The sequence below is a fragment of the Delphinus delphis genome, chromosome 14 (assembly GCF_949987515.2).
Source record: "Delphinus delphis chromosome 14, mDelDel1.2, whole genome shotgun sequence".
Classification (NCBI taxonomy): Eukaryota; Metazoa; Chordata; class Mammalia; order Artiodactyla; family Delphinidae; genus Delphinus; species Delphinus delphis.
This window is the reverse complement of record NC_082696.1, coordinates 19,833,750-20,873,973: the sequence shown is the minus strand read 5'-3', so window position 1 is coordinate 20,873,973 and position 1,040,224 is coordinate 19,833,750. Positions and strand designations below refer to the sequence as shown.

General features: G+C 39.0%; 7 protein-coding genes, 1 long non-coding RNA gene, 2 other non-coding genes and 2 pseudogenes across 23 annotated transcripts; 8 read left to right on the top strand and 4 right to left on the bottom strand.

Annotated features, from left to right (window-relative positions):
* The first annotated feature begins 2,731 nt into the window (after positions 1-2,731).
* Positions 2,732-16,463, top strand: LTV1 (LTV1 ribosome biogenesis factor). 2 transcript variants are annotated; one of them, XM_060029856.1, is made up of 11 exons: positions 2,732-2,867; positions 3,869-4,000; positions 5,248-5,421; positions 9,343-9,430; positions 10,915-11,056; positions 11,422-11,677; positions 13,759-13,886; positions 14,801-14,940; positions 15,229-15,281; positions 15,473-15,673; positions 15,796-16,463. In XM_060029856.1, the coding sequence occupies exons 1-11, from the start codon at positions 2,865-2,867 to the stop codon at positions 15,904-15,906; spliced, it is 1,428 nt and encodes a 475-aa protein (XP_059885839.1). In that variant the 5' UTR covers positions 2,732-2,864; the 3' UTR covers positions 15,907-16,463. The 2 variants fall into 2 exon arrangements, with proteins under 2 accessions (XP_059885839.1, XP_059885840.1); XM_060029857.1 differs by lacking the exons at positions 15,229-15,281; positions 15,796-16,463 and having other exon boundaries at positions 15,473-15,646.
* ZC2HC1B (zinc finger C2HC-type containing 1B) lies at positions 16,461-52,101 on the top strand (the record flags this gene model as incomplete). The annotated part of the gene is made up of 9 exons (XM_060030657.1): positions 16,461-16,572; positions 25,760-25,821; positions 28,109-28,228; positions 28,756-28,894; positions 38,928-39,067; positions 42,511-42,616; positions 49,902-49,984; positions 50,438-50,559; positions 51,357-52,101. Coding segments are annotated over 8 exons (819 nt in total), but the record flags the coding sequence as incomplete, so codon positions are not given.
* Positions 52,102-52,116: 15 nt separating this feature from the next.
* Positions 52,117-118,138, bottom strand: PLAGL1 (PLAG1 like zinc finger 1). Of its 4 annotated transcripts, none has more exons than XM_060029860.1 (8): positions 117,868-118,138; positions 113,525-113,594; positions 97,819-97,860; positions 82,919-82,983; positions 78,788-78,819; positions 74,281-74,373; positions 58,458-58,937; positions 52,117-54,671 (listed from the first exon to the last, which is right to left on the bottom strand). In XM_060029860.1, exons 7-8 carry the CDS (start codon positions 58,607-58,609, stop codon positions 53,432-53,434), a joined length of 1,392 nt encoding a protein of 463 aa, XP_059885843.1. In that variant the 5' UTR covers positions 58,610-58,937; positions 74,281-74,373; positions 78,788-78,819; positions 82,919-82,983; positions 97,819-97,860; positions 113,525-113,594; positions 117,868-118,138; the 3' UTR covers positions 52,117-53,431. The 4 variants fall into 4 exon arrangements, with proteins under 4 accessions (XP_059885843.1, XP_059885842.1, XP_059885841.1 ...); XM_060029859.1 differs by having other exon boundaries at positions 58,458-59,263; positions 74,281-74,350; XM_060029858.1 differs by having other exon boundaries at positions 74,281-74,350.
* Positions 118,139-182,816: 64,678 nt separating this feature from the next.
* On the bottom strand, positions 182,817-183,564 carry SF3B5 (splicing factor 3b subunit 5). The gene is made up of 2 exons (XM_060030503.1): positions 183,160-183,564; positions 182,817-183,048 (listed from the first exon to the last, which is right to left on the bottom strand). The coding sequence occupies exon 1, from the start codon at positions 183,438-183,440 to the stop codon at positions 183,180-183,182; it is 261 nt and encodes an 86-aa protein (XP_059886486.1). The 5' UTR covers positions 183,441-183,564; the 3' UTR covers positions 182,817-183,048; positions 183,160-183,179.
* Positions 183,565-191,929: 8,365 nt separating this feature from the next.
* On the top strand, positions 191,930-193,487 carry LOC132437237 (large ribosomal subunit protein uL4-like; annotated as a pseudogene).
* A 31,728-nt stretch (positions 193,488-225,215) lies between these two features.
* STX11 (syntaxin 11) lies at positions 225,216-265,015 on the top strand. The gene is made up of 2 exons (XM_060029854.1): positions 225,216-225,424; positions 262,666-265,015. Exon 2 carries the CDS (start codon positions 262,671-262,673, stop codon positions 263,532-263,534), a length of 864 nt encoding a protein of 287 aa, XP_059885837.1. The 5' UTR covers positions 225,216-225,424; positions 262,666-262,670; the 3' UTR covers positions 263,535-265,015.
* An 11,425-nt stretch (positions 265,016-276,440) lies between these two features.
* Positions 276,441-276,523, top strand: TRNAL-UAA (transfer RNA leucine (anticodon UAA)). Its single transcript has one exon. It is a non-coding gene; the product is annotated as a tRNA-Leu (tRNA).
* Positions 276,524-331,293: 54,770 nt separating this feature from the next.
* Positions 331,294-828,702, top strand: UTRN (utrophin). Of its 10 annotated transcripts, none has more exons than XM_060029843.1 (76): positions 331,294-331,502; positions 331,638-331,786; positions 336,633-336,797; positions 427,021-427,082; positions 441,775-441,867; positions 443,112-443,189; positions 443,534-443,626; positions 446,077-446,249; positions 448,858-448,973; positions 449,670-449,836; positions 454,843-455,046; positions 455,956-456,137; positions 457,118-457,268; positions 458,431-458,550; positions 460,687-460,788; positions 464,474-464,581; positions 464,862-465,041; positions 467,542-467,711; positions 472,283-472,406; positions 483,924-484,011; positions 489,097-489,338; positions 489,502-489,682; positions 491,630-491,775; positions 492,438-492,650; positions 501,823-501,936; positions 502,933-503,088; positions 506,775-506,945; positions 508,700-508,879; positions 512,712-512,846; positions 514,752-514,901; positions 516,042-516,203; positions 516,656-516,784; positions 517,454-517,627; positions 519,327-519,482; positions 524,104-524,274; positions 528,391-528,570; positions 530,767-530,895; positions 533,097-533,267; positions 535,576-535,737; positions 536,175-536,312; positions 542,392-542,580; positions 543,455-543,627; positions 551,522-551,672; positions 552,895-553,070; positions 556,967-557,102; positions 558,793-558,942; positions 562,484-562,559; positions 568,500-568,714; positions 570,735-570,852; positions 573,990-574,195; positions 576,915-577,069; positions 592,877-593,066; positions 676,809-676,981; positions 689,847-690,003; positions 712,011-712,140; positions 726,468-726,736; positions 732,987-733,133; positions 735,591-735,669; positions 739,253-739,313; positions 754,135-754,196; positions 755,864-755,938; positions 763,852-764,053; positions 770,347-770,432; positions 774,643-774,800; positions 776,606-776,772; positions 777,700-777,811; positions 794,197-794,333; positions 799,232-799,270; positions 799,496-799,561; positions 800,649-800,714; positions 807,400-807,558; positions 807,943-808,183; positions 811,332-811,440; positions 812,772-812,864; positions 824,332-824,354; positions 826,700-828,702. In XM_060029843.1, exons 3-76 carry the CDS (start codon positions 336,719-336,721, stop codon positions 826,706-826,708), a joined length of 10,305 nt encoding a protein of 3,434 aa, XP_059885826.1. In that variant the 5' UTR covers positions 331,294-331,502; positions 331,638-331,786; positions 336,633-336,718; the 3' UTR covers positions 826,709-828,702. The 10 variants fall into 10 exon arrangements, with proteins under 10 accessions (XP_059885826.1, XP_059885825.1, XP_059885830.1 ...); XM_060029842.1 differs by adding an exon at positions 333,749-333,924 and having other exon boundaries at positions 331,294-331,786; XM_060029847.1 differs by having other exon boundaries at positions 331,294-331,786; positions 449,670-449,830.
* Positions 415,215-415,321, top strand: LOC132437452 (U6 spliceosomal RNA). Its single transcript, XR_009522035.1, has one exon. It is a non-coding gene; the product is annotated as a U6 spliceosomal RNA (small nuclear RNA).
* Positions 488,335-488,663, bottom strand: LOC132436872 (large ribosomal subunit protein eL39). The gene has a single exon (XM_060029853.1). The coding sequence runs from the start codon at positions 488,636-488,638 to the stop codon at positions 488,483-488,485; it is 156 nt and encodes a 51-aa protein (XP_059885836.1). The 5' UTR covers positions 488,639-488,663; the 3' UTR covers positions 488,335-488,482.
* A 390-nt stretch (positions 828,703-829,092) lies between the features above and the next one.
* LOC132437235 (ferritin heavy chain pseudogene) lies at positions 829,093-829,730 on the bottom strand (annotated as a pseudogene).
* Positions 829,731-840,896: 11,166 nt separating this feature from the next.
* Positions 840,897-975,523, top strand: LOC132436870 (uncharacterized). Its single transcript, XR_009521903.1, has 3 exons — positions 840,897-840,971; positions 888,163-888,276; positions 975,367-975,523. It is a non-coding gene; the product is annotated as an uncharacterized lncRNA (long non-coding RNA).
* Positions 975,524-1,040,224: the final 64,701 nt, after the last annotated feature.

Here is a 1,040,224-nt window from a genome sequence, read left to right as displayed (position 1 = left end):
TGAGGGCTATATTAAAGCACCTGGGAGGTATTGAGTAGGCAGTGGGAACTCATTGGAAAATTCTGAATAGGAATAATATGAGAGTTGTCTTTTAGGAAGAATAATGTGGTAGCAAGATTAAGAAAGAGATTAAAATTAAGAAAGGTTGGCGAAGACTCAGGAATCAGGGACTGAGCTAAAGAGGTAACAAACTTCAACTGACTGTGGGAGAAGATTTATAGCTTAAATTTGAACTGCTGAGTATACCTGCAAGAACAATTAAGGGCAAATTCTTTCCTATGTTGAGTACTCCCTACTCCAGATTGTCTGACTTGGGCCAGCCAAGGTTAAAAGTTCATCCAGGAACACATCCTTAGGTCAACAAGTACTGAAAATGCTAGGTCTCTCCTCCCTACGGTATTTATCTAATTATGAAAAGTTAGCAACTACAGCTATATGCGGATAGACATACAGTTGGATATATGACCTGAAAGTCAGGAAAAAGGTCTGGGCTATAGAGTGGAAGTTAAGAATCCTCAACACATATAACAGAATCTGTGGAAAAGGATAAAAATACCCCCATAGACAATGTAAATTAAGACTATGAAGAAATTACTACAATGAAATTTTAATAAACTATTTCATCACCTGACTATCTCCAAGATTGTAAAATCATTTCATTTACACATCATCTGAGTGCTTTGAACACAACCGAAACATACCAAAGAATACTCAAAATTCATTTTATAATTAGAAAGCACAGTAAGGAAAATTAATTGGGATCAATATTTCCAAAGTGTATTCACCAATGAAGTGTATGTACTTGTGACTCTTAAGAACAGCAGAAAGCCAAGCAATATCAAGAGGATGTGCAGTTAAAAAGAATTTTAAAGAACATAAAATTGCTAGGGACTAGAAGCAAGTAAAAGAGTCTATGTATGTAATATAAGTGACCCAAAAGGTACCAGAAATTAAGGGAAATCAAAAGGATTAGGATTCCAGGAAGCTGACAGGTTGGGTCAAGATGCAAGCTAACAGAGAGCCATGATGTGAACGTGATGTGAGGCCAAAGCACGTGTTTGCTGACAGATCCCAGATGGTGAAGGCCCTAGTTTCAGGAGCTGGCCATTCTAAGGCAACAATGACATTAAGTGAGTAACTACACTAAGCTGGAAAGAGAACGATTGCTCACCTTCATTGAATGCTCATCACAAGCCAGGCACAGGTCCAAGCATTTCACGTGTAGGTTCTCATTTAAACCGACAACAATACTATGAGGTAAATGTTAATAATATTATCATTCCCGTTTTACATTCAGGTCAGAAAACTGAAGCTCACTTGCCCCAGGTTACACAGTAAGAGTGAAACAAAGGCCAGAAACCAATTTCAGCTAGTATACCTAGCATACTACTGTTATCATTCAATATTGTAGGGGGAAATTCGTGCTTCAGTGGAAAATGATGCATTTTTTTAGACAAGCAAACCCATCCAATTCTGACCTTTCTTATGCCTCAGTTTTAGTGTCAGGAAAACCTGAGATAATTCAGGTAAAGTGCCAGAACGTTACTTCATTTAAACAAATATTTATTGAGTATACATGCCAGGCACTATTCTAGGTCCTGAAAACAGTAGTAAATAAAACAGATCAAAACAAAACAAAACCTGCACTCATGAAGCTTAATTATAATGAATGTGTAGCCCATAGGAGTGTTATGTATCAATATTATCCCTGTTACAAAGCATTATCCCAACACAAGCTCTGTGGTCCTAAATTGTTTCTATAAGTTTTACTGTAATAAAACTATAAATATTCTATAGATTTTATAGTAATAATAGGTAGGACGTCAATACACAATTCAAGATAACATTGGAAAGACACCAGAAATTGGGAAGGGGAAATAGAAATTTGAGGAAAGGTCTGCTGATAGAACTTTGAATGCATTACTATCCTCTTTTGCCCAAGAAAAGCCATGAAAGCGCGCCAGCACCTACCTGAAATCTTAAGCAGGTGTGCTTATAGCTTATTTGTTTAAACTACTTTCAAACGTTTGAGGCATGGCTTGAGAAAGAATAAGCATTAGTTTCCACCTTCCAAGATAAGGTATGCAAACACCAAAGAGATTCTGAATATATTTTATTAGTCCAAATTCCTCTACTGTCAACAGAGTCTAGGGGGGTTTTGTTAACTGGATGTTTGAACGCAGTTGGTTAAAAATAAAATAAAGACCTGATTAAGCCTGGTGCAGCCTAAAATAGCAAGGCCCTAGGATCTTCCGTTGCTAAGGCAACCAGCTCCGCGCCGGCCCAAAGGAGAGGGAACCTGAAACCTCAGTGACCCGGGAGGGTGCCCACCTTCCTTCTGTGTACACAGTTTACTTGTGTGTTGGTTTTTTTGTTTACGGTTGGGAATAGGCAGGGAATACAACTGTCGATGGGGATGCTAGATTCGTGGCTTCTGTTCTCGGTAGAGGGCGCTATATATAAAAGCAGTTCGCCCACAAACACCAACACCCCGTTTCTCGCCTCGTCGCAGCACAGACGCCCGCAACTCTCTTCCGCAGCTGATTTAAGTTTGGCCAGAAAAGCCCCCCCCCCCCCGGGGGATGAGAACAGCCCCACCTGCCAATAGCTTCTCGCGATCCTTGAGACGGCGTGAGCTTTGCGTAACTTCCGGTCGTGACCCTTCAGCCTTTCGGCGATTGGTCCGTATCCACGGCCTGCTGCGTGACTTCCCGGCCGGTTCCTGGGGCGGCACGTGTGGAGCGGCGTGAAGACGCGGCTACGAGCTGGTCCTCAGTGGCGTTCGGGAGCTACCGTGTCACCTTCCGTCCGACTAGGAGAGAGCCGTCGCCCCTCTTTGGGGTGAGCGCCGCGCGGCTACAAGCATGGTGAGCAAGCCTCGCTTTCTCGGGGGTGGGGCGCTCTGGTTTGGCAGAGACCGTGTTCCTCTGGCGCCAGTGGCTACTGCGGCCTGGAACTGGGAGGGCTGGTCCGAAGGTGAAGACAGGCGGCTTGTGGCCCAGTGCCCCGGTTTGGGTTACCCTCACCACCCCGGGCATAGTTTGCAGTTTAGAGTGGGTCTCCCGCGGCCAAGCCTTCCTGGGGAGTAGAGAGAAGAGAATGGCCTACTCTTTACCATCCCACCATCCCGAGAGGCCTAAAAACCTGTGACATGGGAAACAGACGCGCCACCCAGTGCTTCATGGGGTCGAGCAGAGAGGGAGTTGCTAGTCTCTCCAGACATTGGAATGGCAGGTGTTTGCCCCATCTGTTTGCTCTGGGGTGAAGGAGGGTCTAAGGTTGGGCCCGAAGCAAGGCGGCTTACTCAACTGGAATGATGCTTTCTCAGTTCAGAAAATTAAGGTTGTGTAGTAAAATAAAAACGCAGAAGGATGATGAGTCTTATTAAACTTAAACGGTTGTGTCATGGTTTTAATAGTTGATACAGGAACTGTCTTCCTCAGATTTTCCTGTGGCAGGCTCCTGTCATTCTGGTTCAGACTGTCAGGGATCTTCTCTGAGCACTCATTCTAAAGTAACTCTTGAGTTATTTGCACATCGCTGTGTTTTGTTTTTATTGTCTTTACCTGAAATCATGTTTTTGATGATTTGCTTGCGGAGAACAGGAACTTTGACTTACCTATTGCTGTATTCCAGTGCCTACAACAAAGTCTGGCACATAGCAGGTGCCAACAAACGTTTGTTGAAGGAAGGTAGTATACATTGTATTGAACATAGTTGATGTTTCTTGCCTTGGAAGTGCAGGTTTTAAAAATCTGTTGATCATAACATAACTTATTGAAGATGCCTATGTGGACTATGATATTATTCACTGTTTCGTTGTTGTTGTTCTGATTTACTTTATTATTCTGATTCTGTTTCTTTGAAGCCTCACAGGAAGAAAAAGCCCTTTATAGAGAAGAAGAAAGCTGTGTCTTTTCATCTGGTCCACCGGAGCCAACGAGATCCTTTAGCAGCAGATGAGACTGCACCCCAGAGGGTTCTGTTGCCTACACAGAAAGTGGGTCCTGTTCTATAGCTAATAAGTTTGTAGGTAGATTGTTGATAGTTTTTAATAAATTATGTGAGCCAACTGCTATTTTCAGATAACTGTGATCTTCTGGAAAACAAAATCTCTGATTTAATTTTCAGTAAATAATATTCTTTTTTTTTTTGGCTACGTTGGGTCTTCATTGCTGCACGCAGGCTTTCTCTAGTTGCAGCCAGTGGGGGCTACTCCTCGTTGGAGCGCGCGGGCTTCTCATTGTGGTGGCCTCTTTTGTTGCAGAGCACGGGCTCTAGACACGCGGGCCTCAGTAGTTATGGCGCACGGGCTTAGTTGCTCCACAGCATGTGGGATCTTCCCTGGACCAGGGCTCGAACCCGTGTCCCCTGCGTTGGCAGGTGGATTCCCAACCACCGCGCCACCAGAGAAACCCAATATGTTCATTTTTATATTGTGCATCTTTATTTTGTTGGATAATTTATCTTTATTGGAGATGTTTAAATGAGCAGTCTTGTAGAGTAGTGGAAAATATTTACTAAACCATCAGCAACAAGGCTGCATGGTGTTATTTAGGGCACAACAGTATGCTTAGTCTCTGCTTTCCATAAGATCTTGGCGTTTCGTAACCACAGACTGCCTTTTGCCTCCTGGTCATCTCATGAAATATAAAACTCATGAATTAGCTTTAGAAAATACCAGGGAGCCTTTAAGAAGTTGATTTGGTAATTATCAGTCAGAGTATACTTGTTAAGTGTGGGTAATGTGAAAGGAAGTGTTGGGGAACACTGGCATATGTAGCTTTTTAGTAAAGCCAGTGGGTATTGTGCATTGAGAAGTTTCTTTGCATATAAATACAAGAAATTGTAGTTACCTTTCAGTGCCCCCTAGTCTTCTAATTCTCCACATACATGATAAAACAAAGTGTGTGTGTGTGTGTGTGTGTGTGTGTGTGTGTGTGTGTGTGTGTGTGTGTGTGTGTGTGTGTGTGTGTGTGTGTGTGTGTGTGTGTGTGTGTGTGTGTGTGTTTCTTGGCTTAAATTGTTGCCCAGAAATGTCTAGTGGAAGGAGGAATTTTTTTATTCCATTTTAATTTTATGTGGCATTTTGTGTTTCCCGAGTTTGTCAAGAATTCTTTGTCTCATTCCTATCAGCCAAAATGTTCATGGGCCATTTGTCCCCTGTTCTGAAAGCTGTGCTCATTGGAAGGTTCCTGAGCCTTATCCTTGGAACAGGTACTAATTCCGTTTTGTTTATTATCCTAGATAAAAGATGAAGAAAGGCGAGCAGAACAGAGGAAGTATGGAGTGTTCTTTGATGATGATTATGACTACCTGCAGCACCTGAAGGAACCATCTGGGCCCTCAGAGCTCATTCCCACAAATACCTTTGGTGTACCTTACAGGGAAGATGAGAAAGAAGAACCTTTAGCAACTTCAGTAAGACTTTTTAGCAATTCAAATGTGAGAGAGAGTGTGTGAGGAGCCATGAGTGAAGAACCACCATTTTTTAAATCACGATAACTGTTTGGGGCAAGAAACGGTGTCAGTCTGAAGAGCACAAAGATAAGCCATGCCTTCGCTTAAAATTGTATATGTGTATGCACATACATACCATCAGGAGGGAGCAGGTCTCCTGTTCACGGGTTGTTGAAAGTAACGGTTTTTGACAAGGTTGGAACTTTTGATTAATAATTATGGTCATGCTAGGTAGCACTTTTCAGTAGAAGAAAAAGCTGCTGATGTTCTGTATGTTAACAGCTTAACTGTTTCAGCATCGTAAACTGCTCTAAGATAGACTTAACTTTTGTGGAACTTTTGCAGAATGTTCAGATCTTTAACGCTTGTAGAAGCTGCAGGCTAACCGTAAGAGAATGGAGGCAATAGATTGTAACGAAGTTTCTGTTGCTCTTCTCAACAAAAATGCAGTCAACTTTAATACTTTATCTTTTAAGTACATATGAGAGAACATGTTTATATGAAATTAGTGCTCCTAATTTAAGTTCTGTTTTCTTCTCCCTGCTTATGTTAAGGATGCCCATGTTGCATGCCTTTGTTATCTCATTTTTAATTTAGTATTAGTATAGAGTAAATTTCCCTGTGAAACTTTTATATCACTTGGCACTTAAAAAAAAAGAAGATACTAATGTACTGTGTTTATTGACAAAAAGAAGAGATACAGAGGGCACCAGTTTCCCCTGCTTCTCATTCTCCAGTCCTATCATGGTCTAGACATTCTTTTCCTTGGGGAAGATGTGATCATAACCCCTCCAGTCCATACTTGTTGCTTAAAGAGAGTCAGAAGGGTTAGGTTTCAGGGTATCATACCAAAAAAGAGGTAATAACTGCACCTGTTCATTCACTCACTAGGTCATAGCTCTCTTGTGAGGCCTCACACCCCACTGCCACATCTTTAACAGAAGCTACTTCTCTATACCTTCTTCCCCAAGGCTGTTGTATCAGTAATAGGATATATATCTTATTGACTCATTTCCTTCTACCACCAACTGAGGGAGGGGAGGTGGTCCAGTAGTGACTTAACATCTTTATCTTATGTAGTAAGAAAAGTTTTAATAAAGTCCTAACATTCTTCTGGCTGAATTGTGTTGGCCAGTAAAAGATTAGTTTTTAATTCTTAATTCATTTTGGGTAAAAGTAACCACTATCGAATTGGCTTTTCTAACAGAGTAAGACTCTTTCTTTTTCTTTTTGCCATGCCACGTGCAGCATGGCATATGGGATCTTAGTTCCCCGACCAGGGATCGAACCCATGCCCCCTGCAGTGGAAGTGCAGAGTCCTAACCATTGGATCACCAGGGAATTCCCCAGAATAAGACTCTTTACTGGACACATCAGTGATGTTTATAAGGACGAGTGAATTATGTTTGAAAACAAGTGCCATTGGTTTTCTGTAGCATGATGCAAAAATATGGGTAAGTCCCATGTGTTTCTTCAACTTTGAAGTAATTTGTAAGAAACCACCAAAATTGAGTAAACCAGCAATATTGAATATGCCCTAAAAACAAAAGCAGTGCAGAAAGACAGTGGAGAAATTAGTAATGCTTGATTAGCCCCTAATTTTCACTTGAAGGAAAGCAGGTGCTGCCACAGTGGAAGGCAGTTGGGCAAACCTCCTGTAGTTCGGAACCACTGCAATCACTAAAATAAATTACAGTTCCCTTTTTTAAAAAATGTAATCACTATCTACACTTTAATTATGTATATGATTCTTTGACTGTTTTTCATGATTTGAAAAATATTTCCAAAGGTAATTCATTAAGCGCAAGCTGATCCTCCCTTTTTTTTTAAACCCTGGTTTCCAAGGATAGATAATCACAAAGAGCATCTTAAATATATTTTACCACAATTTTAAAAAAATTAATATGCACCAAAAATCATTAAATTATGCACTTTAAGTGGCTGGATTGTGTAGTATGTGAACTATATCTCAGTAAAGCTTTTTTTAAATAGGATTCTACAGCAGAAAGCCAGATCTTTCTTTGTCCATGTTTATGCCACCGAAAAACTCTGGAAGCCATAACAGCTTACTAGGTACACACTGATGCTCCTCAGAGGCTTCCATTTCAGCAGGCTCTGTCTGTGAGCCAGTGAGAATGTGTGCCTCAGCTTCCTGCCTGCTGCTAGACTGAGGACGGTATGGTGGGCAGGTCCACAGACAGAGAACACCTGGTAGTGACGCTCACATTATTAACTAAGTGGTTGTAGGGATGAAACGAAAGCATAAGGACCGGTCAGAAAGTATGTGCCAGTACATGTTGAAGTAGATTGGATGGTTTGCAGAATGAGGGGAGTTCACATGAAGGAAGGTTCCAGAACAGTAATCAAGAAGGGCTTCATGGTGAAGGAGGGAACTGAGCTGGTCCCTAAAAGGGTGGCTTTGGGAATTCCCTGGCGGTCCAGTGGTTAAGAATAGGGCTTTCACTGCCATGGACCCAAGTTTGATCCCGGGTGGGGGAACTAAGATCCCACAAGCTGTTTGGTGCAGCCAAAAGAAAAAAAGAAAAAAAATGGGTGGGTTCTAAAGAGAGAAGAAGGACCGTTCCAGTCAGAAAGAAGGGACATGAGGTAGTATTGTGGGTCATCATGTCCAGCACATGTGTGCTCCGTAAGTTACTTTGAATTATTCCATGATGTGAGGAACTGGACTTGATTTACATGGAGGTTGCATTATTGAGTAACAGGATACATAGAGTAGACCTTGAGTTTATAGTGCCTTGAAAATCAGGAGTGAAAAAACCTGTTAAAAGTTCGGGACGGTCATATTATAAAATTTTAAGGAGTCTTAACCTGGCAGTAATATGAAGATTGGACTAGATGTAGACTAAGCAGCAGCTGTGGTCATCTGTGTCCTGGTTAACCATGAGTAAGATGGTGCCCAGAAGACAGGTGTGAAGTAACTGTATACAAGAGAGTTCAAAGGGATGAGTGGTTAGAAATGATTTACGACCACCCTAGGATTTAAGCAGCCAGTTTGGAGAAAAGCTGTGCCAGTACTAGAGATTAGGACGTTATCTCTGGTTTAAACAGGAAAAGATTAATTTTGTTTTGAAATTTGAGGAGAGTGGAGTTACGAGACCTGGATTTGAATCTCAAAACCCCACTTAACTAGTCTCAGGCAGGCATGCCACTTAACCTTTCTTAGCTTGTGTTTCACTGAAGCATGCTGATAATTCACGGGGTTGTAAGGATTAAGCGGGATAAAATACTGGAGAAAGCTTTGTGAAGTATGGCAGGGAGGTTGCTTTTGAGATAATGATGGAATATACATGTTTAAAATATGTAACTGGAGCACAAGTGAGAGACAATGCAGAATGTAGTTGTATTAGTAGGATTGCTGTAACAAATTACCACAAATTACCACTGGGTGGCTTAAAACAACAGAAATTTATTCTGTCACAGTTCTGGAGGCCGGAAGTCTGAAAGTAAGCTTTCCACAGGGTTATTTCTTCTCGGGGCCTCACAGGCAGAATCTGTTCATGCCTGTCTCCTAGCTTCTGGTGGTTACCAGCAGTCCTTAGTTTTCCGTGGCTTGTAGGTGCAGCGCTCTAGTCTGCCTCCATGCGTTCACATGCGTTCTCCCTGTGTGTCTTCACATGCGTTCTCCCCGTGTGTCTTGTCTTCACATGGCTTCGTTATGAGGACACACTGGTCAGTGGATTAGGCCCCCCCCATCGCCCAGTGTACCTCATCTTAACTGGTTACATCTGTAAGGAATCTGTTTCCAAATGACGTCATGTTCTGTACTCCTGGGTGGACATGAATTTTGGGGGGCATTTCAACTCTTCGTAGTTCAAAAGTATTTCTAAATAAACCTAACCATTGTGTAACTTCTTTTTCAAGACCACTGGAATTAAATTGCCTTCCTCAGTGTTTGCATCAGAGTTTGAAGAAGATGTTGGATTGTTAAATAAAGCAGCTCCTGTTTCAGGTGTGTATAATTTCTTTAACTTTTCAAGTGGATAGAGCTGTGTTTTACAAAAAGAAACGTATAGTAATGATATAGGGGTTTTCTGTCCCTGGTAAAGAGCTTAAAGAATTGAGATGTGTTTGAATTCAGATTAGAGATCAGTAAATTAGGAAGGGATGACTGTGATCTTCATCCTTTTCTTTTATTGCCATCAAATTCTTAGTCTTTAAAGTTCCTATTTGGAGAGGAAAGTGGGAAAATTATTTTAGGTGATCTAGTAGGGGAATTTTAGCCTAGCCTAACCTCTTACAAAGGAAACAATGATATTCAGTAAGCCTTACATTCATATAGTGCAATCTTGAAAATACGTAATCTGTTAGCTTTCAGAGTTTCTCCCAAGTGTGTATTTTATAGAAGTCCATTTTACTGTCTGTTCCAGATACACCAAAAATTATAATGTTTGTTTTTTTTCAGTACCAATACTGTATTTTAGAACAAACACGGAAGTTCACAGAAGTGGTGTTTGATATTTCCTGCTAAATTACCTTAGTTATTGACTAACATTTGCCATGTGGCATTCATTCCTTAATTCATTCTACAGATTTCTGAATTGCCACTATGACCATGTTTGGGTTAAATCAGAATAAAAGCATAATCCCTGACCTCAAGGAATTTACCATCAGTTGGGAAAGATAGACAGTAAATGGGAAATTACGATTATAGTGCAAATGAATAAATAGTGGTGAGGCACCAAACCCAGCCTGGGGAAGTTGGGCATGGTGTACTAGAGGACATGAGGCAAGGTTGATTTCTCAGGTAGGACTTAGGCGGGTGAATGAAGGAGAGTGGGGTGGGGAGGAGAGGATATTCCAGACAGAGGAAACTATGTGCAAAAACAAGAGAACACAGATACAGGAACCTGCACACCTTTTAGCATGCCTGGAATGAAGGGTAAAGATTAATATGAAATGAGGCTGTAGAGTCAGACAGTGGCCATTTTGTGAAGGGTGTTGGAAGCCATGTCAGTTTACAGGTTTGAACTTGAAAGTTTTTCTAGGACTCTGTAGTATTTTTATTAATACATATAGAAGCAAACAGCTGAAGAAACAGGTTGGGATTTTTAAAAATCTCATAGTCTGAAAAGACAAAGTTTCACAGGCTACAAATACTAAATTTATTTCTTCTAACAGGTGAATTTAAAGCCCAGTTTTCCTGTGGGTAAAAGCTTTGGATTTTGCTAAATAGACACAGCTTAACGTTGTAGATCTATAATGAAAGTTTTTACTAGTGGGTATTGAAACCAGAGGGATTTTTTTCTTTTTTAAATTTTCTTGGAGTTCTCTATCTCTGTGTCCATTCCTGAACTGAACTTTTTAAAGTTTTTAATCATTGTTTTATCCTCAATACATAGGCAGAATCTGGCATGTAATAGCCACTCAGATTATGTTAAGTGAAGGAATCATGCTTTCTTGGAAATTATTGCTCAATTTTTGTTTTCCTTCTAGGACCTCGGCTGGATTTTGATCCTGACATTGTCGCAGCTCTTGATGATGATTTTGATTTTGATAATCCGGATAATCTACTTGAAGATGATTTTATTCTTCGGGCCAATAAGCCAACAGAAAAGGAAGAGGGAATGGAGATACAGTATGTGTGGTTTGTTTTGAAGCAGGAATGACCTGACTGTTGCTTCTTCTGTAGGATAGTAACCATTAGGTGTTATAGCTGGAAGAGGCCTTCGAGGGCATTTAATCTGAGACTTCTGATTTTAGAGCAGAAAATGTGAGACTTGAGGTCTTTACAAACCATCGATAGATGGGGCTAAGGTCCAAGTTGCTTGATTGCTAGTTCATTACTTTTCCAGCCAAACCAGACGGGTCAAGCAGCACAGCTGTTCCTGCCTAAACAAGAATCCTGCCTCTGAAATACCCTCAAATTTTACTTGTGCAAAGTCATTTGGTTCTGTTGTTTTTCAAGTTGTTTTGACATTTAATTTATGGCTCTGACTTTAGGAAATCTGAGGCTGAAGATGACAGTGAGTGGGAAGATGTGGATGATGAGAAGGAAGGAGGTAGTGATGATGATAAATATGACCCTGCAGGCTCATCAGATGAGGATATGTCTTACCCTGGAAAACCTCTTGGGGCTGTAGAAAATAACTTGTTCTGGGAAGAAGAAACGAAAAGTCGCTTTACTGAGTATTCTTTGACGTCTTCGGTCATGAGGAGAAATGAACAGCTGACCCTACATGATGAGAGATTTGAGAAGGTAAACTCTCCAAATAAGGGGCCTTTTAATACTAGTTCCTAGTACATTTTATGACATTGGAACCCAAAGCTAGAACTTTCAGCGTTAGAAACATACTATGTCTTTTATTAAAAGAGTGCATAAAACCACCCCAGTTTTAATTCCGGAAAGAATGTGTATAAGTCAAAAGGTGACTGATCAAACCTCCTGACTTCCTCTTAGAATCTGATACTTCGATTCTGAACCTCTCTGATCCCAATCCCTAAGATTATGCTGTCTTCCTCAAGCATTGGCCTGAGCATAAACAAAATTCCATTGCTTTCCTTTTTTTTTTTTTTTTGAGTGATTTTCTTACTGTTAATATCCCAGGGCCTAAAGTGGTATCTGGCATATGGCAGGGATTCAGACTGTTAAGTAAATGATGAGTAAATTCCTTCAAGGTGAATCTAAGGTAAAGGCTCTGACTTTGCTGCCTTTTCTCTAAGTACTCATTTCCCTCTTCTCTCCAAGCAACAGGCAAACTATTAGTAATAACCTCACTCTTCAGGAGTTGTATCACCCCCTGCTTATTCTTTTACAAAGCCCAGCGGAGTTAACAGCATTGGAATAATGCAGTAAGCATCATCTGAACCAGAATGAGATTCGTACGTAAACAGGAGGCTCTTTAGTTGCATGGTCTTTTAGCTTGCATAATCAGTGAATTTGAAAACATCTGTGAAATACTACGAGGTAAAGATTTCTGCCTAGCATTTTGTTCACCAAGCTGAACAGAATAACTGCCTTTCATTTTCATTTTTAAAATTGAAGTATAGTTGATGTACAATATTATGTAAGTCAGAGGTGTACAATATAGGGATTCACAATTTTTGAAGGTTATATTCCATTTATAGTTATTATAAACTATTGGCTATATTCCCTGTGCTTGCACAATATATCCTTATTTTATACCTAATAGTTTGTACCTCTTAATCCCCTGCCCCTATATTGCCCCTCCTCCCTTCCCTCTCCACTGGTAACCACTAGTTCGTTCTCTATATCTTTGAGTCTGTTTCTTTTTATTTACGTTCACTAGTTATATTTTTTAGATTCCACCTATAAGTGATACCATACTGTATCTGTCTTTCCCTGTCTAACTTATTTCACTTAGTATAATACCCTCCCAAGTCCATCCATGTTTTTGTAAATGGCAAAATTCCATTCTTTTTTATGGCTGAGTAGTATTCCATTGTGTGTGTGTGTGTGTGTGTGTGTGTGTGTGTGTGTACAGACACACACACCACATCTTTATCCATTCATCTGTTGATGGATACTTCATATCTTGGCAATCATAAGTAATGCTTCTATGAACACTGGGGTGCACATATCTTTTCAAGTTCGTGTTTTTGTTTCAGATATATACTCTGGTGTGGAATTGCTGGGTCACATGGTAGTTCTATTTTTAGTTTTTTGAGGAGCTTCCGTACTGTTTTCCACAGTGGCTGCACCAATTTACATTCCTACCAACAATGTACAAGGTTCCCTTTTCTCCACATCCTCACCAACATTTGTTATTTGAATTCTTTTTGGTGATAGCCATTCTGTCAGGTGTGAGGTGATATCTCATTGTTTTGGTTTGGGTTACCCTGATGATTAGCGATGTTGAACATCTTATGCGCCTGTTGGCCATTTGCTTTTCCACTTTGGAAAAATGTCTCTTCAGGTTTTCTACCCATTTTTTAATTAGGTTGCTTGGTTTTTGTGTTTCTGATGTTGAGTTACATGAGCTGTTTATATATGTTGGATATTAATCCCTTACTGGTCACATCATTTGCAAAAGTTTTCTCCCATTCTGTAGGTTGTCTTTTTGATTTGTCAGTGGTCATTTTCATATTAAATGGCAGCCTATATTCAGACTAGATGTCAGTCTTAGAGGGCTGAGTAGAATGTCTTCCATACCGTACTGTTATGGTGCTAAATCCCTGCTAACACTTAAATGGTAGTTGTGATCCTCCTAGGGCTTAAATATTGTACGGGAGTAAAAGTAATGTAAAAACACCATTTAAATGCTATAGTCTTAAAGAATACATTCATTTTTCATCTTATCCTTTTTCTTTATATTCAAGTTTTATGAGCAGTATGATGATGATGAAATTGGAGCTCTGGATAATGCTGAATTGGAAGGTTCCATTCAAGTAGACAGCAATCGCTTAGAGGATGTTTTGAATGACTACTATAAAGAGAAGGCGGAGAAGTACGGTGACTTTTCCTTGATTACTTCCTTTTTTTCGTTTCAAATAAAGTCTGTAATCGCACAGCTGAATCTAGAACATCACCCAGTCAAGATCCATGTTTAGAAAATTATGTTTTCCTTAACCTTTGGCTCCCATTTTGCTATTAAGAGTTCTGAAGCTGAATATAACAGTGGGTGGAAACATACTGAGAACCACTTTCTCTATAGCTTTGACCTGAGAGTCATGATGGAATAGCTGAGGGTTAGAGTACAAGGTCATGTTCCACCTGGAGAAGGAGATGGTGCTTCTAGCCTCTTTGGCTGAAGAATTATTCTGACTTCTAAGTATATACACTCTTCATCTTCCTGAAAAAGGTGTTCTGAGAAGTAGATCAGTTTGTCTCTGCAGCCTGATTAGCATAACTTCCTATCCAAATATTTGGTAAATCATCATCCACATCAAGGTGATTTCTCTGAGAGAAACTAATGAAGTGTTTACATCTGCTAGAAAGGTCTGATGTTCCCTGATCACTATCATATGTACATCCCAGAGCAGGACAAGGGCTATATTCTTTGAGTTATTTGAATACTTTGAAGAGGCAGATGGACTGATGCTTTTCAAGGCTTTAAAAAAGATCATGTTATATAGGAAAGATGCCATCTTGTTTAATGTGTTAAAACCTTGCAAAGACACAGATAGAATTTTCCTTCCTATCAGCAGAATGTATGTCCAAAACCTGCTGTAGAGGAGAGGCAAGCCTGAGTAGAGCTGATTTTGACAGGAAGTGACAGATGGGGCAAATGAGTTTGTGGATTTTAAAAAATGTTGTAGTTCCCTAAGCTCTTTAAGTGCAGTTTCAGTAACGTAACAGTGTAATAATGGGTGGTATTTTTTTCCCCTCCTCTATCTTCATTTTTGAAAACTCAACCAAAAGTTGTGTAAAACTGAATACTCTTGAACCCTTCGAGGATCAGGACCTGCCAGTGAATGAGCTCAGTGGGTCTGAGGAGGAAGAGATTGTTACTGTAGTTCTTGAAGAAGCCAAAGAGAAGTGGGATTGTGAATCTATTTGTAGTAAGTATCTTAGTGTCCATTTTACTGCTAAAAGTATCATAGTAATTTTAAAGTATTGGGTACATCAACTTCTTTGGAAAAGTACATATTTGTGAAAATGATTTTGAAAAATAATATTTCAGTAATTGAGTTGTAATTGAAACATTTAAAAACATAAGAGAGACTCCATTGTTATTTTGAACTATGAAAACACTAAAGTCAGGAATATAGGAGGAACTCAGTAATGTTTGGCTGAACTGAAAGTATACTTATTGATACATGATTTTTGTGTGTGTGTGTTTTTTTAAGGTACATACTCAAATTTATATAACCATCCACAACTTATCAAGTATCAACCAAAGGTAAGTAAGTCCTAGTGTCCTGAGCTATTCGAAATATGCAGTGCAGGAAATGGAGTGTACAAATTATTTTCTCACAGTAGCCCCTTTGTGGCTTGCAACACCATTATAAAAAGCAACAAAAATGTGCCATTAGTGAGCTGTTTTTTAATAGGAGTGGGAAAAAACACAATGCCATTTGATCTTTCTTCCAGCCCAAAGAAATCCGACTATCTTCTAAAACAGGAATACCTCTCAATGTCTTACCTAAGAAAGGACTCACAGCAAAGCAAGTTGAACAAATGCAGATGATTAATGACAGTGATCTGCCTAAGGTGTCAACCCAACCACGTTCTAAAAATGAAAGCAAAGAAGATAAAAGAGCAAGAAAGCAAGCTATAAAAGAAGAGCGCAAGGTAAAGTATTTTTTCAGATGTGAGATTTAGAAAGCTGGGGTGGGGGTGGTCATGGGAATTTTCTTCTGTAAAGTCAGTCTGCATCAGTGTGAAGATCTGAATAACAGCATATTCTTGCACAGGAACGGAGAGTGGAGAAGAAAGCTAACAAATTAGCCTTCAAACTGGAGAAAAGAAGGCAGGAAAGAGAGCTGCTGAACTTGAAGAAGAATGTTGAAGGTCTAAAACTATGACAGTGGAACACTTCAGATAAGGTGCATTCCCCATTACGGGCTCTTTGTTATGTACAATAATGAACGAGGATCGTCAAAGAGATAAAACTGTTCGCTCTGCAATTTTTACTGGCAGGTATTCAAAAGAAAACAGTACAATATTTGTGTTTATACCAGTAAGTTTTCTCTGCCAGCTGTCTTGTAAATATTGTAATATTTTTAAATTTAATATTATAGGCTTAAATTTGCTTAAATAAATGACTTCATGAACATGAAATGTTTGGATAAATTAAAGGAAAATGTCTTCATAACTTAAATGGAATTGATTTGTTCTTCATTTGTTTGTGTGGTTGTTCCAGTTGCCTTTTGCAGATGTTCTCAAATATTTCTTTGAAATCTCTCCACTCCTTTTCAGTACTTAAGTGGTTTGATTTCCTGTATGTAGAAAAGTAACCCAGTTAAGAACTCATTTGAAATGGAGTGGCAAGAAGAGCTTCCCTGAGAAGGTTCCACTGGTAGGAATCTAAGTTTCCCCTTGCTGTATGCAAAGGGTTATTTCAAAAGGATGGTAAAACAATATTGAGGTTATTGGGACTCAGTTACTGGCTGACTTGTTTTTGGAATTTAGGAAGAGTGAAGACAGGAAACAGAATAGAAGAAACAATCAAGAAAACTTCCTTGGCTTCAGTGAGTACCTGGCTCAACATCAGAAATATTGACTTCAGTTTAAACTAGAAAGCTTGTCTTTTCAACGTTATTTAATGCTTGGAACCATTCATACTTGATTAAAATACATAGTTGAAAACTTTCCCTGTTTTTTGATGAGATTTTTTAACTTCTCAACTTTTTCAAGGTTCGAGCAATGACACATCACAATTGTTAATTATTTGGTAAACTGTGACTTTCTTGGAACAGACAAGTTGTTAGTGACCCATGTTCATGTGTCCATGGCTAATATGTTGTTATCTGGACTGTTCTGAAAAAAAATCTGTGGACAGTGTTGGTCTGAGTTGGGTACAGAATGGCTGAGGCAGAACCATTCTTAGCAGGTGAGCTGCATTTGATATCTAAGTTATTAGAAAGTGTCTTCGTCTATAATTTGATTATGGCTTTTCCTCAGCTGGGAGGTGTTATCTTGTTCTATACGTTATCAGTTCTAAATCTAATCATTGTAGAATTTTTAAAAGAGTTGTGAAAAACAATAGCATTAGGTACTCTACCAACACTGATAGAAAAAACTTGGCTGAAGAGCTTGTCATTACAGAAGTAGAATACTGGAGAGTGTGTATTTAAATGCCAACCTGCAGAAGCAAAGGGCCAGTTGATGGTTTATGTTAGTATCAGGAATGTACTAAATCCTAAAGAGATTGACCATTTATTTTGGTAGCCATCTCATTTGAAGGTTCTTAAAACTAGCAAGACTCTAGAATGTTACTTTGACTTGGTGCTCTTCAGATTCCATCTTCGGAGCTTTTAATTTCACCACACCTGACCCAAATGGTTTAAATTAACACATTGTATGTTTTGCAATTAAGAGAATGTGCCTATAAGCCACTAGTCTTGGTGAAGCATATTGTGATTTAGACTGATTATCCTCCAAATTTAAAGATCTTGATTTTATTCTGGAAAAAAGTTCTTACATGATATTTTGTATTATTTCATAACATTTTGGAATATTTACGATGTCAGTTATATAAACAGTGGTTGGGAACTTAACATAAGCTCCATGTTAAATGTTAGGTGACCAAAGCAATAAGGGGGTTTTGCCTTCAAGGACTGCATTGTCTGAGGAGGCAGGGTGTGTGCAGCAAAATATAACTAATGCCAAGTCACTGTGATAAGTACCACTTGAAATGAGGATCTTGGTACTTGCTGTTCCCCCTGAAGTGCTCTGGCTGTAAATAAATCATCCTTAAGGATGGTGCTCAATTGTCACCTCCCCTATAAACTTTTCCCTGACCGTGTATTTAAAAATACCACAAACATCCCTCCTCTGCATTCCTTATGCTCCTTGCCTGCTTTATATTCTCCTTAACATCTACTGGCATCTGATTTTATCTTCTTTTTCAGTCTCATCTCACTAGAACAAACTGAGGGCAGGGTATTTTTGTTTACTACTTTATCCCCAGGGTCTAGAACAGAGCCTGACATTTGGTAAATGGTCACTAAGAGATATAAAAATGAATGGATAGTTGGGATAGACAATTCAGAAAAGAATTGCTTAAGCTAGAGGAGAAAAGAATTGCTTAAACTTGGAACAAAAAGACGTAGCCTCAGTGTTAGCCAGAAGGAAGACCTCAGGCATCCCAGACAGTTGGCAAAATCGTGAAGAATTTGCCTGCTGTATCTTAAGGACCTATTTTGTTTAAGCACTGTCTGTGATTGGTATAAAGTCACTTTTTCAGATACTTTGGAACTTATTTTACAAGTCAAACTAAGTATCAAAAGTTCTTACTATTTGTGATTATTACCAGTGATGTATCCACATCTCCGTTGTGATGTCATCAAATCACCTCAGGTGAAGGACAGAACTTTAGCTATCTTGTAACTTTACTGTTAGATTATCAGTACCTTTATGTTGCTTCTGTGTGCTGACATTAGTATGTTTTATCCAGCTTGTTTGTTCCAGTTAAAGGTCAGAAGAAGGTAAAACTTCTAATGGCCTTATGGAGAATGTATAATAAAACAAACATACCCGCTATTCAAGTTAAGAAGTAGAACAAGTTATTCAAGTTAAGAAATAGAACACAGAAGCCACCTATAGGTGGCTTGAATAAATCCTCAATTTATTCAGTTTTTTCTTTCCTTGGGTAACTTTTATGAATTATCTGGACTTTTATATTAATCATCACCTGCATGGCATCCCTATAACCACAGTATCTTGTTTTGAGCAACTGAGAAGCACAAATCTAGCTCAATGAGGGAAGTAATTGCTACTGTTTGATCAAGGCATCCTTGAGAAGATGAGCTGAATAGTTTCTGAGTCTGACTTCAGCTCTTAGAGTTTACAAGAGCCCCATGTGTGGTGATGTCAGTGAGCCAGGTGATGAGTGAGTCCTGGGAACACAAGTGACCATAGTTGAAGCATCCTGAATCTCCTGCCAAACTAGGCTTAGCAATTGTATGCTCATTTTATATTTTATGCTTCCATACTTATGACCTCTCTCTGTCTCTGAAGAGATGAGTGCAGAACTTTCCTGTGGAGTGAAATGAGTATCCTCAGCTTATCTAGACATGTGAGTATGAAGGGTGAGAAGGCACTTCGCTGGGATTTCGTCAAGCAAGCCAAGTATAGAACAGAATGAGAGCCAGATATATATAGGACATGCTATCCTCAGATTATAAAGGCAGTGAATATCTAGGTTATGACAGCCTTCAGCATGTCTGTGTCTTTAGTCCCACTCCTCCAGTCTGAACTGGTTGCTTCTCTAGTTCTGGTGCCCAGCTGTTATCCTGGGAATCCCCTTCTCTCCCTCCTCTACTGAATGGCTATTTGCTGTATCTTTTACTCACCTTGTTGTGGAGTATATCCTCCAGTAATTCTTGAGACAGAGTACATGGGATGTAAACTTTTTGAAAGCTTGCACGTCTGGAAATGTGTTCTGCCCCCATATTTGATTGATAGCTTGGCTGGGTATAAAACTGTGGGTTGTAAATAATTTTCCCTCAGAAGTTTAGAGAATTTTTCCCCATTTATTTCCATTTTTACTATTTGTAAATCTGAAGCCATTCTCACTCCTTATACTTTGTATGTTACTTTTTTTTCCTCTAAGTAGGATCTCTGTCTTCAGTGTTCTGAAATTTTACAATGATATTTATTGTTCTAGACATATTTTCATTTGTGTGGGTGTCCTCTCAAATAGGAGGCTCATGTCCTTTCACTTCTGGAAATAGTTTAAAATTATTTTTATTTTCTTCCTTGCATTTTCACCTTTTGTCTTCTGAACTCCTATTTGGAGTAGGATCTCCTGGAACTCCTAATTTGCTTATGTTTCTCTCCATTTCTATGCCATTTCACTCTACTTTCTGGGAGATTTCCCTAATTCTATCTGTTGAGTTTTTAATTTCTAAGAGCTTTAATTTTCCTTTAAATTTCTCTTTTGTTTACTTTGGGCTTACATGCTAGAGATTTTCCTCAGATCTTTGGAAATTCCTGTCTGTTTGTTCATGATTAAGATTGGAGGACGAGAACACTAGGAACTCTGGATGGGTAACATTGGTTGATTTTGAGCTTCTTTTTTGTAGGGTGGTCTGGGTGAGCTGTTTGGGAATCTTCCCAATGTCGGTATCTTTAGCTCTTTCTCCATGGAATGATTATATTCCCAGGGAAGCTTCCATTCTGCCTTGAGAGTAAGGGTCTGGCAGGCAGAATTCTGTGAGCCAAGTAGAGGAAGGTGGGTGTGGGATATTCTCTGCTTCCAGCATCACTGATCATGAGATTAATCACTAGATTATATACATATACACACACTTTTGTGTGTGTGTATGTATATATGTGTATACATATACAGTTAATCCTCATTAATCATGGAATCTCTATTTGCAAATTCACCTCCTCACTAAAATTTGTAACCCTAAATCAATATTCATGGTGCTTTCATGGCCATTCACAAATATGACACATACCCGTTAAAAAGTTGAGTCAACCAACACACATGTTCCCAGCTAAGGTAGAGCAAGGTGATGCTCTGCCTTCTTGTTTCAGCTGTCCTACTATAAACAAGTGTCCTTTTTATGGTCTGCTTCGTGCCATGCTTTTCATAATTTTGCACTTTTTCTTGGTGATTTCACTGTTTAAAAGGCTCCCAAGCATAGTGTTGAAGGGCTATCTAATGCTTCTAAGTGCAGGAAGGCTGTGATATGCCTTATGGAGAAAATATGTCTATTAGATAATCTTCATGCAAGCATGCATTATAGTGTGGTTGGCCGTGAATTCAATATTACTGAATCAACAATGTATATATTTAAATAAGGTATCTTTAAACAAATTCATAAAACAAGATTGTGTGTTGATATACAAATCCATTTGTATAGTGCATTATTTGAGAATAATGAATGAGTCAGTATTTGTTCATTTAGTGCTTGCAGGGATTTATGGAATGTAACTAGCACAAATAATGAGACTCAACCATGTATACGTGTATATACATCTGTATCTGCCTACCCATGCCTTCAGCTGTGCCTCATGTTGACTCATGCACAGACCTCCTCTCATCCTTTCTGGAGAGTAGACTTCTGCTAGAATTGGAGAAAGACAATCACCCAGGGGCTGTGGGATGAAGGGGGGCGTTCTAGGAATCTTCACTTCTTTTTAGAAAACTTTCTCCCTGATATTTTAGCAATCTCTTCTTCCTCCTCTTCACGTATCCTGTCCCTGTGTCAGAGGTATGTGCTGCTCCAGGGGTTTCTGTGAATTTGAAGGACTCTGCAGTGTAAATCTGGAAGGTTCTCAGTTTTTTCTACCATCAGCCTGGGAAGTGGATTTTGATGTAGTTTTATGTCCTCCAGGTTGGCTACCATGGTCCATCAGCTTTCCAGATTCCAGTTTTTTTATTCTTGTCCTCTTTCCTCCCTGTCCTGGTCCTCCATGTTTCTACATCCCTTTACTGTAGTGTTTTGGGGGAAAGCAAAAATAAGATGGAATGTTCTCTTTGCCATCCTAACTCATTAGTCTCAGTTCCTTTTTTTATAAGTCATGTTCCTGAGATAATAAGTTTCAGCTAGTATGCCACCCCCTTTGCCATAAGGCCCTGGAAGATGTCAATATTGCTAATATTTGCATGTCCTGGACTGCAAAGGACTTAAAAAGAGTTTCTTGACTCACTGACAGCTAAATGAGAAAATGTCTTCCTTTTTCGTTCTCTGTAATGCCTTTATAAGGAAATATGGATTGGTAGGTATCTCTACAAAGCATTCTTAACTTCCAGCTCAGAAAGAGAATGTCTAGTCTCAAGTAGAATTTCTTCCAATTTCATTACAGCCGTAATCCTCTCCAGGTTTCTTATAAAATTTTTGAACTGAGATCTTTGTAATGCTTATTTTTTCATTGTTAACATACTAAACAAAACTGTTGATCACTTCCAGATCACTTTCCTCATTTTAAAAATTGTCTTAAGATTATGAACCAATGTATAAAAACAATAGCCACTTTAATAGTCTACTGAGACTCCAATTAGAGTAAAGTTAGAAATAGCTAAGTTAATACACATTGTTTGAGAATCTTTTCTATCAAAAGGGTTTTTTTAATGTCATTCTTTTATTTTTTAACAGCAATGCATAATCTTTATAGAAAAATGGAAAACTTAGGAAACTAAAGAAATAGTCACCTTTTTTCTTACCACTCAGAGGTAATTACTATATATTAAATGTGTAGTGTGTGTACCATATATATGTATATATAACCTTCCAGTCTTTATTTGTAAATAAAATTTTCCATGTTATTCTCCCACAAATCATTTTTAATTACTACATTCTCATTCACTCATTGGCAACCTACTTCGTAAAGGCCAGAAGGTATAATTTTTGGCTTTGCAGGTCATAAGGTCTCTGTTAAAACTACTCAACTCTGCTGTTGTAGCACGAAAACGACAGTAGATATTTTATAAACAAACAAATGGGCCTGGCGGTGTACCATTACAACTTTATTTACAAGATCATGCAGCCTCTGATTGGGCCCACTGGCCACAATTTGCCAACCCCTAGATATGTAAACTTTTAATTTTGACATAATTCATGAAAAGTTGCAAAATATTACAGAGAGATTCCTGCACTCTTTATCCAGTTTCCCCCAAGTTACATCTTCACTACAGTACAGTGTAAATACCAGAAAGTTTGCATTGGTATAAGGAGTGTTTATAGTTCCATACCATGTTATTACAGGCATAACCACCACCACAGTAAAGATACAGAACTGTCCCGTCACCCAGAGGTCTTCCTCATTCCACCTCTGTATAGTCACAGCCACTTCCCTCCCTGACCATCCCTACCTCTTAGCAGTCACTAATCTCTTTTCCCCCTCAAACTTGTCATTTTGAGAATATTTTACAAATGGAATCATACACTATGTGACTTTTTGAGATTAACTTTTTTCACTCAGCAATGAGATTGAGTCAGTTTGTGGCATGTATTGGTAGTGTTCCTTTCTATTGCTGAGCTGTGTTCCAGGGTATGGATATAGCACAGCTTGTTTAACCATTCACCTATTGAAGGGCATCTTGGTTGTTTCAAAAGATTCTTTTAAGGTTCTGTTGATCTGTGTGTTTGGTTCTCCATGTTCCCTTTCTTCCTCACTGTCAAGCTTCCAAGTTGAATGTGGTTCAGAATGTGGTGGTCCATCTATCTCAGGTGTTCAATTGAGTCTTATTGTATCTGTCATTATTTCAAACGCATTGAATTAAAAACTCACTGATTTAAACCAAAGGTCATTGATCCTCCAGGGGCTTCCATTTGCTTTGCAGGTTAGTAGTGATACAGTGTCTTTCTATTTATGGTGATCATTGAGTAAATAGTCTTAATACTTGTAGAGACAGAGACTCAAGTTTGAGTCTCATTGTTACTACTTACTACCTGTTGTCCTCAAGAAGTCACCTAACCTTGAACCTTCATTTTCTTATCTGTTAAAAAAAAAAGTATCAACCCTATTTCATAGGATTGCTGTGAGGAGTTAAATGAGATTACATAGGAAAAGTGTTTGGGGAACAGGAAATCACCCTACAAATGTTACAGTAATAGTCATAAAAGTAAATCATCCTTCATTAGTATTTTAGAAAAAAGTAGCAGTTTTGTAATTAGGATGAGTAGCTTTTATTAATGAGTAAGTATGTGGAGAGGTGGGATATCCTTGCTGGAAAAAAAAAAAAAAGAAAATTAAGACCCAGTTCTTACAAAGTTAGAAGGCCAGAAGAACAGAGAGGAAGAGTGGTATTTCTGTATGCTGTAATGGATGACCTGTGCTGCAAATATAATACCATCTGGCAGATGTGAGAAGAAATCATTTAAATCAACAGTGTCTGTAATGAGCTACCATCTGATTCCTGTTAATCAGGCCTTCCTTTTTCAAACCGTCTTCCCATGGTTTCCATGACCCTGTTCTCTCCTGCTTCTCCTTCTGGCTTATCATCATCATCTTCTTGGCCCTTAAATATGGAGTTCCCTGGGGATCATCCCTGTACTTCTCTTTCCATGACCTCTTCCCTGGCAATATCATGCCTTTACATCACTCTCCAAACAAAGCCTACATCTGTGTCTCTAGCCCTGACCTCCCTCATTTCCATCCTGCTGGCTGGATGACTCTATCTCAAACTCAGTATTTCCAAAGCTGAGGTCATTTTTCTTACAAGATGGCCCTTCTTTTCGAATTCTTTATTTCTATCCATAGTTCTACCGTCTTCTCAGTCCCTCAGCATTCTTCTCTCTGTCACCTCCCAACTCCCCCCACATCTAGTCATCTTATTGATTCTTTGACCACAGTTTCTCCCATTTCCTCTTTCCTTTCCATTTCAGGCCTACATCTTCTGCCTTTTAACTAATATCCCACTTTCCATCCTCACCACCATCCATTCATCCCTCCTCAGCTTTGTCACATAAATCTTCCACAGCTCTCTTCAGGTTCTTCCTACTCAGTGTCCTTGATTGCTCGCCTTGTTTGTAGAATAGAGCCCAAATGGCTAGTCTAATACAAAATCTTCTGCATGATCAAACTGCTTTTTTAATCTTATATACTCAACTCCAGATGGACTGAAAGGCAGTAATATGAAACAAAACTTTCATTTTTCAGAATTCCACAATGATTTGCTTTTCTAACTTCATTTAAAGTAATTTATGGACATACTTGCCTTTTCTATGCTGGACCCATGTATGGTTTCTCTCAGTATTCCCACAGAGTTACATATGGCAGGCGTTTAATTATTTATTAAATGATTGGTCCTATGGTAGAAACTCAATTCTTGTTTGACCCATACATGTAACAAGTAATTATTGAGAACCTTACTGTGGGTCAGGTACTTTGAGGCATTGGGATATAGTGGGCACAGTCAGTCAGTTTTTTTTTTTAATTTGAGTTTATTCTTCATTTAACTTGGAAAACACTACAATAATTGAATATTTTAAAAAAGGCAATAGCAAGTAGTGAGCATATTATGATTGTAGGCCTTCACTCATTCTCTACTGCATATAAAACATCAGCAGTGAATGTTCTTCACAGGCCCCATAAAGAGATCCTGCACTAAGCACCACCCTTGGGATGGTGTTCATCATCCTCATGTGCTTCTCCATTGTATTGGCTCTGTCTTTCCTGATTTGGAGCAAAGCCCACCAATTCTACTTGGTCCCTTTCATCCTCTTCTACTTCCTTCCTCTCAGGTAGGAGTTTTTCCGGCAAAGAGATTTATCAAGAGAGAGAAAGCCATTCTCAGGAAAGTTTACCGTAAATTCAATGACTAGGCAACCCTTTTCATACTGTCCATGATAAAATGGCATGCCTTCATTTAGCACATACATGGCCTTACATTCTAGTAGCAGTCTTAAAAGATGTTACCATTGGATTATTTATGACTTCATACTAGGGTATCAACTTTGTACTTATGTCTAAAGCTAAGCTATCAGGCAGTTAGTTTAAGAATATATTAAATATTAAATAATTATACTCTAGTTGCCTGAAGCATATGGACTTTATCTGTTCAGTGAAGTGAGAAGTCTAGGTTAGGAGAGGAAAACGGGTGAGTTTTACAAAGGATCTTCCTAATAGAAGGAAGTAGTTGGAGAGGGGAAAAGAGAGTGAGGATATCAAGCTATTGAGGTCTCCTCCAGTTAATCATTTCTTCTCGGGCAGGCAATTCTGTGAAATTAACATAATGTGCTCTTGGATCCTATACAGATGGCAATCAGGAATTATTTCCCTGTGAAGTCTGTGGAAGATGCTTTGCAGCAGATGTTCTGGTAAACATAAAGACATTTTGTAGATGTGTTTCATTGGAGTTAAATGAACTGTCAAGTCAGTGAGGAGGCCACAGTGGCAAAGATTAAAGACAGATGTGGAGGGAAAGCAAGGGGAGAAAAGTACATAACCTATGGCTGGCAGGCCCAGAGGACACTTAAGCAGATCAGTGCTGCCCCATTCAAAAGGGAACTTATTAAACATGGTCCTCTTACTAAAAGGAAGCCAGATGAAAGTATCTTGGCACAGCTGATTGTCTCTTGAGAGGTTTTGGCTCTTTCGCCTTTTCTATAAGCATCAAAAATTCAAATTTTAAGGCCAAAGCACCAGGGAAATTAGCTAGTCAAGAGGAATGAACATTGAATTTGGAGCATCTGGAAACTTGGCTTTTAGCCTCAAATTTGTCACTAATTCTGACAAGTCCTTTAACCTCCCTCTGCTTCCTGCTTTGCCACGTATAAAGACAGAACTCTCTAGTTTCAGGGGTTTTATGTAATTTGAACAAAATGGATGTAAGGCTTGTTCCAAGACCTAATTGTTAATTAGATTCAAGCTAACTGCATGTCAGGTCCCCAGATTGATGCCTATAAAGTTGAATAAAAGCTTGATTTATTTCAAAATTAGGGAAACAGACAGGTAGTAGGCCCCCCATATTATGAAGGAGTTCCCAAGAAAAACGATTTAAAACAAAAATCTAAGATGATAATGAACTGTTGGGACATTTAGGTCAAAGAGACTTGTTTTGAACTTAAAGAATTTGGACTATAAACCTGACTGCATTTGGGGCAAAAGACTACCAAATGAGGTTGTAGGTTTTATTTCTGTGGGGAATTTAAAAGTGAAATATCTGTTCTAGTTAACCGCAGCTAGAGTTTGCTGGATCTAGAAGGGGAACTCACAGGGCCTGTTGTATCCCAACAATCCACTAGGGAGCTGCCTTTGCTAACCCAGGACTGCACCCCATGAGAATGGATTTGAGACCTAGAAGGTACCGTTTGAAGAGGGATCACTAAATGCCAAGTATTCTTGGGTCCTCTTGAGTTTTACTTCACTGACCCATTTCTAGGCTACAAAGAGCATTTGATCAAGTGGTCTGCTCTCTCTCTCTCTCCTTCAGTTTAAAGTGGTATGGCTTGTTCGTAGCCAGGTGCAGTGATTTTTCATGGAGCCTGTATTTTTTGGGTCTGGACAAAGCAACTGTCTAAGTGATAGCTGTTGTGAGCTACATGACCACCAAGGAAGAGGACTTAAGAGTGGAAGGCAAAGATCCTGGCATAATCCCATAGTGGTGCAGTGCAGACTTTATAAAAATGGTACACAGGCAAAGCTCTGCATGCTGGCTCCCTGGTTTTTTTTTTTTTTACCAGAAATGCTGAGTACTTACAGGTCTACTGCCTGGAGTAGTTTTCTCTGCCGATTGTCTTATAAGTATTGTAATATTTTAAAATTTAATATTATAAGCTTAGATTTGCTCTAAAATAAATGACTTCATGAATGTGAAATGTTTGGACACACTAAGGGAAAATGTCTTCATAACTTAAATGGAATTGGTGTATTTTTCATTCGTGGTATGGTTGTCCCAGTTGTTTCTTGCAGATGTTCTCAAATATTTCTTTGAAACCTCTCCACTCCTTTTCAGGAGTTAAGTGGTTTGATTTGCTGTGTGTAGAAAAGTAACCCAGTTAAACTCAATTTTGAAATGTTGAGTGGTAAGAAGAGCTTTTCTGAGAAGGTTCCACTGGTAAGAAGCTAAGTTTCCCCTTGCTGTATGCAAAGAGTTCCTTCAAAATGATGGGAAAACAATGTTAAGGTTATTGGGACTCAATTCCTGGATGACGTGCTTTTGGAATTTAAGAGCAGTGAAGGCAGGAAACAGAATAGAAGAAATAAGAAAAGTTCCTTGGCTTCAGTGAGTACCTAGCCGAATATCAGAAATAATTTATTTCAACTTAAACTAGAAAGTTTGCCTTTTCAACATTATTTAATGCTTGGAACTATTCATTGAGCCCAAGTGATAGAGTTAAATATGTAAGACCAAATTTTAAGTAAGTTTCTTTAGCTGAAGAGGCCTTTTATTGACCTTGCCCAAACACAATATCTCGTTATGTGTAACATGGGTGAAGAGAGCCAGATGGATTTGCTCTGCTGTGATTTGAGAGTTAGAGAATGAACTTGGCTCTGAAGGTGCAACCCAGTCACTGCAGCAGGGGCTGCTTGAGTACACTGAGGCATTACGAACTTTGTGATTGTACATGTTAAAAATTTTAATCCCCACTCCTTCTTTTCTAGGAAAGGCATGGACCAATACGTAGAAAACTGTTCAACAAAAAGCGTAAACCTTTCAATTCCTTAAAACAAAGATTACAGGGCACTGACATTCCCACTGTGTGGAAGGCTCCTCAATCCAAGGTACTATCGATATCTTCCTTGCTGTTCTTGATTATCTCCTTCAGTACATTAAAGCCTTTTTCTGGCTCTCTGGTTTCATTTTTGCTTGATAATGCAGTGTAATGTCATGTAAGTATAATCCGCCTTTACTGTTTTCTTTTTAATCATGCTCACTTAGATTTCCAAATGTATTTCAGATACTTTCCAGATGTGGCAAAAAAATCTCGTTTATATTTTCATTAGAGTAGCATTAAATTCAGCAATTAACTTGGAAGACAGTCATTTTTAATCTTACATTTAAGTCTTCCTTTAAAGTTTTGTAATTTCTTTGTTTTCCTGATTGTTATTTTGTGTTTTCCCTCACTATTGTGACTTGCAAATTTTATTACTGTATTTTCCAAACCTCTTTTGGTACCTTTGGAAAACAAATTCTCTTTTTTCTCCAAATTTCACAGTTCTGTTTCTTGTAAGTTCAAATCCTAGCTTTAAAAAAAATTATAATGGTGAGATACATAGTCTAGGTTAGTATACGTTTTATTTTTTTATAGCCTCAATCCATGAGAAAATCTAACTGGAGACAACAACATGAAGACTTCATTACTGCGATTCGATCAGCAAAGCAGTGTACACTAGCCATTAAAGAAGGCCAGCCTCTCCCACCTCCACCCCCTCCGTCCATCAACCTAGGTGTGTGTCCAGTTTGGTTTGCTTTTGACATTTTACTCTTAACCAATTGAGGCTATGCTTGATTTTTGGCCTAGTCATTATGCCTTCCTCCTATAAACTCTAAAATTAACAATAGTAATTAAATTATATAAAAGTAAATTTATCATAAAATTTATATTATCCTATTTTTTTCAATTCTGTGTAAAGATTCTGTGTTTCCTTCTAACTCTACCTCAACATGAGTGCACCACTGTACCCAGTGTCATGGCATTACAGAACTCCAGGGGATGCCCCTCACATCCTGGTTTATGAGAACGGAGCTGGGCAGAGCAGTTTAAGCAGTTCTGTAATAGCTCCATAGCATCAAATACCAACCGCTGTTTTAATTTTTTGAGATAAAAATATAAAATCACCATTTTAACCATTTCAAGTTGTACAGTTAGTGGCCCACAGCTTTTTTACCCTCAGCTTTTTATTTTGAACATTTTCAAATACACAGAAAAGAGGAAGGAATAGTACAATGATCACTCATATACCTTCCACTTAAATTTGACAATTTGGACATTATTGTAATATTTTTTATCTCTTTCTCTTTTTTTTGTGAGGGGGCATAAATATTTAAAAGTAAGTTTTAAACATCATCACACTTTACCCATAACTATTTCACCATGCATTTCTTAAGTACATTTTTCTGCATAACCACAATACTATTATCACATTAAATATATGAAGTCATATTTTCCCAGTTATCTTAAGAATGTCTTTTGAAGCTCTCTCCTCACCACTCAGCCACAATCCAGGATTCAGTCAAGGTTCATGCATTGTCTTTTGTTGTCTCTTTAGTCCCTTTTAATCCTGCACAATACCCCTGCCAGGCCACTTATCTTTTAGAATGTCTCATGTTCTGGATTTGTCTGCTTTTTAAGTCATATTAATTAACATTTAACTTGTTTCTCCATCCCCTGTTTTTTTGTAAATTAGAAATTAGGTCCAGAGGCATGATTAGATTAATGTTAACACGAATCCCTTATCAGGTATAGGATTTTCAGATATTTTCTCTCATTCTGTGGACTGTCTTTTCACTCTCTTGATGGTACCTTTGATGCCCAAAAGTAATTTGATGAAGTCCAATTTACCTATTTTTTTGTTTGTTGCCTAGCTTTTGATGTCAAATACTCCAGTATCTTGAAGTCTCTCCCCTGTGTTTTTTATTCTAACAGTTTTTATAGTTTTAGCTCTTATATTTAGATCTTTGATCCAAGTAATTTTTGAATGTGGTATAAAGTAAGATCATTGGAAGTTGGATATCTAGTTTTACATGTGGTACCTTTCTCAGCACTATTTGTTGAAAAGACTGTACCTTCCCCATTGAAAGGTCTTGGCACACTTATCAAAAGTCAATTGACTATATATATGAAGGCTTATTTCTAGGCTCTTTATTCTATTCCATTTTTCTATATGTCTATCTTTATACCAGTACCACACTGTTTTGATTACTATAGCTTTGTAGTATGTTTTGAAATCAGGAAGTGGAGAGTATTTTAAGATTATTTTGGCTATTTAGAAACTTTGAGATTCCATATGAATTTTTAGGATGGGTTTATTTTTCTATTTCTGAAAATGCCATTGAGTTTTGATAGGGATTGCATTAAATCTGTACATCACTTTGGGCGTAGTTGTCATCTTAACAATATTGTCTTCTAGTCCGTGAACATGGAATGTCTTTCCATTCATTTACGTCCTCTTTAATTTCTTTCAGCAGTGCTTTGTAGTTTTCAGTGTATGAGTCTTTTGCCTCTTTGGTTAAATTTATTTCTAAGTACTTTATTCTTTTGATGTTATTGTAAATGGAATTGTTGACTTTCTTTTCAGATTGTTAGTGTATAGACGTACAGGCAATTTTTGTGAGTTGATTTTGTCCTGCAATTTTGCTGAATTTTGCTTATTAGCTCTAACAGTTGGTTTCTGGTGTGGAATCTTTAGGGTTTTCTACATATTTGATTATGTCATTTGTGAACAGAGATAATTTTACCTATTCCTCTCCTATTTGTATGCCTTTTATTTCTTTTTTGTGTCTAAACCTTCTGGCTAGAACTTCCAATATCATGTTAAATAGCACTGGTGAAAGCAGACATCCTTGTCTTGCTTTCCATTGAGTATAATGTTAGCTGAGGGTTATAAATGACTTTTTAAAGTGTACGTAATAACATGGGTATTATAACATTTGGAAGTGATATGTATGAAAATAATAGGATAAGGTTGAGTGAGGAAAATGAATGTATATTGTTGAAAGGTTCTTATGGTATACATGAATAGGTATAGCATTGTTTGAAGATAGAGTATTATATCATAAAGATCCCTATTAATAAGCCCTAGAGTAAACATTCAAAAATATTGATGTATAGCTAATAAGACAATACATAGACTGGAGATAAAATGGAAAAAAATTCAATCTAAAAAAAGACAGGAAAAGAGGAAAAAAGGAACAAAGACCTGGTAGGATAAAAACAAATAGCAAGATGATAGATTTAAACCTAACCATATGGACAATTGCATATAAATGACCTAAACACTTAGGATAAAGTGCAGAGATTGTCACACTGAATAATAAAGCAAGGTCCAATTATATGCTTTCCACAGAAACACACCTTAAATATAAAGACACAAATAAGCAAGCCAGACAGGTGACAAAATGAGGTGAGCCAGGTGGGCCTAGAGAGGCTACACCCTCCCTAAGGGACAGCTGCTCCTGCCTCAGCACACAGCTGCCTCAAAGGAACGCACACCCAAGGTTGCTGGATCTGATTTCTCAAAGGATGGCAGGAATGCAGACTTCCTTATTTATAAATATCAGAAACTCAATTTTTTAGAAGCTTCAGGTTTCAGTCTCTGAGATTAGAAGTCAGGAGGTCATTTTACTTGGAGGGGTGGGGACAACTAGGAGGCAACTCAAGGGGGATTGGTGGGAACTCTCTGTGTCTTGATCTGGGCTGGTTTCACGGGTGTGCACAGTTTGTGAGCATTTCATGGAGCCGTACACTTATGATTTGTGCTTTTCCTCTGGATAAAAAGAGAAGTACCAGCAGTGTCTGAACAATTGTAGATTGACATGTTAAGCACAGGAAAAGATAGATATGCATTCAAATAATAATCATAAAACTGGAGTAGCTAATACTAATATCAGGAAAAGTAAACTTCAGGGCAAGTATTATTAACAGAGATAATAATTAAAAAGATATATTCATCAAGAAGACCTATCAGTCTGAAATGCTTGTAACATTTTGACCCAATTAACATCTATAGCTATAGTGTGATACACAGCAACAGCAGAGTATAATTGTTATCAAGTACACATGTAACGTTCAATCAAGATAGGCCACGTGCAGGACCACAAAGTGGGTCTTAATAAATCTAAAAGGACTGAAATCATACAGACTATGTTATTTGACCACAACAGAATTAAATTAGAAATTAATGATGAAAATATATCTGGAAAACTCCTGAATATTTGGAAATAAATCATTTCTAAATACCCCATGGATCTAAGAAGAAAGAACAAGAAAAATTAGAAAATATTTTGAACTGAATGGTAATGAAAACATACCAAAATTTGTGGGATTCAGCTAAAGCAGTGCTTAGAGGGAAGTTTATAGCTTTAAATGCTTATATTAGAAAAGAAAAAAGGTTTAAATCAATTGCCTTAAACTTCCTCTTTAAAAAGTTAGAAAAAGGGCTTCCCTGGTGGTGCAGTGGTTAAGAATCTGCCTGCCAATGCAGGGGACACGGGTTCAAGCCCTGGTCCGGGAAGATCCCACATGCAGTGGAGCAACTGGGCCTGTGTGCCACGGCTACTGAGCCTGTGCTCTAGAGCCCGTGTGCTACAACTACTGAAGAGCCCATGCTCCACAACAAGAGAAGCCACCGCAACGAGAAGCCCGCGCACCACGACACAGAGTAGCCCCCACTCACGACAACTAGAGAAAGCCCGCGCGCAGCAACGAAGACCCAATACAGCCAAAAATAAATAAATAAATTTATTTTTTAAAAAAAGTTAAAAAAAAAGAAGAACAAATTACACCTAAATTAAGTAGAAGGAAGAAAATAGTAAATGTAATTCATCATATTAACAAAATATTTTTTAAAGCATGTGATCATCTCAGTAGCTACAGGAAAAAAGCCTGTGAGAAAATGTAATACCCATACATGTTTAAAAAAGAAAACTCTTAGAAAGGTAGAAATAGAAGGGAACTTCCTTTTAAAAAAGGACATCTCTGAAAAATCTACAGCTAATATCACACTTAACGGTGAAAAGCTGAACAGTTTCCCACTGAATTTAAGAAAAAAGCAAGGATGTCCTTTCTGACCACTTCTGGTTAACACTATACTGGACATAGTACCCAGTGTAATAAGAAAAAATTATATATTTTATACACACATACATACATACACATAAATTTAAAGATTGGAGAGGAGGAAGTAAAACTATACTTATTCACAGACAACATGATCATGAATGAGTAAATGTAGAAAATCTTATGAAACTACAAAAAAAGCTACTGAAATTAAAAGTTCCTTTAACAAGCTTTCAGGTTATAAGGTCAATATACACAAGTGAATTGTATTTCTATACACTAGGCATAAACAACTGAAAAAATGAAATGAAAAATGCCATTAGAATCATGTAAAAAACATGAAATACTTCGGCATATATTTAACAAAATATGTGTAAGACTTTTAAAATGAAAACCACAACACATTGCTTAGAGGAATTAAAGAGGACTAAAATAGATGGAGAGATTTACCATTTTCATGGTTTGGAAGACTCATGCATTGTGTTATGATGTCAGTTCTCCCCAGATTGATCTATGGACTCAATGTAGTTCCAGTGAAGATCCCTGCAAGTTTTCTTTGCCAAGTAGGAATTGACCAGCTGATGCTAAAATTACACAGAAATTCAAAGGATCTTGAATAGCCAGGATAGTTTTGAAAAAAGAATAAAATTGGAGGACTTACACTACCTGATGTCAAGACTTACTATAATGTTACAGTAATCATGGAAATTTGGTATTAATATATCAATTGAACAGAAAAGAGAATCTAAATATAGATCTCCCCCCAATCTATGGGCAGTTGATTTTTAACAAAAGTAATTCAACATGGGAAAGGATAGTCTTATACTATACACAAAAATTAATTCAAAATGAATCATTGACCTATAAAGTGCAACAACTATAAGATTTCTAGAAAAACCAAACATCTTTTATCTAAGAGCCAACAAAGATTTTTTAAGCAGGACACAAAATGCAGCAACAGGTTTTTAAAAAGGAAGTTGATAAATTGGGCTTCACCAAAATTAAAAACATTAGTTTTGAGAGACACCATTGGGAAAATGCAAAGGCAAGGTACAGGATAAGAAAATATTTATAATACATGTATCTGATGAAAGTCAAATATCAAGAATATATAAAGAAGTCTTATAACTCAATAGTAAGTCAACCCAATAAGGAAAAGGCAAGAGATGTATTTGAACAGAACATCACAAAATAATGGTCATTAAGCATGTGAAAAGATACTCAGCATCATTTTCATCAGGGAAATGTAAATTAAAACCACAGTGAGAGGACTTCCCTGGTGGCACAGTGGTTGAGAGTCCGCCTGCCGATGCAGGGGACATGGGTTCGTGCCCCAGTCCGGGAAGATCCCACATGCCGCGGAGCGGCTGGGCCCGTGATCCATGGCCGCTGAGCCTGCGCGTCCAGAGCCTGTGCTCCGCAACGGGAGAGGCCACAACAGCGAGAGGCCCGCGTACCGCAAAAAAAAAAAAAACCACAGTGAGATACCACTACACACCCACTTGAATGGCTAAAATAAAAAACTGACAATACAAGTGATGGTTAAGATATGGAACAACTGGAACGCTTATACGCTGCTGCTGCTGCTGCTGGGAGTCTAAAATAGTACAGCCACTTTGGTATTTTCTTAAGTTAAACATACACTTACCTATACAGTGATTCCACTCCTAGCTGTTTGTGCAAAAAATGGAAAACATGTCCTTAAAAAAGACATATTAATGTTTATAGCAGCTCCATTTAAGTAGCATAAACTGAACATGACCATCAACAAGTGGATGGATAAACTGTGGAATATTTACAAAATGGAATACAACTGAACAGTAAGAAGAAAGTGCAACTATACATGTAGCACACCATGGATGCTGTCTTGTAGTAAGATATAGAAGAGGTAAAACTTATCTTTAGTGACAGGAAGATAGATCTTTGGTTGCTTGAGTCTGGGTTTGGGGGAATTATTGACTGAAAAGGGGCATGAAGGAACTTTTGGAGGTAATAGACTTGTTTCATATTTTAATTGGGGTGGTTACACAAATGTATGTATTTGTCAAAACTTTTCAAACTGTACACTTAAAATAGGTGCATTTTAATGCACATAACTTATTCCTCAAAGTTCATTCTAAAAAGTATAAAAAGGGAATTCTCTGGTGTTCCAGTGGTTAGGACTCCACACTTAAACTGTCGGGGGCGCGGGTTCGATCCCTAGTTGGGGAACTAAGATCTGAGATCCCGCAAGCCAAGTGTTACAGCCAAAAAATAAATAAATAAAATAAGTAAAACAAACAAAACCAAAGTGTAATACTATAAAAATCATCCGTAAAATAAATCATCTGAACTTCAGTACCAGAAAATACTCTTAATAATTGCTTCATTTTTGCTAGGTGCTTATGAAAATTAACTTGAAATCATGTGTTGTCTTAAGATGTTCCATAGAAAGATCTATGGCTGTGATTTTGATAATACTTTAGCAAGAAGCTTTGTATAATATTTTATGAGAACTACTTCATTTTAATAGCAGAAGCTGCAGGGTTGATGGCTACCTTCTAGTTCTTTAGTTGAATAGTGAAACCATGTCAGATGGTCTGCTGTGTGAATTTCTCTAATTTCCACATTGGATTTAAAATGTGGGGATTATTGTTTCTTTAAAATAAATAATTCCCTTTGTGTACAGGCCTCATCAAGTGTACAGTTTATTTTTCTGCCCTTTACATTTTTATGCTAAAATACAGTTTTATAATTAAATTCTTCCCTATGCCCTTATTATAATTTTATGCACCAAGCAAAATGATTACCTCCAATAGCACATTTTCATTACTATTCAATTATTTTGATTGTGCAGGGATTTTATATTAGCCCATATATTCTCCAGCTTAAATACTTAGAAAATTTATACAGATATTACTAGTATTATTAATCATATGGCCTAGTAGGTATGAGTTCGCAAGTAATTTCCATTTTTTTTCCAGCATGATTCCTTATTTCATGGCTCAGTTTTTGTGACGTGCATGTATTTATTCTAATTCTTACTGACTTAAGTAAGTTTGCCAATCATTCAACTTTCCAGGATTGTGTGACAGTTTATGAGGGCAGTGATATAGAATATTTACAATTGGGATTTTCAGTGGTCCTGGGACATTTGGTCCACGTTTCACAGGGCTATGTAGACATGGGTACTCAACAAAGTGCTTGCATTTTTAAATGATGCTTGTTTTTCTACTTTAATCTTTTATGAGATACGGAATAAGACATTAAAAATCATTATCAGGAATCCCCTGGTGGTCCAGTGGTTAAGACTCCAAGCTTCCACTGCAGGGGGCACGGGTTCTATCCCTGGTCAGGGAACTAGGATCCTGCATGCTGCACGGTGTGGCAAAAAATAAATTAATTAATAAATTAATTAGTTATAAATCATTATCTATTGAAATAGATAGCACATAGTGATTTTTATGACATCATTATTGATAGAGGAAGAGGTGACTCAGATTGAGACGAGGGTCGAACGTGTAGCTCAGCCATGCTGTGTTCAAATTATTGTTGCAAGAAAAGAGTTTTTGCATTCTCAGTATATTTGATGTTCTCTTCCTCTGCCCCTAAAGTCTGGGCTTCGTGTTCCTCCTGTGGACTCCTGGAGGACCTAGTGCTTCCTCCTTTCAAAGCTTATTCCCCGGAGTGGTAATTGTCTGCTTCTTTACCTAAGCCTCTAGTCGTCTCTAAGATCTTTGTCAGCAGGGAAATACTACGCTTCAACTTGGTTTCCTCCACAGTGCATATAGTGCCAAACACACAGAAGGGCACAATGAATGAATGGACAAGTGGGATTAAGGAAGCAACACAGTCACTGCCATAATCACTGTCTTTGCCCAAACTGAGTCTGGTTTATGGTAGCAGCATTTCTGATATAAACCTTGACTTTTCAGCCGGTAAAACTAAAGAAATAACCCCTGAACCACGAACCCCGTTCTAGATGTTTTTCTGCACCATCGTAAATGAGTCCTGCATGATAATGGCACTTACTATTTTAGTTTTCATAAGCAGTTTCTTTCCTGTTTGATAGTTGGAACACAACCTGGCTGGGCCTGTTTCCTTATAGTTACAGCATGTTCTCCCCACCCACTGTACCAGGCCCTACTGTGGATTATCATAGTTAACTTTCATAACAACTCAATGATACAGGTGATATGTAGGTACTGGGGAAATTGAAGCTTAAGGAGGTTCAGAAACATGCCCAAGTTCACACACATAGGTGAAGAGCTCAGGCTCAGAACCAGTCAGGCAGGCTGCATAGCCTTCACCATTTCTATTTTATTTTATTTTGTTCTATTTTACTTTGTCCTGTTCTATTTTGTTCAAGGAATTTGTCACTATGGGAAAATTTTGTTTCTGTATTAGAATGCTTAGTCCTTGATTACAGAGACATTATATCCCCAAGTTGCTTGGAGCATAATAGGTGTTCAGTAAGTATGGAATTAATGATGAAGTAATGCCTTCCAGAGTGTGCAATAAACTGTTAGGTTAAGTGCTAACCGTTTCTTTCATTCCAATTCCTTACATATTCCAATTCTTTCATTTTATGAGTATTCATTTTAGGAAATGATTTGTTCAAGTAGAAAACTCCCCAAACTGCTTTAAAAGATGTCTTCAAAAAACTCTTAACTTTGAAGACCTCACTGCCTTAAATACCCATTCACACGTGTAGGAATTTTGACTCTGTGCTAAACCAAACTTCCACACAGAGTTTAAGGTGGTGCTATCTCAGGCCCTTCCTGGGGAAAGAGGTAGTTATTCTCTTACGTTGCACATGTCCACTTTGTCATCCTTCCAGGCGCCTAAAGCAAAACAAAACAACACGACCCCCATGGTCCCCCTTGCTTTGGAGGAGGAGGCTCCAACCTGGTTTTGGAACATGTGAGCATCTCCACGTTCTGAGAAGACCTTAGATCTTTCTCACTTCTCCTTTTTCCCACTGTCTAGTAATTGCAAATGAGACAAATTGAGACCAATGGGTATTCCCCAGAACCTCAGAGGACCCCGTGCCCTCAGGGCTGCCAGAGAGGTTCTAACACAGGAAGCTCTTCCCTTTTCTGTTTTTGAACCCTCACCTGCTCCCTTTTCCTAACCCCCTTTCTGAACATATCAATTGCCTCCTCACTTAGGAGTTCAGTGGGAAAATCTGGCCACTGCAGAAGGACTGTGACATTGGTTTCAAATGCCATCCCCCAAACCCACATTTTGAAACATCTTACTCCCTCTGTAGCTCCATAACTTTTGTATAAACTTCTGTCCCACTCAGTACCAGAGCTGGGGCTTTTGAATCTTCTGTGCCCTTCAGTCATCAATATCAATATTCTGTGATTCTAGGACTCCTTTCTTTACATAATCGTTCACTAAATAATTCATTTAATTGGGAAGTTCCGAAGTATATATAATTAATCTATTTTCTAAGAAAGCAACATAGCATGTAAACATTTTAAGGGAACACTTTTAACTGAAATAAGTGCATAGGTAGAAAAAATTTACCAAACCTTGTCCTTTATTTGAGCCCTTGCATGTCTCCCCCTCTGGAATAGCCTGTCTCAAACCAGAGTTTGGTACCTCTCTTTCATGTTGGAGCAGAGTTCATATTCTATTTACTTCATTTCATATAGTCCCTTCCAGAGTTGTTTTTGAAATGTTAATTGCTTTTTCATTGTTATCTTTACATTCAGATTATATTCGGTGTCCATATTGTATGAGGAGATTTAATGAAACCGCAGCCACTCAACACATTAATTTCTGCAAGGATCAGTCTTCTCGCCGAGTCTTTTATCCAGCCCAGACAGCAGCCAAATTGGCAACCAGGTCACAGGTGAATATCTCTCCCCAAGTGCTGGCTCTTGTGCCCTTACATGCCTAGGGAAAGCAGGTAGAATTTGCTAGGGAACCTAAATTACCCATCCTGAGAAGTGTGAGGATCGAGATAGCCAATTACTGTCACTCATCTTCATGGGACTTGGCTTCTTTTTGAGGGGTGCTTCCCAGCTAACAGCACCTTTGGGTGTTGTAGAAAAAAATTTTCTACAGTGTTTGAAGCTTCTTAGGTTGAAGCCTTAGATGTATAAGTAGTGCTTCTATAGTATTACGGTAAAATTCTAAGCAATGGTGGTTATCAGCCTTAACCACCTCAAAAAGACTCTTGAACCTGAGGTGAAACTGGCCTAAGTGGGGGAAGCCGTCACAAGGGAGGCCTTGTTCTACAGGTCATGTGTTTGCTCTGTGGAGAGGGGTCTTCACCCTATTCAAAGCCGGAGTCAGCAATTGAAGGTAAATGGATAAAACAGCTGTTATAAATAGGTACAAATAAGTAAAATAACACTGGACCAGGAAGACAATAGATTTATAAAGACAACACTGGGGAGAGCAGACAGCTCCATACACATCAAAGGTGCCGGGGACATAGCTTACAGCATACCATGAGAACCATTAGTTTCATAAACATGGCTTAGATACCAAGAAAAGATTAAATTGTTCTCAATACTTAACAGTATGAAGCATGTTTAGAAAGATTTCCATGATATCCAATATGTAATAGGGATGGGACCCTCTCTAACGATAGCACACCCCACGGACTATGGACCTGAGCTCTAGCTCAGCATATACTAGACAGTTACTGAATATCTGTGCTGAAGCAGCCACTGTGCCAAGTGCTGGTTGACCAAGGATTTGTGATTCGGAGGAGGAGGTGGCCTTGGAAACAGTGCAGTAGGAAGGTGTAGTGGTTGGCATATACAGGAGCGAGATGGAGGCAGAGGCCACTTGTGATTCAGCAGAGGCTTCAAAGAGAAGCAGATACTTTCTGCAAAATACAGATGGGTTTACCAGTCTAGATTTAAAGTTGGGAAGGACACTGTGCACAAAGTGTCCAGCTCGTGGCCTGAGGAGCCCGCCACGTGGAGCAAAGCCTAGAGTGCCTGTGGCTGAGTGACGGGATGGGACAGTCCAGGTGAGCGTCAGAGCCACAAGGGCTTTAAGCCAGGCTGGCTCAGAGAGGAGGAAAAAGGGGATTAAGTGAATAGGTGCCCTAAATCTGAGGCCAACCAGCCTGAGGGCCTGGAAGCAGGAATTGAAAGTTCCCTGGAACCCAGGAAGTCCTCCTGTCCATCTTTCCATCTTGTCTCTTCTTCCTGCTCTGCTGCTGCTTTCTCTTCTCCCTGCAGACTGACCACCTCAGCTTTTCTGTCCAACCGTCCATCACTGGCCTCATGTGTCATTCTATATGCAGTGTAAACTGGTCACATAGTGCAGATTGGAGTGACATGGAATTGCTTTTTTAGAAAGATCACCCTTGCAGTTAGTGTTCAAGATGGTTTGGCGAGAGACCAGTTAGAAGCCACAGCAACAGGAAAAGAAAATGAGGGCTCAGAGTAAGAAGACTAATGGGGTGTGTGTGTGTGTGTGAGTGTGGAGGAGCGGGTAGATTTAAGAAATAATTGTTGGGACGGAGAAGCTGATCGAGTATAAGGTAAAAGAGCATCAGTGTTGGCAGAAAGGTTTTTAGCTCCAGAGCCTGGCAGATAATACGACACATCTAGATAAAGGAACACAGGAGGCAGGAGATAGGTGTGTTGGTGGGGCAGGCAAGGTGGTTATGATAAATATAGTTGTAGAGATTCCATCTTTACACCTGAAATATCATGGGAAGCAGTGCAATGTAGGAAGAGCCCAGATTTTTCAGTCAGTAGTCAGGGTTTGACTTTCAGTTTTATATTATCTACAGGTAAACTTGGAAAAGTTACTTCAATTCTTTGAGGCTCACTTTAACGTGTGTCTTGCCGAGCTGTTGGGAGGATTATAGGTAATACCAGTACAGTGCCTTGCACACAGGGTGCCCTGGCCTTTTCCTCTTTCCACATTGCCCCGCCCTCCTTCCCCTCTCATGGTCTTTTCCTATAGTGGGATAGGCCCCACAATTTGGTGGGGAATATGACTGCTTTGGGCTTGACTTCAACTTAGTTTTGGAAAAAGGACAACTCCATACTTACTAAAGCAGTAAAGGGTGCATTATATTTCTTCGAACGATTCTTCTAACCAGTCCACAAAGTTAGTGGGCGTCAGTGGGCCCAAGGGGAGCAGAGGGAAGCAGCGGACGGAAGTGCTTTTTATTCCTGAAGAAGGCCAGCTGGCTGTCCTGAGTGCAGCCAGTGACTTGGCCCTGTTCCTCTCCTTGTTTTCCAGAGCTAAGTGGTGATTGGGAACACAGAAGAAAAATTGCTTGCTTTCTGAATTGCTTGCTTTCTGAGTAAACTCGCTGTAGAGTGTATTTGAACAGCAGCACTGTTTCCCTTATGCCAGCTTCACCACTGTGGGGCCCTGCCTAATAGTGGAGCTTATTGAGAAGGAGAACAAAAAGGGAGGTGTTGTTTCAGTTTTGAAGGGCTGTTAACAGCACAGCTGAAATGTGTTTCTATTTTAAACATAATCAAGTATAAAAATGTGTTATACCCTTAACCAAAAGAGACCAGTGTGGGCCTCTGAAAATAGCTTTCTTTGTTTGGCTGAGGATGAGCTGCCTGCTCTAGCCTCCTAGCTCTCCTTGCCCAAGTGAGGATTCTCACTTGGAGGAACAGGTTATCTTTATACTGGAGTTGCCATGGAGATGTTGAGGGATCAGTAGCGAGGTAAAAAGGAGTATACAAAGGAGCTCCCAAGGAACCCTTTGGTCCTTCTTCTGTGTTACTGTGACTGTTCTGCTACTGCTGCTCAGCAGGGAGGGGAGTGGCATGGAGATGTTGGAATTCCATGTTTAAAACACTTGCTGCCTGCCAGTGTCTGTTTTTCTTCTCTGTTCATGTATTTAAAAACAAAATCATCTTCAAGTGTAATGAAAAACTAAAATGTTCCATAACTATCCTTATTGACATTAAGTGATTTCTTATGTCTCCATACAACTAATTTTACAGGATTAACATATCACCACTCCACCAAGGGCTTGATTATGGAATGAAAGCTCTAAAACCCCAGACATGGTTTTGAGCCCCAGCAGGGAGGACAGGAATGAGGCTACTAAGGTACAGGGTGTGCGTGTCCCCCTCCCCTGGGTGTCGCAGGTCCCAGACATGACTCCATCCTGCTGCTGGTGAAGGGGAGACAGCTTTACATCCTGTGTGCTACCTGAGGTTACAGAACTCTTCCCCTCTGCCCCCTCTCTCTCTGTCTTTGTCTCTATCTGTCTCTCTCTCTCTCTGTCTCTATGTTTTTCTGTCTCTTTCTCTGTCTCTCTTTCTGTCTCTCTCTCTCTCTCTCTCTCTGTAGGGTAGGGTTCAGATGAGTCCAAAAGGAGGAACGACTGTAACCAGTGCTGTGGGAGCTCTGCTGCAGAACAGGGCCCTGGAGGCCAGTGTGGTCCCAACCAGGCCAGGTGAGTTGGAGTGAGCATCTCAACTATCGAATGACAGAGTCAGAGGGGGCCACTGTTGGCTTTGGGATTTGCTGGCAGTCAGCAAAAGCTATGACATCTGAAGTTGCTTTGGGATATAAAGATACGTGGGTTTGTTTGAGGTTAAAACTTATTTGCCAAGAAAGGATATTTCCTAATTTACCAGGATTAGACAACTCTGAAAATGTACAAAGTTAGATCTGATTACAACAGCAGGGTCTAGAACCAATGTTCTCTGGTTTGGTAAAATTAAAAAGAGATTAAAGTTAGGAGATGGCAGTGTGCCAGGTTTTGTGTTGAAAATAAGGGAAGAAAATGAAATCACTGTCTCAGAGAGATATCCATACTCCCATGTTCATTACAGCATTTTTCAAATAGCCAAGATATAGAAACAACTGACGTGTCCGTTGATGGATGAATGGATAAAGATGGGGTATATATTATTCAGCCATAAAAAGAAAAGGAAGGGCTTCCCTGGTGGCGCAGTGGTTGGGGGTCCGCCTGCCGATGCAGGGGACGCGGGTTCGTGCCCTGGTCCAGGAGGATCCCACATACCGCGGAGCGGCTGGGCCCGTGGGCCCTGGGCGCTGGGCCTGCGCGTCTGGAGCCTGTGCTCCGTGATGGGAGAGGCCGCAGTGGTGGGAGGCCTGCGTACCACAAAAAAAAAAAAAAAAAAAGAAGGAAAAGGAAATCCTTCCGTTTTCGACAACATGGATAAACCTGGAGGGCATTATGCTAAGTGAAATAAGTCAGAGAGAAGGAGGACAAATACTGTATGCCTTCACTTATGTGTGGAACCTTAAAAAGTTAAACTTGTAAAAACAGAGAATAGAATGGTGGTTGCCATGGGTGGAGTGTAGGGTGGGAGAAATGGGGAGATGTTGGTCAAAGGGTACAAACTTCCAGTAATAAGATGAATAAGTTCTGAGGATCTAAAGTACAGCATGGTGACTCTAGTTAACAGTACTGTATTATATACTTAAAAACTGCTAAGAGAGTAGATCTTAAATGTTCTCACCACATACACACAAAAGCAACTATGTGAGGTGATGGGTGTGTTAACTAATCTTATTGTGGTAATCATTTTGCAATATATACGTGTATCAATCATCATATTGTACACCTTAAACTTATACATTATATTCAATTAGATCTCAGTAAGGCTGGAAAAAAAGAAAAAAGGGAAGAATTTCCTTCCTAGAATGAAATAATTTCTTCAAATAACTGAAAAGGTATGACCACCATTATAGTACTTACTATATGCTTGACCCATTTCATTTAATCTTCGCAATAATCCTCCAAATGTTTTAATCTATGGAAAGGGAAACTGAGGCACACAACTGGTAAACAGCAGAGCTGGATTAGATATCTACTGTGCTTTCTCTCTTCATTGAGCTGCATTAGTAATAATGCGCATTCTTCTTTATGATCAGCATGTACTATGAAGGCAATATGAATTAATTCATGATCATATTGGCCCATCTGGTCACAAGTCTTATTTTGAAGGTATTATCAGAACCAGAATAAGAAGTGCCAATTTCACAGTCAAAGTAATAATAGCGCTAGAAATTTTTATCATTAGTTTTTAAATTCCTCATGAGTTGCTTATCATGGGCTTAAAAACTGAATTGATATTTTAAAAATTTCCCCACAGCCATCTAAACTCAAATCATTCGTTTTTTCCTGATCTGCAGAAACTTAACAATGGGGTAGGTTTTAGTTTTCACTTAGAAAAAAAAGAATTCAAATTATATGTGTGTTCTTTTGGTAAAACTTCCACTAACAAGCTTTTTTCTAAAGTGTAACAATTAGTGTCCTTCAGAAAAGACAATTTCTTTCTACTATAGCTTCTTTTCTTATTTTTTCAACGAATATATTATAATGCTTCCCTTCCAGTGAAAAACATCCTTTTGATTTTGAGGTTGAAGCTTATTTGCCAAGAGGGAATATTTCTTAATTCATCGGGATTAGACAACTCTGACGGTGTGCCAAGTCAAATCTGAGTACAGCCTCGGAGTCCAGGACTTTCATTCCCCACTCTAGTAAACCTGGAAAGAGACTGGGAATCGGGGGAGGCAGGCGTAGTGTTGAAAATAGGGGAAGAGTTTCCTTCTGTGAACTAAATAATTTCGTTAAAGCAGCAGCAAGGCATCAGTGGAGCGGTCCTGAATTAGGGCTTAGCAGTCCCGTGTCCCAGTATGTGGCATTAAGCGGGACGCTACAAAGACACCAATTTGATACACTAGGAAACAGAGGAGTAGGCCAGCAGATCTAAGCAAAACGGTATTACATTTGTTCTTGACTAGTTAGCCGTGGTTATAACTACTGTGATGTTGCCAAGTAAAAGGCAGAGTCCAGCAGGGCCCTCACTAGGTTCTGTACCACCACCTGACCTCGCCGTCTACTGTCTCTCAGTCCAGCTGCAGCGGCCTGTGTTGCTCCTGCTCACTTCCGGCTCAGGGCCTTTGCACTGGCTGCCCTCTCTGCTGAAAGCCAAAGCCCTCCCTCACTGATCTGCACTGCTGTCTCTCTCCCTCCCTCCCTCCCTCCAGTTCTCTGCTGAGTGTCCTCTTCCCCTTGTACCTCACCCCCAGCCTCTGTATTTAGAAGTGATCGAGGCCTCCATAATTCTCTTTGTAGTTTTTCAAAATGGCATTTATCATCATCTGATTTCATTACAGGTTTGTTTATCTCCTTCTTGTCCCCCCACCCCCAGATAAAGGGATGTAAGTTTCAAGAAGGCAGGGATCTGTCTGGTCTATTTTGTATTGTGCTGCTGTATCCCTAGCTGTTAGAATTGTTCACGGCAGTTATGAAGTGCCCAGTAAATACTTTTTGAATGAAATATGTTGGAGAAAAGTGGGTATCTTGAGTCCATAATTTCTCACTTAGATTACTGGCATATGATAGAATTGTCCTGTTAATTAGCTTTAAGAGGTAGCTTTTTGTTTTATTTCAGGCTTAAGATGCTTTTTCAATTTAATTTCTATTCTTTCCTGTGGCCTCACCTGTTTACATTTAAAATTAAAATTGTCAGCGTTAGTGTGCCTTTAAATTAGGCACATTTCATTCGGAGCCATTCTGGGGAGGAAGCAGAAGTGTACTGAGGGGAGGTTAATTTTCAAAACTCTTCAAGGCTTGGAGAAAAGCACTGAGTCCCTTTCGCTGATGTAAACAGGCCCTTGTGTGAATCAGATTCACATCTGCTGGCCATTGTTTTTGTTCTGGTCAGTATTAATCTATTTGTAATATGAGGGCCTTTTAAAAATTGTTGTTGGTCTTGCTATTTCTACATTGACAGTCGATAGTAAGGCTACTTGGTGTCCGTCGCCTTCCACATAAATTCTTTACTGTCTTCATCTAGCTGGTAGTTAGCCCTCTAAAACTCTGGCTATCATTCTTCAACTCTCTTGAGTAAAATAAGCATTTAGAATCTCTCATTTAATAACATTTTGTTCTGAATTCACAGTCAGGGGAAATGTGTGTCAGGCACAATCCTTATCCATCCCAGAGTCTTCTAAGAAGTTTTGTATGTACAGGAAAATCTCTGCCCAAGAGAACATGTGACGTTACATGAAGTTGATACACAGCTGCCATGGATGTTTAAAAGGATTCATTCACTCAGCACCTAGTTATTGTGTATGGTTGTTTCTTACACCCATGGATTCTTTAAAAAGTCTAGGGGGAGAGGCAGTCAGTAATTATTAATATCTAATATTTAACAGTGGGATATAAAAGTCCTAAGGGAATCAAGAGATCAACTTTGCTGAGGAGGCTTTATGGAGGAGGTGACAGTCAGAGAGAGGAAGCTTCATAGAGGTAGAGGCATTTGGGATGAGCTTTCAGGATGAGCTACATTTTTTTTTTTAAACTCAGCCTCAGTTTCTTTGTTTTTTTTTTTTTTAATTTATTTAGTTGTGCTGGGTCTTAGTTGCGGCAGGCGGGCTCCTTAGTTGTGGCTTGCCAGCTCCTTAGTTGCAGCAGGCAGGCTCCTTAGTTGCAGCTCGCCGGCTCCTTAGGTGAGGCACGTGGGCTCCTCAGTGTGGCATGCATGTGGGATCTAGTTCCCTGACCAGGAATTGAACCCAGGCCCCCTGCATTGGGAGCACGGAGTCTTTTTTTTTTCTTACTATTTTTTTTAACATCTTTATTGGAGTATAATTGCTTTACAATGGTGTGTTAGTTTCTGCTGTATAACAAAGTGAATCAGCTATAGATATACATATATCCCCATATCTCCTCCCTCTTGCGTCTCCCTCCCACCCTCCCTATCCCACCCCTCTAGGTGGTCACAAAGCACTGAACTGATCTCCCTGTGCTATGCGGCTGCTTCCCACTAGCTGTCTGTTTTACATTTGGTAGTATATATAAGTCCTTGCCACTCTCTGACTTCGTCCCGGCTTACCCTTCCCCCTCCCTGTGTCCTCAAGTCCATTCTCTACGTCTGCATCTTTATTCCTGTCCTGCCCCTAGGTTCTTCAGAACCATTTTTTTTCTTTAGATTCCATATATATGTGTTAGCATACAGTATTTATTTTTCTCTTTCTGACTTACTTCACTCTGTATGACAGACTCTAGGTCCATCCACCTCACTACAAATAACAATTTCATTTCTTTTTATGGCTGAGTAATATCCCATTGTATATATGTGCCACATCTTCTTTATCCGTTTATGGGAGCATGGAGTCTTATCCATTTCACCACCAGGGAAGTCCCAGGATGAGCTAGATTTTGACCAATGGAGAAAAGTTGCAGAAGCAATTAACAAAGATATGGAAATAAGAATGCAGAGGACATACTCTGGAAACAAATGGCCCATTTGGCCAAAGCACGGAGAAGAACTGGGGTTAAAGTTAGAATGGAAGGCTGACACTAGAGCAAGGAGGGCCGTAAATGCTTGGCGAGACGTCCAGACTATATGTGATTAACACCGATGCTGGTGTCACATCCCCAGGCACGCGCATTTATGTAAGTTAGACTATTATGATGACTTAGAAACTTCTTGGTCCTAGACACTTTAAGTTAGTCTGCAAAAATGTCTCTTGAGAAAGAGCATTTTTTTTCATTGCCATGTAAGAAATTAATGCTTACTGTAGAAGATATTGGAAAATGGTATAAAGAAATGGTATAAATGGTGTAAAGAAAATAAAAGATGTCCATAATTCCACACCCTGTTAACATTGATATCTCTTTTCATTTTTTCTCTTTATACTCCTTTTTTGTTTTCCTTTTATCAAAGCTAGGATCATAGTTGGTGTACACTTCCTGACTTTTTTTCACTAACAAACTTTGAACATTTTCCTATGGCAAAGAGTTTCTTTAAAAACATGGTATCATATCACAGAAATACAATGTAACTTGTTTATCTGTTTTCCTGACTTGAATAGGTAGGTTGTTTCTACTTTTTTGCTGTACTGAATATCCCTTCTTCATGGACAGTAGCCCGTGCTTAATTGTACACTCTTCTAAGCTCTTCATATATTAATCTTCATTAATCCTCATTTAATCCTCAAAGTAACACAGGGAAGTAGACATATTATTCATATCCCTAGTTTACAGGTGAGGAAAAGCAACTTACACAAGTAATTTTTAATAGGAAATGGTAGAGCCAAGCAAATCTTTATCTACTTTGGGAAAACTGGGTCAAAAAATATAAAGATTAAGGAGATAATTATATAAACATATTTATATATTATTATATATTACATTATTTAGTACATATTATATACTATTATATATTACTTAGTAGGTATATATTATTTAGTAGATATATGTTAGGAAATTGTTTTAGAAAAATGGTGTGGCTCTTCCTTCATTCTCACGAAGATTCTGATGTTCAGATGGGAACTGAGTTTATAGCCTAGTCAGCAAGTATCTACATGGCTATTTTCTGAAGGGTTTTGATATAAGAGTGACAGATTTACGGGGAAGGTACCTCTGGGCAGCAGCTTCTCCAGCACCTTTATACAGAGAGACTAAGATCACTGTGAAAATGTAGTTCTGGGTTCTAGAGCTGCATTGCTTCATATATTTAGTGAATTGCCTATAAAGTTTTGTTGGTGTAGGTTCTGCTTTGGTTTCTGGAGCCAGTGGATTTGATCAGGTTAAGCATCTTCCCTGCACTAGCCTCCCCTCCTTACCTAACCTAATTGCATAGCAAGTGTAATGAGTTTTGAAGGGTCAGTTGCTGATTCCTTGGAAAAAATAAGACTTGGAGATCTTTGGGTAATACGAACACTGAGTTCTTTCTATCCTATGTTCTTTGATATTGATTCACAATTTCCTTGGGTTGTTTGGTTATTCCCCCTTTGTAAAACACTGATTAGATAGAAAGGAGGCCTCTAGGACAGAGAGCACTAATTCTTTTATTTTTTTTTTTAATGATTTCCTTGAGAATCCCGTCCCATACCATGTGGTCCTTTAAAACAGACTATGGTATGGTATGCCTATATCCATAAACTCCTACATCTCCATACGTAGCAGTGCTGCTGGACACGAAGGAAAAGAGTCCTGTTTGGGGATTGAGTCCATCACTGTGTAAATAACGCCTGGGAGGGAAGGCATCTCATGCTTCCATAAGGCTTATCAAACCCTTTCTAGCATGAAAGCAGGCAAAGGATTGTGAAGACATGAAATACTCAGGATATATTTTGAAAGCCAGGGCAGTAGTGGGGAGAGGTGTTGAGGGTCAGCTTGTATAATTTATTTATTTTTGCTGTGTTGGGTCTGAGTTTCTGTGCGAGGGCTTTCTCTAGTTGTGGCAAGCGGGGGCCACTCTTCATCGCGGTGCGCGAGCCTCACTATCGCGGCCTCTCTTGTTGCGGAGCACAGGCTCCAGACGCGCAGGCTCAATAGTTGTGGCTCACGGGCCCAGCTGCTCCGCCGCATGGGGGATCCTCCCAGACCAGGGCTCGAACCCGTGTCCCCTGCATTAGCAGGCAGATTCTCAACTACTGCGCCACCAGGGAAGCCCAAGGGTCAGCTTGTATAAATGGTGGCCCACTGAGGTGGTGGTCCAGAGGGCCCATCCATAGGCAAGTGAAGGCCTAGGGGTGGAGGAGAGAGGGCTCCTGAGACAGTTTCTGTTTTCCTTATTATTTGGCCCAGGATGGGGACTGAGAACTTGTCTATAGCTACAAAACTAAACAAAACAAAAGAAGAATAGAGATTTTTGAATCCAGTGTGAGGATTTCGTAATCATTCCTTTTTTTCTGTTGTTGCTAATGTTTGCTTTTACATAATAACAAATCTGTTTATGTCTGCAAAGGATTAGCAGTGGACCCTGCTTCTGGAGCAAAACTCAGACAAGGATTTACTAAACCTAAAAAAAGATTAACTCCTAGAGGCCAGGTAAGAAAAAAAAAAAATTAACCTCTAATCCAGGTGTTGCCGATCATCCAATGGGCAAGACAGTTACTGAGCCTTTAAGAGAATGAATCCATAGCAGGCCAGTCAGAGAGGAATTTGGGCAGATCCTGATTTGTGTTACTAAAATGTATGTTCTTGAAATTTACTCTTTTGTTAAACATATAGTTTGAAATGACGTTCAGTTTTTGCTTCTTGGATTTAACAGGAAAGGGGAATGATTTTTCATTTTGACCTGGAAGGTTACTGCCCTATCCCTTTTTCCAAACAAGGACAGTTCCCTGAGATTGACACTGAATAGGACTGCTATGAAGTTGGAGACTTTTTGATATGTGAATTGTTAAAACAATTAAAATTTTAAGAGGCGTATATTACTTAACATTCTCAATGTGGAAACAACGAAGTTCTAAAGTAAATGCCTTTTCTTTCTGCTTTCAGACTGGCTCCCTAAAAGTCCTCAGCCTGGATGGCTGTGTACCCAGGAAAGCCACCTAAGGGGAAGGATGGGGAGGCATCTGTTTACATGCCCATGATTTCTCTTGAGACATCATGTAGAACAAGTAAAAACTAGCTTCAAATTTTCTTATCTACTCCCTTCAAAATTTTCCCCCCAAATCGTTAAACAACACATCAACCTGTATGATAATGCTTGATTTAAAGATTCATTTGAAGCTTTTTTTTTTAAGTGGACATTTAATAAGCTTTTAAAGAAAATGTTGCTTTGATATTAGAAACTTTTAGTGAAACAGTCTTCGGTGTACTAACACTATTGCTTTCTAGGAAAATCATTTTTTACCTAACTTTATTCTATATAATAGCTGTGAAATGTCAGCTTTGTTATTTGCTTCTAATGAACATTAAACTATAATTAGTAACCATTCCTATTTTAAATGTCCATCTGTATACCATGTATAATTGTCTCACACCAGTGTACACAGTTGATTTTGGGGGAACACTACAGTGGAAGGAACAGGTTACAGTAACCTTCCCACCCTGTGGAGAGGATGCTCTAAGTGGCCTCAGGCCATTTATTTATCATGGCCAACTTGGAAGTCAACTGTTCATTTCACCATTGGTTTATGTAGCTCTGTTGGGAGGTGGTGTCCCAACTATTTTTTCCCTTGGTCATCTTAAGGGTTAGTAAACTCTTTTTGTAGAGTCATTTATACTTAACTCTTGCTTTTTAATCTAAGAATTTTTTATCTTTTATTAAACTCAGGGAATTTTATTTAGGAGTAAGCCATCTTTTTCTAATTAGGAGAATACCGACCTACTCCCACCTGTGGTACAGCAAACATGACATCTGAAAGTCTTACAATCTGTATTTTGGGAACTAAATGCTATGTTTTATGCTCAGGTAAATCAGGTATGTGTTCTGGAATTGACTGAAGACTCGTAAGCCACATAAAAGTATTTATGGAACCTTCTGTAAATGGAATTTGGGAAGCTTGAGCTGAGGGGAGCTGCCACTCTACCACTCTCCGCTTGCTCTGAGAGACTGCCTTCCCTTGGAGAGGTAAGTGGATTTGTGAACTGAGACATCCCAGAGCAGTAGATTCCTACTGACGAGGTAACCTGTGTCCCTCTGTCTCATTTTCTTCCCCGCAAGTGAAACCGTAGTTTAAGGACCCACCGTGTCAGTTCCACACATGCAACAGCCCGGCCCCAGGTAGCTTATCTACAATGCCTCCCACCCTTTATGGTCATCAGTATCACCTTTAAGGACTGTGAACCAGTTTCTCACATTTGGCTAATATGCTGCTTTAATGGGCGAACGAACTCAAGGTTTCCCTTTCTCTACCCACCCCCACCCTATTTCGAGGTAAAACAAGCAAAAATAAACAGTATTATGGGGGAATACTTTCTGAAGAAATCCCAATATGAAATAATTTCTAATTTGTACTAGAAATTAATAGTAAACACGATTGTAAAACGGGATCATGGTAGCCTAGCCTAGACAAAACTTTAGTAGCTAGTATTCTGACCTTATATATCAATCAATCAGAAATAAATTACATAGCATTCTGGAAGGATTCAGAATGTTATACAGTAATTTTTAGAAATAAGTTCTTAGCACTGTGAATTTAATGAAGCATATAAGCTCGTACCTTAAATCATAATTATTTTACTCAAAAAAAAAGAGGGGGGTTAGTTTCTAATAGATGCTGACTAGAGGTCAGAATAGTAGTTTCTGTAGGGGATGTAATGGCCAGGAGGGGGCATGAGGGAGCCGGCCAAGGAACTGGAACTGTTTTCTATCTCAGTGTGGATAGTTCCGCGGTGTGGTTGTATATAAAAATTAATCGCGCCACGTGCAGAATTTGTAGAGTTTATTATACGTAAGATATATCTTCATATAGAAAGCCTCTAAACACAAAAGACAAAGGAGCTTTAAAAAAAGGTTAGGTTTTATATTTTAAAAACTCATTAGATACCAAATTCAAGAGATAGATTATAGTTACATTGTAAAACGTTATCTTTTTTGAATAAAACTAATATTGACTTAAATGATGAATTTTAAAATGCATTTACTTATTGGTGATTAAAAATACTTAAGCAGAGTAGTATTTTAAGCCAGACAGAGCAAAGGAAATTCTTGTTTAATATATATATATATATATTTTTTTTTAATTCCAGTAATATTCTTAAATTCCTGTTAAAAATATAATCAATATTAAAGTCAGTAAAATGCCTTTTTTGACTGACGCCTGGATTATTTTACCGCTTAACCTGGTTACACAGTGATTTTTTTTTTTTTCTGTCAGATGTAACTGACAATCAGTTTAGTCTTTAAGATAAATGAAGTGATAACTCACATTGTAGCATCCTGTGGAAAATATTCAAACTACATTTAAAATGCTTTTTTAAAATGGAGACATCTATTATTCCACAAGAAATTGTTTCTGTAAAACTATAGGTTGGCTATGGCAATAGTAACTAAACTACATCCAACCCTGAAGGTAGAAAAATCCCTGAAAAGAAATACACAGCCTAGTCATAATATGCAATATAAAGGTTATTTTCTTATTTTAAAAATTCTCCCATTTTGGAGAAATCCAAACCTTTCCATAGTTCCCTTACTAGGCAGTGCCACATAAAGTTATTTAGTTAACATTATTATGATCATGGCTTACGATTAAGTTCAATTTGACAAACACCTATATATAGCAGCCCTCGTATGGATGTCGGTTATGACAATGGTTGCAGTTCCATTAAAGAATACTTGCTTATTAAATTTGGTACAAAGCATGAATACTCAGGACAGATTGGCACAATACATGCAGTTCGAGAACTCTCTTCTCTCAAGCCAGTCATCACTGAATAAGCCATATTCCAGTCCTGCTTTCTAACTCTTTCCTTGTATCATAACTGATGTTTAAAATGCTTCTTAAAACATCTTCCAGAATAAGAACGGTACGCTTTAAAAACCAGTCATCTGAATGCATGGTGGAAATGAGGCAGGATAGCTGAACCAGTGCCAGCTGGGAAAACATGGGGGATGGGGGGCAGGGGGAGCTGGCCCAGGCTCATAGTGCTCATGGCGAGTGAGGGGTCTTGTTGCTGCTGCCCCAGACAGCTTAACCTGTGGGGCAGAGATTCCCCAGGCCCCAGGGTGAGACTGCTATTCCCAAAGGCATTTTGGGTAGCAGGAGGGGGCAGCTGCCAGAAGCCCAACAGAGGGGAAAGGTCCAAAGAGGCAGGTATTGTTAGGTTCACAGCGTCTGCAGGTAGCTCCTTGGGCAGGTTTACTTTACCAGCACCTCCCTTGGCCAGGTCAAAACCTGGGTTGAGCTTGTGAGGTGACTGAGGCTCTTGCAGAGGCAAGTCCTCAAGCAAATTGGTATTGCAAAATCCTTTAGTATCCGCTTTGAGGGGCAGGCTTGCAAGTGGGGAGTATGAGGTAGAACTGGTGTTGTACTTGTGATTCTGGAGGGGTGGGGGAGGAGAGCTGGGGGATGCTACGGGGTGGAGCGGGGCCAGGAGCTCTGGCAGCGCTGGCACAGGCTGGGAGGTTTGCTCCGAGGGGCCGTGGGTGTGGCTGTGTACCTCAGCTGGCAGGCCGCTTGCAAGCCCGTTCTGTGCAGGAGCCCCTAAAGGGAAAGGAGGCAGTGGGGCGGCCTTCAGCTGGAACTGCGGAGAGAGGGAGTGGAAGGTGTTCAGAAGGTCTCCGGACTGCAGACTCTCTTTCATCAGCTCCTGTGAGTGTGTCTTCTTGGTGTGTCGCGTGAGGTGGTCTTTGCGCCCAAACCTCTGGGCACAGAACTGACACAGGAAGTCCTTGCAGCCTGTGTGGACCACCAGGTGGCGCCGCACGTCTTTCCGGGTGTAGAAGCATCTTTCGCAGTGGTCGCACTGGTGCTTCTTCTCCTTGGCTCCACTCGGGGGCTTCTCTTCCGCGTGGGCCTTGAGGTGGTCCAGCAGCACCTCCGTGCTCCCTAGCTCCAGGGCACAGACCCCGCAGGTGAGGTCGCCACTGCTGGCCGCGTGCAGGGCCAGGTGCCTCTTGTAGCCCAGCATGGTGTTGTACTTCTTCCCGCACTCCTCGCACCCAAAGGCCATTTTGTTGGGGTCGTGCGTCTGGAGGTGGTTTTTCAGGTGGTCTTTGCGGTTGAAAGTCTTCTCACAATGAGCGCACTGGTGGGATTTCTGGGGCGAGTGGGTAGCCATGTGCCTAGGAGCAGAAGGAAGAAGTTCACAATAGACCCAGTGGTTTAAGAGCTGGAGAAACGTAGAGAAACAAACAGTATTAAAATGTTGATAGTAGTTTTCTCTAGGTGGTGGCATATGTGTTTTAGTTTTAAAATACTTTTCTGTATTTTCCAGATTCTACACATAAACGTTATAATAAAAAAACAGGTACTACGTGATGCCGTTTTCACACGTGTAAAGAATATGCTTTGAGAACACATTTTCCTAATGTACACAAAGAGATTTCTAAACAAATACAAGTATACAAGCATTTTAAGATATATGATCATGAAGAAATATTTTTCAGGAAGGGGTTTAAATGACTATTCTATACTCTTAAAATTTCTGAATTTCCAGAAGTGATCCAATTTGCCTTCTACACATAACCCCATACCCCTGCCCCCCAGTGTTGTTATTTTTATGGTTTCCAATACAATTTCTGCTTGGTCTTTATTGAGACAAAAAGTTCAGGCCTTAGACATAAAACTAAAAAGTCTATCATCTTTAACCTCAGAGAAAGTGTCTAACTGGACCCAGAATGCCACCCCCACCACCTGTTCTCGGAGCGTCCGCCTCCTGCCTCCCATGAGACCTTTACGCTGAAGTCTTAGTTTCTGCCGTTTAATACTTTCCTATTGGCTATCATGTCACATGCATGCAGCCCGTCTCCATTTCTTCAGGATCCCTCTTAGACACCTTCAGCTCACTTCCTAAAGGTCACTGGTAATTCCTTCGGCAAAGTTCAAAAGGACTTTTTCTAGAAGGACTAAGACAGTAGAGGGAAACATACACTGACTGCGGCAGGTTCTGTGAGACAGGTACAAACAGTGTTGAGGAACGGGGACAATGCAACAGGTATTTGGGGGATCTGAAGTGATGCTGGTCTCTCCAAGTTTCACATGCATATTTAAATACATTCCTAGGTTGTCGAAAGGATTTTTCGAGGTTGCTGGAGGGCAAATAACAAACTTGATATTTAAACAGTTTTCTTTCTATTTGGTCCAGCACTAATGTTTAGGAACCCTAAAGCTCTGTTCTGGATCTTGTCCCTCTCCCCTTTTTCCTTTGTGAAGGATTTTTATCTGATTAAATTTCATTTATCACCCATGTGTTAGATCAGTATCCAGTTAACAACTCTGGACCTGGTACTTCCTACCCACACTTTGCTGTCCTACTGCTGTCCTACCTATGAGAAAGGCTCGGGGGGACACAACTCTTACCTGAGCAATGACACTTTTCACATTCTACCAGCTACCACCCCTCTTTTTTGACTCTTTCCTCTGCCTGGCATCCAATTCTTCCTTTAATTTCCCCCTTCACCTGCTCATGCAACAGTTCCAATCTAGAACATGATCATCTTATGGCTGAAATTACTTCCACATTTTGTTTCCCTCCCTAACTTCTCCTCTTACCTCACAACCCAAGAAACCACCAGTTTCAGTCTGTCCTACAGTCACCAAGTACCACCGTCTTTGGGCGTCACCTGGACCACATCAATGATCTTAGAATTCCTCCGGGGTTAACTGCTTACACTGGGACTTCGTCTGCCTTGCCAAATCACCGTTCCTGCCCTTTGCTATCTCCATCTAACTGCTTTCATCCTTCGCTGTATTAAGTAAGTCCCATGTTCTCTTTTCTAGTTAAGCAAGTCAGTTAGTTTCTTCTTCAACCTCTGCTTATAAAATGGATCTTATGTTACAACTGAGGGACACAGGAAGGAATGCTGCCCTTTTTTTAAAAAAAAAAAGCAAAACCTAAAGCATCCTGCCCTCTCGCCACTCTTCTACCCCTTTATTGGATCGCTGCTTCAGGCCAGAGAGGCAAGAAATGTCGGGGACTGCAGCAGGGAAGGCCGTCCTTGCATGAAGTACACTGCTTCCCTTTTCTGCTTCTCTTCACACCCTTAGCTGAACAAGTCGTTTCCCTTCCTCAGCACCACCACCACCTACCTCCTAAATATTGCTTAAGACATCTTCTTCAGTGCGGTTTACCACAGTAATCCCACCTAATTCCTGTCATTCCAGTAATCTGTTAGCGCCACTGTCTTTTCCAAATATTTATCTCCTATATGTGTTTTGGTCTTTATCCATGGTTATAATATCCTCACTGTGGCTTAACTGCAGCTAACACTGCTTTTGGTGTTCGGGTAAGGATAATTACTGTGTACACATAAGAAGCGGGTTGCAAAACAGGAAGCCTTTGCAACAAAATTGGTGCATACAGTAGGCACTCAACACACTTATGGCAACTAGAGATCAGCCGACGTATAGAACACATTTGAATTTTAGGCGTGTATAGGCTTATTTTAACAAATCAGCTTATTATATTACATCATCTGTAACAGTGTTATTCTTAAGAGCCATAATTTATATCTCTCTTAATTCTTTCAAGTGCCTTCCTCCAGGGGCATTCCCAGATCTAATTATAATGTGGTTTGTGTTCATACCACTCAGATGGAAACTCTCTCCTGCTAAATTCTGACTCTTACCTATGCATTTATATGTTAGTCTGAAAGTGAAAGTTCATTTCATGAAAATTAGAGGCAAACGATGCATTTCCCTTAACCAGGTATCAAGAGGCACAGATTAGTGGCAGTTCTGTGTGTATAGCTCTGAAGGTACCATATATTCAATACATAACACACACAGCATTTATTGTCAATCAGCCTACTGTGTGACTTACTGATTTTGAGTATATATTATACGCAAATATAATATAAAAATCCTTTACAGGCAGAAAACTACATCTCATATTCATTTCCCTCAGGGAAGTGAGTACCTAATAGGCACTCAAGAAATACTGATAATTCAGACTAAATGTACTATATCTAAAAAAGGACCTATCTCCTAAAAGAGTAGTTTTTACTCTCTGTCATATCATGGATACCTTTGAAAATCTGATTAAATGCACATACTTAACATCTGTATACCCAACAGAATTCCACTTGTTAGGGTGGCTTTTAGAGCCAAGTTGAGAAACTGCTCCAAAAGCCAACGCTCGGAGAGGAACCCGCCCCCCTCCATGCTTACTCTCAGAACCTAGACAAGCTCTCCGTATTTCATACCTGGACTGTTAACAACAGATTGCAAATCAGTCTACAGGCCTCTTCCCTCTTCTCCAGATTACTACCAGAGCCATCTTTCTAACACCCTGACCAAATCATGTTTTTCAGTTCTTAGACTTACCAGAAGAAAACAAACCCTTTAGGACAGCAGACAAGGCCTGTTTTGAGCTGCTTCCTTCTCCCCTACACTTTGGGCCTCACCTCCATTCTCATCCGCCGCTACCCTCTGTGCACGTGTGCTTCAAGGACAAGGCTTAGGGCTTTCCCAGAACCTCCTTCCTCACTGTCTGCCTCCCATTCATTCTTTAGATCACAGCTAAAGACTGTACCTTTCTGAGGAGCCTCCCCAGGTCTCATCAAGCAGTGGAGAACAACTTCCGCCACCTGCATAGCTCTGTCAAAGCCCTTAGATTACATTTTAATGGTGTTTGCATGACTATCTCCCCAGCCATGTGTCTTCTCATCGTTCTGTCCTTAGGCCTGGCTTATTGCAGGAACACAAGAAATATTTGTTGAAAAAGTGAACTGGACACTGCAAAGCACAACTGTCATACAAAAACTATAGTAATCACTGGAGGTACAGCCATAAAGGCTAAAATGCATCCACATTCTGCATCCCTTTTCCCCTGCAGTGTTTGGTCTGAGGGCTAGCAAAGCCTTTTAAAGGTATGTGTAAAAGTACATACCTTTTCTAAAGCCTCTCACCTCATTAATTTATATCTGGAAATGAAGGCTTTGCCACAGTCTGGCTGCAAGCACTTGTAAGGTCGCTCCCTGGAGTGGGAATAATTGTGGATAGTGAACTTCTCCAGGGTGAGGAACGTCTTGCCACATAATTGGCAGGGGTAGGTGGCCATGGGCTTTGTCTCTCACACCTTCCTTTTCAGATGCGCTGACCAAATGCTGTGCCATTTAAGTACAAATAGAAGGACGGTGCTGAGCACATCAGCAGAGCCACAGCAGCTGACCGCCAGGCCAGGGGGGAGGCAGCGTTGTGGTCCCGGACCTGGTTCTACCCAGACATGGGCCTCTCAGTTACCACTATCTCTGCTTCCTGCTTCCCACATCCCAGTTTCCACGCAGTCTCAGGTTGAGAGGAGCAAGTCTGAGGCATGGATGAGGTTCCAGAGCGGAAAGGCAATCGGCATCACTAGAGCTGGGGCACGTCCTGGACCACCAAACTGTCTGTGGAGAGAAGGGGAACAGTTTCCTTGCATTTCATCTGAAAACAATGCTGCTCCTCCCCCACCAGTTCAGCATCAACTCCCCAGAATCAACGTGTTCCTTTAAATGGCTTGAACACAGCACAACTCTGCATCCTCCTGTGTGCTTTAAGAGGTCCTTCTGCATATAAGTCCACCTGTCTGTGCTTCTCCTGGGTGGCAGGAGTCAAGCGCACAGTGTTTTGACGGTAGATGAAGCGCACTTTCCCTCGTGATAGAGACGGCTATTTCCATAGAGTCGGTATTATCGACTTCAAACCATGATTTCGGGTCATTGCGAAGTTCAGTCTGCCAATTCAAAGAAAAAACAAAAAAACCTCCCCAGTGTGTTCAAGTGTTTTACTGGTACAGAAAAAAAAAAAAAATCATCCCTGCTTATTCAAACCATGGGCCAGTCCTCTTCACTCACTGTTGGCAGAACATAAGTTGTTTATCACACCTGTTTAAACCTCCAGGGGATGAGCCGAAATAATCTGTATACATATAAGTTAATTTGTTTGTGAGGTTCCCGTGCAGGACTCAAGTCTACGATGTAAACAAAGTGGGAATAAAGCTAGTTTAGTTCACTGATGCGGTACCTTCAGAGGGGAGACGAGAGATTCCCACAGAGACAGAGGGACAGCTCGGGCAGAGCTCAGAGCACATTAGATGTGCAGGCACCATCCTCCAGGAAACTGTTCTACTCTTCTTTTCCCCTTAAGTTTATGGGGACATTTCCTCATTCCCCAGCCCCAGCCTGGGGGACCAGCTACCTGTTGGAAGGCCACTCCTAGGAGTTGGGCTTGCCGCCTCAACCTGCCTCAAATCCCAGTTATTAGCACCCTTCCAACCCAGGCAGATCACCCAAATCCAGGCTCTTCTTCTACCAACAGACCATCATTTGGAAGCCTTAAGAGTCCAAAGCAGCATCATGAACAACACAGTAAAGGCCTGGCTACCTAGAATCCTGTGCTATTCTAGACAGAGTTAATCCTCAGGCAATGGACATTAACCTTTCAAGTGCCAATATTTAAAAAAAAAAAAAAAAAAAAGATAGCATACTGTATGCTTACATTAAACACACTGGAGTAGCTTTTGTACCCAGGCCAGCTTTTTCTGAACTTTGTCAAGTGAGCAGGGCACTCATGGCAACCTGACCAATCCCAGCAGGTCTTCAAGGCGTCTATTCCCTGCAGTCATTCATTTATTGCCAACTCCTTTAGAGCTGCTCTTTACTGTTAAAAGTTAATTTTTACTTACCTTTGTAGTTACTTTCAGATCAGAAAGTTGGAGTCTAGCTAGATGGAATTTTACTATTATAATAGTTCAAGCATTTTTAAACATATCAGCACCTAGCACATGCAACATAGACAAACACATTCCTTTTTTAAGAGGCAAAAAGTGCAGGAAACTTCTTGTGTTCCTCATCAGCTAGCTCGGGTGTTTTTAGTGTCTGGTCAGAGTTCACAAGGAGCCAGCACCAGGCAGACACCCCTCACCATCCTGCCCCACCTGCTTGGAACCTTCAGAGCTGACGTGTGCACTTTGACCTGAAGCTTCAAGCACTGATCCAAAGCCGGGGACACCGGCGTTCTCAGCTAGCATCTTGGCACCAAACCTCCCTTCTGATGGAGACACACACAAATGTGTGTGTTATTCCTCTGTGACCAAATGTGACTTGAACTGAGCCCCTGTCCCAGCTCTGTCCAAACCCCTCTCCCCCAGCTCCTTGCTCCTGCAGCGTCTGCCAGTTCACCTCGCTGCCCGGCCTCGAGGCATCTCTACCACCCTGGCCACAAAGTAATTCCTTCCAGGAATTCTACCCCGTGTGGCCGAGTTTTTGCTGCCAGGACTCATGGTGTGTCCTACTTCTCATCCAGCCTAAGTCTGGCTATAATACTGGCCCAGCTATAAAGGCATAGAATTTATCATCATCATTAAATATACTCATTCACTGGAAATTGCTGTGTTTTTTCCAGGTCTATTTTAAGAGATTAAAATGTACACACAATATGAAGTTTGAAATTCATTTTTTTCTTGTTCTCTTTATAGCTGAACTCAGAATAGCACTAGTCACTCAGAAGGAGCTGGTCTGGCTTCTCACCTACACTGATCCCCTGCATGTATGCTTTAAACGCATTCTCCCCAGCTGCTGCTTTATGAGAGATGACCAGTGTCCAACAGAACTTTCTCTGACGGAAATGGATGGCTATCAAAATGTGATACCGAGAAACAAAATTTTCTTATTTAAGTAGCCACAGGAGGCTAGTGGCTGCTGTACTGGAAGACACAGGCACTCTCAGTTTCACTGTCAAAAGAGACGAAGGCAAGGCTACCCTTTCCTTCAGGCACGGCTATGCCGCTCATTTGCCCTCAGGCGTTTCCCTGAAGCACAAAAGGTATTTATGTAGATCCAGTCATTTGTTTTATGAATACAGTAGAAAGATTCCCTACTTCAAATTCCAGCTCACCCCTTTGTTAGCTGTCCTGAGTTTCAGTTTGTGTTATCTATCTGATGCATGTAAATGAGCTGGTAGGGACAACCAACTGAAACAAGATGGATCTGAAAGTACCCTGTAATCTAAAAACACCACACAAATACACGGTAGCATTTATAAACACTGGGATTAAAAGCAGAAACCATCAGCTGCAAACTGGCACATGGTTCTAACCACTGAGCTATGGATATAACAGAAAAGAGACACACGTTCTCTCCTATGTATGCTTCATAGTGGGAGGACCCAGTAGCCTGGATAATACACATGCTCAACACACACAGGACATACGAGGTTGCAAGTAAAAACTGGCCCGAGCTCATTGTTTCTCAACAGATACCAACTTTGATTGCTCACCAACGCACCAAGCATACAAAGGAAAAATAAGATTTATTCAAGAAAAAAGTACCTGCCTTTAGCACTGAATGAAGTTTTCCCAGATGCACTTTCCAGCCACTTCCCTAGATTCAGAAGTCCAACAAGCTGTAGACCTCATTACCTTTCCCTCTCGGGCCTTCAAAGACGGTGGGTATATAATCAAGGCGTTTTAGACATGGCCATACTGTATTTAAATGTGAGACATTTCCTCCAACTCTTTCCCCATTAAACTTGCAAAGAACAACAACAAAACATTAAGTCACTTAAGCATTTTTGTACTTATTAAACTTATTGCATTAATGCCTTTGCCAAGACTGTTATCTTTCTGAGTTTTGGTCTCTGTGTTAAATACACCTAGTCCAACCCTAAGTGCAAAATTGGTCCTCAGATGTTGAACTGAATGAATTTATAATAGTAAACATTCCTCAGTTTCTTCAGGAAGGCTTTCTTTAATGATGAACTCAAATTCACAACTAGTTATAACATTTCATTCACCATAACTCTGTATTTCATTAATATGGATCTTCAAATATAAATATTTGCACTGTTTTCATGATACAATCACAAACTATTATAAACACAGTCTTCCCAACAGATTATAAATTCATCGTGGCTGAGGATCAAAGCCCAGCTATTTTTAAAAAATAAACTGTGTGGATACTACAGCATCTCCCATCACCATGTACTTGACCAGTACTGGCTGGCTGCTGCTGATTCCAATCTTTGGTTGAAACCTGATGAGCTCTCTGGCCACCACGCCCTTCAAACAGACTTGTGATTAACTTTCTATTATTTGGCAAACCTCCAACAGTCCTAACGGAGAACTAACAAAGGGATGGTCCTGATGATAGTCCGCTCTGTAACTTGACATGCAGATTGCATTTGAGTCTTAAATACGGTAATAGTTCAACACCTGTCACCCTGGAAAGATAGTAAGTCTTCCCCCAAAACATCTCAGGACATAATTTTCAATCCCCTTGATTCTAAAAATACTGAGTGAGTGATACAGATCTGCCAGTATGCCAAAGAAGGCTTGTGCCATCTGCTTCATTCTGTTCATGCTGATTATTTTGGGGATGAGAGAGCATCAGATTGGAATAAGAACATATATATATGGCAACAGCCAGGAAGGACTGTGTTCCCTGAGGGCTGATGGTATATGACGGCGGAGGGAGAGGTCAGGGCACAAGTGTAGTTCCAGGACGTCCACAGTGCTGCGTAACACAATCAGCTAATGGGAGACAAATGTTTTACAACATTCTCAAAATAAACTATGACTTCTGGCTTCTATTTCCATTGTCCCCAGTGACACGATGCAAGGCCCATTTCTGAGAGGAAACTGAATTTCCATTTTTAGTCTCGCAACATGGGAACTCTTAAGTTCTTTTCTTGACTCCATTCATCACTCCTTGTGGACAAGAAGGTTCTACTCCGGACTTTTCTCTCTCCTAGTCCTGAAATCTGGGATTGCTTTCATAGATATGTATTAAGGCCAGTTTTAAAAGGGCCTCTAATAAGCTGTTTCTTCTCACACTCACAAAATATGAAAGAGCCAATCATGGAGCAGGGCAGGTGGAAATGCATTGTTTATTTGGCTCCAGGAGGCTCCTAGAGAGGGCGCTCCCCTCAATATTTGAAGGACTCTGATAGCAAGTCTCTATCATCTATGAAAAAACCATCCAGAAACATCAGCTGGAGGAAGAAGCTACTCAGAACCTCCAGGTGGTTGCTACTTCTTGTTTTTCATTATGCGCATGCATTGTAAAACTTGTTAGGTGTTGTATCTGAGCAAGCATGGTGTTAGAAGAGTTGGGGCTCATTATATGTCTCATCAGCGAAAGAGGAGCTCTTGGGGCTGGATTAGTAACCTGGTTGAGGATTACAGATGTGAAGCTTGACGAGTACCCTACCAGATGGCTGTGGCTGGGTTTTCAACCTTAACTGAGAACAGGGGTTCGTAAGTGGGGCCCATGGCTGAGAATTCTCAAAAATTCTGTGCAAAATTAGGAGGCATGTGTATTAGAGTTCTTAAGAGGAGAGGGACCATAGCTTTCTTCAGATTTTCTAAGGAGCTCTAGATTTAAACAGGTTAAAGGACACTGACTTAGATGAAAAAAGGGAAAATCCCTCTTGGTGCTATCAATTCAGTTTCACTTTTCACAAAGTCACTGATATTTCCTAAGCGATGGACCATATATTTGGTGCCTCAGTCACTGCATTTTATCAGGTTAAAGTAAAAAAAAGGGGGGGGGGAGCGTGGGTCTATAATAATTTTCTTTGGAAATTCAAGCAATAAACAACTTCTACAAATTTCGTTTCAAACGTGGGTAATGATGATAATTAATAGATTCTATCATCTAAAACAGGGCTACCTTTTGACTAGAGGGAAGGTTGCCCTCAAAATCATAGGGATTCATTTGTCAGCATCTTTAAAAATCTTTTATTAAAGTGTGTGTGTGTGTGTGTGTGTGTGTGTGTGTGTGTCCTGAATAAAGTACTAAGATACTATCATTAAAATCCGTAACACCTGAGCTGACATACCACTTGGAAGAAGGCTCTTGCCTAGGATGAACTCTCAGGCTGGATCCCCAAAGCCTGTCACCCCACTCTGTCTGCAGACCTCTCTCCCACAGTGGCCCAAAGGCAACCACAGCTGCAGATCCATCTACTTGGTATTTCCTTAACGTGCCACCTTCTCTCACGCTTCTGTGTTTTCCACACTATGCTATGCTCCTTCCTGGACTATCTCGCCACCCCTTGTCTACCTGGCCAACTCCTACTTTCCTTGTCACTCCCAGGCAGAGGAATGAGCTCCTTTTCCACCTGGTGAGATGGTGAAACGGGGAGCCCACCAAGAAAGCGACTGGAACGGTCCAGGTGAGCCTGCAGGGGCTTGGGCTAAGGTGGTCGTGGTGGAGATAAAACAGAGCACTGAAAACCACGGCTCAGTTAGCAAGGGAAGATTGGTTTGGTGAGAAACTGCTTCCACAAAGGGTTCTTCTGTGTGCCCTCCAAAACTATTTATTCAACACCGGGTAGACATCTCCACTTTAATATGTTTGAAACAATTTGCTTTCAGTGGTGGGAAGCATCGGCTGCCCGCCCCCGGTTCTGCTCTGGGGGGCGCCATGCACAGCAAGCCCCTGCCTCCCCAGCCTGCCAAGCAGTCAGGTTTGCAGCCTACTGACTCTTTTAAACTGTCACCTTGAGAGGTTTTATTGTGTTAACCCAGTGACTAAGCTCTTATTTTCTTAGAAACAAGGCTGAAGATAAGAAAGCTGAAGTGAACTGTTTACCTAATACCTAGAGAGAAAATTACACCACAGCTTTAGAACATCAAATCTATGCATTAGACTTAGAAAAAACGAAAAAGGACGGGGTGCTAACCTTCTCTTCACAAACAGTATGAGTTATATCTAGTTAAAGATGGTACACTGAATAAAAGTATGTAGCCCCAGTCTCTCCTGAAACTCTACTAAAACAATATTAATGAGATTTTTTCAAAAACACAACCTAAGATAACAGGAAAGGAGAAAACTGCAGCAAACTTTTGGAAGCTGGAAAGCAGGTAAACAAGCAGTAAATGACTTAGCCGTCCTAAGAAAGCGGTATTCTAAGCCAGTAATGAAAAGCTATGAAGCAACCTGATTCACCCCGCAGAACCCATCAAGTCTCAAAGTTGGGCACTAGGTACTTCTGGAAGTGGGGATAAGAGTGGGTATAGAAACAGAGAGAGTGGTTGAAAGTCTGTCAGTGCGTTCAGCCCTCTGACCCCCTCCCGAAAGAGGGTATGAGAAGGGGGTCCTATGCTGAAACAGGGTGAATTAAGTAGAAGTTTGCATACTTCCCCTATTCGCCTATCAGAACAAAGGCGACCAGGCCTATTATACTCTCCAGGACAGGAGACTGAAAGAGTCTTCTCTGGGAAAGCTGACTAGCCCAAGAGAAAAGAGCTAACGACAAGGACAAATGGCAGTCCTGAAGGGTTTACCCATATTCCCCTACAACGAAGCCCTTGTTGACAAGCCCTATCTAAGTACACAAAGCTTCCATCAGCTTTTCTATGGCTCCACTCACGAGTCAGCAGGCCTCCAAGGATCACCAGAAATCAGAAGCAAGCATCTATTAGGAAAAACCGACACAGAACAAACAGAAAAAGGCAGCTAGGCTAATGAAGAAGAAAAAAGACTATGGAGAAAACTTCAGAAACAACTGTCATTAATATCCTAGAGAGAACAGAGATATCCCCAAAGGAACCGGAGTTTTAAAAAAGAAAACAACAAACTACAACAAGGACAGTGACAAGTGCAAGACCCCAGGCGCAGGCATTTGAGTCAAACTTGCTGGGGGAGCATCTGAGAATCTGCAATTTTAATAAACTCCCCTGATGACTCTTAGGCACCTTTATGTTTGCCAATGTGGCTTCTTTTGAGGGTACTGCTATTTTTACATCTTTGTTAGTCCTAATGCTCACTAGTGATTAGCACCATGAAGCAACCTTTTATGACCCAGAGACTAATTAACAGTAGACCATCCATAGGTTAAATTGTTAAAATGTGCATCATTAGACTAAGAAACAGGAATTTAATTTTTTTTAATTAAATTTTTAATTTAAATTTTTTAAATTTAATTTAATTTTTAAGTTAATAAGACAGTTTACTATCTTTGTCATATGAAAAAGGTGCCTATTATCACTTTCTTATTAAACATTTGTACTAGAAGTTGTGGTCGAAACAATAAAGCAATAAAAAGACTTAAAATTGGAATGGAATAAATCTTTTGCCATTCACAGATGACTATATAGAAAACTCCAAAGAATCCACACATAGAATATGAGAATTAGAAAGTCTGACAAGGTATTTGGTTACAAAAATCAAAATACAAAATCGACTGCATTTTTAAATGCCAGCAAACAGAAATATAATTTAAAATTAATTAGCCACAAAGCAAAGATAGCTAGGAATAAATCTAACCAAAGACAAACAAGATATTTATGGAGAAACTATAAAACTATACCGAAAGACAAAAGAAAACCTAAATAAATGGAGAAATATACCATGTTCATGAATAGGGAAATACAGATCGAATTACTGTAATATTGGCAGTTCTCTTCATATTGATATACTGATTCACTGAAGTTCTAATAAAAATTCAACAAGGTTCTTTGTTGGAACTTGACAAGATCATTCTAAAATTTTATATGGAAGAGGAAAAGTCAAGAATAGCCAAGACTTTCTCCACTCAGCTGGCTCATTCTCATCATCATACAAACAGACCAAAGAAGAAAAGGCAAAAGATAACAGATAAAAACTTTTATTAAAAAAAGGTACAGGGCTTCCCTGGTGGCGCAGTGGTTGAGAGTCCGCCTGCCGATGCAGGGGACATGGGTTCATGCCCCGGTCCGGGAAGATCCCACATGCCCCGGAGCGGCTGGGCCCGTGAGCCATGGCCACTGAGCCTGCGCGTCCAGAGCCTGTGCTCCGCAACGGGAGAGGCCACAACAGTGAGAGGCCCGCGTACCGCAAAAAAAAAAAAAAAAAATACAGTAATTACGGCAGTATGATATAGGCACAGGATTAGACTAGTGGACCAATGGAGTAGAATGAATAGCCGAGAAACAGACCCACTTTTGTATGGAAACTTAATATACGACAGGGCTGGCACTGCAATCATTGGGGAAAGAATGGACTACTTAATAATTGGCTATCCATATGGAAAATAGGAAACTGGATTCCTACCATACATCATATAGGAAATTAATTCCAGACAGATTACAGGCTTAATGTTTAAAACAAAACTTTACACCTTTAAAACCTTTAAACCTTTAGGCAAGAACGAAAAACTTAAAAAGTATTTCACAGAAGGGGAAACCCATGTAGCCAATAAACAAATGAAAATATGTACAGTTTTATCCAGGTTAGATCTCTTGGTCCACCATTAAAATCACTTCCCATGTACATTTTACTCTGTGGGCCTTCCCCCTTCTTGACTGGCAAAACTTCAATCCTGGTTAATTTATTTAATCCCCACCCCTATTCCCTGGCACTCCTTATGCCTCCATTCCCTGCCTCTTTTTTTTTTTTTTCCTTGTGTCATGCATTTACATCTGACACTTTTTGTTTTATATCTTAACACCCCCCTCCCCAACTAGATTGGCAAAAATTAGAAAGTCAGGCAAAACCAAGTAATGCCCAGTGGAAGGGAAAGAGGTGGTATACAAGCCTGGAGTCAGGACGTGTACATTCTAAGATGCTCCTCCTTAAGAACTAAGATATGATGCAATTAAATTGCTCTATAAAGACTTATGCATGAAAAAAAGTGAAAACAATCATTGAAACTCAAGATGGATAAGATATATGGTTGTCGAAGGAATAACTATCTCTTGCTTGGGAGATCAGGAGAAGTTTCACGGAGAAGCCAAAGTTTAAGCTGAGCCAGCAAGTTTACCTGGTGTTCGAGGGGGAGGTGGTCTACTGCAGGCCAAGGGAATGAATCAACACAGGGTACTAGAAAATAAGTACTTCAGTATGACTGGATATGGATGTAAACATGGGGGTACCATGGACAAACAGGCTGGAGAGAGACAGACCAAATCGTAAAGCGCCAGTGATGTACTGCTCTACTGCACTAGGAGAAGGTGGCCTTTTTGTTGTAATATTTTAGCAGGCTGACTAACATATTTAGTCAAGGGTAGCCACTAACTCTGGGTTTATGTGGAGGTAGAGTGAGGTGGGGAGAGAAGTAGAAACAGGTAGAAAGATGCCAACAAAACACTGTCTCAACAGGAGTAGGAGGCATTCCTGCTGAGTGATGGAAAAGGCATAACAAGCACAGGAATCTAAGCCTCAAAGAGCCGCAGAAGACCAAGAGGAGGCAAAGTACAAGGGGCAGGGATCCCAGGACCAGTGACCAGGGGAGCCAGGCAACAGGAACCCACTACAGTAGGCGCCCCTTATCCACAGCGAATATGTTCCAAGACCCCCAGTGGATGCCTGAAACCACAGATATTACCAAACTGTACATATGCTATGTCTTTTCTTATACATGCGTACTTAGGATAAAGTTTAATTTAGAAATTAGATTAATTAGATTAACAACAAGAACAAAATAGAACAATTATTACAAACACTGTAACAAAAGTTATATGAATGTGGTTTCTCTCTCAAAATATCTTTTTTTTCCAGAATATCTTATTGTACAAATTTAATGCCTTTTCTGCGCCTCAACTAAGCGCTTAGCGCGAAGCGTGGCCGTAACATTTGCGGTTTCAGGTGAGACAGCAAAACTAGCACAAATTTCTCTTTCCTTCTGCCCAATTTCACAGATAGAAGATTCCTTCCTACTGTAGATCTTAGCAACCTCGACATATGATTTTTCTCCTTATTAAGTTGATAAGTTTCATCTTTTCCCTTAAAGGAAGCACTTTACGGCTGCTCTTTGGCTCATCCAAATTGACGGCATCACCACTCTTGTGCTTATTAAGTAAAATAAGGGTTATTTGAACACATGCACTGTGATACCGACAGTGGGTCTGATAACTGAGCCAGCTACTAAGTGACCAACAGGCAGGATATGCTGGATGAAGGGATGACTCACGTCCCGAGTGGGATGGAACGGGCCGGCATGAGATTTCATCGTGCTACTCAGAATGGTGCACGATTTAAAATTTATGAATTATTTCTGTAATTTTCCATTTAATATTTTTGCACCGTGGGTAACTGAAACCATGGAAAGTGAAATCTCAGATAAGGAGGGACTACTGTAGTTAAATTAGGACTTAGAAAATGGTAGAGGAAACAGGGGACAGTGACGGTGGAGAGGGAAAGAAATGTCAAGCCCCAGAAGAAAAACCTAGCAAAACACAGGAGTTCGGAGTTCAGTTTCAGAGGTATTGAATTTAATGGTGCCTAAGGGGCATTCAGGCCAGCCAGGAGACTTCCACATGGAGGAGGCCCTGAGGTCGTCTCCCAGGCTAAATAATAGCGAATAATACCCTTGCCTGCAGGAAAGTGGATACCATTCTGAATCTGACTTCTGTAAGTGACTTGATAAATTACTCTGGGCTCTGTGTATGTGGGTGGCTTCAGATCGTCAGTAAGGGCGCATGATCAGCCTTGGTCACCAGTGTCTGCGCTCCCCAAGTGGGCTGGTACAGTGGGGTGGCCTGGGCTGGGCAGGGATTTGTTTTCTTTACAGCAGGCCGCAGCTAGACTGGTCCTCCCTTAGGGGACCTACTCTGCCCTGTGGAGCCAGATGGAAGTGGGCGTGTGGTGGCATGTCCCTCTTGGAGGCTCCAAGGACAGAAGAAGCCTTCTGCCTCAATTCCCTCAGTTCCTCTTAGGTAAGGTAGTGTAGTGACAAGTCTGTGGTGATAAAAATAAGCAAAATGAGAATTAAGTTTGCATTTTAAAAAAACTTGATAAGATGTTCCAAATAATTTCTAGATGGTGAAAATACAAAACGAGACCCTAATAGCTCAAAAATCCTGTTTGGTTGCCCACTCTACGAGAAGAGGTGGGCTTTTTTTTTTTTTTTTAACAGATGGGAGCCTTTTATTATTATACTGTGTTTAGCACATCGAAGATAACATGTAACTGATTTTGTCAAGACTGGCCACTCCAGGCCTACATGGAGGTGGGGAGAGAAGAAAGAGGTAGAAGCAGATAGAGATGCCCATAGAACTCTGTCTTGCCTGGGATGGGAGGAAGCACTGGAACAGGCAGAAGCCCAGGAATATGAGCCTTGATGAGCCAAAGAAGACTGAGAGAAAGCAAACTGCCGACGGCAAAAGAGGACCGCCGACCAGGAGCCAGGCTCCATCACCACAGAGGCGTCATCTGAAACCATCCTGTTATGATGCCACTCCCTCCCGCACCCACACGGAGCGGAAGCAGGGACCTTACACAGCTCGGGACTCCCCAGACAGGGCCGAAGCACCTCTACGGGACCAGCCGCTCGGCATAATATCCATCAGGCAGAGAGGAGGGAAGGAAACATCTCTACAGGTTCTTAAATGCTCCCCACTCCTCCTCGCCCCCCCTCATACACGGTGCTCTTAAATATTAACATTTAGGAAGAAACAGACAAAGGTCTACAAGCAAGCAAAATAGGTAAGTGCATCCGGAGAGGCAAGTGTGAGGCCCGGGACTGGTTCTCAAGCTGAGATGGGACGGAATGTGTCAGGGAGACTGTTAATGAACGCTAGGTAGCATGGCAGGGGGTGGGGTGGAGCACGGACCCGAAATCCAGACAAGAGCCTTTGGTGTGAGGAGAAGATTTCCTAGTCATTAAAGTCAGCGGCAGGGACTACTCCTTTGTGACAGCTGGAAATATATCCCCCTCCCCCCTCCCAACAAATCCTCGGCTACTCGCCTTTATGCCCTTTACGATGTGTTTCTATAGCTGACAGCGGTGATCTCTTTTCCTGGAACTCTAAGAGCAGGGCACAGAGGAACCAAAACTTACCTAATTATCGGCAGGGCCTATTGTCCTAATACGGTTACCATTCTAGGGAAAAGAAAAGCCTGATTCCTTCCCAGGAAGTGTGTGAGGGCAAAGGCTCACACTGAGAAAAGAAATAAGAAAAGCTCACTAGTCACATGGATGACGGGAAGCCAGACGCCCGAGTTAAAATCTCTTGACGGAACCTTAAAAGCTACATGAGATCGGGAAAGGATGCTCAAGACTTGGGAGGACCGTTTCATCCTTAAAAAAGCCAGCTCTCTAAATAAATAGAAAAAGGGCTGAAAGTGCAGATAACAGTATGTCAGCAAAGGGTCGCCGGGGGCTGAATTAGAGATGACTTTCTTTGTTTTTCCTCTTTGAGTATCCGTCCTGTCTGAATTTTTGTAATGACTACTTGGGCTGAGTTGAGGAGCCAACCAGGTGGACGAAAGGGAGTAGGTCCATCTCAGGCAGAGGGGAGACCATGTAAAAGCACAGAGGCATGAAGCCACACAGGGCAGCACGGATCATGTGCTCTAGTTTGGCTGGAAGGCAGGTGTGAGCAGAGGCGGGGGAGCAGGCGATGGGCCTGCAAAGAAGGCAGTGCCCTGAACACAAGGGCTCCAACGCGCCAGGCGGGGGGATCTGGGAGCCAGGGAAAGTGAGGGCGCTGTATCAACAGACTGCCGTCCACAAGAAAAAAGTTAAACGTAATCACTAATCCCTCCCCCGTGAATAACTTCATTACCCTGCGGGGACAGCAGATTTAAAAGTACTGTTCTGAAACCTCTAAATGGTTCCTTTTTTTCCCACAAGGAGGGCCTGAGACCTAATCTGATTAACTGAATGGACACAGATGTAATTGGCAGTTTCAAAAAACAATTTACACTTTTTTTTTTCCAAGCTTTTTCAATGGATGAACATCCGGAACTCACTTGACTATAAACTGTGTACACAGTTCAGAGAGAAAAGTGAAATTGCTGTGCCCACTCCAAAGCTCACACCCCTTCCTCCAGAAGCAGAGGTCTGCCCACCTCTGCGGCCACATGTGTTATTTACGGGACAAAGCTACTATCCAGCGCTTGACTTGAGAATCTTCTCTTGGCCTTTCCACGGCACATCCAATAAATTCAAAGGATGCCAAGCAAACTGTTCACCCAGACATACTTGGTTAGAAATATAAAAATATTTATCACTAGTCCTTTAAGAGGACCCCAGTTTTTCATTTTTGTCTTGGTAAGGTGACATTTTATTTCATCCTGTTTCCAGTTTAAAAGGAAATGGCACTGGAGAGACAAGGCAACTTTTCCAAGTTACTGCACTGTCTTCTCTGAAAGGGAGAAAGGAATGTCAAGGAAGGGGGCGGGGAGCTTAAAAAGAGTGGAACACCAGCAAGCAGGGCCTCCTCTCCTTTTCACCTTAAGTCTTTTCTCTCCCTCATTCACAGCTTTAGGTTCTTTGTTTGTTTAACAAACCATTACAATCATACCCAGTTCAATGGGGAGGAATGTGAACCTCTCTAAGTAGCTGTCCTCGCAATCCACATGTGTGGTCCATCCGCAGCCCATCCGCAGGGGCTTCAATGTGCCGTCCTGTGCTCCTGTCGCCCTGGAGGCCAGGCACCTTGCTTACAATAAGCCCCAATTTCCCGCTGCCGCATGCTTCCTGCTCCTTCCCAGTAGCCTATAGCGATGCCTCACGTTGTTCTTCCTTCCCGGCTTGGCTGGCGACTGCCCTGTCCATTTTGCCTGAGCTTGTCCCGCTAAGCTCCAGAGACACACAGGGCCTGGGGTGTTCGCCACCCCCTACCTGTCTTCAGCCCACAGACTCACCACCCAGTACTTGGCAGTCACATTCCAGGATCTTACTGGTTGTCACGCACCGTCTTCCAGTGTCAATCATACAGTGACCGGAAGATACAAGGGCAAGACACTCCCACCCCCCCACACACACCCCTAATGAGAACTGCCAGTGCCTTCCTCAGTTCCTGGTAGACATGCTGGCCACGCTGGGATGAATTTCAATTTCTGGCCAAGAAATCATGATATTATTTAGTAAGAATATTCTATTTCAAATGGAGCCAAAAGAACCTTCAGTAAAACAATATTACATTTCAGTTGAACTCATAAAGTCCTCTCATGCTACTTTGTCTACTAATGCCCATCTGACAGCCCTGTGAGATGGGCTAGAAAGGCATCTTTAACCCCATCTAACAGATGAGGAAACTGAGGCCCAGACACCTCAGTCCTTTGCCCACAGGCACTCACTAATACAAAGATACTGCAGGCAATACACTGTACTACGCAAAGCCTAATGCACAGCGTTAACTTCTAAGAGTGTTAACTCCCATTAATGTCATGACTGATGACGACGATGGTGACCAGAGGCCAAACCCGGATGTTCTGAGCTAAACCAAGCACTCTCCACTCCCACCTTGCCATCCTCCCCGGCTAAGCTGTCTACACAGCAGCGGACTTCAGCAGTAGCTTTTACCGCAGTATTTTCAAAGCCTTGGAAGCTGTAGCTGGACTCCCTAGTGCAACTGGTACGTGACCAGCATCTTCCTTAGGCTTATCAGTCAACATCTTCCACAAATGGGAGGCAACCTTTACACATCTTCTTATGTACACAAGTGAGGAGTGAAGATAGGGCAGCTTTAAAGCTTTTGAACTGATGGCGTTGTCAGCAGAAAATTCCAGAGATCTGCAGATATTACAGGGGCTGTGTGTGGGGAAGGCAGAGGATATGAGAAGTTGTTAACTGCAGGATCTGATTCCCCGAAACACAGAGGATACTAATTTGCTTTTTAAAAAGAGAAGGTCAAAAGAATTCTGTTCTAAGGTATTTCACAGTTTGAGGGGGAAATGTAGCTCTTCTCTACCAGAGGCTTTTTGAAGTGCCTTGAACCTCCTGCATGTCCTTGACCTCTTTTACTATGTGTTTACAAGCAATTACTAATAAACATGCTCAGATAGAAGTAATTTTTAAAAGCGATCATTGCTTGCGTACCTACTCGGCGACAGGAAACATCAGCTCGAAGGCAGTCAGGGAGACCTCTCAGAAGTTTGAGGCTTCAAACCTGTAAGAAGAGATCTTGCACACCTTAAGTGAACGAAGCTAGAAAAACACTCCCCCTGCCCCCCACCCCCGCTTACGTGGCAACTTGAGCTTGCTTACTTCAAGAGCACAAACACATACACAACTGCTAATGTGTGGAGGAGATTTTCTCCTGCTTTTTAGGCATTTTAATAGACGATAGATCAAGTTCAGATGTTAAAATCCTACAGTATAATACGTCAGTAGACCCACCACCCTTAATTTTTAAATGTCTCAGATACACCATATGGCAAAAGTCTGTAACATTTAGATCATCTGATATATTTAAAAGGTGTGCTGAAGTTCATAATGTTGTAACTTAAAAGGTTTTCAACGTCTCATGTAATCTTGCCCAGGAAGATCTTTAAGTATTTATATTATATCCTTTGTCCTACTTGCAACTGGATTAGAAAAACCCTGATGTTTTCCCCTGCTTTCTGCAAGTAGAAAAAAAAACAACAACCATGAAATTGCTTACATAAAATATTCAAAATAGAACTCAGAGGAAATGGCATTTTTAAAAAATCAACAGTATTAGAATACCATAAAACGGGTATGCAAGTCTATGTAATAACAGAACCTAAAACAAATTATGAATTGAAAAAAATCAGCAATAAACAGTAGACATTCATTTTCAACAAAAGCCTCACATAAAAAGCTTCATATCTTCATATAGATTTATCAACCGTGCAGGGTGAAAAGGTGAAGTCTCCAATTTGCATATACAGTTCCACGGTTACCAAACCTGGCTATACGTTAGAATTACCAGGGCAATCTTTTAAAAATACAGATTCCTAGGCCACAGTACAAACTAACACTGACTGACAGCGTCGCTGGGGCCCTGGGAACTTATGTTTTCACCAAGTCTCCAGAAAGGTCTACAGCCAGCTTCCCACCACTGATCCCTGGTGAGCATTTGGAAACGGGTATCTCTGTTCACCAATCAATTATAAAAGTTGGCTTCTTCCAACTAAGACTATTCTAACCAGTCAATCCTCTTAGGGGGGAAGCTTTTCGGGATTCTCTTTACTGGTACAAAGGTAAATCTATTATGTAACAGCCAATTATATCTCACCTAAGCGATTTATTCACTTGGTTGCCTGTTTTCTTCTCTTAATTTGCTCAAAAAGGCTATGTCCATTTATTTTGAATAATATAAGTTATTAAACAGGAAAATTAAGTTAAAAACAGGAAAATTAAGGCCATTTTCAGACAACTAAAGTTTTAAAATAATCCACCACAATTTAGGGGAAATACTGGAGGTGAGTAGGTTCTCTGAATCACCCAGAGTATTTGTTTTAAACGTACTCCTTGCTTTGCAGATGCATAAACACTTCACAAATTATCCTCATGGTCAAGCTCTCTTCTCAAAATACTCAACCTTTATCGTGGTGGTTTAATTGGGTGGTCTCCAAAGGCCTATATTAATTTTTTTTAAGAGCTGTAAAAAACATTAAAGCAAGAGAGTACAATTCTTCTGGATGATTCCTCCTTTGCTCCTACCCATCTCATCAATGGACAATACCAATTTATGAATTTATGAAGAGAGGCAGAGGCTCTCTTCTGCTTCACTAGAAAGGGCGCACATGACATGAAGTACGCAAACCAGGCAGTGGAGTAGCTTAGCTTCATTGTCAAAATATTCAAATTATCACTAAAAGAAAGAGATTCCTTTCTGAATTCAACAATACTCCTTGGCCTCCGAGGGCTCACACAGGAGCTTATTCTTAAGCCGTTCAATGTAAGCAGCACTAGTGAAAGCGGAGAACTCTGGCAGGGAGGAGATCAAGTCCCTCGGCCTTTCCCACCTGCCATCTCAGGCCCAGTTTAATGCTTAAATAGTTAACAATGCAACAGAGAACCTGAAAGCATGCGTGGCCCCAGGGGAAAAATCATGCGCAGTGTACAACAGTTTAATAAAGCAGCGCAGAGGCAGTTAGGAAGAATAACACGTCTGCATTTGACGGGATGCTACTTGCAGACAATGGTTTTTCAGGTCAGAATTTGGATTTCAGAAATCACAGAGAAAAGGTTTCAATATGTCAATTCTATTATTTTTTTTGTAAAGAATACGTTTTTTTTTTAAATGACCCAATAACATTAAACATTTCTAGATATACTTGTTTCTGAGCTTCAGAGTAGGAAGAAAAATCACATTTTTCTAGGAACGAGGATTGGTGCACAGTAAACAGATCAGTTAGAGGGAATTGTCTTAAATAAAGGGGAGATATTTAGGGGGAAGTGATTTGTTTATTCAGTGATGACAAAAACTAAAGTTTCCTGAATCTAGAGCGTTACGATTTCTAGAATGCATTTCTGCTGTCACAATCTGTTTTTCTAAGCATTAGCTTCTGAGCCGCTTTGAGAAACGCGTCTTTTTCTCTGTTAATGAACTGGTTTAGCTGCCTGCTGAGCGCTCACTGAAACCCGAATTGAACAAAGGGATTTCCCTCCAGTTTCAGCTCATTCACTTGGAGCTACTCCTGATTTTGCTTAAGTAAATTCTTCAAACTGACTTTTTTATTTCAAATGATTTGAGTGGGAAAGAACTGGGCGAGCCTGGACACAGGGAGGCCTGCCTGGGCTTCCAGCGAAAGACTCCTCTGGGTTGAGGATGTGCAGGGCCTGTTTTCGAAAAGCCTCCCAGATAAGTTTTTTATTTTCTAAGGACTGTAATTCCAGACGGAAAGGAGCCCACCCGATTTGGCAGATCACAGGCAGCTAAGTCTTACTTCGGGGAGCTGGATCACCGCGACTGAGATTATACCTCTGAAGTGGAGACCGTAAACAGGACATTCATTATTCATTTCACAGCAATGGAGTCGTTTTGAAGACGACAGGAGCATGTTGTGAAAGGGTTGCTCAGAGTTTGAACAGATCTGTGAGCCTGGCACCTGGCCCTCTACCTTCTCTCACACAATCCCTGGGGGACTTCAGTCACCACCCAGGGTTTCAACTACTCCTTGGGGTCACAGACCTCCCAAATCTCTATCTTCAATCCTGAACTTCTTTCATATTTCAGGCGAATCCATCTACCTTCCTCCTGCACCTCTCAGCTTAGATATCGTCAGTGCCCCTGAAGGTCACCTACCCTAGAGCAGGGGCTCCGCACGGCTAACCCGCCAGGCCTGCTCCTCCGCCACCAGCGATTTTAGCCACTGGCACCACTATGGGATAAGAGTTAACGTCTGTTGGATGCTCACCAGGTCATGGCCGTTGTTTTAATCACTTTACTTAATGCTCCAAACAACCAACCGTATGCGGAGGAAGCATTAAACTCATCTTACTTATGGGGAAACTGAGGCTTAGGAGTGACGCCAGTTTGCCCACGGTCACACAGTCAGCAAGCAGCTGGGCCGGGCTCTGCATCCAGAGTGTGGGATTTGAGAGTCCACATTATTAATAGTCAGTCTCTTCACCGTGTTGCTTCCCAGCTGCTCCAAAGTTAGAAACTCTGGAGGCATACGAGATTTTACTCACTGACTAAGCTATACAGATTCTTCGAGCTTATTGTCTCTCAAATCTGTTTCCTTCTCTTCATTTCCATAGTTACCAGTGTTTGGGTGATGTTTTGCCTTCATTACAGCCTCCAAATCAGTGCAGCAGGACAACTCTGGAATGTTACTTCGTTTGTCCTCCCAACATCCTTTCTAGCTCATTTAAAACAGGTGCAGCTTTGTAATTCCTTGTATTTTAGCCCAGATGACGGCAGAAGCAGTCTGTCTTTCTTAACATCTAAACCCAGTGAGGAGACTCTGCCCAATTTCAGGGTCGAGAGAAGGAGAGAGCGGTAAGAGGGAGAGAAAAAGACACTGTCCCCTCCACCCCCAGCTCCCGGGGCTGGAAAGGAAAAGGGGCCCTGGCACAGCTCTGTCCCCAAGGCAGGGCAGAACCCTCTAGAGGACAGCTGTGGGTGTGCTCAGGGAGGCCAGGCCTGGGGCAAGAGTGGCAGGGCTTCAAGAGACCACTACCCCACTGTCATATACCAAAGACCAGCCCTCACCTACCGGGTGCCAGGGAAGTCTCCAGATTCTAGGACACACACTCCACGGGGGAAAGGGAGACACCTAAAAATGACTGCAATGAAATTTCTCTCTAGGTTGACGGCATGGGGAATACAAAAGTGAGTACTTCCTGCATACTTGACACCGTGGAATGAGATTCAGACCTGTGAGGGGCGCCTGAGTAAGGTGCAAAGAATCACAGACTTGTGTGCATCTGTGCTACAGACTAGCTTCAACTGCCACAATGGGAGCCAGATTATTTTTCAAAAAATGCCACCACCCCTCCTCTTGTAGAGAGGAGTGTGGACTCTGCAAAGGTGCTGGGGACCTGGCAGCTGTCCTGTGCTTTAGTCCCGGGGGCAGGTAGAGAAGGAAGGAAGGAAGGAAACAAGTACAGATGTCGAGAGTTTACTCACAAGATTAACGCCTCTGATTCCTATGCAAATACCTAGAAAGGGAGAGACAGAGAAAGTTTAAGGCCTTTATCTTAAACTCTGAATTGCTTAAAAACCAAAGGAAAAAACAGAAGTCTACTAGGAAGAGAAAAGAGAGGCCAGTGTTGCTAGAATCTTGAGGCCCAGGACACCGCCGCTTCTGAGCCTGGACGTGCCTCCCAGACCAGCTGCCCGGACAGAGTTTCCATCAGTTTGGAAACCAACTGTTTCCAACAGTTCTGGAAACTGTTGGTTTCCAGAAGATGGAAATAAGAGTGTGCTGGAAACTGGGGTGGTGTCAGGGAGGAGAAACGATATAAATGTGACAAATTTGTTGATTCAGAGATGTTGCAGTAACGGTAGGTCCTTGTGACACCAAATGTCTACAGGGATTTGGACTCTGGGGTCAGTCATGTCCTCAAAACAAATTCCATTTAAATTCTGTGGCTGAATATCTGAGACTTCGGATGAGGCTTATGAAGGCCCTGATGAAAACCAGAGAGGATTCTAGATAAGCCAAGATGTATCAGCCAGTATGCCGAGATTAGAACTTTTGGAACAGGGAGTTCTGGTTGGAAGCATTTCAGACATACAAGAATCAGCAAATAGGGGACCCCATTTTCCTGCTGCACTAGCACCCACTAAGTCTGCCCGGCATGTGGGCCGCATCCACAGGGAAGACAGACCCGGGAGAAGAGGAGATATCTGGGGAGCAAGTGCCCCATCACAGAGGCAGGGCGGGCCAAGACAGTGCCCCCCTCTCTGCTTCGGTTATTAGGAAAATGAGCATTTGGTATTAAACGGTGCCCAAGAAGAAAACCCCCAGACAGGGAACTTGGAAGTTAGGGTGCGTTGAGCAAGCAGACAGAGGCTCGGAAAACCAGAGTGCAGGGCCGCTCTCCTCTCCTAAGGGTCTGGCCTCTGCTGACACTTGCTTCCCTTCTCACACCAGATGGGGGAGCCCAGATGGAAGAGAGGAGGGGGCAGTCAATGAGCACTCACAGGGCTCAGCCCCAACCCTCACCATCCGGCAGGGGCAACCACGTGCCGGAGGCTACCTTCCGACCTGTGGTGCCCCAAAACTTAGTGGCGGTGGAGGGTGTGCTGGACGATGGGGACCGGCCCACCCTACTGGCCAAGAACTCAATTTTCACGTGGCTTCCTTCAAACTACTACTAGCCTGGCAAGTAAAGAGCTTATCAGTAAAGGGACATTTCTACGCACTGGACACCGAGATCCCTACTGGTTCCTCAGCCTCTCTGTTCTCAGACTGGCTCCCCTTCATCCCTTCATTCTAACAATGCCGCTGTCAGAGTGATTCTTCTAACATGCAAATACGCTCCCGTCTCTTGGCTGTTTGGAATTCTTCAATGGTCCCATTAATTTCCGTCAGTGGCAACCAAGAGTCCTGACTGATCCACTGCAAGTTTTTAATCAGAAGAGCGATATGCTAAGGGCTCGCGTTATAGAAAGAGACCTCAGACAGCAGGCAGACAGATAATGCTCCTGCGTTTATCCATTCTATACATTAAAATCAGTAATTCCATAGGAAAAAACACAGAAAACAATTTTTTAAAGCTGTGCACAAAAAAGACTAACAGCAATAACTGAACACTGACGTTTCTCTATAAAGCTGAGCGTTGACAGGGAGCTCTAAATCTCCCGAATCGGAACTAGCAAACGGGAACCATTTTAGGGAAACAACAAAAAATGATGATCACCCTACTGTGGTTCTAATTTGCACGTTGACTGTGTGTGTGTGTGCGCGTCTGTTTTATGAATCACTTTTAATTCCTGTGCTCAAACAAAAAGGGAAGAAATTACCTTGGTAAATGCCACATAATGGATCAATTAAGTTACTCCCCAAATAAAGTACACTTTGTCATAGTATAAACACGCATAACTCCTAACACTATTTTAAACACATTGATAGAGATATGTGCTTTATTTATTAATTGTACCCACAATAGTTAACACCCTCCTATATGATGACCCCCCCAATGCCCTTCATCCCCAATGGCCTTCACTTTAACTTTTTGTTTGTTCAGGGAGTCAAGGAAGTAAAAAAAAAAAAAAAAAAAAAAAAAAAAATTAATGCTATTTCTTGGATAGTAACTTTCCTTACCTCAAAGTGGTATGATAATGTGTTTTACTCTCCCTTATTCTTTTACTAGAAGCATACTCTACTTAATACTAGGTTGTGTTCCTACCGTTAGTTAAAAAACGTTAACCAAATGATACTATTCTGCTGGAGGAAGTCCAAGAAAGATGGGCTGGTGGAGTGCAAAGAGCAGCGGCTTTGGAGTCACATGGCTCTAGGTCGGAACACTGCTCTGCTACTTGCCAGGTAGGTAACCTTAAGCAAGTTCCCTAACTTCTCTTCATGCTTACATCTCTCTACCTGGCAGAGCTGTTGTAAGATTATGCATTACGTATGTCCATACGGGGGCACCATGACTGGGGCAGAGTCTGAAGTTTATGTACAAAGTAGATGTGGCCTGTTTAGTAAGTATCAAGAATGATTTTATACACTGGGTAAGTTCACAACTAGGAAATATTCATAACCTGTTTCAGAATACAATACATATAACAGAAAGTATGAATTATTGGTTCACTTCAATAATCTTTCTTTAATTTGGATCATGACACAATTCCATTCTCTAACACATACTTGTAAAAGAAGTTTCTAATTATTTCCTGCCTGCTTCAAAACTTTGTATGTCATGTATTTGAAAGATTTTTTAAATTCTTAAGCAGTATAATATTATTAGCTGTGCTTTTAATGGCAACGTCACATTTAACTAGAGGAAACAATTACAAATAGGCCTGGCATGAATTGGTCTTACAGGTATCATGAAGTCACCCAAATGATATACAGAAGTGATTCTGGCACATTTGGATGTTGCTAGAATCTTTCTTTTGAATGTATGAGTGGGGAAGTGGATTAATTTCAATTAGAACCATTTGGAGAACAGGAATTTAAACACACACATCTAATATTTCACTTTGGCCCTTCACCTGGAGCAGCTGTGGACAGCCTTTCTAGAAGTCAGTCCAAGAGCAAAATAAATTTGGAAGTGGTTCATCTAGTTTAGGAGAAAAAAAAAAAAAACCAAAAAAACTCAAGTGTACAATGGGATATAAGAAAACTTACAAAGAAGACTGGAATAAAAAAATACGGCATATTGCAGTCAAGGACATTTTGCAAAAAACTATGTGGAGAGAGGCCAAAAGTTATGGTTAAGCAACACTGTTAGCACTAAAGCTGCAAAGTAGGGGGAGGGTTCCTTTGGGGTGAAGAAGGCAATGGGCTTAAACAGAGAACGAATACACGTCACAGGAGAAAAACAACCCAAATGCTGGATATGAAATTTAATGACTAGGTGTCACTAGTTTGAAACAGGCGTTTAAAACAAATCATCATCTCTATATGTATGATGGAGAAAAATAAAAATCAAAACTTCTGATAAATATTGGGGATCCTGTCGACCACGAGTTCCCTCAAATTTAGGGGCAAATTTAGGTTACCTCCACTGGATTTAGTGGCATACTTATTTCATAATTTTAGGAAATTTGGACAGAATATATGCAAATTGAGAATCACCTCACATTATGACTTTAGGAGCATGATTTAGAGACTGAATTGTCATGGATGCAACATACTAAATACGATTCTAAATGGAGTCTAATACCCCCAATTTTCCCCTAGCATTAATTTGTTTTTCTTTGAAAACGTCTTTTTAAGTGTCAGGGAGGGAGATCACAAGTTTCTAGGAAACAAGTCATGATAAATAAAAGGCATCTGTATAGTGCCCCTTATTTCTAAAGTTATAGGAGTATCAATGACAGTTCTTAGCATGTTCTCTTGATTTTTCTAAAGAGGAAAAAATAGGCTTTCATATTCCCCAGCCGTAATTTTTCCCTCAAGGTCTGCAGTTCCTCAAATGAAAATTCTCGGAGAGCAAGTGTTTTCTGGAACATAACCCCCTCTACCGTGGAGAGCGGGAAGCTTTGGCGTGTGCTCTAACGTAGGAGAATGAGAACACAGACTCACAGCTGGCCACAGAGAGCAGCCTGGGCAGAAGTCAGAGGGTGTAGCGGAGACACACTTACCTTTCTAAGTTTGAGGTACAGAGGAGTTTCAGATGTGACATGAAACATCAGATGTGAGAGCAATCCTAGAAGAGGAAAAAAATGTCAAAAGGTTAAAGAAAAAAAAAAAGGCATTGAGAAAAACCACACCGATACTGCGTTAGGAGACATTTATATACAGAATGTGAGTTCAGGAATGCCAGGATCAAAAACTTCTTTCCGTCAATATGCCATCGTGTTATATTCCAACCTTCCAGAGACACACCTCTAAGTTCTTACAGGATTTTTAGTTTGAGAGAGACAATGTGGTGACGTGGTGACGAGCTGGGGCCATGGTGCCAGAATGCCTACATTCAGATCCAGGTGTCACCTGGAGCCACTCAGAAACCTCACACCACTTGCTGAACAGCTCTCTGCCTCAGCTTCTCGCCTGTAAAATGGAGATGATAACCATACCTATAGCCTAAAAGCCTTTTGAGGATTAAATGAGTTAACGTGAGTGAAGTGCTGAACACGGCACCTGGGAAGCAAGGTGTACTCCTGTATTTGCAATTCTTTTCCAGAGACCCCAATTCACGTGAAAATTTCTCAGAGCCTCAGGAAGAAATCAGATGATAATCAGAACCTTTTGTAAAAGGGTCAACTAAGAACGTTATCCTTTAGGAAAAGGAAGCAGGCACCCAAGCAGGGCTGAGGGTGCACTGGGGAAGAGAGGGAAAAAGATGACAAAGAGCAAGGAAAGACCATTAAAAGGCCCAAACCAAACAAACAGGCAAACAAAAACCAAACCAAACAAACAAACAAACCCAAAACCAAAAGGAACCTTTGCTTAACTGCAATTTATTTTTTCAAAGACAAGCTTATTACTCAGAGGAGAGGCCTGAAGGGCAGAACTTGTTGACGGTAAGCATACCCGTCTTTCTCGTAATTCAACCTAACCCATAAGGAGGATGTTTCCCTTTCAATGACTAGATCAGCCTGTATTAGGGCCGCTTCATTTGGATGGATGGGAAGCTGTCTAAGAGGGAAGTATCTTTCTGCTAGGAAGTTTGTCTATGGAGATAAACACACACATAAATACAAAGATCTAATATATGTTGATCCCCAAACGTATTTTGAGGGTCTGACTCTTAAATTACTTGAAATTCTTCTTGTATACGACAACAGTCTTCAGGCCCGAGAAAAGGACTCTTTTATGGAGGATCATGTAGTTGACGTTATCTGGTTCTATAAACACAGCAAGAACACAACTTTTAACTACAGTCACTCCCTGGGGCCTGTATGTAGTTCTATCAATGTAGACAAGATATGCCTCACCGCTTTTAAGCTGAAACATCAAACGGAAAAGTGTCGTTTGATTTCCTACTTCTCCTTCCACCCTCTACCCCTCCCGACTTTGGTATGATGTCACACAAAATTACTTCCAGAAACTGGGAGGATTGAGCAGCCGAGTTATAAAACCTAAGTAAGAGGCTTACAGCTTTCTTATCTACAAGTTAATACTTACAGGGGCGAGAGTCTATCAATGATCAAGGCCATGGTAATTTTCCTGTTTTGTAAGAAATCTAAAATCTCAGCAGAGTCACAACCTGCCGAATCGACCCCATTTGTATGACCCATACAAGCACCTATCCCTCTACAAGACTGGCTACCACGACTCGTAAATTCGGAAACCTGTATTTTAAACTTCATCCCTACTTTTAATCAAGACAGAAAACCAAACAGATTGCTTTTAACGTAATCTTTGTGGTAAAAACAAAAATAACATGGAGAATAAAACATTAGCCAGTTTCTGTACCTGGGTGCTTACTTACCTCTCCCCTGCCCTCACCTTTTCTAAAGTTTTCCATTATGATTTTAAGATGTTATTTTTCCCAAAGAATGTTGACAACTATTTCCCACTTAAAGCTCTGGTTTAAAAAGAAATCGGGTTTAACGTGAGAATAACTCAGAAATTGGGCTTGTCCCAGGGTCCTGTGAAATCACAGGAGTTAGTACTCTAGAATCAACATTTCCCCTACACACTTTTCACTTAGAAGTAAAGGTGCTTGCTTCCTTTGACAAGAGGTTCATAACATACAGTGGTGGTGAAGCTGGTTAAAGAAACTGTCAAAGGTTTTGTTTTGCATTATTTCACATTACATCATAGAATTAAAACTTGAAAATGGAAGTCTATCCATCTCAATCACTAAAGCTGGTCAGGTGAAAGTCTACAAAACTCTAAATTAAAAGTTTTTTCATCTTCTTACTGAAAATACCTAAACACTGTGCTGAGACTTATTTTTTTAAACGAATATTAAAGAAGAGAGCTTGGATTTGAAAAGGACAATGCCATACACTTTCTATGCCTCCTGTTCAGAGGCTGACGACTGCCCATTGCCACATTGAAAAACTGTTTAATAATCCTCCATAAAGGAGAGATTTTAAAAAGCTATGGCACCAATCAGGTAACAATAGATCAATCAGGTTTCCCTAAATGTAGTATTTGCAGTTGAAGCCTGGATAAGTAATTACATTCAAAGTAATGTACAGGGAGCTATCAATCCCCATTCATTCAGCACACATTCACTGAGCCAAGAGCTTTGCTGGGTTTGGAGATATAAAAATGAATACGACACAGCTGCTTTACTTCCAGCTAAAAGAATATACCTAAACAAAGAGCTACAGGGCAATGTGTTAAGTGTTATAATAGAGGTGTGCACAAAGGGCTGAGGGCCAAAGGAAAAAGCAATAAATTCTTTCTGCTCAAGCAAGTGAGGGGAGAGATAAAAGAAGGTATGGTGATGTTTCCTTGTGATAAACTCGACTTTTTCTTTACTGTGTTGTCAAAAGTAAGACAGTAATTTTAGGATTTGTGAACCGTTCTCATCGCAAGTGCTAAATTGGTCTACAAGCCAGTTTCATTTATGTTTGACACTGACTTCCAGTTATAATATCCCAAGAATAAACATTTCAAAACTAAACGTGATTTGTAGTATTTCCACCCAACACACACAATCCAGAACAGCACAAACACCTACGTGAATGAAACAGATACAAAGTTCAGAGATGTTTTGAAACATAAATGAATGAAAGACACATTCTAGAGACGTAGTGATATCATATTAACAATGCCTAAAATAAGTATCAATTTTTTTCTCTTCTTCTTAAAGCAAAAATAAAAGAATCACCTGATTATATCATGGTTAATATTTGTCTTTCTCTACTTCTGTGTTTAAAAAAAATAAGGAGGGTATTGAATCAACTTCTACTTAACATCATTTATTATGCATATCATATTCGTACTTATAACACAGTTGTGACAGAACCTCCATTGTCCATTACACACTAGCCCCAAACTTGAGTAATTCTAATGTAAGCATGAGAAACCACGTCTCCTTTGGGGTGAATTTCCAAATTCCTCTGTGTTAAACTGAGGTCTCATTTTCCCTGTGCCTGGTTTTCACAAGAAGGTCCATTCCACCCCATGTGCTCCTTTTCAGCTGTCAATAAACAGAGGCAGTGAATTCCCCCACGGCTTCACAAAGCTAGTTAGGCAGAGCCATTCATTCCTTCAGGAAAACAGGGCATTGATTTCAGTGAGTTCCCAGGGAGCAGCTGCAACAAAGAGATCAAAGGCCCACCTCTCTTTCCCTCCACTGCTTTCATTAGGCCAGGCCCAGACAAACAGCGACAGGTTTCCTCGAGACAAGGAGAGGGCCGGCAGACCACCTCATGGTTCAATTCAAATTCATCCGTTTCCTACATTCCAGTGACAGTCCAGAATGCTAACCATGACAGACCAGCACAATCACCCGGCATAATATACTGCTCGCTAGTTCATCCAAGGTCAGAGGGAGAAAACAAGCGCTGAGGGAAGTCCTCCGCTTCTAGGGCCTGCTGAGCCACGACGGCCCCCCGACATTCCATAAATAAACTAGGCCCGCTCACTCTCCCTTTCTTTCTCCAGCCTGCAATCCCACAAGCGATGGTCTCACTTAATCTGCAATTTCTTTCGTGTCACCATACCTACACCACTGGGACACTCTATTCTCAACTTAATGGTTCTGCTGATGATAGGAGGTCTGCTACACGCACTGCCCTTCTTGGTTCACACCCAGTAAACTACTACCGTATGATGAACTGAGAGCTGTAACTCCTGGGGCTTCCCTCAGGCCTCATCTCCAGAGAAGGCCACGCGACCTAAAGAGGGACTCCGTTTGCATAAATTCTGTTTGCAAAACACAAACACGAACAGAGATAGAACAGTTAGCTTTTTGATGTGAGCTAGGTAATCACCGAAACTGGTAATCCAAGCTCTTAAATGACAGTCTGTGGGTGAATGGGGTGTGTGTGTGTGTGTGTGTGTGTGTGTGTGTGTGTGTGTGTGTGTGTGTGTGTGTGTGTGTGTGTGTGTGTGTGTGTGTGTGTGTGTGTGTGTGAAGAGGGTTAGCGAGGGGGGAGGGCAGAACCAGAGGGACTAGGGAAGACAGTGGATTATCCTGATTCGTTACCTACACTGAACACACAGAATTTAAAGATTTCCAAAGTCTCCACTGAATTCCGAACTGCTACTTTGACACCACGCTCACGAGAGCCCGTAACAAAATGCGTTCCACTCCATTTCTGCTGCTAATCCTGAGTAAACATGGGAATAGATGGGTTAAGTTTCAAAATTCCTAAACCAAAAAGAAAATAAACAATACTGGAATGAAAGGTATGGAGAACTCACTCCATGACACACAACACGGCCTTCCCACGTGCCCATCTTAGGAGCTTCGGGACTGACCTGGGGGGTCCATTCATTGATTATTCATTTGACTGCCAAAGATGCCATTTTGTATAGGGTACTGAACAGTCCTCAAGGTAAAGACTTTCACTTTTCTCAAACTGGGACAGAAATGAACTTAGAAAATACAGAACTCCCAACTGCACAGGAAAGGTAGTGGAATTCTTGGTAGGCTCAGTGTGACAGTTATATTAGGAACCTCAAAGCTGACTCTGGCACTGATTCACTTTGGCCTCTGTGTCTCCCTACTCTTCCAAAATGGAGACAGAAACATCCGTGAAGAATTCCTTTACGAAGGATTGTGAAATAATCGTTCCTCAAAAACGATGTACTTCATCGAAGAAAGCTGGTCTTAGGAGTATAACCTCCTTCTATAATAGATCACTCTAATTCAATAGAGCTGCTTTGGAAACTCGCTACGTTTCTATAAATCAAATCATTTTTTAAAAGCAGTCAGAGAATTTACTACTCGAAGAAAGGCTATGGCTAATGACGACATATACTCATCAATTCACTTACATACTTTTCAAAAGCATTTACAAAGCACTTAGAAACATCAATTTGATCTTCACCATAACCATCTGAGATAGGTGGTTTTATGAATTTCTATTTTTGAATGAGGAAAAAAGCCTCAAGAGAGGTAATAAATTGATTTGCCAAAGTCACAGAACAAATAAGTATATGAGTCACAACTTTAAATATTGTTTCTAAATCCCATGCTGTTTCCTTTGCCCCTAGCTACCACCTCTGCGTGCAATTATTCACTGACGTTCTCCGTAACTGTATTAAATAAGTAATAAGAATCTATTTCTAAGCCAATGCATTGTACCGCTCATTCAAGGAGGCAGTGTTTAAGAGTATGGACTCTGGTGTCAGGTTCACATTCAAATTTTAGTGTCACCTTTTAGTAGTTTTGTAAATTAAGCAATTTAACAGTATTTCCAGAACCTCGGTTTCCTCATCTGTAAAAGAGGAATAATACCTTCTTTCATAGGGCTTGCAAAGGATAGAATCAGATAACCTGTGTAAAGCACCTAGAGCAGTGTTAGCATATAAGAGATGCTCAACAATGGTAGGTATTATCATTGATGTTGAAAATCAAACCAATATAAAACTTGTTAAAAGGGGGAAAATGCTTCCTTTTCAATAAAAAGACACAAAATTTAACTTTCAGCCTCTAGATTACATGGTTCCCTCTAGCACTAAAAATTTAGCACTCAAGTCTAGGATTTTATGGGGCCAAGTAATAAACCAAGATCAAACTGTCATAAAAGATAAGCTACTATACAAAATAGAAACACTAATTGGTCTTAAAAAAAAAAACTGAGGCAAGTTCATGGTTGCTATAAAGCAGCAATGTTGTTTTTCTGTACAATCAGTTCTACTTCTTGCCGTTTAACCATTTTAAGTAGAAATGTATTGGTGTTAGGCAGAAATTCACAGACTATTGCCACATGAAGAGAAAAATACCTAATAGGAATACTTGTTTTATGTAGCTAGTGCGTTAAAGTTTTCAAAGAATACATGTCTTACTTCATTTGACCCTCATGCTACTCACTAGGAGAACATGGATTAACTTTCTAGCACAAGAAAAGACTGCCAGTGATAAAAGGCAAACCTTACTTTTTAACTCCTTGTCTCATTTTTCATGACCCCTTATTGATAGATGATGGTATGCAGATGCTACAGTGCAGAGCGTACAAAATACTATGGGAAGACAGAGACAGGCCAGTAAGTCTTGGAGAGCCAGAAAAGGCTTTGGAAAGTAGATGGCATTTATCCAACTTTTACCTAGTACACAAGCACGTCTAGAATATTCTTGGTTGTTCTTGAGCTTCATGGAATTTTCTCTGAATTCTGAATACGTCATTCAGTGATTTAGTTGTCCTTCACTGCTTTTGCTGATCTGCAAACATCAATGGTTCCCCCTTTAAAAATTTTTTTTATCCAGTGCTTTGATATTTAAAAAAGCAGGGAATTGAGGCCACTGTTGTTTGACTCAACACCACTTAAGGCTCCTTCTAATTCTATATTTCTGTGATTTTTAAAAATTACTGCTCATTCTTACATTGCATTACCTACTATATATAACACATCAGTTTAAATGTGCTTGTTTATCTATAGCCTATTAACACTGAGAAATTTTTTTTTCCTTCACTACCATTTATCTCAGAAATTAATAGTTGGGAAGAACCCTTAAGAATGTCTAAGGAAGCATGTCTCACTAAAGAAACTCAGTCCATAGCTGTGGAAGTTTGATGGTTATTTCTTTCTCATGAAGGGCTAAGAATTGCCTTTTTATAACCACCTCTAATTGTCTTCTCCAACAATATGAAACAAACATATTTTTTAACAAAAGACATTCAGATATTTGAAGGCAATTTTAACAATCCCTTACCTTGAGCCATTAATTTGAGACTGTTCTTTCCTAATACAGATTATTAGTGCTATAAATTTCCCTCTAAGTACCGCTATAGTTGCATCCTAATTATTTGGAAATATGTTTCATTTCCATTCAGTTGAAAATACTTCCCAATTACCCTTTTCATTTATGTCACATGGGTTATTTGGTAAAATTCACCAGTGTGACCATTTGGGCCTGGGTTTCTTTTTTGGAAGGTTTTTGGTGGTGGTGGTGGTGGTGGTATTGTTTGTTTGTTTTTAATATATACTATTAATTTGATGTCTTTAATAGATATAGAGCTGTTCAGGTAATCTATTTCTCCCTGAGGGAGTTTTGGTAGTTTGTATCTTTCTAGGATTTGGTCCATTTCATCTAAGTTCTCAAATTTGTGGGCAGAGATTGTAGTATTCTCTCATTAGCCCTGTAAAATCCATGAGGTCAGTAGTCGTGGCTCCTCTTTCCTTCCTGATACTGGTAATTTATGTCTTCTCTCTTTTATCCTTGGTTAGCCTCGCTATATGTTTATCATTTTATTAATCTTGTTCAAAGAAACCAGCTTTCCGTTTTGTTGGTTTTTCTTTATCATTTTCTTATTTTCAATTTTGTTGACTTCTCTAATTTTCATTATTTACTTTCTTCTGCTTGCTTTAAGTTTAATTTGCTCTTCTCTAGTTTCATAAGGTGGAAACTTCAGTTATTGATTTTAGGTTTTTTTCTAATATAAACATTTAATGCTATAAATTTCCTTCCAAGCACTATTTCAGCTGCATCCCACACATTTTTATAGACTATATTTTCACTGTATTTTAAAGTATTTTTAAATATTTCATGAGACTTCTTTGATGCAGCAGGCATTATTTAGAACTGTGTTAATTTCCAAATATTTGAGAATTTTTACACTAACTTTTTGTTATTAACTTCATTTCCACTGTTGTCTGAGAATGTATTTCGTATGACTGGCATTCTTTGAAATGTAACATGTTCTGTATGGCCTAGAATGTGCCCCTGGGTTATTTAGAAGTGTGTTGTTCGGTTATAAGATACTTTTCCAGATACCTTTCTGTTCTGATTTAATCTTTGTATGATTTAAACCCTTTTAAATTAATTGTCTTGTTTTTTTTACCCAGAATATGATCTATCTTGATAAAGTTCTAGGCATGCTTGAAAAGAATGTGTATTCTGCTTTTGTTGGGTAGAGTGTTCTATAACTGTCAATTAGGTCAAGCTGGTTGATAGTGGTGTTTTAGCCTTCTATATCTTTATTGGTTTGTTATCTACTTGATGTATCTGTTCAGAGAGGGTACTGAAATCTGACTACATTTGTGGATGTGTCTATTTCTCCTTGTATATACTGAAACCCTGCCATTAGGTGCATAAACATTTAAGAGGATTTTTTTTGATGAATTTACCACTTTATCATGAAAGAACCCTCTTTCTCCCTGGCAATATTCTTTGCTCTAATTTCTACTTCATCTGATATTAATATAGCCACTCCAGGCTTTTTTTTAAAAAAACTTATTTATTTTCTTCTATTTTTTTTTGGCTGCATCGGGTCTTAGTTGTGGCATGCAGGATCTTTGTTGAGGCATAAGGGATCTTTCGCTGTGGCACGCGGGCTTCCAGGGCACGTGGGCTCTGTAGTTGTGACATGCAGGGTCCACAGCACATGGACTCTCTCACTGAGGCACGCGAGCTCAGTAGTTGTGGTGCATGGGCTTAGTTGCCCCTGGCATGTGGGATCTTAGTTCCCCGAACAGGGATTGAACCCACATCCCCTGCATTGCATGGCAGGTTCTTTACCACTGGACCACCAAGGAAGTCCCCACTCCAGGCTTTTTTTTTTTTTTTTTGGCTGTGTTGGGTCTTCGTTGCTGTGCCCAGGCTTTCTCTAGTTGCAGCGAGTGGGAGCTACTCTTCATTGCAGTACATGGGCTTCTCTTTGCAGTGGCTTCTCTTGTTGTGGAGCACGAGCTCTAGGTGTGCAGGCTTCAGTAGTTGCAGCACACAGGCTCTAGAGCTCAGGCTCAGTAGTAGTGGCGCACAGGATTAGTTGCTCCACGGCATGTGGGATTTTCCCAGACCAGGGATCGAACCTGTGTCCCCTGCACTGGCAGGTAGATTCTTAACCACTGAGTCACCATGGCAGTCCACAGGCTTTTTAAAAAATTAGTGCTTAAGTGTATATTATTTTCCATCCTTTAGCTTGTAATCTTTTTATCTCTCTATATATGTTGTGCACTTTTTCTGCAGGCAGCATAGAGTTAATCCTTGTTTGTTTTTTTCTTTTTGAACCTAATCTGATATTCTTTGCCTTTTAATGAGAGTATTTAGACCATTTATACTTAATGTGATTATTGATATGGTTAGGTTGAAATGTAGCACCTTGCTTTTTTTTTTGTATTTGTCCCATCTGTTCTCCATTCCCTTTTCCCTTTTTCCCTGCCTTCTTTTGAACTATTTCTTTTTCTGATTTATCTCCTTTGTCTTATGACTATTTTTTATGCTTTAGTGTTGATTTAGGGTTTATGGCTATATCCTTAACTTATTACAATATCCCTTTAAGGGATATTGTACTTCTTCACATATAGTAAAAAAAACTTTAATATTATATTTCAATTTTTCCCCTCCTGATCTTTGTGCAATTATTGTCACACCTTTTATATGTTATAAACCCCAACTCCACTATTACTATTTTGTTTAAATGATTACCTTTTTAAAAAGCTTTAAATTTAAAAAAGCAAAACCTTATACATTTACCCAGGTGTTTACCATTTCTGGTGCTCTTTATTTCCACTTGGTATTATTTTCTTTCTTCCTGAGGACTTAGCATTTCTTGTAGTGTGGGTCTAACGGTGACTAACTCTTTAAGGTTTTGAATGTCTGAAAATGTCTTTATTTCACTACCTTTTTTGAAAAATATTTTCATTAGCTATAGATTTCTAGGTTAACAGTTTTTTCTTCCATTACTTTAAAGACATTGCTCCACTGTCTTCTGGCTTGCTTTGCTTTTGATGAAAAGTCTGCTGTCGTTCTTTGTTCCTCTAAATTTATAGTTTCTTCGTTCTCTACTTTAAAATCTTTCTCGTTATTACTGGTTTTAAATTATCTGATTAATGTTGTGCCTTGATGTAATTTTCTTCATTTTTTTTCTTTTTTTTTTTTTTTGGTAATTGCTAGCTTTTCATTGAGCTTCTGAGATTTGTGGGCTTATGGTTTTCATTAAATCTAGCAAATTTTCAGCCATTATTTAAAAAAATTTTTTTTCTGTTCCCTCCCTCCTTTGGAGACTCTAATTACACAATATTTTTGGCTGTTTAAAGTTATCCCACAGCTCACTGATGGGCTTTTTTCCCCAGGATTTTTGTGTGTTTTATTTTGTGTAATTTCTATTGCTGTGTCTTCAAGTTCATGCAATCTTTCTTTCTGCAGTGTCTAGTCCGCTATTAATCCTATCCAGTGTATTTTTCATCTCAGATGTTTATGTTGTCTCTAGAAGATCAATTTGGGTCGTTTTATAGCTTTCATGTCTTTTCTTAACAAATTTATGCTTCCTCTATTGAACATACAAAACTTAGTTATACTAATGTTTTTAATATATTCATTTACTGAATATATTAAAATCTTATTAAATTACTCAAATAAAATGTTTATTAACTTTATTAATATCTTTATTAAATCTGTTTCATTTCTGAGTCTATTTTTATTGATTGAATTTTCTCTTACTACTGAATTTTCCTGTTTCTTTGCATATCTGGTAAATTTTGATTGAATGCTAGACATTGTGTACTTTACCTTGTTAGGTGCTGGATATTTTGTGTTTCTTTATATATTCTTGAGCTTTGTTCTGAGTTGGAGTTAAGCGACTAGAAACAATTTGACCCTTTTCTTTTCTATTTTAATTTTTTGTCCGCGCCATGCGGCATGTGGGGTCTAACCCGTGCACCCTGCAATGGAACCGTGGCGTCTTAACCATTGGACTGCCAAGGAAGTCCCACAGTGCGACCCTGTAAACCAGAAGTCTGCAAATTATGGTGCACAAGCCAAATTTGGCCCAGAGTCTATTTATGTAAATAAAGTTTTATTAGAATACAGCCACCCCCATTCATTTACATATTGTCTATGACTGCTTTAACATTACAATGGCAGAGCTAAGTAGTTGCAGCAGAGGTCATATTGCCTGTAAAGCCTAAAGTATTTTCCATCTGGCCCTTTACTAAAAAAGTGTTGTGATTCCTCTTTAATGGCTTACTTTTAAGATTTGTTTTGTTTTGTTTTTTTTGGCCGCACAGTGCAGCTTGTGGGATCTCAGTTCCCCAATCAGGGATCGAGCCCAGGTCCACAGCAATGAAAATCTGTGTCCTAGTCACTGGACCACAAGGGAATTCCCACTTTTAAGATTTTTTAGGTAGGATCAGGGCAGCCTTTAGTCTAGGGCTAATTTTGCCTCACCACTGAGGCAATACCCTTCTGAGCACTCCATCTAATGCCACTTGTATTACAAAGTTTTTCTACTCTGAATGGTGGGGATGCACACTTCCCAGCCCTACATGAGCTAACTTTCCCTTCCCAGTGGGTTTTCTCCAAGCCTTGGGTAGTTCTCTCGTAAGCACGCACTAATCAGCACTCAGCTGAAGACTCCAAGGGAACCCTCTGAAGATCTCCAGAGCTCTCTTCTCTCTGGTCCTCTGTCCTGCAAATTCTAGCTGCTTCAACCTCCCTGAATTGCCAGCTTAATCACCTCAATTCAGGGTGACTACTAAGCTGTGTCTGGGTTCCCCCTTACACTGTGGCCTTGGGCACATCATTTGTTTCCTTTATCTCAAGGTTAACTGTCTTATGCCACTTGTCACCCAATGTTTGAAAACCTTTGTTTCATACATTTTATGGGGTTTTGTTTGTTTGTTTGTTTTGCTAAGGCAGGATAATAAATCCAGTTCCTGTTACTACATCATGACTGGAAGTCATGGTAGAAGTCCCCTCAGTATGATATTCCAATTCCTTACATTTGCATTAATGTTTTATATTTTAAAATAAGTACTGACAAATCTACACTATCTCATTTCATCCTCTCCACATTGCTAAAGTGTAGAGATCACAAAAAATGCAAAAAATTTTCTGGGGTCACATTACAGAGCAGCTCATGTCTCCTAGTCATTTTCTCTTCCATAAAATATACATAATTTTTTCAAAATTTACTATATGTAATGACATAAATTACAAAAGACTGTCTTCTCTACAAAGTACACTGTAAAATAATTTATTACTAGTATCTCAAGCTTATAAAACTGAGCAATATCAGATTAAAGGATTAATAGTTACTGAATGTTGCTAATGGCCAAGTCTATCACCTCAATTAATCCTCATAAGCCTCACAACTATTATTATTTCAATTTTATAAAAGACAAACTGTGGCTAAGAAAGCCTCATTAACTTGCTTATAGTGTACTTATTGGAATCACAGCCAGAATTCAAGCCAGGCTACACTTGGTTCTAAAACTTGTGCTATCCACCATTCTGTCTGCTCTTAATTTATAGCTCTTAAAAAGCACACTTCTGGAACTAAATTCTGATAGAACACTCTAAATCTTCAGTAACAAAATGGCATTAGGAATCATTTACTAAAAATATCAGTATCTACTCACTTTTACCAAAGAACTTCTAATCAAACAAGCACTGAAAAGAAAATGAAGTATATTCTTAGAAGAAATTTCAAACCTAGTTTTTCTCCCAGTAATCCTAGAAATACATAGATGATTGAGATTTTAGTTGCTTTTTTCACTTACCTATCTCTGTGGTCACGAGGCAACAAGAGAAGGTTGTATTAGGCAAAGTCAGTAACCGCTATACAATCCATTTTCCCTATCCCACTTTCCCATCTTTGTAAACAAAACACACAAAAATTATTACTCTCGTAGAGTTCATCCTCAAGTGAAAGGGAGACAGATAAGTAAAATATATAACAGAAGGTGGTTAAAAAAATAAAATACTGGGACTTCCCTGGTGGTGCAGTGGTTAAGAATCCGCCTGCCAATGCAGGGGACACGGGTTCGAGCCCTGGTCCGAGAAGATCCCACATGCTGCAGAGCAACTAAGCCCGTGCGCCACAACTACTGACCCTGCGCTCTAGAGCCCGCGAGCCACAACTACTGAACCCACGTGCCACTACTGAAGCCTGCATGCCTAGAGCCTGTGCTCTGCAATGAGAAGCCACTGCAAGGAGAAGCCCGCGCACCACAACGAAGAGTAGCCCCTGCTCGCCGCAACTACAGAAAGCCTGCATGCAGCAACGAAGACCCAACGCAGCCAAAAAATAAATAAAAACAAATAAATTTATTTTAAAAATAATAATAAATAAATAAAGTACTGCAGTGATAGGAAGTGCTGGGAGTGTAAGGCAGGGAGAAACAGTGGTAATTTGAAATAAGGTAGTCAGGGAAGGCCTGGATACGGAGATGACAATTTTGCAAAGATTTAAAGGAGGTAAGGAAGTGAGTCATGTGGCTATTTGTGGGAACAGTAATTGCAAAACCCCAATGTAGGAACAAGAATATTGGTATGGCTAAAGCAGTGAGTGAGGGGGAGCAGTAAAAGGTTAGGTTAGATCAGAGGTAATGGGGGCCCATATCATGTAGAAGTTGATAAGCCTCTGTGAAGAGAGGCACCGGAGTCACTGGAGCAGAAAAGTAACATGATCAGACTTAAGAGTTTTAAATAATTTATCTGGCTGCCATTTGGAGAATGGGTTATAGTGGAGAAAGTGTAAAAGCAGGGAAACAAGTTAGGAGGCTATTTTAATAAAAAGATGAAGGCTTTGACCAGTATGGTAGTGGAATACATGGTGAAAAGCAGTCATCTCCTAGATATATTTAAGGCAGAGCTGACAGTATTTCCTGACAGCTGGGTGTATAGGGGATGACAGAAAGAAGAGAGGATGATGGTGCCACAGAGACTATCTGAGCAACTGGAGGAATGTAGTTGCCATTTACTGAGATGAGGAAGACTAAAGAAGAAGAAAGTTTGGTTGGAGTGGAGAGGATTAGCCACTTAATACTGTAAATGTTTTCAGTGATAGAGAGGATAATTCATTTCCCAGGTTAAAAATGTTTGTTCAAATCTATTTCAAATGTTTAGATTTCACGGAATTAAAAAAAACTACCATGAAACAGGAGATCTAAATTTTTCTTCAATATGCTACAAGAAAAAGTTACTGAACAGACATATAGCTACTCCAAATGATAAAATGAGAATAAAGCTAAATTCTCCCAATCTGCAATTCTCCCTTCATTTCATCTCATTGCCAGATTTTCACAGATAAACGAAACAGAATTTGTTATACCTCATTAGGCAAACCATTCCCATTAGTGGCTTTCTCCCAGGATGTTGTGTCCCTCTTACCATCTGCCACAAGGATGTTCTAGGTGAAGACTGTGATGTCCAACGGGATGGATGGATGTGCCACCTCAGCTCCACAGATGGCACTTTGCTCCTGCTAATCATAACCCTGATGGGAAGTCACTCCAAAGAAACAGATGGCCCCAGCCCAAGATGTGTAATTCAAACCTTCTCAAAATAACTATCACCTAATGGTATGAGAAAAAGTGAGACTATCTTTAAAATAATATAAGAACCAAATAAAAAAAAAGGTTTTGCTCTAATTCTTGTTCAGATTCCCTAGAAAAATATTCTCATGTAATTAGAAAATATACAAGGTTGGAGGTGAAGGATAAAGAAATTAAAATATCAACTTACAAAAGCCAATGATGACTATGTTGTCAATCAGGCGGGAAAAACCTAAAAACAAAAATAAAAACTATATATTAGTTTTATATAGTAGTTGTGTGTGCATTTTTAATTGTAACTTCATTGAGATAATTGCAGATTCACATGAAGTTTTAAGAGAGATTCCTCATGTCATCCTTTCATAAGTACACCCACCTCCTTCCCCACAACCTCCTTCTGTCCCTAACCCCTTGTATATCTATTTTTAACACTAAAATAACATCCATTTGTGAACAATAAGTATCTTACTCACTGTGTGTTAAGAGTCTACTGTGTAGTTGAATGTCAAATCATGAATAAGGAATTCTATTTTTCTGCATTAAAGAGTAAGTTTCAGTTTAAGGAACAAATTCTCTGAAAAGATGTTTGTTCCTCGTTACCTTAACATAGACTACTCACTTCAAAAATCAAAAGGTAAAAGGTAAGCTAAAGTAGTGACCGAACTCATAGATTTCATATTTTTAATATTTATTTTAAAATATTTTATTCTTTAGAGCAGTTTTAGGTTCACAGTAAAAATGATGGGAAGGTGGTTTTCTCGTTGCTGGTTTTTTTTTTTAACTTATTTTGGCTGCGCGGGGTCTTAGTTGCAGCATGCAGGATCTTTAGTTGCAGTACGCGGACTTCTTAGTTGCAGCATGCATGCAGGATCTAGTTCCCCGACCAGGGATCGAACCCAGGCCCCCTGCACTGAGAGACAAGAGTCTTATGCACTGGACCACCAGGGAAGTCCCAGGAAGGTGTTCTTAATTTCAAATTCCACTTGTTCATTGGAAATAAGGAAAGCATATATAGGAAAGCAACCGACTTTTGTATAATGAACTTGTATCCTACAATGCTGCTGTAATTGCTTATTGGTTTTGCTACTGAGGTAAGGCTAGCCTCATTGAATGAGTTAAAACGTATTTCCTCTGCTTCTATCCTTTGAAAGTGATTATAGAGAACCGGCATAATTTCTTCCTTAAATGTTTGGCAGAATTCACCAGTAAAACCATCTGGGCCTGGTGCTTTCTATTTTGGAAGGTAATTATTTACCTGAATTCTTTAATTGAGAAATCCTCTTCAATTGTCTATTTCTTCTTCTGTGTTTTAGCAGATTGTCTTTTAAAGAGTTGATCCATTTCATCCAGGTTATCAAATTTGTGGGCACTTAGTTCATTGTATTCCTTTATTATCCTTTTAATGTCCAAGGGGTCTGAAGTGATGTCCCTTCATTTCTGATATGAGTAATTTGTATCCTCCCTCTTCTCTTCTTAGTTAGCCTCATTAGAGGCTTATCAATTTTACTGCTCTCTTCAATAAAACCAATTTTTGTGTCCTTGCTTTTCTCTATTGATTTCCTATTCTCAATTTCATTGATTTCTGGTCTAATTCTTATTACTTCTTTTCTTCTCCATACCTTAGATTTAGTTTGCTTTTCTTTATCTAGTTTCCTAAGATGAAAACAGATTGATTCTTCCTTCCTAGCATATGCATTCAATGCTATACATTTCCTTCTAAGCACTGCTTTCTCTGCATCCAACATATTTTGATAAGTTGTGTTTTCATTTTTATTTAGTTCAAAATATTTTTAAATTTCCCAAGATTTTTTCTGACCTATGTATTATTTGTAAGTATGCTGTTTAATCTCCATGTATTTTGAGAATTTTCCAGTTGTCCTTCTATTATTGACTCTAATTCCATTGTGGTCTGAGAGCAGATATCATATGATTTCTACCCTTTTAACTTTGTTAAGATGTGTTTTATGTGGTCTACCTTGATGAATGTTCCAAGTGAGTTTTATGTGGTCTACCTTGATGAATGTTCCAAGTGAGTTTGAGAAGAATGCCAGTATGCTTGGGTTCAGGTAAGAACCCTCTTCAATGTTGAAGACTGCTGACTTCTCATTGTACTCTCACGTGTCAGGAAAAACAGCTGGCTAGTTCTCTGGCCTCTTCTCATAAGGGCACTAATCTCATTCATGAAGGCTCCACCCTCATGATCTAATTACCTCCTGAAGCCCCACCTTCAAATATCATCACATCTGGCATTAGTATTTCAACATGTAAATTTTGTGTGGACATAAACATTCAGTCCATTGTAATGACCTTATATAGAGATAAAGACAATTTAGTCATTTCTGAACCACCTCACTCTCTACAAAATCTCACACCAATAATAGCACAAGCTGGGGGAAAAGCTGGGTAGACTACTCAAAACCTATACAATTCTGTAATCAGAGAGCTAACCAAATAATAACGGGTACCTTGACCTTAACTTGGACAGCCCCAGCAGGCAGCTCAGTGTAACTGAAGAGTGACTCAGGTAATATCAAAAATGCTCAAAAACAATAGAATGGAAAGGCTACTGCAGGAGAAATGACGACAAAGGGTTCAGAGATGGGGTCTCACAGCTGGGGAGAGTGACTTCACTCTAACCCTGTCAACTCAGACTCAGCTGGGTTCCAGAGCCTGCACAACTCCAGAATATTCCCTCACTCTTATTAATTTCCCATTTTCTCTACTATCTTCCAAATGACCTCCCACTCCCCACAGTTGTACATACATCTCTTTGCTAACATCCCTACTTCATGCTTCACTGAGAGAGAAAGGGAGGGGGAGGGAAGGGGGCAGAGAGAGAGAGAGAGAGAGAGCGCTCGCGAGAGCGCGCTACTGGGTGGAGCATCTCATCTTCCCAATGCTAAACCTACAAATTTCTCTTCCTAGCACCAAAGGTCAACCCCACCTCGCCATCCAAAGTTTTCTCTCCATTATCATCCTCTCCCTTTCTACTAGAGGTACTTCTCCCCAACACACAATCATGCTCTGGTATTTCCCAACCTTTAATAAACAAAACCTTCACTGACCTCGCATTGCCCTCCAGTTCCCACTATGTTTCACAGACTAACTTTCTCAGATTAACTTCACAGAAAAGAATTGAAAACAGATAATCCCCATTTCCTGACCTCCTATTCACTTTCCAACCCATTCCCTTGGCTCTTATCTCCACCACTCTATCAAAGGATCCTTATCAAGGTCATCAAAGCAATTCCTATTATCTTCATTTAACAAATCAGGACACTGAAGCTCAAGAGAAATTATTAGGTTGAGATAGTAAAGATACATACCTTCCCTTGGAGATAAGCAAGAGCCTAGGGCTGCCCCAAAGCACTCTTTTCAGGATATTAAACTAAGGACTTTATCTTCCACGGACCCCCACCTCTTTCCTTCCTTATGTCAACCTCCCTGTACTAAATCTCAGATTTACTTCTTAAAATACCTCATTACTTTTCATTATTTTAATTGAGAAAAAACCTTTGCTTGACCTATGAATATTTTCTGCGTAGGCCACTTGGTGTATATTATATTGATCATGACAACCTGAGAATAGGTGGGTTTATCCCCTTTATACAAATAAGAAAATTTTGGCTCAGAAAGAAAAAATACCTTCCTAATATTGGACAGTTATGAAGTAGTAGAGCTAACATTTGATCTGATCACCCAGATTCTGCTCCCCAGGCTGACTGCCTTTCATGATGGTTAGATGTCACAGTTTCTTAGTTGTTCCCATTACATGGTAACAGGGTAAGGGCATCACTAAGAGAGATATGACATAGTCCCAATACCTCCATAAGGTCAGAAAACCTAGGATTGATATAAATTTGCTACGAGCAAAAACATAAGAAACTGATTTATATATTATAATGAGGACTTTATAATAAAAGTAATAATTGTCAAGACATTCAACTCAACTTTGGTGATCAGGGCATTTTCCCTTTCTAGCTCTATCTAGGAAGCTAAATTAGTAAGCATGAGAATGGTATAGATTTACGTGCTCATTCATATCTTACTCTCATTTTCTAGGCAACACAGATATTACACTTGCTCAGCACTGTCCTTAAACATGGGCAAGAGTGGTTCACAGCAAACCCTTCCCTCCACAGTGAAAAGTCCAAGTGTCTAAGAGGACATACCCACCCAGGCCCAGACTCCCCTCCTAGACTATGCTCCAGGATCCTGGAACCACGGAATTCTTGTTCAAAGAGCTTCAAGCCTGCCACCAGGGACTGCACAATCCTTTCACCTAAACCTGTTACTTTTTAGGACAGATCATGCCACTCTATGTGCCACACTAGGCTCAAGAGGTGGCCAAGGGGTGGCTGTTTGTAGGGGTGTGGACATAACCAAATGTGTGCCCTTCATAGTGCAGAATTGGGCCAAGGATGTGAAGAAAAGAGAAGATGGGCCAGCTCTCCCTACACTGCCATGTTCTAAAGGTGCAGAAATCTCAAGACTAAGAAGTCCACATTCAAACCTGGTTTTCCAGGTCATTTGAGATCAATTTGTCAAGGAATGATAGAGTATTATTTTTATAGTTAGTTTACTGTCTTAAAACTTTTAACTGTTTTGAGTCACAGTACCAGTCCTTCTGTTTATATTCCTGCTTGGACTTCTCTACCTGCTTATAGTTAGGCAGGGCCATGTGACTAGCTCTGGGCTGCCAACAAACAGTTAATTACTGGCACAAGACCATTTAATATTATCTTTCCTTACCACGTAAATCGAGAAGACCAAGTATTTCAGAAAGCATACAGCTCAGGACGGTGATGCCTCACAGGCCTAAGTCTGACAGTGTGGATGGAGTAGAGCCTCCCACAAATCCACAATGGATGTTCAGTGTGAACAAGAAAATAAACTGTTCTTCTGTGAAGCCACTGAGGTTTGGGGATGGCTCATCAGCACAGATAACTTTAGCCCATCCTGACTATATAGAAATTGGTACCAGAAGTAGGATGCTTCTCTAGCAAAAACCTAAAACACATGACCATGGTTTTGTGGTCAGGAAGCAGTGAGAAAAATTATCTTAAGAGCTGGAAAGATAGTGGCGTATTTTATACAGTGGTGTATTTGGTAAAGCATTTGCTTCTGGTGCCTTGGGAGGCAGATCACCTACCTAATGAAACTGCAGCCCTAGAAGAGGTAACAAAACAAAACACTGGAAGAGTGCACTGGTTATTGGCTGCATTTGGCAAGGTATTCAAGAAAGAGATGAGCTCCAAAAAGGACTATCCAGTTTTCAAGAAGTGGAGGAATAGAGGATCAGACATTTCAGATTTGCAGTATTAAAAGAACTAACTAGGGCTTCCCTGGTGGCACAGTGGTTGGGAGTCCACCTGCTTATGCTGGGGACACGGGTTCGTGCCCCGGTCCGGGAGGATCCCACATGCAGCAGAGCAGCTGGGCCCGTGAGCCATGGCCACTGAGTCTGTGCGTCTGGAGCCTGTGCTCCGCAACAGGAGAGGCCGCGGCGGTGAGAGGCCCACATATCGCAAACAAAAAAGAACTAAATACTTCTCAACTCCCATACTAACAGTTTAAAGACTTTGAAGGTCATAAGCCTAGGAAAATCTTTTTTTTTAATTAAATTGCCTCAGGGCAATGATAGATAATGTATCCACTAAGTCATTTATATGGATAAAAAGACTGAGGAAGAAGATGAGATTAAGGGTAAAGATTTCCAAAAGAAGCAAGCGAGTCCCAAAGTAACTTTCTTTGGGTCAAGAAAGAGAGCTACAGGAATGAGAAAGCAAATCAAGGCAGCAAATCTAAGAACCATATCTCAAAACAAAAGAAAAAACTAGGGATGTGTTTACTAGCACATAGAAATCGTTGGAAACAGATAAGAAAAATTCTAGATTTTGGAGAGAATTATGCTGCCAAAGAACCAGCTTATCAATTGAAGTCTTAAAATGATACTTTGGTTCCCAACCTTCTATTTGGAGGAAGTGGGCAGAAAGAGTTGCTCAGTTCCCAAGTTCAGCAAATTCTTTACTCTCCACTTCATATGTGGCTAAGGGAGAGAAAAGAAAAGAAAGAACCCTCCAAAGGGAAGATCCAGGCCTCTTAAAACAATGAACGAGAAGGTAGAATCAGGCCCTAATTAAGAAATATTTGTCCCCCTACATGTCATGATACCTGTCATGAGGGATTTCAAAATTGCTATGGACCAGTGACTCCAGTGTGTCTTCCAGGTTTCCCTTTTCCAATCTACTTTGGATATGTGGCATAGGCAAACAATAAACTAATACTTTTCATTGTGTTAAACCATTGAGCTTTTGGAGTCATTTGTTCTATAGCATAACCTAGCCTCTCCTGAGTGATACACAAGGCTCCTTAGTGTAATCCAAACAAGGTAAGTTAGTTAAATGATTTTAATGGACAGTGGTATCAAATGCTGCCAATCAGAGGAACCAACTTTACCATACTCTACATCTCAATGTAGATGTTGGGGGACCCAACAGTCTTTTCTGTCATCAAATCTTTCTCACTTGGTCATGTTAAAAATGCCACCAAATCTCTTGTGGAAAAAAACATATCCAGTAGATACATTCTTTCTTTAATTATGTAAATAGCATTTATAAGCTATAGCTATCAAATCCTGTTCTTCCTTTCTGATCTAAAAAGAGATTGTGCTCTTGTGCTTTAGATTTCTGCTCATATCAAATTCCTTCTATTATGTTGATTTTCTACTAGTTCTAGGATGCCTCACTATTGCCACTATATACTGTCTGTGTTTTTACCACAGTCACCTGCTTTTAACAGATTTATGATCTCCTTTTCATTTGGAAAACTTTTCTATTTATTTCACTTCATTTCCTACTTAAAAACGGGGATCTGAAAGTGACAGTTCAGGAGGAACCATTATACATCTGTCCATGCGCCAAAAAGGGAGGTCAGATGCTGTCTTTACTAGAATTAGCTCTACATTAGCTGTTCCTAAATCTTCCACAAAGATTTTATGTAGTCTCGGGTCCTATTTGGCCAGTGAAGTCTGACGTTTCCAATTTAAAAACAACACATATGTAATTCAGGTAATTCCATATCTTCCCAGGCAAGATATGGAAAAGACTACATCACTTTCTCTACCTGTAAAAACAATTACAGGAATTGGGATACTGGCTTCTAAACAGCTGAGAGCTTCCAACATAAGATTCACGGAATAAACATGGACTTCAACATATACAACCTTTGATCAATCTTCCTCTTCAAAATCTTGCAACCTCATGGACCAACAAGTTTCTTCTTCCTCTTTCTTATTTTAACTGAAGCAAGCATAAGAGGGGGCAAGGAATTTAGGTGATTATAAGATATTTTGAATTGCCAACCTAATAGAGGAAATCAAACGTTCCTTCTTTTACACACACACAAGATACCATCTACTCTAATTTTTAAAAATCTGAGTAACATGTTTACGCTTTAAAACTAGAATGCTTTCCATCATCTACTCCTTCGACAATGTGGGAAAAAAAAAAACTGGGATTAACTGAAACAGGTAAGTCACTACAAAACAAAACAAAACAAAAATTCCTAAAGTGTACTGGCAAAATTTATAATCTGCAACATCCAAAGACGGATCTGTATTATCTTAATAATCCCAGAAAGGTATCAGAAAAATCAACAATTTTCCTATATACTACAGATTTTTAAAATGTCACAGTGAATGATGCTCTACATCACATCCTCTGAGAATATGAACATCTTTCCCCAGATGTTTAAAAACAATTCTCTAGATTGCAGTTAAACATCTCTTTGATGTGACACGGTATTACCCCTAAAACATATGACACTGACTTCACGCTTCACAGAAGTACAGACAGATTTAACACAACAGCTCTACTTCACACAAGCTCTCAAAATCTCCAGCAGGAGCTAAACTAAACTAATTGCATTATGAAAACTCTGGTTATTCTTATGAAATATATGGCAGAGAGTGAAAGCAGCATGAACACTAAAGCAGTTTATATTCAGTCCCAATATTTTACTGCTGCATGCATTTCTAGAAAACCCATTGTTATGGACTGAATTGTGCCCCCCAATATTCCTATGTTGAAGCCCCCAATGTGACTGTATTTGAAGATAGAGCCTTTAGAAAGATAATTAAGGTTAAATGAGGTTGAGGATGAAGCCTTAATCCAATAGCACTGGTGACCTTAGTAGAAGACAAAGAGACACCAGAGACCACTCTCTCTCCATGCACACACTCAGTGCATAGAGGAAAGGCCATGTGAAGACACAGCAAGAAGGCAGCCACCTGCAAGTCAGGAAGAGAGCCTCATCAGAAACCAAATTTGCTAGCACCTTGATCTTGGACTTCCAGACTCCAGAACTGTGAGTACATTTATGTTGTTTAAGCCACCCAACCTGTAGTATTTTGTTATGGCAGCCCAAGCAAACTAATACATCTACCCTTCTAGGATATTTCAGAGTATTTTCCCCCAGGAATGAAAAAAGGAAGGACACTCAACACTGGGTGGGTCCAAGCCTTAATTATCAAACAGAGACCTTTTGTTTCAAGGTCTAGCAATACTAAATACTTCCTATGAAATGAAAAATCTGCATCTACTAACTGCATTAGTGGTAACCAACAGTAAAATTACCTGGAATCTAGGGGGCTTCCCTGGTGGCACAGTGGTTGAGAGTCTGCCTGCCAATGCAGGGGATACGGGTTCGAGCCCTGGTCTGGGAAGATCCCACATGTCGCAGAGCAACTGGGCCCATGAGCCACAACTACTGAGCTGGCACGTCTGGAGCCTGTGCCCCGCAACAAGAGAGGCCGCGATAGTGAGAGGCCTGCGCACCACGATGAAGAGTGGCCCCCGCTCGCCGCAACTAGAGAAACGCACAGAAACGAAGACCCAACACAGCCAAAAATAAATAAATAAATAAATAAATAAATGTATTAAAAAAAATTACCTGGAATCTAGACCTCCAGTCTCTTTTCCAAAATATAAAGGATGAGAGATGTTTAGGAGCTAACCAAGACGAAAAGATGTTGCATTTGGTCTCCCTCCCACCATAGTCCACTCTATTGTAAGACCTGGGGAGCCACGTCTTTCTTTAGATTTTCTTGATTTAGGATTTCATTACCTCCCAACTGCTATGATGGCAACAGTGCCATATAAAGAAGAAACACTGGTAATTTGAGAGGAATTTTAACTAAAGATTCGAACATTGGTCTCACTAAGAAGTAGCTAACCCCGTCACTACTTGGTACTCTTCCTGTTAAGTAGATCTGGGAAAGTCTTCTATCACAGGCCTATATTTCTGATTATGAGGCTGCCATTAGAGGTAGCTGAGAGTTAATCAAATATCAAGCACTTACAAAGTGCATACAAATAGAAGCTACGGCAACGACAGCCAATTCTCCCCGATATCCGTTCTTCCCTTATTCCTTTGTAATATAATCTCTGAATTTTAAAAGGGCAGCTATACTGAAAAAAGTGAACCTTGACCCTTATCTCACATCAAAACAAAAATCTGAGATAGATCATAGAATGGATCACAGACCTAAATGTGAATGGAAAATGAATACCTTCATGACTGTGGAACAGACAAAGATTTCTAAAGCAGGATACAAAACACAGTAACTATTTAAAAAATTGATAAACTGGATTTGATTAAGAACCGTTCCTGAAAAAACATCACTAAAAGAGAAAACAGAAAAGTCAGACTGAGAAGCTATTTGCAATATACACATCCAACAAAGGACATTTTCCAGAATACAAAGAATTCCTACAAATCAATAAGATGACAAACAACCCAATAAAAATGTGTGAAAGACTTAAACAAGTACTGCTCCAAAAAATGTATCTGTTTTTACCTTACCAAATTAGCCAAGATACACGTGAAAAGGTGCTCAACATTATTAATAATGAAGGAAATGCAAATGAAAACCATGAGACAGCATCTCACATCCACCAGAGGGCTTAATATGAAAAATAATAATATCAAGTGCTGGCGAAAATGTGGAACTACAGTTGTAACTCTCACTGCTACCAGGAGTGTCCATTTATTCATTCACTGTTGGTAAACTGTTCGGCAGAATTCACTGAAACTAAATACACGGCTGTTCTGTGACTTAATTCTAGTCTTACATATGTTCCCAAGCGAAATACTACAAATGTCCACCAAAACATCTGTGTATGACTATTCATAGCAGCTTTATTTATAATAGCCAAAATCAGAACACACCCACACATCTATTAACAGAATGAATAAACAAATTGTGGTATATTGATAGAATGGAATGCTAATCAGAAAAAATATATATGAGAAAGAAAGAATAAACTATACATGCATCAGCATGGATAAATTTCAAAACAACTATGCTGAATGAAAGAAGTCAGACACGAAGAAGTACATACTACTTGGTTACCCTTAAAGTTCAAGAAGAGACAAAACTAATCTAGAGTGATGGGAATCAAAAGGGTGTTACTTCTGGGGAGGTGCTGGCTAGGAGGTGCGTGAGAGAATTTGCTTTTTCTAGATGGATGTAATATTGTCTATCTTCATGCAGTAATTATACAGGTAGTATGTTTTTAGAAAAATCATCAAGCTGTTTATTTAAGATTGGCACACTTTATATGCTCGCCCCACACCCATGTATTTTACATCTCAATAGAAAAAGTACTTCACAAAAGACAAGCAGACTATTTTTACCTAGTAAAAGTTATTAAGCAAATGCAAAATATTCTTCTTCAAAATAAAACAAATTGTGCTTAAGTTTCTATTTCACTTACCCCCAAAATAAGCTAAAATTAGATTATCAAACCTTATTCATTAGTATCAATGGAAACTTGGAAGGAAAATCCAAAGAAAATAGGAGTACATCGGTTAGTCCACAGCAACTAACTTAGTCACTGAAACGATGACTCCAAGTAGCATATTAGTAATGTAAGTGAAGCAATTTCAATGATGTGTTTCACCAAAAATACATCTGTTTAATAATTTTATTTAACTATTTATTTTTAGTACCAAGGTGGGATGACATACAAGAAATCGCAAGAGCTTTTGAATCAGACAGACCAGTTTTGCCACTTACTAACTATACTGGTGTTGGGCAAGTTTCTTAATCTCTTTGATACTGAGTTTCTTCACAACTTAAAAGAGAGACAATAACACTTTGCAAAATTGTAGCACGATTACAGCAGGTATTTAAGAGTGGTAGCTATTTAGCAATAGCTCTTTGTATGCAAAGTACCATGGCAAGTACTGGAACCCCATCTCTAAGAACCTGACCAACTGGAAGTGACATTTAGATATAAAGATTGGTGATGAAGGAAATATTTTAACAAGGGCTATAGATTACAAATTACAGGGTTCCTATCTAGCTAGTAGGACTGTGGAGTGAGTATTCTCTGAACAGAGCCTAGAAGATTTTTGGGACATTCACTTAAGACAGAGGAAATGGCATGAACAAGCATAGCCTGCCAAGAGCATTTCCTGGCAAGAAAAAGCATAGCCTCAAAAACAGTGCACTGACTTCAGGTTCTAATGAGTAGTTAAGACCACTTGTGCCGCTGGACTAATTCTGAGGAGTAAGACTATAAGGCTAGTAAAGCCACTTGGGACTAAATAGAAAAATGACCACTGTCAGGTTAAGAAGTCAAGGACCTGTTTTCTCAAATCCTGGGATGTCACTGAAGGATTCTTTCCAGTGGTCATTACACATGATAGGAAGGGAAGGAAAATCTCAATATGGGTGGAAATAGCATAGAATGATAAGGACCTAATCCAAGATGCTGAGAGGAGTGGAAAAAACAAAGATATTAGAATTCAATTTTATCAACTTCTTAAAAAGTAACAGAAATTGAGTTTCCCTGAATGATTCAAGTAGGCCTAACTTCAACTTTTAAAATGATCTTGACTGTCCCATAAGCTCCCCCAAGAGCAAAAACCATATCCCAAACTAGAAAAATACATTGCCTAGCACATTGAAAGTGCTCAATGCATACTGTTGGCAAATGAATCCTTTTAAATATTCCAAACATTGAAACCTCTACGATAATACAATGTTCAAGGTAAAACATGTAGGAAAGTTAAAAATCATTTTTCCTTCCTGCTGAGTGGCCATTTTTCACAATATACGCCAAGTTTTGAATTTGCTCAATTTAATATTTTAAAAGATTCATTTGCAAAAGCTATCTCTATCTCTAGCTTTACCAAAAGAGTCAGATAGAAATTGCTCTAGAAAGTTAGGAATGTTGCCACCTCAGTTGCTAAGCCCTTGTGTAATTTATATATATATTTTTAGGAATCTATCATTCATTGTGTCCTTTGCTGTGGCAAAAGAACACCTGCTGTATGACTCATGAATATTACATGAAAAAAATTAAAGAGTAAATTAAATCCAGGTCATATATGTAAGTTTTATCCAAGAGTACAAGATGATTTCATAATAAGATAACTTGTATAATTATTAAAATAATTAAAATAACTTACCACATTAAGAAATAAAGAAAACAATGAGTACTTCCTAGGCACTAAGCACAATTCTTAGCCCTTTCTACATATTAGTTCTTTTAATCCTCTCAGCAACCTTCTATGGTAGACACTTGTTATCTACATTTTATAGATGAGAAATTTGAAATATAGGGAAGTTAAGTAATTGTCCAATATTACACTGTAGCAAGGAAGGGGCAGAACTAGGAGCTGAACTCAGGTAGGCTGGTTCCCGAGTCAGAATTCCAGTTAATAAACATAGAAAGAATAAAAGAAATGGAAATCACCACTAGAATACCACAATAATAACTGCTACAGGCAAGGTCAGTTGAATGCTAAAATTAATGAGCAAAACTTTAAGGAGAAACAGGACATTTGCACAACCTCAAAATAAATCCCTCAGAATATTTATTAACTATTATGGTAGTTTTAATATATACTCACAAATCATTTGATATTTTTCCCTCTCCTTCCCTTGAATGTGAAAAAAGAAAAACAGAACTGTTACAATGGATAAGTCTGGCAGACACTACCTAAACTGTGTAATCAAGGTTAATGTGTTGATATGGATATCATGTGCCCCCAGATATGATGCAATGACACAACATCTCTGTGGTATTCTTCCTTCAAAGTCCATAACCTCAGTCTAATTGTGAGAAAACATCAGACAAACCCAAATTGAGGGACACTGTATAAAATACATGGCCATTACTCTTCAAAAGTGGCAAGGTATCGAAAAACAAGAAAAGACTTAAAAACTGTCACAGATTAGAGTAGATTACGTGACAAGGAAATGTAATGTGGTATATGGATTATGTCCTGGAACAGAAAAAGAACATTGGTGGGAAAACTGGGGAAATCTGAATAAAGTCTATAGTTAATAGCATTGTGCCAATGTTAATTTCTTAATTCTGACAAATGCATCATGGTTATGTAAAATGTTAACATTAGAGGAAGCTAGGTGAAGCATATATAGGAACACTCTATACTACCTTTGCAACTCTTTTGTAAATTTAAAATTATTTCATAATTAAAAGTTTTAAATTTTGGTACACACTTGTGAAAACAAATTTCAGTAAACCAGAAATAGAAAAATTTCTCAATCTGGTAAGAGCATCTACAAAAAATGTACAGTAAGCATCATCCTTAAAAGTGAAATATTCTCCCTTAAGATCAGGAAAAAGTAAGGATGTCCATTTTAACACTTCTGTTAAATACTGTTCCAGTGTTTCCAGCCAGTGCAATAAGGCAAGAAAAAAAATGAATAGAAATTAGAAAGACAAAATTTTTTTTTAACAGATGACATGATTGTAGCTTTAGAAAGATCTACAAACTACCAGAACTGAAAAGTGAATTTAGCACAGTCACTAAGTACAAGCTCAATATACAAAAATCAATTACATTTCTATACTAGCAAGATGGTTGGAAAATAAAATTGAAAAAAAGATACCATTTATAATAGTATCAAAAAAGTCAAGTGGCTAGAAATAAATTTAATAGTGTGTAAGTCCTCCACAGTGAAAAACATAAAACAGTGCTAAGAATAACTGAAGAACTTATTCAATTAAGAGATTTACCATGTTCATAAATTGGAAGATTCTATTAAGATGTCCATTCTCCTAAAGTTGTTCTACAGAGTCAATGCAATCCCAGTCAAAAGTCTGGTAGACTTTTTCTTTAAATAGATGTTGACAAGCTCATTCTAAAATGTGCATGGAAATGCACAGCACTTAAATAGCTAAAACAATCCTTAAGAAGACCAAAACTGGAGGGTTTACAGTACTATATGTCAAGACTTAGTATAAACTATGGTAATTAAGAAAGTGCAGTACTGATGAAAGAATTGATAAATAGTTTAAGTGGAACAGATTAGAGTACAGAACAGACCCAAATATGTGATCATCCATTTTTAACAAAGGTCCCACTGCAATTCAATGGAAAAAGTAAAATCTTTTCAATAAATGTGTAGAGTAGCTAGATGACCACCTGGAAAATAAATACTGACCCCTGCCTCACAAAATCAACTGTAGATAAATCAAAGACCCAACTGTGAGGACTAAAACTATAAGGCTTCTGATGGAAAACAATAAGCAAATGTCTTCAGGACCTTGATGGAGGGCAACAACGAAGGTGGAAGAGAATTCTGTGGGCAGGGTACAAAAAAGCACTAACCTTCCACCCTCCACCCACCCCCGCCCCCCCCAAAAAAAACACTGATAGACTGGACTTCATAAAAACAAATCTGTTCATCCAAAGGCATTATTAATAGACTAAGTAGGCAAATTCAGACAGGTAGAAAATACTTGCAAACATGTATCTGATAAAGGTTTCCTATTCAAAATACATAAGGAACTAAAAATCACTAACAAAAAGATAGCCTAATTCAAAAAAGTGGCCAAAAGATTTACACAGGCACTTCATAAGAGAAATCTGAATGGCCATAAAAGATATAAAAGGATGTTCAACATTATTAATATTCATGGAAATGCAATCAACTTACCCAAAGACCATCAATTCAGCTCCTTGGTATATATCCAAGAGATATGAGTATATACATTCACCAATGGCAGTTTCAAGAACACACATAGCAATTTTATTTATAATGGCCAAAACCTGAAAACAACTCCCATGCTTATCAACAAGAAAAAAGGATAAATTGTGGTATATCCTTATAATGCAATACTATAGAAGATACATCACTAAACTTTTTCTGTAAAGGGTCATATAATATATAGTTCAGGCTTTATGGGCCATATGGTCTCTGTTATAACTACCCAACTCTGCTGAATGGACATGGCTATATACAATAAAATTTCATATATGAAAATATGTTATGGGCTGGAATTGGCCCACAGTTTGTCATCCCTTGCAACTTATACATGCAATGTGCATGAACAAAAGAAAAGAAATATAGAAAGAATAAACTATATGATTCCATTTATATGAAGTTCAAGAACCCGTGAAAATAATCTATGGTGATAGAAGTGAGGAGAATAGTTGACTAGGGGAGAGGAATGGCTCTATGGATAGAGACAGGAGGGAACTTTTGCAGGGATGAAAATGCTCTGTTTCTTTATCTGGGTGGTGATCACACAGGCATATACATATGTAAATTTCATCAAGCCATACATTTTATTCTTATGTCTTCATTGTTTTTAAATTATAGTTCAATGTGAAGAAGAAAACAAAAATTAGACAAAGATCAGAATACAGATCTGAAGAAATTATCTACAATTCAACAAGGTCAAAAATATGTATAATATATAAAAGTGAGATTAAAAGACATGGACGACAGAATGACAAAGTCTAACAGAAGTCTAATCAGAGTTCTTAAAGGAAAGAATGGGAAAAATGGATGACAAGCAACATTGAAAGACATAAAAGATAAAACTTTCGAGAACTGATGAAAAACAAACCTTAGAGACAGGAACACAATAAATCCAGGATAAATGAAATGTCCACATCTAGACACGCTCTGTCATAAAACTGTAGAAAACAAAAGAAAGAGAAGATCTTAAAATCAGGCCAAAAAAAAAAAAAAAAGACAAATTACCAACCAATAACAGTTATTTGAACTAATTCTAACATTGAAAGTAGAAGTCAATGGAATGTCACCTCCAAAGGGCTGAGAAAGATACTGCCAACCTGGAACTATATGTCTAACAAAATCATCATTCAAGAATGAATGCAAAATAAAGACATTTTCAGATAACATTTGCCATCAACAGTCCCTTAATAAACAAGCTTGTAAAATATATATTTGAGGAAGAAGAAAAGAAAGATCTGAGATGCAAGGAGGAATGACAAAGAATTCATGAAAAGAAAAAACAGTGATGTCAAATTTATAGGAAAAAAAAATCAAAATGGAACTAAACTCTGGAAGACAACAACATTTAAGCTGGGAGATTAACTGGTGTCAAGGCAACTCATGCTTCTTGAATTATTCAAAACAAGAATTTTAAAAAAAACAAGAATTCATAAACTTTATATTAAGTTAGTATATTAAAATTTTGAAAGAAACCACTAAAAGAAGTAAATTTGTAACCTTCATATTAGTCAAGAGGAAGGAAAATGGAATAAGAAAAAAACCAAAAGGTGGCAAAGAAGAGGAAAAAACCAGTAAGACAGGATAAAAACAACCCTAAAAGGTAATGCTAACTTTCATCCTAAATATATCAGTAATTACACTAAACTTAATTGGACTGATAGACCCAGTTAAAGGACAAATTGTCAGAGTGGATTAGAAAAAACTATGAGGTTTTACCTATTTGAAAGAAATATTCTAAGCAAATGCTAACTAAGGGAAAGGTGTGACTAGGAGATTATAAAACAAAATGGATTTTAAGGTTAACAGGCATTTGGGTGAGGAGGCGTCACTATAGAATGACAAAAGGTCCAATGCACAGAGAAGAAAGAGCAATTCCAAACTTCTACGTACTTTCAACTTTTATAAAGCAAAGTTGACAGAACTATAAGAAGAAATTGAGAAAATTCATTATTTTACTGTGATATTTTTATTACACCAATCTCAGTAATTGACAGATCAAAGAAACCAAAAAATTGGTAAGGTTAAAAACGATTTGAACCTCACAGTATTTATGCTTCATCTAAGACATATACCTACCTTGCCCCAAAAGTCTGTGAATATATATTCTTCTCAATCATTCAAGGAGCAGTTGAAAAGCTAAGCATGAGGCCGTAAAGCAATTCTTAAATTTCAAAGAATCGGTAGCATAGAACCCTCATTTGCTGACTACACTGCAAGTTAAAAAATCAATAACAAAAGGATAACTCATAAAACTTTCCACATTTGGAACTAGAAAATACTTCTAAAAATCTCAGAGGATAAGAAAAAAAATTATAATGAAAAAATTTTTTAACTCTTAGAACTGAAAAATATACTACATATAAAACAAAAGAAAATAAAAACTGGTAGTATTTGCAGAAAGAGACAAATCAATGACCAGAGTACAGAATCCAGAAATGAGCCCAAGCATTTCTGGGAATATGTATATGACAGAGGTGGCACTGCAAATCTCTGGTACTGGGACAATTACCACATGGGAAAAAGCAAACACATTAATCTTGATCTCATTGCATAAATAAAATATGTTCACCTATATATACATATACATGTCAGGCAAATTAAAGAACTAAATGTAAAAAATGCAAACTTTAAAACTTTTAGAAAACGTTTTCAAAATATATTTCCTTAATAGTAAAGAACATCTTAAGACACAAAAGCACAAAGAAAATATTGTCTGCAGTTTATATAACCAACAAAGGGTTTGTATCTTGAACAATGTTTTCTGATAGAAATTTCTGCAATGATGCAAATATTGTTATATAATATAGCACAATATAAAATAATACAGCATAATAAAATATAAGAGCCACTAGTCACATGCAGCTACTGAGCACTTGAAATGTGGCCTAGAGTGACTGAGGAACTGAAATTGTTGAAGTAAATATAACAGCATGTTAGGTTAGCATTTTAAACTCCTTGATGAAGGTCAATGAAGGTCTGTTATGTTTTCATATACTTTTCAGTAATTAATTTTTTTAATAAAGAATTTGATTTTAGCTTGTATTCTATATGAAACAATTTCAATTTTGTAAAAAATACGTAAAAGTCGTTTTTCAGAAAGCAAGCACAGTAAAATGTTCACAGTATTATCTGTGATTTTTATTTTCTTCTAAATATTAAAAAAATTATTAAAGATTTAAAAAAAAATTTAATGAACACTGATGCATCCACAACAGAGTTTTGATATTATTTAAATTCCCTAGGTACCTCTTCCTGATCATCACTTTTCTTTTTTTTAAAGAAAAGCTGGACAGCTTCAGGTTTCTTCATTTTGTGACACCCATATTTTAATATACTTCGGGGGAAATTTAATATACAGACATTATATGTAGCATTTAACAGAGAGTTATAAAGCAAACACCCATGTCACCACTGCCCAGGTCAGGAGATAAAGGCATTTTCAGCATCCCAGAACCTTGCAGTGTGTCCCTTCACATTCATATTCCCCCTCTTCATCCCCAGGAGGTGACCACTAACTTGATTTTTATGGTATTAATTTCTTTACAATTTTTCTTTACTATTTTTAATGCCTACACATGCACCCCTAACAACAGCTTTATTTCACCAGGTTCTGAATTTCACATAGATGGTAGTCTTCAGCAACTTGTTTTTTTTTTTTTTTTTTGGCTCAACATTATTGAGACGCATTTGTGTTAAGACACAAAACTACTTCATTCACCACTGAACTGGGTGGGTTCCATTTTATGACTGTAGTATAATTTATCTTCCTCCTTCAGATGGACATGAAGGTCGCTTCCAGCTTTGGGGTTTTACAAATAACACTATAGCAAACCCTCTTGTACACGTCTGCTTTTGTATATGTATGAAAATTTATCTAGGGCAGTGGCTTTCAAACTTTTTTGACCATGACTCATACTGAGGAATGACGTTTTACATCATGACACACATCTGTGTGTGTATAAAACTGAGGGAAAAAAAGAAAAAAGAAAAGTTTCATGAAGCAAATACCCTATGACCTGAGACACATTCTGATATTTTCTATTCTGTTAGTTCGTGTTTTACAAATTCTGATCCTTATCCACTTAACTGATTTCACGACCCACTAAATGGGCTTCAAGCTTTGAAAAACATCATGCTACAGGATAAATACCCAGGAGTGGAACTGCTAGGACGTGCAGCACGGACGTCGGATGTTGTCAACTTTTCTAGATCCTTAACTTTAAGTAAATGTTCTTATCTAATTTACCACTCTATAACTTCAGAGCTAAAAACTGTGAAACATCAGCTCGTTTTATCTTTTCCTTTGGTCGTTAAACAGTATTAATCACTTACCATGTGCTAAGTATCCACTGGGCTCCGAGCGAGACTGATGGGTTAATACACAGTGGGGGGGGGGGGCGGGGGGGCAGGACATAAGGGACCAGGACCTCAGTGAGGCCCCAGAAAGCTCACAGGAGGGGCCTCCGATCCTGCCTGGGGAGGGAGGGGTTAGAGAAGGATTCCTGGAAGAAGGAGGACCTAAGCTGAGTGTTTCTATTTTTAATTTTTATTGGTTTCCTAAAACATAAAAGTAACACATTTGTTGGGGGAAAAAAAAGTCCAAATTACAGGAGTATGTTTATTAAGAAGTAAAAAAACCCCAGCACTGCCCCTAAAGTTTGATGCTGAGACTAAATAACCGAAGTTGCATTATCAGTTATCCTAGGAAAATTTTAAGAGCCCACATTTTAAAACAGTCTTAAGAGCATACCTGATAGGGTCCCTAATACTAAAGCATAAAGCGAGTCACATTTTCCATAATGAATGTAAACGCAAACATTTCATGTTTAGTCACATTATTACTTTTCACAGACTTTTTTCCTGGCCTTTTAGCAAGGTTAGATTGCCAGGTTTCAAAAACCGAGGTCTATTTACCGCATACCAACTATACACGAGCGCTTCAAAAAGTGGCATTAAAAACGACCAGGCGAAAGAATTTGTTGTTCGAGCCGACTTGGCTTGCCCGGTGACAATTCGTCAGAGTTTCACACTTCGTCCCGAGGAGCCCCGGACCCCGTCACGTACACGGCGCGTCGGCACCGGCACACCCTCCCGAGCGCGGCACGGAGCCCAGCGCGGTCCTCGCTCCGCGGCAACGCCGCCACCCCGCCGTCCCCAGGCCGGCCGCGGCCCCACGGCCCCCGAGCGCGGCCGCGAGCCCCCTACACCTACCCTGCGGGGTCCGGAGCCCCCCGGAACTCAGGCGCGGCAGCTCGGGCGCGCCGCCTCCGCGGCCATGACGGCGACCCGGGGAAGCGCCCCGCGCGCCAAGGCCCGCGGTCCGCCGGGCTGGGAGGAGAGCCGCCCCGTCCGTCCGTCCGTCTGTCCGCCAGGAGAGTGAGGCCAGAATCCGCCCCAGACGTGTCTAAATCAAGGCTCGGGGCGGTACCGACGGGCTGAATGACAAATGGCAGATGCCGTGGGCTTTGCCGCCCTCGGCAGCCGCGAGGATGGCTGCGCCGAGGAGGCCGCGCACAGGCGGAGCCCGGGAGCCGGAACGGCGCGTCCGCGAGGAGGGCGCTGGGGCCCCTGGCGGGGGCGTCACGTGGCAGGAGGAGGCCCCGCTGGGGAGCCAGGGGGTCGGCGGCCTGGGCGGAGGAAGAGGACAGGCGCCCAGACGCCTGGCCGATTGAGTCATCCGTGTGGGCTAAGCCAAGGTCGCCCAGGTGCAGAGCTGGCGCAGGTAGACCCGAACCAGCCCGAAGCCCCGTACCGTATCGGGGGCTGTTCACTTAAGTCACCACCAGGATGAACAGCCCAGAGCCAAATCATAAATGAGAAACACGACAGATGCTAGGAGAACACTGCAATAGGCCAAACTTACCTCCTATTCTCCTATTCGTGCCGCGTGGAAATCATGGCAGCCTAAATGTGCCCACTGAATGTGAGCCAGGCACTGTGCTAAGCACTTCACAGGTAAATAAACGTAATCCTCACGACCACCTAGTGAGCAAAACTGCTCCTCCCGGTCTTATAGCTGCAGAGACTAAGGCGCAGAAAGATTAGACGGAAATTATTTTATAGCTGTGGAATCATTCTGCGTATGCTTTAAGTAATTTTAAAATGTTCTTTGGATTTAAGAAAAAGAAACAAGCAAATCTCCAGCGGTTGCTTTCTTCCCTACAAGATACACGTCCCTAAAAGAGGCCTGTAAACACTAAGTAAAAAGACTTAAATGTTTCTAGGCCTTAATGTAACATGGAGTTCACTACAGGTTTCAGACAGTCCCATAGCTCTGAAATATGATATAAGAACATCTCACACTTCTATCAATCTTCACCGCTATCTCCGGATTTCCATCGCTTGTATTACTTCTGGCTTACCAGCGCTTAGTACATTTACAACTGCTCCACCACCTTATTCTCCCAGATGGTCAGTCTTAATTCTATACTTAAATGAATTCAGTGTTCATCATAACATATCCGTTCCTGAATTATTTTTATTCATTGCTCGATGGACTGCTCTTTTGCAAGTTGTTTTCTTAAGGAGCGCTTATAATGTTTTATCTGCTTTTTATCTCTACACATTAAAAAAACAACAACCAAAAAAACGGAGCAAGGCAAATATTTTGGATTCACACCTTCCTTCAACACCTAACAGAAAAAGAAGGTAGCTGCTTCACTGATTTTTGACATCATAGATTTCTGTGGAGAGAACTGAATCCTATGTGATTTTCCCTGGGAGGTGATTTGATTTTTCTGCTTGGATGCCTGAAGAATTCTTTATCATTAAAGTACCCTCTATATCCTTAACTGGGCTATGTCTCAGTGTCAATTATTCTGTATCAGTTTTTTTCCCCCGAGTATACAGTATGATATTTTAACTTACAGATTCCATTCTTCTTAGTATAGTATCCCATTCATATTATATATCTGAATAAATTTATCTTTCATTGGTTGGCTTTTCTACTTCACAGTCACCAGTTGTTCTTATACTTGATTTTTATTTTCCGTATCCATCTTCTTTTGATTTGCATTCACTGTGATTCTCTAAAAAATTCTGTTCATTGGTTTTTCTAGCTTATTGGATTAAAATTATGTTCTTTTGAAAATCGATTTTCTCAGCTATGCAATTTCCTTTTTCATCACATTCTCATATTGTCCTTGAACTACTTTGTGAAATCATACTATTTTTTCTGTTGAGTCAAACACATAAAAGGAATATAAATTTCTGTTCCTTTGTTGGGTTTTCTTCCAGACTTGGTTCTTCATCTGTCTTCTGCATGCTATTTTCCTTGCTTCTCACCCCCATCTCCCATGTTATAACATGTTTATACAACAGCTGTGACATATCTTTTATCTTGCTTATCCTTAAACGTTAACAACAGACCTTGTTTTTGCACTAACATACTGAGAGTGCATTCCCGGTGCACTTTCCTCTTCACCTGAGATGTGTTTGTCTTCCCTATCCAGAGCTTCAGTTTTAGGGCTGAGTGTTGTTTCTATCTACCTTTTCTGTGACCTGAGGGTTTTAGGTAGATGGGGGATTGCAGAACTCTGATTGAAGCTGAATACAGAGCTTGCTGGGGAAAATCAGCCATCACTTCTGAGGTTCCTTTAAGTCCTCACCAGTCCACCTTCAAGCCAGCCAAGGGTATATTCCATGCCTATAAGCGTCAGTTCATTTGCCCAGTTCAGCACAGTACCCCAGAAGGTGGCAAACTGTCCTGCTTTGGTCAAGATCCAACAGTGGTATGTAAAGGTTCCCTGATGTTTCACAAGGATGTCACTGACTTCTTTCCCAGTTGGAGGACATCTGTGAAAATTCTCAGGATTTGGTCTGATCATCTTTTTCCTCAGTATGTCTTGCAGCGGGGTGGAGGAATATAGACACCACACACCTGCAGACTCTTTGGCACCTTTGCTTTGCCATCACTTCTCACATTTTACATCATAAGGTTGTACTTCTTTGGTTGCGGTAGGTGAGGATTTTGTTTGTTAGTTTTTTGCTGTTTTCTCTGTGTGGTTTAGGGGTTTGATTTTGATTTTTTTTTTTTTAGTGCTTCTTTGTCCCACCTTTATCCACAAGTCATCAGTCAGACTGTCTCTCCTGTTGGTAATGAATTATATGAAAATCCTTTTTTACCTTTAGGTTATTTCCACAAAGTTCTCTTGGAACATGAATATTTTGATCTGGCAACTGTGACACCCTCCTTTTCTCCAGGCCTTCCCTCAGTGACACATGCCTTGGCATTACAATGTGCCCCAACAAAGGTTCTAGAGCAAAGGTTGTAAACTCAAAGCTCTATGGAGTTTAAAACAAAAAAGAGCAGGATTATAGTAAAGTGAAAAGATCATTCTTTGTGTAAGGGGCAGATTCTATACAGCTCAGGCCAGCATTGCCAAGTGTATATAATTTTCAGGAAAAGCATGGTATATAGTGTTTCAATATAAAATTCCTTAATTTTGGAAGCACTATGGAAGCCAACTGAAGTATCTCTCAAGGCCAAATTGGACCAGTGAGTTACCAGCGTGGTCCCTGTTATAGAGAACCATTCAGAATAAATTTTACGATCATGGTTTTTCTCTTCCAAGTATTCTGAGATACAGTTTTGTTCTCCCGACTCTTCAATGACTTCCTAAAATGTCTTTAGCAAATATAAAGCGAGAAGATCCATGCTGACATATTTACCATTTGAAACAATGTGTTAGGACCCAACACTTTCACAAATAGGTGTCACTGGAGTAACAGCTATGATCATACTAAAATTAATACAATGAAAGTAGAGAGTCTATATAGATTATGACCATGTTAACAAAATAGCAGGAAAAAAGATTTTTCAGTTGATGCAGAAAAGGCATTTGACAAAATCCAACACCCATTCTTGGAAAAAAAAAAAAAAACCCTAGGAAAAGAATGGAACTTCCTCAACCTGATACTGGATGTATTTGTTTCCTATGGTTGCTACAATAAACTACCATAAATTTGTGGCTAAAACGAGAAATGTATTCTCTCACAGTCCTGGAGGCCAGAAGTCCGAAATCAAGGTGTCAGCGAGGCTTCACTCCCTCTAGTGGCTCTAGAGGTGAATCCTTCCTCGCCTCTTCCAGCTTTCGGTGGCTGTTGGCATTCTTTGGCTTCCTTGGCTTCCTTGGCTTCTGGCCACATCACTCCAATCTCTGCCTCTATTTTCACATTGCCTTCTTCTATTTTCACATCGCCTTCTCCTCTATGAGTGTCGTGTGTTTTCTCCCATGTGCGTCTATCTTATAAGGATACTTGTCATTGGATTTAGGATGCACCTGAATAACTCAGGATGATCTCTCTTCATCTCAAGATCTTTAACTTAATTACATATGCAAAGACCCCTTTTTTCCAAATAAGGTAACATTCACAGTTTCAGGGATTAGTATGTGGATATATCTCTTGGGGATCCATCTTTCAACCCTCTTATAATAGGCAAATTCACAGTCAGCTTTGTTGTGGAAATTGACAAGCTGACTTTAAACTTTACATGGAGGTGAAAAGAACGTAGAAGAGTGAAAATGAAAAAGAGAAACAAAGTTGGAAGACTTACACTAACTGATTTTAAGGCCTACTACAAAGCTACAATAATCAAGTCTGGATCATACTGGCTTAAGGATAAATGGAAACATATATTAAGTCCAGAAATAGACCCACAAATATGATCTATTGATTTGGGGCAAAGAAACAACATAATTCCATGGGAAAAAGATAAGTCGTATGGGAACTGGTTATCTGTATGGAGAAAAAAAAAAACTTACACTTAACATCATACACAAAAATTAGATCACAGACCTAAAAAAAATAAGCAGGAGCTTCTGTTACTGCCCTGTCCAATATGGTAGCCACTAGCCATATTATTGAGCACTTGAAATGTGGCTGGTCCAAACTGAAATGTGCTGTAAGGATAAACTATACTCCAGCTTTCAAAGACTTAGGATAAAAAAGAATGTAAACTATTTCATTAATAATTTTTATACTGATTACATGTTGAAATGAAAGTATTTTGGACGTACTGGTTTCAATAGAATATATGATTTAAATTAACTCCAATTGTTTTTTAGTTTTCTAATGTGGCTACTAGAAAAAGTTACATGTGTGGCTCACATAATTTCTGTTTGACAGCACCATTCCAGAAGAAAACATAGGAACAGGCAAAGATTGTTTGGTTAGGATGCAAAAAGCAATGACCACAAAAGAATAAATTGGTAATTGGATTTTACCAAAAATAAAACCTTCTGTTCTTCAAAAGAAAGCATTAAGGAATTGAAAAGTCAAGCCACATACTGGGAGAAAAATATTCACAATGGATATCTCTAACATAGAACTTGTGGGACTTCCCTGGTGGTCCAGTGGTTGAGACTTCACTTTCCAATGCAGGGGGTGTGGGTTTGATCCCTGGTCGGGGAGCTAAGACCCCACATGCCTCATGGCCAAAAAACCAAAACATAAAACATAAGCAATATTGTAACAAATTCAATAAAGACTTTAAAAATGGTCCACATCAAAAAAAAAATCTTTTAAAAAAAAGTATTAACATAGAACTTGTTAGAGTATTTGAAGAACTCATACAACTCAATGATAAACAACGCAATGAAAATGTGTAAAGACTGGAAAAGACACTTCACCAAAGAAGACATATCTACGGCCGATAAGCACATAAATGACTCTCAACATCATTTCCTCAATGACTAACAGAAATTAAAATTATAGTGAAATACCATCCATACCAACTGGAATGACTAAAGCTTAAAAGACTGACAATTCCAAGTGTTGCCAACAAGGGAGAAAACGAGAACTCTCAGACACTGTTGGTGGGAACATAACACAGTACAACCACTCCGGAAGACTGATTGAAAGCTTCATATAACGTTAAACATACACTTACTGCATGACCCTGCAATTCTACTCCTAGGTATTCATCCAAGAGAATAACACGTCTACACAAAGACTTATACATGGACTCCTCTGGAGGGGCAGTGGTTGAGAACCCACCTGCCAATGCAGAGGACACGGGTTCGAGCCCTGGTCCGGGAAGATCCCACATGCCGCAGAGCAACGAAGCCCTTGCGCCACAACTACGGAGCCCACGTTCTAGAGACTGCGAGCCACAACTACTGAGCCCATGTGCCACAACTACTGAAACCCGCACGCCTAGAGCCCGTGCTCCACACCAAGAGAAGCCACCGCAATGAGAAGCCCGTGCACTGCAATGAAGAGAAGCCCCCAGCTCGCGGCAACCAGAGAAAGCCCACGCGCAGCAACAAAGACCCAACACAGCCAAAAATAAATAAATAAAATAAATGTATGAAAAAAAAAGACTTATACACAAATATTCCTATTAGCCCCAAACTGAAAACAACCCCAAGGGCAGTGATGAAATGAGCAAACTGATGATCATCTCATAGATAAATCTAACAAACATGCTGAGTAAAAAAAGCTACACATAAAAGAAGACATATGTACTATGTGATTCCATATATGAAATTTGGGGGGGGAATCTAATCTACAGAGTGACAAAAAGCAGATCAATGGTTTCCCAGGGTGGGTGGAGGGGAGCATGAGGGAACCTTGCAGGGTAACAGAAATGTTCTATATCTTGATCAGTGAGATGATTACATGGAGATACACATATATATATATGTCATACCTCCCTGAATGATACACTTAAAATAGGTGCCTCTTGTTATTTATGGACATTAAACGTCAATGAAGTTTATTAAAAATTTTCTATTCTTCCTTGCATGGAATGGGGAGAAAGAAATTACGGGAGACTGTTTTTCTCTTCATCCACAGCAGTTTGAATTAGAAACACCTTCTGCTTTTGTTGACTTTTTCATTAGTACTGCCTTGTACTTTATCAATTCATTTTCTCACCTGGAGGATTTAGGCGGCAGAGATGAAACACAAATCCTCTGACTCCTAATCCAGTGTTCTTTCATTACACAGTGTGCATTATGTTTAACAGATTTAAACCATAACAACTTTATCTTCTAGTAAACTCAGCTCAATAAATATTCAATAGGTGCCTCTAGATTTAATTTTCTCCAACCAAAACATAACACTTTCAAATACATATAAACGTACAGTTCTTCTAAGGCCCATGGCTTCTGGCCAAACTACCTCTCACTGGCCATAGGCTAGCCTCTCAACCTTCAAGTCACTTCTCCTTTTTGAGAGACTGTAACTCTTGGCTCACGGGATTTCTTCCCCATTCCCTGCTCTTGTCGCTGTTTGCAATGACTTCTTCGGCCAGGCATCACTTCCTCAAACAGCCCTCCATGAGAACATCTTTTTATATTTCCCAAAGCAACACTGACTAACGTCCATTTCTTTCTTCAACCGACTGATATTTGGTGAACGCAGTAAGCTCACCAGGTAACGTTTGATCTATGTCAACATTTTTTACACTATGCGGCAAAGATTTTCTGTTACATGCATGTTGGAAAGTGCAACAAAATAATCATGTTGCTTAGCCATATATCAAAGACCGGGATGGTACATGAGATGGAAGAACACAGCCACTTGTGGCTCTCAAAGAAGTTAGTAAGGCTGGCCCACTGATTTAAGCAGCTATGTGTTTTCTGTTTCTATAGTAAAATGTACTGATGTGATTCAAATTATACAAAGTGTGGATATGAATTTTAAAGTTTTAAGCAGGAAAATTCAGTGTCTAGCTTGAAATGAAAATACCACATTAAAAGTGAAGAAAACAACCCCAAACTTTCACCTTTTATTAATAAGCAACCAGGACCAGTCAGAAGTGATTTAAAATAGAATCAATGGCATCAATTTTCATTCCTGTTTCATGTGGCATGAAAAAAACTAAGCTGACAATGATTGACCAAAGGCTGGCCTTTGGAGCAAAGAAATAAAAGCAGTACACAAATGCCAAATATTGATAGTTATTCTAGTTTTCTCTATACTATAATTAAAATTTCATCATAAAATTCAACTGCAATAAGCAAGATGATACAAGAAATAGGGAAGGTGGTAGAAGCTTTTCGTAACTTAGGAGTACTAGCCACTCATTTTAAAGTAAAAGGATATGGGAGGCTGACTGTATCTATTTATCTTATCTCTCTTCCAGACCTCCGCCAAAACAAGGACATCAGAGGAGAGACATGAGCTGTCTTGGAGAGAGTTCAATGAATTTTGAAAGACGAAAAGCAAATGCAAGAGCAGTAACTGACTTAGGAATGGAGAAGAGGCCTCCCCCCGCCTCGCCAGGGGCTGGACACTCAGCAGTGCCAGAGAGTAAGAAGTCGAGGTATGAGGCTGTCAGAAAAGCATTGGTTGCAAGTTTTTACTTTGCATACAGAACAACTGGGTGACCGGGTCCCTCCTGTAGTCAGGTAAACATGCCACCCCGACCCCCAGAGGAAACCAGAGAGTTCTTATCTGGATAAACTGAACTCAGAAAGATGCCGACTCCGAGAGCCATAAAGGAAGAGGATTAAAAGAGGAGAATTACTGAACATCTAAAGACTGAACGGGGGCACCATATATTATTTTGCTTTCAATCTATCATACACTTTTCATTAAAACTTTTTAAAAAACACTTAAAAATTAAAACAACAATGAACTGCCTTGCACTAATTACATAACTGCTTCATCCTATTCTTTACTGTTCATCTTATTTAAAATTTTCCTTTCCTTTTCGGAGTTAGCAGGCTGATAGCTAAAACTCTTAGTCCATGAACTTCACCAATAATTACACGTGATTATCAGAAGATATATTTTCCTCCTCCTCCCAAAATGTCCCCAGTGACTCTTAAGCTTTTGCTTTAACACATAAACTCCTACACCTTTACCCTAGAGGGTAAAAATGGAAGAATAGGATATTTACACAGTCTACATAGTTCCCAAGCATCTATCTCCCCACAAATTACTTCTTAATTTCAAGGGTGAAAACAGTAACTTTACAGTAAAGAAACCTACCAGATACCACCTCAGCCAAGTTATCAAACTTAGTATCGCCAATGATGGAACAAATTGAGTGCGCCTCGATGCAATACACTGATAAGAATACGACATAACGTCTGTAGTAGTCCTGCTAAAATCCCAAAATCCAAGTTTTACAATGAGGAAACAGACAAACCGAAATTGATGGATCGTCACAAAAAATGACTAGACTGTATGCTTCAAAAACATCAGTGTTATGAAAGACAAAGTAAGGCTTAAAAACTCTTCTAGATTAAATGAGACGAAAAACACTACACTGAAATGCAATGCTTGATTCTAAACATCATGGATTGTTTTTCGAGCTATAAAGGCATCTGGAGAACCTTGAATATGGACTCTCCATGTAATAATTGTATCGTGACCATGTTAAATTTCTTGAGTATTATCATTGTGATGTGGTTATGAAGAATGTCATTGTTCCTAGGAGATAAATGCTGGGGTATTGAAGATTAAACAATCATAAAGTCTGACTTACTCTCAAACAGTTCAACAACATAATTATTATATATTAAAGTGTTATAAGGCAAACGTGGCAAAATGTTAACAATTGGTGAATCCATGCCAAGGGTACAGGGGAGCTCATTCTTTCCATTTTTTTAATCTTGAAAAGCTTCAAAACCACAAAAAATTATTAAAAACACAAGGTCAGATTTAACCATCTGATTATGATGCTCCCATATTCTGTTGAGAAACACTGGGAAAACTCCCACAAATGAAGACATTCATGAAGACGGATATTGCCTGATATCGCCAGGTCAGCTCAATCCCATTTGATGGGTAGCTTTTCTAAACTTTCATCCCTCTCTTCAAACTATCTCCAACACCCTCACCACCTTCCTACTTCCTGGAAAGCTGAGGTTATTGAGAACAAACTCTCACCACCTTCCTACTACCTATGAGCTTGTCTATATCACCCATCCTGCCCCTTCTTTTGTCCAGAGCTCCTTCCTCCATGTGTCCTGTAAATTCTCATGCCCTCCCAACTCTTCAAAAGCCTTATTCCATCAGTCAGCACCCCTGTATCTCCTCAAACTCCCATCTTTAACTCTCCATTGGCTCTTTCTCCTCTATAAACAAACATATTAAAGTTTCTCCCAAATTAAAAAAAAAAAATTAAAACCCAAATCCCAGATCACCTCCAGCTACATTTTATAATCCTGCTTCCCCTCCAAGCTTCTTGAGAGTAACCTCCACTTGGGCTTTCTAATTTTTCAGCATCCTTCATGCCTCAGTCTTGAACCCCCAGCTGTCAGCTATCCTGTCTCCATCACTACTCCATGGATGCCCTTCTGTACTCGGTAAGCCAATGGAAAGTCTTTTGTCTGGGGTCTCTCTGCAGCCTCTGGTGCTATTCCCCACTCCTTCCTGCTTGGAATAACCCTCTCTCAGTGTCAATGGTACCCTTCTCTCTGGGTTTTTCTCTTACTTCTCTGACCATTATTTCTGAGCCTCTTGGGAAGGGTAAGAGTTTCTACAAGGACGATTTTGCCAGGGAATTTCAACAATAGTCTCTTTCATAGGCTCCTGAAATGTCTTTGGTCCTCTGATATTCTCACTCAAAATACAACACCTAGGTGACCTCATCTAAACCAGTAGTAGTAGCAGCAGCAGCAACAAATTTATGCCAGGCACTGCACCAAGAACCCTTTAAGTTATATTAGTTTCTTTGACACAGCAATCCAAGTAGGTACTATTATTATCTACATGGTACACATGAGGAAACAAAGTTTAGGGAGGTTAAGGAACTTGCCAAAAATCTCTCAGCTAATAAGTAATGAAGTTCTAAACTCTCTCTTTCTGATTCCAGAATCTGTGCTATGCTACTCCCACAAAATCATTAAGATAAGACAACATGGGCATAATGGCAGAAGCCAGAAACAGAAACTAAATGGGTAATAGGACTTTCTGACTATGAGGTTTGAGTTTATAATGCATTGCACTAAAATTGAAGTTGAAAAGGGTCTCCACGTCCCGCATTTATTTGATAACACCACGGGATGGTGTAAGAGCCTCCACAAGTTCAATTTTGTCAGGAAATTTTAGCAATTATTTTTGTACTTTTTGTGTTACTGTTCTAAGGTTTAATTAATATCTAAAATTATTCCATCTGTAGATAACCTTCAAGGTACTCTACCCTTACTCTCGTGAGTCTAATAACTTGTAGTTTTCCTGTTCTGCCCTTCAGGGGACAGTTTTGCAGGGAAAAAAACTCCGAGTTTTACAGAAATGGAATCTGCTTTTTAATGATGGAGTAACTACATAGAGGAAGAATAGAGAGAAATTCTAAACTGCCAAATTGTTTTCTCACCTACCTACAAGGGTACAAAGTTTATAATACATGGTAAACATGGAGTTCATTTCTATGAGCAGTACCTCTGAGACATGATCCAGTAGATTTCTGTCCTACTGTCATTTTAAAGATACTGACAGATTTATTTCACTCTGGCATGCCATCATAACAGTTGAGTTTTAGGCAGTGGGAGTAATAAAATTCCACAAAGAAATAAAAGGCTCTCGATGTCGGGATCATGCAGTTCTTTTCCTTTGTGAAAGCAATTAGAAAGGTAAGGAGATTTAACTGTATACTGGTAGCATTCCAGGAGGGTTTCAAAAGGTCAAGTGGTCACGGAATCATAGAACTGAAAATTGAAAGATACCCGCTCTCTGGAAGGTAAATTAATATTCCTCATTTTACAGATGAGGCCATCAAGACCCAGAGAGGCTAACTAGTAAGAAATGGAAAGGGAGTGGAGAAGGTAGCTGAAGAGGTGATCCAAGTCTCCTATTTCAATCAGGTCTGGGACTTTGAACTAGAAGTTCAGAATCACCCAAAAAACTTTTTTAAAACCCACATGCCCATGCCCATGACCAGACACAGACTGGGAGAAAATATTTGCAAATCACGTATCTGATAAAGGACTTATAAGCACATATACAAAGGGTACTTAAAACTAAACAATAAGAGCACGAGTCAATTAAAAAGATGGGCAAAAGATCTGAATAGACCCTTCACTGAAGGAGATATACAGGTGACATAAAAGCATATGAAAAGATGCTCAACATCATTTGTCATTAGGGAAATGCAAATTAAGACAAGACACAACTACACATTTATTAGAACAGCTAAAATCAAAAAATCCAACAATACCAAATTCTGCCAAGTATGCAGAGCAACAACCCACCATGCTGGTGGGAATGCAAGATGGTAGAGCCACTCTGGAAGACAGCTTGACAGTTTATTACAAAGCTAAACATAAACATACCACACCATCCAGCCACCACCCTCCTTGGTATTTACTCAACTGATTGGAAAACTTAGATCTGCCCAAAAAACATGTACATGAAAGTTTACAGCAACTTCATTCATAATCACCAAAAACTGGTAGCAAGCAAGATATCCTTCAGCAGATGAATGGATCAACAAACTATGACACATCCATATGACAGAATATTATTCAGCAATCAAAAGGAATGAGCTACTAATTCATGCAATGACATGGAAGAATCTTAAATCGTATTGCTAAGTAAAAGGATCCAGTTTCAAAAGACTACGTACTGTACGTTTCCATTCATGTAACATTTTAGAAAAGGGAACACTGTAAAGATGAAAACCAGATTGAACTCACCAGGAGGTTGGGTAGGGAAGAGTACTGACTAGGTGAAGCACAGGAGATGTTTTAGGACAGTGAAGCTATTCTGTATGGTAATGTAGTAATGGACACATAACACCATGCATTTGACAAAACCCACAGAATTATACAGCATAAAAAGTAAACCTTAATGTATGCAAACTTAAGAAAAATCAACCAGGAGGTCAAGGGATCCCAGAATGAAATGCAGATTGTGATCAAAGAATCCACTGCTAATGTATGGCATAAATTCACTGAAGTGGGTTGAAGAAAAAGGGTGACGACCTACGTAACTTTGGAAAGGACTAAAGACAAGAGGAACTGTACATAAGGGCTGCACTCTAGCTGGTAAAGTTGTTTCCCATGGGGGTACAAATTAACAGTTCTGAAACCACATACTGGAATGAAAAATTAGTAAATAGATGGCGGATGCTGAGAGCCAAGTTTCTCTCACTGTTGGAGAGGAAGGTTACAGATGATAAAGAGCGGAAGGCTAGAATAAGCCATGTCATACTGGATTAGAGTCAGAGATATCATTATGAGCTCATGTTTAGCTAACGAAGATACAGATGGATATAGAAATAGTTAGAGATATGTGTAATACACAGGTTCATATTTCCTATCTCTGTCTGAGAAGACCCAGATGCAATGACATACCATAGCAAAGAGCACACCCAGTGCTCAGATCTTTCTTTCTAATAACATCCTCCGATAAAAGAAATTGGCCCCCTTGGAGAAACTGCTGATTCTACGGCTGGGACACGGAGTACACAAGATAAACCTAGAGCATCTTGTAAAGCCAGTAAGCAGGGAAGTGCTCAAAAACAAAATGATGATGGCAGTATCTCAAAGGGACACAGGAACCAACCTGAAAGAGTTCCCAATGACCAAAACTGGAACTATCTGAGCAACAAAATAATTCATGCAGAGTTGAATTACAAGCCAAAGTATAAAATAAAACATCCATTTATATCAGTATGAGCCCACACTGATATAAATGAATAAATAAATAAATAAGGGAGGGAGAATAGACAAATCCTGTGTAGGAGAATTCCTAATAATTTGTGTAGCCATTCTGCCCTCGAGGAGGAGTGTAACCCCCACTGCCTGGGTGAGCTGCACACAGTGACTCCCTTCCAAAACGTACAGTATGGAAAGGGGAAGAAGGGAACACTGCAGTGGAGAAAACTGACAAAAACACCATCCCAGCCAGGTGATCAAGGTCAACATTGACAGTAGTAAGTCATATTCACGGCACGTATCCTCTTCCTTTACCTTTATGGTCTCCTTCCCCAAAACCCCAGTTAACTGTGAAGAAAACAAACGCAGGCAAACCCAAATTGAGGGACTTTGCACAAAATTCCTGACCAGTACTTCTGAAAAGTCATCAAAAGAGGAAAATGTGAGGTATTGTCCCCACCAAGAGGTCCCTAGGGAGATAAGAGGACTGAATGTATGTGCTATCCTGGATGCGATCCTGGGACAGAAACAGGACATTAGGGAAAAACTAATGAAATCTGAATAAAGTATGGAGTTTAGTTAATAATAACATCTCATTATTGGCTCACTTCACAAATCATGACAAATATACCATAGAAATGAAAGACGTTAATAATGGGGGAAACTGGGTGCTGGGTATCTGGGAGCTCTCTTGACTACATTTGCAACTTTTTTTGTAAATCTAAAACTACTCTAAAATAAAAAGTATTAAAAAAAGAAAACACCACTTGCCACCTAAAGAGATTTGAATTCAGTCAGTCTGGGAACACTGCCACGAATAGAAGCCAACAGGAATACTAAGTAATAAAGGACAACAAGTAATGGACAAAATCTGCCTCTAAAGAATTTCTCTAGTTTACTCTAGCTCCTTATTACTCATTCAACTCAATCATTCATATACTGATAAACATTTACAGAAGGCCTACTATGTGCCAGGAGCTCTGTAAAGTATTATCAACCAAAACCTAATAAGCCGTTTTCGAAACAGTGGGTCACAAATTACTAGTGGGTCATGAAATCAATCTAGTGGGTCACAACCAGCATTTTTTCCCTATTGAAATGAAAAGATAAAAAAAAAAATCACAATTTCCATAATAAGGTTTTGCTTTGAGAAATTATTTTGAGTATGTGTGTGTTTGTCCTGTATTATGATGTAAAATGCATTTAATTTAGATTAAAGGCAAAAGAACTTGAAAGCTACTGCAATAAGGTATGTCCCTGGCCTCAAGGAGCTTAAGTTTAGCAGGAGAAGAGAACCAAGTAAATCTTGAAGAAAAAAAAAATTTAACTATAACATAATGAACTATTTTCTATGATTCATACAAAAAAAAATGGTACAACGCTAACTAGTTCACATCTTAGCCCAAGTAGTATCACTGCATACTTATAATTATTTATTTATAATTTATTCTACCTGTTAAAGACTGAATTATGCCCCCCATCCAAATTCATATGTTGAAGCCTTAACCCTAAATATGACTATATTTGGAAATAGTGCCTTTAGAGAGGTAATTATGGTTAAATGAGGTCCTGTGGTGGGACTCAAATCTGATAGATCTGGTATCCTTATAGGAAGAGGAAGAGACACTGGAGATCTCTCTCTCCACACCCACAGAGAAGAGGCCATGTGAAGACAGAGAAGTCAACCGTCTATGAACCAAGAAAAGGGGTCTCACCAGACGTTAACCCTGATGGCACCTTGATTTTGGACGTCTAGCCTCCAGAATTACGAGAAAATAAATCTCTGTTGCTTAAGCCACCCAGTCTGTGGTATTTTCTTAGGGCAGCCCTAGCAGACAAATACACTACTATACCCCCAAAGGAATTTAAGGCAGCTAACTAGCTAAGATAGTCAGCCAGGCTATGAAACTTAGAGACCCGGCACTCATTTGCTGTACAAATTTTCTCGATAAATGTCCCAACAAATTTCTGATAGTATATTTTTACAGAAATCCTTATAGCCATGATTTTCCAATAGCATTATCCAAGCCTCTGAATTGTTTACTAAATCTATTTAGCTGTTATTTTGAGTTGGGATATACATTCATTTCTAATCTCTAGATCAATTCCATAAGCACACAACGATGCTTAAGATAACTTAGTATTTAATCCTTTGGATGCCCTGCAAACCATTGTAACTACTGGTAAACAGATGGAAAAAAAGTATCTAAAGACTGAAAAAGTAACTTTCAATTTAGATTTCCAGGTTGGATCAATTCACCTGAGGGTTCTTAAATGCAGAGCATATTAATAAAACTTAGTATTTACATTGTTTTATCTGAAGTACACAGTTTTTAAGAAGTTAAATCTGTAGTAGTCAGAATAAAAAGTGAAATTGCAAGTGAGAGCCTTCTTTTTGTTTCTTTTACAATTCCAAGAAAAGAGGCTAAGGAGGAAGAGAAAACAGGACAAAAGAAGAGTAGGGGAGAAGTAGCTGATGGGCAGAATGAACAGGAGGGTGCCCAAGCCCTCAAATGTGAGGGAATAAAACCAAAACAGCCAAAATAACAGCACTGATCCCCACTCCCACCCACCTCCAGCATTAACTGTACCACACTGAAAAGAATCTATGAAATTTCCACATTCAGATTCTGAGATTGTGCAATGGTTTGATTTACACAAACATAGGCTCTTGCTCCAACAGATGAAAGCTTCTTTAAGTGTTTCTCTTTTGAAATGAGGTTTGATATTTAAAATAATCTCTTTACCGGGAAACACTCTGCTCTGTGGGGAAATCTTAATCATGTTTGCCAAACTTGCTATTATATATCTATCCTAATTATCTCAATTTCTCCAGTCTTGCTAATATGTTTACAGACTCACATATAAGATCCTAAAGAAGGGATTTTGCTAATGCTCCCCAGTTGCCTCAGAGTATCATTCATTTTGATATGAGCATAAACAAATGCCTTGCAGGATTAAGAAAAAAAGATGACTAGGAAATGTAAAGAAATCAAAACACCCAAAATGCATGACTGTCCCTTTGAAGTCTCAGCACCTCAAAGAATTCAACTAATGGCTCATATGGCTCTTTATCGTGTTTACTTATTACAATTTTATGCTATAACCAAAGCAGAGTTCCTTTGTGAAGTTAATTATTTAACTATATACAGTTACTGTATAAGCCATTAACTTTTCAAACATTTATACCTCTTTTGAAAACTCTACCTAAAACTAACTGTCACCCTTGTAGGTGTTCCAGAGTATATTAGTATAAAATAATTATATCTTTTAAATTATATATATTTTAAAGTCAGGCCTCTGTAGTCTCCTGATGCAAATGTTCTATCTTAATTGTGGTGGCAGCTCTAAGGATAAACACATTTGTCAAAATTCAAGCATTGAGATTGGCTGCATTTCATTGTTTGGAAATTATAACTCAACAGAGCCCAGAAGAAACACTCTACCAAGTATTATGTGGGTGTAGAGAGCAAAAAAGGGGAAAAAAGGCTTAATTTTAAAAGACAGACTACTATTAAGAATTTCAAAGAGAATTTTTTTAAAAAATCACTATTACACACTGACTTTAGGGTACCATTGTAATTTGAGCTGCACTTATTCTACAGTGAAATACATAAAGGAGAATGTTCCCTGAGATCCTGGTATCTGACAATAGAAAAAGAAAAGAAGAAAATCTGGATAAACTAGCTCTATTCTGGACAAACAATTATCGGTTTTCTTTGTCCCATTGCTGGGCTGCTGAGGGTGTGGAGAATGTCAAGTAGCTGAAGCAAGTGGATCCTACAAAGCACACAGTATACGATGCACACAGAACTGCAGGGCCATCCATGTGGTATTTTTCCTCACTATAAAAAGACACGCTCTTTGAGAAGCTGACAAAGAACCAGAAGACATTTTAAATAATAATAATAAAATAATCTCACCACCCAATTACAATTATTAATGTGCCTTCCACTTATTCCTTCCCATTTTTTTTATGTCATGGAGATGATCTGGAATAGAAACGGTCTTGATTCTGGTCTCAACCTGAACACAAACGTCCTCCCATGACATTCATTTGTAAACATGTGAGCAACTTCCTCTAAACCTTATTTATACAGGTTGCATAATAATCCATTATATAGCGATATCACAATTAAAGCAATCATTCTCCAGTTATTGAACTTCTATATTGTTATCAACTTTTGAAATTACAAAGAATGCAATAAATGTAAGCTTTCAACATACTTGAAATTACTTCCTGTGGTAAGGAAAGCCTTCCTAAGTGTGACACAAACTCCTAAAGCCATGAAAAAGAAATTGATAAATTCAACCATGTAACAAAATCAAATTTTCTGCATGACAAAACACACTATAAGCAGAGTTAAAAGACAACAAGCTGGAGCGGGGTGTGGGGGGAGGGAGGGTTCTGTGACTCATGACAAAGGGCTGATTTCCTTAATATAGAGAGAGTTTCTACAGATCAGTAAGGAAAAGACCAACAACTCAATAGAAAAATGAGCAAAACATATGAACAGACACAGTTCATTTAGCGAAGAATACAGAGTAGCTCTTAAATCTATTAAAAGATGCTCATCACAAGAGAAATGTAAATTAAAACTATGCTGAGATTTTTCACTTATCAGATTGGTAAAGATTCCAAGATTTTTAACACATACGGTGTTGTCAAGGGTTTGGAGAACGGCACTGTCATTCCTCGTGTATTGCTGGTGAGAGTATAAATTGGTATATCCCAGCAACTGGACAATATCTATCAAAAGTATAAATGTGTGTACCCTTTGATCTCACAATTCCAGTTTTAAGAATATATCCTGCAGCTGGACTAATGTGCTATGACATACGAACAAGGTTAGGCAATAAAGCAATGTTTACAATAGCAAAAGTCCGATAATACAAGATATAAATTCCCACACATCCATGAATGACCAACATGTGAAAGACAATTCTGATACAACATAGTAAGTGAAGCTGAAGAACCTCATGCTATTACGGGAACACAGGGTTGAGCCACTTAGCTCCATTCAGCAGCAGAATCCAATTTTCTAGAAGAGATTACTCTATAGATTAACGTAGAAAATAAAGACATCAGCTAATACAGTGGGATGAGCATGATAGGTGCTATGGACTGAATGTTTGTGCCCCCACCCCAAATTCACACGTTGAAGTCCTAACCCCCAATATGATGGTATTTGGAGGTGGGGCTTTGGGGACAGAATTAGGTTTAGATGAGGTCATGAAGGTAGACCTCCCAGTGATGGGCTCTTATAAGAGGATGGTGAGACCAGAGCTCGTTCTCTCTGCATGCACACACTAAGGAAAGGCTATGTGAGGATAAAACCAGGAAGAGGGCCCTCACCAATAAGCCAACCATTCTGGCACCCTGATCTTAGACTTCCAGTCTCCAGAACTGTGAGAAACAACTGTTTGTTGTTTAGGCCACCCAGTCTATAGTAATCTGTAAAAGCAGCCCAAACCAGCTAAGATGGAAACTGGTACCGAGAAGTGGGGTGCTGTTATAACAAATACCTAAAAATATGGAAGGGGCTTTGGAACTGGGTAATGGACAGAGGCTGGAAAAGTTCTGAGGTGCATGCTAGAAAAAGCCAACATTGCCTGCTGTGAAGAGACTTTTAAAGAAGATTCTGGTGAGAACTCAGAAAGCAAAGAGAAGAGCTGTAGAGAAAGCATCTAGCTTCTTAGAAAACACATAAGTAATCATGTACGGATGCTGGTAGAAATATAGATGGTAAAAGCCTTTCTGATGAGATCTCAGATGCAGATGAAGAACTCACTATTGGGCCATGGAAAAAGGCAATCCTTGTTATAAAGTGACAAAGAACTTGGCTGAATTGTGTTCATGTTTCTGTGTTTTGCAGAAGGTAGAATTTGCAAGTGATGAAACTGGATATTTAGCTGAAAAGATTTCTAAGCAAAGTTTTGAAGGAGCTGATTCGTTACTCCTGATGGCTTATAGTAAAACGTGAAAAGAGAAAAAGGAATTGAAGAAAAAATTGTTAAGCAAAAAGGAACCAAGAACTTAAAGATTGGGAAGAGTCTCAGCTTATCCATATTGCAAAAAAATGAGAAATATGTTTAGAGAGAACACTGTGGCTGACTGACTGTTTGATAAGGAGATTAGTATGGGTGTGAACCATGGACCTGACCTAATCAGCCACCCCAGCAGGAACACTGCCAGTTTGAACTGAAGGGGGAAGAGATGGGACAAGATGAAGGCAGGCTGTCAGACTTCTCAGATCCTATGGGACCTGACCATAGAGTTATTCGGTTGTGATCATACACTATTCTTCAAGACAAGAGAAAGAACAACACTTCAAGAAGATTCAGGGATTATCAGGCTGCCACTCCCACCACAGACCCAGAGTACATGGGCCCAGAGAGGGCAAGGCTGCCCCAACCTAGGGTTCAAAGGGTGGGACCACTGCCTAAGAGAGCTGTGTGGGTGAGGCCCACCCAGAGTGGTAGGGACACGACCCCAGCCTGGCACAGCTGCAGAGTCAGGACTATTGCCCCCGTAGGTCCAGAAGATAACAAGATCCAGCCAAAGAAGATTATTCTCAAACCTTAAGGTCTAATGGTGTATGCTTCGCTAGGTTATGGACTTACTTGAGACCCACCATTCCTTCCTTCTTTCTTACTTCTCCCTTTTGGGATAGGAAAGTATATCTTATATCTGTCCCATCATGGTAGTTTGGGGGCACATAACTAGTTGGTTTCATCGGCTCATAGCTGGAAAAGAATTTTGCCTCAGGCTGAATCATACTTCAGGTCTCACCCATAGCTGATCTAGGTGATATTTAGATGAGATTCTGGACTTTAGAGTTGATGCTAAAATATGTTAAGACTTTTGAAGCTGTTGGGATTGAATAAATGTATTTTGCATGTGAGAAGGATACGAATTTGAGGTGGGTAGGGGCAGAATGCTATGGACTGAATGTCTGTGTCCTCCCAAAATTCGTATGTTGAAGGCCTAACCCCCAAATGTGATATTTGGAGGTGGGGTTTTGGGGAGATAATTAGGTTTCAATGGGGTCATGAGGGTAGAGTACTTACGATGGGATTATCAAAAAATTATAAGGGGATAATGAGACCACAACTCACACTCTGGGTACAAATACTAAGGAGAGGCTATGTGAGGACATAACCAACAAGAGGGTCCTCATCGAAAACACAACCATGCTGGCACTTTGACCTTGGACCTCCAGCCTCCAGAACTGTGAAAAATAACTGTTTACTGTTTAAGCCACCCAGTCTATGGTAATCTGTTACAACAGCCCACACTAATACATTAGGTAAAGGGAACACCATAAGAAGTGCAGAGATATGTAAATGACATGATATCTACAGGGAACTACCAGCAGCTTGTTATCACTAAAGCCTAAAATACACAAAGACTGGTGAGAGATAATGCTAAAGAGCTATTGAAGGGTCAGCCCAGACTTGTGACCTATAGAACTGTGAGGTAATAAATGTTTTAAGCCACTAGGTTTATGTGAATTTGTTATGGCAGCAATAGAAAACTAATATAGACTTTTGTGCCTGGATGTGGTACGCTGTTACATCAAATACCTAGAAATATGGAATAGCCCTGGAATCGGGCAGTGGGTGGAAGCTGGAAGAATTTGGAGAAACACGATAGAAAAAGCCTAGATAGCCTTAGACTGTTAGTAAGAACATGGGCATTAATGGTGCTACCAGTGAGGACTCGGAAGGAAATGAGGAACACGTTACTAGAAATAAAGAAAGCAACACCTGAAATTGATCTATAAGTACAACACAATCTATCAAAATCCCAGCTAACTTCTATGTAGAAACTGAGAAGCAGTTCCTAAAATTCATATGGAAATTCCAGGGAACCAGAATTATCAAAACAATCTTGCAAAACAAGATCAAAGTTGGAGGGCTCACCCTTCCCAATTTCAAAACTTACTATAAAGCTACAGTAATCAAGAAAATGTGGTACTTGCAGAAGACTAGATACAGATCAACGGAACAGAACTGAAGGTCCAAAAATAAACCCATATGTCTATGGCCAGTTGATTTGTTACAAGAGTGCCAAGTCAATTCAATGGGGAAAAAATGAGTCTTTTCAACAAATGGATAAATAAAATATAATATACCCATACAAAGAAATTTTATTTGGCAATAAAAAAATGAAGTACTGATACATGCTACAGCATGGATGACCTTTGAAAACATTATGCTGTGTGAAAAAAAATCAGTCACAAAACCTACATCTTGGATGGCTCCATTTATATGAAATTCCTAGAATAGGCAAGTATAGAGAGACAGAAAGCAGATTAGTAATTGCCTAGGGCCGGGGGATGGAAGGGTTGAAGGTGATGACTAAGGGGTATGAGGTTTCTTTTTTAGGTACTGAAATGTTTTAGAATTGATTATGGTGATAGATGTACAACCCTATGAAAATACTGAAAGTCGAAAAATGTACACCTTAAATGAGTGAATTGTACGGCATATAAATTATATCTAAGTTATTTTTTTAAAAAAAGAGAAAAAGAAAACCACATTAAGACACATCATAATCAAATTGCTGGAAATCAGTGACAAAAATTTTTCAAAAGCAGCTAGAGGAGGAGGAAAGGACATAAAGAAAGTGAAAAGACAAACCACAAATTTGGAGATGGGCTCATTATCTCAGAATTATAAAGGACTACTATAAATAAATGAGATAAACAACCCAAAAGAAAACTGGGCAAAACATTAAATGGGCATTTCACTGAGAAATAAACCAGAATGGTCAAGAAACAAATGAAAAGATGGCTGACTTCATCAGTAATCTGATAACGTAACTTAAAATATCAGATGCTGGGAATTCCCCGGTGGTCCAGTGATTAGGACTCAGTGCTTTCACTGTGGTGGCCCAGGTTCAATTCCTGGTCAGGGAATTAAGGTCCCACAAGCTGTGCAGCACCAATAAATAAACAGAAATCAAATCAAATCAAATGTCAGATACCATTTCACATCCCCAAATTTAAAAGTCTAACAAGAATGTTTACACTTGTGATGGGTTTATCAAATAGCATAACCACTTTACCAACAATTTGTAATATTCAATGATACAAAGAGGTATATACTAAATGTCCCAGAAATTCCATTCCTAGGTATGAATCCTAGAAAAACTTGTGTATATGTACGCCAGGATACACATACAAGAATGTTCATAGCAAACCCATTTAGAAGAGCAAAAGGTCCAAATGTCCATCAACAGGAAAATGAATAAATTTTGGCATATGACATTCTTTATGCCAATAAAAATAGATGAAATTATAGTTTTGTTCAAAAAAAAGCCTCAGGATAATTTATATTGTATAACTCCACTTATAAAGTTCAACAATATACAAAAGTATTCATAAATATGCACAAATATTAAGTAAATCTATGAAGAAAGTAAAACACTCAGAAATGGGGAAGGAAGGATTTAGGGAGGGACCCAGGGAACTCAAGTTAAAAGTACTAAATACATAGGGTTTCAGAGTAGTCAAAACAGAAAATAGTTTATAATGTTTGTATTTAGTCAATATCTCATTTTAAAAAACAATCTCTACAAAGAAAATAAAATCTAATAAAAGAGATAGAAGTAGAGACAGCTAACCTTGAATAGTCTGTAAAACGCTTGGGAAGGAAGAGGAAAGAGAATATAGTAGTTAAAAAGGGACCGGGGTCAAGAGAATGTTTGGCCTTATTCTTTTCCAGAATAGGAAATGGTTCAGCAAACATGGGCTAAGGGGTGAAAACCATAGAGATTTAGAGATTACCACCGTTTTTATATAACGGTGGTAGGAGGGAGAGGAATGGTGGAAACAATTCACTGAGAGCTTGTGCTAGAGACTGTTCCAAGCCCCTTAGCCTGCCTTAGCTCATGGTGTGCTCACAGTACTATAAGGTAAGCACTATTTCTAGTCCCATTTTTCAAATGGAAAAATTGACGCACAAAGAGGTTAAGCAATATGCCCATGGTCACACATTTAGAAAGTACAAAACCGTATTCCAACCTGGCATACTTTGGCTCCAGAGCCAGGATTTTTAACCTCTGTATGTTCAGCCTTTGATTATGAAGGAGAGGGTATAACTGAGGGAGCAAAGTCCTGGAGGAGAGAAGACGGTCTTAACTAAGAGAGATACATCTGAGGCTGGAGAAGAGAACAATAAACAGCAGGGGTGCGGAAGGATGAATGGGAAGGAAGCAGTTCACAATTTATAGCCTCTTTTTTTTTTAAATGAGGTAGGATGTCAGGTTGTTTGCTGAGAGTAAGTGGGGTACAGTTGTGCTGAACTAAAAATATTTATGTATCTGGTAAGAGCTGAACAGAATTAAGACCATCTAAAGGACGAAGAGATTCACATCCCCATGATATACTATTCCAGAATATAAACCCATTGTGTGAAATGCTAGGTATAACCTCCTGCAGTAATTATTAGTTAGTTCTTCTCCTTCTTTCTCTTGACCTTGACTAGTTGAACTCAAGTACAGTAAACGTGCCCATAATGCAATCCCACTGGAAGGTATTTGATACCAGCAACCAGAGCTCAGTCAGCTTTCCTGCCCAGACCCTTCTCAAGGAAATTTTCTTTTGTATGTTGTTCTCCTGTCCTCTGCCTGAGGAGAGAAAAACATCGCTACACCCTTTTAAGGTTAGCATTTCTTCTACGTTTCTGTCTCCATAATTAGATTATAGGCTTACTCTAGGGAATAAGTTCATGCCTTACAAAGCATAAGCACATAATATTTAAATACATCTCTGTCCTGGTCATCTCAATAATTGACACTCTACACATATCTCTGAAATAAATCACAACATAGAAAAGTAGATTTTTTTCCTTATGTGCTTCCAAAGATGTATTTAGGCACATATTTAAAACTCGAAAAATCTATTTACACAGTTTTTTTAAGCATCAAGCTCTTATCTTTCTGAAGTATCAGTCAGTCCAATCCCTGCCCAAATTATCACAAATTCCAAATTAGTGATTTTTCCTATAATTTATGAAAAACCCCAATTTAGGGAACTGTATCTGTTACTCTTTTTAATATAAATATCTTCAGGCAAAATCCACTAACATTTAGAAATTGAGAAAAATATTAAATCAGTTTTAAAATAAGTTAGTATGTAATATTTAACAACTCTATTATAATCAGCTGTAGACTTTATCATAATCAGATAATGTATAGGACATTGCCTCAATTAGTTACTTTATTTCCCCAAGTTTCTCTATATGCCATGCAATTAAATTACAAAATAAATATGTTTCAAAAAATAACGAAACCACTCAATACAGGAAACCGCAATAAAAGTATAGGACACAGGGAAACCAGTAACTGCAACGTGTGTGTTTAAAGAAAAAAAATCTGTTCAGGCGTATATTCAGACGCCAGATAACTTCTACCAGTATTCATTACACAAATTCTACTTTATTGCTACGAATGCTTTAGGTAAACAACACACACACTCAAATGATAGCTAAGGATAATCATACACCTCTATTTTTGTCACAAACACTATCTTACCTGATGCCCTTTAAAACAATGTGTTTCAAATGTTTTTGACCACGACCAATAGTAAAGAAAAAATTTCATGTTGCAACCTAATATAAACATTTAATCATGGAATAAAAGTGTTACATAATATTTACCTTACTAGCTTTGATGCACTCTAAGATTTTTTAAATTCTTTTTTTTTTTTAAATGCTGGTTCCTCTCTACCAAATTAAAACTCAAGATTTTGGAAAAATACTGTTCCAATTTCTTTATTTTACTCACATATCATTTTTAATAGCATGATCTTAGGTTACTATTCAGAAACTGAATATGATTTGCCCTAGGACACTCTCACAGACAGCGTATCTCTCTGCAACCATACAATTCTGCATAGGATGGAAAAGAGTGGACCACAAACAAGGGGAGAGTAAAGAAAAGGCAGACAGAACCGTCCTGCTGATCAACCAGCGTCCTCCAAAATTACGTGAGATGGTGTGGTGTAGAGGTTAGAACACTGAACTGAGGATCGAGTCCCAATTCTACCACGTTGGGCCAGACACTTTGGAGAGCTTCAATTTTCTCATCTGTAATGAATAACATGGAGCAGGGATGCAGTCTTGTGCCCACGACTCTATTCCCAGAGTCTAGAACAGTGCTTGGCCAGGTAGTAGGTGCTCAATAGATATTGTTAAATGAATGGATGGATGAGTAAGTATCTTGTTCATATGGCTGTAAGCAGGATGTCATCCAAATATGGGATTTTGTTTCTAAAATTCAGTCTGAAATAACTGGAGAAACAGTATGCTGGCAGCTTCACATTACTCTGTGATTGATTAAGTGCTTTCTTCTTTTTTTTCCAAGAAAAAAAGGTGGGGGTGGGTTGGGGGGGACAGGACTTTCTTTCTGTATTTTTCCTTCTCCACCAGCTACTCCTTATGAATGTAAACAGTATGAGTAACCCTCTCTCTACATCCAGTATATGTGTAACATTGGTGCCCTTTTAAACCACAAATGTAAAAATTGAGCTACCCACCTTCATGCATGTAAGCCATTTAACTCTCTCTTGGTGTCAAAAATTGAGATGATTGAGGAGGGTCACAGAAAGAAATTATAAGGCACAGTACTCACTTTTTCAACTTAACATCAATCTGGTAAATATTTCTATAAAGGAGGATGAAATTATTTATTTTAATTGATGCTCAATCAGATTGGATTATCCTTATTATCGATAACCTCACATTGCCCAAACAAATCAGTCATTTATTTCATTAGTCATTAATTCTTGAGTTCTTTTAAGTACAGTATCATGCCAGCTTCTATGAGGAATACAAAAGATGCCAGTCCTTGCAGTCTTAACATGATTTATCATGAAACTGTCCACTAACTACATAAAATATTATCTGATTAAGTATAATCTATATACTAGAGTCCTTAAGAGATTTGGACAGAAAGAAATGTTTACCTTCGTAAAGAAACTTATCACCTAAAAGTCCTGACTTCAGGGACGGCCAAAAATGGCAAATGATTAGCCATTTTCTTCATCCTCTACTACCCATGTCAGGCCAGTTATTGGAACTTAGATATGATCTCAGAATCTTTCTCAACACACCACTCTAGCCACAATCAAGTATGATGAAATTTATTTTTCATCTCTGGGCTCAAGCCTTGTAAGGGTTGGAGAAAAGTCTTTGCTTACATTATCTAACACATGAACCCTGTCCAAGTACACACCCAAAAGAACACCATCAACTCCTAAATCCATCAAAGAAGAGGTATTCATTTCTCTACATGGTCTAACAAAATGATACTAGTTTACTTTAGGTCTTAAATTACTTATGTCAAATGGTGACTGTATCTATAAATCCAACAAAATACTTTATCATAAAGGCTCATTCCATAACAAATCACATGAATGAAATTATAAAAACTAATGTGTTCACTGTAACAAACAATACAAAAGCACGTAAAATAGAAAATTCCAAGTTTACTGGCCCTTCTAATAGTCCATTCCCCAGAGGTGGCCACAGTTAAGTTTGGTATATATCCTTCAAACTTCTTTTATATTTACAAAAGGAAAAATAAAATGTGTGTGTGTGTGTATTCATGTGTGAGCTATACTAGTTTACCAAAATATTTCTGGCAAATTTAAAATTTGTAAATGAAATACAGTATTTAAATAATAGATGACTGATAATGCAAATTTTAAAGCCATTTAATTTTATTGTAATGCCATTTTATTTTATATCTAACATAGCTTAGTGTCAAAATGAAACACGGGAAAAATGCATTAACCCGGTGCTTTTTCAACATGAAAGATGTTCCAAATACATGTTTCATATTTCATAATGAAAGATTCCACCCAAATCTTGTTAAAGCTCAAAAAAATGGAACTTTCAATTGAAAAACATCCTGAACAGATGGTGGTACCACATAGATTGAAAAAGAAATATCTAATTTGTGTTTATATGAGAAATGTGAAACATGAGAAATGTGCACGGAGAGGCACATCCATAGATATTCATGAAAACACTTGCCCTAAAGCACAGGTTGTTCAGCAGAGAAGGAAGCTTGCTGAGCGCTTACTTTAACACTTTCATTTTATATATAAGGAAGCAGACTCAAAGGTCACAAAGCCAAGAACAGAGGCAGCACCAGAACCGCAACCCACGGTCTCTTGCTGTGCTTGCTGTACAAAACCGTGCTGCCTCGGCATTCTTTAACGTGAGGAATTGTATTATACAGATGAGGCTTTTCTTAAAATATATGTATGGTTTAAACACAATTGCCTTTGTTTCCAAATCTCACTTCTTAGCATCCTGGATGCCTCTATCTCAGGACCCCTAGCCACCCCCAAGCCTGCAATTCTTTCTCCTCTGCTCCAAGCTGGATTCTCCACTCTCTTCCATTAGCAACCCTCCCGTCGGTTCATCTCCCCTCTGCCCAGAACCCTGCCCTACATTCATCCTTAGCAAAGTCTGGAGGCTCAAAAATGGGAAATGTGGATGTGCTCATCTCCAGATTGGGAGCCACAACTGTCAGAGAGATAAATCGTAAGTCAAGGTGGCTTTAGGAAAGCCAAAGGTACATTTCTATTATTAATGATAACCAGGCCTGGGAGAGAGAATCTGATCCCCACAAACAATTACACAGCCAACGTCCTGACGCGAGTACGATATTCACAGGGAGATTTACTTTCCAAATACGGGGCAGCCCTATAATTCGGGATAGAATTTAACCTTTGAAAGCTCACATAATAGTGGCACTCTTACTTTTGAAAACAGATACACCCTTTTTCGTAACGATATCACATCAGAAGCTCAACATAGAAAACAGATAAAAATTCAACAGATGAGTTGAAGGAGCAACAAGGTAAAATACAATTTGCTTTACTTTTCCCTCGTCTCTTCTCCCAATCCACACCCACCTTTGAGCACTCCTGAGGAATCTACAGTTCCAGAGAACAAGTTTGAGAACCACTACTTTATATATTTTGACATATTCACCTTTATTAAGCAATGTCAACACCTATATAAGACAGGGTAAATGACGTGTGTGAAAACACTGTAAATTGACAATAATGGAAAGTGTTCTATTTATCTGGTGGCTAAAAACTTCATGCTCTTATTCTCCCCAAACATTAATGAACTATTTATAAATACCTTCTTCTGTATTGGATAATATGTATATTAAAAGCCATTTTTTTCTGATCACAAATGCACCCCACATGTACCCCTGGCCAAGGACTATTCCATCCATGGCAGGAGGAGGGCATGCCCCAGCACCAGCTGCTCAGGCATGCTGCTCAGAGAACCGTACCCTTCTGTGCCTCAGGTGCCATCTCCCACACACCCCCAAAATTCCAAACCTTCAAACTGCTAAAGACACTATATGCCCTTTGATCCTCCTCCAAAAACACCCCACAAAAAATTAGCCTTATCAGCTCATGCTTTTAGCCCCTCTCCCCAAAATCCCAGGCTAGGTAATTGTGCTCCTGGGGTAAGGGGTTGTTAGGGCTGGGCAGTTACCAAATACCATCCTATCCCATCCCCCCACACACACCACTCCCCTCCATCTCTCTTACCTCTAGATGCTTCTTCTCTCTTCCTCAGCTCAAAGTCCTCAGGTTCGTGGACTCACACAAATTGATGCTTGAGGAACCTATTATTATTGCAGTTGGACCTTCAGCCAGATGTTGATCCAAGTTGAGGCCGAGCCAATATTTGATTATCTCTGATAAGAGTGACTCCAAGTTCACACACCTCTACTGAAGCTAAAATTGGTGTAGTTGCCAAAATAGTACTCAAAAGTACTAGACTTTCTCCAAAGAGAAATGACCTCCAATTTGGGCGAGATGATCATAACTAAATAAATCAAAATCATAAACATCTGACATGTGGCTGACAAATATAAGTAAAGGCTGGTGGTGATATCTGGGAGTCTAGGAAAGGAGACTTGAAGAAGAGCGTTTCATCCGGCGAGGCGTCTCTACCACGTGCAATAACGTGCAAGGGGGAGGCTGGCCGGCCAGCCCGCCAGCAAAGAAGTCCTTGTTCATGAACAGGTGAAGGGCATATCATAGGCGTCCATGGCTTTGCGACACTGGCACTGAATCAGTCAACTCTTTTGTTCTCTTTTCTCAGCAAGTAGCCCTCCAGCCTTTAACTGGTTACCCCTGCCGTGAGGAAAATGCCTAAACCTGGCTGAGAAAAAGTAAATGGGTCTGCTAGGCACTTTCCTCTTTCAGCTATAACTTAATAATCTGAAAATGGGATGCGTTAGATTCTTATGAGTTAACTTAGTGCGACCCAAACCCACAGGTCCTGCTAAAGTGCATCCAACATCTGGGCGAGACTCAAGAGCCTTTGTGTCTAACAATGAAGGTCCCAATCAAAGTCCTCTCCCAATACCTCCCCTCCAGTTCCCTTTCCCAGAGATCCTGTGATTTCCTCATCTCTAACCCCTGTTCCCAATAATAAAGAAGAATCACTTATACTTTGACAAAACTATTCACACCCCTAGCCCTAATTCTAACCCTAAGTTTCCCAGATATTTTTTAATATATTTAGCAAATGTATTCAACAAATAGATTCTGCCTATCATAGTCACTCAAGAAATCTTCTCTCATGTCTTGTGAATTTCCGGGAGCCCGTCAGAGGAAGCTTTGTCTTGCCACTAATATTCTTCCATCCTGAAGGCTTCCCAGCAAGTAAACATGCTTTAGTCTTTGGGGATACCTGGGGTGGTTCTGGGGCATCAGCCTCGAGGCCTCAGTTATTTGTACCTTTACTCTTTCATCTCTCTATCCCTAATGCCACCCACTGTTCCTGCATCCCCAGGTGATGGGGATTTGAAAGGCCATTCTAACCCTGCAGCAAGGACACATCCCTTCTCCCCCTCCAGGAAGCTTTCTCAAACTCCTTGAGAGCCCTCTGATCTCTTCTTTTCAGGAGACCGTGCCACACCTATTTAGCATTTACATTAATTGCACCCTAGGCTAAATGCTGACTTTCTACCTTCCAGTATCACCTATAGCATCCAACACTATCCTGGGCACATACATTTTTAATTGCTTGATTGAGAAGGTCAAAAATGATGAATTGAAAGATATGAAATTGGGGGCCATCTGCACCTGAAAGCAGAAAGGTCATCTATGAAGTTTAAGTATACTTCTTCATGAGAAAAAATGAACCAACGATGAGGGGCTACTCAAAAACATTCTTCCTTTATACATTTCTGTATCTTGTACAATAAAGAGATTCTTGGTCATACTTTTCCACTGCAAATTACCAATTAACATCCTAATTAAAATCTGACCCACATCTAGGAGCTCTCTGTACGGAGCCATGATCCCTTCGCCCCCCACCGCTTCAGGGACCAGACACATGTATGTGAAAGGGGATATGCTAGGAAATATTATTTCTGCACCAGAACCACCAGCTGCAGATGAAAGCAGTTAAGTCGCTGAGCAATAAAGCTGACGATTTTTTCTAGTAATATTACAACACATTACTGGAAGTTGGAGAGAGGGGTTCCCCCTTTGAAAGCTCTTCCATGTGTGACTTCCTTATGGCTTCCCCAGTCTTCCCCTACACCCTGTAGGAACTGACTCCCACCTAATAAACCTCAAAGAAAAATGTAATTTATGTAGAAATCAACAGTAAGTGGAAAGTCACTGGGTGACAGTGTGTGTAGACAGTTGTAACAGATGCCCATGATTACAGACTCTGTGCCTTTAAGCTCCAGGGAGAGTCAACCTCAGTCATAGTCGAATCAGCAACAGCATGAAGCAGGAGAAAGGCACAGGGCTAAATTGCAGAAGACAAAGCTTCTCACTTCAGTTCATCTACCCATTAGCTTATATGACTTTAGCTGCTAACGTTTAGCAAGTCAGCCTCTCCCAATTCCAGTTTCTTCAGCTGGAAAGAAGAACAATGCTATCTGCCCAGTTTACCAGTGCTTCCACTGGGATCCAGTTAGGTTAGAGAAGAAAAACAAGAGCAGAGGCCGCTCCTGATTGAGGCTTTATCACAGCCAGGTGTCCAGAATTACAGCATCATAGCTGTTAATCCTCACAAGCCTCCTGTAGCTCACATTAACATCTTCATTTTACAAATGAGCAGACACAGCTAGTTAAGGCCCTTGCCCAAGGTCACTAGCTAGTAAATTATTCAAACTCAGGGGCTCTTTAGCCTATGCTTTAAGTACCACATTATACTGCCTCTCTCCGTTTTTGAAATAAAATTGAAAACTAAGAGTCTATAAACATGTTCAATCAAAATGTAAGACAACAGATCCCCAAAGAAGCTGGCAGCCATATTTGATTCACCCATTTCTTTTTGACTCTTTTCCCAGTAAGTGCTTACTTCCGCTCCTTCCACCAATTTTTTTTTCTTCCACCAATTTTGTCAAACTCCTTTCTCCTCCTGAACTCTTTCTTCTAGTTATTCCCTTTGTATTCCTCTTACAGTTTTCCTTTTATGTCCCTCTATTAAATCATTTTAAGCTTTCCTAATTAACACTATGAGAACCACCCCAAAAAAGTATAACCTTTAAAAGTGCATGTAATTAAAAGAATTTACCTAAATATTAAGTGGAACTAAATATTTAGGAAGAATGTAGAAAAAAAAAGAATGTAGGACACATTTACATTTTTTCTTTCTGTTTGCTTAACAACCTTTCTTGGATTAACTTTAGACAGAGCTGAGACTTTTACGAAGGTAAAATGACAGAAAGCCTAGTAAATTTTTAAAAGAGTCATCATGAAACCAAAGTCATTTCTACTTTAGACTGTCAGCATATAAGTACACGAGAATGTCATCAGATTGAAAAATAAGAACACAGATTTGACTACACACAGAATCCTAAATTCTCAGAGCTTTTGCAGAAGGGCGTTATTTTCCCATTCCAGTGCTGCCTCTGATTGATGCCCTTCCCCCAAAGCTGATGGAGCTTCTCTTTCCTCTGGGCCACACGGCACTTTGTTCATCCTCTACCTGTATTATCATCATAACCGGGTTCTGACTGGCATCTTCACATCAGTCGCCTCCACTAGACAGACATGGCTAGGGCAAAAACCAGCATTTTCCTTATCTTTGTATTTTGAGCATGCTTACAATCAAGGTCCTCGGCACAAATTTGTTGAATAAATGGAACAAAACCTCACATGCAGTAGAAAAACATGCAACCTCAGACAGACTGGGGTTATCACACGGCAGGACACATTGGTGATTACTGGCTCTTGATGTGCCTAAATGAAAATAATATAAAGCCTTTGGTTTTGGGGAAGAGGAAATATACACGGTGCATTTTTTGAACCGCCATCCGCAGATGGGGCAGGCTGGAGCTTGCCCGCTTTTCATCTGGACGAGACTGATTTTCTGAGTTACAGTTTACACCAACACTGTTACAGATCTGATCACCTGAAAACAACCCCCCTGCCTTCCTTTCCAGGCATGGTGATTCTTCCTCTCCCCTCCCCTTAGTCTACACATCACTTGCAGAACAAATGCATTCGTCCTTTGTTGCCACTGCACCAGAATTTTGTATTATTATTCCGATTTCTCCCTTTTCAGCACACTACCACACATCCCATACTATCTTACCTTGAGAACAAATTCTTAGGGGCTACTTTACAGATGAGGAAACACTGTGCTTAAAATTTGCTCGATGCCACGCAGTAGAATCCAAGTTCTCCTACCTCCTGCTTCCTAACCAGGCAACCCCCAGCAAAATCCCCAGGGAAACTTTTACAAAAATGCCCAGGTCAGGGTTTCAGCCCCACCACCTGTGATTCAGGACCTTTGGGGTGGCCCCAATAGGGCTAATTTGAAAAACTCTCCAGGTGCTTACGAGAGGTGCCTCAGGTTAGGCAGCCCCGCACCAGACAACATAAATCTTGTGTGTCATTATGTACTCCATGAACACTTCGGAGTCATTTCTTCTTTCTTTCAAAGATGGTCAAGACTACGATATTGAGGTAGCTGCAATAGTTGTCACTTGACTCATTTTTCTCAATAGAACAAGGGGCTCCTGTGGACCTCCTTCACACTTGGTAAGTGAAACTAGTACGGGGGGTCGTTTTCCCTCGGCAACCCTCCCCCACCAACACGCACACACACAGGCACGGGCGCCTTCGCTGATACCAAAACAACACAGCTGCGCACCTGCAAACGCTACCCCGACTACCTTCACCCAACAAGGACACCCTGCCCCCGTCATTCTGCTGTGCGTCGCCTAGGGTGCCCGGGGTGCCACGGCCCCCGGTCCCTTTTCTCCTTAAGTCTATGGGGACTTCCCTCGCCTCCACTCTGTCATTTTCTTCCCATCAACTCAGTCTCTCTGGGGACGAGCTACGCTTGAACTTGAGATTCTCACGTTTGGGGTGGTTCAGAAATGATTACCCTTTGGTAACGCAGACCTCCAGCCCCCTCCGCCCCCTCAGCCTCTGTGCGCCCTGAACTTGGATCAGGCAAAACACGCCCCCCGCGGGAGACGGCGGGGCGAGCGGGAGGTGGCAGCGCCTCCGCTCCCTCGTCACCGTCACCCGCCCCGCCCCGCGCAGGAGCGAGCAGCCGCGGGCTGGAGAGAAAGGGGAAGCACGCCCCGAGCCGCACAAAGGCGGCCGCCCGCGGCCCGGACGCCCCGCAGCACGCCCGAGCGGCCTCGCCGGGCGGCCTGCACCCTGCGGCCGCCGCGCACGGGGCACCTGCCGCCCCGCGGCCGCCTGCGCGCCCACCCGGCCCCTCGCGCCCACCTGAGCGCCGCGCCCCCCGCGCCCGGCTCCGGCGGCCGCCCCGCCCCGCCGCGCGCCTCACTTTCTCGTCCTTCCGACTCGCCGCCGAGTTTCTCTTCCCTGCAAAGTTCCAGAGCCGGACCCCGCGGCCTGGCGCCGGCAGTCGGAGGGAAGCGGGCCGGGCCGGGCGGCCGCGGGGCGAGCGGCGCGGCTCCGGCTCGGCGGCGCGGAAAAGGAGAAGGGGAAGGGGAGGAAGGGGCGGGGAGCCTCGGCGGGGTGATCCCCTCCGACCCCAGCCTGCCCGCCGTAGCTGCTCCGGGGGACTCGTGCGCTGGTTTTCCGCCCCGGCGTTGGCCGCTCTGCCTCTCTCCCAGCGACACCGTTGGCATCACCTCCAGCTGCCAAGAGTTCGGGCTCTGGGGTCAGGCTGCTTCGGTTCAAATCTTGCTCCACTGCTTAACAAGTGTGTTATATTACGCAATTTACTTCACCCGTCTTTGCAAAATTAGGAAAAGAATAGTACCCATCCGGGACGAATTGAGATTTTGTGGGGCCTGAAACGTAAACAATGGGGGGAGGGGTGTTCTTCAAGGGAAGATAGGAAATTAGATGCAGGACTTCGGGGGGGACTCGTGTAAGTAAGGGGGCCTGCTGCTGAAGCCTCATTAGCTTTATGTGTCAAATGCTCTCCGTCAGGTTGTTGCGAGAATTAAATGAGGCGAACGGCGAGAAACGTCTGGAATGGGGCCTGGCACACTCAACAGGTGTTGTTTATCGGGATGATTTCCCTGTAACCGGTCAGGTGGACCTGAGAGGGGAGGAAATGACACTGATTGTCAATTATGTGACAGATGTTTTAAGTACACATAATTCATGCACAAACGTTACGCCAATTTTACAGCTCAAAAATCTCAGGCGTAGAGAAGCCATGTAACTTGCTCGTGGCCCATGGTCACACACAACCCAATTCTGTCACATTGCAACTACCCGGTTTTTCCACAGTTCCACCTCACAAATGTTGATGTGTAAATATATCACTATAACTTTATTGTTTGAGCAAGAAAAGAAGAAATTCCCCCCATGAGGGAACGAAGTGCCTCAGCAATACCTGTATTTCTGAATTTTCACTGCAGAATTTCCCCAGCTAAGTACAGCAGCAAATGGATTGCCCTTGAAACTACACGGCCTGCGTGTGAAGTACCCTGCTGCAAAATCGATAAATGGCTTTACTTAAATGTGTTCAGGTCACACATTTGCTTGCTCGGCTAGCATTATGTGTTTACTTTTTCTATCGATTATTAATACTACTGCAATTCAGATTAATGGGTTTATAAACTATCCCCAAAGGGCTTATAAACTAAGACAAACAATAGCATAATGAAAGGAAGTCTCCTTGTATAAGGCACTTAGAGTATAAAAAATTACATACTTTTGAATCTCTCTGAATCTCTACATCTCTTTGTTTCTAGTTGTAGTTACCCTCCATTAACAGCTGAAATCTCAAAACTGTGTAAATGTCTCTTTTCACACAGATAGCTGGGATTTGAACCCAGTTTTGCTTGAATTCTAAACCTTGGCTCTTTTTCCTACACTTCAGTGAGAAGAGAAGAAACTAACAAAAATACACAAAGTCACATGTCTTGCAAAGTGGGAGAAAAGAAGATATCAATTCTAGTAGTTATTTTCTTAAGTTTCTATAGCAGAAGAACAAAACGTAAAGCTTAGACCCACAACTTGCTTTTGTAGAACGAGAAAAAGTGCCTAGTGTAGTGCCAGGCACATAACAGTATATTTGTTGAATGAATGAATTCATAAAAGAATTAATGAAGTGGTACTTGGTGGTGGGTTTTTTTTTTTTTTTTTTTTTTTGCGGTATGCGGGCTTCTCACTGTTGTGACCTCTCCCGTTGCGGAGCGCAGGCTCAGTGGCCAGGGCTCACGGGCCCAGCCGATCTGCCGCATGTGGGATCTTCCCGGACCGGGGCACGAACCCGTGTCCCCTGCACCGGCAGGCGGACTCTCAACCACTGCGCCACCAGGGAAGCCCAGTGGTGCTTATTAAGTCAATGGGTGTTGATTCTTGTAAAATGACACCATAGCAAAGAGCTTTTTCTTTCCCCTCTATTTTTTCTCGCTGTCTCCACTCTTGAGTCACTATTGGCCAATAAAATGTGCAAATCAAATTAAGAGGGAGCAAAAGGAAAAAGGAGAGAACAAAGAATAAAAGGACCATAAGCAAGAGTGGGGGAAGAATGAGGAGGGACATCCTTTTTCTTGCCTGTTTCTCAGAGGGAAAAGATTTTATATCTAAGAAATATGAAAAAAAAATTCAAAAGGACGTCAAATCCTGTAAATTGTGAGGTCGAAGCCATAGTTTTGTTTTTATTGTATTTGTGCAAAAAAACCCACAATATTTTGTTAAGACAGAAAATAAAATACCTGCCTCTAAGCAATCCGTTGGTGCCTCCCCCCCCCCCCCCAACTAGTTAGTCACCTTGTGGCTTTGGATGGGCTGGGGGATGGGAGGTACAGGTTTAGATAAAAAAGGCAAGTTCACTACCTCTCCCTCAGGCAGGGAAGCATTCATGCAGGAAGTGAACTTTCAAAGACTTTCAAAAACAAATTCAATAAAGGAAGTGAGAGAGGGGGCATACATGCAACTTTCAAGGAATAGGTGATTTTTCAGAAATTCTGAGGAGGGGATGAAATGGTGGCTCTAATGAAGGGAATCACAGTGAACATTTTAATGTTTACCCAGGCAAGCTGACTCAGAGTCCGTGCTCTTTAGCCCATGCAGTTAAGCACTTCCAAGTAGAGCACGTTAGACCATCTGATGTAGATACAGCAGGCTGGAGAGTAGAAAAGGAGGGGGAAAGGAACTCTAGGTGCTTTCTTAAATGACCTGCAGAAGATGTGAGGTTCTTGAGCCTAAATTTAAAGCAAAGTTTAAAGAAATGGGTGAAGGGGATCAAAAGGTCAAAAACAAAAACACATGTGTTAAATGAATGAATATGTTGGCCAAACTGCAATCTGAGTCACCTCTTACAAAAAACAAGAACACACAATTGACTTTACTCATTCAACTTTCATTCAATAAATATTTAGTATTTTTAGCCTTGTATTTTTTTTATCACAATGTATACATATAGCTCATGAACGAATAAACATAAAGTTAAGCATATTGAGAGAAAATAACTTCCACTCTGCATTTTTTCATTGCGCACAAGGTCAGCTTTGATGCTCAGCAAATGAAATATAATTTTTTCAATTTTTTTTTTTTTGCAGTACGCGGGCCTCTCACTGTTATGGCCTCTCCCGTTGCGGAGCACAGGCTCCGGATGCGCAGGCTCAGCGGCCATGGCTCACGGGCCCAGCCACTCCGCAGCACGTGGGATCTTCCCGGACCAGGGCACGAACCCGCATCCCCTGCATCGGCAGGCGGACTCTCAACCACTGCACCACCAGGGAAGCCCCCCTTCTGTATTTTTAATAGATGAATAGCAAATCACTTATGGTATAATTCTCTAACAAGACCAAACAATAAATGTATTACCAATAAAAAAATATACAATGATTAAGACGGATACTTGTCTCTACTCACAGATTTCAAGAGTAAGGTTATAAGACAGTATATCCTGAAGTATTATAACTGTTTTGTTGCAGCAAAGCTATGGAACAACTCTATTAAAATTACATCAAAATATAAAATGCAAAAAATGGTGGAAATGCAAGGAAACGTTGACAAATCCACTACTTGTTGGAGGAGGTCATCGAGAGGACGTGACCACTGGTAGACTTGAGAGCTGGACCTGGGCAATCAGAGGTCCTTAACCCCCCACCACACCCCCGTCCTTGGAATATTTGCTCTACCCACCCTTCCCACAGTGCAAGCCATGTTCAAGGACATAGCCTTGAGAGAGAAAGGTGTTGCTGAGACCATCTGGACTGTGTACGTGACTGAACCCAGTTAAGGCCTCTATATAAACTTTTAAGATTGGTAGGTGCAGAGTTCTACTCACCTTTTAGCCGCCCCAGACAAGCTTCATGTGTAAGTTCCCTTGCTTATTAAACCTGCCACCTACCAATCTGGAGTGGTCTACCTCTTAAGTCTGTCCTTGCCCTCTGTGTACAGGGGCCAGTTTAAGAACCAAAACTACTATAGCAGGAGATTTCAACAGAATCTCTCTACATTACTGTTGGGTTCAGCAGACAAAAATAGTAAGGATATAGGAAGTTTGAAAAACATAAATAACAAGCTTGATCTACCAGACATATATAAAAATAAAATAAAGCAAATTCATCCCCCAATCCCAGATTGAGAATACAGTTCTCCTTAGTTACATATCTAGTTAGGACAACCCTCATATCCAAATTTCACTGGCAAATCCAGCGGACCTCAACTTGCAAATGCAGTATCTTAGTTGTGAACAGACTGCACAGTTGTACACTCTACATTAATACCCACCCCCATAGCCCAGCTACCTTTCATACACCAAATTCCACCTGGGTCATCATCTGCTGAGAGATGACACGAGCTGCTGAGTAATGAGTGCTGCTATCAGCTGCTCACCAACAGGTCAGGCTCCTAGGGGAGCCTGAGTAGTGCTGGTGGCTTATGGCCCCAATACCCAGTGCTCCAGACCAAATGACAGTGTTCTTCAACCTCTGCTGCCCCACAGATGGCATCTGGAAGGAGGCTGGGGGGGTCACGTCCCAGAGTCTAGACCGTGCTCCACCCAGTGGGTGGTGGGGTAGTTCATGATGGTTCTGGCAGACAGCCTCTACCCCTTAATGACAGCTTCAATCCCTGTCCCCTCCCCTGTTCCAACTAGACAGCCTGGCCTGACCCTGGAAGCCAGGTTAAATCTCTCTAAGTGCCTGGGTCAGGGGTGGCTTGATGCCAGCCACTGTCTATCTTCCTGCTTGGGGTTCAAGGGTGGGGGCAGGGAGGCTATAACTCTTACTTGCTCCCCAGTTGGCTCAAGCCTGAAGGAGCCAGAGCTGGCAGAAACCATAATGAGGAATTTTGTAATCATTTCTTTGTTGTAGTAATGAGAACCATTTATAACATTTATGGGTTTTCTTTCCTTATACATTTGCCTTTTGAACACATTTCCGGGAACTCATTAGTTACCCATGTAAGGGACTGACTTAGTGAATATATTACTCCAAGATTATAGAATTCTCATCTCACACGGCAGCCTCTCGTTCTGCCCTGGTTTGTCTTGCTTCCTATTCTAAAAAAAATGTCTCTATGACCTTTAATCCCTAGAACTCCTTCCTATTTTCTCAGTCCATTACCTCCATTCTGACTTCCCTTATCTCCCTACCCAGTATAGGTTTTTTTTTTTTTTTTTTCTAATGCACGTATTTCCTTACCACCATGAAACTCTTCATTCCCTAGACCTCCCTCCAGTCGGGGTCAGGAATCTCCCCCCATCCACTTTTACTGTTACTTTCCCAAATTGTTTCGTGTTGCTGGAACACCAGAGGAATATGTTAATTGGATCCACTGTGAATTCATATAATCTCAGAAGAGCATTTACCACTTTTTAGTATCCTTTTCATCCTCTCTCCATTGCATGTTCTATCTCCACAGTTCTAAACCTTTTCCATCCAAGACCTCCACTGATGCCCCTCCTCACTCTCAATGGATGGAGGTGCCTTCTACTTCCAGTAGAAGTACTTCCTTCCCCCTGGAGTTTCCACAAATATCTTTTCATCTTCCCATTATCTATCTTTCTTCCTTCTCCTCTCTGAGAAACTGCTCCTCCCAGCAAAAGCTAATCCTTGTGCCTTAAACCTCAAACCTCCAACTGCTCCAGGATTAGACTCTATCAATTGTCACCTCTTATTTGTGTTTTCAAAGTCCTCCCCTTTGTTGGCTCTTGGGTTTCTACCTTCAAGCTAAGGCCTCTATTATTCTTTAAATAAAAAATTATTAATATTAATATAAAATTGTCTAACAGCTCTGCCATTCCCTCCAACTATTTACCTATAGCTAATGTTCCTTTACCATCAAACTTTGTCAGTGAGTATCTATCGCCATTGCCTCAAATTCTGGCCCTTACTCTCTGCAGAGCATCTTAGAATCCACCCCTTTGGAATCTGGGCTTCCCAACCATTCTAGTTTACCTCCTTCCTTCGCAATCAATAGTCATGTCCTAATTGCTGATACACTGGGCTCAGTCTTCAGCATCGTTGACTTCTCTGAACCATTTACCAGGTTGACCTGCCCCTCCTTCGCACTCTCCTCCCAGGACTTTTTCTTTTTTTAAAGGAAAATTAATGGATTTTTAAAAACTGGCTACATGACATCTATCTGATAGTACCCTAATTAGAAGTTCCTTTGGTAATCCATCAGGTTGAACACTTCAAAACAAGCCAGATTCCTGGGCATCCCATGTCATATATCAATAATCCAAAATTATGTAGGTTTCACATACCTACATTTTATATAGTCTTTCAATATTTTCTACCTGTACACTTGCTGGGGAGAGGGAGAAAGGATTGGAAAGAGCCTCAAGGAAATATCTAACATCTCTAAGCAGAGGCAAAGCAATTATCAAGAAGCTAAAGGAAATCCTACATGAAATTATCTGTCCATTCAAAGCTATTATCTCTGAATTGAGGAAATAATGTCAGCTCTGGCAGCAAACAATTCCTCACTTAGCTTCTGTGACTCTGTATCTCCTGGTTCTTACAACACTCAAGCGCTTTCTATTTCCATACTTTCCTCTTCCCCTTTCCTAAATGTGGGTGGTTCTTCAGTGTTCCAGCTTCAAACCTTCTCCCTCTTCTGTCTTCTCTCATTCTCCTCTCTACTCATGTCCTTAATAAGCTTATTCTGAATCACCTGCAGGCACACAAATTGTGAATCTCTAGCCCTGAGAGATTGTGAGTCATTTTCCCCTGCGCTTCCTACCTGACCTATTAACTCAATATTCCAGCCTGAACTCAGTATCTTGTCACTATAACTAGCTTCGTATTTCAGTTTACATAATTCCACCAGCTCCGCCATTCTCCTAGACACCCAACTTGAAAACCTAGTGCCTTTTTGGGTTTTTTTTTTCTGTCCCTTTTCTCCCATATACTACTCCCCAAATTTTATCACAAGTGTGCTGGGAATATGCTTGGCATGTATATTTTAATGATACCTGTCTTACCTTGTCTTGAATTACAATATGTGACAATGTTAAGAGAAAAAAATCTGTAAAGGAAATTTAAATAGTTCTATTTAGATACTTAATATTATTATTCACTCTGTAAAAATGTTATTTATGGCAAGGACGAGATGTAAAACTCAACCTCTACCTTTAAATTTTAATAGGCTAAAATTACATGCAGTTATATTTTTACCTACTAGAAAAAAACTAGTAATATTTTAAAACTATACATTTTGCAAAAGTAATTTAATTTTATTATGTGTTATGAATGGAATTATGTTCCCCCCACATTCACATGCTGAGGCCCTAACCCTCAAAATGACTGTATTTGGAGATAGGGCCTTTAAAAAAGTAAGTAAAGTAAAATGAAGTAATAAGGATGGGGCCCTAACCCAATATGGCTGGTGTCCTTATAAGAAGAGGAAGAGATACCAGAGATGCACATGCACAGAGAAAAGGCCATGTGATGACACAGGGAAGGGAAGAAGCAACCATCTGCAAGCCAGGAAGAGATCCTCACCAGAAAACCATCCTGTTGACACCTTGATCTTAGATTGCCAGCCTCCAGAACAGTGAGAAAATAAATTTCTGTTGTTTAAGCGACCCTGTCTGTGATTTTTTTGTTATGGCAGCACTAGCAGACTGATACATTATGAAAAATCTAAATATACAAAGAAGAAAAAATAGTAAAATGAGCCCCTATATAATCACTGCTCAAATTTAATAATTACAATCGACCCTCCATATCTGCAGGTTCTGTATCCTTGGTTTGAAAAAATATACATTTTTTAAATTCCAGAAAGTTCCAAAAAGCAAAACTTGAAATTTGCCAAGTGTGGACAGCTATTTACATACCATTTACATTGTATTCACAACTATTTACATACCATTTACATTGTATTAGGTATTATAAGGAACTTAGAGATGATTTAAAGGATATGGGAGGATATACGTAGGTTATATGCAAATATTATGCCATTTCATATAAGGTTTTTGAGCATCCACGGATTTTGGTATCTGAGGGGTCCTAGAACAAACCCCCTATGGATACTGAGGGACAACTATACCAAGATTTTGCCACATGTATATATTTTTTTTCTTCCTTTGCTGAAGTATTTAAAGCAAACCCCAGACATCAGCTTATTTCACTCCTCCTTCACGCTGTACCTCTTATACAACATCAAAGCCATTATCACACTAACAAAATTAACAATAACTTGGAATTGTATAAAACCTAGTCCATATTCAAACTCTCAATTGTCTAAAAATGTGTTTTTACAACTGTTTTTTGTATTGTTTTGTTTTGTTTCAATCAAGATCCACACTAGTTCCTCCCAGTGCATTTGATTGCTATGTCTCCTAAGTTCTTTTTAATGTTTTTTTATTTTCTATGCCATTGATTTATGAAAGAAACCAGGTCCATAATGTCTTAATGTCCCACATTCTGCATTTGTCTGTTTACTTCATTCCTGTGGTACTTGTTTCTCTAGCCCCATATTTCCTGTAAACTTATGCTACTTGTTTTTTTTTTTACATTTTGTTTTTTTTTCCTCTACCTGATGGGTCACTCATAAAAACATGTCTTTCAGTGATGCCTTTTTTTTCCTGAATTCATCTCAGTTGGTTCTTAATCTTTTAATAGGTACTAATTGTAATGAATTAGTCATATTCTAATGGTTTCCCTAAGAGTAGAATGATGACATAGTGTAGGATCTGAAGACACATAAACATGAGTCAAAATTATTCTAGAAGAAATTCAGGAAATGATTATCATTGTTTTATATGACTATGTTCTTTGATTCAGTATGCTCTACTGTAAGAATATTCTCTCTTTAAAAATTTACCCATTTAAAAAGAAATAAAATACTCCCACACACCAATTACCTTTCTTGATTATGAGGGCTGGATTTTGAAGCTTTTAGATGTATAGAGGCAATTATTTTTAAATAACTAGAGGGATTTAGCTCATGTGTGTGCAGACACGCTATTCTTGGCAGTGTACGTGCAGAATCTTGTGTTTACAGGTTAAAAACTGGAACTTGATAAGATGAAGTGTCTTTCCCAAGTATATATAGATATTATAGTTATATATTTTATCATATATATATAAATTTCTCATAAGGATGTAGTTTCTAAATATCTTCTTTAGACTTGATAATTTCTCCATGTTATGGGAATTTCATAAAGGATATGGCACAATTATAATTACTTACATTTATTAGGTACCTACAATGTTGCAGGTATTAGTTTACACTCTTTATATGTAATAAAGAATTTAAACTTCGTAACATACCTAAAAATAGGTTCTAGAATTATTCCTATTTAACGGGTGAGGAATTAGAGTCACAAACCAATTAGGTTCCACGTTTTTTCTTACAGCCGGTAAGTAGCAGAGACAAGATTTGAATCTAGGCAGCTTAACCCCCTGATCCTTAGAGGCCTGATCCTGAGCCGTAGATCCTTAATTTCTATGCTGTGCAAAGCCTGTATTAAAGTGGTCTAAGCAGGGAGGCAGGCGGAAGTCACTAATTAGTTCTCAGCCTGTGCAGGCCAGTGCCCACTTCCCCCGTGGCTCCAGGGGACTTATCCAGTTTCAAAGGGGATTCAGGGAATCCCCATCCAAATAAGGCAGTGTGGGATGGATCTGAGAATAGTGCTGAAGAGCAGTGGAAAGCCCCAGCCATGGAGAGACCTCTAAGAATCTAGCTATTTCCTTTCCTGTCTCTTCTGACAGAACTAGTCAGAGTTAGTTTATAGAGACTGCAGCAGGTCAGGAAAGAAGTGGATGTAAGTGCCTTTGGAGGAGTGTGGATCTAGTCTGTGTAAGGCCGCATTGCCTAGACCCACCATGCCTTCCAAGAACACTGAGGACAGACAGTGGAGTTTTCGTTTTGAAGGTTAGTTCTGAGGGAACTGACTTGGTGACAAGTTGCTTGTCACACATGCCTTTTTATCCTTCATGCTGAATACTTGACTTTAGATCTTCAAAGACTACTGCAAAGAAAGCCTGTCTACAATCAAAAGACATTGTGTTAAGGTTGCAATTGGTCTGGTTGGGCTTTGTTTTGTTTTATTGTAAAAACCCCTCTGTGTATCTGAAACTAATTGTACCACCTGGAAAATTGCTGTCAAAACTATATGTATTCGTTTCTTAGGGCTGCTGTAACAAAGTACCACAAACTGGGTAGCTTACACAACAAAAATTTTTCTATTCTTAATTTTTTGAAGAATTGCCATAATGTTTTCCATAGCGGCTGTACAAATTTACATTCCCACCAACAAGGCACAAGCGTTCTCTTTTCTCCACATCCTTACCAACACTTCTTATTTCTTGTCTTCTTGATAACAGCTGTTCTAACAGGTGTGAGGTATCTTATTGTGATTGTGATTTGCATTTCCCTGATGATTAATGATGTTGACCATCTTTTCATGTACCTGCTTGCTATCTGTATGTCTTTGGAGAAATGTCTATTTAGACCCTCTGCCCATGTTTAAAACAGATTGCTTGGTTTTTTGCTATTGAGTTTTATGAGTTCTTTATATATTTTGAATATTAATCCTGTATCATATATATGATTTGCAAATCTTTTCTCCCATTCTGCAGGTTGCCTTTTCATTTTGTCGATGGTTTACTTTGCTGTGCATAAGCTTTTTATTTGATATAGTCTCACTAGTTTATTTTTGCTTTTGTTGCCTTTGCCTTGGTGTCAAATTGAAAAAGTCCTTGAAAAGACAAATGTCAAGGAGCTTACCACCTATGTTTTCTTCTAGGATTTTGAATTTTATGGTTTCAGGTCTTATGTTCAAGTCTTTAATCCATGTGTAAGGTATAAGATAGTGGTCCAGTTTTATTCTTTTGCATGTGGCTGTTCAGTCTCCCCAACATCATTTTTTGAAGAGACTGTTCTTTTTCCATTGTATTTTTTTGGCTCCTTTATCATAAATTAGCTGACTATATCCATGTGGATTTATCCCTGGGCTCTCCATTCTGGTTTATTGACCTATGTGTCTGTTTTTATGTTAATACCATACTGTTTTGATTACTAAAGTTTTGTAGTGTGGTTGGAAATCAGGAATTGTGATAGCACCACCTTTCTTCTTTCTCAAGATTACTTTGGCTGTTTGGGGTTTATTGTGGTTCATAAAAATTTTAGAATTGTTTGTTCTATTTCTGTGAAGAATGCCATTGGGATTTTGATAGGGATTGCATTGAATCTGTAGATTGCTTTGGATAATATGGACATTTTAACAATATTAATTCTTCCAATCCATGAGCATGGAATAGCTTTCTATTTATTTGAGTCTTCAATTTCTCTCATCAATGTCGTACAGTTTTCAGTGTACAAGTCTTTCACTTCTTTGGTCAAATTTATTCCTAGGTATTTTATTCTTTTTGATGCAGTTGGAAATGGCATTATTTTCTTAATTTCTCATTCTGGTAGTTCATTATTAGTGTATAAAAATGCAACAGATTTTTGTATATTGATTTTGTAACCAACAATTTACTGACTTCATATATTCTAACAGTTTCTGGTAGAGTCTTTAGGGTTTTCTAGATATAAAATATCATGTCATCTGCAAATAGTGACAGTTTCACTTCTTCCTTTTTAACTTGTACACATATTTTCTTTCTATTCCTTGCCTAATTGCTGTGGGTAGGACTTCCAATACTATGTTGATAAAAGTGGCGATCATTGTCTTGTTTCTGATCTTAGAGGAAAAAACTTTCAGCTTTTTACTGTTGAGTGTGATGTTAGCTGTGGGATTGTCATATATGGCCTTTTTTTTTTTTTTTTTTTTGGCGGTACGCGGGCCTCTCACTGTTGTGGCCTCTCCCGTTGCGGAGCACAGGCTCCAGATGCACAGGCTCAGCGGCCATGGCTCACAGACCCAGCCACTCCGCAGCATGTGGGGTCTTCCCAGACCGGGGCATGAACCTGTGTCCCCTGCATCAGCAGGCGGACTCTCAACCACTGCACCACCAGGGAAGCCTCATATATGGTCTTTATTATGTTGAGGCATGTTCTCTCTATACCCACTTTTTTGAGAGTGTTTATCAAAAACAAATATTGAATTTTGTCAAATGCTTTTTCCGCATCATTAAGTTGATCATATGACTTTTATCCTTCATTTTGTTGATGAATCACATTGACTAGCTTGCAGATGTTGAACCATCTTTGTATCCCTGGAATAAATCCCACTTGATCATGGTAAATGATCCTTCTAATTTATTTTTGAATTCCACCAGCTAATATTTCATTGAGGATATTGCCATCTATATTCATCAGATATATTAGTCTGAAACTTTCTTTTCTTGTCATATCCTTGTCTGGATTTGGTATGAGGGCAATGCTGGCATCATAAAATGATTTTGGAAGTGTTCCCTCCTCTTCTATTTTTTGGAAGAATTTGGGAAGGATTGGTATTAATTCTTCTTTAAATGTTTGGTAGAATCCACCAGTGAAGCCATCTGGTCCTAGACTTTTTTGTTGTTGTTGGGAAGTTTTTAATTATGGATTCAATCTCCTTAGTAATAGTTGCTCTGTTCAGATTTTCTGTTTCTTCATGAGTCAGTCTTGGTAGGTTGTATGTTTCTAGGAATTTTCCATTTCTTCTAGGTTGTTCAACTTTTTTGGTGTATAATTATTCATCATAGTTTCTTATGTCCTTTGCACTTCTGTGGTATCAGTTATAATGTCTCCTCTTTCACTTTTGATTTCATATGTTTGATTTCATATACTCTTTTTTCTTGGTAAGTATGGCTAAAGGTTTGTCAATTTTTGTTTATTTTTTCAAAAAAAAAAATCAGCTCCTGGGAATTCCCTGGTGGTTCAGTGGTTAGGAATCCATGCTTCCACTGCAGTGGGCATGGGTTCAATCCCTGGTCAGTGAACTAAGATCCCACATGCTGTGATACAGCCCCCACCCCCCAAAAAAAATCAGCTCTTAGTTTCACTTATCTTTTCTATTGTCTTTTTAGTCTCTATGACATTCATTTTCTCTCTGATTTTTGTTATTTCCTTCCTCTTACTAACTTTACACTTCATTTGCTCTTTTTTTTTTTTCTGGTTCTTTGAGGTGTAGAGTAATGTTGTGTTTTGAGTCTTTCTTTTTTCTTACTGTAGGCATTTATTGCTATGGAATTCCCTCTTAGAACTGCTTTTGCTGTACTACATACATTTGGGGATGTTGTGCTTCCATTTTCATTTATCTCAAGATATTTTTTAAAATCTCTCTTTTGATTTATTTTTTGACTCACTGATTGTTCAGTAGCATTGTTTAATCTCCACATATTTGTGAATTTCACAGTTTTCTTCTTGTAATTGATTTCTAGTGTCATACCATTGTGGTTAGAAAAGATGCTTGATATGATTCAATCTTCTTAAATTTATTAAAACTTGTTTTGTAGCTTAACATATGATCTATCCTGGAGAATGTTCCTTACGCACTTGAGAAAAATGAGTATCCTGTTGCTTTTGGTTGGAATGTTCTGCATATGTCTCTTGAGTCCATCTTGTCTAATATTTCATTTAAGGCCAATGTTTCCTTATTATTTTTTCAATATTTCCTTATTGATTTTCTGTCTCAATGATCTGTCTGTTGATAGAACCTCTACTACTATTGTATTGCTTTCTATTTCTTTCTTTAGATCTGTTAATATTTGCTTTACATATTTAGGTGTTCCTATTCACATATATTATATACTCTTGTTGGATTGATGCTATTAGTATTATATAATGATCTTATTTGTCTCTTATTACAGTCTTTGTTTTAAAGTCTATTTTGTCTGATATAACTACCCCAACTTTGTTTTAGCTTCCATTTGCTTGGAATATCTTTTTCCATCCCTTCACTTTCGGTCTGTGTGTGTCCTTAAAGCTGAAGTGAGTCTCTTGTAGGCAGCAAATAGAGTGTCTTTTTATTTTTTTACCCATTCAGCCACTCTATGTCTTTTAATTGGAGAATTTAGTCAATTTCCATAAAGCTATTATTGACTGGTGTGTGCTTATTGCCAGCTTGTTAATTGTTTTCTGGCTGTTTGTAATTCCTTTGTTGATTTTTCTCTCTTGCTCTCTTCCTTTGTGATTTGATGATGTTCTGTAGTAGTCTGCTTAGATTCCTTTTGCTTTCCCTTTTGTATATCTACTACAGGCTTTTGCTTTGTGGTCACCATGAAGCTTACATAAAACAACTTATATTTATAACAGTTTTTAAAAAGTTGATAACAACTTAAGTTTGAATATGTTCTAAAGCTTTATATTTTCATTCCCTCCCCCATGTTTTATGTTTCTGATGTCATGATTTATATATTTTTATCTTGTGTATCCCTTAACAAATTATTGCAGTTATAGGTTTTTTTAAAACAATTTTTGTCTTTTAAACTTCATACTAGCTTTATAAGTGATTAGCCCACCACTTTTACAAAATGAGATTATTCTGAATTTTACTGTATATTTACTTTTACCAGTGAGATTTATAACTCATCTTTTCCTCTTATTAATCACTGTCCTTTTATTTCAGCATATAGAAGTCCCTTTAACATTTCTTGTGAGGCCAATCTAGTGGTGATGAACTCCTTTAGCTTTTACTTGTCTGGAAAACTCTCTATCTCTCCTTCAGTTTGAATGACAACTTTGCCAGATAGATTATTTTTGTTTGGCAGGGTTTTTTTTGTTTGTTTGTTTTTTGTTTTGTTTTTCTTATCAACACTTTGAATGCATCATGACACTTCCTGCTGGCCAGCAACATTTGTGGTGAAAAGTCTGCTGTTGGTCTTACGAAGATTCCCCTGTACAAAACAAGTTGTTTTTTTCTTGCTGCTTTTGAGATTCTCTCCTTGTCTTTAACTTTTGACACGTTAATTATAATGTGCCTTGGTGTGAGTCTTTTTGGGTTCATCTTATTTAGAACTCTCTGGATTTCCTAGATCTGGATGTCTGTTTCCTTCCCCAGGTTAGGGAAGTTCTCAGCCATTATTTCTTTAAATAAATTTTCGGCTTGCCCCCCTCTTTCTTCTCTTTCTGGCACCCCTATAATGAGAATGTTGGTCTGCTTGATGTTATCCCATAAGTTGCTTAAGCTATCTTCATTGTCTTTCATTCTTTTTTCATTTTGCTGCTCTGATTGGGTGAGTTCCACTGTTCTATCTTTGAGTTTACTAATTGTTTCTTCCACTTGAAGAATGTTGATTCCCTCTATTGTATTTTTTCAGTTCAGTTATTATATTCTTCAAATCTGTGACTTCTATTTGGTACTTTCTTATATTTTCTATCTCTTTGTTGAAATTCTCACTTTGTTCATCCGCTCTTCTCCTTAGCTTGGTGAACGTGTTTATGACTGTTATTTGAACTATCAGGTTTTTTTCTGGAGTTTTATCTTGTTCTTTCATTTGGAACATGTTCCTCTGTTTCTTCATTTTCTTTGACTCTATTTCTTGGTTTCTATGCATTAGATAAAGCAGCCACCTTTCACAGTCTTGAAGGAGTGGCCTCATGTAGGAGTTGAAACTTTTCATTTAACCCTGCCCTAGTTCTTGGTTGTCTTTCAAATCTTTGTGATTGTTGAAGCAGCCTACTTTATTTTTTAGTGGTTCCCAGTAGTTAAGGGCATGCCAAGAACTGTCAGTGTTTCAAAAGTGAGGATCTCACTCAGTACGTAGATTCAGGATGACTGGAATCCGGACCCTCAGCCAGCAGCTTTTAAAGTATGTGAATATTCATCTTTCAGGGGAAGACTGGGAGAATAGTGTTTCTGCCTGCTCCCTCCGCACTGAGCCCTGGGGTAACAGCCAGTTAAGAAGTGTTTCTTTCTTTGCTACTGATCACAAGTCCCACTTGCACCAGATCCAGGATATCACGGGATGTGTCCTCTGGGTGGCAGACACAAAACTCAGGGTGCTGGATGTGTACAAGCTCTTTCTTTGGGACAACAATGACCTGGAGCAGCAGACAGATAGCACGATGATGGCCCCCACCAGCCTCCCTGTTCTCTGGATTGGATTGTAATCAGTACTAGGTGTGGGCTGAATTAGAAGCCTGCCCTTCAGGCCACAGCTATGAAGATAAGTTAATGGGCTTCTTTCACAGAAAGACTGGGTACCTACGTCTGTTGCCTCTGCTGTGTCCTAGGGTTGGTAGCTAAGAACTCTTTCTCAGTTTTTTTTTTATAGTCCTGGGGGATAAACCCTGCCCTCCACTAGAGCCCAGCGATCTAGAGGTATCTTCGGGGAGACAGCTGCAAAAATCAGGGTATCAGATGAGTACATAAGCTTGTTTTTAGTAGATACCAGTGAGTTGCAGTGAGGCAGAGAAAGATGGCACTCACTGGCCTCCATCTTTGAAGAATATGTCAGTGGAACCCTAGATGTGTGTTCGATTAGATGCCTCCGCCTCAGGCGGGTGCTTTAAGATAAACAAATAAGCCTCTCTCAGAGAAAGTTTGGCTGCTTTTCAGTCCGCTGCTTCGGTGCTGAGCCCTGGCCTGGGTGAGTCTGTGAGAGCCCTTAAAGAACTGTTCATCAGTTCACTATAGTCTTATGGATCTCATGAATGCAAGCCCCATTGGCTTTCAAAGCTAGATGTTTTGGGGGCTCACTCTCCGGGGCAGGTCTTAAAAGTCGGGGTACCAGATATGGGTCAAATCCTTCACTCCTCAAAGAGAAGCCATGGGGTCTGGGTTTCCTTCTTATTGTGGTTGGTGCATTGGGGTTGGGGTTAATGGTAAAATGGATTCTCAGCCTCTCCTACCTGCTTCAATGTGGCTTTTTTCTCATTCACCCAATCTGCAGGAGTTGCTCAGCTAGTTTCTGGGTTTTTTCCAGAGGAAACTGTTCCATATGCAGCTGTAGATTTGGTGTGTCTGTGGGAGGCCACGAGCTCGGAACCCTCCTGAATCGCATATTAGAATGGATCTGCTCGCCTTCTATTATTTTCATTTCTATTTCTTTCTCAGATTATTTGCTCTGCCTTCATTCTTCAGTGACAGATGACAGAACTTTCTTCTTCTCCATTCTGTACCCTGCCCCTTCTACCTCCTTCACTCTTCCGTCTCTAATACTTTCTTCATATTGATTCCAGGTTAATCTTCTAACAGCATAATTTTGAACAAGTAAATTTCTGCTTGGGTATCCCCATTACCCCAAGACTCATAACATTGAGTCCAGACTCCTTCATTCTCCTTCATTGGGCATTTGGAGATCTTTCACAATCTGGCCTCCAACATAGATTTCCTTAAAACCTTCCACTCCTGACTTTCCCTGAACCACTCATTCCGGCCAGGGGCATCTGTCTTTCCAAGGTACATATTTGTACCTCCATTTTTTTCTTACCATCTGTTCTATTCCTTCTAGAACACCTCTCTCGTCTTCATTTTTGTTTATCTGAGTCACATGCCTACTATTGATAAAATGCCAAGTTCAATACCCACTTCTTTCAGAAGAGAGTCCCTGCTTACACGATGCAACCCAATTTCAGAGATATAAAAATGGGGGGGAATATGCATTTTCAAATAAGTGAAATGAAATATGTAGCATGTAGCTGACTAAATATTTGACAAAGTGTAAGTATTTACAGAGGACAACTATGGTTTATTTTTTTCTAGTGTCCATTCAATCTTCTTCTGATAACTGTTGCCCTATTTCTCTCAATGGGTCTACACCCTTGCCTACTGTGGGGTCAGGCACCTATGGAGGCATTGACTCCACTTGGAATCCAGGGGTGGAACACATGCCCAAGGCTAAATTAGTCAATATATTAATACCCCTGACCAAAATGATTGGTTCAGGAAAAGTCTGGGGCTTGAACCTGGAAGTATATAGTCCCTGGAGCTACTGGCAACTTTCAGGAAATGGAGGCAGCACTGAGGAATCAGAAATTAGAAATTAAGACAGAGAAAAACAAAGTTCTGACCATGTAATATGTTTGAATCCTGGATCATTATGCACCAGGACAGAAGCACTTGGACTGGTTAGTAACATGAGCCCCTAAGTTCCCTTTTTACTCCAGGCAGTGTGGCTCTCAATACTCTTTTTTGCAACTAAAATAATCCTGATTTAGAATAGAGAAGACAAATCCCTAGGCATAAAGACACATTCAACAAATATTTATTGTGTGCCTACTATATCCCAGCACTGTATATAGTTAATGAGTATATAAAAATGAGTAAAATTGTCTCTCCATTCAAGTTCCTTTTAGGTAGAAAGGACAAATCCTTCACCAGATTTTCCCAGGTCAGTTTGGCATTCTACCTCAACTCCTCTGTACACCCTGAACGGGATAAATACAAACTTCATGTAAGTGGCTGCATTGGGAGGAATTTCTAGAAGTAGTACTATAACGGATACAGTTTGGACTTTTATTAACCACATATTTGTGGTAAACTCTATCCTTTTAGAAAACCATAATCTCTCATTACAAAAAATTAAGCCATGACACCAATTTAGAACGTAGATTTAACATTATCTCTTAAAAGCAGCAGTGCTCTTTCAAGGAAGCTGTTACTAAATACACCACATAGAAATTAGAGGGTCGCTTGAATTCAATCCTTTTTAGGTTTATGTGCTGTGCACTTCTGATATTTAAGGTTCAGTTACTTGGTGGAAATCTGGAACAGAAAATATTCGGCAGATTAGGCAGAAGAACAAAGAAAAGAGGTGCCATCCTGGGTACAGTACGTGGTGTACAAATCAATGCCGTCTTCACTTCAATGCTTAATATGACAGATAAGCCAACTGATGCTGACTATTAACATGCTGGGCATATAAAAGTGCACTTTAGCATTCCCACAAATAGTCTGACAATGAAAGATTTCAGCAAATTAGACCTAGTCATAAAGCTCATAAAAATCAGTTTTATTACATGCATACTTGAAAAAATGAGCCAGTTATTATTAATACTAATTGGAATTTTAAAAATCAAAGGCTAAGCGTAAACACAGGGTTTCAGTAGAAATCTGTACATGTATGACATTATTATCTAAAACTTAAAAAAGGACATCACACACAGTGAGAGCCAAATTTTACCCTGTTAATTGCCCAGGACCTTGTGTCAGAGGCAAAAGTGGGCTTTCATATAAATTAGTAATGATACATTAGAATGGATAGGGACCTTAATGATCTGTAAAATTACCTAGATGTAGGGCAAACTCCTCATTTATAGAGGAAGAGTCAATTGAATACATACAAATATGATTTTCATAAAGGCATGAGGCAGCCCTAATCTGACAAAGAACAAGTATGAGTAATTTTACAGGCTTTGAATATCAAAGAAATTTTCTGTATGGTGATATCTATTTCTATATATCTATATCTATTTCTTTCTATATATCTAGAAATATATATATATTTTTTTTCTAAAAATTAAAATAATCCTTCCATGAATACAAAATCAATAACCACTGTCCAAACTCTGACTCTTTAAAGAGCACTATTAGGAGGCAACCCTGGCCTTTTACAGCACACATGACGCTCTGGGCAAGACATGTCCTTTGGTTGGCTCTCAGGTAACAGCATCCAGGCAGCTTCCTCTATCTTCTCACTAGAAACATTTCCAAGAGTCCTGGCCTAGGTAGGGTTGTAGATTTTATCTCATCATAGAGTTTGTAGTGAGCAAAACTATTGGCTTAAATAGTGAATAAACCCACGTTTATGGTCTTATTCAAAAATACTTCTGTTAAATTCATCACCCTTAAATTTTTTAAAGAGGTTTGATACAGAAGCATGAACAACCAGCTCAAATATAATTAGTACATTAAGCATACTCAAGTGCTCCTAATACAAATGAATAACCCTGACAACTTCCTTCTACTGTACCCACTCTTAAAGATATATAAGTATTATTTAGCATTCAATCTCCCATTAACAATGCTCATTTATAAAAATAAATGTGCTAACAAACTATGGAATCTTTCACACAAATATGTCTTATTTGCTACCTTAGAATTTCATGTCTCTATGACATGAACTTCAGAGTATGTGAAATTAGTTAGCACTACACGTCTTAATATATGAAACCTAAAGAAGTTTTAGGGCTGAGAGAAAAGGTTAAAGATGTATTGGTACCATTACTAATTATCTGTTAAGTTTCTTATGACAGAACAATGAGAATCAAGAGGAGATAAGTGAGGAGGGAGATAAAACAAAAACCAGAGGGAATACTAAAAGCAGAGAAAAAAATGAATGCCAAATCAGCTGACAACCTTACGAGTATAAATATATTTTCACAATTCAGACTCTAATAATTACAGGTCCATTTAAATTAACTGGAAAACAAGGTGCATATTTAGTCCTGTGCTGCCATATTATACTCATCATCCCCAAAGTGGGTCCTTACTGAGATGTATGTATCCCAGGTTTTATTTTCCATAAATTGATAATTATTTTCTACCACCTATGGGAGATGTCTGTGTTCAGCAAAATATCCTTTCCCCAAGAAATTAAGAAAAAGAATTCTCATGTGATCCTATAAAAATGGATATTGTGAAATTGCTTATTAAATCAAAAATATATTTTGAGATTTACTCAGCTTAAGGTTTTCATTTATGTGCAGTTGTCAAGTTGTTTGGGTATTTGATATTTTTCACATTGCTTATTCATATGCCAAGTGATAGGCAATCTATGTTCAGCATTTTCTTTTCTTTCTTTTTTTTAAAAATCTCATTTATTTTTTGGCTGCGTGGGTCTTCGTCGCTGCATGCGGGCTTTCTCTAGTTGCAGTGAGCAGGGGCTACTCTTCGTTGCAGTGTGCAGGCTTCTCATTGCAGTGGCTTCTCTTGTTGCGGAGCGTGGGCTCTAGGTGCGCAGACTTCCGTAGTTGTGGCACGTGGGCTTCAGTAGTTGTGGCTCGCGGGCTCTACAGCGCAGGCTCAGTAGTTGTGGCGCACGGGCTTAGTTGCTCCGTGGCATGTGGGATCTTCCTGCACCAGGGCTTGAACCTGTGCCCCCTGCATTGGCAGGCAGATTCTTAACCACTGCGCCACCAGGGAAGCCCCTATGTTCAGCATTTTCAATACCCATCTCAACTTTACCCAGTTCCCATTGCTTCTTATGTATTTGTTTATTCATTTGTTCATTCACTTATTCACAATTCAACAAATGAAGTTAATGAGTGTCCACTATTCTAGAATCAGGAGATGCATTTGTGTACTGTTTTCCCCATTAACTATTTCCTTATTTTTATCATCTTTGTATCTCTTCAGTGCCTAGGACTGTGCTTTACATGGTCTGATAACAGAACCTACTAGTGTTGTTGGTCAATAAATATTTTTAAAGCATCTGTGGTGTGTTGAATGCTAAGCTACATGATGAATAGTATCAGCTAAAATCATTGTCGTTGCTTAATAATTCTTTACCATCTAATGCTAGAGTTAACCTAGCAGAAAGACAAGATAAGAGATGTTTAAGCCCTAAATTTCATGGGAAAATGTCCATTGTGCCCTTTTAAACTCATTTTCTGAAAAATTTCTTCCAAGGCTTCTACTTGTTTTGCAAGTAAGTAAGGATAAAGGAAGGACTCTTGGAAAAGAGGTTGGGATGATTAAAATGCTGCCTAGGGGGTTAAATAACAAATGGAAACAGTGGGAGGGAAAGGGGGCAAGTGGAGGGAAGGAAGAGTGAGAAGCTGAGGTGGGTCCAGATGAAAACTACAGAGCAGAAGGAACTGCCTTGGAGAGACCGAAGTGTTCACGAGTTTGTCACCTCTGATTCTAATCAATTGATTACTCGTCTTCTTCCCCACAGACTGTAGATCCACAAAGCCCGTGACCCTGTTTGCCTTGGTGCAGGTTCAATAAACATTCATTAAATGAATGGCCAAGAGTAAAGGTTCTGAAAGTAAGAACCCTACATTTATACAATGCTTTTCACCTTTCAAAACACGATACACATCTGTATCCTGATAGAACACTTTGCCCACACCTAAGGAGACATGTATGAGGCTGTTCAGTACATCGCTGTTTGAAACAGTGAAATGTTGGGAGCAATCTCTGTGCCCTTAATTAGGGAATGGATATATAAATTGTGGTATATTCTCACGGTGTAGCATTAAAAGAAATAAACTACATGTCCATATCTCTCAAACAGGATAGATCTTAAAAATATAATGTGTGTGATCATTTCGTAATGTATAAAAATATGGAATCACTATGTTGAACACCTGAAATTAATATAATATTGTATGTCAATTATAATTCAATAATATATATATAATATGTGAAAAAGCATAGAATTACAAGTACAATATACTATATATAATATATATATAAACACAGCTTTATTGAGACAATTCACACACCATACAATTCATTTAAAGTATACTATTTAATGGTTTTGATATATTACCTTATTAATTTTAAAGAATTGTGGTAAAATACATGTAACATAAAATTTACCATTTTAATAATTTTTAAGTGTAAAATTCAATGGCATTAATTTTTTTTAATTTAACTTATTATTTTATATTGGGGTATAGTTGATTTACAATGTTGTGTTAGTTTCAGGTGTAGGGCAAAGTGATTCAGTTAAACACATACATATATATATCCATTCCTTTTCAGATTCATTTCCCATATAGGTTATTACAAAATTCAATGCCATTAATTATTTTCACAATGTGCACCCATCACCACTATCTTTTCCAAAACTTTTTTGCTCCCTAAACAAAAATTCTGTAACTATTAAGTAATAATTACCCCTGTGCCTCCCCACAACCCCTAATAATCACTAAGCAACTTCCAGTCTCTGTGACTTTACCTATTCTATGTACCTCATATAAATAGAATCATACAATATCTGTCTTTTTGTGTCTTGCTTATTTCATGTAATATAATGTCTTCCAGATTCATCTATGAATCTTGTATCAGAACTTCAATACTTTTTATGGCTGAATGATATTCTATTATATGTATATACCATATTTTGTTTATTCATTCATCTGTTGATGGGCACTTGTTTCCACTTTTGGCTATAATGCCGCACTGAACATTGGCATGCAAATAACTGTTCGAGTCCTTGCTTTCAATTTCTTTGGGTATGTATCTAGGAATGGAGTTGCTGAATTGTATGGTAATTATATGTTTAGCTTTTTTAAGGAACTGACAAATAGTTTCATTTGTGTATTTTTTAAAACACAAAATACTTCTATACCAGATAGATAGATAGATAGATAGATAGACAGATAGATAGATAGATAGAGACATATGTTTGGTCTAATGGATATACTGAAAATATACTCATAGAGATCATTTTGGTGGTAGGGATTGATATGAGGAGAGAGAAAAAACTAGGCTAGGAGTGGTCAAAGAAAACATTAGTTTTATCTGTAGTGCTTCCTTTCATTTTTTAGAAGGGCCACATTTACATACATTATTTGCAAAATTATTTTAAAAATAGGAAAGAGAGAAGTAAATTTGACAGAACATCAACAGTTGTTAATTTGAGGAAGAAGGTATATCCATGTTATACTGTTCTTTATACCTTTCTTATTAATTAGGAAAAGACAAATTTTTCTAAAAAGTACAATATCACTGGATCCATATCAAAATTGGTGAAGGAGATAGGACCATGATATTATCCTCATTATAAAGGGTAGAATTCTGAAATAGATAGTGGTAGACCAGAACCAGGACTAGTGCTCTGGTCTGCTTAGTAGAGGGCTTGGATTGGAAAGGGAGGCTGAGAAGGTGAACACACTTCAATGCTGTGTGCCACAACCCCTAAAATTGCCTACTTCATTTGTTCCCCATTTTTAATGGTAAGAAGACATTTCTGTTTTGAAGTCTACTGCTTTCATGAGGCAACATGGAGGAAGAAAGGATAAGGTTCACTAAAGCAGGAGGATAGAGTGATGAGAGGCAAGGCTGGGGGACAAGATAATAACTGAGAACAGTGGATAGGAAATGAGGGAAGTGGAGGAAAGGGAGGATCTGGGTAAATGGCCATTTGTAGCAGGCCATTTGCACCCAGTGAAAGATGAGATGGATTCTTCCATGTCTTGATTTCCTCCTAGCACCTCTTACCCCTTCCCACTATTAATCACTATTAATTAATCACTATTTCCGTGCTAAGTGATTGAGTGGGCAGGTATGTGTGATGTGTGTATTGCAGGTAAGGAAAATGAAGGACATGGGGAGCCTGGAAGGAATGTGGGATGTGAGATAAAAAGCCAGTTAAATTAAGAACAAATTGTCAGACTTCCTTGGTGGTGCAGTGATTAAGAATCTGCCTGCCAATGCAGGCGACAGGGGTTCGAGTCCTGGTCCAGGAAGATCCCACATGCCACAGAGCAGCTAAGCCTGTGCGCCACAACTACTGAGCCTGCGCTCTAGAGCCCGCGAGCCACAACTACTGAGCCTGCGTGCCACAACTACTGAAGCCTGCGCACCTAGAGCCTGTGCTCCACAACAAGAGAAGCCACTGCAATAAGAAGCCCGCGCACTGCAACAAAGAGTAGTCCCTGCTCGCCGCAACTAGACAAAGCCTATGCACAGCAAAGACCCAATGCAGCCAAAAATAAATTTAAAAAATAATAAAATAAATAAATTTAAAAAATAAGAACAAATTGTCATCACTCTGAAGTAGACCAACTGTTGGCTGTCAGATCATTCACTGCCGATGCTTTGTTCAGTATACATCTTCCAGACACTAATAAAATGAGTAAACAAAAATGTCCAAATTCCTCAATAACATTGCTTTTTTCACATCCTTGCCATGGAAAAGAATGGACCCTAGATAGCTTCATAACTAATTTGTGCAATATAATTAAGTCTTTTTTGTTTCTAATGTCTTTAAGTTACTAGTTTTGGAGACATGAAAAGCATCAGAGCTGAGAACAAAGAACTCTTCACTCACAAATGTACTTATTTTCAGCTGAAGGAATTAGAATAATCTAAGAAGGAAAGGAAAGTTATCTGTGGTTATGAGTTCCACCCACACACTGCCAGCAAATTCATTTTTCTCAAGCCCAGGGTTGAATACATCATTTCTCTATTCAAATTTCTTTCGTTGACAAAAGCAGTATCCCTCCCAAAAATTGCTCAAAATTATCTTGGTATTTCTTAAGAAAAGGAACTCCAAGTTCAAATTTTAGGAAATGATAAACAAAATTTCTAACTGCAGAACTTTAAAAAATTAATCTGAAGCATGAACCTCCATCGTGTGGAACAATTCTGAAACTTATTTAACCAAAATACTCCCTTCTCCTTATCCACCCGCCCTCCCCCAAGAAAAAAAACCATCTACAACTTTTCATGCAATTAGAATTCTGTGAGACATAGTTTGAAAACCTTGACCTACCCTATGAAAATCAGACCTGGGTGTAAGTCCCTGATCAACTGCTTACTAACTGAGTGATATTATGCAAACAACTTAATTTTTCCTATTTCTGTTTGCTTATTGTAGAATGGGATAATAACCTTTCCAGCGTTGTTGTGAAGATTAATTGAGATAACATTGTTATCCTAGGATTTAGACCTTAACTTGCTTTTCCAGCCTTCTGAAGAGAGCGGGAACCAAAGAGTGAAGGGCCCTATAAGCCGTAAGTTATTGGAAGTAATCGAAGGGTTTTAAATAGGAATAAGCAGTTTGAATTCTCCTGGCCTTGCTAGGGCAGCTTGGTCATATCTCCAGAGGCTCCTCATGCCTTGCCCTTATTTTGGCAAATATAAATCCTACTTATCGGGACTTCCCTGGCGGTGCAGTTGTTGGGAGTCCACCTGCCAATGCAGGGGACATGAGTTCAAGCCCTGGTCCAGGAGGATCCCACATGCCACAGAGCAACTGAGCCCCGTGAGCCACAACTACTGAGCCCGTGTGCCCCAACTACTGAAGTCCGTGCTCCAAAACAGGAGAAGCCCCTGCAATGAGAAGCCCGCACACTGCAACGAAGAGTAGCCCCCGCTCGCCACAACTAGAGAAAGCCTGCGTGCAGCAACAAAGACTGAAAGCAGCCAAAAATAAAATGAATAAATTTATAAAAAAATAAAAATAAAATAAATCTTACTTATCACTCAAGGTCCTGCTTAAAAGCCTCTTTCTCAACAATGTCTTCATCTACTCACTCCCGCACAGGCAGTTCAAAAATTCTTCTTGTAAACTCTATCACCTTTTTTCCATATCTTTCTTTAGCACTCACCTCTTGCCATTACAGATCAGAGTTATTTATGTGGTGCTGTATTCATTTCCCTAACTAGTATCCTTTTAAGGGTAGGGTCCTTACCTTGTCCCATCCTTGTAAGTATAATACCGTGATCTGTAGTATTCACTACATATTTGTCAAAGATAAACATGTTTATCACTTTATAGTTCATAAAGTGGCTTTCTAATGACATCACTGAAAATAAATATAAAAAGAATTGATTTTCTCCCATTAGCAGAAATCTACAAGTTTAGAGCTCTTTCCAAAAGCAATTTCTACCAGAGTATCATCTGCTGCCCTCCTGTGTTTGATACAAATATTATTCTATACCAGTACAGAAAAAGAGTAACAGGTTCAAGTAAATTTATGAACTGCATTTTGTTTACTTTCAAATTTTCCAATGGAGTTTTTCCACATAAATTATTATACCCATTAAAATTATCTTTATGCAATATATTTCAAATTACATTTTTTTACTTAGAGTTATATAAGAACTTGCACACTGGTCTGATATTCCTTCATTAGAACCTACTAAACTTTTAATATTTCCATTTTTCATCTGAGACAGTAACTTATTTCAAATTATTCTAATATGATTTTCATATACTAGACCTGCTTGGGCAACAGTATATTTAAGACTTTGTACTTTGCAACTAGAAAGACTTGGTTTAAATCCTGGCTTAGCCACATAGTAATTGTGTGACCTTGGGCAAATAGCTTTTCTGAAGCTGTTTCATCTGTAAAACAAAGATAATACCTCCCAGAGATCACATAAGATAGAACACTTAGTACACCATAAAAGCTAACAATATGTTAGCTATTATTACTATCTAAGAAGCATGTTTTCAAATATCTCTTTTCTTTGGTCTGACCTACTCTGGTGAACTTGAAGACTGCCTAAAACATAAATTAGAGTATTGTCTAGATTAAGCCCTATCTTTCCACATTCAACACTCAACATTTATTGAACACTTGTGATGTGCCAGCACAATTCTAGACACTTGAGCTATATCAGGTAATAAAACAGACCAAAATCCTTGTCCCTATGAATCCTAACAATATAAACCAAGCCAGTTCATGGTGGTCTTTAGGTTACTAACTTTCTTCTAAATTCTTGCAGTTCTTTATTTTCCACATTACTCATTTGATTCTTATTTATTTATTTTTGGCTGCATTGGGTCTTCGTTGCTGTGCACAGGCTCTCTCTAGTTGCAGCGAGCAGGGGCTACTCCTCGTTGTGGTGCGCGGGCTTCTCGTTGCAGCGGCTTCTCTTGTTGCAGAGCGCGGGTTCTAGGCACGTGGGCTTCAGTAGTTGCAGCTCATGGGCTCAGTAGCTGTGGCTCGTGGACTCTGGAATGCAGGCTCAGTAGTTGAGGCCCACGGGCTTAGCTGCTCCATGGCATGTGGGATCTTCCCGGACCAGGGATCGAACCCGTGTCCCCTGCATTGGCAGGCGGATTCTTAACCACTGTGCCACCAGGGAAGTCCTCATTTGATTCTTTATATAAGCTACCCCATACTAAATATCCAGTGCCTTCTTCTCTACTTCCAATTCAGGTTGTCATCTCTCTTGGTCTACTGCTACAGACTCCAATGAGGGACAAGGGCTCACTCTCATGCCAATTTTGTAAGGATGGGGATTTACAGTTTGACTCTCTCCTACTCTTTATGGGGGGAAAAGCATTTATATTGATACTTTTATTTAATTGCTGACAATTACAATCTGTTCTCTATTACATTACCTATATCTGTTCTCAACACAGCAGCCAGAAAGATCCTCTGAAACAGCAGTTCAGTTGTTTTCCTTGAAGTGATGGCCCATCTCATTCATTTATGGAGAAAATATCTGCTAAATACTCAAGTCTAAATAACTATAGTTTAATCTGTCAGTCTCTCAGTTTTATTTTCAAGTGAAAATGGTAGGAAAGGAACTTCAGCGATCTGTGAAGTCAACACTATTTTCTTAATAATACTAAGATTTTATTCGCCATTTTCACTGTGTTAACATTTGTACAGATGGTACAAAAGCAACAGTGAGTAAAACTACTAGCACTTAGCATCAATCAAGATAGTGGCACCGAACTACTGGAAGTCACTGTATTCTCCACTGCCATGTACTCTCAATAAAAACAAAATAATAAAATCAACTCAGCTTCACTTCAGAATGTCCTTGATGAAGCAATAAAACGTACTGATTTTATGAACTCTTAGCCCATGAGGACACATCTTTTTAAATATTTCTCATGACAAAATTGGTAGTATGCATAAAGCATTTCTGCTGCCACCAAAGCACAACGGTTTTCTCAAGAAAAAGCACTTGCTATTGAGTTACAAACTCAACTGGCTTTTTTTTCTTAAGGAACATCATTTTTACTTGAAAGATTGACGAACTGCAGTTACTCAGGGTATTTGACAGATATTTTCTTGAAAATGAACCAAATGGGCCTGTCACTTCAAGGAAAACAGCAGACAGTATTTGCTATCAGTGACCAAATTTAAGCTATCAAGCAAAAACTCCAAATTGTGGAAAACTTATACCACCGCTGTTAGTTTTTCAGCTTTCAAATACTATAAGACTTTCCTGATGAGATCAGTGGTGATACTAATAATATGTACGAAGTACATATTGTGGTATGTTGACACAATGACATGTGTCAACACTTAGAGGGCCTGTGTAACTCAGTGAGCCAACACTTTCCAAATGAGCAATGCAAGATATTTCAAAATCACGTATGGGTAAAAGATCCACAAAGTTCAAGATAGATTAATGAATTTTAATGTAATAGAGAATGAAAAGTTGATTGACCGGACCCCATGTTGTAACTAATTTCTAAGCAATTACCACTTGTTGGGTTTTGCTAGAGTGTCAAAGAATATCCACAATTATTCGAAAAGGCTATTAAAATATTTCTCCCTGAGGCTTCCCTGGTGGCGCAGTGGTTAAGAATCCGCCTGCCAGTGTAGGGGACCCGGGCTTGAGCCCTGATCCGGGAAGATCCCACATCCCTCGAAGATACTACTGAGACTGCCACAACTACTGAGCCCGCGTGCCACAACTACTGAAGCCCACACACCAGAGCCCATGCTCCACGACAAGAGAAGCCACTGCAATGAGAAGCCTGCACGCCACAATGAAGAGTAACCTCCGCTCTCTGCAACTAGAGAAAAGCCCACATGCAGCAACAAAGACCCAACGCAGCCAAAAATAAATAAATAAAAAATTAAAAAAAGATTTCTCCCTTACTATATATTTACGTGAAATGGCTTTTTTAAAATACTTCAACCAAAACTTCATATCCCAATAGTTTGAATGCAGAAGCAGATACAAGAATCCAGCTGTCTTATCCTAAGCCAGACATTGAAGACATCTGCAAAATTGTTTAAAAAAAAAAAAAGCACCATTTTTCTCACGAAATTATTTGTTTTGGAAAATAGTTATTTTTCATAAAAAATGTTTTTGTTAACATGTAATGGTTTTATTATTATTTAAAAATGAATTACAGGTATTTAAAATTTTTCTCAGTTTTGATTTCTAATTTGGTGACCAGCAACAGCTATAACCTTCTAAAACAAAAGCTCTGTGGGGTCTTCGAGAATTTTAAGAATGTAATGGTGTTCCAAGGCCAAAATGTTTGAGACCCACTTATCTGAAATATGTCAGATCGTATCATTTAATAATCTTCCAATGGCTCCCGAACTTTTCAGGGTAAAATCCACAAGTCTACACTGGACTACCGGGCTCTACTCTTATCTGTTTCCTCTCCATAATCTATCCCTGTACTCTTTCCCTTGCTCACTCCCTTCAGCCATACTTGTTTCTTTGCTGTTCCTCCAACAAGTCAGACACAATCCTGTGTTAGGAACGTTGCACTGAAGTTCCCTCTGCCTGGAAAGTAATATCCCTAGTTTTTGCATGGCTATTTCCCTCACTTCCTTAAAGTTTCTGCTCAAATGTCACCTTCTCAATAGTCTAACATGAGCGTCCTGTTTAAAACTGCAACCCTACTGCTACTCCCATTCTCCACAGCACCTTCTAACATTTGCTTACTTATGTCTACAGTTCGTGGGGCCTCCTGCTCCCCCAACTAGTGTAATACAAGCCCCTAAAGCTTGGGAAATGCCTGCCACATAGCGCTCAACAGATATTTGTTGAATGGTGAATTAATGAAAGAACTCGTTTTGACACCTTGTCAATTCTCGAGACACGTCCACAAAGTCCCAAAAGAAAGAGAGGATGCAATTTACAGAGAGAGGGCAATGCCAGCAAAGATATTTTTGAATGAAAGAAAAAGAAGGGATACAATGATCACAAACCTCAATACTGAAAGCGTTATGGGCCTGAAAAAAGCTCTTGGGAAAAGTCGGGGATGGGGAACATTCTAAAGGTTGTGCAGGACGCATTTAAGTGTCCGGCAATGAACGCTGGTCCTGCACTGCCGCTCAACCCCTCCGTAACCCTCCCCTTATTTATCCCCCCACCATCCTCCCGCCTCCCCTGAAACCACAGTTCCAGAGCCGTCCCTGGACCCCTCCACCAAAACACAAGTAGTCCACACCAAGAGACTGAAACATTTCCAAACTTTATGGAAAAAACAACAACGACAATCAACTAGCCGAAAACGAGCCTCTAAATCCCGTCTCACTCCAGTGCCGTCTTCTCTAACGTTTGCTGGCTTTAGACTCTCTCCACCGTCCGGTAACAGTTTTCAGGGGTCCTGACGGTCTCCCAACGCTGTGTTCCACAAGAAAACAGGGTCCACAGGAAGGCAGGTCAGGCGGGACGCCCCCAGTAAGCACCTCTGCACAAGTAAAACACGAGAAGCAGAGGCATGGAAAATCAGTCCCCTTGGGGGAGGAACACGCGGGAACGACGGCAAACCGGCGGAACTCAGGGAGAGGTGCTCACGTACAGCGGTGACATGGCGGGGTCTCAGTTCTCCTCCGGCTTGTCGGCTGGCGGGCCGCAAGGCTGCAGCATCTTCTCCATCAAGTTGAAGCGGACTCGCGCTTTGCTCTCATTCTCGGCAATGGCGAAGTAGTTGAGAAGGTCGAAGTGGCCCATGTAGGAGCAGTAGGAGTCGCGGTGCTGGTTCACCAGCCACTCCCACTTGGTGGTGTCGGCGTGGCCGGTGCCGATGTACTTGGACTGCAGATGCTCTAGCTGGCTGTGGATGGTGTAGCGGTCCGTCATTTCGCCGCTCTTCCCTTTGCTCCCAGGTCAGAGGCCGCAGACGACAAGGAACTGCTCTGGGGCTTCAAACCGGAGAGGGGCCACCTGGCGTAACCTCCGGAGCCGCGCTGTCGCAGACGGATGGCGTCACATCTACGAAGTAGTGCAAACTCCCGGTCCCAGGGCTCAGAGGCGGAAGCGGAAGTGTATTCTGTCACCGAATTGGAGTTGCCCAGGCGACGCTACCACTGGGCCGCCCCTATAGAGAGCCCCGCCCCCTTCGCAGAGCGTTGCATCCTGGTCTAGTTAGTGGCCCTTTTCTAACAGGAGCTTTGCATACTGGGACTTGTGGTCTCCGAGAGGTGGTGAGCGCAGGCTTCTTGGCACCCCTGAAGGATGTTTAAAAGACGGTGGGCGGCCTAAGGGAGCACGGTGTCTGGGAGGTGTGAAGCATCCTCCGGCGGTTTGGGGCTGAGTGGAAACGAGAAACTCTAATAGGACAGGGCTATAAGCTCCTGGGCAAATAAACTCTTGCTGTAATTCCGCTTTCGAAGCTAACGAGGCACAGTAGCCCCTTCACAACCAGGGGTGGACCACGCTGAAGTCAGGAGACGCGAGTTCTGGTGCCAACCAAGTATCTTACAAGTTGTGTGGAAAGTTATTTCAACGCTTGCAGGGCCGCCGTTTCCTGCCTGGTGACAAAAGTACACCAGTTCCGACACGTTCCGGCGCCCACATCAAGCCCCTCCTTCCTCTTAAGCTTCTAATTTTGACATCCTCCCTCCAGCTTCTCACCCCACCCCACACGCCCTCAGCCTATACTTCCTTCTCATCTTTCCGTGCGGCTCGCCTCTCCATTTCTCCGTAGGAACTGTTCCCACCGCTTGGAATGCTTTTGTTCCCCTGGCAAACATTTCTCCCTTTAAGTCAGCTCGAAAGTATCTCCTTGAAATTGCCTTTGGCTACTCCAGACAGATGTAAATTCTTCCTCTTTTTATCCTGTACGTCTCTTTGTTAGTATCACTTTATAACCAATATTTGGTTTAAGAACTTCCTCACGCGAATACAAACTACTTGAAAAATTGTTTACTTTCTTCGATGATGTCTTGTATCATAAGCTTCTTTTATGATATCCTCATAGCCTGGCAGAGATTGTTTCTCAAAAAACGTTTGATGAATGGATAAACAACTGCATGACAGCCAAATAGAACTCTTTACTAGGTGAAAGATAACTTTAAAATATTTTTATTCTGGTACAAAGTTGCAGTTATGTTGGACCAGTAAGTCTAGAGAGCTAATGTACAGCATGATGATTTAAATACATTCAACTTTATTTTTTTGTTTGCTTTTTGTTTTTGCGGTACACGGGCCTCTCACTGCTGTGGCCTCTCTTGTTGTGGAGCACAGGCTCCCGACGCGCAGGCTCAGTGGCCATAGATCACGGGCCCAGACGCCCCGCGGCATGTGGGATCTTCCCAGACCGGGGCACGAACCCGTGTCCCCTGCATCGGCAGGCGGACTCTCAACCACTGCGCCACCAGGGAAGCCCTCAACTTTATTTTTTTTTTTAATTTTTTTAAATTACAAAAATATTCCTTATGGGATCAGATAAATGCCAGTATCAAAAATGAAAAAAAAATGTTGCCCCTTCAGTTTAAACTCTGTTATAACAAATGTATCATTCCTAAAACGTAGAGACTATTATAAGGCATGCCTGTGGATTTACCATCCAGATATACCAAACCTTGCCATTTTGCCATTTTTGTTCCCAACTTTGTTATTTTGTTTTGGTTTTGTTTTTTAAAGAAATAAAACTGTACAAATGAACTTGAAAATTTCTTTGTATTCCCCTCCCTAATTTATTCACTTCAGGATCCTGTCTTGAATCTAGAATTAATTATCCTGATCCTGTGTTTTTGATTGTTGAAAGTTTGTATATCCATAAACAATAGATGTTTTTGTTATGCATGTTTAAAAGCATCATATAAACGACACTATGTATGTATTGTTATGAAAGTTGTTTTTTTCCTCGTCAGTATCCCTGTTGATATATGTAGCCTTAGCTATGTGTTTTATCTAGCTTTTTAAAAAATGTTTATTGGCCTGTTATATTCCTGCTTCTGTGAATTGCATATTCATATCCTTTGCTCATTTTCTTATTGGGATGTTTGTCTTACTAATTTTTAAAGAGATCTTTAAATAATCAGGATACTTTGCTTGCCAGTTATTTGCAATGAAAATATTTTTTTTCCAGTCTGGGGCTCATCTTTACCCTTTCTTTATGGAAAGAGGGTATCTCTTGTTACACTGAAGTTAAGTTTAAAGTAGTCAGATGTATCAGCCTTCCTTTATGGTTTGTGCTTTTTGCATTGGGTTTAAAAAATGAAAATAAACAAAACTCTCTTCTACTCTGGGACCATAAAAAATAGTTTCCTTCATTTTCTTTAAAAAGTTTTAGAATTTTGCTTTTTCATGTTTAGGAACTTAATCCACCTGGAAGTTTTTGTTTTGTTTTGCTTTACGGATCTATATATGGCTAACTAGTTCCCAGTGATAACCAATCACTCATTATACATTCTTTCCCTACTCATCTTTAATGCTTCTGTTGTACATGTGTAGGTCTGTTTCTGGGCATTCTATTCTATTAGGCTCTTTGTCTGTACCCATACCAGTAACACAAGATCTTAATTATTGTAGCCTTACAGTAAGTCTTGATATCTGACAGGGTAAAATCCTGTACCTTCTTTCATAAATGTCTTAACTATTCTTTGTTGTATTTTTTTTTTTTTTTCCTTTTGCGGTACGCGGGCCTCTCACTGTTGGGGCCTCTCCCGCTGCGGAGCACAGGCTCCGGACGCGCAGGCCCAGCGGCCATGGCTCACGGGGCGGCACGTGGGATCCTCCCGGACCGGGGCACGAACCCGTGTCCCCTGCATCGGCAGGCGGACTCTCAACCACTGCGCCACCAGGGAAGCCCTGTCTTAACTATTCTTGATCCTTTGCTCTTCCACATGAATTTAGAATTGTCAGTAAAATCCTCATGGAAATTGTGATTGAGTAATCAAATAAAGCCATGAAAATTAATATTATTTCTATATCATTAAGAATGATTCTAAGGATATGAGAGGAAAAACCTCAAATTCAAAGACCTTTGGAGCTAGATGGGAAATACATTTAAATGTATTAATTAAGAGCCAAGGTATATTAGTTACCTAGGGCTGCCAAAACAAAGTACCAAGAACTGAGTGTCTTAAATAATAAATTATTTCCTCACAGTTCTGGGGGCTAGAAGTCCAAGATCAAGGTGTTGGCAGGCTTGGTTTCATTCTGAGGACTGTCTCCTTGTCTTGCAGATGGCCATCTTCTCTTTGTGTCTTCACAGGGTTTTCCCTCTGTGTGTCTGTGTTCTAATCTCCTCTTCTTAGAAAGACACAAGTCATATTGGATTAGAGTCCACCCATATGACCTCATTTCACATTAAGGTCCTATCTCCAAATGCAGTCACATTCTGAGTTACTAGGGGTTAGCAGTTAAATGTTTGTTGGGGACTTTAACCCCACCATTTGACGGGGCTGGGGCACAATTCATCACTGTTTTATACAGTGATGTGGAATATATGAGAACTTTAAAAAACATATTTGTAAATTTAATTAATTAGATTTGTGAAAATAATTTAAGTACATGAGAAGGTTTGATTTGTTAGGTCAGACAATTGCAATACTTGAAAGGAAAATTGAAATATTACATTAAAAGGTATGGTATAAAATGTTTAAGAGTAAAAATTTGGAGTGAAACTAAATTTTATCCAAAAGCCTCTTAAAAGTGATTGTGAAAATTTACTAAGCTAATAAATAGTTTAGGTTTTTTGCTGAGCTTAAATGCTTAAGGAAAGAGATTTTCAATTTATAACTTTAATAAATTGAACATTAACTTTTAAAATCTAAATAAATCTCTGAATAGTATTTTGTACTCTTAGTGCCCCAAATGACTCTCAAAGACATCAAAAAAAACCCTTCCATGTATCAAGATCAGCTTACAGATAACACAGAAACCCTGCTTCACATTTAATTGTAGTTACATTGAATTTATAGATTTATTTGGGGAGAATTGTCATCTTAACTATATTGAGTTTTCTCATCTATGCACATAGTAAATATTTCCATTTATGTAAGTCTACTTTTTTGACTTTAAATAAAGCTTATATAATTTTCTCCATATGGATCTTTCACGTCGTCTATTAGATTTATTCCTGGGTATCTGCTATATATATTTAAAGATGTTCCTTATGAGTCTTAAATTGTCACCTAGTAAAGAATATCACATTTTCTTACACTTCTTGTAAATAAAGACTTTTGGTTTGGAACCAGTGGCCTTGTTGGCAAGACATGCCAGGAGAGCTGTTACTATTTCCAGTCCCAAGATACTACCTCAAGTGGATCCTGCCTGTTAGGTTGCTTCAATGTAACTATCAAATGCCATCGTACAATTTGGCATTTGAGTAAGGAAAATAAGCAAGACAAGATGCCAGTGGAAAGGATATAGAATAAAAGAATGTATAAGGAAAAGAAAAAATATATGTTTTTAGATAGAAAATTACATTTTGTCTAGTCTATTTTTTAAGTCTGCAAATGTGACGTAACAGTCTTCTCTTTTCATCTTTTCTTGGTCTGTCTTTAAAGCTGCGGGCTTTAACATTTTTTTAAAGTCACTTAATATTTTGAATGGTCAAGGCATTGTTCAAAACCAAAAATGTATACAAAGGAATGCAGTTCCCAACATGTGCTCACTTCCCATGCCCATCCTCAGTAAGTAACCATTGCCATGCATATCTTATTTATCCTTCCGGAGATTTTTAAAATGAAAACACAATTATATATGATATATTTATTTAAGTATATACAGATATATGTGATATTTTACCCCTTTTAAAATTTAGATGGTAGCAAAATGCTCACCATAGTTCTCTACTTTGACTTTTTTGTTTGCTTTTTGTTTTATTTTCTTTGACATATCATGGTGATCATCTCATATGAGTACATAAAAATCTTCCTTATTCTTTTTGGTTTTTTTGTCTTGTTTGAAAGCTGCATACTATTCCACTGTATGGGTGTATTATACTCTAAATAACTACCCTCTTATTGATTGTCAAAGATCTTGTGTATCCAGAAATTATATTTAAATTTTATTACTATTGCAGAAAAATACAAAGTTCAAATTGAAATGAACAAAAATAACATCTCATTTGGTGAAAAATTATTTTAGATACCCTTTTTCTGTAAGCAAGTTTTAAAGTTATAAAAGGATTTTCTGTACGTACAGGTGTTGATATCATGTTTCACACTAGGGGTCGCCAAAACAGTATTTAAGGCCAACAAACAGACCAGTGCCAGAGAACATTTTATAATTAGGAACCTTGAGCTTCTCAACCATGGTAAGCAGGAAAGTTACATTGTGACTGAAATGCTGAAGACAAAACTTTGGTTTGCTGTGTTTTCAAAGGCAACTATACTGATAATTTAGGAGAAAAGCAAGCAATCTTTCCCTTATCATCATACGTATTTTACTTCGGGGTTTTATGTTTAGCTGGATTAAGTGATGATGTGGAATTTAGGTGATATGGAATCTAGGGAATTTTTAAAAAGAAGTTTGCTGGGCATGATCCTATTTTGCTGTGGTCAAAAATGTCTTTAGCTTCAGCTTTTCTTTTGCCAGCTACCATGGGTTTCATATATCTGAGCAGACCTAGAACCCTCAATTTTTGGAGGGTTTTATCTCTAATTGGGCATATACTTCAAAAGGATAAAGTGTTCTGTACTTTTAAAATTCTCCTAGAGCAGATATGATTGCCATGGGCATGTATTCAATAACTTTTCACTTGAGAATTTATAGGCTGGTCCTTCTCTGTTTAGTGATAACATTCAATCACAAGCTGGTGTCATTTCTGAACAAAAATTTCTCACGGGAGAAATTTCACAAAGGAACTTTGAAGTATTAGGTACATGTTCCATTTGTTGCAGTAATATGAAATCTTGCAGCACTAAGATTAATGATTGACATAGGTACTGAATCAATATTCAGTGAAAAAATGAGTGAATGATGAATGTTCACGATAGCACCTTAAATGACAACAAAAGATTGGAAACAATTTTGGTGACAACAGTAAAGGAATAGTTACATAAATCATGCTGTAAACTGGCATATCTCATTTGAACATAAGTTCCTTTGAAATACGTAACTCTTTTCTCCATTATATTAGCATAGTGATTTACCCATTGTCGGCACTCAATAAATACTCATTGAATTCGATTAACACACTGGATTAAGCATGGATATGCCCCCAAATCTCAAAGCATTCCCCGGGAGTTGGGACTATCCACCTCAAAGTCATGACCATCCTTTACTTTAAGCCTAAAATATGTGGATTTGGGGGGAACAACTTTTTCTATGGAGTTAATGTCGGTAAAAAAGACCCATGACAAGGCTTTACAAAATTATGAATATATTAAATTTTAACCGTTTTAGAGTTGCTTCCATCAGTTATCTATATAGAGTGCAAGGAATAATTTTTCATAGCTGAGTCAGTTCAGCTGAGGTCCTTGAACATCAGTAATCAAAAATTAGCATACGGAATCTGAGAACAAGAAGTGAAATGGATTGGGGAGGAGGGATAGATTGGGAATTGGGGATTGACCTGTATACACTGCTATATTAATATAGATAACCAACAAGGACCTACTGTTAAAAAAAAGTGAATTGGATAGGAATGACCTTCTATGCAACATTTCAGGTATCCAATTAAACATGTGATTCATTATGGTCTACATAGAGTAAAAGTCACAGGTTAACCTGGAGGATAGGAGCTGAGTTTATACCTTTCTTCTGATTTGAATTGAGAAAGTATAAGATTTGTCTAGTTCCTAGGGGAGGTTTAATGCCTGGTAGTTTTGATTCAACACAGGCAAGTTGTTTCATCTTGAATTTTTAGAAGAGAAGCCTTTGGGCTTATCAACGTATGGTTTATTTCACTTTTCACAAGTTCCACTTATTTTCATAAAACAGAAACATAGTTCAAAATCTGTATGTGTATTTTTGTGATTTTATTCATTTGTATTGTTTCTCCTTCATTTGTCACCTATGAGTGTTTAACTTAGCATTCCCCAAAGGGTCTGTGTTAATATGCTGTGTACAGTGGCCCAAAAAGAAAATGACACAGAAGCAAGCCCAATACTTTTAATGCTGTTAATTTATTTATGGTAGCTTAAAGTCAAAAAGGAATTTGGGGGATGGAACAGACTGGCACACACAGTCATGGCAAAGTACCAATGGTGCCCTTTCCCCACCTGTTCCTTTCACATTTTCTTCAGCTTATGTAAACCACTCTGCAAATGCAGTTTCAAGTCTCCCCACTTCCAACTAGGTATCTGCCTCTAACCGTCTCTTATAAAGGAATTCTTGCATTACAGCTCCTGAGGACTGCTCTAATAATAAAGTTTTAGTGAGTTAACAGTTTCAGTTGTCTGAGGAACTGATTTGTTCTATAGAAATACAAAAATATGTCCAGTCACCATGTTATTCTATGGGGCCCTCGAGAGAGCAAAACGCTGTTGGTATAGGCTTTCGTCTCTACTTTTGAGTCCCTTGATTTGTTAGGATAATCTTTATATTTGGCTTAATAGCTTTACTTTAAAAAGTCAGAAAAGCACCTGAAGTTTCGTCCTAGTTTAGGTGCAGTTCTGCCCCTAGATCAAGGCAAGAGTGGACCTGGTGTGGGGCCCCCATCACTTTAGAAGGTCCTGCTATGGCTCCCCTCTAGCTGCACCCTCCCATGAGCTGAAAAGTCCATGGGTCAAGGGGATGTACCCAATCCTTTCTGATACTCTCTTAACCCCTGGCTCAAACACACACAGACCAAGCTTCGAAACACAAATTCCAAGAATCACAGGGCTTGTGCAGTCTTCTTCCCTGGCCTGTCCTCCCAAAGGCTCACTTGCTGCTGGTGTGCACACCCCTGGGCCTGCAGAGGGCTCAAGGAATGGCTATCGGCTGGGTTATTTACTTTATGAACTCAAAGAGGCAGGTTGAGAAATTCCACTTAAGGGGTTTGGGCTTGGAAGCCACTCTTAGAGATGGTTTTTAGGACCCACGTGTCCACCTGTAGTTCAGAAAAGATTATCCTGTACCTAAATTTCCCGCAGGTCCTCTTCCCAGTCTCAAATTTCTTACTGGTAAGTAATCTTCTGGTTATAAATTGCATAATTAGTAACAATGACTTGCTCCAGGTGGTAACCTCAGTTCTCCTGAAACAGAACCTCTCTGATCATCTTCAATGTTAAAACTGCTGCTTCATTTAGTAGATGAATGACTTTTTAACCAGAGGAAGATTTATAATTAAATGCAAAGGTGATAAATTAAATCATACCATTAGTATTAATACTTTCATGTTAGGTTTAGGAATAATCTGTTTATGTATGTTATTTAAATTATTTGTAGCTTTTCCTGTGGTAGCCGCCGGGTTGAGGGGAGCGTGGCCTTCTCCTCTCCCGCCATGGCGTGTGCTCGTCCACTGATATCAGTGTACTCTGAAAAGGGGGAGTCATCTGGCAAAAATGTCACTTTGCCTGCTGTGTTCAGGCCTCCCATTCGACCAGATATTGTGAACTTTGCGCACGCCAACTTGAGCAAAAACAACAGACAGCCCTATGCTGTCAGTGGATTAGCAGGTCATCAAACCAGTGCTGAGTCTTGGGGAACTGGCAGAGCTGTGGCTCGAATTCCCAGGGTTCGAGGTGGCGGCACTCACTGTTCTGGTCAGGATGCTTTTGGAATTATGTGTCATGGGGCCCTCATGTTTGCGCCAACCAAGACCTGGCGACGTTGGCACTGCAGAGTGAATACAACGCAGAAGCGATATGCCATCTGCTCTGCGTTGGCTGCCTCGGCTTTACCAGCGCCGGTCATGTCTAAAGGTCATCGTATAGAGGAAGTTCCTGAACTTCCTTTGGTGGGTGAAGATAAAGTTGAAGGCTACAAGAAGACCAAGGAGGCTGTTTTGCTTTTGAAGAAACTTAAGGCCTGGAATGATATCAAAAAGGTCTACGCCTCGCAGTGAATGAGAGCTGGCAAAGGCAAAATGAGAAACTGTCACCGTATCCAGCGCAGGGGACCCTGCATCATCTGTAATGAGGACAACGGTATCATCAAGGCCTTCAGAAACATCCCTGGAATTACTCTGCTTAATGTAAGCAAACTGAACATTTTGAAACTGGCTCCTGGTGGGCATGTGGGGCGTTTCTGCATTTGGACTGAAAGTGCTTTTCCGCAAGTTAGAGGAGTTGCATGGCACTTGGCGTAAAGCTGCCTCCGTCAAGAGTAACTACAACCTCCCCACGCACAAGATGCTCAATACAGACCTTAGCAGAATCTTTTTTTTTTTTTTTTTTTTTGTGGTACGCGGGCCTCTCACTGCTGTGGCCTCTCCCGTTGTGGAGCACAGGCTCCGGACGCGCAGGCTCAGCAGTCATGGCTCACGGGCCCAGCCGCCTCGCCGGCATGTGGGATCTTCCCGGACCGGGGCACGAACCCGCGTCCCATGCATCGGCAGGCGGACTCTCAACCACTGCACCACCAGGGAAGCCCGACCTTAGCAGAATCTTGAAAAGCCCAGAGATCCAAAGAGCCCTCCGAGCACCACGCAAGAAGATTCATCGCCGTCTTGAAGAAGAATCCTCTGAAAAACCTGAGACTCATGTTGAAGCTAAACCCATATGCAAAGACCATGCGCCAGAACACCATTCTTCGCCAGGCCAAGAACCACAAAATCCGGATGGATAACGCAGCAGCAGCACTAGAAGCCAGATCAGATGAGAAGGGGATTCCAGGCAAGAAGCCTGTGGTGGGAAGGAAGGGAAAGGAGGCTGTCTGTGTTAAGAAGCTGAAGAAGCCAAAGAAGGCTTTGGTGGAAAAAAAAGGCCGCAGTGACCAAGAAACCAACAGCTGAAAAGAAGCCTGCTAAAAAAGAAGCCCACAGAAAAGAAACCCAGAACAGAGGAAAAGAAGGCTGCTGCATAAGCTTAAATTTGTTTATTCAGTAAAGGTCAAATCATTTTGGACAGCTAATTTTGAATAAAGACCTGATCAAAGAGGCAGTGAGAAACATGAAAAAAAAAATAATAATAAAAAAAGTATTTGTGGGCTTCCCTGGTGGCGTAGTGGTTGGGAGTCCACCTGCCGATGCAGGGGACGCGGGTTCGTGCCCCGGTCCGGGAGGATCCCACGTGCCGCGGAGCGACCGGGCCCGTGAGCCATGGCCGCTGAGCCTGCGCGTCCGGAGCCTGTGCTCCACAAAGGGAGAGGCCACAACAGTGAGAGGCCCGCGAACCGCCAAAAAAACAAAACAAAACAAAAAAAAGTATTTGTAATGCTTAAGAGACTTTTGCCTTTTAGACTATATGATAGATAAATACGGTTCTATTTATTTAAAACATGTAATTGATTTATTTGTTTTGTTTTGTGTTTTTGTATTTTTGCGGTATGGGCCTCAACTCCTTCCATTAAGAGAAGCAACTTTCTTCACCGTAGCCAAGCAAGAAACTCGAGAGATAGGCTGTCAAATATGAATGTCTCTTAGCCCAAAGGAGTGGGGTGGGAAGAGGGCTTGTGTATTTGAAGTCTCCTGAGAGCTGCACAGAGGGCTTTGCCTTCCAGGCTGCCCAGCGTGACTCCCTAGCGATGCTCATTTGTAATTCCCTACGAGGGGAAGTGTAAGAAGGGCTGAGGAGGGGGGTGTAGGGTGCAAGGCCACAGTGAGGCTTGATGAAGTGGGACCTTCCGCATTCTTGTTGCACCAGCGATCTGTCAGCTAACTGGGTATCTAGAAATGACTAAAATAGTAGCAGAGTTTAAAGCCATTGAAAAAAAACAAAGAAACAATCTGTCCATTGCTGTGGGATAGAGAAGGAAGGTATAAGCAGTAACACTAAAGGTGTTACTAAGATACTGCATTTAAGTCCGAATGCCATTCTGTCTCCACTCCTGAGACTGCCACTGCTAAACCCCAACGCATCCTTTCTATTTTATCCCCGCCTATTGTTCTGCGGTCTTTTCTTGGAACATCTTGATTGCTTTTCCTCGGTAGCTGTCAAGAAAAACCAGAAAGTTGCTCTTGGTCTTATGCATTATGGAAAGATTTTGTACCCTCATCTTCTGAGGTGCCCTATTTCTGCCATGGAAAACCTTCCCCAGGTCTTACATAGGAATGCCTGCCTTTCATTCACAAGGGACTGATTTTGGTCACTTTACAGGCGGTTTTGCTTGTGAATTGTTCGTTTGATTCTCTCACCAGCCTTAAGTCTTGGCCTTTATTCTTTCCCAATGACATGGACATTTCCCTTCCAAAGCTACCGTTCTTCCTCTCTCTGGGCCCACTGACTTCTGCAAGATTTTAAATCTATCCAGATATATTCAGGCAATGGGTTATTTAAAACCTTCATAGGTCTTTCTTCCTGTTAATGGTGGGAAGAAGATACTCAAGAACCTTGGGCTCTGAGATTTGAATTCTTTAATAATATCTAAAAAGCAATTTATGCTTCACATAAATGACTACTGACTCTGGTCTGTTTCTGATACTTTTCCAGAAAAAAGTCAGCTCTTCAGGTACACCAAAGGGGAAGAAAATTTCGCTTAGACCACTTTATAAAGTTTTGCAGAACCTCTGGACCATATTTACAAACAATTTCCAGAAGAGACTTGGAGACCTTAGGCCAGGAAGTTAAGCAGTTTGGCAGCAAAGTTTCAGCCTGCCAAATATTTGCCCAAAGGTAATGGCAAGAGTCATGTTGCTTTAATCTGTCAGGTGAAAAGTTTCTCCCAGTGAGTGCCTAAAGGGCTACAGTCTCAATTCCCACCCTTCACTCCTGTTGGACCAACTGTTAACAAAGGAGAGAGGGTGGTGGAGCTATTGGTATGAGTGCCTACAAAGCTGAGGCCAGGTGCTAGAAATACCTCCATCATTATAAAAATTTAGGAAAGCAGTAACTGTATTTAGTCATATTCCCATCAGTCTAGCTGCTTAAGTGCCTGCAAGAGCTACCTGCCAAACTCCACTTCTTATACTTGGCACGTTGCAGGGATTTGCACACGGCTTTGTCAACCAGATAGTTTTCCCTCTTTCAATTGCCCCGCTGACTTTGGAGCCAAGAAACTCATTCCATGTGACTCTATTGAGTACCTCCTGTCTCCATCCTTTAAGTGGCTTGTGGTTCGAAAGTCATTATAAGAAAGTTGTTTGGAATTCAGAGCATTTTTTCTCCCATTAAAAAAATGTCATAAATGGTGATTAGCTTTTTAAGCCCAAACATACTAACTTGTTTAACTTAGAGTGTAATGTTCTAGTTGTAGAAATGAGCTACCATTTATAACTGTGGTTTTGTTTTTGTTTTTAATACAGAAGAAAATTGTTTGTGAATTCCAAATTGGACTGTCAAGAAGAAACCTGAAGTTGCAGCGCTGGCCCTTGTGGTCCACCCCTCTCAAGCCACTCACTGCTGTCGGCCAAATGATAGGAAAATCTCTTAGCTCTACCCAAAGGCAGGGATTTCTGGAGTGGAGATGGGGGAAACAGGAGGTGGGAATATAGGCCTGGGGGAAAGAGTAAAACGTGAACTATAGCAAAAGCCTCTTGGCGGCAGTGACAGAGCTCTCTGCCTTACGTTCTTCTCATCTTTCCCCCCTTCTTTTCCTCTGTGAGGCCGTCAGCATGGGTTTACAATGCCTGGGTAGTCTGGTCACTGGGAGAAGCAGAAGAGGTGTTTCTATACATGTGAGCCTGATGGGGGTGGTCATTTGTATTTAGAAGAAATTCTATGCATTGGGGACTGCCTGTATTTGGAAGATTCAAGAATTCTTAGTATTCTTTTCTCAACTTCTAGGCTGCATTGAGAAATTATTAGTCTCTATTAAGCCTTAAAACTTTCTAAAAGTGTATTTGGTGCCAAACTTTAGTAGAGTTGTATCAAAAACAAAACATCAAACCTGTACTAACATTGCAATGTAATTTTATTTATTTATTTTATTTATTTTTGGCTGTATTGGGTCTTCGTTGCTGCGTGTGGGCTTTCTCCAGTTGCGGCCAGTGGGGGCTACTCTTCGTTGCAGTGCGCGGGCTTCTCATTGCAGTGGCTTCTCTTGTTACAGAGCATGGGCTCTAGGCACGCGGGCTTCAGTAGTTGTAGCACATGGGCTTTGTTGCTCCGCGGGATGTGGGATCTTCCTGGACTAGGGCTCAAACCCATGTCCCCTGTATTGGCAGGTGGATTCTTAATCACTGCGCCACCAGGGAAGCCCGCAATGTAATTTTGATAGGAACATTTTGTTATTTTCATAAGGCAAGATTGGGTAGAGCAGTTAAATTAAACTTAGCAATCATGTATTTTTTTTAAAGCAAAGATTAGTACATTAATTACATTAAAAGAAAGTACTTCTGCTTAACAAAATATACCATTAAAAAATAAAAATACAAGCCATAGACTGGGAGAAGATATTTGCAGCCTATGTAACCAATCAATAACAACAATAAAAAATTTGTTTCCAAATATATAAAGAACTTTTACAATTTGATTTTTTTTTTTTTTGCAGTATGCGGGCCTCTCACTGTTGTGGCCTCTCCCGTTACGGAGCACAGGCTCCGGATGCGCAGGCTCAGCGGCCATGGCTCACGGGCCCAGCCGCTCCGCGGCATGTGGGATCCTCCTGAACTGGGGCACGAACCCGTGTCCCCTGCATTGGCAGGTGGACTCTCAACCACTGTGCCACCAGGGAAGCCCTACAATTTGATTTTTTAAAAAGGTAGAAAATCCAATAGAAAAATAAATCATTTGATTATGCAATACACAATAGAGGAAATCCAAATGGATAATAAACATTAAAAAGTGTTTTTAACATAATTAGTAAACAGAGATATGTTAATTAGAACAATGAGATACCACTATATGCCCACCATTATTAGCAAACTATCAAAAGTTTTATAATACAACATATTGGTGAGGAATTCTAATTTTTGGTGGAAATGTACTGTAAATTGTACAGCCACTTTGGAAAACAGTTTGGTATTATCTAAATTGAGGCTATCCATACCCTATGTTCAAGCAGTTCCACTACTGGATGTATAGAAGTGGTTTTCAAAGTAGGGTCCCTGGATCAAGCAGCATCAGCATCACCTGGGAACATGTTAGCAATGCAAATTCTTGGGCCCTAATCAGATCTACTGAATCAAAAACTTGGGAAATGGGGCCCAGAAATCTGTTTTAACATGTCCTCTAGATGATTCTGATGAAAACTAAATTTGAGAACCACTGACTTAGAGATTATTCTGTACATGTATACAGAACAACACATAATCGGAAAGTTTATAGCAGATTCCCAAATGGAAACAACCCAAATGTCCATTACTAGTAGAATGGTAAATTCATTTTTAACTTCGGACTAACTGAAGCATCTTTATATACTGAGGATTGAGAACAAGTCAAGGGAAAAGATGAAGTTAAAAGAAAGGAGAATAATTTGATGGAATAAGTTGAAGGTCAGATAAAATCTAAATGGGAGGGTGTTATTTGAGGAGAAAAGAGGTGCTCCTTTGTTGAAGACTAGAGAAGGAATGCAGAAATGTCATTGAGGGGGTAAAGTAGGAGCATTTGAAGTTTATTCATACATGAGAGCCTTTATTTTATTATTAAAAATCAAGGTCATATACAGAGAAAAAAGACAATTCACCTGGTTTAGTTCGGGCAGAATGATGAATTAAATGGAGGATATGATGAGACCCATCCCCCCTGCATCCTTTGAATTCTTGAGGGTGACACTAAACTCTGCCACTCCACTCCTGACATGTAATATTGTTTTTTTTTTGTTTTTTTTGTTTTTTTTTTTTTTTTTTGTTTTGTTTTTTGCGTTACGCAGGCCTCTCACTGTTGTGGCCTCTCCCGTTGCGGAGCACAGGCTCCGGACGCGCAGGCTCAGCGGCCATGGCTCACGGGCCCAGCCGCTCCACGGCATGTGGGATCTTCCCGGACCGGGGCACGAACCTGTGTCCCCTGCATCGGCAGGCGGACTCTCAACCACTGCGCCACCAGGGAAGACCTAATATTGTTTTTGATTTACAGTCTTGGCTGAGGGGTGAGGGTGTAGTTTCAGGGACTTCTACTTGCCTTTCCTAGTACAATAACTCTTATTCTACAAGTCAAGGAACTAATATGAAGGTTCTGTAAAATCCTAATGTCTGTTCCAATTATACTTTCAAACACTGGGGAAATGATCCCTTTGTAGATCTGTGGATGAGTAGACATGTATACCTGGCTAGGTCTCTATTAATACCTTGACCCTCACATACTCCTACTCTAACAAGGGTGTCAGAAGGTGCTTTGGTTCTCTGGATATTAACATCAACTCAGACTCTGTATCTAATAGTCCTTAAAAGAGCCATGTATTCCCCTGTCTCTAGTGCATGGCTACCCTAGTGCACAGCCATAAGACCCTTTGGGGAAGAACTGGGAGAATGAGTACTATATACACTTGCCACGGTGTTGCAGGGTCCTTCTTCATGTGGATCTAGCCTCTTTTTCAGACAATGGAGACGTTCTCTGGTGGGTTTGAAAATTGGCTCAGGCTTGAAAAATGGGCAAGGGATCATGACTTTCCATTGAGGCAGCTGATCATAGGCTTCTGCTCATCTATTCTTGGTCTCTTAAGCAGTATCCTTGGTGGATGCACATCTATCTCACTCCTTAGAACACCTTCTTCTATTAAATATCTCCATAGATTCCCAGAGATCAGCCCCCTCTCCACTCCATTCCAAACTTGCTGCCCATTAAGAACATTATACCCATGTTGACTTTGGTGGTAAAGGGCTACCATATGGCTTCTTCTCTTCTGGGAATCCTATCATCTCCATTGCTATTAGGGATCCTAGTTCTATAACAGAATCTTTCATCAATTCCAGCCTACAGAAGAGAGCCACCACTGAACTTCTTAATGACATTGATTCAGTGGGAACTCTGGAGCATTAATTGCACCTCAGAGTTGGTCCCTTCTTGAGACAAGGAGCTCAGTATTTAGTATCCCAGGGTTAGTCACTAGCTGTGGTCTGCACCAAGGGCAAGGCGGCTCCTATTCAATATGGGGCAATTCCCTGGAGAAGAAAGCACTTCTTCAAAAGTTGATAGCAGCCAATGCCTAGAGCAGCTGGGGGATGGATACAAGGATGTGATAAAAGTGATCGGGGAGGGGGGGCAGATCCTGAAACTTCTGCACGTTAGTTTCCTTTATCTATAAAATAGGGATATCAATACTTAGTTCACGGATTTTTTTGGGAAATAAAATGAAATTAAATGATAGGCAGCTTGAATCTAAGTGGAATTTGGACGAGCCAGGATGTCTGGGGAAAAGGGTTGACAAAGTCTGCCAGTAGCCTGTTTGCATGTAGATTAAAAAGCATTGTGGGAGAAGATTCAAATTGTGATTGTTATTAAGATTCATTTGGTCATTTTCTCCCTGACAAACATTTAGGGCTCTTCATTCACGTGTCAGCACTCTGCTAGGCTGTGGATGTTCTGACTGGTTTAAATGTGTGGAAGTTGGGAAGGTGACCTATCGGAAGTCCTTTCCTCTGTCTTGGAGCTGAGAAGCCCTGGGACATGAATCAGGCATGATGAGCCTGCCCAAGTCGGAGACCTGCAAAGACTGGGGGCAATAAGGAAAAACAAATGGGTATTTTACTAAAATCTCTAATATACTGGAAACAAGGAGCACAACTTAGGGACTCATCTAACAAAGTCTTGCATGTGAATGGGGGTGGGGATCAGGGCAGCTACTTCCCACTTCACAGCAGAACATCAACAGCTTTGTCATCTTAAGGGCTTCACTGCCTCCAGTGTGATGGTAGACAGCTGTGCTGGGAAGACTTGTCAATAGATAGCACTGTGACTCTGCAGGACTGTGGCAGCAGGTGACAGGTGTGGACATGCGTGAGTACATGTGTGAACCCTCTGGGAACTCTCAGAAATTCTCCAGGCCCCCTCCTCAGCTTCAGGTTGATGAAGCCTGGGGAAGCTTGGTTACAGCTCTAGCCTGTCGAGAACATTCAGCTGGGTGTGCAAAGCTTTACTCCCATTATTCCACCCATTATTCCATTCATCCTCCCCAATTCAGTGTTGTAAACTCGAGCCCCTATGTCACCAAGGAGGCACCCTAAATACACATTTTAATTACTGTCAGTTTAAGGAACACTCTAGCTCCCAGACACACCCTCCCAAATTCTTTCATTTAATGATAAACTCTCTGTCAAAATCTGTTTTTTTTAAATTAAATTCCAAAATGGCAACTATTTATTCAAAGTGAGTAGAGGAACCAAAAACCTAGAGTATCTAGTGTTCAAAACTAACCTTTGCGAAAAGATACTGGTTTGTTGTTTTTGTAATGCTTTGTTTTGTACCTAGATGATTCCATGAGTCACTGGCTGAATGATTTGTCTTTTCTTTTGTTTTCCCCTGCCCTAGAAAGATAACTGACTTTCCTTGTATCAAAAAATGACTCAACATTGGATAGAATTAGAGCTAAAAATATTAGCCTTATGGTTTATTTTCATTCCATCCATATACTTACCTAAGCCTTCTTTTCTAGCTTAGGATTCTGCTGGAGTGATGTGTAATCCTGAGCTCTGACGGGTGTCCCAGTCCTCCCTTAAAACCAAGGTAATACAAGTGCATGAAATAGTTTTAATCAGATCAGAAACAAGAACTATGGCCACAAAAAGAAGTCAGATGTGGGATAGACAGAGGGACAAATAACATAAAATTACAAAAGGGTTAATATGAAATCCCATTTCTTAGGAAGAGGTGTCCTTATAAAGCCAATGTGGGGTTTATTTTCAAATAATTTATTAATCTTAAATTTGGAGTTTGTTTATTTTAACAAATATAGCCATATTTTTCCTGTCTTAACCTATTAAAGAGCCAACATGGCCAACATGGACAAATGATTAATATGAAATAGAATTTGTAGTCCTATTTTAACATACAGACAATTCAACGTTGAAACTATTTTCATTTCAACTCTCTGTCACAAAAAAATTAGTAGCACTCAAAACTATAATTTTCTTTTCTTCCTATTTCTGAATAGGCCTGAGAGATTAAAATAGAAAGTTAAGTAACATAAGTGACCTACTAAATGACCTAGCAAGTGTTTGACTGAGATAAGTTATAACACTTATGCTAAAAATTGAAAAAGTGTCACTTCCCTGTTAGAGCTGAAAATAGCTCTTACTAGTTGTTCTTCCCGATGCAAATCCATATTCAGCTTTGTATTATTAACACAAATCACTCAAAACAATTCCAAATGAGCACATATAGACTTAGACAGAATTAATACTGGATTGTTGATAAAGCCTTTAATCCAATTTGAATGAGTGCCTCATCCAAAGTGAGCTGGCTTGAGGTTTTTCTCCTTCTTTCTATAAATTTAGTGCTTATATACCAATCTCATTTAATGAATATGTATTATGCAGCTCTTAGGTAAAAATTCAGAGATTAGGTGTTCCCAGTACTACAAAAGTGAGGAACATGTAGTGGGTACTATGTAATTTACAATATAATTGTTGCTACGAATATGAACATTTTACAATTTATTATAAAGGAATGCAGCATAAAAACAGCAACTATTCAGAGAACTGGTAGGTTATTTTTAGTAGAAGTGGTGAAAAATGACTTTATAAAGAAATATAATTTGGAAGAGGTTTGGATGTCTGTGCAGCATTTCAAAAGTTGGTGCTGGGCTTTTAGGAGATCATTCTGGAAGGTCTGTCATGGGAAAAACCATAGAGAATGGAAAGGTCATGGTATATTCAGAGAATGGCCAGTTGAAAGGGATAAAGTAGGGTAGGGAAGAAGAGGGAGAACAAGTTGAAATGGTATTATGAAGGATTTTAATACTGTGTTCAGTAAAAGCGTTTGGACCTAATATGTAAGTAATAGGGACCCATTGAAGATTATGGGACAAGATAATAATTTAATTAAATCTTTGTTTATTTTTTAATTTTTTCTTGTGGTACGTGGGCCTCTCACTTGCTGCGGCCTCTCCCGCCGCAGAGCACAGGCTCCGGACGCACAGGCTCAGCGGCCATGGCTCACGGGCCTCGCCGCTCCGCGGCATGTGGGATCTTCCCGGACCGGGGCACGAACCCGTGTCCCCTGCATCGGCAGGCGGACTCTCAACCACTGCACCACCAGGGAAGCCCACATGGTACTTTTGTTATAGCAGCCTGAACAGAATAAGACATAGGAACATAATGACTAGAACCGGAGCAGTCATGCTCTTGGGCCATGAGGTAAGCTCAAACATGGAAGCCAAGCATGGTAGAGCAACAAGATAGAAGGAACCCGAGTCCCTGACATCCTGGCTCTACATGTGAGAACTGGAATACTTATCTCTAGAACTTCATTTGAGAGAAATAAACTTCTGTCTTGTTTTAGCCATCGTTATTGGGGCTTTCTGTCATTCATAGCTGGCCATAATCCTAAATACAGCACCCCATCCATGAGCTGTGAAGAGCCACAAAAAGTTTTAAGCAGAGGAATGAAATTATGAATATAATCTACTGTAGAAGATTGCTCACCATATCTTGAAAGAACTGGAGAGATGAAAAACTCCGGGCAGAGACACACCTTGGAAGGCTACATCAGCAAATCTGGTTTGAGATGGACCTGGACAGCAGTGGGTTAGCGGGAATGAAAGGCTAAATGTGATGTCATTCCCTGAATATACCCACAACCCTCTCACAGCTCCCACATTTTTGCTCTTGCTATACCTTCGGATTAGAAAGACTTCACCTTCAAGACCTAGTCCCATGACATTGTCTTCAACATTCTCAAGTAGAGTTTTGTTTTTCCATAAAAGTTTGCCCGCTTATTTATTTGTTCATGCTAATAGTGCTCTTTCAAACTCTTTCTTGTTGAAACTCCTTTGCCTTGCAGACAAGGCTCTCCAGGAGCTAGCAATCATGGAGTATTTACTATGTGCCAGGCAGTGTATTAAGCCCTTTATATGCGTGATCTCAGTGAATCCTCAGGACATCTCTACGAGTAGAATAGCCTGTCTCTAAGAACACTCCAAGATTCCCCGCAAAGCAACCTCTCTCTCCTGGTTATCCTACATACACAAGGGGATGTGTTGTTTCTGCCCTGGAGCTTTTCAGGAGGCCTCTGGGGAGATGGCTGTCCCTAGAGATGGAAGCTCCCAGAAAAGAGAATGTCAGAGTGGTCAACACCTATTGTCTTCTGCTTTCTGTATTAGCTACAATTCCTCAACAACAAATAAACTCTATGCCCACTGATCCAGTGACTCAACATTTATTGAGTACCTGCTTTGGAATTTATATTCTACAGTTTATTTTGGTGAAGGAAATAAAAAATAACACAGTTTAATTTCATATTATTTTACCATAGACTAGTCAGTTATTCTAATACCACTTGCTGAGGTATATATTTCCCTCTCTGATCTGAAATAGCACATTAAAAAAATTCCTCGTAAAAGAATTTCATATATGTGTGTGTTTATCTGGACTTTGCACACTCAAATTTAGTATTTATTCCTGGGGATGACTTTGTAATTGTGTTTTTCTTTTAGCTTTTTGTTTTGAAATAATAATAGACTCACAGGAAGTTGCACAGATAGTACAGAGTTCCATGTACCCTCCCCACTTTGGTGACATCTTACATAACTGCACAACATCAACACCAGGAAATTGATGTTGGTAACTTGCTGTTAACTATACTTATTTGATTTTTCACCATTTAAAAAAATTTCAGGCACTGTTGATATGTGTGTGTCTATAGTTCTATGCAATTTTATTTCATATATAGATTCATGCTACCACCACCACAATCAAGATACAGAGTGATTCCATGAACAAACTCTTGGTATTTGCACCCACCTCTCACCTTCCCCCACCCCACCATTCCCATCCCTGTCCCCTAGCAACCACTAATGTCTCCACCTCTATCATCTTATTGTTTTGAGAATGCCTTATAAATGGAATCACACCGTATGTAACTTTTTAGCAGTCCCATTTTCCACTGAGCATAATGCCCTTGAGGTCTACACAGGTGGCTGCCTGTATCAACAGTTCATTTCTTTTTATTACCAAGTAGTATTACATTGTATGGATGTAAGTTTGTTCAACCATTCATCCGTTGAAGAACATTTGGGTGGTTTGTAGTATTTTGTTATATTATGAATAAAGGTGCTATGAACATCCACATATAGATTTTTGTATGACTATAAGTTTTCATTTCTCTGGGATAAAAGAGTGTGACTGCTCGATTATATGGTAAGTGCATATTTTGTTTTGTAAAACATTGCCAAATGCTTTTCCAGAGTACCTATACCATTTTACATTCCCACCAGCAATGTATGAGAAAGTCAGTTTCTCTGTATCCTTGCTAGCATTTAGCATTATCACTATTTTTTCCGTTGAAAAATTGTGATACAATTCACATACCATAAAAATCACCCTTTTAAAGCATACAATTCAGTGGGTTTTCACATATGCACCATTACCACTATCTAATGCCAGAACATTTTAATCATACCTGAAAGAACCCCTGTGCCCATTAGCAGTTATTACCCACTCCCCACCCCTCCCCCCAGCCCCTGGCAACCACCAGTCTACTTTGTGTCTCTATAGACTCGCCTATTCTAGACACTTCATATAAATGGAATCAATATGTGGTCTTTTGTGGTAACACTATTTTTAATTTTAGTAGTTCTAATAGGTGTGTAGTGTTATCTAATTGTAGTTTTAATTTGTATTTCCTTAATGGTTAATGATGTTGAACATCTTTTCACGTGCTTATCGGCCATCCTTATTTCTTTTTGGTGAAATATTTTTTTCATGCCTTTTGTTTGCTCTATAACTGGATTATTTACTATTGAGTTTTGAGAGTTTTTTAGATATTCTAGGTATAAGGCCTTTGTTAGATACTGTATATGGCTTGCAAATCCTCTCCAAGTTTGCAGTTTGTCTTTTCATCCTCTTTGCAAGGTCTTCCATAGCACAAAAGTTTTTCTTCTTTTTTTAAATTTATTTATTTTATTTTTGGCTGTGTTTGGTCTTCGTTGCTGCACACGGGCTTTCTCTAGTTGCGGTGAGCGGAGCTACTCTTCGTTGCGGTGTGCGGCTTCTTACTGTGGTGGCTTCTCTTGTTGCGAAGCACGGGCTCTAGGCGCACGGGCTTCAGTAGTCACAGCACGCAGGCTCAGTAGTTGTGGCTCATAGGCTCTAAAGCCCAGGCTCAGTAGTTGTGGCGCATGGGCTTAGTTGCTCCGCGGCATGTGGGATCTTCCCGGACCAGGGATCGAACCCTTGTACCCTGCATTGGCAGGCAGATTCTCAACCACTGTGCCCAGGGAAGCCCCAAAAGTTTTAAATTCTGGAAATTTATTAATGTCCTCCTTAATGATCATACTTCTGGTGTTATGTCTAAGAACTTGCCTAGCTAGCCCTGCTCCAAAGAATACACAGAAACAAAAAGCACATAATAATCAACCTATTGAAAGTTAGTGATATAGAGGAAAACCTTAAAAGGAACTTAGAAAAAACGTACATTAAATATAGACTTTAAAGTGCTGAAAGAGAAGGTACAAAAGGAATTATTGATATTTTAATTTCATGAATATGTGTGTATACATATACACACAGGGGGTCGACCTTACACAGTTGGATTGCTGGTTAAGCAGACTCTGCAAGGCTGATACTGGAGCCTGAAGTCCAGATAGGCAGACAGGAAAGGAATATGGGCATAAAGTGAGGGAGAGTAAGAGCAAGTACCCCAGAAGGGTTTTAAACACTTTGTTTAATGGAGAATATATTCGGCTAGGCCCCAGCAGAAAACAATTTCCTTCCAGGCAGGATTTAGATGAGAATCTATTAAGTTTACATAAGTGAAGACAGGTGAAGAGAACCAGGAAGGAAACTTGAGGCATCCAGAACCGGCAGGAAGGCTTTCCTTCTCCGGAGCTGCAAGCAGGCCCCAGGCTCCACGGGAGCCACAGTGATCAGGGACACTGTTACTGCCAGAACCTCGGTGTCACCTGGAAGGGAGTGGAAAAGAAATATTCTGTCTGGTCTCATCCTGCCTTTGGAACTCCTGGGGATCAAAGAAGCAGATAGAATGGCTGAAAATGAACCTGGGAGGACACACAGAGAATAGCTAGCACAGTGAACGATATCTAATTCAGCCAAACTTCCTAACATTTTACCAAAGAGCCTGAAATAGTTATAATGGTAAATATATAGTACAGAGTTTACATTTCTGTGAAACTTGTTCTTTTCCACTGGTGTTGAAACATATTCATCATCATCTTGACAAATGCCATTAATTTTCATTTTCTCTCAAATGGAACATTGCCCTAAAAATAATTTTCATAGGAAAGACAGACTCAACTCTCAATAAAAGTGATTTATGGAAATCTGCCATGTTCTCACTCGGCTACTCAAATTTTCTCCATGCAGTCAACTTTCTTAAGTGTTCTGAGCCACAGTAACTCATGGTCAGGCATTGAAATGCAATTCAACTATTACAAAGATGAAAGTGTATGATGGGTTAACACATCATTCAAGTAATAACATAAGAAAGCAAGCAGCTCAATAAAGTCAAAGCACTCTATGCACTTAGTTTGAAAAGTGGTGGATTTAACTCATAAAGTCAATGCCGTAACAAAACACCTCTCAAGTACACTCTAACCTTGAGTATAAGTTTAAAAAGTCAAGCATTACTCTCTGGCTCTTTCTTTGGAATATAATTGGCACTCACCCTTTCTTCCTTCCTTCCTTCCTCCTTTCTTCCCTCCTTCCCTCTCTTCCCTTCTGTCTCTATTTTCAAGCACTTTTATGTACACTGTCTTATTTAATCCCGAATAGAGGTATTATCCCATAATGTAGATGATAAAACTGAAGCCCAGGAACTTTGAATAACTTGCCCACTGTATCTAGCTAGGGAAGGTACAACCCAAAATTGAAAGCAGATAATCTGCTTCCAAAATTCCCTACTTTAATTAAAATACTTTGTAATATTTTAAAACACCATTTACCTGCCTGCTGACTCTGTAACCTATACTTTCTGTGACCTGTCATCTTAAAAATCAGTCTTCTAGCTTCACTCTTATGATCGCCCTGCTTTGCTAGAGGGCTGTGTTAATATAGCCTCACAGAAAAGCTTAAAAAAAATTTTTTTAAACCTCTTTGTAAATTTATCAGTTCTACAGTGACTTTCTTAAAAAAATTCAAGCGTGAATAGTGACCTTTAAAAGCCACTCTAGGTCAAGAGATAATAACTTCGCTATAGGAACAGAAGTCATCAAATGCACCTGAAACATACATAACCAGCTCCTAAATCAACCCGAAAGAGGTGTCTTGCCAAAAGTCTGTTTGTCTATTTAATCTTCAACAAGTAGTGGAGAATGCAGGGTAGAGGGTAGGGTTTCTCAGACACTTATTTTTCTGGAAAATCTACTCTCATTCACCACTTTCTCTCCATTCACAATATAATACTAATAGTATTTATTGAGTACTTACTTCTTGCCAAACATTCTTCTCAGATCTTTACATAGTAAACTCACTTAATCATCATATAGATCCTGTGAGGTAGGTGCCCTTATAATCTTGATTTTACAAATAAAGAAGCAAGCAGAGGGATGTGAGTAACTTGGTCCAGCTAGTACTGGCAGAGCCCAGGTGGTCTGACTCTTTATACTCTGCATCTTACTGCCCTCCAGCCCAGGCCTTCATCAGGTCCCACTTAGATGTACTCCCATCCACCTGTGACCGTCTTCCAGAACAGGAGCCATCTGTTCTAGTAGAGTGCTCAGTACTATAAACGCTCGGCAAAATTTATTGAGTGATTGATGAATGACAGGAAGGAAGGAAGGTAGGAAGGAAGGAAGGAAGGAAAGAAGGGTGAAAGAATATACAAACAGGGGTTCAGAAAGGTCAGAAAAAGAAGGATTCTTTTAGAGTAGGTGGAGTAAGAAGAACAGGTTACATCAAGGAGTCTTGAATTTCAATAAGCAAAGATAAAGAAAAGGGAATTTAGGTGGACAGTTATATAAATAATTATATAAAGAAACTGGAAATTACATAAAGAACTTGGAAAGCCTGAAGATGCATTCAGAGAACAGCAAGTTGCATAAATTGGCAGCGACTTAGTCTTGGGCTGCACGAGGGGAATGCAGGGGGAGGTATAATCAGGTAAGTTGAGGCTAGTTTGTTGAATGTTTTAAATGGCAGGCTGGAGGGATTGCTGCATAAAGAATTGGAAGCCGCTGGAGGAGTCTGAAGGAAGAGGAGAGAGGATGACAGTCTCAAGACTGCACTAGGGAAGCTAAAATGGCATAAAATTTCAGAGAGGGTGTGACTTTGCTTCAGCCAGTCTGGTGGCATAACCAAACCAATTCCACTATAAATTAAACTGTCTCCTTGAGGCTCTTTGTCCCACACAGGTAATGTGAATTCCGACTTCAAATTTCTATGACTATCAACTTTATGCAAATTCTCAGGGGGGATTTTTTTCCTCCCCACATCTTGGGTCACATTTAGACAGAGGTAAGACCCAGATTGAGACAAGATGGCGGGCTTTCAATGAGGAGCTGTCAGGGGATGAAAATTGGTGTGACTAGAAGCAGATTGTAAAGGCAGTCTCTATCAACATTTTTTCCACTCCATCTGATAAGCATCTTGATTCTTTATGGCAGCAGCAGCAATAAAATAGGTAATATCAAACAGAACTATCTTGAAACATTTATTTCTAATCCAAAATGGAGCTTTATACAGTGTTTGTTATAAATCTACATATTCTTCTCTTCCAGATGACTATAAATGCAAAGCAGAGCTTCCTTTGACACTTTCAACAATGAATAGATTCACCCAGGCAGAAAATCAATAAGGAAAAATTGGAGTTAGTCTGCATGTTAGACCAGATGGGCTTAACAGATATTTATAGAACATTCCATTCAACAGCAGAATAAACCCTTTCTCCAGTACACATGGAAATTTCTCCTGGATAGATCATATATTAGGCCACAAAACATTCCTTAATAAATTTAAGAAGATTGAGATCATATCAAGCATATTTTTTTACTACAATGGTATGAAACTAGAAATTGACTACAAGAAGAAAACTGGAAAATCCACAAATATGTGGAGATTGAACAATGCCACTGAACAACTAATGGGTCAAAGAAGAAGTCAAAAGAGAAAATTTAAAATATCTTGAGATAAATGAAAATGGAAGCACAACATCCCCAAACATATATAATACAGCAAAGCAGTTCTAACAGGGAAGTCCACAGCAATAAATGACTATATTAAGAATAAATAAAGACTCAAATAAACAACCTTCCTCTACACATCAAGGAACTAGAAAAAGAAGAATAAAATAAGTCCAAAGTTACCAGAAGGAAATATGAAATATCAGAATGGAAATAAAAGAAATAGAGAATAATGACAGTAGAAAAAAATCAGTGAATCTAAGAGCTGTTTTTTTTCTTTTTTAATAAAGAGAAACAAAACTGACAAACTTTTATCTAAACCCACCGAGGGAAAAAAAAAAAGAGAGAGGACGCAAATAAATAAAATTAGAATTGAAAGAGGAGACATTACAACTGATACCATAGAAATACAAAAGGTTATAAGAGGTCACTAGGAACTATTATATATGAACAAATTGGACAACCTAGGAGAAATGGAAAATTCCTAGAAACATACAACTTACTAAGACTGAATCATGAAGAAATAGAAAATCTGAAGTGTTCCATTACTAATAAGGAGATTGGATCAGTAATTTAAAAACCTCCCAACAAACAAAAGCCCAGGCCCAGATGGCTTCACCGGTGAGTTCTACCAAATATTTAAAGAAGAATTAATACCAATCCTCTCTAACTCTTCCAAAAACTAGAAGAGGAAGGAACACTTCCAAACTCACCTTACGAGGCCAGCATTACCCTAATACGAAATACAGGCAAGAGCACTACAAGAAAAGAAAATTACAGGCCAATATTCCTGATAAACATAGATGCAAAAATCCTCAACAAATATTAGCAAACCAAATTCACTAATACAGTAAAAGGATCGTACACAATCAAGTGGGATTTATTCCAGGGATGCAAGGATCGTTCAACATCTGTAAATCAATCAATGCGATACATCACAATAACAAAATGAAGGATAAAAATCATATAATCATTTCAGTAGATGCAGAAAAAGCATTTGACAAAATTCAACATCCATTCATGATAAAATCTCTCAACAAACTGGGTATAGAGGAAATGTACCTCAACATAATAAAAACCACATACAACAAGCCGGCAGCTGACATCATGCTCAATGGTGAAAAGCTGAAAGCTCTTCCTCTAAGATCAGGAACAGGACAAAGATGCCCACTCTTGTCACTTTTATTTGATACACTACTGGAAGCCCTAGCCAGAGAAACTGGGCAAGAAAAAGAAATAAAAGTCATCCAAATCAGAAAGGAAGAAGAAAAATTTTCTCTACTTGTGGATGATACGTTATAAATAGAAAACTATAAATACTCCATCAAAAAAAACTGTTAGAGCTAACAAATGAATTCAGTAAAGGTAGAGGATACAAAATTAATATACAAAAATCAGTTGTGTTCCTATACACTAGGAACAAACTATTAAAAAGAGAAATTAGGAAAATAATCCTATTTACAATTGCATCAAAAAGAATAATATACCTAGGAAAAAATTTAACCAAGGAGGTGAATATACTTGTCGGCCAATCCTAACACTTTTGCCCATTCTGACTGATTGATTTTCAATCAATTGAAAATTGAAAGAAATTGAAGAAGACATAAATAAATGAAAAGGTATTCTGTGCTCATGAACTAGAAGAATCAATGTTGTTAAAATATCCATACACCCAAAGCAGTTTGATAGGTATTCAATGCAATCTCTATCAAAATTCCAACGGCATTTTCACAGAAACAGTATGGTATTGGACATAAATACAGACACATAGATCAATGGAATAGAATAGAGAGCCCAGAAATAAACTCATGCATATATGGTCAATTAATTTTCCACAAAGGAGCCAAGAATATACAATGGGAAAAGGACAGTCTCCTTAATAAATGGTGTTAGGAAAACTGGACAGCCAAATGCAAAAGAATGAAACTAGACCTCTATCCTACACCATACACAAAAATCAACTCAAAATGGATTAAACACTTGATCATAAGACCTGAAACCATACGAGTCCTAGAAGAAAACATAGAGGTAAACTCCTTGACACTGGCAATGATTTTTTGGATTGGACACCAAAGCAAAGGCAACAAAGGCAGAAATAAACCAATGAGACTACATCAAATAAAAAGCTTCTGCACAGCAAAGGAACCCATCATCAAAATGAAAAGTTAATTTACCAAATGAGAGAATATATTTGCAAACCATATATCTTGATAAGGGGTTAATGTCCAAAATATGTAAAGGACTCATATAACTCAAAAGCAAAAAACCAATCAGATTTTTAAATGGGCAGAGGAACTGAATAGACATTTCTCCAAAGAAGACATACAAATGGTCAACAGTACATGAAAAAGTGCTCAACATCACTAATCATCAGGGAAATGCAAATCAAAAACAAAATGAGTTATCACCTCACCTGTTAGAAACGCTATCATCAAAAAGACAAGAGATAAAAACTGTTGGTGAGAATGAGGAGAAAAGAGTACTTTTGTGCACTGTTGGTGGGAATGTAAATTGGTGCAGCCACTATGGAAGACAGTATGGAAGTTCCACCTCAAATTAAACAGAACTACTGTATGACCTCAAGTATGGAAGTTCCACCTCAAATTAAACAGAACTACTGTATATCCCAATTCTGGATATAAATCCAAAGGAAATGAAAACAAGATATCAAAGATATATCTTCACTCCCATGTTCACTGCAGTATTATTCACAATGATCAGGATATGGAAACAACCTAAGTGCCCATCAACAGATAAATGGGTAAGGAATATATGTTATACATAAACACCTATCTATCTACCTACCTATCTATATTTATATAATAAATATAAACAATACATAAAGTACATATGTAATATGATTTAGCCATGAGAAAGAAAGAAATCCTGCCATTTGCAACAACATGGATGGACCTTGAGGGCATTATGCTAAGTGAAGTAAGCCAGACACAGAAAGGCAATTACTTCATCATATCACTTATATGTGGAATCTTTAAAATAAATCAAACAGATGGGACTTCCCTGGTGGCACAGTGGTTAAGAATCCACCTGCCAATGCAAGGGACACGGGTTCTATCCCTGGTCTGGGAAGATCCCACATGCTGCGGAGCAACTGAGCCTGTGTGCCACAACTACTGCAGCCTGCGTACCCTAGAGCCCGCGCCGCAACTACTGAGCCCGTGTGCTGCAACTACTGAAACCTGTACGCCTAGAGCCCGTGCTCCGCAACAGGAGAAGCCACCGCAATGAGAAGCCTGCGCACCACAACGAAGAGTAGCCCCCACTCACTGCAACTAGAGAAAGCCCATGCACAGCAACTAAGATCCAGCACAGCCAAAATAAATTTTTTTTAATTTAAAAAAAGAAAAGTCGAACATAGAAACAGAGATTAGAAAAGTGGTTGTCAGAATCTGCAGGCTGGGGGAAATAAGGAAAGTTTGGTAAAAGGTTACAGACTTTCAGCTATGAGATGAATAAGGTCTGAGGATTTAATGTAAAACGTGGTGACCATAGCTGATAACACTGTACAGTTGACCCTTGTACAGCATGGGTTTGAACTGCATGGTTCCACTTACACACATATTTTTTTTTCAGTTAAATGCATACTACACGGTCTGTGGTTTGTTGAATACTTGGATGTGAAACTGCGGTTACAGAAGCCTGACTATAAAGTTATACTCCGATTTTCTACTGTGTGGGAGGTTGACACCCCTAGCCACCATATTTTTCAAGGGTCAACTGCATTATATAATTGAAATTTGCTAAGAGAATAGAACTTAAATGTTCTCACCAAAAAAAAAAAGGATAAATATGTGAGGTGATGGATGTGTTAATTAACTAGATGGTGGGAATCCTTTCACAATGTATACATATATCAAATCACCACCATGTATACTTTAAATTGCTTACAATTTTATTTGTCAATTATACCTCAATAAAGCTGAAAAAAATCATCAAGCTGGCTTAATGATTCAAGATGAATGTATAGTTTAAAAGGAAAAATCAGGGACTTCCCTGGTGGTTCAGTGGTTAAGACTGCACTCCCAATGCAGGGGGCCTGGGTTCCATCCCTGGTCAGGAACTAGATCGCACATACCGCAACTAAAGGAGCCCACATGCTGCAAGACCCGAACGCGGCAACGAATATCCTGCGTGCTGCAACTAAGACCCAGCACAGCCAAATAAATAAATATTAAAAAAATGAAATAAAAGGAAAAATAATAGCCATGATAAGGAGGATCATTCAAATGAGCATTGTCTTCAAAATAAAGACAGCCATATAGATAAGTGAAATACAAAAAACCCCAATGCCCTTTTCTACTTTTGGAACAAACATTTGTGGTTTTGCTTCATCAAAAAAAAACATCAAGGGCTTCCCTGGTGGCACAGTGGTTAACAATCTGCCTGCCAATGCAGTGGACACAGGTTTGAGCCCTGGTCTGGGAAGATCCCTCAGGCCGCAGAGTGGCTGAGCCTGTACACCACAACAACTGAGCCTGTGCTCTAGAACCCGCGAGCCACAACTACTGAGCACATGTGCCACAACTACTGAAGCCCGTGTGCCTAGAGCCCGTGCTCTGCAACAAGAGAAGCCACCGCAATGAGAAGCCCGTGCACCGCAATGAAGAGCAGCCCCCGCTTGCAGCAACTAGAGAAAGCCCATGCGCAGCAACGAAGACCCAACGCAGCCAAATATTTAAAAAAATACAAAAAAGTACATTAAATCAATGCTGTTTATTTTAATATTATTAACTTTATACTTGTAATGTGTGGGTTGGTTTGGGTTTTATAGTTTTTTTAAAGAGTCTGTAGTCATAAGGAATTTGTACCATGTTTATATGTTACCTTGCATTTATATTATGTTTGGGTAATTTGTCAACACTGGGTGCCATATATTCTTCCTTGAAGAGGAGTGTACTCATTACTTAGGCTGGAGAAATGATGTACTATGACCATGAAAGAAATAAGGCGTGAATAGATTATGTTCAGCACTCATATCTGCATTGTAATCAATTACGAATTTTGATTTGCACGGGGGCATGTGTTTTAAATGTTTCTTTGTGACTAGGGATGTTGAGTTGTGTCAAAAGTTCCTGTTTCATAATTGACCTTTGCCACCATCAACTTATAGAAAATAGGGTTTCAAGAAGTCAGATGGAGTGGCCTGCTTTCAACACCCAGAGCTAGTGATGCAGGACCAGGTCAGCTCCTACCAAGGATTCCTGCTCACACTGGGACACGTAAGTAAGGTAAGGAGCTGTGGACCTGAGGGGAACATCTGTCAGCTTCTCCAAAGTCTTCTCAACAAGATCATCATCCCAAGAGCAGGTATCCTCAAGGAAAGACTGTGCATTGAATCTATGAGTTCACTTCTCAGACTTCAAGCTATTTTCACTGTATCACTTTTTACTAAGTTCATCTTAAAAATACTCATCTTTTGAAACACTTTTTTTTTTTGTGGTACCAATATTGTATTTTTACATTTTCTTTAGGGTCATGAAAGAATGCTGGTTGTGGTCCATGAACTCACAGAAATTATAAACCATCTTTGAGGAAAGAATCAGTCCATCTGAAGAGTGTGTTAAAGGGAAAAATAAGACAAAGACATGGAGCTGCAGCAAGGGGACAAAATGGATGAAGAGGAAAAAGAGAAGAAAACCACATATTTTTGCTGTAGAAACATGTAGTTTCTCAATGGATAGCACAACTTAAGTAAGGCTTTTTGCTGTAGAAACATAGTTTCTAAATGGATAGCACAAATTCTCCTAAATGAACAAAATATGGATGTAAAAATACTTAGTCTGTGAAAACTACACTTTTGAGAACTAATTTAATTACTCAAATTCAAAACCAGTATTTAAAGGCTTATGACTAAATATTACCTTGTTTGTTACATTCTGCTTACGCTTTTTTTGTTTCACTTTTATCAGTTCTGCAGACAGGACTATGGTGCAAAAAAGGGTTTACCAGAAGTGAGTATTGAGCAACAGTCTCATCTTAAAATACTTTTGCAAGTTGTTATGCAAAATCAGTTGCAGAAAAATTATTGAGCTATTAAACAGATCAATTATGCTATCTGCAGTCGAGATTTGTTTAGCCCGTTCTCTTTCACGGAGAATGTTCTATTTGTATGCATAGAGTAGCCAATACATGCTAAATGTCAGGCCTCTTACAACAAGTATGCCAATATAGCAGAGGAAAGTTTTCATTTAATTTGCATTAAAATAGAAATACAGTGGTGTCATTTCAGGAACTGTAAAATTTAACTAATACCAAAACAGTACAATTTCCACCCTCATTTTCTATCCCCTCTTGTGTACCATGCACAGAAAAACAAGCTTTACTAAACAAGAGATTTGCTTTTCTATGAGAGCTACCTGTTGCATTTTTTTCTTTTCTTTTCTTTTTTTTTTTTTAGTAATTTTTCTAAGCTTACTTAGATTTTGACATTGCTCTTTGAATGCAGGAGACACGATGAAATAAATTATTTGCTTTGGAAAGTTCTTATTTTTTGTTTTTTCTGTGGTCTTTGAGTTGCTCTTGGATGCTTTACTGGTAGTTAAGAACACAGACTTGGGCTTCCCTGGTGGCGCAGTGGTTGAGAGTCCGCCTGCGGATGCAGGGGACACGGGTTCATGCCCCGGTCCGCGAGGGTCCCACATGCCGCGGAGCAGCTGGGCCCGTGAGCCATGGCCGCTGAGCCTGCGTGTCCGGAGCCTGTGCTCCGCAATGGGAGAGGCCGCGGCAGTAAACATAGACTTCTGTGTTGGACACTAGGATTTGAATCTAGGGTCCTTTGCTTGCTGGTGCTGCGACAGTGGACAGGAGAGTCCTTTTTTTTAATATATATATATATATATATATATATATATACACATACATATACATTTATTTACTTACTTCTGGCTGCGTTGGGTCTTCATTGCTGCGTGGGTTTTCTCTACTTGTGGCGAGCGGAGTCTGCTCTTCGTTGTGGTGCACGGGCTTATCGCGGTGGCTTCTCTTGTTGCGGAGCACAGTCTCTAGGCACGTGGGCTTCAGTAGTTGTGGCTCGTGGGCTCTAGAGCGCAGGCTCAGTAGTTGTGGCGCACGGGCTTAGTTGCTTTGTGGCGTGTGGGATCTTCCCAGACCAGGGCGCGAACCCGTGTCCCCTGCATCGGCAGGCGAATTCTTAACTACTGTGCCACCAGGGAAGCCCTGGACAGCAGATTTGAAGGCTCATTTCCTCCCCTGTCAAATGGGGTTGAGTTGTGCGTACCTCATACATTTGTGATGCAGATGATAAGTGTTGGTTATCTTTGATATAGGTATTAGCATTATGGGGTTTATTATTTTTAATGATCTGTTATTTGCTAATAATTAATTGTACATTTAAATCTCGAGCTTCAAAGGTGTCAATCTAGGGGCTTCCCTGGTGGCTCAGTGGTTGAGACTCCGCCTGCCGATGCAGGGGACACGGGTTCGTGCCCCGGTCCGGGAAGATCCCACATGCCGTGGAGCGGCTGGGCCCGTGAGCCATGGCCACTGAGCCTGCGCTTCCGGAGCCTGTGCTCCGCAACGGGAGAGGCCACAACAGTGAGAAGCCCGCGTACTGAAAAAAAAAAAAAAAGAAGGTGTCAATCTGTTCGGGCTACATGCTATACAAAAATAGACTAGGTGGCTTGAAAGCAACAGAAATTTATTTCTCACAGTTTTGGAGGCTGGGAAGTCTAAGATCACGGTACCGACAAATTTGGTATTTGGTGAGAGCCCACTTCCTGGTGCATAGACGGCTATCTTCTTTCTATGTCCTCACACAGCAGAAGGGGCGAGAGAGCTCTCTGGGGCCTCTTTTATGAGGGCACGAATCCCATTCTTGGGGGCTCCATCTTCATGACTGAATCACCTCCCAAGGCTCCACCTCCCAACACCATCACATTGGGATTAGGTTTTAACATATGAATTTCAGGGAAACATTCAGTGTATAGAAAGGGTTAGAAACTGTGTTCTCTGGTAAGCTGTGTATATTGAGTAATGATGGCGTGTTTGAAGTACTGAGGTACGATTTCCTCACATACCTTTAAAGAGCTTATTAGATATTGGGATATCTGAAATGTTAAAAATTTACCTATTTACTTTATAAAATCTTATTTCTATATTTTCATAAATTACATTTTATGTAGAGAAGCTATATGCAAAAAGATTTGTCTGTGAATCTGAGAATATTTTTCTAGTCTGAGTGTACTAGAGAAAAATTTATATCATATGACATACAACATTGTTTCTTCAAAAAGCTAACCAGTGGATTTAAATAAGAAGATGAAAATATCATCAGGGAACATTTTCGTAGACTGTAGGTATAAACATAACAAAGCAGGGATTTGGACACTACGTTCTAGCTACCATTTAAGAATGCTGTATCGGGGCTTCCCTGGTGGCGCAGAGGTTGAGAGTCCGCCTGCCGATGCAGGGGACATGGGTTCGTGCCCCGGTCCGGGAGGATCCCACATGCCGCAGAGCGGCTGGGCCCGTGAGCCATGGCCGCTGAGCCTGTGCGTCCGGAGCCTGTGCTCCGCAACGAAAGAGGCCATAACAGTGAGAAGCCCGCAATTCAAGGAAGGTTTATAAATAAAGGTACTATTATAAAGGTGTAGGCACAGTGGGAACTGTAGGGACCTCTGGGCTGTCATAACCCAGCCCTGAGAATCCTGAGTAGAGAGTGGTATCTGGAACGAAGGGAGAGGGAATCACATAGAACAGATCACCTTAGAGGAACGGTGAGCTTATGCTGAGGGACACAGAGATCCTTTCTGTTTCGAATAAATTCCCTGACCTCATCCCCTGCTTCTGCTCTCCTGCAAGAGTTTCCTATTAGCCAAACCCAAGGGAAGCAAAGAGCGCAAGAGCCTGTTAGAATAATCCTTTCAGATCAACCTCCCAGGGTTGAGAGCAGGATAGAGGGTAGTAGAAAGTGGATCTGAAGGGGCAAACAGAAGATATCTGCACACATGCTGACATTATAAAATCTAGAATTCATTTTTTCTTGTTATATTCATTGGTGGCAAGTATTCATAAAATAGAGTTGAAGTTTTATAAACATGCAATAGACAAGAACCTTATAGGAATTTTAAAGCTACTTTTTCAACAGTGGGATAAAAGAACATAACTTAAATTCCATGTTCTGTTTAAAAAAAGAAAGTCTTTTTAAGCTATATCAATGCTAGAGACATATTCCTAAATTTTGTTATGCCTGCCTGCCACCCTCTAAAAATGCTCTCTCAGTACCCTGAGCTTCCCCAAGTTCTGCTCGGGGCTTACTTTGGTCATTCACTCACTCATCATCTAACAAATATTTATTGAGAGTCTCCAATGTCTGAGGTATTGTGCTAGGCTTTGAGTAGACAGTAGTAAGTAGAATAGACACAGCCTCCACTGTGATTCTGAGAATGTTTTTCAAAACTTATGGTTTAGTAGGTAAGTGTTTCAAAGGACGTAAAGAAAGATTTAAATAGTTTATAAGTCTGTGTTCATAAAGGTAATTATCAAGTGCAACAGAAACACATGATCACTAAAAGTCCAAGTTAATATTCAAACATAAAACTTTTGAGAATTCACAGAGCAGTCATTTATGTGCCAAAGAGCCACAGACATTTTAGGCAGCATATTTCCTCCCTTCTAAAAGAAGGATTTTTATCTTAAATTTTGCTGTCCAGTTCTGGAAAAGCTTATCCAAATATGATTTGTGAGACAAAGAAGTGGCTACCAGGATCTAGAAAGTGCTGTCCAAAAAGAAAAAAAAAAAGGAAGTGTTGTCCAATATAGTAGCCAAAGAACTGTCTGCAATAATGGAAATGTTCTATTCTGCACTGTCCAATATATTGGATACTAATAAGCACTAGTTATTATGGTGAAATGTCACTAATGAGCTGATGAGCCGAATTTAAAAATGTGCTTAATTTTAATTAATTTAAATTTAATTAGCCACATGTGGGTACGGTAAGACAACAAGGTGTGTGAGGTGGGGCTTGCTGAGTACAAGTTGATTCGTTTAATCTCATTTCCCTTTTCTACAGGGTTAATAACAGTTCTTTATTTACTCATACAGCATCATGTGCCCAGCAGGGTATCAAACAGAGAGGGAATAAAAAAGAGCTTATATGAAAATAGCAAGTGTTAACAAAGAAGTGGAAAATTTGGAACCCCTGTGCATTGCTGTATGAATGTAAAGCAGCACAGCTGCTGTGAAAAATAGTATAACGATCCCACAAAAAAAATAGAATTACCATACAATCCAGCAATTCCATTTCTGGGTATATACCGCAGGAAAAGGAGAGCAGACACTGAAATACGACTATTATTTGGTCTTAAAAAGGAAGAAGATTCTGACACATGCTATAACATGAATAAACTTTGAAGCCATTACGCTGAGGGAAGTAAGCCAGTTATAAATGGACAAATATTGTATGATTCTACTTATTTGAGCTATCTAGAGTAGTCAAATTTACAGAGACAGAAAGTAGAATGGTGGTTGCCAGGGGCTGGGGAGAGAGAGAATGAGGAGTCAGTGTTTAATGGGTACAGAATTGTCAGTTGGGAAGATGAAATAGTTCTGGAAATGGATGGTGACGGTTGCACAACGATGTGAATGTACTTAACGCAACTGAACTTCACACTTTAGATTGGCTACAATGGTAAATTTTATGTCGCATGTATTTTAATCACAATTTTTAAAAGATAGGTTAAACACAGATCCTCAAGTAATTTGAAAACTAGCACAGAAAAGAGAAATGGCAGTTGGTGATGAAAACATGGTGTAGGGATATAAAATGACTATTTATAGATGACCTTCCAACCCCAAGATTCAATGCGTTTATAAGCCCTTCAAATGAGGGATGGCAGTAGTACACAAGATGATGTCCACAGTATACAGGGGATGAGGCTTTATGTGGCAGCTATGTCCCTCTTCAAGCGCTGGCCCTGCTTTATCTGGGCTTTGCCCTAAAGTACTCACGACTCAAAAAATCTAGACTGGAGGTGAGAGCCAACATCTCCAGAAAAATATCTGAAACACAGAAGACCTAGCGGGGGGCCTGGCTGGGGTGGTCAGGTCAATTGCAGAGAACCCCTAGAATGCGCCATTATCCATATCTGCACCCCTGCGTAATCCACTGTCTCAAACCCAACTTGTATTTTTTCCAACTGAATCTCTCTAACCTGCTAACTGCCGCAATTTCTTGACACCCTGGAACTTCCAATCCATTAACCTAATATCTTTTTATTTGGCCTCATCACTATCATTCATGTCCTCTCTTCTCTCGTCAGTCGGTTTAGATGCCACGGTCCTTCATTATAATCATTCCCTTGCATAGACACTCAACACTCTTGTCCCTGTCTCCTCTATCATATTCACCTGGCAGCTCCAAACTCTGGTTATATCTGGTTATGTCTCTGTCTAGTTTTATGCGCCCAAGCAGGCAAATGAGGCTCGTGAAAACACACAACTATACCAACTGGCCTCCCTTTATATTCATGATCCCGGACTTCAAATGAACCCTTAGTACTATTCAACAATCTGACTACATTTTCAAAGTCCATTTACTCTCTCCCTGTCCCGAGATGCTACTTCCTACTTTCTCCTCTCTTCTCAAACTTCCTCTTACTCTTCACTCTCAGCCGATGGTCTTGCTTCTTCATTGATGATACATATTCCTGTCTCCACATTTACCAGCTTCTGTGCCCATAAATTCTGCCTCCCCCTCTGCCATCAGGGAAGAACCCTATCTTCCCCAATAAACCCCAGCTTTCCATCTGTGCACTGGATCCCATCTGCTCATCTACTCAAGAGCATTGCTCTGGCAATTATCTCTTTTCTCTTCTGCAGTGTCACTTTTTCCTTCCCTTTTCTGGCTCACACCCATGAGCATACAAGTATGTATATCTTCTAATTAAAAAAAAAATTCTCCCTTGACTGTACATTTCCTTCCAGCTACTGCCTCATTCCTCTGTCTCCACTTACTCTCCTTTTATTTTCTCTGGGCTCCAAGGAGTCTTTGGTCACCACACACCACCAAACCCTTCTCATCAAGTTCACCACTGACCTCCGTATTTAGTTTTTGATCCTAGTTTTACGCATTTTAGCACCATTTGATAGACTTGACCATTCTTGAAACATTTTTTCATTTGGCTTCTGGAACATTCTTTGTCAGTTTACCTCTTATCTCACTGATTATACCTTCTCATTCTCCTTTCTTGTTCTTCATCTTCCTGGCCTCTGAACTTTGGAGTGCCCCAGGACTCAGACTTCAGACATCTAAATTCTGTCTGCACATCATGTTTGTGCTGAAGACTTCCAGATTGAACCCATCATCCCAAAATCACCGATCCAACTGCCTTCTTGACAGCTTAACAACTCCAAACTTCAAGTGTCCAAAATGGAACTCTTTTTTTTTTTTTTTTTTTTTTTTTTGCGGTACACGGGCCTCTCACTGCTGTGGCCTCTCCGGTTGCGGAGCACAGGCTCCAGATGCACAGGTTCAGTGGCCATGGCTCACGGGCCCAGCCGCTCCGCGGCATGTGGGATCTTCCCGGACCGGGGCACGAACCCGTGTCCCCCGCATCGGCAGGCAGACTCTCAACCACTGCGCCACCAGGGAAGCCCCAAAATGGAACTCTTTAGTTTTTCACAAACCTCCCCTCCCCTCCCTCAACCTCCACAACTTACTTCCCAGGCAGTCTTCCCCACCTCTGCATAAAGAACCTCTTTTCTTCTTGTTGCTCCAAGGAAAAACCTGGACTCATCCTTGACTCCTCTCTCACCCCACCCAATTAGTCAGCCAGTCCTGTCAGCCCCTCCTTGGGAACAGATCCGGAGCCTGCCCATTCTCACCAGCTCCACTGCCATGGCATTGTGTCAGTCAGGGTTTCCCAGAGAAAGAGAACAAATAGGGGATATATCTATATCTATACTGAGAGATTGGACTGTATTATACGGAACTGGCTCATGTAATTATGGAGTCTGAGAAGTCCCAGGGTCTGCAGGTGGCAAGCTGGAGACCCAGAAAAGGTGGTGGTATAAGTCCAGCCTGAGTCTGAGGGCCTGAGAAGCAGGAGAGTGAATGGCCTGAGTTCCAGTTTGAGGTCAAGTCTTAAGTCAGGAGAAAACTGATGTCCTAGCTCGAAGACAGTCAGGCCTAGGGAGAACAAATTTCCCCTTATCCTGCCTTTTGTTCTATTCAGGCCTTCAACAGATGACATGAGGCCCACCCACACAGGGGAGGACAATCTGCTTTACTCAGTCTATGGATTCAAATGCTAATCTCATCTAGAAACACCCTCACAAACATACCCAGAATAATGTTTAACCAAATACCTGGGCAACCCAGGCCTAGTCAAGGTGACATGTAAAATTAACCATCACAGCTTCCTAACTGGCTGGCCTACTTCCATTCTTGTCCCTTAATCTATCCTCAACACAACAGTGGGTTGAAAAAAAAAAGCCACATCAGGTCATACCTCTGTTAAAATTTTTTCAATGTCTTCCCTTCTCAATAAAAGTAAAATTTAAAAACTATCATGACCACCAAGGCCTTACATGCTCTATTTCCCCACCCCAGTTCCACCACCTATCACTCTTCCCTCATTCATTCTGTTCTACCCACACTGATATTACTCCAAGAAGCCAAGCATGCTCCTGCCTCAAGGCCGTTACATCTGCAGATCCCTTGGCTTGAAATGGTCTTAACCCAAATATCCACACTGCTTCCCCCCTCAACGGTTTTATCTTAGAGGCCTTTGCAATAAACCTATTTTCTTCAGTTTATTATAGTACCCCTTCACCTCTCTTACTTTGCTTTACTTTGAAACTAAACTTTATTTTTTTAGAACGGTTTTAGATTTACAGAAAAATTACAAAGATAATATAGGGAGTTTCCATAACCCTCATTCCCATTTTTCCCTATTACCACCATTGTACAATTAGTATGCTACATCATCACAACTCATGAACCAGTCTTGATACTTAATTACGAACGAAAGCCCATACTTTATTGAGATTTCCTCAGTTTTTACTTAGAGGCCTGTTTCTGTCCCAGGATCCCATCCAGGACACCACATACATTTAGTTGTCAGGTTTCCTTAGGATCCTCTAGGCTGTGGCAGTTTTTCAGACCTTCCTTGTTTTGTTATGACATTCACAGCTTTGAGAAATATTGGTCAGGTATTTTGTAGGATGTCCCACTACTGGAATTTGCCTGTTTTTCTTATGACAAGACTGGGGTTATGGGTTTCTGGGAGGAAGATCACAGAGGTAAAGTGCCACTTTCATCACATCATATCAGGAGCACATACTATCAATATGATTTATGACTGTTAACGTCCCCCTTGATCACCTGGCTGAGGTAGTGTTTTTCAGATGTCCCCATTGTAAAGCTACTCTTTTCCCGCCTTTTCCATATTGTACTTCTGGGGAGAAAGTCAGTATGAGCCCCTTGTACTTAAGGAGTGGGAAGTTAGGCTTCTACTCCTTGAGGGTGGAGTATCCACACAAGTTACTAGGAATTCTTCTGAAGGAGAGCCTATCTCTTCACCACTTCCCTATCCAACCATTTATTGCTATGGACTCATGGCGGGGGAGGTTGTTTTGGGGTTTTTTGTTTGTTCTTACTTCAGTTGTAATCTAATACTACTTCATTTTGTTGTTCAAGTTGCTCCTCCTTTGGCTTTGGGAGCTCTTTCTGTTGGCTCCTGCATTTCTTTGACATTCCCCATCAATGTAGGTCTTTTTTTCACCCCCCTTTTCGAGCACTTTCTAACTTTTTAAGCCTCAGCCTTATTTTTCAAGATACCACTAACCTCACATGATAAACACTTTATCTGTTCATCTTTCCTCACTGGAATGCCGGGTCCTTGAGGGCAATGTCTTGGCGGTGCTTTTGGCCACGCAGTATCCTCAGCACTTGTGTGGACGCTAGGTTAGTATCGAACGAACGAATGAATGAATGAACCGGGCTGGCGTTTAAAGCTCACTGGAAAGGGCTGAATCCGGGTGGGTTCTGGGAAGGCGGTGCTCAGCCTCGGGGGGACCCGCCGACAGGGTCGCGCGGCAGGTGCAGAGCCGGCCGCAGCCCCTCTCAGTCACCCCAGCACTCACAACCGCGCGGGAAACGCACCGGCACGGCCAGCAAACGTCACCAGCGCAGGGGGATCCCGGCGGAAAGTCCCGCGCCTTTGGGCCACGCCCCCGGCGCTGGGGGGCGGCCAAGGAGGAGGTGGCTAGGAAAAGGGGTTACGTGCCTCGGGCGGCGCACTCCGCGGCTCTCAGCTCCTCCGCCCAGAGCATCCGGGGGCGCACAGGAGTGGGAGGAAGCGGAAGCGAGAGCGGGAGGGGTCCCAGTGGTTCGGAGCACCCTGGCTGCTGGCGGGGCGGGGTAGGGCAGGGTGGGGCGGGGCGGGGCGCGCGGGGATCCGGCGCCGCCGTCCGGGGGCGGGGCCTGGTCCCGTACTGTAGGAACTTCCGACGCCCGGGGTGCCGGGCTGGCGCCCAGATGCGGCGGTGGCAGTGGCGCGGAGCTGGGGCGGTCGCAGTGGAGCTGCTGGAGGCGCCGGGAGCCCATCCGCCAGGAGTCGCGCCACGGGTTTCCATCCCCGCCCGGCGCCCAGCGTGGCACGGGCGCCCACTGGAGAGGGCTTCTCGGTTCGCACGCGCGGTCCCGTTCCTGGTTTGTGTTTCTCCCCTTGGGTCTCTTTTTCTCTCGTTCATCGCCCCTAGGAGCGAGGACGCGCCCCGCTAGGCTGTGCGCTGAGAGCTGTGGGGCGACTCGCTTGGTCGGGGACACGAGGGATGCCTTTGGGGGGATGTCGGGGTCTCTTGCCGCCTCTCGGCACGTCGGGGAACACGGCATTTGGGTTCCTAATACCGAGCGGAGTGATTGCTTTTTCTCCCAGTGGACAAGGGACTGCGCATTTAGGGCTTCATAGAAATGATTTCAGAGGTAACCTGTTGTAGGCTTCCCTTATACAGTATCCACCCAAGACTACTTTTGTTTTTGAGTCGAAAGGCTGATTTAAAAAAAAAAAAAATTAGTTGAGGCATTACTTCGGTTTGATCATCTCTTCACTTCCTATTAGGTTGCACTTTCTCAAAAATACCAGAATGGGGACTTCTTGACTTGAACTTGGCAGTATGACTCAGGAGCCAAGAAATACGGAGAAGTTGATACTGCCTTGAAATATTTCCTTCCAAGCCCACATAAGACTGTTTTCTTTTTAGAAGAATGGGGACAACAGGTAGTGGCAGCGCGTAGAAGCACCACACCGTCCCGAGAGGGAATTCTATCTAGACTCGGCTCATAGTAGCCAAGATCTGTATTACTTCCTGTGGTTCTCATGCACTTGTTTAAGCCGTTTCTCAGCAAAGGGAGGAGTTGTTATTTCCACACGGGTATCCAAAAATGAGTCATAGCGCTACTCTCTTAATTGTGAGACTTTGTTAATGAACTTTTGAAAAGTGAGGTTTGCTCTGGCTGTATTTAAAATAAAATTAAGATGTGAAATGCAGGCGCTGCTAAACTGGGGCTGGTGGTATAGGAAGTAACAGTTTAAAGTTTTGTTTCCAAGAGCACCTGATGGTACAGCATACCAGCTAGGGTCACTAGACTGATGTAAGATAACCATTAAAATCATGCGCTTTGCCACAGAGGCCCAAGAGAAAATTAATTTCACTCTTCAATAACTGGTTTGTTATTACTTTCATTGGGATGGTGTTGTAGAAGTATGTCACATTACCTGGTGATTGTATGTCACTCTGAATCAAGATATTTTGGACAGTTTGTCTTTAGTAAGTTAGTGCCACATGAAAAGTTGTGAAGATGGTGGATACCAATTGGAGCTAAGAAATTAAAATGTTGAAGCTGATAGGTCTGTTGCAGCAGGTTAGCAGCTCTTAGGAAGGGACACAATAGAGAAGTGGACAGCATCACTGTTGGAGCTGAGTTGAGCTGAATTCAGCCCAGCAGACAGTCATTGGGCACCTTCTCTGTGCCAGTCTCTTTACCGAGCTCTGGTTATACAGTTGAGAATAAGACAGGATCTTGCTGACAAGAGCCCTAAAGACTGGTGTAGAAGCCTGGCAAATCCACTGCAAAATCTAATAGAAGGAGGTGAGTGCAATGACAGATCTATGCCCACAGTAGAGCCTCTGTCCCAATATGACTGAAGTTCTTGCAGATCTGGGATTTTCAATGAAGTGCGTCATCATTTCTGGAAGAACGAGGAAGGTTTTGGGTTTAATCATCTACTTGTCTTTGTAGGCAGCCTGTTGAGCTTATTCGTCAGTGTTTCTTTCAATAAGTGATTTAAAAATATATTAATTAGAAAGGCATGATTTTTAGAGATTCTGAATTGACTATATTTCATGTTATCTAATAACCATGTAAAAATAAGTCTAGCCTGTTATTACCCCTAGACAGTCACAGGCATTTTTAAGTGACTGATTAATGGCATAAAAACGTTATAACTCTATATTGAAGCAACTTTCTGATCACTGTTTTTTATAGTTCAAATCAACCTTTTCTAACGCATTATAGCTGTATGACTCAAAATGAGTAAATCCACTGTTGGGACTGGAATCATGCTGAGGTGCTTTTGGACCTGATACCAGAATATATTCAGCTTCTCCAATTCCGTAAGATATCCAACTAGTGACGGAAACAGTGGTAAATTGGAGACAACTTTACCTTAATTTCCATACTTTATTTCTCTCTCAAGAGCGTCAAAATTACTTTTTCTATGAGAAGGGGTTGAGTGTGATCTTCATCATTGTACTCCCTGAACTTGGCACAGGCTTCAGTCATGATAAGTGTTAGGCAGTAAGTATTCATTAAATAATGAACCTTAATGTAAGAGGAGGAGTCATCAGCGGATGGAGGACTAGAACACCCAGCAGAAGGATCAGCCTGTTTGGGGGTGGACACCAGCTGGGGAGGGGCCTGGAGAGACAGGCTGGGCCAGGTCACGAAGGTCCGTGTGTCATGTAAGAGCTCAGAGTTTATCCTGTAAAGGACTTTAGTCAATCGAATGATATTGTCAGATACCTGTTTTAAAAAGACAACTTAGAATCAAGAGAGAGAATAGATTGGATGAGAGTGGCACTGGCCACTCTCTGTGGGAGACACAGAGGAGATTGTTGTAATATTCAAGATGAGAAATTAAAGAAGGCTCGAGTCAAGTAGTGACAGTGAGGAATGGAAAAGAGGGAAGGAGCTGACAGATGTTCAGTAGGTGGAACCTGGCCACAGAACCCAGAAGTGGGCAATGAGGGAGAAGGAGGAGGTTAGGATGACTCCCGCGTTTCTAGTTAATGACTAAGGTAGGAACATAAATGGAAGAGTTGGTTTGGTTTCAAGGATGATGAGGATCTCACACAGCGTTTGGCATATAGTCAGTACTCGTGGAACATTTTTGAATGAATACTAACAATAGCTAAAGTTTATTGAGTGCGTATTATGTTCTAGGCACTATTCTAGGCTCATTACGTGAATCAAGTCTTTTACTCCTTATTGCAATTCTGTGAGGTAGGTACTATAGTTAACTACTTTTCACTGGTGAAGGAAGTGCAGTGTTAGTAATTGTCAGAGCCAGGAAATTGATCCCAAGTGTCAGGTTCCAGAACTTGCTTGCTTTTAAAAATTTTTTTTGATATGATTTTTATTTTATATTCGAGTTGATTTACAATTTTGTGTTAGTTTCAGGTGTACAGCAGAGTGATTCAGTTATACATATACATATATCGATTCTTTCTCAGATTCTTTTCCCACATAGGTTATTACATAATATTGAGTAGAGTTCCCTGTACTATACAGTAGGTCCTTGTTGATTATCTATTTTATATATAGTAGTGTGTATATGTTAATCCCAAACTCCCAATTTATCCTTCCTCCTCACCTTTCCCCTTTGCAGACCTTGCATTCTTAACCACTCTGCTCTGATACGGTGTCTTTATGAATGAACGAGTGAATGAATGAATGAATGAATGATGTTTTAGACACTGTGGTGAACTCAAAGTAGAGTCACTCTCCTGATCCTGACAATTCTCCCTCAACCAGGAATAGCCCAACCAATACATGAGATGGGGCTCCCTCTGGTCCTGTTGTGCTGTGGCACCCCTCCCTCCCCCCCACCTTCACCCCAAGAAATACCTGGTTGGTCTAGGAATAAACCTAGAATAATCAGAACATTTCTCCTGGGAATTTAAAACATTTTAATGGAGTGACCGAAGGTTCCCACAGCTTCCACACAACTGTCCTCCCAGTGCCTCAGTTTAGCACCTCGTGTTTCTTAGATGCACTCAATATTTTGTTGCTAAGACCTGTAGTATCGCTCCCACAGGGAAGCAGAAAGGCTGGCCAGGAGGTATTAATCTACAGAGCAGAGTCTGGTGGTAGAAGATTTACTAACAGATGCAGGCAGGTCCATAACAGCTCCAGATCTTATACTCCTGGTTTAGAATCTGCCTTCTGGGACCATTTTGTTCTGGTTTCACCCCAAAGCAGGTACTTACCAGCCCCTCCTGCTTCTAACTTCCAGAATCTTGGTAAGTGAAGCTGGCCCTGCTGTGTCCCCTGTTTTCTTGATTTTTGCTGAGCAAAATGATTCAGGTTTCCTGGTTCGGGCCCTCATTTCTATTTTCAGGTCGATTCCTTTGGTCCCGACAAAGATATTTTTGACTAACAACCCCACCTCCCCCCCCCTAAAAAAAAAATCTGACCCCAACTCTTCACTATTCTCATCATTTCATGATTCGGCCTACCTTGGCATTGAATAATTCTCTGAGTTTTCTTCAGCAAACACGGTCTAATTCTCTTTTTCCTCAGGGGCCTCTACGTTGGACCATGTAAGGATTATAGACGTTGAATTAATGTTGTACCTAAATGAATCAGCAAACTCACTGGAAGTTTGAAAATGTTCAAATATCTAAAACTAGAAGTTTTGAAATGTTTTCTCCACGTACAAACAAAATGTTTCATTCAGCATTTCTTTAGCTTTACCAGGAAATCTAGATATTTATAGTTTCTCATTATATGAGACTTGACATGAAGCCTTCCGGGGTGATCCAGCCCACATGTTTACCCCTTGGTCTAAATTCCTCTATGCCTGCCTGTAATTCATTCAGTGCTCAGAGAACAATACAGGGAAGGGTTTTGGTTAATATTTCATGTGGGTTTGTCTGGCCTCCTCATTTTGACTGTGGTTTCCCTGAGAGCGGAGCATTGCGAGAGTTAGGGGCTCTGGTAGGTCTCTAAGCCTCCGAGTGCTAACCATTCTGTGACTTTTGCTGATAATGAAACCGTCTGTCAGAGTAAGTCATTTGCTGGTCACTCCTTCTGAGTCTGTGGATACCAGACATTATCTGTGCATCTCATTCAAGTTCTTTGTAAGACTCAATAATTTGGTAATTTTTAGTAGGGAGACGTTTTAGGATTGGTAATTTCCAGTTATCTTTCTTGAGCTAATTAAATGTTTTCAGTTAATGTACTTTTTTTTTCTTTTTAGTGGATACGGTATCAAGGTAATCCAGAAATAACAAGTTGCTTAGAAAAGTGTTCCCCATTTTGTATACCCAGTTGTTTTACTTGTTTCTCTGTTCAGAGATATAAAATGACATTTCATTGCTCATTGCATAACCTTTTGGGTAATCATGTGAATTCTGACTTTTCAGAGTAGTGGAAATAACTCTCCTGCTATCTTCATATGGAAAAAGAGTGAACAAGGATTGTTGTCACTTCTGTTTCAGTTTCAGGGTTGCAGCAATGCATGTCTCACCTCCTGGGTTGTTTTTTTTTAAAATTTTCTATTATGTGCCTGGGTGTATTGACTAGTGACACAAATCTTTTAATTTCAGATAAAGTCAGGCACAGTGTGTAAGATGAATTGTATAATATTAGTAGATATCCCACTTCTTCCTCTCCTCTTTCCTGATTATCACATGGTAAACCAACATATAGTGATGTTAGCTGACAAGACTGTACAGTTCTTCATTACTTACGAAGTACTCTCATGGATATTTTCTCCTTTAATTCTCATAAAAGCCTGGCAAAACAGATATAATAAGTATTATTACTATTGTTGTCTGTATTCGAATTCTTAGATGAGGAAAGAGACCCTGGGAGAGATTAGGGGACCACCCAACGTTACCCAAGAAGTAAGGTGCAGAGGCCCAGTATGCTGTGCTCTCACTACTTGACTAAAAGAGGCAAGTCCAGTACCTTAGGTCAGGTTTCCTGGAAACAAACTCTGAGATTTGCACACAAGAAATTTATGAGGAGGTGCCCTGGGAATAACACTTGGCAGGGAGGGAGGGCAGCAGGATTACGCAGAGGGAAGAATTAACTGCAGCGCACGTACAATGGTGGTCTCAACAGTGGGGAGCTTTGGAGGTGGGATGGCCCTTCAGAATCGTTCTGCCACCATGAAGCAAGGGAGCTGGTCACTGTATCGCCAACATCACGTGGCCTGCATTCAGGCAGAAAGTGTAATCTTGGACAAAGCAACTCCCTTTAGTCAAGGGCAATTCCTGGAGCTGTGAACCTTCCGCAGCCAATGTTCCTGGCAGCCGGGGGAACAGGGGCCTTGGTCGTGAAGGGATCTGAGTATCACATCATCCACTACATTTCTCTGGAAGACAGCGTTCTCTGCGAGGGCCTTGCCGTTTCTTTCTAACCCAGATCATTGCCCTGATGAGTGAAGCCCAGAAAGCTGGCATTAAGGCCCTTAAGGATTTCAAATAGCCAACCAGAGAGCAAGAAGACAGTAGCCTTCATCCTGGGAAGATTAGTCGCAGAAGAGCCAGGTGAGGCTTGGCTAGGATGAGTGGAGTGGGGTGCACAGTAGAGAAAGCTAACCAAACACCCAGGCTGTCCAGACCACCGACAGAAGTGCTGGTCTTTGCTGCAATTCAAGGCTTTACCCTTGTTAAGTGGTAAACAGTTTTGTGATATTAAGCTACATTTTCTCTCTCTTCTCTCCATCCTCCCCTTTCCCTTTTTTATAAGCCTTTGACAGGCCCCAAACTGTTCCAGTGAATCTCAGTATGTAGCCTGTAGGTTATAAGATCAGAATTGCCTGAGATATTTTAAAACATCCTCTATGAACCAAGGAACAACAACAAAAAGAAAACAGAAAGGGAAGTCCAGGCCAACTTTCAAGATCTACTAGAACAGAATCTTTAAAAGTGGAGCCCATGAATCGACATTTTCAACACATTTTCCCCAGATGATTTTGATCCATGCTATGGTTTAAGACCCGTTGCCCTGAACCATTATGCCCTTGAGGGTGACCAAGCCTATTGGAATTTTTCAGATTAGCAAGAAGCCATGGGAACTGTGGAACAGAGGAGCACCTGAGCCTTAATCCCAGCAGGCTTGATATAGTGATATTCACCCCTTGTCTTTCATAGCATATTCCTGGTGTGGCCAATGGGGAGCCTGGCCCAAATTCCTTGGCTGGCTTCTGACCAGGATTGCTGGAGAGAGGCAGATGTTTCTGGCTTGGCTTTTTACTATCTTGATAACTGGGGGAGAGATGCCAAATTCCTGGAATAGTTGTAGATAAAAGCCGGGGGGGGGGGGGATCAGTGAATTTATAAGAATCAGTAAACTTCCTAGGAGAGTAAGATTTTCCAGAAAAATCTTATGCCAGATGAAACTTTGAGGTGCTGTCTTAAAGCTTTAAATGACTGTCTAATAGGATGAGACAGATTAACTGTGTCAGGAAAATATATTATCTGATTCATTGAAATGGGGAATAATTATTTTTCTTCAAAAGGAAAAACACTGAATTTGAGTCAGGTCATTGTCGGAAATGTTAGTCACCTAAAGAATAATCTGGTAAAACTCCTAGCACATATTGATATGTTTGGTTCACTCCTGCAGTACCAAATTGCTCTAGTTCCTATACCTTCAATGCTTTATGCCTTTGCTCAGGTTGTCTCTGCCTGGTCCCTTCCCCTTCTCCTTGCCCGCTAACCCCTGTTAAACCGTTTAGAATCAGCTCAGACATCACCTTCTCTAGGAAGCCTTCCCTTCCCCTTATCCAGTTGAGTTCACCATTTTCTACTGAGCTCAGAAAGTAAACCCATATGTCCCCCTATTATTACATTTTTTTATCATTATCCTCCCTACCAGCCTGTGAGCACCTTGAGGGCAATGACTGTCTTCTTCATCTTGGTGTACAGGACACCTAGCCTCATCAAAAAGGATTGAAAGACATAATCAGTCTAGCAAGCATAGTTATTCAACAGATATTTATTGAGCCTCTTCTATTAGCTGGACATTTTGGGGTGCATGGAAAACACAGTAAGTACAGCCCTTGACCCCATGGAGCTTATTGGCAAGCAAAGAAGACAAGCAATGAAACAATTAACAATGGAATATGATGAATATTAGGAAAGAGGAGGTATAAGAAAGTGTGAGATCATGGAGTCAGGAACGCAGCTTAATCTAAGGTCAGAGAAAGTGTCCCACTCTTATGAAACACAATTTATATAAAAATAGAAGCTATGAGCCTGGCTTTGGTTATAAGACAAGGGACCTCTTTTTAAACAAAGGAAGATCTTTTGGTCTCTGTAGTTCAAAACTGACCCATCCTTCACATGCATGTGTGTGTGTGCGCGTGGTGTGTGTTTATAGTATGTGAGTGCACACACTGGCAAAGAGAGAACAAGAAAATGACTCCTTCATTTATTGAATAAAATAGATGCTGAGGAACAGGGAAGGAAGTTTCTGTGTGTCTCTTTCCATGTGCCATTGCTAGAAGCTAATTTGTTAATATTTTAATATGTAATATACAGTAAAATGATGTAAACTTAAAGCTCTGAAAATCATGAGATTATATTACAGCTTTTTCAGAGTTAATTTTAAGAATCTGATGATTATGGCCTAGGAGGGCGCTTGACAGATTTGCCTTTGGGTCTTATTATAGACCAAGGTTGCAGAACCTTTGCTTAGAGGTCAGTGTCTGCTCTGACTTCTCATCTTTCCACTTCACTTTCTCAGCTCTGCTGAGAGGGGATGCAACACTTGTATTGCAGTTGGTAGCCTCTACCTGGTTTAGCAGCTCAACTCATGCTAATTCCCCAATGGATGCTAATACCATCCATTGGGGAATTCCCTGGCAGTCCAGTGGTTAGGACTTGGCACGTTCACTGCCAAAGCCCAGGTTCAGTCCCTGGTTCAAAAAAAGAAAAAAAGGATACCATCCATTTGGCTGATCGCAGAGAAGGGAGGATTAAGTCATCATGGGGCAGCATTTACTAGATGTAGATGCAGGTGTAGAATGCTCTGCTGTATCTCATTTAAGTCAACATAAACATATCTACACCATCCAGCATCTCAAAACAACGTTGATACTAAAAACTGGAATTAAAGACTATAGTGCAAGTGAAATATAACTCAGACTGGAAGTGTGATTTTTAAGTGAATGGACATGTGATGTCCTATGATGACCATCTGCAATGTTTTCTCACATCTTTACTTCCATGCTTTGGCATATTCCTTGGTATTGCAAGTAATGCTCAATATATGTTCTAATTTTTTTCTTGCTTTTACTATAAATATTGTATATAGGGAGTATATGAATGGTGAGGAAATAATTCTAAACATTTGTTCTTACACTTTCTATTTTGCATAGTTCGAGCTTGGTTTATTGCTGCAGTGTAGGTGGGTGACGAGTTTAACCACTGTGAATCCAATTGAATACTTTTGTAAATTATGTCAACTTTTATGTTTTCATTGAGAATGAGAATTTTTTAATAAAAAGCTATGGTGGTGAACTGTAATATTTTTCTCCTTTTGGAAATGTAGAACTCTTTAGAGGATGAAGCTTATCCCTTAAAGAGTCAAAACTATAGTAGTGTCAACTCATCTGAAAAGCTTAACAGTTTGTAGAAGAAAATTCCATGTAGTCAGCATAATTTTGTTGTTGTTTAATTAGAAAACTTCTCAAGGTATTAATTGCCCTTTGCTGAAACTTAGAGTGCCACGAACATTTTCTCCTTTCTGTTGACATCTAGATACCTACACCTACCACTGACAGCAGCATAAATACACAATAGTATTTTCAATTTTATTCTTTCCATCTAGTAACTAAAGCATTGATAAACATTGTATTGTGATTTCCCCCCCTCATTTTTGTCTACGTTAATAAGTCTAAATTAGTATCTTATTTTTAATTTGTATTTATTTGCTAAAGAGCAGATACTATCATTTCATATTTTTATTGAGAATATTTTATCTCCTGTGATTGTCTTTCTGTATATCGTCTTATCAGTTGAGGTTGTCTATTCACATAATTTTGTGTACCTACCTAATGTCTATTATGTTTTGTGCAAATATTTTCTTCCAATCTCTTGCTTTAATTTTTAGTATTTATCATTCTTTCTTGTTGCATAGAGATTTCAAATTTTATATAATCAGATTTGGTTGTCTTTTTCTTTGAGAGTTCTTCCACAACCTCAAATCCCATAGAAAGTTATTATCCCAGAGTACTGATAAATATTCCACTTTATTTTCTAGTAATACTTCTGTTACTGATGTTTGCATTTTTAATTCTTTGATGTTCTTGAGGTATATTATGGGGTCTTTGGTAAGGATTAGAGAGAAATACATTCTTGCTAGTCAATTACATCATCTAGTTGCTTAAATTTTTTCCTCCCCTATTATTTTTTGATGGCTGCTTCTTCATAAACTAATATTTTATATATAATTGGTATATTTCTCCATGTTTTATTTGTGTCCATTTATCTAATTTTCAGGTTGGCAAAAGTATCACGCTTTTAATTATTGTCTTATAATAGGTGTTAATATCTGCTAGGGCTTCCCCCGCTTCACCAGTGCTGTGTTCTTTTCAATTTCTAAAAAAATTAATTATTTATTATTTGAGCTTTATTTTAGGATCACTTTCTTTTTCAGATTTTTTTTTAACCCTGGCAGGAATTTTGGATTTAGTTCAGTCAAAATATTAACTTGAGGAGAGTTTCAGATTCCACTTATAAATGTGTATAAGTGTTCAGTCTAAAGCAGAACCTGTAAAGAGATGTTTACATGAGAAAGAGAGAGAGAAAGAAGTGAGCAGACAAGACGGAGGATTCCTAAAGAGTTCCTGCTTAGCGCCAAGCCAAACTCATAAATTCACACCATTGCCCTTTGGATTAGTGTTTTGGATATCTAGAAAGCCTTTTTTCTTCCTTCCTGCTTTCTTCCCTCCCACCCTTCTTTTCTGCGTCCCTTCCTGCCCTCCTTCTTTCCTCTTTCTCTCTCTAGTTTTTAGTTTCATCAAACTTACTCATACATAATTAGAGTCAACTAGTTCCATAAAACATTTAATGAAAAATAAAAGTCTAATGACAAAAAGTCTGTTTAATTTCCCCCTTCCGAAAGGCAACTACTTTCGACTATTTTTGCTGTTTCTTTTAGTATTTATATTCATGTCTCTAAATAACACTCTTCTGTTACTATTTCTTGATTGTTTTTTGTTTTGTTTTAGGCATGACCTATTGACTGCTCTGTATGGAAGATGGTGTTTTAGCTCATTTTCACACCTTTTCCCCAGACACGCACCCTTTCTGTCCCCTCCTCCCATCCTCCCAACACAATTCCATTCTAACTTGTTAGATCAGTATTCCATGATTTTATTTTTATGATTATGAAAATGCTAGTCACAGCTGAGCCATGTATTATATCATGATTATTTCCTGCAACTACATAATGTTTTTTCTGGAAGTTAATTGGTTTTTATTGTTGTTGTTAGTTTCATTTACACTCACAACCTACTCAACCCCAAATTGTCTAAATCTCTGCTCCAGCAATTTTGACCCATAAGGCATTCTATCAGTTTCATTTTTCTGAAGAAATCTCTCCTGCCGCCTACTCACCTAATCTAGACAGATATCTTTTCAGCCAGGTTCATAGTTATTATCTTAGAGTTTCCGTTTGCCATCATCCTGGAATGCCTTTGCCTCTTTCCTCTGTTAAAACTCACGTTAGGATTCTTTATTTTGTATATTTTCTGCTTCATTTCCTTATTTCCTGAGAAAGAGAACATAGGATATAAAAAAATTTTGAGACTTTGTAAATCTGAGAATGTCTTTATTCTACTCTCACATTTGATTGATGGTTTGATTGAATTCTGGGTTGAAAATACATCTTCCTCAAAAGTTTAAAAGGCATTGTTCCATTAGCTTTTTTTAAAATAAATTTTTATTTATTTTTATTTTTGGCTGTGTTGGGTCTTCATTGCTGAGCGCGGGCTTTCTCTAGTTGCGGCAAGCGGGGGCTACTCTTCGTCATGGTGCGTGGACTTATTGCAGTGGCTTCTCTTGTTGCGGAGCACGGGCTCTAGGCATGCAGGCTTCAGTAGTTGTGGCTCGCAGGCTCAGCAGCTGTGACTTGTGGGCTCTAGAGTGCAGGCTCAGTAGTTGTGGCACACGGGCCCAGCTGCTCCGTGGCATGTGGGATCCTCCCGGACCGGGGCTCGAACCTGCGTGCCCTGAATTGGCAGGCGGATTCTTAACCACAGTGCAACCAGGGAAGTCCCATGTTCCATTAGTTTTAAGTGTTTTGACCTTTAATGTTTTGTAGGTGATCTGTTTCTCTCTGTCTCTTTCTCTCTCCTTGTATAATGTCCTCTCTCTGCAATTCCTATTATTTGGAATTTGAACTTAAAGGATTGGACCCCTAAATTCCTCATCTTTTCTGTTATTTTTTACTTCTTTTTCTTTCTTTCTACTTTATGGAAAATGGTCTTCCATTCTTCTGCCTATAGGACATAGGTCAGTGTGCTGGATGGTAGGTGAACAGAGGGCTTGGAGGTCCAACATTCCCTATAAAAACATTCACTTAATCCTCCTCTCTCCAGGTGGGTATCTCTAACCCAGTCTACATTCAGAGGCTAGCCTTGCTCCTCTCCTGCCAGGGTAGGACAGGGGATGGTGGATACACTCACTTGTTAAAAAGGCTTCTAACCAAACATATTTGTTGTTACCCCGCCACCATCACCTCGTTTTCCGTAAGTACTCTGCCTTCAATTCTGGTTCCTGAACCTTTGAGTACTTATTTATGGTGTAATCATTTCTTGGCCTTCTCCACTCTTTGCTTAGGATTCAACTTTCTTGTATCTGCTGGGCTAGTTGTCACTGCCCATTTGCTATACGACTTCCAAAATTTTGTTGCTGCTCTCTTCTATCTTGTTTTTTACCTCATTGGTGTATGCCTTTTCAAAAGTTCCTTTAGTGGAATTTTGGAAGGGAACAAAAGTAATGTTTAATTTGCCATTTTACCCAGAATATAGGTCTTCTTTAAACATACAAGTGTGTTTTCTGGATTGAGTAGTATGTTAAGCTACTAGCACATAAGAACAGATACATTCATCAAAATAGCTATTTACTGCCTTAAAAAAGTAGAGGATGGAACATAGGATTGGGATGTTTAAGTGGGCAAGCTTTTTCTTTTTTTTTTTTAGTTAATTAATTTTTTGGCTGTGTTAGGTCTTCATTGCTGCGCACAGGCTTTCTCTAGTTGCGTCAAGCAGGGACTACTGTTCGTCGTGGTGCGTGGGCTTCTCATTACAGTGGCTTCTCTTGTTGCGGAGCGCAGGCTCAGTAGTTGTGGCTCGTGGGCTTAGTTACTCTGCAGCATGTGAGATCTTCCCGGACCAGGGCTCGAGCCTTTGTCCCCTGCACTGGCAGGCGGATTCTTAACCACTGCGCCACCAGGGAAGTCCCAAGTTTTTTGTCTTTTTTTTTTTTTAATATGTATTTATTTATTTGGCTGCGCTGGGTCTTAGTTGCAGCATGCGGAATCTTTTAGTTGCGGCATGCGGGTTCTAGTTCCCTGACCAGGGATCGAACCCGGGTGCCCTGCATTGGGAGCTTGGATTCTGAGCCACTGGACCACCAGGGAAGTCCCTAAGTGGGCAAGTTTTGAATTTGGATAGGGATTGGGAGGGGTGAGATATCTCTGGTTGCAGGGCAGGATGACGTGGCCGTAGTAGAGTTTCTTTGGGCCAGGACAGACTAAGGGCAGTGAAGTTAAAAGTGAGTAGCTCTCATTTACAGATTTTCCTGTTGATAGTTACGGAGAGTGTGTATGTTTACCAACATTAGTAAAACCATAAGTATCATGTGAGAAAATACTTGCCTTTGTTGAGAACTCACTCACTGTGTCTCAGGCACCTTACTGAGCGCCCCTGGAGATGGATAGTGTTTTTCCAATTTGCTGAGAGCTGGGAATCCACTGCAGGTTTATTCGACTTTGCAGCATGATTTAAATTCTAAGCTGTTATATCTTCATGTCATAGATGACACCAGTTATTGAAATTAAGAAAAATTTTGTAATTACACAGACAACTGAAGATGTATTTCCCTCATTGTCTTCATAGTTATGTCTTTAAATTGTTGAGAATGAGCAAGTTACATAAGTTTAGTTTCAGCTATACCTGTATTTTAAATATTTCAAAAGTCTTATTTCACATTTTTGAAATTTTCGTTTATGTCTTTAAAAATGCTTTCTGGGCTCCCCTGGTAGCGCAGTGGTTGAGAATCTGCTTGCCAATGCAGGGGACACGGGTTCGAGCCCTGGTCTGGGAAGATCCCACATGCCGCGGAGCAACTAGGCCTGTGAGCCACAACTACTGAGCCTGCGCGTCTGGAGCCTGTGCTCCGCAACAAGAGAGGCCGCGATAGCGAGAGGCCCGCGCACGGCGATGAAGAGTGGCCCCCGCTTGCCACAACAGGAGAAAGCCCTCGCACAGAAACGAAGACCCAACACAGCCATTAATAAATAAATTTTAAAAAAAAAAGCTTTCTATAAACATTTTTTGCTTATCTAAAATATATATATATATATATATATATTTTTTTTTTTTTTTTTTGCGGTACGCGGGCCTCTCACTGTTGTGGCCTCTCCCGTTGCGGAGCACAGGCTCTGGACGCGCAGGCTCAGCGGCCATGGCTCACGGGCCCAGCTGCTCCGCGGCATGTGGGATCTTCCCGGACCAGGGCACGAACCCGTGTCCCCTGCATCGGCAGGCGGACGCTCAACCACTGCGCCACCAGGGAAGCCCTAAAATATATATTTTTAAAGGACTGAGACCATGACTCTTTTGCCCACTGAGTTAACCTCATCCCCTCTTATTTCCTGGCACATAGTACAATAGATACTCACAAAATACCTGTTGAATAAACACATGAAAGTGTCTGTCCCAGTGGCTTGTGCAGGCATATGTGTCCTGAAGATGTGCACAAGAACATTAAATCACATAGTCTATTTCATGAATATTACTTAGAAGCTAGTTAACACAGTGCCCAACTTGGTTTAGCTAACAAGATGCCATGATTTCTACAGTCTTGAATATATTTTAGTTAATACAATTGAGATTTTTAAAAAATATAATGTTAAAATCTTATTACAGTGTAATGAATGCTCAACAGAAAAGTGAAAGGTATGATATTTAAAATTGTATGTGTTGGGCTTCCCTGGTGGCGCAGTGGTTGGGAGTCCACCTGCCGATGCAGGGGACACGGCTTCGTGCCCCAGTCCGGGAGGATCCCACGTGCCGCGGAGCGGCTGGGCCTGTGAGCCATGGCTGCTGAGCCTGCGCGTCCGGAGCCTGTGCTCCGCAACGGGAAAGGCCGCAACAGAGGCCCGCGTACCGCAAAAAAAAAAAAAAAAAAAAAAAAAATTGTATGTGTTTCATGGTTGCTGGTAATTATTCTACATGGATATTGATAGTTTCTTCATGAGAGAACAAATAAAGTTATTCTTTAGCTATAGAATTTTCTGCAGTTTTGGTCGGATAGGAGGTTATCCCCTGATTCCAATTATGAAAGTTACCAATTACCACTGCAAAGATGCAGCATCTCTTTAATACAAAATAGAAGCTCAGATATAAGGGAAATTTAAAATTCTGTTAATTTAAAAAAATCTGTAAGATTATATTTTTGATGTTGATTCTATATTAGTAATAAGCAACACAACTGCTATGTGGAACAGTTTATATTGGGGTAAATGTATAAGAAATTTGGTCAGCTTCTGCTTTTTAGTTTGTCAGTTTTGTTTTCAAAAAGTTGTTATTTGTCTTCTTTGATAAGTGTAATGTGAGATATTCCCTTCAAATTTCATTATGATAAATGAGTTTGTTTCCTTGGACATCTTGTATACAGTAAATGCAAGGCATTTAACTCATACTTCGCTGAGGTTCTGAGTGAACATAGGGCATTAATATTCTGTCACTTGAGTTAGGAATAATATAGAAACTGATATTAGAATAGTTGCTGGGTTTTTCAGTATCATTTAAAATCACTTGGTCTGCACATGTTTCTTAAGGAGTAGTACTTGTAGTATTTTAAATGAACTACCTGGTGAAATAAACTGATTGTGAGTGGCAACTGTGCAAAATAATAACTCCTAACACCATGTTTGTAAACGACGTTTAAATTTACAGAGTGCTTTTATATACATTATCTACCTCATTTACTGATCAAAAAAGAAACCCTTATGAGATAGTGTCATTGCCAATTTACAGATGGAGAAACTGACACTCAGAGATATGAAATGTCTCGCTCTACTTTATACAGCTAGAGAAGGAAGCGGGGAGCAGTCCTCTGACACCCAGGGGAGTGCTTTTTCTCACACGCGCCACATTTGTTTTCAGGACTCAAGCCAGTTAGCTGATGAGCAAGACTTCTTCCCAGTATGTTCCTGGAAAGCAAAACAAACACCGCTCCCCCACGAGCAACAAAACCTCATGGGGTGGGGAATGGGGCTTACCTCTGTGAGACGTTTATGAGGGAGATGTTCGAAGGATGTTTACTGAATTAAAATTGTCCATCTGTTCCCACAAGAAAGCCTAGCCACTGACTTTACAAACCCCGAGTCCTGAACATAGCAGTCCTCAGACTGGCTTAGGCACTTCAAGACTCAGTCTCCCAAGTGTGTGGAATCGGAGTAACCACTTTGGGATTCTTAAGTGTGAAAGTAAAACATGAGGATTCTCTCTCTTTTTTAAAGAATTTCCTTTCCCTTTCCAGGTTGCCCTCGGTGTTCCTTTTTACCTGATACCACCTGCACGAAAATGTTGGTGGTGAAAAGTATGGTGGTACCTGCCCTATAGCCCTGCATCCCTGAGGGGTTCCCTGGCAGGAGGAAACCCAGAGAACTCTTGCAGTTTACGAGGAAAATGTTCCATAGTTCATTTAACTGATAACTGACAGTATCAGGGTCAGTTCTTCTGGATGCTGTCTCTTAAGAATTCACAACTTTCTAGATTAGAAAAGAGTCTGGAAGAATATGTATTAGCCTTTTATCATTGGTTATTTTATAGTCATTATATATAGTGGTATTAAACGATGAGACATGTTTACTTTCCATGTAAAACAATTCTGTCATTGGATTATTTCTTCTTTTCAAAGAGCAAGGGTTGCATTCATACTCAGAAAAAAAGAAATTTTTACAAAAAAAGAGTTGGAAAAAAAAGTTATTGTAAACCTTAAACAATCTGGTGACCCACAGGTATTAGTGTTCACTTACGATTATGAGATGAGTAACAAACTGTTAGTAATAAACTGTTAGCAGTATATCAACAAATGCACTATTTATACTAATAGTTACTGAATCTGCATTCATTCTTTGAGTAAATTAAAATCACAGAATAGACGATAATCGGGCGTATATACAGAGTGCTTACTGTCTGCTGGGCACTCTTCTAAGAGCTTTACCTGGATTATCTCATTTAATTCTCTTCCTCATCTTACGCAGTTGGTATTTATACATGTGGAAGATAAGGCAGAGAGAAGGTGACTGCAAGGAATTGTGACATCAGCAGACGTTTGAAAAGCACTTATCTATTAGGAATCGCCCTCTCTTACTGCTGGGAACCCTGAAACCAGTGAGAGAGCCCAGGTTAGTCCCAGGGGTGGCAGAGTTTGTCTTCTCAGGCTGGACACTTAGCCACTCTCTTCCACTGCCCTGAGTGGATGTGGAATTCTAACCAGATTCTACAACTGAGAAGCAGTATCCTGATTACCTTAAACACTCTGAAAGACTAGTAGGGTCTTAATCCACTTCTAATGTTCCTTAGGAACCTGGTACACATTACACTAATTTTTATTCTTTTTCATTTGTTAGCAAGAATTGTCTCTGGTTCAGTCTTGGATGACAAAGGGAGGTTTGGAATATGGCAGGAGAGTCGTGTTTGGAAGTTGTATTTTGCCTAACTGGTGTTCTTTACTTTAGTGATCTGAACAATAGACTTGTGATACACTTAACTATCTACCTCCATTTCAAAACTGGCTTTTCAAGTTTTCAGAACCTCTTATCACACTGAAACTCAGCCAAGGTTAGAACTGCCTAGTATCTCTGTGCTGTCCTGCCCCCACTGCTCAAGAACCCCGATTTAGCATACTGCATTATCAAACAGCTTCTGCAGAATCTTGCTTGTGGAGGCTGCTTGTGTATGAGATAATCTTTTTTTAGCATCATTTTTTTTTTCTCCTCACCATGCTTATGACCATATTCCTCAAAAGGAAAGGAAGACTGTCCTCAGACGTGTTAAGAAACACATGCTCCTTTTATGTGTATGCTTTACATTAACGTTTGTATACAATATGAATAGAAAATTGTAAATGTATACTGAATCAAAATCCAGGTGTGTACTTAGGCCATGATCATCAAGTAGGTGTCATATATCAACAGGACAATTATTATGTTTGTGTTTTTTAATTGTAGCAGTGAACTCTGTTCATTGCAATGAATGCAACAGTATTTACTTTCCAAAAATTATGATTGATCCATGAGTCTCATCGTCCTCCTAGGTCCTGTTTAAGAAGAACACACATCTTGGGGTATAGAGAAACCTAAAGAGGGGTGTATCAGTTAGCTTTGTCAGGGTAACAAACCATCACCAAATCACGATTTGTTATCTCTTATGGTTATGAGGGTTAAATGAGATAATCTATGTAAAACTTCTACCACAGTAGCTGGCAGAAAGTAAATACTGAGTGCTTCTTCCAATGGCGTCACTTGGGCTCAGTCATGCAGATGGAGCGGTGGGTCACCTGGGGGCTGACCTCTCTTTCCATATGATCATCATCCTCCAGGAGGCTAGCCTGAGCTTCCACACATAGAGCTTTCAGAGCTCTTAGTAGTAAGAGGGGACAAGCCCCAGTATGCTAGTGCTATTCAAGCCTCTGCTTGCAGCATGTTTTCTGTTGTCCTCTCGGTCAAAGAAAGTCTCACGGCCAAACCCAGATTGGAAGAGTAGAGAAATTGATGCTACTTTTTTTTTTTGAGAATTATACTTTTTGTTTTAATACAAATAATGTAAGCATGCATTCATATAAGTATATAGATTGACAGTTAGCTTTTCCCCCTCAACTAAAGAACTATTAAAAACACTTTGCCAGGGCTTCCCTGGTGGCACAGTGGTTGAGAGTCCGCCTGCCGATGCAGGGGACATGGGTTCATGCCCCGGTCCGGGAGGATCCCACATGCCACGGAGCGGCTGGGCCCGTGAGCCATGGCCGCTGAGCCTGCGCGTCCAGAGCCTGTGCTCCACAACGGGAAAGGCCACAACAGTGAGAGGCCCGCGTACCGAAAAAGAAAGACAACAACAAAAAACACTTTGCCAGACAGAACCAGTTAATATGTTGACCACGGCTCAACACAGGCTGGTCTCCTTTTCTTCCATGTGCTCCCCAGGTTCTGTTGTACCTTCTCTTCTAGGGGTACCCCACTTATTTCCAGGGCTCTGACTTTCCTAGCCCTTTGCCCTCCCTGTGAGTTGCCACACACTGACTGCTAAGAAGGCAGCAGATTACTGCCAATGAAGCTTCGCCTCACTCTCCCAAAATGCCCAAGGTTAAGAGCTTTTATTAACAGGGCATGTCTTTTCCATCAACACCACTTGTTGATCAGGGGTACTGCTAAGAATTTGTGGCTGGTTTGTTTGTTTGTTTTTTGGCAATCAAATATAGTCTGCCTTTGGTAAAAATGACTCACATTTCTCCTGCAAGAAAGAAACACTCCCCCCATCGTAGGATTTTCAGAAGCCTCATCCCATTAAGGCATCAGCCTCTGAGTCCAGAGGCTTATCCATGATCTGCATCACTTCTGGATACAGATGAGACCCCTCAGATACAGCCCTTGAGATGTGGATCCTCTTGATCCTGAGACAATGAACTTTTTAGTTATCTAGTTATCATAGATAACGATCATATATCTATATAGCATATAGATATATATACTCTCTATATAACATAACTATCATATATTTTAGTTATCTAGTTATCATAGTTTTTAGTTATCATAAACAAGTTACTTCCCCATACACACCCAACGTATCATGGTGAAATAGGGAAAAGATAACCCCCGCAAAACTACAGAAACAATATAAACAGCATCAGCACTCCACAGCAACTCTATCCAGGTCCGTGCTGCTAGGTGTCCCCCCACTCCTGAGCAAGGGGAGGTCCCTTGATTAGGACCCAGTTCTCTTCCTCGGGAATGGGTCACTGGTGTCTATTTCTCTACTGCTCTTGGCTCTACCCTCTGAAACATTCTTCCTTTTCCATAAGAAATGGCTTATTTTTGCTTCTAAATAACTTCCTTAGCCTAGTTCTTACTGTAAAAACTCGAGCATCCAGAGGCCTCTTTTTCTTTGAATGGTCTCTGTCTGCTTTAGGTCATACTTTTGTGCTTGTTAGTAAAACTCTCTTAAAAACGTTGTGCATTTCCTAAGACTCCCGTAGGGTTCAGGCCCCTGAAACCCACAGCCAGAATTTTTTTTCTGGTCAGACATATCTGTCTCTGCTGTGGGTTGAGCATCAAGCTGCTATGAGACAGTGCCTCAGGGAGTCTTAGAGGCCCTTTTGTCCAGCTGAGAAGCGCTATGAGGCACCACGTTAAATTTTACAAAGGTCTTCACTCTGAGGCCATTTCTTGCTCTAAAATTCTTGTCCTCTAGCTGAAGAGACTGGAGAGAGAAAAGATTTTCTTTTCCAGTCACATGAGTTCTGGTTCTTCTCTGTTTTCTCTAAATAATGCTTATTAACCAGATAATTCATTTTTCAGCTCATCCCTCTTTTGCAGAACCTTATATGCAGCTAGAAACACTCAGTGAACTCTTGCAACATTCTTCCTGGAGATCTTTGCAGCTAACTTCAAAGTTCATTGTGTATCTTTCATGCTGCCACAGACATCACTTTTGCCAGTTGTTTTGCTGCAGCAGAATGTGGGTTGCCTTTTTCCCTGACTGCTGTACAGTTTCCTCATCGCTTCTCCAGTCTCCACAAACAGTTTGCATGCTATTTTTCTGGGTTTTGCTAATAGTTATCTCACTACTTTTCACCTGCTGTCTGGTCCCAGAGCTGATACTGAATATTTTAGGTTTTTGTTATGGCAACATGCTACTTCTAGGTACCAATTTCTGTATGTTAGTTTTTGTGGCTTAAGAAACTGCTACAAATCTTAATGGCTTCAACAGCAATGATTAATTATTTCTCACAGTTCTTTCGATTGGTTGATCCATCTTCTGTTGGTGTCTCCTGGCTCATTCATGTGGCTACAGTCAGTCGGTGGGTTAGCTGTGGGCTGGGTTCAGCTGGGATTACTAAAACCCCTGGGTCTCATCCTCCTGCAGGCTAGCCCAGGCTTCTTCATATGGTTGTATCAGGGGTCTGTTACAAGAGTAATAAGCTCTTTTGCACAAGTGCTTTTCAAGCCTCTGCTTGCATTATATTTACTAACATCTCATTAGCCAGAGCAAGTTCCAGTCTAATGGCCACACTCCAAATTCAAGAAGTTGAGAAATAGTCTATACCTCTTGATTGGAGGACATGGAAAGAATGTTGGTTGAAAAGTTTTTTTCAACTGTTTACAAAGAGTATGTACATATTTGGGGGGGAAAGAATGGGCCACGTAGGAAGTCAGGTCAAGAAAGTAGGTTAGAATTGATAGTCATCATATCATGGAAATAATCTAACAATTTGGTTCTTTCATAGTTATTGTGAAGATTGTTGATGGGTTGGTTATATGTTTACTGGGTTATATATTGTTTACTGGGTTGGTTATATATTGTTTACTGGGTTGGTTATATATTGTTTACTGGGTTGTCCAGTAAAAAGGCAGGCTCACATTGGACACTCAGTTTGCCACTGACTGAGTTAGTTTTTCTTTCCTTGCTTTACTTAGTTTCGACTCTAGAGTGTTGCTGACCCACTTATAGCTTACCATTGTTAAATGCTTGGTTTTTATATAATTTCTTGGTCTGATACAACCTGTATGGGGAGAGAGAGGAATGTCAACAGCAGTATATGGAGATGACTGTGGTAAGGTTTGACCTTGTAACCATGAGGAAAGAGAAACATTTCAAAATAAAAGTGTATCATCACACAGTTCAGAGATGTTAGTAATGATAATCTGAGTCACCAGTAAATTGTGTCCAATGTTCTCTCTTTAAGGAAGCAATGAAATATGTCAATGCAGTTTAGAAGAGGATTTCCAACAAAAAGGAGTGAATAATTTTCAAGTTTGAGGGAGAAACTTTGGTTAGGTAAAAGTCGCTTACACAAGAAAACCTCATGCACTGATGATGTTGGATAACTGAGATTTTTCTGCAGTCGTGTAAAAAATGCCAGCTGAAAATAATAATTTGTTTCCTTGGAGGATTAAAGAGGAGTAACCAGCCAACAGGATTAGGATCAGTGGCTTATAGGACTTTAAGAGGAAGAGGAACAGAAAAAGAAATGTAAAAATTCTGTGGGATTGTCCTTAGCTAGTATTATGAGTTGGAAAAGAAAAGTCATTAATGATCCTGAAAACTCTATTGACTTCTCTTTTTAAAAATACTCCATAAAAAAACTTTATATTTTTATGAAATATAAAGTTTAATTAAACCAGACTCAATGATTTATTCCCCATCATTTTTTCTTTCTACATAGATTTCCTCTGTATTTTCCAGACAAAAGTTTGCTTCACATTCCAAGGCCAAAGCCAAATCAGATGTAAGATACAGCAACAACTGTGTTTGTTTGTGAATGCTGATACAGATAACAGTAGAAAAACTCGTATGGATGATTTGACCCTTGAACCTGGAGCGCTCCTCTCTTTACTTTCTCCCTTAGCAAGGCCATCTGCTAGCATTCCCTCAATTGCCAATTCTATGCCCCTGACTGTAAAACTTCTGCCTCCAAGTATCAGTGCTTTGGTATTTCAAAAGTCTTGGGTCAGTCATAACCACAGTGAATCTTTGTTAGAAGAGAATTATCTGTGATTGCTAATAATTTTGTGGGCTTTTGGACAGTTGTGATGAGTGACTACCTGATTGAGTGCTCTAATAACTGAAACATTACAGTGTTGGGGAAACTGATATGAAGAGATTATTGTGGGAGAGAAGGTAATGTTTGTAATAGTGAAAAGGTTTTCATGTGTTCATCCAGATCTATGTTATTAGAAGCTAATAATTGCTCCAAATATAAAACCTCAATTAGGGAATGCTACGATCTGGATGCTTGTGTTCCCCCCAAAATTGATGTGTTGAAATCCTAACCCCAAGGTGATGGTATTGGGAGGTGAGGTCTTTGGGAAGTGACTAGGTCATGAGGGTGGAGCCCTCATGAATGGGATTAGTGGCCCCATAAAAGAGACCCCAGAGAGCTTGCTTGCCACTTCTGCCATGTGAGGTTACCGTGAGAAGAAGGCCGAGGAAGCAGGCCTTTATGAACGAGGAAGCAGGCCTTTACCAGACACAGAACCTGACCATGCTGGCACCCTGATTTCAGACTTCCAGCCTCCAGAACTGTGAGAAATAAATTTCCGTTGTTTATAAGCAAATTTCTGTTGCTTATAAGCCATCCAGTATGTAGTATGTTGTTACAGCAACTCAGATGGACTAAGACAGGGAGTAAGTTCCCTATAAGATTAACGATTTCAGAAACCTTTTTAGGGCGAGGCTCAGGAAAAAGACGCTAGTGTAGCTTTGTGGTTTACAGAATCTCTCAAGTCAGATTTTCTGGATTCAGATCTCAGTTCCATATTTATTAACTGTGTGACTTTAGGCAAATTGCTTAAAACATCAGGTTTTACTTATTTGAGTGAAATTATTATTTATGGATCTGAATCAACCTGGCTGGGAAAGTACACTCCTTGCCCTTTAAGGGTCGTGTTACTATGGTGTGTCCTAAAAAGTAACCGCTAAATTACTGTGACACAGGACCTATGGGATTTCCTGGCCCCTGCTGCAGGTCTGTGGTGGTGATGGGTAGGAGGGACTGGGCAAGGTGGTTGAGAAAGGTGTTTTCAGGGTGATCCCATAGGGCTGTGCAAGTTGTGTTCAGCACAGGGATGAGGGGGGCTGGAAACCTGTCCCATGCCCAGATTATCAGTTCCTGTGCCCTGGAGCAGGGCTGCATCCACCCAGAGATGTCATATGGCAGATGTCATATGGTCCCTACACAAGGGCTCATCAAGGCACCATATGGACCAGTGGTGGACCTAGGCATAAAGACACATTCTGATTTGTAATCATCATTTTCTTTTAACAAGATTTTAAAAATTCGTATAAAATCAGGATATAGGAGATAGAGATTATAAAATCTGAAAATCAAAATGTGGGTGCTACATTTTTTGTGTGTGTGTGTGGGATTTTTTTTTTTTTCGGCCACACCCTGAGGCACGCAGGATCTTAGTTCCCCGACCAGGGATTGAACCTGTGCCCCCTGCAGGGGAAGCACGGAGTCTTAATCACTGGACCACCAGGGAAGTCCCTGGGTGCTATGTTTCAAGTCACTGCTTGAAAGTGCTCATTTGGAGCATATGTCTGGGGGCAGGATCTTTTTAGTTTTACCTGTAATTGAATCCTCTGTGTGTTTATATGTGTGTGTATGTGTGTGTCTAAATGTGTACTTTAGTTTCTGTTGAAACAAGAATCCTAAACTTTCTGCACTCACATTACATACGAGTAGCCTCTAAAACATCTCTTCATTGTAAATACAGAAAGGAAAGCTCTTCCATGCTTTTGGATTCCTTCCCCTCCTGTAATCTATAAGTTGATCTCCATAATAAACCTCATATGATTTGTATATCTGCTGCTCTGCATTGTATCTCCCTGTGTCTGAAGTTTCTCACATATTGCTGCGAAACAGGGATAGGTTTTTATTTTTTCCTGGTAGTAGGCAAAATTTACTCAGTATAGGTATTGCTTACGGTATTATAATGTATGTATTATATAAAGATCTCTTTTAAACTTAATTCTCTCTTTAAAGACCTTATCTCCAAATAGAATTATATTCTGAAGTACTGGGATTAGGGCTTCAACATATGAATTTCTGGTGGACAGGAGGGGGCTGGGGGCAACTTAGCCCGAAACTATGTACAAACAGTTTTTTTCTTGTTCTCCTTAAAATAAGTCAGCACAAAGCCTCTCTTTTATGATCAGAGATATGACTATGTGTTGTTGTTTATAACTGGTTCCCTTAGAAGCAAGTAAGGAATAATGCTTTCATTGGTTATTCCTTGTAGCACCCAGCATGTTGCGTTGTTTAGGTAGTCATAACTCCCACTCATTGATCTTCTGAGGCAGGTAGAAACCTATTTTCTGAATCTTCCTTTCCCTATCTTTCTGAATCCTTCCGTATCAGTTGTTTGCTTATCAAAACTGCCCCAACCTGGGGACTATTATCATTCAGTATTGCATGATGTTTATGAATAAAAAGCTGCTATGGTAAGTATCTATGGAATGGGTCACAAATTTGAATGTGCATTAAAATCACCCATAGGTCATCCTAGACCCTCTGAATCAGAACCTCCATGGTCGCAGGCATCTGTAATGTTTGTGGCTCTCCAAAAGTTGCTGTTGCCTCCTTAAGTCTGAGAGTCACTGAGCTACCATCATCTGTCTTTATTTTCTCTTACATCAAATCATATTGCCCAACGAAAGAAGGCGTACATAATTTCCCCAACTTCCCTATGGGATTCAGGTCTCAGGACAGATGACATGCGTGCCTGAAAAGAAAATTAGAAAACAGAAGCAGATTTCTGGTAGCTGGTTGTAAATTTTCTTTTAAATTCTTCATCTCCATGTGAATCAAAGCAGGGTTCATTTTAACAACTTTATGAATACAATTTACCAAAGTTTATTACATTATCCTTTATCATAATGAGATAGGAAAGTCAACAGAATTGTTTGACTTTTCTTTCTCATTTGCTATAGTTCCCTTTTTCAGATATCACCGTATAGAGCTAGGCTCTTGAATGTGTAGCTTATTTTGATGTTCTTTCTGTGCCTACTTCTATATTTTGGTATAACTACAGTAAGGAGTACATTTTAACCTTTTTTTTGTTTTAACATCTTTATTGGAGTATAATTGCTTTACAATGGTGTGTTAGCTTCTGCTTTATAACAAAGTGAATCAGCTATACATATACATATATCCCCATATCTCCTCCCTGTTGCGTCTTCCTCCCACCCTCCGTATCCCACCTCACTAGGTGGTCACAAAGCACCGAGCTGATCTCCCTGTGCTATGTGGCTGCTTCCCACTAGCTATCTGTTTTACATTTGGTAGTGTATATATGTCAATGCTGCTCTCTCACTTCGTCCCAGCTTACCCTTCCCCCTCCCCGTGTCCTCAAGTCCATTCTCTAAGTCTGCGTCTTTATTCCTGTCCTGCCCCTAGGTTCTTCATAACCATTTTTTTTTTTTAGATTCCATATGTATATGTTAGCATACAGTGTTTATTTTTCTCCTTCTGACTTATTTCACTTTATGTGAAAGTCTCTAGGGCCGTCCACCTCACTACAAATAACTCAATTTTGTTTCCTTTTATGGCTGAGTAATATTCCATTGTATATATGTGCCACATCTTCTTTATCCTTTCATCAGTTGATGAACACTTAGGTTGCTTCCATGTCCTGGCTACTGTAAATAGAACTGCAATGAACATTGTGGTACATGACTCTTTTTGAACTATGGTTTTCTCAGGGATATGCCCAGTAGTGGGATTGCTGAGTCATATGGGAGTTCTATTTTTAGTTTTTTAAAGAACCTCCATACTGTTCTCCATAGTGGCTGTATCAATTCACATTCCCACCAGCAGTGCAAGAGTGTTCCCTTTTCTCCACACCCTCTCCAGCATTTTTTGTTTCTAGATTTTTTGATGGCCATTCTGACTGGTGTGAGGTGATACCTCATTACAGTTTTGATTTGCATTTCTCTAATGATTAATGATGTTGAGCATTCTTTCATGTGTTTGTTGGCAGTCTGTATATCTTCTTTGGAGAAATGTCTATTTAGGTCTTCTGCCCATTTTTGGATTGCGTTGTTTGTTTTTTTTGTTATTGAGCTGCATGAGCTGCTTGTAAATTTTGGAGATTAATCCTTTGTCAATTGCTTCATTTGCAAATATTTTCTCCCATTCTGAGGGTGGACATTTGGTCTTCTTTATGGTTTTCTTTGCTGTGCAAAAGCTTTTAAGTTTCATTAGGTCCCATTTGTTTATTTTTGTTTTTATTTCCATTTCTCTAGGAGGTGGGTCAAAATGTATCTTGCTGTGATTTATGTCATAGAGTGTTCTGCCTATGTTTTCCTCTAAGAGTTTGATAGTGTCTGACCTTACATTTAGGTCTTTCATCCATTTTGAGTTTATTTTTGTGTATGGTGTTACGGAGTGTTCTAATTTCATTCTTTCACATGTAGCTGTCCAGTTTTCCCAGCACCACTTATTGAAGAGGCTGTCTTTTCTCCATTGTATATTCTTGCCTCCTTTATCAAAAATAAGGTGACCATATGTGCATGGGCTTATCTCTGGGTTTTCTATCCTGTTCCATTGATCTATATTTCTGTTTTTGTGCCAGTACCATACTGTCTTGATTACTGTAGCATTGTAGTATAGTCTGAAATCGGGGAGCCTGATTCCTCGAGCTCCGTTTTTCGTTCTCAAGATTGCTTTGGCTATTCGGGGTCTTTTGTGTTTCCATACAAATTGTGAATTTTTTTTTCTAGTTCTGTGAAAAATGCCATTGGTGATTTGATAGGGATTGCATTGAATCTGTAGATTGCTTTGGGTAGTAGAGTCATTTTCACAATGTTGATTCTTCTGATGCATGAACATGGTATATCTCTCCATTTGTATCATCTTTAATTTCTTTCAGCAGTGTCTTATAGTTTTCTGCATACAGGTCTTTTGTCTCCTTAGGTAGGTTTATTCTTAGGTATTTTATTCTTTTTGTCACAGTGGTAAATGGGAGTGTTTCCTTAATTTTTCTTTCAGATTTTTCAGCATTAGTGTATAGGAATGCAAGAGATTTCTGTGCATTAATTTTGTATCCTGCTACTTTACCCAATTCACTGATTAGCTCTAGTAGTTTTCTGGTAGTATCTTTAGGATTCTCTATGTATAGTATCATGTCATATGCAAACAGTGACAGCTTTACTTCTTTTCCGATTTGTATTCCTTTTATTTCTTTTTTTTCTCTGACTGCTGTGGCTAAAAATTCCAAAACTATGTTGAATAATAGTGGTGAGAGTGGACAACCTTGTCTTGTTCCTGATCTTAGAGGAAATGGTTTCAGTTTTTCACCATTGAGAACGATGTTGGCTGTGGATTTGTCATATATGGCCTTTATTATGTGGAGGTAAGTTCTCTCTATGCCTACTTTCTGGAGGGTTTTTACCATAAATGGGTGTTGAATTTTGTCAAAAGCTTTTTCTTCGTCTATTGAGATGATCATATGGTTTTTCTCCTTCAATTTGTTAATATGGTTTATCACATTGATTGATTTACATATACTGAAAAATCCTTGCATTCCTGGGATAAACCCCACTTGATCATGGTGTATGATCCTTTTAATGTGCTGTTGGATTCTGTTTGCTAGTATTTTGTTGAGGATTTTTGCATCTATGTTCATCAGTGATATTGGCCTGTAGTTTTCTTTCTTTGTGACATCCTTGTCTGGTTTTGGTATCAGGGTGATGATGGCCTTGTAGAATGAGTTTGGGTGTGTTCCTCCCTCTGCTATATTTTGGAAAAGTTTGAGAAGGATGGGTGTTAGCTCTTCTCTAAATGTTTGGTAGAATTCACCTGTGAAGCCATCTGGTTCTGGGCTTTTGTTTGTTGGAAGATTTTTAATCACAGTCTCAATTTCAGTGCTTGTGATTGGTCTGTTTATGTTTTCTATTTCTTCCTGGTTCAGTCTTGGGAAGTTGTGCTTTTCTAAGAATTTGTCCATTTTTTTCAGGTTGTCCATTTTATTGGCATATAGTTGCTTGTAGTAATCTCTAATGATCCTTTGTATTTCTGCAGTGTCAGTTGTTACTTCTTTTTCATTTCTAATTCTACTGATTTGAGGCTCCTCCCTTTTTTTCTTGGTGAGTCTGGCTAATGGTTTATCAATTTTGTTTATCTTCTCAAAGAACCAGCTATTAGTTTTACTGATCTTGGCTATCATTTCCTTCATTTCTTTTTCATTTATTTCTGCTCTGATCTTTATGATTTCTTTCCTTCTGCTAACTTTGTGGTTTTTTTGTTCTTCTTTCTCTAATTGCTTTAGGTGTAAGGTTAGGTTGTTTATTTGAGATGTTTCTGGTTTCTTGAAGTAGGATTGTATTGCTATAAAATTCCCTCTTAGAACTGCTTTTGCTGCATCCCATAGGTTTTGGGTCATCGTGTTTTCATTGTCATTTGTTTGTAGGTATTTTTTGATTTCCTCTGTGATTTCTTCAGTGAGCTTTTGGTTATTTAGTAGTGTATTGTTTAGCCTCCATGTGTTTGTATTTTTTACAGATTTTTTTCCTGTAATTGATATCTAGTCTCATAGCGTTGTTGTCGGAAAAGATACTTGATACGATTTCAATTTTCTTAAATTTACCAAGGCTTGATTTGTGACCCAAGATATGATCTATCCTGGAGAATGTTCCATGAGAACTTGAGAAGAAAGTGTATTCTGTTGCTTTTGGATAGAATGTCCTATAAATATCAATTAAGTCCATCTTGTTTAATGTATCATTTAAAGCTTGTGTTTCCTTATGTATTTTCATTTTGGATGATCTGTCCATTGGTGAAAGTGGGGTGTTAAAGTCCCCTACTATGATTGTGTTACTGTTGATTTCCCCTTTTATGGCTGTTAGCATTTGCCTTATGTGTTGAGGTGCTCCTGTGTTGGGTGCATAAATATTTATAACTGTTATAGCTTCTTCTTGGACTGATCCCTTGATTATTATGTAGTGTCATTCTTTGTCTCTTGTAATAGTCTTTATTTTAAAGTCTATTTTGTCTGATATGAGAATTGCTGCTCCAGCTTTCTTTTGATTTCCATTTGCATGGAATACCTCTTTACATCCCCTCACTTTCAGTCTGTGTGTATCCCTAGGTCTGAAGTGGGTCTCTTGTAGACAGCATATATACGGGTCTTGTCTTTGTATCCATTGAGCCAGTCTGTGTCTTCTGGTGGGAGCATTTAATCCATTTACATTTAAGGTAATTACCGATATGTATGTTCCTATTACCATTTTCTTAATTGTTTTGGGTTTGTTATTGTAGGTTTTTTCCTTCTCTTGTGTTTCCTGCCTAGGGAAGTTCCTTTAGCATTTGTAAAGCTGGTTTTGTGGTGCTGAATTCTCTTAGCTTTTGCTTGTCTCTAAAGGTTTTAATTTCTCCATTGAATCTCAGTGAGATCCTTGCTGGGTAGAGTAATCTTGGTTGTAGGTTTTTCCATTTCATCATTTTAAATATGTCTTGCCACTCCCTTCTGGCTTGCAGAGTTTCTGCTGAAAGATCAGCTGTTAACCTTATGGGGATTCTCTTGTATGTTATTTGTTGTTTTTCCCTTACTGCTTTTAATATTTTTTCTTTGTATTTAATTTTTGATAGTTTGATTAACATGTGTCTTGGTGTATTTCTCCTTGGATTTATCCTGTATGGGACTCTCTGTGCTTCCTGGACTTGATTGACTATTCCCTTTCCCATATTAGGGAAGTTTCCAACTATAATCTCTTCAAATATTTTCTCAGTTCCTTTCTTTTTCTCTTCTTCTTCTGGGACCCCTATAATTCGAATGTTGGTGCATTTAATATTGTCCCAGAGGTCTCTGAGACGTTCCTCAATTCTTCTCATTCTTTTTTCTGTATTCTGCTCTGAAGTGGTTATTTCCACTATTTTATCTTCCAGGTCACTTATCCGTTCTTCTGCCTCAGTTATTCTGCTATTGATTCCTTCTAGAGAACTTTTAATTTCATTTACTGTGTTGTTCATCTTTGTTTGTTTGCTCTTTAGTTCTTCTAGGTCCTTGTGAAACGTTTCTTGTATTTTCTCCATTCTATTTCCAAGATTTTGGATCATCTTTACTGTCATTACTCTGAATTCTTTTTCAGGTAGACTGCCTATTTCCTCTTCATTTGTTTGGTCTGGTGGGTTTTTACCTTGCTTCTTCATCTGCTGTGTGTTTCTCTGTGTTCTCATTTTGCTTAACTTACTGTGTTTGGGGTCTCCTTTTCGCAGGTTGCAGGTTCATAGTTCCCGTTGTTTTTGGTGTCTGTCCCCAGTGGCTAAGGTTGGTTCAGTGGGTTGTGTAGGCTTCCTGGTGGAGGCAACTAGTGCCTGTGTTCTGGTGGATGAGGCTGGATCTTGTCTTTCTGGTGGGCAGGACCGCATACGGTGGTGTGTTTCAGGGTGTCTGTGACCTTCTTATGATTTTAGGCAGCCTCTCTGCTAATGGGTGGGGTTGTGTTCCTGTCTTGCTAGTTGTTTGGCATAGGGTGTCCAGCACTGTAGCTTGCTGGTCATTGAGTTGAGCTGGGTCTTAGCGTTGAGATGGAGATCTCTGGGAGAGCTTTCGCCAATTGATATTACATGGAGCCAGGAGGTCTCTGGTGGACCAGTGTCCTGAACTTGGCTCTCCCACCTCAGAGGTGCAGGCCTGACACCTGGCTGGAGCACCGAGACCCTGTCAGCCACATGGCTCAGAAGAAAGGGAGAAAAAAGGAAAGAAAAGAGAAAATATAAAGAAATAAAGTTTTTAAAATAAAAAGAATTTTTAATTATTAAAAATAAAAAAAATTTTAAAGTTAAAAAAAAAAGAAAAAAGGAAGAAGAGGGCAACCAAACCAAGAAACAGGTCCATCAATGATAAGAAGTACTAAAAACTATATTAAAAAAAAACAAAATAATAATGGACAGACAGAACCCTAGGACAAATGGTAAAAGCAAAGCTATACAGACAGGGCTTCCCTGGTGGCGCAGTGGTTGAGAGTCCGCCTGCCGATGCAGGGGACACGGGTTCGTGCCCCGGACCAGGAGGATCCCGCATGCCGTGGAGGGGCTGGGCCCGTGAGCCATGGCCGCTGAGCCTGCGCGTCCGGAGCCTGTGCTCTGCAATGAAATGGGAGAGGCCACAACAGTGAGAGGTCCACGTACCGCAAAAACAAAAAGCTATACAGACAAAAATCACACAAAGAAGCATACACATACACACTCACAAAAAGAGAAAAAGAAAAAATATATATACATATATGAAAGAAAAAGGAAGACAGCAACCAAATCAATAAACAAATCTACCAATGATAATAAACTCTAAATACTAAACTAAGATAAACATAAACCCAGAAACCAGTCAGTCGCATACAGCAAACCCCAAGTCTACAGTTGCTCCCAAAGTCCATCGCCCCAATTTTGCAATGATTCGTTGTCTATTCAGGTATTCCACAGATGCAGGGTACATCAACTTGATTGTGGAGCTTTAATCCGCTGCTCCTGAGGCTGCTGGGAGACATTTCCCTTTCTCTTCGTTCGCACAGCTCCCGGGGTTCAGCTTTGGATTTGGACCCGCCTCTGCGTGTAGGTCGCCTGAGGGCATCTGTTCTTCGCTCAGACAGGACGGGGTTAAAGGAGCCGCTGATTCAGGGGCTCTGGCTCACTCAGGCCGGGGGGAGGGAGGGGTACGGAGGCGGGGCGAGCCTGCGGCGGCAGAGCCGGCGTGACGTTGCACCAGCCTGAGGTGCGCCGTGCGTTCTCCTGGGGAAGTTGTCCCTGGATCCCGGGACCCTGGCAGTGGCGGGCTGCACAGGCTTTCCGGAAGGTGGGTGTGGAGAGTGACCTGTGCTCGCACACAGGCTTCTTGGTGCCGGCAGCAACAGCCTTAGCGTCTCATGCCCGCCTCTGGGGTCCGCGCTGATAGCCGCGGCTCGCGCCCGTCCCTGGAGCTCGTTTAGGTGGTGCTCTGAATCCCCTCTCCTCGCTCACCCCCAAAACAATGGTCTCTTGCCTCTTCAGCAGTTCCAGACTTTCTCCCAGACTCCCTCCCGGCCAGCCGTGGTGCACTAAACCCTGCAGGCTGTGTTCACGCCGCCAACCCCAGTCCTCTCCCTGCGCTCCGACCAAAGCCCGAGCCTCAGCTCGCGGCCCCGCCCGCCCCGGCGGGTGAGCATACAAGCCTCTCGGGCTGGTGAATGCCGGTTGGCCCTGATCCTCTGTGAGGGAATCTCTCCGCTTTGCCCTCCGCACCCCTGTTGCTGCGCTGTTCTCCGCGGCTCCGAAGCTTCCCCCCCTCCGCCACCCTCAGTCTCTGCCCGCGAAGGGTCTTCCTAGTGTGTGGACACCTTTCCTCCTTCACAGGTCCCTCCCACTGGTGCAGGTCCCATCCCTATTCTTTTGTCTCTGTTTTTCCTTTTTTCTTTTCCCCTACCCAGGTAGGTGGGGGATTTCTTACCTTTTGGGAGGTCTGAGGTCTTCTGCGCGTTCAGTAGGTGTTCTGTAGGAGTTGTTCCACGTGTAGGTGTATTTCTGATGTGTTTGTGGGGAGGAAGGTGATCTCCACGTCTTACTCCTCTGCCATCTTGAAGGTCTCCCCCATTTTAACCTTTTGGGGAACATTTTTAGAAGCCTCTTGGTTGACTTTTTTCTGTTGTAGTTTTCCTAATGTTTCCTCCTTGGCAACCAGGAAACCTTCTAGATCAGTGGGACCAACTCCTTTGGGACTGGGCTGGGCCAGAAAAGGTGGGCCGGAAGGCAAGGTAAAGGCTACTTTCTTGTCTACACCTGCAGAGAGAATCTTGAGTTCCCCACACCCTTCCTGACTCTCCCCTTACCAGATTATGGACTTGAGCCTTCACGTGAGCTTAGACCTTCACCTGATTTAGGACCCATGGCTTCATGTTGTTAGGTCTTGAGAAGGAGTGACTGCCTCTGACTGTATTCTTCCAAGGCCATTTTCTATATGATTGCAGTGCACTTTGCTCTTCATATTATGAATGAAATGATTCCCCCAAATAGCTTTTTCAGGGCTTTAGGAGAGTAATACAGAGCCTGGGACCTGTCTAGGAGTAGTGGGAGACCAACAAGCAGGCTCCTAATGTTCTGGTGTGTGATGCTGCCCCTTAACCACCCTTACCTTCCATGATAGTTCCTCCTAAGCCTTCCTTGCATCCATCACCGTTTCTTGCCTTGTTCATCAAAATTTATCCATTCTCTGTCCTATCCACTTGTTTCAGAGTAGAATATATTGGATACTAACATAAGCAGATAAATACAGCTCAACTTGATGCTAGTCAACTAATGTACTTTCCCCATGTCATATAAGGTGATAACCTGATTGCAATGCATGCACCTTAAAGAAGGACTTTAAAAAGTTAGTCCTTTACATATATACACTACCAAATGCAGAATAGATAACTAGTGGGAAGCAGCCGCATAGCACAGGGAGGTCAGCTTGGTGCTTTGTGATCACCTAGAGGGGTGGGACAGGGAGGGTGGGAGGGAGACGCAAGAGGGAGGGGATATGGGGATATATGTACATGTATAGCTGATTCACTTTGTTATACAGCAGAAACTAACACAACATTGTAAAGCAATTACACTCCAATAATGATGTTAAAAAAATAATGCAACAAATATTTCACTTTCACATTTTTCAATAAAAAAAGAAGTTAGTCCTTTAAACAAATATAGTTTTCTGGGGCTTCATTTAATTAATAAATCTACATGGAAATTATAAAAATGTTGGAAAATACAGAGAAGCACAAGGAAGTAATTAAAACCATTTATAATTCCACAGTTTGAAGAAAACTACATCTTGATGTGTATTATTCAAGTCTTTATTTCAGGATGTATGCACGGTAGCACTGCTCATTCTCTTCCCTTTACATAGTTTTTCTACCCAAAATGGTATTTACACTTTTCATCCCATTATAGCCTTCTAAACTCTGTGATTATGTGGCAGTCAATACCTCATTTTTGCGCCTTTAAATCATTTTTGAATTTCTGTGAAAACTGTGGTGATGAAAATATTTACAGCAGTGAGCTTCACATACCCCTGCAGAATAAATGTACTTAAGACAAAACACATTTTAAAAGCTTTTATACGTACTATTAAGCTGCCCTCAAAAAGGTTCTATCAATTTGCCCTCCTATAAGCATTTTTTTCAGCGTTCACAGAATTCTCTTTTAAATCATTATCTAAAAAAATTCCTGCCAGCTTAGGGGGCAAAAAGAAATCTCAGTGGTTTAATTTGCATTTCCTTGTTTTGATAGTGAAGTCCCTCACGCTCACCTTTATACACCTGCTGGAGATAGTTGACTGTAGTGGTTAAGTGGGGCTACTCTAGAGCCGGACTCTTCACTTACCGGGGACCTTGGGTACGTTCCTTAACCTCCTTAAACTCACTTACCAACTCTGATAATGACAACACCTACTTCATGAAGTCCGTATGAAGACTAAAGAGGGTAGCACATGAAAAGGGCTTAGAACATGTTTACTGGCATTACAGTAAGTACCTGATACATATTAACGATCCCTGTGTTCGCTGGCATTGATAGTTCTTCTTATATGAATTGCCTTTTCATCGTCTTTGTTTGGGCAAGTGGTTTTTTTGTTTTGGGGAGGCAGGAGTTTTTAATATTGATACATTAAGTAAGTTAACCCATTATGTGCCATATATTGAAATCCCCCCAACTTGTGGTGTGTCTTTAAATTTTGTTCAAAATGAGGAAATATTTGGATATCAGGCAGTTCAGGCCAGGGAAGGCATAGTTTTGGTCCAGCCTGGGTCTTTTTTCTGCCTCTCAGTTGTGCTTCTAGGAGTCACCTTCCCCATCACTGAGAAAGTCCAGTATTGATTTTTGTCACTAGACAGCAGAAATGGCATTTTAAGCAGGATAACTTGTATTCAAAAACACCACTATGGAATAAAACCTTGCTTAATTTATGTAAATAATGACCATGGCAGACAAGAACCTGTGGTTAGTATTTCACCATTTTCCATTTATCACTAAATCCAACTTGTCAGCATTCCATTAGTGGGGCGGTAAAATTAATTACTTCAACTTGAGAGAAGCTTCTAATTTGAGAGCAAGATCCCTGATAGATTGAGTAGCCATTAAATGCTGCTATTGACATTTTCCCTCTCTTTTCTGCAAATTATATAGTAGAAAGAAATCTTTCTAGCCACGAAATCTTATATAAAAGGGCAAAATGTTTATTATTTTGGCATCTATACATGCTATTAAAAATGAAAGTTTTTACTTCATTGGAAAAAATATGGACATAGAGAACACGGTTGTGCCTTGCTAAGCAGGGAACTGATCAGAACCACTCTTACAAAAACATGGAAATTCTGTTTGAGCTGCCAACTTGTTTCAAGAAGCCATTAAAAGTGGGCAAATATTGCTGCTCTGTGATGGATAAATGGGAGTTATATTACTGCTACAGGGCTTGTGTACGATTGAAATTTTCCATATAAAACTTTTTTTAAGTTTTGTTAATGATACACCACTAGGGACCTCGGGAAAAGCTGAACATCTTTCACTCCTGATTCTTCATCTGACTTGTGCTATGTGATTCCCACCTAGATAAATATCTTCTTTCTGCTCACCTCTCCTACTTGCTAAAATCACATAAAACACTTAACTATTTCTCGATCTCTTTTACTCTTAATACCTTCCAGTAGAATATATTTTGGGGGTTTTCCCCCAAATATTTTTAAGCACTGAGTATCAAACAGACATTCAAACTCTGAAGTATGTACAGGTGATATTAGGCAGAAGAGCAAGGAGATTTCAGCTTCCACCAAATTTTATACTTCCTTTTTAGATTTTTGTCTTTGTTCATTTTGTTGTTGTTTTACTTTAAGCATGTTTTATTCTTATAACATTTTTAAGATAAAAAATTAAACCATGATTTCTATCATTAAAAAAATATTCTTGGGCTTCCCTGGTGGCACAGTGGTTGAGAGTCCGCCTGCCGATGCAGCGGACACGGGTTCGCACCCCGGTCCGGGAAGATCCTACATGCCGCGGAGCGGCTGGGCCCGTGAGCCATGGCCGTTGAGCCTGCGCATCCAGAGCGTGTGCTCCGCAACGGGAGAGGCCATAGCAGTGAGAGGCCCGCGTACCGCAAAAAAAAAAAAAAAAAAAAAAAAAGTCTTATGATGTACAGGATGCTCACCACTGCTGAAATAGACACAGGATAGACAACACTTAGAGTTGGCCCCAAAGCCTTGACTGGCCTTAATTAACAATCATTATCCTTGCAAGTCTTTTCTTATTTTTCTTTTCTCTAGTGTGCTTTGATTTGTGATTATTGGAGAACTGTAAAGCAAGAAAAAGAGATGGATTCCCAATGCAATCTAAAATTTGAAATTGCTGATTGAGTTCCGGGCACCTCCGCTATTGCACTGAGATACTACAAGCTATAAAATACAAGTGTGTTCGTGACTCTCAGTCATATTAGTCCTTTACTCATTAGCAAAATGTTATGAAACATTTAGCTCCTTTAGTGCATTTCTTACCTACACCCAGGAGTAAAGAATTGGGAGTGCTGAGCAGTGAGCAGAAGGTTTCTTTATTTCAATCTTTAATTCCCTCAATGCAAATATCTGACTCTCAATTAAGTTCTGAGGAATTTAACCTCAGTATCTCTATTTACAGGCATAATGAAGGACCGGCTAGTAGAATTTGTGGAGTTAACCAAGCGGTATGAACAGCAGTTCCCAGACAAGGACAATGAATTTGACTCGCCCCCCGAGGATATCGTGTTCGAGACGGACCACATCCTGGAATCCTTGTACCGAGACATCCAGGACCTTCAGGATGAAAACCAGCAGCTAACTTACGACGTGAAGCGGCTGGGAAAGCAGAACACCCGCTTCCTCACGTCCATGAGGCGCCTCAGCAGCATCAAGCGGGACACCAACTCGATTGCCAAGGACATCAAGGCCCGGGGCGAGAGCATCCACCGCAAGCTGAGCGCCATGAAGGCGCTGAGCGAGGTCGCCGAGGCCCAGCACGGCGCGCACTCAGCCGTGGCGCGCATCGCGCGCGCACAGTACAGCGCTCTCACCCTCCCGTTCCAGGCCGCCATGCTCGAGTACAACCAGGCCGAGATGAAGCAGCGCGAAAACTGCAAGATCCGCATCCAGCGCCAGCTGGAGATCATGGGCAAGGACGTGTCGGGCGACCAGATCGAGGACATGTTCGAACAAGGCAAGTGGGACGTGTTCTCAGAGAACCTGCTGGCTGACGTGAAGGGCGCGCGGGCGGCCCTCAACGAGATCGAGAGCCGCCACCGCGAGATGCTGCGGCTGGAGAGCCGCATCCGCGACCTGCACGACCTCTTCCTGCAGATGGCCATGCTGGTGGAGCAGCAGGCTGACACCCTGGACGTCATCGAGTTCAACGTGCAGAAGACCCTCGACTACACCGGCCAGGCCAAGGTGCAGGTGAGCAAGGCCGTGCAGTACAAGAAGAAGAACCCCTGCCGGACCGTCTGCTGCTTCTGCTGCCCCTGCCTCAACTAGCAGAAGGCCCAGACCGCCACACCCCATCCCCGGCAGGAATGGGAGGGGAAGCACACTGGGAAAGATTTTGAGGCTGTCTGCACTGGGGTGAGTTGCCCTAATCCCTAGGGACCTCAGTCTTTAGAGAAGGAAAAAACTCGGTCCCAGAATTCCAGTCCAGCTCGTACTTGGAAAGAGAGTTGATCCCACCTGCTCTTTCATCTGTAAGGACAGATGCCTACTGAAGTTTTGTGAGGTCATTGTATGGCACATAGCACCCTTGCCTCTTAAAGGAAGCCAAATAAGGAACTGACGTGGCAACGTACTCTACGGTAGATGTCCAAGGCATGTTTGTACATGGACCTCTAGGAGGAAGTCAGTCCTGCATCGGCTCACAGTATGAACTCCTTATCAAGGCTTCATTTACCCTATCCTGAAAGTACCTCTGTTGTGTTCATTTTTGAGTGAACCGATCTTGGGAAAAACTGCACATCTGCCATTTCTGATTCTTCATCTGGTTTACGCTTTGTGATTCCCGCCTGGATGTATATCTTCTTTCTGCTCACCTCCTCTACTTATTAAAATTACATTTAACACTTACTATTATTTCCTTACCTCTTACTTTTAATATCTTCCATCAGAATGTAATTTGGGATTTTTTTTTTCCAAAGATTTTTAAGCACTGAGTATTGAACAGGCACTCAAATTGAAGTATGTTTGTCACATTATATATATTTTTCATAAATAAAAATAATTTAAAAGTTATCTTTGTACTTGATTATTACCAATGCACATATATGTAAATGTAAACTACCAATATTTACTAATGCATGTACATAATGACCAGTTGGTTTAACTTTACTTTTGTAAATATGGTATATAAACATCGATGAAACATTTTTACTGGTTGTTGGTGTTGGTTTGCTTGTTATGAGTTTATCTCACTCTGATCTGCATCTCCATAGTCCAGTTTGGGTCAAAACTTTATTTTGAACAACTCTGTGTTGGTTACAACGGTAAAGAACAGGTGTCAAATGCTGAAAATGCATACGGAACTAGAAATATTAAAAAACGGTCTTAGAAATAATTACTTTTGTTTTACTGTGGCCCATTCTTTTCATGCATGGCAATGTAGTAATTTAAAATAAAATAATTCTGGTCACGTTAGTTTAATATACATTACATTATAAACATCCCGTTTATGCATTTGTGTGTTGACCATTTAAATCTTAGTCTGCGTTTTCAATTACTCTTTTAAAAATCTTTCCACCTGCTTGAGGCTTCAACAACTGGATGGAACTCTGAATGGCGGGGAGTGAAAAATAATTCACATGGGGTATGTTGCTTTCTCTCCTGAGTTATTTATAATAGTTTAGCAAAATCATCATGTTTTGGAGATCTGGTTTCATTTGCAAGCTTTGTAATGCCCTTACCCGCACTTACCATGTTTCCTGTCTTTCTTTTGAGTCAACTATTAACTCTTTCTACTTATTTAATAAAAGAGAGAGTTTATTCAGTGGTCATTATTCTCGCGTCCTTCAGACAGTGAACTTTTAAAAGGAGTAAAAAGAAGAGTATGTGAACTCTTTGGAACTCACTGACTAATCTGCTTATGACCATGACATCTAGCCCTGCTCCTAATTTTAATTTCATGGTTAAATATGAGAATCGTGGAAACCAAGTCCCACTGGGCTCTTCTCAGATTTCTCCCAATTCTTTCTCAGCTAACTCCAGGGATAGGTTTCACCTATGACCTAATTAACTTTCTCTAAAAAAAAAAGTCTTCACACAGCTCCATTGCTATGTCTTTCATCGTAGGGAAGAGATATTGGAAATAGAGGCCACCAGCTAGTTTCCGTAAGAGAGAATAGTTCATGAATTCAACCCATAAAGCAGTTTCTTCGTTTGGAATCATTCATAAAAGTCAAGGCATTTGCTGGCTCTATGTATTTTTTAATTCCCCACATTTCACATTGGAGAATTAGGTAAAAACTTCACTTTAGTATACTAAGAGATTAGTGTACTGTTGCTTATTGAAAAGGCAAGAATTTTTCTTCCTGGTTTTTAGTAATTGTCTGGGTGTGGCATAGTGGTTAAGAACACAGATTCAGGACCCTACTCTCTGGGTTCAAAACATGACTTTGCCATATACCAACTATACAATTTGGTCACGTTACTTAACCTCCCTGTGCCTCAGTTTCGTCATCTGTAAAATGGATATAATAGGACCTACCTCATAGAGTTGTTGGAAGAAGTAAATGACTAAATATGTAAAGCACTTAGGACAGTGCCTGGCACATGCTAAGTGCTATGTTCATTATTGCATAACTTTCTTGTAGACTGAGAGAGCTGCTAGTAATTAAATTAATAGTTATTAACTTCTGAGGAAAAGTAAATATTCTTCTGTTAATAGTCTTTAATAAAATAGAATTTAAAAACCCAAGACCCTATCTTCTTTGAATATTAGGGTTTTAAATTTTTTTTACAATGAAAGAATTGTTTTCACAGTGGCATTTCATTCCTTATATCCAAGCGTGTTATGAAGATGAAATTGGATGTTCCACTCAAAAAATAGTTAATCAGGAAGCAGCTGTTCTGCTCAATTTGGCAAGTGTTTTCCCCTAATTCTTTCTAAGCTATGAGTCAAAAAGTCCCAGAAGAAGTTCAGCTGTGGAGGCCAGGTCACAATAGACTAAAGGAAAGGGATCAGTTGGCTTTTCCCATATCCTGCCCTGTTTCCCAGAAGCCCTTCCTAGCTCTGACTGTGGTGCCAAGAAGTGGGTGAAATGCTGGCTTTTTCCTTAGGAAAGGATGCTCCAGTGCCACCAAGAGGCGTTGTAGAGTTGGGTTCACCTGATCCTGTGACGCTCATTTGGCAAACTCTGCAAGTTGACTCTGGGTAAGAAGACTGTGGCAAATGTGCAAATTTCATACACTAATGTCACTTATGTACAAAATGAAAGAACCAATCACAGAGAACAATAGATCCTTCAGGGGCTGAAGGTGGAACTCTTTTAAAGCTATTTTAACATATGCAGTGACTCCTAACTAGCCAAATGCCAACCCCTGCAGTCACAGCCACAGACTACAGGTGGTGACAACTCCAGAAATATCCAAAATAGGAAAGATACTCACCTAGGATGCATTGTTATCCAGGATAATAAGAGTTAGAATTTATAAAAAGCTGATCAGGGGACTTCCATGGGCGCAGTGGTTAAGAATCCGCCTGCCAATGCAGGGGACCCGGGTTCGAGCCCTGGGCCAGGAAGATCCACAGGCCGCACGGAGCAACTATGCCCATGTGCCACAACTACTGAGCCTGCTCTCTAGAGCCCACGAGCCACAACTACTGAGCCCATGTGCCACAGCTACTGAAGCCCATGCGCCTAGAGCCCGTGCTCCGCAACAAGAGAAGCCACCGCAATGAGAAGCCCGCGCACCACAACGAAGAGTGGCCCCTGCTCACTGCAACTAGGGAAAGCCCGCGCACAGCAACAGACCCAACTCAGCCATAAATGAATAAAGAAATAAATAAAAAGCCGATCAATAATATGAAAATGTTTGAACTGTGACATCACAAGAGTAAGTTTGTGGCCTTTCAAGATAACAACTTGTAAAGAGAACAGGGTCCTTCTTGTACCAATGCTTTATAATTAAATGTCATATGCAAATATTTGTCAGGCTCTACAAGTATAAACTTCCTATCTTGACAGGAAACTACTGAATATTATGCATAGCTTAAAAATAATAAAATAGGGTAATGGTAGTCTTGGATTCTCTGTATAAATCCTGCCATTCTGTTTTCTACCATCAGACTCCTCTCTTCAAAATATGCAAGGTATCTCGAACTGCAGCATGCAAGTCACTCATTTGTCATAGTTTGAAACATCCATTTGTAATCAGAGTAACAGTTGACTTGCTTTCGATAGCAGAATTGAAAATCACTGGAATTAATAAAATAGGACTATTAGAAATGGAAAATGAACTGGATCTAGAGTGTAATAACTTCACCCTCATATAAATATTGAGCATCTTTATGATCTACATGTGTTATAAAGAATGGACAAGATGTCCTCATACACTAGCAGCTTTGTTGTAAAGATTTTATATATATATATATATATATATATATATATATATATATATATATATATATATATATATATACTGGTGAGAAAGAAGACTTTCCGAACGGATGATCTGAGTGGGACTGCATAGGATGCTTTAATACTAGTGATATCCTAAAAAATGAGGAGTGAGAGACAAGTCCCCAAAACTGTCATTTTTTAATTCTTGATATTTATTTTTTAAGTATTTTATACCCCAATTTAATTGCAACATCCCTAGCCACTTCTTGGACCTTTTCTGTTTTTCCTAATCTATAGATATATAGATACATTTTCATGGTCCTATAGCAAACTCTTTAGACATAACCCTCTCTCAGTTTCCCAGCATCCCATAACATTCTATAGTGGGTAAAAAGAACAAAGCATGCAAATTACACATATACATACATATATATAAATGCATGTATATATATTAATAATATATATCTTTATCTCTCTATTTTCAGATAGGCCCAGCTATTTCCATGTGCTCAGTCTCGCTATCCCAAACAGAGATGCACCTAAAGCCATTTAACAGGAACATGCATGGACTGAATGTGTTTCTATGTCAGGATCTTTATACTTCCCCATCGATGTGGTCTCCACTTATATGCCCCTTTTACCTGTAGGGTACCCACACTTGAAGATTTGTTCTAAGCCACCATAAATCTATTATGGAACAAGGTAGGAAAAGAATGAAAGAGGGAACGAATACATATCCACACGTACCAAAGCTCACTGGCTGACACTGAGCAGTGCCTCAGTTTTCTAAGTTTTCTTGGAGATAGATACCTCATATCTGTTCTACATTCATGCCGCCTCTGTTTCTTCGTTTGTTTACTGTGTGGGCACCAATCTGGATCTGACCACACTTTGCTCAATAGTCTTCCCACAGCAAACATGTTCAACCAACATAACAATACCTGTTGGCATAACACTTTTCTTTTTTTTTGGCCTCGCCACCAGCTGGTGGGATCTCAGTTCCCCGACCAGGGATCGAACCCGGCCCTGGCAGTGAAAGCCTGGAATCCTAACCACTAGCCCACCAGGGAACTCCCCTACAAGATGCTTTGATTTCATATTTTTATGACAATTCTGTGAAGTAATATTACCATCTTATTTTTTCTAAGAAGTGGAAGCTAAGAATGCAGTGCTGTGCTGGGTGCTGGGCCCAGAGTAGGGGGCAGCGTCCTGGGAGCAGGGTAACGTCTTGGTGAGAGGAAAAGAACTGGGATTGGAGAAAAAGCTACTTGGGGAGAAGCAGATCATCCAAGGGAATGGTCAGTCTGAAAAGGTTGCACAGAGAGAGAATGAAGATCTGAGTCATAGGGACTGAAGTGGGCAGAACTGGAGGCAAATCGAGACCAGGATTGGCTGCCACGAGGTGGGGCCAGGAAGACTCTGTACCTTATTAAAGGTACAGACCAAGGTGGGATGCAAAGAAAGTTGTAAAACTTTTTAAGAAGGGATTTTTTTTCCTTTTTATTCTTCCATTCAAATAAAACAGATTATTTTAAAAATTGTGGACAAAATGTGTTGGCTTGGGTTTCAGTTGTACGTATTCCTCTCTCACGCGGCATCTAGTGGGGTAATTTATGCAAAATACTTAGCTCCCTGCTTCTAGTCATAAAAGGCTGTGTTTCAGGTGCTGGCTTTGAGCAACAGTCCTAAACTGTCCTCAATCACTGAGGTCTCTTTTTATGAGGCTCCCCTGAGATGCCTCTGTCCATTCTCCTGAGTAGGTCGGGGCATCCCCTCATCCCACACACACATACAGACTCCTTAGGGATCCATAATACTCACTCAATACAAAAATGTTCAACTGGGCTTCCCTGGTGGCGCAGTGGTTGAGAGTCCGCCTGCCGATGCAGGGGACACGGGTTCGTGCCCCGGTCCGGGAGGATCCCACGTGTCGCGGAGCAGCTGGGCCCGTGAGCCATGGCTGCTGAGCCTGTGCGTCCGGAGCCTGTGCCCCGCAAGGGGAGAGGCCACAACAGAGAGAGGCCTGCGTACCGCATAAAAAAAAAAAAAGTGTTCAACTGCAGGTATACTGTGCAGAGAAATAACTGGCAAGGCCATTCCTTCTGCTGCAGGAGTTGAAGATCAAGGAGAGATTGGAGGACCCCAAACTGCCCTTTCTTTGAGCTCTGAGCTCGGCTGGGCTGCAAGGCCTCACTCTCTCCCTGTTGAAGCCGTCCTGGCAGACCTACTGTTATGTGCCTCCCAGCAGCTGGTGCACCAAGTCTTTCAAAAGACGGTTTTGGACCAAATCAAGAAGAGAATCTCCAGGGGGTAGAGAGGACATACAAGGAATGTCACCCTTAGATAAAAAGAAATTATTTAGCCTGCATGTGACGAAACAGGAATTTCTTTTGCGGCTAGGAATGTTTAACTAGTTTATTCTTTTGCCCCGCCCTGTGGTTTTCCCTGGTCTAAAGCACCCTTAAAAGGGCATAGATGAGGCAACAGCCTCTCTTCACGATCTTCATCGCACTTGGTAACCTGGTTCATGGAAGAAACCTGTCAAACAAGAAATGTTACTGAGTGGCAAGATGTTAAAACATGCATAGACCCAGGAGAAGGTAAATCTGTCTGGGAAATGAAAGAAAGTGCCTGTTCTTCCAATGCTGGGACTCATCAGTAGGGGAGCGGCTAGGCCGCTGAGCCTGCGCATCCGGAGCCTGTGCTCCACAATGGGAGAGGCCACAACAGTGAGAGGCCCGCATAACGCAAACAAACAAACAAACAAACAAAAAAACCCAAAGTAAAATAAATATCCCTGAAAAAGAATTAAGTATAATAACACACGGAAGAGAGAAAATTAAGAAAAACTAAACGGTTAAAATTTAAATATAAGGGTTAAAATAGAAATGTCATGAAAAGTGAACTATTACAAGATAAAATAACCAGATTTAATTATAAAATAAAAAAAGCGACAATATGTAAAATAAAATCAAAACACACAGATTAAGAAAAAATCTAAACTTAACAAGGAATAAATATAACTTCAGTTGGATGTTATGTAATAATACTTTTAAAGGCAATGCAAATAAAGACAAAGTAAGGAAAATAAGATAGAGGCAGAACACTTAAAGAATAAAGAACCTAGGGGTAAGACAGGAATAAAGACACAGACCTACTAGAGAATGGACTTGAGGATATGGGGAGGAGGAAGGGTAAGCTGTGACAAAGCGAGAGAGACATGGACACATATACACTACCAAACGTAAGGTAGATAGCTAGTGGGAAGCAGCCGCATAGCACAGGGAGATCAGCTCAGTGCTTTGTGACGGCCTGGAGGGGTGGGATAGGGAGGGTGGGAGGGAGACGAAAGAGGGAGGAGATATGGGGATATATGTATATGTATAGCTGATTCACTCTGTTATAAAGCAGAAACTAACACACCATTGTAAAGCAATTATAAAAAAATTAAGAATAAAGAACTAAAACAGAAATGGGGAAAATAAGGTAAAATGAGGTAACATGTAAAGTGCTTCTCACGGTAAAGTGATGCTAACACACTGCTCTATAAAACAAAATTTGTCTTTAGTGAAATTGGAAAACAAAAGATGAGGGGGAAGGGAGGAGAGAGTAAAGAGCCCTTTTGAAAGCAGGCTAGGAGTCCTTTGCAAAATTCCCACTGGACTTCTCTGTAGTTGAGCCCTGAATTGCTGGGAGATGGAAGGCACCAGGCAATACAAACCTCCGTCGCCCGACCCTTGTCCCATGTCCCAGCAACCCTGCTTCCCTTTGTGGTATCTCCGGCCCAGAGCTGTCTGAAAGAGCCTCACCACAATTTCAGCAGAGTCAGGGTTGGTTGACCTCACACTCACTCAGCCATCAACTCTGTTCTTTGGAACCCAGAAGAATTGCACACTCAGGCATCTGAAAGTGCCTGGAAAGTATTTCGTAATCCCCAATGTAAACAACAGGATGCTTCTCATTTTCACCCTCAGATGAGAAAATACATCCTAGTGTTGATGCTGCTTAGTGATAATGTTACTGACCTTGGACTCTTTAATCAATAGAAACTGGTAAGAGGCCAGACAAGAAATGCAGGCAAGGCTTTGCTGGGACTCATGCTGCAGCAGGAGGGAGAGAAAACAAGTAACAGGTTCCCTTGCTCACTCGCTGAGGGGGCGTGGTAAGCTGGTTCCTTATATGGGAGGATAGGGGTGGGCCCCGCGGTTAGGTGGAGGGGTGACTTAGGTGGTCTGCCCACCCCCTTGGCGGTGCTGTGTGCACAGATCGTGCACAATACCCTGCTTTTGCTCCTGACACCTCAGAAGTGGCAGTTGGGTTTTTGGTCTTTTCGTATCTTGTTGTCCATAATTTGCCCCAGCTGCGCGTGTACACAGTTATTTTAAGTCCCTTATAGTTTCTTTGTATCCTGTTCCTCAAGGAGATGTTTGTCCAGGTGCAACCACTGCAGCAAAGGGTCCCAGGTCCCAGGTGCCAGCCTGTCTCAATGATACTCTGAAAATCTATGATAGGGCCATATTTCTTCACTGTTGAGATAAGGAGGGGGTTTAAAAGTAACCTGGAAGTTGAAGGGTTTAACTGATGTTGAAATAAAAGGGTGTTAGGATGAAATTAGCAAGTGAGAGATTTCTAGTAAAGTGAAAGTGAAGAGTCTATCAAAGACGAGACACACCTGAAGAGAAGGCAGCTTCAGAGTTCCACGCAATCATTTGTATATTTATTTAAATACAGAAAGACAGCAAGTGCACCCTCAGGAGATAAGCTCACTTAGGGGATAAAAAGGTAAATGATAAGAAATCAAGCCAGTAATGGGGACTCAGTCAAGGAAGCAACCTTTGTGGAATACTGTAGAACCCTTCACCCACTCTACACATACTGTCTGAGCCCTTAGGAAATGTTTCCTCAGAAACCTACCGTGAAAACAGGGCCATTAAAACCCGAGCATGTCTCACCATCACCCAGTTCTGAGACACACATTCAGGAAGTTGGGGTAGGGCCTGAGAATTTGCATTTCCAACAAGTTCCCAGGTGATCCTGATGCTTTGAGAACCACTGGTATATATTTCAAGATGTGTTAATTATCCCATACCTCAGGCAGATGGGAGGTAGATAGTCTCTGGCTAGCTCTGGCTCATAACGGTCTGTAAGGGCAGTTTCCTTCAAGCCCATCCTTCTGGCATCTTTGGGTGTTAGCTCCTTATCCATTGGCTTGTCCCCTTGTAGTCACAGGATGCTACAGCTCCAAGAACTTCATTTCACACCAGCTCATTGAAGGCAGGAAGACAAAGGGAAAGAATAGCACAAGCTTTCACTTCCCAAGACTTTTTTTTTTTGGTGCGCAGGCCTCTCACTGTTGTGGCCCCTCCGGCTGTGGAGCACAGGTTCCGGATGCGCAGGCTCAGCGGCCATGGCTCACGAGCCTAGCCGCTCTGCGGCACGTGGGATCGGGGCACGAACCCGCGTCCCCTGCATCGTCAGGCGGACTCTCAACCACTGCGCCACCAGGGAAGCCCCTTCCTAAGTTTTGTACACTCATATTTGCAGGTAAGTGTAACTTAATACTCATTTCACTTTACAATTCTATGTGTGGTGGGAAGGTAGGGTTTATGCTGGGCCTTGGAGGAGAGTTGGGCAGAAAGAATCAGGAGGAGAGAGACAGAAAATGGCTTAGCATCTCTAAGGGACAAGGGGTCCCAATTCAGTATAACTGGAATGACAGGGGTTCTGGAAAGGGGTTATGCATTCTACTTTATTCACTTCTATATTGTTTGAACTTCATACAACTTTCACAGTTTGAATGTCTTTTAGTAAAGATATTTTCATTGTGAAAAGATAAAGAGAGAGAAAAGTAGAAGCCACACAGCAGAGGATTCTGGGAAAAAGTGAAAGTAAATGAGTGGACTTGGAAAGTTTGGGCAACTCCAAGAGTTTGGAAACAAATCGAAGAAGGAAAGTTCAATGTTAGCAAAAGGGTCAGCAGGGTCTTTGTTTTGGGCTGTCATTAATTGATTAAAGTGCAACAAATATCTCGTGTATGTGTGTGTGTGTGTGTGTGTGTGTGTGTAAGTTTTCATTTCTCTGGGATAAATGCTCATGAGTGCAATTGCTGGGTCCTATGGTAGTTGTATGTTTGTTTCTTTTAAGAAATGCCAAATTTTGTGCAGAGTGGTCATACCATTTTATACTCCTACCAATCATGTAAAAGTGATCTAGTTTGTCCCCCATTATCTTAGGCAATTGGTGTTGCCATCAGCAGGGTCTTTTAAGATACATGTATGGAAACAAAATATATGCCTGTGAATACATTGTCAAAGCTAGAGTTACCACCTCTGGCTAGTTTGTCTATTAGTTATCTATAGCTGCATAAAAATAACACACAAATATTTACCTTATGTAGTTTCTGAGGGTCAGGAAATCAAGGTTTCGCTAGGTGGTTCTGATTCAGGGTCTCTCAAGAGGTTGTAGTCAAGATATTGGCCAGGGCCATAGTCATCCGAAGGCTTGACTGGGCTGAGGCCTCAGTTCCTTGCTGGCTGCTCTTCCCCACATGGGCCTCTCAAAAGGTTGCTCCGGACATGGCAGCTGGTTTCCTCCAGAGGGAATCATCCAACAGAGAGAAACCAAGTTGATAGCAGCAGTGTCTTTTGATGACCTACTCTCCGAGGTTGCATACTGTCTCTTCTGTTTTATTCTACTCCTTAGAAACAAGATCCAGCCCACACTGAAGGAGAAGGGAATTAGGCTCTATGTCTTGAAGGGAGGAGTATCAAAGCAGTTCTAGAATTTTTTTTTTTTTTTTTTTTTTTTTTGTGGTACGCGGGCCTCTCACTTGTTGTGGCCTCTCCCGTTGCGGAGCACAGGCTCCGGACGCACAGGCTCAGCGGCCATGGCTCACGGGCCCAGCTGCTCCACGGCATGTGGGATCTTCCCAGACCGGGGCACGAACCCGTGTCCCCTGCATCGGCAGGCGGACTCTCAACCACTGCGCCACCAGGGAAGCCCTAGACCTATTTTTTAAACCACTATAGAATGCATAAAGAATATCATGGCTTAAATAAACACACACACAGTGAAAAATAGTTTAAGTAGAGGGAAACATTTCCCCATAAGAAGATGTCAAATGCGATTTCCTGAAATTCCAATGTTATAAAATCTATCTTAATATTGTCATTTGCTCTCTAATACTGTCAGTTATTACAAGTGTCATTGCACCCTGCCTTTCACATTTTGTTCTAACATTCAAGTGGATATTTGTCATGCCTTGCAGTTGCCAGCGTCTTTTGAACACTCTTCTGACGTTTGGGGAATTTCCTCCATTTTGAGGCCTGCTTCCTAAGGCACAAGCCAGAACTTAGACTCCGAGATGGAGATGGTGAGTTAGTGGGTGGTGATCCTGTGTCATCATCACACCAATGTCTCTAGACCCTGGCAAGAGTCCAAGTTCCCCTTCTTCTCTCAGCAGGGCAGGGCCAGGCCGGAGGAAATGCTCGATCACTGTTCTTGACCGCACGCTCCTGGAGGGCCAGGCCTCATGTTCAGCGGGAGGGATAGTGTTGAGGCCGGGATGTAGATGCAGGCCACTGTTCCCTCACTATGTTAAGTGGCAAAGCGGGTAGGGGACAATTCCATCCACTACTGTCCGGGGGAGCTCCCTCAGGGGCGGTCATGTTCTTGGCTGGAACTCAGAGAACCAGGGCAGCAGGCTGGGCGAAGGCCTCCACAGGTCAGGGCAGTGTTCCCAGGGATCACAGGCGTCCAGGAGGTGGCAGGGCAATGGGTTTCTCACAGTGTGACCCAGTGGGTGAGGAGCCAGTTGGTGACGTGAATGCGTACAGTCTCCTGGATGACGTAAATTCTCGGTCAAAGCTGCCTGCACTGTCTCAACAAGGGCGTGGCTGCCGGACGGTGCCTCAGTCCCCAGGCTCCCTGACGCTCCAGAACACAGAAGCCTTGGCTCTGTGGTGGCTTCCGGGTCCTGTGTGGTGGAGAATGGAGCGAAAGCCCTGGAAAAGGAAGTCAACTGAGAGGACGAACTGAAATCTCTTGTGCACAGGCAGGAAGGAGGGCGCTGCAGAACAGTTAAGATACGAGAACATAAACATCTAGGTGCAAGGGAGGGTCTGGGAACAGAGAGGAGGTCCCCGGCCCTGCGTCTGAAGCGTGCCCGAAGCCAGTCGGGAGGGCGAATTGTGCCGCGCTCCCTGCACGTGGCGCCGCAGTATAGACACGGGTCGCTACAACACTCCCTGCCCGTGTGACTTGTTGAGAAGAAAAGCGGCCCATAGGGACGGGCGTCCAAGAACTCTGCTGCTGCCCATGCAACTCATTCCTTGAAGTTTATTCTACCTGGAATGAAACAAACCAAAAAACAAACTAAACGCCACTCTCTGGGCTCCGTCCCAGCACCGCCACCACTCCCGGGCGCCTCCTAAAACGTGCTGCTAGAAATCCAGAGGTTTACGAGCGTGTTTGTTTCCCGCGCCCGCGCACCTCGAAACCTAAAGTAGAGCGGCTGGGCCCGAGTTCCGCCTAAGCGACCGGAGGGTCGTCGTCGTCGTCGTCGTCGTCGTCGTCGTCGTCGTCGCCGCCGCCGCCGCCGCCGCCGCCGCCGCAAGCGCGCCGAGCTCGGCTGCAGTTGCCCTGGCGGCCGCGGCGGGCCAGGGGCAACAGTGAGCTGCGGCGGCGTCAAAAGGAGGCTCCGGCTGGCAGGCAGCTCCATTTCGGGCTGGGAAAACTAAGGGAGCGGCGGCGAAGGGCCCCCGGCCTTCTTAAGGGCGGGCGCGAGGAGGACGGTGCAGTACGACTTGTAGGAAGAGCGAAGAGAGCATCGTGTGCCTGCACCAGGATGGCCGAGTGGTTAAGGCGTTGGACTTAAGATCCAATGGACACATGTCCGCGTGGGTTCGAACCCCACTCCTGGTAGATAGTTTTCCTCTTCTCTCATTAAAAAATTAATTTATTTTTAAAATGTAAATTTCACCGAGCAAGCCATGTCTTGTACTCAGGAATTCTGTCTCCTGGCTGAGAGAGGCGGAAGCCCGACAAGACGCGGCCCCGCCTCCCACAGACCAGAGGCGACTCAGCGAGCGGGGGCGCGGGCGCTGTTCCCCGGGCCAGGACGGGCGGTGGGGTGGGCGTCGCTGCCGGTCAACGGCTTCGCGGGGCTCAGGTGGGGTTGGGACTCCGGCGGCAGCTCGCGCCGCGGGGATCAGTTCTCTCGCTTGCAGGGAGGCAGCCAGCTGGGCAGGAAGGGCGCTTGTGATACAGCATCATAGTTAGAAAAGTGCCTGTGCAGAAAAGTCAAAAGTTCATCTCTACCTTTTCCTAGTTTTTCGCCAAAATTAATTGTATGCACACAATTCTTCCGTTAAATCCATGAAGGCGGAGACAGTATGTATCATAGCTACAAAATGGACTCTAATTGGTAATCGGCTAAGAATTTTAAAATACGAATGGCGCGGTCTGCTTTTTGTTTTTTAAATACTTTTAAAAAGTGAAAGTAATCTAAAATCAAGGGGGGGGGGACGTTGCAAGTACAGTGGAAAGATTTTTTTTTTTCAAATCATTTGAGAGTAAGGTACCAAATAGATACTCCAGTACAACCGTTAAAATCAGGGAATTAAGGTTGATAATTTACCACCATCTAATCCCCAGGCCCCATTTAATCACCAGCGGTCCTTTAAAGTAAAAGTCTCCTGTTCAGAATAATGCATTGCATTGACTTGTCACATTGCCTTAAGCTTCTGCGATCTAGCACGATTCCTCAGTCTCTCCTGACTTTCATGATCTTGAAACTTCTGAAGATGACAGGCTCGTCTTTTTGTAGAACATCTGTTTGTCAGTTTGGGTTTGTCTAATGTTTCCCCTTGATTAGATTCAGGTTATGCTTATAAATAAAGCAGGGCTATCCTGGAAGTGACACTGTGTTTGCATTGTAGTCTCTCAGGTGGCATGGTTTTGGTCTGTCCTGTTACTGATCTTAACTTAGTTCACTTGATAAGGCTTTTCTGCCAGTTTTCTCCACTGTAGTTCACCCTTTGTGATTAATACATATTTTGAGGGGAAGTGCTCTGAAGTTATGTAAATATCCCATTCCTCATCAAACTTTCCATTTTATTCAATTATTATGGAATAAGGCATGTAAGTATGCACCCATGGTGTCCTATTTTAATTAATGGTTACAATCCATTTTATAATTATTACTTTTCATGCTGAAAGTGTCCCAGATTCGGTCAGTGGGAGTCTATTCAAGGCTGACCTTTGACATGTCTTCATCATTTTTTAGCACTCCTTACTTCCTAGTCCAAGATATTCCATGCTTACCTTGTACGCCTCCTGACCCAGACAATGTAGAATCAGACATTTTGAAAAGAACCCCAGTTTCCTTTAGTGGAGAATGCTAGTTAGGAAGCAAGATCTCAGTAGTAGGTGTGCTCATTGCTTTTGATGTGTTACTGTTCCCAGGCCCCCTCAGTAGAGAGAATCAGGGAGTATATGTGTCTGTGTGTGTGTCCACACCTATATTTATCTATATATATGTATCTATTTAGATTTGGGAGTTCCTACCAATACTCTAATTCTGATCCAACCCTGTAAATTTTGTTCTAGTTTTTCTATCCGTATTTGTAATTCTCAAAATTGCCCCCATCCCCTGCCCCAGTGTAACATCTACCTTGCTTGGGCCCATCTAATGGATTTAGAATTAAATTGTTCAAGAAGAAGGGAAGAGGAAAAGAGAGAGTGTCTAAACCGTTTAGAAATAAGCATCCTGCCAGCACTGAGAACTGGCTATGCGTCAGTCGCTGTTAGACATTTGAGATGTGCAGATAAATAAGCCAGCCTCTCCTTCAAGGAGCTGAGATGGTGAGAGACAGAGGTTTTAGTAAACCACATTTATAATGAGGAAATATAAATTATGCCCAAGGTGCTAAAGGAGAAGTTCCAAAAGCCCTAACTCTTTCCCAGAGTCAGCTTTAGTTGAGAACTGAAGGAAGAGGGGTAGGGTTCAGGGAGAGGCAGGGAAGAGAGGGAGAGGGATACAGGTGGGGGAAAACATCTTGAAACCATGCTAAGTTTGGTGCCTGGAGTCCACTGAAGGATCCAAAACAAGAAGCAACGTGATTAGTGTTACATTTGAAAGTATATCTGTTGATGTAGAAACTCGGTCGGTCCGTATATGCTCAGGACAGGGGGGCATGTTGAATTGGCAGAAAATATTTTTTAGGGGAAAATTATTTAATTCAGTCAACAGCCAGTTAGACTGAGCACAGTCTGTGTCTCTCTTCCTCCTTAAAAGCTGAGCAAGGGGAAGAGCAATATTGACTTAACAATAATAAATTAAGTCCCTAAATTGATCTATAAATAAGAGTGTGGATTTATAAGCTTATTTTAAGTTATTCAAAATGGATTTTTTTCTGTTGGATTTCATGCCGAACTCGGTAGGAAAAGTATTGCCAATACATATAAATAGTGACACCTACTGGTTAAATTGAGGCAAATTTGTTTGCTAAATTCTGTCTGCCTTATTCTGACTGTAAAATCCTGATGGCTCTTCCACAGTTACTGTGTTTAGGAGCACACTAAGGCTATGTGTAATCCAGCCAGTAAATTGACCTTTGTTTTCTCTCTTTCAGTCATTAATGATAAATCTGCCATTGAAAAGAATCTCAAATCACTGACAGCACTTGCATGAGCTGTTATTTTAATTGTATGCATAGGGCTTTTATCTCATAGCCATCATCTTTGTTTCTTTCAATATAATATAGTTTATTCAAACTCCAAAACTCACTCTGAAGTTGAAGAGAAATAGGGATTTGGATTAGTCATCAGCTTTACAGAAGTCATGTCCAATTTTAGAAATCTTGAACAAGAAGCTTTCTTTGTCCTTAGTAGCAAGTTGGAATTTGGGGATCTTAATTATTCCCTTTGTTTCACATTTTGCTTTTAAATACAATTGCAGCTATTTAATGAACAAATTAATTGCATGTCACACATTTGCTAATTGTTCAAATGATATAAATGATAATTCCTCAAGTTTTAATGAGTGTGTTCAGTTACAAAGATGCCATGTAAGAATCAGGGACATAATTCCAGGTCCCTTGCATCCACTCTATTACTGGATAGAGATGCATTGTGAACCACCCGGTTCATTTGTGAACCACCTGGTTTCATTTTTATCCACACAGGTTTTGATGTCTCTGAACAACTTATCAGAGTGCTTGGCAGAGAAGCAATGATTGCACTGGGTCCTTACCGAAGTGAGATGGAAACTGCCTAGCAGAATGTCTCTATACATTGTATGCACTATATAAATACTTGTTGAATAAATGAACAACGTTGAAGTCCACTGAGTATATTTCACAGTTCATTCTATTTATTGTACACATGTTAATCTTCATTTAGGATATGTGTTTTAAAATGTACTCAGGATTTGTTTTACTCAGGTATGGTAAGACACTCAGATACAGAAATGACTGTCATGAAGGAAGAATTTTTTTATACTCACAGATTCCCTGGAAACAAGAGCCACGGCACACCATGCAGGGCCGCATAGGGGAGAATTAGGGTCAGTCAGGAGGCAGAGGGAGCAAGGAGAAAGCATGGGCAAGAACTTTTATTGTGGTTTTCACAGGAAGGAATGGGCAAAGCAGGGTAAACAGTCTTAGGATCGGCTACTTTGAGTAATTTCAGTGGGCTCTGGAGTGTAGGGGCTGCCCTGAGTATTCTGGTATTCCTAGGAATTATCTAACCCTGGGAGAAGCAGTCCCTCCCTGGTCAGCAAGGCCCCAGATGTCAGAGCATCAAGAATACAGAAAGTAAGAAAGTATAGTTAGTATGGTATGGGTTCAGGCATGCTCACACTTTTTTTTCCCTTCTCTTCCTCCTTCTTCAGCTAAGGTAGACCTTACTCATTAGGAGAATCAAGATTCAGAAGCCCAGAGAGACAAACACTTAAGTAGTTTTTGAATTACTTCTATCTGGATAAACTATATAATATACCTGTGCAATTCAAGTCTCAAATTTATCTTTTGGTTTAGGTTGTATTTTCCGTCATTTTATTCATTACTATAGTGTAATGAGGCTAGCAGTTCTGAATAAGGTTAACTTTTAAAATTGCATTGGAAAGATGGATTACTAAAAAGAGTGTTGCCTATTCATCTCAATTCCACAATCTCCTTTAAATATAAACATAGGAGTATGTGTATTTGTAAAATATGCAGTGTAGGTCCCAAGTGGCAACATAGAACTGCGATTAGGAGTCAGATGGCCCAAGTGTTTTTTTTTAATATATAAGTTTCAGGCGTACACCATTGTAATTTGACATATGTATGCACTATGAAGTGATCCCCACCACATGTGTAGTTACCATCCATCACCATACAGTTGACCCCCTTCATCCGTTTTGCCCACCACCCGCCATGCCCCTTCCTCTCTGGTAACCCTAATCTGATCTCTGTATCTATGAGTTTGTCTTTGTTTTATTTTGTTTGTTTGTTTTGTTTTTTGATTCCACATATATGTGAAATCATACAGTATTTGTCTTTCTTCTGACATTTCATTTAGCATAATGCCTCCAAGGTCCATCCATGTTGTTGCAAAGGGTAGAATTTTGTTCTTTTTTAATGGCTGAGTAATATTCCATTGTATATATAGATGTAGATAAAGATATAGATACCATAGCTTTTTAATTCATCCATCATTGGAAACTTAGGTTGTTTCCATATCTTGGCTATTGTAAAAATTGCTGCAATGAACATACGGTTGCATATATCTTTCTCTTTTTTTTTTTGCATATATCTTTTTGAATTAGTGTTTTTGTGTTCTTTGGATAAATACCCAGATGTGGAATTGTTGGGTCATATGATAGTTCTATTTTTAATTTTTTGAGGAATCTCCATGCTGTTTTCCATAGTGCCTGAAGCAATTTACAGTTCCACCAACAGTGTACGAGGGTTCTCTTTTCTCCACATCCTCTCCAACATTTGCTATTTCTTATCTTTTCTATTATAGCCATTCTAACAGGTGTGAGGTGATTTCTCAATGTGGTTTTGATTTTCATTTCCCTAGCAATTAGTGATGTTGAGCATCTTTTCATGTGCCTGTTGGCCATCTGTATGTCTTCTTTGGGAAAAATGTCTATTCAGATCCTCTGCCCATTTTAAAATCAAGGTTTTTGTTGTTGTTGTTGAGTTATATGAGTTCTTTATATATTTTGGATATTAACCCCTTACTGGATCTATGATTTGCAAATACTTTCTCCCATTCAGTAGGTTGCCTTTTCATTTTGATAATGGTTTCCTTTGCTGTGCAGAAGCATTTTAGTTTGATGTAGTCCCATCTGTTTATTTTTGCTTTTGATTCCCTTGCCTTCGGAATCGGATCCAGATGTTTTATTACTGTTTCATTCTCCTTACTAGTAATTGGTCACTTCAGATTTTCTATTTCTTCATAATTCAGTCTTGGAAGATTGTATATTTCTAGGAATTTATCCACGTCTTCTAGGTTGTTCAATTTGCTGCTGTAGAGTTGTTCATAACAGTCTCTTATGATCCTTTGTATTTCTGTTGTATCAATTGTAACTTCTTTTTCATTTGTGATTTTATTTATCTGAGTCCTCTCTTTCTTTCTTGGTAAGTCTAGCTAAAGGTTTGTCAATTTTGTTTATCTTTTCAAAGAACTACCTCTCAGTTTCATTGATCTTTCCTGTTGTTTTCTTAGTCTCTAATTTATTTCCGCTCTCATCTTTACTATTTCCTTCCTTCTACTAATTTGGGGCTTTGTTTGTTCTTCTTTTTCTAGTTTCTTTAGGTGTAAAGTTAGATTGTTTATTTGGAGTTTTTATTGTTTCTTGAGATAAGCCTATATTGCTATGAACTTCCCTTTTAGAACTGTTTTTGCTGCATCCTATAGATTTTGGTATGTCATTTTTCTGTTTTCATTTGTCTCCAGGTATTTTTTAATTTCTCCTTTGATTTCTTCAATGACCCATTAGATGTTCAGTAGCATGTTGTTTAATATCCATGTTTTCGTGTTTTTTCCCATTTTTTTCTTGTGATTGACTTCTACTTTTGTACCATAGTGGCTGGAGAAGATGCTTGATATGATTTCAGTCTTCTTGAATTTATTGAGATTTATTTTTTGACCTAACATATGATCTATCCTGGAGAATGTTCCACATGCACTTGAGAAGAATGTATATCTGCTGCTTTCGGATGGAATGTTCTGTACATATCTATTAAGTTCTTCTGATCTAATGTGTTATTTAAGTCTGAGCTTTCCTTATTGATTTTCTGTCTGGTTGAACTATCCATTGGTGTAAGTGAAGTGTTAAAGTTACATACCTTTGTTGTATTGCTTTCATTTTTTCCCTTTAAGTCCATTAATATTTGCTTTATATATGTTGGCCTCCGCTGTTGGGTGCATGTACATTTATAAATGTTATATCTTCTTGCTTGATTGACCTGTTTATTATTATGTAATGCCCTTATTCATCTTTTATTAATCTTTGTTTTAAAGTTTATTTTGTCTGATATGACTATAGCTACTCCAGCTTTCTTTTCATTTTCATACGCATGAATATATTTCTCCGTCCCTTCACTTTCAGTCTGTGTGTGTCCTTTCTTCTGAAGTGAGTCTCTTGTATGCAGCACATAGATGGGTCTGGTTTTTTTTAATCCATTCAGCCACTATGTCTTTTGATTGTCAAATTTAGTCCATTTTCATAAAGTTCTTATTGACATGTATGTTAATTTCATTAGTAGTTTTCTGACTGTTTTTGTAGTTCCTCTCTGTACCTTTCTTCTCTTTCTCTCTTCCTTTATGTTTTGTTGGTTTTCTTTAGTGTTATGTTTCTATTCCTTTCTCATTTTCTTTTGGTTATTTACTATAGGTTTTCTCCTTGTGGTTACCGTGAGGTTCATATATAACATACTATGCAAATAGTAGCCTGTTTTAAGTTGGTAGTGACTATAATTTGAACACATTCCAAAGCTTTATCTTTCACCCCCTGTAATGTGAATGTTATTCTTCTTCATGTTGTCCCAAAGGTCCCTTAAAGTATATTTACTTTTCTTAATTCTTTTTAAATTTTGCTGCTCTGTCTGGGTGAGTTCTATTGCTTTGTCTTCCAGCTCATTGATTTGTTCTTCTACCTCATCCAGTCTGCTACTGAACCCCTCTAATGTATTTTTCAGTTCAATTGTAACTTTTGTTTGGTACTTTCTTATGTTTTTTTATCTCTTTGCTGACATTCTCACTGTGTTCATCCATTCTTCTCCTGAGTTCAGTGAACATTTTTATGACCACTACTTTGAACTCTTTATCATGTAGTTTGCTTATCTCTGTTTCATTTAGTTCTTTTTCTGAGTTTTTTGTCTTGTTCTTTTGATTGGAACATATTCTTTTGTGTCCTTATTTTGCCTAATTTTCTGTGTTTGTTTCTATATATTAGGTAAATCAGTTCTCCCAGTCTCAAAGGAGTAGCCTTATTTAGGAGATGTTCTGTGGGGCTCAGAGGCACAATCCCACCTGGCCACAAGAGCCAGGTGCTCAAGGGGTGTCCCCTATATGGGCTGCATACACCCTCCTGTTGTGTTGGGGTGTGGCTATTGCTGTGGCATGCTGATGGACTGGGCTGGACCCTGGACTGGCTGCAGGGCCTGGCCATGGCCATTCCAAGTATTAATCCCAGCTCCAAACCTTATTAGCTGTGTGACTTTGGACTGGTTATTTAGCATCTCCAAGTCTTTGTTTTCTCACCTATAAAATGGGATGATAACAAAAAGTACCTATCAAATGATTTGTTGTGAGAATTAAGTGTGATGTTGATAAAGTGCTTAGGAAGTACATGGCATGTAGCATGATCAAGAGATTAATCCATTGTTATACTTCAGTGATTCTTACAAAATGTACTTATGGACTGACTATGAGACCAGTTTTGTTAAAAAGGTAAAAGTTGTTTATGGAATTGATTCTGCTGTAGGAAATACATTGTATTTGACATAGAAATTACAGCAAAAGACACAATTTTTAAAAGACATGAAATTTTGGAGAGGGGCTTAGATTGCATTCTTCTGATTTGTTCATTAAACTTCATTTTTCCATTTAAAATCTTCAAATGCCTAATTTTCCATCATCAGCATCTCTTTACAAACAAAATTCCCAAAATTCCTTTAATAATTTGTATGTTAAAAAATAGCACAGAGGGGGCTTCCCTGGTGGCGCAGTGGTTGAGAGTCCGCCTGCCGATGCGGGGTACGCAGGTTCATGCCCTGGTCCGGGAGGATCCCGCGTGCCGCGGAAAGACTGGGCCCGTGAGCCGTCGCCGCTGAGCCTGCGCGTCCGGAGCCTGTGCTCCGCAATGGGAGGGGCCGCAGCGGTGAGAGGCCCGGCGTACCGCAAAAAAAAAAAAAAAACAAAACACAGAGTTCTAAACTCTAAGTTTTCAAATTCATGCTAAGTGAAGTTATTGTTTTCCCTTGAGTGTCACACCCACTGGATTAGTCACAAATAGCTATATTAAGGATGTTGTTCGCATTGTTTAAACACTAGCAATTCTGACCCACCCAGTTCAGCTACAATTTTAAGAGCAACCTGACAAAAATTTTTTTTTATTCCACATAAGAAAAGTAAGAAGCCCCTGTCACTTGGAACATATGCAAAATAATATATAATGTAATGCTTTTAAGTGTGGAAAAGTGCTTCATACAGTATAGCCTGGCATTCAAGTCTATCACTATGCAGGAGAACTCTTTTACAGTGATTCAGTGTAATGCCTAATTTTATTGGTGCATTACAAAGAAAATATGTAAAAGCATACATAGAATGAAATTTTAAAGTGGCCTAATGAATTGAAATTACCTCAGTAATGTACTAATTGAATCAATTAGTCAATTTCTTTCATGCTGATTTTAGTCTCCTGTGAGTAATTCTCAGACAAAAATGAGATGGGGATGAACTTGGATAATTCTGGATGGAGAAGCCCTTTAGGTGAATCTGGGGTGAAGAGGATCCCTCCCATTGCATTTCTCTATTCTGCTTCTGCATCTCAGTACCATAAGCCATCCCAATGCCTGCTTATAGAATACACAGCTACTGCTGCCTTTTGCCCACATTTTCAAAATGTCTAGGAAATTCTTGTGGAGAAATATCAGCACTGGAAGCAGGGCAACCTCTAGTTCCAACAGAACAATTCATTCATTCTATAAGTATTTTTTAAATGACTAGAATGAGCAATGCTATGCTGGCTGCTGGGATACAGCAATAAATAAGAAAGACAAGGTCCTGTCCTCATAGAGCTTACATTTTATTAGGAAACACAGGCATTAAACAACTAATTACAACATTGATTTTTTTCACAGTCACAGTTTCCTTCTTGAACTGTGGGGCACAGTTCAGAGTAGGAGAGGAGAAGCAGAGACCTTTCAGAGAGCAGATAGAATGTGAATGGAGGATGGCCCATAGCCATCTGCCCATCACCAGGAGAGAGCCTGGATTCAGCTCACAGAAAGAAAGAGAAAAAGAAAGAGAGAGAAAAGAGGGAGAGAGCGAGGGAAAAGAATGGGGGGGGGGGTGGAGAGAGAGAAAGGAAGGAAGGGAAAAGGGGAAAGGAAGAAAGGAGGAAGGATAAAGGTACCCAAGACCTCACTTGAATTCTTGCATCCAGTTGTTTTGGAATCAGCTCCACACTCGTGTTTCCAAGTTAAGACAGTAAATTCCTCTTTTGCGTATGTATGTACACAAGTTTGTGTTGGTTTCTTGTTATTTGAAGCTAAAAGAGTTCTGACTAACATAACTTTTAAGTATTGGTATAAATTGAGTATCTTTTTGAATATCAAAGAAGCAAAAAATTATAATATTTCAGAAGGTGAACAAGTAATGGCTTCATGAGATTTAATTGTGGACTTGTTGAATATTAGAGTTCGAAGGGATTTACTTAGACAAAGCTTGCAATGAGGCAGAAATAACCCACTGACCACTCCTGGCAGATGTAAACTTGTCTCTAAACCAGTGGTCCTTAACACTGATAACAGTGGTCCTGGAGGACATTCTGGAAGAAAGTAGGGCACTTGTGGGTTGTCATAATAATTTTGTGGGGTCTACTGCCATTAGGGAGGGACCGGGGGGCTGGGCATGCTGCAATGTATGGGTGTTCCACACAGTAAAGAATTATCCTTCATCCTGCAAGATTTTGGAATGTCCAGCAGGCTATCCCTGTAGGTTAAAAGTCTGTTTACCTGAACCCACAACCTAAATCCATTTTTCATATTAAACATAAAATGTTTTTGCAAGCTTTCAATATACAGTGCATTTTCCAAGTACACAATTACATGTAAATCAAGGGAACATTGTATTTTGTTTTATTCAGAATTTCTTCAAGAGTTAGTTTCCCTTTTGGAAAACTCACATGACTCACAGCAAAAGCACTGATGGTATTTGCGTCACTGATTCAACACACCTGCATCAGCATGTGTTTGTAGCTGTTGTACTCCTCATGATTCAATGGGCTCTGTCTTCTATAGTCACACTCTAGCCCTTACATATTGAGGTATAATTTAGAACCAGAAGTCTTCAACCTTCTCAGTCATCAAGATAGGCCTTTCTGGTGATGTTCACTTTTGCAACTTGGATAAGATGGTTTTGGACAAGTTCTTCACTGTAAAATTAATTACTAAGTATTTTATACTTTCGTCCACTAGTATTAGCCTCCATTGATGACTTTGTTTGAAAAAACTATTACTATGATCTTTTCCTATGTCCATCAGTCCTTCTATATTTCTTAGTTGGCATTCTACTATAAGATAGACTTTTCTCTTCTCCCTCACGTATTAATTCATTTATTTATTTATTATCAGTATGGGCTCATGGATTCCTATTGTATTCAATTAGTTATAATCCATACAATCAATACTAAAATTTCACTGTTCACATTTTTAAAGATTTGGCCAGTGGGAGCCCCATCCTGTTGGTCTCTTCTCCCTGACTCTCTCCATATCTGCCAGCCAAGCGGACCCAGTCTGCTTGCTCTGGTCACGTTGACCTGACACCCTTGCCAAACCTGGCCCATACCCATCTCCCAAGCAGCTATGAATCTAAATGATGAGCTTGGCACAGCTCTTTTAATAACCTTTATTTCAGCTATTTTTTTTAGGTTATTGAGATCATATTGAATTTTGATTCTGTCATCCAGTGCATTCACTGTCCCTCCTACTTTTGAGCCACCTAAGCATTTAATACATTTTATATTCAAGTTGTTGATAAAATCTTGAACATAACAGAGCGAGACTTTCCTGCTATTAGAGATATCCTTTCCAGGGGGAATTGATACATTAATACACATCTGTGTATGTCATTGTTCAACCAGCTCCAAACTTACTTTTAATGATTATCCAGTTTACATTTATTCATTGTGACCACAAGAATATCTTGAGACTCTTTTTTCTAATGGTGTGCCAACATTAAAATGCGCTCTGTCTATGCATAGTAGTGACCTCATAAAAGATAAAAATTATGTTAGTTTGACGTAAGATGTTATTAATGAACCCATGCTGGCTTCTACTGCTCATTGCTTTCTTATCAGAGGGGTTAAGTAACTTGCTCAAAGTAGTGCTACTAAATGAAGTCCTGGAATTTGAATCCAGGCTGGTGTATCTCTCAAGCCTTGCTCTTTTCACAGCATCTCCATCAGTTTACATGGAGATGGCGAAAGGACTTCCTATTTCTGCTTTTACATTATGCTACTTTAATGAGATTGCCAGGGTACAAGTCTTGGCCCATAGGCATGCCCAGTGGCAAGACAAGGGTTAACGTAGGACCCAGGAGTTACCACTGTCTCAGGTCCCTGGTAAGTATACAGGCAGCTATTATTTCCAGTTTTTTGAATCCCTTCCCAAGATGTCCTACTGAACTTCCCATTTGATGTATAGATTGAAACCTGACTTAGAAAAGCAGGTGTATGTCTCTTTGATTAAAAGCCAAGCATTTCTAAAACACAGTTGTGAAACTGAATTATTTGTACATGTGAAATATTTACTCGACATTATTTTCTCTCTCAGAATATCAGTATTTCAAATATAGGTCTCTATGTAGCTTTTTAGTTCAAGAAAGTTAAGAATTTTTTGGTTGTTGTTTACTTTCTTTATAACACCTTTAATCTAAGGCTCACAGCTTAGAAAAGCTCACTACAGCTTAGAAATGCCACAAAAGCCACAGACATACCCCTACCCATGTACTTGAAGAAGGTGGCTTTGCCTGACAAAATAAGAAAAGAGTAACAAACAAAAATCTCCTTAAGTACTAGGAGTGATCTATTGAGGCTTTTTGCTGGATATGGTAGAATGTTGTGTGCAAAGATCACATTCTTGAGGTTGTGGTTGTGTTGAAGGGGTAAGAACAGAGTAAGAAGAAGGATTCTGAACAAAGGAAGATTTAACTTGACTAGCGGGGAGAAAAATCCCCACAGTGGAGTCTGTAAATTCAAGAGAAATGGTGGGAGTCCTCACTGGGATACTCGGAGATGAACTGCACAAAATAACAGAGACCCTTCTGTGGGGAACCATCCCAAGCTGGCAGCTTCTCAGACAAGTCTACCCACCAGGACCGGAGGCACTTAAGGCTCTATGGCTCTCTCAGCTTCTGTGTAATGGGTCCCTGCCTACTGCCTCTCAGGAAAATGGCCTGTGGGCCCCTAAGTCCTTCTAGTGCAAGGGATTCTCACAATGCTGTGTTGCACCTGAAACTGAGCCAGCATGAGGACCCTTGAAAAGAATCCTATGAGCTCATTGATTTTATCCGTACAAATATCTTTTTTCTACACAAAATCTTTATACAAAGGAACATTTCCATTCCCTGTCATGATCTAATAAATCTAGGTATTTTCTCAAGGTTTTATTCACTGTTCAGAAAACAATATCGCTGACGCCGCTTGTTGTATCCCTCCCCACACATATTCTTCACATCATCCACAGTAATTGAAGCGCAGTGTTTGATGGAAACAGAACTGCCTGGAATAAAGACCACATTGTCTAGCTTCTCTCTTAACTGCAAGCAGCAATGTGAATAATTGGCCAGTGACTTACAATTAGAAGTGTTACTGGAAAGCTTCCAGGAAAACATACTTAAAAGATCGTGTAAGCATGCCCTCTGCCTGCTCCTGGGAACATTAATTTGATGCTTCAACCATCATATTGGACCATGAAGATGGAGGTCACAGCCCAGGATTGGAAGAGAAGTCAACTAGAGCTTTTTGCCTGAAGCCTTAGTAGGGTCTCCATCCCAACTCTGGACGACGAACCTTCAGACATCCATGAAGACTGACATAAGCTGTTATTTGGAGAAGGTTTCTTTCATCTGTAGCCAATGCTAGTCCTACCTGGTATTAGTACAAATTAGTATAAATATTAATATTAGTATAAGAAATATAAGAAAGACGTTACTGACCATCTCCCCATAATAACACTCTAGCTTTTTCTTTTTATCACATCTCCTCTTAATCCTGTTCTGAAATAATGACATACAGTCTAAAGGAATTGTTAAATTTTCAACTTGTCTACCTGAGTATTGACTTAGAAGAGAAATACACGCTTAATTTTTTTTTTTACTTCTAAGTAAAATTACGATATGCTAATATTAAGGTGCCAGGCAAAGCAGACGGCATCCTTTGCATATTTTAAGTTTCTTTAGGACACTAAAGGAGTAGAAGAGTCTCTGAAAGTGAAAGCTCTGGTCCCATTCATGTGTCCCTCCTCTCTGGATCCTCCCATTCTCTGCCTCCCCAAGGACCCTCAGACATATGAGATCAGAACTCAGGAGAGAGGCAGGCTAGAGATATTAGATGAGAGTCATCAACATATAGGTGACAATGAAAGCAAAGAGCTGAATCCGATTATTCAAGAATAAAGAGATAAGTGAAAAGAGGGTCTCTGATGAAGTTCTGCAGAAAGTTCACATTTAAGTAACAGGTAGAGAAAGGGAACGCTTCAATGAAGACCGTGAGGAAGTGGTCAGAGATTCTGAAGGAAAAACAAAACAGAAAGGACATTATCCATGTCTTTTGTTGATTAACTGGTGAACAGTGTCAGCTTCTTGTGATCTGGGAAATAAGATATGAATGGATAGATGGTTACTTGGATGTAGCAACTAGGAGGGCATCAGTGAGGACTGATGGAAAGAGCAGTTTCAGGTGGCAGGAATGGGGGTGGAGAGAGGTTCAGGCAGGAGGGGGATGAGATTCGGTGCATAGACATATCCAAGGCTACATCCAACACACAAACTATTGTGCTCAATGGCAAAGTCAGTTGTTTGATTTTTTTAAAAAATATTTACTTATTTGGCTGTGCCAGGTCTTAGTTGCGGCACGTGGGATCTTCAGTTGCAGCATGTGGGATCTATCTAGTTCCCTGACCAGGGATGGAACCTGGGCCCCCTGCCTTGGGAGCGTGGAGTCTTAACCGCTGGACCACCAGGGAAGTCCCAGTCAGTTGCTTGATTTATTGGACTTTTCAAGTACTTGAAAGCAAATTAAAATTTGTGTGCAGACTCAACCTTTGTTGGAGGAAAAAGAGAACTGGAAGGCAGCTTTTCTGGAGGGCAGATCTTTTTTATGGCAGGCACCACAGTGCTGCCAAAGTGCCTGGTTGGGGCTTCTGGGAAAGGCAGGGAAGCACTAAGGGCCACCACTAGGTTGAATCTTCACATCAGCCTTGAAAGGCATTAGAGATCTGAGCAACTGCTCCGCTGTACCCAAAATCGGGCAGTTACCACAGGGAGGGAGGCTGAAACCTGGAAGAGAAGAAGCCAGGCCGAGAGCCTGAGAAACTGACTGGCCTTTTGGGAGCTAGAATTAGGATGGAAATTTGGAACTTGGAAGACTTTCTGTCTTTTTTCCCACTGTTTGTATTTTTTTATAATTATTTTCTTTTTGCAAAAGCTTGGTATTTTGTAAAGTTCTCTAATCATGCTTCTTCTTTTTATCTCTCTTTCTCAGTGCCTAGACTTATCGTGTGCTAAATATATTTCACCATTTTATTTACTTCGGGCTGAAGTGCTGACACCATATGTGACTTCTCCACATCCAACTCCAAGCTGCACATTTCAAAGATAAATCACTGTAATTATTTATTCTCTTGAGAAGGAGCAGAAGGTGGAAAATCGAAACTAATATGCACCTTTACCCACCCAAATGAAGCTCTGGAACCCGATTGCTCTGAACCCTTAACTTTTGGCTCCCTAGTTCCAGATGCTCTAACAGTCTGAGATAATTGAGGTTTGTGGAACAAGTTGGGAAGTTTTACTTCTTTTTCAAAGACTACCAACCACAGCTACATATTTATCAGGATTTTTACTGAGTCCTACAGTGTCAGCTGTTAGGGCTGGTAAATTCATCAAAAACGCAGAAATAAACTGAAAACTAGAGGTCTGGAATTCAGGATGAGCTTTCAAAGCTAGGACTAGGGAAGTTTTTCTTTGGTTGCTTTGTTTATTTTTTAGAAGGCAATTTTTTTTCTCACTAGCCATTTTCTTAGGTAACTTAAAATGCAATCATAATCACCAACTCGGATCCCCTTCCCTTCCTGGTGGCAGAAAAAGAAGTTTATTAAAAATTATTTCCTGTTCCAGTCTGAGGCAGAAAGAGAAGTTTTCTGGACAATTTTTTCTTTAGATGGATGGTCAGAAAAATGGCCCACATAAGTACCTTGAACTGGCTTTGTAAGGATACCATGCATAAAGGTGATCACTGTTTTCTTCAGGAAATGTACCAGTGTCAGGGCCTTAATGTCAAATACAACCTCTTATCCCAACACAGTTGCCAAGTGCTGCTTAAAAAAATATAAACTTCTGCTGCAAAAATTTCTTGGTTCATTGCTGAAGAGTACTTGCCAGGCCTTTGGGAAAAACCGTGGTGGGTCAGAAGTGGTTCATGTTTTCCTTTTCCCTACTCTTGCCTTTTTATTTTAAACACTTTAAAAATGTAATCTCTTAATCACATGCTGCCCAAAGAAATCTTGGTGGAAAATGGGTTTAACCCATTTTCATATAAGCAAATTTTTTAGATGATGAAAGCTAGTCATAGCAGAAGCCAAGAAAATAATATGCAGCTTCCAATTCATTGAAGGTCAGTTTTTTAGAAGCTAATCTGTAGACTAACATGTCAAATTTATATGAATTTACAAAATTCACTATTTTCTTTTACAGAATGTTCAATTTAGCAAAATGTCAGCATTTCATATGGGAATCTTTCAGCTCTTACTTTTTTCTTTTTTTCTAAATTAATTAATTTATTTTTGCTGTGTTGCGTCTTCGTTTCCGTGCGAGGGCTTTCTCTAGTTGTGGCAAGGGGGGGCCGCTCTTCATCGCGGTGCGCGGGCCTCTCACTATCGCGGCCTCTCTTGTTGCGGAGCACAGGCTCCAGACGCGCAGGCTCAGTAGTTGTGGCTCATGGGCCTAGTCGCTCCGCGGCATGTGGGATCCTCCCAGACCAGGGCTCGAACCCGTGTCCCCTGCATTAGCAGGCAGATGCTCAACCACTGCGCTACCAGGGAAGCCCTCTTACTTTTTTCTTAATATACAAGTTTGTTTTAGATAAATTCTGATTTATTTTAGACAGTTTTACATTTGAAATTAAAAGTTAAAGCTGTTAGAAATGTGAACATAGTCCTATTCAAGCTGATAAATATGTAAAATCAATAAACCTGATAAGTTGGTCATTTGGCAAATTTTGATGAAAACTTGATGTGTGGTGACTAGATCAAGACACGGCCACCCTGTGTAGTGTGTACACTGCATAAATCCAGGGCACAATTCACATAGGCTATGAAATGAATGGGGCCACTTAGAGTTGTGGAACACGGAGACTCCAGATCTGAGCTAGATCCTAAGTGGTCTGGTCCCAGCCAAGTGGCATGTTGGGAGCTCCATTAAACAAACCAGCAACTCCAGTCTAATTTGGAGGAGCATACATGTCCTAGAAGTTCAAACTAAGGGGATAAAGCAGGGCCATTAGCACAACTTGTAGCATGTGATAGAATCGTCTGGCAGAGATTTTTAAAATGCTTATATCCAGGTTGTACCCCAGACCAATTAAATGAGAATCTCTTGGTGGGATCCAGGAATGGACAATTTTCAAAAAGGTTATTAGGCAATTGCAATATGCAACTGTTGTATAGTAAAGAATTTGACTGGCATCTGTCCCTAGTTCCTGGAGGGGACACTCTAAATTCTTGGAATTCCCCCAGTGACAGGAGTGTCTTTGTTATTCATGGTCGGCCCTTGGATCACACTTGTGTTTTTTTTTGTTGTTGTTTGCTTTTGTTTTTTAAGAAACGGTTGGTTATTATTTATTTATTTATTTTTTGGCTGTACCGCGTGGCATGCGGGATCTTAGTTCCCCGACCAGGGATCGAACCCATGCCCCCTGCAGTGGAAATGGGGAGTCTTAATCACTGGACTGCCAGAGAAGACCCCACACCTCTGTTCATACTCAGGAGATGACTCAGAATGGGGGCTGCTCAGGCCCAAAAGGCCAACCATAGGGTCAGGGAGTTGAGTCTTTGAGGCACAATGATATTAGTACACGCTTTCAACCTCCAGGAAGGGAGGAGGGCTGGAGATTGAGTTCAGTCATGTGGCCAGTGATTCAATCAATTATGCCTATATAGTGAAACCTCAATTAAACTCTGGACACTGAGGCTTGGGGGAGCTTCCTGGTCGGTGAACACATTGATGTGCTGGGAGGGGGACGTGTCCTGATTCCATGGCAAGAAGGCATGTAGACCCTCCCAGATCTCTCCCTATGTATTCTTCATTTGGCTGGTCTTTGGATACAAAGGATTTGTATCCTTTACAATAAAACTGTAATCATAAGTATAGCACTTTCCTGACTTCTCTAAGTCATTCTAGCAAATTATCAAACCTGAAGGGGTAGTAGAAACTCCCGAAATTTGCAACCAGTTGATCAGAAGGGCAGGTAGCCTGGAGACCCCCAGACTTGCAGCTGGTGCCTGAAGTAAAGGCAGTCTTGTTGGGGACTTCCCTTAAACCTACAGAGTCCATGCTAACTATAGGTGCTTAACATCAGAACTGAACTGTAGTATGGCGGCAACCACGCTGAGAACCACTCTTCCAGGAAATGGCGGTTCAGAGCATTGAGTGCCAGAATCAAATCGTCCATCCAGGTCAAGGCAGGGGCACTATCAGGGTCCAACTAGGATGAGAGTGTGAGTATGGAAGGAGGTAGAGGGCAGGCAGGAATGAGATACAAGGGATTGGCCTTAAAGTCCCTTATGGGAATGAGAGTAGATATTATGAACCAGGACAAAAGGTCAGTGTTGCAAAGTGCCCATAGGTTGTAGCTTAGTGCTCAAAAAAATGAGCTCCATCGTCCCCAGAGGCAGAGGGTACAAAACCACAGGCTCTTTCCAACATCACCACCCCCAGAAGTTACTGGAAGGAAGCTCTCCATTTAAACAGGACTCATTTTATGACTAGGGTGGAATTGAACTAGCACGTGATGGAGTTATCATTGCTATGGCTGGATGGATCGAGAGTCAGTAAGTACACGATTTAAATAATTAAAATCCTTCCCATAAGTGGCTTCTTAAAAAAGTATGCTTCAGGGATCAAAGCTCCTGCATGTCGCGCCACGTGGCCAGAAAAAAAAAGTATGCTGAGCATACGATCATTTCAATATGTCTTGGTGTCTTGGATTTCTTGATATTTGAAGTCTGAATGAGACGCTCTTGTCAAGGTTGGGTTGTCACTGAGAAAGGTGAACTGACTGGCTGGCTTCCAAGTGGTCTCACAGGGAGACATTTACCTTAATGCATTTATCACATTCCACAGTCTCTCTTAGCTGTCCAGATGCATAATTTCCATCTTGCCACCACTGTAGAGTTGATCCAACTTGGACAAGCCAACTCACACTGTGTAAACATCAGGTGTCTGAAGTATATAAACCAGAATATGTGTTAACTCCTAATACAACAATATGACTAGGATTTCTCTATACATAAAGCTGCTTGGGAAAAAAAGGTTAGAAAAATGTTTTATGGTGAGCATGCAGTGTATTTAGAGTGCCTAACGGCCCAAAGCTCTATGAGATGTACGGCATCTCTCTCTACCATGGGGCTGTGCACACCTGCTCTGTGACCAGCCTTCAGGCTCTCTGCGTGGCACAGGTAAGGCCCTGAAATACTTGCCTCTATGACTGTCCCTTTTCTTTGCTTTCTTTATTGATCAGTGTTCTCTGCTGATTGATTCTTCTTTCTTTAAATGTGTTGTTAACTTTAGTCAGGTTACTGTCAAACCTTGCGGGCCTGAGAGCCACTCTGTCTCTTTATCAAGGTGACTTTATCTAACTCTCCTCTGGTCCATCACGTAGTGATTTTATTTTGACTCTCAGAGGATAATTTTTAAAAATTATCTTTATTGTTTTCTTCTGATTTAAAAATGCACTTTTCATTGGAAAATTCAGAAATATATAAAAATAACTCATAATTCCACCATCTGGTTGAAACATAATTTTCTTTTTACTTACAAAGTTTGTTTCTGCATTACTGTGAGTATTCTTTTTTTAAAAAAAACAGCTCTATTGATATAAAATTTACATATAAAATTCACTCATTTTAAGTGTACAGTTCAATGATTGTTAGTAAATATACGGAGTTGTGCAACCACCATCACAATCCAACTTTAGAACATTTCCATCTGCTCGAATTGATCCCTCATGCCCAATTGCTGGAGCCCCATTCATACCTCCAGCTCCAGCAACCACTAATCCACTTCCGTCTATAGATTTGCCTATCTGGACATTTCATAGCAATGGGTCATATAATATTTGATCTTTTGTTACGGGCCTCTTCCACTTAGCGTAATATTTTTGAGGTTCATCCATGTTGTAGCATGTACTGTTCCTTTTTTTATTGCAGAATAGTCTTCCATTATGTTTATAGCACATCTTATTTAACCATTCACTACTTGATAGAAGTTTGGATGGTTTCCACTTTTTGGCTATTATAAATAATGATGCTGTGAAGATTTATAGGCGAGTCTTGATGTGGACTTAATGTTTTCCTTCCTCTTGGGTAGATACCTAGAAGTGAAATTGCTGCACTGTGTGGTAAATTTATGTTTAACATTTTAAGAAACTGTCAAACTCTTTTCTAAAGTGGTTGCACCGTTTTAAATTCTGGCCAGCCATGTATGAAGTTTCCAGTTTTTTCATATCATTGCCAACACTTGGTACTGCCTGATTTTTTGGTTGTAGTTATTCTAGTGGGTGTGAAGCAGTATCTCATTATGGTTTTAACTTGCATTTTCCTAATAACTAGTGATGTTGGACATGATTTCATGTGCTTATTAGCCACTTGTATATAGTCTTTGGTGACATGTGCATCAAGCCTTTTGTCTATTTCTAAAATCCAGTTGTTTTCTTATTATTGATTTGAAAGAATTCTTTATATATTCTAGATACTAGTAATTAATCAGACATATAATTTGTAAATTTTTTTCTTTTTCTACAACTTATCTTTTCATTTTCTTGATGGTGTCCTTTGAAGCACAAAATGTTTTAATTTTGATGAAGTCTAATTTAGCATGATTTATACCTTGCTCTACGATCTATTTTGAATTTTTCTGGAGTATAATATGAGATAAAGATCTAAATTCATCTTTGTGCATGTGGGTATTTAATTATTCTAATATCACTTGTTGAAAAGACAAGTCACATTGAATTGTCTTGGCCCCCTTTTCAAAAATCTAATGACCATAAATGCTTCCGAGCTACAAATGCTGTTCTATTGATTTATATGTTTTTTTTCTTGAATATCAATACCACGTGGTCTTGATTGCTGTAGTTTTATATGGAGTTTTGAAACTGGTAACTTTGTTTTTCTTTTTGGCAGTTCTACTCTGCTTTTTGAACAGTAGTCACCACTTGGTATGTTTTTTCTATTTCCTTTCTTGCTATCAGTTCCCATACCCGGTTGCTATCAGGGTATCCAATACTAGGACCCCCTTTTTCTTTTCTTCTCCTTCTCCCTCTTCTCCTCTTCCTCCTCCTCCTCTTCTTCCTTCTTTTTTTCACCAGCTCATCTTAGTTGTGCTTTACAAACATGCATTGCATTCCTATTGTATTCTGAGAGCAATGCCAGGCCCTATAGGGAGTATGGAGAATGAGCATGATTTCCCTGGTTTCAAGGAGTCCTTTTAGTAGCAGCTTCTGGTTTAGAATCAAAGAGGGCTAAGGGTAAACGTTTAGTTATCTTTTGAAAACTCTAAGAGACAGATGGTTGGTCATACCGCGATTCCAACAACATAGCACAGAGCAGATGAGTTTGCATTGGGAGGTGCCGTGCAATTGTTCTTACATCTTGGGCTCTGCACTTTACACACCCCAGTTTTTTTTCTTTTTTTTTTTTTTTTGCGGTACGCGGGCCTCTCACTGCCGTGGCCTCTCCCGTTGCGGAGTACAGGCTCCGGACGCGCAGGCCCAGCGGCCATGGCTCACGGGCCCAGCCGCTCCGCGGCATGTGGGATCTTCCCGGACCGGGGCACGAACCCGCGTCCCCTGCATCGGCAGGCGGACTCTCAACCACTGTGCCACCAGGGAAGCCCTAAATACGTTTATTTTTAAATGAAACTTTAAATCACTACAAAAGAAAAAAGCTCTGTGCCTGTGATCTGGTCTCTGTTAAAAGGAAAATTAATTGGTTGGAGATAATGGTAACACCCAACTGATCATTTCTCTTCCTCCTGTTAGAAAGATTGAAAGAAAATTGAATGGGAAATTTTTTTCTCACTAAGCAATTCAGTGTTTTTAATGTCATAACCTGTGTGCCACTTAAAATCATGAATCTATTCACACGTTTGGAAAGCCTACAGCGTGGGTGTAATTCATACCAGTGTTTCCCAATCTTTTTACAACTTGTCACACACAGAGAACGCTACTGTGTGGCACACTGGGGTAGACGAAGGCGGCTGCCTATCGCTTGGCAGAGACAACGGGCCCAAGGCAGCAGACTCCAGCCCAGGCAGCACCCCACTCCCAGCCCACCTGGGGCAGAGAGATGGATATATTGACACAACTACTTCTTCCAGTTAACATTCTATTAATAGTTTTTGCTAGAAGCCTATAATTCTATACAACTCACTCTCTAAGTTTCTGGAATTCAAACCTTCAGCTTGAAGTAGTTACTTTTTGTATGTATGTCTGTGAATTCATAGGCTGACTACAGCCCATCTCTGCACCTTCTGGAATATTCTCTCTTGGAGGATTTGGCATCTCCCTTTGTACATATGACAGAGGAGCAGCAGTGAAATCAAGTTGCTATGTTACAACGGGAAAACAAATCCTCCTTACTCCCTAACCACCAAATGAAACCACAGACAGCTTCTCTTCTTGGGCTATAAATAGGATTATAAATCCTTTTCTCCAACTGATACCTTGGAAAGTCTGACTCAGTAAAAATGTGGTGTGAGTGTGTAAAGAAACCTTTTTTACAATCCTTCTAATCTTACATGTATAAATGCACTATAGTTCTGAAAACAATTGGTTCATTCTAAACCAAGTAGATGAGCAGGTAAGAGGAAATCGCTGTCTTTAAGAGCATAGCTTTTGGCTGGGGTTACCTTATTTGGAAGAATTTGAAATGTTGCTAAGGCTCCCTGTGGCTCTATGACTGGCGAACATCTGATACCAGTTTACAGATTCCATGATTCACTAAAGGATTTTGGTCTGTTTCTACTCCTTTAGTCCCCTGTCTTTATCCTAAATATTTCCCCACAAACAGACTTCAGCATTTTCCTAAATGGACAGATTATTTCTCTGAGTATATTTGTGTGGGGTTTTGTTTTGTTTTTGCATTGTCTTTTTTTTTTTCTAATTGTGATGGTTTACTGTCACTGGTATTTTTCTTTTGAGTTCCTTTCTTGGGTGGGAGATCATTTTTGGCTTCAGACTGGAATGTCCCGGAATAACTGCTGTTTAAAAGACTACTTGTGTATTGCAGTTTTAAGGAACTCTTATGATTGAGGCTGAGATCTATCTACGGGCACCTAATAGAGTGGGAATATTTATACCTCTGATTTCTGCAATAAGAGTCCCACTACTTCAAAGTACATTTAGCCCAATTCTCTTCTCAGGCCTGGAAGATGCACAGCAATAAATGGACACCTAGAGACTGAATGTTTTATGTCCCCCCAAATTCATATGTTGAAACCTAATCCCCAGTGTGATGGTATTTGGAGGTGGGGTCATTGGGAGTTAATTAGGTCATGAGGGTGGAGCCCTTATGAATGGGATTAGTGCCCTTATAACAAAGACCCCAGAGAACTCCCTTCCCCTTCCGCCCTGTGAAGACACAGCCAAAAGACAACTGTTTATAAACCAGACATCAAATTTGCTGGCGCCGTGATCTTAGACTTTCCAGCCTCCAGAACTATAAGAAATAAATGCTTGCTGTTTAAGCCACCCAGTTCATGGTATTTTTGTTGTAGTAGCCCAAATGGATTAAGACTGGATGTTACAGCAAGAGACAGGATTTTGATTCTCAGTGCTTTTCAATCATCTGAGGACCCTGTTAAAATGCAGATTCTGAGTCAGTAGGTCTGGAGTAGGGACTGAGAAATTGTCTTTCTAACAAATTCCTAGATGACGCCGATGCTGCTGGTCTAGGCACCATAGTTTGAGAACCATTGGTGTATAGTATTTCCCATATTGGCCTGAAGTTAAGGCTCATCAGAAGTGGCTGTTGTATAGACAAAATACCAAATCTTTCCCTGGGAACAGTGATTCAGAGGTCTGCTTTGGGACTTTAGTCCCCTGTTTCAAGAACTTCTTCATGCTCTGGTTCCAAACTACTTCTTGACCTGACCTACTGATACTCCTCTACTCTCCATTCATTCATTTTCCTCCCACCCTTCCTTCCTTTCAATCTCTCTCTTTCTCTCCCTTCCTTCTTCCCAACAAATATTTGTTTAACATGTCCTTGGGATTTATATCTGAATAAGAGAGACAGACTCTACCCTTACAGATAATAGACAAGTAAACAGATAAATAAACAGGAGAATTACAATTTGTGATACACGCTAAGAAGGAAGTAAATAGGGTGATGAGATGCAGAGGTATGGGGCAGAGGTGGGAAACCATTTAAGCCAAAGTTGTCAGGGGTGTTCTCTAAAGAAGACAGTTAAGCTAATATTCTTATTGAACCCTCCAGCCTACACCTCACTGCTTGCTGAATGTACCTGTTTTTTGCAGACACATTGCCTTTGTTCATGCTGTTTTTTTCACCATGAGTGTCATCTCACTAATCCCATCTGCCAATTAATTAAAGAGCAATCTAAATGCCACTGCCTTCATCCAGGTTCCCCCAGCCATATGTGATACCTCACCCCTCTGAGCTCCTAAAGCACCAATTATACTTCTGATCTTGTCTTCATATTCTGCCTTAAATTGTAGTTGTTTTGAGATAATAATAGCTGTATTTTGTGAGGGTGCTTTATTAGATTGCATACATTATCTCAAGTTACTCAACAACACTGGCGGGTGATCTTGTTATTTCCATATTACAGGTAAAGAAACTGAGACTTGGAGAAGCTAAGTAATTTGCCCAAAGTCACACAACAAATAAGCGACAGAGGTGAGATTCAAAGTATGCCCTCCCAGTTGGTCTGTTTTATCTCCTGTAGCAGATCTTAAGCACCATGAAGGAAATGACTATTTTATCTCTGTATTTTTTTTTTTTTTGCTGTGCCTCATGGCTTGTGGAATCTTAGTTCCCTGACCAGGGATATAACTCAGGGCCCTCAGCAGTGAGAACATGAAGTCCTAACCACTGGACAGCCGGGGAATTCCCTGTATCTTTATTTATTTATTTATTTTAAAAGATTTATTATTTATTTATTTATGTATTTATTTATTTTATTTATTTTTGGCTGCTTCAGGTCTTACTTGTGGCATGCAGGATCTTTGTTGAGGCATGTGAGATCTTTCATTGAGGCACGTGGGCTCTTGGTTGTGGTGCATGGGCTTCTATCTAGTTGTGGTGTGCGGCTTTTCTCTCTCTAGTTGTGGTATGCAGGCTCCAGGGTGCATGGGCTCTGTACTTTGCGGCACATGGGCTCTAGCTGAGGCATGCGAGCTCAGTAGTTGTGGCATGCAGGCTTAGTTGCCCCGCAGCATGTGGGATCTTATTTCCCTGACTAAGGGAACTAAGGGATTGAACCTGCATCCCCTGCATTGTAAGGTGGATTCTTTACCACTGGACCACCAGGGAAGTCCCTCCTTGTATCTTTAAATTTAAAAAAAAATCAAGTTGCAGAAGAGCCCTAACATTAGTGTAACACTAAAGAGAAAAAAAATTGAAAGAGAACAGAATTCCCTTCCCATCTTATATTAGTTTGCTAAGGCGCTATAACAAAGTGCACATTTTGAGTGGCTTGAACAAGAGAAATTTTTTTTTAACATCTTTATTGGAGTATAATTGCTTTACAATGGTGTGTTAGTTTCTGCTTTATAACAAAGTGAATCAGCTATACATATACATATATCTCCATATCTCCTCCCTCTTGCATCTCCCTCCCACCCTCCCTTTCCCTCCCCTCTAGGTGGACACAAAGCACCGAGCTGATCTCCCTGTGCTATGCAGCTGCTTCCCACTAGCTATCTAGTTTACATTTGGTAGTGTATATATGTCCATGCCACTCTCTCACTTCGTCCTAGCTTACCCTTCCCCCTCCCCGTGTCCTCAAGTCCATTCTCTACGTCTGCGTCTTTATTCCTGTCCTGCCCCTAGGTTCTTCATAACCATTTTTTTTTTTAGATTCCATGTATATGTGTTAGCATATGGTATTTGTCTTTCTCTTTCTGACTTACTTCACTCTGTATGACAGACTCTGGGTCCATCCACCTCACTACAAATAACTCAATTTCATTTCTTTTTATGGCTGAGTAATATTCCATTGTATATATGTGCCACATCTTCTTTATCCATTCACCTGTCGATGGACACTTAGGTTGCTTCCATGTCCTGGCTATTGTAAATAGAGCTGCAATGAACATTGTGGTACATGACTCTTTTTGAATTATGGTTTTCTCAGGGTATATGCCCAGTAGTGGGATTGCTGGGTCGTATGGGAGTTCTATTTTTAGTTTCTTAAGGAACCTCCATACTGTTCTCCATAGTGGCTGTATCAATTTGCATTCCCACCAACAGTGCAAGAGGGTTCCCTTTTCTCCACACCCTCTCCAGCATTTACTGTTTATAGATTTTTTGATGATGGCCGTTCTGACTGGTGTGAGGTGATACCTCATTGTAGTTTTGATTTGCCTTTCTCTAATGATTAGTGATGTTGAGCATCCTTTCATGTGTTTGTTGGCGATCTGTATATCTTCTTTGGAGAAATGTCTATTTAGGTCTTCTGCCCATTTTTGGATTGGGTTGTTTGTTTTTTTGATATTGAGCTGCATGAGCTGCTTGTATATTTTGGAGATTAATCCTCTGTCAGTTGCTTCATTTGCAAGTATTTTCTCTCATTCTCAGGGTGAACAAGAGAAATTTATTGTCTCACAGCCCTAGAGGCTAAAAGTCTGAGATCAAGGTGTCAGCAGGACCATACTCCTTCTGAAGGTGCAGAGAAGTATTGTTCTGGGTCTCCCTCCTGGTTTCTGGTAGTTCCTTGGTTTAAGGCAGCATAACTCTGCTCTTCCATGGTGTTCTCCCGTGTGTGAATCTCTGTGCCCAAATTTCCCTTTTTTTTTCTCCCTTTTTATGAGGACACCAGTCACATTGGATTAGGAGCCCATCCTACTGACCTCACCTTAACTTAACTAATTATGTATGTAAAAATCCCATTTCCAAATAAGGTCACATTCTGAGCTACTATGGGTTAAGACTTCACATATGAACTTTTAGGGAATACAGTTCAACTGTGGACGAAGTGTCACTGCCTGCCTTGTCATCAAGGCATCAGCCACTGCAGCCACTCCTCTGCAGTGCACACTGAGGGGTGCGGGATGAAGAAAACTGGACACTGGCCCTAGATAGATAAGGTGCATATCAAAGGAATGATTTCAATGAGCCCAGACTCTTGCATCTTCCTATACATAGAAAAGTGCTAAATTCATTAACTTGAGATGTCTGTTTTTTCTTTAATTAACAGTAATCTTTTGATGTTCCAACTATGTGGGCTTTTTTTTTTTCTTTTTGCAAAAACTCCTATATATCCTGATTCCTCCCTTACCTCTTCCGAACAGCCCCTTAGAGCTATCTGAGAGGGTGTCTGCCAGGCTTAAGTCCTCAGTATGCCTGCTGAATAAAACATAATTCTCAACTTTTAGGTTGTGAAGTTTTTTAGGTCAACACAACCCATAACACGTTTCTACTTCATAGCTTTAATGCTGATCCCTAACCTAGAGAACCTGATGTAGTTCTCCTATTTGTCCTTTCCCAAAGCCAACACTGCAGAGGGGTCAAATGATCAATTTAGACAAGCTTCACTGTGCCAAAATTGAACCTATTCCTAGCTTCGATCTCTAATAGATGTAGTTGTCCTACAGTCACTCCAGCTCCAATGTTATTGAGTTTTCACATAAGCAAAAGGGGTCACCTACATAACACCAAAAAGTTGGTCTGCCTTAAGCTGTGATAACTTGTGATTCCTTCTGCCCCTCACTAAAGGGGTGTGTTGATTTCTGTGTATAACATTACAATATCTAGCAGTTATGTTTGACGATGCTTAAAATACTTAAACCTTTATTTCAAAATCGGTTTAACTTAGTAAGTTAAACTGGGCATAAACCTTTTCGTGTCCCTCATTTCTTGTCAGTAGGAAAAAAGCTTCATCCTCCTAGACCTTCCCTAAATTCCAAAGAGCAGATTCAAACAGTTACTAAATAGGGAGGAGAAGTAATGCAGAAACAAAAGAAGAGCTGTCAAGAAACGATAGTGCAGCTATAAAGCAGGGTCCTGGTTCCTCCTCAAGGGATATACATAGTATTATCTTCGAGTTCTTCTACACGAACTAAAGCCCCTGCCCAGGTAGAGGACAGTAACTGCAGGTTGAGCTCAAGATTCCTGGAACACAGCCCTGTTACCTCACCACCAACCAATCAGAAGAAAGTCACACACTCTTAGCCCTCACACCAAATTTTGCTTATTAAAAACTTCTCTCCCAAAGGGGACTTCCCTGGTGGTCCAGTGGTTAAGAATCTGCCTTCCAATGCAGGGGATGCAGGTTTGGCCCCTGGTTGGGGAACTAAGATCTCACGTGCCACAGGGCAACCAAGCCTACACACCAAAACTAGAGAGAAGCCCACACACTGCAACTAGAGAGAAGCCTGCGTGCCACTAGAGAGAAGTCCGCATGCCACAACAAAGAGCCTGCGTGCTACAGTGAAGGATCCCAGGTGCTGCAGCTATGATCCAATGCAGCTAATAAATAAATAAGTAAATATCTAAAAAATAAAAATTCTTCCCCCAAACCACTGGGGAGTTCAGGGTTTCTGAGCACAAACCACCTGTTTTCCTTGCTTGGCCCTGCAGTAAACCTTTCTCTGCTCCAAACTCCGACGTTTTAGTTTGTTTGGTCTCACTGTGTGTCAGGCACACAAACTTGCATTCAGTAACAATATTAATATCAAGAAATATTGCTAATCAAGAAAGAAGTGCTGCTGGTAATTTAGGAAGCCCTAAATGGGAAATGGCCTATTCACAGTACGTCATAATGCAAAATAGGTTAGAATGTTGCAAAGTCAAATTTTTAAAGTCCAATCAATCACAAAGCACAGGGCATGTAAATGTTAACAATACTGACTAGGCCAATAGGGCATTTTGCTTAATAGACTACAGAATTCCTGAGGAGAGAGATTCTGTCATCTGACTCAGCTTTGATCCCCAACAATGCCTAGCTCGGGGCATTGCACAGAACAGATTTTGATACATTAAATTGAATGAAGTTTTAAAAAATGTGGCTTATCTCCTTAACAGAGATAGGAAGAATTCAAAGTTAAATTTAAGAAGTAAAAAAAGTAAAACTCTACTTGCCAGGAACTGTTCTAACTACAGAGACTGGAGTAGACTCTTATCTCCATCCTAAAGATAAAGGAACAGAGAGATTAAGTAGCTCACACAACTAGGGAATAATAACTGTGGGAATTCACACCTAGGGAGTTTACATTTAAAACCATTACAGGGCTTCCCTGGTGGCTCAGTGGTTAAGAATCCACCTGCCAATGCAGGAGACACAGGTTCGAGCCCTGGTCTGGGAAGAGCCCACATGCGGCAGAACAACTAAGCCCGTGTGCCACAACTACTGATCCTGAGTGCCTAGAGCCCGTGCTTCACAACAAGAGAAGCCACCGCAATGAGAAGCCTGCACACCGCAACGAACAGTAGCCTCTGCTTGTCGCAACTAGAGAAAGCCCGCGTGCAGCAATGAAGACCCAGCACAGCCAAAAATAAATAAATTTATTAAAAAAGAAACAAAAACAAAAACCATTACAGTCCACATTCTCAACATTGTGCTGTATGTCAGTTAAAAACACTGGTGAATAGCCAGAGATCCAGAGCTTCCTTTTCCCTAAGGATTTCTTCAACTGAGAGGTTTGCTGTCAGATTACCAGTGTATTGCTCCTGTTGAGTTCAAGAAGTACACTGTAGGGATTATGCATTCCACCTCTGGCATTACTCTATACCTAGGTTCAAATTTTGGCTTTGGCATATTGTGCTACCAACTTTTCCAAACTCAGTTTCATCATCTGTAAGATAAGGCTAATTATTTCTACCTCATAGAGTTGTGATTTCATGTTTAAAGCATTTAACACAGTTCTTGGTACATAATAAAAACTCAATAAATGATATCTACAAAGTATACTTATTTCGTGAGTAATATGTCATTGTATGAATTTACACAACTTGTTTATTCACTGTTGATATATATTTGGGTTGTTACTATTGACTATTACAAATAAAGCTACTAGGAACATTCTTATACAAGTCTTTGTATGGACTTATGCTTTAATTTCTCTTGGGTAAATTCCTAGAGTGGAAGAGGAGATATAGTCTTAGTTTTTATGAAATTGACAAAGTGTTTTCCAACGTGGTTGTACCATTTGATATTCCCACTAGCAGTGTATGAGAGTTCCAGTTCCTCTACATTCTTATCAACACTTGGTATGTCAGTTTTATTTATTTATTTATTTATTTATTTATAGAATTTGTGTGTGTGTGTAGTAAAAAATCATGAATTGACCATCTTAACTATTTTTTAGCATACAGTTCATTAGTGTTAAGTATATTTACATTGTTGTGAAACATCTTCAGAACCTTTTAATCTTGCCGAACTGAAAATCTATACCCATTAAATGACTCCCCTTTGCCCCTTCTCCCCAGCCCTCAGCAACAACTATTCTACTTTCTGTCTCTATGAATTTCACTACTTTAGATACCTCATATAAGTGAAATCATACAGCATTTGTCCTTTTGTGACTGGATAATTTCACATAACCTAATGTCCTCAAGATTCATCCATATTGTAGCATGTGACAAGATTTCCTTGCTTTTTAAGGTGGCATAGTATTCCATTGTATGTATATTCATTTTGTTTGTCCATTCATCTGTTGATGGACATTTTTGTTGCTTCTACCTTTTGGCTATTGTGAATAGTGCTGCTATGCACATGGATGTGCAAACATCTCCTAGACTATGCTTTCAATTTTTTTGGATATATATCCAGAAGTAAGATTTCTGGATTATATAGTAGTTCTATTTAAATTAAAATTGTATGAGTAATTAAATTAGTAATTAACTTAAGGTAATTAATTAATTAAAGCAGCAATCAAAAATAATATGAAGAGCTGCCAAACTGTTTCCCAAGGTGCTTTTGCACCATTTAAAAATCACACCAACAATGCATCAACTTCTCCACATCGCTGTCAGCACTTGTTCATTTCTTTCTTTTTGTCTTTCTTTCTCTCTTTCTTTATTTCACAGTAGCCTTCTCAATGAATATGAGGTTATCTCATTGTGGTTTTGATTTGCATTTCTTTGATGATTAGTGATGTTGAGCATTTTTTCATACACTTGTTGGTCAGTTGTCTTTGGAGAAATATCTATTCAAGTCCTTTGTCCATTTTTAAAATTGGGTTAACTGATTTTTTTTTTGTTGAATTGTAGGAGTTCTTTATATATTCAGGATAGTAATACCTTATTAGATATAAGATTTTCAAATATTTTCTTGCATCCCGTAAGTTGCCTTTTCACTCTATTGATCATGTCTTTTGATTAAAAATGTCTTTAAGTTTGATGTAGTCCCATTTGTCTACTTTTTGCTTTTTGTTGTGCCTGTGCTTTTGGTTTCATATACAAGAACTGATTACCAAATTTAATGCATGAAAAATTTCCCCCTATATTTTCTCCTAGGAGTTTTGCAGTTTTAAGTCTTATGTTTAGGTCTTTATTCCATTATGAGCCAATTAAGCGCCCAACTTCATTATTTGTATGTGAATATCCAGGTTTCCTGGTACTATTTGTTGAAGAAACTGCCCTTTTACCATTGAGTGGTCTTGTCACACTTGTCAAAGATCATTTGAGCACATACTCAAGGGTTTATTTCCAGGCTCCCTATTCTATTTCATTGGCCTATCAATACTGTTTTGATTACCATTTCATAATATGTTTTTAAGGCAGTAAGTGTGAGTCCTCCAACTTTGTTATTTTTCAAAATTATTTTGGCTATTCAGGGTCCTTTGTGATTCCATATGAATTTTAGGATGATTTTTTTCTATTTCTGCAAAAACTTCCATTGAGATTTTGATAGGGATTGCGTTGAATCTGTAGATCACTTTGGGTGGTATGGACATTTTAGCATTATTAAGTCTTCTAATCCACAAACATGAAATGTATTTCCATTTATTTGTTTCTTTTTACATTTCTTTCAACAATGTTCTATAGCTTTCAGTGTACTTGCATTTCATTTCCTTAAGTATATTCCTAAGTACTTTTTGATGTTATTGCAAATGCAGTTGTTTTCTTAATTTCCTTTTCCAATTGGTAATTGTTAGTATATAGAAATGCAACTGATTTTGGTGAGTTGATTTCATATCCTGCAACTTTGCTGAATTTATTAGTTCTAACAGGTTTGTGTGTGTGTGCATGTGTAATCTTTAGGGTTTTCTACATAAAAGATCATGTCATCTGCAAACAGATAATTTTACTTTTTCTCTTCCAACTTGGATGGCTTTTATTCTTTCTTTTTCTTGCTTGATTGCACTGGGTAGTACTGACAATACTATGTTGAATAGAAGTGGTGAAAGTGGGCATCCTTATCTTATTCTCGATCTTAGAGGAAAAGTTTTCAGTCTTTCACCATTGAGTATGGTATTAGCTATAGGCTTTTTGTATATTGGCTTTATTATGTTGGTGGTTTATTATGAAGGTAATTTCCTTCAGTTCCTATTTGGTTAAGTGTTTTTACATTAAAGTGTGTTAGATCTTGTCAAATACTTTTTCTGCATCAGTTGAGATGATTATGTGCTTTTTGTCCTTCAGTCTGTGAATTTGGTCTATTATATTGATTGATTTTCATATGTTGAAACATACTTGCCTTCCAGAAATAAATCTGGCTTGGTCATGATGTATAATCCTTTTAATGTGCTGTCGAATTTAGTTTGCTATCATTTTGTTGAGGATTTTTGCATTAATAGTCATCAGGGATATTCGTCTGTAGTTTTCTTATAGTGTCTTTATTTGGCTTTGGTATCAGGGTAATGCTATCCTCATAGAATGAATTTGGATGTGTTCCCTTCTGCTCAACTTTATGCAAGAGTTTGAGAAGAATAAGAGTTAATTCTTCTTTAAATGTTTGGTAGACTTCAGTAATATCAGCTGGTCTTGAGCTTTTCTTTGTTAGGAGAGATATATCCATCTATCTCTCTCTGTATATATCTCCTTGTCATTAGAAACTATAAAGAATATACATGATTTGGAAATCAGACTGTACCAAACAATGGCCAAAGAAGAATCATCCATTTTATGCCTTCTCTTTTAAAAAAATTTTTTTAACATCTTTATTGGAGTATAATTGCTTTACAATGGTGTGTTAGTTTCTGCCTTATAACAAAGTGAATCAGTTATACATATACATATGTCCCCATATCTCTTCACTCTTGGGTCTCCCTCCCTCCCACCCTCCCTATCCCACACCTCTAGGTGGACACAAAGCACCGAGCTGATCTCCCTGTGCCATGCGGCTGCTTCCCACTAGCTATCTATTTTACGTTTGGTAGTGTATATATGTCCATGACACTCTCTCATTTTGTCCCAGCTGACCCTTCCCCCTCCCCATATCCTCAAGTCTATTCTCTAGTAGCTCTGCGTATTTATTCCAGTCTTGCCCCTAGGTCCTTCATGACCTTTTTTTTTTTTTTTAGATTCCATATATATGTGTTAGCATACAGTATTTGTTTTTCTCTTTCTGACTTACTTCACTCTGTATGACACACTCTAGGTCCATCCACCTCACTACAAATAACTCAATTTCATTTCTTTTTATGGCGAGTAATATCCCATTGTATATATGTGCCACATCTTCTTTATCCATTCATCTGTTGATGGACACTTAGGTTGCTTCCATGTCCTGGCTATTGTAAACAGAGCTGCAATGAACATTTTGGTATGTGACTCTTTTTGAATTATGGTTTTCTCAGGGTATATGCCCAGTAGTGGGATTGCTGGGTCATATGGTAGTTCTATTTTTAGTTTTTTAAGGAACGTCCATACTGTTCTCCATAGTGGCTGTATCAATTTACATTCCCACCAACAGTGCAAGAGGGTTCCCTTTTCTCCACACCCTCTCCAGAATGTATTGTTTGTAGATTTTTTGATATATTATTGGCTATAGTGTTTGTTGCTTGTCTCTTCAAATTATTTTTTACTTGTGCATTTCCTTGCATCTACTTTCCCTTCCATATAAATTCGAGACCCTTTTTTCACATACTATTATGCCAAGTCTCTGTGACCTGGCCAGAATACAGATATTCTGTGCCATGTTGTCTTGACTGACATTGCCCATTTGGTATACCTTACTTTCCCCTGATCACCACATCTCATTTACTGCTAGAGAAAATACTGTTGCTGGAGTTTTCCTTTCCACCTGTCTCATGACAGTCCTGACCCACTTGCCCTAGTAAGGGAACACAATTCAGAGATCTTTTGAGAACCAAACTGCTAGCTATTTGAGACTCATCTTAAACTGATGAAATACCTGTAATACAGGTTTTTGAAACATGGCTTCTATTTTTTTCTTACAATCTTTAGTCTTTCCTGATGCTCTAGACCTAACATCAGAGAGCTGGGAGATCTGTTGGGAGGTTTTTGTTTACTGATTCAATCTCCTTACTGGTTATTGGTCTGTTCAGATTTTCCTTTTCTTCGTGATTTAGTTTTGGCAGGTTGTGTGTTTCTAGGAATTTTTCCATTTCTTCTAGGTTACCCAATTTGTTGGCATACAATTGTTCATACTATTCTTTCATAATCCTTTTTATTTCAGTAGCATTGGTTGAAATCATTTCTGACTTTAGTTATATTTTTTCTTTAACTAAGCGTTTCTGAATTTTACTGATCTTTAAAAAAAAAGCAACCCTTAGCTTTATTGACTTTTTCTATTTTTTTCTAGTCTCAATTTCATTAATTTCTGCTCTAATCTTTGTTATATCCATAAGATAGTAATATTATGTTATGTTTTTTATCATAATTTTAAAAATTTTAAACATTTTTTAAAAAAGAGATGAATTTCCCTAGGGGAAGGAACAAGAGTGAGGAGAAGGGTCCTGAGAAAACTTTTGGAGATTGATCGATTTTCTTGATTGTGGTGATGGTTTCACAAATATAAACATATGTCAAAACTCATCAAATTGTACATTTTACATATGTATAGTTTATTGTATGTAATTATACCTTAATAAAGCTATCAAGTTGCAGATTTCTAAAAACAAGTCAAATATTTAAATTTGCGGGCATACGTTATTCCAAATGATGTTTTTTCTAAGTGTAATCTATTCAAAATTCCTTCACTTAAAAGTCAATATTTGATAGTATTTGTCTCTTGCACTTTGTGTGTTCCTGGTTCTCCAGTTTTGATCCTGATCTGCTATTCAATTCTGAGCCCGTCACTCTCAGTTTCCTTTGGTAGAGGCAGCACTACAAGGGACTGAAGTTCAACAGAGACATGCTCGCAACCATTTTTCAATTAGACTCTTTCATCATCATATTTTCAGATAGATATTCATTCCATCAAAGAAGCTTGTATCTATGAAATGATCTTTTTCTCTTAATTTTTAAAAGCAGATAGTGTTTATGACACTATTGCAGACACTTCATATGTTTAACTTTGGAGATTTATTTTTCAAGAGCTTTATTTATCAACAATAAAGCCAGCAATGATGTTACACTACCCCAGATGGCTTTAAGATGCTGTGTTGCTGAAATTGTACAGTTTGTCACAGATGTGACTACTTTTACACTAGTACTTTGAAAAATCTACAACCCCTCTTTGTTAAAGCAACTGAACCTAAAATACTAATATGTGCTCTATAATATATGAAAGATGTTTTACGACAGGCAGACCTATGGGCAATTTGACATTTTTCTCTTTGATTCTTAATTATTACCAACGTAATCATACCAGGTTCAATGTAATCACAAGATTCTTCCCTGTTTTTGCCTTCAAAACTAGAAATTCCCACTTTTTCATCTAATTGATTTCATTATATACTCCACCACCTTGTACACCTACAGCAACTCCAAATTCACCTAGTGGTTTCATCTCCAATTTAAATCTACTGGCTCCAATCATCCCTGTTGAAGACTATGGCTTCAACGTAATTTATTCAGCATTTTATTCAAAAGGTATTTATTGAACATCAAACTACATGCCAGGGCTCTATACCAGATACATGGTAGTGAATAAGGAAAAACATAATCACTCTCATGGAATTTATAGTCTAATTGGAAGACAGATATTGAACAAGCAATTATAAGATTAATGAGTGTAACTATAAAGGAAGTACAGAATGTTTGCTATGGGAACATTCCTTTTTCCTCTGGGCTTCAGGGGGCAAAACCACTAGGTTAAAAATGAGCATGTATTCCTTCCAACTCCCTGCTCCTGGCAACCCACAGGAAAGATTCCACATAGGGAATATCGTGTCAAGAAGTAGAAACAAGCCCCTATGACTAATTTTTTTTTTTCCTTTTTAGGAAAGTAGAAGCATGCTTCCTAACAAGAGGCATTCTTCCGGCTTAGCTGCTGGCTGAGCAAGACTAGGTATTTATAACAATTCTCCTAGTTTTCTCTTGGTGGCTACAGCTGTCCCCCATATTTTATAAGCTATCCCTGTCTGGGAGATACCTAGAAACACCCTCAACAAAAGATCCCGTTCCGATGTTTTTAAACAATAGTTCAGAGAGTTGTTAGACCATATCTACAAATTGGTTTCATGAGAGCCTTAAGGAGAGTTTTTGTTTTCTTTTGTCTTAGATTTCTTGACATACCTGGGAGCTCTCAGAGAAAAGACTTTATTGACTTTAAGGCTATGTTTACAAGTCAACAGCTCAGAAATATTTTTGCTATGAAAACCATTTGGTGGCTCTACAAGCACAGGTAAGCTTGTCAGAGAGTAAGTAAATGAACAACTTAGGCATCTTCTGAAAGATCAGTGGGTCCAAATTCAACCCCAATGTCAACAGCAGCCGAAACAACAGAAAAAGAGAGTCACACCTGGTTAAAAATACAAAAGAGAGATAAGATGCTTTTCAAAAAGGCTAACCTAGGATTATCTTTCAACCAGGGCTAAACCAAATAGAAGATAAATTACATGTTTGCATGCAGAGCCCTATCGTATTCATGCAGACCCAGAGTCCAGGCCTGCTTAAGTGAGTTGCTTTCTCTCCATGTTTGTCACCCCACATCCCAGTTCACAGAGGAGAGGAGAGGAGTTTGGGTACCTGCCACTCAAGTCTTCCCCCAGCCCTCAGCTTCCTAACGTCCCTGGTGCTCAGGGGTGGATCTGTGAGACTAGTTCAGCATTTTGATTGAGTCTATAATTCTTCTGGCTGACAAGGACAAAAAACTGTGCCGGCAATAGACCTAGAATAATCAGGCAGCACATCTGTGTGAATATTAGCACCTTATGGTGGAAAGAGCCCTGAACCTTGGGAAAATCACGTAACCTCTCTGGGTCTCATTTTTTCCTTGTTTTAAAATGGGCTAGATTAGAAGCCTGCACATCTGACTCACTCGGGATACTTGTTAAATGTAGGTATTTCTGGCCCATCCTTGCAGATTCTGATAAGTGGTCTGGCATGAGGATGGGGGTGGGAGATAGGAGTTGGGCTAGGGATGGGAGTGTGGATTGAAATCTGTTTTCTAAAAACTCTGCTGGTAATTCTGCTGGGTGACCAGTCAAATTCTGTTGTAAATTTTTCAGGGATGATTTCAGAAAACCACAAATTTAATATTCCACAAGGAACACACTAGTATTGTACTATGTAAAGTATTACAGTCTGTGCTGAAAGACAATATGTGGTGCTCTTTCCTCCCATCTCACAAAGACTAATCTGAGTTGACCCCAAAGTTATAAGTAGTAGTAGTAGTAGTAGTAGTAACAATAAGAGTAATAGTAATATTAAAACTTATTGCATGCCAGACACTGTCCTAAATACTTCATAGGTCTTCATACAATTATCTCAACAACCCTGTGAGATAGAGTATTACTATTATCCCCATTTGACAACTGAAGAAGCCAAGGCACAGAGAAGTCAAGTAACTTACTTATGGTAACACAGATAGCAAAATGGACCAGTTGGATTCAGGCTGGCTCAGAGGAACTTTCTGTCTGAAGAAACCCAAGTAGCTTCCCTGTAACATTTGGGGGCAGCATGGTTTTATGGAAAAAGCCAAGGCTTTGGTGTCAAGCACTTATTCAAATTCTGGTGCAATTACTCATTGCTTGTGTGGTCTCGAGTGACCTTACTAAAATACCATAGGCACTAAAATACCATAGGCTGGGTGGCTTAAACAACAGACATTTATTTCTCACAGATCTAAAGACTGGGAAATCTGAGATCAAGGTGCCAGCCAATTTGAGAGGCCGCTTCCTGGTTTGCAGAAGGCCATCTCCTTGCTGTACCCTCACATGGCTCAGAGAGAGAGGGCTCTGGTCTTTCCCTCTTCTTATATGGGCACTAATCCCATCATGGGGGCTCCACCCTCATGACTTCATCCAAACCTAATTATCTCCCAAAAGTACCCCCTTCAAATACTATCACATTGGGGGTTAAAGCTTCAACATAGGACTTTGAGAAGACACAACATTCAGTCCATAGCACAAAGTTTCAAATTTTTTAATCTGCAAAATATATATCACAGCTATTTGTAAGGTTTGAAAATAAAATGAAATAAAATTTTTATAAGGCCATAGCTCACTCTCATAATAAAACCAAAGTAAAACTTACAAAAATTTTATTGACTACATATCAGGCTCTGTTGACTAAAATCTAGAGAGTAATTACCATTTACTGTATACCATGTTTTCTAAACTGCATTTATGCATTGTACTCATTGAATCCTTCATAACACCCTTATGAGGTAAGTGTTATTATCACTATTTTATAGATGAAGAAACTGAGAGGTAAAACATTTTCCTGAAGTCACAGCTCGTGAGTGGCAGAGCGGGGAATGTAACCACAGGGTGTGCTCTGAGTGCCTCTTCTGTTTAGACAGAAATATGTGAAATTCCTTATTTAAAATTTTCGTGAAATAAATCTAAATGGATATTTTTAGGACCTAAGAGTTCTGAGGTTACAAGAAATGTTTACAATGAGCCTCAGAAGGAGAGAATTCAGTTCTTTCTTCTTTATGATGACCTCATTTGCAGACTGAAAATCAGGATACATGGGGAGGGGGAATCAGGGAGATATTGGTCAAAGAATACACAGTTTCAGTTTCACAAGATGAGTAAATCCTAGAGATCTATTGCACAGTATAGTGCATATAGGTGATAATAATATACTATGTACTTAAAACTTTGTTAAGAGAGGAGATCTTATGTTAAATGTTCTTTAAAAAAAAAAAGAGGGAGGAAGGAAGCTCAGAGGTGATGGTTATGGTTTTGGCATTGTTTACGGCGACAGTCTCATGTGTATACACTTAATTTCAAACTCACAAAAATGTGTGCATTACATATGTACAGCTTCTTTGTGTGTCAATCGTACCTCCCCCCGCCCCTCCCCAATCAAGAGACATGATCTTACAGTGGAGCAAAATGGCTAAAAAAGAACTTGGGGGCCATAGTCTCTGCTTTGCCCCTGTACCACACTCTACTCTTGACATCTATTACCCAAGGTCAACTTCAAAGGGAGAAAATATAGCTCTGAAATCATTAGCCTAAGGGCAACATTCTTTTCTAGCTCTAGAATTCTTTAGTGTATGAGCTGTCATCCAGCCCTTAGTTCTCTGTTTCTGATTCACCAGTGGAGTGCAGAAACATTTAATACTCTCTCCTTTGGAATAATTCTTCTGTGACCTTTTCACCTCCAGCCCAGCCTGTAGGCTGAACATCTCGGTTAAAGATAGAAAAGCTTCGTTTTCAGAGGAGATGATAAACAAACTGGGATTGAGTTTCCTTTTTAGGAAAGATTTTCTGGATTAAAAAAAGAAAGCGGTATTATTTTAATATTTTTAAAATGTGTTGGTTGTGAAAGTTTTGGGAAAAAATATATAGTATTGAAAGTTTCTGAAGAAACTGCATTGTAATCACAAAACCACACAACTGGTATTAGAAACAAAAGTACTGACAGAAAAGCCTCTTTTCCAACATAACCGGAAAAATGGATATAACCACTGAATCTCTATTTGACAGAATCCAAACACCCGGCTACTTAAGGTAACCACTGGAGAGGCTGGAGGTCAAGTCCAAGGAGGTGCCACAGAGAAACCACACTATTCATCCAGCCGGCGCAAGACAGTTAATCAATCACAAAGACAGAAAAATGAACAATGAGACTCTAGAATTTAAAGAAGTTAACCCCAGGAATCCTGGCTCTGTTGATGGAACGACCCCTCACGTTAATATTGGACAGACCATACCATTATCTGAAGGGAGATAAGCAAAATATGTAGGGCTCTGGCACAGCTGCACTGAGCCACTTAGGGAATAGCTCTTGGAGAAGGGTCCACGAGTAATGGCCTGGTATTAACATTTTGTGATAATTAAACAAGCATTGTTATTCACAATAATTGTGGCACAACACCAAGAAGTAATCAAAAATGTATCCATGTGGTTTTGTGTCTTAACCTTGCTCCTGACCTTATCTTATCTTTCCAATCTATAATTTTAATTTGGTCCAGCTTTCCTTGGCCATTTAGTTTCAATTTTATTTAATCGTTATATAAATAACCTTAAATCCCATGGAGAATCAGCAGATCACTAATTAATTAAATACTTATTAAGACAATGACAGCAAGAAATTTCTCTCTCTCTCTCCTCTCTCTTTTTTTTTTTTTTTTTTGCGGTACGCGGGCCTCTCACTGTTGCGGCCTCTCCCGCTGCAGAGCACAGGCTCTGGACGCACAGGCTCAGCGGCCATGGCTCACGGGCCCAGCCGCTCCGCCGGCATGTGGGATCCTCCCGGACCGGGGCACGAACCCGTGTTCCCTGCATCGGCAGGCGGACTCTTAACCACTGCGCCACCAGGGAAGCCCACTCTCCTCTCGTTTTCAAACAAAAATTGTTTGAGAGTCCAGTGGTCTCAGACCTAAAGTATTTGGCTTTACCCTTTGTTCAGGACTCCTGGAAAGCTGGGGTGCGCTATTGATCTACAATTAAGATGACAATTCCCGCTCCCTCCTCTTTTGCCCCATGCTTTGCATGTAGGAACTGAACCTTTGGGATTTTACAACGTGCCAGCACTCTAAAAAACTGTTAATATAACTGCCTTTTTGGTTGGCGGATTTGTAGTTACTGTAGCTAATCTGAGCTAAAAGATGAAGTAGAGATTTGTGCAATTTCAAACAAAACCTAGTATTATTTTGAAAAAAAAAAAAAGCAAACAACTCAGTTTCCATAATTACTTTCAAAGGACAACCATCAGAACAATATTCATTCCCCCAAAGTGGGAAATTTTAAAAAATATATATTTTAAAGGATTTTGCAACCGCAAAACAGACAAAAGTCCCTCCACTTAAAATGTGAGGTGAGGGCTTCCCTGGTGGCCCAGTGATTAAGAATCCGTCTGCCAATGCAGGGGACACGGGTTTGAGCCCTGGTCTGGGAAGATACCCGATGCTGCAGAGCAACTAAGCCCGTGCGCCACAACTACTGAGCCTGTGCTCTAGAGCCCGTGTGCCACAACTACTGAAGCCTGCGTACCTAGAGCCCGTGCTCCGCAACAAGAGAAGCCACCGCAGGGAGAAGCCCACGCACCACAATGAAGAGTAGACCCCGCTCGCCACAACTAGAGAAAGCCCGCACGCAGCAACAAAGACCCAACGCAGCCTAAATAAATAAATAAATTTAAAATGTGAGGTTAATAAACTCCAGAAATCTTGCTAAACTAATGAATGAGACCTGTTTCCCGAGCGCTTCCTGTTGTAGTTGAGGGAAGAAGTGCCTTTCCCCACCCCTCCCACACCCTGAGCTGGAGCAAGAGGCCTGGTGAGAGGCCACCAAAGGGAGGGGTTTATCCCTTCCCAGTGGGCCTGGGTACAATGAGTGCTACTGGGACAGCATGCCGGTTGAGTGCAAGCCTGGCTGGAATTCCCAAAAAAGAGGCACAGCCAGGGTGGGGCAGAAGCATAGGTCTCCAAATTCATAGCTGCTATCAGTTTCCCAAACAGTTTTTAGAATCCACAGGGCTGGGAGTGGAATAGTTATGCTCAGTACAGTTTGGTTTGCAAATCTGGGAAGGGAGCCAGATAAGAACTTTCTCCCATGATGCTGGAGATGATGTGTGCTCTCCAGAGACGCGAAGTTTCAGACTCATACAACTGGGCCTTTGGAGATCATCCAGTGAATCCGTCCACTCATTTTACAGAACGGGCAGTGGATATGCAAAATGTTAAGCAATTTGTCCAAGGTCATCATATAGTTGTTCTCTGATAGAGCAAGGACTCGAACCCAGTGTTTTCTTCCAACTCATTCGTATTTGATAAACCAAGTAGATAGTATCAATACATCAAAATTGTCAGATATAATTTGAAGATATATAAAACGTGGACTTTGGTATAGTATATATATAATAATTTTAATTGTCATAAAATATAAATAACAAAATTTTTATCTTAACCATTTTTAAGTGTACAGTTCAATGGTATTAAGTACATTCACATTCATATATATATATTATAATGCCAGGTATCTACATGGAAATGGAAAAGCTCAGTCAAAAATATTTTTCCTTTATCAATCAATTATTGAATGGACACATACTATGTGACAAGTACCGTGTTAGTATCAGACACACTCTGGGTCCTCAGGAGCTTAAAATTTATTTAGGCAACAAGATGCATAAATAAGAGGCTATAACTAAACATAAAAGGCAGTGTGATGCTTTTTTTTTTTTGGCTGCATATATTGTGGGATCTCAGTCTCCTGACCAGGAATTGAACCCAGGCCATGGCAGTGAAAGTGCTGAATCCTAACCACTAGACCACCAGGGAACTCCAAAAGGCATTATGATACATTTTAAATGAATGGTACTGACAATAAGAGTTTAGAATCCAAAGAACCCGAATCATTATGGGATGAGTAGTCAAGAAAAGCTTCAAAGAGAAGATGGACTTGAGCCATATTAATAAAAAGGGAGAAGTCACAAGGAGACACTCCAGAAGAAAGAACAGAGGGACCAAAGGTATGGGGGTGTGCTGTAAAAGATTTTTTGACGAAAAGTGAATTAAAAGATCTGAGAATAGCAAAAGAGTAGTTTGCTACCAGACTCAAATGGCCAATTTTATCCAGGAGGCAATTGGGAGCCGTTGAAGACTCTTGAACAACATGATCATAACAGCACTATGTAATGAAAAGCGTAGGATAGACTGAAGGAGAAAGAGCTGGATGAGTGAGGCCAATTAGGAGGCCATTAAAAAAGTTCAAGTACAGAGAAGAGAAGGAGTGGTAAGGTTGGGATCTGGTACCATAGATATGTGAAATATTGCGAAGGAAGAATCAACAGAGCTTGTTAATCAGTTAGATATTGAACATGGGGATGAGAGGCAAGAATCCTAGGTTCAAGCTAGAGTGACCAGAATTGTGTTACCAATTGAATGGATTGAGTAAGTCAAGAGAGGGAGATAACCTTAAAGGGAAGTTCAGTTTTAGATATGCTGAAATGGAAACAATAGAAAGACATCCAAGTAGAAAAGAGAAAGTACTGAGACAAATGTATAGAGTTGCACACTTGCAAGGTACTATTATTCAAACAAATTTTAAAGAAATTCTTTAAATTTTCACCTGCATCTTTGGGCACAAAGTCTTGATCTCTTCAACTTAAACAACTGAAATGGGAATGATTAAGCTGATCACAATGTATGATATAATCTTCATACAGACGTGTAAAGACTGTAACAGCAAATGTCAGGTTCACTTTATAATAATTGAGAAAGAACTGGAGACAGAAAAGCCTTTTAATATTGTATTCAGTTGAGAATAACCCTATGGAAAATTGAAAATACATCCAAAAACTTTAATATTGGTTTACATTAAGCAGCTAGGTTCAAGCATTTCAACATGATGTTACTGCTGTGAAATAAATTTAGAAAAATCAAGAGAAAATACTGTGTAAAACAGTTTTGTACTAACAGTGCTTGGATCAGAGCAAAAAAAGTTTTTATTGTTTATAAAATTATTTAATTTGCCATCATTCTGACCTAGAAATTTTGATCCCTAGCACAGAGAGCATTGCTAACTACAGAGTAAACAGAAACCTGTATTTTTCTCCTTTCTTTCTTCTGCAGGGTGGATTTAACCAGTAGGCGCAGTGCTTAGGGCCCATGATATTTGTAAAAAGCTCATGAAATTTTATTAAATTTTGTCTAAGAAAGAAAAAAGTCAAAGTATATAAATTACATCGAAAATAACTTAAAATATTGATATTATAGTGGAAGGGGCCCACAAAGTCAAAAGTGCCTAGGGCCCATGAAAATCATACTGTGGCCTGCCTGCCGTACTTAGATCTGGGTCTCTGGTCTAACCATAAACCACTGCTTTTCATACTATTCTGCACGTACTTATGAATTCTGTCAGCCTGTTATTTTCTTTTTATTAAAGTTAAATATGTCCATAATTTAAGGAATCAGTTCTACAAAGTTTGCAAAGACAGATGTCAGTCTCCAACTGCTTTTCTCCATATCCCCTTTCTCAGAAGTATCTACTTTGAACTTTTAAAGCTACTCTTCTGATATTACCTCCAAATCTCTGTCACACACTTGTAATATTCCTTCTTGTTTTTTTCAGGTTCAGATATTATCTATGGACTTCCTGTCATGAAGATGAAGACTTAAATATCTTGTCTCCTCCCCTCTTCCCGAACCCAGTCATAAACACTTCTCTACTGTTCATCTTCCTGATTGAGATATACTGTAATTTTAATTCACTCAATGTTCAGGGTTAACCTTATTATGACTCTGGAGGCTATTCGGTATTGAGTCATCTAGTAAACATCTCTGATTACTTTTCCTTTACTGCACAACTTGTAGTTTTCCCTCAGTTAAGAATTGTTGTTTTCTCATTTACCTAGTTTTCTAGGTACATGCTTACCATTTCTTGGTATACTTGTCTACCAGATGTTTAAATATCTTCTCAGTATATTTCTTTGGGTTGAGTATTATATCAATTTTATTTTCTTAAGTTTCTTCTGGAGCATTTGGGCTTGTATGAGTCCAGATGGGTTGCCCCCATGCTTGGTGCATGATTCTGGGCAAATATGAGAATTCCTTTGCATTCATCCTGTGTTGGATCTCATTTATTCTGAAAAGCATGTCTTCTTTTTTCTTGATCTACTCCATTGTTTGGGTTGTACATATCCTTCAGTAACTCTCTGAGAAAAAGTATGCGTGTGTGGAATGAAGGTAAAGTTTTTCAGTGAAAGATTTTTCTCCTTACAACTTAGTTGTAAAGCTGGCCAGTCATTTAATATTAGCTAAAAATCATTTCCCTTCGGAATTTGGAATGCATTGCTCCATTTTCTTCTAACTTCCTGTGTTGCTGTTGAGAAGTTCAGAGTCATTTTGGTTCCTGTTACTTTGTATGTGACCTTGCCCCCACTCCCTTCTCTCTGGAAACTTGTAGGATCTTCTCTCTGTCTTCTGTGCTCTGAAATATCTCTATGATGTATCTTGGTGGGGGCCTATTTTCATTGCTGGACACTCAGTAAGCCCTTTCACACTAGAAATATATATCCAGCAATTTTCAGAAACCTTAAATTATTTCATTGATGAAATAATTGTTTTCTCTAGTCTCTCTTCGAGGAACTTCTGGACTTGTCCTTTAATTTGCTTATGTTTTCCCTCCTATTTTTCAAGTTTTTTTAATTTTTGTTTTCTTATTGCAAGATTTCTTCTATATTCTATTCCAATATACCTATTGAGTTTTCATTTTTAGAACAATGTTTACATTTTTTTGTTGTTGTTCTCTGCAACTCTGTTTTTTTGGAGCTTCCTATTCTTGTTTCATTAATTCAGAAGCTTCTACTCTCTTCTGTAGATATTAATAGTAATAAAAAATTTTTTTTCCTTGCCAGCCTAATCATTGTTTACTTCAAGTTGCCTTTATCTATTTATATATTTTATTCCGATATTTATGTGAGAGGTTATCCTCAGATGTCTGACAATTCTAAATTGTTTGTTAGTACATGATTAAGGGTGTTCTAATAAAAAGCTGAGTGAAACTCCCAGTTCATGGATGACTTTCATTTTTTTCTGTGGGTAGGTGATGTGGGTCATCTGTTTGTTTTGGAACTTCTATTGTCTGCTTTTAAGTGATTCTTCTTGGGTGTTCAGATTCCCCATTGAATGTACTTACATTATCTATATCCCCATGTGGAGAATATAGACCCACTGCCTGTATTCTGAGAGCTGCACTGGGAGCAGAGGCTGGAAATATAAGCCTCGAATATGCATACTCAATCCTCCCTTCGTTGAGTATGGTTCCCTTACCTTTGGCTTGGTTTCCCTGATCCAGAGAAAACATTCTGATCTTCTGCTGGGGTTGGGGAGAGGCAGTTGCCCAGCTGTTTAGGGAGGGCTGAGGAACTGAGGGATCTAACTTTTTCCTGCAACCAATCCTTCTTATTTTCTCCCCCATCACTCTCCACTTTTAGGGTTCCTGGTGCCATCACTTCCTGGGTGTGGGGCTGACATTTCAGTGGAAATTAGATTTATTCTCAGCCTCCCTCCACTGCTGACTTAATTAGTCTTTTTCAGGCCTGCAAAGTCAGTTTCCACTTGACCATCTACTTTCTTGCTTCAAAATTGTTGTCGTCATAGTCATCTTTATCTTGTAGTCTTTTTTTTTTTTTTTTTTTTTTGCGGTACGATGGCCTCTCACTGTTGTGGCCTCTCCCGTTGCGGAACACAGGCTCCGGATGCGCAGGCTTAGCGGCCATGGCTCACGGGCTCAGCTGCTCCGCGGCATGTGGGATCTTCCCAGACAGGGGCACGAACCCGTGTCCCCTGCATCGGCAGGCGGACTTTCAACCACTGCGCCACCAGGGAAGCCCTATCTTGTAGTCTTATGCCTTAAAATATGTCTCTTAGGTTTAGTTTCAGTGGAGTTTTGGAAGAAGCAAAATTAGATGATGTTTTTAATCTCCATCTTTATCTGGAAGCCACTGAAACTGAGTTTTTGACTATATAGAGATTGAAGTATTCAGCATTATACAAACACAGTGACATATGATGTTTCTGATAATACTTTATAAAGATCTATGATTAGGGCTTCCCTGGTGGCGCAGTGGTTGAGAGTCCGCCTGCTGATGGAGGGGACGTGGGTTCGTGCCCGCTGCGGAGTGGCTGGGCCCCTGAGACATGGCTGCTGAGCCTGCGCATCCGGAGCCTGTGCTCCGCAACGGGAGAGGCCACGACAGTGAGAGGTCTGCGTACCGCAGAAAAAAAAAACAAAAAACATCTACGATTGTACTTAGCAGTCAACACAATTATGTGTTAGCCCAGAGTTTTTCAAACTTGAGTAATGTTCTAACCCTATTTAAGTAAAAATACAATCTATAGACTCTCACTGAGTTACATTATTTTAATTATAATATTACTTAAATGTGTATTTAAATGTAAATATAGACAATTTATGCTTACAGCTCTTGTGCATTTATTTAAGCAAAAACAAACAAACAAACAAAAAACACCACCCCTAACTTAATACAAGAAAGTCACATATTTAATTCAAATTAACGACATAAATGTAATGTAAGGTCATTTTAGTGGAAATAAATTGCAACTCTAAATATAAATACGGTACTTATCTCTATGTCCACCATCCACATACTACCATGTATTGTGTGAGAAACAAATTTGCCCATTTCTCTTAATTTGAAGTACAGGGAAACCTTTTTTTTCACATAGCAAGATTCGTTATCATATAGGCATCATTTAGCAAGAATGTAACCTTGACCTATTGAGCCTGCATCTGTTCTTTTTATATTAGTCTCTAACAAATAAAATAGTACTTCATGATGCCAAGTGGATCATAAATGTGAACAAAAACTTGGCCCTTATTTTAATTTAGAAGCATTCTCTAAAGAAGGCTCTGCCTGCACATGTGAGTTGACCAATGACCCCTTGAGGTCCTTAGATCTCTGGGATGCCTCCTTGGTGGAGGTGACTACTGTGTCAAAGCAGGGGCACAGTGCGTACCTGAGTAGAATTGCTTTTCTTTGCAAAGAACAGACACATGAATAAAGATGCTTATTGGAGGACAGATACAGTTGATGCGGTGACATAATTTCATTCTAGTGCAGGCAGCCACTAGTTTGAGATCTGTGGTGACTGTAACTACACTAAAAACCAGTTTGTCCTAATTTTGTAAAATAGTTTATTAAAATAATCAATACTTAAAATTGTCTGCACATTACCAATAAACTGCCCAAATATTTTACCCTGTTACAGTGATTGGATCTTTGAGTCCTTCTTCAGGTCCACATGGCCGGAAATGCGCAACAATCACCAAGGAGGCACTGACCTGTGCATCTGCGGCCCCTGCTGGTTCTCCAGAGGGAGAAGTCCGCTGACTTCCGGGCACACACAACACAGGATGGGGAAACTGATGCAGTAATATGTCTCTTAAAAGCAGGGTGAGAACACGGAAGAATTTGGTAACCGCTTGAAAACTTTAAGAGAGTTTTCAAGATGCAAAAAAATGGTTACTAAAGGAGGGCCAGTTGGTTAACATCATAACTTGGTCAGGCTCGGGTTTAAGTCTTCCCACAATACAGAGAGGCCGTTGCCCAGAGGGAGGAGTCTTGGAAAGAAGGGCCGTGGAGACAGCTTGGGCTGTAAAGCAGGTCCCTTTTGAATCAGTCAGCTGTGCACTTCAACGTTTGCCCCCGAGAGGGGCATCAGGAACACGGACCTCACCTCATCAAGCCTTCCTGTTGCGTTGGAACCGGAGGAGCACAGCCCAGGCTGGATTCTCAATGCCAGAGGGGTGTATCTATTTGTAAGTGGACCCAAGGGTACATCCAGGAACCTGAACTCTGGCCCTGGGCAAGGAAGCAGGCAGAGCTAGGCTGAGGGTTACGGCTCTTGCCAGACAGGCTGATTTAGGACACATTCCAGCTGCAATATCCAACTGGAGTTTAAGGTGGGGGAACAAATGCACAACGTAGGCATATAAAATGTATGACCACGGCCTGGAAATCTAGATGGTGATCCCCATCCTTACCAGGCTAAGGCAGTGGATGTATCTGGTTTGGCATGTCTAGCGTTGTCCACAGACAACTGAGGGGGTTAAGCAGGACTTCAACAAAAGGAAGCGTTCCTCCTGCAACCTACCACCACACACACACATCCTACGCTTTCTTACCCTCAGGCCTTCACTTAGGTCTCCTCTTTACCTGGTTAAATTTTGTTTTGTTTTTTTTTGTGGTACGCGGGTCTCTCACTGTTGTGGCTTCTCCCGTTGCGGAGCACAGGCTCCGGACGCGCAGGCTCAGCGGCCATGGCTCACGGGCCTAGCCGTTCCGCGGCATGGGGGATCCTCCCGGACGGGGGCACGAACCTGTGTTCCCTGCACCGGCAGGCGGACTCTCAACCACTGCGCCACCAGGGAAGCCCCTTTTTTTTTTTTTTTTAAAAGAAGATGTTAGGGGTAGGAGTTTATTAATTAATTAATTAATTTTTGCTGTGTTGGGTCTTCGTTTCTGTGCGAGGGCTTTCTCTAGTCGTGGCAAGCGGGGCCACTCTTCATCGCGGTATGCGGGCCTCTCACTATCGCGGCCTCTCTTGTTGCGGAGCACAGGCTCCAGACGCGCAGGCTCAGTAGTTGTGGCTCACGGGCCTAGTTGCTCCGCGGCATGTGGGATCTTCCCAGACCAGGGCTCGAACCCGTGTCCCCTGCATTGGCAGGCAGATTCTCAACCACTGCGCCACCAGGGAAGCCCTACCTGGTTAATTTTTATATTACACTGGGCTCATTCAGTCATAAGTGATAGAATTCCAACACAGGTTAACATTCAGAAAAAAGGGAGCTATAAAAAGGGCACTGCCTTCCAGGGACTCTTACATCCTCAAGTCTCTTTTTCCGTATTTATTCAGCTCCTGGTGTGACGCTTTCATTTTCTCCTCTGTAGGTATAGAACTCTAGCTAGCCGTAGGAGCAGGAGATGGGTGTGGAGGGATTCCATCTTATGCTACTCCAGTTCACTAATCCAAAGAGAAAAAAGAGAAGTTTCCCTTTCTGTGTCACTGTGAAAACTCCTCTGGAAGGACTCAGATGGGCCTAGCCTGGATCTCCCATCCTCTCTTCCGGTTAATCACTATCACTGGGGTTGAGGTCTATGATTGGCTGTTTCCAAGTCATAAGCCCACCCCAAGGCCAGATGGAGAAGTGATTGACAGCCCCACAAAACTGGATTGGCGCAGGAGAAGAGCAATTACCTAAAGGAAGAGGTAACATTCCTTCCAAAAGAATAGAAAAGATGCTAGGCAGAGGCAAGACAATAGATGTCCTTTATGATCCCTGTGATCTCTTAAGGCTCAGCTCAGGTGTCACTTCTTGATACCCCTCTGTCCCTGTCTCCTCCTATTGGGTTACATGTTCCTCTCCAGGCTCATGTTACATCTTGGCTATACTGGTGCACCCATATTAATTTATAGTTGTCCATCTAAGTGTTGGTCTCTCTCACTAGACAGGAGCTTTCTGAAGAGAGCTACTGTGGCTTATTCCCATTGGTACACCCAGCCCCTCAGCAGATAATGGGAGCTCCAGGAATGTTTTCAAAAAAAATAAGAAATGAAGATGATTACAAATGGCACCAAATCCTCTTAAATTAAGAGAAAGAGATAGGAACAAAATAAAAGTTTAAAAGTACGAAACTCTGTGATAAATAGTTTTTATTAAGTAATTCATTTGATTTTCACAACAGCATTCGAGGGAGATATTCTTTCTGTTTCACAGACAGGAAGTTAAAGGTTAATGTCCACAAGGTCATATAGCTGAGAACCATCAATATAATAATTAGCACTTAGGTAACTTAAATCCAGCCTGTTATCTTTCAGCTACATTATCTTCTGACCTCCTCCTTCTTCAGGTTAAGAATGAACTTACATAGCACAGCGATGCTCTTTTCCCTTCTTAGTAATTTGGACATTTTCTGCCAATAGGTTGTTTTTTACCTAAATGCACTCCTTAGTCAGTTTTGCATCTTTCATTTGTTTCTTTACCCACAAAATTAGAGGGTTGAAGGAGAGACTCTGTAAAATCCCTGCGAGTGCCAACATGATAAAATTATGCAAAGTAAATGAAACCAAGTAAAAGTAACACGGATGCTAATGCCAGTTTTCTGGTTGCCAGTGGGCAGGCACACCTGAAGGAGTTGTTCTGTGTTTACACCCTCTACTCTCTGCTCCTTGTTCTTCTGTTTCAGAGCCTCCTTTATTGTATCCTTTTGTATCAGTTGCTCTTTTCTCCCCAACAGCTTAGTCCTTGTGCTTTGTCCTTAGCTTCTCTGGACCCTGCATTTCAGCTCCCATACCCTCCACAGTCCTCTCCTCCTTGGCCTCCTGCCATCAGACCTTCCCTGCAGAGCATCCGGGCGAGCTTTGTACTGAGCAGGCTGAATTGCCCAGAAGGCTCGTGAGATGTGAATGACCTCTGGTAATCTCAAGGGCGATCCATAACTGAATGAAACACTTGAATGCAAAGAGCTAAGGCTAATCGTGGGTATTTTGAAAGTATGATGGATCCAGTATGGATTTTTTTTTCTCCTAGGGCAATTTCTAGACCCATCCAATCAACCAAAGTGGCCTATTTGAGGCCAGCCCCTTAGGGAACAGTGGCTCAAAGTGCAATTCCCCAACCATCCTGATCTAACCTCAGGGGTTGCTTGTTAAAACTGCAGCTTCCTGGGCCTCACCAGACCCAGTAAATCAGAATTTCTTGGAGCTGGCAGGCAATCTGAATTTAAAATATGCTCCTTGGTGATTCTTAAGTTCACTAAATTGTAAGAAACTCTGCCTTTGTGCTAATTATCCTCTAAAAATTTCATATATTATTATCTCTTTGCTTCTTTAATTATATCAATGAATTTTATTTATAGGTTTCTTCAACTTGCACAAGTATTAGACATTTGACTGAAGAATTTAGCAACAATATTCAGCAAATATTATAGTTTTATTATATATAAGCCACAGAGCTATACTTTCTTGACCTGAAAAAGATGAGGTAAATTCTCCAGTTTATGTCCCTCTTTTAAATGCTTCCATGTGGGGTATTTATTCACAGTCAACACCAATGGTAAAGCTGAGGAAGCGCCTTGCTTTTTATACATTGTGCATTTCCCCATTTTTCTATCGTTTAGAGAGAAACTGTTTTTATAATTTTGCATAAAAGTTTAGTCGCAAAGTTTTCTTTTTGGCTCTTATGTTAGGATGCAGTTTCCTGTATACGAACCATATCTATGTGGAATCACGTCTCTGTATATTATATATACCTACACATGGCTACACCTTTATATAGAAATCTATACTCATATCATCATATTTTCTCCTATGTCAAGGGCTTTATCCCAGAGATTATCAGTTCAGTTTTCTTGAATTTTCACTGTTCTCTGGTGACTGTGAGGCAATTCAGAGTTTGGATTAATGGCAGATCCAGGCCACATTCCTATCACTTTCTCTGAATGTTCTACATCCATCTTCGGGGTGGGCAGACAAAACCTCATCACAGGCACATGGACTGCAGCTGGAATGTTGGTCGCAGGGGCAGTAACTGCTACCCACATCCTCATGGCCTGTCTCCACTTTCCCCTGAGCTCCATTCTCAGGCTGTGAAGGAAGGTCGCACTGTCTGTTCTATGGAAACGTAGTCCTCTGAAGTCAAAATCTCCCATTAAGTGTTGTTTCCTTACTTACAAAGCAAACAGGGAGCAGGACGAGTGGGACGCTTGGTTGTCCCACCAGTAGGAAGTTCTTTGGCTCCTTTTGCTCATGGTCTACAGGGTATATCAGTCTCTGAGTGAGCGGAGAAGGGCTAGAAACAGGTAAGGCACAGGTTCCCAGGTAAGGCACCCATAAGCCCCTGAAGCTGGGCGTGGCTGCAGTCAGTATCATAGAGACGGAGGCTGTTGTCCCACGTGTCCCTTTCCTTAGGGTTTTCCAGGAAGCTTAGCTAAACATCCCCTCAGAGCTTGAAAACTCAGAAATTCTCAGAAATTCTATGTCCCCAAACGACTGTCTTTTTCCAAAATTTTGGGTTAAATAAATATTTGTGTATCACTTTGCAATTTACAAAGTGCTCTTCACTTACATAATTTTCAGTAATGAACTCCTCAGACGCTCCAATGTGGTTTTATTTTAAAGGAAGCAATCTGAGTTTCCATTAACTCCACCGGGATACAGAGCATGATGAGCAGCTTTAAGGGTCTGTAGAATTATCAGTTAAAAGAAACCTCAGTCTCCCTTGATACAGCCAGACTCAAAAAGCACTTGATCTGTCCTTTTCTTACAGCACTTATCGCCGATCTTGCATTTCCTTACTTACTTACTTGCCTTATCTCACTTACTAGATTTGAAGTTCTTTAAGGCAACATCTCAGATTTATCTTTGCATTATTCACAGTGCCAGTGGAACTGGAAGGCCACAAACTGGTGTTTGTAAAATGAATGAATGAATGAAAGTGGATGAATAAATTATATCCACTTCCTATTAATCTTCTGGATTTTATTTGGCTTATGTGAAGAAAATCCCCCCAAAGGAAGGAGGCTAAGCTAGAGACTTTATAAGGAATACTATCTTTCAGAACCTCCCCCCACCCCCCAATGGACTGAGGAAACTTGTACTTTATAACTAATAAAAGACTAGTGAGTTCTTTCTGAAAAATTTGTTTAAGGCCCCTAGTGGTTTATCTTTACTACCTCGTAAATTGTTAACTCTCAAATATTAAACCAGCAATAAACCAGAGCTCCCTTATCAATCATCCTTTCCTCATTGTTTATACCAACTAGGAATTTAGGTTGCTGTTTTTTTTCCCCCCTCCCAAGTGTGATGATCATGTAAAAGAATCAGAGGAACACATTGGGAATGACATATGTAAGTAAGAAAAATTCACACACAGCACAAACTCATATTATGCCGTCACCTCAGCCTTGCAACAGGCTCTGTAATAGATGTTTGTGCGTATGTATATTGGAAAAATAGAAAAACAAGGTCAGCGCAAACAGTATTTGTACGTATGAACGAATGTAAAACAAAATTTCAAGTTTTTCTTAACATTAAAAATGACACCAAGAAAACTATATAAAATAAATATACCCTTGGAACTAGGACCCCAAATTCAGCAACATCAGCACACTGAGATGGGAGAAAGAAAACCACCCTGACCAAAGACCAGGTTTGCGTGGGGTGGGTGTGACTCACATTTTCGGATAATCTGAATAAAGGGGATCGTGTCAGCACGAGGCATCCATGCTAGCTCTGGGCTCTCGGCACTCACAGTCCACTCCGGGTGCACCGCCCCAGGCCAGCCGAGCGCCAGCCCGGCTGCTGCAGCCCGGGAGGGCGCGCGCGGCGGGCGCTGATTGACGGGGCGCGCGGTCAGGTGACCCCGGGCGCCACGTTCCCGGAGCCCAGCCTGCGGTGGCCGCCTGCGCCGGGCCGGGGCCGAACCCGAAGCCGAGAGGAGCCGATCTCTCGGAACAAAGTTGCCGGCCCTGCGGCAGTGGGGCTGGAGAGCCGAGGGGGAGGGGAGCGGCTGGCCGGACCTGCTCGGCCCCCTCCTCCTCGGGAGAGCGAACCCCGAGTGACCGGACAAGAGCCAGTTCCCAGGAGGGCGGCCACGCGCACCCCTGCGGTCCTGTGCCCTCCCCTGCCTCCTGGGCCTCCGGCGCTCCTCTCCCTTCGCCAACAAAGGGGCAGGCCCGCGGGGGTGGGGGGGGAGGGAGGAGGCGGAGCCGGAGGAGCGAGCCGCTCGCGCACAAAGTTGTGGAGTCGCCTTTCCTCAGAGGAGGGGAGCGGGCAGCCGCAGCCTGCAGCGGGCTTTCTCCCGCCGAGGGGCGAGGAGGAGCCTCCGGCTCCCGAAGCCGATTGGGGAATCTCGGGGAGCGGTGCCTCCCTCCTTGCGGGTCATTTCAGCAGACGGAAAACTCTCTAGTGTTTGGCAAACTTGGTGCCTGCGCGCCCGTTCCAGGTTTGCATTTGGACTGTTTTGTTTTTGTTTTTGGCGGAACTACGAGGCAGGAAGATTGCACAAGTTAGGGGCGTTTTCAGTCGGGTGTCAAAAAAAATTTTTTTTTTCTTTCGGATCTTGTCTGGTTTTCCATAGTTCCTTTTGAAAAACCACCGCATCACAGAGCTCACGTTCGCACACACCCCCGCGATTACTACGCCTCAAACACAGCAGAGGAGCCCTCGGCCCGCTCGGGACGCGGCGGCGGCGGGCAGGCAAGGCGGGCCCGCGGGTCACGGGAGCAGGTAAGCCCATGCATTATTGAGCCTCGGGCCGGGTAATGTGACCACAGCCCCGGGGAAACGGGGCGTAGGCTGCGGGAAGGATGGACTTTCCTGCGGCTCACGCGCCCAGGATCAGCGTCCCGAGCTCCTTCTCAAGGCTGAGCCTAAGACGTAACCAACTTTTGCTTGCACTTTCCTTGGAACCCCAGTTCAGCTCCCCGCGGCGGGACAGAGAATGCCAGAAACGTGGAGAGAGTTCGGGCGAGAAGGTCCTCGGAATCCGTGTAGTAGCGACGACCCAAACTCCTCCGACTGGTTCCGGACTCCGTCTTGACTCCCCCAGTCTTCCTCCCGGCTGGGGTGAGAGGGTCGCGCCTCCGTGCGCGCCGGGCCAGTGATCTCCAAGAGGGGACGTGGCTTCCTAGAGGGCCTGTCACACATACCCCAGCCCCGGGAAGGCGGGGCCCCGGAGGTGTCCGCAAGGACAGGGAGGGGAGAGGTTCCCAGCTATCCGCCTGGCAGGAAACGTGCTCGACCTCCGGGCCGTTGCTGCTCCCGAGGGTGGGGCTTTGGAGAGGTGACGAGGGGCGCTCGGTCGGTGCGTAGTCCAGCGCGGTCGCCTCTTCTGGTTTCCCGGACCCTTGGCATCTCTTGCTGCAAGTGGTAAGGTAATTCATGTCCCTTTGTGGCTCCGGGTCCGAGGCTCTGGTTGCCCAAGGCCTCTTTAAAAACCAAGACAGCACTAATTTTAGGCGTGCAACTTTTAGAAGGCACGCTGTTAAAAGTGAATTTTTTCGCCAAGCCCCAGATTACCAAAGGGGCTCGTGCCCGGGTTGTTTCAAGGGGAGGAGAAAACGTGTCCGACTTCCAAGAGCCAGGGAGCTCTCACTTTGTTTTACGCTTAACTGGGGAGCCCGGGTCTAACCTGGGTTTAACAGCCTCTCTCACAGGGATGCCCCGGGGAGAGCCTCCTCTTTACCAACCTCCAGGTCACCAGGGCCTCGCGGGTCGGTTCTTCATGGAACTCCCCTTGGGACGGTCAGTTGCCGTAGCGGGCGTGAACCGAGTTCGGGGAAGCCTCGATTCCCGGGGTTCGGGCGGGAGCTCGCGGCCTCAGGGACCACCGGCAGTAGCCTCATCCATTCCTTTGTAACTTGCATGGGCCTCAGGAAGTCGCGTGGGCCCCTCCGGGCTGGTTGCTGGTGGGCCCGGGGCACGCAGCCTGCCGATAGCGCCGCGAGTCAGGCGAGAGCTGCTGGAATGCGAAGCTCCTGGGTGCATTGGCTTCCAGAGGGCCAGGCGGCGAGGGCCAAGGTTTACGCGGAGTCATTCCCGCCTCCTGGACCCGCATTTATGGGACCGAGGAGACAGCTCTTTAACTCTCCTTAAGGTGTTTACCTAAAATTGATTGCCCCTGTAAACAGCATTAACCACAACAGTAGGAACCTTCCCTTGGAGCGCTTCCGAGAATGAATGGCAGTTCTTGGCACTGGGCGGTGTCTTTTACCAAGTTTCAAGCGGAGCCACAAACTCTGGCCCTCTGGGCTTCCTTTTCCACTCTCTCTAGCATTCTTAGGTTTTGGTTCCCGGTGGAAATGAATGAATAGTTTTTGCGTAAGGACCCACACCATATTTCATCATAACTGCACATTGTTAAACATGTTTGTATTCTTACATTTTGTAATTTCCAAATTAAAAAAAAATTAAAACATTAGATTTGCCCATAAGGCCAACCCCATACTTTCATCCCGGGTTTATTGCCACATACTCACGGCTTCTGGTCCATAAGACAGCCAGAGACGTTCTGAAGAAGGCTGGTGAGTATAGAGTGTACTGGTTTCAGTGAGAAAGAGCTGGCTAAACTGTGCAGAACATCATTACGAGGCAACAGAACTTAGAGCAGAGGTAACAATAAATTACAACTGCAGAGGGCTTAAAGCTTGTAAAGCGATATCCCATTCATTTATTCTGTTTCTCGCCTAGCTTGGTGTGGAAAATGGCCTTGCTTCCATACTATTGATGTAGAAGTGGAGGCTCACACGGAGGCACATTGTTGGTGATGAAAGTTTGATCTGTCTTCTGACAACCAATAATGAATTGCTGCCATGTGTTACTCAGCTTGGAGACCCCTGCCCATTAGTGGCACCAAGTGTCAGTCAGTGGGTATCTGTTACTGTTAAAATGGTCTTATGTGCTTCTCCCACCTTCCCATTCTTGTCCTCTGATCCCCCTTACTGCTGTATCTTTGTAGCATATAAAGAAGAGAAAATTTGAGAGTTTATCTTAAGTAGTGGCAAAATAAAATATTATGATGAAGGAATATTAATGTGCCAATGAAATAAAGTTCTGTGTGAACAGTTTACTTATCTTTTAGGGACTGGGAAAAGTCTTTGGAAAGTGTTGAAGAAGACCCTTGGCTAAGATCACTTATGAAGGAGAGCATTAGAAATATCTTTCAAAGGGAATAATTAGTTCATTTCTAGTAAAGAGAATTTTTGGGGGGCAAAACTGATTTTCCATAATGAAATTTTATGTGCATTCTTCTGAACAAAGTTTTGGTTCTTGAATATAATAAAATACACTTAAGAATTCAGCAAATCTTCTGCAGTTATGTACCTCCCAGAAAGAACTTAATTACATAATAATCCATAAAGCGTAACAGTAGTGGACGATATAAAAAATGAAAAATGTTTTTTATACCCTCACAAAATCTGGCAGGCTGATGATACAATCCATGTATTCCTCCCTACTAGAGAGGAAATTGTTCCTAAAGCTTTAGCAATCCACCACAGTTTTCATGTGCGTCAAACACTTTAACACTTAAAACATTTTTCTAAGGTAATTTTGATCTCTTTATTATTAGAACACACCTTTTTCCTAACTGGTAAGGAAAAAAATAATATATTTTATATATTTATATATTATAAAATAATACGGTGTTTCCTTGAATGTCATAAAACATTGTAATATGTAAAACTAATTATTTCATAAATATGTGAAATGAAATCTATTACAAAATAATAATGCCACATGGTGTATCCTTGAAATAAAGAACTGAGTTGTCTATTCTAGTTAGCCATAAACTCTGCTTGTGATACCTATTGTAATATGTGAATTAATGTCTGTTGCTTGTAGATTAATATTTGGATGTGTTGAGTGTTATATTCCCAATTAAATGATTAATTTATTTAACTAGCATTTGGGGTGCTCATAGGGGATGTTAGGATATAGCCAAGTTGCTGAACTTAAACTTGAATTCTGATTCTGTGTGGATTGTTTGGGCATTGTGTTCCAGAAAGTACTAGGGCTATTATTATTGACATTCTTAAAGAAAAGTGGTACTGAAGGATAGAATCCTCAATTCTTTAAATTTTAAAGGTGCCTCTGACGAATTAATTGCTAAAGATTAAAATTATTTTGAGTGATATGTATTCTCAGCAGAATTTTCATGATGTATTTTCCAGAATAAAATCTGTGTCAATGGATATAACGTGTAACCGTTCAGATTTATATATAATCCAGACCATTCCTGAGATAAGACTTTTTTGTTATCTCCACTTGTATATCTCAGAGGCATCTCAAACTCAGTAAATCCAAATCACACTCATTATTTCTTCCTTTAGAGGCTCATCCTCCAGTGTTCCCCAGCTCAGTGAATGACTCAATCGCCCAAGCCAAAATTGGGCAGTCATTTTGCACCTTAGTATCCTGAGCGTCTCATATCCAATCAGTTTCCAAATCCTATTGACCTTTACTTAATATCTAATATACCACAAGTCCACGCACTTCTTTCCATGTGCCCTTATTTAGGCCACAATCATGTTGCTTCCCAGCTTAAAACCATCTACGGGATTCCCACTGCTCTTTTTTTTTTTTGGCTGCGTTGGGTCTTCGTTGCTGCGCGCAGGCCTTCTCTAGTTGCCGAGAGCAGGGTCTGCTCTTCTACTCTTCATTGCGGTGCATGGGCTTCTCATTGCAGTGGCTTCTCTTGTTGCGGAGCATGGGCTTTAGGGCGCGCGGGCTTCAGTAGTTATGGTGCACAGGCGTAGTTGTTCCACAGCATGTGGGATCTTCCTGGACCAGGAATCGAACCTGTGTTCCCCTGCAATGGCAGGCGGATTCTTAACTACTGTGCCACCGGGAAAGTCCCCCCTCTGCTCTTTAGGAAAGCCTTGACATGGTCTCTAAGGCCCTGTCCCTGGTCCTATCTACCTCACCTAGTTCAACAGGTCTCCTTCCTCTTGGCTGTTCTCTCCAAAAGCACTGGCCTTTGCTCAGGTTCATGAATGCTCCATGATTCTTCCTGCCACTTAACATGGGAAATTCTCTTCCCACCTCTCTTTTTGGCTAATTAAATTCATCTCATCCTTGAAGGCTTGGCTCAAATGTCACCTCTTCAAGAAAGCCTTCTTTAATTGCCCAGAGCAAATCAGATTCTTCTTCTGTATGCTCATACTACTCTATGCTTCTCGTTTATACATTCGTAACATGTTAGTATTATAATGAAATAATTCATTATATAATTAATTGCTTGGTGTCTATGAATTTCAAGATACTACAGGCTGTGTCTCTTTTTGATAGTCATATTTCCATTGCCCAGATCAGTGCCTTACACATAGTCTGATTGAATATTTGCCGAATGAATGGTTACTATATATAACTTTATATAACTGTATATGACTATATATATAATGTATATGTATAGTTTGATATTTATAGTCATATATATTATATAGTCATTATACATATTATAGTTGTATATTATAGCAATATATGTGATATGTTCTATATGTTAATATATATGTCAACATATATGTTATAGTCATATATATATATTTCAAATCAATACTTTCCCATTTCTCTTTAGGTATTGATGTTGATCATTATAGAAAACTGAAAGTCTTAAAAAGAGGACCTTGTAAAGTCTTTGGATTATATTGAAACTCAGCTAAGATGGCCAAGTATGGAGAACACGAGGCCAGGGCTGACGATGGGCAGAAGGAGTTCAGTGACATCATTAAGTCCAGATCTGGTAAGTAATGGAAGCTTAAGAAAATGAATGATTTTTATGCATAAACTACTTAGAAGACACAGGTTTTTATTGGCTTGTTTTGTACTATTCTTGTGAGACAAACTTCTTTTGAGAAACATAATTCTGACAAATGACTATTACATTGTAAATGGTAATATAATATCTCTGTATCCTATCTTAATTTCTCAACCCAACTTGGTCTCCTGGTATGTTGCTTGACATTGCTTGGTGAAACTGCCACCTGTTAGTGGATTGCTGTTCATTGATAAGAAACCCCTTGAACACAAAATGCAGCTTAAAAAAAATGATGCTTAAAGTAAGAAGTACTGTGGTTTCTGCTGGGATGGAGCCTCTTGAATTTTGCTTCCATACTGCCTTTCCTCCGTCCCATTTGGTGACCACTTCTAGGCCAACAGGTGTCTTCCTACCTGTTCTTCCCATTTTGAAACTTCTTATGAACCTTCTCGAGGCACAGTTTCCACTTAGGTAATATAATAAACTAGACTAAGACAGATTAATGGTTTTCTGTGAACATTTAAATTGGGGACTTAAGGATACCACTCCCTCCCCCAATTTTTTTTATATAACCGAGTGCTTTTTGACTCTGGCTGTACAAATGAATCAACTGGGGAGTTTTTTTTAAAAAAAATGCAGATGCATTGTCTCCACTACAGAACTATTGAATAAAAATTTATGTATTTTTAAAAAGCTTCAAATACAATTCTGAGCTAGACTCTATGGGGAGATATTTTTGAGCAGGCAGGACCTTTCTGAGTTTTGAAAATTGCACAGAACTCCACCCTGGGTGTGAACACTATACTTAAGTAACTTTGAGAGTTACTTTGGGCTATAAACTTACATCCAGAGTCACTTTAAAACCATAAAAGGAACCTAAAGTCTGTTTTTGCTGTGTGCACCATCTTTATTATGTTAGGAAGTTACTTCTTATTGTATGAATCTGGAGAAATATGCACTGAAAATAAGCTCCAAATTAATAGAGATGTACATTTAAGATACATTTCCCTCTATGACACTATTGTTGGTTGATTGGTAAAGATTTTGGGTATTACAGTCTTGGCTCTAAATATGTAGGTGCTATTGTGTAGCTTGAAGGATATTTTGGGGGGTACAGCTTAATATCTTATTTTAAAGTATGCTCTGAGAATGTTTTATTGCCCCCACATTATTTTTGATTTAAATGCTTTAGTAGTATAGAGTACTATGTTGATATAAGGGATTACTAATATCTTCTTAAAGAGTATAGAATGTATATCCAGAAATATATAAATGTAACAAGGAGGAAAATGAACATGAGACAATTTAATGTATCCATGCTTGTCATGTTCTATAAATTGTGAGGAGTTATGTTATGTTCTTAAATAGTTTCCTGACCTCCATTACAGTAAGACCTTTGATATTTATAACTATGTACTTTAGCCATGTTCATAAAAAAGTAATTATATAAGTTTAAAAATACTGGGTATATATGATGAGTACCCATAACTTTCAAACTATTCTTTAAATTAAAAATGATTATTTCAAAAAAAAATGATTATTTCAAAAGACTGACTATTCTCATACACTATTGGGAGATAGTTGGGCAAAAATTATTCCGTTTTTTAAAAAAAATTTTATTTATTCATTTATTTAATTTTTTAGCTGCATTGGGTCTTCACTGCTGCACACGGGTTTTCTCTAGTTGTGGTGAGCGGGGGCTACTCTTTGTGGTGGCGCGTGGGCTTCTCATTGCAGTGGCTTCTCTTGTTGCAGAGCACGGGCTCTAGGTGCCTGGGCTTCAGTAGTTGTGGCTCGTGGGCTCTAGAGTGCAGGCTCAGTAGTTGTGGCACACAGGCTTTGTTGCTCCATGGCATGTGGGATCTTCCCGGACCAGGGCTCGAACCCATGTCCCCTGCATTGGCAGGCGGACTCCCAACCAGTGCGCCACCAGGGAAGCCCTATTACATGTTTTTAACATATGCATACCAGTTGGCCCAGTAACTCCATTTTTGGAGTTTTGTTCCTAGGGAACACACAGAAATATACAAGTAAAAATTTGATCACAGAAAAAAATGATAAACACCATAAAAATCCAATATTGAGGATTGGTGAGATCATAATTTCCCAAAGTATTTTGAAAGCAGCATAAGTTCTAATGTGTAATTCAAATAAGGATGTCATAGGCAAAATAATTTTAGGAAACAATGGTTAACCTACTCTGTTCCTTTTAGTGTAGGGCACTTGAATAAATCATATAGAAACTCAGTGGAGCTAATTAAATTAGCATGTATTCATAAAGTAGAAGATTATACATTCATAAAAATGTGTGTGTATGTATATGACCATAGAAATATGTTCTTGATGTTACATAAAAAATATGTGCAATATGAAGTCATTTATGTGAAAAATATTTTTTTTTCAAAAAAGTTTAGCAGAGTGTGTACTAAAATGTTAATAGTGGTCATCTTGGCGTTTGGGGATTATAATTTTTCTCTTTTTGCTCATATGTACTTTCTAAAGCTTTTCAATGAGCCTGTATTACTTCTTATATCTTTAAAGTATTTTTAAAGTATTCTTAAAAATCTCAAATTGCTTCGAGTGTTTTAATGCCAAGGTGATGACTATTACTTTTTTTTTTTTTTCTTGATGGCTCCTACTTCAAAAAACATTGAAAAGTTAGCAGTTGCATAGCTGAGATCTGAATCACATTCTTTTGGCTGGATTATGTTGCAAAAAGCAGTAGATAAATTTGGATATGAATGGGCCTATTAGTTCCAACCTTGCTTTCTGGAAGGCACTTTTTTGATTCTTTTAAGGTAAATATTAACTCAGTGGTCAGTTCTCATGGTACTCTAAAATTTACATGTTGAACAGGGATCTTCAGTTCAGATTAAGTCAAAGGACTCATCTACATATGATGCATATATTTTTTTAACATCTTTATTGGAGTATAATTGCTTTACAGTGTTGTACTAGTTTCTCTTGTACAACAGATTGAATCAGCTATATGCATACGTATATCCCCATATCCCCTCCCTCTTGTGTCTCCCTCCCACCCTCCTTATCCCACCCCTCTAGGTGGTCGCAAAGCACCAAGCTGATCTCCCTGTGCCATGCAGCTGCTTCCCACTAGCTATCTATTTTACGTTTGGTAGTGTATATGTGTCAATGCTACTCTCTCACTTTGTCCCAGCTTACCCTTCCCCCTCCCTGTGTCCTCAAGTCCATTCTGTACATCTGTGTCTTTATTCCTGTCCTGTGCCTAGGTTCATCATTTTATTTTTTTAGATTCCATATATATGTGTTAGCATACAGTATTTGTTTTTCTCTTTCTGACTTACTTCACTCTGTATGACAGACTCTAGGTCCATTCCATAATTCAAAAAGAGTCATGTACCACAATGTTCATTGCAGCACTATTTACAATAGCCAGGACATGGAAGCAACCTAAGTGTCCATCGACAGATGAATGGATAAAGAAGATGTGGCACATATATACAATGGAATATTACTCAGCTATAATGCATTTTTTTTTTTTTTTTTTTTGCGGTACGTGGGCCTCTCACTGTTGTGGCCTCTCCCGTTGTGGAGCACAGGCTCCGGACGCGCAGGCTCAGCGGCCATGGCTCACAGGCCCAGCCTCTCTGAGGTATGTGGGATCTTCCCGGACCGGGGCACGAACCCGTGTCCCCTGCATTGGCAGGCGGACTCTCAACCACTGCGCCACCAGGGAAGCCCTATAATGCATATTTTTAAAGATCCTCCTTGGATACGTTCTATGCTGAATTTTTGCTTTTTCATTTTTTTAAGGGAATGTTGTCCTACAGGAGAATTTTGATTCAAATCTGTTCCTATATGTTTCTTCCTTTTGAGGGACTAGCTATGGAGGAGGGCATAGAGATTAGGGTGGAAAAGAGAAGTGATGTTGAGATTATACTGGTAAATTTATCTCTTGGTTTATGACGATTCCTCTTCCTCTCCAAATCCTTGAGTTTGGACAGTCTAAAAGCCTGGCATCATAAAAATATTGGTGCATTTTATGTTAAGGTATTAGGATTGTTTATATTGACCATATTCAATATTAATTTGCTTTATGCAGTGTATGAGGTTTAATAATTTTTTAAAGTCATTTTCACCATCTAAGCAGAAATCTGAACTATCAAGAGTAGGTGAGGAAATAGTTTCATGAATATAAAGGCATACATTTCTTTATGGTTGTAATACATTTGCCTTGGATTTGAGTGACTTTTAGAAAAGAACTTGAAAGAATATGACCTTTAATTATTCAGGGCCTGGGCTTGGGTAAAAGTAGATCTTTCCCTAACTTAAAACACGCAAGTCAGATTCATCTGTCGAGTGCGTCTTTGATAGCCTGAATTAGTGGGCTTCAGAAAGTTTAACAATTTATTAAGTATTTTGAGAGTAGGCCAAGAGTAAGAATTGTTTTTAAGTGAAATATGTTGTCAGTGGAGTCTGTGATGCATAAACTTCTGCTTGGAACATTTTAAACATGAAATAATAAAATGGTTTGAGATATGTATAAAATCAAAGACTATCCTCTCCGCTATTTTATTCTGTCAGTAGCTGACACTAATGCCAGTAACATAGAATAAGTCAACCTTTTCTGTTCTTCTCAGTGCTGGTGTGGTAAGTATTAGCTCAAAGCCCCCTAAAGAGGGTAGACTTCAGGGCTAAAGACTGTGCCAACTAGCTCCAAGTGGGGATTTTGACTGTTTAGGGATTAGAAGCAGAGATGCTCAGATGGGAACATTTGTTGAATGAATTAGTCGGTAAACTCCACATCGTTGTATGATTGAAAGCATTCTTTCAAGGCCTTTAGGCAGGAAGCCTGAGTGGAACAGTGTTATCATTTCTTTCTTCACCTTTTCTATTCTTGTGTAATCCTGGGATCTAATTGTCGAGGGAACCTTAGAGGCCCAACACCTGGCCATGCCTGTGCGGTGGTTACCCAACCTCTGCTTGCACACCTCCAGTGACGGTATCTCACTGATGATGATGATGATAATGATGATAATTCTAGCAACTTACATTTACGGAACACATACAGTGTGCAGATGTGGTGCTCAGAGTTTAATCCTCACAACCACTGCTTCACAGATGACAGACATGAGCCACACAGAAGTATAATAATTTGCCACACTGGCCTTCTTTCTATTTCTCCAAAGGCCCAGTCATGCCTACCTCAGGGCCTTTGCACACCCCTCTTCCCCTGCCTTTGCCTGATGGGCTCTTTCTTGTCATTTAGAGCTGGGCTTCAGTGTCACCTCTGAGAGAACTTCCCTGCTGACTTTAGAAAGTAGCTCTCCCAGTCATTCTTGACTGTATCACTATATTTAAGTTCCCCATATGCTCTATCACTATCTGGTACTTTTCTTGTTTTTTGTGCTTGTTAATGTCCTTCCTACTAAAATTTAATTCTACAAGAGTAGGGACCCATATATCCCTGGGACCAAGCCCAGTGTCTGGCTCACAGTAGGTGAGCAGTGAATGTCTATTCAATGAAAAAGGCTACAGAACTAGAAAGTACCAGAGCTGGGGTGAGAACTCAGGTGATCCGACTCTAGAAACCCTCATTTGACCTCTGTAGAGTGCCCAGTTTCCTAATTTACCAGGTAGTTTATTCTGTGGCTGCCGGAATGTTCTTTTTTATTTTGTACCTAAATCTATCTCTTAGAAAATTTGCAGAGTATCAATTGTATTTATATATCCTCTTCCTTCGTAGTTACAAGATTGGGACCCTGGGCTGTGAGACAGAGCTGCTCCAGGCCTCCGGCTGGCATCACAGCCCTGCTAAAGGAGGGCCGATTGCAGGAGACAGCGTGCTGCTCCCGGCCCTGATGATTGTCTCTGTCGTTCTCTGTTAAGAGTTAGCAAAGGGGAAAATAAGAGTTAGCAGTCCTCTGGGTGGAAGGTAGAAAAATTGATAATCTGTTTCTGACATGAATTCCTTTTTCTCTTTTCCCCTGCCTGCTGCTCAAGGCTTTTAACTGACTGGTGAAAAAAAGGTAGTGGATTTCAGATGCACTGCGATATGGCACAGTTTTAAGTCCTGGTCTGATGCCCAGATGGGTATCTGGCGTTGAAAGAGCTGGTAGGGGTAGGGGGAGGGAGAGAGAAGAAAAGAGAGGCCAGTGAAATAAAAATAAAATAAATTATTTAATATGGAATATTGTATATACCAGGTTACATTTATAGCAGGCCTAAAAAGATGCTATGTTTGCAATAAAGTAAACTTGCTTAACAAGGTGGGGTTTTATGAAACTATGAGGAAAGTTACCTTATTTGTTTATCTTTTAGAGGCCTTTCTTTAGGAAAGACAGTGGTTACGTTGTATTTCCCATTGGTCTACCTCTTTCTCTTTCATTTAAAGAAATATCTGTGAGGGGATTTTCCTAAAGAGTTTAAGGGACTGTGAAAAATAGTTCTTGTTCTTGTTCTTCTTCTTCTTCTTCTTCTTTTTTTTTCTGAAGCTTTACTTGGCTGGAATACCTGTGCTTTGAAGGGAGTCTTTGAGCAGATTTGGTTTTTTTCCATGAGCCCTGGGGATTTGTGTTGAGGGACAGTGACCCTGGTGGAAATTCAACTCCGGCAGAGGAGAGCAGCTATTCTTGTCATGCGCATAAAAATATTCTCTGTGTTCGTACCTCATTATGCTGAAGTACTGCCATCATAGAAAAGATTCCTGTATTCATGTGATTCTCATGACCTGTTACTAGGGCTGTGAAATCTGTGTCGGTGATCTGTTCTTGAGAGAAAAACATGAATTGTGGAGAATGTTCTAAACAGTGGAAGTACTTTATTATATAGACAGAACGGAAAACTCAGTTTTATTGAGCCTTATTTGAGTCCAGATTTGAGCTAGATGCCAATAGGATGATTTTCTGGGAACAAGGGAACATGCAAGATCGTTGATTTTCTGGGAACAAGGGAACATGCAATATCGTTGATGGTTGTAAAAATTACTTAAAACTTTATTGCGAAAGATTACTCAGGGGCTTTCACATGTATTGGTTAGATTTTTTTTTCTCCTTAAGTTGTTTCTGTGGAGGCAGAGGTGTTTCCTGTATTACTCTCTCTGTTTTTTTGTATGCCGTAAGTGTTTAATAATGAATACAGTCAGTTTAGTATTTGAAAGGTGAGTCAGTGTGAGTTTTTAATATATATTTACCTTCAAAATGATGGCTGTGGACTGAAGAATCTAAGCCAGATCTAGTCCTTTCACTTTTCTTTCCTCTGCTCCTCGATTAACACCTGTCAAGCGTGGGAGGCAGGTGGGCCCGGCTCCCCCGTAGCTCTCCGGCCTTGGTGCTGATGCCTTTTCACAACCAAACACCTGAGATTTCTTTATATTCCGTGGGCCTTCTCTGTCAGAAGCTTGGTCTCCTAGCCTAGCTAATAAGGGGAACTGTTTGTGTGTGGGCTCATCTGGCAGCTAAGATTAAGGTTTGGAGTGGTACAACCTCACATTGGTTTTGAAAACTCAATTTACTAAAAAAAAAAAAAAAAAAAAAAAATCAGTTTTGGCACAGCCATTGAGCTCGTGATATAGAGCAGGAGAATAACGTTTCATAGGTGGATATTTTCAAATGAACTTTTTTTGGTAGGTGAGTGGTTGGCTAATTATGATTTCTGTCCAGTTCAATAATCTTAGCATTGAATTATGTAACATTTTTTTTTCCAAAGAGGAGAAGAAAGCACATAATGGCATTTCTGATGTAGCAGAGAAATCCAACAAAAAATATGAGTATGTCTCGAAAGTGGCACAACTTTGAAAAATGCCGTGGTTGAAAAAATCTCTGCTTAGATCATCTTCTCTAATTCCATAGTTTTAATATTTGCACATTTCTTCCATGCCATGTTCTAATTAAGATTTTGGTGTAGGACGTTTTCGTGAAGAAGACCTGGGGATGGAGAATAGCATTTTGAGGTTAATACTGATTGATTGCTTCTCTTGCTACTCATCAGCTATGTGAGTCTTGTGATTTAATATTAGTTCAGTAATTACATAGATGTAAACATATGCTTTTATTTTGAAAGTCCGGTTTTGGGTTCAGCCTCTATCCGCTTCCTAACTCAGGCTGCATGTCAGATTGACCCCTGGGGATTCTGATTCAGTTAGTGGGGTGGGGTCCCGGCATCTGGAGTTTTAACAAGCTCGGCGGGTTCTCCTTCTGTTTAGTGCCATTGATTTATGGACAAAGGAGGCAGGCTTAAGACTCTTGGAACCAAAGTGAAAGTGGTCTGTGCATTTCAAAGGAGCAGGGAGAACTATAGTCAAATGTTGAAGATTATTTCTACTTACAAAATCTTCTTTTTAAATAATTTTAAGAGGTAATGGATTTCTTGGCATTGGACATTTTTTTCTTTTGCCTTGTATTCTGAAGGGTTTTGGTCGTGTTGAGCAAAGGTAAAACTATGTAAAGTGAGTCAGGAGAGTGATGAAACTTGGTGCATTTCTTATTGTGGTCTGTTGAACCAGAGGATCGTACCCAAATATTCAGCCCTGAAATATTTCTTCATGGAGCACCTTGGTCTTCAACTTGGTGCATTGAACCTCTTCCTGCTGCAAGCTTAATGTCGAATCCTGAGTTCTTTTGTGGAGTCATCTGAACTTATCATAAAAATTTACTGTCTATCTTTTATAACAAAAATTTCCAAGACACATGTGGTTTTGACTCGTGAGGAAAAATCCTCACATCCATCCTCTATGTTGGTTTTCTTTCGTTTTTTTTCTTTTTAGTTAAGTTATAATTTATTCATTACAATGGAATGATTTGCAATGAAAAATCACACATTCTGTATTGATATGGGATGATTTCTAAGATATGATATAAAGTGTAAAAACATAATAACATTATGCTAGTTTTATCTTTTTTTTTTTTTTTTTTGTGGTACGCAGACCTCTCACTGCTGTGGCCTCTCCCGTTGCGGAGCACAGGCTCTGGACGCGCAGGCTCAGCGGCCATGGCTCACGGGCCCAGCTGCTCCGCGGCATGTGGGATCTTCCTGGACCGGGGCACGAACCCGTGTCCCTTGCATCGGCAGGTGGACTCTCAACCGCTGTGCCACCAGGGAAGCCCATGCTAGTTTTATCTTTAAGATTAAGGTGTTACATATGTATTTGCCTCCTTGTTTTTGTAATTTTAAATAGGTGAAATCTAGTACTTACATTTAATATAACTATACTTTCTTTTTGCTATAAAGTAATTTAAAAATGAGTGAATTTTAAAAGATGAATAATGATTTTTTTGTCAGTGATGAATTAGGAGTTAAGTGATGTATGGACCACCACAGCAAGTTCCCTAAAGATCTATAAACACACCCCAGAGGTCTTGGGATGTTCTTATATTCATTTAACCAAACCTAACCAAACACCAAACCCCCAATCTCTTATAGTCCTTGAGTTATTTGCAGTAAAGTCTTTGAGCTCTAATCTTTAACCTCTTTGAAAATACAGAAGGGAATATTCATTTCTTCATTGATTAAATAACCTCCAGGGTGGTTTGAGATACATAATTGCTCTTCTGTAAGTCATTCTGTGGAATTTGAGATCAGTCTCAGAATTTGATGAGATCTATTCCTGAGGCAGTTTTAAGATTGAGGCTTACAATGAGACTACCTGGTGAGGCCTGAGTGGGATTGATGATTTCTATTTGAACAGAGACTTTTGTGCAAGTGTGAATAAATATTTTTTCCTTCAGTTTTACTGAGATATAATTGACATACAGCACTGTGTAAGTTTAAAGCATCCAGTATATACCTAAGGGATAATGATTTGACTTACATACACCATGAAATGATTATCATAGTAAGTTTAGTGAACATACGTCATCTCATATAAAATCAAAATTTAAAAAGTAGAAAAATATTTTTTTTCTATTATGAGAACTCAGGATTCACTCTCTTTACAACTCTCATATATAACATACAGCACTGTTAATTACATTTATCATGTTGTACATTACATCCCTAGTACTTTATCTTGTAACTGGAAGTTTGTCCTTTTTGACTAAAGTGTGGGTAAATTTTTTGTGTGTGATTTTTTTTTTTTGGATAATTTTTTTTATGGCAAAATATACATAACATAAAATTTGCCTTTTAAAACATTCTCAAGTATACAGTTCAGTGGCATTAAGGTACATTCATATTGTTGTGCAGTCATCATCACCATCCATTTCCAGAATTTTTTCGTCTTCCCAAACAAACTCTGTCCTCATTAAATACTAACTCCTCTTCCCCCTCCCTCAGCCCCTGGCCCCTGTCATCCTTAGGAGGACGGCTTTTCAGATACATTTGAAACAAATAGACCACAAAATAAAACCAAAATCCACCCCAAAACAGATAGACTTAAAAACCAAATTTGGTTCTAGGTCGTAAATGATCCATTTCTCAAAGTGAATTGTTATATTGCCAGTTTAAAAATTATACTTTTTAAAATTGAGATATAATTGACAAATAATATTATATGAGCCTCAAGTATACAACATAATGATTCAATATTTGTGTATATTGTGAAACAGACTCACCACAATGAGTCTAGTTAACATATGTTCTAGCACCATAGTTGTAGCATTTTATTTTCTTGTGATGAGAGCTTTTAAAATCTACTCTTAACAACTTTTAAATATGCAGTGCAGTATTATTAACTATAGTCACCATGCTGTATTTTATAGCCCCAGGACTTATTTATTTTATAACTGGAGGTTTGTACCTTTTGACCCCCTCCTCACTCATGCCCATCCCCAACCCCTGCCTCTGGTAACCATCAATCTGTTCTCTGTGTCTTTGAGATTTTTTTTTAAGATTCCACCTATAAGTGAGATCATGAGGTTATTTGTCTTTTTCTGTTGACTTATTTCACTTAGCATAATGCCCTCAAGGTTTATTCATGTTGTTGCAAGGGGCAAGAATTCTATCTTTGTTATGGTTGAAAAATATTCCAATGTACATTTTCTTTATTCATCCGTTAATGGACACTTAGGTTACTTCTGTATCTTGGCTATTGTAAATAATGGTGCAGTGAACCTGGGGGGGCATAAATCTTTTCGACTTAGTGTTTTCATTTTCTTTGTGTAAATACCCACAAGTAGAATTCCTGGATCATATGGTAGTTCTGTTTTTATTTTTGGGGGGAACTTCTATACTGTTTTCCACAGTGGCTACACCAATTTATAATCCCACCAACAGTGCACAAGAATTACCTTTTTCTGTACCCTCACCAACACTTGTTATTTCTTGTCTTTTTGATAACAGCTATTCTAACAGGTGTCTGGTGATACCTCTTTGTGGTTTTGTCTTTTTTTTTTTTTTTTTTTTTTTTTGCGGCCGCGGGCCTCTCACTGTCGTGGCCTCTCCCGTTGTGGAGCACAGGCTCCGGACGCGCAGGCTCAGCAGCCATGGCTCATGGGCCCAGCCGCTCCGCGGAATGTGGGATCCTCCCAGATCGGGGCACGAACCCATGTCCCCTGCATCGGCAGGCAGACTCTCAACCACTGCACCACCAGGGAAGCCCCTTGCCCATTTTTTAATTAGATTGTTTGTTTTTGCTATTGAATTGTATTAGTTCTTTATATATTTTGGATATTAACCTGTTGGAGGAGGTCATCGAGGGGATGTGGCTGCTGGTTGACCTGCAGGGAGGATCCAGGCAAGATGAGGCTCCTCACCCCCTCCCCATCCTTGGAATATATGTTCCACTCACTCTTCCTACACTAGGAGCTACTTCAGGGATGTAGCCTTGAGAGAGTAATGTGTTATTGAGACCATCTGGATCATATATATTACTAAATCCCTTAAGGACTCTCTATAAACTCTTAAGAATTTGGCCAGGCAGAGATCTACTCGTCTTGCTGTCACCAAAGACAAGCCTCATATGTAAGTTCCCTTGCTTATTAAACCTGTCACCTACCAATGAGGAGTGGTCTGCCTCTTTCTTCCATCTCTCCTTGCCCTTTGTGTATGGGGGCCAGTTTCAGATTTTACTCAGGGAGCTCTAAAGGTTGCAACCAACATGACCCCTTATCAGGTATATGATTTGCATTATAGTGTCTTCTAAAATTTAAAGTACAAGTATGACTCAGAGCTGGGAGAGTGAATCTGCATCTAATTTGGTGTTGAAGGCTCCTGGCCTTATCCAAAAGCCACCTTCTGGGCGTTGGAGGAGGGGGGCTCTGAGATAAAACGCCACGTATGCTCTAGTTTACTTTGTTACCGTATATAGTCCCTTCATAGGTGTTTAGAAAATGTTATACTGAAGGATGTAAAGATATTTATTTTTGTAGTTCTACATGTGGTATCAGTGGCCAGTTCTATAATATAACAGACCCTTCCTCATATGTTAAATCCCATTTTAATGCTTTGTCTGTAAAAAATTATCAGAGTGACTTGAATTATTTTAACTTACGTGTGCTTTTTCTAGAGATGTAGCCTGTTAGAAGAGTGTTGGTATTTGGAGAATGCATACACATGCTTGCCCTCTGTCTGGGGCTGGCCTTACTGAGAATTTGGTGTAGCACAGATCTGATTCTAGGGACCTGGCATCAAGGCACATTGCTCAGAGAGGGGAACTCATTTGCATGTATGTTTCAATGAAACATTTAGGGAAGTCTGATGCTGACCTATATTTCTAGCTGCCCCCAACCCCACAAGGCCTGCAAAATACCCTGTGAGGGAGGCCAGTCGTCCTTTTCTTGCCTTTGGGACATGGCTTGCTTTGTTTTCTGTGCTTGATTGTTCTTCCCTCCCCACCCCTTAGTTTTGAAACCCCCATCTTCAAACATCGGCATAAATGCCACAAAGCATTCTATTCTTCGATGGATCACAGAGCCACAATCCATGTCCTTCCCTCTTGTTCACTCTTTATTTCTATTTACGGCTCTTCTTGTTTGGGTACATGATTTCCTAATTTGACCTTCTGATAGCCAGCCCTTAGCTTAGTTGCCACACACAGTAAGTGCTCAGTAAAAGCTTACTGTGCATTTTAATGGTTTAATGAATCAGACTTGCTTATATACATACCTTATTCATTCAGCAAATGCTTGTTGTTCAATCCGTGTTGCTAGATGATGATCCCAGAGGTGAGCAAGACGTGTCTCTCTTCTTCAGGTGCTCTCAGGCTGGCTGGGAAGAGAGGCGTAAAGAGACATCCCTGCACAAAACCCGGCGCCATGTACACAAGGCTGTGGGAACAATGGGAGGAGGAAGGACAAAGTCTTACCTTGTTGGGAAGGAGGGTGGGGCTGGAAAGAGACAGCCTTAAGAGGAAAGCAGTTGAGGTGTGCCTTGAAGGATGCATAGGAAGTAGCCGTGTGGATCATGGAGGAAGGGCATCGTTCCAAGCTGATGGATAAGAACAATGCATTTTAAGTCTGCAGCTGGTAGGTGAGTGTGGCTGGGACACGTGTCTCAGATGATGGGACCAGATTTTGAAAGCTTTTTTTTTTTTTGGCGGTACGCGGGCGTCTCACTGTTGTGGCCTCACTGTTACCGTAAAAAAAAAAAAAATTATAAGTCATGTTATAGCCCTTTCGGAATTAGCTCTTCCTCCAGAATTAATATTCTTTTCTTTTTTTTGCCGCACTGTGCAGCATGCAGGATCTTAGTTCGCTGACTAGGGATCGAACCCATGCCCCCTGCATTGGGAGCATGGAGTCTTAACCACTGGAAATCTAGGGAAGTCCCCAGAATTAATATTCTTGACTTGATTAATTTCTACATTTTAAAGGTAGTTTTTTACTCCTTAGTTACATTGACTACTGCTGTTTTCCTAAAGTATTGCCTCTTGGTCAGTTTATTTAGGTAACTGAATTGAATTGTTTCAGTAGCATTTGTAATTTTTTCCATATGTATATTCTGAAAGAAAGGTCATGCTGCAGAGAAAAAGTAGGTTAATTAAAATGAGAAAAAAGTTTATTCATATTTATTTAGTATAATATAAAAGTTCTTTGAAAAGGTAGCAAAGAAAGGTAATATTAATCTCATCTTAAAGGGAAAATAATAATCTTGGACAGCTAAAAGAAAATCTACATGTGAAAAGAGCCTGGAAAACTATTTCAGAGGAACTTTAATTGAAGAATAGGATGTTTCATGCGAGGATAATGTCATCCTGTAATACTAATTTCAGCTTCAACAGATAGGATAGAGTAAATGCAAATTGAAAATAAATTAAGAACAGATGTTGAGAAATACCTTCCATTTAGGGAATAATTAAGTGGTGGAAAGGTGATTGGAGTTCAGTCAATAAAGCTGAGACGCTCAGAAATCATAATTATTCAGGTAACAAATGCTTTTCTTAATGTGACGCTCTGCCGTGGAGGTTTGAGGAGTAGAAAAAAGAAGAGGTTATTATTGTCATGTTGTTTTTCTTTTGATTTCTATCTTTCAAAGCCTAATACAGTAAGTCCCCTACATACGAACCTTCAAGTTGTGAACTTTCAAAGATGCGAATGTGTGTTCACATGTCCAATCATGTAAGTTAGTTCACGTGCCTGGTGTACATTGTCACATGTGTGCATCCTCTACAAGTGGTTGTGCTTTTGTGTACTTTACTGTACAGTACTGTATAGAGTACAGTAGTACAGTATCTTTATTTCAAGCCCAGGAGATTCACTTGATGCCAGCCCCTGTATGCCAGCTGTTGTACTGTACTATGGTACTTTTCAAGGTACTGTACAGTAAGATTTAAAATGTTTTCTATATTTTTTGTTTGTTTTTTATGTATTATTTGTGTGAAAAGTATTATAAACCTATTACAGTACAGTACCGTGTAGCCGATTGTGTTAGTTGGGTACCTAGCCTAACTTTGTTGGACTTACAAACAAATTGGACTTACGAATGCACCCTCGGAACGGAATTTGTTCGTATGTAGGGACTTACTGTATTCAGTGGGCTAACTTTAAATTCCAGTATAGAAGCTGGTATTTCAGAATGGTGGTTCCCTTGACCTTTAAGGAAAAACAGAAGGGCTTAAAATTTCTGCATTGTTGGGTTGTGCATTGTGGTTCCTAAGGTTTTGATTTGGCCAATTTAATTGTCTCTCTAGGCTGTGAATATGGCTTTAAGATTCAGCTTTATTTTATGTTATGGAGATTGTTAGGGAAGGACTTATTTGTCTGTATCTACCTATGTATCTGTCTGTCTGTCTATCCATCCATCCATCCATCCATCCATCCGTCCATCCATGCATCCTATCCGTAAAAGACATTTTGAATAGTATGTTGTTGCCTTGCTCCTACTATATGGCAAGCACTTGGACTGGCACAGGGTGACTAAGACACAGTTCCAGGGGTCAGTTATCTTTCACCTAGAGAGGGCAGTTGCACAAGCTTTTAAGTAAACAGACTGAACAGGCAGTTAGAATTTTAAAAAGTGAAACAGCACAGGATGCTGTGCGAGCTGCTGGGAGGGTTAGCTGATGTCTATGGGCCTCAGGAGAGCCACCTAGGGAGAATGGATATCTAAACTAAGATCAGAAGAATGAATACAAGTGAGAGAAGAAGTTGGGAGGTGGAGGTGAGGAGGGCTATTCAGATCGAGGGAATCAATGACATGTCAGAGGTTTGGAGGTAAGAACTGCAAATCGCTCAGTGTGGCTGAAGTGGGATGTGAGAAGCAAAGATAAAGGCTGGAAAGTTAAGCTAAGACCAATTAATGAAGAGTCTTGTAAGCCACGGTTAGGAGTTTGGATTGTATTCTAAAAGTAACCCTGAAAGGATTTTTTTTAATTTAAAATTTAACATTATTTAAAAACATATTGAAGCAGTCAATATAAGTAAATATTGACGTAGAGAAAATGATATACCAAATATGTGTGCCCTCATTTGAAATGTGTCAGCTATTATTTTGACACATTTGCTTTAGAGCATATGTTAAGGACCTAATTATATCAACATTGATAAATCTTAAAAATAATTTTAAGTATAAACAAGTTGCAGAATGTATTGAATGGTACCATATATAAAGTCCAAATATCCTCAGAAATTATGATATAATGTTTATGTATTCATAAATACTTTCAAAAATGTTCATGGAAATTATAAACATTGAATTAAAGATTGTGGACTTCTCTAGAGATAATGGGAGAGGAGGGTCTTCAATTGTGTCTGTAATTCCTCAATGAAAATAAAAATAATATCTGAAGCAAATATGCAATAATGCTAATTTGTAAAGCTGAGTGATGATTGCCTTAATTTCAGTTGCTTGGAAGTAAAATTTGAGACAGAGATTTGTGTGCCCTTGAGAACATTTCCTAAAAGAAACAAGGGAAGAAGGTTTGGGTGGAAGGATAAACTGAACTGCAGTTCAGTTACAACAGGGGCACCATCTGATTTCATAGGGAGCCCTGGAGCTGGGATGGTTCTTCAGAGGTTTCCCCAAGTGAGACCATGGTGTTCAGTCTTGGGACTCATGTTTTGACCTGTATACTGACTTTAGGCTGACCCTGGGAAGGAGATGAGGTGAAAGTTTGGCCAAGCCAACTACCTTCAGCCAATTGCCATTCCTGGAGTGATGCGCAGCTATGAGCCCTCAGCTGCCAGCATTTTCAGCTGCTGGCGGAACGAGTGTATGCATTGCCTTCTATGTAGTGCACCGTAGAATCCCTTACAATGATATACGTTGTGCCATCTTACTATTGTCTGTTTGCAGGTTTGAAATATTTCATAATTTTTCAAACCTCAGCATTAAAAAAAAATCCTCCAATTTCTAGGTACTTCTCAAACTACTCCTCCAGCACACACACACGCATGCACACACACACAGACACAGACACACACACACACCCCATAACATAAACCCCAATTCAAATATCTGGTCACATACTTACTATTTGTTTTTCTCTGGCAATTGGAGATGCCCTCCTCTCTCTCACTCCTGGTTTTAGAAGGTTTTGCCTCTGAGAGGTTTTAAACAGATGGCTGATCTGATCAGATTTACTCTTTAGGAGGACAGATGACTTGGGTTGGGGCAGTGGATGGGGCAAAGCTAGAGGCCTGGAGGACCACGGTGTGACCATCACAGTTGAAGTGGGAGGGGTATTGTTGGCCTGAACTAAGGAGTGGTGGTTGGGATGGAGAAGAGGGGAGAGTTGGAAAGCTTTAGGTAGGAGAGAGCCTTGATGGGACAGAGTGGTAGGGAAGAACTCTGCTGTGTGCCTTCAACACCTGGCAGGTGAAGCCTTTCAGTTAAGGTTTTGAGGGGACGGAGATGAGTAAGGGGATGTATTCTTTCTTTATATCTATCTGTCTATCTATCTGTCTGTCTATCTATCATGTATCTACCTACCTACCTACCTACCTGTTATCTGTATCTCCTAAGAGAGTGGCCTGGACTGGGATCACATCCTTGAAAACTGGCAGCTGGAATCTTGACCGTTTTCTTCAGTATCTGTAGAACTCTCGTAAATATATCCTTAAAATTTCTCAAAATTTCATCAAGAACTGTTTTATTTCTCTTCATATTGGATTGGCCAAAAAGTTCGTTCGGGTTTTTTACAGAAAAACCCAAAAGAACTTTTTGGCTAACCCTGTGTTTTCTGAGATTTTTGACTGACCCTAGAATGAGCATCTGGAGAAAGGGAAATTCAAGAGATGGTAGATTATGGCAGTGGAAGTTGAGGAATAAGAAGTGGTTTTTTATTTTTAATATTTTTAGCAGATATTGGTAGTTTACCCCTTGGGAATTGACTGCATTTATCTCCCAGAGTCATAGGAAACCGACTTGCAGATGTTATTCTAGCTGACTTGGTTAGCTTGGGGAGGGAGTGGAAAGGGTTATTAAGAAATGCTTGTAATGTGTACAAAATTTTTATAAATGTGCCTCTGCACATTTTCAGGGAAAAATTACCACAGTTTTCATTTTTTTCTCAAAGGAGGCCTACGAGTCACCAAAAAGTTGCATCTTATTAGTTTCCTCTTGTGGGGTTTCAGTCTTTTCTGATGGGAATTAAATCGGTGATCTGACATTCTGGCATGAGTTTGGGGACCCACACGATTGCCACAGCTCAAATTCTGGGCCTTACATTGCTTCTGTTGTCTCAGAGCCATTCAAACAAAAGACCTGATTGTCAGAATTAGGGTGAGTAGACACAAAGTTTGAAGGGCAAAATTTCTGATAATGTTTGACCCAGTGTTGCATATAATGAATTTGTATTTGTTGATGAATCTTTCCCTTTTGTTGCTAAAAGTGGCAAATAATCAGACATAAATGACTAATTATCTGGTTCAGAATTTTTTTTTTAATCAGTGAAACTTGTGCTTACTCAAGCTCAGGTGGAGTGGGATCACAGTGCTTTATTTTTTCTAACATCAAACATTTTTCAAAAATGTTGATACATTTGTCATTTGAAAACAAGCCAAACAGTCTCTCCCAATCATGGAGTAAGAGTAGCGGTCCTCACCAGGGGACCCCACTTCCTGATGATCTTTCTGGTACCTCCTTTCTCCCACCCTCTCTTATTCCTGGAGAGGTCAGGTCATGTTCCCTTTGCTTCCATGTCACATCCTGACCAGACCTCCCAGCTTAAGTCTCATGTCATTGAATTGCATCACCCACTAAAGCTCATTGTTGGGAGGGCACCCATCACTCCCTCTCATTTCTCGGTGATTTTAGATCTTGATTCACTGTCACTCTCTTTCAAAGTTACTCTTTTAAAACAAACTTTTAGGGCTTCCCTGGTGGCGCAGTGGTTGAGAGTCCGCCTGCCGATGCAGGGGACACGGGTTCGTGCCCCGGTCTGGGAAGATCCCACATGCCGCGGAGCGGCTGGGCCTGTGAGCCATGGCCGCTGAGCCTGCGCGTCCGGAGCCTGTGCTCCGCAATGGGAGAGGCCACAGCAGTGAGAGGCCCGCGTACCGCAAAAAAACCAAAAACAAAACAAAAAACCCCACAAACTTTTGGTTACCAAAGGGGGAGGGGGAGAGGGATAAATTAGAAGGTTAGGATTAACATATATACACTACTATATATAAAATAGATGACCAACAAGGACCTACTATGTAGCACAGGGAACTATACGCAATATTTTGTAATAACCTGTAAGGGAAAAGAACCAGAAAAAGAATATATATATATGTGTGTGTGTGTATACACACACAGAGACACACACACACACGTATAACTGAATCACTGTGCTGCATACCTGAAACTAACACGATATTGTAAATCAACTATACTTCAGTTAAAAAAAAGTTACTCTTGTTTTAGTGATTTCAATGTAAACATAGATGATTCTTCCAACACTCTACTCTCCCAGTTTTTGAGCTTCTCTTTCTAGTGATCTTGTCGTCCACTTCAGTGCCTATGTCCTGGACAAACCATATCATCATTTAGGACTGTAACTCCTCCATAATCTGGATTTCAAGTGTCACACTTTCTGCCCAAAGCATCTTATATTTCTAGCTCACTCCCTCTTTTTTTTTTTGCTGTGCCACATGGCTTGTAGCATCTTAGTTCCCGGACCAGGGATTGAACCCAGGACCCCTGCAGTGGAAGCGCAGAGTCCTAACCACTGGACCACTAGGGAATTCCCTAGCTCACTCTCTCTGTTATCATAAGTTTAGCAGTCTCTGCTCCAGCAGGGCCTGTAATCTGTCAATCCCATTACCATTATGCTCTTGCCCATCCCTTCGTGTCCTCTCTCTGCCCTTTACTGAGATTACATGGTCTATCGAAATCACTCCTTTCTCATGCCTTCAATTTCCTTGCTGTCCTTGCTTCATCACATCTCTGTCAGACTCCACCCCTGGTTAAATCTAACTCTACACCTATTCTGTACCAGCCCCTATGCAGAGGAACATGACTGGAGAAAAACACATCCTTCCTTCCTTGCCTCAGTGTAATTTATGATTGCATGTGAGACCTTAATGCTACTTGGTGACCATCTCCCACTGTTCTACATGATTATTTCATACCATCTTCTCTTTCCTGAAACATTCACCGCTTCCTCCCTATTCTGACTCTTAGCTCATGACTTTGCCTTCTCTTGTCCTAAGAAAATTGAAGTCAACTGAAGAGGAATCCACAAGGTCTGACACCACATCTGCCTCTAACCGGCACACACCCAAGGCCACCCCAACCATGTCATGGTATCCCGTTCTCTCTTGCTCACTCGAGGACATCTTCCCTCTCCCTTCTGCATCCCTACTATTTTCTTCTCTAGTGGATTTTTTCCATCAGCATACCAACTATTATTTTTATTCTCCCACCTCTTTCCAAATGTCACCTCATTTCTTTGTTCCCCTTTTTGAAAGACTTCCTCAGAAGAGTTTTATATACATAGTTGAAATTCCTCTCCTTTCATTCTCTCTTGAAACCATTTTAATGGCACTTAAGGGCATAGCCCCTACCATTCAACTAAAACTGCTCTTAGCAAAGTTACTAGAGACTTCCCTGTTGTTAAATCCAGGGGTCAGTTCCCACTCCTCATTTTGCTTGATCTCTCAGTAGTATCAACACAGTCCATCATTCATACCTCCATGAAACACTTCCTTCACTTGGCTTCTGGGATATACTACACTCTCCCAGTTTCCCTCTCATTCTTCTTTGCTGATTCTTCTTCCCAACATTGGAGGATCCAGGGTATAGTCCTTGGGCCTCTTAGTTATCACCACTTGCTCTCTTTGTCATCTCCCCAGTTTCATGGTCTTAAGTGCCATCTGAACACAGCACTCACATTTCTATCTCTGGCCCAGACCTCTCCCCCTGAGCTGCATACTTGTATATCCAACTGCCCGCTTGGCATCTCTACTTGTATGTTAAAATCTGAACTCCTGATCTCCCCCGCTAGGCCAAACCTGATCCCACAGTCTTGCCCATCTCTCCTAAAGGCAGTCTGATTCTTCCAGTTGCTCAGGTTAAGGATGAAAAATTTGGAGTCATCCTTGTAGTGCTTTCTTTCTCTTATAACCACATCCAGTCCCTCAGCAAATCCTGTTGGCTCTATTTTCCAAATACTGTTTATACAGAATCTTGCCGTATTTTGCCATCTCCACTGCCACTGCCGTGGTCTAGGCCACCATACACTTGCCTGAATTTCTGCAGTCCCTCCTCACTGGTCTCCCCACTTTCTGCCTTGTCCCACTAAGGCTGGTCTGAACCAGCAGCAGAGTGAGCCTATTAAAAACAGAAGTAGATTTTGTCATTCTAGGTCCACAATTCTGCAGCCGCTTCCCATTTTACTTATAGTAAAAACTAAAGACCTGACAGTGGCCCACAGGCCCTGGGTGGTCTGGCTTTATCTCCCCTTGCCCTATTGCTCCTTGTACACAACCAGCCCTCCCTCCCAGTTCAGGGCCTTTGCCCTGGTGGCCCCTGCCTAGAGCACTCTTCCCTCAGGTAATCGTACGGGTGACCACCTGATTAAAAGTGTAAACCCTCCTTTCTTCAGTACTCTCCACCCACTTTACCGGGCTTAATTTTCTCCCATAACATCTCTCACCCACTAGCACACTCTACAGTTTACTTCTTTGGTTGCTGACGTTTGCCTCTTTCCACTAGAATGTAAACTCCATGAGGGCAGGTCTTTCGTATGAATTGAATTGCTGGTATCTAGAACAGTACCTGGCACATGGTATGTGTTCAATAAATATATGTTTTTTGCTTTCAATAAACGTATAATCCCTGAAACAAATACCAGTTTCATCTTTATTACATCTTTATTGTACTGATCGATTAGCTCCGTGTTAGCCTATCACCGTTTCCCAAATGCTGGTTGACAGACCACTTGATCTTTTCAACACTCAGACATGAAATGAGAAGACTAAGGTCAATATAATGTAGATACATGTCAGTGTAAGGTTGTCAACTGCCTTTCGTTTTCCAAGATTGTCCTTTATTCAGAAACTATGTTATCTTTTTATTTGGCACAAAAATGACCATTTAATGAAATGATGGTGATAATTCTTCTATGAGATGAATTCTGGCAGTAGGAAGCTATCTTTAGATGAAGCACTCCAAAAGGACCCAGGTATAGGGTTCTTGACAGTAAGGATGCTAATACTTTGCTTTGCTGTCTTTCCTCCCTCTCTCCCTTCCTTCCTCCTTCCCTTTCTTTCCTTCCTCCCTGCTTTTCTTCCTCCTTCCCTCCCTCCCTTCTTCTTTCTTTTCTTTCTTCATTCCTTCTTTCCTTTCTTTTGCCTTAGAAGTCTTTCTGAAAACAAGTCTTCGCTGGAGGCCTGTTTTAGGAATGCGACAATGCATTGCTGTTCTCCTTAATACAGGCTGACAAATGGGGTAGGTTTTAAGGGATGGGAGCGGCAGGAAGCCCACCTCAGGCCCCTGAGGGTCCTTCATGGTTTTTGGAACCTAAATTAAAATCACTGCTTTAGTTGATCAATTATAGAAAACCTGGACACCCTATTAAAAAGAAAGAACTTACCTTAGTCTCAGAGAGTTAGGTTCTATTTTTGTTCTTCAAATAACCAGGTTTGTGACCTTGAAATAATTAGTTTCTCTGTGCAGTTAATTGATTTGTTTGTAGGGTAAGGCGTGTGGGCTAGATGATCTAAGCCTTGATGGCTTTAGAAGCTGCAGAGAACCAGATTGTTAGCATTTAATTGTCAAAGCTGTGTTAGGGAAGGGTTGTGTTTTGTTACCTTCTTCCTCATTGCTATAATTTCAGTTTTGTTTGCATTGATCTTGTGACTGTCCCAAATATTCTATACACGTAGATTCGTACAAGCAATATTGTTGTTAGGATTATAGAAAGGATTATATGATAGCATTTGGGATAAGCATTTTATCTCTCAATTGGGTTAGGGATCAAGTATAGCATGATATTATTTCGTACAATATTTGAAAAGCAGAATAAGGAAATCCTACAGTATTTAAACATTTTATCAGCACTCTCTTGTAGTGATACTATAGGGAGTGGTTCAAAACCATATCAGAAGATATGGTTTTGAATCTAAACATGGCCACCCATTGGCTGTGTAAACCTGGACAAATTGCTTAGCTGCTCTGTGCCTCAGTTTTCTTATCAAAAAAGTGGGCATAGTATCCTTCCTCCTTTTGTTGTAAAAATTAAATTAATATATGTAAAAGTACTTTGGTACATAGAAGCACTCAATAAATGTTAGTTATTACTACCATACGAGTACTTATTATAGTTGTGGTTGTATTCTTTCCAATCTTTTTAAATAAGCATGTAACAATAGCTTTAATCATATCACGTGAGCAAAATCTGTGTCTTTATTTTTTAAGTATATCTAAAATTTTGCTTTTTTATATTCAATAAGAAAACATTCTAGGATAGACTGAGCATTTTCAGGTCATTCTATAGACTTTTTGATGTGCTATGATTAATTCTCATTTGGAGCTCTTTTATTTATTTTTTCTTGTGTGTTTAACTTTATATTTTATACATTTTTCTGGTAGGGTTTTTGAAAAAAATAATTCTGCATGTATACAAAATCCCTCCTCCCTTTCTGCATTTTTTTTTTTTTTTTCTTGCTAAGGCTTGGTCCTATAGTCTCTTGTCTGGGATCACTATAGTTGACTTATATTGAATGCCTTAGCATACTGACAAGTCTCTAATTTATAACCAGTTTATTTAGATCATTTGCAGATATGTTACTTAGAAAGAGGCTAAACCAAAGAAACCCCAAATTCAGTGGCTGAAACAAGAGCAAAGCTTTTTTCCCCCTCACCTTACAGCTCAGAGTTGGTAGGTGCCTTGGTGGCTCTGCTCCATTTGGTCTCTCAGGGATTGTGGTTCCTTCTTTCTTGTTGTTCTGTCATCCTGCAGTGCTGCCTCATCTTCTTGGTTGTGGCTGCCCCTCAACACTCTGTCCAAGTTCTAGTCCAAGGAAAGGGGAAAGAGAAGGAGTAAAAAATAAGCAATTTCCTTTTTGAAGGATGTGACCCCGAGATCACATCCAAGATTCCTTTTGCTGTCCTGTTGGCTGCAGCTTGGTCATGTGGTCTCTTCCAGTGGTAGGGGAGGTTGAAAAGTGTGATTTGTGGTGGGTGGCCACGTGCTGAGCTAAAAATTGCAGGAGAACAGGGAGAGGGCTGGGTGTCTGATATCATAAAGAAGAAGGGGAGAATTGGGTAATGCCAAATATACTGTCTTTCTTTTTTTTTTTTTTTGCGGTACGCGGGCTTCTCACTGTTGTGGCCTCTCCCGTTGCGGAGCACAGGTTCCGGATGCGCAGGCTCAGCGGCCATGGCTCACGGGCCCGGCCGCTCCGTGGCACGTGGGATCCTCCCGGACCGGGGCACGAACCCATGTCCTCTGCATCGGGAGGCGGACCCTCAACCACTGCGCCACCAGGGAAGCCCCAAGTATACTTTTATAACAACTTGGTGGGCTAGTTTTGAATTTAGAGTTCTCTACCTCCTAAGAGTTCTATGCCAGAACGTGGTGGCCGGGAGAGCTGGCCTTTCCCCCTGTTTTCCCATGTCTGTTACATTCTGCACTGAGAAGGGCCTTGTGCACACCTTGGTGGTCACCCTGGCCAGACCTGCATGGTCTCTCTCCCACTTGCAAACTGTGGTGTGGCTCACCCCTGGGAAGTGGGCAGAAGAGGTTGCATGGGCTCTGGGTGCACATGTCCCCTTGGCCCTGTGCTCTCTCCATCCCATGGGGAGGAATGGGGCAGGAAGAGGCCAGAATAGAGCCCCCGCAAAGGGCAGTGTTGACGGCAGGGCCTTCTTGTCTAGGTCAGAGGGCGGTACCATAAAGGGAAACATTAACTTGATTTCGTGCGTAAAGTTCTCCACTTTCCCCGTCTACTGCTCATTTTTATGCTTCATTTTACTCGTATTTATCATTTATAGTATGCATATTATATATTTAATCCACTAAGAGTGGAGTATCTTTGGAATGAATGGAGTGTCATTTTAATGGATGGTAAGTGCGGGGAAGGACCCAGTGAAGGAGGCTGGAGAATATTCACTTATTTAGCTTAATGTTTTCAACAGCTTAAAAAAAACCCCTTTGAGTGGCCCTTGTGATTCCGTGGCAGTTTGCCCAGACTCGAGGGAGCCAGTGTTGGGAATGAAAACTAGATTCACTTTGAAAATTTAGAAAAAAAAGTGACTAAACAAGTTATAAGAATGTGCTTGATGGCTTGTGTCCTCTGAGAGCAAGTGAGGTACTGCAGCAGGTTTGATTTCCAAATCCCCTCTCTGCTCACCCCTTCAACTTTTCAGCCTCTGACCCTGTGCCTGGCCAGCTTAGACCCAGGACATGGATCCTGCCCTGCCCCAGGGCTGAGCCCCTGCTGTGCTGACAGCGTGACAACTTGCTGATGGGAAATGTAGTTGAAATCCAGCATATGAAACTGCTCTTGGGTTGATTCAACAAAGCACCATCTCTTTCCGTTTGGGGATGGGTTATGATACACCCTCAATCCCTTATCCAAAACCCTTGCAACCAGATGTGTTTCAGAATTAATGATTTTTTTTGGTTTCAGAGAGCTTCTGGGACATATACCATATATGATGTAACGTCTCTGGGGGAGTTTGGGACAGCACCCTGTAATTATATAAATATTATATAAATATATTATAAATAAAATAAAATTAAATAAAATATTTCTGCATTAACATGTATGAATATTCACACAGATGGAACACAAACAAGGTTGTAAATAGCCTCAGGTCAGTTCAGGTTGTGTTTTGCTGCCAGATGGGTTATGAGAAAACCTTTGGTTTTCAGAACATTTTGGCTGCTGGCCTCGTGGGTGAGGGATTGGGCACCTCTGATGGTCTCTATTTTCTGTGTTTACTCTGTGTCAGACACTCCCACGTATTGCGTTTTGTAGTGCTCACAACAGAGCTGGGAGGAAGGTATTTTATTAGCCTTTCTTCTTTCTCTTTCTCCCTCTCTCTCTCTCTTTCTTTCCCCTGCCCCCTCCCTCCTTCCTCTGTCTCCGTCTCTCATTCTTTCTTTCTTTTTACAGATAAGGAAACTGAGGTTTAGTGAGGCTGAGTGACTTGCTTGAGATCAAGAGGAGGGGCTCGGATCCCTGGTCTGGGCACTTACTGTGCTGTGAAAAGTTTCTGATTTGCTTGTTTGAAACTCTAAACGACAAGTTGGCCCGCAGAATCTTATGTCACATTTAAGGGTAGCTGAAAGACAGGACAGCACTAACAGTGCCATTAGAGGCAATCATCCTTTATAACATTGTTTCTTGATAAAATGCCTCTTAGTTCACCCAGCAGGGCAGGGAGCAGTGTCGGGGGACTGGGCTTGTCTGTAGCTGATCGTCATGGCTCCTTCTCCAAGCCTGGCAGGGGCAGTGGGTCAGGGCACTCTTCCAGGGCTGATGGGAGTGTGGGTGGGACGTGGGTAAAATGCAGGGCAGAGAGGGGAGGGTTTGGGTGTTTGGTGTGATAGAAGAGGTCAGGGAAGGGGAAGTGGGCTGAGATTGACACTACTTGGTCAGGGCCCAGATCCAGACTCTTGTTCCTGTTCCCATAGCGGTTGCCATGGGCGCTACAGAAGGAGGTATTGGAGAGGCGGTGAGTTCTGTGGGTCTGTTAGCGCTGCTGCTTGGCGATGTTTTGTCTTTATGAATGTTAGGTCAGAGCAGCCCCTCTAGGTGGGCAGCCGGACAAAGGCATCCCCTCTGGAGAGATGCACACGGTCTTCTGGACACACTTACTTAGTGGGCTGTGCCTTTGCGCAAAGAAAACGGTGTTCCTTCTCAGAATCCCTGTGCTGGCTGGGTTTCAGCCTCTCTGCCCACTGGCCCGGGGTCTTCATGCAGTGTACAGACTTCATACCTGAATGTGGCAGCTTGGCATTCGTAGGGATCTGCCTGAAAAGCACTTTGTCCATGTTAGAATCCTAGCACGTTGTCCATTGTTTTATGATGATCCGGAGAACAGATGCGACTACCACTTGACAGATGAGAGTGCCGTGGCCCTGGGCGCTGCTTACGAGTTTGTGACTCCTGGCTCCCTGGCATCCTGGTCAGGTTTATTTTCTGCCCACTCCCTCCTCCCAAATGGAAGATGCAGCTTTGGGATTACAGCATCTGTTTTCTCCAGTGTTCATCTTTCGTTACTCTTTCATTATTGTATTAAAAACGGTAGACCGACATCGATTATTATTTGGAGAAAGTGTCAGTTGTTGGCTTTGACCGACCTCATAGCTCTCACTCCTGTAGATTGGGTTACAGTGGGCTCATTGGTGTGCCACCGAGTGGGGAAATGCAGTTATGTTAAAAGAAAACGTCAAAAATTAGAAGGTCTGCAAAAATATATTAATATACTGATCCCTTTGTTACAGTGTCTTCATTTACACAACCCTCATTTAAAATTCCACCTAATTTGTTAAACTTTTACTTCATGTAATGTATGGGTCCAGGAGTCTTAGCCAAAGTCAGTTTTTTTTTTACGGGAAGTATCTGGATATACATTAACCTTTTAGAATTGTAACTGGTTAGTTACACCGTAAAAGCTAGCAATGTGTGACCTAATTGATTGCTTGCTAAATCCAGAGAACATGAGGAAAATTAATTTTAAGTTGAGAAAGTGTTTCCTAAGAGAGAAGGAGGCAGAGAGGTCAGCTTATGTGCTGGGACTTTTCACATACATTATTTCATTTGCTCCCTGCATTGATTCTGTGGGGAAGATGTAATTGTTTGTTTTGTAGACCGGGATACATCTGAGTTATTAGTTGGGTCTTACAGTAAGTTTTATGTAATATTTAAAAGACGTATACCCCATCTGATTCCAGATTCCTACAGAAAGCCACATATGAAGTAGAATTTGGAAAAAAAGAAATCAACAAAAGTGCAGAGAGGAGAACAAATGAGTTGATTAGTAAGCTAAGGCCAAGAGGAGTTAGTACACAGGCATTCTGCTTGCTTTACATAAAATGCCCTGTCCCATTATTAAACTTCGGATGCACATTTGTTTGAGTGTCTATTAGGCAATGCAAAAGGAGAAATGGTTAGTTGATATTACCCATAAATTTTCAAGAAGACATTTACTAGTGTGAAACAGTTTTCTTCCATAGCCCTGAGCCCCCAAAAACATTTTCCCCGGTACCTTATAATGGGACAGTGAATGATACGGAGAAAGCTATCTCCTCAGCTTTTTGTGGTATCTAGACTAATAGACTCTGACTTGTGACATCCTTTATTATTGTAAACCAGGTACAGATTTATAAAGTCATTTAAAAAAATAGATATGGGAAGAAGTTCTCGGTGATTTGCCTTAAATCAGCAACAAATGTAAAAAAGATCCTGTTGTCTTGGTCAGTTATCAAATTGTAATATGAGGATAACACCTACTCTTACCTTTCTTTTTGTAAATTAATTTTTAAAAAAGTGGTCCTCAGACTTTCCCGTCAAGAAGCCCTGTGATATTTGATCATATCTCATGGTACTTTTCCCATAGTTATGTGTACATTTCTGCTCTGAAAGTCAGTAATTCTTAACATAAGCTTTCTTTCTGGGTTTTGTTCTTTCTTCCTTTCCTGGAAATAGCTTCCAGATGGGATTTTTTTTTTTTTCCCCAAACCTCAAGTCCTTACGTTTTACCATTTTTTTGACCTATTATCTTTTTTTCTAAGTTTCATTTTTGGCTTAGGTGCTCTGCTTTTAGAATTTTATTACTCTGTGATATATACTGAAAATGCTTGGCAACTGTCGTGAGGCTGCACGATAATTCTGCTAATGGTGCTGTGCCCTGGACTTCTGTGGCGCGCACTCCCAGTTCTTTGAGGAATCATCTTCCTTCAGTGTGTTCCTTCTTTCTTACTCCTTTAGGTTTATTTAGAAGATAGCAAGAACTACATGGTGGCTCAGCTTAATTCCTGTATTACTTCTATTGAAAAAATAGTAAAAAAGACAAACTTGCTTGATAGTTTTTTGAATTAAAGTGGATTTGTATAATATTTAATTAGGCTTTTTTTCTCATTATTCTTTTGTAGTTTTCTAAATTAAGCCACATGCCTTTCACCCATATAATGTCATGGCCCAAGGTAGTGTTTCTGTCCATAAGGTCTTTTCCTTGGGAGTGCTGGTTTTGGGTATGCCAGAGTTTCTGTACCTACGTGTTCTCTTCCTTGATACTTAAGGATTTGTTGATAAAATGCTTTCAGTTGTTTGTTTTATGAGACATTCACTTGGTCCTTGAGATTAAGATGATTGTTCTCAAGAGTAACTTGGGTTCCTAGTACCCTTCTGCTTCCTGTTTTCTCATCATCATTTCTGTAAATAAGGGAGTCTGGTAGGTTTTTCTGTAGAATTTTATTTTCCATGAGGTTTATTTGAGGCATTGTATTTGCCTTCAATTTTTGTCCCAAGTTACGTAAAATTTTACATTTAAAAAATGTGAAATCTGGGGACTAAGTAGAAGAGAAAGAATGATTCTACTAAATTTTAATCATTTTGTAGAGTTGCCGTGAGGATTAAATGAGTTAAGGGTGTTCAGTGAATACTGTTGGAGGCTCTTGCTTTTCCTGTTGTGATTATTATACTTGTTATTTTCTGCCTTCATTCCCATCCTCCTTTTCACCTTTGCATCGACGCTCTTGATGTGCTGCAGGCTGTTGAGTGAGACAGCAACTACCTCTCTTGGTCCAAGTTACCAGGTCTGGCTGAATGGACTCCCACCCAAGTTTCCGGCCGCTATATTGCCGCTATATTGGTTGGCACATGCCTGATGCTCACACAGTGTGACATTCTGGTTGGGTTTCACAATGTAGGCAGTAAGGGGAGAAGCAGGGCAAGGAAGTATATAAACTAAGGCGAGAGGGGGCTTTCTGGAGCCAAGGACAGTTTCTCATAGGTAGGATTACTGAGACAAAAATATTAATCAAAACGAGTTAGTGTAAAAACATTAATCAAAACAATTAGTGCCACTCACTCTGTTTTTCAGCCCTTCCTTTCAGTCCGGGTGTGAAATATTAGCGTTGAGATTGATGATGGACTCGCATAAGCCTCATTTACTACTTGGAACATTCACCCGAGTCAGCTTTTTAAAATCTGTTGAGTACTTTCTCAACTCCGAGATGCTCCTTGTGCTTTGTTTACCGTATTCTCTTATGGCCTTTTTCTGCTGATGCGGGTGAAGCGGGGGGAAGGTGCTGGTTGAAAGCACTCAGATAAGCTTACCGTGTATGGACGGCTGTATGGGCACAGATGTTTGGAGTCAGCTGATAATTTTAAATAATCTCTGTCTCGTCGTATTAAATACATTTGCACATGTTTAGTGTTTGCCTAACTTTAATCTGAAATACCATGTGAAAAAGTTTCGTGTGTAAGAAGCATTGCAGTAACAAGGAGAGTAGCGTAATGGTTTTTGCCTGCTTCCTATGCCAGCTACTGTTTAACTGTTTTAATATTATTTATTTACGCAAACACCCATATGTGTGTATATGTGTTTGTACACACATATATGTGTATATACATATGGACACACACCCATGAATTTATTTAATTCTCAAAACAGCACTATGAAAGTGGCACTTCTGTTATCATTCCCATTTTACAGTGAGGAAACCAAGGCACAGAGAGGATAAGTAATTTACCCAACATAGCACAGGTAGTAAGTGGCAGAGCTAGAATCTAGACCCAAGTAGCTGTGCCGCAGTCTAGATCACTACTCCGTAGTACTTCTCAGTGCTTAGTCCTTAACGCCAAACAAATGATAATCATAGTAAAGAAGTCCCAGATTATCTTATTACAAGAAAATCTAAGAACAATATACAGTTGACATTTGGACAGTGCTGGTTTGAACTGCGTGGGGTTACTTATACATGGATATCTCTAATAGAAAATACTGCAATGCTACACGACTTGGTGGTTGGTTGACTCCCCAGATGCGGAGGAACCACGGACATGGCAGGGCAGCTATAAATTATACTTGGATTAACCCCTACCGTGTTCAGGGGTCACCTGTACTTTAAAAAATGGAGCCTGGTTTGTGTTTCATAGCATATATGGGCCTTTGTTTGGGATCTGACCGTTTCTGTTTGTTAAGTAGAGAGTTTAGTTGTCTGGATGTTTATGTGACAAACATCTTTGTGACTCCCTGCATTTCGTCCTGCATTAGTGAGCATCCAGCAAGTGTGTCCACTGCATTTACTGTTCCTCATCTGGGAACCTGTATCAGCTAATCCGCCACTGTGGCCTTTCACAGTGGCCCTGCAAGTAACTTTGTGGTCCAGGAATTTATTTCGACCACCAAACTCACGGTTGTGACTCATCATGTAGGGCTTTTATCTTTCCTTATTCGGTATTGGAAATTAAAGAAACTAACTTGGAAATGTTTTCCACACAGGAACTCACTAAATGAGACTGATACCTTGGTGCTGGAGAAAAAGAAACAGGATTTCATGGACCATTTTACGTCACTGCCTTGAAGGATGCTTGACACATAGGGACTGAATACCCGTATAAAGGATTAACAAGTAGAATACCTGAGGTTTAGGATGTAGGAAAATGTGTAGGGAGTATTGGATTTTGACTTTTTTAGAAGGTAAATTCTGCTAAGATGTAGAGAGTGGCACTTATTTTGGCTTGCCTAGGAGCTCAAGGACTAATTCCCACATTTACAGAACAAAGATGGAAAGAAGGAACCTTAGTAATTTTTAAATTTGGTGATTGGGTTGATTATACTTACTTCAGTAGGCCATTAAATTGTCATAACCACCAGGTAAATTGTGGATTAAATACTGTAAATATTATTTGTAAATATTTTAGTATCATTCACCTCCATTCCATTCTTGATAAGAATCAAGAGTAGTTGATTATTATAATTGACACAATTATTATCGTTTGAATGAGAGCAGAAAGATCCTCCCACTCTAATGATGTGATAGAAAAGAACAAGGAAATACATTTTTGAGATACAGTGTTTTGAATGTTAGGGGCTATTAAATATTCCTGGATCAGAATCCATGGAGCACAACATTAATACTTACTTTGCTTTAAAGTTTGAAGTCAATAACAGTTACTTTAATTTTTAACTTCTGCTATCTCAGAAACATAAAGGTTTAAAGGAAATAAAGGAAAGAACATGTTATTACATTTCTTGCTTTCTTTCATCACTTAGTATCTTTTTGTGATACATCAGAGATATTTCACAACGTTCGTAAAATACTTTCTACGAGCTTCTGTGACTTCCAGTGGCTTAATCAGACTGGCTGTACATGAGCTTCTAAACCAAGTGTTTTAGGCAAAAGTTTGCAATTTTATGAATATGCTGGAAAACCTTACCTTTCTTAGCTTGAGAAGTTTCTATCCTCCTTAGGTAGCCACAGTCAGTTTCACTGGGTTTTGTAGGGAAATATCGACATCCGGCTGAGAAGTTCTTTCTAGTCCAAAGCAAAGTACTGAGTACTTATTTCTGTATTTCAGCATGTTACCATTATGGGAATTGCCTTCTGTGTTTTAAAGCATATTTGCAGTTCTGTGAGGCCCTGAGCATTTGGGTTATAGGAACATCTACATTGGGTGTTTTTTCTTTCATAATTAATGATATACTTAGTACAGTTATAGATTTTTTTCTTTAATAAATATGAACTTTGAGTTTCTGTGTTTATTTTAGCATACATTTTCAGAGATTCATTTGAGGTTTTTTTTTTTTTTTTTTGCTGTACGTGGGCCTCTCACTGTTGTGACCTCTCCCGTTGCAGAGCACAGGCTCTGGACGCGCAGGCTCAGTGGCCATGGCTCATGGGCCCAGCCGCTCCGCGGCATGTGGGATCTTCCCGGACCGGGGCATGGACCCACATCCCCTGCATTGGCAGGCGGACTCTCAACCACTGCGCCACCAGAGAAGCCCTCATTTGAATTTTAAAAGAAGTTTTAAGGCAATTCAGTATTTTCAATACATACAGTCAGTCTGCACTGAGGTCCCCAAATAGCAGCTGTAATCTGGCTGGATTGAATTACTATGTGTAATGTAAAATTTCACATTTGAAGATTAAGTAAAAAGTAATTTTATACTGTAACTATAAAATTTCATTACATATGAAGTTACTGTATTGTATTGTAAATATTGAATTCCAATTCCAAATTGGGCCCAGTCATGAGGAGAATAATTAACTGACAGTTACATCTGATGTTACAGATACTACTGTACAAAGTGTGGTTTGACTTTAAAATATTTAGCAAGATTGTATTTTGGAATTCGAGATTGCAAGAGACAGGTCTTTCCTGCACCCTACTGCCATGTGCAACCAGTGCCCAGCTCATGGTAACAAGACCATTTTAGGAGTCTTCCTAAGGATAAATTGAAGAGAGCAGAACTTGTAGTTAGAAGTGAAAGAGTACATATGTATTTATCATTGCTACTGCAGTAATAGCACTAGAGTTACCACAAAAGACAAAAAATGAATAAACTTACGTGGCCAAGGGGAAGTGGAGACAAGGTAGCTGTGTGTGGTTGAGACATCACATGTTGGAGGATGATGGTAGAGTGGTGACTGCTGAGGGGACCAGAGCAGGGGGTGGCAGCCAGAGGCCTCCTGATGCACCTACCAGGCTTGGAAAGCAGCCTGACTTAGAGTCACCAGCACTGTCTGAGGTTGGGTCAGGGGAAGTGGAATAAGTTTGGAGCTAAAAACTGTAAACTGTGTACTTTGACTCCCAGATCTTTCCCCTTCATCCCCTCCTGCACAGGAGAACAGAGATGTATACATTCTCTGGACAAATTGAACTCTGCCTTGGGATCCCTGTCCCAGGGAGGATGGTGAGGTTCTGGTTTGACAGCAGGAAGATGAAGGGACATCAGAATTCCTGAAGCTTACCCCAGCCCCAATTAGAGGATGCTTTTCTTGGGCGTATAATATAGTCACAGCACGGAATTTGATGACCTACTTTGAGTTCAGCAGTTGGCAGGCGATAGATACCCAAGCTTATAGAACTTGAGTATTTCACTGCCTCATTTTGAAATGTGAGGGGCTGCCAGGAGTCAGATGTTGGGGGAGAGCCTCTGTCATTAAAGCCACACCCAAACAACAGGAAAAAGGAACTTAGGGGAAACAGAGAAAAATGATACATAATATTATATCTATCAGAGATGTGGGAAAATAATCGCATCTTTGAAACAAGAAAATGCTATAAAAAATCAGATTCAGAGAATAAGAGATCATCTTGGAAATTAAAAGTATGATATCAGAAACTGAGAGATTGAATATAAGAGAGTTAAGTCCTTATTCACTATAATAAACATTCTGTAAATAATGTCTGACAATCAGAAAAGAGCACTGTAAACTTAGTATTTAGAAATGTATAAATGAATGTCAGAATACATAGATAACAGTTGAAAGGGGACAGCCTCTTGAAAGCAAGACTGAAGCAGGACTCCTGCATTTTGTTGTAGTCCTGTCTGATTTAAAAAACGATGTGCATTTATTACTTTGGTAAAAATTGGTAAGTACGTAACGAGAGATTTACTTTGGAAATCATTTTGTTGAAAAAATTTATTGACAGGATAGAAGATGCGACACAATATTACTCTTTGGCAATCCCAGAAGTAGTATGGTCCCCTAAATTTTTTTAGTAGCTGTCTTTTCTCAGCACCTGATTTCTTGCTGCAGTTAGGTATGATTATCCTAACATTTTCTATAGCTTCTGCCAGGCCTGACAAGCTTCGTGGCTTTCGAAATCATTTATCGTGCATTGCAAATATCCAGATTATTTTGAGACAAACTCCTCACATTACAACCACATACTTTCCATGTTGCTAGTGATTATGGGAAGATTTTCTGTTAGACATTGCACAGGTTGTGGTTGTAATGGAACACAAATGTAAGGAACGGGACGTTTTAAATGAACACTAAGAGCATGCAGACCTTCAAGCTGAAATGGTCTCTTTGCAGCATGTCCTGACTTAGAAATCATTTTTAGAGGTAAGTGGCCTCCTTCGGCCCTTCCCTCTCCCTTATAACAGTGGATGGCTGTTGTGGTAACATGGACCTTTACAGAATTTTAGAGCTGGAAGATGCTTTGAGGGACCATCTAGTCCACTTCTGTTGCCTGATAATTGACAAAATTCATTCAAGGGGTGGGGGGTGGGAAATGACTTTCCCAGGATTACACAATGGCCCCAGACTCAGTGTTCTTTCTGCTTCCCTGGGCTACCTGGACTTCAGGGAAATGTCTTACTCACTTTCCTTCAAATCTCATTTCGTTGTTGATGGTTGTCTGATGGATTTGTGTCTGAAAAGAGACAGGTTTCCAGGAAATATTCTGGTGGGCAGAGTGGGGTGTGTGGACTTCCTGAAGGATTTTAGGTTTATATTTACTGTGTTAGGGGGTTTTGTTAATTTCCTGAAAGAGATGTGACATGTGCTTGTGGATTAAAACAGGCAGATCTTGGGCTTGAAGTCTTCAGTTTTAGCCTAAACAGGGAGAGGGTGAGAGAGAGGGGAAACAGGAGAAGGAACAACAGAGCAGGGGTGCAAGGACGGTTCTTTCCCATTATTTTCCTTTTGGTGGGGGAGACTGAGAAGTAATTTGTGTGAAAGAAAAGCTGTGGTGTTCAGTCTTCCGGAGCAATCTTTACAGTGCAGCTGGGACCTGCTGGCTACCATTAAGGTTCATGCAAAATTGGACTTCTGTACCTTCTCTGAACCTTTTTCCACTGACCCAGCCCTTAGATGTTGTTCACGGGCCTTCTGACTCCATCCAGGCCTGCCCTTTCCCAGAAATCCTTTTTTGATTGGAGTGTTGTGGGTATTAATGGTTGGCTGATTAAAGCAACTCACCGTAAGTCTGTTAATGATTACTCTGTTACTTCTTCTGGAGGGTATGTGCATATTCTCACAGAGCTGTTATAGGAATAAGATGAGGTGAACCTTCAACTGGTAGGTTGTAACTATGGAAATACCTGGTAGAAGTTGGAGAGCGATATGTTTTGTAATCCTACCTGCCTAGTGTCCTTACTTTGCAAACCCCAGGGGCTTAGTGGCTCAAAGATGAGTCTTTCTGGAAGAAAGTTGGAGAAGTTTCATCATTATCAAGAATACGTTGAAATGGTGCTCAACATCACTAATTATCAGGGAAATGCAGATCAGAACCACAGTAAGATATCATCTCAAACCTGTTAGAATGGCTGTTATCATAAAGACAAGAAATAATAACTGTTGGTGACGATGTGGAGAAAAGAGAACCCTTGTCTACTGTTGGTGGGAATGTAAATTGATGCAGCCACTATGGAAAACAGTATGGAGGTTCCCCCCACAATTAAAAACAGAACTGCCATATGATCTAGCAATTCCACGCATGAGAATACATCCAAAGGAAATGAAATCAGTATCTCCAAGAGATATCTGCACCCCCATGTTCTTTGTAGAATTTTTTTTTTTTTTTTTTGGCGATACGCGGGCCTCTCAGTGTTGTGGCCTCTCCTATTGCGGAGCACAGGCTCCGGACGTGCAGGCCCAACGGCCATGGCTCATGGGCCCAGCCGCTCCACGGCATGTGGAATCTTCCCGGACCAGGGCACGAACCCGTGTCCTCTGCATTGGCAGGCGGACTCTCAACCACTGTGCCACCAGGGAAGCCCTGTAGCAGTTTTGACAATAGCCAGGACACAGAAACAACCTAAATGTCTACTGACACATAAATAAAGAAGATGGGAGATTATATATATATATATGAATATTATTCAGCCATAAAAAGGAAGGAAATCCTGCCATTTGTGACAACATGGGTAAACCTTGAGGGCATTATGCTAACTGAAATAAGTCAGACAGAGGGGGACAAATACTGTGTGATCTCACTTATATGTGGAATCTAAAAAGAAAAGAAAAAAAACCCCACCTGAACTCAAAGATACAGAGAACAGATTGGTGATTATAGGGGCAGGGTGTTGGGGGTGGGGTAGATGGATGAAGGTGGTCAAAAGCTACAAAAATAAATCCTGGAGATTTAACGCACAGCATGGTGACTCTAGTTAACAATACTGTATTGTGTATTTGAAAGTTGATAAGAGAGTAGATCTTGAAATTCTTATCACAAGAAAAATAATTGTAAGTGTGTGTGGTGATGGATGGTAACTGAACTTTTTATTGTGGTAATCATTTTGTAGTACATACATATATCAATTATTTGTGCTGTACACTTAAAACTACTGTAATGTTATATGTCGATTATATCTCAAAAAAAAGAATATGTCAAGGATATCTGTTAGTTGAACTGTACAGTAACTATTAAACTTGTGAACGTCCCTTGAGAATTTCTTCTTTAAAAGTTGTTTTATACTAAAACTACTGAAATACATATTTTTATTTATTATAAAAAACAACTTTGTAATTTAATAATTCTGTTTGTTTTTTATATTTTATTATTATCATTTTTTTTGCGGTACGCGGGCCTCTCACTGTTGTGGCCTCTCCCATTGCGGAGCACAGGCTCCGGACGCGCAGGCTCAGCGGCCATGGCTCACGGGCCCAGCCGCTCCGCGGCATGTGGGATCTTCCCAGACCGCGGCACGAAGCCGTGTCCCCTGCATCGGCAGGTGGACTCTCAACCACTGCGCCACCAGGGAAGCCCAATTCTGTTTATTTTAAATCATCTCTCCTTTAGAAGTGTTTTATTTATTTTCCCAGTGAGTAAAGATAAGTTCAACTCATTAAAAACAGAATATAAGTGTTCCTCGATTCATGAAATGTTTATATCTTATGATGAGGGTGTAGATTAGGGTTTTTATTCTTTATCATCACATCCCTTCCTTTTTTGCCCATGGACCCCCTTTGGTAGTTTGGTGAACCCAGACAAATTTTTTTTTTTAGTTTTTGTTTTTTTTTAATTTTGGGAATTTTTTTTATTGGAGTATAGTTTTTTTCCTTTTTAAAGCACATATGGGTTTCACGTTATATTTCTTTTTTAAATTAATTAATTAATTAATTATTGGCTGCGTTGGGTCTTCATTGCTACGCGCGGGCTTTCTCTAGTTGCGGCGAGCGGGGGCTACTCTTTGTGGTGCGTGGGCTTCTCATTGCGGTGGCTTCTCTTTGTCGCGGAGCACGAGCTCTAGGCCCGTGGGCTTCAGTAGTTGCCACACGTGGGCTCAGTAGTTGTGGCTCACGGGCTCTAGAGTGCAGGCCCAGTAGTTGTGCATTGGGCTCAGTTGCTCCGCGACATGTGGGATCTTCCTGGACCAGGGCTTGAACCTGTGTCCCCTGCATTGGCAGGTGGATTCTTAACCACTGCACCATCAGGGAAGTCGCTATTGGAATATAGTTGATTTACAATGTTGTGTTAGTTTCAGGTGTACAGCAAAGTAAATCAGTTATACATATACATATATCCACTCTTTTTTAGATTCTTTTCCTATATAGGCCATTACAGAGTATTCAGAGGAGTTCCCTATGCTATACAGTAGGTCCTTATTAGTTATCTATTTTATATATAATAGTGAGTATATATCAATCCCAATCTCCCAGTTTATTCCGTCCCCTATTTCCCCCCCGGTAACCATAAGTTTGTTTTCTACATCTGTGACTCTGTTTCTGTTTTGTAAATAAGTTCATTTGTACAATTTTTTTAGATTCCACATATAAGTGATATGATATGATATTTGTGTTAAGAGTAATTTTACAGAGATGACAACATGAAGTGGAAATAACTCTTTGTTGCGTGCCCCCCGCCCCCCCCGCCCCCCCCAGGCCAGGGACTGTAGTGGGCATGGTCAACAAAACTGATGAACACTCAGTGTTGGTGGCCGGCCTCTGCAGTGTGTAGACTCGTAGAAGAAACAGATACCAAACTGCAGAATATACAAAGAGTTGTTTCATAGCTTAGGGGATAAATGTCCTGCAGTGCTGTGATAGTGCGTCATGAGGGGGCTTCACGGGGCCTGGGCTGGGCTCGAGTGGTGAGGGAAGGTCTCCTTAAGGAAGCCAGATTTAAGTCAACGCTCGGGTGTTGGCTGAGGGTGGAGCTTGGCCCACGGAAAACCAGAATGAGGGCAGTGATTGGGAATGAAATGAGCAGAGGGCTGTGCGTTGAGGTTGGCAAAAAGACGCAGTTTGTATTTCACTTGGTAGTGTTTTTACTCCTGATTGAAGAGGCAGAGTTTACCTTTTAGCTTGACAGCATGTATTATTTAGTGTATTAATGGCTAGATCTCTAAAAGCTTTAGAGATTAGTTTAGAGTATATAGGTTGAAAAATTGTAAAATTTATGAGAACAAGCTCTCTTGCAAGAGCTGGACACTTAAGAACATTTTTTATCGTTTAATTCCTAAACATTATTCCTCACCCACGTTTTCATTTGGCACAAATGTAAGTAAAAACTAAGGAGAACTGAGGAAGCGCTAGGCTCTTCTGTGTTTGTAGAAATACATATACCTTCCTTACCTGGCTATTCCTAAGTAGGTAAGTGTCGTCGCACGTCTGGATTTTAAGGCGACAGGCTCCACAGCCTGGCAGAGGCTCAGAAGGGGATTGGGCTGTGTTACGGGGTAGGAATGCAACCATTCTGGTCAGGCCAGTTGGGGAGGGACTCCTCTCCCCATGATTCCCACACTGTTTGGCCCTGTTTTAAAATTTGACTCCAGCAAAGCACACTGTCCAGCCGAGGAGTACACATATCTTTGCGACTTCAGAAGGCATGCACGGTTGGTTTGTGAACCTGAACTACCTTTGGAGGATGTGCTGAGCCAGCAAGAAATGGAAGTGACTACCATGTCTACACATGGGGACGGCAAAGGGTCACAGGCAGGTAAAGAAGGCTCACTTAGAATGTTATGGTTCCTTAAACTTTTGTGCATTGGTCGTAGAAAGGAAACCTCGGAATGACTCAGTGAGCCAAGAATTAGTGTGAAAATTACTGAGCAGCAGATTCTAAATAATTTTGTCCTATGGGTGACCTTGGAATTTTTTAACAAAACATTTTCTTGTAAAAATATTATGAAAGAAGTTAGTTCCGTATAAAGAATCTTACAATGTGAGTCATTAGCGATATTTTGGAAATAGGATCTGCTCTGCTTGCTAGTTGTAGGTCTTCCGGAACAGGACAGAGCCACTGTCAGCCTTTGAGCCTAATACCTGGCCTGGCACTTCACGCATGCTTGTAGGTTGTGAATGGATTGGGGCCCATATCTAATGGCACTCTGAAAATTATTCCATCACTTCTCTGTGATGCCAGAAGATTTGTCCCAAAGTGTTTGTTGTATGGAAATCATATGGGGATAGAAATCATCTTGCCCTCCCCCCCCAGACTATAAATGGGTTAATCAGCTGTAACTGTGGTGCTGTTCCAAACCTCCTAGGCTGAGTAATGAGTTGGCATTGGTGGCCCTTCTGCGTTCATTTGTCCATTTCTGTCTCGGTTTGTTCCCTCACTCACTTGTTATTTATTGCATGTCTGCTGGTGCCGAATTCCGGGATAGACTATTGGGAAACAGAGACAAATAAAGCAAGACCTCTGCTTAGCGGGTTTTAAACAAGTGATTCAGTGCCGGGTGTTAGGGGGTGTAATAGTGGCAAGTACTAGGTGCGGTGGGACCACGGATTAGGAGGGATTCGTTTCTGGAGTTTTATTCTTCCCTGGAGAGTCAAGGGATGTTTCCCAGAGGAGGAACCTGCCAGATGGCAGAGGAGAGTGTGGAAGGGAGGGATTCCAGGCCGAGGGGAAAGTGTGTGTCAGGGAAAAGGCATGTTGGGCGAATTGCTTGGTGAGATGCCGCTTCGCTTCCGTGTTTATAAATTAGCCTCCTCTATCGCTGCCCATCGCCTCGGCAGTGGCCAGCGTGCTGCTCCGCAGACCACCTCTTCACAGACTCTTCCTCTGCCTGGAATACCTCCCCTAGCTCTTGGCTAGCCCCGTCTACTATAATTGGGCATCGGATTAAATTGCACATCTTCTGAGGTGTCTGCCCTGACTACCAATTTGAAGTAGATTCATCCTGTTATTCCTACCAGCCGTCCTGTTGCTTGCTTCAGCACACTTGTTATAATGCTAATTGCTTTGTTTAATTTGTTGCTAAGAGGTCCCCAGACTCAGGGCAGGGACCAAGATTTTCACCAGTGTGCCCATAGTGCTTTGCACAACACCTGACCTCTAGGGATGATAGATCCTTGCAGATGAATGAATGGATGAATGAATGACTGAAAAGGCCTCACTTGAAAACCAATGATATTTGTAATGGACTTCCTATTCCAGTTTATTCCTTAAGTTTGAGGTAATTCTTAACTAGGCACTTAGGATCTCAGCGAAGAATTTCATTCAAGATCTTTGGGTGTTTGTTACCTTGAGGTAAAAGAAAACGGGAGTTTACTCTGGATCTTGGAAGGAGTGACTTGAAAAATCTAAGGATTCTTTAAATTGAATATACAGGGATGAGAGAAATTCTGCTCAGAATACTTAAGCTGTAAACAAAAGAGAAATTCGTGAATTTAAAGAAAATTGAATGAAATGTGTCATTAAATCAAGTCATACTTTATAGTCATTTTATAAAATTATTTATTACACTACATTTTTATTTGTATTGCTTTGTTCTCTGATATGTCCTGATAATTTTGATGATTTATTCTTATCTGTTCTCTGAAACCTTATTTTTATAATTAATATCATTATCATTGTTTAAGCCCCTTATATAAATCAGTGATGTTTTTATACTGATAATTATTCTTTATATTTAATACAGTATTCATATAATGTTCTCCATCTTGGACTCAATTTCATTGCCATTTTCCTCTACATTTTCTGTCAGTTTTTTTTTGTTTTTTTTTTTTGCGGTACGCGGGCCTCTCACTGTTGTGGTCTCTCCTGTTGCGGAGCACAGGCTCTGGACGCGCAGGCTCAGCGGCCATGGCTCACGGGCCTAGCCACTCCGCAGCATGTGGGATCTTCCCAGACTGGGGCACGAACCCGTGTCCCCTGCATCGGCAGGCAGACTCTCAACCACTGCGCCACCAGGGAAGCCCCTGTCAGTTTTTATGGCTCATAAAATGGCTTCACTTCTGGTTCATCTTACCCACATTCATATTTTTCTTATACAGGTCACATATAGCACAAGATATTTTCAATAACATATTGTCAGCAGATTATTTTCATCGTGTTGAAACATTATACAACAAAATTTATTTTGTAAATTCTGTAGTGATGGCAGGTGGAAACTGTTAGGTGAAATGGCATATTCAATGAAAGGAAAATCCAAAAGTTGATTGCTCAAATGATTATGATTGTTTTTCCCGTTTGGTCTTCTCCAAATGAGAATTCCCTGCATAGATCTGTTAATTCCAAGGGATGGCAGACAGGGTTTCTCAGCTTTAGCCAGGGGATGGGTGGTTGGCACTTCCTGATATGTTTCTTTCTTTTTTTTTAAAATTTATTTTTTATACAACAGGTTCTTATTAGTTATCTGTTTTATACATGTTAGTATATACATGTCAATCCCAATCTCCCAGTTCATCACACCACCACCAACACCCGCCACCACTTTCCCCCCTGGTGTCCATACATTTGTTCTCTACATCTGTGTCTCTATTTCTGCCCTGCAAACCGGTTTATCTGTACCATTTTTCTAGGTTCCACATATATGCGTTAATATACGATATTTGTTTTTCTCTTTCTGACTTACTTCACTCTGTATGATAATCTCTCGGTCCATCTGTGTCTCTACAAATGACCCAATTTCGTTCCTTTCTGTATACATGTACCACATCTTTATCCATTCATCTGTCGGTGGGCATTTAGATTGCTTCCATGACCTGGCTATTGTAAATAGTGCTGCACTGAACATTGCGGTGCATGTGTCTTTCTGAATTATGGTTTTCTCTGGGGTTATGCCCGGTAGTGGGATTGCTGGGTCATATGGTAATTCTATTTTTAGTTTTTTAAGGGACCTCCATACTGTTCTCCATAGTGGCTGTATCAGTTTACATTCCCACCAACAGTGCAAGAGGGTTCCCTTTTCTCCACATCCTCTCCAGCATTTGTTGTTTGTAGATTTTCTGATGATGCCCATTCTAACTGATGTGAGGTGATACCTCATTGTAGTTTTGATTTGCATTTCTCTAATAATTAGTGATGTTGAGCAGCTTTTCATGTGCTTCTTGGCCATCTGCATGTCTTCTTGGAGAAATGTCCGTCTAGGTCTTCTGCCCATTTTTGGATTGGGTTGCTTGCTTTTTTTAATATTGAGCTGCATGAACTGTTTATATATTTTGGAGATTAATCCTTTGTCTGTTGATTTGTTTGCAAATATTTTCTCCCATTCTGAGGGTTGTTTTTTTGTTTTGTTTGTAGTTTCCTTTGCTGTGCAAAAGCTTTTAAGTTTCATTAGGTCCCATTTGTTAATTTTTGTTTTAAATTTTCATTTCTCTAGGAGGTGAGTCAAAAAGAATCTTGTTGTGATTTATGTCATACAGAGTTCTACCTGTGTTTTCCTCTAAGAGTTTTGTAGTGTCTGGCCTTCTATTTAGGCATTTAATCCATTTTGAGTTTATTTTTGTGTATGGTGTTAGGGAGTGTTCTAATTTCATTCCTTTTCCTGTAGCTGTCCAGTTTTCCCAGCACCAGTTATTGAAGAGACTGTCTTTTCTCCATTGTATATCCTTGCCTCCTTTGTCATAGATTAGTTGACCATAGGTGGGTGGGTTTATCTCTGGGCTTTCTATCCTCTTCCATTGATCTATATTTCTGTTTTTGTGCCAATACCATATTGTCTTGATTACTGTAGCTTTGTAGTATAATCTGAAGTCAGGGAGTCTGATTCCTCCAGCTCCGTTTTTTTCCCTCAAGACTGCTTTGGCTATTCGGGATCCTTTGTGTCTCCATACAAATTTTAAGATTTTTTGTTCTAGTTCTGTAAAAAAATGCCACTGGTAATTTGATAGGGATTGCATTGAAACTGTAGATTGCTTTGGGTAGTATAGTCGTTTTCACAATCCTGATATGTTTCTATTTGCGATATCTCTTGCTCTTGGCTTCTGATTCCAGCCTTTTGCTTCTTGGAGAAACGGGGAAAAATACACTTACATACTCTTTTGAGGGTAAGATTTTGGTTATCTTTATTTGTGAAGGCAACTTTTAATTTACCTGCTTGTTTCATTCATTCATCCAATAAATGTTTATTGCCCACCTACTCCATACGAGGCACTATGCTAGTCACTAGCCTAAAAAATATTTTATTATGACCAACATTTAAATTATTTTCGAGTAAAGTGTTTTAAGGAAAGGACAGTGTGAAAGAAGTCTCATGTCAGCAGAGAAATATTTTGTGTACTGTCTGGTAAATTTCTTTTTTTTTTCAGAATTGCTGCTGGCTAGGAAATGATGATGGCTTCCACTTCTTACAGCACTGCTAATGTTGGCTTGCTGTGCTTGCGCCCTTTGTGCTGCGGAGGCGAGAGGCGTTTGGGGAGTCTTAATTTCACCGGAACGCTGCACCTGTTGCTGGCTAGTCTTGCATATGAAATCCAGAACCTAGAGTCACTTGCTTTCATTTCCTTTTCCTGCCCCCTCTTTCCGGCGTAGAGGGGCTCAGTTTAGTAACTCATATGAAAAGTAACCACCTTGTTCCTTCGGGGCTATGGTTTTAGTGCCCTCGGGAGTGGAAGTGTCAGGGCCTTTTGTCATTCTGTTGTGGAAAGACATATCTGAGTGGCCTCAAGATCCTGACGCTTGTGTTTGTGCCAGAGGTTGGGACTGGGGTGGGGTGCAGCTGCTATGGCTACTTGATACCTGGAAGCTGATTGCTGTTGAGGAACATGTACTTCCTCTTGCTTTCATATGGTTTTTGGCTATGACTTTGAGAAAGAGAGGAAGTATTATATAGTATTGTTTTCTCTCAGAAAAATAACTTTGAAACCTCTGGGCTTCACGTTGTTTCAGGCAGTGCTGTTGACAGCCAGCAAGCTGCTTCTAGAAGGCCCACAAGGGGATGGGAGGAAAGACTTTGGGGCAGGGAGTTGGTTCAGAGGTTCAGAACACCCATGGCATGAATATGGTGTTTTACTCGGTGTCATGAGTCCTTAGTTACCTCATGTTTCAAACAGGACTTGAGGTATTGACACAGCTTAACTTGTAAGACTTTTGCAGGCATCCATGAAAATAAATGTGAAAGAACTTTAAAGTTCAGAGGTCCCTAAAATTGGTCAGTTTTTACTGACCAAATTACAGACTGAGGTTCCAATAGAAACACTGGTAGTTCCAGCCCTCTGCTGGAACTTGGCAACCTCTGGGAAGTCATTTTTAGTGCAGTATTCCTAATTTAAAACCAAGCTTGTTCTATTGGCTCTGTTTATAAATCTTTTATAGATAGACAGATTTACTCATGGACGTTCTCTGGAGGAGAAAGATTTTATGGAAAGCGGAGCTTTGTGTGAAATGGTACATAAATGGTCCCGACCTGCGAACTGTGGAATAGCTTGCTTACCATCGGGGACGGCCCTGGAATAAGGGCCTGACTTTCTTCTCCTCTTCTTTCTGGATTACCGTGGTTTCCACTTTTGTACCTTCTGGTACTGTTTCCAAGTTCCACCCTCCCATCTTCCTCCCTGTTCTCTGTCACTTCTTAGAATATGTTAATAACAGGCTGTTTGTGCATTTCTTGCCTTTGCGGTGTTTGGTCCCCCCTTGTTTGGTAGCCGCTGCCCCCTCCTTTCCCCTTTTGCAGGCCCCAGCCTATCTCAGGGGCTGATCCCCGAGGCAGTGACATTGAGCACCACACACACCCTCTGCAGCACTGGTGTTGCCACACTCTGCTGGCCTGGGAACTGGTTCTCGTCTGCACTGCATGGAACAGAGTAGGTGCTCAGTAAACAGATCAGTTAGCTGACTGGCTCCCACAGACCCAAAGCCCAGGAATCTTGTTCCTAAGTTGCATGGCTCATAAATTCTTGACCGATAACCCTTACTTGCATTCTCTGTTCCTCACCTGGTTATTGCTTGGAAACTGTTTCATCCTAGAAATCCTGGAACTGAAATACTCGAGGTCATCTTCTTGGCATTGGTTCTGCCTCATTATTGCCTGGATCCTTCATTTTCTCCCCATTCCCAGCCCTCAGCTGTCACAAGTAGATGATTATGTCTCACTCCCATGGCCAGAGATATGACACATGGGAGTGGGGTGGGTGTGCCCGTTAGTAGGCAGAACCATCTTTGTGTAGTTTCAGCTGCAGGCTGAATATACAGATGACTCATGCAAGTTAATACCCGTATCTAATGAGTGGCCAACATCTTCAGATTTGCATAAGGGCTTAAGAGCTCCACAGGAAACATTGAATTGAGATTGTCACTGCCGGGGACCCAGGAACGAAGTGTTATGGATGGCACATCTGGATTCATAGGCTGTTGTGCCCTATGGGACTCTTAGGTCAGTGCTCCCACTAGATGTTTTTACTGCTAACAGCAAAGAATAGTCCCCATGTTTCTTTTCTTCACACCTTCCCATGAAGCTTGAGTGTTCTGGAACCTTCTAGGAACCAGAGAAGTTTCTCTCACAATGGCAGCAGATGTACTTCAAGAAAACTCACTGGCTGATCTTTGCTCCACAGCCCTGCAATTTGCCAATGAGATTGCCTCTACTTCTACAGCACTTCCATTTCCAAATTAATCCTTCTTTTACATTCCCACAAGCACCCTTCTCGCTTGGTCACAGCTCTCTAGTCCTTTTCTGCAATGCTGCGGTCTGCCCCAGAATTCCTATTTTTTAATCTAATTAATTTATTTATTTTTGGCTGCGCTGGGTTTTTGTTGCTGCGCGTGGGCTTTCTCTAGTTGTGGCGAGCACGGGCTACTCTTCATTGCGGTGCTTGGGCTTCTCATTGCAGTGGCTGCTCTTTGTTGCGGAGCACGGGCTCTAGGTGCATGGGCTTCAGTAGTTGTGGCATGTGGGCTCAGTAGTTGTGGCTCTTGGGCTCTAGAGCGCAGGCTCAGTAGTTGTGGCACGTAGGCTTAGTTGCTCCGCGGCATGTGGGACCTTCCCAGACCAGGGCTTGAACCCGTGTCCCCTGCATTCTTAACCACTGCGCCACCAGGGAAGTCCCCAGAGCTGCTAGTTTTGATTTTGCTTGTAACGTAGACCGTGGCACCTCCTTTCTGCATCAGGCGGACTTGTGTAAGCTCTTTGGGTGTGAGAGACACCCAGGGTTCCTCTCACTGTCCTGGTCCACTCTTACTTTCACTCTGATGTCTTCCACATCAGCTCGTGTCTCTTCTTTCAGTAAATGCTCATTAAGTCCTTACAATGTTCCAGGTTCCATGCTAAAGGATGACAATACAAAGGTAAATGAGAAATGACAACACTTATTTTTCACCTGATTGATAAAAACAGAACATTTAGAAAATTCAGGAAAATTACTCCCTTTCTCTTTCCTTTTTCGTAATGTTTTAAAAATTCTCTTTCTTTGTAAAGCATCTGAATTTTATTCATCTCTTTTGATGTCTCCTTAAACAACTATTCCTGCTCCCTGAAGAACCATGGTGATAACCTTCCTTCCTTCTGCTAGAGTGAGGTGTTTGCTACCTGAGTGGCTGTCCCAGGGACCCCTGTCTTAAGCAGTCGGCACTGCAGGGTTCCAGGCCCCTGGCAGATTGGATCCTGGCTTTACAGAGCAGTGGCATCACTCGGCATCCGTGCAGTGTTGGCCTGTTCTACCACGATTGCTGTCCGCCACCGGATACCTCATCTCTGTCGGTTCCAGGCAGTTGTCACTTCTGTTTGGAAGCAACACTGCCAGTGAGAAACCTGCCATGTGTGCACGCGCGCACACACACACACACACACACACTCACACACTCTGTTGAGAGAGGAGAGCCACCCTGGGAGGGAACCTTCCTCCCCTCTCTTGGTGTAGGAAGAGCACGGGTATACCTACTACCTCTCTCTACCCCCCTCATTATGGGATTTGGTGGTGGTGTTCTTTAACTCTTACTCTCACTGCTTTTGTACACTTTTCCTGAGATAATTGTAAGAAAGGTTATAATTTTATCTTGAAATACAATGTCTAGGAACTTTTCTTTTAATTCATCATTCCAAGTAAGTGTCTTTGCACCTTAGAAAACAAAACTAAAATACTGAAAATATGATTTCTTTCCTCTTTCACTGGCATGTTCCTTAATGTCTGCATTGGAGATCAGCCTTTGTGTGGTTGGGATAAATTCTAAACTCTTTGATGGTGGGGATTTTTGTGTAGCTCTCTCTAACATAATTTTCTTGGTTATAATGTCATTCGATTCCATTAGTATACTAATATGGAAACAAAGGCATGGTTTCAGACTTTATTTATATCTTTGTGCTTTGGAAAAACAATCTCATGAGAAATCATTCAGCCCATTAAATAACATCTTTGATGTTACTTTTTTGGGTTTGCTTGTTTTTAGAAAAGTTTTCCTGGCTTTTGCTCTTTGTAATTGCAACAGTAGCATAGCAAGTATTTTTAGACATGTGTTGTTAGAATCATGTGAAAAATCTTTTTCATGCCAACATGTTGGATTTTGTTAGTAATCTTTAATGTGATCAAGAACTAAGGTAGAATTTCTTAGCTAGAAAAGAATGAGTTAAAAAAAAATCCCAATACGTTCTTGGATGATTGGAGAAGCTATATTCTATATTTTTACTTAGGTGAAAATATTCAAGAGATTGAATTAAATGGCAGCTTCTTGAGGACAGAGACTATGCCTTTTTCATTTTTTATTCTTCTTGGGTGTAGCACTGTTACAGTCAGAGGAGTTGGCTCAGTTGGTGGAAGCCTTGTGAACTTCATGAAGAAGATTAGACTCCAACCTCCTTCCTTGCATGGGAAATCTTTAAGGATTTTGAAGCTAGAGAGTTGCAAGTACTTTAGAAAGATCTATCTGGAGGCTCTGTGGGAGGGTGAATTGGAGTAAAGAGAGCCTGGAGGCAGAGGCAACATTGGAGGTGAAAGAGGATGTGGTGTGAAGGTGGGTGGGAGATGCATGAGGCCACGGATTTCATAGGTACAGGTCTACACTCCCTCATTTGCAGTTGTAATAGCTAAAAAGAGCTGTAAAAACTGAAAGGTATTTTCTTTGTAATTCATTTGATAGTAAAACCCGAGCTTGACCCGAGCTCATTTGGTGGCAAAATTGGACCTGGAGTGTTGGGATGCTTTTAAAATCTTTACTTATCCCACTTACCTCATAAAATACACATATTTACTGCAGAAGTATTAGTGTGTTTGACTAGGGGAAATTGCCCTGGATCTCGCTGTTTTTGTTTTAATGTAATGTATAGCCTATGTGCAGTGTAACTTTTCTCAAATGGGAAAAGTTCTGATTTGGCAACACATCTGGTCTAAGGGTTTTGGACAAGGGACTGTGAAACTCTATTTGACCTGTGCTTACAAGATAAGACTCACAGATTAGGTATGAAGAGCATTGTGGAGGAAATAAACATTTATTGCCTGGAAGACTCAATGGTTGATGATGAAACTACCTCATCAACATGAAAGAAAACAGGTCTTTTGGGGGGGATCAGAAACATGCATTAGATAGTGAATGAAAGGATGCATTTTTGAAGTGTTGCTTGTGTGCAGGATCTGAGACTGAATCATGAACCAGAAAAAGGGAACAATTGGAGAAATTTGAATAAGATCTCTAGAGTAGTTCATTGTACTGCATCAGTGCTAATTTTTTGGTTTCTGGTTATGTAAGATGATAACATTTGGGGAAGCTGGGTGAAGGGAATATGAAAACTCTGTGTACTACTTTTACAACTTCTTGGGTAAATCTAAAATTATTTCAAGTTTTAAAAAATGAGGGAGAAAGTTGCTTGTCAAACCAAGAAATGGTATCATCCATGCTCCCTTTAAGTAGAGAATATCTGTTAGCAGGAATATGGTTTTCTTAGAGATTTTGAACTCTAAAAATGCAAGTTGAGTAGACTTTCAAAGTCAGGTCTCTACCCCCTTCCCAATTTTTTTTAAGGCCGACCTTGTTTTTACAGAAGATGAATTGAGAACATTTTGATCCGAGAAAAAGGCTTGATCCTAGCTTATGTGCATACAGAAGAGTTACAACATGAAGCCAGTTGTGTCTGGACAGTTCATGGGAAGTGTTGTAACTTGTATTCCCTCACATTTGGTTTCTCTGGTGTTGGAGGGTGTGGTTTATCTCTGGCTTTTGTCTGCTGCTCTGCAGGTTTAGGTGTAGGTTCAGTAGTTAGGACGGACAGTTGTAATAAGATGTTCAAAGCCCAGAGGGTTTGCAGATAATAGAGGGAATGAAGAAAATGTCTGCCTTTAATGGTCAAGGTTGGCTGACCTGTGCTTGGCCGTGCTGATGTGCCCGGTGTATGTCTCCCCAGTGGAAGGAGGATTAGTCTTGAATGCCTCTGCTTCACTTGCTCACTTCCACACCACCTCCTGTAGTTTCAGCTGATTTGTTCTGTAATTCTGCAGTCCACTCCTTTCTTTCCTTTTGGATGAGAGTAAACCTAGGCTGGCAGCCAGTTGCTGTTGAGCTATAATAGAGCTAGTGGTATGTACAAAATTTGATTACTGCTGTCAACACCAGATTGAATAAGAAAGTGCATACCCTAGACAGATACTTGCAACTTAAATGGTCTATTGATTTCACAAGAACTAGAAATGAGGCCACCGTGTAATCTAGCAGAAGAAGGGGTCAGTGGATAGACGTTACAGAGTAGTTTTTAAAAGTGCGCTTCTTTTAGATCTTTTTGGAAGAACTTTCAGATAACTTTGATAAACTGATTGTTGCTTCTGATTTTCTTCAAGTCCAGTGTTTGCAGAAACTCCATTGTAGGCTTGGTACTTGTTTTTGTTCCGTGGTTTGCCTTTCCTGTGTAGAATCTAGTTTAGAAATTGTACTGGGTGATACAGACCATATTTGCTCCTGAACTATGATGACATTTCCACTTAGCTTAATATGAATGTTTTAGAAATTTCCCACAGTGGAAAGTTCTCTTTGACATAGGAAGGTTCAGCGGTCAGTTTCATAGTCAGCTGTATGCCAAGAAATAACGAAAACAATGGATTATACAGTGCAGCCTTGGGACATGGAAAATTTCTTAGAAAATGAATGATCATTATTAATACATCTTGTAAGGCCTCAGGCCTTATATTGAAAAATAAGGGAAAAAGTTATTTTTCTTTTTTAATGTCTTTATTGGAGTATAATTGCTTTAAACTGGTGTGTTAGTTTCTGCTGTATAACAAAGTGAATCAGCTATGCATATACATATATCCCCATATCCCCACCCTCTTGCATCTCCCTTTCCACCCTCCCTATCCCGCCCCTCTAGGTGGTCACAAAGCACCGAGCCGATCTCCCTGTGCTATGTAGCTGTGTGGATGACATCTGCATAAATGATATAGCAAAAGAGCAAGGCAAATACACAAGATAGAATAGGCTGGAAAATATGAATCAAAACTGTTACCTCTCATCTTAGTATTCTGTGTGGTTGAGTTTATTTTTTCCATAATAGCAATCTCTAAGGAATGAAGAAGAAATCCTTTTGAGTTTCACTTTTCCCAAGGTATATATGCATATTAAAGTGAAATAACAAGTCTGATTTATTCTTTGAAGTGTAGTTAATATGTAACGAAACTCTTCAGCCCAGTTGTATACTCAGGGCAAACGCCTCTGTTTATATTCATAGTGGGGTAAGGAGGTGGGTGGAGGTGCCCTTTACCAGCTGACACTGTCAAAAACAGGAAGCAAAGTTATAATCTCTTTGTAGTAGATCAGAAACATTCAAAGGCTCTTAGCTGTGACAATTAAAAAAACAACAACAAAAAATGATGTAAGGAATTTTCACTAACTGCGAAGTGTGACTTCCTGTCTGGTATTTAGAGGAGATTCAGTTAGGTTTAGTCAGATCCTCTCACGGGAAAAATAAAAGCCACCCCAAAACAGGACATCCCAGTGTGCAGTTCGCAGGCTGCTTTTGTTAAAATCCACTTCCTCTGCATCTTTTTCCTCCTCACTTAAGCAAATGTAGGTGATGAGTGGCCCGGCGGCCACCGCATTTCGTTGGAAAAAGTGCAGATTTGATTTGCCATGGCAGGTAGCTCGCCAGGCCAGCAAACATTTACCAGGTAAGTTTGTCAACTTGCATGACTCCCAGCCCTCCCGCCCGTGAGGTTATGAAAAGAGGATATCAGCAAAGACAGGGCTCTCTCAGTCACTTACTGAACCCAGTGTGTTAAGTAACGGCCAGCCGGTGATGGGAACAGCCCGGCCTGTCCTTCCTGACGCCACATCTGTTGTAGACTCTGAATAGTCGAGACCAGCGCTGTGGGTTTCATCCTTCGCTTCAGCATGCGATTGTTTTCCAGTTCTTGGCTTCTTAGGAAAAAGCACTCAAGGGGCCATACCTTTGTTGAGACAAATGTACTTCATGTATTTTCAAACTAGTTTATTATGTATTGACTGTTTACTGTCCTGTAGAGAGAGTTTCCTTTATGCTGTTGTATGATGATAGCTTACTATGCTTGACTTACTGTGCTGACTAAAAATGTATTTTACTTTTAAAAATAGTTTGGAGCTGATTAAGGGGAGGATCAGACATTTGTTCTTTTGAGGGGGCTGTAAATGGAGGAGTTTTGCTTTAAGGCAGTCTTGTTCAGAAGAAGTGCAGACACAGAACTTCACGTTGGATTGGTCACTGTCACTGGAGTTTACTTCCAGGGTGACCTAGTTTTTCTAATGGGTTCAGATGTCCATATCTTGTTTAATCTGTATATTTGTGTACTGGTCACGTAAGTTTTCTGAAGAAAAAAAAAAACTCAAGTGATGTGTAATATTTCACCTTACGTATCATGCTTGAATATTGTTACTATGGGACAACTTTTAGGCTGGTTAGAATTTTTTAAAAATGGTTTTCTTTCCTTTGGAATTACTCTTTCCCTCTTAATGTTTTCCTTCCTAACTCCATATGAATGATGTGGTAAATGCTGGTAGGCATCCTCTCTCTGGAGCACATTTCAACTAGAATGCTTGGAGCAGCCCATATTTTCTTAGCAAATCTGGTTTCTTGGCCAAGTGTAATAGGAAATCAGTGTGCTATAATTCTCTTTTTTGGCTGTTACTTTTCTCTCTTATTTAAGGATCAGTGTGGTCTCAACAGAGAATTAAAATACCTATCAGGAACTGAATTAAAACCCCACGTGCAGGAGTAGCATTGCAGCCTGTGGCCTTTCAAAGGTATCTCTTGACTCTCAATCCTCTTTCTTTCCCCGGCATGAATAGTCTTCTTCGTCTGCTAGTCTGCGTGTTACTGTCCTGCTACAGAGGGTCTCAGGTAACTATAGTGGTTGAAATCAGAAGATAATTAGAAGAAAAACAAACAAACCTTTAAATATTAAGCAAACTTTTAAATGAGTAGACTGCAGCTTTAAATATGAATTCTGGTTCATTCAGATAGCATTCTTTCCTGCCCTGTGATCAGTCCAAAGTCTTTAAGAAAATAGAAAGCATTTTTTAAAAAAATAAATATTTCAGGGCATTCTATTTTAATAAAAATAGAAAATCAGTATTACATGATTTCAGATTCTACAAGGGCCTAGACGCTCTTCTTATTGGCTGTTACTAATTTACTATTTTCTTGTATCTGCAGGGTAGCTCTCTTTAGTGATCTTGTTATAAAGACATAAAAAAGAGTACACATTTTATGGATGGCATATTCCATTACAACAGTGGCCTTTTTTGGTCTTCAAAGCAGTCTCCATAGTAGATTAAACTTTGGGGTGAATCCTTTATTTACACACCTCAAGTAAGCTGGAAAGAGTGAAACCATAAGTGTTTTGCATTAAACTCTTGACCATACAGGGGTTGATGTTTCAAATGACTGTTGCAGAACCTAAGGGGAATACTACAACAAGTAATAAAATGGAATAAATTAAAGTACATATTTGTTCAAAATTAGCCTTTCAGTGTTATTTTTTGAAATTGACCATCCTTTTGCTCTTTGCTGTCTTCTAAAATGTGGAACTCTAATTTAGCACATTTGCCTCTCAGCTATCTGTTGAGATATAACAAGGGAAAACTGAGTAAGCTGAAATCTGAGTATCTATATCTATCTTTGATGTAAAATCTTTATATTTTAAAATATTTACTTTTCCTTTACTTAATCTTGATATCTGTGTACAAATGACCAAATGTTACAATAATCGAATTGAAGGAGAACAAAGTTTAAAAAAAAAAAAAGGCTTGCAAGTTTGAAATAAAAAATTATTTGGAGTTGTAGGCATCTACTAATGCACAGATGATTTAGGTCTAGAAATTGCCCTGCTCAGGAAGCCACATCTGGGAGGCCTTGCTTTTCTTGTCATCTTTCCTGCTTTCTTGTCGGGCTGACAGGACTCTGTGGCAGCCGTTTCCTTTTTAGATAAACGGGTTCAAATATTCTCAACCTTGGTTCCACGTTAGCATCACCAGTGTGCTGGGGCCCCACACTCAGAAGCCTGACATAAATAAACCGAGGCCTTGACTTTGTACTGTTAAAGAAACTATCCAAGTGATTGTGACATGGATTCAAGATGGAGGTGCACAGGGGAGAGTTATTGGTTCCCTACCAGACCGAAAGCTCCAGAAGAGGGGCAAGAAGGAAGCTTTGGCAGTGCTGTACGTCAGCACCGAACCCATATGCCTGTTAGCAGCGGAGTCTCCGTCTCCGCTTGCGGAATGGTTGGACGAACAGGTTCCTCTGAGCAGCACGAGGCTGGATGAGGGCTGGACCTGCTCGTTTCCGGTTTGCGCTGCCGGAGGGGCGTGCGTTATATGAGACGGTGGCCCGTCTGAAGATGAGCTGTCATCAGGAAGAAGCTCTTGGAAGGGATCACAGGGGAGTAGGCTGGCTCAGGGCACGCTGAGCAGACCTCTCTGAAGAGACAGGGCTCCTGGTTGCTGGCGTCTTCATGAAGCAAGGCAGGTGGAGAACGTCGGAATAAGAATTTCATCAGGGGCTGAGGTGTCTCTGTGTGTGAATGTGGAGGTGGGGTCAGTTGGGGACACTACAGAGAGGTTGCTCCAAAGGTTCTTGGTGCCAAAGTTAGTTTGAAAGGAAGGGGTGTGATTATCTTTGCCAGATATTAGTGGCTGCCTCACCCGCCTGTTGACTGTATGAGAATAAAGGAACACGTCATTTAGAGTATCAGAGTGCAGGGAGGTTTGTCTGGGAGAATTTCTCAGGGCTTGTGAATTTTTAGCTGATCTTAATGTTTATAAAGAAAATGAGTTGGTGCTTAGGCAGACCAGGTGGAATGTAATTTGCAGAGGCTTGAGAGAAAAAAAAAATTGTTCAGTTGGGCGAAGGGTAGACAGAGTGACTTGTTTGAAACAAGAATTTTGGGCGAGGGAAATGAGAATTGTGATTAACATGGTACTGAAGAAGTGTTTGGGTGGGGGGGACCTGGGTCCCAGTTCCCCCTACTATCGACTGTGTAAGACATTGAACTTCTGAGACTGGTCTCCCAACCAGTCGTACCCCTGAGGGGATTGTGGTCAGGATTAATGATGTAACATATTTTAAAGCACCTTGCAAGCAATAGTAAGAGTTCCAGGTAAATAAAAGGAATAATAAGTTCTGTAAAAATTATAAAAATATAGTCAGTTGATAAAGAGCTTTGCCTGCTACCTGCAGTGTAGGAATGGGTAATTAAATATTATGTTTGTGTGGTACTTAAAATATATTTAAACTGAAGCTGTGCACTCTGTCATCTTTTTACTTGTGTTTTTCCTTGGCATTACTTGAAAGGTATGATTGTGACACGGATCCTGGTTTCATGTTTCACTTGGGTTCTTTGACCCTAGTTAGAGGGCACCAGGTGCTTTCTATTCTGATCATTTGCAAATTCAGGGTTTGGTTGGAGGGCCACGGAAAGGACTGGTGTGAGAATGAGATAGGATCTGGACTCAGTGACTCCCTTTGCCCCTGCCCCAATATTTTGACCTTGATTTGAACAGTTCAGTGAACTGGCAGCTCAAGTCGTTTTTTCCCGCTGAACTAGAACTTTAATTGTTTGGCAGAGGAAGATGAGTCATAGCCCAGTCCTACCATTGTGACAAAGTGAAATTTTAGGCCAGGGCTAAAGGAACCCAGGTCAAAAACTTTCTGTCTAAACCACAAAGTATTGAAACTTGGATTGTGAGCTAGGTGGGAATTAGTGGGGCCCTCTCTGTGGGGTTGTTCTCAAGTTAATGAAGCATTTTATTGCATTACATTTTGATGCTAAATTTTGAGTAATATATTTAAATAATCAGCCTCCTTCTTAAAAATTTTAATGCAAAATTAAAATTATACAAAGCGGCAAATTGTCAGTTCCTCTCCCCCTCTATGATCATTGTTACTAGTTTTGTTTGTCCTGCCATACTTTCTTCTATGAATATATAAATGTACAGCTTTACATCTAAATTCCCACATGCACAGTTTTCCTTTTTAAACTAAGGATGAAACCATCCTGTCATAGTGCATCCCATTTAAAAAATATTAAAAATAATGACCTGTGTACATATATTTTAGTTAATTTGGGTAACTTCTGGGGCCAATATGTTTTTACTGTTAAACTGCTATCCACAAAGGGCAGAGAGATGAAAAGTAGTAAATAATTGTCTGAACTTGCATTTTTGTATGTGTGTGTGTGAAATTGAACTTCTCTGCATATGTTTTTTGGCTTTTGGACAAATTCTTCAATAGATTGCCTTTTCATACATTGCCCTTTTTTCTTTTCCCCCCTGTTGTTTGGATCTCTGACTTGTAAACCCCTACTGATTCTGAAGGGAATTCATGCAAAATGGCAGATTTTGAATGACTTACTTGAATTTTGAGTTTTAAGATGGTTAACTTCCAACTTAAAAGACAGGCGTGATTTCTGGATCTCTGGGACAGAAGGTTGAGTCTTTGGGTTTGGACTCTATATATTCACTTTCTCTTTTGGCTGTGGAAGCTGTCATCATCCCAAACTGTGCTGAGGCTGGTAATTATTTAGGTGCCCTCAAGACAGGTGATTACTTAGGTGCCCTCACTGTTTTATTACATTTTCATGTCCCGATAACTTATGTTCATAGGGATGGTGAGTCCCAGTATTAGTTTTTAAAATATTTATTTATTTATGGCTGCGTTGGGTCTTCGTTTCTGCACACGGGCTTTCTCTAGTTGCTGCGAGCGGGGGCTACTCTTCGTTGCGTTGCACGGGCTTCTCATTGCGGTGGCTTCTCTTGTTGAGGAGCACGGGCTCTAGGCGCGTGGGCTCACTAGTTGTGGCTTACGGGGTCCAGAGCGCGGGCTCAGTAGATGTGGCACACGGGCTTAGTTGCTCCCGTGGAATCTGCCCGGACCAGGGCTCGAACCTGTGTTGCCTGCATTGGCAGGCAGATTCTTAACCAGTGCGCCACCAGGGAAGTCCCCCAGTATTATTATTATTTTTTTATTATTTTTTGTGGTACGCAGGCCTCTCACTGTTGTGGCCTCTCCCGGAGCACAGGCTCCGGACACGCAGCCTCAGCGGCCATGGCTCACGGGCCCAGCCGCTCTGTGGCATGTGGGATCTTCCCGGACCGGGGCACGAACCCGTGTCCCCTGCATCGGCAGGCAGACTCTCAACCACCGCGCCACCAGGAAAGCTCCTCCCCCCCCCAGTATTATTTTTAGAATAACCCATTTTCTGTGTAATTTGTGGAACATGTTAGCGTTAGCAGAAAGGCTCTAGACTTAGACTTACACGGTGGAGTCCCAGCTCTTCTGCGTCCTGAGTCTCAGTTTCCTCTCTTGTAAAATGGAGATAATGGGGCTGTTCTAAGTCTTTAAAGGTGTAAAATCCCTTGCGCAGTGCTTGGCAGATTGCAGGAAGCATTACAATAAATGCTGGCTGTTTCTGTTAGAAGAGTTTTTAAGTTAATAACAGAAAAAAAAATACAGTGTAGATATTAAATGAAGATAAAACATTGGCTTGAATGAGGCCCCACGTGCGCCATCATAGCGAAAATTTGCCAGTTTTTTCTCACCCTTTGATCGAGATCTGTTAGTGATTTTTGACATCAAAGCATCAAAGCTGTAATTCTCTGCTGGGCTCATTTAACCACACATCCTGTAAGTGGCAAGAAATTTAGAGCTATACAGGCTGCAGTTGTTTGGAGAATATCTTTGTGGCAGGGTGCCTGAAATGTTTTGCTGGTTTCAAAGTTCACTTTCATTTGTTCAGAAAGGTTTTTATTGTTTGCAAGCAAGCAAAGCAAGCAAAAGGAAAGGGCACACAGCCTCCCATATGATTCTGTACTGTGTGACCTGTTTGCCTTTTGGTGCCTTATGTAAAAAGCTTTATTTAGTCTGCAGAGAGGACTATTTCTCCAAATAGAGGAAAACCCTCATAATGGTCTGGAAACACGATAGATTTCAGTTTAACGCCATTGATCCAGATACTGTTAGAGGCTGGGCTACACAGCAGTTGTAAGATAGGCATCTTGCACAGATTCTTCTAGGTCACTTGCATATCGTCAATGGGAATGCCTCATCTGATAGCCATGCACTTGGCCTTCTGAGAAACAGCTCCTCCTGTCATACCAACACTGACCCTTTTCTTCTGTCCCAGCCAGCCCGCCCCTAGCTAGGAACCTGCTGCCAGAATGAATCTCCAGGCTTTTGACCTGGCCTGTTTTCTTGTTCGACTCCTGGATTCTGTGCGTTTACCTTCTGCTTCAACTCTTAGGCAAGAACTCCCTTTATGGTGTTAGAAGCGCCTGGACTGTGTTTGACAGAAGAAATTTGACAGTTTTTCCCAGCAGATGCATTTTCTCCCTACATAACTCCGACCCACCCATGCAGTCTGGTATCTGACAGTACTCTGAGAACTGTTTAGTTAGTTGTTAACAAATATTTATTGTCCAACTTTGAATAACTAGTGTTACAGCAGGCAAAGGAAAAGTATAGTTTGTGAGTTTTTGTGGGGCCAGTGATTTATGGGACATTTGGAGGAGAAAAGAAATCATGAAATGAAATTCTTACTATGTTTTATCTCTGACCATGTGAATTCTTTAAAATAATGATTACATTCTATCTTTGCTCCTATGCATTTAAAAAATCATGGTGGATTTCATAGTGATGGATTTTTAAGCTGGGAAATTACGGATATTTTGCAAATGGGTTGAGGAAGCAGTTCTCATTTTCTCACTAGATCCTTATCCATCCACCTCCTTCCTACCCACTTCTTTTGCTGTTACAAGAAGAATCCTATGTTTTATGATGAGAATTTGTCTGTGGCTAAATGAACAGAGCACCATTTTTAAAAAGTGCTTGAGATTTGCACTCTGTATTTACTGAATTTGTTGCTAGGCCTTATGCTGCAGAATTTCTCTAAGTAACAAAATCTAAATAAAAATGAATGGTGCCGAAGGTAAATCTCCCTCTTGATTACTGTAATAAAGGATTGACATTTACTTCCCATAATTTGGAAGTCACCCAGTAGGTAATATTTGCCTGGTGTTTTACGATGAACCATTCTTATCCTATTGGGTTTGCATTAGGAAGAAAGTAGGCATTGATTTCCCTGTAATTTTCTAAAATTTCTCATCTTTGTTTCTTACATGGAGTAGTGGTCAGTTTTCTGTCAACCTCAACCCAGCCACACATGGTTAAGAATGAGAAGTAAGAAAAAAAAAGAGCCCAAAATAAATGATTCAGAGAATACCTGCTATTTTCTGGGTCCTGTTGTAGTTGCTGGGGTGTTTTCAATCAGGTTTTAAACTAAATGATTCTGGTCACCAGCAGCTCAGGACCACTGTGTGGTCTGCAGGCCGCACATAGATGACAAGGGACGTTTGCACATGTGTGCAGTGTGGGGACATCAGTGAAGTGCCTTAGGCCCTCATTTTAGTGACTGTTTCCTTAATCATGAGATGCACCTCTTGGCAGGCTGAATGTAGAGGAGACAAAAACATAAAGAGCAAAGAAATCTCAAAGCCAAACAACCTGAATCAATATGACATGATATTTTGCTACTGAAGTAGGCAAAAATTGAGAAACCCATTAGCACATGAAAAAGCTCTTCCAGGGAGATGACTATGCGAGTGAGCAGAGGCCGGATGGCTTCCTGCAGCATACAATCAGGCCTAGAATCCTGTTTGCATATTTCGTCAGTAACTGAATTCCAATGAACAAAGCCCCCTTCTCTGTCCTGGAGTGGCCCGAGTTAGACTCATCTGTGCTGCTGGTTTCCAGCTGCTGGGGTTGGTACTTGGTACCCAGTGTTCAGTTACTTTCAGAAGCTGTCAATGTTCTTGGTACTGAGGCTTCCCCACTCTAAGCAGGATGTGTCCTCAAGTTCATTCTACTATTGGATTAAAACCAACTCACTCCAGTGGTTGGTCAAGTAAACCTTTTCTAGGAATTCTTCCCTGCCTTCCAGGTGGGGGTTGGGTGCCCTCTCCTCTGCTCCTCCCATAGCTTCCCTGCCAGGATCAAAGGCAGTGGTCCCTAGAAGTGTTCATCTGTCCCAGCATTTATGATAGGTGTTATAGATCAGTGTTTTTGAAAGTGTGGTCTATTGCTGCATTTTAACAATCTCCCCAAGTGGTCATTTTGCCTGTTTGAGAAACCGAGCTCTAGTCTGTGAGCTTGGAGACAGGGCCCATTCTTGTCGTTGAATGCTCAGACCTACCCCAGCTCCTGGCACATTTTAGTTGCTCAGTTGTCTTTTTTTTTGTTCTGTGAATGAGATAGAATTCCAGTCAGAAAGGTATGGAAAGCAGGCGTGCATGTGAAATCCCGCAGCACAGTCAAAAGTCACCTGGATGATTCTTGACCATTTTTCTTTATTGTTTTGTAAGTCAACAGTGTGTGAGACTGAAAATGTAATATGGATGAACCAGAATTAGCTTTTCTTATTTTCTTGTACAGAAAAATATACTGTAATTTTATTATGTGTATTTTTACCTTGTGTGAAGGAACTTTTATTTTAGGATAGTTATACATTTATAGAAATTAAATGCAAAAATGGTACAGGGAGTTCCCATATACCCCTCAGTGCTTCCCCTTCCCTCTGTTGTTGATGTCTTACATTACTATGTGACATTTATTGCATCCCCTTCCCCCTGTTGTTGATGTCTTACATTACTATGTGACATTTACTGTGTCACAATTAATGAACCAACACTGATAACATTATTATTAAGTTATTATTAATAACATTAACCAAAGACCTCCTTAAGCGTTATTGTTAAAAGTTTGTAGATTTACAGATGAAATAATATTTATAACTTGTACCAAGTTTTTCTTTAAGTTAGGGCTTTGCATTTGAATTCTTACACGCAGTCACAGTTGCAAGTATGTTCACAAAGCAAGAGTGCCAATTCCTGTGATAACTAGATTAAGGAAAAGATTTTTCAGGTGTCATTGGCCTTCTGGGACCTGGAAAAGGGGAAAGTTATTTTCAAAGGCTGACATTCGGTTAATATATCTGAAGTACTCCATATTATTGAAAATATTTGTTGACCTCTCAGGTGTTGTTAGGTATGATATTTGTTTTAACTATTTATAGTATATTCAGGCAGAGGTATACTATTAAAAATACTTAACAACTGATATGGCACGGGACCCCACCAATCAGATTGATGTCCAGATAATCAGAAGGGATAATGGTGGTGAATGTGTCTGTCAGTCCTACTAATGTCTAAAATCCCCTAAAAATATCTCCTGACATTGTCAAATGTCTCCTCAGGGGCACAATTGCTCTTGGTCGAAAACCCCTGATAGAAAGCATTTCGATCAGCCTATTACTGCTTTTGTAAGTGCTGTATAAATATTTGCTATTGTTGTTCTTGTTGGTATCTTCCTTCATTTCAGTTATTGCTGGTGTTTAAAGACATACAGCTAAGAAAGACACACCAGGATTCTTTATACATTGAAATCTCCACATATAAAGAGGGCTGTATTTTTGATAAGATTTACTCACAGTTTGTCGGACACATACATATATATGGTGGGAAGAAATCTAAGCTCCATGCACAAAGGAGGTTTTCCACCTTCCTTACCTGCCATCTTCCTTTCTGACCTTGTAGCCCATGACTGAGACAGCTCACAGGTGTGGAGTTTGGAGGTTTTTGTAGGTGTGGAATGTGGAGACCAGTTGTTCCTCTTTCCCCCTCACACCAGGCTGTAGCCTGCTTTGAGCTGATAGTGGCTCAGCCTGGGTAGGAGCTTGTACTTTGGTTCATGCCAAATTCCCCTCCTTTCTGCATGACGATATGTTATTCGTGTCCTGATCCCTGTTATTTGTTAAGTTAATCTTTGCTTCAGGGATCTCAGAAGATCACAGCATTTTGTTTTTAGTGACTTCATTTCGTAATATATACTCTGGGGAGGTGAGACTAGACTAGAGACAGGTAAGCCCGATAATATGATATCTACAAATAGTGTTTTATATTTAACCTTCCTGTTCGATCCTCTTCAGCATTCTAGAAACAGATGCTTAAATTGTTTAAACAGACAGTCCCCCATTCCTTAGTCTTAGGTATCCATTTTCCTATTGACAGGAGATAGACTTATTTTTAAATTTTTTTTTATTTTAATTTTTTTTGCGGTACGCGGGCCTCTCACTGCCGTGGCCTCTCCCGTTGCGGAGCACAGGCTCCGGATGCGCAGGCTCAGCGGCCATGGCTCACGGGCCCAGCCACTCCGCGGCATGTGGGATCTTCCCGGACCAGGGCACAAACCCGTGTCCCCTGCATCGGCAGGCAGACTCTCAATCACTGCGCCACCAGACTGGAAGCCCAGACTTATTTTTTTAATCCTCAGATCTATGAGAACAGAATATCCAATAGGATATGAGGATCGGACGAAATCCCCTCATGTTAGAATCATAGATTGTAGGACTTCGTGTGGAAACTCTGACAGCCTTATTTTTTTTCTCCTTTGAATTCACTCAGCTGTTTTTGGCAAGTATTTATTTGTCAATATTGATTGATTATTAAAATAATTATTTACAATATTTAAATCTGAAATAATAAAAATTAATTTTAGTAATTTAAAATTATTTAAAATATGAGATCCTGTTGGTTAATTCATTGTTAGGTCTACTCAGAAAAATTAGGAAACATATTTCAAAAGGCAGGTTTTACATCCTACATATCAGATGCTGTCAGTTCATTGCTGTAGGGAGAGGAGCAAGGACAGAGGCTGTCTTCCCCTCACCCCACCTTGTCCCCAGCACACTTGTATTTTGATTGGGGCAGTTGGGCTTTGGAGTCAGACTGCCTGAATTTCAACGCAGGTGCCTCCATTTACTGTACACCCTTGGCAAATGCCTTAATTTAATTATGTATTTATTTTTTTAAAAAATTATTTATTTTTGACTGCATTGGGTCTTCGTTGCTGTGCACGGGCTTTCTCTAGTTGTGGCGAGCGGGAGCTGCTCTTCGTTGCGGTGCACGGGCTTCTCATTGTGGTGGCTGCTCTTGTTGTGGAGCACGGGCTCTAGGTGTGTGGGCTTCATTAGTTGCGGCACGCGGGCTCAGTAGTTGTGGCTTGCGGGTTCTAGAGTGCAGGCTCAGTAGTTGTGGCTCGCTGGCTCTAGAGCGCAGGCTCTGTAGTTGTGGCGCACGGGCTTAGTTGCCCCACAGCATGTGGGATCATCCCGGACCAGGGCTTGAACCCATGTCCCCTGCATTGGCAGTCTGATTCTTAACCACTGAGCCACCAGGGAAGCCCCAAATTCCTTAATTTTAAATGTCTGTGAGCTTTGCTGGTAAATGGGGTCCATAAAAGCATTTACCTCATGTGGATGTTGTGGGGATTAGATTACACAGTAGCCACGTAGGAAGCATTCAATACATGTTGCTAATAATAGCAACAATAATAATGTTACTAATACTGATATTATTACTATTATTAATACATTTAAAATAACAGTTTAAATTACCTTATGTAATAGAGATGCTATTGTGAATCAAACTTAACTGAATTGAAATTTGATTCTTTTTGCCCATTATCTTTAGGTGATAGTGAACCATGAAATAAGTAAACGATAGAGAAGTAGATATAAAATCTAGCTAATTCTTTCTTACCCTGAACGGGAATACTATGACTTCAGAATTTAAAACACTAACATTTGGTGCTATTCCATGGAAATCCTTCTTCCTAAATGTCTTGATATTAACTGTCTTCTTAGCTTGTTAACTCTTGTGTTGTTAAAATAAGATATTCCTTATTTCATAAGAACTTTCATTCTTTAAGGAAAATTCCAAATTTCTTATCTCCATTGTTGAGTGTTTTTTCTTTTAAAAATCACAGTAATATGAATGTTAGAAAGGAAAAAATATCCATTACAATTTCTGTCATCTTAACAGAATAGTAACTTTCATGTCTTATTTTCCCATTTAGTCTTTATATTCATATCTTAAAATAATTGTAATTATATAAAACTTACAATTCTTTGTTCTGGTATTTTAGTTTTATTATATTTCAAATAAGTAATTTTCATGCTTCCATCGGCTAGCTTTATATAATTTATTAACTCCTTGTTTTTTGGTATTTAGTTTATTCCTAGTTTTTCAAAATTATGTATAACAGTGCATGGAAAAATTATCTTTATTGATCTGTAAAATGGAGATAATAAAAATACCATAGGTTTGTCAAGGATTATTTAAGTGAATGGATGTAAAGCAGGGCTTCTCAACCATGACACCGTTGCCATTTTGGGCTAGATAAATCTTTGCTGGGGGCGCTGTCCTATACATTGTAGACGTTTAACAGCATCCCTCGCTGCCCACCAGTTTTGATATACAAAAATGTCTCCAGACATCGCCAAGTGTCTCCTAGAAGTCAGACTCGCTCTCAGTCGGGAACCCTGATATAAAACATTTAGAGCAGCCAGGCACTGCTCTAGTGTGTGCTATATAAATATTTGTTATTACTATTATTGATGTTTGCTACCATTCTTCATTTCAGTTACTTATTTCTGATATGTTCCTAGAAATAGAATTTCTGGGACAAGGGGTTTAGTTTTAGGGTTTCTTTAATGTATGACTAAATGTTCTCCAGAAGGACTGTGTTAAGTTTAATGCCATCAGTTGTATATAAGTATGTCAATATCTCTGAGCTCCAGCCAGTATCCAATCGTGAGTACCACATGTTGTTTTAGTTTCACTCCCCATAATTACTAGTCAAGACAAGCATTTCCTATGTTTCTTTATTTGTATTGTCATATCTGAGGATTCTGGCTTATCCACCTCCCACACACTTTTTTTTTGAGCTGCTGTGCCATCTACCACTTGAAGTTGAAAAGTCATATCCTCAATAACCAAGTCTGTATTAAATCTCTTTGCTTGACCTTTAATAGCATCCAAGTTGAACATGGTTGAGGTCCTTTCAGATTACTGGGTTTTCCGCAAACACTCCTTTGCTGTTTCAGATTAAGACACAGTAATTGACAGTGCCCCATAATATTAAACCTTTCAGGATTTAAATATAAGGTGGCATCCTCTTTTTTTGAAGGATATTTTTGTGGAAAAGCACTGAACCCTGTATTCTGTTATATGTGTCATCTAACGTGGTTGCTTCTGGTTTATCCTTTTGGAAATAATCCCGATCCTAGCTGTAGCAAAGGCTGTTGGTGCCCTAACCGTAACCCCTGCTTTAATTCAGGCTCCTGCATTCTTTTGCTTGGCTGGAAAAGCTCACACCCAGGTTGGCAGGAAGTACCAGCCCCCGGCAACCCACTGCCAGTGACTGCTATAGTATAAATCCCCAGCTCTCTTGCATCTCAGGTAAGATACTTTCGAGATGAGCATTTTACACTGGTTCTCCCAAGTTCCCTGTTGAATTAAGATTCAGTGATAAATTAACTGAAAATGACCCTTTTGCTGGCTACCTTTTCTTTCCTGTCTCAATGTTTCACTCCCCACCCGTGTTTCCTGGGATCACCTCCAAAATAAACTACTTATAATATTGTAAAATATTTCAATTTTGGGCTTAGTCTAGAAGGCTGTGTTTGAGTTAAAAACATCCAGGAATTGAGGGGGGGACAAGATGGGTTTATTTCTGGATCCTAAAAGGGATGGCTGATGAGGAAAGAAGTGCCTTTTAAATTAGAGACACACGTTGATTCCAGCGATTTTTTTCATTATGCTGCCACTGCCTTACTAAAATTTAAAGAATAAAAACAAAGGCCACATTAATAATAGTTATAATAATAGTAATGGAAACAAAGAAAATGAGTAAACTATTTGCCTTGCTACTTAAAAAACTCAACTCATTGGAGCTGATTTTTAAAAAGTAAAATTTGGCTAGAATGTAACAGCTACATTTCTTTAAATGGGTGGAGTCAAAATGCTGAGGTCCTGGTGTGGTCACCCTAGACAGGGTAGAAATTTCCCCCTGAGGCACTCACTGGAAAGAGCCCACCCAAGGAAGGGAGGTGATCAGCACAAACAGAGGCACCTGTATCCCTGCCCCTCCCGACACCCTCCCATCTCCCCATCACCCAGCTGCTGTCTGTCAGTATACCCTCTTCTGAGTACAAACCTCCAGGAGCACTTATCTAAAAGTCACAGAGCTGTGATGTTTCCTCGCCAGCACAATGTTAAATGTAGGTTCTAAAAAGCGGAGGTCATTCCAAGAGCCTCAATGACGTTAGCTGTGAACATGACCCAGAGTGACCCACAGTGAATGCTGGCCCACATAGGTTTTGTATTTTTCATGTGAAAGTTCTTCCTTTGTTGTTTGTGATTAATTGCTGAATAGGATATAGGGCCAAATGATTTCATTGTTGAACACAGACTTGAAGGTCATGAGAAACTGCCTGTTCAAAGTAAACTTTGCCAAGATATGGAGAAGAGGTCTGCATTAACACCTGGATAGTTTTTGAAGCAAGGCAGAGCAAAAAGGAAAAAAACATTAAATGTCATTCTTTATATAATGTGAGTGTTGAGTTCAATTGGGTGAAATGATCATTGGATCCTCAGGATAAATGATGACCTATGAGGCTGAGTTTGCACTGTGAGTAACACTTTCAAATAAAGGTGTATTTGAGGACCTTTGTCCAGAATAGAAATGTGGTGAAGAGTTAGTTATAGGTATGTCTACTTTGTTAATAGCTTGATTTTTAAGTTTGATATCGTATTGGTTTGCTATTTGAAATATGCTTTTGAATTAAGTTTCTTAGTACTTTGAATTTCATGTTTTCAGAAGAATTTAAGAATAACACATAATAATTTAAGAGTAGCACATAATAATTTACTACTTAAATTTAAAAACAGAGAGACAAATAGAGAGACAAAATATTATGATATGAAACCCAGTATCTTCCAGAACTATATTTTGTGCTTATGTTCTTTTCTATGTGTTTTCTAGGCTTTTGAGTCAGAAGTTAGGAAAAGATTGACTTCTAGTCTGCCCATCTTTACTTGTCCCATTGGAGATGGAAGTGCCCCAGCTCCTAGTTATATATTTATGTACACATGTCCATTGGTATGGTGAATTGCCACAAGTTCTAGTAGCTATAACTTATATTCTAAGGATAGATTCGTTTAGAAAGCAATGCACTGAGAGCCTGGTTTTCCCAGGACTGGTGTGATGTAAAATGGTTGAGAGGTGAGTGGACTTGGGTGCATCTTGTTCCTCCTGTTGTTACTGGCTTGCTTTCCAGCTGGGTCTTAAATCTCCTCTTTCAGGACAGCTTCTAGGCCCTAAGTCAGCTGGTAGGAATTTGATTTTGTGTGGTAGGAATAACTGCAGGTGGGGAGAGACAGAAACTACTTACTCAACAGTTCCCGTAACAATTTCCCCCTGCTTAAAGCAAGCAAACAAAACAAAACAAAACACCACCCCCCCCCCCGCCCCAAACATTATAATTTTGTTGGAGTTGAGTTACCCCTGTTAAAGAAGTTTTCTTACATGGCTAACTCTTAATTTCTTCGTAAGGATCAGGATTTTTCTCTTTTCCCTAAGGGTATGTTGGGTTATTCCTTTGGTAATTCAGGAAATATTTATTGTATACTTATGGTGTGTAAGGAACTATGTGAAAGAGGCCAAGGAGTAAGACAGTTTCTTCCTTCAGGGAATTAAGAATCTCATTAGGAGGGGAGATCAACATGGGCATGGAGACATACTGATATAATATTATTAACTTTAAAAATCCCCCAAATATTTTGTTATAAGTAAGGAACAAAGTATGATTGAATTTAAAAGTTGGGGGTGGAGTGGGTATTTAGAGTTGGATCGGGGGAGTACATCTATCTAAAGACTTCTTGAAAGAGAGGGTACCATTTGATATGGAAACTGATGGGGGTATTGGGGCTGGAAGAGAATTCCAGGCAGAGGGCACAGATTAGTAGGGGATGACTATAGGAAAGCGTGCTGAATGCCATTCTAAGTAGGTTACTTCACACTATATCATATAGATAGCTATACATGATTTTGAAGGCATTGGGGGATGTTTGGAGATTTTGTGCATGCAGAACTTTGTGATCATAAGACGTTAATCTTTCAAAGGTCTTTAGGATGCAAATAGGAGGGTGGATAGTATAGAAGCTTATTGTAGTACATCAAGGGAAAGATTGAGGACCTGGACATTGGGGTTGGTAGCTTGGGAATATCTTGGTTCTGTTGAAGAATTAACTTGAGTTATGGCAAACTCACTTCATGTTTTTCAATATTTAGGATTCTGCTGCCAAAAGCTGAGCTAACTCTTCTCCCTGGGTGTAGCTGTGATTGAGAGAACCTGTGTGTGAATGATTCTTCCCTGTTGTTGAATTTGCAGTGTCGGTTTCTAGTTTCGGAGCTCAGCTGATACCTGCAGAAATTGCTTCTGATTGTGACCTGCGTCTCCCTTACTGTCTGTTTTGTGGGGTTTTTTCCTAGTTATTTTTCCCTTGAAAGATAAAAGGAGGCTCTTAGGCCAAATTTCATTCTTTTGGTTTAGCTCATGTGGGATTACACCCCGTGTAGGCTTTGTCAGTAGGTGCTGATCTGTATAGAAGCTTGGATATCTACAGCTTTGCTCTCCCTGCTTTGTGGTACTACTTCTGATTTTATATTTCCAAGTTTGTGATTCACAGGCAAGGGTGAATGACTGAGAAATATTGCAGATGAGTGGGTGTGTTTGTTTCCTATTGCTGCTGTAGCAAATTAGTATGAATTTGATGGCTTAAACCAATACAAATTTATTATCTTACAGCTCTGGAGGTCAGAAGTTAGACACTGGTCTCACTGTACCAAAATCAGGGTGTTGGCAGGCCTGTATTCCTCCTGGAAGCCCTAGGGGAGAATCAGTTTCCTTGTCTTTTCCAGCTACAAGAGGCTGCCCATGTTCCCTGGCTCACAGTCTCCTTCCGTCTTCAAAACTAGCAATGGTGGGTCAAGTCCTTCTCACGTTGTGGTGGATAACTCTTGATTTGCATTTTCTTTTCTTTTTTTTTTTCACAGTTCTTTCTAGCGTTTAGAAAGAACTGTAAATTATAAGCTTAAAAATACGATTGGCTTAGGGTCATCCTAAGAATTACAGAGGAGGACCTAAAAAAAAAAAGGACCTGCGCAAAGAATTTGGCGTGGTGGTTAATTCCCCAGTCATTCCTGCTTATCCGAAATAAATGTCACTTTCTTTTGGCAGCTGACTTATAATTAATTTTTAAAAATGCTGGAAGAAGTGTGTGTGTGTGTGTGTGTGTGTGTGTTATATTATGATCTGTATGTTTATCTGATGATGGGGAAAAGGGAGGGAATGACCCATGTGCTTTCAGCTGGAAAGACAGCATGGGATTGCAGTTCTGGAATGGATCATAAAGAGTAGACTTAACTTCGCTGTGACAAAAACATGTAAACCACTCATGATTCTCCACTTTTTACACTTTATTCTGAAGCCATATACTTCAGTTAATGTGATTTAATGGTTTTCTCTCAAAGTGTCATTTGGCAGGATGTTACTAAGGAGAAACATGATGTTGAAGTGTATTTGGGAACAAAACGAGTAGCCAAATTAAATGACTCATTTTATGAAAAGGGAAGAAGGTCAGAGGTTAGTTAACAGGGTGCTTCTTTGTTCATCTGCGAATCCAGTGATAGTTTGACCTTTGGGAGAAATTTATTTTAGGTCAATCAGTTTTATTAAGGCAGGTGCTAGAGATTTTATGTTCATTGTATTCTACTGTTGGCATAAGAACTTGGACATTATAATTATCATATGAATATAAAAGTTGATGTGCTATAGTAGTAAAATTTATGTTAATTTAGTTTGAACTAAGGAACATACCTATGGGAGATATCACTTCCAAGAAATCTCTACTTATGTTCTTAAGGACTTACGTATGAGTCAAGAATTTATTAAGAAAATACTTCCAAGACAATAATAGATGTCACTTAGACACATCACTTCTTCCTTGATAATTTTTTTTTTTTTTTTGGTATGCGGACCTCTCACTGTTGTGGCCTCTCCCGTTGCGGAGCAGAGGCTCCGGACGCGCAGGCTCAGCGGCCATGGCTCACGGGCCCAGCCGCTCCGCGGCATGTGGGATCTTCCCGGACCGGGGCACGAACCCGTGTCCTCTGCATCAGCAGGCGGACTCTCAACCACTGCGCCACCAGGGAAGCCCTTTCCTTGATAATTTTATACATATGATTTTTTTCTGACCTCCATCCCAGTCATCATTATATAGATAAGGCAATTGTCATTGAATAATATTTAGAACTTTTAGAATAATAATATTTAGAATAATTTTTAGAAAGTATACATTTCAGAAATACTCAGTTTACTGTTAGAATGGAAGAAGGGTTTTGTCGTAGACAAGTAGATGTCAGTTTAATAACCTACTAGCTTAGACACTGCCTAAGTCTTTTGTTTTCCTATGATAAATTTGATTACCCTTTACTTAGAAGGAGAAACTTATCTTCAAGGAGATAATTATTTGCTGGATGAAGGCCAAGAGAAGAAGTCTAGGAATGTTAAGCCTCCTTATAAGAGGAAGTTTGTGTTTATTTTATTACTGATAATCCTTAGTGATCTAAGGATTGAAGTCCTGTAAGTTTATCACTGCTCTTCCTTTTCATTTCCCATAAAGAGCCTTTGTACAGGCAGTTCAGAATGATCACATGGACATTTAAGATGGCCTGGTGCTGGACATTCATTCCTTCAGTTTTTGTATTTTGCATCAAGTAGAAGAAAGAAGGAAAAACCTTGGGCTATAACAAATAAGAATGACATTAACTAGAGAACAGTGGGTCTGACTTGTAGTAGATGCTCAATAAACAATATTTAAAGGAAGGAACCAAATAATTTGTTTGTATATGTGGTTAAAGTTAGTTTTCATAGGGTGGACTTTCTCTCTGTCTCTCCCTCCCTCTCTTTTTGCTTTGGGAAAGGTGTTTCTGTTGTATCCAAAGGAAAGAGACACATTTTTTTAGCATTTAGAAAGAACTGTAAATTATAAGCTTAAAAATATGATTGGCTTAGGGTCATCCTAAGAATTACAGAGGAGGACCTAAGAGAGATCTAGTGACTATTTTTTCATGATTTAGAAGATGTCTCTACTGTATTTGGCTTAAGGGACTTTGCTTTGTTATCTGATAAAACAAAGATTTGTTATCTGTCTTGACCTTTTATAAAATGAGACCTTATAATAATCTTTTGAGATAAAGTTCTTAAACTTTTTTCTGCGTCAGGGAGTCATTTAAAAATTGTTAGGAGCTATGGAATTTCTGCCACCACTCCAAATCACATTTGCAAGTACACAGTTTTTCTCACAACTTTAAGAAGTTTGTAAAGTCACTAAAACTTCTTCAGATATAGAACAAAATATAACCTTTTGTTCATTTGTTCATTTTATTCATATGTGTTCATTTATTTCCATGGCTTTTAAGGTTTGTAGGATTTTTGGAGAGAATGCTACCTTTTTTTAAAAAACAAAATATTATGTATATATGTTTAAAAAGTCAACCATTTCATCACATAAAAATTATGCCCTACTCCCAGGGAGGGAAATCTCCATCATTAGATGATTTTTTTTTTTTTGGTTTGTGTGCATATGCTAGCAGATGTATTATAATATATAGGCATAATGCCTATTTTTAATAAATATAAAATCATATTGTTTTACAGCTGTTTTTGTTTTGTTTTTTGTTTCTGCTTTAGCTATACATATTGAATCCCTTTCTATGCCAGTATTGGTAGATCTAGCATATTCCTTTAAAAGCACTACTTCACCCTTTATTTAGCATGAGCATAATTCTACAGACATACTAAAATTATTTGTAGATTGACTTTTATATTGAACATGGTTGGTGGCAGAAATAAGAGGAGAGAAGGAGCGACTGGTCGGAATGACATCGTCGTTGCTCAAACTCTGCTTTGTTCATCTTCTCACAGAGTGGTTGTGTAGAGCTGGAGAAGGCATACATTTTGAACAGAGGAGGTTGTTGGCCAAGAAATAGGCCTCCCCCTAACACAATACCCACTGTGATGATTTACAGTGTTTCAGTCTCAGCAAAAATACCACTTGTATTCTGAATTCCTTTGTTTCAACTACATAACTCAATAAGAAAGTTTCCTACAATTGAAAAGAATAGGCACTGTTTAGAGGCCAAGTTTTGCCTTGTAAGGCTGAATGTGCTTTATTTTAAGCTACTCTTTCTTCTCAAGAAGACTGGTATAAACAAGAGGAGGGCCCTCTGGTAATTTCTATGCAAAGCATCAGTAATACTGTTTCTTTTTAATTTAATTATTTTTAATCCTGCTTATTTATTTAGTGCCTAACGCTATAGCACCTAATGAGCTCAGTGTTTGTGACAGTACATCCTACTAATGAGTGGAGGCAGACTGCCTGGGTTGGAATCTCTTCTTCAACTCTTATTAGCTATGAAGCCTCGGGTAAGTTTAGTAACTGTTTCCTCATCAATAAAATGGGGGATACTCATAGGACAAACTCATGGTTGTTACGAGGATTAAATAAGATAACGCAAGTGAAAAGACAATCCAGGGAATGGGAGAAAATATTTGCAAATTGTATTTCTGATAAGGATCTAGGATCCAGAATATATAAAGAATTCTTATAACTCAACAATAAAAAGACAAATAGCCCAGCAGAAAAGTGGGCTAATTTTTGAATAGACATTTCTCCAAAGATATACAAGTGGCCAATAAGCTTGTGAAAAATATGTTCAACATCATTAGTCTTTAGGGAAAGGCAAATCAAAATCACAATGAGATTCTACTAGGATGAGTATAATAAAAAATATGGGAAAGAAGTGTTGATGAGGATGTGGACCCTCATGCACTGCTGGTGGAAATGTCGAATGGGTACAGTATCTTTGGAAAACTGCTGGTTCCTCAAAAAGTTAAGTGTTGCATTATCTAACTCAGCAATTCCACTCTAAGTTACATCCCCAAGAGAATTGAAAACATATATCCACGCAAAAACTTGTTCACAGATGTTCATAGCAGCATTCTTCGTAATAGGCAAAAGGTGGAAACAACCAGAATGCCCATCAGCTGACGAATGGATCAACAAAATGTGGTCTCTCCATACAAGGGAACATTACTTAGCCATAAAAAGCAATGTAGTATTGATACAAGCACGAACCTTGGAAACATAATGCTAAGTGAAGGAAGCCTGGCACAAAAGGCCACATATCATATAATCTATTTATGTGAAATGTCTAGAATAGGAAAATCCGTAGAAAGTAGATGAGTGGTTGCCTAGGGCTCGGGGAGGGGAGGGAATGGGGAATGACTGATAATGGGTACAGGGTATGGGGGATAATGAAAATGTTCTGGAATTAGATAGTGATGATTGTTGCATAACTTTGCAAATATACTAAAAACTGCTGAATTGTACACTTCAAATGTATGGATTTTGTGGCATGTGAACTATATCTCAGTTGACAAAAAAATGAGATAATGCAGGGGGAGTGGTACCATGCCTTCATATGGTAAGAACTCTGCACCTATTAACTACTTCTACTGCTATCATTATTTTCATTATTATTATAAAAGGATAATTTCTTGTAATGTGCTTATATTATTTCTAGTTCTTTTCTTCAAGTTACGCAAATGTTAGCAGTTTGGTGCTTGTAAAATGTTTTTCAAGATCTGCAGTTGTGAACAGGTTCTGTGATGGAAAGCCTTTGAATTATTGTGAGTGTGTTTTTTCCATTTGCTTGCACTGCATCTTCTTAGTATAAAATAAAGTACTTCTTGGCAGGTCATATGGCATTTATAGATTTTTTTTTTCTTTTTACTCTCTTTCATTTGATTTATCTGATTGGCCACACTCAACTCTTATGATGAAGAGAAAGCAGAGAAACCAAGAATAGGATAATCTAGAGGAATTCCTCAATCTTGATGAAATCTCCTTTTAATATTTTTCTTCCCACTGTTAAACTAGTAATTTTTCTCCTTCTGGGCAATAGCTACATAGTATGGGACTTACAGTAGTACAACATGTTAACATAAACACACTTGGATGTTTTTTGACAACATTTTATCTAAAATATATGTCAAAATCGAGTCTTTACGTAGTCAGTTATCTGGAATAACATTTGGGCTTTGCTAAATATGTCTATGGTATTCTCTACACTGATCCTTTTAGAACTATTAATAGATGAGACTTGGGAGCATTTCATGGTTTTCAGGATTAAATGGTATTTATGCAAGTATACAAACTTTAGTACATTCTGGTTTATAACATGTTAGAATATTTGATTATGGCTAGGGAATTGCACATTATCTGCCTATTTGAGGATCTAAAATTGATCTGAGCTGTGTTTCTAGATTTACTCCCTCAAGCTTAAAGGATGTTCTGATTTTGTTACTATCAATATCAACAGAAGATCATTTCAGTTTCCTTGTAGCTGGGTGTCATGGTGACTTTTTTTTTTGGCCAGGCTCTTTCTTTGAATGTGTGACCTTGTTTGGCTTGTCTTTGATTATTATATATCTCTACTTAGTCTGATTTGCCTGGCTGTTGCTTTACTACTTCACTTTGACCTTTGATAAAGCTGTTACACTGACTCTTTCCTAGTGGGGACCCACCTGGTTGCCCTGCCAATTAGATGCTTTGGTCTTGCTTGCTGGTTGGAGTGTGTCCCTTGATGGCCTTAAAGCTGGTATTCTTTGTATGCTAACACATATATATGGAATCTTAAAAAAAAAAAAAAGTTCTGAAGAACCTAGGGGCAGGACAGGAATAAAGACGCAGACATAGAGAATGGACTTGAGGACACAGGGAGGGGAAAGGGTAAGCTGGGGCGAAGTGAGAGAGTGGCATGGACATATATACACTACCAAATGTAAAATAGAGAGCTAGTGGGAAGCAGCTGCATAGCACAGGGAGATCAGCTCAGTGCTCTGTGACCACCTAGAGGGCTGGGATAGGGAGGGTGGGAGGGAGACGCAAGAGGGAGGAGATACGGGGATATATGTATATGTATAGCTGATTCACTTTGTTATACAGCAGCAACTAACACAGCATTGTAAAGCAATTATACTCCAATAAAGATGTTAAAAAAAAAAGGAGAGGAGAAAAAAAAACTGGTATTCTTGTTTCCTAGTTCCTGCCTGGGTGCTGTGTGCGGTACCTCTTTTCTGTTCTAGAGCACAGGCTTGTCTCTGACAGTTGCCATGTTTAACATGCCAACTGCAGTTTTATGGCATGACTTTTTTTTCTTGCCACACAAGGGGTAGCAGCCTTTTTTAAAATTGTATGTTTAACATGAGTATTAATACTAAAATCTTATTTATGTATATATGAATACATTATATATGGTTACTGTTTTGATTTGAAAATTTCTATAGTAATTGTGTCCTAAATATTTATATTATTTATATTCTTATTTAGAAAAAAAATAAACGGTGAGTTCTGGTAATTTATACATTAAGGAATTATGTGTACAACTGCCATAGGTGTCTTTGGTTAAATTCTTTTATTAAAATTGCACTTTTAGTGAAGTAAAAAACTTACCGTAATTTCTGTGTACATGTGTGTAATATAACATGTATTTATAATTGAGATTGTAGTTTACTAGTATGTATTCACATAAATCTGTTAAGTTAAAATATGTGCCGTTTATCAAAGTTTGGCACAATTATGTGTTTGTACGTAAACCCATGTGATCTTGGAATGTAGTCTTGGGGCTGGGCTGACGGTCTGTGTGTATGAATGTAGGGAGAACGACTCGTGTGTGGTTTCTATTTCTTTCCACCGTGAGGGCCCTGCACAGTTTCTTTTCTGGTTAGCTGCTGCCGACATGATTGTAGGGCTGCTCCCTGCGTGTGGCTTGGCCTCAGAACCCACGCTGTCTGCATCCAGACCTACTTCTTCTCCGGTTGCAAGTCAGCGTAGTATAATATTTACTGGAAGAGAGTAAGTGGGTATGGTTGCTTTACGTGTGCTCCAGCTTGCCCTTATTAGTATTTCTTGGTTCTCCCATCAGCAGGTCTCTGATTTCTTCATCAAAAAACAATCTTGTGCAGTCATGATCCTACTGCCTTTACAAATCAGCCAGGCTTTGGAAAGGGAAGTGATTGTTCATCAAAACTCTAAACAGGGGGATAAAATGTTCTTATTTAGATGAATCAGGGGTCAATTTAATTTTCTAATGAGCTTTAGAATTGCTTTTCTTGTCTGCCTTTAGGCACTCTTTTAATTATGGCTTTTCTTCTTTTCAGTGTTTCTAGAAGTCACATTTTCACTCTCTGCTCATAATAAAATGATCTTTAGACGCGTGGAAAAGAGGAAATGAGAAAGAAAATCTGGGTTATCTCAGTGATCGTGGTTTTAGAATTTTGCAGAGGGATGAGAAGGCCATAGATATAATAGAATCATGTTCTTTTATTGAAGTGGACAATTTATAAGTCTAGATTGAATTATAGTCAATATACAGTTTGTTTGGACTTAATGAACATATTAAATACATTCATTCAATAATTTTTAAAATCGACAACGTGTATTGGGAGCTGCATATACTATGGCAATCAAAGTAGACTTTTCTTGCCCTCATGGACTTACACAAATCAATAGGTAATCAAATTGAGATAGGTATAGGGTGCAAAGGAAAAGAAAACAGGGTACTTTGAGAGACTGGGGAGGTCCAGAAGAAAAGATGTTTAAAATTAGATCTGAAATAGCCATAGGAGTTAAGCAGGTTGACAATAGGCTATAAGCAGGCAGAGCAGCATGAGCAAATATCCTGGGGCAGGAAAGGGCTGGGTGCATCTGAGTAACACAAAGGCCAGTGTGGCTGGAGCTACTGAGAGGAGGGGAGAGTATTGCAAGATTAGACTTGGCATAGGTAGGGGTCAGATGATTCAGAGCTTTGTAAACCGTGTTAATTTAATTGTTCCAGAGTTCATTGTCAAGCTGGCCAGCATTTAGAAAGTGGATTGAAAAGGAACAAGAGCAGACATTAGGAGATGGTGTCAGGTTATTGGCATTACGTTAGTGGATTCCAAGCAGGAGATAACAGTAGCTCAGACTGGGGGATGACTGGGAGATGAAGAGTTGTGGGCGGAGTTAAAGTATATTTAGGAATTTGGGACCAACAGAAATTGGTGATAGATTGTGGTAGTAGATAGATTGTGGAATGCTAAGGACTGGTTTCAGGGTCCTGGCATGAACAAGAGGGTAGTTTACGGTGTTGTGTACTGAGTTAAGAAAGACTGGAGACAGAATTGATTTGAGAGAAGACCAACAGTTCAGTTTCAGATGTGTTAAGTTTGAAATGAGTCTGAGAGATATCTCAGTGCAGGTGTCAGATTGACGGTTGGATACGTGCTGTGTTATTTATCTCTTGCTGCATAACAAATTGCTCTGAAACTTAGCATCAGATCTGTATTAGTTATCCACTGCTGTATAACAAATTACCCCAAGCTTTAGCAGCTTAAAACAACAAATATTTACTGTCTCATGAGGTGTTCTGGGTCAGGAGTTTGGGAGTGGCTTTGCCAGGTGATTCTGGCCAAGGGACTCTCATGAGGCTGCAGTCAAGTTGTTGACCAGGGCTGCAGGCTTGACTGAGGCTGGAGGATCTGATCCCAGAATGAGTTATGCACATGGCTTTGGCTCACCATCGGCCCCAACTGGGCCATATGGTTATCCTTAGTTTCAAGAGGAGGTGAGTATTATAACTGGCTATCTTGCTTCAAGGGGGAAAAAAAAATGAGGTTAGATTTGTAAGCAAGAAAGGGGAAAAGGATGATTGAGTAGGTAAACAGCAGTATCTACCACAGTGAGTTTGAACAAATGCTTTCCTCTGGAGTGAGATAACCAGAGGCATGGTCATAGTGAAAATTCTGATTCTAGAATTCAGAATATCTGACTTTATATTCCAAAGGAATATGTTAAAAATATGAGTTTTAGGGCTTCCCTGGTGGTGCAGTGGTTGAGAGTTCGCCTGCCGATGCAGGGGACATGGGTTTGTGCCCCGGACTGGGAAGATCCCACATGCCGCGGAGCGGCTGGGCCCGTGAGCCATGGCCGCTGAGCCTGCGCGTCCGGAGCCTGTGCTCCTCAACGGGAGAGGCCACAACAGTGAGAGGCCCGCGTACCGCAAAAAAAAAAAAAAAAAAGATGAAATTGGGTCCTCACTTTGTCAGCACATATACTAAAATTGGAATGATACAGAGAAGACTAGCACGGCCCCTGTGCAAGGATGACGTGCAAATTCATGAAGCGTTCCATAGTTTTTATATGTGTGGCTGATTCACTTTGTTTTAAAGCAGAAACTAACACACCATTGTAGAGCATTTATACTCCAATAAAGTTGTTAAAAAAAAAAGATGAAATTGGAACCAAGTGAAATTTCCTCATTCGTCTTATTGGGGAATGTATGAGTTGAGACATACTAAATATTTCTTCTTTGAAAATCGGGTTGAAACAGAAACGAAAAATGTTTACTGCATGTGCTTTTTATCCCTAAATTTTTTTTTTTTGTGGTGCAATACATATAACATAAAATTTACCATTGTAACCATTTCTAAGTAAACAGTGGTATTAAGTACATTTACACTGTTGTGTAGCTATGACCACCATCTACCTCCATAACTCATTTTATCTTGCAGAATGGAAAGTCTGTACCTATTGAACAATGACTCCCAATCCCAGTCTCCCCCCAGTTTCTGGAAACCACCATTCTACTTTCTGTCTTTATAAATCTGACTACTGTAGGCACCTCATATAAATGGAATCATGCAGTATTTCTCTTTTTGTGATTGGCTTATTTCATTTGGCAAAATGTCCTCAAGGTTTATCCATGTTGTACAGTGTATCAGAATTTTCTTCTGTTTTAAAAGGCTAATATTATTCCATTGTCAGTATATGCCATATTTTGTCCATTCATCCATAGGTGGACACTGGGGTTGCTTCCACTTTTTAGCTCTTGTGAATAATACTGCTATGAATATGGGTGTGCAGATGTTTCTTCAAGATCCTGCTTTCAATTCTTTGGGGCATATTATTGCGTGTGCTTTTAACTCAGTTTCAGTCAGGTTTGCTAGTTTACCCTTGTCCTGAGGGAAGTGCTAATGCTTTGAAGAAAGATTATCTGTCCAAATCTTTTTTTTTTTTTTGCGGTACGCGGGCCTCTCACTCTTGTGGCCTCTCCCGTTGCGGAGCACAGGCTCCGGACGCGCAGGCTCAGCGGCCATGGCTCATGGGCCTAGCCGCTCCGCAGCCTGTGGGATCTTCCCTGACCGGGGCACGAACCCATGTCCCCTGCATCAGCAGGCGGACTCTCAACCACTGCGCCACCAGGGAAGCCCTGTCCAAATCTTTTTGTTTGATTCACTCTCTTGCTCACTTCAAGAAAACTTTGTCATCATGAATTATATTTTATGTCTAGGATGATCAAGAGAAGGGGCAACTGTAGTTTCTCAGAAGACACTGGCCATTGGGTTGCTGCAATGTAAAAGAACTCTAGTTTATAGGGTGTCATTAGAAAGGAAATATGAAACAAAACAGAGAACATATCCTTTCTATGCAAAGCTGTGTTGACTGTGCACATGGATTACTCTCTAAGATTCTAGTCTCCTACTTCAGAAATGATTTTACAGTGAGCGAAGTCTAGTAAGGAAACCTAAGTCGTGGAGCAAATGCTTTTGGTGTTTTTATAAAACTGACTAACAGTCTAAAATCATGAAAGTGGAGAGGAGATGTAATCACTGGCTATAAAATCATTTGTTTCAGAAGAGCAAACAAGAATTGTTCTTCTAATCTTCAACTGAATTAATTAATCTTCAACTAAGTTTAATTAATCTAGACTTTTTGATGCTTTAATGAGGTACATTTAAGACGAAGGAAAGGAAGATCTATTATATATAGAAAAGAATTACCAAGTTTCGCTATTCCCAGAGATGGTATAGATTGAATTTACAAATTTTCAAAAAAAAGACAAGTAAATATCAGACCCACAGTAGAGACTATTAAATAAAGATAGTGCTGATTTGAGGCAGGATCCTAATTTTCAACAGTGATATAGGGACTTTCCAGGCGGTCCAGTGGTTAAGTCTCTGTGCTTCCAATGCAGGGGGCGCGAGTTTGATCCCTGGTCGGGGAACTAATATCCCACATCCTGCACTGTGTGGCCAAAAATTAAAAAAAAAAAAAGTGACTTAGAGGATAAATGATCATAGAGGATAACATTAGTGTGCTGGGGGAGTGGTTTCTTGCATTTTTGTTCATGCTGTGGATTTCATCTTTTATCTCCCTTATCCAACCCTACCTGAATAAGCTTTTCAATAAAAATTATTAATAACTCTTGTGAACTTTTTATATAGTTATGTAAGTTGAAAATGAGGGAGTATGCATTTTTCAATATAAGGCTATATTTAAATTATTTTACTCATTAACTTTCAGTTTGTACACTTTGAAGCAAACAGTGCTGTGCTTCATGGGCTGATTTCTTCTTTTCTTTTTTTAATTAATTAATTTATTTTTGGCTGTGTTGAGTCTTTGTTGCTACGCGCGGGCTTTCTCTAGTTGCAGGAAGTGGGGGCTACCCTTCGTTGCAGTGCCTGGGCTTCTCATCGCAGTGGCCTCTCTTGTTGTGGAGCACAGGCTCTAGGTACGCGGGCTTCAGTAGTTGTGGCACGCAGGCTCAGTAGTTGTGGCTCGCGGGCTCTAGAGCGCAGGCCCAATAGTTGTGGTGTACGGGCTTAGTTGCTTCGCAGCATGTGGAATCTTCCCGGACTAGGGCTTGAACCCGTGTCCCCTGAATTGGCAGGCGGATTCTTAACCACTATGCCACCAGGGAAGCCCCATGGGCTGATTTCTTAACTGTGAGTTTCGTGGGAAAAATCTTTACCCCTGAGTTTTTTGTTTTATAAATTTACTCTTTTATTTATTTATTTTTGGCTGCATTAGATCTTCGTTGCTGCGTGTGGGCTTTCTCTAGTTGCGGCAAGTGGGGGCTAGTCTTTGTTGCAGTGTGTGAGCTTCTTACTGCGGCGGCTTCTCTTGTTGCAGAGCATGGGCTCTAGGTGCCCGGGCTTCAGTAGTTGTGGCATGCGGGCTCAGTAGTTGTGGCTCACGGACTCTAGAGCACAGGCTCAGTAGTTGTGGTGCACGGGCTCAGTTGCTCCGCGGCATGTGGGATCTTCCCGGACCAGGGATTGAACCTGTGTCCCCTGCATTGGCAGGCAGATTCCTAACCACTGCGCCACCAGGGAAGTCCTACCCCTGAGTTTTTAAGGGGAAACAGTGTTCCTTTCTGTCATGTTCTTCCTGCTTATTATAAGTATCTTGGGCAAAGGATTGCATTTTAATGGACTTGCAATTTTGAAAATTTATTAAAATGACTTCATTTTAAAAAAATTATCTTACGTCTTGGTTTTAACTTGTTGTGGCTCAATGTTAAAACATTCTAAAATAGAGAAAAAAGTTTAAAAAACTACTTCTGAAATACTCTATTTTTCTTATTTAAAAATTGCATTTATACGGCATGTTATTAAAGTATATGAACAAAGGACAAATACTCCTCATTTTTCTCCCAGATATGTGTTCTTTTTCTGAAAGTCAGTAAAATACGAGGTTTTGAGAAAGTCTAGGTAGCTTGTGTAATCTGTCAATAACTTTATGTTTTGCATTAATCTTCTCTTCTGTCTTCTCGTCTTAATAGCTGATCAGTGCACTGATCATTTTGCCTAGGAATACTTTATTGCAAAAGGTGTATTTTAAGTGATGCAATTCCCTCTTCACCAGTGTTTCCATAGTGAATGGACTAGAAGACGGGGAGAGATCGGCCGACTTGGCACAGTTATTTTACATATAGCCAATTATCTCTTCAGGCTGAAGTGGAAAATTCACTGGAAAGACAGATATAAGTAAAAGCAGCTTAACCTGGAGAGTTTCATTTTTAGAAATACGTGCTCTTAACTGCATCTAATTTAGGAGTATGGATCCTGATACATTTCTCTCACTCATCCTCTGGGGTTTGGCTCCATAAGGGAGCCCTTCTTGGGTACTCAGTGTTGGCATCTAACATCTCTCCCTCCCTCCTAGATCCTTCCTGTCTGCATGTAATTACAGATACATGGAAGTCTCCTATTCTCACCATCCCGCTCCGAGGCAGACAAGACAGGCAGACAGACCTCCTCTCAGCTCAGTTTATTTTTATAGCTGCCAAATTCTCTAACCTTCCTACTTGTCCACATTAAAGTGGAGAAAACTACAACTTTTGCAGGATGGGTGCTTTAAAGAAAAGAATGGTACAGAGTGTTATACACTCATTTCAGAAATTAGCAAATATAGTTAATAAAAATAGAATATAAGAATCTCTCAGGACCTTCTGAGAAATAAACAGTGCTAATATTTTGGCTCTTACCTTTCTGGTCATATATGTATACATTGTATAAATGAAGCACCGTGTGCTTTGATGACCTGCATTTTTATTCCTTAATATATTATGAAAAATCCTTCCATATCTTTATTTTCTTCTCTGGTATCATTTTTGACGGCTGTATTTATGTATGAAAATATGCTTCTAAATAATCCCCAAGGATGGACATTTAGATTAACAATTTTTTTCAATTATCAAGTGTGCTTTGAAGAACATCCTTTTAAAGATATCTAAATATTTGTGTATCTAATGATTTCCTTAAGATAAATTTCCAGAATTTCTGGGTCAATGGTTATAAAATTTAAAAGTATGCTAATATCAGTGTAGTTATATTGTCCCAGGAAACTTGTAATAATTTACATGGCTGCCAGCCCAAAGCCAGCTTCCCTGTTCCCTCACAACATCGCATGCCATCTGGGTCTTAGGGGTTAAGTTCACTTTTCTATTTTCAGGCCTCATTTCCCCCCAGATCCTCCGGTAGCTTGCTTTAACGCGGTGGACTATGTCTTTCTTCTGAAAACTTGAGCTTCTGGGGTGGTCTCCTCCATGTGAAGACCTTCTCTCATTTGCTCTGGTTCTGCTTGGTATCTTCACCCAAATATCCTGCTAATCTCTAATTCATTAGGTGCAAAGGAGAACTTCCTTTCCTAATCCATTTCTTTTCCTGTGCTGTTCTTATGTTTTTTTTTGTTTTTTGTTTTTTTTTAAGTAGAGAAGCACTGTCATCCTTCAAGTTAACCTAAAAGCCTGGGAATTTTGTGGACTCTCTTTCTCCTTCATTACCCTTGTGCTAATTTAGTAGTCAAGTCCTGGCAACCTTACCTCTAAAACTCTGTACTTCTTGCATCCATCCCTTTTTTTCTGATCTCATTGCTACTCCACTACTTCAGGCTTTCAGATATCTAGTATGGGAGATTATAATATACCTCAAACTAGCTTCCTCTCTCCCAGTCTCCTTTCCTACTAAATCTAGTTTTCATGTTAAACTCAACTACAGGACACTTCTGATTGTGTCACTCCTTGGCTCAGTAAAAGTCAGTGGCCAACATTGCTTGCTTGTTTGAACCCTCAGCTTGATATTCAAAATCCTCCACAGTCTAGCTGCAGTCTATTTCCAAAATTCAGTGGCATTGCAACTCTGGTCTAAAGCCATCCAGCCAGAGAAACAACTCACATTTTTGTCTGCCTGTCCTGTTCTTTTCATGCCTTTAGGACTTTGCTTAAGCTGTTCTTTTCCATAAATGCCCCTTTTAACAATTTTTATATGCCTTTAACATATCTATTCAAGGCCTAATTCAAATGCAATTTAGTCCTTGAATTCTTCTCTGACCTCCTCTTCACTTCCATCGAGAAGAAACATTTTTCCTCTGAATTTATAAGTGTATCTGTACCTAATATATTAGCTATAGTTGTCCATCTGTTATTTATGTACTTGTCTCACACCCTTCTCCCAAAACTCTTCACACACCTCCCCTTGATAGCTTTCTGAAGGCAGCACTTGGATCTCTTTGGGGACCAATATAGTTGGTCTGATGCTCAGTAAATGTCACCATCTGTTTCTTTGCACAGTGTTTTCTACAAAATAGGTGAACAACTAATTTTCATTAAAAGAGTAGGAAATATAAAACTTTAAATGATGAATATAAGAAAGACTTAGAAATATTTCCTATTCTTTTTTTAAAATTTATTTTTTTTAACATCTTTATTGGGGTATAATTGCTTTACAATGGTGTGTTAGTTTCTGCTTTATAACAAAGTGAATCAGTTATACATATACATATGTTCCCATATCTCTTCCCTCTTGCGTCTCCCTCCCTCCCACCCTCCCTATCCCACCCCTCCAGGCGAAAGTCTTACAAAATGGACAAAACCAATTTGGTTATGCACAACCATTAATTTTTGCTATAGTTTTGCTCAGTAACATTAGCCCCCTGTGCTTAAAAGTGGGGTGTGAAGGGTATCCATTGTCCTACTATCAGGGTTATAATGAAGGCAACTTTCAGACCAAACCTGCTGTGCATATTAGCAAGCAGGCTGAAAAAAAATTTCATGCAGCCTGTTTCATGAGCTTGGAAAGCCAAGGCTCTCTGTCCTTTTGAAGGACATGAAGGTTTTAGTTGCAGGAAATGCAGCAATATTCTAGAGCTGTACAATGCAGTGTGAAGGCTGCTGTGACTAGTCCAAGCTAAGATGTGCTATAAGTGTGAAATACACACTGAATTTCAAAGACAGTAAGAAAAAAGAATGTAAGATATCAGTAAAGTAAATTGAGTATATGTTGAAATGGCAATATTTTGATGTATTGGGTTAAATATTACTAAAATTATTTTTACCTCTTATTTTAAAGTGGCTACGAGAAAATTTAAAATTATGTATATTTCTATTGGACAATGCTGTTTTAGAGAAAAGATTTAGTTAGACTTATAGACAGCATCGGGTAACTAGAATCCTCCCAGCTAATGGCTGAACACAGGGCCTTAAAGGATCTAGCCTCCTAGACTTGCTAGATTTTATTGTTTAATCGATGCTGGGACATGTCTATAAAATATTTTGGCCAATTCACATGCATTGAATAACACTAAATTCACCAGTGGGAGATTGTTTCTAATCTTCTAATTATGCCAGTTCTCAAGCCTCAGTAAAAGCACATTTGTCACATTCATTAAATTAATTAACAAAGGCTCTGGTGTTAATGGCCGCACAGATAATTGATGCCTTTTTAGTGGCCACCTCTGGAGTTTAGCCTTTCTAATTAAATTACAGCTCACCATCTCTGGAGTGTTTTCTTGGGTTGGGACAACTATGAGCCCCTAGAGTGGTTTGCACACTGGAATATGTGTGTCCCCTTGTGGCCAGCTTTTCCAGGTTGTTTAAGCAACTTGAGGAGGCATCTTAGGTACCAGCCTTCTGCTTTCCCACCTTTCCTTTCAGGATTCCCCTCCTGCAGTTTACAAGAGAAAGACACACCTCTCACCCTCCCCAAATCTTACTGTGCTGCATTACTTTGAGGCACCAAACAAGGGGGCAGTTTCAAAATGTAAAGCAAAGAACACTTCCTTAAGAATTATTAAAATAGTCAGTGCCGGGGCTTCCCTGGTGGCACAGTGGTTGAGAGTCCACCTGCCAATGCAGGGGACACGGGTTTGTGCCCCGGTCCGGGAAGATCCCACATGATGCAGAGCGGCTGGGCCCGTGAGCCATGGCCGCTGAGCCTGCACGTCCGGAGCCTGTGCTCCGCAACGGGAGAGGCCACAGCAATGAGAGGCCCGTGTACCGCAAAAAAAAAAAAAAAAAGTCAGTGCCTTACTACATCTGAGGCAAGGCTTTGTGTCCCCCTTCCGTCCGACCATCCATCCAACCATCTATCCACCCACCTACCTTAGAATGAGAATTGTAAAGTGAGCTTTTGCCCTGGAGTACATATGAATGTGGTTTTAATTTTTTTTAATTTTTAAAATTTTAATTAATTAATTTATTTGGCTGTACCTTGCTGCTTGCAGGATCGTAGTTCCCTGACTAGGGATTGAACCTAGGCCTTGGCAGTGAAAGCGCCGAGCCCTAACCTTCTAACCACTGGACCGCCAGGGAATTCCCTGAACATGGTTTTTATTTTATTTTAATTTTTTAAATTGTAGTTTCTTTATTATGGAATATTTAAAATCTGAACTCGGTTTTTAAATAGAAAACTAAAGTCAGACTTCCCATGTCAGAAATTATGTCTAATTTAGCTGATTAGTTTGACAGTGAGGACTAGTTTTGCCATTTAGGGAATAGAGGAGACATTTTCTATTAATCGAATGATCTAGATTTGCAGCTGCTTAACAATGTGCTGGGAGTTACATCTTTTTTTTTTTTTTTTTTTTTTTTTGCGGTACGCGGGCCTCTCACTGTTGTGGCCTCTCCTGTTGCGGAGCACAGGCTCCGGATGCGCAGGCTCAGCGGCCGTGGCTTATGGGCCCAGCCGTTCCGCGGCATGTGGGATCTTCCCAGACCAGGGCACGAACCCGTGTCCCCTGCATTGGCAGGCAGACTCTCAACCACTGTGCCACCAGGGAAGCCCTGTAGTAGAGTTTTAATGGTGGTATACATGTTCCTGAGACTTGTGTGTTTTCATAGGGGAAACGACTCCTAATTTCTCTGCCACATTTCCAGATTAAGATTTAAATTGACATTTGTTGCTAGGTTCTGCTAAAAGAATTTTTGATGTGCATTTGAGCTGGTGAAGTGAAAAAACAATTTAAACTAGTTTCCTTGAAGATTTTATCAGGCGGTATTGTTGATGTTTCTTGCTTCACTTCTCTTACCCATCACAGAAATAAAATTCCAAGCTGGGCAGCGGCCCTTGGATCTGTGTGAGCTTGTCAGAAGCGTTTTAAGAAGAGCAAAATATTTAGAGGAAGAATTTGGAAAATCAGCCTTAAGGGACTTAACACATTTTTCTTCTCCTAGTTCAGTCCCGTGTTTGTCCCCCTAATAGAGAAAGGTCATTTATGGGTAAGATTTACTAAGCCAAGAAAGGCTTTTAGAAACGGAATGTTTTTTTTACAAAATCCAAATCTAAAGAAAACACTTGTTTGGAATCCTGAAAGAATATATTTAGCATGTAAATTACACTTAATGCATATATAAATAATCCAGTTCTATATAAATTTGTGTTGTCTGCTTACACATTTTTATTTTGGAAACATCAAAATAACTAATTGATTTGATAATGGAGAGTTGAACAAATTTGAGACTTGAAATTTGGTATAAATTTCTAGGAGGGCAAAATGATCAATCAGAATAGTGGGATTTAGGATTTTAAGTCCTGCTATCACTTTGCTAGCAAATTTTTGCCTCCCTGAAACAGACCTGGACGAAGGTTGTTAGCATAATTTTTTGTGGTGTAGAGGGCAGTTCTATACCAGTAAGTGTTCAGATTTGTTACATTTTAAAAATCTCATAATTGAAAAGCTGCAGGCTAATTCCTGTCGTTTACTGAATTCCTGTCTGGTAGAAGATAGGAGGGTGTGTGTGTGTGTGTGTGTGTGTGTGTGTGTGTGTGTGTGTGTGTGTGTGTGTGTGTGTGTGTGTGTGTGTGTGTGTGTGTGTGTGTGTGTGTGTGTGTGTGTGTGTGTGTGTGTGTGTGTGTGTGTGTGTGTGTGTGTGTGTGTGTGTGTGTGTGTGAAAAGGGAAATGTGAACTAAAGGCTTATTGAGATATAAATCCCTTTTTCCCCCTTTAACTGTACCAGGAAAATGAATAAAGCAGAGTGTTTATATATTTTGGAGTACTTTTGAAAAGTTTGAATGCAAGACAATTTATCTTTTACAAGCCAACACTTTATTTCATATCATTTACTTAGGCTCATATTCAGACTTTGACCCGAAGATAAAGACTATCATAGAAACATTACCTTTTAATTTTTATAAACATCTCTGTATGATGGGAACCTATTTTTAAAATTTGATCTCATTCTATATGTGATACAATTGAAGGTTCTTAGTTATCATTTGCTAAGGTGACAGGTACTCATTTCTTGGTTCACACTATCTCTAGAGAGGAACCCAGTATTAGATATTTTAATATGTTTTTGAAAATAAGAAGGTTAAATGCTTGGAAAAGAGGTTAAGAAAAAATAAAATGCAGAAATGTAGAAAAATGAATATAAAATGTAAAATAAAATTTATTTTTCAAAATTTCCCCCATTTTATGGTAAAACTTATTAAATTGTATGAATTTTACAGAATTAAGAGAATTTAATATTTATGACCTTTATATATATTTTTGTTCATAGCAGAATTATTGGATTTTCCAAGTACTCTGAAGACTGGTATTTAGTATTAAATTCATATTGGTGGGGCTACTGTAGCACTCTGCAGGTTGATGTGTCTTCCTGCTTTATATACTACATATAATCTCAGCTCTGTCTCTCTCGGGTGTGATGGTCGAGGCTGAGACATTCAGCGTGTCAACAAATCCTCTTGGTTAATAAATGGTTTATATGTGGCATTGATCAGATGGTAGAAAGCCTGAAATCGAGGCTGATGCTGACTGTCTTGTCCTTTCTGGAAGGAAGGCCACCTCTTAGCACAATTAGCAACATGAATTTTCTTAGAGAGCCGTTTTGTTTTTCATCCACTTGCCCCCTTTGTGTCTCAGAGTCAGTCTCCAGTTACCTTTATGGATCTGTAGAAGTGTACTCTTTTCTGACGCTGCTGCTATATTTATTCCAGGAGTGACCTTTTAATTACAAACTCTCCTTCCCGAACAGAGTAAGGCCCAAAGATACCACTAACTTAGTGAAGTAGTGGGTCAACGTCTAATCATGCTATTAGGGATGAGTGAGGAGGTCTGGGTTGAAGGCAGCCCTTTGAAACTGATGCGTTGAGGGCAGAACACACTTGAGCCTTCTCTCTTATTATTTTGCTGTTATCACGTGGGAAGCAGCTTGGCAGTATGCATGGTAGTGGAACAAGCAGCGTGTATATATACAGACAGAACCACAGCTTTCTGCGCCGTTCCAAATATGCCTTACGTAGCTTTCAGAACTACTCAGGGACTGTTAACATGCTGCTTTGTAGGATTTAAGCCAACAATGACTCTGCTAGTTTTAACAGAGAATTGGGGAGCAGGTGAAGAGGATATGATTAGAAGTAACAGAAAGGGTAATATGGATATTTATCTGCCTTGTTCACATATATACTATAATAATAATTATGACTAGAACAACAACAAAGAGCTCAATGCCAACTCCTTCCCAAGTGTTTTCCGCTTACATCCGCAAATCCCCGCAATGCCCTTGTGTTACTTATTCCCCTTTTACATGGCTTCCTTATACCTAACTAGGTCACTCTGCCCATCTCCAAGAAGTTCAGGATGCTTTAGTTTCGTAAGGTCAGTTTTTATTTGTGTGGCCTGGAAAATGAATTTGTAATCCAGACCAAAGTTGGTCATTTTTTTAAAAAAAACGACTCTGATTTCTCGGCTTGTAAAATGTGTAGATTGCTTTTATAGATCGTTAAAACTTTGTCCTGTCAGTCTTACTACAGGAAAACGGGTTATGGAATTGGCTATAAACCTTATAGTAGTGTTTGTTTTGGAGGGTGTAGGACTTGTATGAAAAGGAGGGAAATCACGAGTTTCTTAGTTGCTAAAGGATAGCTTTGATTTTTGTGTTGAATGTTCTACAGCATTTTTATCATGCTGAAACTGCACTTAAACAAAATGCAACAGAAAGTATCGCATATAATACTTTGAAACTAAAGTCCTGATTCTTTCCTCACGGATGTGGGTTTAATGGCCGGTGGTAATATGCTGAGGTGTGGAGTGAGAAGGCCAGCTTCCTGGGAAGGTGCCCGGGTCTCCCTCTGCTACAGGCATTCGTTAGCAGGCTCCGTACATGCTGAACTCGTCAGCCATCCCTTCTTCATTAGCTGTGGATCATTGTGCCTCATGAACTCTACTAATAGACAATTTAAAACTCTCCAGGATGGAGATAATCTTATTTAGCACCCTGAGTAAAGGTACAAGCTCTCATACGTTTCCCTCTCTCTCCTTTTCCCTCCCACAGATGAACACAATGACGTGCAGAAGAAAACTTTTACCAAATGGATAAATGCTCGATTTTCAAAGGTAACAGAGTATTTCAAAAACTTTGATGATTCAGATGTCTCATTCTGGTTGATGGAGTTTGGTTGGAGGTGCAGTGAGTTTTCCCCATGAAATGTTGACCTAACAGAAATCTCCTGAGTGTGCAGATACATTTATTTTTCCTTTATTCTCTCTATAATATGTTTACATGGAAATTCTGGTGTAAACAGTTCATGGTACAAACATTCATGGTGTAAACAGCTCTTTATTTTTACCTACCATTCTCTAGATACCAAGGTGACAGTGTGCTGCTTTGGACTCTGTGAATTCTTGGTACATTTAGGAAATAATATCTCATGGGGGAAATTTCGTGTTAACTTAGCTAAAAAGATGATGATTTCATTTGTGCCTGGTTAAAAGCAAGTTGGTATCATTCAGGTGGCCTTTCTACCTCATGTAGAAATGTTTAGGGATTGTCCTACTCATGGTTATGGCTCATAATGCTTATCTGCCCTGTGTTTCTTTTTTTGTGAACTTCCTCACTTATTTCCCCCAAATCTGTTCTAGCTCAGCATTTCTAACCCACCTGGAACATAATCAATGTTTTGATCAATATTTTTTAGGGACAGAGAATCCTGAAGAGAGAAATTGATAGTGCTATTTTTAAACTTGTTCTGATATAATTATCCACTGGTTATTGGAGTTGGAATTTTGTCCTCTAAATCTGAGACGGGAGGAGAATTTTCAGGTTAATGGATTATAGAACTACACTATAGCAAGATAAAATAAAGAGAGACCCGTTTTGGGGCTTTAAATTCAAACATTTCGTATTTTTCTATTTGAGAAGGTTGCAAAGGCCAGGAAAATAAACATTGGTATTTCTCTGAGGCAAAATGAGAATGTTTTAGGATTGCTTTGAGTAACAGTGCAGTTTAAAAATTGTTCCACATCCCACTATTTACAATTGGTTATCTGATTGCAATGTATTTTTAGGTTTTGCAAGTTTTTGTTGAGGGCTATTTTATCTTGCTTCTGAGAATGTAAGGAATGTGAAAACTGCCTGACTTTGACAGAGGGTCAAGAAGAAGAATTACTCTCTTAATTGGTGGTTTTATGTGTGGGATTATTCCAAAGCAGACATAGGTGTTTTTTGGTAAATTTTTATTTGTTTTGTTCAAGAGGCACAGGTAACATCTGGGTGCTTTAGATTCAACATTATTGAAAACTTTTGAAGTATCTATCTTCGTGTGACCAGATTATGGGCAACATAATTTTAGGAACTAAAAGGGTCTGGACATGAGATATTTTATCCCAAGGGTTTCATGAGTGCTCAGTTGTGTAAGATTATCCATCCTGACTATTACTGAGGATAATATGGTCATTTTCTAGGTAGAGCAAGTTAAGCAGACCTAGTTTTTAGAGCTTATTTGAGTCATTGGGGAAGAATTACCTTAGAACTGATTTTGAAGACCGATTTGAAAGCTTCATAGTCTTGGTAGACCTACATTTAGGGAACATTTGAAACTAGGTGAATTACTTTTGTTCCTGTTCTGTGAGACAAGAGAGAGGTAGACAGTATGATAGGACACAAAAAGGGGAAAGGTAGGAGAATAGAGATTTTTAGACAATTGAGATTTTAGACAATTGAGAAAGAATAATTGAAAATGTTTAACCTTATCATTATTGCCATGAATTTGGCTCAGACAAGACATTACCTTGACAGCACGTGATAGACTTTTGAACTGGGGCATCGCCCAGCAGATCCACGTCATTTCCAGGTCCACAGCCATTATCGATACATGCAAAGTTAGAACCTTGAACTCAGTGCTGCCCAGGTGCTCCTTCACTCTGAGCTTTAAAAATATCCTCACTGCAGTTATTGTCCTGTGACTTCTTTTCCACCGAACGGTTCTCAGTATCTGTTGACCATTTGGGTCCTGTACCCAACCGAATTCTCTCAAGAAGTATCTCAATATTTGTCACGGGTCATTGATAGCTTTAAAAAGACCTGAACACAAAGTCCAGTAGTACTAGAATAGTTTATTTAGTGAACTTGATATTTAAATTTATAATGTATATGTTATTTTGTAATATTTAAATGAGGTCTTTAAGTCCCATGTAAATTCTTTGCCCCAGGAAGCTTGTAATTATTACCAAGACAATGAAAAGACCAGGAAATGTTATCATTTTTAGTAACAGGTCCAGTTATGTAAACTGACATGGAAGCTAAAAGCTTGTTGTTGTTGTTGTTTTTCAAGAACAGTTTTTATTAAGGCCACTATTAGATTTTTTTTCAAGAACAATTTTTTATTAAGGCCACTGTTAAAAGCTTGTTTTGTTTGGAGAAAAATGTCAAAGTAGAGCTGACCCTGGAAACATTTCCTTTCAGATTACTTCTAGTAAGAAATCAAAGTCTAGAAGGAAATTAGGATGGGTCTAGAACACATTTATCAAAGGAATTAGGACTATTTGGATATATAAAAAAAGGAGAGCTCATAGCAGTCACACTAAACTTCAGCCACTTTTTTTCCTTTCCTCTGGCTGTTTTAATTCCGTAAGTCTGGCTGTTTCCATGCTGGTGATTGGGAAAGGGAATAATAGTTCTAAAACTGGGAGATTTCCATAAACTCCCCACAGACTCTTCCTGAGTTGGGATAAGGTTGTATTTGGGCATGGTGTCAGTAAGTAATCCAGAGGCTAGCAAGAGAAAAAAAAATCCTATTGAGGGGAACAGATTTTATTTCATTTCTTTTTTATCCATGGCCTTTGGTATATTTTGATGGACTTTAAAATATAATTATTGACTGCGTCCGCTTCTTCTGTGCAGTATGAGTCCCTCTACAGAGCAATAGTGCCCCTGTGCTGAGAAATCCAAACAGCCCCTGATGGCATCTTCTGCCATTTAGGAATTTGTTTTAAATTCCTCCCCTGGACATCTCCTTCTTGAGGCACCCCACCCCCCACCCCCCTGCCCCCAGCCAAAGTCTCAAGTGCCAAATCTTGTTGATTCTAGAGCCATATACATTCAACATTAACACTGTCCATTTTTCTCCATCTTTTCTGACACCCCCCTTTGCCAAGTCATTATTATCTGAGTTAGGAATAACTGCGAAAGACTTTACAGTGAGTAGAAAAATTAGTGGGAGTCCTGTCAGCTCAGCCATCTGGGTTATCTGCTTTCCATCATCTTTGAGCTACTGTACAACTCAGTGAGTTGTAGAAAAAGATAGTAATGCAAATGTTCTTTATCCATAAAAATGCAAAGTAGCTGGAATGCAATTGATTATTTCCCCTTGGATAGACTTGTTTTTGCATCTGTTGTAAATTTATTTCAACTTTCCTTTATTGCATACAAACATGTTTTTTTTTTGGCGGTACGCGGGCCTCTCACTGTTGTGGCCTCTCCCGTCGCGGAGCACAGGCTCCGGACGCACAGGCTCAGCGGCCATGGCTCACGGACCCAGCCGCTCCGCGGCATGTGGGATCCTCCCGGACCAGGGCACAAACCCATGTCCCCTGCATTGGCAGGCAGACTGTCAACCACTGTGCTACCAGGGAAGCCCGATGCTCTATATTCTTAAAGTGTTAGCTTTTGAAGCACTTATCATAATTGTCCTTTAAATAATTGCATCTCAAAATATTTGTCTCTCCTTTCCTAGACAGTGGTATGCTCCATGGGTGCAGGGCTTCTGGCATTTAGTAAGCACCCAGTGAGTGTTTGTAGGCTTAATAAATAAATGAATGGCAGTGACAGAAACATACATTTAAATACCTAATACTGTATATATCCATAGACCGGTTGGAAGTGGTTGTATTGGAATTAGATGGGAGTAGAGTGTGGAATTGAGTGCAAAATTGTGTTATTTCATGGAAACGAATGCATCGGGGCTTTTGCTCCATTTATTCACAAAAACAAATCCAGTGATGCAAAGTTTCTGCATTTACCTGGTGTCTTGGAGATGTGCTGGAGAGATTGTTAAATCATCATTTGGATTTAATACATTTGATTCTCTTATTTATGGGATAGGATTCTTCGAATAGGATCCATCTACTAAATTCATGGTGATGAAAAATGAGATTTAAAACCATCTCAATTCATTTCTCGATAAGGGATTTGGGAAACAGCTTGAGAATACTGAATAATATTTTGATAGCTAAGATAGCATTCACTATAAATATATATTCTTTTTTGCTGCAAGTCCTTGTTACTGTGTCACAGAATACACACCACTTTGGAGTCTGGGTATCCTGAGAAGTAACACAGTGTAGAATAACTTATGACTGTTGGGTTTTGAGAAGTTATGAAGAGCTCTGGAGAAAATGATTATCTAAAGGAGATCAGAATTAGGAAATTAGATACTTATTCCTGGATATGCTGCTCATTTATTTGTGACCTTGGGCAAATTACTAGCCGATTTTTTTCAGGTCACTTGATTTTTATTCCTTTAGCTATAAAACACACTTGAGTGTAATAGCTTGCCTCGTGTTGCTAAGAAATATTGAGGCATTATTGTGAAACATTATAGGAGATTATAATTACTTCGGAATGCTAAATTAAAACTCTATCAGGGACCACCCCCTCCCAAACCTGTGGTAATCCCTGATCCGTGCTATTCATATATTTTAAACCAGAAGCAGAAAAAAGCATTGGCTCATTAAGCCCACTTTATTCCACTGTCTGGTGGGTAAAGGTTGAGGGTTCTGTTCACTCTGAGTCTAAGAGCCTCATTTGTTAGTGAGCTGTTTTCCCAAGGGAGGCAGTGAAGGCCTCACGGTCCTAGTGTTGGGAAATTTGTTCTGACTTTGAGCCTGCATTTTCTCTGGCTGACTTGCAGAGCTGCTCATCTGTCAGAGCAGAGACGTACACATTGCAGAAGCACTTTTATCAGTTTGCTGAGGTGGTTCTCAAAGGAAGTTTGAAAATAAAGGTTAGATAGAGAACAGGCTGACTTAAAAATGCTGAACTTCACTTCGGGCAGATTTCTGCTTTTTCTTTTTCGAAGACAAAGATGAGCCAAGTTTTCATTTAGTTACTATTCCACACTTGAACTTTAAATTGATAGGACTTAAGAGGACATCTGTGAAGCATATTTTACACGTTTTGGCGTGAAGAGCGATTCCAGTGTGTTCCATTTGAGACAGTGGGACATTGCTTTCAGTGTCCAGTTGTTTGCAACTTTGTTCACGTGGGAAGTGGTTGGCCACAAAAATAGACGTGGGAAAGGATGTGTAGGTGGGTGCAACAAAAGCAGTCTGTAGATGTTTAGTCCTCTTTTTAGTATCGTGAAGGAGACTGTACAGTCTTCCTTGTGTGATGATAAATAACATGTATAGTAGAGATTTGAGCTGGAGTTACACACTGGGTCTACGATTGATTTATTTTCATGAATATGTGTATGACGACTCAACTCATTGTTTTAGGGGGCCATAAATATTCAAGCGGTTCCTTAAGTTTCAGTTTATGTCTGTTCACCAGTACCCCTAAAGCAAAGAACAAAATGCATTTCATATTCCTAAACAGCTTCCAGACATGTTTTAGCTATATTATGTAAATATGTTTGGGTTTTTTTTTTTTGCTGTTGTTTGTTTTCATTCAGTTTGATTGTTTTGCTTCCAAACATTACACTTGTAGAGTGACTTTCACCTAGTTACTGTGGTTAAATTAAAGAAACTATACATAAATGTTATTTAACATGCTGTGTTTGTACATATTGAGGACTTAATAAATGATTTTGATTGAGCCTATTAGTATTTGTAATCGTTAAAACAAATTTGGAAATTTGGTAGTATATGCTGTGTCTTTGTAATTGATGATCAATTTTGGTATTGATCTGCTGAGAAGAAATTCCTTTTCACCCTTCACCTAGAGAGGGGAGAGCAGAGCCACCTACCTTGTGCTTTTGCATTCAGCCCATGTGACCCCACCATCTCCCCCTTCAGAGGTGGGCTCTGATTGGTGCGTGGATGAGTAGGTCTAGGTCACCGTGGGCCAGTGAGTTATAAAGAGAGGATTGTTGAAGAGGTGGTGGTTTTGGGGGAAAGAAGCTCTTTCTGTTAAAGAGGACTAGGAGACCCTGGGACCATTTTCAACTGTACTTTTGCCTTAGGAAGCTTTTAGCTCCAAGGGCTACTGGTGGGCACCCTCCAAGCATGGCTAATCATGAGGGGAGCCAGACTGGGTGGGGAGTGGAGGTATCTGACACTGTTATTTTTATAATCTGTTGGGAAAATAAAAAAATCCTCTCACAAAAGATCTTTATGCAACGTAGAATACAGAGAAAACACTTTGTTATTGAATACTCATATCAGATGAGGTGCATGCAGGCAGTTGGTAGAAGACCAGAAAGTCTGGACAGAATTTCACACAAACATACAGTAAAGTAGAATAAAGAACAACGAGAGGGGGCTTCCCTGGTGGCACAGTGGTTGAGAGTCCACCTGCCGATATAGGGGACACGGGTTCGTGCCCCGGTCCGGGAAGATCCCACATGCCGCGGAGCGGCTGGGCCCGTGAGCCGTGGCTGCTGAGCCTGCGCGTCCGGAGCCTGTGCTCTGCAACGGGAGAGGCCACAGCAGTGAGAGGCCCGCGTACCGCAAAAAAAAAAAAGAACAAGTGTGTACTTCCTGGAGAGACAAATGGATTGTCCTTGTGCTGGTCTCCTGTCAACCTCCAGAGAGACTTTTGAGTTAATTTTGAGGTCTTTGTTATTTTGTTTTGGAAAGTTGGAGATGGGTTTATCTACTTCCTGACCAAAAAATTGGGCCTACTATGTTTTTAAGGAGACACCCTAAGGAGAAAGAAGGGACAAGGCAGCTGCCTCTCCTTTATTAAACAAAGGAAATGTTCTCTCTTCCTTTACATTATCATTATCAATGCCCTAACTAGTGCCACACCCTGGTCCCATGGAAGCCTATCTTTTGAGGAGCTGCATTCTTCAAACATTTCCAGTGCTTTGCCAGTTGTACATATATGGAATGAGCTGTATTGTTTGTTGAGTCGGCCTGCAGACCTTGCCTGATGGGCATATGGAGTTGGGGTTTATTCAGCCTGCAGGCCTCGCCTGGTTATTTGCCCATGGAGTGTGCAAGTGGCCCTGCCCCTGGCCGCCAGGCGTGGGAGCCCACACGTGGTTCCTTATCATCCCAGTTTTCTCAGCACTATCTCGGTTACTTTGCTTACCAAAATCAAGGTAAAAATTCTGTTACATGCTGTTTGACTTTTGATTCTCTGAAAGATGTTTGATTTAGCTTGTGTTTTATAGTTTTTTGTAATTTCTAAGGTAAATGCACCTTCATTGCTTTGATTCCATTGTAAGCACTGCATAGATCACTGCTGTGTAGTTACTATGACACGAGTAGGATTACCTGAGCCATCTGTTTCTCCAGTCTCTCTCTCCCTTTTCTTCTTTTCCCCCCTCTTTCCAAACAAGCTTCTAAGCGGAATCTTGTTCGGTTCTTAAGAACTTGTGCTGAGCACCATGAATTCATAAAGAGAATGGCTGAGAGCCACGCACTTACGAATTCTTTAAGCGACTGTGGCACATTTTGCTGGTTTTCGTTTGTCAAGGTGCTTAACGACCTCCTTGGGCATTTTATTGCACTCATTTTGCTTTTCAGTCGAAAGCAATGCTGCTTTCACTCTTTCACCATGGGGCTGAATCATAAAGTAGACATTGAAGATTATGCATTCTTCATTTCATCCATTAAGCTATATGTGTCGTAACTGTGATGAACCTAATTTCATCAGTTTGCTTAATTTTAACTAGAGATACCACTTTTTAAACAATCTATATTTATTTTATACAGTATTACACATTACAAAAATTAGATAATAGAAGAAATCCAAAGAGACTTTTTTTTTTTTTTTTTTGTGGTACGCGGGCCTCTCACTGTTGTGGCCTCTCCTGTTGTGGAGCACAGGCTCTGGACGCCCAGGCTCAGCGGCCATGGCTCACAGGCCCAGCCGCTCCGCGGCATGTAGGATCTTCCCGGACCGGGGCACGAACCCATGTCCCGTCCATCAGCAGGCGGACTCTCGACCACTGCGCCACCAGGGAAGCCCCAAAGAGATTTTTTAAAACCACTTGTAATTCCATCATCAAGAGAAAAAGTACATTTCTGTTGTAAAATACTTAAAAGAAATCCATTTACACATAAACATAACCGAAATGACATTGTACCTAGTGCTCACTGATACATTATTGGTTTTTAAGAAAATGAAAAATTACAAGAGCTACATTTTTATTAGTGCTGAGATTTGGGATTCATAAATTAAAGATTCTGGTTTTTAAAATATTAAAAGAAATATTAAATTAAATCATTCACTTCTTTTTGAGTTTTTAAAATAACCAACTCCTTGCAAAAAAAATCACTCAAAAAAAAAGAGAGACTATAAAACTTACAATATGTTATCACATGCTGGAGCATCATTTTAAAATTGATTGGGGTGTCAGATTGACTTGAGAAGAATGCAAAAACATTATGGTATAAACACTATGTATGTGTATATATATATATATATGTATGCCATATAAATCCATGTGTATGATACAGAATTAGACACACACACAGACACATACATACCCACACATGCTGTAAACAGTGGGGATATTAACTGAATTGAGTAGACTGCCTCAAATCCTGTTTTGAAAATAGGAAGAGTATAAATAAATGACAGAGTAATCAAACAGTGTGAAAGGGCTCAAATTTATTATTTGTAAGTACCATCATCAGACATGGTAGTGGTGAAAGCATCTAAAAACTGTTATCTTTTCACTCTTCTCCATATTATACACAGTTAATAACTTCATTATTTATAATGGGATTAGGTAAATCACAGGATAGACTCTGTACTATATTTCTTACTTGGTGCAAATTTGGCAGAATCAAGGTAGCTCATAAATCCCTTTTGCTGTGCTCCCCATGCTTGTTGGTACAGATTTGGTTTACTCTGTTTAGATTCTGAGTGCCACGAAGGCACAGACTGTGCTTGTCATCCCTCACTTGGTTAGTGTCAGCAGGGCACACCACATAAAGGAGGCCGTCTTCTGAACCCAAAATCCAAGCCCCACTTCTACTTCTGGTTTGTTTGTTGTCTCTACAAAGCATTAACATTTCACCCTTTTAAGGACTGCGAACTGCACTTCCTAAATTTTGCTTTCTTATTCAATCTTTCATAGACTTTTTTTTTCCATTACTACTACTACTACTGCTGAAAAACTTGACCTACGATGGAAATAATTATGATTTGCGAGTATTGAAGAAAGGGGAGAATAATTCAGTATTAGATTATTAGATTAGAGAGAGGGCGGAGAGCAGATCACATGGGATCTCTTATTTGGAGTTTGAATTGTATTTCCCCGTGATGGGAGTCCATTAGGTTAAAGCAGAGACATGACATGATGTGATCTGCACCTTGAAATTAGAGTTATTCTGACTCTTATGCAGAAGTAAAGAGGTTGGTTGGCCTGGTATTGGAGATGTGCATGAGAGTGGGGCCACTAAGGAGTAGTGGTCACCTTCGGAATGTGTTTTCGGAGGTAGAAATGACAGGGTTGGTATGGATTAGACATGAGGAATGAGTGAAAGGAGAAGAATCTGGTGTGACTCCTTTGTTTTTTCGGACTGCGCAAGTATAATGACTCTGCTGGTATTTTACAATCAATCGTATTCCCTAGTCTGTGGGTGGTGGTGGTGGTGGTGGTGGTGGTGGTGGTGTGTGTCCGTCCTTTCCACAGAGTTTCTCAGTTCCTCAGAGGACTCACTGTTGACTGATCTTGTATTTCCCTAATGTAGTTACGCCCTATGAGAGAGATTACCAGTCATCCTAGGATGCAGTATGCCTGTAGACAAGATTTGTTGATCCGGCACAGTGTTTTAGGACATTACAAATATCAGGAGATTATACACATAAATTCAGATTTCCAGCTCTTTTGAGAAACCAGAAGTCCTACCAACAGTGGGCTGGGATTCTCAAATGGCCGCTGCTGGCTGAAACTGAGCACTGGCTCTTTCAGCCTTTAGGGCTGGCTGATTCACCAGGTCTGATGGACCCATCAGGTTGGCCGCATTCAACTGAACCATCATGTATCCATGACTGTATCTGCAGCCCTTGCCTTCCCTCAGACCCCGGCTTATCCCTCCTGCATTGTGATGACAGTTTGCTTCTGTCCTCTGACATTTTCGATTCAGGAGCTTCAGTGTCTCAGCTGTATTAACGCTGGTCCCTGTTGGAGTCAAAATGGTGTTAGAACTGGTGGTAAGAGAGTTCAAAGAAGTACAGGGGACCAGGGGATGAGAGGAGGCAGCCAAAGCGAGTCACCTGTGACATCTGTCGTTTGGATTCCTATCATGTGGCCTTTGAAATTTTTTTTTAAGGTTAAATGCGACGCAAGGCTTATCTGTCTTCCAAGTTCAGGATTATTCATTTGTACTATTTTGTGTTTATTGGAAAACTGTGGAAACCCTTGCTTGTAAATGGGGAGGGTGACCTGAACTTGGTGTTTCTGCAGGGCCAGGCACAAAGGAGGTATTCACCAAATATTTGTCCAGTTGAATTATTAAACTGTATTCTGTCTGTCAGAGAAGTTTCTGCAAATAAGTCTTCACAAAGAATCAAAAATCTAAATAAGACTTTAACCGTCAGGCTGAATCAGGTCTTATTTTTATTAAACGATGACTTCTGACATTTCCCAACTGTTTCCCAGGGTGGATCCTATGTTTAGAGCCTGTGATTCAGAAGTACCAGAGATGCTTTAAAGCCATAAGCTTGGAAAAAAACTTCATTCTTAGTTCATTTAAATGTGGTATATATCTTGCTGCCCTCTTTGGAAAGTCATTAAATATACCTCCTCTGCCACACCACTGATTAACTGTTTCCTTCCCTATATGTCATGACCCTGTGACCTCATAATTTTAGTAGCAGTTTAGTGTGGACTTTGAGAACCTGGATTTGGAGTCAGATCTTGTGGTATCACATCCTAGTTCTGCCTCTCGCTCGTCATGTCACCTCTGTGTCTCAGTTTTCTTACCTTAAAGTTCTATCATAAAGAAACAAAGAATGCATCTAAATCTCTTAGAGCATATCTGATACATAGTAAGTCATGCTATTATTATGTCTAGGGACATTTCATGTTTCCGTTGTCTGTTTTTGTATGGCCCACGAGCTAAGAATGGTTTTCACATTTTTAGGTGGTTGCAAAAAGTCAAAAAAGGAAGAATATTTCATGACATGTGGACATTATATGAAATTCAGATTTCCACGTCTACAAATCATGTTTTGTTGGAACACAGTCACCATTCCCATCGGCTCATCCGTTTATACATTGTCTGGGCTGCTTTCCCATCTTGACAATAGGGTTGAGAAGTTTCGATAGAGACCACCTGGCCAGCAAAGCCTAAACTAAGTACTATCTGGAACTTTACGAAAGACATTTTCTGACCTCCGTTGTAAGGCACAAAGCACTGAATCACCATACTTATAGGTGTTACTCTCCTAGGTGGTAGGTGGAACGGGCTCTTTGGTATAGTTTGGTTCTTTCCATCTGCCTATGGGACGTTCCTAAATTGCATTTGTCAGGAATAGGTAGTATTTTGTAGTGATTGGCTATGTGTGTGGCGAGTGTGGGTGTGTGTTTTATATGTAAGTTTTGAACCACAGTTTTGGATTTGTAAGAGCCCTGGTACCTTCCTTCATTGTCCAGTGAAGAGATCCATGGGCTGTATATTCCCTCCTGCAGGTGTACGTGGCTCTTCTGAAGGTACCAGATGGGAGTACACGCCAACCATGCCATCACTGGGGGTGGGGTGGCGGAGTGTTAGGAGAATAGGCACACAGCACAAAACTTATTTCTTACTGATCGCCATCAATATTTATCTGAAATTTGGAAAAAGAATAAAGAAATTGCATTGCTGTTACTGTCTTTTTTTTTTTTTTTAAAGAATATAAAGGCATTGGTTTCCCTAGTATAAGTGATTGACTTCTAGAAGGACAGAACTGTGTCTCAGTTCCCTTTGTTTCAAGAGAATGCTTCACAAGGAGTCTTTCTCAAGATTTGTTCCTCAATAAACAAATGAATGACCCGGACAAGAGAGAGGAAAAGAGTGTCTCATGTGGAAAAATTAATGCTGCCTCTTAAATGAACGCCTCCCACTTTACCACTGAGCAGCAGTGGAGCCTAGGGAAGAATCCATTGGGTTTACTGTTGAGTTATGTTGGTCTCACAGTGCATGCCTAAAGCACAGGTGTGCTCTTGTATCATCATGTTCATTAGTTTCGAATGGGATATATCCCTCCAGGTCATCATATTAGTGAATTCGGGACTTGGAAGAACTTTCTCTATGAAGTGACGCTTACATGTACTCAGGTTCAGAATCTGCTTTTCCGTTCCTGCCTAAGATGAAGTGCTTATTTGTTCTACCCATTCTTTCATCTACTGTTGAAATTTTATGGCACTTTTATGACAGTAGGAAACATTACTACTGTAATGATATGATAATGTACTGAATGATAGTATCAGCCATTTACTGAACATCTGTCATCTTAGTGTTTAACAGATGAGCCAATAGATGTAGAAAGGCCACTTTTCTAAAGTTACACGGCTGGTAGGAGGCTTGTCTACAATGAGGTCATCAGTGGGCGTACATAACTATTTGTAAGATGGACTAATATTTATATTTACTTTATTTTAGTCTATGCTGATTTGTGTTACTTTGTTTCTTTTTTGGAAAACGGATACTGTAGTGGATTTGAGAAGGGTTAAATGCCGCCCAGACATTATTTAGCTGCCCTTGTCATCAGTAATTCCTAAGGTCCTTTCTGTGCCTAGATATCCCTATTTGTTTCTCCCATGAACTATACCTATGTTGTTGTCTCTTTGCTCTGAGATCAGAGTTGTTCACGTCTTCCTGAAAGGGAATCTGGGTATTTGGTGGCTAGTTTGCTGAAGTGTACTTGGGTGGGTTTTGAGAGGAGGAAGGTAAGAGGTAGCAGATGATCAGGGCTACTTCTGCCCTTTGCTTTTACTGAGAGCAGGTAGGAAATCTTTAATGTGCAAAAAACTTCCCTGCTCTGCCTCTTGAAGTATTGCCTCTGGATCTGGTCTCCTGCATCACTCAAATCTGTTTATCATTGTGATCGATGGAGATAATCCATGTATCTCTGACATCGTCACTGCTCACACAGTGGCAGCTGGAAATAGAAAAGCAGCTTTGTTTCAGATATAAATAAGTCATAGTTTATTCTTTACTGATTCTAAGGTGAAGACTTTACCATACTTCCTCTCATTTAGAGTATATGAACTATGGAAAAGCCACATGATAGAAATCACTAGTTTACTATACATTACACATAATTAAAAATGTAAGAAATCAGGAAGAGAGGAAAAAAGGGAAAATGCCAAGTTTTAGGAAACTTTAGGATGGCTTCCTTCCTCCCTCTCACCCATTTCAAGCTCAGAGTAAAATTTGGTTTCGTGTGACTTTATATATATGCTTTAAAGTGAAGAATAAAGAATATACAATAATTATTGGTTATAAAATATCTCTATTATTGACAGGAAGTAAAACTGTTAATCTCTGGGCATTTCATATTAGAAGGGAATAATTTGATTCAACATAATCGTACAACATTTATTACACTGTGCTTTATAGCTATCTGGACATTTTCACGTAATATTCTTTATTTGATCTTTACAACACCTGTGATTTAGAAAAAGGTAAACAGTAGTAAGTAGCTGATTTAGGTTCACCAGTTAGTTAACGGTCAGACAGATTAAAACTGAGGCGTCCTGATTTTCTGTGCAGTGATTGTCCTTTGCATACAACCATGATATCACACACAGACAGGCAAGGTCTACCTGTGAATGGGGTAGGATTTTCTGGCATGGACGCTAGAATATGTTTATCAGGGGAAGTTGATGCTGTTTATTAGTCAGAAGCAAGAGTTTAGAAATTCTATAGGTTTTGTCATTCAAAATACAGGATGGATACTGGATTTAGACACAGAGCCAAAAGTGTCCTAATCATTCAGAAATTGGGACCTAGAAATACAGACCTAGTGCCTGAGAGCTGAAATTGAAGTGGAGAGCTGAAATTGATGATGACGTGACCTGCTTCCATAATGGAAATACCAAAAGCCATGCTTATCCTGTGAATGTAAAGTGCAGAGCTGGAATAAGAATCTGCACACTTTTCTTTGGCCTCTGGAGACCGCTTTGGCCTCCAGGTGCTGTATGCTCATGTATATTTTTAACACATCTTCTCTCTCAGGAATACAATGGACCCTCGAACAACACGGGGGATTAGGGGTGCTGACTCTGTAGAACTGAAAATCTATGAATAATTTAGTCAGCTCCCTCCTATCCCAGTTCCACCTCAGCGGTTTCAACCAACCACGGATCATGTAATACTCTAGTGTTTACTACTGAAAAAAAATCCATCTGTAAGTGGACCTGCACAGTTCAGACCCATGTTGTTCAAGGGTCAACTGTACATACAAGGCATATTGACATTAATCACAGTTTTATTTGCTCCCTTTCTAAGAAATAATGCAATTTATCTATTTCAGCTCAAAACATTTGTTATAGATTTCAAAGTTCTTTGTACTTCTTTCCATACAAGGCAAACTTGTATAGTCTGCTGATCATCCAGACTTTTAGCTGGAAGAAATGAAACCATTTATTTTCCACTTATGTATGAAATTTCTGCTGCTGAAATTGTACGTTTTCTTTTATAGAGTGGAAAACCACCCATCAGTGATATGTTCACAGACCTCAAAGATGGAAGGAAGCTACTGGATCTTCTAGAAGGCCTCACAGGAACCTCACTGGTGAGGGATGCCATGTTCAAGAACCAGACTAACGGCATATCTCTCATCATTACTGATACTTGAAGACCCTCTTGGGGGTCCTTTCAATGTAAAGGCTGAAATAGGAACGTTAAAAAGGGGTTTAAATGAATTTTTTGATTGAGCAATATTTAGGCTTTATTGAGGGCTCTATTTTTATGAAAAAAATACTTTATGTGTTTATTGCTCTCAGACAGTAGAGAATTACAAAGAAGAGCGGATATGTAAAGAGGGCATAATGTTTTGAAGAGTAGAAAGTAGAGACAAATACATTTAAATGTTATTTAACAAATAGTAAAAAAAAAAAATTACGAAAACTGATGGCATTTATTTTTATTCAGATTTTCAGTATTATCTTCATGTTTGTTCCGTCATCAAATCCAACTCTATTGCTTTATGTGTGAGGTACCCAATACTCACACAGAAATAACTCTGCCAATGAAGACGATGTATTTTATGGGTACAACCTTTAACACAAGAGGTAGAATGACTATAAAAGGTATAGAGAGATGCACTGCCGAAGATGAATTTCTTTCTTGCCGAAGTGTGCGGTGTTACAGTCTACCTTTTGCCTTCCAGATGGTGGGTAGGCACCTATTGGAGAGATTGATCCCTTTGTCAGATAAGATTCCCTGGCCAATGAGGCAGAAAGAAGCCTCCCAGATCACCTTTCCCTGGGTGGCAATTCCAGTCTTCCCAGTGGGCCCTTGTAATCCTACCTGGAACCTGGGATAGCACCTCTGAATCCTCTCTGCTCTGTCTACACTAGTGCAGGGTGGAGGGGACATATCTTCTAAATCTTTCTTCATTCTGCCCAACTAAGATAGAAGAAGCTTTGTCCCTGGTGGAGCATTGGTTCCCAAACTTGTTTGCATCTTAGAATCACCAGGGAAATCTTTTATAAATTCCAAACCCAGACTATACTCCAGACTCATTAAGTCACAGTCCTTGTTGAACACAGGCACTGGTATTCTTGGAAGCTCCCTAGGAGATTCCAGTGTTCAGGCAAGCTAAGGAACTACTATCTTAAGGTGCTGTTAGTGGGAGAATTTGCATTCTGTCAACACCAGCCTTCATGGTGGCTTGAGAACCAACCCAGCCAGAGCTCCTGGTACAGAGGGGCTCTTGTGTGCTGAGCTGCTGTTCCACATGCATCTCAATGTCAGTGTTTGACAGCAACATGGAGGGACTCTCTGTCTCATTCGATTTTGTGTTCTGTTTTCCAGCCGAAGGAACGTGGCTCCACAAGGTTACACGCTTTAAATAATGTTAACAGAGTGCTGCAGGTTTTACATCAGAACAATGTAAGTTTGTAATATGACGTTGGGGGGGTCCTTTGATGCCATCGGGATGATTTATTTTGAAACCAACCACCTGCTCTGGACATTGGCATCAACTGAGTTTTAGAAATATTTTTCTTATGAGACGTATTGAACCTGTTCTATGAGTGAAGCAGTAGTTGTGCTTTTTGTGATTACTTTATTGATCTGTTGTATAAGTAATATATTTTTGAGATTTAGGTTCACCTGATTCTCTAAAGTGAAATTTTTCTTGTCATTTACTTATATTGCTGTCCAAACGAGCTAAAACAAAAACCTGGGTTTCCATAGAAAAATTGTCTTAAAAGTTATTTTTTTCCTTTTACTAGGTGGATTTAGTGAATATAGGAGGAACGGACATTGTAGATGGAAATCACAAACTGACTTTAGGATTACTTTGGAGCATCATTTTGCACTGGCAGGTGGGAAAATTTCCAATCACTTCTTAATAGGAATTAGAAATGTATCATTTGTGTGTTAGTTTCTTAGAGCTGCCACAGAGTACCACAAACTGAGTGGCTTCAACAATAGAAATTTATTTGCTAACAATTTTGGAGGCTGGAAATCTGAGATCGAGGTGTCAGCAAGGTTGGTTTCTTCTCCTTTGTTTGTAGATGGCTGCCTTCTTCCTGTGTCCTCACGTGGTCTTGTGTGTGTGTGTGTGTGTGTGTGTGTGTGTGTGTGTGTGTTTGTGTCCTAATCTCCTTTGCTTATTCCAAGACACCAGTCATATTGGATTAGGGCCAACCCATATGATCTCATTTTACCTAAACTACTTCTTTAAGGACCCTATTTCTAAATATATTCATATTATGAGGTGCTGGGGGTTAGCACTTCAACCTATGAATTTGGGGAGGGGACACAATTCAACTTATAATAATTTGGAGTGAAAGAGCCTGACAAACTGCTCTATTTTCCTGGCATAGAAAAAAAAAAGTATGTTTTTAAAACATTAGATTTAAAAAATATCATACTTATAAAAAAATTGTAAAAATATCCCGAAGAATTCCTGGATACCTTTCCCTCAGATTCTCCAAATGTTAACAGCTGTCTGTATTTCTGTGTTTTCTCTCCCCCTCTGTTCTCTTTGACTAAATAGATCTGTGAGTATTTTGTAAAAACAAATCATTTTTCTAAAAACAAGGAGTTCTCTTACATAACTACAGTATTATTATTATGTTAATATAATACAAAATGTCTAATACATAATATTAATATTTACAATGCTAGTATTAATTATTATACATATGGTAATTATTATATCATGTACTAGCAATTAGCATGTAATTATTAAAATCAGGAAAATAATATTGAAACAACACAGTTATGTAATCTATAGCTCTTATGGAGATTTGTCAATTGCCCCAATAATATCCTTTACAGAAAAAGAAAATACAAGATCATTTATTACATTCATTTGTCCTGTTTTTTTAGTCATCTTTTAATCTGGCATAATTTCTGAGTCTGTCTTTGTATTTCATGATATTGTCATTTTTGAAGAGTACTGAATAGTTATTTTGTAGAATGTTCTTCCATGTGGATTTGGCTAATATTTTCTCATGATTGGATTCAGGTTATTCATTTTTGGGAGGAATGTCAGAAAAATGATGTTGAGTTTTTCTTTTTTTAAAAAAATATTTATTTGGTTGCTCTGGGTCTTGGTTGCAGCAGGTGTGCTCCTTAGTTACGGCTCAAGGGCTCCTCCGTTGTGGCATGCAAACTCTTAGTGTGTCATGCAGGTGGGATTTAGTTCCCTGGCCAGGGATGGAACCCGGGCCCCCTGCATTGGGAGTGCGGAGTCTTAACCACTGTGCCACCAGGGAAGTCCCAATATTGAGTTTTTCTTAATACACCACATCAGGAAGCATATGCTGTCCATTAGTTTTTTTCTGGCAGTATTAACTCTCATCATTTGGGTGAGGTGGAATCTGCAGGTGTCCCCACTGTAATGTGACTGCCCTTTGTTATTAAAAAGTATCTTGTGGAGATATACTTTGAGACTTTATAAATATTCAGCTACTTATTAAACTTTTATCTGTTAATTTTAAGATCCATTCATAGTTCTTACCTGATCAGTTATTAATATAATGCGTGGCAAAGTGATTTTCTAATTTCATCATTTCTTCTACATTTGTTAATTGTCTTTCCACTTATGAGGAAGAGCTTTTCCTTGTCTCTTGTTTCTCTGTATCTATCTATCTATTCTATCTATCTATCTATCCACTCATTTATATATCTGTGTGGATTTTTACTTATTTTATGGATTTTTACTTATTTAATAGGTTCTGATCTTTCACTATTGTTAATTATTTCTCAAGCCCCCTTAAGTTGGCTCTTGTGGGTTTTTTTTTGATATGTCCACATCATTCTTTGAACACTTCCTTAAAATATATGTACTGATTTAGAATAATAATATAAAATATTAGTTCTAGATTATAATTGTTATTGCCATCAGGAAATGCACTTCATTCTTGGATTTTATAGTCAGCCAGAAGTTCTTACCTTCTTCCACATTTGTGTAGAAAATAAAAATTGAGTTTTCTTCCTATTAAAAGATGTTTAAAGTATAGTTCTAAAATATTACTTTTTGTGGCTATGAAAGTAATGTTCACTGTAGCCAAGTGTAATATAAGTATTGATTGCTAAGATATAGAAAATGCCATAATATATAAAGGTGAGGTTAAAATCACCTCTAAATTGAAATCATTACTGTTAAAATGTATTTATCCTTCCAGCGTTTAACGGAAAGTTTTGAAATAAAATGAATACCAGTGGCCTGATCCAATGGTTCATGAATATAATATTCCTTATTCAAGGACTGGATTCCAATGACTACTTGAGGTTATTGGCAGCCATGGTTTCTTTTGAACAGGTGAAAGATGTCATGAAGGATATCATGTCAGACCTGCAGCAGACCAACAGTGAGAAGATCCTGCTGAGCTGGGTGCGCCAGTCCACCAGGCCGTACAGCCAGGTCAACGTCCTCAACTTCACCACCAGCTGGACAGATGGGCTTGCCTTCAATGCCGTGCTCCACCGACATAAGTGAGATGTGACTCTTCTTGGATGTGCAGATTTGTACAGATTTGTACCTCCTCTCTGTCCCTCCCTTACTTACAACTCCCTAAAGGCCCTTCCCACTATCGCCTCTCTCCTCTGTACATGCTCTAAGAAAACATAAAGAATAGAAATATCATGGAAAAAAAACTACCCATCGCATCTTTGTTTCCATAGGACTTAAATGCCACAGTGCAGTGTCCATGGTTTCTTCTACATATTTGTAAGTTAAAAAATGTAAAATAATTCACATAGTTCAATGTGAACTAACTCATTCAGCACTAACCAGTAATATACACAAAGAATTGTGACAGTTTTCAGCCTCCTACTTTAGTTTTATAGGAAAACTCTATAAAACTCCCGATTAAAAATAGATCAATGATTCTTTTTATGAAACTTCTGAACAGATTCTAATTATATAATAAAATACCAAAGGACCAAAAAGAGCCACTACTCTTCTGAAGAAGAGACAGGCTGAAGTACTTCATAAACAGAAAACAAAACTAATTATGAAGCTATATTAATTGAGACTATATAGTACTATAAAGAAAACACTAATATAATAATAGGCTGAAGCATATGAAATTGCCAATATTTGACTGTTTTTGATATAAATGGCAGTTTCATATAGTTCAACCTATGGGATAAAGAGCTCAGAAATAGCTCCATCCTGATCTACAACTGAGCCGACGTTGCAGATTAATAGATGGTTGGAACAAATGGAAATGAGTGAATTGGATCCCTGCCTCACCATACCCTGAATAAACTCCAGATGCATCAAAGGTTTAAATGTGAAAGGCAAAATTTGTTATGTGTTTTATTCTTCTTGTAAATTATTTATTGTCTCAAGTTTTATTTCCTATATGTTCTTTGCTGATATATGAAAATGCAGTTGACTTTTCTACATCTTATATCTGGAAACTTGTTAAATTCTTACCAAAATTTGTTACTGAAAGTTTTTTTTTTTTGATAGATGACCATGAATTATAATAGTTTTTTTCCTCCCCTTCCCTCCCCTCTCCTCCCTTTCCCTCCTCTCCTCTCCCCTTTCCCTTTCATTTGTGCCTTGTCCTTCAATACAATATCAGTTTGCATTGGTGGTAGTGAGCAGAATGTTTTGTTCTTGGTAACAAAGGGAGTGGTTTTAATGTTTTACCATAAGACTGCTATTTGCTTTAGCTTTTTTTTTCATATACCTTTTATCTGGTTAAAAAAACCCCACACACCCCATCTTCTTCTACTTCTCCTTTATCAGTTTAAGCGGGTTGCCCACTGTTTCTAGTCAGTTAAGAGACACTATCATAAAACTTGAATTTTTTTTTTTTTTTTTTTTTTTTTTTTGCGGTACGCGGGCCTCTCACTGCTGCGGCTTCTCCTGTTGCGGAGCACAGGCTCTGGACGCGCAGGCTCAGTGGCCATGGCTCACGGGCCTAGCCGCTCCGCGGCATGTGGGATCTTCCCAGACCGGGGCACGAACCCGTATCCCCTGCATCGGCAGGCGGACTCTCAACCACTGCGCCACCAGGGAAGCCCGAAAACTTGAATTTTAGCTTAAACATTTTTCCATCTGTTACTTAATTGATTTAACAAGTGTGTGTGGCGTGCTTTCTATGTGCTGAACACAGGATGTAGAGCAGAGAACAAAACAAGCAAAATTCCCAGTCCTCCTTCTTGGAATTAATGTTCATATAGAGGGAGGCAGACAGTTTTTTAAAAATGAAAATGTCAGTTGTGTAGCATATAGAAATGGTAAATATTGCTGAAGAAAAATATGTCAGGCAAGAGGGGAGGAGGTACCTGGCATGTGGGAGGCCACTGGGTGCAGTGGTGTGAATAAGGGGAATAATAAGAGGTGGAGTCAGAGAGGGAACTGGGCGGGTGGGGACGAGGGAGGCAAATCCCAGAAGTGTAGGTGGGTCCAAGATGCAAGAGCAGATAGAGCACAGAGAAAATGATCCACTTTTGAGTAAGTCAGAGCAACAATAATGTCCAGTTTGTGGGATTAAATGAAAATCAAGATAGAAATGAAATACTAGACAGTAGCTATATGGAGAGGGGTGGATGGAAATTCTCTCAGGGTCTTTTCTTTAGGAGTGTCCTGTGAAGAGATTAGAGCTGGATTTTCTATTCTGCTAAAGTTGGTCTTTAATCGGAGAATTTAGTCCATTGACATTATTGCGATAATTGATGTATTTAAGTTCATTCTTACCGCTTGTTTTGAGCTTTTCATTTTTCTTACTTTTTTCTATATCTTCTTTTCTTTCTTGTTTTATACTGGTAGGTTCTTCTTCCCTTTTTTTCCTTTCACTATTTGGGAAATATACCATTTCTAGTCTTTCAGTGGCTACTCCAGAATTTTAACAGGCATGTTTAACCAATACAAAAACCTTAGAATGTCTTACCTGCTGTTTTCATATTTATAGATTACCTTAAAATATTATATATTTGACAAAACTTTGGGATATAAAAGATAAACTTTTAAATTTATATTCACAAATAAAAAAATCTAAAACTGAAATGTATTCGATTATAACAATAACAGCTTTGTTTCCACATATTTCATCTTCACTGAATTTTATTTGCATCCTGATTTCAGACCCGATCTCTTCAGCTGGGATAGAGTTGTCAAAATGTCCCCAATTGAGAGACTTGAACATGCCTTCAGCAAGGCTCAAACTTACTTAGGAATTGAAAAGCTGTTAGATCCTGAAGGTATTGTTCAGTGTTTAATTACAACCTTGATTTTTCTTTACAGTTTTGAATACTTGAAAAGCAGTGCTTCCCCCCCCCACCCCCGCTTTTTTGAAAGAATTGTGAGAATTGAGGAGGTGTTTTTCCTTTTGAAATGTGGTACAAGCCATTTTATTACAGACATGATACTTCTGTGCTTAACAGTTTCTAGGATCCTTCAGGAGGAAATTTAATTACATCACTGTAGAATAGTTAATCAATACGAGCATAAGATTTAAAGTTTTAGGAAAACAGAATTATTAGATAAACAACTTAGTATTTTATTTATTTCATTAAAATGTGTTTTTGTATGAGCTTGTATATGATGTGAAAACTTCAGTTACAAATGTTGCAGGATTGAATTCTAGACTTATTTTCATACTATGAATGAAATCTATGATGTTATCTTAGATGATAGCTTATCTTTGAGCCTTATGGGGGAAGCTTTTAGGGAAGATTTTTAAGAAATGGGATATGGAACAAAAAAAAGTAGGTAATCATCTTTACCTTTGGCTCATATATTATATGAAATAGAAATTTACTGAGCTGTGGTATTGCAAAGATAATATACTAGCATTGTTTATGGGTACTAAGACAGTTATTTTATATCCAATATTGAGCAATTCACATACTTTGGACATCTAACTTAAGCTAGTTCTTATTTTCTTCCACTTTTAGATGTTGCTGTTCAGCTTCCTGACAAGAAATCCATAATTATGTATTTAACATCTTTGTTTGAGGTGCTACCTCAGCAAGTCACTATAGATGCCATCCGTGAAGTAGAGACACTTCCAAGGAAATATAAGAAAGAATGTGAAGAAGGAGAAATTAACATGCAGGTACAGGTAAATTTTTATTAATGTGTTTGACTTGCCATATTTGTTTTCTCTTAGGTACTAGATAAAAACACTTTCAGAGCATTTTTTTTGTTGACTGAGAATGTCTTGGTTTCTCAGCATCAGAAGTTCAGTTTATCAGTTGGCGTGCTGTTACACGTCACATGCATGTAATGGAGAACCATAACTTTACTGATTTTACTTTTTAAGAAGGAAACTATATTATTTCATACAGCAAGGCTAGAGTTATAGAGTCTAGGATTGTGATCATGCTTCTGCATAACATGCTTAAGGACCTGTGTTCTTCTATCATTTGGTCATCTTTTATCACTCTTGTCCTGTACTGAAGGTGGTTTTTCTCATGTCAGCTTAGTTCTGTTCTAAGTACTAAGTTTTTTTCTTTTTTTGCCATTAAAAAATGCATTTGTACCATTATATTCTCACAAGGGCCATCAAAATGTAAGCTTTTCCCTTTCTTTTAGGAGGAATAATTTTTTTTTTTTTTTTTGTGGTACGCGGGCCTCTCACTGTTGTGGCCTCTCCCGTTGCGGAGCACAGGCTCCGGACGCGCAGGCTCAGTGGCCATGGCTCATGGGCCCAGCCACTCCGCGGCATGTGGGATCTTCCCGGACCGGGGCACGAACCCGTGTCCCCTGCATCGGCAGGCGGACTCTCAACCACTGCGCCACCAGGGAAGCCCTAGGAGGAATAATTGATAATATGTTACTTGGTGAGTTTTTCGCTTAAGGGCTGACAGTGGTTTTATTCATCAGGATATAAATGAGGATCCTTTTTTTTCAGGAGATATAAATAAAGTCATGAAATTTTCTTCCTGAATAATTCTGCCTTGAATCAATCCATATTTTACCTTATTCTGTTTTAGTCTAACCAGTTCTCATAATTCATAAAATGAGAGAATCTTAACAGTGGGATGAGACCTTAAAAGGTATTTGGTCTAACATTTATCAACAAAACAATCAAAAGATACACATGGATTTCAAAGTGATAAGAAATACATTTTAGAGAGGCAGAAAGCATGGGCTTTGAAGCTTAAATTTCATCCCTGTTACTTCTTGTTTTGGGTTGGTTACTTACCCTCTCATCCTCAGTTTTATTGCAAAATCTGGGTAAAACCACCCACTTTATAAAGTTAATAAGTTTGAAGTATCTAAAATGATGTTAATAAGCACTCAGCAAGCAGCAGATATTATAATTTTTCCTTCTCATTTTGTTTAGGTATTATCATTCATTTTTATTCAACAAGATTTTTTTTCAAATGTTAGTGATAATGATAATGGTCTTGAATTGGCATAGCATTTTTTTTTTTTCTTCTCCAAGGTTCAAAGGACTTATTATTTCAGATTTTTTTTGGGTAGTAGGTACCACTTCTTTTATTTTCTCCATTTCAACAAACTATGATTTACAGAAAAAGAAAAAAGCTTAGAGGAAAAGAAGGCAAGAGATGGGGCCAGATTGTGAACCAAGGGCTCTTTTTAGTAGTTTTGAGGATCAAGTGATATTGAGGAAGAGCCCTAATGTTTTATCATTGAATGTTTGCTGAGAAGCATTTGTCTCTAGTAGTGTAGTTATTATGCTGTATTAATGACGCATCCTTTTCAGGGCTCAAATAATCTTCGGAGTTTGCCTTTTGGTTTTAGAATCACTTCTTCATTGGATCGGGGTTCCTTTTGTTAGAAAGATGGAATATTCTACTTCTTATAGTGAAGGCTATTCTCTTTTAAAAAGAAGGGAGATTTCATTTGCCTTTCATGGTGTGTAGATAAAATAATCACTTCTGTTTAGGGCTCGGGGTGACATGATAAGAATTGCAGAAGCCATTTGCTGTTTGATTAAGAGCAAGTGTGTTGGGACTTGCCTGGTGGCGCAGTGGGTGGGAATCTGCCAGCCAATGCAGGGGATGCGGGTTCGAGCCCTGGTCCGGGAAGATCCCACATGCCGCAGAGCAACTAAGCCCTGTGTGCCACCACTACTGAGCCTGCACTTTGGAACCCACGAGCCACAACTACTGAGCCCGCATGCCACAACTACTGAAGCCTGTGCGCCTGGGGCCTGTGCTCTGCACCAAGGGAGGCCACCGTAATGAGAAGCCTGCGCACCACAACTAAAGAAGGCCCACGTGCAGCAACGAAGACCCAACACAGCCAAAAATAAATAAATACATTTATTAAAAAAAGAAAAGAGCAGGTGTAATAATATTAACCTTTTCATTAATGCTTTCATTAATGCCTTAGAGGTTGAATTAAGTTAATTGGAGAGATGAAACATGGTCAAGTTGTAATCATCTACTGTTTGACATATCTTGCCATCCTCTACTTTCCTGAGAACACTAATAGCCCGACTTCCTCTCTTGCTGTTTCTACAAACATGTGCTGTAGAGCATTAGGTGGTCAGCAAATAATTCCTGAATTTCTCTTTAATCTCTCAGTTGAAGGTCTCCTCTTGTATGTGAATGAATACCTTCTGAACACCTGCATTTAGATAATGCCTTCCACTTCCCACCTCACAGATCCTAGTCCCTGTCTAAATGACCTTTGGCTGGTCACTAACTTTCCTAGTTCTCAGAATTCCTCATTAGAATATCGAGGTTTGATACTAAATGACCTCCAGGATTATTGTGGCTTTCCAGTTTTGGGGTTTTAGGTCCGGAACTTAACTCATTTTCCCTTCTTTGTCTTTGGCACCATCCCTCTCCCAATCATCCGTCATTTTATCGTGGGCTCACTGATTCATTGTTTTTAACTCCTGCATGTTGTTTACCGGGTCCATTTGGATTCTTCCTCCAGAATATCTTTGGTGTGTGTTTTCTTTCTGTTCCAGCCCTCATACTAATTAAACATCTCATCTCCTCTTGTGGTTTACAAGGCCCAGCCTACCGCCCCAACTCATCTCAGGCCACTGCATGCCAGTCGTGGTGGACTTCTTCCTCTCCTTCCCTAAGATTCTTGTACGTGTGGGTTGCTCTCTGTGAAACGCTCCTCTACCCACTGTTTGCATGGCAAGCTTCCCATCTTTCCTCAATTTCAATGGAACTTTTTCAGAGAAGACTTCCCTGATTAACCTAATTGAAATCCAACCCTACACACACACACACACACACACACACACACACACACACACTCACACACTCACACACTCACTCTGTTTCTTGCTGTCACAGTATTTTTGTAAACTATGTTAAGAATTTTAAATTGTATCTTAAGAGCATTGAGAAAGCAGTGAAAGATTTTAAGCAGGGAAGTCTTATGATGTGGTTACATTTTCCAAACATCATTCTGGCTGCTCTGTGAGAAGTGGGTGGTGGACGTAGCAGTCTGGGGAGCAGCGGGGAAGCAGAGACATTGGTAGCAGGCTGTTGCAGTGCTGAGGACAAACGGTTGTTGTGAAGATGGAAAGGCCTGGATGGATTTGAGATGAATTTTGAAGGTAGGAATTGCTTATACGTACGTATTAAATGTGGGCGGTAAAAGCTAGAGACCAAGGCTGGCTCCCTGATTTTTAGCTGGAGGGGTCAAGTGCATGGAGGAGGCATTTACTGAAATGGGAAGCTTGAAGAGCTTTGGGGGGAAAAACTAGGGTTTAAATACTGACAATGTTTGATATGCCTATGAGACATTGAAGTGGAGATGTTAAGGAAGTAGGACATAGGAGTTTGGAGTTTGGGGCCAGAAATATAAAGGTAAATGTTTGCAGGATGTAGATGGTTCTTTAAATCCAATGGGAATGGATGGAACCATGCAGGCAGAGTACATAGAAGAAAAAAGGGCCCTGGACTTAATTTTGAGGAGCTTCATTACTTGCATGTTGGCAAATGCTGTTGAACTAGGAGGAAAGCCAAGATGGTGTTATTGAAGCAGGGAAAGGAGAGCTTCAGGAGGGTGGGGACTGGTCAGAGGTAGGGAATGCCACTGAAAGCTTAAGGAACATAAGGTGACCGGACCTCCGGGTTTGCTTGGAACAGTTCTGGTTTATGTGTGTTGTTCTAGTACTGTTGATTATCAAAAATGTTGGGTTTTTTGTTAATTACATGGCCATCCTAAAGATGCTGCTAGAAAAGTGGATTTGTCAATGAGAAGGTTATTGGTAACACTGGCAAAAGCTTTTCCAGGTGTGTGGTGGGGACCAGTGCCTAATCAGCATGAAAGGGAGTGTTAACAAATGTAGCTGTTAAACACATGAGCATTTCTTATATTGTTCTCTATACGTTTGTGTATGTTTGAGATAGTACATAAAAACTGTGGATGAGAGGTGATAAAGTAGAGACAGGCTGTAGGCAAATTTTAAAGAATTTTTGCTCTGGAAGGGAACAAATGAATGAGAGAGGTGGTAGGTTTGGATATATGACTAAAGTATATAAGAAAATACTCCACTGCCTAGAAGGAGCTTGGAATAACTTATTCCGCGGGCTCTTCGAAAAAAGACCAGCTAGTAACCTAGAGGGCAGCTGCCTCAAAAAAATATCACCAGTACGACAACCTATATGTGTGTCTGTCTTTCAGTGTCTAAAATGCAATGCTAAAATGCAATTCAGTAAAAGCAATTTAACTAGGGTCAAAGCAGGATTCTAATCTCTGTCTCTTTAAATGACATCCATCCTTCAAGGCCCAGCAGGTTCCAGATCCTCTATGAAACTTTCCTATTTTAGCTCTCGGCGAATTCAAATAGCATTCCTTGTTGCACCCGTGGAACTTATAACTTTGTTAATAGCCTTTTTATTTTTGTTCAGAAGTGATTCATGTGGGTTATTTGTCTCTTCCCAGCTATATTAGAATGTCCCTGAGTACAGAATCCATGAGTGATGCAGCTTCTGTACTCTTTGCCATCCTAGCATTTAAAAATGCATTCTATGTCACGGCGTTGCTCACCCAGCTCCTGAGAAGCAGGTGGATGCCTAAGACACAGTGGTGCCTACCTTGGTTTCTCCATCCAGTGTGTCTTTGTGGAACACCTTCTGGTCTTCACAGCGTCTGTGAGTTTTCTTGGCTTTGTTTTTATAGAGCTCAGCGCCAGAGGAGGAGCAAGAAGGTCCCCGAGCTGAAACCCCCAGCACTGTCACCGAGGTTGACATGGATCTGGACAGCTATCAGATAGCACTGGAGGAAGTGCTGACCTGGTTGCTTTCTGCCGAGGACACTTTCCAGGAGCAGGATGACATTTCCGATGATGTTGAAGAAGTCAAAGACCAGTTTGCAACCCACGAAGTAAATAATCTCTAGCTGATGAGCAGGATATATGTGCCATGGTGCCTGTGCCTCAATCAGGGGCTGAACCCTGATGCTTGTTGTTTACTGAATTCTGCTCCACAGAAAGGTCATGGCATATTTTAAGACTTGTGATATTTAAATAGGGCTTTGTTACAGAATTGGTGTGGGTGATTTAACTGTGCACTGGAATTAGATTCCGGATTTTAATCTTACCGTAATTTGTAGATTCTGCGAAGCCACTGACGAAAAAATCAGTGCCTAGTACAGCTCGTTTCTGAAGTGTATTGTTATAGTCAAAACACAAAATGGCTAATTAATACACCAAATCTTTAGATTTGAATGTTCCCCAGGAAGTGATTATTTTTATTTATTGTATGATTAACAAAACTCATATGCACTGTTCCTGTGTAATTTTATATATTGAAAATTTCCTACTATTTCAGGGATATATTGCAGTGGAGTGATTGGATTATGTGAAGAATTCTTTTGATTAAGTAGTTTCTTGGTGTTGATATATTAGTTGGCAGGTCTGATTTGCTGTTTTGGTTTCAAAGTAACAGAAATGGTCATTTTCTTTAAGCAGTTTCTCTTGGGCGAGCATGGTGGTTTATTCAGTATATCTTCTCATAATTCCATGTTCATGACCTAACAGTAGCATAATCAGCATTTACTTAAAAATAGCTGGTGTCGTCACGTGTAACATTGTCCTCTTTGATCTATTCTTTTTGCTTCAGGCAGCTGCTTATTCCCTATATTCAGAGCTGAAAAAATTGGATCAAAGTCTTATTTGTTTGCACTCTACATGGTTGCTTTTTCTCACGGCATTAACATTTAGACATTAACAATTTATTAAGATTTTTCTTCTTCACTGAGCAGCTCCCAAATCATAATGATGTACCTTCTCAGGCTTTTATGATGGAGCTGACGGCGCACCAGAGCAGTGTGGGCAATGTCCTGCAGGCAGGACACCAGCTGATAACACAAGGAACTCTGTCAGATGAAGAGGAGTTTGAGATTCAGGAACAAATGACCCTGCTGAATGCCAGATGGGAGGCACTAAGGGTGGCAAGTATGGACAGACAGTCCCGGTGAGTGGAAGCTCAGAAAGAAACCCTATTCCATAGACTGCGTTGCCCAGTTTAGCACAAGGAAAAGTCTGCATGTCTGTGAGAACAAGATAACCAGAGAACTTGCCTTGTAAAATTTTGACTCTTTTCTTCATGTAGTGTTGCTGGAATTTTGTATGATCTTTATGTCCCCTTTGATATGTTAACCAAATGAAAAGGTAAAAGTTGCAATACAGAAATTAGCAAAGACATTTAATATGGACTTCGCAGTATTAAAATTGGCTAACCATTAATTCTGATGTGAAGACAGGACTATGTTATATTTATCCCCAGTTCTATTTTGTAACTTTTTTTTTAACATCTTTATTGGAGTATAATTGCTTTACAATGGTGGGTTAGTTTCTGCTTTATAACAAAGTGAATCAGTTATACATATACATATATCCCCATATCTCTTCCCTCTTGTTTCTCCCTCCCACCCTCCCTATCCCACCCCTCTAGGTGGTCACAAAGGACTGAGCTGATCTCCCTGTGCTATGTGGCTGCTTCCCACTAGCTAGCTATTTTACATTTGGTAGTGTATATATGTCCATGCCACTCTCTCACTTCGTGCCATGCAACATTTTTTAAAATATTTTTTTTCCCCATGGTTCGTTTTGTTGCGTGTATTGTGTGTTAAGGAGCGAACTGCATTCCATGGCAATTTCCACCTATTTAATAGGCAGGAATTCCTGATTGGAGAAACAATGATTCTGATACAAATAGAGGGTGCTGTTACTTGCATTCTTTGGCTGCATTTAATTGACTCCATTTAGGAAGAAAATAATTTTTTTTTTTTTTTTTTTTTTTTTTTGCTGGTTTCTGTATTTAAAGACCAAATGCTACTTTTAACGGTTAGACAAGAATGCGTTCCCTGCCCCATTTCTTGGCTGCCTGGAGTGTGTGTTTGCTGTTGCAAAGGGCAGAAGGAGTGGGAATAATGCTGTGTTCCCCTTGGACAGGCTGCACGATGTGCTCATGGAACTGCAGAGGAAGCAACTACAGCAGCTCTCCGCCTGGTTAACACTCACAGAAGAACGCATTCAGAAAATGGAAACTTGCCCCCTAGATGATGACTTAACATCCCTACAGAAGCTGCTAGAAGATCATAAAGTAAATCTGGCTCATATTTCTTTTATACCTTATCAAATATGAAAAAGCAGCACTTAGCATTCTCAGGAGCCGATGGCTTCTATCATTAGTGCGGAGATGGGACACTTCTTCAGTGTGCTCTTTTATTCAGCAGCCTGTAGGGTAGAGTGCATGGGGATGTGACTTTTCTGAGCCAGGGATGAAAGCACAGGTAAAATTTTATGTGGGTATGTGTAGTTTTCTTATGAAAGTACATAGTGTTCATAAGATTCTCAGGGTTTGTTTTTTTTTTTTTTGGACCTATGAGTGGTTAAGAACCCTAGGGTGTTGCATGAATGCAGTGTGTGGGGAAATAAGGAAACCCTCAGATGGATCTGTACCTGATCCTTTCAGGAAAGCTATTGCTTCTTCTCCTAGGTGAAGATTCAAAATTTGGTGGGAGATTTAATTTGGTCACAAATTTAAGAGATAACTTTTCATAGTCAAGGAAAGGTAGAGTAAAATAGGCTCTCTGTGAACTGAAGAATTTTATTTTTCAATGAAATATCTAGATAACTGATAAATAAAGCTTTAGGGATACATTAAACACAAAAACTCAAGGCATCTGACGACACTATTGGTAGTGTTTGAATAAATTACCTATATACATATGTGTTGTGACCTGCAATGCTCTTCCCATGGAAGAAGTGGGAAGAGAAATTGTCTGTATACCCCTAATTGCTTTCCTGGGTAACAGAACAGCTTCTGACTATCAAATAGTATTCGACTTATCTGTCACTTTATACCATGTTGCACTAGATAAAATGATATCTGACTATGTGTATTCAAGTTTGGGACTTTATTGACTTAATGATTCTATATTCTTAATTCCTACTATAGGCGCTTAACTTGTTTATGGGACACCTTTTTTCTTTTGGCCAAAACTTGGAATAAAAATAATAAAAGTGATGACATCCCATTTGCAATCTGTTATGACATTGCATTTTCAAACTGCTTTGGTTCATAATGAAATGTAAAGATGTATAATGGGTTTGTTTCATTAGTAGAACACTTAGGCTAATGATTGGAGATTTAAACACAATGCCTCATTAAATGTCCTTAATTACTATTGACAACTGAGTGGATTTTAAATAGGTAAATGGGAAAGAGTAGACATAATGGTTTATCTTAATTTTTTCTCTAGAGTTTGCAAAATGATCTTGAGGCTGAACAGGTGAAGGTAAATTCCCTAACTCACATGGTGGTGATTGTTGATGAAAACAGTGGCGAGAGTGCTACAGCTATTCTGGAAGATCAATTACAGGTAAGACCCTGTAAAGTAGGATCGTCCCAAGGGACCTGTGGTCTGAGCCCCAGTTGCACATTGCCCCTATTCTTCCTGTTCAGTCTCACTGTTTATTTAGAATCGTAGAACAATCTTCTTTAGGTTGTACTTCCCAGTTGGGATTCCACAGCATGCGGGTTTACAGGAGAACCTAGGTATCATTCCTTTACTTCAGCCCTTGGGGAATGGTTGGGGCCGCTTGTGGTCCACAGCTGCCTTGGGCATATGAATAAGTTGTGGAAGCATAAGAACTGATCTCAACAAGTGGTCCACAGACTTCTTGCTCAGAATCACTTGTTAAGATGCATATTTCTGGGCTCTACGCAGACCTAAGTCCCTGGGAGTGGGGCCCAGTGAATATGTAAAGAAATGTAAAGTTTGAGAATTTCAGCCATGTGGGATTTAATATCCCTGTTTCTTTGGTAGATCAATGTGTGAATGTCAACCCCAGTTCTGCGAACCTTGCTTCTTTTTGCTCAGTGACTATAGTGTATCTTTCCAAGTCTTTATAAAGAGAGTTTTTGGTTGACAGTTAACCCTTAAAAACTTGGGGTTAGGGGCACTGACCTCTCAAGCGGTTGAAAATCCAAGTATAACTTTTTACTTCCCCAAAACTTAACTACCAATAGCCTATTGTTGACTGGAGGTGTTACTGGTAACAAACAGTCCATTAGGACATATTTGGGTTGGCCAAAAAGTTCGTTCAGTTTTAAGGAAAAATAAAAGACACACTTTTCATTTTCACCAAGAACTTTATTGAACAACGTATTTATCAACCGAACGAACTTTTCGGCCAACCCAATATTTTGTGTTATATGCATATCTACAGATGTTTTATGCATTCATGAATACCTAACTTTCTCTTAATTTTTTCGATATCCCTAGGTTATGTGCTTTGTCTTTATTTCAAATTGTCACAAATCTCCAAAATTTTTTCCAGTGTATTTATTGAAAACAATCCACGTATGAGTGGACCCGCAGCTCAAACCCCTGTTGTTCAAGGGTATTTTACTTAAACAATACTTGGATTATCTGATATAATGTTGCCAGCTGATGATTTTCAGTAACTTTCAGACTATAAATTATCATATGAAATTCTTTTTCTTTTGTATCATTTAAAATTAGCCAGTGGTTTTGAGCCTTTGGTGCAGTAGTATTTAGTTATTATAGTAATCTGAGAGGTAGGCATTTATGTCTTGCCTATTTAATAGTGAGGAAATTCAGAGGTTTAAGTAGGCAATGAGTTTTCATGCTGAGACAACAGACCTGTCTTCTGGCTCTGCGTTCTCTACCCTTTGAGCTATGCAAAGCTTACTCTGGTATTAAGTATTGAAATAAGATAATATTAATTAAATAATTATTGCTCCCAAGTAAGTAATGAAGAAATAAAATTTACAGTTTGTTAATCATTATTTATAAAGCGGTAATAAAATAATTTTTTGGGAAAGTCATCATGAAGATCGATTTTTTTAAACTAATCAAATTTATTTAGTTAGTTTTGCTAATACTTGTAATATTCTGTTGCTAAGTTTTGTGGAATTTTCTATGGATCATGCAATGTAAACAGAACAAATCAATTAAGTATTTTTTCACAGAAATTCTCTCATTCAAAACATAGTTTTTATAAATTAAATTTTTTTTTCATAATTTTGGTACTACAGATGAAAATTGTCTTGGCATGTAAAAGGTGGTTAAGAAACAATTGATGCACTGAATTCTGTCTTAAAGATAATTATAGCCTGAAGAAAATGGAAGCACCGAAAATAGATGTTTGCTTTATTTCGAAGGTATATGTGAAACTGTCAAACTCTCATATAAAAACCACAATAAAATGGAAAAGAGCGGGAATTTGGGGTCAAAAGTTACAGGATGGAGTTCTAATTGTGCCACTTTCTAGCTCTGTAGTGTGAAATAATTAAATTCTATGGAAATTAGTTTTTCTCATCTATAAATTTATAGGATTCATCTGTATTACTTAAAGCAACTTTCATAAAAATATTTTTCATAAATTGCTACTTTGTAATGGAGAACGACGGATGTCAAGAATTTCTTTAAGGATTGTGTTAATTATCTCTTAAGGCTTTGTTGACAAAGGATGGTTTCTTCCTTTTCTAGAAACTTGGTGAACGTTGGACAGCCGTGTGCCGATGGACTGAAGAACGTTGGAACAGGTTACAGGAAATCAACATTCTGTGGCAGGAATTACTGGAAGAACAGGTATGAAGCTGTTATCCATAATGGGCAAAATAAGTGGTGAAAAGTAAACCCATCATTAATTATGGCATTAGAATAAAGTCTTGTTTATTTTTCTTCAAAAGGAAAATTTATAAATGTTTATTATGTTAAAAGTCAGCTTTGTATCCATTTTATCATGCAGTTTATTCATAGAGATTGCATTATATATTAGCTCCATTGTAATAATAATTTGACTTTGTTCATTACTGAGAATATTAGTATTTAGATATGCTACTTTTAGGATTTGCTTGACATAATTTTTACTGCATTCGTGTTGGGTAATGTATCTGAACTTGTATCCATACAGCCTAGCGTATGGTTTGTGCTCAGTACATAATGATAAATGAATCCATTCCATACTTTGTGAACTTTAAACCACAAGAATTTTTCGTGATTTTTAATCAGGATAACTACTGAAATTAATAAGAAAATATTATTTAGCAACACCATTGATTGAACACTTAGTTAATTTTTTTTTCAGTAAGGATAAACATAGAAAATGAACCTTTTGAGCAAAGCTGCCACTTCAAGTTTTCAGTCTGAGTGGTGGCCCTTTGCCCATCTTCATCCTTCCAGAAAAGCAACCGTCAAAACAGAATACAAATAAGCAAGACTTTTCCTCAAAGTGCCAAAGAATTGTGGTGTAGAAAATAAGCAGATACTCTGTTCCCACTTCTCAGTGTCCATTGTGAGTCTTTTAAATGCATTTCATTTCCATCCACAAAAAGCGGCTATATTCTTTTCACGGAATAAAAACAGATGTATGATGTTTTGTGATTTACTAAATATGGTGGCAGAGAGAACATCTTAAAAAGCAGGTTGCAGAATTTGTCCCAGTGAAGTTGTAAGTTACTGCCACCTGCCCCCAAGACCAGAATTGTCCTATTAAGAATCACATAATGGACCTGATTCTGATTTCTGAAATATTTACATTTCGCTTTACAAAGATTTAAATTTACTTAGTCCCTTTTATTCAGGCCAATGAGTCACGTAGAATAATTAAAATTTTACTTCATTAATGATTGTGGGAGACATTGATTGCTAGGGAACCACTGTGTTACTCATCTAAGTAAAATAATTTAAAATTTGGAAAGAATCAAAATTTGGTAATTAAAAGTATTTAAAAATAGAGGGTGGCTGGGATTTTGGCCATTTATTACCGTAGGTTTAAAAATGACCTTTGAATGGCCTTCTGTTAGTGATATGGAAGGAGAAATCGTGTTAAAATGTAGAACTGAAGCCAACACTGGTACTTAATTGATAATTTGCTGTTAAAGAGAATGAGACCAACAACTGTGTCTGAATTAGAAAATCTTTCAAGGGATTATTGTTCACTCAGTTGCAGAGGCTTTAAGATAGAAATGGGCTCTGAGAATTAGTTCAAAATTTCTGCAGCATAAGCCAAGTGTGGCAAGCAAGGTATTCTGTGATTGACTTTAACCTACCTTTCCAAACTTAACTATCCCTCAGTCCTTCCATGTACCCAGTGCTCAAATCCTGAATTCCCAGTTTGTAGCCCATTCCTGGACTGTCAAGGCCACGAGACTAGTGCTGGTTCTTTTTCACTTCTCTATTCCCAATGCATATGGTGCATGATAGGTTGCTTATGGGTTGTGTTGTATTGTTTTTATGGTTTTGGAAGAGTGAACTGGTTTTCTAGCCTCTGTGTTTTTAAATGTGGCATCTCCCTCGGAATGCCTTTTTACCCATCTCTTTAGTTTTAAGTTCTCCCCACCTGTTACCAACCCTTTCGAGTCCGGCTCCTACAAGGGTCCTCTTGCCCAGTGATGCTCGAGCCAATAGAATGAAACCTGGTTTGGTTCAGAAGCAAAGGAAAGTTTTATTCTTTTTTTTTTTTTTTAAATTTTATTTATTTTTGGCTGCGTTGCGTCTTCGTTGCTGCATGCAGGCTTTCTCTAGTGGCGGCGAGCGGGGGCTACTCTTTGTTGCAGTGCGCAGGCTTCTCATTGCAGTTGCTTCTCTTGTTGCGGGGCATGGGCTCTAGGCATGCGGGCTTCAGTAGTTATGGCACGTGGTCTCCATAGTTGTGGCTCGCGGGCTCTAGAGTGCAGGCTCAGTAGTTGTGGCGCACGGGCTTAGCTGCTCCGCGGCATGTGGGGTCTTCCCGGACCAGGGCTCGAACCCGTGTCCCCTGCATTGGCAGGCGGATTCTTAACCACTGCGCCACCAGGGAAGTCCGAAAGTTTTATTCTTCGAGGAAAGAATGGAGAGGAGTGAGCTTGCGCCCTAGAGTCCACGCTCTCCCCAGCAGTCATCGGTGGGGCTTCTTTAGAGGGTTCTTCTTGGCGGGGAGGGGGCGGAGTTCTCGCGGGTCTGGTGCAGGTGTGTTGCTCATGGCTCCAGATTACAGTGCCGGGCGCAGCCTCTCTGCACATGGCCTGCTGCCGCCATCTTGGACTGAGGTGTCATGCCCGGCACTCCTGCACACCGGCTGCCGAGCTGAGATGTTGGGCATGGTGGGTCTCCTCTGGGAACCAGTCCACCTTGTTAGGTGCAAGGACTCTGCACATGGCCGCCTACAGGCAAGTGAAACTAGACTAAGCACAAAAGAGGAGGTGAGAACTTATCACCTAGATTCCGCCTTATTTTTCCCGGTATCCCAGTGGGCTTTGCCAGTGACTTATCCATCTAGGACCATGAAGTCCCCTATAAACTCCCTCCCCTCCCCACTGTTTCAGAACTGTAAGCAATCCCTTTGCGGTGTCTGCACTTTCTAACTGGTGGCACAGTTATTTTTGTGCGTATCTTATCATTCTTACTACATTGAGGACAGGATCCATGTTTGTCTTGTATTTTCTAATCTTTCTCCTTTTTTTGGTGGAATATAAAGGCAGAGAATGGTTGTTAAATAAACTGATAAATAAAACAACTACAGAAAGAGTTGATTCCAAACACAGAACCAAGAATTTCCCCCCTCAACTCTAGAAAAAGGTTTCTGTGGTAAATACTACATTTTGGGAAAAATTATCCCAATGCAGCCATTTTTGTTGTTTTGACTCCTCCTTCATGTTTATCTCCCTACTTTACTAAATGTCTTCTTCCTAAAAGACATGCATCACTGCCAATGAAGTTTAAAGATCTTTATACTGACTTTGGACTGTCCTCAAACTTCGTCCTCTAGTCATAATTGCTGTCAAATCCGGAGCATTAGTGTGGTTGTCCTGCAAGATGCATGAAAAAACCATGGGCTTCGGACTGTGGGTCTTTGACCTGTCTCTGCAGTTAACAAGCCAAGAGATCTTGGACATATAATTTGGCTTCTCTCTGTTTCTTCCTTAAAATGAGGGGCTGAGACAAGAAAATCTCTGACCTTCCCTCTGCATCTAGAGAGTTATAAAGTGATTCTTTTGGAGACTTGGATAGCTGGATTTAGCCTTTTAGACCCACCTACTTCCCTGAGAATTAGGTTTAGTTATCCAGGAGTGGGGCTAATTTCAGGTGGATCTGTTGCAGACCTGAGAAGGGTAATATCTTAAAGATGCTTTCCTGGGTCATTTATGCCTCAGGCTTAGGTGTTTGAAGGCCTTCTTATCCCAGATGTGGATAAGCTTCTAGTAACATAAAAATTGGAGATTCTGGAACTTGATTGAATTGAATTACCAAATGATTCCCTAAATATATTTCTAACTTTTATTATTCTTTGTAGTGCTTGTTGAAAGCATGGTTAACTGAAAAAGGAGAGGCTTTAAATAAAGTCCAGACGAGCAACTTCAAAGACCAAAAGGAACTCAGTGTCAGCGTTCGACGACTGGCTGTAAGTGATGTCACTGTCAGCATCTGTCTTTTAAGCCTGTGATATCTTACTGTTTTATATCGACAGTTAATACAATTTAGTGAATAGACTCATTACCTAACTCTGGAATGCTGCCATGTAATGATCTAGAACCAGGAGTCTTATCTTTTAGCTTTAGGGAATTAATTGCAAGGCAGGTGAATTTTATAATAAAATATACATGTTTACATTTCCTGACTGGGGAACAGGAAGATAAAGTCCTGTTAAAAGGGAGTCATCTAATAAGTATCTGAAATACTAGATTTTGAAGGAAGACATGGAAATGAAGCGTCAAGCGTTGGATCAACTGAGTGAAATTGGCCAGGATGTGGGTCAGTTACTTGATAATCCTAAGGCATCCAAGAAGATCAACAGCGACTCAGAGGAACTGACTCAGAGATGGGATTCCTTGGTTCAGAGACTAGAAGATTCCTCCAACCAGGTACCTTTTGCTTTGGGTAATGTGTTGTGCCATTAAGTGGAAATTATATGTTCAGGTTTGTTTTAGTTTTGGTGAAATAAAAGTAGTAGCTAAACTAAAAAGTTGGTTTTTTATACCTGGTTTACTATAAAATTGAAAAATTGACATGTGAATGTCTTCTTTAGTTTTCTAAAGTAAATTTTAGTAGACCTTCAAAAAACTTACTGATATCCAGTCATTCAACCCTTAGTAACTGATAACACTTAGACATGAATCCATTAAATGATCTTTAAATCTTAAATAATCTTATTAATTTAAAGAATATTTTAACAAATTGAACAATATTAACACTTTGGTTTGTACCTGAATTTTCATAGCAGCATTATTCATAATAGCCAAAAAGTGAAACAACTGATAATATCCATCAATAGATGGATGGATAAACAAAATGTGGTATATCCATGCAATTATTAGGCAATAATAAAATGAAGTACTGATACATGATACAGCATGGATGAACCCTGAAAACACTGTGCTGAGTAAAAGTAGCCAGTCACAAGCTTAATGCACTATAATTCTATCTATATGAAGTATCCAGAATAGGCAAACCCAGAGAGACAGGGGCCAAGAGGGAGAGGAAGATGGGGAGTGACTGTTTTGGGCACAGGGTTTCTTTTTTTTTTTGTTCTCTGAAGATAATATAATTTATTTAGATATCAATAAAGGAAGGAGATTTAGAGGGCTTCCCTGGTGGCGTGGTGGTTGAGAGTCTGCCTGCCGATGCAGGGGACACGGGTTTGTGCCCCGGTCTGGGAAGATCCCACATACTGTGGAGTGGCTGGGCCTGTGAGCCATGGCTGCTGAGCCTGCGCGTCCGGAGCCTGTGCCCCGCAACAGGAGAGGCCACAGCAGTGAGAAGCCCGGGTACCACAAAAAAAAAAAAAAAAAAGGAAGGAGATTTAGGAACCACACTTATAAAGAACCAAGAAGTAAAAGAAGAAATCAAAAGGACAATTAGAAAATTATTTGAGATTAATAAAAACAAAACATACCAAAACTCATGAATTCAGTGAAAGTAGTGTTCAGAATGAAATTGATAGCTTTACATGCCTATGTTAAAAAAGTTATATCAACATCCTAAACTTCTCCATTAAGAACTAGAAAAAAGAGTAAACCAAGTAGAAGAAAGAGAATAACAAATATTAGAGTACAAATATCTAACGAAGAGAATGGAAAGACAATTGAGAAATTAAATAAAACCAAAATTTGATTCATTGGAAAAATGAACAAAATTGACAAAACTTTAGCCACACCAACTAAGCACAAAAGAGAGGACTCAAATTTCTCAAATCAGAAATACGAGATGATATCACTACCAACCTTATTGGAATAAAATCATTGTCATCATCACCATCATCTTTTACATATTTTTCCAGAAAGTAAAGGTGGGGAGGACATTTCCCAAATAATTTTAGGAAATGTGTATTCTCCTATGTCAAAACAAAGATATCACAAGCAAAGAAAATTTTGTATAAATATCTCTTATGAACATAGATGTGAAAATTCCCAAGTAAATACTAGAAAATCAAATCCAATAACATATAAAAAGAATAATATGTAGTGACCAAGTGGGAGTTATCCCTAGAAGGGAAGATTGAAATATCAATGCATTACACCATATCAATAGAATAAAAGACAAAAACATGTGATCATCTAAATATAAAAAAGGCATTTGACAGAATTCAACACCCTTTTATGGTAAAAACACACACCAAACTGGAAATAGATGGGAGCTTTCTCAACCTAATAAAGAGCTTCTACATAAAAACCAAAGACCAACATCACACTCAGTGATGAAAGACTGAATACTTTCTCCCTCATGCAAGGAACAGGACAAAGATGTCCTTGTACTAGAGTTTCTAGACAGGATGATTAGGCATTAAAAAGAAATAAAACTCATGTGAATTGGAAAAAAATAAAACTATCTCTGTACTCACATGATATAACCTTTTATATAGAAAATCCTAAGGAATCCATACACACACACACACACACACACACACACACATTAGACTGATAAACATGCAACAAGCTTGCAGGATACAAGATCAGTATATACATTTGAATACATTGCTGTACGTTATTGATAAGTAGTTGTTCCTGAGGTCTGGAGCAGGGGTGTGCAAACTACAGGTCTTGTGGACTAAATCTAATCAGCTCCTTGTATTTGTGAATAAAGTTTTATTGGAACAGAGTCATGCCCATTAATTTATCAATACATATCGTCTACGGCTTTTTTCCTGTCACAATAACAGAGTTGAGTAATTGTGACAGAGACTTTAGGGTTTCGTTTTGAAATGATAAAACTATTCTGGAATTAGAAAGTGGGCATGGTTGCACAACTCTGAATATATTAATAACCATTGGACCGTACATTTCCAAGGGGAGAATTTTATGGCATGTGAATTATATCCCAATAAAGCTGTTATAAAACATTAAAACTGGATGATTTTTATTTCAGGTGACTCAGGCTGTCGCAAAGCTGGGAATGTCCCAGATTCCTCAGAAGGATCTTTTGGAGACGGTTCGCCTAAGAGAACAAGTAACTACAAAAAGGTCTAAGCAAGAGCTGCCTCCTCCTCCTCCCCCAAAGAAGAGACAGATCCCTGTGGATCTGGAAACTAAGAAAAGGTGAGAACAGATAGAGACTATTTTCCAAACCCAATCCCGCACATAATGTATTTTGTACTCAGAACTTATTTTGTACTGATCACTAATCATATGCAAATTTAGACATAATTATTGTAATGGAAATTCAACTACCGAACCACTCACTACCTCTGAGTCTTCTGAGTATTTCACTTTACACTGCTAAGCATCTAAATCATCTGGATGATTTTATTTATCTTGGGTTCAATTGGGAGAACTGTGTGACAGAACCCTTCTTCCTTTCCCATCAGTTATCTTGGGTGGATATGATTGTCCATGATCCCTCATTTATTCTTTCTTTCTCTATCACAGTTCCTACAGTTTTGCTTTAGATCCATCTCCTTATTCTTTGTGACTCTCCTTCTCTTCTCACCTTTAAAAAAACGTACTTCAGGGAAGTAATTCATTTTTAGTCTCCTTTTCTTCCTTTTCCCCCTTCTTTTCTTTTTTCATGTCTTCTTTCTTTGTTAATTCCTTTGTCATATTTATTAATAGATTCTTCGTGTTTTGCTTTAAAATCCATCTTTGGTAAAATATCTTTTCATTTCTGACTCAAAAGAAATGCAGGATCCTTATAGGAGGAATAACCATGGCTGGTGTATAGTGAACTTTTACTAGTGTCAGATCCTCTGTAGAGCTCTCCTGTGGGCGAGGTACTGTTCCTCACAGGCACTGGAGCAGGTAGTCTCAGAGCAGCCCTTGAGTAGTGCTATCATTCTTGCCCTTTGACAGTAGAATCCCAGTGCTTGGGTAAATGGGCTGTTATTTTTGCCTGAATAAAAATGATATGATTTCCCCAGTTTAGCTTTTGTTAGACAAAGCAGGATTGTAATTTTATCTGATGACCTTCATTTTGATAATAAGGCTGTGTTCCTGCCTCCTAAGAGCATCTCCTTGCAGGACCACTGGACCTCTGAGTTGCAAGCAGCGGCTGTGGAACTTTTACTTCTGGAGCCAAGGTAGCAGATGAGGGAGATGCTTCTGATGTTGATATCATCATAGACCTTTCATTTCCTGAGTGTTTATATTCTGTCAGTGTATCTGGCAGGGTGTCTCTCCAGTGCTGACTGTGCATTGGAAGCTGGGAAGGTTGTAAAAGACTAGGGCGCATAAATAGGTTCTGGTACCAATTCTGACTCACAGGTTTAGTCCTACAAGACTGCTTTCTCTTCCTCCTCCCCTGCCCCAGACCAGATGCCACTTACAAGTCCAGGTTACCAGGTTACATGTTGAATTAAACAAGGCATGAAATTCCCCTTCTCTTCCCTGTTTCTTACCTACTGGCTACAGGTTGGAGGTTTCCACGGCCTCCTCCTTGGACTTGAGACGCTAGTCGCAAATCCAGGTTGTTACCTATATTCTGACCAACTGGTTATAATTCAGAGGTTTCTAACACCACCTCCTCTGGTTCAGTTAATTTGCTAGAGCAGCTTATAGAACTCAGAGAAGCATTTTACTTAATAGATTATCTGTTTATTATAAAAGGAATGCCACCCAGGAACAGCCAGACTGAAGAGATGCACAGGGCAAGTCATAGGGAAAGGGTGCGGAGCCCCCGTGCCCTCTCCAGGTGCCCCACTCTCTCTGAATATCCATGTGTTCACCAACCCGAAGCTCTCTGGACCCCATCCTTTTGGGTTTTTAGGGAGGCTTCGTTACATAGTCATGATTGATTAAATCATTGACCTTTGGTGATTGATTCAACCTCCATCCCCTCTCCTCTCCCCTGAAGTCAGGGGGGTGAGACCGAAAGTTCCAACCCTCTAATCACAGGGTTGGGTCTCCTGACAACCAACCCACCTTTTTAGGTGGGATCCCAAAGTCATCTCACTAACATAACAAAGGACACCTTTGTTGCTCTCATCACTGGAAATTCCAAGGGTTTGGGGAACACTATGCCAGAAATAGGGACAAAGACCAAGTATACATTTCTTACTATAAATTACAATATCACAGTGCATAACTATAAGATCTTAAACACGACCATGTTATATAGGGTGAATTCTGCTGCAAGAAACAGAATACTGTACCCAAAGTGACTTAAACGATGAGGTCACTGATTATCTCATGTTACAAGAAGTCCGGAGGTGGGGCAGTTTTAATGGGATGGTGTGGGTCAGCATCCTGGCACCTTGTCTCTGCCCTTTTCAGCATGTTGGCTTTTCCCTTGTTTTCTCATGGTCCCAAGATGCTGCTGTAGCACTGGGCATAACATCCTTGTATAACCTGCTTTATAGGCAGGTAGAGCAGTTTTTCCTTATTTGGAGAAAAACCTTTCCTGGAAGATATCAGCTAACTCCCGCACCCTGGTCTCAGTGGCCAGGACTCAGTCACTTGCCCACACCCTGGGTTCCTGGGAGGTTGACACTGTCCTGCCTTTTCAGTCTCTATGGTTGTGTTCTGGGGTACTGGGGCAGCAAGGAAGAAGTGTGGGGAGGGAGGTGTCTCTTGGGTGGGCAACTAGTTGTGAATTCCACAGTCTTTCATCCATGATTTGATTGATGCAGAAATGCCTTCAGTTCATTCCTGGACAAATGGAGGCTTGAGTACATCCAGTTCATTATAATAGATGGCAGTGAAGTTTCATTATTAGAAATTTTGCCCGAAGTTGGCCCCTCTAAGTCTATTCATGTGTGCTAGTTTTGCATCTTGGAGTGCTATAGAGCTACATCACCCCCCTTCAATATGGTACCTCTTCAGAATTTAAGGATAGGTTTCATATTCTAATTTACATTGTCCTAAAGTCTAAGTACTCTTAAGCATCCTAATGTGACATGGTTTCCAGATCCTTTAATGTTTTTAGTCTGATGGAGAAACCACTATTAGCTTGTCTTAAAATGGGCTGTCCGAGCAGATGTGAACCTTGAATAACTGCTTAGCACAGCTTATAATACATGCCTCAAAAATGATGGTTTATTTCCCCTTCTCTTCTCGTGGTGCTGCTAGTGGCTGGTTTTTTTTTGGTTTGTTTTTTCAGTCACCACAGGGACAGTCATTTCGTATAATCTGGGTACATTTCTGTTAACATGAGCTGAGATCACTGGGCCTCTAAGGCGTTCACATTGCGCCTTCTCATGTTGAGGGCAGAGGTGGAGTAAGTCTCCAAAAGGTCATTTAAAACATATGATCTTTGGTTTCTACTCCTCTTCTCTGAAAGATTAAATAGAAACCGGCTCTTAAGATGACAGGAGGCGTGTACCATTGTTGGAGTGATACTGTGACCCCTGGTTATTTACCTGGAGTGTCACAACATCCCATTCAAAGTACCAGAAAATTTATCTTGATGCGAAGACAAATATTCATAATTCACTAGAAACACTTTGAGCCAAGTTTCCCAAAAGAATCAGCAAGGACAACCTGTGCTTACCTGAAAGTCTCTGAAAATACCCAGATCTTGCTTTGAGAAACCCTGGGGCAAAGCCCTGGATAAGAGGACAGACTCCTCAGCTTGAATCCCAGCTCTACCTTTTGTTAACTTTGCTGCCTGGAGTAGTTATTTGAAACCTCTGCGAGCTCAATTCCTGCATCACTAGAAAGGATAATAACAGTGTATACTCACAGGGTCGTTGTGAGGCTTCCTTGACTTAATAATGCACATAAACCATTTAGAGAAGGGCCTGGCATATGGCCAGCAACCACTGACTGTTCCTCTTCTTGTTCCTCCTCACTGGTTTTGACCGACTTTCTCAGCACCTCTAAAGTCTGTCCCCTTTTCTCCTTTCCACTGTCATTTGGTTCGGCTTCCAATACTACCACAGCCTGTTCTCTGGACTTGCCTCTCTTTATTCTTTCTCCTCAGTGAACACAAAAGGGTAAATATAATCATGTCCGTCCCATGCTTTAAGCCCCTCACTGGCTCTCAGCTGTCTTTTGGCTAAGGTCCAACTCCTTAATCTATCCTGCAGGGCTTTCCAGTCACTGGTCCCTGTGGCTCCCTGCCACACTGTCAATTGTTCCCCCCCCGACTAGTGCTTGCTATTCCAGCCACACCTAACTACTTACAGTGTGCAAAGTGTGTTCCTCCCTTTCTTTGTTCTCCTTTTATGCGGAAAACTCCCGGGCACAATGCTGTTGTTCCCCAGGAAGCCATTCCCTCCCCATTGGCTTAGGAGGCATCCTGTGAATTCCTGGGATTGTGTTGGTTTACCTTCATATTAAGAGCCCAGTCCAGTGCCTGGCATATAGGAGACTCAGTAACTACATGTTGAATTAAACAAGGCATTAACTTAGGAATGTCTGTACTTGTTCTTTTCTGCTGTTATCTAACCAAATCTGTTTTTCATGATCTACAAAGGGTTTACGAAAGTATAAGTGGTTTCTTATAATGTTTAAAATTTTTATTTAATTATTTTCTTTATTCATTGACACTATGATTTTGTTCCTGTTTTTCATACTTTTAACTGTAAATGTATGATCTTATTTTGTATAGTTACTGTATTTCTCGGTTGCCTTTATTTTTGATGAGTGCTTAAAAACACATACCTCTTTCTTGAGCCAAGTGAAACAGTAGAAGAAAATGACTGACATTTGGTAACATCTGAATTTCCAATCAGGTTTGATGCTATAAGTGCTGAGCTGTTGAACTGGATCTTGAAATCAAAGACTGCCATTCAGGCCACAGAGATAAAAGAGTATAAGAAGATGCAAGAAACATCAGAAATGAAAAAGAAGTTGAAGGTAAAACATAAAACAAAAATATTGCAGTGAATAAAATATTTCATCAGGATGGATTTGCTGTTGGCATAAAGATGTGATGGGATCCAAAGTCTTCCAAAATGTAGCCGTAAGATACCTTTTAGAATGCTGTAGTACATTTTGTTATTTTTCTGTTTTGGTTTTTTTTTTGCGGTACACGGGCCTCTCACCGTTGTGGCCTCTCCCGTTGCGGAGCACAGGCTCCAGACACGCAGGCTCAGTGGCCATGGCTCACGGGCCTAGCTGCTCTGCGGCATGTGGGATCTTCTTGGACTGGCGCATTAACCCGTGTCTCATGCATCGGCAGGCGGACTCTCAACCACTACGCCACCAGGAAAGCCCGTAGTACATTTTGAATCTATGCAAGCTGGCTGGCATCAGATCCCTGTGTGGAGGAGGAGTTTTGTTTTTGTTTTTTTAATTTGAAGGATAGTTGATATACAATATTTTATTAGTTACAGGTGTACAGCATCGTGATTCAATATTTTTATAGATTATACTCTATTTAAAGTTGTTATACAATAATGGCTATACTTCCCTCTGCTGTCCAATATATCCTTGTAGCTTAAATCTTTTTTTTTTTTTTACATCTTTATTGGAGTATAATTGCTTTACAATGGTGTGTTAGTTTCTGCTTTATAACAAAGTGAATCAGTCATACATATACATATGTTCCCATATCTCTTCCCTCTTGCGTCGCCCTCCCTCCCACCCTCCCTATCCCACCCCTCTAGGTGGTCACAAAGCACCGAGCTGATCTCCCTGTGCTATGCGGCTGCTTCCCACTAGCTATCTATTTTATGTTTGGTAGTGTATATATGTCCATGCCACTCTCTCACTTTGTCACAGCTTACCCTTCCCCCTCGCCATATCCTCAAGTCCATTCTCTAGTAGGTCTGTGTCTATATTGCTGTCTTACCCCTAGGTTCTTCATGACATTTTTCTATTCTTAAATTCCATATATATGTGTTAGCATACAGTATTTGTCTTTCTCTTTCTGACTTACTTCACTCTATATGACAGACTCTAGGTCCATCCACCTCATTACAAATAGCTCAATTTCCTTTCTTTTGATGGCTGAGTATTATTCCATTGTACATATGTGCCACATCTTCTTTATCCATTCATCCGATGATGGACACTTAGGTTGCTTCCATCTCCAGGCTATTGTAAATAGAGCTGCAATGAACATTTTGGTACATGACTCTTTTTGAATGATGGTTTTCTCAGGGTATATGCCCAGTAGTGGGATTGCTGGGTCATATGGTTGTTCTATTTGTAGTTTTTTAAGGAACCTCCATACTGTTCTCCATAGTGGCTGTACCAATTCACATTCCCACCAGCAGTGCAAGAGTGTTCCCTTTTCTCCACACCCTCTCCAGCATTTATTGTTTCCAGATTTTTTGATGATGACCATTCTGACTGGTGTGAGATGGTATCTCATTGTAGTTTTGATTTGAATTTCTCTAATGATTAGTGATGTTGAGCATTCTTTCATGTGTTTGTTGGCAGTCTGTATATCTTCTTTGGAGAAATGTCTATTTAGGTCTTCTGCCCATTTTTGGATTGGGTTGTTTGTTTTTTTGTTATTGAGCTGTGTGAACTGCTTATACATTTTGGAGATTAATCCTTTGTCAGTTGCTTCATTTGCAAATATTTTCTCTCATTCTGAGGGTTGTCTTTTGGTCTTGTTTATGGTTTCCTTTGCTGTCCAAAAGCTTTGAAGTTTCATTAGGTCCCATTTGTTTTTGTTCTTATTTCCATTTCTCTAGGAGGTGGGTCAAAAAGTATCTTGCTGTGATTTATGTCGTACAGTGTTCTGCCTATGTTTTCCTCTAAGAGTTTGATAGTTTCTGGCCTTACATTTAGGTCTTTAATCCATTTTGAGCTTATTTTTGTGTGTGGTGTTAGGGAGTGATCTAATCTCATACTTTTACATGTGCCTGTCCAGTTTTCCCAGCACCACTTACTGAAGAGGCTGTCCTTTCTCCATTGTACATTCCTGCCTCCTTTATCAAAGATATGGTGACCATATGTGCATGGGTTTATCTCTGGGCTTTCTATCCTGTTGCATTGATCTATATTTCTGTTTTTGTGCCAGTACCATACTGTCTTGATTACTGTAGCTTTGTAGTATAGTCTGAAGTCAGGGAGCCTGAGTCCTCCAGCTCCGTTTTTCGTTCTCAAGATTGCTTTGGCTATTCGGGGTCTTTTGTGTTTCCATACAAATTGTGAAATTTTTTGTTCTAGTTCTGTGAAAAATGCCAGTAGTTGTTTGATAGGGATTGCATTGAATCTGTAGATTGCTTTGGGTAGTAGAGTCATTTTCGTAATGTTGATTCTTCCAATACAAGAACATGGTATACCTCTCCATCTGTTTGTATCATCTTTAATTTCTTTCATCAGTGTCTTATAATTTTCTGCATACAGGTCTTCTGTCTCCTTAGGTAGGTTTATTCCTAGGTATTTTATTCTTTTTTTTGCAATGGTAAATGGGAGTGTTTTCTTGATTTCACTTTCAGATGTTTCATCATTAGTGTGTAGGAATGCCAGAGATTTCTGTGCATTAATTTTGTATCCTGCTACTTTACTAAATTCATTGATTAGCTCTAGTAGTTTTCTGGTAGCATCTTTAGGATTCTCTATGTATAGTATCATGTCATCTGCAAACAGTGACAGCTTTACTTCTTCTTTTCCGATTTGGATTCCTTTTATTTCCTTTTCTTCTCTGATTGCTGTGGCTAAAACTTCCAAAACTATGTTGAATAAGAGTGGTGAGAGTGGGCAACGTTGTCTTGTTCTGGATCTTAGTGGAAATGCTTTCGGTTTTTCACCATTGAGGACAACGTTGGCTGTGGGTTTGTCATATATGGCCTTTATTATGTTGAGGAAAGTTCCCTCTGTGCCTACTTTCTGCAGGGTTTTTATCATAAATGGGTGTTGAATTTTGTCAAAAGCTTTCTCTGCATCTATTGAGATGATCATATGGTTTTTCTCCTTCAATTTGTTAATATGGTTTATCACATTGATTGATTTGCATATATTAAAGAATCCTTGCATTCCTGGAATAAACCCCACTTGATTATTTGTATGATCCTTTTAATGTGCTGTTGGATTCTGTTTGCTAGTATTTTGTTGAGGATTTTTGCATCTATGTTCATCAGTGATATTGGCCTGTAGTTTTCTTTCTTTGTGACATCCTTGTCTGGTTTTGGTATCAAGGTGATGGTGGCCTCGTAGAATGAGTTTGGGAGTGTTCCTCCCTCTGCTATATTTTAGAAGAGTCTGAGAAGGATAGGTGTTAGCTCTTCTCTAAATGTTTGATAGAAGTCGCCTGTGAAGCCATCTGGTCCTGGGCTTTTGTTTGTTGAAAGATTTTTAATCACAGTTTCAATTTCAGTGCTTGTGATTGGTCTGTTCATATTTTCCATTTCTTCCTGATTCAGTCTTGGCATGTTGTCCATTTCTAAGAATTTGTCCATTTCTTCCAGGTTGTCTATTTTATTGGCATAGAGTTGCTTGTAGTAATCTCTCATGATCTTTTGTATTTCTGCAGTGTCAGTTGTTACTTCTCCTTTTTCATTTCTAATTCTATTGATTTGAGTCTTCTCCCTTTTTTTCTTGATGAGTCTGGCTAATGGTTTATCAATTTTGTTTATCTTCTCAAAGAACCAGGTTTTAGTTTTATTGATCTTTGCTATCATTTCCTTCATTTCTTTTTCATTTATTTCTGATCTGATTTTTATGATTTCTTTCCTTCTGCTAACTTTGGGGTTTTTTTGTTCTTCTTTCTCTAATTGCTTTAGGTTCAAGGTTAGGTTGTTTATTCGAGATGTTTCCTGTTTCTTAAGGTAGGATTGTATTGCTATAAACTTCCCTCTTAGAACTGCTTTTTCTGCATCCCATTGGTTTTGGGTCATCGTGTCTCCATTGTCATTTGTTTCTATTTTTTAATTTCCTCTTTTATTTCTTCAGTGATCACTTCGTTATTAAGCAGTGTATTGTTTAGCCTCCATGTGTTTGTATTTTTTACAGCTCTTTTCCTGTAATTGATATCTAGTCTCATAGCGTTGTGGTCGGAAAAGATACTTGATACAATTTCAATTTTCTTAAATTTACCAAGGCTTGATTTGTGACCCAAGATATGATCTATCCTGGAGAATGTTCCATCAGCACTTGAGAAAAATGTGTATTCTGTTGTTTTTGGATGGAATGTCCTAAATATCAATTAAGTCCATCTTGTTTAATGTATCATTTAAAGCTTGTGTTTCCTTATTTATTTTCATTTTGTATGATCTGTCCATTGGTGAAAGTGGGGTGTTAAAGTCCCCTACTATGATTGTGTTACTGTCGATTTCCCCTTTTATGGCTGTTAGTATTTGCCTTATGTATTGAGGTGCTCCTATGTTGGGTGCATAAATATTTACAATTGTTATATTTTCTTCTTGGATCGATCCCTTGATCATTATGTAGTGTCCTTCTTTGTCTCTTCTAATAGTCTTTATTTTAAAGTCTATTTTGTCTGATATGAGAATTGGTACTCCAGCTTTCTTTTGGTTTTCATTTGCATGGAATATCCTTTTCCATCCCCTCACTTTCAGTCTGTATGTGTCTCTAGGTCTGAAGTGGGTCTCTTGTAGACAGCGTATATATGGGTCTTTTTTTTGTATCCATTCAGCCAATCTGTGTCTTTTGGTGGGAGCACTTAGTCCATTTACATTTAAGGTAATTATCGATACGTATGTTCCTATTCCCATTTTCTTAATTGTTTTGGGTTCGTTATTGTAGGCCTTTCCTTCTCTTGTGTTTCTTGCCTAGAGAAGTTCCTTTAGCATTGATGTAAAGCTGGTTTGGTGGTGCTGAACTGTCTCAGCTTTTGCTTCTCTGTAAAGGTTTTAATTTCTCTGTCAAATCTGAATGAGATTCTTGCTGGGTAGAGTAATCTTGGTTGCAGGTTCTTCTCCTTCATCACTTTAAATATGTCTTGCCAGTCCCTTCTGGCTTGCAGAGTTTGTGCTGAAAGATCAGCTGTTAACCTAATGGGGATTCCCTTGTGTGTTATTTGTTGTTTTTCCCTTGCTGCTTTTAATATGTTTTCTTTGTATTTCATTTTTGACAGTTTGATTAATATGTGTTTTGGCGTATTTCTCCTTGGATTTATCCTATATGGGACTCTCTGTGCTTCCTGGAGTTGATTGACTATCTCCTTTCCCATATTAGGGAAGTTTTCAACTATAATCTCTTCAAATATTTTCTCAGTCCCTTTCTTTTTCTCTTCCTCTTCTGGAACCCGTATAATTCGAATGTTGGTGCATTTAATGTTGTCCCAGAGGTCTCTGAGACTGTCCTCAGTTCTTTTCATTCTTTTTTCTTTACTCTGCTCTGCAGTAGTTATTTCCACTATTTTATCTTCCAGGTCACTTATCCGTTCTTCTCCCTCAGTTATTCTGCCATTGATCCCATCTGGAGTATTTTTAATTTCATTTATTGTGTTGTTCATCGTTGCTTGTTTCATCTTTAGTTCTTCTAGGTCCTTGTTAAATGTTTCTTGCATTTTGTCTATTCTATTTCCAAGATTTTGGATCATCTTTACTCTCATTATTCTGAATTCTTTTTCAGGTAGACTGCCTATTTCCTCTTCATTTGTTAGGTCTGGTGGGTTTTTATCTTGCTCCTTCATCTGCTGTGTGTTTTTCTGTCTTCTCATTTTGCTTATCTTACTGTGTTTGGGGTCTCCTTTTTGCAGGCTGCAGGTTCGTAGTTCCCATTGTTTTTGGTGTCTGTCCCCAGTGGCTGAAGTTGTTTCAGTGGGTTGTGTAGGCTTCCTGGTGGAGGCAACTAGTGCCTGTGTTCTGGTGGATGAAGCTGGATCTTGTCTTTCTGGTGGGTAGGTCCACGTCTGGTGGTGTGTTTTTGGGTATCTGTGGACTTAGTATGATTTTAGGTAGCCTCTCTGCTAATGGGTGGGGTTGTGTTCCTGTATTGCTAGTTGTTTGGCATAGGATGTCCAGCCGTGTAGCTTGCTGGTCGTTGAGTGAAGCTGGGTGCTGGTGTTGAGATGGAGATCTCTGGGAGATTTTTGCTGTTTGATATTATGTGGTGCTGGGAGGTCTCTTGTGGACCAGTGTCCTGAAGTTGGCTCTCCCACCTCAGAGGCACAGCATTGACTCCTGGCTGTAGCACCAAGAGCCTTTCATCCACACGGCTCAGAATAAAAGGGAGAAGAAGTAGGAAAGAAAGAAAGAAAGAAAGAACGAACGGAGGGAGGGTGGGAGGGAGGGAGGGAGGAAGGAAGGAAGGAGGGAAGGAAGGAAAGAAAGAAAGAAGGAAAGAAGATAAAATAAAGTAAGATAAAATAAAATAGTTATTAAAATAAAAAATAATTATAAAGAAAAAAAATTTTTTTTAAAAAGCAAAAACCAACAAAAAAAACGGACGGATAGAACCCTAGGACAAATGGTGGAAGCAAAGCTATACGGACAAAATCTCACACAGAAGCATACACATACACACTCACAAAAAGAGGAAAAGAGGAAAAAAATCATAAACCTTACTCTCCAAAGTCTACTTCCTCAGTTTGGGATAATTCGTTGTGTTTTCATGTATTCCACAAATACAGGTACATCAAGTTGATTGTAGAGCTTTAATCCGCTGCTTCTGAGGCTGCTGGGAGGGATTTCCTTTCTCTTCTTTGTTCTCACAGCTCCCCGGGCTCAGCTTTGGATTTGGCCCCGCCTCTGCCAAAGGCGTCTGTTCTTCGCTCAGACAGGACGGGGTTAAAGGAATCGCTGCTTCGGGGGTTGTGGCTCACTCAGGCCGGGGGGGGGGGGGGGGGAGGGGGGGAGGGGCACGGATGCGGGACGGGCCTGCGGCGGCAGAGGCCGGCATGACGTTGCACCAGCCTGAGGCGCGCCGTGCGTTCTCCCGGGGAAGTTGTCCCTAGATCCCGGGACCCTGGCAGTGGCGGGCTGCACAGCCTACCAGGAGGGGCGGTGTGGATAGTGACCTGTGCTCGCACACAGGCTTCTTGGTGGCGGCAGCAGCAGCCTTAGCGTCTCATGCCCGTCTCTGGGGTCCGCGCTTTTAGCCGCGGTTCGCGCCCGTCTCTGGAGCTCCTTTAAGCGGCGCTCTTAATCCCCTCTCCTTGCGCACCAGGAAAAAAAGAGGGAAGAAAAAGCCTCTTGCCTTTTCGGCGGGTCCAGACTTTTCCCCGGATTCCCTTCCGGCCAGCCGTGGTGCACTAACCCCCTGCAGGCTGTGTTCACGCCGCCAACCCCAGTCCTCTCCCTGCGCTCTGACCGAAGCCCAAGCCTCAGCTCCCAGCCCCGCCCGCCCCGGCGGGTTAGCAGACAAGCCTCTTGGGCTGGTGAGTGCCGGTCGGCACTGATCCTCTGTGCTGGAATCTCTCCGCTTTGCTCTCCGCTTTGACCTCCGCACCCCTGTTGCTGCGCTCTCCTCCGCGGCTCCGAAGCTCCCCCCCTCCGCCACCCGCAGTCTCCGCCCGCGAAGGGGCTTCCCAATGTGTGGAAGCCTTGCCTCCTTCACAGCTCCCTACCACTGGTGCAGGTACCGTCCCTATCCTTTTGTCGCTGTTCTTTCTATTTTTCTTTTGCCCTACCCAGGTACGTGGGGGGTTTCTTGCCTTTTGGGTGGTCTGAGGTCTTCTGCCAGCGTTCAGTCGGTGTTCTGTAGGAGTTGTTACACGTGTAGATGTATTTCTGGTGTATCTGTGGGGAGGAAGGTGATCTCCGCGTCTTACTCGTCCGCCATCTTCCCGTCGTCCGTCGAGGAGAAGTTTTTTTTCCTCCTTCCTTAACCGGTTAATTGAGATGTGCAGGAAGGGACACTTGCTAAGGTGATCCAGTTGTCATTACTAATTTTAGCTTCATTAGATCTATCTTAATCTGGTACCTAATAGTACATGTGTGTATGCTGAAAATGTTTTGCCTTCCGAATGCAAGAAACTGTTTCAAATCCCAAGATTTCTTCTATAAACATTCTTTTTAGAGGAGAGACGTATTTAAAACAAATAAACACTATAAAATGTATGGGATTGTAGCTCTGCTACTTTGTACCGCATGTGTGTTACTGTAAATTGCAACAGGAGATTGCAGTGATTTATGTCTTTGGGGTTCATTAAGTCTCTGTACATCCTTGCATGAATTATTTAGGCACCTAGAGCAAGTCCGTCTCACCATCTACATCAGCAATGGCGTTTATAAAGAGTTTGGAGAATGTTTAAAAATAAGACGTATGTGTAGATATCAGTGATGTGAGTTAGAAAGTGGTAGGTACTGAGGGAATTGAGAGGAGGCCAGGCTTGCAGCTGTCTCTATACACTGGTGAAGTCCAGAAGGCAAAGTGACACTGAAGGAGGGGGCTTGGAGCTGGTCAGAAGGGCACACCAGGCAGGTGGTGCCCATGAGCAGAGGCTCAGAGGGGGGCAAGCGTGTTGTGATTCTTGGAACAAATAATTCGTTTTGCTTTGTGCTAGGCGTATGTGTAAAAGCAGTAGAGAGTTAAGGCTGGAGAGGTGGTTTAGGACCAGACCCTGGCCGACTTTGAATGTTTGGGTGAGAAGCTGAGACTGATGTTTGCCTTATCATTCCACTGTAACTGTTCTCATTTAGGGGTCACCATTGACGACTGCTTTCAAAATCCAAAGGATAGATTTCTATTCTCATCAGACTTCCTTTCTTTGCAGCATTTGCCACTATTTACCTTCCCTTTTTACATGTCATTTAAAAAGGATATTGTTTTAAACTTAAAATGCTAGCAACTAGAACTCAATAATATAGGAAAAGGCAATCGTTTACTTATAACCAAACAGTATGTTTTTTATAGGAATCCACAAATAGTCTAAAATTAGAAAATCTATTAATATACAGCATTAGTAGGTTTAAATTCAAATCAAATAAATTTTAAAAGATAATCATCTCAATAGTAGTACATCTTCTTAACATAGCTTTAAGATGTCCAGTTCAAACCATCAGCCAACATTTTACTTAACAGTGAACTATTAAAATAATTCTCATTAAAACACACATTTATGAAATTACTGTTATTATTTAATGTTATTGTTACTAATAATATCATCTCACTCTTGATGAGTTCTAAGATATAAATTTGATTATACAGCTCCAGCGCTTGCAATTAATTAATGACTTGCCATTGCTGTGGGGATAAAATGTAAAGGCCACAGTGCCCTTACAAGGCACTTCCAGACAGCTCTCTTCCTTACCTCTAAGCAGAAACTCAGCCCTCTCATTCACTCGTCAGAGCTCCAGCACTCCTGACTCCTACGCTTTTCTCAATATCCTGCCTTCCCCATGTGTGGCTTTCCGGGCTCCGAATAGCCCTTTATTAAGCCTTTGCTGTGTGGCTGAAATGCCTCCTACTTCAGAAAGCCTCCTTTAGCCTCATTAGGCAGATTCCATATTGCTTTGGCCATACCTCTGTGAAAGCCCTTATTGCATTTATGTCATTATTTGTTTATATGCCTGCTGCCACTGCTTAGAAAGTGTGGACGATTTTCCCTTGAAACCTGTATTTTCAGCACTCTATAAAGTTCTTGGCTTATGGAAGGAGACCATGATGACTGTGGACAGGGGGAATGTGGAAGCACTGTTATCAGAGCCCCCTGCACAGGGGATCAAGAGAGCCAGGCATGAGGACTATGTTCCATCATTTCATATGCTTCTGAAAGACTGGTAGATGATATTAATGATCATTCAATAACCCAATTCTCAAAGACAGTAAAGTGGCAGAGAATTTGGAAGCTACAGTGATCTTTATGGAACAAGTCCCACAAAACACTGATAAATTAAATTCCATCCTGTGATCTAGGAACAATTTTACTTCCAGAAATTGTTACTATAATATTTGAGGGGATAAAAGTAACAATTGTGTATGTTTATGTAAGGCATGATTGGCAGTTCCTGTGTTTTACCTTTATTTATAAGTTCGTTTATTTTGTTGTTTTAGACAAGAAGTAGTAGATGCCAAAGATCTGAGAAAAATGTACAATAAAGAAAATTTAACCATTGCTTTAATCACTAATTTTTCTTGCAAATTTGGGAAGTATCAACTTAATTTTATTTTAGTGAAAGAATAACTTGTTCCAACTGATGCAATACCTGGGTGGAGAATCCCTAGTCTAATCGACCACCATCATAAAAAAAGTAGCCAAAAATCAGTTTGTATAAAGCAGGTAATAATTTTTCTCCAGTTTGACAGTGACTTTTTACATTGATAGTTAGTTTAACAAAGATTAGTGGTGTGTCGTAGAATCTCTTGTTCTTTCTTGATCTTTGACTATAAAAATGGTTGTTTTACTTGGTCACATTAAGGTTTGTGTGGATCAAAATAGGAGAGTTAAATTTATTTGATAGTGCTTACATTTGTAGACCCTAGAAGTGGGATTCTTCTCTAGGTTGTCTGGTTGAAGTAATATGGGTTGCCTGGATGCTTTGATTGTGCTATTTTGGACACTATTTGAGTGGCTAGATAATTATCAAATGCAGAAATTTCAAATAGTGACTGTGTATACAACACATGTGTGTGTATGTGTGTCCATGGTTTTGCTCAGCCCTTTCTAACTAATTCTGGAAGATCTTGTCTTCCCCTGTCTCTCAGATATAGGGACATTGAGAATATAAAATCTTAGAGACATAAATATTAAAATTAAGAGCCATTCTTTGAATATAAAGGATAAAATACTTTGCTTTGGGTCCTAAAGCATATTGTTATTGTTAAAAATTTATGTATGAATTATGCTGGTAGTTGAAGTTTGTGTTAGACCCTATGCTTAGTGTAACACCAACAAATGATATTGGGCTTAAATTATTTCTGTCTTTCGTATTAATTAATTTATTTTTGTTTGGTGATCTCTGTCTTCATAGTGCATTCAGTTCATTTCAGTCAAACTGTTATTTTTATGGTGTGGAGTATACTGAGGCCATGTATGTGAATAAATATTCTGGATCTAAAATACTAATTTTAATTACCTCCTCCTGATAGGAACTCATGTATGTAGTGTAAAATTTTTTCTCTTATAAAAGAAACCAGGGACTTCCCTGGCAGTCCAGTGGTTAGGACTTCGCCTTCCAATGCAGAAGGTGTGGGTTTGATCCCTGGTCGGGGAGCTAAGATCCCACATGCCTTGCGGCCAAAAAACCGAAACATAAAACAGGGGAGGTATTGTAACAAATTCAGTAAAGACTTTTAAAGATTTTTGTTTTGATGTAGAGCATTTTTAAGGAAACCAAAATTTTATATTGTTTGTTTGAATTTACCTTTTGAAATTTAATCATCTCTAGCGTTCTGGAGGGTAGCTTGAAATGGCATAGCTTTATCTTGGTATTTTCTTAGGTAAACTTTGACTGTAACTCCCACCTAAGAGAGTGTGGGAGGGACATTAAATATAAAAACTTCAGTAAGCATTAATACTATATTGAGAAGAAAGTCTGTACTATTCTTATATTGGGACTTTATTTTCAGGGATTAGAAAAGGAACAGATGGAAAGAAGTTCCAGACTCGATGAATTAAACCAAACTGGACAAATCCTTTTGGAGCAAATGGGAAAAGGTGAGAACCTTGATTTTTTTTTTTTATATCAATACTTTGCCAGACATGTGGGAGTCAATTCTTAAAACTACATCATCCAAGTGACCCATTACTCTGTTATAGTAGTTGATGATCTTTAGGAACAAAATAAGCTAAACCAAGGAAACCAGGTTTGGTACAGCAGTCGTGAAAGTCAAATGAAAACAGATAATTTCATTTTTTATAAACATTTCTGTGCTACAAGAGAAGTCACAGAACTTAATTCACATGCATTAGGTAGAAAGGTCCTACCAGACTTCACCGTGCTGGAAGTTTTTGATGAAACTAGTTTGAGAAAACCAGTGATGTAATTATTCAAACATCTGTTTTACTGAAGAATTTGATGTGCTTTTCTAACTGAACTGAATCATATATCTGCATCCTTACATAAGCAGACTCTGGGCAAATTACACTCTGTAAAGAAACTTCTTCTACATTAATTATCCATGGCCTAGGATTTATTTCAAATGTATTGAAGAGAAGGAAAGGCCGGGAGAATCACCCAGTTGTGCTTTCATTTCGGTTCAACATTTCTGGTTTTAAAGCAGCAGTAGGATTACTGCTAACCACATGTAGAGAAGTAAAATACAGTACTGTAAAATTAGAATCATGGATAAAGTGGAATGACAGTGGGAAATGTTAAAAACCACTTTTACTCTCATTAACAAAAGGCAGACACTCCCCAAAAATGAGAAGATTAAACTGAACATACAGACCCTATTCAGACCAGTGTCCCAAATTCTAAGCTTCCCACCCCATCCTAAAAATTTTTAATAACAGATTTTTTTAAATAAATGAATCTCTGCACTCTGATTCTGCCACACCCACTAAAAGCTGACACAGACATGAATTTAATTCAGTTCATAGACTCATGAAATTACCCCACATCACCCAGATAAAGTCTGGTTTCCAAGCTACAGTGTCGATGTAGAAGTGAAGAATCTATGATTGTAACTAACATAAATTTAACACACAATTTATTGTAATTATTGAAGTATCTCAAGGGAAATCATATTCTCGCTCTGTCTCTAGGTCCCTTCAAATAAATACTTGAAAAAGTAATCTGCAAATGGGGTGTCCACACCCAGTAGTAAGACACCTAGCTAGGATGGAGTTTGAATGAAAATACTATTCTGTTTGGAAGGAAAGAAGGAGGAAGGGAAGAAAGGGTGGGAGGGAGAGAGGGAGGAAGGAAGGAAGGAATTAAGCTGTACAAATGATCTGTGACAGTGGTACATTGATCTATGACAGTGGTACATTTCCATAATTTCTAAATAAATGAACATATACTGGGCATATACATACTTTTGTGTATGTATGTGTGTGTGACCTCAGTATATATACAAAATAAATCAACATATTTTTCAAAAGGCAGAGGGAAAAATAATCCAAGCTTTTTTTAAAATGTGGTTTTCTGGGTTGGAGGAGGGTGATTGATCCATTAGGGACTCTAGGAAACTTTCTGGAGAGGTGGAAATATTCTATGTATTGATAAGTGTGTGTAGGTTTCTCAGAACAGCACAGTTCATGTATTTCAATGTAAGTAAATTTTACTTTAAGAAATGTGAAAATAATAATAATGATTAAATGGGTGAGGAGTGAGTAGGGGTATATAGATAATTCAAGAATGGTAGAATGTCATTAATTACTGAAGCTGGGTAATTGGTACAGGGCGTTCATTCTACTGTTCTATTTATTTGTATATATTTCCATTTTCTATAATAAAAAGTCAAAAAATATAAAGATTAAAAGCTACATTTTAGAAGATTCTCGTCAAACTAATATTCCTAATTCTGCCGTGGGTGTCTGTGGCTTTTGTCAAGGAGAGTTTCAGCAGACCTCCAAAGCACTTATTGTTGGAGTAAGGAATAGGGTTTATAAGAAAAGCCTTTCAAAGCAAGGCGAGAAAAAGAATCATTTGTAAAACTGCTTGGCAAAAATATTAATCTTTACATTCCCCTGAGCCACTGGGTCTGTGGGGGAAAAAAAGTTCTTTAATGCAGGTAAAAATTTCAAATATAAATAACACCTTATCGGGCTTCCCTGGTGGCGCAGTGGTTGAGAGTCCACCTGCCGATGCAGGGGACACGGGTTTGTGCCCCTGTCCGGGAAGATCCCACATGCCGTAGAGTGGCTGGGCCCGTGAGCCATGGCCGCTGAGCCTGCGCGTCCGGAGCCTGTGCTCCGCAACGGGAGAGGCCACAACAGCGAGAGGCCCACGTACCGCAAAAAAAAAAAAAAAAAAAAAAAAAAAATTCAAATAATCTCAATGAATTTACCTTAATGTAATACATTTCCCCAATGCTGCCGAAGTAAAATTTTCTTTTACCACCTCCCTCCAAAAAGAATTCCCAGTATATCAACATATAAGCCTATGGAATTTGATGATGATCCTATGTTTTGTAAACATTTCCCTTGATTTTAATAGTGATAGATTGAAAAGCTAAAGTCAAGTGAGAGTGACAGGAATATATTATACGTTATCCCTTCTAGAAAATTAATAAAAGGATGGGATATTGATTTTGGCTTTTGATTAGTCATCTAAGAGTTGGATGTCCTGTAGAAACAGAAAAAGCTACAACTTTGGATCTCTGGGAATAAAACAATTATTTTAAAAGACCATATACAGTTTTCCTTTTTTAAGATGTAAATTGTGCTTTATTTATTACTTGACACTGGTCCAAACTATATCAAGCTTAGAGGAGGGAGATTTAAATTTTGAGAATTGGTTTGAAAGGGTAAATGGATACTGAAATATTGTCAGTGAATTAAAAAAAACTATGGAAGAAGTTTCTTCAGCTTCCCTAGTACCTAAAATGAGTACCTCTTACCGATTTTCTGGATTAGTGGTGATAATTTTCCATCTCAAAACTTTATTTGCCAGCTTAATTTTCTTTCTTGTTAACCATAAATTGTCCTGACATGTAAATGAAGTGGCTGATACTATTCCTTTGCCCACTTAAAATAGAGATGACCTGGCAGGCGCACAGCCTAGATCTCCATTGCTCAGATTGTCAGAAAAGTGGTAATTTAGGACTTCCCTGGTGGTGCAGTGGTTAAGAATCTGCCTGCCAATGCAGGGGACACGGGTTCGAGCCCTGGTCCGGGAAGATCCCACATGCTGCGGAGCAACTAAGCCCGGGTGCCGCAACTACTGAGCCTGTGCTCTAGAGCCCGTGCACCACAACTACTGAGCCTGCGTGCCACAGCTACTGAAGCCCACGTGTCTAGAGCCCGTGCTGTGCAACAAGAGAAGCCACCGCAATGAGAAGCCTGCGCACTGCAACAAAGAGTAGCCCCCGCCCGCCACAACTAGAGAAAGCCCATGCGCAGCAACAAAGACCCAACGCAGCCAAAAATAAATAAATTAGTTAATTAAAAAAAAAAAAGGAAAGTGGTAATTTAGTTAGTTTATGACCTCCATTAACAGGGATAATTGAACTTGGACTGTGGTGTGAATGTTTTGTCTAGGTGTAATATTCTATTACTTGTGTGATGGTGGACAGTTTACTTCAGCAATTGACATGGGTGATATATTCAGATTATGTAATGTCACGTTTGCATTTCTAATTTTCAGTGGATACGGTGTGTTACAGAAATTTTCAAAATTTGCATCATCTGTGGATCCTAAGTGACCTTTTGTTTTACATGCCTTTTTTTTCCCTTTAGAGCTCTCGTTACCCTGGATTTTGATTACATATATTTACAAAGTTTTATTGCTTCTGCTCTAATAATAAAGATGTTAAACCCATTTTTTCAACGTGCATACTTTCCTCAGGACGTCGATTCCTTTGTAGATTTCCCATACCTTTTCATAGTAATTTTCAATGATTCAATGGTATTTTATATTAAGAGGAGGACTATGATAAAACCTATTATATGTAACTTATTTCTATGAACATTCTCTGCCTCTCAAAAATATGAGACAAAATTATGAGATGACAGTAATAAACATAATGGCATTTTGTTTCCTGATGTGTTTCTAAAGTAGATAATCTTAGCACTGCATTGATCTTTTGGCATTTACTGGTCTGTGTGTAGCATTCCCAGTAGGCTTGCTGATTCTTCTTGGGCCTGGCTACTGGTGTAGTATTCCTGCACTCACCAGATTGCTCCCAGCACTAGGAGTTCCAGCCATTCGTTTTGCAATTCCTGTGACCTGTGGTTTGATCACAAGTCTCAAGCTGCCTCCTCCTTTTTCTAGCCAAGCTGTTTTTCTTTTTTTTTTTTTTTTTTTTTTTTTACATCTGATAGGAGGAGTATTTATTCAGTACATCATCACAAACCAGAATAATACAATAACAGTTCCAACAAAAGGTTCACATGTTTATTACAGAGCTACACAGTGAGCAGTGATGAGGAAAGCTCAAGAGGAGAGAGCATCAAACACAGGCAGCTGTTCCAGACACTAGTGATGTTCTGATAATGTGTGTGAATTCATATGTGAGGCTCATTATAGACCCAGCTTGGTTCTTCTCCAATGTCTTCTCTTAGAGTTGTACCTGATTTTATTACCAGTTTTCATTCGAATCCATTGGGGAATGGGACGATTCTGCTTTTGTTTCTTAGCCAGAAATCGCTTGATCCTGAAAGTCTTGTGAGAAGACATGGCGATGATCAAATCCAGCCGCAGATAGAATCAAGCTGTTTTTCTTGATGACAGAGGGTCTACCTTCTGACGTCAGAGCCCCAGACAAGTCCAGACAGTTCATTTTATTTCTCGTGCTCAGACTGGAAACTAGTAGAACAGTAGGTTGCCAAGGATGGAGACACATGTTCTGTAGAAAAGGCAGTGGCTGACACTCGACTGATGTGCTTTTTGTGTTGGCCATCCCCCTCCTGACCTGCTATTTTAAGCTCCCCCTCTCCCGTTTTTATCAAGGAATTAAACATAGTTATTTTTAAGTGCATCATTACAATGTTGTTGTGTTAAAAGGGACTTAGGGGAGTGATCATTATGTATGACGTTGCCTCATTATTTTGAATAGGTTAGAATGTTTGTAACAAATCCAAAACAAGTTTTGTAATGATTTATGAAGTGTCTGCTTATTTTTCATGTCTGCGTAGAAGGTCTTCCTACTGAAGAAATAAAAAACGTTCTGGAGAAGATATTATCAGAATGGAAGAATATATCCCAGCATTTGGAAGATCGAGCAAGAAAGATTCAGCTACAGCAAGATATAAATGCTTTTTTTAAGCACCTTGATGAGCTTGAAAAGACCATAAAGACAAAGGAGGAGTGGGTAAACCACACGCCCTTTTCAGAATGTCCCCAGCAGTCCTTGCCGAGCTTGAAGGATTCCTGTCAGGTAAAGACACAACCATCCAGAACGTGAAAGATTTCTATGTCCAGTCCTGTATTTAAAGAAGATGCTCCTTGTATCGTGAACTTTAGGTTAATTCTGCTCTGATTAACTTTCTGTGAGGATGTTCATCTTCAGCGAATCATGTGGTCATATTTTCTCTTCATAGCAAGAATTAACAGACCTCCGCAGCCACCACCCCAGAATTGAAATGCTGCGTGCAAGCTGCTCAGCCCTGAAGTCTCAGCCTTCTGCCCCGGATTTTGTTCAGCGGGATTTTGAGAGCTTTGTGGGCCGTTACCAAGCTGTGCAACAGGATTTAGAGGAGCGTCACCAACAGCTCGAGAACGGTAGACCCATTCTGTTGCGTTTTTTTATTAGACAAGTCCACCGTCTCCCTTCTCAGTTTGCCTTAGCTTAAAAATTACTCCCAATATTTAGACCTTCAGTACACTTGCTTGTTTTGCACCAGCCTCACTCTGTTTTCCTCTGTGCCTGGTCCTGTTCCAGTTCTTAAAGTACGCTCAGACTATTTCCTAGATTCACCCTTGTTTGTAAAAATGCAGACAGCTTTTATGTGCTGTTAAAATTGGGTTAATAGGACATGATGATTTTTAAAGAGTTTTTTTAGGGATGTTGTTTCTCCTTTTCACTGAAGGAGGCCAGCTGATAATCATTACTAGCAGGCCTAAAAAGAATGATCACTTGCTTCTGTTTGCTCAAAATGGTTAAAGTTTTAGCAATGCCATCTCCTCTTTTCAAAGAAATCGTGTTCCTCTTTCAAAGTCTGAAAAATTTTCAAGAGTTTTTACTTCTGAAATAAGCCTGGTTTGGGAAAGTTAACTATTAAAGGTTTTGAAAGCTCATCCCTCATATATTATATTTTTTTCTCCTTGGCTTTTCAGTCAGGAATTGTGCTGTATTATGTAACATTATGGGGAGTACATGCTAAACAGCTACACACTTAACCATACCCCTCCTTGCAGCAATCGTAGGTTATGTAATGACTTGTAAGACTCTGTATGTGCATGGTAAGCAAATGTATCATGTTTCCTTTCTTCTGGAAAGGCATTTGGCCACCATACTCTTTGTTTATTGAATTCAGTTAACTTAGACTGTGAAGCGTTTGAGAGTACCTCCTTTTCAATTTGCTGTTACAAAATATGCTTTCATTTTTGACAAGGCAGTTTAAATGTTCAGTTTCTTAACTTTAAAACAATTGGTAAATTTATTTATTTTTTTTTGTTTTTAATTGTGGTAAAATATACATAAAATTTACCATTTTAACCATTTTAAAGTGTAGAGTTCAGTAGTGGAAAATATATTCATATCGTTGTACAACCCATCCCCAGAACTTTTTTGTCTTGTAAAACCGAAACTCTGTACCCGTTAAACAGCAGCTCTTCGTTCCTTCCTCCCTCCAGCCCCTGGCAACCACCATTCTACTTTCTGTTTCTATGAGTTTGACTAGTCTGTATACCTCACCTAAGTGGGATCATACATTTTTTGTTTTTTTGTGACTGGCTTTTTTCATTTATCCTCAAAGTTCTTTTGTGTGGGTTGCATGTGTCAGAATTTCCTTCCTTTTTAAGGCTGAGTAGTATTCCATTGTATGTATACACCATATTTTGTTTGTTCATTCATTTGTAGATGGGCATTTGGGTTGTTTCCACCCTTTGGCTGTTGTGACTTTTGCTGCTACTTGGTTTCACCTCTTTGTGCTTCAAATGAGCTGGCTTCCTCTCCACACAAGTGTTGCTTGTCTGTAAATTTGACATCAGTGGCTGAAGTAGACATCACTCCAGCTGCCTCGTGCAGCCGTTATTTCTCAGGGTACCTGTGCGACCTGGCTGTGGTGTTCAGCGTAACGTCCACCCCTCTGTGGGTAGCAGTTTGTCTGCACGCCTGAACTTAGAGGAAGACTGGTTGAGGGGATCTTTGTCTCCTTTTATTCTTTGTGTAGCTGCTGGGGAAAAGGAGATTATATGAGACAAAAGGAACATTGTAGTACCATCTGCAGAGAGTCATTTCATCATGATGAAATGAAGAAAAATGATGGTGGGTTACTTAATATTTCAAACATCAACATCCGCAGGAATGAAGTCACTATATGACTCTCAGAAATGCCAATGCAGTGATTTATTGTGTCTCTAACAGAGACCCTTTTTAATCTTAATTACAGAGTTTAACTTCTTATGTATTAGAATTCACGTATTAAATAGGAAGATAAACAGTATGTATAACAATATTAGTTTCCTGCCATTATTTTCTCAAAGTAAGTATTTTTCAAAAAACAGAACTGAAGAGCCGACCTGGACGTGTGTATTTGGAAACATTGAAAACGCTGACAGATCTGCTAAATGATTCCGAAAATAAGGCCCAGATGTCTTTGAATGTCTTGAATGATCTTGTAAAGGTGGAGAAGGCCCTGCAGGAAGAAAAGGTAATATATATTATAGGTCCTAAGACCTGTAGACCTAAGAAGTTTAGGCTCATTTCTAATATCTCATATCACATATTTTGAAATATTTTTTCAGCTATTTAAAAAATATATCAGTTTTGGTCAAAATTAGTCAAACATTTCTTATATTTCTTATAATTTGAAGGTTAATCACTATAATGTAGGACCTCAGCTAAAAGATAGTTATTAAATATTTTTAATAGAATAAAAGCATCTTTTCTCCTTCTGTTGTGACTAGCTTAAAATTCTCAACCATATAAAGTATCTTTAATGAAATGAAGACAATTGATTGTGTTGTTCTTTTACTGTATTGAATGAAAATGCTTCCCTGGTCATTTAAGATATGTGCCTCTGCACTATTTCATCAGATGCAACAGATCCACCATGGAGCCCAGCACACTGGGCCCTCACTGGGCCTGTTTTTCTGCTGGTTTTTAGTGCAGAGGATACATTGTGTCTAAACGACACACAGCTCATGTAGCTGTGACTTTTTTGATTACACTTACTCTTTTTTCATGAGTTTTTCACAATTCTTTTTTGATCAAATGCTTTTAAAAAAGTGACTGACTGTTTATAGCCAGTATTATTACATCTGCACAGACAAATTATTGTGTGTATTTTTAATCTTGAAAACTGTTTTCCAGGCCGTTGATGAAATCCTAGAGAATCAAAAACCTATACTGCATAAACTTGCAGAAGAAACAAAGGCTTTGGAGAAAAATGTTTCTCCAGATGTAGAAGAACTGTATAAGCAAGAATTTGATGATGTTCAAGGAAAGTGGAACAGACTAAAGGTCAAGGTTTCCAAAGATCTGCATTTGCTTGAAGAAATTACCCCCAAACTCAGAACTTTTGAGGTAAATCTAAAGGTGTTTAGGAGTTTAAGTTTATTACAGAGTAAAATAGTAACTATCAGTAACTAACTATTATTTGAGTATTTTGCATTCTTTCTGGCCCCATTTATAAATAAACTTAAGTTTATTTCGTACTTAAGTTGGCATGTGTAAATCCCAACCAAAGACATACTTTTAATGTGCTGTGGAACACATTTATTTCCTTTGGCCTTGCAAAAAGGCTTCTTGGTAGAGGTCAACTGGATGGAGAGTTCCAGAGGAAAGGATAAATGTGAGGATGTAGGAGAAAGTGGTCAAAGTCCACGTCAGATGGGATAGTCAGAATTTTAACATTTCACCTGTGAGGAAGATGGAGAAGTGAAGTAGCGAAGTTTCCAAATCACCTGGTTTTCTAATAGAAAAGGTCTGGATGAAGAATGAACCAATCGCACCCTCTTCCCTACCGCCCCCCCCCCAGTGCCTTTTACCTTGGTCTTTTGTGGGTTTTTTTCCTCCACTGATGTATCCCAGGGTATACTTCTCGTACAGTGCCTGGCACAGAGAAGGCACTCAATAATATTTTTCAGTGAATAAAATGAGGTTAGTAATAGGAGATTTAGATTTGGGGATATATATATGTGTGTGTATATGTATATATTATATATTTGGATTTGAAGATTTTACATATATATATATATATATATATATATATATATTTGGATTTAGATCCCAAGAGAATATATATGAGATTAAATTTATGAATATATATGAGACAAAATTTATGAAAATTATGTTTTAAAAAACAAAATCAGAGAACATGTGGTAGAAGCTGGTAGACTATACAGATCAGTGTGAAGAGATCCAGAAAGAGCAGCAAGTGTGGTGATCACTGAACTTGGAGGGAAGCTCTTTGACACAGGAGTCAATGGGCAATTCCAATTCATGACCAGGAGAATAAAGATGGCAAGAGCTCTGTGTGTGTGTGTGTGTGTGTGTGGTGGTGGTAGTGGAAGGAAGTGGTTTTCTCTAAGTTTAAGCTGCAGTTTTACAGTGAGATCTCATTAGAACAAACCACTAATTTTGAAGAGGAGGGTTTTTTTTGTGGTTCAGTATTTTTGGCTCATTTAATTTTGTGAGTGGATCCACTTCCCCTTGTCTGTCTTCAATTGCAATTCTTTCCAACTTTAAAAACCCAAATTACCCTTATTCATAATTTAAAATTTTTGGTTATGATCCAAGCATTGGATTGTCAGTGGTTCTCAACCAGGGGTCATTTTCCTCCCAGAAGGACATTTATTAATGTTTGGAGACATTTTTGGTTGTCACACCTGTGGGGAAGGGCGGGTGCTATTGGCACCTTAGTGGGTAGAGGCCAAGGTTACAACGAATGCACAGGAAAACCGCCACAATGGAGGAATTTTCTGGCCCAAATGTCAGTAGTGCCAAAGTTGAGCAATGCTGGATTAAGTATTTCCCACACAGCTCATGTAGCTGTGACTTTTTGGATTATACTTACTCTTTTTTCATGAGTTTTTCACAGTTCTTTTTTGATCAAATTCAAAGATCATTGCTTTGTTTTCATATTTAAATCTGAAATGTAGTTCGGGAAATTTACAGGTGAAGATTAATCTAATGGTTAATCTCCTTTGACTCTTAAAAGTGTATTTATTTTAGGGTTAGCTAAATGCATGCCAGTATTTTAATATGGAAATTAAAGAGAATAAACATTCCTCCAAAACACAAAATAGAGTCCTGTGGTGATAGTAATCCAGATTTAGGCTTTACTGGGTTGTTACTAATGTAGCAAATCCAGGCACTTAAGGTGGCCAGTTGGAGCATATGCCACATTTATTTCCATTAAAAATATCTCACTTTAAGCACCTGTGTCTGGATATTTAGTTTTTTTTTTTTTTTGATTGCTTTTATTACAGTAACAGATTTGGAATGTAAATTACAAATTTTTAATTTATTTTTTGTTTCCTAACTACAAGATTGTTGATGATGTCAGTATTCCCTAATTCAACTTCTTTATTGAAATAGTTATTTCTAAAGAACATTTTTGCTCCTTTATTTGCTTTGAAGGAATTGCTTGTTACTTAATTACTCACAATTCACTTAGAAAAACTTTTACTTTTTCCCCTAGAGATAATTGCAGTGAATATTCATTTACAGGTTAAAATTGTTTTTCCTTTTTCAACGACCTGGTATCTTTTTTTTTTAGGCATTCAAGTTCTACTTGTCTTTAAGGCATGAAGTACAGTAGGTTTTTGATTCAGTGCCAATTTATGATGATGTTTCTTAGGAACAAAGTTTATTTTTAAAGTACATTTTAAATTATATAAGAAATACATAAATACTGCTCACTGAAGACATTGAATAATCGAGAAGTATTGAGAGTGAGCATTTAGAGTTCCCTTTCTTCCCCAATACCATTTCCTTTCCTGGAGGCAGCTAACATTAACAGTGATCCTTGCCGAGGTTAACATACTCAAAGTCAGGAAGAAAAGTTCCTGAGTATTACTAATTCGAATCATTTTTTCCACACTGACAGAACCAGATGATACTGGAACTCCATGAGGGATATGTAAATAGACGGTACACAAATGCATGAGTATGGATTGGAGTATCAATCCCACTACTCAAAATAATAATGCTTTTCATTGACACAGCACATTTAAACTTTGAAAGTATTTTCATAGCTATGCAGTTACTTTTTTCCTACCATCCTACAATATTTGTCCGGTTATCTTGTTATCTGTTTATGTGCAAGTTTTAGTTTTCTGTTATTTGTTGACAAATAGTGTTTTCCTTATGTGCCTGCATTTCCTTTATCTACATGGCTGATTTCTTTTGTACAGGTAGAGGTTGGGCCAGCATTGTTATTCACAGTGTCATGCTCAAATATGTTCTTAAATTCTTCTTTTTTTATCTATTCCATGCCAAATTAATGACCTCACTTCCTGTACTTAAGAATTAAAATGTTAATTGGTGCTTTTAAAAACTCTCATGGAAAGACCTACCACTCCTTCCAGGAAGCAAAATATTTAAAAATACACAAAAAAGGTAATATTTTCACTGTTGATTTTACTGACATTACTTTCTTATGAATTATGGGGATTAAATATTATAAACTCCTAAGACGCTATTTATCACCAGCAATAATATTTTTGAATTCAGGGGCTGCAAGGGTAGGGTATTTCATATTATTTCCTTTCCTGTATTCAGTGTCCCCTGCAGGGCCGTATAACCATGAAATTGTGAAACTGTCCTCAAGGCCCGCACAAAACTCCCTTATATTGGTATTTACCAATGCTCCCTCCTCTTTGGATTGCCTCTTTAGCCCCTTCTTCTGTTTGCAGACTTTCGTGTCATCTCTTGCCCTGATAATCCCATTACCCTTTAAATCTGACTCCTGCTTGCAACCTCTCCTCTCTTACATTCACTGTCTACACTGATGCCAGTTGTATTTCTGGAAAGGATCTGGTTGTCTTTGCCATAATAGTACAAAGTGCTCTCATGAACATCTCATAGCTCCTGCCCTTTCCTTGCCCTGGAGCCCTGTCTGCATCTTCTCCTGTGCACTGCTTCGGGTGGGGAGACAGTGTGGTGGGTCACAAAGAATACATTGGACAATTGCCTTTCTCCGGAAATGTCATTTACTTGCTAGGAATTCCAGCCTCCTCCGCTCATCCTTTAAGTGTAAGCTGCTTTTACAAGCAGTCTTTGGTCTTACTCACCATCACACCTGCAGCTAATTATTCCCTTTTCTTCTACACGTTGTTTACACCTTCACAAGAACCCTGTCTCAGGCCAGCTTTTATTTATTATGGCGAGACCTGCCTGTCTGTCCTCCCCCAGGGCATGAGCTCTTTGAGCACAGGAACCTTGTCTGGTGTGCTGCAGGTAAGCGGATGTGAAAGGCTCTGCCTTGCAGGTGCCTACAGACATCATACACACACGTCCTGTCTAATGAGGTTGGACCTATAAAATCTAAATGCCCAGTTGTCCTTGCAGGACACCCATGTAGTCATACCTCTTCCTTCGGTTGCTGAGCAAAGACACACACTGAACACTCTGTGTTCTCACGCAGAGTGGGGAAGGGGACATGCTGGAGCTCTGAGACATGCAGAACCAGGTGTAGAAATTACTTTGGAACACATTTCAGGGTAAAAACCCAATGGTAAATATTTTCTAACAAAAATATGCAGTATAGCTGATTTAATTCTTTCTAGGTAACATGTAACTGATAGAATGATCTCATAAGAGTTTTTTTTTCTCATTCTGAATGCATTTTACTTTAATAAAGGGAATATTGGTGCTTTCTGAACCTTAATTTTAAGAACTCTGGTGGTTTCTGCTAAATAAATGTAGTAGCAAAGTCACTGTTGGCCTTCCTTACTAAGCAAGGGAACACTTTTTAGAGTGTTTTGAGGTTAATGAACATTATAAAACAAACAGAAAACCCTACTGCCTTAAAATACTGTTTTAATTCGTTTGCCTATATCTTGGGTTAGATATTGGCTGCTTAAAAAGCTGTGGACATTCCAACAGATGGGGGAGGAGCAAAATAAAATGCCAAGAATTTAGCTGTAAATGAAATCCTGGGAGGAAGTTGTGTACCTTGGAATCTTATTGTATTGAATCCAGAGTTACCAGGCTTCAGATTTCCTCTATCCCTGGCTCAGGGGCTGGGGGCTAGGAGATGGGGTGCATGGGGTTAAAGGAATTGTTTTAATGACCTCACATTCCTTTTCTGTGACCCAGCAGCAGGTGTTGCTCATCCAAAGTGCTTACAAATCAGCACTTTGGAGCAGTGATGGTCAATGTAGTATTTTGACCCCTCCAAACAAGAGTGTTCCATACTTTGGTTTTCAAAACTACCATATTAGTCATTTTATATTTCTTTGAGAATTTATGAGTATAAATAGGAATGAGAAATGCTTACCCTAGATTAGTACTTACAGTTTGTTGTTGCATGTGAAATAATAAGAGACATTTATTTTAGAAATTTACTAGTATTTTAAAGTTTTTCGTATTGCTCTAAAAGAACTGAAGTCTCCCCAGAGAAGATAGAAAGTTAGAAATTACCCAGTTTAAATATCTCCATATATCTCTATTCCTGTATTCATTCTGCGAGTTGATGTAGATGGTGAAAAAATTAAATACTCATTATTGTGCATTGGAGCCTCCTAAGTGCATCAGCTGAGTGAGTTTTAAATGGGCAGAGGAACACTCTTCATGTGAGCACCTTCACTTTCTTTGTAACCTCCTTGCTGTACAATTGACCTAAAGATGAGCAGATTCTGTTTTTTTTAAAAAGCACAGGAAACATCTGCTGCAAGTGGATTGAGATAATATTTTCCTTCTAGGGAAAGAGGAGATACTAGAGGGCAGGGCAGAGCTGTCTGTCTCCTGCATTTACCTGCACACAAATGGCTGCTAGTAGTGATCTTAGTGATCTAAAAACCTTTCCCGCGCTCTGTAGCCACAGGGTAGGGATGCCTTGTGAAGCTTCTGTTATCAGGCATTTCTAGAGTTTGGGCCTTTCCTCCTGTACTTGGCTTCCTTCTGCTGAGCTGAATTTAGCCGGGTCTAGTCAGAACTGTCATAAGCAGTAGTTCTCTCAAACAGCCACTTTTGAACAGTTATGTGATGGAACAAGCATTAATGTTGGCAGCATTTAAACACATTAAACGGATGCTTATGCAAATATGTACTCACCCTGGCTACTGATTCCTGTGAAGTGTCTGTTAGGAATAGACACCAGAACCTGAAGTGGTGATTCTTTCATGGGGTTAATCTCGGTAGTAAAGCACTTGGTTTTGTAGATCTGAGTAATACTAGCTACCATTTACTGGATACCTGCTCTGTACCATCTCTGTTTTTCAAAACAATCAGGCGAGGCAGTTGTTATTATTCCTGTTTTATAGGTGAGCTGTGGAAGCTCCCTGAAGAGAAATTGAGAAATGAGTTTCTCAAGCCCTCATGGCCGGTAAGGTGCTGGACTACGTATTCAGACCTTGGTCTTTCTTTTCATGGAGCACACTGCCTGTCTTAGAACTCAGTGTGGTCAGGATTACCTGCAGGATTTTTAGTCATGAAAACACTTTTCAGATTCCTCTCTGTTCTCTTTGTTCCTATTGAGATGATCAGTTGGTCTACGTGGTTTGTCTGTGTCTGTTGCTTCCCTCTTTCTTTCTTCTCATGTTTCACTGTAAGAGGAGGGGCAGGTGTGTGTGAATTGTGTGTGCTCACAAGGGTCTGTATGTGTCTGAAGGAGGGAGGAAGGGGATCGATGCCATAGAATTTCCTCTCCTGTGCCAATGATGGGGATCACTGAGGCTTCTTGCTTCAATCAAGGCTGATTGTGGTTAAAACCTTCTTGGAATATAACGCTTCCATATAAACTTCAAAAATTCTTGGCCCAGCAGACTATCCATTTTCCTTATTCCAAACTAGATTTAATGAATTGCCCAGTTACACGGCAGTAATGCTGCCTTGCATTCTTGAAAAGTTCAGGCTGGAGATTAACAGTGCACGAAGTGGTAACAAGTTAAATGGACAGTTAAAAAGGCCCTTTATGAACTCTACAGATACATTCGTACTTTCTCTGTTTTTGCACTTTTATCTTTTACACACCCCACTCCACCCTGCCCTGATCATGTCTTCCTAAGCAGTCTTCTAGGATAAGATCTGAGAATGCTGGAGCAAACCCAGAAGAAGAGATATGTCACCAGTTGAAAATATATAAGAGTAGTGTGGGTGTGTGAGAATAGTGACAGACAAGCTGAAGAACAGAGGGAAAGGAAGCTTGGGGAAACTGCACAGTGTGACTGAAAGGGCTTTCAAAGCTTGCTCGGGAGAAGGGGAACGAGGAAGTGCTTGCACAGGGTGGTATAACATGAAAAGAGTAGACAGAAAGGCCCAGCTATATAAGCACTTTTTGCTTCCCATGTTCATCAGAGAATGACCCTGCAAATTAGAAAGTGGAGAATGGTCATTATTGAGGGTGCATTAGAGCCTGAATTATGAGTTAGATGGAAGAATGACGCAGTCCTTCAGATGCCTAAGTCTACATCCTGAGTAGCGTGGGATTTTACCCATGATCTCAAGGTCCGATTATGCAACTTGTGAGGAAATTACTAGAAAAAAATGGAGATGGGTGAATGTCCTAAATAAGGGGGAACATTATTTTCTAGAAGCTAAAGACCTGAAGTAAGCTTGATGTCAGTTCCTGGCAAAGCTGTAAATGAATGATCAACCAGAGATCTTCCATGTGCTTAGGAAAGAATGTGGTCACCAGGAGTCAGCATGGATACCACTCATAAGCCTTGTCCGAACTCATTTCCTAAGTACCGCTTGCTTTTTTTTATTTTTTGGAGGAGGGTTACTAGATTATTAGATAATACAGATTCATAGTCTCACATTTCATGTGTGCTCACTTAGTTCAAATATGCTGACAAACTATCATTTTGGGTAAATCTTGATATCAGCAAAGTATTTGAGAAAATCTCTTATAACCTTATCAGAAGGAAGTGGAAAGCTACTTAGATGCTAGAATTATGTTGATTCCCATGTTTTGAAAACGAAGCTAAAAGTTTGTTGGTTAATGAATGAGATGGTGTCCTCATGGGGGAATGCTCAGATAGGCACTGTAATTGGCCTTATTTTTCATCTGGAAAAAAACCCAAAACCCAACCCAAAAAAACCCAACAGAAAAAGGATAGCTCACTGTCAGATTTGCAGATAAGAGAAAGCTGGGAGGCACAGCTGATAAGAAAGTGGAGAGACTAAAAATTCAAATCATTCTGTTGGCTTTTTATTGTAGTGTTAACTAGTATCATTAACATAACAAGGCAAAATTTAATATTTATAAATATCAAGTTCTGAATTTATTACAGAAGTCAGTTAAACAATATGGGATAGGGAAAATGTACTTTTGAGGTAGTTGTGTGAATTTTGGAGTTTTAGCTAACCATAATATTATGAATAATATATATCTAAACAAATTTAAAAAAATGAAGGAAACAAAACCCAACTCTACAATAAGAAAAATAAAACTGAAAAAAATTTAGATGGCGTTTTCTGAATGTAATATCGATATGTGAAATACCAGTTAGGTTCCATCTTTGTCATTCATTGCAACATTTTAAGGATAAGAGTACTTGGTTCTCGGTGGCATATTTTAAGTACATTAAAAAGTTGATGTAATTTTCAGAGCATGTTGATCACAGTGTTGACTGCAGTATCTGGGTATCATGTACTAGAGCATCATGGAAAGAATTGGGAGTGTTTAATCACTAAAAGACTAAGGGAAGACATAGTGGCTGCCTTCCAATCTGAAGGTTATTTTTGAATAAAATAGTTAATTTATTTCCATTCCTAGGGAGGAATGAGAAGCAAATAATTGAGGAAAGTACAAGGAAACAAATTCAGCTCAATGCAAGGGAAAATAACAAATCAGACTAACCAGTGATGGATGGGGGACCTTGGAAAGAAATGACCATCACTTTACTCTAGTTTTGGAGCTCAAGTTGGACCTAATTATTTGCATTCTTCAAGGTCCAGTTCCAGTGTTACTACCTGTCTGAAGTCTCATTCTTTCTGCAAAATGTTCCCTTTCTCATTCCCCCCAGTACCACGCACAGTAACTGGATTACAGTGGGTGCTTAGTAAATGTTGAATGAAAGAATGGAGCTGGGTGGTGGACCATACTGGGTTCTTAGATAACAAGGCATCGAACCGCAGAACTAAGAAAAATCTATTGTATTCCTTCCACTGTGCTATTTATTTACTCCTGCTTTGAGTAGCCAGCTTAAGGAGAGAATTGTTCTAAATTATATGAGAATGAAAGATTGTTAAGCCGATTATACCCAGAAAAACATTTTTTACCTTTAATTTGAATTTTTAATCATAGATATTGCTCACGTTAAGCAAAATAACTTTGTTCACTGGGGAGTGTTTTGAAATTTTTAGAATGATCAGCAAGATATCATCTCATGAGGATTTTAGGCAACAATGAAGAAAATAATTATTTTCAATGTTGGAAGTTTAAAAAAGAAAGAAATAAAATAAATGAAAATGATGCTATCAGAGTTTTGAAAAGTTGCCTTTTTCCCAGTAGCAATAAATCTTGAGATGTAGTAGGTTGAATGCCACTGAGTAATATCCCCCTTTGTTATTGTGTTTTATTTAGGCTGATTCAAAAGTCATTGAGAAGTGGATGGATGGTGTGAAAGACTTCTTAATGAAAGAGCAGGCTGTCCAAGGAGATGCCGAAGGGCTACAAAGACAGCTTGACGAGTGCTCTGTGAGTTCTGCTGATCTAGGGAACCTGCTGTACTAAATAACATTTTCTTCTTCTTCTTTATTATTTGCTGCTCTTATTAAAATTGTAAGAATATGACATGACAATAAACCTAGATAAAATATCTTTCATCATAAACTTTTTTTTGACTTTATAGCTAGTCAACAAATGACTGACTTTTCATATTTCTGTTTTTGGCCATGGTTATAGAATTTAAAAAAATTTTTATTTCATATTGGAGCATAGTTGATTAACAATATTGTGTTAGTTTCAGGTGTACATCAAAGCGATTCAGTTATACATATACATGTATCTGTTCTTTTTCACATTAAATTTTGGGTGTAGAACATAAGAGCAATTTTAGTTCATTAGTAGCTGCTGTTTTTTTTTTTCTTTTGCGGCATGTGGGTCTCTCACTGTTGCGGCCTCTCCCGTTGCGGAGCACAGGCTCCAGACGCGTAGGCTCAGCGGCCATGGCTCACGGCCCAGCCGCTCTGCGGCATGTGGGATCTTCCCAGACCGGGGCACGAACCCGTGTCTCCTGCATCGGCAGGCAGACTCTCAACCACTGCGCCACCAGGGAAGCCCAGTAGCTGCTGTTTTATGTACGGTGACAATCTTAGTGTCATAATTACCAGTTGTATATCGCTCTTATTGTGCCACATGGTGAGGCTTTAAGAAAAACATATTTTACAAATGAAGTTTGCCAGTAATACTTCTCGCATTTTATATTTGTTGAAATCATTAGGCTTCTCTAAATTAATTAAAATACTATTCCCTGCTGAGAGTCAAGTATTTCCAATCTAATTTGGTAGATGGCTATATGAAACATCCAGGTGAAATGAATTTCTTAAGACCATATTTCTTAAGTAGTTAAAAGTCCTGACTCCCAAGCAGTCTGTTCTTAAAATATTTGCAGGGATACAGGCAGACAAACTGTAATAATGGCATCTACTTATATAGGCATGAACCCAACAAGGGCTTATGTTATGTTTTCAGGCATTTGTTAATGAAATAGAAACAATTGAATCATCTCTGAAAGACATGAAAGAAATAGAAGCTAACCTTCGAAGTTCTCCAGTTGCTGGAATCAAAACCTGGATGCAAACAAAACTAGCTGACTACCAAACACAACTGGAGAAATGTAGCAAAGAGGTGAGATTTTAAACTTCACTGCCTGTGGTTTTCAAGAGGTAGATAGCGGCTTCTCTTGACAGAGTAAACTGATGTTATAGCCCATCCAGTTTGAAAAACTGTGGTCTAGAATAACTACAGCATGGGTGGCAGGCTGGGGCCAGAATTGGGTCATGTTTTTTTAATGAAGGGAGGGTGCTCTTGTACCTTTGGCCCCTGGGTGGGAATGAGCTTGACATATTCAATAAAGAACAAGAAAGTTGTTGTAGCTGGAATAGAATGAAGGAAGGCGTTAGCAGGTTGGAGAATGGGAAGATTCGAGGTCAGAAGGTAGGTAGAGATGGACTGTATATGGCCTTTGAAGCATAGATTTTGACTTTTATTTCAAGTATGATTTTACATAGAAGGCAGAGTGATTTGAGCAAGGAATTGATACATGACAGATCTTTTAAGATCACCCTGGCTTCCATGTGGATAATTTGCTCTGGGAAAGCAAGAATAAAAATGAGGAGAATACTTAAAGGTTATTGCAGCCTTGGAGAGAGAGGATGGCCCCTTGGACTAGGGAGATAGTGGTGGAAGTCATGAGAAATGTTGGGTTGCACTATATTTTGAAAGTGGAGCTGGGAGTCTAGTAATGGATTAGATATGTGATATGAGGAAAAGTGAATAGTTAATGACAGCTCAGGACTTTTGCAAAGCTTCCACTTTGTGTGAATTGTGGTGCTGTTTACTGAAATGGTGAAGACTCAAGGAGAGGCTTTTGTGGGAGCAGGTGAAGTGATGCTTTCCATACTGGAAGGATTAAATTCAAGATTACGAGACATGCAAATGGGGTCTCTAGCACTTACCGCTGGCCAAGGATGCTAAGAAGGAAAGGTCAGCCAGAGGGGAAATGCCAGGAGAGCGTGAGGCCCCAGTGGCCAAGTGGAGAGAGCTTTTCACAGTGCTCAATGCCGAGGACTGCTGAGACTAATCAGAACTGGAAAGCAAGCTTTAGACTTGACAAGATGATCGCTTTTATGGACTTTGAGAAAAGTGGTTCCAGTGGAGTGGTGGGAAAGAAAGTCACATTGGAGAATGTTGAGGAGAGGAAAGCAAATGAAGTACTGGGGTAAGTGTAACCAACCTTGAGAATTTCTCTATTCAAGGGAGCCGAGAAATGGGGTAGGTGCTGGAAGGGACATGGGGATCCAAAGAGCTGTTTTTGTAATTTTTAAAAATAAGGGGTATTACTGGAAGTTTGCATGCCGAAAAGGACTTCACTTAGAAAGAGAAAATGATGCAGAAGAGATTGAGAGAAGATAATTGCTGAAGCAAAGTCTATGATTAGGCAAGAGGGGATGAGGTCCACCCTCTAAGTGAAAGAATTGCTATTAGGTAGTCCCTCTGTGGTAATGAAGGGAAGGCAACTATGTGTACAGTGGGAATATGACGTAGTTGTCTTCTGATTGCTTTTGTTTTGTTAGTGAAGTAATAGTGAGGTTGCATACAGCTGAAGTGAGTGAGAGAGGGGTAAAAAACAAGAGGAGAAAATGTGAAATGCAGGAATACCCCACAGACAGTTGTGTAGATAGTACATAGCTCTTAATACAATGTTTTTTGTTTAATGTTGATACACGAAAATTTTATATTTGCATCCCCGAGTATTTTATTTTGTTTGCCCCCAAATTCCTTATTTTGAACAAGTTCAAATTTAAAGAAAAGTTGAAATAATGGTTGAGAGAACGGCCATAAGCCATTCCTAAATTTGCCAGTTGTTAATGTTTTGCCCCATTTGCCTTTTCTCTCTCTCCTCCTTCTCTCTTTACATACATACACACACACACAGGCACACACACGCATACCTTTTTTTTTGTTATATATGTAGTTTTGATAGGAAGTCGAAAATATTATGACATTTCACTCCTAAATACTTCAGCTTGCTTCTTCCATGAATGAGGACAATCTTCTACAAAACTGCAGTATCATTGTCACACTTAAGAAAATACTTTCATAATGTCATCTTACATTCTAGCCAAATTCAAACTCTTTTAAGTGTGCTATAATTTGATGACATGTGCTTGAAGGAGCTGGGGTTTTTTTAGGAAGTAAATAAGGAAACTGGTTTGGAAGTCACAGTGAAGAGCAAGAAAGACAATAGCTAGATGGGTAGATAGATGCTTAGGTACATGTAGATATTTAGATCTGTGTATCTGTTTATCTACATATATACATAATACACATATGACAACATAGAATTAATTTTGGATTATTATTGTTTCAAAGTATGGGAATAAATACATGGGGAATTTTTAAGTGTCTTCAGCAAGGAGGCAGCCACCTGCTATGTAATTATCTAAAGCAGTTCTAGACTATTGTATATCATTGAGTAGTAAAAGGTTGAAGAAATTTTGGACAAACATAGTGTTGCCAAATTTTTATTTTTCTAAGAAAGGATAGATATATAAAATCAACAAATAAAAACAGTCTATTATATGCATGATATCATGAAAGGAAAAACATCTTAATGCCAAAATGTAGAAAGTATATAATCTCAGATAATTAATGATAATTTTCAGCTTTTCTTTTTTTGAAAAGTTTGCTACAGTGTCTTTATTCTTCTCACTTCTCTGTGGATCCATGAATATTATATAACTGACTAGTGTTTGGAAACTACTAGTAAAAAGAATTTTGGGGAAGTGGGGCCCTGAAATCTGTATTTTTTTAAAAAGTCCACTAGATCAACAAGACTTGGGAAGCAGGGCTGTGTATATTGCTGGCAGTAGACTCTCTGAGTGCCATGTGGGGCACTGAAATCCAAGCTCCTATTTATTTAGTGCCTGTCTATTTTTATGACTGTGATCCTGTTTGGAGAGTGAAACAGGAGGGCCACTAAGTATTCCCCCTTACTCTCGAGAGAGCCATCCTATTCCTGAACTGCGCTTTTGTCACCATCAGTGTCACAGCCAAGCAAGCCCTGGCAGGGTGACTACTACTGCGAGATCTCATTTGAGTGGGAGGTTGAATAGTGAAGTGAGCCCTGGATGATCTGTGTGGTATGATATCTTCTCCCACAGAAGTCAGTGTGTGGTTAGAGGGATCTTTCTGAAAGATATTTTTAGGCTTCTTAAAATAGTAAAAAAAGCTATTGAACCAGATTCAGACAAATACCTATTTTCTAATGTAACTTTTTTGTATCTGTATGGAATATACAAGTACAGTAGATTATCAAAACCAAAATTTTGTAAGGCAGTGTTGTATCAACATCTTTGATAGCAATCTACTCTTCTCTGCTTTTAAAAAGTGCAGTCTTAATGGGGAATCCTGTTAAAAAGGAAAAAGTGGACATTTTGGTTGCTTCAGGGTTTTTCCCCCCATAAATAAGGTTATAGTAGATTTCCTTGAAATATATGCTTTTATGGATGTAGGTTAGAGCCCTTCAGTTGAGTATTACTCTGTCAACAGTTATGCATTTTCAGAATTATAATAGGTATTTCCAGATTAATGTCCAAAATGTGATACCAAATCCCAGTTATAATTATTGTTTTCATTATTGCTTATATTCCACAGCATCAGCACAAAATGTATACAGAGTTTCATCTGAATTTTAAACCTTAAGACTCTTCGTGGAAAGTTATTACTGTGTCTTTTGATATTAGAAACTAGAAGCTGACATTTAACATATCAGGATTTGTTTATTCGAGTGAATGGCTTTTCCTTCCTAGATTACTATTCAAAAAAATAGGTTGTCTGAAAGTCAGGAAAAAGTGGTGAACCTGAAAAAAGACTTGGCAGAGATGCAGGAATGGATGGCCCAAGCAGAAGAAGACTACCTGGAGAGGGATTTTGAGTACAAGTCACCAGAAGAACTTGGGAGTGCTGTGGAGGAAATGAAGGTGAGGCTGGACAGTCAGGGTCAAGAGACTTTCTATCTCCCCTCCTCCCTTTAAAATTAATCCATCAGTCAATCATCTACCTAGCTGTAAGGCCTGATAATGTACATATAATCTCTCACAGTAAGATTTCAAGTTACAAAAAAAACAACAACAAAGAAAGGAGGGTCAACTGCCATGATTTTAGTAGGGCTAGGAAGCTGAGAGTCCACGTGCTAACCTGGCCCATGAGTTGAGTCTTGAGGGCCCCTGCGAAAACGTCTTACATTAGGACCTTGGTGAGCCACAGTGAATGACTCAGAAATTTTGTGGCAGCAATTATATTCACAATGTTGTGCAACCATCACCACTATCTACTTCCAGAAATTTTCAGGAAGAATTATTTTTTGTAAAGAACAAGAGAGACTTCCCAATTAGGTTGGGGTTTATCTTTATTTCACCAGCTGTAGTCTTCCAGCTAATACATGGGGCACACATGAATACCAAAATTTTGTTGGAGCACGTGAGAGGAACATTAGGAACGTCGTCAAGGGATTTAATATCAGTTCGGTCCACAGGATGTATTTGCTGTAAACTTATATTTCTGTGTCAGTAGTCTTGCACACTCTCTTTTTTTATATAATAAAAGAACTGGACATCATTCCCACTTTTCCAACACTGCTTCAAGTGTCCTTCAGTGTCGAAGCCAAAGGAGATAGTGTCTTAAAAGCTACTTTTAAAAAAATAAGAGTTGCAACTTGCCTACAAGTATAACAAAAGCAAACATCTGTGCAGATATTTTTTAAAAGGATTGTTTTTTCACCAATACATTATTGTGTATGAGTCAAAATAAATAAAAAGGACTTTTATTGTAGTATTTTCACAGAAACACTTTGTTTTAGTGTAGCTTTCCTTGAAACTTTAAAACTATTCAGTATATAAGGTATTTTAAAGGTAGCCTACCATGTTAAGAACCATCTTATTTGCACTATTGACATTGTAGTTCTGTGGGGTTTTTTTGTTGTTGTTCTTGGTTTTTTTTTTTAAGGTCACTAGGAATGAGAATTAAGAAAAACGAGATTAAAACTCTTGATTGGGCAACATTTTATTTTTATTCTGCCAAACAACCATTAGGATTTTAAGAAAACCACTACACTTAATTATTTTATCCCAACCTAGAGAAATTTAAAATCATTAAGTAGTAAAGAAAGCTACAAGAGAAAGTGAAAGGCTGTTTGAGGTTGATTTTCCTGAGTATGAGACTTCATCAAGCACGGAAGGAGAGTCAGGCAGGAAGCTACTTTTAGATCAGATCTTCCCAGTATAACTTTGTCATCTTTGAAATGCTGTTAATTATCAGAAGAAAATATGTTTATATTATTTTTAAAGAATACTTCTACCATGGTGCACTTCCATTTTTGCTTGACTTCCAGTGATCAATTAAAATTAATTCACTTAATTCTTATTATGGACCCAGACTTTGAAAGTACCTCCTGTCAGTAAACATAATTTGGGATAACTTAGGTGTTAACAGTGCTGTTATTAAATGAAAATGTCTGCATGGGGACTGTGTACATTGGGATATATAATGAGTGAAATTTTGTAGTTAGCATTCTTATTTCGCAAGCACTCTCCGTAGGGATTACCTCATAATGTTCAGATTAGGTAGTTAGAATCATCTGGATGTTTTAATTTTGGCTCAGTTATTTTTTGAAAACGAAAGAAATTGGTTCCTGAGACAGGGAGCCAGTTTTCAAGTTCATTCTGTCTTGGAACAGAGGGCGAAAGAGGATGTGTTGCAGAAGGAGGTGAGAGTGAAGATTCTCAAGGACAACATCAAGTTATTAGCTGCAAAAGTGCCCTCTGGTGGCCAGGAATTGACGTCTGAGCTGAATGTTGTGCTGGAGAATTACCAACTTCTCTGTAATAGAATTCGCGGAAAGTGCCACACGCTGGAGGTATGGTGTTTTTTCACTGATGCATTTCTGAGGTTCACACTCTGTAATGTACTGGCTGCTTCCATATCTTGGGAAAAAACCTCCATTTTTCTTTTCAAATACTAGATCATAAAAGAAAAGTAGTTCTTTCATGGTTGAGATAATAATAATAACAGTAGTAGTAATTATTAGATAATAATTTAGGTAATAGGTTGATAAAAATGAAACAGAGAAAAGAAAACTGGAGAGCAAGATCTGCCTTCAGTTAGTGGAACTTTCTTGGAAAAGTAGTTTCTTAGCTTTAGACATTTATTACGCGTGAAATCAAGGTTTTCAGGGTTTTTATATTACAGATGATCTGTAGAGTCTGTTCCAGTCCTAAAATTCTAAGACATATACTGTGAGTACCTCCTTTTTTTTTTTTTTTTTTTTTGCCTGGTTAGTGCACAGAGATGAATTGAGGTTTCTGTTTTAGAGCGCTGTCTAAAATTATAGGTTTTATTTAGAGTGAAAGAAAGACTAACTTGAATTTGCTGGTATTTTGCTGGACCATTTCCCCTACCCTGGCCATAGGATTTAAGATGTAGATGATTCTATGAGTTTTTTTTAAATAAAATTAAGTTTTTGATTGTTTGCTTTTATATTAGTGTGACATTTGTCACATCTTATTGAAAAGACTTAAGAAGCCCTTCAGTTGATAGCAATTTAAATTTAGTTCAACCTAAAACAAATGATGGCATTGTGATGAATCCTAAAATGGTAATCACAACTGCAGTATTTAAACTAAATTCACTCATTACTCATTTGTTCTGAATCTATAAAATAAGTGTAATTTGGATTAGTTAATAAGAAAGCTACAAGTCAACAAAGCCTCATTCTTTAATATTAGGATATTGCCTAACTTAAAACACCTGAGGTTACTCATTTGCGAATTTAACATTCTGTGAACATAATATGTAACATTATGTATGGCTAATCTTAAGTCCCAGTAGATGATCCTGGAATTGAATTCTACTACAGTCTTGTCCATGTTTTCTTCTCTGCCTTAATCACCCATGATTTTGCTGTTTTTTTGGTTTGTTTATTTTCCTGTCTATTATTAGCCAAAGTAACTACTCACAATATGTTTAAATAATGGAGCCCCCAGGTTATCCCAAGCTAACAAGAGACCACCATGAATTCTGTGTTATTTCTTCACACTGTCTTTATGACCCAGAGGTGACAGTTTGAGAATGAGGAATGAAATATTTCAAGGTTTTAGTATTGCTTGCAGAATTACTTTTACAATTATTTTGGAATTAGTTTGAGAGAAGAAAAGGAAAAGTGTAAGAAAACAAAGTAGATAAAAGAGAAAATATGACACCTTGATGCCTTTGAAAGGGGAAGTGATAAGAAGAAAAAAGATTTCACAATGGAAGCATTCTTAAAATTATGTGAGGGATTACCAAGAGATCTTGGGTAGAAACAGTCCAAATTTCTAAATTAGAGTAAGGATGCCTTTCTTCCAGAGTCCAACTTTATTACCTTGATTATTTCTAGATTCCTTTAAAATGTTTTAAATCATGAAATATTTAAAACTTATAGAAGAGTACAGATGATATTACTAACACCCATATACATATCCCTCAGCTATAACTAATGTTACATTTTGCCATATTTTTCCAGATCTTCTTTTTTCAAATAAAATTAATCGGCATTACAGAACCCGTTCCCTTTTTCCCCATCTCATACCATCTCTTGATCCCTCTCTTAAAGTAATCATTATCTAGAAAGTGATGTATAATCTTCCCAAACATGTTTGTATATTTTTAATATATACACTTATGTCTCAGTTATTAATTGCTGTGTAACAAACCTTGCCAAAATGTAATGGCTTACAAAAACAACCATTTATTATTTTTCATGATTCTATGGGTTGATTTGGCTTAGCTGCATGGCTCTTCGGCTCCGTGTGGCTTATGGATATTCCACTCAGGTCCACTCTCATCCACCAGGTCCCCTTCCACGTGGCCTCTCAGGTTTATGGCTTCTCTACAGCATGGCAGCTGGCTTTTAAGAGGGAGAAAGCAGAAGCTGCCAGTTCTCTTAAAGGCTAGGTCTGCACTTTGACACAGCATCATCTCTGTAGCCGCCTTTTGCTCTAAGCAAGTCACAAGGCCAGCCCACATTCAGGAGAGGAGAAGACAATTTCACCACTTCACAGGAGTAGCTGTAATAAATTTGTGGCTATTGTTAATCCAGCATAGTTCACTCTCTGGTCATAAGTTAGTTATAGTCCTTCCACATGCAAAATACTCTTACACTCTCCCAGGGACTCCTAAGGTCTTATTCAGTACAGCATCAAGCTCAAAATCCAGTATCATGCGATCTACATCCGGTGCAAATGCAAATGTGGTTCCTTGGAACAGTTTTCTTCAGGTGCAGGTGTGTGGGTGTGACACCTCTCCATCTGGCGACCCGGGCACTAAAAAGATAAGTTATCTGAACCTCATATACCCAACACAGTGGTGAGATAGGTACAGGAAAACCTCAGTGGACACTCCCATTCAAAAAAGTTGGGGCAGTGGAAAGTAAAAAGAGCAGGCACTGGCATTAGTGACTCTGAAATCTAATGCTAGTAGTTCTGAAATCTAGCCAGACACGTGTAGTCAGGGCTCCTACTCTCGGGCCAGGGACTGTTGCTTGATTAGGGGCCAGTCCTGCTTCTTGTGAGAGCTTCTCTGTAAGCCATCCCTTCCTTCCCATAAGAAATAGAGCTCTGCTTGCAGCTGAGTAGATTTCTCAGCCTGCTTTCTGCCTATAGAAATTTGGGGGACCAGACACCTCTTTTCCCTTTTAGTCTTAGCCAGGGGTCGGCAAATTATAGCCTGTGGGTCAAATCTGTTTTGTGGCCTGTTTCTGTATGGCCCAGGAGCTAAAAATTGTTTGTATATTTTTAATTTTTAAAGAGTTGTTAAAAACAAAGCAACACACACACACAGAAAAAATAAAGAAGAATCTGTGACAGAGACCAGATGTGGCCTGTAAAACCTAAAATATTTACTCTCTGGCCTTTTATAGAAAAAATTGCTGACCCCTGACCTGGTAAGTATTCCTCACATGGGGTGTATGCTACTAGAATGTGTCCTCTGAGTCAGTGGATCTGAAAGAGGACCAACCCAGTAGGCTCCATGCTGAACCCTGTCTTCTAAATTTATCCGTCAAATAGGCTCCTCCCATGGGGTTTGTTTCTCCCATAATTTTGCTCTTAGGAATTGGAGGATGAATCATACCCCAGCCCCCCAACTCCCCACAGGAATGAGAATAAGTGACTACAACTAATGCAGCAATTATAGTAAAATTCCAATTTGGGTAAAAAGTTGCTCTGTTCGTATATAGACGTGTTCATATGAATTTAGAAAAAAGTCGGAAAGAGTCTGCATCAAATGGTTACACCCATTAGCTCTGAGCTGGAATAGGGTGGACCCAGGGAACCAATTTCGTATATAGCTGTTAAAAACCGTTGCAAGTCTGAGTATTTTTTTAACCTTTCTATTTAAAAACAAACGAATAATGTTTCCCTCCTGGTTTCTTCTACTAATTATATAGTTTTATTTTCGGCATTTAAACAGAGCCTTGGAATTTATCTTAGTGAAGCAGTCTGCTACCTCCCTCCAGTTGGTCTAATACAGTTAATCGAAGAATTCGATTTGATTTCACGTATTTGAAATACCAGCTTCATCAGTTTCTAAAAGCCCATTTATACTTGTACCTAAACGAAATTATTCTTGACTAGACAGAATGTGCAGCAGTAGAGATGCATTGTGTCTCTAAATGGCTTCTTATCTTGTCTAACTGTTCCCTGCCTGTTTAGGAGGTCTGGTCTTGTTGGATTGAACTGCTTCACTATTTGGATCTTGAGACTACCTGGCTAAACACTTTGGAAGAGCGGATGAAGAGCACAGAGGCCCTGCCTGAGAAGACAGATGCTGTCAGCGAAGCCCTGGAGGTGGGAGCCCGCGTTCTGGGTGGTTATTTTTGTTGCAATGAGGCTGAATGAGTATTCAAACAAGGAACATAATGCCTTATGCCAGCAAATACTTCCGCTTCGTTGGTAGTTTTCAGCATAACTTGTGTTTTCTTCCATTGCCTGAAGTATTTATAACATCATGTATATTTGGGTTATTGGTGACCCACTAAACTCAGCCTTATGAGGTGGTTAGTTGTTTGCTAATTAGTACATTTTAGACTTCATAAAGCGCTCTAGTGATTTTCCAGATTGTTTTTACCAGTCCCTGGATAAAACTCTGCCTTATGTTTTTAGGACAGTGCTCTCTTGTTTCTTCATAAAGTTACATTTGCTCATTAGACACGGCAACGACTGTGTTTACAGTGGCTTCTATTCTGTTGTCTTCAGATGTGAAAATTGGAGGACAGGCTGGAGAAGGCAGTGTTGGAGGCCTGGAATCCTGTCCCCAAGCCTGAACTTGAGTTCCTTGAGGCCAAGAAATGTGCCTGAATTTTTTGTTGTTCCCTAGTTAGTTCCCCAGCACAGCCTGTGGCACATGATAACTTAATAACTGTTTCTTAAGTGGATTAAAGTGTGAAAAGAATAGATTTTCTTAAAAAAAAAAAAGAAGAGGAAGATGGTAGCTGTGCTTTTAAAACTTGTAAGAATAGGATGTAGTAATTAAGTAGATGACTGGATTAAAGGTCAGAAATAAGTCAAATGTGGTACCTAAATTCCAGGAGCCAGATGCTCTTCTGGAGAAAAGATGTCATTTCTCAAATAAAATAGCAGAGTGAGAGATTCAGAGTATTAAAAAATGTTTTGAAAGATTATTTTAAAAACACATACTTTCCTAACATGAGAGTTAATACATGTACATTCTAGAAATATGGAAAATGGAGAAAAGTATAAAGTGTAAGACAACACTTTAAAACATTTTATTGTTCTTCTTCCGAATTACTATTTTTATGTATATATGTTGGGAGGTAGTACTTTATAGTAACTGGATCAAAGGCTTTGGAATCACCAAGTCTTTGGAGCCAAGTTAGAATCTTAGCTCTTCTTTTTACTGTGTGTGTGTTGGCAAATTACTTACCTTCTCTGAGCTTCAGTTTTCCTATCTGTAATATGGGAATAATATGTAGCCATATGGTTAAATTTATGTATATATAAAGTGTGTATATAAAACAGTGCCTTGAATTTTATATATGCTATAGAAACTTTTTAGTAATATAATCAATAACAGTTTGAAATTCTTTTATTTGTATAGTATTGTTTTTTGCTTTTAAACTTTGTATCATACCATGAACATTTTCCCATGTAATTAATAATTATTGAAATTATTTTTATGGAATTTCATATATTATCATTCATGCTGAGTTCTCAATTTTATGTGTTTATTAATACCATGAGGGGCATTTTTGTGAAATAATCTTTTTTAAAATAAATTTATTTTATTTTATTTATTTATTTATTGGCTGTGTTGGGTCTTCGTTGCTGTGTGCGGGCTTTCTCTAGTTGCAGCGAGTGGAGCTACTCTTCGTTGCAGTGCGTGGGCTTCTCATTGTGGTGGCTTCTCTTGTTGCAGAGCATGGGCTCTAGGCACGCGGGCTTCAGTAGTTGTGGCACGAGGGCTCAGTAGTTGTGGCGCACAGGCTTAGTTGCTCTGCGGCATGTGGGATCTTCCTGGACCAGGGCTCGAACCTGTGTCCCCTGCATTGGCAGGCGGATTCTTAACCACTGCGCCACCAAGGGAAGTCCCTGAATTAATCATTTTTAATCTTGTTCCTTAAGTAGATTTCTAGAAAATGGAATTACTGGTTTTAAATAAAACGCACATTTTTAGAATCCTTGATTCACTTTGCCTTGGTAAATGCATTATTTTTTGCCCCTGTCCCTGTTCAGTCTCTAGAATCTGTTTTGCGACATCCAGCGGACAATCGCACCCAGATTCGGGAACTTGGCCAGACTCTGATCGATGGAGGGATCCTCGATGATATCATCAGTGAGAAACTGGAGGTGTTCAACAGTCGATATGAAGAGCTGAGTCACCTGGTAAGAACCGGGCCATGCGTGAGTGTCGATTAGATATTTATGATATGGAGCGGACCTCAGGAACTTATACCGAGGGGAAAAGTTGGTAACCAACAGGGGTGTTGAGGGCATTGAAATACTAGGTGGGGAAGAGCAGACCTTACACTTATATTATAATGCAGGCAGAACTCGATGATTTAAAAATTTGTCTTTGAGATGGTTTCTACTTATGAACTATTTAATTTCCTTTAAGGAACATATTATAGGTGTATATAAGAATAATGACTCATATTATCCTAGTAAATATTAGAGCCATCAGAGTTTGATATAAGCTGCTATTATAAAATACCATAGTCTCTTAGATACATACTCAGAATGTATCACAACATGCATGTCCATATCAGTAAGTAGAGAAAGGAGACTGTTTTTATAGGAGAGTTGGGTGGATATTAGAAGCTTTCAAACACATATTAAAAAATAACTATTGATGTTTAGATCATGAATAGCATCAAACTTAGCCCAAAAGTTCAATCAATAGTGGCTCAACACTATGCACATCTGTAGAACTTCTTTAAACTTTGCAAAAAGAGAGATTTCCATGTTCACTCTACTCATAGATGTTTCTGTTATATTTCATATTCTTGTTTATAGGTTTATTGCTGAGTCCTAAAAATACCCTAAATTTGTAATAAATGGCATCTTTTTTATTCTCTCCTTTATTTTAATATGGTACATAGGAAATCTTTACATTTTTCCCTTTTTATTGAAGTATAATTGAAATATAACATTATATTATATGTAATATAACATTTTGTTTTTGTGATTTTTTTTTAGATTCCACATATAAGTGAGGTCATACAGCATTTGTCCTTCTCTCTTATTTCACTTAAAATAGTGCCCTTAAGGGTATTTTTGTATTTTGTCATTTTATATAGAAAGAAGTAAAAATTAGTAATTTCCTGCAAGATGCGTAAGATACTAGAAGGACCTTTTCACTTTTATCATTGCTAATTATTATTTATTGATAATGCAGGACAAAGTCTTAAAGTAGTGCTCTTATAGTATGTTGCTTTTCTTGGTGGTTAGAACATAAGGGTTTTCTTATATTCAGCTGTTTATATTTGTGCTGAGCGACTAATGGGTAAATTTTTCCCCCTGTAGGCAGAGAGCAAGCAGATTTCTTTGGAAAAGCAACTCCAGGTCCTGCGTGAAACTAACCACATGCTTCAGGTCTTGCAGGAGAGCTTAGGGGAGTTGGACAAGCAGCTCACAACGTACTTGACCGACAGGATAGATGCCTTCCAAGTTCCTCAGGAAGCCCAGGTATTGCCATGGATGTGAGGGCAATAAGGTCGTAAAGAGAGCATATGTAATCGTTTCCTCACCTGCAAGGGCACCAGCTCCTTCTGCCATCCCAACCGAGAGTGAGAAAGGCCGGCCTTACTTACAGGGCAGCATGTGGGTTTGGGGGTTCTCAGGGTTTTTATGTGAGATAATGGCAAATGATCACCATTTAAAAATTATAATTTTCTTAGCTATGAAACTGGGGAAATTCCCTCTTTATAAATAAGTGGCGAACATTTGAAGTGACAAATACAAAGACCTTTGTGCACAGCACACAGCAGTCCTGCGATACAGGTGGCCCATATTATTATTATACGCACACTTATTAAAGCATGGATAGGGGTCAATATATTCTTATCTGTTGTATGACTCTATGAAACTTAAAAAAAAAAAAAAACAGACATTCTCTCCCTTTTCTAATCTCTTTGTAGAAAATCCAAGCGGAGATCTCAGCCCACGAGCTAACCCTAGAGGAGCTGAGAAGAAACACACGTTCTCAGCCTCCGACCTCCCCAGAAGGCCGGACTGCCAGAGGAGGAAGTCAGATGGATGTGCTGCAGGTGAAGGGGGAGGGCAGCTTCCTTTTACTTTTCAGCCTGTTGGGCATAAAAAGAAAATGAGAAAGAGCTGACGACTTGGATGCCTTTGGTCTTCTCTGTGATGTAAAGAGTTGGATGGGAGTGATGTGTTGAAGGTGCACTGGAAACTATTGGATCTGAGTTTTCTAGTTGAGTTGAGAAGAGAGAGCAATCTAGATTTAGATGTTTGCTTTGTATAGGTTTTTCCCTTGACGCAGAGCCTCCATCTGTACTGGTACGGCTGGTACACTGGGCAGGCTGAGTGCATGGGATGCAGTACCACTTAGCCCCTCAATGGGGGATGCAGACTGACCTTCACTCTGACCTTGTGATGAAGGGCATTGTGAGTTCTAGGTTCTTGAATTGTGTTTTAAAAACAGGTAAGAAAATTAATGCAGTTTTAATTCCAGCAAGGCTAGCTTAGCCTTTCATTTTATCTCAGACTGAGACACTGAGTGTCAAGTAATTCAGGACACTGGGCTGTGCAGTCCCCCAAGGTGACTGGGCAACCTCACTAAGTTCCTTTAAAGAATGTTTTTATTGTTACTTTATTTTACAGCCTTCTAGCAGTATGTGTTATGCTAATATTGTCTGCTGAGAAAGATTATCATTCTGATGTGAATTGCTTATTATTTTCATTTCTGCAAACAGAGGAAACTTCGAGAGGTGTCCACAAAGTTCCAGCTTTTCCAGAAACCTGCTAACTTTGAACAGCGCATGCTTGACTGCAAGCGTGTGTTGGATGGTGTGAAAGCAGAACTTCATGTTCTGGATGTGAAGGATGTGGACCCTGATGTCATACAGACCCACCTGGACAAGTGTATGGTGAGGCCGTTGGGTGGTTAATGTGTCCAGTGGGTTTTCCCGTCAGTGATATGGCTTCATCTAGCGCTTATGTACATGGTTTGTTCAATAATTGTCAGTCTAAAGTGTGCTAAGAATAGGAATAAATGATGAAAAACAGGTTAAAAAATTAGAAGTGTGGTCCTTTCCTCCCAGGAATTTAGAAGAGATAGGAGAGAGATAGCCTGCAGAGAGTAAAATCAATTAGTACAGTGTAATGATAAGGAAACTAGAATAAACAAGTGTATAACATGGCTACAAAAAAATGAAGAAAATACATCTTAATCACAGGATGAAGTTAGGGAGGGCTTTGGCAGAATGTGACTAATAAGCTAAATTTTAAAGGATAGATTTGAGTTAGCTAGACGAACCATACTTAGAATGGATGTCAGGAATATTGCAATGTACGACAAATGTGTTCGCAAGGAAAGTAAAATTTTAAATTATAAAGTTTAAACCTAAAGTGTGAAAGAAGAAATTATACTTAGAATGGATGTCAGGAATATTATAGCATAAAAAATCATTCTCTAGGAAAATAAAATTTTAAATCAAAGTTTAAACCTAGAATGTAAAAGAAGAAATTATTTAAAAGGCCTTATTACTGTTTTAGTCTTGAACTTTAAAATTCAATTGCATAGAAATTTAAAAATAACGTGGCCAAGCATGTTCAGTCGTAGAACTAGTGTTCTGCTTGGAAAGAATCATGAAAAAACCTGAACATGACACAAGTTAAGCTAAGAAAAGTCTGGGAAGAGTTCTTTGTGCTTTTCAAAATTGCAGTCTCCACATGTCTGTTGCATACGGAAGGTTGTTTGATTACTTGAAAGCTTGAATGGGTGGAAGAATGAAAAAATAGGATGAATTTTTATATATAACACGTGCGCACGTGCACGTATGAATGTAAATATTTATTTACTGAGATATAGAGATCAACAGAGCAAGCACTGTCCTTGACTTTGTGTAACTTAGTCCAATGGTCTGTTATTATGTGACAGTGCCACATGAGGTGTTTCACGTCAAGATTATGATGCATAGAGATAAGAGAACCTGCCCAGAATACAGCTTTTTAGTTTTAAAGTAACAAGGATGAGGGCAGCTCTGAATTTGACCTACATAACTTCGACTTCCTGTGGTTATATACATCTTGATGTATTTAGTTTTTATATGTCTTTTCATTGTATAATCAATATGTACTCATTGTGGTAGACTTGGTACTTCAGAGAATTGTAAGAAAAAAAATGAATCTTAATACTTCCAAATGCCAACAGCCAGAAATAGCCAGTGTTGCCTTTTTTCTTGTAATAGCATTTAGGATTTTAAAAAATGTAATTTAAAAAGTGTTAGACATTCAGGTTTTAGTCCTAACATTTTCCCATTTTATGTAGGAAATATGTTCGTATTATCAAGTACTTTCATAAACCTTTAAGATACATGTTTGAGTTTTTTTCTTTTTTAATAAAACAAGTATAACCTCTGTGAGTGTGTTTTCTTATCTGATTTTAAAAAGTCATTACAGCCTTGATTTCATTTTACTCATCCTTTGAACCAGATCTGGGAAAGATAAAGCCCTTTGATCTCCATAGTTAGTTCTTAGCTGTCAATCTTTGTAAGCCATGTTCTGAAATGGTTCCAGCTGGCATGTTTTCACTAATATGTAAAATTTGTCATCTTTATTTTTAAGAAACTCTATAAAATTTTGAGTGAAGTCAAGCTTGAAGTGGAGACTGTAATCAAAACAGGAAGGCACATTGTCCAGAAGCAGCAAACTGACAACCCCAAGGGGATGGATGAGCAGCTGACTTCTCTGAAGGTTCTCTACAATGACCTGGGTGCCCAGGTGAGCAGAGCAAGTGCACTGCCCGCCTCTTAACATTCCACTTCTGGGAGAAAGCATATTTGAATTTTATGGCATTAATAATATATGTTTTCATTTATGACAATAATTTTTATTATATTTCTTTAAATGTATGTGTTACTATTACAATGATGAATAGTTACACAGAAATGTATTTTTAATATTTAATCCAGGTTAATTTCTGTGTTTTCAATGGCTACTGACTTTTCATAAGTTCTTCTAAGGAAACTCTACAAATAATAGTCTCTGTATAAACTCAAGTTATTGGTCCTTGGATTTCTAGATTGAATAATCTACTGAGAAATGTTAAAAACATTAGGACTCTTAATAAATAGTGATAGGAAGTTCATATTAATCTATCAGGATTTGAAATCCTTTCAAGAAACATCTATAATTCGGGCATTTTAGTGAATTCATGGGGAAGTTGTTAGGCCCTTTACTGTGAGTGACCAACTGGATCCAATAGGCTTAACATCTTCTCTTACTGAGACTCTCTGCCCTGAAACCAGAGAAGCAAAAACAAAACAAAACAAAAAAAAGAAACAAATAAAAAATGTGTGGAAGTGAAACCTTCTCATCAATATTGAAAGGCTGTATTAGGTAATACATTAGACCCTTCTTTGGTTATTAAATATTAACGAAGTTTCTACATAAGCCCAGCAAATACTAGCTGAAATTTTGTGATCATTTTCAGATTAGTAAGAAAGAACAGTCCTACATTTCCTGGGCAATTTGGACCACACTTCTGCAAGATTAGATTACTGGTGTGATACATTGTGTATCAATTTGATACACTGCACATCTGAAACACATATGTTAGAACTTCTTTGTATATTACACAACTGAAGTTATTTGTGAAATATTATTGTATTTATTAATTGGGCATTGGTGTGGTTGGTTTTACAACAGATCTCTAACTGTAATTATGGTTTTGGAGTTAAGTCATTTTCTCATTCAACACAATTGGGACTTTACTGTGTGTGAGGAGTTATACAGGCAGTTAGAGATACAGTGATAAGCAAAAACATATTATCTCTCTGCCTGATGGAACTGAGAGAAATAAAAGAAGAAAACTTTAATCAAGTAGCCATGCAAAGTAATGTCAGATTATCAGCCTGAAGTGTAATGAAGGAATGTATGTAGTGCTTTAGGAGTATATGTAAAGGGGGATTTGGTCCAGTCTGGGTTAGAGGAAGTGGTGCATGAGCTGAGATCCGAAGGATGAATAGGAGTAGCCTGGGTGAAACCAGTGGAGAAGCTTCCGAGGCTGATGGAACAGCATGTGTAAAGGCCCTGTGGCAGGAGGCAGCATGGTACTTTTGTGTGGTTAAAGCAGAGACAGCAAGTGTGGGAACATGGTGTTGGAGAGATGGGATGAGACCAGATCCGACCAGTATCTTAGAATTTGTGGTAAAGGTTTTAATCTCTGTGTTAAGAGCAATGAGCAATTATGGCAGGGTTTTAGCAGGGAGAAAACATGCTCAGATATATGTTTTTTAAAAGATCACCCACTGCAGTTTGGAGGGTGGATTGCAGAGAGGCAAGAATGGATGTGAGAAGACCAGTTTGGAAGTCATTGTTACGCTCTTTGTGAGAGATGATGGTGTTTGAACTAGTTTGGAGCAGTGGAGATGGTATGAGCCGATTTTTTAAAGACATATTTAGGAAGTGAAATGAGCAGGACTTGGTAAAGGATTTGATGTGGGGATGCAGGAGCAAGAGATGAAGGATGACTCATGGGTTTCTGGCTTGATCATGTGAAAAATCATGGTGCCATCACTGGGACGGGGCACTGGAAGGAAAGGCAGACGTGTGGAGAAATCATAAGCAAGTACTGGACATGTTGACATTTTAAGTGCCTTTGAGAGAGTTAATTGCATATGTCAGATATTCACAAAGTTATTCAAGTCTGGAGAATATATCTGGGCTCGCTGAAGATATAAATTTTATGAGTCATCTGCATAGAGGTGGTTAAGTTTTCAGTGATGATGAAATTATTTAGGGAGAGGATGTAGTGAAAAAAGAAAAGGGCCTGAATTCAGTCTTGAGGGATTACCTCATTTAGAAGGGAATTTGAGGAAGATGAGCTTGTAAAAGAAACTAAAGTATATATGTATGTGTGTGTATGTGTGTGTGTGTGTGTGTATACACACACACATATATATTTATATACATATGTATACCACATTTTCTTTATCCATTCATTTATCAATGGCTATTGTGAATAATGCTGCAACGAATATGGGAGTGCAGATATCTCTTAAAATAATGATTTCATTTCCTTTGTTATATATCCAGAAGTAGAATTGCTGGATCATATGGTAGTTCTTTATTAATTTTTCTGAGGGGCCGCCATGCTGTTTTCCGTAATTGTAAACTTGACATCTGCTAAGAAAGTAGATCTTAAGTGTTCTCACCACAAAAAAAGATAACTCTGTGAGATGGCGGATGTGTTAATTAACTTGACTGTGGTGCTCATTTCACAATGTATGTGTATCAAATTATCATATTATGCACCTTAAAAATTCACATTGTGCAACCATATATTTTATATATATACAGAACCACAGTAAGTAGCAAGAAGTGGTAGTACACCAGGAAAGTGCTAGGTCTGGGAAGCCAAAGGAAGGAGGGCATTATGAGAATGAGTGTAGGCTGCTGTTTTGAATATTATTGAAAGTTTAATATGACATCCACTTAAAAATGTCCATTAGATCTGTTGCCATTGGGCCATTACTGAACTTAGGAAAGACAATTTCTGTGGAGTGATGGGGATAGAAGCCAGAATGTCATGGCTTGAAGTATGTGTGGGAGGTGAGAGATGGTTTTGAGAACTTGTATGGGGAAGGTAGGAGAGAGGGAAGTCGTTAGGGGAGGTGGGACCAAAGTAGGAAATGTGTGTGTGTGTGTGTGTGTGTGTGTGTGTGTGAGAGAGAGAGAGAGAGAGAGAGAGAGAGAGAGAGAAACGGAGAGACAGACATTTGAATATGTTTCAGACCTGGTGGGAATGATCCTATTGAGAGGGAATGGTTGCATATTCAAGAGGGAGAAGGGATAAATGGTTACGTAGAAGATTTACAACTTGAGGGACTTCCATGGTGGTCCAGAGGTTAAGACTGCACTTCCACTGCAGGGGGCATGGGTTTGATCCCTGATTCCTGATCAGGAAGCTAGGATCCCACATGCCCTGTGGCCAAAAAAAAGAAAAAAAAAGATTTACAACTTGATATGGCCTAATTCAATATGCAGTACATCTTAAAATGTATTGATTAGGCTGAGAAGAGTGTAAATTGTTATAAGTTGAAACTTAAATTATCTTCTTCCTGGTTTACAGAAATCTTTGGTAGCATTGTTTTATGGTAATTGTGTAGCTGCCTGGGCATGTCAAAGTCAGATAAGTATCATATCATCTTTTAAAAGAATTCAAGTATTTGTCTCCTGAAGTCTGCACTGAAGTACTATTAATTTAGAGTCATGAATTTTAATTAAACTCCATAGAAAAATATTTCACTTTTAAGAAGGAATTTAATAATAATCAATCCTTGAGACATCAAAGAGTAAAACTGAACCTATGGGACCAGTAAAAAAGAAATGTAATCCCATTTTACTTATTAAGAAAATTTGGTTTTTATATCTAAGAAATTTTGTATCATCTAAAAAAATTTCTTCCCATACATGACCTATCACTGTACTACTTAGGTAATGTTATCACTTATACATCTGTGCACATGAAAGGGAGAACATGTTTTCTGTATGTATTGTGTTGTGACATCCTTTAAAGTGTCAACTCAGTGTTAGGTTGTGAATGACTTTAGTTTGAGAGTACCATCATGTAATGCAAAGGGTCAGACCAGCCTCAATCTGATGGTCATGCCACCCTGGTTATGGCCTTAACCTTTTTAAGCTTCACTGTCCTGTTCTGTTAAATGGAAAACATAGTGCCTTTCACAGGGTTTTATTGTATGACGTGTAGATTTGTTAGCACAATACGAGAGCTGACCTGGTAAGTGTCAGTTCAGTTCGTTTTGCTTTCCGTCAACAGCAGTAAGAGCAAAATAATAATAAAAGTTTATGTTGCATAGCCATTTACTGTATTTTACGTTAAGTGGTTAATTGTAAAACATATGATTGTAAAAAATCTTGCTATTTCCCCCTCACATTGCTAGAATATCTGTGTGTTTCTAAGTGTGTTTTCTAAACAGAATCCCTCATTGAGAGGATTTTAAGGCATCTTCTGTTCAAAATAATAAAAGGAACTATTCATTGATTTCTTAACTTTGCTGCAGGGACTGGGTCAAGCCCTTCGTGTATGTATTTTTTTTCACTGAAAAATCATAGCAACCTTTTGAGGGCTGAACCTCCACCAAGGTCTCTCAGGAAGTAAGTGGAGAGCTAAGGTGAAAACTCAGGGCTGCCTGACATGTAACTACTACAGTATATTGTCCCCCCTGCAGAAAAGTAAGAATAGTGTGATTCTAGGTGCCAGAGATAAAGGTTAGGTCTGTCTTGGGGGTTAAATATGAATCTGTTTGGGTCTTTAGTTAGTGCTCTGATTCATTCCCACTATGTTGATCTCTCTTGTGCTCTTTTTTTTTTTTCTAAGGTGACAGAGGGAAAACAGGATCTAGAAAGAGCATCACAGTTGGCTCGGAAAATGAAGAAAGAGGCTGCTTCTCTCTCTGAATGGCTTTCTGTTACTGAAACTGAATTGGTACAGAAATCCACTTCAGAAAGTTTGCTTGGTGACTTGGATACAGAAATTTCCTGGGCTAAAGTAAGTTGTAGTTCAGGTGAACCACCAATATTATGCCCATGTAATTTGTGGCATTTTGATCAGGGAAATCTGGGTAGATGTCATTTCTCTCCATTTCATATAAAACATAGTCTTGTCTTTTTTCCATGTCTCTGTCCTAAGAATGAATAAGAATATTTTAAAAACAACTATCTTCAGAAGATATTTTTATCTTGATTCCGAAAGCGTTAAACTCACATGGCTCATCACCGAGGGCTTTGTAGTCATTATGCTTAGGTGGTACTTGAAAATATTATAATTATCACCTTCAAAAGCAGTGACATTTTTTGAGTATTCATTCTTCACAAAGTATTGTGCTGAATTCATTTATTAATTCTTCTATAGTAACTTTTGTACCAGTAACTAATCTTTCTATTGCAAACTAACTGGTGTAAAGAGCATAGGAAAGGAATTTTCAAAAAAATCAATAAAAGATCCAAGAGTTTTCTCTAGCCCTGTTGTTACTTAGAAATCGCAGAGATCAGAGAGTTGATTTGCTAGTTCTGTCTTTTGACGTGGAAAAAGACTTGAATGAAGCACAAAATATTGATAGTTTTTCTTTTGACTGAAGCATTCTTTTCCTGAATTTATTTTCTAAGAAAGAAGCACGGGTACTAGAGATAAGTGCTGAAAATAAATGATTAATCCTGTGACAGAACTTTGTATAAAGCTGCAGGTATCAGTTTTAACATTCTCTACAGGTGTCAGTTTATGGGAGTGAAGAGGAGGTGTTATGAGGTCGTGGGATAATACAGCTCCTTAATTTGAATGCTTCTTTGGAGATAATTGTTGTAAGAAAGTCAAGGTATTAATCACTAGGAAGAATGTTCTCAGTTTAGAAAATAGCTCATGAAAAGTGTAATTGCCATGGGCTGTGTGAAGCGAAAAGAAATGTATAAAGGAAGTGAAAAACACTGGAATTCATGAGTTATGGTGGATGAATGCCAACCAAAGGCACCAAACTTTATTTTTGTTAAATTTAAGTTTTTCAAGGAAATATTATCTTCTTTCTACAATACACTTTGAAAGCCATTATTTTCTTATAGCACCGTAAGTCACATAAGCAAATTGAATAACATTTGCGTAGTGTAGTACAAAAAAAAGACAGGAGCAAAAATCATCTCTGATCAAAGAATACCCTGTTATTTCAGTTTTTTATAGGCACATATAGACATGCAGGCACAAGCATATATTTAAAACAGAATTGTATCTAGTGTTTCATGACCTTCTTGAAAAGCCTTGTATCTTTAACATTTTCCTTTACCTACAAGTGTTTTTGTGTCACACATTGGAGATAGGAATAGTATTTCATTGTATATTTTATTTTTTATTGTCCCATTCCTCCATTCATGTCCATTTAAATTATTACCAATTTTCACTATTGTAAAAAGTGCTGTGATGAATAAAAATACTTGTGGCTGAATCATAGCATACATTCTTAATTATTTCCTGAGGACAAATTCCTAGCTCTAAAAATATTGGGTCAAGGGATATATCCATTTTAACATCTTATACCTGTTATGAAATTGTCCTTCAGAAATGTACCCAGCAGCTATGAGTGAGAATTCCTACTTACTTGTTTTAACTACACTTTTGACAACGGTAGGCAAATAACATGTTTTGATTATTTAATTAGAACATTTTCCATTAGTTTATAGGCCATTTGTAGCTTCTATCACAGCTTGGTCTTTTAATTTAGAGCTCTTTACCTGTTACAGTTCTTAATGCTTAGCGTGTTGTGTATTGGTACAAAATTATTTTGTTCTTTGCCACTGTAGTTTCCTTTCTGTTTTGTATGTTTTTTTAAAACTTATTATATTATATATTTTTTAAATAATACAATGCTTTTTAAAAAAATTATTTCTGCCTTTAGTGCTTAGAAAGGCCAACTCTACTCAAAAGTTATATAATTATTTACTTATATTTTCTTCTAGCTCTTTTATAGTTTCATCTTTTTACCTTTAATGCTTTAAATCCTTCTGGAATTTAGTTTGGTGTATATAATGAGGTAAGGCTCTAACCTTTTATTCCAAATAGTTTACCAGTTATCTCAGCACTATTTATTGTGTAATTATCCTTTCCCCACTGATTTGACAAGCTCAATTCATAGATTCTTTTTACCTGTTACTTTGCTTTGTTTTCTGCTTCACTGATCTGACCCTCTGAAATGTTCTTCAACTGTTTAACTACGTGGCTTTATATTTTAACATGTAGTTAAAGACAGGATTTCCTAACTTTATGCTTCTTCTTTTGTATATACTCATATGAATTTTAGAATTATTACTCTCAAATTCTTAGAAAAATTGTTAGAAATTTCGATTTGAATTGCCTTGAATTTATAAATTTGTTTTGAGGGGAATTGAATCTTTGTTATATTTGTCTTTTTAGTAACATGGAATGTCTCATTTCCCCCTCCAAATTCCCTTACATCTCTACATAATGCTTTGGTTTTTTTCTTTGTAAACTTTATCATGTATGCAAAAAAGTTTATACCTACATATTTATTTTATTGGTATGTATGAAGTATGCTTTTCTTTCTTTTTTTTTTTTTTACTAATTTCTTATGGTTGGTACATAAGCGATACCAATTTTTGCATATTTAATTTTTAATCATCAATCTGTGCACTCACATAAATTCAATTAGTTTTTCAGTTGATTCTCATCATTTTTAAGGTAAAGACAGTAAATACGACAAGTTTGTTTCTTCTGGAACTATTCACTCTTAAATTCCCATTTAATCTTATTTCAGATTTGAAATAATGAAGATGGTATATACAAATCATGAATTCATAGCACATTCTCTTCACTAGAGTAAACCAAATGAAACATTAGTATGTAACATAATCACCCATTTTTTCAATGTTGTGTTGTCAGATTTAAGAAACATGCATATTTCAAAATATTTTAATGTATTTCCACTATAATATTATGTAAAATTATTTTCAATGCAAAATTTAAATAGCATCTGCATTCTAGAACTTAGTGTTTTTATTCCATAGCTTAAAAATCATTATTTTCAACGTAGCCATTTTCTTTACAATAAAATCTATTAACATAGTGTGTGTACTGTTTACATTTAATTGCTTGTAGTTAATTATTTCTTATAGTTTTTAAAGACTACTGTAGTCAATCAGTGCATAGCCACTGAAGGAATGCAGAAACTTATTAACTGCAGAGAGCATGGCTGTGGGTATTCTGTTTTGTTTTTGTTTTTTCCCCTCCCTGCTGGAGAACACTTGAGAGAAATATTTCAGTGTCTTTATAAAAATACCAGTAATTGATGTGGCCAAATGAGTCCTTATACCTTGACTCACTTGCGAATTTGTAGTTTTTATGCCTTTCAAAATGTGATTTAATGATGTGAGATTAAATGTAGATTTGAACTTCTTGAAATGATTCGTTTAAATATTTTTCTAAAAAGGTACAACAGAAGTAGGGTAGATATATGCATGTTACTTTTTGATTGAAAGAATTTTGTAGTTTTAATTTTGGAACCCAACATTCTCTTTATAATTCTCTGACTGCACACCTTGCCTGGTCAAACTTATGAATGTGAAAGTCAAGTAATCATAATACCATCTAGAGTATTAGCTTTACATATTAAGACAAGTGTAAAACCAAAGCTTAGACGTGCTAGTTCTCCTATGATGTATAGTACAAGATGAAATGTTTTTTGTAATGCTTATAAACAAACAATATGTTAAGTCATCTTAGAATTTTGAGTTCTGGGATAGTCCTGCTTTGCCCACTTGTAGTTACTGAAAATGGAGCTGATTCATTATTTCTAGAGTTTTGATGAAGATAATTGTTGTTGTGTAAGGAATGGAATTTATACTTAAAATAAATGAAATAATTACCTTTCCACATCTAAATTTGTTACATTCTTTGGTGTTTGCATAATTAAATATTTAATTTTTATTTGAAACTTTAAAACTCTCATCATGTTAGTAACTTGTGGAATCTTGTGAACCTTTGACATGTGTAAGTTATCTAGGGAGTCATGTATACGTGAAAAAAAAGTTTTTTAAAAATGAAGGTTGTATAAACTTTTATAATGTTCTGAAAGATCAAGTAGGTCTGGGAACTTTTATTTTCTAGAATATTCTGAAAGATCTGGAAAAGAGAAAAGCTGATTTAAATACCATCACAGAGAGTAGTGCTGCCCTGCAGAACTTGATTGAGGGCAGTGAGCCTGTTTTAGAAGAGAAGCTCTGTGTCCTTAATGCCGGGTGGAGCCGGGTTCGCACCTGGACCGAGGATTGGTGCAACACCTTGTTGGTATGTTTCAGGAAGAATTTCATGGTGAAATCTTCTCTCCTTTAATTATGTATAAACGAATACTGTTTTGATTAGGATTCCAAATCCTATTTTCTGTTTGTCACAATAATGTTTTGCTTGTGAATTAATTTCATTAGACTACATTTTATCTTTTCCTTTGAAAAGATAATAACTAGAAAGAGTTCACCTGTCTCTATTAAGTAATAAACCATTTGTGATATACATAGAAATGTGTACTTTAATATCTTAGTAAATACACCTTATTTGCTACATTTTAATGACAATATTGTATTTAATTTTCATACTATTATAAACTATATATATAATATTTGTAATGTTCTAATATTGGTGTACTAGTTAAGGGCACCAGTTCTAGTGTCTGATGGCCTAAGTTAAAATTTTGACTACAAACTGATTGACATTGGTCAAGTTATGGGTTGGCCAAAAAGTTAGTTTGGGTTTTTCCATAACATCTTACGGAAAAACCCAAACAAACTTTTTTGGCCAACCGAATACTTAAATGCTCTCTAAGTCTCAGGTTTCTCATTTGTAAAATGGACATTATTATAATTTCTACCTCATACAGTTTTTGTGATTGTGACGTAAAACATGTAGGGCTCTTATAAAACTATATTTAAAACAACCAATTTTAGATATTGTTATGATGATTATGGTAATTGTTAAATGCTATATGTTTTTAGTCTTTGGTTATAACAACACCACTACGCTGTTAACCACTATTTCATGGAAATCGTGACCATTTAATTTCATAGTGTTTTTCTGTCCCTTTTATAATAACAATGAATATATGGCAACCGTATCTTCTCTTCCCTTAAAAAAAGTTCTCATCTATAAATTATTATTTGTTCTGCTATATCTGAGATAAGACTCTTTCCAAATTCATAGAATTACTGGGTAATGGATATGAACAGAGAAAAATAAATTATTGTGTGTTTGGATATTTATTGAAATCAACCAGAATGTGTAGGGCATTGAAGCTGGTGGGTTTACATCTTGATCTGTCAGATTCGTATCCAGAGTTCATCTGCGACTTACTACCTTCATAACCTTGGGTAAATTACTTAATGTCACTTAGCTTTAATTTCCCTATATATAAAATGGGATTAAAAGAACATATCTAACAGAGTTGTTAAATGTTGAACAACAAATGTGAAATTCTTGACTCATAAAATATGTTCATTAAATATTTTATATATTCATTTTTATTATAACTAGTTTTATTCCACATGCTCATGGCCCTAACTTCTGCCTTATGCAGTCTGTACCTTCTAAATTCTCCTGTCAAATAATATCTTTCTACACCTATTAGAACATTTGATTTCTCTGCTCTTATCAAGGTAAATAAGTCTGGTGTTTATAAATTCTTCTTACTTAGAATCCAGACCACTGTCAAAACTTTGCTCATATGATTTATCGGTTCTCATTTTATTTTTTCAATGATTTTTCCGTATTACAGATGAATAATTTGTTTCCTTGTTTTTAAACACTTTTCTTCGAAGTTTCTTCTTAGTTTCCTTCATCCTATAAAATCCAATTCCTAAAAGTTTTTGGTTTCATCATAAGGCTCCCCCACTCTTTTTCATCAAGTTCTACATCGTTGCCTTAGCCTCAGCAGTTTTGCCTAGTTTTAACTGACTTAACTGTTTTCAAATGTATTCTCTCAATCACGTTATACCTTGCTTCAGGAAGTATCACTGAGATCTGTTCCAGGTGTAATGGTAAGTGCTGTCGGTACTGAGGTGAAGCAACAGGGGCCCTGCCTCTAAGTACTTACAGTCCATTGAGCAGGCAAAATTTGAATCATTTTTTAATATTATTACTTCCTTAAATGAGTTTTTAACAAATATGATCAAGGAGGGGCCGGTGAGATTATTTGTAATATAAGAATGACGGATAGGGATTAAAACAAAATGAAATTAAAAAAGAAACTTTCACCTTTTATTCTTCAACTTTTCAACGTATTGAGATCTAAATTAAAACTAAAAAGTGCTCAGTCACAGTGTGCATTTTTAGGAATGAGATTTATCCATTGGGGAAGAGCTTTGTAGGAAGGTGGAAATTCTTCTTGAAATTCAGCATACAGTTAGCACTTTGAAGGTCTTTTAAATGTCTTCTAAGATCATTGTCTTAAATATTTCATATGATTGTATCAGCATTTTATTAATTCCTTTCTAGAACCACCAAAACCAGTTGGAAATACTTGATGGAAATGTTGCTCACATAAGCACCTGGCTTTATCAAGCTGAAGCGCTATTGGATGAGATAGAAAAAAAGCCAGCAAGTAAACGGGAAGAAATTGTGAAGGTAGCAAATGTAGAGGATCAGTAACACTTCTGGGAATGGAAGGTTTTGCTGTTCTCTTTCTCTCGAGGAGTACTCCAAGTTACTTGTGCACACATGCTTCCCGTGCAGTGGATTCATTAGCTTTTATGTTGGTGGGATAAACTGAGTCTTTCTTGTTTGTTCTTTGTATTTTGTCTTAGCTTATTTTTTGTTCCGTTCCTTTCTTGTAAGAATTAGCACTAAAAATACCACATTATGTGATTGTTAATAAAATTTTTCCATTGCAATTTAATAAGCTACAAAAAAAACTGCATTTTGTCATACAAGGTAGTTTGAATGCTGGGTCATTCGTTCACCACAAAAGGTCATTCTTAGTTATTTTTTTAATGACTTGCAAAATTTGGTGGCAGTATAGAAAGTCAAAGCAAAACTGACTTCACAATGAGTATTTGGCTTTCATTTCTTGCTGCATATTGCCCCCTGACCCAGCTTTGCAGAGGAATCAGCTGTATGAAAAAGATAGTATACTTTTTCAGAAGCACAAAGTCTGGCAGACTTCTCTCTTCACTTTGCTCAGCCTCTTGATACCCTTACTCAGTGGTGTTAAGCAAAGAAGAAATTGTTGTCTCGGGGGCTCCAGAGTCTCAGAAAAGTGCCCAGAGTACCCCTTATTCATTCCTGTGTTTCTACATTTAGTTTCAAAGTTGAAGGTCAAACGTAGCTTTTAAGAATTCCTCTTCGAGAATCTTTTCTTTTTACCACTCAGGCCCCACCAGTCCTTCCTTTGAACCCTTTGTCATGTCAGGCATGGATGAACAATTGAATTCTAGGTTACAAATGTACTTTCTCAACATTCTGCAGACATCCTTGAATGAATCTTTTTTTTCCCTTTAAGTTGTTTATTGATGACAGAAACAGTGCGTAATTAAAGATTTGATGAGGAACCTGCAAACAATAAAGCATGTGTCTGTTGCCAGCAAAATACAATTATTCCAGGTCCTTTAGACATTACAAATAGAGTTCCTTCACAGCAGATGGTTCATATGTAACAAAGCCATTTTAGAGTGTTTAATTGTGCTTCTATAAAACCTTCGAAGAATGAGGTAGTTTCCTTTACTCACCACATTTTCCACATTTCCACGATTACACTTTTAGTGAACTTATTAAATCCTTTTAACATAACCTTTAAACAATTTTTCATGAAAGCCAAGCCTTATTTACAAAGTGTTTATTTCTTTCCACTTGATTTTTCTTAAAGAGAATTTCAAGAATCACTATACAGATAGCAAAATTTGAGAGAAGCAACGGCTGTTTTTTTTTTATTACAATCAGATTTAGATGTGAGAGAACATGTTCTAAAAATTCCATAGTTAAGCTGATGTTCTCCTGTTTCTATCTATATACACTGATTTAAAAACAGTTCCTCAAACTACTTATTTTCTCTCAGCCACCATAACAAGTAAGCACAAATTCTTCACAACAGTGGGTTAAGCTCCATGTATTAGCTGATTGTGTGCATTGCTGGATCATTCATTCTCGTAAATCACCAAGAAAACATCTGCAGAATTTATAGATGCGTACAGATTAGCTAGCTTATTTTTAAGACCTCATTCAAAATCTACTTACAGCCATACATACTCTTGAGAGAATTCCAACACTCTTCAAAAACTTACCAATGAAGTAGAAATTGAGGCAGGTATGTGCATTCCTTTCTTAGCCCTGAGAAAGAATTTAATGACAGTTGTGAAATTAGCTTGAGGAAACTGCATAATGTTGTTGCATATTTTAGTTAAAAACTAAATGATAATATTCGACTAATTTCCAAATGAGTTCACCTTCACCAAGGAAAGGCGGATGGTGGTAAATAGTATTTCTAGGGGGAAAAGAAGTCAGTCTACTCCTTGCCACTTATTCCTTTATCCAGCCTCAAGAGGCTTTGCAACTCTTAGAATAAAACGGTTGAAGAAATGACACCATAAATCTTATAGACTCTTCAATCATAAAATAAAGTTTTATCCAATCTGGTAGTGATCGAAAATGCTTCCCATGTAACATGAATGAGTCCTAATGTACGAAAAGCTCTTATTCAAATTGATGGTACTGAAATCTCTTACTAGGAATCTCAGACATTTATTTAAACTACCTTTACTTTCGAGTTAGCATTGCACCCATGTTTGGTTTTGATTTTTCCCACGTGATAATTTTGTTTTTCTTACAATTAGCGTTTACTGTCTGAGCTGGATGATGCTAACCTCCAAGTAGAAAATGTCCGTGATCAAGCTGTTGTTTTGATGAATGCACGTGGAGGCTCAAGCAAGGAGCTTGTAGAACCAAAATTAGCTGAATTGAATAGAAACTTTGAAAAGGTTTCTCAACACATCAAAAGTGCCAAAGTAAGCAATTATGTTTGTATATAAAACTATTTTTCTTATAGATATGTAGCTATGTGATAGATAATTATATGGTATATATATCAAGAGTTTTTTAATTAAAATGATTTTATCACTTTGGAGCATTTGTTCTTATTTATGTTGATTATGCGTATGAAGGAGAGAATATAAGAAATTAGTATTAAAGAAAATAACCCATTAGAGAAAAGGTTTCAAAGTATTGAAATTATGAGAGGAAGGATCATCTTTTTTGCAGGAAGTAAATATTTTCTAACTTTGCTTTGTTTTGAAATACTTGATATAATAGGCCAAACAATCTTTCATAGCCTACGAATGTACTTAGATTATTTGCAACTTAAAGAAAAAAACAAAAATCTTGCTTTAACTTTTGTCTTCCTTAGCCTTGACCCTACTTCCTTACCTTCTGACCTAAGCTCACTTATTCTTTTCAATAGATCTATGGGAGATTTTTCCTACATATGTTAAAGAGTAATGCAGGAAACATAGGAGATGGAGTGAGAGAAAGTGCAAAGAAAATTATTGTTGTCCCCATAAATAATTTCTGTTAATGTTTTGGCATACATATCCACTCTTACTCATGTGTATGTGATATTAAAATATCAAAAATTTTATATTGTTTTGTATATTCTCTTCAGACAAGGTTTTTAACAGCTATTCAATTAAATGATCTGTTACAATATTCTAAGTCAATTTTCCACTTTTGTGCTTTTATAAATATTGTTAAAATTGTTTTATGCATGTCTTTTTGTTCATTTCTTAGTATGCCCTTAGGATCACTTCTTAGAATTCCTTGATATTGTTGTGAAAGTTGTACCTATAAATGCTGTTAAATAGATTTTTGCAAAGATTCCTACCGTAAGTTTGTGCCAATTTATACATTCATAACCAGAGTGTGAGATTGCTATTCCCCATGCTCAGCCAACACTGCATGTTATTTTCCTGCCTTTAGTTTTATTGAATTTGTTACATTGATTTTAGGCACATAAATATTGATGTAAAGGCTTTCTATATAGATACTGTCTGAAAATACTGCATTGAGAAACATGTACTTTTTCGAAGTTTCGGTATCACAATCGAAGGGGCATTGTACTGGGGAAAGTTAACTGGGAGGCATTCTTTGGGATGTCCCTATACTGGGTAGTGGCCTTTCTTCCTCTCTGTGGCCATGGCAGGGATGGCTTCCGGATCACGGCACTGTTTCCTGCTGTGCTCGCCTGCGGTCCCAGAACCCTCCTCCCACTCCAGGCAGCCACGCTCACTTGCACACCAGTTTGCATCCCTCGCTGGAATTCGGAAAACATGGGTAATCAGAGAAGCCCAAGTTGGTAAAATTATTGCTGTGGGAATGAATGAAATTAAAGTCAATTCAAATAAATGTGAGTTCTTTCTTGACACTGATTAAATGGTGAAAGGTCAAGTTAAGAATATCTTTTCTTTTTTTTAAACATCTTTATTGGAGTATAATTGCTTTACAATGGTGTGTTAGTTGCTGCTTTGTAACAAAGTGAATCAGCTATATGCATACATATATCCCCATATCTCCTCCCTCTTGTGTCTCCCTCCCACCCTCCCTATCCCACCCCTCTAGGTGGTCACAAAGCACCTAGCTGATCTCCTTGTGTCATGTGGCTGCTTCCCACTAGCTATCTATTTTACATTTGGTAGTGTATATATATGTCCATGCCACTCTCTCACTTTGTCCCAGCTTAACCTTCCCCCTCCCTGTGTCCTCAAGTCCATTCTGTACATCTGCGTCTTTATTCCTGTCCTGCCCCTAGGTTCTTCAGAACCATTTTTTTTTTTTTTTGGATTCCATATATATGTGTTAGCATACGGTATTTGTTTTTCTCTTTCTGACTTACTTCACTCTGTATGACAGACTCTAGGTCCATCCACCTCAATACAAATAACTCAATTTCGTTTCTTTTTATGGCTGAGTAATATTCCATTGTATATATGTGCCACATCTTCTTTATCCATTCATCTGTCGAGGGACACGTAGGTTGCTTCCATGTACTGGCTATTGTAACTAGTGCTGCAATGAACATTGTGTTACATGACTCTTTTTGAGTTATGGTTTTCTCAGGGTATATGCTCAGTAGTGGGATTGCTGGGTCGTATGGTAGTTCTATTTGTAGTTTTTTAAGGAACCTCCATACTGTTCTCCACAGTGGCTGTATCAATTTAAATTCCCACCAACAGTGCAAGAGGGTTCCCTTTTCTCCACACCCTCTCCAGCAAAAATCTACAAACAAGAATATCTTTTCAAAGAACATTTTTCCTTCTACAGTTGCTGATTGGCCAGGAACCATTATCATACCAATATCTGGTCACCACTGAAGCATTTGAAGCTGGTGTGCCTTTCTCTGACTTGGAAAAATTAGAAAATGATATAGAAAATATGTTAAAAGTTACAGAAAAGCGCTTGGAATCCAGTGATGAAGATGAAAAGGTTGGCTCAAGCAGATTTTCAAAACCGTGGTGTTCTCACTTTTCTTCTCTGTTAATTATATTTTTACATTAATGATGTTTACCCACATATCTGCCAAACATGATAGAACAGATTTAAATGTGACTTTCTGGTGAGTGTCAATGTAAGGTTTGTCACGTGATTTACATAATGCTTAAAAAAAAGACATACTTTCTGACTATAAAGGTAGTGTTATCTTAGTTCTATTTAACTTCTGCTAAACTAGCATTCTTTATGAGTTATTTTAACTTCATATATGAAATATTTTAAGAAAAACATAAACTTTTGTTGTATATCATTCAGATAAACATATGTTGACTTATACTATACTTTGTAGGTTAGTTCTCCTGCTTGGGAACTGATAGTAGGTGACCCTGTGCATTTTTCTTTTGAGTAATTTTTATCTTTTAAACATTCAGATGGATGAGGAGAGAGCCCAGATTGAGGAAGTTCTACAAAGAGGAGAACAAATGTTACATCAACCTATGGAGGATAATAAAAAAGAAAAGATCCGTTTGCAGTTACTACTTTTGCACACAAGATACAACAAAACTAAGGTATTGTCATGGGGGAGTCTCTGTTCCACTTAAATAACTTTTTCAGCTCTTGCCATTGAGAAATGTGATGTTGCATTCAATGACATCTCAAAACAAACCAGTTGGAATGGTATCTCCTCGTTTCTCGTGTGTATTGCTAGATATGTTTATATTTTTGGATGAGGCGAGACTCACAGAAAATAGAAACATAAAACCTTATTATTGACATCTCTTTTGGATTTCTGATAATGTTTTAAACCTTTGGGGAGTGACTTTCTCCTTCAGTTCCGTATTTTATGTGTGGAGGTGTTGACCACATTAAAAAAAATTTCTAGTTTACAAATAACTAAATTTGTGAAGTTGATAAAATATGATTTATATTCTAGGAAAAGATTCACCACCAGCTCCCTTTTCAATAGCCATCTTTGCAGCTGCATTGTAAATATGCTGGTGTTCCCCAGAGGTCTGTGCTTAGGTAATCCTTCTAGAACCAGTTTCAGTTGATGATGTTGGAATCTACTAGAAGATTCAGGTTTCTCGGCTTGGTGCCTGTTGGCTGTCTCTGTTTGTACTGCAGCCTTGTAACAGGTCCCAAGCTGAACTAGCCCTCTCTCCCCTCCTCCAACCTGTTTCCTGCTTTATTCCCTATCTTAGTTATTACTTATAAAAACTACCCAGTTCTCAAGGTAGAAACTTCACAATCTTATCAGTCATTTCCTGTTCCTCACACCTTGTTCCTCACACCACACTGAGGAAAGATTAGAACCATTAGGTCCGAATGAAGTAAATACAGGTCTGAACCTGAAGTTAGATACGGCTCTACCAGTTACTTGTATATGACCCCGAGAGAGTAACTTAACTTCCTCAGTCTACTAACATTTCCATAATTCAGACTCTTATGATTTTCACCCATTAGTTATTCCCCAAGTTGGTTTTTTTTTTTTTTTTTTTTTGTGGTACGCAGGCCTCTCACTGTTGTGGCCTCTCCGGACGCACAGGCTCAGCGGCCATGGCTCACGGGCCCAGCCGCTCCGCGGCATATGGGATCTTCCCGGACCGGGGCACGAACCCGTGTCCTCTGCATCGGCAGGCGGACTCTCAACGACTGTGCCACCAGGGAAGCCCCCAAGTTGGTTTTTAAGTCCAGTTTTTCTTAACTCTGGCCCATCTTCTCAGCATGTTTTTCCCAGCATTATTCCCCCAAAAGTCATGACTGATCATATGATTCCTTTCCCTAAGAACTTGTTTAGGAAAGGATTGCAAAATGCAGGAAAAGCTTTAAGTGCGAGGTTTGTCACAATTACGGTATATAGAGGCTTTGGTTTGACCTCTGGCTGCCTCTTTGATTCACTGTCATTCACCATGCAGTATAGCTATACTGGTTTTCTCTACCTTATGCCAGCATACTGGTGCCTTAGCACCTCTGGAATCTTGCTAATTCCCTGGTGTGGGTTTTATCTTCTTATTTTACCTGAAAAATGTGTTGTCTTTTAAGACTGGGTTCCATTTTTCTTTCTAACATCTTTCAGATTATATTACAGTTCTTTGTTTAATTGTTACTTTTAAAAGTATCTTTCTTCTCTGGAACTTCTTCATCTTTGGGTCCCAAATCAGAAATCATTAATGGTCCCAAAATAGAAATAATTTTTAAATTTTTAATAGATAAATTTGTTTTTCAAAAGTACTAACATATACTATTACGGACTTGTTTCATTTGGGTTTCACTAGCATTAGTTATTGTAATTAAAATTATTTTAAAACATTAAAAAATTTTTTGTCCTTATTTCATTAACACATATACTTCTTCAAATCTGTAGTTTTTTTTTTTTTTTTTTTTTTTTTTTGGTGGTACACAGGCCTCTCACTGTTGTGGCCTCTCCCGTTGTGGAGCGCAGGCTCAGCAGCCATGGCTCACGGGCCCAGCCGCTCCGCGGCATGTGGGATCCTCCCGGACCGGGGCACGAACCCACGTCCCCTGCATCGGCAGGCGGACTCCCAACCACTGCACCACCAGGGAAGCCCAAATCTGTAGTTTTTAAAACTGTTTTTTTAACTGTGAACATTAGAATCCCTTGAAGAGCTTAAAAAGAAATCGAGCCTCAAACCAGTTAAATCAAAATCTCTCAGGTTGTGCCTAGGTGTGGGCGCTTGAAAAAAAAAACTTTGTAGAAGATTCTAATGTGCCGTCAGCATTGAGGACCAGCAGTTTATGGAACTCCTCCCCTCCCCTCCCTCCCCTCCCCTCCCCTCCCCTCCCCTCCCCTCCCTCCCTCCCCCTCCCTCCCCCCTCCCTCCCCCCCTCCCCTCCCCTCCCCTCCCTCCCTCCCCCTCCCTCCCCCCTCCCTTCCCTCCCCTCCCTTCCCCTCCCCTCCCCTCCCCTCTCCTCCCTTCCCTTCCCTTCCCTTCCCTTCCCTTCCCTTCCCTTCCCTTCCCTTCCCTTTCCTTTCTTTTCTTCTTTTTTAGTTGAGCAATGAGCTACTGCATGCTATGAGCAATATTTTATCCCTGTTGAATGATTTGAGAAAATTTATGTGTCCAGGAGGAGATGGGGAAGGGCATAGGAAGGATTGGGTGGTGTGTGCACTGAGAAAAAGCATGAGAAGGTTTTTAGCTGAAAAAATTCTTTCACAAGCCCCTCAGTTAGTTTTCATTTGGATTAACCTCCTTATGAATTCAGTTTGGAAATGAGAAAAGGAGTGAGAGAGGAGAAATGGTGGAGATTGGTGAAGAGAGAGAAAATAGAAGGTGGTGACAGGCAGTGGGTAACCAAAGACTATTGAGAAGGAACATGAAATTTCTTGTTTGTTTTTGTTCTTTAAAAACAGACTTTATTTTTTAGAGCAGCTTTAGGTTCACAGCAAAGAGTTCCCACATACCCCTTGTCCCCTCACCCCCAATATACACATAGCCTCCTCCATGATATCAGTGCCCTGCACCAGAGAGATATATTTGTTACAACTGATGAGCCTACATTGGCACATCATAAAGTCCCTAGTTTATGTTAGGGCAGGGACGTTAAATTTGTTTCAGTCAAAATCACATCCATCCTCAGTGCCTCCTTCTCTTCAGTCCTATATTTATCATGTAAATCAGGGGTCCCCAACCTCCAGGCTGCAGACCTGTAGTGGTCCTTGGCCTGTTAGGAACCGGGCCGCATGGCAGGAGGTGAGCGTCGGGCGAGTGAGCAAAGCTTCATCTGCCGCTCCCCGTCGCTCCCCATCACTCGCGTTACCGCCTGAGCCATCCCCCCCCTACCCCCGATTCCGTGGAAAAATTGTCTTCCATGAAACTGGTCCCTGGTGCCAAAAAGGTTGTGGACCGCTGATGTAAATAGTTCCTCAGGTCAAGTACCTCCAGAGCCTCCCCTGAGGGTACAGAGGGGCTCATGCATATCATTTTCCTTTTCATTGACTGCCTTTCACATGGTTTCTCCTACAAAGTGATATAGGTGGCTTTTTAAAAATTACGAATTTATTTAAACTGAAAAAAGGACTCAGTCTTATTTGAAATATATATTGAATGACCCTTTCTCATTTGTTTACTAGGGTATTACTATTTTAAAATATGCGCAAGCTCTTCATAAATAAAGGTATTAACCTCTTGTCATATTTGCTATAAAAAGTATCATCTTATTGATTTTTATCTTCTAATTATTTTACCTTTAATATACAGCCATTTAAAATTTTTGTTTAGCCACATATGGCTAGGTTTTTCCTTTGTGATTTTCTGAAAAAGTCCTCATCCTCCAGAGAGTTGGCGATGTTCGACTCAGTTTTGTTCCAAGTTTTCCCTATGGTTTGATAAAAACAAAACTTAGAACATTTTTGTAAAGTGTCATTTAAAATCAATTTTTTAATCTATCTGGAATTTAGGTTGCTGTATGTCATGAGGTGCACCATGTACCATTTAATGCTACCTTGTAGTATATCTGTATCTTTGTGTCCTAGCTGAATTCTTTAAAAATAAAAGTATCCAGAAGTAAAGTCTGGGTCAGATCTTGAGGACTTTTTTTTTTTCTCCTAGGGCATTTTGATTGATCACTGTCTTGGGATAAAATCTATTTTGGGAATATAGAAAGCACATATTTGAATCTTGAATGGACTTGCTGCTTCAGCAAGAGTATGGAGGCTCAGGAAGCCTAGATTATGTGTATAGTATTAATAGAAAAATACAGTATTAATGAACGTGATTTTTTAAAAAAAAACATTGGAACTTTCTACTTACAATACCTACTGACCTCCCCAGTTCACCCTCAAGACTCAGATACATGTGACCTTGCAGAATGACACTCTGTTGTGTAACTGAAGAAGCAGCACAAAATTCCTGGCCTTGTAGTGGTTGTTATGGTATAGAAGTGGCTCTCACCAGTAAGCAGGCAGAGCAGATTAAAAAAAAACAAACCTGGTGTATGATGTTTAGTGATGCTAATGAGGAAAGTACTATAAAGTTGAATGTCCTACAAGCACATATCAAATAGCTGGAGGCCTAGAGTCCTTTTTGGTCTTGGAAAAACAGAGGCTGTCTGAGCAAGACCCTGGCTGATAGATGAGAAAGCCAAATAGCAGAATAGGTCCCAGTTCTTTTACTCCTTTGACATGAATTCTCAACCTGTAAATACTTTCTTTGTGTCTTTTTCTTTTTCCTTAAAGTTAAGAAGAGGAACAATTGAGCTTCCCTTTGTGATCTGCCAAAAAATTGGGCTATTTAAAATTAAAATCTGAAAAAATAAAAAAATTTTTTTTATTAAGGAATACTTCATATCTTTTTATTAAAACTGGTTTCTGGGTGAACACATTATTTCAGCATCCTTTTATATTTGCTTAAAATATAGCATATAGTTTGCCTTCTTAGATGTATAGTTAAATACCTAAAAATGTTTTCTGACTAAAATTTGAGTGTGTGGCATTAGGATAATATAATTATTTTTAGTGTCAAGTATAAACAAGCCTGTGGATAAAGTCAGGAAATCAATAGGCTTGCTTCTCACCTGGCTATCCAGGACTGCCCATCATTTGGTGAAAGTCATAGTTTATCAAATTCTAGGAGACAAAGAAATGCAAACCTCAAGATTCAACAACATATTATTCACTCAGTGTTGTTAATCTTGGGTATTGGTTTCATTTAGGAATTGTAACTATTTTCAGGATCACTAACTCAGTGAACTTGTACTTGTGATCATTTTCACTGTCATCTGAGTTTACAGAGAAATATCATTTTTCAAAAGTTCAATATAGGAATATGGTGAAAGTGTCAAGGAAATCCACTTAATTCATGAGTGGATGTACTTTGGCCATTTGCAAGCAGTAGGCAGCAATTATTAAATGGTAGCCATCAAGGCATAAAGGATGTGAACCCAGGGATGAGTGGCCTATCCCAGAGAGCACTTTATTGTTCAGAAAGCTCTGATTAGAGGATACAGGAGATATTATGCTAGGGTAAATAAGTTATCCACTTAGTTTAGAATCTGCCTGAATTTAGCATGGTAGAATCTATCATCTTATGTAGGATATTCATGTTTTGTAATATTGTTCTCAAAGGTTAAGATTATATACTGAATTGCCTGGATATTATTTTAATTAAACCTCCTACTGCATTTGTTATGTTACGTTACAAATACATGTTTCACTTATTTACTTTTTCACCAGTGAGGCCCAGAAGTGTTTAATCTAATTGTGAGATTTTTTTTAAAAAAGGTGTAATAATAATGGTATTAAAATTTTTATTTCATACAGAATTTTATGATTTGCAGCATATTCTCATTTCTTCAGTAACTTAGGAAAGGAGTCGTTATGTTTTCCTGTTTGCTAAATGAATTTAGGTGGCTTAAGTCTTAAAAAAAACCTTTCAAGCATTAACAGCTTATTTAAGCCGTTTAACAACAGGCTACAGATGAAAATTAAAATAGAGATTGTTAATGGTTTCTATAGCAGTGCAGGGCAAATTTTAAAAAATTAAAACAAGTTTTTAAATTTTTGCTCATGGTATTGAATTTCTCCACAAAATAGTATTTTTTTCTTTGTTTTTTGTGTTTTCAATTTGCTACGATTCATTGTGGGAATAATTTAAAAGATGTGTGTTATTATTATTCATGTCTTTACAGGCAATCCCTATTCAACAGAGAACAGGTCAGCTCGTTTCTGGAATTAGCTCACCGCCTCTCCCCACAGATTATCTGGTTGAAATTAACAAAGTTTTACTCTCTATGGATGATGTTGAATTATCACTTAATACTCCAGAACTAAGCTCTGTTGTCTATGAAGACTTCTCTTTTCAGGAAGATTCTCTGAAGGTAAATATCCAGACACTGCATTTGAATAGCTGCAGTTGATGTAGAAATAAAGCAAGGAATTTGTCGTTGTGCCTACTTAGATTATCCATAACCTTTTACATTTGTGCCAAGGAATTAATAATATGTATGAAAAATAACTTTTTCCTGTATCCACCAATGAAATACTGTTAAAAAATTTAATTTATTAAAAGTAGATATGGATTTTTAAGCGTGCACAGTTATTAATGCTTTACAACATCAGAGACTTTTTAAAATCAAACACGTGCACAAACCATATTCCTTTCTCGTAAACTTGATTGTCATTTGATGTAAAATGTTGACATTTATCTTGCCACCTATAACGATTTAAGATTGGCTAGTGGTTGGGTATGGAATGACATGTTGATTGTAAGTTAACTAGGGATCTGAAAGTTTTCAGTTAATTGACAAAACTAATATCAAGACTTTCATATAATTTGATTGCATTTATGTATCAAGTCACAATAAAATTGCTGATAGAGTTGATAGGTTTGATAGCTCATTTCTGTCATTTAAATTAGTGTTATCAGGTATTTGAAAATATAAATAATTTCTAGCTTCAAACACTTCATTACCTTTACAGAATGTTATTGAAGCTTTTTATATGTCCTGTACAAATGCCACTTTGAACATCTGTGAGGATTTTTTTCCCACCATTAGGATATTATGTAACATTCCTCATGCTTTGGCCAATACAGGGTATTATTTTTTTAAAAAGTTTCCAGTTTTGATAAGCAACAATTATGATGTCTCATTATTTTTAAGTAACTTATTCAATATAAATTTTTGGGCTCCTGTGAATCCATTCTTTTATCTCTTTGCTGGATTTTGTTAATGAATGACAATATATTCATAGACTATCAAAGACCAACTGGACAAACTTGGAGAGCAGATTGCAATCATTCATGAAAAACAACCAGATGTTATCCTCGAAGCTTCTGGACCTGAAGCCATTCAGATCCGGGATACACTTACTCAGTTGAATGCAAAATGGGACAGAATTAATAGAATGTACAATGATCGTAAAGGGTATGTTTAAATGAATATTTAATTTTTTCAAAAGGTCTATAAGTTCATTAAGATTAGTGAGGATATGTTTCAAACCCTTGTAATAGGCCCTGTTTAATAAATTGTGATGTAGTTCCTTAAAAAAGAATCAGCTCACATATACATGATCATTTGCAATGTAATATATAATATTTTAACAATTAAGGAAGCACTTTTATTTATTTGTTTTTATTGAAGTATAGTTGACTTACAATATTGGTTTCAGGTAAACAGTATAGTGATTCAATATTTTTACATTTTAGGCACCATACGAAGTTATTACAATATTATTGACTATATTCCCTGTGCTGTACATTACAACCCTGTGACATATTTATTATATACAAGTAGTTTGTACCCCTTAATCCTTCTTCACATATGTCGCCCATTCCCCCTACCGCCTCCCCTCTGGCAATCACTAGTTTGTTCTCTGTATCTGTGAGTATTTTTCTGTTTTGTTATATTTGTTTCTTTTGTTTTTTAGGCTCTGCATATAAGTGAAGACATACAGTATTTGTCTTTCTCTGTCTGACCTATTTCACTTAGCATATACCCTCTTGGTCTATCCATGCTGTTGCAAATGGCAAGGTTTCATTCTTTTTATGCCTGAGTAATATTCTTATATATATCTTCTTTATCCATTCATGTGTCAATGGACATTTAAGTTGCTTCCATATCTTGGCTATTGTAAGTAAAGCTGCTGTGAAAATGAGGGTGCAGATATCTTTTCAAGTTAGTGTTTTTGTTTCCTTTGGATCTATTCCCAGAGGTGGAATTATTGGATCAGAGGGTAGTTATATTTTTAATTTTTTGAGGATCTTTTATACTGTTTTCCATAGTGGTAATACCAATTTACATTCCCCCCCAGCAGTGTACAAGGGTTCCCTTTTCTCCACATCCACACCAGCACTTGTTATCTCTTGTCTTTTTGATGATGGTCATTGTAACAGGTACGAGGTAATGTTTCATTGTGGTTTTAATTTGCATTTCCCTAATGACTAGTGATGTTGAGCCTCTTTTCATGTGCCCATTGGCCTTTCGTATACGTTCTTTGGAGAAATGTCTTTTCAGGTCCTCTGCCCATTTTTTAATTGGATTATTTGATTTTTTGATATTGAGTTGTGTGAGTTCTTTATATATTTTTTGATATTAACCCCTTGTCAGACATATTGTTTGCAAGTATCTCCTCCCATTTGGTAGGTTGCCTTTTTATTTTATTGATGGTTTCCTTTGCTGTGCAAAAGCTTCTTAGTTTGATGTAGTCCCATTTGTATATTTTTGCTTTTGTTGCCCTTGCCTGAGGAGATATATCCCCCAAAATATTGCTAAGACCTATGTCAAAAAGCATACTGCTTGTATTTTCTTCTAGGAGTTTTATGGCTTCAGGTCTTACACTTAAGTCTTTAATCCATTTTGAATTTACTTTCATATATTGTGTGAGAAAATGGTCTAGCTTCATTTTTTTACATGTACCTGTCCAGTTTCCACAACAGTGCTTATTGAAGAGATTGATAGTATATAGAGAAAATTCTAAAGACTCCACCAAAAACTACTAGAACTAATAAATGAATTTAATAAAGTTGCAGTATACAAAATTAATATACAGAAATCGGTTGCATTTCTATACCCTAATAACAAACTATCAGAAAGAGAACTTTAAGAAAAAAATCCCATTTGCAATCCTTTTGCATCTAAAAGAATGAAATACCTAAGAATAAATTTAATCAAGGAGGTGAAAGACCTGTACTCTGGAAACTATATGACATTGATAAAAGAAAGTGAAGACAACACAAATAACTGGAAAGATATACTGTGTTCATGGATTGGAAGAATTAATACTGTTAAATGTCCATACTACCCATAGCAATCTACAGATTCGGTGCAATCACTGTCAAAACACCCATGTTATTTTTCAAAGAACTAGAACACATAATGCTAATATTTATATGGAACCACAAAAGACCCCGAATAGCCAAAGCAGTCTTGTGAAAGAAGAACAAAGCTGGAGGTATCATGGTCTCTGACTTCAAACTATATTACAAAGCTATAGTAATCATTACAGTATGGTACTGGCAGAAAAAGACATTTAGATCAATGGTATGGAATAGAGAGCCCAGAAGTAAACCCACACACATACAATTAATCTATGACAACGAAAGCAAACATATACAATGGAGAAAAGGAAGCACCTTTAATTTTTAGTATCTGAATAGTGTCCATTTTCTTTAAAAATCTTGAAAAGGATTTTCAGTAATGTTCAATTTCTCCACACACTTGATGATTAATGTGAGTGAAGAGCAGAGACAGCTACAGATAACTGGAATCCATATATAACCCCAAAGCCTTTTTAAAAAAAATAACCTTCTGTTTAATAGAATGTTTTTGAGCCTCCTTCATTCTACTTTTTGACCAGGCCTATTAACAGGTAGAAACAAAAATTGGTAAGACTTTTGATGGTAGCTGTGTATGTATGGAAAGTCAAGTATGATGTGAAATAGCTCAATATAAATTACAGTGTAAGAGTAATGTTAACACAGAAAAATATACCGGAAAACCTTAGAGACATACACACAAAAATAGGCATGGTGGTCTTCATCTTCTTTTTTTTGTTTTAGCTTACATATTTCACGTGATTATACAATCCTTGGAAAGGTAACATTTAATAATCTTTTGGTGTATTTCTTTGTATGGATTTTTAAAAACTTCTCTGTACATTTAGAGAATATCCTCTTACATACAGCTTTATGCATACTTCTGACTTTAATTAGGCTTGATTATTAGATGAAGACTAATTTGTTAAAAAATAATAACATTTTAAGGCTCTAGATTGCATCACAGTATTGGTCGTTATAACTCTGCCAACAGCATATGTGAAAGTTTCCTTCTTACTGAACCCTTGTTAACACTGACAGATTTTTTTTAGACCTTTGCCAGTTGTATAGTGATGGATTGCATCTCAATATGATTTTCGTTTCTTTGATTATCAGCAGAATTTCAATATTTTTACATATGTTTATTGGCACCAGTGTTATTTCTTCTGTTAATGGGTAGGTCATGTTCTGTGCTTATTTTTCTATCATAGTATTATTATTTACTTCTTAATTTGCAAAAGCTTTTTTCTATATTAAGAATATTAACCATTCATATTTTTTGTTCATTGCTTAATTACTCACAGATTTCCATGTACCCTTTATCTTTGTTAATGGTATTTTTTGACATATAGAAATTTTAATTTTCTATAATTATATCATGTCTTTTCCCTTGTAATTTCATTTTGTTTATATGCATATAAATTACCTTAAATTACCTTTTCATTGTGAGAGTAATTAAATATTTATATATATTTAAAACAATTTGCTTGATTTAAAATTTACATGTAAAAACTAAACCATCTGAATTTTATTTTGATATGTATTTTGTTTTAAATCTCCAGTTTGGTGGGTCTATACACCAACTCTTTTTTAAAAATTCTTTTCCATTAGCAATATAGTTCCCTGTGCTATAAAGTAGTACCTTGTTGTTTATTAATTCTATATGTAATTGTTTGCATCTGCTAATCCCAAAGTCTCAACCCGTCCCCCCCCTCGCCTCCCCCTTGACAACCACAAGTCTGTTCTCTATGTCTGTAAATAGCAACTCTTTAGTAGCAAGAGTAGGGGCCATGCATCCCTACTTTTTAAACACTCCCCAGCTCACTTTTTTATGCAGCCTGAGTTAAGAAACACTAATCTGTTCTATTTTGCTGTGTTTTTCTTAAATAAACAACCAATTTTCTCTATATTTTTTGCTGAACAATTTAACTCTCCATTATTGTTGGTGATACTTCTTTACCATAAACTTAAAGGCATTTCAACTTCATATTTATTTAATTTTGCTAATTCTGCCTTCTCACAGCATTAGTTTTAGTCTAATACCATAACATTTTCATTTTTAAAGCATTATTAATTTTTTCATTCAGCACAGTAAATTTTCTCTAATTATTCTAACATTAAAATTCATATTCTTTTTCTGTATTTATTATTCCAGTAAAATTTTAGTCATCTCAATCAATTTTTGAAAAAATGATGAATTTGAAATGTAGTCTTTCACTCATTTGGGTCCTTTTCTGTGTCCTCAGTAAGGTTTTGAAGATTTGTCTGCATCTTTCTCCCCAGGACTATTACTTGGTAGTTTTGTGCTTTTCTTATTGTTGGTTAGTGTAGAGTTGATGTATGGTAGCTTATTTCTGCATTTTCTGCACTGCATGTGTTTGTGCGTGTGTGTGTGTGTGTGCGCACGCGCGTGTGCGCGTGTGAGTGTATGCCTGTGAGTATGGGTATAAATTTGATTTTCTTGGCCTTTCTTAGTATACTGACACATCATTTGTATATAATGATAACTTTTCTTCTTTTTTTCAATTATCCTATTTGCATATATGCATCTGGCTAATGTGGCAGAATTTCAAGAACGTTATGATTAGTAATGTTGATTGCAGATATTCATGCCATTTACTTGATTATAAAAATTTTAACTTTTTAGAAAATACTTTATTCCATAGTTTTTTTTAATTGAGCACAGAGCAGTATTCTCTTATGTTAGAAAAGTCTTCTCTATCACATTTTTATTTTATTATCTTGTTTTCTGTGTTTACTAGATTTCATTTGCTAGGAGGTTGTCTCTCTTATTTTCTTTAGCCCAGCACTTGGATGTATTAGTTGATTATGTTCTTATTCTTATTCCTAATTTTTATTTAGTTTTTCTCTTCCAACCTTGGAAACCTATCCTAAAATGTTTATTTTTCCTCATTCCTATGTGCCCACTTTTACAAGCAACAAGTGAGCACTCCTTTCTATTCTTTTCTTTTCATAGAACATCGAGGCAGTGGCAAATATCCTGTGCTTTCATAACTGTTATCGGTCATAATGACACCTGGGTGACCACCAAGTCATTTGTCTATGCCAGGTCTCTGTGCTGTTTTGCTTATAAAATTTTTAAAGGATTGTTGGCCTGTGGTAAAAGATAAATACCATGAAAATAAACAGGTATCTTTCTTTGAGAAGTTCCTTATGCCTCCTTTGTAATGGTTCATGGCATTAGCTTTCATATTTTTCCTTAATAAGTAATTTTAGAACCATCTTAGACGAACAGTGGAACAGTGGAGAAATAAGCCAGTTATTTCTTCCTTCTCATCTTAGATCCTTGGATCTTTGTGTATCTTCTCTCCTAAGAATGTCTTCCCAGATATTTATCCTCTGTATCTTCTTTGTGCCTCTCACTGCTGTGTGGACAAAGTTCAGACTTCTTATCTTGACCTTAGAAGCTTTTTAACAGTGTTCTCCAGTTGGCCTAATTTCTAATACCTTATACGTACTGCTCAAAAACAAGTTTTCTTCACTCATTTCACATAAACTTGATTAAAATTTCCTTTACTTCTTTACCTTCCTAGCTTTCTGATTCTTACTCAGAATTCTATCTTTTACCAGGAATAGTTTTCCTTCTTAATTTAATCAGTCATTCTTTTTCCATCATTTAAAAAGTGTTTAAAACTCAGTTTCATCATAGAAGACTTCACCCATCCACCTACCTATGTATACCTATACCTATCTATCCGTGCACCATTCATTTAATGAATATTTATTGAGTGCCGACTAATGAAGATTGTCTTAATATATTCTCTTAGTGTTTTGTTTGAAGTGCTCTTATTTTCATTATGCCCAATAGAACATTGCTTCCCTGTGGGCACTCAACAAATATTAATGGAATTTTTATTCAGTGATTAACATGGAAGAAGGAAACATAAAGATTATTTAGGAGTTAGCGATGTCAGGGACCATTTTATTATTTTTTAAAATAATAATATTACCTTTTTATTATATAAACATTTTAGTAGAACCATTAAAATTTCAGAGATCTCTTCTAAACTTCTCCTGGTACCACTACTCTAAACAAAGAGGCAGAGGGAAATTCTTTAGGATCCCGATCCAACAGAGCTTTTCTTTTTTACACTTATATGTTCCAAATATGACAAGCACTGGAGTTTGGCTTTATCTCATTTCTAAAGGAGTTATGTTTGAATAGAAGTCTTGATAGTCTTTGTTTCATTGCCTAACCTGAGCTTTGCAGGCACTCCCATCCTGTGCTGTGTTCAGGTCAATGGGACACACTGGATTAGTCCCTGCACAGAGTATGTTAGTCTGCTAGGGCAACCATAATAAGATACCACAGACAAGGTGGCTTAAACAACAGACGTTTATTTTCTGTCAGTTCTGGAGGCTGGTACCAGAAGAGTTAGTTTTCGGTGAGGCTTCTCTTACTGGCTTGCAGATGGCCACCTTCTCACTGTATCCTTACCTTACATGGCCTTTCCTCTGTGCTCTTGCAGAGAGAGAGAGAGACAGAGAGGCAGAAAGAGGCAGACATAGAGATACCTCTGGTGTCTCTCCCTCTTATTAGGACAGCAGTCCTATGGGATTAATGACCCACCTGACCTCATTTAACCTTAATTACCTCCCTAAACACCCTGTCTCCAATATAGTCATGTTGGGGGTTAGGGCTTCAACATGTGAATTAGGGGGGATGCAATTCAGTCCATAACACAGAGATAATAGACTGCAAGGAAATTTTTTTTCACATCTTTATTGGAATAAAATTGCTTTACAATGGTGTGTTAGTTTCTGCTTTATAACAAAGTGAATCAGCTATACATATACATATATCCCCATATCCCTTCCCTCTTGCATCTCCCTCCCTCCCACCCTCCCTATCCTACCCCTCTAGGTGGTCACAAAGCACCAAGCTGATATCCCTGTGCTATGCGGCTGCTTCCCACTAGCTAGCTATTTTACATTTGGTAGTGTATATATGTCAGTGCCACTCTCTCACTTCGTCCCAGCTTACCCTTCCCCCTCCCCGTATCCTCAAGTCCATTCTCTATGTCTGCGTCTTTATTCCTGTCCTGCCCCTAGGTTCTTCAGAACCTTTTTTTTTTTTTTTTTTTTTTAGATTCCATGTATATGTGTTAGCATATGGTATTTTTCTCTTTCTGACTTACTTCACTCTGTGTGACAGACTCTAGGTCCATCCACCTCACTACAAATATCTCAGTTTCATTTCTTTTTAAGGTTGAGTAATATTCCATTGTATATATGTGCCACATCTTCTTTATCCATTCATCTGTCAGTGGACACTTAGGTTGCTTCCGTGTCCTGGCTATTGTAAATAGAGCTGCAATGAACATAGTGGTACATGACTCTCTTTGAATGATGGTTTTCTCAGGGTATATGCCCAGTAGTGGGATTGCTGGGTCGTATGGTAGTTCTATTTTTAGTTTTTTAAGGACCCTCCATACTGTTCTCCATAGAGGCTGTATCAATTTACATTCCCACCAACAGTATACTGCAAGGAAATTTTGAAGTGTTTTGGCCTTTTGGGTTTTGTTCTAGCTGGGAACTAAGTGTTCTGGAAGTAAAACACGCTATTTTTTTCCTAAGAGAATAGAGTAATTAATCATATTTTACACTTCATGGTGTTTGAAATGTTAAGTGTTTAAAGTTGGGTGGGTTAACGTGCCTGCAGCTCATCTATCTTGATTTTCCAAGCCAGAGAAGGCTGTCTTTTCAGTTAAAACGCTGCCTAGTGTATGTGTATGTGTGCATGAATATGGGGGGCAGGGTGGTGTATGCAGATTGCTTTGCTCTTGGTATGATGCATGTTTCTCTAAGAGGAATCATTAACTGTAATCCACTACGGAAACTGGTCTTAAAGAGCAGTGAGCTGTGAATTCACTCATTTTGAGGCTTTCAGTTTAAATGAGGTTTGAATTTTCATTTTAGAAAATTGCTTCTAGACGGTCCTGGAAAGTTGGGAAACCTATTTTATTTTGTTTGTTGTCCTCTAGTTATTTCGATAGGGCTGTGGAAGAATGGAGACAGTTCCATTGTGACCTCAACGACCTCACACAGTGGATAACGGAAGCTGAAGAGTTGCTGGCTGATACTTTTGCTCCAGATGGTGGCCTGGACTTAGAGAAAGCCAGGATACATCAGCAGGTGAGTGCTTTCTGTCAGAGGATGAGGATCTGCTAAAAAAGGTGGCATATTTATTTAGTATACGCCATTTAAGACAGATTTCGAAAGTAGGGGCTCACTATATTAATTTTTCGGGAGTATATAGACAATCTGTAATTTTTGTTCCAGTTCTAGTTTCCAGTTTTAAAGGTTTAAGAAAAATGGTTATTTCAATTTTTAATTAGGACTTTAAAGAAATTTAAATAAAAAAATACTCTTTAGTGGAATATGTGAAAAACAATTTTATTTTTAAAATTTTATGTTTAGAATAACACTTGTAAAATTTTGTATTTAAGACTGCATCAAGGCCAGAATGATACCTGCATACCTCACCTCTATTTTCTATACTTAAACACTTAGGCATCTTATGTTTCTTTGTATCATTGATCATTGTGATAAAAGTAAATTATTCTTGAGCTATATCAGGACAGCTGCTCATGTAAGTCTAATTCAGTCTTGGGAAAATATAACACAATAGCTAAATCAGTTCTGCTGATAATAATGGGTCGTTAAAAATAATGGTTGAAAGCAAGCAACATTTCAATTTACCATTGTTGAAAATATTTTCTCTTTTATTAAATTTTTAAAATATATTTTATGTAGAAGGCTTCTGAGGAGTTAGAAAATGCTTTTATTTTTCTCATAAATATGTTAATGCATTTTTTCTTATTTTTAGAGTTATAGAGAAGTGCTTAAATTGACTTTAAAATATCCTTTCTTAATCCGTTGCTTAAAAATTTACAGATCAGTGAAGCAATGTCTCAGTAAAATGCACATTGAGGGTTACTTATATATGGTAGGACGTAATGGTATATAGGGGTAGAGGGTTTAAAAATTTTTTAAGAGACACTTTCCAGCACGTGTATAGAAGATAGGCAGTTCACTTCAATCAAACATGATTGATGCTTACGCGTCAATGTAAACAGCAGTGATTTATGTTATTAGGCTGTCCTCTTCCACTCCATTTTGCCTGATGACATTCATGAGAGTGGGTTAGATTTCAAAATAGATTTCATTTAATGTGTTCAATGAAATGTAATTGAAGTGTTAAAAATGCCTTTTTCATATATGTAAAATATCCTTCCAGGGCTTTGTTTCTCTAACACTTAAATTGCCACCACACCAGTGGTTCCTGGGTGGATTCATTACCTCAGAACAGTTTAGTTTAGAAGTGGAGTTAATCTTGAGTTGTTCTCTGTCGCAGGAGCTCGAGGAGGGCATTGGCAGCCACCAGCCCAGTTTTGCAGCACTAAACAGAACTGGGGATGGGATTGTACAGAAACTCTCCCCGACAGATGGAAGCTTCTTGAAGGACAAGCTGGCAGGTTTAAACCAACGCTGGGGTGCGATCGCTGCAGAAGTGAAGGATCGGCGGCCAAGGTGATTTAGCCGTGATAATTCGAGGGCACGGGGTGAAGGTATTTGGGCAGAGCCTTTTGAGATACGACCCAATGAGTTCCAGGTTCTTTTATTGTCTGATGTTAATACAATAGGAGTTTTATTGACATTTAAGACCTCCAATGTCCATGTTCTGTATTTTTAGGACATTGTCTCTTTCTGTGTCTTTAGGCTGTCTGTAGTCTTACTTTTCTACTCAGATATCATGCATGTCAAAAAAATCTTTATTTCTCTTTTTCCTGTTTATTATGACATGGCGACTGTGTGGCAGAAACTTGAAGTAGGTGGAGGAACACTCTGGACTCCCAGTCTGAAGATCTGGATTCAGGGTCAGGCCTCTCCCTCACTCGTTTCCTGACTAGGCCTCCGGGTCTTCATGAGTAATCCCTCTCACTCGGTAGTTCTTGGTGTCTAAGGGTGTCCTATATCCTTATATGTCAGTGCTGAGTACATAGTACAGTTCCTCATTTATGTGACATAATAAATATAATGTATTATTGTGCATTTTTATGTCAGATTATGTTACAATGCCCCAGATTTTATTAGGGTGTCTTCTGATTACAAACACGTTTGATTACCAGTGAATATAATACTCAACATTACACATATTATTTTATATATTACTGTACAGTTATTTGAAGTTATGTTTTGAGACAATCAATTTTTAATGGATGATTCCTACTTAATACATTTCATCTCATTAATGGCCTTTTTTGGGGGTAGCGGGTTAATGATAGTTTCGGGTTAAAAAGTCCCAGGTAATTTTTTTCCTGCTAATTTTAACTCTGTAGATGATGTATTATTTTAGTGATAAGCTATTGTTATGTTAAAGGCTAATCTAATACTTTATCAAGTATATAGTATGACATAAAATATTGAACTTTGAATATTTGACTTATGGCTGCTTTTTATAAAACAACATCATCTGTTATTTTGTGTGTTTTGGTAGGAGTCAAATCATAGTTTGTGTGTCTTGGTTGAGAGGTTGCCATGTGGAAGAGACAGGGTTTGGCCTCATTTAATCGTCACAACTACTCTCTGAGGGGACTGTTTAGACCCATTGTACAGCTTTGGAAACTGAGGCTCAGAGAGGAGAGGTTAAGTAACTTGTCTAGGGTCTCACAGAAAATTAGTGACAGTGCTAACTTATGCTCTTAAATACTTCGCCTGTAAAACTTGGGAAGACCTCAGAGTTCGCTGGCCAAGTTTCCTCCCCTGTGAATGAAAACTAGGATATCTTCTTAGAGGAGTGTCATGAAGACTAAAGGAGACGGTGTTTGTAAAAAGTATTATTCTCTGACTATTCGTAGTAAACACGAACGACTAAGGAACTCAGAGAGACTAAGATGAAGAAAATGTTTAAAGGAAAAAATGATCTGATGTGATTAAATGACACATTATAAAGAAGATAGAGTGTTGTCACAGACACAGGGGTGATGGATTGTGGAATTGAGGCATCGCAGGGGAGGGATCCTGAAGCTGGTTTTGAAGCATTTACAGCAAATTTCCATAAATTCCCCTTACAGATGGTCTTGTAGGGAAAAGGCACAGAACAGACAAGGTGGGAGGCATTAAATAGTCTGGCCAGGTAAGAAATCTGTGAAGGTTGGATGGTGAGGAGGCTTCAGGGGACCAGGGGCAGGATTGGAAGCTGAGGTCCCATACGATTTATGTGCCATGGTAGTGAGTCGGCAGGGAGAGTCCTTCTAGCTTGAAAATGATCTGTCTCTCAGGTCTTAAGGAAAAAGATGTACCTGCTGGCATAGCATTAACAATAAGTGCAGGAATTCCCTTAATCAGTTTCAAATGGCTCTCTGTGGAATGTGGTAATTATTGCTCCTGGGACTAACAAGGTGAAGCTAATACATGTTTTGCTCAATTTTTGGAAGAGAAAAGAATAATGCATCTCTTTTCCAGCATCTTGTATTTTAACTAAAACAATAATTTGTTTTCATGTTTAACTTTACTTCAGGTTGTAATTTATCTCAACTTGGGGCTACCTTGCAATTTTATGGGCTTATTATGTGTACTGTTATCAGTCATTGAGAAACAACACACAGCTCAATTTATTTTTGTTTTGAGTGCCAGTCATTAAATATTTACACAGTTCAGCAACTTATGGTGTTATTCCTTAATGAGCAATTGTTACCTACTGTTTGAACATGAATTTATAACTTGTTTTTACTTAGTGATAACATTTAAAATGTAGATTATATTTAGCTAGTTTGCAGATGAAAATTTTGTGTGACTCAAATATGTCTTATTGAAATTACTTGGTAATGTTAGTTTTCTTCATAGATATATTTTCAAAATACTAAATTAGTCATGATTATGAAACATTGGAAATTTAAATTACAACTTTTTTTTTTGAAACACAAGGTCTATAGTAGTATTTGAGTTGTTTCCAAAGTTGTTATTTAAAGACTCTTCCATGCAGAGGGTAAATTACCTGTTTTGGTACTGGTAGTCTAAACAATTTGTACTATTGCTTTATTTATTTATTTATTTAAATCTTGAAGCAGTGTTCTCTCCTGATGGATACTTAAAAATGAAAACTTGTGATTTTGTAGTGATTGTCATTAATTTTTTTTTAATTGAAGAATAGTTTATTTATAATGTTGTATTGTGTGAGTCTCAGGTGTGCCACAAAGTGACTCAGTTTATATATATATATATATTCTTTTTTATCGATAGATTCTTTTCCCTTATAGGTTATTACAAAATATTGAGCATAGTTCCCTGTGCTATACAATAGGTCCTTGTTGGTTATCTATTTTGTATATAGTATTGTGTATATGTTAATCCCAAACTCCTAATTTATTCCTCCCCCCTTTCCCTTATCAGTTTTTTAAACATTAAAATAGTTTATTTGTGATTAAAAAGAAAAAGTCATAGCCATAAAAAATGTAAATTCTTATTAGGGATGACATAATGTAATTCATTTAAAAAATTGCTTTCTATTTTTAAACCAGCAGCTAATAGCAGCAGCTATAAAAATGATACCACCACCAAGCTCTAAATAGCTTTCAAAATCTTTCTTAAAAATATATAATCTTGTTTGTCATATGAGTTGTAGTCACATTCTCATCTTTTGACAGATGGTTTATATAATTATAAATGTTATTCTTATAACATTAAAAAGATGTAATTGAGGCAGTTTTTTTTAATATTCATATGACTATTTGTTTCCTTATAGCCTTTAAAACTTTGACTTTGTTTTTTCTAGATTTTTTTTTAGAACTTGGTGCTTTATTCAAATATAATACTTATTTTAATGAGCTAATCAAATTTCTGTTTTTTCTTGTCTTTCTTGTAAAAGAAAAGAAAATTTGTAAAAATTTCCCATTCTCAGTATCTTGCCTTGTTCTTGTTCTTTCTTTCCTATGAATAAAGTAGAGTAATAGTTGCAACCTAACGTGAATAATATGTCATATAATGATACTTTTCTATATCCATGGAGTACTCATAAAGAATTATGTATTTTTCTTTAATTATTTTAGATAAAGACATTTTTCATGTTTTCTTTTTAAAACCTCCATTATGTTGTACAGTGGTATCTAGCTTAAAATAAGTCCTTTGTATTAAATTTCTATATAGGTTTTCACTATGAGAGAAGACAACATTGTTTAGTTTTAATATTTTTTAATTTAATGAAGGAGGAAATCTTATTTTTATGTTTGCAAATAATCTTTGGTATTGCGGAACATATGTATTACTATTAATACTCATTTACGAATACATATTAAAATAATTAATACATATTAAAATAATTATTTTGTGTGTATGACATATTTAGTCAGAATATCTAATGCAAATATATAATGTTCTAGTTAACTGGATATTTTTTCTCAGTATTTTTCAATAATATAATCTTTTAGGTTAAAAGGAGAAAGTAAGCAGGTGATGGATTACAGAAAAAGACTAGATGAGATTATCTGTTGGTTAACAAAGGCCGAGAATGCTGTGCAAAAAAGATCAACCACTGAGCTGGAAGAAAACCTGCAAGAATTAACAGTAAGTGGTTTATTTGTCTCTATATTTGCCAGTGCTTTTTGATGCATGAATATTTTCACTGCAAATAAGATACTGCATGACTGAAGAAGAAAAGGGGAAGAAACTTTGTCCTTTGTGGTAAATGTGGTGAACTTTAAAGAGGAATATCTTTTTTTTTTTAATCTTAATTTTAAAGAGCAGCTGTCATTTTATTCTTGCAGTGGTAAGGCTTCCCACACATAAAAGTAATAAGTCATGTGGTCTCAGTATTGGACCAAAGGTTTTTGGAATATTTTAAACAGACGTCATCATTTTAGAATATAATAATGCTGGGAAGTATAGGTTTTTGCTTTGGGACTTAGAAGATAATTACTGATTACTATCTATAAAACTGAGTCCTACAAGAAGACTCAAAGTGAGTTGAGAGTAACTCACTGCAGCTTACTATGGACTTAGCATCACGGTTGTATTAATCAAATTTTCTTTGTTGATCTGCAACCAACAAGAATTGTTTATAGTTGTATAGGTATACAACATATAGAAATACATAAAAATATATAGATATGTTAATATACCCAAATATCCATACATTTTTATATCCACAAATTTTATATTTTTGTGCTAAGAATTAAAGTACTTGTAGTAGAACAATAAGCATAATGTGCTCACATTTTTACTAAACAAAAAGAAATTGTGTGTGAGTGTGGATACACACATCTGTGTGCAACAAAGTATACCTAAAAGGATACCCACTAATCTGATAAGAGATTTTTTTCTAAAGGAGTATGACTGAGGTATTGTGGGAAAGAAACTTTTAATACTGAAGAAAAAATACATGGCAAACAATTATTAAGTTTTCTTTTCAAAATGTGACAAATACCTAACAAACTTGCTCCTGTCTTATCTAAAAATTTCAATAGTTTTCTTGGAATATGCCTTTTGTAAACAATTTGGGGACAGTCACAGGGGATGGGACAGTATATTAGGGTAGGTAGAGATAAGGTAGAGATGCATGCATAAAATGCTCCTGTTGTTTCTGGGGTTTTTTTTGCCTTTCATTAGAATAGATATAATTTTATTAGCAAAGAACAGAATGTTAAGTTGTCGATGTAAATATGATATAATATGACCCTGTTAAGAGACAGGGGGTCAGAGCTAGTAGTTCATGTGCACACAATGCACACTGAAGGTGGGAGGTCATTCCCAAATTAGTTACAGTTTGTTAAGATAAGTTCAGGCTTCTTAGAAGTTTATTTCCATTTAAGAAATTAAAGGTCCACATTTATAGGAGTACAATAAGTTGCTGACATACGAAGGAGTTCTGTTCCGAGAGCTCATTTGTAAGTCCAATTTGTTTGTAAGTCCAACAAAGTTAGCCTAGGTACCCAACTAACACAGTTGGCTATATAATATTGTACTGTAATAGGTTTATAATACTTTTCACACAGATAATATGTACATAAAAAACAAACACAAAAAATAAAGAAAACATTTTTAATCTTTATAGTACAGTACCTTGAAAAGTACAGTAGTACAGTACAACAGCTGGCATACAGGGGCTGGCACGCATGTTCGCATCTTTGAAAGTTCGCAACTTGAAGGTTCATATGTAGGGAACTTACTGTATTTCCCAAAGAGATTCCTAATACAGTTCTTGATCTTTTCCTGGTATGACAACCTTTTAACCATACCCCTCTTCTGACTCCTTTAGGACATAATCCAGGAGATGGATGATCAAGCTGAAAAACTCAAATGGCTGAATAGAACTGAATTAGAAATGTTTTCAGATAAAAGTCTGAGTTTACATGAAAGAGAAAAAATTTCAGAAAGCTTGAGAACTGTAAATTCGACATGGAATAAGGTGTGTGTTAAGAATTACTGCGACACCTTCCTCATGTTTACTGATTTTGTTGTTAAAGAAGTGGAACCAGGCAACTGTTTTACTTTTAAGTATACCCAAATATGGGCACATTTTATTTTTTTTATTTTTTATTTTTTTTGCGGTACGTGGGCCTCTCACTGTTATGGCCTCTCCCGTTGTGGAGCACAGGCTCCGGATGCACAGGCTCAGCGGCCATGGCTCACGGGCCCAGCCGCTCCGCGGCATGTGGGACCTTCCCGGACCGGGGCACGAACCCGTGTCCCCTGCATCGGCAGGCGGACCCTCCACCACTGCGCCACCAGGGAAGCCCGGGCACATTTTATTAATGCTTACTAATATTGATAATTATATTTTTTTTCATCTGTCATGGATGGAAGCATATGTTCTCAAAGAATACTTATTTTACATGGAATTTTTTTGGCCTAGGAGATATATACATTATATACTATATTAAATAATGAGTATATATTAGAATTAAGCAATAAAGTACTAATAATTATACTCTGAAAATGAAAGCATTAAAATAACTTTGTGATGTTGCATGTGACTTTTCACATACGTAGATTTATTTTTAATGATTTTATTCATTCAACACGTATTTACTAGGTTCCACGTGGGATGTAATGGTATGTGGCTACAAATATGACTAAGATAAAGTCCTTTCTCTCATACTGTTACTTTTTTTGCAGTTGAAGCAGAGGTAGATAAAGTAATAGATTTCTATATATTTTGACTTGGGTACATACCATAACAGAGTGTGAGGTCTGTCTGGGACATTGAATGGATATGTTTCTGCCCTGGTTTGGATAGGTCCCATATCAGTCATTTTCCTCCCTCTCTATCCTTTTAAAATGACAGCACTCATTCTATATCTAATGGTTTAGGTGCTTTATTGATCTAGCCTCTCTGCTTGAGACTTACCGTCTTGATGAGTTACTGTTACTGATGACTCACACATCTGTATCTCTGGGCTGGACTCTCTCATTATCTAGACTTCATCACAGCTGCCTGCTCAGCATCTCCACTCCAGTGTCTCATAGGTATCTCAGACTAACATACAAAGTCAAACTCCTGATCTCCACCTCCCTCCTGTGCCTTAGTATACTCCTCCCACCTCAGTTACTGGTAATTACATCCTTATTGTGTTTTATGCCAAAAACCCTGGACTCAGTCTTATGACATGTGAATTATATCTCAATTAAAAACACACACACACGTAAACCTTGGAGTCACTATCATCAGCTTCTCCTTCAAAATACCTGTCTCTTTGATGGACGGTTTGAATGGATGGCTAGATGACTAGATACATGGTAAGGCAAATACAGCAAAATTTTAACAGTTGTACATATTGAGTGGCACATGGGTGTTCCCTGGGCAATTCTTTCGGCTTTTCTTAGGTTTGCGAAATTTCATAAATTTGACCATTTCTCACGACCCCGTGGCCACTAAGTTGTTTCAAACCACCGTCATCTCTTGTTGTATGATTCCTACAATGGCCACTTCACTACTCTTCCTGTTTCCTCCTTTTCCCTTTGTCAGTCTCTTCTCAAGAAAGCAGCCAAAGTATTTGTTAAAACATAACTCAGGGGCTTCCCTGGTGGCACAGTGGTTGGGAGTCCGCCTGCTGATGCAGGGGATGCAGGTTCATGCCCCGGTCCGGGAAGATCCCATGTGCCGCGGAGCGGCTGGGCCTGTGAGCCATGGCCGCTGGGCCTGCGCATCTGGAGCCTGTGCTCCGCAACGGGAGAGGCCACAACAGCGAGAGGCCCGCGTACCGCAAAAAAAAAAAAAACCCAAAAAAACCCTCCATAACTCAGTTTAAGTAACTCCCCTGAACAAAGCCCACTAATGGTATCCATCACATTCAGAGTAAAGGCCGAAGTCCTCACTGTGACTTAGTAGGTTCATCGTGTTCTGGCTTCCTGTTATCTCTCTGACTTCATCTGCTACTCTCTCTCCCTGTGCTGCTTTCCAGACTTGTTGGCCCCGTGTCAAACATGCCAGACTCAGCGTGTGCATATTCAGTCAGAGCACATGTATTTATTTAACACAGAGGATGTCAATGGGTATTGGGTAGAATAGAGTATGGTGGTCACTTTGGGAGCACGATGTTAGATAGAGCCAAACCTTCCTTTATCACAGGACTTCACATAGATTTTACGCTAATTATGTGAATTACGAATGTCTAAGGCCAAGCAGTGCTTACTCTGTAGAGAATTTCAACAAACACATTTTAAGAAATACTAATCTGAGATATTTCATTCATTCATGCTTTTATTCATTCACTTAATAGGTTTTTACCAGACTCTCATTTTATGCCAGGCACCATTTTAAGAGCTAGGAATACAGTAAAGAGCATGAAAATGCTTCTAACCCAAAGAGCTTATTGTAGGTGAGACAAGTAGATAAACAATTATAACAAAGAGGTATCCATGGGGACATAAAGGTAGGGCACCTACCTGGCTTTGGGTGATAACCGTGGAAGATTTTGTGGAGATCATATCCAAGCTAAGATGATAAAGGATGAATGAGTATTGGTCAGGTGGAGAATGGAGGAAAAGGCATTGCAGGGAAAAGAAGCAGTAAGTGAAAGGGTCTAGAGGGGACAGAGAGTGAATCTGGGTCCTGGAAGTAACTCAATATGAATTGGAAGGACAAGAGATGCTTGCAGAGACCTGGGGGCCTCACCATGCATCACAAGGAATTCAAGTTCCGTCTTGAAGCTATTTCACCACCTTGAAAGCAGTGGGAAACTGTTGATGGGTTTTAAACAAGTTACATTTTGAAAGATCACTATAGCTGCACCACAGAGATGGATGGAGCGAACCCAAGGATGGATATGCTTAGGACATCAGGACATCAAGTAGCTCCTCTGAGCAAAGCCCACCATCCAGATCAGGGTAACTGATCTGGAAAAATAGTTAGAGTCATTAGACAACTTTGTGAAGAGAGTGTCAAGGAGGCAGGTGATGAATCCATATTGGGACACGTCTGAATGTACAGCTGACAGGGAAAGCTGGACTGAAGATAGGTTTTGGGGAGTCTTCAGCCTCTTAAAACTCCGCGTGATAAGTGAAACCATTAGAAACCAGGACCCAGGGAGAGAGGCCAGTATCGAGGGTTAGAAGACCAAAAATCCTACCCTGTAGAATGTTGGTATTTGGTGGATGGGCAGAGGAAAATGAGCTGGGGAAGGACACTTAGAAGATCAGTCAGAGAGGTGGGAGTAAAATCAAGATTGTAGAATACTAACAAAATTCAAGGGAGAGAGAGTGGCAGCATTAAATGTTGCAAAGGGGCAAGGCAGTTAAGGACTGGATGACATTCTTGATGCTGGTGGAGCTGGGGGTCAAGCAAGACTGCAGTGGATAGTGGTTAGTGAAAGTGGACACAGAAGCTTAGGCACTGAGGGGGAGGAAAGCGGCGGCATTATCATTTAGAAGAACGCTTCCTCTTCAGAATATATAATCGTCTTTATTTATATACTATCCTTCTCTTTCTGTTTGGCCTGATGCTCTAGATATGCAGAGAAGTGCCTAGTGCGCTGAAGGAACGCATCCAGGAACCCTGTTCTGTTGCTCAGACAAGAATTGCTGGTAAGATACAGTTTATTTCTTTACAAAATTTTTATACATAACAAAATTTTATGATTACGAGCATTGTATATGAATTAGAAAAACTTATTTAAAAACACAATGCACTTGTGATTTCTTATTCTGCTTTCAATCATTTGAAAAGAACATCTTCTCTAAACACAAGACATATTTCACTGCCCAGTGTGTGCAAGGCATTCCCTCTCATGGGAGGTGAGACTTTTAGCCTTTCCTGGGACCAGAGTAGAACCAGATGCTGCTGGAGGCAAGGGAAGAGGCAAGGTGAGGACACTGGAAAATAGTTTTCCGGGGACATTTTGAAGTGAACAATTCTCCTAACTCGCTGTCCTGATTCTGTTCTTATCTTACCACTCCTCGATAATCTGTTCTTCTGATAGCAGCTAAGTGATGCTTTAGAAACAGGTTTGATGTTACTCCTTTGATTTCAATCTTTTAATCACTTCCATCATACACAAGTGAGTTCTACAGTCTTACCATGGTCCAGAAGACCATGTACGATCTGTCTGCTCCCTGTCTCTGTAATCCCATTTCTTATCACTTTTTCCTTTGTTCATTCTGCCTCAAACACACTGGTCTTCTTGCTGTTTCTAACATGCCAAGAACATTTCCATTTATGGTCTTTGTGCTTGCTGCTTCTTCTTTCTTTCTTACCCAAATGTCCTTCCCTCAGATATTGCATGTTTCACACACTCACTTCGTTTGTTCTCTTCTCAAATGTTCCCTTTTTAGATGGGCCTTTCTTGACCTGACCACGCTATGTCAGATACATCCTGTCTCTCTCCAAGATACATCCTGTTTCTCTCCAACTTCCTGCATTGGTTTTACTTCGTGGCGTATATCCATTCACCCCCACCAGAATGCAAACTCTGCGAGGTCAAGGCCTTTGTCTTACACATTCCCGTACCTGTAGCATCTAGTCAAGTGCCTTGCACATTGTAGGTTCTTAATAGATATTTGATGAAACAGTGAATGAATATTTAGGTTGTTTTCAATTTTTTAAAAGCACAAAAAGTGACAGTGAGGATTGGGCAGAATGATGTATGAGCTATTCTCTAGGGTATGTGGTGGTGACTCCCTGGGGTGATCGTGGTGAATACGGGCAACTTTGCTTTGCTAGCTGCTGCCTAGACTAGTTGTTCCAGGTTACCCTTCCACCAGCTGAATGTGAGGCTTCTCATTGTTCTACGTTGTTTCCAGCGCGCCAACATTTTATTCCCAGGACCACTGTATGCTTTTTAAAATTATTGATTACCCCCGAAGACCTTTTGTTTGTGTGAGTTCTGTCTATCAATATTTACCTAATTAGAAAGTAAAACCGAGAAATTTCAAAAGTTATTTGTTTGTTAACTTGTTAAAATAACAATAATAAAAACATTCTGTTAATAAAATATATTTTATAAGATATTAACATAAGAAAGTATATTTTCCAAAACAAAAAAAAATTAGAAAAGTGATATGACATTACATTTTTGAAAGTCTTTAAATTTCTGCCATAAGAAAAGACACCTGGATTCTTGTATCTGCTTCTTCATTCGCTCTATTGTGATATCATACGCCATGTAGCCTTGAGTAAAACGCCACTCTACATTTGAGAAGGAATGAGCAGGAAGAGGCAAATAACTTATTATGATGACGATCGTAGTTTTGGCATCCACACCCTTTGGAAGGGTCTCTAGGGACCCAGAGCTCCCCAGACATCACATTTGGAACCTGTGACCTGTGGAGATAGGACACTTCATTTTAATTTGCGTTTCCTCAATTACCTGTGTGCTTGAGCCTTTTAAAAATATGTTTATTGTCTTTCTTATTTCCTCTTCTGTGGATTGTTGGTTGATTTTTTTTTTTTTTTAAAGAAACTGCTTTTTATTTATTTATTTATTTTTGGCTGTGTTGGGTCTTCTTTTTTTTGCGGTACGCGGGTCTCTCACTGTTGTGGCCTCTCCCGTTGCGGAGCACAGGCTCCGGACGCGCAGGCTCAGCGGCCATGGCTCACGGGCCCAGCTGCTCTGCGGCATGTGGGATCTTCCTGGACCGGGGCACGAACCCGTGTCCCCTGCATCGGCAGGCGGACTCCCAATCACTGTGCCACCAGGGATGGGTCTTCGTTTCTGTGCAAGGGCTTTCTCTAGTTGCGGCAGGTGGGGGCCACTCTTCATCACGGTGCTCGGGCCTTTCACTGTCGCGGCCTCTCTTGTTGCAGGGCACAGGCTCCAGACGCGCAGGCTCAGTAGTTGTGGCTCACGGGCCTAGTTGCTCCGTGGCATGTGGGATCTTCCGAGACCAGGGCTCGAACCCGTGTCCCCTGCATTGGCAGGCAAATTCTCAACCACTGCGCCACCAGGGAAGCCTGGTTGGTGTTTTTTTTGAGTTTGAAAAAACTACTTTGTTACTAATTCCTTGTCTGGAATGTGCATTGCAAATACCTTTTCCCTTAATCTGTGGCTTTTAAAATTTTTATTTGTGGTACTGTTTTCAGAATTCTTAAACATTAATAATCTATTAATAGCTTTCCTTTTTGTGATTTATTTTAGAAATCCTCTATTACTCTGAAGTCATAAAGATATTCTTCTATATTTTACAATTTTAGTTTTCATATGCAGGTCCTTAATTCCACTGAAAATTAATTTTCCTAAGGTGCATGTGAGGTCAAAATCTGTCCCATCATCTTCCCGCTGCAGCCATGGGTCACCACTTTTCCCAGCATCATTTATTGACCAGTAAATTCCTCCTCGTTGATCTATAATGGAGTCTCTGCCAAGGTCAGGCTTCTCTGCCACCTACGCACTGTGGCTGTTCTCTTCTAGTGGTCTGTTTGAATGTCTGGATCTGTAATACACGAGGTTAATCATTCATCATTAGCCGAGTAATACAACTAAATATCTGGTAAGGCATGACCCTCTATCAAAAATAAAATGTTTTGACTGTTCTTGGCCCTTTTCTTTCCTATGTTAATTTTAAAATCAAAATTTGAATGTATAATTTGGTCAAGTTACACACAAACCTGTTGGGATTTTTTTTTTATATTGTGCTGAATTTACAGATTGACTACATTTTTTAGAAAATTATTTAAGCCTCATTTAATATACCTTATGCTAAAGTGGGTCTAGATAGATCTAATAATGAATTCAACCACCTCTTGTATAAAAACTAAAGAAAAACAATTACCAGTCTCCCACTGTTCAAAATAAGTCAAAAACATACAAACAAAAAATATAGAGAAAATATATATCAAATCTTTGGAGAAGACAAGAGTAAGTTCTGAGAAAACAGTCCCCCAAGACAGATTTATGGATTTGCTCAACTGAACTTCGTTAACATCTATATGATAAAAAGAAAACAAATTAAATCCTAAAATAGAAAGATTGTTTTCAGCAATGTGACGGGGTTTATCTTTCTTGCGTAAGGAGTTCATCCAAATTGATAAGGAAGCAGGTAAAGAACACATACAGTTATAAATTATACCATATTTGATTACCAAACATGAAGAATATTTATCCTCACTGGTAACCAAAAGGACATGAAATGAAGCAATGGTGAAAGATGTGTGTTTATCCGTAGAGATGGAATTTTGTGTGGATGCAGGATGTTCATAAGTTCCACACACTGCCGGAAGTCTAAATTTCCAACTTTTAAGGAAAACAATTTGGCAATCAGTAGTAGATACATTAAATTTTTTCATATTTTTTAACCTAGTAATTCTGTTTTGGGAAATTTCTACTAAGGTGGCAATCAGAACTGTAAAGAATATACAAAAAGATACTTCTTGCAAGATCTTTTTTTTTCTGGTTTTTGTTGGTTTTGTTTTTTGCAAGTTTTTTTTTAAATTCAACAAATATTTATTGAGCACCTACTATGTGCCAGGTGTAGTTCTAGGTGTCAGGGATTCATCAGTAAATACACGTAATAAATAAGTGAAATACATCTATATTGGAAGAAAAATAGAGGAAGTGTAAGAGAGACTGTACCACTGAGGTTGGCCGTGGAGCACATGAGGAAATCAGGTGTGCTGAGAGGATATTGAAATTTTAAAAAGAATATCAAGAGACCTCATTTAGAAGATGATAAGTAAGCAAAGTCTAAGAGCAAAAACACTTTTGTTGAATTTCCTTAATATTATTCTTTAGGTTCTCTGATGCAGTGTTGTGATAGGAATTTAAATATCCTTGACAGATGGCTATAGCTGCACCTGTGTTAAGTTCTATGCTTCTTTACACCCAGTTTTTTTCCAGTTTTATTGAGAAATAATTGACATACATCACTGTATAAGTTTAAGGCAAACAGCATGATGGTTTGATTTACATGTATTGGGAAGTGATTACCATAAATGGATCATCTTCTCATATAGATAAAGTTAAAAAAAGATAAAAGGAAAAAAAAATTCTCCTTATGATGAGAACTCATAGGATTTACTCTCAGCAACTGTCCTATATATCATACAGCAGTGTTAACTATAGTCTTCATGTTGTACATTACATCCTTGGTACTTGTTTATCTTGTAACTGGAAGTTCGTACCTTTTGACCACCTTTCTCCAGTTTCCTCTCCCCCCACCCTTCACCTCTGGTAACCACAGGTCTGATTGACCTCTTTTCCTATGAATTTTTTTTCTTTTTAGATACCATATATGAGATCATACGTATTTGTCTTTCTCTGTCTGACTTACTTTACTTAGCATAATGCCTTCAGGGTCCATCCATGGTGTCTAAAATGATAGGATTTTCTCATTTCTTATGTCTGAATTATATGTATACATTTCAATACTAACCCCTTATCAGATATACGGTTTACACATATTTTTTTCCCCATTCTGTGTAGGTTGTCTTTTCACTTTGTTGTGTTGATGGCTTTGCTGTGTAGCAGCTTTTTAGTTTGATGTAGTCCCACTTGTTCAGTTTTGATTTTGTTGTGTATTCAAAGAGTCAACACCATGACCCAGGTCAGGGAGCTTTATTCCTGTTTTCCTCTAGGAGTTGCATGGTTTCGGGTCTTACATTTAAGTCTTTAATCCGTTTTGAGTTAGTTTTTTGCGAGTGGTGTAAGACATGGGTCCAAATTTACTGTTTCATGTGTGAATGTTCAATTATCTTAGCACCATTTACTGAAAAGACTATCTTTTCTCCATTGTATATTCTTGTCAAATATTAGTTGACCATATATGAAAGCTCTTTTTTAAAGTAAAAAAGTTCAGGAGTAGTCTAAGTATCCAGCTGTAGGAAAAGAGGTAACTAAAAGTTAGAGACTATATACATAGATTGTTACATAGGTATTCACAGTGATGTTTATTAAAAGGGACAAATGCTCATGTTGTAAAGGGAAGTGAAAAAGAACAGAAAATTACAAATAAGATGGCTTTACAATTAAAGCAAAAACATCTTGACAAAATAAAATAACATTCCTAATTTTCTCATGGTTGATGTAGTTTTTATTTTATTTTCTCTTGATATCAGCATTAGTTACTTTTGAGTTATTGCTGTCCTAGAATATGGTGAGATGGTGTGTTTAATTGCCATTATGGCAACCAAAAACATATAGATAATTCAGGAAATGCCATTGCCATTTCAGTATTAAAAAATAAAAACCGGGCTTCCCTGGTGGCACAGTGGTTGAGAGTCCGTTTGCCGATGCAGGGGACACGGGTTCGTGCCCCGGTCCGGGAGGATCCCGCGTGCCGCGGAGCGGCTGGGCCCATGAGCCATGGCCGCTGGGCCTGCGCGTCCGGAGCCTGTGCTCCGCAACGGGAGAGGCTGCAGCGGTGAGAGGCCCGCGTACCGCAAAAAAAAAAACAAAAAAAACCCTCTTTCAATTGTTTTACTTAAACTAAATTTTACATAAATACACATACATGTCACCATTACATCACCACAGTCAGATTATCCTGCTGTGTTATTATCCTGCTGTGTTATTGCTACGTTTTTTATTTCAGCTCATCCCAGTGTCCAAAAGGTGGTGCTAGCATCATCTGCATCAGATATTCCTGTTCAGTCTCCTCGTACTTCAGAAATTTCAGTTCCTGCTGATCTGGATAAAACGATAACAGAACTGGCCGACTGGCTGGTGTTGATCGACCAGATGCTGAAGTCCAACATTGTCACTGTCGGGGATGTAGAAGAGATCAATAAGACAATCTCCCGAATGAAAGTAGGTACCTAGTGTAAAGGCTTGTCACCAAGATCTGTTTGGATCACTTTTGTTTGTCTTAAACTCTGGGAGAATGAGCTTTAAAAAATTCTTGACCTGTCAAACAGCCATCCTGGGCTCGCTCTGATGAGTAAAGCTTTTCTTGCATTTGTGCTGTTTTCATAAGAACAGGTTTAACAATGTGAGCTGTAGAGTCACTGTATTTTTATGATCTAAAACTGGTATCATAAGTCCAGCCACATCACTGTAATTGTAAACGGGTGTTACATTTAATGCCTAGTGTCATGGAGAATAATTTGTTGAAGCGCCTTTTCAACTTATATTTCATAATGAGCTTATTTGTTTAATTGCTGACATCGTTAAGTGAGAATCTCCTGACTATAGTTTTATTTCTATACATATGCCATCTACTATCAATTTGTAAAGTTCTTTTTTCCACATTCAGTGTGTTTTTGGTACTGGGCTGTGTGCTGTCTAGGGATATTGAAAAGAATATACCAGATAGAAACTGGGAATGAACCATGAAATAATAACAGCTCTTGCTAAACCCTTATTAAGTGCTTAATGTTTGCTAGGTATTTTTCTGAGTATTTTACATGTATTATTTCATTCACTTTAATAATCTTGTGAGGTAGGTATCAGTTTTATTCCCATATTAAAAACATGTGTGGCCAGGCACAGTCTACTAAAAGCTGCGGGACAGGTGCACGCCACCTGTAAGGGAGAGCCAGAATGAGGAAGGGGATTACATCCACAGTGAACGAAGGCAGACTACATGGGATTTTGACATTTAGAGACAAAATAAATGGCATTCCTGGTATAGGGACCAGGGTGAATAAAGACATGAGGTGGGGAGCGTGAAGGATATTGGGTCAAGAATTGTGCAGGAAAGAGGTGTAGTAGGAAGTAAGAGAGCAAAGGCAGCTCAAGTTCACATTGTGAAGGAGCTTGTAGACCACGCAAAGCTCTTTGGACATTTAGTCTGTAAGCACTTGCCAAGCATCTTGTTTTTCCCTTTTTCTTTTTTAAATTGTGGCTGGAGACTGATGATAACAATGCTTTGCTTGAGTAAGAAGACCGGGAACTGTGCAAGAGATGCTTAAAACAAGGAGAAAAGCCTTTGCTGAGGGGCTGAGATGATGCTATTGCAATTAGCAGAAATCGGGAACAGAAGAAATGGAATGTGGATGGGGGTTTGATTGATTTAGTTTCAAATATGTTGTGTTGAGAGGCCCTTTTGCCACTTAGAAGGAAATGATCAGCATTCGTTGAACTGTCTCTTTGCGATTCAGGATTAGAAGTTGTGAATAAGCCATTTAGAGATAACATTTGACACTGTAGGAATAATTGAAATCTGAAAAATTAGTGAATTCACAGAGGAAGAGCTGGGAGAGAATCTTTGGAAATTGTGTTTTCTAATCTTTAAGGCTATTAGTTCTATACTTAAAACACACCATTTTTCTGATATTGCTAACTTTTCTCCCATATTTATTAGTACTAAGAGACACAAACTTTCTAGAGCAGCAGTTTTTCATGTCTAAGATTATTTAATTTGCAGTTATTCCAATTAGGATTTTTCTAATACTTTACCTCCATCCCTGTAGATGCCATTAATTTATGTTCATATCTGATGTAGGACAGATATGCAAAGCATCAGCTGCAGAAATCACTACTGATGTTTTGAAAGCACTTTTTAGTTTTCAAAGAGATTTTCTTCGTTTAATTTCCTCAGAGTTGATATAGCTGAACTGCAAGCATTTTATTATTTCTTTTTGTGAAAATAAAAACACAGAGAGGTAAAGTGCCTTGCCTGGTGATCCAGGTGATAAGTGGGAGAGCTGAGACTTGAACCTAGGACCTCTGACTTCAATTCCTGCACTTTCTCCACTACATCACTGATGCATCACTATCTCTTATAGGAGGAAAACAACAAGTTTGATGTCAACACACCAATTTTGCTTTGTTACTATTTTATCATATGGCTTATTAATCTATTTTAACAATCATTTTGTCTTAACAGATCACAAAGGCTGACTTAGAACAGCGCCATCCTCAGCTTGATTACGTTTTTACATTGGCACAGAATTTGAAAAATAAAGCTTCCAGTTCAGATGTGAGAACAGCAATCACAGAAAAATGTAGGTTTTTAAAAAAATTATATATCATCATTCACCTTCCCTGAAAATGGTAACACATACCCACACACACATACATTTTTGAAGATTATTCAACCAGAAATTAATATTATTTGATAATTTGATATTTGATACTCTATTAATAAAATAGCTTTCCCTTGTTTTTTATTTTTTGTGAACATTGTCTTAATTCCTTTATGAGTTCCTTAAAGTATTAATATCATTACTTTTGAGTAATTACTGATACATTGAAGCTTTTTTCTTTTAAGTTAGAGTTTCTTTTAAAGAAACCAAAAAATACAAAAGTTAGAGAAACCCATAGGAATGCAAATCCATTCTTCTGTTATATTCACTGAAACCAAATCTTACTGTGTCTCTTAACTCATCTTCTCAAAAGTCATTCCAAAAATATTTATTGAGCAGTTACTATACACCTGTGTGCCTGGCACGAAGTTGGGAATACTTTAGTTAAATACAAAGTAAAACAAAACAAAAAGTAAATACAAAACAGCAACAACAAAGTTCCCTGTTTCACATTTCACATTTCACACATTCTGGCTTAAAAGCATCCGTTAAATCTGTATGACATACCAAACAAAGTCAAAATTCTCAAGAATGACACATAGGGGCAATCACTGTCTGCTTTCATCACTCCCTTTCTCTCTTTAGCCCTCAGCACTGTCTGTAACTGTTCTGTATTGTATATATTCTTTAAAATGCCCTGACATTTCTTAGTCTCCTTACCTTTATTCACATTTTTTTCTTCTTGGCCTCTCCCCAGGTGAAATTCTACTGAGCAGCTAAAATATCACCTCCTTTGTGAAGTCTCTCCCACCCTCTTTTAGTCTCTGGTGAACTATATTTTCTGTCTTTAGTTCCTGCTGTGACCTTTTCCCCCATAATTTCGTTGTAGATCTCACAGTTAATTCTCTCTCCCCTCCATAGACTGTAAATACTCCCCTTTTTGGCCCTGAGGCCTCCCCCAGGGCCCAGTACCAATTAGTTCCTTAATAAATATTTATTTGTGGCAGAATATAAACTGGAAGGTATTTTATTACCTAGTCTAATATTTCTGTAGGAAAGTCAACTATTCCCCCTATAAAAACTGTTTTGATTTCAAAATAAATGTTGCAGCAACAAGGTTATTATAAGAGATGAGTTAGCAGAGAACTTTTAGTGTGTCACAATATTGGTTTATTTTTACTAAGTAAGCCATTTTCTTTCTTTCCCCCGTTTTTTTAATTTTTATTTTATTTTTATTTTTTTATTAACTGGTGGATTGCTTCTGCCTATCGAACTTTGGAGTGACCCTGTTTCCCATCACATGGCAAAGGAGCTTCTCAGCTTTGGTGACACCAAACTATTTACAAAAGCTTCTCCACTTTCCTTTTTCTACCATCTTTTGTTTTTTCCTCCACCCCTCCTCTCTGTCCAAAGTTTGCTTTAAGGTTTTCTTCTCCCGAATATCTTCCCTTTTCAATTTAACTCCCTCCTTTTTTTTCTCTCAATTTTTTCTGGTATAGAGGCTCCATGGTCCATATCATTATTCATTATATGAAAAACCACCCTCAGCCAGAGGATACTACCAATAGTAACTTGCTTTTTGCACTTATTTCCAATGAATAGGATAATTTGCTTATCTTTTATGGTAAACCTCTGATACTTGCTGTCACTTGATACCTTTAGTTTTATTTGTTCAGTATTAAAGGATTCTGTTATAGTACTTTATGTAACTTTGTAACTGACAAGTAAACCATTACAATAAATTTTCCCTCTCCCTAAGTTAAAACGTAAGCAATTTATTTAAACTGTTGGATAAGACAGCATAAAATAATCTCACTGAACAATTTTTTAGAATTATTATACATAAGTATAATTTACATTTTTCTGAACAGTCTTAAACTGATAGCTCTTATGGTTTACTATAACCCAGTATTGTTTGAAGAATTTTACCGAAAGGTCTCATTATGACCTAGCTGCAATGTTTTTTCTGTTTTTGCGGTACGCGGGCCTCTCACTGCTGTGGCCTCTCCCGTTGCGGAGCACAGGCTCCGGACGCGCAGGCTCAGCGGCCATGGCTCACGGGCTCAACCGGCCCACGGCATGTGGGATCCTCCCGGACCGGGGCACGAACCCGCGTCCCCTGCATCGGAAGGCGGACTCTCAACCGCTGCGCCACCAGGGAAGCCCTGCAATGTTATTTTTTAGTTAAGTTCTTCTTGGCCTGGTACTTAACTATAGCCCTTCAGTCTTTCTGGCATACAAGGCATCTTCTAGAAATTTGTTTCTAACTTTCTGCCTACTTATTATGAATGGGTTGTTGAAGATATTTAAAGTTATTGCTTACTAGTACTTCAGTTCAAATCGTGAATTGCCCCTGAAGTAATGAATCAAAAGTTTAAGTTTCCTTAGATTTCTTTTTCCTTGACACATGTTAAAAATACAAGAGGAAAGAAAGTAGGGGAGAGAAAAGGAAAAGAGAAAGAGACAGAAAGAGAGAATGAAAGAAAGAGAAATAGAAACAATAAAAAAGAGAGAGGAAAAGAGCCAATATGGATTTTTTTATAATAAAAAACTGCTGGGTACCTAGAACTTGAATCTAATTTACTTTTAGCACTTCTCTTGAATATATAAAAACACTTCCTTTTAGAGAGGTTTCATGCTACAGTAAAACAAATGTGAAAAGTATTCTTAAGTATTTTATTTTCTTTTAAAATCAATACTTCCTTAGAGGATGACAAATGACTATATCTTTGGTCATAAAGTTCTATCATAATGTACTGTTAAAATCTGCCTTCTTCAAACCAGGTTCTGTAAATATAAATTAGGTAGGAATTTATTTTCTTTATAATTTTTAGTTTGTCAGTTTATAATACTCAGTATCTTTATTGTGAGATATTTTAATGCATTTAAAATAGAGTTTAATTCAAGATTTTTTCTTCAAGGATGGTTTCAGAAATATATCAGTCATACAGTATGGCAGACATAATAAAATTCCTTTAAAATGTATGTACCATTTTGCCTCCTTTCTCTTTTCTATATATAACCTTATTTGTGATGAATTTGGTATCAGGTATTTTTTCCCTTTCCTGATAGTTACTTTCTGGGATTTTTAAAAATATATATAATGCCTCCTCCAGTGGAAAAGGTCAAGAACCAGTGGGATAGCACCCAGCATGGTGTGGAGTTAAGACAGCAGCAGCTGGAGGACATGATTATTGACAGCCTTCAGTGGGATGACCACAGGGAAGAGACGGAGGAGCTCATGAGAAAGTATGAGGCTCGCCTCTATATTCTTCAACAAGCTCGAAGGGATCCACTTATCAAACAAATTTCTGATAATCAAGTAAGACTCATTAGATACTTTCTGGCATTATCAATTTGTGGGATGTGCTTTTTTTGTTCTGTTGCTAACTGTAATTTTTAGGACCCATGTCATAATGTTTTCCCAAGTGCTTAGAATGTACACTGAAATTTATATAAAGAATTTGACCAGGAAGGTTTTTGAAAAATGTCTGGAGGCATAACAAATAGAAATGTACGTGTATCCTAGATTTATAGCTCACTGACTCTTTGCAAATGGAACTTACCCATGAGCCAGCATCTAGAAAGAAAGCATTTTCAGGATCCCAGGAACCCTCCTTTTGTTCCCTTCCATATCTACCCTGAAGGTATTTTTTTATTTATGAAATCTCCTGAGATTTTCATTTGAGGGCTACTGTAGTGAACAAATCAAGTATTAAGTAAGTTTAGTTTCTTCTAATACCTTTATAACCAAACCATTTTATCAATATCATCACAGCAGGTACCTTTTTTGTGATTAGTTGGATTATAGAGTTGATGATATTGAACACTTATGGTATTTTTAAAGTGCTATTTTAAATCTCTACAGTCATAGAAAATATTCTTGAGTTGGAGGTTATGGCTGTTAGGTTATACTTTTGTGTAACATTTATTTACCCTTCAGATAGCCTAAATGAAAGTTACGCTTGTGAAGAATATAATAAAGGATGTATGGGAAAAATCTCAGACATGAGAGTATGTTTTTATTCTTCAGACATGTAGGCTTTCCATGGTCACAACTTAAAAAGCAAGTGGCCAGGTATCCTGGTTTCCTGGATCATTCTCTGTGTTTATACTGTCTGCTGATTTGTCTTCACCAAAAGACTCAAAAGTAATAATCAGCAAAGCTCCTGGACACTTAACCAGAGGAATACAGTTAAAAGTGATATCAGTGTTTCAATCATCATATTCAGAATATTCTTTTCTTTTTTTTTTAATACATCCTAATTGGAGTATAATTGCTTCCCCATACTGTGTTAGTTTCTGCTGTATAACAAAGTGAATCAGCTATATGTATACATATATTCCCATATCCCCTCCCTCTTGAGCCTCCCTCACACCCTCCCTATACCACCCCTCTAGGTCATCGCAAAGCGCCGAGCTGATCTCCCTGTGCTATGCGGCTGCTTCCCACTAGCTGTCTATTTTACACTTGGTAGTGTATACATGTCGATGCTACTCTTACTTCACCCCAGCTTCCCCCTCCCCCTCCGTGTCCTCAAGTCCATTCTCTATGTCTGCGTCTTTATTCCTGCCCTGCCACTAGGTTCATCAGTACCATTTTTTAAAAATAATTAATTAATTAACTTTGGGCTGCGTTGGGTCTTCGTTGCTGCGCGCGTGCTTTCTCTAGTTGCAGTGAGCGGGGGCTACTCTTCATTGCGGTGTGTGGGCTTCTCATTGCGGTGGCTTCTCTTGTTGCAGAGCACGGGCTCTAGGCGCACGGGCTTCAGTAGTTGTGGCTCAAGGGCTCTAGAGCGCAGGCTCAGTAGTTGTGGCGCACCGGCTTAGTTGCTCTGTGGCATGTTGGATCTTCCCGGACCAGGGCTCGAACCCATGTCTCCTGCATTGGCAGGCGGAATCTTAACCACTGCGCCACCAGGGAAGCCCTGTACCTTTTTTCTTAGATTTCATATGTATGCATTAGCATACGGTATTTGTTTTTCTCTTTCTGACTTACTTCACTCTGTATGACAGACTCTAGGTCCATCCACCTCACTACAAATAACTCAATCTCATTTCTTTCTATGGCTGAGTAATATTCCATTGTATATATGTGTCACATTTTCTTTATCCATTCATCTGAGGTATCACCTCACACGGGTCAGAATGGCCATTATCAAAAAATCTAGAAACAAATGCTGGAAAGGGTGTGGTGAAAAGGGAACCCTCCTGCACTGTTGGTGGGAATGTAAATTGATAACAACCACTATGGAGAACAGTATGGAGGTTCCTTAAAAAACTAAAAATAGAGCTACCATATGACCCAGCAATCCCATTACTGGGCATATACCTGGAGAAAACCATAATTCAAAAAAGAATATTCTTTTCTAATCAGCAGTATAGTTCTATTCTGGAACTTTAGGGTGGATTTTTCTGCTAGTTGCTACAAAAATCATTTTAAGAACATTCATTTGTCATTTAGATTTCATGGGGAGTATCTTGATACAAGAGCTCTCAGAGGTGGAAAAAAATTTATCAAGGAACCAATGCCTATGGACATACAGCATCAATTTAGTTTATTCAAGCAACTCTCAGTAAACCTTGCTTAGCTACTGGATCCAGCCAAGCAGTTAACTTTGTAAACAGTGATACACAGTGATCCAGGGACAAGAAGACTTCCATGTTGTTGCCCTTTCCATATCTTCAAGCACATATAGAGGAACTAACTCTATAGTAAGCTCATTCCTATAAGATACATATTCCTCTAAGGATCAGATATAACAGTAGGAATGAAAGAAGACAACTGGTTTGAGGAAGTAAAACATATCAAAGGAGAAAAGACAGTAATCTTTTAATGTTATCTGCTATGTACCTGATCACTTTCACTTCCAGAATTATTTTTGTTTGAGCTTACATGCAAGAGTTTGTTTTATAATTTGCTTCCTTCTTTTGATATCTGTGTCTAAAACATATTAAAACCTACTGGAAGGACCAGTGTTTTGGTCATACTTGTTATTGAGTGATCCGGTCTAACAATTACATCTGAAATTACACCTTAGATGTTGCTTCAAGAACTGGCTCCCGGTGCTGGTATCGTAATGGCATTCGAGAATGTCCTGCAGAAACTGCTGGAGGAATATGGCAGCGATGACACGAGGAATGTGAAAGAAACCACGGAGTACTTAAAAACATCATGGATCAATCTAAAACAAAGGTAATGCTAAGGCCCTGGCAGCTGTATGTATGTATGTTGTCAAGTTGATAATTTTTTTTTTTTTTGCGGTATGTGGGCCTCTCACTGTTGTAGCCTCTCCCGTTGCGGAGCACAGGCTCCGGACGCGCAGGCCCAGCGGCCGTGGCTCACGGGTCCAGCCACTCCGCGGCATGTGGCATCTTCCCAGACCGGGGCATGAACCAGTGTCCCCTGCATCGGCAGGCGGACTCTCAACCACTGCGCCACCAGGGAAGCCCAAGCTGAGAATTTGATTGCTCTGGCTTTATCATGGAAGCGTGTGGAACAGGTCACATATTTTATTATTATTTTTAAATTTTCATGCTGTACTGAGTTAGTATTATCACACTTAGTACAGAGTGTATATTTATACATTGGGTACTTGAATTTCTGCAATGGAATTTTTCCTTGAATGAGTCTAAACCTTGCCCGTCATCATTTTATGTGTTCTGATTTTCTTATGCCTCTTGAGTACATTTTGTAGTACTCTGATGGTAAGAAACACTTAGGTATTACAGAGGCAGCAGGGTAATGTTATCCCTAACGGTAATTAAAGCAGTGTGCTATTTGGGCAGGTCATCCTCGGTTTTGTCTGAGAACACATGGATCCACACTAGCTCCTGAAGTATACTAAGTGTATGTTGGGCTTCAACTAACTTATTATCTTTTCTTTTCATTACTCTATCTTGTCAGTATATTTGGAACAGTCTGAAATAGCATACGTGTTTATAAGAGAAATTTTCCTTTCACTTGAGCATCTAGAGTTTGAGGCACTGTAAACAATGGTTAGCATCCTTTAAGACTGCATATTTATATTCATCATCCGTAAAACACTGTTTGCTTCCTGCATAGTACCGTGAATACCTGTGTCTGAATGAAATTATGGTTTCACACATCGTGAATATTCAGATGCAACTGCCTGAAAGCTAACTTGATATCAAAACCACATTTATTTTGCAGTGAATAAAACGGATAATATCAGAACACTTTAATAAAGTATGGACAAGCATGTAGTAATGGTTTGATATGGAGGTATTTTGTACATTTTTAGAATGTCATTTTTAGTTAGAGTCTCTAATGTAAATTTGGGGAAACTCAAAGAAAAGAATTATGAGCAGTATGTGAACATGAATGTGTTGCTGCATATCCCGAGGATTCTGGAGAATATAAAGACAAGGATAGCAAATACAAAACTTCAAAGTGTTTAAAGCAGAATATAGTTATAATACTGGTCTTTCTAGCATTTTAGTACAACTGCTTTTCTCTTGTTGTAACAGGTAATTTGGATATAGTAAGAATCCCAAAACTGAGGCAGGGAAGAGGAGGAATTAAAAACAGCTTTAAAGTACACATTTCTAGTTACAAGATAATTTCTGGGGATGTAAGATACAGCATGGTGATTATAGTTAACAGTACTGTATTGTGTATTTGAAAGTCACTAAATCTTAAAAGTTATCACAAGAAAAATGTGTAACCATGTGTAGTGATGGATGTTAACTAAATTTACTGTGCTAATCATTTTGCAATATATACATATATCAAATCATTGTTGTACACCTAAGGCTAATACAGTGTTGTATGTCAATTATATCTCAGTTAAAAAACCCAGCCTTAACATTAAGAGAGATCGTCCTTAAGCATACTTTATGTGTGTGTTTCCACAAATTCCGTCTACTGTAAGAATTATGACTTTGTTTTTATTGTAAACAATACCAGAAAAATTGATCACTTAGGAATGTGTGGCCAGCTTTATTTAGCAACTCCAGTTCTTTTTTTGCTTTTACTTTGTAAATATTTTAAGACAGCCTACAGCAGTGGTTAGATTAGATGGAAGAGGCAATTAAAGATGAATTATATTCCAGGGTGAGCTTTCATTTATGATAGCTAAGACAACCACAGTGTTCCAGTTTTATGGTAGTTACAAGTCATTGTCTTTATTCTATTTTCTTTCTGCGTTTTAGGGGAAATAAGTAAACATGTTAATATTTAGATATGGTTTAGGTATGTTATTATCTATAAAGCAAAGAAAATACAAGAAAATTGTGGCTCACGGGATCCCATCATAGTGATAGCTGGGTTTTCTATGTATTGCCAGGATTTTCTCTTTTAAACACAATGATATTTACAATTTCTAACTGTTTAATTGAAGATCTTCCTGAAATATACAAATCTTTCCTTGCCTTCTTTAGCAAAGTACATGAACCTATATTAAACATTCTTTGAATTCTTGGCATTATTGTTATGAAGAGAGAATTAAGGAACTATAAGAGCTGTACCTGACCTTACAGTTCATTTAAACAAGTGTTTCTTAACCTCTTTTACATTATCCACCCCGCCTAAGGAGCCTTTTCAGATACTTGCCCACAGGACATTTTAATACCGTGGGTATCCTGTGTATCTGTTTCTGTACTTTATAGTTATGCTTTATACGTAAAAAGAGTAGATCTTTCCCACTCCCCTCCGCCACCTTGCACCACCAAGAACCATACTTTCTTCCATCGAGAATGCTTACTCTAATGCTCCCTCAGACAAGTTAAATGACACGTTCAAAGGTACATGGCAGAGCCAAGATGATATTTTCTTTCTTAAATTATGACAGTGCTCTCCACGCTCTGAAGAATTGGTGGTGAATTTTTTCAGGCTGCAGTGCTTTGTGAGATTTTGTGCTTCGTTTTTAGCGTATAAATTTTATTGGGCATCTCCTAATTGTCGGGCTCTGTGCTAAGCTCTTCACTTGCATTATTTTATTTAATCCTCTGAATACCCATAGGAGATAGGAAGAATTTTCATCAACATTATATCGATGAACAAACTGAAGTAGAGAGAAGTTAAGGAATACCGGAGATCACAGAGCTCCTACGGGCAGAGCTGAGATTGGAACCCAAGCCTTTTTTGACTGTGCAGTTGGGCTTTTATCTTTCTTAAAAAATCGCTTTATTTTTCTTCTTTGCTGTCAGAACTTCAGCTATTGCTGATGACGGTTCTGAGTACCCACCTCTCAGATCTTTGTGATTCTACTTACTGGTTCTTATCTGTGTTGAGTTTAGAAACCAGATCTGATTAAAGATATGGGGGCCTCTGCTACGAATAAATGTAACTCTCTCTAGTACATGGCCATTGTGCCTGCTGTAGTGGCCCTGGAGCACCTTTACACCATGGCTTTTCTCTCATCTCCCAGCTGTGTTCTGAATGTACATTGTATCAGCCAAATTCTGGAGGGGTGAAGGGTTATTATATTGCACATGGAACACTATTATTGCGGTATAATATATGAAATTTAATATCAGCATTCAAAGGAAATGTTTTGTCTGAATTGCAGTTGGACTAAGTCATTTGGCCATTCACGATCCCTTATCTACCACCCGAAATCCAATGCTCACTGATAACAGAAAGCTTTGAATTGACGTGAGGCTATTTATTATGATCTTTATCCCGCTTAGTGTGAATAGCCTTGTTCCTAGCTGCAGAAATATTAATGTGTTTGCTCCTTCAGGGCATAGTTGGGGCTAACATGTCGTTTAGATACATTCATAATAATAGTTTTCTAATGTACAAAAAATGATTAATTCTGGATTAATAACTGGCTCCCGATATTTTGGATTCTGTAAACAACAGGTCTGTCTCTAACATTTTAAACTAATTGACATATCTTGACCACTATTCTTTTTGCTGGTGAAATTTTTTCCTTACATCTCTTAATGCCAGTTAACAAATTTTGTAGTGCAAATTGAGATAACGATAATTGAAATGGGCTTATAGTAACTTTCAGAGTGTAGATGCCTCATGTGGGTCTGAAATGTTATTTTAACCCTGGAGTGCGTATGTTCATGTATATGTGTATGTACGTACACATACACACATACTTGCACACATACATATACACACACATAGTTATTTATGCTGAAACATTATGAAGGAAACGAGACAATATAACTTTATGTTATAAGGAATATCCTATAGATCATTAATTATTATGTATTTTTCTCTTTGCCCTCCATCCCCCGGAAGCCATCTTTTGCTGCCTACTTTAAGGCATTTCTCGGTTTGTACAGGCAGGACGAAAAGCACACTGGCTGTGGTGTCTGGCAATCCTTGATTAACATCCCAGCTTATTCACTTACCATCTGTGTGAACTTTGACCAAGTTATTTCAACTCACTGAATCTCAATTTCTTGGTTGTAAAGCAGAGAACATATCTAATGGGTAAGATTATTGTTAGGGTCAAGAATTAGGTATAAAAGTTCCTCATACATGGTATGTGCTCAACAAAAGTTTACCCCAAATTATCATCATCTGCTCTGTCATATTATGTGTTCCTTATAAATCCGTTGCCCTTTGGTCTGTTGTGCAGTACTGTCTGTGGTTAAATCAGCGGAAGGTTTAGTCATCGTCAATTGTTTGTCTGTAGTCATTTTGAATAGTCTCGATTTACATTAATGAGAAAATAAATGGTTATCTGATTTACTGAGTGCGGTATAGATATTCTAAATGTTTATTACCAGATGAAACTTTTAGAAAATGCAATTTTCTTGTTAGTGTCTTAGTCTGTTCAGTCTTCTGTAACAAACTCCACAGACTGGGTGGCTTAGAAACTACAGAAATGTACTTCTCAAATTTCTGGAGGCTGGAAGTCCAAGATCAGGGTGCCAGCATGGTCGGGTGAAGACTCTTTTCCGGGTAGCAGACTTCTCCTTTCCCTATGTGGCAGAAGGGATAAGAGAGCTTTCTCAGGCTTCTTTTATAAGGTCATTAACCTCATTCATGGTGGCTTTGCCCTCAAGACCTAATCATCTCCCAAAGGCCGACCGACCTCCTAATACCATCGCATTGGGCATTAAGATTTCTACATAGGAATTTGAGGAGGACAGATACATTCAGACCATAGCAGTTAGTAAAATCATCACAGTTGCTGCATTTACATTGCATTTAAGTGTTTTCTGCCTAAGCAGAAGTGTAACCATCCTGGAAAGAAAGGGTGTAGTATTTTTTAAAGTTTATTTCATGTGAGAGCCACAAATACAGATTTATCTAGTGAAGGAACTTTCCTCTTTAGAAATGGCACTGTCTTTCTAATTAATGTTCATTAACTTGTTATTAACGTCCTGCTGGACATGTGGAATGCACGTAGTTTACAAGGGGTTATATAAATACTGTGTATACTAAAGACTGAATTTGTGAAGCCCTTGATTATTTTGAAAAGATTACATTCCAAAAATTTGAATTTGCCTTTGATTGCTTTCCCAGTTATTTTTATTGTATATTTTGAAACTTTCATTATTTCTGTTATTACTTTTTCAGCAGTGATTGTTTATTGTCCCAGCTGACTAATAAAAATGAAATGTTCTTCTTCAGCATTTATTCATTGTTTGATTTGGCCAGTTTCTTTGAACTGTGGTCAGTGGAGATACTCATATGGGGATTGTGTCCTATGACCTGACATCAACCTGGCCCATCCTTTGCACTCTTAAAATGAGTGTTGTAGCAGCTGTCACTCCCAAATTAATGCGCTTAGGTGAAAAGTACTGGTAGCCATATCCTTTGAGCCTGTATGCTGGTATGAGATTTGGGTCAGTCAATTTGATTTATCCTCTCCGAAGCTTGCTTCTTTCCCTGAATGTTACCTTTATTTTCCAACCTGTTTCTTTTATTTTCATTGCTAGCATTTCGTTTTTAGTTTTCCCTTCTGAGCTGGGAAGGAAACTGGTAAAGAAGAAAAGTGTAAAAATTATACTCTTCTTTATTTTCCTTTTTTGTTATATTGTTTTAATATTTCAATTACTGTTTTATTGCCTTTGAAAAAAATTTACCAATAATGTCTTTGTGGTACAAACCTAACAATACTAATGTTTTCATTTTGTATATAACAAGCTCAAGCAAGCAGTTATTTTCTTAATGCATTTAACTCCATAATAAACAACCTAAAGGACCAGTGCCTGTAGCCTTTGTCTTTGCTTTCATTTGTTCTTTTTTCCCATGAGTTAGTTCATTAAATGTTTATTTATTTAACCTTATCTTTGTCAAGCTCTGTGATCAGCCCTGAAGCTTCAGCCATAAACAGTGCTCTGTGCCTACACCCCGGGAAGCTTACCTTTCATAGGAAGATCCAGGTAGTAAAAAGAAAATAATACATAATTATAGATGATGATTTGGGAGGCAAAAGAAACTAAAGAGGTGCTACGTAAGAAACTAAAGAGGTGCTACGTAAGAGAGGGAATTATTTAGCTTGGCTAAATTTAGAAAGCATAATGCAGAAGGCAGCATTTGAGCTGATTCAGGTTAAGAAGAACCATCTGAAAAAAATTCTAGGGTCAACAGCAAAGGTAAAAGTCATGAGGCAGGAAACAGCATAGAATGTGGTTGAAATAAAATGAATAAGGGGGCTTAAGAAGTGGTAGAAGAGGGAGGCAGAGGCAACATCATGCTGAACTTTATAAGACATGGGAAAGGGTTTGGATATTAAGTACAATGGAAAGCTATTGGACTCAGTAAGCAAGGGATGACACTATCTAATTTATAATATTCAATCGAATCTTGCTTAGTCTTATGAGGAGAATATATTTTAGGGGTGTAAGAGAATAATTGGGACAGCCAGTAAAGAAGTGATTATTGTGGTCCAGGTGAGAGATGGTGGGTATCCTGGGATATTGTGTACCAGCAATGGTGGAAAGAAGGTCATGGCTTTGAGATGTACTTCGGAAGTAGAAAAGATGTTTGATGGATTAGATATGTAATTTGGGGGAGTGGAAGCAATCTAAGATGGCACTTTGTGAAAGGATGAGTGGTAGTACCGTTCACTGGAAAAGGCAGTGGGAGTTTCTGGGAGAAAAAATTCAAGAACTGGATGTTGACATGCTCATTTGAGATGCCTATTAGATATCCAAGTGTATAGGTCAAATAGATAATTGGATATGTGAATCTGGAACTCAAACATTCCAGAGCTCAGATAGGAATTGGGAAGTTCTTAGCATCTACAGTGGAGGTTAAATCTGTGGGACTGGATGAGATCACTGGGAAAAGAATAAAGATGGAGAAGAAGGAGATGGATTGAGTCCATAGAGTCTAGGGTTTGGTGATGGAGCAAAAAAAGGAAAAGAGAACAGAAAAGGCTCAGAAAAATCTTCGAATGAAGTAGAAACAAAATCCAGGTGTTCAGAAATATAGGGAAGAAAATATTTTTAAGAGGGAATGGAGAGAGGATAATATTTCTAAGAGGGAATGATCCATTGTGTTTAATTAGGCTGAGAAATTCGAAAAGATGACACAACACCATTCCTGGAATTCCACATTTTGGAGATTTTGGTGATTTTGAAAAGAGCAATTTCAAGGGAGTAATGGGGTAGAAAGTAGAGAATGAGATCAAGTTGGGGAAATAGAAATGATTTGTGGAAAGATCACCAGAGAAGTTTGTTGTAAACAGAGGCAGAGAGATTAGGTAGTACCTGGAAAGCAATGAAGGTTAAAGAGAGGTGAATGACTTTTCTTTAAAATGGGACATGAGAAATAAAGCATGTGTGTATGCTCATGGGAATGATCTAGTAGAGTGATGTCAGACTGAGGTGACAAAGGAAGAGGAAAGAAGTCCTTCTGTTGATAAGGTGAGATCTGTAGAATTGAGTTTGGTAAGAGCTGGGCTGCTTTTTCCATTATGACAGGAAGGACAGTGAGAAGATGAGTATAGATGCATGTGGATTGGAGCCTTAGTAGGGGGAAGATGACATATTCTCAGTGCAATGACTTCTGCTTTCTTTATGATCCATGAGGCGTGCTCTCAGTGAGGCTGGAAGTGTGACTGAGAGAAGTTTGAAGAAAGAGGATCAGTTGCAGAATCTAGGTGGGTGGGACAGAGAGCTTCCTAGGGGAACTTTAGTGCTGGGCAGTGATGGGTGCCTATTTGTGATTTATTATAATAATGTAAAGGAAAGATAGCCCTGTTGTGGTGTTCTTTAGCAATGTGTATCTACTCGGAGGCAAGTAGAAAGAATGCAGATGAAAAGTCAGACGGAGAGGGAGCAGGGGAGAGGAAGGTATTTGTAAGGTAGTGGAGACCGGGATGCACTAGTGCATAACGGTGTCTATCATGTCCCTTTCCCTGGGAGGTGCAGTCCCTCACTGGAGCCTATGGCTTGGCAAGTAGATCTTGAGTTGGATTTCAGACTCCACTTACCTGTTGAGGCAGTGAGCAGCCTATGTGCAGTTACCATGGACCTGGAGGTCAGTATATGAGCATAATGGAAAATGTCTTCTGCTTTGAAGGAGTAGGATTTTGCCTGGAAGATGGGAGAACAGCGGCTTGGAAGTAGCAATTCGAAGGAGGCGGACGCTCATTCCAACAGTTGTGCATCACGAGGCATATAGGGTCTGAGAGAAAAAAGAAAAAGACTTCGTTAGAAGTCTGCAGACAAATTGATGGCAGTAGGGAAACCAATTTCACTTAAGACAGGGTAAAAGGATCTGAGGAATCTCCCAATCGTAGAATAGGTTTCCAGGCTTAATGGAAGAAGGGTTTTGGGGGTAGATTGGGAAAGGTATGGAGCAGTATTGGGGTTATGGTCCAGTATTGGTTGGCTAAGACCAAATATCTGGTAGTGACTTAGTTAAAAGGGAAATAGGATGTGGTGTGATAAATCCTCACACAAGTTCTGACTTGAATAGCGGGGTTGCGGGTACCTCTCTTAAGCTTCCCAAGTGGTGTGGTATTAGCAGCTTAGAACAGTCTCCTTGAGTTCCATGGAGTGAATTTTTAAGTGCCTGATGATGACCCAATCTCTATGCAACAGAGACTGGTCACAAAGTACCATAGATGGTTGGGGATATCTCCAGTGACTAATTCTTCATTAAATCCACTGCATTAAAGTGTACTTTAATATATTTCCTAGCTAAATGATACTTTATACACCAAAGGACAAATTACCTTGTGAAGGTACTCAATGGGAAGCTTAAAGAATTGTTTCATTGTAAGTTTTTTACATGCCACTCAAACTAGTGATGCTACTATTTTCCACTCTAGAAGAGGTAAATATATTTAAATCTCATGTAACTGTAAACGTCACCTTTAAAGTATACCGAAATTTAGCAACACATATCTGTGGGTTTGCTAAGACACTCTTTTCCATTGAAGTCTTAAAAAAAAAAGACATATCTACTTGTGTTCAGACACTCTTTTGACCAATTATATGCACATGCACATTTGATTAAACAATATTATATCTTGTAGCTGAAAAATGAAGCATTATCTAACATTTAAAATAACATTTTAAAAATTCAGTTATATGGGTGGCCATGTTTTGTAATGCTACAAAATGACTATAAGCTATTTTGTAGCCTATCATAGTTGCTTTTATAACAGAAATCTCTTTAAAAGCTGAGTTTACATTTAAAAAAATCCAAGTTCCCTTTAATGTAAACTATTATAAATCTGCCACACATACATTCTTTAAATCTTTTATGAGAAGTTATTTATACTTTCAGTCTGCACCATTTCTTGCATTAAAGAATTATATAGTCTGCTACTTCTGTTTGAAGTAAAAAAATTTTTTTGCTAAAATTATCCTTCTAAACTTCAAAACTTCTTTTAGGTTTTCAGCCTATCTTTATTCTTTATGATTTGTGGGTTTTACAAGATTTAAAAGAAGAAAATCTTCTCTGCCTTTGTCTAGTAGCCATAATTTCCTGAACTTAAAATCCTGCGGCATGCAGGATCTTTACTGTGGCATGTGTACTTCTTAGCTGCGGCATGCAGACTTTAGTTGCGGCGTGGATGCGGGATCTAGTTCCCCAGCCAGGGATTGAACTTGGACCCCCTGCATTGGGAGCGCAGAGTCTTACCCACTGGACCACGAGGCAAGTCCCTACATGCAGTGATTCTTAATGAAGCTGAATTTGAAGCTAGGGATGGAGTGAGAATGGAGGAACTCTTCCAGTAGGTCTTATAATCTCTATGATGGAATATGTAGTTTTAAAAGGACCCCTAGAGATTCTGACACGGGCCCTTTACTCAGCTAGTCCAAGCTCTTTATTTTAAAGATGGAAAAAGAAAATTGGAGATTTGAAGTGGTTTACTGCAAGGCATACAGCTAGTAAACGGCAGAGGTGGTAAAATTAGGTGGCTTCCTTCTGAGAGCAGCGTATGAATGGCATTAAAAGTAACTTATTAGCCTGTGTCATAAAGTGTGTGTACATACTTCTGAGCATCTAATTTTAGTGATTTTTTTGCCTTACGGTATTATGATAAATCATGTGAAATTCCTTGAAAATAAATAAAAGATTCTTGTAGTGTCTTGTCATGTCCAGTATACCATACTCTAGCCTTTTAAAAAAAGAATAAAATGAGTGATGTGGAGAGCTGATACCTTTTAGCTAGATTCTGTTACAGATTTCATATGAAATTATATTAATTTCAAAAATCAGATTATAAGTATAAATACTATGGTTATACATTTTAAAATGTATATTTATTATAATAACATGAAGACAATTCAGACTGCTGTAAATAAAGTTTAGTTTTCAGTATGTTCATTATTTTTAGTTGTTGATTATGATCATGATAAAAAAACTATGACACCAGATATTTGTGAATTTTAAAAAATTCCCTAGGACATTTATTATTAAATTGCACATTTGCATCCTATAAATAAAATTACTTTCCCAGTATTTCACCAAATTCATATACAAGGTTAGGGAAAAATGTTATAAGCCAATATGTTTGTGGTAATTTGTTGTTACAGCAATAATGGCCTGCTAATAGGCACCATAAGAGAAATTATGGGATGCTATGGAATGAGATACTATAGGTTTGGAAAGTATCTGCACCAAGTTCTGTAGGGTAAGTAGAAATTAACCAGGTGGAAAGGGAAAAGTTTAGTGGGGGGATGGAGGGGTGAGGAAGGATATTTAAAGTAAAAGAAATAAAAAGTAAAGCTCTGGATGTGAAACAGTGACCACTTTGAGGGTTAGTAATTGGTTCGTTTTTGTAGGTAGCATGAGGCTTGGAGTAATGAGATGGTACTTGGAAAGGTAAGCAAGACTCAGACCATGGAGAACCTTGTGTGGCAAGTGGCTGATGAAAATGATGCATGAGGAGGTGGGCAACTGCCCCAGGTTTCACAGCTAGTCAGTGGTGGAGCCATGTCTGCCTTGATCCAAAACCTGTATTCTTTTGCTTTAGTAACCAATAAAGTAGACATCTCTTAACCATTGTCTAAAAGTTATTTTTTAGCAGCTTCCTGCAAAGTGAATACTTTTAAAGGAGAATCTGTTTTCCCATTGATGACTAGTAGATGATTTGACAGTTTTACAATAAATGCCCTAGCTTCTGGATTCAGAATGTTCCACTGGTCACCAAAATATGCTGCTGGTATTATCCAACCCAGTGGAACCAACAATGTCTAAGGTCAAGCGCTCATGATTCTCTTAGCTCCCTTTTCCTCTGAAGCACCACTTTAGGCTTTCCACCTCCCCTGCTAGCCTGGTCCTTCCTTCATGCTTGTTAAGTTTGTAAGTAAGTGTCTCTCAAATAGAGGGAATCTCTGCCTTCACCAATGAGGTTCTTAGACATTTGCATCCTTTTCCCTAGTCTGGGCATTCTTAGGGTTTAATACAGCTAATTCATAATGATGTGTTTCTACATTAGCTGTTTGCCACATAACCTGTTATGTACGTGTCAATATTCTTAAGAATAAAGGATATTGATTATGTAAGCTGAACGTGTTTGACTTTGCTAAATTTTATAATTACTAAATGTTATATGTGTTCTTAAAATAAGAATAGTCTACTAAATTTTATAATTACTAAATTTTATATGAGTGTTCTTAAAATTAGAATCGTCTGTTCATGGTTGATTAATTGTGCCTGTATACTCCTTTAATTCTAGTACTTTTTTGGCACAATCTTTATTTGGGTTTTTTTTTTTTTTTTTTTTTTTTTTGCTGTACGCGGGCCTCTCACTGTTGTGGTCTCTCCCATTGCGGAGCACAGGCTCCGGACGCGCAGGCTCAGCGGCCATGGCTCACGAGCCTAGCCGCTCCGTGGCATGTGGGATCTTCCCGGACTGGGGCACGAACCCCTGTCCCCTGCATCAGCAGGCGGACTCTCAACCACTGCACCACCAGGGAAGCCCTGGCTATTCTTAATATTTTCTTCAGTTGATATTTTAATAGTTGAAAATATGGTCAGGGTTAGGTGGAAGATAAAACACCACCAACCACCCAAATTCTGGTGGATAACTTCTAAATATAAAAAATTAAATATATGAATATGATTACAAAAATATTTAAAATACTGTAAGATTTATAATAGAGTATAGTGGTACTCTCACTACTCACTACAGTCCCTCTCCCTAGCGGCAGCTTTTTTCTTCCCCTTGCTTGATCATGTTAGTTCTATTTTTATGTTTTTGAGGAACTGCCATATTGTTTTCCATAGTGGCTGTACCATCTTATCATTGAATTTTTAGAGAAGCAGATATTCAGTGTTGACATTATTATGCCTGTCTAAACATCATTAATAGCCAGGCACTAAAGTTTACTATGATTTTGCTTCTTTGTTTATTTTACCTGAAATTAATAATTGCCTTGTTTTTATACGCTTAGTTTTCTTTGCACCTATTGCTAATTCTTCCCACATTTTCCAATGGCCTGTCAGTGATTGACAAGGTCAATCACATTAAGCAGTCTATCACTTCTAAGATTTTTTCTTGTAGACATTTCTTCTGGAGACAGCTTTCCAGGCCTGCTGCACAGCCATTATCCTGGGGATTTTCTGTGCTTTCCTCCTAGGATCTCATGGAGTTTGTTTGTTTTTGTCCTCTTTTGAGTTATTGTTTTGTCAGAGTGTCTCCTTTGTTAATTTTGTCAAATTAAAACAAGAAACATAACAGCTGGAATGGTGAAGACAGCCCTCATGTGATCCAGTTTGGTGCATTGCCCTCTTTTCTGAGATCTCCTATCACCATTAGCATGAGAGCCTGTTGGATTTCTTGTTTTTCAGCTTTTTATATTGTCTTCTTTCTGGATTTACGAACTAGGTAATTGTAGAGGACTTCTGTCAGTAGCTTCTTGAAAAGTGGAGTTTGGGAGGTAATTTTAAAGGCATATTGTAAAAAGATTTTCATTATTCTATAAAACTATCATAATGCTATAATAAAGACTCTGAGGAATATGGAGATACAAAAGACTGCTTCTGCCCATAGTGAGTTTATGGAACAGGGAGACAGACAAGAAATCTCTATGATATAGATAAAGTAAAATTTAAGGGTGAAAAAAGATCACAATCTAAGGGCTTTTCCAGGATACATATCATGAATTTCTGAATGGAGAAGAGTTTTGACCTTTTATGAACGCAGGACAAGGAAACCTAATTGGGCTGAGATGTTCTGAAGGAGGTAGCTTTAACCCTTAAAGGATTGGAAGGACTTTGATAGGTGAAGATTGTCAGAAGGACATTTTGTATGTGGGTATAAAATTATGTAGACATAGTATTAAGAATATTCTAGAGAAAAATGAACATACCACTTTGATCTGAACTATTTAAAATAACTAGGGGCGTAAAGCTGGAAAAGTAAGTTAGTGATAGATTATGGAGGACATTGAGTTCCAGCAGAAGCAATTTGAATTTGTTCTGTAGGCAGGCAAACACTGTTGGCAGTTTTTCAGTAAGTAAATGCTGAGTTGAAGTTGATGGCATTCCAGAATGTCATATAAATGGGATCGTAGTATGTAGCTTTTATGTCTGGCTTCTTTCACTTAGCAAAATGCATTTGAGGTTCCATTCATGTTGATGTATCCATCATTAGTTTTTGGATTTTTATTGCTCAGTAGTATTCCATTATATGCATGTACCCCAGTTTATCTATTTACTAGCTGATGACATTTGGGTTATTATGAGTTTTGGACCATTATGAATAAAGCTGCTATGATCATTTGCATACAGGTTTTGTGTAGACATATGTTTTCATTTCTCTTGGGTAAATACTTAGGAATAGGATTGCTGGCTTGTATCTTAAGTGCATGGTTAACTTTATAAAAAAACTGCCAAACTGTTTTTCAATATGGCCATACCATTTTACACTCCTACCTGCAGTGTATGAGAGTTGCAATTACTTTACATTCTTATCAGCACTTGGTTTGGTCATTTTCTTAAAGCCATGCTAATATGTAGTAATATCTCATTGTGGATTGGATTTACATTTTTCTGATAGTTACTGATGTTGAGTAGCTTTTCATGTGCTTCTTGCTATCCGTACATCTTCTATGATGATATGTCTGTTTACATCTTTTACCCATTTTTTAAAAGGAATGTGTTTATTGATATGTAAAAAAGATACTTGTTTATTATAAATTCAAAGAATGCAGAAAAGTACAAATAGGAAAGTAAACCACATCACATCCCAGCACCTGGAACTATTTTAATATTAGGTTAGTGTTCCAGACATTTCCCCCTCTATCTGTATATACAGATAGAAGACGGATGGATGATGATAAATGGATGGATGAGTGGATGGGCAGATAGAAAAAATATGTAAATAAGATCATATTACATGTGTTGATTTTTAAATTGTGATAACAGTTCATATACCATGAAATTTACCCTTTGAAAGTGTACAACTTAATGGTTTTTAGTATATTTTCTCTGTTGTGCAGCCATTACCACACTCTTAATTTCAGAACAGTTTATCACCCTGAAAAGAAACCCACCACCCATTAGCAGTCCGTCCCCATTTCCCTCTACCTTCCAGTCCTAGTCAGCAACTAATCTACTTTCTCCTTCTATGGATTTACTTCTTTTAAGTAGTTCATATAAATGGAATCACACAATATGTGGCCTTTTGTGTCTGGTTTCTTTCACTTGGCGTAATGTTTTCAAGGTCCATCCATGCTGAGCATGTATCAGTACTTCCTTCCTTTTTATGGCTGAGTAATATTTCGTGGGTGAATATACGACATTTTGTTTAGTAATTCCCCTCCCAATTGATGGATATTTGGGGTGATTCTGCTGTTTGGCTCTTCTAAATAATGCTGCTATAAACATTTTTGTATAAGTTTTTGTGTGGACATATGTTTTTAGTTCTCTTGGGTTTAAATACCTAGGAGTGAAATTGTTGGTGCCCATTCGCAAATTAAGTTGTTTGTTTTCTTTATATGGAGCTTTGAGATATATGAAATTTTAAAGGTTGGATTTACAGGTGTGTGTGTCTGTTAAATCATGCAACTCCAGGGTAGTTATGCTTTAATTTTGATGTAGATTTAATGAAAGCTTTATAAAAACTTGATTGTCCAGTGTCTTCCGAATATAATATTATTATATCAGCTTGAAGAACCAGTTTGCATTGATCTGAAGTGTTTAAAATATATAAAGTAAGTCCTTTAAATTATTTGATTGTATCTTAAACACTTCAGATTTTACTTCTTCCTAGAATTCATTTAGTCACTTGTATGAATATTTATTGATATTGCCTTTTGAGTGTCAGGAATGATACTAAGGTACTGAAATAAAATGTATGGGGAATAACAGCATACAATTACGAACTGTAAAATGTTATAATTATTTTATGATATGGATGTGATTTTGTTAATATTTATATCTCTCTCCCTCTCCTTCTTCTCAAAATTCACATTACCCCTCCATTAAGGATTATTTAAGACACACATATAAACAAATCTCCCAGTTACATTAGGTACTTAAATAAATAAAGGTTGCTTGGAGGCCATCTGTTAATTTTTCTTTAGGGCGTGCATGATGTGGACTGTCACACTGTAAGTAACGGAGACGTGCCTGTCGTGTTGTTCCTTGCAGCATTGCTGACAGACAGAGTGCCTTGGAGGGTGAGCTGAGGACAGTGCAGGCCTCTCGCAGGGATCTGGAGAACTTCCTAAAGTGGATACAAGAAGCAGAAACCACAGTTAATGTGCTTGCAGATGCCTCTCAGCGGGAGAATGCTCTTCAGGACACCGTCCTGGCCAGGGAACTCACACAGCAGATGCAGGCAAGTGCACGGGAAACTGCGCCTTGTATTTTAATTTTTGCTGTGCTCTTTTGATCCATCTACATGCAAAATTTATTACCGTTCAAAGGTGAGGTTGTCGCCTTATTTTGGTGTGAAATCCGTGCTCCCCTATGAATAATTGGTTTCTGGAAATAAGATCTGTAAAGTACTTTTACTTAATAATGGAGGAAAAAAACACCTTGTTTTATGGGAGTAATAGTTTTTTATTTAGACTTACAGGCTCATAACTATTGTATTTTTCTGTCATTTTAAGCCCTATTACAGTTAGCCTTATTGAAGCCTGAATGATAAAGGCATTTCCTCTTAACAGGAAGTTATTTCTTTCTCCATTTATTATAAATACTTAATATAAAAGCTGCAAAGGCTCTGTGGCTTAGTATACAACCAAGAATACTAGGCTTGAGGGTGTTACTTCTGTGTCTTTAGCTTGATAGCTATGATTGTGAATGCAGTCTGAGGTTCACATTTTCTTCTACATGAAATGTGATAACACAAAATCTTTCCTTTAAAAAAAAATTTGAGGAATCTAATGAAGCATATCTGAATCTTTTTTCTGCCCCCAAGTACACCTGCTTCGGTGCCCTTGAATTTCCCATTTTCTTTGTGCAGAATAACCTACTCTTGCCCATCACAGGCCTTCTCACTTAGAACTTGGTTTTAAACCTATTTCAGTGGAGAAGACTCCTTGTTTACCACAGTTTTACATCTGGTTACTTCTTTATGCTGTGCCATTCTCACAGCATTTTGACAGTTATTGTTTCTGATATGCTTGTGAACTCATGATCCATTGTCATCTGATGCCCGTCTCCTCCTCTAGTTGATCACATGGTTCTTCAAGGGCAGAGATTGCATTATTGCATGTTGTTGCCTACGCAGAGCTCTGTGTGGAAATTCTAAATAAATACAGACCACTGCCCTTGGACCCTAAAACTTCACCATTATGAAATTCAGTATGATGACCTTTTCTGAATCCTTTCTTAGGAAATCTTTTCCCTTGAAACATCAGAATGTTCACAAATGTGTGTGTGGGTCTGGTTGAAGGGTACAGAAGCTTTCTTGGAATTTTCTTACAAATTTTCTCTTAAGTTTGAAATTATTATCCTTAAAAAGTTACAAATTTTAAAGAAAGACCCTTTTGGAATAGACTTATTAATAATTTATTCCCATGCATAAAGACTATTAGGGTGTTTTATGGTTGAATTCTCAAGATTAATTTAACAAAAATCTATGTTTACTTATACATTACTTCTTATTCATTGATTCATTGCATAATACACTTGTGACTTGATAATGAGAGTGAGCAGGCAGGTATCAAAGATAAATCTGCTCTTTTTTGTCTTTTTTCTCTTACCCTCTGGAGTCTTATGAGGTCACCGTAAATGGTAATTGATAAAATATTTAGCTATCATCTCATTTTTAGAGGGCTGTAGAGGGTTCTAAATGTGGGTATGTGCTAGAATATATTATTTTTTATGACTTCAACAACGATAAGCCTGACCTATTAATGCTCACAGATACTCAATTTATGTAATGATGTTAAACTCAAAACATACCCAGGCTATGCACTCGAGAAGGTAACAGTTTTAGACAAAGAGCAAAGGAGGCTTGAAATGAGCCTTGTTTTAGCAGGTCTAAAACAGACCTGTTTTAGAGTTTAATAATGTCTTCCAATACATTTTATTCTGGGATATATTCTTACATAGCCAAAAAACTCTTCTCAATATTTAATGAATATTCAAATTGTGGAAGAAATACATGTACATAGAGATGTTTAAAATCTTTCTGAATAAAAATAACTAAGCACAGGATTACTTGTCTTATGGCAACCAGCATCAAGAAAGAAAGGTTGCTGACTAAAATACATTATAACACGAATGATAAATGCTTCTCAGAACTAATTTAACATTGCTAAAATAATCCATTTTGTCTCATAAGAAATATTAAAGAGGGCATTTATTAAGAGCCTATTAAAATCTATCTAAAGATAAACACATGCATTTGTTTATGTTTTGGATGTTTCACATGATGGTAGCTCACATGATTTTTCACTCCCTTGCTCCTTTGTTACATGCTGTTAATTTTAAAACGTTCTCTTCGCTTTGTTAAAAAAAAATCCGTGGCTTTGTTTTGGGCACCATATAGGTAGATGATTTTTAGAGACTTAGTACCATTTGCTGAGTATTCTGAGGCAAAAGAATTTTAATTTTCCTTTGGGTTTGTGTATTAATGACTCTCCTTTTGTGTGAGTGGACAGTTAAAATGAAAACTTATTTGGAAATGGAAAGATATTTGTTGAAGAAAATGAATGTGGAAAAGCACCTGCAATTATAAAATAAATGTTCTGGTGGCATGCCAGTGGTGGTAGACATGTGTGCGTAAGAACGATGGAATAAGGACCCTGGCAAGTATGTGCTCTGTGTGCAAGGGGTGTATGTAGAACTGCTTACACGACACGTTCTCTGGTTGTACTTGCTTTGTGTCTCAACACAGCTGGATGCAGGGCCGTGGTAATATTTCATGAAGGTGAAGAAGTTTATTCTGTATTTGGTTTAAGATGAATTTGGGTACATTTTGATAAAGCATAGTTTGGAAGCACAACGGAAGATGGAGATTAATTTCTGAGAGTATGCTATGATGCATGCCATTTCTGGTAAGAACGGATGATCGCTTGGATTTACGGATTTATGTTTCACTGCCCTGCTGCAAGGCAGTTAGAGTTTTCTCCTCAGCAGAGGACTATTGGCAAGAGAAAACCTGATCTTTTGGAGACAAAAGCTCCTGGAGAGCTGAGTGGTCCACATCATAGAGGATCTTGTATGACTTGCTAAGTATTTCATATTTTAACCTGGTGGCAATGGGGAAAAGTCCTTAAAGCATATTAAGCAAGGGAGTGTTGCAGGGGGATTTGTATTTTATAGGAATCTAGCCAATGGCTTTATGGAGATTGGGTTTGAACTGGGCAAGACTGACAGCCGAGCAGTCCGTTAGGATACTCTAGCCATCTGGTCAGAGGTGATAATGACTAGAAATGAGGCAGTGACAGGGGGAATGCACCTAATGACTTGATAGTATGGGTAGACTAAGGGCGGGGGAAGGGGTACTAACAAAGAAGATTGCCAGGTGGTGTTAGAATCTGACGTTGGGAATATAGGGAAAGAAGTCAGGGCAACAGTGCAAGTTAGTGCAGAGTGTGATGTGATGGTAAATTCCGTTTTGACTATGATGAAATGAGGCATCTGAGTAACATCCAGGAGGAGATGCCTGCTATGCAGTTGTCACTGTGGATCTGATTCAGATGAGAGAATTTGGCCAAAGATGCAGAAACTTTTTTTTTTTTTTTTTTGCTTTTGAATGAAAGTCTATTATTGACTTCCCGGTCAGTTTATCTATTAATTCAAATGCATTTATTCTGAATTTTCATGCCCATATTCTAAGATATTATTATCATTTTAATTATATTTCAAAATACAAGCTTTACATTTTATCAGTGCCAGTTAATTAACATACTTCGATTCTTTCCTGGGTAAAATTCTGTTGCCCTGTTGCCTTTCTGGGGTTGGTGTTTTTGCTCTCTGCTTTGGGATTATTGTGTTTTCATCTCCTGTGTTCTCTTTCAGCCTAATTTTTATCCTCTTTTCCATAGGTGCAGACTTTAATTATTTAGATCGTTTCAGATTTTCCCCCATACCCAGCTCCATACCCAGCATAGTGTTTGGGGGGTATTACCTGTACTGTGGAAACTTCACCTGCTGGTTTAGGGACAGGAATTACAACTTCTTTTTTTTTTTTTTTTTTTTTTGAGAACAGCTTTATTGGAATTTCTCATACCATACAATCCATCCATTTAAGTTGTACAATTGAGTTGTTTTTACTGTATTCTCAAGGTAGTGCAACCATCACCATAATCAAATTAGAACATTTTTGTCACCTCAAAAAGAAACCCTGTACCTCTTGGCTATCAGTCCCCTATTGCCAGTTCTCCAACCCCTAAATAATCACTGATCTACTTCCTGTTTCTATACATTTGCCGAATAAATTGCTATTTTTAATTACATCATTCGTTGATGACCTCTTCCGATTTTGGCTTTATGTAGATATTTTGACATCGTTAGCCTATCCAGAGGGAGGCAGTATAGGTTCTCAGTGTAGAGCTGCAGGGAAAAAGTAGACAAGCAGAAGCCCACAAAAACACTGTTTGATAAACACAACCCTGTAAGACCCAATTTAGGGCTTTAAGTCATTCTAAAATTGAAGGACTGAGAAGGCAGGAAAAGTAAAGAAGAGAAACAAATATTTTTAAATGCTGCATTTCTTTTAAAGAATCATGACAATAGTAGAGAAAGGTGAAAATGCAGACTTACCCAGGTTATTAATTTGAGCAGGACACTGATAATGGGAAACCTCTGGGTTCTATTTCTGTCTGTGCCCTTTGGCCCAGTCATTTAATCATTCTGGGTTATTTTGCTTATTTCCTAACAGTGCTTTACCCCAATTGATATTTATAATGGTATTCAAGCTGAAGTAGAAAATATTGTCTGAAATGTATACATATAAACAGAAAACCCCAAAATTCTGTACTGCGTTTTTCTATCTATATGATATATATCTATCTCTCTCTCTCTCTCTCTCTCTCTCTCTCTCTCTCTCCCTCCCTCTCTCTCTCTCTCTCTCTCCCTCTCTCTCTCTCTCTCTCTCTCTCTCTCTCTCTCTCTCTCTCTCTATATATATATATATATATATATATACTGTCTTATATTTCTTACTCATAAAAGTAAAACAGCTTTATGGCAAATAAAATGAGATGAAGATTCTGTCTAAGGGGAAATGTGATAATTTGGAATGTTAGTAGTCAATTACAGACTTTGTTGATTTTTTTTAACCTTACTGTTTAATTAGAGGAGTCTTAACCTAACATTGGAAATTCGATTTCTGATGGCTTTCCTCCTAAGCAAGCATCTGAGAGCCTGTAGATGACTCTGCTTTTAGGGTATCTTAGGTAAAGCCACATGCCCCCTGCAGGTATTTTTTGTTTTGTTTTACATGATCTTGTTCTGAGACCTGTGTGGAGGTGATTTATTAGCACTCAGCATCTGGGCTGATATTAGAGTCCAGTACCCTTCTGTTCTGCTCAAGATTTGTAATGGGCTCTATTCACTCATCCCACAGAACACAGCCAGAGCTGCATTTAGTCAGGGAGCGAACGCATCCCTCTTTAGAGAGAGTGAATACCACTCGATCGCTTAATATAAGCCCGCTACAAGGCATGCATCTTGGTGATGTGTTGAATCTCTGCTCCCAGGGGATGTCTGCTTTGTATCTGCAGCTTTAATGTTTCACTTAATATCCTTTTTGGCTACTGAGCACACTCCTCGCCCGCAGCAGGCAGCGTTTTGGCTGCCCAACAACTTGCTTCATTGTCTGGCCGTGCCGGGCTGAGCAAGTACTGGCTGTGAGCATCTACTGGGGGCTTTCTGGGTGGCGTTTGTGTATGTTTTTTAAATTGAGAAGAAGTTGAAGGAATACCAGCCTTCATTTGCCTAGCACCTAAGTCCCCTGTATTTTTCAAATGCTTTCCTGGAAACGAGCATGCTCAGAGAACTGGCAAATCATTGTCCAGTGACCGGGAGGAAATGATCATTGCTCTTCATTTATAATGCAAATTGTGAGGTGTCTGCAGAAGTGTGGTAAACTTAAAATGATGGCTGTGGTGAGAACGTCTCTGCAGAAAGTTGTGGTTTTGTTACATCGTTTACAAAGGATGGCAGTTTCTTCTCCTCGATATCAGAAGCTCTGTAAGGTAACCGAGTGATTGAAAATGAGGATCTCTGGTGTCAGACAATTCTACTGCTTCTCAGGATCTAAAATCTAATCTTTCAGGCTTCTTATCAGGGAAAGATTCCTTTTCTTAGTGACTGACTGTGAAAGCCATTAAAGTGAATTGCTTAATTAAATTTTGTTTAAGAATCAGGAACAAGTACTATTTTAGTGCATATTTTATTTTGCAATTGACAAAATCTTGTTTTTTTGAGAAGGGCTAGTGAACTGTTTAGAGAAAATACAGCAAAACTACATTCATTAAGACCTGTTACCTCTGAGATACTTATGGTCTTAATAGTAAATGGCAAATTAATCTTAAGTAAATGTCAGTAAATTTTTAAAAAGTTTAAAATAATCTTTGAGTAGGTTACTTAAAAACTGTTCCTCTCTCTATAGTTAATTGTTTATCAATTTAAGAAAATTAAAACACATTTTAGGAACTACTGGACTTCATCTTATGGTAAAATATTTATTCCCCATATTCTTGAATCTTCATATACTATAGTTAAACGTGAAGAACTGAATTTTATTTGGACAGGTGGATTAAGTACACTTTCAGAAGGCAACTTGTTTGACAGTTGCAAATTTCAAATACTACGTCATCCTAAACATAAAACATTGAATGAGCTCCTATATTTTTTTAAAAAGTTAGCTATTATATTTTTGATCATTGTTTTGTTTTATTTAAACTAGGTTCATACTAGCTCATTACTTTGTTAGAAATTGGAGTGATTTAAGAAAGGAAGGGAGGAATTATAACCGGAATGCTAAAGCAATTTATCCAGCACTGCAGTACAATATTCTTCCTTTATTTCATGTTCTTAGTGCCATTCTCAAGAATGTATCTTGTTGCCCTATTAGCTGCCCAAACTCATTTGTAATTGTAACAGCTGTCTCTAGGACAATGTTATTTTTCTGATGTTATAAAATAGGACATGTCTGAGCACCTAGGTCCTGCTTATTATATGGTAGTGGATTAGAGGGGGAAAGCAGAATTTTATTAACTCTATCATATATTCTTATTTCTAACAGTTTGGTCAATTAAATGTATTTCTGTCTGGAATCTTTTTTTTTCTGAAAAGTTTTAGGAGACAGATTAAGGTAGTGAGCATTCTTTGCAGAGATACTTAGAAGTGTTTTCATTTGCATAAGAAGTTAATTAAAACTTAATACAACTTAATTTATTCATTTGTAAGAATTCATAAATTATTTATTTTAATATGTTGTGTTTTGGTGCACTTCAGAGAATAAATTTATTCTGGTAAAATGTTTATGTAGTTCATGAACAAGCAGTTTTGAAAATAGAGAAGAAAAGCTCATTCACTAATGCATGTTATTTTATCCTTTTAATCTACAGGTATGACTATTGTTTTATTAGCTGGATCATTTTTCTGATCCATTTGTATGCATACTTTCACAAAATCAGGTATTTTCCTCAAGTCATGTGACCAAGGTATTAAGATAGTTTAAGGTGAAAAGTGGAAGTTCAAATACTGGAGAAGATTGCTTAATTAGTTTCATAATCATACCCCAAATTAGCACAAGTTAAGTTAATGAAGTCATTGGATAAGTTAATTCCCAACAGAAATACTCTTTGGGCAGACTTCTTGAGATTTATAATTTTCTACAGAAACCATTAAATTTAAATGTTTGGAATTAAGTGTTACTTTTTTTTCTTAGAATATTAAAATTTGTATTATTCTCAGTTAAGATGTTATCTTTCACATTTCTTTTCTCAAAAGCAAGATTTACAACTATACAGATAACAAAATGAGAGATCTACAATTCCAGTACTTTCCAGCAGGTGTCAATATAAGGCAGTGATACATGAAATTTGGCTCAAGAACCAGAAATTTAAAATAGGAAGTGGCAAAATTACTATGAAATAAATATATTTTATTTGATTGGTTATATTTTGAAAACTGATCTTAATTACTGAACTATATTAGGTCATATAACATGAATAAAAGTTTTAGTTGCAGAATTGCATATTAATTAACAGTTGCCATCTCAAATACTGACATGGGTAAAGTATACCAACTGAAAGTATTTAACTGTATTTTAATTATCAGTATTCTATGTGTAATACTTAAAAGTTTAGATAAGTTTGCTATTCATTTACTTTAAGACACTATAAATTCTTTTCCCCTTAAATTTTAAATGCTATCATGACTATCTCTTCCTATACCTTCTACATTCTCTAAATTTAGTTTCTTAGAAAGGAAATGCTAAAGGTTCAGTGTTTCTTCATAAAAAGGTAGAGGCAGTCTATTGTAAATACATTTACAGACTGAAATGAATGGGGAAAAGTGTTAGGAGACATGAGTATTTTAAATTCATATTTGTGTTTTGAAATCCAGTGTCTGTTAATATTTTATCCCCTTTTTTATTCCTCTTATAGGATCTCTGCTTTTACATATTATATGGAAATTCAGTCTTTCATCAGACTTTTTCCTCTGTGATACCTTATCTTTCTTTGCTTATGTTCATGCATCTTTCGTCTATAGGAAAATAGCTTATGTATGACACATTTGGAAATTTGTGTTGAATATTCTCATTTTGTGTTTTTTTCCTGTACGTTTTGAAGATTAGGGAGGAATGAAAAGAGACACTTGGAATTTATAGCTCTTGGAGTTAAAATATCCTTTTCCCCTTCTCTTAACCTATTTACACTTTCACTTGTATTTTTTACATTTAAAACTATTTCTTCCTGGTCATACATCCCATAAAATTTGACAGGGTACTGAAACATAAGTCCTGCTTACTTGAAGATATAATTAGCAGCATTGAAATTGCCCTGATGACCTAAAATCACCTTATGTTGGATGCTAATTTTTCCAGATATGGTGTTGATTGCTTAGTTCCTTTAAAATATTAATTCTATAAAAATAATTTTTCTTCTAGAGCACAGTAAAAGCAAAGGTGAATGTAAATGATTAAAAAATAAAGTTGACTTTTAATTTGTTTTCACTGTTATCTGATTATTTTGGGATATTTCATCACTAAATCTTTGCAGTAAAAGCTGAATAAATTTGTTTTATAAGTACCATTCTTTTCCTTAGTGCCAATTTTCATAAAATATTTATTAATTGAGGATGTGGTAAAAGCAGCTTTTTGTAAAGTAGATTGAGATATGAGCCATTATAGAAAAATAAGAAAAATATAAAACTAGTGTTATAAATTGAATTCCTCATTATTTAAGCATTTAAAAATTTTTGATTTAAGTAATATAACTTCTATTTGCCTGCATATATATATATATATATATATATATATATATATATACATAACTCACTTTAGCTTACGTGGTTTTGATCACCTCCAAACCTTTTGATCAAGTAGTCCTATCAGTAAAAATACTTTAAATATATGTGTGTGTGTGTGTATATATATATATATATATATATATATATATTATATATATATTCATATAAAAATTATACGTATATGCCATGGTAAGATTCCACGTTAAATATTAGTAAAGTGTAATTTTGTTCTTATTTTCTGCTGTTCTCTTCTTGCACCCTAGTTGGTAGTCTTTTTCTCTCTATGTGGTATATACACACATTTTGGTGCTACTGATTCATCCGTACAGTGAAACTCTGACTATTCTTAACCTAGTCTTCTGGAGCACTCAGGCTTTCAGAGCAGTGCTGATCTCAAAGTCATCCCCGAAAAACCATGTCTCCTGTGGTATCAGAGCAGCTGCCTCTGAGCACTCTGTGAACAGAGACCAGAAGATTCTACCTAGCAATCTGATTGATGGGTGATGTCTACAAAAGTCTTGCTGTGTGTGTGTGTGTGTGTGTGTGTGTGTGTGTGTGTTCGTGTTCGCATGTAGACAACAGAGAGCTATGTGGAGGCTTATGGTGCCGAAAAGCAAAGGTATATGATGACAAAGGCAAATCATCTCTGAACAGATTTTCAGATTCACTGAAGAAGTATGTTTACATACCACTTTTCATCTACGTGTGGGGGTCCCCTTTATTTAGAGGTAGTTAAGGATGATTATGTGTTTTTAAAGAAGACACAGAGTGGAATGGTGTTCTTCAAATGATTTATACCCCATATAGTTAAATTTTATGCTTCCTCCCTGCCTTTCCCTCCCTTTTTTTTTTCTAGGAAAATTCTGCATTCCTTGAATAATTCAATCCTCGAGTGTTCTAGGGCAATGGAACTTTACTTTGTCATGTTCTGAGTATTGAGATATATATATTTGAAGGTCAACTCTCAGATTCCCTCAGTTTCTTTCCGTACTCAAATCACACACATTTTGTTTGAACCATAGGAAAGGTCAGAGGTCTCTCGCCTGGAAGTAGAATTCCAGTTGATCACATGAGCACTGTCTCTTCTCGGTTGTGTGAGAAACACGGTTTGGTTAGTTCAAAACATTTGTGAAGCCTGAGGTATTTAGGGAAAAAAGTGCCAAATGTGGAAGGATTTGCCTACATCTCATCCACCTCCATCGGTGTCCTGGGTATGTTGCCTCAGCGTTGTATGGACACCTGGGCAGATTACTTCCCTTACTTTCGCTCTGTTTCTGTGCTTTTTCAACGGGTTGAGATTACAGCTGAAAGTGAGGCAGGTCAAGAGAGACAGTACCTACATCCCTACTTGTCATCAGATGTTTTCCTGTGGCTTCCAAAAGCAGCACCACTCTTTACATGACTACCTGATCTCTGTTTTGCCACAGCTCCCCAAGTCAATGTGTATCTTAAAATTATTTTTTAAAAGTTATCAAATTAACATTTTGTTAATCAGAAAACTTATGCTATCAGTGACTTTTAGCTAAAAGCAGTATCATCAGATATGATGTAATGGTTTTCCAATTAACTAAAAAAAATTGAAACCATTCTACAGGATTGCATTTTAAATAGCTTTTTTTTTTTTCTTTTTTTTTTTTTTGTGGTATGCGGGCCTCTCACTGTTGTGTCCTCTCCCGTTGCAGAGCACAGGCTCTGGACGCGCAGGCTCAGCGGCCATGGCTTATGGGCCCAGCCGCTCCACGGCATGTGGGATCTTCCCAGAGCAGGGCATGAACCCGTGTCCCCTGCATCAGCAGGCGGACTCTCAACCACTGCACCACCAAGGAAGCTCCCATAGTAGGGGACTTTAACACCCCACTTTCACCAATGGACAGATCATCCAAAATGAAAATAAATAAGGAAACAGAAGCTTTAAATGATACATTAAACAGGATGGACTTAATTGATATTTATAGGACATTCCATCCAAGAACAACAGAATACACATTTTTCTCAAGTGCTGATGGAACATTCTCCAGGATAGATCATATCTTGGGTCACAAATCAAACCTTGGTAAATTTAAGAAAATTGAAATCATATCAAGTATCTTTTCCAACCACAATGCTATGAGACTAGATATCAATTACAGGAGAAGATCTGTAAAATATACAAACACATGGAGGCTAAACAATACACTACTTAATAAGCAAGTGCTCACTGAAGAAATCAAAGAGGAAATCAAAAAATACCTAGAAACAAATGGCAATGGAGACACGACGACCCAAAACCAGTGGGATGCAGCAAAAGCAGTTCTAAGAGGGAAGTTTATAGCAATACAATCCTACCTTAAGAAACAGGAAACATCTCAAATAAACATCCTGACCTTGCACCTAAAGCAATTAGAGAAAGAAAAACAAAAAACCCCAAAGTTAGCAGAAGGAAAGAAATTATAAAGATCAGATCAGAAATAAATGAAAAAGAAATGAAGGAAATGATAGTAAAGATCAATAAAACTAAAAGCCGGTTCTTTAGAAGATAAACAAAATAGATAAACCATTAGCCAGACTCATCAAGAAAAAAAGGGAGAAGACTCAAATCAATAAAATTAGAAATGAAAAAGAAGTAACAACTGACACTGCAGAAATACAAAGGATCATGATAGATTACTACAAACAACTCTATGCCAATAAAATGGACAACCTGGAAGAAATGGACAAAGTCTTAGAAATGCACAACCTGCCGAGACTGAACCAGGAAGAAATAGAAAATATGAACAGACCAATCACAAGCACTGAAATTGAAACTGTGATTAAAAATCTTCCAACAAACAAAAGCCCAGGACCAGATGGCTTCACAGATGAATTCTATGAAACACTTAGAGAAGAGCTAACACCTATCCTTCTCGAACTCTTCCAAAATATAGCAGAGGGAGGAACACTCGCAAACTCATTCTACGAGCCACCATCACCCTGATACCAAAAGCAGACAAAGATGTCACAAAGAAAGAAAACTACAGGCCAATATCACTGATGAAAATAGATGCAAAAATCCTGAACAAAATACTAGCAAACAGAATCCAACAGCACATTAAAAGGATCATACACCATGATCAAGTGGGGTTTATTCCAGGAATGCAAGGATTCTTCAATATACGCAAATCAATCAATGTGATACACCATATTAACAAATTGAAGGAGAAAAACCATATGATCATCTCAATAGGTGCAGGGAAAGCTTTTTACAAAATTCAAAACCCATTTATGATAAAAACCCTGCAGAAAGTAGGCATAGAGGGAACTTTCCTCAACATAATAAAGGCCATATATGACAAACCCACAGCCAACATCGTCCTCAATGGTGAAAAACTGAAAGCATTTCCACTAAGATCAGGAACAAGACAAGGTTGCCCACTCTCACCACTATTATTTAACATAGTTTTGCAAGTTTTAGCTACAGCAATCAGAGAAGAAAAAGAAATAAAAGGAATCCAACTTGGAAAAGAAGAAGTAAATCTGTCACTGTTTGCAGATGACATGATACTCTACATAGAGAATCCTAAAGATGCTGTCAGAAAACCACTAGAGCTAATCAATGAATTTGGTAACGTAGCAGGATACAAAATTCATGCACAGAAATCTCTGGCATTCCTATACACTAATGAAGAAAAATGTGAAAGTGAAATTAAGAAAACACTCCCATTTACGATTGCAACAAAAAGAATAAAATATCTAGGAATAAACCTACCTAAGGAGACAAAAGACCTGTATGCAGAAAATTATAAGACACTGATGTAAGAAATTAAAGATGATACAAATAGATGGAGAGATATACCAAGATCTTGGATTGGAAAAATCAACATTGTGAAAATGACTCTACTACCCAAAGCAATCTACAGGTTCAATGCAATCCCTATCAAACTACCACTGGCATTTTTCACAGAACTAGAACAAAAAATTTTACAATTTGTATGGAGACACAAAAGACCCCGAATAGCCAGAGCAATCTTGAGAGCGAAAAATGGAGCTGGAGGAATCAGGTTCCCTGACTTCAGACTATACTACAAAGCTACAGTAATCAAGGCAGTATGGTACTGGCACAAAAACAGAAATATAGATCAATGCAACAGGATAGAAAGCCCAGAGATAAACCCACGTACATATGGTCACCTTATCTTTGATAAGGGAGGCAAGAATATACAGTGGAGAAAAGACAGCCTCTTCAATAAGTGGTGCTGGGAAAACTGGACAGGTACATGTAAAAGAATGAAATTAGAACACTCCCTAACACCATACACAAAAATAAACTCAAAATGGATTAAAGACCTAAATGTAAGGCCAGACACTATCAAACTCTTAGAAGAAAACATAGGCAGAACATTCTATGACATAAATCACAGCAAGATCCTTTTTGACCCACCTTCTAGAGAAATGGAAATAAAAACATATGGGACCTAATGAAACTTAAAAGCTTTTGCACAGCAAAGGAAACCATAAACAAGACCAAAAGACAACCCTCAGAATGGGAGAAAACATTTGCTAATGAAGCAACTGACAAAGGATTAATCTCCAAGATTTACAAGCAGCTCATGCAGCTCAATAACAAATAAACAAACAACCCAATCAAAAAATGGGCCGAAGACCTAAATAGACATTTCTCCAAAGAAGATATACAGATTGCCAACAAACACATGAAAGGATGCTCAACATCATTAATCATTAGAGAAATGCAAATCAAAACTACAATGAGGTATCACCTCACACCAGTCAGAATGGCCATCATCAAAAAATCTGGAAACAATAAATGCTGGAGAGGGTGTGGAGAAAAGGGAACACTCTTGCACTGTTGGTGGGAATGTAAATTGATATAGCCACTATGGAGAACAGTATGGAGGTTCCTTGAAAAACTACAAATAGAACTACCATATGACCCAGCAATCCCACTACTGGGCATATACCCTGAGAAAACCATAATTCAAAAAGAGTCATGTACCAAAATGTTCATTGCAGCTCTATTTACAATAGCCAGGACATGGAAGCAACCTAAGTGTCCATCGTCGGATGAATGGATAAAGAAGATGTGGCACATATATACAATGGAATATTACTCACCCATAAGAAGAAACGAAATTGAGATATTTGTAGTGAGGTGGATGAACCTAGAGTCTGTCATACAGAGTGAAGTAAGTCAGAAAGAGAAAAACAAATACCGTATGCTAACACATATATATGGAATCTAAGAAAAAAAAAAAGGTCATGAAGAACCTAGGAGTAAGACGGGAATAAAGACACAGACCTACTAGAGAATGGACTTAAGGATGTGGGGAGGGGAAAGGGTAAGCTGTGACAAAGTGAGAGAGTGGCGTGGACATATATACACTACCAAACGTAAAATAGATAGCTAGTGGGAAGCAGCCGCATAGCACAAGGAGATCAGCTCGGTGCTTTGTGACCACCTAGAGGGGTGGGATAGGGAGGGTGGGAGGGAGGGAGATGCAAGAGGGAAAAGATATGGGAACATATGTATATGTATAACTGATTCGCTTTGCTATAGAGCAGAAACTAACACACCATTGTAAAGCAATTTTACTCCAATTAAGATGTTAAAAAAAATTGTATTTAGAAATAGGGTTATATTACCTCACTTGTAGAGAAGTTTATCTTTCACTCTTCCTCCTTATTTTAACTGAAAAATGTTTTAAGTAATGTTTACTACTGCGTTATTTCTTAATGAAAGAATCTGATGATTGTTTTTCACTTTCATTTTTGTACTTTCTGCATTACATAAAATCTTGGTAACATGTAAAAAAAAAAAAAAAAAAAGCTTCCGTTAGTCTCAACTCAGGTGGCAGAATGTTGAATACCAACCACCACGTATCTTTCTGCACTGCAGGGTCGTTTCATTCTTCTTCCTTTCTAGGGCACCAAGCCAGCTTCCATATTAAGATACATTCTCTGCCAGCAAAATCATACAATTTCCAAACAACTTAGATTCACATTGGAGCTACATGAAAGGGACCATGTCTTCTGAGCAGGCCAAGTGGCCCCTGAGGCAGTAGTTATCTAGTCATAAGAAATATTCTGAAATTTCTATTTAATCCAGAATTAGGGCAGCCATAATTTTTATAATCTACACATTATCTCAGATGCTGGTGGGCACAGGGAAGATTTGGGGAGGCTTGAGGAAGATCTTTCTTGAATTTCAATAATTAAACTTTCTGATGATTCTCAGATGATTTTTGCCTAATCTCTGTTTTGAGAGTGAGGTTTTGATAGGTACTGAATAACTTGAATTAATGACTGTAATGACTGAGTGCTATTTTGCATTAATATTTGAAGCAAATCTTGGGTTGCTTCATTACATAGCCTGTCATTGTGGGAGATACATGGTGTGGTGGTAAACAAAGGGCAACATTTGCTCTTTTTGAAGTAATTGTTTCTAATGGAAGCCTAATGACCTATTACGCTTATTTATAAAAGCTGAGCAGCAAATCTTGATAGGAAGCTATTGAAAGATTGGAGAAATTATAATGTAACCCAAAATCTCAGGAAGTCTCATGTGGTTGAGGATCAACACTTTATGACAATTAAATAGTTCAATAATTTACTTGTGCCAAATGTCACCCTCGCTTTAAATTTGGAGTGATTTCTAGAAGTGCATCCATAGGACTGAGCGTTGGGGTAGAGGGCTGCTTCTGACCAGTTGTCTTGCACCTTTTAGGGGTTTTAAGGTTTCTCTGAATTTTATATGCAGATTGAATAAGCCAGTGAGAGAAGTTTTCTTGTGGGTATTTGAATGATAAAGCCTTGTAACCAGTGGTGACAGTGGATATTTTCAAGTTGAGTGCCCTCATTTTTTAAAGGTGAGAAGACAGGCTTAGAGAGGTTAAGTGATTTGTCTTAGGACCTATTAATAGTGGCGATGGTTGAATTGTTTTGATAAGGGTGTATTCTATTTTTGGATTTTATGGGCCTATATTATAAAAGTATATTTTATAGGTTCTTGAGATGGACTGACAGCAAATGAATCAAGTAGCTGGTATGAATGATTTACCTGAAGATGATTCCCAATAAATAAATAAATAAAAATATATCTCTTTAGGTAAAACACATATGGTAACATCTAACCAGTTATTAAATCTGGTAGTCAGTATATGAGTGTTTATTCTACTTACTATTCTTTCAGCTATCATCTGTGCTTTAATATATCATGATAAAATGTTTCAAAAGCAGCAGCAGCTCTACTATGATAATGGTTGAAAAGATTACTTGAAGCTCTGCAGACTTAACTGTTGAGCTTTTAAAAAAATCAGTTGCTCTCTGTGCATTTTTCAGATTTTGTTAACTTAAGACTGTGACAAATACAAAATAGCTTAAAAGTGTCTTGATTTACCTGATGATAAATATTTGCTCCGTAGCTTTTCATTCTTTTAGCTCATTTCAATTTGAATGAAAGGCATTTTAAAACTCTCATTTTTCCTTTTACAAAAGCTGCACATGCCTACTGCAAAAGTTTGTGACTTCACAAGGCGGGAAAGTCTTGATACCCTCATTTTTTACAGTTTACTAATTCCTGTAGAGATTAGAAAGAAAATTGTCCTCTATGAAAGCATTCATTCTTTAAAATTCATTCTAATAGGAGAGTTTGGTTTGCACCCCTACTTAACAAGATTTTCCAAATCCTATTTGGAACTGGTAACTTTTGTTGAAATGAATGGGGCCTTTTCATTTTGGGTGTTGACATAATGTCTTTGACTTTCACATTTGTCGAGGTTGGTAGAAGTTTATGAAGACGAAATTCTTAATTTCTTAATCCTGCTCGGGAAAGACGCATAAACTTTTATCACAAAAGCGATTTACTCCTAACAGGTTATTACAAAGACCATTCATATTTGCATCTTTTTGTTTTAATTTTCACATTTCTTCTGAGTTGCTGTTTAAAGGTGTTGCTTTATAATTTGACTTAATCACACGTGGTTTGGTTCTTTCAGGACACACGCTATTATCTTTAAGCGTTTTGTCTTTGATACGTCAATATACATAACACTTTTCCCATTGCCAGATAACTGAAGTTTCTCATCTGGTGAAAGAATGATAGAAATTGTAATATTTGAAACCTAGAGTTGCTCCTTATTTACTGAAAATTGTGTGGAGCACATTTTATACTGTGTTGTAAGTCTGAATTGGAATGGCATATTCTGAGACTATAAATAACTGGAAGAGTTGGGAGATTTCAAAATGTATTTATTTATTTATAACATGTTTGTGCTCTTAATTGCTCTTGATTAACCTCCCTGCTCTTTAAATTAAATCAAAATTAACAAATATTTATTGCAATCTGGGAGAAACCTCATTTGAGGCTCAAAGCACTGTGTAAAACGGTAGAATGTTTCCTTTAATAAAAGCCAAGAATTGAAGACTGGGAAGCCACCACCCCATTTCCTGATATATACCTATGCAGGACAAGTGTGTATCAGGAAATGGTGGGTAGGCTAGGGCTGGAAGGAATTGAGGAAGGGGACTCATTTAAATATTTCTCCATGTTATATTATCTTTTGGGAGATTAAATAAAGAATTAAGATATAGTTGACCCTCATTACCCACGGGTTCTGTATCCATGTAGCCAAAGCTCAAAAATCTTTGAAAAGAGAAATTCCAGAAATTTCCAGAAAGCAAAACTTGAATTTGTGGTGCACGCAGCAACTATTGACATAGTACTTAGAGTGTATTTACAAGTATTTACATAGCATTTACATCGTATTAGATATTATAAGTAATCTAGAGATGATTTGAAGTATGCGGGACGATGGGAGAATGTGCATAGGTTATATGCAAATACTGTGCTATTTTATATAAGGGACTTGAGCATCCATGGATTTTGCTATCTCTGATGGTCCTGGAACCAATCACCCGCCTGGTACTGAGCAACGACTTTACTTCTGAAACAGTGAGGGATAGTGGAGGGAACCCTGGAGGGGGAGTGAGGGAGTTATCTTTCTGTACATAAAAGCTGTATTGAATGAAATGGGTATGTCACTTACCTTGCTGAGCCTTGGTTTTTCATCTGGAAGTTGATATAAAAATTGTTTTTTAGAAAAAGCTGTGAATTATACTGTGGTCAAAGACAGTAATGATAGTCAGCTTTTAAACATGCATGTGCACGTATAGCAAACCACCTTTAATTTTGTTTGGCAAATTGAAGAAGATTTCATTAGTTTTAAAGATAGCATTTATATTTTTACTCCTGGATATATTAAAAAGAAAGTGCTCTTCTTGTAAAATGCAGAAAGAAAGGAGGAAGAAAATAAAACTTACCAGTTAATTCAGCTGCTCAGGAGGGAATGTTATTAACATCTTCCTCTATTTCATTTTACTTTTCTTTTCTTTGTATAAATGTATTTGTATAAAGCATATGTATACAAATTTGGAATCATATTTATATCATGGCTTTTGCCTTTTTGAATATTGATTTTTCCTTTCATAATAGTATTTTATAAGCATTTTTATATTTCTTTATATTGAAAAATCATGATTTTTTTTAATGGTAGTGTTAGATATTCCATTGTACTATGTGAACTGGACAAATGACTTTTTTCTAATTTTGACCTTACAATGCTGCAATGGATTCTTTCTGTATAAACCTTTGACTGTAATGGATTGTGATTTTTTTGTTAGGATGAGTTCATATAAGTGGCTCTGCTGGATCAAAAGCTGTACACTGTCAGGTGGTTGTCCCCAAATATACTCCTATAGTGTATGAGAATATTGGTTTCCTCATACTGTTGTTAGCCAAGACTTTTATAATTTTTAAATATTTGCCAATTTGATAAATAGTTTTACACTGCAATCACTGATTACTTGTAACAATTTTTCCTTATATTTATTGGCCCTTTGTCTATGACAAAATTTCAATTTCCTTTGAGCTGTTTCACAACTGTTTGATATTTCCACACTTGGTCAACATCTATTTGATGTTACAGAATTCAAGTTTCTTAGGAAGCAGTTTCATCATTGAAGTTATGAAGTAAATAGTTTCCTAAGTATTTGAGAGCAAAATAGCAAATCTCAGTTCCTACAGTAAAAGGTTCTGACATCTTATGAAAAAAATCAGATATTCCAGTGATTTCTAAAAGATGTGGATTCACAGATATATCTGTTAGTCCTCAAAATAAAAGTAGAAGTTGTGAGCATAGTGGTAGCATTATTTAAACAATTAATATTTTATTGGGAATTCACATATATATATATATATTTTTTTTTTTTTTTTTTTTTTTGCGGTACGCAGGCCTCTTACCGCTGTGGCCTCTCCCATTGCGGAGCACAGGCTCCGGACGCGCAGGCCCAGCGGCCATGGCTCACGGGCCCAGCCACTCCGCTGCATGTGGGATCTTCCCGGACCGGGGCACGAACCTGTGTCCCCTGCATCGGCAGGCGGACTCTCAACCACTGCGCCACCAGGGAAGCCCCACATATATTTTTAATTAATTCTAAAAGGGTCTAGTCCACTCCTGACACAGGAGTAGTGTATCAATATTCATATTCTCCTAAGATTTAAATAAATAAAATGTTTGAATTAAATGATTTTAGATATAGTTGAAATGTAAGACCTTCCAGGATATGAATTATGTCTACCCCTGCATCTTTATCTCTAGTTCTGTTTCCATATAATTCCAGAGCCTTTGATTTTTGATCACACTGTTTTGTCACTTTCAAGCTGTATGAGCTCTGTTTCCACATCTATGTGGTAGTTGTGGTAATTCATATCTCTGAGAGTTGTCCATGAGGCAGACTCTGCATGGCCAGGACCTACATAACACACAAATGTAGCACGTCTCCCCAAAATGTTGTAGCTGTACCTCCCCTAACGGTCTTCAGAAAGGCCAAACGGGATTATGAGAGAAAAAAAGACTGGGAAGTAGGTGTAACTTCTACTTAATTATGGATGATCTAGTCTTAAGAAATCAATGACCTGATTTTAAGGTTTAAATAATTAAAAATTGAATGTTATTTTAACACTTCATAAAATTATAGGCTGATGTGCGGGTATGATTGACATAACATTAATAAGGTATTGTTAACTTTAGTCACTGTGCTGTACCGTAGGTCCTGGAATTTATTCCTCTTGTAACTGAAAGCTTATACCCTCTGACCAACATCTCCCCATACCCGTACTCCTTAGCCCCTGGCAACCACCACTGTACTTTCTGTTTCTAAGAGCTCAGTATTTTTAGATTCCACAGATAAGTGAGATCATACTGTATTACAAGTGACTTCTTATTATTCCACTAAAGATAAGTTCTTTATAAGGACCCGTCCTTCTTCCATCATCTGTCTCCTTAGTATAAGGGATAGGACATTTTGTAATTGTTGCTTGATTCTAAATATTACAGTTTGGTAGGATGTTTGAAGGCTTTAAAAAATGAAAACTGGGGAATTCCCTGGAGATCCAGTGGTTAGGACTCCGTGCTTTCACTGCTGAGGGCCCAGGTTCAGTCGCTGGTCAGGAAACTAAGATCCCACAAGCCGCGCAGTGCAGCAAAAAAAAAAAAAAAAAGTCTGCCAATATTTGATCTGAGCCTAGTCTCTTGTAGTGTTTATGGAAGCATACACTCATCATTGTCTATCCTTGGCTCCCCTACAGCTCTGTTGCTATTGAGTAAAATTCTACTGCCCTGAAAAAGTTTTTCCAGGTTCCCAGTGAACACAAGATCTCTCTCTGGCACTAGCTTGATATTACCTCTTGGGTCTTAGACTTGATTGTATTGCCTTTGTACCACCTCACAGGACCTACTCAATTCATCACTTATTTCTGACAGTTATATTCAAAACAGCAAGGTACAAAATTTGTAACAAAAATAGATTTTTCTATGTGTCAAAATTCTGTATCACATCTGTCAAAGGTTTGCTATATAATGAAAATCACAGCCTTGATATCCAGCATTGACACATAACAGATGTTCAAAAGCATTTGATGAAATGAATTAGGATAGAATATCAGTTGCTAGGCAGGGCATTAATAATAGAACTTCCCCTGCAATTTCATTGTTAAACTTCAATTCCAGATCTGTTCCCACTCTTCTTTCATTATGACTGAATAACTTTTGCCTTAGCATAACTTCGGCAAGAGATGACCTGTCAATTACTTGTAGAAAGTTACTTAGAAATGAATATTCTATTTATTGTGTCACATCTACTTTAAAAGGCTACAGGCCCATGTTTCTTGCAACTAATCTCAGAATTCTTTAACTTTAGTGTGTGCACCATTTTTTTTTTAACCTTCATCTTCTATATCTGACAACTGAACTTAATACTAGGTATGAAGTAATAAATTTTTATTTTCAGATTTCATTAGTATAAATGGAGGTAAAGTAAGTTTTCTGATATCTAGGATATTTAGAAATTAATCAGAAGAAATTATTTTGAGGATTTCAGACAGCTTTCTGTTCTCCTTTTGGATCTCCCTTTTCTTTGTAAATGTTTACCTTTGTGAGTTGCTAAAAAGAATAATTTTCAAGTTGTATACCTGTTTTAATAGTATTTAAGTTAACACTGCAGTGACTCTTTCTTGGAAAGTTAACATGGAATATATTCTGTGACTTTTCTCCATGTCTTAACATTTTATTTTGAGGGTATTTGTTTATTAGAACCTAACGGAAATAAATTCTGATTGTACCCCATCAAGCTGAAATGTGACAATGGTCAGAGATCATAGATGAACTTCATTTTATTCAGTACTATTTATAAAACAGTGTTTAACATTGGGGAATAAAATAAGTGATCTCTTTGTTATTTTGGTATGGTGACATCATCCTACACAAAACACAATTTCAAATCATATGCAGTTTATACATGCACAGATGTAGTTGCTAATACAAACCAAAAGAGAGAGAGAGAGAGAGAGAGCACACGCAAGAGCTAGAGGGTGGCTAGGGCATATAATAATTAGCATTTGCAGTAACAACATCTGTTGCTGGCAATATTGGCAGCATTGGAGGAGAAAGCAATCATTTAAAATTAGCTAATGCTCAGTTTAAGTGCCATGCAATGTAGTGACATTTTCAATATTTTTACTAGTTTTCTATTTTCTCGTTTCAGTAAATATGTGTTTTTGAGTTTGTATGAATACCTTGTATTATATTTAAAGTAGTCTTCAGACCTTCTCTCCAAATTGATCTGGTGCTAAAGCTTGTATATCCAGTGGGTCAAACTAGCATCGATCCAAATTGTCATAAACATACGTTATCCAGCATCCTTGAATTCGACCTCTGTGTGTTTGATCCTACTCGATTTAGATCCCCCCCCAGTTAGAAATCCCCCCCGCAAACCTGCAACACACAATTTCCCCCAAACCTTATTCTCTTACCTTGATATTTCATCCTTCAGTTCCTCTTTGAGGTTTAAGTGTCAATATAAACTTTAAAAATTTAGTGGAGCTGATTAAGTCAATCAGATTAATTTGACAGGTATCCCATTGACTCCCAACCTGTGAATTTTGACTGGAAGAGGGATGTGTTGCCCACCAAGCCTCAGGTGAGCCCCTTAAGGAAGCAGAAAGTGAGGGGCTTCTGCTGCAGCACATGGTGTCCTTGATCTCCTTGTACAGTCTTTGCTGAATACTTGTTTGCTGGTTTGGGAGTATGGCAAAGTGAAAAAAGAAAAGTAATCTATGCTCTCTTTAAAGGTGAAACTCATCAGTGAATCAACATTTGAATCATATACTAAGATACAAAACAAATTTGGAGTCTGTGTAATTACTTATGAGCATTAATAAGCAGAAGAAGACCCAGAAGTTATGTTTCTGGAAATATTTTGATGTACTGAAGTGTTTCCCATGTATTGATATATCTTGTTAGGCCTGTGTTTAACAAACTGACTGTCTGTTAAACCCTGTTCTGGAAGATATTAAAATGTCTACCATGAACATGCTTTCTGTGGTCCAATTAGTTTGGAAAATTCTGCAAATTATGTCTTCCTTTGGTGCCACGCAATGCACATTATATATTCAAGGCAATGAAAAGTCCTGTAGTAAAGAACATATTTTATTTTGTTCATCTCAGTGTTTTTCAAACATTTTTTCCCCCCCTTGAGCCAGTTCTTATCATGGAAACCAGTTTAGGAAATACTGTTTCAGTCGTTCCAAAGTTTCACTGCCATTCATGTTTGTTGAAGGTTGCAGAAAGGGCTTCTAGGTAAAGGCTGGTTGTCTGACTTATAACAGGCTTTCTGGCTGTTTGTGATTCTGATAACATTTTCATGGCTGGATTGGCTCCTGGATTTTATCCATACACTTAGAGATGAATACTCAATATCAAAAGTCACAAGAAGCAGCTGTATAAACCACAATGAATTTATTTATTTATATTGGAGGATGTCTTTTCCAAGGACTGGTGCGCCCATGAACCTATGTAAATGTAACGTAGAAGGTCAGAGCCTGGAAGAATTATTGGTAAGATTTAGATGAGGATAAAGGCTGATGACATATCTTTTCCTGTAGGATGACCTTGTCTGGTCTTGCTTTGGACTTTCCCAGTTTTAGCACTGAAGTCCATTTGCCCGATATGCCTGTCAGTCCCTGACAAACAAGGATGATTTGTAGCCCAAAACACATTTGCAGTGGCTTCTTGTTTTCCCCACAGTTCATTTTTCTCTTCTCTCACAAGATGTGATGGTTAGTTTTATGTGTCAACTTGGCTAGGCCATAGTACCCAGATATTTGGTCAAACATTATTCTATATGTTTCTATGAAGTGTTCTTTTTAAAATGAGATTACCATTGAACAGTAGACTTTTAGTAAAGCAGATTACCTTCCATAATGTGGGTGGGCCTCATTTAATCAGTTGAAGGCCAGCAGACTGCCTTCAGACTTGAACAGCAACACTTCCCTGGGTTCCAGCCTGATGGCTTACCCTGTGGATTTTTAAATCTATTTTTTATTTTATTTTTTTTGCGATACGCGGGCCTCTCACTGTTGCAGCCTCCCCCATTGAGACCACAGGCTCCAGACGCGCAAGCCCAGCGGCCATGGCTCACGGGTCCAGCCGCTCCGCGGCATGGGGGATCCTCCCAGACCGGGGCACGAACCCACGTCCCCCGCATTGGCAGGCGGACTCCCAACCACTGCGCCACCAGGGAAGCCCTACCCTGTGGAGTTTTGACTTGCTAAGTCTCTCAATCATCTCTCTTTCTCGATGTGTGTATATATGTATATATATATTGCTATTTTTTCTGGAGAACCTTGTTAAGGATTTGTTACATTACCAGATTTTGTTCTTCTGCTCTGTGCTTTTCTACGTTGTCCACCATTTTTTTCCTGAGACATTTTGTTTTCTTAGACATATTAGTAAACTTGATTAAGCTACCCTCACTTCCACCAGACCCAAGGACAGGAACTCACTTTCTTCTTATTACGGTACCAATTTAATTAATTTTACTTTGAGGGCAGTTTTCCTGGGAACAATCTCTTTGGTCACAAATGTGTACCAGTTTTTTAATACTGAAAGTCCACAACAGTGAAAGTAACCAGATTTTGCCTACAGAGAAGGATTTGTGATGTTTAATTGTTATCCATCATGATACTCAATAATGTTGTTATAGACTCTAGCTTTAGGAGACATCCTACAAGGTCAGGGTCTCACAAAGAAGGAAGACAGTAACTTTTAAAGTTTTATTTTGTTTTTTTTAAAACAATGTTCAGGGAGAATGATTCTGCAGCTCTGTTTGACATCCTGTCCTGGTGTTTAATCAGTTTTCTCTCAAATATTTTCTTTGTCAGAATCCAAGCCATCTTGTAATTGAACTCATTATTTTTTTGCTTAAAGATCTCTTTTTCTTTTGTAACTAATAAGCCCAAATATCCAGGCTATTTCAGTTCCGAAGGACATGAAGCTGAAAAGGGCAATTACATTGCATGCGGAAGACAACAGTCAAAGATAGCAGTGGTCTGCTGGAATTCCAAATCTTATTCAATCCCAATGAGATTCAGGTCAGCAAAGATTTAAGTAAATTCCTGCACTCTGTAAAAAAAAAAAAATGAAGTGCAGAATTATGGGATAGTAGAAACTCATTCATTGTTGGTCATTTCATTTGAAATTGAAATGACCATAGAACATACTGTAATACAGAAGTTTTGATAAAATATTTAACTTTTTCTCTTTTGGCTTTATTGAGGGGAAATGAAGACGATGCTGCCTTTTCAGTGGAGCCTCATCCTTTTCTCTTCCCTCCCCACATCCAAGGAGAGGAATATTACTATGTTTCTAAAGGTCAAAATTTGGGTTTCCTCGCCCTCTAGGAAAGACAGGTCGGTAAACAGACAGACATATACACATTTTTTGAGGGAGAGAAGAATTTGAGAATGATGTTACTAGGGTGGCCCTTGACATGACTCTCTTTTGTGTTTCATAACAACACTGCAGGGCAATTAGGCTGGATTATTTGTAGGAAAAGAAAATAAAAATGGTTTTGAAAAGTTAATATTAGTAAACAGCCCTAATCTATTAAGGTGTCTCTGGGTTGATCCGCATGAGGGTGGCAGATGCATTTTTTCTTTCAATTATTTATTCATCCATTCCCAGACTCATTCGCAAACCATCGATCAGGTACCTGCTATGGGCAGGCAACGTTTTGTGGCTGGGGATATGGCAATGGACAATTCAACCTGCCCTTCTGGTCCTCACATTCTAGTGGGGAAGTTAGGGCTGTGATGGGCAGGGGAGCTCCATTCATGAGTCCTGGGAGGACAGATCTTTCATTCTTGTGTTGTTCACCATTAGTTCATTCTGGTTAACCTCAGCTATGTTTGCAAAAAGAGCAACAACTGCTTTGGGAACTATCTTTGCCCTCCATATGGGCTACAGCCACATCAGTTTCCCATGTATTATGAATACTGAATAAAGGATGTAGGTTTGAAGAGAATTTTCATCAAAGTATCATTGGAACCTTACAAAAAAAATTCATAAGATGAGAGCTCCTTTAAAGTTGTGAGGGCAGTCTTGAATGTTTAGAAATGACATTTTTGTAGTCAAAATAGTACCAAGATTGACTTCCTTCTGCTTTATATACTCTCCTTTTCCCTAGTGGGCAGTAAATGGATTGAAAGGTCTCTATGGAAAGCATAGAGAGTAAATTTAAGCTAAAAAAAATAACAGAGTAACACCACCATTAGTGACACTTTTGAAATGTTTAAAGAATAAATGAGGATAACATATTTTCCACAGTTAAACATAGCTATGTTTTTTCACCTAAACGTTGTATATGTTGATATGATAGTGCGTTTGAGTTTGTGGGTTACTTATGAGCTTTGGGGTCCTTGATGGAGCATAAGAGGCAGAAAACTGAGAAAGGAACTTTAAAAAATTGTGCTAAGATTTAACTATATTTTGTAAAATATAAAATATATATACATACATACATATTAAAATGTATGTATATACATACATACATATTTTTAAAAAATACTGTTTTCTTTATTCTGACCACTGCTATTAAAAGCATCTGTCAGACTGTTACTAGCTTCTCCTGCCTTTCCCTCACCTTGTTACTGTAGGAAGGAATGGATGGATTCTCTTATTAGGAACCATAGCCTTTTTCTTTTTTTCCGAATTTTCAATAACTTCTTAGCACTAGAAGTGCTCTCGGCAATCTGGTTTGTCCATCATTAATTTTTTAATGGAATAGAATATATATAATAGATTATGCAGTACAATGCTGGTGTTTAATACTTTCTGCCTGCTTCCAAAACGTGCTGTTTTCAAATGTGTCGAGTGAGATTCTTGGTGGTAAACAAGAACATAAATTCAAATGTTACCTTAAAACAAAAACAGTAAAGCACGGAGGAAAGATTCAGCAGATTCTAGGAAGAGCAGCTGAAGGAGAAGAATGAGTGAAAAAATACAAATTACGTAAGAAACATTATATTATTTTCTCAGATATATAATATGAATTCTGTGTCAGTTGCATATTCTGCAAGCAGAATGAACAAATGACTGACTGAAAGGAGCCTGGTTATCACCTTCCTTTGACCTGTGGTGCTTCCGTTACCAGCAGCAGGTTAGTTAGTTAGTTAAATTTAACTTGTAAAAGAAGTAGTTGAATGTTGTGCACAGTGGTGTGAAATGTGAGGAAGGATAAATTCCTTTCATACTTTGAGCTATGGATTCTGTATAAGGTTAGAAATATAACCTTTTGCTAAATTGTTTCCTTCCCAGTGAAGAATTTACATGATAATTACAAGAGTTTAGAAGCAATTCTGATATTAAACAAAAATGACTTCTATCTTTCAATGTATGAGTCTCTAAGAAACCCTAAGTATTCCAAAGGCGTTCCAAATTAGAGCACTTCATTTCCTTTATCAGAAGCTTCACCTTGGGTAGTATACATAGGAGGTGCCTCTTTCCTGGTGTTCATTTACAGGGTGTTAAAATATTGATAGAGAATTGAAGATCAGAAAAAATGTACTAAATTGTTTAAAATATTGTTACAAATCGATCATTGTGTTTTAGTATATGAAAAACTTATGATTGTTCAGAAATACTTTTATTGACACAATGTCCCAAACTGGTATATCTATAGTTTCAGGGAAGAATCAGTATGTATATCATATAAAATTGCACACTTCTCAACGGCTCACTTCCAAAAGTTCTTTCCTTTATTATTGGTCTGTTATTCAGTTTCTGAAATGTATGGACCTAATCTTTTCATTCTGAGCCTTCATAAGTATTATTCTTTCTGACTATGTAGCGTATTCTCTTTAGGAGTCTCCTATCAAATTCCTTCCGGTGTTGAATCAGATATTACTTCTGGAAAGCCCATCCGACTGCCTCCCCTTTCAGACACCTGGCCTAGGAGTTTCTCTGTACTCATGTGGTACCCTTTCCCACCTTGTTATCTTCATCCTGATTAGTTTCTGAATTTTTTAGCTCAAAATAAAACCCTGTAAATAATGCTTAATTGCTCATTTTTCACCTGTCTCATGCTCCATCCCTATCTGGTCCACATCGGGGAGCACATTTGTCTGTCTCCAAAGCATATTCTCAATCAGACCATTTCTCTCCATCTTCGCAGTTAATCAGTCAAAGCCACGCCATTTTAACTGGACGAATGTAGTGGCCATCTAAGTGTTCTTTCTGCTTCTGTCATACTCTCCTGCAGTAACATAAGCAGCCCCAGTGATCTTTTAGCAATATAAATCAAGTCATGTCAGGTCTCTGCTTAAAACACTAAAGGCTACCCATCACACTTAGAGTCAAATTCAAACCCTTTAACCTGCCCTACGAGGTCCTGCATGATCAGGCTTCCATTTGTCTTTCTGGCCTTATTATTTTTTTAAAAAAAATCACTCCTGTCCCCCTGGCCAACCCAATACATTTGAGCCACACTGACCTCTTTTCTTGCACACCAAACTCATTCCTACCACAAGACCTTTGCACCACTGTTCCCCTATCCTGAAACAGTTTTCATGGATCTCCATGTGGTAATTCCTCATTTGTAGCAGCATTTGGCCCTAAGGATATACACCATTTAATCCTGTGTTTATTCAGTTATTCTGAACTAGATAAATAGTGGACCATACAGCATATCAAGGTGAAATCTTGAACCATTTAAGAAATTACTGACTCTGGACTATCACTTAAATAATTCTCACAGTTAACTATAATTAGCCTTGTTACTTAAGAACTACTTAATAAAGCGAGGCTTGTGGTTGGAATTTGAAGAGAATTTATTAGTTATCTTCAAATAATAAAAATGACTCACACAGATGAGAGGAAATAGCTGTTAGCAAATCTCTTTGGATTAAACCACAAGCCATAATAATTTGCAGGAGCAAGCCTTGTGATACTGATCACAATTGTGAATCAGTTATATTTGTTTTTATTCAGTCATGGATCAGTGGTTGCTTTGGAACTTTGCATTTTCTCTAACAGATTTTTCTTTGATAGCCTTTTTATTTTTGGATTTGAAAAATTGAGGTGAATTTTACATAACATAAAATTGACCAAAGTGAACATCTTTGATAGACTTTAAACACTGCTTTTCTTCTATATTACTACAGTTACTTAGTATTTTCTAAAAAGACCCAGAATGTTTTTCCAGTGTTTGAAAAGAATTCTTTCGTCTCCCCAAATCATATACCCACTGGTTCATTGGATGGTCTCTCTGAAATCTGTGCCAGTTCTCTTGTGAATTGCGAGCCTTCATTTCTTGTGCCAGGTTGTGCTCCAGGCTCAGGTGGGCTGCAACACAGGCAGCCTGCCATGGCACTCTACCACCTGGTGAAGAAATCTGTCAGGAGTATTAGAGGACTGTTTGTGACTTTTATTGACTATTCCTTTGCCTTTGAATCTGTGAGCAGAAATCCACTATTGAATAAAGCACCATGAATTCAGTTCAGACCCTGCATTATTGATTTTCAAGCAAAACTAGTGTCATAATATTGTTATGCTGTTGGTTACATTCAGGGTCAATAGAAATGATCTCTTGAGAAATCAGAGGGCAGTTTTCATTGATATTAGGAGCGTGTTCTTGTCTTCCATCTGTCCACACATTTTAAGTTCTTAATGATTTAATACCAGTTTTGGATGAGTTAGATTCACTATAACCTTACTCTGGTGAATAGAAAGAGAAGCATTCTCTAGAATGCAGATAACGTGTTTAGTATCAGGAACTAAGAATATTTTAAATCACCCATTGATTCAGCTATCTAATCCTTTCCATCAGGTCATTATTCTAAAACCATCATTGTGTTCTCATTTGATACTCCCTGAATTTAAAATAGTATGATTGGAAGTCTGAAAAAGCAAGTTGCATCAATTTGGTACCCAGGCTTGTATTTGGCAACTAATTCCTTCTAACAGCATCAGGAGAGCACATGTTTTAAAGCTAGACCTGCTGAAGTTATGTTTATGAAGGCTAAGGCTGTGAGTGTTGAGTAATATTTGCTTTGAACATACTCCAGTTTAAAGTCACTGTGACCATTCTCTGGGGATGAACTGTAGGAGTTTGATTGCCCTTGGGTTTGCATTAGAGTGATCTTAGCCCCCTGCATTTCTTCAGGTCATCTTAGGAGAGTTGAGTTGGACTTCTCTTTAGAAATGTGTTCTTTTTATTTGGCTCCTTGTAAATGTCCATCAGCCCTGCTCTACATGGCCAGATTGTTGAAGCATAATAACTTTGCATTTAATAAGCTACATAGATAGAGTTACTATTCTACTGGGAAGTATACTTGCAGGGAGCATAATCTCAAATTTATTGCCACCCACTCAGTATCATTCAGCACTTGCCTGAGAATTTAGGAAGGATTACCTGAAATATGCTGTCCAGTCATTCCTCCAGATCATCAAAATCTATCCCCAGATTTAGCAGGCCTTTGGGAAGTCCCTTACTTTGTATTGTGTTGGTTCTCTAAAAGCTTGCTTTGATTAAGTTGCACCTTGGTGTTTTAAAAAGAGAATACATGTGAGTGTTAATGCACTTACGTTGTAATTCAGAAGATGGATTTTTTTGCAAACTAAATTAAAAGGTATAGCAACCATTCAGAGAAGTCATCTGTCACTATTTGAAAGTTATAATTAGGATAATAATTTTAATGTCACTGTCATATGTTGGAAAAGAAGTGTTGGGGCATAAATTTGAGCTCCTCCCCCCTTCTCTGTAATGTCACACTACTTCAAAATTTGAAAATATATTTGGTTAAATTTCTTTTTAATTTACACTTATTTTTTAATTCTTGATGCTCCTGGGCACAATGTCTTCTTGAATATGATATTCCTTAATAAATATTTCTTCAATTTATATGAATACTCTGCCACAGGCAATCTTCTATTTGAAATTTGAATTTATACCTCAGTATAAATTAGGTAAGTACAAAATAGGAAGTTGATAACTTCATTTTAGTTACAGACTCAAAAATGTTAGAGTTGATTTTCAAAATGTATTTGCTTCAAATAATTTTAGTACTCAGTAGTTAACCATGAAATTTTAAAAAATGAAGTCCATTCCAATTTTATTTATCTGTCCAGCTATTCATTCATTTGTTTGACAAATATTTATTTGTGCTTACTATGTACCTGGCACTATGAAAACATTTGCTCACTTCTTTTTCTTTGTCATAATTAATTTTTGGAGGTTAAGATACTTCATGGTTACATGCTTTATTAGTTAGAGCTCTGCATGATGCTGTGTCACCAAACACAATAATAACAGCCAAAAACAGTCAGGATGCACCAAATATGTTTTATTTGTACTCAAAGATGTAATAGGACATATTTGGATGTAATGTTTAATAAGTTTCATGTTCCATCAGAATTTGTATTTTTTCAAGAAGAACTATTTGTAAGAGGAGAATTAAATTGACCACATGCAATTCTTGATGAAATTAAACTATTTAGTCTTTTAAAACGGAACCATTTCATTGTGACACTTAGCAAATAGCCCATTATATTAGATATAATTGCTTTGTGGTCATAGTAAGTTTAAAATCATAAATGACCCCTCAAAGTTTTAGTAGCATATTATGAATTTGCTATCTGTGTGACTAAATGAGCACAGCAAATTCATATCAAATTGGTCAATACATGTTTTATTATTGTGCCCGTAGACTAGTTGGCTTTTAAGTTATTATTAATTTTTTCAATCAGTAAGTAGAAGTATGACCACTATTTCATATTCATTAGTCAAGCACAACTGCTTTTTAAGCCATTAGGAATATTTGGCACTTAAGCAGTGCTTTCTAATTTAAATGATGCTGTTATCATTTGAGAACTCTGCCTATCAATTTGGCCAGTCTAGAAATGCAACCCATTATGGGATGAAGTAGAATAATTAGCTAATGAAGCAGAATACAGCTTTACAACCTCTTAAACCCGAATATGAAAGAAGTCTAGTTTACTCTTAAAACCTTTTGGTGTCTGCATGGAAGAAGGTGTTAATGTGCCTTGTGAAATTTTTCAAGAAGTACACGATGGTGAATACATTTGTTGTTCTACATGATTTATTTCTGGAGAGTTCCTTTAATCTGTGTGAAGTTGCCCTGGAATTTGGTTGAGTTTGTCAGTGTACCGAAAACATAAAGTATCCTACCTCTATGACTTGTAGCACATAATCAGGAGAAGACAAAGTTAGACTGACTCCATAGGAAAGAAGAGAATTTAAGTGACCTCTTAATATCTCTCCCAATTCTGAGCGTGTGATTTTTGTGAATTAATGTTTATATTACAATTGAGTTAGTAATAAGTATTTTAAAACCATGTGGGTGATTAAAGCCTAGACGACCCAGAAAGGGCACTTGGTGTCTTAAAACAAACAAAAAAAAAGTCTTTAACCCTGGAATATCTCACAATATGTATTGTTTAAGTGTGGACTTCTCTTGAGCCAGCACCCCAAGCCAGATATCCTGTATGCACATAAGAATGCGTCTTTGTCTGTCTGTCTCCCTTTCTTTCTCCTTTTTGCTGAGAAGGCAAAAGGAATGTAATATATTGTATTCCTTTTGTATCATTAGTTTACTTTGCTTACCGTCTGCTTCTCTTGAGCCTGGCTTATTTGGGGTTAGCTTGTGAATTTAATGAGATCATAACACATTGTGATGGCCATGACTGCAGAATGGAAAATGTCACTACTACGTACGTGCCAGTTCATTTAAATCATTTTAAAGTACCCACCTGTGCTGCTAAACTCTCCATTTGAATTTTGTTGGCTAATATGTTTTTGGTCCAAATTTGGTTCCTTTAACTCTTATATGTAGGTAAATTAATCTGGGTGTCTGTGCTGTTGCCCTTTTAACTTCTGTTCTTGTTCTAATAAAGGTACTATCTGCTTAATTGGTAGACATATAGCCCTTTCTTATTTTAAAAATCGACTTGAAAAAGCATAGTTTGTAAAGGGCAAGAAGAACCATGACACTTTGAAATGTAATATTTGGGAGATATTAAATTTCTGCTGTTCATCTGCTGAATTGTAATGAATGAGAAATTGCATCCAAAGCAATATTTTCCTATTTTTTTTCACTACTTTTTTTCATCCATTGTGCATCCTTGTTTCCGTATTTCATGAAAATCTGCCTTCTCTAGTAGAGGCTTGGTGAGCTGGGGACAAACAGCTCTGGGGATTTCCCTGTCTGTCTCACACAGACTCTGTACTCTTCTTTTAATCCTACTGCCCTGTTGGTGACATTACCATGAGAATGAAGAGGGAATAAGGGATTCACAGAGTGTGAAATGGCAGTTTTGCGGTCTGAAGCAATGAGAGGAAAGAAGGAAGAGGAGAGGAGTGGAAAAGGATTCTAACTAGAGGCAGGAGGTGAGTCTGAGGTCTGGGATCGCCCTGCTTTTTGTACAGAGTATATTAAATGAGACCGGCCTGACGAGACGCTTGTATAGTTAGGGCTGCCGTGGTGCATTATAATTAGGGTTGATGTTTCAGTACATGGGTTAGAGCATGGCTCTAAGGTCATCCTGAAGTCATACTGTGTGGCTTTGAGCAAATTAGTTAACCTCTCTGGGCCTCAGTATCTTCATCTGTAAAATGGGGATAGTAATAGTAGTGTTTTCCTCTTAGGGTTGTTGTGAGGATTAAATGAGCTATTATAGACAAAGTGCATAGAAAATGCTTATTTAATTGTAATAGTCTTATTTAATAATTATTAGTAGTAGGAGTGGGAATAGCAATCTGAGTTCCATTTTAGAGAGAAATAGTTTTTTTATTGCAAATATGGATAGACCATACTGTACATCAAATTTTTCATGGGTCTTCAAAGGAATCATGCATTTTTCTTTTTTTTTTTTTTTTTTTTTTTTATTAACATCTTTATTGGGGTATAATTACTTTACAATGGTGTGTTAGTTTCTGCTTTATAACAAAGTGAATCAGTTATACATATACATATGTTCCCATATCTCTTCCCTCTTGCGTCTCCCTCCCTCCCACCCTCCCTATCCCACCCCTCCAGGCTGTCACAGAGCACCGAGCCAATATCCCCGTGCCATGCGGCTGCTTCCCTCTAGCTATCTACCTTACTACGTTTGTTAGTGTGTATATGTCCATGACTCTCTCTCGCCCCGTCACAGCTCACCCTTCCCCCTCCCCATAACCTCAAGTCCGTTCTCTAGGAGGTCTGCGTCTTTATTCCTGCCTTACCCCTAGGTTCTTCATGACATTTTTTTTTTTCTTAAATTCCATATATATGTGTTAGCATACTGTATTTGTCTTTTTCGTTCTGACTTACTTCACTGTGTATGACAGACTCTAGGTCTATCCACCTCATTACAAATAGCTCAATTTCGTTTCTTTTTATGGCTGAGTAATATTCCATTGTATATATGTGCCACATCTTCTTTATCCATTCATCCGATGATGGGCACTTAGGTTGTTTCCATCTCCGGGCTATTGTAAATAGAGCTGCGATGAACATTTTGGTACATGACTCTTTTTGAATTTCGGTTTTCTCAGGGTATATGCCCAGTAGTGGGATTGCTGGGTCATATGGTAGTTCTATTTGTAGTTTTTTAAGGAACCTCCATACTGTTCTCCATAGTGGCTGAACCAATTCACATTCCCACCAGCAGTGCAAGAGGGTTCCCTTTTCTCCACACCCTCTCCAGCATTTATTGTTTCTAGATTTATTGATGATGGCCATTCTGACTGGTGTGAGATGATATCTCATTGTAGTTTTGATTTGCATTTCTCTAATGATTAATGATGCTGAGCATTCTTTCATGTGTTTGTTGGCAGTCTGTATATCTTCTTTGGAGAAATGTCTATTTAGGTCTTCTGCCCATTTTTGGATTGGGTTGTTTGGTTTTTTGTTGTTGTTGAGCTGCATGAGCTGCTTGTAAATTTTGGAGATTAATCCTTTGTCAGTTGCTTCATTTGCAAATATTTTCTCCCATTCTGAGGGTTGTCTTTTGGTCTTGTTTATGGTTTCCTTTGCTGTGCAAAAGCTTTGAAGTTTCATTAGGTCCCATTTGTTTATTTTTGTTTTTATTTCCATTACTCTAGGGGGTGGGTCAGAAAGAATCTTGCTGTGATTTATGTCATAGAGTGTTCTGCCTATGTTCATGCATTTTTCTGATTTTGTTCCTCTCCTTTTGTCTGCAGTGCCGCCTTTCTAGAAACATTTACTGATCATTCAGGGCTCATCTCAGATGCCATCTTCTCAGGGAATTCTCTCTGAATGCCTTCAGGGAGAATTAGTTTACCTCCTCCCAGGGGCTCCCATGGTGCCTATAAATTTAATATCTTTAATATGGCACTTATTATAATGAGGCTATCTTCGTACATTTGTGTGTTCCCTTCTTACTGGAAAATGCAGTCTTATAATTTTAATAATTTTAATAATCAACATGTACAGTCTGTGTATATGAAACAGGTGGATGTCACTGCTACTTGATTAGGAAAGGTATAAGAGTCTTCTAGTGTTCACAGGTAACACTTCATACCCGTGTGAAGGTCTCTTCATACCTGAGACACTGCCATGCCTTTTACCCTGCATATGAGATCCCATTTTGAGAGTGTAATAGACATCTGCTTCATTTCCCAGGAAATGCTCAAGGGAACTGGTAAGCTGATCTGGATGGTTATGGAAAAGAAATGTTCATTTTGTTTCTTCCTCCTCCTTTTCTCCGTTTCCATCTTCTTTTCTTTTTCCCCCTTTTTCCTCTTCCTTCTTTACCCCTACTTCTTTTTATGGGTACAGTTAATTTATTTAAAGCTCCTGTTTATTTTTGCTCATCCATTTAGAGATTTACTTAGTCTTGGTATGAATAGATTTTCATCATGTTTATGAAGTATTTTATCACATTTTCATGAAATTTTAATTAATAACCAGTTGAATATTTTCTGTGTATAAACTATTTATATAAACACAATATCCACCCCCAATCTGTTAATTGTTTTTCTTACAACAGGTGGTGTTCTATAATTAAGAAAAAAAATAGTACAATTATGACACCAAATTTAAGAACAATAGCCATATACAAATTTGTGGGATCAGCTGATAAGAGAGATATACTGGTTTATTATTCTTAAATGGATTAATAATAGGTGTTTTGTTCTGATATCTTTACAGTTATTTTAGAAATCATCTGTATTATAATGCTGTATCATCTAATCCAAGGGGAAATAAAGCATGAACATTTATAGGATTTTATTTATAAATGCATCTTTTAAATATGTTTCCTCACAAAGAGGAAATTTCACTCTAGAAAACAGGAAAGGATTGTAGAAACTCCCATCTGCTTTGGAAAGTGCCTTTTCTTCTCATATTGGGTGAATGATTGTTGCAAATGATATCTATTTCATTCTGAATCACTTCTGTTTAAAAATTAGAGAAGACTAATTAATATAAGGGTGAGATTATTAGCAACTTCATAAATACTAGTATAAAGACAGTACTGGTGAGTTATATTTGGAACACAAGTAAGAGTTGTCCCTTGGTATCCATGGGGGATTGGTTTCAAATCTGCCCTCCCCCGCCCCCCCCCCCAGGATACCAAAATCTGAAGATGCTCAAGTCCCATATAAAATGGCTTAGTATTTGCATATAGTAACCGATGCACATCCTCCAGTATACTTTAAATCATCTCTAGATTAATTATAATACCCAATACAATGTAAATACTGTGTAAATCATTGTAAATACAGTGTAAATGCTATGTAAATAATTGTTGGGTGTGTGGCAAATTCAAGTTTTGCTTTTTGGAACTTTCTGGAATTTTCTTTTTCTTGAATACTTTTGATCTGAGGTTGGTTGAATCAGTGGATATGGAAACTGTGGCTGCAGAGAGCTGACTGTATGAGGGGCATTATAAAGAAACGCCATGACAGTGCTCCCAGTCGACCAGGTTTTTTTTCCCAGAAAATTATAGAAGAATCTCTCATATAAACTTACTTTCTTACTGGTCGTATTTTATCACTCAAAGGAGTAGCTCTGTTGACTTGAGGTCTGAACGCAGTGTGGGTCCTGACTCTGTAACTTTATTAGCGGCATGAGTTGAGTCATTTAAATTCTCTGACCTTCTGTTTCTTTGTCTGTAAGATGAGAAAGGTTGAAATAACTGACTTAGCACTACATTTTATCAATCTTAATAGAAACACTAGTGACATCAGTAAAGCTTGAGCCTATGAAGTCATTTCAGTCATTTAAGGAACTTAGATATAAAATGCACCTTTGAAATTCCTTACAGAGTGTTGTATTTTTATTTCATTCATAAATGGAAATGGATCCCGTTTAGGACACTGGGGAAGTTTTCTTTTAATTTCATTATGGCACACAGAATTTAGTGAAGAAAAAGGATAGCCCCCTTTGGGGTAGATTACTAAGTCAGCTGTTTGAAATTCTTGGTGTAAAAGGTCCTAGGGCCCTGCAAGCTATAGAAACAGGAAATATATTTGCTTCAATATTCCCAATTCATTCTTTGCTATGTCAGTGCTTTACAGATTTCAAGGCTTTTCTCTTTTTTAATGAATATTTATGAAATTTGTTCCCTTCATTCAACAACTGGTTACAGTGCACATCTTAGGGAAATTAACCTACACTGGTAGGGGAAGGCAAGATATAAAGATGAAAGATAGCGATGCCTTTAAAGAAAAAACTCTGGAATTTTGGAGGGCAGATAAAACTATATCACTGTAGCAATAAAAGAAAACAAGTAGAATGAAGTTATTGTTGAAAGAGAGGCACAAAGTGTTACAGTAATTCAGACTTGGGAGACATTACTTCTAGTTGGGAAAACTGGCAAACTGGTCAATGTTTCTCAAGGTGAGAGTGGTGGAAAAGGGGACAAGGGCCCTGGGGGCAGAAGAGACAGTTTGAGTAGCAGTTTGGGAATGGGATTAAGCCAGTATTACCAAGTAGTACTTACTAAAAGGAGAAAGGTAGAATTAGGTCAGATTACAGAGAATTTGGATTTCTTGTAAAAATTTTGAACTTGATGCTTTCTAGATTCAAGGAAGTTATTAAAGGTTTTTGAACAAGGGAGTGCATCAGTGTGTGTTAGAAAGATTAATCTGGCTACAGTGTATAACATAGAGAGGTAATAGATGGAAGGAAAGGGGAGAACTGGGTATGTTGATGTTATTAATACTTTAGCAAAACAATAACAACTGAAGAATAGAAATGTCAGTGAAAATCAACAAACAATAGTTGATTTGGGCAGTTAGAATTAGTAGGAAGTAGTCACCAGTATCTGGTTATCAGGGGTGTATGAGAGAGGGAGAGGAGAGTTGGAGATGTTTCCCAAGATTTCAGCTGAGAGGACCAGAAGGCGTGGTTGGTAGGACCATTACCAGGAAGAATGAAGTGAGGCTAAGGTTGATTGAGGCTGGGCAGAGGGGACAATGGGAAGGGATGAAGAGTTAGGCTCTAAATTCATTGAGATTTTGACATACATTTCAGCTCTCCAGCTAGAGATGTCCAGCAGGCTGCTGGCCATACAGTACTAATTTACTGTAGGAAGTCAGACCTTTAGGAAAGCATTTGAGTAAGTAGCTCTAGGAACTTAGGTTAGAAGTATATGCTTCATGAGACAATGAGTATAGTTATTTTTTGGCAGTGGAAATAAGCCAAATGCCATCAGTTAGGTTGAGGGAGTAATGGGGCTGAGAGGTTTGTATGCAGTTAGATGATAAACATGGAAGAATTGATGAGATGCTACTGGAAAGAAGCCAGTGCATATAACTCAGCTTGAGCACACAAGCAGACTGAGTTTCAGATGCAGAGCAGACACAGTGAACTTCCATAATACTAGGTCAACGATGAATTAATTAATACCGGATAGATTTCTTACCAGAATTTCTCTTCTGCTTTCATCAAATATTTGATACCCATACAGGCTACCTGGAGTATGAAAAACTATGTTCTTACCCATTTTGAGTTGTGTTTTTATGGTGTTTGCTTTCCATGGAGAAATTTGATAGGATCATTTGTTGGTGTTTATTTGTATATTTAATTCCTGTGTATATTTGATACCTGTGACTTATCAACTTCGTTAGTTTTCAGAATTAAAAACTTGAATTTTGTTATGAAAGCATTTTGTCTATTTTTGGCTTGTAAATAACACCTGACATAAAGTCACTATCATTAGGATTCACTTAGATTTTTCAAAGGAGGTGGTTGAAAAGCTTGAGGATTCAAGAGAAAAAATTGGTGTACTTTGTTCAGTCAAAAGCTACCAAATTTATGAGGAAATGTAATAATAAAAGTGCTTATGAAATGATTTACTCTGAATATTTTCCCTAGAGCCCTTTAGTCTTCTGTTACTTACTAGAATCAATTCTATGCAACATGGAACAAAACATAAATTATTTCTTTGGATCAGTTGAATATATTTCACCTTCCTTTTATGCATGTATATATGACAAAAATGATTGGGAAACATTGAATGATGCTTAATTATTTTGAAAGTAGAAACAAAATTAGAGACTTATAAAGCTTAGTTCTGAAACTGAAGCGGGGAAAAAAATCAATTTCCAGCTAAAAATCTTTCTGTTGACCCTGGGTCAAGTAAATAGTTTTCTTTTGAGACAGTATTTCAGTAGCTGCTTCACAGATATTAAAGCCTGACAGTGGCCAGCAAATAATTCATTCCCTGCACCCTGATAGTTCTACATTTGTCTCTGCAAATGCGGATTTGGAAAGATCTTGATTAAAATATATGTAGATAAGCAACAAGAATTTACTGTATAGCACAGGGGATTAGATCCAATATCTTGTAATAACCGACTGTGGAATATAATCTGCAAAAAACCAAAAAGAAATTAGTATGCTGTACACCTGAAACTAGTACAATGTTGTAAATCAGCTATACCTCAATGAAAAAAAATATGTTAAGTGACGGGTGTTTATTTAGAGAATTAGTGAGACCCCTGATTTACATTTTTAAACCAGTCTTCCCATTATCTCTCGCCTTTTCCATTTGTTTTCCATGTTACTACAAAAATTATTTCAATAAATCTGAAAAACTCTTGCTTATGCATCAGTAATAAACAGTCCATAATTCTTAGCATGGCTTTCAGAAACATCTGCAGATTTTCTGTTCACAAAGTACCTCTTTTCCTTTCCTTTTCTTTTAAAATTTAAAAAAACTTTTTATTTTGAGATGATTTTAGACTTACAGACAAGTTGCAAAAATTGCACAGTGAGTTTAAAGTACCTTTTTTCGAACGCTAGATCTTCTACTAGGTTAAGGACCAGGTTTTATAAATACCTGATATGGTTTCCCCTCAAACATGTCATTGGCTCTCATTTTACAATTCTACTCCACCTTCAAGACACAATCCCAGAGCTATAATTTATGAGAAGCTTCATTTCCATTAGTTCAAAATAATTTCTCTTGGAGAATTGGTCGTTGTGATAGCAGTGGACTTGTACAAGACAGCAACTGTCTGGAAGTGAGCAGATGTTCCTCTGCTCTGTTTCTACCCAGTAGCCCTACCGCCGCTGTGTTTTCTCCAACGTTGAGGTTGTCACCTGTCTGACGTCAAGTTTGTGCCATCATTTTCCTTACACACAGTTCACTTCGTGCATTTATGGTACCTGTATTTCAGTTTGCAGCTCTGGTGAATAGCTTATGTCGGAGCCGATCGGGCCTCTTTTGGTAACCATTTTAACCATTTTCAAGTGTACAGCTCACTAGCATTAAGTACATTCACAGTGTCGTGCAACCATCACCATTACCCATCTCCAGAACCCTTGCACTATCTCAAGCTGAATCTCTGTGCCATGAATCAGTAACTCCCCATTCCCTGCACCCTGATAGTTCTACTTTTGTCTCTGTGAATTTGACTCTCTAGACAGCTCCTATAAATGGAATTATACAATGCTTGTCTCTGCATCTGACTTATTTCACTTAGCATAACGTTTTCAAGGCTCATCAATGTTTTATCATGCATCAAAATTTCATTCCTTGTTTTACATAAACACAGTATATATATATGTATATATATATTATTTTTTTTTTTTTTTTTTTTGCGGTACGCGGGCCTCTCACCGCCGTGGCCTCTCCCATCGCGGAGCACAGGCTCCGGCCCACGCAGGCTCAGCGGCCATGGCTCACGGGCCCAGCCGCTCCGTGGCATGCGGGATCCTCCCGGACCAGGGCACGAACCCGTGTCCCCCGCATCGGCAGGCAGACTCCCAACCACTGCACCACCAGGGAAGCCCACACAGTATATATTAATATTTATTTTGCACATAGCCACCAGAGAAAATAAGCCTATTTTGAACCATTATAGATTTTATATGTATATAAATGTATGAAATTATATATAGATATAATTTTAGTAACAGGTATGCTATGCAATAATTGTCTTGGCACCATATTGACTGATTTTTTCTTTTTTAAAAGTTGTGGTATAATACATGTAATACCATCTTAACGGTTTTTAAGTATACAGTTCAATGTTAAGTACATTTCCATTGTTGTGCAATCATAATCGCCGTCCATCTCCAGAACTCTTTTCCTTTTTGCAAAACTGAAACTCTACCTATTAGGCAATAACTTTCAGTCCCTCTTTCCCTCAGACCCTGGCAACCACTGTTCTACTTTGTGTCTCTGATTTTGAATATTCTGGGTTCCTCATAAAAGTAGAATCATACTGTATATTTATTTTGATGACTGACTTATTTTGCTTAGCATAATGTCCTCAAGATTCATCCATGCTGTAGCATGTGTCAGAGTTTCCTTCCTCTTTAAGGGTGAATCCTATTCCATTGTATGTTGGATAACACATTTTGCTTATGCATTTTTCTGGTGGTCAACACTTGGGTTGCTTCCAGCATTTGGTTTTATGAATAATGCTGCTGTGAACATGGGTGTACAGTACTTGAGTCCCTATTTTCAATTCTTTTGGGTATATATAAACATGACTTTTTAATCAGGCATTTTATTCATCTCTCATAGTTCTTGTCCCATGAATTTTGGGGCTCTACAACTGTTAAATTTGATGAATGATTACCATGTGTATCGAAAATTGGTTACTACATTTGCAGCTCTTTTTTTTTTTTGAAATTTTCTTTTATGCTGAGTGTGGGCACTAGGAACACTTACTCCTATATTTGAGATCTTTCCCTTTAACTGTGAGGGCAAATCTTCATTACCTACTCTCAATTTTATTATGATGTATAGGTGAAGTATTTTTGGTTTGGGGTTTTTTTTGGTTTTTTTGCGGTACACGGGCCTCTCACTGTTGTGGCCTCTCCCGTTGCGGAGCACAGGCTCTGGATGCTCAGCCTCTGCGGCCATGGCTCACGGGCCCAGCCGCTCCGCGGCATGTGGGATCTTCCCGGACCGGGGCATGAACCCGCGTCCCCTGTGTCGGCAGGCGGACTCTCAACCACTGCACCACCAGGGAAGCCCTGTATAGGTGAAGTTTTAACATATTTACTTATTTGTTGGCTTTTACTAATTTTTCAAAAAGTGTTGCATATATTTAGTTTTTTTTAAAAGTGGAAAGGATGTGTAGTGAACATTTTCCTCCCATTTCTTGTGTGTTCTAGTGTGTTCTAGGGATACTTGATGTAGTCCTTTTATTGTACAATACAGCATATATACAGAATGGTATATAAAACATATATGTACAGTATAAAGAATTAGAATAAAAGCCCTTAGGAAAAAGTTGTTGCTGGTTCTTCAAAGCTGTCTGTGTGCCTCCCTGGTTGGACCCTCCTCTCTTCTCTCAAGAAGTAACCATAATTCTGACTTTCATGATAACCATTCTCTGTGTCCAGCAAGGAAGCAGGGACACTGAATCATAAATGCCCTTGTTACATACATCATTTAAATGTAGAGACTGAGTCTTTAAAGCACTGATGAATTCTTCATCATATTTTTAAACTAAATTGCAGATGTTTCCATGTAATCACAGTGTTCCTCATCTGAGCTGAAACTCTGCTGTTCCTTTAGCCGTGACGATTTAGATATTTGAAAAGTAATTCCACCTATAAGAGCACTTCAAGATTTAATATATTCACGTTATTTTAGGCATATTGCACACCGGCTAATGCAGAATGGAGATTTGGAAAATGGAAGATAATTTTTAAAATTTTAGAGTATTCAAAAATGACATCCAGGAATTAGTAAATTTGTATTGTGGGAAGGATTAACATTCAAAAAGAGAGCTGAGTCTTGTTCATTTTGATGACCTTCAGGGTGCTTATACATAACAGCTTATTAATAAATGTTTATTGAATAGTACTGACCTGAACTGTTCATCTGTCGTATGTATTCCTAAGTCTTTCTGCATTCCACTAATACTTCTTCCTCGGTTTGATGGCTCGAGGTCAGTATTTATCTACCTGACTCTGTCCTGTGCTGCAGTTGTCACCCTTCCTTGTCCCTCGCTCAGCTCCCCATCTTTTACAATAAGCATCCTAAGGAGAATTTTCAGGTTTCTTTTGATCTGAGTGAGAAAAGAAAGAAGAAAAGAAGATACTTTTATTATTTCAACTTTGGTTCTCTCTTCCCTTCGTAGTTGTATTAGCAGTGATGTCCCCTGACACTGGTTGTGATGGAGCAGAGGCTGTCAGATCAGCTACACTGAAAAGACTCTTCTCAATCCTGGTCTGTTGCTGAGCCTGATAACTAACACCCTCTCCCAAGATGAGAATGTAGGGCACTTTTTTGTTTTGTTTTGCGGTACGCGGGCCTCTCACTGCTGTGGCTCTCCTGTTGCGGAGCACAGGCTCCAGACGCGCAGGCTCAGCGGCCATGGCCCACGGGCCCAGACGCTCCGCGGCATGTGGGATCTTCCCGGACCGAGGCACGAACCCATGTCCCCTGCATCGGCAGGCGGACTCTCAACCACTGCGCCACCCGGGAAGCCCTAGGGCACGTTTTCAAGATTGCTTTACTAGAAGTAAAAACCAAAGTGTATTTGTGCATTTATAACTATTCATTTTAAGATGTCCAGGAACTATTCCTGAGTAACTTCCTGTTTAGAATTAACTCATTTCACGTGGCAAACTCCAGCTATGCTGATCCTTGGATATTTTACCACACAGCTCATATTCCAAAGGTTGGAGCAAAGAGAGGAAGCTTGTAAAAAACGTTCCTTTCACAGAACTTGTAAAATATTCATGGTTCACGATTCGTCATTCTTTAAGTTTCAGAAATGACAGGGTAATTTGTGGAAACAAGTAATTAAGGAAAAAAAAGGTTTTGTGATGGAAAGGAGGAGCAGGCAGAACAGAGAGCTTGGCGTAGGTATTGGAAATCCATGGTAATTTAGCAGGTAATCAGAGATGTTGAGAACAGTGCTTGTAATGATTTCAAGGAAATATAGAATATTTTCTTTCATTTTGTCGACTGTGGGTCAGTTCTCCAGTTTGCTTCCTCTCCCATTTCTTGTTGGTGAGAGCTTTGAGCTCTATCTTTTTTCCTTTTATAAAAAAGTCATTTATTTTGTTGAAAATTATATTCCAGTTGTCATTGGGAAGGCAATAATGTCTTGTGCTTCACTATGGCATACTAATACTTTGAAAAGAAAGAAAAGGAAGGAAAAGAATTTAGAAGGAACAAAAGCTAAATTTTCCATGGTGAAGTAATTCTGAACTTTTCTGAGTAATCCTGGAGGACTGACATTCAGATGTTAAAGGAAAAGTCTTTCAGATGCCTTGGCTTCTGAGGGACCTGAGGAAGCTACAGGGTACATCAAAACGAAAATAAATTTATTAGAACCTGTATCTTTGTAAGCTTTCTGAGTTCCCTGAGGATCATCCAGCCGTCAGAGTATCTTGAGAGAGAAAGTTGTAGTGAGAAAATTCAATTTCCTCTTAACTCAGTCCTGTCAGAAAACTTAAGTCTCAGCCTCTCTAAAGGATATGAAAAATCTTTTTTTCTTTTAAATTTGGTTTTTTGGTTATTCATGCTGTCTGTATTCTACATGACAGCTGTATCCATCAGTTAAAGAAATCTTTTCTAAATATACTGAAACAGAAAGGGAAATCGAGTTGAGAAACATTTATGGATACAGTTACAGAGTCTCAGTAAGAGATGGACATCTCCCCAAATATAAGATCCAGGAAGTACAGTTGTCCCTAGGTGTCTGCAGAGGACTGTCTCCAGGACTTCCTGTAAATACCAAAACCCAAGGATGCTTATATATAAAATAGCTTAGTATTTGCATATGACCTATGCACATCCTCCTGTATACATTAAGTCAACTCTAGATTACTTATAATACCTAATACCATGTAAGTGCTTTGTGGAATTTTTTTTTTTTTTAGTATTTTTGATTTGAGGTTGGTTGAATCTGAGGATGCAGAACCCACGGATATGGAGGGCTGACTGTAAGAGAAACTTACAGACAGTTTAAGGTATGGTTTTTATCTTAACTACTTTTTCCCTGGGAAATTCCAGAAATATGAGGACTGAAATAATAGAAAACATGGCTTCCATGTCCTCCGACCTTTAAATGGTCTGTCTTAACAGCAGGGATATGCAGTTTTATAAAATATTGTTTTCAGTATTGAGCCACAGAAACGCACTTCTCTAATGGTAGCTAATATTTGGATTTACGTGTTTATTTTCACCCTATAATAATGAGAACATACCAATGATTAGCTTTCACAAATGTTTGAGATGCTGTATAAGAATATACATCATTTTATATTCTAAACTTTTCCGTTTTACAGTGTGCTTTTAGACAATATATGGCATAATATAGTACTTTGTCAATACTTCATTGCATATTTGCAAAGAGGCATTTGAGATAGCCAAACACGGATCCCAATGATGATGACAATGGGCTACCATGCACTCAGAGTTCTGGATCGTCGGGTAGCCTGGAGGTTCAAAGACGAATTCCTTTAAAGCTCATTTCTAAGCAGCTATGCCATTGGAGCCATTGCCTTTACCGTAGAACACGCATCCGTCGCTTCTCTGGGAACTGCTGAAAGTGCCTTCTTATCGCTTCTCCTGCTTCTCCTCTCACCATGAGCCTCCCTCATCCAACTGCTGCCAAGGAAGCCCTCTAACAGAGCCGTGTGGCTGACAGGGTCTTGGTGCTCCGGCCGGGTGTCAGGCCTGAGCCTCTGAGGTGGGAGAGCCGAGTTCAGGACATTGGTCCACCAGAGACCTTTCGGCCCCTCGTAATATCAATCAGTGGGAGCTTTCCCAGAGATCTCCATCTCAACACTAAGACCCAGCTCCACTCAATGACCAGCAAGCTCCAGTGCTGGAAACCCCATGCCAAACAACTAGCAAGACAGGAACACAGCCCCACCCATTAGCAGAGAGGCTGCCTAAAATCATAAGTTCACGGACACTCCAAAATATACCACCAGACGCGGTCCTGCCCACCGGAAAGACAAAATCCAGCCTCATCCACCAGAACACAGGCACCAGTCGCCTCCACCAGGAAGCCTCCACAATCCACTGAACCGACCTTACCCACTGGGGGTAGACACCAAAAACAACAGGAACTATGAACCTGCAGCCTGTGAAAAGGAGACCCCAAACACAGTAAGTTAAGCAAAATGAGAAGACATAGAAATACACAGCAGATGAAGGAGCAAGGTAAAAACCCACAGGACCAAACAAATGAAGAGGAAATAGGCAGTCTACCTGAAAAAGAATTCAGAGTAATGATGGTAAAGATGATCCAAAATCTTGGAAATGGATTGAAGAAAATACAAGAAACATTTAACAAGGACCTAGAAGAATTAAAGAGCAAACAAACAATGACAAACAACACAATACATGAAATTAAAAATTCTCTAGAAGGAATCAATAGCAGAATAACTGAGGCAGAGGAACGGATAAGTGACCTCGGAGATAAAATAGTGGAAATAACTACTGCAGAGCAGAGTAAAGAAAAAAGAAAGAAAAGAATTGAGGACAGTCTCAGAGACCTCTGGGACAACATTAAACGCACCAACATTCAAATTATAGGGGTCCCAGAAGAAGAAGAGAAAAAGAAAGGGACTGAGGAAATATTTGAAGAGATTATAGTTGAAAACTTCCCTAATATGGGAAAGGAAATAGTCAATCGAGTCCAGGAAGCACAGAGAGTCGCATACAGGATAAATCCAAGGAGAAACACACCAAGACACATATCAATCAAACTATCAAGAATTAAATACAAAGAAAAAATATTAAAAGCAGCAAAGGAAAAGCAACAAATAACATACAAGGGAATCCCTATAAGGTTAACAGGTGATCTTTCAGCAGAAACACTGCAAGGCAGAAGAGTGTGCCAAGACATATTTAAAGTGATGAAAGGGAAGAACCTACAACCACGATTACTCTACCCAGCAAGAATCTCATTCAGATTTGACAGAAAAATTAAAACCTTTACAGACAAGCAAAAGTTAAGAGAATTCCAAACCACCAAACAAGCTTTACAACAAATGCTAAAGGAACTTCTCTAGGCAGGAAACACAAGAGAAGGAAAAGACCTACAATAACAAACCAAAAACAATTAATAAAATGGTAATAGGAATGGACATATGGATAATTACCTTAAATGTAAATGGATTAAGTGCTCCAACCAAAAGACACAGGCTTGCTAAATGGATACAAAAACAAGACCCATATATATGCTGTATACAGGAGACCCACTTCAGACCTAGGGACACATACAGACTGAAAGCAAGGGGATGGAAAAAGATATTCCATGCAAATGGAAATCAAAAGAAAGCTGGAGTAGCAATTCTTTCTTTTTTTTTTTTTTTTTTTTGCAGTACACGGGCCTCTCACTGTTGTGGCCTCTCCCGTTGTGGAGCACAGGCTCTGGACACACAGGCTCAGCGGCCATGGCTCACGGGCCCAGCCGCTCTGCGGCATGTGGGATCTTCCAGGACCGGGGCACGAACCCATGTCCCCTGCATCGGCAGGTGGACTCTCAACCACTGTGACACCAGGGAAGCCCTGGAGTAGCAATTCTTATATCAGACAAAACAGACTTTAAAATAAGACTATTACAAGAGGCACAGAAGGACACTACATAATGATCAAGGGATCAATCCAAGAAGAAGATATAACAATTGTAAATATTTATGCACCCAACATAGGAGCACCTCAATACATAAGGCAAATGCTAACAGCCCTAAAAGGGAAAATTGACAGTAATACAATCATAGTAGGGAATTTTAACACCTCACTTTTACCAATGGACAGATCATCCAAAATGAAAATAATTAAGGAAACACAAGCTATAAATGACACATTAAACAAGATAGATTAGTTTATATTTATAGGACATTCCATCCAGAAACAACAGAATACACTTTCTTCTCAAGTGCTCATGGAACATTCTCCAGGATAGATCATATCTTGGGTCACAAATCAAGCCTTGGTAAATTTAAGAAAACTGAAATCGTATCAAGTATCTTTTCTGACCACAGTGCTATGAGACTAGATATCAATTACAGGGAAAAAAACTGTAAAAAAATCCAAGCACAGGTAGGATAAACAATACACTACTAAATAACCAAGAGATCACTTAAGAACTCAAAGAGGAAATCAAAAAATACCTAGAAACAAATGACAATGAAAACCTGACAACCCAAAACCTGTGGGATGCAGCAAAACAGTTCTAAGAGGGAAGTTTATAGCAATACAATCTTACGTCAAGAAACAAGAAAAATCTCAAATAAACAACCTAACCTTGCACCTAAAGCAATTAGAGAAAGAAGAACCAAAAAAACACAAAGTTAGCAGAAGGAAAGAAATCATAAAAATCAGATCAGAAATAAATGAAAAAGAAATGAAGGACACAATAGCAAAGATCAATAAAACTAAAAGCTGGTTCTTTGAGAAGATAAACAAAATAGATAAACCATTAGCCAGACTCATCAAGAAAAAAAGGGAAAAGACTCAAATCAATAGAATTAGAAATGCAAAAGGAAAAGTAACAACTGACACTGCAGAAATACAAAGGATCATGAGGTATTACTACAAGCAACTCTATGCCAATAAAATGGACAACCTGGAAGAAATGGACGAATTCTTAGAAAAGCACAACCTTCTGAGACTGAACCAGGAAGAAACAGAAAATATAAACAGACCAATCACAAGTGCTGAAATTGAAACTGTGATTAAAAATCTTCCAACAAACAAAAGCCCAGTACCAGATGGCTTCACAGGTGAATTCTATCAAACATTTAGAGAAGAGCTAACGCCTATCCTCAAATTCTTCCAAAATATAGCAGAGGGAAGAACACTCCCAAGCTCATTCTATGAGGCCACCATCACCGTGATACCGAAACCAGACAAAGATGTCACAAAAACAGAAAACTACCGGCCAGTATTAGTGATGAACATAGATGAAAAAATCCTCAACAAAATACTAGCAGATAGACTCCAACAGCACATTAAAAGCATCACACACCATGATCAAGTGGGGTTTATCCCAGGAATGCAAGCGTTCTTCAATATACGCAAATCAATCAATGTGATAAATCATATTAACAAATTGAAGCAGAAAGACCATATGATCATCTCAATGCATTCAGAAAAAGCTTTTAACAGAATTCAACACCCATTTATGATAAAAACCCTCCAGAAAGTAGGCATAGAGGAAACTTACCTCAACATAATAAAGGCCATATATGACAAACCCACAGCCAACATCGTTTTCAATAGTGAAAAACTGAAACCATTTCCACTAAGATCAGGAAAAAGACAAGGTTTCCCCCTCTCACCACTATTATTCAACATATTTTTGGAAGTTTTAGCCACAGCAATAAGAGAAGAAAAAGAAATAAAAGGAATCCAACTTGGAAAAGAAGAAGTAAAACTGTCACTGTTTGCAGATGACATGATACTCTACATAGAGAATCCTAAAGATGCTACCAGAAAACTTCTAGAGCTAATCAGTGAATTTGGTAAAGTAGCAGGGTACAAAATTAATGCAAAGGAATCTCTTGCATTTCTATTCACTAATGATGAAAAATCTGAAAGTGAAATTAAGGAAACACTTGCACTTACCATTGCAACAAAAAGAATAAAATACCTAGGAGTAAGCCTACCTAAGGAGACAAAAGATCTGTATGCAAAAAACTATAAGACACTGCTGAAAGAAATTAAAGATGATACAAACAGTTGGAGAGATATACCATATTCTTGGATTGGAAGAATCAACATTGTGAAAATGACTCTACTACCCAAAGCAATCTACAGATTCAGTGCAATCTCTGTCAAACTACCAATAGCATTTTTCACAGACTAAAACAAAAAATTTTACAATTTGTACAGAAACACAAAAGACCCCATATAGCCAAAGCAGTCTTGAGAAAGAAAAACAGAGCTGGAGGAATCAGGCTCCCTGACTTCAGACTATACTACAAAGCTACAGTAATCAAGAGACTATAGTCCTAGCACAAAAACATAAATATAGACCAATGGAACAGGATAGAAAGCCCAGAGATAAACCCATGCACATATAGTCACCTCATCTTCTATAAAGGAGGCAAGAATGTACAATGGAGAAAAGACAGCCTCTTCAATAAGTTGTGCTGGGAAAACTGGACAGCTACATGTAAAAGAATTAAATTAGAACACTCCCTAACACCATACACAAACGTAAACTCAAAATGCATTAAAGACCTAAATATAAGACCGGACACTAGAAAACTCTTAGAGGAAAACATAGGCAGAACACTCCATGACATAAATCATAGCAAGATCCTTTTCGACCCACCTCCTAGAGAAATGGAAATAAAAACAAAAACAAACAAATGAGACCTAATGAAACTTAAAAGCTTTTGCATAGCAAAGGAAACCATAAACAAGATGAAAAGACAACCCTCTGAAATGGGAGAAGATATTTGCAAACAAAGCAACTGACAGAAGATTAATCTGCAAAATATACAAGCAGCTCATGCAGCTCAATATCAAAAACCCAAACGACCCAATCCAAACATGGGCAGAAGACCTAAATTCACGTTTCTCCAAAGAATATATACAGATTGCCAACAACCACATGGAAGGAAACTCAAGATCACTGATCATTAGAGAAATGCAAATCAAAACTACAATGAGCTATCACCTCACACTGTTCAGAATGGCCATCATTAAATGTCTACATACAATAAGTGCTGGAGAGGGTGTGGAGAAAAGGGAACCCTCTTGCACTGTTGGTGGGAATGTAAATTGATACAGCCACTATGGAGAACAGTATGGAGGTTCCTTAAAAAACTAAAAATAGAACTACCATACGACCTAGCAATCCCACTACTGGGCATATACCTGGAGAAAACCATAATTCAAGACGAGTCATGTACCACAATGTTCATTGCAGCACTATTTACAATAGCCAGTATATGGAAGCAACCTAAGTGTCTGTCGACAGATGAATGAATAAAGAAGATGTGGCACATATATACAATGCAATATTACTCAGCCATAAAAAGAAACGAAATTGAGTTATTTGTATTGAGTTGGATGGACCCAGAGTCTGTCATACAGACTGAAGTATGTCAGAAAGGGAAAAACAAATACCATATGCTAACACATATATATGGAATGTTAAAAAAAAATGGTTCTGAAGAACCTAGGGGCAGGACAGGAATAACGACGCAGACATAGAGAATGGACTTGAGCACATGGGGAGGGAGAAGGGTAAGCTGGGACAAAGTGAGAGAGTGGCATGGACATCTATATACTACCAAATATAAAATAGATAGCTAGTGGGAAGCAGCCACGTAGCACAGGGAGATCAGCTCGGTGCTTTGTGACCGCCTGGAGGGGTGGGATAGGGAGGGAGGGAGGGATCTGCAAGAGGGAGGGAATATGGGGATATATGTATACGTATAGCTGATTCACTTTGTTATAAGCAGAAAGTAACACAACCTTGTAAAGCAATTTTACTCCAATAAAGATGTAAAAAAAAAAAGAGGCATTTGACAGAATGAATTGGGAGTGTATATTTATAATTCTTCCACCTATTCAGTCAGATAATGTATTTCTTAAGGAGTAAAGAAACTTGAAATACAATCTCCTGGTTCTCCATTTTGAAAACAAAAATATTTTTTCCTCAGAAGTGTGGTATTGAATTATCCATTGTTTTGTAGTGAGGACATTATCTCAGTGAACACACAATTTCTTTCAGATAGTCACCGGAATAATTATCAAAAGGAAAAGCCATACCATTTAATGTGCTGTACTACACAAATATTCTATTGAGTTCCGTTTGAGAAATAGACGATATTTTTAGTGATCTGTTAGGATAATTTTCACTCTTTTTCTTCCCTTCAGTATGATACATTCTTTCCAAATGGTTTTATTCAACCCCAGGAATGTGAAAATAAATGAAAAAAGTCTTATTTTGCACTTTCTTAGAAAACGTTTCATCATTCCTTGACTTCCTTGTAATCTTACATGTTGTCTGTATAGTACCTGCTTAGGAGGTGTAAGGTTCTGGGGTTTGATGAGCAGTGATAGGTATTCTGTTAGCCATAGATGTCCAGCTGAACAACCTGGCAGTCAGATCAGGCTGCACAAGGGAATTCTCACTGTCAGCCACATCCAGATAGGATCATGCTCCAGTAGCCCAGTGTGCAAGCTGGTGAGTGAAGCACAAGGAGGACAGATCCAGGCATGGGATTTGTGGATGTGTCGTCTTTCCAGTGGTCAAGAACTCTGGAATTTAGAGCTCTTAAGTAGGGTAAATAGGCCGTGAGAACTAGGGTTTAGAAAAATCCTGACAGCTAGGGCACCAGGAAGTTTGAGGAATTTGGGCATAGAAGTCCTGTTATACGTTGGGAGCCTGATAACAGGTGCTTTCAATTTCTGAGTGTCCGTTGAAGGAGTCTGCTGGTCATCCTTGGTTAGAGCTACCACGTGGGTGACAACTAGAAGGCTTTACAGTAATTCTGCACAGATGCATGGCAGGGATGGTTTAGATTCTTTCTGCCTCTGGCAGGGTTGTCTCAGAAATAGGGTTTATATGGTTGAGACCAATGAATACAATGGGGGAGGTTTTTAAAAAAAAATTTTAACACCTTTATTGAGATGTAATTCTCATACAATGTAACTTAACCCTTTTAAATTATGCAATTCAGTGGTATTTAGTGTATTCATGAAGTTGCACACCCATCACCACAGTCTATTTTAAACCATTTTTATCACTCCAAAAGGAAATCCCATACCCCCTTGCCAGTATTTTCTAATCTCCACATTTCACCAGCCCCTGGCAATCTCAAATCTACTTTCCATTTCTATAGATTTGCCATTCTGCATATTTCATACAAATGGAATCATACAATTTGTGAAACTTTACAACTGGCTTTTTTCACTAAGCATCATATTTTCAAGAATTGTCCATGGTGTAGCTATTATCGGTATTTTCCTTTTTATTGCGAAATAATATTCCAATGTATGCATATACCACATCTTATTCATTCATTAATCAGTTGATGGATATTTGCATTATTTCCTCTTTTTGGTTATTATGGACAATGCTGCTGTGAACATTCCTGCACTATTTTTTTTGTGTGAACATATGTTTTAATTTATTTTGAGCATTCCATGTATGAGTAGAATTGCTAGTCTGCTTAATACGTTTTTAATTTTTTATATGTATTTGGGCCCATTATAAGCTGGTGTGAAATGTTTTATCAACAACATAAAACCTCCAGTTATTTGTGGTTGCCATTGAAAAGCTTTTTATATTTTCCTTTTAGTACAATCGTGTTTTCTGAATTGACAGTAGCCAGCCCTTCTTTTCTATCCAAATTTTTAAACTATTTAAGCTTATTCTCAATTTCTTTGGCTTGTGATCTCTTAGACAATTATTTTGTTACTTTGTTATAAGAATGTGATGACTTTTGGCACCATATAGGGGTTCTTGCTTATAATTTACATGTATGAATTTTAAGTATCTTAAAAATTATAATATATGTATGATGGTATTTTTAAAATAGAAAATTCTAAGATATAATACGTTGCAAGTTGTTAATCAATAGTTCCCTTGCATTGAAATGGAAATTTTCATGATTTGATTTGTGACTTCATTATGCTTGTAATGAGATTAGTCATTTTTAACTGGATTCTCCAGCAAAGTTTTCCTTTAATGATGAGGACAATAAAGATAGACTAGAGCAACAGAAATATTCTTTTCTCAGTTTTTCCAGACATTTTCATAGTCATCTTTATAGTTTACTCCAGGACCATAACTTGGGATTATAGTTGTTTACAGTATAGAATTTTTTTTTTTTTTTTTGTGGTATGTGGGCCTCTCACTGTCGTGGCCTCTTCCGTTGTGGAGCACAGGCTCCGGACACGCAGGCTCAGCGGCCATGGCTCATGGGCCCAGCCGCTCCACAGTATGTGGGATCTTCCCGGACCAGGGCACGAACCCGTGTCCCCTGCATCGGCAGGTGGACTCTCAACCACTGCGCCACCAGCGAAGCCCTCTACAGTATAGAATTTTATGTATCTGAATTTTTATTTTTTTCTTGTGAGTCATTCTGAGAATAACTCTTCCTTGCTTTTTTTTCTATTTATTCATTCTCTCTCTCCTCATTCATTCTCTCCTCTCTCATACTCCCTTGCACTCCATCTCTCACTGGTCTTGTGAAATAACATGATTGGATTTCTGCTTTGAGCTATCTTTAAATTTGATTCCACACTGTAATAGGATAACACTGAGTTTTTTAATGGTAATTGTTTTGTAATCATGTGGTTGAAATCATGCTTCTTTATTTTTATCATATTCTCATGTTTAGAATCTAAAGCAGTCATTTGGTCCTTAGGTTATACTGATATCCACTATCTTCTTTATTATTTTGCACTTATTTATATTAGATTTTGAAATTATAAAATAATGCATTTCTTTTAAGAAAAACATGAATATAGTAGCATATAAATTATAAATATCTCCCACACTGTGATTTTTTATCTCCCAAGTACTACAAAACCAGAACAACCAGGTTTGTACATGGCCTTCTAGAAAATGTTAATATACATACACGCACTTATATTCACATACATGTTTCTCTGAAAAAGAAATGGTGTTATTCTATACATTACATATGTTTCAACATCTTGCTTCCCCCCCCCATCTATAATTCATATTGGGGAGTGATATAACTGATCTCTGCTCTTATGTTTGCCTTGGCAGTCAGGGAGCTCTGGACTCACTTACAATTGCCAGGAGCCCTCTGTTCAAGTACAGTTGCCTACTATAGCCCCAGTTTTCTGGTTTAATTTGTCTTCTCTCTTTTTAAAATCTTTTTTTGAGGGGAGAGAGTTATTATGTCTTCTTTACATGAGCCATTTAAACAACTTTAGTAAATTAGGATATTTGGACAATTATTATTAATAAAAGAGATCTATTTGACCTTATGCACCAGTTATTGTTAGATGCCACTCTGTATAATTTTAGGACTTTGGAAGCTCTAAGCATCAAGAAAACATTCAGGAAATTGCTTTTTTAATATAGATGTTGGTGCTGAAGTACTCCACATGGTTAATGTCGTTCACAAACTCAGGAAAGCTTTTCATCAAATGAGAGCACTACTTTAAAAACACTAATGATTTTCTAGTTGAAACATTTTAAACAAATTTGAAATGCAGGGTAATTTTTTTTAAACGTAGTGACCATTTCATCCTTCAGATGAAAGCTTAAGATAAGCTCTTGTGCATCTGTTATCATCCTTGTTGATATAGTTACACTGTTTTTATTCTTTGGCAACATATTTAAATAGAAAATATATTTCATGGATTTTTGCTTTTCTCTGAGTCTGCAGTGTTATATTTTGAATGTGGTAAATATTGATTTTATACCCTTTGGGACTACTTATCTGTGGACCCTAGATGCTGCCCTTGAGCATGGATTCACAGGTGGTAAATCACTAGAATTTTTGCTTAGCAATAAGAGAAGTCATTTCACATAGGTCTATCCTTGTTTGCCTTTGTATGTAGAATTCTTAGTAACACAGTATCCATTTTCTTAGCAAGGAAATTAGGCCTAGGATATATGTTTGGAAAATTAGATTATAATTGATTTTCAATTAATCAGAGTTACTAATTCATGCTTCGGATTAACAATAGTATTAAAAATTATTTTTGGAAGTTGTGTGTATGTTGTTTATTGTCTTTTTCTTGTCTGACTGAATGTCCTTGTATTAAACTGTGGCTGTTGGTTGTGATCCTTTTCTAGAGGGCAGCAAGATGAACTGGACAATCACTATCAAGTGACTTTAGTGCTAGGATTCCAGTTATTTAATTAAAAGAACTAGGACTAGACTTATTACTCTTCATACATTTTTGCATCTGTTAGTGGTTAGTTCAGCCAACCTTGTTTTTCAGTGTTTAATGAATCGTCAGGGTAAGCTGTTCTGTAACATTCATTCATTCATCATTTCTTTCACAGACATCTTAAAACAGTTTTGACTCACATTGTTTTGACGTCTTCATTTCCATTTGCCCTCAATATAATGCAATCTAGCTTTCACTTCAAGCACAGTGTTGCCGTTGCCAGGATCATCAATGACTTTTTTGCTTACATCTTCCCAGGTCTTACCTAATTTTGTCTTTCTGTACCATTTTATACTGACAGTAGTCTCCAAGTGTTCTCATCTCTTGGCGTATCACATATTCTTTTTTTTTTTTTTTTTTTGCGGTACACGGGCCTCTCACTGCTGTGGCCTCTCCCGTTGCAGAGTGCAGGCCCAGCGGCCATGGCTCACGGGCTCAGCTGCTCCGCGGCATGTGGGATCCTCCCAGACTGGGGCACGAACCCATGTCCCCTGCATCGGCAGGCGGACTCTCAACCCCTGTGCCACCAGGGAAGCCCCCATATCACATATTCTTAATTTTATTACTGTATTTGGCTGTCTCTTCTCTTTAATCTTTGCTGGCTTTCTTTCCTTTGTTCAGTATTGAGCTAATTTTTCAGAGTTCTGTCCTCAAACTTACTTCATTTTCACTTGATGCACTCTTCCCTGGCCTCTATAACTGTCTGTTTGCTGATGACTCCCAAATCTTTATCTCCAGCATTTGTCTTTCTTTAGCTCTAAATTCTTATGTCTAACTGCTTACTAGATATTTCAGTTGGTAATTTCACAGACCCTTTAAAAACCCAGATGCATGTCTCTTACTGTATTCCTTTGTTTGCTTAATCTTGCCCGGTTACCCAAGACAGAAATTTAGGCATCCTTCTTGAAGACTTCCTCTCCATCATTTGCCACATGCAGGCAATCCAATACCAAGTCCTATTGCTTCTTACTTTTTTTTTCTTGTCTTATTGCTTTTACTGCCAGTATTTCTTGAATCACAAAGCCATATAAACAGGCAAGGTATGGTGGCAGGTGTTGTATTAGGGCTGTCTGCAGGAAGCCGCTATGGGAGTTGCTAGGTAGAGGGAGGGGGCACTTAACCAAGTCTTGAGATGTCAAAGCATACTTTCTAGAAGTTACCATCTGTAGAAAGAAAAATGTGTTGGCATTAACCTGGCCAAAGTGGCATGAGACATTATCAGGGGAATGAGAAAGAGGGGCTATTTCCAGGAAAGACTCCAGCATGAGCCAGAAATTATGTGGGCAACATTAAGATAAAGCTATAAAATCTAACACTAAAAAGGAGTTTAGGAAAAGCGGTTTAGCAAAGAAACTATTTTAGGTTAAAAAAAAAGAAGAGAAAACTAAAAGAGTCATGATCATTACATTCAAACAGAGGAAGGATCATCTTTTGAAAATGTGAGTCTGTTCTGTGATATCAGCAGAAGGGGAAGGTAAGACATATCACAAGGCACCTTTTTTCCCCCTCTTTAATGAAAAGAAGAAATTTTGGAATCTGACGCATTGAGAGGCAGTTCTTCATTGTGTCAGAGGTTCGTATAGAAATTGGGAAATACTTATCAAGTTTATTTTAGGTGGAATCATAATACTGATTATTATAACGATCACACTACTAATTATATAATTATGGTAAATCATTGTATTAACTGAATCATTATATAAACGTAGATGAGAGAGCCCTCTGAAGTCCCCTGCAAACATCCTTTGCTATATTACTAAAGAACCTCAGAAACTTTATGGTTTACCGTTAAGCTTGAAAGTATTTGCAAGAATAGACTACCTAATAGACAAAGTCTAAACTTTCTTTTACACCTATTTTCTGAACAGGTATCATAAATGAAATTTATATATTTATTCTCAACTAAGATGATTAGCTTACGATTTCCTGAGAAATTGCCAGAAAAAGAATGACTTACTTTATTTTTATATTCCTTAAAGAGCATCTTGCAACATCCAGATTTGAGGCAGGGAGACATATAATCAAGAGCACAGTTTATATTTATTTGTTCAAAGCTCTGGTCTCATGAAAATTGCTATATGAATACTTGTTTTAACAACTGTTATTATTAGGGGTTTGTATGAAAGTCTGCCAACATGGTCCCAATATTTATATTATAGATCAAAATGTTTTTAAAAGAGCTGCTTCTCAACTGTGATCTTTGTTGTTTTTGCAATCCAAAATGTACTGGAGTTATTTTCATTTAATGCAGTTGAAGTCGTTTGTATTGCCAGTTTTTTTTTCCCTTTTTTATTTAAAGACCAAAAGTTCTTGGACAAAGACTTTCTGTTTCAGACTAATAAGTAAGTAAAGTAAAATAAGAGAATTTTTTTTCTGGAACAGAGGAGGGTGAATTAATAAAAATTTCATCCTTAAATGTTAGTATCTTAGTGATCCTAACACATTCTCACCAATGATAATAACGCATTATTGAAATTATTCTTTGGTCCTAAGGTAGTCCTAGCTTCTGGATATTATACTAAGTGATATAACAAAATGCTAATTTTAGAGTTTGAGTTTGTCTTGCCTTCAGTAAATTCAGTTAAGCAGAACTCAGTTCATAAGGAAAAAATACTCAAGATCTGAATAATATTTCCATGAATAAGGTAATTAATTTGTGATTGGTCCATTTTATGCTTTTAGGTTCACAGAAATCTTATTGCTCAGGAATCTTGACACAGGCAATGCAGGTGTTTACATGAATACAAAATTAGCTACTGTACTTAGCTGTAATTAAAATCTAGTACGGTATGTAAAACCTGTTTGCCTTTGACTGGAACTTATTCCAAGTTAATGAGATCTCAAACAAGGCATAGAGTGTATGTCCCTTTTTGAAAAGATGATATTTTCTTAATGAGTGTCTGTGTGTGGGTTAGCCAATTTTGACTTAGTTAAAAACCTGCAAAAGCATGGTTTGAACTTCTTTTTTAATCACAGCTAATTTTCCTTTAAATTTATACTACTTGTACAAATACCCTGTATTAGGAGACAGGAAATTTCACAGGTGTGGATTTAATTTGTAGTGTGGGTTCACAGAGGTTTAAATATTGTATAAGCTTCAGTTCTTTTTTTTCTTAGTTGGCCTAGTCATGTTTAGAGCTTCCTTCTAGTCATTTCTCTTTAACTTCCTGCTAATCTGATATCATTTTCGCCATAATCAATTTCTTTTTTTCATGCGATCTTTTGTTTTTTTAACCCTAATCCCAGGAGGTAAAATATATTTTGAGGTATTTGGGAGGAATGGTTTTAAATTTCTGTGTTCTGTGTTTGCTTTCCTCCCTCTCAGACAAGTTGCAGTGCTTATGGCTCAATCCCAACTGTTTTATGAAGTAGTGACAGAAGGTCAGTTTAGAGATAAAATGTCACAAATCTACCCATTTCTTCCACCCTCTCAAGGAACTCCAGAACTTCCCATTTTCTTATCTTTTAACTGGAAATTATTTCTTTGTTTTTAGAAAAATTTAAAGACACTGATACAATATCCCCAACCCATAAAGAAGGAGATCTTTTTCTAATAGGGCAGTTGTTTATTCTGAGTATAAAGGGTAGTCACCTTTAGAATTAGGGGAATAAATATTGGTATGATTTTATGATACTGACTTCCCTGCATAAATTACATTGACAACTGTGTGATGTATTATGGGATGTGCTTCTTAAATAGATGTTCTATAATCAAGAAAATTTTGACTCTGAGCCTAATTTGATAATTTTTGCTCCTCAATTTACATAGACTAACTTTTGATTTCCCCATGGAGTCTGTCAGAACCCAAAGCACTCTTTTTCAGTAGCTCTTCCATCCAACATAATCATACAGCTTTAGTGAAGATCATAGCACATTGTCCTGGAAAATTTGTTGATGCATGGAGGCAAAGTATAAGGCAGAAGTTAAAGGTACTGTGTCATCAAAGACTCTTGTTTCTCTCAGAGAATGATGAGGTCTAGAAAGTAAAATGAGTTGTCACCATTTTAGAGTTAGAGAGTTTCATGGAAGAAATGGGGAGGGGACTTTAAAAGTGGAAGTTTAAATTTTGATTTATCAGAAAGAACTGGAAAATAATGTGTTTTAAGGGAACTACCCAAGGTCTAGGTTCAAGTTAAAGTATTGCATGCAGGAAAAACAGGAAGAAAATGAGTTTAACTTTGTCCAGTGACGAGTAGGTTGAATTGGATAGTTTTCTTGGAAATATACAAGTTTCCATTTATTGTATAAATAACTGGGTTTTATTAAAGATTTATGTTAATTTTGCTGAAGCTGTCCTGAGACTGGATCAGAAATTGTACTACTGTATACTTATACATACATGCATGTGTATACTTTTCAAAATTACGTTTTGCATGTCCCATTGAGTTTCTAGTATCTATGGCTTGCCGTGTTTGTGGTTTAGTCAATTATTTTCATCATCTTCCTGAAAAGAGAAAAATCAGTAGGAAACTTTTCTCTTTAATATGGTGTCACATATGACTGTAATTTATTTTTACATTTGCATAAGAGGGATATATGTGAATAAATGCACGGCTCCATAATTGCTGAAGTAAATCAGTCCCATGTAGGAAAAGCAAAACCCTATAGAACCATGTACAAAACTCAGCGTTTATTAAGAAAAAATTCCTACATGAAATTCTTCATCCTTGTCAAATGACAAAAATAACACCATTTAGTAAGTTTGATGTCCTGTATTCAAGGGAAGCAGTCCATGGATTAGGGGAGTACAGTGCCTCACAAGCAATGGGGCGCTCTTCCTCAGGGATTTGTGGCAAAAGTGAGTTGTATTGCATTTAGAAGAGGCAGTGTGGAAACAAGGGCATGGTTAGCTAGGAGGTCGGGATTTTCTTATAAGGCTAAAAGGTCCCGTTTTCTAGAGTAAGGTAAGCTAGCTGTGGCTGATGGTGATTGGTGTATGCTGTTTCCTTTACATGAGGTGTTTCCCATAAGTGCAGGCTGACTTAGGTTCAGATTTGTGACCTGGGTAGGGCCACTGGAGTGGCCTCCATTTTGCGGGTCCCAATAGACGTATTATCTCTATCATCCTCTTACGCTGTTTTAAATGAACTCTAAAATTAGTATTGAAAAAGTCTCTCTGACTAGTTCCAATGGCTGATGTTCATGTCATTTTCGATCCAGAGATCCAAAATACAGAGTTTCATACATAGGTACAATAATGTTCTAAACTGAATTAGGCTTTTGGTATAAAATACCAGAGTATTCAGGGTATAATGACCGCTCATCTGAGTGATTAAGAATTAAAAGAAGAAAATTCATAACACATGTGATATGATTTAGTTTTATAAACTGTTAATATCCTAATAATAATTCTAAGAGCTTTAAAATAAAGAGAAAATTATGATAGCTAGGTATATGTTTAATTATATATTTGATCATACATTTATTTTTAGAGGCCTAATTTATTTTTTTCCCTAGCAGTTTTTTAGTTAGATTTTTCCATAGTGTTTTTTAAAAAAATAACTAGCATTTCATAACTCTTAGTTTATCAGACAAAACAGTTTTATCTCATTTCTAGTAAATAGTGATAATGAATTCAAATCTAGTTGGCATAGATTCTCTGAAGTCTTGGAAATATATCCATACCAGTGATTAAACTGAATTCTTATTCTCATGTAATTTTTTTTCTTGAGGACACTATAAAGAATCATTTTGTTTGTCCTAATTATTATGCATAATTTTGTTCATCTAGTGCAATAGAATTGTAGTTTAACTTAAATAAGTAGTTATAGAACTTAGATACTGTTTAATTATAAAGCATTTGGTTTGAAGATGTGTTTAAATTTAATGGCTCCAAAGACAACTTTTGTATTCCAACTTAGACCTTGCACCTAGTTCAATTTGAAAATAGAGAAAACACGAGGATTTATGTACATGACGCAAATATGATCCACGTGGTAGATGGTGCTTGGCAGTATTAACAAGGTAGTTAATACAAGTCAACAAGGTAGGTTGACCCTCGCTCTTTGATTAATAACAGGAGACAAAATATTGAGGGTTAGAGCAAATAAGTATGAATCTGAAGAAAATAAAATAAAATGAACCAGAGAAAGCAGCCTTAAAATTGGTAATTAACAAATTCGTGCTGAATAGAGGGGATGTTGGGGATTAAGGGGAAAAAAAATGGGGGGGAGGGAGACATGTAGAAAGCTGTGTTGGTCAGTGTTCTGAGCTGCTGGGAGCATGGTCCTGACGGGCAGCAAGTGGGAGATGCCCATAGGTTGACCGCTAGAGAGGGGAGGAGGGAGAAAGCACCTCTTTAAAAAAATGTATGTCAAACTGGTGTTCATTGGTCCATCACATTGAATCAACACACCTTTATTGAAAACATTATTTAGCACACGCTAGGGGGGCACATTTCTCTTATTCTTTGAACTTGAAAACCTTTTCTTGTTGATCTTTAATATGGCTCATTGAACAGATTCTGTTTTACCTGATTAAATAAATGGTAACAAGACTTAGGTCCACTTCTGTTTTACCGTACATACTTAACAGTTCACTTTGTCAAATTTCTACCCCCTCTACAAGATTAAGAAAATTAGTGAAATGTAATTTATTCAGCTTGAAAAGTTACTGAGGCATATATTTTCCCACCTTCTTAACCATCATTTATTTGTTAGAAGCATTCCTTGAAGTGTATGATGAGTCAACATTTTTTTTTGGCCTAAGTCCAGTAAAATCAAAGCATTATTTAATTTAAAATGTTATAAATCATGTCCATGTTAATGTTCTCTTCTTAACATTTAACTGGAGATCTTTTTTCTCAGTTAGCTCACCAAAATGTTTCTAGGTTCCTCTGTGGCTCTCTGGTATTTGAACAGAGAGGCAACTAATTAGAATAATAGAACAGCATGATTGTCATTCCTGCATTTTTATAGGTTTTTTTAAAGGGAGTTTTTAAAGGAATCTGTGCCAAAAATGTATTACATTACTAAATATAAGATCCATACTCTTCCTTAAGGCACTTTTTCACCTCGTTATCCAGACACTCCTTCATTCTCTATCATAATACGAGTCAAGAAGTCAGTTGTTTTACCAAGTTAAAAGAAAAAACTCATGCATAAAAATTCAAACTGCTAAAACAAATATATCAGGGGGTGGCTTTTAATTTGACAGCAGATCTTCTACATTACAAAAGAATTTCCTGAAGATTACGTTAAATAGACAACTCCCTTGGAGTGCTGAGAATCAAATCAAAGAACGTTCCAAGTTTTAAACATGTTTTATGGGCACACCTGTTCCTAATATTCATGTGTAAATGGAAGCTATTTACATGTGTGTCCCAGTGTGAGGGGTAAGTGAAAACTGGTGAATTGCTAATGTTGGAAAAATAGTCAAGATGGTTTAGTCTACTCCTGCTATATACTATTTTACTCTTTGTGCAGCTAACCTCTCATCCTTTCATCTCACTCCCAGAGGAGTGGGTGGGATGGGAAGTGAAATCTCACTCTAAGAAGCATAATCTGTGGAAAGAGAGGAGACTATTAAATAACACTAAATTTGTTTTTTTTTTCTTCCTATTCTAGTTCTTAGTACCCTTAGATTGAAATAATCTATTTTTGTCACTCAAGGAAGTTTTTAGTAAATTGATCTATTTAATTGGATCCTTAAAGCCCATAGGATTCATAGCAGTCATTTCTGTGAATTGTGAATCTGCTCACATTTGTTTTTCGTGAAATTGTAGAAGGATTTTCCATGTATTTTCATGGATAGCTCTGAATGTGAGCTCCTTCAAAGTCATACTTTCATGGATTTTTTTTAATGGTACCTATTACCTGTACCTGGTACCTTGTACCTAGTACCACATGATAGTTGCCTGAATAAAGGACAAAATATATTGCAGTTGTTAGACTTTATTTTACCTCTGCTGTTTCACTTAATCTCAACACAAATCTATGCAGTTGGGTTATTATTAGAATACTCACCTTATATGGAAATAAGTGGACTTGAAGACAACTGTTGCCCAGTGTCATACAGTGAATTGACTTTAGACTTGCCATGTTGTCATTGACTCATGTACCATTCACTGGCTCTTCCTCCCATTCTCCCCTCAGTAATACAAATTTAAAAACTACAATCTTTTATTCTAATTATTGTGAAACTATACTAGTCATTCATTCATTCATTATTTTGCAGTTATAGTACAAGTGTAAGTAGTTCACTATGACGATCCATTCCTCATTTGTTTGGAAAATTCACCAAGACCAGGAGGGAGAGACTTCAGAGGGGCAAATACATACAATTTAGAGATAAGCTCTAATTTGTTTTAATGTTAAAATTTAACTTTTTATCCCGTTGCAGTATTTACTCAACTGTCAGTAAAATGATAAATCTTCTACCTCATTTCACAAGAGGGCAGCACTTTCTTTTAAAATTTAAAGTATGACTTAAGAAATAAAGTCAAATTAACTTTTTCTATCTTGAAGTTAAACTTGAGTGGTTTACAGAAGGACTAGCACCTCTCTTTCTTTGGGGAAATTTATGAGTCAGATAAGTACAGAATTTTGGAGTAACTTCGGATCCTTTCTGAAAATGGAAAGAGGGATTAAAGCAACCCCTAGAATTTTTTACTTGAAAGTTGAATTAGATGAACTCCTTTAGTAACTTTGTAATTGTATAAGAGTCTACCAAGATCATGACTTTCTCTTCAATTATAAAATCACATTAAGGGTGTATCATTTTAGTAGATTCTAATTGTTTTACTCTTGTCAATTAAAAACTATTTATTGAACAATGGCGGTATGTTAAGCAGTCTACAGGTCACTTGAGGCACAAATTAACTTTTTCTCCTTCTCTCAAAGAGCTTACTCCCTAATGAGGTGAAAGGAAAGGTAAAACAAATTCACAAAATAACCTCTAAACAAAACAAGTTATGTGTAAGTAAAGTACAGGATAATAGTGCAGCATGATGGAGATAGCCAATGTGGAAAGGAAGTTATTGAGTTAAAACTATAGTACAGGCCTTTGAGTAGAGGGTGGAAATTGAATTGGAACTTGATGGCTGAATAAAATTTGGACAGATAGAAAAAAAGGAGGCTATTATTTAAGAGAAAAGAATCCTATCAACAGAGAAAAAGGCAAGTATGTATTAGAGAAAGTTAGAAAAGCACATCCTTGAGAATATTGTGAGGAAATAACACCTGGAATGTATAGCAAGGCCACTAGCCACATGTGACTATTTACAGTCAAATCAAAATTAACTAAAATTAAACAAAATCAAAATGTAGTTCCTCAGTCACACTAGCCACATTTCAGGTATTCGATAGCCATACTACTCTTTTGGACATCAAAGATAGAGAATATTTCCACCATTGCAGAAAGTTCTATTGAACAGGGCTACATTACAGTTTAGATATTTTGGGGTTGGGATTTGGAGAGCCATTAAATAAAGATAGAAGGGCTGATATGATAGTACCAAGAACTTTTGGTAAAAGTGGCAGTATGTTTTTAAAAAATGAGATCAATCTTCTTATTTGGCTTTCTTGTTAATTATAAAGGCATCTTGGAAGCAATATTCCAAAAAGGTTTTGTGCAGTAGCAACATCACTTGGGTATTTGTTTAGCCTCCCAAGGTTATGATTTTGATGCCAGGACTCCTTTTATAAGCATAAATACTTGATTCGGTGTCGTGCTTTCAAAGGCTCTGTTACTACAGTCGTCTCGTAGTTTTATTTTAAAGTTAAAACACCTGCCAGATCAAATGTTGGGTTTAAATTGTGCTCTAAACCCTTGGTTTGACAATATTTAATATGGAGCTAGAGCTTATAAACCTCCTTCAACTATTTGATATAGCCTTAAACAAGAAGTTGCCAGAGCTTGGTATCCCAATGTTGCTTCACCTGTACTGGTCCATTTCCTGCAGTATTTTGTTAGAACATCAAGGTTGCCTTCTCCAGACACAATAAGCAGGGCAGGGTCAACGCTCTTTTCTCTCTCACTACTGTGACTTAGATCCATGAAAGAAATTGCTGTTTGTAGTTGCAGCATCTCTTAAACCATTAGTGAACCCTGATACTCAAATCTCTCTGCCAACCTACTAGGTAGGATCACTTAGCCCAGTTTGAAAGATGAAGCCATACTTCAATTGCCTTGAACAAATCAGGCTAGATCTTTTTTGGGTGTATATCAATGGGTTTTATAAGCCTTCCCCAATTTTTTGTACCATTAGAATATCACAGTATTAGATGACAATAGGAGTACTGGTTTCCTTAGGAAGAGAATAGCTTGAATTGTATAATGCTTATTTAGACACAAAGTTATTACTTAAATAAGCTGGAGTTACTAGTTATAGAGTAACTTATGAGAACAAAAAGGCTTTGTCTCTGTCTCTTTTAGAAAAGTTTACCATTGACCAGCCCACTGCTGCTGAAGGCTTGCTTCTATTGAGGGCTGATTTGCTAGAATGTCAGACCATCTGGCACCTCAAAGCTTCTGAAGCTTTCAGAGACAAAAATGATTGTCTCCGGTGGCGTTTGCTTTCCGATCTAATGAGGCCACCATTTTTTAATAGCTATCTACCTAGAAAGATAAATGTGTTTTCCTTGGGAATTTTCCATCTATTTCTTGACTTATTTTTGTGTGGAAAACGTACCATGTGCCCATGGTAAAATGTTCACACAGTAGAAAAGACAAAAGAAAGGGTCCCATTCTAGGCACTGGTATTTCCAGTCCTTCTCTCAGAGGTAACCGTCATTGCTATTTTCTTATCTCAGTCCAGAAATATTGTCTGTATGTCATATATTGTACCTTTACATACCTACATCAATCTCAATATATATATATATATATGTATACACAGATACACACACACACACACATATATATTAGAGATTACTTCTTATCAGCACATAACTACCATCACCCTCTTTCCCATAGCTGTACAGCATTCCTTTGTGGGACTCCATCATAATTTATTTACATGGTTACCTACTGATGGACATTTAGATTGTTTTCAGCTTTTTGCTACGTCAGATATGACTTACTGAGCATCCTTGTACATATGTGTGTACGCATGCTTGCAAATTAAATTCCTAGAGATAGAATTTCTGACTCAAAGTTTATATGCATTTTACTGTTTGATGAATATTGCTAAATGATCCCCAGCCCCAAGTTAGGCGGATTTTTAAAAGTCAACTCTGCTGCTGTTAATAATCTCCAGGAAATGTAATGGCTTAAGTTAATGCTATCAAACATAGGAATTCCTCATTCTCTAGTCAGCCTACAGATTTTATTATGAGCTGCATAATGCATTGTCTGGGTTCACTGTCTATAGAGTACTTTTCTGAAACTTTTTGGGACAGAAACAAAGACATAATGGAGAACTCTGTTGCTTAGTGTAAATATATGAGGGAATGGAGATAAAGGTACAGAAAGTAAATAAAATTAAAGATTCTCGGGGGGGAACAAAGGATGATTATACTCTATGACTTTGAGGGGAGCCATATTTGTAAGTATAAATGGTTCATGTGATAAGTGTATTGACTGGTTATTGTTGAGACTAGTGAGGGTGAATCATGGTTAAGGAGTCGAAGTAGGTTTGGGGTGTGATTTTGCAGAGAATTCCAAATGGGATGCTAAGAGGGAAGATGGCAGGAACATGGATCAGAGTTGAAGCAGTAACTCAGCTCTGAATGGATTGGCCTGCAAGCATCACAAAAGCCCTGCTTCTTTTATTATACACATGAGCATAGCTGACCTCACTGAGTAAGTCTGAACTTCTTCGGGGTTCAGTGAATGTCCAGTTTTTTAAATACATATTCAGATTGTAGAAACACTCCCTCCTGGGAAGAGTACCAATGTGTTACTTAGGAGTGAAAACAGCACCTTCAATTTTGATTTATCTTGACACATTCGTTGTTATTAATAAAATTTGTATTTCAATTTTGGCTTTAATTTTCTCAATCTGGGGAGCTGAGGAAAGTTGGAAAACCCTTAGAAAATCTTTAAGGACGTTCTCCAAAGCCCTGTGCAATTTGGTTGCGTATCCCACAGGCTTGTGCTGTCAGTACACATCTGGAATTGTGAGGTTCGGCTGTGTGAGATGGTTTCAGTCTTGTCTGATGCTGCATATTTTTAGGAAGGATATGGTTTTGAAACATTAACATATCTTGGCATTATTTTTAGTCACCTAATAAAGTGCTGTCTGAATCATTAAATATTTAGAAGGTTGCTCAAGGCTGACCCCTGCACCTGCTTGGCTAATTCAGAAGCAGATCAGCTGGCATTTTTCTTCCTCAATCCCCACTACACCCATCCACTCCCCTTAAGAAAAAAAAGCTCTTTGTGCCTTTAAAAATGTCTAGTAGAGTCTTCTGGCTGTAGGTTATGGAAATACTTATGGAATCTTTTTCTTATGAGTTATAATTTTTATTTCCCAATTGCTACCTGCATAATTATCAGAAGAGATGACATTATTGAAGAGATGAACATTAAAAATAACTCCTTGGGTACAAAGCATATTGCCTGAACTTCCTGGGATAAAAGGAGAGTTCCGCCTTTCATCAGGGGGCTCAGGCCTCCATTTTAGATGGAACCTTCTGCCCTTTAGGGCTGTATATTACTTTAAATAGCTACCAGCTGACAGACTTGGTTGCTGGCTGATGTTAACTAGAAAGCTGTAATGTAGTCTCCCCTTAATAGAACCACAGTGGCAGTAGACAATGAATTGAAATCTCAGATCATGATTGGGGTGTAGAGTCTACGTTGGTTTGAAAATAAACCCCAAGTTAGGAAAGTTATGAAAAAGATAATTGTGTATATTCCTTTCAAAGCCATTATAATCTGGATCTTTCCTTAAGTCTGAATGGGTTTCTAATAAGTAAACTTTTCTACCCATGCCTGAAGCTCTTCATTTTGAATAAAGCCATGATGTACTGATTTATTTGTAGTCACCTATTGACCTCCATATGCTTTGTTTTAGAGGCTCCCAAGAAGCCTTTCTTTTCTTTTCTTTTTGTTCTTTATCTTGACCAATATAAAGAGAAACCTGTTAGGTTTTGCATAGAAAGCATACTTTGTCGTTACAGTGTTTATAACTGTGAAGTTTATGTTTAGTGAGAGGGGTACTTTAGGACCCACTATATGGGGGAGGCATACATTGTTTTCCAGCAAAGCATTTAGACTTCTCTTTTTGCTTATATTTGACTGAACCCTAAAGAATGTCTTCTTGCCTTGATGAAATTGCTAAATAGTAAGTCATCTTTTAACAAATTAAATGAAATATAGCTTTTAAGTGTAAAAAGATTTTAAATTAGCCTAGCCTTTGAAAGTTTTTGCCAAAGCCGTATGTACATTTAGGTCTCTTCATTTTGGCAGTGGAATGTGGTTTTTATTAAGTAATTTAGGTTTAGATTTTACTGATTCCTTTATTGAGTTTTCCTGTGCTTCTCTCTGGTTCGGTAACCTCTTTCTCATGGAACTGTGTTGTCTATGTTTGAGGCATGGCTTATTTAACTGGAGAATCTTAGGATAGTCAGTGTTTGTTGATCTGCTACAAACAGATTGATAGTATTATATTATGTTTATTCCACTTCTCGAAGGTTTAGTGCACAATTTATTTGCACACTAGTTTAGACTGGCAAAAGGTCAACTACTTCAAATTTCATCATCCAATTTACTAAGTCTCTCTAGTGATGCACTGCTTTCATTGGGGGCCTGTATTTTTTGTTTTAATGATTACAGGAGATAATTTATCGAAGAGGTACTTGGTTTAAGAAAAAGAAAGGGCTATGGAGATGTAAGGAATATTACCAAGAGGTTATTTTGTATACAGAGTTTAAACTGAGAAAGTATTCCTATTTATAGATAGCAAACACAAATACATAATAAAATGTGCTCACAGTTATCAAAACAATTCACATTTACATTTTACAAGTCTTTCTTCTAATGTGTCACTCAGTTATCAAAGAGCACAGTACTTTTGAATAATATATTAAATGTTTAGCTATTTGAATTTTATGGAATATCTTTGGACTTTTACATAAATAAGTTGTCTATTGTTAATGTCAGTTATACCTCAATTTTAAAAAATAACACTTTTAGTTGCTTTCCAGTGTTTTAGTGAGGATATAGTTACCCTCTTATTAAAATTAGGTGAGCATTTAAAAATTTTTTCTTTGGAATGGTTCCATGTGGATCCACTGAGTATTTTCCTCCTGAAAAGGGCATCATCATAGCTAGGTTCATCTGTATCTTCCTAGTGTTTGATATTTTATAACTGTGAGTAGAGAGCTTTATTTAAGTATTCCCTTTTCTCCCCAAGCAGAGGATGTCAGTTCTGAGAATGGGTATCGAGCATTTGCAGGGAGGCGAGTGGCTGGCAGAGGCTCTGGCTTCTGGACACTCCACTCTAGAATTCATGTGAGAACATGCTTTTCCTCTCTTTCCTTATGCTGTCTTGATCTCTTCTAAGACTGAAGTGCCAATCATGCTGATAAAGTTTCCCCTGCTCTTGTCTTTTGGGAAGATTCCCTAATACACTGCTTCTTTTCTCTGATAGATTCGCCTTGTCTAAGGATACAAGATATTCGGGGCTCTAATGATACCCTTCTTGTCTTGGTATAAAAACCCTCTAAACATAAGACTGTTTTTAAGAGAAAGACTGTGGTATTCTCTGTTGTTACAGAGAGTTTTTATTTAATTCACTCTTCTGATATGTGCATGGGGGGGTTGCATGTTTGCACATGTCTCTGATCACAGTCATCCAGCACCCTGGGTGGTAGTTGGAAGTTTGCCCAGCTGAGAAAGATTGTTCTTTTTCTCTCTCTCCTTTATTTATTTTTTTGTGATGGTGGTGCTGGAGGTGGTATTGGTGCTGGTGGTTCCTTTTGTCTTGTATTTATGTAAAAAGTTTATTTGTTGCTGCTGAAAGATCTCAGCATGTGGCCCCAGAGCCTTCACAGATCTGGGTTGGCCTGGTCAATTTCTGTATAGTTTCTTCTCTCTGTTTCTGATGATTCGTTGTCATGCTGATGTCAGTGCTTTCTTTCTGGATACAAACTGCACAGATTAATTTTATTTATAAATTTCTAGACAATCAGTTTACCAAACTTGTTTTTGAAATTAGTAGTGTCTGTCTATAAATCTGAATTGGGCACTTAGAGGTGAAACACATTCTGGTAAAAATCTCATAAAGCCAGCTTGCCTCTGGAGACATCTTGGTTTTTATGAATAAATGATGAAAATATTTATGAAAGCTTGTTAAATTTTGTACAGATCCGCATATGTAAAACACATGCTATTTAAATACTGATATGAATAAGTTGAGAATGACATGGAAAGAAAAATGGTTTGCAAATCCAAAAAATAGTAACTACATTGTATACTGTTACCTGATAGCATTTTGTTTTTTTCTGTTGTTAATAGAATCTCTTTCTCCTTATGAGTGCTAACAATTTTGATATTTAAGTAATTCAAATAGCCTTTTAGGAGATACACATTCTAATATCAGGGTTATTTTTTCCTTTCCTCTATGCCCTGATGCAAAAAACAAACTTAGTTATATTAAGATTAACATCATTCCATTTGTGAGAGTGTCACTTTTATGAGCATTACATATTTATGACGAAATTCTACACACAACTGGAGAAATATGTTTCATATGAACATATCTGTCATACTTTTATTGTTATACTAAATAACTATATAATGCAAAAAGAAAATCACATTTTTGCCTTGGAATGATGTCCATAGTAGCAGTGCAAATGTCCATAATAGCAGTGGATTCAACATTTTCTTTGAAAGCATTTAAGCTCTTAACACTTTGTAGAAGATAGTGTTTCTCTCGGTGCCAGTAATAATTTAATATCAAAATGGAGGGCACATTTAAAAATAACTGCTTATTACTCACATTTTGAGTAGTTTCTCTTATTAAGTTTTATTTTGGAAACAAGTATATTCCCCACATGAAAACAGTCAATGAGATTAAAAAAAAAAGCAACTTTCCTTTAAAAGGATTTTCCCCATCCACTTTACTGTCAAAACCTTTTTAGAAATAATACAATTGACCACACATGTTTTGTTTGATGATTTGTATTGTTCTGTGCACCCAGCCCTTTTTATTTTCTTGGGTGGGCTCCAAAGTGGAATATGGATCCTGTGATCATTCAGGATTGAGATAATTTGAGAGATACTGTACTGCAGTTTGGGGCGGGGAGGCCTCCAGGAAGTGGGAGTGAGCTTCACTTTAAACTGTGTGTGAGGGGTGGTGGAAGGGAGGATGCTGATTAAAATAATAAACAACTGCTGGAAAGAGAAGTGGATTACCACACTCCTGTCAGATCGGCGAGCCAAAGCTGATGAGGCGCCCTCCCTGCCGCAAACTCTGCAAAGGGGACCATGAGACCTGCTGCTTAAACTTTTCTCCCGGTGGCTAGAACAGCTTTTTAAATAACTTAGCTCTGTTGCACTGACACAGCATCCCTCAGGCATAGCTTGATTTAGGGAAATGGATTGAAACTAGCTTGGTGGTTACCATAGCAACGCAGGCTGCCAGTGTCTGGGAGAGTGCAAGCCGGTGGTCTCTTGTCCCATGTTTGGGTGTTTCTTCAGACAAGAGTGCCCTCCTTGCTGTTCGAACTCTACATAAGTCATGCTTTTTGAAAACTGGCTCCTTACCCAGGATTTTTTTTTCTTTTTCTTCTTGAAACTAGTCTGAATGGAGGAAGTTGGTAATACTTGGCTCTTTTTTTTCTTCTTCTTTTTTTTTTTCTTTTTTTGCCTTCTCTCATGCAAGTTTCCAGGATATAGCTTCTTTTTTGCTTTGTGTAATTGAGAACAAACTCTAAGCTTGGGGCCCAGGAGAGAACAGTTGTGGGCTGCAGGTCATTAGTGAGGTGAACAGAGGGGAATCCTGGGCTTTCCAGAGAAAAAGGAGACCATGCCAGCCTCGTGGAACGCGGCTACCAGAGAACATACAAGCAGGTCTATTCCTTGCGAACTCTGAAGTCCATGAAATCCTGGACCCACGGTGGGGTGGCTAAAATGTCCCAGCACAAGCTGCTGCTGCTCATGGACCATAGCTCAAGGGCAAGGCTTGTAAAGGATTTTACAAAGGATTTTAAAGTATAGCCAGAAAAGATACGGTTTTTAGAAGTTAAACGCTGTTGTCTGAAGGAAGTTTGCCGGAAAGATGTAGGCTTCAAGGGCTACTGGACGATGATTGGTCTGAACTTCAGCTTACGGGAATTGCTGACAAAATTTGAAAAGGTATGCAGAAAGCAGACTTCATCAATGTACTTTTTTCTTTCTTCCTTTTCTTGTCTTTTTTTTTTTTTTACTATGCATTTAGATGGCAGATAGTCTATTGATTCTGATTATTTAATATAACTTCTAAGGCATTTGATTTGATATCCTCTTAAAAAAATTTTGTTTCAACTAAAGATCAAGTTAGCAATCTTTCCTTTGGTCAGGAGGGCTTCTCATGATGCCTGTCAGTTTTAGAATTTCACATCAGAAGAGATCCTTTGTACTCAACCCGGCTGGTAATTTAATTGAAAGTTATTTTGGAAAAAAACAAAAAACATAAAAACAACCAGCAACAACACTGGGTTTTCATGCCAAAGTCTGACTTCATCAGGCCTGGGTTCTGTTTTCCATACCCCTCAGGTTTATCTCCCTGCAGTGGCCGAGCACTGACTCTCCCAGCCTCCTTTCTGAAGATTCAGTTCTGAGAGTCAGCAGAGGATGCCTCATAGTGACAATGGCACATCTGACCTCAGACTTCTCCTCTTTCTTTCTGGTTCTGTCTGTCTTAGATGTAGAGTGCTTGTGTGCACTGTAGAGCTTTAATGCTTGGATCATTATTTTTGCATTTAGTTCTTTTTTCCATGGGAAAGTTCTTGGCACACTCCAGGACTGAGTCTAGCCCGCCAAAGGCTACCTTACATTTACAGTTAAACAAAGCAAAACCTCCATGTGCTGCTCATGGGCTTCTGCCTTCCATAGCCTTTGGAAGCCAAACACCTATATTCTTTCAACTTCCCATCTTTAAAGAAAAGGAAAGGGATGAAGTACTCTCTGTGCATAAATCAGTTACTTATCATTATTGTTAAAGATGTACTCTGTGGCTGTCACCACGAATACCCTGTGGTTCATTGCAAGTATAAATATAAGCAAGACTGTACTGAGTCATTTACAGAATAATGCGCTTTTTCTTACAAAACCACAATTGCCTGGGGAAAAAGGCGTAAACAGTGTCACTTGAAAAGTTTGAAAGCTTTTCCAAAACAATTGCAGTCATTGCTTGCCTCCTGATGGTAGAAACAGTGCAGTGGGAAGAGGGTGGAGAAAGAAGAATTCGCTTCTCCTGGTTGAATGCTCCCTCCTACCCGGTTCTCTCCCCGCACCCCAACTGTCATAGTAAGGACTGTAACACAGGGTTCACTTTGACCTCTCCCTTTAATATGTTATTAAGCACCTACATTCCTGAGGGTAAAGGGTGGTTCCTGGTCAACTTGCTCACCGTTTAGAAGGGGTGGAGGAGGTTAGAGAAACTTTCTTTATGGCAGCTGGTAACAGCAGGTGACAAACTTTATGACCGGTCTGTTAGCTTGGTTTGTATAGATTTGTCTGTTTCTTCCTAAAAAGGTATACAGGGCATACGTTACATGAATAATTCATTACTTAGACCCCCTGAGAGGCCGTAATTGTGGTCAATAGCTGGCCTTTTGTATTGTAATTGCTGCTATTAGTCTTGAAAGCCTAGGTCAGATACCAGAGGTTAGTAACCTGCCTCAGCTTTTTGGCTATTTTCTTGACGAAGTTACCAGTTCTGGTCATATTAGTTTCCTCCTTTATTTCCTAAACCTTAGTATCAGCATATTTCTTATTTTTTCTTTTAGTAGTTAAATTGACAGTAAAAGAAGCCTACAGGCCTAGTCCTGTCAAAAGCTTGATTTGGGATTTTTTTTTTTTTTTGAGACAAAGGGCAAATTCAGAGAAACAATCTTGCTGCCATTCACAGTCTGAAGTTCTCCATACATGTTTATTTTTGTGTTAGACGCCTTTATAAAAATCAATGTGAAAGTTAATCTCCTTGCCATATTTCATTTGTAGGAAGTTGTCATACATGAATGTATTTTTCTCCAACTCAATTTAAAAAAAAATCCTTTGTGTATTTTCACAAAAGCTGTCTCATATATTTAGCCTATGCTACATTGATTCATTGCCAGGAAAACTGTATTATGGAAAGGTACCACTACCTCACACCTCAAATACAACTACCTTCCCCCAACTCTGAAAGCAAAAATGCCGGTTCTAGGGAATGACCAAGGCTTACTGCTCCAATGCAAAAGCCACATGATACATTTGGAAGCTAACGGTCTTCCCATAGTCCCTTTATCTTCAGTTTCCTTAGTCTTATCTTTTCCTCAATATTAGTGATCTGCTTCTAGAGCAGATCACACGGTGATTTAACACTTGGTGATTTAACACTTTTCTTATCAGTAATTATAATAGTTCAAGCTGATGTTTAAGTTCCCAGAGCAAAAGGTGTTTTGCTGGATTCCTGAAACCATTTCAGGCTTTAAGAAAACTAGAGTACAAGGTTGGGATAGTCGTGGGTCTTCCAATAATGTTAATCTGAAAAGTTGAAGACTGGTCAGATAACTGAAATTTCCAGATGACAGCAGACCTTCAGCATAACTTCAAGACAGCAGTTTGTTTGTGAGATAAATTGAAAGGGGATATCTAGTTGATAGTTTTTGAATTTTAAAGAAATCTAGTGGTTTGTGACTTATATTTGGGTATCTGTTCGTACAGGGATGTTTGGCATATCGTTGGGGTCTGTAATCTGGTTATCTAGTCCCGACACGTGTGATGCTAGAGTTGTGGTTTTCCAGCATTAGCAGGATGGGCAAATTGCACCTGGGACTCAGAGTTCCTGGGGATCCAGGGGGCCGGAAACATTCTCTACTGTTTCCTCAAGGTGACAGCTCACCAAGGATCAGGAAGCCCTGATTGAAGGGAACCACGTGTTCCCCAGAGTGGTCTTAAAGAGGAGATTGAAACAGGAACTTCCCGCCAAGAGAGGATGACCTTATGGCAAAAGGTGCCAGGCAGCAAGCAGATCCTAGTTACCCGACCAGGTGATGAGGGGAGAGCGGTCTTCAGACTCACAGTTGACTTGACACAGAAAGCTGCCACCAAAATGCCTTTCTGAAATGCAGCCTATGAGTTGGTTTTAATGCCACCTTGATTTTAATGAATTGATTTTCTCCTTGAAAGTACTTCATAGTGGAAGTATCTGATGGACTCAGTGGCTGTTAATATATTGGTATACTTGGCCATCTGCACTGTGTACTGTCTGTTCCATTTATTTAGTAGTCACGGAGGATAGAATAATGGACAATTTTAGCTTAGTGACATTTTGAGTGACTGTTGCCTTTTATTAATTTATGCAGTTCTGCTACTAGATGATTAATGGTAATGGTAGTTCTCTAAGGGTGTGTGTGTGTGTGTGTGTGTGTGTGTGTGTGTGTGTGTGTGTGTGAGAGAGAGAGAGAGAGACAGAGAGACAGAGAGAGAGAGAAAGACGGAGTCTGAGTAGCACCACTCTCTTGGTGAATCCTTTGGGAAAGATGCTTCCCATAGTGACAACACAGAGAGAAACCGCTCAATGCTAAATTTCCTTTATGATATTGACATCCTTTAGGATGACCAATATTTAAAATTATAATTTGAAGCTATATTTTGCTGCTCAATTTGCAATATCTAATTTTTAAAAATTTTATCCTGGAAAGACACAGTCAACTTCCAATTTCAAGGTCTACTCTTGCTCTAATATTTAGTAAATATTTATGAAGTACACAGTATGTACCAGACACTGGGCTGAATTCAAGGATGGCGTGGATAACAGGGTAGACCGCCACTCTTTGAGTTTACAGCCTAGTAGGAGGATACAGACCTTAAACAAGTCTGTATTCTGTAAGCCTGTGACTGAGCAAAAGGAGGTAGCTGTAAGAGCGACAGGTAGACATAATCTAACCTGAGTGCAGTGAAGTTTCTCCTGGAGAAATGATATTTAAACTGGGACTTAAGATGACTTTAAAATTAAGGAAGGAACTGAGATTGTGGGCTTACATGTGGGAGATGTGCATTGGGGAAGAAAATGAGAGCTTTCTGGGCAATAGGAACTGCTTTTTCACAGGTCAGAAGTTGAAGAGTTGGGTGCCCCAGAACTGTTGTTTAAAACATTTAAAATACAAAAACCTTTGACTGGGTTTTCAAACTTGTTCAGTTTCATTTATACAATCTGATTTTAGGAATTAGGGTGGGGCAATAGTTTGATAACTTGAAAATATTTGTTAATAACTGTTCTTAAACTCATGTTCATGTGCAGACCAAACCTGCTTATATAAAGTGCACCTCAGAAGGAAAGCCACTGTATTTTAACTCACTAGGATGTTAGTATGTTTTAGTAACAATTGGTATAGAGTCAAGGATTTTGAACATTTTACTTTGTTGTGAAAAATATTTTTCTTAATAGCAGTGTTTTGCTATGTTGGAATTTAAAATGTACTTTGTTTCTTTATTTTTTATCATTTCAAGTTGGCTTGTTCAAATTATCTTGAAAGTGCAGTTAATTGTAAATTTGTTCCACTTAGTAATTTAACTTTTTTTCTACTCTACTGTCTAACATATATTTATAATCACAGATAATGGGAAAAGAACATTACTGGCATTGATTTCTTACTTTTTTTTGTTTTTTGGTTTTTTTTTTTTGGCTGCGTTGAGTCTTGGTTGCTGCGCACGGGCTTTCTCTAGTTGCAGCGAGCGGGGGCTACTCTTCGTTGCGGTACGCGGGCTTCTCATTGCAGTGGCTTCTCTTGTTGCAGAGCACGGGCTCTAGGCACATGAGCTTCAGCAGTTGTGGCACGCGGGCTCAGTAGTTGTGGCTCGTGGGCTCTAGAGCGCAGAATCAGTAGTTGTGGCGCACGGGCTTAGTTACTCTGGAGCATGTGGGATCTTCCCGGACCAGGGCTCGAACCCGTGTTCCCTGCATTGGCAGGAGAATTCTTAACCACTGCACCACCAGGGAAGTCCGATTTCTTACTTTTTAAATGCTGCTGTCGACCAGGTGATACCACTCTTTTATCTGTCAAAATATGATTCCATAATTATTAATACAGTGGTTAAAATTTATGAGATTAGTTGTTGAAAGAAAATATAATTTATAAATAATTAATTGAATAATTTGTTGACATCAGCAAGTTAATTGTAATAATTGATTAGTTAATTGCAATCACTCACTGTCCCAGAAGCCTCACAAACTGTCTCAAAGCATATTTACATAGCACGTAATGACCTTTGAGGATATTATTAGGTTGTATTTTTTTTAGGTGATACCTAACTATTTTTTAAAAGGTATGATCCCTCATTTTCTAAACCTGAAACTCAGGCAGTGATCCTACTGAGCTCTTGACAATCAATCCTAAACTGTCTCTGAATTCCGGTCTCACTTTTGAAAGGAACAGTGGATTTCTTTTCCCCTAATGGTTAACTTTGTTGATTTAGCCTGAGCCTTGGGATATAGTTGGGAAGTTGTTGCTAACCTCACTTCTTCACCTTCAGAAAAGGGGTCAGGATTCCTTCAGAGAAAACACTTCTGTGGCCATGTAGGGTTAGGTAAATATGCCGTGCAAAAATAAACCAAAATGATGTCAGCAAGGCCCAAAGAGGAGGAATCTATTCTAATACCAACTTAGTTGTTGAAGACTTCTTAGTGGTACTATTCTAAATCTCTGTTTCTTATAGGAGGGTTCAAACAGTTCTGTTTATAATAATCTAAGGAAATTTTTTTTGGGGGGGGTGGTTCGCGGGCCTCTCACTGTTGTGGCCTCTCCCGTTGCGGAGCACAGGCTCCGGACGCGCAGGCTCAGCGGCCATGGCTCACGGGCCCAGCTGCTCCGCAGCATGTGGGATCCTCCTGGACCGGGGCACGAACCCGTGTCCCCTGCATCGGCAGGCGGACTCTCAACCACTGCGCCACCAGGGAAGCCCTAAGGAAATATTTTTGCTTACACAGCTGCAGCCACTACTTGATTATAGAACATTATAAAGAAATAAAATGTATGTGATTTACATTATAAAGTGTTGGCATATAATATCTCTATGGGTTATATCATTGAAGAAATGTCCAGTTAGGGCAAAACTGGTATTAAAATATCAATTATTAAATTAGTAAATGAATAAATGTTTTGCTTTATTTGTGCACTTAATTTTGACCTGGGTAGTGGGTGTTGTATAAAAAAAGACTAATTGTTGATCAGTGAACCTCTGTGAGCTTTTGTAGCTGTCTTCTGCAAGGTTCTTCTGAAAGTGTGCATCTTAGGCTTTTGATGGTATTTTACTTAGAGAAAAATACGTAGTCTCTTTATTCTAACCCCTAGCTTCTCTTAACCTTCTACATTATGCTTACATTGTTTGAAAGTACACTGCAAGGCTTTCGAGTGAATTCTTAAAGTATTTCTTCTGTTTTCAAATGTTAGTTTAGCTGCTTGAGTACTTTGCTGGGATCCCTCTTTGCACATGACTGCCTTATGTTAAATGGTTGGAAGAGCATTGCTTTGTGCTTCTAGATGGATTACATTCCCATAACTAATTATCAATAACCGTTTTGTGCTTTAATGTTTATTTAATGGTCAGAAAGGCTTCCAGGTGACAGAGGTAAGCATTAGTAAGGCAAGTCTCCCAGCTGTGCAATGAGAGTTAACCCTCTTTCGTAGAACTTTAATTTATTTTAGCATTTGATGTTACATCAGGGTCAGGATCTGACAGACTTCCATGCTGGCATCTTGATTTTAAAACCAGTGCGTCATTCCACAGGGATCTATGAAGGAGCATGATTCATTAACTGCGGGTAATTCTAAATTTCCAGCAAAGAGCTCAGGCAAGGCTTTGCAGTGCAGGCTTCTAAATAATAATTTCTCCCTGTTAAATTTTTTGAACGAAGAGATTAAACAAAATGATTACTACATTTCCTTCTAATTATTTGTCTGATTTCTCTTGGCATTACAGTGGCTAATATGCCAGTCTGTCAAGATGAGCTTATTCATACACTCATGGATGCAATTTTGCATCCATCTATGTATCTATCTATGTATCTGTCTATCCGTATACATCTATTTTTCATTAGACTTACTCTGTGTAACAGAGACTCTGAAGGATACAGAAGAAATATTAAGATGATTTTCTGCCTTTAGGAGCTCTTGATATATTTGGCCAAATAAATATGCCACCAAATGTTAAATTAAAAGAACAATGTATGCTGATTTCCTTTTCTTTGATCGTTTTCTGGTTGTTGATTTTCTTCCTAATTTTTGATGAGGCTCCTGTGTAGAAGGGTTTTCCACATATTGAAACTTATGTTGCAACATGAATGATCCCTGGTGGTGCTCTTAACCAAAATGTTACGGAAGTACTTAACGATCATTGACTGGGCCAGTGATGCAGTTCTGTTTTACTCCATCTGTCATTGTGGCCGGATTGGAACAGGCATCACCTGATCTGAAGTGAAGAGGCAAATTTGCTTCGTGCTTTTGGTATCCAAATTTCTTCATGCTGTGGAATGCTCCTGTGAAACTGAGGAAACTATTTATAAATCTTGATGTGCTTCTGTCTTTCTGTGTCTCTTGAATATGAAAAGAAGCAAATACGTCAGGCTGCTACAGGAAGTTGTGGTTTGAAGTTGCCTTGTGATTTTAGGTGTGGTCCACTGGTAATGATGTTTAGGAACCTGCACAGGAAATTAGAGGCCAAATTCTCCTTGACAATACAGAGCAAAGGGAGGCCTTGCTTATTTACTCTGTCACTGAGCTTTTTGAGAAAGATGGCTATCATACATCTTTACAGCCGAAGTTTAAAACTGGGCTTTTGATATATGTCTTTGGAGGTCTTAAAATGCATCTCAGGACACAAAAATAAAACAGTTCTATTCTAAAGAATAGGACTGTGTTGTTCAGGAGATGTCATCAAAGAATCTTTCAGCAGAAGTTTCCTTTTCTTTTTCTTTTTTACTGAGAATTTCTATTTGAAACCTCGCAAGTTCAATTTATAACCAGATTGCCATTTACATGCCTACTGTTGCCCAGCCTGAGAACCTTGAATTGGTATCTGGCTGTGTTTCCCTGCTTCCCCATCAGTGTCTGCTGTGTACTCTCTGAGATGGAGGTGCTAGTAAAGTGCAGAAGAGTCAACAATGTTGAGTTTTTGTTCAGTGGTTAACCCTAATTCTGGGTGTACTCAGATTACACTTTGCAGGGAGACCTGATTTGGCTTTGTTGTTAGATAACCCAGAGACCAATGGGCTTGCAAATTTAGAGCATAAATTTTGCAGAAGCCGTCCATCAGACTTTGTGTTCACCTCTCCCATCTCTCAAATATGACCCTATTAATGTCATCTTAGATGTCACAAATCTTCCCAGAAATTATAATACAGCAGTTCTGCCCCATAACCTCGTGTGATACCTTTTTACCATGCTGGTTGGAGTAGTGAGTTGTACAAGGCTTTTCCATGTGTCGTGGTTTGTGTAGGTCTGTAGATACTTGAAGAACAGTCACTTCAACTCTGGCCACTAAGCCTTGGTTCTTAATGGAATACATGGATTGCTTATCAGGAGTAAGTTCTAAATTAATAATAGCATTCTGAGTATTCGAAGAATTTCTGTTTAAATTTTTACCCTGCCCATTTAGAGTTGGAGAAACTAAAGAAGAATGATGATTATAAAGGAAAATTGAAGATGAGAAGTATAACAAAATTATAGTGTTTGGGTTTGCTCTTCTTTTACTAATTCTGATTCATTACGAGAAATATAATTTTTATTTCTGCAATATGTTGCCTTAATATTCCTTACCAATTAATGCCATGGAGACTCACCCGACACCTTCATGGCCCCTTCTGGTGTCTGCTTTTCTGTTTGTAAGTTCATACTCAGTTGTTGGATGATAGTGGCTGTCACACTAGAGTTAGCTACACATCCCATTTATTCATGAAGAAAAGGTGATTGCCAAATTAATATAGAAAATTGTGTTGACAACCTTATAACAGGAGAGAACTAAACAATTGATAAGACCCTCTGTATTTTAAAGTTTAAATTTGTTGTATTTGTTTAATTACAAAAAGAGACCCTGTTTTTTATAGAAACTTGGAAACTCAGAGAAGTGTAAAGAAGAAAACTAAAATCACCTTTAATCCTCTTATACGGAGATCGCACTATTTTGATTTATTTCTTATAGTCTTCTAATGTATGTGTGTGCAATGATTTACAGATACATAGGCTAATTTAAACACCTACTTTAAAAATTAAATTAACATCACAATATATAGTTTTCTATCCTCCATTTTAAAACCTAATAATAAACTAGCATTAATGTATATTACGAAAGTTTTTACTTTTTTATTTTAAAAACAATCAATGTGATAAATGTGTTTATACATAAATCTTGTGGGATAGGTAATTTCAACAGTTTTAAGGCTTTTGATACAAATTGCCAAAATGCTTCCTCAGAGTCTGAACCAATTTTTATTATTAATTTATAATAATTCTTATTTTACTTAAACTACACTCAAATTTACTTTTTTTTTTTTTTTTTTTTTTTTTTGCGGTACGCGGGCCTCTCACTGTTGTGGCCTCTCCTGTTGCGGAGCACAGGCTCCAGACGCGCAGGCTCAGCGGCCATGGCTCACGGGCCCAGCCGCTCCGCGGCATGTGGGATCTTCCTAGAGCGGGACACGAGCCCATGTGCCCTGCATCGACAGGCGGACTCTCAACCACTGTGCCGCCAGGGAAGCCCTCAAATTTACTTTATAGAAGTGAACAAAATATTTTCCTTTTCAACAGGAGAAATATTATTTTGTCATTATTTTTTATTTGTTAATGAGGATAAACATTTTTATGAGAATGCTTTTTTAAATTTTAGAAATAAATTTTATTAGATTAAAAGGCCGAACTATTAGTAAGTTTGTCTAAATGTAAAAAGAAAGTTTAATTATGTAATATCTTAGTGACTTCTGTAAAACTTCATATTTTGAGGGAAGTTTTGCCTATGTGGAAAGGGGAGAAAGGATTTATTTGGGTATTAAGCAAAGTTGAGTGATCTGGCAGCCACAGTCGTACAAAATTTCAAAAATTTCTCATTGAATTTGAACATCTAACTAGCTGATACATGAAATTTAGATTATAATATTGATACCTTCTGTTTTTAAGAATGGGGGAAATCAGTGTCTTATTAAAGATTTAAAAACTATTATTTTCAATGTAGAAATTGTGAAAACACTTAAATTTGTTCTCATTTAAGCTAAAATTAACTATTTTGCTTTTAAAAAACTCATTTGTGGACTATGAAAAAAGTAAAGTTTGTATAGCAATCCCAAGTAATGTTGACACTAATACCTAATATTTGCATTATCTCTTTGCCTTTTTCTGTTCAGGACATCCAGGCAGAAATTGATGCCCACAGTGACATATTTAAAAGCCTTGATGGAAACAGGCAGAAGATGGTAAAAGCTTTGGGAAATTCTGAAGAGGCTACTATGCTTCAGCATCGACTGGATGATATGAACCAAAGATGGAACGACTTAAAAGCAAAATCTGCCAGTATCAGGTCAGCATTGTCAGTATCAAAATAAAAATAATGGGGGAGGAGGATTTTCATGATTTTTGTATATCAGGAAGAGAACAGGAAGCCTTACCAGCATGCTACTTCTTCAGAAATAGTTTAAGATTTAAATGCAAAGATACTTTTTTTTACAGTTACAGTTTTAGCTCCATTTATGTGCAGTGCCCTCTGTCAACTGTTCCTGACTAGTCACAAATTTGCATATCATATTTTAAACCTAATAATACTAATGATTTTACCAATACCTGCTAGTTGTCGAGTGTTTACCTTAACTAAGTATTGTGTTAGGATCTTTACAAACATTTCTTTATTTAGTATTCAGAAAATCCTAGTGAGGTGAATAGTAAAATCCTTTCTTACATGAGGTGACAGAGGCTTAATGAATATAAAGAACTTGACAAGATATTGAGCTAACAAGAGCCACACAAGGATTTGAATCTAGATCTTTCTGACTCTTGGCAATGAACGTGTTTTGCTTCGTCAAGCAATTTGTATGTCCAATCTGAAGATGTACTTTTAGAAATTAGATATCACTTATGGACACTAAAATGGATAACTGATGACTCATGTCTCCATTTGGAGAAAGTAAAAAGTAAATAAGGATGAATTTGAGGACCAGAATTTGACTAAGAAAGGACATTGAAAAAAGACCTACTGTGACAGCTATTAATATTATTACTGGGAGTTAAGAACATTTTAGAATTATGTTTCCTAGATGGTGGATAATACGTGATGGATATGAGTTTAGTGGAAACTGACTAAGAACATGAATGTTGGTAGAAAGACTTGGATCTTGCACCTAGGTCAGTTTCTTAAATCTTAAAGTTCAGAAATAGTATGATGTATTGAAAAATGTACAGCCTTAAACCAAATGGTCTTGAATTTGACTTGAATTTGACTTGGGCAAGTCACTTAGTCTCTCTGAGCCTTGGTTTTCTCATTTACAAAATCAAAATATAAATATTTAACCCACATGATTGCTGTGAAGATTGAATGGGGTAATCGGATAGTTCCTTAGTCTATGTAATTTCTGTCTAATGTAGCATCTAGTTTATTTTATCTTACATAAAGGGATTCAGTGGATCTGCTTCAACTGGTTTCTGCATTTTATAGACTACTTCATGGAGAGCAGAAATCTTTTGCAGATTATTTACTGTGAATGAATTTTAAAAAAATTTTCCTTCTGAAGAGAAATCCTGAAAGGCTTTTATTCTTCTGGGGCTCATAAAGGGATATTTGCACTTCTTTTTACACTTAAAGAAGGGAGTAATGTAGCATGACTATGGAAACCTCTGTGTAAAGATCCTGTTGGACATTATCAACCAACTACTCTTTTTTAGTTAGAGAGGAAAATTAGGGAGTATTGTATAGTGAGAGAATATACTTGTGATTGCTTAAAATTGAATTTTCAACTGGCCAGACCCCATTGGGTTTCACCTTTCTGTTCCCCATAAATATAAATAGATAAAAAGATTTAAAGTGTTAACATAGTAGAAAACATTCACTGAGGTTCTAACAAACCCAACTAGTGTAACAAGCTAAAAGCCACAGGCCTGGCCCTGGTGAAGACTGTGTACATGGTGCTGGAATTTTGAGAGTTTGGAGGATGAGTTCCTCAGGAAGGAGAATTTAATGAAGACAAAAAAAAGCTTTGACCTTTCCTGGCCTTTATTACCTAAGCCTGTCAAGTCACATTTTTTTTTTCTAACCTGGAAAGAAAGAACGCATAAGCTATAGTTGGAATATTATCTAATAAATAATGTTATTTTTAGAAGATGGGGGAATAAGCTTTTGCCAATGAGCTTCTGGATCAAGACAAATCATACATTCCAGTAAAATGTGTTAGTAATGTGATAATAAATTAAAATAATTTTTAGCCTCATTACTCATTTCTGGAGATTCAAGCATTTAATAAGAACTTACTTCTAGGTTTAAGGCATCGTGAATCATAAATAAGATATGGCCCCTACCCCTAGGGGGTTCACAGTTCTCTTCAGGCTAAGATGGGTCCAAAGGAGGAAGTGGTAACTTTCACTTCAGATGATCATCAAAGGCTTCATGAAAGAGATGATAACTAAGCTGAGCCTTGAAAGGTGTGTAGTTTTCCCCAGATGGACTGGATGAGGATTGGAGAAAGATATCTAAGCAGGAGGCCAGAAATAACACTGTGTGTTCATGGAGCAGTTAAGAAGTTCAGTCTGACTGAGAACAGAATTTGCTGATGATGTAGAGGGGAAAGACTGTGACTAGAGAAAAAGGTGAGGAGGGAGGTAAGACACAAATCATGGAACACCTGTGTGTACCATGCTCCATTCCACTGGTAATGGAATTTGAAAAGTTTTAGGTGGCATGATCAGACTTAAGCTTTGGAAATATCCCTCCCACACAATTATGGAGAGTGCATTATTAGATGAGAAAAGTTCTAAAGACAAGGAGAGCTGTGAAGAGCCTTTCAGAGAAATACCCAAGAGTGGAATTGCTGGATCGTATGATAGTTCTGTTTTTAATTTTTTGAGGTACCGTTAAACTGTTTTCCATAGTCGCTGCACCATTTTACATTCCCACCAACAGTGCACAAGGGTTCCCTTTTCTCCATGTCCTCACCAACACTTGTTATTTCTTGTCTTTTTGACCATAGCTATTCTGAAAGTTGTGAGGTGATATCTCATTGTGGATTTGATTTGCATTTTCTTGATGATTTTCCTCTATGTTGAGCATATTTTCATGTGTCTGTTGGACATCTGTATGTCTTCTTTCGAAAAATGCCTATCAGGTTCTCTGCCCATTTTTAAATCAGATTGTTTTTGTATTGAGTTGTGTGAGTTCTTTATATATTTGGGGTATTAACCCCTTATGGGACATATCATAGGCAAATATCTTTTCCCATTCAGTAGATTACCTTTCCATTTTGTTGATGGTTTCCTTCTCTGTGCAAAAATTTTTTAGTTTGATTAGATCCCATTCCTTTATTTTTGCTTTTGTTGCCTTTGCCTAAGGAGACAAATGCAATATATATATATATATATATATATATATATATATATATATATATATATATATATATATATTGCTAAGACCAACAAAGAGTGTACTGCATAGATGTTTTCTTCTAGGAGTTTTATGTTTTCAGGTCTTACATTTAAGTCTTTAATCCATTTTGAGTTTATTTTTGTATACAGTGTGAGAAAATGGTCTAGTTTCATTTTTTCACTTGTAGCTGTCCAGTTTTCCCAACACTACTTATTGAAGAGACTGTCTTTTCCCCATTGTGTAGTCTTCCCTCTTTTGTTGTAGATTTAATTGACCATATGTGCATGGGCTTATTTCTGGGCTGTCTATTCTGTTCCATTGATCTATGCTTCTGTTTCTGTGCCAGTACCATACTATTTTGATTACAGTCGCTTTGGGTATTGAGACAAAGAAAATGAAAACACTGCTTTGAAAAGATATATGCACCCCAGTGTTCATAGCACCATTATTTACAATAGCCATGACATGGAAACAGTCTGCAACTGTTCATCAACAGTTGAATGCATAAAGAAGATTTTATATATATATATATATATATATATATATATATATATATATATATACACATACACACACATACAATGGAATATTTATATATATGCATATATATGTGTATATATATGTGTGTGTATATACATATATATACATATATATATATATGTGTATATATATATATATATAATGGAATATTAGCCATAAAAAAAAGAATGACATTTTACCATTTGTGACAGCATGGATGGACCTGGAGGGTATTATACTTACTGAAATAAGTAAGACAAAGACAAATACTGTATGTTTTCACTTACATGTGGAATCTAGAAAATTAAACAATTAAACAAATATAACAAAACAGAAACAGACTCACAGATACAGAGAACAAACTAGCGGTTACCAGAGGGGAGTGGGGCAGGGGCAACATAGGTGAAGGGAATTAAGGTATAAAACAAATAAGTTTCAAGGATGCAATGTACAGAACAGGGAATATAGTCAGTATTTTATAATAACTGTATGGAGTGTAATCAATAAAAATATTGAATCACTATGTCGTACACCTGACACTGATGTTATATGTCAATCATATCGCAATTAAAAAAATGATAAAATGGTTTATTATTCTTAGTAATGGGCCCTCATATAGTAAGCACACCTCAGAGAGAAGTGGTACAGGATGCATTTAATACTCTGGAGCTAGACTGCCTAGTAAGTTTAAACACTAGTTTTGTTCCTTGGCAGCTGTGACACTGCGGGGAGGTTACTTGGCCAATATGTATTTCCTCCTGTGCAAAATAGGGATAATAGGAGTAACTTCCTCATAGAGTCATCATGAATAGTTGATTTAATTAGCCTTTATAAAGTACCTAAAACAGTGGCACATGGTAAGCACTAAATAATTGTTAACTATTATTATTACTCTCATTGATTACCATTATGTTTGGAACTAATTAGTTCAGAAGACATAGAACTTCTCCCTGCCCCGTCTTGTTTCTTAGTCACTAATATTGGGAATTTCTGAGAAGGTCCCCAACAAGTAGCATCCCTCTTTCTTGGCTGGATTCAGAAGAAATAGGAAACAAAAGTAAGGAAAAGTGAGAACAACAGTGTCATGTTAATTACTGACAGAGGCTAGGCTGGAGGAGGTGCTTAGAGTAAGAGCTAAATGGGGCTGTTAACCGGACTCCAGAAGTAGGCAGAATTCCCAGCAGTCACTGGACAATGTGGCCTCCCATGTGGGAAACCCTGCATGGAAGAGTAGAAAAGAACTCAGTCTCTGCAGACTTGTTCTCAAAAGGCAAGAGTGAGCTGAGCTAAGTAGATCAAGTTATTCCCCAAATCTACAAATCAGATTCCTCACTCTACCTCTACAGGGACAGAGAGAGTGAAAGGGTGGAGAAGAGGCCAGGAATGTACTTAGTGAGAAAACCCCTTCCCAAGGAGCTGGGGTGTGGAGGTGTTCTCATTAACAAAAACGTGAAGTAACTTCCCCCACGGCCAGCTGCCTCCTTCAGTCCTTACTGAAAATGTTGCTTGCTGAGTGTACTATGAATTCCTGTTCCTCTGTTCTTTCCTCTCATTCCTTTAAAGTATAGTCACACTTGCACTGGCTTCTATTGTGAACAACTTCTCCTATGTCTTTAATATTTGTTTAAACTCTCCCATCACTCTTCTCTATAATTGAAAGTTGACTGTCCCCTTAATTGCCTGCTTTACTTGAAACACTCTTTAATAGAGTTCAGTTTTCCCATTTTCCTCACCTGGCAGTCAACAGGAACATTCTGAATATTTAACAACTACTATGGACACCAAGTAGAATGCTAGCCATAAACTCCCAGTATGGCGCCAGCAGACACTGGCTGAACAGCAGCCCTGCGCACAGGGATAAGAGGGAAAGTTGGCAGCCTCACTGCTATTTCTTAAGCATTGCTTCTCCATCTCTCAACAGCTTGTCGTTAGAAGTGGATACATCTATTATTTTACCCTCTCATCATCTTATTCCTGCTTCCTCCTGATGTATAGGACACTCTTCTACTTTACTCATTGATTTGAGCTTCTGACTTCCTTTTTACTCTGCATCTTTTCCTCACTTATCATCCTTGGTGTCGACATCTCTAGTGATAACTCTGTATATTTTGACTTCTCAGTTTCTTCTTACTTTATCTCTAAATGGTTTTATCCCTATTTTGTTTCTAAGCCCGATAGATCTGCCCAGGCCTAGGACTTAGTTGACATCCCATGTTATCTTGGCATCTCTGGGATGAGCAATCTCAGGAGACCAGGGGCAAATTGTTTTCAGAGCACACATTTTATTTTTTTACATCCCACCTGGCCATGCACATCTGAGTGCCATTGATTTTGCCATGTTAGTTGGAGAAGAGCCCTCTGTTTTAGCAAATCAGGATTGTTTAGAACATCATCAGTAAAACAACTCTCCTTCACATTAAAGTTATGGACTTTATGAAGAGGACCTTCTTTCATTAGCTTCATATGTACCAGGACCACCTATATACTATCCCCTAACTTTGCAGTTTTATTCTGTATATATAATTTGTCTACAATATTCTAACTAGATTGTTTAAAAATGCACATGCTCTAATATTTTCAGCTGAGTAATTCCTAGCTTTCTTTTTATTTTTCCTTCATCTTCCCGAACCTACACACCTTTCTCCTTATCTTTAGTTGCTTAAACCCTTCCACTTTTCAGACTTCATCAACCCCATCTACCCAGCTTGGATTTCATTATAAACCATTTCAGTAATGTCAGGACCTTGAAATTCCTCTCCCCCTTGAAATTCCTGTCTGCTTTTCCAATCGCTGATGCTCTGATAATCATACCCTCCCTATCCCCTGATCTAAATTCTGGGCTTCCTAGTGTTGCACTGGAAAGTGAAAAATGATAACATTTCTTCAACTGAGACTTGACAGTTTCTACTTAGAATTGCTATTGCAATTCTGAATGATTTTCTATCATAATCACCACTATCCCTAATTTTTAAAGATTTCGATTCCTCATTGGCTCCCAAAACCTCTCAAAATCTCCGTCTCTGCATGCAGCCTTGCTTCATTCTTTTCTGAGAATAAGGCCATCAGATAGCTGTCCTTTCTGTGCATTCTGTGTTTCAAATTGTGCTTTCATTGTGCCAAAATCAGTATTGTCATGGCCGGGAATATTTGCTGCAATTTATCATCATTTTTAGAAAAGAGACTATCTGTCAAAGATCATAATAACAGCTAATATTTATTGAACATTCACTGTGTCTACGTGAAATGCTTGACGTTACCTCCATTGACCACGGCGTGATCATTGGAACTACGGAATTACATGTGACTCAGAGCCTGGGGTTAATATCTTAAGTACTATTTTCCAGTCTTTTCGGTTAACTTCTTTATTTTTTATTTATCTATATTTTGGGGTGTGTTGGGTCTTAGTTGCAGCACGCAGGATTTTCGTTGAGGCTTGTGGGATCTTTCGCTGTGGCACGTGGGCTTCTCTCTAGTTGTGGCGTGCAGGCTCTGTAGTTGTGGCACAAGGGTTCCAGAGCACACAGGCTGTCTCGTTAAGGTGCGTGAGCTCAGTAGCTGTGGCGCACGGGCTTAGTTGCCCCGCGGCATGTGGGATCCCAGTTCCCTGACCAGGGATCGAACCTGTGTCCCCTGCATTGGAAGGCCGATTCTTTACTGCTGGACCACCAGGGAAGTCCCTTTTTGGATAACTTTGATCACACTTTTAAAATACGGAAATCTAATTTACCAACTATTCTTTTGCAATCAAAAAACAATACATACAAGTCTGTATTCCACTTAGATCGATATAAGCAAAGATAGTGATTTGAAACCTGAGCTAGAAGATAGGCTCTTAGGAACTTTTAACAATGTTTTTTACTCCCTGGAAAAATGTGAATTGGAAATTACTAATAAATTCAGTAATGTGAAGGCCATGGCTTAAACTTATATGTTAAATTTGTATAATTTAGGATTATGTTAATTAAATATCTACTTATCAGCTTAATGTTTGTTTAATATGAATCCTTATTAACTTACGGTTTCAAAGGCCAGTGAAATTCTCAAATCTAATGAAAACAGGGTTCAAAGATAAAATTCTATCTTCCCTTTCTTTCATGAGCCTCTGAAAGATTCAGAGCACCTTTTTAGAGGCCCTTAGAGGAGATTAACCTTTAACATCATCATTACATCTAACGTTATCACACTTTTACAATGTCATCGACACCACTTTTAACTTTAGGTAGTTGATTTTGCTAACCATATTGTAGAACTTCTAAAATTTTTTTTCTCAGATCTCATAGAGGAAAATTCTGCAGCTTTCCTTCTTGTTTTCCTCTGGCTCAGTGCTTTTCGGTAGAACTTTCTACAATGATGGAAATGTTCTGTATCTGCACTGTTCGGTACAGTAACCACTAGCCATATGTGGCATGTTGAGCAGTTGAAATGTGGCTAGTGCAACTGGTGAACTGAATTTCCTATTTTACTTATTTTAGTTAACTGAAGCTTTAAATTGAAATAGGCACATATTGCTGGTGGCTACAATATTGGAAGCACAGCTTTGGTGTTCTTTTCAGAACAGACTGAATTCTGAGGACTCTACTTTTTTCTCCTAGTCAGTCTTAATTCCTCTTCTGGGAGCAGAAATAATCCCCTTTTAATGTTACTGGTTATTCTTGCACTAATGGAGGTATTTTCTTTCACTATAACTCAATTTGTAACCTATGGGTATTACCATAAAATAAAAGTTTCTTTGTAGTAAGAATGCCAACATAGGTATTTAATTCTGTGCATTTCTTCCTTACACAATAGGGGATAGTATATCTTTACTCCTCTTAATTTGAGTCATCAAATTCTTTGGCAGACCTACCACTTTTCAAATGTATCTTTACTTGTCTACAAATATACCTTGGCAGTTTCTATCTGCCCTCTTAAGTGCTGTCCATGATGAGAGCAACATAGTGGAAAGAGATTAGAATTTAGTGTGGATTCCAGATTCTCACCATGGCTTCCTGAGCAAGTTCTTCCTTCTCTGAGCTGTAGTTGCCTCAGAGAGTTGTTGTGAGGTTTCCTATCTCAGAGTATATTTGGTTTACTTGTCTTCCCCCTAACTTGACCCTAGAGCCTTCTATTTCTGAACCAGTGTAGTGCCTGACATCAGAGTGGGTGCTCCATCGATGTTTGACTTTATTGAAAAACTGAAAAACTGTATTTTATTTTAATAAGTGCTCCTCTTACTCATTCACACTGTTTGCTCTCTTTTTGGATCTGTACTTTGGGAGAAGGGATTAAAAACTTCTTTGAAGAAACATGAAAGGTAGAGGCTTTTGGTGATTTAAAATAGATATTAATATTAATACATAGTTTTCTCCATAGTTGCTTTTCTACAATATTTAAATGATGAGGTGCCATTTTTATGGATGTTTATGTTCAAAAAGTTTTCATATTATAGTTTTAAAAATAACTGGTCATTTAAAAATGTTTAGAGAGTTGTAAAATAGATGACTTAATCTAAAAAGAATTAACTTGTGTGAAGCATTTTCTGAAGTAGACATCACCCTGAGTTGCTAATACATGCAGTGAAAGTATCTATTGCTTTGCACATGTCAGGTACCCAAAGAATGAACTGAAGCAAATGAGAGGATAATAAAGTCTCTTATCCAAAATGTGAGTGCCCACAGATATGTGTTAGATAAAGAAACGTTTTAAGTGAAGATTCTGAAAGCATGATTGATGACTGCTTAACTGTAATCTTGGGGAAATATAAGCCTCAGAATGTTTCAAGTAAAACTGAAAAAGTACAACTATACCAAACACAAATGTAAGGTTTCTTTTTGCAAAGCATTCAACCCAGTGCCCAAGAAAAGGCTTTCATCTTGAAAGATGAAAGAATTAAATTGAAACTAGGACACTGAAGGCTACTACAGAAGCATGCTTTTATTTGGGCATATGGTAGTAATCCACCAAACACATATTTATAATCTATCAGAGAATAACCAGAACAGATTTTCCCGGCAGAGATTCTGTCACATCAGTTTGCTTTTTACTATGGAAAAAGAAAGATATAGAGAAGCACATAGACCAATGTTATCTTTTTTATTTCGAAGTCCCTTTAGTATCTCGCTGAAAAGAGTATTGCCTTCATCTTTATAAATAGTTCTTCAATGCTGAATGCCATAGATTTCAATGATCAATTTCATTATTTCTGTGCAGTCAAAAAGTAAACTGCATTGGAAAAGACATTATCATGTTCTTCAATACAATGAGTGTGTAAATAGATGTCATAGGAATGTAATGTCTGGTTTGGTTATTGATTAAAGAGTTAAGCTATAGACATTGAAGATGCAGGATCAAATAATCTGAAATAAGAGGTCAGGGTGTGTGCATAGTGTTTTGCACACAAAGACACTCAAGCACTTCTTGATTGACTAAAGACTTCTGATTTCTAGCTGTTATTTATTTATCAATATTCATTATTTTTAAATATTTTATTTATTTATTTATTGGCTGCGTTGGGTCTTTGTTGCTGCGCGTGTACTTTTCTCTAGTTGCGGCGAGTGGGGTCTACTCTTCATTGCGGTGTGCAGGCTTTTCATTGTGGTGGCTTCTCTTGTTGCAGAGCACAGGCTCTAGGGGTGCAGGCTTCAGTAGTTGTGGCGCACGGGCTCAGTAGTTGTGGTGCACAGGCTTGGTTGCTGCACGGCATGTGGGATCTTCCCAGACCAGGGGTCGAACCCATGACCCCTGCATTGGCAGGTGGATTCTTAACCACTGCGCCACCTGGGAAGTCCAGTATTTATTTTTTGGATTTAAAAATACTGGAAAGAAATTGCACCAACTCATTCAAATATACTGAGGACAAAATGCTTTGTAACTGGAAGAGAGAATTTTCAGTTAATATACTTGAAATTATTTAGTTCTGTTCTTTGCCAAGTAAAAGTATTGTTTATCAGGGACATATTTGGCCTAAAATTAATCAGCATGAACACAGAAAAGCTGGCCCTCAAACAGAATCAGGATCTCATTAAAGCATTTGTAATGTGAGGTTAATCATAGCACCTGTAGAATGAACAGAAAAGACTGTAAGTACAAGAGAATAAAATAGAATTTCAAATTATAATTATGATACCTCAAACTTTTTTCTGTACTCCTTTTTTTTTTTTCTTTTCTTTTTTTGTGGTACGCGGACCTCTCACTGTTGTGGCTTCTCCCGTTGCGGAGCACAGGCTCCGGACGCGCAGGCTCAGCGGCCAAGGCTCACGGGCCCAGCCGCTCCGCGGCACGTGGGATCTTTCCGGACCGGGGCACGGACCCGCGTTCCCTGCATCGGCAGGCAGACTCTCAACCACTGCGCCACCAGGAAAGCCCCTGTACTCCTAACTTTTTTATTTGCGGTACACGGGCCTCTCACTGTTGTGGCCTCTCCTGTTGCGGAGCACAGGCTCCGGACGCTCAGGCTCAGCGGCCATGGCTCACGGGCCCAGCCACTCCACGGCATGTGGGATCTTCCCGAACCAGGGCACGAACCCGTAACCCCTGCATCAGCAGGCAGACTCTCAACCACCGCGCCACCAGGAAGCCCACATGGTATTTTAGAGATATGCAGAACTCCCATTTTTTTCTTTTAGCCAGGAATATTGGCTGATAGACTATGGTCATTGTTTTAGGAATTAGAGATGAACTAAAGATCAGAGATACATAGTTGTTCTTCTGGGAAACATTATGAACTTTTAAACAAGACTTATGATATTATTGAATATCCACTGCTGGGAATACCACCTAATGTGATCAGTGGGGAAATATTTGTTTGAATGAACTATAGCAGAGCTATTAGCTTTGAGACAAAGACTCAAGTAGGTCAGATGTCCAAAAAGGAAATTCCTGATAGGTCTGAGGGGCAGTAGTTGCTGTGCTTGGTTGATTTGTTTCATATCACTCAGTAAAGGAGCAATTTTGTGGAAGTGGGGATCATAAGCCAATGTTAAGGTGAACATTGTGGTATGAGAGGATGTGAAACATGGTCAACAGAGATTTCTTGTACCTGGGGTTGCCCCAAATGAGTCATCTTTTGCTATCATAAATCTTTAGTCTTTGGAAGCTGTTGTGTAACAAGGCTTATGTCTGTCTCCATCAGCCTTGCCCCTTTCATTCTGAAAGGTTATGGACAGTCAAGACAATTCCATTTCATGCAGTTTAGCATGTAAGTCCACATTTATGGTCTGTCCACTGGGGTGATGCAAGATTGAGGAAACACTGATTCCTTGAGTCTCTCGAGTTGTTTTTGACTTACTTATCTTTTTAAATCCAACTCATGTGGTGTGGGCTTGAGGCAGGGCTTTCTCCATGGCTTTGGGCTTTCTCCAAGGATCTAGCAGGAGCAACTAGCAAACTTGTTTCTTATTTACTTTTCTATTTTCAAAGGCTTTATTCTTATTGAAGGCTTCATCACATAAAAAATATTTTTCCTAAACATAGTTCCCTAATTATGAAGTTCATAATTTAAAAACCTGAAGATACTTTTCTGTGCTAAAAACAGAAATTATTATTGAAACAAAGACCTCATCTTTGAATCCGAGTATAAAGTACTGCAGTGATTTCTGCTCAGTTGTTTTCTATTCATAACATTTGTCACTGGACATCAGTCAGCCATAAGCCAAATAGTGTTCTGTCCAAGTAATCCTTTATTGTTTTTCAACTTTTTGAGATAAATGTTGGTGATGTTCTGCTTTCAGTAATTTATTTGAATACAAGAGAAATCAAGACATTAGTAATTTTCCCCCCTCAAATTAGCTTTTTTGGAAGGAAAAATCATACGAGCCTGTTGCATATACTCAATTAGTACAAAAATATATAAAAATTAAGCATTTATGGTGTTCTCAGTAGTAACTGCATCTGGTGTGTATCTTTCTAAAAATTTTATATGCGTATGATTTCTTCTCTATCCGTCTCTTTGTATATATAGATGAAATGAGAAAAAAGTTACATTTGAATGTGCATATATACTATACATAAACTACTGAAACTTGCTTAAATAATTTTGCATTATATCGTGGACATTCTTCTTGAGAGCCTCATATTGATGCCTTTGTGGTGTGGAGGTGTATGTTTTAACTTTTGACAGATATTACCAACATATCCTTAATATTCTAGCTTATTCGAAATAACTGTTTCTTACAGGAAGTATATATTCTTTTTACAAAGTTTCAGCCTCCTTCTTAGACGTGAGCATTAGTTGGTTGTACATGATTATTAGGCTAAAGGAAGGTACATAGTTTTTTGGATCCGTTTCAAATGTCTAAATGTGGTCAGCATTATCTTTTCACAGGGCTCATTTGGAGGCCAGTGCTGAGAAGTGGAACAGGTTGCTGACGTCTTTAGAAGAACTGATCAAATGGCTGAATATGAAAGATGAAGAGCTTAGAAAACAAATGCCTATTGGAGGGGATGTCCCAGCCTTACAACTCCAGTATGATCATTGTAAAGTAAGTTGATCACATACGGTGGGTTCCTTTTTTTCATTCATTTTGATTTTGGTGAAGTAAGTACTCAAAATAAAATAAATATGTGAGTGGAACCAATTATGACAGGTTTTTTTCCTCCTCTGTTCCTAATTATCAGTATTTAGGCATTTTATTCAAATTGCATGCATCGCTCCCTTTTTATTCAAATTAAGTTTTCTCTTCATATTTAACTGAAGGTTTTTTCAAACGTTGCAGGTATCTAAAGCACTATATTGCTTTTAGCTGATCATGAAATTTATCTATTTCTAATAGATTTTAAAATAATATATTGGGGGATATTTTACTGTAAGTTAATCTTAAATTCAGAAGTTATAGAGTCATAAAGAATTATATACTATCTTGTTTTATTAAATGAAAGTAGAAAAAATAAGGACTTGTAGTAGTAAGAAAATAGAATAGATATTAATCTGAAAGCAAATGAAGACCGTTGTATTTAAGATCATTCTATGGGTTTTGCGGGGTTTTTGTCTGGACTTAGACCCTTTTTGTCACATTTTTATTCTGCTCAAATATCTACCTCTATGCAAATTTGTACTTTTACTCTGAAAAGCAGATATACTGAAGTTATCAACTAACATGTTAATTCTTATAACCTTGTATTATTTAAATTCTTTGCCTCATTAACTTTGCATTCATTTATATAATATATCTTCATACCCATTTTCTCATATATCACCTTATTTTGTTATATTTTTTCCTCTTCACATGCAACGCAGGTTCTTATTCTAAATCTGTACATTTTAATGTGTTGTTAGAACTCTGTTCTCATTTAAAAAATGACAAATGCTAACACATGCTTCTTCTAAAGGAAGACATCCTCTATATTATAAGTTCCTTCAATACAGAATGATAAGACCTTGAAATTTATCTTATTTTTAAGGCTTGTGACCAGGTTATTCAAGTTACCATTTGGGTAAATTTTCTCTTTGTACTTGAAAAGACAATATGATAGAGAAATAGCTCTAAGATTAAAATAAAAAAGGAAGACACTGTTGGTATGTAATATGCAAAAAATAATAATGATGATAGAAGATTTAAAATTACTGATTTAAGAAAGTCAATTTCTCCTTACTTTTTACAGTTTTCCCTTCTATTAATTATTATATACCCTTTTTGAGGATTCAGGTATTAGTGATGAAGTAGAATAATGCAAAGCTCTTCTAATAGAAGTGCTTTGTTAAGGAATAAAATGTGCTTGTGACCATATGCTACCATTTTGATTAAAACTGAAATCTTGAGGTAGGAAATGATCGTCCACTTCCAGCTTTAACAAGAGAAGTACGCACTGACATTTGCTGGCCATGTTCTAACTCCTGCTCCCACCAAGGTTACCCTGTTTTAGATTGTGTTTTGTTCTGTCTTAGGGTGCGGTTGCTCTGCTTCAACCCTCTGGACCCAGGCAGTTAGATAATAAAGATAATATTGATAATGATGCTGATGATAATGTCAGTTCGTTCATTCAGCAAGTATCTGAGTGCCTAATATGCATCAGGCACTATTCTAGGCACTGGTGAATCAACAAATGAACATAAGTTCTTGCCTGGTTCTGAGTGATACAGACATCCAACCAATAAGCAATAAGTATATAATATATCCCATGGTAGTAAGTGCCATGAAAAAAGTAAAGCAAGGTCAAGGAGAGAGAGAGCAGGAGGGGATAGTATAGGCAGCAGAAGTGTTACTTTATGTGGAGAAGCTTAGGAAAGTGCCGTGAGTGGGGTGATTTTCAAATAGAGACCTGAAGTTCAGGAGTTCAGGAATGTATTTCAGTAATCCAAGTGGGGGATGGCAATGACTTGGACAAGGATATCCCAGTGGAGATAGTAAGAAGTAACTGGTTCCTGAATATATTTGGAAATAACAACAGGATTTGCTTATGGATTAGATGCATGGGCTGGGAGAAAAAGAGAAGAGATGTAGTGTCAGGAGTCAAAGATTTTTGGACAAAGCAAATGGAAGAATGGAAGTATCATTCAGAGAGATGTGGGAAACTGCTGGATGAGCAGTCTGGGGAGGAAATTTAAGAGTTTGTTTTTTGACATTTTAAGCTTAAGATGCTTATTAGGCAGTTAGATATACAAGTCTGATATTGAGGGAAAGGTCAACAAATCAAAATTATCGGCATATATATTAGCCGTGGAAATGGATGAGATGATCCAGGGAGTCAAGAATTCCAAGACATGAGCCCTGAGACACCCTGCCTTTAAAGGTTGGGAAGATGAGGAGACTGAGAAGGCAAAGCCAGAGGGTAGAAGAGTCAAGAGAGAACAGAGTCTAGGACATCAGAGGCAGAAAGTGTTTCATAAAGGAGGGTGTAATCACGGGGATCAAAGATTGCTGAGAGGCAGAATAAGATGAGAACAGAAAAGTGACCATCTGTAGACAGTCTTGTTGACCTTGACAAGAGTCATTTCAATGGTGTGGTGAAGTTGGAAACCTGATTGGTGTAGATTCAAGACAGAATATGAGCAGAAGGAGTATAGAGAGCCCTTTCAAGGATTTTTACAACAAAGGAAACAAAGAAATGAAACAGTAGCTGGAGGGAGAACGTGAGGTCAAGTAATGGTTTTGTAAAGATGGAGAATAATTCAACATGTTTCTACGATGATGGGAATGATCCTGTAAAGCAGGAAAAATCAGTGACGCAGGAGGGAGGGTACCACATAGGAGCAGTAATAGGGTGGGATCTAGTGCACAAGTGGAACCATTTGTATTAGGTAGAAGAGCTCATCCAGTCTAACAGGAAGAAATGTGGAATATATGGGTACAGATGAAGGTAGATTGGTACATGTGGGTGTGGGAACATATAGATGTTCTCTTTCTATTGTCTCTGTTTTCTCAGTGAAATAAGATGAAAGGTCAACAACTGAATATAATAAGAAGAGGGAAGAAGATGTGGACATCTGAGGAGAGGGGAGGTAGAAAATGTAGTGTAAAAGTGGGTGCATCAGTAAACTAGGAAATATACCAAGACCGCAGGGCAGCGTAACAGGCCGACCTGGAGTCAGTGCTCATGAACTTAAGGTGAGAACAGCCAGTGTGAATGTTTTTCTTCATCCATGTTTAGTTGCTCCAGTGAAGGTGAGGAATTAATTGGAGAGCTGAACTGGAACAAGCAAATGTGATGGAGTAAGAGAGGGGCCAGGGAGTTACAGAAATACAAGGGAGTTGTATAATGGGTGCTCGTGGGATTGAGGCTGGCTAAGGGGAGATGTGAGGATATGGGAGATGTGAGGGACAGTAAAGCAGTGTTCAAAGTCAGTGCTTCGGGGGGCTGAAGAATTGTTCAAATTGGGAAACTGGGAGCACGTTCTATAAAGAAAACAGGTGGTGGTCAGAGAAGGGACGCTAAAGTCGAATTTATGGGAGGGGTGCATTTATGGTTTATGACAACATCCAGTGTCTTTTTGCTAAAATGAGCTGTGCGAGTTGGGTGGAGAATAAGGTCTTAGAGGAGAGCAGGTTGAGGAGTTGAGAGGCTGGGTAGTGGAAGGATTGTCTGTGTGGATAATAAAATCACCAGGACCATGAGAGAGAGCCAGATGTCAAAATGATGATGAAAGAAGGAAGGGTAATGGTGATATAGTTTAGAATTCTAATATAAAGATGATGTTTTCATATTCCATTAATCCTTTGAGTCTTAAAACTACTCAAAATCCCCTTGGTTGGGGATGGAGGAGGGGAGTAGTGTAAGTTGGATATAGATTGTCCCTGCTTTCTAGATTTCTTGGCGCCTCGTTCTAGACTTTCTCAGGTTACTTCTTTATCACAATAGCTATCATTTAGCACATTGTGCATGATCCAGACTACCGTTGAGGGATTTTTCTTATCAGTAAGTCAAGAGTTTCCATTTAACAGTCTGTACTTCTTTAACTTTCTGAGTTATGTATTAGATGATTTATAGGAATAGCCCAGATTTTCTGAGTATGTGTTCTCACTCACTGTTATATCCTCACTGGAAATAGTCCTTTGTAGAGGTTTGTGTTGATTCTAGATTCTAGAACATATTTTATCATAGTCTGCCTTCCAATTTATCAATGATCCAAAACTATAAGTGTTCTTAATATTATATATTATTAACGTTTGTCAAAAGCTTCATATTTAACTCTGAGAACTAAGCAGGCTAAGATGCTAGGAGATATAAATTATGGAATAGTGTTCAGAGTAAGTTTGTGGAGACGTGTGTTAGTTTCCTAAGGCCACCATAATAAAGCTCATAAACAGGTGGTTCAAACAACAGAAATTTATTTTCTCATAATTCTGGAGGCTAGAAGTTTGAAATCAAGATGTAAGCAGAGCTGGTTTCCTATAAGGACCCTCTCCTTGGCCGTCTTCTCCCTGAGTCTTCACGTGGTGAAGTCTTAAAACTGCTCAAAATACCCTCTTTTTATTAGGACCCCAGTCATATCGGATTAGGGCCCACCCTAATGAATGTCCTCCTTTTAACTTGATTACCTCTTGAAAAACCCTATCTCCAAATACAGTCACATTCTGTCATAAGTAACCTTCTTTCCCAACTGCCAAGAGTAATGTTTCTAATTGCTATAAATTATTACAAGGAGGGCAAATCACTATAGTTAGTACAATCAATCAGGGTAATATTTAAAGATGTGACACCTACCTGTAGTAGTTTACCTTTCTTACTGAACTTTGCCAGCTATAGGCATTGTATAGTCTAACTGTAGTGGAACCTCAGCCTTGCTCATGTTCTAACCTAATTCTCTAATTTATCCTCAATCTTTTCTTAAAATCAAAATCCATTTGGGTGTACATGTGGTAGCTCTATGTTTCAGGCAAGATTTTTCTTTCCCATGTCCTTAGAGATATCTTTTCCCCTGGTCTTCTGATTTTTTTTATCAGAGAAAATCTTATGTGTGTCTGTGTGTGTGCAAATGAGTGTGTACAACTTAGAATTGTGAATTATTAGGATTGAAAGGAACCCAAGAAATAATTCAGTCCAATCCCCTTATTTATAGTGGAAGCAAATGAGAGGCATATGATTTAATGATATCTGAGTTTTCCTTCCTCCTTCCTTCACTTCCAGCAAATACTTATCATTTACTTAGTGTCTGGCAGTTTCTAAGACACCAGAAGGACACAGGTACAGAAAACAGACACAGTCCCTGTCCGCATGGAGCTTCCAGTCAGGGAGAGCCTATGTTTGTAGCTCTCAAACTTACAGTTCCTATGTCTTCTCTGTGCTATGAGGAATCATTGCCAACAAGGTTTGTGGCTGAGCTGTGAACTGCACATTGCTGTCCCAAATCTCTGGTTGTCTGCCTAACCACCCATTTCTCTAATCCCCTACTTTGGTCCCTTGGTTATAATTCAGGCATGTTTTCAGTTCGTGTGCACATTTATTACCAATCTTTTTTCCTTAAGGGATTGTAGAATTCTCTTCAATTATAACATTATGTTGTAGCTTTAAACAGAACATAAAATAATTTTAAACTAATTTTTTCACAGATATGTTTAGCATTAAATGTAGCATTTAGTCTTTTTCTTTTCATTTTTTCTTTTATTACAAACTTTGTAATTTTTTTCTGACTTCTTGGTATTTAAGTCTCTGTCACAATAAATTTTAAAAAATCTTTTTAACTTCAAAGAACGCTTGCCTTATGACTTCAAAGTATATACGTAGTTAGAACAATCAAAATCAACCCTTAAGTGGTTTGATACTGATATTAGGCAAGATATTTTGTTCTCTAAAATTTTCCCATAGAAAGAGGGGACCTTGTATTTGATTTCAAACTCATTCTCTCATTTTACAGGTGGCTATCTGACTTACTTTATTTTGAACCACACACTACTGTTTAAGGAAGTTGAATTAATTTGACATAATCTCTCCAAGCTCAATTAGAATATCTTGAGATTACTAGATGGATTTCTTTTTAAATACGAGGCAAAGAAGTTTAACTCTGATTTGTTAATTATTCCAGGAGATATGATCACATAAATGCAAGTCTTGAATATCGTTGTACACAAGTCTTGTACAGATCAATTTAGAAAGAGATACCATATGTTCTTCTGCTATGGACAAGACAAATACACATCTGCCAGATACATCTGAAAACCACCTGTGCTGATGTTACACTTAATTAACACTTAAGTTTTACATTAAAATTTTCAGTGATGTTGTTATATACAAACTAAAAAACAAGTCTATGTCTCAGAAGCTTAGGTGGATGTGGGGTTACTACATGCTGGAAAACTGTTAGGCGACTCAAAAGTCGCTTCCAGTGATATCAAAATCTGTTGTCAAGGAGTCATATGAAGAATTTGAAGAAAATAATTATATGTAGACATCTGACTACTTAACGCATATCCTCAGCAGTGTTTGTTTTCAAGTTCACTGAAAACTTTTCTTTGGCTCTTCTCACTTGGATAGTAGTGTATTATTCTCTATTCTAGGCACCTTATGTTGGCCTTGTCTGTACAGAGTGATTGAACCTAGCACATGGGCTTAGGTAGATCTGATTTCAATTCCCACTCCCCCTCCACACACTAGCCCTATAAACTAGGCGTTGGGGCATATTCTCCAATCTCTGCTATCCTGTTTCTGACCATCACTATGTATAAACCACTTAGCAGAGTACAAATAGTAAGTGTTCAATAAGCAATAGCTGTTTGGGGTTATTCTCTAAACTAGGACTTATTTTATAGTATATTTTAAATTTTAGTTGCTCTGTGTCTGCATTTTGTATTTTTCCTTAGATTCACTATGTTTGGGCACTATAGGTTTTGACATCATAACATACACTTGTTGTGTTAGCCTATTGGTGCCTTAAAAAAACTTAGACTCCTCAAATAATTGGATGAAGCCATTGAAGCAACAATATTTTTGAGAATTTATATGGGATAAGATATGAGCCTAGAGACTGGAAGGTGATTTATTTCTTGTTCTTAATAAAAGAAAACAGCTTATCATGGAAAGGCCAAACCCATGAGACACTTCTGCATGCACTGCCTTTAGTTAACTTATTAATGGCTAATAGGCAAATTATATATGTTTAGCCATGAATCTAATTACCTTGAAAGGCAATATTTGAGTGTTTATAAGTAAAAGAACACAAATAGTATATATTATCTTACATTTGCATCTCTTTACCCTGGAACCAGTCTGCTTGCACCATCTGCAGATGGTTAAGAGACTCTGGTATCTCAGATATCGGTGTTCAGTCACCTCAGATACAAAGGGGTTGGTTTATGGGAACTCATATATTCTCAAAGTTTTCTGAGTCCCACATATATTTCTATACTCTAGTTCTTTATATGTACATCAGTGATTTAATGACACTTTTCACAACCTTTCTTTGATAATGGCAGTGCAAGTCACTTCATCATCCATCCATCCATCCACCCCCACTATTCATGGAATGACGTATATGTTGCATTGATGCTGAATATACAGAGGGCAATAAGGCACAGCCTCTACTCCAGTGACATATTTTAGTCATTCCTATACCTAAGCGCTCTATGCTTGTGACTGTATCTAGAAGGAATATTATACATTTAAATGTTTAGGTGATGGCTCTGAGACTTCAAGGTCAGAGGTACTGTAAGGTCATACTTCAAAGCACCTCATCTGCTCAAACACCTAATAATTATAGATAAAATGTAAAAAAACAGAAAATCAAGCATGGCAAAATTGGGCTCCAAAATACAACAAACATTCCATAGACCAGAAACAAATCAGAAAAGCTAAGTAGTTAGTAGGGTTGATGCTTCTTGAAAAATGTAGCAGTCCTAGGCAATGAGCACGCAGAAAGCCCCACAGCAAAGGCTCAGCTCAAAAATCCACCTCATACAGTGAAGTGGGTGACTCACGGATTGGCATCTTTCCCTTCTGTTATGTAAATGTTCCAGGAACTGATATTATGAAACATCAATATGTTTTGGACCCTTAATTAAATACCTCTACTTTCTTGGATGTTTAAACCAGTGACTCAGAACATTAATAGATTTTCAGCAACAACCATAATGAATACTTTGTTCAATGTTTTAACAACCCATCACATAGGCAGACTTGTTAAAACATAATCATAATCATAAGTCAAAGTGCCTTGATGGTTGTTTGGCGTGAGACCTGGTCCACAGTAAATACTCAGTAAATGGTGGCTAATCTCATCTCACATAATTGCTGAGAATTTGTCTTGACAGTTTTGATCATTTTTGTTTTGTTTAAAACTGTCTAGGCTATATGGGTTGTTTTAATTAAACAAAACCATATTAATATCTGCTATTTACTGTCCAGCAAAACTAGCCCCCCATTACAATCTAGGGTCAACCTGTTAAATTAAACAGGAATCACCTTCCAAACTTTTTAGGTATCTGGTAAACAACACAATCATATTTTTTTTTCTCATGTAGGTACAAATTTCATCCCGTCAAATGTCAAAATAAATTACTACTTTAAAATATATAATATTTCTAATGACTTCTAGAATAAATTGATAGTTGAATTTTCCCACTTAATGGCTTAAATTTGTAGTATCATTTAAAAAGTGTTTTGGAAAGTGAGGTCACTTATATGTAGCTTCACTTTCAAAAGTGTGAGATTATCATTCAATCAACGATTACTTAGAAAGCACCTATAATGCATGTAGCGTTCATTTGTAATGTTATGAATTTACTTGTCAGACACTTGTAGATAGGATAAAATTGCAGATTCAGTTTTTGCTATTCAATTTGCACTTCATTTTCATAACAATGTACCTATTAACTTAGGTAGGAGCAGTTATCAGAGCTCTAACACCCTTTCTGCTGTATAATACATGTTTGACTTTAGAAAAGGAAATCACCAAGAATAACTGAAAGTGTATGATTCAGGTACAATATCTTAGGGGCTTTTCCATTCCTTCAGGGCTATTCTGTCCTTTGCTTTAAATTAAACCCAATTTAATTCCTATATTCAAACCTCATTATATAAGAATCAGGACATTTGGGCCTTAAACTGAATTGCCAAGATACATTTGCAAGCTTACTCATTAGAATAACATCGTCTTTAAAACAGCAACACTCCACCATTAAATTTAGTTTCTGTGTGTGTGTGTGTGTGTGTGTGTGTGTGTGTGTGTGTGTGTGTGTGTGGTTTTTCTCCCTGCTAAAGTAATCTGACACTCTGTGTGCAAACCTGAAATTTCAGTGTCTTGCTGTGTTATGAAATTACCTAATGAAAAATTGGCCTTCTTCTAAAATTGATTAAATTATTTCCCAAGTTCCCCTTCAGCCTCTGCCACTTATGCTGACTGCCTTCTTACTAAAAGCACAGCCCCCTAAGGTCTGTTAGCAAAGTCTGTGTGAAGACCTGAAGCAGCAGTTCTCTATGTGAGCCTGCACCTACCTGCCACACCTCATTCAGTTAACTGCATTTGTCTCCCAAGCCTGATATGGGTAACTGGAACCTCACCCCAAAGGGTCATAGAATGTCCGAGTTTAGAGGGAGAGGCAAGGCATCCTAATAATTGTCTGTCCCTAGTGGTGAAATTAAAGAGTAGACAACAGATGTAGGCAAGTAGAGGTCTGTAAAACCAAGCAATACAGCCCCTTGCTAATGAACTGCCTCTGGACATATTTAGCCCAGAGGCAGTTTCATTTATCTAACAGTTTATTTATTCATTCAGGAAACTTTTGAGTTGCACCTGATATTTGCTACATACTTTGCTAGGGGCTGAGCATACATCAGTTCCTAAGATTGTTTTTGTTGTCACAGATTTCACCATCTAATGGCAGAGACAGGCTCGAAAACAAGTGACTAAAGTAGATATCAAAAGCACTGTAATGTGAGTATGAACACACAGCCAGGGAGACACAGATAAATCATGATTGTTTGTACTTGGGAAGGTTAGAAAAGCTCCATAGTGCAAGTATGTAGCCTTCTAGCTGGGAAGAGACCTTGAATAAGAATTGACTAAAGAGTGTTATCAAAACTCCTGGAGGGGGCTTCCCTGGTAGCGCAGTGGTTGAGAGCCCGCCTGCCGATGCAGGGAACACGGGTTCGTGCCCCGGTCCGGGAGGATCCCACATGCCGCGGAGCGGCTGGGCCCGTGAGCCATGGCCGCTGAGCCTTCGCGTCCGGAGCCTGTGCTCCGCAACGGGAGAGGCCACAACAGTGAGAGGCCCGCGTACCGCAAAAAAAAAAAAAAAAACTCCTGGAGGGAAAATACTCCAAATTAGCCATGGCGTGACTTGGAGTATGCAGTAGAGCAAGAGATGTTTCTTCCCTCCCTCTTTGTTTATATGTAGAACAAGGCTGAAAGAGAAAGAAAATACAAGTTCAGGAGCTAATACGGTGCCTGATGTTACTAAACACTGAATATATTTGCTGGATGAAGGAATACATTTATGTGGGCACATATTTTTTGAAGTGTAGGGAAGAATACCATTTTATTACTGTGAGAAGCTAGAGGATTCCTTATCTTAGTTTTAGCATTCATACTTAGTATTCTGATTCAGGCATCATTTTTTATGTCAATGGGGTGGAACCAAAATGAATTTATATATTAAATGTTCATTCAGGGGCATTAACCAAAACTTTTAAAACACTATGGAGATTTAAAAAATTTTGTCTGCATACCAATGAAAAGTAAGCCTGTTTTCTTTCCCTTTTTACATGTAGCTTTATTAGTGCTATCAAATTTAACGACTCTGCTGCCCTTTTTTGCTGTCATACTGTAATGACTTCAGATCTGTATATGCTGATTTAGCCTTACAGGCAAGTTGGGGAAAAAAGTAAATTGCATTCTGACATATTCTCCTTATGTTCGTATCATTTTTTTTTCTGCTTGCATTCTCCAATAATCAGATAAGTGCCTTTTTGAAACCAGAAGCTAAGAAATCCTGCCGTACCAGCAATACCTATTTGTTACAGTTCAGATGCCTTGCATAATGGGTGTGCGTCCCATGCAGTCACGATCGCACAAGGTTCTGTTCTTTGAAGGGCCCTGCACTTGATTTAATGCTCTACTGCCGCCATCTTGAAATTCTTAGTAATATTTGGACAAGGGGCCCTGCAATTTCACTTTGCACAGCGTTCTGCAAATTATATAGCCAGAGCTGCTTGCATCAAAAAGAAAAACATTAATATATGTTTTGACATACATAAAGCAACACTTTTACAATAGCAAAAGCCTCTTAAAACTTACTGCAAGCATCTCTTTTCTCCTCAAGTAAGTAAGCTGTCCTGAGTCCCCACTCTGAGTTATATGTCCCTCATTGTAACTTGTCATGTCTCTGTTTGTTGATGTTGGCTGAGTTGTGACCATTATTTGTCCTCCCTTTCCTGTTGACTCACTAAGTGTACTTCTGCTCTGTCTTTTTACCTGACTTCTGGGGTACTGCTCCATCCCAATTTTCTTCTCACCTCACTGGTAGCTCCTTCTCGGTTTCCTTTGTTAGTTCCTCCTTCTTTCCTCAGCCTCCTGAAATTGGGATGCCTCAGGGGTCAGGCCATGCCAAATTCTCTATATTGTACTTATTCCTTCCTGAACTCATCTGACCTCCTGATGAGTTTTACATGTCATCTAAATGTCAATCACTCCCAAATTTATATGTTTACATACCATCTCCACCTGGGAATCTCCAGCTTAGTATACGTCTGAACTAAATTCCTGAACCTGTCCCTCAAAACTTGTTCTCCCCAGTCTCTCTCATTTCAACTGATAGAATCCTATTCTGATTGCTGGGTAAAAGAAAATCACCTTCACTCTTGTCTTTCTCGCGTATTCAGTCTGTTAGGAAATCTTGTTGGTTCTACATTCAGAACATAGAATTTGAATCTGTCTACCTCTTACCAGATGTTCAGAGCTACAATTACATCTCTGTTATTCTCGGCACAACAGCCAGAGTGTTCCTATTCAGATAAATCAGAAGCCTGTACTGACTTCCTGTGTAATTCAGAATAGAGGTTACAGTTCTCACAAGGGTCTGCAAAACCTACATCATCTGACCTACCTCCCACTGACACCTTGCTCATCTTATTCTTACTATTTTCTCTCTTATATGCTGGTTTCAGCCACACTGTGCCTCCAGTCACAGTACCATGCTGTCTTCTATGCCTGGAATGCTCTTTCCCTGGTATCCACATGGGTAACTATCCATTGCTTTCAAATGTTTGCTCTGTGATACCTTCCTAGTGAAGCCTACCTAGACTTCTCTACTTGAATTGTAATTCCCATCCCAGTACTCCTAAGCTCTTATTTTCTTCTGCTGTTCTCTTTCTTCCATAGCGTTTATCATCATCTAAGATAATTATTTTCTATCGTATCTTTGTCTACTTCTGGCATTCTAGATGCTCAGTTAATATTTGTTGAACATTGAGTGAATGAGATATACCCAGAGACAACAGGTCCTTTCGTATGAATGTTCCTTTTTCCTCTTTGTCTCTCTATAATCCTTTTTTATTTGTACGAAAACATATTACATTTTGAAAATATTTCTACTTTTAAATAGCTGAATATTTAATAAAGATAATAGCTGGCAGAAATCTTTCCCCAAGAGCTAGAAATAACGTACTTGAAGTTGTAAGAAAATTTATCAACACCATTATACTTTATGCCTTAATATTGTAGTCAGGTAAGAGGTTACCCAAGAGGTTACCTTTTTCCTGTCTTAATACTGCCTAAATTATCCAAAACTAGAGTTGGAAGGATTTTTTTATGGGGGAAAAGAATTGGCATATTTTTTATTGTTGAGGTAGGTTTTAAAATATAGCTTATTATTTTACCCTCTTGTGCTGAGTATCACCAGATTCTCCCAGTGTTTGAGATTCCCTCTTGTGTCTAAATTTGACACCTTAAAAGCTAGAAGTTTGAGATTCCCTCTTGTGTCTAAATTTGACACCTTAAAAGCTAGATGAGTTAAGATCCCTAACAAACCTCGGGAGTGACTTAAACATATGGAGTCTCTCATTTAGTAACTGCGTTGTCATGTATTACATTTATAAATAAATCTAACTTCAGAGAGGTCATTGAAGTAAAACATAATGCAAAAGTTTTATGATTGTTATAAAAAGTATGCTTCTAAAACACATTTGTAATTCTTAATAATGCTGTTCTTTAAAAGTAGTAACTTGTTCAATTATAAGTGAACTTGATTCCATTTGGCATTCTTTTCTTAAAAGCATAATTTTTAATTGTGAACGTAATTTATTACAGATTTTATAAAATAAAGAGCAAAATATTAGCCATAATTTTACCACTCTAAAACATCCATTTTCATTTTGGGTTATTTTCTTTTTGCATATTCACCTTTCACACAGTTTTAATAGGGTACATAGTTTTTTTCCTGTCTTTTCCACTTAGATACATGTCATATCTATTTCTTCATGTTGCTATGCAGTCATCTTCACAATAATTTTTCAAGGTTATTTAATGATCCCTAGTGTAACTATATTGTAGTGAACCTAAATATTTTCCAGGTGTTAGATGTTTAAGTTGCTTTCATTTTTTTTAATCATAAGTAATGTTATAATGAAAACTTTTGTGTTTGTAGCTCTTTTTGGATCACTTTCTTAGGACATAATCCCAAAGGCGAAATTCTTGTTTCACACAATATGAACATAGTAATGATTCTTGGTATATTGCCAATTTACTTTCCCAAATGATTGAACCAGTTTTCTGCTTCCACCAACGCATGAAAGTAAAGTTTCACTGCAACCTTGCTTACGATTTCTCATTTTTGTCCCTTTTTCCTGTGGACCTTGTATTGTTAGCATTAAAATGCCAGTATTCCATGTCAGCATGGGAGTTTAGAAAACAGTTTTAGGATGCCCAGTTTAAGTTCTCTCCCAAAAAGAAGAAAGAGGGAAAACGGGTGGCTGTGTTTGATTTAGTTGTGCCTAGAAGGATTGGAAAAAAGTCCACTGTTTGTTGGACTGATCAGTTGAAGAAATTTGATATTTATACCAAATTACTGTGAGTGATGTAATCTGGCTAACCATTTTTGCCACCACAGAGGTTTACATTGACGTTTTATTCTGGAACAAAGTGGTTCACGAAAAGACACTACATTTATTTGTTTGCCTTCTAAGAATCTGAAGTGACTTAATAGTCTTACAACACAGTTTTATGCTTACCAAACATTTTGACTTAATCTTGGAGGACCGCATAATTCTGCTTTGCTCATAATTAAATAATTTACCCCTTAGAAAAGTTAAATTCAATTGTTCCTGCTAATGGAGGTTTGGGTACTGGTTTTGTTCATCCAAAGCTGTAGATAAAACAGCTAGAACTTTCCCCCACAAATAACAGTGAATAAAGTCCGAGGAAAGAAACTCGGTCTCGGAGAAGAGCTGAGACTGATGGTAAGACTTTTGATTAGCATCATTTTTGTAGTAACTAGTTATTCTACAGCACTGAATAGTTTCAAGGTATGTTTGCATTCAGTATCTCACCTGTGAAGTTAGTAGAATGATTTTGTTATTAACCTGCAGAGAAGTTACGGGACAAATTCAAGGGCTTGTGGTGGGTAAAGGTGTGCCTAGATGGCGTGCACTGGACTGTTGACACAAGGCTGTTGGCTGCAAATCTCTATCTGGTTTTACTACACCACAAAACACTTTTTAAAAATGCCTCCTGATTCTTTCATACACAAATTCATTGAGTTTCTACTCTGTCCTCTGGGACATAGATGTGAACCTTCAGAACATTCTGGTGTAGAAGTCAGGTCTGCAAAGAAGTCAGGACAGAAATGCATGGTGAACGCTCCAGCAAAGTGGATGCCAAGCGCTGTAGTGGCAAAGAAGAAAGTGGGCTGGCTCTGCTGGGCAGGCGATGCTTATACTGATGGTGAGTTTGGTATTAGAGCTGGGTCCCTAAAGGGTCAGGGAGGGTGACCCTTGTGGATCTCTTTGACTTTGACCGGTGAGGATCAGTGAGATTGCTAAGAAAGCCCACAGATATTATGTCTTGAGAAATAACTTTTTCTGTGAAGAGCTCTAAGGAGATGACTGCTTTCCTCCCCCACTGCTCTGCTTTTTATTTCTGCAGACCAACTTTGTATGCGCTACTCCCATTTCCCAGGAGTTTCCCTTCCTTGAATCCCACACTTTCTTTCATGTCAGTTTACTCATTTCTTTATTCATTCACCCAACAGACATACCGAATGCGGAGACTAAATAATGAGAAGGAGCCAGTCTTTGGAGATGTGAAGCAAAAGCTTTCTGGATTGCAAAGGCCACGAGGCAGGAAAAGCTTGACATATTCTAGGAAAAGAAATAAAGACTTTGAGACTGGAAATTAGGGTGTGTTAGTAGTTGAGGTTCAGAGAGTAGGGAAGCTCTGGATCTTGGTAGGAAGTTGAGAATTTTTTCTAAGTGCAGCAGGAAGCCATTGGAGGGTTTTTAGCAGAAGAGCAAAAAGATCTAATTTAACAAAAAGATCATATAATTTTAATATGATCTAGAAAGTTTAAAGAAAAGTGCATCCCACTGACCTTTGCCACTTGATGTACAGACGGTGCGGATAATGCCTTTAGATTAAAGAGAGGAGAGGGGACAGTTGTGATTTAAAGAAGAGGGGATGACACCCACGTGTTGGTCGTTCTTCTCCCCCTATCTCAGTCCAGTGTGACAGGTTGCCAGCTGAGGACAGAGGGGACGGCAGGGATTCCCCCGCTCCCTCCAGGTTCTCTCAGACCCTGTGTTCATGCTAAGGGGCTTGCAGGATCCTGTGCGTCTCCATGTCAGTGCTGCGAGGAGCAGCCAGTCGTCCTGCTGTCTCCTTGGCAGCAATTCAGCCGTCACAGTGAACGACGTCACGTTCATGATGCAAATGAAGGGGAGCTGATTGACTTGTAAGACTTTCTTACTTAAGCCATGCCGGTCACTTCTTTATACCGCCTTGTCCCTTAATCCCCTGCCTTCCCGTGAACTAATAGCGGGTGGAGAGAAATGTTCCCCGACCGTTCAGGAGGATCACTGAGAATCTCCCTTTAGGCATTTGAAGTTGACTAAGAAGCAATTTACTCTGCTGCCTGGCACTCATGGGAAATCAGGAGCCACTGAAGAGAAGTGGAGGGAAGGCGGGCTCTGCTGAAGGGCTTGTTGGGTTCCTAGAAACGATTGAGAATGAGAACTCTGTGATTTTACTAGTTAAATTCTGATATGCACATCAGGTCTTCATCAGTCTGACATTCCGGGGCTTCATTTCATTTAAATGAGCATGCAGGGCTTCCCTGGTGGCGCAGTGGTTCAGAGTCCACCTGCCGATGCGGGGGACATGGGTTCGTGCCCCGGTCCGGGAGGATCCCACATGCCGCAGAGCGGCTGGGCCCGTGAGCCATGGCCGCTGAGCCTGTGCGTCCGGAGCCTGTGTGTCCGGAGCCTGTGCTCCGCAACGGGAGAGACCACAACAGTGAGAGGCCCGCGTACCGCCAAAAAAAAAAAAGAGCATGCAGAAGCTACCTAATAGGGAAAACAATGAGGGACTAAATTACCTTACCTGTTATTCTGTTTTCTTGAATTGCTCTTCCCCTAATTACCTTTAATCTGATTCCAAGTTCTTTTTCAAAACACACTTTACACATTTTTGAGAGGGTTGCTTGCTGTCCCCTCCACCTCCGTCCCTCCTCTGTGTCTTTCCTCAGTGCCCTATTTATACAGCTCTCAAAGACGGGTGGCATTACCACGTTCTCACTAGCACTATTCTCTCTCTTTATAAGTTCCTTAAGAGTTCGAATCATAGGCTTATTAATTGCTGTCTTCTCTTGTGCCTGGCGTATTTCTTTATAGACTGTATGGATTTAATATGAGTTTTGAAATTCTCATTTTGGTGGAAACGTTTGTTGGAAAATTCTATTATACACTCTCATGCCACCTTGGGATGGCAGGGAAGTCGAATATTATGGCCATGGGACAGTCATTGTTCCCTCCATTTATTATTCTTGACTCTTGAGGTAGCTGAGTCTCTGTCCCTTTATATTAAACACCTTAGAGCACGCAACTTTTAAAGTACAATTTTCAATTTTATTTTTTGAAATTATTCTGTATCTGTTTCTTGTTACAGCTGATCGTGGGTCTTTTAGGCCCAAGCTTCATTTATGTGTGTTTGTCTGGGAGGGACATTAGGATCTTTCCACCTATGTAGTAGAATAGAAAGTGCATAAGCTTTGTGACAGGTTGCCACACGGAGAACTTTTAGGTTGATGGCCAAGCTTGAGTCAGCAAGATAGCCAGATATCTGCTGTATGAAGAAGTATGTGGTTACCAGGTACCTCTCCTAACAACCATAAAGCGTTTTTTCCCCTCTGACTTTCATGATATAAAATATTTTTACAGAAGTAGTTACCCTTGTCATCCACTCATTCAGCTCTGACAGTGCCAGCCTGCTAAGCCTGGCAAACACTCCCCTCAGGACCTTTGCAATTATAGCTCCCTTTGCCTGGATTGCTCTTTTGCCACCCTCCCTCTTATGGCTGGCTCCCTCACTTCCTTCAGATCTTTCTTCAAAGATCACTGTTTTGAGATGCCTTCATGAGAACTTATCTAAAATATTACTAAGTCCATGGGGCAATATTACCCACCCAACCCTCCCTTTCCCACGTATCCTGTGTGGCCGATTGCTAAAATAATGAAACTTGCTCTCTATGTCCAAAACTCCATGCAAAGGGACATTGTGGTTCCCTTCATCAAGAGATGAACTATATTTTTCCATTCTCTTGAATCTGTGCTGGCCTTATGACTTGCTTCAAATGATGGAATGTGATGGAAGTGATGTGCAGATTCTAGAGTTGTGCTGTCTGATACGGGAACCCTTGCCACATGTGACCATTTCTACTTAATCAGTTACAATTAGATAAAATTTAAAATTCAGTTCCTTAGTTGTACCAGTCATATTTCAGGTACATACCAAACAGCCACACACAACTAGTGTTGCCATATTGACCTGCATAGTTGTAGAACATTTCCATCGTTAGAAAGTTTTTTTTTTGGACAGAGCTGTTGTAGAGCTAATGCCTTAAAAGATCTTGCAGTTTTCACTCTGCCCTCTGAGAACACCAATCATCATGTTGAAGAAGCCCAGTCCAGCCTATTGGACAATTTGAGACCATATAGAGGGAAACCGAGGTGCTCTAGCTAATAGCCAGCAGTAATTTCCAGGCATGTGAGTGAGACCATCTTGGACTTCTATTCCCATTCAAGTCACAGATGATTACAGCCTTAGGAGTAATGCCCCATGGCAGTGGCAGAAGAGCTGGTCAAATTGCCAGGCCACAGAATCATGGAAAATAAATTGTCATTGTTTTAAGCCAATATGTTTTGGATGGATTTGACACAATAGTAATAACAGTTACCACCTTCAATCTAATGCCTGCATTCATTTTGAAACTATGCCCTATGCAGTTACCTCATGAATTAGGATATGGAAAAACGAGGGAAGATGAAGTATCACCCCTTTCAGTGAGATCAGTTCCTTGTTTAGGGAGAGAAAAGGATATTTGCTATTACTAAAATAATGACCCACAGCAAACTGAAATACTTAGTACTTACTAGCTGAATTAGATGATAGGAGAAAATTAACTTTGCATCAAAAATTATTTACCAATAATTTTCAAACTAGTTCAAATAATCCAGAGCTAACTGGAATCCAATAATTATTCCATTTTAGGATAATCAGATTTGGGGGACTTTGGTATATTTTGCTTGGTTATAATTTAAAATCATAAATAGTATTTAATTCTGAAAGCATGTCTTCTTTTATTCACTGTTCCTCAAGCGTTTATTGAGTACTTTCTGTATATGTCTAGACAGGCACTGAGAATTTTGAATGATTAAGAGGTGAGCCTCCCCTGGAAGAACTGACAGTATAATGGAGGGGACAGAGGCATGGTCTCAAAATATATTAGGATGAACTGTGTTAAAGAAATAGGATGTGCTCTGGGAACACTGAGGTGGGAACATACGAAATATACAAGATGAGCTTTTACCTTGCAGATGAGGGGGGATAGAGGTTAGTAAATAAACAGAGTGCCTAGAGGACATTTTTGGGAAAAAGAGCAGAATTATTTTATTTTAATAACTTTATTGAGAGATTATTCACATAACATGAAATTCACTCTATTAAAGTGATCAGTTCAGTGGCTTTTAGTATATTCAGAGTTGTACCACCATCATCACTATCTATGATAGTTTTGGAACATTTTCATTACCCCCCAGAGAAGCCTGACCCATGAGCACGTACCTATTCTTCCCTCAACCTCCCATCCCTGAGCAGTCACCAATCTACTTTCTGTCTCTAGACACTCACCTATTTGGACATTTCATAGTAGTGGGTTTTTGTGTGTGGCTTCTTTAACTTAGCATAATGTTTTCAAGATTCAACCATGTTGTAACATGTATCACTATTTCATTCATTTTTGTTGCTGAGTAAGATCCCATTGTGTGGATATACAACATTTTGTTTATCCATTCACCAGTTGATGGTGACTTTTTTTTTTTTTGGCCGCACCGTGTGGCATGCGGGATCTTAGTTCCCTGATCAGGGATGGAACCCATGCCCTCAGCAACGGAAGCGTGGAGTCTTAACCACTGGACCACCAGGGAAGTCCCCATTGACCAGCTGATGGATGTGTTTGGGTTGTGTCCACATTTTGGCTGTTATGAATAATATTGCTATGAACATTCATGTACAAGTTTTTATGTGAACATATGCTTTTAGTTCTCTTAGGTATATACCTAAGAGTGGTATTGCTGGGTAATATGATAACTATGTTTAACATTTTTAGGCATTTCCAAATTGTTTTTCAAAGTGGATGCACCATTTTAAGCATTCCAACAACAGTGTATGAAGGTTCCAACTTCTTCACATCCTTGCCAATACTTGTTATTGCCTGAGAACAGAATTGTTTTGAATGAAAATATAAAGTCACTAAAATGGAAAAAATTCCAATTAGATCATGTTATACTCATTTAAGACCGCCCAGATATAAGTCATGTGATATTAGAACCTAAATCTGAATGATACTTTGTAACTCTGTGTACAAAACAACTCTGTTGGAGTCTAATTATCTTATCATTAATGTTCACCAGGTGCTTAGGAAATGCTGATTTTCTTTTATATCTAATTGAGAGGTAAAGGACAGTGAAATGATTATATGTGTAGTGCTGTTGAAAGTTAAACCCATTTCTGACATGCAATTAAATATAATTGAAATAGAACAAATTGGATAACAAAATTAAATTTGCGAAGTAGAGTATGAACAGATATTAAATGTATGCTGTCCTCTGGGATATTTGGGTGGTGAGTTGGCATTAGAGCTTGAGCCCCATATTTCTACTTCCTCTGCGTAGTTCCCACCTGCCCACACTTGCCTCCTCTACTTCCCTACCTCAGCGTCTCCAAGGAGTTTAGGAGACATTCCCCCGCCAACACGCTGTGCAGAGAGGATTGTTTTATGAAGCGCTGGGGTTCAGTGTGGTTAGGAAGGAAAATAGGTTCTCCAGACCTGTGGGGCTTTCTCTCAGACTCAGACTTTTTTTGTGGCCATGCCACGTGGCATGCAGGATCTTAGTTCCCTGACCAGGGTTCGAACCCGTGACCCCTGCAGTGGACATTCTGAGTTCCAATCAGTGGACCGCTGGGGAAGTCCCCAGACTTGTTTTTTAATGACTATCAGAGACCTGACAATGATACTGTAAACAAACAAAAATATATGTCTGACAGCCCCCATCACCACCGTCTTGTCCAGCTCTTCAGTGACTTTCCAGCACCCAGTATTTGTTAAGTCTCAGGTGCGCAGGACACAGTCACTGTCATGCCATTTCTCTCTACTCCTTGCCTGCTCTTCTCATCCCTCCCCACCTGTGATGGTCTCTTTCAACTTCATTACCAGTGTTTTTCTGTTGTTCAGTTTTAGTTTTTTTATGTAAGATTATTCTGATATTTCTAGAAATTAAAAATTTTTGCTTTTTATTTACTGTGGAAGATGAGATATAGCCTCCAAATACCCCGTCATCCCAACATATATCAAATGCTGTTAAAAAAGTACTTATGCTCAGAAGGACTTTGTTGATTCTAAAATACTATCAGAGTGTAATATTTTAGAAAATGAAAAGTTGAGTTTTCATAATGCATTGCCGAGGAACTGTATTAAAAGCAAAATATTAGAGCCAGTAGGTGTTTATGTACATAATTTAAGAGGTAACAATATTAAGAGCAATTCTGATTTAGCTACAGTATTAAAATAGCACATGAGAAAGTCTTCATTTACTCTTACCTTGCAGTAGTCACTAGACGAGTTTTGTTGTTTTTAAACCCTAGTCAATTAAGTCTTAATCACCAAACATTTTATAGGAGCAGAGGTGAAAGTTTGACCCTACTTAAAACCACAGAAGTACTAAAGACAAACTATTCTGAGACTTATAGATTTGCATGGAAAAGTCACAAGGGGAGAACTGTAATTGCCTCAGCATGAGAGATGGAATATATTTTAAGATAATTGGAGACTGTCTTTTAAGTGTTCTCTTTGGTTTAGTTTTGATTTCATGTACTTTAATTTGTTTCTATCTCTTAATTTTTTTCTTAATATATTCCAAAGAATGTAAAACACTTCTGAGGATCTCATTACAACTTGTGAAATCGCCTCTAGCTCTACCACTGGATGTAATTTTTTTGGTCAGTCTTATAAGAAAAAAGTATCTTAGATTTAGCAGTCTGACGGTAGTGATAACCCTAAAAGTACATTTTGTGTAAGATCAAATATACTGTAGCAATTTCCCTTAGGTGCATATTGTAAATTTTGGAGGTTCTGATGTTTTTTTCCCATATAAGTTCTAGAGGAATCATCTTTTTGCTTTTATTCATGTTTCATCATTCATACGTGTAAAATTTACATTTTTACTGCTAACCTCGCTAACATGCTGGTGATGAGACATTCCCTTGACAAATGTGATCAGAAGTGGTCTAACTGAAGATGTTCCATGACTTGAACACATTAGGTTACAAATTCAACTTTTGCTTCTCTTTGCAAAGGCACTGAGACGTGAGTTAAAGGAGAAAGAGTATTCTGTCCTGAATGCTATAGACCAAGCTCGAGTTTTCCTGGCTGATCAACCAATTGAGGCCCCTGAAGAACCAAGAAGAAACCTACAATCAAAAACAGGTGAGACTGATTTCTTTCTACATCATAAAAACACATGTGAGGAGAACAAAACACCAGAATCGACAAGAGAATTTTCTTACAGCATATCAGGACCTGATATTTTAAAATGTCTTACAGAATTTCAGGATCTAGTATTAAAATTTTTCTTCTAAGTATTACTTTAGTCAAATATGTCATTTTGAACAAATATTTAGATTCTTAAATTAAAAAATAAAATGGCTGTATACTTCAGTATCATTACTTTGAAGGGGAATTAACTGCAGAAAAATACTTGGTTAAAAAGCATAGTGTAACTAAAAATAATTTCTTCAAGAAATAAAAATTTATATTTCTTATATTTAAACTACATGATAAATAATTGTAAGTAGAAGAATGATATTTAAAATACAAGAGTAAACATAAATTATTTAAATATCTAGAAGGTAAGATTATTTAACTTCTCTTTTTCAAGATTACTTTTTAAAATAAGACACCAAAGCCCCTTTCTTTTACAAGCAGACAACAGAATTTCTTTAATTTAAACATAACAACCTATAATATTTATGTACTTTGGCTTAAAGCTGAAACAGTATCTACCTTACTAGCAGATAGCAATAAATCACATGGTAGATTTAAGAGATGAATTTGGAGGCCAACGTATATCTTTATTTTGATTTTTCACTTATGGCATAAAAGCATTCTGATGCATTTTAAAAAATAAACATGCCATTCAAAATATTTTCTCATCATTCACTTTCCATAGTAAAACCAGACCTGAAAGACTACCTCATGCTATGTCCAGCAGTGTAATTCATGAGCATTTATTACTTGTAAGGGAAGTATGGTTGGAAAATGCTTTGACTGTAGCTGGAACTGGATCAGACATTTGGAAAGTAGCCGTTTTCCTCCTCAGCCTTTCTCAGGGAAGCTCTACTTCAATCGGAGTCAATTTCCCATCAGGATCATGATTTTCTTGACCCTTTGTGTGTGTGTGTGTGTGTACAGAGACACAGCATACTTATCATCTCTTCCAGCGTTGGTTTTTATTTTCTGCTGGCAGTGTCACTGTTTTTCTAGTCAGCCTTCGGGGGACCTAAGTCACTGTTGAGGCTCCGCCTCTCTCAGTCTGCAAATCACTCATGATTGTTACTTCTGTCTTTGGAGACTTATGCCTCCTGCATTATACATGTATTGTATACACACACGGACATATGTGTGCACACAACATGCACACAGCTACATAGTAGGTTGTTGAATGACTTGTACGCTGAGCACACTCGGGTGTGGGTAGGAGGTCATTAGCTGGGACAGGATCACTGGAAGCAGCAGCCCAGAGAGAGGGGCAGAACAGCTGTGTGTCAGGGGAAGTCAGCAGAGCTGGGGGCAGGGGAGGTGGGGGCAGGGGCTGTGCCTGGACAGGGGGTAGGAGTGAGGGACTTGTAGGCGCTGTCTGGTGCAGATTACAAGGCCCTGGAAAGTTGGACAGAGCATTTCGACTTAAATACAGCAAGAAAAAGGCGCTATTTCACTGGGTTTTTTTTCTTTTAAGCTTGGAAGAAAAATAAGAAGTTCACTTGTCTCGCCTTATCCAATTTAAAGTCTACTTTAAATCTGCTTGTCTCATGTCCTTGTTTTTCAGAGAATAGAGGAAACGTAAGCTATTTCATAGCAGTAAAAAAGTGTTATATCACTAGAGTTTCACTTTGCTATAAATTTTCTTCCTTAGTGGTTAGTCAGTTTAAGGGGTAAAAACATATGGCTTTTGAGTCCTTATTTTGCTGTTACATCAGGACATTTTTAAGACCTATTTTCACATACTGTATTTGTGAGGCAAGAAAAAAGTCACGTCAGTTTAACTTTATGATTTTTTTGTTTTGGAGTGTTTTTTGTTTGTTTGTTTTTTTACAATTAGCCATTTTCACACTTTCTCCTTTCCTGATATTATTTTGTGTAATGTTGGCTGACTTTAGCTGTTGTTGAAAGTAAATAAAAGAAAATTATCCGTAATAGCTTTTATACTTTGTTGTTTACCATGACTTACGAACAACTGCTATCAGTAATAGTGTTTGAACATTAGTTATCTTGTGTGATGCTACTCAAAGTACTCAATGTTGGAGGGACTAGAGCAGGGAGAAATTGTATAATGATTTTTTGGTTCTATTTAATAAGCATTTATTGAGTATGCTATGCGTAATGTGCCAAAGGACACACCAAGGTGAATCCATCTTTGTTTTTAAGTAACTGTTCCAGAAAATACTTCTTGCCATGATTTTTCTCTCCCAAAGCCTTTTCTCCTGGCTCCTTTTTTTTTCTGTTATCAATTATCTGATAGTGTCATATGTGTATATATGCATTTTATGATAGCTTATGGAGTTTTATTTTATTACTGCATAGCACAGGATGAGTTGCTCTCAGGCATCTTTTAATTGATAAATGCTGTTGAAAACAAGCAAACTAATTATTGCAACCAAGTGATCAGTTGCTGACAAAGAATTTTATCAGGTATGCTCTGCTAGATATTTTCTTTTTTCCCCCCAGTTTTATTGAGATATAATTGACATAATATTGTACAAGTTTAAGGTGTACAACATAATAATTTGATATTTGTATATATTGTGAAATGATCACCACAGTAAGTCTAGTTAACATCTATCACCTCACATAATTACAATTTTTTTCCCTTGTGATGAAAACTTTTAAGATCTACTCTCCTAGCAACTTTCAAGTATGTATATTTTAAACATTTAAAAATCATTACTAATATTAACTGCCCTATTTCAGCCCCTTACCATCTTTTGCTAGGACTTTTCAGTACTTTTTTTTTTTTTTTGGCCGCTCCGTGTGACTCGTGGGGTCTTAGTTCCCTGACTAATGATTGAACTCACGCCCTTGGCAGTGAAAGTGTGGAGTCCTAACCACTGGACCGTCAGGGAATTCCCTCAGTACTTTTGTGTGTGTGTGTGTGTGTGTGTGTGTGTGTGTGTGTGTGTGTGTACATCTTTTTAAATTTAATTTAATTTTATTTTTTTATACAGCAGGTTATTAGTTATCCATTTTACAATCCCAATCCCAATCTCCCAATTCATCCCCCCGACTTTCCCCCCTTGGTGTCCATACGTTTGTTCTCTACATCTGTGTCTCTATTTCTGCCCTGCAAACCGGTTCATCTGTACCATCTTTTTAGATTCCACATATAGGCGTTAATATACGATATTTGTTTTTCTCTTTCTGACTTACTTCACTCTGTATGACAGTCTCTAGATCCATCCACGTCTCTACAAATGACCCAATTTCATTCCTTGTTATGGCTGAGTAATATTCCATTGCATATATGTGCCACATCTTCTTTATCCATTCATCTGTCGATGGGTATTTAGGTTGCTTCGCAGTACTTTCTTAATTGGTGTCCCTGCATCAACATAAATAGATGCTACAGTGATACATCTAAAACACAAAACTGGCATCTGAAAACCACGGGTAGTCACTGAAATGGGATCTGAGCTCCTTTACCTGCCATACAAGGCTGCACAGTGCTTTGGCCTCAGCTTTCCAGTGCGGCAGCATCTCATGCTTCTCTCTGCTCCAAACTAATGTCCGTTTGACACCCACCAGCTTCTCGTGATGTTCTGCAGGTAATGGTCTTCTTAACTTTATTCTGTTGTCTTTTCTGGTTTTTTTCTGCCCATAGGTCCCTCCTACCTGATCTCCAACTCCTTCCTCCTTTGCCTGCCCAGCCCCTGCTCATTCTGTCCCACTCCCTGCAGGCTTTGTTTCTTCCTGGACCGATTCCTCTCCCAGCTCTCCTCCTTGCCTCCCTGGTACCCTGTCATCTTTCTGACTATATTATTAATTTCTGTATCTGAAGCTCAGCCCTGCCCTTGCTTACTGACCTTTCTCAGTTACTGAGAATCTGAAAGAATGTGAACAATTATCTGAGCAGCCAAGATAGATATTATGTAGAAAATATAGTGAAGATCTTATTAGCTCTTAGAAAAACCACCCTCTCCGAGGTATTAACTCTTACTTTAGATACTGTTGTAAGTAGTTTAACTTGTTTTCCAGTGAATTATGGGTATGTAGCAAGATGGAAATGACAGGACACGGGAAAAGGATGACAGTGAGAAATGACTTCAAGAAGTCTGACAGCAATGAGGAGAAAGAAAATTATAAAAAGGATACTTGGAGATTCTAAAATAAAACAGAATAGTCTTTGGGGCCTTTTACAATAAAAGAAAAGCTGAAGCTATGAATTTTAGTTTGTTTATTTTTGAAGACAGAATATAATTCAGTTAAGAGAAGGCGTAGGAGTTTATACTATATTTTAGTGAATTCCCTTCCAAAATGGCAACCGTAAAAAAAAAAAAAAATCAGGTTAAATGAATAAATGTAGCTGTCTGGACCACTCAGCTACCCAGAATTACTCACTCTGCTTATAAATGGTTATTAAGTCAGTATAATTTTTAATCGGACTAAAATTACCTGAATCATTACAGAAATTTTACAAAGTTCACAACTTTGTCAGTAGTTCCCTTATCTTGAGTGATATGGAACTACTTAATTGGATTTCAATTGTGTCACGTCAGTGTATAATATTTCCTCTTGGGCTTCCCTGGTGGCGCAGTTGTTGAGAGTCCGCCTGCCGATGCAGGGGACACGAGTTCGTGCCGCGGTCGGGGAAGATCCCACATGCTGCGGAGCGGCTGGGCCCGTGAGCCATGGCCACTGAGCCTGCGCGTCCGGAGCCTGTGCTCCTCAACGGGAGAGGCCACAACAGTGAGAGGCCCGCGTACGGCAAAAAAAAAAAATTTTCCTCTTAGTGAAGTTGAATTGTTTCTCATTTGATTTTAACCACGTGGTTTATATCTGTTAAGAAGTAGAATAGTGGAACAACAAAGGTCTCATCATTATTCACGTTGTTCTTTGTATTTGTACTTCTCAAACCACTTTTGTGTTCTCCTAACTATCTCAATGAGTTGAGCAGATCATACAGTGTGCCTTTTTAAAAAAAATTTAAATAAAAATACAAAGGCTAAGAAAATATTGTGGTGCCGACCAAGGTTATCAGCTAATGTAGGGTAGATCAAGGGACAGAGCACTAAGCTTCTATGGTGGTGACTCTCCTTAGCCCCTGGTTTTTTGGCTGGCTTTCAACTCATCCCTTCATTTTTATCTCCTCTCTCTTTCTCTCTGCTCACTGGCCACTGACCTCCTAGCTCCTTCTTGACTTTCAGTGTCTAGAGCCTCTTAACCCTGCACAAATGTTTCTTGGCTTCTTCCTTGTTCACCCAACCTCCCTGCTGTTCTCAGTCCCAGATTTGAATTCCTTTGAAAACCACACAGCTGCATAGTGAAAGTAGATGTGCAAGACAGCCCGAACACGTCTTGAGGTAGTCAGGGAATACATGTGCCTTCTCACATGTTCGTTACCTGCAGCTTAGGTTAAAAGTCAGAATTGCACGGGGGAGTTAGAGCTTTATGTCTACGTCCCCCTCTCTACTACACACACAGATGCAGGCAGGTGTGTATGCAGATGTGCATGCACACACACATTTTATGAGTTGAGGCTATGGTATCGATTACTAAATTAACACTTTAATAAGACATTTCACCTCTAACAGTGTTTAGAAAATTATACAAATCATTGTATATGTGGGTATAGAAAAGCTATTTTCCTCTGCTCAGGTTTTAATTTTAAGACAAAAAAAGATTGCATTTTTTTGTTCATAAATTTCCTCTTGAGTCTTCTTTAAAATTTATTCCAGTCAAGGCATTACTATTACTACAACTATTATTTTACTGCAGACTGTCTGAACGTTATTTCTTTTTCAGCCTGGTGAAGTTACTTAATTTATTTTGTTTCATTTAAATGACAGAGGAAAAATAAAGCAGCTATCGCTTTAGTGTGTTCATAGTTGTGTGTAGTGTCTATAGTTGTGTATGTGTATTGTTTATTCATACACAGCTTTTTATGGTTGTATACGATTGTACCTGTGATTAATGGCTAATAATAAACATTTCAGATAAAAAAGTATGTATGGATTAGTGTTCTTCCTCTTTGGTCTTTGACAGCTGTGTGTGTATTTAGTAGTAGTTAATATTTTAACTCAGAATATACTGTTTTCTTTTAATTATTAAATGCTTCATAATATTTTAGAAAGCCAGGTAGTATTTTTCACCTATGTGAAACCTCATATATTTTATGATACAACAAAGAAGTAGTAAATGACATTTTTCAGTCTACTATGTCAGTCCATTTTGTGGCAATATTAGCAAACTTGTGCAAATAAAACTTCACGATCATTAAATGAGTGAAAAGGTGAAATTATCCTAGACTTTAGAAATTACTTTTATATTGATTCTCAGTATAACGTAAGGTTACATAAAAAAGATGGCAATAATTATTTCCTTGCATCTCATAAAATGAGGCCAAATTACACATAACCTAACCTAAGTAATTAGGTAGTAAAACTCATGGGTGTTTTTCCCCAGGGCATTTTTTGTTTTCCTAATAACTGCTTTATTAATTAGAACCCCATTCATTGTAAATGACAGACAGCCAGCTTCCGTAAGTGTAGGCACATGGGCGAATGTATTGGCGCCCATAGCCAAATTACAGTGAGGGCAAGGACACAGCTGGCCACAGGAATCTAAATGGCAGTCAGAGACTTTCTCCATGTCTTCCTTTCTGCCTCTCTCCACAAGTTTTCATTTTCTTTGCTTTCCTATGACCTTATACCTCACAACCACATACCAGGGAGGGAAAACCCTTCTTTAGATCCAGCACATTCCAAAAGAGAGCAACAACTCACTCAGCTTGAGTAACATGGAGCTCAGGGTCTTCTGGGATTGGCAGACCCCCTTTATAAGCATCATGTTAGATGGAGGAGGAATCAATGCCCAAAAAGGAAGGGAGAAGAGAGAAATGTTAGTCAACATAGATGTTCACAACAAATCAACATTTATCAGGGTCCTACAGTGTTCCAGGCACCGTTTCCTTTAATTCTCATAACAACTCTTTGAGTTATGAGTACTGTCACCACCCATTTGACAGATGAAGAAACTGAGACTTTGAGATGTTTGGATGCCTACTGTCACCCATGTGACAGAGCTGAAACACCAACTCAGGCTTGTCACAACCCTTGATGCCCTGAACCATCATAGCATACTATCTTAACTACCCCAATAATCAAAAAACTTCTAGATAATCAGTAAAAATAAGATTTTGCTTTCTATATTCTTCTACTTATAAAAATTCCATGCAGTAATTAATATGCTTTTCCCTTCATTCTTACTTTTCCTCTTCTGAAATATTAGGCTGCTTAATAGAATGACATACCAGTTCACTGATTTCCTAGCACCAAGGGAGAAGGTGTTTAGGCAATATTAGACTTTGTCTTTTTAATTTTCATAAAAATACTTGAAGGAATAATAATTGCTTTCAGGCCTATAGACCAAGGCAATAATTTAATTAGCTTCGTAAGTCCAAATTAGATTAGTAAAGTTATAATGCATGAAAAGACACAGAAAAATATGTTACTTTCATTTCCAGTGTTAACTACAGAGATCCAGTGTGATCCTTCCCATTTTAAGGCTCCATAATGTATGAATGGATGTAATGAATCCAGTCTTCAACTTTCCTAAAATATAATGAGCCGGCTGAGTAAGCGTATTGATTGGATAAAAATTTCAAAAACTTGTTTGCATGCTAATGAATACCATCATAGTGAAATTCAATTTAAATAAATCAACATTCTTGATGAAGAATTATATGATAATAAAAGTTAGTTTGATGGACACAGCATTTTAAATTAATTGTTTACCATCTGTTATGGTCTCTAATCACCATTACAGCCATCCATAAATCACATGTGCCTCGTAAGAAAAGATGACAATAATTTACATGTATGTATTTTATTGAAATCAACATCTGGAGTGTCACTCTGATTTAAACATAAAGCACAGGAGGAGACTAAACGCTTTCAGTGTGATGTGTTCCTCTTTTCCTGTTGTTACTTTTCCTCTTGAGAGCTGGAGTCTTCACGAGTGAATTGGAGGGTTTGCTATCTTTTAAAAAGTATAATCCTAGCCAAGGCATAAATTCTCCACTTTAAACTTCTCACTTATTTTGGCAGTACATAAACCTAAGACATGCCTAACTTCTTTCATAAGAATGGCTAAGCTTGAATAGAAAGCCCAGGACTTCTTTTTTTTTTTTTTTTTGTGGTACGCGGGCCTCTCACTGTTGTGGCCTCTCTCGTTGCGGAGCACAGGCTCCGGACGCGCAGGCTCAGCGGCCATGGCTCACGGGCACAGCCGCTCCGCGGCATGTGGGACCTTCCCGGACCGGGGCACGAACCCGTGTCCCCTGCATCGGCAGGCGGACTCTCAACCACTGCGCCACCAGGGAAGCCCCCAGGACTTCTTTTGTACGTTGATGGATCATTAGCGGCTATGTTCCTCAGGGAAGCAGCCAGGGGAGGGATGGGCAGTGGTGTGGCCAGAAATGTGAGACTTTTAATTGAAGAGCTCTGTCCTTTGATCTTAAAGGTGAATTTTTTTTTATCAAAACAAAGATATTGAACATAGATCTATTTATTCATTTGACCAGTACTTATTGAATGCCTACCATGTGCCAGGTAGTATTCTAGATATGGGGAGACAGCAGTGAACAAAACATATCCTTGCCCACCTGGCACTTACATTCCCAACTTCTATTCTCCCCTCTCAGAACCACCAGTGACCTGTCTGCTGCTGTCCAGCACTCAAAACTGACTTGAATAAATTATAAAACTGCCATTAGTGTGAGGAAATTCAGGGAATATTGCATTACAGAAAATGGATCTCATGTGGCTTAGCTAGTTCTGTTCCATGGCCTTTCTGCTGTTCCTCCCTTTTTCCTTGGAGGTTGACCTTCTTAATGGTCTCTTCATGCTTCATCCTTAGCTCAATGCTGGGGCTTTTTACTTTGGCCCACTTTATAGGAAGAGTAAAACATTAAAGGATTCAGACTCTAGCTCAACCTTGATTGACTTCTGGTCAGAAGTGCTGGTTATCTCTGTCCATGGTGTGGTGTATATTCCTGTTCTCTCCATCCATCCCACCTCCACCCATAACCCCCATTAATACCTTATATTTTGGTATTTGTGGAAGATGTTCCCTAAATCTCTTTACTTTGGAGTTCTTGCTTTTCCCTAAATGTATCTGTCCACGATCTTTTTTTTTCCCTTAAGGGTTTGACAAGTTCGTTGGCAGCATGGCTGGATCCTTACCGTCTTTATCATATTCCCACTGAAAGATTTAGGCTACACATTATCAGGTTAATGTCCTTTGGGTAGCCTGTTACTATTGTCATCTTTATAATTTATTAGATGAAAATAATTAGAAATATTGTAGTAATCAGCTGATGGCACTTGATTGTGTACTTTTAATCTGGTTCCTAATGAATTGTCACCAGTTATCATACAGTATAGGAAGTGGGCAGGGTCCTCTTCAACACTGATCATTTCAGACAGATTAAGTTGATCTTAACCATGTAATCAGAAAATTTGAGGAGAATATGTTTTGCATTGTCTGAATCAGGAGCATCTTTTGGTCATGAAGAAGAGAGAGAAAAATGGAGTGGGGATGAAGACGAAGAGTGAGAGTAAGTCAGGTCTAGTCTCTAGATCTACAGGAATGCTTTGTTTTTTTCTGTGAATTCTTGTTGGCTAATCAACTTGGTTTGCTTATGTGAAAATCTCTAGAGATATCTAAACCTCCCAGACTTAGTAACAAAATCATTTTAAAAATGAAAGAACTTAACCTCTGTTGAAGCTTTTCTGTGTGCCAGGCATGTATCGGTAGCTTTATAGGTATTAACTGAAGTTCAAGGAGATAAGCAATATATCTATGATTATATGATTAGTTAGTATTGAAATTGGCCTATGAACAAACCTTTCCTTGCACCAAGTTGTCCATGGGGTGAAAATGCTACTCTGGAGAATTTTTTCCTATACTTGTTTGTCTTAATATCTCCTCTTCCTCTCTTGGTGAAATACAATAAGATTATAGATACATGTAAAAAATAAGCAAACAGTACAAATAAGGTGGAATTACCATACTTGAAATGACTTTGTAAGGTTTATCCTTTTCTTTCACAGTAAAAAAAAAAAAAATGGTTGTTTTTTTTTCTTTTTTTTAAATATAAATGCTGTCATGGGTTTGGGAAGGAGGAAGAAAAAATAAGTGGGAAGATTTCCACTTACAATTATGAAGTTGAATATTCTCAATAAAGATTAAAGCTGGAAATTCCATTCAGGAAATTGAAAATTTCAATTCAGTAATTATATATATTGAGGACATACTAGTCTCTAGACTGAGTACTGCAAAACCAAGATGAAAAGAACAAACATGCATGACATAAGGCTTTAGACGCTAAGAAGTCAGTATGGAGATTATGTGTCTATTCTGTAATTGATAAAGGAAATATGATAAATATGGAAAATCTTTATTTAAAATAACTGGGCTGATTCAAAATCGATTTGTACATTATTTCATCGGAGGAACATATACTTTAACGTTTTTAAATGTAAAAAAAATTATAGGCACACAAAAGGAGGGTTTTTTTTTTCCTCTACTGTAAGATTTCTTGGAGACATACAGCGGCTTTGCCTTTCTTATATAATTGAATTTCAGAGGTAAAAGAGGCCCTTAGTGTAAAATGTTTCCCCAGATGAGAAAATAGGGTTCCCACTTGATAAAGCTGGGATGAGCAGGTCATCTAGCTCACCTAGGAGCCAAGGGCAGGATGGGAGCAGTGCGGATTGCAAGTCTTAGTCTCTGCTTCTGGTCCAGGTTCGTGTTCCACCTGTATTCCAGTGAAGCATGTGAGTCTTTCTCCCCAGGGCAGAAAGGAGAGAGTGGTGTAAATGCCATGCAGTTAATTTGCATATTTGAAGAATAAAAACCACTGGACAAGAAAGAAAACTTCAGGACTGGTCATTCCTTTTTCCTCTCTCTTCTTCCTTCTTCCTAAAGATAATTATCTACTCTTCCTTAAATGTTTTGTAACACAATAAAACAATTGCTATTTTAATTATATAAATATAAAGTAAATATGTTAATATTTATAATACATCATATCACATTATACTATATGTACTATGTAATATAAATATAAAAATTAAATACAATTCCATCCTCAGATTTTGTCCAGATAAATGAGAAGGTGTGAAGGGAGAAGAATGGGAGAACAGTGAAACAAAGTACTCTCTCTCAAAAACATCCCCAGACACACACGCACACACACACGCACACACACCCAGGGAGTAGGAAAGTGACCTAGGAAAAGTGCTTCTGGTCTGTGAACTGTCACTAAATTTACTTGGTTTTATCCTGCTGTTTCCTTTGTCTCCTGATTAGCCTCTATTACTGCCTTTTCAAATGCAAATTAGATTATCACTGAGCTTCATTTGCTCTCCCACCTTCAGTAGTTAGTGCCCTGCTCTGCGTGAGAATGACAGAGCAGCTCACTGGATTGGAAACACTCTGTACAGCTTCAACAGCAGTGACCAGAGAAATCAATTTATAAGCCAGTAGGCTGACGGTGTTCTGTTCTGGCAACACGTTACAGTCACCTGGGGAGCTTTTTAAAATTGATCCATGCCGCCCTTCACCCTTGACTAACTAAATCAGAATCTTTTAATACTTCGTCCTTGGGGATCAGCGTTTAAAAACAAACAAGCAAGCAAACAGACAAACTGTCAAGGTGGTTTCTAATATGTCACCAGAATTCAGAACCACTGGTCCAGAAGATTCTCCACTCTTGCATGAGGGTCTTAAAATTTACTGCAAAGTGTCCATTCAGAAAATTTGAAGCAAACTTTGTCCTTTGATTTTCAAGTAACACGAGGATTTTTTTTTTAATGTTGGGATATCCCTTTATTATTTTCATCTTTCATGCTGTCTTGCTGTTTTAATTTGTTTTTTCTATTTTCTTACCCCAAACTGTCATAACTTGGGATTTCACATGTTGCTTCTTATTACCTGTTTCACAAACATCCTGGAAAGTTTTTGTTTGGCTTTTTACTTCGCTCTGTTCTTGGTTTAAAGTATGCATTAAACTGAGATTGCTGCTGCAACAGGAAGCACTTTTATTCTGACTCAGTGATTAGTTAATATGCTTCCTTTCTGGCAAACAGATGGCGAATTGAACGTAGAACTTTTCTTCTGAGTAGCTGCTTGAGTGGGGATTATATTATAAATAGTACAAAAAGACTGCTCAATCAAAAGATTTTACATTAAGTGAAGACAAAAAGTCACAGCCAGTGTTGGGTATTTTATCACAGGACAAAGAAGCCGTATGTCTCCCTGCCAGGTCTGACTTAGAAACAATTTTTACTTTATCCAGAGGAAAATCATCATAATTAAGTTGTCTCTTCTGAAATTGGCACTGTATTTTTTTTTTTACAGAAGTCAGTAAAACATGAGTGCTCAAAATATATCTTTGAAAAAGCCGAAGTGACTTATTAACAAACACAGGTGTTACCGTCATAAAAATTATCAACTCCCTTTCTCATCAAGTTAAGAATGATTTTTTTCACCTTACACAGAGCATGGTATATGTATATAAAATATGGATCGTATTAATATTACATATTTTTCATTTTATAAAAATACCTTGAAGGCTTAAGGATTTAAATAAAGTTGCCCTTTTGATGATGTCCCGTTCCTTACAAAGCTTTTTCTAAGTTTCCTAAACTTGAAATCCTGACATATTATAAGTTTTAGGGCTTTTTTCCAGGATTCCCGACTGCCTCCCATCACCGTTGTACTGGACTGTATCTGAGCCTAAACATTCCTTGAAGCTGGGTCTCTAACTCACTTATTTTCCTTATTTATCTTTTACTGGTATGCTCAACCTATCTACTTATCATAACATTGTCTCTTCTTGTAATCAGTTCAGCTGACAGGAGACTGGTCATGTTTCTGTGTAGCCTCACAGCCTTTGAGCAGCACACTCAGAGTTCTGTGGTTGCTAAACTCTTCATCATCCGTGTAGTTCCCAGGGATTTATTATAGCTGCTTTCATCTAAATATTGAGGTCTCGAAATTTCTGGAAACTTAGATAAAAATAAATGTTCTGTCCCTTTGACTGTTAAATAATATTTAAATAAAGACAGGCAGACAAATTTATGTTGCGTAGGAAAGTTACAGCTTAGGAGAGCTTGCTTCGGTGCATCTTACCAGAGGTTTGATGAACTTCAGTGCATTTTATGAATGGTTTGGAATATTTTGAGGGGAAGTGGATGTTGCTAATGTGATTGATACTGAAAGATGGGATGTTATCTCAAAGAAGAATATGCACTTCTATCTTAAATTAATGTACAGTTTACCTCGATTGTATGTTTCTGAGTTGCCTCTCTGTTGTCCAGGGGACACTTAGGACAACCATCAAACCATCTGGAGAGGAAAGGAGGCATCCTGGGGTGTTGAGGGTAGTGAGGCCCAGGAGTATTTCGCTGGGGATCCATTTAAGCTGTTTTGAGAGTGTCTGCTCTGTGACCATCAAGTTCCCCTGCCCTTGACTTGCCAGCTTCTCATCACTATATTTCTGACCCTTGGCTTTCAACTTGACTTTGACTTCTGACTGTTCCCTTTGCTTGTTTTCTAGACTCTTACTCTTTCTTCCTGCCCCTGTGCTGTGGCAGCATCTTGCATTATACCTGCCCTTTCCTGTCTGAAAAGTCTACCTTATTTCAGACATTCTGGAAGCCGTCTTGCTCTATTAAATATTTAGGGTGGTCTTTGAAGCCTTGCTGTCTTCTTGTTGAAATATTTGTGGATGTGCTACACTTATGGGCTACAAAGAATGCCTTGTATTAAAGATTCAGCGATGATGAAGTATCTAAGATATGTTGTCTTCAGTTGTATTTTTTTTTGACACGATAAATTAATCTTACTTTTTCAGAGTTTTTCCTCATGACTTAAAGCTATTTCTCTCCCAATTATCATTCCCATTTCTCTGAGGACAAAGAAAAACTAATGAAAAGCTGTCTTTGGATTTTATGTAATTAATTTATGTTAAAGAAAAATTGTTTTATTTCTTGAGTTATCTTGTTACATTTCAAGGTTTGCAAATACATTAAAATTCAGAAGTCACCAAAACCACTGGGCTACTTTTACTCTGAGTAGCTCTTTTCTTCTTTGGAGAAGTAGTTAGGGATTAGTGGAGGAAGTATGGAAACAGTTTTCCTTACCCTGGCTAGTGTACGCTGGTAGCAACCCTTCCAAAGGTGAGTCACACTTGGCTCTAATAATGTAGAGTTGATCAAGCATCCAAATATTCTTTCTTTTTTTTTAAATCACAGAACTGACTCCTGAGGAGAGAGCCCAAAAGATTGCCAAAGCCATGCGTAAGCAGTCTTCTGAAGTCAAAGAGAAGTGGGAAAGTCTAAACGCTGTTACTAGCAATTGGCAAAAGCAAGTGGACAAGGCGTTGGAGAAGCTCAGAGACCTGCAGGGAGCGATGGATGACCTGGATGCTGACCTGAAGGAGGCGGAGGCCGTGCGGAATGGCTGGAAGCCTGTGGGAGACTTGCTCATCGACTCACTGCAAGACCACATTGAGAAAACCATGGTCAGCATCCCTGCCTCAGATAAAGGATTTAAGAAATACTTTATTGATAAATATAACACAAATAAGGAGAGCCACATATATAAACTGTTATGAGGGATTGTTATAATGTCAACACTGTTGGCATTAGAATATAGAACTTTTCCAGACATAATAGATGTTTTCCATATGCCCCTCACCATCAGAACCCCCCTCCCTGCCAAAATAATGACTAAGGTGACTTTTACAATAATTTACTTTTACTTTTCTTTATACGTTTTCACCCAGCTGTGCATCCCTAAGCAATATAGGTTAGTTTTACCTGTTTTTGTTGAGTATTTTTTGTTTTTTTAATAATACAGCAGAGGACCTTTAATTATATTACTGAGGTTGGGTCTTTTTTTTTTTTTTTTTGGCTGCATTGGTTTTTTTGTTGCTGCTCGCGGGCTTTCTCTAGTTGTGGCAAGGGGGGGCTACTCTTCCTTGGGGTGCGCGTACTTCTCGTTGCAATGGATTCTCTTGCTGCGGAGCACGGGCTCTGGGAGCGTGGGCTTCAGTAGGTGGGGCGCATGGGCTCAGTAGTTGTGGTTCGTGGGCTCTAGAACGCAGGCCCAGTAGTTGTTGCACAGGGACTTAGTTGCTCCGCGGCATGTGGGATCTTCTGGACCAGGGCTTGAACCCGTGTCCCCTGCATTGGCAGGCAGATTCTTCACTTTTCTTTTTTTTTTTTTTTTTTTTTTTGCGGTACGCGGGCCTCTCACTGTTGTGGCCTCTCCCGTTGCGGAACACAGGCTCCGGACGTGCAGGCTCAGCGGCCATGGCTCACGGGCCCAGCCGCTCCGCGGCATGTGGGATCTTCCCAGACCGGGTCATGAACCTGTGTCCCCTGCATCGGCAGGCGGACTCTCAACCACTGCGCCACCAGGGAAGTCCCTGTAAGAATATTTTAAAGTCCCTTTTAATCTCCAGATTTCCCATTTATCTTTTGTTTGTTTTCTTTGCAATGTATTTGTTGAAGAAACTGAATTGTTTCTTTGACAGTGTTTCTCACAGTCTGGATCTTACAGAATGGCATCCACATGGTGTAGTCTAGCAGGCTCCTTTTTAAATCGGTGGTTGGATTTAGAAGTTTAATCAAAAGTATACTGTTTTCCTGGGAGTTCTTATCTACTAATTATATCTTATTGTCTGAGTATGTAATGAAGAATTCGTTTAGCTCTAAATTCTGTTTGTAATCAGGTACTGCCCAAAGTTAAGGATGTTAGACCTCTGGTCTAGATTCCCTTTGGCTCCCGTATTGTAGAACATATCCAGAAAAGCAGTTAATGGAATTTAGGCAATAAAAGACACGAATAACAGATTTAGAGTGTATTAGGTTTTTAGTAGCATAGTAAACTATGTACTAGGTAGTCATCAATCAAATCAAAGGATAAACGGATGAAAAATCAGACTGACAATATCATGAATGGAATTTTTATTGCAAAAGATATACATCTTTTGTGCACATATATTGGATAATACTATCCCTTTGTTTCGCACGTGGCTGAATAGGAAAGAGAAGCAAGGTCTAGGAAATTAACTGAATCCTACTCAGGCAAATTACATGAGTAAATATATGTGTAGACATAGGAATAGTAATAATAGGTAGCATTTACTGATGCTTCCTATGTGCCGAGAACAAGATGAGTATTATTATTATGTCCATTTTACAAATGATGACATTGCAGATATTGCTCAAGCCCACACAGCTAGGAAGTGGTGGTGTTTTCTTGATTTCTTTCTTGCTCTTCTCTTTCATTGTAGAGACCTCATTCATAATAATGCAATTAAGCTTAACTTTGATCAACTACTTGAAGTTGAATCTTTAAAAACTACATATTAAATTTTCAACACAAAATTTTTATTACTGAAAGAGTATTGGGGTGCCATCTTTCACTGCAAATATACATGTTTCCAATGACCCTGTGAATGAAGTAGGCTTCCTCCTTGACTGTAGTATCCAAAACACTTTTCCATAATTGAATCTGAGTTAAAATAACAAGCTAATAATAAAACCTTTTAGGATAGGTTCTTTGGAAGTTGCACACTTCTTGTATTTTAAAAGATGATTTTTAAACACTGAAAATCTTTAAGCCAATGGTTTACAAAAAGTATGTTCTATTGGTTTGCAAAACCTCTTGGTTGGAGCAAGAATTTACCCATTTCAATTTGAAAGCATCAGTTTTTAATACAGGATGACTAGTGTTGAGGGAAAAATGAAGTTATATCTGGACTAAAACCTTGAGAGTTGTTAATCCCATTTGATTGAAGAAATTACCCCTCTCTGCATCCAAATCCTTCTGTTTAAATTTCTGGTTATGTGGGAAAGCTAGGAAAAACACAGCCAATATTTAAGACAAAGTGATAAACTGTGGCTTAAGATATTTTAACATCTTATTAGGAAAAAAGAAAATAAAACCCAAGTCTCTTTAAACCAAGTAAAATTGATGCAAACTCCGGGGTGTTTTGCATGTGCTCTAAAGTGTACCCCAATCCCAGTGAAGCTATAGGCAGGTAAAAATAAGTTCTGATTATTGCCAAATATTAATAAATATGCCAAAGCAACTGGAAAACAAAATCTTTTAGGGTAATCAAATAATTTTAACTTCCTAAAATTATCCTTAATCATTCTTATTTGCAGAATACACACCTCTGACAGGAGAAGGGCTGGGATTCACATCTGCCAACGGGCTGCCAGTCAGCACCTTTAACACTAACAGATGCTTCTGTTTCTATAGCAAAGAAAACCACATATATTTTTATTCTCTTATAGGAAAGTACAGCCAAAACATGATAAATTGGTTCTTTATAGAAGAACATACAGCAGATCTGAAACCATTTAAAAATTTGCTTTATTTTAGAAAGCCCCTTAATTTGGAGCTCTTAAAAACCAAAAGATAAACTTTCTTCATAGAAAGATTCCTTGTTACCATAAAACACTGGACCACAAAAACAAAATTAAACCTAAAATGCATTGTTTGTCTAAGGACTTTTATTTTATTATTTATTTTATTTTTGCCTGTGTTGGGTCTTCGTTGCTGCGCATGGGCTTTTCTCTGGTTGCAGTGAGCGAGGGCTGCTCTTCGTTGCCGTGCGTGGGCTTCTCATGGTGGTGGCTTCTCTTGTTGCGGAGCATGGGCGCTGGGCGTGCGGGCTTCAGTAGTTGTGGCTCTTGAGCTCTAGAGCACAGGCTCCGTAGTTGTGGCGCACGGGCTTAGTTGCTCCGCGGCATGTGGGATCTTCCCGGACCAGGGCTCTATCCCGTGTCCCCTGCATTGGCAGGCAGATTCTTAACCACTGAACCACCAGGGAAGCCCTGTCTAAGGACGTTTAATGGTTTTACCTGTGGCTTGTAAGAGAAAAAGTATTATTTTTATAGAGGGAAAAAAAAGTTTCTTCTATAAGATTAAAAGAAAAATCTGTCTTGAAGTTATAATTTTTAAAAAACTGTCACCATATTTTGAAATAAAACTGGTTATTATTTAAAATTATATAAATCTGAGAATATTTTCTAGCATTTCATTTTTTAAAATTTATTTAATTTTGCGGTACACAGGCCTCTCACTGTTGTGGCGTCTCCCGTTGCGGAGCACAGGCTCCAGACGCGCAGGCTCAGCAGCCATGGCTCATGGGCCCAGCCGCTCCGCGGCATGTGGGATCTTCCCAGACCAGGGCATGAACCCGTGTCCCCTGCATCAGCAGGTGGACTCTCAACCACTGCGCCACCAGGGAAACCCCTAGCATTTCATTTTTAATCGTTAATACCTTCAAAATACAAAGATATTGATTTTAAAAGCTGATTATTAGTGTATGATGTAAAGTCATAACTGAAGAAACCTTGAAAGATTTGAGTTCTGTAATTGTTCTCAAACTGAATCGGAGGGCATTCAGGTCTTTTCAAAGTCCAGACTGAAAAATTCTCTTCTCCCACCCCTCTCTTTGTCCCATGCTTCTATATTAATTATGAATTCTTTAGACCTATAATGTCTCTGTTATCATATATCTGCTTTTCTCATTGAACTGTATTTGTGAATCCATTTATTTGTACACATTCTGTCATCCATGAAAGACCAGCATCTGCAGTCATGGAGAAAAACTATCACAGCTCTGAATTCCTTCCATGCTGCAGCAATTTTCACGTCTTCATGGGCTTCCCTTCTTCTACCTGATTCTTAATTTCTTTTTTCTTTATGCTATATTACAGAGTCATTTACCTAACCCTGCAACCTCAGGCATCATTTATTTACAGCTGAATCCCAAATGTCCATCTCCAGGCCTGACTTTGAAATGCCGCTGTCTTCAGGGTTCTAGTGATATTTCTTTCTGTACATTGACTTCCATGCTCACTGTTTTGGGTGTCATTTACACAGTTACCCTCAAAGTCCGTATCTTTCACTCTGTCCCTGGGCTCCAGATCTGTTCTTCTGACTCTCCAGCTTGACCTTCCTCGTGGTTTTTGGACATATTCAAGAATTTTGAAATGCTGAAACGTATTCTCAGATTTACCTAAAATTAATTTTCTTTTTAAAAATAAGGTCATATTCTTAATATTATTTTGATGTTTACCAACCATAATGATTATTTCTAGCCTTTACATGTTATAAAAGGGGGAACTGGGAAGTGGTTAGAGAGGTTTTCTTTTTATAAGCATAAGGAGGAAGTCAAATTAATATTGTAGTGTTTTAATGAAACTTTATAGCCTTCAAAGCACTTTGATACCTATTATTCATTAGCTAAACTTGGAGTGATGAAAGAGGAGAAGAAAGGGAGCTCATAGACATAGGCCTAGTCTCTTAAGGGGTGGAGATTATAGAAATGATGAAATTTGAGAGCTGATCCTAATAGTATGTTGGTACATGATTAATTTTTGACACACCAAAGAGTTAAAACTATGCTGTTCTCTTTTAATATCCCAGTTCTATTCCCAATTCCATATTGGCTTAATCTTGCCTCAGGTACCATTTTTTGAGCCTTCATCATTAGAAATGAACTCTGCCCCTCTTGTATTGCAAACTTTGTGCTTAGTACTGGAGACTGTCCATTCTCAAGAAGCTTCCATTCTATGGGGGGTGGGGAGGCATTAAAATATGAATGCTTACAATACCAAGAACTAAGAGCTCTGATAAGAAATGATGTTTAAAATCTATAACAAGTGGTTCATATGGCACCAAACAATCAAGAATGTCTCCCACCGTAAAACCTGATTTGTGTGTCCAGAGATGTGCAGCCTGGAAATCCTGGCTAGGTTGGAGATGGCAGATAGAATGCTGGGGAGCACATGGGCGGGGCCTGCAGCTAGGGCTGGGGAGGGAAAGACCTCTGGGAAATCTTCCCAATGGGTCGGGCACTCCAGTGAGTTTTTTAAGGGATGGGTCGGATCTAAGCAAAGACTTTGTGGGGAAAAGGATACATGAAAATAGAGGGGGTTGGAATTATGTGGAGAAAGGAGAAAACTTAGTGTTTTCATTATTTTGTTGTTCATTCTCACAGGTCATATCACTGTCATTGACCTGAAATATTTTTTGTTTTTTTTCCCCCTCTTCGCATATACCCCTTCAATCCCCACTTACAACAGCTCTCTTACTGTGTTCAGAACCATAATTTGTCAGTTCTAAGCTTCCTTTACCTCTTTTCTGATAGACCCTGCTCTTCCTGGCCTACCTTTAACTGCAAAGAGAGGTCATAAATGACTTTGAAAGAGATATATAAATACATAAATCTATGAGTATATAATGTGCATAGATTTTGTGGTTAGGAAAGGTTTGTTTTACTGGCCACTTTCTAACTTAATTTTAAATGGAAAGAGTTCAAATCAAGTTGTTGCATCAGGTGAAAAAATATTAAGGTATCCATATTAAAAAAGGAAAATAGAAAATTAAAGATAAAATCAAGACTAGAAATTAGTAAAACGGATAAAAGTGGCATACATTTTTCCAGATTAAATTGCATATCATGAAAAATTTGAAGGAAATACATAATCATTTAAATGAGTTGGCATTGTAATTTTTCTCTTCGTGCATCTATTTAGATTCTCTAGCTTATAAAGGGTGATTCTTTGGCTGGTGGTCCTGGTTGCTCAAGACCTGAGTTGAGTCAGCTGTTATTGAGTGGGCAGCTATAGTTGATGGCCTCTTAGCTGGTCTTGGTGTTTTTTGTGTTTTTTTTAAGGAAATATGCAATACTAGCTTTTGTTATATTCTTTTCTGATGACATTATTCCTGTCCTTTTCTTCCAGGCATTTAGAGAAGAAATTGCACCAATCAACTTAAAAGTTAAAACAGTGAATGATTTATCCAGTCAGTTGTCTCCACTTGACCTGCACCCATCTCTAAAGATGTCTCGCCAGTTGGATGACCTTAATATGAGATGGAAACTTTTGCAGGTGTCAGCTGATTCCTCTTCATAATGCAGGCTTACACTTTGGTCTTTAAGCCCTACCTCTCTGTTCTACCACCTGTGATCCTTTTCTCTTTCTTTATGGGTTGTATTTGATAATGGATTTCTAGCCTGTGATGACATCAGTTGTCTTTCAGTATCTTGAACCCAAAGGCCTCATTTATTTATGAATATAGAGTTTAATGTAATTTTATGATGTTCTCTTCATATGATATTTTTAGAAAATTGCAAAAGGTCAAATAAATCACAGTAATTGAAACCTATAGTAGGTCACAGAAACATTTTTTCCATAATGGCTCATAAAGGAGTCATTTTTCTTACTTTAATCATGTATTTTTTTTTTTCTTTTGAAAAGTTAAGGAAGTCCCCATCCTTCTTCTTCCTCTGCCTGCTGTTTAGGTATCTCGCTCATTTTTTCCAGCTAGCATACTTGACTGTAGGGGTATTTTCCTTTAGCCCTTAGATCTTAGTTGCTCTAATGCAGTTGTTCTGATGACTAGGCCTGACTTGTGCATCTCAGATTTTAAAAGAGCCAAACCAAGAAGAGTCCTCCTGAGTGTTACTAAGTATCAGCATTTGCAAGTCACCACATGTGCCAGTCAGTAGTTTTTGGCTCAGTCTTTGTGGAGCTTTGTCACATTTAGTGGCCAGTTTCTAGGAGTCATAATAATAATTTTTTCCCCCTAAAAAGTAGTGGGATAGTTTAAGTGGAAGATTGAAAAAATAATTCTTACTAATCTTTCTCTATATTTTGTACCTAAAATGATGTGATATATAACAAGATAAATATGTAATTTTGAGGTAGCACATAAAATCATTTTATTTTAAAGGTATAATATTTTATAGCCTGATAGGTCCTGAATTAATTCAAATTTTGAACCACCCAATGGTTTATATATTTTCTTAATGAAATTGAAGAGGTAATAAATGAGTGTATGGTATTAGACAGTCTTTTCTGTCTTTGAAAAGAATATTAATAATCTGGGATTAGTAAAGCAGGATCTGTTAAACTCATACATGCTTTTCAAGTGAGTAGAACACAAAAGCATTTGATTTGTACTCCTTCTTTCTTCTGCTCCCTTTCTCTAATTCATTATCTTCATGTACGTATTCCTGTGGTCCATCTTGATTCCCTTCCCACTCTGCTTCTGTTACTACTATCTGCAAAGATTGGAAGTCAGGGAATACGTTATGCATGAAAAAGGATGTGTATTCTTCCATCCTGATCTCTGAGCCTGGTAACCACTGGAGCTCAGATGTTAGCTGCTGATTGAACAAGAGGAGCACAATTTATGCTGGCAGACAGCAGTGTTAAATTTCAAGAGCAGCATCTTGTGTTCTCCTCTGGAATGTAAAAGTGTGGTGTTTGAATGCTTTTTGGCCATAACAAACAAAGTACCTGCTAATGTAATTTAAATAGCTAACCAGGAGAAACTAGAGGTGCCCAGTGAGCCAGAGACACACGTTCCATTTAAAGGCAGCTGAAAATAAGATTGACAATCTAAGTGAAACACCTGACTAGCATTACTAGACAGAGACCAGGAAAAGGAAACGGAAATGTCAGTAAGGCTGTGTGCAATAGTTATTGATTTGCAATTAGTTTCTCAGGGTACCAACTCTGCATTTTCAAAATATAGAGAGCTAAGAATGTGGTTAAAAAATATATAGAGTATATTATTCAGCTGCTATCTCCTTGAATACTTCCAAATCAAGATGATGGACATGAATTTGGAGGAAAATAAGACATTCCATATTCATATGTCCTTTCACTTTCCATCTCTATCTATTTATCTATCTATCTATCTGTCTATCTATCTTCATCATCATCATCATCATCATCTATCTATTCATCTGTCTGTTTTCTCCCTTGGAATATTTTAGACTTCTTTTTCTTTTGCTCCCCATAACCCTTTTTTACCACCTTCTTACAAAAGAGAGGTGAGTAGCCACTGACCCCATGACCACATCTTGACTTTAGATACTTTAGAATGTTACTACTTTTGAGTTAAGTGTAGAATAACTTAACTTGCCTTGACTAATAACAACCTATGCCTTGACTAAGGCATAGATTCTGGCATCAGATGGGCTGGGTATGAATACTAGCATTGCCACATACTAACTTTATGTCCTTGGACACCTGTTTCTATCTCAATACCTTCATCTATAAAACAATGATAATAATGAGTAATACCCAATATGATTTTTGTGAGGGTTAAAAGAATTAACTCATTTAAACTACTTGGAAGAGTACCTGGCACTATTTACTGTTACTTGATGTCAGAAGGAGTCTATTTTCATACAATATTTTGATTCCAGATACAAAGGAGTCCGTACCAGCAATCATATCTTGGGTAGTAGCATCATTTATTATAATACTTAAATCAATGATGTTATTGAGGTTATTGTTTTGAAATCAAATTATTTCTTGTGTGTGTATGTGCAGGTTTCTGTGGACGATCGCCTTAAACAGCTTCAGGAAGCCCATAGGGATTTTGGACCATCCTCCCAGCATTTTCTCTCTAGTAAGTACCAATAAATTTGACTGATCTCATTAATTGAATGAATCAGCATATTATTTCACTCTCACTCAAGAAGCTATATTCTTTGCTATAAATATATTTATCAGATGAGTATATAAAAGAAGATATCAACATCAATGACAAGATTGCTTATTGGTTATTGTTTCTATAATCTGGTCGTGGTAAGTCTTTGAAGTGAAGCAAAAATTAACTCATCTGGGCTTCCCTGGTGGCGCAGTGGTTGAGAGTCCGCCTGCCGATGCAGGGGACGCGGGTTCGTGCCCTGGTCCGGGAGGATCCCACATGCCGCGGAGCGGCTGGGCCCGTGAGCCATGGCCGCTGAGCCTGCGCGTCTGGAGCCTGTGCTCCGCAACGGGAGAGGCCACAGCAGTGAGAGGCCCGCGTACCGCAAGAAAAAAAAAAAAAAAATTAACTCATCTTAGCTAGGGTTTTTCACTGGACCATCTGTTATAATAACTAATATAGTATCATATCATTGCTATGCCATATGCAAAGATTACGAACTTTTTCACAGTAAAGAAATCATTTTTATATTTTAAAATTAATTTTCCTCCTTAAAAAGTGCATATTTGTTTAAAATGCACCTGGAGCTTTAAAAAGTAAAAAAAAAAAAAAAAAAAAAATTACTTCCCACAAATCTTTGAGAAGATTTTGGTTTACTAGGCTCACTGCAATCATACTTGGCCTTTTTTCTGGCTAGGTATTGCAGATTTAGCCAAACCCACATATGTAGAGCTTTAGGCAGTAGTCTCCAACTGAAATGTTTCATTTTATGGACTGTTCATGAGATTTTAAATAAGTAATTTGAGCTCCTACTTTGTTTATCACTCACTGCTAAGGAAACTAAAGAATGTAAAATTCAGAGTCACCCAGATTGAGATTAAAATATTGCTGATTTTTTTTTTTTTTTTTTTGCGGTACGTGGGCCTCTGACTGCTGTGGCCTCTCCCGTTGCGGAGCACAGGCTCTGGACGCGCAGGCTCAGTGGCCGTGGCTCACGGGCCCAGCCTCTCCGCGGCATGTGGGATCTTCCTGGACCGGGGCACGAACCCGTGTCCCCTGCATCGGCAGGCGGACTCTCAATCACTGCGCCACCAGGGAAGCCCAAGATTAAAATATTAATTCTGCCTTTTACCAGGCCTGTGAATCCCTGAAAGTTAATTTATCTTAAAATTACTATAATAATACTTATTTTCTCTGATTGCCTTGAGGTTTAAATAAGAAAACAGGTCAAGTTACACAAAGCACCTAACACAGTTCTTCGCACAAATGCTTTCACTAAATGTTAATTCCTTTCCTTTCCTTTTCTCTGGCAAACATATGTAAGCAAGCACTTTGTTTAATTCAATTTAAGTGAAGGTTGAAACTTAATGCAAAGCTTATTTTTCCAATTAGGTACCTTTGTATCTATAGCCATAGAGAAAACTGAAGTAATAATATCGTGTCTTCTAACTAAATTGCTTACATTTATATTTTCTCTTAACCTTTGTCATGGTTGGTAATCTGCTTTCCCTCAATTCAAGGTCAGGCTTTTCTTACTCTCACAATTTCAAGAAGCCTAATCAGTCATTTCCTGACTTTTCTGTCCTATGCCTCTCTAGTGCTCAAACTAGCTCCCGTTAGTGTTTCTCTCTCTCTCTGTCTCTCTGTCTCTCTCTCCCCTCCACCCTCCCTTACTCCACCTGCCACCCCACCCGCGAGCCCCCCACCCCGTCCCGCTCACACACACACACACACCTGTTTCACAACCCTGAGCTCTTAGGTAGCCTATCTTTGAGTGATGTTTAGTCCTTCCTGGAATGTACTGTCTACCTGGGTGCCAGGATGCATTTCCATTTGGATACTATCAATGCTGATGAAATAAATGGGCTTGCAGAATACTCATTAGGTATGAATTAACTCCAGATTGCTTACACTTAATTTTATAGAATGTAAAGCTATGTGCTAAGACCAAATTAAAGAGAAATTTAACAAATAATTGAGATTCTATAGTTCTGAGGCATATGTATTTATTAGTATTGATGAAACTGAACACTTTCACCTAACAACCATTCTTTCATAATAAAAATCAAACTCTTGTTCATTAGGAAATGAAAGTTGTAAAAATTGTGAAACTCAAGCACATTGCCTTTCATTGCCTAGCACTGGCAGTCCAAGAAGGTCAAAGTTATTCAAATCAAAACAATTATTAAAATGAATGGAGAAGTGTAAACAAAATCCCAATTAATAATTGTTATCCATTGCTGCTCAGAATCTTTGGCTTTATTATATTTCTTGGATTTTAGCCATGGTTATAAAAGGAGGCTGTTTAGTTAGGCACAAAATAAAAACTGACCTATTAGCCTGGTGCCAGTGCTGAAACGAGGTTGGCTCTAATGAGAAATTTAATATACCTAGTTCCCCATTTTCATCCGTCTTTTATACTTTCATGGACATAGTTGGAGAAGGGAATGCTCATACTTTATAAAGAGAGGAAGAATTGTTGAATAGAAATATTGCTGAACTAGTGCTCAGAAATCCTGAAATCATGTCCTGGCTCAGCCATTTATTTATTGGGCAAGTAATTTCACCTCTAATATTTAGTTCCTCATAGTTGACTTCCTTATCAATAGATGTATTTGAAGATGCTTTGCAAAGTTTAGAATGCTACACATTAGTAAGATAGTATAATGATACCATATTCAGAAAAGAAAAATTGGTGACAACTGGTTACATGGGAATCTAGTGATATTTGCAAAGTTTTATTTGAATTTGCTTGTTTATTATTTCATTTACCAAAATTCCTTAATAGTTCTAGATACATATGTACAATTCTTCTTAATAAGTCTTAAAATAATTGGTTTAATGTAGGAAAAGAATATTTTTGTAAAAAAGGAGTAAATGGATTTGTAGAAAGTTAGTACCTCAATAAAACAAAACATAAAATCTCAATCATAGTGATGTCTAGTGTAAAAGTAGGGAACTATATTTTCTGTGCATTTCAGGTGAAAATAAGTATTTGGAATTCTTCTATCTAGATAATTGCCTTGGTTCTTTACAGTGCTTTGGCTATGTTTATTTTAATTTTCCCTTTTTAAAATTCATATAATTGAGTTTCTTTAAATGCTATTTGTCCTAAATAGTTATTCCTGTGACTATGAAGCAAAGTGAAGAGTGCTATTAATGATCTGGAAAATTCAGTCTTAAGAAATCTAGTTTACAATCTGGGTATACCAGGTAAAATTAATTTTGGTTTTAGCTTAATCAAAGTATATACAGAGTACAGTTTCCAGATAGCACTAAATTTTAATTTTTGATTGTTGTAAACAATAAAACTTGATATTTAAAAATATTTGTATCAACAGGTTCAATTAGAGTTGACATTAGAAATTGAGACTGTATTGTTTCTTTCTTTGCTTCAAATGAATCTTTAAAGCCACTCTTTGTTTGGCCTAGCAGATTTCATAATTATAGGAATCCAGCAGTTCTCATTGAATTTGCTGCAAAAAGTGTTCAGTTGTTTTGCATTAAGGCATAAGGCTTTTGGGTTAGCAGTGTTTCCAATAACCTCCCTTTGTTTCTTCAGCTTCAGTCCAGCTGCCATGGCAAAGATCCATTTCACAAAATAAAGTGCCCTATTACATAAAGTAAGTTGATTTTAATTCTCCTTTACGATACCAAGAAAATAAAGTTATGTTGATAACTTAAGAGGCTTTAAGTTATCAACAGTTGTTAAGTATCAAAGTTATGAAGTCACTTTAAAAAATGGATTTCAGTCCTATTATATGAAGGAAATTATATATCTATGTTTATAAAGATATAGAGAATATATATTTAATATTTGAAAGAAATTAGTTTAAAACTCGGAGTGATATTTGTAATTCATTAGATGAGGCTATAGGTATATTTAGCTGTTATTTTTATAAAGCAGGTATTAAAATATTTGGGGAAAATGACAAAATTCCTAAATATTCTTGACATAATGATGTTTATCAAGCTGTATTGATTCTAAGCCATTTTTGTGTCTCCCAGAAAATGCATTTAAAAAGTACTTGGACTCTTCTCATTTTATTTCACCAAAAAGGAAGTATTTTATCATTAAAAAGTTCAATATTTTCAACTTCTTTTAGACTTATGGAAGTTACCTGCAACATTAGGTTTATTATCCAGCATTTTTGTTGTCAACTTGATAGTTTCTCCTTTTTTACATAGTAAGTTTCTCCTTATTACATAACATTTTATAAATTTTGTATAATGTACATAAGGTCTGCATAGGATTTGATCCTTGGCTTATCTGTGTTTTGTCACTGGCAGAATGATAAAGTTCATCTTGTGAAATCCCTTGAGATGTAAATTTTTTTTTTTTTTTGGCGGTACGCGGGCCTCTCACTGTTGCGGCCTCTCCCGTTGCGGAGCACAGGCTCCGGACGCGCAGGCTCAGCGGCCATGGCTCACGGGCCCAGCCGCTCTGCGGCATGTGGGATCCTCCCGGACCAGGGCACGAACCCATGTCCCCTGCATCGGCAGGCGGACTCTCAACCACTGTGCCACCAAGGAAGCCCAAGATGTAAATTATTGATTTACAATGTGATAAAGGTGATAAGAGTTGTAGTTGGATCTATTTTATGTATAAGTTGAACGGTGGCCTAGTTATGAGAAGAATGTTCGCTGTTATGAGGAGTCAGCGCTGTTTCAGATTAGTCCTGTGACCTCACATGAGTCAAGTGAAGATCTCTGGGCCAAGTTTCCTTTATGTCCTTCCTAAAATGTCATGTGGTATCTCCAAAATCCATGCCAACACTAATAATCTGCTCTTCCAGTATCCCTCTTTGTGTGTGAAATCAAAATGTTTAGAAATAGTATTTTCCTATGAAGGTTTTATTGTGGTCTGAAATGTATCCTCAGATTAAAAAAATAATAATAATTTTGCCATAATACATAATAAATATAATAAGCAATATATGTTACATTGTCTTAAGAGAATTTAATACTTTTATCAGTGTATAATCTACCATGTACTGAGTTGTGATAAATTTAGGTATAAGGTAGGAAAGCAGTTGATTAGTATCAAATTCGTGCAGGCATGAAGGGAAAGAAGTCAAAGGCTCAGCAAATTGACGTCTTTATTAAGAAAAGATGCGATCATCTGATCGAAATTTAAAACATTCTAATTTATATTCTACATAATAATAATATTTATAGTATTAGAGAGTTTCAATTTGCTGGGTGAATATTGACTTGAATATTACAAGTTTTAGTATAAATCTGATGTGCTGCAATAGGCAGAATCTGGCCATACAAAGATGCCCATATCCTGACCCTTGGATATGGATAGGTTAGGTTATATGAAGTCGTGGGCGGGGATATGAGCCAGGGAATGCAGACAGCCTCTAGAAGCTGGAGAAAGCAAGGAAAAGGGATGTGCTCTTGGAATCTCCAGAAAGAAACGCAGCCCTTGAAAACCTTGTTTTTAGCTCAGGGAGACATTTATTTTGTGGTAATTTGTTACAGCAGCAATAGAAAACTGATATATGTATTATACAAAATCTAGAAGTCCATGCAAATTAATCAACTTAATTAATTTACTGAATTGACCTAGACTTCTGTATCATCTGATTTTTAAAAAATGTAAATTGGACCCAGGAGGCATATTTTTGTCCTTACTAGGTAAAGAAAATACTAAATTCAGGAATTCCCTGGCGTTCCAGTGCTTAGGACTCCTTGCCATCACTGTGGAGGGTGCGGGTTTGATCCCTGGTTGGGGAACTAAAATCCCACAAGCTGTGTGGTACGGCCAAAATAAAAGAAAAACAAATTTTATATCTGTTGCTTGTTTATGTTAATGCAATGGTTATCTATTTGATTTGGCACTTTAAAAAATCCATTTGTCATTTCAACATTAGTATTAAAAGGAATTTCTATATGTCCAGGTCGGTTATACGTGACTGAGAATTACATTGTCTAAGTTCGAATTTCACTAATTCAGTGTTTTTATAATTTTGAGAGGATCTAGCAGAATTGTATCCTTGCTCAGTCTACAAGGTTCTTATGGGGCAGACAGGGAGAGTGAAAGCTGGTTTATCGGGCATCTTATTGGCTAGAGCACTATAATCAGCATTTCAAAATATATATAATACATTGATGACCAATATTTTTAATGTGACCTATAGGACTGTAGCATCCTGAAATATTTTCAGCATCATTAGTGAAAGATTGGATTTTCTTAAATATTCTAAAATTTTAGTGTTAAGTGCCTTAGGATTGTCAAATATTTAGAAATCTGCCCATGTATATAGAGTGAATTCTCTTATTTTTAGAAAACTTGTTTAACCAGATTCTTTCATTATTTGCTCTGTTGTGTAACCTAACAGTTTATTTCCTTATAAAGAAGGAACATCAGTCACTAGAGATAAGATTATACAGGCCAGTATTTCCAGATGAAAAATCATTATGAAAACAAAATTTAATTCCCAAATAATAAGCAAGTAAATGATGAATGAAAAGGCTTTTAATATACACTTCCCTTTGCATGGCTGCACAAGTAAGTAGAAGAAAAATGTTAGAAACAAATACCGCATGATTGTCATGCAACTAGAGTTTCCTGGAGCATATTAGGATGTATTAATTTGGCCAACAAAAAAATAATCTTCAGGTAGAAATATTAGATATTCTCAATATTTAAGTATATAGTTTTATATACTCTAATGCCAGAATATAGCAAGAAAGATGGCAGAGAATGGGAAGGACAAATTGTTTTTATTTTGTATTTTAATTTTATAGGATAGTTAAAACATACTTGGATGGCTCCCCAATGTACTTCTTTCTCTCTAGGTAATTCATTATTAATATTTTGAGGTGTACAGCTGTGGCTCCATGACTCATTTGTTTCTAGAAAATGATACAATATAGATCTGAACCGTTAAGAGTCTATGTAGTGTAAATCCCTCTATGCTAATATCTTAAGTTGAAACTCATATCTTTAAATGACATTTGCTGCGTCTAAGGTAGGCTTTCCAAAGCTGATCTAATTATTTTTCTTTTCTAGTATAGTCTAATGACAGCTCATTGTTCCATCAATTTAAGAAAATTTGAAATGGCTCTTGCTGCCCTCACAATGTACAAAAATCTACCGTAAAAGCACGATCTCTTTCTCTGTAAATTTTGGGTCATGCGTTGTGCTTTCTACAGGTTGTTCGTTTCCTCAACTAAAACTTAACATCCAGCGAGTTTCAGGTGTAAAGGGTATGATGAATAAAAGCCTTGGGTTGAATTTTCTTTTCTTTTCATTTCTTTTTTTTTAATTTCATTTATTTTTTGGCTGTGTGGGTCTTCATTGCTGCGCGCGGGCTTTCTAGTTGCGGCGAGCGGGGGCTACTCTTTGTTGCGGTGCGTGGGTTTCTCATTGCGGTGGCTTCTCTTGTTGCAGAGCACAGGCTCTAGGCGCGTGGGTTGCCGTAGTTGTGGCACACGGGCTCTAGAGCGCAGGCTCAGTGGTTGTGGCACGCGGGCTCTAGAGCACAGGCTCAGTAGTTGGGGCTCACAGGCTTAGTTGCTCCGCGGCATGTGGGATCTTCCCGGATCAGGGCTTGAACCCGTGTCCCCTGCATTGGCAGGTGGATTCTTAACCACTGTGCCACCAGGGAAGTCGGGCTGAATTTTCTTAACATGTCATATTAGTCATATAAAACTCATTGCTTCTCTTTTTGATCTAAAAATAATAATAATAATAAATACTAATAAATAGTCATAGTGGGTGATAATAATGGTCATTGTCATAAATTATATGTTTTGAATATTCATTTGCCAGCCACTGTACTAATCCTGTGCAGGGGTTATCTCTTTTAATTCTCACAGTAGCCCAGTGAAGTATAGGTACTATCATTACCCCCATTTATAGGCAAGGCTTAGGTAATAAGAACACACACAGCTTGCTTGAGATTACACAGCCAGGAAATCTAAGAGCTGGCATCCAAACCCAGGGACCGACTCCAGTGCCTGAGCCCTTGACCACTATGCACCTGCTGCCTCCTGTTGTCTGTGTTAGAGGAGAGAGAGGACAGAAGTTTTTAGTCCCATGGAAAATTTGGGTGGGGTAAAGGATTATATTTAGGGAAGTGCAGTCAGGTGGAGAAAGTATGAGCAGACATCCTTTCTTTCACACTCTAGACTGGTTACCATTTACTGTGCATCTGCTATGTGCCAACACGTAAGTGCAGAGCTGTCTAAGAGCAAGACGATGCTTTCTCCAACGCTGCACACTGCCTTTTCTGTAGGATTCACGATAAGCTAATTCCTGTAGGCCAAATATATGATTAAGGAAGGTTCACACTGTGGTCTGATGATGGACAAAGGTGCTTTTCTATCGATAGCAAATGTCATTCTCCACAGTCCTGCCAGTGGGATCATGACAGGCGTTCTGGGGTGGGAGAGCAAACTGTCTGGTCCTCCTCTACCTTTGCTCATTCACAAGGTCTGGAGTTTTCTGGCACTGGGGAGATTTCCATCTGAGAGGAGCCTGGCCAACAAAGCTTTCTTATAGGTCCCCTTATAGGGGCTTTTAGCATAGGTGACTCTCTCCCTTATTCAGCCTGTTAGTAAGCCATCCTGCTTCATAGAATTTAGTAAAGGATAATGAGGAAATATGGTTTTCCTCTCTCCCTCTACAGCATCTCCTCTAAACCCCAAGTGCGTGACTTTGTCTTGGTACAAATGATGATTCTGGTCTCGCTCACAGCTCACCAGTTCTATAGCTTTGTTTTTCCCACTAGAATCTGAAGTACAAAGCTTAATTCTTTATAATGCAGTCACACACACCCAGCTTTAACATGAACACTTTCGTCATCTCTGATTATATAGATAATACCTCTCACATTCTCTACGACTGACATTCCTCAATATTACAATGTATTAACCAGAATAAACTAATCTGAATCTACAAATACCGCTACCTTGCAGTCTCTACCTTGTTCTAACTCCCCCTTATGAATAGGTCTAAATCAAGATTTCCCTCAATTTATTACATCTCTTTTATATTTCCTTTTCTGTCCTTGTGTTCATTATGGATAATCCTGCAGTACTGTTTTAGACCCCTGTCTTGCCTCCCAAGGGTACCCTCTATTGCCCTAATCCATCAGTTGCTAGAAAAAAAAAATGTAGTTTATAGTTACAAATGAAATCTTGGAGAGCAAGTAGTTGTTCTTTATAGCAGTCATGCAATTTATTTGCATAAACTGCATATACTTGTCTCATGTATGCACAGTCTAAAGGAGAGAATTAATGCTTATTTCTTTAGAGGAATTGCGAACCCTGCTTAGATGATGTAGGTGAAATATTTCTTCCCTAAATAAGAGCAGAGAGGAGTGGCAGCAATGGGAAATTCAAATATCCAGCCTCACTGGAAAATCAAAGCTAACAAATGTATAGGTATAACAACAGAAAAAGAGAAATTAACATAAAGCATTTTATCTTTAAATGTTAAGGAAACTCATCCCAGAACAAAATAAATCCATAACAAAGATATTTCTAATAATGGAAGCTAGTTCTCTCTGAAAGGCTTCCTAGAGCAGCCTTCATCCCTCTCCTCTTCCTTAATCATGATGGAAGAGGGCATCTTTTTCGGTTCCAGAATTTTAAGTGGAGAAGTCTTGGGACACACTTTGAGTCTCTTTCCAGAAATGGGGCTTGTGTTTTTGGTTTTAGTGATAAATAAATAAATGAAATAGAAATATAAGAGAATGTACTGGAGAGTCTGTTTTTCCAAGAAATGGTCTGTGACTATTTTTCTTGAAAATAAATGTTTAAAACTCACTGGGCCTTGGGCTTCCCCTGGTGGCGCAGTGGTTGAGAGTCCACCTGCCAATGCAGGGGACACGGGTTCGTTCCCCGGTCCAGGAAGATCCCACATACTGTGGAGCGGCTGGGCCCGTGAGCTGTGGCCGCTGAGCCTGTGCGTCCGGAGCCCGTGCTCCTCCGCAACAGGAGAGGCCACAACAGTGAGAGGCCCGCATACTGCAAAAAACAAACCCTCACTGGGCCAACTCCGCTGATGAGGAGGTAAGAATAAAATTGCTTTATGAAAGAATGTAAGCACCTTGGGATCGCTCAACCTTCTGGAGCTGGAGGCAGCTTCAGACAAACGAGGAGCATACCTTGGCTAACTAGAAAACTAAGCAGGAGACCGCCTGCTGCGCAGCAGCCCCCCCCAAATGGGCAACTACTAGATTATCTACCAGTGTCCTAGTTTGTTGAGGTAATTTAGGTGGAGTTGACACTGTCTTAGAAATACATTGACTAGTTCAGGACTTAAGAAGATACCATCTTTCCTGCCATTCATCCATACGTTGCTGGTGCCGGAGTTATTATAACTATGAAGTGCAGTTTTGGCTTGAAATCTTCTAGATTACTCAGTTACATTGAATTATAACAGCACCATCAGCCTTACTACACAGTGTGATTTTTAGAGTCAGGGATGCAATTAATAAAGGTCTACGATACGGTACAGGCAAGGTCACTGAGGGGTCATTAAGGGAAGGAAAAATAAAAGATATCTGTACTTGAATTTGTACTGATTAAATTTTTAAATAGTCATTACAATTAGCAACAGTACAGAAGTAATAATATGAAAATTGTGAAATAAATAGAATATCTTTTTCTGTACTGATGATTAGCTGAAATGATACAGTAGAAGATTCAATACAACTCTATAGAAAAAATTAGAATTAATTTCTCATTTAAAAATATATGTGAAAGAGATAAAGTAGTTAAATTTAAAAAAACTAAATGATATAAATTCAGCTTTGAAAACAAACTCTAAGGATACAATGATAAACTGAACTCTGGTGGAAACATAATTCTGCGGTTAACACCCGCAAGCAGGAGTGTACAGGGCTCCCCAGTGCAACAACAGACGACCTGCGGGAGTGTTGGTTGATGGTCTGATTCTCCCTAGTTTGAGGGTTTAAAGAGACAGGAGGGTAGAGTTGGGTGGGATTGGGACTCCCTCTGAGTTCTGGGTCCATGTAGAGATATTACCAGATGAGAGGCTCCCCAGCATTTATTAAGTGTTTATTCTTCCAGACAGTCTTCCAGTGCCTTCAAAACAAGTGTCACCTGAATCTCCTCTCACACCCAGGCATATCCATTTTGGTCGTTAATCCTACTACTCGACTTAAAAACAAACTCAAACAAACCTTGTCTTGTTCTATCGTTCATGCCTGGGGTATTGACACTTGTATTTTGGGGTGTGCTGTAGCCTGTGTTTCTTTATAGCCCTTTACATGATTGTATCTTTGAAATAGATACAATTTCTATTTTGTATCCTACATGTGAAATACTTTTAAGCACATTGTTAAAAAGCAAAATTCAACTGAGTAGATTTAAAGATCTCATTGGCTTTATTCAACGATCTATGAATAGGACAGAAGCTCATCTAGTAAAGAGCAAGGAGCTTCAAGGAATTGTACAAAATGGAAGGCTCTTGTAGAAACTGGGGGGCTGAGGCTGATAACAAGAAAGTTATTAGCAAAATAAAAGAAAGAACTGGTTCAGGCCAGGACATCTTCTTTTGTGGGAAAGGGAATACAATAGTCTTATTATATAGATTCCCTCACTAGTGCTGACCAGGACATTCCTGACTGATTGGTTTATTCCACTCCTGGGAGAGGCTGAAACTGCAGTGAGGTTAGGTATTAAGTCTCGGTGGGGTGTAGCACAAGTGACTCCATTTTGGGCTTATTGTTTCTTTTTAACAGCAGTTTTATAATTGAATCCAACAGATTTGGAATTATCCATTGTTTACAATTTAGTCTTCCTGATTTGTGTCTTCATTTTGATGACAAACCAATGGCATTTTCTTAAGGAAGCTGTTGTGCTTTTATGATATCCGTTGCCAAGTGGGATCATCTATCTTATTTGGATCTTGAGCAGAAGGGTTTGTTTTTTCCTTGAAGTGTTGACAGTCAAACTTTAAGTTTTCCCTTAGATTTATTCTTGTGTTTCCAAAAGTATAATCTTGGATTTTCTGCCTTTAAAAGACTAGAGAATGGTAGGAAGTGTTTGCGAGGGTTCAAGAAGTTACATAAAACCTGAGGAACATATACGTTTACGCTCACACAGCATTCTCATGTGCTACCCCTGTCCCCTCCCCAGAGGCCCCTCAACCCTAGTCACACACACAAGCACACACAGACACACAAGCACACACACAGAGAAAGAATCGATATTACTGATAGAAGTATTCCATATTCTTTGTATATTCATGCATGATGAAACCAAGATTGGGGGGATTAAAAATTCCAAAATGTTACCTCTTAGGTCTTTAAAAAGATATTACTCAGATAAATGACATCACATCAGGTTGCCAGAATGTGTTTTCTGTCTTTATGCTTTAGGCACCTGAATGCAAATTTGATTACTTGGGAGCCCTGCTTGATTCCTATATATAACTTGTATAAGTATATGTAAAGAGGGTGTTCGAAGAGCCTACATTTCGCCTGTGTCAACTTCATTCCGGAGATTCTGTTTTTTACACAGCACCTCTCAGCTTCTAGAATACTGTGTAACTTACTTGTGAAGTTTATTGTCTCTTCCTTATTCCCCCCGACTTGTGAGGAGAGGTCTAGCGAGCTGAAGACAGAAAAGCAGGCATTCCACTTGACAACGTGGAGTTTACTGATAATTTTGACAGGACCAGTTTGGGTGGAGGAATGAGGTTAGAAATCAAATAGAAGTGGGTTGAGTCCTAAATGGGACATGAGGATGTGGACTCTTCATTTGAGAATTTTGTCTGCAAAGAAGAGAAAAGGGGTGCTAGCTAGCAGGAAATATAGATGCAAGATAGGGGGTATGTTGTTGTCGGGGGGTGGGGAGAGAGAGAGAGAGAGAGATATTAAGGATGGCAGACCCTTCAACATTTACATTCTGAGACTAGTCTTATTGAGACTAGTGGATTAACTGCACAAGAGTTGTTTAGAAATCTTTGGGAAGAACCTTTCATAGGAGAGGGGATCACTCCTCATTTTAAAAAGGGGGAAAAAAGACAATCTGGCAGATGGAGGGAAGTTTATTGATTTAGTGGTGGGAAGATGAAGGAATTCTAGTCTGATGGTTTTTAGTTTTTACAATGAAGTGTGAGATCCAGTTAAGTGATACTTAGGCCGGGAAACGTACTTAGGTTTGGGGAAAGAAATGGCTGTAGTAGATTGTTGTTTTGGTCTCTAGAGGCACATTTATTAGGGAATGTAGTTCATTTGCCAGCACTTGGACATTTGAGGTTTGAAGTCAAATACTTAAAGTAGAATCAGTCTGTATGTTGAGTGATTTTCTCCAGCTGTATTCATGCACAGCTGCTCCCGTCCAGAGAAGGCAAGTAATTGAGCTGATCCATGCTTGGGTTTTGCCATGAGTGAGAGAAGCAAGAGAGATGAGGTTGTTTGTAATGATTATAATGATGGACCTCAGACTCAAATTTAGACAGATTGATGAGAAATATTTTAAAACCCCAATCGTGCAAGTACACTTCCATATTAAGAACTCAGGCTTTAAATCAGACCATCTGTGTTCAGATTCCATTTCCACTGTTTACTAACTGTGACCTTGAGCAGGTTGTCTAAGTGTGTCCTAGTTTCCTTCATTTGTAAAGTGGGGATAATATTGGCACCAAACTCAGAATTATTGTTTGGATTTGAGGTTACACATGGAAAGAGTTTAGAAGAGTACCTGGTGCAAATTGAGCACTCAAATAATAGACTATTACTGTAATTAATGTTATACATCCTCACCTGGTGTGTTCTCTTTCACTATGTACAGCAAAGAAGAAATATTTCTTTCTGTGATTGTCTTATCCAGAGCATTATACCTATTCTTTTTCTCACACCTGTATTTTTAATTAACTCACTCACCTACAATTTTTTTCTCTTATACACCTTTAAAATTGGAATGGAATGATAAATGGAAAACCCACAAAATCCAGTTTCAAACATAAAATTGGATCGATAAGTAACAAGTAAGTGTGTTTGGCAAAGTGTCCGTTTTTGGATAACCAGGATCCCATCTCAAAATCTTTTAATGGAAAAAATGAGACCACTCTAATGAGAACAAATGCGTTTAAAAAGTACCTTCCCCAGAGCAGTCTTTGCCCAGACATTAGTATCTTATCAACGTTACATGTAAATTGCTGTTGGTTCATTGTCTTATATACTGGGCAGTGTTGTGACACAACATTCTTTGTGTTCTGTTCATTGGTGTACAATCTTATTTGTGTTTAACTTTCTGTGGCTTGTGAGAATACATTATGAATAATAATAGGTAGAAGCATATGCTACTTATTAACCTTACTGGTTTAATATTTCCTGAAAGTCCATACACTCTAGGGTCATGTGTTATCCCAACTGGGACACTTAAGAGTACAGGGGCACTTTAATAATCATATGTGACAGCAGGTATAAACCAGAACTGTCCTAGGTGTTGAAGGATAATTTTAAAAATTAGGTAATGGAGATCTAATGCACAGCACAGTGGTTTATAGACACCAGTGCTGTATGATAAACTTCAAAGTTGCTAAGAGACTAGACCTTAAATGTTCTTACCACAAAAAAGGAAATGATGATTATGTGATGTGACAGAGGTGTTAGCTAGTGCTGCAGTAGTGATCGTATTGCAATATACAAATATATCAAACCAACATGTTGCACGCCTTAAACTTACACAATGTTATATGCCAATTGTATCTCAATTAAAAATAAAATTAATTTTAATAAAATTTAAAGTAGGTAAAATCTTGACTTGTACAAATATAAGAAGAGCATGTGTCAAAGATTTCATTCAACTCACTAATTAATAAGGGTATGGGTAAGAAGTTGTAACAGGTTCCGAGGAGAATACTAAGTACGAGTCTTCACAGTCAAGTTAGGGATGCTAAAATGAATTAAGGATGGATGCAAAGCTGACAAATTGGTCAGTATCCATCAGGACAATAATCAGTTGCATTTGAGTGGACACAATTTGCATTTTTTGTGGACAAAATACCATTTGCATTACTATCAGTTTTCTTCATTTTGCAGAGTTTAAAATAGCCCAAAGATAATCTCAGCTACACAGGTGTATCACTCACTAATTTCTGGCCCACATCAAAGGCGTCACCATTTTTCCCCACGCAGGCAAAACTGGTCTGGCTGGGCACCCTAGTTAGTTATATGTTACATATTCTCTCTGTTGTTTGCCTCATATGATTTGGACTTAACTCCTAATTGATGCTTGGTTAGATTTTTAATTTTTCGTTTTATTCTTGGACAGATTCCTGTGTCTGTTCCCTCTTACAAAGAGGATCTTTAGGAACAAAATTGCAACTTTACTTTATAGCTTATCAAGCTGTACAGTATTAAGTTCTACCCCTCTTTGAGTATATTTGAGATTGGCCAGAACCTAAGCTGTTGTTATTTTGGGGGAAATGCTTCTTTTATTCTGTTTTGGTTGCCTCCTCTGGGAGGAGTGGAAGCATTTTGGCAGGATGAGCTGACCGATCTGCAGCTGTTCAAATACTTTGAGCCTTTGGCTTGAGTGTGGATTTTGCTTTAAAACCCTCCCCGCAACTTACAAAAGAGAAAGAATGAAAGAAAGAAAATCCAACTGCCAACTGCATCTACTACTTTTTTTTTCTTTTTAACTGCTGTTTGGTAAGCTGCAGTTGTACTTTCGTAACGAGAGGCTGTGTTTATTTTCAGCGTTGGCAGTTCTGCCTAATGAATCAACTGGTATTGAATTCACAAAGGGAGGTGCCGTTTCCCTCCTTCCATCTGTTTGCCAAATGTGTGTGTTCCCTCAGCTCCTAGTGGTGGTTTCAGTAAAAAGAGCCATTAGCAAGAGGGTGTTCTCAGTGGATTCTCAGTCCTCTGTCTGACTGCTTCGTGGTGTTTGTCCCTTGTGGTACCATAGAGGTTGTTTGCCAAAGCACAACACTTGCGATTCTAGAGAAAGTGTACTTATATTTGTTGTTTCAGTATAAAGTTGGCTCTGCGTTACTCATAGTTTTAGTTCGGTTCTTGAGCCTTGGTTTGGTCCTCGAGCCTGGTTTGGTCCTTCACGATGGGATGTCCATCTCTGAGCAGTAGTGTTGCTATGGGGATTGAAATTACTCCAGAGAAGAGACAAGAGATCAAGTGAATACTGGTAGGCTCTCTTAAAACTGGGAGCCTGTGATGAATTTCTTTCGATTATACTGTATTTTCAGCAAATCCTTCTTTAATTCTTCTTTTTCTTCTTTAATTCTTATTAATAGTAGGGAGGAGGTTGTTTTATTAGCAAAATTTGGAGATGTCTTTTCTATTTTTATTTTGTACTTCCGTTCATGTATTAGGAGCCCTTTACGTCAGTACTTCTCAAACTTGAATGTGCATATGAATCACTTGAGATTTTGATGAGATGAAGATTCTGGTTCCATACAGTTAGGGGTCTGAGATTCTGCATTTCTGTCAAGCTTTGGGCTACACTATGAACAGTAAAAATATCAGGGCACACAGCTTTGGTGCTTTCTCTGTGGTCTTTGGAGCAATTTAGATATTTAGTCAAAGGGTAGAATGATGATTTGGTTGGTGTTTGGTAGCAAAATATTTGGAAATATTTGCCTTCCCATTGGTGTCAGGAACCCGGTAGAGGAATCAGACAACTTTCCAACTCTTGCAGAGGCAGACCTTCACATTGACCGTATGTTATTTTGTTTGAGATTTTGGAATTTCCAGGACATTTACATACCTAATTTCAAATCTAAACTTGAAGTATTTTTCAAAGCAAATTATGAGTTGTTTGGGGGTTCTGTTACCTGTGTACAATAACATCGATTATGTTCTTTTCGCAGTTACATGCCCCACTTCTTGATATATTGCATAGGTTTTAAACATTAATTTCCCTGAAATTTGATTGTATGAATATTTTAATATCACTGTCTCTTGTGTACTGTGCAATTTCACTTAGCTTACTAAACAGTTTTATAAAAACTGAGTGTCATCCAGGAAGTCTTTGGAGTACTATTAAGTGTTATTACTCTATTCTGACCTAGATAATGGACAGTAAACTATTTTTAACTAAGGCCACTGACCCACTGAAGAGCTGTTCACACACACACACACACAAAGAAGGAACCTAACGTAAGCACTACATTCATCTGTATTATTACCCTTACCTTATTCCCCAAAACTTCTAATTAGTTTTGGAATTTACAGAAAAAGAGAAAGTATAAAATCTTGCTTCTAAAGTGAGGAATAAGGATCATGAAGAAAACTGTTCCAATACCTATAAAGAATACTGGTTAACCAGGGGAGTCTGAGAGCTGAGAGAGGAGTGTGAAGTTAAAATGACAAAAGAGAAACACATATGTAAGGGGAGTGGAGAATCCAGATACTCACGAAGAGCATATCAGGGAGGAGAAACAATTTTTTTTCTCTACCCTCTTAGGTTCAATTTCTGGTGACCTCTAAATTAAACTGACAAAAGGCAAATTAGCAAGAGAAAAGAGTTTATTTATGGATGCAATCTGCATACAGTGATGAGTAACTCAAAAAGGAGGTTGGAATTTGGGGCTTATATATTCAATGTAGTAGGGGAAAGGCATTGGGGAGAAAAGGCTCCTAAGAGAAGAACCAGTAGGTTTCTTTAGGAAAGATATGTGTTTCTTTAGGAGAACAAACATGAGATAAGAAAGTTTGTGATAATGTTTGTTTGTGCAGGTGCTAGTGGTTTTTTGTCTTCTTCATAGCCCTGAAACTCTCCTGAGGGGATTTTTACGGTAGCCTCATTTCCAAGAAGATGCTACTTTTAAGTCAGATAAAGGAAGCTCTGACAAGGCTTCTTTCTGCATTTGTTGACTCACTTAAGATAAGCTTTGTACCAGCTCTAGGTTTCTGAGTGAGTCCCCACAGGGAAAAAGGGCACATTTACACTGAAGAGAGAAGGACTCAAGGTTAAAGAGGGGGAAGACTCAGTAGATTGTGAGGTGGAGACGTTATTCACAGTTAAACTATTTCTCTGTTCTTTAGAAATCTGATTAGGACTTCTAAAGTTTAGCAAGTCTTCAGAGCACTTCTGCTCTCAGAGGATTTATTCTGAATGAGAATCTGTATCTACCGAACTTGAGTAGAATTATTCTGGAGCCTACGCTGATCTGGCTACATCAAGGCTGAGGCGCCAGGGTCCATGACAGTCACATTTTATATCTAGGTTTTAATCTTTAGTTGTAATGCTTTTTGAAATAGATAAAGCAAATTATTTCATGCATAGTTTCATGATATAATTGCTCAAATAAAAATCTGTTTTATATATTAAGTAATAACTGGGCATCAGGTTTCTGAGTGATCCATCGGGGGATAATTTTGCATGTATTCTTAAAAATTTGAATAAAAATCCTATTTGCGTATTTTCTGTGTGACAGTTATTATTTTATACATTCTTTTATTTAAATATATTACTATTTTTTTCCAGTCATCAAACACAGACAACCTCTTGGGATCATCCTAAAATGACTGAACTCTTTCAATCTCTTGGTGAGTGTTATTTTAGTTAATAGTAATGAATTAACCTAAACAACTGAGAGTTGTATATTCTTAAATGGACACTAGTCACCATCTTTCCTTACATGGCATGTTATGTTTAAAGGATCATGTCATGGGCATGTGAAAGCCGTTGAATTTCTAAGGACAATGCAATAAACAGATTTTACCTTTCTTCTTAAGAGAATGCAGGGTTTGAAATGGTGTGAGCCAAAGAAGGTTGATTTTAAAAGGAGTGTAATTTGTTTTACGTCTCTCATATTGAGTCATCTTAAACTTCAGCTTTGAGTGAAAACAAAAACAATTAGAGTACAGCAGCCTCTAATCCAGTGCTTTAAATTTGCTTTTCACTCACTTTTTATTTAGTAAATATTATTAAATTAGCTTGCCTAGTTTCATTTTGTCTAAGTTGTCATTAAAAGCTAAATTCATTTTAATATAAAAATGCATGAAAACACGTGAGATGAGAATTATGACCTTGTAGATTTCTAGTGGAATGTGACTTTGAACTGATTATTTAGCTGCTTCTTTTAGGTCATTCCAGTGGCTTTGAAAGAGTTTTCTTTTGGGGGGAGCTAAGGTGCTGCTGGAGAGGGAGAGTGGCACCCCAAAGCTCTCATGCCCACTCCCATTTCAGCAAGGAGGGGGCACTCCTTTTTATCTCTTTAAATATCAGGCTTCTGTGTGAGCTTCTGTTTGGGTAGGTGAGGACAGCTGCAAAGGTTGATCAAGCAAGAGAAAAGCCACTGGATTGTTTAGTTGGTAAAACGAAGAGGCCGATGTTGATGATTTCTGAGTTTTCTTCTAACTCTTCTAGGCTCTCATACGGATACTCTGTCTTTAAGGGACAGAGAAAGAAATTCCAGTGTCTTCTCTTTCTCAACTTGATGCTAAATCTTTAAGATTTTTTAAAAATTAGGATAAAATTGACCTATAACAATATATTAGTTTCAGGTGTACAACGTAATTATTCGATATTTGTATATATGTGAAATGATCACCACAGTTAAGTCTAATTAACATCCATCATCAAACATAGTTACATAGTTTTTTTTCTTGTGATGAGAACTTTTAAGATCTACTCTTTTAGCAACTTTTATATATACAATACAATATTATTAACTGGAGTTAATCTATTGTTTCTAAAGATTTGAGTATTGATTATAGTATAATTTTAACAAGATTGATAAAAGGGCAGAGGAAGCAAATCGATCAGGACAGAAGGAGCATAGAAATAAGACTAGCTTTGTGAGCAGTGAGATGGACAGCCTAGTTGACAGAAAACTGATTGTCCTTGGGGAAGATGCCCTGCAGGAGGATCCCTCTTAGCAGTAGAGAAGGCAGGGCCCTCGGCCTACAGTGGGATGTATTTATTAGGCCATGGAAAGTCAACAGGCTGTGTTTCCTTTTCCTCATTTCCCTCCATTTCCTTTTTGAAAATGCTTTCTTGAAATCTGTGTAGCACTGCTTTGGAAAGTATCTCACCATGGTGCTCATGAACATTTAATTATTTTCTTAAATGTTGTAGATTTTAGGAATAGACCTTTTCATGTGAACAGACATAATACTTTTCCATCACTGAAGTAAACAAATATATTCTTGCCATTCAGTGTAAGTTAAATCATAAGCATGTTTTGAATGTGTTCTGTTTCCCATTTCAGCTGACCTGAATAATGTACGTTTCTCTGCCTACCGTACAGCCATCAAAATCCGAAGACTACAAAAAGCACTATGTTGTGAGTTTATCCTGCCGAAGTTAATCACTCTGTTATTTGGATTGCCTTTCTTGTTTTGTTTTGTTTTGTTTTAAGACCAAGATAAATGAAGAGGGTGATGTGTGTGTGGAGTTAATCTGCTTTTCAGTGTACCTCGCTCAAGGACTTGGCTGTGTTTCTGCGAATGCTTCATTATTCGCACCAGCAGCATGCGTGCAGTAGTAAAACCAATGAGCAGATGCCATTCTCAGTTGGAGAACGAAATTAACCAAAATACAGGAGTCACATGAAAAGCTTTTTCAAAAATTATGCTGCCGCCCAATTTAAAAGGATTAAATCAAGGAATCAAAGTAGTAGATCATTGCCTTTTTAGTACTTTGGATTCATTTGCAAGTGTAGGATTCCAAACAGTTTGATTCAGTGCAATCATATAATTAAAGGAACATTGAAAAATGGCATTCCTGACCCAAATTTGAACTGGTACCTAGAATATTAGATAAAGGGCTCTGTGTTCATTTAAACATGTCTTGAGACATTTAATGTTATCAACATGAACTTTAACCTGTAGAGAGTATGTTCAGAGTGGTAGTCTGTGATAGTTTTACTAAAGGATTATTCCTTTCCCCATAACCTAAATTTAAGTATATATATGAATGCTTGTGATAGAGTATAGATTTCAGCTGTCTGGATTCTATTTGTGCTTGCAGTTTTAATGATTGAGTCTACTCAAAGAACATTTAGGCTTTGTCAGGTAGTTAATATGGAAAGTAACATTTGCCTATACGTTTACAACAGCATCATTTGAATAATTCCAAATAGTCCTGTTTGCTGCCTCTTGTTAACAGTTGTTGTACGTCTAGGCTCTTCAGTGAAGCTTTGCAGAATACCCTTAGAAAAATGATATATTAAGGTTAAAAACCTGCTCTGTAAGTCAGTAGAAATTAGAAATACATTTTAAGCTGGTTACATGAGGAGAGCTGAGGAAAGAGAAGCGTAGAATCATTCCGAGAAAATATAGTAACGCAAAGCTTTAGAATAAGAGAAACAAGCTACGTGTGGAAGAGCTGTCTGAAGGGCTGAAAAACACCTCCAGATGAGGCGATGGATGAGAGGCTGAGGTGGCGTGGAAGCCCGTAATCCTTGGAGCCCCAGAAATCATTGGCAGGTTGTAGTGGTCACAGCAAGTATGGCGGAATGACCAGTCTCAAAATACAAAGCCAGCACACTCTGGCTCGTGATCTGTACGTTGAGCCGTAAGGGAATAGGAAGTGAATTTGGGGCACTCAGAAGGGATTTCAGTGAGCTCAGTCGGGCCAGGGTGACAGCAGTTTTGAAAGAGGCTCAGCTGCATGTCCAGAATCTAGCTGACAGACCTGGAAGGGCTTCTCAGGCCTGATGAGCTAAAAATGAGGACAAATGACTCAGCCGCAAAATCTCCATTGATGGGAGACTGCTTTGTATCACTGTGAACATGGGCCCAGTTTTTAGTAATACTTCTGGGCAGATAAACATATTAACGCATTTGCTGTTTTCTTCTGTGGGTTCTTCTGAGTCCTAAAGAAAAAACTCCATCCTTCAGCTCATCCCTCCAAACCAGAGAGGAGCAGAAGAGAGATGCCTCCCACCTCTAAAGTAAACGACATTTAGTAACGCACACTTAGAAACATGCTGGGTTGTGTTCGATTGTAAACGTTCGAGGTGATGTCCTTAGGGCCACCTGGCTGCCACTTGCCCCGCTGCCTCCTGACCCCAGTGCTCTCCTAGTGGGGCCTTGGCACCACTGACCCAGCTACCTGTTTATGATTAATCTGCTTCTTCCTCTCCCATCCTTTCTGTTTACTCGAAATGCCCTGACCCTTCTTCCTCTGCAATCGTCTGTAACCCCTTAGTCCTCCCAAATTCTGTTAAAAATTTACTTCTTTTGGAAACATTTACAAGCTAATCCCACCTGCCTCCAGTTTTTCCAGAACTTTATGATGGCCTGTAACGACTTTTTCTCCCATCAGCACCTCTTGCGTGGCTTTGTGTGACAGATAATGTGAGGAAAATTGCCCCATCTGTGTCGACACCTGCTTTAGGTCAACGGTTGCCTCTCATTTCACGTGACTCTCCACCCAGCACAGTGTCCTAACAAAGAGGGCACACTGTTGTTGCTGTCATTGTTCATTCATTAATCGGGTTCCAAGACTGTGCAAGAGATAAAACAATATAAACAGACTCGGTTCCCACACTCAAGGAACGTAAATTTGGAGATAGCACGTTACACGTGGACACAACCCCCCTGCTTACAACAGATCCTGCTGCCCTCAGCACAGAACGGCCTTTGCCTTGGCCGGTCTCTCCATTCGCCTCATTCACCACGGCCCACGGCGGGCTCTCACAGTTCTAGTGGACATTGAAATGGTGACCTCTGTATTTTGTTCCTCTTGCCTGAAGAGCTCCTGTCTTAGCTCTTTGTGGCTGGTGCGTTCTTTTCCTTTTTAGGTCCTAGTTTAACTCACCCGTCTCTAATGAGTCTTTCTTGGCTACTCTACTCCAAACTAGGTCACTCCTGATTTTCCATGTCATAGGTTCCGTTCTTTTCTTATGTGGCACTTGTCATAATATGTGATATTCTATGTATTTACTTACTTACCGTCTGTCTCTCCAAATGAACTAATCTTTTATGTGAGGGGTGAGTCTGCTTTCTTCTCCACTTCAGGCCTCATACAATCTCTGGCACAGAGCAGTCTCCTAGGACACAAGTGAATGATTTTTTTTTTATAAATTTATTGATTCATTTATTTATTTTTTGGCTGGGTTGGGTCTCGTTGCTACGCGCGGGCTCTTTCTAGTTGCAGCAAGTGGGGGCTACTCTTTGTTGCAGTGCACGGGCTTCTCATTACGGTGGCTTCTCTTTGTTGTGGAGCACGGGCTCTAGGCGCACGGGCTTCAGTAGTTGCGGCACACAGGCTCCGTAGTTGTGGCTCGCGGCCTTTAGAGCACAGGCTCAATAGTTGTGGCTCACGGGCTTAGTTGCCCTGTAGCATGTGGGATCCTTCTGGACCAGGGATCAAACCCATGTCCCCTGCATTGGCAGGTGGATTCTTAACCACTGCGCCACCAGGGAAGTCCCCATGGGTGAATGCTTTGAGTTTGAAAATTATCGGAGTACTCCAGGAAATATGTATAGGATTTATAGCAGCACTTATTAATAGTAACATTTGTTTCATTTTGGCATATTCATAAATATGATATACAGCAGCAAAAATAAACTAGTAATCAGCATCAACATGGTTGAATCTTAGAATTATAAAGTTGCGTGAAAAAAATCAAGTAGCAGAAGAAATTTGTACAGTTTGATTCCATTTATTTATATAGTTCAAAACCAGGCAGAACTAAGTGCTCTGTTATTTAGGGACACATATATACTTTCAGAAATTTAAAGTGAAATACAATGATTAGTGGTTCTCCCTGTGATTGTGAGGGGATGTAATTAAGGAGATTTTTCCAACGAGCTTCCAACATACAGTGATAGCCTATTTCTATAGCTGTGTAATGAATTAATGGGAGCCTGTTCTATTATTTTTGTTTAGACCACACATACGTATTATACATATTCTTTTGTGTTTTGATTTAAAAACTTTATGTGCTAGGCAGCAACAGAGAAGCCAAAGGGAAATACTGACAGAGATTCCCTTCATTGTGAAGAGTAAGGCAAAGCTTCCTTGAGTAGGAAGTATGTCAGCCAGGATCTAAAAGCCACACAGGATTTAGGCACATGGCTGTAATCAAGGGTAAGAAGGAAGGGAGTTATATTCATAAGAATCAAAGGCTTGGATGGAGTTCAGGGAACATCATGTAATAATGGAGTCTAAATGGAGTAGCTTATGAGCTAGTTTGTCCAGTATTCTGAAATGTCCTTAAAATCAGTTTAGGTCCAGTTTCAAGGTCATTTTTAACGAAATCTTCTCTGACTCCCTTAGTTTTTTGTTCCTCAAGCTCTCACAATGTTGTGTTTAATGTTTGGGTATTTTCTTTACAGATTGGGGTGCTATAGAACAGTTTTCTGTTTTGTGTAAGTTAGGACATAGGGCCAGTCATGGATGTAATGCGTTAGACAATATCTAAGATCAAAGGACCAAGGGAAGAGAGGACAAGTAGAGTTCAGGTGAAGGTGATGGAGGCTGAGCATAGGAGGGGAGATGAGGGCATGGATTTGTAAGGAGGAAGGAGAGCTAATAATTGGGAGGATTTGGTACTTGATAGATTGCAGAGTGTGCAAGAAGGAGAGTGGTAGGATATCTTGGGATTTGCAGACTAATGGTCTGTGTAGTAACAGCATTACTGGATTTCTGCATAACAAAAAGGCAAGACCTTTATTTGTACATATTAAGGTGGCGATTCCTGGAAGACGATACTATAGCTCTGGTTGGGAACAAAGCAGCGGGAATGTGGATCAGGTATTCAAGCAGGAGATCAGGATGAGAAAACAGAACCTGGAGTCATCCAGAGAGAAGTAATAACTGTAGTAATGAAAGTGAATGAGAGCATCAGGTTTATAGAGGGAAAGGGCAGACATGAGACCTTGAGTGCCACTGACATTTCTGAGCTGTCCGGGGAAGAGGAGATAGGAAAGGTGCTAAGAAGGGACAGTCAAACAGAGAGGAGGAGAGTCATAGAAGCCCAAGGTCGGATGCTAAACAGTGTGTGTTTTTGCAGAACAGGAGAATGAAGATCCAATTCCATTCAACCCCCTTTGCCTCATTGTGGGCTTAAAGAAAAGCCTGAAAGTTGGTAGAAAGTGATTCTGCTATTTGTTTCATTTGCTGCATGACTGAGCTGTCATTTGTCTCCCTTTGAAAAGAGATAATCATAATTTTCTGTGACTTAAATGTAGTCAGTCTTTAAAGGTACCTAAATGTGACACACTTCAGGGAGATGTATTCCTGGCTTAAGCACGAAGGCAAAGTGTCAGAGTAAATCACTAAAAATTGAAGACATAATAGTCTGTGGGATGTGGCAAATTACTGTCACAGCTACAAAGTGTATCACAAAGGAGGCTTTTCCAGAAGAAATACAAGGACAGCCTGATTCAGGAAGTGGTCTTTTTGGAATTTGGTCTTTTGTCACCTTTAGGCCATGTAGGGATGTAATAGCAGTGCTGTGTTGCTGGCATAATTAGTGTTGAAATTCAGAAAACTTAGAGCATTTTGGCAGTATTTGAATATGTTTCTTTATACCTGTGAGGAATTATAGCTCTGTGGCCACTGTCATTTATTAAGCACTTCTCTTTGACAAGTACTGTGAAGAATGAATTTGAATTTTACTCCTGCCCTCTGGAAGTTTATAATTGAAAATAGTGTACAGTGCCAAGAAATGAGGTAAAAATGACAATGAAAATTCCAGATGGTTCTTTTTTTTTTTTTTCTGACACCATCTCGAACTTATGTGAAGCGTACACAGGTTACTTTTGTAATTAGCTGAAATTTTACCAGTGATGTATTTGACATCTAGAGGAAACGGACTGATCTTTTGTCCAGACGTGTGTGTTCTATATTTGTGTCTTTCTCTCTTTTAAAAAAAATGACCTCTCTGTTGAGTTGTTTTAAAAATAATTTTAATCTGCATAATTTTAAAGCAGTTCTTTTCCATTGTAGATAATTTGGGGAAAAAAATCATTCTATGGTATTTAAGCAGCTAGAGTAGACACATTTCATAAATGTCTTTAAAAAATTCAAAATTAGGGCTTCCCTGGTGGCGCAGTGGTTAAGAATCTGCCTGCCAATGCAAGGGACACAGGTTCAAGCCCTGATCCGGGAATATCCCACATGCCACGGAGCAACTAAGCCCGTGCACCACAACTACTGAGCCTGCGCTCTAGAGCCCGCGAGCCACAACTACTGAGCCTGCATGCCACAACTACTGAAGTGCACACGACTAGAGCCCATGCTCCTCAACAAGAGAAGCCACTGCAATGAGAAGCTCGCGCACTGCAACTAGAGAAAGCCCACACACAACAAAGACCCAATGCAGCCAAAAATAAATAAATAAATTTATTTAAAAAAAAATTCAAAATTAGTGGTTATTCAATGGTTAAAAATAGAAAAATACAAAGGAAACTGTTCATTTTACTTAACTGTCAAAATATGTCATGCTTTTGAGGGGACATTTGTGTATCATGCAAAGAGAAAGTAGTTGTTTATATATAAAAAAATGTTTTCCCAAGTTTATTTTTTTAACGTTAAAAAGTTAAGTATGAAGATGGGGAAGAATTTTATAAAGCAGTAATTTCCATGAGCAGACCTAAAGTTCATGTGGTTCTGTAATGTTCCAGACCTACATGTTCAGATTTAGAAGAGTCATCTCCACACTCAGTAAATGTATAGATACATGGCAGTTTGATAATCTAGTATGTTTTCCTGTTTTCAGTTAGCTAATGAATGACTCAAAGTTGATTGAAGGGAAAGATTATCTAATGTTCTTCTCTTTGTCTAAACTCTTCCTCCTGGCCTTGGAGGGCGCCCCCTAGGCCAACATGGCCTGCCCCCTGAGCTCGGTGCGTCTGTCTCACGGTAGCTATGTGCCACCCATGTGTGACCACACACCATCCACACTGCCATCATCGGTTCCCAGAGCTGCCCAGACTTCCTTGAATTCTTGTCTTTTTTCGAGCAGTTCTCTCTTCCTGGAATTCTTTCCTTGCTTTATGTGGATCTCTTGTATCTTAGCTTTTTTTTTTTTTTTTTTTTTTTTTGCGGTACGCGGGCCTCTCACTGCTGTGGCCTCTCCCGTTGCAGAGCACAGGCTCTGGACGCGCAGGCTCAGCGACCATGGCTCATGGGCCCAGCCGCTCCGCGGCATGTGGGATCTTCCCAGACCGGGGCACGAACCCGTGTCCCCTGCATCGGCAGGTGGACTCTCAACCACTGCGCCACCAGGGAAGCCCTATCTTAGCTATTTTTTTAAGGTCCATTTCAAATCCCACCTTTCCAGGGAACTTTTTCTAGGCTGCTTCCACTCCCCTAGTGGTAATAGCTCTCATAGAAACTTCCATCTTCTTCTTTTAGGGCATTTCCACCCCTTTTAGTGAAGTTATCAGTATGCTTATCCTCATTCTCAGACTGGCCATCTTCGAGAGCAGGGCTCCCCTTTATCCTTATGTGCCCACCCTACATAGTCTAACACCAGCCATGCCCATTGTAGAGGTTCTGTCCGTGAAGGGCAAGGAATGGGAGCAAATACACGAAGAGCCATGGATGGGTGGACCTGTACTGTGAACCTCCTCTAATCCTACCTAGCTACAAGTTGCCTATGTGCCAAAGGATCATGGGAAGCAACCCAGGTTAGAGCCAGATTTTGAGGGCCTTACAGATCAGTCTTGATTCAGTAGGTGGCGGAGAACTATTATTTTTCTCCAAACCTGTTTTATTAACAGAATATCTTCAGTGAACTTTGTATCTCATGATGTGCATGTGGAGAAACTGTTTAAGAATGATGAGTTACACAGTGATATAAAGGATGAATGAGAGGTGAGCTGGCTGTTCTCAAAAGTGAGGAGAAAGAGCAGTGTCGTATTTTAGCTGTTCTACCGTTAGGATTAGACTTAGAGATTTATGCTTTCCTACATTTAAAAGTACAAAGAAGCTGAAGAGAGGAAAGCCACAAAAATAAAGGTGGAAAAATTTACATTCCAAAGAGTGAAAAGCGAGGTCATATTGAAAAGTGGCAGAGTTTAGATTCAGAAGCATAAACATAAGAGATGTGGATAAAAGAAGAGTTTAGAGATGTAAGAATGGAAATGCTGTTTATTTCTTTAAAAATTGAAATTAGCTAAAAAGGATAGATTCTTAAATTGAAGAATCAAGCTAAAAACTCAAGACTGGCAGTGGTTTTGTTTCAGTGTTGTTCTATAATGTAATGACTGTGCATATTCCTTTTTCTCACCTGATTAGTGGATCTCTTAGAGTTGAATACAACAAATGAAGTTTTCAAACAGTACAAGCTGAACCAAAATGATCAGCTTCTTAGTGTTCCAGATGTCATCAACTGTCTGACAACAATTTATGATGGCCTTGAACAAATGCATAAAAATCTGGTCAACGTTCCTCTCTGTGTGGATATGTGTCTCAACTGGCTACTCAATGTATATGATACGTAAGTGCATTTTTTCCCATTAAAATACAGTCATTGGGTGAGATATGTTGATAGTGCAAAATGTCTACATTTTTTAAGTGAATTTTTAAGAAAATACTTTCTTTCAAAGTCCTTTTCCCAGTGGAAATATTTATGTTAACTGTTGAAAAGGAACGACTTTCCAAAAATTGAGCTCTTAACCAACAATAGAACAAAAAAGAATGTCCATCTATGATTTTTAAGATTTTGCTTCAATGTATAAAGGCTGTCAAATTTGTAGTCTTTTTAGTCACCATGCTAGGGGAAACCTAATGGAAAGAAGTCCGATTTCCTTCCTCCATAATGTTTTATAGTATTTCTTTTTTCAAAAGACAAAATTTTATAGTCATTGTTATGAATTTTAAAATTTGTTGGCTCATAATAATCCACTCTGCATTTCTTGTATGACAGCTTAAGAGCAATTTGGCAATTAAAAGGATTTAATTTCTCTTTTGGTATTAGCTTTTTTTATTGCAGTGGTGGTTATGTGTATATATGGTGTTTTAAATAATTTATACTGTAGGACACTCCAATATCTGTAATTTAATTAGATGCTCACTGTTACATAAAGAGCACTCCCAGCTTTCAGCATAACTCATTTGCCATTAATTTGGCTTTTTGAAATGTGACAATGCGTTTGTAAAATAATCAATTCTAGAAAGACCTGCTGTGGGCTGATATTTCTGAAACATTAAGAATTATTCATTCTTCTGGTAGGGGGTTAAAGTATGCAAAGATGAAATAAGAAAATTAGAACTCTAAATTTTATTTTCTGTTAATTAGCTGTATGAAAATTTGTGCTTATCAGTTTTTTATTTGATTTAAAGAGAAAGAAGATAGATGATAGTTCATAAATGCACGTATGGTTTAGCAGCTGATTGATTCTGTATAAGAAGTAAATGATAGATGCAAGAACTTTCAAGAGCTTTCAGTTAATTAAAATTTAATTTATTCTTTTGATTAGAAAAATCTTTTATCTTTCAATACTGACAAATATCATAACAATGTCTTTTTTAAAAATAATCAAATAGCCATTGTGTGCTTGAGGCTCTTAATAAACTCACTGAAGAACAGATAGCATGGATCTCTGTTACCATGATGAATGTGGGCTTTACTACCTCCCTGTGGGATATCTTTCAGTACATTTCATTTTAATGCAAATTTTTATACTCCTAGGGTAAAATATGACTGTTAACATTAATTCACTGTTAAGTTGATCTTCAATTTTTTAAACCTCTAAGAGACATTTTCTATAGTAAATTCACTAAAATAACTAGTCAATTAGGTGTTTTAACTACAAAGCCTATAACTTAATTTTATGTCCCAGGAAGAATGCTAAAGTCATGGGATACTTAGTTAAGGACTTCATTAAGCTCTATGGAGTATGGTAGAGCCAGAGGTGTGTATTTTGAGACGTGTTTTAGGGAAGAACTGGAGAAGATGTTAAATCACCCTGCTTCGGCATTATCTGTGGCTCTAACACTCTACTTGGGCTGCCTTAACAAAGTATCACAGACTAGTTGGCTTAAACAACAGAAATTTATTTCTCATAGTCCTGGAGACTGGAAGTCCAAAGTCAAGATGTCAGCAGGGTTGGTTTCTTCTGAGGCCTCTCTCCTTGGCTTATAGATGGCTGTCCTCTCCCTGTGTTCCCACATGGTCTTTCTTCTGTGTGTGTCTGTGTCCTAATGTTCTATAAGAACACCAGTCATATTGGATTAGTCGCCACCCTCATGACTTCATTTCAACTTAATTACCTATTTAAAGACTTTCTCCACATATAGTTGCATCCTGAGGTACTGGGAGTTAGGACTTCAACACATGAATTTTAGGTGGATGTAACTCAGCCCATAACGCATATATATGCTGTTTTCACTGGACAGCCCAAAGGGAATAGTGCCACTTAGTTGGGAAGGAAGCAGTATGTGAAACATCGTAAGTCATATTCTAGGGAGTTAAATGTTGGCATATTTTCACTTTCTACCGTCAAATGTGAACACATGAGAAACGCAACACAGAGATATTGTTTCTTATTTTTAGGAAGACAGTATGTTGAAATTTTCCTTTTCAAAGGACAAAAAGCTTTTAGGATTTATCTCCCTTCCATGCCAAAGAAATATAGCAAAGACCATGCTAGGTTAGAACAGTGTCCATTCAGTCGAGTTTTCCACCTTGGAGAGGAATATCATGAATTAACCTAAGGAAAAAGTATAGTTACTCATATGATGGTAGTCTCAGATGGCCAGAGTTGATTACCTAAATTTCTCTAGCAACTAAGACTTATTCCTTTATCCAAACAAGAGTTATTAACTGTTTTCAAGTCATTAGTTTCCTTTGAGAATCTGATGGAATTTTGATCTACTCCATCCAATGCACCAGGACGTTATGGACCCCTAAGAAGTCTCTGAACCTTGGAAATGGCACCATGATCTAACCCATCCATTCATTCAGTTAATCTGACATTCATCTATTAACCATATATTTTTTACTGCATTACTTTGTGCAGTATTTTTTACTACACTGCTTTGGTTGCAGCCAGACCTGGTATTTTCAGCCCTTGAAATATATTCAGCCAGCTCTTGAAATAATGAGTGATGCACACACAGGAGATCCTAGAATTCTAGAAGCAGAAGGACTTTGAGGATCTTCCATTCTGCCCTCCTCATTTTACTGATTGAGAAACTGACCAAGTGAGATAGACAGTTTATCCACAGCCACCTACTGCATATTAGTAGTAGATATGGAACTATATTCAGCTTTTTTGATAATCACTTGATTATTCCTACCATACTGCCATATCTAAGAAAGATAGTACTTTATAAATTATATTGTTTACTGTTTCTTTCAGCTTTTAACATGTACCCAACTCCTAATATTCTGAATTGTCTGAAAAAAGAGTCTATTTTCTTCTGTTGTAGAGGACAAGAATCCAAATTTTTGGTTCTGGTTTGCTTTAAAACTTGACAGCTGCTTAACTTTTGTCATCTCAATTTCTCATCTGAAAAATTGAGATAAAAATATCTGCTCTGCTTCACGTACACAAGTGATTGTGAAGGGCAAATGAACTAATATATATATAGAAAGGACTTTATAAACTATGAAGATAAAACTGATTCCATTTATGAGTTCACAACCTCTCTCAGTCCTCATCTTCCTGGGCTAAAAAGTCTTAATTCCACAATCTTCCTTCTAAATTTAGTGGAAATTAAATTTGTTTAATCAAGATTTAAATCAGTAGTCTGGATTTCTTGGTTTAAATATTTTTGTCCCTGCAGAGAATATTAACCTCATTTGATACAGTGTTAAGTCATTTTTCCCACTATTCCAAGGCGGATATAATTTTATTTATAAGGTACCTATCTTTCTGGTTGAATTAATTTCAGGAGTTACTTATGAAAACTATCAGGGAATCAAATACTTAAATATTGTGTTATGTCACTCACAGTAAATTTCATTGACTCCCTGTTACCTTTCAAATTCTGATATCTTATTTAACGTCAAAGCCCTCTATCCTCTGGCTCCATATAACCTGGACAACTTTATCAACCGTTTACTCTTGATGCAAGTTCTCGCTGTACCTGATGAATCCTGCCTCTGGTGCTCACATCCGCTTCCTCTGTCCCCTTGTCCGGGCTTTTCCTATGATAATCTACTTTCTCCTCGTCAGGACAGTCCAGCTGTGTCGTGCCTTCAGTGTCTGATTTTAGACTTACCTTCTCTGTCAAATGTTGTGAGACTAATAACTACTCAGACGAACCACCAATCATTAATGACTAGTCAGCTACAATTATCTCATTTATTTCCATGCGTAAGATTGGTCTAATATTTTCTTATGATTCTCTAGTTGTTTCCTTGTCTCACCTCTCCAGCTAGTCATGGGTAGGAATCATGTCCTAACACTTTTCTCTTGGTCTTGTGGAACATAGAACAATGCTGGGATCACAGTAAGCCTTTATCATCATTGGTGATGCCATGAATGGACGGTTGACATTTTCAGTAGTCTTCCTGATGATGTTCCCTTCTGGTGTTGTCACCAATGACTGGAGATCAGCCTCCAAAACGTACCAGTTTGATCTTTTTTTCCCTTAAGGGATTACTTTGTCCTTAGCCACAGTCATGTACTAGTCTATTTGCACAGCCTTTTGTTATTTTCTTCAAGTCTATTGTCTGATTGTGTACAGAGAATAAAATTTCCTGATTTTTGGAGGGAAGAAAACAGATATAGTCTATTTTCGTGTGATAATTAGGAAACACCTAAAAAATATGAAATAGAAACACACTTCATAGCATGGCTCAGTTTAAGGTTAATTTGGAACTAGTATTTCTATAATTGTGGGAAACTGAAACGAGTATATAAACTTTAGGTTTCTGCTTATAATGGCTATATTTATTTTAAAATTTAAGTATTAGTTATTTTATAGGTCAATTCTGAATGTTGTACACATACATAGCAAGGGTTCAATATGTTTGTTGGGTATGATTTAGTATAGATTATAAACTCTAGGCTATTGAGGGACTTTTTTTTTTTTTTTTGCGGTACGCGGGCCTCTCACTGTTGTGGCCTCTCCCGTTGCGGAGCACAGGCTCCGGACGCACAGGCTCAGCGGCCATGGCTCACGCGCCCAGCCGCTCCGCGGCATGTGGGATCTTCCCGGACCGGGGCACGAACCCGCGTCCCCTGCATCGGCAGGCGGACTGTCAACCACTGTGCCACCAGGGAAGCCCTGAGGGACTATTTTGAAAATACATTTTACCAATCTCTAAGCATGTTTTCCTATTTTATTTATTTCATACTTTATATGTCATTGTATGTTTACAGAAACTTGAGTATTTATAATTTGAGAATGAAAGATATCAATTAGTAGTAATAGTAAAAATATCAACGAGCCAGACTTAAATACAGTTTGACAATAAGGATGCTTAAAATTAAAGTTACATGGTACAAATATTTGTATGTTTTTAAATAGTATGAATTACTAAATTTTAAGTATTCATGTAATTATGTAAACATTTAGTTATAGGTTTTGAATGTGTTGTACTTGTGTGTATTGAAAACATATCATAAGAAAATTAACAGTAAAAACAAACTGAAAACTGATCCTGTTTATATGAAATAATAAAGATAGAAATCTTTATATCTTGACTTTTTTCTGGACTGTGTTATTTCATAGCAAGGATCATGGATTAATTTTTGTAGCTTCTGCATTTCCCTTTCCCCAGCCCCAGGATCTAGTACAGTGTGACATTTGGTAAACAACTCATTTATTCTTTGATAAAAGACAGAGTAAATATAACTCTATGCTTTTAAAGATAAAATTATTCTTCCAGTCAAATTATAAGTGAAATTGAAATGGTCTCTCATTGGCATAATATGAAGCTATTTTCTAGTGTTAATTAATTAATAAATTTTGTATTTAATTATAATTTGATACTTTCCCAAATAAATATTGCACACCTGTGTATTTAAGATCATTGACTATTATAATTGCAGTAGTAATTTATAGAAACTGCATTGACAGAGATCAAAATCAATGAAGACGAGAAGTTTTTAAGTATTCAACAAGTTATAGCCCTCAACATATAGTTAATTTTCCAGTCAGTTTTCTTACATCTGTTTTTAGATATATCATTATACCTTTCTTGCTGTATTGTCACATGCATATTATATATATCTCTAGCTATTAGTTTGAATCTTGCATTTATAATTATTAACAGATTTTAATTCATAGTGTTTATAAAAATGAAATATTTTAGCTTTATAATTAGCATTTTCATTTTACTTTCTTTTGTTCTTCCAAGTTCATATGTTGTACATAAAGTGACTTCAGGCTGTATATTCTTCCAGACTAAGTCAAATATACTATTAAAATATGTCATGAACTTACGGTATGGGTTTAACATTAATTAATAAAAGTGAAAAGAAAGTTGCATTTTTTTTTTTTTTTTTTTTTTTTTGCGTTATGTGGGCCTCTCACTGTCGTGGTCTCTCTCGTTGCGGAGCACAGGCTCCGGACATGCTGCCTCAGCGGCCATGGCTTATGGGCCTAGCCGCTCTGCGGCATGTGGGATCTTCCTGGACCAGGGCATGAACCCGTGTCCCCTGCATCGGCAGGTGGACTCTCAACCACTGCGCCACCAGGGAACCCCAGAAAGTTGCATTTTTAAGATGCAATTTTTTTTCCATTTAGCCTCAAGGAAATAGATATTCAGAAATAATTAGCATACTGTATACAGTTTTAAATGCATCTAACACACTGAGATTCTTATAATTTCAGGGGTCGGACTGGAAAAATAAGAGTGCAGAGTCTGAAGATTGGGTTGATCTCTCTCTCCAAAGGTCTCTTAGAAGAAAAATACAGATGTATGTAAGACCTTTCTTATACCAATAACGTTTTTAGTAATAATAATGATAATAACAACTTATTAGAGACTTACTTTATATGATTTGCTAGTAATAATAGCTCTTTTTTTTTTTAACCTCGATCATACATGTACGAGTCTAGACAAAGGGTGTCAGTGCAAAGTGATGTGAATTTGTGTGAAATGGAAAGCTGATTATAGGATCAAGATGTGAGATGCATTGATGGAGTAAGAACTGACTGCAGATTGTATCTCATTTAATTCATAATTGCCCCATAATGTAGGCATTGTGATTTCCATTTTCCAGCTGAAAAAAATAATTCTTGGGATAGGTTAGAAATCTAGTCAAGGCTGTAGAGACCGTGAATCGTGGGGCTAGAATTAGATCATAGATATTTCTGACTCTAAAGCCCAAACCTTTTCTATTTCCGTATATTTCCAGTGCTTAAGAAAATCAGCATGGACTAGAACTGTTATAGTCACAGTGAGACAAATAATTATATTTTATAGTATAAGAAAATAAAGTGATATATTTTTTAGTTTCGTTATATTTGTTCTTATTCACCAAATAAATCAGTGGTGACCTTTGAGCTGTCAGTTAATGAAGGGCATCTTGACATTTGAAAAGGGACAGGTTCGGGAGCCAGGGAGACCTGCCTTCGAATCTCAGCTCTACCACTTAGTGGCTGCTGGATGACTCTGGGCAGGTTACACGATTCCACTGAATACCGACAGCTAAGAGGTAGTAATAAGATTCCCATTTCACATTCCAGGGAGCTGAAATTTAGTGAATTTTCTTCAACAAAGAATGAAGCTACTAATTCTTGCTTTGAAAGCAACTAGAGATCATATGTGAAAAATACCTAGAGATAGCAGTTGTTGAATAAATGGTAGCAATTGCTGCTATGTCTCCAAACTCTTAATTACTGTAAATTTTTTTGATTTAATTTTATCCATAAAATGTGAGTAAATTGATCCTGCCATGCATAGCCTCATATGATTCTGTACAGATATATCCATACCTTCGAGGGAGAGGGAGAGGGATATTTCATGAATAGAGAGATACCAAAACCAGGAAAATATTTGATCCCAGGTCCTATAAATTTTAGGTTCTTCATCTTCTGTGAACATACATACATTTTAAAATACTTTTATTTTTTGGGATGACTGTGAAGCAATTTGTTTTTGAATTCCAGGGCTAGATCGTGGTGGCCTGTTTTTTTTAGATAGTTTGACAAGAATGTCAGCGAAAATGAAACGAAAAGCTGATTGTAGGATCAGAAGGCGAGGTGCCTTGATGGAGTCAGAACCTAGTAAGCCATATGCAGAAAAAAGCTTTGCACAGGCTTCTGCCTGGTGGCACTTTATCTAGAATTTAAATTGTCTTCAGCATTATAATTGTCAAAAGATATAATTTTCAAAGCAAAAAAGTTATTTCTATAATGAGTGGGAAAGAAAAATGTTAATGAAAACATCAGTGTTTCAAATTAGAAAAGGACTTTAAAAAAAATCAACTGTGATTTGGGGTTTTCATGTGTTCCTAAAAGAATTTAGGGTTCTCTGAAAGTAACAATTATGTTACGGTGCTCAGCTTACTCTGAAAAGAGTGCAAATCCAACCTCAAAGTTTATCATGAATCTTATTAAAATGCAAGAGTGATCTGTTTTTCTAGATCAACGATGCCTCCTGCCTGTGTTTTTCAAGCTGATTATTGGAGTAATCTGAGGCCAGAAGAAAGAGTTACGACATGATGGCTATAGTTTTAGAGCAAAAACCAAATTCTATGCAATATACAAAAAAATGTCTTTTATCTACACACATACCTTCACACGTATTTCTGAAGCATATAATTTTTCAAATGAAGAGGTATTTCAGCATACATGTACTCATACACTCGTACTACGGTGGACACTCTTTCTACAAATGTCGGGAAACAATACTCTGTATAATTCCACATTGAACTTTCAGATTATAGCAGGGGAAGCAGAAGCCCTGCAATGAAAATTTCTGATATTTAATTTAATCCATGAAGTATGCCATTTAGAACTTAATTAAATAAGAAATCTTTGGGTTGAAATCTTTAAATCTTTCCTCAGAGTACTGAGACTCTGGAAATATTCTGGGGTTTTGTTTTTCTTTTTACTTTGAGGTCCTTAGCAACTCTGATTCCAGTTTTGATTTCCCTAATAGTATCAGAACACTTCCTCATTATTACTTTCTTTGTCGGAATTAATATTCAAGACACTTTGCTCTCCAAACTCAATGGCAGAGGTGCTATTCTGGATCAGTTGGTATCCAGCTGAACGCTGATTTTGCAATGGCTTGTCAGTGTCTTTACCCCGGTGACACCTTCTTTTCTCTTCGTGCCTTTTTGAGAATGTCCCTTGATTAGGTTCTAACAACACGCTGGCCTTCCTGCTGGTAACTCAGTGGCTTCCTTGCCTCATCAGCAACACATTTACAAAGATCCTTTTGAATGGCCTTTTGCATCTCTTCTGTGATTACTTATTGGAACTTGGGTTTTAGATTGGAACATTCCTCTGATCCATCCACACATCATGATACTCCTTTTCGTATCTGACTGTAACATCAACATGTGAACTTTCAGAAGAATTCAGAAATATGTCAGAATGTTAAGGAGTCTTTTCTCTTATGTTTCATGTGTAGTTTTACGTAAATAGTGGCATAGTAGTATAGCTATCTTCCTCAAAAGAGGAAAGCTGGGCATGCTTGATGTTGCTGAATATGTGCGCTTCTCTCTACAGATTATTATTATTCATATGCATCAACTTTGTATTGACTTAGGAGGCCTCTTCTCAGGAACGGGTTTACAATGAGAATCATAATAAGAATCCTGGATAAATACTTTCTGGCTATGATAGTCTTATTTTTGACAAATGAAAAGAAGCAAGTAGAACTCTAACCATCTTAGAGAACAAATGATAATAAAAATTAAATGTATTTTTATTGAATTTGCTTTCCCAATGTATGCTTATAATTAAAGTCATATTTCATTATAATTACTGTGTCAGTATCACTGAGCTTGGTTTAGTCGTTTGAAAGTTGACAGTGTTAGATCTAGCCTTATTTCCTTAAAAAAAAAAGGGAATGATACCTTTTGATCTGATATTCATTTATCAGGTATTGTTTGAAAATGGTTTTTAGGATCCAATAAATATTTACTCCCCATTCTTTTTTTCTTGGAAAACTTCACATGAAAACCATTTAGAATTTGTGTGATTTTGAATTTTTAGAACTTGGAAATTTCTTTCCAAAAAGTATTAGTTTCTATAATGAAGTGAATTGTTTTTACATGAAATTTCTCCCTACTCCAAAAGTAACTTATTTGAATATGTTAGCTTTGTTGCTGGAAATATGGTAATAATTTTCATCTTCAAAATACTGCAAGTGATGAAAAGAAGATAAGCCAATTCTAGAAGGAAGAAAAGAGTTTTTATTTTACTGAATCAAAAAACTTTTAAAACATCTTTTTTTTAATGAATAGAAAAGCCTAAGAACTGTGTGAAAGTATGCATGAGTTTTCATTAAGTCCTTTACATTTGAATTAATGTATTTTATTACATGAAATGATGTAAAAAAATAATTTTTATCGCTAATAAGGAACGAGAGACTGATTGGGCCTAAAAAAATAACCCCTAAAATTAAAGACACCTCCTTATACTGTTTAATGTTTCTTATGCAAAATAGATTTGAGTATAGAAATCTTTAAAAGAAATTAAAATATATATATTCAATGAATATTGAATTTAGGAGTGAATACAAAAAATTGATAAACAAATCTTTTAAAATTTGCTACTTAAGATACATTCATTCCTTTAACAAGTCATAAAGAAAGCTTCTTTTTAGCTGTCTGTCTTTTTCAATCAGAAGGGAACCTTATAGAGACCACTGAATGAACCCACATGCATACACTGGACCATTTAAAAAGGAAATTTGTATTTATTGGTCTGTTTATATGTATTTACATACTGCAGTAGATCGTTTTAGGAAACATGTAGTTAACCAGTTCCTGATTACAAATATGCAGAATGTTAAGGTTGTCAGAATTCAGGCGACAACTAATGTAATTCACGTCCCCATAAGTTTTTTTTTAAATCTATGTCGTTCATTCCACATAACCAAAGGTATATTTTACTTAAAATTCCAGAATAGGCAGATGGAGGTTAACCTCTTGCCTCTCCTCCTTGTAGATCTCTTTCAGGAAGTGGCTGGGCCCACAGAAATGTGTGACCAGAGACAGCTTGGCCTGTTACTTCATGATGCCATCCAGATCCCTCGGCAACTGGGGGAAGTAGCAGCTTTTGGGGGCAGTAATATTGAACCCAGTGTTCGCAGCTGCTTCCAACAGGTAAACGTTCATGAAGGATCACTGGTGTATAGAATGTGTGGGGAATGGTATTGAGGATATTCTGAGAAATGGAACAGGGGACTTGGGCTGGAACCAGGTGGTGGAAGACGCTGGTACCATCCCAGTAAGTTTATTTTATTTCTTAAGGCACATTTGATTCAAGGAACAGCAGCCACCTCAAGGAGACTTACTGTTCCTCAAGGGTTAAAACCTCAAATCTTTAACATGTGCCATTAGATTGCTATGATTTGGCCCTACTTTTGCCGCAGCCTCATCTTGTACCACTGGTCCCCTTGAGCTTTCCAGCCGTGCTGTTCCTTCATTCCGGCCCTAGTGCCTTTGGACATGTGCCCTCTGTTTAGAATGTTCTTTCTTACCCTCCACCCACAAACTCCCTTGACATTGCTAATCCTTATTCATTCTTTAGATCTTCCCTTAAATCTCACATCTGCTGAAAATCCTTCATTGACTCCTTCAGATGAGGTTATGTGTCCCTACTATATTCACCTGAATCTCCTCTGCCTTCTTATCATGCTCATTAAAATTGATAATAAAAACATACTGAATTATATAATTACTTGTTTAGTGGTTTTTTTCTTTTATATAAACCTAAGCTCCATGAACAAGGGCTGTTTCTTTCTTTTTACTATTGTATCCCTATGTACAGTGCCTTGGACATCATAGCTACTTAATAGATGTTTGCTAAATAAATGAATAAAAATGCCCTGATCTCCTTGTAGGCAAGATTTTTTTTAAATGTAAATTAAAGATGTTATTGAAATTGTACTCTTTTCTTTGAGAACATATGTACAAAAGGAGAATGATGTACACAAGTTTTATACTGATCTAAGTTACTGATATTAAACTGGAAAAGCACGTTAGTCTCTTTTTTGATGCTTACCGTATAGAAAAGCATTTTAGAAATGCTTCTACCGATGTTATAAGTATGCATAAAGTACAAGCCTACAGATATTTTGCCAAGGCATGTCTAGTGATTTATCATTGCTGAGGAGAAAAATGCTCACACACACCATCTCTTTAAGAAGAATTGATGTTATGGTTTATTACATTTTATAATGGCCCTTTTTCTTGTTTTAGAGATACAAAAAATACCAAGTGAAAATTCTAAATATGATTCTCATATGTTCTGGTTCATAGAATGACCTTGACAACAGCAGGAGAAGGACATTGGTATGAATTTAACTTTGCACAAGTGAAAATTACTTAGTATTAAGATTTAAAGAGAGACCAAGACATTTCATACAATTTATCGTTGATACATTTGGAAATCCTGCAAAGTATATTCATCGTAATGTGCTCCTGCTAGGATGTAACAGGACTGGAGCAGGACAAAGAGATAACAGTTTTTATTGGCATTTATAATGGCCTTCAAGTTTAGGAAGTTATCAGTGAGTCTTTTTTTTTTTTTTTTTTTAGTGAGTCTTTACTTTCTCAAATGTTTACTGTTTTAGATGAATGAGTTTTATAGTTTTAAAATATCTATGTGAAGAGTACCTAGAGCTGTGTGGGTTTTGGTTTTGTTTTTTAAATCTAAGTCTATTAAGGTATTGGGATTTTTTTTCTTCTTCGTAATGACAATTTCTTCTTTTTCTCTTTTTAAATTTTAGAATTTTTTTTTCCTTGAAGAACCTTAAATATTTAGTGATTTAACTGACCTAGAAAGAGTTATATAAACTCTGTTTTTACTTTTATACAGATTTTCAGAAGATTTTGAAGCAACAACACCTGTTGCAATTTAAATGAAGACATTTTCTTCACTTTTAACATTTTTGTTTCTTCACCAGAATAACAACAAGCCAGAGATAAGTGTGAAAGAGTTTGTAGACTGGATGCATCTGGAACCACAGTCCATGGTTTGGCTGCCGGTTCTACATCGAGTGGCAGCAGCTGAGACTGCAAAACATCAGGCCAAATGCAACATCTGTAAAGAATGTCCAATTGTTGGATTCAGGTAGGCTGATTTACTACCAGTGGTGGTAGGAGGCTATTTTCTCTTCTGTTTGTATAGTTTCAGTGTATGCCCATCATTCCTTCCCACTTACACCCATTTGGGGGTTTGCCTCCTGAAGAAATGGGATGCTTTTAGCATATTCAGTCCATCTGAAAGTGGCATTCCCTCAAAAAGCCAATACGTGAAGCTTATTTTATTATTGTTATTTATACTGTTTTGCTCCAGAACCAGAGATCTTTCTGAGTTTCTATTTACATAGGTTACAGAAGTGTTCATGCATAATAATTGCATGACTCATTATACATATATGACCCTGATGGAATTTGGTGATTTTCTAAGACTTTGGGGTCAAACTTGGTAAGCAGGAGTTTAGCATTTAAATACTAACTGAGAAGTAATCAAATGACTTCATGTTTCTTCGGCCAAGTTTGGCGTGAAGTACATTAACCCGACTTTCACACAAGAAGCCTTTGTCAGGGAATTTTGAAACTCATTTTTTATTGATGGTATAAGTGATATTTTAAATTTTGATGTCAAAATTTAAATTTTGATGTCAAGCTAATAAACATAACTTTTTTCTTCTTTCATTTTGCATTCACATTCAAACATTACAGAAAATCTTCTAACATGGATATTTGTCTTCTCATTATGTTGAAACAGATGAAAACATGTTTTAGAGACTTCAACTACAAAAATTTGCTTTTTTTCTCACTTGGAAGATGGTTTCCTTAATTTCCTTTGTGAAATTTAAGATTCTATTTGTTCTAATTTGGAGCTAAAATACTAAATAAGCAAATTCCACATTTGTAGCCAATATAACTTTTATTTTGATGGTGATTTGGATGAATGAAATTCCTTACCACAAGTGAGTGTTTTGGACTATATTATAGGCTTTCAAGCCAATGAATTTTCCTTTCTTCTCTCTAGGTATAGAAGCCTAAAGCATTTTAACTATGATGTCTGTCAGAGTTGCTTTTTTTCGGGTCGAACAGCAAAAGGTCACAAATTACATTACCCAATGGTGGAATATTGTATACCTGTGAGTACTGAGCCAGTGTTTGTTTATTTGGTTTTGCTTTAACATATTGCTTTTGAATTAGCTAGTGTCTAAAAGTATTCAGTTTATTTAGACTTAACTTTATTTGGAAAAAAATCCCTTTCAAGATCACTTAACCATATATTTTTTGTTGCTTTGTTTTCTTTTAAGCAAATACATTATGTTGAATTTGTTAGCACAGAACAACTATACTTTTTTCAGAAAAATTAATTTATTAAATTTTATTTACATCTGTGTTTTAATATTAAACGTAGCATTCTTGGTAGCAAACTCTTGTGGTACGTGGGCCTCTCACTGTCGTGGCCTCTCCCGTTGCGGAGCACAGGCTCCAGACGCGCAGGCTCAGCGGCCGTGGCTCACGGGCCCAGCCGCTCCGCGGCATGTGGGATCTTCCCGGACCGGGGCACGAACCCGCATCCCCTGCATCAGCAGGCGGACGCTTAACCACTGCGCCACCAGGGAAGCCCCAAATCCCACTTTTTCACAAAAACAGCTTAACTCTTACTTTGTGTGTGAAATCTTCCCAAATTCTTCTAGCTTCCCCTCACCAAAACACATCATTCTGTGGCCTCTAACAGTAGCCCCTACTTTACCAGTTAGTATTTGATTCCGTGTTATCTTGTATTGTTTTCTGTGTTGGTGTTTTTGCCTCCTCAACTATCTTTTTAATTCCTTGGGACAAGGATGACTCATACTTTTCTTACTATGCTTAGTTAATTCTGGTACATAATGTGCTCATATCTGACATTATAAATACTATTTATAGAATATTAAAGCTGGAAAGAATCTAAGAAATTAACTCATCCTTATTTTTTTTAAAAAAGACTAAGTCTTAGAGAAGGTAAGGATTTGTTCAAAGTTAGTGGCTTGGATTTAGCAGTTTAACTCCATTTGGGGAATTTTCTGTATGCTTGCTGGAATATTATATTTGTTGAGTACCTGTTATATACCAGGCATTTTGCTGGGGACTAGAGATACAGAAAACATATAATGAAAGAGAAAAAGAGGTCTTTATGTGGACAGATTCAACAGGACTATATATTTTTTTTGAAGAATAAGTAAGCTTATGGAGCAAGATAATATTTAAATTTTTTTCTTGTTACCTGTGCACTGTATGTTTGAATTCTGGGATTAACATTTATTCTAAAAATAGTTACATTTTATATTAAAGATATTCAAATTTTAAGTTTCTTTTTTATTGGAATAAGAGTTTATGATCATTTAATTTCACAGTGAAAATTACCATAATTGGATCTTTTTTAAGTCTATATTCTCTGTTTTAAATAACCAAATTTAATTCAAATTAGAAGCGTTTTTATATGGTAGGGCATAAAGTAGATAGTTCTTTAAATTAGAGAGGGAGGGTGATGAATTTCACATATGACTTATAAGAGTTCATGCAATTGCTGACAGTGAGAGAGAGCTGGATAGGGTTAAATATGAATGAAAAGGGAATGCTACTGGGGGGAGGCATGAGTCACCAAGAGGTGAGTAAATTGACTGCTCCATTGCCACAAGAGTGCAGCTGAGGTTGGTTGGCAACGATTTGCAGTCCGTGACTCCATCATTGCTCAATGGCTTTGAAATTAAAAGATGGTAGGTACGATTGAAGGCCACAGGCTTCACGATTCAAAGGTGTTAATGGTACTGGGATTTATTTGGGCTATCCTCATGTTGAAGAAACCAAAGGGGGTTGAGGGGCTAGAGATCAAGATGATGGGGGCAAGAATTAGGAGTAAGAGGCAGAAGGTTTGAGTTAGTGAAAGTTTTTTCCAAGTTAAAGATTTGGGATTGAAAGATGTTTTGAGTTATGATGAAGCCTGATGTGTGGGCAGACCCCAGTATGTGATAGAAGTGGGACATAGGAGGTTTTGGAGATGAGATGGTGTTTAGAAGATCATCAGTTTGTCTTTAGAAGTGACAGATGATAGCGGCGTCTGGCCAAGTGCTGTCAAAGGGGAACGGATAGGCATATCGATTTTAGTAGATGTTAAAGCTGAGGCTAAGGGGGAAATAGTGTAAACCTCCTTTATTCTTGGCCTTTGATTTTACAGCCCATGATGGAGAGGATTGTAGGGGAGATAGTGTTATCATGGGAGCAACAGTACTCATCTCGTTCATAACTGCAATATGAAATTGCAGTTATGAACAACATGTAGGGGAATGTGTTCATAAGTAGACACAGAGTCATGCTAACAGGAAAGAAAAGTAATTAGAGGCTATATGCATCTGCTGAGGGGCAGTGGCCCAATACATGTAGGAAAAGTGGGGAAGTGGGGAAAGTCAATAGAGAGAATACTTACCCATTGGTAAATATAGCTATCAGGAACTGAAGCATTAGCCCAGATAAGAAGATGGTTTGAGAGTCATGTTAGCTCAGGTAGAAGGGATGAGATATTTGTAAAATTTTATTGCTAGAAAGGTCAGCAACGTCAGCTACTCCCAGCATTCAAATTGTTAGGAATGGAATCATTGCAAAATTCTCTGCTTATGAACTGAGTTTGGACAGGACTAGTTTGTTCTGAGAGTTTCGTTGAGATTTTGGTGAGAAGAGAGGAGGACGGGAAAAGCTTATTAAAAGTTAACAACACTTAAAACAGTTTGTATTGCATTTTTGCAGTTTTTAAACAAGTGCATGTTAGTTTTTTTTTTTTTTTTTTTGCTGTATGCGGGCCTCTCACTGCTGTGGCCTCTTCCGTTGTGGAGCACAGGCTCCGGACGCGCAGGCTCAGCGGCCATGGCTCACGGGCCCAGCCGCTCTGCAGCATGTGGGATCCTCCCGAACCGGGGCACGAAGCCGTGCGCCCTGCATCGGCAGGCGGACCCCCAACCACTGCGCCACCAGGGAAGCCTGCATGTTACTTTTAAAGTATCAGGTTCAAGTATCTTCTTGTCAATATTGGTTAATATATAGGGATATAAAACAAAATTTCAACTTCTGGGAAATTAAATGCATAAACATTCGCATTATAGGGGTCCCAGAAGGAGAAGAGAGAGAGAAAGGACCCAAGAAAATACTTGAAGAGATTATAGTCGAAAACTTCCTTAACATGGGAAAGGAAATAGCCATCCAAGTCCAGGAAACGCAGAGAGTCCCAGGCAGGATAAATCCAAGGAGAAATACGCCAAGACACATATTAATCAAACTATCAAAAATTAAATACAAAGAAAACATATTAAAAGCAGTAAGGGAAAAACAACAAATAACATACAAGGGAATCCCCATAAGGTTAACAGCTGATCTTTCAGCAGAAACTCTGCAAGCCAGAAGGGAGTGGCAAGACATATTTAAAATGATGAAACGGAAAAACCTACAACCAAGATTACTCTACCCAGCAAGGATCTCACTGAGATTCAATGGAGAAATTAAAACCTTTAGAGACAAGCAAAAGCTAAGAGGATTCAGCACCACCAAACCAGCTTTACAAATGCTAAAGGAACTTCCCTAGGCAGGAAACACAAGAGAAGGAAAAGACCTACAATAACAAACCCAAAACAATTAAGAAAATGGTAATAGGAACATACATATTGGTAATTACCTTAAATGTAAATGGATTAAATGCTCCATCCAAAAGACACAGGCTTGCTGAATGGATACAAAAACAACACCCATATATATGCTGTCTACAAGAGCCCCACTTCAGACCTAGGGACACATACAGACTGAAAGTGAGGGGATGGAAAAAGATATTCCATGAAAATGGAAATCAAAAGAAAGCTGGAGTAGCAATACTCATATCAGATAAAATAGACTTTAAAATAAAGAATGTTACAAGAGACAAGGAAGGACACTACATAATGATCAAGGGGTCAATTCTAGAAGGAGATATAACGATTATAAACATACGTGCACCCAACATAGGAGCACCTCAATACATAAGGCAACTGCTAACAGCTATAAAAGAGAAAATCGACAGTAACACAATAATAGTGGGAGACTTTAACACCTCAGTTACACCAATGGACAGATCATCCAGACAGGAAATTAATAAGGAAACACAAACTTTAAATGACACAATAGACCAGATAGATTTAATTGATATTTATAGGGCATTCCATCCTAAAACAGGAGATTACACTTTCTTCTCAAGTGCACATGGAACACTCTCCAGGATAGATCACACCTTGGGTCACAAATCAAGCCTCATTAAATTTAAGAAAATTGAAATCATATCAAGCATCTTTTCTGACCACAACATGAGATTAGAAATCAATTACAAGGAAAAAAAAGTAAAAAACATAAACACATGGAGGCTAAACAATACGTTACTAAATAACCAAGAGATCACTGAAGAAATCAAAAAGGAAATCAGAAAATACCTACAGACAAATGACAACAGAAACACGATAATCCAAAACCTATGGGATGCAGCAAAAGCAGTTTTAGGAGGGAGGTTTATAGCAATACAATCCTCCCTCAAGAAGCAAGAAAAATCTCAAACAATCTAACCTTACACCTAAAGGAACTAGAGAAAGAAGAATAAACAAAACCCATAGTAGAAGGAAAGAAATCATAAAGATCAGAGCAGAAATAAATGAAACCGAAACAAAGAAAACAATAGCAAAGAGCAATAAAACTAAAATTAAAAATGAAAAAGGAGAAGTTACAATGGATACCGCAGAAATACAAAGCATCATAAGAGACTACTACAAGCAACTCTGTGCCAAAAAAATGGACAACCTGGAAGAAATGGACGAATTCTTAGAAAGGTATAACCTTCCAAGACTGAACCAGGAAGAAATAGAAAATATGAACAGACCAATCACAAGTAATGAAATTGAAACTGATTAAATATCTTCCAACAAACAAGAGTCCAGGACCAGATGGCTTCACAGTTGAATTCTATCAAACATTTAGAGAAGAGCTAACACCCATCCTTCTCAAACTCTTCCCAAAAATTGCAGAGGAAGGAACACTCCCAAACTCATTCTACGAGGCTACAATCACCCTGATACAGAACCAAAGATACTACAAAAAAGGAAAATTACAGACCAATATCACTAATGAATATAGATGCAAAAATCCTCAAGAAAATATTAGCAAACACATTGAAAGGATTATACACCATGATCAAGTGGGATTTATCCCAGGGATGCAAGGATTCTTGAATATATACAAGTCAATCAATGTGATACACCATATTAACAAATTAAAGAATAAAAACCATATGATCATCTCAATAGATGCAGAAAAGTCTTTTGACAAAATTCAACACTGACTTATGATAAAAACTCTCCAGAAAGTGGGCATAGAGGGAACCTACCTCAACATAATAAAGGCCATATATGACAAACCACAGCAAACAACATTCTCAGTGGTGAAAAACTGAAAGCATTTCCTCTAAGATCAGGAACACAACAAGGGTGTCCACTCTCACCACTATTATTCAACATAGTTTTGGAAGTCCTAGCCACAGCAATAAGAGAAGGAAAAGAGATAAAAGAAATACAGATTGGAAAAGAAGAAGTAAAACTCACTGTTTGTGGATGACATGATACTATACATAGATAATCCTAAAGATGCCACCAGAAAACTACTAGAGCTAATCAGTGAATTTGGTAAAGTTTCAGGATACAGAATTAATGCACAGAAATCTCTTGCATTCCTCTACACTAACAACGATAGATCAGAAGGAGAAATTAAGGAAACAATCCCATTCACCACGGCAACAAAAAGAATAAAATACCTAGGAATAAACCTACCTAAGGAGGTAAAAGACCAGAAAACTATAAGACACGGATGAAAGAAATCAAAGACGACACAAACAGATGGGGGGATATACCATGCTCTTGGATTGGAACAGTCAATATTGTGAAAATGGCTATACTACCCAAAGCAATCTACAGATTCAATGCAATCCCTATCAAATTACCAAAGGCATTTTTTACAGAACAAGAACAAAAAATCTTAAAATTTGTATGGAGACACAAAAGACCCCAAATAGCCAAAACAATCTTGAGGGAAAAAAATGGAGCTGGAGGAGTCAAACTCCCTGACTTCAGACTATACTACAAAGCTACAATAATCAAGACAATATGGTACTGGTACAAACACAGAAATATAGATCAATGGAACAGGATAGAAAGCCCAGAGATAAACCCACACACCTATGGTCAACTAATCTATGACAAAGGAGGAGAGGATATATGGAGAAAAGACAGTCTCTTCAATAAGTGGTGCTGGGAAAACTGGGCAGCTACATGTAAAAGAATGAAATTAGAACACTCCCTACACCATACACAAAAGTAAACTCAAAATGTATTAAAGACCTAAATGTAAGGCCAGACACTATAAAACTCTTAGAGGAAAACATAGGAAGAACACTCTGTGACATAAATCACAGCAAGATCTTTTCTGAGCCACCTCCTAGAGTAATGGAAATAAAAACAAAAATAAACAAATGAGACCTAATGAAACTTAAAAGCTTTTGCACAACAGAGGAAACTATAAACAAGATGAAAATACAACCCTCAGAATGGGAGAAAATATTTGCAAAGGAATCAATGGACAAAGGATTAATCTCCAAAATATATAAACAACTCATGCAGCTTAATATTTTAAAAACAAACAACCCAATCAAAAAATGGGCAGAAGACCTAAACAGACATTTCTGCAAAGAAGACTTACAGATGGCCAAGAGGCACCTGAAAAGCTGCTCAACATCACTAATCATTAGAGAAATCAAAACTACAATGAGGTATCACCTCACACAGGCTAGAATGGGCATCATCAGAAAATCTACAAACAACAAATCCTGGAGAGGGTGTGGAGAAAAGGGAACCCTCTTGCACTGTTGGTGGGAATGTAAATTGATACAGCCACTATGGAGAACAGTATGGAGGTTCCTTAAAAAACTAAAAATAGAATTACCGCATGACCCAGCAATCCCACTATTGGGTGTATACCCTGAGAAAACCATAATTCAAAGACACATGTACCCCAATGTTCATTGCAGCACTATTTACAATAGCCAGGTCATGGAAGCAACCTAAATGCCCATCGAGAGATAAATGGATAAAGAAGATGTGGGTTGTGTATATATATGTATGTATATATATATATATATATATATATATATATATATATATACATACATATATATACACACATACATACATACATACATATACCCAATGGAATATTGCTCAGCCATAAAAAGGAATGAAATTAGGTCATTTGCAGAGATGTGGATGGACCTAGAGACTGTCACACAGAGTGAAGTAAGCCAGAAAGAGAAAAACAAATGTCGTACATTAAAGCATGTATGTGGAATTTAGAAAAATGGTACAGATGAACCGGTTTGTAACGCAGAGAGAGAGACACAGTTGTAGAGAACAAACATATGGACACCAATGGGGGAAAGCCGGGGCGGGGGGTGGTAGGATGAATTGGGAGATTGGGATTGGTATATATCCACTAATACGTATAAAGTAGATAACGAATAAGAACCTGCTGTATAATAAAAGAAATAAAATAGAAAAACCCCAAGATTTAATACTTTCAGTATTTTTAGAAAATGTAGAAAATCATTTTTCTACTGGAAAAATAGAAAAAGTTTTCTTTTTAAAGTTAAAAGTGAAATAACTTCTTTACAACTGTATATGGTTGGCAAGAAACAAACAAAAACAAAAAGAAAATACTAGAAATAGTTGTTTTGTCCACCCCTCTCCACTCCTGCCAACATCAATGTATTAATAAGACTATAAACATCATATAGAAAATGCTGATTCATTCTTTGGAAAGCTCTCCATTGAGTTAGTGTAGTTTGTTTCTGGCAGTCTTACTTCTTCAGATGAGAGTTGAGATGTTTGCCAGTATGCTGAAAGCGCAACCTCATTGCTCTTTCTCTGATCTCAGCATCCTAAGGTGGGTTTTCGGTTCTTGCCCACTTACATTATTTTCCCAGTAAGTTGAGTGCATTTACATTGTTGTTAGCTTTTTTTAAAATCTTTTTATTTTATTTTATTATTTTTGGCTGTATTGGGTCTTCGATGCTGCACGGGGTCTTTTTCCTCTGGTTGCGGCGAGTGTGGGCTACTCTTCATTGCGGTGCGCAGGCTTCTCATTGCGGTGGCTTCTCTTGTTGTGGAGCATGGGCTCTGGGCACACGGGCTTTAGTAGTTGTGGCACACAGGCTCAGTAGTCGTGGCTCACGGGCTCTAGAGTGCAGGCTCAGTAGTTGTGGTGCACGGGCCTAGTTGCTCTGTGGCATGCGGGATCTTCCCAGACCAGGGCTCGAACCCGTGTCCCCGGCATTGGCAGGTGGATTCTTAACCACTGTGCCACCAGGGAAACCCTGTTGTTAGCTTTTAAGGTGACATTTGAGCAAAATCCATTTTACTTTGGATGACTCACTACTTATTCTTGACCCTTTGATGATTCTGTTAATGCTAATTTTTTAGTTTCATATTTTTCCATTAGAACTGGTAAGACTCTGAGCTTATCTTACTAATTTCATCCTACCTATAGAATTCAGTGTGTCTGAATTTCAACTTGTTGAAATCTAGGAAACTTAAAGCAAAACTGAGAGGTTGTTTTGCAATTTTTAAAAAACTATTGGAACGTCTTTAAGATAAGCCCTGTGATAATGAAATGTTCTTTTAGAAGTATGCATCTATCATTTGGGACTATTGACTTCTATATGTAAGACGTAATTCCTGCTAATGAGGGTATTGTTCAACAGTGATTTTTGTATTTGTGCATGATACAAATAATAATTATTCTGCTCATGTGCCAAAGACTGTGTTGTTTCTTATGTAATCTTGGTTTTCCTCCTTGTTCTTCCTTGTTTTCCTCTGTCTATAATTTATGCATATTTGTAGTTAAGTTAAAACTCTAATGTTGGGAGTATTTGTTAAGGAATTAGGTAATAGTGCCATCCCAAGTCATGAATTGACCAAAGAAATTTTGAGGAGATTTAAAATGAATATGGTTTTGTTTTTTTATTTGTAGTCCTCTAACTCTAAATTTTGCTCTATATGAAGTCTGTATTTGTTCCCAATCAAGGAGTAAAACAGAGGAAAATTTAAAATACCCCCAGCTTTGGTTGGCAAAATAGAACTCAAGAGTGAAAAATCATCTCATACCAGCTTACACAGGATTTTTTGGGATTTGGGTAGAGAGTTACATGGACAGACTTACACCAGGCTACATTTTATAATTCAGCAACACTTTTTAAATGATTGATTTGTACTAAGTTGGTGGGGAGCCAGTCAAGAACTAACTACTTAGCATTATCCAGATAAGTTTTCTTTATTATCTCACTGCTTCTTAATAGCAGCATAACAGAGGAAAGTATATTTTAAAGTATTCACATACCCACTTGTCTGTGTAGGTTCAGTTTTTAAATGTTTTTCGCAGTGAGTCACCTTCATTAGATTTCCAAAAATGACAATTTGAAGGACAGTCCTCATTTGGATGTGAGAGTTCTTATGTGCTTGTTAAAAATGAGTCCAGAAGGATTTGGGGGAGATGGTGGTAGCAGTGGCTTCAGAGTTTTCAATCTCTTTTGCCTTTGCCATTTTCTTCCCATTTGTAAAGTAGTTACATAAAAAGAGACAGAGATCTAGACAGCAAAACCAAACCTCTGGATAATATTTACAACAAAACTAGGTAATGGGATATCCCCCAAATAAATCTAGATGGTAACAAACCACCACCAGTCACAAAATTTGCTACATATTGTTGGGGAGGAAAAAATTTACCTCTACCCGTCTAGGTTCTTCTGACTGGTCTAATAATTAAATTGACGTGAGACAGACTAACAAGAGAAAAATCAAAGTTTAATTTTGTGCATATGAGAGACTCAAAGAAGTGACTAAAGCAGGCAGTTTTGTACCTTTTAGGCAAAAAAACCCAATAACTTTGTGAAGAACTGACAAGACAAAGAAACTTAGGCTTGGCTACCAATTACAGAAGAATCCCACAGGTTTGGGGCCTGTGGTTCCCACAGGTTTCTCAGCCTTGAATTCCCTATTTCTAGCCATAAGGATGTTTCTCTGTGTCGTGGCGCAGGGAGGGTACCTTTTACGTGGGAGATTATTTCCTGCTTTCAGGGGGACAAAGCGTAGGGTCAGACTGTTCTTGCCCTGGCTGTTTCTCAATTAATTTAAACTAATCAATACACCCCCTTTGGCATATTTTGGGGTAACAGAACATAGGAAAGAGTTAGAAATAAAAGAAAAATAATTTCAGAAATTAAGACTAATTAATTTTAGTCTTAATAAACAGAGCAGATAAATACCATAAAAGAAATAGAAGGTGAATAAGAGGCAAACCTTAAAACTTAAAAAGAAGTGAAGAAAGCAATATAAGGGATTCAAGAGAAAATGACAAATACTGAAGACAGGCCAAAAAAAAGGACTGGAAGTATGGATAATATGAGTCCCTGAAGAAGAAACCCGAGATAAGGTAGAACAAATACTAAAAATAAAAATTAAAGGGATTTCCCTGGCGGTCCAGTGGCTAAGACTCCATGCTTCCACTGCAGGGGGCGTGGGTTTGATCTCTGATTGGGGAACTAAGATCCTGCATGCCTCATGGGGGGGCCAAAGATAAAAAATAAAACAATAAAATAAAATTTAAAAAGAAGGAAAACTAATCAATTCTACTTCCAAAAAAATCTTTTTGAAGAAAATCTTTCCTCCCTCAAAAAAAAAAAAAAACCCAGAAGAACAAGAAAAAGTGAATCTGTATACTGAAAGAGTATATTATGCCTGAGAACACTAACTCAGAATGATCAGCACTATGACATATTCTGGTAAAATTAATGGACTTTAAAATTTAAAAAAATCCTTTGGTCATTTAAACAAAAGGAAAAAATGACTTAAAAAGGAAAGAAAATTAAATAACCATCAGACTTTTCAACTGCAATACTTTATACCAAAAGAAAATGGAGGAACATACTTAAGAAACTCAAGGGAAAAATATATGAGCTAAGGATTTCATGTCCAGAAAAACCAACTTTCTAGTAACTAGCAAAGGACACAGGAAATGCATCATCAACATGTAAGAGCTCAGGTAATATTGGTCCTATGAGCACTTCTTGGGGAATTTGTTAGAGACCAAAGTAACTAGAGACATAACATCCAACGGACTGATGTTGGAGATGTTGGAGGACTGACTGACGGAGAGCATAACATCCTACGGACTGATGTTGGAGATGTTGGAGGACTGACTGACGGAGAGCATTAACTATATTGTTACCAGTAGAACTTAAACTAAATGGGACAACAAGGAAGAGGCTCCTACTGGCCAAAGATGGGACAGTTTGAGCTTCAATAATGATAATATAGTTGACCCTTGAACGCAACAACCTCCTGGAGAGTGGAAAATCCACGTAACCTTTACAGTGGGCCCTCCACATCCACGGTTTGTGTAGTGCTATAGTACATATTTAGTGAAAACAATCTGTGTATGAGTGGACCTGCGTCATTCAAACCCGTGTTGTTCAAGGGTCAACAGTAATTGCAATAGATCAAAACTCATCAAATATGTTAATGTATGAATTCATAATGATATTTTAAAATAATTTAAAATTGGTCTTCTTTGGAAGATGGTAGGAAACCAATTCATTACAGGGAAAATTGGTCAATAAAAGTGAAAAATCAAACATGTAATCCTGCCTTTCCTGAATCAACTTTACTATTGAGTGACTAAATGGATGAGGGGGATGTCCTTAAAAATTTTTTTCAACTAAAAATGAATGGTAGAATTAGAATATCACCATTTTAAAGCCCTCATTGGATGGATATAGGCATTTAGCATGAAAGCTACTAGGATTATGTAAGAGAGATGACCACACATCATGTGTCTCCTATAATCCTACCAAACACCACTGATAATCTTGCCAGAAGAGCAAACGTGCGTCTCACTGAGTCTCATGCATTCTCTGGATCCAGCTGCCAATTTGCAGGATATCCAAAGGAACATGCTAAACTGCACCAAAAATATGCAACCAGCAAAATTCTACTCTTGAAAACTTCACAGGTTGAATTGCCTGAGTTTCCAACAGAAAAATTGTAATGAAATGGCAAGTATGAAGAAGAAATCTGGTAGACTAAAAGTGACTTAAAATATATCAGATTTTTAAAAATGAGCTAGACTAAACTATACTATCTAGAGACAAACATTGGAGTGATGAAACTATTTTTAAAACACAAGGAAGTTATTGTAAAAATGAGGATGCTGGTTTTAGAGAGGTGGGAAGCAGTTATGACTGGAATGAGGCTTCTCAAATGTCCAACAAAGTTCAATTTCCTGGGCTTCCCTGGTGGTACAGTGGTTGGGAGTCTGCCTGCCGATGCAGGGGACATGGGTTCGTGCCCCGGTCCGGGAAGATCCCACATGCCGCAGAGTGGCTGGACCCATGAGCCATGGCCGCTGAGCCTGCGTGTCCGGAGCCTGTGCTCCGCGACGGGAGAGGCCACAGCAGTGAGAGGCCCGCGTACCACAAAAAAAAAAGTTCAATTTCCTGACTGGATGGTATTCACCATATAATTTATTTTATTAAACCAGGTGCCTGTTGTATATAGTTCTATATATCTGTGTTTTATTTTGCAATAAAAAGGATTAAAAAATAAAACAGTCCAATTACAACCATTTGAAGAGTGGTTATCTCTGGGTGACAGAAGAGCTAGCAATTTTAATTTTTCTCCTCTTTCTCTTCCATGTGTATTTTTTTTTCTAATTGTACTTGCACTGAACATTTCTTATATATGCAATTTGAAAGTTATAAAATGACATTTCAATATAAATTTTGTAAAACTCAGCCACAGGGTATCTTAGTAGTACTTTATTTAAAATAAAGGCAAAATTCAGACTATAATAATAGTTTAGTCAATGGCTATGGCTTCTTTTTCTTACAAAACTTAAGACTGTTCCATTTTTCATGGAGAGGTATATAGCTCTGGCATGGTGAAAAGACCCAGGTTTGCAAGAGCAGCTCTTGCCTTACTGACCTTGTCAATCTGAATCCCTGAAAGCCTTAGTGTCAGTTTCCTTTTGGGTCAAAATAGTGATGGTACTCTCACTGCCCTTGATAGTAAAAAAAAAAAGATTGAAGGAAAGCTATTTATAAGGTGAGACTTCTGTGCTAATATATTACCCTCGTTACATCTAATGAGATCTACAAAGTCTTTTGTTCTTTTTATTTCTTTTCTTACAGCAATAAGTGAAAACCTAGTCTTTTGAGAAATGCATGGATAACTTAACATGCTGGATAATTTTTGTAGTAATGAATGATCCTTTCGATTTCATCTTCATATCATAATATCAATAGTTGTTTGCTTTAAAAAGAACAAGAATAACTCTGTCTCCACACTAGCATGGAGACAGAGTTGAGTTTGATGATATTCATTATGCTAGGTGGGTGGTCCTCTGTTTAGATTTTTACCAAACTGTTGCTCTAGCGCCTTCAAACAGAGAAATATTAGGTACTGTTATTAGATAGGAAATTAGATCAAATATGTACAAATATATTTAAGCCTTTTATTTTGGCCACGCCACGCGGCATGCAGGATCTTAGTTCCCTGACCAGGGATTGAACCTGCACCTCCAACATTGGAGGTGCAGTGTCCTCACCACTGGACTGCCAGGGAATACCCTATTTTAACCTTTTTTGGTGAGAAAATAGGCATAATTCACTTTCTTGGCTCTATCCCAGCTAAAGAATCACATTCCTGTGGGATGAATTACTTTTCACTTTTCCTTTTAATATTGCATAAAGTTTATGGCATTAGTGAATTTAGTGCCCTTAGATTACAACTGCTGGTGGTAGTTTTTTTTCCTCATTAGCACTGTATATGAGAATGCACTCATGTTTTCTAAATATCAAATTTGAGCATTATCTGAAACCCCTGCTATAACTTTTTGGGAGGCAGGTAGGTGTTTTTTGTTTGTTTTTTGTTGGTCGGTTGGTTTTGCTTTGTTCTTCCATGTCCTGAATGTATTTAGCTAAAGAATGTGTGATGCAGAATTGGACTTGTACTTTTAATGATGTGTCATTTTTTTCCCAAGCAAGAGTTCACATTGAAACCAAAATAGAGATAAGCTAGAAGAACATTATACTAAGTAAAAGAAGCCAGTCACAAAAGACCACGTGTTATTTGATTCCATTTATAAGAAATGTCCAGAATGGACAAATCCACAGAAACAGAAAGTAGATTAGTGGTTGCCAGAGGCTGAGGGGAGGAGATGGGGGTGGGGAGAGGGGTGGGAATGATTGCTAATCGGTACAGGCTTTCTTTCTTTTTGAGGTGATGATGATGTTCTAGAATTAGATTCTGGTGATGGTTGCACAACGCCATGAATATACTAAAGGCCACTGTATTGTACGCTGTCCTGGCTGAGGCAGACTGGGGAAGTGGCCCGGTGCCTTGCCCACCTGGCCTTTTCTCCCACCCACCCCACTCAGGGCTGCCTGAGTTAAAGACCTGGATATGGCTTGAAAATCACTGGCCAGAGCAATAAAAACCTTATTGCCAGATGGAAATGGACCAAGTAAAAGCTGGAGGCCGTTACTTCTTTATCTCCTTGTATATTAACAGTGTGTTAAGGACAGACATAGAAATAAATTGGGTCATAAATGCTTATTATTGCATGGGGCCTTCTTTTTGTATTTCTATCATGGAAAGCTTCTTCCTTTTTTTGTCTCTTTACCAAAACATTCAGGATAAACATATGTATAAACTTAATGATCTGTGGTTGTGATACCCATTGCTAAAAGCCCAAATGTCCTTTATAGTAGTGATATATCCTTTTGGCTTTATTCTCTGTAGCAGGCATTGTGTCTCTAAATATTGCCTTCTTTACTCCCAACTGTGTTCTGCTTCTTTCTCCTGTTCTGCCTGGTTAGATTTTAATACCCCCAAACCATCCTCTTATAGCAACCCTTTTTCCTCTACAGAGTGCCTTGGATTTTTTTTTTCCCCCGTTAATAGCTCATTTTCTACACTTTATATTTGGGAGGGTCTGTATCTATATAACTGCAGGCATTATATAGTTTTTTCTTTGTTATTCAGGAAAAGATTTGACATTGTGGGTCTGATAGCAAGGCCTACTGATAATGTGGGCTTTGCTTGCTATACATATCCTTTTAAATAAAGCAAAGATTGATGTATAAATAGCTTGGGCTGATTTATGTTTTCTCTCTGCTCTGCAAGCTTAGAGAATCAAAAGTTTCCTTAACTGTTTACTAGAAGAAGACATATTTAGGTGGAATGGGAGCAAATAGAAAGTAACAAAACCACATAAGCGTTGACTCAATTCAGTTGTTTTAAAAAATAATTACATTTTGTTAAACTTCTGTTTGCGAAACAAGTTTGCATGAGTCTTGGGCATGCTTGTCATGAGGGAAAAGACAGACTGGGGAGGGTGCAAGGCCTGGAGGGAAGCAGGTGGCAGGTAAGTCAATCTATTTAGTACTCAGTTTGTTATCATAGAAAAGTCCTCTGGTTTCGCTTTGTAAAGAGGTTGGCGTGAGGTCTGTCTAGCTGTAGAAGGGATAGCCAGCTAGGAGTCAGATGACCAAGGTTTCAGTTCAATTCTGCACACATCAATATTTTAAATACACTTTCAGAAGGACTAAAGTTGATGTCTGTTTAACATATTCCAAAAAAAAAACTAGAGTTGATGATACAGAGTAGAAAACTGGGGCTCAGAGAACAGTTCATTGAGTGGATGAGGGCTTGGCTGTTGGGGTAGATTTCAGCCCACCTCACCCTAAATGATTAGTAACTAGTCATCTTGAAATGCTTCTTTAAAAAGTCACATTTTATATGGCCATTAGTAATTTAGTCCATGTCGAATAATTATATATTTGTATGGTTGGAAAAGAACAAGAATCTGACAGTATTTCTTGCAATACAGAGAACCAGTGTGGCCCTGCACTTTCTCTCTTGTGTATTTCTCTTTTCTAGATTACAGTGTATGTTGACTTGTACAGACTGTATATATAGCTCAGCCTGATTTATCCACCTTAGTTAAAACCATATAATATCCAGAATACTTCATCATCACCAAATGTTTAGTAACATATTGCAGCTTTTTTAGTGAAAGGAATCAACCAATAAGATTGTCAAAACTAATTTTACTTTTAGGCCCGATTTTTAACATATTGGGGAAATTATCTACTTATGGTTTATGCTCAACAGAAAATTTAAAATTGTAAACTAATTGCTGGATATATTTAATGATGAGTCCTGAGTGCCATGTGTTATGACCTTGTGCGCTATTCCAAAAATACATAAAGCTACTGATACTGTGGTCATGTAATTGCATCAGTTTACATCTACTCTAATTTGATTGTAGATAGTTGTCTCCTTCCTTCCATTTTAATGAGAAAAGTGTGATTTTTTCAACCTCATAGACAACATCTGGGGAAGATGTACGGGACTTCACAAAGGTGCTGAAGAATAAGTTCAGATCGAAGAAATACTTTGCCAAACATCCTCGGCTTGGCTACCTGCCTGTCCAGACAGTTCTTGAAGGTGACAACTTAGAGACGTAAGTTTAATTTTACTAGTAAAACTTGTATTTGTATATGCTCTTATATCTGCTACTTTTATGTTAGTGACAAAAGAGAAATCTGATACCAAAAAAGAATTTGTGTTTTGGTAAAATGTTTCATTTTAAAAGAGGTAAAATAAACTTGGAATCAGTCTTCACAACATGAATTTTGACTGTTTGCTTTTGATGGTACAGCAAAACTTCCAGGTTTAATTTTGCCTGTGTTCCTAAACATGAAATAGACAAAATTTCTTAAAAGTGTATAATTTGAGTTTACAAACATAAATGAAACAAAGCTTCAAGTAACAAAATTACTTTGGGATTATAAAGCAGAGAATAGCAATTTATAGCCTGAAATGAAAAGAAAAAGAAATTTTAAAGTGAGCCAGAAGAAATGCAAGAGCAAATTTTAAATTACTAAACAATTATACATCAAGATCAAAATAAATATGATTTTAAATCTTTGAATCACTTTTTAAAAATATCAGCATAAATATGCCTGCCAAGGCAATTTTCTTGTGCTTGAATCTTGGGGGGAATTAACTTTTATTGCTAATCATAGCAGAGTGCCTAGTCGTAAAGAATAGTGAAGTTCTAGTTACAGAAATATGCCCTCTCAAATAACTACAGAAGAGAAGCTCCAAAGTGTGAAGTATGGAGTTTCCTACATTATATAGTAGAGAAAATTGTAATAAGAAGTATAAAAATGTGTTGACATTTCACCTTCAAAACTCATAATTCATTTTATTGTGTATATGAGAGATAATCAGAGAATAGTAATCGTCCAGTGTATTATGACAGTCCATGTCTCAAAGATGTCAAAATAGAGGGATAGACTATTTAGTCCAATTTTTTTTCCCATATAAAACCCTATAGACCAGGGGTTTGCTACATTTATGTGCAGTTTTTTTTTTTTAATTTGTTGAACTGCTAAGAAGTAGAAGAAAGACCACAGCCAAAGCATAGTAGGTATTTTTATCCCTCTATAGGTAACATTATGGGTGTGTAACAGAAAGAAATACAAAGCAGCTGTATATGTAGATAAAAATACCACATACTCATTTAAAGCCTACCAAGAAATTCAAACTTTTTGATAACCTTGCTTGATTTCAAATTCTGTACAATTAGGATATATGCCTCCCAGTCATTTTTTCCACAGTACATTTTAGAAGAAATTTTATTGAAACAATTTCAATTTAAAGGACACGACTCAAATACTTAAAATCCATAAGGAAAGATATATTTTTGGTCCTCTGTTTTGTGGGTAGATTTTTTTTCTTTTTTTTCAAAAATGTATGATAATACATTCTTATTTGTTTTAGTATCCAATATATAGCTTAACTATGCTGAACACCTTCTAATAAAGACAAAATTTTACTTATCTTGGTATCAGATCTAAATAACCTTTGGAGTAGTTGCCTGAAGCATAGAATTATCACACAGTGCTTTTATTTATAGGATACTTTGATAGGTTTGAAATAGTGATGTGCCTTGCACTCTTTGGATAAACCATTTGGGACCATTTATGTCCCAGATATCTACATCCTTCATATGAATCATACAGATAGATAGATCTTTTAAACTCCTTTTAAGCAATTTTGATAATTTGCCTTTCACTGTCAAAGTAATCACTGACATCAATCATTCTATTCTGGGTGACTCGGTGAAAGTAAAAAAGAACAGAAAAGTGTGCCAAATAATTTTGTGCTATGATTTTTGGCTGTAACTCTGAAGATGCTTCATTTTAGCTAACATAAATTTACCAGCATTGTCAGTGAGAGGAAAACAAGAGAAAGAAAAGAAGGAGTGTAAGATTAAGTCAGATGTCACAAGATCGTTTTTGAAAAAGATTTATGAGCTACTGGATACATTGGGCAGGTTTTCTTCTTTTTTCACTCCTAGGATGTGTTCTTGGAGTCAGTATAGTTCATTTTTCTACTGAGCCCTTTCCAGTACAGGGCCACTTAATCTTCTGGTGTAACAATTTACATGAGTGGGTAGTAAAAAATTTGATTTCACTTATTCTCCTATTTGTGGGAAGAGAACATTGGAGAAAAACCAGCGAAGTGGTAAATGTGTTGAAGTTATATATGAAGCTGATTAGAATTTTCTTTTGCTTCTTTCTCTTTCATCTCTGCAAAATGTAAGGTCTTATCCCCTATCCAGTAATTATACATGCGTGCGTGGAGGGGATTTATGGGAAAATTAGTAAAAGAAGGTAAACAAATCCATGATTAGGCTTATTCGATTAATTTTATAACTATGCAAGATTTTTTTTTCAAAAAATAAATCAAAATAAATGAGTAGAGCTTGATGAAAGAGTTACCGTTGAAAATAAACCTGAGAAACAGGCTCAAAGAGTGACAAAGAAATTTGAGAATTGAGTGAGATTTACTGGCCAAAAAGGTTTCCCTGAAGATTAAAAGGAGTAAAATAGACACCTCTCCCTGGTATTGGTTAAGGTGGAGTAGATGAGTTTCATGTTTTTTTTAAGTTCTTACTGTAGCAAGAACCAATTCATAGTAAGTAGAATTATGGTTGTGGGGGCATTGCACTGGCAGGAAGTGACAGCTAACCTGGAGAACTGAAAGAGTAATAGGGCCAAACGCTCAGTGTTTGGTGCCTGGGGAGGAGAGGGAGAGTTTCAAGCCAAGGCAAACATTTTCAAAAGCCTGAAGACAAGATTGTTTCAGAAACTGGGATGGGAAGTAATGAAAATGGAGAGAAAAGCAAGAACCAGATAATGAAGGACCTTGTAGGCCATGCCACGGTGTTTGTAGGTTACCTGAGAGCCGTGGGGAGCCATTGAAGATTTGTATGTTAGAGCACACTGGGACTGCACTTACTCTGCCTGGGGAGAAATGGACTTCAGAAGGCAAAAATGTTGGAAGCATGAGGAACAGTCTGCTGAGAATTTAAGGCACCAAAGGAGTCACGAAGTTCTTCAAAGAAAGTCTGATTTATATTTCATATAACATTAGTAGAGTCAGATTCCTTCCATATTAGTGTGTGATTAACCAAACTCTGTTCAAACACTACTCTCGAAAGCAGGGATAGGCCGCATTATGAAGTCTTGGCTAACACTTAGATTGGTCTTATTTTTAACCCCCTTTAATCATAGATTCTAACAATGCAGGGAGAATATTGCCCAGTTTTCCTCTTCTAGAATTAAATGAAAAAGCTTATCACTTAACATTTTTTTCTGCAAATCAAGGTACTTTGAAGTCAATAAAGCCTAAACTTTTGGGTTTTTTTAATCTTTATTTCTTTTCTTAGAAATTTTCACAATATATAAAAAACTTTGTCTTGAGAAACTTCAATTCAGCTTTCTGCCTCTGCCATTCTTATCTTAGTTCAGTGAATCATTATTGTGCTAACTGAATTAACCTTACAGGAACCAGTCAAGCAGTTTCACAAAGCTTTTCTGAGTTCAATTAAGATCAAAAAGTACATATGTTTCTTACATTTAAAGCTCACAGCGAATGTTGTAGTACACTTGAATTTTAGAAATGGTCTCTCAAGCAGTGCCTATTTTTTAGAAAGTGTATAGCAAATCATTTACCTGACACTTACCATACATATTTCAGAGTTAATGAAAAGTGATGTAAAAAGACTATTGAATAATACTGTTTTGTTTCATTGTTGTTGTATCTATTTTATACATGGGTAATTAAGTCTATTTACAGTATAGATGTTCTGACAAACACAGACTGAATAAATGCCTGTTTTTGAAAGTAGGTCCAAAGAGTCTCAGTTTTCCATCCCAATAAGATGACCTTCCATCTTCTTTTAACCTTTGCTATGCAGACATCAACTTTTGCTTCCCAGTAGGAGATAATGAGATCATTAACTTTTTCTTGAGTATGTATCTGTAATAGAAATAGGAGAATCAAGTAGATCTAGAATAATTTAAACTTTCCTTCCTCTTTGTTTCAATCAGCATTAGCTTTTGCAGGAGATTTTACTTAATTAGAAAACTAATTTTCTTTAGAATTTTAAATTTCCACATTCATCAGTATTCCCTCCTCTTCCTTCCCCTCCAGTAAAAAAGGTTAGGGTTTGAACTAGCTTTTAATTAGGATCATTTGTTTTCAAAGGATACATGGAGACTTCGGGATTTCTAGGCAGTGCTGGGAGGTTGGAGTGTACCCCCGGGGCTAGGAGGGATACTGAATCATCAGGTTCCAGTCTCAAGCCCTGATTCAAGCAATGTTCCTTTTGTCAGTTTCTTAGATAGAACTTCTGGATAAAATTTTGTTTGAAGACAGTGAGTGTATCATGATCTAGAAAAGGTGCTTTCAGTTTTATGGATAATTGAGAATTTTGGCCGGGTGTAGAGGAAAGCGTCGCATCTGTTTTCAGTGAATCTGTGAGGTTGAGATACTTTGTGTACACCTGGATTTGGATTTTTACGTTTAAAATTGAGCAAAGATTCAGAACATTCTCATCGCAACTCTGCCATCAATATACAATGTAGTCTTTGGTATTTAACGTTACCATTCTGATCAAGTTTCTTCTCCAGGAAAAACAAAAATATGATTGCATCTCCCTTCGGTATTTTATGGGACATTATTGTTTACATAACGTTGAGGTATTTTAGAGCATTCTGTTTCTTTTTTCAATCAGATTACTTAAAGATGTGTTTGCTATCTATAACAAATATCCTGTAATATCTGTGAAAAGGCCCCTGCAGGCACTTGAATACACAGTATCTTTTCTAGAATAAACAGTCATTTCTGTTAGTTTTGATTTTGTCACAGTGGACCTCAGGGCAACCAAACATGGGAGTGGAAGACAACTGAGAATGTCCCCCACCCCTACGCCCACTGCTTTTGTCTTAAATTGCTCTAAAGTGTTTGTTCTATGACTTTTGTCTCCCTCTGCCCTCTTTGCAGTCCTATCACACTCATCAGTATGTGGCCAGAGCACTATGAGTGAGTATTCACAGCTCCATATGCACAAGACTGATGTTCTGATCAGCTTTCTCAGCATGGGGTGATTACTAAGCTCTTGTTCTAAAATAATACTTCTGCCCCCTGGGTAACAATCCTAGTGGTTTGTTTGCATGTCAAATTCAGCATTTAACTAAGCTAACATTCCTAAAGTAACATCTGTCAACATTTGTGTGTAAAACTGTTTATTTGCTTTCTCTCTTATAGCCCTTCACAGTCTCCTCAGCTGTTTCATGATGATACCCATTCAAGAATAGAACAGTATGCTACACGGTAAGAAACTCTGATAGGAGCCCTCCACTGCACTGCCACCCAGAATGTATCTCTTTCTGTATTAATCTTATATCATTAACGTGCCTTGATTTAAGGGAGGTAGTTTGGCAGAAGTCGTGATTCCATTATATTTGAAAGCTGGGCTTTCATCTCTCCATGTTGTAATTTGCACTTTACCAAACACCTGCTATACATTCTGTGGACTAAATCTCCATGGGATGTGATTACTGAGCTCATGAGAATCCAAACACCGTACAAGCAGGGTTTAGATAATGTAACCAAGTTTTCAGTGAATGAAAGTAGGGATTGAAAGTGTTCTCAGGAGAGGGTGCACATATGAATTAAAATATGTAATTAAATGTATACTAAAGCTTTATTATTGGGGTTTATTTTAGAGTCCCCAAACAATATAGAGTATAGGCTGGTCTTGATGGTATGTACAAACTTTCAGGAAAAAAATATACACTAAGCATCGGCAGTGCTAGTTACTCCCTATGCCTTAAAAGGTTAGTTCAAGCACCATAAAATAGTAACATTTGAACTGAGTCTAGGCCAAGTAGAAATTTTGGTAGAAAGTCAGGCTTGGACCATTGGGAAAACATACTCAAAAGCATTGAGCTAGGAAAGAACATGGTTTATTTAAAGGATTGCAGGTAGAGAAAGGGGAAAGGATGAGAAGGAATGAAGGGACAGAAGCTGAAGTCCAATAATGGGGGGCCCACCTGCTAAGGAGTAGGATTCTGTCCTTTGGTAAAGGGGAGTCATGGAGAGTCTTTAAACACGAGAGGAACATAATCAGATTTGTGTGAGAATGAAGACTGACCTAAGGGTCTCGGAGGTCAATTCTGAGACTAGGTCTATTAGGAGACTGAGTAACATGGTATAAAATAAAGGTTTCCAGGCCTTAAGGCAGTGGTGATAGAAATATAGCTCAACATTAGATGTTTTAATTTCAAAGTCTTGCTGGGGGATTTGGGCCGTTCTGTATTTTGTGAGAATTAGGACAGTTTAAGGAACACTGAGGATGTACCAGTCGACTATGCCCTATATGGCCACGTTCTCTAACCTCCTTATTTTCATTTTTCAGACTGGCCCAGATGGAAAGGACTAATGGGTCTTTCCTCACTGATAGCAGCTCTACCACAGGAAGTGTGTAAGTAAATCATGAAATTAGTGCTGCCTGGGAAAGCTAGTTCTTGTATTATGGCTGTCGGATAGAATCTTCATTGATTGCAGCCCTGAATTTTGATCCCAATCAAAGTTGATAAGTGTGGTTATAAAAATGTCTACATAGATTTTATGCTTTCAAGCCATGATAGTATAAATTGGATATGTTTATTTAGTTAGTTTCGTATAAGTTACTGAAAAAAATCCTACATTTGGCCACTCATTTGTCTCAGGAAAATCAGATTGTTTTATTTATAAATACAGGTATAGATATTCATTCCATTTGTCTGATATTTCTTGTTAATTTAACAAATGTAATTCTACAGAATATGTGCTATTCTGTAAAATTCTCTTCCTTCTGTGTGCTCACATTTTCTCCATAGTCTCTGCCATTTAATAATTATAACCCACACAGGCTTGGACATCTCTTCCCCACTCTTCATTGAAAAGTGTTAACTCCTCTGCCAATATCTGATTTTATTAGCAACTAGGAAAAGCCTCCTTAACTTAAGAATACTTTTCAAAAACCTTTCTAGACAGATATTTTCCCTCTGATTATCCCACTGTTGTGTGCCATCTTGCTTTTAGAACTTTTCCCGCCCTCCACCACCTTGGAATTAACATTTTAAATTCTGAGTGATGTCTAAAAGATTTCAAGAGTGTCAAGTCTACTTGACTCGCACAGATTCATTGTGGTCTGGATCTGGTGGGAAGCTGTAAGGTAACCAGGAAAGTTGTAGAACATGGTTCTTAGGTGTTTTATACTAAAAAGATCATGGAGAGAGCCAAGGTGAAATACCTTAGGGCACTCTTAACATGGAATGTCTTCTTGTCAGTATTTTTAAAAAATTGTTTTACTGTCATTAAGCTTATAAATAAAAGCTCTCAGGAGATTGTTCAATTTTAAATTTCAAAGATTAGCAAGTTAATACTATATAATAATGCAGTAGTGATTTACCTTATTATTAATGTACTGTGAGTTTGGAACAATTCCCAAAGCAAGATAATAGCATATTCATAATGCTTGTTTCATGTTTAACCTCCTAGTATGTATTTCTTATAAAGTAGTTAGTATCTTGAATATCCTAAATCCACATGACTTCCACCACGTTTGACAGATAGCTAAAGAATTAAACAAAATTTAAAAATAATCATTAAAACCAAAATAATTAAAACCAAACTTAAATTCTTTAAAATGTGTTTTTTGCATCTTGTGAACAGAGTAAAGGCAATGCTCAAATTTAGTTTCTCCTATTTTCAAATTAGAATAAGCACTATTTATTTTTAAATTTAGCACCAGTGCCTGAGAAAAGACAGTAATCAGATGACTAACAGCTGAATACATTTTAATATACTATCAGCAGATATCTTAACTCATTCTTCCATCCAGCAAATATTTATTGTAACCCTACCTTGCAGTAGCGTGCTGGAGGCAATTGTGAGAGCTGGTTGTTAAATTTTCAAGAAGTTTGTAAGCTTCTTGTTAAACAGAGCCGTTATTCAAGTTCATTTGTATACGCCTGCAGTTCAATAGATTCGGTTAAAATAAAAACAAAAGTAATACTCAAAACTCATCACATCCTAATTATTTTACTTCACTTTACTATTATCTATGCTCTTGGGGTGTCAGGTGGTGTGCTGCAACTGTGTATCTTTTCGCAGCTCTACATTCTGTGAAGTCATTAGCTTAAATTGGCCGTGAGGAAGGTATTTAAACCATAGAATTAAAAATGCTACAAATCAGGGCCTTTTTATATATTTATCTTGTAGAGAACCTGCTGGTAAACGCTTAGCAGCACACCACTGCCATGTGTCCAATACTGTATAGATAAAGGTCGATCTGTCTTCAGGAATCTTACAGACTAGAGGGGAGATGGATAAGTGTTCCCACAGGGGAGGAACATGGTGAGGGCATTTGAAGTAGACAAAATAATGGGCCCCCAAAGAAGTCGACATCCTAATCCCTGAAACCTATGAATGTGTCACTTTACATGGCAAAAGGGACTTTGCACAAGTGATTAAATTAAGGATCTTGAGATGGGGAGATTATCCTGGATTATCTAGGTGGGTCCAGTGTAGTTGCAGGGGTCTTTGAAAGATGGAGGAGAGTCAGTTAGGGAAGGGGAGGTAACCGTAGAAGCAGAGGTAAGATACAGAGATTTTACAGGTGCTACACTGCTGGCTTTGAAAATGGAGGAATGTGGTGGCCTCGAGGTGCTGGAAAAGGCAAGGAACCAAATTCTCCCTTCTATGGGAGATTAATAGTGTAAGAATGTATAAATCACTAAAGAGAAATTGTTTTCCAGTTACTGGTACATTAATATTTTCTTAATGAATATGTTAATAAATCTTACTTTGATAAAGCCAATCTGGAATTTCTTTGCTCCTTCACAGTTTGAACTACTGAGTATTCTGGGGTTCTTTTCCTGTGAACATGCAGGGGTTCCATCAAGTGAGAACGCTAACAAGGACTTAACCCTCGAAACTCTACTCTGGACCTAAAATCCAGTGGTTTGACATAGAATGGTCATTCTTTCTCCCTTAAATGTATAATATTTACCTTTAAAATATTTTCATTTTAATCAGTACTTTTTTTTTTTTTTTGGCGGTACACGGGCCTCTCACTGTTGTGGCCTCTCCCGTTGCGGAGCACAGGCTCCGGATGCGCAGGCTCAGCGGCCATGGCCCACGGGCCCAGCCGCTCTGCAGCACGTGGGATCCTCCCGGACCGGGGCACGAACCCGTGTCCCCTGCATCGGCAGACGGACTCTCAACCACTGCGCCACCAGGGAAGCCCCAATCAGTACTATTGACTTGACAAGATGAATAAGTATTACAATAATAAATTTGTAATTCAACATCTGCTGGGCCCAATCTCCCAAATTTGGTTTTGGGTGATCTCAGCCATAGGCAATAAAAGAAAGCCCTATGCCTTTGAGATGTGAATTTTGAGACTTGAACTTGTAATTCTCTCTAAGTTACCCAAGGCCCTTTAGTCATTTGTATCTGCAGTTTGAGCCTTTCTCTGTCCTTCAAACTGGTCAATGAAACCAGCTCCCTGGCTCCTAACAATGTTCATCTTCTATGAAGCTGGTTAATTAGTCGTTGTACCTCCATGCATCATGGGTTGCTACCTCCCCAGCCTAGACCTGAATCAATCTCGTGGTTTATGTGGGCCCACATAAACCCAATTCCCAATATTCCCTTTTCTCCTGAAAGTCTGACTGTGGACAATTTAAAGGCATTAATTTTAAGGATCCTAATTTTCTTTCAAGGAGGAATTGAGCAACCATGTCTCAAAAAGAGACAGGACTCAGGATAGTCCTGGGGAATCTGAGTAGCTGGAACTTAAGGACATCTCCTTAGGCCATTGCCATCAGGATGTCTCACTCCATCTGCCATCTGCCCTTGAGCGACACTGTTGTATGTGGAAGGATCAAATTGGGGGCTGGCCTGATTGGCACTGGCATTGCTGTTTGCAACTCTGAAGCCTGGAACAGAAAAAATCTTTAAAGGAAGGAAATTGCGGACAAAGCGCTTTGCTGTACATTTACTTGACCTGGTTGGTCATATGAATGGCTAGGTTAGGACTCTAGACCTTGTCCATTGACTTTGGACATTGAATATTATGAGAGTTGGAAGCTAAACATTTTTCTTTCTTTACAAATGATTTCCTGTTTTGTTTTGATTTCTGGCTGATTTCTTGAGATGCTTTATCCTGAATAGATAACATTTTCACTGGAATATATATGATCATTTTTCTTTTGTTATTATTTCTTTTTTGCATACTCAGTCTTTTTAGTTTCTATACTCTTTTTCGCCTGAGAAATATTTGCAAATGTTCTCCTCTACTCTTACCTTTTTATTGCTTTATTATTTCATTTTATTATTTAGTTTATATGCACTGTATTTTTATGCTTTGTCCATTTGTCCTGTCCATTTATTAGATCTGTACTTTTTAATCCTCTCTTATGGCCTCTCTCTTCACTTAAATTGAGTGGAGTGCCTCCAAGCATCACTGACTTAGAGTCTTGTTATCCTTAGCAGCTAATTGGTATCCCTGTGGTGTTGATACATTAGCCTCACAGCCTTCTCTGCTCCTTCATAATACAGTTATGTTTAGGGTATAATAATAAATTACCCATTTACTGCCTCTCAGGAAAATACCCTCCCCCACCTCCAAACACACACGCACATACCTCCTTGCCAAGTTTCTGTTTGATTTTGCTACATGGGCCTCCTAGGAGCTTTGGGTTCTGCTTTCTTTCTTTCTTTTTTCATTTATTTTTTTGACCTCATTGCATAGCTTGTGGGATCTTAGTTCCCCGACCAGGGATCAAACCCATGCCCCTGCAGTGCAAGTGCGGAGTCTTAACCACTGTACCTCCAGGGAAGTCCCTGGAGTCTGCTTTCAAACACTGCTGCACTGCATTGGTGCAGAACCCATTCTCTCGTCTTATCCTCACCCTTCTAAATTTAGAAGCAAGCATGAGATTCTTCTGAGAGGCTCCCTTATTTATTTCACAGCCACATGGTGTTTTCACAGGACAGGTAATCAAAGGACGATGCCATAGCTTATTTCAGTCCTTCCCATCTATGTTTCTTATTTCCAGTTTCTAACTGTGTTGAAAGAGTCCCACTCCTTTTTTTTCTTTTTTTTTTTTTTTTTTGTGGTACGCGGGCCTCTCACTGCTGTGGCCTCTCCGGTCACGGAGCACAGGCTCCGGACACGCAGGCTCAGCGGCCATGGCTCACGGGCCCAGCCGCTCCACGGCATGTGGAATCTTCCCGGACCGGGGCACGAACCCGCATCCCCCGCATCGGCAGGCGGACTCTCAACCACTGCGCCACCAGGGAAGCCCCTTACTCCTTTTTCGTTCATTTGATAGTAGAAAGGTGGTGAGATTAGGGAGGTTTACTGATAAAGGAAGCAAAGTAAATCAGCAAGTGGCTCATTTGAACCTGTGCTTTGGCTGTTTTGCAGGCCTAACAGTCATTATTTTCAGTTCCTTCTTTATATCGCTCTGATCTCAGTGCTCAGGAGATACCTTTTCTAAGAACTCACTACCTCAGATGCAATTTCATGTCCCTTCTTTATCAGAGTAAAGTGTGATAACACAGGGTTGGATTTTCAAATTAGACTCACAGAATCAAAGATCTCACCTAGTATCAAGCAGTACTCATAAGCAAAAGGTCCAGGACTGCCCGTGCCACTCACCAGGTTACTTCTGGCTGCGTTAGGATGTGCTCTGACCGCAGGGTAACAGATGAGGTCTTTAAGGGATATTTGCAGTCACATCACTTACACAGTAGGGAGCTGGTTCAGTCATGGAATAGCTCCATTTTATACTCTGATAGCTACATAACTTGCAAGATGTTTTTCTGAAGCCCTATCCTATAAATCCATAGATTCCAGGATTTGTTTACCAAAAGCCATCAAAACAGATCAGGTACAATCTGCCAAAGGTATTCTATAGCAGGACTCTCCTGCTAGTATTAGCCAGGAAGTCTGTCATTCGCACATTTACAAGGAGATCTGACTGGATCTCTGGTAAAAGAAGGGAAGGATTCCAGTCTTGCTGATAAGCATTTCCTTCACATAAACATATCAACTTTGTCTACTTTGTTATACTTCTGTTTCTGTCAATCATTAGATTTGACCACATTATTAATATGTCTAGTTCATTAGACAAGTAGTTAGAAAAGTGGGAGAACCCAAGTCAGTTAAATGGAGTTCCTTGTTTAATGCAGAATGATTGATCCTAGAAGTGACATGCTGATAATATCAAGGAAGATATCTGTAGCTATTTTATAAATATCTACAATTATAATTTATGCTAAGTTATTTAAATGAAAGAATATAAGGATTTGCTTCTCCCACGCTTTGGGTTACAAAGCATTATAAAATTGCTTTTAACCACATGCTAAAGACAGTGAAATCAACTAGTTGATTGGGACTGCTACAGCAAAAGACTACAAACTGGGTGGCTTATAAATGACTAACATTTTTTTCTCATAGTTCTGGAGACGGGGAAGTCCAAGATCAAGAAGCCAGCAGATTTAGTACCTGATGAGGACCCCCTTCCTGGTTCATAGCTGTCATTTTGTAGTTCCCTCGCATGGCAGAAGCAGGAAGGGAGCTCTCTGGGGTCTCTTTCATAAGGATACTAATCCTAATCTTAGAGGCCCCACCCTCATGACCTAATCACCTCCCAAAGACCCTACCGCCACACACCTTTACACTGGGGATTAGGTTTCAACATAATTTCGGGGAGGGGAAACAGTCTATAGCAGTTTATTTTTAATTAGCAGTCTTTTAACCTACTCTTCTGGCATTCAGTTATTGATTTTCCCTGTAAAGTCTTTTACATTAACTATTTAAGTGTTGCACTTTATATCCTCTGCTGAGTAAAATATCTCTTCTAAGGTTTGTGAGATATACATGTTAGACCAAAGGCAAAGCATGGAATGTTGGTGTGTGTGGATAGTGTACATACACTATTAGGTAAAATATCTTCCCAGAGTTTTAAAATGAGGTCATTGGGGCACTGAGCTTTAAGGCAGCCATGGGTCAGTAGCCATCCTGACCATCGTCGTTTCTCCTTCCTTTACCTCCAGAGACATCCATGTCCAGCTGTGAGCCTTTGTGTGTGTCTCCTTTGTCTCCATAGGGAGGACGAGCATGCCCTCATCCAGCAGTACTGCCAGACGCTCGGAGGGGAGTCCCCTGTGAGCCAGCCCCAGAGTCCCGCTCAGATCCTGAAGTCGGTAGAGAGGGAAGAACGCGGAGAACTGGAGCGGATCATTGCTGACCTTGAGGAAGAACAAAGGTGTGCTAGACCTAGGAGGAGAAGATGTGTCACCCTGGGAAAACTTCTGATGGGGAATTCTTTCATGTTCACTTCAACATGACCCTTACCCATTCTTTTTTCAGGACTATTGTCGAGGAAGTACAGTGGAGGCAAACTTTTAAGAGGACATTAACACACTGGGCAGCTGGCTGCAGATTACAGCTGCATTTCAGGGTTCAGGGATGGTGTCTGTTAGAGCACTTGTTTATTTAAAAGCACAGTTTTATTCATGCATGCTTATATCATGGTTGTACGTGTTTTTACCTATGAGGAAGTAAGTAGCACGGGCACGAGCTCATAGACGATTTTGGTGAGAAGGTGAGGTATACAATACTAATGCCAATTTTCCCTTCTCTGCACTAGAAATCTGCAAGCGGAATACGAGCAGCTGAAGGAGCAACACTTGAGAAGGGGCCTCCCTGTTGGCTCCCCTCCAGACTCTGTTGTGTCTCCTCATCACACGTCGGAGGATTCAGAACTTATAGCAGAAGCAAAACTCCTCAGGCAGCATAAAGGTCGGCTGGAGGCTAGGATGCAAATTTTGGAAAATCACAACAAGCAGCTGGAGTCTCAGCTCCACCGACTTCGGCAGCTGCTAGAGCAGGTAGAGTGTGCGGAACTTGATGTCACCTGTCCCCACCCCATCTGCCCCAGTCCCATATCCCATGGGACTCAGTCCCAGAGTTGGTAGAGAGGTTCACTTCCGGTTTCTCCTCTCCATAGTGGATTTAGACTGGCTTAGAAATCCCTCTTCAAACATAAGCATTAAAGGCTCACTGGCACCAAAAAATGCGTTTTCCCAGCTTAAGATGGAATTGCCCATTCTTCTTTAACACTGAAATCTGTTTCAGCTCTGAATAGTTTAAGGCAAAAGATCCTATAACATATATCTGCATAAATTACATTTGGGAAAGAAACATCTGTGGGCATTAAGGGAAAGGAACTCTTCATGGTAAAACCTCCTTCCAATGAGCTATTTTCAAGAAATTAGGTAACATGTTTATTAATTTGCAGTTTTTATTTCCTAACATAGCCACTATTTCCCGCCATAACGTGTTTTATGGCGGTTGTTTGCAGACTTTCTTGACAATAAAAAATACAACTTGCATTATGATGAATGCATGCATGTATGATGAATACAGAATGCTAATTGCTGTTACTAAAAAATGCTCTTACTTGCTATTTTTTTCCTTCCTTCTTTCCTTCTTCCCTTCCTTCCTTCCTTCCTCCCTCCCTCCCTCTTATTTTTCTTCTGTCTTTCTTTCTTAGTGCTGGTTTTATAACTCATCAACGGGTAATAGCCTGCAATTTTGAAAAACACTGTTCTTTGAGATATAAAAGAAGCATCAGAAACAGCTTCTGCCTTTTTGCCTTCAATCTTGTTAGAGACCATAACAAAATAGTATTATATATAAGGCAGTATCATCTATAAAGACACAACACACTATAGAGAATTAAGTACCTGATTACATCTAGCAGTTAAAGCATAGGCATCATGTCACAGAACTGGTAGTGAAGATATCTTTGCAGCAGGTGTCTGTTGTATAGAATCCCAGCAAATGGACCTGGAACTTTTCTCTCTTGAAGAATCCCTGACATGAGAATTCATGTCATCTTTTGCCTCTTTCTCTGGCCTATGCAGTATGGGGCCCCTACACAGTGAATAGGAATGACTTTCTCCAGAAATGATTTATTGAGTCAAAGGCAGAAACAACTCTCTCTCCAGTGATTTTCTCAAGTTTTAGAAAACCATCTTTTCGCAGTTGCTATCAGTATCTTTTAACATGTCAGAATCATTCAAAACAGTGTAATTTTTGCACTACCTGCACAGTGGGCCACAGAATACCCCTTATACTTTCTGAATGTCTGTCACTGTTTCAGACTTTTTGTGAGACTGCTTGGGGGAAGGTTTACTTTGGAATTGTGCATCATTAGACCTTCCCCAAGGCCTGGCTGGTTTTCTCTAAGTACTTTGAGATGTTTGAAGCTTATCTTGGTGCCACTCCTGTACATTGGAAAAGCTACATTGTTAGTAATGTGAATTGATGTTTCTGAATGGTGCCTGGGTAAGGGATGACTTTTCTCTGGAATTCTTTTAGAATATGAAGTGTGAGTATTAAGGACTTACTGCATAGGTAGAATTGTTGTGGAAGGAAGCTGTGCTTGAAAGCTTTGTTTGCTGTAGTCTGTCGATGCTCTTGAGAGCCGAAGGCTCTTCTGCTCACCTTCACCTCCCCCTACTAGCTTCCTCCTGTTAGACAGAGCTGCCTAATGGCTCATGAGCCTTCAGAATTGCACAGTAATGCTTTTCGAGAAATCGGATATCTAAATGGCTCTGCATATTCCAGACTGTGGAGCTCTCATCCCTTCTTAATGACTTAGCATGAATGCCAAAAGTTGATGGAAAATTCAACTCTGATAGTAAAAACTAGCGAAACTACCAGACTTCAGCTTATATAGATGTAATGGAAAAATCAGCATCAAAAACCCTGTAACTGGGACTTCCCTGGTGCCTGCCAATGCAGGGGACGTGGGTTCGAGCCCTGGTCCGGGAAGATCCCACATGCCATGGAGCAACTAAGCCTGTGTGCAACAACTACTGAGCCTGTGCTCTAGAGCCCGCAAGCCACAACTACTGAGCCCGTGTGCCGCAAGTACTGAAGCCCACGTGCCTAGAGCCCGAGCTCTGAAACAAGAGAAGCCACTGCAATGAGAAGCCCACGCATCGCAACGAAGAGTAGCCCCCGCTCACCACAACTAGAGAGCACACAGCAATGAAGACCCAACGATGAAGACCCTATGCAGCCATAAATAAATGAATAAATAAATTTATTAAAAATATATTTTAAAAAAACAAAACAAAAACATTGTAACTTCTGCATTCCCTTTACAGTGGATCACACTTTTCTAGTTTGACCATGTACTTGTCAATTTCAAACTTTCTGCCTTTGTGAAGTATTTATTAGGTGTCAGATTCTGTTCTAATTGCTTTAGAAATACTAATTGATCACCTCCTTCACAAAACCCTCTGACACAGGCACTCTTACCACTAGTTTATAAATAAAAAATCCAGTTTTTATAAATAAAAAGCAGACGATTATAAAATTTCCTCAGAGGGACTTCCCTGGTGGGGAAGACTCCATGCTTCCACTGCTTGGGGTGTGGGTTCTATCCCTAGTTGGGGAACAAAGATCCCACATGCCACAGTGCAGTGCAGCACAAAAAAAAAAAAAAAGAAAAAAAAATTTCCTCAGAATTACTCAGCTCTGAGTGACTGAGTTTGTATCCAAGCAGCTAAATCCAAAATCGTGCTCTTCACCACTCTCCAATATTGCTGTTAAATGTTGATTGAATAAAAAATGAGCTAATTTTGAAATTAGATAAATTTACTGTATGAGAAACAGTGTTAATTTTTTTAAAAGATGAATGAAACATGTTTCCAAATTCACTTGGTTGACATAAAAATAATGGAACAATTGAGGAATGACACTGATAGTGATAGGTAAATCTTGCCATATAACCAAGTGAGTTCTTCAAGGTGCCCAAATCAAAAGGGAAGGACCACTTGGTCCTCAGGTGGATACTGGTGAGCCCACCAACTAATGCTAAAATGTATTTGAAAATGACTGGGGGTGAAGAATGTTATGTGATTTAATTATCTGTCATTGGGGAGGGGAAGTTAGAAACGGAAATGTTTTCTTTAATCGTTATTTGAATCTTTCCTCCGTTCTAACCTCTGAATGTGATTCCAGCCTGAATCTGATTCCCAAATCAATGGCGTCTCCCCCTGGGCTTCACCTCCGCAATCCGCACTGAACTACTCACTGGATCCGGACCCCGGCCCACAGTTCCATCAAGCAGGTCCGTGTCCCCAAGACTTGGCTACTCCCTCCCCTGGTCTACTCTGGGCTTTGCCATTTGTTTGCTTTTCATTTTAAATAACATTCTCACACATGGGTGCCTTAGGGCATAAAGGAATTTGTATCCTCTGTGGTCTCAGCTGAGTACAAAGCCATTTTAACTGTACCAAAAAAGCAAACATTTTAGAATAGTGAACTATAATGCGCTTGTTTATATAAGGTGTAGTAGTGGACTGAATTCTGATGAAAGATGAAAAGGAGCTCTTTCCTTTTGGGATGAGCACAATTTATTTTTTTCTTTGCCTTAGGAACAATCCTTTTTTTCAGTAAATTTCCCGTCTCTAAAATTTCATACTTGTACACATTCAGAATAACATACTAAAGAATATTACACCAAACATAGTTTTCTTTGCCTAGGGCTGGAGACTCAGCGTTCTGCTTTCTCCATCCTAGCTCCTACAGACATTTCCACCCCTCCCACCCCCATCTGAGGCTGGAGTCCCACCCAGCCTGTCACTGGTCACAATGGGGACCTGTCACTGCTGCTAGGAAGGGCCCTGTCAACCAGGCATTCTGGAATGACATTTTGTTACTGATGAAATTAAGTTCTAAAATTCTACTGAGGACCACATACTTTAAGCAAATTAATTTGTTTATCTTTTGCTGCATTAATCTGTAGAAAACCTAAAATATTAATATTATTTTAATTTTTAAATAAGAGGACTATTTTGCTATCGATTACAGACTAAAAAACATCAAAGTAAAAAGTTTCTTATAAAATACCTCTAGTGGGAGTTCCCTGGCGGTCCAGTGGTTAGGACTCTGCACTTCCACTGCAGCGGGCATGGGTTCAATCCCTGGTCGGGGAACTGAGATCCCACATGCCCCGCAGCATGGCCAAAAAAAAAAACTACCTGTAGTTTTGTGGCAGTATAAGCTAGCCTATGTGACGTCTCCAAAAGGAAGGAAGGAAAAAGAAATTAATGGAATATCTTTCTCATATGAAAAAATACTTGTAATGCCCAGTAGTGGAATTCTGACTAATAAATTGCAATAATATGACTATTATTTGTCACTCGTGAATTTTCCCCTGACATGTGGATTCTTCCTTTAGAAACATCTAATAAGTTTTAATTATGTAAAATTCTGTTACCACAAAAAAATACAAAAATGGTTTTGGAATTTTCCCCTAAAATTATCCTTTATAAGGAGAACTATTTTCACCTTGATATTTAGAGGCAGTGCTAGTATTTTCTCCCTGAAGTTGTGTTTTGGTGGAAGACCAGACATTAATTTCAGAGTGTCTCTTGTTCTTTCTATCTGCTGTCACAGCGGCAGAGGACCTGCTGGCCCCACCTCATGACACCAGCACAGACCTCACAGAGGTTATGGAGCAGATCAACAGTACATTTCCATCTTGCTGCTGTGAGTATGAAAGATCATAACGCGACTGCTACGCTTTTTCCTTCCATTTCTTTTTTCCTGAGTGGGGCCCTTTGTCTTCTTTGGTAAGATAACAAAAACCAATATTAGAAACAAGACTGTAACTTATTTGAAGACAAATCAAACGTTCCGTGTGTCGGCAAAGCAAATGAAGCCCAGCCTAGGTACCATCACATCACTGGGCACAGGGCCAGTGAGAGCTGCTCTTTGGGATTCTTTGGTCTTCCTTCTGAGTGATAACATGAGGCAAATAAAACAAGCCTCTCTTTAAGGAGAAATTATCCTCTTCAATGCAGGCTATAGTAAGAAATATGTATTACTTCAAAAGAGAGCTTTTAGTGACATACCAAGCAAGGTCTGAAAATGGCTTTTTCTAATGTAATTCCCTCTCTTCTCTTCAGACCTTGTCTTCTGATGTCATCAAATTCAGGTGTAGAAAGGGATTATTTTCAAATTTTCCTTTTTTTTTTCGTTTTGGTTTGGGGTTTTTTTTGGTTTTGGAGTTCTTTTCTCATGGAATAAAATAGTCACTGTATAAAGGCCAAACTATTTAAGGCATCACAGATTATGACCCTGTGAATTTTCCATATGAAAACTAAGAGCCAGAAAATAGCCAAATAAAAACAGTTCAAATCCCAGAGGAAATTATATAATGATTGCTATTTATTGATTTTTTTCCCAAACATTTTGTTTTCAGTACCTTGCCGCCTTGCAGTTTCTGCCGAGCTCTCACAGAAAGCATTTCTGCTGTTTCAAACAGTTTACTGTATATACATAGTATATAGTGCTACAATTATATTTTAAATAATCTTTTAAATAAATATGATTATTTATAAATACATTTATAATTTTCAGGGTGATTAAATCTAGTCAGCTATTAGACTAAGATTTTAGTATATACATATACTGTTATATATCCTGTATATGTAGTGTGTGTATATATATATATATATAAAACAGCTTCTCATCGCACCCTTTTCCATCCTCTCAGAAAATATCATTTTAAATGAGGGAAAAGACATTATCAGGAGTGTAGGTAAACATGATATATTGACTTCGTTTAAAAAGTATGCTTCAATTTATACCACTCTACAGTTTACAAAATGCCAGCCTTAGTGGGAAGTGGAAACAGCTATTTGAAATATAATCTCTGAATTTTCAGAAGTAATTGCCTAAAGGACATATGGCAGTTTCCACAAGTCCATAAATATATTTATACTTGGGAGCATATAATTTCCCAGGTTATTATTTGTAATTTCATTTCTCAAAGTTTGCAGAATCCTATGTACCATATATCAATCTTCGTGCTCCCCCCCAAAAAGCATGTGCATACACACACACACACACACACACAGACACACACACACACACACACACACACACACACACACACACACACGCAGAGGTTTTTGGCCCTGTAGAGTATCACAGAAGCTTCAGAGGGTCAGGTGAAGCCCATATGCTGTCAGATTGTTACTTATTTGCTAGGCTCTATAACAGCCATAGTAGATGAACAGGTTAAATCTTTGTATTAATTATAATTCAAGGTTAAATTTAATAGAGATGTTGGTTCCACATTATATTTTACTTAATGGCTACATGAAATAGTCTTTATAAGCCAGAGTTTCAAAATTAAATTACTTTTTAGTTCAGCTTAAATCCAAATACGTTAATAATTAGTTAAGAACAAATTCTGTAAGTCAAACCTGTTTAGAAGTTTTTATTCAACTATCATAATGGATATTTTCAAGTTAAAAGTCAATTGGCAGTGAGAGCTAGCATGGGAAATATATTTAAATATATTCTTTCTAGTGGATATAAAATGTATAATTTCCATATTAAAATTTTTATACAAGAATTCATGATATGTTTTAAAAGTTTAATTTTTTTTAAGCAGTTACTCTTAAATCTTTTTCACAGTATATTCTTATATGGAGATATTGTATAAGGCTGATCTATGTCATATTTTATAAGAGAATATAATTAAAAATAAATAGTAACATAACTATAGGGCAAAAATAAATCTTAAGAGAGGGGTGCATTCATTTCATTTTTTGGCTTCCCGTAAAGGCAAGTGTAAAATTCCCATTGGTTGGTATCTTATTAGCCATTAATTGCTATTATGGGTTCCTGAGAACAGTATATATCTTCAATGGGATCCACATGACAGGTTAAACTCCCACTTTGCATTGGCGCCTTCTCACCTGTGCAATTCTCTATTGTGAGGGTGAGTTGCAGAAACCCAAGATTCCTTAACAGGATGTGGCTCTGTGTTCTTACAGTCAAAGTTTGCACATTCACAAATATTTGTAATATTTATAGTTTTCTGTGGATGAGCATTACTAGTCATATGTTATTTTGAAGAGCTCAAGTACATCCCATATACGAAATGATGATAGTATTATTTTAGAAATCCTTTTAAATTTAGATCTTATTATTTTTTGTTTCCGAGGTTCTTCTATTAATTTGGGTTTAGATTGCTCTTCTTGGTATTTATATATTGTACTCTGCTTTGATAATATAAAAATCTCCAAGATAGGGACAGCTTTCCAGAAAAATAAAGGTGTAACTGATTTATTGGTAAAATTGATATATATTTTTAAAGTTCTGCCTAAAGTTATTAAACTCTTTAAGAAAATGGATGCAGAATAGAAATAAGCATCTGCCATAGATTTGGTGCTCAATACATTTCTGAATGGAATGAGTGAATGAATGAATGAATGAATGATTACATATTCCCACTGGGAAGGAAGGTTTAGTTGTTGAAGTTTCCCCCAGATAGTACTTAGAAGATTCTGTAGGATTCCTTAGCTTTGTTGCCCCTTTTAAGTTGCTCAAGCTAGCAAATATTTTAATAAGCCTTCGCATTCCTGAAACTTACTGACCACCTTTGGAGGATTTTTTGAAAGCAAATCAGATTGGCATCCTCCTAATGGCAAACCAATCCCTTGAGCCCCTGTAACTAACAAGAACTTTAAAATTGCTTGTCACCAGCATACAATGAATTGAGATCTGCATGTTAACCTTGACTTTTGATCCTTTGTGAATTAAAAATTAGCATGGTCACAAGTGAATTTCCACTCCTGGAAGTCTAGGAATTAAAATGAAATTGTATTCTTAAATCCTAATTGCATGAATTGCCTACTCAAACATGACTTTTTCTTTCTTACTCTGTCTGTATATTGTTGCACATAACACTTTAGAATTCCTCTATCTTGGATTAATATCCCACTTGGTCCTGATAGCATCCTTGAATTATGGCCTTTTAAAATTTTCTTTTAATTACTTACATTGAATTTCAGAGCAGAGAGGCAAGCATTTCCGTCTCTTCCTGGCAAGGAGTTAATGAAGGGAATTTAATTCTGTTGCCTATATCCAATATACTAAAATTTCCACTGACTGCTGTAACTAATTTTTTTAGTGTAAAATCTTTTGTTGGTTTTTTTCATTTGTATCATCCAAATATATATGATACTAGTAGTAAGCTGAATATTTTTTTTTACTAATAGACCAATAAATGCTTTTTCACTTTTTTTATCTACAAGCATACTTTCACTGTGAATTGCCTATATTTATTTATTTATTTATAACATCTTTATTAGAGTATAATTGCTTTACCATGTTGTGTTAGTTTCTGCTGTATAACAAAGTGAATCAGCTATATGTATACATATATCCCCATATCCACTCCCTCTTGTGCCTCCCTCCCAACCTCCCTATGCCACCCCTTGAGGTGGTCACAAAGCACCGAGCTGATCTCCCTGTGCTATGCAGCTACCTCCCACTAGCTATGTTTTTTTTTATAGTGCTTAATGGTTTTTATTTTTTTAATTTTTATTTATTTTTAACATCTTTATTGGGGTATAATTGCTTTACCATGTTGTGTTAGTTTCTGCTGTATAACAAAGTGAATAAGCTATATGTATACATATATCCCCATATCCCCTCCCTCTTGTGTCTCCCTCCCTCTCACCCTCCCTATCCCACCCCTCTAGCTGGTCACAAAGCACCAAGCTGATATCCCTGTGCTATGTGGCTGCTTCCCACTAGCTATCTGTTTTACATTTGGTAGTGTATATATGTCCATGCCACTCTCTCACTTTGTCACAGCTTACCCTTCTCCCACCCTGTGTCCTCAAGTCCATTCTCTACGTCTGCATCTTTATTCCTGTCCTGTGCCTAGGTTCTTCATAACCATTTATTTATTTTTTTTAGATTCCACATATATGCGTTAATATACAATATTTGTTTTTCTCTTTCTGACTTACTTCACTCTGTATGGCAGACTCTAGGTCCATCCACCTCACCACAAATAACTCAATTTCGTTTCTTTTTATGGCTGAGTAATATTCCATTGTATATATGTGCCACATCTTCTTTATCCACTCATCTGTCAATGGACACTTAGGTTGCTTCCATGTCCTGGCTATTGTAAATAGTGCTGCAATGAACATTGTGGTACATGACTCTTTTTGAATTATGGTTTTTGCACAGTATATACCCAGTAGTGGGATTGCTGGGTCATGTGGTAGCTCTAGTTTTAGTTTTTTAAGGAACCTCCATACTGTTCTCCATAGTGGCTGTATCAATTTACATTCCCACCAACAGTGCAAGAGGGTTCCCTTTTCTCCACACCCTCTCCAGAATTCGTTGTTCGTAGATTTTCTGATGATGCCCATTCTAACTGGTGTGAGGTGATACCTCATTGTAGTTTTGATTTGCATTTCTCTAACAATTAGTGATGTTGAACAACTTTTCATGTGCCTCTTGGCCATCTGTATGTCTTCTTTGGAGAAATGTCTATTTAGGTCTTCTGCCCATTTTTGGATTGGGTTGTTTGTTTTTTTGATATTGAGCTGCATGAGCTGTTTGTATGTTTTGGAGATGAATGCTTTGTCAGTTTCTTCATTTGCAAATCTTTTCTTCCATTCTGAGGGTTGTCTTTTCGTCTTGTTTATGGTTTCCTTTGCTGTGCAAAAGCGTTTAAACTTCATTAGGTCCCATTTGTTTATTTTTGGTTTTTTTTCCATTCCTCTGGGAGGTGGGTCAAAAAGGATCTTGCTGTGATTTATGTCATAGAGTGTTCTGCCTATGTTTTCCTCTAAGAGTTTTATAGTGTCTGGCCTTACATTTAGGTCTTTAATGCATTTTGAGTTTATTTTTGTGTATGGTGTTAAGAAATGTTCTAATTTCGTTCTTTTTTTTTTTTTTTTTTTGCGATACGCGGGCCTCTCACTGTTGTGGCCTCTCCTGTTGCGGAGCACAGGCTCCGGACGCGCAGGCTCAGCAGCCATGGCTCACGGGCCCAGCCGCTCTGCGGCATGTGGGATCTTCCCGGACTGGGGCACGAACCCGTGTCCCCTGCATCAGCAGGTGGACTCTCAACCACAGCACTACCAGGGAAGCCCCTAATTTCGTTCTTTTACATGTAGCTGTCCAGTTTCCCAGCACAACTTATTGAAGAGGCTGCCTTTTCTCCATTGTATATTCTTGCCTCCTTTGTCAAAGATAAGGTGACCATATGTGCATGGGTTTATCTCTGGGCTTTCTATCCTGTTCCATTGATCTATATTTCTGTTTTTGTGCCAGTACCATATTGTCTTGATTACTGTAGCTTTGTAGTGTAGTCTGAAGTCTGGGATCCTGATTCCTCCAACTCCGTTTTTCTTTCTCAAGGTTGCTTTGGCTATTCAGGGTCTTTTGTGTTTCCATACAAATTGTAAAATTTTTCATTCTAGTTCTGTAAAAAATGCCTTTGATAATTTGATAGGGATTGCATTGAATCTGTAGATTGCTTTGTGTAGTATAGTCATTTTCACAATGTTGATTCTTCCAATCCAAGGACGTGTTATATCTCTCCATCTGTTTGTGTCATCTTTAATTTCTTTCATCAGTGTCTTATAGTCTTCTGCATACAGGTCTTTTGTCTCCTTAGGAAGCTTTACTCCTAGGTATTTTATTCTTTTTGTTGCTATGGTAAGTGGGATTGCTTCCTCAATTTCTCTTTCAGTTTCATTTATTTCTGATCTGATCTTTATGGTTCCGCTAACCTTGGAGGTTCCTTTGTTTTTCTTTCTCTAATTGCTTTAGGTACAAGGTTAGGTTGTTTATTTGAGATGTTTCTTGTTTCTTGAGGTAGGATTGTATGGCAGTAAACTTCCCTCTTAGAACTGTTTTTGCTGCATCCCATAGGTTTTGGGTCATCGTGTTTTCACTGTCATTTGTTTCTAGGTATTTTTTGATTTTGTCTTTGATATCTTCAGTGACCTCTTGGTCATTTAGTAGCATATTGTTTAGCCTCCATGTGTTTGTATTTTTTACATTTTTTTTCCTGTAATTGATATCTAGTCTCATAGCATTATGGTTGGAAAAGATACTTGATATGATTTCAGTTTTCTTAAACTTACCAAGGCTTGATTTGTGACCCAAGATATGATCTATCCTGGAGAATGTTCCATGAGCACTTGAGAAGAAAGTGTATTCTGTTATTTTTGGATGGAATGTTCTATAAATATCAATTAGGTCTGTCTGGTCTAATGTGTCATTTAAAGCTTGTGTTTCCTTATTTATTTTCTTTTTGGATGATCTGTGCATTGGTGAAAGTGGGGTGTAAAAGCCCCCTACTATGAATGTGTTACCATTGATTTCCCCTTTTATAGCTGTTAGCATTTGTCTTATATATTGAGGTGCTCCTATGTTGGGTGCATAAATAATTACAATTGTTATATCTTCTTCTTGGATTGATCCCTTGATCATTATGTAGTGTCATTCTTTGTCTCTTCTAATAGTCTTTATTTTAAAGTCTATTTTTTCTGATAGGAGTATTGCTAATCCAGCTTTCTTTTGATTTCCATTTGCATGGAATATCTTTTTCTATCCCCTCACTTTGCGTCTGTATATGTCCCTAGGTCTGAAGTGGGTCTCTTGTAGACAGCATATGTATGGGTCTTGTCTTTGTATCCCTTCAGCCAGTCTGTGTCTTTTGGTTGGAGCATTTAATCCATTTACATTTAAGGTAATTAACCATATGTCCATTCCTATTACCATTTTATTAATTGTTTTGGGTTTGTTATTGTAGGTCTTTTCCTTCTCTTGTGTTTCCTGCCTAGAGAAGTTCCTTTAGCATTTGTTGTAAAGCTGGTTTGGTGGTGCTGAATTCTCTTACCTTTTGCTTGTCTGTAAAGGTTTTAATTTCTCTGTCAAATCTAGATGAGATCCTTACTGGGTAGAGTAATTTTGGTTGTAGGTTTTTCCCTTTCATCACTTTAAATATGTCCTGCCAGTCCCTTCTGGCTTGCAGAGTTTCTGCTGAAAGATCAGCTGTTAACCTTATGGGGATTCCTTTGTATGTTATTTGTTGTTTTTCCCTTGCTTCTTTTAATATTTTTTCTTTGTATTTAATTTTTGATAGTTTGATTAATATGTGTCTTGGAGTGTTTCTACTTGGATTTATCCTGTAAATAATGTATGGGACTCTCTGTGCTTCCTGGACTTTATTAACTATTTCCTTTCCCATGTTATGGAAGTTTTCAACTATAATCTCTTCACATATTTTCTCAGACTCTTCTTTTTCTCTTCTTCTTCTGGGACCCCTATAATGTGAATGTTGATGAATTTAATGCTGTCCCAGAGGTCTCTGAGAGTGTCCTCAATTCTTCTCATTCTTTTTTCTTTATTCTGCTCTGTGGTAGTCATTTCCATTATTTTATATTCCAGGTCACTTGTCTGTTCTCCTGCCTCAGTTATTCTGCTATTGATTCCTTCTAGAATATTTTTAATTTCATTTATTGTGTTGTTCATCATTGTTTGTTTGCTGTTTAGTTCTTCTAGGTCCTTGTTAAACATTTCTTGTATTTTCTCCATTCTATTTCCGAGACTTTGAAACAGCTTTACTATCATTACTCTGCATTCTTTTTCAGGTAGACTGCCTATTTCCTCTTCATTTGTTTGGTCTGGTGGGTTTTTACCTTGCTCTTTTATCTGCTGCATATTTCTCTGTCTTCTCATTTTGTTTAACTTACTGTGTTTGGGGTCTCCTTTTTGCAGGCTGCAGGTTCATAGTTCCCGGGTTTTTTTCGTGTCTGCCCCCAGTGGGTGCAGTTGTTTCAGTGGCTTGTGTAGGCCTCCTGGTGGCAGGGACTGGTGCCTGTATTCTGGTAGGTGGGGCTGTATCTTGTCCTTCTGGTGGGCAAGGCCGTGTCTGGTGGAGTGTTTTGGAGTGTCTGCGAACTTAGTATGACTTTAGGCAGCCTCTCTGCTAATGGGTGGGCTTGTGTTCCTGTCTTGCTAGTCATTTGGCATGGGGTGTGCTGCACTGGAGCATGCTGGCCGTTAGGTGGAGCTGGGTTGAGATGAAGATCTCTGGGAGATCTCTTAAATGTGGCTGGGAGGTTTCTGGTAGTCCAATGTCCTGGCCTCGGCCCTCCCATCTCGGAGGCTCAGGCCTGACACCCGGCCGGAGCACCAAGACCCTGTCAGCCACACGGCTCAGAAGAAAAGGAAGAGAGAAAAGCAAAAACAAAAACAAAAAAACCCACAGACAGAACCCCAGGACAAATGGTAAAAGCAAACCTATACAGAGAAAATCACACAAAGAAGCATAGACATACACACTCACAAAAAGAGAAAAAGGAAAAAAAAAAAAATATATATATATATATATATATATATAAAAGGAAGAGAGCAACCAAACCAATAATCAAATCCACCAATGATAATAAGCAGTAAATACTAAACTAAGATAAACATCAAATCAGACACAGAAAACCAACCCCAAGTCTACAGTTGCTCCCAAAGTCCACTGCCTCAATTTTGGGAACATTTGTTGTCTCTTCAGGTATTCCACAGTTGCAGGGTACATCAAGTTGACTGTGAGGATTTAATCAGCTGCTCCTGAGACTGCACAGAGAAATTTTCCTTTCTTTTCTTGTTCCCACAGCTCCTAGGGTTCAGCTTTGCTTTTGGCCCCGCCTCTGTGTGTAGACTTCCCTCAGGAGTCTGTTACCTGCCTAGACAGGAGGGGGTTAAAGCAGCAGCTGATTAGGGCTCTCTTCCATACTCAGGCCGGGGCGGGGGCGGGGGGAGGGGGGAGGGGGGTATGATAGTCATAACTGGAATGCAGGGCGAGCCTGCAGCAGCAGAGGCCAGTGTGACGTTGCAGCAGCCTGAGGCGCACCATGTGTTCTTCCGGGGAAGTTGTCCTTGGATCACAGGACCCTGGCAGTGGCGGGCTGCACCGGCTCCCGGGAGGGGAGGTGTGGATAGTGACCTGTGCTTGCACACAGGATTCTTGGTGGCAGCGGCAGCAGCATTAGCCGTTCATGCCCGTCTCTGTGTTCCGAGCTGATAGCCGTGGCTCGCACCCGTCTCTGGAGCTCACTTAGGCAGTGCTCTGTCTTCTATGGGCACACTGGGAAGGAATCCCCTCTCCTCGCACACCCCAAAACGAAGGTCTCTTGCCTCTTCGGCAGCTCCAGACTTTTCCCCGGACTCCCTCCCGGCTGGCTGTGGCGCCCTAGCCCCCTTCAAGCTGTGCTCACACATCAACCCCAGTCCTCTCTGGGAGATCCGACCTCCAAAGCCCGAGCCTCAGCTCCCAGCCCCCGCACACCCCGGAGGGTGAGCAGACAAGCCTCTCGGGCTGGTGAGTGCTGGTTGGCACTGATCCTCTGTGCGGGAATCTCTCCGCTTTGCCCTCCGCACCCCTGTTGCTGTGCTCTCCTCCATGGCTCCGAAGCTTCCCCCGAGCCCACCTCGTTCTCTGCCAGTGAAGGGGCTTCCTAGTGTATTGAAACTTTTCCTCCTTCACAGCTCCCTCCCAGCGGTGCAGGTCCTGTCCCTATTCTTTTGTCTTTGTTTTATCTCTTCTCTTTTGCCCTACCCAGGTGCGTGGAGAGTAGGGCAAAAGAAAAAAGCCTTTTGGGAAGTCTGAGGTCTTCTGCCAGCATTCAGTAGGTGTTCTCTAGGAGCTGTTCCACATGTAGATGTATTTCTGATGTATTTGTGTGGAGGAAGGTGATCTCCACGTCTTACTCCTCTGCCATCTTGAAGGCCTCCTTCTGTCTGTATTTATTGAGCTTGACTGATGTTCATCAAAATCTGAAGACCTACTACAATGCAGTGTTTTCCTGATTTCTTTAAAAAATATACTTGTATGATTTTTTTCAGTATGATTTATAAGACTATAGGGTTAAAGTGTTGATTTGGAGCAAAATGGATTTGATTTCTGTTTGGATTTGGGTATTCGTTACTTAGAAGAGACGCGTAACTCTGCCTATGGCGTACTTCATGCTAATGCAACTAAGCTTCCCCTCAGGATGGTGTGGTTCCCATACAGGTGTAGTTCCCATATGTGTAAGGAGATCCACTCTTTTTCTCCTGATATAATTTACATACCTGGTAGGACTAGGCTTTTTTAACCTGATCATTCCCCCCAATACTGCTGGGGCTCACACTTTCCCTCCAGGCATCGTAAGAAAGTTGCCCTTCTTGCTTTCTTTCTCAAAGAGCACCCAGTATGTGGTCACAGATGTCTTTTTTTTCCCTCAGCAAAGAAAAATGAGAGATGAAAGGAGTAACATGCTGTTTGATTAGGGACAATTCTTATTTGACCCAGAAAAGATGTTACCATCACCGGGGGTGGAGCTCCCTCTGTCCCCCAGGGTTGAGTACCAGTCCAGTAACCTTGAGATGGCACAGTAAAAGGGAGAGATGAAAAAGCAGAGGTGTTAAAGAAGAGACTCGCTAGTGCCTGCCCTCCCAGGTCCCACCGGATCAGCTACACTGTCCCATGGCCTCTGTAACCGAGAAGGAATTGAGCTGCTCAGATGCAAAGGCAAATTAGACACCATATTCTAAGTTCTCTGATGCTCTTAACTGAGCGCATGGAAGGCACAATTAGCCCAAGTTCCTAGAAGACTTCTGAGTGCTGAGGACTAGGCCAGACCTCTCCTGCAAACACATCGCCACCATCTTCCTAGCCTTTGGGGTAAGGGTGGCGGAAACTAAAGACTTGCACGCCTTCATTTCCCCAATGACCTCTTGGTCAGAACCTGTACTGTTCAGTAGAATGTACAGAATTTGCTCTGTTCTAATACATAAACTAAATATGTGGCGTGATTTCAGCAGGAAATTTTAAGATTTCTTTTGCAAAACTAATTACTCACTGAATGCTTTAGTGTGTACTTATTTGAGAGAGCTGGCATATCTTTTGCATATTTGAGTGGAATTTTTGTATCTTACAGCACATGAGATATGAGAAGCTAACTAGGGAAACTAGCCCTGTTAAAGCATCTAGGCAAAAAAAGAAAAAAAAAATCCCCAAACCTGTTCTTCTTTTCTTATTAACATCCACTTAACAGCTGGGAATGGTACAGTCCACACTTTTGCATGCCTGAGAGGGGGAACCACAGTACCAACTTCAGCTGATTACTTTTGTTTTCTCTTTCAGCAAATCTCCCCAGCAGGCCACAGGTAAGAATTAATGGGTTGATTGGTTTAGGTGTTAGAGATGATAACCTCGAGTAAGTGATTAGCTACCATCGATTTTAATGCTACTTTATTCCCCATGTAAATAAGTAAACTTGCTTGACATGTTCGTTGATTGAATACAACAGTTTGTCAGTCCAGGGAGGGGGACCCCTCCCAAGCCAGTCCTTCCAAATGCCCAAAATGCCAAGTGCTTGACCTTTTGCATTCAAACAGCTTTTTAAAGGCCTCATGTGTACTATATAAAGTTACCCTGGATAGATTTGACTGACATTGTTCTCCCAGGTATCTACTTAAGGTAGCTATCACAGACTTAAAAGCAATGACTGGAGCGGTACACAAAGGTGGTTTTGTTACTTTGAGGGGAAAAGGTTTTGATTTTTCATTTAAAATTCTGCTGAGAACTGTTGGCAGCTATAGCCATGTGCCTGTCAGTATGTTCTTTACCAGGTGCTCTTAGAAACAAGGTGTCCCAAGACCACAGTAAATCTTTGGAGAACACTTTCTCTCATGAACTTGTTTATGAATCTTTTTGAAACAGTGAACCCTCTGATTGTGTTACCGCCTTAATGGCAAGAGGGGCTGAGAGCTTAAGGAGAAGCACAGGTGGTTCATCTTCAGTAACTGGAGGGACAACAAAGGCATATGAAGTAGATTACTGGATGCGGTGTGAGAGCTCGTGAGAAGGAAGAACCTCATCCCAGAGAGTAAAAGCCTTCTGACTGCTTCTGTTGTCTTAGTGAGTCAGAAGCAGGGGCTTCAGCAGAGAGTGCGGACGGCGAGGAAGCATCGGAGGTGTGAGGAGAGACTGGAGGATGTGTAGTGGCTGCTTGGAGCTCAGGAGAGCACATGGATAGAGAAATAGACTGACTGCCAGGCAGCATTAATGGCCACCACTTTCTCGCTCATGAATTTAACCTGAGGCCTGTCTGCAGGGCTATGTGTGGCCCTTCAGCAACATTCAAGTTCATGAGCACAGTACCAGAGTAGGCCAAGTATTGCATTTAACCAAAGTTGAAGTTGTGGTTTGGCCAAGAGAGTACAGCAGTTCAAGGGAAGAGGCAAAGGGTTGACGCTAATGATTGAACAAGCACCTGAGTTTGGTAGGAAGAGAAGTGAGGATGCGTTAGGTATGGGAGACCAAATATCAATGGGTTGTAGCACCAAAGGATGGGTGAAGTTGGGGTCCTAGTGGAAGTCAGCTGGAAAGGTACAGGTGGGTTGTCAGAAAGTGGGATGATTGAAATTGAAATGTTGGAGGGGACACAGGTATTGGTGATGGTCCAGATTTGCAACTTTGAATGAGTGGCTGAGAAGGGTGAGGACGGATTCTCAGAGGAGAGGAGCTCAAGGAACTAAGAGGCCAGAATTGTGGAAGCATCATCTATGTGAGCACTGAAATCATGAACATTTAAAAATAATGAGTGGACAGTGAGCCATTTTTTCTTCAAGAGGTAAGGGGATGTGAACCAAGGGACCAGAAGATGACTGCATAGTGGGTGGTATAGTCTGATGACAAGAGAGTCAAAGCTGGGTATTTTTAGGGAGGAGAGGGAGAAAGTGCTGTGGAGAACACAGTACGGACCTATCCAGTATCTGAGGAGTGTGAGGGATGAAAAACAGTCCTGGGTTGAAGCTGTGTCTTCAGGGCAGATCCAGATATCCATGAGAGCAAGTGAAAGATGCATTCAGAGAAGAATTGGAGGACATGGGTTTTAAGGACGATGGACCAAACTGTTTGACTTCTCTTCGAAAGGTTGATGCCACTACCCTGAGTGTGGCCTGGATTTCTGTCCTCCCTTGCCTATGTACGTTGGCCCTGAGCCTTTAACTGGAACCACCGCACACCCCTGGACTGTAATTCCTGTCTTGAGTTCTTGTTGTCTGCACCCCAGCTGAGGACTGAGACCAGTTGGAATTGTCAAGGGTACCGCCTCTGCAGGAGACCTCCCACAGACCCTCAGGGAGTGACAGGGTGCTTACACCAGCCTAATTCACTGAACATTGGTACCTTCCTGCAAAAACAAAGACAAGTCTTCTCAATTTTCACTTGGTTTCCAGCCTGGGCAAAATAAAAGTCTTCCAGACTTCCCCTATATCAGCTGAGTGGATAAAAAAGCAGACTAAGTAACTTCAGGATGAGAGCAAAGGACCTCATCCTAGGAACAAAAGTCACCTGGGAGTAAAGAGTCCCCATTGAACAAAGCAAACTAGGGCTTGTCTAGTTCTGAAAAAAAGCACTTTAATTTTTTTTTAAGAGTTGACATCTCTGCTACCTGTAATGTTTTCTGTAAATGTTGTTCTGACAGTGCTGTTTTCCCTTCCCACAGGCAATGTGAAGTATTCATCTAGCCAACCAACATTTCTTAACTTACAGTATTGCCCTTTTCAGCAAATGCCAATTTCAAGTTCCATTTAATCAGAAGCTCCATGGCTCTTTGAATCATGCTGTTGAGCGCTGACTGTGTGTTCTACTGAAGGAGTAAAACACTGACTATCCAAAGAGAAAAGGATATTTTGTTTTTATAATAATCATATATTATTGTTTTCTTCTTCCCTTTCTATGCAACTGTAAATTAATGAACAGAGTGGTATTTGGAAGTGGTAATACACTTGTCACTGATTTGTATACTGTATACAGTATTGGGAAAGTGGGTGGGAGCTTTCTAATATGATACCTTCTTTTTAATAACCATAAAAATTGCATAAGAATTAGAAGACAATTTTACATTTTTACATTCCTTCATATTAACCTTGTACAATAACTTCATTTGTTTCTTTGACTCTTTTACCATTATGTTTTGGTTATTTATAATTCACCAACCACATGACCAAATAGATTTTCTTTATTTGTTTCCATGATATGGCCAAATTAATAAGTTCATATATTTCAATCAAATATTATATGTTTATGGATTAGACTACAGCTCTGTGTATACTGTTTAACTTTATTTGACGTCGTACACTTACTTCTTTAGCGATCACTTGGATAACCACAATAAAAATCCTGTGGGCCTAAATGGCATTTCTATTGGGATTTTTTTTTCCTGCATTTTATTTCCCTGCTCTGTATCAGTTGGTCTTGATTTCTTTATTTATTTCATGTTCCAATCTATATGACAGGATTATAATAATCTCAAAGATCATTTTACCAAAGGTTGCCCATTTAAGCATATTTTCATTTTGACGCAGAAACAAAACTTGGTCCCACTTTTCCTAGTTCCCAGGTCTTGATTTTCATCATTCAGTACACAGCAGACATTTACCTAATTGTGATACCAAAACACATGGCTGTCTTTGGTTCCCTTTGAAGAAAGTTTTACAGTTGTTTATGTATACTCAAACCCTCTATGACTCTTGAAGCCCCCGGTTATTTTCCTTCTGAAAGCAGACACAAGTTTAATGAATGTCTCATTTTACCTTTTGAGTGAATGAACAGCCATTTAATTACCCTTCATTTGATCAATACGTTTGGGAACAATGTTCATCAAAAGCCTGCATCACTGCTTCTATAGAAGAATGAAATTAATGCTTAGGTGCTGGCACCCTGGCTTATACCTTTGAGTGCGTTCAGTTGGGTATTTGGTTCGGCTTCCGATTTAACATGTATTTGATTCAGTTTAAACATGTTATGTGATTTACCAAATGTAGAGAAACCAAAAAAAGTGAAAATAATGTGTTTTGATTCAAGCATATATGCTTTTAAAACATCAGGACATTTTAACTTTGAGTTCTCTTTAACTGGGATCTGGCCAGAAGGAGGCTTAAAGTTAGAAATTCCTACTCTTTTAGAATAGGTTGGGTGGGTTGGGGGGCAAGGGTGTCTATTTGCAGCAGAGATATTTTGAGAAGAAGAAAATTGTTTTATATAAGAGGAAAGCCATGACCACCTTTCTACCTCAGATCCGTCTTCATCCATCGTGTTGGAAATAGCTTTATGCTACTGCAGTGTGGAAAATCTAAAGCTTTTATCAGACCACATCATACCCAGTAAAAGCACCTATTTAAAGAAAAAGAATTCCCTGAACTCTGAACTGCAAGTTGTAGATTTGGTGTCTTCCTTGTCCTTACTTTGAAAAGTTACGTATTAATTTTTTTCTGCCTGTAATTGTGTGCAACATGTTCTCTATCTGCTATTAAGGAAAAGCTACATAAAACACTACATTGTAACCTTCTAAGGAATAATAAATATAAAGAAATATATTACAGTAACAACAAGGGGAAATAAGTATGTAGTTCTTTTGAAATATGTGGTAAAGAACTAATCATAGACTATCATCTAATCTGGTTATATCTGTATTTTTCATCCTGAATAAAAGTAATTTTAACACAAGATGACTTTGATATTCTTCAGCGGTGTTCACTGGTAGACTCTGAACTTCGAATGTACATTTATGAAAATAAAATATAGAGAGAGCCTCTATCCTGATAAATCTACATGTGTTCCTGAAGTTTCTCTCATACACACTAATACATTCTCTTTCTTACTCTCACTGTCTCTCTCTTTCTCTGTGTTCCTCTCTTGCCTCTTATATATATAATTCTCAATTTCCTTTACAGATAGAAGGCTTATTGATAGGGAATAAATAATGTTGGATGTTAAAAACATGTACATGAAACCTATTGGGCTTTTGTTTTTCATTTTTTGGGGGGGTACCAAATTACTTTATTTGAAGGAATGGTACTAAGGAAAGAACTTGTAGATGTTTTGGTACAACTTATAGAAAAGGTAAAGGTAACCCAAACACGCGTGCACTGCCTTGACGCAGGGAAGTCATCCCTGTGGCTACGGGAAGCCAGCCTAAGGCTTAGCTCTCAGTATCACTGTTTCCCAGGGTGTGCTTGTCAAAGAGTTACTCTGCCATGCCAGATTCGGGGGCCCCCATCTTGCGCAACTTGGTTTACGTGGCCACCCAGTTCTTTAGTGGATTTCACCTGCTCATTCAGGTAATGAGTCTCAATGAAGTTACACAAATAGGGGTCCTTTTTGTCAGTGGCCAGTTTGTGCAGTTCCAGTAGTGACGGATTCACACTTTTTTCCAAGTGTAGCACACATTCCATTGCATTCAGCCCATTCTCCCAGTCATCACGGTCTGGCTTCTTGATATCCCGAAGGAAGATTCGGCCACCCCGTTGGTTCTGCAGCTTCATCAATTTCTCAGCATGTTCCCTCTCCTCACGAGACTGGTGAAGAAAGTATTTGGCAAAGTTCTTCAAAGCCACGTCATCGTGGTCCAAATAGTGTGACACGGACAGGTGGACGCAGGAGGCGTAGAGCTCCAGGTCGATCTGGCGGCTGATGGCGGCCTCCGAGCCCTGGTGGTAGTGCTGGCGCACCTGGGAGGGGGACACGGTCGTCATGGCGGGCGACCGAGGAGAGGCGGCGGGGACCTTGGGGCGGCCGGAGCGGCGGGTGAGCGCTGCTTCCGTCCCAGCACTGTTGAAGCAGGGAACCGCGGTGACTCTCTGCAAGGACTGTCTGAGCTTTTGTTTTAATAGCTTAGGTGCTATTGGTATTTAGTTGGTTACCCTTCCAAATCCACTTTTAGCCTCATGCTCTTAAATAATGCACTTTTTGTATATGCACTGGATTTTGCCACTCTGGTAGGAGATTTAGTGCATTTCGGAAGCTACCCCAGGGGAAATAGCATTGAGAATCATGTTACTTGATTCTAAAAGTCAAAGCTATCTGGGAAACAGAAAAAACCCCAAACATATAATTTGTTAAAGAAAATCGATCGGGCTTCCCTGGTGGTGCAGTGGTTAAGAATCGCCTGCCAATGCAGGGGACTTGGGTTTGAGCCCTGGTCCGGAAGGATCCCACATACTGCGGAGCAACTAAACCTGTGCACTGCAACTATTAAACCTGTGCTCTAGAGCCCATGAGCCACAACTACTGAGCTTGTGCGCCACAACTACTGAAGCCCGCGGGCCTAGAACCCGTGCTGCACAGCAAAAGAAGCCACCGCAATGAGAAGCCCGTGCACCACAACGAAGAGTAACCCCCTCTGGCCTCAACTTGAGAAGGACCCCCGCGCAGCAACGAAGGCCCAATGCAACCAAAGTAAATAAATAAAAAATTTTTTTAAATCCATCCATTTCAATAAACATACATTTAAAACATCCTGTCTACCTCAAAGTAATATCCACATTACGCATTCCTAAAGAACCAATTGTTGGTTTCCAGCAAACCTGTTGAGTAGGTAGTTGAAAATGGAGCTGAGAACAAATGAAAAAGTTTTGTTTTTATACTAAGCGTAAGCCTTCAGCTTGTTACTTCTATCATTGAGAATGTGTGTGTGTGTATATATATATATATATATATATATATATTTAAAGAATGTAGTTTGCTTTTGGGTATTCCCCCACCCCTCTGGAACGCCACCATTCAACTGTTTCAGTAGACCAACTTTTTCAGGGGCCTTTCTTAATTCACTCGTTGAGAATTTGCTGAAACCACTAATACCACACCACCTAACACTGTAAGTAGGCTCCCCACAGTTCATTGACATATGCTACCAGCTTGTGTTTTTGTGAGGTTAATTAAGTAACAAGAGTGAGACTTTGATGGAAGCCAGGAGCCAATCACAATCACGTTACATTCACTACCTGTGGTATTATTTATTGCCACTATAATGTGACACAGCAGCCATAAAACCTCGTAATCATTTATGTAGCTCATGGGATGTGAGGTTCAGCTGATCTGGGCAGGACTCTTCTGATCCCAGCTGGACTTGCTCACATGTCTGGAGTTGACCGGCTGTTGGGATGGCTAGACTCAGATGACTGTGGCACCTAGGCGGGGTTCTTTCATCCACTAGCAACCCAACTAACGGGGTGTGTTTTTGTGCAATGACAGACTTGTGGGACTGCAGATGGGCTTTGCTGAGAACTGGTGCATCATCACTTCTACTGAATGCTGTTGGTCAAAGCAAGTTATAAGGCTAGGAATGGGGAGTAGATTCCACCTCTTTTGTGAGACAGACTGCGGAGTCACAGGACAAAGGGTGTAGCTAAGGGGAGAAGTCATCAGGTTTCACCTTATAAACTTAGAGGGAGGCAAAGCAGAGGACGTGGGCCAGAATACTAACATGTCCATTGCCTTGGCCATGATGTCCACTGCCTCAATGGAATGGGAAGGAAGCAGCCTTTTTACGAGGCCTTCTTTTAAAATAAAGATCAAGAATGTCAGCCCCTCCTCCCCAGGCTATCAATCCAATTTCAGAAGGAAACACAAGTAGGAAAACTTAGCATGTCTTTGCCCCAAATCCTAGGAGAAGCAGAAGACCTCCTGATAGAAAAGGACTGGTACTAAAATTAGAAAAAATAAAACAATTATTAAAATAAAACAATAAAAATTAGAAAAAATAAAAACAAAGAATAAAGAAAGAAAAAAGCATAGGTGAGAAATACCATAAAAGGGATATTATTATAAACTGCTCAGAAGTTTTGTTTAAATTGTTAGCTGGAAGAATACACAATACACAGGAGGTTCTTCACATTGACCAAATGAGTAGATACATGTGATATCATACCCTGGCAAGCGTTTGTCTAGAAACACGCAGTTTATTTGCACTTTGTTTAAACTTACCAACTTGGCAGTAATCTTGCATTTTGAAGGCATTCCAGTTGGTGACATAGTTTTCATAATTTGGGAATATTTGCAGTGTATGCTTGGGTTCAGCTATTCCTTTACAGATAGCTTACTTTTTTGGTACTGTTTTGAATTTTGTACGTGAGTAATTAGAAAAAGTTAATTGACAATTTGCCCACATCTTACTCTGTTGTCAGTCCAGAAACCACAAATGTTGAATTTGTAATTAAATGAGAAGAGGTCCCAGGCTGCCATGGGATGTAATTACAATTCGTTCCTGATAATACTTTCTTAAGAAACATTTTTTTGAAAGTATTAAAATACTGATTTTTAACTTTTTACTTCGAATCAATTGTTTTCTTTTAATTTAGATAAAGTAAAATAAAATGACATTATAAAACTTTTGGAAAGAATTTAGCCATTCTAGCATAAATCTGACCCCAGTGAGCGTATCAAAATCTAGAATAGTCTTGTTCATTACACTCCACAAATCTCATGAGCCATGTTTACCCCTTAGCAAACTGAGGACAACTATTTATGCTGCTTGGGATGTCTGCGAGGGCAGTTTCAAAAGCTCAACCCTTCCCCAAATAATCCTCATGTATCCTGTTCTCTCCCCACTCCCACCCCGACCATGCAGGTTAATATTGGTAATGATGTCCAATATAAGAGGCTGCTTAGTACAAAACAAAACGCATGCTGGATACTATATCCCCAAAATGTTATTAATGAAATAATAAAATTTTTAAAGTAAATAGAAATCTTGTGATTAACTGGAGGATGTTAACCACAGATCAAAATTCTGCCTCGACTTGAAATTTAGTGGCTATAACTGAATTGGAAACAAAATATCCAAGTGGCAGGCAAGGTATTGTTCAAGTTGCAGAAAACAGAGTTAGTTAGGGAACAAATCCCTACCTGCCTAATCTAATGGTTCAGCACAATGATAAGCAAGAGGGTATGATAATAGTAATGGGAGCTGGAAGGAAGATTAGCAGGTCCTTATAAGAACTTGTAGGGCTTCCCTGGTGGCGCAGTGGTTAAGAATCTGCCTGCCAATGCAGGAGACACGGGTTCGAGCCCTGATCCGGGAAGATCCCACATGCTGCAGAGCAACTAAGCCTGTGCGCCACAAGTACTGAGCCTGCGCTCTAGAGCCCACAGGCCACAACTACTGAGCCCACGTGCCTCAAGTACTGAAGTCCATCCGCCTAGAGCCCATGCTCTGCAACAAGAGAAGCCACAGCAATAAGCCCGTGTACCGCAACGAAGAGTAGCCGCTGCTCGCTGCAACTAGAGAAAAGCCCAAGCGCAGTAACGAAGACCCAATGCAGCCAAAAATAAATAAATAAACAAATAAATAAATTTATTAAAAAAAGAACTTGTAGTGTGCTCTAGATCCCCACAGGATGTGTATCCAAATATAGGGATACAGCTCAAGGAAAAAAATGTGAGAATTAACCACCACCTATAGAACCATATCCCAATAATTTCACTGTGATGTTTCAATGTGCTTGTTTGTGATGTCAGAATCCAAAGAAGACATCATGATGATCACTAAAAATGCAATGGATGTAGCAGGATTTCGCCACTAAAAGGATTCCCTGACTAAATAATTTTGAGAAACAGTGCATGCTCTAAGGCCCTTTGGAGATTCGCAATGCACATGAACATAATAAAAGCTTTGAGAAATCCTGAAGTAAAGAAACCTACCTGTGTATCACTCTGCATTTCTAAAGCATTTAGCAACAGAACTCTTTTGCCACTTACCTGTAAACATTCTGTAATATACACTTGAGGTGCTGAATTAGTCATTGGTTTTAATCTTGCAAATATATATAGATGGTGAGCCCATGAAGTCTAGAAAAGTGACAAGTGAAAAGTAAAACAATTATCAGTATTAATTCAGGATTTTAAAACAGGAAGTAATCTTATGTGACAACCAATATATTTCTATCTTTAAAGAGATATGCTAAAGCATGGGTAAGAGTCAAGACAGTTTGCCCTCTGTTCTCCATTCAGGAAACATTTATATTTCCAGAGGAAAGTAATTTCTATTTCTAAAATCCGTGTCTTCCTAAACAAGCCATGCATAGCAGGCATTACTAAACCAGGCATGTATTACAAAACCACAGGATCTAGGAATGGCTGGGGTATCCAAAAATTGTTCCTGAGATCCCATTTTTTGTTTATTTCTTTGCTTAATTAATAATGGGAATTCCTGGTGTCTGCTAAAACTGACCCAAACATTATCCAATCATAATATGATTGCTGGGACTTCCCTGGTGGTCCAGTGGTTAAGACTCCGTGCTTCCATTGCAGGGGGCACGGGTTCAATCCCTGGTTGGGGAACTAAGATCCCACATGCCACGTGACCAAAAACAAAACAATATGATTGCCATGTTAAATGGAGCTATAAATACCATATATTTTCTCTCTTCCAAAAGCCCCTTTCTTTTGCAATCTGGCTCTTTTGCACGCAGGTAAAATTCTGTCATATCTTCCTCCGGATCTATTCTTTTTTTTTTTTTTTTTTTTTTTTCCCGCTACGCGGGCCTCTCACTGCTGTGGCCTCTCCCGTTGCAGAGCACAGGCTCCGGACGCGCAGGCTCAGCGGCCATGGCTCACGGGCCCAGCAGCTCCGCGGCACGTGGGATCCTCCCGGACCGGGGCACGAACCCGCGTCCCCTGCATCGGCAGGCGGACTCCCAACCACTGCGCCACCAGGGAAGCCCTATTCATATTTTTTTAAGTAGCAAAACAATGTTCTAGATTGTCACAATCTGTTTGACTTATTCTCTAATCTATTTCTTCAGTGCTTTGAGACATGTACTGATTATTAAATTCATTTCCCACATACTGTTGATAACAAACAAAGGAGTTGTAGATAGCAATTTTTGGAAGTGAGCACTGTGAATGTGACTGGGAGTTGTCTGACACGATCTGTTGAAGAAAGAACTGAAAAGTATGATGTGCATATACATGGGTTTTTCAGGAAGTTTCTGGAACAATGAAGTTATAATAAAGTAATGATGATGAAGACAGAGGAATACCAAAGCTATGTTAGTGAGGACAATAGAATTCTCAATTCATGACATTGTAGACAAAGTTGAGTGAGTGTATATGCTCTCTGTTCTCAGCTTCTTCAGCCTGAGCTGAAGGATAGACCATTAATATCTGGAAGCATGATCAAGCCACAACTTCACATCAATTTGTTGCAATCAAGTATCAGGTTTCTGGGGTGGTTTTTCAACTGCCATGAGTGTCAGGCTTTCCTGTTCTTTTTGTTGGAGACATTTGTTGGATCATTAAATATGACAGCAGCTACACACAGTATGCAAAACTCTGGGGATCACAGATCTGAACGCCGCAACGCAGACAAATCAGAGTTTGCATTCCACTTCTCAGGAGCCACAAGTACCCAAACTAAGCCGAGAGAATAAATACAATCACCCATTTGAAGAGCCTGCAGAATTAGCTATGGGGTTATTAGCAAAAGTCTTCAAATTCATAATTTCTTTGCATACTGGATCTCAGTAATATTTTAGATACCAGAGAGGTCTAGAGAGATGTAATTGCAGCACTCTTTTTCTAAAATAGCCCCTGTTCCTTTTAGAGGACCATATTACATGGCAGCTCTATTTTGAACCACCTGATATTTTCCTGTTTCAGTGTTAAGATATGTAGTGTCAACAATCAAAACTAAGTCTTGATTTTCTAAACTAGTTTCTAGCCTATCTGTTGAAGGGCCTAGACAGTTTACAAAGGTTAGACAGTCATAAGTGCCTCCTTCTTAAAGATGATGGAAGAAGAGTAGTGGTATTCAAAGCATTACAGTGATGTACAGAAATATGTGAGAGAAAAATATAGGATTTCCTAGAAGGTAAGTCTACTTGCAGAGAGGTACTTTTTGTTTTCAAAACAAAGAATGTGCAACATGAGGGACTGTCAAGTTTAAATGAGACCCTAAAAAACAAGTTAACCCAGAGAAAACCATAATTCAAAAAGATACATGCACCCCAATGTGCATTGCAGCACTATTTACAATAGCCAAGACATGGAAGCAGCCTAAGTGTCCATCAACAGAGGAATGGATAAAGAAGTTGTGGTACAGATATATAATGGAATATTACTCCACCATAAAGGGAATGAAATTGAGTCATTTGTAGAGACGTGGATGGACCTAGAGTCTGTCATACAGAGTGAAGTAAGTCAGAAAGAGAAAAACAAATATTGTTTATTAACGTATATACGTGGAATCTAGAAAAATGGTACAGATGAACCTATTTGCAGGGCAGGAATAGAGATGCAGACGTAGAGAATGGACGTGTGGACACCGTGGGGGGAGGGGAGGTGGGGTGAATTGGGAGATTGAGATTGACATACACTACACTACCACGTGTAAAAGAGATAGCTAGTGGGAACCTGCTGTAGAGCACAGTTGTACAGTGACATGGAGACTGCGAAAAAGTAGGAACTGCAGTGCTAGTCAGATCCAGGAATTCTCTTATATGTCTCTCAACTAATGGCCTGATAAAGTTTTGAAGAGCCAAATCTGATAAGTGAAAGAAATTTACCTCCTTGGGATAAGTCATGTTCTAGGTTTGTTATCTACATGAAACCTAGTTTGTTACTTTGACAAAATTGTAACTTCTTGAAGACCTCGTGCCCTCTCTGAGCTAAAACAGTAAGCAGATAGATGGAATCAATCTTAGAGCTCACCCCATCTTTTTTTTTTTATGGATCTTTATTGGTATATAATTGCATCATAATACTCGGTTAGTTTCTGTTGTATGACAAAGTGAATCAGCCATATGCATACATACGGCCCCATATCCCCTCCCTCTTGAACCTCCCTCCCACCCTCCCTATCCCACCCCTCTAGGTCTTTGCAAAGCACTGAGCTGATCTCCCTGTGCTATGCTGCTATTTCCCACTAGCTATCCATTTTACATTTGGTAGTGTATATATGTCGATGCCACTCTCTCACTTCGCCCCAGCTTCCCCCTCCCTCTCCATGTCCTCAAGTCCATTCTCTATGTCTATGTCTTTATTCCTGCCCTGCCACTAGGTTCATCAGTACCATTTTCTTTTTTTAGATTCCATATATATGCGTTAGCATATCGTATTTGTTTTTCTCTTTCTGACTTACTTCACTCTGTATGACAGACTCTAGGTCCATCCACGTCTCTACAAATGACTCAATTTCATTCCCTTTATGGTGGAGTAATATTCCATTGTATATATGTGCCACATCTTCTTTATCCATTCCTCTGTCGATGGACATTTAGCTTGCTTCCATGTCCTGGCTATTGTACATAGTGCTGCAATGAACATTATGGTACATGACTCTTTTTGAATTATGGTTTTCTCAGGGTGTATGCCCCATCTTAAGAACACAACAAAAGGTCATCCACATACTAGATAAGAATAGAATCACAAGGAAGTTTAGATCCTTGAGGTTGTGGTTGAAAACTTATGAAGAATAGGAGGGTACTTCAATAACACTTTTGGCCATAGTAGTCCAAGTATATTTTTGATTTTTCCAGGAGAACGTAAACAAATATTGATTATTTTGACCTAAAGGACCACTAAAAGAAGAACACGGATTTACTACTGTAGAATTTTAGCTTCAGGAGCCACCAAAAAGAAAATAATATTTGGCCTTGGCACTACAGGGAAGCAGGGAATAGCTATCCTCGTGTCCGGGACAAGTACGTACAGTTGTCACTGGGTAATCCTGCGGGACCCCGTGGATACCAAAATCCAGGGATGCTCGAGTGTCTTACACAAAATGGTATAGTGCTTGCAAATACTACACTCCTGTATACTTTAAATCATCTTTAGATTATGACAATACTTAACGCAATGTAAATGCTGTATAAATAGTTGCCAGTACGTGATAAATTCAAGTTTCAGATTTTGGAGCTTTATGGACTTTTTTTTTTCAAAATTTTTTTTTTTTTTTTTTTTGCGGTACGCGGGCCTCCCACTGCTGCGGCCTCTCCCGCTGCGGAGCACAGGCTCCGGACGCTCAGGCTCAGCGGCCATGGCTCACGGGCCCAGCCGCTCCGCGGCACGTGGGATCCTCCCAGACCGGGGCACGAACCCGCGTCCCCCGCATCGGCAGGCGGACCCCCAACCGCTGCGCCACCAGGGAAGCCCCAAAATATTTTTGACCAGGGCTAGGCGGAACCTTGGCTAGGCGGAACCCGCGCTTGGCGGAGCCGAGCTAGGCGGAACTGGCCTAGGCGGGACCCGTATCGTTTCCGGTGGATCATTAACGGGAACGATACGAGTGTTCTTCGGCGTGCTGCAAGGTAAGATGAGTCCTCTCTCTATTTTGGCTGTTGTTTGTAGTCCGCCTTTAAGTCTCAGAGGCCGTTGTGAAAATTTGAATTGGCGGTTAGGTGGGGCAGTGTTAACCTTGAAGGGCCCAGCCCCGGTAAGCTTACTAGAATATGTTGCCCACGGGAAGTCTGGCGCCTCTGAGATTTGCAATGTGAGCTTGGTTTAGGTATACTGACATTGGTAAGTCACTGTCCAAATTAGCTGTGCCATTATGATGAATAGAAGGCCCTCAGGGACTTCAAGAAAGGAACTATTAGCATATTTAGTTTGGCAATTCAATTTGCACAGTAAACCACTGCATATCAGTTACCAGGTGTGTGATCATTAAGGAGGAAAACATGTTACTCGGTTAAAGACCCGAGGGTGATGGTTATGGCTGGGACACAAGGCGTGCCAGGATTGTTAGAGACACCCACCACTGAGTATTCTAATAGTTCTGTGCTGCGTTTTAATATATTCTAAAAGTTCACTCCAGAAGTGAGGTTGTATAACAGTGGTAGGATTTCAGGTGGATATTGCATTACCTGTATCAATAAAAATTTTGCAAGTTTTCCCTTTAATATGTAGAGAAGGGGCTTCCCTGGTGGCACAGGGGTTGAGAATCCGCCTGCCGATGCAGGGGAAACAGGTTCGTGCCCCGGTCCGGGAAGATCCCACATGCCGCGGAGTGGCTGGGCCCGTGAGCCATGGCCATTGAGCCTGCACGTCCGGAGCCTGTGCTCCGCAATGGGAGAGACCACAACAGTGAGAGGCCCACGTACCGCAAAAAAAACCCACAAAAAAAAAAAAAAAACAAACCCAACCTTTAAAAAAAAAAAAAATGTGGGTAATATTTAGAGAAATTTCTACTTGTAAGTTTAGAAGTAAAGCAGGAAATTGGGTGCTCAGTTCCCCTTGGAGCACCTTTACTGACTTTTCACTTCATTTTGTTCCTGTAGTTTCTTGGCTAACACAAGATAATTTTTTTTCCAATGCATTTTTGTTTACAGTAACTACTCATGAGTTCATCAGATGACGGGGCTTTTCCCATATAGAATGACTGAGGCAGAAGTATCTAGCTGGGTTTTGTTTTGTTTTGTTTTCTGTAAAAGAATAAATGTATCCTGAGACTTACTCTGTTTCTGTTTCAAGCCTTTTTCAAAATATTCAGCAAGGTATTTGAGGCCTGGTAAAAGGCTATTTCCCATTCTAGTTTTTGCTTTCATATTAAATTCCCTCTTTGTAGCTTAAGACTATTGATAAAAGGTGAGAAGAAAGCTGGGGTCACATCTGCCTCAGGATCTACTCCTAAATTCTGCTTAAATAGTAGAGAGCCTGTCCTTGAAATATCAAATAAACTTATCCGTGCTTTGCTACAAGACTATATCATAGTCCATTCTGTTTTCATAGGAAAGTCTGTGGGGATAGCCACCAAAAGACTGTGCTCAATATTTCAAGCTCTTCTAAACCTCTCTAGATCCCTTTTTAATTAGAACTCTATTCAGTTACCCTTGTGATCTTCCCATTCTGCCTCATTCTCTTAATTTTCTGCACCTGAGTTTCCATAATGTATTAATTAATTGTTGTATATCTGGAAGCCCTGGATTATTGGTTTCTAAAGTTATCCTACATTTCTCTGCAAATTTGGTTCTATCTTATATAGACTTTGGAAACTATTTGACAGTGGCTTTCAACTCATAGTGAGACCTTAGCTTAAAACCAACCACAAGAGGTTTTTCCTGTTCTGAGGGCAGTTTAAAGAGTTAATTGAGCTTTGGGGGTTTCTGTCCAGCTAGGCCGGAAGGGGAGAGTGCCAGAGAGCGAGCAGGAGTAGAGAGAAGTGAAGGTGTATAGTATGGTAGAAAAGAATCATAGGATAAAGACTAGTAGGTTCATTTTGTAATTTGAGGGAATCAAAAAGGGAGATAGTTTTATGTTTTTCACATTTGCTTTGGTGGAGAATTTTTTTTTTTTTTTTTTTTTTTGCGGTACGCAGGCCTCGCACTGTTGTGGCCTCTCCCGTTGCGGAGCACAGGCTCCAGACGTGCAGGCTCAGTGGCCATGGCTCATGGGCCCAGCCACTCTGTGACATGTGGGATCCTCCCGGACCGGGGCACGAACCCGTGTCCCCTGCATCGGCAGGCGGACTCTTTAACCACTGCGCCACCAGGGAAACCCTAGTGGAGAATTTTTTTAAGGAAACAACTTTGGATCTGAATTTCTTTTAACCACTTCCTTATGCTAATCAAAATTTGCAAAAATTGGATATTTGAAATTTTGTTCCCTTTTTGGTTCGAAGGTGACTCTCAAATGAACGCTTTCGATTATATCAGAAAGTTTCTCTGGAGTGATTACTGTAATTCTAAATTATCCTTGGTGAATTATGTCATTTAGAAAGCTAAGCTCATGATTTGCAGTTGTAGTGGTAAAAATATGAGAACTAGATAACTGACCCAGAGGGAATGCAGTTATATATATGGATGGAGATAAACCCAGAGAGTCTGGGAACGGTTAGTCAGAGAGGGTGGTTTGTGAACCTCATGACTCTAGCCCCACAGCCTAATGGCCAGGCCATCTCTGATTAATCACAGAGGGTGGAAGAGCTTGGAGAAATCTTTCCCAAACTGGACTCCCATGGGCAAAACAAGTGAAGACTGAGGAAAGTCCTCCTAGATTTGGTAAGGAACCAGGACACTTCGTTCAAAGGATGAGTTCTGGTAAGAAACCACTGAAATTCTCAGTTTCTTAGGGCCAGTTTGATGAAGGGAGTTATTGGGACCTCTGTTCCTCCTTTTTTTTTTACATCTTTATTGGAGTATAATTGCTTTACAATGGTGTGTTAGTTTCTGCTTTATAACAAAGTGAATCAGTTATACATATACATATGTTCCCATATCTCTTCCCTCTTGCCTCTCCCTCCCACCCTCCCTATCCCACCCCTCTAGGTGGTCACAAAGCACCGAGCTGATTTCCCTGTGCTATGCGGCTGCTTCCCACTAGCTATCTATTTTATGTTTGGTAGTGTATATATGTCCATGCCACTCTCTCACTTTGTCACAGCTTACCCTTCCCCCTCCCCATATCCTCAAGTCCATTCTCTAGTAGGTCTGTGTCTTTATTCCTGTCTTGCTCCTAGGTTCTTCATGACATTTTTTTTTTCTTAAATGGATAAAGAAGATGTGGCACATATATACAATGGAATATTACTCAGCCATAAAAAGAAACGAAATTGAGCTATTTGTAATGAGGTGGATGGACCTAGAGTCTGTCATACAGAGTGAAGTAAGTCAGAAAGAGAAAGACAAATACTGTATGTTCCTCCTTTTTTCTATGAACTTTCCTCTTATAGATGTACAACCAAAATTACAAGGACAGATAGAAACAAGTAGTTGTAATAAGGCAGTTTGCGCCAAGAATATATATATATATATTTCAAATATGAGCAGACAGTAAAGAATTCCTAAAATGGGTTCCTTTTTCCTAGAAGTTAATCTCAGCATTTTGGAAGCTGACCACCAGAGTGTTTTGACTGAGTAGTTTTGGGGGTGGGGCAGGGTTAAGAATGTGCATTTCTAACAAGTTTCCCTGGCAGGAGGTCAAGGGGACTCAGAGTAGCAGTGACCTAGTCAAGGGTCTTGGGCTACTACAGTAAGGAGATCTAGAATGGCTGTTGGTAGGAACTCCAAGACTGTCAAACACTGGCTCCCTGGAAAAAACAAACAAACAAACACTAAAATAATCTACTGATAAGACAAAGCTGAGTTTATTTTTACTATGGTGAAAGAGAGCACTGCTTAATAGAGTCTTGGATGGGGATATATATGAGCGTTTGGAGTCAAGTTTAAGGTAGATCTTTTAATACAGGTGTTTGATTAGGATTGGATAAGTATCAAAATCATGATATAATAGTTTAGGATTTGTAGACCCAGCAAGAAAAGGATTTTTAGGCAAGGGTTTTAAAGAGCTGTGAGGAGTAAACAGATGTTTGATGCTATTTATTGAAGAGTTGAACAGTTTGATATTCATTTAAATGGTGTTTGGGAAGTTCCTGGAATAAACAATGAAGTTATTTGCAACTTTTATCTTCCTGGGCAAGAGATTCTTAGAATAGCAAAACCATGTTGATAAAGATAGTGAAATACTAAAGTTATGTTAGTGAAGATGGCCTAACAGTAAAATAACATTAACAGAAACAGCTGTGCAGGCATAGATTATGTAGATATATTTTCATACTTCTCAGAATATTGCATATACACAAAATGTCAATACCCCAATTGCATATGCAATTGTCATATTATTGATAAAAATGGACTGCATACTTAGCAATATCAATATTAAAATCAACCAGTAAGCATACAGTTCATCGGGTTTAAGTAAACATCTTCATTCTGTCTTTATCTTACACATCATACAAATATTTATTGAAAATTACGCTGTGATTTTTATATTTTGAGTCCAAGAAAGCCTCATGTTAAGGGAAAGGAATGGAATAGGTAATTTATTTTGCCAGGGGTGAGAGGTGGGGTGAGGGGTAGGAAGGGTAGTCTTATTTTACCAAATCAAACTAAAAACAAAATGCACAAATATGTTTGACTTACTTTTGGATATAAAAAATTTTAGTGAAGCAGGTGGGATATTTAAGAGAAGTCCCAGTAAACTTGAATTAAAGGAGAAAATGGTTGTCAAATTTATGGGAAAGAAAAGAGCTATTATTGATTAAGTGGACTCTTTAGACCAATATTAGATCTTCTTTCTAAGCAATGCAATCAATAAATTTAGGCTTGCTTTCAGATAGTGGTTCTCCAGGTGTTGTCCCCGGACCGTCAGCATCACTGTCCCTGGGAACTTGTTAGAACACAAATTCTTGGGCCCCACTTCAGACCTAATGACTCAAAACTCTGGGATTGGGCCTGGAAATCTTGTTTCAACAAGCCCTAATAATGATTCTGATACAGGTTCCAGTTTGACAGCCCCTACTGTAGGAGAGAGTCAAATTGCACTGAAACACAGATCACCACGTTTCTTCTGAATGTTTGGGGCCCCAGATACTACCTTGGAACTTCTTTAGTAAAGTCAACTGAGGCTGTGAGAGTTATATTAACAAATTATAACAAATATAGTAATATTAACAAGTCATAGTTTACAGATGTTTTTAGAGCTCTCTGAGGGCCCATAGAGTTAGAAAACAATTGTTTTAATTTTATTAAAAAGTTAAAATCATGACTCTCATACAAAAATAAAATGAACACATTTCAAAAATTCTGTGTAACTCACTAAATCAACAAGAGAACCAAAGATATTAAAACCATGCAGTTGAATATTTCAAACTGAAGCAAAAGCAACAAGGTTAAGACTAGGGATTTGTAATTGAGAAATACGTGGGTACACAAATTTATTTATTTATTTATTTATTTTGTGGTACGTGGGCCTCTCACTGTTGTGGCCTCTCACTGTTGTGGCCTCTCCCGTTGCGGAGCACAGGCTCCGGACGCGCAGGCCATGGCTCACGGGCCCAGCTGCTCCGTGGCATGTGGGATCTTCCGGGGCTGGGGCAAAAACCCGTGTCCCCTGCAGCGGCAGGCGGACTCTCAACCACTGCGCCACCAGGGAAGCCCAGTACACAGATTTTTTGAAGGAGAAAGTATAGATATGAAAGAGTAGATATCCAATACATTTAAAGAACGTATAGATCAAGAAAAGATGTGACAGTTGATTAGGAGATCATTAGAAACTTTAAGAGTACATTTTTAGTAGGGTACTGAAGGTATATGCAAATCACAGGGGGGTCATCCAATTATGACTAACTGAATAAGGGGATCATCAGAAATGATCTGTATTAACTCATTTAAGAAGTGTAACTGTAAAAGGGGACGAGAAATATAACATGAAGCATAGAGTAGCAACGGAGACATATAACTTTTCTTTAAGATGGGATCTCCGTTTCAGAGGGTGTTCTTGCCTCCAGTGAGGCAAGAATGTCATGAAGGGGCTTCCCTGGTGGCGCAGTGGTTGAGAGTCCGCCTGCCGATGCAAGGGACACGAGTTTGTGCCCCGGTCTGGGAGGAACACACATGCCGCAGAGTGGCTGGGCCCGTGAGCCATGGCCGCTGAGCCTGCGCGTCCGGAGCCTGTGCCCCACAACAGGAGAGGCCACAGCAGTGAGAGGCCCGCGTACTGCAAAAAAAAAAAAAAAAAAAAAGAATGTCATGAATTAAGGTTTGGGAATGACAACTTTTTTTTAGTAGAACTCCAAGTTTTCCTTCATGTGTATTACAAGGTGATACCTTAGATAAGCCAGGTTGGGTGTTTCTAGTGCTGTCCGCATCTCCCTTACATCAGAGATATTCTGGGCCTTGAGCCACTTCTTTCTTTCGTTGACAGGTGCAGAGGGCTGAGCTAATCATAGCCTCTAGTTCAAGTCACACTGTTGCCCTGCCTGGTGCCAGATCCCTCTCCTGTTTTTATCTCTCTGATTATTCCCTTTTATCACCGTTATCCACCCCCCTTTCTACTCCCCCTACCACTAAGGCAGAGACTGCAGACTCCAGTCCCAACTCTGCCCCTCCCCAGCCAAAGACATTTCCAAGGCCAGCTCTTCTCTGCGAGCCTGTTCCTTCAGCTCGAAGTGAGGATGAGGCTACCTGACTTACCTCTTTCTCAGGGTTTTAGGAACCTAATAAGATAACGACTGTAAAGACATTTTTAAGCTATAAAGCTCACATGTATGGTTTTATCTCAGAAATCATCTGTGCTATGAAAAGTTGTGGCTGTTTTGATAAGGCCACTTTTTGAAGTTGCCTCATGTAGGAGAAATCTGATTCCAAGCTGTTATGGATGGAACTGTGTTCTCTCAAAATTCATATGTTGAAGCCCTAACTTCCAATGTGACTATATTTGGAGATAGGGCCTATAAGAAGATAATAAAATTAAATGAGGTCATGAGGGTGGGGCTTCAATCCGCTAGGACTCCTGTCCTCATAAGAAGAGTAAGAGACACTAGAGAGCTCTCTTTCCCCACGCATGCACAGAGAAGAGGCCATGTAAGGATAGAGAGAGAAGCTGGGAAGAGAGGGCTCACCAGAAACCAACCCTGACAGAACCTTGATCTTGGACTTCTAGCCTCTAGAACTGTGAGAAATTAAATTTAAGATGTTTAAGCCGCTCAATCTGGGTATTTTGTTATGGCAGCCCTAGTAGACTAATACATTCCCTTTATCAGAAACTGTTTCCTTCCCCTTCTCCCTTTTGATTTTTCTTTCTCCCATATGAAAGCTCAATTTAAAGAAGTCATCTCAACATCATTCAAACTAAAGTGTAAATGACAAATAGACCTTGAAATGTTCCCTTTCTCTGGGCTCTCATGTCATTTGAATTTAACATGGTCCCTACCGTAAGTCTCAGGATTGGAGATCTAGGTAGATGGCCAGGTACCAGGAGGGATGTGGGTGTACATTGGTCCTCCCTGAGGGGTCCCTGTGCATTAGGCCTCCAACTCTGGTGCTTGCCCTGGAGCCTCAGGCCAAAGGACAAGATATGGACCAGAAAGCTGACTTTTGTTTCTTGGCACAGTGGGGATAAAGTGCCAGACCCAGAGGTAGGATGCCAGGGTCCCTGTTGGAAATTTTCCCCCATCATAGGAAAACTCCAGTGTTGCCCTCCCTGCCCCCCCCTCAATTTTCCCATCATCTTATTTTTAAGAAATCTTCAACTGAAAAGGAGAAATGCTAAACTCCAGCTACAGGTTTTATATGGTAATAGGAACCCAACTCAAAAGGGTTTTAAACATAAAAGACTTTCTTGTCTTGAGTATTGGCAGATCCAGGAGGAGAGTTGGCTTCACGTTGATTTAATGGCTTAGGTGTGTCACCAGGGACCCAGTCTGTCCTCCCGCTCTCTTTACTTCCCTCAGCGTCAACTTCATTCTCAGACATGCCAGCAACCAGAAGAAAAGAAGAGTGTATTTTCCTTTAGCTTTTTCTTAGGAACCAGAAAACTCCTCAGGAGCCTCCCTGGACAATTTCCTTTCAAATTTTGGTTTTCTATAAATAAAGAAGGCTGCAAGTGGGAATAGATGTCAAGTAGTGACTAACAATATCCACTGCACTGCACTCTGCTTCTAAGTTTTTATCAGACTGAGAGTCAAGCACAATGAATGGCAATAGACCGGGTGTATTGGTGTAAGCTCTGTGCTGATCAGGATATTACAGCCACCTCCAGCAGTGGAGCTATGATGAGATCAGTGGCGTGAAGAGAGATTGAACTATCCAAGGAACACAGAACAGCTGTGCTTGAAGATTCACAGCCGCTCCATAACCCAGCTAACCCCTGTGACTATGCTACTTATTTTGGTCTCCAATTTTTTTTTTTTTTTTTTTTTTTTTTTTTTGCGGTACGCGGGCCCCTCACCGCTGTGGCCTCTCCTGCCGCGGAGCACAGGCTCTGGACGCGCAGGCCCAGCGGCCATGGCCCACGGGCCCAGCCCCTCCGCGGCATGCGGGATCCTCCCGGACCGGGGCATGAACCCGCGTCCCCTGCATCGGCAGGCGGACTCTCAAGCACTGAGCCACCAGGGAAGCCCCTCCGCTTGTCTTTTTATATTTTATTTCTATTCTGTTCAGTACCTACCCACTGGCTCTCTTTCTTATTTCCCTGTCCAGATTCCATTCAGAGACAGTTTGTGTGGCCTGTCCGGCAGAACCTTTTGCTCTTGACATCTGTCCTGAGCATGCCTAGCCTACAACCAGGTTGCTCTTAGGCCGGGTCTGTCTTTGTTTCCATCACCAGAGATCTTGAGACAGAGCAGGAATATTGCCATATTCAGTGTAGTCATCGCACCTTTCTCTTTTAAACTCCAAGAGCAGGTCTGTATTTAAATTTTCTTAAACGTGGTAACACCAAAAGAGAAAAGGATGTTATGGTCCAAATAAAAGTCGAATGTCATAATCTTTTTTTTTTCTTTCTTTCAATCCTTACAACTACCTGGAAGTTTGCTATTATTTTTATTTATTAACATCTATTTTTTTAAACATCTTTATTGGAGTATAATTGCTTTACAATGGTGGGTTAGTTTCTGCTTTATAACAAAGTGAATCAGCTATACATATATAGCTGATATATAACCCCATATCCCTTCCCTCTTGCCTCTCCCTCCCACCCTCCTTACCCCACCCCTCTAGGTGGTCACAAAGCACGGAACTGATCTCCCTGTGCTATGTGGCTGCTTCCCACTAGCTATTTATTTTACATTTGGTAGTGTATATATGTCCATGCCACTCTCTCACTTCGTCCCAGCTTACCCTTCCCCCTCCCCGTTTCCTCAAGTCCATTCTCTACGTCTGCACCTTTATTCCTGTCCTGCTCCTAGGTTCTTCAGAACCTTTTTTTTTTTTCTTACATTCCATATATATGTGTTAGCCTACGGTATTTGTTTTTCTCTTTCTGACTTACTTCACTCTGTATGACAGACTCTAGGTCCATCCACCTCAATACAAATAACTCAATTTTGTTTCTTTTTATGGATGAGCAATATTCCATTGTGTATATGTGCCACATCTTCTTTATCCATTCATCTGTCGATGGACACTTAGGTTGCTTCCATGTCCTATTGTAAATAGAGCTGCAATGAACATTGTGGTACATGACTCTTTTTGAATTATGGTTTTCTCAGGGTATATGCCCAGTAGTGGGATTGCTGGGTCGTATGGTAGTTCTATTTTTAGTTTTTTAAGGACTCTCCATACTGTTCTCTATAGTGGCTGTCTCAATTTGCATTCCCACCAACAGTGCAAGAGGGTTCCCTTTTCTCCACACCCTCTCCAGCATTTATTGTTTGCAGATTTTTTTTTTTTTAAATAAATGTATTTATTTATTTATTTTTGTCTGTGTTGGGTCTTTGCTGCTGCACGTGGGCTTTAGTTGCGGCGAGCGGGGGCTACCCTTCGTTGCAATGTGTGGGCTTCTCATTGCAGTGGTTTCTCATTGCGGAGCACAGGCTTTAGGCGCGTGGGCTTCAGTAGTTGCGGCACGTGGGCTTAGTAGTTGTGGCTCACGGGCTTATTTGCTCCACGGCATGTGGGATCTTCCCGGACCAGGGATCGAACCCATGTCCCCTGCATTGGCAGACAGATTCTCAACCACTGCACCACCAGGTTTGTAGATTTTTTGATGATGGCCATTCTGACTGGTGTGAGGTGATACCTCATTGTAGTTTTGATTTGCATTTCTCTAATGATTAGTGATGTTGAGCATCCTTTCATGTGTTTGTTGGTAATCTGTATATCTTCTTTGGAGAAATATCTATGTAGGTCTTCTGCCCATTTTTGGATTGGGTTGTTTGTTTTTTTGATACTGAGCTGCATGAGCTGCTTGTAAATTTTGGAGATTAATTCTTTGTCAGTTGTGTCATTTGCAAATACTTTCTCCCATTCTGAGGGTTGTCTTTTCGTCTTGTTTATGGTTTCCTCAAAAGCTTTTAAGTTTCATTAGGTCCTATTTGTTTATTTTTGTTTTTATTTCCATTTCTCTAGCGGGGGGTCCAAAAGGATCTTGCTGTGATGTATGTCATAGAGTGTTCTGCCTATGTTTTCCTATAAGAATTTTATAGTGTCTGGCCTTACATTTAGGTCTTTAATCCATTTTGAGTTTATTTTTGTGTATGGTGTTAGGAAGTGTTCTAATTTCATTCTTGTACATGTAGCTGTCCAGTTTTCCCAACACCACTTATTGAAGAGGCTGTCTTTTTTCCATTGTATATTCTTGCCTCCTTTGTCAAAGATAAGGTGACCGTATGTGTGTGGGTTTATCTCTGGGATTTCTATCCTATTCCACTGATCTATATTTCTGTTTTTGTGCCAGTACCATATTTTCTTAATTACTATAGCTTTGTAGTATAGTCTGAAGTCAGGGAGCCTGATTCCTCCAGCTCCGTTTTTCTTTCTCAAGATTGCTTTGGCTATTCGGGGTCTTTTGTGTTTCCATACAAATTGTGAAATTTTTTGTTCTTGTTCTGTGAAAAATGCTATTGTTAGTTTGATAGGGATTGCATTGAATCTGTAGATTGCTTTGGGTAGTATAGTCATTTTCACAGGGTTGATTCTTCCAATCCAAGAACATGGTATATCTCTCCATCTGTTTGTATCTTTAATTTCTTTCATCAGTGTCTTATAGTTTTCTGCGTACAGGTCTTTTGTCTCCTTAGGTAGGTTTATTCCTAGGTATTTTATTCTTTCTGTTGCAGTGGTAAATGGGAGTGTTTTCTTAGTTTCTCGTTCAGATTTTTCATCATTGTGTATAAGAATGCACAAGATTTCTGTGCATTAAGTTTGTATCCTGCTACTTTACCAAGTTCATTGATTAGCTCTGGAAGTTTTTGGTAGCATTTTAAGGATTCTCTTTGTATAGTATCATGTCATCTGCTAACAGTGACTCTTTACTTCTTCTTTTCTGATTTGGATTCCTTTTATTTCTTTTTCTTCTCTGACTGCTGTGGCTAAAACTTCCAAAACTATGTTGAATAATAGTGGTGAGAGTGGACAACCTTGTCTTGTTCCTGATCTTAGAGGCAATGGTTTCAGTTTTTCACCATTGAGAATGATGTTTGCGGTGGGTTTGTCATATATGGCCTTTATTATGTTGAGTTAAGTTCTCTCTATGCCTACTTTCTGGAGGGCTTTTATCATAAACCGGTGTTGAATTTTGTCAAAAGCTTTTTCTGCATCTATTGAGATGATCATATGGTTTTTCTCCTTCCATTTGTTAATATGGTTTATCACATTGATTGATTTGTGTATATTGAAGAATCCTTGTATTCCTGGGATAAACCCCACTTGATCATGGTGTATGATCTGTTTAATGTGCTGTTGGATTCTGTTTGCTAGTATTTTGTTGAGGATTTTTGCATCAGTGTTCATCAGTGATATTGGCCTGTATTTTTCTTTGTGACATCTTTATCTGGTTGTGGTATCAGGTTGATGGTGGCCTCCTAGAATGAGTTTGGGAGTGTTCCTCCCTCTGCTATATTTTGGGAGAGTTTGAGAAGGATAGGTATTAGCTCTTCTCTAAATGTTTGATAGAATTTGCCTGTGAAGCCATCTAGTCCTGGGCTTTTGTTTCTTGGAAGATTTTTAATCCCAGTCTCAATTTCAGTGCTTGTGATTGGTCTATTTATATTTTCTATTTCTTCCTGGTTCAGTCTCAGAAGGTTGTGCTTTTCTAAGAATTTGTCCATTTCTTCCAGGTTGTCCATGTTATTGACATAGAGTTGCTTGTACTAATCTCTCATGTTCCTATGTATTTCTGCAGTGTCAGTTCTTACTTCTCCTTTTTCATTTCTAATTCTGTTGATTTGAATCTTCTCCCTTTTTTTCTTGATGAGTCTGGCTAATGGTTTATCAGTTTTGCTTATCTTCTCAAAGAACCAGCTTTTAGTTTTATTGATCTTTGCTATTGTGTCCTTCATTTCTTTTTCATTTATTTCTGATCTAATCTTTATGATTTCTTTCCTTCTGCTAACTGGGGGTCTTTTGTTCCTCTTTCTCTAATTGCTTTAGGTGTAAGGTCAGGTTGTTTATTTGAGATGTTTCTTGTTTCTTGAGGTAGGATTGTATTGCTATAAACTTCCGTCTTAGAACCACTTCTGCTGTGTCCCAAAAGTTTTTCGATCATCCTGTTTTCATTGTCATTTGTTTCTAGGTATTTTTTGATTTCCTCTTTGATTTCTTCAGTGATCTCTTGGTTATTTAGTAGTGTATTGTGTAGCCTCCATATGTTTGTATTTTTTACAGTTTTTTTCCTGAAATTGATATCTAGTCTCATAGCATTGTAGTTGGAAAAAATACTTGATACGATTTCAGTTTTCTTAAATTTACCAAGGCTTGATTTGTGACCCATGATATGATCTATCCTGGAGAATGTTCCATGAGCACTTGAGAAAAAGTGTATTCTGTTGTTTTTGGATGGAATGTCCTATAAATATCAATTAAGTCCCTGTTGTTTAATGTACCATTTAAAGCTTGTGTTTCCTTATTTATTATCATTTTGGATGATCTGTCCATTGGTGAAAGTGAGGTGTTAAAGTCCCTTAGTATGATTGTGTTACTGTCAGTTTTCCCTTTTATGGCTGTTAGCATTTGCCTTATGTATTGAGGTGCTCCCATGTTGGGTGATAAATATTTACACAGTTGTTATATCTTTTTGGATTGATCCCTTGATCATTATGTAGTGTCCTTCTTTGTCTGTTATAGTAGTCTTTATTTTAAAGTCTATTTTGTCTGATATGAGAATTGCTACTCCAGCTTTCTTTTGATTTCTGTTTGCATGGAATATCTTTTTCCTTCCCTTCACTTTGTGTCTGTATGTGTCCCTAGGTCTGAAGTGGGTCTCTTATAGACAGAATATGTACAGGTCTTGTTTTTGTATCCCTTAAGCCAGTCTGTGTCTTGTGGTTGGAGCATTTAATCCATTCACATTTAAGTTAATTATCAATATATATGTTCCTATTACCATTTTCTTAATTGTTTTGGGTTTGTTATTGTAGGTCTTTTCCTTCTCTTGTGTTTCCTGCCTAGAGAAGTTCCTTTAGCATTTGTTGTAAAGCTGGTTTGGTGGTGCTGAATTCTCTCACCTTTTGCTTCTCTGTAAATATTTTAATTTCTCCATCGAATCTGAATGAGATCCTTGCTGGGTAGAGTAATTTTGGTTGTAGGTTTTTCCCTTTCATCACTTTAAATATGTCCTGCCACTCCCTTCTGGCTTGCAGAGTTTCTGCTGAAAGATCAGCTGTTAACCTTATGGGGATTCCCTTGTATGTTATTTGTTGCTTTTCCCTTGCTGCTTTTAATATTTTTTTCTTTGAATTTAATTTTTGATAGTTTGATTAATATGTGCCTTGGCGTTTTTCTCCTTAGATTTATCCTCTATGGAACTCTCTGTGCTTTCAGGACTTGATTGACTATTTCCTTTCCCATATCAGGGAAGCTTTCAACTAATTCCTTCAAATATTTTTTCAGACGCTTTCTTTTTCTCTTCTTCTTCTGGGACTTCTATAATTCGAATGTTGGTGCGTTTAATGTTGTCCCAGAGGTCTCTGAGAGTGTCCTCAATTCTTTTCATTCTTTTTTCTTTATTCTGCTTTGTAGTAGTTATTTCCACTATTTTATCTTCCAGGTCACTTATCCATTCTTCTGCCTCAGTTATTCTCCTATTGATTCCTTCTAGAGAATTTTTAATTTCATTTATTGTGTTGTTCATCGTTTGTTTGCTCTTAGTTCTTCTAGGTCCTTGTTAAACATTTCTTGTATTTTCTCCATTTTGTTTCCAGTATTTTGGATCATCTTTACTGTCATTACTTTGAATTCTTTTTCAGGTAGACTGTCTATTTCCTCTTCATTTATTTGGTCTGGTGGGTTTTTGTCTTCTCATTTTGCTTAACTTACTGTGTTTTGGGTCTCCTTTTTGCAGGCTGCAGGTTCATAGTTCCCATTGTTTTTGGTGTCTGCCCCCAGTGGCTAAGTTTGGTTCAGTGGGTTGTGTAGGCTTCCTGGTGGAGGGGGCTGGTGCCTGTGTTATGGTTGATGAGGCTGAATCTTGTCTTTCTGGTGGGCAGGACTGTGTCTGATGGTGTGTTTTGGTGTGTCTGTGACCTTATTATGATTTTAGGCAGCCTCTCTGCTAATGGGTGGGGTTATGTTCCTGTCTTGCTAGTTGTTTGGCATAAAGTGTACAGCACTGTAACTTGCTGTTCATTGAGTGGAGCTGGGTCTTAGCGTTGAGGTGGAGATCTCTGGGAGAGCTGTCGCTGTTTGGTACTACATGGAGCCGGGACATCTCTGGTGGACCAACGTCCTGAAATCGCCTCTCCCACCTCAGAGGCACAGGCTGGAGCACCAAGACCCTGTCAGTCACACAGCTCAGAAGAAAAGGGAAGAAAAGAAAGAAAGAAAGAAAAATAAAATAAAATACAATAAAATAAAGTTATTAAAATAAAATAAAATATTACTAAAATTGAAAAAATTAAAAAGCCATAAAAAAGAGAAAGAAAGAAGAGAGCAACCAAACCAACAAACAAATCCACCAATGATAACTAGTGCTAAAACCTATACTAAACAAAAAAACAAAAGAACGGACTGGTAGAACCCTAGGACAAATGGTAAGCGCAAAGCTATACAGACAAAATCACAGAAAGAAGCATACACATACACACTCACAAAAAGAGAAAATGGAAAAAAATATATATATCTATATACATAAAAAAAGGAACAGAGCAACCAAATCAAAAAACAGATCTACCAATGATAATAAACTCTAAATACTAAACTAAGATAAACATAAAACCAGAAACAAATTAGATGCAGAAAGCAAACCCCAAGTCTACAGTTGCTCCCAGAGTCCACTGCCTCAAATTTGGGATGATTTGTTGTCTATTCAGGTATTCCAGAGAAGCAGCGTACATCAAGTTGATTGTGGAGATTTAATCTGCTGCTCCTGAGGCTGCAGGGAGAGATTTCCCTTTCTCTTCTTTGTTCACACAGCTCCTGGGGTTCAGCTTGATTTGACCCCGCCTCTGCATGTAGGTCACCTGAGGGCATCTGTTCTTAGCCCAGAGAGGATGGGGTAATAGCAGCTGATTAGGGAGCTCTGGCTCACTCAGGCCAGGGGGAAGGAGGGGTACGGAATGCAGGGTGGGCCTGCGGCGGCAGAGGCCAGTGTGATGTTGCACCAGCCTGAGGCACGCCGTGTGTTCTCCCACAGAAGTTGTCCCTGGATCACGGGACCCTGGCTGTGGCGGGCTGCACAGGCTCCCGGGAGGGGAGGTGTGGATAGTGACCTGTGCTTGCACACAGGCTTCTTGGTGGCTGCAGCAGCAGCCTTAGCGTCTCATTCCCGTCTCTGGGGTCTGCGCTGATAGCCGCGGCTTGCGCCCATCTCTGGAGGTCGTTTAGGTAGTGCTCTGAATCCCCTCTCCTTGTGCACCCTGAAACAATGGTCTCTTCCTCTTAAGCAGGTCCAGACCTTTTCCCAGACTCCCTCCTGGCTAGCTGTGGCACACTAGCCCCCTTCAGGCTGTGTTCACACAGCCAACTCCAGTTCTCTCCCTTGGATCTGACCTCCGAAGCCTGAGCCTCAGCTCCCAGCCTCCACCCACCCCAACGGGTGAGGAGACAAGCCTCTCGGGCTGGTGAGTGCTGGTGGGCACTGATCCTCTGTGCAGGAGTCTCTCCGTTTTGCCCTCTGCAGCCCAGTTGCTGCACTCTCCTCCGTGGCTCCGAAGAGTCTGCAGCAAGAGAGATTACAGATGATAGTACATGAAAATCACTTAGAACCATGCCTTCTATATTGGAAGAACTTAATATTAGTATTATCAGTATTGCTCAAAATTGTCAGTATCTCAGTAATTGCTGGATTTTCAGACTTTAAATTTTTATGAATGTATCCCCATGTACTTAGGTAGCTGCTTCTTTTCCTATTGGTTACTACCCAGATCCATGTAATACTGAAATAGACAGATGTGTGACTTTCTTCTGTGCCTGAAACATGCCTGTCACAGCTGTTATAGATGCCCAGCTTTCTTTTTTCTGTGTTAATGCAGTGAAAGGGCTTATATATATTAATTTTTATGTTTCAACAGGTAGAGAAAAACCATACCTGCGTAAAATATTAAAGTCATCTTGCCATTATTCAGGAATGTTCACTTTTCCATGTTGACCATCAAATGCTTTCCTGTCCCGGTTTGCTCACTAGCAGCAGTGGCTGGGTTAATTGCCTAGTCTAGTTGATGCCTTACTTTTTAACACTTTTATGCTCACTTATGAATGCATTGTATATGTAGAAGAACTGCTGCAAATTTCTTGGCTTTTTGTATAAAAAGCCAAGAAAATGAAATTTCCTGAGGGCATCCCTTCAGAACAGACCAAAGCTGCCATCTGCTTCTGCCTGATTATAGCTGACCACTCTGAATGAATTATGGTACCTAAGAACTACGTGTGTCTCTCTCAGTTTTCCTTCATAAATATTAAAGAAATTTATTTGGAAATTGGAATACCATATCTTGTATGAATCTTTTCCTTTTCCTTTTTCTTTTATGTTTTCCATATAAATAGCATTATTTTAAGAAAATTCTAAAGAGACTTATGAAATATTGCATTAGAAGTTTAAATCTTATCTAATGAAGTAAAATATATCTTGACATCCACTTTATTTATTATTATTATTTTTTAAATTAATTAATTAATTTTACTTATTTATGTTTGGCTACGTTGGGTCTTTGTTACTGCGTGCGGACTTTCTCTAGTTGCAGTGAGCGAGGGTTACTCTTTGTTGCGGCATGCGGGTTTCTCATTGTGGTGGCTTCTCTTGTTGCAGAGCACGGGCTCTAGCCACACGGGCTTCAGTAGTTGTGGCTTGTGGTCTCTAGAGCGCAGGCTCAGTAGTTGTGGTGCACGGGCTTAGTTGCTCCACGGCATGTGGGATATTCCTGGACCAGGGCTCGAACCCGTGTCCCCTGCATTGGCAAGTGGATTCTTAATCACTGTGCCACGAGGGAAGCCCTTGACATCCACTTTAAAGTTGAGCACAGAGTTGTATTATAGTTTTCCTTGAAAGACTCCATTAAAATAATGTAAAGGGGTATTACAAACCCCTTTTACTAAAGGGGAGTTACAAACCCACAAAAGTGAAAAGAATGAAAAGGAAGCTAACAGTAGATGAAAATTGTCAACCAATGTATGGTGTATTAGAGTTCTCCAGAGAAACAACCAATAACATATATATGTATATATTAAGAGATTATTTTAATGGATTGGTTTATGTAATTGTGGGGTCTGGCAGGTTTGAAATCTATAGAGAAGAGCAGCAGGCTGCAAATCAGGCAGGAGTTGATGTTGCCGTTTTGAGGCAGAGTTTCTCCTTTGGGAAATATGTTTTTGTTCTCAAGCCCTACTACTGCTTGGATGAAGTTCACCCATGTTATGGAGGGTAATCTCATTTATTTAAAGTCAACTGATTTGTAGATGTTAACCACATCTACAAAATACTTTCTCAGCATCACTGAGACTAGTGTTTGATTAAATAACTGAGTATGATAGCCTAGCCAAGTTGACCCATAAAACTGACCATTGCATATGTTGACTGACGAAGCAGGGAGGGGAAAATTGTAAAGGAAATGACTATAGCCCAGAGGGCCTGATCATTCTCCCTATACTTAAGAAAGAAAGGAACAAATATACACAGACACACACACACCTGCTCCTATGCCTAAGCACAAAACACTTAGAAGCCAGGAAACTACTGCCCCATGTCACAATCTGTGGTAGATGGACCCTAAGTGATCCTCAATGATCCCCACTTTCTAGTATTTACATTTTTGTGCAATCTTCTCCCCCTGAGTGTGGCAGGACCTGTGACTTGTTTCTAACTACTTGACTTTAACAGAGGTTGCAGGATGTCACTCTTGTGGTTATGTTACATTATATAAGCCTCTTTTCCAAGAAGACTCACTCTAGATGTTCTCGTTTTGGGACTGGTGAAGTGAGAAACCATGTTGAGGAAGCCCATGAAGTAAAGAATTAGAAGTGATCTCTTGCAGCTGAAGGTGACCTCTCAATGAGTTCTTCCAACAGCCTGAGTGTGCTTGAAAACAAATTCTTTCCCAGTTGAACCACCAGATGAGAACTGTCTTTATTCACAGCTGGCATGATCTTCTATAAGGAAAATATGAAATCAACAAAAAAGCTACTAGAAATAGTGAGTTTAGCAAGGTTGTACAATCTAAGATCAGTTTACAGAAATCAATTTTATTTCTATCACTAAATAACAAAAAATTGGAAATTAAAATTTAAAAATTACCATTCAACATTGCATAACAAATATAAAATGCTTAGGGATCAAATTGACTAAGGTTGTGTAAGATCTGTGCACGGGAAACTACAAGACATCACTGAGAGAAATTAAAGAAGATCTAAACAAATCGGGAGATATACCATGTTTGTGAATCAAAAGATGCAAATATTTTAGGTGGCCATCCTCCTTAAATTAATCTATAGGCTCAGTGCAATCTCAAATACAATATCAGCACAATTTTTCTGTAGAAATTGACAAGCTGATTCTATTGTAAAATTCACTATGAAAAAGAAAGAGAGCTTCTTCTTGACTCCAAATCTTATTAAAATGTATAATAATCAAGACAGTGTGATATTACATAATGATAGACCAATAGATCAATGAAACTGTATAGAATCTAGAAATAGACTCCTACGTATGTGGTCAATTTAAAATTCACTGGTGAAAGGACAGGCTTTGCAACACCTGGTGTGGGAAAAATTGGATATACATATGCAAAACAAATGAACCCTGAACTGTATTAAAAAATTAGCACGTAATGAGTTATAGTTCTGAATCTAAAACCATAAACTAGAAAACCTCTAGAAGAAAGCATGCAAGAAAGGAATATTTGCAACATTGAGTTAGGGAAATTTCTTTTAGACATGACACCAGTAACACAATCCATAAAAGAAAATATTAGGAATTTAAAGTTTATCAAATTTAGGACCTACTGCTCATATAAACACTGTGGAGGATAAAAAGAGTAGCCACAAAGTGGAACACAATATTTGTAAGTCACCTATCTGGTAAAGGACTTGTACATAGATATATAAAGAACCCTAAGAACATAAAAACTCCCAATAAAAATGGGCAGATTTGAAACAGCACTTCATCAAAAAAAGTGTGGCATGGATAAAAGTCCATGAGAAGACACTAGATATCATTAATTGTTAGGGCAATGCAGATCAAAACCACAATAACATTATGAACCTATTCAAATGACTAAAATTAAGACTAACCATACCAAGTATCTTCAGGGCTATGGAGCAACTGAAACTCTTACATGCTGTTGAGGACAATGTAGAATGATATACCCACTTTGGAAAAGAGCTTGGCCGTTTCCTAGAATATTAAACATAGACTTACCATATCGCCTAGCATTCAACTCCTAGGTGTTTATCCAAGAGAAATGAAAGCATGTAATGACAAAAATTGTACAAGAGTTTTAGCAGCTTTCTTTGTAACAGCCCCATATTAGTTTCCTAGGGCTGCCACAACACATTACAACAAACTTCGTGGCTTAAAACAACGGAAATGCATTATCTTGCAGTCCTGGAGGCCAGAAGTCTGAAATCAAGGTGTCAGCAGTGCTGCACTTCCCCTAAAGGCTCTAGAGGAGAATCCTTTCTTGCCTCTTCCAGCTTCTGGTGGCTCCTGACATTCCTTGACTGGTAGCTGCATAACTCCGTTCTCTACTTCTGTCTTTATATGACCTTCTTCCCTGTATTTCTGTATATCTCAAATATCTTTTCTCTTATGACACCAGTCATTGGATTTACGATCCACTCTAAATTCAGGAAGATGACATTCCAAAATCCTTAGCTTGATTACATCTGCAAAGACCCTATTTCCAAATAAGGTCACATTCAGGGCTTAGGACCTGAGCATACCTTTGGGGGGGACACAATTCACTACAGCCCCAAACTAAAAAAAACAAAGACAAATTTTCTATCAAAAGGGAATGGATAAACAAATCATAGGATATCCTTACAGTGGAATACCACTTAGTTATAAAAAGGAATGAACTATTCATGCACACTGTGATACGGATGCATTTCAAAATAGTTATGCTGAATGAAAGAAGCCAGACAGAAGAGAAGGCATACTGTGTAATTCAATTTATTTAAAGTTTAGAAATTGGGAACTAAGCTATAGTGACAGAAATCTGATTATTTCTTGCCTGGGGAGAGGGATGAAGTCAAGTGGGGAAGAGGTGAGACAGGAGGTTACAAAGGGACACCAGGAAACTTTTTTGGAGAGAAAGGATATGTTCATTATCTTGATTGTAGTGATAGTTTCACTGTGTGTGTGTGTGTGTGTGTGTGTGTGTGTGTGCGCGCGCGCGCGCGTGTGTGTGTGTGTGTGTGTGTGTGTGTGTGTGTGTGTATAAATATAAATAGAGACATGTATGCCAAAACTTATCCGATTGGATGGATTGTTAATATTTGCTCTGCTTCCGAATGCTTCCTTTGGTTAAGTTCCGCTTTCCCCACTCCATGTGATTGTGAAAAGCCTAACGAATGACATGACGGAGCACCCAGCTCCTCTGCCAGCTGAGGCTAAATAGAGACCTTCCTAGTGTTTCCGATGCTGAAACAAAGAGGCCACAGGTATGGACCACGACTGCCTGGTGCAGAGGTTTGGAGGGTCGTCTTTGCCACATGGAGAGAGAGTCTTGGTTTAAACAAAGTCCACAGAAGAAAGCAGGGAAAGGGAAAATAAACAGAGACATTGTTTGAATCCTCAGATCCAGCCATTTCTGAAGCCAGTAATAATCTTGGACTTCCCAAATAAAGAAGCCAGACAATTCCCTTTTTAGGTTTAAGATAGTCTGAGTTTCTATCACCACAACTGAAGAGATTGACTGGCAAAATGCTGAATCCAAATTTGTGTCACTCCAGAACTGAAGCTCAGAGTACGGTGCTAACACCACCTCGCTGGATGTCTTAGTGTGCAAGAATCAGGCCAGTGGAAATGTTGCTTTGGAAGGTAATACACAATTAAATGAAGGTATACAAGGGATAACAATAGTGTTTTCTATAGTATAGGAAGATATAGACATCAAGTAATTCAAAAATATAATTCAGAAGTCTGCCTGAAGAATGAAGATTAGCTTTCAGGAGCTAATCCCCCCACTCCACCGCGCCTCCCCAGGGGAGAAGTTCATCTTTTTCTTCCATTTCTTCTTTTGTTACTTGTACCTTGAGAACTCTCTTTGATCTATTTAATTTTTGTTCCTTTCTCCTGATCATTTCACTCAGTTTAGGGGGTTGACTTACTGCCATTGCGTCTATGGAGAGACCGTTAAATTGGACCCTCTTTGTTTAATTTGCTCCACCTCTTTAGTTTGTCTCTGAGGGACAAAGGGTGTGGTGACTCAGCAAAGAAACAGCACAGGGTCTGGAGTTCCAGGTGTGGCTCTGGGATGCAGACGGTGGTGGCAAAGTTATTCACCCTAAATTGAGACTTCAAGGAAAATGTAACTTTTATTCTCCCTGTGTTACTGATCATTTTGAGATAGCAGGAGAGATAAGCTGTGTGTATGTGTGAGGGGAGAGAATTGATTAGTCCAGCCCAGTAATTTTAGGATGATAAACAGAGCACATTTTTCTGATTAGATAATTAATTCAAGCCCATTGTAGAAAATCCAAACAGAATATAAAAGTAAAGAAGGAAGGGAAAATCTTGAAATTCTGCCAACCCTAAACATGTTGGTGACCATCCTTTTGCTGATTCAGTAATTTAAGCAGTCCCTTGGGGTTGAGTGCTTGGTCTTTCAGATCTCCTCGCTTCCCTCCTCTTTCCCAGGATGGCATCTGGGTAAGAGGCTCCCTGTAACTTCCCACCAGCAGAGTGAAAGGCTCTTTATTTCTGGCTCCTCTGGTCTCTATAGCACTATTTTTTGCCCACAGTCTCTGCTGCCGTTTGTAGTTTGAAGTTGGAGGCTGATGTAATTCATGGCTCCATCTTCCATGGTTTGGTCGGGGCCCTTGCTTTAACTGGTTTCACCTCAGCTCCTGCTGGGACTGTGGACCCCTCTGAGCCTCTGGCGTATCCTCTGTTTGTCTCCCTTGCTCCCTGCCTGTGGCAGGCCCATTGATACCCAGCTGAGCTATTTTCATAGGCCACTTGAGGACAGCAATAAGTTCTGGGGATCTAATACAGCATGGTGACTATATTTAATAATATTGTATACTTCAAATTTTCTAAGAGAGTAGATCTTAAGCATTCTCACTGCCCTATAGAGATAACTATGTGAGGTAATAGATGTGTTAATTAACCAGCTTGTAGCAATCATTTCATAAAAGATATATATGTCAAATCACCATGTATTATACTTTAAATATATACAATTTTATTTGTCAATTATACTTCAGTAAAGCTGCGGGGGGGGGGGGGGGGGATATCTGCTACCTGTCCATGAGGTGAGGGCAGCCCCAAAATGGTCTGTTCCAGAATCCAAATGTGAACCAATGCAAAAGCCTGTGGCTCACATCATTCCCCTCAGTTTATCTGTACCAACTTCTACTCTCTCGGACAGAGCCTGGAGCAGGGACATTCTTCTGTTTCACCACTGTCCCCATGCTGTCCTGTAGGGCTAGAAATGATGAGCCTCCCCCTATATCAGCCTGATCCCCTGCCCTTGGGCTCCTCCTTGCCCGGGGACTATTCTGGTGGATGAGGTGAGAAGAAAGATGCATTGGTTTACCAGTAAGGGAAATACAGTGCCCGTTACAAGGTACAAGAAATGACAGGATGTTTTTGAATCTGAGGATTGCCCCACTGAAAAGACAATGAAAGGAAATGTATTACTCCTCCCAGACGATGTGACTTTTGTAGTATTCTTAAAGATTATACAATTTCTCCCTTTCTAGAATGTCTCGTCCATTAAACCTGCCCCACTCTCCTCCTAGACAAGGGAAGATGCTCCTACTGTATCTCTAAGACCCTATGGTCATCAAGTATGTTGCCTTGTTTCTTAGCCACCTCAAGGGGGAGAGTAAGGGGAGTAACTGGAATTATTCATGATTGACTCCTTTGCACCTAGCCCAGTGCTTGGCACGGTTGCCTCTCCACAAACATTTATTGAAGGGAAGAATGCAAAAATAAATGATAGATAAATGCTATTCTACATAGCTAGACTAAAGTTTATTTTGTTTAAAGACTGAGAGACAAAGAAGATACCCCTCCAAGGTCGTGGGTGAGTCTGTGAGTCAATATACACACTCCCATGGCTAGACAGCAAGATATTAAAATCCGCCAACGTTTCTTGCTGTCCACTGAGCTGGCTGCTCGGCTTGGCACTGACATCTGTAAACAGGTCATTTGTATTCTTCTGTCACCTGCGTTACTCTGAAGGAACATCCCTCAGGTTCACAGAAATTAGTTATCCCGCAGGCTGGACGGATGATGGATAGGTGGCTTCTTCACTGGCCCCACTCGGTTTGAAAAATGCCAGATGCCTTTGCTGTTCCGCCTGTGCTATTGATGCGCATGATTAGAGAGCCGGGCCACAGTCAGAGCAGGAGCACGAGAAGCGGACATTTCTCCCCCAGGAGAGCCGTCTCAGGCGACCCAGGACTGCCACTGCACTGGGACAGTCTGTGACGTCCTTTCCACTCCCCACCCTCCCTGGAGAGAAACCTGATGGAGTTGCAACCTTGGAGCAAGGAGGCTGCCAGCTGGCTATCTTCACTTTTCTCAGCGGGGTCTTTCTCTGCCTAATTGTCCCATTTTCTTTTCCTGTTCCCTTTTAAAAGCCTGTCATTCAAAGCAGAAAGAATTCTGTTTAGGATGCTGCCAACATGAAATCTACCCACTTTTGAATTCCAGAATTCACCTTTTTCTTCTAAATAAAAGCAGGACATTCGTTGGTTTGTGTTCTTCTGATACCACCTTCTTTTTTCTTGATTTGTCAGGCAGAACAGCCTGTGTTCATTGTTCCATCGATTAAGCTGAAAAGGTCGTTCAGATTACCCCCTAAAGCCATCTAGCATGTACCTTTGGGCTACTAGACAAACCTGCTCAGAGCAGTGGGGGCACAGTGGGGGGACATAGGGGTTTGGCTTGGGATGTGCTCGCACCCTGACTCCTAGAGAGTTCTAGAACATCATGAGTTTTTCATGAAGAAATATTTGGATTTCATCCTCCATTCTTCTGTGCCTTAGACTACTCCCTAGAAGGCAAACTTTAAAGTATTATTTTAAACACTCTAAAGAATATTTTATGTGTCATTTAGCATATTATTGATAGGAAAATCAGCAAGCATTCTTTTTTTTTTGGTTGTTGTTACAGAATCCACAATGCCAATGACAAGGTGGCTTTTTTGGTGCCTCACATTTCTTCCAAATACATATTCCCCATTACTTGAACATGTAGCTCATCTTTTATGACTCAATTCATATTGAATACTGCATTAGTTTGCTAGAGCTCTCATAACAAAATACCACAAACTGGATGGCTTAAACAAAGAAATTAACTTTCTCATAGTTCTAGAGGCTGAGAAGTCCAAGATCAAGGTTTTAGCAGGTTTGGTTCTTCTGAAGCCTCTCTCCTTGGCTTGTGTACAGCTGCCTTCTCCTGGTGTCCTTATGTGGCCTTTCCTTTGTGGATGCAAATCCTTGGTGTTTCTGTGTGTCCAAATTCTCTTTTCTTATCAAGACACATTCAGGGTGGAAGGACACAGTTCAACCCGTAACAAATACCTAAGGTTTTTTTCTGAGTGCTCTTTGGTGCCAGCCACTGTGGTAGGCACTTATGCTCTTGTTTAATCCCCACCATGATCTTGAATAGTTGTATTGATTGTCTACCTGGTCAGATCCTTTAAGCCAGCCACACCCATCTATAGATTACTCACAGGATTGTCTATGGAAATTTCCTGGCAATGGACTTTGTTTCTGAGCTACACCCCTTACTTCTCCCCTCGGGTACTGCAGCTCTAACTTTCATCCATGACCTCAGGTTCCACACACCCAACCCTCCTATATGCTGTGCATTCTGAGGCCTGCAGGTTCTAGTTCCTTTTCTACAGATCCTGGTCCAATAAGACTTGCTTTGCAAATGAGAAAAACGAAATACAGGAGGTCAAGCGCCTCCCTCAAGGTCGTGCTCCAGCAACAGAGCTATCATTCTGACCTCTGACCCAAGCCCAGTCCTGCCCTTTTTCACCCCATGCGGACCCCAGTCAGTGAGTGGAACCAATTGAAATGACTGGCATCTCTATTTAGAATCCTTAAAACTTTCATCAGACCTTAAAAAACATACTCTAAATAAGTAGGCGCATTACCCTAAGTCTGTTAAATCAACTAATTTGTCAATTGGTGACCGAATAATTTCTAATTTTTCTGGTGACAAAAACTCCTCACCTCCTTCAAGAAGAAGTGGAAGGGAGGAATTCTTTTTTTATCCTGATATAGTTATGATTCTGTTGACCCAGTGGTGTCCTTTAAGCCCCTTGGGGTTCAGTCATTGAGGTTTCTGAGGCTTGGTAAAAGTCAAAGCTTGTTGTAAGAGTCTTATTTCCATAGGTGATTCAGAGGTTTTCTTTCTGAAATGCCACAGCCCTCGCCTTTGATTTGTAATGTTCAAAAAAGATACTCTGAGTATGTCTGATTATTAAAAGCTGTAGGGCCCTGTGCACCTTGTTTTGTTCACAGCCAAATCGATTTTGAGGTTTTCTTTCATGATGCATTAGGAGTTTCTCTTGGATTTGATTTTGATCTCTGCTCTTGGGGGTTTCCTGAAAGTTCCTCCTAATCCATGAGGTAATTGGGAGTCAGGTGATGTCAGGTTTTATGACAAGGAATGCCACCCTCCCTCTTGCTCCTGATTGTCTGTCAGGAGGAAGTGTGCCCTGGATTTTCTGAAATGGCAAAAACTGGATGGAAAAAAAAAATCCCCTACGGTTTTGTTAAGTACTCACTCATTCTTGGGGGCCCTAACTCCATAAATAGTGTTAAATATGTATGTCCTTTTGTTTTTCTTATTTTCTATACACAACTTTGTGGAAGCATACTTTACATAAGGTAAAATACACAATTTTAAGGGAAGAGTTTAATGAGTTTCAACAAATGTGTAGACCTGTGTAACCTTCATGAAAGTAAAATTAGGGAGTCCTTCCGTTATCTCCCAGATTTCTTCTTGGCCTTTGTAATTAATCTCCATACCCAGCAGTAGCCTCAAGAAACTAATCTGCTCTCTGTAATTACTTTGATTTATATTTCTATCCTTACACCAATATTGTCTTGCTGACTTTTGTATTACAATGTCTTAAAAACCAAGTAGGGTAAATCCTATAACTTTGTTCTTACATTTTAGAATTATTTTGCTTAATCCTTTTACATTTCTATAAAACTTTAGAATACATTTTTCAATTTCTACAAAAAGGTTGCTGGGGTTTTGAATGAGGTTGTGATATACTGAAGATTAATTTGGGGAGAATGGATATCTTAATATTGAGTCTTCCAATTCAGAAGCATGGTATATCTCTCTTTCATTATTTTTTTCTCAGCAGTGTTCTGATATTTTATTGTACAGGACTTGCACATAGTTGGTTAAATTTATTCACAACTATTTCATGTTACTGATACTTTTCTGAAATAAACTTTGATATTTAAAAAGTTTCATTTCCCAGTTGTTTTTTGTTAGTATTTAGAAATATAATTAATTTTTTGTAGTTTGTTAGTATTTATAAATATAGTTGATTTATCCTATATCCTAGGACCTTCCTCAATTCACTTACTAGTTTTTGTAACTTGTGGTTTCTTTAAGATTTTCTACATACATGATTACATATCTGCAAATAAAGACAGTTTCTTTTTCCAATGCATATGCTTTTTATTTCTTTTATATACTTATTGTTTTTATCTTATTCCACTTAGTAGGCCCTTCAGAACTATGTTGAATTAAAAGTGGGGAGAGTAGAAGCCTTACTTCATTCCTGATTTTAAGTGGAAAGGGTTTAAGCTTTTTCTCTTAAGTATGACACTAGTTGTAGGGTTTTTTGACACACACACACACACACACACACACACACACACACACACACACACACACACACACACACACACACACACACTCTTCATCAGGTTGAGCAGGTTTTCCATTACTAGTTACTTCGAGTTTTTATGATGTAAATTCTCTCAGCTTTTGTTTGATGAAATCCTCACCTTTTTTTGCAATTGGAGAAAATCAGTTTTATTTATTTGTCTTTATTGAGGTAAAACTCACATAACATAAAATTAACCGTTTAAAAGTATACAGTTCAGTAGCATTTAGTATAGTCACAGTGTTATCCAACCATCTCCTCTGTCTGGTTCCAAAACATTTTCATCTCCCCCAGAGGAGACTCTGTACCCGTTAAGCAGTAACTCCTCATTCCCTATTGCCCTAGCCCCTAGCAACCACTAGTCTGTGTCCACAGACTTACCTATTCTGGATACTTCATATAAATGGAATCATATAATATGTGACCTTCTGTATTTGGCTTCTTCCACTTAGCATGACATTTTTGAGGCTAATCATGTTGTGCAAACATCAGTACATCATTCTTTTTTATAGCTGAATACTATTCTATTGTATGGATATATCAGAATTTATTTATTCATGCATCCATTGATGGAAACTTGGGTTGTTTCCACCTTTTGGCTACTGTAAATAGTGCTGCTGTGAACATTCATGTCCAAGTATTTGACTGAGTCCCTATTTTCAATTCTTTTGAATATATACCTATGAGTGAATTGCTGGATCGTATGCTAATACTATGTTTAATCTTTTGAGGGACCACCAAACTGTTTTCCATAGTGGTTGCACAATTTTATATTCCCACTAGGAATGCAGAAGGGTTCTAATTTTTCCATAGCCTTGCTACCTGTTTCCTTTTTTAAAAAAAATTATAGCCATTCTAGTGGGTATGAAGTGGTATCTCATTGTATTTTTGATTTGTACTTAAAATGGCTAAAAACAGCCACTGGCATTTTGATGGGGATTGCACTGATTAAATCTATAGATCGCTTTGGGGAGTGTCATCATCTTAACAGTATTAAGCATTTCAATCCAGACGTCTTTCCATTTACCTAGGTGTTCCTTAATTTCTTTCAAAAATTTTTGTAGTTTTATAAAACTTCTAGTAAAATGTTGAACATAAGTGGTGAAAGTGGGCATGCTTGTCCTGTTCCTGATCTTAGGAAGAAAGCTTTCAGTTTTTCAACATTGGGTGTGATGTCACCTATGGGTTTTTCCCAGATGTCGTTTATCAAGTTGAGGAGGTTCCCTTTTATTCTCAGTTTGTTTAGTGTTTTTATCATGTGTCAGTGCTTTTTGTGCATCACTTGAGATGATCATGTGGTTTTATCCCCCTTCATTTTGTTAATGTGTAACGTATTACATTGATTGATTTTGTATACGGAACCACTCTTGCATTTCTGAGATAAATCCCACATAATTCACCATCACTTTTGAAGGATATTTTTGTTGAATATAGTATTCTAGATTGGCAGTGTTTTCTTTCAGAAATTGAAAAGTTTATACATTATTTTCTAGCTTCCTTCCTTTTTCTGACGTGAGGTCTTTACTAATTCCTTTTTCTCTGGTTGTTTTAAATTTTTCTTTATCACTGACTTTTAGCAGTTTTATTATGATGTGCCTTGATGTAGTTTCTCTTTCTTCTTCTTGAGGTTTGTTAATTTTCTTGAATTTGTGAATTTATAATTTCCATTACAAATGGAAAGTTTTTGTCCATCATTTATTCATATGTTTTTCTGTAGCCATTTCCTTCCTCTGGGACCTCAATTACAATATATCAGACTAAGACATTGTCTCAGAAGTCACTAAGAAGCTGTCTTTGAAAATTATTTTGTCTTTTTTCTCTCTGTGCTTTAGTTTGCACAATCTCTATTGCTGTTTTCAAGTCACTGATATTTTCAACAGCATTTAATCTTTATTTTTATTTGGATAAATGCCATAATATGGTATGTGTTGACCCATATGTTGATTTTATTACTCAACATAGTATTCTGAGATTTATCTGTGAGAATATGTCACATGTCTATTGCTATCTAATTAGCGTCTCTATAGTTCTCCATTGTATGGAGTTCCAACACCATTCTCATTTGTGTTGTTTTCAAATTTTGGCTTGTACAAGCAATTCTATACTATACACCCTTGCAGCTATCCTTGTGCACATTCATAGAAGTTTCTCCCGATTATATACCAGAAGTAGAATTGCTCATCACAGGTTATGTTCATTTTCTATTTTGTTACATACTAGTAAGTTGCTTTCCAAATATTTCCTTTATCTCCATGTCTTTCCCACCTTTGAAAGTGTCAGACTGTTGAAATTTTGTATTCTGGTGACTCTGAAACGGAATCCTGTTGTTTTCATCTGAATTCCTTTGATTACTAATGAAATTCAGCATCATTTCTTTTGTTTATGATCTGTTTGAAATTATTCTATTGTAATTTGATCACAGTTGTTACTCATTTTAAAAATTAGATTGGTAGAGTGGTTGTAGGATTTATGTATTCTGAGTCTTAATTATTTGATGTATATGTTTGAAGAAGCTTCTCCCACTTGCCTTTTAACTTTCTCTCTCTTCCTTCTTTCCTTCCTCCCTCCCTCCCTCCCCCTTCCCCTTCCCCCTCCTCCCTTCCTGGCTTCCTTCCTTCCTTTTACATTTTTACTGTATAAAAGTTTTAAATTTTGATGTGTTTACTTCATTAACTTTTTCTTTCATTGTGTTTTCTGTATTTTAATTATCCTTATCTTGAGATTTATTTACATTATCTATAAATAATGATACTTTTGTGTCCTTTTTACTCTGTATTTGCTTTTTTAAAAAATTGCCTTCCTGAGCTGATTAGAATTTTTAGGCTGATGTTGAATGAAGCAGTAATAGTAGAAATTATTTATTTTTTTCTTGACTTTAATAAGAATTCTTATGTCATCTCACCATTAATTATGTTTATGCAGGTTTTTGGTAGATACCCTTTTAGGTGCTTGAGGAACTCCTAAATTTACTGAAAGGTATAATTTGTTCTGTTTTTTAAAAAATGATGAGCGGCTAGTGAATATTTTTTGCATCTATTGAAATGACATTGTTTTCCTTAAATCTGCTAAGATGGAGAGCTATAAAAATAATTTTTTCTAATGTTGAACCATCATTACACTCTTAGGCTAAAACCATTAAAAAAAATGTGCTTCAGAAATCGGTTTACTAGAAGTTATTTTTGATGTTTCCTTCAAAAATTTTATGTGTATATTTACTGAGTCTAAAGTTAATATTATTAACTCTCCTGTGAATTATAAGTGATAGAGCTTTTTAATTCTGATAATTTTCTTTTCTGTCTTACATGTCATTTTTCACAATTTTAAGTCTACCATTAAAATTCATCATTGCCAAAATAATTAATACTATTAGTTTATGTAGTTAATCTTTATGTAGATTTGTCTGCATTTGCCTGAGATTTTTTTTTTTTTTTTTTTTTGCGGTACGCAGGCCTCTCACTGTTGTGGCCTCTCCCGTTGGGGAGCACAGGCTCCGGATGCGCAGGCTCATGGGCCATGGCTCACGGGCCCAGCCGCTCCGTGGCATGTGGGATCTTCCCGGACCGGGGCACGAACCCGTGTCCCCTGCATTGGCAGGTGGACTCTCAACCACTGCGCCACCAGAGAAGCTGTGTCTGAGATTTTGCTCATAATTCTTTTGTGTATCTCCAGACTTGCTCCTAGGTTTGCTTTTTATTTATTTTTTCCTGGAGTGTTAATAGTAAACTCATTTAGATTATGTCTATCTGAATAATTTTTTGTTCACCTTCATTTTTTGCTGGATCTGAAGATATTATTCAATTCTTTTCTGCTTTCAATTGTTGACATTGATATATCTGTAGTTACTCTAATTAATTCTGTGTTAAAACACAGTATTTTCCTTCTGTTTTCTTTTAAGGTTTTTGGTATTCCACATATTTATTATGCTAGTTGTGGATTTCTTTTTACTTATCTTGCCTTGGATTGATGAATCCAAAGATCTATATTCTGGTGACTCATATCTTTTATCAATTCTGGAAAATTCTCAGCTCTTCCCAATCACTCTGATCTGCCTTTTCAAAACAATGTTTAAATGAAAAAGATGTATGTTGCATCTTCTTGTTCTATCTTTTCTGTCTCATTACTTCTCTTTCTTTTCTAACTACTTAATTCTTTTGATGAATTTGGGTTAATTTCTTGAGCTCAATCTTCTATTTTATTAATGATCTCTTTATTGGTGCCTAATTACTGTTAATTTGTCAACTGAGATTTTAATTTTATAAATTAATATAAATTCCTCCTATAAGTATTTAATCATTTTAATTTTGAACCTATATTTGATAATTCTATTATCTCAAGTTTTTAGGGCATTAAGTTTGATTTCGGTTGTGCCTGCTGGCTTCTTCTTATGAAGAATTCTTTTCCTGTGGGTGAGCTCCTGTTTGGCGGGGCATGATTTGTAGAACCCTGTGTATTTTGAAGAAGGTATTTTCTTCCAGACAATATATGCATTTCTTTATGTAAGGACTACCACCATCTTGGGACAATTTTTATGTTGGTTTCTCACCCTAGTGGTTCTCAGATGACATAGATAGTGTAAATTCAAACACCATACTTGTGTGAACACAGACCTGAGCTCTCTGGGGAGAATTATTTTTTCACCTAGATGCTAGCCTTAGGAAGACAAGAGACCTGTCGTCTCCCTGGGGTGATCGATGATGTTTTTCTAATTCTCTTTTATGGAGGTTATAGCTCAGTAAGAGAAGGTTGTTAGTTCTAACCTTTTCCCTCATATGAGCTCAAGGCCTCGAATCTTTTCCCTGTTAGAACCCAAGCTGCTTGATAGTCAGGAAATGTACCTCCACTCCATACAGCTACCGCATCAGCTTCTGCTGTTGCTTGTCTTTAATTCTCCTCTTTGTTTTGACCCTTAGGAATTTATAGTTCTTGAGAGATATTTATTATATTTTCAAGAATTTCTAGTTTTTTTTTAAAAGAAGAGAGTGTTTCTGGTAGCACACTGAATTGCCAGAAACTGATATGTCTATTGGGTTTTCTATGTAGATAGTCATATTCTGCATCAAGTGACCATTTTATTTCTTCCTTTTAAGAATATGTATTTTTTTTCTCCTTGTTTAATTTGCCAGGACCTTCAGTCTTGGTAATTTCAATATTCAGAATGATACTGGCTATAGATTTCAGGTAGAGATCTTTAATCAAATGAAGAAAGTTCTCTTCTAACACCAGTTGCTTAAGAGTTTTTTGATTTTACTCATAAATGGATTTGAATTTATTACTTGCTCTTCCTGCATGTGGTAAAATCATTATTTTTTTTCCTCCATTAATCTCTGGATTTTGGGACTCACGTTGACAGTTTTTCTGAAGTTGAACTATATTTTTATTTCTGGGATACATCTAAACCGATCATGATATATTCCCCCAACTTTTTATTCTGAAAAATTTTAAACCTTCTAGTAAAAAGAAATAGTTCAGTGAGCAACCATATATCTTCCAACCACATTTGTTAACTTTTTGCCATATTTGATGTCTGTATATTTCCCTTTGTGCACACACACAGACACACAGACACATACATGCACGAGTGATGGGTAGCAGAGTATGTCATCCCCAAATACTGTACTTTAGCATAGGATTATTTTGAGCTGAAGGTATTTGAGAATAAGCAGATTCAAGGAAAGCTTTCTGCCCTTCTTCCTATTTGCCTACAAGCAAGACATAAAATTTTAAAGGTGGTTCCCTCTCCTCTGTCTATTAGGAAAGAGAGAAGTTAATCACTGGAGATAATTCTAGACTCTGATTAGTCCAGAGAGAGCACCAGAGGAATCTACATAACAAACCTTTCTTAAACTAGCCTAAGGGTTCTGGGTACCCAATTCCAGCATGTGGGGAGCTGGGTTTTCCCAGCGCCACAAAGCAATGCTGTAGACACTAGCTGGGTGTCCTACAATTTAACTCAATTCTGACACTGTCTACCTGGAGATGGCATCAGATCCCACAGGTTAAGGATTCAACCCTGCAAGGCTGACCTCCCCCTCCTCCCCCAACTTCAGACACCATTTGCAAGCCCAGGTTATCACCTGTACTTCTGACCAACTGGCTATAGATTCAAGATTCCAATCACCTTCACTTTGGGTTCCATTAATTTGTTAGAGCAGTTCACAAAACTTAGAGAAGCATTTTACTTACTACGTCTTTGGCTTATTATGAAAGAATGTAACTCAGGAGCAGTCAGATGGAAGAAATGCATAGGGTAAGATATGGGGAAAGGGCATAGGTCTTCCATGCCATCTTCAAGCATGCCATTCTCCCCCAATCTCCATGTGTTCACCAACCTGAAAGCTTTCTGAACCTTTTCTTTTGGGTTTTTATGGAGGCTTCATTACATAGCCAGGATTGATTAAATCATTGGCCATTGCTGATTGATTCAACCTCCAGCCCCTTCCCCTCCCTGGAATTGGGAGGGGAAACTAAAAGTCCCAACCCTCTAGTCACATGGTTGGCTCCCCTGGCAACCAGCATTCCCCCCTCCCCCCCCCCCCCCCCCGCCCCGCACCACACTTCCCAAACCCCACCTCCATCTTTAGGGAATTTCCAAAAGTCACCTCATTAATATAAACTGAGTTGTGTTTGGAAGGGACTTGTAATGAATAACAAGACACCCATTTTACCTTTATGGCTCTGAAGTGATTTCAGGAACTGAGGACAAGAAACCAAACAATATAACAAAAAATGCTCCCATTGCTCTTATTGCTAAGGAAATTCCAAGGGTTTTGGGCGCACTTTTCCAGAAAGGTGGACAAAGACCAAATATATATTCCTTATTATAAATCACAATATCACATAGCCCTTATCTACTGTTAGTTTCCTCATATATTTGCCATCCTACAATTTGCCACTGCTAGAAGCTCAGAGTCCTTTTCCTTTGTCTTGTCATTTTTTAAAAAATTTATTGTTCTTTTGTTAAGATGCTATATAAGCCCAAGTTCTAACCACCCCTTTGAGTTACTCATTGCTGAGGGCTCCTATGTGCATTGATGATGCACATGTTAATAAACTTCTGTTTGTTTTTCTCTTGTTAATCTTTAGTTTGTTAGTTTAATTCACAAGGCCCTAGCCAGAGAACACAAGATGGGTAGGTTTAAAGAAAACTTACTTTAAAGAAAACCTACACTTCTCCTGTGTGTTTCTCTTTTACTCTCACACTCACAGGAGTCACAACACTTCTGACACTAGATGTGTAGGGTTTTTTTCCAACAGCAAGTAATTCTGCAACACTGGGTGTCCTACAATTTAACTCAATTCTGACCTCAGAGGTTAAGGGCTCAGTCCCACAAGACTGCCTCCAATCCCCCACTTCAGTTGCCAGTTGTTAGTCCAGGTTGTTACCTGTGCTGCTGACCAATGGGTTATAAATAGGAGGTTCCACAACCCCCTTTCTCAGATACAATTAATTTGCTAGAGTGGCTCACAGAACTCAGGAAAACAGTTTACTTACAGTGAACCAATTTATTATAAAAGGATGTGATATATACAGATGTTGGACTATAATGCTGTACACCTGAAATTTATATAATAATAAAAATGAAAGGATATGATAGAGAGTAAGATGAACATCCAGATGGAAGAGATGTATAGGCAAGATATGTGGGAAGGGGCATGGAACTCCTGCGTTCTCTGTGGGTGCCCCACTCTCCCAGCATCTCCCATGTTCAGCAACCTGCAAGTGAAACCGCTCACCTCTGATTGGGACTTAAACCCATGTGCCTGGACTCGAACCCGGCCTAAACCCAGATTGCAACTTGAACCCATGGTCTTTTAATTAGAATCACTCACGTTGTGTCTGCACTTACTGAGGCTCAGGTTCTTTGTGTCTCAGTGCAGAAGGAATTCAGCGAGAGGCAAAGTGATAGGCAAGAAGTAGATTTATTAACATAGGACCCTTGTGAGAGATGCAGGTAGGCAGGCAAGGGGGCTCTGCCCTGAGGATTAAGTGGGCTACATTTTTATAATCAAAGGAAAGTGGGGGAGAGAGAAAAGACCTCATTCTTCGAGTAGACCTCAGGCTTACATCACTAGCTTCTCCTTCATATCTGGCAGGAGAGTGTCTGACAGAATGAGGTCAAACTAGGACTGTCATAGTGCTTATTCAAATCAACAGAACGGTGGTAACATTTTTCTTTTACTTAATGACCTGGGGCATATCTCATGCTTTATAGTTAAGCAAGCCTGCTTCATTCCACGTTTCTTGAGTGATCATTAACTTGAAGTGGTCTCCCAAAGTTCCCTGGGTTTCCATCTCTATCTATAATCCCCTACTGGGACTGCTACAACTACCTGTATAACTATCCTGTTCTATCCCTATCAGAAGCTCTCTGAACCCTGTATTTGGGATTCTTATGGAGGCTTCATCACATGGGCGTGATCAACCATTAACTCCTTTTCTAGCTCTTCTCTTTTCTCTGGAGAATAGGAAAGTGGGGTGGGGCTGAAAGTTCCAAGCTTCTAATCATGGCTTGGTCTTTCTGGTGACCAGCCTTTATCAAGGAGCCCACCAAGAGTCACCTCATTAGAACAAAAGACACTCTATTACCCAGGAAATTCCAAGGGACTTAAGGAGCTTCTGTCAGGAACCAGGGTCAAAGACCAAATTTTAGACAAAAGATGCTCCTGGTGCTCTTATCACTTCGAAAATTCCAAGAGGTTTAGGACCTTTGTGCCAGGAACTGGAGTAGAGACCCATATATATTTATTTTCTATTATTTCATAGAAGAGGCAAAAGATTTTTTTCTCTCCCCTACACACACACACACACACACACACACACACACACACACACACACACAGAGTGTATTTTAATGAGCTATTTGAAAGTAATTTCTAAATACTTTAGCACGTGTCTCCTAAAAAAAGGAATATTCTCTGATATAACTGAAACAGAACAGGAGCCTGTGGGGCCCTCCCAGGTACAAGTCTTTTCCATGTCCTCTGTGTCTTGTTTACAGGAAATAGACTTCATTCAGCCTCCTTGACCTTCCCTGAGTTCCTAAGGGCAGATTCAAACAGCTGCTTATCAGAGAAAAATACAGAAACTAAGAAAGAGCAGTCAAGAAACAACAGTGCAGCAGTGGAGCAGGGTCCTGATTCTTCCTCAAGGAATATACCAAACAGTAGTTTTGAGTTCTTCTGCAGGAACTAAGGCCCCCACCCAAGTGGAGGATGGTAACTTCAGGCTTAGCACAGGATTCCTGGAACACCACCCTGTTAACCTCACCACCAACCAATCGGAAGAAGGTCTGCACACAGTGGAAGATGAGAAGACTCTGCCCCCATCTCCGAATGATTCACCCTTTAAAAACTTTCTTGATCAAGCAGAATCTTTGCAGTTGGGTTTTGGACACAAGTCCACCTTTTCCCCAGATTGCTGGCCTCCTGAATAAAGCAAACTTCCCTTTCCAACCAACACTTGTCTCTCAAGTATTGGCTTTTGAATGGTGAGCAGCCAAACCTCAGTTCAGTAACATAACTTTTATCACACTCAAGAAATTTTATAATATTCCATATGCCATTATTAATAAAGGACATTAAATTCATTCCCTAATTTCTATTTCATTTTTCAAATGTAAATATTGATGAAGCATTGTTGCTATGGCAAGCCCCAACTGGCCACAGAACAGAATAATATGCAAAACAGAAATTTATGTTTTGATGGATGACACTTCAGTGGGAGCAAAGTGCAGACCTTGCCTTGGCTTTGGCAAGAGGTAAGTCATTGCTGACTTTAAGAAGGGCTGCTTGAGGAGAGTGATGAAGATAGAAGCCTTTGCTGGAGTAGATGGAAGAGTGAAAAGGAGGAGTTGGAAACAGTGAGGTCAGAAACCCTTTTGAGAATTTTGCCATGAAGAGGAGCAGAGAGATAAATAGTAGCTGGAGGGGGACCTCAAGTCTTGGAGGTTTTCTTTTTTTTTAAATTGGGTGGTATTAAAGTGTGTTTATATGTCAATTGGAATAATACAGTGGAGAAGAATATACTGAATATTAACAATAAAGGAAAAAAGTAAATTGACAAGTGACATCCCTGAGAAGGTGTGAGTGTATACGCTAAGTGGAGGGATAGTGTTAGCTAGAGGAGGGGTAATTCTCTCAAAATAGAGGCCGGAAGGCCAGCAACCTGGGGAGAAGTCAGAATTGTGTCCAAAATCCAACAGCAAAGATTCTGCTTGACCATGAAATGCTTCAAAGGGAGAATCATTTGGAGAGGGGGGCAGAGTCTTCATTATCTTCCACTCTGTGCAGACTTTCTTCTGACTGGTTGGTGGTGAGGTAACAGGGAAGTGTTCCAGGAATCTTGTGCTCAGTCTGAAGTTACCATCCTCCACCTGGGTGGGGCCTTAATTTCTACAGAACTCAAAAGTATGGTTCTGTGTATTCCTTGAGGAGGAACCAGGACCCTGCCCCATTGCTGCACTACTGTTTCTTGACTGCTCCTCCTTAGTTTCTGCATTCCCTCCCTTCCCTGATAAGCAGCTGTTTGACTCTGTCCTTAGGACCTCAGGGAAGGTCAAGGAGGCTAAATGAAGCCTGTTTCCTATGAACAAGAAATGGGGGACATGGAAAGGATTTGTACCTGGGAAGGCCCCACAGGGTCTTTCTAATTATTTTAAAGTTGGGGAGAGAAAGTTTACTAAGGATATATAGTAGCACTATTTTGCCAAATTAATTGTCCACTTGTAAATTGTAGTAAAATAAACAAAATTTAATTAAATTAAACTTAAAATTATTTTAAATTTAAATTAAATTAACTCACCTAATTAAGGTGAGTCCATTCAGCACAGCTGTGTGGTTTTCGCCAGGCTCATTCAGCTGATTTGGTGCAGGTGAGGAGTAAGGGGAACTACCAGAGTTAGGTGTTGCTGAAGGAATTCACTGGAGGGAGGGAGAGGAAAGGACATTAAAAGTGTTTGCTCTACATTGAATCCTAAACAGATACAAGGAGAAGTGAGGACATTAATGTCATATTATTTACTGAAAATGTAGTATTATTGGAGGTCTCAGCAAGGGTCAGAATATTACTGGAATGGAGTTTTTAGAGTACACTGGAACACAAAACCTGAGAATCAGAAAGAGGGAAGTTAAAAAATGATAGTGAAACCATGCACCTCAGATTTGGACTTGAGCCCACGTGCCGGGACTGGAACCCAGCCTAAACCCAGATTGGGACTTTCGAACCCAGCCAAAACTCAGATTGTGACTCGAACTCACGTGGCTGGGACTCAAACCCACGCAGCTGGGACTCGAACCCAGCCAAAACCCACGGTCTTCCAACTGAGATCACATACCTGGTTTCAGGACTTAATGAAGCTCAGGTTCTTGATGTCTCATCGCAGAAAGAATTCAGTGAGAGACAAAGTGATAGGTAAGAAGTGGATTTATTTTGAGAGAAACATGCTCCACAGACAGATTGTGGGCTGTCTCAGAAGGCGAGAACGGCCTTAGGAGAAACACACTCCACAGACAGAGTGTGGGCCATCTCAGAAGGTGAGAAATGTACCAGGGTATGGGGGTTGTCAGTTTTTATAGGGGTGGGTAATTTCGTAGGCTAATGAGTGGGAGGAGTATTCTAGCTATTTTGGGAAGGGGCGGGGGGGGGGGGGGGGGGTTTCCAGGAATTGGGCCACCACCCACTTTTTGATCCTTATGGTCTGTCTTGGAACTGACATGGCACCTGTGGGTGTGTCATTTATCTTGCTGATGTGTTACAGTGAGCGTATACTGAAGCTCAAGGTCTAGTGGAAGTTGAGTTGTCTGCCATCTTGGATCCATTTGGTTCTACTCAGTTTATGTCATGTCCTCAGGCTATGTCATTCTTTCAAAAGTTGTGTCCTGGGGCTTCCCTGGTGGCGCAGTGGTTGCGAGTCCGCCTGCCGATGCAGGGGACGCGGGTTCGTGCCCCGGTCTGGGAAGATCCCACATACAGTGGAGCGGCTGGGCCCGTGAGCCGTGGCCGCTGGGCCTGCGCGTCTGGAGCCTGTGCTCCGCAGCGGGAGAGGCCGCAGCAGTGAGAGGCCCGCGTACCGCCAAAAAAAAAAAAAAGTTGTGTCCTGCCCCCTTCCCTCCTGTTTCAGTAGTTCAGTGCGGTCTTTTATCTTGACAGGTATGGCCATCAATTGCATGGCTCAGGTGGGGTTGAGAGCTTAAGAATAATTGGAGCTAAAAACATCAAGAACCTGAGAAGTGTCAAAAGTGGATGTTGAAATCACAATAAATTATGTCAGGGCGTATGGTGGACAGTTAGACAGCAAAGCAGTTGCTGAAGCCATTGGTGAGTAAGGGAGAATGATTAAGGGACCATATTTGAAGCAAATGGGAGTAATCAAGGATTTTGAAGTCAGTTGACATGCTGTTCAAGGAAGCAGGTGGAGTTTTGTATTTTGTTTTTTGTTTCCAAGAAGAAAAAAGAAATTGTTGCCTGAAAACATCTAGACAACAAACATTTATTGTTTGTTCTTGGTCGAATGCTTCCATGAACTAAACATTGTAAATGAAATGCATCTCAGGGTACTCCACTTCGCTGTAGAGTAGAAACTAACACAACATTGTAAAACAACTATACCTCAATTAAAAAATAAATAAATGAAATGCATCTCTCTGGGTCCATTTAGAACTTTTACACTGTCTCCTTGTTGATTACATTTTCTTTAGGGTCACAATTCTTTTAACTGTGTCATACAAAGGAGTGCTCTTCTTGTGACCCAAATAGCTCCTGAAAAGTAGTTAAGAGCTCCCTGTTCTTCATAAAATTCAAACTGAAATTCAAAATAAGGCATATATGGCATAGTCTAGCTGCATATCTTTCTGTTATTTGTAAAGTGTGTGACTTTGACCTGCTTCGTAAGAATGAATAAGCCATTGCAAATGCAAAACGTTGAAGTAGGGAGAAATAATTTTTTCTTTGGGCTGAAGCTGCATTACTTCTTTAAGTAGTTGGGACCCTAACAATCTCCTTAAAGAAGCTCTGTTTTATACTCACAAGTCACGGGACAACAGTTGGGTCATGCAACATTCACTGATAGTCTTGGAAGGAGCCAGTGTGTCATACCACCCGTGGGGGACAGTAAACACAGACTGATTAATATTGGGCCTAGGCAAGGAGAAAACTGGACAGGTTAGTTGTCAAAGTTTAATATCTGCTAAGAGCTTGAGAGCAAAACATTAAGAAAGCATCAGATTTATTATGGTCAAGAGGAAGAATGTTGTTTATGAAAAAAATTGAAAACAGATGAAATGACTGGACATCTTTTAAGGAAAATGAGAAATTAGCACACTTAAAAGAAACAAAAAACTTGCATAAACTAATAACCATTAGAGAAATAAAATTCTAATAAAAATTCTTTTCTTACCTATTCAACCAAAAAATACACGAGGCCAAGTTTATAGGCAAAGTTTTGCAAATTTTCTAAGAGTAGTTAAGCAGTATCTTATAAAAAATATATCTGAAAATATAAAAAGAGCTAAAACTATCTGACTCATTTTTATTACCTTGATATAAAAACTGGAAAAAGACAGTACAAGAAAATAAAATCGTAGGCCAGGAAATTGAATCTAACAGCATATTACAAATAGCCATAATAACCAAGTTGATCTATTGCAGGATGAAATGACAGTTCAACATTAGAATATCTACCAATATAAAGCTCCACATTACTTGGAGATTAATAAAGAAGAACCATATGCAGAAAAAAATCATTTGATAAAATTCAACATCAACTAATGATAAATCTTAGCAATAAAAACTCTTAGCAAACTAAGAGCAGAAGGGACTTTTCTTAACTCAGTAAAGTATATATCAGAAGTAGACATGATGTTTAATGATCAGCTGTTAGAATGTTTTCCCGTTAAATTCATGAATAAAACAGGATGCCTGCTCTTCCTACTATTGATTACCATCAAAGTGTAGGTCCTGGTCCTTCTAATAAGAAAAAGAAATGAAAGGTATAAAGATCAGAAAGAAAAAGGTAGAACTGTCATTGCTTGAGAATATTATCATCTTTTAAACAGATTGAGAGGCTAAATGGGCAAACTCTTTAGACTAAAAGAGAGCTCAACATTATACAAAATTCAATAACGTTTCACTACACCATTAATAAATGAAAAATGTATGAGGAAAAGTAACACTGTTTTAAAACTATAAAAAATATGTAAGTCCTTTTCAGGAGCTAAAGTATTGGCTAGGCTGAGCATTTAAAAAGATGAACTTCACCATAAGAGGAAAGTGGAACCAGAAGAGAGTGGAGTCAAACACTGTAATGTTTTCAATTATTTAGCTGTTAGGCTATGTTCTAGACTCTTGCTTTTGAAGCAGTTTAGTCCTGTTAATTCTAATAATTCTCACCGGAAGATCCTTCTGTGTGGAATGCCCTTCCTAGCCATCTGCTGGGTTACTCTGCCGAACACTGAGCTCCCTTCAGGTCTGTGTCTTATTCACCTCTGTATCTTTGGTGCCTAATGCAGTGTTTGCCATGAAGGAGAGGGCACAGCACATCTTTCTGTGTTGAATGGCTGCCACTTGGAAGAGAAAGACTTGCCATGTATATGTTTTTATATAATTTTTTAATGTCCTTGGTCACCTGACACTAAAGATTGGAAGTGGTGTGTGTGTGTGGTGGAAACATATATGGAAGGTTGATATTATAATATTTATAGCACATAATAACATTGTATCTTAAAAATAAGATAATTTATAGCGCTCACAAGAGACTACAGAAGCTTTAAGCCAAGCCCACTGTGTTCATGTTTGTGATGAAATGCGCTTTTCTCAGGAAAAGGCTGAGTAGGGTGGTACTTCAAAATAACATCAGGCCCCCAAGCTACTGAAAATACATCCATTCAGGATTCTGTAGGCCCTCAACACTTTGGTCGTGAATTGCGTACTTATTCATTTGGAGCCTTCTGCTCTCAAGCTTTTGTTCTCAAGTAATCAAGCCAGCATTGAGTTTCCTACTCCTGCTTTCTTCCGTAAATTATCGTTTTCGGAAGATTGCCTTTGACAGGCTGACTTAATCTCAGGGAGGGATACTGCGGGAGAGCTGGTTTTGCTGCACCACTTGCCCTATCCCTGCGGCACCTGTGGATTTGCTGGTGTCCTAATTGCATTGCCCATTTCCTTTAAGATTCCTTTTCAATCCTGAAAAGATAATAACAATAATACCTTATGTTTATGCATTGTTTTATATTTAATAATTTTCCAGGGTTTTTTCAAATTAAAAAAAAATTTTTTTCCCTTCTGTCTTCAAATAAAATCTTACTTAGAAGCTTAAAATAAATAAACAGATTAAACGGCTCAGATGCTCTGGTTAACGCATGTGTGGTGGAGGGCGTGGGAGGGAAGGTGTGTCTCAGAGTAGGAAGATTTCTGCCCTCTAGGGCTGCAAGGGTCAAATTTCAGAACCACTGGCGCATGTTGTTACCTCAACGTTTCAAACCAGATTTTGCGCAGGCGTTTTTAATTCACATTTTCTGGGTAAATGAATTTAAGCAATTTGCCCAAGATCTTGCACCTAGCAATTAACAGAGCCAAGACTGGGGATATCTATTCAAAGGAACGCAGTAATCTTTTCACAAACGTGGTGGGCAATTAAAACCTGGCAAAAAATGAAACTTACATATGAAATGAGTTACACTGCATACATTTTAGTCAAAATGATCATACTCATAAATATTTTTCTTCAACTAAAAACTTGTCCAATTGGTTAAACAAATGATGGTGCAGCCTTTCAATGGACAGTTTTACAATTGTTAAAAAGAATAAGACACTCTATATGTACTGATAAAAAATAACTTAATTGTTAAGTAAAAAAAAGCAAGACAGAACATCTGGTATATAGTTTTTAGTGTAAAAATGTATGTAAATATACTTGCATACATTTATATATATGTATACGTTTACAGTACAGTGGAAGAATGCACTAGAAATTGTTGACACTAGTTCTTTCCAGAGAGAGACAGGGTGATTGGGGATTAGGAGTGAGAGAGAATTATTCTTCATCTTATATCCCCAGTACATTTGATTTGTGCCACCTGAATTTAACCACAATTAAAAAGTAATTGTTTTCTATAAAACCTTGGTCCATGACAGTATTTTCTACTAAGGTCCATTTTCTGACCCTCAACCATCTCAGGTTCCCCATGATATGTTCTCATGTCACTCTATATCTTTAATTTATTCATCAATTTTCAGTTATTCAACTGTTTTGTCATTAGTTGATTAATGTCAATCTTTCACAAGACTAAGCTTCAGAAAGTGAGGACCATTTCTGTTTTTGCTCTTTTAAACGATCGGGAAAATTGTCTAAGACTTAAACATGGGCAAAGAGGTTGCTGGATGTCCTTTTGTTGTCTAGATGGACCCTCCAAAGATTATCTGACTCTCTAAGGGTCTACATCTTCATCTTTCTATTGACTAAGTTGTTTTAGACCTCTGTACGTAGAAGTTACAGATGACTGATAGTTATGCAAATGATTCTCATCTATAGGAATGCAAAGAATTTGTCTGATAGCTTATGCCTTATTGAAATGATAATACCTCAGACATTACGTTTTATTGCCATATAGGATATTAACCAGTTTTACATCTATTAGTCAATTAATTTCAGCATTCTTGATTCTTATTGTATACATACAATGAATAATAATATACCTAATGAATATATATTCATTCTTCAAATTCTTCTTTGAACCATTTTTAACATTTTACTACTTCCTATTAATTCAGAAACTGTGAAGTATCTGAGATACTCCTTTGCTTGCAGAAACACCAGACTCTGAATAGGATGTTACACCTTTATTATTCACGGCAATAACAGTGTAGCACTGGTTCCTCAAGCCCAACACCTTACTAGGTGATGTGATGAGAGCCAGATGGTTACACCTGTGCATATAGGAGGCTGTACCGCAGGAGAGAAGCCCCAGATTATGAATCTCAGAACTGACATAGGAGCTGGAACACCCACCCCTCCCCCTTTCAGGGAAAGAGAGATTATTTTTTACTCAGAATGTAAACAAATCCTCTCTGGAAGGAGGGGAAGATCTCTACCCTGGAAAGTACACATTTGGTTCTGGGAGAGAGAGGAATGATATTATTAATCATTGAACGGGAGCAGATGCCTCTGCCATGAAGGAGGCAAGCAGCTTCATGTGGAATACCCTTGAATGTGAAGAGCAGATGGTCCTGGGGGGGAAGGAGACATTGCCTATCATCCTAGCGAGTCAGTTTCGGTGCTCCAGCGGCACACCCTGTGTAGGAATACAGAGCAATAGAGGAAGGATTGCCTTCCAACAGTTCCTTCATTAATGAGTTGAGTAAAATCTTTGACATGCATTCATTTTATAATTATACAAAGTAAGAACTTTAGCTTTTTGAAAATTATACTTTAGGAATCCCAGTGTCATTCATAGTACCCACTACATAAAAGATATTCAATAAATATTTATTGAATAAATAAATAATAAATTAATAAAAGGTAAGAATTTAATTTCTTTCTATTTTCAAAAAATGATTATGGAATTTTAATGATTTAAATAAAATTCTAGAAAATGCCTGTCTCTTCTTTCCCTTTTCCATTTTTTTACTGGTAGGACTTGTAAAGTAAGCATTATTAATTGAGCTACTTTATTCTAAAAATAAACCTATCCTACTTTGCACTTTAGGGCCTGTGTTCCTTTATTTCTTCTCAAGAGATTAGCCATACACATCCTGTACCAGCTTGCAGTAAAGGAGGGCTTGATGATCATGTGTGATGCTTTGAGAAGGAAAAAGACTCTAAATAGGCAAGTTCCAAATTCCCTTGATTACAGTTTATATTGATTAGGACTCTTTGCTTGCAAATAACAGAAAATCAATCCAGACTACTCTAAGCAAAAAAGAAAATTTGTTGGAGGGATAATGGACTATGTCATTGAATTTGAGGGCAATGAAGCAGCCGAACCTTAGGAACAATAGATTGCCATGCTGCAGGGAACCCAGAAAGCCCTCTCTCCATCTCTCTTTTCTGCCTCTCTCTCTGTGTACATCTGTTTCATTACTGTCTCTCACTGTTTTCTTATTAGCTGCATGGCCTGGTAGAAAATGGCTGGTACCACCTGCTCCCAAGTAACAGTTACTTATTGCAGACTGATAACCCAGTAGAAAACAGATCTCTTGCTTGCTCTGGCTAAGGAATTGCTTTCCAATTCCCAGGGAAGAGACTGATTGCCCAGCTGTGTCAGGTACCCAATCAATGAGACCAGAGGCTATGGCTGTGGGGTGACATGCTGTAGGAACGTGTCAGCTTCTGGAATAACCTTGTGGCTAGTGAAGAAGGAGGTAAATTTCTAGAAAAGTAGAGTTAGTGAGGTAATTCAGTAAGTACTCACTAGAGTAACTTTTCAAAACGATTTGTGAATAAAGGAAAGCATCAACCCAGCAAACTGGGAAAGCATAAAAGAGGGCAGAGGCACAGTCTGGTAATTAAGAAACAGAATGGAGAATGTGAAATTGTGGAAAACCAGAATAAATGAGACTCAGAGGGAGAAGGGAGAAGGTGGAAATTTTCCAGTAGGATGATAATGGTGCTTGCATTTTCCTAGAGGGGTTTGGAAGTCTAATGAACAAAGTTATAAAAGTGTTTTGTCATCTATTCTGTTAAACTTTCTGCAGTGACAGAAACGTTCTATATCTGCACAGTCCAATTTGGTAGTCCATCAGCCACATATGCTATGGAAAGCTTGGAATGTAGCTAATGTGACTGAGCAACTGAATTTAAAATTTTATGTTTTAATTAATTTAAATTTAAATAGCCACATGTGGCTAGTGGCTGCCATATTGCATAGTGCAGCCTCATACTGAGAGACTGAATATACAAACAGACAATGGCCAGACCAGACACACAAAAACAGAACTCTTAACCCACAACCTGCAGTAAGCTGCCCAGGAAACCAGCCCAGGAGGCCAGCCTACTATACCTCAGATTTGTAGGAAGCCAGACTACTATGTCTGGTAACAACTAGGAAGCCAAACAATCACCCCTAACATTCAGCCTCAAATGGCCAGGACTTGATTAATAACTGACAGCTTCGCTAACCTTTGTCCCTGTCTCCAACTAAGGACCAACCGGAGAAAGCCAAACGTATATTCCTAGCTAATCACGTAGGATGCCCGGCTTCTGGTTAGCCTCCTACAGCTTCTTTGTGCCAACAGCCTACAATCAGGGCATACCCGAAGCCTTCCCTTTCTTCCACTATAAAGCTTTCCCACTCCACTGCCTGCGTTTGAGTCTCTGCCAAAATGTAAGTGATGGTGGCTGACTCCTGTGCTATAGAAACTCTGAATATAGGCTTTCCTTGTTCTCATTTGGTGGTCTTTATTTCTCCATAGCATTTATTTATGTGTCTTAATTTATTCCTGTATGAACATCAAGAAAAGCTAGAGGGTTAGAGACGACCATGCCTTAATTGGCTTGGCATGTGTTCCTTAGTGTTATACTTGCATGGTATTTTAATGGGAGATCACTGTTTCATAGGGATTTATATTTTACAAAATAATTGACAAAAGCCTCAATCATCCTTAGCATATGGGGACATGCATTCAATTGTCCGCTTATATTTATTACCTGTGCACATTTATAAGTGAGTAGATTAGGGTTGCCAGAGTTAGCAAACAAAAACATAGGACAGCCAGCTAAATTTGAATTTCGGATAAACAACAAATTAATTTTTTTCCTAATACATTTATTTATTTATTTATTTTTGGCTGCATTGGGTCTTCGTTGCTGCACGTGGGCTTTCTCTAGTTGCAGCAAGCAGGGGCTATTCGTTGTGGTGCGCAGGCTTCTCATTGTGGTGGCTTCTCTTGTGGTGGAGCACGGACTCTGGGCACGCGGGCTCAGTAGTTGTGGCATGCAGACTCAGTAGACGTGGCTCGCGAGCTCTAGAGCACAGCCTCAGTAGTTGTGGCGCACGGGCTTAGTTGCTCCGCGGCATGTGGGATCTTCCCGGACCAGGGCTTGAACCCATGTGCCCTGCATTGGCGGGCGGATTCTTAACCACTGTGCCACCAGGGAAGTCCAACAAATTAATTTTTGTGTAAGTATATCCCATGCAATATTGGTTTTCATATGCTAAAATGTGATTCATCGTTTACCTGAAATTCAAAATCAAGTTGGCATCCTGAATTTTATCCAGCAGTCCTCGTATATATGCTTCTCCCAATATGTAAATATGTTTCTTACACAGCCTCACTCTGGCCAGGTTTTATATAGGGCTCAAACTTCAGGAGAAAGAGCACCAGAAATATTTCTAGATATTCTATTTTGTCATGTCCCTCTTTCCTTGGATGGAAGGAAGGAGTTAGAATAAAGATAATAGAGGAAAGCAGAGCAGAACAATGGTGATGATTGTATTTTCTCAGGTGGGGCAGGGGTACTAGAATGGACAGAATCCCCAGGAGACCAGCCTTGTGGAACCCATGGCATCTGTGCCCTGGTGATTCAGTGCTGTGCAGGATCAAAGGGAGAGTCTCTAGCCTCTATGATCTTTCCAGGGGACCAGAAATGCAGTTCATCTCACTGAATATGAAGAGGCTTCTGTATCTGCCTTGTCTTCTTAATCCTGACTCTGCCAAGCTACAGAGCTCACTCATTTATTAACAATTTTAATGAGAACCTACTATGTGCCAGGCAGTGTCCTAGTTTCCAGGAATTTTGCCAAGGATAAGGCAAAAAATATCCCTGCCATTATGGATCTTATGTTCTATTCCAGGAAAAAGGTAATAAATCAGCAACAAATAAATGATTGTATATGTACCTGTTAGTAATAAATGATATGAATACAAATGAAACAGGATAAGGAGAAGGAAGGTGGGCAGAGTCAAGTGCCAGCTCCTCTCCCGAATCATCAAAATAACCTGCTGATAAAGCAAAGATGAGTCACTACTGTGATTTCAGTGCTGAAAGGAAGAGCACTGCCACGACAGTCTTAGATGTGCCTTGGATAGGGAGGGAAAAGGTGGGGTATTGATGAGTTTGGGGAAGTCTAGTTTAAGGCAGGCTTTTCATTGTCAGTCCAGATTGGGATTGTTGAACACACCAGAGGCTTGGATTTGGAATTTAAGAGGAAACTGTTTGATGAGCCCAGCTAATTTACTTGAATGAAGTCTAGTGTTGTTTGGATAAATGAATATTGAGAAGTTCCTGAAATAAGCAATAATATTGTCTGCAAATCAATTTTCCTGGGCAGGAGTTTCCTAGGATGGTGGAGTCCTGTTACTGCAAACAGTGAGCTATGTGGTTTTAACAGTTTGAGGGCTGGGGGGGTATTTCAGTTAGTTTGGTCAGGGAAGGCCTCCCTAGTTGATGACGGTTGAGTAAGACCTGACTGATATGAAGGGCGAGTCACTGGCAGTTCTGGAAAAGAGCATTCCAGGTAGGAGGAAGAGAAAGGGCCAAGCCCCTGGGATGGGAATAATTTTGAGTGTTCAAGGGCCAGCAAGAGAACCAGGGTGGCTGGGGAGCCTAGTGAACAAGGGGGAAGTAACTTTGGAGATATAGTCAGGAGCCAGGTTGTTGAGGACCTTCCTAACACTAAGGAAGGGGTTGGATTGAATTCTAAGTGATATGGGAAGCATTAATGATTTTCGAAAGACGAATAATCTGATTTATAGGGTTAAAGGACAGCTTTGCAGGGAGACTAGTTAGGAAGCTATTGCAGTGGTCCAGGTGAGAGATCGAGGGGCTTGGTCTTCAGTAGTAGCTGTGGAGGTGTTGAGATGTCACAGATGTAGAGGTATGTTTTAAAGGTAGATTGACGCAAGAGGGAGGGGATATGGGGATATATGTATACGTATAGCTGATTCACTTTGTTATATGCAGAAACTAACACAACAATGTAAAGCAATTATACTCCAATAAAGATGTTAAAAAAAAAGGTACATTGATTGGATGTGGGATATGAGAGAAAAAGAGGGATCAAGAATAACTCCTAGTATTTTTGACTTGAACAGTAGATGAAATGTTGTATGCTGTTGCTATAGTCTGAATTGTGTTCCCCCAAAATTCATATGTTGAAGTCCTTACTCCCAATGTGACTGTATTTGGAGACAGTGCCTTTGGGGTGGTAATTAAAGTTAAATGAGGCCATAAAAGCAGGGACCTAATCTGATAGGACTGGTGTTCACCCGAGATCTCTTTCTGCACCCACAGGGGAAAGGCCATGTGAAGACACAGCAAGGAGGCCACCGGTTGCAAGCTGAGAAGAGAACTCTCACCAAAACCAACCCTGCTGGCACCTTGATCATGACTCTGGCCTCCGGAACTGTAAGCGTATAAATCTCTGTTGTTTAAGCCTCTCAGTCTGGTATACTGTTATGGCAGCCTGAACAGGCTAATACACCATATAATGGTATATAGAAAACTGTGGAAGGAGTAGATTTGATGGGGTGGAAGGGTGGGCTGAAAATCAAGAGTTCTCTTCATGGAGATGTGGAGGTGGTAGTTGGTATATAGTAAAGGATGTTGAGATACAAATGTGGGAGTCAGTAATGTGTGGCTCAGAGATTTTGATTTCCCTTTTCTTCCCTAAACATCTGACCACCGTCACCACCAGCCTCCCTTCCCGCCTTCTTCGGTACCTCCTGCTTTTATGCCATTTCTCATCTTCCTACTGAAAACTACTTTCTGAAAAGGATTAGCTGTGGTATAAAAATCTCTGGGCATGGTGTTAAATACACTGCATTCATATGTCATCTCTAACACTTACCATCTCTAGCCAGGGAGGCTTGGCAACCAATTCACTTAACCTCCCTTGGCATCAAGTCCTCCCCTGAATTAAGAGTAAGGATATTTGTCTTAGAGGATTGCTGTGAAGTGACAATGATGCAGGATAAAAATAAATGTGAAAGCATTTTATAAAGTTAAAATTTCAATTAAAGTATATGGGTTCATTGGTATTATTCAGTTACGTTGTAGTGTGGCAAGTTAATTTCCTATGGGTGATTACATATAACCTGTAGAAAAGAAAAATTTGACCCATGAAAAACATGTCTGGAATTAATGATGCAAGAGGACTTGTGTCCACTCTTCTTCCCCAAATCTCATCAGATAAATGAGTAACTGATCTACCTACAAATGAAACCAGTTTCATCCTCAATTCTCTGTGGAATGGATCTATTTCTGTTTACAAAGCAGACTGCCTTGTTCTAGAAGGTATAATACAGACTATATCATACAGTTATAAAATCATAGGATGTTAAAGTAAGAGTCCTTAGATATATTTCCAAGGATGGCAGAATTGCAACTTAAATCACTACTCTTCTATCCTTTGACCGTGGAAAACATTTCTTATCCATCATAGTGTACTTTTCCCCTAGGCCTTTGTAGAGCTCAAAAATCCTTTTCTTTATGGTAATCCTATAACAACTACCACTCAATTTTAGTGGACAAATTTTATTCCCTATCTGTGATTTTAGTTAAATCCTCTCATTATACAGATGGAGAAACTGAGACCTGAAAATTAGTCTAACAGTGTGCTTAATGTTTTTAGCAGATGCCAAAACTATCTAAGCAGAGCGCTGTATTCCTATATGTGTAAAATAAGTGTGCTTATTATGAATGTGCGTGCCATATCCTCAACATCCGCCTACTCCCCCAATATAGATGACTGTTCATTTGAAGTCTTCTTTTCTGATTGAAGATATCCCTAGGGAAGCTGGAGATGTCATTCATTCAACAAATCTTTCTGGACCAACATTAGCAGTATTGAAGTACTGCTTTCTAAGAGATAGGACTCTTGCCTTTTGCCTACTTAATTGAGTAAAATAAAAGTAAGACAGGAATTATTAGATCCTTGTAATCCATTGTTAACTTACTGCATTACAACTGAGCTCTTCCATTCTTAAATCTCTTTTAACTTCTGAAAAAGGCAGGCAGAGAGGTTTCTTCTCCTTTGATCTTCTTAAGGGCAGTGATACATTAAGGGATGCTATCATGTCTCAGGCTGCCAAAATTTAACACTAAAAACACTGTGTGCTCTCTGAACATAATATCCTTCCTACAGTATCTTCCCTTGACAGGCATAATTACTTGAACCATCCACAGGGACCTCTTGATGAGACTTTCTGTGTTTGTGGACCGTTTAGTTTCATTTAATTAGTTGTCTGCATGAGCAGTACATGAAGAGAGTTGCCTCCTTCCACAAAAAAGGGAATGTCATCCATTTCTAAAGATGGACTAAACTGAAGGTTCCTAAATTAGAAAAATAATCACTTTTGGGGTTTTGAGTAAGCCCTCAACACACAAGCCCCCATGTTACAGTATTTTTTTGTGCCATCTAACCTCACCTATGAATTTGCAAATCTTTCATCAGATTATTCTTGACACAGGATGTTAAGATGGGACTCTTCCTATCTCAACTTTAGTTGAGGCCATATACAGTAGAGGCTTCCTTCTAAAGTGAATTCTAAGTCAAGTCATCATAGTTTAATTCACACATAAACCACATTAAAGGTCTAAAAAGTATTCAGTTGTTGGGCCTAAAGAGAATTAGGAGAGGATTTCTTTGGAGAAAGCTACCCTATTGAGTCCACCCCATCAAAAGAGAGAAGTGTGTATTTACAGGAGGAAAGTGCTTCCTAATTCCAAGTCTAATAAGAGGAACTCCAATGAGACCACATTAAGAGCTTGCTATGGAATCTCTACAGATATAGAACACAGATTAGTGAGGCTTGATTCATGCTTGAGAAAGCTAAAGCATCTTGGGGCATGGAAGTGGGCTGTATCTGGAAAAGTACTGCCTCCCTTCCAGCTGCAGAGCACAGGGCATAACTGTAGGGAACAAATGTCATAACCAAACAGGTAATGTCAGCTTGATGTAATTTTAAGAGACCAGCCTAGAGTGACTTCCATTAGGGTAGTATGAAGAAGTTGGTGAATCTTCTGACAAACTGGCAAAATTTAAAAATGAAAAAATACTTCAGGACTCTGGACCACAGAGTCCATATTGTGTAGACCACAATTTGAGAAGCATATATTCTTTTTTTTTTTTTTTGGGAATTCCAAGCTTAGAATTTTTAATGTCCAAACAAAACACGTTTCCTCATTAATAAAGACACATTTTTGTTGAAGCTTCATCACCTTTTGTGTCGAATGGCACTGTGTTATCATCTCATTAATCTTCAGTGTTCTTGAGAGGCAAGAGTATAGAATTATCCATCCCATTATATTGCCTTTACTTATCATAATTGATTCAATATCATGTTATAAAGCATAAGTTCTTTATCTTTTATTCTTCTTATTGTTAGCCATAGACTAGCAGTTTTTGACTCTGAATTATAATATTTTGTTATTTATATATATTTTATAAATAAAATATTTATAATATTTATAAATAAATAAATATTATATTTATAAATAAATATAATATTTATATATATTTTAAATATAAAAATAATTTATTTATTATTTATTTACTTTATGTTATTTAAAAAATTGAGATACAACTGACATATAATATTACTTTCAGGTGTACAAAATAATAATCTGATATATGCATATATTTGTGAATTGGTAATCACAATAAGTCTAGCTAACATCCATTGCTGTAAATGCTATAATATTTTTTTCTTTTCTTTTCTTTTTTTTTAACATCTTTATTGGGGTATAATTGCTTTACAATGGTGTGTTAGTTTCTGCTTTATAACAAAGTGAATCAGTTATACATATACATATGTTCCCATATCTCTTCCCTCTTGCGTCTCCCTCCCTCCCACCCTCCCTATCCCACTCCTCCAGACGGTCACAAAGCACCGAGCTGATATCCCTGTGCTATGCGGCTGCTTCCCACTAGCTATCTACCTTACGTTTGGAGAAGCATATATTCTTTAAAAAACTGGAGTGCTTTGGGTAAGAACAGCAGGAGTCTAACACCTTTTTGCTTAGACTGCTCTCAGCCTCTCTCCCACCCCAGCACAACTGGAAAGAAGTATAGTTTTACCAGCTTAGAGCTGGCTGCAAAATTTAGTAGCATTATTGTCAGAGTGGGCAGAATCAATTTGGGGAAGGAGGCAAAAATCTATAATCCTGTCAAATAAAAGTGAAGAACTTGGTAGGAAATAAATGGGGAAAACTTGTAGTTTTGCTTGCCCAAGTTTGTGGTCCTGGTTAGGGTGAGCAGTGGACTAGCAAGAAATTTAATGAGGAGGTGGTCCTGGAAAAGAGAGAACTCTAAAAAGGCTGAGTAGATAAGCTCTCCATAACCCTTGGCCTACTGGGAAACTACATTTATCCCAGTTTTTTTTGCAGCATAAATTATAAGTCAAGGGAGACTTGAGAATTTGCTGCAACTTGGAATGTACTTCCTGGTAAGTACAGATCAATAGGCAGAAGGTCTCAACACAAATTATTGACTGACCACAAAGGTATGTAGCCACAAGGATGACCCCTAAAAAGACAGACTATAATATAATAATAAGAATAAGAAAACTGAACAGAGACGTCTGTTCTGTTCAGTGCACATTGTGGGCAGATAAGCATTGCAGTTTATGTCCAGGCAAATGAAAGCAACTCTCAGAAAAATAAAACAGAATTCATAGTTGCTATAATAAGTTATCTAAAATGTCAGTTTTTCAACTAAAAATTATGAGACATGCACAGAAATAGGAAAGTATGACACTATACTCAAGGGAGAAACCAATTAATAGAAACTGACTCTGAGTAGGTTCAAGTGTAGGCTTTAGTAGACTAAGACTTAAAGTAGCTGTTATAAATGTGTTCAAAAAAGTAAAGAAAAATATTATGACAATGACTCAACAAATAGGGAAACTTAAGAGAGAATAGACTCTAAGAAAGAACCAAATAAAATTCTTGAATTAAAAATTCCAAAACTGTAATGAGAAGTTCTATAGATGGGCTCAAAACAGATTTGAGATGGCAAAAGAAATAATCAGTGAACTTGAAGTTAGAGAAGTCTTAAGATCATAGAGAAAAAAATAGAAGAAAAATAAGCAGAGTCCCAGAGTCCTGTGGGATAACATCAGTGTAACAATATACATGTAATGGAACTCCCAGAAGGAGAGGAAAGAGGAAAAAGGGCAGAAAAAATGCTTAAGAAAATAATGGCTGAAAAATTCCCAAATTTGATGAAAACATTAATTTACAAATCCAAGAAGCTCAATAGACACCAATTATGATAAAAATAAAAGACACCCTTCTAGGCCATCATAGTGAAAGTGATGAAATCCAAAAACAAAGAGAAAATATTGAAGGCAGCAGGAAAAAAGTGACTGATTTACAATAGGGGAATGTCAGTACAATGAATGGTTGACTTCTCACCCAAAACAGTGGAGTCCAGAAGGCACTGGAATGATATACTCAAAGTGTTGAAAGAAAGAAATAACTCTCCATCATCTTAAAAAAATGGTACAAATGAACCTATTTACAAAACAGAAATAGAGTCACAGGTGTAGAAAACAAAAATTTATGGTTACCAAAGGAGAAGGGGGGGGGCTAGCAGGGATAAATTGGAGATTGGGATTGACATATACATACTACTATATATAAAGTAGATAACTAATAAGAACCTACTGTATAGCACAGAGAACTCTACTCAATACTCTGTAATGACCTATGTGGGAATACAATCTAAAAAAGAGTGGATATACATATATGTATAACTGATTCACTTTGCTGTATACCTGAAACTAACACAACATTGTAAATCAACTATACTCTAATAAAAATTAATTTTAAAAAAGCCTCAAATGCGCCTATTCCTGGCTCTTGGTTTCCACTCAGGGAGGAAGGTGAGAAGAAACAGGTCTCTTATTTCTCATCTTTTTAAGAAAACTTTTCCAGTCTATCTACTTTATCAAGAACCCTCCTGGGTTTCTTCTGTGTCCATCACATCACACCACACAATCTGCTGGTGCTTCAGCAGTAAGAAATCTCTTAGGGTTTCTAGTTTTTAAAGACCCCACAATCCTGGTCTAAGGGGAAAATAATACCCACAGAATTCCAAGAAGAATTGAGAAAATGTGAAATTGGAAAAGGTGAACTCTCAACCTGGAATTTGGCAAGAAAAGTTTGGGTTCAGGAGAACCCTATGTATTGAGGAATCCAATCTAGAACAAGTGTGAGTGTCCATGTATATGTCTGTGAACTTGTGTTATTTTAATTATTGACGATTATAATTAATTTACATAGTTTGTGAAAATTTACCATTCCAACTGATTTTGTGTATTAAAAAACTAATAAATTAAAAAAATTACATTTGTAGAAAGCACACAAAAAAAGAAATAACTGTTCATCAAGAGTCTTATATACAGTGAACTTCTCTTTCAAAAGTGAAGATGAAATACAGATATTCCCAGATAAACAAAAACTGGGGGAATTTGTTGCTGGCAGACCTGTCCTGCTAGAAATACTAGAGGAGCTCCTTCAGGTTGAAATGAAATAACATCAGATAGTAATTTAAATTCACAGGAAGAAATGAAATAAATATGTGAGTATATATAAGATTGTGTGTGTGTGTGTGTGTGTGTGTGTGTGTGTGTGTGTGTATTTATTTATTTATTTATTTCTCCCTCTCTTCTTCTATAAAGATGTTGCCTTGCCAGGTGAGGCATCAAGCAGTAAAAAGCCAGGACAGAAATTCAGAGGGAATCAGAAGTAGTTGGCTGAAGGAGAGGATTATGTCCATGTTGATAATTGCTGTCAGGGAGGCCCAGGAGGGACATCTGTGAAGGCACAAACATGACTTGGGAGAAGAATAAGCTTTAAATACTTGCTGGATTCAGAGAGCATGAAGCTTTCTTTAAACAGACATAGTCAAATAAGGTCTTTCCAGTCCCCCTTACTCGCCCTCAGCCTGGCTCTGCTTCCATTCTGGCAAGAGTTGAAATAGCTTAGCCAGTGGGGAGAAAGAGAGAAGAAGCCAACCACAAACTTACCTTCCCAAGTGGTGGACAGCTCACCTATAACTAACCCTAATTCAAGGTGAGGAAGGGGATAAGCCTCATCTTTCAATGAGAATTGAATTGTGGATTGATATTGAAATGGACATTTTTGATTACTGGAATGTTTGTGAATTAAAGGATCTGTAGAACTTTTCACTACCTAAGAGAGGCCAGTAGAGTTGAGAGCCTGCTTTTCTAGGAGCAGAGGACATTCTACCCCATACCCCTACCTGACAGGTTTAAAGGAGAAGTGGAGGCCAAAAGTAACATTCCTTTATGAATTCATCCCATCCTTCCTGCATGTTAAATATCTAGTACACTTGCTTGTTCTTCTTTTTAAATATAAATTTATTTATTTTTGTCTGCTTTGGGTCTTCGTTGCTGCACGCGGGCTTTCTCTAGTTGTGAAGAGCAGAGGCTACTCTTTGTTGCGGTGCACGGGCTTCTCATTGTGGTGGCTTCTCTTTTTGCAGAGCACAGGCTCTAGATGCACGGGCTTCAATAGTTGTGGCACGTGGGCTCAGTAGTTGTGGCGCACGGGCTTAGTTGCTCTGTGGCATGTGGGATCTTCCTGGACCAGGGCTCAAACCCGTGTCCCCTGCATTGGCAGGTGGATTCTTAACCACTGCACCACCAGGGAAGTCCCCGCTTGCTTGTTCTTTACCAGCACTGAGATTTCTAGTCCCTCAGCCCTTTCAGTTTTTTCCTCCCTGTTCATTCTTATGATTTAGCATTCTTATCAATTCTGAACAGACCCCACAATTTGTTGCTTTAACCAAATTCTTCCCCGTGTGTTTAATGATTACCTCTGTTTTTCCATCATACAAATCTCGTAATCATTCTAACCTTTAGAGAAAATCACACATCTGAGTTCTTGGTACCAGGATCATTTAATGGTCTCCAGCCTCAGATGGACCATTTACACTACTCATCAAAATTTTTGTCTGCCTCTGGTCAGTTTCCTCTCCCAGTCACCACATGTTTATCACAGATTTTAACTGCTCTCAAGCCCCTTTTTCTGCACTTGCCCTTTTCCCTTCTAGCTGGTAAAGCTGCTGTCTGCATCCGAAAGATAATTGAAGTTGAAGTGGGATAAACTTCATGCTCACTCACATCTTCACTTCTTCCCTCCAGCCTTACGGAAAGAAGCTTCTATTTACAGCTGATCTTAAGCTCATTCATCCTCTCTCATCTCTTCTATATTTACCCCTCTTCTGTATTTTTAAACTTATCCTCTTCACTAGCTTCTCAACAACTTGGAGACATGCTAAAGTTATTCTCACTTAGAAATTAACCCCGCTGTCAGCCCCTTGTATTCCTTTTCTTAGAGCCCTATATCAGGGCACCCTTTACAACCAGGCATACTGAAAAGTAGTCTCTATTTTCTATCTTCACTTTTTCAGAACCCATTCATTCTGCTCCTAGAAATGGGTATTTATATCTTCTGTCTGACAAATATAATGCTATTTTCTCATCTGCCCTGTGAGATTTGATACTGTCGATGACCCCCCCTCCTCCTGCAGACCCCTCTCCTTCCTTGACTTCTAGGACATCACTCTCCCATGGTTATCTTCCTTCCTCGCTGATGCTTCATTCCCTCTGCCCTTTCCTTCTCTATTTCTGAGAGTTCTGTCCTCAGATTCTTATTCTTTTACTTTATACTTTTGTCCCTAAATGATGACATCTGATCTCAAAGTTTTAACTGTGTACCCATGATAATCTGGATCCCTGGTTTGAACCTCTGTCTATTCAAGACCTTGGACAACTTCGCTCAGATTTCCATTCCCCAGATACCATAAACTTAACGTATGGAACACTCATTTTATTAACCGTATCCCAGCACACATGTCTTGCCTACCATGGTGAATGGCATCACCTATAATTTTGCTATCCAAACGAGACATCTGAGTTAAATTCTCACCTATTTAATTTACTTCTATCTACACACACACACACACACACACACACACACACACACACACACATAGATATATATATTTTTTGGCCACGCCGCATGGGATTTAATTCCCCGACCAGGGACCAAACCTGCGTCCCCTGCATCCCTGCTTGGAAGTGCAGAGTCTTAACCACTGGACCACCAGGGAAGTCCCTATCTACAAACATTGAATTGATTTTCAAATCATGTAGATTTTGCCACCGTGATATCTACCCTATACTTTTCAACCTCTTCTGTTAAAGTCTCAGTCTAGGCCCTCAAAACTCTCATGGATTATTCCTATACTCTGTTTCTACAGCTCCACCAGACTAAGTGTTTTAAAATGCACTTTCCTGCTTAACTCTCTTTAATCCCCATAGCTTTCAAGTTAAAACCTAAATTTCTTATCAGGTTTATAGGTCTCTTATGATATAACCTCTGCCTCCTTCCGAGACACTACCATGTTCCCTTCCTCTCCAGCACTACCCAGCTCTTTTATCTTCCCTAAATTATTTGTTTTTATTCACATTACTGTGTGTTTCATGCCACTGTTCTTTTGTGCATGCTCTCCCCACTGCTTCTATGCCTTTTTCCTACTTGCTACTCACCTTTCAAGTCTCAGAACTCTCTCTTTTTCTCTAGTAGCATTGATTCCTCCCTTATTTCTGCCCTCACTCTATTCTATAAAAACACCATTGTGTCAGCTTGGGATTCAGTTAGGATTTCTGAAAGGTTCTTGAGGACAGAACCTCATCGTTTTCATGATTGTATACACAACACAGAGCAGAGTGCCTGAAACATAGTTGGCAATCAATCAGTGTTTCTTCAGTATGATTGACTTAACGATAATAAATTGCCCGGTGTCCAGAGAGCACACTTCTTCCTTTTACCAGCCTTAGTCTTTCAGGTTTTGTGTGGGGGTCAGGATTGTCAGCTCACACTTAAATAAGCCCTGATGTCATCTCTTGAGGAAACTGAGGGAGAAGCAGGCTGTAGGTGGGCTCTTACATCTTTCTCTGGATCTTTATGCTGAGACCCTTCAGTGAATCCCAAGGCAGTCAGGTCAGGTGGGAGGGGTTACACCCATGGTTGTTTTTCCTATTTATTTGTCGATTTTTAAAATAAATAATCAAGAATTTTGGAATACATGCCCTAAAATTCTAGTTACTATTCTCATGTTTGGTACAGTGTAATCATCTAAGGTTCTAAACTAATTGGGAAACGTAAACTAATGTTTAGTATTGTATCTTCATTTTTTTCAGAGAAAAGCATGTGAGTTTCAATGACTTACTAAAGGAGATTTCTAAGTTTTTGATGAATTAGAAAGAAATGCTCCTCTTATATCCAGTCCTGGACCCCTTCCTATGTCCTTTTAAGGAAACTAGAAAATGAAATTGGATGTTACGGAAATACTCTTCTCAAATTGCTAGTGTTTTAGATTTAAATTCTTTATTTTTAAACTTAATTTTAATTTTTTTGGCTGCATTGTGTCTTTGTTGCTGTGCGCGGGCTTTCTCTAGTTGTGGTGAGTGGGGGCTACTCTTCGTTGCCGTGTGCGGACTTCTCATTGCGGTGGCTTCTCTTCTTGCGGAGGATGGGCTCTAGGCACGTGGGCTTCAGTAGTTGTGGCTCGTGGGCTCTAGAGCGCAGGCTCAGTAGTTGTGGCGCATGGGCTTAGTTGCTCCGTGGCATATGGGATCTTGGCAGACCAGGGATCAAACCCGTGTTCCCTGCATTGGCAGGCGGGTTCGTATCCACTGCATCACGAGGGAGGTCCCCCCAAATTCTTTTTTTCTTTCTTTAACTTTATTTACTCTCTAACCATGCAGTCCATCAAAGGATACTGGCTGATCACCTTTTACATGAGACATGGTGCTGCATTTGAGACTTGCAACCATCTAGAGCTGGTCTTACATCTCACCCTTTTGCCTAGCAGCTGTGTGATCTTGGACCAATTACTAAACCCCCTTAAGTTTCTCAGCAGTAGAATGCACTTGGAGGGGAGAGATGATTGATTCTTGCCCTAAAGATTCGTTCTTTAACTGGACACATGTGCACTGTAATCCATAGACCAGTGGTGCCACAGCATAAAGAAATAGTTTACAGGCTTCAGTTCCACATGCAGTAGAGTGCAGGAAAAGGGGATTGGTCAGAATGGTGAGCAAGGCCAAAAGATGTGTAATTTGTGGACAAGGATCCATTGATTTTCCTTTTTTTTTTTTAAATAAACTTGAAGTGTCTTCTTGGCTCAGTGGTGGAAGAAGAAGTTGCCTTCCTTAATTACATTCTTCCCATCTTCACTTGTTTGCCTCCATTGCCTCTTTCTCTAGTGGCTGTCCTCCTGTAACCCATGCCTTTTATCTGGTGCCTATTTTTCACAAACTATTAGTAGGCTTATTTTCTACCTGCTCCTTCTTTAGAACCTGGAAATCTCATTGGTATCGTTGATAAAGCCATAGCCCAAAGCTCTAGAATTCTAAAGATCTAATTCTGGGACAGAAAATCCCTGGCTGACACAGGGAAAAAGCCATTTATTATTATTCTGTTCTATCTTACTGACTTTGTACATTTGTCATAAGTATAACCTAAAGTAGGGATGTCAGATACTCTGTTTAAGAACAGACAATTCAAGACAGTTTCTGTATTTAATACACATTAATAAAACAGCCTTCTAAAGGTAAAGTCCTTTCCATGTGTTCATTGCTTTCTTGCTTGTCCCACCATGCTTTTGAAACTGTCAAGACACACATTCTATAACCACAACACACATGATGCTGATAAGGTACGGCTGCTTAGCAAAGTATTTGAGCTTCCCTTGCATGGACTGTTCTGTACTGGGCCTTGGCATCTACCCCAGACATCAAGAGGCAAACCAGAAAGACTTAATTCTTGAAGCACATATTTCCCTTTATTTGAGGTACAGTTGGGGTACCAAAGCCCTGTGCTGTTTCTTTGCAGCAGCAGGGAAAACCAGGTCAGTGAAAAAGGCACTGATCCCTCTGTCAGCCCAAGCAGGGGTGAGTCAAGAGGAAATATCACAAAAGGAGCTGATGGCACTCTTCTTCACATTGTAGAGCTGCCTATTGGGAGGCGTGCTAAGCAAGCAATGCAAGCTTCTTTCTAACAGCTACTGTCTTCCAGCATCTAAAATGAGCGAGCTGGAATCTTGAGACAATCCTTAGGAGAAAGTGCAGTAATAAAATGTTAACCTTGATGCCAAGTGATGCCAAATGTTTTGCCTTCTGAACTATGGCTATGAAAAATGTGTGGGACCCCAGTTGGTAATGGTTTTCAGGAATGTCTCTTCAGTTGCTTAATAACTTCTCATGGGCTTGGTTCATTGCCATTAGAGTTGGTGATGGGAATTTAAAAATACTTTTGGAGATCATTTTGTAAAAGTCATTGATGATGGTGAGTTATGACAGGTAAATGGTTTAGAATGATGTGCCATAGGGCTCAGGAACATAAAAATAATAGAACAGAAATCATGGGATTTAGGGAAAAACTGGTGAAGAGAGGATTAACTTAGAAGTAAATTGTGAGAAATGAGAGCAAAAATCTTCCAGAATTCAAGGATAAGGTGACCTGATAGGGCCAAGGACAAGCAAAAAAAGCAAATATTGATTGAAGTAGTTCCTGGGAGCTGTGGGACATTTTTCAAGTACATTCACTTCTGTGAATGCCATCGCAAATACAAAGGACACTGAGATATGTCTGTGAATCGTTCATGAAATGACTTTAAAATGTTCTCTTTAATTAGTGATGACAACCAATTGGCCAGTTTAGGGGCCTCGGTGGACTGGATTAGATTAAGTCCACCAGGGAGGGTGTTCGGTGACCCAGCACATGGGAGAAAGTCCTCCCATCTTGTCAGAGCTGCAGTGTGTAAACTCTGTGTCTGAGCTAGACAAGAAAAACACCCTTTTGACTTTTAGAAGAGACATTTTGAAAGGGGGAATGATTAAAGCATTATGTTTTCCAGGAAAATGAAGCATACAGAAAATTGACTCCACAGAGAGCAGAGGCCTTTGTCATACTAAGGAGAAAGAATTGAAAAACAATGTGCCTGGCTCTTCTAGGCAGCCAGAGAATGCACTCTTCTAGGGAGTAGAATAAGGTGCTGGGTTTTCCCAATCTTACATTTTCTCCCAGGATTCCAGACCCCACGTGGAGGATGTCTAGGTCCAAATTAATGGTACCTACATTGTGTCTCTATCCTTTGCCCTGTCTCTGACTTACATGTAGAGCAATAACATCACTGTGGAGCAAGAGAGCTCTGGTGACCCCAAAAGACAATCAAATTGTGGGAAGCAAATGGCCATATACATACTTGCACTGAAGTCTCACAATTTCCACAGTCTTTGTGCCTGCCTGTCTGTTTGTATATCCGTCTCTCTCTTTCTCTGTTGCCGTTTGAGGTCAAACCCAATCTCCCCAAACTCTTGCTTCCCCAACTGAGAGGGTCAAAGGATCTGTCAGGTGATCACGCTATTGAGTTTGGAATCTTAGATACCCTCTGAAGTGAGCCTTTGACTATGTTATCCAGAATTTGTACATCATCATGGCCTAGGGCTATCAGAAAATTTTTTGGTATTCTATTTTATTTTGTTTTATTTTATTTTATAATTTTATTATTTGTTAACATGAGGTAATAGCTACACTGGATTGACAGACACAGAATTACTGAAAAGTAATCAACCATTTCTCATTACCTTCACAACCATTTCTCTGAGCTATGTCACCATCCATTCTCGCCATGATTATTTCAATTGTTTCTAATTGGTTTTTACCTCTTTCCTTTGCCCCTTTCAGTCTATCCTCCACAAGTGGCAGATTTTAACATAATCCTGATCATGTCCCTCCTTTGCTCAAGTGCCTGCAATGACTCCTTATTGTATTTCCAGTAATAGCTGAAGTCCTTACAGTGGCCTCCAAGGTCTGGATAATCTGGCTTCTCACTAAATTTCTCTTCAAATCCTACTATTCTTCTCTATGATCACTCCTCTTCACATGCATTGGCCTTCTCACTGTTCAAACATGTGAAACTCTGATGAAGATCAGTTTGGAAGCTCTGATGTCTCAAAAACCAACCACTCAAAGTTCTCTCTTATCTGATAACATAAAAATGTATTAAGTAGGAGGCTAGCTGAATCCTGGAGCAAGAAAAGACTTTAGACTTGGTCTCCTGATGGGCCTTGATAATACAGAGGCAGACTCCTTGAACTCAGAGCTCAGCCAACCTCTGTCTCATCATCCTGATCTCAGGATCCAAGAGAACACATAGAACTCATGCTTGGTGAACAACTCTTTTAGGACGTTTATGCTTCTGAAGACACAGCACAGCCCTTTGTTCTCAGGTGTTTTGGAAGATGTGCTGGTTGGTTGTAGATGGAATCCAAGATGCTCAAATGTGGCCAATGTAAATTGACAGCCACACATTTGAGACTGATGATTGTGATTGAGCATGGGGATAGCTACCAAACCTGGAATAGCCTGAGACCGTTTCCTAAACTACTGAATCCAGAAGAAAGGGTGAGAGAGGATGCTGGGGGTCAAAGGAAGGAAAAGAATATCATCTCCTTCCTTAGATAGTGTACTAAGTAGCCCAACATGATCTTCCCAAATACACTTTGTAATTAATGCGGGAACCAAATACCAACCTCTGAAGTTGGAAGAAATCAGCAACCCTAGATTGGGCTATAAACCAAAGATCAACTGATTTCCAGGCAAAAATATTGAGGCAGAGGAATACAGTCTCTTTGATGATATATTGGTGTCTGATTTTTGACAGAAAGTTATCTGCAAGTTGGGCTATGACCTGAGTTACAGAACAGGCCATTAAAACCTCCAAGGAGAATATTATTATATCATAGTGCTGGTCAATGTCAATGAAGGGCAAGTAATATTTCTGTTCTTGTGAGAAACTGAGATGTGGCAGGCTATGAGTCTGTGTGCGGTCATAGAAGAACATGTTTGGATGTTGTTCCTAATGGTGAGGATGGGTTGCCCTGCGATAAGCACATTTGCCCAATCTATCCTTGTAGGCTGGCATTTGTCCTGCATTTTCTGCCCAGAGAAGAGACTTGTGTGTTCTTTCTACACATTGAGGACAAACCTCAGACTGAACACAGAGCACTCTTTTAAAATCTGGTCATTTAATTCTCCTGCTTAAAACCTTCAAAGCTTCACTGTGCCCCTAAAGTAATGATCAACATTTTAAGAGCCTCCAAGGTCATAAAGAGTCTGACTTATGTTCCCTGGTCATTTTCTGCCACCACACTTTGCTCATAGTGCTCCAGGCACAGTGACCTTCTCAATGGTCTTTGAATTGCACAAGCTAGTCATCCCTCTTTCTGGAATTTCTCTCCCTGAAACACCCCTCCCTGCATACTCATGTGACCAGTTTCCACTCCTTCTTCAGATTTCAGCTTAAATGTCACTTTGGGAGTAAACATCTTGCCTGATATCTCCAAAGACAGGGTGCCTGAGATTTTGTTATTATTGTACCTTATACGTTTTTTTATAACCATCATTTTAGTTGTAATTATTCAGCTATCTCCCTCTTTATTAGACTGCAGACTCCATGACGTTAGGAGCTGTTTCCACCCCAGACACTGCTGTATTCAATTCCTTGTGCAGGGTCTGGCACAAAGTAAGTGGTCAAGAAATACTTTCTGAAGATTGAATAATTTATAACCATGACCTTAATCATTTTAGCCTCACGCTGGGATTCTTGTATAATGAACCTGCATTGCTGGAAGATTCTTTTAAGACAAATATTTTAAGCTTAACAAAGGGAACTTTTTTTTTTTTTTGATGCAAAAAGGCAACAGCAGAATTCTAGCGGAAATAATATTGTAAGGAATTCAGTCCTCATGCTTCAGAGAGTAAACCAATCACCATTTCAGGGTAGGTTGAAAGATGTTTCCCTCTTGCCTTATCCATCAGAGTATTGCAGTTGGCAGACTTCTTTATGATTTCACTTTTCTTCCTCTGAATGATCTTGGATGTGGTCTGGTACATTGCTCAGTGACACTACAAAGGGCAGAGCATCAGAATATTCCCAAAGCAGGGCTGTTCTGTGTCCACAATACAGTATGAAAGACAAATGTCTAAGAGGTACCACTTTCTCAAAGGTTTGGGCCTAGTACTCCTGATAGTTGAAGGATGCTTGTGGCAAGGTTAATTCGTTTAGGTTCATACCTAGTGCTATGGTTGCCTAGCCTTTTAGAATTCTGAGTAGAAGAGCATCTGTTACTAAATTCAATAAAGACAGAACTGTTCCAACTCCAGAAAGAGAAGGTCTCAGAGATGTTTGGCTATCTCACTGCTCAGAGATTCAAGGTTCCTTTTAATCAAGAGGGAGAGAACTCTCTTACCATCTTAGAATTCAGGACCTCTACAGTATTTAAGAATAGATCTTCTTAGACTTGAGTTTGAATGAAGAGACATGATACAGATTATGATATATGCTTATAAATATATACATATTGGTGTTTGTTAATGTATCAACGTTAGGTGAGCTCTTTCTAATGTGAACATGTACATTCTACATATTTAGTAAATTTAATACTGTGTAAACATTAATCCTATTTCCTTTAAACATTGGGGGATTTTCCCATGCCTTTATGCCATGAATATTAGTTCTTATTTTCTAGAATTATAGTCACAAATACAAAAACTGTGAAAGACTGGAATAAAGTTTTACAAACCCAAGGACATTATCTGAAAATTTCATTTTTTTGTACCCTTAATTACTAGTATGAGTTAATTTTCTCTTGTATCTTCCCTCTAAAGTTAAATGCCAAAAAAATTCCAACTGAGTAAGTTATCCAATTTGAGGAGTTCTATTTGTTGGAATACTTGTCATAAATTTAAGAGATGTAATAATTTCTAAATCTTTAACCATGTCTCCTACAGTATTCCACAGAGATGAAGTTTGTTTGGTGTAAACCTAGATAGGAGACAAAAACCCCCAAACTAAATTCACCTGATTTTTTGATGTCTAGGAATCAAGAGTTTTTACAGAGTTTGAGAGGCAAGTTGAAATAGATGTGTGTGTGTGTGTGTGTGTGTGTGTGTGTGTGTGTGTGTGTGTGTGTGTGTGTGTTATTCTCTCATCTCAAACAGCTCCCTATGGAAGAATAACTTTTATTTTAGTAATACTTTACTTTTATTGGCTACCTACCCTGATGTAGGAATCATACTTCTAGGAAGATAAAACTGTTCTATTGTAGCTTGTAACTAGAGCATTGTCAGCAGATGGGAAGTTGCATGAATAAAGATTGAAAAAGAGAAGAGGGACTGAGATTGTTTTTCCTGTTTCCCAACTGGCAAAGGAAGATTTGTTTGCAGGTGACATTTGCAAAAATAATGACATGTGTGAAACATGAGCATTCCCTAAATAAGGAAGCTAACATTGTGGGTCTACTCTGTGCCTGATATTACACACACATGTACTTCATTCAGTCTTTAAAGTAGACTTGTGAGGTAAATGTTATTATCCACATTCATAGATGTTAGGTTACTAGTCACAGCATACCTAATTAATAGGTAATTCACATCAGATCTCTCACACTCCAAATTTATGATCTTCCTATGGTAATCATCACACATCACATAAAAATAATTAGATTTTGAGTATATTCAGGCATAAAACAGCAAGGGAAAGTGCCTGCCTAAATCTTGATTCAGGGTGAAGAAAAAAATATAACCCCCTCCTGAGAATTCATAATCACAAGTCTGCCCATAGATGTGTTTGAAAACCTCAAACCAAAAATTTTATTTAAAGTAGTCTTAGATTTGACCCTTAGACAAAAATAAATAAGTAAATAAACTTTAAAAAAATCACAAAATATACAAAGAAGCAATTCACCATCAGTGAGAATAAGGGCAACAAACAGTAGAACAAACATGAAAATTTCAGGTATTGCAATTATCAGACTGATAATATAAATTAAATATATTTAACATTATTTTAAGATTTAAAATATACTCTTAAAATATCAGCAAATATCAAGAAACTATAAAAATGACTAAAAAGTTTTGTCAAACAACAAATTTCTACAAATTAAAAACATTATAACTGAACTTAAAGAGTTGGTGAGTTGATTAGAAGTTTAGAAACAGCTAGAGATAGAATCAAGAAAATAGAATGTGGTCTTGAAGAAATTTTCCATATGTCAACCCAGAGAGAAAACAAAAGCAGTTAATGAATTTGGAACATACAGTGAGAATTTCTGTTATGTACCTAATCCCAGAAGGAGATAATAGAGAGGAATAAATAGAGAGGAATAAAGAAGAAGAAATATTTGAAGGGATGATGACTGAGAATTTTAAGAACTGTTAAAAGACCTCAAACCTCAAATCCATAATTACCAGTGGGGCAAATAAAAAGACACATCATAGTGGAGAGTATCAATGATACTCTAGTTCTTAAATACACAGAGAGAGAAAAGATCAATCACCGCATATGAAAACAGTTAGACAGAAGGTTAATATCTCAATAGCAATAAAAAGGTTAAAATACAGAGAAATATTATCTTCAACATGCTGAGAATAAAAAAACCAAACCCTGTAAACTTAGAATTCTACACTCAAAGAAACTACCTTTCAATAACAAGGGAGGAATACAGATGTTTTCAGTCAAGTTGAAAATTGAAAGTGTTAATTACAGTAGACTTTCACTGAGGGCATTTCTAAAGGATGTACTTTAGGTAGAAACCAAATAATCCCAGATGGGAGGTCTGACTCTATACATGAAAGTAGTAAATATAGAGTGAGTCTAACAAACTCTGACTTCAAGAAACAATGTTAATAACTTCTAATTGGGGTTATAAAACAAGATGAAACTAAAATGTTGGACAGAAACAACATATAAATTGGGAAGAGATGACTAGAGTTCAAGTGTTCAAAGAACCTGGTATTCTCCAGGAAACTGGAAAACCTTGACCTTAAAAGTAGTGAGTAGTCATGTTAAAAGATCTAGTGTATAGAGAGTATAATTTGCAAACTAGTAGAGAGAATAAATAGGAGTGAGAAATGAAGAAAAAAAAAGATTTGAAAGAAGAGATGTAAGGAGGAAAAAAGAGAGAAAGAAAGAGTAGACAAGTCAGACTGAATTGTGTCTTCCACCTCTTCAAATTCTTACGTTGCAGTCCTAACCCACAGTATCTCAGAACAGCGGTCCCCAACATTTTTGGCACCAGGGACTGGTTTCATGGAAGACAATTTTTCCATGAACTGGTGGGGGGGGATGGTTTCAGGATGATTCAAGCACATTACATTTATTGTGAGCTTTATTTCTCTTATTATTACATTGTAATATATAATGAAATAATTATACAACTCACCATAATGCAGAATCAGGGGGAGCCCTGAGCTTGTTTTCCTGAAACTAGATGGTCCCATCTGGGGGTGACAGGAGACAGTGACACCCGAAGTGTGTTGCTTATGTCCAGTCTACTCCATAATCTCGTTTTGGTTGCTGTCACTGCAGAAAACCCATTGATTTGAATTTAAAGACATACTTCTTTTCATTTTGCATTTATGCATGACACAGGAATTCAGTTGTGCATAAAACATATTACTTTGCAAAATCAAAATGTTTTCAGATGATTTGACTTATGCCGGTAAGGTGAAATGTGGCCAGGGGTCGTTTGAACATATTTCATCTCATGAGAATTGAGAATAGTTATGGATCTGGACTTTGGAGTTGGTCAGAGTTGGCTTGAATCCTGTGTGAGCACTTCCAAACTACTGTGGTCAAACCATGTCACCTCTTTTTGTCTCATTGTTCTGAATTTCTGAAATTTGTAATTCAGAAATTTATAAAATCAGGATTCCTCATGAAATCTAGAAGGTCACACTTCAGGGGAATTGAATTGGGAAGAGCCCTTATCACTGTAGAGACAAAGGAAGTTTCTTTCTGGCAGCTTTGAACACAGTAGAATGCAAACAGAAGTTTACCAAATAAACCCATTATTCCCTAAAATGTTTCTATTTATCCCTTTATTAGGTTAGTTGCATAGAATTTCACAGTCAGAAAAATGAATTAGGGACAAAACAGTTACCTGGTAGCTTAATTTGATAAGTGTGGGCCAGGGAGTCGTGGGCAGTGTAGTACCCCTCTGAGACATAGGTAAGAGTGGCCCTTGCTTGGGGAGCCATCCTTTAGAGGGTCCTGCTCTGGCCCTACTCTGGTTAAGCCAGAGGAGTTTGGGAGGCCAAGAGGATGTGCCTGCCTAGAGCCCCCGCCCTCCTTTCTATACTACATGTGAAACCCCTAGGATCCCCAAATTCTCTGCTCAAATGGCCTAGAGCCAAGCCCCCATGTCTGTCCATTTTAACCAGACCACTGACAGCGTGTATACCTCTAGGCCCCAGGCATGGCCAAGGAGCAGTGGTTTGGGGGATGGGGGATGGGGTGAGGGAGCTGCATATATGGATTAATGGGGTCTGCGTGTGTGCACCAGACCCCTCATCATACAGGATAGAGCCTGGGAAACAGGCTGTAAGCTGGGCGCCTGGGCAGGGAGGGGCTGGCTCTCCCAGTGCTGCCACATTCTGGGACTCTAAGCAGTCCAGGAATTCTAAATTCAAATTTAGCCTCCCAGGTCTTTTAAAGGTATGTTATCAAACATATTTCATTTAGCTGCTTTTTTCCCTTTATTTATAGAACTTTTGTGCTATGATATTACGCTGTGTTATGTATGTGGAATTCCATTTGTACTCTCGCTCTGGACCCCACAGATGTCAGATGCAGGCTGCAGCGCAGGACATGTTACAGAGAGTCATAGATTATAGACTGTCAGAGCGTCATTGTCAAGATCAATATTGTGCAATCATCTCATTTTACAGAGAAGGAAAATTTCACCCTTTAGAGACTAAAATTTAGACAAAAATTTAACAGTGTTTTGGGTTCTTGGATAAAAGAGGACACAGGTTCTATAATACAGGAGATATGATGGCTAAGAATGACTTCAACCGTATTAATTATTGTGTTTGAAATTCAGAAGATACTGGTGTTTTATTTTGTGTTTTGTGCACTTAAAAAAGTGTTTGGTTACCTTTTCCTGACAGACGGTGGTTGGAGGTACTGGTGAACTAGAGTTCAGCCTCACATTCCTTAAGGGAGCCAGTGCCCACTTCTGGGAGGTTCTGGCATAAGCTGTCCAGTGGGAAGCAGACCTAAGTGTATCCTTATACTGAGGTGAACATACTCTGCTCTACCCAGTGCCCTCATCCTGGCCACTACTGAATGCACCAGGAGCATATGCCCAACTCACGTGAGCCCATTTGACTTGCCAGACACCTATTAAGTGGCTCATAGGACTGTCTTGCCTGACAGGGATATTAGTGACTAATTTGACCCTCTCTTAGGAAATCTGAACGTAAAATACAGAGAGAACTGGGAGTGGGTATTGGGCGCAGAAGTGTCACACAGACAGAAAGCAGCATGGGGACGTCATAAAGAAGCAGAAGCTGGTAAGGCAGGAGCAATAAAGTCAAGGAAAGAAGCAGTAGCTGCAGGTTCAGGGAGGAAAGTTGAGTCATGTTAGTGGTGAAGACGGGTGAAAACAGATAGATCCATAGCTGAGGTGGGGTTAGGTGGGGGGGAAACAAAGTAACTTGGTCTTTAGCACTACTCAGGTTCTCCGTGACTTACCGGTTCATAATATTCCAAACTGCATGAGGCCTGCTTGCCTGAGATTGATTTTCCTTCCCAAGAATTCTTACCATTCAGCTTTCCCTGAAGCAGAGAAAAATAACACTGATGAATGATAACATTTACTGAGCTCCCACTTTTTGCCCAAACTGTTTTAAAACTTTTTCAAGGATTTTCTCTTTAATCCACAAAACAATTCTTTGAAGTAGGTACTTTCGTTAACCCCATTTTAAACATGAGAAAAGCGAGGCTGGAAAGGTTAAATAGCTTGCCCAACGTCACACAGTGAGTAGGAGCAGAACTTGGAATTCAAATGTCGGCGGCCTGATTTAAAGCCCAAACTCGAATCGACCACACAGTACCACTCTGCATGGTTGAGATTTGTTTTCTTTATTCTCATGTTTATTAATATTTTGCTGCTCACTCCGCACACACCGTATTCTACACAAGGTTTCTGTTTCTTGAACCCAGGGTTCCTAATTATGTAATCTAGTTCTTGGCAACAGCAGACCTGCCAGTCTCAATCACTAGGCAACCAGTTTTCGTTCCCTTTTCATAGGCATGGGTGTTATGCTGACCCTGCTGTCCACATAAGCAGGCCACCTCCTTGGAATACAGTGTTTGTCTGTGGCCTGTTCCTAAGAAAAGTGATCCTCTGTCCTAACACAGCCTGTCCTAAGCCCAGCAGAATTGTTGTGTCTCCTCCCCCAGACTGAGGTCTCCTGAGAGTACAAATTGTTCATTTATTTTTTTGTCTCTGGTACTTCTCACGCTGTCTGGGACAAAGTAGATGCTCCAAAACAGCTCCGTAAAGGAACACAGTTCCTTCTTATTTACGCTCTGGGCTTCAGATGTCTGTCCTAGTCTATCTTGGGCACAAACCAACTGGTTAATAAAGAATATGTACCTAAGAAAAAAGGAAGAAAAGAAAAAGAATATGTACCTAATCCAGGTGGCTTTCAACTCAAAATCATAATATGTAGGCATTAAAAAAGATTCCTTTGGAATTAGAGACAGAAGGTCAAACCAGTAACTTTGTAGCAAGATGTATGTGATTGAGTGACTAGGACATAATTGAAAATAATATCTTTGTGTAGCACTTTATGGAGTGACAAGCGTTTTCACCTAAATGGTCTCACTTGATACTCACAGTATACCTTCAACAATTTATTATTCTGGTCTTGAAGAGTGCTCCTTACTAAACTGTGGCAGGCAGCCACGTGGGCCAATCGTACCTTCCCTGCTGCTGCAGTTCCGTGGGACTCTCCACTCTGTGGGTCACTGGTGGCCCTGCTTAGAAAACGCCAGGATGTGGGTGGGATTGGGTGGGGATGGAGGAGTTCCTCCTCAGTTCCATCTGTGATCAAGTCTTTGCAAATGAGGGGGCAGGTGGTCATTTCCCCCTGGGCATCACCCTCCTTCTTGCCACCATCCTGACTGGTGCAACCGGCACCAGTCTTCTCCAACCCATCACACACCCAGCTCTCATGGAGGTTGAAGATTTCTAACAGAGGAGAGTGTATCTCTGTCTAAGGACTTGGCCTTCAAAAGAAGGGTGAACCATGCAAAGCTCTGTCTTTCCTGATCTCTTTCATCTCTGTTGCCTCCCCCCATCAGTCCTTTCTCCAGTCTCCTACACCTTTCCTTGAGAATCTCCATTACCCTCCACCACCTTTTCGACCTTCCTAAACCTTAGCCCAATTATTAATTCAAGAGGCTCTTGTCTGCACAGTCATGAATTATTCAGAGGCAAGACTGTGGGCCGTGGTCCTGCCAGTGCTGATGGAGATAGGAACTTCAGATCACTTCAGTCTCCTCACCAGAGATGAACCAAGTAAATTTCCTCACAAGTTTACCTGGGATGCTGGCACATGTTATCACAGTCCAGATGACTTTCTCTGCGATAATACAGTCAAATATCTGAGGCAGAAAAAACAGTCACCCTGCCTCTTGAGAACAATAAACTCTGGCATTATTGTGAGGGCCTTTGACTCTTTCCTGGACTTGGATCAAGTTACCAGAGCTTCTACTAGGTACAAACCTGTTGCGTTTTGCCATCCAAGAAAGATGACCCGCCTCTGATTAATTTTCTAAAGTTTCAAATTTTTTCTTCTTCCACACCAAACCCAGTCCCTCTTGCCCAAGGGACTGGGGTCAGTTGATTCTACCACAGTGCTAAGAAAATGGAACCTTAGAGAAATTAAGTGAATTACCGAGCAATGGCAGATGTAGGCCCTACGGTGTCTCACTCATAAATATTGATCATGTACTCTGTAAGAGATTTACTGGTGGCTCTGAGGACACTTCTGGTGGTAAATTATTGAATCTATTTGTTGATCTCCTTTTCTACATTTCCTTCTTTTCCTTTCCAGCACCCTCTTAAAAAAAAAAGTGTTAACTATATTCAAAACTCTTGATTTAGAGTGATCAAGAGGTAAAGTTTTGTCTCTTAAGCTGGCAAAGTGGAAATTTCTGAAGATACTAAGGTAAAGGGTAAGTTTTCGTTATGCAATTACTTCTTTATAGCTCCCCCAGAGTGAATGCTCATAGCATATATATTCTATATGATTATCTCTTCTACCAAAACTATGCCTTGCACATAGTAGGAATTCAACAAAATCTCTGTTAAAATTCTAAGTATGATATTATTGAGAATGTTGAAATAACATCATCCCAGAAGCTGGACCCTTGCCAGTAATATTCATGCTGGGTGACTTCTCTACCAACCAATTCTGCTCTGCCATTGAGATTATTATTTTTTTTAAATAAAATTATGTGAAAGTTAATGTGTTTACCAAAATGGAAAGGTCTAGAAAACATTTTTCTCTTTATTTATTTTTTTGGCTGCACTGTACGGCATGTGGGATCTTAGTTACCAGGGATGCAACCCGCACCCCCTGAAGTGGAAGTGTGGAGTCTTAACCGCTGGACCACCAGGGAAACCCCTATTTTCCTCTTTACTTTTGAGGAGTTCCAATCGTGGCAGAAAAAAATTCTGGCTCATTATTTTCTAAGCAGTGCCTCGTCTGAGGAGATGTACATCTCCCTTCCTCTCTCAGCTTTTCTGGTCAATCCTAAAGACCACTGAGTTTCAAAAACAAACAACCCCCAAACCCAAACCGAACCAAAACAAACTCTTCCTCACTTTACCTCCCTCCCTCTCATTTCACCATTACACAGTCTGCCACACCGCAGTCCCCCGACAAATTGTGCTCTCTCTCGATATCTCTCTCCTGTATTTAATATACACCCGCAGAAAGTGGACTTTCCCGTGGTAAATGCTGATTATATTTGTCTTAACAACCATTTTATGTGCTGGGAATTTGTTTTCTCACCTCTGCTAGCAGCCTAAGCATCCCTGGGACATATTTCCAGATTTTCAAGGAAAGAAGCCCTGTTTTCACACTAAGCGTAATGGGCTCCTTTTTAAAGATTGGTGGGTGTGTCGCAGGCTGGGTATGACACGTGGTCTTTCCAGTAGCCACGAGAGACTGGCATTCAGAGGTATTAGTTTCAGTCCAAGTAATTGTAGAGCAAGGTGAGCAGCATTGCAAGAATGCAGACCCTGAGTAGATACCTGGATGGGTTGGACAAGGGAAGGCAGATAAGCCCACAGAGACCTTTATAGAATGGGTCCTGAATAGAGCATATGTGTGTAACAGGATGTTAGGTAAGATTCTTGCTGTTTTACTCATAGCTGAGGCCTTAGAGCTAAGAACAGTCGGTGGCAAGTTCCCCACATTCTGAAAAGGATGCTCTATCATTCCCAGAAGATGAGGGTTTCCTTGAGGTAAATAAATGCATGACTGTGCAGGGGCCTTCTCTTTCTGCTGGGGAGAGGAGAGGATTACTTCCCAGTATATCAAGGAGAACCCGAAGTTGGCAGGGATGTCTGTCAGGAAGGAGACTGCCATTTCAATCCCGTTCTCGTGACATGTACATTAAGGAAATTTGTGGTCCCGTGTCGTTGAGGGACGACCCTGGATGGGAGCAAAGATGGACAGAAAGTTCTTGGAGAACTTGACCTGTGCCCCCTAGGCTTTAGAGTTTCAGAGACTGCGTCTGGTCCTCAGCTGGAAGGTCCAGAGGCAAGAAGCTGGCTGACGTTGCCCTGATGGCAACACAAAGAGGAAGGGCCACCTACACTTCCAGGTTTGGCAGGGAAAGGTGCTGAGTATTTTGCTGAGAGCCAGAACAAGCAGGAAGCAAGGGCCAGGCTTTTCATCTTGAAAAGGGTCCCACTCCGGAGGGCTGCCTGTCACCAGAAAGAACCCAACAGAGACAGCAGCACTGCGGGCAAGACCGAGGGGTGGTTCTCAGTGTCCAGCCAGAGATTTCATAGGCCAGAAAAGGGACTGTTTGCGGGGGTAATCTCTGTGGGGAAGGGGGAGAAAGGTTCTTCAGAGCTGCCCCGTGAAAGAACAAAGCAACATTAGAAGAGAGGACTGAGGTGACAGATTGCCACTCTCAGTCAGGAGCCGTTTTACCCTTTCCCTTCTGAAGCCCCTCTGCCACTGCACTTCCCCAAATCAAGTGCAGAACAGTGAGAGGGAGGAAGAGTGAACGAGGAAGATGAAGAAATAGGGACCAGGCAGAGCCTGCTCCTGCCCTTCTTTGGGTTTTGAGCCTGAGTTAGGCTCAGGTCAGAGGAGTCAGAAAAACTTTAAATCAGTTGCGAGAGTGAAACTTGATATTAGACAGGGCTAGACTTTTTTATATCTAAAGATGGTACCGTTTATTATTATCTGAAAGGCACTGGAGAAGCAATGAGGTGTAAGAAATTGCCCAGAGAAGAAAAGCAAAGGTATACATGAGAAAAAATAAAGATTTCTTTCTTTATCTTCATACTCTACTGTGCCCGACTTGTTCAATAGATCAGTTATATGTTCTATCAATAAATGTTTGGCAAAACTCGACATCGATTCATTTCCCTTCTGATGAGAAGCCCCTGTGGCCAGACTCCCTTTAGCACATTAAGCTAAAATGAACAAAAGGGATTCTAAATGACTTGGGTGGGAAGGGATTGTTGTATAATAAAGATTTGAAAACCCACTACAAGCTTTTCTAGCATTTGCTCAAGATGTTCATGAGCTCCTTTTGGTTAGGCAGTATTTCAGATACAAATGCTCTCTGAGACTGGAACTATAGCTTGGAGCAATTTAGATCTTGGCTCACGGCCTTGGTCCTTGCTAGAATCGTACTTTATGTACTATTATGCCTTATTGGGAACTATGAAGAAGTTCATTATCTTCCTTTGAATAGGAATTCAGGAGAACTATTTATTTCAAGCGTTACCTTAGATCATGTGCAGTGGTCTCTTAATCTAGCTAAACTTTGGCCTGGCCATGTGCCCGAGTGTAGGTAATACACATGGGCATAGAGAAAATTTTACTGTGATGAGTTGAATAATTTCCTGGGGATGGATATTCAGTTTCTTACAGTTATAAAAGAATTTTGGTATTTGCTGTCTGGGGGCTGGTTCTCAGATGGTCCATAGCTCTAGCCTATAGAGACATAATGTATTTACACGTGTGCTAAATTAAGCCCCCAAGCAGCGAAACCTTAGGACCTCTGTAAAACCAATGGAAGTGTCATGAAGTGCACACTCTGAGGATATTAGGCTTATCCCATGCAATTGCCAAGAATTAGATGACTTTCCTCTCCAGAAGAGATTAGATTGGTGATCTCCAAATATAGGAAGAAAAGTGTAAGTGAAAGGGAATTTGTGTCTTCTTTCTTTTCATATCTCATATGGGTAAAGCCAAAAGATTAAGTATAAAATATATGTAGCACCTAAAATTTAGATTGGACCAAATAAAAGATTTAAATAAGGACTGCTGAGAGTGTGGAGTCTCTTGGACTAGTTATATAGCAAAGGCAGTACCCCGATTTTGATGTTGGGATATATGTCACAGAGGGAAAATGACTGGGCTCTAGAAATCCATTCAACACTCTTAACTGTATTCCCCGTATTCCCATATTTCACCAAACATTTCAATTTGGGGTGTACAGATGTCTGGGAAGTGCTGGCCTCCTCTTACTTTGCCTTCCACTTGTGGGATTCCAGAGCATCAGACAAACCTTTCACTTTAATTTAAATTAGATCCTAGGTTTAGATGTTTTCAAACTGAACTCCTTTTCCTAAAGAATTTTATGATAACTTTGACATTCAAAATTAAAATCAAGAGGCTTATTTATAACCAACTATTTAAAAACCATCAAACATTTTGCTCATTTCCATTTGGGAACAACGGACCTATTTGCAAAAAAAAAGCTTAGAGAGAGGCATGCCCCTTTCAGATTCCCCTGGAGTGTCATTAAATAGGGTGTTCCTATTAAGTTGTGTGGTTAGTAGGTAAAAACCTAACACTCTGTAACTCAAACAACTATAGTGAAATGTAATCTGTACTCCCAGTTAAATGACTTAGTGAAATCATACATGATGAGCTTGTTATCATGAGAAATACAAAGCAGAGAAATGCAAGTTTCTATTACTGTTATGCAAGCAAACTTCTTAGGAAAAATATGATCACAGATGCAATAAATCTATGAAAGAAAGTTAAAGTTTCAATATTAGCCTACATATTTATATAATCTATTGGCATAAAAGTATAATAAACATACTCATGTGAAAGCATCATTCATCTTGAAAGTTCCTCATGCTGTGAATAAGGCAGAGATGCCATCCTGAATATTTGAAGAAATAAAGATCAATACTGTGAGAATCCTGGAAACCCCTACAGGTGGCATGTGAAAACAGATTCAAATTCTCTGAGCTCTGTCTGACCCTTCTATAAGGAATTAATAGAAACAGTCACAGCACCAGTAGTGTGCTTGTAAATGTTTAACAACAGTCTTTTGGAAAAAAAATATTTGTACATATATATGTACATAAGTACATTATAAATTTTACTGCTATAAAGGATGTGTAGCACACAATTGACAAATAATAATAAAATATAAAATACTCTTCATTGTTAATGCCATATAGCCAGTTCGGAGTGCTGTAGTTGATTTTTGCTGAACTCTATTTGTATATAGCCGACCTAAGGTTGTAATTGATGAATGAGTACAGTTCTGATGTGAATGATATTTTTATTTATATTAATAAGTAAGACTGAAATGAAAGTGAAACAGTGAAGTTGTTTATCAGAACTTCATTAGTGTGTCAGTGATTGAGCAACTTCTTTGCTCCAAATACTGGGACAATAGTCGTCAATTTTTTGTGCTACTCACATTGTAATGGCTACAGACACTTATGAGTTTAATCTGCATTATTAACATTTTCTCCATTACTTCTCATGTCAAGACAATCAACACCACCAAAAAATATCGAGCTCTGATTGGTAGCCACCATGATCAATTTAAAACTACAAATGATATGCACTAGCACAGCATCATAAATTTTTCCTAACATACAGATAGAATAGGCATAAATAACCTCAAAGGCATAGATAATAGAAAAATGTAGTTTAATAATTAGGATGTGATGCATTTTGAGTATTTGTTGTCTTTATCTTTAATATGACTCCTTTAATATGTAAGTTTACATAAAGTAATTTTCAATAATGCCTATGTATGACAACTGCTCACAAAATTCCTGAAAAGTTATTAATCAGAGCTTGTGAGCTGGCATAAGTGAGCTCCAAAACACCCCTGGCCACAGCTCAGAAGTATTAAAACATTATAATGATGGGAAATTAGAGCTGGAATGCAGCCTGTCCATTGTCCCTGGTAAGTGTGAACTCAGACATGTTGTGGTTTGTGTAGGAAACTATCAGCAGAGTAAGTTCTGATCTGGTTCCCACATTCCTGGCAGTTTGAATCACTGAAAGCATCTCTAGCATAAGCTGGCCCTTTTCAAGGGGAAGCTTGGCAGGGGAATGGCAGCTCTTGACGAGGGCCAGGCCAACTTCTGTGTCTCTTTGCCATACTCCATGTCATGTACATGTGTGTGTGGGGAAGGCGGGGCAGAGAAAAAGGGAGATGTTAGGAATTTGCATCTCCCACCCAGGACTCTAAACCCTAGGGCAGTCTGGGCCTTTGGGAATGTCTGGGTCCCCCCAGGAGGAAGATTTCCTCTGTACATTCAGAAGTAATTAGCTGAGAGTAAGCATGGAAATGATAAAGTTTTAGAGAGAAATGAAGTTTCAAAGTTGTGATCATGCAGACTGGAGGAGAAAACAGAATCATCAGCTCCAGCTGGGACTAGAGACATAGTAGCTAAGAACAGTTACACTGCCTGGGTTACTGCACATTTATGATATGCTAAGCGCTTTACATGCAGAACCTCACCACAACCATATAAAGTACATATTACTTTTCTCATCGTTTTTTCAGACGGGGAAACTGGTTGAGATAGTTGCATAAGGTAATACAGATAGTAAAGGGCAGAGCTGGAGCTCACAGAAAACACAAACCTTTGAATCACGAACGTTCACAGTCCTTTGAATTTCTCCATCAGTTTCCCATGGATTGGGACCAAGAAGAACAGGGTTGTGTTTTACTTGTTAGATGGGAATGAAAAGCAAGGGAGAGGAGAGGAAGAGTCCTGTTCTCTGTTCTCTGGAATACTTTTCTATGACCAGAATGAAAAAGGGGACCAACCCAGTTATTTCGGTCACCATTAAAACCCCAGTCAAATACCACCATCACCACCACCAGTAATAATAAAGTACTATGAATAACCAAAGGATTATCAAATTCCAGCATCCTAGACACCAAGAATGAAGACTGTAATAATAGTTCCCTCATTTTAAGCTCCTGTTACCACTTAACTATTTGTCATCATAGAACGTTATTTTTACCCCAAAACTAGTCTAAGAACAGAGGCAAATGAGTGCTGAGACTGTCAGACTGAAGATAGGGGTAGGGGTTAATTAAGAAGCAGTGGTGGTATCCATCTTTGGTTATGGAGTCATGTCTCACTGGGCTGGGCTGCAACTGAATTTCTGCTGTTAGTGGAGTAGACAGGAGAAAGTGGGCAAAACATTCGTCTAACAATGGCCCATGGAAGGTCTTGCGTGGGTCTGCCCCGTCATTGTCCTGAGTGGGTGATTTGGATTCAGTATTTTCTTGACTCTGTGTATACTCAACTCTACTTACCATCTTCAAAGCGGCAAAACTACTGGCAACAATATTTTTTCTACTACACGAGTCATCTCTTAGCTTGCTTAATATTTAAAAATAAAGCTTAATTTGTAGCTGTTACTGCGGTGGTTTTATTGGCTAGCCCCAGATGCAAGTCTCATAATAATGAAGGAAAAAGGGACACACTTGCTGTATCATACATTGCAGTTTTAAAACATGGTCTCTAAATTCTGAGGTGTAGTCTGGGTCCTTTCCATGTAAATTTGGGTGCATTTATCACAACAGTTACAGGTTTGGTGGTGATATCTGAGGCTGGTGCAGTTTCTGCCTGGGCTTAGAACTCTCTCTTTCTAGGAAATTCCACTCAGAACCCAGTCTCCTTGCTACCAGAAGCTCAAACCATGTGGAGAACGACTTGTAGATGCTCTGTTCAACAGTTCTAGTTGAACCAGTCTTTAAGTCAGCTCAGCCCAGGCACCAAACATGTGAGTGAAGAATCCACCTTGGAAGCATCCTCTTGCCCCAGTGATGCCTCCCTTCAGCCACACAGGTCTTTCAGATTGAGTCCCCAGACATTGTTGGGCAGAGAAAAACTGTCCCAACTGTGCCCTTTCCTAATTCTTGACCTACAGAATCTGTAAGCATAATAAAATGGTCACTGTTTTATGTTACTAAATTAATGACCGTCTGTTTCACTGCAAGGATAACTGGAACACATACCAAAGAAGCATCTCCACAAACATAAACATAAACTTTAGTGTGCATCTGGCACATGCAAAAATCACTATCACATCGCTGCTGTGTGCATTCAGAGGGAAGAGTTCCCTAGGTCGTTGGCTCCTGGAGAAGTGGAGGTTCCATGAGTGCAAGTCCTTTCATTAGCTTCTAAGGAACCAGCAGTGGCCTAACATTTAAAGTTAAAGTTGATAGAAGAAACATCAGCAAAACCGAGGAATAAGGACGGTCCCTATTATTATTGTAATCCCTATAATAATGATGTTAGACATCTGTTTTCACTGCAGTGCATATCCTATTCTATTTGCATTAGAATCTTTGAGTGTTTTGGGTACATAGTGTTTGGGGGCTGTTTCTATATCTTATTCTATTTACACTTGAGTCCATGAGTGTTTTGGGTGCATAATGGTTGCAAGAATTCAGAGTAGCATCTGTGTGCCCAGTGGCAGCATGAAGCACAGGTGATGATCGTACCCTGGCCCAAATCAAATACAGGCTCAAATGGCTCACATCTCTGGTTTCTCCCCAGAGGCCGCTAGGAGTACAGTTGGTAAGACCCCAAGGACCCTTGCTCTGGTTCCTGGCATGATCAGACCCAGGCAAGCTATGACTGAAAATTGTTCTGGGCATAGGGGGCTTCTATTTACAGACTTCCAGGTGAGCTGCACATTGAAAAAAAATGCGGAAAGAATGCCCAGTTTCTGCAGTTGTATCAATATCAAAATTAATTGTCTTTTTTACATAAAATTTCCTGTTGATATTTCATTGAATGGCTTCTGGGTGAAATATTACTTATCTAAGAACTAAAAGGCAAAGAAAGTAGGTACTGATCTGGGCATTGTTATATGCAAGTAAGTTGTTTGGATTAATCTTTGGGTTAAATAGGCCTACGTGTTCAATCCAACAATTGGTCATTTCCCTCAATATTTGGTAGCTTATTTCCTAAGAATCATTCAGGCACTGTTATTGGATGAAGTAGTTATTTTTATGTAACATTGTTATAATTTAGTGCAGACATATTAATAGTAACAAAAGTAAATAGTTTACAAAAGTAAACAAACATTAAACAATAAATAAGCACTATCTGCAAGCAAAAGCATTTTCAGGAATTGTGATTGCCTTACCATCTAGAGTTCTTCCTATAATTACAGAAATCAGAGAGGTTTCTGGTTAGTATGTTAATTAAGGAAAAGGAAATACTGCATTTTCTGGGGAAACCCTCATTAACTACAGTTTTTCTAAAAAGAAAGGTGGACCAGTGAAGTAGCAATGACTTTTAGTGTCTCCCCTGCAGCCCCATTTAGAGCCTGTCCAGGCTGGATGAGGGAGAAAATCCCTGAGAGGAGAAAGCCCCCTCCTCTTTTACGGGATGACCATGTATCCCGGTTTGCCCTGGCCAGCCCAAATTTATGTCTGTTCCCCTGACATAATTATTATTAGAATCCCATTTCACTCTTAAAAGTGTTGTGATTTGGATGATAAATTATATGATCACTCTGCTCACAAGTCCAGGGGAAAATGTCTCTACCACACACACGTACACTTGCTGGCAGATTCCCTTTGTGCACGTGAATCACTGGCCACAGCATGGAATCCTGTGTCCAATTTCTTTCATCATGCATAAAACAGAATCCATTAAATCTATATTCCCCTTGGTTTTTACTGTAAAACCAATTAAAGCCCAGTTTGTTTAATTTGTATGGATTAAACACCTGTGACTTTTACTGCACCTTTCGGGCTTGGTTTAAATCTTGCAAACATATTATTTGCAATCATTAAAGGCTCAATTATAACATAGTTCCCTAGAATGGACTACGTACTGTTTTCCATAAGAATTTCTTCGATTCAATTAGACTGAAAGACCAGATAGAGTGTAGAGGAAAGAACATCAGACTCAGGGTCTGGAGCTCTATGCTTAAGTCCTTACTCTGCCCCTGGTAAGTAGAGGACAATACATCTCAGTTTGCCCGGGATTGTCCCAATTTATATCTGCTCTCCGGTGCAGTTATTAAGAGTGTTCCCTTTCCTTCTCAAAAGTGTCCTGGTTTAAAAGATAAATGATATGTTCACTCTACTTATACCATGTAGAATCAGGCAAATAAGTAACCCTTTTGTGTCTTCATCCTTCATTTGCCTAAAAATACCAATCCCAAAAATTTATTTTGAGGAGTGAGAGTGAAAACACGAAAGAGCTTTTACAACCTCAATATACTAAGCAAGTGAAACATATTTGATGAGCTTCTTGTTTTTCATACTTCTGCCCTGGGGTTAGCAAGGTCCAGGATCTGTAGATTCCCATGGCTGAGTCTGATTTTTGCTCTTGGGCGCGGTTGCTGTACTTTCTATCAGGGCCCAGGCGACTCAGTGAGAAGGCAGGTTAGCGAGTCCATGTGATTGGGTTCTGCCCAATGGAATACTGGCAGATGTGACACAGGCTGTTTCCTGGCCCACACATGATCTCCCACATGTGGTCTTCCATACTCTTTCCCTTCTGCCTGGCCAGATGGTAAAGACCCACAGGGAAACACTGAGAGTCCTGGACTGGAGAGCGCTCACTGTGAATCTGGTTTCTAAATTAGTGCTTGGAGGAGAGCTATCCAAAATGGGATGCTAGCATTGCACTGAGAGAGAAGTAATCTTTTATTATCTTTAGTCAGTGAAATTTGAGGTTTGCCTACTATTATTATTAGTTATTGTTTGTGTACTGGTGCTTTCTTGATCTTATCAGAATAATCAAGGGATCTTTTTATTCCCTCACAAACTATGTCACCATAATGGCAGTGACTGGGAATCTGCTCACTGTAGGATGCACTTTGGTTTCAGAGATGTTAACAGGTGAAAACATGTGCATCTTAGAATTGATGAAATAGGACAATTCATTGTTCCAGTGTGGATTTTTTCATACCATTGTCTGAGTCCCATAATGCCTTGAAGAGTAGAGAAACTGCTATTTCTGAAGCTGAAAATGTAGGCTGTTAGAGGACTTAAAATTCATCTGCTTTGTTCACTCTCACAGCTTCAACATCTACGGCATCACCTGGTACATTGTAGGAACTCAGTAAAATTTGTTGAATGAGGGAGTGATGTCCACATTTAAGAAATAAAATGGTAATTTATTAATTTGGGATGAGAAATTTCATTTGATTATGCTGCCCGCCACATTCAGGTCTGTGTGAGGAGTGAATTCTCCATCTGTAGCGAAGCCTCATGGGAAAGTGAGCGACAATGAAGAGCATGGACCCAGAATCTGGAGTTTTAATGAACGGGATGTTTAAAGGCATCCTGGTCTGACGCATGTTAGCGGGGCTTCTGAAGTGTGTGGGAGAGGAGTACGTGGACACAGGGACCTTACCTTGTAATGCGGACTCCTGAAGAAATGTCTCAAGACCTCAGAAGCCGAACTTATTTATTTATTTGAATTATGGGTTTCAGTGTTAAAAAATCCATAGAGCTGTTTGCTCTATTTGGTTCTAAATAATTTCAGGTGGAGGCTTTGTTTCTGATGATTGCCGTTTTGGTCTCCCTGCGGATTTCTCTATGACTAGGAGAAGAACACACACCACGTCAAGAGCTTGTCCTTCTCAGATAAGCCCTGAGTTGGCTCTTTGTGGCAGGACAGAGAGCGAGGGCTGTGTCTTTCTTGCCCATTGCTGCATCCCCAGTGCCCAGGATAGCACTTGGCACAGAAGTGGTGCTCAATTCCTTTTAATTTGAATGAAAAATCAACACATTTGTACCCTGTGGCAGAATAGAACTGGGACTTATATTTCAAAATAAACATATCTGACGTCCTGTTCTATGCCCAGTTTATTTTGATTCTGACACTTGCAATTTATTTTCCCTCCAGGAAGTTGGAGTGGCAGTGTCTATGTCGCCCCCTTTTTCCTTCTCTGAGTTCTCACCCAATCTTACACATTCACAGCATCATACCAGTCACAGATTGAAAGGATTTTGCATGTCACACGCTGGAATAACTCAACATATTTCACATTTCAGATTGGCCAGCAAACACATAATCTCATTTTATTCAGTGCTAGGAACTCAACTAAATTAGGTCATTTTCAGGGAACTGATTATTTGTCAGGCATCAGTTTCTGTAACAGTAGTTCACAGTATTCTTTGCAGAAGCCATGCATGCAGTGCTCACTGTTTTCTGAATGTTGGTTGGAAACCAGGGGAGCTTTGTACACATGGCGATTCTATCCAGAAATTTTCATGGAGGTGCAAGACCACATTAGGGTCTCTGATTACCGTGCAGCAGGGGATTGTGGAAAAACCCAAGTGCAAGGCAGAACACTGTTTGTTTGTTTTCAGTGAAATATTTTTACCTTAATTTTTGTCCTAAACAATTAAGAAAATATATAACTACGGAATTGAAAGGCAGTCACTTTTTACACTGCTTCTGAAAATGAGAATATGAATAAATATCTTTAGGGTGTCATGGACTGTCCTTTGAAATTATTGTCAATGAAAATAATGCCTTAATACTTTCCTCAGCTAGTGTCATACCTCTATCTATAATGATATACGTTTGTTTTAACCTCTCTGATTACTGAGATGGTAGAAATAATAAGTATCTCACATGAAATAATGAGACAATAATGGGCATGGATTTGCAACCATAATCTCAACTTGGGCATGCAAGATGTGTTATATTTCTTTATTGTCAAATAAAGTATATTCTGAGCCCCTGTCCTGTTAGGCTGGTGAGAAGCTGGTCATTACTGGGGACTAGGGAGTTTCCAGTTTATTAGAAAACAGCAACAGTGGCAATAGAGATGACAAGAATAACAACAGCAAAAAACCTAACTTCGAAGTGTCCCCTCTGGTTTTTTGTAAGAATGCAGCTCTTCAAGCTTCTGAGGTCCTTAAAAGTCAGTGACTGTGTGGCTTCCATGTCTCATTTTGGCAAGGGAATGTTTTGATGCCAAGAATGCAGCCTCGTCAGGAACACTTCTTAGTCCTCCTTGGAGGTGCTCAAGGGCGTGCTCCCTTTGCTTTCTGACCCTGATGTTCTATTCCTGTGACAGGAGGTGGATTTACTATAAAGCTAATTAAAACTTGCTTCAAGGAGCCTCACTCTCAAGGGGCCCTTCTGAGGTTATCAGAAGGACCCTGGCAGTGTATTCATATGATCATGTATTTTAACCATGATCAGTGAGGACTACTGTCTCCACTCTGATTCCATCTCATGTTCAGTGGCTTTGGTGTTTACTGGCATTTTGGAAATCACACTATATGGAAGTTGAGTGGAGGAAATGTTTAATTTGTTTAGATCATGTTTAGGGCCTTCTGTGTGTGATTATGTTATTGCTAGCGGTAGGTGTAGTATAGGACTGGCTTCCAGGAATCCTCCCAGGACTCATTCAGCTTCGTGAAACAATGGTGCAGGACCACAGGTTGGTTGGGATATAAATATATCCTAAGGCACTGGAAATATGTGGGCAGTGGAGAAGAAACGAGGTTTGAAAAGTTGGGAGCCAGCAGTTATTTTATGGGAAATTCTCCCAGTCATCAGATGCTAGTGTTGAAGCAATTCCTACTAATGCCTAGTTAGAATTCTCCATAAGGAAATATACTTGTTGATACATTGTATACCATTATAAATGTGACATTCATTTTCTTTTTAAAATGAAAATCATAAAAAACATTATTTGTCAAAATTTCTGTATTTGTAGAACATAAATCTATAGCAGTACTTTAAATATTAAGTATTCTACGTGTGAAATCACGTTGTTTTCATCCCAACACATTAGCTCACATCTTAGTGTATTTGAGGCATGTTGCCCTGAAGTCATCTGGGGGTTGCAGATGAATTGGCTTGCAAAATTGCCACCAACATAGCCAAACATCCTCAGGAAACAAGTGGTCCAGTGACAGAGCTCCTACACGTATTCATTGATATGTTAATGTATTTTATATTAGAGAAATATTATACAACGACGTAGGTCCCTACAGTGTGGAAGCAGACTAAAGATAAATTTGAATTTTTTATATGCCTTAATTTCAGATAAATTAAATACATTGTTACTCAGAATTATTAATTACACATAAATTCAGGTACTATGGGAAGAGAGTATTCTAGTGGAAGCCAAAAAATGTAACAGACTGTTTTGGCAAAAGATAATTTGACACAAAAAGACAAAATTTGGCACGCCAAAAACGCTCTTATTGCAACTGAAACTAAAAATTTGTATGATCACCGGAGCATGCAGGGTTTTCAATAACATCTTTATTGGGAAAGTTCATTGACTTTGATATGTATCATGTTTGTCCTGATAGCACTGTTTAATAAAAGAAAGCTGTTGTTGTTGTTGTTTTTCCCAAAATCATGATGCCGGTAATATTTACAGAGAATTAAACAGAACATACAACAGACACTAGAAATATTTTTCAAGTAGATATTATGAACAACAACAACAACAAGAACAATATTCCAACTGTTGTAAGATTCCAGCTAGTGAGTCCAAGGTAGGACATTGAATATATTGTATAATTTATGAAGTGTTTCCAATAAGTTAGACTTAACTTCCTGAAAGGCAGGAGGACTCCACAGACAAGAAGGTACTTGAATTACACGTCAGTCAAATACAAGTGCAGTAGATGAACACCTTGAAGAACCGAGAAGAGAGAACCGTTTTATTGACAATGTTTAGTATTATTTTTAAGCATTTAAAAGAGTACTTATGCCTATTAATTTTTAAGTGAATGGGATTTGCTCTTTAGAGGGTACAATGAAAAGTGGTGTTCTTTAAGTAATGATAATTACTGAAATCATGAGAATTATTGAACAAATCACTAGATTTGATTCAGTTTTGTATGAGCACATTGAAAAAAGTCAAAATGAAAAAGTAAATGTGACTCAATTATCCCAAATCATTTTCTCAGAATCAAATAATGGGAAAATGTGTAAAAATGAAGCGTTAGGTAAGTAAAACAGATGCCAAATATTACTTCTTTATTGTCATGTCTTCACCAAGTGTTATTGGTTGGCTATTATGTATGCTACTCTTCACACTGAAACCCTATGAATAACTTTTAATTCTTTCGCCAGCCAAAAATTTTCTCTGTGTGAGAGGAAGTGATACACAGAGATAATGAATATGCCTTTGGATTGCTTAATAATCCAGTTAATGAAGAGGAGTGACTCATACGAACACACTGGAAAACAATCTAAATTTCTTGCTGTTTTGACATAAAATAGTGACTTCATTGATCATATTATAAATGCATAATGCAGCACTACAATGAAGACAGCAGCATGACAAACTGGTCACTGGGTGTCATCAATCAAAAGAGTAAGATTTGTCACAGCAAAAGAAACCTTGAAATGACCTGAAGTCTTCCAGCTCACACATAAGACTTGATAGAGGTTTCCTGAATTTGACAACAATTCTCAAAATTTACATGATATTACCAAAAAGAGTAAATGGAAAGAAAATTTTCTAAAATTTAAATAAATAACCAAAGATAATAATACACCAAAAGGCAACTGACCATGCTAGAAGAAATGCTGAATTATCTGCCTTTTCTGTAGAAAATACACAATTGTTATATGAAGAAATCATTGAAGAGTATGCAGCTGGGAAGTGTAAGCAAAAGCAGTGTCAAATGGGTGTGTAGTGCAGTTCATCAATAAAAGTATTATATTAATGGATTTGTGATGTTTTCTGTTTTTAAATGCCTTTAAAATCTGTAATTTGTGTGATTTCTCCTTCTTAATTTATTTTAAAATCTAAGTTTGTATTCATAACTTCATTTTTTTAGAAGATCTCTCCAATTGTTTAAGCTTCAGACCCATGAAACCTTTCGTCTATACCCATCTTAGGCTTCCTTCCAGTTTGGGAAGGTCTCTTCTTTCTGCCTCTTCAGACCTCTCTTCTTCCTGGAACCAGCTGTGGTTCACACTTTAGCTGAGGAAGTCAGAAGGCAACTTCTGCTGTAGGAGCAATCACATATTTCTCCCTTGCAACCCTAGAGCCCCACAGAGAGGGGTAATGTCAGGGAGGGTGGGGAAAATATTGTGAGGCTGAAACAAGACTCTACCACCGTCTCTTATCCTGCCACCCTTGAATTGCTAATTGACATGCCTGCCCCTTGCTGTGCCAGGCTCTCATCTCCTGTTCATTCCCCACTGCAGTCAGAGTAATCTCAAAAGCAAAAATTAGAGTGACAACTGAAAGCCTCATTTGATCATGTGACTCTAGCTGATTTATTTATTGAGCACCTGCCCTGCCCAAACAACTCTGCACTGTCCACAGCAGGAGTGTTCAGAGGTCTGGGGTCTTCAAGGAAGGACCTTAGGCTGTGTGTGGAGGTTGGAGGTGAGGGGTCAGGTGGCCGCTCAGCAGCCCAGGACAGCTATGTTCTTTTCTACTTTATAGGCTGGACTTTGGTATAAGATTTTCTCAAAGAATATGTCTGTGTTTAGAAGGATTTTGAATATCATTAGTCGTGAGGGAATTTTAAGCTCATGACTTACAAGACTCCTCGAGATCTAGCCCTTCTTGTCTAAGCTCATTGCTTCCCCACAATATGCATTCTCTATTCCAGCCACGGAGAACCGCTGCTCTTTTCTCAAACATGCCAAAGGCTCTCTCCGTGCCTTGCACGCGCTCTTCTCTCCCTCATCCAGGAACACCTTTCCTTCTCTGTTGGAGAGACAAACTCCTTTCAGTCAGCCTCAGCTTAAATGTCACCTCTGCCCAGTGGCAGCTCTCTTGACCCGGTTCACATTTTCCCTTTCTTTCTGGCAAGGGAAATCTTGTACCTTTTTTTTTTTTTTTTGGTGGTACGCGGGGCTCCCACTGTTGTGGCCTCTCCCGTTGCAGAGCACAGGCTCCGGACGGGCAGGCTCAGCGGCCATGGCTCACGGGCCCAGCTGCTCCACGGCACGTGGGATCTTCCCGGACCGGGGCACGAACCCGTGTCCCCTGCATCAGCAGGCGGACTCTCAACCACTGCGCCACCAGGGAAGCCCAAAATCTTGTACCTTTGAGACCTAACTCAGGATTTGGTAATATAGCAGGTGCTCGGGAAAAAAAATTATTAAATGAATGAAGAAAAGTTAAAAAATAAGTTAAAGCTCAATATCAAAAAAAAAAAAAAAACCAATCCAAAAATTGGCAGAAGATCTAAATAGACGTTTCTCCAAAGAAGATTTACAGATCGCCAACAAACACATGAAAGGATGCTCAACATCACTAATCATTAGACAAATGCAAATCAAAACTACAATGAGGTATCACCTCACACTGGTCAGAATGGCCATCATCAAAAAATCTACAAACAATAAAGACTGGAGAGGGTGTGGAGAAAAGGGAACCCTCTTGCACTGTTGGTGGGAATGTAAATTGATACAGCCACTATGGAGAATGTAAATTGATACAGCCACTATGGAGATTCTATACCATTCTATGGTATAGAATTACCATATGACCCAGGAATCCCACTACTGGGATTATACCCTGAGAAAACCATAATTCAAAAGGAGTCATGTACCACAATGTTTATTGCAGCACTATTTACAATAGGCAGGATATGGAAGCAACCTAGGTGTCCATCGACAGATGAATGGATAAAGAAGATGTGGCACATATATACAATGGAATATTACTCAGCCATAAAAAGAAATGAAATTGAGTTATTTGTGTTGAGGTGGATGGACCCAGAGTCTGTCATACAGAGTGAAGTAAGTCAGAAGGAGAAAAACCAATACCGTATGCTAACACATATATATGGAATCTAAAAAAAGGTTCTGATGAACCTAGGAGCAGGACAGGAATAAAGACACAGATATAGGGAATGGACTTGAGGACACGGGGAGGGGGAAGGGTAAGCTGGGACAAAGTGAGAGGGTAGCCTTGACATATATACACTACCAAATGTAAAATAGATAGCTAGTGGGAAGCAGCCGCATAGCACAGGGAGATCAGCTCGGTGCTTTGTGACCACCTAGAGGGGTGGGATAAGGAGGGTGGGAAGGAGACGCAGAGGGAGGGGATATGGGGATATAGGTATACATATAGCTGATTCACTTTGTTATACAGCAGATACTAACACAAAAATGTAAAGAAATTATACTCCAGTAAAGATGTTAAGAAAAAGAAAAAAGTTAAGCTAAACTATATTTTCCAAGTCAAAAGAATACTTCCCTGAAAAGCCATTTCCTGAGCTACAAACCTTTAATTTGTGTTTGTACTAAACACAAGAATTGCCAGATGTGTCTTGCCTTCATTCTACCCTGTAAACCCTCTCCCTGATTCAGACAGCCTTAGCCTATCTGCATGATACTTCTTCTGGTCAGTTCTAGAAACCGTATAATGCAACGATTTCTTCCCTACCGATTGCTTCCTCTCTCTGAAATGAGAGCATTCAGAGGATATATTAGCTGATTTCTTTTGACTGTTTTCTCCAATGTTTATTCCACTGTAAAAAAAATCTAATCTTCCTTCCTTGCAGCCCTCTAAGGAAGATTCCTTTTCTCTTCCTGTGTTGCATTTCTAAGACAAAATCCTCACACTATATCATGGTGTAAGAATCATGTGACTATTACATTTTTATCAAGAAAAGGGAGGATTGCTTTAAAAAATACATGAATACAACAAATAATATTTATTGAGCATGGCCTGTGCTATGTAATGTGGGCATAGAGGTGACAAGGACAGGCAGTGTCCCTGATATCATGGAGCTTGTCTCTAGTTGGGGAGACAGGGTTAAAGAAATACTCAGAACAAGTAACTGTACTAATTCCTAATAATTATGATAGAGATTAAATGCATGAATTCTCAGCCCAGGATGCTATGCTGTGTTCTTAGAAGGGCCAGATCTCAGCTGGATGGCCCCTTAGTCTGAGATATGAAGATGAGTAAGGGGTAGTCAGGTGATGTGGGGAAGGTGGGTGGAGGAGAAGAGCTTCAGAGACAGAAGCAGCAGCAGGTCAGAGATCCTGGGCTCAGAGGAGCCTGGAAAGATTGAGGAAGAGAGAAAAGTCTGTGAGACAGGAGCAGAGAGGGCTGGAAATGAAGTTCATTAACAGAGTGAAGTAAGAAAGCAGTGTGTTCAGCCTTGAAGCCCTTGACACTGTCCACGGGTTCTTTTTCAGACTGAGTTTCTTTCCTCAGTCTTATTACCTTTCCTGTTGTTTACTTAGGAATACAGACATGATATTTTCTCCCCCTCTCCCAATATTGTGCATTTTAACCAAATCATGAGTAATTTAGGTGTTTGTGGACGCGTGTAGAACTCCAGCCCACATTTATTTGTTTGCCTCTAGGGGACAAAGCCTCCTGGAGTTCAAACAGCCCACTTCCCGTGTTCTTTTGGAGCACCTCGTTTCTAAGTTGGGGAGCGTCTGCACTGCTACACAGATGCCTTGTCTGTGATGACTGCTGAGGGGTAAACATTAAACTCATTGTGAATAGCAAATGATAAGGCTTTGTTAATCTGTCTTGTGGTTTTCATAGTTTTATTGTTGAAGGAATAGTTGTCATGACAATAATTTATGTAACATTGAGCAGCCGTTGGTTAAGAAGTACTGTTAATGGTGTACTTTCAATGTACCAAGTACCGCATAATGAAGCTTTTGCTCAAAGCTTTGTCGGGGTTGGTGTATTTTCCTGAAATAATTAATCAAGTTTTCAGAGCCTCAGGTGATTTCTATACATGTTTGTTTTAATCCCTCAAGTTGTTCCATTATGTCAGGAATTGTCCCTCTGCTTCTTTGTGCTTTAATCTTATTCCTTCAGTTGTGTGGGTTTGCAGAATGCACCTGTGAGATTCGAACCTTAGCAACTCCAAAATAATTTAGTCAAATCCAAAAAGGATTTTTGAGTGCCTACTATGAACATGACATAATGCTAGGCCCTGTGAAGGATAGAATGGATTCTGAGGGATGTATCTAAAAAAACACAGCAGAAAATTTGGAAATAAGTGTTGCTTCATGTTATGACTCATAACATTTGCAAATAAATAAAAATGCTGCTTGATGTTATGCTTAATATAGAGTAGCATTGCCATGAGTTAGAATTTGCAGCTCATGCCACATGAGAGTGAGCTTGATGAGGACTGGGTGGAGGTCGCTGGTGAATTTTCTGTACTCTTTTCTGTTTTATTTTCTTACTGTTTTCTTATTAAAGGGAGGCAGCATAGTGTAGCCATTAAGAGTGGAATCTGGGACTCCTCCACTTAAACATGTTTCTTATCTTCTCCTTGAATTCAATTTCTTCTCTGTGAAATGGGGTTATAAAACTATTTTCTTTAGATTCATTTTGGAGTCTAAATGAGTTAGCATACACAAAGTACTGAGAGCAGTACAGCATATGCTAAGCAGTTAATAATAATGATGATAACTATTATTATTAATGGATGGTGGTCCATTTAGACACATCTGGCACATCTTGGTTCCCTGGTTTAGTCCAACTTTGGGTCTTTTCAATCAGTAATTTGTCTGGCTCAAAGAGATGGATACGTCCATCCTTCTATCCAGTAATCATGTATTCAATAAACATAAATTGGAAGTCACAGGTTTAGATGCTGAAAATATAGCAATAAATTGACATAGTCTGGGGATGATGGGAAGCAGCGAGATCAGTTGTGTAGCTGTTTTGGATTTCGTGGAGCAATAATATTGCAAATACAAATTTGGAGAGTGGCACTGGGTTGTTAGCATTTTATTTTGCCGAGTAAGGATGTTAAAAAGAGGCAATTTAATTTTGTATCACCATATTTCAATCCCTAAACAGGAGGAAGAACATAATATCAGGATAGGTAATCTATAAATTTAAATAAATTTAGTGTTGGGGAAAAGAGCTGACTGTGTTTACCTGGCACAAAATAGGTGTTCGATAATTATTTGCTTAATGAATATGCAGACCAGTGAAACTCTGCAGACTAGTTTTAAGGAATGTGGAAGAAAACGGCCTTCTGGTTGTGCACTTAGATTAGAATCTGCAGAGAAAATTAGATGCAAAGATGTATCTGATTAGCAGAAGGTAGGGAACGATATTCAAATAAAAAGCGTTAATAAGAACAACGCTTGGAGTGCTCTTCTGTAAATTATGGGAATGAATTTTATTTCATAAATCAGAATTTTTTATGAGCTTTGTGATATTTATATGCTTTGTGGTTGAAGGTTATACTACTGAGAGTTTAAGCAGAAACTTCATGGTTAACAGTTAAATATCTTAGAAGCACTCTTCTGGCTCTCAGCAGAGATAACGAGACAGGACCTGTAAGGGTATAAATTGAGAGACCTTTTATTCACCAGGATCATCTTTTATCAGTGCCCTTTGTTCACTATGATCCTATTTTCAAGGAATGTTACTATTTTTTTTAACTTTTTTACTTTATCTTTCCAACACACAACTATAATAGACTTATGTCAGCAGGGTGCTTTCTCCTAAGGCTTATTAAATACGATTGGGTGCTACATTTTCTCTTAATTTTCACGAAGGCTGAACAATTTTTTGTCTTAATGGTTTTATTTCTACAGGAACCACTGATCAAAAAGTGGCTAAAATCCACCTGATTTCTTAAGATTGAAAGTAACAACATTTCTTTTTATAGAATATGATACATTTATCTAAAATGAGGATGATTTTGTAGTTTTGAAAAGTGCCAGCATTTGAAGGACAGCAAATCAGTATGGGAACAGCAGATTGAAAGGCTGTACCTTTCTACTTTATGGTTGTTTTTATAAACTCGGACTCTCTGCGGTTGGGAGACTGATGAGTGGGGTAGAATTTTTTTGAAGACATCAAATTATAGATGGCAGGAATGAAGAGTCACATTTCCTGGGAATCAGAGTCTTCTTAAGGCCTATCTCGGGTGAGCAGTAACAGACAGACTCTGAATGATGATACCACCCCGGAAGTCCAGCTCAGCTTCTTTGGGATATAGAAATGAAATTGTCTCCAGGAAGTGGCATTATGACTATTTAAACTTTCTATTTTGATGTTTTCAATTTTCTGTGATAAAAAATAACTTTTTTAATAATCTCTGAGAGAGTGTTAGTATGTTTTTCCAAATAAAAAGTCAAGTAATGTATGTCAAAGACCTAAACTTCTTGAGGAGTAATTCAAATTTTCATTCAAAACCTGTTTACCCTTATTCTGGGCACAATTCTAATGTGTTTGGTTACTTGTTTTTATTAGGTTGTTTCAGTGGAAAAGGAGTAAATAACAAAGGGCAAAGAACTTGCAGTTGCAAAAGCAAAGGCACTAATTATAAGTTAAGAAAAAAAATAGAACCTGACAGCAAGAATGGCAAATATTCTAAATCTAAACATGAAAAATTTTTAAAATTTTTTTTTGGCGATACGCGGGCCTCTCACCACTGTGGCCTTTCCCGTTGCAGAGCACAGGCTCCGGACGCGCAGGCCCAGCGGCCATGGCTCACGGGCCCAGCCGCTCCGCGGCATGTGGGATCTTCCCGGACCGGAGCACGAACCGGTGTCCCCTGCATCGGCAGGCGGACTCTCAACCACTGCGCCACCAGGGAAGCCCTAATGCCTTTTAATTAAGACGACAGGATTATATGTAATGTGTTTAGATATTTTTTTTCTTTTAAGCATGTTTAAGAAGAAATTTAAGGGGAAGCTGTCATTATAGGGGTAGTTCATTCCTTCAGCCAGGGAATTCTGTTAAATGCAACATGTTTATAAGAGAGATAGAATTACAAGTGAATTTATCCCAACCCTCTCCAAAAAAATCTTTTCCTGCCCCCTTAAAATCATGCCTCTATTTAGTAGTCAAGGAGAATCAGCCAGAGAAAAAGTTACCATACTGAAGCCATAAGCCTTTTATATTTTCTGCAGAAGAAAACCTAGAACACTCATTCTCCTTTCCATGGTGATATCCATTAGAATCTAAAGGAAAGGTAAGATCTCTGTGCTATGGGTGGTGATCAACTGGACTCTAGTATTCATTTTCTAAATTGCACTCTGCATGAGCTGCCCTATGGTAATTTCTGCGACATTGTATGGGTTTACAGTATTTCTACATCTGGGCATCTTTGTGCTGCTTTTGCTATTTCTCAAATCAGGTCAGGTCATTTTAGCCACAGCATATGGTCAGGGACCAACTCAAAGCCTCCTTTTCCATGGCCTCATCATCTCAGCACTTACTGATTCCTTTGTTTTCTGACCTTCTGGAGTATTTGTCATTTATTCCACAGAACCTAATCTCTTTGTTAACTGCTAACTTCCATTGCTGCTTTTCCATTTTACTCTCTGAGTTTGGGTCAGATTAGAAACTACACAAGGCTATCTCATATCACTTCTGTGTCAATACAAAGACTAGCTCAGTCTGTGCATATAAGCTGTCACTCAGTAAATATATGATGACCAGTTAATATATTAAAATCTAATTTTAAGAGGAAATATATTGAGAATTAGGGGCATACATAATATTCAGATTATTATATTTGAATATATTTATATATTTATACCACACCTTGAATCAAAATAATTTAATATGGCTTAATATATCTACTTAATGTTTTATCTAGACTGTTTACTTGAAATTTCTTTTTTTTTTTTTTTTTTTTTTTTTACTTGAAATTTCTTGAACTGATTATTGATAGAGAAGTCAGGGAATACATTGGAGCTTATACTAATATGGATAAACATTGTGAAGTCCAAAAAAAGTTCTGTAAGTCCTCTGTAGATCTGTCCACTTTTAAACACTGTGCAAAGATGATTAATCTCATATGTGCTTTATTACACATCTATATTCTGTAACAGTTACACCAGCTATAATCATCTTGTATCCCCATCCTGATAAGAGGTTTTCAACATATGATTCAAAGAGCAGCAACAACTACAAAAGTACATTTAGACTTAATATTGAGCCCAAGGTTTAGAAAACTATCTACGGGAAAGGTCTTAGCTATTTTTTAAAATTATTACTTTGTTGTGGACCTAATACTTTTGTAAAATACAATACAAATGGACTTGGATGTTGTAGCAGTATGAAATGTTCTACATGCTTAGACTCAATTTTTGTACTTATCTCATTGTACATTGGTAGCAACAGTTTGTAAACTGGCATAGGTCCGTAAACAGCCCTGAGGAGCACCGGTTTAGAAGACAGTAAGCCTAAAGGCATTATCTGCAGTTGCTCCATTAAATTACTGGATGTGTACAGAATTGTGTGGGCTGTGGGAATTTCCAGGTTATGGAGGACAGCCTTGGTAGTCAGACAGAACTGGTATTCTAATTCTGTCTCTTCCACTTATTAGTTGTGTGACCATAGGTGTCTTATTTACCTTATTTGAGCCTCAGTTCTTCATCTCTAAAATGGGGTATATTAGTCAATGTCCTCCCGAGATACAAAAGCAACAGATATATTTATTTTTATTATGATATTTATTATATATATATATCTCTCTATTTAAGATATCTAGAGGTTTATATCTATATCTAGATATAATGAAATTTATTATGAGGAATTGGCTCACATGATTATGCAGGCTGATAAGTCCCATGGTCTGCCATCTACAAGCTGGAGTCCCAGGAACCCGATGGTGTAGTTGGAAGGCCTGAGAACCAGCGAATGATGTAGATTCCAGCTTGAGTCTGAAAGTCTGAGACAGGAGTGCCAAGGGTAGATATAGAGTAAATTCAAACTTCCTTTGCCTTTTTGATTTGTTCAAGCCCTCAACAGATATGGTGGTGCCTACCGACACTGGGGAGCGCCATCTGCTTTAATCAGTTTAGCAATGTAAAAGCTAATCTCTTTTGGAAACATCCTCGTGGACACACTCAGAAATAATGTTTAACTAGATATCTGGGAATCTTGCGGCTCAGTCAAGTTGACACATAATATTAACCATCATATTAATATATGATATTAACTATATCAGCCAGTCAGTTTCCAACTAGGAGACAAAAACTACACAGAGATTATTAAAAGAGAAGTTTAGTATAAAAATTGTAAACTATAACAGAAGATGGATATAATGAGAGATTGATTAATAGGAGGGAAGTAAACCTTAGAGTACAAGAATAGTAAAGGTAAGGATCGGCTGAGAGCCCCAGGAAAAGGACCCTTCCAGAGCTGAGATCCAGGCCTCATTGGAGAGGGCATGACTGTGGCTCACTGGATGGCATAGAGGTCACTGTGGTGCCGTGCTTGTGGCTTTTGCTGGAAATCCACCGTCTGCGGTTCAAGGGGAATTTGTTGTGAAGCTGCCTGGGGCGGTACGTGGGGGTGGGGTGCGGGTGTCAGGAGAAGTTTCTGGGTAAGCATCCGAACACAGGATTCTCTCTAAACCTGTGCTGCAGTTAATATTCTGTCTTCTGCTGGGTATCCCCGACTCCAACTGCACTCTGATACGGAGCAGGTCCAGTCTCTAGGAAGAGTGATAAATTTTCAAGTCTCCTGAAATGTGTTTTTAAGATTCAGGGGACGTGAGGAGAGAGTAAGGAAGGTAATATATGTACTGAAAATGTTGAGCCCCTTCTCCAGGAGGATTTAGATCTCATTTTCAGCAATATGCTGAAAATATAATGAGCTTTGTGGTTTCTAAGCTACACCCCAAAGGAAATATTAATTTGATTCCTTTAAGTTGCAAGAAACAGAAACCAATCCTTTCTAGCTTGAAGAAAGAAAGGAATTCATTGGAGAGATATTAGGGAAGCTTATGAAATTAAAGAAAAAGTTGAACATCCTGGAGTTTGGAAGAGAAGATCTTAGTGCAATTCTGGAGTCTCAGAAGCAGAAATTAATGTCCTTTCTATCTTCAACTCTTGCTGTCACCTCAACTCAGCTCCAGTAAATGTCAGCCCCCAGGCCTCACTATTAGGCATAGAGGACAGCCTAATGACTGATTCAGTCTGGGCAAGATTGAGCCCTTGCCTGGATCTTCCAGTGATGGCCCAGGGCACAGGTCACAGAGTATGGTCACGACCACAAGATATCTGAACTGGGTATCGGCGTCAGAACCAGAAATACTGGCATTCTGCTGAGCCAGGAAGCCAATGGAGGGAAAGCTGCACGAAGGAGAAATTTTACCTGTGGCTGTTCTTGCTAATAAAATGTGCAAGGAACTATCCGGGAGCAGCCAGTCCTGTTCTCTCAGTTAAGAGCTGGTCCTCATTTGGGAAGCTTCAGTTTGTGACTGGCCAGGTTTCCATTACCATCAGATAAAGCCTGGCAGTAATGAGCATCTTCCTGATAACTTCTGTCATTCTTTTCCAGGGAGCCGAAATGGCAATTGATGCAAAAGCTGTGCTTATTGGTTCGTGAAATTGAGTGTGTGCAGTCCTTTGATACTGCATCTTCTTGATAGTGAAAGTTTGGGAGGGGGCAGGAAACATACTGCACATTAAAGACTCAGTTTATTTGACAAGATATTGCAACAAAGACAGCCTCATGTATATGAAAATCTTGGACTTTTGTTTGTTTTACCAGAGACAACAGAGCACGAAGCAGGTGTCCTCTTCATTCCTCCTCCTCTCAGAGCCCCAACCCACTCCTTCACTTTGTTTACCTCCTTAATAAGGCAGCTGTAGGGTTGAGGTGACATTGACTGTTTCACTCAAGGACATGGCTCAGAGTTCTGCCCTTAAAACTCCTCTCACTCTGAGTTCTTAGTAGGAAGCCAGGCTGAGCAATTTTATCTGATAAATTCCCAAGCCCTCAAGGAGACATTGAGGCATGGAGGGGTAGAAAGATCTCGTCTGCAGCTTAAGAAAATAGGAAACTGTGCTTAATTAATAAGGATTCTGGGATTGAGAGCCTCATAGCTGGAAGCCCTGAATATGCTCCTCCTTTTATTAAGTTGTGAGTTTCAGCTGTGACCAAATCTGGATTGGGTAGGGTTTTGTTGTCTAATATTTGTCATGATGAAAGTGAAAGAAATGCTGAGGGGAGGCTACAAGAACTCTTACACACACACACACACACACACACACACACGCACACACGCACACACACACACACACACACACACACACACACACAGTAGAGGAGGAAGCAACGTGACTAGAGAGACCGAGACTGGAGTGCTGTGGCCACAAGCTAAGGAATGCCACAGCCATCAAAAGCTAGAAGATGAGCATAGGCAAGAATTGGAGACTTTGAGCAGAAATAATAGGGAAGTTTCTCAAAATTTGGGACTTTCAGGATTGGAAAATCTAATGGTTTTGGACTTGAAACACTAAGTAATAAGAATGAATAGAAGTTTGAATGAAGACATATTAGGATTTTTGTAGTTAAACAGAAACCTTCCTCTTGCAACAAAGAACTTAAGGATGTTTCTTTCTCACCCAAGTCTATTTTTTAGGTGGCCTCAAAGAAACTACCATTAAGATGAAAGACTTGGGAGCAAGAAAACCATAAAATTAAGCAATGTTGTGTAATAATGTCACAGGCTCTTGGCACATGGAGCTGAATAGAAACAATTGTATCAGAAGCCTAAGAGAATTGAAATGTCGAAGTCATTACAAGCCTGGACTAAAGAAGTCCTGTGCTTATAAATCAGCCTGAAGGTACCATCAGGACATGCGCTGAAGAAGCCATAGCCTCCAAGGAGGGAACACTTCCCAATGCCCAGTTCAAAGGTGACCACGGAGGACAATAGACAAAAAGAAACTCCCAGGGAACAGAACCAGGGGCTATGGAGATCTATGGACAAGGAAGTTTCTCAGAAAAAGCAGAAGCAGAGTCAAAGCATGTAACGTCTTCCTTTGCGAAGGCAGAGGGTCTTTATTATTTCTTCCTGGAAAGATTCCTTATTGCTGTGGACCATGGCTGCTAAGTGTCACCATTCTCCCCTTTACACAAAGGAAACCTTAATTGGACTGTGGGTCACGGCCCACAAGGAGACACACCTGTCCCTGATGGAGAACACCATACACCATAAAGGGATTCGGACGTTGTCCCAGATACAGTGACTGGATGGGACTTTGGGTTGACTTCTTTGGGGAGGCAGTGAGTGTGTTTTATGTGTGGGAAGAAGGGTGTAGTAGAGGGACTGACTCTGCAGAGATGGCTCACTGTTCATAAATATTTATGCTTCACCTTGCATATTGTTGGTGGGAAATGGTGCCTTGCTAAGAGCCACCGTTACCAGCCTCACTTCCTTCAAGGTGAGGCTGTATGATCAGTACTTCAGCAAGGAAGTGATGTGTATCATTCCTCATTTAAGAAATGCCTTCTCTACCCTCTCTTTCCCCTTCTTCCTGGATGCAGTGAACTCTGAGAACTTAGGGTATGGTAGAGCCACAAGCTGTTAGGTCTGAGGGTCTCTGGACCACCTACTCCACAAGGGAAAAATGTTCACCAACCAGGAACACCTGCATTGGGTTGTTACATGAGAGAGAAGAAACGACTTTTACGTTAAACTACTACATAGTAGGATTTATTTATTATAGCATTTTGTATCATACTAATGTATATATCACATATACACACATGCACAAACACATACTACTCACAGCCGCATACACACACACTTACCTTTTTTCTTTTATTGAAGTATAGTTGCTGTACAATTTTATATAAGTTACAGGTGTATAATATAGTGATTCACAATTTCATAGCTATTATAAATGTTATATTCCATTTATAGTTACTAAAAATATTGGCTATATTCCCCATGTTGTACAATATATCCTTGTAGCTTATTTTATACCTAATAGTTTGTACCTCCTAATCCCCTACCCCTATATTGCCCTTCTGCCCTTCTCTCTCCCCACTGGTAACTACTAGTTTGTTCTCTATATCTATGAGACTTCTTTTTTACTATATTCACTAGTCTGTTGTATTTTTTAGATTCCACATATCATTCCACTGTATAATATCACAGTATTTGTCTTTCTCTGTCTGACTTATTTCACTTAGCATAATGCCCTCCAAGTCTATCCATGTTGCTGCAAATGGCAAAATTTCATTCTTTTTTATGGCTGAGTAGTATTCCATTGTATATATATACCACATCTTCTTTATCCATTCATCTGTTTATGGACACTTAGGTCGCTTCCACATCTTGGCATCTGTAAATAATTCTGCTAAGAACATTGGGGTGCATGTATCTCTTTGAATTAATGTTTTTGGTTTTTTTCAGATATATACCCAGGAGTGGAATTGCTGGGTCATATGGTAGCTCTGTTTTTAGTTTTTTGAGAAACCTCCATACTGTTGTCCACGATGGCTGCACCAGTTTACATTTACACTAACAGTGTTCGAGGGTTACCTTTTCTCCACATTTGTTATTTGTGTTCTTTTTGATGATAGCCATTCTGACAGGATCATACACACTTTCTTACACTTTATTGGGAAACTTTGACTTCTGTGCTATGCCAGCACATGTGCCAGAAAGTCGCTGGGTCCATGACCTCTTTGGACCATTGAGGGCATATTTACAGTTAGGAGAAGAAGTTCTTGATTAGCAAAGACCGATGTTGCAGTTTGGAATTTATCCAGAAATGCTTTGCTCTCTTGAGTCATATTTTTTAAAAGGTCAAGAGCCCTTTTGCTATACATGGAGATGGGTAGGTGAGGCGGTAAAGTAGAAGTAAGTAGTTAGAACTGGAACAGTCTTGCGGATGGAGAAGTGAGTCAGTTTTCAGGAGACGATGACTAGCTGATGGTAGAACTAGGCTTGGAGGTGAGATCTGCTAAGTCTCTGTTCAATGATCTTTCTACCTGACTGGTCTTCTTCCCACTTTGAGAAGCCACTTAAATCACACATCAGGGACAAATCAGTAAGCTCTAACAAAAAGCTTATTCCTAGAGGAAATTAAAACTATTGGCAACAGTGAAGTTCAGGATTACTTGTAAGCTCCAATCATCCTGCGATACATAGCTTCATGAATGATTAAATAGAAGGTGGTTATAACAAAGAATCAGCAATCACTCTTCACTCATTATGGGGTTTACTATTTTCTAAAAAAGTGTTTTCCAATTTTTTTTAAAGATGTTTTCCAAAACATCTTTAATGTTTTATTTTTAACCTCATTATTTTTCTAAGTTCAAATAAATATTTTAAGTGAACCCTCTGCTCGTTCCTCCTGGATCTCTGAGCAGCTGGCCTTGCCACATTAACAAGGATTCTGGAGACCATCAGCATGAACTGTTTTAAACCCTGACTCCTCCCTTCAAACCTGCCTGTACCCTTTCTTACTTAACTTCAGAAGAATAGAAATTCCTCTTTCTGCCTAACTCTAAATCCTTCATCTGTGCTCATGGTACCATTTCTGTCTAGTTCTTCGTGAAGTTTGCATCATCAACTATTCTCTCATTCTTTCTCCTGTATGTTTAAATTTTCATCTTAGCCTGTAAACATGCCTGCAGCTCTTATAAACAATCCCCAAATTAAACCTTCCAACCTTTTCCAGCTGATACCTTATCTACTCTGTTCCTTTAGATATCATCAAAATTCTTGAGTTTTCTGTATTCACTCTCTCCACCACCTCGTATCTCCTGTACTCCTTACCTCAGTGTTCCTTTGAAAGTTACCAGTAAGTTCCTAATTGCAAAGCATTGGAATCACTTATTTCTATCTCCTTTGACTTATCTGTGATATTTCACGTTAGTTATCACTCCCTTTTCTTTTGACTGTCTTGGTTCTTCTCTACTGCTCTAAGAGCATCTACTTCATCTCCTTTACCACTTCCTGTTCTTCTTAGGATTTATATTCTAAAGCTGGGATATAATGGTATGTTGCCCTTGGATTTATTATATGAATGAAATGGTATAATTTATGTAAAAGGTATGGCAAGCACTTGGGACAGAGTAAGTGCTTGGAAAAAAAATATAGTCACTATTAATGAGTTCGGTTTTAGAATGGTCAGTTTGAAATGATTGTCACATCCTACAGGCAGCTAGAAATAAAGGTCTGGATTTCAAGACTGAAAGCTAAAGTTGTGGACCGGATTTCATCAGTGCACAGTGACAGCTGAAGATATGGGAGTTTATGAAATCACCCAAGGAGTATGTGTCTGTCAGGATAGGCTAGGTTATGCTGAGGTATCCCCAAGACTTAGTGGCTTTAAGCAACAAATTTTAGTTCTCATTCATGATATGTGTCTATTGTGGTTAGAAGCTCATTGTTATTATTCAAGTACTCAGACTGCCTGAATAGTTGCCAGCTCAAACGTGGACAGTTGTAGTGAGAGAAGGAAAGGAGCTCTGGAGAGTCTCACAGAAGCAAGAAAGTGCTCTGGTTCCTTTTGCTCACAACTGATGGGGTAAATCTTATCACGAGGTACACTCATCCATAAGTACAGGAAAGAAGCGCATTTGTACCATATGCCATGGAGGTGGAGAGCCAGGAATAGTTGATGAGTAGCACCCATTACTACCAGACTATATCTGGGGTGAAAAGCAAATAGAATACACTTAGGAGAACAGACTGGATTGCCTTTCACTGTCGTCTGCCTTTCCCCTCCCCAGCCCAATGCCTGCATTGTTTCTCAGATCTCACTTTTCCAGGTACTCAAGCCTGATGTCTCTAAATATCTGTCGCTCTTTCATTTCCTTCTCTATTTACCTCTAATTTAAATATAAAATTCTATCAATTCAATAAGCATGATATTTACTGAATCCATTCCCTTCTCTCTATCGTCTCTGGGACTATTATTAGAGCCTGCAAACTGCTCTCAAACTGACCTTCTAAAGCACAAGTTTTGTCATCCCACATGGCTTTAAAAATAGATTTTTTTCTAATAAAATAATTTGCAGGATAGGATAAAGATGGAGTGCTGGTGGTTATATATGACAGTTTTTATATATTAAAATATAAGGTGGAGGTAGAAAAAAACGTAGAAAACCGAAAAGTAAAAAGGAATAAATACATATCCCCTTGCGGAATTTGCCATGTTCAGTTACTTCTTCTTGAGACTACTCATGTGGCTCTAACACCCTCTCTAGTTTTCTGTCTAACTGCTTATCTGCCCGTTATCAGTTCTTTCTTCCTCTGCAGGAATCTTGGGCTCTTGTTTTGGTTCAAGTCTCCTCTTCTCTTACTCTATAGATCCTCTCTGCTGCTCTTAGTGGTCTCATCCATACCTTATCACACACATATCCAGCACCAGCCCCTTTCTTAATGTTAAGCATAGTATGTGCAAAATTTAAGGCATTTCTCATATACACACTACCAAATGTAAAATGGACAGCTAGTGGGAAGCTGCTGCATGGCACAGGGAGATCAGCTCGGTGCTTTGTGGCGACCTAGAGGGGTGGGATGGGAAGGGTGGGAGTGAGGCTCAAGAGGGAGGGGATATGGGGATCTATGTATACTTATAGCTGATTCACTTTGTTGTACAACAGAAACTATCAACATTGTAAAGCAATTATACTCCACCAAAGATATAAAAATATAAAATAAAAACTTAAGTCATTTCTCTCCCTCCTACCCCAATTATTCCTCTGCCCAATTCCTTACATGTTGCACAAGCCAGGCATCTAATTATCCTTAAGTTTTCCCTCTTCTATACCCTTTTTACACAATTAGAAACAAGCACAATTGTTTCTAAATTCGCTCTAGCCTTACTTTCTTCTCCATACCCATTGTCACTGCCTTAATTCAGGCACTTAACATTTCTCACCTGGGGAGCGGCAAGAAAGACTCTTTGTGGGTCTCCCTCTATCTCCCTTACCTTTCCCACAACCATCAATCCACCAATACAGCCTGTCACTGCAGACGTAGACTGATTCTTCTGAAAAATAAAGCTGATCATGTTATTCCTCTTTTAATTCTTCAGCGCCTCCCTGTTGTCTTCAAGATAAAGTCTATGGTCCTTAAGCACGGCACAGAAGGTTTTCATGACCCGATTCTTCCTTGCTTCTCCGTCTTGCTTGCAGTCTTATCTCTTGTAGATTCTTCAGGAGCCCCTTGAAATTCAGAGATGCCAATTTTGGGTCCTTTAAGGCAGCACATTGTTTACTTCTCTATAAAGATCTTTTCTGCATGGCATGGTCTTTTCTTATCCTTCCTATTTCCACACACCCTTTTTCTTATGAGATCAGGTACATTCTACTCCTACTCATCATTTAAGATTCCACTCTGCAGTGAACTCTTTTCCAGAGTTTTTGTGACATTCCCGAGATCTCCCCCTCTGTTCTAGTTCCATCCTCTGGTTTCCACGACATTCTGTATTCAGCTTTAACTTGGCAATTGATTATTACACTGTAGGGTAATTTTGTATTAACCATGATTTGCTTGAGGGAAAATAACTTTGTATTCCCAGCATCTAGAATAGTACCTGGCACAAACATGGCATTCAGAAATACTGGTGAAACGAATGACTGTGCTCAGTGCTCCCATGGTGCTTTAAACAGCACTTTTATCACCGTGTTGCCATTATTTCATTTATGTTTCTTTCTCTACCAGACAGTGAAACATCCCCAACATTTACACAATTCTAGCCACAAAATAAGTACCGTAGAAACATTACCTGATGTTGCCTAATTTGGAAATTATTATATACTTCAAAATAGTGTTCAAGGTAAGGATTTATTTCAGAGCTTCATATAAAGCAGGATATATGACCTGTTATTATTTTCATGATGACCGTAAGATGTAGAGATGGGGAGAACCTGACACTAATTTTATATGAACTTTCTTCTTCTTCCACAGTTAATTTAATTCTCTTAGCTTTTCAAGATTGTTCCTAATGTCTTCCTAAGGGGAATGAAAGGAGTGAGAGGAAAGTAAGAACAGACGAGAGAAGGGACTTCTCTGGTGGTCCAGTGGTTAAGCCTCCGTGCTTCCAGTGCAGGGGGTGTGAGTTTGATCCCAGGTTGGGGAACTAAGATCCCATATGCCTTGCGGTGTGGCAAAAAAAAAAAAAAAAAAAAGGAAAGAATGAAGGAAGGGGAAGGAAGAGAAAGGAAAAGATAAGTATAGAAAGGAAAGTTTACTTATCCAATACCCTGATATTTATTTGTTAAAAAAAAGAAATTTAAAAAAAGTGTTAATTATTCAAGTGTTTCATTTCAGGAAACAGACTGAAAGATGTCTTTACATATTTAAAAGCACATATAAATATTTATACATTTGAAAGAATTGATTAAAAGTGTACTACATCTAACACCATATTTAAGTTGTAAATTCAACATATATTAGAGGAAATGAAACTGTTTTATTCCCCGCCTTGTGTTAGTATCACACTTCGTTATATACCGCAGTGAAGGGACACTGTTGTAATGCTGGAACAAAAGAAACATCAGCATTTCCAGCACATCTTAAATGCATATTGGCAATAGATGAGAATCACAAATAATTTCTGATGTGTTTTTCTTAACTGTTCCATTTTCATGTTTTAACACACTCCTTAAGTTTGCTGGTTAAATCTATTCCATCAGTTTTGAATTATTTTCTTGGGGGAAATGATTAAGGAAGAAAATCTCTCTTAGGGGAAAAGTTCTCAGTAATACGAGTTAATCAAAAAACAAATAAAAGAGGATTCAATTCAGTGAGGTAGCTACATTTCAATATGTTTTCCATCTCTTCCATCAAGACAAGAGTCTTGTTCTTAAGAGACTTATAATCTAATTGGGGAAACAGAGCATATACATAAAAAAGATGATTAGCACTATGGGGAATCCAAATGAATAGGCCAGACAGTAAATGTGTCCAATTTCAGAGTCTGGAGTAGGGCCTGAAAGCTGGGGTGACCGGATTTTAAACTGAGCTTCAAAGAAATGGGGGGATCTTCAACAAGGGGTGGGAGGAGATAGGGAGTGATTGTTAATGAATATAGGGTTTCTTTTGGGGGGAGGGTTCAAATGTTCTAAAATTGATTGTGCTGACAGTTGCATGTTATCTGTGACTATATTAAAAGCCATTTAATTATACATTTCCAATGGGTGAATTGTATAGTATGTGAATTATATCTCAATAAAACTGCTATTTAAAAAAATCAGCTACGGTCTTGGCACCAGTTACTGAAATGGGGACTGCAGGAGCTATGGATATCCTCTCTCCCCTTTCCCTTTTCCTTTCTATACTCTTTTTGTAAAGGGAATTTGGTGGTGCTAAACTTCACAATTTAGTGCACAAGTCACTAGACCAATAAGAAGCCACATCCGAAATAGATGTGAATGACTGCATATCACCTGAAGTTCATGAATTATTGAGATAAAAATAATGACTCCTTTCTGTGAGGAGAGCATGAGAACAACTTTCTGTAAAGAAGAGTTGCACCATATTAGGTGGAAGCTTGCTGGTGGTGTATGAGAATACAATATGGGAGAAAGGCAAGAATAGATTCAATGTGGCTTGAATCTATTGGCTTGTTTTGCTCTCAGATCCATTCTTCACTCTTCTTTGACTCTGCTCTGTGTAACCTCCCCTGGAGTCGTGGGGAGAGGGGTAACTTCTGTGGATTGCATTTTCCAGGTTATAATGACCACTGGCTTCTGGATTGGTTTGTCCAGAAAGAGGCACTAGTGGACACTGGAGGACAAGAAAGTGAGAATCCAGGGTATTTCTCACTCTCTTCCTGCTTGAGCAGCATCTCTGGCAACAGCTGCACCTTTTTTGTTGTTATTGCTGTAGCTTCTGCCGTGGTTGCAGCTTCTTCTGGGTGATCTTAAATCTTGAACCTTCTACCAAAACCTCCTCTCATTATTCTAGTCAAGATTAGCTTTTGCTAATCTATGCGTTGCTTCATCATCCCCTGTTTGGCTTCCATCACTTGTGTAACAAATCTTATGTATTAAGTTCTCTCTGTATAGAACATTTTGAGTGGTTTCTGGTTTTCTGTTTGGATCTTCAAATGACAGAGTATGAGCTTAGTAAATGTTTGTTGAATAAATACACTTAGTAAATGAGGAACTGGAAACATCCTGGGTCCACTACAAACATGGAGACATTTGGCGAAGAGAGTAAATTTGAGTTTAGGCATGTAGAATTTGGGAAAATGTGGTGGTAACGAATCATTGGCTGTAGTATGGGAAGAGGGTTGGGACTGGGTACACAAAACTTGGGATCTGTTTCCATAGAAATGAGTCCTGAAGTAGAAGCAATAGGAAAAAAAAAACACAAGCGAGAATATGGAGAAGATGAAGGAAAATAAAAGATCATGGAGAAAAACTTAAGTAGCTATGGAGACAGACTTTAGGGAACCAATAAAGGATTAGAAAGATTAGTCAAAGTTAGGGAAAGATCTGCTTAGCAGTGACAGTGATGTCATGGAAACCAGGTAAAAGAGATAAAGAAGGAAAAAATAGTTAAATGGTACATAATACAGGGTAGTCAGGGAAAAGGGAGACTGAAAAATTTTATTGAATTTGGTGATTAGGAGGTTATTAATGATTTTGAAGGTGTGGTTTCATTAGTAATGTAATGGCTGATCACGTATTGACAAATGGTTATTTAGGTGAAGAAAAAATTGAGGTTAAAGTATAGAGATAATTTGATTGTAGAACTTTTTTCAGAAATGAAAGACAGAACTAGAACAGTAGCTAGAAGGGGTATAATAGGTTTTTCTTTTTTTTTTTTAGGAAATTTAAAATCTAAGCAAATTTGTAAATGAAGGAAAAAATACCAATGGACATTGAATGAATGAAAATGAAGGAACTACAGAAGATAAATGATAGAATTAAATGCTGAGACAAGTGAGCAAAAACAAGGTGCAGGACACAAGGAAGTGGATACACTAGTGAAAATGTAAAATACTTATTTTTTGCGCAGGTAGAGAAACAGATTTGGAGATGGAGAATAGAGAAACTTAAGGAGCTTGTGATAGACAGCCTGGACATCTGTTGAGAGTGAGGGAGGTGGGATATTGATAAACATTTCTGAGAGACTGATGAAGGTTAGGGAGCAAGAAATCCATGACCAGGGTGTCAGCAGAGAAAGTGATTGGTGGGCAAGGTTAAGGGAATGCTGGTGGATAGGGTAGGTTTGAGAAGTAGTAGGATGCGGTGGGAAAGTCAGTAGCACTTGATTACCCATCTGAATGAGGCAACATAGAAAGTGTTAAGTGAAGGCTGACACCAAGTTTACTACCACTGATAGAAAATGTTTCTCTGGATGGGAGTAGGTGAAAAATGATGTGCTTGGTGTATACATGACATCTTAAGTTTGAGTTGAAAATGTCCAGTGTGCGTTTGGAGATGTTGGACTAAATCTCTGAGAAGCAGATGTAAATTTGAAGTCAAAGGGAAAGAGTTGAGAGTGAGGCTAAGAAAGTGAATTGTGAATTGAGAGCTCTGAGATACACAGTGTAGAACAAGAAAATTAGAATGCCAAGAACTAAATGCATCACCACATCTGTAAGAGAGGAAATGGAGTCAGGATATGAAGAAATGAAAATTAAAAACCTTTTCTCAAGTGGAAAGTAGCAGTGCTTTCTAAGTTAAATTCCCGTAATCCAAATGTTTCACAAGTGGAGCTACTCGTTTTGTCCATATCCTGCACATTTGCATCCCTACTAGACATCTTGCAGATCTCTTTGAATGGCTCTTAATCTTTTTCCATGTTTAAGAAGATGAGCCCATTCACAGAGAAGCACTCTTAACTGAAAGAGAAATTTCTGCTAATGGTTCGTAATAGGCACATTCATGGGTTACAAAGCACACTGAAAATTCCTAGAGATGTATGTATAGGAGCTGAATCGATTTTTGTGGTTGGTTGTGTTAAGGGAAAAAAACCACAGGCTCAAAATGACGTCACTTGTGCTAAAGCTCATGATACCAAAGCTAGGTGTAAAAACTGACCTGACTGCAGTTTTGACCTTCACCAGAAATGTAATATTAATCAACTAGTCTGGAATTTTCTGGTAAGCACCAATAAAGTAATGCCATGTGGATCCTCTTCATTCCCCGCTCCTCCAGAGGAAGAAGAGGTAATCTGCATGATATAACCCTTGCCATTCCCACCCCCCCCACCCCAAAAGATGTCTAGGCCTAAAAATAATCCTTTTTTTCTTTTGCTAATTGCTCCCTTGCTCCACTCTTCTTCCTAAAAAGCTTCCCATTTTTATCAATACATCCCCTGGGAGCACCCTTCTAGTTGCTGAATGGGATGCTGCCTGATTCATGAATCACTGAACGAAGCCAATCCTATGTTCAGATTTACTTGGCTGAATTTTGTGTTTTAGTAGTTGAGAGCAAGAACATGGAGCTGTCACAGTCAGGTCTTTAGATTTGTTCTAAGTCCTTTGAAATAGATGACTACAGTCCCAGGTTTTCTCAGGAATCCATTGTGGCCTAAGACTACACTATGGTGGCTTAGTCTTGCCTAAGACATCTGAAACATAGATTAAACAGGATATTATTCTATTCATTTAAAATAAGCTCTTTACAATATTAAAAAAACGCTAGTTCCTCAGAGTTGACATGTTCGTGAAGCTACAGGTAGCATTCTGGTAATAGTCATCTCTGACCCCCAATGGATTCAAGCCAAATTGCTTATCAGAGGCCAATAAATAAAAGTGGAAGTAGGGGCGGGGTTATATCAATATCACATGAGAAACCCTTTGAAATACACATGCTCTGAAATCTCTCTTCTTTCCCCACTGCATCCCTCCCAAAATACCACCAACTTAAACTTACTTTAGGATAATTCTTGTCATTGTTAAAAGAAATTTATGCATTAATAGTGAATCCTGCTTTCTGCTTTGAGGAAATATTCCTGATCCAAAGACCTAGAAGCATCTAAATATTTCTATGACAGCCATCTAGCAATTCCTGGAAGCTCACAGGTATTTCCTGGTTTCAAAGTGAAATCTTAGCCACATAGGATGATTCTGACTTCTTGACAGGGCTCAGATTTGCCCTCTCATCTCCATTCTCACTGCCGTGTGTGGCTCAAACAACTACCATCTCTAGTCTGATTATGAAACTTATTTCTTAACCCTATCCTTACCTTTAATCTTATTCATGCAAATTTTTTTGTATTGCTATCAGAATAAACTTTAAAATCACAAATTGTTAATGTTATCCATTCGTTTGTTAAAAAAGATTTGTTGAGCATCGACTATTTGTCAGACCCTATATTAGATGCCAGAAATACAATACTGACTGAAAAGTTCAATGGGAAAGACATATAATGAAGTAATCACACTAAAGAACATATGACCTACACAGGGATGTCAGGAAAGTGAGTGACATCCTGAGATGAGGGAGAGACGTGTGAAGCAGAGAGGAGGAAAAGGAGGTTAGTCTAGAGCGAGGAAACAGCGCTTGCAGCAGGAGTCGGGGGAGGGGGAACATGCTCTGTTTGAAGAACTGAGGGAAGCCGGAATGGCTGGAGGTCAGAGAGAGTGAGGTGAGATGAGTTGGGAAAGGTAGCAAGAGCTTAACCATGCAGGTTCTTATAGGCCCTTTTCATCATAAGAGCTTTATGAAGGTTTTAAACGTGGTAAAGATGGGATTAGATTTGCATTTTGAACAGATCTGCCTTTGATGTGAGTATCAGATTGCAGGAAAATCAACTGGGGAGACTGGATAGTTCTGTACCACCATAGTCCAGATGAGAGAGAGTGGTAACTTTGATTAGGGTGGCAACAGTGGATGAGGAGATAAATTGATGGATTAGAGAGACATTTTAGTAGTGGTTTGGTGACAGGATGAAAATGGGGATGAAGAGGTTTAGTATGAAGGATGCTGCATATTTCTCTGGCTTATGAAACGGCACAGATGATGGTGACTTTCACTGGAAAATGGAATACCAGATGAGAGCTAGTCTTGGAGGGAAACTAGATGTATTGAGTTTGAGTGCATTGAATTTAAAGTGATATAGAGATTTCTAAGTTTAAAAGTGTTTAATGGCCTTCCATTGCCAAAGAGTTTAATCAAATTTCTTCAAAATGGATTTATAAAATCTTTGTGATCTAATTCCAGGCTCATCTTCCATCATATTCACATATGCTCCTTGTTTCAACCATTCTGAATTTGTGGAAATTTCCTGAATGCCCCAAAGTATTTCATAGATTGATAGCTTTGCAAATACTGTTATTTTTGCTGCACAGATCTTTCCCTCTACTCCCTTCTAGAATGCCAAGTTAACTCTTAGAGTTCTTTAATGCTCAGCTTAAGCATCATCCTCTCTAGAAAGAGTTGCTTTTAGCTTGTCCCTAACTATATAGATGTGTGTGTGTGTGTGTCTGTGTGTGTGTGTGTGTGTGTGTATGTATAGTGTGTGTGTGTACATACATACACACATACATATACATCTATATATGTATATAGGTGTATTGTATATGAAACCATGGGTAATTAGTCAAATCCATTTCACCTGCCTTACTAACCAAGGTTGTCTTAGGACTTGCATGTCCTCCAAGTGGCATGCAGTCTAAGCAATAAGATGTTTGCCTGAGTCGTTTTCCAGAAACCTGGAGTCAGCTGTATCTAGTTCCAGCTGAGCTGGTTAAGACTGGGTGGGGCCACCTACCCTTCAACTGGGCCTGTGCAAGGGTCCACTCTGTGGCTTTTCCAATGTGCAGAGACCTGCAGTTTAGTTATGCCTGCACACCTTTTTCCACTCATTTTCCCCCAGGCTCCCCACACCTCCCACACCTCAGACCGCCCTGCTTCTTTACTCATCACATAAATATCCTGAGCCCCTTGCCTTCAGGGAGGTGGATTTGAGATTTGTTCTCCTGTCTTCTTGCTTGGCTATATTGCGAAGAAAACTTCTCTTTGCTACAAACCTCGATGTCTCAGCATTTTGGCTTGCTGTGTGTTGGGCAAGATGAACCTGCTTCAGTAGCATATGTATATGTATATAATTGTTTATGATTGTCAATTTATTAGCCTCTCCCACTAGATTGTGAATTCCTTGAGGTCGGGGGCTATATTTTGTTCATTTCTATAAACCCAGTGTGTAGCAGTCAATAACTGAATTCAATAATGGAATAAATGAAATAATGAATTTTGAATACTCTTCCTTCTTTCCAATAAATTTTTTTTAAATAGACTATTTTTGGTTAATGTAACCAGAGACTGCTGACAATACTGAAAAATCAGAACTCCTGCACCTATGGAAGATTTATATTAACAACATGGAATTAGGGACTTCCCTGGTGGTCCAGTGGCTAAGACTTTGCCTTCCAATGCAGGGGGTGTGGGTTCGATCCCTGGGCGGGGAGCTAAGATCCCACATGCCTTGCAGCCAAAAAACCAAAACATAAAAAAACAGAAGCAATATTGTAACAAATTCAGTAGAGACTTTAAAAAACAAAAACAAAATGGAACTAAAGAATTCATGTCTTTGTTTCCCTGCCCCGTTAAAAATAAAACCTGCAATTAAAAAGCCATAATGCCTTTCATAAGATGCATAGAATATCATTCTAACATGACCATAAACTAAAAGTCAAAGCTAATATGAAAAAGCATAATTAAAAATATTTTTTCCTGATTATAGAAATGATGTAGTTCCACTGGGAAAAATACAGAAGAGCACAAAAAATATAAAATGGAAATGTAATTCTTGGTGGTGAGAGTGGTTCTCTCACCACCAAGAGAGAACCACTTTTAATATTTTATTCGTAAATCTTTTCTGTTCTTTTTCTGTGTAAGCACATGCATTTTACCATCTTTCCTAATGGAGAAAAGCATTAGGTATGCCAAAGGCTAGCATTCTAAACCACCTTTTAACTAGCAATCAGAGTGATTATGTGTTAAAAAAATACGTGAAGGTTTTCTGGTTCTCTCCAGGGCCTGTACCTCCTGCTTCCTCTCTTCAAGAGGTTAGATGACTGTTCAGGGCCAGGGTCACCATGGGTAGGCTGGCTATTCTCTCTCGTTCTAGAAATAAATGAACTTGGTATCTTTAAGAGTCACATTTGGAGAGAGTAAAAGATCACACTTGGTCCTCAAGCCTGAGCTTTGTGCTCAACACAGCGTTTTAAACAGGCAGCTTGCTGTGGGGATATTATTCAACTACTGGGAGTTTTAAACTTAACTGCTGGAATGGATGAGTCATACTGTGAGTCAGATTCATTTTCTTATATATATCCTTCTAAAGAGGTATGTAGGGAGGACACATCACTGTTAAGCAAGTACTCAGGCATTTCTGTGTTCCCAGGACATAAATGCATTTGAAATTCCACCTCTGAATTCTAACTAACACTGTGCATCTCATAAGATTAAGGGATAAAGTGGTGGCAAAAGTGTATACAGATCATATGTTCATTTGGCCACATGCAATACCACAATAGCAACTGAGAGATTGTAAAAAATATATATATATACACACATACACATAAAACACACATATATATAGTTTGTATATATGTATGTACACACACACGCACATATGTACATTCATGTACACATACATGCATTCACATGCAGGCACACACACACATCATCAAAAAAGTAAGCTCCAGACCTAGGATATTCGTCAGAATTATTTCTGTTTATTTTATGGCAATTTTGAAAATCCCAAATATATTTGCTTTACTTTTGTTTGATTTTACAAAATGACAGTATTTTTAATCAGTTGATACAGTTTAATTCTAATATGGCAGATTGGCTTGTTAATTATTAGAAATCTTTCCCCCTAAGTGTTCATTCATTCTCTTATTATTCACTTGGTTACTTGGCTGAGAAATAATGTCACAATAATTGGCTGTGAATTTCTTAGCTTAGTTTTTAAGGCAACATGAACACTGTCGTTTCCCTCTCCCTTGACCATGTCTCTGTCGCATCCTGCCATCTGCTCATGCTTAGGTGTAGCCGTTTGCATATACTTTATTCATGGCCCCAAATCCCTGTTTGCTTTCCTACCTTGTGAGTTACAGTGAATTTTGTGGAAATCTGAAAAGAAGGCAACAATGACAAAAACACCAAATGCACCAAACGTCCTCAGCCTCTCCTGTTAAGAGTCCAGTTGGAACCATCCTTAAATGCATTGCTTGTTGGCCTGGTTTTCCCAAAGCTGTCTCACCCAGGAGGCTGTTGAAGATTTGGAGGCGACAGTTGTGTTGCAGAACACCATTCTGGGGAGATGGCACTCTGTTTAAGGGAATCAGAAAGACTTACTCAGGTTTCTTTTATCCAGAGGATCTGAGAGGACTACTCTCTATGAACTGTAGATCAAGCAAATGTGTCTTTAAAAATGTTTTGTTCAGCAATGGTACTGCATAGTTTGACCGTGGCTCAGAGCACTTATTCTAACAGGGATCCATTGAACAAAGAGTCCAGTTGGAGCTCTCCTAGCTTAAAGTTATCTATCATTATTAAATTTCCTCCTCTATTGTTCTTTTTTGTCTTTGTCTTAGTTTCCCTTGAAATAGTAATTTTTAAATCAGCCAGACTTAGGATATTTTTATGTCATCCATCCTTTCACTCTGAAATGTAAGTGATGTTTATTCAGTCATTGGTCATTCTTTGAAAAATTATATATTTTTATAGAAAACACAGCTCATAACACATATGCCACTATAATCCTACACTTAAGATCGTTGAGGCACATTAATCACTTTAAATATTTTTCTAATTGAAGAAAGGAATATACCCATGGGCTTTATTACTTCAGTTTTAAAGAATATTGTTAGATATTGAATAATTTAAAAATTGTGTTTGTATCTATTTAACCTATGTGTCCCAAATCAATGACATATAAATGGTTCATAGTTAAAAACAATGTAAAACAAATACCCTGGATATGAAGATTACATCAACCAAAAAGACGATATTTGTAGCAGATGCTGTAGTGTTTTTCCCAGACTCCTGAGGACCAAAATACTTATTCATAAAAATAAATTGTTTTAACCACCTAACAAATGATATTTGAACATCTATGATATAGCAAGTGATAAGACAGACATGATCTTTACTCTCTTTAACATAGAATCCATCAAGGTAGGTGGATATGGAACAAGAAATAAATTTGATGACTAATTTGAAAAGAAACACAAGATAGTGTAAGAAACTTAAAGGTAATATCCCAACTTTTACTTCCAGAATTACAGAATAACAAGAAGGCAATTTCTAGAATTTGGAAGTTTCTTTCATTGATGGAAGTTCTTTGCAATATACAGAAATATAATTGTATTATTTCAGTATGGAAAATAAAAATAGCATCTCACTCAGGCTCATCTGGTTTTAGTTGTTTTGCTGTATACCTTTGCTCCTAGCTTTCTCATGGTTGGCTCCATCTCATTCTTTAAGGATTTGGCCTATTCCAGTCCTTTTCTGACCATATTTCTTTATGTCCTGATTATTTTCATCATAGCACTAGATACTATTACTAATCATTTGATATTTTTTATTGCCTGTTTTTTATTCCCAAATGACAGGACCCATGTCTGTTTTATTTCCCTATGTATTAGGTAGCAACTATTATTATGTGGACATAGAGTTTGCTCTGAATAAATTTTCAATGAAAAATGGATGAGCAAAACTCATAAGACAATGAGGTAAGGTTGAATTTCCAGTTGTCCTAGAGAGTATAAACGATACTCTTACCCACTTGACCAGTCTATTAAATATGATCAGTGAAGTCCCAAGAGATTTATTTGTTGTTTTTTAAAGAGTCCTATGATTGAATAAGTTTGGCAATCATTGACTTAAATAAACTTAACCTGAGTCCCTTGGAATTCTCAGTATATCTATATCTATATATCAATAACTGTATCTGTATCTCCATGGAGTATAGTTTGAGAAATGCTTGCTTACTCTGTTAGGAGTTGGGACCTATTAGGTGACAGATCACAGAGCTTTGCAACCTAGTTTAGCAGTGAACATGGCTGGGTCTGATTCAAAGATGGCCTCAGGAAGACACGGGGACATGAGTTGACTAGATAGGTTGTGCCTCCATCCTTTTGGGACTGGTAGACTTTTTTTTTTTTTTTTGCGGTACGTGGGCCTCTCACTGTTGTGGCCTCTCCCATTGCGGAGCACAGGCTCCGGACGCACAGGCTCAGCGGCCATGGCTCACGGGCCCAGCCGCTCTGCGGCATGTGGGATCTTCCCGGACCGGGGCGTGAACCCGCGTCCCCTGCATCGGCAGGCGGACTCTCAACCACTGCGCCACCAGGGAAGCCCGGGACTGGTAGACTTTTATGTAAAGCTACTTCGTAGTCACAGCAAAGACTTCTGCACCCTGGGAGGGAATAGAGAAATGATCAGTCAACTTCCTACCCTGATCTTTGTTGAGCTGTTGCCCATGCTGTACCCCTAAGGCTGTTGTCTGTGTTCTTTACTATTCAGCCTGTTGAGAATTTTATCTCCTCAAAAATCCTTACACCACACTTGCTATTTTTTTTTTCTTGAAAGTAGCTTACTGGTTTTATCCCTGCCCTACAGGAATCCTGTATTAATACACTGCATAGCAAGAGATATTTTAAGATCAAGAGGGAAAGATGTTCTCCCGCCATCTAGACAATTCATGCTCAGAGTTTATGTCCCTGTCCACTGGATGATCTCACTTTATAGGTCTAAACATAAGACCCTCTGCAGTGATAGAGATACAGACCTCTGGTGAGGGTCATCTGACCCTCTCCTTCTGCACATGGTCCAGTAGGCAACTTACAAAGAAGAGGAAAAAGAGGTCCTTCCTGCCTTTGCCTCATTGTGGCCACCATCTAGTAATTTCCCCTCTCCTGGTGACATGGGTCCCCTGGGTTAACCTTGTGGGACCCATATCTTCCCAGAGCTATGTTTATCTGGAACAGAAGAGCTGGTGAATGGAAGGGAGCCTTCCCGGCTCCAGCCACTTCCATTCAGCCTGTGCAATGCTACTCTTATCTCCCAAAGACTGATGATAACATCCTCACCCAGCTTTCTAGAGTGGCCTGTATTCATGTGTTACTGATAACTAAAATTTAATTTGACAGTAGCAACACTCTTCCAAATCTTTTTTGCTTCCATTCTGATCTAACCTATCCAGATGTATTCCAACCCTGTATTGTGGAAATGAATTCGTCTGGCATGGTGGGATGCTACCATGTCATCTGTCATGAGAGGATTACAGTATGGGTCACTGCTTCCCCTTTCCTGAAGGTGGCCCTTAGCTGCTAAGAATTGCTGGGGATGCAGTCTGTCTTGTAGATGTTCAACATTCTCTTGAGGGCAGCTGTTTTTGCTCAGAGTGACCAGTACTTGAGCTTTAAACAGAGACCATTGCATCGCTCTGAGTGGGAGTTGACTCTATTTTTTACCTTTAAATTGAACCCCAAAGTATTGGAGACATGAATAGTAGTGTTTTCAAAGTATTTTTAGCCCTATGAAGTATTGGGATATTTTCTTCTTATGATAGGGTTATTGTGAGAACGTAATAAAATATGTAATGTGCGTTGCACATTACTTGGCACATCTTGGGTACATAGTGGGTACTCAGTAAGTTTTAATTCTTTTCTCTCTCATAAATCCAGTACAAAGAAGATGAAAATGTATTTGTATTCTTGCTTCCAGTATCCAGTTTTTCTGTATCAGAACCTTAATGCTCCTGGGTCAGAATTCTAGCAGTTGTAAAGTGGAAATTAAATTCTTCTGTAGGTCACTGAAGATAGGGAGGAAGTTGGGGGTTTCTCTTTTGAACCATATTTTTATGCCACTGAACAAAACTGTAAGAACCAAACTGCACAGACTTCCCTGTATCTCACTGACATGCAGCTGAGGTAATACCTGCAGCATTCCTAGCCCGTCCGTTTCAGTGGCTCATAATCTTTTCTTTCTGTGAGAGAGGCAAATAGTATTCTTGATCCTGATTACCTGGATTAATATTGAAAAACCTCCTCAGGCTGGTGTCCTAGAGAAATTGAAGAAGTTCCCTTACCATTTGAAATGACTTAAACCGTGAGGCTGGAACAAAGGGTTCATCTCTTTGGTAATCACCTCACCTTCTTGTCACTTGGTGTCCAATTAAATAAATGACTACCTGATTTTTTGTCAATTGTCAGCAGATCTGGCTTTCACTTTTAATCAGCCTGCACATCATGTGAGCTTTTAAATTCTTTTTTCACCCTTTCCTTTGTCCGTGTATGTGAGAGTAGGAGTTGAAAAGAGTATGTTTAAGAAGATAAATATGCAGATTCCTATAAGCATTCTTCATATTCTTTCTGAGTCACCTTTCCTCTGCAAAAATAATTAGGCCACTGATTTAGCTTGTCAGGATCACTGAATGACTTCCTCAGTGCCTTCCATTGAGGAAGATGTTTTTAAGGACTGTTTTTTCTACTTTTCACTGCTATTCCTATCTTAAAGCACATAGCTTCCTTCTAAACAACAAAAACATGCCCTTTAACTGGAAATTGGTTGGAGGAAAAATAGGTGCTTGAAAACAGGAACGTATTATCTCTCTTTGAATGACTTAGGAGTCTGTCCTCCTAGTCTGTGGGTATGGATGGTCCTGTAATGTGTGTTTCTATGCTACTCAGATTGGATGAGATCTGATTCTTTTTCTCAAGAGAAAAGTCCTCGATTCAAAGAGGATTGCAAGTCAAGGGGATACCAGAACGGAAGACAGAAATGTTAACAAGAGAAGAAATAAAGATTCAGTAACATTCACAAGGACTGATCAACAGTGTTAATCAATATGTGCGTACAGTCTTCGCTTCCTTCATACCCTGCAATACAGGCAGTGCCATTAGGAGGGGAGTCTGGAAGTTGACATCTTTTCTGGCAGGAGTATGGATGTCCCAGCACCTGGGAAAAGTTTACCTATCATCTTTTCTTTACCTTTGACGCAGATGAAAATGGTCGCTTTCAATTAATGTGTGTCGGGACCAAAAGTAAAATAACAAAGGAGAGTTAAAAATAATTTGTAAAACTTTTCTTTCTAGCAGTATGACCCACCAGGTATTTCACTACCCCCAAAATGTTGCTAGGCAAAATTTAACAAGACATTTTGATTGCATGGCTGAGTGTTAAAGATAGAAAGAGAAAACCCCCTTGAGAGGAAGGTGAAAATCAAGGAGATGAGCTGTCTTAGGGGCACTTGCTGGATTTAGTGACCAGGTTTTAATTGCCCCTTGGAGTGGGAGACAGACTTGTGCTCTGTAAGATGGGAAATCAATTAACTTTAACTTCATATAAAACCAGTATCCTAACAGTTGGTGAAAGAATGGGTTAAGAAAAAGTATATATGTATCAGCAGAGGTAGACTTTGAGAGAAAGTGTCTGTGTTGGCCTTGGTGGTGGATAGAAGGAAAAAAAAAATGTCACCACTGAGAATTCGTAACCTAGGTCTGGCCACATTTCATTCAGTTTTGAAAAGATAACGTTTACCTCTTGAACACTTGCAGTGATAATGCATATTAGCATAGTCCCCAGGACACACTCAACTAATGTGTGAATCCTTTCTGTAGGACCATGCTCTCTGCACAGGCTAAGAGCAAGTGTCATTGGAAGTAACACAAAGCAAATTTAGGACCCCCAAGAGCTTAAAATAATGGGAAATCGAGATTCATATGATTTTCTTTAAAGGTGTACTCCAAATTGTTATAAAAAGAAGAGATGAAATAAAAATGTGATAATAGGTTGTTAGAATAAAGCAGGCAGGTTTAGAAAAGAACCAAAATACAATTTCTGATAATGAAAAATACAACTGTTGTGATGAATCATTTAATAGGCTGAAGAGTAGATTAGACACAGTGAAGAAAGAATTTGTGAACTAAAAGCTAGGCAGAGTGAAATTCATCAGGAAACAGCAAAAAGAGATAAAAAGGTAAACTGAGAGGGAGATTAAAAGATGGAGAAGAGAATGAGAAGCTCTCACATACATTTAACTTGCATCCAGATAGAGAAAATAGAAAAAATGAGAAGCAATATTCAATGAGATAATGAGTGAGAATTTTCCAGAATTGAGGAGGGATATGAATCTACAAAATAAAGATAGTCCTAAGCAGGATACATTTTTTTTTAAAAAAAGAAATCCCCACGTAAACACATTGTAATGAAACTTAGAATACCAAAGACCTTAAAAGCTGCCAGAAAGAAAAGACAGATTACTTACAATGAAGCTACTCTTGTACTGACAACAGATTTCTCAACAACAATAAAAGTGGGAAAAATGCTTGGAACCTAAAAACAGAATAGAGAGCTCAAATTAACTGGTTGAAATAAATCCAAATAAGCCAGTATTTATAATAAAATTTAGTAGACTAAAGCTATCACAACAATTTTCTTCACTGAGGAATTTCATGTGATTTTTTTTTTCCTTTTCCAGTTAAATAGTAAGAATTAGTCTTTTGCTATCAGTGAGGCCACATTCATTCATTAAATATAAATAAATTCACTTCTTTATTTCCAGCACATAGTAGACACTCAGTTTTATGTGCTGGAAACAGATAAGTAAAGGAAGGTGGCAAAGTCTCTGTTGTCAAAGATCTTACATTCATTCAAAAAGCCATTCACTAACTGACTATAATGTGCAAGATATTTCTTAAAAGACATCTATCTCCACGTTAAAAAAATGTTTTTGAGCCAAAGATAGTTTCTTAATTTTCCTGTAAGAAAATTAAAATTTTCTCATTTTTATTTGTTAAGATACAATAAAAAATCACAAAGCTCTGTAACTAAGATTAAGAATTCTACTTTCAGAACATGATCATAGTTCATAGCATTTTTGCTACTGAATTAATGATACCTGAAAAATTTCTGCCTAAACACCCTACTGAGAGTTGAGGAAATATCAGATATTCAATAATTAAATCTATTGGGTAATCAGATCTTACTGGATAAAGAAATGATCAGAAAATTAAGGAATTGAATATCTAGAGTTTATTTCTAGTTGGCTATAAAAGTATCTGAAAGCGCCTCAGGAGTAGGGACTGTTCTGTTTAGTGTTCTATCCCCAGCATGTAGCACAGTCCCTGGCATGAAGTAAGTGCTCAATAAATATTGATCGAATCTCTGTTGTGAATGAATGACCTTTGCAAGTCAACTAAACTAAATTACACCACACAAGGTCAGTGAGAAAGACGCAAATCAAAATCAATTACATTTTCCTTTCTACAATTCTAGGAGATTGGAAAAAATAAATAAACTAGAACATAGGAATATACTTTTGACCCTTTAAATGAAACTCCATATGAATTGAACTGTGATTATCATAGTTTTAAATTTTATGATCTGAATCGTTTCTTTACCCAATTGTATTAAATACCAGCATGAGTACAGAAAACCCAGTCTTGCCGTACTTGTCACACGTGGGCAAATTTTCTGTGTGTTTGGGATTAAATGGGAAATGCAGTGTGTATATGTGAAAGAAGATTAAACACAATGGCTGTCTAACTCTGGTAAAAAAGTATCCTTAACGTTGCTGATCTCTGCATTTTTTTGATCAGAGAACGAGCTCTGGATCAGCATGAAACAGAGTAAATTTCAGGAGTATTTGTGCCAGAAAATTCAGTCTGCATTTTTCAGTCAGGAATGGTCATATCATAATCCTACTTGAGATCTAATTCATCTCTAAAAGAAAGCCCTGAAGGGCCAAAGAGCACTTCTTTTGACTTTTTGTGTACAGCACCGGGCATGGTAGGCAACATGTGTAGGTCGATCCATTTTCTTCGTTACAGTGATAATGGTGAATAAAAGCCCATTCAGAAGATATGAAGAAGCCACACCACAACATGGACTTTGAAGCGGCAAATATTGCTGTAGGGCAAACGCTCATCATTTAAAAATCTTAGGGGGAAGAAGGTCCTCAGTAAATACTGAGGATCATTACCAATTGGCTTCAGCATAAAATATATTGGAAACAGACATCTTAAACTGATTTGGGTTTAAAAAATTGATGCTGGTGATAATTCGAATGCATGGAACCATGCCCACATGCCTAAGTTGCAGGAAAAGAAAGAAATGAGTGACTAACGTAATCTCAATACAAGATGCTAAAACAATTAGATTGCCCAAATCAAAACAAACATTAAAACTGGTCATTTAGGCCAGTTACCCAAGAGTATAACAAGTATGGGAAAGCATACATATATTAAGCTCTCAATTATTAATTTTTTAAAAAGTGAGTCTATTATAAAGATATGGGGGAGACAGGAACTTGGAACGAGGGCCAGGGAGTTACTTGTTTGGGGAAGGGTATCTGGCCTGGAATCCTCTGGGGACCATTTCTATACTGGGGTATCATCATTGGCAAGCACTGAGAGATGATATCTTAACTTTTCCCAAAGACCCAGAATAATCATATGCATTATTTCTTAATTCATCTTTATGAAGATAGGGATTTTTTCCCTTTCCCCAAATAAATAGAGCAAACAGAATTCAAACACTTTTTACAGCCTCTCATCACTGTCCTATTATAATGACGGAAGACACATTAAGTCTTTAATTATTAGCAATCTGGCTAGCACTTCATAACAAAGTCTACTTGTTAATTGAGATGAAATGTGTTTTGTCATCAACAAATTGAAACAAAATTGCTATGCATGCTACAATACTTGTTTCTCTCTTTTCATATCATAATATGAAAAGATCATTAGTCTAGCACCATTTGGTCATCATACCCTCTCTGAGTTTCAGAGCAATTCCAAAGAAATCAGATATTCCAATACAATGCACTCAATCTGTTGAGTTCTCCTCATTAATTTTGGAAATTAAATGGTTATGCTTATTAATGTGAGTTTTCACCATTCTCCAAGCCTTCAAAACAGCACTGAAAAAATGGCATTACATGAATCCATATTGGGAAAATGTGAATAATGCCAGTGTTCTTTTTTGGTGGGGGAGGGATTCTTCAAGGGCAAACCAAATTGTTCCTGTTCTATATGCATAGGCTGGGGAGAAGCAACTTATCAAAAAGGCAGGAAATAAAACAGCAGGGTGACTATTATAGAACTTCAATTTAGAATTGTTGATTTCTTTGTGCTCAGCCTATTGTTCATGGTGGTGCATCGGAAAGTCACAAAAATCAGTGAGAGGGTTTTTGAAGACACACAGCACGAAGGCCCAATCTGCTGCCTTAATGCCTAATTCCTTGAGGCTGAGAAGGAGATTAATCTATATCTATATCTATATCTATCTATATATATATATAGGATTTAGATGTATTTCAGGTTTGGATACCTTCTTTGAAGGATGTGGATATGACTAGATAATCGGCCTCAGTGTCTCTTCCTGACCACAGTAAATCTGTTTTCTCTTTCCATCAATGAGTCTAGAGAAAACATCAGAGGAATACCCTAGGTTTTATCTCAGCATTCACGTGTGCTGACACAGCATGAAAGAGGAGCATGCCAAGAAAGATGAGAAAAAAACAGTGGTGAAAAAGTTTCCCATGACTTGTGAACTCTTTCTTTCTCTCCTTATGTAATCGTTCGTGGTGTAATCCATAGCATTAAAAGTCAGGCTTTTTAGTTTCCGGCACTTCCTGCAGAAAGAGTTCACTGGCCTTACCTGGGGAAGGAATTACGCCGACAGGCAGTAGCCAGCAGTGACTTGAACGATTTCATCTTCCACGCTATCTGTCATCTCATATCCCAACCATTTGTCTCAGAGTCATCCTATTCCTTAAAGAAATGACTGCCATCTTCTGGTGGCCTTCAGTGTAGTTATGTGACTGTGATTAACATAGTCATTTTCTTTGCTATAGAGATTACTCTATTACCGTTTATATCATTTAAATATGCTTGTCTTAGGCTTCAGGAATAAAAATTCATATTTGGCCAACAAAATGGAGAACTGACTGCATGCTGACAGTTTTACCATTTTTTTCTTTTGATGTGTTCATATCAACCCATCTGTGTTTGTAGGTATTGCAGTGGAATAAAAAATTACTTGATGATTCATTTCTAGAATCAGCACATCAGACAAATACTGTATATAGTCAAAACTATATGAGAAAAATTGTTTGAATTGCTCATAAAGTATAATAAACATGATTTTGTGTATACAATAATACATAGTAAAGAGAATATCACCAGTATATAGTGCCTGCAGTATGAGTATATATAATGAAGTATGCAGATATAACATATAATTTTATAGTGTTTTTAATTATGTAAAAGAGGGCCATTTGGTTGAATATCCTAAGTTAAACGTAGTATAATATCTCTACTTTACAAACAAGATAATTAAAACTCAGATAATGTATGCCCCAAGACATATATTATAAGAAACAAAATTAAATTGTGTGCTCATATATTTATTCTGAGTGTAAAGCTGGTGTTAAAGTTATGAGACTTTAAGGCTTGCAGAAAAGACCAAATTCATTGGAGTACAATACTTTTCAAAAAGATAAATCTCACTTCCGTACTGATATTTATTGTTTGATATTTGATATATTATCTTACTTCTGTACTGATATTTGTTGACTCATTTAGTGATTCCAAAATATTTCTTCCCTGTACCTGCTCCCTATCCTGACCTTGTCTATGTGAACAGATCCCATGTCTCAGCTCATTTCTTCTCTCTTTTACCAGGGAGAATTTAAATAACATACAATTTGTGTTAGAAAAAATTTCTTTAGTTCTCACACTGGTTATCTATCCATATTAATACACTGACATGTCTACTGCTGAAAAAAAATCTGTGAGACATTAACAATAAGTGTGACATTTAATAAAACGTGGTCTATCACTACTGAGCAAAGAACATTAGAAATACAACCTGTATCAAAGTTAAATTCATTAATATTATTATTGATACATACCAAGGTAACTATAGAATGTAGACAGTAATTTAATTATATGATTAAAGCAACTGTTGTTTGGCTTTTCCACTCTATGTGTGCATTAAAAAAAAAAAGATTCTAATCTTTAATTGAATTCCTCTCTGCAATGAATTGAATGTCAGTGTCTGCCCCCCACCCCCACCCCAAACACCCAAATTCATTTGTTGAAATCCTAACTCCCAGTGCAGTGCCATTAGGAGGTGGGGCCTTTGGGAAGTAATTAGGTCATAAGGGTGGAGCCCTCGTGAATGGGATTAGTGCCCTTATAAAAGGGACCCCAGAGAACTCTTTCAGTTTCTTTCCATTGTGGAAGAATACAACACAAAGAAGGCAGTCTGCAACCTGAAAGAGGACTCTTACCAGAACCAGACCATGATGGCACCCTGATCTTGGGCTTTGGCCTCCAGAACTGTGAGAAATAAATTTTTGTTACCACCCAGTCTATGGTACTTTGTTATAACAGCCCAAACTAAGACTCTCTCTAATTCATGTGGAAAGATATTTGGTTTTTACCTGCAGTGGCAAAGAATATTGTCGGACTTAGCTATAGAGGTCTTGATTTATAGATGAGCATGTGGCTGTCTGAAATTACAGCTTGCTATAATTAGGTGTGACCACTTGATGAAATTATGGCAACAGAATATAAGTGAAAATGGTGTTTACACTCAAGGAAGCATGTTCAACACAAAGGGAAGGTGTATGCCTTCTTCAAAACTTTTCCGCTTCTCATGGCTGTAATGCAAATGTGATGGCTGGAGTTGATCAGCATCTTGGGCAATTAGGTGGAATCTGTATGATGAGAATGACAGAAGAACAAAATAGAAGAAACCAGAGTCCCTAAGAATAATTAAGTCCCATTTACCTTCAGAGTTCATTTACTTCAGCAAGAAATAATTGTTTATCTTGTTTAGACCATTTCTACTTTGGGACTTCTGTCACTACTTAAACCTACTTTGCTCAAGGGTAAAATAAGCAAGAATTGAAAGTATTGCATATAACAAGCCCACCACAGATGGATAATCTTTGGGATATTGAATATTTTAAACTTTAGTAATTTTCAATCATGAGACTGTAAAGTTTCTTATATGGCACTTCTTACATTTCATAAAATTTTACGGATGTGAACTTACTTGATCCTTATGACAACGTGTAAAGGAAACAGGAAAAGTATTAATGACCTCATTTCAAGGATGAAGTAACTGTGACTCAGAAGAATTATCACATTCTCAAACTTACCAAGCAGGGTGGTAATATATTCAGGGCTAAAATCCAGGCCATCCTGGTCCAGAGATTTTCCTACCGCAGTTCTTGAGTGGCAACTCATGCTTTCCCTGGCATTCAGTAATTATGAGAGGTTAATCAGGACTCCATGTTTTTGTCTTAGACACTTATGTTTGAATATATCACAACTGATAAAGGACGTTTATTCTTTTCAGAGGCACCTGACTGAAAGAGTCAAGTCTGGGAGTCCTGGGCGCTAACTCTGACTCTGTTCTAACTTAACTTCTTGTCTGTTAAAAGAAAGCGGTAGAGAAAAAATTACCTCTAAGGAATACATTCTCTCTAGGGGGGGCCATGCAGCACTGATACCTTCTGATTGGTTATGAGAGTCTAACCAACATGTAAACACCTCTTTGCTCCCTGCTTTTGGAGAAATTATAAAGAATCGAGAGAATGTTTATTAGTTTAAAAAAAGAAAATGCTTCCGTTAGAAATTTGTGGCTACTCTATTGCAAGAATCCGTATCTGAGAATAAATATCACCAAAGCTTTGTATGAATTGGGAATGATTTCAATTTCTGTTGGTTTCCATGACAGTAGGATTGCAATATTTAAAAAATAAAAATGCAGGATGCCCAAAGAAGTCTGAATTTCAGGTAAGCAATGAATACTTTTTTAGTATCAGTCTGTCCCGTGCAATATTTGGGAAACTCTGAGAATTATTTGTTGTTTATCTGAAGTTCTCATTTAACTGGGTGCCTTGTATTTTATCTGGCAATTCTTTGTGGCAGATACTAGAAACTGGCTTGTTTACCACCTAGTCTTTTAGTGCCTCCTTTTAGTGCCTCCTTTTAGTGCCTCACTGTACTGTGGAAGCTGTAAAGCATTTTGCATGTGATTTAGGTATTGTCGATCTGTTGCACTTGTCCAAAACTTAAATTCAGAACTGGGTTACACAGTAAGAGAAGAAAGCGTGAAGCTCAGTTGCCTTGGTGCAGATCGTACAGAGGCAATGTTCTCTGGGAGCTAACAGATGTAAACAGAGCTTTCTAGTTTTGCAAGCTGCTTCCTGGTCATGGCAGGAGAAGCAGCTCTTGGGGGTGCCCAGTTAGAGCCTTGAGAATTATTTCTGGAAACTCAACCTAGAGTCTGTTTCCTCAGCCATTGCCTTGATCCGGGAATAAACGCCATCCGGCTTAATCTAGTTGGAATGGTTTCTTTTCTTCGTAACTGGACCATGACTGATATAGTTCTTAAATTATTTTAAATATTAAAGAGAAGGGGGAAAAGTGAGATGTTCTTCTCTGTTTTTAAGCTTATAAACAGCATCATAAAAATAAACATTTATTAAAGAAATAATACCACCACCCTAAGTAATCCTATATTTCAATTCATCAACAAATCGTTTTTGTGTTCCTTCCAGTCCTAGTTCTTATGCAGACATCATTTTTCATATTGTAATCATAATGCAGATACAAGTTTACATTCTACTTTTCTCCCTTAACATTATTCCATAAATACTTTCTGTATTGTTACATGATTTCCATAATTATTTTAATGGCTGTGTAACTAACAGTTCTTCTAGTTGATGTATCTTAATTCAATTATTCTCTTATTTTTGGATGTAAAGGTTTTTTTGTGTGTGCCATTATAAACAATTGTTTAGTTAAAGATAAATTCCAAGCAGTGGGATAACTAGGTCAAAGGCTGTGAACATTCTGTGTCTCTTAAAATGTTTTTCCAAATTGCTTTCCACCAGGGATGTGACAATTTTAAATGGGTGGCAGATTTCATTGGTGACTGAATTAAGGAAAGTCAGTGAAGCTAAACATCATCCAGAATGCATGTGACCCAGCTGTACACAGCCCACACACAAAAAAGGAGAAATGCCTGCAACATGTGGCCAAATAAACAACTAAAAATTGTATTAGCTTCATTTTTAATAGAATATGATTGTCTCTTGTTCTTTAATTGAAGGATATCTTACTTATTTTAAAGTTTAAAAGCGTGTCTTTGCATAAGGAGCCAGAAGCAGCTCCTCTGGCCTTCCATCTCATGTTCTCATTTTCCCAAACTTTGTCTCTTATTCAGCAAAGGGAGCAACCCATCAAGAATATGCTTCTTTTATTAATGCAAATTAATACCCAGTGCTTGTTATTTGGCTCAGAAATATTGGTGTTGGTGCCCCTGTGATGCACAGTTGGCTTCTTGTGAGTAGAAAAGAGATAGGAACTTTACTAATTTTTTAACTAAACTGTTCTTTAAATTTTCTTCCAAAGATTTTCAAATTTGGAGGGTTTTTTTTTCCCATTCACTAAATGTAATCTAGACTTATGACTGTCACATCCTCTTATCTTCCCACCAAAATTACCCCCGGCGTGGCTTTTTAGGTATTCAACTCTAATTAATTGGAAGTAGTTTCTGGGAGAGGATGCTTCATATAGAGGAACCTGGATAATTCCCATTGTAAGATGGTAATTTTGGTCCCATTTTGAACCATCAAAATAGAAAATGTTTTCAAGTGTCAGATCTCCTTATGACATGTTGCGATCTTGGAAAATTTTGGGCAAAAGTGGCTACTTAATTATCAGGATGGTAGCCAACTAACTTTTCTCAGAGTTGACCAGCTTTTCTTATAGCGTTCTGACTTCATAAGGCAGGGAAATGGTAAATCTTTCTGTTAAGGGCCAGATGGTAAATATTTTCAGCTTTGCAGGCTGTACAATCTCTGTCCCAGTTATTTAACTCTGCCCTTGTAGCGTGAAAGCAGCAATAGAGAATATGTAAATGAATGGGTGTGACCGTGTTCCGATAAAAGTGTATTTACAAAATCAGGCTGTGGGCCCATTTGGCCAGCTGGTCGTACTTTAGCGACCCCTGACTTCAGGAATCTGGCTTTAGATGGCCTCCAGGAGTAATCCAACTTTGTTTCATAAGTCTCTTAGCACAAAGATTATCAACTTTACAATGAGAGAAAAAAAATTAATAAGAAAAAGAAATCTTGGCTTAAAATGAACTCTGATGACTTCTTAAAAAAATAAAGGTTGTGTATGAGATAATCCAGAAGTAATAAGAAAGGACACTGATACTTAGAAATAAACTTGGAAGAGCTATCCAGAATTTGAAAGAGCTTTGGAAAATGGATTCCCTCAAAAGAGTCCAACCAAAACTTAGGACAAGGATTGAAGTAGCTAACCAGTCTCAGGAATAATACCTGTGCCCTAGCCCTGTCATGGTATTGCCTCTCTCAGAGTCTGAGTCAATCTAAGGACAGAGTTATTGACTTTAGGACAGTGCTTTTTACTGACTAGAATGGACCAACATCCTTAGAGTTCTTGAGGCAGACAGATAACCCTGCCCATTCCAATCCGGAAACCTAGGGGACTGTGTTAAAGGTCGAGTCTCTGGAATGAGGAGGAATGGGGGTGGGGTGGGCATCCTTCCTAGTCATCTGTAGCTGCCAATCAGTGGGAGAGTCAGAACAACAGCTAGAAGTGCTTGTCAGGCCCTCGGTACGTTGCTGATATAGTGAACAATAATTTTTAATTTTTTACTTCAAGTTTAGTCAATAGGCTCTCTTTAGTAGTATATGCTTATTATTTATTCTGAGTTGGGACATGCTCAGCTATCCTACTTACAGTAAATATAGTCCACATAACGTTAGCTAACATTATTGTATATACCTGGAGGTACATGTAGTATTGAACATACATTTTTAAATTCTCACAGCAACTCTATTGAGTGGGGAATATTATTAGTCACATTTTATTAGCAAGGAAACAGAGGCACCACAAGTTTAGAGAGCCATCCTGATTTACCCACTGAACGTGGGCCATTACACACCTGTTTTTCTTGACTGTAAGGCTCTTAAACATGACACACTGTCTCTTTTGGTTAGGTAGGAAACAAGACCTTTTTCTTCTTCTTCTTTTTTTTTTTTTCCTATTACTTCAAGTAAGCAAGTGGACAGAAGTGAAAAATAGAACACCTCCTGTTATGTCAGAGATGTCTGGTCATCTTTAAAAATGGTCACTTAAAAATAGTAACCTTTGAAAATGAGAAACCTTCCTGCACATACAGGAATGCTGATCTGCCTGTACTTCTCCTGCCTGTTCACTAAGGAAGATGCACCCTCTTTGGTGAAAGCAAGCATCCCTCCAGTGGGTAAAACCCTGGAGAGGTAAAAAAACAAGATGGCTCCACAGAGGATAATGGTTCTGTTTGTCCTGCCTGCAGCATCAATAGTGTGCATATTTCTTCTCAGTCTGAGCAATATCTTTTGTTTTCTTCTCCTGCCATTAGACCCTCCAGTGGCTGATTTTCTTCTACTCCTTAGAATCACCTCGAGTCTCATCGTCTCTAGCAGTGCCTTGGTGTCTGTCCTTGTTCTCTAATACAATTAGAGATGTTAACTTTTCTTCTAATCAGAGTGACTTTTCTCTAAATTTCAGAGGTTGAAGTGAACACGGAGGTGAGGAAATCACTGAATGAACATGTCAAGCTGCCTGTTTCCTCTATGTTTCATGGGAACTTTTGGCAGTCCTGATTTCTGGGTTCTGGAATTCCATGAGTGACCAAAATATCAAAAACATTCAGGTGTCATTTATAGCTTGGCCAAATTTTAAATTTTGTCTGGTAAGGACATTGAAAAACAAAAACAAAAACAAATAATTGCCATCATAACCACTATCGTTTCACAAGAGAAAGAACATTTTAAACACCAGAAGTGGGCCGTAATCTCAGAAAAAGAACAATGCTTTAAATTGAATTCATTTTGTTTTTAAAAAAGCTCACTACATTGTCCTTGCATTTTTCATTTTGCTCTGACAGCTTATAACTTAATTTTGAGCTGGTCCAGGTCCAAGAGCTGGTGTTTGGGAACTGCTGGTATAATGGAAAGAATCTTATCTTGGAGTCAGACAGATCTGGCTTCAAATCCTGACTTCTCCATTTGACTTTGAGCGAGTCAGCCAATGGGTCTGAAGCTCTCCTAATGGGAGGAATTGGGAGACCCTCACGACGTAGCTGTGCATCTGGTGAGGCCCTGTTCCTGATTCATGTCTACTCTTTGTCTTCCTTTTCTCCTTTATGTGTCGCAACCATTGAACAATAAGAAACAAAGGAAACTTACCATGAAAGCAATTTTGAATAGTTTTGTTTTTATTGATATAAGCATACGAGTTATTTGAATTGTAGCCATTCTATAAATTCACACATACCAATTAGTAAAAATTACTTGGGTGATTTCTAAATTATTTGAATAGTTGGCCAATAAACCAAAAGAAAATAAAACAAAGACAATCAAACATGTGGGTAAATCTGGTCCGTTTCTTGGACCTTGGACTAACACACCTCTGTTAATGCAAAGGCTACTTGGGTGTATCATCTGATAAGGGCTCTCGCTCTTTGACTGAACATTAGTCAGGTTGCTCTGAGCCCTCTTCTCTATTAGGTCTTACCCTTGGCCTGCCAGTCTAGTTCAGCAAGAATCCTGCCAAGCCAGTTTAGCAGAAGTCTACCTCTATCCTTGATACCAAACCAAGTTCCTCTTAATAACTTTCTATCTACACCTTCACCCTGCCCATTGGCTACAAATACCCAGCTGCCATTGGTGCTATTCAGAGTTACATTCAGTCTCCATCCCCTATTGCAGTAGTCTTGACCTCTACTGAGATGGTCTTGAATAAAGTCCCCCTTACCTGTTTAACTCCATGCAGTGCGATTTTTCTTTGATGTATCCCAAACCCACATGACGTTGGAAAGAGATCTACATAAGAAGACGTGGAGGGTCACATGAGGAATTAACCCCAGGAATAGTCAGTTCCAGGCTTTATAAATTAATTTTTTTTTAATTTCAGGGATTGAAACTAGATAGAATTGTTCTAATTTGATCATTTGGGGGAAAAGAGAAGTCAATTTCTATCCCTATGAACTAATAATTTGGGAAGAAATTGGGCAAAAGAAGAATCACTCCTTTTTCACTCATGAAGTGTTTGTTAAATGCCTTACATTACCATAATTCTTTTTCTAGTGTTCAGAAGACTAGCAAGGCACGTTTCTTAAGTGCCTTCACTGGTGACAGGTTTGTTATAGGTAAAAATGCCAAAGGTTTTTTTCCAGCAAGTGTCAGCACTAATGTTGCTATTAGTAATTACCTCCCCACCAACACTTTGCTTCCAGAAAGGAATCCTGGGGGAAGGGGGAGAAAAAGTAGTTCAGAAAGTTTACTTTTCTCTACAGAGCTGCTTAAGAAACCAGTTGATTTGCATTGTACCTTTTTGTCCTGAAGTTACAATTTTTTTTCTCTGTAGTGGTTTGCAAGCCATTTCACAGTATGGCCCACCTGCTGAGTACTCATAACTTTGATTCTCTTATATCAGTCTTCCACTATGTTGCTAACCTGACAGCGTCACTGAAAGGAAAAGAAAAGCTTTTTTTTTTCCTGTGAAAATCAGTGGCAGTTTCGATGCTAAGCTCCTCCAGTGCAGGATCTGTTCATAAGTATCTTTGTATTCTCTACAGCCGCAATTTGGGGCATAGTTAATGCACAATAAATATGTATTGAATTTATGTAACATCCATTTTTGAACTTTTCATCCAATTTTTTCCTCTGGCCTATGTTAGTTTTCTAGGGCTGCTGTAACAAGTTACTACAGACTGGGTGGCTTAAAACAACAGAAAATTATTTTCTCATAGTTCTGGAGGCTAGCTGTCCAAAATCAAGTTGTTGGTGGGGGCCATATTGTCTCAGAGAGTTCCTAGCTTCTGGTGCTTGCTGGCAATCCTTGTTATTCCTTGGCTTGCATCGCGAGAGTCTCTCTGCCTCTGTCCTACTCCCCTATGTCTGTGTCAGATTCCTTCTTGGTAGGATACCAGTCATGTATTAAGGCCCACCCTTATTCAGTATGACTTCATCTTAACTTGATTATATCTGCAAAGAACCTATTTTCAAATAAGGTCACATTCAAAGGTCCTGGGTAGACATGAATTTGGGGGGTCACTATTTAACCCAGTATAAGGCATAAAGAATCCTTCACCCCAGAAGGGTAGTAGAATATGCCACCTCGAATATGCCACCTCAAATATGCCACTTTAGCATAAGAATTGTTTTGAGCTGAGGCAACTGAGAAGAAGCAGATACAAGGAAAGCTCCCTGCCCTCCCCCTATTTGCCTAAATAAATTTTGTAGCATGTAAATGTGTCCCTCTTCTCCTGTCTACCAGAAAGGACAAAAGTTAATCCCCAGAAACAACTTTAGACCTTATCAGCCTGTAGAAGGCGCCAGAGGAATCTACATAACAAACTTTACTAACTAGGCTTTATCTCCTCCTAGTTTTCTCCCATAGATCTACCTTCTCACCGTTTGCCACCCTCGGAAGTCAAAAACTGCTTTCTTTTCTCTTATCATTTCTATGAATTTATTGTTCTTTGTTGAAGATGCTATGTATCAGCTGGAGTCGTAAGCCTTCACTTTTGAGTTACTCAGTTTTCCTTGGGTATCTCCCATGCATACATTAGATGTGCATATGAATGAACTTGCTTGTTTTTCTCTTGCTAACCTCTATTATTAAGTGGGTCTCAGCCAAGAATTTAGAAGAGTAGAGGGAAAATTATTTTTCCTCTTCTCCCCGTATCATTTTAGACTTTTATAGTTATCTCTGTAGCTCCAACACCTTAAGATAGCTCTTGGCTATTCAAGCTATTAAAATTTCCTTGTTTTTCTTTTAGCTCTGAGTTAAAACCTAATATCTCCTGATGCCCTTGACCATCACTTGTTTTGAAGGGCTACTCAGCTTTTCAGTTTTTTGCCCAGGGGAGCTGGCTTTTTGCTCCACACAGCTCAGCTAAAAACAGGCGACAGATTACAATAATCCCAAGAGCCTGCCTCCCTAGTGTAAATCCCTCAAGACTGTCCTTTTTCAATTAGGATGAATAATTTTCCTCCTCTGAATACTTCTCAGATCCTTGCCCTTTGAAGCCTGGAACCAGTGTAAATGCTAATTTGAAATTAACATACAATTCATTTTTTGCTCACCTCCCCTGGTTTACTTCCAGCTTCTTAACTTGGCCTCTCACAAACACCTTAGGCACTGATTTACTTCCTTTTTAAAAAGCCCATGACTATTTTTCTCCAGGTAATGTTGGAATCTATTTAAATTTTCTCTGTCTCTTGTGTGTATGAGGGGGTGGGGGGCTGGGCAGTGTACGCGTATGCAGGTGTATGTGCAAAGAAGAGGCATTGGACTAATGTCCTGTAATGTCCTGTCTAGCTCAGGTACCTATGAGAGCAATATAAAGTTTCATCTGGAAGTAAACAGCCACTTCTTATTTATTACTAAATTTCAGAAGTTTCTGACAGTGCTCACTCCTCAGAAGCAAGTGATTGAAAAGACACTTGAATAGGTATTCCCACAAGACACTACCTCAAAGACCATCCCTTTTGCCTGGGAGGATTATATTTTTTGCAAGTCATTGTGACTGTTTTCATTTTCGCATGGTATCCTATAGCTTTTCTCTGATTAAGTGACATCTTTTTGGACTGTTGCATACATGTTGAAAGGTTATGTCCTGCTGTTCCTGTGGGTCACAGCTAAGCAATGCCACCTGAAGGCATGCCTCCTATGACCTCTCGAATGGCTTCATCGCATGGACGCTTCCTTTAGCTTATCATACTTAATTAGGGTTCACTGCTGTTTGGGCCTTTTATTTCTCTCCCTCATTCTCTTTCTTCTTCTCAAATATTTATTGAGCTTCTATTCTTTACCAGGGTTGGGGCTAGAACCCTTGAGAAAAATTTAAACAAGTCATAGGGTTTTCCTTGAAACACTAAATATGCAAATGGGCAATGGATTACCTGTATATAACAGTGGAACTCTGACCCATCGTCTTCTGCAGCAACCAGCCTGGAAAGTCAAACCAACACTTCTGCAGCAATCAGGCAGGAACAGTCAGGACTTGGTCTATGAGTGCCAGCTTCTCTATTTTTTGTCCCTGCTTCCAACTCAGGACCAATGAGAGAGAGAAAGCCAAATATGCTCCCTAAAGCAATCACGTAAGATATCTTGCTTCCAGTTAGCTCCTGCTTCCCCGTGTCAACAAACCTCCAGCCACAGCAGACTTGGAGGCTTCCTTCTTTGCACTGTAAAATTTTCCACTCCCTTGTCTGCCTTTGAGTTTCTGTCAAGCGCAAGTGATGGTGACTGACTCCCTTGTTACAGAAAGTTCTGAATAAGTGGGCCTGTTTGTTCTCATTTGGATGGTCTTTGTTTATTTCCACAGTTCTCCTGGAGGTTTCACTGAGATCCACTCTGCACAGCCTGTCACTTAGACGTGTGATACTCAACGGAGGCCCCTGTGTTTTGGTGCTTGAGGCTTGTTGAATCCCTGCCCCTGGGGTAAGTCAGAACTAGGCCTAAACTGGGCTCTTTTTGTATAACTTGGCTATTCATTCTCAGTTTGGTACCAGGGTTTTGTTATTGGTGCCCGTTTGTTTGGCATCCTTGGTGGAATCAAGCCATTCCTTTTCATCCTCTTTTGTTCTCTTTGTGCTTCCATTTTTTGTTGTGCGTCTAAAAGTGTTGTAATCAGAAGGAGACTCACCAAACAGATCATAGTCATAGAGCGTTACCGGGTATAATAAGCCTGTTGTTCAAAAGCCAGCTTCACCGACCATTGAGTTTATGGTTTCTCATCAAGCTAGTATCCATTTGGAAAAATGTTGTTGTGTGTCAGCAACGAAACTAGATAAGGTTCTCCTTCCGTCTTTAATTTCTGATTTGAGAGCTTGGCTTTGAAAGTTCTGAGAGTTTTCTGCCTGTTGGAGGTGCAGACTGTCCGGTCTGTGGTTGGAGGCAGATAAGTATTAGTTGAGGCCCAAGGCATGAGGTGCACAATCATCACTTTTTAGCGACCATTGCTATGGGGTTGTCTAAGACTAAATCGTCTTGTTTTGTTGGAAACATTTCCGCTTCTTTTCGGTGCTCTCAAGTCTTGTACCTATTTTTCTAATGGCATAATCACTGAAGATGATTTGGCTTTCAGTGGCCACTCTGGGGGAACATTTGACTTGAACACAATTGTTCATTTGATATTTATGCCACCAACTTTTATGACCCAGAGAGAGCCACAGCCACACACCCCCACCTCATCCCTCTCCAGAAGACCCTCCAAGACCAGCAGGTAAGTCTGGCCCAAGGTCCTATGAAGTCATTGCTTTTGCCCTGGGTCCTGGTGCACACGAGACCTTGTATGTACCCTCCAAGAGTGGAGTCTCTGTTTCCCCCAGTCCTGTGGAACTCCTGCAATCAAGCTCCACTGGCCTTCAAAGCCAAATGCTCTGGGGGTTCCTCCTCCAGACCCTCAGGCTGGGGGACCTGACATGGGGCTCAGAACTCTCACTCCTGTGGGAGAACTTGTGCGATATAATTATTCTTCAGTTTGTGGGTTGCCCACCAGGGCGTCTGGGATTTTATTATATCACAAGTGTGCCCCTCCTGCTTTCTTGCTGGGTTTCTTCTTTATGTCTTTGGATGTGGAATATATTTTTTCTTAGCTTCCAGTCTTTTTTATAGATGGTTGTGCGGCGGTTAGTTGTGATTTTGGTGTTCTCATGAGAGGAGGTGAGCTCAAGGTCCTTCTACTCCGCCATCTTGTCTCCAATCTCCAATTGTTCATTTGAGAGACACCTTAGAAAGAAAGAGAATAATATTTTTCAGGCCCATTGGGCAGCATTTTTATTGGTAGCAGAGGCCTCCAAATAAAATTCTCATCAACGGTTTCTTTACTAGAAGATTTTTTTGCCAATGCTAACGAGCAATTTGACAAACTCATATAACAAAACATAAGACTCATTTCCCAGGTAAATCCTCCCCATCCTTGTCCTCCAGTTGCCTCCCACTAACCAAATGTTCTTCCTTTTTCCCTTCTGATCTCTCCTTTTATACCTCTTTTGACTCCTCCCTTTCTTGCTCTTGTCCAAATCACCTAATTCTTTTAAGAATCCAAACTCCAATTTCCTCTAAAATCCATCCCTCCCATGAGTCAAGTGTGTAAGCAACTGTAGAATTTAAACTTTGGAACCAAATTAAATCAAGAGCTATAACTAGGATTTCCCTAAACCCAGAGAGACCAGCAAATATTCATAGAAGAATTTAAAATTCCTTGGGGTGCATTAGACCCATGGTTACCTGATCTGTATTAAGTTGTACACATGTTGGTTGAAACCTCAGTTGCTAAATTCTGAGTTGCAAAAGGTGATTGGACTGACCCAGAAAGGCAACTATAAGGATCCTTCCTTCCACAGTAAACCTGAGAGTCAAATAATGTACCCCCCTGCAATAGAGCAGTCCCCTAAAAGTCATACCCAAAATATTTACAATAAAAATCAGTTGAAGATCTGTTGCATAATAATGTAAATGTAGTTAACACTACTAAACTGAACACTTAAAAATGATAAGGAGATTAAGTTTTATGTTATGTGTTTCTTAACCACAATTTAAAATTAAAAAAAATTTTTAAACATTTTAAAATTTGGTTGAACCATAGTTTAATCATGCAAACAGAAAAGTAATAAAATAATAAGAGATTTTTAGGAAGATTAGAAAATCCTTCCAAAATTATTTGGGAGTTAAAGAAGGGGCAGTCCTTTCCTCTCATTTTGACAATGGAGTTAAACATGAAATTGGAGATCTAATTCAAAGATGAAATTGGAATGGTAAATAGTTCCTTTACCTGAATTACACCTGACAGAACATTTTGAAAGGGCTTTAGAACCAAAACCAAGATGAAACCCCAAATAACCTTAAGGTCCTATAGATCAAATAGGTGGCACACTTCCCAACTAACCACCTATTGACAAGGACACTTGTAGATATTTATAAATTGAAATGACACTGGAAAAAAAGGCAGTCCCATCTAACCAAAGAAAAACCAAGGCAAAGAAAAATTCTTTAGTTCGGATGAATGAGGGAAGCTTCAGGGAAGGAAAAAGAGCTCAATATTTTCCTTAAGTTTAAACGTTCAGGGTGAATTAAATATAAATATAGCTGGTCAACCTCATCAATTACTGGTAGACACAGACAATCCTCTTTCTACATTAGGCTTTGCCATATTTGCTCAACCTCTTCCCAAGAGTAAACACACCACTCAGATGGTAGGTATTTCAAATAATCACAGATGTTCCCTGTCTCCCAGCCCTTAACTGTAACCCTTGGGCCCTTAACTAAAAACATTCCTTCCTGTTCTGTGATACCACCCCTGCAAACTTAATGGGGAAGGATTTACTTTGCAAATGAGACTGTAATATGAAATACACACCAGAAGGACTATTTCCTGAGGATACCCTTATTTGTAATCAAGTTGTGTCTCCTTTGTCTTCTCCATTATATTTGATACGTGGCCCAGTTAAAGGTCTTTACATCATACCTGACACTATGAGCTAAAATTTCAGCTGACATAGGAAAAATAATAGAAGCAGAACCTAGCAAAATTCAGATGGATCCTACCAAACCATTATCCAAACTTCCCCAGTATCTCTTGAAGCCAGAAGCAAAAGAAGGGATCAAACCTATAGTTAAGAGCTTTGTATACAGAGGTCTTATACAACGCAATAGCCTTTGTAACACTTCTGTCCTGCCAGTAAAGAGACTAGACAGAGGAAGATACCAATTTGTTCAGACCTTAGCGCCATCAGCAAAATTGTTATCCTTTGGTTCCGTATAGTACCTAATGTAAATACCATCCTGTCATTAACTCTGCCTGAAGCCACTTGCTTTACTGTATTGGATCGTTGCTCCGTCTTTTTCAGTGTGGCTTTAGAACAGAATAGGCAATATCTTGTTGCCATTACCTGAATAAGACAACAATACACCTGGACAATCACACCACAGGGTTTTTTCCTCACATCAATACTTAAAGATTAAATTTCCCTTGTGATTCAATTGTGAAAAATATGTGGATGATCTCCTACTTTGTTCAGAGAAGAAGGAAACTCATAAAAAAGTGTTCAGTTTACATTCTCTCAGCCTTAGCAGAAAAGGGACATACAGTTTCAAAAGACAACTTTTGCTAAAATATGGTTCATTATTTAGGGTATGACCTACATAAATGAGGGAAAAGCACTCTCTCCGGATAGACTAAAAACAATCTAGACTTATCCTAGACACTTCAAAAAATAACTGTTAAGAGAATCTCTAAGTTTAACTGGATACTGTAGTCAGTGGGTGCCAAATTTTACCGAAATCGCGATGCCTTTTTAGGAGTTGGCTGAGCCTACGGTACGAAACTCTCTTCAGAGAGCCCAAGCATTAACAGGCCTTCCATAACCTGAAGAGGGCTCTTCAGCAACCTTACTTCGACACCACTAACTACACAAAACCCTTCTGTCTATTTGTGCCATCCGGACAAGATTTTGCTGTTGTAACTCAATTTCATGGGAACCACCAAAAACTATTTGCTTACTGTAACCTTACTCCTGATATGACAGCTGTTGCCGTAAAACTTGTTGGTGCTTCTGTTGAACTAGATCTGGGTTCCCTGCTTGACCTCATGGCTTCTCATGCAGCATAGATATTACTGCTGGCGGAGAACACACAACACTTTTCAGCCAGCCAGTTAACTTTTTATGAAATTCTTTCACTCTCCCTCTCACATTATTATTCTCCATTGCAATACTCTGAATCCTCCCACTCCCCCATTCTTGCTGGAAGAGGAGCCTCATGATCGTCACTGTACTCTGCCCGGGTTTCCTGGAGACTCCCGTTGAGAACTCTGACCTGATTATTTATTGATGGATCATACCTCAAAACAGAAGCTGAAGGTTATCAAACAGGATATGATATCACTAATTTAAGCTCCCCTTTAGAATACAGTCCTCTTTCATAGGTAGATATAGTCCTCTACCGTATGTAAAATAAGCCTAAATGGAGAACTTACTGCACTTACTAGACCTTGTCAATTAACCAAAGACCAGAGAGTAAACATATATACATCTAGCAGATATACATATATACATATAGCAGATATGCTTTTGACATAGTAATGGCTTTGGTGTGCTTTGGAAACAAAAGGAGACTCTCACTTCTGCTAGAACCCCCATTAGAAATGAAAAGCAAGTTAAGGAACTTTCAGACACACTCCTACTTTCCTAGAGAGATGGCTACTATAAAAGTTGAGGCTTATGCGAAAAGACATAGTATGGAAACTAAAGGAAATGCTCTAGCAGATCAGTATGTCAAACAAGCAGGTTATTTTCCTGTCTAATCCCTGAAAGGATAAGTCCTGGAGGGATTCAAAGAGACCATTATAAATTACCAACATTTAGCCCCTGGTTTGTAAAGGGAAGAATGGGAAAAATCTGGTTGCACGCTTCCCTCAGATGCCGAAACTATTCATTGGCCTGAAACTATTCGTCATTGTACAGACAGATTGGTTACTATCTTAAATCAACATTGGTGGGGAAATTTAAAAAACACAGCTGAGGTTATTTTGGGGTCATATGCCACATGTTAACAACATAATGCTGGAAAAATTATAAAGGTAGGACATGGCCAGAAACCAAAGCCTCAAGGGCGTTTTGAACACCCTCAAATGCACTTTATCCTGCTTCCACCTCTATGGGATTTGACTGTGTTTTAGTTATTGCACATCTATTTTCAGAACAGGTTGGAGCATTTCCTTGCTGAAAAACTATAGCCCCTACAGTTGCTAAAAATCTGCTTGATTTTATGTTTCCAGCCTGTAGCATATCAACTTTTATGTCAGTGGCCAAGGCACACACTATGTGGGAAAAAAAAAAAAAAAAGAACTCTGTAAAGTGTTACCCCTTTCTCAAAACCTTTACTGTCCTTACCACATATAATCTTCTGGAAAGGTTAAAAGAACAAAAGGCTTCCTTAAATTAAAATTAGGAGAAACTTTAGAAACCCTTGAGCTCCCTTGGCCAAAGTATTCTCATTAGTTCTTATGGTCATACGGTCCACTCCCTGGGGGACACATTGTTAACTGGAAGTCTCATGCATTTAGTGATTTCATCTTCAGTACTAAACTCTTCCCTACTGCGTGCAGATAGGACAAAATATTGCAAGGGGCTCAGGTACTATACCCATTCCCTATCACCAACAGATGAAAGCCACCTTCCTACAACATCTTCCCAAAGAGCCTCTGTATGATATTCAACCAGGAGGTTTCATACATTGGAAGAGATATCAAAGAAAAACTGCCCTTGAACCTCCCTGGAAGTAACCTTATCTGGTAGTTTTAACAATAAACACAGCAGTGAACCTCCAGGGAGTCAATCTTTGCGCTCACATTTCACAACTAAAGAGGCAATTCAAAATTCCACATAATTGGAAGACTACTCGAATAGGGGACCTCAAACTGAGGATTCTCAGAAATCCTTCAGAACAGCTCTATTTTCAGAAGTAGGCACTAGCTCAAGAACTTTAAAACAAACAGATGACCTCAGATAATGTATAGATTCCCCCAAGACGTTGGACCAAAACACCTGCCTAATTCTTGCTTTGTTTTTGATTTGCTTGTGTATATTCACTCTTTTTCTCAGTTTCTAAAGATCACTGTTTTTTGACTACCTGCAGCTCTTTTTCTTTTTTTATTCCTTCATAATAATAGTTGTTAGTCAGTGTATACTCTAATGCTATTCTTAGATTATCCTAAATGCTATCCACTCCCCTCAATCTCTCTGATTGCTAGAAATGCCAGCTATTACCAGATCCCTATCATAAAAACCTCTGGGCAATTCTGGTCTCATCAAATGAGACCATAGGGAATTACAGCTGGTGATATTTCCACTTGCATCTACATGAACAGATGACCTTAAAAAAAATCAACCTGTGACTTTGCTAGTGTCCTTTTTTTCCAGGAAAAGGACCAATTATTATAATCTCTTGATCAGATCCTAGATAATTCTAAATTTTAATTCAACAACCTTTGAAGGGCAATGACCAAACACTTATTATTTGGAAAAGAATAATAGAGATCCAAATATGTAACCAGATAATGTAATGGCTTGGTTCCAACTTTATGTCATAAATGACTCCTTTTTCCCTGGATCTCCACGTGCCCCTATAGGATACTACTTCCTTTGTGGCCGACACACTGGTCCTGTTTGCTTCACATTAACATCTCATTTACCTCAGGAAAGGTATTCTGAGAATTTTCTGTACATAGAGAACTTAATTCTCTAAGTCACCAAGGCTGGAGAGAAGATATATTATTATTACAAATCTATAAATAATAAAATCTTATATTATTTACAATTCCATAAATCAGATGTGAGTTCCTAAATGACGGTACTCGTAATTATTCAAATACTCTACCTGGAAGAATTACTGACTCATTGTTTATGCAAACAGAGCAGTATTCACAGTAGTGGAAACCAGACAAATAGACCAATAGTCAGATGTTATTAACAACACCACCTCTGCCTTAAATGGAAAACAGATCAGTTGGCATGCGTAGTGATGCACGTTTCTATTGCTGTTTCTTGTTGGCTAGTTCTGGTGGCATCTGTGACACTGCTAATATTTCTTGCTATATTTGGATCAATGAAATGGATACAAGGTAGAACAGGCTTAAGGAAAAAGCCTTAAGGAAACATCTTGGCTCTCTAAGGCTGATCTTCATAGCGTATAGGATTTATTCTCCTGACCTTGGTTAGGCAACTAGGGTTCCTGATTCTGAATCATCTTACAGGGACTATTCATTATTCTTCTTTTTGTCATAGTGGTTATGATGCTGGTTTGTTGTAATTTATCCAGAGTCTTAAATGCTTCTGTACAGCCTACTCATATGATTGTCATGATGATATAACAACAAAAAGGTAAAGAGATTTTGTAATACTGTTGACCCATGGAGACAACTGAAGAATCCTCAGGCAGTGAAGGTAAAGATCTTGATATCTACCTTTCCTGAATTGGTCAACTTTCTGCAAGAGAGTCAGTGATAAAATGGGGAGACTGAGAGACTGATACACAAACGAACAGTGATCAGACTACATATGACGAAAGATTTCTGGCCCATGGTCTGTAACCATCAGCCAAGAATGGTCAGGACTTAGCCTACGAGTGCCAGCGTCCCTATTTTTTGCCTCTGTTTCCAAATCAGGACCAACCAGAAAGCCAAACATGTTCTCCAAGCTCATCACATAAGATGCACCGCTTCTGTTTTGCCCACCTCTGCTTCCTCATGCCAACAAGTTCCAATCAGAGCCTACCTGAACCTTTCCATTTTTGGCATCATAAAGCTTTCCCTCTTCCCTTGCCTGCATTTGAGTTTCTACCAAATACGAGTGATGGCTGCTGACTCCCTTGCTCTAGCGAGCTCTGAATGGATATAACCTTTGCTTTTTCTTCATTTGGATGGAATTGTTTATTTCCACAGCTCCTCAAGGAACTCACAGCCTTGTGGGGAGAGACAGTATTAAACATATAATCATCATACACTAATATATGCAAAGCCATCTAATGCAGAAAAAAGGGAGTGATAGATATTTCCTTTTTTTCCCTGAGTGGCTTATTTTATTGTATCACTTTGCTTCACTTTTGGTGAAGAAAGTTGGAGTAGCCTGAGGATTCTTTGGGAGATTTGTGTTCAGTTGTAGCTGAGGAAACCAAGGAATGTAGATGGCGTTCAATCATCATTAGATGGAGCTGCTGCTTCTGGAGCACAGCCCCTGATACTCTTTAGCCTACATCTACAAAGCAGTAAAGAACATTATAGCCACCAGGATGTCTATCACCACATGACACTGAAGTAGCTTGTAGAGAGAGTACTCCTTGCCAGCCCCTGGCTGATTATAGAGCGTGATCTGTGACTGGAGGCCGAGCTCGAGGAGGAACTGTGCAGTTAGGATGTTGTACAGTTATGATGCTACTTAGGAGCGTCATTGGCAGGGCTGCAATGAAAGGAGAACCTTCTGAGGGAGAGGCTTTTCTGCGAACGTACTCTTCCTAAGTCCAGTCCCATGGCGAGCACATGATCTTGCTACTATAGTGTTTTTGTGATGGTTGGGCACTGCTGAAGAAATCCTGGCTGCCTCAGAAGAGAAAACATACAGATTTTGGCTTGTCATTCCTCCTGCAAATTGAAGCTTTCTGGAATAAGCACATCCATCAGTCTGTGCGAAGCCAATGGCCTTCTCCTGCCATATGTGTCTTATGATAGTTATTGCTTGTCCTCTCTAGGTGCCAAGAACAAACTGAGTGAAAAATTAGGAGAGTAAACATGTCAGTGGCTGGGGAGTTTCCACCAAATGTTCTGGCTGCCATGCAAGAAAGGCATGAAGGCTTGATGACCTTTTTTTTTGGGTGATGGGGAAGATGGGCACAAGGAGCCCTGACAGTAGAATTACAGTAGTGGAATTTTACTAGCACTTGGTTTTTAACACCATCATTGCCAACATCAGCATAGGGTTTATTTTCATAAAGATGTTTCGTGAGTTCAAGCGAAGGTGGCCTTATACATCCATCTTCATCTTTTGAATCTGCCTCCCACTGGGCCTGGGCCGTCAGTTCTTGGGCTGGACACACTCTAATAGGGATAGGGTTGACTGGATAATGCCAGTATTGCCACTGGAGCTACTCGTTCTCTCCCTCCATGGATAACTAAGCCCCTTTAATATGGCTTACTATAGTTCTTTAGATTTAACTGTATTTTCATTCTGATTATAGTTGAAATTTGTGGGTCTAGCTATGTCTTTCTTTCAAAGATGAAATTTGCTTAATTCTTTTCTAATCCTTTAAGCATTGACTTTTTTTTTTAACTCTCAGAGAAGATATTTATTTTATTTCAGAGTCTGAAGAGATGCCTCCCTCCAGCCCACGAGAACTGTCAAGCACTCTTACTTTAAAAAATAGTCCTTTTTTTTTTTTTTTTTGCGGTACGCGGGCCGCTCACTGTTGTGGCCTCTCCCGTTGCGGAGCATAGGCTCCGGATGCACAGGCTCAGCGGCCATGGCTCACGGGCCCAGCCGCTCCGTGGCATGTGGGATCTTCCCGGACCGGGGCATGAACCCGTGTCCCCTGCATCGGCAGGCGGACTCTAAACCACTGCGCCACCAGGGAAGCCCAAAAATAATCCTTTTTTTAATTCACTGATTGACCTGTTTCTTGAGTGTCAATCCTTATAATTATTTCTCAGTGTAAAAGAGCAGAGCTGTAATGAAAAGTTTTTAAAAATTCACTCACATATTCTAGAGGGGAAGCTTGATGTTATACTCTTATTATTGAATCTTTGGTCTTATTTATCATACAGAAATCCTCAGTGGGAGAGTGGAAAGCCTCTTAATCTGAAGTCAGGTTGTGTGGTTTTTTTTAATCATTTGATAATTATACTAATATCAAATGTTTGATATTTGTGGAAACCTCAAACATCAAGTGAGTGATAGTTTTTCTAACATAAGGAATTAATTTAAATTCTCTGAGCCTCAGGGTTTTAACAGTGTATAAATTAAAGATAATAATACCCAACCTGATAACCTCACAGAGTTGTTGTAAAGAAAAATGTAATTTTTCAAAATACTTCACGCATAGTAAAGTATCCTATAGTCACATTATTTTATTAAAAATTAGTTTTAATAATACTAATTCTTAGAATATTGGTTTTTTGTGTAGTACACATGTCTTGTGGTCCTGCCCAGAATCCTTCTCTAGAACTAGAGTACTTATTCCCAGATGATGGAAGGGCTAACAGAAAATGACCCTTAGCCATCAGTTTTCCTTAGGAATTCTTCCTTAGCATTATTTTCTATCTCTTTTCAAAAAGAGAAACAAAGTTTGTATTCACTTTGGACAGTAGTATTTACCATTTTTTTCCAGTGTTATGTCAACTCTCTCTTCAGCTGTCCTAATATGGACCAGATCTATAGAACATTACACTGGTCTGCTGTGTTGATAATATCATGTAAAACAGCATGGATAAGCAAGAAATGGCTAGTATGTTGGAGAACGTGGTAAGGGCACATGTGCTGTAGAGAATGGGGGCTAAACATTCAGGGACTCTTCACATCCTCCACATCAGTGCACCTCCTCCAAAGTAAACGACAGATTATTTATTTTGCAACTTCTACCATAAAGAAGAAAATCCAATGTTTGGTGGCCTTTTTAAGTTTTAGATGCAGCATATTCCACACTTGGGAATAATACTCTGACCGATGTATTGGGTGACACAAAAGGCTGACAGCTTTGAGTTAGGCCCAGGGCAAGAAAGTCTTTCAGCAAGTCCCAGCTGCAGTGCGAGTGCCTTGCCACTTGAGATATGTGATCTATCAGGTCATATAGTGGTGTAATAGATAGTTGTGGTGGAAAAACGCATCATGTGGAATTTATGGTAAGTCCTTACTGGGAAAAACCACAACACAGGTCCACAGGGTATTGGAGAAAGACTATGCCATTTGAAGCAGAGAATTATACATCTTTTAAAAGATAGCTCCTGGCATATTACTGGCCTTAGGAGAGACAGAACACCTGACCATGGGACACCAAGTGCTCATTTGGGCAGAACTGTCCATTGTGAGTTGGCTTTTATCAGACCCACTATATGGTAAGGTCAGGTACATCAACTAACCATTCATAGGATGGAAGATATTCATCTGGGATCATAAACAGAACTAGGGGCACAAGCAATCTGAACCATGTAGGGCAGATACCCACTTTCTCTACCACTATTGTCCTAGTGGCTCCCTTTCAGTCTGCATCTGTGGTAACATGGGTCATCCTTTATAACAGCTGATGGAAGAGGAAAAAGTCTAAGCGTTGTTAATAAGAGGAGTAGCTGAAAATGAACAGTGGTTGCACTATAGTACCATTCAGGCATATTCTTGAAAAAAGGTGGTGATAAAAAGCCCTCCTGGGGCTTCCCTGGTGGCACAGTGGTTGAGAGTCCGCCTGCTGATGCAGGGGACAGAGGTTCGTGCCCCAGTCCAGGAATATCCCACATGCTGCGGAGCGGCTGGGCCTGTGAGCCATGGCCACTGAGCCTGTGCGTCCGGAGCCTGTGCTGCGCAACGGGAGAGGCCACAACAGTGAGAGTCCCGCGTAACACACAAAAAAAGCCCTCCCAATGGGTAGAGCTTCAGGCAGTGCATCTGGTCTTTTACTTTGTGGCTCAAGGATGAAACATAAAACACATGGGCAGTAGTGAATGTCTTGGTTTGCTGGTCTAGAGGAAGAAAGATTAGAAGATTGCGGACATGGAGATCTGGGGGAGAGGCACGTGGGTGGGCATATAGCATGAAGACAAAGTGTGAATGTCTTTCTATTGCATATTAATACCCACCATGGAAGAGGCACTGAACAACAAAATAGATTGTTAAAATCAGCCAAATTCTCTCTTCATTTACTCCAGTGCTGACATACATGCATGAAATGTGTAGCCATGATTTCAGAGATGGAGTTCTACATGAGCTCAACAGCACTTAAGAAGGCTAATTGAGCTGACAATTCATGTCCACAATACCAGTGGCAGAGACAAAGAATGAGCCACAAATACAGCACCATCCCTTGGGAAGATCAGCGTCTACTTGGAGGCATGTTGACTACATTTGAGCCTTTCTATCCTGGAAGGAGCAGTAATTCAATTTTGCAGGAAGGACACATATCCCAGGTATGGGTGGTTTGCTCTTCTTGCCTGGAGGGCTTCAGCCAACACCACTCTCATGGGGCTTACAGAGTGTTCAGTCCCTAAGCAGGGATCCCTATACATCAGGCTAACAGACACACAGACACCTGAACAGGAGGTACAGGTGGGCGTCAATGACCATAGAATTCACTGTGTAATGCATACTGCATCATCCAGTAGTTGCCAACTTGATAGAATAAAGGAGCAGACTGTTGAAGGCCCAGCTGAATAGCTAACTCAAAAATAATACTTTGCCAGGATGAGACTCCATCCTCTAGGATGCAAAATACCTTAAATCAAAGACCTTTCAATGGTGCTATGTCTCCAATAGGTGGAACATATAGTTCAAGAACCAGGTGTGGGGGAAACAGGAGTGATCCCACTAGCCATAACTCCCATCGACCCACTTAGGAAATTTGTGCTTCCCATTCCTCTGAGTTTAGAGAGTGTTTTTCTCAAAGAGGAATCACTTTCATCAGGGGACACAGCAAAACTCCCCTTGAACTACAAGCTAAAGCTGCTCTCTAGGTACTTTGGGCTCCTTGTGCCAAAGAACAGCAGAGGCAAGAAGATGAATTTCCTTTTTGGCAGAGATCACTGATCCCGATCAGGAGGGTGTAGGGCTGCTGGAACATGTGGGAACACGGAGGAATACATCTGGCACCGGCGTGATTCACTTGGATACGCCTTGGTGTTCCTTTGCCCTACATTGACCATAAATAGACAAGTACAGCAACCCCAATCAGAGAAGGTCATAGTGATGAGATTCCAGGGAGGCTCTGAATTACACCATCAGGAAGATAATGGTGACCAGAGGATGTGTTGGCTGCGGGTGAGAGGAATCTATACTGGGTGGTAGAGGAGGGAGACAGTGAACATCAGTTGTGGCACTAAGACCAGCTCCAGCAGAGGAGGATCTGGTTCTTCTCACTAGTCTTCTTCTAAGCTTCCGCCAGGAAGAGAAGTCTACCAGAATCCTGGAGGAGTTGCTCCCAGAACCTAGAGAAAGAAGTGGATTCATATAGTGCAAGGGTAGGCTGCAGTGTATGGTGTGATGTGCTGCCCAGATGTCTTTCAGGAATGAAGGACAGTCTCCAGCTGCTGGGAGTGCTGCTGGAAGACAGTCCTCGGCTGTCAGCCCTCTTTGAGAGTTGCTTCAGCTGAAGTAAAGTGACTCACCCAAGGTCACGCCTCTTTGCAGGGGTAGCCCGTATCCAGTGACTGTCAGTGAAGGGGCATATTGGCCCTGGATCTTGCCTCAGCTTGGATCAACTCTGGATGGTTGCCATGAGCTGACCGAGGCTGTTGGTAGCCTTGAGTAGGTTTTACTTATCTCTCTACACGATCCTGCTTCCTTTCTCCTCCTTCATTGGTTTTGCTCCCACTTTTCCTGTGAAAGAGTAGGCCTAGGCTAACAGGCTTGTTATGGGTGACCAGCCCCCACTGCTGAGGAAGAAAAATCCAGACTGGGGGCGGGGGGAGCTGAAATTACTGGGGCCATTTTTTTCTCCTGTAAAGTTATGGGTCGGACCTTGAGAAACTGGAACAGTTAAGGTGTGGGGAGTCAAGACGAAAGGCCGTGTAGAGTGTGTGTTTGGCTGGAATGGGGTGGGACGGGGGAGGGGATCAAGTTTGTGGAGTTAGAGAATTGAGGGAAAATGCATCATTTATGAGAGAAGTCATGTTGGGGGTGGGGAGAAAGAGGGTGGAGAGAGTCCCTGGCCGCTCTATGTACCATTTCCCAGCTGTAGTTAATTAGGGCCCAACTGTGCTTCCTTGACATTCCCCTGAATCAGAGACCCACTTCTCCTGAAACTCCAGATGTATACAAATGGCTCTATCTGAGTTAGCTTGAGTTGGTTGCTCTCCTTGCAACCAAGAGTCTTGACCAGAACCATTACATAATATCATTAATTTTCAAAACTGTTTTTACATATGTTCTTGAATTAATATCAAAATTAGGAATCTGAGCTAATGTTTCAGATGCACAGAATGGAAACGAATGGAAATTTGTATTAGTCAGACAGTGCCCTATAGAGAACATTCCAATATTGCGGTGTGTGAATTCTTGGCCAAGCATACGAGATAGAACTAGGACAGAATTACCATTCACGTTGCTCTTCTTTATTCAGATGTCTTTGGAGCAAGGGGAAGTCCATGAGAATGGAAAAGCTGCTCCATTATTCCCACTGAGACATTTTACAAAGGGGCAGAATTAGGAGTGAGGGGCGGAGAGAAAACAAGAGTGAAATATCATCATTAATAATAATAAATTTATAATTCTGTTCAGTTTGTCACCTCTAATTTCAAAAATTAATCTTCATAGAAAAGAATTAGTGACATTTGAGGAATGATACTCTAATATTATCAAAATAAATATGGCAAGTTATTTTAGGTGCCGTGCCACCGTGTTAAGAGTCTGTCCCTGCAGACATGAAGCCCTGGCATTCTGCATAATTTCAGCATGCCTGGAAACAAACGGCCATGTAGGTAGGGATGACAGGAGGAACGGAGTCTACGGATGGACCGGTGGTTTTCAAAGTGAGGTCTCCGGAGCAGCAGCAATAGCATCACCTGGGAACTTGCTGGAAACGCCCACCACCCCATCCCTACTCTGGGGGAATGCCCTAAATCCTAACCTGCTGAAAATAGTATCCTGTGAATCCCACTGACTTTGGATATCAGACGCCAAGGTGATTTGGTTCTTTTCCCAGACTGATGTAGCTTTGTGAGAAGAGCTACTGTTTGCCTCAGATTTTAGGAATAGAGATTATAAATTCAGTGCCTGTGGATTCCAGGACACTGGAGCCTCAATGCCTCAGCAGCAGGTAGTTTGTAGTTTATGGTGGCAACTGAGGTTTACACTGCCGGGTTACTGCCTGAGGGCCAGATGGTAGGAGATGAGAAGGAGGAAAGGAGATACAGCATTGAAAACCTGAGTGAGACTCTAAACTTTACACTATTGCTTCTAGTTTATCTGTGCATCCCCTTGAAACCTGGTAAATTTTACTTGATGATAGTAAAAGACCTTTCTAGGACAAATATTTTAAGTATATAACTACATGTTCTTTTAACCAAATTTATTTTCGAAACACTTTCCTATTAGAAATTAACTAGAATATACACCCAGTATAAGGAGTCTACATGTATCTTCCTGACTTACTGAGATTACTGAATCCATTTTCTTCTACTCATTAGACCAGCTCCATTCAATCTGGGTCAAAAACAAAAATCGCCAAACTGAACTTAAATTCAAAAGGGAGTAGCAGGACACAGAAGTTGTGTATATTTATTCATCATCTTCTTCAAGTATTCACGAGCATTTTTGGTTTTTCTTAAATTCCTCTATCCAGAGTCATTTCTAGTTATTACACATCTATTAGATGATGATCCAACACTGTGTGAGAAAGATTGGCATTGAAATGCTAGCATCTGTTATCATAAAATAAGTTGTGAAACCATTTTTCATTGAGTCTGAAAATACTAGTACACTAATAGTAAGATAGCATGTTAATAAATCACCAAATTTACTAAGCTTTTAAAAAAACCGAAGTCACTATAATCTTCTCTTCCCAGAACCACTTTTAGCTTCACCTGAGAAGGGAAAAATGGCTAATGGAATACAGTTAAATATACACCATTTACTACTTTATGTTTTTCCCACTTTATTTTTTTTCTTCTTTCATGTGGTGTTTATTATACCAAGTGAGTGAACAAGTGTAAGATTGATTTGAATCTAAATTTGATTTCTCAATTCCTGGAATTTTATTAGCATTTGGTTCTCTGGGTAGATACGTAGAACTTGCCACCAAGAGTACAAGCTGGTTTGACTAGGGAAATAAGTAAGAAATGAGGTTCGAGGTCTCTGAAACCGTAATCAGTATATTTCATGCAGCTCCATCTTGTTCAGGCATCCATGTGGAGAGCAGCCAGTTCCTTGAAACTGGTCCGTGAAACTTCATGATTACCCCAACCCTGCATGATCCCCTGCTTTCTCTGCACACTTGTGTGTACCACTTATTTGACACTGATCATCCAGTGCCTGAAATTTCATACCTATTTATTCTGTCTGCAAGCTAGATTGCAAGCCCTCTGAGCACAGGAACAGTCTTTTGTAACCTACATGCGATAGAGCCATAGATTCTTTTTTTTTTTTAACATCTTTATTGGGGTATAATTGCTTTACAATGGTGTGCTAGTTTCTGCTTTATAACAAAGTGAATCAGTTATACATACACATATGTTCCCATATCTCTTCCCTCTTGCGTCTCATAGATTCTTGTATAAAATATTCTTGTATAAAAATCTAGTCCAGCTTCCTACTCGCTTGGGCTAATAAATATTTCTTGTTTTTAATGTACTATACTAATAACTTTCCTCAAAGATTTTTCCCATAGCAAAAACAATGAAAGGTTTCCCTAAGAATCTCAGAAGTCACGCAATTCAGCAGAATTCTAGAGAATGTTGTTCTCTAAGGCATGCTCGAGAAGAAAGCTGTAAAGGAAGAAAAGAGAATATTACAAAATTAAGCAGAAGCAAATAGTGCCACATCTGAGAAGACTGCATACATGAATAAAGAAAGCCAGATGGTCTTCTTCATTAGAAAGATGTGAAATCTGATACCAACATGCAGAGAGAATTTTGTTTGTCAGCTTTTCTTCAGTTCTAAACTTCACCTTAAATTACAAGTTAAATTGATTCTCCAAGAAAATTCTAAGTGCTTTATGATGATTTTGAGGTTTGTTTTAGGGGATTAAGCTGGTGTTGTCCTTGTATGTATGTCATACCTTCCTAGCTTTGCAATAAGTCCATGCTCCCTTTAAAATGTTTCTATCTTTTATATTATGTAAATCTATATATTAAATCTTCCTTCATGTCTTATTTTCTGTATTTTTCTAGGATTAGAGTTTATGTCTAAAGGATTAGAGTCTCACATTTCCCTGCCTCCAGGGTTTTGCTCTTTCTGGGCTCACTGTCCTTTCTTTTCCTGCTGACTGTGTGTATTTTTGCTCTTTGGTGTCTGAAGCTATTGTTACTGACTTTGCTGCTTCATGTCAACCTAATACAACATTTTAGTTAAAACTCTGCCATTGGGGTTGAGCTGCATGTTTTTATTATAAAGTGAGATTTAGTACTAAAGTGAAAAAGTTCTAGCAAGATCTTATCTACATTGGCTATATAATAAGACAGATTTGCAACGTATAAAATATGACAAATATTTGTAATTCTTGAGTATTCCAATGATGTCAAGTGTATGGAAAGTCTCAGTCCAAATGTAGGCAATAGACTTTGTCTAAATGTATTCCCAAGTATCTGTGACATGTGTCCTGTCCTTTTGCAGTCCTATTGCCCAATTTCTTGTGATATTATGTGTAATGCTTAAAGTCTGGTTACTGGCATTTAGGACAATTTCCCTCCATCCTCTGGGAGAACGTCATCTCCTCATCTTAAAGATACATTTGAATGAAAGTAAGTGACTGAGCCTTTTAAAATGAGTTAGAGCTGCTGATTTTTCAAAATACAACCGCAGAAAACTTAATGTAAGTATTTCCAGAAGCAATGTGGTTGCATAGGATTTAGTAACTAAATGTCCATGGGCCCCTAGGTAATCAGCTCATGGGCTTCAGGGAACCCAGAAACCCTCTGAAATGTTGTGTATTTGTGCATCTGTTTTTTTTTTCTATACAGAGAGATTGATCATTTAATCAAATTCATAACAAGGTTAAGAATCATGACCCTAAAGGGAGGCAGCACAGGAAAACTGCATGGAGACTTGAGTACGAAAACATGCACTTAATTCATTGATGTAAGAGTGTTATACAATGGGATGCACAGGAAGCTGAGTAGCAGTGCTACTTACCTTAAGAAAGACATTATTTCCAAATGCATGGGACGGGGGTGCAATGGTGTAGACAGTTCCACATCTTATCGTTCCCATTTTCTGGAAGCCTATCAGCACCCAGATGTGGCAGTTCTTTCAAAAGTGACTCATCAATGTCCGGGACCTCAGTGAAGGGTGGCTGAGAGAAGAAAAAAGAACCACTACAGTCCCCTCCCAGCCACCAAAGCCAGTTGAGAGAGGACAAGCTGGATTTAGCAAAGGTTTCTGGAAAGAAACTACTGACAGTTTTGCTATCCCTGGAATCAAGTAGTTCATTGGAAAATCTCTCTATGTGGGTTCAAGATGGTTTGGACAATTAGAAGATTCAATCTTCGGGCAGGGGGAAGCAGTGAGTTATTTCTGGATATAACTTTTTTTTTTTTTTTTTTTTGCGGTACGCGGGCCTCTCACTGTTGTGGCCTCTCCCGTTGCGGAGCACAGGCTCCGGACGCGCAGGCTCAGCGGCCATGGCTCACGGGCCTAGCCGCTCCGTGGCATGTGGGATCTTCCCGGACTGGGGCACGAACCCGTGTCCCCTGCATCGGCAGGCGGACTCTCAACCATTGCGCCACCAGGGAAGCCCTCTGGATATTACTTGGTTCTACATTTGCTAGGATATAAATGTTCAGTGGAACCCTCTTGGCTGTCTCATGGTGGTCTGAGTTTTCAAGCCCAGTGCGATAAGTAAGGGTCGAAGTACCATCTTGCCTAGAGAAGGAAAGCAACCTAATTTTTATAGACTTTGGAACACTGGGATTTTTAAGGCTAAATAAAGTACTCTGATGTGGTTGTGCTGTGTTTTCCTCTCGCTTCTCCTCCCCGTCATTCTGTTCCTCTCCCTCCTCCCACTTCTTCTCTGTGCCTATAGAAAATAAGATCTTGAGGACCCTGATTTTACCCAGTGAGTTATGGAATAGCTACCAGTAAAGTTATAGAATAGTTATGCAAACAAAGATGTTATCCAGTTCAAACTCCTACCATGTGTGAATTTATTCTAAAAGACATGATTTGCTTAAGCACCACCAGATAGACTGAAATTTATGTTCCTGCAGAGGGCTTTTGAGATTTGGAAAATGGTTCCTAGGGATCCTCTGTGCAGGGGAATGGTGAAGAGTCTGGGAAATCATAGGTAAAATCCCCCAGGCTGGGTAGATGAATACAGGTTTGCACACTTCTTGGAGTTGGCCAGAGCCCTCCAGGTGCTACCTCCTTGCCTGTTTTCCTCAAATGAATACACACTGGTTTCCAAAGGAGGTTTGAGTTGCCCATTCATTGATTCCTTTGTAAGTGTCTTGAACCAGAGCAGAGTGTGAGTATTTGGAATTACGTCCTGGTATAACATAGGGACTCCTTTGGTAAGTCTTCCATCAGAGGGTGACTCATAGAGACGCTCCTTACTGACATAATGCTAAGTCTTCTCCTTGACAGTACTTATTATGTTCTAACCCCTCCCGTGCAACTCTCTTTAACCCTTTCCTACTCAGGGTCTCCACATTCTCTCTCGGGACACACCAAAGTGTTGGGAGACCTTGTTCAGTACCATGTGCCTTTCCAGTTGTGTCCTCAGTTATCTTGGCTGGATGTCAGGGGAGTTTCATCTGCTCTAAAAGTCTCCTCATGGCTGAAGGGGGCGCCTTGGTCCTAGGGAGTTGGGGTTGAGAGAATGGAAGGTGCTTCAACTCTTGTTCTATCTTTGCCCAATAGCAGAGCTGTGATTTGATTTTCTCGTCAAGTTTTTGACATAAACAATATGGTGACCATGAGAATTAATTTGTTTTCTTTCAAAAATCACCCAAGTCTAGTTTTCATGAGACATGCATATTCCTCCTTTTAACAAACCTTAGTCATACTTTTTATGAAATAAAGAACCTGGCCTTTTTAATGTACAAAAGCACACGGTTCCCTTGTTTTTCAGGCGTCCCTCCACCTTACATCTCAGTGGAGCTACACATTAATTGACAATGCTACTCTTCAGATAAATGGTACCTTGTTCCCAAATTTCTTTCTATCCTTAAGCTTGTCCCTTTGTCCAGGGAAAGGGGTTTTGGTGCTTTCTGTCAAATTAGAAATTATGAGACAAAGATTCCTTAGACGTGATGGCAAAGGATGATATCAAGGACTTGCTATATTGAGGTTTTAAATGTCTTTGTCACAAATAGGACCATAGCCGTTGCTCCCTTTGAAATCCTGGTCTTCCGTTTCCACTTGGCTTTTTGAAGTTGGATTTATGGTTTGGAGATTAAAAATCAGGAGCAAATCTTGATTTAAATTCAGAGCTCGAAGGGAAACTCATGATATTTAGTGTGACCCAGCCATTAGCCAGACCTGTCCTCATGGTACGTATTCTCTCAAGGTAGAATTTGATCACTGCATCTACACAGTGCCTGATGACATGTTTATATGAACAGCTGAGTGCTCTCAGACCCCTTTTAAATGGGTAAAAACCTACCCTATTTTACAGTGTCCAGAGGTGTTTGTCATGATGCTGATTTATGAAGTTAGAAGAAAAGACAGACTGACAGGAACTAATTAGTCATAAGTTCACATGGTACATGAGGAAGGTTGACAGAGGGTCTGGCCATGAAGGCAGTTAGTTAAAAAAATATAGTATTGAGTATGTATGTTATGAAATAGACTATCTTTGTAACTGTATAAAGGCTACAAAACCTTTGCATAATTTGATTTCCTTTTTTTGGTGAAGGTTTAAAATGCATTTTTACAAAAAAAAATAATGCAGGTACTTTACTTTTTTTTTTTCAGTTTTCCCAACTTGTTAAGTACAATGAATGTGTATGATTACTGTGTTGGGAACAAGTCACTGTGTTTAACTGAAAGCATCTCTGATGTTAAAATTTCATTCTCATTTCCTAAGATAGCTTAAAGTAATAGTAAGTTACCCTTATACAAGATAGCCTATGAAATGATGGAGTGCATTATTCACATGCCACAATGTAATAATCAGAACACCGTTACACTTCATAGAATACTATGCCCAGTGACAATACCTGTGATAATGAGCTAATAGCAGCCTTGAGCGCTCAGGGAGGAAGGTGTATGAATCATTGAACAGACCCAACCATTTTTTTTTATTTTTTATTTTTTTTAGTTTAAAAATTATTTTATTGAGGTTACACTGATTTATAACATTATATGTTTCATGTGTACAACATTATATTTCTACTTCTATATACCCTACAACATGCTGTCACCAAAGATTTAGTTTCTGTTTGTTACCATACAGTCGATTCCTTTTACCCATTTCTTCCTCCTCCACCCCAGCTCCTCCCCATCTGGTAAACACTTCTCTGTTCTCTGTATCTATGTGTTTGTTTTGTTTGGTTTGTTCATTTATTTATTGTTTATCAGTTTTTTTATATTCCACATGAGTGACTTTGAGTCCTAATTGCCTTCCCTTTATGATAAATAAGGATTTAATGGACACCCGCCACCTGATTCCTCTTTCCCATCCTTTCAAATAGTTGTATCATGATCTTAGATAAATCAGTAATCAGTGTTTATATCATTATGATTGTTTAAATACCAATCACTTTAGAGCTAGATATACTATAATAAAGTTTACTTTGTGGTACAGCTTTTGGTTTTTCCTTGAGTTAATTATCACCTTATATTTTTCTATGTGCCTAATTTTCCTTCTTTTTTTTTAAACATCTTTATTGGAGTATAATTGCTTTACAATGGTGTGTTAGTTTATGCTTTATAACAAATTGAATCAGCTATACATATACATATATCCCCATATCCCTTCCCTCTTGCATCTCCCTCCCTCCCACCCTCCCTTTCCCACCCCTCTAGGTGGTCACAAAGCACCAAGCTGATATCCCTGTGTTATGCGGCTGCTTCCCACTAGCTATCTATTTTACATTTGGTAGTGTATATATGTCCATGCCACTCTCTCACTTTGTCCCAGCTTACCCTTCCCCCTCCCTTTGTCCTCAAGTCCATTCTCTACGTCTTTCTTCCTGTCCTGCCCCTAGGTTCTTCATAACCATTTTTTTTTTTTACATTCCATATATATGTGTTAGCATACAGTATTTGTTTTCTCTTTCTGACTTACTTCACTCTGTATGACAGACTCTAGGTCCATCCACCTCAATACAAATAACTCAATTTCGTTTCTTTTTATGGCTGAGTAATACTCCGTTGTATATATGTGCCACATCTTTATCCATTCATCTGTCGATGGACACTTAGGTTGCTTCCATGTACTGACTATTGTAAATAGAGCTGCAATGAACGTTGTGGTACATGACTCTTTTTGAATTATGGTTTTCTTAGGGTATATGTCCAGTAGTGGGATTGCTGGGTCGTGTGGGAGTTCTATTTTTAGTTTTTTAAGGAACCTCCATACTGTTCTCCATAGTGGCTGCATCAGTTTACATTCCCACCAACAGTTGCAAGAGGGTTCTCTTCTCTCCACACCCTCTCCAGCATTTATTGTTTGTAGATTTTTTGGTGATGGCCATTCTGACTGGTGTGAGGTGATACCTCATTGTAGTTTTGATTTGCATTTCTCTAATGATTAGTGATGTTGAGCATCCTTTCATGTGTTTGTTGGCAATCTGTATATCTTCTTTGGAGAAATGTCTCTTTAGGTCTTCTGCCCATTTTTGGATTGGGTTGTTTGTTTTTTTGATACTGAACTGCATGAGCTGCTTGTAAATTTTGGAGATTAATCCTTTGTCAGTTGCTTCATTTGCAAATATTTTCTCCCATTTGAGGGTTGTCTTTTGGTCTTGTTTATGGTTTCCTTTGCTGTGTAAAAACTTTTAAGTTTCGTTAGGTCCCATTTGTTTATTTTATTTCCATTTCTCTAGGAGGTGGGTCAAAAAGGATTTTTCTGTGACTTATGTCATAGAGTGTTTTGCCCATGTTTTTCTCTAAGAGTTTTATAGTGTCTGGCCTTACATTTAGGTCCAGACCCAACCGTTATTAATAATAAACACTAGGAATAAGGTATTAAGGTTTTCATCATTACTGCTATTGCTCAGACTGTAGATTTATTTTCACAGTTTGAATTGATGACCACATAAAACTAAGAACAGTACTCACAGAAATAACAAAATGTAAGTTAACATACTATAGAAGCCTTGAAAACCAGCCGATACCAATTGCTCTAATGCATGGCCTAGATATTTGCATTTAGTAGCTAACTGCTGAATGATAAAGTAGTATTTTCCAAACAGTGATCTGGAGCTCTAATGATTCCTGTACACCCCATTTGGGGTTGCCTTTAGTCAGGGGTGGGAGGTAGGTAGAGAAGTTTGGTGGCTTCTTCCTCTTAATTTCCTCCTCAAATCCAAACTTCTTTTGTGGCATATTTTAAGTCCTTCCCTGCCCCCGCCAGCTGCTTCCCTTGGCTCCAAGACCCTCTTGCTCTCTCAGTTCCCAAGTTGCTTATTATTTGGGGCTTGCCTTTTGGCACTTGGGCACACAGATCCTGACACTGATGGACCTCTCCAGAAAGATGATGTTTCTGAAGTCAGAGGTTGTGCATTATGTTTATTTAATACTTCCCAGTGCATATGGCATCGTATACATGGCAGGCACTGAATAATTTGAATTGTATGCAAATTATATAATTATAGCATTTTTGACTTTATGAGACATTCAGAAATCATTTAATTCATGTCCCAGTTTTACATATGAGAAAAATGAAGCCAACAGAGTTAAGTTCTTGCTCAAGGTCATATGACTAATGTATAATTTTAAAATAATCCAAGCACTTATTTGCTTAGGAAGTAGATGTTTCGTTCATATTCTTGCTTACCCTATTTGTTTTCTTAATAGACTTTCCTTTTCACCAACAATGCAAAATTGTACCTCCTCCCTACTACTGAGGGGATAAGTCAGAATTTGACATATTTGCCATTCTCTTTAGAGCCCTAATGCCGTGATTAATATGCACAAACACATTTGTTAATGCTTGTAAACTCTCATTTTTAACTTGATAGTTTTAAGCTTCATTGTCAAATCTCCATCCTTTGTTCCAGTTGGAATTAATGCATCTCTCTGCTCACACAGAGCTTTGTTTCTGCTTCAGTTTTGTTGCTTTCCACAATTAGACCTGTATTGTAGTTTGATGAATAGATGTTTATCTCCCCTACTATTCTGAGGCTGTTTGAGGGTGGGGGAATCACGTAGTGGTCGCCTTGATTTCTCTGTATCACCCAGCCCAGTGCTTTGAGTATAGTAGAAACTTCAAAAGTGCTGAAAAATTATTTTGTCCAGTCTAATATAACAAAATGGTAATTATAAGAATCTGTTCTTGAAAATCAGGCATTTTTCATGAAAACGCTAACCAAATCCTATTGCTCATCATTTAAAAGGAGAAAAATTATAATCCGTTACATGTCAACACAAAACAACCAGCCAATTTCCTAAATGTAACTAAAACCCAGTAAAAGGTCTAGGTAGAAGTAACTACCGTGTTAGGAAGTAAAAAATTAACCATCCCTTTCTGATCAGCAAACACTTAGTAAGACTATTAATAATGCTTTTTATGCAGTAACATGTACAGTTTTTACTCCATGTCCTAAATATTATGTTTGTGATAGGGCATAGAAATGGATACACAGCAATAAATATAGTTGTTAGGGAAAAAGCTAATAAAAAGTTACAAGAAAAAGTTCATTTCTTGTAATGAATTCTTTGTCATCTGCAGGTTGAAAAAAGTTGAGAATGGAATTGGGGAGAAGGGTTGAAGCTATTGTTTGTCAAGGGTTATGAAAGGAGGTGCTGTAAGGAGTTGGCGTTGACTGGGTGAAAGAAGGGCAACCTTAGGCAGACTATCAGAATGAGAGGAACTGTAGAGGGGCGCCACATTTCTGAGGCTTTTCTAAAGGCTTCTAAGCAGAAGACTGTGATTAGTCTTCAAGGAGCTGGTTGAGGCTTTAGGATGCAGAAACACTAAAAACATGCAACTTTGCTTAATTTTTTCTTAAAAAGGTTTTCACCAGATTCTTGTCATATCGCCAGTGTGTTCCAGCATAATCTTTGTCATCGCATCTTCATGACCCCTGGCGCTATGATCCTCTCTTAGGATCCACTTTCTTATACCAGCAACAGCTGGGATATTCCCACACTCTTTATACTCTGTGTGATGTTGTATTTTGTATGTAACTTAAGACTTTTACCTGCATGACACGTTCGTAATAATGTTGCACTGAAGTTTGGTGACATACATTTTTTCCTTTATCGTTATTGACAGGAGAACATGGTATTTAAAGATACATGTGTTTTATGAAGTTTGCATGTTAAAATCTAAGAGGAAGTTTACTGAGAAATGACTAATATGGGTTTTATTCCATGGAAATGTGTACAGTCTCAGCTTGCTTTGTTCCACTTCAAGGGATATATAGTTCTTTCAAGGGAATAAAATTCTCAAGTCATTAAAGATATTTATTGACTGCATAGAATGTTTATAGCATTGTCAAAAGTATTATAGAGAAGACAGACGAATCAGGCAAGCATCCTGAGATAAGGCCTGTCTAGAATCAGCTGCGCAACTTGGTGGGAAATGATCAGATCTGAAAGCAAGGTGCAGAGTCTAGAGGAGTGGAGTCCTGTATCACAGGGGAAATAGCTGCTTCTGGAATGAATGGGTGTTATCTCCCAGGGCAAAGGTAGCAATTGAGCATGAGTATGATGAGCAAGACCACACTCTTATTTAAGAGCAAATTTATTCTTTACAATGAAAGGTATTCCATGGGGAGCAGGGAAGAGGGTGATTATTTGTTTGTGAGTTGGGTTTTCAGTGGCAGGTGGTGACTTTTCATTGAGTTATTGGTGCTCTTCCTCCTGGGTCCTTTGGGAACTGTGGCAAACCAGGGATAGTGCTTCAGACTGAGGCTTTAGTAGGGAGCTAATCCGAAGACCCTCTGGTGGGCTTCCCTGGTGGTGCAGTGGTTGAGAATCCGCCTGCCCATGCAGGGGACACGGGTTCGTGCCCCGGTCCAGTAGTATCCCACATGCTGCGGAGTGGCTGGGCCCGTGAACCATGGCCGCTGAGCCTGCGCGTCCGGAGCCTGTGCTCCGCAACAGGAGAGGCCACAACAGTGAGAGGCCCGCGTACCGCAAAAACAAAAACAAAAACAAAACAAAACAAAGACCCTCTGGTTATAAAGCCTGTCTTCGCTTCCTCAGAAGAGGGGAGACAGGAGTTGGGAAGTCATGCACACATCCTGATACTGTGGTTCTGTTCAGGGTAAAATCATAGGAGCTGTGGATCAGTGCTGGTTGGGCACTGACTGGGAGCTTTAATTTTTGCGAGGGATGCTGCCTTAAGACAGCACGCACTAGGTAAGTATAGATTTGTAGGGTATAGGAACCAAAAGAACCTGTAGGTAGCACCTACCATCTGTGGTGAATATCTGTTGTCTGCTGCCCAGCATTCGTCCTCGCTCTTATTTTTCCATTGGCCGCCACTCCCCATTCTTAGCCATCAGGGGTTGGTTTTGACCTCACTGCTGACTCCAGGGATGGGTCTTGACTGTCTTGAATCTACCAGTGTGTCTCTTTCCCTCAGTAGAGTGACTGGATCAGGGGTATTCATGTCATACCCGTGGACAGAATTAGATGTGAGATGTTTGTTGAGGCAGCCACGAGGGAGAAGTTTCTATAAGAAAGAAACTCCTTCTCTTTCTCTCTCCTTTGGATAATGTAAGAAAGTAAGTTCCAGAACTGATACTGTGTCTTTTATTATTGGTATTTTTTTGTTTTTAAATTTTAATTTGTTTCACTTTGCTTTCGGCTTTGGCCGAAGGAAGAAAACTTGGAGCTCTTGGAAGGTGGAGTGGGTGTCTCGGTGCGGGGGGTAAACCAGACACTATGCAGAGCAGGGAGACAGAGAAACTAGGGCCTTGGTGAAAGTGTCAGGGCTATTGGATCAAGCTTTACCTAAAGCTGGGCCCTATGGGGATAAAGAATATTCCTGACGATGTCATGTTATAAATCTCTTCAGTATTGTTTGGGCAAGATTGTGTGTGCGTGTGTGCGTGTGTGCGTGTGTGTGCGTGTGTGTGTGTGTGTGTGTACACGCACATGTGCATTCATTGTGAGTAGGCACGAGGGGCAACCAAGTTTGAAATGAGACTGTTGTAAAAATGAGCATGGAAAGGCTCAGAACAGGGTGAGGCAAAGTCATCTTATAGCAGTAGAATGGCCTGCCTTCAGCATCAATACATCGAAAATTTCTTGGAAAATCCAAGTGAATCAACTGAAAGATTTTAAATTAATGGGAGTTCAGAAAGCGTCTGAATCAGGAGAAATGCACAAAAGTCAATACTTCTCTATACCAGCAACAACTGGTAAGCAAACATAATGGAAAAAGAAATTCCATTTACTCTAGCACCCCAAACCCATTAACTAATAGAAATGTGTAGGCCTCATATGAAGAAAATTACAAAAGCTGAAGAAAGGTATGAAAGAAGATTGGCTTTTTAGCTAGATGGAAGGACTCACTATTTTAAAGGTATAAATCCTTGAATTAATGTTATAATTACTACTACAATTTAAATTCGTATAGCTTTTTTTTTTGAACTTGACAAATGAAAGTAACGTTTTAGGAAAAATTTATAGGTGAGAATAACTGTTTCGGGAATTTTTATTTTTGTTTAAATAGCAAAGAGTGTCTCTTTTCCTTGCCAAGCCCCTAATTAATAGAGTCTTTTTACAGGGAAGTAGATGAAAGTGTAAGAGCTATGAGACAGACATCAATTTGAAGGGTTATTCGATAGTTATTTGATTTTCTCCCCAATATGATATTAAGTTAAAATAAACTATCACCTGAATCGATTTCAGAGCCCTCTGCTGATGGCAACTTTTTCCTGGAATTCTATTAAATGTCTAAGGAAATCTAGGGATTTATTCCTCCATCTGATGTGAAACTGTGGTCTCAGCTTCTCTTCCAAAGGAACCTGCTTCCCTCTTTAGGGACCAAAAAAAACAACGATGTCATCAAATACAACTTTCCTTTTTTTGTTTGTTTGGTTGGTTGGTTGGTTTTTTTTGGCACTAGAGTTAGGTTTCCTCAGTCCTCCAACAGTGATATGAAATTGCACATACTTGAAAATTTTTACGACACAATGAAGCCTAAAGAACAGATTATACCATTCTTCTCTTTCTCTTATTAAGATTTATATAAACCATCTCACAAGAATAGAATGAGTGACCTAAGTGTGGCTGTATCTCTGGGTGGCATGTATTGACAGTAAAGAAAGCACTTTCACATTCATATTCATATTTCATATTCATTCACAGATGTTTACAGCACTGGTTATCAAAGAAGTGCAGATTAAAACAAGGAGAGAACTTTTTTGGTCAATCAATTTTATAAAGATAGGATAGATGGTAACTCATAAAGCTGCTGAGGGGGATGAAAAAATCACACCCAGGTACTGATGGTGGGCATATATATCAGTACAACTTTTCTGGTAATTCAGCAATATACACTAAGAGATTTAAAAATGTTCATTATGTCTCACCAGTAATTTCACTTCTAATAATGTCTCCCATGGAATAAGCCTTGTGCCCAAAGATGTACCAGAACTTACTTTCCTCATATAATATTAGAAAAATATGGGCAAATAAACATTAAATGCTTAAGGAATAAATTAATAAAGGGTCATGGTGAAATGATATCCAGTCCTTAAATATTAAAGCGTATTTTTCGCTTATCATTTATAATTTGAAATTGAGCTATAACATATATAAAGTGCACCAATCTTAATCCAAAAATTCAACAAATTTTATGTTTATACAGCCACATCCATAACCCCCTCCCTGACTGCAATAGTAGGTGCATTTCTGGCATATCAGAGGAAGGAGTCACAGGATTAAACAAACTTTGGCAGTGTCCTCTACAGGGCACTTGTCATGGTTTTTTATTTTATTTATTTTTTGGCCTCACTGTGTGGCATGCAGGATCTTAGTTGCCCCACCAGGGATTGAACCCGTGCCCCCTGCACTGGAAGCATGGAGTTTTAACCACTGGACTGCCAGGGAAGTCCCTACTTGTCATGCTTTATGGCTACTCAACTTCTTTTGAACACCTGCTGATCTTTGGGAACGTCCCACATTATGATTCCTATCTACCTGAGATATAAGCCATGTTTCACTTTCCTAGCCTTCCTTGCAGCAGTCATGTGACCTTGGCTTCACCAATTAAATGCATCTGCGTGAAAGCTTGCATCGGAAGAATGTAACATGACGAAGCAGGTGCTAAAAGCAGGTTCCATTTTCTGGTGTGAGAAGCAGTGGAGTTGTTTTGTTTTCTCGGGAATCAGTGGGTGAGATTCTCACACCCAGCATCCGCAGTGTGAGCAGTGGTGTCTGTGCTCAGCGAGGCCAGAAGCCATGACATCATCAGAGCTTTTGCGTGGTGTGATTGGTATTGCTCCTGGCTCATAGCCTCCAAGTCTCTGGCCCTTTCAAGATTCCATAAACTAACTAGTGCTCTTTAATAAATAGTTTTTCTGCCTACGCTAGCTAGAGTAGATATTTTTATTTGCACAACTAGAGTAGGGGATGCCCTGGACAAAGTATCCTTCACGCTTCTCCCCGTGGAAATGTATGCATTGACTTACCAGAGTCTGATGCCATTGAAACGTTTAACTATAACTCCCTTGCTCATGAGACAGCTTCATGATTATCATTTGTGTCTACTGGGAGAAAATGCACTGAAAATGCTGATGTGTTCTAAGCACTAAAACAGTTATGCTTCTCATTTTTAATTCATAAACTATAATTCTGTTTTTTGCACAAGTCTTTTGCGAGCTTGCTTTAGTATGAATTAGTCCTAAGAGATGAATTTACTCTCTCTGTGCTGACAAAATCAAATTGCTAAACTTAAAAGCTAGGATCACAAACTGGGTATTGTTACATAATTTTTGAGTTACTTGACCTCTTGTAAAGACATAACCAAGCACATTTCTTGGTGACACTTTGATATTGCCATGAGATTTTCCTTTTAATATTTACAGCTATTCATATAGGTTCAAGAATAACCTGTGTGACCCTTTTTGGACATGTCAAATATATTAATAAAATATACTTTTAAAAGATAGAGCAGCTCACCTATAACAGAGTTTTTTCTAAATAATGTTTTAATTTACTTTGATCCAATTAGCTGCCCCCTCTTCATGAGCTCATTCAACCTAAATAAAAAAATAAAGAGACTCTTTATTGGAATTACATTCAGGTTTACAGTTTTGCATGTAAAGTGGAAAAGAGGAACAATGGAAAGAAGTCAATTTGAACATGGAATAGATAATCTCCCCCAGATAATGGGACAGATCCTCACTCTGCTGAACTCTTTTTACAGGAATAATTCCCCTTTAACATTAAAAAAAGCCTACTGAATGTTATGAGGCTCTTTGTACTCAAACTACATTCTCTCATTTGGTCAATAGATCACAATTTCTTCCATATTCTTTCAAGTAATCGAATCAACTTAAAAAATTGGCTTGTGGCCAAGAAATAAGAAGCTGCTTGTTGAGCAATAGTGATTTAGATTTAATGATTGTGATTCAGTCTCAAAAGGTTCTTCTATGAAAAGCACAAAGTGAAAGTGTTCAAGGACACTTCAGGGAATTAACAGTAACATTGAAAATGGGAGGAGGCAGGAAGTGCCAGACCTAGGAAAGCCCCAGAAGTCATGTAGGAAGTATTGTAAACAACTCTAGCTATCAGAGTGTGGATGGTAGGTACTATTATGGCAGACTTGTCCTATAATAATCATTAAAAGCAGGACATTTCAGTCAACTGGTCTTAATTTAAATTTGATGGAACAAAATCAATTGATAGACTAATTTTGGAACATATGAATAAATAAATATTTTTTAAAGGTATTAGAGAAGATGTGGAGTACCTGAAACTCTCTTACATTGCTGATGAGAGTAAAGGACACAGCAGTTGCATTTGGAATATGATTTGGCAGTACCTACCAAAATTAACATATGCCTAACCTATGACTCAGCAATGCTACTCTTATAGATATGCTCAAGAGAATGAATGCATGTACCCACAAAAACACATGTGCAACAATGTTCATAGCAGCTTTTTTCTTAATAACCTAACTGGAAACAACAACCAAAATCTCCATCAATGGGAATGGAAATAAATTGTGGAATATTCATATAATGGAACACTAGACAGAAAGAAAAAAAAAATAAGAAACTCCAGATGCACATAATAACATAGATAAATTTCATAGATATAATGTAAGAGTGAAAGAAGCCAGAAACAAAAGAGTACAAACTGTGTGATTATATTTTTATGAAGTCCAAGAGTAAGCAAAGCTAAGCTATAGATTTAGAAGTCAGCATAGTGATTACCTCTAAGTGAAGATGTGACTAGGAAGGGGCACATGGCAAATTGCTGGGCTCTGGGAATATTCTCTCTCTTGACTAGATAGTGGTTGCACAGGTATACACACATGAAAAGTTCTTTGAGTTGTACGCTTAGTGTAATCTAAGTCTAATCTAATTAGTGCAATAAAACAAATTTAAAGGGAATTCCTTGGTCCAGTGGTTAGGGCTTGGCGCTTTCACTGCTGAGGGCTCCGGTTCGATCCTTGGTCAGGGAAATAAATTCCCACAAGCCCCCAGGGGTGGCCAAAACAAAAACAAAACCAAACAATAAAAAAAAAATTCATCATAAAGTCTGTATTCAGAGGAGAAAATAATATTTGATTGTACCTCTCTTTTTTTCTCCCACTTCTCAACTAGATACTTTCAGCTTAGTGAGGAAATAATTGCATTATCAAATAGACATTATTAAATAGAGCCAAAGGCCAACTGGCTCTTTAGCCACAGTTCAGCTGCTGGATTGTTGTAAGTCTTTGTTGGGAAAATCCCTTGTGACTACTATATTTCTCATTTCTTAAAACGAGTGCCATCAGAAGCCTTTCATGTTATATCATCCACCTCCTCCTCTGTGGCATTTATCATAGTGAAAAACAATAAGTACCTTTTTCCAAAAAAAATATTTTTCTTATTAGTTTGATTTGATATCATCATAGATTCATGAGGACGTCACTCAGGTGCAGGATCAGTGGATTTGTCCATTCAACCATATTCTTGTCTCTACAACTACTGTGCATTGAGCTGGCATAACTTTAAATGTTTTCCAGTTGCATTAAAAAACAAGCTATGTATTTGATCTAAAAAATAAAGCAAAACCAAAAACCAAACAAATAAAAAGAAAGGAGAAAAAAGACTCCAAACTAAACAAAACAATAGCATGTAGCTCCTGGAAAACTGAAAATCAGGAGTAAAGTGCTAAAAAACAAGGGACTAAATAAAAGTCTACATGTGTTTGTTGGCAATCTGTATATCTTCTTTGGAGAAATGTCTATTTAGGTCTTCTGCCCATCTTTGGATTGGGTTGTTTGTTTTTTTGTTATTGAGCTGCGTGAGCTGCTTGTAAATTTTGGAGATTAATCCTTTGTCAGTTGCTTCATTTGCAAATATTTTTTCCCATTCTGAGGGTTGTCTTTTGGTCTTGTTTATGGTTTCCTTTGCTGTGCAAAAGCTTTTAAGTTTCATTAGGTCCTATTTGTTTATTTTTATTTCCATTTCTCTAGGAGGTGGGTCAAAAAGGATTTTGCTGTGATTTACGTCATAGAGTGTTCTGCCTATGTTTTCCTCTAAGAGTTTGATAGTGTCTGGCCTTATATTTAGGTCTTTAATCCATTTTGAGTTTATTTTTGTGTATGGTGTTAGGCAGTGTTCTAATTTCATGCTTTTACATGAATGTTCAACATCATTAATCATTAGAGAAATGCAAATCAAAACTACAATGAGATATCATCTCACACCGGTCAGAATGGCCATCATCAAAAAATCTACAAACAATAAAGGCTGGAGAGGGTGTAGAGAAAAGGGAACCCTCTTGCACTGTTGGTGGGAATGTAAACTGATACAGCCACTATGGAGAACAGTATGGAGGTTCCTTAAAAAACTAAAAATAGAACTCCCACAAGAGCCAGCAATCCCACTACTGGGCATATACCCTGAGAAAACCATAATTTAAAAAGAGTCATGTACCAAAATGTTCATTGCAGCTCTATTTACAATAGCCAGGACATGGAAGCAACCTAAGTGTCCATCGACAGATGAATGGATAAAGAAGATGTGGCACATATATACAATGGAATATTACTCAGCCATAAAAAGAAATGAAATTGAGTTATTTGTAATGAGGTGGATGGACCTAGAGTCTGTCATACAGAGTGAAGTAATTCAGAAAGAGAAAAACAAATACTGTATGCTAACACATATATATGGAATCTAAGAAAAAAAAAAGGTCATGAAGAACCTAGGGATAAGAAAAGAATAAAGACACAGACCTACTAGAGAATGGACTTGAGGATATGAGGAGGGGGAAGGGTAAGGTGTGACAAAGCAAGAGAGAGGCATGGACATATATACACTACCAAACGTAAGGTAGATAGCTAGTGGGAAGCAGCCGCATAGCACAGGGAGATCAGCTCGGAGCTTTGTGACGGCCTGGAGGGGTGGGATAGGGAGGGTGGGAGGGAGGGAGATGCAAGAGGGAAGAGATATGGGAACATATGTATATATATAACTGATTCATTTTATTGTAAAGCAGAAACTAACACACCTATAATGTTAGTTTAACATTTTATATATATATATATATATATATATATATATATATATATATATAAAACACCTATAATGTTAGTTTAACACACACTAATACAAACTAACATTGTAAAGCAATTATACTCCAATAAAGATGTTAAAAAAAAATAAAGAATATTTGGGGGCAAATGTGGAAATTTGAATATGGATTCTATATTAAACTCTATTGTATCAGTGTTAAAAAAAAAAAAATGATTACTCCTAGTCATACATCTTGATTCAAACGTAAAAGAAAATCAAACTATTGATTGATATTAAAACACATTTTTTACTTGCTGAATTTGTACTTTGATAGTAATTTCATAATTGTTTCGTTACTGATGATTATATTTTTATTATTTAACAAATTAAAGGTTCATTTACAAGCCCGTTTTAAAAAAATAAATTAAAAAAATAAAAGTCTACAATAGAGATGTTAATTCCTCTATCTCATCTTCTCTCTACCCTGTTCCCAAAGTGCTGACTACCAGACTTATGACCTTCAGCTTTTCTTTACTAGCTATGGAGAAAAGACCAATAGATATGGTCACTTTGGTAGCACCCCTGGAAAAGCACCTCATTCCTTCTCAGTCAGAAAAGCAGTTGTTAAATCTGTAGTACCCCATTCTTAAATATGAATGAAACACCAAGTGCACCAGACTCTTGAGGAAAGCTTCCAACATGAAAGAAGCTAAAATAAACAAAAAGAAATTTCAGAAGAATAGGAAACTACTGTCACCTAAAAACCTGTATTTGATAATCTTCACAGAAGACATTGCTTCCATTAATTGAAAAGAGAATACTGTTTAAAAAAAAAATGGAAACAAGAAAGCTTTTAGAAAATAAAAACATGATGGTAGAAATTTCAAAGAGATCCACAGAAGAATGGAATGCAAAAGCTGATGAGATCTTCCAGAAAGAGCTAAAATATAGAGATGGAAATTAAGGAAAGAAAAAATTTACAGGAGCTGTCAAGAAGGCACAATATCTGATTAGCAGAAATTTCAAAAATAAATCATAAATAAAATGATAGTGGTGGTTGGGGGTGATTGTCAAAGAAATAATACAGAATATGATTTCACATTGGAAGGACCCACTGTGCGCCCAGCACAATGAATAACAAAGGACTTCCATCATCGTACAATATCTGAATACAGCTTAAGAGGAGGAAACTAGGTCTCACAAAAAGGATTGAGCATCAGATTGACACCGGACTTTTCAACAATACATTGAAGCTAGATGGTAATGGAACAATGACTTTATAGACACCAAGTGAAAATTCTGACCTAGAATTTTGTATCCAGAAAAACTAGTGTAAATGTCATATAAATTCATTGTCATATAGGCAAGTTCTCAAAAATTTTACCTCTCATACAGCCCTTCTTGTCAAGTTAATAGAACAATTACTCGATAAATCAACAAAGAAGACACATCGTCCATGAAACAGATGATTCAACACAGGAGAAAGGAAAGGGGTTAGTGATTAGTGGAAGTCCCCATGGAGCCTACTGAATATCAGGGAGAGAGAGTGACTGGCTCACATAGCACATCTTGGATCAGAAGGGCCAAGCCTCTAGGAAGAATCTCTAAAAGGAAAAAAAACTGGACGTGTTAGATTCCTTGAGGTGTATGACTGCACTGAGTGGTGAATTTTAGTTCTGTTGAAGATTTGGGAAAGAATTAGTCATAGGAACACAGAAAGTAAGAAAAAATTTTAAAAAGGAAAAATTACAAATTGTTAACTTCCAGAAAAATAAAATCATGTAAAAGAAAAGTGACATAATCATTATATACTATGTGGCTCAGCTGTGGAAAATACTTACATGGATTAAATAATATTGTAAACACTGAATGTTGAAAAGATGGAGGAGGGAAGGAGGGATGTGGAAGTTGTAATGAGAGTGCTGTGGCCGACTGCATTTTCCAAAGAAGCCCCTGTCAATGCTTCCCATCCATGTGCTCTGCTACTATGTGGTCTTGCCAATCTCCCATGCAGAGATGGAGTCTTATTCCCCTCTGGCCTCATGACCCATTTGTTACCATCAAAATGCAGTGGAAGTGATGCTGAGTGACTTCCAAAACCAGGTCAGAAAAGATCATGACTTTGATCTTGTTCTCTTGTAATTCCTGCTTTTAGAAGCTTCATCTGCCATCTAAGAAGTCTGCTTACCCTGAGATCACAATGCTGAAGAGACCATGTAGAGGCCCACAAGCCTCAGCTGGAGCAGTCCTCAGCCATGTTAGCCACTGCAGCAACAATTAGATACGTGAGTGCAGAAGACGACTCCCTCAAGATGAATCCAGCCTCAGCCACCATCTGACTGCAGCCACATGAAGGACCCTGAGACACCTAGATGAGCCCACCTGAGTCTAGTGGAACCGTACAACTGTGAGAAGAGATTATAATAGATGACTGCATTAAGGTTTTATGTTTCGAGGGTAGATTTTAATAAAGCAATAGGTGAGCCAAACAAGGACTAAATCCTCAGTTTTCTAGTTGGAAGTCAAATAACAGAGTATAAACTAGCCAAGAAATAGAAGTGTAAGTATAGAGTTTAGACACATGGTTGTAAATATGACAAGAAACAACCCAAAGAGATAAAAGTATTTGCTTCTAGAGAACAAAATATGAAGGGTAGGGATAGGTGAGACAGGGGCCACTGTTAATAGTTGAAGGTCTTATAGTGCTGTTTCACTTTTAAACCTAAATAAGTTTTTTTATCTGAGAAAAATAAAATAAAATTAAAAATCAACCCAAAAATGGGGCTATCTGTCCTGCCTAGGAACCACATTGTGAGTGTATGCTGGAGTGTATGAGAATGGAAGCACTTTGAAAACTCTAAAATACTATCCATATGCTTCATTTTACCTACTATTATTTTCCAATTTCCCACTCTGCCTTCAAACTTATTATTCAACAAAAGTTTCAAAAGAATTAGTTTATGATGAAAATGTGGTTTGTAGTACCAGTTTTGTACTAAATGTACAAGCCCTTAATCAATTTGGGCCTTGGTTTCCTTACTTATTAATAAAGGAATGAGTAGAAGTAAATATGACATTGAAGATGTCACTTCCAAATGTTACAGTATTTAACACCTCTTGAACTTTACCTTAAAGCTCTTCATTACTAGGTTCTATGATGGTAGATTTTAAATAATCTAGGACAGGAATTCTCACTTTTTGGTCTCAGGAGCCATTTATACTTTTTCAATCATTGAGGACCCCAAAAAGTTCTTGTTTATGTGAGTTATCTTTTAATATTTACCTTATTAAAAATTAAAAATGAAAAATTTTAAATAAACTTATTTGAAAAATAATAAATCCATCACGTTACCATATTTTTTTTTTAATGAAAAATCATTGTTTTCCTAAGTAAGACAATTTAGTGAGAAGAGTGGAATTGTTTTACATTTTTACCGATTACTTTAATGTCTGGCTTAATAGATGAGAGTTACATTATCATATCTGCTTCTGCATGCCACTTACTGCAATGTCACACATTAGGTACACTTGCCTACAGAATGAGAGTGAAAAGGCAAATAATGTTTGGTATTATTATAAAAATAACTTTAACCTCACAGATCCCATGAAAGGGCTTTGAGACCCCTGGTCTAAGACATTAAAATGCACTGACTTTGAAGAACTTTCAAGAGTGAAGCTCTGTAAGAATCCGCCTGCTAGTGCAGGGGACACAGGTTCCAGCCCTGGTCTGGGGAGATCCCACATGCTGCGGAGCAACTGAGCCTGCTAGCCACAACTACTGAGCCCGCGTGCCTAGAGTCCATGCTCCACAATCAGAAGTCACCGCAGTGAGAAGCTCACGTACTGCAACGAAGAGTAGCCTCCGCTCGCTGCAACTAGAGAAAGACCATGCACAGCAATGAAGACCCAATGTGGTCAAAGATAAAATAAATAAACTTAAAAAAAAATAAAAGAGTGAACCTCTAAAAAGTCAGTCAGCCTTTAGAAAGTTAGATAATAAGTTAGAGATGAACCATTTTCTTTGTTTAAAAATTATGAATATGAGCTCAGAGAAGCAGCATAACCTCATGGTTTCTGGGATCCAACCACAGGGGTTCAAGTCCTGGCTCTGCTATGGCAGCTTGGACAAGTTACTGAATCTCTCTGGGCCTCAGGGTTATTATCAGGGTAAAATGTGTCAATATCCCTAAACACTTAGAATATTGACTGGCACATCATCAGCACTAACATACCTTTGTGGAATAATAGAAGCTTCTTCCAGGGGGCGGGGTGGGGGGGGGATATCAAAGTCAGCTTATCACAAGAATGCTGACCATGAGGCAGAAGGTGTGTGTTCTATCCGGGCTTTATCACTTATGGGTCACATGACGTTGGGTAATTATTCAAACACCTGGCTCCTAGTTTCTCTGAGCATGCAACCTCTACAAAACAGCTGTGTGTCTCAACTGAGATGGTATTTGTGAAAACATTTTGGGAAAAGCTAAGAACTATGCTCCTCTGGAAATGTAAAGAGTTATTCTTATTTATATTCTCACCTGTGTGATGATCTGCCTTAAATAACATCATGGCTTTTGATAACTTTAAGTATCACTTGTCCTGTATTTCCTTTGCCTGTGGGTGTCAGGAATGCAACTATTGAAACATTTCTTTCTCTGCCTTTTGGCATTTTGATTTCTGTTTTATGAGTAGTGTTCCTTTCCAAAGTAACCTCATTAGGCAGCTTTTGGATAAATGATTTGGTTTTCACATCACGTAAATTTGCTGAGTTTATCAGTCCCCTGGGGCCTCCATAGGACAGAAGCGGGGAGGGAGACAAAAAGCTCTTAGAAATACCTTTATTATTGTAATTATTCACTATAGGCAGAAGCTGATTTTATTTTAGATTCAAAATGTTGCCAGGAGGAGGGAGAGAGAGGAGAGCTGAGACAGGGAAACTGTGATGGCCAGTAAGCACTTTGGCTGGGATGTTCTAGCATTATTGGAGGGACAAGAGGCCTTGGGAAGGCTGGTTCCATTCCATCCGCTCAGATCTGAGGGAAATGAAGCAGACACAGCAATGGAACACCCAGTCTCTTGGAGCCTATGTTGCACCTTCAAGCAGGACTAGCAATGGAATCATTCCTCTCGAGCTGCAACCAGGAATTAAGATTGTTTAATGACTCTGTGACCTGTAAAATATAGTCAAAGCCTGTTTACAGCACAAGATCCTGCCACTCTCCCTACACCCCACCCCCATCATGGAACCATGGTCGTTTCCAGAATTGTATGTGTTCTTTTACTTCTGCCTTTGTGCATGCTAGGGCTTCTGCCTGCTACTTTTGCTTTTAGGTCTGGTAAACCCTTGTTTTTCCTTCAAGACAGGCCAATTGCTAACTTCTCTGGGACTCCCGTAAGACAACTTCAGTACTTCTTCTTGGTCTACTTCCATTTAGGTCTAATTTATAGAATCTAGACTTGATTTAAACCCCCCAGGGCATTTATTTATTCATAAATGTTTGGTTAGCATGTCTATTTCTATAGTGGACATTGAGTTTTCTTGTGGGCAGGAGCTCTCACTCCACTACACACATTTCTGTAGCCTTAAGACCTTTCATAGTTCATATTGAGATAATCATTAAATGTTTATGGAATGAATGCATGAGGAATGCCAGGATTGATACATGTCTGGAATCTAGTGTAGGGCAAAACTGCTGAATGACTGTTGGAACCTTCCTTCCTTGGATCCTGGATGTCGTGGTCTTGAGGCAGAGAGCCAGAACACAGGCAGGGTGAGTGGTGGCAATGAGGGGGCCATGTAGGTGAGGGTAAAATTCAACTCCTTGTAAGACTCCCATATGGGAGGGGAGAGGAGGGGAGGGGTGGGATGAGAACACTGCAATTCAAAGGCTCCATCACCCAGCACTTTTTAGATGATTATAAACACATGGATTTCAGTCGGAATTCAAGAAGTTAAGATGGTGCAGCGGATGGAACTTGGGCTTTGGGCATCATATAGAACTGGGTTCAGATCCTGTTCCCACCACTCAGTGGAAGCCTGAGTTTCGTTGAGTTAGATAACTAAATCCAATCTCAGTTTTCTTGTTTAGCTCTGTTTTAAAACAGGACTAAATATTCTTAAGACAGTGAGGAGTTTTTAAACTCAAAGGTGATTGATTTTGTAGTGTTCTGTGTTCAAATTTTAGTTTGGGGATAAACGGGGATAAAAATAGTACCTGAAAGATTGTAAGCATTAAATGAAAGAATGTACATAAATTGCATCCCAGTAATGCCTGACATAGAGTTTAATAAATGTAAGCTATTCTTTTTATTAGAGAATATGTGAGACATCCAGCACACAGCAAGCACTCAGAGCGTGTCAGCTTCCTTCCCCTTCAGTGGGGTGGAGAGGTATCAAGTTGGCTTGGTCCTATCATAGTGGTCCATTATTTTCACAAAGGTCAGATAAATGAACTGTATGAAAATGTGAGCTCCTTTCCCTTTTTCATTCCTTCCTCCCTCTTTCCTTCCTTCCCTTCCTTTCTTTTTTCCTTCCTTTCTCCCATCTTCTTTTCTTCCTTCCTTTCTTCCTAGCTGATTAGAGCATTTGAAACTAAACAGGTGTGGTTCTTGGCCTTTTGGAGCATGTGTTGGGCTTCACACAATGTAGGCATCACATGCCTGTGGAGGCAGATTTCTGCACAGCCTGAGGTTAAAGATGCAAAGGCCAATGGCCATTTCCTTTATATTAAATGATCATGCATTTCTTCCTCAAAACACCTTAATGTACCACGCTAAAGAAGATCAGCTCCTGAAACTCTTTTTTCCTGTTATCCTGTGTAGGACTCGGATGATGAATCACAAGCTCACTTCCACACTGGTGTCTGGGAGGAAACACCTGGGAGCTGACAAAATACAGTTTAACTAAAAATGGAATTACAAGTGTTTGATCTATATTGAAAAAGTATGTGGCAGGAATGGCAAGGCCCTGGAGGAGGGAGAGAAGGAGAGGAGCCAATATTACCTGCTCAGCTGGAGCTGTGACCCCTTTTCTCAGGGGCACTGAGATGCAGGCGCCTGAGCCCTCAGCTGGGGAGAGCCTCCTGTGGCTTTGGGGCTCAGGCGGATTCTCAGCCTTATCTAAATCTAAATGAACTCTTTTCCTCTTGAGCCTGCAGGAAGCCAGAAAAAGATCTCTTTTACAGTGAGGGAGGGCTGCCTGGTTCAGGGATTAGCAAGTGTAGTACAACAGCTTCAGCTTCAGTGGTTTTGATCCAGGCAAGACAGTTAAGAGTATCTCAGTGAGGCCTGTCAGTTGTTCAGTGGTTATGAGAATTGACAATGAGAATTGTGGGTAGCTGCTTTGTTCTTTTGGAATGATATTCTATAGGCCTCCAAAAAAGTCTGCCTTGGGATCCTGACTATATGTGATATAGTTTCACATATGTCTACTCCAAATTCCTGAAAACATTAACAAGAGAGAATTGCCCAGATGTGAACTATTACAGCTGTATTAAGATCCATATTCAGAAACAATTTCTATTTTAGATAGGTGTCTTAGTTCATTCAAGATACTATGACAAAAATACCATAGACTAGGTGGTTTAATAACAGACATTGATTTCTCACAGTTCTGGTGGTTGGGAAATCCAAGATCAAGGCACCAACAGATTTGGTGTCTGATGAGGTCCTGCTTCCTGGTTCTTGCCTGTGTCCTTACGTGTCAGAAGGGGAGAACTCTGGTCTCTTCAGCGCCTTGTAAGGCACTAATCCCATTCATGAGGGCTCCACCCTTATGACCCTAATGACCTCCCAAAGGCCCCACTTCCTAATACCATCACATTTGGAGTTAGGATTTCAACATATGAATTTTGGGGGAGGGACACAAACATTCAGCCCATAACAGATAAGCTTACCCAATTTATCAAAAATTATAAATTTCTGATAAATTATAATTTATCAGAAGGGAGCCATGGACTCTGATACTGATAAACAAGATTAGAAATAAGCAAAGATGGAAACCAGTTGTGCAATTTTATTAATTCACCAAACCTTGACCGCCACCCAAGGCATGGATGTCATTATCTGTTAACTGTACTTTATCACGGTGGAAGGAGGTCTCTGTGTTTGGGCAGTTATAGGTCTTTGTGCAAATATATACTTAGGCTAAGACGGTGTGCTGCCAATACTTTGGGATGAAATACTTGTAACTAGAGCAAACTGAGAATAAAACACAATGTTGGCTTATCCGATGAGCAGTTCATCAGTGAGATCGCCTTTTATCTGCAGAATGACTTTATATCAGCTCTTCTACAGTCTGTTAAGGACAAATCTTGTCATCTAAGATATTTTTGAAATCATAGATTTTAAGACATAAAATTTTCCTTAACAATTTAAAGTTTAACATGGTTTTTAGAATCAGTCCTAACACTAACTGTGTAATTCTGTGTGGTCTTTTCAGCTCTCTGCATTTAATTTCTTCAGTGTGAAAATTGTGTTGGATCATGGTTGAACTGGACAATTAATCAATTTTCTTCTTGCTCTAAAACTTTTTGGACAAAATTCTTTGTTTGTAAATAGGCTGACACTGAAGAGAATTTACCTGTAAGAAATTCATAAACACCATGAAATAGTAATCCACTCATTGGAGCCCAGTATACTATGTATTACAAAACTATTTTTTATTAAAGTATGAGAAGAGAGGAGATTTTGTTGAAAGTTTGTGACTCAGAGTCACAGTCTCAATAGGAAATAGCTGGCACACTCAAATGGACACATTTAGGAGAATTTAGGTGAAATAACTATTTACGTAGCTATAAGTGGGATTGAAGGACACCAACAAGGTATGGTGAATACCCCAAGTAAGCAGCGGTAGGAAACTGTAGCTTCCCCTAGGCCTGAAGAAGTGAGAGGACAGAGTGGTTATCATAACCCAGAGAAAGAGAGACCTAGAACATTAAGATAGGAAAGGACCACTGGACAGGTGCCACAGCCATCAGCCGGATGGACATAGTCATTGCTCACACATGGACCCACAGGAAGGGAGCCAGGGAGCCCCCTTCCCTCCGATCTTCTGTCTGTGCCTCCTATTGACAAAATCAAATCCAAATCCAAAGCCAGAGAATAGGGAGCCTATGGATATATTAGTCAGGGTTTTCTAGAGAAACAGGACCATATATATATGTATATATATATAAAAAAAGAGAGAGAGAGGGAGAGAAAGAGATAGATGTATTTTAAGGAGTTAGTTCGCATTATTGACTGTAGAGCCTGGAAAGTCTGAAATTTGCAGAGCAGCCTGGCTGGCTGGAGAACAAGAAAAGAGTTGCTACTGCAATCTTGAGTAGGAACACAGTCTAAAGGTGGAATTCCTTCCTTCTCAGGGGACCTCAGTCTTTGCTCTTAGGTCTTCAGCTTATTGCATGAGGCCCACCCACATTATGGAGAATAATCTGCTTTACTCAAAGTCTATTCATTTAAGTGCTCATCACATCTTAAAAATACCTTCACAGGAACATCTAGGCTGGCCACCATGTCTTACCCAAGTTGATCCATGAAATTAACCACCACAGTATCTGTGTGGGTTAGGCTTCAGGGGCACAGAGGACTGGGAAAAGCAGAGGTAGGATCTGAAGTGGGGGATACAAACAGAGAATATTTGGCAGCCCAGGTAGATAGCAGTTTCACCGATTTCCCATTCTTTCCTGCCAGGCTTCCTGAGGGTAGAAAGTAGGAGCATTTTGTACATTGCTGGGTTCCTGGTACCTAACCCAATACCTCACACACAGTATAGGAGATTCTCCAAGAATACTGATTATACTGGCTTGAATGTTATAGAAGCAAGTTCTGAAAAACAAGTATTTAGTGAGGTGGCCCTGGGGAGTAGCAGTATCTCAAGAGCAATTTGCAAGAAAAAGGTAAATACCACAACAGTTTTCTGTTATCTTTTGAGTGTAGGGCAAAGCACCACATCAGATTAATCAGATGTGATCATATCTTCTAAGGTTTAACAACAGATGACATTTCCAAGCTTCACTCTGTGCCTTATTAATAGAATAAATTTAGTCATTGAACTGGATGATCACCTATGCTGGCAAAGACTCTAAACTGCTCCCTTTGTAACCATGCAGTTATATGAAGGATTGGCTATATTGCTGGAGTATGATAGAAGTCATTTATCAGGTAAATAATCTCGAAGACAATCTAGTCTTAATGGTCCACTCCTGCGAGGAATGTGACACTGGATTTACTCCCAGCAAAGAAATGGGAATCAGAATGCAACTTATGTGTCTCAGGACAATGAAGATAGAATACAAATGGATAAAGTTGAAAAGACCTAGGGTGTAAAGTACACCCTAGCATTTATGACATTATTTTCAAAGTCCCTGAAATGATTGTTCAAAAGCTATTGAAATATTACCTGTTGAGAAATCAGTCTTTTGGCCAGTTCATTTTCATCATCCTAAAACCAGGAGCAGGGCAGGTGTAAAGATGGAAAGGAATGATGAAGGCCATGGGGATGCAGAATGGCACCTCCAAGGCTGTCGTGTTACCAAGCTGCTCAGCAGCTATGGATCAAAACACGTTTGGCTTTGTGTGTCAGTTGGTTCTGATAAGAATCTTTCTCTTGTTTCTGTTGCTTTCCTGGTTTGCCATCAGAATGGTCAGGTTTTTTAAGTGGGAAATTAGTAATCAGGCATCAGAGAACAAAACTGATGTAAATACCTCCTCATGCAGGCATGTGAGCCATGGGTGGTGCTGCTTCTTGTGACACGTTATAAAAAGAAATTATCTTACAGAGACAGCCTGAGGCAAAAGTGTGAAGTAGCTGAAAGTTGTCTCTGGAACATTTACTTTCTGTACCTGCTTCTGCCTCTTGTCTAAAGACCTTGCCATTTCTCCAACATGCCCTCAATATGCGCGCGCGCGCACACACACACACACACACACACACACACACACACACACACACACTCTCTCTCTCTCTCTCTCTCTCTCTCTCTCTCTCTCTCTCTCCCTCTCTCTCTCTCTCTCTCTCTCTCTCTCTCTCCCTCTCTCTCTCTCTCTCTCTCTCTCTCTCCCTCTCTCTCTCTCTCTCTCTCTCTCTCTCTCTCCCTCTCTCTCTCTCTCTCTCCCCCCTCCTGCAGCTGTCCTGGGTCTTATTCCTTCAGAGCCTGATCTAGCTATTTCTCAACTAAGCTGGGGCCATTGACTTTAACTTGTGTCCAGGGGCTTAGCAAAGCCCCTGGAATACTGAAGGTACCCAGTAAATTTTTCATGAGTGAATGACGCTTCAATAAGCTGTTAGATGAAAGTAGCTCAGCCACTTCTGGGGTTGGGAGGGTGTACAATTTAATAAGAAATTCTTCAGCTTCGAATTTCTGACGACAGAATTTCTGGCAACGTGACAGTCAAGGGCCACAAACGTGAGCAGCTAGCTTTCCAGAGCGGTGATAAAGTCACACCCAAATCTGCTTGTCATTTGTGAGCAGAAGGCAACTCTTGGCATTGCTCAGACTTCTGGGTTCTGTCTCAGGCAGGAGCTTCTAGTCACAGAAGGCTGCCAAGAAGTGGCTTCCATCGTTCCTCAGCTCCTGAGTAAACTGGCAGACGGGGGGTGTCCTTTCTTCCAGTCCTCTGAGGAAAGCATGGTCTAAAACTCAAGCTCTGTGATGTCAGGCATATGTCTTTGTCTCCCGTTGGAACCTAACAGAATATTTTTCAGATAAAAATTATTAAATACATACTTTTTTTTGGCGTGATTGATTTCAACTTGCTGGTTAGAACTATAAACCCTTGAACTTCTGATTTCCGTAAGGAAAGTTACTTTTGAATTTTTCATTGCATTTTTTTCTCCTGGCTAAACATTACATACGTACATTCTTGCTTAAAATATTCTCCAGTGACTTCTGATTACAAAGAGTGTTTTTTCCCCCCAACTCATGTGCTAATGAAACTGAAAAGGACCCTGTGGGGCTCCTGGGCGCGAAAGCCTTTTGGTCCCCCATTTCTTTTTTTTTTTTTTTTTTCCGGTAAGCGGGCCTCTCACTGTTGTGGCCTCTCCCGTTGAGGGGCACAGGCTCCAGATGCGCAGGCTCAGCGGCCATGGCTCACGGGCCCAGCCGCTCCCCGGCATGTGGGATCTTCCCGGACCGGGGCACGAACCCGCGTCCCCTGCATCGGCAGGCGGACTCTCAACCACTGCACCACCAGGGAAGCCCGGTCCCCCATTTCTTGTAGGCAAGACTCCAGCCTCCACGACCTTCCCTGAGTTCCAAAGGGCAGATTCAAACAGCTGCTAATCAAGGGAGGAGCAGCCAAGAAACCTCCTGAGGCGAGATTAAAGGGACCAGAGGAGATGAGAAGAGACCACCTGAGATGAGATTAAGGAAGTACAGGCCCTGGCACACCCTTGCCACAGCCCCACCCTTGAACTATGGCTGTAAAGCTCCTCATCAGATCCTCCCGGGTTGGGATGCACAATTTTGAGAGGCAGGAGCCCACTGTGTCCCCGTTTGCCAGGCAAAGCAATAAAGCTATGCTTTTCTACTTCACCCAAAACTCTGAGATTGGATTTGGCGCCAGTGTACGGAGGCTGAGCTTTCAGCATCACGAACAATGGGTCCTGGCCTGATGAAATACTAACACTCATGCCAGCTTAAGATGGTTCACACAGGGCTCTGCATAGCTCAGGGCCCCAGTCTGGTTGCCTCTGGTGTGAGCAGCATCTCTGTTTAACCCAGCTTCCTGCTCACATGTTACCATTTTCCTTGCATACCATGATGCAGGGTGGGGGAAAGAGTTGGAAGGCATTGCTCTATTGCAGAGGTCAGCAGACTTTTTCTGTACAGGGTCAGGTAGTGAATAATTAGGTTTTGGGGGCCAAATGGCCTCTGTCTCAACTAAACTCTGCCATTGTGGCATGAAAGCAGCTACAGATAATGCTGAATAGACTGGGTGTGGCTGTATTACAACCAAACTATTTACAGAAATAGGTGGTGGGATGGGGATTTGGCCCAAGGGCCATGTTTGCCAACCTCTAGCCCACAGGATGAAGTTTACTCTCCTTGGTACAGCTGATCTCCCCATGATCCTGCTGCTATCTACCTCTTCAGCTTCACTCTTCTACTGGCTCAAATGGCCCACACCCTGCAAACAGTCCATCTTGTTTCCAAACAGAGTTACGTGACCACCTGTGTCCATGCTCCCAAAGCAACATGTTCAGACATCTTCCCACTTCCATGTAATAATATTGGGTTGGCCAAAAAGTTCATTCGGGTTTTTCAGTAAGATGTTACAGGAAAACCCATATGAACTTTTTGGCCAACCCAATATGTTGGAAGGTCTGTCTTTTCCATCAGACTGTAAAATCTTTTATGATGAAGACAATGTCACAGTTACATATGTATCCGTTAGGCAGTATCTGTCATATTGTTGGTTCTCCATGTTCATTGAAAGTAGAAGAAGGAAGTATCGATGGAAAGAAGGGGAAGAGGAAGGAAGAAAGGATTCTCTCTCTGGTTGAACATTTTAAGTAAAGTTTCATTGTCTCTAAAGAGTTTGGGTGTCAAGGGATAAGTGTTGATAAAAGAAGGTCAGTGAGGGTGGTAAGGAAAATGACTAGATTTAGGGAAAAATTGATTTAGGGAAAAATTGGGGCCAAAGGCAGTAGGAAGTTGTCTGAATTCTACAAAGTTTGTTGACTGCATTTGAGCCTGTTGCACTATGTCTGAATTACTTGGTGTTATCCCAGATAAACCCACATCATAAAAATGTATGTCTCAGATGGTGAGAGAAAAGGTTACTGTGGCAAAAAGCAATTCAGCAATGCATTTGCAGTGACTCTGGGGCTCTACAATTTATGACAAGCAAATGAACCAGAAGTAAATGAATCAGAAACCGTAACAAGGAACAACTGCAAACTACAATTTAGTTAATGATATATCTCAATTAAGTACATTTAGAAACTTCACGAATTCATTTCTTTTTTTTTTTTCTTTCTCTTTCTCTTTCTTTCTTATGAATTGTTTCCAGGTTTCCCCTCTGGTGTAAGTAATCATATGGCATTTTCAGTGTAATTTCATTTCATCACATCCAAGACCTGGAGTGAAAACTTCTTTATCTTAAAAAGAAAAAATACCAAGTTTCATGAGCTAATGTTAAGTGTATCTCTCTGAGTTATGTTTCTCTAACTATTGGAGCTTAACCCCCAAGTATTTTTAGTGGTGGGTAATAAATCTAAGAAATAGAATCCAGAAAAATGACAAAAATTAGAATACTATTTTTATTTTCATGTCATAATTTATAAGTTATAAATAACTTACTTCCATATTACTTTAATTTGTCCTTTAAATCTGAATACTGTAGGAACCTAGACTGTAAATAGTGAAGCTCAATCTTTCATTCTTTTGATATTGCCTTATATGGCCTTCATAGCGTCACTGAAGAGACAGGCAAAGCAGAAATTTGTTATCTCCCCGCCAGGTCCTATCAACGTGCAATACTGTCATGTGCCTGGGAAAATAAGGTGATTTTTTTCTGTTGACCTTTTTAGTTTATATTAAATGTTCTATGTATAATGCTATGACTTAATGGTGTTAATTTATGATGTAAAAAGTTTTATTTGATAGTAAGTTGATTTTGAAATTCATTTCCCAGGTTGGTATCACCTAACTTTTTCAGTTCTTCCAAAGTGATACAGACTTTACCCTCTAGAAGGTAAAATCTACTAGTTAGAAGAGGCCAATTATTCAGATCAAGGGGGTGCTGTAAGGATGAAATAAAATATGTATGCTTGCTCTTCAGGAGCCATTATGTACTGAGATATGGTTGTTGAGTTGAGGTCCATAGGCAACTTCTTTTTGTAGAGAGTTTATGGCCTCTCTTAAGGGAATGGTTGTTCTGATGTCAATTACAAGGGCAAGAGGAGGTTCTTAAGTAAGAAATAAAGACTATGAAGGTAGGTCTTAGGTAGAGGGGAGAGAACACAGTCTTCGTCTGGCTCAGTCTTTTCTCTTTTTTCTAAACAGAAGAGTGTATATATCTAGTCCCATGTTCCCAGCAGACTTGGAGGATATGCTGGTACCCACTTGGGGAGATGAACCCAGAAAGAGGATGAGTTAGATACTGTGAGCCCCAGAAAGCAAGTGAGATCTGTTAAGTAGAAGTATCTGCAGTCTCTTCGCTCTAGGAATGTATTTTTTTCCTTTTGTTATGGCTGAGAGTTTGAGAAAGGCTTACCCAAATGTTTCAGCCTTGCATCAGCTATACCATCAGGTGCACAAGGTCACGTTGGAGCTATGCTTCTGCTGCTTATTTGAAAGAGTGCAGGGCTCTCTGAGATCAGTGTGGAGACAGTGGGAAATGATGAGAGCTTTCTAAGGTAAGTGGGGCTTAGGATATACGTGGGCCTCGATAGTCCAGTGACTACCATCCATGTAGAGGTCCTTCTTCAGGTTCTAACCTTTCAATATAAAAAGAGCCATGGCTACTTAGGCCAGATGGGGACTTCCAACATCTTATAGTTCATTCAACAGGCTCCAGATAGGCCCCAAGCAAATGCAATATCAAACCCACCCAGAGGTGAAACAACATATTGACCTATAATACTGCTTCTAGTCATTTTCAGTTTATGGTAATTGTGCTCTGATGGCATTAAGCATGTAATTTGAAAACACACAACATTTTAAATTATACTTTTAATGAGATTAGCTTTTCTTCTCAGCTTGGCTTGATCCTTCTACTATGTATTGCGACTCAAAGACATACCAGTAGACAATATTTTTTTAATTCCTGAATGTATACTATGATGATGGAAGTGAAGCTGAACTAGTACAATTCCAGAAACTTTTCCGTAGGTGTCCTAAATCAGTTAACCTAAGACATTTCCATTATTTCCAAAAGGGAAAATATTCTTTGCTTTCACTCCTCTTTACACCTTGTCATATGCACAATAAAGCTTTTCCTCTCCTGATTCTCAAAAATTGGGAGACTAGCTAAATTATTCGTCACCAGGTAGAGTACACATTAAGCTCAGCTTTTGCTAAGATTTTTTTTTTTTTTCTGCTGTCATTTATAGCTCTAGGATAGATTGGATTTATGCAGAAGCAACTTTCGGGGGCATTTGGGTAATTCATCTTCCCCGAGTTCCCCGAGGAAGCACTATTTCACTGGCCAAGTTAAATGCTTCTTTTGTTTAACCAGGAATAAAATGGAAGCAAATGTCTTCAGCATCAGCATTTCCCTTGGCCTAATGTATGTTTTAATGTTCTATAAACTTAAATGATTTTAATGGCCTTATGTTCAGGAAACAAACACATAAATGAGTTGCAGAGAAAATTTTCCTTCAGCGTTTCTCTTATTAATGCCTATCTGGGGAGAAAAATATATACAATTTCTATGTTTTGAAGAAAATATCCAAGTCCCTCAAGTTATCCCTGGAATGCGTCAAGGGATATGTATGAAAAAAGGGTCTAAAAGCTAACATTTTGGGGTCTAAAAGCTAACATTTTGTTTACTATGTGACAAGATGTTTTGAATGTTTGAAAATGTTTTTAACCCTTATGTGATCTATTTGCTTTTATTGTTATCATGCTCATTTTACAGATGAAGAAATGGAGGCACAAAGAAATTAAATAACTTGCTCAAGGCTCTACCACCATTAGGCAGTAGAGGGAGTGTTCAAACTCGGACTTGCTCCAGAACCTGTGCTCTTAGCACCAGGCTATCTTGTGCCCTGTCATCTAGTTGAGTACGTGTGCCAGGTGCCTCACCTGTAATATTGCTGATACCTGCCATAGCGGTGAAGGAAGTATTATTGCCTTCCATTTTCTAGATGAGAAATGAGAAGCTTACCAAGACCAAAGAACTGGTCAGAGCTCACATGGCTCATAAGGAGTAGATCTGGGATGTGAACTCTGATCTTTTGAGTTGTGTTCTTTCCAAGACCACACACTTTTACTCAGTTCAGTGCCACTAAGATGGTTAAAGTTTTCACTGTGTACTCTAAAATCTATTTTGGAAGGAGCGATAATTTAACAGCTAATTCTAGAGCTTCCGAAAAAACTTTCTAAGGGACTTCGCATATTCACAGAGGAGATTAAAAATTAAATTTAGGACTAGGTTCTTGGGGTGATTGTAATTGGGAATTGTAACTCAGAGGCAAGCTGTGAGTTGGCGGTCAGCCTGAACTGATTTTCTAAGAGGAGCCCCTGGGAATTTAAAAGTGGGTGGTGAAATATTAGGGAAAAAAAGGAGCAGAAACAACACAAAAGACATTTCTATATAGTAGGGGCTATATCCTCAAATCAGGATTTGAGGTCTTTGAAGACCCTGTGCCATGTTTAGGAAATCAGCTGAAAATGGGTCAAAAGCCATGAATACAACGAGCCATGAATACAACTAGATAAAACTTTTCCAAGTAAATTCATCCATAGCTGATTTTTTTGGATTAAGCTTTAGGATGGTGAGTTATAAAGCCTATTAATGTATCCCAATATTTTCACGAACATCTGCCATTCAAATAAAGTATATTGTGCTTTCCAGAACATCTAGAAAAGAACTTTAAAACTACCTCGGGGAACACAGTGACTGTACAAGTGAAAACCAGGGGTTGTTTTCTAAAGACTGATAATCATTCTATTCAGAGGTTGATCATTTATTTAGCTATTTTGAAAGTGTTTATCTATAAACTGTTTTAAGGCACAAATATGAAAGATAAAAAGGCAATTAATTAAAGTATTTAAAAGATCTAATAGTAATGCTAAGAACAACAGAATAAAACCTCAATTAGATAACTGAAGTTAGACAAAATAGCTGACCGTACTGTCCTCTCCCAGCAGGTACCTCAGTGTATAACGAATGACACTGCCTTCTGAATGGCAGAAGGGGAGCTGAGCTAACATTCCTCAGACCTGGAGGAATATGGATAAGCCTCAGTTGAAGCAACTGTTTAATTTACACAACCGTGGTTCACCTCTCCGATCTGTAGAAATTCTCCAACAAGCAGGATGGGGCTAGCCTTAGGCAACATTGTGTAGTAGGAGAAGTTAATATCTCCTTCTTGCTCTTTTTGTCATATTTTCTCCCTCTCTCTCTAGGTGGGTCCTCCTAGATGTGTCCTTTTCCTTATAGAGTGAGCTGTCCAGTAAGGTCCCTTCACTGAGCCAGTGGGTATTTAAGTGTAGTTCACCCCTGGAACCTGTTTAAAAGCAGAATTAGAGATGGAGGTGTGTGTGATGGAGAGTAGAGAGGACCTCAAACAGGGCCCTCTGCTTTATTTTTTGTCTCGCTGGTCATAATCCATTAGCGGGCAAGCATTGTTCTGTGAAGCTTTTACTTTATTTATACGTTGTGTGTGTGTGTGTGTGTGTGTGTGTGTGTGTGTGTGTGCGCGCTAAGAGACAACGAGGACTATATTTCAAACTGTAGGTCATGGTAAAGACCATCTGCAGTCCAGCGGTAGTGTGGCTAATCTGGATTTGTGCACCAGCGTGCACTGGTTCAAACCTCAGCTATGCAATTAAGTAGTTTTGTGACTTTGGGCAAATTATTCAGACCACTTGTGACATAATTTCCTAATCTTAAATAAGTGTAATAACAGGGCCTTTCTCACGGGGTTGTTGCGGTCCCTAAAAGAAATTAACAAAAGCAAAGCCTGGCATTAAGTAGGTGATCTTGGATTATGATTGTTGTTATTCCTGTCATTACTGTCACCTGGGTAGGCTGGATGACTTACTGCCCACTGTCCTCCTGGGAGAGACTGAGAGGAGTGTGTCCTGAGACCAGCATCACTCATGTTATCCACAAAGTGGCATGTTTCCCAGGGCTCCTCCCAGGGATTAGTGTGCAGTAACTGATGAAGTTCTGATTGCACCTGCTTGCTTTCGTAGGCCAGTTACCTTTAGTTTGATTTCTTTCTGGAATGACCACAGGATTTGCTCAGCCATGCATGCATCATTATGCAACTCATAGTTGCAGGGTCCTCCTGGATGCCAGGAGCTGTTCTAGGTGTCGATGGCAGTAAGAAAAATGGCTGAGGTTCCAGTCCTCAGGAATTTTTCAGTGGGAGAAAGAAAATAAATAAGTACATGTTTAATACAATAGTGCTAAGTGTTATAAAAAATGAGGCAGGGTAAGGATGATAGAGATTGAAATGGGGCTGGGACTGTTGGAATGATGTTATTTTAGTTGGGTTGGGCAGTGAATGTCTCTCTGCTGACATCTGAGCAGAGACCTGTGTGAAAAGTAGGGGGTGACATGCCCTATCTGGGAGAAGAACCTTCCCAGCAGAGCTAGCTCAGGCCCTAAGGTGGGAGGGTGTTTGGCATGTTCCAGGGACATCAAAGAGGCCAGTATGGATATAGTGCAGTGGGCAAGGGCCAGAGTAATAGAGATGAGGTCAAAGGGTGCAGAAGGGGCTAAATCATGGAGGGTCTTAGAGGCCGTGATAAGAATTTTGGGTTTTACTCTGGGTGAGATGAAAAGTCATTGAAGTGTTTTGATTGGAGAAGTGATTATTTTCAAAGGATCACTCTGGCTGTTGTGAGAAGAGTATGGCAGGGAATGGGTGGAAACAGGAGACCTGATAGAAGGCAAGAATCCAGAGGAAAGGTGATGGTGACTAGAAACATGGTAGTTCTTGAAGAGGTGAGAAGTGGTGGGATCCTGGATAGCTGCTGAAGAAGGAGCCAATGGAATTTGCTGATGGACTGCATCCTGGAGTGGGGGAGAAGGAGAGGGGTCAGTAAACGCTCTTATTCGGAAATGCCGCAAACTTGAATTTTGTCCCATCAGCCAGCTTTCTTGGTTGCAAGTGAGAGAAACCCAATTCAAACTAGATTAAGTTAAAAAAAATCATGAAACCAAACTAAAAAGAGCAGGGGAAATGCTGGTCTCAGGACACTCTTTTCTCTCATTGGTTTCTCTCTGTCGTCATCTTCTTTCTCTCAGAATAATTTCCCCATGGTTGTGGGCATTTATGAGGTAAGATTCTTAACCACTTATACCTAGAAAGGAAGGAAATTTCTTCATCCTGCCTAGGTCAAGAGCATCCTTGAAGGAAAGTTACCACAGAGGTATCACCTAAACATCCAGGCCAGTTTCTGCTTACCACCCTCAATCAAGGGCTACCAGAAATGCCCCAATTTAAATCACCTCTCTCCCTAGTCCCATTCATCCTCCCAAGTAAGAATCTAGACCAGTTCAGAAGCTACAGACCTTCTGCCTGACACTGTGTGGATTTGGAGGAATTTCAGCTTTTTGTATAGGCCAAGAATCAAAGGGATGAGAGGCAGTAGGCACCATAATTAGGGAGAATATGAGAGGCAGCAAGTAAGGTCTGACAACTTAAAACAACCCAGTGAGCTGGTAAGGCCCTTTTCTGTTTCAAAAGCCTTTCAGTTTATTTGATCTTCACAGTAGTCCCTGAAATTGAGTACCACAGGAAACAAGCTGCCACTCATTCTTCACCCTTCTCCTTTCCCCTTCCCTCCCCCAATCATTTAGAGTGAAGGAAAAGGAGATCAGAGAGGTTAAGGCATCAATCCATGCTGAAAAGCTATTAGGTGGCAGCTTCAGGTATGGATTCCTCAATCTTCTCAGTGCTACTCCTAATTGTATAGAAAACCATATTCGATCACTCATATGTTCCCTAAAGTAGATTGCCGATGCTTCTGTGGCTTTTCTTAAGAGGCTTACCAGATTGTACAGATTCTTTCTTTGATAGTAAAACAAAAGAAACGCAAACACCAAGCACAGAAGAAGAAATCAGACAGCTCTCAGGCTAAGAAATGCAAATTGCTACACAAAAGTATCATGGGAGACTGTTATAAAATATTTTGGACAAAAACATCAGTACCATATCTGATGAGAAGGCAGGCTACCCAAAGAGCTAACGGCTCTGTAAAACAAACAAACAAACAAACAGCCCCAAAACAAAAACCCGAAATGAACAGGAATGTTTAGGAAGGGTGGCTGGTTATTCTCTCATCTCGGTAGCACCCGTTCCCCAACCCCCTTGCCCCATACAGAGCTTGGTGCCCATAGCATCTCCTTTGGAAGTCAAAGGCAACGATCTGACATGGTGAGACAAAGTTAGTCATGCAAACCCAATCTTTCATGATGAGAGTTTGTGAAAATTCTCATTCAATTTTGCTCTCAGCACTTTCTGAACTGACAGCAATGATAGACACAGCTTTCTAAGTTTGTTCTTCTAAAGTCTAGACACAATATATGTATTTTTTAATATACCATGAGCAATTAATCTCCCTGCTATAAAAGGCTGTACAGTCCACAGATTCTTATAATGAAGTTCTAATATTTGTTAATGTGAATAATTTTTCTTGTACTTCGTATCAATTCAACATTTATTTCCCTATTTACTCACACATTCACTCACTCACATATTTACTCTCTCTCTCTTACCTTCCTTAATTTCACTAAATATTTCATGAGCGCCTACTATGTACAGGGCTCCAAGGTAGATAGGACAGGGTCTTGTGAATGGGGTGTGAATACTGTGGATGGGGTGAATTCTGTGGTCAGTGCTATTGATGTGGTATATCATCAAAATCAAACCTTTGTCATAAGCTCCAGTTTTAAACAAAATATAGACTGTTTTGTTAAGTAAGTCAGTCAGCCCAACCCTGGAGTCTTACCTTCTTTGTTTAGTAGTTCTCATTTCCTCTCCAATTATGAGAACAATTGGCTTGTGGTAGAGATTTATCCACTGCAAGCAATTCTAAGGAGACTTTGGTCTGTATATTCTTCCATTGGAGGCTGACAAAGTCTTCCATCAGATGTGGATGGCTTCTGATGCAGGTTTTACTGGTTTTACTGTTTCATATTTATTTCTTTGAATGAGGTGATAATTGCTCCCAAGGATTCATTTTAGATAAACAAATAATGACTTCACTTATATCTTGCCTCTTTTGCTTTCCCAAGGCCTTCAGACTAATTTCCTAATCTCATTTCTTGTCCTTATAAGTCATAAACAGTATCTACTGAAGCTCTTAAAAAGGGGGTAGGCAGTGGGGAACATAGAGATTGTTTTGATCTTAGACGTTATGGCTAAAGTAGAGAAGAAAACTTAAATGATGTAATCTATGGTTCTCTCCTAATTAGTGCCCATGACCTTACTTACTGAGTCTTCTCTTTTATTTTAAAAGAGCAATATTCTACTATTCTGACATATATGTTGACTTTGTAGAAGCCACGTAACTTTTCGGCTTATTTGAATTAGCTCTGGGCCCCCAGAAAACAACATTGTGTTTTATTCTTCCCACAGTGTAACTGGTAAATAAGCAGGAGTTTAGATGGCATCTTTTATCGTTATCCGGACTATCTGCCTCTGTCAACACAACAAGCACTTAGATCTTACCTAGATAATTTTGGGAGGTAAAAAAAATCCACAGGGCTTCCCTGGTGGCGCAGTGGTTGAGAGTCCGCCTGCCGATGCAGGGGACACGGGTTCGTGCCCCGGTCCGGGAAGATCCCACAGACCGCGGAGCGGCTGGGCCCATGAGCCACGGCCGCTGAGCCTGCGCATCCGGAGGCTGTGCTCCGCAGCGGGAGAGGCCACAACAGTGAGAGGCCCGCGTACCGCAAAAAAAAAAAAAAAAAAAAGGAAAAAAAAATCCACAAACTTCCTGTTTAAGATAAAGGCTTATTTCCTTTGTCTTAGAAAAGAAGTAAATTGCCTTAAGCTGCTCTCAGTATTTGAACCCAGAGAGTTCAAATACTGACCCCCTCATCAAAATGGATCCTTAGGTTTGTTGCTCATTTCACATTCAGAACATGAACAGGGATTGTGAAGTAACACAGCATTCTTGATGTTATGTATGTATTGTGATAGTTTAATGTTACAGCTCTGTGGCCCCATTTGCCCATGTTGCAGGCATACCATGGGACAGGGCAGAATTTGTCGTTTGGATGTGTTGGCTGACTTGACGTATTTAAGCACCTATCAGTCTTAGCCTCATTAGATACATGTAGAGCTTTTACTGTGCACTCAGTTCCACTTAAAGCTTCTTCTGCCCTTGTTCCTCTCCTTCCTCACTTAACAGTTTATCCTGACCACCTGTATAATGCTGTGGTGTACCTCTGCTCCAACTGTTGACTCTGAGGACTAGTGGTGTCTACTGAAAAGCCCTGGAATTTTTTTAAAAAGTGAAAGAACTAGAATATAGGAAGAGCCAGTCTCCAAGTCAGTTAAGTAAATTGTCTTCTGCAAAGAAGGACTGAATTCAAATTAAGAACCTAGACAGAGGAACCTAATTTTTTACATCAGATGTAGGTTTGGGAACCAGAGACCCGTACTGTTTTATCTTTAACAACTCGAGTGTGAGCTACCTGGGCAGTGGCCCCCTTCTTTAACAAGATGATTGGCATCCAAGAGACTGCTAATCACACTTCTCTTTGCAGGTAGACACATTTACACTTAGGGATTGCCATGAAGGACACGGGGAAAAATACTCCTCTATTTCTCAGAGATGCAGGCTCTCAAATACAATTCAGAATTCATATCGAAGCCACAGGAGCTAAGCGCCATGTGGAACATCTGTCAGCAGTTGGCAACAACATAAAATTATGATGCCAGACATAGTTGTATTCCCCTTGGTGATTCTCTACTGTCATCTGTGAATGTGTCAGTCTTGCGAGGTTACATGCTACCGTATTTCTGAGAAGCGACGAGGGACATGTGTTGGAGATCCCTTTGGATCTGGTTTGTTTATCTTCTGTTTGTGTCATAATGTGAGAAATTCCTTGAAAGATTTTAAAACAGAGGTTTAACTAGAGGGAATGTTTATTTGAGGGATATGTTTATAACGTGTGCTGTAGGTATACTCATGTGTAATATGTATAATGTGTTCCTGGAGAAAATATTTAACACAATTTTTCTTGTGTGTAGGAAATCAAATGAAGAGTTTAGGGATGCAGTGAGGCCTGAGATAAAACTTGGTAAAAAGAGAAGGAAATATAATCTTATGTGACTATCTAAATAAATTTGGTAATGACAAATTTAACTTCTCAGTAAAAAAAAAAATGGGGTTTTATCTTTTTCATTCTTTCCGCAAGTATTGGAGGAAAAAAACGTTCAATATCTATTTTTAAAAGATTTTCCTCTGACAGTCTATTTTGAAAACTGTCAAACCTACAGAAAATTTGCAAGAATAGTACAATCAACACCCATATATCATTTCTCAGATTCACCAATTGTTAACATTTTGCCACATTTGCTTTTTCCTTTGCAATCTCTCTCTGATTATTTGATGTTCCATTTTAATCTCAGTTGCAGATAATCATGAACCTTCAGTCCTCTAAGAACAAGAACTTTCTCTTATAAAACTACAATTATCAACTTAGTAAATTTAACATTGATTTTATGTTATTATCTAATTTATAGCACATATTAACATTTCCACATTAATCACAGTAATATCCTTTATGTTTTATCTTTAATCCAAGATCCACTTGGGGCTCATACATTAGTCTTAGTTGTCGTATTTACTGTATCATTTAAGGCATTAGAATAAAACCATGCTCTTTGGAAATAATTCTATCTAATAGTACTTTTTTTAATCGACAAAGGAATCAGCATCCTTCCAAATCAAGAATGGCTGCTGGGTTTGCTTACTCTCCACATGAGCAGTGCCCCTTGCTGTGCTGTTTGCTCTGTCTAGATCTTTCTGACTCTGGCATTTTAAAAAGTACATATTTTGAGTTTTATTCTCATAGGACCATGCTTTCTCCTGAGATAAGGAAGGTAATACAAAAATCTAGGCCAGTGGCTGGCAAATCTGTTCTGTATAGGACCAGATGGTAAATATATTCGGCTTTGTGGGCCTAAAGTGGTCTCTGCTGCAACGGCTCAACTCTGTCACTGTGGCTTGAAAGTAGCCACAGATGATATGTAAATGAATGGGCGTGGTTGGTTTCCAATGAAACTATTTGCCACCACAGGCATTGGCCAGGATTTGGTCTTTGTACGATAGTTTGCTGACCCTTTATCTAGGCTAATGTGATAATAGGTAGTAATAGTTAAAAAATTAGCCTTCTTGGGTAGCTTAATTTTACATTGGCTGCAGCATTCTGGAAACAGTCCTTTCCTGGGTAAAAAGATTTCTTCTGGACCTTGGAGAGTAAGTAGCCTGACTTCAAGAGATCCGCATACACCACTTTAAGAAACTATTAAACCTTAGTCTCTGAAAGTATTTTTCAGTTGTGGATTCTCACTGCAAAAGAGAAATCAATCTTTATAATGACAGAGTGTTCAAAGATTTTCATGTAAATAAAAGAGCAAACAAAATTAGAAAATTCTATTGGGAACCTCAGACGCACTTTTTATAAGTGCTGTCTCGACCTGCTGGTATGAGCTTTAGGGACTGTAACTGCTTACTGGGAAGTAAGTTTTGTCAGGGTGGGACCTGGGGGTTAGTGAAACTCTAATTACCCCCCAATATGACCTCATACTCTGTCCACACTGGAGACTGGTCTGGCTGGCCTGCTGGGCTGCTCTCTTTCCACTTGCTTAAATACACATTGGTGTAAACCGTGCATAAAGTGTATTGCCAGGTAATGAGGTCCAGAGCCTTCTGGTACTTTCAGAAGTTGAATGTCAATTTACTTCCCTTGTCCTTCTGTCCAGAACTTCTGAGTTTGATTGCGTGTACTAAATAGAAAAACAGTATGAAATCATTTTTTAAATATAATTTTTAATTGAAATTTAACAGTTATATAAAAATGCAAAAATCATAAGTTTACTACCTCGGTGAATTTTTTGAAGTAAATACACCCATGTAACCACTACTCAGATCAATAAATAAAGCATCACAGATACCCAGAAGCCTCCCTCATCATCCCTGGATCCCCAGTAATCCTGTCCCCACCAGAAAAACCACAACTCTGACTTCATTCCATAAATTATATAATTGGAATTATACAGTATGTCCTTTTTGGTGTCTGACTTCATTTACTTAATGCTGTATTGGTGATTCATTGTTGTATGGCAGTAATTTATTCATTATCATTGCTGTAGAACATTCCGTTATATGAATATTTCACATTTTATTTATTTATTCTGCTGTTGAAGGAAATGGAGTAGTTTCTAGATGTTGGCTGATACAACCAATGCTGCTATGAACCTGCTTGTTCTTGTCTCTTTGGTCTTTTGGAGCACATAGTAAGAGAAAGTTGATTGCCAAGTCATATCTATATACATATATATACACACACACACACACACACACACACACACACACACACACATACACACATACACACATATACGTATATTTATTTATTCAGCTTTAATAGATATTGCCAGTTTTCCAAAGTAATTACCCCAGTTTCTACCTCCATTAACTGTATGAGAGTTCCAGCAGCCCTTTTGAAATTAGGTTGTCTACCTATAGGAGTTCTTACATATTTTCAGACACAAAGTCTTTTTTTTTTTTTTTTTTTGCGGTACGCGGGCCTCTCACTGCTGTGGCCTTTCCCGTTGCGGAGCACAGGCTCCGGACGCGAAGGCTCAGCAGCTATGGCTCACGGGCCCAGCCACTCCGCGGCACGCGGGATCCTCCCGGACCGGGGCACAAACCGCTGTCCCCTGCATAGGCAGGCGGACTCTCAACCACTGCACCACCAGGGAAGCCCACAAAGTCTTTTTAGGGTGTACATGTTGCAAATACCTACTCCCTTTCTATGACTTGCCATTTCACCCTATTGATGATATCTTCTGATGAACAGAAGACCTTGATTTCAATAACAATCAACTTTCAATCTTTTCCTTCATAGTTAGTACTTTTTTGTGCTCTGTTTAAGAAAAATTTGCTTATCTCAAAATAAAAAGATATTCTTCTATGTTTATTTTCTAGAAATTTTATTGCTTTACCTTTCACATTTCATTCTTCAAGCCACTTGGAAACGACATTTTGTGTGATATGAGGTGGAGTTCAAAATTCCAATTTTACACTATGGACATCCAATTAACCTATACTATTTATTGTAAAGGCCATTCAACCCCCATTGCACTTTACTGTCAACTTTGTCACAAATGAATTTCCATATACGGTATTCAGTTCTGCTAAATTGGTTTATTTGTCTGTGTGATAAATAAATTACTACTTATACCGTCTGAACCTGGAATTTTCTTTGTTGGAATGTTTTAAATTAAGGGCTTTATGTGTATATGTTGTAAGTATATATACTTCTTGTGTCAGTTTTGGTGTTTATGTTTTTCAAGGAATTTTATCTACATTTTCAAATGTATTGTCATAATAGTATGTTCTCATATTTTAATGTATATAAGATTTGTAATTATATTATTTATATATTATGTAATTATTATGTCATAATTATGTTACATACTTATATAATATAAATAATAATTATGTAATTATTACTAGTATTTATGATTTGTTGCTACTTTCTCATTTGTTTCTTAATCTTTCTTACTAGGGTTTACTAATTTTATTATTCTTTTAAAGGACAAACTCTAGGTTTGGTTAATTTTTTTTTATTATATTATACAGTTGTTTCTATTTCAGTTAACTCTGTTCTTATCCTTACTATTTTCTCCTACTTTCTTCAGAGTTAATTTGCCATTCCCTTCCTAACTGCTTGAGATGGATATTTATATAATGTTCAGATTTTCTTCTTTTCTAATATATGCATTTAAGGATATACGTTTTCCTCTAAGTATAGCTTTAGCTGCATCACATGAACTATGTTATGTCATATTTTTCATTATCATCCAGTTAACATATTGTCTAATATCCACTCTTGCCCCCTGTAGCTCAAAAATAAGTAAATACCTTGAGGAAAAATGTGGTGTAGAATGTTAAGCTCACTTCTTTGAGGTTATCTTTTCTTGAGGATCTTGATCTCTCAAGTCCTGAACGTTCATCTCTGAACTTCTGGCTGCCAAAAACTTCAATAACCAGTTTCTGCTCAGCCTGAGTGTTGTACTACTTATGGATCAGCAAATACTTAGGAAGGAAAATGGTGAATATTCACAATCCAATGTACCTTCCTTCTTTCCAGGATCTTTTGCCCTCAGGTCCTGGCTGCCTTAGTTGTTCTCCCATTTTTTTCAAACAGCTGTTTTTCAAAATGTGTTATTCAGTTTTTATAGATCTTCTCAGTGGGAAAGCTGATCTGAACCAGATATTTTGTCATAGCAGAGGCACAAGTCTCCTCAACAAATAACTTTGGAGCTGGGAAAAACTTTAGAGATTCAGGTTTTGTAACTGGTCGAATGCTACAGATTACAAAGTGGCAGAGCCAGCACTAGAATCTGTAATTCTTGATTCCTTTAAAAGTACAAACGGCATGAGAATATGGCTCTGGGGCACAGATATACACACAAGGCAGCTGGGACTACTCATTCCTTTCCACAGTTTCAGATTTAGGGACAACCATTTTCATCCCATAAGATCTCCCAAATGCCCCAACTATATGAATCATAATTTTGAATACAAGGAAAAAATAGAGCCTCCAACTGTACCCAAACTGCCAAACTTCTGTTGACAGTTGATATTTTATAAAGCATTGTTCCTGCGTGTACCACATATTAGGAATTTTTCTAGAGCTAGAAATACAAAGATGAAAAACACAAGTTTTTCCTCAAGCAGCTCACAGACGAATATGGGAAAGAGGGAGACAAACAGTAAGAAAATTACGGTCATGGGGAATATACACAAGTACAATGGGAGCCCTGCTGAAGAAGCAAAGACATGCTTGGGGAGTCATGAAAGGCTTCACTAAAGACTGTTGAAAGAACTGTCTAGGCTCGAGAGATGGACCCGCTCCTGCCAGCGGGGGTGGGGCTGGGCACATCAGCAAACAGAAATTTAGATAACTGTCGTGTACCTGTAGATGCGCCGCTTGACTAGAAAGGCAGTCTATCCAGTAGCAAGCGCGCAACGCCAGTGGGCTCTACACTTACTTCCTTGCTCCTTATTCATTTTCTATCTTTCTTTTCTTTGTTCCTTGTTCTGCATCCTCTAAAAGCTTCCTGCCTTTGGCACCATTTTGCAGTTCTCTAAATCCTTGGGAATGAAGACTCCCCACTTCATGAAGTGTTAAGTTTGTTTGTATCACCTAAATTTTCTTTGATCATTTTCAACATGTCCTAACACATACACACATTATGCATATATATGTATCTACTCACATATACGTAGATACTTGTGTATATGTTAAGTCTGCTGACTTGCGCCCCCACCTGCACACACACAGGTACACAGACCACACATTTTTAATAAGCTATGCATCCAGCTTTATGTACCTTCATGTTCTTTGTTCCAAATTATTCTCTTCTGTACAACCCAGGCTGGCAACCTTTTGACTTCTTGATTTGTCCGCTGCCTCAGTTCTGCATTCACCCCTCAGATCTGCTAGATATAAACTGTCCATTCCAGCTCCCTCCTCAGACATGAGTTGCAATTTATCTTCATATAACAGCCCTCTCAGATCTGCAGAAGTAGAAGGTACCACACACCCAGTGAGTGGTGTCCAAATGGCTCTGGATTTGCCCTGCAAGGTTCAGACATTTAAATCTCAGAAAGTTAAAACACATTCTGCCTCTACTGGAGAGTCTCAGTCCTGAAATTTTGGTAACCACCTGAAGGCCTTTGCACTCTCTCCATTTTCGTCTTTTCCTTTGAACCCTACAATATTTTTTTGCATTCCCAGGGAAAACAGTGGGTAGCAAATGAATAAATGATTCTACCCCATCTGTTATAAAGAAATAGTCAAGGCATAGAGGTTTCTTCCTTCCTCTACTCTGCCCCTGTATCCACCACTTTCCCCTACCACTGGCAGAGCCAAGAGATTTTTCCTTCCCTGCTGCACAATTACAAGAGCAAAATGCCATGTAAAGTGAACACTGGGAAAACCCTAAGTGTGATACTTTTCATGGGTTGCATCATTGGGTTTCCATTTCTTTCTTGTATGTAGTTCTTGGAAATATAATGGAAGCTAGAACAAAAATATCATTAAAAAGTGTAAATAAATATTTTTTCTCTCAGCATTTATTAAATCACACTTATACCAGGAAACTACTAAAAACTAGAGATTCAAATATAAATAAGAAAAATCACCTGCATTTAAAGAAGCCCGATAAATACACAGATAATTCAAATAAATATGATAAGAATTATGGGATTATGGAGGGCAGCATAATTAATTTGGATATTTTGGAGAAAGAATATCAAGAACTGTTCAGTATTTGAACTGTGCCTTAGATTTATGATAGAAATTGCATGAAATTTCATACATGTAACTCATTTGTAAAATGAGGGCTACCTGTCATTTCCTTAAACCCAATAAATTTATATAACCTTTAAAAAACAGCAAAAACGGACTGAAGTACTCCTGAGAACGGATTGAAAAGGAGATTTTAAGGATGGAAGTAAATTCAAGTAGGCAGCCAAGGTGCCAGGACTCACATTTGTTACATTAAAGAGATTTGTTTACTGCCCTTCATGGCAAGGTAAGAAATATTGACTAGAGGAAGCTATTGAATAAGATGCTGGCCAAGGAGTTAGGTGGCATTCTATTCTCAGAGCTACAACAAATGTGCTTCCTGACCTTGGGTAAATATCTTAACTTCCTTTTGTTTTCAGAATCTTTCTGTTCCATCAACATTGGGATTATTTTCTTTATGGTAGCCATTACCATGGGCCTTTCTTCAAGTGCTCTCATTTCCTAACGAAAATGAAAAATACACGAATGCTTTTGCTCAGATGTATATACCAAGTTCAAGAGGCTCTAAGTCCAAATCTGTAAAATGAAAATAGTTCCACTAATTAGGATGACTAGTGCAATCAGTATCGATTCCAAAACTCCATGATGAAACCTGTGGAAATATCCACTTTTTTAATGATGAATTTAGATGTTCCTTGTTTTAACAGAGACAGTCTTCAAAGTGAACAAAACTTTAAAGAAAAGAGGAAAAGAATGGATAGCTATTGAATAGAGCATCACAGATGGGTATACA

Excerpts from the sequence above, each read along its gene's own strand:
- LTV1 (XM_060029856.1), top strand. Across the intron at positions 11,057-11,421 it reads GAAGAGGGAATGGAGATACA|GAAATCTGAGGCTGAAGATG; the intron begins GTATGTGTGGTT and ends CTCTGACTTTAG. Across the intron at positions 13,887-14,800 it reads TATAAAGAGAAGGCGGAGAA|TTGTGTAAAACTGAATACTC; the intron begins GTACGGTGACTT and ends CTCAACCAAAAG.
- PLAGL1 (XM_060029860.1), bottom strand. The coding sequence starts at position 58,609 with ATGGCCACCTACCCCTGCCAATTATGTGGCAAGACGTTCCTCACCCTG. Across the intron at positions 54,672-58,457 it reads TCCAGATATAAATTAATGAG|GCACATGGCTACCCACTCGC; the intron begins GTGAGAGGCTTT and ends TTCTGCTCCTAG.
- SF3B5 (XM_060030503.1), bottom strand. The coding sequence starts at position 183,440 with ATGACGGACCGCTACACCATCCACAGCCAGCTAGAGCATCTGCAGTCC.
- STX11 (XM_060029854.1), top strand. The coding sequence starts at position 262,671 with ATGAAGGACCGGCTAGTAGAATTTGTGGAGTTAACCAAGCGGTATGAA.
- UTRN (XM_060029843.1), top strand. The coding sequence starts at position 336,719 with ATGGCCAAGTATGGAGAACACGAGGCCAGGGCTGACGATGGGCAGAAG. Across the intron at positions 441,868-443,111 it reads GCCTCACAGGAACCTCACTG|CCGAAGGAACGTGGCTCCAC; the intron begins GTGAGGGATGCC and ends TCTGTTTTCCAG. Across the intron at positions 593,067-676,808 it reads AACTCACACAGCAGATGCAG|GACATCCAGGCAGAAATTGA; the intron begins GCAAGTGCACGG and ends TTTTCTGTTCAG.
- LOC132436872 (XM_060029853.1), bottom strand. The coding sequence starts at position 488,638 with ATGTCTTCTCACAAGACTTTCAGGATCAAGCGATTTCTGGCTAAGAAA.